At 39.7% G+C, this 1153433-nt stretch overlaps 2 protein-coding genes across 2 annotated transcripts; one reads left to right on the forward strand and one right to left on the reverse strand.

Annotated features, from left to right (window-relative positions):
• Positions 1 to 85339: 85339 nt before the first annotated feature.
• Positions 85340 to 963663, forward strand: LOC124709134 (sodium channel protein para). The gene is made up of 34 exons (XM_047240797.1): positions 85340 to 85555; positions 110723 to 110755; positions 142814 to 142969; positions 144231 to 144436; positions 186795 to 186923; positions 244611 to 244702; positions 277388 to 277600; positions 287685 to 287742; positions 288308 to 288452; positions 301253 to 301417; positions 307616 to 307888; positions 567216 to 567278; positions 568600 to 568875; positions 571032 to 571131; positions 603309 to 603377; positions 613777 to 614033; positions 614238 to 614411; positions 614526 to 614688; positions 620867 to 621054; positions 641574 to 641778; positions 681654 to 681797; positions 714188 to 714329; positions 714405 to 714529; positions 736943 to 737211; positions 744047 to 744220; positions 756981 to 757103; positions 778333 to 778455; positions 786507 to 786701; positions 820293 to 820430; positions 846857 to 846964; positions 859685 to 859955; positions 904336 to 904640; positions 947828 to 948031; positions 963057 to 963663. The coding sequence occupies exons 1-34, from the start codon at positions 85409 to 85411 to the stop codon at positions 963654 to 963656; spliced, it is 6033 nt and encodes a 2010-aa protein (XP_047096753.1). The 5' UTR covers positions 85340 to 85408; the 3' UTR covers positions 963657 to 963663.
• Positions 963664 to 1033801: 70138 nt separating this feature from the next.
• Positions 1033802 to 1118698, reverse strand: LOC124805559 (protein croquemort-like). Its single transcript, XM_047266126.1, has 8 exons — positions 1118579 to 1118698; positions 1118337 to 1118500; positions 1118078 to 1118219; positions 1097708 to 1097908; positions 1088895 to 1089106; positions 1061770 to 1062061; positions 1048723 to 1048796; positions 1033802 to 1034015 (listed from the first exon to the last, which is right to left on the reverse strand). The coding sequence occupies exons 1-8, from the start codon at positions 1118696 to 1118698 to the stop codon at positions 1033802 to 1033804; spliced, it is 1419 nt and encodes a 472-aa protein (XP_047122082.1).
• Positions 1118699 to 1153433: the final 34735 nt, after the last annotated feature.

A 1153433-nucleotide genomic window follows, 5' to 3' on the forward strand; every position in this document is an offset into this window, starting at 1 on the left:
GGCGCTGATAACCTAGCCGTTCAGCGCCGGTAAGTCCCAAAAACACACACACACACAACATAACTGATTACAGAAGCAACGAATAAGGTGCTTTATTACGATATATCAATTAAACTGGATTGTTTATAAACACACACTCGCAAGAAAGACGACCCTAGGCGGTAACTACGAGAGAGGTGTCATTTCTAAAGACAATGTCAGAGTCGATATCTCGGAAATATATGAAATTTCTTACAGTTTATGGTAAGACATCTTGAGCTCAAAAAAATTAAATGTTGGCACGTCTCAGTTGCCTGTACAACTAAAAATGCCTGCTTATCGTAATGTAAGCAAGACCTCTAAGAACATTCGAGCTAAAATAAATTGGTGTTATATGTAAGATTTCGCACACCTTGCGAGTACAATGAGCTATTAAATGTGATTAATGCCTAATGGAAGACATTTTATGACCGGCCTTCACTGCCATAAATAACAAACAAATTCCGCAATACTTACTGAAGTGATGTTATTCGCTATAACTTGTAGATATATAGATGTAGATGCAGTAGTAGTTATGTTCCAAAACTTAATGAGTCACAACCGGAAATGGTGGCAGAGATTTTACAAACTTTTGATGCTTCTACTGCTGATATATACGCTTCACACCAAGGCTCAACGACATAGTTCATGTTTGGATCTCCAAGTGGTTGTAAATGTTACGAGATGAGGTACGCCAGCGTGGCAGTGTGACTGCATGACATGCCAGTTTGCAGAGACGACGACGTGATGCATAGAAAATAGAGACAACGTAGTTTGATTACAGCAGCTATATCAGTGGGGAATTACCAATAATTGTTGAAGTAACATAATTATATGCCATAACAGAGAAATTGAAATAAAAGATACAAGTCATCGCGTACATACCTCAACAGTCTTGCGCACGGTCAAAACACACGGTACGACCTTTCTCTGGCCACAAGATTCTACCGTACCCTCTATTTGGATATCGAATGCTATGGTATTCTATCCCAATACAAACGACCTCAAACTAGTTCTGAGAAGAACAACATACCAAACGTTCCACATTTTCATAACACTAAGTGTTGAGGACAAAACAAAACAGTGCACCTCGCCCTACACATGATCAGTTGTGCGTTTAGGAAGAGTTGCGGCTACAAAAGTATACAACCAATATTTTTTAGACGTTTGAGTCTACCAAGGACCACGTGGCTATGGCTCGTCTAGGATGTGAGCTATGTTGCAGAAAACATATTACAATATGGACACGATCATATCTGCATGTGGTTCACCAACCAGCTAACATTGTGGTACATTACAATAGAAATTACAGTGCCTTGCATATTGATAAATTGCGTAGAGATTATCGACTGCCTTTGCCGGCCGTCGCATCTGTGTGTGCGCGTGTGCGTGCGTGTGTGTGTGTGTGTGTGTGTGTGTGTGTGTGTGTGTGTGTGTGTGTGTGTGTGTGTGTACTGTGTTCGGCAGTTGAGACACCAAGATGTTCTGAGTAGCAAAGCTGACCAGCCTCGTGAAGAGGCCACCTCACGTTGCTTTAAAAGCAGTTGTGTGTATCGTAGGCTCACAGGATTAATTATTGGAACATATTGCAACAATTCTCTTTCGTTAGGAGCTTTAACCGCTATAGGCCCTGGTAGTAATGTCTGTAGGATGTGTCTTCTGACAGCTTAGGGTGGAGTGCACTGTTACGCAGTAATAAGCATTAACGATAAACAGTTCACGTCTGTATTAATTATTAAACTGCGTGCTTACAGTATTATAAGAACACCTTTTCGAAAATTCGAGTAAAAATAAACTTGTAATGGATTGTACGATTTCCCACACTTTGCAAGCACAATGAGGCATCAAACGCACGTCATGGTTTAACAGTCAACGCCTAATACCTAAAGGCTAATGCATGACGCCTAACTCAAAAATTCTCTATATGCACGCCATAGTATGACCGCCTTCTATTGCTATAAATACCAAACAAGAGTGGTTGAGTAATGGCGGAGAATTTGTTTGCGCAGCAATCGCCGACACAATGTAGCTGAGGCGGAATAAGGAGAACCAGCCCGCATTCGCCGAGGCAGATGGAAAACCGCCTAAAAACCAGCCACAGACTGGCCGGCTCACCGGACCTCGACACAAGTCCGCCGGGCGGATTCGTGCCGGGGACCAGGCGCTCCGCTTTCAGTGCTCAGAGACATTTGAACCATTTGAACCAGGCGCTCCTTCCCACTCCGGAAAGCCGTGCGTTAGACCGCACGGCTAACCGGGCGGGCTTTTTCTGTACATACACCCACCTCCATCGTTATTCTCTATAATTTTTACTGATTGTTATTTTCTCCGCGTGCCCCCACGTTTCCATTTTATATTATATGTAAACACGTGAATGTAAATCACTAACATGTAGCACAGTGTGATATTTTAACGGAATTTCTCAACAATACCGATATGTTGATATATAGCTGATTTCTGTGTTCCCACATTTACTGTCATAGAGGCAATGCCTCGCTATGCTTTTGACTAGATAGTTTCTATTACTTTTCCTGATCAACAATGCTTTACAAAATAGCCTTAAGTCGACGTTCACGAGACCAACGCAGTAGCAGATACATTTCAGTTTGTAAGGCTCGAGATATGGGTGCAGGCATCTGTCTTTAACATATGTTTATACCACGATACCCATGCAGTACGTAGTCTCGACGAATATGGAAGTGGGAGTGCTTTGACACCTATATAATATTAATATCTTTATGTATAGCTGATCTCCGCATTCTCATATTTACTATCATGGAGACAATTACTTTCTTATAGGTAAGGAAAGTGGTTCACTATGCTTTCGGCTACCTAGTTCAGACTACCTTTCTGAGTCACCCAACAACTCACTGATTAAGATATACGTCCACTCGGCATGATATGACACGCCTGGAAACTGCATCAATGTCCATGCGTAAATTTCAGCAAGTCTAATCATGATGCCACTTCTGGTTATGGCTCCTAAATTTAGAGCAAGTTTCGACTCATCTAAAAGCATGCTGACTAAGCATACATACCCATCATAGCATAGCTCCCCTGACATTACCGACACGTGGCCGATTCCACATGTCCCTCTCTTCATCTAGTGTCACTTGTTAGTCACTTAAAGATCACGTTTTTACATATATTATGCAACGGATACGTGGGAGTTTTTTTAGGAGGAAAAAAATCGATAAAAGTTGTTGGAAATAATAGGATTTGGGTCCACTTACAGAAAAAAATCATAAAGCCCTTATGTTATTTATCGCCCGGGTTCGAGTCCCGGCCGCGGCACAAATTTTAATTTATTTCTTCAGCTTCCATAATTAGCTTTAATACGTGTCGTGGCTTTTGTTTAGAATTTATAGCAATGGAAGGTATCATATCATAGCTGTTTCGCGTTCAGCGTTCGCTGCTACGTGTATCTGATGCCTCATTGTGCTTGCAACGTGTGCGAGATCTTACATCTCATAAAATTTTATTTTTGCTCGAATTTCCGTAGAGATCTTCCTTATATTACGATAAGCATGCATTTTAATAAATAATGCAGATGTGAAAACTACTTCTATAATGTATATTATTGTGGAACAGTGCAATTCAGTCTGACCTGTCAATAGACACAGTCTACGAACATTCCTATCAGAGCTTCTAGCGGTTAAAGGCTTTTAACTAAAGAGAACTGTTGTAATATGTTCCATAAATAACTCCTGTGAGACTAAGATACCGGCAACTGCTTTTAAAGCAACGTGAGATGGCCTCTCCACGAGACTGGTCAGCTCTGCTGACACGGTACGCACACATGTGCACAGAGGCGGCGGCCGCCTCCCCTCATAGGTAAAATTCTCCCTAGGACTTTAACGTACCACTAATCATGTGTTGGGCGTGTTGTACTATTATATTTTGTCCTCAATACATTGCATTATGCTGCAAATAAGTTAATGCGAACATGTGGAACTGTTTCCTACTGTTCGAACACACCACACGTTCCGAAATCTTAAGAACAACTCTCCAGTCTTTCGATAATGTTGCTGCTGAACCCATTTCCACAGCATCAAGTGATACTTATGGTCGAGTCTGTCCTATCAGCTGATCCATATATCAGCTTGTTGCAACAAAATTGTGGTACGGCACCATACATTAAACAGTGAGTGCGTGCTATGTTAACTTCCCACATAAACAGTTTGCTGCGGCAGTTCTGTAAGTTTTGTAGGTGGGGCGTACGTAATCTTTGCTTGGAAGTAACATCCATGGTTATACTTTAGTAGATACATGGAGCCTTTTTATGCTGTATGTATCTCTTTATTGTGCAGAATGTAAAAGATAGCCAATGGTCTTGTTTTGTAGTGTTTACAGAAAACGCCTCGACTGTACTGTTGTCTACTCCATATAATCCAGTTTTTGAGGTACATTTTCAGTTTTCTTTTTTCTTCGTACACATTACACATTAACCATGCTTAGGAGCTTTTACTCCAGTACCCACCTGCTGCACAACACACAGACTGGCATTTCTTTTCCTGTACGCAGAGAGGCTCACAACTGTAACACAACAGAAGGCTGCTGTGGGGTGCTTCCCAATTACCGTTACAAGCTGTTACTCCATCATTCTTTTTAAACTCTGGAAACATTTGGTATGTTGTTCTTATCAGAATTTTACTTGAAGCTCATATGTATTGGGACAGAATACTGCAGCATTCGAAATCCAAATAAAGGGTACAATAGAATCTTATAGCTGGGAACAGGGTGGATCATGCGTTTTTATCCTGCGCATGATTTCTTAAGTGTATTAAACATCATCAAACAGTATTTACAATGTGCTCCTCTACTCTGTGTCAATTTCTTCCGAATGGTCAACAAATATATACAGAACAGTCGCTGTGTGGTGTTTGCCAACGTTTCTGCTGTTTTTTTACTAGCATACAGGTAGACCATTAACTATATTCTATTGGCACACGGCTTTAAAAAGCCACTCTGATTCCAATAAATACGACACAGAAGTGATATATTCAAACAGGGGAGAACATTGTGCTCCAGAATACCGTCTGTGGTACAGTTTGTGTGACATGATACTCTATCACACAAAAGTAACAGATTTTACCATTAAATTATTCCATGATATCATTCGTCGCCAGTTTTTGCGAAATACCCTATTATGGCATTAAGTTATACGAACTGCACATGTGAATCACATACTATTTTGCCTGATGAAACTACACTACAAATCTAAACTGACGAAACCAGCCTGCTGCTTTAGTTCTATAAAGTTTACTAGGTAGGGCATAATGTTCGCTTGGATGCGAAATCTCGCATAAAAATCCACACCTAAGGTTATACTATATAATAAGACAATTGGGGTCGACTGTTTGAAGCGCATGACCTCCAATTTTAGAGTAACATTTATATAATTATGTGTCAAATCAAAAACGTGGGAGTGAACGAAGTTAATGGTAACCACCTTACGGGTTTTTAAAAATGTTCAAACATGAAACTACAGGTAACTTTTACGTCTTCCTTGGCTAAAGAACATGGTATTGCCAAGCTGGGCTCTAGTACCGCGTGGATCATGTGTTCGATCACTGTGCACGACTGTTTAGGTAAGTAGACGATGAATAGTATCTTTTATTTCAACTACTATTATGGAATATAATGACGTTTATTCAACAGTTGTTGGTAATTCCCCACTGCTATCACTACTGTAATGTGATTACAGCACGTTATGTCGTCTCTGTTTTCTGTGTATTACGACTTCACTTTCATCCTCGCTGCAAATCGGCAACATCATGCTTTCACACTGCGATGTTGATGTACCACACCTAGTAATATTTACAGCCGTTTTTTAAGCTTTGCTTATCAGAGTCCCGAACATGAACGATGTGTTTGAGGACTTGATATTAAACGTATATTTCAGCGGTAGTGGCATTGGGTTTGTAAAATCTCTGCCGTCATTTCCGGCTGTGACCCACTACATTTTAGAACACAAGTACTTCCGCATCTACATCTACGTATCTTTATGTATCACTTTAATCGGTGTTGCGGCATTTGTATAGCATTTGTGGAAATGGACGGTGGTCATAACATGTGTTCGTTAGCCATTAGGCATAACTGACGACTCATTGTGCTTACAACGCGTGCATAACGTTACGTCAGTACAATACAACTTTACTTTTGCTCGAATTTTTGTAGAGGTATTGCTTGTATCATTGCTTATATTAAAATAAAAATGCACTTCAATGAGTTATACAGGCAATTTAGATGTGGAAAATTAACTTTTTGGAGTTTCATTGTGCATTACACTGTAGTGCAAAGTGTGAGACATTTCACAATAAATGGTAAGCAATTTCGCTTATTTCGGAGATGTCGACTTTATACTTTACGCTGATAACATGCATGGAAACTGCATGCCATTGGCTGCTGAGAGCAGGGGGTGGGGCTCTCCCTCCCTTTCTGTGGCCTTGGCACGTCACCAGATGTTTCCATGGCCTTGGCACGTCGCCAGATGTGCTGATGCTGATGTCATGATTCCTGGAATGGCCTTGAAGATAAGGAAGTGAGATTCTGATATGACATGCGCAGTTGTCTCAATTGTAATATGACAGCATATAAGAAGGCGCTGATGCTGCTGTCGGCACATTTTCCGCCAGAATATCCAGTGACCCACTACTCTAGGTTTTCGTGGTTTCCTATTAATGTAAGCCTTGTTATTGCCAGTTGAATTACAGTTAGCCAATATTTTATCTCATTCCTTACTTTTCTGTAATTTGGTGCAACAGCTTCCTTTTATGAAACAAATGTTCTCGTAGGGAGCATCTTATAATTTAAACCACTCTCGTTCCAGTTGTATGACCGTCTGTCAGAAATTCCCTCCTCATCCTTTAACTTCTAAAGACAGGATTTAAACAATGGCACAGCATCTTTGTCAAAGGGTAAAGCCTCTCCACGAATAGTAATCTGGCAAATACTGAATCGGTGTTTTTTTTCCACCTACCCATCCATCCATCACTGGCACTAAATTCTGAAGCTTCTCCCTCTTTGCCGCTGAAATTTGCAATGCTTTTCCTCCACTATCGGCCCAGTAACACGCAAACCTTATCCTCTTAAATGTTTATGCCACGAAAATAAGTCTTTCTCAACTTCTTTATGCTTAACTTTCAACATTGTATGCCTTACTTTTGTTCCACTTGCACTAGCTTGGGACGCATACCACATTTCAATTTCTGTTCGATTTTTCTTCCAGTCTCCGACAGACCTTTTTCCTAACCCTAACTTCAGAATAATGGCTTTGGCTGCTACCCCAGAATGTAGTCGTATTACAGTATGTAATATCTGATCCATAGGCACCACAAATCTTTTTTTACGTTAAACACTCTTTTCGGACTCTTTAATTAAAACATAAATGACCCCACAAAACAACAATTTAACACTGCTCGCACTTTGGATCTGATATGCGAGTGAGGTAAGAAAGAACACAGGGTTTCCAACAGAGCTGCTCTCTAAGTGTGTTCATTGTTGCTTGTGAGCGCTGAAATATGGTTTCCAAGTATCGTTTGTTGAAGAGTGGTTCTGGTAATTTATTCAGAATTAACAATACAGTATGTGCCTTATAACTGTAACACCACATGTGCTAGAAGCACAAAAGATGCATACAACATTTTGAAAGTCCACGCAGCATCGTATCCAGCGAGCACTTGCTAAGGCTTTGGAAAAGTGCAGTACATACAATAAGTTAATCCTCATTTTATTACTGAAAAGTGTTATTATGAAATTAAGTAGCCTGGAGTAACTAGGCCAGATAGTCACAAGCCTGATAGTCGAGAATCTACTGTATATGCATGCATTTAAGGTTTCTATAAGACGATCAAACATTTTCAACAGGATCTCACACAGACAGAAAATTAGCAAATGGGAAGTACGGCCAGAAAATGAAGTCAGCTCCAGACCAGGGTTAAAGTGCTCCAAAGAAGAACAAAAAATCCACAGAAGAAATTAGAGAACTGCTTGGAAACTCAGAAGATTGAAACACAATAGCTTTGTATGATCTGATAGGGTCCGATCGCATCTGATCATACACGGTGTAACATAATTAATGGCGTAAACGCATATATTTGCGAGTACGCGATATTAGAAGCAAAAACGTCTCGGTAAACATAGGTCCACAAACTAACCGTTTGCGAGATAATTGCGACTTTGGGTGCCAATCACTACTGATGCGACTTTGTATTAACACCGCATGTTAATCCGTGATCTTCGTTTGCATTTTCGAGAAAAAGAGTTGTAAACAGAATGGATGTAACAATAGTATTACATACTATTATACAGAGTCATATCACCGATTATTTTACATTTCATATCAACACCTCTACCACGTACAAAAATACAAATATTATCATCATGCAAAAGTTTACAAGAGTTCCTTGTCCTAACACACAATGGTTTATCAATTAAAAAAATTAATTTGCGGTGGTGGTAACGCTTTGTACATTTTTATTCACTGATATCCCTGGATACAATATTCTTGTGTATTTCCTCACCTAAGCCAAAATTATTCATTTTATAAATGAAAGTAATTAGAAATATGGGTCCACATAATAAATGGTGGTTATAATTAAACTTCCTTTACTTGCGCTATTGTAGACAAACTATTTGTCGTTTGGGTACCCAACTTCATAGGAATGATGTTCAGACTGCGCGCTGCAGGATTTGCTATTTTAGTAGCATTAACGTCGTGATTTGCCGTTAGGTGCCAGCACTGGTACGGCGACATAGGTTTGAAACACAAGCAGCAGTGTGCCCTACAGTTGCAGTCAGTCGACATGGGTCTGTTTTATCAAAACGACAACAAGTGCTGTTGATTTTCGCGAGTATCGACACATTAAAGGAATACGGAAAGGTCCTCTTTCCACACCAGGGTTGAAGAACTTGATTCGAAAATTCGAATTAACTGGAGATTCGAGAATTGTTGCTGGGAGAGACCGATGGCCGATTGCGCCACAAATTGTTGAAGAAGTTACTGTTGCCATTGCTAAGAATGCCGGACGCAATGTGCGATCTTCAAGCAGTGGACGAGCTGTGACACATCGGCTGAACCTTCGACCTGAGATGTTTCGGACAGTAGTGGAGCTCCGATCCGGTTCCAAGCCGTCGTGGATCCACATGGTCTTCGCATTGAGTAACTTTTGTAACAAGGAAAGTAAGAATAATACAAAATTAACAAATGTTACGCTATCAAGCGGGAATTAAACTGTGTTTCTTTCAACGGCCTGTTCATTATTTCTTTCAAGTAGCAAAAGTTTAATTATAATCTCCCTGTATCTACGTATTGCTGCTTCTATTCGTCGGGCAACAATGCATCAGAAAGCTGCTGCGCTGTGGAAAAGAAGTAAGATCGTAATTATTTACTAAAACTCATAGAATAATAATAATAATAATAATAATAATAATTTAATAATAATAATTATTATTATTCCCACATACAAGTATGCACCACAAAGTGTACTGGAGAATGATGAATTCAAATTATACTGGAACAGAACCATTATAACAGATAAAACAACACCACATAACAAACCTGACATCATACTCACCAATAAAAAGAAGAAATTAACACAACTAATCGAAATATCCATACCCAATACAACAAATATACAAAAGAAAACACTACATGGCAAGCACCCGTATCATCTAACACAGCCACACATCGATCAAGACGCATCCAACACATGGCTAAGATAAGGCAATATATACAGTGAGACGGAAGGATTCATGATTGCAATACAGGATCAAACAATAAACACCAGATATTACAGCAAGCATATTATTAAAGATCCCAATACCACAACAGATAAATGCAGACTTTGCAAACAACAAATAGAAACAGTAGATCACATCACAAGCAGATGTACAATACTAGCAAATACAGAATACCCCAGAAGACATGACAATGTAGCAAAAACAATACATCAACAGCTTGCCTTACAACATAAACTTATAAAACAACACGTTCCCACATACAAGTATGCACCACAAAGTGTACTGGAGAATGATGAATTCAAATTATACTGGAACAGAACCATTATAACAGATAAAACAACACCACATAACAAACTTGACATCATACTCACCAATAAAAAGAAGAAATTAACACAACTAATCGAAATATCCATACCCAATACAACAAATATACAAAAGAAAACAGGATAAAAAATTGAAAAATACATCCAACTGGCTGAGGAAGTCAAGGATATGTGGCATCAGGATAAAGTTGACATTATACCAATTATACTATCAACTACAGGAGTCATACCACACAATATCCACCAGTACATCAATGCAATACAGCTACATCCAAACTTATATATACAACTACAGAAATCTGTAATTATTGATACATGTTCAGTTACCCGAAAGTTCCTAAATGCAATATAACACATACCATACAGTTAAAAGGAAGTGACGCTTGATCAAGGTCCATGTCACTTTCCATTTTTAACCAGACTTAACGTCTGAGAAAGTAAAGAAATAATAATAATAATCAACACAATCATACACAACAAAATAAATGAAAACACAACTATGGAAGAGTTACAACTACTGGTTTATATAGGAGCACTCATTACACTAAATATACACACTAGGCAGAGATCAGAACCAACCAACACACAGAAGAAACCCACAAAACCAGCATGGCAACACAGGCTACAGATCAGAATAGAAAAACTGAGAAAAGACATCGGACAGCTAACACAATTGTCAGAAAAAAAACGAAAAAGGTTTGATAAAATCTCACAACAAGAAGCAATAGAGCAATTAGATGAAAAGAAGCAGAAATTACAAGAGTTGGCCAAACGACTTAGAAGATACAAAAAAAGTGAAAATAGAAGGAAACAAAACCAAACATTCAACACAAACCAAAAGAAATTTTACCAGAGAATAGATAACACACACATTAAAATAGACAATCCAGCAAACATAACAGACATGGAACACTTCTGGAGCAACATATGGTCAAACCCGGTACAACATAACAGGCATGCATGGTGGATACAAGCAGAAACAGACACATACAAGATGATACCACAAATGCCTGAAGTGATAATTTTGCAACATGAAGTCACCCAAGCAATTAATTCTACTCACAATTGGAAAGCCCCTGGAAAAGATAAAATAGCAAATTTCTGGCTAAAGAAATTCACCTCAACACATTCACATCTAACTAAATTATTTAACAGTTACATTGCAGACCCATACACATTCCCTGATACACTTACACATGGAATAACTTATCTGAAACCTAAAGATCAAGCAGACACAGCAAACCCAGCTAAATATCGCCCCATAACATGCCTACCAACAATATACAAACTATTAACTTCAGTCATTACACAGAAATTAATGACACATACAACACAGAACAAAATTATAAATGAAGAACAAAAAGGCTGTTGCAAAGGAGCACGAGGATGTAAAGAGCAACTGATAATAGATGCAGAGGTGACATATCAAGCTAAAACTAAACAAAGGTCGCTGCACTACACATACATTGATTACCAAAAAGCTTTTGATAGTGTACCCCACTCATGGTTACTACAAATATTGGAAATATACAAAGTAGATCCTAAATTGATACAGTTCCTAAACATAGTAATGAAAAATTGGAAAACCACACTTAATACCCAAACAAATTCAAATAATATCACATCACAGCCAATACAGATTAAGCGTGGAATATACCAAGGAGACTCATTAAGTCCTTTCTGGTTCTGCCTTGCTCTGAACCCACTATCCAACATGCTAAATAATACAAATTATGGATACAATATTACTGGAACATACCCAGACAAAATCACACATTTGCTATACATGGATGATCTAAAACTACTGGCAGCAACAAATCAACAACTCAACCAATTACTAAAGATAACAGAAATATTCAGCAATGATATAAATATGGCTTTTGGAACAGACAAATGTAAGAAAAATAGCAAATGTCAAGGGAAAACACACTAAACAAGAAGATTACATATTGGATAACCACAGCAACTGCATAGAAGCGATGGAAAAAACAGATGCCTATAAATATCTAGGATACAGACAAAAAATAGGAATAGATAATACAAATATTAAAGAAGAACTAAAAGAAAAATATAGACAAAGACTAACAATAATACTGAAAACAGAATTGACAGCAAGAAACAAGACAAAAGCTATAAATACTTATGCTATACCAATATTGACCTACTCATTTGGAGTAGTGAAATGGAGTAACACAGACCTAGAAGCACTCAATACACTTGCACGATCACAATGCCACAAATATAGAATACATCACATACATTCAGCAACAGAAAGATTCACATTAAGCAGAAAGGAAGGAGGAAGGGGATTTATCGACATAAAAAACCTACATTATGGACAGGTAGACAATTTAAGAAAATTCTTTCTAGAACGAGCAGAAACTAGCAAAATACACAAAGCAATCACTCATATAAATACATCGGCTACACCACTGCAATTTCATAACCACTTCTACAACCCTTTAGATCACATAACATCAACAGATACGAAGAAAGTAAATTGGAAAAAGAAAACACTACATGGCAAGCACCCGTATCATCTAACACAGCCACACATCGATCAAGATGCATCCAACACATGGCTAAGATAAGGCAATATATACAGTGAGACGGAAGGATTCATGATTGCAATACAGGATCAAACAATAAACACCAGATATTACATCAAGCATATTATTAAAGATCCCAATACCACAACAGATAAATGCAGACTTTGCAAACAACAAATAGAAACAGTAGATCACATCACAAGCGGATGTACAATACTAGCAAATACAGAATACCCCAGAAGACATGACAATGTAGCAAAAATAATACATCAAAAGCTTGCCTTACAACATAAACTTATAAAACAACACGTTCCCACATACAAGTATGCACCACAAAGTGTACTGGAGAATGATGAATTCAAATTATACTGGAACAGAACCATTATAACAGATAAAACAACACCAAGTAACAAACCTGACATCATACCAATAAAAAGAAGAAATTAACACAACTAATCGAAATATCCATACCCAATACAACAAATATACAAAAGAAAACAGGATAAAAAATTGAAAAATACATCCAACTGTCTGAGGAAGTCAAGGACATGTGGCATCAGGATAAAGTTGACATTATACCAGTTATACTATCAACTACAGGAGTCATACCACACAATATCCACCAGTACATCAATGCAATACAGCTACATCCAAACCTATATATACAATTACAGAAATCTGTAATTATTGATACATGTTCAATTACCCGAAAGTTCCTAAATGCAATATAACACATACCATACAGTTAAAAGGAAGTGACGCTTGATCAAGGTCCACGTCACTTTCCGTTTTTAACCAGACTTAACGTCTGAGAAAGTAAAGAAATAATAATAATGAGGGATAGGGATAGTTTAGTAATACACACCTGTTAGTTGTCCTTTATTATACAGCCCGGAGGCAGCGGTGGTGGTGGGAAACATCTGTGTTCCCTGCTCAGAAATGTCAGGTGGCCCATCCAAGTACTGTGGCTCGATGGGAGAGGGTGCGGTGAACAGGTATATTTTCTCAGCTAGTACCACATCAAGGAGCTGTTGTGCTATTCAAAACAGAAATAAGTCGTCTGTATTTACGAAATTACACCCACACATAAATCAGTAATGAGAGACAGGATTGATACTTGCAGACGGTCTTCTTATTCTTTTTATTTTGCCTTGGTGCGGTGACTGAATTCTTTTGGTGCTTTACGAGGTTGCTCTCGTTAAGGTGTACTGGACCCAAGTGAAGCACAATTGGCCTATAGAGAGAGGGGTGTCGATATGGAGACGAAGTGGCTGGTTTTTTACTTCTGTAGGAAAATTATTATTTTTGTTAAATACATCATTACAATTGGACATTAAATAGCGTCACTGATTACAATAATTGGCAAGGAAGTGATAAGGACTAGTGGATGAACAATGGACCCGGACTTCGGGCTTTGACCTGTGACCATGGAGGAGCACTTTAAACGGCGGCCTGAAGGACGACTAAACGCGACCTGCAGTGAATCATAACCGCCACATCAGCACTCGGCAATCAAGTCGTGAATCGAGAATTAGTCAGGTTAATTTTTGCCGAATTTTGAAGTGTAGAAGATATTATGTTTTATACTTGCCCCCATCAGGAACTTCACGGCAATTATTTTGAAAACATTTTCCAGAGGTTGCTATAGCAAAAACAGGCACGCCAGTTTCTTTGCTCGAGTATTGTTCTCTGACGCGGCGGTCAGTACATACCGCTGGGCCTCCCGAGGCCTGTTTCGGACAGAGAGAGGGAAGTTTATCGGGCGATACCGACTTTGACGCCTTGCCCCATCCTCAGGGGGGTGGGTGGCGGTAACATTTGAAATCTTAAATAAGAATTCCCATTTTTATTGTAGAACCGGATTCTACACGAAAAAATACATACCGTTTATACAGAACACTTTTGTCGCTGCCTGAAAGCTTGCCGCTGTAATCGATAAAGAACACAGTTCAATTTCAAAATAGATTAGCTCGAGAAAACTGCACTGTATCAAGAACGTAGAAACAGACGTATTGTCCAAACGACTCGTGTTTTCCAGTTTTCTCCGTGTAGCTGTTCATTCATTATTCGACTTGATCTTATTTCTTAAATACTTCCATTCACGATCTGGCTGGGTTATTCGGAATGCAGGCCATTACTATAGGAGAAAAAACTGGAATGGTTTTCATTTATGGAGAAAGTAACAGGAATGTCGATAACTCTGCAACTCTAAGCTCAACGTTTTTCAAACACAGTGCGACAATGCGCTTCTTTTTGTCAGGTTATTCGACTCTTCCCCGCCGAGGGAACAGTGCAACCACAAAAAAGGAACCGTCGAAGAACTGTTGCTGGAGAGAATAATGAAACTGATCAGGACATGTTGACTCTAGATATCCGAAGATGACTATGTCTGAAAGGCCTCATATTACGAGCAATAAAGCCGTCTAATTTTTGAAGCACTACTTTTTGATTAGCGACCAACCCCAGTATTATTGTTAACTATCAACATAGTCGCCTGCCTGCTACGCGAGTATATATGTCAGAAGTGTGTTGCTCCAATAAGCTTTCTCCAGTCACTGGCATAGATTTTATTTATTTATTGCTTATTTAGCCTCATCAGATTAGGACCCTAAAGCCCTTTCTTACATGTAACCAGGAATAACACCTTCCAAAAACATTACATAAACATTCACAATAATAGTAATAATAATAATAATAATAATAACTGACCCTATTAACAACAGCAGTAGTACTACTAGTAGAGCTAGTAATAAAGGGGACTAAGAATGGTGTAGTTTAACACTTTTGAAGCCGTGTTTAGTATTATCAGAAGCGGAAGGAATAATGAAAGAAGAGAGGGTTGAAATGACAGTGACATCGGCTGTTAGGGCGGAACAGAACTTAAATAAAGAACTCTGCGAACGTGGGTGAGGGAAAAGTTGCGGGAGAGGGGAGATTGACGAGAATGAGCTGCAGACTAGTATATGTGAGATACGACTACTGTGATAGAATGTGGGCCATTTGCTATCTTTTGAAGTCTCGAAGGAATTTAATGTCTCTTTATTTTGAGGAAGATTGTTGCGAACTCGGGTTCCTGACACAGGAAATGATTTCGAGGACATGACAATGTTATGTGAGGGCAACGATAGGATTTTACTTTGCTGAAAACGAATATTTCTGCTGTGCTGTCCAGAGAGTAGTGTAAGAGGTAAGTGAGATGGAGTATAATGATTGAGATGACGGTGGGGCAAACAGTGTATGATAGGTTCTGCGTTTATCGGCACGTAGTCATACTTGCCTGTGGGCAAGAATGATATGGTCGAAATAGTGTATCTCAAAAAATATATCGTACGTAAGCACTCATCTCCAATTCTATCCGGCGTGACCTTTCGTACAATGTCCTTGGAGAATAGCATCACTGTAGTTAAGTATGGGGAATATTAGTCACTGTACAAATTTCTTTTTAAGCTCGAAAGGAAATACATTTTTATATTTCTGTAGTGAATGAAGAGAAAGAGACACCAATTTACAGACTGCAGTTGTGTGTGCAATCCAGTCTAAGTGATGGTCCAGAAGTATTGCCAACTTCTTCGCGCGAGAAGAAAATATTATTTCTGTGCCGTTTACGATTAAGAGTGGAAGAGATTCTCGCAATTGCGTGGTAAAACGCCTTTTATGAGCGACTAAGACTGCTTGCGTTTTAGATGGGTTAAAATTGGAAGATATGATCTGCGCTCGATTAAGCAAGTAAATCAGCATTTATAGGCTGAATGGCTGTGCTCAAGTTCGTTGAACTTTCAGTTAGAAGTAACTGAAGATCCTCACCATATACGTGATATTTGCAATTGGACAGAATAGCTGACATATCATTAACATACATTGACGGGCAAAAAAAGTCACAACAGCAGGAACGAGTTATGACATAAACGGAAGTTGGTAGGCATGTTTCTATGTCTGAAAGATGACGTCTATTCAGATTTCGCGCCAGTCACATAGGAGTTGTGCTAGTAGCGCCACTACGAGGATACACATCAGGTTTACTTTAAATACATGCTGTAACGGTTGTGAGCGTTAGCCGGCCGGGTTGGCCAAGCGGCTCTAGGCTCTACAGTCTGGAACCGTGCGACCGCTACGGTCGCAGGTTCGAATCCTGCCTCGGGCATGGGTGTGTGTGATGTCCTTAGGTTAGTTAGGTTTAAGTAGTTCTAAGTTCTAGGGGACTGATGACTTTAGAAGTTACGTCCCATAGTGCTCAGAGCCATTTGAACCATTTTTTGTGAGCGTTATTTTACTTTGGGACATGCTAGTCAAGAATGACTTTAAGACGTCAAAAACGCCATCACCAACACCTCACTGGATTTGAACGAAGTCGTGTAATAGGACTACGAGAAGCTGGATATTCCTACTGCAATACTGCAGAAAAACTTGACAGGAATTTAGCCACTGTACGTGATTGATGGCAACCGTGGTGACAAGGAAATACGGTCGCAAGACGACCGGTCTCGGGACGGCCACGTGATACTACCTACACTGAAGACCATCGTGTTTGACGATTGGTTCTGGAGTATCGTCCAGCATCTGTAGTGGCAAATGAGCAACATTTGGCACCACACTGACACAACCAACAGTTAAAAATCTGTTAGTTGGACAGCTCCGAGCCAGACGCCATGTAGCGTGCATTTCACTGACGCCAAACCACCACTATTTGCGACTCCAATGCTGTCAAGCAAGAGCTCATCGAAGGGCAGAGTGGAGGTGTGTGGTGTTTTCTGATGAAAGCTGGTTCTGCTTCGGTGCCGTTGATGGCCGTGTGTTGGTTAGGAGGATGCCAGTTGAGGGCCTGCAACCAACCTTTCTGCATGCTAGACGCACTGGACCTACACCTGGAGTTTGGTCTGCGGAGCGATTTCGAATGATAGCAGGAGCACTCTCGCGGCTATCCCAAGCACCGTGACTACAAATCTGTACGTCAGTCTGGTGATTCGACCTGTTGTGCTGCCATTCATGAACAGCATTCCATGGGGTGTTGTCTAACAAGGTAACCGTCGCCCACATACCGCTATTGAATCCCAACATGCTCTGCAAAGTGTCGACATGTTTCCTTGGCCTGCTCGGTCACCAGACCTGTCTCCAACTGAGCACATGTGGGACATCAACGGAACACACCAGCGTCATCCTCAAACAGCGTCAACAGTTCCTATACTGACGGACTAAGTATAACAGGCATTGAACTACATAGCACAAACTGATATCCGGCACATGTACAACAAAAAGCATGCACGTTTCCATGCTTTCATTCAACATTCTGGCGGTTACACCGATTATTACTGCACCAGCATTTCACACTTGCGATGTCTTATCTCGCGCTTACACTAGCCTGTGATCTTGTAAAGTTAATCATTTAAATATATTACCTAGACTAATGTATTCCCGAAATTTCAATACTCTACGTCAATTATTTTTTGATGTTGCAATTTTTTTTGTCGATGTCACGAGAAAAGTGCTGGGCCCAATACTGATCCCTGTGGGACTCCTGATACTACGTCATCCATTGTGACCTTTTATTTCCGATAATTACACGCTGTTGGCGGGATGTAAGGCATGAGTGAAACCATTGTATAGCACTTGAAGAAAAATACTGTCTTGTGAGTTTAGCAAGTAGGATGCCAAAGTCAACAGTGTCCTAGCTCTGCTGAAATCCAAAAAGCGCATAATAGTCGTTTGTTATTTGTCCATAGATTGTTTCAATTCGTCAGTCACTTTTGTAAGAGCAGTCGTCCTGCTGCCGTTTTACCGGAAACTAAGGTGTTATTCATCTAAAAGTTTATTTGATGTTAAATAATTAGTAAGCTGTTCGTGGAGTGTATATCCAAAGCCTTGGATAATTCTGGTAGAATGCAAATGAGCTCGCAGTCGGAAGGTTGTCTGGCAGATTGCTTCCGGGGTGACTTGGGTTAGATGGATACAATCATTGCTCGCTCGACACGCCACCTCAGCTGGGCTCGGCAGGGCAGGCAGGGCGGCGAAACTTGTGCCGTCACTCTGCAGGTGCGCGGGTCGTCGCCGCTGATGGCGGTCCCCGCTGGCCCATCTGTCGCCTGCTGGAACGGGTATTAACCACGTTAGCGCTAAACGGGCTATTGCTCCCGCCTTGCTCGGCAACAGGTTGTGCATGAGCGTGTTGAGAGGTCGCCTGCTGCAGGAATTAGCGATGTCAACTAACCGAGAAATGTCGCTCGCTCGAGCGGGTTCTGAAAAGCAACGAGCGCAGATGAACCTGCTTTGCATCATAGATCACTCAGCATAACAATAAGCGAAACATGCACAAAACGGACAGTTAGCTATGTAAATAAATCCAAGACGAGTATTTTGGCTAAGAGAAGACACACACCGACTCCATCTGAACTTGTAGAATGATGCAGCCGCATCTCCTCGTTCTTTTCTCTCTCGCTCTTTCTCTCTCTCTCTCTCTCTCTCTCTCGCTCTCGCTCTCTCTCTCTCTCTCTCTCTCTCTCTCTCTCTCTCTCTCTCTTTCTCTGTCTATCTCTCTCTCTTCCTGTGACACCAGTTACATAACTTTCGCGATGCCGGCCTGAGTGGCCGAGCGGTTCTAGGCGCTACAGTCTGGAATCGCGCGACCGCTACGGTCGCAGGTTCGAATCCTACCTCGGGCATGGATGTTTGTGATGTCCTTAGGTTAGTTAGGTTTAAGTAGTTCTAAGTTCTAGGGGACTGATGACCTCAGAAGTTAAGTCCCATAGTGCTCAGAGCCATTTGAACCATTTTTTTTTCCACTTTATCAAAGTTTTCAACGTCGGTTGCTTCAGTCGCCACTTTTTCCAGCCCGTTATTACACTCACAATCCCAAATGAAACTGTCGTCGAATAACAACACCCAGCCGGCCGGGGTGGCCGAGCGGTTCTAGGCGCTACAGTTTGGAACCGCGCGACCGCTACGGTCGCAGGTTCGAATCCTACCTCGGGCATGGATGTTTGTGATGTCCTGACCACAGATGTTAAGTCCCATAGTGCTCAGAGCCATTTTTTTGCACTGACCCAAATGATGTGGAGATTGGCCAATCATTATTTCAATTAGGTTACTCCTAGTTCTTACCCGTAGAAGTGTCTCATATGCATTGTTACGTAAACAAGAAGTCTTTCGCGTACACAAGTACTGAATGTCAAGGTCTAATACCTGTCATGCGGCTGTTGGGTTAGGGTGTGGTAGTTTTCTGAATTCAAAATAAATTTAATAAATCTTGCGTAAATACACTCCTGGAAATGGAAAAGAGAACACATTGACACCGGTGTGTCAGACCCACCATACTTGCTCCGGACACTGCGAGAGGGCTGTACAAGCAATGATCACACGCACGGCACAGCGGACACACCAGGAAACCAGGAACCGCGGTGTTGGCCGTCGAATGGCGCTAGCTGCGCAGCATTTGTGCACCGCCGCCGTCAGTGTCAGCCAGTTTGCCGTGGCATACGGAGATCCATCGCAGTCTTTAACACTGGTAACATGCCGCGACAGCGTGGACGTGAACCGTATGTGCAGTTGACGGACTTTGAGCGAGGGCGTATAGTGGGCATGCGGGAGGCCGGGTGGACGTACTGCCGAATTGCTCAACACGTGGGGCGTGAGGTCTCCACAGTACATCGATGTTGTCGCCAGTGGTCGGCGGAAGGTGCACGTGCCCGTCGACCTGGGACCGGACCGCAGCGACGCACGGATGCACGCCAAGACCGTAGGATCCTACGCAGTGCCGTAGGGGACCGCACCGCCACTTCCCAGCAAATTAGGGACACTGTTGCTCCTGGGGTATCGGCGAGGACCATTCACAACCGTCTCCATGAAGCTGGGCTACGGTCCCGCACACCGTTAGGCCGTCTTCCGCTCACGCCCCAACATCGTGCAGCCCGCCTCCAGTGGTGTCGCGACAGGCGTGAATGGAGGGACGAATGGAGACGTGTCGTCTTCAGCGATGAGAGTCGCTTCTGCCTTGGTGCCAATGATGGTCGTATGCGTGTTTGGCGCCGTGCAGGTGAGCGCCACAATCAGGACTGCATACGACCGAGGCACACAGGGCCAACACCCGGCATCATGGTGTGGGGAGCGATCTCCTACACTGGCCGTACACCACTGGTGATCGTCGAGGGGACACTGAATAGTGCACGGTACATCCAAACCGTCATCGAACCCATCGTTCTACCATTCCTAGACCGGCAAGGGAACTTGCTGTTCCAACAGGACAATGCACGTCCGCATGTATCCCGTGCCACCCAACGTGCTCTAGAAGGTGTAAGTCAACTACCCTGGCCAGCAAGATCTCCGGATCTGTCCCCCATTGAGCAAGTTTGGGACTGGATGAAGCGTCGTCTCACGCGGTCTGCACGTCCAGCACGAACGCTGGTCCAACTGAGGCGCCAGGTGGAAATGGCATGGCAAGCCTTTCCACAGGACTACATCCAGCATCTCTACGATCGTCTCCATGGGAGAATAGCAGCCTGCATTGCTGCGAAAGGTGGATATACACTGTACTAGTGCCGACATTGTGCATGCTCTGTTGCCTGTGTCTATGTGCCTGTGGTTCTGTCAGTGTGATCATGTGATGTATCTGACCCTCGGAATGTGTCAATAAAGTTTCCCCTTCCTGGGACAATGAATTCACGGTGTTCTTATTTCAATTTCCAGGAGTGTATCTCATTATGTTACGTGATTTTAGCTCAAAATTAATTTAATTCTTAAATTTCCTTTTATGTAAAGGATGAAATATTATACACTGATGGAAAAAACCACAACACAAAGAAGGAGTCGTATGACATAAACGAAAGTCGGTAGGCGTCTTTCTACATCTGAAAGATAATGTCTATTCAGATTTAGCGCCAGTCGTATAATAGTGCACCACTATGAGGATTGCAAATCAGGTTTGCTTTAAAGATACTCTATAACGGTCCTGAGCGTTAGTTACCTTTTAGATTGGACTTGGTGAGTTGATTTTAATCAAGAATGCCTTTAAGGCTACAAAGACGCCATTATTAACATCTCCCTGAGTTTGAATGAGATCAACACCTCCCTGAGTTTGGATCAGATCGTGTAATAGGGCTACAAGAAGTTGGATGTAGAAAAAACTGAACTCCTTCCGAACAGGCCATGAAGACCCAACGGTACCGACCGGCCACCGTGTCATCCTCAGCCAATAGGCGTCTCTAGATGCGTATATGGAAGGGCATGTGGTCAGCACACCGCTCTCCCGGTCGTTTGCCAGTTCCCGAGACCGGAGCCGCTACTTCTCAGTAAAGTAGCTCCTCAGTTTGCCTCCCAAGGGCTGAGTGCACCACGCTTGCCAACAGCGCACGGCAGACCGGATGGTCACCCATCCAAGTGCTAGCCCCGCCCGACAACGATTAACTTCGGTGATCTGACGGGAACCGGTGTTACCACTACGGCAAGGCCGAAGGCAAGTCAGATGTTCCTTGTGCGATATTGCGGAAACACTTGGTAGAAATGTAGCCACTGTACGTGACTGATGGCTGCCGTGGTGACGAGAGTACATGCTCGCAACATGCTCCGGCCGGCCACGTGGCACTACCTGGAAGGAAGAACATCGTGTTCGGCATATGGCTCTGTCGCATCGTACTGCATCTGCAAGCAGCAGTTTGAGCATCATTTGACACCACAGTGACATAAGGAACTGTTTCAAATCAGTTACTTCGAGGACAGCTCCGACCCAGACGCCCTGTAGCGTACATTTCATCGACCCCAAACCTCTTCAGTTCACAATTTCAGTGGTGTCAAGCGAGAGCTCATCGGAGGGCAGGGTGGAGGTCAGTTGTATTTTCTGATAAAAGCTGGTTCTTCTTCGGTGCCATTGATGGCCGTGAGTTAGTTAGGAAGATGGCAGTGAGGGCCTGCAACCAACCTTTCTGCATGCTAGACGCACTGGAACTACACCTGGAGTTATGGTCTGCGGTGCGATTTCGAATGATAGCAGGAGCACTCTTGTGGCTATCCCAAGCACCGTGACTACAAATCTGTACGTCAGTCTGGTGATTCGACCTGTTGTGCTGCCATTCATGAACAGCACTCCATGAGGTGTTGTCTAACAAGGTAACCTTCGCGCACATACCGCTATTGTAACCCAACATGCTCTGCAAAGTGTCGACATGTTTCCTTGGCCTGCTCGGTCACCAGACCTGTCTCCAACTGAGCACATGTGGGACATCAACGGACAACTCTAGCGTCATCTTCAAACAGCATTAAACGTTCCTGTACTGGCCGGCTAAGTATAACAGGCATTGAACTACATAGCACAAAGTGATATCCGGCACCTGTACAACAAAATGCATGCGCGTTTCCATGCTTGCATTCAACATTCTGGCGGTTACACCGGTTATTACTGTATCAGTATCTCAGCATCTCACATTTTCAATGGCTTATCTGTCGCTTGCATTAAGCTGTGATCTTGCAATGTTAATAAGTTAGATATGTTACCGAGACAAATGTACTCCCGAAATTTCATTACTCTCCATTTTTTTTTTTTTTTTTTTTTTGGTGTTGCGATTTTTCCCATCAGTGTTTTATATTATGCTGCATTATAATGATCCTTGTTAGTAAACAATATTAAAAGTACTTTTTTTTGAGGAATTCATCTTTAAGTGTTAATCTTTGACTGTTTATCTACAAAGGAATACACATTATTCACCAAGTTACACTAGTGGTATAACATCTCTCTTGTGATCCTGTAAGAACGAGCCTTATAGTATTAACATACCTTCTCATGCCTCTAATTCACGATGGATGACACTTAAGACCATTATGTTTCGGGCTGAATTATCATGTGACTGGCACAAACAGGAATTTTGTTCCCCCAAAGATGTGACTGGATCGCCTCTGGCTGGAACTGCTTTATCAGTAATACTTAACAAATGAGACCTTCTGAGTAATTTGAAATGGCCCTTAGACAATTTACTGGACTGATCTTTCCATCAGTGTTATCCTTTACGGTTGAAATATTTAAGTTTATATTAGGATGGACGATAGTAAGAAGAGTTCCAATCAAATCAGTTGAAATATAGGCACAACTAACTGGAATGCCTACGGTTCATGAAAAAATGTATCGAGCTGTAGTCTCTTCATTGACTGGCAGAAAGGCTGAAACATTAAACATTTCTCAGGAGCGGCACAGGACTCGGAAAACTGGAAACTCTGTTGTGAATCCTCTTGGAAGTAGAAAGCTGTATGGTGGTGGCCTGCACAAAGTTTTATCATTTTCCGAAGTTGTAAGTTTTATTGGGTGTAAGCTGTAATACATAATACGAGCTTTCGCGATTTTGCAGATGCGTTTCTTTTCCACAGGCGAAAACTATTAACGTCGATGACTATTTTTGAAGGCGAGTAACTTGTGATTAGCCCTGGTGGGTGTTGTTCAAATGGTTCAAATGGCTCTGCGCACTATGGGACTTAACTTCTAAAGTCATCAGTCCCCTAGAACTTAGAACTACTTAAACCTAACTAACCTAAGGACATCACAAACATCCATGCCCGAGGTAGGATTCGAACCTGCGACCGTAGCGGTCGCGCGGTTCCAGACTGTAGCGCCTAGAACCGCTCGGCCAACCCGGCCGGCTGGGTGTTGTTATTCGACGGCAGTTTCATTTGGGATTGTGAGTGTAATAACGGGCTGGAAAAGGTGGCGACTGAAGCAACCGACGTTGAAAACTTTGATAAAGTGGAAAAAAAATGGTTCAAATGGCTCTGAGCACTATGGGACTTAACTTCTGAGGTCATCAGTCCCCTAGAACTTAGAACTACTTAAACCTAACTAACCTGAGGACATCACACACATCCATGCCCGAGGCAGGATTCGAACCTGCGACCGTAGCAGTCGCGCGGTTCCGGACTGCGCGCCTAGTGGGTTAGTGCAGAGACTTTCTTTATGCTAAATAAAAATGTGCATAACATAATTAGTGATATTCGAATTATTTCTTCAAAAACTTTCAACGCCTTACTGTGGAAATGAGAATGCCTTTACGTGTTTGCTTGCAGGTTAGATTAAAATGAGTACAATTACCAGCACAGAATACACCCACAAATCTGCATAAAGTGAAACGGCCACGTCGGGTCATCGGTTTAGTTGTTGCTGTGCCAGTAAATTTTCGACGTCTTTACCAAGGCCAGTGATCACTGTTTCACCCCCAAAAGGGTTCTTGGCGTTGATGTCGTTCAAGACCAGGAAAGCTGGGAGGAGAGGGGGGGGGGGGAGCTGAGAGAGTAATGGAGACAGTACATCCTGGGACATGACATCATCAGAAGGGAAATAAGCATTACAGATGCTAAAATCCTGATGTGCCCTTACCCAAACAGCCATAGCCTCCAAAGGTGTATCAAGGAGCACAAGATCACTTACGTTAAAACTCCATCTGATACTCTCTCAAAGTTGGTACAGTTCTCAGTAGCCACAAAGGGCAGGGGTCCAAGTTTCTGGAAACAACTTTTGCTGGATGGCAATACAGAATGTACGGTAAGTGCTTGAACGCTGCTATAGTTCGGCCAGATGGCGGAAAAATCCTTACAGTTCCACTGGAAGATCAGGCATAAGACTGTCTGAATACTGCAAGGGTATGAAGAGACTGGGGAGGTGGTGGTGGAATGGCATGTTATGATATATGGTCATGCACTGCCACCAGATGAGACGTCAAAGGATCCACTGACATAGGTTCTGTGGCACTTTGCCAGGGGAGATTTGGTGCCTCAGGGGCCACTGAGATTGCCACATTGTGCCCTTACCCAAACAGCCATAGCCTCCAAAGGTGTATCAAGGAGCACAAGATCACTTACGTTAAAACTCCATCTGATACTCTCTCAAAGTTGGTACAGTTCTCAGTAGCCACAAAGGGCAGGGGTCCAAGTTTCTGGAAACAACTTTTGCTGGATGGCAATACAGAATGTACGGTAAGTGCTTGAACGCTGCTATAGTTCGGCCAGATGGTGGAAAAATCCTTACAGTTCCACTGGAAGATCAGGCATAAGACTGTCTGAATACTGCAAGGGTATGAAGAGACTGGGGAGGGGGTGGTGGAATGGCATGTTATGATATATGGTCATGCACTGCCACCAGATGAGATGTCAAAGGATCCACTGACATAGGTTCTGTGGCACTTTGCCAGGGGAGATTTGGTGCCTCAGGGGCCACTGAGATTGCCACATTGGACACAGACGGAGTATATGCAGAGTCTGGTGGCGTGGGGGCCACAAGAGGATCCTGATTCTTAGAGGACTTCTACACAAGGAGTGGGAAGGTTTTCAAGAATTGAGGTAGAACGAGAAGTCTGACGGCCAGCAGCCTGTGGTTCCTTCAGTCACCGGCTGGCGCCCGGCTGAGGACCAGCAGGAACAATAGAAAGAAAAGTCCCTGGGTACCTCTTCCTAGCTAGAGAAGCCAAAAGAGGATGAGACACTTCCAGCTGAGGAATGGAGATCGGCGTCCTCGACAGGTGGGAAGCCAATGTTCCATCAGTGGGTGCAGTGGAAGCACCAGAAGGGCCCCCAACCGCCTGGGAGGCAGGTATTAGCAGGCAGCTCTGAGAGCCCACTGTAAGAGGCACAACAGATGATAGCACAATCGACAGAGAAGGCGATGACATTGCGGCTGTAGCATAAGACGACGTCATTTCTATGAGATTAAGACACTCATACTTTTTTCTGGTTTCTTGATACCTGAGATTGTCCTGGGTATTATACTCCTGTATTCTCTTCTCATGCTTAAAAATAGAGCAATTCGGAGAGCAGGCAGAGTGGGCCTCGCCACAGTTTACACAAATGGGGGGAGGGGGAGACACAAGGAACATTCGCGTGCATTGGATGTCCACAGTCCCTGCAGACAGGGGTAGCAGTGCAATGGGAAGACATATGTCTGAACTTCATGCACCTCAGCATCTCGTAGGAGGAGGAACATAGGGTTCCACATCACGCTGGTAGACCTTCAGCTTGACCTCAGGCTACATAACACCTTGGAAAGCCAAGACGCAAGCCCTAGTAGCAACTCTGTTTTCTCTTGGTCCCCTATGGACACATCAGATGAAGTGCAGACGCGAGTGCTCTAAGTTGGTCCGCATCTCATCGTCTGAGTTGCTTGTGGTTTCGTCTCCGTAGGAAAAGTGGAAGGGATGCATCTCCATTCGAAAAATCGTAGAACGGCATAAAATGCTTTTTACTTTTTATCTCAAAAAAATACTGTTGAGAAGCACCTTTTTAGCGAAGAACTTTGTTACTTTCAACTTAATTATTAATACTGTATTGCTGCATTAACTTTAATAATACAAACTACCATTTATTAAGCATATGAGACACACATGACAAGAAAATCATATTTTCTGTAAACATATTTATTCCTCACTAAATGGTCTTTTGCCACCCTTGTACCTTATGGAGATACTCATACACAAACTGAAGTATATACACCTTCTGAGGTCCTTTTTTTGTAATTTATTTATTACTTTGTTCCATGAACATGACGCCTATCTTAATCGGATAATTTACAACATCTAGTTTAGCAACTAGGTGTAGAGCGTTAACATCTTCATTTACATCTCCCTGTAAAAAAATCTGTCTTAAGGCACTCAAGCCATAATTTTTGGGATTTGTTCGACTCCTACTCGAATCCTTATGTATCTTCGTCTATAATTCGCCTTCATCAAGAAACATAAACAGTTTCGATACATAAATGGTCTCCGCCATCCACCTTGCATGATGGACCCCTTTGGAGCATGGAAAGATACTCAATGAGATGGTTCTTCAGGAAGAGAGTTCGCAGTTAATTAAAGAACTATCAATATAATCGTCTCACATGTTTTATGCCTGCAAGGTGAATACAACAGATCTTTTTCCAAGCTTCTTTCAATCAAAACACATGCACCTTTAAAAGAGGTCGTATTTTATGTCATTGTAACAGAGACTAATGGTTTTTAAAACAGCTGTTCAGTGCGAGTTTCATGGACAACGACAGAAATATACGTAAAATTAGCAACATAGAACTATTAGTGGATTTTTCTTATCTTTTATTTTCAACTAAATTTTTGTGTGTAACATATCTCTTAAGTACATTATTATGTAATTAACTAATTTGCTGATTTTCATATTCGTTTGACTCTCGGCTGTTAATGACTGCCTGTGCTAGCTCAGACGACCTCTTTCTCAAATAACTGATGAGTGATTCTATGCTCGTACATAGGGGCGCCTTTCCGTTGCTGACTGACGAAAAACTGGTTATCTTTTTCGATGGTAACGATCTTCAAAGCAATGACGTGTGCCATGTCGTTCTAAGTTGTTGCTGACGTCGCTGATACAAACCTACTTTTAGTATGCAGTTTTTGAGTTACTGTGTTGGAAGTCGTTAATTTTCGAAATAAATTTTCACTTTCCATGCAGCATGGCACCTTGGTGCATAGTTAATTTACACACTCACAATTCTTAAAAGAAAACTGTTAATGTTGATTTGACAGATGATATTTGCTTTCAGTTATTTCATGCTAGTACTGCCCACGTAAATATACGTATAATTTTCTTTAAACGAACTGAAAAACAAGACATTGTACTTGCCACGACCACAAGCTTCCTCGAAAGTGGATATGGCGATTGGGGATGACCGCGCTGGGTCGATAACAGATTCAGTAATTCGTACTTCCACTCAGCTAATTCTGGGCTCTCTCTGCCTGACTTGCGGTCATTGCTCGGTACATCACCAGACTAATCTCATGCGATCTGAGAACACATTCAGCTAAGAAAATTGAAATAAACAAGATGTCTACAACAAGTAATCAATGAATTTATCACGCAGAAGTAATATTGTGCGTACTTGAAACTGTTGGAAAGTTTATCTAAAATCTATAGAGCACATAATTAGAAAAAAAGGAATGATCAACGAGTAAAAATGAGCTGTTCCCAAATAGGACAGATCACAAATGAACTAGTTCCCAAAGGTGAACGAGCTTGCCCATTTCTAATGTGATGCGAAGGAAACAGGCTGGTCGGCATCGTCGGCAGAGAAGGTGGAGCATGTGCGGCATTCATTTGTAACGAGCCCGAACAAATCAACGATATGCGCGAGCAAAGAACTGAAGACACGAAGTCATCTGCCTGATACATTCTACGCAAACGTGAGTGTTCAAAATCATACCGGCTGTAGTTATTACATGAGCTGACTACTCAGGGCAATGAAGTTCGTTCTGACTTTTGCAGTGAGTTGCAGCGGCTACTAGAGGCTAGAGGTATACGGTTTTTCAATGAAGTTGGTTTCCAGTGACAAAGCCATATTTCACGTGCCTGGAAATATGAACTGTCATAACCGGGGCGCTTGGGGCACAGAATGTACACACAAGATTATGGAACATATTCGTGATTCACTTAAAACAGACGTCTTTTGTGAAATGTCTTCTTCAAAAGTTTCTCTTTGCGGAGAAAATTGTGGCCGATTTCGAGCCCCTGGCGTGCTGCAGCAATTGCGTATATCACGATTCCAGAAAGGCAGTGGGGACTTTATTTTTCAACAAGACAGTGCTCCACCACATTTCTTTCAAACGTTCGTAATTACCTTTATGTGACTGAAGCGAAAACGACGAATAGTAGCTTCAAATCCATTGTACTTCGAATTGCTACGGTCATGGTGACAGGCCTAATGACACGGGATTCGTAGGAGTGGGTGTAAGAGAGACGATGGAAATGGAGGCGGAATTGTATAGTATGATTGTGGGCTGCGTGGAGCAGTTTCAACAAAACTTAGTACGTATGTCACACAATATCTCTATAAGCATTGGTGATACGACATATCTAACACATCTAGGTGTGTGTGTGTAAGTGGTGACATGGACAAATAATCACATCCATAGGTTTCGGGGTCAATACTGAAACGCGCCCATTTTTCTCTGGAACTGTCCACTAACGTATTTCAGAGGATGATGATATGTACATTCCGTTGATCAAGAAGTCGTTCAGTTACACTGCTCTGTAACTGCAGACCTGAGTTATCATCACTAGTGGCTGTATTCATTTCAGTGTTTGTTTCTTCACCTTCCCTCTGTAGTGCGCTGCAGGTTTCCAAGAGCTGAAAGGTTATAAGCTGGCTGTACGAAATACGAGCCCTTTTGAGAGGAGTTTTCAATCGCAAAAATGTTCCAAACAACAGGCTGAGTCACAGTCTCGGGTAGCCAGACTGCCATTCCTGTCCATTCTCGTCCCCCCGCTCTTTCTCCAGACTGAACACAGGACGCCCTTTTCTCTGTCGAAAGACATATCGAATTCTTCGCAGGGGCTTTTAGCAAGGTAAGAAATGTCTAGTCAAGTGTGGCTTCCCAGAGGCCCTGCGAATTTTCGTTACGGCGCCTCAGAATGATGCTCGGTTGAAACTTGAAGAATTCACTTTTCTGATTGGGTCATAATCTTTTTTATTTTCTGGAGAGCCTGCGCTTTTTCGCTGTGCCTACCTACAGAGCATCTGATAGGCCCTTCTCAGAGTTGTGCCCTGGCGTGTGAGAGATTTTGTGCCTTCCTCCTCAACTGAAAGCACTATTTGTTCTACATAACAAAAATCACAAGATTAAGTGATTGTTTAACAGCTTCTCGCAAATTTTACTGGTCAGCACTCGCAATCTTTGTCACCATTGGACAACGAGGTACCGCTTTGACGAAAAAGGAAAGAGTTCCATAGCTGCCAGAACGAAAATAATTCGCTTTAGGCTTGACTTCTGTCTAGGCTTTTGCAGAGTAAACACGTTATGTCAAGCGTTTGTAGATTGAGGAATTGTTTCTAGTTCTGAAGAGATGAGTGGTGAGATGAGCCTTTCTGCCACTATAAATATGTCTGTAGGCCCCTACTTCAGTATTAAGTACAGGGTGCGGCAGAACCGACTAAGCAGTTTCTATCGATTACCGCTAGGACTGTGGTGGGGGTAGGCAGTTGCACGTGGTCTGCCTTCGTTCAGTCGTTGACCCCATTTCAGTGGCCAACATGGTCTGGATCAGTGCGCATCGTGGTTTTGCCGTTCGTGCTTATTATCAAAACAACAGATCTGTGATCGCTACACAACGAGCTTAGCGTGTGAGTGAATAAGCAAAACCTTCGCTTCTGGGCTGAAAATAACCTCCGAATTATTCATGAAAGACCGCAACATTCTCCTAAAGTGACAGTGAGGTGTACTATATCACAATTTGGCGTGGTAGGCCCTTACTTTTTTGAGGAAGTAGTGACCGTGACAGTGAATTCCACAGGTTTTTTTCAATGTTGCAAAATTTTCTGCAAACCAGAATGGACGAGATTGTTGAAGAACATGGAATGGGGGACTCGTCGTTCCAACAGGATCGAGCTACTGCTCACACAGCTGGAATTTCACTTGATGTTTTGGAGAAATGTTTCCGGAACGCCTCGTCAATTTGAAGGATGATGTCGGGTGGCCTGCGCGGTCACCAGACTTGAGCATTTTTGTGTTTTCAAAAGCCGCCCTCACACCTTACCAGAGTTAAAAGAGCGGATTATTGAAGAAGTGAATGTCATACCCCGCGATATGTCTGCAGAGCCGCTCGAAACTTCAGGGATCTTTTGTAACCATGTACTGATGCTGACGACCGCCATTTTGAGGACATTACTTTCAAAACTAAATTAATGTAAAATGGTGTATTGTACTACTTGAGAAAATAAAAACATTTTTTCTCTATACATCCAGATTTACATTTTATTGCTCCTTAAAACTGCTTAGTCGGTTCTGCCGTACCCTGTACAAGAAATGACTCAATCTGAAACTAATCGCGAATGTCGCCGACCGATTTATTCGCACTCTGTGCCCTTGGTAAGATGACCACATTGCACGCATTGTTCCTGTTTGGGCACGAAGTTAATTCGCTCGCTTCAGGAGCCGAGTACACGTTTTGGAAGTCACGCCGCCAGCTTGTTGCTCTCAATGTGCACACTGATAATTTCACGGTGTTCGCTCCTATCTTTTCATGTGCTTTCTACATTTTACTAAAAACTCATGCACTCCACTGGCCATATCCGTGAATTATTAAAGCAAGTGTGTTTCATTTTCCGTACCCACCTGTGCCAAGGTTATACTTTAGATTTATAATTCATTGTCCGTTTGTCAACAGCTCTGTATAATACATAATGGGTAATTTTCATGTTTAAAGCACAATAAATTGAATTTTTATAGTGACCATTTATTTCCATCCATAGCTAGGAGATTCCACGCGCCATTAATATATATATATGTGAGTGGTGTAGTACCCATTTGCTTCAACTTTAACTGGGCCACCCTTATTAATATTCATTTAAATAAAACTTTACCGCTGCGCAACAGTATTCTTGTTTTTAATTAATTTGCATGAGCATTTTGGGTGGCTCCTCATTCGGTTGGTCACGAGTGTTTCGTCCTGTGCATCACAGAGGTAAGCACTCAGTCACAAATGAGACCTCACAGCTATGCTAATTCGTGACAGCCCAAATGATTTTTGTCCAAGCTTTGTTGAACTGGACGAATATAAGTCTGTACAACCTTCTGGAAGGAACTAAACATAGAAAATAATTTTCCAATCCTGCGTATTCTGAAAAATCTTTCGCCTCTGGAAGCATCGTACCAAGTTACATCGCCGCTCTTCGAAGGCACAGACGGCGACGCTGTCATCATTCTTTTACAAGGTCCAGTCTGATGTATGACTGGTAAAAATAAGTAACCAGCTAATAGCGAGTAACCAGATAGTTGACTCATAAAGCGAAAAGTTAGAAAGCGTACAGTAGTGTTCGGCCGTTTATATTATATGTAACAATTACTGCAGCAAATGACAACAATAACTGCGTGTGGAATAACTTCAGTAAATGCGTAAAATTGAACAGTGGAGTTGTCTATTCCGTCATATTCCCATTTCCTTTTCTACCGTGCATTTTCACTTTCATAACATGCAAATTTCTGTTATAAACTCAAAAGAAGTGGCTCAGCCGGTACTATTCTGTATTTCCTGCAACAAAATGAGAACGTGAAAGTCCACCGTAAGCAGAACATTGTTGCAGAAAACACGCGCCGGGGCGACTCTCGCTTTACGAGCATCGTGAACCTTTTACGGCGATTCCGGTAAATAAGTGAGAGCGCCAAGGAGGAGGACAGGGCTCTAGAGAGCTCGTTAACGGGAGACGTCAGTGGCTCTCGTCCTAGGTCCGCACTCACCCAGTTAACAAAACCGAACCTGACGGGCCAGAAACGCCTGTAAAGACTGCCAAATTAAACGTGGTTTAGTTGAGAGATTCTTTCATAATGATTAATTCCAGGTAATCTGCTGATTGTTTAATTATTAATGTTTCTTTTATACTACCAGCTTCTTTCGGCCATAGCGCCATTCTCAAGTAAATTTATAGATGTTACATTTGGTGATCCTATTTACGTTTACGAATTTTTACATAAATCAGTTCACATATATACTTACATTGGATTGGAATAGACGCTCATATTGCATCACTGAGTAAACTGTTGACTGCCTATTTATTGCTCCATAGTTATAATCATGGAGTTCTATTTCTGTAGAATATTTTCGTGAAACACTTTTGACAGATAGTTTGACAGTTTATTCTTCTGATGAATTATGTTTACAGTGTAATCTTTGCTAGTCAGTGGCGGTCAGTGATCTCTGTTTTACGTGGAGGTAGTTCTCTGATCCCAGAGCATGGAACTTCGACATTCCTGCAGATTCTTGTTACCTGTATAGTTCGCCATATTATAATTAGGCAAAAAGTTTCCAACGGACAGTACATGATAAGGAATTGTTTGGTTATTTCTGCCTTTGAACTTCTTATGATTATGCGATGAATAGGCTCATATGGGAGCAGAACTGAAAAAATTTTCGTTCTGCTTTCTGGTGACATTTCGTGGCAGCCACGTCGTAATTAGGTAAGAAACGAAATACGAGCATCTGCGGCTGGCACGTACAAAAAGCTGGAGTTCGACTCTAGGTAGTATAGAGATCACTGGCGATGTTAATTGTGTTTCACTGATTTTATAATTTTGTTATGGTTTGTATCTATGCTTATGTTTTGTTTTTTATTTACTGTGCTTTTTATCAGTTCTCGATTGCCAAAATATCAATAAACTTGTCTGAATAATTTTTAAGTTTGAGGTCGATTTGTTCATTATGGATATCGTCTGGATACAAAACAACTATAAGACTAGCTTTCTGAACAAACAACAATCTAAAAATCTGAAAAAACCGAAATCCAGGTTTTTGTCAATCCATGCAAATACAAAATTTTGTGTACGACTGCGCTAAATTCTACATCGGTCAAACGGGACAAAATTTTAGCATTAGATTCAAAGAAAACGCAAGAAATTACGACAGCAGTCAATCAAAATTTTACTTGCGTCTCAAAAAACAAAAATACAAAGCAGAAAATACCGAATATGTGTTACAAGCTCTATGCAGAACACCAAAAGGACAAGCCACTAACATCTTAGAAGAATTAGAAATACATACGCACACAAAAAAATCATCCAAATGATATCCTTAATGGATAAATCGATCTAAACAAACATTATTTAGAAAATTTTATTGACATTTTGGGAAACGAAAACGGATAAAAATCAGAGCAAACAAAAAAAGATAACCATAGATGTAAATCATAATAGAATTATAATATCAATGAAACACAACTAACATCACTGACTATAGCAAGGATTATGCGGTAAACAAAACATCAACAAAAATAAACTATCAAATTACCTGTCAAAAGTGTTTCACGAAAATATTCTATACAAATAGAACTTACTTGATTATAACAATCTAGCAACAAATAGACAGTCAACAGTTTACCCACCGGTGCAAACCGACCTTTATGTACAACTTTTATGAAAGTATGTAGACTCACCAAATGTAGCATGTACAGGTATACTGGAGAATGACGCTATACCTGAAAGATGCTTGTAGTAAAAAAGAAATCATTAGCAGCTTACCTGGAATTATTTATTATAAAACGTCACATGATGTATTCTATTCTGTGGCCCGTCCGAAAATAAAATATTTACTAAGCAGACTGGCTATTAATATTTATGAACACTGTCGCTATCCATTACGTTATTTAATATTTATTCAAGCCATCGACCAGAGAAATATTTATTGTATAAATAGTTTTAAGCGACTGTTAAGTCATCCTTAGATGGGACCTGCAAAAGGCCTACAAATTTGGTGTTCAGTATTTCGCTTCTGAAACAAACCCTAAAAGCTGCGAGTCTTTGTTACTTTTTGTAGAAGACATCCAACATAGAGGAAGATTCCTTCCACCTCTTCAATTTTCATATTAAGTAAACTTTGGCTAACTCTTCCTTTCTCATATTCAGATGCTTACACTACTCTAGTACAAAGTACAGTGCCTGAAAAAAAAATCTGAAGCAGCCACAAGGGGACGAAGAAATGAAATGAAACTTCACACGAGATGTTATTTCAGTGATCACAAAATTGGGTCAAATTTACAAATAACTTGTCAGTATGAACCCAATCATTGGTATTGACACTGCACCGTGTCTGGCCTGACCACATACACTGATTCGGTTGTAAAAGATCTCAAAAGGCCTTTGTATCCTCTCCTGTGGCATACTGACCACAATTGTTGTATCTGGTCCTTCATATACTGGATACTGACACTGGGACAGACTAGATGTAGCGAGATGTTCCCACAGATTTACTACCGGGGACAGATCTGGGGGTGTCGCTGTCCGCGAGAGTACTTCAACATCACGCAGACAGTATGTGTGAACGAGAACTAACCTGCTGGAAAATGGCAACACAATACTGTCATATGAGAGATTACAGATCAGAACGCAAAATTTCCGTGACTTGAAGTTGTACCTGATGGCCCCTCACACAATGATGCCAGGAGTAACAACACTGTGCCTCTTCAGAACACTGGAAGAATGGGACCTCAGATCGTCAGTGTACGTGTCGACGATGTTTATCAGGCATAGCGCTAAACTGCAATTCATTGCTGAACACAATGCGAAAATATTATTCAGCAATCCGTGTTCCCCGGTCACGACACCGTTCTTCCTATACAAGGAACAGTAATTCCTCAGTCCAGCTGTTGCTAGACTACATCTACATCTACATGGATACTTGGCAAATCACACCTAAGTGCCTGGCAGACGGTTCATAGAACCACCTTCATAATAATTCTCTATTACGCCGAATCCCGAACAGCGCGCGGGAAAAACAAACACCTATATCTTTCTGTGTAAGCTCTGATTTTCCATATTTTATGACGATGATCGTTTCTGCCTATGTAGATCGGCGCCGACAAAATATTTTCGCATTCGGAAGAGAAAGTTGGTGATTGAAATTTCGAGAGAAGATTCCACCGCAACGATAAACGCCTTTCTTTTAATGATGTCCACCTCAATCCTATCCGGTATGGATCCCAGACCGCGCAGCAGTATTCCAAAATAGGACGGACAAGTATAATGTAGGCAGTCTCTTTCGCAGATCTGTTACATTTAGCAAGTGCTTTGCCAATAAAACACAGTCGTTGATTTGCCTTCCTCACAACGTTTTCTGTGTGATGTTTCCAATTTAAGTTGTTCGTAATTGTAATTCCTAGGTATTTAGTTGAACTTACGGCCTTTACATTTGACTGATTTATCGTGTAACCAAAGAATACGTATTCCTCTTAGCACTCATGTGGATGACCTCACACTTTTCATTATTTAGAGTCAACTGCCAATTTTCGCACCATACAGGTATCTTTTCTAAATCACTTTGCAATTTGGTTTGATATTCTGATGACTTTACTAGACGATAAACGACAGCTTCATCTGCAAACAACCTAAGACGGCTACCCTTCTGGAAATCTAGAAATACGGAATCAGTTTGAAATCCCTTGTCAGTAGCACTCAACACTTCGTGTGTGTAGGGAGCTAGTTGTGTTGCATAATAACGATGTTTTTTAAATCCGTGTTGGCTATATGTCAATAGACCATTCTATTAAGGAAATTCATAACGTCCGAAAACAAAATATGCACCAAAACCCTGCTGCATATCGTCGGTAATGATATGGACCTATAATTTAGTGGATTATTCCTGCTACCTTTCTCGAATATTGGTGTGACTTGTGCAACTTTCCAGTCTTTGAGTGCGGATCTTCCGTCGAGCGAGCGGTTATATATAAGTATGGAGCTACTGCATCAGCATACTCTGAGAGGAACTTAACTGGTATACAATCTGGATCAGAAGACTTGCTTTTATTAAGTGATTTAAGGTGCTTCACTACTCCGAGGATATCTACTTCTACGTTACTCAAGTTGGCAGCTGTTTTTGATTCGAATTCTAGAATATTTACTAAAGGAATATTTACTGGCGAAGGAATTTCAGAAGTCTGTGTAAAGTAATTCTGCTTTGGCAGCACTGTTGTCGATAGAATTTCCATTGCTATCGTGCAGAGAAGGCATTGATTGTGTCTTGCCGCTAGCATACTTCACACACGACCAGAATCTTTTTAGATTTTCTGCCAGATTTCGAGACCAAGTTTCGTTGTGGAAATTACTATAAGCATCTCGCATTGAAGTCTGCGCTAAATTTGGAGCTTCTGTAAAAGATCGCCAGTCTTGGAGATTTTGTGTTCGTTTAAGTTTGTCATGTTTTTTCGTTGTTTCTGCAACAGTGTTCTGACCCGTTTTGTGTACCATGGGGGACCAGCGCTGTCGTTTGTTACTTTATTTGCCATAAATCTCTCAATTGCAGTCGATATTATTTCTCTGAATTCAAGCCACATCTGATCAACACTTATGCTGTTAATCTGCAAGGAGTGGAGTTGCCTCTCAGGAAGACGTCAAGTGAATTTTTATCTGCTCTTTTGAATAGGTATATTTTTCGTTTATTTTTGGAAGATTTGTGGTTTACAGTATTCAGTCTCGCTGCGACAACCCTGTGTTCACTAATCCCTGTATCAGTTTTGATGCCCGTTATTAGAACAGGATTATTTGTTGCTAAGAGGTCAAGTGTGTTTTCACAACCGTTTACTATTCGCGCGGGGTCATAAACTAACTGTTCGAAATAATTTTCACAGACTGCGTTTATCACATTATCGTACCTCCGGATTTAAACATGTATTTTCGCCAACATATCGAGGGTAAATTAAAGTCACCACCAACTGTAATTATGAGTCTGGTATGTGTTTGAAATTAAACTCAAATTTTCTTTGAACGTTTCAACAATTTTATCATCTGTGTTGGGAGGCAGACAAAAGGATTCAATTATTATTTTATTCCTGTTGTCAAGAACGACGTCTGCCCATCGGACTCATAGGAACTATCCACTTCAATTTCGATACAAGATAAACTGTTTCTAATAGCAACAAATATGCCACCGTCCACTATGTATAGCCTATCTTTTCGGAACACCGTTAGATTATTCGCCAAAATTTCGGCTGAACTTATCTCCGGTTTTAGTCAGCTATCAGTGCCTATAACGACTTGAGTATCAGTGCTTTCTATTAGCGCTTGGAGCTCTTGTACTTTCCCTACACAGTTACGACAATTAAGAACTGTTATACGGATACTTACTGTATCTACGTTCTTCCTGGGTTCGATTTGCACGCTTCAAGATTGAAGCTCTTTTTGTGTTTCCCCGGGTCCCTCTAACCTAAAAACCGCCCAGTCCACGCCACACAGCCCCTGCTACACGTGTAGGCGCTTTCTGCATGTAGTGGACTCCTGACTTATTCAGCGGAACACGAAACCCAACCACCCTATGGCGCAAGTCGAGGTATCTGCAGCCTACACGGCCGCAGAACCGTCTGAGCCTTTGATTCAGACCCTCCACTCGGCTCTGTATCAGAGATCCGCAATCGGTCCTGTCGAGTACGCCGCAAATGGTGAGCTCTGCTTTCATCTGCAAGTTAGACTGCCAGCCTTTATCACTTCTGTTATCCGCTCGAATCCAGAGATAATCTCTTCTTATCCAAAGCGACACACATAATTGGTACCGACGTGAGCCACCAACTGCAGCTGGCTGCATCCTCTGCTCCTCATGGCATCTGAGAGGACCCGTTCCACGAGCAGAATGACTCCACCCAGTATGCACACAGAGTGCACATTGGCTTCCTTTCCCTCCTTGGCAGCCATGTCCCTAAGGGGCCCCATAATGAGACTAACATTGGAGCTCCCAACTACCAATTATCCTACCCTCTGTGATTGCCCGATCTTGCAGACTGAGAGGCTTCCTCTAAAACAGGACAAGCGACTGTGTCTGGGTGAGGGACAGTGTCATTAAACGACAGCACCTGAAACCTGTTTGCCAGACTAACCCGGGAGACCTTACATGTGACCCCACCTGCCACACCCTGAGGCAACCTCCCACTCGACCACGGGTGAGGGATCAACCTCAATGCGAGCAGAAACTGGGCTGGCCACCGATGCGAACCGATGGATGCACTGAGATGTGTTGGACGCCCCCCCCCCCCCCACCCCCACCCTCCTTTCCCTCCACGGCTGGCCCACAACTGTGATGCCAACCCACTGCAGCTCCAAGCTGTGTAACCGAAGCCTTCACTGCCTGGAGCTGAGAGCCAAGTGTCACCAACTCAGCTCACAATCGCACACGGCAAAGTCCGTGGGAAACTAAACTACACAGACAAACAAGGACTATCGAACCGTGCTACGGAACTCTACTATAGACAAGGAGGAAAATGCAAGAACTGTGTCTAATAAATTAGATTTACATACAGAGGTTCAAAAACTGAACTACGAGAGCAGTCAGGAGCTCCTGATTAGAAACTTATAATATGTCACAAAATCGGTTGACTTTCCGACGCAAACGAAAACGCGAGAACTGTATCTGATAAACATTAAATTAACACACAGACTCAAGAAACTAAATTACCAAGGCATGCAGATGAAACTATACAATTCGTTCCTGGTTGGGAACTCGGAAAATGTCACAAAATCGATAACTTCCCTCCGCTGCTAGTGCCTCGACGGCTGCTGCTGCCTGACTAGCCGACTAACGCCAACAAGCGAACGAATTGTGCAGGGCAACAGAGTTGCAGTGTGTCCAGTATTTGTTGTCAGACAGCAGACGAAGATGTGAAGAGGTTACTATGTACATGCTTGATGCACAATATGGCGATCCTTCCTTGTGCTGGCTAGAAGCGGTAGGCCAGAACCTTGATGACCGTGTGCTGCTCTCACGTTCCCATGCAGTCCAACATGAGCCCACTGTCCCATCCGAGTGTCCCACAAATCTGGATATGGCGCGAATCGACCAGCCAGCCAAATGAAAGCGCACAATGAGGCCCGTTTCAAACTATCTGGTGTTGATAACGCCGTCTCACACGCGTATGCTGCATATCTGTGTCCTTCGGATCACGAGACATCTAACGCTGTTCAGGTCCCTTAAAAACTTATCACGCATTGTGACAATACCAAACACTCTAATGCACTCTGGTGCCCGTTCTGTCTGGCACAGATAATGGAAATTCTAGTCATTTACATACCCGCTGACGCTGTGTCCGTTTACATAGTTACACCGACATCCGACCGTATCTTCTGGATGCTTCACAGTTTTGTCAGACAGTTTATATTCCTTTCTATGATTCCTGCTTTATGAATTATTTTCTCTTCTCAAAGGCTCACAACGTTAGTTAAAAGCATACTAGTTGGGAAACATCTGGAATGTATCTCAGATATCACCAGTCCCTGCAGTGAGGTAATTAGACCTTCGTATTCTGTGTAGCCATCCTAGTCATAGTTGGGGATGCATGAGTTCCTTGTTATATCATTTAAATGAATACATGAAGAAATAATTTCTATTTTATCGCAAATAATACAAACGTCATACATGAACACATCGTTTTACTACATTTGTTACAATCTTATTTACTTAGGAAATTACATTTACGAGGAGTTGTTCCTTAAAGTACTAGCTTTGGCAACAAAACTTCTGGTTCTTACTGCAGACCAACTGGAATTTTAAGGAAAACTGGGCCATGTCCGCAGTACACGTTTCCATTGTAAGGACTGTTTTCTGGAAACTCCGTGTAGAGTCAGCACATGCCGAAAAATTTGCGAAACCGCAGGATTTCCTTCGTTACCAACAATGGAGCTGCTGATTTGCTCATCTTTATCTACAGCAACGTACCTCTCATTTCCTTCATTAACTACATCCTTTAGATGTTACACAGCGGATATGTAAGAAATAAATTTCTAAGGATTCTTTAGCTTTGTTGAGGGTCTCCCTTGCTGCCTGTACTTTGTACAAACATGCAGCTCCTGAGCACCGGAGCATTTATCTACGTTTCTCTTTATCCATCATTTGCAATCAGAGCATGAAGACTAAAATGTTCATTAAAACATTTTATGTAGATCCGTTCACTAATGGGATGAAATTCTCTTTTCCAGCAAAATCCCTAAATACAGACAATTCTTAAATGTACCGATAGACTAAAATTATCTTCGTTTCCTGCAGTACACTACGCACATTTTAACTTAAAACTTGGAGTACATGCATATATAACGCACTGTTGTTTTATTATTGATTTTTATCATCTCCATAACTATTGTAAGTAAACCGAGCGAGGTGGCGCAGTGGTTAGCACACTGGACTCGCATTCGGGAGGACGACGGTTCAACCCCGCGTCCGGCCGTCCTGATTCAGGTTTTCTGTGATTTCCCTAAATCGCTCCAGGCAAATGCCGGGATGGTTCCTTTGAAAGGGCACGGCCGGCTTCCTTCCCCGTCCTTCCCTAATCCGATGAGACCGATGACCTCGCTGTCTGGTCTCCTCCCCCACAACAACCCAACCCAACCCAACCTATAGTAAGTAAACTCAAAATCACAGTATGCTGTATTCAACACCCGAAGGGCATGGCCCACTGTAATGCTCAATAAAGATATCTCACGTCTTAGAAAAACACAAATCTGTTACCAGATGGCGAGGAAACATTCTCGCCAGAAAACAGCCCTTATTTCCGTGACACATCTCTGTCTCCTCTACAAAAATTGCGTCTGTTTGTTATTATGCTTTAGGTCTGATATCATACACTCGCTTCCTTTTTAAGACATCATCGATGTCATGGAGCTGTGCTTCGAAGTATTGCGTGTCGGGAATTCCCATTATCGTACTGTTCAGTCGACGCTGGGCTACAGATAGCACATAACTAAATATTCACTGTTCTTTGCGAGAACCAACTTGGCAGCACATAACTAATTATTCACTGTTCTTTGCGAGCACCAACCTGGCAAAGGCTAAGTCACTTTAGGCTATAATAACAATAACCACCATCTGTATTAAAGAGGACATATGAACGTTGTGCTATTACCGTCTTAAACTAGTTATCCGAATGAACCAAGAGATGTTTTGAAGCGGAGCGTATGAGTTACAGCCCATAGTGTTCTTGAAGTGTTCATATCAAATATACGAAATGATATGAGGAAAATTTCCGTGTTTTCATAACATCTTGCGATGCAAGAGGAAAAAGCACATTACAATCATAAAAATCTTATATGTAAGTAAAACCGGAAAAGCACAATAAAATTCCGTGAAAGTAAGCAAGTTCAAATATATATTAAGCGGATTAAAACTGAAGATATAGGAAAGATACGTTCAGGGTTGGCTGATTTGGGGGAGAGGACCAAACAGCGAGGTGATCGCTCCCATCGGATTAGGGAAAGATGGGGAAGGAAGTCGGCCGTCGCCTTTCAAAGCAACCATCACGGCATTTGCCTAAAGTGATTTGGGGAAATCACGGAAAACCTAAATCAGGATGGCCGGATGCGGGTTTGAACCGTCGTTCTCTCTAATGCAAGTCCAGTGTGTGAACCACAACGCCACCTCGCTCGGTTTATGTTCATGTTATCTATCAGTATTGGCTGGTGTATCACCGTCATCGATATTTGATAATTAACAAACTATGTAGCCTATTTTAACAAGCAACCTATATCGCAGGTCGTATATGCAGGTATATTCCACATTTCATTAATCATATTTTATTGACTTTATCTGCCTTACGTGTACCGTTTTAAAATCCTAAAAGTGATACACGCATGTCACTGCAGACACCAAAAACTGTCTGATATATAGAGTTACTGAAATGCCAAAATACCTCTAACATAAATGTCTCCCGTTGCTGATAACAAGTATCTTAATGCTAGCCGTTCTTCAGGATAGGTTCCCGTCGGTAATTACTGGTTTGCTTTTATATTTCCTTTTCAGTTGTAACGAGAAGCCAGCAAAAAGGATCAATCTAAATCTGTTCAACGCTTATGATTGGCGCTAAGGAAAGATGGAACTGCAATTCAGTGTTAAGCGCAGGACCTCCACCTATTTCACGTTGACATACATTTTCCCACATTTTAGCAGAACATACATTAGTAAAATGGAGCGTTTTGGAAGGATCTTTAATTTTGCGTGTCACTATAACTGCGTATTTTCGAAGTTTACAAGCATAGGTACGAAAACCACCAAATATGGAATCTTAGCTTCGCACATACTGAAATCAACATGTAGGCTGTTCCGACATCTCTTGTTGGCTTCCACTCGCTCCATTATGAATCCCTATCCACAGGTACAGGTATGGATGGTACACACTAGCGAATCCTTGCGCACTGTTCGCGCGAATGCGCAATCACTGATGTTCGCTTGTGACTGCTTCGGTGTAAAGGCGGCTTGTTCAGCAGGTGCTGGTCTGGGCTGCAGATGTTTCATGAAGCTCTATTGATTTTCTATGCAACGAACCATAGCATATAATCTGCTCTTATTATTTGGTAAGGTTCTGTGAGTAACATGTCATTAATTTTGAACTTATAATGGGCATAACTTGAATAGAGGCTGCAAAGCAGTCACGATCTCTTTTGATATCTTGTTCTAGGTTTGTATTTGCCGACTCCTAGGTATTATATTTCAGATGTATAGGTCCAATTTATGACCTTGTGTTTGAGGTTCAGTAATGTTTAGAAATGGGACTAGTCTTTCACTGTGCTTTCGTTTTACTAAGTCGGTTCCTTAGACTACTCTTCCCTGCGTTTTCTCACTACCTGTCTAGGAGAGAAAATCTCCCGAAACAAAGATGGTGTAATGGGCCAGTACTTCGTTCTTCTCTCTACACACCAAGGTGACAAAAGTCATGGAATAGCGATATGCACGTATACAAATGACGATAGTAGCGCGTACACAAGGTATAAGAGGATAGTGCATTTGTACTCAAGTGATTCATGTGAAAAGGTTTTCTACGTGGTTATGGCTGTACGACGGGAATTAACAAATTTTCAACGCGGAATGGTAGTTGGAGCTAGATGCATGGGACATTCCATTTCGGAAATCATTAAGGAGCTCAATATTCGGAGATCCATAGTGTCAAGATTGTGCCGAGAATACTGAATTTCATGGATTATTTTCTCACACCGGTCAAAGCAGTGGGCGACGGCCTTCAGTTAACGATCAAGAGCAGTGGCGTTTGTGAGGAGTTGTCAGTGCTAACAGACACGCAAACTGCGTGAAATTACGGCAGAAAACAATGTGGGACGTGCGACGAACGTATCCGTTAGGACAGTGCGGCGAAATCTGGTGTTAATGGGCTATGGCAGCAGACGACCGACTCGAGTGTTCTTGCTAACAGCACGACGACGCCAGCAGCACGTCTCCTGGGCTCGTGACCATATCGGTTGTACCCTAGACGACTGGAAAACTGTGGCCTTCTCAGATGAGTCCAGAATTTAGTTGGAGAGAGATGATGGTAGGGTTTGAGTGTGGTGCAGATTCCATGAGGCCATGGGCCCGGGTTGTCAACAAGACACTGAACAAGATGTTGGCGGCTCCATAACGTTGTAGAACGTGTTTACATGGAATGGACTGGGTCCTCTGGCCAGACTGAACCTATCATTGACAGTTCGGCTAGCTTGGGATTATTTGCAGATACTTTTTACGGATCACAATATGCCATGCCATAGGCCCAAAATTGTTCGCGACTGGTTTGAAGAACATTCCGGACAATTCGAGCGATTGATTTGGCCACACAGATTGCCCGACATGAAGCCCGTCGAACATTTATGGGACACAATCGAGAACTCAGTTCGTAAACAAAATGCTGCACCGGCAACACCCGTCCGTGGTTATAGACGGCTGTAGAGGCAGCATGGCTCACTGTTTCTGCTGGTGACTTCCAACGACCTGCTGAGCCCATGCCATGTCAAATTACTGCACTACGCCGAGCAAAAGGAAGTCCGACACGATATTAGTAGGTATCCCATGACTTTTCTTGCTTCACTGTACAGTATTCCAAAAGTTCGAAAGTAATCGCATCCGTTGTATCAGAATCACTGGAGTGAGTCGTTGATGCATCGGTGTTAAAAACAATGTATTCATTGTTAGAGTTTGCAATTAAGAGTTGATGTTCGTTCTTCCATTAAACTATTGTTCATAATAAAGCATGATTAGATTTTGGGTATCTATTCATGACACTTTTTTAAATTATTTTGGTTTTGAGAATTCTATCCTTCTGATTGAAAGCACCTTTCTCCGTCTGGAGCTGTTAGATATAATAGTGATAGATATAATAGTGAGTTGATATGTAAGGTTCTGAAATAAAATTTTGAAGAAGTATGTAATAGTTGACGAAATACATTGTATTGACCTTCCAAAATATTTGATTTGTATTACTCACAAATATTAGTGCATTTCTGCCCTCTTTATTGTAAGCACTTTTCGTTTTGTGATCTATTGAAACGTATATCTACGCACGATTGTGGTCGCTGACCTATATAAAGGAGTCCTGTCTGCTATACTGAAGCCTTATTCTTTCTTTTGTTAATTTTCGTTATGTGATCTTGAGTGCGCAGCAGTGTCCTACAATTTGCAGAATTTAAGCGTGTAGGTGTAGAGGCAGGAAACATTTTCCTTGCGATCATGAATCACAGTCCATTTTGCAGGATTAATCACTGTAGTATAGTCACGAAGCTAACTGCAGTATCTAACCGAGCAATTTACTTTTTAATGAGCTTCTGGACCCAAGTGTTCAGTGTATTGAAATTTTCTGAACATAACATCGGTTAAAGATTGAAAGCCTGTCACGGATATTCAAGTTACGGAAACTACCACGCTCTTGTAATACCAGAGATTTCCCATGCATCACAAACACAGAGTCTGTCGACAGCAAGATGACACAAAGGATTCAAGTAAGAATGAAAACTCAGAGGCAAACCTATATGAAACAAAAAGAAAACTATCAAGCCAACAGCACGACACATTCAATAGAAATATCTTCGAACAGAACAGGATGACCGAAAGGCGGCGAGGAAGCTTAGATAAAGTCAAATCTATCAGCTGACAGTCATGGTATTACATACATTAGGGTGGTTGTTGTATGGCACTTTTTCCTTGAATTTATTCCACTGTTAAGTTCTGTTCCATCTAAAACTGAGCTGTTTAACTTTTCAACTCAGAAGGATAAAAAATGAACTGTTTAACTTTTGAGCTCAGAAGGAAAACACGTTAGGGTACCGCCGCGCCTTCAAAATCGAGAAATCCAGCATAAGAAAAGAAAATCATCAGCTTAGGAAAACATTACTTCTGCGTCATAAATTCATTTTATAGTGCAATTAATTTGTGTACACCACTTTTCTTACCTATAAGCATTCTCATTACACAGATTTCATTGGCTGGATGACCCAACGGAGAAGGTAGACAGGGTTCAGAACGAACTGAGTCATTTCTTTGTGCGAACCAATCAGGGCCACCCCAGTAGTCTTTCACTTTCGAAGGAAAGTAGCAGTCGTAGGAAATACGCCTTCAGTCCGTTTACGAGGGATAATGATTTTCTCGAGTATTATTCACACGAATGAAATGACGAACTAAACTGCCATCTTTCAAGCAAACGTCAATTGTATTCTTTTACAATCTTCGGATGTGTAAATTAACTGCGCATAAAAGCGTCATACTACCTCTACGAGAAATCATGATTTATTGGGAAATGCGTGAAATCCGGTACAGGAGCTGAAAAACAGCAAACCAAAATTATAAGTTTTGTACAACAATGGGGTCAACTACTAAGATACGGCCTATCGACTGAAGTTCATAACCGTAAAAGAAACCGGTTTTCCTTTTTTTAAAAACCCTGAGGACACTAAGCACAGGCCAATGCTGTGAAGATCATTACTATGGAGGAAGAGAGCCAGTTTTTGATGAGTACGCGATTGAAAGGACGGTCAAAGCTCATGCAGAAACTGAATACCAGTCGTTTGAGAAAGAAGAGATTCTGAGCGAGCATAGGCAGCCGTAAAGAGAAGAGAGTTAAGCAAAATTACCTTCAACAACTAAGTCAGTTATTTATTTACGTACTTACAAATTTTACACGTACAAATATTTGAAAAGAAGAATTCACTAATCATTCAATGCTGCTAATTTTACGCATAATTCAGTCGTTTAACTTACTATGAACAGGCAAAAGTTATCTGTGAAATTCTCGCTGAAAAGTTTTGTAAGAAATGTCGAATAATCATCTCAGTGATTATATTTCTAAATTTCAGGGGCTGTCCATAAAATGGATGGTGAAAGTTATTTATTGCCTGAAAATCCGTGATAAATTTAAATAACAACCACAAGAAGAGAATTTAGCTTCTTATATTTGTATTTTGCTTATCACTGTGTGCTCAAAGTTCCTTGTGAAGCCCTTCTACCCACTTTGAAGTCTATGCGCCGTATTTGAGTTTCAGTATTCTCATTAAACTTTTACAAATATCAAACTGTCGATCGTGATATCTCTTACGGTGACTTTACGAAAATTGAAATATCAGTTATTGTATCTGTCTCATTTTCTGCCATTCTGCTCATCTCTGAACCCAATTAGTCTCCTGAACCAAAAATGAAAATAGTCAATGCATTGAATTGTGAGGCAGAACCATCAGACGAAAATTTTAAAAAGCCTCCAACAGGACTCGATCAAATCCCAAAATTATACGTAATGGAATTGTTTCTACAAAACAAGAGAATTTATACCAGATTTGATTCGAATGACTACGTCCTGAGAACGGATCCTTCGTACACCAATGAAAATTAATATTTCGTCAACGCTCTACACACAGTTAGTAAACTGGATGTGACACAGCTGAGTGTGGCATCAGCCTAATAAACGACTACTTTTGTATCCCGCTGGAAGGCGGCGCGTGGGTCTGCTCCTGTAAGCTGAAGGGTAGGCCGAATGTAGGAAGCGAATAGGAGCAGGAACAGGTGAAGTACTGCGTATAACTTTACAGAACATTTAATAGAGAAGAGTAGTCAATGACATACGTAACATTGCACTGAAGAGCACGTAGGTGCGAAGCTGGAAAGGCATCAACGCTAATAGCCACTAGTAGTTGGACAAATTATCATTGAAGTAACTGAAGTAACAAAGTCTGTAATGACTAGCCCCCTATGAAGTAAAAGCTAAGTTGCTTGGTCGTCGTCTCGGAATCAAATGGGGTGACTCTGGAGTGGAGCTCGTAGAGCTGCACAGCGCCGGCTAGAGGGTGCTGTCGTCGGTGTCGGTGTCTTAGTGCCAACCTAGAGAGCACCTACATTGTGCCATCGTAGCTATCGATACCACAACTACAAATTTACGAAACAACGACAAAATTTGAAGCAGAAGCAGTATGTGCTTTAGGTTGTACCTGAGTATCGCCGTAAGTCACATGGCATGAAAAGAGACTTTATCAAAGAATAAGGATGTTTAAAGGAAAATGTGATTTTTCGTCATTGTTGTAAGCCTAAATCCATTACATAAGTTCTCTCAGTCACCGTCTCCCAACATTTTTTCATAGGGCCACTGACAGTCCTACTCGTGGTACACTGGGTGTCAGAGCCAGATGAGTTTGGTTAGGTAAGTGGACAGCGCTAAACATCGGCAGACCTATTCTGCCGGCAGTCACAGCCTAGACCTGAGTGAGTCATGGATAGACCAGTCCGCATGCTGAATAACTGACCACGGGCAGCAGAGTCCTCGAGTCAATACTGTCAATAGAATTCAGTTGCTGAGGATGCGAACTGTAATTCTTTCAAGCCTACACATGTACACACTGTCTGCAGTGCGGGCTTAGAAACGTAATTCACTCGACCAGGTGACAAGTTTCCATTCAACCACAGTCAAATCTCGATGATGCCGTGCTCAGAAAAATCCTAAAGCGCGCTTAAAGCCGTTCTTCTTCGACCCGTTTTCAATTAAATGCACGATAAATCTTATTGTTCACTACACATTACTCTGCTGCCGCAACCTTGCTGTTGACCGCGTTTTACTTTGTTGCTAGACTAACTCAAGGATCATGGGAATTGTAGAGCATAATAGGGAATGTATTGGAGGGCAGTGAGTGTGAGTGGCAAGGTATTTGAGGCATTCTGGTGTGATAACGGGTATGGGAGAGGTAAAAATAAGTGTATATAATGTAAATACTAAGATAACATAAAAGTGCTAGTGTTAAACACTACATGTGTAGCTCAAAACAAGATATTTACAGTTGCGGCAACATTTGTTTCCTCTATTTCGTGTAGACTATCCAAGATGCCTAAAATCTTTAGGTGAAATTTGTTTGGTTAAATACAATAATAATTCAGTTCTTCATGACGGATAATAATTTTCTTAGCTACAAGATAGACAGCACTAAAGCAGCAACTACGGAATAATACCTGCAAATATTAACACTATACCTGTAGTAAAAAGTAATTCTAGTGACATGTTAGAAGTAGTCACAATGAAGCTACAGTAGCCCATTACAAACAGTACTGTAAGGTGCTTCAAAATGTTATTAGGAAGGCAAAGAGTATGTGATATGGAAACAGAAAAACTAATTCACAGTATAAAATTAAAACCATATGGTCAGTTGTTAAGGAAGTGTCTGGTCAGCAGCACAAGGTCGACGACATAAAGTCAGTTCGTAGTAAAAATATTTCTGTTACTGATAAATCAGATATATGTACAGTATTTAGCAATCATTTTCTGAGCATTGCTGGTGAATTAAATAAAAATTTAATTTCTGCTCGGAATCATATAACTATCTTGGCAAATGCCTTTCAGAGGTAGATGTCTGAAATACTCGTCTGTGATACAGACAAGCGGAGATTGAGTCAATAATTAAATCACTGAACACTAAGGACTCTCATGGTTATTATGGAGTGCCTAGCAGAATATTAAAGTACTGTGCTGCACATGTTAGCCCTGTATTTAGCCATATTTGTAATTTTTCCTTTAGGAATGGCCAGTTTCCTGGACGATTAAAGTACTCAGTAGTAAAGCCGCTTTATAAAAAGAGAGAAAGGGATAATGCAGATAATTTTACGCCTATTTCTATGCCTTCAGTGTCGGATAAAGTTATTGAAAAGGCTGTGTATGTAAGGGTAATAATAATGAGCGTATGGCATTGGTGGCCGGGAGACCCCTCGCGGGGCGGTTCGGCCGCCGCTCCACAAGTTCTTTAACGCCACTACGGCAACTTGCGAGTGAATGAGGATGAAATGATAATGAAAGACACACAACACCCACTCATCTCGGGGCAGAGAAAATCCCCGACCCCGCCGGGAATCGAACCCGGGACACCGTGCGCGGGAAGCGAGAACGACACCGCAAGACCACGTGGCGTAATTGATCATGTTATATCCCACGATTTGCTATCAAATGTACAGTTTGGATTTAGAAATCGTTTAACAACTGAAAATGCTATATTCTCTTTTCTCTGTGAGGTACTGGATTGGTTAAACAAAAGGTTTCGAACGACAGGCATATTTTTTGATTTAACTAAGGTGTTTGATTGTGTTAATCATAAAATATTGCTCCAGATGTTGGACCATTACGGGATATGGGGAGCAGCACAAAATTGGTTCACCTCTTAGTTTAGCAACAGACAGCAAAAGGTAGCTTCAGTGAAAAGATAATGAAAAGTAGTTACAGCTAGCTCCTCCTACAGGTCTCCAATTAGTGTTCTCCAGCTCTGATGCAGAAAGAGTATGTCTTTCCAGATGTGTCACTGGCCCACACTTGTGCGAATGACGTCTTCGAATAAAAGAAATGTCTTGTTTTACAGGAAACATACATGATGGAGATAGCCTGTGTTGATGACAGAAGCTTCAACTATTTCTTCACAACTTTGTTACACAAATGCATTCTAGCATTGGCTGTTATACATACACAAACCCAGGTACATCTCTTAACAGCATTTCATTCGCGGTGGCAGTCACCGACTCTTCTCTGCTCACTCATGAAGTGGAATATGTTTGCTATACCTTTGTTCAAATGGCGCTGAGCACTATGGGACTTAACTTCTAAGGTCATCAGTCCCCTAGAACTGAGAACTACTTAAACCTAACTAACCTAAGGATATCACACACATCCATGCCCGAGGCAGGATTCGAACCTGCGACCGTAGCGGTCACGCGGTTCCAGACTGTAGCGCCTTTAACCGCTTGGCCACACCGGCCGGCATACCTTTGTTAACAGGTATTACGCAAATAAGCGTATGGGCACTTGCAATCGTCCTTGTATTCTTGAAACGTTGCGTCGGCTTGGCAATGGCTTTTTCATGACGGGAAGCCGAAGTATAGTGGAAGACACATGAAAGAACATTTTCTGCGTTCCACTGAAACAACTGTTATGATGTCAAAATGTGGTTTTCATGAGGTCGTCTGAGACTTTCAAGTGTGACTACTCTCTGTACCATACGCTGTAGAAAAAGAAATGCCGTTAAGTGGCATCTGAAGAAATTGGGGAGGCCGCGCGGCGTAGCCGTGCTGCGGTGTAGGGAGCCTTGCCACGCTTCGAGCGGCTCACCCCGTCGGAGGTTCGATCCTCCCTCGGGCATGGGTGCGTGTGTTGTCCTTAGCGTAAGTTCGATTAAGATTAATTAGTGTGTAAGCCTAGGGACCGATAACCTCAGCAGTTTTGTCCCGTAGAACCTTACCACAAATTTCCAAATTGGTGAAATTTTACTGCAACGAATACACAGACACTGTCTCTTGCTGAAGGCAGTCAGATAGTTCCCCATATGACAAATGGGATATGCGTTAGTATTTGCGTCTCTGAAGTAGGAAGCCACAAATGGGTGGACTGTAACCTTTGAATTAGTCCAGCGGAATCCCTGTACTTCATCCTCAATGGCGAAGGAGTAATTCTCTGAAAAATCACAGACAATAAGAAACCCATTTGCATTGAGTTCGGCTTTAGTGATTTTAAAGAATTGTGACTGCTGTGTGATAAATTAATGTAGGAGGGCTTGATGTTTACTCTGCGCCAGTAGTCGTCCAACTGAGACCGAAGGGCGGCATCCAATCCGAATCAAGTATTCAAGAGGCCCACGATCCTCACGTTCAGATATATTTTATAATCAGACGCCTCTAGCAACTAACGGAGAATCCAAACCCATCAGCTAATGTTAAGAGAGTAGGTTTCCTGCTCAGTAACAAAAAGAAAAGCTTACGAAGGCAGTAATATTTGAAGATGTGCTTAATTTTAATTGAAATCGTTGAATTCGGCCGCGAGACAAGTAAAGTTAGTCGCTTACCTCAGGGACAAAGGGGTATGTAGCGCGGCCACTGCAGGGTTAGAGGATGTGACAAAGGAATGTCTTAATGTTTGTTTTCCAGCACTGACAAATAAAAGACGTGCGCTACTCGTACCGATCAGCTGCTATGATGTAAATTTTGACATGGAAGTATTATGGTTTTGTCAATGGGACATTTTCTAATGAAGCGAGAAATATGAAATTAATTTATGCGTTTTTAACATAACGCGATGTGTAGGTGAAAAGGCCATTCCAAAACATGAAGTAAACATTTGTGACCGTGTCTCATATTGTATAACGCATTTAAATATAAGTACAATTGACGTCATTTACTAACCATCTGCTCACGTAGACAACACGACACCACTTCGTTAGGCAATTACAATGTCACAAAGCTGGGATCGATGAGGTTGGCAGGAATACGTAACAGAATACAGTGAACACGAAGAATTCCAAATGGCGTCGAATTTTAACGATCAGTACTTGGGGGCAGGCGGGCCAAGTTATGCGTGCTCTCTTACTATAGCTAGCTTATTGGGGCTCATAACATAACAATTTATGTAAGCTACTAACTCATAGTAAGATCGATGGATATGTGGCCAGTCGTGCTGTCCCACAAGGTGTGACGGCCATTGCTCTTTGCGACCACTTCAAAGAAATGGTCTGTTGATTTTATGATATTATCTGCCTGTAGTTGACCAACAATTAAGTAATTTCGTTAATGCACTTCAGAGCACACATTTCGAACAGATAATCAATCAGTCTTGTCACACCCGGACAATAGGGACATTTACATAAGAAACATGCAGGTAACAAATCCTACACAGAGCTTGTGTAACGGTAATGTGTGTTCGACAAATTTTGTAAGTACTTTTAATTTACACTCTTCAATCATTAACTCAAAATTCTGGTAGGAGACACCGATACACACAACACACCTCCCACTGGCTTTGCCAAGAACACAGTGTTTTGGCTACAAGTCACAAAATTTTGATAATCCAACTTTTCACATCAGAGTATGTGCCTTTGAAACGTGCATACAGTTCCTTAAGACTGTGGTACAATGCTGCTTCTGCTTATGTCCTCTAACTCCATTTTCTTTCACATGAAAGCTCTCTTTTCTTGCTGGCATCACGCAACTCATTTTATGATTACAGCAAAAATCACCTTCGTGTTGAACTGTTTTCTCACATAAAGTCTTACCTCGCTTAGGATTTGGTGTCCCTGATATACCATCTTCTGCTACTATTTTGCTCTCCGTACCTTGTAATCTTCTTGGAAACAGATAGTCAAAATTTGCATTTTGTCACATATACAGTCTGAATTGTAAAACGTGAATTTCAGCTGGGCTGTGATTTCGCTTCCTGCTTTTTTTTTTACTCGCTTCTTTTTCCGGTTGGGCCATATCGCTGACGCAACATTTTTCAATTTTTGCTTTGGGTACTTTTTCTCACACTGAAGCCTCTTTTCCCTCACAGGAAATTCACCTAAAGACTGAAGATTAGAACTTAAATTATCCTGTGCCAGATCAGATGTTATTTCATCTTCACTCAGTTCTTCTGCGGAAGATCTTTGCACAGCTGAGGCTATACCTGCAGAGGTACTGCTGGGTTTTATCATATTTTCATTCCATATCTGCCGCAATTTTTTGCCATCCATCAAAACATTAAGACCCTTGTTTACAATCCACAGCTGAACATTCCTCAAATTGTTCTGTATTCAACATGACTTACTTTTTTAAATGGGTTGCAACAACATAATTTTGACTTGAAATCCAAATACTACTTTAGAGTTTGAGTAAACAAGCCACATACATGAAGTACGCTAATGATGACTGACTGAAATAAAGGTCTCTCTGGCAGTCCATCGCAAGAAATGTTCACCAGCTGGTCATAATAACAGTGCGTGCTGCTGGCTGCTGTTCTCAGCCTGTGTTTGAGTACACAACGGTCAAACGTATGAGGATTGCTAAAAAATTGACTGTGCCAGACGAGGGCAGGGAGAGCATAAAAATGGATACATAGCTACTCACTGCATTTTGTTAGTACAGTGATGTAGAAGAAATAAATGAGCGTAATGACTTTGGTGTGTCATCTTGATATGTACCAGGTGTACAGGTACAATACAATATAATTTTTAAAAAGAATTGAAGGTAGTTCATTTGGGATGTTCAAGGTCAAAGGTCAAGCTAAATGAAAATTCTTAGAAACCCTCCATGTTGCAAATCAGTGTGGAACTCTGTTCATTAGCTTTTCGGTGATATGTTTCATTGCTGTATTTGGACTAGAACCAGATTTACAGTAATTTTTGTTGAGTCAGACGCATGTAAATTTCAGAGAAATTCCAAACATCGCACGTGAAATTAAAAATGGTCTGCGTGCTTTTCATAGACGAAACACAGTTTTCAAAACTATCTGAAAAGGAATGTTTGCAATCAGCAGGTATTCCAGTGTGGCTCACAGCAGTGGGACATACACTTTTAACCACTCAAGCCATGAATCCGGAAAAATACTTATCTTGTAACTACAACATTACTGACTCACACTTGGTGTCCGTCAACTCACGCAAATATCAGGATATAATAATTTGTTGGGATATGAAATGTGGCGATCACCTAGGCTCAATCGTCAGATTTCGGTTGGTTGGTAGGATACTTGGAAAATACTTTCAGTCTACAAAGGAGACCTTTTACAAAACGCTCGTGAGACGCATTTATAACCTCCCCCCCAGTTTCGCACCGAACTTTATTACGCGCATAAGCTGAAGATGAAGTTATATTTAATTAATTTAGAATAATAAGTAATAGCTCCTTTTCATGCAACTTATTGTCGTGCCTTCTGTTCTTGTGAAATCTAAGGGAAACTATTACATGATAACATCTCCTTTCTCAAATACTGGATTTTATTAATTAAAATACCCCTTTGTAAACCAACATTTATAAACACTAAACAGAAATCACATAATCTGTGCCAATACGCCTATACTCCGCCACTCATCTCCGACTTCCTTACCGAGCAACCGTCTCTAGCCTCTAGCACAGGCGACTTCCACTCACGGACCTCAACACTCGACTCTCGCTCACCCACTCGCACATTTTTGACTGAACTGCAGTCTTTGCTTTAGTTTATGATCGCTGCATAGAGTGTATGATAGATACAATGTAAGGCTACTGTTCCCTTACACATTCTAGGTGACTAGGAAAATACTTTCAGTCTGTAAAGGAGACTGTTTACAAAACTCTCTTGAGACCAATTCTAGGATATTGGTCAGATGTGTGAAACCGTACCAAATGAGAGTAACATGAGGTGCTGAATTTATACAAAAGACAGCACAAATGGTAATACGTTTCGAGAATGAAATTTTCACTGTGCAGCGGATTGTGCGCTGATATGAAATTTCCTGGCGTACTAAAACTGTGTACCGGACCGTGTATCGAACCAGGAAACTTTGCCTTCGCGGCTTGTAAGTGCTCCATCAACTGACCAACCCAAGCACAACTCAAAGCTTTACTTAAGCCAGTACCTCATTTCCAAGCTTCCAAGAAGGTACCGTACGGCGGAAGTAAACTTGCAAGGTAGACGGGGTCGTGCTTTGGTAGCTCAGTCGGTGGATCTCTTGCCTCCGAAAGACAAGCGACCCGGATTCGAGCCTCGCTCTGGCACATACTTTTAATTTTCCTCGAAGTTTCGGAAACACGTTTGTTTGAGCAGGGGGAGAGCGCCACGGAGCTACTGGAAAAATTGAAATTGATGACGCCTGAAAGTAGACGCAAACTGTTCCATGAAACCCTACTCATAAAGTTTCAACAACCAGCTTTGAGGAATATGAGAATATACTACAATCCCTAAGGGATTGCGAAAACACGATTAGACTAATTAAAGCGCGCACAGAGGCGCTAAAGCAATCATCCTCCCACGCTCCGTAAATGAATCGGGAGAAATCCTAATAACTGCCACAATGGCTTTGTCATGCATTTCAAAGGAGATTATACAGTCAAATTCTATTAAATTTTTACGTTTTAAAGTGTCCACTTTTTTTCTTTTCTCTACTACTTAGTGTTAGTTTCCAAATTTCGTACCAGGTTAGACAGTACTTATTTAAACAGGACTGTAACATCTGAGAAATATCTGCTATTACTACTCATACCATCTTCAAAGTCTTTTAATGGCCATGTCACACTTCGTTGCAGCACACCCGAAATTTATATCTGTTAATAAATAATGTTCTATTCGAGATAACATAGATTGACTATGTTCTGCCCGTACCATGGCTCTTCCTACATTGTTCGAGATGGAAGGCACAATATGTAAGGAGGCGGGAATAAGCACGCTCGTAATGCCATTTTATCTTATGCTGAACTCTCCCTGCCCGAGATACGACGATCGCTAGGTTATTCAGCCAATTAACGCTTCACCGACTGCTCACAGACTTCTAAACTTTTCTCACAATGTCGCTGCAGCCAGTCGGTTGCCAACAGCGCCAGTCATTTGATGCTATGTGCACTGTAGACAGCTACGTGTGTCATTATGTTGTTGCGCCAATTAGCTCAATTGTGACGTAGCAACAGACGTCAGCCTCTTTACCTCACTGCCTCCCTGCGGTTAAGTGGGGCCACAGCTGCAAGGTGTTATTGCGTGTGTTGCAGCGTGAGCACGGATTCAAGCTGCGCCCTCTCCGAAAGGACGATGCGCAGTGGCTCGCCGGCCTGGCAATAGCGCCTGCCCTCTCGACCCCAACCCGCGACGTGAGTATTGCGCATGCGCAAGCGATGGCTACGTAGTAACAGAACCCTGGCACTCACTTAAATCCATCACTGTTAGAACGATCTCTTACATGGCCAAATGTTAAGATTTTCGTTATGTACACAAATACAGACTTGGCAGTATGAGTTCTTCGACACATCAAATAAATAACAACCTCTAAGATTTCATTTTATCAATCGAAGAAAGCAATTGCTAAAATTATGAAGAGCTATACGGTCCACAAATACTGCGGGTACTTACGTAATTTTTAAGCTTCAGTTGCATGTAGCTGTTAAACTCACGGTATAACATTCAACGTCATCTAGTTAGCCGACAACCATGATACTACACTGGTGAAAATCCGTGGAAGTGTGTCCACACATTTCGTGCCGACTCAGTTAACATGATGTAAACACAATTTGTTTAAAAAAAACAGTTAATTGTTATGATGTATCACAGCAACTGACTTGACGAAAGTTAGTTTGATATTAATTAAATATGCAAATGCACTTTGTGGACTATGTCGATTTTAATCGTTTGAACACTTAATCACTACGTCACACTGTTACGTCAGAGATAATAAATGCCGTCGAGCCATGATCAGGTCATAGTTATGCATTGTAGGCTGTCTTTGGCAGACCAACTAGGACAATTTTCTGTAAAAATATGCACTTAAATTCTCAGGCCGGTTAATTAAAAAAATACCGTAAAATGTTTGCTATATCGTTTATATTATTTTTAATTCGTGGAGTTGAAAACCTTAAATAATCGATTTTTATGTTATGAAGCAGGGAACATTACACTCATTTTGTCACATTATGCTACTCAGGATAAACAAATTTCATATCCCTCAATAGCAAGGAAACATCGTTTATGTTAACCACTAACTAACACATATACTAAAATGTAAACGTAAAACTTTATTTCACGTGTCAGCTCAAATCAATAATTTTACAAACATCCATGACACGGAACTACTTGTACACAAATATCATTGAATTTATATCAGCTGAATACTGAATAATACTAATGGAACAACTTACCTGTCGGAAGTGAGTATTGTCACACTGAAACTGTAACTCCATCCAAGAATTTTCGGCTCATTACCATTCCAATTCTGGAGTTGTCTCGGAGGACAATTTCAGTGAAGGACTGGCTAACGACTCAGTGGAGACACTAAAGTTTTCTATGTTTCGTTAATGAACTATGCAGGCAGTGAAAAGTGTCTGTTTGAATAACTTGAAGTAGCGTTGAAACGAAATGTCAAGGAAGATCTACCAGAAGATCAATCAGTTTGAATTTCTGAAACATAGGGCGCACAGCAAGCCATAATAAGCCTTAGATGACTCACAGCAGGAGCTTTAACACTAAGAAAATTATTGATCATTCCTTTCATAGACATCAACCAAGCTTATTTTAAAAAGTACTAGCATTGGGAAATGCCGATCAAAATTCCTGAAAATCTAAGAATGCATTACTGAGACAGCAAAATAATTTGCAAGATCTATAAAAGCCAGAGAGCGTTAATCGAAGACAAAGGCGAGAAGCAAAATTGTCCAAAGAGATGGGACAAGGCTGTTCACCACTACTTTTTAACTTTTATATTGAGTAGGCTATTAAAAAATTCTACATAAAAACGGAAAAGAAAAAGAGATTCAAAATTAACTGAATTCTGTACAACAATTCATTCTTTGCAGACATTATCGTAGCAACAGCCAATGAAAAGGACATAAAGAGGGCACTAGGAAATTTGAACCACCTACTGAATGAAACATGAGAATAAAAAAATGTAAAGTACAAAATTCTCTCTAAGCCGCTGGCAGGAGAACAGCTGACTGACGTTAAAGAATTCTACAATCTACGAAGTATATTGATTTCTAATGGAAAGTGAGTAGTTTATTACAACGACAGTACACGCCAAATGATAGTTTATAAGAAGAGAACGATGTCATCATTAAACAGCACTTCAATAAGTATGAAAAGTCCTGTCCTTAAAACCTTCATCTTTAACATATTAAGGTGTAAGTCTGACATCTGGATCCTTCTACAAGCTATGAAATATATAAAACTAAGACCTTCGGAGCGATGCTGGCGGCGCACGCTAAGAACGTCATGGCTGAGAAACGAACATGGATGTACCAAGGAGAGAAAATAAAACATACTAGATTACTAAAACGTCATAGGACAGAAGAAGCAGACTAATTGGATGTGTCATAAAACATTCTTCTTGGTGCACAAGTCTTCTGGAAGAGAAAATGTGGGTATACAGAAAAAAAGGATGACCATGAAGTTCCATAGACTCCAGATACGCTCTTCTAGAGAAATAAATGTACATAATCTGAAAAGAATATGAACTGGCTGTGATACATACTGTCAGCCAAATGGATGGTTGAGGAGGTATAGACGTAATTAAACCCACTTGTTTTGTAAAACACAAATTTCTACTGATACTTAAAATTCTATAAAACAAGGTGAATCACATGATATGCATTGCTGAAGCAATAAGAACAATTTCGGAGTGCCCCTGAAATTTCAAACTGAGAATGGATGTGAGCTAGTTCCTGGATTCTGTTGATAAATTTGACTCGGTATTGCTATCGAGTATCCGACTGTTTTGTTGTTTTCCCTATAGATTCCACCCAAATGAAGTTAACGCCACTTTCATATGTCCATTCTAAAAGCGTTATCGGAGTCCTCATAGCATGCATTGTAGCTGTCGATTCCCAACCATTTTACAAACATAATAGAGTAGAACTACTGTCATAGAACCTCTGTTCTAGTGAATTAGAGACATAGATGTTTTCTGTAGACGTATTTGAAATAAGCATGTCAAAAAATACTATTGTGTATCTGATTCTGTGTTAGTCCTGATGTATGTATCGGACGTATAATTCTACTGCTAGTTGGCATGTATTGCATCTGTAAATACCGTTGTTGCAATGAAAAATTTAAATGAAAGAACTGTCTTTATGAGCTTACTGCTGTGAAGCTCTCCAGAGAAAAAGTGACAGCCATAGTTCGGAACGGCTGCCATTTATAAGAGTCACACTTTCAAATTCTCAAATCCTATGCTTGTTGTCAATGAAAGCAATCTCAATAGCATTTCTCCCACGTATCATCATGTCACAATGAATGTACGTTGCTCTGACAGGGAAGTTTTCTTGTTACCTCCAAATAGCGTCAAAACATTTGAAACTAAGACAATATCTACATTCGGTTAGTTTAAATTGCTAGAAATTTTTCTACGTTTATCCCTATCCTGCGCGTCTCATGAAAAAACGCTCCTACTAACGTAGTTGACTGCTTTCCCTCAACATACAAGCATGTTATGAGACCCATTCCTCGAGCTACTTTTGAGTTTATCTAGCGAAGTGTTATGTATTGTAATTCATCGTAACCGGCCGGAGTGGCCGTGCGGTTCTAGGCGCTACAGTCTGGAACCGAGCGACCGCTACGGTCGTAGGTTCGAATCCTGCCTCGAGCATGGATGTGTGTGATGTCCTTAGGTTAGTTAGGTTTAATTAGTTCTAAGTTCTAGGCGACTGATGACCTCAGAAGTTAAGTCGCATAGTGCTCAGAGCCATTTGAACCATTTGAGTCAATTCATCGTACAATTGGCCAACGTCAGTCTTAATCGTAGTCGAACATGTTCTGAACGCATTATCATTGCATAATTACGTAAGAAAACTTTTCTCTTCATTCATTAAGTTATCTCGGTTACTTCGTGCAGTGACGATTTTGCGTTGTTGTTGTGGTCTTCAGTTCAAAGACTCATTGGATGCAGCTCTTCACGACAGACTGCAAGTTTCATCATCTTCGCATAACAACGGGAACGCACATCCAGTTTTGATGTTGCGTACAATAGCCAAACACTGGTCTCCGATACAATTCTTGCCCTCTGTACTCTCTTCCATCATCAACGTGATGAATGCTTGATGCCCCAAGATGTTCCCATAGATCGATCCCCTCTATTAATCAAGTTGTGCCATAAATTTCTTTCCTCGTTTCTTCAACTCGGAATCTCCTCATTAATTACGCAGGCCAACGATGGAAAATTTTTTTTGCTGAAAATACCTTATTATTATGTTTTTTAGGGTGGGAAATCCAAATACGATACTTAAAAAACTGTATCACCCACCATTTCTTCACATTTTACAATTAAATTATTGAAATATGCGATTTTTTAAAGAATTTAGCAGCTTTTATATAGTTAAAATATTTTAAAAAGGAGGTTAATGAATGTAGATGACGTTGATAGCACTGCTGGAAAACATTTGCTGGCAAAACAAGGTCGATTCTATCTTCGTGTTAAAATATGGTGTTTTGTTTACTGTCAATCTAACCTCACTTTCCTGTTTCCTGTACATGTGCTCAGTACAATGACTAATCGTGGTTGTAAAAACTCTGCTGACAGGTTTTGTTATATTTGAGGTGAATTTGTGATTAAAAAACACCAAAGAAACATTACAGACTTTGTGAAAAAGGTTTATCTATCATACTTTGGATCTAAACTTGGTAATCAAAATAAATCTTATGCGTCACGTAAGGTATGTTATGTGTGTATTGAAGATCTGAGGAAATGGTCCAAAAAGGAGAAAAAAGCCTTTAGATTTGCTGTTCCTATGATATGGAGGGAGTCAAGAAATCATTCCGATGATTGCTACTTTTGCAGTGTTGATATTACTGGTCATGATTCGAAAAATAAGAAGGTAATAAGCTGCCCTAACCTTCCGTCTACCATCCGACCAGTAGGGCATGGTGTAGATTTGCCGGTTCCCGAACCACCACATGATTTAAATTCTATTCCAACATAAGTATTTTCTGATTTAGAATGCGATTTAGATGAACCAGATGATGACGAACTCCATTGTAATACAGAAAGTCTAGAGCCCGAATTGTTTTCTCAGACCGAGTTTAACGATTTGGTTATGGATCTGGGCTTAACAAAAGAAAAAGCTGAATTGCTTGGCTCTAGATTAAAAGAAAAGAACTTATTGGCAGTTGGAACCAGCATACACAAGTATAGAAAGAGAGAGCAGCAATTTTCCAAGTTTTTTCAACAAGAAGGGGATTTAGTGTCCTGCTGATACATTCCCGGTCTGATGAATGAGTTTGGTATTGAATACAAAGAGGAAGACTGGAAACTGTTTATTGATTCATCCAAAAATAGTTTAAAGGCTGCTTTATTACACAATGGTAACATGTATGCATACCTGTTGGACATTCTGTACGTATGAAAGAAAGCTATGAAAACCTAGAAATAGTGCTAAATAAAATAGGCTATTCTGCTCATGGTTGGATGGTATGTGGCGATCTAAAAGTAACATGCATGCTCCTTGGTGAGCAAGGTGGCTTTGCCAAATTTCCATGTTTCTTGTGTGAATAGGACAGTAGGGCTAGGGATCAATACTGGTCCAGAAAGAACTGGCCTGTGAGGGAGTCTTTAAAACCTGGTGAGAAGAACGTTCTACGCAAAAACCCTGTAGATCCAAAAAAGGTACTCCTACCACCTCTACATATAAACTTGGGCCTGATGAAACAGTCTTTAAAGACTTTGCCTAAAGATGGACGATGTTTTCAGTATCTCTTCTAAAAGTTTCCACAGCTTCAGAAGCTAAACTAAAAGAAGGCGTTTTCGTTGGACCTGACATTATAAAATTGATGTTAACTTTGAATCCACAATGACCTTAAATGACAAAGAACCATGGGTATCATTCAAGCAAGTCGTTACAAAGTTCTTAGAACATGAAAAACACTGAGAATATGTTTCTATTATAGTTATAATGTTAAAGAAGTTTAAAACTTTAGGATGTTTAATGGGCCTGAAAGTTCACTTTTTGAACAGTCACCTTGATTACTTCCCGGGTAATACGGGAGTTGTTAGTGAGGAGCAAGGAGAGCGTTTTCACCAGGACATTAAAGTGATGGAAAATCGCTACCAAGGCCACTGGAACACCAACATGATGGGGGACTACTGTTGGTCACTTCACCGAAAAGTTCAGCAAGCTACTCATCATAAAAAAAGGTAACACAAGAAGTTTCAAAGAAAAAAGAGAAAGAAAATACAAACCAATTCCAGCTGAAAAGTGAAACCTCTATTAACACATATCATTGTTTTAAGTGGCTTACTGTAAATACAAACCATGTTTATGTTGTAACAAAGCGTTTCATTAATTTCCACGTTTACCATATAGCATAGGATTTTATATTATAATAGTAAAAAGCATATTGCTCGAAAACTATGGGTGATACAAAAAAACTAAGGCTAGATTTGGATTGAGCTCATAAAAATCTATAAATATCGGCTACCAAAGTAAAAAAAGTATTTCAAAAATTTTTTTTCGTTGGCCTGTGTTATTCTGTCTACTCATCTAATCTAGTAGCACAACATATCAAACGTTTGTCTTCTCAACATATCAAACGCTTCTCTTCTCTTCTCTTCTCTTCTCTTCTCTTCTCTTCTCTTCTCTTCTCTTCTCTTCTCTTCTCTTCTCTTCTCTGCTCTACTCTCCTCTTCTTTTCAGAGCAGCTAATCGTGCACATTTCACTTTCACACAAGATTGCACTTTAAAATAGACTACCTAACACTTAAATTTATAATCGATGTTATAACATATCCCTTTCTTAATATGCTTTCCTTGTTGTTGCCAGAGTGAATTTTATATCCTCTCTACTTCGGCCATCGTCAGTTAGTTTCCTCCACAAAGAATAAAACTCGACGATTACTTTTGTACACGAATGTATAAGGCAGTTGATCTTAGATTAGTGCAAAAAATGAAGGTGCATGAAGTTGATCTCGGAAATGGGCGTTGAATTAACGTTAATCTCAAATTATTTCACCATGAACTAGGATCAAATTGGATAGCACAATTTTGCGGATCAAATTAAGTTACAAGTTTACAGCCTAGTGCCACTTCAAAAGATCAGATTTTGTTTTGCACAAATACGAGATAAAAAGGAGTCAATATCAAAAAAGGTTGTTTGTTAACTCTCCCATACAGTATAAATTCTAAACAATTTTTACTATCCGTAAGGTTAGGTTAAGGAAAATGTAAGCGTCGTAAATACTGAAGAAAGATAACGATTGCTCCCATAAGAATTTTTGAATAGGACCCATAAATAATAAGAAAAAGTTTAAAGGCATTTCGTAGACGCTTAGCACCAGAGCAAGAAAGGTAAATTCGAACTATTTACAACGAACAGTCGACCTATATATATGGAGTTCGACAGCAGCCGATAATGATTGGACATCCTTTACAAAAATGTTGTCCAGGGTTGAATAATAATAACTACACAATTATTATTAACAGGAGAGGTATAATTTGACTACCGAACGTTCACATGTACTTACCAGCTATGACAACAGGATACGCATTGATGAACAGAAACAATAAACACATAAAAGAAAGTATAGGGTTCGATCCCAGTCGGTGCAGTCTTTCTTTATTTATTGCTATGCTTTTCTCCTCTGGCAGTGTTTGCTCGTGTGCAAAATGCCGAGTTGCACAGTGCTCTGGAGTCTACGTTAAACTGTAGACCCACTTACATTTGAACGAATAATTCTGTTCAAAAAGGACGACGTCTAGTACATCACTGTGTTGGTCAAACTAACTTTCAGCTTGTCTAAGCAGACAGTGCAAACGTATGCCTTTGCCGCTGTCTGCGTCTACAGATATAGTTTTCAGAGTTGACTAACAACTGAAACTTTCATCCACACAGATGCCGCCGTAATCTGTGTCCAACGACGTGTAATACAGAGTGTTTCAAAAATGACCGGTATATTTGAAACGGCAATAAAAACTAAACGAGCAGCGATAGAAATACACCGTTTGTTGCAATATGCTTGGGACAACAGTACATTTTCAGGCGGACAAACTTTCGAAATTACAGTAGTTACAATTTTCAACAACAGATGGCGCTGCAAGTGATGTGAAAGATATAGAAGACAACGCAGTCTGTGGGTGCGCCATTCTGTATGTCGTCTTTCTGCTGTAAGCGTGTGCTGTTCACAACGTGCAAGTGTGCTGTAGACAACATGGTTTATTCCTTAGAACAGAGGATTTTTCTGGTGTTGGAATTCCACCGCCTAGAACACAGTGTTGTTGCAACAAGACGAAGTTTTCAATGGAGGTTTAATGTAACCAAAGGACCGAAAAGCGATACAATAAAGGATCTGTTTTAAAAATTTCAACGGACTGGGAACGTGACGGATGAACGTGCTGCAAAGGTAGGGCGACCGCGTACGGCAACCACAGAGGGCAACGCGCAGCTAGTGCAGCAGGTGATCCAACAGCGGCCTTGGGTTTCCGTTCGCCGTGTTGCAGCTGCGGTCCAAATGACGCCAATGTCCACGTATCGTCTCATGCGCCAGAGTTTACACCTCTATCCATACAAAATTCAAACGCGGCAACCCCTCAGCGCCGCTACCATTGCTGCACAAGAGACATTCGCTAACGATATAGTGCACAGGATTGATGACGGCGATATGCATGTGGGCAGCATTTGGTTTACTGACGAAGCTTATTTTTACCTGGACGGCTTCGTCAATAAACAGAACTGGCGCATATGGGGAACCGAAAAGCCCCATGTTGCAGTCCCATCGTCCCTGCATCCTCAAAAAGTACTGGTCTGGGCCGCCATTTCTTCCAAAGGAATCATTGGCCCATTTTTCAGATCCGAAACGATTACTGCATCACGCTATCTGGACATTCTTCGTGAATTTGTGGTGGTATAAACTGCCTTAGACGACACTGCGAACACCTCGTGGTTTATGCAAGATGGTGCCCGGCCACATCGCACGGCCGACGTCTTTAATTTCCTGAATGAATATTTCGATGATCGTGTGATTGCTTTGGGCTATCCGAAACATACAGGAGGCGGCGTGGATTGGCCTCCCTATTCGCCAGACATGAACCCCTGTGACTTCTTTCTGTGGGGACACTTGAAAGACCAGGTGTACCGCCAGAATCCAGAAACAATTGAACAGCTGAAGCAGCACATCTCATCTGCATGTGAAGCCATTCCGCCAGACACGTTGTCAAAGGTTTCGGGTAATTTCATTCAGAGACTACGCCATATTATTGCTACGCATGGTGGATATGTGGAAAATATCGTACTATAGAGTTTCACAGACCGCAGCGCCATCTGTTGTTGAAAATTGTAACTACTGTAATTTCTAAAGTTTGTCTGCCTGAAAATGTACTGTTGTCCCAAGCATATTGCAACAAACGGTGTATTTCTATCGCTGCTCGTTTAGTTTTTATTGCCGTTTCAAATATACCAGTCATTTATGAGACACCCTGTAGGTACGTGTTCATTACGCTTTGTAAACAGCTGAAAACTATGGTCGTCTACAGTTTTGTGTTCACAGTAAAATCACCGCACCACCTAACGGCCTATGCCAGATGGCCGTGAATTTTCACCCGCCGAAGGATGCTTTCTCTGAATGAGATTTTCACTCTGCAGCGGAGTGTGCGCTGATATGAAACTTCCTGGCAGATTAAAACAGTGTGCCGGACCGAAACTCGAACTTTGGACCTTATCCTTTCGCGGGCAAGTGCTCTACCATTCTGGAAACATCCACCACGCTGTGGTTAAGCCATGTCTCCGCAAAATCCTGTTTTCCAGGAGTGCTAGTTCTGCAAGGTTCGCAGGAGAGCTTCTATGAAGTTTGGAAAGTAGGAGGCGACGTACTGGCGGAAGTAAAGCTGTGAGGACGGGGCGTGAGTCGTGCTTGGGTAGCTCAGATGGTAGAGCACTTGCCCGCGAAAGGCAAAGGTCCCGGGTTCGAGTCTCGATACGGCACACAGTTTTAATCTGCGAGGAAGGTTCATATCGATGCTTTCTCTGTTTCTTTGTGTTTGTTAATTTCTTGCATCTCTACAGCACGAGTCCCTCAGTAATAGCTGTTAGTTATCTTTGATGTACGATTAATATATGCTGTCAAAGCGTGATAATCGTGCTGATAACTAGTTAAGAAGTGTAGACAAGAGTCTGTCTGTGCTAATGTAAATCAACACCGAACCTCGTTCAGTTCACCCAAATTTAGTGTTTAAAATATAGCGAATTTTTAAACTGGGTTTATTTTCTGAAATAGGATCAAAATTGATCTGTAGTTAAGGATGTTCGTACAATCAACTTTTAGTGCCTCATTTTCTAATCTAATTCCATGAGTCACGTGACATAATTTGACTATGTATCATTACCCATGTTTTTCTTCTGTGAACGCTCATCTTATAATCTTTATTCAAAGAACTGTCTGCTCAACCGATATTCCAAGTCTTTTGCCAACTCAGACAGAATTACAATGTCATTGGCAAACTCAAAATTTGTATATATTCTCCCTGAACTTTAATTCCCTTTCAGAATTCTTTCCAGAGTTCTTTTCTGCCCACTCATTTACAGACCGAAAACACTGAGGAATGGCTTCAAGACTGTCTCACTCCTTCCTCAACTCCAGCCTCTATTTTGCGCCCTTCGCTTCTTGTGATTGCAGTCTGGTTTCTCTGGCAATTCATCTGCATGTACATCCACACAGATAGTCCCCAAACCACAGTACGGTGCGTGGTGAAGGGTATCCTGTACCACTACTGGTCATTTCCTTTCCTGTCCCACCCGCAAACAGAGTGAGGGGGAAACAACTGTTTGCCTCCGTATGGGCCCTAATTTGTCATAGCTTATCTTCGTGGTCCTTACACGAAATGTATGCTGACGGTAGTAGAATCATTCAGCACTCAGCTTCAAATGCGGTCCTCTAAATTTCTCAATAGTGTTCTTCGAAAAGAACGTCGAATGCCCTCCAGGGATTCCCATCTGGATTCCCAAAGCATCTCTGAAACACTTAAGAGTTGTTCGAAATTACCGGTAACAAATCTAGCAGCCCGCCTCTGAATTGCTTCGATGTGATCCTTCAGTCCGACCTGGTACGGATCCCAAACACTCGAGCAGTATTCAAGAATAGGTCGCACCAACGTCCTGTATGTGGTCTCCTTTACAGATAAACCAAGCTTTCCTAAAATTCTCCCAATAAACCGAAGTCGACCATTCGCCTTCCCTACCATAGTCCTCACGTGCTCGTACCATGTCATATCGCTTTGCAACATTACGATGACGTATTTCAACGATGTCATTGTGTCAAGCAGGACACTACTAATGCTGTATCCGAACATTACAGGCTTGTTTTTCAGATTCATCCGCATTAACTTACTTATTCCCACATTTAGAGCTAACTGCCATTCCTCACATCAACTAGAAATTTTGTCTAAGTCAACTTGTATCTTCCCACAGTGGCTCAACTTCGACACCTTACCGTGCACCACAGGATCATCAGCAAACAGCCAACAGCGGTCGTATCACACTTCCCTGGATCACTCCTGCCGATACCCCTGTCTGATGAACTCTCACCGTCGAGGACAGCATACTGGGTTCTATTACTTAAGAAGTCTTCGGGACACTCACATATCTGTGAACTTATTCCATATGCTCATACCATCGTTAACAGCCTGCAATGAGGCACCGTATCAAATCCAGAAAAATGGAATCTGCCTGTTGGCCTTCATCCACAGTTCGCAGTATATTGTGTGAGAAAAGGGCAAGCTGAGTTTCGCACATGCGATGCCTTCTAAAACCATGCTTATTCGTGGACTTAAGCTTCTCAGTGCCAAGAAAATTTATTATATTTGAACTGAGAATATGTTCAAGGTTTCTACAACAAACCGAAGTTAGTGATATATGTCTGCATTTTTGCGATCCTGTTGTTTTACTTTTCTTATATACATGAGTCACCTGCCCTTTTTTCCACTCTCTTGGGACTTTTGCTGGGCGAGAAATTCGCGATAAATGCAAGCTAGGTAAGCGGCCAATGTCGTTGAGCACTCTTTGTAAAACCGAATTGTGATTCCATCCGGACCTGATGATTAATTTGTTTTCAAATCTTTCAGTTGTTTCTCTACACCAGAGATGCTTATTACCATGTCGTCCGCACAGGAGGATAGTAAAATGACGGTATGTTTGTACGATTCTCCTGCGTGAACGTTCCTCGAACGCGAAATTTAAAATTTCGGCTTTCATTTTGCCATATTCCACTTCCACATCAGGCTGATCAACAAGGGACTGAATGGAATCCTTAGACTCGCTTAGGATCACTATTTTCTCGGATTCTGTGTCAGATCTTTTACTAAGGTATGACGGTGGTAGTTGTTGTATGCTTCTCGCATAGATCTTTTTACAGACGCACGAATCTCTACTAACCTTTGGTTGTCGTCAATTGTGCGTTCATTTTTGAACCGCGAGTGCAACAACTTCTGCTTCCTCAGCATCTTCCAAATTTCGTTATGTAACTACGGTGAGTCTTTTCCATCCTTTATCCACTTACTAGCCAAATAGCTCTCCAGACCACGATTTACAATGTGCTTGAACTTTGCCGATAATCTCTCTACGTCCATCTTATTGGAACTGAGTGACGTCAGTTCACTCTCTAAGTGAGATACTAAAACTCCTTATTTCCTCTACCTAACAGAAACACTCTCCTAGCCTTCTTGTCTCATTTATTAACTTACGTAACCATAGTTTCTATAACGACATATGATCGCAATCCTTGTTTCTGTACTGATATCGTCGATAAGATAAGGCCTGTTTGTAGGTGTAACATATTTCCACTGCGTGTGGGCTGCTGAGCTAGCAGCTCAAAACAGTTTTCAGAAAACGTGTTCAAAAGTATTTCGTATGACTGTCTGCCTGTACCCACGCAATGAATCCATAGACCTCCAAGTCTATACTTGGTGGGCTAAAGTTGTCTTCAGCTAGTATTGCATGAACTGGATATTTACGCGCTGCTGACTGTAGGCTTCCTTTGAATGATCGCAGAACTGTCATAGCGGAATCGGGTGGCCGGTAAAAACATCGAACAATTAACATGATTTCATCTACACCTGTTATACGCGACCAGATAACTTCACTTTCGTTCTGCACTTCGACCTCAACAGAGACAACATTTCTGTCAACTTCAATGAACACTCCCTTTCCTACGACCTCTTATCTGTCTTTCGATATACGTTCCACGACTCGCTAAATGTCTCAGACCTTTCCACTAAAGATAGTGTTCTGCTCCCTGTATTTTATCCTTCCTCCCTTCAGAATTTCAAACAGTATATTGCAGTCAACAGTAACAAATGCTTACTCTAAATCTACAAATGCTGTAAACTTAGATTTGTCTATCTTCAACCTATCTCCTAAGACAAATTGTAGGATTAGTATCGTCTTGCGTGTTCCTACATTTCTCCAAGCTGGTCTTCCCCGAGGTTGGCATCTACCATTTTTTCCATTCTTCTGCAAACAACTCCGTGCTGTTCACACCTGTCAACACCTGCCTCCTTTGGAATTGAGTTGTTACATTCTTTTTTAATTCAGAGGGTACTTCGCCTGTCTCATCAGTCTTGCACATCGCGTGTTGTAGTTTCGTCATGGCTATCCTTCCAAAGGGTGACATTAATTCTGAGGCAATTTCGTCTACTCTAGGAGGCCTATTTCGACTTAGGTCTTTCAAGGACCTGTCACATTTTTTTCACAGTGTCGTATCTCCCAAATCATATAATTCCTCTTCTCTTTCGATAACACTGTCTTCAATGTATCTTTCCTTTGTATGTTGTTGTTGTGGTCTTCAGTCCTGAGACTGGTTTGATGCAGCTCTCCATGCTACTCTATCCTGTGCAAGCTTTTTCATCTCCCAGTACCTACTGCAACCTACATCCTTCTGAATCTGCTTAGTGTATTCATCTCTTGGTCTCCCTCTACGATTTTTACCCTCCACGCTGCCCTCCAATACTAAATTGGTGATCCCTTGATGCCTCAGAACATGTCCTACCAACCGATCCCTTCTTCTAGTCAAGTTGTGCCACAGACTTCTCTTCTCCCCAATCCTATTCAATACTTCCTCATTAGTTATGTGATCTACCCATCTAATCTTCAGCATTCTTCTGTAGCACCACATTTCGAAAGCTTCTATTCTCTTCTTGTCCAAACTATTTATCGTCCATGTTTCACTTCCATACATGGCTACACTCCATACGAATACTTTCAGAAATGACTTCCTGACACTTAAATCAATACTGGATGTTAACAAATTTATCTTCTTCAGAAACGCTTTCCTTGCCATTGCCAGCCTACATTTTATATCCTCTCTACTTCGACCATCATCAGTTATTTTGCTCCTCAAATAGCAAAACTCCTTTACTACTTTAAGTGGCTCATTTCCTAATCTAATTCCCTCAGCATCACCCGACTTAATTAGACTACATTCCATTATCCTTGTTTTGCTTTTGTTGATGTTCATCTTATATCCTCCTTTCAAGACACTGTCCATTCCATTCAACTGCTCTTCCAAGTCCTTTGCTGTCTCTGACAGAATTACAATGTCATCGGCGAACCTCAAAGTTTTTATTTCTTCTCCATGAATTTTAATACCTACTCCGAATTTTTCTTTTGTTTCCTTTACTGCTTGCTCAATATACAGATTGAACAACATCGGGGAGAGGCTACAACCCTGTCTTACTCCCTTCCCAACCACTGCTTCCCTTTCATGTCCCTCGACTCTTATAACTGCCATCTGGTTTCTGTACAAATTGTAAATAGCCTTTCGCTCCCTGTATTTTATACCTGCCACCTTTAGAATTTGAAAGAGAGTATTCCAGTCAACATTGTCAAAAGCTTTCTCTAAGTCTACAAATGCTAGAAACGTAGGTTTGCCTTTCCTTAATCTTTCTTCTAAGATAAGTCGTAAGGTCAGTATTGCCTCACGTGTTCCAGTGTTTCTACGGAATCCAAACTGATCTTCCCCGAGGTTGGCTCCTACTAGTTTTTCCATTCGTCTGTAAAGAATTTGTGTTAGTATTTTGCAGCTGTGACTTATTAAGCTGATAGTTCGATAATTTTCACATCTGTCAACACCTGCTTTCTTTGGGATTGGAATTATTATATTCTTCTTGAAGTCTGAGGGTATTTCGCCTGTTTCATACATCTTGCTCACCAGATGGTAGAGTTTTGTCATGACTGGCTCTCCCACGGCCGTCAGTAGTTCCAATGGAATATTGTCTACTCCGGGGGCCTTGTTTCGACTCAGGTCTTTCAGTGCTCTGTCAAACTCTTCACGCAGTATCATATCTCCCATTTTATCTTCATCTACATCCTCTTCCATTTCCATAATATTGTCCTCAAGTACATCGCCCTTGTATAGACCCTCTATATACTCCTTCCACCTTTCTGCTTTCCCTTCTTTGCTTAGAACTGGGTTTCCATCTGAGCTCTTGATATTCATACAAGTCGTTCTCTTATCTCCAAAGGTCTCTTTAATTTTCCTGTAGGCGGTATCTATCTTACCCCTAGTGAGATAGGCCTCTACATCCTTACATTTGTCCTCTAGCCATCCCTGCTTAGCCATTTTGCACTTCCTGTCGATCTCATTTTTGAGACGTTTGTATTCTTTTTTGCCTGTTTCACTTACTGCATTTTTATATTTTCTCCTTTCATCAATTAAATTCAATATTTCTTCTGTTACCCAAGGATTTCTACTAGCCCTCGTCTTTTTACCTACTTGATCCTCTGCTGCCTTCACTACTTCATCCCTCAAAGCTACCCATTCTTCTTCTACTGTATTTATTTCCCCCATTCCTGTCAATTGCTCCATTATGCTCTCCCTGAATCTCTGTACAACCTCTGGTTCTTTTAGTTTATCCAGGTCCCATCTCCTTAAATTCCCACCTTTTTGCAGTTTCTTCAGTTTTAATCTACAGGTCATAACCAATAGATTGTGGTCAGAGTCCACATCTGCCCCTGGAAATGTCTTACAATTTAAAACCTGGTTCCTAAATCTCTGTCTTACCATTATATAATCTATCTGATACCTTTTAGTATCTCCAGGGTTCTTCCATGTATACAACCTTCTTTCATGATTCTTAAACCAAGTGTTAGTTATGATTATGTTGTGCTCTGTGCAAAATTCGACCAGGCGGCTTCCTCTTTCATTTCTGTCCCCCAATCCATATTCACCTACTATGTTTCCTTCTCTCCCTTTTCCTACACTCGAATTCCAGTCACCCATGACTATTAAATTTTCGTCTCCCTTCACAATCTGAATAATTTCTTTTATTTCATCATACATTTCTTCAATTTCTTCGTCATCTGCAGAGCTAGTTGGCATATAAACTTGTACTACTGTAGTAGGCGTGGGCTTCGTATCTATCTTGGCCACAATAATGCGTTCACTATGCTGTTTGTAGTAGCTTACCCGCATTCCTATTTTCCTATTCATTATTAAACCTACTCCTGCATTACCCCTATTTGATTTTGTATTTATAACCCTGTAGTCACCTGACCAGAAGTCTTGTTCCTCCTGCCACCGAACTTCACTAATTCCCACTATATCTAACTTCAACCTATCCATTTCCCTTTTTAAATTTTCTAACCTACCTGCCCGATTAAGAGATCTGACATTCCACGCTCCGATCCGTAGAACGCCAGTTTTCTTTCTCCTGATAACGACATCCTCTTGAGTAGTCCCCTCCCGGAGATCCGAATGGGGGACTATTTTACCTCCGGAATATTTTACCCAAGAGGACGCCATCATCATGTAATCATACAGTAAAGCTGCATGCCCTCGGGAAAAATTACGGCTGTAGTTTCCCCTTGCTTTCAGCCGCTCGCAGTACCAGCACAGCAAGGCCGTTTTGGTTATTGTTACAAGGCCAGATCAGTCAATCATCCAGACTGTTGCCCCTGCAACTACTGAAAAGGCTGCTGCCCCTCTTCAGGAACCACACGTTTGTCTGGCCTCTCAACAGATACCCCTCCGTTGTGGTTGCACCTACGGTACGGCTATCTGTATCGCTGAGGCACGCAAGCCTCCCCACCAACGGCAAGGTCCATGGTTCATGGTTCATGGTTCATGGTATAAACCCTCAATATATTCCATTCACCAGTCGGTCTTCCCTTCTTTGCTTAGTACTGTCTTGCCATGTGAGTTGTTATTATCCATATAGATGTTCCTCTTTTCTCTAAAGCTCTCTTTAATTTTCCTGTAGGCAGCATATATCTTTTCCATAATCATGCATGCATTAAACAGTGAATATATGTACAAACTCACCCTGATTCCCAAAACTCCTCCGCATCCCGCCAGAAACTACGTTTTGTAACCAATGCAACAATCATATTCATGAGAAATTTAACTGGCTTCAGCTACAGGATCAGCAACATGCACTTAAACCAAGAGACGTGGTCAATAAGCAAGATTCAAAAGTGCGGAAAGCAGCCCTTTCTGTGAAGCAATGCAAAATTTTAAAATATTACTGAAATATAATGTTGTCAAGCATTAGAAAAATTATTGACATCCATCAAGAAAAAATACTGGGTCACCCGAACTGGCTCTGGTTCTGAGCACTATGGGACTTAACTTCTGAGGTCATCAGTCCCCTAGAACTTAGAACTACTTAAACCTAACTATCCTAAAGAACATCACACACATCCATGCCCGAGGCAGGATTCGAACCTGTGACCGTAGCGGTCGCGCGGTTCCAGACTGTAGCGCCTAGAACCGCCCGAACTATGTACAAATGAAATCACGAAACAATGTTAAGAAAAGAGAATTTCTTTTCAGTTCATGAGTTTTCCTGTCCTCTTACGTGTTTTTGTAAATACTGCGTTAGTACTAAACTATTGCAAGCACTAATCTAGCAATTATACAGACACTGTTAGTCAACAGAATGCGCTCAAAGCCAATAAGGTGAGTTCACATTCGTTTTTATTGTATCCGGATATCCTCTGGTTCCTTCCTGAAGGGCAAAACCTTTTACATTATTTTTAAACGATGAAACATTCTGTCGTCTTAAAATTTTATACCAGAGTGGTACATGCTTCAATGCAACCAAGATGCATGAACCTCGCAGGATTCTTGCCTTTCACACGTCGCGCCTTAAGCCACGTTGTTACTACTCTGCCTCGTAGAAGCTTCAGTCTGCAAGCACTTCTACCAAGTATTGCCAACTCCAGACACGCTCTCCTGTATACCAGGCGATTATAAGTAAAGCGTAGCTGCTCACAAAAGTCTAGTGTGGGCTGCAATTATCGTATGACAGCGAAACTTGCTAGATACGTTAATGCGGAACCGGCTTACGATGGAAAAAAAGTTGTTCGAATGTTTGTCACCAGGCGCAAATATGGCGCTGTGAAACGTATATAAATGTTTCCACATCTAAATGGGCCATGAGCAGAAAAAGGCAAACAAGTGGGAAAGGGATAATGTCGATTTTAATATCAACCGCCCCTTACTCTGTTCGTTCAATATGAGCACTATAGACGTCGATGAGATGCTGCATTCACAAAATGATGTGATCAACAGTTGCTTGCAGCAGTTCCGCCGCAATCTGAGCAACAAGCTCCAAATGCTGGCCTTCATACCACGTAGAGACTGCACGTGTCGCTGGCAAACGCATTCTTTTAGGTATCCCCAGAGCCAGAAGTAACATGGAGCCAGAGCAGATGACCGAGCGAGGTGGCGCAGTGGTTACCACATTGAACTCGCATTCGGGAGGACGACGGTTCAATCTCGCGTCAGGCCATCCTGATTTAGGTTTTCCGTGATTTCCCTAAATCGCTCCAGGCAAATGCCGGGATTGTTCCTTTGAAAAGGCACGGCCGACTTCCTTCCCCGTCCTTCCCTAATCCGATGAGACCGATGACCTCGCTGTCTGGTCTCCTCCCTCAGAACAACCCCAACCCCCCAACAGATGATCGTGCACGCCATGCATCTTGGAAATCACTGGAGACAACACGTTCACTGCAGGTTGTATGAAGCAGATCCTTCACTGGGCGAGCGACATGATGTGTTGCCCCACCTTGCATGAAAACAGTGCTTTCCACACAGCTGCGCTCTTCCACAGCAGGAATCACGTGTCATACAAGGAGGTCTCGATAACGTGCAGACGTCACGGTACAACTGACAGGCCCTCCGGGTGCATTCTTTACAAAGAAGAACGGATCGAGATAAAGATGCTTGTGAACCCACATCACACAGTCACATACGGTGAGTGCAATGGCACTACGTGTACACGCGGTTTAACAGTACCCCAAATGCGGCAGTTCTGTGTATTCACTGCACCCTGTGGTGTAAAACGTGCCTCGTCGCTCCAAAGAATATTGTCCGGTTACGTGCCATGAATTTCGATCCGTGCCAGAAACCTAAGAGCAAATCAGAACGTTGCTGTGGAACATGAGGTTTTAGTTCCTGCACCGTCTGGGTCTTGTACGGGTACCAGAGTTCAAGGGGCCGCAAAACTTTCCGTACTTTTGAACATGGGATGGACAATTATCGTGACACTGCACGAGCACTAACACTACCAGGGGCACGAGCTGCGTGTTCAGTTAGAGCAACAGCAACCTCGTCAATAACTTCCACGGGGATGGGACACCTGCTTCTACCCGGAACCACACCAAGCTCACCCGTATTTTAGAATTTCATTATCACCTTCTTTAAATCATTTAATGACATCGGGCTTCTCTTGAGACAATCCAGTCGGCAATATCCAATGCAACACCAATCGCTGCCGTTCACATTAAGCCGGCCGGAGTGGCCGTGCGGTTCTAGGCGCTACAGTCTGGAACCGAGAGACCGCTACGGTCGCAGGTTCGAATCCTGCCTCGGGCATGGATGTGTGTGATGTCCTTAGGTTAGTTAGGTTTAATTAGTTCTAAGTTCTAGGCGACTGATAACCTGAGAAGTTAAGTCGCATAGTGCTCAGAGCCGTTCGCATTAAACAGTTTGACCAACAGCTTACAGCCCTCTTATCGATAGCCATACTGTCCATCCACGTTTTGGCTTGTCAGATGGCAGCGTGGGTTTCATGCCGCTATATAAACTGTGTACAGCGCCAGATTTGCACCTGGTGGCTACAGTTTGAACAAATTTGTTTTCCAGCATAGATCAGTTCCACATTAACGCATTAGTATATCTACCAATTTTCGCTGCCCTACGATAATTACAGCCGACACTGGACCTCCGTGAGTACGTGCACTTTAATTATAACCACCGGGTACGTTTCTTGCCTGCAACCATCTATCAGAAAGTTTTGCAACACCGTACTCTCCCCTGCAGAGTGAAATAGCCATCCCAAAGCCATTCGATGGAATTCACGTCTGGCCTTTGAAGAGGCCAGTTTAGCAAATACTCTTTCCTTTTCCGAACCAGGATAGTGATTCTTGCTCCTGGAGAGGAGAGTTATCGTACTGATTTGGCAAAGTGCGATTTCAAACTGTTGGCGCAGTGTGGGACGTACGGTACCACATAAGATATAATTTCGTTAAGTATTCTTCAATTAATTAAATCCTTGAGGAAACTTGGCAACATACTTAATACGCTTATCTACTTAGTAAAGTAGTAGTCAACAGCTATGTCACCAGTAAATCTGAAGATGGATGGCAGCGTTTCTAAAATGAAATCAGTCCTTAAAAAGGGGATTTTCCAGTATTCGATGTTTTACTAGTGATTTATTGTGTCACTATAGCTGCACTGCAAAAAGCACATGAATGTGGTAATTAAACATTTAAATAACACAAATTCATCTGATTTAAGATTGTGATATTTACCACGTGTGTTAAAATATTTTATGAATATCCTTGAATCGTTTACACAAATTTTCATTTATTTATCTTACTTTAAATATTATTCTTAGCATGTTCGGTCAGAAAAGCCTCTTAAAAATATGATGGATCTTCTGGAGATTTTAGGTTCTTTCTGCATCAACATCTAGCTATAGCTTACTATTTAAAAAAGTTTCAAAGTATGTTTGATGTGTGTCTAATTTTCATAAAAAAAAGTCCTACTACCATATTTAATATGAAAATGTAGATATGAGTTGGAAGGTGGATACACGATTCACTGATTTCAGCATTTGTTTTTACAGAGTTAGTTTGCAAAGAATTTACTTATGTGTACAGACTACTCCTTTCTAGTTCATCATTGCAGTAATATCGCGTAAATATTTCTAAATTTTCTTCTTTACAACAGTGTAGATATCTCATAGTTTAGGATCTCATGTATTAGTATAAATACAAATATTCATAAACAAGTGATGAATGTGTCATGTCTAATGAACATTTCCCACTAGGGGGATGGAATCATTTAGGTACATGGAATCATTGGTGGATTGTGGCTTACCCTCCGTCGCTGAAAATGCTATGACGTAAAATCGAATCAACCATTACTGCTATTTGATAGCTCTATGGGGTCTAAACAATAATGAATGGTTTCAACTGGATATGCTATTCGCAAAGAACCATGCGGACTGGCCGAACTGAGGCCATTATTTGTCCAGAGTAGGTGATAAGATCGATTCACACTGACAGAGCGGAACGCCAGATCATTCCACAATGCATTTCAAATTTCGACACTCACATAGACCCTCAACGAAACGAGCAGTCAACCTGAATGTTTCCCGTAAAGTAAGTTTCGACGTTGACTTTGGAGGAGGGGTTGGTGTGGTCTTCTGCTGACATCAGAAGTTAACCTATTTCCGCCGAGAACACTCATGTTATAGTACTAGCTTTCGTGCTTTTGCGGCTGTGTCATTATAGTACACTACTGGACATTAAAATTGCTACACAAAGAAGAAATGCAGATCATAAACGGGTATTCATTGGACAAATATATTTTACTAGAACTGACATGTGATTACATTTTCACGCAATTTGGGTGCATAGATCCTGAGAAATCAGTACCCAGAACAACCACCTCTGGCCGTAATAACGGCCTTGATACGCCTGGACATTGAGTCAAACAGAGCTTGGATGGCGTGTACAGGTACAGCTGCCCATGCAGCTTCAACACGATACCACAGTTCATCAAGAGTAGTGACTGGCGTATTGTGACGAGCCAGTTGCTCGGCCACCATTGACCAGACGTTTTCAATTGGTGAGAGATCTGGAGAATGTGCTGGCCAGGGCAACAGTCGAACATTTTCTGTATCCAGAAAGGCCCGTACAGGACTTGCAACATGTGGTCGTGAATTATCCTGCTGAAATGTAGCGTTTCGCAGGGATCTAATGAAGGGTAGAGCCACGGGTCGTAACACATCTGAAATGTAAGGTCGACTGTTCAAAGTGCCGCCAATGCGAACAAGAGGTGACCGAGGCGTGTAACCAATGGCACCCCATACCATCACGCCGGGTGATACGCCAGTATGGCGATGACGAATACACGCTTCCAATGTACGTTCACCACGATGTCGCCAAACACGGATGCGACCATCATGATGCTGTAAACAGAACCTGGATTCATCAGAAAAAAGGACGCAGATGGTTGTTGTCTTGCAAACGTCCCCACCTCTTGACGCAGGGACCGAGACGTGGCTGCACGATTCGTTACAGCCATGCGGATAAGATGCCTGTCATCTCGACTGCTAGTGATACGAGGCCGTTGGGATCCAGCACGGCGTTCCGTACTACTCTCCTGAAGCCACCGATTCCATATTCCGCTAACAGTCATTGGATCTCGACCAACGCGAGCAGCAATGTCGCGACACGATAAACCGCAATCGCGATAGGCTACAATCCGACCTTTGCCAAGTCGGAAACGTGATGGTACGCATTTCTCCTCCTTGCACGAGGCATCACAACAACGTCTCAGCAGGCAACGTCGGTCAACTGCTGTTTGTGTATAAGAAATCGGTTGGAAACTTTCCTTATGTCAGCACGCTGTAGGTGTCGCCACCGGCGCCAACGTTGTGTGAATGCTCTGAAAAGCTAATCATTTGCATATGACAGCATCTTCTTCCTGTCGGTTAAATTTCGCGTCTGTAGCACGTTGTCTTCGTGGTGTAGCAATTTTAATGGCCAGTAGTGTATTATACCGCTTCATTTTCGTGAGTCATTGCATATGTTACTTGAGAACTTGGATATTTATTCTGCAATGTTCTTCCACAAGAGAGGCCAGATACATTAAAACTAAAAATGATTTAGGTTTCACAATACCTGGACAGAGAAAAAAACCTACGCTTTGCATAAATAAGAACACAAATTGAAGCAATTTTCGTCAAATAACCTCTGATCGGTTAAATGAGGTTACTTCAGAGATCACAAAATCTAATCAAATTTACAAAGAACTTGACACTATGAACCTTACAAGTATGACGTTTTCACCCCATCTGGTCTGGATGCTTGCATTAACTCGACTGGGAAGGGTGTCGTAAAGCCCTGCATCCTCCCTTGAGCCAAGCTGGCCCACAATTGTTGTTAACAGTCCTTCATATCCTAGACACTTGAACTCACGGAGTTGACGTAGAGTTCATTCCACACATATTCTATCACGGCCTGATCTGGAGACTTTTCTGGCCGTGGGAGTACCTTAATATCACGCAGACAGTTCATAGAGACACGTGCCGTGTGTAATCTTGGATTATCCTGTTGAAAAATGGCACCATAATTCCTTCGCACGAGAGGTAACACATACCACACCATGACATCAAGAGTAACATAGGTGTGCCTCTCCAAAACACTGGAAGAATGGGACCTTTCCACAGGTTACCGCCATAGCCGCCGACGATGGACATCCAGGGCAGTGCAAAACCGCGAATTTATCGTTGAACGCAATACGACGCCATTGATCAGCAGTCCACGCTTCCGGTCACGCCACCACTCCAAACGCAGCTGTTTGTATTGTTTTGTTAACGGCAGCCTACGCATGGGACGGTAATTCCATGGTCCAACCGCTGCTAGCCAGTGACGAACGGTGCGGGATGACAGTGAATGTTGCAGGGAGTCCATTACTTGTTCTTGGATGGCAAGCGCTGATGTGAAGGGATTTTGATGTGCTCGGTGGCGATTCTCCTTCGTGGTGGTCAGACATAGTCGACCGAAATCTTGACGACGAGTATATCTGCCCTCATCTACATCTATCTACACCATACGCTACAAGTTACCTCAAGGCATGCGGCGGAAGGTACTTCTACCACCACTAACTGAACCTCCCTACCGTATTTCAATCGCGAATGACGCTTAGGAAGAACGATTGTCGGCAACCCTCTGTATTGGCACTAATTTCTCGAATTTTCTCGTCTTGGTCATTAAGCGATTTGTATGTGGGCGGAAGTAATATGTTGTCCGACTCATCCCGGAAAGGACAGTCTCAAAATTTCAGCAGTAAACCTCTCCGTGATGTACAACGTCTCCCATGTAACGTCTGCCAATGGAGTTTGTGGAGCACCTTGCCAACGCTCTCACTCCGACTAAACGGCCCCGTGACGAAACACGCCGCTCTTCGTTGGATATTCTCTGTCTCTTCTATCACTCCTACCTGGTAGCAATCCCATATAGGTTAACAGCACTCAAGAATCGGTCGAAAAAGCGCCTTAAAGCCACTTCATTCGTGGATGAGTTACATTTCCTTAAGATTTTTCCTATGAATCTCAGTCTTGGATCTACTTTTCCTATTTTTTTGTTTTATATGACATTCCACATGACAGGGGTCTCGACCCCGTGCAACACCAGCATCGGGCCACTGTCATATCTGAATGTCCCACAAATCTGGATACTGCGCGAATCGACCAGCTGGTCAAATGCAAACCTGCAATGAGGCACGTTTCAAATCCTGTCAAACGCTGATAACGCTGTCTCACAACAGTGCAGAGCATCTCCCTATCCTTCACAGTTATCGCTCAGAATCTGAGGTTGTTCGTTCCTCTTACACACCATACTGGACCTGGTATCAACACTCAAAAGGACCAGGACTAATGCACTCTGGCGGCCATTCTGCCTGTCATACACAATTGCAGTTCTGACCATCCACATACACACCAATGATGCGTACTTGTACGTAGTTAAATTGAAATCCGACCCTACCTTCTGGGTGCTTCACTGTTTTTGTCAGGCAGTGTAATATCGCTAGGAAGTAAATTTAAATGTTTCATTATGTGTGGAAGACACTTTTGCTCATCCATTATGAGATTTACTTTGAACATCAGTAAACTCCACCATTCTTTGGTTCGTTAATGCTGATATTATATTGTGACTTTTCGTATCACGGATATATCTTATAATCTCACTTTCACCGTTCGGTGTAGGGGTAAATGGACAGACGTTGTTTATGTTCTACCTGGCTTGAACACACAACTGTTTGATGGGGCTGTAGCTTCCAGTTGTGTTGACGTGTAGTGTTAAACGGTCACAGCTCGTTCATGAACATGGATATGAGACAAATTACGACCCTTGTTGCATAATACTTTTATTTGTCGAACAATTTCGTACAAAACTGCTGAAACGTTATACAATGACATCAGAATAAGAACATTAGCAGACCATATGACGTCTTTCAAACCAGTTTTTTCCAAAACAATGGTGGTACATTATGTGCACCACCATTCTTCAAGTTATTTGGCAAGGATTTGTTCTTGCAGATATAGTGGAAGCAAGACTTGTTACTTCGTAAATAGAGACGTCCTTGGCATAGGCAAACATATCCATTCGATTCTTTTCTGTGCAACGCACTTGATTACCCTTTGATAGTGTATTTTGTCTGGTGGATCACATTTATCTGAAGAGCTTGTTTCAGTAATAACCATTCCTGAATGAGGTGTTCAGTAAATTGGGGCGTCGTCACTAAAATCTGCTTCTTCTTCTGACGTACTCTGACCTGTACATATTTCACAATGGAGTGTTGCCATTATCTCATAATCTTACAGTACTTCCTTACAATAATTTGTTATAAACTGAAATGGAAGATAACGTTTTGGCTTACACATGTGACGTTCACGTATTCTCCTATGCAATTTTATTGAACAAACAGTGCATGAAATGTGTAACACTAGTCGGTATTCCACACAGGATCTAATGTAGCATAGGGATGTTGATGCATGGTGGTACATGTTTTGGACTCTTGAGCTATTCATGAAGTAGACATCTTCTGTAGAATATACCTAAGAACCGAGAACTATACAGTGATTCTGAATGTACATGTCATTATCTTACTTGTAATAAAGAGCTGAATCAACAATAAAGGCAGAATGAAGAAGGACTTTACAACTTCTGAATGGTATAGAAATTTGTTGAGATAACTTAAAGAATCGGTAGATTTGTAATTTTGTAGCAAACAACGTCAAGATTCACATAAAAGTGTCAAGTGTCATTTTAGTTCGATGTGACAACCATATCTGTAGTGCGGCAAACATCCCACCAGTAATCAATTTCTTCCTACACTCGTTGCAGCAAATTGAGCGTAATTTGTTCAACGGCAGCGTAGATTCGATTTTTCAGGTAGGCTAATATGTTTGGTAGGGCAGGAACATACCGACGTTCTTTAATGAAACCCAAGAGAAAGAAATAGAATGGCGTCAAGTCTGGGAAGCGAAATGGCCATGTGACTGGTCATCCGTCACCAATCAACCGACCTGGGAGGCAATCATCAAGGAAATATCGAATTTTCATGAGGAAATGAGGTGGAGCATCGTCTTGCTGGTAGTATACCATCCCATTTCGGTCATCTTCATCGATCTGTGGAATTAAAAAGTTTTAAAGCATGTCCAGATCATCCAGATGCACAATACTAGTGAAAGCAGCCATTTTAACACTGCACTACTCTGGCGCTCCTGGCGGCGGAATAGGGTATTGATGCACTACGTGAATCAAACTTGAGATTGTTGGCTGCGAAATGACACATCTACCGATTCTGTAAGTTATCTCAATAAATTTCTGTATCCTTCCCAAGTTGTAGAGTCTTTTTTTGACTCACCCTGCATATCACGTAAAGACAGAAATTTCGCAAGGACAAAAACCAGCAACATTGTCCACACCGCGGGAAGTAACAACCGCCACAGACAGAACTCCATGGAGAAATTCTATTTAATAATAATAATAATAATATTTATTCAACATCGAATAATCATATATAATCCCGAGAAATAATACAGTTTCAAGACATCATACAGATTATTCTTCTGAATACGTCAGTTTATAAATTACAAACTAAAGATTTGTTTGTATTAATAAATTTTACATTTTGATGGATTTTACATTTGGTAGTATACAATCACAATATTACAAATACTGTTTTTATCAACATTATACTAGTTGTAGGTTACTTAAAATTATGAGCTTGACATACTTATGAAGCACTTTTCGTACAGATATAATACTCGTCTACGGAATAAAAAGGGTTTTCAATTAGAATTCTTTTTAGCTGATCTTTTAATTTGTTGGTAGGAAGGGTTGTGAGACTTTTTGGTAGGGCATTGACTAGCTTCAGCCCAGCATAAAGTGCATTTTTTTCATATAAAGCTGTTCTGTGGCGATTTACATGGTATCGGAACTTTTGCCTTGTATCGTATTGGTGCAGGTCACAGTTGAAATTTGGATTTATTGTTTTCGCAAGCAATATAACTTTCAATATGTATACACCTATAATGGTAAGCACACCTTATTTTGGAAACAGATTCCGACATGATTCTCGAGGTTTGGCACCACAAATAATTCTGATAACTTTTTTCTGTAGTATTAATAATGTGCTTAGGTTGGCTTGAGTTGTTGCACCCCATATTTCTACGGCATAGTTTAAGTTTGATGAGAATAGGTCATGATAAGCAGTTTTTAGTACACACATGCTAATAATATTTATAGCAAACACATTCTTCGACGGCTTACATGCTAAGGAATCAATATGCGTGTCCCATTTGAGGCTTTCCTGGATTGTAATTCCCAAGAATTTTGTCCATTTTTCCTTTTTTACGATGTCATTTCCTATGGATAATTTCATGTCAAATTCTATTTGTTTCCTTGTGTTAAATTCCATCATTGCAGTTTTTGAAGCACTTACATTTAGATGGCTTTCATTAAAATACTTGACTATTTCATTAGTTACACTGTTGCACAGTACCTCCAGACTCTCATAGTTTTGCGTTTACACACTATTGATGTGTCATCTGCATACAATATTTTTGTACGGTTACGAGAACAATACTGTGTATCATTAACATAAATCAAGAAAAGATGGGGTCCCAAGACAGAATCTTGAGGCACTCCATATTTGATATCAGTTTCTGATCTCTCTTGGTCGTAATGGGAACTACCACGTACTCTAGAGGGATCAGGAAAGATACCTTAATGCTTGGTGAGTCAGGGCTTCACAAGTACTTGGTACGTTTTTGGAACCACCATGCATTTAAGCAAGGAGGAACGGTAGTTAACACGATGTTAGCGTGATGTCTGGGGCTGACTAATTTCTTGTCCAGTGTTGCGAGAATTGTAAGTCGTTGCTGCCTCTATGACTTTGATTTGCCTCGTACAGTAGGCTGCAGCGAGCGGAGGCGTGACGGGCGCGCGCTGTGTGTTGCAGCGGCCGCCCGGACGCGCCGTGGCGCTGTTGCAGGCTGAGGGTGGACATGACAGAGACGGCCGGCCGCGCCCGCAGCCCGCCCCCGCCGGCCGCCGCCGCCGCCGCCCCACAGCCCGCCCGGGGCCGCCACTGCTGTTAGCCGCCCCCGCCAGCGCCACCTGGGACCATGTCCGAGGACCTAGAGTCCATATCAGAGGAAGAACGCAGCTTGTTCCGTCCGTTCACCCGCGAGTCGCTGGCCGCCATCGAGGCGCGTATCGCCGAGGAATATGCCAAGCAGAAGGAGCTCGAAAAGAAGAGAGCTGAGGGAGAAGTAAGTATCTACAAGGTACCGGACGGCCCTCTTCCGTCTCCTGCAGCCGGCGCAGTACCACGCACGGGAGACTCTCCGTACGTCATGCGCGATGCTGCTGCCTCTCGTAATATGTGTCTAATTTTTTCCTTATATCCAACTGAACCCATTTCTTACAGGGTGGTGAAGCTGAGCGAGGTGCTAAAACACCTAACACAGTATTTGAGTCGTCGTTGGCATCTACATTACAATAGACTAGCTTCCTTTTATTCCATTACTAACTTCTTACCCGCAATATACCCATGTACGCAAATGGCACATATACACTCTAAGAGAAAAAAGATAACGATGCACCACAAAGGAATTGGGCGGAAATCGGTAGATGTGATGTACGTGTACAGACAAGTAAATGATTACAATTTTATAAAAAACTGTATGATTTATTAAAGAGAAAGTGTTTCAGAAACTGAGCAAGTCAATAACCCTTTGCTTTACCCCTGGCCCTTATGCAAGTAATTATTCGGCTTGCTATTGATTGACAATATGGTTGGATGTCCTCCTCAGGGGTATGGTGGCCAATTCTGTCCAACTGGCGTGTTAGATCGTAGATCCCGAGCTGGTTGGAGGGCTCTGCCCATTATTCTCCAACTGTTCCCCACTGAGGAGAGATCTGGCGACCTTGCTGGCCAAGGGATGGTTTGCCAAGCACGAAGTTGAGCACTAGAAACTATCGCTGTGTGGGTTGGACATCATCTTGCTCAAATGTAAGACCGGGATGGCTTGCCATGAAGGGTGCCGTGGATGACAACAATAGAGGTTTCTCTATGAAATCAAATGGCACCCTACACCATCACTCTTGGTTGCAAGGCGTATGGCGCGCGACAGCCAGGTTAGTATCCCAAACCTCTCCAGGGTGCCTCGAAACATGTTTTTGGCCTGCAGTCTCACTGACTGGAGTAGAATGACCAGCGAAGACGTTTCTGGAGACGTCTCAGACAGCGGTGGGATACTAGCCTGACTTTGGCCCGCCACACAACCCGACATCCACGATTTATGGTCTAGGTTGCCAGTTCTTTGGTCGCCATCCGCGGCTCCCTTAGCACAGCGGTACGTCGACGATAGGCTTCGACCCGTTTTGTTGCCCTTCAGGGAAAGCCATCATAGGCTTTCATTTCAGCAAGATAATAATGATAGTGATCGTATGGCATTGTTGGCCGGGAGGCCCCATGCGGGGCAGTTCGGCCGCCGTATCACAAGTTCTTTTTAGTTGATGCCACTGCGGCGACTTGCGAGTCAACGACGATGATGAAATTATGATGAATGACACACAACACCCAGTCATCACGAGGCAGAGAAAATCCCCGACCCCGCCGGGAATCGAACCCTGGACCCCGTGCTGGGGAAGCGAGAACGCTACCGCGAGACCACGAGCTGCGGACATTTCAGCAAGATAATGCCCGCCAGCACACGGCGAGTTTCTACTTCTTGTCTTCGCCTTTGCCAAACTCTACTTCTGCCAGAGAGGTCGCCAGATATCTCCCCAAACGAGCGTTATGGGTAGGTCCCTCCAACCAGCTTGGGATTTTGACGGTCTAACTCTCCCTTTGGACAGAATCTGTCACTATATCGCTCAGTACAACACTATCAATTAATGCCAAGCCGAATAATTGCTTGCATAACTGCCAGAGGTGGACCAATGGGTTATTGACTTTCTCAATTTATAAAGTTCTTTGTCTTGAATAAATCATTTATTTTTTTCTGAAATTGTAGTCATTTGTTTGTCTGTACGTCTAAATCACATCTACCGATTTCTGTCGCATTCGGATAATTCCTTAGTGCTCCATCATTTTTCCCCCTTAGAGTATATTTCAGTCAGATAAGTGATTCTCCGCTGTTTTACTCCATGCGACTCCAAAGAGAATGTTAAATGTATCTGAGGTGTTCAATTATATGGTATGGTCTTTCACGCCAAACACTCTAACAAAATTATTGACTTGTTACAGTGCTCGTTCTTGTGAAACTGGTTGACGCACTGGACAACGCTTGTAAGACACAGATTGCGCTTCATACTTTTAATGTGTTCCAAGTCATCTAAGTGCAGGAAATAAATACCAACAAGTCATTTTCGAACATTTCTGCATGTACTCCATCTCATTCCGCTGAGACTTCGTGGGTATAAAAGAGAAACCCGGTAGACAGATTTTCATACTTGTACATCTCAGTAGACGATTTAAACTGTTCAACGGTCCAATGTCCGCCAGGTGGGAAGTCTTAAGTGTGCCCTAGTAGCCATCTCAGCAGAAAATTATTCCTGACCGTTCAGGTAGCTAACAACGACAATATCCGCCTCCTATGCCCTGTATCACTTCCATATTCACGATAATCATCAAACCTCCCCGAGCAATTTTTTTGTGTTCACAACAATTAGAGAGTCAGTGGTTTGGAGAATTTTAGTTATCCTGAAGAAGTACGCTATCTTGTGCACTTGTGGTTACTCACACCCCTCCAAACGAACTCTTTTTTTCTGGGAGTTCAGACAGTTTCTAAGCGCTGACGAACTTCCATTAAACGCGGAGAACATTATGTCGATAAGCGATACAGCTTTGTGCTTCCATTTTTAATTACAAGTTTCATCTGGCATTTCCTTGTATTTAGACATTTCACATTTTCGTTAATCTTCTTTCAGTTTTAAGGGGTACATAATATGATACTGGCAACATCTGATTCGATTATCGTCCAACAAATCACGTAGAACCTTCCAGATCCGAAACCTCAAACAAATAATTCTCAAATATGCAATGCCTGCAGCGACTGTCTGATCTTATACCGTCAAAATCTGCCAATCTCTCCGTATTATAAATCCGATCACATCCGTAAACAACACCCTAACGTAACACCTGTAACTGATCACATCTGAGCTACTTCTACAAGCGCAAGGTAAGAAACCCTCCAGCTGAATGCCCACATAGACATGGCCCCTCTATCGTAACAAGTCTCTACATCTCATCCTCACCACAGAAAACCCCTTTTGTGACAACTGTCCTTAAAAATATCCATTTTGCTGTGTGACCCTCTACTTGTCAGTGCCACATACTCCTGAAACCACTCCCAATTCCTTTTCTCCCACTTAGATATCCTTCTTCCATGCCAACCCCACCTTACCTCTTACAACAGCTCCGCTCACCTACCTCAGTTCCATTTTTGATTCCATTCCTCTCATCAGTTTACATCCACACCAACTAGATTTAATTACGTTATTTATATGTTTTTCAACTGTTTGTGCCTGTTTTGAACGCATTGTATTTTAATATACTAAGCAGCTGAAGAGCAGGTACGTTGTTCCCTTTTGAGATACTTAAATAACGACAAAGAAAAAAGACACCTGTATTCGGAGAAGTATTATTCCAACTGATCTAAAGTACTGCGTTAGCTGGGGCAAGTGGTATTCCGTCACCGAAGATAATAACTGACTTAATATTATCGTTTATTCCAATATTGACACAATTACAAGAACAATTCGCAATGCAGCATGTTTCAACTATGGAGCATTTCATCTTAAGACTCCAGTCACGTATGCAGCACACAGTGACACCACGGATTCAAAATGCGTTATTACACTGTAAATAGTGCTTTATGAACACCTGGCGTCCCGGTATGCGGCGTGCTCGGTTGGAGTCTGAAGATAACTGCTCCATAACTGAAACCACCACATTGCGAAATGTTCTTGAGATTTTGTCAATAACGACTTTGAAACGTGAGAGGCAGACATTTCACATCCTTACGTTTTCGTACAATGTTGCTTATATATAAACTTTTTCCAACGATACAGAAAAATAAAAAGCACTTCCACTACTCATGCTCATAAGTTAAGGATAATGCTGATACACGGTGAAACAACGCTCTGGTGGGCGGTTTGAGTGTTTAAATCACCTTGGGGTATGACCATGCGGTGCATTTGACCTGCGGTCTTCGCACGGTGGCGCTAGCAGCAGTCCACATACGCAGAGGTGTGTTGGTACATGTCAAAGTACAGTGCAGCGAGTAAGTTCAAAATGGTTCAAATGGCTCTGAGCACTATGCGACTTAACTTCTGAGGTCATCGGTCGCCTAGAACTTAGAACTAATTAAACCTAACTAACCTAAGGACATCACACACATCCATGCCCGAGGCAGGATTCGAACCTGCGACCGTAGCGGTCGCTCGGTTCCAGACTGTAGCGCCTAGAACCGCACGGCCACTCCGGCCGGCCTAGCGAATAAGTGTGCAGACGCTTTTAGACATGCTAATGGTGCATTCCACTGACCCCTGGTCACAGGAGGGCCCTTAAAGCCTGGTGTCAAGAACACAGTACATGGTCATTGGAACAGTGGTCCTAGGTTATATTCACGGACGAGTCCAGGTGTAGTCTGAACAGTGATTATCACTGGGTTTTCATCTGGCGTGAACCAGGAACCAGATACCAACCCCGTAATGTCCTTGAAAGGGACATGTATGGATGTTGTGTTTTGATGGTGTGGGATGGGATTATGATTGGTGCACGTACACCCCTGCATGTCTTTGACAGAGGAACTGTAACAGGTCAGGTGTATCGGGACGTCATTTTGCACCAGTATTCCCGCCTTTGCAGGGGTGCAGTGGGTCCCACCTTCCTCCTGATGGATGATGACACACGGCGCCACCGAGCTGCCATCGTGGAGGAGTACCTTGAAACAGGAGATATCCGGCGAATGGAGTAGCCTACCTGTTCTCCAGACCTAAACCCCATCGAGCACGTTTGGGATGCTCTCGGTCGAGGTATCGCTGTACGTCTTCAAACCCCTACGACACTTCAGGAGCTCCGACAGGCACTGCTGCAAGAATGAGAGACTATACCCCAGCAGCTGCTCGACCACCTGATCCAGGAGTATGCCAACCCGTTGTGCGGCATGTGTACGTTTGCGTGGTGATCATATCCCATATTAATGTCGGGGTACATGCGCAGGAAACAGTGGCGTTTTGTAACACATGTATTTCAGGATGGTTTTCTCAACTTATCACCGCCGGCCGTTGTGGCTGAGCGGTTCTAGGCGCTTCAGTCCGGAACCGCGCTTTGCAACCTGCCTCGGGCATGGATGTGCGAGATGTCCTTAAGATTAGTTACGTTTCAGTAGTTCTAAGTCTAGGGGACTGATGACCTCAGATGTTAAGTCCCATAGTACTTAGAGCCATTTGAACCAATCAACTTATCACCAATACCGTGGACTTACAGATCTGTGTCGTGTTCCCTATGTGCCTATGCTATTATCGCCAGTTTTGTGTAGTGCCACGTTGTGTGGCACCACATTCTGCAATTATCCTTATTTATGAGCATGAGTGTAGTTTTCTTCCCTTAGTACCAATGACACGGACCATGAAAGTCTCCTAAACTCCTCTGCTTTCTTGGACAGTCGTGAACGGAGCCTAGGATATATAATTCCCAGTTCTTATTACGTATCCTTACGTTACAAAGCTATAAGAATGTAACATGTAATGTTTACAGTTCGGAATGCTGACCAAAGTCAATGTCTGTAGCATTATTTTAACACATATTTCAATGCTCTTTTTACAGCTGGAGGCATCGTGGAACCTATGACGGGATCATTTTACCAGTGACATTTAAGGCTTTGATTAACCATTTCTGTCTGCTTGAGCATATGGGTAGCACAGAAAGAGCTACTAAACTAAGGCAACATTTCTAACTTCATCTGTTCGTTTTTTAAGTTAAAGCAAAATTAATATCACTTTATGTGACTAGAGATACTCATAGTAATAGATTTGCACTACACTATTTTTCGCAGCAACTAAAAAAGCGTTATGTTTCCTTTGCTTCGCAAATCGTGATATCTCACAGGATATACGGGGTGAGTCGCGTAAGACCGTAACGCCGTTTTATTGTATTTCATAAACGGTTCAATATATAGCAACGAGGCTTCTGGAAAATGAAAGCACACAGAGGGGCACATAATTCTGTTGTTGTTCCGTTCCTTATATTTAAACATAAACACTAGCTACAAGCTCTGTAAAACTTGAGGGTACAGTGCACAAAACAGTCTTCTGTTTGGTTTCGGTTACGCAAAGAATGAACGCTGTGAAATATCGTAAGTTGATAAATAAAGCTCAAGTCCATCGAATTTGCCGCTGAGTTAGCCTCTCTTCTAACTATAATCAAACGTAGATCCCTCGAACAAAAAACCGTGATCAGTTTTTGGCAAAAAGTACAGGTCATGCCTGTCTACAAGAAGGGCAGAAGACATGATCCACGAAACTACCGTCCAATATCCTTGGCATCGATTTGTTGTAGAATATTACAGCATATTATGAGTTCAAACACAATGAGGTATCTTGAACAGAATGACCTCCTCAATGTCAACCAACATCGATCGTGTGAAACACAACTCACACTTTTCTCACCTGACATATTGAAAGCTTTGGATCAAGGCAACCAGGTAGACGCAGTATTTCTTGATTTCCGAAAAGCATTTGACCCAGTACCGCACCAACGCTTATTATCAAAAGTACGGTCATATGGGGTATCAAGTGAAATTCGTGACTGGATTGAGGATTTCTTGGAAGGGAGGACACAGCATGTTATATTGGATTAATAGTCGTCGTCAGATGTAGAAGCAACTTCCGGTGTGTCCCAGGGAAGTGTGTTGGGACCCTTGCTTTTCATGTTGTATATTAATGACCTTGCAGATAATATTAATAGGAAAATCGGGCTTCTTGTGTGATGATTCAGTTATCTGTAATGAAGTACTACCTTAAAGAAGCTGCATAAATATTCAGTCAGACCTTGATAAGATTTCAAAGTGGTGCAGAGATTGGCAACTTGCTCTACATGTGCAGAAATGGAAAATTTGGCACTTCCAAAACGGAAAAAGCTATTATGCTATGACTATAATATCAACGAGTCACTGTTAGAATCGGCCAATTCATGCAAATACCTGGGCGTAACACTTTTTAGGAATATGAAGTGTAATGGTTACATAGGTTCAGTCGTTGGTGAAGCTGGTGGTAGAAAAAAAAAATGTTCAAATGTGTGTGAAATCTTATGGGACTTAACTGCTAAGGTCATCAGTCCCTAAGCTTACACACTACTTAACCTAAATTATTCTAAGGACAAACACACACACCCATGCCCCCAGGGAGGACTCGAACCTCCGCCGGGACCAGCCGCACGGTCCATGACTCCAGCGCCTGAGACCGCTCAGCTAATCCCGCGCGGCGAAGCTGGTGGTAGACTTCGGTTTATTGATAGAACACTGGGGAAGTGAAATCAGTCTACAAAGGAGATTGTTTACATTGTTTACCATTACTCGCACGACTGGTTCTAGAATACTGTTCAAGTGTGTGGGACCTTATCAGACAGAACTAACAGGGGATATTGAACGTATACAGAGAAGGGCAGCACGAATGGTCACAGATTTGTTTAATCTGCGGAATAGTGTCACACAGATACTGAAGGAACTGAACTGGAAGACTCTTGAAGAACTATCCCGAGAAAGTCTGTTAATAAAGTTTGAGCAACCGGCTTTAAATATTTACTCTAGGAATATACAAGAAGCCCCTACGTATCGCTCGCATACGGATCGTGAGGATAAGATCAGAATATTTACAGCACGCCCAGAGGCATTCAAACAATCATTCTTCCCGCGTTCCATTCGTGAATGGAACACGAAGATACCCTTATAACTGGTACAATGAGACGACGTACCCTCTGCCATGCACCTCACGGTGATGTAGATGTTACCAGTCGACCTAAGTATTTTTGCACTTGGGAGGAATGGCGATTCGGCCCGTTCATCGTGAGTCAGAGCGTTATCGGCATTATACGTAGTATGGGCACAGCTGACCTGAAAGCATATACAGTGCCGCTGTAGCTGTTTACGGTAACGTCACCGGATGTTTCCGAAAAAGGCCAAGTGACTGAATAGTACTGCTACGAGAAATCAAGCCAGAGACGAGTACCAAACGCAGTCCTAGTTTGCAGCGCAGAGAGCTGCCGGCGCTTCTGTTGTAAGCAGGCAGACGGAAAACAACACTAGTTGGCAGTCGTTGTGCGGGCAGCTTTAGGCCGTTTCGGAGGCCACAGGATCACGTTACGTAGGTAGTGCATAGCCACACGCCTCCTGCCTGGCGCGCGTATCTGGTGCCAGTTGTTGCAGCAGGTTTCGCTATCTAAGTTTGGCGACTGTTGTATCGACAAAGATACCTTACCCGAACTATCTACTATTTTTAACGCTATTCGTACGCTCTTCAAAGGACAAAGTGCAGCGACATAATTCTTACTAATGCTGGCGTAGAAATTTTTCTGAAAAGTATCCGGGAAATGTGCTACAACTGAAAGGTGAGGTTGCCGAATCAGCTATTACGGTGGTGGATAGGACGGAACGCTGCAGTAAAATAGTCTACCTGGTCCACGATGTGATTTCTCTTCGTGTCTTTCTGTGGACAGCACTCATAGATGGAGACTACCATGGAAACAAAACCACATCATACGACACGTCTCGAAGAATCGTCCCAGAATACATCTAATGTCACCCATGATACATCTCTGTTCATCTAATTCTCGAACGGCCAAAACAAATTGCCTTGATGTCGATGAGAAGCAGTTTGAATACATGCTTAAGTGATGTGCAAATCTATATTCTATTTAGAAATGTGCATATTTTGTAGATGACAGGTAGTCACCAACTCATTACCCCTGAAATGTTGCGTTCCCTGACTTGTGATTCCATTTGATTATAGCTTCGAGTAGTATCTGTAATTAAAATTGTCCAGTAACAGTTGTTTTACGTTTAAGAAACATTTGGGCATCTCTTGACACAGGCACATCAAATAATATTTTCGGAAACTCGGAATTTAATGCAGTAGTTCCTTTTTCCGTGGACAGGGCCCTTTTTGATCTTGTAGAATGGAAGAGCGACGTATTTATGTCGGGGGTGACAAGTAAGAAGTCACAGGACAGGTTCAAATCGAAAACTACGCGACGGAAATGCAGCTGCTTGTAGAAAAGTTCTTATGAACATCAGGACATATACACATATGAAACAATTTCCCCAAGCCCTTTCTGGTAGCTTACAAATATCACAGCTTATACTGTATCGGTGTCATATGGAGTATTGCCAAGAGGAAATACATTATATATGTGTAGTATAGGCCTAGCTTCTCGCTGAATAAAACGAGAGCGTGCCATGAGAGCACCGCCTGGCGGTGTTTGTTGTTGTTGTGGTCTTCAATCCCGAGACTGGTTTGATGCAGCTCTCCATGCCACTCTATCCTGTGCAAGCTTCATCTCCCAGTACCTACTGCAACATACATTCTTCTAAATCTGTTTAGTGTGTTCATCTCTTGGTCTCCCTCTACGATTTTTACCCTCCACGCTCCCCTCCAGTACTAAATTGGTGATCCCTTGATGCCTCAGAATATGCCCCACCAACCGATCCCTTCTTCTAGTCAAGTTGTGCCACAAATTTCTCTTCTCTCCAATTCAGTTTAATACCCCCTCATTAGTTATGTGATCTACCCATCTAGTCTTCAGCATTCTTTGTAGGACCACATTTCTAAAGCTTCTATTCTCTTCTTGTCCAAACTAGTTATCGTCCATGTTTCACTTCCATACATGACTACACACCATACAAATACTTTCAGAAACGACTTCCTGACACTTAAAACTATACTCGATGTTAAGTAATTTCTCTTCTTCAGAAACGCTTTCCTTGCCATTGCCAGTCTACATTTTATATCCTCTCTACTTCGACCACCATCAGTTATTTTGCTCCCCAAATAGCAAAACTCATTCGCTACTTTAAGCGTCTCATTTCCTAATCTAATTCCATCAGCATCACCCGATTTAATTCGGTTACATTCCATTATCCTCGTTTTGCTTTTGTTGGTGTTCATCTTATATCCTCCTTTCAAGACACTGTCCATTCCGCTCAGCTGCTCTTCCAGGTCCGTTGCAGTCTCTGACAGAATTACAATGTCATCGGCGAACCTAAAAGTTTTTATTTCTTCTCCATGGATTTTAATTCCTACTCCGAATTTTTCTTTCGTTTCCTTTACTGCTTGCTCAATATACAGATTGAATAACGTCGGGGATAGGCTACAACCCTGTCTCACTCCATTCCCAACCACTGCTTCCCTTTCATGCCTCTCGACTCTTATAACTGCCATCTGGTTTCTGTAGCAATTGTAAATTGCCTTTCGCTCCCTGTATTTGACCCCTGCCACCTGCAGAATTTGAAAGAGAGTATTCCAGCCAACATCGTCAAAAGCTTTCCCTAAGTCTACAAATGCTAGAAACGTAGGTTTGCCTTTCCTTAATGTATTTTCTAAGAAAAGTAGTAGGGTCAATATTGCCTCACGTGTTCCAACATTTCTATGGAATCCAAATTGATCTTCCCCGAGGTCGGCTTCTACCAGTTTTTCCACTCGTCTGTAAAGAATTCGTGTTAGTATTTAGCAGCCGTGGCTTATTAAACTGATAGTTCGGTAATTTTCACACCTGCTTTCTTTGGGATTGAAATTATTGTATTCTTCTTGAAGTCTGAGGATATTTCACCTGTCTCATACATCTTGCTCACTAGGTGGCAGAGTTTTGTTAGGCCTGGCTCTCCCAAGGCTGTCAGTAGTTCTAATGGAATTTTGTCTACTCCACGGGCCTTGTTTCGACTTAGGTCTTTCAGTGCTCTGTCAAACTCTTCACTCAGTATCATATCTCCTATTTCATCTTCATCTACATTCTCTGCCATTTCCATAATATTGTCCTCAAGAACATCGCCCTTGTATAGACCCTCTATATACTCCTTCCACCTTTCTGTTTTCCTTTCTTTTCTTAGCACTGGGTTTCCATCTGAGCTCTTGATATTCATACATGTGGTTCTCTTTTCTCCAAAGGTCTCTTTAATTTTTCTGTAGGCACTATCTATCTTACCTCTAGTGATATGCGCCTCTACATCCTTACTTTTGTCCTCCAGCCATCCCTGCTTAGCCATTTCGCACTTCCTGTCGAGCTCATTTTTGAGACGTTTGTATTCCTTTTGCTTGCTTCATTTATTGCATTTTTATATTTTCTCCTTTCATTCATTAAATTCAATATCTCTTCTGTTACCCAAGAATTTCTATTAGCCATCGTCTTTGTACCTACTTGATCCTCTGCTACCTGCACTATTTCATCTTTCAAAGCTACCCATTCTTCTTCTACTGTATTTTTTCCCCCATTCTTGTCAATCGCTCCCTAATGCTCTCCCTGAAACTCTGTACAACCTCTGGTTCTTTCAGTTTATCCAGGTCCCATCTTCTCAAATTCCCACCTTTTTGCAGTTTCTTCAGTTTTAATCTACAGTTCATAACCAATAGATTGTGGTCAGAGTCCACATCTGTCCCTGGAAATGACTTACAATTTAAAACCTGGTTCCTGAATCTCTGTCTTACCATTATGTAATCTATCTGAGACCTTCTAGTATCCACAGGCTTCTTCCATGTATACAATCATCTTTCATGATTCTTGAACCAAGTGTTAGCTATGATTAAGTTATGCTCTGTGCAAAATTCTACCAGGAGGCTTCCTCTTTCGTTCCTTACTCCCATTCCATATTCACCTACTACGTTTCCTTCTCTTCCTTTTCCTACTACCTAGTTCCACTCACCCATGACTATTAAATTTTCGTCTTCCTTCACTATCTGAATAGTTTCTTTTATCTCTTCATACATTTCATCAATTTCTTCATCATCTGCAGAACTAGTTGGCATATAAACTTGTACTACTGTGGCAGGCGTGGGCTTCGTATCTATCTTGGCCAGAATAATGCGTTCACTATGCTGTGTGTAGTAGCTTACCCGCATTCCTATTCATTATTAAACCTACTCCTGCATTACGCCTATTTGCTTTTGTGGTTATAACCCTATATTCACCTGACCAGAAGTCTTGTTCTTCCTGGCACCGAACTTCACTAATTCCCACTATATCTAACTTTAACCTATCCATTTCCCTTTTTAAATTTGCTAACCTACCTGCTAGATTAAGGGATCTGACATTCCAGTCCGTAGAACGCGTTTTCTTTCTCCTGATAACAACGTCCTCCTGAGTAGTCCCAGCCCGGAGATACGAATGGGGGACTATTTTACCTCCGGAATATTCTACCCAGAGGATGCCATCATCATTTAACCATACAGTAAAGCTGCATGCCCTCGGGAAAAATTGCGGCTGTAGTTTCCCCTTGCTTTCAACCGTTCGCAGTACCAGCACAGCAAGGCCGTTTTGAGTAGTGTTACAAGGCCAGATCAATCAATCATCCAGACTGTTGCCCCTGCAACTACTGAAAAGGCTGCTGCCCATCTTCAGGAACCACACGTTTGTCTGGCCTCTCAAAAGATACCCCTCCGTTGTGGTTGCACCTACGGTACGGCTATCTGTATCGTTGAGGCACTCCAGTCTCCCCACCAACGGCAAGGTCCATGGTTCATGGGGGGGGGGGGGGGGGGATGTTGAACCTTTTGTGAAAAGGTTCAACATCATCATTAACAAGCGTTATATCACTGTACTTGTCTTATCAAGAGGTTTCGAATACCGTTAAAAAAGTTTATCGTTGGAATCACAAAATACGTAGTACGCCAGTGCCTCGGTTGAGGTAAGTGTTGTAACGATTCCCTATGCAACAAAATTATGTGCCCATACACTTATTTTCATTTACTGAAAAACTTGTTTCGTTACCATGACTCGATCAGGAAAGATAAGGGGTGACGTCTTATACTACTCACACTGTTAGACCGTCCGCACACGTAGCGACTGGAACGGAACGCAATGGCCAGGCGATCTACATCGGCAACTGATCGCCGAGTAGCTGGCAACGTAGTTCCGCCCAAGGGGCAACTCAGAAATGAGAAACTGCAATTGCTGTATGCGAGCGGGGAGTAGAGGGAGTATTGTTTGTCCCACCTGAACATCTTTCGGTTACACTCAGCATGTCGAGCTTCGATTCACTTTTGGTTACACTCGGCATGTCGAGCTTCGATTCAAGCTCAGATCAAGATGTGGTTCTCTATTATTATTACAGAAGAGTAAGAAAACGAAGAAGATTCTGGATTCGTCTGTATTCCGTATCCAAAGAAATGCAAACTGCAGGCTGTGTGTAACAACCAACTGTAACAGAGTCGATATGCATAGCTTTTTATAGAACAACTACACAGTGCTACAGGGATTTGGTGCTGTTGATTTACTCCGCCATAACACATCATTACTTTTTTTTTTTTTTGAAAACCCGATATCTTGAGATGCATACACATGAAAATTTGGTGATGGTGTGTTTGTGCTCGTTAAATCACTAGTACTTACACGATCGGAGAATTGTGGTTTTCACTTTTTGTTTCTACATGACACTGTAATTTTACAGAATGACAAAGAAGACATATAAGAATAATATCGGTATGATTTACAATTTTCTGTTCATTTGTTTCCACTTACATAACTTACCGGTAATTTTATTTTAGACAATAGATGTGCACTACACTACAAATGTAGTATGAAATTCTTTTCCCACTTCACTCCCCGCTTTCACTATCAATCTCTCCTACAAAAGCCTGGGAGCTTGTAGTTGTATAAAATGTTTTTTTTTTTCACCTTCTCGTACAAAGCTAATGTTAGCATACTCCACGTTCATCTTCAGATTAGATTAATACACAGCTGTGTTCGAGGACACGATGCAACGCAGACCGCTTGGTAACACGGGCGCAGAGTCGCTGGAATACTGAATAGTAACACGTTGCAAAAGATTAACTGAGAAGTCACTCCGCAGTCGCACTGTTTGCGGAGCCCCAGTATATAAGAGACGTTCAAAAAGAAACGAGCCCGGAGGCATAATTACAGAAACCATTACCTGTATGTTAGAAGTATTGAACCTGGCTGAGTGAGACACTTGTCCCACTGCGACACAAGGCGGTGAATGGCTCTCTCAGAAGATTCCCGGGGCTGCGTCGTTAACCAATTCCGCACGTACGGGTGGACCTTGTGTCACAGTGGGACAAATGTCTCAACAGCCAGGCTAAATACTTCTAACATACAGGCTCGTTTCTTTTTGAACGCCCCTTGCGGAGTCCTATTTGACTTCTCAGGAAGTAATCCGCTGCCGAACCTTCACCAACACAAGTCGACTAGTTGCTGTTGAGTCGCTCCGTGTGCGGCTGGCCACGTGCTTCGTTACAGCTTAACAACAAAGTAGAGCAACTGGAATATCACCATCTCCTCGGCTGTCCGAAATCTCGAAACTGACCAAATACTGCCCTACTTTATTAAGAACTTAAATAACAATGCACAATAATTGACCGTTTAGGAGCCTCTTAAAAATACTTCAGAGGTGATACTTTCCGTACATATGTACTTTTGAAATTATTTCCAAATCCGACTATCATCTTTTTAAACTATGTGTTCACAGGGAACAGTTGTCATTAACTACCATATTAAGTTTCTCTCAAATATAACCGTACGGTAAGTTGTGCGAAGTTGGAACTTGGAATATTCACACCTTTTTCCTTTGGGCGATGGTGGTGCCTTCTCTCTTCGCGTTTTATTCTTTGCTTGCTACAATGTAGACGGAAACGAAGCAACAATGTATTTTTAACAATTCATAGGGTTGTTGTTTTCGCATGATTGACGTAGGATTTTGTAATTTAGTGAGGTATTTGCAATCAGATATTAATCTGTGTGGTTATTGCTTTTGTCTAATGTATATTCGTTCACTGAGTCAATAACAATATTTGGTGCACGTGTTGCACATCTTCTTACTGTATCTTGTATTTAGGATTGAAAAAGTTTTCTTTAAACAGAATTTGACCCGCCTCAAGGACGATGTAGGCCTACTATAGTTTTCGTTTTATACCATTCGTTTAATAAAGAAAGTTTTTTTCAAGTTCGGTACTAATTGAAAGGGCGCGATATTGTAACTTATGATGTGCCCCAAACCATCGTTTTCATTGTAGTTGTTGTGAGCATCATAAAGAAGGAGGAAGCAATTAAAAAATATTTAGAGAAATATAAATCATTTCATCGGTTTTAAAAATATTGTATACACTTTTTTTTTTTTTTTTATTAAGTAGGAGAGTAATGTAGACAGTTCACATGTACTATCACTTAACAGAGATCACATTAAAGATGACAAGGAGTTACGGAAAAAATGAAGTAAAGTCCCATCCGTTTAATTTTTTGTGTATTTTTAATTGATATATTTCTCTTCCCATTTTGCATGTAGTAGGCCTATCTTGTCACTGTCTATGACATGCTACCTTCCGTTATGTCATGCTCTGTAATGAAGCGTATCCTATATATCAGATAATGCAATAATCCCTCCTTAGTGCTGATTTGTATATTGTTTAACTTAACTTTCCTGCTTCACCCCCCTGATAGTGTATCTTGATGATTATGTAAGTGACCCATTATTAATTAATGTCTTTATTTCATTTATTCCATTTTCTTTTCATTTGACTTCTCCACCAGGAAACAGGTTTTAAATTATGGTGGGCGAGTTCCTGTGATCACTGTATGTTTCAATTTAATTTTTTGACAGTGGTGCATTTTATTATTTATGATTAATTGGGGTATAATTAAACCTTAGAAAACTATTATCATAGATTACCCACTTATACCACATAGTAATTGACCTTTATGGATGAAAGTTATATGCCTGTCTTTAATATCAGCAAAAAGGGGAGTCACTCCTGCAGGGACATCAGCATTCGTGGGATCGTACAGAGGAGTCTTAGAAATAAACAGTACTTCTCGGGTTGCAATAGGATGAATGGGATAGTATAACAGGTTCAAGTGTGATCATACAGAATAAAGATTGTGGTGATATATTGATACATAGCATAGCCCAATGTTTGTATTTGTTGTTGACAACTTTTACTTGATAACTAATACAAGCACATTATGATTACATATGAATCGTGCATTTGACTGATTCAGCCATTGTAATTTCGGTCTGATTATTGTAGCCAATATTAAGTCCATACTTACCACACATTCTCTTTATAAATTAACTTAAAGGAGATGTCTCTAGAGAGTATTGGTGCATATTATGTGCTTACATCATATGTCATCTGCAAGTGGGCCCCACTATAAAACTCTTGCTGGTAAAGTATTAAAAAAAGGTAACAGTAAACAGCAATAGCAAATAATAAAGTGAATCTTTCTTCTGGACCTAAGCAAATAGTGACAAAATATAGATCAACTCTGGTATGTAAGAGCCGAAATTCATATTTCAAACAGGCATTAATATCCCACTGGTTCATCTATGTTACGTATAAAGGCTGAAGTGATTTGTATAACCTGCACCCAGTTTGCCTCCTGATTTATTGTGGATGTTAATCTCAAGTGGTAAGTTTTGTGTATGGGGTCATTCCACGTCAAAGGGACCAATATTAGAAAGTGTCCCCACTTGACCATCTCCAAATCTAATGAAATTTGGTGTGAGGTTTCTACATGGTCTTTGATGATTATGTTCCAAATTTCAGACCAGTATCTGGAGTGGTTGAATTCTTAGAGGGTTTTAAAGAGAGGCTACTCAACTCCCCATCATGTACGAAGGTGCAAATGTGCCAACTTTGCTAGGCTTTTTTAAAAGTTCTAGCAAACATTTGGTCATTTGCTTTAATATATATATAGACAACTTATTATGCTAAATCACACATGGCAAAAATTAGGGATTTAGCCTTACCTAAATATAGATACAAGCCTCTAAAGTGGCTAAAAAATTCGTCATGCTATTCTGAGAGCCATGGTTTGACCGACCACTGCTACTTTTTGTATGAGCCAGTCACGAAAAACTTCAGATGGCTATTCCTACATATGATGTCTATATATCAATCAAATTTAATTAGCACTGGATGCCCAGATGAAAAGGTATGCATCTGCAAAGTTGGCCAAAATTTTCCACTTACAAATTTTTGGGTACTTTTTCTTTTGGGGGGGGGGGGGGGGCATTATCTCAACTGTGTCTTCTTTAATCCCTTTTTTTCTTGCCATGGTTGGATAGAGAATCCTTTAAGCTTTCAAAGCTATATTGTTTAATTTCTGGATCTCGCATACTGATGGGTAAGAATACCCATCAAAATCAGGGAAAATGGATTACTGATAAATACAAAAATGAATACAATTTGAAGTTGTAAATCAAAAAATGTGTAATTGTAGTGTCTTCTACCAGTATAAGATTTTCCTGTGGTTTAGGGAAAGTAACTATGCAAATAACAAGTACTTTTACATTATTTTACAGTGAAGAATATAGATATAATAAAACCTCAGAAAGAGCCCAGAAGATTATAAAATCTAGAAGATCATAAGGGAATGCTATGTTAATTTAGAAGGTTTCAACCCTACAATGCATTGTCACTCGGTTTCTATTGGTATTTTAAAGTGGAAATAGTTTTTTAAGGCTAATTCCTCACAGCAGTGATATACATTGCTGAATCACCACTTTCAGTTGCTGCTTTCATTATTGGCAGTTCACACAGTTTCAGTCTTTACTGCAGTGTAATCTTTGATTATGACACTGTACAGTCATAGTGTTGAGTACTGAGTGTTTGAATAATCAGTAATGACTGTTGTAGCTGAAGATAAGCGTTAAAACAATGTGCTTTGATAACCTAATTTGTATATTTTATGTAAAAACAACATTGAATATTGTCTGAAGTCATCACCATTCTATCATGGCAAAAGGGAACAACAATCAGTTAGTGAAATGTCACCAATTGACAAGGAGCTTCTTCAGTGTAGATCTGGGCTTGGTTTTATTGAAGATACCCAAATTTGTTCATAAGAGAATGCCTTGTTGACGACAAAATTTCAATTCCTGCAGAATTTCTGCAACCCATTTGGTAAAGGAAAACATATAACCAAGAATGCTTGAACACCAGTAAACACTGTCTTGTCTGATAGGTTGAAGTTACTTACTAATGAAGTTTTTAAAACCGTCAGAAGATTTGTGCCAAATGTAGACATGAAATGCCCGAAAAGTATCATCCCACCAGGATAAGCAAGAATCACCATCCACTGAAGACATTGATGGTGGTGATGCTTCATCATCATCACTTGGAGAATCACTACTAAAGCTTCAACGGGTCACTGAAAGGGATTCAATGGGATACATAAAGTGCAAAGGTCTGAAAGCGCAAAGCTTGGAACAACTTAAGATTAAACTTCGGACTTTAAGCAGTGGCAGTAAAGTTCAAATTTACACCCTGGCCCCAAATATCTGCACTACTGAAAAATGGCTAAAGAATTTGCTGTTTCAACTAAGATGGTGAAGAAGGTTAGGAAACTAAAGATGGAAGATGGGATTGTGGCAACACCTGCAAACCCAGAAGGGGAAAAAGTTCGTTTATGAAATAAAACTAAATTTCTCACTTTATTTGAAGATGATGAGTTTTCTCATTTATGCCCAGGCGAATAGGATTGTGTTGCAGCAAGAATAAAGGGGAAAGATTCAGAAGGAGAAATGCCTACTCCTTTGTAACCTTAAAGAAATATTCATTGCTTATTGTAAGCAATATGGAAATGAACAAAGTTTCTCAAAATTTTGTGAGCTCAGGCTGAAATGTTGTAGAACAGCTGGTGCTTCTGGATCACATTCAGAACGGGTATGTGCAATTCATCAAAATGTTAAATTAATGTTGGCTCCAGCAACATCGATTCAAGATGACTACAAGGAATTAATAAACAAAACTGTATGCACTTTGGAATCAAAAAATTGCATGCTCCAACATTGTGAGGAATGTCCAGGAAAAATGCAACTAGAGGCTTTTCTTGGTGACTCTTTTAAAAACTATGACCCTGAAGAAACAATGGAATACAAGCAATGGGTCCATGCTGGCAGAGAGACATTGGAGACTTGCCAGATAACTGTTGAAGATTTTGTAGAGGCATTGATTTTGAAAACTACCAGTTTAAGCCCCTCCCCCCATGAACCATGGACCTTGCCGTTGGTGGGGAGGCTTGCGTGCCTCAGCGATACAGATGGCCGTACCATAGGTGCAACCACAACGGAGGGGTATATGTTGAGAGGCCAGACAAACATGTGGTTCCTGAAGAGGGGCAGCAGCCTTTTCAGTAGTTGCAGGGGCAACAGTCTGGATGATTGACTGGTCTGGCCTTGTAACATTAACCAAAACGGCCTTGCTGTGCTGGTACTGCGAACGGCTGAAAGCAAGGGGAAACTACAGCCATAATTTTTCCCGAGGACATGCAGCTTTCCTGTATAGTTAAATGATGATGGCATCCTCTTGGGTAAAATATTCCAGAGGTAAGATAGTCCCCCATTCGGATCTCCGGGCTGGGACTACTCAAGAGGACGTTGTTATCAGGAGAAACAAAACGCGTTCTACGGACTGGAATGTCAGATCCCTTAATCGGGCAGGTAGGTTAGAAAATTTAAAAAGGGAAATGGATAGGTTAAAGTTAGATATAGTGGGAATTAGTGAAGTTTGGTGGCAGGAGGAACAAGACTTTTGGTCAGGTGATTACAGGGTTATAAATACAAAATCAAATAGGGGTAATGCAGGAGTAGGTTTAATAATGAATAAAAAAAATAGGAGTGCGGGTTAGCTACTGCAAACAGCATAGTGAACACATTATTGTGGCCAAGATAGACACAAAGCCCATGCCTACTACAGTAGTACAAGTTTATATGCCAACTAGCTCTGCAGATGATGAAGAAATAGATGAAATGTATGACGAGATAAAAGAAATTATTCAGGTAGTGAAGGGAGACGAAAATTTAATAGTCATGGGTGACTGGAATTCGTCAGTAGGAAAAGGGAGAGAAGGAAACATAGTAGGTGAATACGGATTGGGGGGAAGAAATAAAAGAGGAAGCCGCCTTGTAGAATTTTGCACAGAGCATAACTTAATCATAGCTAATACTTGGTTCAAGAATCATAAAATAAGGTTGTATACCTGGAAGAATCCTGGAGATACTAAAAGGTATCAGATAGATTATATAATGGTAAGACAGAGATTTAGGAACCAGGTTTTAAATTCTAAGACATTTCCAGGGGCAGATCTGGATTCTGACCACAATCTACTGGTTATGAACTGCAGATTGAAACTGAAGAAACTGCAAAAAGGTGGGAATCTAAGGAGATGGGACCTGGATAAACTGAAAGAACCAGAGGTTGTAGAGAGTTTCAGGGAGAGCATAAGGGAACAATTGACAGGAATGGGGGAAAGAAATACAGTAGAAGAAGAATGGGTAGCTCTGAGAGATGAAGTAGTGAAGGCAGCAGATGATCAAGTAGGTAAAAAGGCGAGGGCTAATAGAAATCCTTGGGTAACAGAAGAAATATCGAATTTAATTGATGAAAGGAGAAAATATAAAAATGCAGTAAATGAAGCAGGCAAAAAGGAATACAAACGTCTCAAAAATGAGGTCGACAGGAAGTGCAAAATGGCTAAGCAGGGATGGCTAGAGGACAAATGTAAGGATGTAGAGGCTTGTCTCACTAGGGGTAAGATAGATACTGCCTACAGGAAAATTAAAGAGACCTTTGGTGAGAAGAGAACCACTTGTATGAATATCAAGAGCTCAGATGGCAACCCAGTTCTAAGCAAAGAAGGGAAGGCAGAAAGGTGGAAGGATGGAAGGAGTATATAGAGGGTTTATACAAGGGCGATGTACTTGATGACAATATTATGGAAATGGAAGAGGATGTAGATGAAGACGAAATGGGAGATAAGATACTGCGTGAAGAGTTTGACAGAGCACTGAAAGACCTGAGTCGAAACAGGTCCCCGGGAGTAGACAACATTCCATTAGAACTACTGATGGCCTTGGGAGAGCCAGTCATGACAAAACTCTACCATCTGGTGAGCAAGATGTATGAGACAGGCGAAATACCCTCAGACTTCAAGAAGAATGTAATAATTCCAATTCCAAAGAAAGCAGGTGTTGACAGATGTGAAAATTACCGAAGTATCAGTTTAATAAGTCACAGCTGCAAAATACTAACGCAAATTCTACACAGACGAATGGAAAAACTGGTAGAAGTGGACCTCGGGGAAGATCAGTTTGGATTTCGTAGAAATGTTGGAACACGTGAGGCAATACTAACCTTACGACTTATCTTAGAAGAAAGATTAAGAAAAGGCAAACCTACGTTTCTAGCATTTGTAGACTTAGAGAAAGCTTTTGACAATGTTAACTGGAATACTCTCTTTCAAATTCTGAAGGTGGCAGGTATAAAATACAGGGAGCGAAAGGCTATTTACAATTTGTACAGAAATCAGATGGCAGTTATAAGAGTCGAGGGACATGAAAGGGAAGCAGTGGTTGGGAAAGGAGTGAGACAGGGTTGTAGCCTCTCCCCGATGTTATTCAATCTGTATATTGAGCAAGCAGTAAAGGAAACAAAAGAAAAATTTGGAGTAGGTATTAAAATTCATGGAGAAGAAGTAAAAACTTTGAGGTTCGCCGATGACATTGTAATTCTGTCAGAGACAGCAAAGGACTTGGAAGAGCAGTTGAACAGAATGGACAGTGTCTTGAAAGAAGGATATAAGATGAACATCAACAAAAGCAAAACGAGGATAATGGAATGTAGTCAAATTAAATCGGGTGATGCTGAGGGAATTAGATTAGGAAATGAGACACTTAAAGTAGTAAAGGAGTTTTGCTATTTAGGGAGTAAAATAACTGATGATGGTCGAAGTAGAGAGGATATAAAATGTAGACTGGCAATGGCAAGGAAATCGTTTCTGAAGAAGACAAATTTGTTAACATCGAGTATAGATTTAAGTGTCAGGAAGTCGTTTCTGAAAGTATTTGTATGGAGTGTAGCCATGTATGGAAGTGAAACATGGACGATAACTAGTTTGGACAAGAAGAGAATAGAAGCTTTCGAAATGTGGTGCTACAGAAGAATGCTGAAGATAAGGTGGGTAGATCACGTAACTAATGAGGAGGTATTGAATAGGATTGGGGAGAAGAGAAGTTTGTGGCACAACTTGACTAGAAGAAGGGATCGGTTGGTAGGACATGTTTTGAGGCATCAAGGGATCACAAATTTAGCATTGGAGGGCAGCATGGAGGGTAAAAATCGTAGAGGGAGACCAAGAGATGAATACACTAAGCAGATTCAGAAGGATGTAGGTTGCAGTAGGTACTGGGAGATGAAGAAGCTTGCACAGGATAGAGTAGAATGGAGAGATGCATCAAACCAGTCTCAGGACTGAAGACCACAACAACCAGTTTAAGAAGCCATCACTTTCTGTCAGAACACCAAAATTTATATCTTAAGCACTAAAAAGAAATCTTACAGAAAACGAATTAATTATATTAATAGATTTTGCTGAGAATTATTCATTTGTTGTTCAGGGTACTGTTCAAGGATTCCATTGGGAGAATAGACAGGCCACATTTCATCCATCTCGTGTCTATTTTGATGGAAAAGAATGTCAGAGTATTAGCATTTATATGGTCAGCGACTGTTTTGTCATAATACCATGCCTTTCAAATAAAGCTGATAGTGTATTTAAAGACAAAAGACTGAAGACATTAAGAACATTTATTACTTTAGTCTTGATTCAGCTGCTCACTATAAGAATTTCAAAAATGTCATCAATTTATGCCTGCATGAAAAGGATTTTGGCATCTCTGCCCAATGGATTTTTTTTTAACAAACCACGCTAAATTTCCTGCTGATGGCATTGGGGGAACAGCAAAAGGACTTGCGGCCTGTGCTAGTCTGCAGAGGGCCTTTGATAACCACATATTGACTCTGTATGATTTATCCAAATTCTGTGAAGATAGTATTCCAGGCGTAAAGCTTTTTTATGTACCGAAAGAAGAAACTGAAAAATATCCACCCAGATCAAGAAACAAGGTTTATCATGGGACATACAGTATCTGGAACAAGCGAAAATCAATTAATTATAATCAGCACAGAGTAAACAGAGTTTCCAATGATGCCACAGTATTCATAGTTGACACCTTCAAAGCAGATGAAGGAATTCCAGCAGTCTCAATTCCAAGTATACAACCAGGAAAGTATGTTACTTGTGATGGCAATTTTTGGTGGATTGGAAACGTGTGAAGTTTCACATGAACAACAAGACATCCTCATCAGTTTTATGCACCCACGTGGTCATGCCCATTCCTTCCACTGGCTGTCTACTAAAGATACCTGCTGGATTCCTGAGCAACATATCTTCATGACTTTAGAAGCCCCATCATCATCATCACCAAGAAGACAATATACAGTTACCTATCCACAATCTGTCATTGACAAAATTGTAAAAGAGCTTGACCAAAAATGGAACTGACTCTTCAGTACTTTTGTTCTGCAAATTTGCTGCGTTTTGTACTATATTTGTTTTTTTGTCATGTGTTAAATTGATATTTGAAACTGACTTATACACTCAAATAAAAATAATTAATTATGGAACTTAATGAGCAAAATATTTGACTTTTCAATCTTCTTGAAGTGCTAAAACAATAACTTTTGAAACATATGCTTACTCGTCAGACTGAAAGCTCCAGAAATTAAACAATATTTCTTTGAAAGTTTAAAGCATGCTTTTTCCAGCTGTAGAAAGGAAAAGAGGATTGAAGTAGACACAGTTGAGATATTACCCCTCAAAAATATCAAAAAATTTGCAAGTAGAAAAGTTTGGCCAACTTTGCAGATGCATATCTTTTCATCTGGGCATCCAGTGTTAATTAAATTTGGTCGATATATAGACATCATAGATATAAATAACCCTGTAAAGTTTCAGTGTGATTGGTTCACATGAAAAGTAGCAGTGGTTGGTCAAACCATGGCTCTTAGAATGGTGCGATGAATTTTTTGGCCACTTTAGAGGCTTGTATGTATATTTAGGTAAGGCTAAATCCTTAACTTTTGCCATGGTGTAATTCAGCAATTCTGTATATAAAAGCAAATGACTAGATGTTTGCTAGAACTTTTAAAAAAGCCTAGCAAAGTTGGCACATTTGCACCTTTGTACATAATGGGGAGGTGAGTAGCCTATCTTTAAAATCCCCTAAGAATTCAACCACTGAAGATACCAAGCTGAAGTTTGGTATGTAGCCACCAAAGACCGTATAGAACCTCCATGCCAAATTTAATTAGATTTGGAGATGGCTGAGTGGGGACCCCTGGTCCCCTTGATATGGAATGACCCTATGACTATTATGTTTGATGACACAGTGTAGTCAGAATTCCAATAGTTTTCTTGTTTATTCCATGTAATTGGTCTCTGGTGTCAGCCATGTTATAATTTTTCTTTTTTACTGTAATTAAGATGGCATTGGTTGTGTAAATCCTAGTTACTTTGTTTTATATTACTGGAGATCGTTTCCCTTCATCCCAGTTTCTGTAGTTTGTAAGTATTGGCTTTTTATGTATGCTGATAGAGTACAGCTCAGTAACAGTAATTATTTACTTTACCCTTTGGTGTTTAGATTTGATCAAACTATTTGTGAATGAAGTTTAACACTTTGTCAGGAAAATGTTTTCAATATTACTAATCAATATTTCATTTTGGAGATGGGAGCCAAGAATGAGGACAGTGGAAAGAAGGAAGTAAATATACAAAAACACGTAAATGTCAAAAGGTGTGTTGCGGAAAATTGTAAAAATGCACCACAGCAAAATTAGTTCGTCACATACCGATGTATAGAAGTACACTCTCTGTGTGTTGTTCTGTGTTACCACTCAGTTTTTTTGTGTTTTTTTTTATGAAAACACAGAAGGTAACAATTGCATGATACACTGCCATAGTACAATGGAGAAATGAACTGGAAAACTATAATGCATCCAATTCTTCTACCCTGTAAAGTTGTATGTATGTAGAATTTCTGATATTTCTTATGCCCCACTCTCCTTCTCTGTATATCTGTATAACTCGTTCTTTGTCTTATTGAATGACTGTCTGACAGCTGTAGTTAATGTTGTAAATTGTTGTATTTTACCTTTCTGCCTTGACTTTTCTGTTGTTGTCAATGTTGCTAGTATTATGTAAGTTGTTTCTCAAGTGTTTTGTTTTTATTGGTGTTGTTATATTAACTGCAGTGTGCTGACTGTTTGTTATACCTGTTATTTTGTACCTCTCACTCTCTCTCTTTTTTGTACAAAATAAATGTGTGTTGTCAGATTGTGAGACCTTCCAATTCTCATTATTGCAGGGGGATTTTGGACGGAGGAAAAAGAAAAAAGAAGTAAGATTTTGTTAAAGTAAAACCCCACTACTTGTCATGTGCAAACGAGTGAAAAAATATTAGCTGTTCACCTGCTTGTTGCATAACGGCTTAATGCTTAGCTTTTTGTCTGTAATAGATGACACTGTTTAACAGAAAATAATCAGTTCACATCATAATGTATGTTATTTAAACTGTTTAGCTATTTTTCAAAACAGAAAAGTGTCTTTGGATAATCTCCAAACTGGTGCCTTTTGTTTTGTTAGTGTGTGCAATATGGAGTGGGGCTCATCTTTTATAATAGGAAACCACACATTATATAACTACAATCTGTGGCTGCAAATCCTGTAAATGCAGTAATTTGTTTTCCAGTCTATGTATGAGTGTCATCTGTTATAATTGCCTCATTAGCTTCTTCCTTGATTACAAAGCCAATCAACAAATGTCTGACATGTGCTTGATACTTAAATGCATGCCTAGTTCTGTTCTGTTTTGTAAATACTTGGCTTCTTTTACTTGCTTTCCTGTGTCACAAATCTAACTGTTTTAACTGCATTGCAACTTTTTATTCACAGTTCACTGTCAAAATTGTGACATTCCATTTCCAGTTCATATATTGGCAGTTTACACTAGTTTATGGTCACAGTGTTGTGAAAAAATGTGAGCATTGGCCACCCACACACTTCTTGTTTTTTAGAATATTTGCTAGCTCACTTGAACATGCTGTTATCTTGTACTTTTACGCATTGTAAATCCATTCATACATGTCACACTATTCATGCAAAGGATGCAGAATCTTTATTGAATAAGTTAAGCTAGTGAAATCACAAATATTGCCTCAGATTATGAATTTGTTCTGTTACCAGTACTAAAAAACTTACAGTGACTAGCAAATTATCTTTTACATTTGTAACAATTAAAAAAAAATACATCTTTCTTCAACTATGCATCTCACTAGAGATTTATTAAAACATGTGAAAAATTTTTTAGTGATTTCATTTGTTTTGTACATATAATAATTCATACAGTGTGTTCATTGGAAATCTACAGGTACATTTGGTAAGATACACAAGCCACCACAGGTATTTTTAGTGAATCGTCAAAGCATATCCCACTTTTCACTTGACCCTTATGATTGAATATTTTGTTTTATATGAGCTGTTACTTTCTGTTTATCTACATTTGCTTCATTTCTCTGTTACCATAATATAGCAGTGTTACAAGTTTCAACAAATTTAGGAATCAGTGTACCATATTCATCCAAAAACTTTTATGGCTGCCATTAGCAGGTAACCAACTGTCTGTTTTCTGGAATCCGAAGCTCTTCCTTTCCAAGGAGTAAAGGAAAATAGGAGAAAATCAGTGAAATTTGACTCCTAAGCCATTACATTTTTACGTGTAAAAGTGCCTTATGACTATCGACTTATTCCCTTTTTAATTTGCATGACAGTTACCATCGAACTAGAAGTACAATGTTGTGTGTCACCTCCTGTATAGTGGTAGCAATAAAATGCGAACCATTGAAGAATTTGATGATCCTGCCATCATATATCTTCAACAGTCTGTAGAGTTCTTTGTTTCCGTGTTATTCTATGTTACTGTGAGTAAATATATAGTTGGGAAAATGAGATCAACATTTCTGTACTTTATGAAGATGGGAGTGAATTTTGGATTGATCATTGTGTTTAGCTTGTTAATGGACCAGTCCATTTTGAGTAACTGAGGATACAATGTAACAAAAATATTTGGAACTGTATTCATCCTTGTTTTACTTTGGAAACAGAAAAAAGTGAAAGTGAAGAAAGAAACAGGCTGTTTAAATTATATATAAACATTTCCAGAGATCACTTACAAAATGTTCTGTTTTCCATACAATGCTTCTTGTTTAAAATGAGTGTTGCTTAACCTATCCTGTTCAGTGTTTCTCTAATCTAGTGTTTCATAGTCCAATTAAAATTGTAAAGTGATATAAAAAGGGCTATCCTTAAAAGATATGTCTGGAAGAGCGCTGTTACGAATTCACGCGTATACAAACCAAAGTTTGTGTTTGATAAGTGAGAGAGGGAAAATGAATAGGAGTAGTAACATGTTGGACACAGGCAAAAAAATGTTGGCTTATCTGAAAATGATGCCAGCACACAAATCAGTCTAGTGCAGTAGCCTAGTTTTAAATGTATTCACCAATAGCCTACTTATCTCTGAACATTGGAAAAGTGCAGAAGGAAAATTACTGTTCAACTTGGTTGACAAAATCGTTAGAGATGGAGAACAAGCTTATATTTCAAGAGGAAGCTGAAGGAAATTGTCTGTGTCCTATCCAAAGGAACTGCTCTTGCATTTCTCGTAAGTGGTTTTTGGAAATTGCAGACAATCTGAATCGGGATAGCCAGATTGGGAATTGAACCCTTTCCTCCTAAATGCCAGTCCAGAGTGTTAACTGTTTCCTCACTTTCTTTTATACATTAGAATTGTAATGTTAGTGTGCTGTAATTTTAGCAAGAGTAGTGGAAATTAAAGTAATAAAAAATTAAGATATGCAAAATATAAGTAGTGTAAGAAGGAGAAATATAAAAAGAAATTAAAGATGAGAATGTAAATAGGCAGAGCACATAGCACATATTCATTGAGAGTCAAATCAACGGTGACAGCTTTCAGTGCTATAAATATGTATGTTGATCCTCTTGCAATCTTGATTCATTGTTAACTAAATCAGTATATTGTGATTTCATCAACAGCTGTGGTTATCTTGTTTCTTAGTTACTGTCCACCTGCTTAGATGAGTGGTAAGATGTTTGCCTACGATGTAGTGGGCCCGGGTTTACCGGGTTTAATTCCCAGCCGGGCTGGAGATTTTCTCCATTCGTGGACTGGGTGTTGTGTTGTCCTCATTATCTCATCATCACTGATGCGCAAGATGCCCATTGCGGCATCACCTGAAATAATACTTGCAACCCAGTGGTCGAACTTCCCAGAATGGGGCCTCTCGGCCAACAATTCCACATGATCATTTAATTTTCTTCTTAGTTGCTGTCCATGCTCCATAGCTTATCATTGCTGGCTATTTTTGTGATATGTTCAGTTCACTTGTGGTAATTGAAAGGTTTGTCTAGAATAAAATGGAGGCAGGAAGAGTACAGTTTAATCTCCTGTTGACAGCATGGTCATTAGAGATGAAGCTCGAACTCTGCTTATGAAAGGATGGGGAAGGAAGTTGGCTGTGCTCTTTTCAAAGGAACAATTCTGGCATTTGCGTGGAGTGCATGGGAAACCTAAATCTGGATGACTGGATGAGTAATTAAACCATTGTCCTTTTAACCACTGTGCCATCTTGCTTGGTAGAAGTAGAATGTTCACAAACATACAGCACTTTCACTCCATATGTCAGTTTTTGAGTCCCATGTGTGAACAGAAGATTCATTGACACACAAATTACTTAAGGTGTGAAAAATTCAGTTATTTGCACCATCATCCATGAATCACATAAAGAGCTTCGTTGACTCAAGACTTCATCTGCTTTGTGTGCTTTATCCCGCCCCGTATATTTTATGTCTTCTATGTTTCTTTTTCTCCCTTGATGGATTAGTCCTTAATTTCAACACCTCATTTGATGCTAACAGCTATTTAGGACAAGTTACAATAATTGTTGGTTGTGGGTGTGACATCATATGTCTGTTACTGAGTGGGTGGCGCAGTAAATATACTGGCCTTGCATCTGTGAGAAGTAGGCCTACATTTCATTTTTCCCATCCGTGTTTACTTTTCCGTGCTTTCTCTAAATGGAGTAAGTCCCAGATTGTTCCTTTGACAAGGACACTCCATTTCTCATGATTGCTGTATCAACGAAATGTTAAAGCCTGATCACGTTTCTTTCCACATATGTATATTTAATATTTTATATCTTCATGTGCTGGACAACTTAACTGATAATCCTGAGTCTATCCATGACCAAATTATTTGTTTTTATAATGTAATTATTTGTTTTCTAACTGTACTTGTGAATGTATGTTTATTTCTGTGATAAAGTATTGACTTCATTGTTTTTTTTTTCTTTCAGTTCATACCTGTTTTAATCAAACTTGTTAATTGAATATCATGAGTACCCTACACTGATCTGTTTCTTGAGATACTGTTTGTGGCCTGTGAAAGGGTCTTTGTGTAGAAAGGCGATTTACAGTTACTGGTCTCTTAAAGCAGCACCGTGTCAATGAAACCCCTCCATATCATTATTCAGGAGAGCACTTTTGTCTGTAATGGATTTCTTCTGTGTCTGTATTTCAAATTAACAAGTAGTAGTATAAAATCTGAGTTGCACATTGTACACTTCTTAATTAAATTGGTCTTTCAGTTTCAGCAGCTGAATATAATTGTTTATTTTTGTAAAAGTTTTTACAATCCAGAAAAGTTTCCACAGTCTAGATTATGAAGGTTTCTTTCCACATTGCATGTATCTATGTTATTTCACCATTTGTTCACAATATGTTTGTTATTTTTGAAGAATTGTAAGAAGAATGCTGCCAGAGACAAACTTCCAGAAAATTCTTGGTTTTTTTGTAAGTAATATTAAGCCAGTGTTTTGAGACAAGATGCAAAACATTATGAGAGAGAATTAAAACAAGATATGTGATCAGAAGAGCCCAGGAATCCTTATGAAAGTGAAGTCAAAGTTACTAAGAGCTCTATCTCATTGAGGGCTAAGATCTAGTTGCAGTTACTAATGCACAGTTGTTTGCATTGGTGCTTGACTCAGAGGTAGCCACTTTAGTGTGATTTTTGTAGAAATCTGAAATCCCACTGATGTCCAGTCATGCTGAAATCAGTAGTTCATATCTGAACAGTCTTACTCGTTATCAGTTTGATTTATGTTGTGAGATAATTCTCCTTCAGACCATGCTGTGAAACAAGCATTATTTAATGTAGATGTATATGACACTCAGTACAAAATATTGTTCATTGATAAACAGCAAGAAAATGATCAAGTTGTATTTGAAATCATCTACTGAACTATTTCTATTAGAAAGATGAAACCCATTCCACAAACAACAAGACTGTGATCCATCCCCTCTCTCACTCATCCCTCAACTCTAAGCACTGTACAGGCCAATTGATGTTGACCACCAGGCACTGTCCAAGCCAGTTGGCTTTGATCGGTCATGTATGCAAACATTCCTTTCTCCCGTGACACTACTCAATACAGCACATGCAGCACTACCAAGCTGGAATAATTTTTTTCATGTGGGCAGCTTAGTGGATGTGGAAACCAATCTTGCAGGTTTGTTACAGTCGAAAGAATGTGTATTGATATAATGTATGATTTCTTGGTGAATGTACTGATGGAAGATCGCTGTCAGTTTGCTGCCATGGGGAGGTCAAAATGTGGGATTTCCCTCATCACTGCGTGCCAGTGGCCTGACATGCTGCTAAAAATATTAGAAACACTTTACCTATGTGTGCTTAGCATGAATGAAACCATCCAAACTATGGCAGTCTTTCACATTTTCACTGACTATTGCAATTTTTGTGTGCTGTTACTCGTATTTAATACTTTTACATTTGTATACAGGATGAGATGCTAAAGACTCTTTTACTGTGAACAACAAAAGTTTTATTCATGTTTATATTTGATTATTACAGGTACTGAGTAGCAACTGAAATATTATTATTATTAATATTTTTTAAATCACCATCGAGAACTTTCGAAGTCCACTTGTATAATTGTGCTCTCTATATATGATAATAACATGTAACACTGTTTTACAGATTTGTTATGTAATTTTGTAAAGAGTTATGCCCTGTTCTTATCAATAGCAGGCTTATATATTATGAACTACAGTAAATGTCACATTTTGTTATACCCCTAATATTTAGTTGTTCTACTGGTCACATCAAATAAAAAATCATAAATATGTTAGTGAATTGTACCATCATCATGTACTCATTCATTCATTCATTCATTACCCAGTGTGTAAACTGCCAACAGCGCATTGGCGTCAACAGTTCAGATCATGAGTGCATGTCTTTTATTCACTGCTTTTAGAAATAGCAAATTTATACTTTAGTATATAGGAGCAAATTTTGAAACGGCAAGCTCACACAATAGATTATTGGGGAATGGCCTGATACTAACATTTATGAACTGCTTCTCAAAAAGTTTTAAGTGCAATAAGTTAGCCAACTACTTTTGAAACACACTTCAGCTTTTAGATAATTTAGTTTAATACACTTATTATGCACTGAAAAATTAGGAAAGCAAATGCATAGCAAGTGTGTTTCAGGATTCAACAGAATATTTGTTTGGTAATTTTACTGCCTAAGGTATTCTGTTGAAATTGCGTTATGATTAGCTTTGTAGTATAGAATTTCTGTACAGTTAATACTTTAAATACAATTTTGTAAATTATTCTATAAGAAAAATGGTAACAGATAACAGATGCAGGAAAATATTTAGAAACAAGAAAATTCCGATTTTTATAATTTATTTTTACACATTAATTTATAATCATACTCACAGTGAGTAAGAAATCTTAATAACAGCACAGTTTACCAGTGTTAAATAATTGTGGTGTAGAAAGAGACTCCATGTTTCCTTGCAGCCTTGTAGAATGCAAGGATGTTTGATATTTTGTGATGTAACAAGATTTTGAAAATGTAAACAGAGCTGTTTAAAGTCCTAGTCTTTCTGTTATGATTTGAAGTAGGTTTAGGTACACCTCTTTAAAACTGAAGAAAAAGTTTTATTTTTCATACAAAATACAAATAAAGAGGGGTATAGAAATCTTTACTTTGTATTCATAAAGGCATTTGAGGTACAATTATTTTTATAGGAGATTAGCTGTATTATAAGTACTGACTACCAGTACTGCCACATTGCAGACCAAAGCCTCATGCAATTTTTCGAAGGTATATTGTTTCATGAGAATTTGGGGATACAACTTCATGCTAATCAGTGCCCCTCTATGACACTTTGGAAAGCAAAGTGTAGTAAACATTTTATGAGATAGTAAATAACTGTTTCATTTTTTTTTAATCCTAGAGATACAAAGAATGTAAATGAACCACATCTGTTTACATAATAAGCCTCCACAGGAGCTATATGATAACAATGATGTAAGTTTTATATATATTCCATAAATAACTCAGCCAAATGACAGAGTGTTCCTTCAGCTAGGTTAAGAGAATTTGGTTGCTTGTTGAAACTTCAGCACTAATGGCCCTATTATCAATGGAATCCTAGATTGAGATGAAGGCACGAGAATTAATTTTGCAGTTTAAAGGAAAGAGCACAAATGAAACACACAAAAGGATAAAGAATTTAAAAATCAGTTTATTTGACCTCTTTGGAAGTACTAAATCTGGAATTATTATATGATGGGCTCACATACTGAAATCCATAGTAGACATCCAATAAGAATGAATCATTAGCAACTTTTTTTTTTTTTTTTTTTTTTTTTTTTTACTAGTCGTAGACAATCAGTACTGAGGTCTGTTATACAGTTGCCTTATCTCATATCAAAAAGTATATTTAAATGTGTACTTACTTTCTCTATGTGCCTTGGTGTTTGTGTGATTGGTGTTAGATTAGAAATCCAGAATTTTAGACTCAGTCTTAGTGTAGTCCTACAGCTTTTTTTCCTAAACGGGTCAAGGTGTATCACCAATGTTCTAACTGTACAGTTTTTGAAAACTGATTGTCCTTATATAACCTACATCTTAGCTGTCATGTTTTTTACATGTATTGTCCTTGTTGTCTGCATGATACTCAAGTAAACCTCAGATTTCACATTTTAAAATTTTATGTTCCTATTCAGTTATTAGGAAACTGTAGCTTATATAATCATTTCCAGTGTCCATTTTCGTAAATAATCCTGTCTTGTAATAACTGCTTTGTACACCTTGAGTGTTATGAAAAAACAAAGACTTCCTTTTTGAGTGCATTTGACGTTCTCCATTACATAGCAAAGGTCTTTTATGATCTATAGTGTGTCTCTTTTTCCAGAACTCAGTCATACCTTCTGGTGCCTGTCTATCAGCTGCAGTCTTCAAAAAACATTGAAATACTTAATGTTAAAATTTCAAGAATGCAGAATCACTGGCTATTATTTACCTTCAGAAGGAAAAAATTGCACTACTGACAATGCATACACTGTTTCACTCACTCTCCTTGGATTTTGTCCTTGTTTTCTTTCTGCTTTCTTCGTTGTTTTAATTGCACTATTCTTAATTGCACTGTTCATTTCCCTCCTTATTTCTCACTGTAATCCATTTTTGCTCTTCACTCATTTATTCTATCACTTATGGACGGGACTGAAGCAGGCTCAGAGGTTACTAGTGAACTGTCTTTCGCTTCCAACTTTGTTTGACACAAACCCTTTTATCTTTGTCTCCCCCACTCTCACAATACAGGCATCATCTCATCCTGACTCTCAGTGACTTGCCTTGCCTTTCTAACCTTCCACAACTGACCACTTTCTCCGATGAGGAAGGAACTAGTAGCTCTGAAAACCAGGATAGTTTTCTGGACTTATTTGTGTCTGTTGGGAGTGTTGGAATTTCACCTCTCTGTAATTTTATAACTTTCTCAAATGAATTTTCCTTTTGAAATATATAATAAGTCTGGTACTTTCATGTAATATCATAGTGGTCTTAACAGTAGCTGGAGTAGCCCTTTGTACCTCCTTCCTTTTTTGAAAGTATGAACACAAATTGTTTTCATTATTTGGTTATTTCACAACTTTTCTGGATTTAATAGAAAAAATTATGTTAGTTCTATTAAAGGCATTGGTTTAAACAGTCCCACATCATTGTGATGGAATTGTACAAAAGCTCTCTGGAACACATAATTAATTAACTGGCATTATTCTATGACCAGGATTAGATATACAAACATATTTTATTTGTATAAATTTGAAAGTTTTGGAAACAGGTCAATGATGTTGAAGAAAAACAGTTGTTTATGACATTATTTTAACAAATAAGAATAGATGATCTATTTTCTGATGGAAAATTTACCCTTTCACACAGAAAAAAAGGACAGAAAAGTTACCCTTTCACACGGAAAGTAAGAAGTAGCATAGAGCACAACAATTAGTAACAAATCCCATCTCAGATGCCAAAGAAGAAATAATTCCATTACGCTCAGCATGCTCTTTGAAGACCACAGTAGTGAAAGACAAGAACTTAGAAATATTATTAATAAAGAATTAACTGTGAATAATAATGGCATATCTGATCCCCTTCTCATTAGCAATATTTTAATAACTGAGATTTACATTCTAGAATAGTAATTGCGACTTAGATTTCTGTCGTGCTCAAAGATGTAAAAGGTTGAATGTCCATTGTGCCTCCCCACATCGTAACACATCAACAACTGAAACGATCATGTTTGACAATGTTCCTGGGTGTGTTAAATGTTTCTATCCCTTGACATATGAGTACATTCAGAATCACCACTCAGACTGAATCCAGCTCTCATCTGAGCAGAGCATACAATCTCACTCATTGTTGGACCAGTCTCTATGCTCCTCCACCTGCGCTGTTTGATGTAGTCACACATTGTCATTCATAAAAATGAATTGGGGTCAAATGCATCTCTGGAAAAAAAAAAAAAAAATTTACATCATTTTCGAAGATAAGATGTGTTGTGTATTATTTCCAGTAAGTTTGTAATCACATGACACAGAATTATGAAGAGTTATGAAATTAATTCCCAGTGTCAACTTTTGATGAAACCATTCTGTATCAATCTAGGAAATATTATTAATTTTAGTTTCTGTTGTAATGTTTCTGATTTTGTTTACGATTGACCAGCAAGACTTTGAAACATTATCTGAGCTTCATATCTGTTGGCTAATTCTTTTAATCTCCTGACTTCTTTGCAGAACTGATGTTTGTACTGCTGCCATAGCTCTAAATATATATAGCTTGGAGTTAGTCACTCTGTGAAAGCTTTAGGCCTACATGTTTTGGGACCAATGACTTCAGCAGTTTGGTCCCATAAGCCCTTACCACAAGTTTCCAAAATTTCCTACATCGTTTTCCAGTTTTCTTTTGGATCTTTCTTTTAACATCTAATCGCACATGTTTTGATTTTCATGTTCGATTTGTATAATTACTTATTTTTTAAATGGGATCTATTTATGTGTCCATTCAGAACTTCTGAGAATATGTTCCATTTATTGTTGACCCGATGGTTGTAACTACTGATTCCTGTGATTCCTCATTTAAACTATTTTGTAACTTGGCAATGTTTGTGGATAATATATTATTGGATTCTTCTGCAGAAAATGTATTTTTGGTGGTTCCTTGACAGGAAATAGAATAAACCAGTGGCAATTGACCATATAGCGGAGGTGCTGAGTTGCAGATAGGCACAAAAAATAACTCTCACAATTAAAGCTTTCAGCCATTAAGGACTTCGTCAACACTAGACACACATACGTACACACAAACACTCACGCAAAACGCAACTCACACACATGACTGCAGTCACACTTTGTTACATTCTATCCAAGATTTTCCATTGTTTGGGTAACCTAATAGTTAACTTTCTGCTCAAGCAGTTAAATCTTGTTTTGGGTTTAATAAATTCAGTCTGGAGTAATATAACTTCAATATTCTAGAAGGTATACACATACATCACAGTTCCCATTTACTTGAGTGTATTTTCTGTTTTCTGAAGTTTTAGAGTCATTTGGCTGCTCATGTTTTATAAGCATAGTTTTCAACTCGATTCTTCAGTTCTCCTTGTTTCTTGTATGGCTCAACAATACTGTTGCATGTCCATTTTGTTATTCACTACTCATTTCAACTTCAGAAGACTCTACAAGAATGCTGTTAAAATCTTTAATAGTCCCTCACATCAGAATAAAAGTGGTGTCAAAAACTGAATGCCACGTTATCTGAAATGTAAAGTAACTTCAGGTTCAAACATCTTTTACAAATGTCGCATGAAGTTGATGAACTAAAAGGGTCCTCCTCATTGCAAGTACATAGTTTGTTTCATCCCCCAAACATATTTACCACAGTTAATGATATCTTCAGTGGATTTTTCTTTTATTCTGAAAGAGGTACATGCAAATTTTAAGTGAATTTAGGAATATGTTGGCACCAAAATTTTTTGTTGTTGTTTAAATTATATATGTCAGTTGGACATAATCTACCCTGGGGTGTCAAATGATATCAGCTACAAGTTTATATTAAAATGGCACTCATTTGCAACATAGGGACATCAAGGCAATGTCTGTATTGAAATTTGACCTAGAAGTATAACCTCATGACTGAGCCAAGTGACACAGATTGCTAGCATTTTACTGGAATATTTTGTTTTGAGGTTGTATTTCTAGACAAAAATTTAATATAGGTGTTATCTTAAAAGCCACATGTTGTAGATGACGTGGAGTATTAATGAAAACTTGTGTCTGATTTCGTTTGATAGGACATACACAATGAAGAAAAAAAAGAAAGAAAAAAAGAAAGACAATGCCCAGCTGACATGTGTAATCCAAACAACAACAACAAATCTAACCTATTTAAAATTTCGTATGTATATCTTTCAGAATACAGGAAAAACCAACCGAAGATGCCACAGGTGTGGTGAAACATGTTTGGGAAGAAAGTGAAACTGTGTTCTTGTATAATAAATGTGGGCCTTTTTAATTCATTATTTTCTGCAAGCAAGGGAACAGAGCACAAACTCCATAATGGTACACATGATGTCATTTATAGAAAGCTTAGTACATGACAGAAAAGGGTCATAGTCTAATACCTGCAACATTTGAAATAGATGCCTATATTTTGTTTCATATGTTTGTATTCAGGAATTCTTACTAAGTCTACTTCCTATGGGTCACATGCTTTAAATTACGAAGATTTAATAACTGTGAGTACAAAAAAAAAAATGGCACTACAAGATAAAACAATGGAAACTCCAGATAGGAATATCAACAACGTGGGAAGAGACAGATTGCTACATACATAAAGAAGACATGTTTAGTTGCAGACAGGCACAATTAAAAGACACTTACATAATGTTTTCGGCTAGAACCTTTAGCAGCAAAAGAGAAACACACACCATTCATACACAAAAGCAAACACACCTCATACACATATGGTTGTCAACTCTAGCATTCCAGCCTGAGATGTTGGAGTTGGTGGTCATGTGTGCATGAGGTGAGTTTGCTCATGTGTGTTTTAATTGTACCTGTCTGCAACTTAATATGTCTTCTTTACGGTAAGTAGCCACCTGTCTTTTCCTACATTATAAATAGCACTACAAGATATCTTTTTACAACAGATGTCACAAAACTTTTAGTGGCTGGAATAGCACAATATAATAAATATGAAGTCAGCTGAAGATAGTGTGGAAATAATAAGCACAATGCATTGCTTCATGTGAATGAAAAGGATACTGCATCACATAAAAATTACTTTAACATATTCAACGGCACACATATATTGTCCGAAAACTAAATGCTCATAAAAATCTGATAATAGTATGGATGTTAACACAACTTTATTGTGGGAATATCTGTTTTTGTACTTACTGCAAACAACAGGTAAATCACGTGTGGTTTGAAAACAAGAATTGTAGATATATTCATACTAATGATCCAAAATGGATGAAACATGTGAGCTTGGGCCATGAGGTAATTGATGGCAGCATACTCACTTTGAAGTGCTACAGTAATGTAACAATAGTCATAAAGGCTGTGTTTCGTATTTTTCATTTATACATAATTTCTGGACACATTCCCTGTAGAAAGTGTCAAGAAACACTCAGTGGAGACAAAACCAAGAGTTAGACACTATTTGCATAACTGAAAATATGTGATCTCTCTCTCTCTCTCTCTCTTTTTTTTACAAGATTGATTAATAGCATGCTTCTGGATGTTCTGGTGAGTTATTGTTTCCATTCTCTGCACAACAGATTTCTTCTTGAGGCACTGCAGGTTTTACTGTTAAGTGTACTTGCTGCCTGGTCTCCAACCAAACTGTGAACAATTCGCAGCTGTTTACAGCCAATTTCAATTCCTGATGCTCACTATGCCCTTTAATGCTACTTTGTTTCTCAAAGCCCACAATGGTATTCTGTGGAACACAGATTCTCTCAGCATTTTCCAACTCTGTTGCAAGTGATGGCCATTGAGATTTTAATAAATTCTGTGGCAGACCCCAAGCTGTTTTTAAATTGAAACTTGTGTCCTGTTTATTAAGTTTTCTGACATCTCTCCTTCAATAGACTTCTTAATCATTGGGTCCAGAAACTTCATGTTTGCATCATAACACTAGTCTCATCGTATTTCATTTCATGTTCATATTCAAGGCAGTCTCAGTGACTGCCAATTTGCACGGTTGTTTGTCTGGTGTGTCAGTGATGTTTGTTGCATCTCCACTTGATTGTTGTGATAGTCTGAGCACATAAGACATACCACATTCACGTGGAAAGCAATATACACTCGGCTTTTGGAGACCTAGGTTATATTTAACCTTACAAAGAATATATTTTATCTTAGTTGAAGGCAGCAAAATACACTGAATGCCATGTTTCCTTTGGAGTTTACTGACCTTTTTGGATACTGGGCTAGCATAAGGTAGAATGGCGATTTTTGGCTTCTCTTCCTTGGTCTCAGTCTTAACTTCTTTCTCAGGTGTTCTTGATTTTGACTACATTGCCTGTTCAGTTTGATGCTCTGAGTATCTGTTCCTTCAAAACACTATTCATAGGTGTTGTAATTCTTTAGTGAGGTGCTCCTTGTCTGAAAGTGTCTGACCACTATGAACACAGTCTTTAGCAACAAATTTCTTTGTGATGGATGCTAATGGCTCAAGGCATGGAGATAGAGGTTAGTGTGTGTGGGTTTTCTATGTACACTGTGACCCAGGGATCCATCCATTCTTGTAACTAACATATAGCTGAGATGCTGAACCACAGGTAGGCCCACCAAAGACCCCCCCCCCCCCACACACACACACACACACATACACACACAACTTGCCAGTCTTCCATTCTGGATTTTCCATTGTTTGATTTCTACTTGTAACGGATATATCAAGAAAAGGTAGTAGGTCCTCCTCTGCAAGTTCCATCATAAATTTTATGTTATGATGGATAGAGTTTAAATGTTGGCAGATTCTAGTATTTTTTTCCTCATAGTGTTCCATATATAGATTTGCCTTGACAGGTTACCTCTCACCATGCCATCAGATTGTTTTTAATACTTTTCGTTGAACAGAAAAAAGATGTCAGAACATGCCTAAAAAGTTCTGTGAAACAGTCGTTGAACTTGTCTGTGATAAGTTCCCAGGAATCAGAAAGTCAGACTCATGTAAAGAGGGAGACTGCATTAAAACTGACCATAATTATTGTATCCTGGAGCCACAGTTGACTGTGCTGATGTACAAAGTCAGCGGGGTCTCGAATGCAGCATTCATGCTTCCCACATAAAAACTGAGAATGCATTGCAAGTACAGGGTGTCCCACTCAAACCTCCCTGATTTCAAAGACCCAGGACAAAAACCACAGTACATCTGACAATGAAAAATGCACCATGTTGTAGAGCATCTCAAAGAATTTATTTATTTATCATCAATACACCTCTACATGTGAACCATTTGTAGCATGAAGAATATCGAGTCTAAATTCAGTTTCTTGCCAAGTTCTTTGTAACATTTCCTCTGTTATTGTTGCAATCGCATTAGTGATACAATGTCGCAATGTAGGAATATCGGCCACTTTGGTCACATACACGTGGTCCTTCATGAATCCTCACATGAAGAAATCAAGCACCGTAATGTCGGATGAACATGGTGACTAGGCAATGGGTCCTCCATGTCTGATCCAACTATTGGGAAATTTCCTATCCAGGAACTTGCTAACAGCCGTTGACCAATGCGCTGGAGATCCATCTTGTTGAAAAATGATGTTGGGTTGCAAGTCTTGTATCTGAGGGTACACAAACTGCTCCAACATGTACCGATACACTGACCCATTCACTGTTTGCTCCGCAAAGAAGAACAGTCCAATAATCCTGTCGTGCATTAGCCCGCACCAGACGTTTAGTTTAGGGCTATCGCGAACATGTTCAGTGACAACATGTGGATTTTGCGAACCCCCAATCCGAACATTATGCCTATTAACCCTTCCTGATAGATGAAAGTTTGCCTCATCTAAGAATAAACATCTTTCCAGGAAGCTGGCATCCATATCAATACGCTGCAGCATATCCACAGCAAATTGTTGTCATCGTGGTTTGTGGGCGTCAGATGTTGGCAGAATTTGCACACATACGAAGATGCTGGTGAACTACACTATGCAGTGTTGATTGAGGTACATCAAGTTGTGTAGATGCTGTGACAAATTGACTTACATGGGCTTTTGGGAAACGTTTGCCTGATGTTCTCCACTGTCTCTTCTGAAACTCCGTAACGTGTGCCGCCAGAATGTTTCAGAACACTTCCTGTTGCCAGAAACTTCCTATACCATTCCTTAATTGTTTTCACATCCGGGGATCACATTCACACACATGACGATGATTTCTTTGCACAGTAGTTGGCGATTTTGTTTCTGCAAACCACACTACAGCTTGTGTGTGCTGCTGTGGAGTCGCCATTTTCACTTCATACGACCATGCTGCATTCTGGCGATGATACTTAGCACTTCTGACATGGGAATATAAATTCTTTGAGATGCTCTACGATGTGGTGCATTTTTCATTGTCATATCTACTGTGGTTTTTCTCACCTGGGTCCTTGAAATCAGGGAGGTTTGAGTGGGACACCCTGTATTTTGCAAGCTGGTGTTTAGATGCGCCAAGTCTGGGTATTGTTACAATTTCATTTTCTTTTCTTGTGTGCCTTAGATAAGCGACATAGTAGTGGTAGCACTACTGCTCATGTTTTAAGACTTTTAATGATGATTTTATGCAAGCAATTGAATTTTGCATTTTGGCATGCAAACAGTTGTAACTGCATTGATTCTGCTTGTGACTATGTCATATTGTCAAGCGATTACTGAGAATCTGCAGAGAGTTTAGCAACATGTAAAGATGAGGGATGAAGAAGCTCTTTTGAAGTGACCTCTGGCATTCATCAGGTGTCGCAAATTCCCTGTCATACTAAAGCCAGGCTCATCTCAACATCTTGTTAGGAAGGCCAGCGAATTGAAGAGTTGACCTTTCTTTTAGCGGAACTTCTCTGACCTATGTACATTGTGGAGCATCTTTCCATAGAGTGAAGTAATGTGGTCTCTAATGTTTTTCGGTGTGATTGAGTAATGGTTTGCTTCCAGGTGTTCTATCAAACTGTTTCCATTTTCTGCACAATATTTCGTTTAATGGCCCAGGTATCTTCATGTGTTGCGAGTTTTGTTGTTGTGTGTACTTGCTACCTGGACTTCAGTCATACCGTGAACTGTTGTTGGTTAAGCACCAGTATTTGTAACTGAGTTTGATTCCCAGAACTTACTATGCAACAATAAATGTTACACACACCTGGATTTCAGAGACCTAGATCGTGTTTAACAATGCATTTCAGATTAGTTGAAGGGAGTGAAATACAGTGGATGCTGTGTTCTCATAATAGGCTACTGATCTTTCCAGATAATGAGCCAGAATAAGTTAGATAAGCAATTTTTGGCTTCCTTTTTCTCAGTGTCAGTCGGATTTGATGATCTGAGTACTGATTCCTTCAGAACACTATTTGTATGTGTTGTAATTTTTCAGTGAGGCTTTTGTTGTCTGAAAGTGTTTGATCTCTGTGAACCAGTGTCTTTAGCACTGAATTTCTTTGTGATGGATACTGATGGCTCAAGGCGTGGAGATGGAGGTCAGTCTGTGTAGGTTTTCTACATATGCTATGACCCAGGGATCTACCCATTCTTCTTGTTGAGAAAAGATAGTTGGCTCGTTTTTTCAAGTTCCATCATGAATTTTGTATTACAGTGGATAGAGTTTAAATTTTCCAGGAACTCTTGAAGCTTTTCCACTCCACGTGATTACACCATGAAAGTGTAATCCATATAACAATAGAAACATGTTGGTTTCACCTTAGTGGATTCTAGTGCCTTTAACTCAAAGGTTTCCACATATAGGTTCACCAGGACAGGTGATTACAGGCTACCCATCACCATGACATTGACATATTCATAATGTTTTCTATCAAACAGGAAATAAGTAGATGTCAGAATGTGCCTAATGAGTTCTGTGAAATGATCGTCAGACATTCCTGTGGCTAGGTGCAAAGAATCTGAAAGAACTCATATAAAAAGGGAGAATACGTTGAAAGTGGCAATAATATCCGGGAGCTACTATTGACTGGTTACTCAGATCATCAAATTGAACATGTGAGAGGAGGTCTGAGACTGACACCAAGGAAGAGAAGCCAAAAGTCACCCATCTATCTGATGCTGGCCCAATATCCAGAATGATTGGTAGCCTGCTATGGAAACAAGACATCCACTGTAGCTCACTCCCGTCAATTAAGATAGAAAGTATTCTTTGTAATCTTAAAGATGATCTAAGTCTCTGAAACCTGAGTGTGTTTCACATTCCATGCAAATGAGGCCTATCTTACATGGAGCAGACTATCAGAACGGTTGAGAAGAGATGCAAGGAACATCAGCAAGTCACCTGACTAAAATAACAGCAAATCAGTTGTCAGCAAGCACTTACAGTGCTGCAAATGCCAAGTTTTTGTTATGTGATAATTAAGGAGTCTATTGAAGTAAAGATGGGATCAGCACTCAATTTATTAATATCTTGTGTGCTAAAACATCCACCAGATTTGGAAAACGCAGAGAGAATTAGTGTTTCGCAGAATATCAGTGTGATCTGTGAGAAACGAAAGTGTATCACAGGGTGTAGTGAGCACCAATAATCAAACACAACTATGAACATTGGCATGAGGCCAACAATAGTTCAGAATGGTGTGAGTCCAGGCAGTGAGTACACATAACAGCAAAACTCACAGCTCCTGGGGAAGATGACTGCATCGCTTACTGAAGTATTGTGCAGAAAGTTGAAACAACCAAACACTGGAAGCTCATTATAAATTAAAATATAATTATGCGTCCCTTATTCACGGCACTCTAGGGCAGAGGCAGTGGCACTGGTGTAGTGAAATACAGCTGATGAACTTCACTAACTTTTTTTATGCTTCTCTCTGAGGTATGACATTGAAACATCTTTGAGAGTGTTAATTGCCTGCCTTAGAGACATTTAAGGTAATCTGTGTGTCAGATGTGGTCTGAAGCTCTTTTTAAATTTGTTTTAATGTTTGCCCATAATGATACAAACAGTTTAGGTATGGGTAAGAGCGAGTGAGCAATAAGTAAACAACTCTAAAATTTTTAAGTAATTTCTGTTCCTTGGAACTGATTGTTAATGTTGGAGACAAGTTTTTACTTTTGCAATTTTTTAAATTAATTTTAGAATTTGTTATTTATTTTTATATATAATTTGCAAAAATAATGTTTTATTAGTGGCAACACACACCAGACATTACAGCTGTAGTTTACTTTGATATAATGAGCTCAAAATAAATGTATTTCCATGTATGAGTTATATGTGTTGTTAAAATGTTTGTGCTGTTCTCATCCGCTTTATTAATAAATTGTTCAGTATCAATTCGTGGCAGTATCTTAACTCAAACAAGATTCAGGTATTATTTAATTTCCCTTCAGTTTCTGCTTCAGTTAGCAATTAAGTTTTTAATCAGCTATAGTGAAAATACTTTTCCTAATTTGAATCAAAATGCAACTGAAGAAAGTATGAAAGAATAAGGAAACTGTAAGAGTGTATTCTACTTCATGGAGTTTCTATGGCATGCGAGTTTCTTACCTTTGTAAAAATGCAATCCTCATACCTAATGTGAATCATGGAGTAATTAAAACAGCAGGTAATGGGTGGATTTTGCTGTGGAGTAGTGTAATTCATATTGACGAGAAGTGTTGTGCATTGCTTCTTACAGCACAAAACGTATTGCTATCTTCATCTCATTAAATTTATTCTTCTTCATTCCTCAGTAATGGAATTCTAATAACGCTAACCCTGAGTTTATTTTTAAAAATTTGCAACTTTGAGGAATCAGTGTTGTAAGCAGCCTTCAAAACTAGATGTTATATCAAATATAAGAATCTAACTTTCTTTCTTCAGAGAGATTAAAAGATTAACTACAGAAGCTACACTCTTATAAAAGTTTATTGTACAATGGACACTAAACAAGACAAGAATATTAACTTGTTTTGTTTCTATACATATTTGAGTATACCAGAGTACTATTTTATTGAAAGAAACTTTTAATAATTACTACTGTGATATAATAGGAAATAGAGTGAATGTAAAAAATAGAGTGAATGTTTATAATATTTACAGATGAGTCCCGCACATGTGCTAAAAATAGACTGTGTATTACTTTGCATTTCTGGTTTTCTTACTTGAAACGTTTTCTTAGGCAACCTTCTAAACAGCAACTTCACTCTCTGTTGTTTCAAGTGTGCATCAGAGGAATCATTACTTTTTCTTGTGACATTTCAACTGAAAACCTTCCAGCCATTCTCAAGACAGCCTGAAAACTGATCTGAGAGTAAAGGTATATCTATTTATTCCCTCTGACACCAAAAACACGAGACAAAGATTTACAGTAAATTTCACTGCACATACTTCACACATGATGATGTTAGGATAACAGTGGCAGTCGCAGATTAAACTTAACATGTGCAAGATAATATTGAGCATTAAATTTTGCATTTTTGTACTGACATTTTTGAGAGATGATACATATGCTTATCTATTTATTTATTCATTCATCTTTTGATTACTGTTTAGAGCAATATTGGATACATAACCATGTATCTATAGCAACAGGGTAATTACAGTTTGAGCATTTGCAGTATATTTACAGTCCTGCACACTTAAAAGTCATACACTATAATTTTACCTATATTTTGACCAACTTTTAAACAATCATAAATAATCCAAGGGTGGTTTGAAAAGTTCTCAGAATGGAACAGAAAAAAAGTACTTACATCACTGAAACATTTTTTGTTTTTCAATGTAGTCTCCTTGTAGATTAATGCACTTGGTCCAACGGTGTTCCAGTGCCTTGATCCCATCTTGAAAATGAGTTTCCTCCAGGTCTGCAAAATAGTTGTCAACTCCGGTTATCAATTCTTTGTTTGAAGTGGATATTCATACACCAAGAAAAATTTTCAATTTTGGGAAGAGATGGAAGTCTGATGGAGCCATATCAGGTGAATAAGGCAGGTGTGGCAACTATTCATACCTTAGTTCATGTAATTTTGCCATGGCAACGGCACATGTGTGCAGGTGCACATTGTCTTGATGGAAGATGACACTCTTCCTTGCTAAACCTGGCCTTTTTTCATGTGTCTTTCGTTGCAGTTTGTCCAGGAGGTTAGCATCGTATTCTCCAGTAATTGTTTGCCCAGTGGGGAGATAATGTACAAACAGAATCCCCTTCACATCCCAGAACTTTGATGCCACGATCTTTCCTGATTTCTTTGGTGGCGGAGAATCAGCATGTTTCCACTGCTTTGACTGTTGTTTTGTCTTTGGGGTATAGTGGTGCATCCAAGTTTCATCTGTGATCCCAAACTGGCACGAAAAATCTTATTCGTTTCTCCTAAAATGGACCAAACATTGTTGCGATATGTCCATTCTCATGTGTTTTTGATCCTGCATCAAGAGTCGCGGCACCCATCTTGTAGATAATTTATTCATTTCTCATTCTTCAGTTAAAATGTACCCTTTCAGATGACATCTGACAAGCATGAGCAATTTCCCACACTTCCGATTGGCAATCCTCCATGACCATTTTGTGCACTTTTGCAATGATTTCTGGAGTAGTGACACATCTTCACCGACCACTGCGTGGATCATCATCTAAGCTCTCCAGACAAAATTTAAATTCATTTGTCCACTTGGCATCAGTTGAATATGAAGGAGCAGAGTCCCCCAATGTATTCTGGAAACTGGCATGAATGTCCTTTGCTTTCATACCTTTCTTTATGAAGTACTTAACCACTGCTCATATCTCGATTTTTTCCATCTTCATGAATCACTATGCAGGCACAACAACAGAGCCACGTCACACCACATCTCTCTTCCAAGAGCACTGATGTGGCAGCTTTTTACAGACAACAGTCCAATGAATATCACATGAACAACTCGTTGTGCTAGCACTGACCTTTCATGGTGATTCTGAGGCCTTTTCAAACCACCCTTGTAAAACAGTATATAAAAACAATTAGTGTTGCACCGTTGATGGAGTTCTTAGCATTTCAGCTGCATCTTTGGAAATATAAAATTTTGGTATCTCAGACAAGATGTTTGAAGGCCTTCTGTGCACAATAAACCTACCTAAGAATATCTAACTGTAATATTGGAGCAGCAGTCATGCACTGTAAAAGTAGACTAAATTATTGGACAAAGTTCTTCTTCAGCTTTAGGGAAAAGAAACACACATCCATACATGGCCTCACTCCTATCCATGTGCTGAGGCCCGACTGCAGTGAGCGGTGATCTTGTCTTGGATAATAAGTGGGGTACAGAATAGGCCTGGAGTGGGGAGTGGGAGGCAGAACGGGGTAGGATTGGAGGAAGGTGCTGTAGTGCTATCACGTGAGTGTATGCATGGAGTGGGAGGGGGGAGACAGTATGGTGGGCTGCTAGGTGCAGAATCAGAAGGCTGTGCTGGGGGCAAGGGGGGGGGGGGGGGATGAGGACTGAAGCAGAGAACATGAAAGGACTATGAAGTTGGGATGTTGGGGTAAAAGGTGTATGTGAAGCTGTAGTGGGAGCAGGGAAGGGAAGGGCAAAGAGGCAGGTGCAGGATAGGGACCAATGAAGGTTGAGGCCAGGGGGGGGGGGGGGGTGGGTTATGGGAACAAAGAATATGTTGCAGGGAGAGTTCCTATTGGCACATTTCAGAAAAGCAGGTATTGGTGGTAAAAATCCAAAAAGCTTGAACCGTGAGGCATTCGTTGATGTCAAGTTCACAATGTTGCAGGGCATGCTCGACAACTGGTTGGTCTGGCTGTCTCATGGTCACGTTATGGCAGTGGCCATTCATGCAGGCAAGCAGCCTGTTCACAGCTGTAGTCATATAGAGTGCTGCACAGTATTTGCAGCTGAGTTTATGCATCACATAGCTGTTTTCACAGGTGATGTTCTGACTTAGCTGCAACTACTGCGCAGCATTCTATGCAGTTGTGGCTAACAATGAGCGATCATGCCACAAGAATGCCATGGCCATGCTGTGGCCAGTAGACAGCTAGACCATCCACATGCCAAGCATGTCACACAACATGGTGTACTTGACTTCAGCGACTGCTTCATAGCCTGGGGCATCTGGGTTCGTCTCACCAACACCAGCTTTTCTGATTTGGGCGAGAGGGAACTCACCCTTCAGTAATAGATACCAGTACACTGACCTCGATGGCAAATGTTCATCAGAGACAAGGGTATTGTGAGGAGTGCCTTAGCGAAGTGCGATAGGACTGATGCTGTTCTCCATATACGTAAATGATTTGGCAGATAGGATGGGCAGCAATCTGTAGTTGTTTGCTGATGATGCTGTGGTGTATGGGAAGGTGTTGAAGTTGAGTGACTGTAGGAGGATACAAGACGACTCATATCAAATTTCTAGTTGGTGTGATGAATGGTAGCTAGCTCTAAATGTGTAAAAATGTAAGTTAGTGAAGATGAGTAGGAACGACAAACCTGTAATGTTTGGATGCAGCATTTGTAGAGCCCTGCTTGACAGTCAAGTCATTTAAGTATGTGGGTGTAATGTTGCTACGTAATATGAAATGGAATGAGCATGTCAGAACTGTGGTAAGGAAGGCAAATGATTGACTTCAGTTTATTGGGAGAATTGGAAAGAGTGGTTCACCTGTATAGGAGACCACGTGCAGTATGCTTGTGTGCCCTATTCCTGAGTACTGCTTGAGTGTTTGAGATCTGTACAAGGTCGGACTAAAGGAAGACATTGAATCAATTCAGAGGCGGGCTGCTAGATTTTTTACCAGTAGGTTTGAACAACACGTAAGTGTTACTGAAATGCTTCGGAAACTCAAATGGTAATCCCTGGAGGGAAGGTGATGTTCTTTTTGAGAATTACTATTGAGAAAATTTAGAGAACTGACACTTGAAGCTGAGTGCCACCAACAGACACTGTGCAGATGGACCACGAGGGTAAGATATGAGAAATAGAGCTCATACGGAGGCACATAGGTAGCTGTTTTTTCCTCATTGTGTTCGCAAGTGAAACAGAAAAGAAAATGACTCTTAGCAGTACCCCTAAGTTGGCATGTGTAGTATCTATGTAGATTTAGAACATATATTTTGTTCCTAGAATCATCCTAGGCTCAACCTTCGCTAATTCCTGTTGTGTCTTTTCTGTCTTGCACAGCCTTTCAATGCTGCATGTTGCAGCACATCATCATCTCCCTATCATGTCCCTGCATACTCCCATAGGCAGCACTACAGCATCTTGCCCTAAGCGTAAGCTGCTAATTGTCCTCCTTCCCATCCCATGCCTCTTCTGTACCCCTACTACTCACCCCAGCTGGTATTGGTGCTCACTGTAGTTGAGCCTCAGTGACCAGTGACAACAGAGGCACCATGTATTTCTGTTTTAAATCTCAAGAAGGCTTTTATCTGACAGCATAGTCTTTTTAAATATACATTTAAATGTGTCTGTTTGTCACTCAACATCTCCTCTGCATGGAGAGTAGCGATCTACCCTGATTCATATTGTTATTGGTACATTCCAGATTTTCCAGTGTTTTATTTGTAACTTTGTTGCTGTAGGACATATGAAAATGTCACTTAATTTGTGGTTCATAACAGACTGGTAATTTTGTAATAATAACTGTTCCTAACTGACAAGAAGTGGCTCTTAACAACTCATGTAAGCATTATTTCCAATAAAATGAATAGATAATATAAATAAAAGAAAGGGAAAGAAAGGAATAACAAATATGTGGACCATTACCTCCAACACAGATCATTGTCTGAATACTTTTAATCCCACATTTATAGTTTTTTCTCCAATCACAAGTTTTTGCAAGACCCTTCAGGCCTTCATATAAACCACTTACAGCTAAATATGTGCCAACATTTTTATTGTATTGTTTGCAAATATTATAGCTGCAGTAGTAAAGGTGTGGAATTGTACTTTTATGAATGTGTAGAAAATAAACTACCAATTAAGATATCAGATACCTACAGTGCAGACTGATATGTTGGGATGTTGGATACTAGTCTGCATCAGTATTTCTACTCAAAATACATCTTTATAAAAACAGTAAAGAAATTGCAAAATGACTAGAGGACTAAAGGACTGCAAGGCTGGAGAGACATGCATAAATGGGGGAAAGATATACATAACTAGGGGAAAGGTAGATGATGCCTATAGGACAATTAAAGATACCTTTGTAGACAAGAGGAGCAATAGTGTGAATATGAAATGTTCAGGGAGAAACCAGCTTAAGGAGATATGGAAGTAAACTTGTCAATGCTTTTTCTGGCATTACTGTTTTCCATCTTATATACAACTAACATGCGTATAAGTTAACACGTTTTGTGCTGTGTATTTATGTGTACATTCTTTATTTCCTGCAAGGAAACAAGGAGGATGAGTCTGATTATTAGGAAGTCAAGGTTTTGTGTACTTTGCGTGTCCGTAAAGTGGCTCTGTTGTATCGTATTTACATTGTCCCAAGGCAGAACTTGCTATGATTCAATGACAGACCCATTCATTACTCAGTGCTATTCAGAGATGTACAGTACAATATGATGGAGCAGTACCAGTACAGTTTCACAGAACTCACCGGCATGCATCTTTTGTATGAGGACGTATGTTGCAATCCTCTCACTGCTGAAAGGCTGTACAGGGAACAATTTCCTAGCAGACATCATCCATCATGACGAGTGTTTATTCCTCTCGATCGACAAATGCAGGAAAGGAGAAATGTGGGATCTGCCAACATGAGGACCACTCGCACATCTGATTTTGAAGAGAAGGTGCTGGAACATGTTGCAATGGACCCCAGTACAAGTATTCATTGTATTGCACATGAAGTGGGTGCTACACATACTACTAGTGCATGGCGAGTACTCCACAAACAACAATTACACCCATATAAACCACAACAAGTCCATGCAATGCTTGTGACTGACTGTGCACCAAGTGTTGATTGACCAGATTTCCTCCAAATCGTGCTGTTTACTGATGACACCTCGTTTGATCTTGATGGTATTTTGAACAGCAGGAATAGCCATGTGTAGCATGAGGATAACCTCATGCTGTGGTATAGTCACACCATCAAGTACGTTTTGCTGTGAATACCTGGACTGGCATTGTAGGTGACAATCTCATTGGGCCATATCTTGCACCTGGCCATCTGAATGGCCACCTGTGCTTGAGGTTCGTGCAAAGAGCTCTACCTGAGTTGTTGGAGAACGTACCCTTGGCTGTTCATGAGAGTATGTGGATACAACATGATGTGCACCGCCTGACTTCAGTGTGGATGTCCGCAACCATCTCTATGCTGTATTTCCTGGTGACTGGATTGAAAGGGGAGATCTTATTCCATGGCCTGCGAGGTCACCTGACCTGAATCCCCTTGATTATTTCTTATGGGGACATCTTAAGTCCTTGTGTATGAGACCCCAGTGAATACAGAGATGGGATTAGTTGACAGAATCGTAGCTGCCTGTGATGTTGTTCAAAACACACATATTTGTCATGGTGTGTCAGAATCTTGTGTGCTGATGTCATGCTTGAGGTTGATTGCCATAAGTTTCAGCACATTTTGTAAGATACAGTACAAATGGTACTTTCACTGTGTCACTGATGGCATTTGCAGTTAACTGTAACTATTGTAAATAAAAAAGTGCACAGTAATGCGATTTTCCTCCTATTATCTCCTTAAGCTGGCTTTTCTGACGCCAGGTTCCCTACATGAGATTGTTTGGTGGAGCATACTCATGTCCTGCTGAATTTTTGCTGGCCCTTAATGAAATACCCTTTAAACAATGAAGGGCTATACAAAGGAAGTATATTTGAAGTTAGTATTATAGGAAGGAAAGAGGAAGAGAATGAAGATGAGTTTGGAGATACGCTGCTGTGAGAAGAATTTGACATATCACTGAAATACCTAACTTGAAACAAGGCCCCTAAAGCAGGTGACATTTCCTCAGAATTATTGAGATCGTTATGAAAGCTAGCTATGACAAAACTATTCCAACTGCTGTGTAAAATATATGAGACAAGTAAAATGCCCTCTGACTTCAGTGTAATGATTCCAGTTTTGACTATTACCAGACTGTCAATTTAACTGGTCATGGTTGCAAAATGTTGACATGAATTATTTAGAGAAGAATGGAAAAACTGGAAGAAGCCAAACTAATGGGAGATCAGTTTGGGTTCAGGAGAAATGTAAGAACTCATGAGGCAATACTTGACCCTATGATTTATCTTAAAATATAGGTTGAAGAAAGGCAAACTAACACTTATAGCACTTGAGAAAGCTTTTGGAAATGTTGAATGGAATACACTTTGAAATTTAAGAGGTAGCAGGGATAAAATTCAGGAAGGGGAAGGTAATCTACAGTTTGAAAATAAAACAGACTGCAACTAAAAGAGTCAAAGGACATGGAAAGCAGTGGTTGAGAAGGGAGTGTGACAATATTGTAGCTTATCCTCAGTGTTATTCAATCTGTACTTTGAGGAAACAGTAAAGAAAATCAAGGAGAAATTGGGAAGTGGGTTAAAGTTTTGCAGGAAGAATGAAAAATTTTGAGGTTTGCCAATGACAATGTTATTGTGTCAGAGACTTGGAAGAGCAGTTCAGTGGATTGAATATTGTCTTGAAAAGAAGTTACAAGATGTACATCAACAAAAGTAATGGCATGTAGCCATTTTAGATCAGGTGATATTGAGGGACCTATACTAGGAAATGAGACAACAGGCACTTGATGAGCTGGATCAGTTTTCTGTCATAAAAGTGGACAAGGTAAACAAAGAAGATTCAAGGAGGATATAGTATCAAATTTGTACTGGGAAAAAGATCCTTCTCTAAAAAGAATCAGTTGCTGACTGCCAATACAAGATAGGAAAACTAAACCTGAAGTTTTAAATTTTGCCTTTAAGAAATCATTCATGCAGGAGGATCATATAAACATATTGTTGTCTGAGACCATTGCACAGTCTTATATGTTTAGAATACAGTAATAAGCAACTGAAAGAGTTGAGAACAAGTAACTTGCCCAGGTCCAGATGGAATCCCAAATGGGTTTTGCCTCCATTTGGCCCCATACTTAGGCTGCATCTTTCACAAATCTCTTCTCCTATGCCAAGTCCCAAGTGACTGGAAAAGAAGTGCATGTGACTCCTGTATGTAAGAAGCATAAGAAAACTGACCCATAAAATTACTGACCAATATCCTTAACACTGGTTTTTTGGAGAGTTCTTGATCATATTCTCAGTCTGAATATAATAAAGCTCCATGAGATTGTAAAGCTTCTGTTAATAAATCAGCACCGTTTTCCAGACAGCACTCTTGTGAAACTCAGCTTTTCCTTTCCTCACATGATGTACTGTGAATTATAGGGTAGCAGGCAGATTTGATATTCCTAGATTCCCAAAAAGTCCTTCACATTGTACCCCACAACATGCTGTTAATGAAGGTACAAGCTTACGCAATAGGTTCTCAGATACGTGAGTGACTTGAAGACTTCTTAAATAGTGGGACCCAGTATGGTGTCGTCGATTGTGAATGCTCATCAGAGACAAGGGTATCATCAGGAGTGCCCCATGGAAGTGTGATAGGACAGCTAGTATTCACTTTATACAAAAATGATTTCATGGACAGAGTGAGCAGCAATCTGTGGCTGTTTGCTGTGGTGTACAGGAAGGTGTCGTCATTGTATCACTGTAGGAGTATACCAGATGACCTAGACAAAATTTCCAGTTCATGTGATGAATGGCAGCTAGCTCTAAATGTAGAAAAATATATGTTAATGCAGATGAGTAGAAAATACAATCCCATGGTGATCAACTACAATATTAGTAGTGTGCTACTTGACAGAGTCATGCCAGTTAAATATCTAGGCATAATGTTGCAGAGTATATGAAATGGAATGAGCATGTAAGGATTGTAGTGGGGGTGAATGGTTGACTTTGGGTTATTGGAAGAATTGTAGGAAAGTGTGGTTCATCTGTAAAGGAGACCGTGTTTAGAACTCTAATGTGTTTGAGTAGTGCTTGAGTGTTTGGGATCCCTACAAGGTCAGATTAAAGGAAAATATTTAAGCAGTTTGAAGCCAGGCTGCTAGATTTGTTACTGTTAGGTTCGATCAACATGTGAGCATTAATGGAGATGCATAGAGAACTCAAATTGGAATCCCTGGAGGGGTGGGGGGGGGGGGGGAGGGGGGCATGTTCTTTTTGAGAAACAACATTGGGAAAATTTAGAGAACCAGTATTTGGAGCTGGCAGTGTAACAGTCCCATTGCTGCTCATGTACATTTCGCTTAAGGACCACAAACATAAGTTAGGACTCATACAGAGGCATATGGACAGCTGTTTTTCCCTTTCTCCCTTGCTTTATTTGTGAGTGGAACAGGAAGGGAAATGACTAGCAGTGATGCAATGTACCCTCCACTGTGCACCATATGGTGGCTTGCAGAGTTTGTATGTAGATGTAATAACTTTAAATCATGAGACCAGAAAGGATTAATGAGAAACCGTGTTCAGATCTTATTGAAATGACGGCTGGCAAGCAACGAGATCACTATCACTGACACAACAGAAAGGGCAAATAAATGGATGTGCTTAATCAGTGTCAGCATTTAATTTTATCTTCTTTTTATTTACTGCGGAAAACAAACAGTGTGTTGTTACATGTAGATATTGGATGAGTCATAGAGGACATATAAACTAAGGGTGATGAGCACCAAACTGGTATAAATTACTCTTGTAGTAACTCGTACTTCTTTAGTCTGGGCTACTTTAGTAAATTAATTCTGTAGTAATATACTCTTTTAGTAATTGTTGCAGAGCTCCATTTCTATTTACTTCCTTAGTTATAATTAAAGTAGTAACACCTTTTTACGAAAGAAGTAAGCTGTATCTGCACACTGCTGGCACATGCATTACGTACCCTCTCGGAAAATATTGATTGTCGGCAGCCATTATTGCATCACCTTTTGCATAATTTATGTTCATTGCTACGATTTTAGAAGCTAGAAAGGATTATTAAATTGAGTTACTAAAATTGGAAAATCTAAATTCTATTGTACTATTAATGATAAGCTCTGTGTACTACGAAAAAGAAAATTGCTATTAATGGATAAATCTGTTGTTAACCCGGTCATCTACAGCCACCAACATCCATTGTTGGTTGATGACACATATTAATTTAAGTGCCAGTTTGAGATACGAGCTAGCAGCAACATGGAGGTAGCCAAGAGATGTTCAAAAAGCATACCAGAAAATGAAAAAGAGCAGTTTGCTGAACTGATGAAAAAGTACATATCTACTGTTGAATCTAAAAAGCATGATGTCAACATGCTAAAAAGGAAAAAGGATGCTTGGGAAAAAATACACGTTGAATAAAATACAGGAGCTCTTACACAAAGATCACAAGACCAGCTCAAAGTAATTTGGAAGGACCTGAAAGCGAAAGCAAAGAAAATGAAAGCTGAATGTAATCAAGAACAATTTCAAACTGGCGGTGGAGTAGGTGAGATAAAGATCAACAATATAAGCCAAATGGTTGTTGATCTGATCCCACAAGTTTTCGAGGGGATAGCTGGAGTTAACAACAATGACCCATCTGAAGTTAATGTGATACTTACAAGCAACTTCGATGATGATAACTGCTCTGAAGGTAGCAGTGAAACTGCTGCAGGTGGAACTTTATCCCATTGTCATGAACCTCACCCTGCATTCTCTGGTAGGAGCTTATTGGAATATGTGCTCAGCAAAAGAGGTAGAGAACATGCGGTTGTAGTGAAGAACTGAGAGTTGTTGAAAAAAAGCATACGAGCTTCATTCCTTAAAAATGTGTTTAATACAAGAGGAATACAATGCAAAAATGTTATTAATAGAAAGACAAAGAGAAATCATGGAACAAGAGCATAACCTTAGAATGGAAATTATGAATAAGTTCAAGAATGTAATGGAGCAAACTTCAGGTTCCAATTCTTCAGCCAGTGTGTTTGAGAAATTTGGGTTTTTGTTAATGAATAAGAAAATATTCATATGTATAAAACATCTTTTATTTCCTTGAAATTTTTTCAAATGGTTAATATTTTGATGTTTCTTGTATGGCATAATATGGCATTGTATGGCATTTATTTCCTCCTTAAGTTACTAACGTAGTAGCATAATCTTCAATGGAGCTCTCCGCCAGTAATGGAGTAAATAAATTTACTTTGGAAGTAAATGAAAAATTTACTCCTTTAGTAATTTACTCTTTTAGTTCAGTACTATTGAATGGAAGTCGCCAATTTCCTTCTCTTTTACTAACTTACTACTTTAGTTTCACTTACTCCTGGTTGGTGCTTGTCACCCTAAATACGTTAACTTATTTGAAAGGATTTATTGAAGTGGGTTTTGTTAATAGTGAGTCATATGCAAATACCCTTCCTGGGTTTGCTGCTGGATAATATTTGCAAATCCCATGACTCATCAATACTAATGTTTGACATCTTCAGGTGGTGGCTGTGGTAGTAGCTGTTATCACTGCTGGAAGATACGACTTATGATAACTGTGCATCTTGCAGGAATGACAAGCAGCTACCACCAACTAAAGATGTTGAACAGTTGTATCAATGAAATATTGTAGGATTTGCACAATATTATCCAGTGCAGGTCTGAGAAGTGTATTTGCAACAGATGTGTCAAGAAATCCTCAAAAGTCACAGTGAGTCATGTGTTTTCATTAAAATTTTGGGCATGCCTCAGAGAAATATTTCTTATATACTGTGCAAGTATTAAGTAATTCTAATTAGAAATAACCCATATTAAGAAACTGTAATTACAGCAACCAAATGAATGAGTAATAATTTGCATAAAAATTCATGAAATGTTGAAAAATACACATTGATTTATATGTAACATGAAACTTTGTCATTAAAGACTTACATTCATAAATTCATCCACTATATAGGAGCAGTGTTTGAAACAGTAGTTTTGTTTTTACTCTGCATCCTTTCTGACCAAAGTTTCACATAATGTGTGTAGCAGTGCCTGTACATTATATGTGGGAAAGGAACCATAACATATTGAGAAAAGTTAGAAACCAAATTGATAGCTGATAGGTATGGTGAAAATCTAATGAAGTTACGCAACATGGTGTAAACAATGATAAAATTATTTTTAAAAAGACTCCTTCTGCAAGGAATTTAATTAAATAAAATCCAAGTCTGTGTGAAAGAGGCACAGTATACAGATAAAGGTCTATAGATAATGGCTGAATGCTTCTGGTTTTTAATGGAGAAACTGATTTGTGAAGCAGAACAAGTAGTCTGGTGGAAGAGTTATCAATCAGCTTAAAAGGTAATGACAAAATGTAAATGTAAAATGAAAGAACAACAGCGACATAGTAACAATCAGACTGATTGCTAACATGCGACACATATAGGCTTAGTTTAGATAGAAACTGAAAGTGTGAACACAGTAAATTTTCATTTTCTCTGAGCATGATAAAGCTTTGCACTTGCCACCACGTGTAACAATATTGTAAAGAAAAAAATGAGAGGGAAAAGGATTTGTAGAGTATGGTACAATAACTTACTTTTTATGCATCATATGTTCAAATAATATCCTTAAGAAGTCTGCTGTAGACTGTCTTGCTTATTTGCAGCCTTATGCCACATATTTGAATAGATTTTAACTACACCTGATGTGTGTGTTAGATTCTGAATGAAATAGACCATAGCGCATGTATACATAGTGTTTTTACATAGACCGAAAAACATCTACATTATGTTCTTGTGATGTCACAATTATTCTCTTTATATGTGTAAGTATTACTTAATACTGTGTTTTCAGGTTCGGTATGAGGACGAGGACGAAGATGAAGGGCCACAGCCAGATCCAACACTGGAGCAGGGTGCACCGCTGCCCGTTCGGCTCCAGGGAGGTTTCCCAGCAGAACTTGCCTCCACCCCTCTTGAGGATATTGATAGTTTCTACCATAACCAGCGGGTACGCAGGAAGGAATTATATTTGTTTACTGACAGCTCCTCACTTTGATGCATATTAAAAGAAGAAAACATGGGGGAAAAACTGTTCTCTGAACTATGAATTTCTCTACAAAATTAATACTTTCAATCCTGGATAAGTCACTTGCTGGTGGCGTTATAATACAAGCAGTTCTCCCAGATCCCATTGATTTATGAATAGCAGATCATGTTAATGTCTAGTCAAATAGTCGTTATGATGGTAGCTTTTGATTCATTACTTTTTAAACCCCAAAAAGATACAATGTCAACTGTAAGTTCTAACTCTCATTTACACCCTGAATTTGACATAATTTAGAGAGTGAGAACTGAAAAGTAGGAATGTGAGTGAAGATAAATGAAGCTATCCTGAATTGAAAAAAAAAAAAATGTTTTATGTATATTCTTTGATAATTGATACCATGAAGAATATCTTGGTGCAAAGTAAATGCAAAATAAATCATCATGTTAAAAAGTGAATAAAATTTGTACTGATAATTGGAGACTGTCATGATTATCGCCTTTAGCTATTGATAAAATCATTGTTTGAACCACCAGTTTAAGTCAGCAGATCATCATTATGGTCTTAAAAGCTTTTACGTAATCATAAAGGCAAATATAAAATCTTGACATTGGTTAATAAAACCAGGAATATTTCATTGTTGTCACATCATAATATAGATTACATGGAGTCGCCAATCAATAGATTACATCATCGGTATAGAAACTGTGCCAGGCAGTATGCTCTTTCAAGTTACATCAGCATTCATCGTTTATGCTGTGATTGGATGTATACCTCATAGAACCAAGCAACTGTGACAAATTCATGGTTTTATTATGAGACATCAGCGATATTATATTTGTCTAATACAGTGGTGTAAATGCTTTTAATAATCTGATGATGGTTAGCCTACTGAAATTGGTTGTTTAAATAAAGATTTTACCAGCAGCTCCAGGCAGTAATCATAACATTTTTCAAAGATCAACAAGCTGTGGTGCATTACCTCCTGAAAATATATTGGAGCTGATAAATTACTGATGTATTGCTATGGCAAGTGATTTTGAGATGTAAGAACTTTCCAAACTTATTTTTATTTTGAGACAATTTTTCTTGTTTTATTACTGGCTTTGTGTTTATAGACCAGAGAATACTATAACTTTATTTCAAAATTAGATACGACAGGTATTACTTTTACTTTCACTTATAACAATTGTACTAATATAACAGTTCATTTTTCTTTTTGCAGACATTCGTAGTGGTTAGTAAAGGAAAGGATATTTTCCGATTCAGTGCAACAGATGCCTTGTGGATTCTGGATCCTTTCAATCCTATTCGAAGAGTTGCTATATATATTTTGGTTCATCCCTTATTTTCACTTTTTATCATCACAACAATTTTAACGAACTGCATCTTCATGATCATGCCTACTACACCAGTAATAGAATCAACAGAGTAAGTAATAACATAATTGCTTATAGCTTTGGAGATTCCTTTTATAGAATTTGTGTTTGTGGAAGACTAGTTTCACAGTTTTTTTTATCATTTTAAATGTTTTGGTGAACTGACTGCCATTCTCAGTTAATGAAAGAAGCAATTTGTTATGAAATAGTTAAGATTGATGGAATGAAAAGAATCACTCATTACCTAAAACAGTGTGTAGTTAAAAAAAATTGCTGTAAGCAGAGCAAAGGAGTCAGTCAGTGCACATTTTATTGATGGTTGACTACCTAAAACATGTTTTCGTCATATGTTTTTCATCTGTATTTTACAAAACATTTTTTCTCCACTGTTTCATATTTTCTAAAATTCAGAAATACAGAAAAAAAATCTGCTAGCTGTGTGCATAATGATGAGATTAATGTTGTCTTTTGACTGCAAATGGACCAGATTGTTGCTTTTTAAAACTGAGGACTTCAAAAAGTTCATACATTGTGCAAAACATGCATTTTTGGACTGTGACCACTAACTATGAGCCATTTGAAAATCAATGCTTTATATCATGGTAAGTGATGTTAGCATTGGAAAAAAAGTATGGAGAAAGATATCCAGCAAAGATCAGTCGATAAATATTCATTTTTTAAATTCAGACACATTTTACGTGCTGTAATAAAAACACATTTGTATTTATAAAACAGATATTTATATACTTGTTGTTGAAAATGACTATACCGACAAAATTGTTATTGATTTGTAAGAATGTTTATATCTACTGTTTACTAGAAATGATGGTGAAGTATTTATGCATTGTTGTAGCGCTTATTGAATTTTCAGCATCTACATAAATGTGTTTGTCATTCCATCAGTTTCACTCTGATCCATGCCACTTTTTTGTCTGCCATTGTATATTCTGAAAACTTCTCTGTCTAAATACTTATTTAGACCACTGAGATATGTGAATCCATGAATATGTAGCATGATACAGCATGCGTGGAGATAATTAAAAGGCAGAAAATCATCAAATGAAAAAAAAGAAAAAAACTGGAAGAAATCGCATATGAGAGAGAAATTGCTGCGTGAGGAAAACAGAAATGGGATATTTGTTCTACGCATACATTACCAGACATTTTAAAATAATTGTAATGCATTTGATTGTTTTACTACACCTTTATTAGGCTGTCTTTTCAGAAATCCAATGTATTTTGGCAGGACACATTTATATAACTGAATGTGATTCCACCCATGCCAACTTTTGATTCTACACAAACTCTGAGAAAACAATGGCAGTTGTACTGAAGTTTTTTGTCAAACCGTAGCTTTCATATGTTATCTGCCTTTAAACTTCCAACACTGTTTTTATCTTTTCATACAAGGTTTTGTGTTGTCGTTGCCTCTGTAGAGCGTTGTACCGTAGGAAGCAAGGAGAGGACGTTGTTTGGTGGGTGGTATCCTCTCTCTACAACACAACTGCACATATTTATTAACAGGGTTCTTTATTCATAAGAACAATTAAGTTACATATTTTTAAGCAAGTCATTGTGTACAAGCTCTTCTGTAATAGTCCACGTTAGCCTCACTGTTGGTGAAGTACAATTCCCACTATAAACACTACACTCTCATAGCTGATGGTGTGTACTGACAGACGCCAACTGGAATAGTGACTATTCCATGACTGCGGCAGTCTGCGACTGACTAGGACACCGATGAGCTGGGTGACTGTAACTGACTGGGGCCTCCGGTCCGCAGTGGCAGTCGAGAGGGCGTTGCTTGCGTGTCTGTCTTTGGCATCTCTTGTGATAGACATGCTTGATTCAGCACCTTTTATCAATCTTCTTGCAACCTCTTTGCCAACAGGTGTGGTGGCAACAGCTTACGTCAGCACTCATGATACCGTATCCCCTGCTAAGCTAAGAAGACACTGCTTACCCAACAGGTTTCTGGTTTTCTGACAAGGGAACCTCCCCATCGCATCCCCCCCCCCCCCCCCCCCAGATTTAGTTATAAGTTGGCACAGTGGATAGGCCTTGAAAAACTGAACACAGATCAATTGAGAAAACAGGAAGAAGTTGTGTGGAACTATGAAAAAAATAAGCACAATATACAAACTGAGTAGTCCATGTGCAAGATAGGCAACATCAAGTAGTGTGTGAGCTCAAGAGCGCCGTGGTCCCGTGGTTAGTGAGAGCCACTGCGGAACGAGAGGTCCTTGGTTCAAACCTTCCCTTGAGTGAAGAGATTACTTTCTTTATTTTCGAAAAGTTATGATCTGTCCGTTCGTTCATTGACGTCTCTGTTCACTGTAATAAGTTTAGTGTCTGTGTTTTGTGACCGCACCGCAAAACCCTGCGATTAATAGACGAAAGGACGTGCCTCTCCAATGGGAACCGAAAACATTTGATCACTAGGTCATAGGACAACCGATTCCTCCACAAGAAAACACATCTGATATATTCTATACGACATTGGTGACGGCATGTGCGTCACATGACAGGAATATGTTGTCGACCCACCTAACTTGTACACTTGGCGAATGGGTAAAAAGATTCTTGTACCTTGCCCAATTTAGGTTTTCTTGTGGATGTGATAAGAGTTTGTCACATATACTGCAACAAATGAATGCAACAGTTTCACAGTCACAAGTTTTCCCTTTGCTCTGTTAAAACATGTGTTTTTAACGTTTTCAAATTTTTCCGTGTGTAGACCGTCAAATCCTGCATATTTCCAAGCAAATCTGAACATGTCCTCGAATTTTGGAGAGCGAAGTTGATTATGTGTGAGTGCCTGAACTTTGATAATTGACACACGATCACAATCACGTAAACAATACTGCTCTGTGTACCTGTGCAGCTTCGGACGGACGGACAGATAATAATTGTCTGAAAATATAAAAATAAACTTTTCACTCGAGGGAAGACTTGAACCAAGGACCTCTCGTTCCGCAGCTGCTCACGCTAACCACGGGACCACGGCACTCCTGAGCTCACACTGTCCTTGATGTTGCCTATCTTGCACATGGATTACTCAGTTTGTATATTTTGCTTATTTTTTTCATAGTGCCACACAACTTCTTCCTGTTTTCTCAATTGATCTGTGTTCAGTTTTCCAAGGCCTATCCACTGTGACAACTTATAACTAAATCTGAGGGGGGTGCGATGGGGAGGTTCCCTTGAGAGTCACACATGTCAACAGTATTCATTGTATTGATCTCTGTGTTACACTTAAGGTCGTCATAAGATCTATCCCTACATAGAGACTATATACACAATGTTTTCTGGAGTGATGATCATTATTCATAAAACACACCTCTCTGGAAACGTTTCACTGCCAAGAGCTAGAAGAAGAGATCTCATCCCCAAGAACAGCATCATCACAGAAATTCCCTACCAGTATGTGTAATGTAGACCATCTGATGTGTATTCAGGGACTTTCCACATGAAAAGGTATTAATAATAGTCCACTAAATCACATGACAGCAAAAACAATCAATTATTGATAAAATTATTTAACTATATAGTAAAAAATCTGCTCACCAAGTGGCAGCAGAACACACACACATAAAAGACTGTTGTGATTAGCAAGCTTTCAGAGCCAATGGCTCCTTCTTCAAGCAGAGGGGTTGAAGGGGTAGGAAGAAGGGTGAAGGAAAAGGACTGGAGAGGTCTAGGAAAAGGGATAGATTTTGGGAAAGTGACCCAGAACCATGGGTCAGGGGAGACTTACCATACAGGATGAAAAGGAAAGAGTTTTTCCTTCTCATCCCATACAGTATGACATAACTATACTTTTAGTGTAACAGAGGAAGAGTTATAGAAACAGACCAAGGCTGGAATGTGCAAATTGGATTATAGAGGATTTTGGGTGTAATAGTTTATATAGAGGTGAAAAGATTAGTACAAGACACGGAAAGATAGACCTCAGCTTCAGACCATTCAGTGAAGATGCTATCCACATCAGGTGTTACTGGCGTAGTGCTGCCTGGGTTTTCTATGCAAAATGTCTTCGACAGGGCCTTGACAGTCCCATCTGATGTCGCAGATTAACAACAAATTACGTAAGGAAAATGAGAAACAGCATCAGTTGCCAATAATCAGAAAGTGTCTAGAAAAAGAGAAATCAATGTGGATTCTTTCCCAAGGTTGTGTAGGGGCCAGCAATGGTGAGAAAACAGTGATACACCATCTGCTGACCCAAACACTTAAGGCAGGCCATGACAAAGTGTTCCATCTCCTGATCAGTGCCCAGCCAGAACACTTGACAGTGCACGAGAGGTCCCCCCAAGGACCATGGTGTAATAAACGGAGGACTTTCTGCCACAGAGCCACTGCATCCACTACACGAGGAGCAAACTCGTCCTTTGAAAGGGGAATAATGCCATCCAAGAATCAGAGGTGATAGCACAATCGATAAAAATTTCAAAGCGCAGACGGTCAGGCCACCCATGTTGTATTGTGCATGTGACCAGCTGGAACATCGGGCCCACCACCACACCAGAGGAAATGTGGGAACTGATGATGGAGAAGTCACCCTCCATGTGCCTCACTTCCAAATCCACTTGAAAACAAAGTAGTTTCTCCTGGTCCTGAAGGGTGAGGGCCTTGGGGAGCCAGGACAGAACATGTGTGTTCACATGTTGCAATATGCGATAAAAATGGATCTCATAATTGTACCAGGAGAAGAACAGGGCGCAACACTGAAGACAGTGAACATCCATGGCGTTGTCTGGTAAGAACGCTGATGGGCTAGATGGGGAAACTCAGGGTTTATGGTTGGTATTTAAATGAAGTTTTACTACACACAAAACTTTTTTAAGACATAGGAGGAAGAGCCTCTATTTCCACCTGAGAATAATATTGCTAAGGTGAAGTGAGAGTTTTTTACGCTAAAGCAATTGGCTGTTTGGAGCCATCTGAATGGTGACGGGCCTAGATCACTCCCACATCATACGATGTACTGGAATGCTTCCATGGGTAGGACCAGATGCTTGCCAGGTTGAAATGTTGTAAGGAATGGTGCAGAGTGAAGACTCTCCTTAAGCTGCACAAAAGCACGCTCACATGTTGCAGACCAAATAAAAGTAGCACTTTTTCAAAACAAAACATGCAAGGAGTGGGCAATAGTAGCTGCTCTGGGAATACATGTCCAGCTGAACAGTAATCAAAGAATGGAGACTACGTAGTTGATACTCCAAGTTAGCACCTGTCACAATGACATTATCAAGGTAGTTAATGTAACTTGGAACAACAGTCATAACATGTTCTAAAAAGCGTTAGAAGATTGCAGGCACACTAGTGATCCCAAACATCAGCCATTGCTCCGTGTTGCCGAACTGTGTTGCTGCAGGCAAAAGTCATGTTCATTTGCCTTTGGTACATCAGTTATACATTCAAATCTGTGAGGGAATAATACATTTTAAAACTGATTTCAATCATTCGTCTACATGAGAGAAATCTTACTTGTGAGTGTTGAGGTTGTGCTCCACAGCAATTGCCTGTGTGACATCGGAAGGCAAGAATAGCTGATACAGCTGTGTGAAGACATCAAGAACAATTTTTCTCAAAATGACAGCTGCCTAACGACAAGATCATCAGAAACAGTTGCAATAATTGCCATTAATTATGATTTGGGCTGTATCATAAGCAAAACATTACAAAATAAACTTAAAACCAAAATCATTATATTTGTTTTACAACTGCTTCTACTCCATACTATTTTTTGAATGTGTATAATGCACGTATGTGGGTGTGTTTCACTGCTGTTCAATGTAAATCACTATGCGTAAAAAATAATTACTGGTAGCAAAAGCTAGTGTAAAAGGCTATTATAAAAATTGTCAGTATGTTATTACATTTTTTGGTGTCAACAGGCATTGTGAGTTTAAACTAACTCGTTTGACATTACAGTGGCAGTACGCATTACGATCCATCGAACACACTAACAATTAACCATCTTCAGTGAATAACTCGACAGAATGCTGACTGATAAAGTCGAAAACGACCGATATCTCGACACGTAACACTCCCTTTCATTAAAAAGGCATTTTCCAATTTGTGCAATGAAAATGACAGGGGTTGAAATACTGGATTTTTTGATGAATTTATCCATTTGCATTCTTGCAAGTAATACAACAGGCTGGGGAAATCTTAACTTTTCCTTGGGTAATGTGTTGAACATTATAGTCTCAATACTTCACAGGCTACATATTCCTCATCAATAAAAGCTGGGAAGTTCTCATATACAGTGTATGCAACTGATATGTTGACAAAAACATTTTTAAGCTGTGAGTCTTAAAAATCGAGAAAGATAATTACTTTACTTTGTTTCAAATTCTACATTGTAGTACTATCACCTATCTGAGTGCATATCCGAACCATCTGATTGTAAATTTAGGATGATATGTTCAAGGCTTTTATCCATCTTCACCTCCCTGTGAAAGTCATATTTCTGAAACTTTTCAGCATGACACACAGCGTGACACGCTGAAGGGGGATACTGTCTATTGCTTCATGCACAAGCCTTCCAGTGTCTGTTATCTTGAAAGTTTTTTTTTCCCTCCACATAGCTTGTAGCCTGTGCACAAATTAATTCTATTGGATTATGCTGACAGTAATATATGAGTAAACACAAAACTTTGTGACCACATTCACATGCAAGAAAGTCAAATTTATTTATTCTGTCGCGTGACTTTTATAAAGTAACAAGCTGCAGGAGTTCAGCATGAGTTTGGCTTACATTGTACGGAATATTTTTATTTTTCAGACAGATCACAATATTCCCTTTCCTGATGCTCGTACTTGGTCATTTCTCTGTAACAGCTGAATGATAACTGGCACAGTACTTACAGTGGTCGACTTTGAAATGAGGTATGGCAAGATTTGTTCAGTGAACCACTTCTTGAAAGTGACAGCATTAATTTCCGAATCATAGTCACTACTGTTTTCCTTACACCTAAATACAATTTTACTCTCAGGAACCAAATCAGAAAAATAGCCAGCATGAAGAATAAGTATCTGAGAACCTTTTCCTAAGGGAACTTTAAAACCGCCAGTAACATCAATCATTTTCATGGAATGTTTCTAATTCATCCATGTTTCATCAAGGTAATACACTGTAGAACTACCTCCTCCTCTTGTATCATGCATCTTTATAACAGATGTGCTTCATGCTGCTTCTACGTCACTTCTTTCAATTAAAAACTCTCTTCTAAACATGATTAAAACCATTGTATTTTAAAATTCTGTACATTGACGAAGCACTACCTTTGAAGCCAATTTGCTCAGGCATAATTGTAACAAGTTTTTGTGATGTTTGGTTTTCTCTTCTTATATACATTTCAAATGCAGAGCACTTTAAAATATCATTGTCAAAACCATGTACAGGGCTATTACAATTGATTGAAGCGATTTCATAAATTCACTGTAGCTCCATTCATTGACATATGGTCACGACACACTACAGATACGTGGAAAAACTCATAAAGTTTTGTTCAGCTGAAGCCGCCAGAGTGCTCGAGAGCGCAGTGAGACAAAATGGTGACAGGAGCCGAGAAAGCGTATGTCGTGCTTGAAATGCACTCACATCAGTCAGTCATAACAGTGCAACGACACTTCAGGACGAAGTTCAACAAAGATCCACCAACTGCTAACTCCATTCGGTGATGGTATGCGCAGTTTAAAGCTTCTGGATGCCTTTGTAAGGGGAAATCAATGGGTGGGCCTGCAGTGAGCGAAGAAACGGTTGAACGCGTGCGGGCAAGTTTCACTCGTAGCCGCGGAAGTCGACGAATAAAGCAAGCAAGGAGCTAAACGTACCACAGCCGACGGTTTGGAAAATCTTACGGAAAAGGCTAAAGCAGAAGCATTTCTTAAACAGGAGATTGGAAAACCGATGGATCGGTCGTGGTGGAGATCATGATCAACAATTCATGTCATGGCCTCCAGCTCTCCCAACTTAACCCCATGCGATTTCTTTCTGTGGGGTTATGTGAAAGATTCAATGTTTAAACCTCCTCTACCAAGAAACGTGCCAGAACTGCGAGCATGCATCAACGATGCTTTCAAACTCATTGATGGGGGACATGCTGCGCCGAGTGTGGGAGGAACTTGATTATCGGCTTGATGTCTGCCGAATCACTAAAGGGGCACATATTGAACATTTGTGAATGCCTAAAAAAACCTTTTGAGTTTTTGTATGTGTGTGCAAAGCATTGTGAAAATATCTCAAATAATAAAGTTATTGTAGAGCTGTGAAATCGCTTCAATCATTTGTAATAACCCTGTATTTATGTTACAGGTATCTTGCGATTTCGATGATTTTTCACGTGACAGGTAAACAAATTTTCCTGAGGTTTCTACAGCTGCGATGCTTTTGTTTGCTATTCTCTGAACAATTCTCTTGCTGACACATTCTTCTGCAGTTCGTTCTTGAGTCTTCAAAATGTCAAAAATAGAAGTATCGCTTTCAGATTCACATTTGAAAACGTTATAAATAAGACACATAAACCTCCTCAACTGGTTGTGAAGTATCTGCATCTACATGATTACTCTGCAATTCCCAATTAAGTGCCTGGCAGAGTGTTCATAGAACCACTTTCAAGCTATTTCTCTACTGTTCCCCTCTTGAGCAGCGTGCAGCAAACATGTACACTTTTATCTTCCCTTGCGAGCTCTAATTTATCTTATTTTACTATGACGAACATTCCTCCCTATGTAGGTGGGAGCCAACAAAGTATTTTCACACCCTCAGGAGAAAGTTGGCTACTGAAATTTCATGAGAAAATCCAGCCACAATGAAAAACACCTTTGTTTTGATGATTGCCACCCAAATTCACACATCATATGCTTGGCAGTCACTTCCCTATTTCTCAAAAATACAAAACAAGCTGCCCTTCTTTGAACTTTTTCAATCAATTCTATCTGCTGTGGATCCCACACCTGACAGGTACACTCCAGAAGAGGGTGGAAAAGCATAGTATAAGTAGTCTCTTTAGTAGACCTGTTGCATTTTCTAAGTGTTGTACAAATAAATCTTTGATTTGCTTTTCACACAATGTTATTTATGCGATATTTGCATTTTAAGTTATTTGTAATTGTAATCTCTAAGTATTTAGTTTGAGTTTATAGCCTTTAGAATCTTGTTTTTTGTCCTGTAAACCGAATTTAGCAGATTCCTTTTACTACTCATGTGGATGACTTCAGACTTTTCATTGTTTAGAGTCAACTGCCACTTTTATTACCATATAGATATCTTGTTTAAGTCATTTTCTTATGTGTTTTAATCTCTGATGACTTTATAAGATGGTAAATCACAACATCATTTGCAAACAGTCTAAGAGGGATGCTCAGAATGGATCCTAAATCATTTATCAGGTCAGGAACAGAGGAGTGCCTGTAACACTTCATTGAAAACGCCAGATAGCACTTCTGTCTTACTTGATGATTTTCCATTGATTACTACTTGTAGTGATCTTTCTGAGAGGAAACCATGAAACCAGTCGCGTGACTAACACGATACTTCATAGGCACGGACTTTAATTAAAGTTGCTTGTGAGGAACTTAATGTTTATTGCCATCACATAAAATTTCCATTTAAAGATCACTCTAAAACATTTACAGATACACATTCTCAGCTATACTGCTATAAGAAAGTAACATCGACATCTGAGTGAATAATTCAGTCACTCTGTGAATAAAACTGCATTGTTGCAAAATACGGCAACAGTGCGGCAGGAGGGAGAGAGACTCTCACAGCCCAGTTTATTACTCGTGGCTAGCTGCTCAGAAAGAGAATGAATCTTATTGGCTACTAACAGTTGATGGTGGGGGTTGCGCAGAATGGCTGAAAATAGGGCTGCCTTCCAACATTATGTGAGCTATAGTAGAGGCTAAAAGGTGAATTAACCACAAGCAACTGTTTTAATGCCTCATCCAATGGAATCTGAAGGTAGGCTTCAGCCAAGTCAATTTTTGAACAGAATTGGCACCTAGTCAGCATTGTGAGCAACTCCTCCATTGAGGCAAGGGGTAAGTGTATATGACTGCCTGTGCATTAATATTGACCTTGAAGTCGCCACAGAGCTGAAGCTGATTGGAAAGCTTCTTTTTGGTCACTAAGGGTGTAGCCCTTTCACTTGACTAAATTGGTCTAATCACTCCCAGTGATGGTCTGTGATCCAGCTCCTTCTTAATGTGATTGTGTAAAGCTACTGCTCTGTAACTACTGAAAAGCTGATGTCATTTTTTGCAACCATATATTAGTCTTACAGATAGATTTAAGTGTTAGAAAGTCTTTTCTTAAGGTATTTGTCTGGAGTGTAGCAATGTGTGGAAGTGAAGTATGGTGGATAAATAATTTAGACAATAAGAGAATAGAGGCTTTTGAAATGTGGTGCTACAGAAGAATGCTAAGGATTAGATGGGTAGGTTGTATAACTAATGAGGAGGTTGTTGTTGTTGTGGTCTTCAGTCCTGAGACTGGTTTGATGCAGCCATCCATGCTACTCTATCCCGTGCAAGCTTCTTCATTTCCCAGTACCTACTGCAACCTACATCCTTCTGAATCTGCTTAGTGTATTCATCTCTTGGTCTCCCTCTACGATTTTTACCCTCCATGCTGCCCTCCAATACTAAATTGGTGATCCCTTGATGCCTCAGAACATGTCCTACCAACCGATCCTTTCTTCTAGTCAAGTTGTGCCCCAAACTCCTCTTCTCCCCAATTCTGTTCAATACCTCCTCATTAGTTATGTGATCTACCCATCTAACCTTCAGCATTCTTCTGTAGCACCACATTTCGAAAGCTTCTATTCTCTTCTTGTCCAAACTTCTTATTGTCCATGTTTAACTTCCATACATGGCTACACACCATACAAATACTTTCAGAAACGACTTCCTGACACTTAAATCTATACTTGATGTTAACAAATTTCTCTTCTTCAGAAACGCTTTCCTTGCCATTGCCAGTCCACATTTTATATCCTCTCTACTTCGACCATCATCAGTTATTTTGGTCCCCAAATAGCAAAACTCCTTTACTACTTTAAGTGTCTCATTTCCTAATCTAATTACCTCAGCATCACCCAACTTAATTTGACTACATTCCACTATCATTGTTTTCTTTTTGTTGATGTTCATCTCATATCCTCCTTTCAAGACACTGTCCATTCTGTTCAACTGCTCCTCCAAGTCCTTTGCTGTCTCTGACAGAATTACAATGTCATCAGCGAACCTCAAAGTTTTTATTTCTTCTCCATAGATTTTAATTCCTAGTCTGAATTTTTCTTTTGTTTCATTTACTGCTTGCTCAATATACAGATTGAATAACGTCGGGGATAGGCTACAGTCCTCCCTCACTCCCTTCCCAACCACTGCTTCCCTTTCATGTCACTCGACTCTTGTAACTACCATCTGGTTTCTGTACAAATTGTAAATAGCGTTTCGCTCCCTGTATTTTACCCCTGCCACCTTCAGAATTTGAAATAGAGTATTCCAGTCAACATTGTCAAAAGCTTTCTCTAAGTCTGCAAATGCTAGAAACATAGGTTTGCCTTTCTTTAATCTATCTTCTAAGATAAGTCGTAGGGTCAGTATTGCCTCACGTGTTCGAATATTGCTACGGAATCCAAACTGATCTTCCCCGAGGTCGGCTTCTACCAGTTTTTCCATTCGTCTATAAAAAGAATGCGTGTTAGCATTTATTTATTTAGTTAGTATTTATGAGGAGATACTGAATGGAATTGGAGAGACAAAAAACTTGGGGCACAACTTGACTAGAAGAAGGGATCAGTTGATAGGACACATTCCAAGACATTGAGAGATTGAGTGATCACCAATTTGATATTGGAGGGAAGTGTGTGTGTGTGTGGGGGGGGGGAGGGGGGGTTACAAATCTTAGAGGAAGACTAAGAGATGAATACAATAAGCAGATTCAGAAGGATGTAGATTGCAGTAATTATTCAGAGATAAAGAGGCTTACACAGGATGGAGTAGCTTGGAAAGCTGCATGAAACCATTCTTTGGACTGAAGACCACAACAACAACAAGAACAGTAACATATCAATCTGACCCCCATTTGATACAGTTCTGACATGGTTGCACCTATGATACATGAAGTAACCTGCTGCTTACTGAACTTACTGCCCACACCAAATGTAAGTCGACTCAGTACGGCAAGTGTAGTGCACGTTGCTATCCAAATGGAGTGGCCACAACTACTTGAGACAGCCTGGTCACCAATTGCCATCTCCAGAATCGAAGTGTGCACACAACACTACACCAGTGACACCTGACATGGATAATGTCTTTACAAGTGCATTCATGGGCCTCCAGGCCCTCAGTTCTTAAATGTGTTCAAGACATATAAACTACTTTCTCTGTATTCTTATTGATGTCACTCCATGAGCTAATAAATTGTATCTCTGATGTTTTCCCATGCGTTTTTGGTTAAAACACAAATGGTAGTGTCATGGTTAGAATTTTTGTGTGTTTTGGATTTTGTGGTTTTTCTGCCATTTGGCTCTTCCATGAGGGTTTGCTGCAGTCACTTGTGCAATGACAGTAGTGCATACATTCATGATGGCAAGATTGTTGGCTATGTTGGCCCAGGCTCAGCTGACAGTTGTTTACACGCCATGATCCCCCACACCCTCTTCCATCCCTGATGATGAATCCTGGAAGATTGGGACACTTAAGAAAAGCAGCTTTGCCAATATTTCATAACACTTTTCTTATTGTGGATACCCCTTCATATGTATTACTTGCTGTGCCAGTTAGCTCCTCTGCAAGAACCAGTGTCACTTTCTTTTCATAATATGTGTAGTTTGCTGTTCTGCTATCACCACAAGCATGCACATGTGATCACTGTGTACTTTGAATTCTACCAGTGTCGCAAATAGCTGCAACAGTCATTTTGAACTTTGTTGGTGAAGGTTCATGTCCTCAGCTGTAAGTACCGGATCATCAAAGCTAAGTCTCAGTCTTAAGTGGATACCATGGTCAGAGATGCAATCATCTGTTCGGCCCCAGATAAGGAGGTGCATCAACTTGCCCTTTATTGAGGATTCTACATTAGAAGAGGTTTTGAGTACTGCCCAGTCATTTGAAGTCTTCTGCAGTCCGGGCCACCAGTTGCAGTCTTGGAGTGATGTAGCCATTGTTTACAGTATGCAACCCTGACATTTGGAGCCAAGGACATGGGGGAAGAGAGGGTAGCTGCAGTGCAAACAAACCAACAGGACCAATGCAGACAAACATCTCATTGGCAGCAGGAACAGCAAATGCCACTTCCTTTGTGCCCCGCTTGTACTGTACAGCATGAGTGGGCAGCCCGTCCCAAGCTGTGAGCCTCTTGCTGTATATGAATAGTCAATCTATAACTACTTCCCCCCCCCCCCCCCCGTCCACCCCCCCCCACCCCCACCCCCCCCCCACCATCCCTTCCAGGGGCCATTGCAGGAATCAGTGGACACTGATATTCATACTGCTTTATTGTTGTGCTCACCATTGTCTGCAGGCCAGAAAAAACTTTCATTGAAGGGTGGTTGATGGATAAGCTATTAATCCTACAAATTGACACGGGAGCTGCAGTGTCCCTACTTAACCCATAGATGTACTCCAGGCTAAGATGTCCACAATTGACATGTGTCCAGTATCGTTCAGTAAGCTGTAATAAATAGCAGATTCCTTTTCTCAGCCAATTCATGGCCAGCACAGTTTGCAAGTCAACTGGCTGTTCTGTTACATATTTGGTGGTTAATGATACAAGGACTGAAAATTTGTTTGGGTTCGATGCACTTGCTAGTTTTGGTTTTGTCTATTGTGGATGCTGTGCATCTTGTGTCAGATGAAATGCCTTATTACAAATGGATTTCTTGTGTTCTAAGTTTTTGAATCTGTTTGTTACAGGGTTAGGTTGTGCAAACTGTTTTATGACACTCATCACCATCAAAACCTCTGTCAGCTCTCACATTTTTCATCTACAGGCATTTCCCATAACTTTATACAAAAAGGTTAAGATGGAACTGATTGCTTAGCATCATTAGGAGTGATAAGGCTTATTTTCTCAAGTGAACAGGCTGGTCAACTTTGGGTCTGTGATGATTTCAAGGTTAGGGTTAATGCACAAGCAGTCATAGACACACATTCACTACCTCTCTTGGGGGAGTTGCTCACAAAGTTGGCTGGATGTCAGTTATTTTTGAAAATTGATTTGACTGAAGCCTACCTCCAGATGCCATTGGACAAGGCGTCAAAACAGTTGGGTTTATACACCTTCCTGCCTCTTTCAGTACCAATGGCTAACGTGTGGGGTCACTCATGTGCCTGCCATCTTTCCATGTTTCTTAGAATATTTTATGAAAGTTCTCCCTCACTACATTAACTGTCTTGATGATATCATCGTGACAGGTGCCACCATGAAGGATATCCTATGTATCCTCCGTTCTTTGTTTACTATTCTGCAGGACATGGGCTTCAAATGTAATGTTGCTAAGTCTCACTTTTTCCAGCCTTCCATTGTTTATTGGGGTCATAAAATATCCTGGCAGGGCATCCACCCCATGCAGCAACATATCACCGCCATTACACCTTTGCCCTGCCTGTTTAATATACAAGAACTTCAGGCATTCCTTGGCAAAGTGGCATACTGTCACAAGTTTATTCCCTGCGCAGCTACTGTCACCCACCCACTGCATGTGTTGCTTTGGAAAAGTGCTCCTTTTGTTTGGTGTGCAGCATTTGAGCGTGCTCTTGTAAACTTAAGGATAATCTTCTCTCAGCACCATATCTTGCAACATTTTGATCTGGCAAACCTCTGATCCTGGCCACAGATGCATCCCAATATGGGATGCAGGCGGTCCTGGCCCATCGCTACTAAGATGACTCCGAACAGACTATTGCCTTTGCCTTTGCGTCAAAAACACTTGACATGGCTCAGCAGCCTTATTCTCAGATGGAAAAAGAAGCTCTTGTTATTGTCTATGCCATAAAAAATGTAAAATGTTTTGTGTGGTGCAGAATTTCATTTAATTACTGACCACCAGCCCTTGATCATCTGATGTCACAACATATGAATGCAGATACTGTGTCCCAGGTCCCCACTGACCCTGACCCTTCATTTGACTAAGAAGACCTGCTTTGTTTTCAACTGGATCCAAAGGTGAGGCATGCAGATGATGGCTTCCTCATCTCCAGTTCCGATTACCCTTTGCTGTGGTGGAAGGCACAGTGCTCTGGCAAGTTGCATGCATTATGCAGCATGTGTGACCCAAACATTTGGCAGAGAAGGCACCAGATCTGCTCCAGAACTTTTATGTGTTGCTCCATCACCTCTTTCTCTTGGATGCCATTATTGCCCTGTCGTCAGAATTGTTTACTCCCTGCATTGAGGGTTCCAGTGGATCTGTGGCAGTAGGTCCTCCCATTTATTACATCAGGGTCACTGGGGGATCTCTTGTACAAAACTGTTGGCGTGCTGCCACGTGTCTTGGGTGGGCATTGATCGGGAGGTGGAACACCTTATCGTGGCCTGCCTCAAGTGTTTGGACCAGCGGACGGTGTCACACATTGTTCTTTTGCATTGTTGTCCTCAGTCATTTCACTGGTCCTTTTCTAGTCCTTCTCTGGTTACTGGAAACTCATGCTTTTTTTTTTCATTTTCCTTACGTCTTTCGTTGTCTGTCTGCAGCAGCAGCAGTCATAACTGTCCGGGCCCCATTGAAGATGATTCTCCAGAGAAAGATTGCCGCATCCTGGCATTTCCCTTCCATCTACAGTTGAACAGCGAGGCAGAATGTCTTGTCTGAATGTTTAAGATTTAGATGCACAACTACATAAAATATACCCTGACCAAGGAAAATCTCACATTTTCTTAAGTGCTTACAGAATGAGCCCAATTGGAGCAAAGAGACCTGTCGAGCTCCTTCATGGCCTTCAACTGTGGACACTGCTGAACTTCATGCTGCCAGGCAGGTGTCCCAGACTAGTGCTTGTTTTGTTGACGTTCCCAACCGGCACAACAGTCTGGGCCAGGCCATTTGGATGGCACCCTCACCGGATTCCTGCCACCTTTTACAGCCAGGATGGTTGCCACGTCTTCATGGTTTTTCACTGAAGATTGATTCATGCCACACCACTGGAATCAGTTGCATGCCAGGATGGACCTTGGGGTATCTTCTTCAGCTCTGGGCCCGATAACTCGCTCTTCATCGGCCCTTGCCACTCCTGGTCGTGCCCTGGCAGTCGAGGCTTTGTCAGCACCGATGTCGGTTTGTTTCCTGCAGCTGGAGTTGGCTGAGCTGAGCAGGTGCCACCATGAGCGAGGACTGAAGTGTGGTCTCCGTCACTAGTGTCTCTCCTCTCCAGTCTACCATTGTCATTGCCTGTTCTGGCATCCTTTGTAGTGGACTACCACATCTGGGTGGCTACTGCCCTCCTATTGTCGCTCTGTCCACTGGTTGTTCTGGGGTATACTGGTATTCATGTTGCCCTTGTCCCACTCGCTGTTATCCATACGCACTGGTCTGGACAGATCAGGAACTCCTCATGCCTTTGGCTGCTGTTCCCGTCCCTGAGGTGGCCACCAGGTGCAGCCCAATTACTGACAGCTGACACCAGGTCTGCAGGTCGCACGCAGCACTAAACCAGCTAGCAACAGCTGGTGTGTATAGTGTATTTAGGGGCATGCATAGGCCTTGGGGCCTTCAGTTGTTGCCAGTAGTATTCCCCAGCTTATTTTTTTCGCTATGAGTTGTTTTTCATCAGCTCAATCACATACTTCATACTCCTCACGCTTGTTCCACTTTAAGCATTATTTCTGTTCATCTGTACGTCTTACCTCATTCTCAAGAACCCAACTATTTGCACTGATAATGTACAACTTGATACACATTATTTAAAGTGAGATGAATAATGAAAAATCTGTCAAGACATAAAGCACCCTTTCTCAAAATGTCATCTGGGACATGGATTATTCATAATGCTGGCTCGGGAGATATACATATTCAGCTTTATATGTCATGAAAAGCTGATGCTAATGCTCTTTCTTGTACTGAATGTGTTTTGTCCTGGTACTCTATTAACAATTATGACTAAACTGATGACTGTGAATGGTTTATGTGTTGAAAGCTGACTTCAGATTTGTTTTGGATGAGTATTCCATGTGACACAAAAATTTAAATTCCTGCATCACATTTGGTCAGTAGTTCTGCTATCAGTTTTAAGGTGCAGTGGGCTTGCTTTTCAGAGAAAACTAGTTATCCTGGCAACTTTCAGTATGCCTCACAATGGAAGCCAAGGAGTGGCTACAGATGTAAAACTCTTTGACTTATTTGTTGATTGTATCAGTGTTCTCCTAACTCTTATTAACCCATTTTCTCTACTGATGTGTGTCATTGTGTTTACAATAATGCTTGCAGCTTTGTCTTACCATGTACACTCCTGGAAATGGAAAAAAGAACACATTGACACCGGTGTGTCAGACCCACCATACTTGCTCCGGACACTGCGAGAGGGCTGTTCAAGCAATGATCACACGCACGGCACAGCGGACACACCAGGAACCGCGGTGTTGGCTGTCGAATGGCGCTAGCTGCGCAGCATTTGTGCACTGCTGCCGTCAGTGTCAGCCAGTTTGCCGTGGCATACGGAGCTCCATCGCAGTCTTTAACACTGGTAGCATGCCGCGACAGCGTGGACGTGAACCGTATGTGCAGTTGACGGACTTTGAGCGAGGGCGTATAGTGGGCATGCGGGAGGCCGGGTGGACGTACCGCCGAATTGCTCAACACGTGGGGCGTGAGGTCTCCACAGTACATCGATGTTGTCGCCAGTGGTCGGCGGAAGGTGCACATGCCCGTCGACCTGGGACCGGACCGCAGCGACGCACAGATGCACGCCAAGACCGTAGGATCCTACACAGTGCCGTAGGGGACCGCACCGCCACTTCCCAGCAAATTAGGGACACTGTTGCTCCTGGGGTATCGGCGAGGACCATTCGCAACCGTCTCTATGAAGCTGGGCAACGGTCCCGCACACCGTTAGGCCGTCTTCCGCTCACGCCCCAACATCGTGCAGCCCGCCTCCAGTGGTGTCGCGACAGGCGTGAATGGAGGGACGAATGGAGACGTGTCGTCTTCAGCGATGAGAGTCGCTTCTGCCTTGGTGCCAATGATGGTCGTATGCGTGTTTGGCGCCGTGCAGGTGAGTGCCACAATCAGGACTGCATACGACCGAGGCACACAGGGCCAACACCCGGCATCATGGTGTGGGGAGCGATCTCCTACACTGGCCGTACACCACTGGTGATCGTCGAGGGGACACTGAATAGTGCACGGTACATCCAAACCGTCATCGAACCCATCGTTCTACCATTCCTAGACCAGCAAGGGAACTTGCTGTTCCAACAGGACAATGCACGTCCGCATGCATCCCGTGCCACCCAACGTGCTCTAGAAGGTGTAAGTCAACTACCCTGGCCAGCAAGATCTCCGGATCTGTCCCCCATTAAGCATGTTTGGGACTGGATGAAGCGTCGTCTCACGCGGTCTGCACGTCCAGCACGAACGCTGGTCCAACTGAGGCGCCAGGTGGAAATGGCATGGCAAGCCGTTCCACAGGACTACATCCAGCATCTCTACGATCGTCTCCATGGGAGAATAGCAGCCTGCATTGCTGCGAAAGGTGGATATACACTGTACTAGTGCCGACATTGTGCATGCTCTGTTGCCTGTGTCTATGTGCCTGTGGTTCTGTCAGTGTGATCATGTGATGTATCTGACCCCAGGAATGTGTCAATAAAGTTTCCCTTTCCTGGGACAATGAATTCACGCTGTTCTTATTTCAATTTCCAGGAGTGTAGTTAACATTCTTTGGTCCCAATGCCAAGATTTGCCATTTTTTAGTTGTGTTGAGTCACCAATAAGGAAAAAAAGTTTTGAGTGAAGTAGCTTTGTGGAAAAACTGACATGAAAGTCTGATTTTCATTTCTCTCCTTCAATTTCTAATAACAAGTCAGAAACTAGTGTGCATCTTTATTCCTTCCTAGCCTTACCTATTTGATGCTTATTCACAATTTTCTTGTTCTTGGTGTGTATCAGAGACCAGAGATCACTGTGAAGGCTATGGGAATCTTGCTTTGGTTTCTCAGTGCCGACAAGATGGCATTAGTGAGAAACATTATCACGGTGGTGTTGCAATCATTCACAAAAGACATTTCTACGTAATCATCTTTAGGAAAAGAATGTACATGATGGGACAACTTTCGTTGCTCTATCACTAGGCTCTGATAGCTGTTTTGGAGAGCTGGGGCCAATTTTGGATTTCATAGTTCTTCCCTGAACCCCTAAATCGGAAAATTTTCCTTATTCTTTGAGAGTTTTGTAAGTACTGAGAAAATATTCATCTTTTCCTTGAAGGTGCTGTGTAAATAACCATTGCCACTGGCTTCTCTGACTGGAATCATTGTGATCGGAACTGCTGGTGGTAGCTGTCATATGCGTATGAGGTGTGCATGCTTTTGTGAATGTGTGTGTGCTGACCAATCCTGTCTCACAGACCTCATTCATTTACCCCACCCTCCAAAATGCCCTCCCATCACCATACAGAATCCAGAACCTAAACAGACACGAAACACAGTCATGAACCTTTTCTTCAAAAGCCTAGCCCCACAGAAGTATAAGTCCTTTCCAAAAGCCTCACCTTTTGCTCCATTCTCAAATTCAGTCATGCAGGACTTGTTAAAGATCTTCTCTTCTTCTCCCAGTCCCTAAAGTGGAAACACTTTTTCGTCACCAATCCTACCAGTCAGATTTGACGAAAGACCAATGTTGAACCCTGCCTGACAGTTCACTCCTCCATTCAACTATGATCTATCCCCACTGCCCCCAAATCACCCACTGTTTACTTTCCAGAATTTCTTAACCTTGAACCGTGAGTCACCATCATTCCCCAAATTCTTCAACATGCAAACTAACCTTACATCTGCAGAAAGATCCTCAGACCACCACCTAAAAAATTATCCCAACCTTATTATCCTATGTGCTGACAAAGGCTCACCACTATTGTTTTGAACCGCAAGGATGACCTGACACAAGGACTCTGCTAGCTGTTAGATTCATTCACCACAAATTTTGCCACAGTGACCCCATACAGAAATCTAGCAGGATCTCCAGTCTGTTCTCAAATCCTTAGGCCCATCCCAGAACCGCTCCCTGGAGCCAATCTCCCTCCTCACCCCTACCACTCCCCACGCTCCTACCTTCTACATGCTTCCTGAAGTCCATAAATCCAACCACCCTGGACATCCAGTTGTGGTCAGTTACTGTGCCACCACTAAGAGGATCTCTGCTCTTGTAGACCAACACTCAGTCTATTACCTGCAACCTAACCTCCAATATAAAAGATACCAACTATTTCTTCCACCACCTCTCCACAGTTCTTTTTCCTTTACCACACAATGCCCTGCTCGGCACCATTGATGCCTCCTCCCTTTACACTAACATCCCTAATTCCCATGGCCTTACTGCTATTGAACACACTACCTTTCCCAACACCTGGCTGGTTCCAGACCAACAATCTCCTTCCTTGTTGCCATGACCAACTGTATTCTCACCCACATTTACTTCTCCTTTGAAGGCATGAAGGCATTACCTACAAACAAATCCAGAGTATGGCTATGGGCACCTGCCTGGCGCTATCCTAAGCCAGCCTATTCATGGGCCATCTATAGGAACCCATCCTAAACAGCCAGAATCCCAAACCCATAACCTGGTTCAGATTAATTGATGACATTTTTGTGATTGGATTGAGGGTGAAGACACCCTATCCACATTCCTCCAGAACCTCAACAACTCCTCCTGCATTCACTACAACTGGTCCTGTTCAACACATCAAGCCACCTTCGTTGGTGTTGACTATCACCTTAAAGATGGCTATATCAGTACTTCTGTCCATAACAAACCTACCAACCACCAGCAAGACCTCCACTTCGACAGCTGCAACCCATTCCATACCAAGAAGACCCCTGCATACAGCTTAGCCACCCATGGTCATCGCATCTGTAGTGATGAGTGGGCCCTTTGAAAATATACTGAGGGTTTCACTGAGCCCTATTCAGATCATAATTCCCTCCTAACCTTGTACAAAAGCATGTCTCCAATGCCTTATCTTTCCAGTAACCTAATGCCTCCCAAGGCCCCACCATCCTGCCACAGAGGAGCATTCCCCCATGACTCAGTACCATCCAAGACTGGAGCAACTGAATTACATTCTCCACCTCTCGTCATCCCCAGAAATGAGATCCTTCCCACCCCTCCCACAGTGGCATTCTGCCACCCACTATACCTACACAGTATCCTCATCCATCCTTTGCCTCATGGCTCATATCTGTGTAATCGACATAGATGCAAGACCTGTCCCATACATCCTCCCACCACCACCTACTTTCAGTCTGGTCACAAACATCACCTATCCCATAAAAGGCAGGGTTAGCTGGGAAACTAATCATGTGATCTACAAGCTAAGCTGCAACCACTGTGCTGCTTTCTATGTTGGCATGACAAACAAAAAGCTGTCTTTCTGCATGAATGGCCTCCAACAAACTGTGGCCAAGAAACAAGTGGTCTGCCCTCTTGCCGAGCACACTGCCCAACACGATGTTTTTCATTTAAATGACTGCTTCGCAGCCTATGCATCTGGATCCTTCCCACCAACACCAACTTATCTGAATTGTGCAGGTGGTAACTCTTCCTGCAGTATATCCTGCGTTCCCATAACCCTGTTGATCTCAATCATCATTAGTCATTGTCCTTGCCCATCTAGCCCCTTCCTTGTTCCCATTCCAGCACTAGACAGCCCTCGATTCCACAAACGCAACCTGGCTCCAGCTGCCAGAGACTGTGGTCACGTATATGTGAGTTGCATTGTGTGTGTGTGTGTGTGTGTGTGTGTGTTTGTGTGTGTGTGTGTGTGTGTGTGTTGTCTGTTGTCTGTTTTTGACACAGGCCTTGTTGGCCAAAAGCTAACTTTCTGACAGTCTTTTTGTTGTGCCTTTCTGTGACTCGTCATCTCCGCTATATGGTGAGTAGCAACTATCCTTTTCATTATATTGTTACATTCCGTCATGGATTTTCCATTTTTTGATTGTGTGTGTGTGTTTTCTTTACTGCAGAAGGCTGTGGCCGAAAGCAGTAATATGTAACAGTCTTTTCATTGTGCCTGTCTGGAACTCAGCAGGCAACTCAGTGAGTGGCAATCGGGCCTTTTCCTAATATTGTTGATATTCCAACATGGAGTTTTCATTGTTTAAAAAGAGTTTTGAGTCTGTATATTACTAGTGACATCATCATGTTCAGTATCATCGTCCATTTGACATTAACTGCTGGATAAAGACCTCTTCTAGAATTTTCCACATGACATGGTCTTCCAGTAGATGCACCCCAATTACTCCTACTTGTTTCCTTATACCATCTATTCATCTCCCTTTAGGGCTTTGTCATGGCATTGCTTTATGTCTTGGGATTTAGCAAAAACCTCCTTGGTGCAACTACCATGTATTCAGATTGCTACATAAACCATGCACTCTCAGTTCACATTCATTCTTCTCCATTCTGTCTCTGATCCGCCTATTTGCCCTCCTCTCTCTCTCTCTCTCTCTCTCTCTCTCTCTCTCTCTCTCTCTCTCTCTCTCTCCCCCCCCCCCCCCCCCTAGTAGTTCCCAGCATATATTATTCCATTACTTAGTGGTTTTTACATTGAAAGTCCGTGTCTGACAGACATAATTCAAAACTTGCGTTGATTATATGTTATTTCAGTCTTACTATAATTCATTTCCAACCTGTTTTCTTCCATTACTTAGTGGTTTCTGCATTGAAAGTCCATGTCTTACAGGTACAAGTCAGAACTTGTGTTCATTATGTGTTATTTTAGTCTTAATGTAATTCATTTCCTGGTCTACTTTCAGATTTTCTCTACGTGTTATTTCATTCATTTTTTTAAATGTGTATTTGCACTAGAAGAAAACAGGACAAACTCATCAACAGAATGACAGTGATTCAGATAGATTCCATTAGCATGTATTCCCTCATTTTCTTAATTTAAGGATCTGAAAGCTTCCTGAAGGACTGCTGAGAATATTTATTGGTGATGTCATGTCTCTTTGTCTAATTTTTTTAAATTTCTGAATGTCTTGCTGTCCTGGTGAAATCTAATGACATCTATAGCATTGTTTTACATGGTCTTCAATTTAGTTTGAATCATAGCCTTATATTTCAAGAGGATGATAGTTCACATTTGATTGAAATCAAATTTAAAACTTTTTGAATCCGACACCATATGGTAACTCTCTTAAAAGAGGCCATTTTCCTGCATATGTTGTTCTTTTATTTTGACATAAACACTATATTTCAGCATAAGCCATTACCTAATTTCACCCCTTTTGGCATTGTCAAACTACATGGTGGTATAAACAGTAACGAAATATATGGGCAGCTTCAAGTCAAACAAGAAATAATAACAATAAAAAATACACAAGAAAATATAAAAATAAACCCATAGTGACATATATCCCAATAAAAATTCTTATGCATACATGTTGTGATCCACACAGAAGTATGGAAAAATACAACTTATGATGATGTCCCTGATAAGAATGTCACATGACCACAGTAGGTTTGGGTACAACCTGGATGTACATCAACTTTAACACAATTTGTTCTTAAAAAATATGTCATGTGATTAAAATTGAATGACATAATAATTTTCCATCATAGATGTAAAATTAACATGTAAAACTAGCTGAGAAACCCAGTGTCGCCTGTGCCTGTGCGCGAAACTTCTTACATGTGGCATTCATTTTTAACTTGTGAAGCTTCTTTGTATACAATCCTTGAAGTAGTATGATTGGGGACATGAATGAAGAATTTGCTTGCTTCACTAACGTGGAAGAGTGCCTAGAGAGCTGAGTGTATGAAAAGCAACTGACACTAAGGTACACACCTGCAACACACAACATCTGACGTGGTGCTTTGTTTATTATCATGGCACAACGTAACTTCATTGGGAGTTGTACACATTTAAAGCAAAATGGTAAATTGTTAGGGATACATGGATTTCAGGGTATAAAAACTTGCTCACCTGCAACTGTTTCCATCATCAAAATTTCCGCATCTGTGATATTACGTTGGAGTAACCACGTTGGAGTAACCTTAAGCTTCTCTGAATAAAGAGTTCTGTTACTTAAGCCTCTGTGAATAAAGGGTTCTGAGGAGAGAGATGATGCATGATGCATGACACACTCAATCAGAGTTACAATGTGTGTTGCATTCAGGAGTTTTCAGAGAGCTAGTTAAAATGGCTGATGTTCTCGAGCTGCAGCAAGTCTTGCCTCACAATCTTCATGAGACTGCATAGTCCTCAGTCTTTATCTGTTCTGGTGTATTCAGAAAGAGTCTAGACATTTTTTTATGTAATCAAAATGAAATCAAAATTTAATGATTATGCACCGAGATCATAAACCAAATTTACTAAACCCATTTTTCCTATCAAACAATATAAATAAAACATATCAAAAGAAGCAAAGCAAACCAAAGTCAGAAAATCTGAATATCCTAGCCAAGTAAATTGTTAACTTATGAAAATACTTGAGTCACTGAGAGAAAAGTACTTTCCTAGGAAAGAAGTCAAATGTAAATAAAACCTATAGAAAGAAGCAAAGCCATTTGAAGAATGACATTTTCCTTCAAGACTATGTATATGGTGTTATTATTATTATTATTATTATTATTTTCCCACACTACCAGTTTCAGGGATTACCCATTTTCAAGTGTGTCTGAAAACGTAGCAACTCACCGTAGCAAAAAACAACTAAACACAAATCATGTAACTTCATTGTACATACAATTACACACACTTAATGTTTACCTCTTGTAATATATGTGGCTAGGTGCTCCTCATTAATTTAAAAATTGTGTGCCATGCAAAGCACACTCATGAAACGTCCTCATCTAAAATATAAAGGTGAATGACATAAAAGTGCTTACGAGAACAAAAGTATTACCACATTGTTTAAATGTCACATCTAGCCAGAAGCACTAAGAAAATAAACGTTGCAATATTTCCTATGAAACACACTATATACACTCACTCACTGACTCAATGAACATGTGCAGTTTGTGTGGGAAATTTTGAACTGTAAGTCAGAGGGGGGGGGATAGAATAATATTACAGCTATCGATACAGTTTCATAAATATCTCTGTATTGTAGTAACAGTTATGTGAAACATGTACTATGGAAATAAATTGGTGTCACTATGTTAAGACATTTTTCATGAACTGAACAAAAGCTGTTTACATTTATGTATTCAGATAATATTGTGAAATGATGTAATATAGTGTCAAATCTCAACTTAAGTATCTTACTATGTAATTAGAAAAAAGTGTGAAAATATGTCCACATCTTTAATGTAAAGTGAAGTACTCATAATTACTGCATGTGACAAACATGGAGAAATGATGTTAGCAATCAGTTGTGGGCAAAACAAACTTGTTAAATGTCATAAATAACCATGGCCACAGAAAACATAATTAATATAAAATAGTAACGGTAGATGTGAGGTGAAAAAAATATGTTGTACATGAAATACAGTATATCTTTTACTGCATTGCATGTGCCTGTGGGCTTGTGAGTAACTATTCATGCTTGTTGATGGCACAGCACAACTGTCTCTTACAGTATAACCATTATTTAAAAAATTAAACAATTGAGATAATCAACAGAGATAATCTTTACTATAGCGTGTTGTTGTTGTTGTTGTGGTCTTCAGTCCTGAGACTGGCTTGATGCAGCGCTCCATGCTACTCTATCCTGTGCAAGCTTCTTCATCTCCCAGTACCTACTGCAACCTACATCCTTCTGAATCTGCTTAGTGTATTCATCTCTTGGTCTCCCTCTACGATTTTTACCCTCCACGCTGCCCTCCAATGCTAAATTTGTGATCCCTTGATGCCTCAAAACATGTCCTACCAACCGATCCCTTCTTCTAGTCAAGTTGTGCCACAAACTTCTCTTCTCCCCAATCCTATTCAATACCTCCTCATTAGTTATGTGATCTACCCACCTTATCTTCAGCATTCTTCTGTAGCACCACATTTCGAAAGCTTCTATTCTCTTCTTGTCCAAACTGGTTATCGTCCATGTTTCACTTCCATACATGGCTACACTCCATACAAATACTTTCAGAAACGACTTCCTGACACTTAAATCTATACTTGATGTTAACAAATTTCTCTTCTTCAGAAACGATTTCCTTGCCATTGCCAGTCTACATTTTATATCCTCTCTACTTCGACCATCATCAGTTATTTTGGTCCCCAAATAGCAAAACCCCTTTACTACTTTAAGTGTCTCATTTCCTAATCTAATCCCCTCAGCATCACCCGATTTAATTTGACTACATTCCATTATCCTCGTTTTGCTTTTGTTGATGTTCATCTTATATCCTTCTTTCAAGACACTGTCTATTCTGTTCAACTGCTCTTCCAAGTCCTTTGCTGTCTCTGACAGAATTACAATGTCATCGGCGAACCTCAAAGTTTTTACTTCTTCTCCATGAATTTTAATACCTACTCCGAATTTTTCTTTTGTTTCCTTTACTGCTTGCTCAATATACAGATTGAATAACATTGGGGAGAGGCTACAACCCTGTCTCACTCCTTTCCCAACCACTGCTTCCCTTTCATGCCCCTCGACTCTTATAACTGCCATCTGGTTTCTGTACAAATTGTAAATAGCGTTTCGCTCCCTGTATTTTACCCCTGCCACCTTCAGAATTTGAAAGAGAGTATTCCAGTTAACGTTGTCAAAAGCTTTCTCTAAGTCTACAAATGCTAGAAACGTAGGTTTGCCTTTTCTTAATCTTTCTTCTAAGATAAGTCGTAAGGTTAGTATTGCCTCACGTGTTCCAACATTTCTACGGAATCCAAACTGATCTTCCCCGAGGTCCGCTTCTACCAGTGTTTCCATTCGTCTGTAAAGAATTCGCATTAGTATTTTGCAGCTGTGACTACTATAGCATAAACTTACATATTTTGTAAAAAAATCTGCCCAACTGGCGAATACATTTTATAGCAAGCAAAACAGTGTTGTTAAGTTTTTAAGACATACAGTGAAATCAGTAAATCCTTATATCCTAGCCATGTAAGTAAATGCACTGTTTGTTTATACTAGTACAGAAGAAAGTCCTGTATCTACACTATTTATTGACAACCACTACATACACAAAAATTATGTTGGCTTGTAGCTGCACACCAAATAATGACAAGGTTAGGGAAGCATTGACATACAAGTGCAAGTGGGCGAGGACCTGCTGGCAGTGACCCGACATGTTTGTATTTGCTGGCTGGGGTGCTGGCTGCATGCAACAGTGGTGCGAAGGCTTCGCCTGATCACCGCTGGTGTTGGATACAAACACTGCATGACAGATTGCTCGGGCACATGGCCACATCCCTCTCCTCTTCTGCAGAGCCAGTGCCACAGGTATTGGTGAGCAAAAAAGGATGACCATGCTGGCTGGATCACTGTTGGCAGAAGGTCAGCATGGGTGAGGAAGCTACCCTACCTGCCCAAGTGACCCAATGACAATAATGACAGTAGTGATGGCAGTGTTGCAACAACAACTGCATGGCTCCAGCATTGGCTTCCATCATCTCATCACAATCCTAGGAGGCATCAAGCTTGTGCTGTCTCCAGCCCAGTGAGGTGTATGGGCAGAAGTGGCCCATACCACAGTGTGCTGCCTGCAGTGATGACGTCGCACATGTGGGCTTGGTGGGCCATCTGGTGGCAAGAGACAGCAGCAGCAATGAAAGGAGAATGTCCATCCGGTGCTGCAATGAGTGGGGCGGCATCTGGGCAGCCACCGTCAGACACCAGTTGAGGGTCCATGGTGGGTAGAGGCTCCATCTTGATGTTGTTGATGCTTGCTAATGCATCCCAGAAAGGAGCCCAGCTCCTGGGAGAGGATGACACGTGCATGAGGGCCCTCCAACAGTGTCCACTGCAGCTGTGGTGGGTCATTGCCCCATCAAGGGCATAGTTGATTCCAATGACGGGAGAGCAATTCCCTGCTGGCGTCCACATTGAACATTTGCTGGCCGTGCATCTCGTGAACCTAACCTCTCAAAGACTGGATTGCCCACAGCATATCGTGAAGGGCACAACTGCATCACAGGCTGTGTTGCAGGATGGGGCAGGTTAGCAGCATTTGGGGTCATCAGGTGTGGAGAACCTCCAGTGGGCTGCTGCTGTTCAGTGAGGTGGCCCTGTAGCTGCTTAAGAACAGAGGCAATGCCGTATCAGCAGTTTAGTCCAGCACTTTGCCAGTTACATCTTGAATGTACTCATCACACATTCCACCTCACCATTCGATTGGGTATAAAATGGTGCAGATATTAGGTGAGTAATACTGTTCCTGATGCAGAAATTTGGAACAACACGAAGGCAAACTGTGGGCTGTTATCTTAGACGATTGTTCATGGCAATCCTTTGATCGCCAAAATCTTTGTTAGAGTTCAAACAGTAGCTTCAGCTGAGGTGGAGTGCATGCATAGGACGTATGGGTAATTTGACAGTTCATACACCACAACTATCCACATGGAATGACAGAAAGGACCCCCAAAATCGATGTGGATGCGGTTTGATAATTAACGAGGAGTGGGCCACAGCGCAGTAATTTGTGGGGGTGCTGCCTGATGCCTGGTACAATGTTTGCACCAATGGACAAGCTTCTCAATCACTGAATCAGAACTGGGCCAACAGATAAAATGCCTTGCTAGCATTTTTGTGTGGCAGGATGGCAATGCAGACTTTGTCCGTGTCCATACTACAGAGGAGCATCAATCACCACCAGCCAATTACAAAGAAGGAAAAAACTGCAGAGTGGGCCCAAGTTCTTATTGGGGAAGCCATTTGCATCAACCTTTAAACAAAAAATGAGACACCTGATGGTGCACCCGATCTTGTTGACCAGTTTTTTCTATGCACTTTGCTGTGACTGGTAGCCTATCCAATGTCTGACACACATGGTTAATGATTTGGAAACACACAGCTTCCGTTTTCTCAAATTCTGGGTCAAGAACAATGGGTAAGCATGACAGCACATCTGCATTGGCATGATAATCAGTGGTAGAATAATGAATCTCATGCTGATACACACACAAAAATAAAGCCCACCACTGACATGGAACTTGCGGATCATGTAGATGATGGCCAATGCTTCCTTTTCAATTTGTGAATAATTGCTTTGGGACAGCATATGCCAGAGGTTGTCCAGATCAATCAGTTTCTCTGTGAGACAAAAACCACCCCAAAGTCCATATTGGGGACACATTTGTAGGAAGAACCAACTGTTTTACCCAGTGTAAAGGTACCTAGACAAAGGGAAGACATTAGCAATGCCTGGATGTGGGCGAACACCTTGTTGCAGTCCACTGACAAAACAAAAGGAACACCTTTCTACCACAAGTTGTGTAAGGGATGAATGGTATCCACCGAATAGGGAATAAATTTTGAATAGTAACTGAATTTTCCCAAAAATACTTTGGTTCTTTCAGGTTTCACAGCTTAGGATGGTGGGAAATAGCCACTAGATGATGCAGCGTAAGACAGACAATATCTTTTGAAATAAGACAGCCTATGTATTCTACTTGTGCCTGAAAAAACTTTGACTCCCGCAGCTTGTACTGAAGGCCTGCGTCTCTGAGGTTAATGAAAGTCTGAAGATTGTCAAGATGCTCCTGCCATGAGCACCCTATGGTGATAATGTCATCTAGACAGTTTGCATAACAGGAATCATCCCATATTGACTTTTTAAGAGTTTCTGAAAAATAATAGGGGGCACTTGTGCGTATAATGAGATGTTGATAACCATAATCTGTTGGGAAGCAGAATCCAGATGAAGCTGTTGATAAGCCTCTGCCAAATCAATTTTTGAAAAACATTCCACTTTCCAATTTCACAAGGATTTCGTCAGTCTATGGAATTGGATAAGAATTCACTACCAACTGAACATTAATGGTGGATTCGGAATCTCCACACAAACGAAGTGCCCCTGAATGTTTGTGAATGACAGCCAATAGCATAGCCCATTGGCTAGAGGTGTCAGTTAAATTGTACCCAGGGTCTGCGACCTATGAAGTTTCTCCTTTACTGCCAAACTCAGGGTAAAGCACAACAAAATTTCAGGATGGCCTTCGGTTTGAGGGTGATGTTTGCCTCAAAATCTCTTGCTGCCCCCCAAATCTGGTGGAGACAGGGACAAAACTCATGGCAGAGGTCTTCTAGTTCCTGAAACAGAATGGAGTCGGAAACAAGATGTGACTTGTCTTGAATTTGAAGCCCAAACGCCTTGAATGCATAAAGATTTCCTTTATCAGGATACAGATTAGCTGGCTGTTTTTCAAGGAGTTCCTTGCGGGGTGGGGGATTGGCTATGTACGTAAAAAACAGTATTCCATTTGAGTATGTAGACATATCACGGCACTGCACTGAATAGATATTTGAATGTTGTGAAGGGGCAGTTGAATTTAGTGAAGCTAAACTTCTAATTGTTGTTGTTTATAGGTGCCCTAACTCTGACTTCAGAGCGTCTCTGCTCAAGCTATAGAGGGTTCTTGATTCACTTTATAGAAAGTACCAGAAATTAGTTATATGTGGTGACTTCAATATAAATTTTGCGTATGATGGTGCAAGAAAAAGGATGTTGGTAAATTTGCTAAATTCATATGATATGATGCAAATTGTGTTTTTTTCCAACTAGGGTGCAAGGGAACAGTAGCACAGCCATAGCCAATATTTTTATTCATTCTTCATTACTAGATGCGCATTCTGTTAGAAAAGGTGTGAATGGCCTTTCAGACCATGATGCACAAATTTTAACACTAAAAGGCTTTTGTACGCAAACAAATGTCACATGTAATTACAAACTGTGTAGAAAAGTTAATCCAACAGTGGTATAGAATTTTTCAAACCTTGTCAAGGAACAAGAGTGGCTGGATGTTTATAGTGCTGACAACATAGATGATAAATATAATGCTCTCCTTAACACTTTTCTCATGCGCTTCTAGAGTTGCTTTCCATTAGAACGTTCTAAAAGGGGTACTAGCAGTAAAAGGCAGCCTGGGTGGCTGACTAGTGGGATAAGGATATAATGTAGAACAAAGTGGGAATTATATCAAAATGTTAGAAGTAGTCACAATCAAGCTACAGTAGTCCATTACAAACAGTACTGTAAGGTGCTTAAAAATGTTGTTAGGAAGGCAAAGAGTATGTGGTATGCAAATAGAATAGCTAATTCACAGGATAAAATTAAAACCGTATGGTCAGTTGTGAAGGAAGTGTCTAGTCAGGCCATTCATACTTCCTAAAGGAAGTGTCTAGTCGACGGTATAAAGTCAGTTCATAGTAAAAACATTTCTCTTACTGATAAATCAGATATATGTACAGTATTTAACAATAATTGCTATCAAATGTACAATTCGGCTTTAGAAGTCATTTAACTACTGAAAATGCTACATTCTATTTTCTCTATGAGGTACTGGATGGGTTAAACAAAAGGTTTTCGATGTTAGGGATGTTTTTTGATTTAACTAAGGCATTTGGTTTCGTTGATCACAAAATATTGCTCCAGAAGTTAGACTATTATGGAATACAGGGAATAGCTCGCAATTGGTTTACCTCTTATTTTAATAACAGACAGCAAAAGATCATCATTGACAGTGTTGAGAATGGCTGAGATGTGGGGTCTGAGTGGGGTAAGGTCAAGTGGGAGGTGCCCCAGGATCAGTGTTGGAGCCACTCCTGTTCCTTGTTCATATAAATGATATGCCCTCTAGTATTACAGGTAACTCTAAAATATTTCTGTTAGCTGATGACCCTAGCTTGGTAGTAAAGGATGTTGTGTGCAGCACTAGGCTCAGTTTCAAATAGTGCAGTTCATGACCTAAGTTCAAAGTTTGTAGAAAATAAACTAATGCTAAATCACAGTAAGACTCAGTTTTTACAGTTTCTAAAACACAATTCAACAAAACCTGATGTTTTAATTTCACAGAATGGACATATGATTAATGAAACTGAACAGTTCAAATTTCTAGACCTTCAGATAGATAGTAAACTTTCATTGAAAGCCCACGTTCGGGATCTTGTTCAAAGACTTAATACTGCAATTTTTACTATTTGAATGGTATCTGAATGAGTGATTGTTCGACACAAAAATTAGTCCACTTTGCTTTGTTTCATTCACTTATGTCATATGGTATTGTATATGGGTTAACTCTTCCCATTGTAAAAGGATATTTTTGGCTCAGAAACAGGCGTTTCGGGCAATAAGTGGCGTAAGTTCACGAACCTCTTCTCGACACCTGTTCATGAGTCTGGGTATTTTGACATTGGCCTCTCAATATATATATTCCTTTCTGTCATTTCTTGTTAACAATATTAGCTTATTCCCAAGAATAAGCAGCTTCCACTCAGTTAATACTCAGCAGAAATCAAACCTGCATTTGGATCGAACTTCCTTTACTCTTGTGCAGAAAGGTGTGCAGTATAGTGCTGCATCCATTTTCAATAAGCTACCACTAAAATTCAAAAATCTTAGCAGTAATCCACTAAAGAGTTTCCTCATGGGTCACTCCTATTCTGTCAAGGAGTTCCTTGAAAAATTAAGCTGATTCTTGTTGTATTGTTGATAGCGTTTACTAAACTTATGGCTTGAGTTTTTTCGGGTTCATAAACATTTTATATATATCTGTTATTACTTTTATGTTGTGATTTTATGTACTGACATGTTCCATGACCTTGGAGATTTGCTCCTCAATTTGGTCCTACAAAACTTGACGTTTAAATAAAATAAAATAAACCAAAAATGATCTTTGATGTCACACTGTCTACTGCCTGAAAAGTGATTGTCCACATAACAAGTTGATACTCAACGTCAGTCATGAACTCTCCTTGAACAAGAATGGACTGGTTTCTATAATTCAACAGACAATGATTTGTGGAGGAGAGAACAGGACCTAGCGTTAACCTGGAAATGGAACGGTTGTTGTTGAATCAATAGTGCAATGTAAATCTTGCTGGGGATGTCAAGCTCATGGCCATGGAAAGGCGCAACACTTCTGTGAACTCCACACCTGCGTCTGAGGCCCAGCTGTGTGGGGAGCTATAACAGACCATGGCCACATGGCCTCATTCATGGTAAGCGGCACACACAGCATGTCGATGTGGGCAGCAGCACCAGGAGTGTACACAGAAACAGCTAGGACATGACAGGAAATCATGACAGAAAACAGCAATGTCCGATTGCAACACGAATGAGTTAGGGGAACAAATCAAGGGTATCAGGGAAAGCCACCAATATTGTACCAGTGCCTCCTGACAGGCCTCACTCTCTGGGGCAAAACAAATGGCATCATGAATCAGTGAACTAGCATAGCAGTTTTGGCAGTGAGCACCCACAAATTTTCACTTCCTACTTAGCCGCCAGAGGCCAGCTATCAATGCTTGATAGACTGACCTGTTTCTTTTGCTGCTGGTGGAACTTCATACAGGATTAAGCAAATCCCACATTTCCGAAAATGACAAATATAACTAACTTAAAAGATTTATGGAGAGTATCTCATAAGTAATAATGCAATTCTGTTAGTGGCATGTGAAGCTCTAAAAACATTCAAAAGGATTGGGGAGTGTACAAATTTTTATCGTGTGTATGTGAAATAAATAGCCAGCAAACTGACATTAAAGATGACTGAAAGTGGTACTCAGGTTTTTTTTTTTTTTTTTTTTTTTTTTTTTTTTTTTTTTTTTTTTTTTTATACATAATTTGTCGAATTTGTTGAAAAACTGTCTATTCTGTAACTCTGTTAATTTAATATCTTATCCAGGAGTTTATTGAACGAATTATAAATTTCAGTTTCTTTCAAAATGTCCATACAATGCCCTTATCAGTGTTTTATAGACTGTGCAATGTTTCAACTATATCTTTAATGACATAGCTCTCAGTATGTAAGTGAGACTTCAATGATGATGGGTTACTGTCAGTTAGGAACAATATATTCCTTCAAATTTGTGCTAACTGATTGTCCCATCTGTTTTAATTCCTACTCATTTCCTGATTCTGTAAGCTTGCAAGTGGTTCATGGTGTACCTGCTTTTAGAGACAGCTTGTTCTCATGTCTGATTAAAGGCAATTTTTTTCTATTTGTACTCCACAAGTTATATTCCAGTGTGTGGTGGTGAATAGTTCTGTTACCACTATCAATCCCTGCCTTCCTTGTTCCATTTGTGAGTGATGCTTCGGAAGAATAAATGTTTATAAGCATCTGTATGAGCTCTAATTTTTCTGATTTTCTTTTTGTAGTCATTTCATGAGAAGTATTTCAGAGAAAGAAATATGTTGCCTGACTTTCCATAGAATGTATACTCTCAGAATTTTACTGATAAATCTTTCTTTCATGTGTAATTTCTTTCTTTTATAGACTGATACTGGAATGATTTTAGCATTTCTATAGTGCTCTAGCTCTTCCTTAACAAACTTGTGCTGAAAAACACCACTCTTCTTTGCGTCTTCCCTATTTCTCCCGTTAATCCGGCTAGGTAAGGGTCCGAGTGATTGATTGGATAACTATTTTGTAACCCAGTTCTTTTATGAATGACGAGTATTTGCTTAAGACTCTTCCATTAAATTTAAGGCTGGCATCTGCTTTTCCTGCCACTAGTTTTTTGTTGTTATTCCATTTTAGATAACTCCAGATGTTTAATCATGAATATTTTCAGGTTGTTACTGTTTCCAGTGACTTCTCACCAACACTATAATTGAACAATAGTGGATCTCTTTGGGTAATTATATGCAGTACATTACATTTATTTACATTCAAGATCAATGCCAGTCCCTGCACCAATTAGTGATACAATACAGATCTTCCTGCATATTTACTACAGTCTTATGATGTTGCCTTCTTTCTGGGACAACAGAATTGTCCTTGATCAACCTCACAGAGCTCCTGACATGAAACACTTCATCATTTACACATATTGTAAAAACTAATGGCCCTACAACACTTCATTGGGATATTCCCAAAGCTTCTTTTGCATCTGTCATTTTCATACTGTTAAGAATGCCATGTTGAGTTCTGTGTGCTAGAATGACCTGAGTCCAGTCACAAATCTGGTATAATATCTCGTATTTTATGCACTAAACTGTGAAGAAACATATCAAATGCCTTCCTGAAGTCAAGAAAGTTGGCATTCATTTGAGTCCAATTGTCTTTGGTGCTTTGGATGCATTCATTAATGTGTGGCCTTAATACAGATTCCATAATTCTGCAACAGATTGACGTCAGTGATATAGACCAATAATTATATGCACCTTTCTGATAACCCTACTTGAAAGTGTGAATTCCCCCTTACCGACCTCCCTCTCCCCCCTTAAAGAAGAAAAATCACTTGGTACCTACATTACTTCAACAACATAATGATAAATTATTGCTATAAGTGGAGCATATCTTAATCTGTGTAGAATACTACATGTATCTCATTAGGTCCAGATGCAGTTCCACTATCTAATGATATTTGTTGATTTTCTGTTCTCCAGCCACTGATCTCAATACATGCCATTTTGAAGTTCATGAAATGACTGATAAGGGGAACCATATTACAGTCTTCACACCGAAGACCAAGTTTAGTAAGCCAGCCTTCACTGTGCTGTCTTACTGATTACTCATTTTAGTGCTGTTCACATTTTGTTTGCTAATAATGCTTTTATTCTTTGTCTTTCTTCTTTTTTTGCGACATAGAAGAATTATAACTTGTTTTAGTATTTGGGAATTGTATTTGTTCTCAAGTAAGCTGTAAGCAATTTTGAGCACTTTGTATTACTTTGCTTCCTAATTCTGTTGCCTCCCATTTCTATTGAATCATAATCATCTTTAGCCATCTTTCCTCTCCTTATACCTCAGATGGTTTATACCACTCATCTATTATCATTTCTGGAAGATCTTTATGTTCATTATAAACTGTGTATTTGATTAATCTCTTGTCAGGTATTCACCTGAATTTGGAAACATACTAGTTTCAGTATTTATTTTGATAGTTTGAGCAGCCATGTTACTAAAATTTTATACCAGCATGTGTAATACACAAATACAGAAAGTAGTATTTTAAAGATAGTCATGGAGAAAAGAAATATTCCAAGGTATTTCCCTTCATTCCTATTTGTTGCATTAATTTTTTTAAAGAATTATATCCTGTAAAAGTATTAACAAAATATTACTTATTCAGTACAAAACAATAAGGGTGAAGGGAAGATTAGTGCTTATGATAGTACTAATGATTTACTAGAGATGAGCACATGCTTATATTGTGGAAAGATATTCACCATGTCATCCTGCCATTTGTGCTGATGATTTAGGAAAATGTGGAGAACTAAATGTGGGTGATCAAATAGTAATTTGATCTATTGTCATTCCAAATCTACATCCAGTGTCTTAAAACACTGTGCCAAATTGTTTGGTGGAAGATGAGTGGTAATCACTTATACATTAATTTATACTGTTTATAATCACTGATGTTTATGACCTTTCTGTTGGCTCCACTGTAGCACTTTCAGATGGTCCCACTCCAAATGGTATCTAAAATGTACCATATTTGGTAAATTTAGAAGCTGAAATATCATAGACGTATTTTTGAGTGGTTAAAAATTGATAATAATGAATGTATTGTGTCTAAAAGTTCCTAAATATATGTTCAAAAAGGTGTATGTCTGAGAATTTGCACAACTGAAATAGGTATGTATCTCATTGATCAAGGGGCACATGGCAGTTTGTCTGCAATAGACACTGTAATGAGAAATATTTATTACCAAGGAAAATTGGCTTTTACACTTGAATAGACTCTATGAAGAGCTGCCGTGTCTCACTTGTTTTGTGTTTTTTTGTTGCTGTTGTTGGGGTCTTCAGTCCTGAGACTGGTTTGATGCAGCTCTCCATGCTACTCTATCCTGTGCAAGCTTCTTCATCTCCCAGTACCTACTGCAGCCTACATTCTTCTGAATCTGCTTAGTGTATTCATCTCTTGGTCTCCCTCTACGATTTTTACCCTCCACGCTCCCCTCCAGTACCAAATTGGTGATCCCTTGATGCCTCAGGACATGTCCTACCAACAGATACCTTCTTCTAGTCAAGTTGTGCCACAAACTCCTCTTCTCCCCAATTCTATTCAATACCTCATCATTAGTTATGTGATCTACCCATCTAATCTTCAGCATTCTTCTGTAGCACCACATTTCAAAACCTTCTATTCTCTTCTTATCTAAACTATTTATTGTCCATGTTTCGCTTCCATACATGGCTACAATCCATACAAATACTTTCAGAAACGACTTCCTGACACTTAAATTATTACTCGATGTTAACAAATTTCTCTTCTTCAGAAACACTTTCCTTGCCATTGCCAGTCTACATTTTATATCCTCTCTACTTTGACCATCTTTAGTTATTTAGCTCCCCAAATAGCAAAACTACTTTACTACTTTAAGTGTCTCATTTCCTAATCTAATTCACTCAGCATCACCTGATTTAATTCGGTTACATTCCATTATCCTCGTTTTGCTTTAGTTGATGTTCATCTTATACCCTCCTTTCAAGATATTGTCCATTCCGTTCAACTGCTCTTCCAAGTTTTTTGCTGTCTCTGACAGAATTACAATGTCATCGGCGAACCTCAAAGTTTTTATTTCTTCTCCATGGATTTTAATACCTACTCCGAACTTTTCTTTTGTTTCCTTTACTGCTTGCTCAATATACAGATTGAATAGCATTGGGGAGTAGCTACAACCCTGTCTCACTCCCTTCCCAACCACTGCTTCCCTTTCATGTCCCTTGACTCTTATAACTGCCATCTGGTTTCTGTACAAATTGTAAATAGCCTTTCGCTCCCTGTATTTTACCCCTGCCACCTTCAGAATTTGAAATAGAGTATTCCAGCCAACATTGTCAAAAGCTATCTCTAAGTCTACAAATGCTAGAAACATAGGTTTGCCTTTCCTTAATCTTTTTTCTAAGATAAGTCGTAGGGTCAGTATTGCCTCACATGTTCCAACATTTCTACGGAATCCAAACTGATCTTCCCCGAGGTCGGCTTCTATCAGTTTTTCCATTCGTCTGTAAAGAGTTCGCGTTAGTAGTTCGGTAATTTTCACATCTGTCAACACCTGCTTTCTTTGGGATTCGAATTACTATATTCTTCTTGAAGTCTGAGGGAATTTCGCCTGTCTCATACATCTTGCTCACCAGATGGTAGAGTTTTGTTAGGCCTGGCTCTCCCAAGGCTGTCAGTAGTTCTAATGGAATGTTGTCTACTCCCGGGGCCTTGTTTCAACTTAAGTCTTTCAGTGCTCTGTCAAACTCTTCACACAGTATCGTATCTCCCATTTCATCTTCATCTACCTCCTCTTCCATTTCCATAATATTGTCCTCAAGAACATCGCCCCTGTATAGAGCCTCTATATACTCCTTCCACCTTTCTCCTTTCCCTTCTTTGCTTAGAACTGGGTTTCCATCTGAGCTCTTGATATTCATGCAATTTTCTTCAAAGGTCTCTTTAATTTTCTTGTAGGCAGTATCTATCTTACCCCTCGGGAGATAAGCCCCTACATCCTTACATTTGTCCTCTAGCCATCCCTGCTTAGCCATTTTGCACTTCCTGTCGATTTCATTTTTGGGACGTTTGTATTCCTTTTTGCCTGCTTCACTTACTACATTTTTGTATTTTCTCCTTTCATCAATTAAATTCAGTATCTCTTCTGTTACCCAAGGATTTCTACTAGCCCTCGTCTTTTTACCTACTTGATCCTCTGCTGCCTTCACTATTTCATTCCTCAAAGCTACCCATTCTTCTTCTACTGTCTTTCTTTCCCCCATTCCTGTCAATTGTTCCCTTATGCTCTCCCTGAAAATCTGTACAACCTCTGGTTCTTTCAGTTTATCCAGGTCCCATCTCGTTAAATTCCCTCCTTTTTGCAGTTTCTTCGGTTTTAATCTACAGTTCATAACCAATAGATTGTGGTCAGAGTCTACATCTGCCCCTGGAAATGTCTTACAATTTAAAATCTGGTTCCTAAATCTCTGTCTTACCATTATATAATCTATCTTAAACGTTTTAGTATCTCCAAGGTTCTTCCATGTATACAACCTTCTTTTATGATTCTTGAACCAAGTGTTAGCTATGATTTATGCTCTGTGCAAAATTCTACCAGGCGGCTTCCTCTTTCATTTCTTAGCCCCAATCCGTATTCACCTACTGCGTTTCCTTCTCTTCCTTTTCCTACTGTCGAATTCCAGTCACCCATGACTATTAAATTTTCATCTCCCTTCACTACCTGAATAAGTTCTTTTATCTCGTCATACATTTCATCAATTTCTTCATCGTCTGCAGAGCTAGTTGGCATATAAACTTGTACTACTGTAGTAGGTGTGGGCTTCGTGTCTATCTTGGCCACAATAATGCGTTCACTATGCTGTTTGTGGTAGCTTATCCGCACTCCTATTTTCCTATTCATTATTAAACCTACTCCTGCATTACCCCTATTTGCTTTTGTGTTTATAACCCTGTATTCACCTGACCAGAAGTCTCATTCCTCCTGCCACCAAACTTCACTGATTCCCACTATATCTAACTTTAACCTATCCATTTCCCTTTTTAAATTTTCTAACCTACCTGCCCGATTAAGGGATCTGACATTCAACGCTCCGATCCGTAGAACGCCAGTTTTCTTTCTCTTGATAACGACGTCCTCTTGAGTAGTCCCCGCCCAGAGATCCGAATGGGGGGCTATTTTACCTCCGGAATATTTTACCCAAGAGGACACCATAATCATTTAATCATACAGTAAAGCTGCATGCCCTCGGGAAAAATTATGGCTGTAGTTTCCCCTTGCGTTCAGCCGTTCGCAGTACCACAACAGCAAGGCCGTTTTGGTAAGTGTTACAGGGCCAGAGCAGTCAATCATCCAGACTGTTGCTCCTGCAACTACTGAAAAGGCTGCTGCCCCTCTTCAGGAACCACATGTTTGTCTGGCCTCTCAACAGATACCCCTCCATTGTGGTTGCACCTACGGTACAGCTATCTGTATCGTTGAGGCACGCAAGCCTCCCCACCAACGGCAAGGTCCATGGTTCATATCTATCTCTATGAAAGCTTTCAAATAAAAATCATGTAAGCAAGTATAGCAGAAGAACTGAAAGTCCCTCAATAGAATGCAGTAAACTGTTCTTATGTACACAGTTGTTTAGCCAGATTCATACATATTGTTTGACCACATTTTGTTGACCCTTTATGTGGTGGTTGTCGAGAATGACAAGAAACATGACTTGCCTCTGCATTAGGATGACTTGTCTCTGCATTAGGACCACTACACGGAGAAGTGAGGTGAGGGGAGGATTGCACAAACTGATTCCTGCAGTGTTGGTCATGCTTTGCGGTTATATGAAAGCAGAGGTGGCACATGTGGAAATATTAGTGCTTGAGACATATGAATGTCTTCCAACTAGTGTCAATTTCCTCCACTGTTGATGTCAGCAATAAAAAGGGTCAGCTTATCATGGGCAAACAATGTGTATTTCTTTAAAAGTCCCTGTACATGCTGACTTTCTTTCCGAATACTTCAATAAAATGTGCTGAGTATCTGCACTTTTCATTTTCAAAGCTATACAGAATACAGCAACCTGTATGGAAACAAGCATGCTTTGTTTCATAGGAATCTTACATGAAGTATAATCACTCAGAAGTATATTTTAGTTATGCAGTAGTACTGAGATGTACAAAATGCATTGGAGAGTACTTTTACCAAATAATAAATTTCTCACCCAACAGAGTAGTCTGTTGTCAATGACAGCAATTTTTGCAGCATATGGAAAAGCACCCTATTCGTATATTTATTTTTTATATCTATAAAAGTGTGAGCTGATACAGAATTTTATGGGATAGTGTTAAGATGAAAGTTATTTCAAAAGAGTTAGATCTCATCTGTCTGAGCTTTACTAATTCAGTTTGAGAATTCTTCCCTAATTGAACGGTCCAAGACAACAAATAATTTTAGAAAGGAATCATATAAAGTCAGTATCTATACAGTACTCCAGATAGAAGGTGTTTTAGTTCCTTATGTGACACAATTTCTACATCACTAAACTAAAAATAGTTTTAAGTGTTCATTGTAATAAAGGAAAATATTAACTGATGTATCTCATTACTAATAACTTCATCTTAAAAGTAGTAACATATTTTAAAATGTTATTTAGGTTATTTTGTGGGGACAATCAGCCTACTTACTTTACATTACATGTAATATTTCTTTGCAGTTATGAATTGGAGTGCCTGAGCCAGAAAATAATAGAACTCGACAACGGAATTTGTTTTCTTCCTTCTAAATTATTTGTACAAGTACATAGTTATTATTAGTCAAATGGTATGCATTATTTGCTGTCCTCTGTATGTGTCCGTATCAAATTCAAATTTATCTTAGTGGCAGAAGCACTTTTAAGAAGTTATTCATGTTAAATGCATTAGGGGATTGTATTTCCTAATTTATTTTGATTTAGTGCCAGTCTTTGGCAGATGTCTGACGCATGAAAAGTGATAAATGTCACAATAATATGGCCTTGATGTAAAACCGTATGTATTCCTATAGAATGAGGAAACCTAAGTAATAAGTGCTATGGTTGGTTATATATTTCAGGAAATTAAAAAAAAGAGTAATGCCTTCTCTATTTCACTACTGTCTATTTCACAGAAATTCAAATTGTTATTATGAACATCAGTAACTGAAACAGAAACACATATCTTCTGTAATGACAAGCTAGACAATATGTTAGTTGATGTATAGATTACAAAGAAAAAGTCCAACATTTATTTACATGTTGTAGTTGAACCTGGCTGTCGTTGACATTAGAATCGAGGTTGGGAAGTAACAATGTACATTAAATAAATGATTAATAGAACATATATGATTTGATTTTATTAAACAAATTTCTCTTACCATCTCATTTAATCAGAGGCAGTTGTAATTATATAAGCTCATTAAATCAGCCAATTAAAAATATTTTTGAATGGAGTCATTTCAGAACTAATTTTGTTACCATAGAGGAAATGGTTCTTTCTCATGCAGAGTTTTAGTTTGATTAGCATGTTTGTGCTTTATAATGTCAGGAGGAATCTCGAAAGCAGATTCAAAACTTGCTTGCCTGTCTCTCTCTGTCAGAGGTCTTCTTGTACTTGTGTTTGTTGTTGAGTGACTGTATTGTAGTTAGTGTAGACCTAACTGCAAACACTTCTCTTTCAGAGTAATTTTTACTGGCATCTACACATTTGAATCAGCCGTAAAGGTGATGGCAAGAGGGTTCATACTTCAGCCATTTACGTACCTTAGAGATGCATGGAACTGGCTGGACTTCGTAGTAATAGCTTTAGCGTGAGTAGTGACTGAGAGATTGGGTTTATTGCTAGATAATAATTATTTACATCAATGACTGCAAACTGCCATTTATAAATTGATGTGTTGAATAATTATACAAGTAATCATATATAAAAATTTTGTACAATGTCAAAGTTGATTAAATTATATATAGAATAATTCTTCAAATGGCAGTTTCCATTTTGCACCATTGATGTGAATTATTGATAGATTTAGAATTAGAATTAGATATAGTAATTTTATAGATTAGATCCCATTCAGTAGCATCAAACACAAATTCATAGCCAGTTGGAAACATAACTATTATATATTTGTGCTTTTTGTTGCCATTGAATTTGAAGAGAGTAGCAAGCTTGTAAGCTTCCTTCATGAAACTAAATTTCTTGTATGTTGAAGTTCAGATTAGAATTTTTTCGGACTTTTTTTGAGATGCAATATTTAAAATTGTGTATATTCTTACAATTGATAAAACAGTTCTGTTCAGTTTAGGAAACTTATAAATTGTGAATGTTTTGTAGTAGTCTGTATAAAAGTATTTTGGAATTGAATCTCATTCCTCCCTTCACACATTTATTACCTCAAACACTGTTTATTCCAGAAACAAATATTATTTGGTTATTCTGTTCAAATAAATAATATTAAAAAGGAAACACTTTCTATGATTGCATAAGATTATACAATTTCTTTCTCTACATGTCATTTGTAGAATACATAGGTTGAAAGATTATCACTCTGTCTATGGACTTGCTTCCAGGCAGGGATTTCAGCTCTTAGTTTTGTTTTATTTCTCAAACGTGTAAAAAATGCCTTGGACACCCTTAAATGAAATTAATTCTTCGACTTACAACTTACACAAGTTTTCCATGATGGAACTATATATCTTTCTCATGCCAGTTTGATTACAATTTCTTCTGGGCATATTAAATGTGTTGTGAGAGAGCAGATAACTGATAGCATACCATGTTGTCTGAAAAACAAAAAATCTACACCATTTTGAGCCGTACCTGAGTGCTTTACTCTTGCTGCTTATCATCCTGCAACAGGTACATAAGTTAATGTCAGATTCTCTATCATACCAAGGAGTTGTGTGCTCTCATCCTTGCAATTATGTATTAATTAGTTTCCATTTGCTGTCTTGTTCACTAGTTGTCAACAGAACTTTTTGTTTGTTTTGTAGTTTTCAAAACCCAGTCTTGAGTCAATGATTTCATTTGTGTAAACTTGCCAGTAAGCAGTAATCAATGCTAACTTTTGTGAGAAGGCTGGGCCAATGTAATACAGAATAAGATAAGGTTCACTATAAGGTTCACTATATGTTGTTTTACTTTTGACATTTTCATCTCAAATAACTGACCACACCTCCTTTACAGTTTGTGTTAACAAAGAGGTCATGCATAAACTATTACTTCACAATCTTATGTGGGTTATGCTGCACATAAACAAAACTTTCACATAGTAATGCAGTTGGCTCCTTTTAAGATCTCTCTATATATACAATACAGCCCTACCAGCACAATCAAAATTAAGTTAAAATATGCCTAAAACACATCTCCGCATTCCCTCAAAAGGATTTTTCAAAATACCCAAAATCTTGATAATTAGTATGAAAATTCCTTCATAATTTGTCATAATTAACGTAACAATGTGAAGTGAAGGCAATGTGCCCTATCCATCTGTACATGTCTTCATGTCAATATTGCATCAACTTCTCACATCATCAGGAGACTACATTTTTATTCTTTATTTTTTAATGTCGTCTACATTAATAAGATGTTTTGTCAACAGCTGTCCATGTCTGTAACGTACAGGTTAGGTTCTTTCTATAAGTTACATAAAACATTGTAGGAGTCAATGATAGTTATCACTAGTCAATGTAATTGTCCACCTTGATCGCTATTTACATTTTTATTTTGAAAAATATGGACATTAACATGTTTGGCTACAGCCATCATCGAAATCACATTTAAAATCTCGATACACTGTATCTCGTCAGTTCACCCGTACACTTGTACTATGGCTCGTATATAGGTGAGAAATAATTTTTTTTTATTAATATGCACCCTTCAATTAGTATATTTTATTTTCTTATTTTAGCCCAGTGTGTTTCAGAGCTACAACTCCATTCTCAGGGTTTATGTTAATGATTTGCGAGCATTACATATGCTACAACTCCATTCTCAAGTTTTAAAAAATGCATAACACTTGCTCTCTGTAATAAAATTATTTTACTTTACTATTGGTTTCGGTTCTGAACAATCATCAGTGGCAGCCGATGTTGTACAGCTGCCATTAATGATGTTTCAGAACCAAAATTGGTAGCAAAATAAATAACATTATTACATACAGCGCAATGTTATGCATTTTTTTTTTAAAACTTGTTCATGTTGTTGACCATCGCCAAAGCAAGATGTCCATTCTCAAGAACTGTGCTGATGTTTTTTAGTGTTATGGATACTTTACTTTGTCATCCAGCATGAAGTGAACAATGTAAGTTTTAGTTTTATGCAAAATACATCTTGGATGAGATAAAATAAAATAAATAAAACATTGCTAATAATTAAGTTTATTTGAACATAAAATGTTCATCTGCTTTGGTGAAAACCTTCCACATATGCTGTTACACTTCAAACAAAGTGACATGTTCATAGCTGCACAACATAGCTCAAACGACAAACTTTAATTTGTGAGTTTAGGATGCATTAAGGACGTAAGGATCATTGAAATAACTAATAAAATAAAATAATCTAGGGTAATGCCATCTTAAGATTATACTTATGTTCTTGTATTTACTGTACATGATTTGGCATGCTCATTAGCATACTTCATGACCCAAATGGCTCATCTCAGTTTTACTATTTCTGTTGAAAGGTATATAATTTATGTGTTTGCATTACTTATAAAAAACTATTATGTTGATATTTGTAGTTCACAACATGAATGAAGTGGAATGAAATAATCTGCCATAGAGAAGTTAGAGTAAACACGAATTAAGTGGAATGAAATAACCTACTGTGAAGAAGTTAGAGTAGGGGTGGTGTGCAGCTAAGGGTGGGAGGAAGGAGGGCCAGGTTATAGGATAGAGTGTAATGTGACGGGGTAGGTTAGATGTAGCTGACGGGGGAGAATGGAACTCATAGAGAGGAGAGGGTGTGTTTATTCATTCTTGTGGGTCTGTTGTTTTGACAGTTGTTACTGAGTGTGAGAAGTAGTTTATTACAGTCACCCTCCTGACCTCGATCCCTGCTAATTCACTGTTCCCCCACCCTCTATCCAACATTTCCCATTCCTCTGTACTGTCACTCTCTCCCAGTCTGTGCTTCCTTGTTGTGATCTTCATTATGTGGCACATCTCACTGGCTCCAGTACCTGTTTATCAGGGACCTAGCCCGTGCACCTGTCACCTTTCCTGCCCACATTCCTTGCCAGCAAACCTGCAGTCTCCTCCAAGCCACTTGCTACTTATTCCCATCCCCTCTTCCTGCCTCTTGATTTGCTTTACCTGTATCCACAACACCCACCCTGATCCACCTGCCGAAATGCAATCCTGACATTTTGTGTCTCACCTGAACAATGTAGGGGCAAAGGTGTGTGTGTGTGTGTGTGTGTGTGTGTGTGTGTGTGAGTGAGTGTGTGTGTGTGTGTGTGTGTGTGTGTGTGTGTGTGTGCATATTTGTTCTCCAGCTATTCTGAAAGCTAGCAGGTTTTCTTTCTGTATGAGCCTGTTGATGACTCTTTGCTTGTGCTGTTCATTGAGTGGTCTGTTTTGTCCGTAAATTATTTATAGGCACTGTCTATTCATTCATTGTCTGTTCATTAAGCATGTTAGTGTATTGAAGAACACGTTGCATATATATTTATACTGGCTCTAGTGAGTTAGTTATTGTATGTGAGGATGGTTTATGGTAGATTGTGAGATGTAAGTGATATCTGTTAACTTTTGTTCACTGTCGTAAAGGTGAACACATGTCACTACTATATCTAAGTGTACATCACACATAAGCAGTGGCAGCTTATCTTCATGACCGTGAATGCAACTTACAAGACATCAATTTCACAATCTGCCATCCTTAGGTACAAAACATAACATACTAGAGGTAATAGAACTACAGAGGCAACAAGTTTTCCAGTTCACTAACATGCTGATGACAGTGAAAATAACAGAACACTTTCTATACTCAATAATGACGTCTGATAACAAGTGACTCACAAGAGTGAATAAACACAATTCCATTCTCACTTATACATACATAAATACATGTACATTTCTCAATCACTTCCATTCTCCCCCTGAGCTGTATATCACTTTCATCTATCCTGTAAGAGCACACCATATTCTACATCCTCCCACCTCCCCTCTCACCCTTCCAACCATCCACCTCATCCCGCACTCACTGCCACTTCCGCACAGAAGGTTATTTCATTTCCATTTGTTGATTTCATGAACTGAAAATAACAGTATAATATTGCATCAAAAGATATTCAAATCCATAAATTATGTTCTTGTCAGCAGAAATAGTAAAACTGTGATGAGTAATTTGAGTCACACACTATACTAATAAACATGCAAAACCATGTACAGTAAATGGACGAATGTAAAAAAATAGCGTAATTGCCACACCCCTGAATTATTTTCATTATTTTACCTGTTATATGAATGATAATAATATGACCTGTACTTTTTTAATACATCCTAAGCTCATAAATTAAAATGTGCCATTTCACCTCCAACAGCCAGTGATCTCTTTTGATAAGAATCCTTCTTCTTCCAAGATATATTTCTATCCTATTTTTTTCTAATGAAACCATTCTCAACATGCAACTGATCATTAAACCCAGTACCATGAAGGATACTGTTTCATTATTCTTCTTGTATTATTTTCATGTGCAGTAAAACTTGTCATTGCCTCAGCTTTCTTGTCCCCGTAACTTTTACTGTCTCCAGTCTGCTCACTGGGAAGCTTCATACCTGATCATTCCTTTGAGAACCTTGTTTTGTAAGTTTGTAGAAACTGCACAGAATTAACTACCAGGATAGAGCAACTATCTTCTAGTCAACACACTTATATTTATTTCAAACTCTGATACTATATATTCCTTTTCCCATTATTTGTGATTCTATCACAAGTTCATGTTGTCATCAGTTTAGCTCCTCTCTCTTGATTAGCCATACTTTATATGTTCCTGTTACTTCAATTTCAGGGCATGCTCTGCCTGGAACTCTATATGGTTTTCTGGTTTCCTCTCTGTCATGTATCCTCCATAGCAACATCTTCACTATAATCTCCATTCCAGTGTCATGTGCTTCCAACTCCCATGGCACCTTCATATTGGAACATTGTTATGTGCCTCCATGGAAAGGGTACTCCAACTGCACCCATCTTGAAACCTAGGCCACCTGTTCTGTTGTTTTCTATTTCTTCATACTGGAGACTCTACATAGTTCTCTCTTCTGAAGCTAACACACACTTCTTCTTGCTGTTTACCTTGCAATTTTTTATTCATTCAATCTGATCCAAAACGTTTTGAGACATTTCTAGTTTGTTAATTGCACAGCCTACGTGCACCTCCAGCACTACTTGTGGTAATCGTCATACAAATGCTGATAAGAATATATTTTCTACCAGGAAGATCTCAATATCCATTCATGGATCATTCTATTCATTGAATGCTAAATAAGTCCTGTGATAATTTGGCCCAGTCATTGATGAGATTTATGTTGTAACATCAACAAAATAAGGAAAGAATATATTTTACTCACTATAAAGATGACACATCAAGTTGCGGACAGGGACGACAAAAAGATTGTTAACTGTTACACATTTGGCTTTCGTCCAAACCCATCTTCAGAAAAAGAAATACACACATATTCATCCATCCAAGCAAGCACACCTCAGGCACACAAGACCATCGTGATCAGCAGCTCGAACCAGAATGCAATGTGAAAGAAAGCAGCAGTCTGGAGGGGAGATGGAAGGGAAATGGATAGTAGGGTATGGACTGGGGGAGAGAAGAGTGCTGCCTGGTGGAGGATGCAGGGTCTAGATAGAGGCATGACAAAACTGCATTGAGAAGCTGTGGGGCAGAGAGGTGGGGAAGGAGGAGGAAGAGGAAAAGGAGAGGAACAGGTTAGGGGGAAGAATGGCAGGTGCATTCGAAGAGACAGCACACGATGAGAATGAGGAAACGTGAATATGGAGGAGGTGATAGGACAGATGGTGTGGAAACTGTTGGGTGGAGGGTGTGGGGTGGTAGGTTACCATAAGTAGAGGCCGGTATAATTTCAGAAGCAGAGAATGTGTTGTAAGGATAACTCCTATTCTGCACAGTTCATAAAAGTTAGAGGTGGAGGGGAGGATCCAGATGGTCTGAGTTGTGAAGCAGGCATTAAAATCAAGCATGGTGTGTTCTCTCTGGCCCGTAGTCTGATAGTTGCTGTTCATCCTCGTGGACAGCTGGTTAGTAGTCATACCAATATAAAAAGCTGTGTAATGATTGCAGCAGAGCTGGTATATGGGATGGCTGTTCTCACAGGTAGCCCGGCCTCTGATAGGCTAGTATAAGCCTGTGACAGGACTGCAATATGAAGTACTGTGTGGGTAGATGGGTAGGTCTTGCACGTGGCTCTTCCCTGAGGTAAGGCATTGGGAGTGGAATAGGGATGGACTTAGATGTTGAGGAGATTGGGTGGGAGATGGAACCCCATTTTAGGAGGGGTGGGAAGGATCTTGGGTAGAATGTCCCCCATTTCAGGGCATGGTGATAGGTAATCAAAACTCTGACAAGAAATATGGTTCAGTTGTTCCAGTGTGAGGTGGTACTGGGTGACAAAGGAGGAACTCTTTTGCAGCTGGTTCTTGAGGGTCATGGGAGGATTGTGGATGTGAGGGGAAATGGTATGGAAGATCTGTCTGTGGACCATGTTGGCATGGGGGGCAGGAGGGGGGGGGGGTTAGTGCCTGTCTGCGAAGGCCTTGGTGAGACCTTCAGCTTATTGGGTATTGGGCAAGGGACTTCTTGTCACTGCAAATACACCATTGCTGGGTGGCCAGACTGTATGGGAGTGAGTTTTTGGTGTGAAAGGGATGACAGTAGTTGAAATACAGATACCATTGATTGTTGGTGGATTCAATGTGGATGGAGCCACCAGAGAGGAGGAGGTTAATATTCAGGAAGGTGGTATGCTGGGTTGAGGCCGACCAGGTGAAGAGGATGAGAGAGAAGGTTTTGAGGTTGTGAAGGAATGTGGAAAGGGTGTCTTGGCCCTGAGTCCAGGTCATGAAGATATCATCAGTGAACCTGGGCTAGACCTTTTTTTTTGGGGGGGGGGGGGGGGGGCGGGGTGGAGGAGGCTAGGGAGGTCTCTAGTTGACCCTTAAACAGATTTTCAGATTTTATAGGATGGTGGCATATGGGTTCCCATGGCTGTGCCATGGATTTGTTTGTGCACCTACCCTTTAAGGAGAAGTAGTTGTGACCTTGAATAAAGTTAGTGAGGTGTATGAGAGGGATGAGATATGGGGTTTGGAATCTGATATTTGGAGAGGTAGTGTTCAATAGTGGCAAGACCATGGGTATTGGTGTATAGGGAAGTGGCATCAACAATGACAAGTAGGTATCTAGGATGTAAAGTGGTGGGAATGATGGAGAGTCGGTGAAGGAAGTGGTTGGTATTTTCGATGTGGGAAGCTAGATTATGGGCAGTTGGTTGGAGGTGTTGCTCAGTGAGGGTTGATATCCTTTCAATGGGGCCACAATAACCAGCTACAATGAGGCATCCAGGAATTTTGGGTTTGTGGATTTTTGGGAGCATGCAGGAGGTGGCTGTGTGGGGTGTCATGGGGGTGAGGAAGCAAATGGATTCATTGGCGAGATTATGGGAATGCCCTAATGCCTTAAGGAGAGTTCGGAGGCTATGTTTGAGCTTCTGGGATGGGATCACTCTGGCTGAGTTTGTAGGTGGCGGAGTCAGATAATTGGCAAAGGCCTTCCACCAGTTTGTCACTGTGATTCATTACAATACCGGTGGAACCTTTGTCTGTAGGTAGGATGATTAGGTCAGAATTAGTTTTGAGGTTCTGTATGGATGTCTTTTCTTCTACAGAAAGGTAGGTGTTCGTAGCAAGGGGCCTGGGGAAGGATGATGAGGCCACATTGGAGGTAAGGAATTACTGGAAGGTGACCAACTGGTAGTTAGGTGGGAGGGAAGGGGGATCACAGTTGGATGGTGATATAAACAGGGGAGGGAGGGTTCAGTGTTGAGATTAGGTTGGCTTTGATTGGAGGGATCAATGGCAAAGAAGTGTTTCCATATAGGGATCTGGAGAAGGAGCGTAGGTCTTTGACAAGTCCAATGTAGTGAAATTTAGGTGTAGGGCTAAAGTTCAGGCCTTTGGAGGGGGCTGAAACTTCTGTGGGGCACACGGTTATCGTGGGAAGTTTTAACAACAGTGTCCTACGAATGTTTTGCCTCTGGATGTAGTGGAGTGTTGGTAGGGAGTTTTGGGGTCAGCAAGGCAGGGTGTGTGTACTTTGAGGTATTGATGAGGAGGAACACTGGGGTTAGAAAGTGGTGCCTTGTGGTGCCAGTAAGACATCAGCAGGTTGGATAACTTACGAAGGTTTGTCTGAAATGCTCCTCTAGGTGCTGGATAACAAGGGATTCAATTTCAGAGATGTGATAGGGATTGCAGAGTGACAGTGGAGAGAGCAGAGGTAGTTCTTGAATGCCTTTGCTTGTGACAGCCAGGGACTGGCAGAATCTGAAAATCATTGTGAACCATTGTGAAAGGAAGAGTGGGATCCAGAGAAAGGAATTTTTATGGTTAGGCCATTGGGGAGGGGAGGGGATTCCATGGTTTAAGCAGCATTTAAGGAACAGGATGTAGGACTGGGTTTTACCCAGGGAAAGGAATACTTTTTCGAATGGGTGCAGAAAGATGGAGCAGCAGTCCATTGTGGCAGGGGTGGTGTATGGGAGATGGGAATGAGGCAGAAATTGGCAAATGTAGGTGTTAGACGGTTGTGGGGGAGCTGAAAATTGAAAATATGTGTAAAAATATGAAACAATACACAGAACACTCACAGATATTTAAAAATATGCACAAGTTTCAATGGCTGCTTCACAACCCAGGCTATGTGGATCCACCCCTCCACCTCTAACTTTTCTGAACTGTGCAGGTCAAGTTATCCTTACAACACATTCTCTGCTCCTGAAATTATCCCAGCCCCAACTTACAGTAACCTACTGTCCACACACCCTCCTCCCAACAGCTTCCACCTCTCTGTCCTATCACCTCCTCCCTATTTCCTTCCTCTCACCCTCATTGTGTGCTGCCTTATGCCAATGCACCTGCCCATCTTTCCCTTTCCCTGCTTTTCATCTCACCACCCTACCCTCCTCCATGCCACACAGCCTCTTGAAACTGTGCCTGGTGGCAGTCTTATCATGCCTCCATATAGTCCCAGCTTTCTCCGCCAGACAGTGCTCTTCCCTCGCCCAACCCATACCCTGCTTTACCTTCCTTTCCTAACCCCTCCAGATTGCTGCTGTTGTTCACATGGCAGTTGCATTCTGGTCCAAGCTGCAAGAGATGGTGGTCATGTGTGCCTGAGGTGTGCGTGCTTGTGTGAATGAATGCGTGTGTATGTTTCAAATGATGGAAACTCCAGGTAGAAATATCAACAATGTAGGAAAAGATAGATTGCTACTTATCATAAAGAAGACATGTCAAGTTAGAGACAGCCATGATTAAAAGACACGTTTAATTGTGCTTGTCTGCAACTTGGCGTGTTTTCTTTATGGTAAGTAGGAATGTATCTTTTCCTACATTGTGTGTGTTTCCTTTTTTGAAGAAGGCTTTGGCTGAAAGCTAAATGTGTAACAGTGTGCTTGTCTGCAACTCAAGTATAATCTTTTGGTGAGTAGTGATCTATCCTTTTCCTTGTATTGCTGATATTCCAACCTGGAGTTTCCGTTGTTAGATTTAAATTGTAAGATATTTTTGCTGTGCCCAGTACTGCCTCAGAAATGCTTGCTCAAAGCACTGGGCATTATTCGCTTAGTTGTGTGCCTAAATGGTCCAGGTTATTTTCTCATTGTTTGAATAGCTCAATGTGACCTCAATTTTTCATGGTCTTTCAAGTTCTGTGTCAGTGTGTCTCTGAAAGTTGTAATGAACACAATGGGATGTTTATTTTTTTTAGTTCAGGTGCTTTTATATGGCTTGGTTTCATCAAACCACCTTTGAAAGCCCTAATTAATACAATTAGATCCACCTTTCCGATGATCTGGTGTGACTCATTTCACTCAATACGTGCAGTGGGTTGATTAAAACTGATTCCACCGTAGTACTGACTAAGGATTCAATCATTTTTTGTTTGTGCTATCTCAGATCCGCTTAACTTTTCTCTGCTCACCTTTATTTATTTTAATTTTTTCTCAGTGTCATCTACACCTGGCTCCAATTTTCCTTGTCTTTCCTCACAGTTTTCATAAACTATCTCGAGCCCAGAATGGAAAATTTACTCTTTTTTAATTTCCAGTATTTTACCAAGACATCTTCGGTCTCTAATGTGCACTCAGTTATCCTTTTCTACTAGAGGGAGCTGCAGAGGGTAAAACCTGTAGTGGAAGACAGAGATCGGAATACATTCAGCAACAAATTGAGGACATAGGTTGCAATTGCTACCCTGAGATGAAGAGGCTGGCACAGGAGAGAGATTCTGTTTTCTCTCTTTATTTCTTTACTTTTCTTTCCATTACTACTCAGATTGCATTTGTGTCAGTGGCTCAGTGGTTAAATACCAGACTACAGGTCGAAAGGTTTTGGATTTGACCGCTGGTCAGTCTTAACATTCTTGTTCATCATTTATAACTTCTTTCGCATCTGCCAATGTTTGATAATGTCAAAAATGTGTAGTTATACAGTATGGTTCTGAGTCTATGTTAAACTGTATGCCCCCATATAAACAGCTGGGTTGTTGTTGTTGTTGTGGTCTTCAGTCCTGAGACTGGTTTGATGCAGCTCTACATGCTACTCTTCCTGTGCAAGCTTCTTCATCTCCAAGTACCTACTGCAATCTACATCCTTCTGAATCTGCTTGGTGTATTCATCTCTTGGTCTCCCTCTATGATTTTTACCCTGGGTAAGTTAGTTCAAAGATCCAAGGGAGGTAAGGGTATACAACTTACAATAGGACTATATCAGGTTAACCACTGTAGTGTTCAAACTAATAATCAGTTTTACCTTCACTCACTCTAAAAGTTCTTGGTCTTCTGTTCTCATCCACATGTTTTCTTCTTTGTTTTTATTAAAATTGTGTCTGTTCTTCCTTCTTTTGCATCTTCTCTTCTCCCTGATGTTCCTTCCCCATTTTTCCCCTCCTGCTCCTTCTTATTTTTATAAAGGCTTCTATTTTTCTCACGTTTTTTATTCAGATTGTCAACTACTTGATTTGTATTTATCATATCAATGCTACTTACCTATGGTAGCCACTGAACTACATTTTATTTATGTTTCCTGGTAAAAATGTGCATTGGAAACCCCATTGTGTCATCCTCCATCCTTTCTCTTTCCTGACATGCTTCTCCTCATTCCTGATTCCTGATGGACTATAACTTTATCTTCATTATTTGCAGCTTTTTGTTCACGATCAAATTTCAGTTGTCCCCAATACACTGAATCATTCTCTACTAATATAAAAGTTTTAACATAAAATGAACACACAAAACTTCCCACTTCAGAAACCCTTTCCACAAACACATTTTGTGCTTTCAGGTTTTTAATGGTGCATTTTTCTGATGTCACTGTCACAAAGGCTGTTTTTGTCACCCATTTAGCATGTTCATAAAACTTTAATGTGTGCTGTGCTAATGATCCTCACATCCTAACATGCTGCCAGATTTTCTTTTTGTATATGTATTGGTGGTTAATGATGTCAAGTGACAGGAAAAATTTTTGATCTCTCAGCTTAGTTTGCACACTATGTATCCCAACTAGGACTTTTTTAAACAACTGTAACACAATCCCATCCAACATGCTATGGAGACCATGATAATCAGCTCCCTGCAAAAACAGTTCAGTTTGGTTAGAACAAGCAAAATGGGGTAAAAATAGCCCCATGCTCTTACACATTACAAACAAAACTCATTAAGTTTATCATTCATCCCTAAAAACTTCAGTACACACACACACACACACACACACACACACACACACACACACAAACGAACAAACAAACAAACACAACAACAGCCGCAACACACATAGACACAAACTAATCATTCACAATTAATTATTGACAACTTAATGCAGTTCGTGTTCATTGAGTTGAGGCAAAGTGAGTTCTTGTCTGTATATATTTTCTGCTGGTTTTTGGTTTGATCACAGCACAACAATGAAATTTTTAATATTTTACAAGCAAAGTGTTTGCACTCTTTCTCTTAGTTCTACCAAGTGATGTTGCTGAAAGATGTGATTAATCATCAATTGCTGGCAGGAATGCTTCCACTAATAAGTGTATGAGAGGTTAACACATGACAATAACATGTACACAAAATTTCCCCCATGTCTGCCCTAAAACTTAGCTATGGAATCAGAATATAGCCTTTGCACAGATCATAAATCTTGTAGGTCATTTGTACTAACATGTTCATGCTTTAATGCATTCTAGTTCTGTATATTTCTTGTATCATGTAAAGAATTTGCTTTAGTTTGCAACAGCTGCAGTACCATTGGTTGATATTAATATGTAGAGATGTTGTATCATCATATAAAATAGTTTAATGAAAGGCATGTCTATGAAAATAGGAATTGTCATAGCAAGGTTTTCAAAAATAAGTGTAGTTTTGAATATGAACGAGCAACATAATATTGTGAAGCATTTCTTTTATTTCAATCTAACTGCAAAAAACTACATTTAATAACTGCATTCAAATGAAATTAACTGACATTGATTAAGAAATGTTTGAATCAGCCTCTTACATTTGGAACTGTACGATGAATGGGAAAACACTGAAGGTAGGAATGTGACAGCAACTTCATGAGCTCTAATTAATACTTACAGATGGAATCTAATACTTAAACTACAATCCACTCCTAAGATGTCATTCTCTCACATTATTTACACACACTCTTCCATTATTTCAAAGTTTCTATGATAGTTATGTATTGTGACACCCAACTGACTACTGTCAACCACATTCATGGAGGAGAATACAGACTGCAAGAAGGACACATGATTTGTTCTCTGTCATTTATCTACAAAGGCTGACACAATATAATTAGGAGAATTGTACACAGTTTATGTTTAAATAACATGCATGGTGATGGTTTAACATCCTAACCATATCAATGCCCGTTAGAAATATGAAATAGAATTTTGATTGTGAAAACATCACTAGAGTTTTAAAGTTGTATGCAAAAGAACACTTGGCATAATTTATCTCTGTGTGAAGTGCTAGAGTTTTCCCACAGTCCATGATTCCCTTCAATACAGTGCTGTGCTCCAGATGCATATTCTCAGAAATTTCTTCCTCATATTAATACCTATGTTTAATACTAGTGGATTTCATTTAACAAGGAGTGCACTCTTTCTCTGCGTTAGTCTACTCCTTATATCCTCATTGCTTCATTTGAAATCTGCTTACTTTAAATGACATTAATTTGAGTCCTCACTAATAATGTAGATTCCCAAATCCAGAATTCATGTGCATATGCGCTGATCAGCCAGAGCATTGTGATCACCTACCTAATAGCTAGTATGTCCACCTTTGGCACAGATAACAGTGGCGATGCATCATGGAGTGAAAACAATGAGGCCTTGGTAGCTGGCTGGAGGGAGTTGGCACCACATTTGCACACACAAGTCACCTAATTCCTATAAATTCCGGGAAGGGAGCGATGAGCTCTTAATGCCACATTCACCCACATCCCAGATGTGTTCAATCTGGTTCAAATCTGACGAATTGGGGGCCAGCACAACTATTGAAATTTGCCACTGTGTTCCTTGAAATAATCCAGCACACTTCTGTCCTTGTCTCATGGCACATTATGTTGTTGAAAAATGCCACTGACATTGGGAAACATGATCGTCATGAAGGGGTGTATGTGGTCTGCAACCGGTGTACGATATTACTTGGCCATCATGGTGCCTTGTACGAGCTCCACTGCCCATGTTCCCCAGAGCATAATGGAACCACTGCTAGCTTGTCTCTGTCACTGTTAGTACAAGAGTCAAGGAGCTGTTCTCCTGAAAGACAATAGGTTCGTGGTCTCCCATCAGCATGATGAAAATGATATCGGAATTCATCAGACCATGCAGTGCTCTGCCACTCTGCCAACATCCAGTGCTGATGAGCACATGCCCATTTCAGTTGTATTCGCCAATGTCGTGGTGTTAACATTGGCACTTGCATGGGCTGTCGACTGGGAAGCCCATTGTTCGGTGTATTCTGAGACACTTGTGCTCTGCCCAGCATTAAAGTCTGATGGGTAGCACTCATCAAATACCCAATAAGTCATACAGTTTCTAAAATGCTTGTGTCGAGCCTCTGGGCCTTGACAATCTCCTCTCGGTCAGATGCAAACAGATCTCATGCTTCCCCATTCTACACACGGACTGCACGCTCACTGATACTACACACACTGTGGGTGCCTCTGACTAGTTCTGACTCATTTGCAGGTGACACTGCTATCACCTGTCAGGCTTATGTTGACAATGGGCTGGTGGTCATAATCTTCTGGCTGATCAGTACTTGTCTTTACCTTATAGTTGTTTGTTGTGTAGGGTTGTAGTTCCATGGCTTTATATATGATTAGTGATGTTTTTTCGTTTAACTTTATAAATAATGAAGAAACAACTTCAAATAATGTTTTTTATTATTGTTTTATACATAAACAGTAATATGAGATCAGTACACTTGAAGTATTCTACTGCCCTTGTGAATCAGTGTTGCCGCATTCATCATAGGCAAAACAACACAACACCATCTTGAAAAGTACATGTATCTATTGGTGTCACAGATTCTGCTTGATGCTTCTATTGATACCATTTCAAGACAGTCACTATAACATGCAAGTGTGTCCCCCTTCAGCTGAGACTTCTGCTTTTATTCTGTTGGCTAGACACATCATTCCCTGGCCATTAGACAAGCCCTACGTAAGAATTATGAAGTATCTTACAAAATCAAATTAACTTTCATGTAAATTTAAGTAATGTTGGTGGCTATTGGTCAGAAATGACTGGTTCTGATCAAAAGTAAATCGTGTTTATCAAGTCGTGCGTGACAGTGCACAATATCAATATGTTCCAAAAAGCCACGTGCAAAAATGCAGTTATTCAGGGGATCATATTCCAGGATCTGTTAATCACAGAGATAAGAGTTCAAATGTTTAGAATAGCCCATCACCTATGACCATATGTATACCTCTTGGAAGAACAGACGTACAGTCACTATTCTACAGTACAGGATCAAAATTTAGCTGTTACACACTTCTGCCAGCCCAAGCAATTTAAGCAATTTGCTTGGTTCCTTTCCATTAAATATTGTGTAGCGTGAACCGTAGGCTGCTTATAAAAGCACCATTTATTCATGGGCAATTCCTGTGAAAACACTGAAAACCATAAGTTTTAGTTCCGAAAAGTACAAATTGTGGGGATGGCCACTTCTATAATTTCTTTTCATAGCAGATAATCAAACTTTTTACCTTATTTTCTTAAGATGATGTTCTAGGGCAACCAGAAACATTTTTTTTATATTGTTATCCATCATCGAGATTCAGAGGTTCAAAGTTACCATACTTAAGCATGTAAAATATGCAGATAATATCTGGTCTGAGGTGTAACAGAGTTTTAATTGACATAGAGAACACATGGCAAGTGTTCTAGGGTCATCACAAGGGTTCCAAGGCCACCAGACTATGTTTTTAGTCAGTATTTTTCCGCCAGTAAATCTTTATGATACTGTTCTGTGTAATGGGCACTTCATGCCTATGAAAATATGGCCAAAGTGATCTTGCATGGACAAAAAATGGGCTAAAAAGGGTCTTAACATGCGTTGAGAGCGAAAAATTATGTAAAACTGGAAAGACTGCAAATTCAGTAAGATATTTGTAACAATGTTTTTACTCTTTTAAGATATAAATCATAAGTGTGGTGTTTTTGGTTAATTGTGATTGATGAGCAAAGCATTCAGAAAAAAATGTTAAGCAAATGATTTTGTATTGACATTATGTTATACCTACAAATTTGTTGTTTATATGTTTAAAGGTATTTAGTGTTGAAGAATATAAATACACTGTCAAAACTTTAATGACCTATAGAATTCGTTTTATACATGCAGCACACCATGCTGTAACAGGCAAAAGAAGGAACCAGTGGAAATACGCTCCTGTTGGAGCACAAAAAAAAGTGAATATGTTCCTCTTTAAAAGTCTCTGACAGAAAAGTGGGGAACCAATTACCACAATTCTCATTGTGACTTCCTCACCAAAAATTTTGGCATGTGAACATGTTTGCACTTTTTTTTATCTGAAAGAGAGTAGCAAAAGAGACAGTGATGATGGAAGAGGAGGAGGTGGCGCTGGTCGTAGATAAAGAGAGAAGAGACAGTGATGGTGGAGAGAGACAGTGACAGGGAAGGAGAAATAGAGAGGGGTGAAGACAATAGCAGAGGGAGTCAAAGAGAGAGAGGAGGTATTCATAGTCAGTGAGAGAGAGTGGCAATAACAGAGAAAGAGAGGTAGATGAAGTTTGAAGCAGTCAGAGCAAAAGAGAGAGGAGACAGTGGAAGTGAAAAATACAAATAGATGGAAATCTTACAAAGGCTAGACCACTGAACTTTAACATGTAGCTATATGGTAGGGCAGATTTTGAACCAGAATGTAGAACACATGTAAAGGAGATAGTGGGAGAGAGGCATACCTAGACAGTGGGAGAGAGACATTCATAGACAGTGGCAGAGAGAGGGAGATGCTGAGTATGGAGGCTTAACTATAAAGAAAGGCTGGGTAAAAGAATTTTGAATGTTCTATGTTAAAAGAGTGCGAACATGTTTGCATGCCAAAATTTTTGGTGAGGTAGATGGAATGAAGATTGAGGCAGCTGGTCCCCCACTTTTAAAGAGTAACCTTTTTTGTGATCAGACAGGAGCATTTTTCCACTGATAATATGTTGATTGAACCAGGTTGAAAGGTGATGTAATGTCTAAAAACATATGAAAACAAAAATTACTAGAAAAGTGTTGATATAAATGTCAATACAAAAACGGTATTATAATATAAATAAAATGATTCCATTTGATCAGAGGATTACACAACTGAAATTGGTTTTTTTTCCCTAGGAAAAGTATTACAAAAGTCACCGATAATCCTTATCAATGTTTCAGCAAACAACAGTAATTAAGAAATTGTCTTTTAAATGGCACTAGTTGTCAGAAAAGATAATTCAACTGCTTCAATTGAAATATGTGAGTTGCTTCAAAAAGCTTTTCTAAATAATTGTCAAAATGAAGATGAGCAGTGTTTGGAGTCTTAAGAGGAGTAATTGATGGAGCCTATCCACTACAAAACCAATTATGTCACTGTGAATACTGTATTTTGCAAATTATAAGATGCCCATTTTTTAAAAAAAAAAATTGCCTCAAAAATTCAGGTGCACCTGATACTTGAAATTAATATAAAAATGTCCAGTGTTTGATTTAATATTCCTGCCAGTCTTAAAAATGTCTTTATATTTGATGCCACGGGAAACCTATCTTTGTTTGGCCACATTAGGTTCAACTGGCAGCAGCAGTGCACCAATGCAGCAAGCATGAGCTGGGGGGATTCACAAGCTTGCTGACACTTTCTCACTCCCTCCCTGTCTCACAAACTCAGAACACTTTCTAGCCAATGATGTGTCATTCAAGTCTACGGTGCCAGTGAACTACAATTGAAAGAGATTTGTGTTATCAGTAACAGTACAATATTTTTGTTAGTAGCTAGTTTCATAATGGGAAAAAATAAAAGGTATTTATATGATTTGGGCTATAAATTGAAAGTAAGAAACAGAGCAGCTGAGTGGCATTTTTGTCTCTACCAACAGAAAGAACCATTCGTGACTGAGAGGCTAGTGAAGAACTGGAAAAGATGAGGAAGACTAAAGGTGCAAATAGAGGACTGAATGCAAACTGGCCAAAACTAGATGACATATTGAAATGGATTCAAAGACACCGTCAAGATGCCTTTGGAATTAATACAAAAATGATTTAAATACATGCTCATAAGCTAGTGCTACAGTGGAACTTAACAGACTTTAAGGGTGGAGTTGGGTGGTGCTACAGGTTAATGAAACATCAAGGGCTTACCATGCAAACCAAAAACAAAATATCTCAGAAAACGCCACCTGAATATGGAGAGAAACATTATGTTGCCTATGCCTTATTATTCAACATCAAAAGAAAACATGTGTGGAACTAAGCTAAATAGCGACTATGGATGAAACTCCTCTGACATTTGATGTGCCAAGTAACAGAACTTTGCCATAAAAGATGCTGAAACTGTAACTATAAAAAGCAAGTGGACATTAGAAAATGCACTACACTCTTGTCCTCTCATGTTCTACTGATGGTACTAAATGTAACAATGATCAGTTTCCAGTGAAAACAATATCAAAACCTTCTAAAATACCGCCAGGTGTTATTCACATTTCAATTCAATTTATTGCTCGTAACACGTAATTTTACATGCATGCGCATTTTCAACTAAGTATAAAGCTTTTACAATTACAATTTTTTTAGTTTACATTATTTCTTATTACACTGTAATTCATGATAAATTAAAGTTATAAGGGCATTTTTGGATAAGCCATTGTTTGACTCACTTTTTAAAAGTATCCCCTGTCAATATCTTAACTTCATTTGGTAACAAGGTATTAAAAAATTGGTTCAGATGGCTCTAAGCACTATGGGACTTAATATCTGAGGTCATCAGCCCCCTGGACTTAGAACTACTTAAACTTAACTAACCTAAGGACATCACACACATCCATGCCTGAGGCAGGATTCGAACCTGTGGCCGTAGCAGCAGCGTGGTTCCAGACTGAAGCGCCTAGAACCGCTCGGCCACAATGGCCGGCACTTATTAAAAACAGCTCCATTGAAGAAGGAGAAGTAGAAAGTCCAGATGATGATTTTCAGGGATTTTAAAGGTCAGAACATTTTTAGTCTGACTGCAGTTTGATAATAAAAGTGGTAAAAATGTTATTTAAACAAAAGTTGCTTGAAAATTAAGGTGCATCTTATACTCTGTAAAATGTGGTAAGAGATCATTCTGACTTCCACTACTTGCTAGTAAAGCTGGAGATTATTTCTAACAGAGAAATCAAGTGCAAAATCATGGATCACACAAAGACATATGATAAACTAATCATAAGTAAAATGATCAATATTGAAAGGAATGAATAATTTTAGGCTGTTTTGCATAGGGGCTGATAGTTTCTGTTACGTTAACATCAGATCCAATTTTTATTATGTGGAATTTAGGCTGTGAAGAACAAAATAGTTTTCATCTGAAGCATAAATTTGGAATAGATAGATTGCTTGCAGTCGAACCCAGGCTTCTCCAAGGAGAGGTGAGTTGAACAGAATTATACCACACATCCATCATGTTATTTTGCTTCCAAGCCAGCAGAGTTCCTTTAGCTGTCTGTTATGTGATCCCCGATTTCGATATTAAGTTTACTGTTAATCTCATTTCTGCTAGGCCTACTCCTTATTGCTTGTGTCTTTCTACACCATATTTTGTGCTTGTTAGACTATTCATTCCATTTAATAGCTCCTGTAATTCCTCTTCACATTCTCTGAGGGTAACATTGCCATCAGCAAATCTTATTATTGATATCCTTTCACCCCGAATTGTAATCCGAGTCTGGAGCTATCATTTATTTCCTTTGCTTCTTCATTGTACAGGTTGAACAGTAGGGGAGAAAAATTTCATCCTTGCTTATGCCCTTTCTAATTTGAGCACCTGTCTCTGTCTTCCATTCTTATTGGTCCCTCTTTGCTCTTGTACATACTGTAAGTACCCATATTTTATATCTTACAGCTATTTTTCTGAGAATTTAAAACAGCTTGCACTATTTTACATTATCAAACACTTTATCTAGGTTGACAAATTCTATGAAGGCATCCTGGTTTTTCTTGTTTTTCCTCCGTTAATGAGTGCAGTGTCTGCCTCTCTGGTGACTTTACCTTTCCCGAAGCTGCACTGGTTCTCAGATAACAGAACCTTAATATTGCTTCCCATTTTCATGTACAATGCTGTTTGTTAAAATTGTAACACACAGAAGGAATAGCCTGAATCACTCCAAAATCAGAGCATTTCTAGAACAGCAAAACTGTAATAAGTGATTAACATTTCAGAGAGATAGTGTGAATGGAGGCCCAACAGTGCTACTTTTGTGTGACCAGGCAGTTCAGTGGTATGCCACGTTCAGTCTGTGCAGAGCCAGCAAATGAAGTGTTGACATGCAAGCAAATGCCATTTTGCCTGACAAACGTCAAAGAGTGCAGTATCACAATGTGAGCAATTTGGAAGAAAGCGAATGGTTGTGATCTTGAAAATGGGTTTATTGTACTGTGACATAACTACTTGTACAGGACATGCTACTATGACACATATGTGTTTGTGGAACCAGTTGATAGAAGAGGGTTGTGACTGCAGCATGGGATGACTGCCATCTTGTCCACACAGGTGTAACTGAGAAAACAGTTTGGTTGACAGTGTTGGCTCAGTGTTGGAGCACTGGAACAAGTGAACATGTCGGAGGCAATGGTTCGATACCATTTGATGAAGGCTGGATTGGTGGCACACCTGCCTATCCATCAACTTCCATTGAGCAGAAACCACTAATGTCTCAGACTGCAGTGGGTACATGTATACTGTCACTGGTGTGCTGAATGGAAAAATGTAGAGTTTTTGGAAGAGTCCAGTTCAATTTATTTGCAATGATGGCCATGTACATGTTGAGCAGCATAATATTGTGTGATAGTATGGAACACTATTGGCTATAACAAGTGATCTTTCTTCTTATGTATTGAGGGCAGTCTGAACAGCACGCTCTTTATCAGGGGGTTTTAGAGCCCCAAGTACTTACCCTCCGCCAGAAAGTTCCACGTGTCATATTTCAGCAGAATGATGCCCAGCCACATGTGGCAAGTAATGCAAATCTTCCCTTGAAGACTGATGGGTACCACTGCTTCCCTGGTCTGCATGTTCGCCTGTCATGCCACCCATTGAACATGTGTGGGAAATGATTGCTTCACAGCTTATTCGTTCTGGTCCTCCCACAGCCACAGTCAATGCTTTGTTGATGAGCCTACAATCTGTGTGGCTGTGTGTTCTCTAGCAGCATATCCAGGCCCTGTTTGATTCCATACCACAATGCCTAGGCACACTGATTGAAACACTTGGAGGCTTCAGACCATAGTGAATTCTCGCAGCTGAGTGCAACTACAATTCTGCAATTCCAATCGTTTTTGTGTTCTCATGTCGCTAATCTGTGGAATAAATTTCACTGTAATCATGCTGATGACCCTGTAATGTACATAATAGTGTTGTTTTTGAACAGTTGTAGGAGGCTACAGGGTGACTTACTGTATTTGATATGATGAATGGCAGCTTCCTCTAAATATAGAAAAATGTAATTTAATGCAGATAAGCAGGAAAATCATTCCTGCAATGTTAGAGTACAGCATTAGTGGTGTGCTGCTTGACACAGCCATGGCAATTAAATATCTAGCTGTAACATTCCAAAGCAATATGAAATAGAATGAGCACATAAAGTCAGTAGTAGGGAAGGCGAATGGTTGACTTTGGTTTATCGGAAGAATTCTACGAAAGTGTAGCTAATCTGTAAAGGAGACCACATGTAGAACACTGGTACAATCCATTCCTGAGTAGTGCTCGAGTCTTTCAGATCCCCATGAGGCTGGTTTAAAGAAAGGCATCAAACCAATTTCGAAACGTGCTGCTTGATTTGTTACTGGCAGCTTCTCTTGACTCATGCGTATTACAGAATACTTCATGAACTCAAATAGGAATCTCCAGATGGAAGACAATGTTCTTTTTGCAAAGTGCTGTTCAGTAAGTTTAGTGAACTGGTATTTGTGGTTGTCTGCAGTATGATCCTACTGCCACCAACATATATTTCACATCATTGCCACAAAGACAAGATATGACAAATTAGGGTTTGTGGAGAGGCATCAGTCAGTCTTTTTCCCTCTCTCCATTTGTGAGTGAAGCAGGAATGGGAATGACTAATAATGGTATGAGGCACCCTACACCATGCACTGTATGGTGGCTAGATATCCTTGGTGTTTCAATTTTCACAAACAGTAGTGTATGGTGTTCTAATAAGCAACTGTGCACTTGAGATGTCAATTCAGTTGCGCAATAATTCTTGCATTTGTCTGTCATTGATTTCTTTGGGGTTGTGTATATGATATTCTTCTAAAAGTCTGATGGTATGTCTCCAGACTCATACATTACACACACTAACCTGAAGCCAGTTTCAGGGATTCCTATTCCTCCTCATCTGAACTACGTGCTGTGATAGTACAGGGTGATTCAAAAAGAATACCACAACTTTAAAAATGTGTATTTAATGAAAGAAACATAATATAACCTTCTGTTATACATCATTACAAAGAGTATTTAAAAAGGTTTTTTTTTCACTCAAAAACAAGTTCAGAGATGTTCAATATGGCCCCCTCCAGACACATGAGCAATATCAACCCGATACTCCAACTCGTTCCACACTCTCTGTAGCATATCAGGCGTAACAGTTTGGATAGCTGCTGTTATTTCTCGTTTTAAATCATCAATGGTGGCTGGGAGAGGTGACCGAAACACCATGTCCTTAACATACCCCCATAAGAAAAAATCGCAGGGGGTAAGATCAGGGCTTCTTGGAGGCCAGTGATGAAGTGCTCTGTCACGGGCTGCCTGGTGGCTTTTTCCTTTGCACAAACACCCATTCTCTGTAAACTGTTTATACCAACGTTTAATACACCACCTATCAGGAGGTTTAACACCATACTTCGTTCGAAATGCACGCTGAACATCTGTCGTTGATTCACTTCTGCCGTACTCAATAACACAAAAAGCTTTCTGTTGAGTGGTCGCCATCTTAGCATCAACTGACGCTGACGCCTAGTCAACAGCGCCTCAAGCGAACAAATGTACAACTAAATGAAACTTTATAGCTCCCTTAATTTGCCAACAGATAGTGCTTAGCTCTGCCTTTTGTCGTTGCAGAGTTTTAAATTCCTAAAGTTGTGGTATTCTTTTTGAATCACCCTGTATTTCTGTATCTACAGCATCAGAGAACTTCAGCTGCACATAATCATTCTGAACACTTAAGTATCTCACTCCCTTGTGTGCTGATTATTTCTTGTGATGTTCTTAAACACCATCCTGATAGTCATCATTTTTACAATATTATTTGCTTCTATATCTACTCCTGGGTATTCATTACACTCTAATACCTGATTTCAGGGTCCATGTTTTACAATGATGTAATGGACCTGCTATCCTCCTGCATCTCTGGCATTTCTTAACTGTATCCCCTTCTCTTGTTATTTGTCAACAGTGTCTGTGCTACTACTAGTTGAAATTTGTTGCAGAACTCCTTTCTATTGCCAATTCCTTATTCTCACATAACTCTGCCTTCTATTCCCTATGGTGATCCAGTCCCCCATGATTATTAGATTTTCACATCCCTTTACATATTAAGTTATTTATTCAATGCCCTCAAATAATTTCTCTCTCTCTTCATCTTGTGCTTGTGATGCCTGCATGTATATCTGGACTGTTGTTGTTAGGATTGATTTTCTGTTGATCTGATAAAATAATCTTATCACCAAACTATTCACAGAAACATATTTTTTCTCATATTTTCCTATTTTTAACAAATCCTGGTCCTGTTATATCATTTTATGCTCTTGTTGATATTAACCAATACTTATCTGACCAGAAATCTGCACCTTCTTCCTGCTTCATTCACTGGATCCTGCCAAATATGTATTGAAACTTTGCATTTCCCATTTTAGATTTTCTAGCATCTATATCACATTCAGACTTCTGACATTCTGCACTGTGACTAATAGAATGTTAGCATTTTGTTCACATTCTGCCTTCTGACATTCCATGCACTGACTCATAGAATTTTAGTATCTTGTTGGTTTTTCAGTCTTTATCTCATCATCACTTTCCCCTTGGCATTCCTCTCTCAGAGATTCAAATGAGGAACTAGTCTGGAACATTTTACCATTGGAGAGGTCTTTATGACAATTTTTCAGTTATAGGCAACATTCCCTGTGAATACTTATAATGCAGCTTTAATTCATGTGTTTCCTTTGTCTTTTGTGTCCTCATATCACTGATCATTGCTAATTATTCTGATTTTAGGGGCATTTCTCTGTCTAACGCTCAATTCTGTTTGACAAGGCTGTTGACAGAATGAGAATGATTCCTTATACAAGAAGTTTTTCACTGCCATTGCTGATTACTTTTATTCAAAATATAAGCAGTGGCGTTGATGGATTAAACTTAGAACGCAGCACTTTTTGATTTGTAGTTGGATGTGCTACCCATAGAAAGCACTAAAAATATATTATGATAATAATGTTTATTTGCCCATAATAATGTTAAAATCTTTGACATTTTAATTTTTTAGTCTTCTTATTTATCTATGTATACTTTCACAGAGTGGCGGCACATAGGTAGTGCTCACAAATTTTTAAATTCAGATAATTATGAGGGTGCAAAAATGTATAAGATCCGTAATTCATGAATTAGTTAATGAATTAACTTCTGGGCTGAAAATCAGGCATTCTTACGTTGCACCCACACAACAACTTATGCTTATTATACACTTCTTTGTTTAATGTTTGCTTGTAGTCATGCTTATTTGATTTCGTTAATTTCTCAGACAACGGTTCTGGTTGGAATGCCCTAGTTTCTTTGCGGCTAACTTTTCTTGGTTGTTTTCTTTTCTCTAATCACTTAAAACAGGCTCAACATAGTTCATATTGACACTCCATTGGAAAGACGATTCGTGCATAGTAGGCAACCAACTCCGAACACAAACTGCTGTTTGCAGATATGATTAAATTCAGGTAGTACTATCTACCAACAAGGTCATTTGACTAAAATACAAATAAGCTGCTGATAGCCAACAGTCCTGACAAAATCAACCTGAATCTGACATTGAATATTACCTTTCTCAGGTCGTACTTCCGTTCAACATTGACCAAGTATGGTATTTACCTGACAAGAAATTCTCCAACAATTAACTCCTTCTCCTATTAGTGATTCTCTTTCAGAAATCCAGCATAACCTCCAATCCTTACTCAGATTCCTAACTACTCCAGAAGCTCTCCTCTATATCCATTGCCTCCCTCAACCCAACCACTCCCACACACCCACCATATCTATGCTTCTTAAAATCCCCAAACAACCATCCTGATTCCCTGTTGTTACTGGATACTGTGCTCTGACAGAAGGAATATGTGCTCTAATTGACCACTACATCCAACCCAATGCTCACATCCATACTTCCTGTATTAACAAAAACCAGTTCATATATAAATTTATTACATCAAGATTGCCTGATTACTGTAATATTGAAATTACAGTTTATTGCTGTCTGCAGCTGTGATAATCAATCAAATAACATTTTTGTGGGTACCTGACATTGTCAGGAGGAGAACTATCTCTGAACTTGAAAAATGTAATCTTCTTACTACATAAGTTTTATTTACCCAGATGCATTTATGGTGCTCTGGCAAAATAAAACTTCTATAGTAAGAAGATCACATTTAACATCTTCATCATAATTTATAAACATTGACGGTATGCACTCTGAATATCATGAAATGGTATTCTGCCACAAAATCATAGCTGCTCTCATATTCCAACCTGTTTATGTGTCATCAGAGAAAATCTTCGTAGCCACTCAAGATTCTGAACTACTTGTCTCCTCCTGGTCCACTGGTGATTTCTTCAAGATCATGACCATGGCCTAGATACTCTATCCTCATCTCTCTTAATACCTTCATTCACACCAATTTCATATGGTCCTCTTAAGCTTGTGTGCCATTTTCCCTGTTGATGATCTCCAACTCTGTAATGGCCCCCTAACACATGTTGTACATATAAACAGAGGTAACAAAATTCATGGGATAGCAATATGCAGATGTACAGAAGGCAGTAGTACCGTGTACACAAGGTATTAAAGGGCAGTGCACTTGTGGAGTTGTCACGTAAACACTGAAGTGATTCATGTGAAAAGGTTCCTGATGTGATTATGGCCAAACATCTGGATTTAGCAGATTTTGAACGCAGAATGGCAGTTGGAGCTTGATGCATGGGGCATTCCATTTTGGAAATGGTTAGGAAATTCAATATTCCAAAATTCACCGTGTCAAGATTGTGAAGAAAATACCAAATTTCAAGCATTACCTCTCACCACTGACAACGCTGTGGCCGATGACCTTCACTTAACGAGCAAGAGCAGCGGCATTTGAGTAGAGTTGTCAGTGCTAACAGACAAGCATCACTGTGTGAAATAACTGCAGAAATCAATGTGAGATATACAACAAATATCCCATTAGAATAGTGTGGCAAAGTTTAGCATTAATGGGCTATGGCAGCAGCTGACCAATGTGAGTGTCTTTGCTATCAGCATGACATCATCTACAGTTCCTCTCCAGGGCTCAAGACCATATCAATTGGACACTAAATGAGTGGAAAAGTGTGGCCTGGTCAGATGAGTCCCAGTTTCAGTTGATAAGAGCTAATGGTAGTGTTGGAGTTTAGCACAGAACCCGCAAAGCCATGGACTCAAGTTGTCAACTAGGCACTGTGCAAGCTGGTGGTGGCTCCATAATGGTATGGGCTGTGTTTACATGGAATGGTCTGGGTCCTGGATATGTTTCGCTGCTTGGAGACACACTCAGCCATCTGTGGATTTCATGTCTCCAAACAACAATGGAAGTTTTTTGAATGAAAGTGCACCATGTCACTGGGCTGCCAATTGTTCACAATTGGTTTTAAGAACATTCTGGATAATTCGAGTAACTGATTTGGCCATTCAGATCACCCAGCATGTATCTCATTGACCATTTATGGGAAATATTCAAGACATCAGTTCATGCACAGAATCCTGCAGTGGCAATACGTTCACAGCAGTGGACTACCATAGAGGTAGTATGGCTCATAATATTTCTGCAGGGTACTTCCAATGACTTGTTAAGTCCATGCCACATTGAGTTGCTGCACTATGCTGGGCAAAATGAGGTCCAATATGATATTAGGAGGCATCCCATGACTTTTGTCACGTCGAGCTGCTCCCATGCGGTCTGCCTGCCCATTGATGGCAGATATGCAGTGATGGGCAACCTGTTGAGCTGCATGCTGAATGTCTTAGTAAGGCCTTCACAGATAGGCACAGACCTAATCAATGAAGTTATCAGTTGTGCCATATACACATATGCCTATAATTCTCTGACCATCCTCATGGGCCACCTGTAAAGGAGCAACCCCAATTTCACTAAAGACTGGAACAATTTAATCACATTTTCTGCTAGGGTTTCATAGTGCCCAGAAATAAGGAATATTTGTTCCAAAATCGTTCCCACCTCTTCTAAAATGCTACTATGCTACCTACCCAGCCTATGAAATATTCTTGTCAGTCTATATGCCACACTTACACCCAGCCCCTTGGTATCTGATCATATCACTGTGAAAGACTCAAGTGAAACTATAGTCCTATGCATTAAACTTATACATCCTATTCCAGTCCCATCATAAACTTATCATCTAGTATCTGAGGTGGGGTCAGCTGTAAAAGCAGTCATGTCTTATATTACATATGCTGGAATTTCCATACAACCTTTTGTGTGTGCATGACCATCAGTACGCTGTCCAAATGAATGACCAATGGCAGACCATCCAAATGAGCACAATATGCTTGACTACAATGACTGCTTCACAACCCATACCATTTGGACCCTACCCCTGTCCCCTTCTCCTCTCAGTACTTGCTGCTCTGAATGTGGAGATTGTCTGTACAATGCAATTTTCGATCCTGCTAACCTCCTGACCTCAGTCTCTGCTAGTTCCATCCAATACTGACTGCCACTTCTATCCTAATGCCTTCACTCCCTAGCCACATAGCTCCGACTCAAGCCATCCATCCATTAATTTACACTCTCACTGTTCTCTCCACAGTCTCCCTTTTCCTCTGTTGCATCTTATCAACTTTATAACGTTTCACAAACAACTTCTTTCCATGCCTGTGCCAGAGAATACATGCTGGTGCCACAAACTATCATTTTCCGTCACTATAACCATTTTTTCCCTTCACCACTCCCTTCCTTTCACACACACACACACACACACACACACACACACACACACACATACACATACACACACACACACACACACACACACACAGACAGCTTTCACCTTAGTTGGGTTGCAGCACCAAGATGATGTAGTGTGTGTGTGTGTGTGTGTGTGTGTGTGTGTGTGTGTGTGTGTGTGTGCGCGTGTGTGTGTGTGTGTGTGTGTGTGTGTGTTTTAGTCTGTTAGCTTCAAGGAAGGATGGTGTTAGAAATTATTTCAGTCTTGTTTATACAGATAGGTCTGTTGGTCTAGTGGTAAATTACATGTGCCAATTGGACCATGGAATATTTCGGTCTGTAATCAAACAATGGAAAATCCAGGATGGAATGTAACAATATGAGAAGAAATTGCTACTCACTATATAGCAGAGATGCTGAGTCACGATAGGCACAACAAAAAGATTCATACAATTACAGATTTTGGCCATTAAGGCCTTTGTCAACAATACACACATGCCACACTCACTCTTGCACACTCACTACTCGCACACATGTCTGCAGTCTCAGGCAACTGGAACCACACTACAACCAGCAGCACCTGTGCATTATGGGAGTGACAACTGGGTGAGAGAAAGGAGGAGGCTGGGACAGGGATGGGGAGGGATAGTATGGAGGGCGTGGCAGTCACTGAAGTGCTGCAGTTCAGATGGAGGGCAGGAGAGAAGGTAGGTGGGGTGGGGGGGGTGGGGGGGGGGAGGAAGTAGTGGAAAGACTAGCCTCCCCCCACTCCCCGCCTTCTCTCCTGCCCTCCATCTGAACTGCAACACTTCACTGTCTGCCACCTCCACCATACTATCCCTCCCCCTCCCCGCCCCAGCCTCCTCCTTACCCCCACCCAGTTGCCACTCCCATCATGCACTGGTGCTGCTGCTCACAGTGTGGTTTCAGTGCCTGAGACTGCAGACGTGTGTGTGCGAGTAGTGTGTGTGTGTGTGTGTGTGTGTGTGTGTGTGTGTGTGTGTGTGTGTCTATTGTTGACAAAGGCCTTAATGGCCGGAAGCTATAATTGTGTGAATCTCTTTTTGTTGCGCTTATCACGACTCAGCATCTCCTAATATTGTTGAATATTTCAGTCTGTTTTTAATGGAGCCTACTCTCAGTGATGTGATGATTAACCACGATTGAGACATGGTTCAGGTTCTACATTAAACTGTGGGCCCCCTTTCCCATTTAGAATTACTAGGACAGGTTAGGGAAATACAGGTTGCTAATGTTATGTCTGCTTGAGTCACATGAGATTATTATTATCTTATTTATATGCCTTTTGATCAGTCAGTGTCTCAACTATGTTAACACGCCATATTGTTATAGTTTTTTTGTTTTAATTTTTACTTTTTGAGAGTTTATCAAGGAGCTCCTCTAGATGACAGAAGAGTGTATCAATATTACTGTTTATGAGCTACACAACTCAGCTGATTCCAGTGCCATCTCATCAGAAAGTGTTGCCAACCAGTCAACTTTTTAATACTGAATGTTTTTTATATAGTAAATGACTTCATCACCTGTCTTGTCTGATGGCACTTATTAAAAACTTTTACATCTAGAAGCATTCTAGAAAAATGCTGATATCTCTTCCATATGATTAAACTCTATACTGTTAAGTCATAAATCTACTGGCCTTCAAGTTTGTTCATTATCTACTATTGCTATCAAATTGCGACAGTAGTGTCTGTTGTCTCTTTGCTTCCTTTTCTCTCTGTACCTTTTGATCAGCTTACATCTTCCTTTAGTATAAAAAACTCCTGCATTACAGTTTCATTCACTTCTAGTATTGCTGGGTTGATTTGTAGCTCTGTGATTTATCTTTATATTCCCTCTATTCTCTGTCAAACTATCTGTCAGGATTTCTTCATTCTGATTTCTCACTCAACTGTTACTTTCTTCAAACTTATTTCTGTCCCTGACCTACTAATCATAACAACACTGATTTGCTAAAACTGCTATTCCTTTCAAACAATTAGAAAAAAAGACCCCCCCACCCCCTCCCACACACGCACACCAATTTCCCATTCAGTAACATCAACATAACACTAGTATGCAGTACTGAGACATGAAAACTGACACAGAATGACAAAAGGCAGTAAATCACACTTGAAACAATATTTTATATCAGTTGCACAACCAAACAACACACAATATCTTGTGGCAATGGGGGTTCTGCCAGGTATTTGTGTCATCCATGCAAAATGTTTTGACAACATGACTTGTTGTCTTCATCAGGTGCTACCTGAGACTCAGATAGCATCTGATGAAGACAATGAGTCAGATTGTTAGAATATTGTGCACGGATGCCACTGATATCTGGCAGAATACCTGACACCTCAAGGTGTTGCCACAGAATGCTGGGAAAGCCTGAAGAATTACTATGTACAACATATTTTCACGCACTCTGTAAGTTTACTGCTATTTGTTGTGTCAGTTTGTTTTCCCTTAGTTAAGTTTACTCTTTACAAGCAATAATATTTTGAAACAAAATTTGGATAATCCAAAAAAATTGTCTCATATATAAATTTAATAGAACATAAAGCCCTATGTTAAAAGTTCTGTTTTTATTTAGTGAGCTTCACTAAGTTCACTTTGGGACGATATTTTAGGTAGTGGTTTATGCTCTTGAGGAAAGGAATATGTGAAAAACACTTGAGTGGAAGAAAGGAAAAGATGATAAGACTTATATTAAGATATCAGAGGATAACTTCTTTGGTACTAGAAGGGGTAATAGGGGGTAAAAGGAAGACAGAGATTAGAATATATACATCAAATAAGGAGGATGTTTGGTGTATGTGCGACTCTGAGATGATGAATAAGGTGCTCATTCTGTAACTCATACTCCAAGGATCACTTCCCTGGGTGTTAATTTTTATACTTTGGGTAAACAGAGTAATGGAACAGGGAAAATTCATAGGTTTCATTACTGAATTTCATTACCAGGCCCTGCTAGTCCAGTGTACTGTATCTAACAGCTCATTATTTTCACACCACACGTAAGACAGCCTTCAACGGCATACTCTGTAATGGATACTATCTGGAGCCATAGAAAATTGCAGATATGGTAAGCCTATCATTATCATTCTTAACCTTAATCGAGAGTTTGTACATCCAGAGACTGCTGTGACAAATGCAAACATAACACATTATACCCAGGAACAATTTGGATTTTGGTGTGGACACCCCAAGACCAATCAACTTCTTTGTCTGGAAGAAGAAGCAATGTATGCAACAGAATGTTAGGAAGTCTTTTGAGTCATCTACCTGGAGGTGACTCATGCTTTTGGCCATATGTGGTTTGACTGCTTGACTTCCCATGAAACATTTCAATCAGGGTTCCCTGTGCCACTTACTCATCTCACCCTGGTTTGCCACCAAGAAAGAACATTTGACATGCACATCTGCTATAGGATGTCTTCAGATCATGTGAAACTAGTGTGCCGCAGGTGTGTTACAGGAGGCAATCCTGTGCACGCCTTTCACAGTCAGCATGACAATCACAGATCACATGCAGCTCACAGTGTATGCAGACAGTACAATGGTATTTGGAAGGAGCGGGACTCATTCGCTGGCCCCTCCAGCATGTAATTGATTACATAACCATCTGGGTCCTGAAATGATACCTAGCCACCCTACAAAATAATCAGTATGTTATGAATTGGAGAGGGAAAAGGAAGGCATCGCAGACCAAACAATTGAGAGCTCAGCAGCACAACTACAGTGGTGCTTGAAGAGCCTTGCTATCTTGAAACTGAGTCCCTGACAGAATTCAAACCACTTGACACAATACAGTGGAGCAAAATTTTACTCTGTAGTAAATTTTACTCCACAGCATTGTGGTTTAATTTTTGCCAGCACCTTCTGTTGAAGATGACTATAAGGTTGTCAGCCAAAATATAAGAAGAAGAAATAATACCATCCTGGATGCACAGCCAAAAAAATGATGGAATATTCTATCCTACGGGAAAACTTTAAGAGTCACATCTTTCATTTTATTTGTAAATAAAATTGACTCTGCTTTACATCTTCTCCATGTGACTCAGCTGCACCATGTGGTTTCCAGGCGTCAGAATCAGGTTGATGTTCTGAGATCTTATCTGTCCATATCTCCACCAGACTGTATATATTAGGAGGTGAATCTGTGATGTTTATTTGTGATGAAGGGTGTGGAGTGAAGTCATCGGGACGTATTAGACTGTTTCCAATGTATATCAGATTTTGATATGCCATAATTTTTATATTAACAATATTATGGAAAGGATAGATTGTTATCCTTCATATAGTGCAGACACTAAGTCACAGACAGGCACAAGGAAAAGACTGCTCTACACATAAACTTTCAGCCAGAAAGCCTTCTTCTGAAATAGAAAATGCACACACATTGACACAAGCACAAATTATATGCCTATTAACACAGTTCCTGGCCACTGTGGCCGGACTCTGGACAGCGATTGTGCCAGATGGGAGCAGCTGTCAGGCTTGGGTGGTGGAGTTAAGGAGAGAGCATAGGGAGAGGAGGGAGGGGTTAGCAGTGGAGGGGTGAGGGAAGGTGTAGTGCTGCGTGTGAGAGGTTGCAGGGTTGTGGTGGGAACAGGGTAGAGCTGCTAGGAGCAGTCAGGACGTCATTTTTTGGAGGAAGGGGGGAGGAGTGGAAAAGGAGAGAAGCAGAGAAAGGAAAAAAAACTTGTGGGTATGTTGGCGGAATAGATAGCTGTGTAGTGATGGAGTGGCAGGAGGGAAGGCGTTAGTTAGGTGGAGAACAGAGACTAACAAAGGTTGTGGCCATGGAGGAGGGGGTGGGGGGGGGGGGGGGGGGCGAGGTGTTACGAGAACATAGGATATGTTGCGGGGAGTGTTCCCATCTGCACAATTTCAGAAAAACTTGTGTTAGTAGGAAGGATCCTGGTGGCGCAGTCACATTGTGTGGGGCAGTGTACTTCCAACTGGGTGGTTCAGTTGTCTCGTGGCCACAGATTGGCAGTTGTCATTCATGTGAGCAGGCAACTTGTTTGTTGTCATGCCATTATAAAATAGCAGCACATCGTTTGCATATTAATTCATAGATCACGTGACTGCTTTCACACGTAGCCCTGCCTTTAGTGGGATAGGTGATGCCGGCGACTTAGACAAGAATAGGTGGTGGTGGGAGGATGTATTGACAGGTCTTGCGTCAATGATAGATATTGTACAATTGCCTTGATAAACAAAGTTAGAGCCTACGGAATATCAGACCAGCTGTGTGGCTGGATTGAAAGTTTTTAGCAAACAGAACACAGCATGTTGTTCTCAATGGAGAGACATCTACAGATGTTAAAGTAACCTCTGGCGTGCCACAGGGGAGTGTTATGGGACCATTGCTTTTCATAATATTTATAAATGACCTAGTAGATAGTGTCGGAAGTTCCATGCGGCTTTTCGCAGATGATGCTGTGGTATACAGAGAAGTTGCAGCATTAGAAAACTGTAGCAAAATGCAGGAAGATCTACAACGGATAGGCACTTGGTGCAGGGAGTGGCAACTGACCCTTAACATAGACAAATGTAATGTATTGCGAATACATAGAAAGAAGGATCCTTTATTGTATGATTATATGATAGCGGAACGAACACTGGTAGCAGTTACTTCTGTAAAATATCTGGGAGTATGCGTGCGGAACGATTTGAAGTGGAATGATCATATAAAATTAATAGTTGGTAAGGCGGGTTCCAGGTTGAGATTCATTGGAAGAGTCCTTAGAAAATGTAGTCCATCAACAAAGGAGGTGGCTTACAAAACACTCGTTCAACCTATACTTGAGTATTGCTCATCAGTGTGGGATCCGTACCAGATCGGGTTGACGGAGGAGATAGAGAAGATCCAAAGAAGAGCGGCGCGTTTCGTCACCGGGTTATTTGGTAAGCGTGATTGCGTTACGGAGATGTTTAGCAAACTCAAGTGGCAGACTCTGCAAGAGAGGCGCTCTGCATCGCGGTGTAGCTTGCTGTCTAGGTTTCGAGAGGGTGCATTTCTGGATGAGGTATCGAATATATTGCTTCCCCCTACTTATACCTCCTGAGGAGATCACGAATGTAAAATTAGAGAGATTCGAGCATGCACGGAGGCTTTCTGGCAGTCGTTCTTCCCGCGAACGATACACGACTGGAACAGAAAATGGAGGTAATTACAGTGGCACGTAAAGTGCCCTCCACCACACACCGTTGGGTGGCTTGTGGAGTATAAATATAGATGTAGATGAATGTATTTTCCAGGAATAAGAGCCATGAGGCAATGGGTTTGGAGCACAGATGGATTGGGAGAGTAGATATGGACAAGGATTCTGCACAGATTTGGTGGGTAACGGCATACCATCGTGAGAGAGGTGAGAAGAATATTGGGTAGGATATTGTTCATTGCAGTGCATGACGAGAGTAGAAGAATGTTATGCAGTTGCTCCAGCTGTGGGTGGTATGGGTGGTACTGAGTCATGAAGAGGATGTGGGTATGTGGAAAGGGGGGGGGGGGGAGGTTAGGTGACTGGGGAACAAGGCATGGGAGATCTGTTTCTGTACAATTGGGAGGCGTAATTTCAGTATTTGTGGGGGGGGGGGGGGGGTGCTGCTCATCACTACAGATGCGACGGCCATTGGTGGCTAGGCTGTATAGAAGGGAATTATTGGTTCAGAATGGGATGGGTGGTACCCACAAATCCCATATTGAGTGGAATCTGTTGAAGTAGAGGTTAGTGACAGTGGTCGGTAGAAGTGATATGGGCAGAGGTAGCCATCCGTAAGTTGGGAGGCCTATATTTAGGGAAGTGACTTGTTGGATTGAGGAGGAACAGGTGAAGCCAATGAGGGAGAAGGTGTTGAGGTTCTGAAGGGATGTGTAAGGTGTCCTCACCGTAGGTGGTTAGGAAGGAATGTTCTAGATGGCCCATGAATAGGTTGGCATAGATTAGTGCTATGTGGGTGCCCTTTGCCATACCACAGATTTGTTTGTAGATGACGCCTTCAAAGGAGAAGTAATTGTGGGTGACCAGGAAGTAGATTGTAAGTTTAGAGTGAGTCAGGTTTTGGGAAAGTTAGTGATCAGTAATGGCAAGGTGATGGGCAATGGGGATGTTAGTGTAGAGCAGGTGGCATCAGCAGTGACATGGAGAGTTCCATATGGTAAAGGAACAGGCACTGTGGAAAGTCAGTGGAAGCAATGGTTCGTTTCTTTTATTGGGGGGGGGGTTAAGTTATATGTAATAGGCAGAAGGTAAAGGTATTGGTCCTGAAGATAAGAGGTTATCTCAGAGGGGGCAGCACAGTAACCAGCCACAATTGGGCATTCTGGGTGGTTGGGTTTATGGATTTTAGGAAGCATGTAGAAGGTAGGAATGTGGGGAGTATTACAGGTGAGGAGAGAATTAGACTCATGTTGGATTTTTGGAACAGGGTCACTGTGGCAGAATTTGTAGGTGGATGAATCTGACAGCTGATGGAGTTCCTCTACCACCTAATCTCTGTGGTTCAAAACTCTACTGGTGGAACCTCTGTCAGCAGGTGATATTATAAGGTTGGGATCAGATTAGAGGTTGTGGATTGTGCTTTTTCTGTGGATGTAAAGTTGATCTCCATGTTGAGGGATTTGGATAATGATTGTGAGGCAATGTTTGTGATTAAGAAATTCTGAAACATTAACAGAGGGTAATTTGGGAGCTGTGACATAGATCACAATTGGACGGAGGAGTGAACTGTGTTAGGCAGAGTTCAGTAATGGTTTTGGTTTGAGTATGATTGGTGGAGAAGTGTTTCTGGAGAGATTGTCAGATTTCTCCATCTACAAACCCTGCTACAGTGACGCCATTTTAAAAATCCAGTAAGGTCCTGTCCCTCCTCAGATACTTAGACTCATCCCAGAACGTCTTCTCTGAGGCTATCTCTCTCTCTTCACCCACTACTGTTCCCCACATACCTACCTTCTACAAGCTTCCTAAACTCCATAAACCCAACCATCCAGGAAGCCCTGTTGCTGTTGGTCACTGCTCCATGGAAAGAATCTCTGACCTCATGGACCAACACCTGCAAACTCTTACATGTAACCTAATCTCCTATATAAAAGACACCAACCAGTTGCTCCACTAACTATCCACAGTTCCTGTTCCTTTATCACCTGGTGCCCTACTCATCTTTGTTGATGGCACCTCTTTCTTCATTAACGTCACTAGTGCTCATGGCCTTGTTGCTTTTGAACACTACCTTTCCAAATGCCTGACTGACTTCAAATTTACAACCTCCTTCCTGGTCACCAGTACTAACTACATCCTCACCCACAATTACTTCTCCTTTGAAGGTATCACCTGCAAACAAATCCATGGTACAGCAATAGGCACCTGCATGGCACCAATCTATGCCAACCTATTCATGGGCCATATAGAGGAATGCTTCCTAACCCTTCAGAATTCCAAACTCCTCAACTGGTTCAGTTGATGACATCTTTGCAATCTGGACCAAGGGTGATAACACCCTATCCACATTTTCCAAAGCCTCAACACCTCCTCCTCCATTCGCTTCATCTGGTCTTCCTCAACCCATCAAGCCACCTTCCTCAACGTGGACCACCACCTCAACAATGGTTTCATCAGTACCTCTGGCCATATCAAACCTACCAACCACCAGCATTACCTCCAGTTTGACAGCTGCCACCTACTCCATGCCAAAAAATCCCTTCCATATAGCCTAGCTTGCTTGTCGCACCTATAGTGACGAGCAGTCCCTCTCCATATTACTCTCCCAAACTTGTACAGAAACAGAGATCCCATGGCTTGTCTCTCCAGTCACCTGCTCCTCTCATGACCCAGTATCACTCAGGACTGAAGCATCTGTGTCACATCCTCTGCCAGGGTTTTGACTACCTCTTGTTGTATCCTGAAATGAGGAATATCCTACCCACTACCTTTCCCACTCCTCCCACAGTGGTAGTAAACCATCCCCCAAAACTGTGCAATTTTGTTGTACAGCCCTATTCTTCTTCTTGTCCCGTGCTCCAAACCCTTTGCTTCATGGCTCATATCGTTATAATAGATTTAGATGCAAGATCTGTCCAGACATCCTCCCACCACCATCTAGTCCAGTGTGGTCACAGGAATCTCCTATCCTATCAAAGGCAGAGCTACCTTTGAGAGCAATCATGTAATCTACAAACTAAGCTGCAAGCAATGTGCTGCTTTCTACACGGGCACGACAACAAAAAAGCTGCCCGTCCATATGAATGGCTACAGGCAATTTGTGGCCAAGGGACAACTGGAACACTCAGATGCTGAGTATGCTGTCCCACACAATGTGCTTCAGTTCAGTGACTGCGTCACAGTCTGTACCATCTGAGTCTTTCCTACCAATAAAAGTTTTTCTGGACGGTGGAGATCGAACTCACCCTGCAATATATCCTCCAATCCTGTAACCCCCTGGTGTCAGCCTTTGCTAGTCACTGTCCTCCTCCTGTGAATCCCCTTTCTCCTCCCACTCCAGCACTACACAGCTTTCTATTCTGCCAATACACTCACTAGTCTTTTTCCCCTTCTCTACCTTTCTGGCTCTTTTCTCTCTCTGACCTCTCCCCCCTCAAAACCTCCAGACTGCACCTAGCAGCCCTACTCTGTCCCCACCATATCCCTGCATTGCTCCCACGAACAGAACTATGCCTTCCCCCACTCCTACCCTGCTAGCCCTCCCATAGCCACCCTACATTGCCTCCTGACTGCCCACCACGCACGTCAGATTGCTGCTTCCATCAGGTGCAGTTACTGTTTGCAACCAGGCCATGGGAGCTGGAGACCGTGGTCATCTGTGTGTGTGTGTGTGTGTGTGTGTGTGCGTGTGTGTGTGAGACAGAGAGAAATAGAGTATGTGTGTGTTTTCTGTTTTGGAAGAATACCTTTTGGCCAAAAGCATAAATGTAAAGCAGTCTTTTCATTGTTCCTGTATGTGACTCAGCATCTCCTCTAGATGGTGCATCATCCTTTTCATAATATTGTTGTTTTTCCATACTGGACTTTCCATTGTATGCTTTTGCTATTAATATATCATGACAACTGTTCACATTATGAAAAATAACAAAAAAAAAATGAATCTATCCAAATATGTAATGTAGTGGAGGATATATTGCAGGGTGAGTTTGACCTCCACTGTTCAGAAAATCTTGTGTTGGTAGGAAAGACTCAGATAGTACAGGCTGTCCATCTTGGTTATGCTTGTTGATGAACATGCATTTATTTACTCATAATTGGCTAATTAAAGCTATTGGATGTTTTAAACCTTAGCATGCCAAGCCAGGTCCTCTAGGGACCCTAGAGTGTGATTTTTAGTGATACTGCTGCAACTATAAGAATCTGTTTATTTTTTTATTTTTGTATGTTCCCTGCATCTGTTTAAAATATGTATTACATAAAAAGATCTATGATGCTTTCATTAAAAAATGTATAAAAAATAAAAACTCTTGGGGTGCTGGGGTGCTGGCATAACATCACTTGGTATACTACATTACATATTTGGATTGATTCATTTTTTTGTTATTTTTCATAACGTGAACACCATAAAGTTTGAAAAATGACCCATAAGCAAATCGTAGAAATGACATTTTTTGGATGCTGGATGTGATCTCAGTGACCCACAAGATGTCTGGAGTAAATCTGATGAGGATTTTATTCCAGAACAAGATATGTCAGAATCAGAAGATAACTTTGATTATAATTCAGAAGAACATGACATAGCCAATGAAAATAAGCCAATGAAAATGTTGTTTGGGATTATGATGAAGGGATTGGGTTTATTGCAGAGTCGGGACAAAAGTGTCCCCTGACTCACTGTTGTCAATATAACTTTGTCAAAGGATCTTTCACGCCAACAAATGCAATTGATTTTGCACCCACGATGTCCAAAGTTTTCAAAATTTTCTTTGATGAGCAAATTGTAGATACTATATACATCTTCACCAATGCTGAAGTGTCGTGTGTTGTTCAGTGTTACAAAGCAAATGCTGCTTTGAACAGGATGAGAATTAGGTCAGATGTAGTTTAGTTTTTGATAAACTAAGAGTGTTTTTTGGTGAGCTACTGATTGCTGGAGCTCTTCGCTGCTGAAAGGAATGTTTCTGAAATGTGAGCAGCAAATGAAAATATTTTTACTGCGCTCATGGTATGGAATCAATTTGCACGTATTTTTCAGTTTATCAGGTTTGACAATAAAGCAGCACATCAACAATTTGTATTCAATTTAAATGTATCTTTAGACATCCCAACAATCTAATCTGAGTAACCTTCTACAGTACTGTGTAAGAAATTAAGAAAAAACATAGGTCCCTTAAGTTTCCAGCTTGGTAAACAGAGTTGATGATTTAGGCTTGGTATCCTAAGGGTTAAAATGGACAGAACAGTATGTAGTGATGGCACTCTTTCATGGATGTTACAGAATATAACTTGTAATAACCATGCTAGTGTTCACGTAAAAATAAAATGTTGTATCATCACAAAATGAGGGCAAAGCTTTGTGCTATTGATAAACACAAAATTTTGTTCTCATTTTGTGATAGGGACTTTGTGAACGATAGTGAGGCCATGTAGGAGGCATGACAGTTACAAGTTGTATTCACCTGAGCTATGAGATAACATCATCACCATGGTGCATGGTATCACGTGGAAATGAGTTACAGCCAAAGTTGACCAAACCTGGGTAAATAAAAGCATGCTCATCAGTAAATACACCCAAGGTGGATGATGAATATTTTCTCTAAAATTATTTTGGCTGTGGAACCCAAAATGTAAAAACTTATCCTAATGATGGTTTACCATTTTTTCAAACATTGGACTATTTTTTGGTGGGGAAATGCAACTTCAAAGAAGCAGCTGCCACAAATACCTTCAACCCGTAATGTCAAACTTTTATTATTGTTACATTAACGCATACCATATTGGGAAAAATTTAGCATCTACCCTTAATGAAATATCAATGATTATTAAAAGAATATATTGCTACTCACTGTAAAGATGACTCATTGATTTGCACATTGGCACAGAGAAAAAAGTCTGTTAACACACTGAACTTTTGGCCAAAGCCTTCTTCAGGAAAGAAAGGAAAACACACACACATTCACACAAACAGGCTCACCTCATGCACAAATGACCCTGTTGGATGTATCACAGACCTACTCTCTTCCTGATACCTACTCTCCTCCCCACTTCTTTGTCACTAATCCTTCCAACCAAAGCCAGCCTAATTGTAACATTGAACTGTGCCTCACCCAATCTGTACCACCATCCAATTATGATCCTCCCTGTCCCACCCTCTCACCTAACTACACCCTGGTCACAATTCAGACATTCCTTACCTCCAACAAGGCCTCTCATCCTTCAAGAAGTCCCTCCCTAAGAACACCAGCCTCTCAGTAGGAAAAAGGACAACCATATAGAATCTCAAAACAGATCCTCATATAATCATATTACCTGCAGACAAAGGTTCCACCACTGTTATGAACTGCAGTGTCTACTTGGCGGAAGGCTTCTGCCAATTGTCTGATGACTCCTCCACGTATAAACCCTGCCAGAGTGATCCCATACCAGATGTCAAACATAATTTCAAGTCCCTGCTTAGAGCCTGAGGCCCTTCCAAGAACTTCTTCCCTGAATCCATTTCCCTCCTCACCCCTGTGACAACTCACAAACCCATTTCTACATGTTCCCCAAAACCCACAAACCCAGCACAGCTGAACACCCTATTGCAACTTGTTATTCTGCCCCCACTGAAAGAATTTTGGCGCTAATTGGCCAACAGCACCAACCAGTTGCCCAAAATATAGCCTCCGACATCAAAGATACCATCACTTCCTTCACCAACTGCCATTCATCACAACCCCTTTACCACCTGGATTCTGTTGATGCCACTTCCCTATACACCAACATCCCTCATGCTCATGGTCTTGCTGCTATTGAACACTACCTCTCCCAATGTCTTTCAGACTCCTCACCCACTACCTAATTCCACATAAACCTTACTAACTCTGTCCTAACACTCAAGGGTATACTAAAAGATCCACAGTGGAGCCACATGCACTTGCATAGCACACTTCTATGCCAATCTGTTTGGGCCATCTAAATTAAACCTTCCTAGCCACCCAAAACCCCAGGTCTGGTTCAGATTCATTGAAAATATATTCATGATCTGGCACTCTATCCCCATTCCTTCACAACATCAACACTTTCTCTCTCACCTGCCTCACCTGGTCCTCCTCAACCCACCACACCACCTTCCTGGACGCTGGTCTCCTCCTCTCTGAGTGCTCTGTCCTGGCGACAACGTATCTGCAGTGAGATGCCCAGTATTCTGAAGGTCTCACAGAGGCCTTCATGGACAGGCACTATCCCCCTGACCTAGTCTGCAAACAGATTTCCTGTGTCCCTTCCCTAAACTCCTCCAATTGTCCCACTGCAGACTGGAACAACTGAACCAAATTCTTCACCCAGCCTTAATTATTCACCATCATGCCCTGAATTGAGAGACATCCCACCCAAGATTCATCCCACCCCTTCTAAAGGGGAGTTCTTTGTCCATCCAACCTCTACAGCACCCTAGTCCATCCCTGTGCCACTCCCAATCCCAGCCTTTGCTACAGGGGTCATAACCCTGTGGAAGACCCAGGTGAAAAATCTGTCCAGTCCACCTCCCCAGCACTTCCTATTGCAGTCCTATCACAGAATTATTCTACACCATCACAGGTCAAGCCACCTGTGAAAGCAGCCATGTCATGAACCTATTCTAATACAATCATTGCACAGCTTTTTATATTGGTTTGATTACCAACCGGTTCTTCACAAGGATGAATAGACTCTACCCAACTGTGACCAAGAACAAAGTGGACCAACCTGTGGCACAAAATTCAGCTGAACATAGCATGCTTGACTTCAGTGGCTACTTCATAGCGCGTGCCATCTGAATCCTCTCCCCCACCCAACTGTGCAGATGAGAGTAAACCTTACAACACATTCTCCATTACAGAAATTATCCCACCCTCCACATATGATAATGTACAGTCCCCACAACCTCAACCCAACGGTGTCTGCCCCCCCCCCCCCCCCCCCGCCCCCTCCCTGTCATATCACGTCCTCCCAAATCATTACCTGTCACACCCCAGACAGCTGTTTTTGCTGAACACAACATTTGCAGTGTGCCCAGAGCGGCTGGAGATAGAGCTCATGTAAATGTGAGGAAGGCTTTGGCCAAAATCTCAGTTTTAACAGTTTTTTTTTCTGCATCTCAAGATGTTGTCTTCACAGTGTGTGGTAGTCTATCCTTTTCATAATTGTTGATAGTCCAACTTGTCCTTTCTTCTGTTTTATTTAATGGAAGCTTCTATCACTGAATGACCCATATGATAACATAATTTTGATTTGCAGATAGGCAAAAGAAAAAGCTTGTCAGAAATGGGCTTTCAGCCAACAAGGCCTTTGTCAAAAATAGACTACAGACAGACAGACATAAACACACACACACACACACACACACACAAACACAATTCACACACACGTGAGTGCAGTCACTGGCAGCTGAAGCCACACTGCGAGCAGCAGCAGCAGTGCATGATGGGAGTGGCAACTGAGTGGGGGTATGGAGGAAGCTGGGGTGGAGAGGGGGAGATATAGTAGGGTAGGGAATGGGGGGACAGTGAAATGCTGCTGGGGAACACACAGAGATGAGGTGGAGAGAGGGTATGGCAGTTAGGGGCAGTTGGGAGGTTGGACAGAGGGCAAGGTGGGAGGGAATGCGGATAGTAGAAAAGGAGAGAAGTAAAAAGACTCGGTGTGTTGGTGGAATGAGGGCTCTGGAGTGCTTGAATGAAAACACAGAAGGGTCTGGATGGTTGAGGACAGTGAATGACGAAGGTTGAGGCCAGGAGGGTTATGGGATTGTAGGATATATTACAGGGAGAGATCCCACCTGAGCAGTTCAGAAAAGATGATGTTGGTGGGAAGGATCCATACAGCTTCTTGGCCACAGTTTGTTGGTGGACATTCATGCAGACAGACAGCTTGTTGGTTGTCTTGCCCACATAGAATGTAGCACAGTGGTTGCAACTTAGCTTGTAGAGCACATGACTGGTTTCACAGCTAGCCCTGCCTTTGATGGTATAGGTAATCAGCCTTCCTAGTCACTATGACCAACTACCGTATTTACTCGAATTTAAGCCGCACTCGAATATAAGCCGCACCTGAAAAATGAGACTCGAAATCAAGGGAAAAAAAATTTCCCGAATCTAAGCCGCACCTGAAATTTGAGACTCGAAATTCAAAGGGAGAGAAAAGTTTTAGGCACCACCTCCAAATCGAAACAAAGTTGGTCCATTGTAATATGAGACACAATTTAGGTCGAATGAATGACGATACAGCTATAGTAGTTTGGTTCGAGTCGTAAGCTTAGCAGTTAAGCTTTACCAGGTAGCCATTGCTTTGCATCAGGCGCTCCGTCCGTATTTATACGAGTACCCTTCCTTTTTCACGTGCTTCGTCTGGTTTATGTTTGACCTGTGCTTAAGACTGTGTTACTACTCAGGGAACATATACATTGAAAGCACTGATGATGGCTGTTAATCAGTTGAAATCGATTTGCAAAAGTAAATAAAGAAAACATGATTTTGCGACTGGTTGCTGCTTATTTGGTAATTTTATGTTACACATTCTTCATTTATTTATTTGTGTAGCCACAAAGCTCTTGAAATATCCTAAGATTTTTAAAAACCTGGTATCTACCAAGCAGATTTTTAACAGGGAAGACAGTAATGAGGTAGGAATACAAACATTCTATTTACCAGAAGAATTGTTCCCCAGTTTGACAAATACGGCAGAGAATAGTGTGTGGAGTAACATCTTACAGTAATGCAGAAACATTAAAATTTAAAAATATGAGGATCACCATATGTGGGAAGGAGGTGAGGAAATGCAAATCATGCTGCTAAGGTGTATAATAAACAAATGACTATAATAATAGGTGAAAAAGCTTGCAAAGGTTAAAATGAAAGAGTTTCTGAATATATTGTAATTAAAAAAAGTGAATAGAAAAAAATCCAGAGGAAGTTGCGTGAAGAATGACAGTAATTTGGGAAGAGTCTAGAAACAAAGAGAAAATTAAAATGAAATGTCATAAAAGAAATTATTAAAAGATGTTGAGAATTACAGATGGCTGTTTTCTTAGTGAAATTAGGAAATTCGAGAAAAAATGGTAATGCTGTTACCAGTATCTGAAAATGATATTCTTGAAATTAGGTGATGTAACAGAAACTGTAAACGCTATTAGTTTTCTTTGCTGAGATGTCTTTGAAGATGTTGCCACATGCTATGTGGTGTGCACTGTGGCATAGTGGTTAGCTGCACAGAAATACAGTATGTTAGTATTTTTTGCATATTATGGAATATTGGATGATTGTTTTAATTCGGACATTCTTGAATATTCGATGTTTGTATAAATAGCTACACTCTCTCTCCAGGAGATCGTTCTGTTCTGGCTTAGTATCATTAATAAACATGCTTTCAGTGCTAAGCATTGAACCTCGTTGAAGAACCTGCCATCAGATTTGGACTTCATTGTGGTTTCAGTGTGACATTGTTTGGTGGACACACAGGGTACTTCAAAACATCTACATCCCTATGGCTCCAATTACACAATGTAAAATCCGTCACCTATGGAACCAAAATAAAGGCAGTAACATTTTTCCTAAGATCTTTATATTCAGGAGGCAGATAGATTCCAAAACAGCAGTCAGCTCCACATCAGGCACCCGTTAGTGTTTTTTGGGGATGATGGTAAGAACCTGACAAAATGGTGAAAAGATTCGACCAAGTCACCAGATCTAACATTTGGGGTGACATAATGTGTTTGACCCCCCCCCCCCCCCCCCCATGAACCATGGACCTTGCCGTTGGTGGGGAGGCTTGCGTGCCTCAGCGATACAGACAGCCGTACTGTAGGTGCAACCACAACGGAGGGGTATCTGTTGAGAGGCCAGACAAACGTGTGGTTCCTGAAGAGGGGCAGCAGCCTTTTCAGTAGTTGCAAGGGCAACAGTCTGAATGATTGATTGATCTGGCCTTGTAACAATAACCAAAACGGCCTTGCTGTGCTGGTACTGCGAACGGCTGAAAGCAAGGGGAAACTACAGCCGTAATTTTTCCCGAGGGCATGCAGCTTTACTGTATGATTACATGATGATGGCGTCCTCTTGGGTAAAATATTCCGGAGGTAAAATAGTCCCCCATTCGGATCTCCGGGCGGGGACTACTCAAGAGGATGTCGTTATCAGGAGAAAGAAAACTGGCGTTCTACGGATCGGAGCGTGGAATGTCAGATCCCTTAATCGGGCAGGTAGGTTAGAAAATTTAAAAAGGGAAATGGATAGGTTGAAGTTAGATATAGTGGGAATTATTGAAGTTCGGTGGCAGGAGGAACAAGACTTCTGGTCAGGTGACTACAGGGTTATAAACACAAAATCAAATAGGGGTAATGCAGGAGTAGGTTTAATAATGAATAGGAAAATAGGAATGCGGGTAAGCTACTACAAACAGCATAGTGAACGCATTATTGTGGCCAAGATAGATACGAAGCCCACGCCTACTACAGTAGTACAAGTTTATATGCCAACTAGCTCTGCAGATGACGAAGAAATTGAAGAAATGTATGATGAAATAAAAGAAATTATTCAGATTGTGAAGGGAGACGAAAATTTAATAGTCATGGGTGACTGGAATTCGAGTGTAGGAAAAGGGAGAGAAGGAAACATAGTAGGTGAATATGGATTGGGGGACAGAAATGAAAGAGGAAGCCGCCTGGTCGAATTTTGCACGGAGCACAACATAATCATAACTAACACTTGGTTTAAGAATCATGAAAGAAGGTTGTATACATGGAAGAACCCTGGAGATACTAAAAGGTATCAGATAGATTATATAATGGTAAGACAGAGATTTAGGAACCAGGTTTTAAATTGTAAGACATTTCCAGGGGCAGATGTGGACTCTGACCACAATCTATTGGTTATGACCTGTAGATTAAAACTGAAGAAACTGCAAAAAGGTGGGAATTTAAGGAGATGGGACCTGGATAAACTAAAAGAACCAGAGGTTGTACAGAGATTCAGGGAGAGCATAAGGGAGCAATTGACAGGAATGGGGGAAATAAATACAGTAGAAGAAGAATGGGTAGCTTTGAGGGATGAAGTAGTGAAGGCAGCAGAGGATCAAGTAGGTAAAAAGACGAGGGCTAGTAGAAATCCTTGGGTAACAGAAGAAATATTGAATTTAATTGATGAAAGGAGAAAATATAAAAATGCAGTAAGTGAAACAGGCAAAAAGGAATACAAACGTCTCAAAAATGAGATCGACAGGAAGTGCAAAATGGCTAAGCAGGGATGGCTAGAGGACAAATGTAAGGATGTAGAGGCCTATCTCACTAGGGGTAAGATAGATACCGCCTACAGGAAAATTAAAGAGACCTTTGGAGAGAAGAGAACCACTTGTATGAATATCAAGAGCTCAGATGGAAACCCAGTTCTAAGCAAAGAAGGGAAAGCAGAAAGGTGGAAGGAGTATATAGAGGGTCTATACAAGGGCGATGTACTTGAGGACAATATTATGGAAATGGAAGAGGATGTAGATGAAGATGAAATGGGAGATATGATACTGCGTGAAGAGTTTGACAGAGCACTGAAAGACATGAGTCGAAACAAGGCCCCCGGAGTAGACAATATTCCATTGGAACTACTGACGGCCGTGGGAGAGCCAGTCCTGACAAAACGCTACCATCTGGTGAGCAAGATGTATGAAACAGGCGAAATACCCTCAGACTTCAAGAAGAATATAATAATTCCAATCCCAAAGAAAGCAGGTGTTGACAGATGTGAAAATTACCGAACTATCAGCTTAATAAGTCACAGCTGCAAAATTCTAACACGAATTCTTTACAGACGAATGGAAAAACTAGTAAAAGCCAACCTCGGGGAAGATCAGTTTGGATTCCGTAGAAACACTGGAACACGTGAGGCAATACTGACCTTACGACTTATCTTAGAAGAAAGATTAAGGAAAGGCAAACCTACATTTCTAGCATTTGTAGACTTAGAGAAAGCTTTTGACAATGTTGACTGGAATACTCTCTTTCAAATTCTAAAGGTGGCAGGGGTAAAATACAGGGAGCGAAAGGCTATTTACAATTTGTACAGAAACCAAATGGCAGTTATAAGAGTCGAGGAACATGAAAGGGAAGCAGTGGTTGGGAAGGGAGTAAGACAGGGTTGTAGCCTCTCCCCGATGTTGTTCAATCTGTATATTGAGCAAGCAGTAAAGGAAACAAAAGAAAAATTCGGAATAGGTATTAAAATTCATGGAGAAGAAATAAAAACTTTGAGGTTCGCCGATGACATTGTAATTCTGTCAGAGACAGCAAAGGACTTGGAAGAGCAGTTGAATGGAATGGACAGTGTCTTGAAAGGAGGATATAAGATGAACATCAACAAAAGCAAAACAGGGATAATGGAATGTAGTCTAATTAAGTCGGGTGATGCTGAGGGAATTAGATTAGGAAATGAGGCGCTTAAAGTAGTAAAGGAGTTTTGCTATTTGGGGAGCAAAATAACTGATGATGGTCGAAGTAGAGAGGATATAAAATGTAGGCTGGCAATGGCAAGGAAAGCGTTTCTGAAGAAGAGAAATTTGTTAACATCCAGTATTGATTTAAGTGTCAGGAAGTCATTTCTGAAAGTATTCGTATGGAGTGTAGCCATGTATGGAAGTGAAACATGGACGATAAATAGTTTGGACAAGAAGAGAATAGAAGCTTTCGAAATGTGGTGCTACAGAAGAATGCTGAAGATTAGATGGGTAGATCACATAACTAATGAGGAAGTATTGAATAGGATTGGGGAGAAGAGAAGTTTGTGGCACAACTTGACCAGAAGAAGGGATCGGTTGGTAGGACATGTTCTGAGGCATCAAGGGATCACCAATTTAGTATTGGAGGGCAGCGTGGAGGGTAAAAATCGTAGAGGGAGACCAAGAGATGAATACACTAAGCAGATTCAGAAGGATGTAGGTTGCAGTAGGTACTGGGAGATGAAAAAGCTTGCACAGGATAGAGTGGCATGGAGAGCTGCATCAAACCAGTCTCAGGACTGAAGACCACAACAACAACAACAATGTGTTTGAGAAATGTGTATTTTTGCTTTGGAACCACAACCCAGCAGTGGTTCGGGAACAACAAAGAGGTACTCAATAACTGGGACAAATTCCAGGCTGAACTGAAGAAAACATTTGGTGACAATCCACTTAGAGGAAAAACAACTGAAGAACATGGCCCAAGCTATGGGGAAATGAAGCAGTTGTACATACAGAATGTTTTGAAGCTATGCCAAATTGTGAATCCAATATGACAGATGCTGATAAAATCTCACACTTGATCTTGATGAAAGGAGTCACAGAAGACATAGTTCTCTGGTAAAAGATGTCACAAGGAATCCATCAAGTGATGTTCCAGTGAATCAAGGAAATGCAACAGACAAAGAATCACATCAAAGATGTGTGACCAACTATCGAATGTTGTCCCTACGCCAATTTTGGAAGACCATTGTGAGCTTGTCTTTCTCATGTGGTAGATACTAGGAGAAGAGATACAGCAGTTAATGGCAGCCAGAAATGTCGGACTGTGCACACAAAGATAGCAGCCATGAATGTCAACACCATATGTCATGAGATAACAATGAACATCCAGGAAGTGTATCAATCTTTAGTGCCGGCCACTGTGGCCGAGCTGTTCTAGGCACTTCAGTCCGGAACCACGCTGCTGCTGCTGCAGTCGCGGGTTCGAATCCTGCCTCGGGCATGAATGTGTGTGATGTCCTTAGGTTAGTTAGGTTTAAATAGTTCTATGTCTAGGAGACTGATGACCTCAGATGTTAAGTCCCATAGTGCTTAGAGCCATCAATCTTTAGCACCAATCTCCAGCCTAAGCTGAACGCACCAGGAAGAGTAGACTGGGCCACCTCGGAATTAACGCCTCAACCATCAAATGACAACCCATCACGTGACTGACACAGGCATAACCAATTCGTATGCCAGGTATAATACCCCAAAGAAGAACATATTTTCAGAGAACAGAACACCAGTGTGGATGCCATGTACACATTGTACACTACTGCAGAGAAAGAAGGTGGGTTTTTGGTGACTACTGCACTGCTAGATTTCCAGCATCACAACAGTTTTATTCATGGTAGTCAAATGCAGACAATTATTGTTGACCTGTGAGATGGAGCTCATTGCCATATCTGGGACAAGGTTCCTCCCCAACATGCTGTAGCTGTTTCCTGTCACGACAGAGAGTCAACCAGCTACTTATCTACTTCACAAAAACTAAGCGAGTCAACCTGCATGGATGATAGTCATCAAGATCACAGGAAATGTCATTGATGTCATCATCGACAGCCAACTTATTGGGGCACCAGTCAGAAGCTTCAATTTCTGTAACATTGGAGGCTTATTGTCATCAGGTAAAGAAGACTACGTCAGTTATCTGAAAGTGATTGTGCTGAAAGTTGAAAATGAAAAAGGTGTTCAGTTGACAGGAACATATATTGCAATAATAACTATCAATGACTGAATGCAGTCTTTCGAATTTGTCATTTTAACAGAATGTAGTCATAATGCTGTTCTTGGATGGGGCTACTTGCTGGCATTGCAAGTAGTCATAGACTGTGGAAGATCAGACTTCAGATTGACAGAGCTATTCTAAGAAGCAGACATAACAAAGATTGTTCTCGGCAGGTGTTGTTATTGAAGATGTTGTTATTCTGCCATCATCAGTGAAATTAGTTCAAGTTGTTAATTGAGATGATTAGTTAAATGATGAAGCTTTTTGTTGATTGCAAAAAGCTATTCAGGCTAACAAAATAAATTCATATGCCAGTGAAGATCACAAGCATTGCTGGTGGTCAAGGAGAACTTTGGATCACTAATTGTCATGAGTGACCACAACTCATCCTTAAAGGTAGGTGCATCAGCTGAATCAGTCAAGGAAGGGCAGCTTAATGTCATTGATCTAGCCATTGTGCGTCAGTTTTTGCATTCTTTCAAATCTGGTGTGGAGAAAAGACAGACAAGTGGCCTATGATAAAACATTGTATCAATTCTGGGGATCATTCACGAACTAGCTGGTACTTATACAAAGTGTTCCTGGCTGAAAGATGGGTAATACAGGATGAAATGGAGAAGATGACATCATTGAACCTTCAGAGAAACCTTGGTCCTCTCCTATGGTGCTTGTGAATGTGGTTGGCACTTGGTTTTTCTGTGTGCACTACTGACAACTGAATAAAGTCACAAAGAAAGATGTCTACCCATTCTGCACATTGATGACACCCTAGGGCTAGTTGCACCAACACTGCCCCACTGGGCACGGGCATGTGTAACATCAGCCTTCCTGCAGCCAGCTGTCAACACTTTAGACAACATGACTGATGGCCCAATAGCATGTGTTCTGTACTTGCACAACTTGTTTGGTCACACTTGGTCACTTGGGCTTGCCCTGTGTATTACTACCACATATACTACAGCCCAGCTGCAAGACTGCTCGCACATCTGCAGTTTACCCACACCTTCCCAGCAGAGCCCATGCCTCCCTGCAGCTTCTGGGTGGGCACGCAAGCTATGGACATGTAGACAGACTGCCAGTGAAGCAAGAGTGAGGATGCTGATTGGAGAAAGACTGACTTCCTAACTCCAAATAGCACTGTGAGTTTAAAGTTATGCTGTTTGAACTGTGTAACACTGCAGCCACTTTCGAACCGATGATGGACAACCTGCTTCTACATCTTAAATGGACCACATATCTTTCCTATCTGGATGTCATTGTCATTTTTTGTTAGCGTTTGAAGGACATCTAAGTTGTCTGATGACATGTGGAAATGTCTTCAGACTGCAGGCCTCTGTGTGAATCCTAAAAAGTGCGTCTTCGCTGACCAAGAAATAAAACTCTTGGGGTATCTAGTGAATGATGATGGAGTCTGTCATGATCCTGAGGAAATAAGAGCAGTCACAGATTTTCTAATTCCTTGGCACATTTGTGATGTGAGGACTTCTCTCTGAATGTGCTCATTCCTCCAGCAATTCATAAAGGACTTCTGAACCAAGGCCTGGCCAGCAATGTAAAATGCCTGAGCGTTTTTAAGTTGGGGCAAATGCCCATGATAAATGCCCAGGCATTTATGCATTTTAAAGATTAATTGATAAGTGGTATTTATAAACAAATTTTAAAATGATATTATTTATTGGAAAAGGTGTTTTGCAGCACTGCTTCTGTAATTGTTGGGTGACCAAGTTGAGAAAGCTGCTTGAGAGTTAGGGAAGAGTTGTTAGGGGAAAGTAATTGGACTGTAAAGGTAACAGTACATTTCTGATGAGGTGAGTTCTTGGGGTAGCACACAATAAAAAAGAAAACATAATTCAATTTTAAAAGTAATTCCTGAAATAATGTACAGTTTATATTAAGTAGGTAGCCTGTAAGTAGTATTTTTACATATACTATACTACTGTAAAAATATTAGAGCTCAAAAAGTTTTTCCATAATGATTTTAATTAGGGATGAGTCGTGCCGATTTCGATTCCGTGAGTCCAAGAATTGCCAATTCTCTAGGAATCGACTAGTATTGGAATTGAATGATTCCAGCATCTTCAGCATTGATTCTTTGTTATTAAATCATTTTTATGTTAGTGTTATTATTTTATCTTCATAACAGTGCAGTCACACAAAGGTAGATAAAGAAAGGAGCAGAATAGAAAACTATAGTCTGTTTTTCAATTTTACCAACAGCCGTATACATTAGGTTATTTTCTTTTATTTCGAATGCAACTAGTTTCAGCAATTCATTTTGCTATCTTCAGGCCCCATATGCTTTTTTTGAATCAACGAGCTTACCGTACAGTGCCATAAAACTGGATACCGTGAATCCCAATCACTTTGCAACTGATTCAGACGAAAGCAGTTGGTGTCACGCTTTTGTATTAATCAGTTGCATAACAACTGGGATTCACAGTACCCAGTTTTATGGCACTGTACGGTAAGCTCGTTGATTCGAAAAAAGCGTATGGGGCCTGAAGATGGAAAAATGAATTGCTGAAACTGGCTGCATTCGAAATAAAATAAAATAACCTAAAGTATACGGCTGTTGGTAAAGTTTATTGAATTGAAAAGTACATACTAGCCAATGTCCATTCACCATAATGGACAACAGAGACTATAGACTGTGTCTCAAATGTCACTACATCTGATAATAAAGTATTCTTCCCACTGAAAACAGTTCAACATTTAAGACTGCATCCAGTATCAAGAAACACTTGCCGGCTGTTTAATCAATTCAGTAATAATTTTATTATCAATAATCATTCATCAGTAATATTCAGAGATTTTACATGGATTTAAAGTGTGTTACATTGCAAAGTGATGACCCAAGGACAATGCTTTTTTTTCATACTGGCTTATCACTACACAGCTGTTCAATGTGTGATGTGTGTACACGTGTGTGTGTGTGTGTGTGTGTGTGTGTGTGTGTGTGTGTGTGTGTGTGTGTGCCCAGATTTAGGGCATTTAATACTGCTTTAGATAAATTCCCAGGCAAATGCCCATTTATAAATGTCCTGCCCACTGGGCATTTGCCCGGCCCGCATCACTAGGCCTAGCCCTTGCAAGAAGTATTGTTGGAAGATATTCTGGAATGAGATCCAAGAAAGATCTTCCCTTGTCCTTAAGGAGGTGGTAACATCTTCTCCAGTCCTGGCATTGTATAATGAGATTGCAAAGACAGATCTGGTGCTAGCAGTTATAGGATAGGTGCAGTTCTAGTGCAAATTCAGGAAGGTGCTGAAAAGATGATAGCTTATGATTGTAGAGTACAAGTCTGAGATGGACGCTTCTACAACAGAGAGAGAGTGCCTTGAAGTTTTTTGGCCAGTCAACAAGTTCTAGCCATATTTATTTGACATACCATTCACCATTGTGACAGATTACCATTCTTTAAGGTGGCTGACTAGTCTGACGATCCACTGGGTCGATTGGTGAGGTAGGCTCTGAGGCAGCAGGAGTATGACATCACAGTCGTGTACAAAAGTGGACACAAACACAAGGATGCCAACTGTTTTTCAGGGAATCCATTGTTGGAACACAGCAGTGTGGATGAAATCTCTGTCACCGCTGCATTAAATTGCACTTCTGCTGAACAGAGGGGTGATCTAGCATTGCTGAAAACTGTAGAAGCTTTGAAGAAAGAAGAACTGACCAGTGGAGAATTCCATGCACTAAATATTGGAGGGGTTATGACCCAGTGAGGCAGAAATGATTTCTCGCATTTCCAGCTCATCTACAACCAGCTATCCTAAAGTATTTTGGTGATGCTGCAATCTCTGCTCACCTTGAATTCATGAAGACTCTACACAGAATCAGATGGAGGTACCACTGGCCAGGTTTCTACTGATTTGTTAGACACTATGTGAGCTAATGTAAGGAATACCAGTGATTGAAGCATGTGCCCCAGTTACCTCTTGGGCATCTGGTTCCAGTCCTGCCCGCAATAAAGCCATTCTGCCAAACTGGATCTGATGTTCCGGGGAAGTTCGTAAAATCGACGAACAGGAATTGATGGATAATAGTCTGCGCTGACCACCTCACACATTATGCTGACACCAATGCTGTGCCGACTACTGAAGCTCTAGAAATTGCAAAAGTCCTTTTTCTTATAAAAGACACGATTTTAAAGCACAGAGCATCCTATGTGATGATCTCAGTTCATGGAAATGTTTTTCAGTTGAAACTAGTATCAGGGGTAATTTCAACTTGCAACAATACCCACAGGATGTCAACTCCCTACCATCCACAGACAAATGGCCTTACAGAATGCTTTAATATGACATTGCCAATATGCTCTTGATGTACATTCATGCCTAACTCGGATAAAGTACTGCCAATCATGACATTCACATACAGCAGAGTGAAGCAAGATACTGCAGGTTCATACTGTTATTGTAGTTCCACGTTCGTGAGGCTGAAACGACAATGTTTCAACCAGACGATTGTCAGGATGACTACATCAAACATCTCATCTCCAGGACGAAAGAAACATGACAGCTGGCTCACATACAGACACTGGGCACTCAAGAGAAAGACGGAGAGCACTATAATGCCAAGCACCAGCCCAGTGAGTTACGGCCCAGGTGATTTGATAGGGATTTTTACACCTGTGTGCAAAGTGAAAAAATCGGAAATGTTATTAAAGTGCTACTTTGAGCCTATGGTATCCTTCATCACTTGTCAGATGTCACATAAGAAGTCGAGGACTGTAATTGTTCATCAAGAACACAAAACCACAGAGACATTGTCCATGTCCTCCGCATGAAGCCCTATTACAGTCTAGAGATGCAGATCAATGATGAGACATTTAAGGAAACTGAAGACCCATCAAAAATCATGAAGCTTCAGTGGGGGGAGCTACCATTGATGCTCATCATAGTGAAGAGGATGTAACAACATGCCAAGAACACGAGGATCCACTAGTGCCTCAGTTCAAATGACCTCTGACAGGATCTACCTCCAAGGTACTGTAGTTGGCTCCAGAAGGTCTTTTGAAACAGCAAATCAGTGTTTCTCCAGGAGATGGAACACTGCCACAAGCTGTGGTGAATGCAGTGGGATGTATTGGTTAGCATTGTTGGCTGGCATGCTGCGAGTCACCATACAAATGTGGCCCCCAGAAATTATTTGTTATTTAATATTTATACTTTCTGAAAGGTTCTTGATAAGTCTTATATTTGTAATGTTTGTATGAATATCAGCAGTCTGGAATATTTGATGTTTGTGTAAACTGCTCCACACTCTGTCCAGGAGATCATTTCTGTTCTGCCTATACGTTGGTGTCAGTAATAAATATGCTTTCAGTGCTAAGTGTTGTGCCTCATTGATGAACCTACATTCAGATTTGGACTTGATTGTGGTTTCAATGAGACAATATTTCTGTGTGTGTACTCGTCAAAAGGACTTTTTTGCAGCAGCAACAGGAAAACTTAACTTTGTTTGTAAGTTGTGTATAGGAACTGTTGTCATATTTTGCATCTTTTATTGAACTATCATTCATTACCATTTCTGGGGGCTGGGCAGTGTGAAATACAGTTCTGTAATTAATTTGGTCTCTAATAGAAGTGCCGGACGGTGTGGCCGTGCGGTTCTAGGCGCTTCAGTCGTTCTGAAATGAAGTTGGTGTTACTGCTTTACACAATTGAAAATAATTGATAGGACTGCACTCACCTGCAGACATGCGTATCAATATGCAGAAAAGTTATCAGTCAGTGAATTGAAGTAAATGAAATGGGGGTAATAGAAACAATGAAAAAGAAAGTACCTTCAGCTAGTGGCATTGTGATGTTTGGTTTTTGACTTTTGTGTTTCTGTTAGCTCTGCTCCAATTGCTTCTTTTCAGGCAACTGGTAACTGGTCTCTTGGGTTTTGTATTTTGTTAGACTTGATTTTTCTTTTGGGTTCACTTACTTTTGCAGACAAACCTGCTGAATTGTTGTGATATAGCTGTGATTTACCTCGGAGATACGAGACCTTAAGAAATATGGACCTTAAGAAATACAAAAGTGGCCATAACATCTGTATTATCTGATGTAAATGGTTGAATTGCACAAGTAATTGGAGTGGTGTATTTACACTATTGTTGAACTCAAAATCACAGTTGATTGTTTCCCACTACACTGTTGGCCTTTAGTGTAGATTTTCTCCTTTTGTAACTTTCTTCATACCCCTATGCATATTGCTCTTGTGTATGTGTCATCTCAGTACACATCAGTACCCTTTTGTGAATCTGGAACAGCTACCACATCTCCTTCATCAGGAACTCAATGATAATATATTGCTTCTGCTCAGAAGCCATTATTTATCTGCAGACAAAAGAAAGATTATGTAACACCTGTATAGAGCAAGGGTCATTCTGGTTACCTTTTCTGTGTGAGTGATCAAAATTTATTCAGAATTAATTGAGCACAATGTTTTCACATCACTTTGGTACAGTCCTTGTAGCTGTCAAGCAAGGAAATTTTGTTGTTCTAATTTGTGTGATAAATGGGGGAGATACAGTGACACACTGTCCCTGAACAGCATATTTGGTGTCAGTATCCTCTAATACGAAAGTTCTCATGTATTATGGGGATAGAGCATAAGCCTCTGTTGATGGTAATCCATTAGCCATATGTGGACAGTAAACTAATCAGCCTGGTTTCCATTTTTTGAAAGGAGTGAGAGATTTTGGCTAACCCTTTCTTTTCATTTCACACTCTCACATAACAACAGAAACATAATTCTTCACTCTATGAACACTTATCAGCCCTTCAGTTACCCATTTGATACAACACTGATAAATCATCACAACTAAATCTTTACCAGTAAAACTGCTAGATTTCCATTTTTCACCGAAGCTCATTAGCTTCAATTTGAGGAGTATATATGTAACCATTAAATTACTAGAATAATGTAGACATCAGATAAAGTATAGAAAATTTTTATCAATATTGCTTGACCTATTTTGTTCTTTCTTGTAATTAATCACTTGTGGAAAGAGGAAAAGAAAAAGGAAGTCTCTTAGCTAACGGAGTGTACCTGCTGTGCATTTTGAAACACAGTGTGTTAAATGAGGATAAATAAAACGGCAGAATTATAAGAAAAACTATTAATAGTTTTCTGAAAGAGGTACTTGATAGATCTTAAATGATACAAAGCTGAATCTGATTATTTGAGAAACAGTTTAAAATTTCTTAATTATTTGTTCGGCATTTTTAAGCATCCTATTGTCTTGGTAATAATGGTTTGATTTGTTACAAATCTTCGTAAGTTGCCATAACATGTTATGGCATACTCCAGAAAATAGTGCATGGTTGTTTTGCTCTGTTTTTCACTTGTATGCACTCATTTCTACAAAATAGTAAAATATGTATTCTGTTTTATGTACTGGCTAGATATGATTTTATGTTTTGTGACGCGTTGTTAATTTAATTCAGACCATATGCTATTCCTTGCACATAAAGATTGCACATGCTGATATGACAGCAAGTAGTACATCATGACAGCATTTTCCTGCAGTGGATGTTTATAATGTAGATTACGTACATCTGATTCACACAAGTATCAATCCTAATCTCTGTATGTCATTTCGTTTTCAGTTATGTTACCATGGGGATAGATCTAGGAAACCTGGCTGCCTTGAGAACTTTCAGGGTCCTTCGAGCTTTGAAGACTGTAGCTATTGTCCCAGGTATGTAGGCCCATGTTGTTTTCATCCTAACTTAAATTGTTGCACAATAAGTGGGAATAAAACTATTGGTTTATGTGAGGTGCTACAATAAAGTAATGAGACTGATTCTCTTTGCAAGATGTGGCAACCCTGCAGGCTTTCGTAGACACAATATCTTTGACCTTGGTCCATAAGCTGTTTCTTATACAAGCGGCACATCGATGCAACTGCTCAGTCATGAGTAGTGCTGTAATAAGTTAGCACGTGTTTGTGTCTCTTGTCACAGAAATGGAACTGCATAATATTGCGCAACGGTATGCCATTTCTTCTTGTGTTAAATTGGGTGAAATCGTGACGACAATTTACAGTAAACTTCAGAAGGCTTTTGGAAAGGAGGTTATATCAAGAGCTGAAGTTTTTCGTTGGCATAAAATGTTTAGTGAAGGCAGAAGGAATGTTGAAGATGAAGACCGCAGTGGACAACCATCAACCTCACGGATGGATGCCAACTTGGCCAGGGTGCATGAACTCGTACTATCTGATCGAAGATTATCCATGAAAATGATTTCAGAAGAACTGAACATCAATTGAGAAATGGTTTGTCTGATAATAACTGAAGATCTTGGTATGAGAAAGATATGTGCAAAAATGATCCCCAAAAATCTCACACCATAGCAGCGAGAAACATGGAAAAATGTGGCAGCCGATCTTTTAGAGCAAACGGAAATCAATCCAGAATTACTGAGCCTTGTTATCACTGGCGATAAAAGTTGGTTTTTTCAGTATGATCCAGAGACAAAATGCGAAAGTTAGCAATGGTGCTCAAAGGGATCACCCAGACCAAAAAAAGTTCGGATGTCAAAGTCAAAAGTGAAATGGATGCTTGTGTGCTTCTTTGATTCCAAGGGAATTGTTCATAAAGAGTGGGTGCCTCCTGGACAAACAGTTAACCAATATTACTGCAAAGAAATTTTAGATAGACTTCGTAAAAGTGTTCTTCGTGTCCGTGCCAACATTGCTAATAATTGGATGCTGCGTCACAATAATGCACCATCCCATACTGCTCTATCAGTACAGCAATTTTTAACCTCAAAACAAATTTCAGCACTACCACAGCCACCTTATTAACCAGATATCACTCTGTGCGACTTTTTTCTGTTTCCAAGAGTCAAACGGTGGTCAAGGGACACCATATTCAAAAAACACAAGATGTCAAAAAAGCTGTGACGAGGGTCTTGGAGGATATTACAGAAGATGAGTTCCATAAATGTTACCATCAATGGCTGAAGCGCTGGAAAAAATGTATGCAATCAGAAGGGAACACTTTGAAGGAGACAATACTAAACTTGCCTAAAATGGTAAGCAACAATTTTTTTTCACATCAGTCTCATTACTTTACTGTTGCACCTTGTATGTATAGAGAGAGAGCTTGTACTTACCAGTAAGAACTTGGAGATTTTATAGTATAAATTAATAAATATTAGCTAATTGAATTATTAGTAGCCCAGATTACGAGACTTGCATTTTTTTATGATGTGTATTTTTCTTAAATGAGGTTATAATTTTTGGACCACTGTAAGCATATACTTAATCACCAAAGACATCATCCCTGTACACTTGCAAAGACAAATCCTTTATGAAAAAACACAAAAACACAAGGACCTGTGTTCCCCCTTACAGCTATATTACTCTATACACAGACACTGCATGGTCTGAACTCCCCTCTCCCCTCCCTTTTTCACGTATGGCTCAAAGATGGTAATGAGTTCATACTTATATCATGTCAACACACATCTGCTGTTATTTTATAAACTATGCTAGGATCATTGGCGAAAAATTGTCAGCCATTGAGCAGCAATCTAGTGGACATATGGAAATGACCACTACAAATGCTCTTTTTATTTTTGTCAACATTTGGCCCAATAAGACATCACAGTCACCTGCTCTACATTTTTAAAATTAATATTAACCTACTGCATAAACTTCCTTATGTTATCACATACTTATATAATACATTTGTAGTATTCACGAAATAGTTTTGGCACCCAATATGGAAGCTCTACACCAGAAAAGTAGTTGCTATATCTAGACAGTGTATTTACATGCTTGTCTTGTCACAGTGTGATCACTACTACAAAAAAAAGTTGGACAACACAAATAGATATGATTAATAATAATTTATTAAAATTTTTTTCCAAAATAAATACTCATTTTACTACAGTGTAGCACTGTTGTAAATGTTCTGGGTGTTGGTCTAACCTAACTCAGTGAATGTTGACTGTCCTAGTAGTCACTCTGCCTGGACTGCTGTGTGGAGATGGTTTGAAGTTCAGGCTGAGTAAATGATACACACTTCAACACTAGACATTGACTATCTGATGAAAACTCATTGACAGCTGCTGAGCTGTGACTGTGGTAACTTTTCAGTAACTGGTGATTGGCAACAACTGCTTATCTGCAACGACTGACTGAGTGAAGGTGTGCGACCACTTTTTATCTGTGCTTGGTGGATGAATGTTTGGCTGTGAACTGTTTTGCTTATGAAAGGAGTCATTCCTCATGTACCCACCATCTGTGCAGGCAGACCTAATTATTGGTGGATGGATTGTACTACTTGTAAGTCTTGTGATGGAAGCGTACTGTAGTTCTAAATGATTAATGGAAAATCTCATATAAAGATGTGAAACAAATACTAACAAAGAGATAGAGGGGCTGGCAAGTACTTACCTCAGCTCAGTACAGCCAATAGATACACAAAAAACAGAACCAAAATTTAACCAAAACATCCAGAACATCCCGACAACCCCCAACATCACCCCAGCTGAATCCCGTGCCATTAAGGAGCTGAAAATAGACCGCTCTATTGTCATCCTCCCGGCGGATAAAGGCTCCACAACTGTCGTACTTGACCGTGTGGAGTATGTGGCAGAAGGACTGCGTCAACTCTCCGACACCTCAACCTACAAAGCTGTTACCCAGGATCCCATTCCCTCCATCCAGTCTGAGCTGCAGAAAATCCTAAAAATCCAAGGTCCCTCACAAGGCCTCACAACGGCTTCCATAGACTTACTCACTCCACCTGAGCCACGTACCCCTACCTTCTACCTATTACCCAAAATCCACAAAGAGAACCATCCTGGCCGTCCCATTGTGGCAGGCTTCAAAGCCCCAACAGAATGTATCTCAGGTCTGGTAGACCAACACCTCCAACCTATCACCCGCAGACTCCCATCCTACATCAAAGACACAAACCACTTCCTAGAACGCCTCAAATCCATTCCCACTCCTCTCCCACCTGAAACCTTTCTTGTCACCATAGATGCTACATCCCTTTACACAAACATCCCACATACCCATGGTCTCTCTGCCCTTGAGCACTACCTCTCCCAACGCCCACCTGAAGATCTTCCAAAAACTCGTTCCTTATCACACTTACCAACTTCATCCTCACCCATAATTACTTCACTTTCGAAGGCCAGACCTACAAACAAATGAGGGGAACGGCCATGGGAACCAGGATGGCTCCGTCCTATGCCAACCTCTTCATGGGCCGCATGGAGGAGGCTTTCCTGAAGACCCAACAGCTGCTTCCCCTGGCCTGGTATAGGTTTATAGATGACATCTTTGTGGTCTGGACTCATGGTGAAGAAACACTCCTTAATTTCCTCCATAACCTCAACTCCTTTTCGAATCTGAATTTCACCTGGGCCTTCTCCAAAACCCAAGCTACCTTCCTGGATGTTGACCTTCATCTTGTTGAAGCTCACATCCACACCTCTGTCCATATCAAACCCACAAACAAACAACAGTACCTTCACTTTGATAGCTGCCATCCATTCCACATCAAACGCTCCCTTCCCTACAGCCTAGGTATTCGTGGCAAACATATCTGCTCCAGTGACGAATCCCTCAACAATTACACCAGTAACCTAACCAGTGCTTTCCTCTCCCGCAACTATCCTGCAGACCTTGTCCACAAACAGATCTCCCGAGCAATACATTCCTCCCCGTCCAACAACAATGTTCCTATCCCCAGACCACACAGAAGCATCCCCCTTGTCACCCAATATTATCCTGGCCTCGAAAACATCAACAGATTACTCCGCCAGGGATATGACTTTCTCAAGTCAACCCCTGAAATGAGATCATCCCTTGACAAAATTCTCCCCACACCACCCAGAGTTGCCTTTCGTTGCCCCCCTGACCTCCGTAACATCCTTGTTAAACCCTACAATATTCCCAGACTACCTTCTCTACCCAGCGGTTCCTACCCCTGTAACCGACCCCGCTGCAAAACCTGCCCCATGCATCCCCCCACAACTACCTACTCCAGCCCCGCTACTGGTAAAAAAAATTCAAGGCAGGGCCACATGTGAAACTACACATGTCATTTATCAACTGTCATGCCTGCACTGCACAGCCTTTTACATCGGTATGACAACAACTAAACTGGCTGAGCGCATGAACAGACACAGACGAACTGTCCGCCTAGGAGATGTCCAATACCCAGTATCGGAGCATGCCATCCAGCATAATTCTAGGGACCTAGGAACCTGCTACACTGTATGTGCCATTTGGCTTCTCCCACCCAACACCAGTCCGTCTGAACTACGGAGATGGGAACTTGCACTCCAACACATCCTTTCATCCCGCCATCCCCCTGGACTGAACCTAGGTTAAACCACCTCACTCCCATTTACTCTTCAGTCTTCTCCTCTTTCCCTTTCCTCTTTAGCCATTCATGCATCTTTTCATCCTACATAGTTGTGTTTATCTTTATACTATATACCTCTTTACTTCTGTATGCATCCTCTTTGGTTTGAAGCTGGCACAGTACTTACAGTAGAATATATTTGGCTTCCCTCTGACAACCATGCCTCCATCCTTGCTACCCTCCCTGTTTTCCTTTCCCTGTTGCTTCATAACCTGGGTTGTGAGTAACTGAAACTACTTTCCCTTCTTCCCTTTCTTTCCCCTCTCTCCTCCCTGATGAAGGAACATTTGTTCCGAAAGCTAGGAACGTAAATTTTGGTTCTGTTTTTTGTGTATCTATCAGCTGTACTGAGCTGAGGTAAGTGCTTGCCAGCCCCTCTATCTCTTTGTTAGTATTTGTTTCACATAATGTAGTTCCTGTTAAGTTTTCTGTCTGTGTGGTGATGGACCATAGCTAAATGGTGCCATGATTGGAGAATTCCTAGCAAGTGGTGCCCTCTGCAGATACAGCTGTGTACCATAACTAATTACAGATGCGGTATACCTCTCATGGGGTGAATCAGTTGCAAAGTGATTGGGATTCACAGTATCCAGTTTTATGGCTTCATTAGCTTCATACTTCCATTCTTGCAGACTCATGTATTTGGTACATGAAAACATTGTTACTCCCCTTGGCATTTGCCTGCAACACCAAGGAAAACAGGATCCAAAACCTCAATGAGGGGGTGGTTGTTCGAGCAGTTTGCCACATCTACTCCCATCTTCTGTGGAATGAGACATGATGACCACCTCTGTCTGGCCTTTATCGGTTGGCTACAGTTGGATTAAGTCAGTTTTAGCTGCCGGCTGCAAATGCAAGTTCCCAAGACAGCTGCCTGCATTAAAAGTCGCATGAGCCTGAAAAAGAGAACAGCCTGGGAAGAAGGAAAGAAGAAATATTGGGTTTAACATCCCTCAGCATCAAGGTCATTAGAGGAAGAGCACAAGGTCGGATTGTGTCAGGGGTGTGGAAGGAAATTGGCCATGCCCTTTCATAGGTACCATCCCAGCATTTGCCTGGAGCAGTTCAGGGAAATCCTGGGAAACCTAAATCTGGATGACCGAATACGGATTTGAACTGTAGTTCTCCCGGATGTGAGTCCAGTGTGCCAACCGCAGCCCTACCTCACTTGTTAAATAGCAGCCTAGGAATTCTGCCTATATGTGCATGACTGCATAGCAACCTCATTTGATTTCTATAGCACATTTTTACACCAGCCATAATTTGAACTTTATACATAATATTGCTGAGCTGCTGAATGGCTTTTCTTGGTACACAATATTTGTTTCCATATTTCTACATAGTAATAAATACGTGATCATTTACTTAAAAAAGACGGAAAGAAAAAACTTCCGTCTGTGGATGCAAGAGTGGCTTTAAAAGTGACATTAAAATTCGGTATGGCCTCCCTAGAAATTTTTCAGCTGGAGATTTTGTCTGTTGGAGTGGCTCTGTATGCAGGAAGAAATATTAACACTGCATTTTCTGTAATGTACTACTGAGTGAGCTTTGTCATGTGAGACTTGAAAGCCCATACAAATCTTTCAGTAAGCCTGTAGGCTTGAGAATGAAATGGTGTGGTTTTGAAATATGAAATGCCATTTCCTCCACAAAAAAGTTTGATCTCCTGAGGTGATAACTTAATAGTATTTCCCATAACTATTGACTTTGGCAACTCTTCAGTGGAGAAAGTCGTTGACAAAGCCTGAACTGTTTTCATAGAAGTAATCGATGACATTGTTTGACATAAGGAAATTTTGAAAATATATTGATGATAATCGACCAGTAGGTTCCTAAAAATGGTGCAATAAAGTGTATGTCTAAATGTGACCAGGGTTCAGATGCCTGTGTCCACAGAAAATATTGTTGAAGAGGAGCTGACTGATATTTTTAGTGTAAGTGGCATTTAGCTAGCATTGTTTCTATGTCTCTATCTATATTTCTCCAGTAGCAATACTCTCTGGCAAAGTACGTGGTACATATGATGCCCCAGTGGCATTGTGTAGCAGTTGAAGGACTTTGGGTTTAAGACTGTTGGGAATAACTATTCGTGTCTTTCATGTTTGTGAAAGTACCAGAATGAAACCCACTTAGACAGTGAAAGTCTGTCTCATCTGCTAGTAAGATTTGATTTCCGGTTGGTTCATCAACTGTTAACCTATAAACCACCCTGATTGAATGTGCTGTTTATTCTTGGATAATACTGGATCCCTAGGCACAATTTTGACGGTTAAACTGGAATTCAATGGGGAATTTTCCACAGTGTTGTGACTGATTAAATATAACCATGCATCAGTAGAAGTATCAGAATTTTTGTCATGTCCTATTGGCAGTTGTGATACCAAGTTTGCATTCATGTTTTGAGCTGAACACCTGAAAATATTTCATAAAAAATATTTCAACGAAAGATACGCTCAACACTGTTCAGCAAATTGCATAATCATTTGCATCTGTGTTTTTTCTCCTGTTTAGTCTTTTTCCTTATGTTTACTCTTATCCATTTGTAGGAGAGTTAATTTTGTAGTATTTGACTATTGCAATATTCATTGGATCTCAGCCAACACTGTGCCAGTTGTTTCAACTTTGTCTGACACGACCAGAGAGACTGACTTCATCATTTTTAAGTCCTCCATTCGTTTGAGGCATAGAACCACATGCTGTCTTGTTCCCTGAATTCATTACTTTCTTGCAATGTTTATTGAGAGATGGCATTCATTAGCTCAGTGTCTCTCACCAGGTCTTCTGTGATCATGTAGTACTTTGGCCAAGAAGCTACATTTGACTCCTATCAGCTCCATACTCCTTATTTGATGTGATTGAAAATCTGATTGAATTTCAGTGGAAAAGTGGTCAGAACCAAGAGAATCGAATGTGTTTTCTGTAAAGAGCATAATGAGAACAATAGAAATTAATTGTAAATATATTATTGTTAACCACTGCTCGATAAAGTTGACTGTAATTAAATTATTGTCTTCTGTGAGAGTCACCAGTTCGTGTCAGTTCTAATTGTTAACAAGAGTGCCCAATGCAAAACAGAGCTATCTGAAATCATCATGAACAATAAATAAATTTGACAGATGTCTAATAAAACTGCACCAATGTCCTCTTTTCATTTAAATTCTAGGTGGTTTGTACACTTGAACAATGTACGTTTCTGGGGTTCCTACTTCCACTTCAGCTGAAACTACCTGGAAATCCTAAATCAGTATTTGAAGTTGAACTTACATAAAATCAGTGTTTAAAGATAGTTCCGCCATCCTTCGTTGTATACTGTATTAAATGATAATGGTTAAATCTTTTGTAACATGATGGTCTCAATCATGATTTGTATATAGCTACAGTGTAAGTCTTGCGCCCCACTAATTTGTTCCGAGGTCTTCATTATTGGAAAGAATTGACCTAACATTCCATATGATGATGCTAACTACTGTAATTTTCTATACCAAAATTTTCCTTGATGATAGTCTTAATCGTTACCAGCTTTAAAGAAATATTTGTCTCTTTTTTGTTTTAGGTTAGCCATAAAAACATTAAAAATAACTTCCCAAGTTCACTTGTTCTGGACAATTCCTGGAGGTTATTATGTCTGCATTGTAGGGCAATAAGGGTGGGAGAAATCACAATTTCTCATGTATTCAGTCCAAGTTAACTTAGTTGATTATTCTCATCCTGTCTGCTAACAGACTTATTACCTAGAGTAGTCTGAGAATTGATCACCTGAATTTTTATTGTCTGTTTGTTGGACTACAGGTTGCAGAGAAGTGTTACATTTAGAAGGGTTATTTGTTCCTATAACTTAATATATTGTGGTTTCTTATCCTGGTGCTGTGTTTTAAGTGAAGAATGTTATCATTGAATCATATACAGGAGGTGGACAAAAATATGGAAACACCAAGAAAACAACACATTACCATGCCTAATACAGTGTGGGAAAACTGTTGGCATTCAAAACAGCTTCCAGTTGAATGGATAACGTATTACCACTCCTAATATGGTGTAGGAAAAGCATTAGCTTTCGAAACAGCTTGCAGTCATCTCAGAATGGATAAGTATAGGTTCAACGATACTGAGATCTGGTCTTTGACGTGTCCAGGGGAGATGTGACAATTCATCCTTGTGCTCACAAAACCAGTCTTGAATGATCCGAGCCATGTGAAAAGAGTTCCTGTCATCTTGGAACTCAGCATCAACATTGGGAAACAAATGTTGTACCATGGGATAGACCTGATGAGCCACAACCACAATGGCCATATAATCCTTGACTACCATATAATGCGACTTTGTAGAGTAACCATGAATATCATACTATCTCATAGAATATCATACTGTGGCTGCCCAAATCATCACCAGACCCCTACCATGTATCACTCTTGGGACTTAAACTCAGCCAGACATGGGAAACAGTATGCACCAAGACACATCTGACCAAAAAACTTTCTTCCATTTCTCCAAAGCCCAGGTTTTATGGCTTCAGCACCACATTTTCCTGTTATGGGCATTTGCAACACTGATGAGTGGTTTTGGAACTGCAGCTCTTCTTGCAATTTTCTGCTCACGGAGCTCCCTTCATGTTATTTTGCTGCTGACGGGGTTCGCAAGTGTGACATTTATTCCTGCAGTGACTTTTGCATCTGTCTTCCTCTTATTTTTTTTTTTTTTTTTTTGTGATTATCTTCTTCAATGACAGTCCTTCACAATCACTTAACTCACACCCTCGTCCACATTGTGACTTAGCAGATGATGTTTACACTTTGCCTGTGATATAAATCTTCACACCATAAACTTCTGTTGTTCGGATAACTGTATCTAGAGTCTTTTCCACCAATTAATCAACACCACATATTACATTAAAATGTGCGAGCATGGCCCATGATTGCAGCCTATATAACATTTTTATAAACAAAAGTAACACCATAAACAGTCACTGTTAAACTTGCTTCTAATATTTCCAGTGTATTGCAGAGAGAAATCTATATCTTCAAGTAGTACATTTTCTATTTCCGTGCTGTTCTCTATCATGTCTGTTCAATGCAAATTTTGGTCTCTGGTGTCATTTCCACTTCTGAAGTAACATTTTATATTTTATTGCTTGTTCAAAAATGTTCAAATGTGTGTGAAATCTTATGGGACTTAACTGCTAAGGTCATCAGTCCCTACGCTTACACACTACTTAACCTAGATCATCCTAAGGACAAACACACACACCCATGCCCGAGGGAGGACTTGAACCTCTGCCGGGACCAGCCACACAGTCCATGACTGCAGTGCCTTAGACCGCTCAACTTTATTTCTAGTAATAAACCACAGTATCTGATCACAGAAACAGTTGTAACCCTTTCATTAAGAATCATTACAGGCATGTGTACACTGGAGAGAGGGTTAGGGAGCACTGCAGTGAATTAAGTATGTTTCAAAATACAACTCTTAGTCAAACAAGCAGATTGTGCAGGATATGGTAGCTGATGCATAGTGACCACTTTTCATCCAAAGTGCTGGGCGAGTTCATTCATTTGTTCAGAAGGGGAGGACGACAAACATTTGCCATCTTTTGGCTGGTCAGCGATGGCAGAAGCAATGTGCGCACCCTGCAGTCTTTCTCAAACAATTTTACAGAAACTATTTGGTTAAAAAGTTTCATTTTTGTGTTACTTCTAGCTTTATATGTCACATTCATTATAACACGCCCATCATTTCAATAACAGTCATAGTTATTGTGATATTTATGTGGAAGTAATACACTGCACGAAATTCAAAAAAGTTTAAAATGAAAAATAGGGATCACAATGATTTTGCATTTGGTGCATATTACTTAATATGTTGCTGTGTATGAAATTTAGCTAACATATTGAATTTTTCTTTAGACGTGGGTGGAGATCTCTGTCTGTCACCAATCTCGAGAAAATTGATCTGACGTAGTGCACTCATTTGTGATCACACCACATGAGTGTTGAAGCCAGAATGAAATATCCAGAACATTCCTCATATTTCATAAACAGTTTGAGATGTCAAAATGAGATTGTGGCAAATGATAGCACACACAGAGAAGAGTGTTATTATTATGCAAAACTTCATCATCTTCCATGTTATTCCACTAACCATAGACTTTTCTGATGACCGAATGTAAGTTTTAAGAGCCATTGATAGCTAGTGAAATGAGAAGGGCTATGGGTTCTGGAACTATGTAAGCGAAGTATTTACATGTTTATTTTGTACTGAGGATGTGCTTTTTCATAAGATGCTGACCTTACTTTTCCTTTGTAACTCAAGTAACAAATTTAGAGATGACTGTCTCTGAATTCTGTCACAATTGCGTCTGCACAACATGCTAGTGGGGTGGATTGTGTAGTCTCTGCTGAGTTTTGGCAAAAGAAGCAAATTTTAACATGGCAAGAAGAGAAATGGGTAGGTTTTCCCTAGTTGTGACCTTCTCTGAAAGTTACAAATGATTAACAAACGAGGCAAAAATAAATTGCTATGTTCTAGGTGGAATTATTTTTAGATACTGACCAAAGAAGAGATGACAGATCTTTTTTGAATGGTCACCATGCAAGTATGGGTGTGAAGGGTCCCCGCTTAATATTTACAAAAATTGAGAGTTCAGACGTCAGTTTAGAACAGTACTTCCCCTTCAGCACTTGGCGTTTTTCCTACAATACCTCCCCACAGCCCCCACCATTACTGCTCTCCCCACGCCTGCCCTGCCATCTGCGCATCTACCAACCGTGGTATTCTGCGTACACTTTAAAAAGCATTAAAAATTATTGCATAACTAGGTGTGTATATCATGAGAGAATGTGGACACTAATCAGTAGAAAGCTATTTGTAAGACAGATAAAGACCTGGATGTAGTCATTGTGTGTAGGGTTGTTGAAAATAACAAATTACAAACTCGGTCAAAATAACACATAATGAGCTGAAAAATGTATGAGTGAAAAAAAAAAAAAAATACTTCACTAACAGTACTGTGTTGAAATGAATTTTACCTTCAGTTTTTGCTGGAAGGTATACACTTATCAGGCAGCCCCTTTTTGTGTCTATGTCCATATACTGCAGACCACTTTAAAGTGCATGGCAGAGTTTTCTGAACATACCACATATTAACATATCTTCCCATTTGATGTGCATGTGGAGGATGGGAAAATGATCCTCCACTGGAATTAGTGTAATCTTGTTTTTGTGAGCTCCGTGTGTGCATTATGGAGAGGACTGAAGTACATTCCTAAATTCTTCACTTAATTCTGGTTCTTGAAAGTTTGTAGGTTGGCTTTCGTGGGATGGTTAGTGTGTATCTTTAAATGTTTGCTAGTTCATATTTTTCAGTGCTTTGGTAACACTGTCCTGTAGGTCAAATAAATCTTTAACCATTTGTGGTACCTAGCGAGTTGGTGCAGTGATTAGCACACGGGACTCACATTTGAGAGGACAATGGTACAATCCCATGTCTGGCCATCCTGATTTAGGTTTTCCCATAATTTTCCTAAATTGCTTCAGGTAAATGCCAGGATGGTTCCTTTGAAAGGGCACGGCCGACTTCCTTCCCCATCCTTCCCTAATCTGATGAGACCGATGACCTCGCCGTCTGGTCTCTTCCACCAGATCAACCCCAACAACCATTTGTGCCTCTCTGTATTTTGTAAGTTCAATCTGGTATGGATCCTCTATGCTTGAGCAATATTCTAGGATGTGGGTCCTCCATGCTTGAGCAGTATTCTACAATAAGTCAAATGCATGTTTTGTGAGCAATCTCCTTTGGAGACTGACTACATTTTCCCAGTATCCAACAAATGAACCAAACTTTGCCATTTTAATGAAAAATAGATTTAAAAAAATCTACTCGCTAAGTGGCAGAAGGAGAAAACATATATAAAGGATAAGTAAATGTGCAAGCTTTCAGGGCCAGTGGCTCTTTATTCTGACAGAAGGATTGAACACGAAGGAAGAGGGATGAAGGAAAAAGACAGACAAGGTTTAAAAATGGTGAGAGCTCAGAAAAGTCACCCAGAACCGCAGGTCATGGGAGACTTAGCAGTCAGGATTTTACCCCATATTACCATACCTTCCCATTCCACATGCATTTGGAGGATAGGAAAAATGACTGCTGTGGTGTAATTCATCTAATCTTGTCTTTGTGGTCCTGTGTGTGTCATATGGAGAGTCTTTCCTACATTCTTTCCTTCTCATCCCAACCAATAAATCTTCCCTCTCTTGGTGTTCTGGGCAACTATTCCAAACTCTCTCCATTTCCCAGACCTCACCAGTCCTCTTCCTCCATCCTTCTTCCTGGCCATTCAACTCTTTTGCCAGAAGGAGCCAACTTTGCTATCTCCTACTGCCACTTGGTGAATAGATTTTTTTTATCTATCCAATTACATTATATTTTCAGAGTTCGCCAGTTGTTTTACCTACTATTGAGCCTATGAAATCATCACATTACATATTCTCACAAATTCTTACAAGCAAGCTCTTGTATGGATTGATTGAATCACGTTGAGACGCATTGACGCTTAAGTCATAAGATTTAAATTTTGTTAAGGATGCAATTTTACATTTTGGAACTTAAAAGCAAGTGGTAAATCTTTGCATCAATGTGAAATCTTGAGTGGACATCGCTGTAATTTTTTTCAGAAGGCACTTCATTGCAGACAGATGTGTGGAGCTGCTATTAATATTATCTGCCAGGTGATTAATTTACATTATGAGCAGCTACGATTCCAGTGCACTTCCTGCAACACACCTGAAATTACTTCTACATCTATCGATGACTGGCCATCCAAGATGCTGTTATGTGTCAACCAAGATATCGTCAAGCCCTTCACAAATAGTGTTTAATACTGTTGGATTCCACTTATTTTTTGCACAGTGACAGTTGAACACAATATGAATGCTAAGCCCTGGGTTTATTATATAAATGTATGTATGCTTATAGCAGAACACTGTGACCATTATTACATCTACATCTACATCTACATCCATACTCCGCAAGCCACCTGACGGTGTGTGGTGGAGGGTACCTTGAGTACCTGTATCAGTTCTCCCTTCTATTCCAGTCTCGTATTGTTCGTGGAAAGAAGGATTGTCGGTATGCCTCTGTGTGGGCTCTAATCTCTCTGATTTTATCCTCATGGTCTCTTCATGAGATATACGTATGAGGGAGCAATATACTGCTTGACTCTTCGGTGAAGGTATGTTCTCGAAACTTCAACAAAAGCCCGTACCGAGCTACTGAGTGTCTCTCATGCAGAGTCTTCCACTGGAGTTTATCTATCATCTCCGTAATGCTTTCGCGATTACTAAATGATCCTGTAATGAAGCGCGCTGCTCTCCGTTGGATCTTCTCTATCTCTTCTATCAACCCTATCCGGTACGGATCCCACACTGCTGAGCAGTATTCAAGCAGCGGGCAAACAAGCATACTGTAACATACTTCTTTTGTTTTCGGATTGCATTTCCTTAGGATTCTTTCAATGAATCTCAGTCTGGCATCTGCTTTACCGACGATCAACTTTGTATGATCATTCCATTTTAAAGCACTCCTAATGTGTCCTCCCAGATAATTTATGGCATAAACTGCTTCCAGTTGTTGACCTGCTATATTGTAGCTAAATGATAAGGGATCTTTCTTTCTATGTATTCGCAGCACATTACACTTGTCTACATTGAGACTTAATTGCCATTCCCTGCAGCATGAGTCAATTCACTGCAGATCCTACTGCATTTCAGTACAATTTCCCATTGTTACAACCTCTCGATATACCACAGCGTACCTTCAGAATCTACAGGAATAAAATTAAGGATCCCTCTGCTGGTTATTATTTATTTTGCCCTCTGGTTTTCTTGGTAGTCGTTACATGTACACCAAATATTTTGCACACAGATAAGACTGCTGAATCACATGGCAAGTTCTTAAATTTTTGTTTCAGAATGTCAAGCCAATAATGCTAAACACTAATATCCCTGTTATGTAAACTTATTTGTATACTTATAACAGTGAAGATAATTATTTGTATACTTAGCAACTCAGTAATTTTTCTTTTATTTTTAGAAATTCCTCTGTGCACTGGTCACACAAATACTATGCAGTTTGCTTTTTTAATTAATTTGTCATATTTTGTCAATTCAGGACTTGTTGTACCACAGAATGCTTATAGAAACCTACCATTTCTTAAAATAGTTTTACTTTCATCTCAGGAACTACCAGTATAGATTGTTGGAATTTCTGTCCATGAACTTTAAAAGTAATCATCCCCTCTATTTCTACATTTTTGCCCTCAAGATTCCCAGGGCATATCATAATTAATGGTGTTAACACATACAGTTGAAAGTATATGATACCAGAAACATACATGGACTCTTAAGATTCATACCTTAAGAGCTATGAGCTCTACTCCATCTTCGATGCTGTGAAACAAATCCCTTCTTATTGCAAGTCATTTGCTTTCTGCAATTTGAGTTGTGGGTTATGGTAGTTACTACATTTTTAAGAACAATAAATAGTAAATATGTTTGAATAAACGAATCATAAATCTTGCTGTTGGTGGAGAGGCATGCATACTTCAGCAATACAGATAGGCTACTGTAGGTGCAACCACAGTGGAGGGGTATCTGTTGAGAGACCAGACAAACATGTGGTTCCTGAAGAGGGGCAGCAGCCTTAAGCCTTTTCAGTAGTTGCAGGGGCAACAGTTGGGATGATTGACCTGGCTGTAACATCAGCCAAAACAGTCTTGCCTGTGCTGCTACTGTGGAAGGTTGGAAACAAGGGAAAACTACAGCCATAATTTTTCCCAAGGGCATGCAGCTCTACTGTGTGGTTAAATGATGATGACATCCTCTTAGGTAAAATATTCTGGAGGTAAAATAGTTCCCCATTCAAATCTCTGGGTGGAGACTACTTAGAAGGTTGCTGTTACCAGGGGAAACAAAATGGGTGTTCTGTGGATTGGAGCATCAAATGTCAGATCCCTGAATCAGGCAGGTACGTTAGAAAATCTAAAACTGGAAATGCGTAGGTTAAAGCTAGACACAGTGGGAATTAGTGAGGTTTGGTGGCAGGGGGAACAGGACTTCTGGTCAAGTGAATACAGGGCTATAAATACAAAATAAAACAGGAGTAATGCAGGAGCGTGTTTAATATTGAATAAAAAAATAGGAACATGGGTAAGCTACTATGAACAGCATATGAAAACATTATTGTAGCCAAGATAGGCATGAAGCACACAGCCACCACAGTAGTACAAGTTTACATACCAACTAACTCTGCAGATAAGAAGGAGATAGAGGGAATGTATGATGAGATAAAATAAATTATTCAGATAGTTAAGGGATATGAAATTTAATTTTCATGGGGGACTGGAATTTGATAGTAGGAAAAGGAAGAGAAAGAAAAGTAGTAGGTGAATATGGACAGGGAGAAAGGCATGAAAGAGGAAGTCACCTGGTAGAATTTTGCATGGAGCATAATTTAATCATAGCGAACACTTGGGTTAAGAATCATGAAACAAGGTTGCATACATGAAAGAGACCTTGAGACACTGGAAGGTTTCAGATTTCAGAACCAGGTTTTAAATTGTAAGACATTTCCAGTGGCAGATGTGGACTCTGACTACAATTTATTGGTCATGAACTGCAGATTAAAACTGAAGGAACTGCAAAAAGGCAGGAATTTAAGGAGATGGGACTTGGATACAGTGAAAGAACCAGAGATCCTAGAGAGTTTCAGAGGTAGTGTTAGGGAGTTACTGACAAGAACAGGGGAAAGAAATACAATAGAAGAAGAATGGGTAGCTTTGAGACACGAAATAGTGAAGGCAGCAGAGAATCAAGTAGGTAAAAAGATGAGGGCTAGTAGAAATCTTTGGGTAACACAAGAGATACTGAATTTAATCAATGAAAGGAGAACATAATAAAAATGCAATAAACGAAGCAGGCAAAAGGGAATACAAACGTCTGAAAAATGAAATTGACAGGAAGTGCAAAATGGAAAAGCAGGAATGGCTAGAGAACCAATGCAAAGATGTAGAAACATATATCACAAAGGGTAAAATAGATGCTGCCTACAGGAAAATTAAAAGAGGCCTTTGGAGAAAAGAGAACCACTCTTATGAATATCAAGAGCTCAGAAGCAAACCCAGTTTTAAGCAAAGAAGGGAAAGCAAAAAGGAGGAAGGAGTATATAGAGAGTCTATACAAGGGCAATGTTATGGAAATAGAAGAGGATGTAAATGAAGAAGAGAAGGCAGATATAACATTGCTTGAAGAATTTGACAAAGCTGTGAAAGACTTCAGTCAAACAAGGCCCTGAGAGTAGACAACATTCCGTTACAGCTAGTGGTAGATTTGGGAGAACCAGCCAAGACAAAACTCTTCCATCTGGTGAGAAAGACGTATGAAATAAGTTAAATACACTTGGACTTCAAGAGGGATGTAATAATTCCAATTCTAAACAAAGCAGTTGCTATCAGGTATGAAAATTACTTAACTATCAGTTTAATAAGTCATGGCTGCAAAATACTAACACGAATCCTTTACGGAGGAAGGGAAAAACTGCTAGAAGCCAACCTCAGGGAAGATCAGTTTGGCTTCCAGGGAAATGTAAGAACACGTGAGACAATACTGACCCTACGACTTCTCATAGAAGATAGGTTAAAGAAAGGCAAACGTTTATAGCATTTGACAATGCTGACTGGAATACTCTCTTTTAAATTCTAAAGGTGGCACAGTTAAAATACAGGAAGTGGAAGGCTATTTAAAGTTTGTGCAGAGACCAGATGGCAGTTATAAGAGTCGAGGGGCACGAAAGGGAAGCAGTGGTAGAGAAGGGAGTGAGACAGAGTTGTAGCCTATCCCTGATGTTATTCAATCTGTGAAGGATTCAAGCTGTAAAGGAAACAAAAGAAACATTTGGTCTAGGAATTAAAGCTTGGGGAGAAAAAATAAAAACTGTGTGGTTTCTTGATGACATTGTAATTCTGTCATAGACAGCAAAAGATGTGGAAGAGCAGCTAAAAGGAATGGACAGTATGTTGAAAGGAGGATATAAAATGAACATTAACAAAAGCAAAATGATGATAATGGAATGTAGTCAAATTAAATCAGGTTATGCTGGGGCAATTAGATTAGGAATGAGACACTTGAAGTAATAGATGAGTTTTGCTATTTGGGAACCAAAATAATTGATGATGGTCGAAGTATGGAGTACATAAAATGCAGACTGCCAATGGCAAGAAAAGTGTTTCTGAAGAAGAGAAATTTGTTAACACTGAGTGTAGATTTAAGCATCAGCAAGTCCTTTCTGAAAATATTTGTATGGAGTGTAGCCATGTATGGAAGTGAAACATGGACAGTAAACAGTTAAGAGAGTACTGAATAGAATTGGGGACAAGAGAAATTTGTGGTAAATCCTGACTAGAAAAAGTGATCGTTTGATAGTATACATTCTGAGCCATCAAGGGATCACAAATTTAGTACTGGAGGGAAGTGGGAGGGGGGATAAAAACTGTAGAGGGAGACCAGAGGTGAATAAGTAAGCAGATTCAGAAGGATGTAGGTTGCAGTAGTTACTTGGAGATGAAGAGGCTTGCACAGGATAGAGTAGCATGGAGAGCTGCATCAAACCAGTCTCTGGACTGAAGACCACAACAGTAACAACAATTTGAGAGGAGGTAGTATGGACCAAAACAAGAAAAAATGTTCAGTAAATGTGGGCTCTAAAGTGCACACCTTAAGAGGTATAAGCACTTGTTCAGTTAAAGAGGCGTGCTTCACAGTAGCAAAGATGAAGAAGTGCTCATAGCTCTTAACCCTTTCACGCACCTTGGCACCTTGGGGCATATACTTCCCACTAAACCTAATTCTTTACACTGTTTAAGGGGATGTGTGTTATCACTTATGTATGCTCCTGGCATCTAGTGGCAGGGGACTGTGGGAAGTATATATACCACCAAACAACAGTGTTTTAATGGTTATTGGGAAGTATGGTTATCACCAGTGTAGTTTCTGGAAGGGGTTTTGATACTATACTTACCACAAAATTAATCTGTTATTAGTTGTCCTTAGGAAGCGTACTTACCACCAGCTTAGGGGTATCCCAAAGCTTTTGGGAATACGTTTTACCTTCTTTGTATATGCCTGGTATCTTGTGGTGGTACACTGCACCAGGTGTATGAAAACTGTTACAACAATCAGTTTCTGTTTGTCATGGGATTATTACTGTTGTTGGAACACATTGCTTCACTTCTGCAATATTTGTTATCGTGACCTTTGTCAGCTCATACCTTTATTGTGCGATAAAGTTTCAAGGACTGTTTTCACATTGTGGTAAGTAACCCTTAATATCAGTAACAAATATTTTTTTATCTAAAGAAAAAGAAAATACACAATGAAAACAAAAAACACTTCATTATTTTTATGTGTAATGGCAAAAAATAACAGTACACAAAATGGAAGTGGGAAATTCATTTATTACCAGTTTTAATACCTCACAAAGTTTCCATGGTGATATATGTACAAACACAATTTTTGGTCCGAAATCACAAAAATTAAATTATCAGAAATTAAATATGGTCAGTTGATCACATTTCTTACAGAATAAAAAAAAAATATTTTTATTGATTCACTACAAAAAAGGCACCAGCAACAAAAAGGTTAAGGTATGCGCTTTAGAGTGCTTGTTTACTGGACATTTCTTCTTGTTTTTGTCCATACTATCTTTACACAAAACATGGAAAGCAGAGAGCTTGGCAGTATAAGTAGTTTGGTTTACACTATTGAAGATGAAGAGGTGCTCACAGCTTTTACGGTATGGATTTAAGAGCCCATATTTCCTGAAACTTTTTGCTACTAATATTGTATACTTTCAGCTTCATGCATTCCGAAGTAAGAGTGATTTCAGGTGTGCCGCAGGGGAGTGTCATAGGACCGTTGCTATTCACAATATACATAAATGACCTTGTGGATGACATCGGAAGTACGCTGAGGCTTTTTGCGGATGATGCTGTGGTATATCGAGAGGTTGTAACAATGGAAAATTGTACTGAAATGCAGGAGGATCTGCAGCGAATTGACGCATGGTGCTGGGAATGGCAATTGAATCTCAATGTAGACAAGTGTAATGTGCTGCGAATACATAGAAAGAAAGATCCCTTATCATTTAGCTACAATATAGCAGGTCAACAACTGGAAGCAGTTAATTCCATAAATTATCTGGGAGTAGGCATTAGGAGTGATTTAAAATGGAATGATCATATAAAGTTGATCATCGGTAAAGCAGATGCCAGACTGAGATTCATTGGAAGAATCCTAAGGAAATGCAATCCGAAAACAAAGGAAGTAGGTTACAATACGCTTGTTCGTCCACTGCTTGAATACTGCTCAGCAGTGTGGGATCCGTACCGGATAGGGTTGATAGAAGAGATAGAGAAGATCCAATGGAGAGCAGCGCACTTCGTTACAGGATCGTTTAGTAATCGTGAAAGCATTACGGAGATGATAGATAAACTCCAGTGGAAGACTCTGCACGAGAGACGCTCAGTAGCTCGGTACGGGCTTTTATTGAAGTTTTGAGAACACACCTTCACCGAGGAGTCAAGCAGTATATTGCTCCCTCCTACGTACGTCTCGCGAAGAGACCATGAGGATAAAATCAGAGAGATTAGAGCCCACACAGAGGCATACCGACAGTCGTTCTTTCCACGAACAATACGAGACTGGAATAGAAGGGAGAACCGATAGAGGTACCCAAGGTACCCTCCGCCACACACCGTCAGGTGGCTTGCAGAGAGTGGATGTAGATGTAGATGTAGATATGCCACTAATTGTGATACACTCTGCATGTTTTCTAAAAATCTTCAGCAATAATGCTTATTTGTCAGCTAGTGTTGACCATTAAATCGAGGGTTCTCCTCAGTACATTCCTTTCACCATGAACACAAAGATTTTCATCTCTAGAACCTACTGTTCGTATTATAATTCTTTTCTTAATGACCTTTCCCCTTTATATTTTGGGAAAGCACTTTTCATCTCCATTATTTTAGTGGACGTCCCTGGACTTGGACTGTCATCCCACTCTTATGCTTCTTTTCCTTCCACCTTCCACCACTTCTTCAGTATTGGGTTCTTTGGCTTCTCTATGTAGTTTGCTTCTGATTCTGTCGTGATTTACTGTTATTTCTTGTCACCTGTATGCACATGTCATCTTCATATACTTTATTTCTTTGATTTTATGTAAATAATCAGATTGGTACAGGAACTCAATTAATTGTTGTAGGTGCGACCATTTCTCTTATGTGGACCAGCAATCGACTGATCCATACTTTGATCAGGTGTGTTTTATTTATTGGCTTCTCAAGGTACATGGCCCAGTTTAAATGTGGTTCCAAAAAATTTTGGTAGCCTTCCCAGGTATTGTTATACGTACCAGGGCCCAACAATACTAATCTCAGCATACTCTGGGCTCTGTGTGACCAATATTTGGCTTTAAAATTACAGGTGAATTGTTGGGCAGTTTGGAAGTTTTCCAAATTCAACACTACCTATTGAGCATCATCATCTTCTAAGAAACCTATTGTAAATATGAGGGTTGGAACTTAAATAGTAGCAACTATTTATTCACAACCAGTAAAAAATATTTACATGTTTGCACCTGTTACTGTCCTTCAAAGTGGTCACCAGTGTTGTGAAGAACCCGTTGCCAGCGATGTGGGAGGCGTGGTTTACCATTAGCAGAGCCTGTTCTGCTGATGGGATGAATGGAGTGGTCTACTGCCTGTCAAATCTCTGGAATACTTCTGAAGCAATGCCATGAAGTGGTTCCTTCATCTTCGTAATCGAATCAAAGTCACAAGAATGTAAGTCTGGGGAGTATGACGGATGGTATAGTATGTCCCAGTCCTATCGACTGAACAGAGCAGCCTCAGCTTGCACTGTATGCGCCTGCACATTTTTGTGCAAAATGATGGGTGGGTTGCACGGAAAGTGTTGCCGCTTCTTTCGCAAAGCTGGTCGCAGGTGATGCTCCAGAGCCCCAGTAAGGTGAAAGTTATGGTGATTCTTGTGTACGACTGTGGTGATGTTATACTAATGCATTATGTTCCTACACTGCAGACTGTCAATGCACAGTATTACTGTTTGTTTTTGGAGCATCACCTGTGACCAGCTTTGTGAAAGAAGTGGTGACACTTTCTGTGCAACTCACCCATCATTTTGCACGACAATGTGCAGGCACATACAGTGCAAGCTGTGGCTGCTCTGTTCGGTCGATAGGACTGGGAAGTACTCCTCGGACCTAAGTCCTTGTGACTTTGATTTGATTCTGAAGATGAAGGAACCACTTAGTGGCATTCGCTTCAGAACTGTTCCAGAGATTCGACAGGCAGTAGACTGCTCCATTCCCACCATCAACAGAACAGGCTATGCTAAAGGTATACTACGCCTTCCACATTGCTGGCAATGGGATCTACACAATGCTCGTGACTACTTTGAAGGACAGTAACAGGTGCAAACATGTAACTCTTTTGTTTGCTTGTGAATAAATAGTTGCCACTGTTTAACTTCCAACCCATGTATATTCACTTCCCATCATTTTTTATGTTTTTCATCATTCTGAAGTTGCTTCTATATTCTTGGAGATGAGGTTTGTCTAATGCAACTAACCATTTAGTTACATTAGACAAATCTCATCTCCGAGAATATATACTTCAAATTGTCCCAAGAGGATGGAAGTGCTCCATGAAAGGATTTCAAAAAATTACTATGTGTACCTTCCCATTTGGCTGAAAAAAAAAAAACAAAAAAAAAAAAAAACCTAAGATCCTCATATTTTCAATTCAAACTGTAAGTCTCACAACCTGCTGGAGTTCTGCAGACTGTAGCAGAATATTCTACTATTATTCTGTGTATTGTTCTGTTTCAGCTTGCAGCCTGTGAGCTCTACCCGATATTGCTTTTATAGAGTCTATTTCCTCTCTTTGACACACAGAAATAGCATGCAAGGGGCCACTCAAATTTGACACAGTAGCATGTTAGAACTTATTCACCACTGATATGTTAGCTGCTGTCACTTTCTGAACTACCCACCTCTGAATGGGGATAATTTTACCATCTATCTCTTTCGCTGAATCATCCATCTTATCATTAATTAGTCTTTTCCTTGTTTCTAACTCAAGGGCTTCATTATTTTGTATTCAGTTTTTACATAATTCTGAACATATTTGTGTTTCAGCATTTCAGTTTCTCTAGGCTTCCTATTTTACTTGAGTTCTATCTGAGAATATGTCTGAGGCATCTTACACATATTACGTCTTGGTCTACCTGCTGAAGTCATTGCGCCATTTGGTCAGTTGCACCTGCCCAGAGTAGAAATAAGCTTTGCTCATATTTTTCTTATTGTTCTGTAAAGTATTGAACCTTGCCTTTTAGTAACAGTATTCTTCTACACACTGTTCCACTGACCCCATCTTGTCTATTACTTCTGACAATTTCTTTTTTTATGTTCTCCTAATATACTTTTGTACTAGCCTTACTGAACATTTCAGATTTATTTACTTCCATATTAAAATTACTTCAGTACTCAAGAGTAATCACAAATATATGTTAAGAGGTATACATGTAAAGAAAGTTCTGGTTGAGGATAACGAATTATTTAGGAATAAAGGAGACAACTCACCTGAAGACAGAAATGCTGCTTCGTCAACAGATACAAACAGGAAAGGTACAGAGCTATACTTTGCTAGCTTTTGGAATGGAATACCTTTTTCAGTCTGTAGGAGAAATATGCACACACACACACACACACACACACACACACACACACACACACACTCACTCACTCACATCCGATCCACACGCCTGTCTTCCTACATTGTGCTCATTCGACTGCTAGCTCTTTCCTGGCCCATGGTGAGTGTATTGAGGTGATGTGGGGGTGCAGTGCAGGGTGGGATGAGAAATGGAGAGAGCTGGGAGCCAGGGAGAGGGTTGGGGGGAAGCGTCTAACAGCTCATGAGAGAGTGGGGAGCTGTCCATGCGGTAGCTAGGGGTGATGGTAGAGGGAGCACATGGCAGATGACTGAGCACTTGATTTCACAGACTTCAGCATGAGATGGCAGCACACAACTATCTGACATGTATACACACATACAAACACACTATTTGACCAGGGTGGGGTGACAGCAGGTTACCTTAGGTTTAGGCCAGAGAGGTTATGGGTGTGAAGGATGTGCTGTAAGGATAGCTTCCACCTATGCAGCTCAGCAGCTCAGAAAAGCTGGTAGTGGTGGAGAGGATCCAGATGGCACAGGTTGTGAAGCAGCCATTGAAATCTTGCATGTTGTTCTCTGCTGCATGTTTTGCCACTGAGTGTTACACATTGTTTTTGGCAACAGTTTGACAGTGCCCATTCCTTCTGATTGACAGCTGCTTGGTTGTCATACCAATGTAAAACGCTGTGCAGCGGTTGCAGCAGAGCTGGTGTATAACATAGCTGCTTTCACTGGTGGCCCACCGAAGCTAGGAAAGTGCTGGCAGCGAATGAGCACAATGTAGGGAGACAGGTGTGTGCATGTGAGTCTGTGTGTGTGTGTGTGTGTGTGTGTGTGTGTGTGTGTGTGTGTGTTTGTGTGTGTGTGTGTGTGTGTGTGTGCACGTGTGTGTGTGCGCATGTTTCTCTTACAGTTTGAGAAAGGAATTCCATTCTGAAAGCTATCAAAGTAAAGATTTGTACCTTCTGTGTGTATATCTGTCGCCGACTCAGTGCTTCTGCCTTTAGGTGAGTAATATCCTTTATTCCTAATTAATTCATGAAGTGGTATACAGTTTACCATAAATTACAAAACAATCGCATCTGGAACTTAGCCAGTCAGTCACTTTTATTACATTATACTCACCATTAGAATGTAAGAATAAAGATCTCTTTGACAGTACCATTACACATAGTTCACACTTTCAAATTAGAGTCTCTGTAAGAAAAAAATGTCTGCAGTAATTACTAGTCTATCAATCTCTAATTGGAACTATGTCATTGTTTAACAAATTGTTCAACAACAGCAGTTGTAGTTGCCTTGTAGCTGCAGGTGTAGTAATGGTACCGATACTATCCTAGGTGACTTTGGTTCTCAGTGTACAACAGAACTTGTTTACTGCAAGTAGCTGCCTAGTAGTAGAAGTAGCTTTATTCATCCTACAAGGATATAGGACATGTCAAAGTATTTACAAGTTTAGATCAATTTAAAATAAGCTAATTTATATACACATGTATTTACAGACTTCTAGTAAGAGACAATCATTAGATATACTCCTGGTATACAATGCTTTTTTTACAAATAACATTATTAAATAATGTAATGCCACACTGTTCACTCGTATCTCACTATCAGTCACTGCACACACTATATGCACGTTGTTTCATAACACTTCACTCACTACACACACACACACACACACACACACACACACACACACACACACACACACACACACTGGTGATCTCCGGGCCATTTTCTGTACCACAATTTCCCATTTGCTATCCTGAAAAACTGAGTCAGCATTCCTCCATAATGAGTGAGATGTTGAGCTCAGAAAGAGGAAGAGGTGTTAGTATTGTGCTATGCATAGCTTGGGGATATGTTTTTGTAGAAAAGGGAAAAAGAAGGGAAAAACATCATGTGAAGTTGTTATGTGGAATGTTGGATGTTTTATATTCATTATTATTATTATTATTATTATATTGTATAACTTTTTTTACCAAACCACTACTTTATTTTATCTAAGCATTTCTTCCATGTATAAAATGTATTGCATAACAGGTACTTTTTAGCTGCCTTTTTAACTAAGTGTATTTTTGCTGTTTCTTTAATCTCTTTTGGTAATTTATTGTACAGTTTTATTCCTTAGTAGAAAATGCTGTTTTGAGTTTTATGTTTATTTTTTCTTGGTAAATGTAAGTTGAGACTATATCTTGTTGCATGGTCATGGACAGAGCTGTTTGTGCTGTTATTTTTGATGTGTACAACTGACTGGTAAATGTATTCACATGGTGCAGCTAAAATCCCCAGTGTTTTGAACAGATCTTTACAATGAGCTCGACTAGTATTTTTGGTTATTATTCTTATGGCCCTTTTCTGGAGTTTGAAAACTGTGTTCATATTTTGTGCATTTGTTCCCCAAAAAAGAATTCCATAGCTAAGAACTGAGTGTACATATGAATAATATGTAACTAAAAGACACTGCCTGTTACACACTGATGGTAGGATTCTAAGGGCATAACACGCTGATGACATTCTGTTTGCAAGTACTTTTGTGTGTTCGCACCACTTCAACTGAGAATCAATATTCATTCCTAGAAATTTTGCATTTGTTACACAGTCTATAGAGGTGCCATCTACTTTTAATTTAACATTGTCTATTTTCCTCTTCAAACTGAAATTCATGGCATTAGTTTTCTTTATGTTCAATTTCACTTTACAGCTTATTGATGAATCATAAACTTCTTTGACAGTGTCATTTGCTTTCTCGGCAAGGAGTTCTCTTGTTTTCTCAATGACTATAATATTGCTGTCATCAGCGAAGAGAATTTTTTCACCATGAGTAACACTACTGGGAAAGTCATTGATGTATATCAGGAACAGTATTGGCCCTAATATGCTACCTTGCTGAACCCCTATATTAATATATTTTGATTCTGATAAGTGTTTTACTAAATGTTTAGATCTATCTGAAATATGTGTTATCTCTACTCTTTGTGCCCTATCCATTAGGTATGATCGAAACCAGTCTTTAGCTATCCCTCTTATTCCTAGTGCTTCTAATTTATTTAATAGAATCTTGTGGTTGGCTGTATCCTGTTTTAGAGGATGATTCTTAGCCTTCAATGTCCGGGCAATCGCAGAGGGTGGGCTTATTGGTAGTTGAGAGCTCCATTGTTAGGCGCGTAATGGGTCCCCTTAGGGATATGGTAGCTAAGGAGGGGAAGAAATCCAGTATGCACTCCGAGTGCATTCTGAGTGGAGTCATTCCTGATGTGGAAAGGGTCCTTCCGGATGCCATGAGGAGCACAGGGTGCAGCCAGCTGCAGGTGGTGGCACATGGTGGCACTAATGACGTGTGTCGCGTTGGATCTGAGGAAATTCTCTCTGGATTCCAGCGGCTATCTGATTTGGTGAAGGCTGCCGGTCTTGCTTACGAGATGAAGGCAGAGCTCGCCATCTGCAGCATCGTTGACAGAACCGACTGCGGACCTTTGGGGCAGAGCCGGGTGGAGGGTCTGAATCAGAGGCTCAGATGGTTTTGCGACCGTGTTGGCTGCAGATTCCTTGACTTGCACCATAGGGTGGTGGGGTTTTGGGTTCCGCTGAATAGGTCAGGAGTTCACTACACTCAGCTGGCGGCTACACGGGTAGCGGAGGCTGTGTGGTGTGGACTGGGCGGTTTTTTAGGTTAGAAGGCCTATGGAATGTACGGGATGGGCTGCAATCTCGAAGGGTCATGGCAAATACAGGACGTGCTTGGATCAAGGAACAGTCGGAATTGTAGTTGTAAATTGTTGTAGTTGTGCTGGGAAAGTCCCTGAGCTTCAAGCGCTAATAGAAAGCACAGAAGCTGAAATGGTTATAGGTACTGAAAGCCGGCTAAAGCCTGAAATAAGTTCTGCAGAAATTTTTACGAAGTCTCAGACAGTGTTCAGGAAAGATAGATTAGGCAGAATTGGTGGTGGAGTGTTTGTGTCTCTTAGTAGTGGTTTATCTTGTAGTGAAGTCGAAGTAGATACTCCGTGCAAATTGGTATGGGTGGAGGTTATACTTAACACCTGAACTAAGTTAATAATTGGCTCCTTCTACTGACCCCCAGACTCTGATGATATAGTTGCTGAATAGTTCAGAGAAAATTTGAGTCTCGTAACAAATAAATGCCCCACTCATACGGTTTTAGTTGGTGGGGACTTCAACCTTCCCTCGATATGTTGGCAAAAATACTTGTTCAAAACCGGTGGTAAGAAGAAAACATCTTCCGAGACTGTCCTAAATGCTTTCTCAGAAAATTATTTCGAGCAGTTAGTCCACGAACCCACACAAATCGTAAATGGTTGCGAAAACACACTTGACCTCTTAGCTACAAACAACCCAGAGCTAATAGAGAGCATCATGACCGATACAGGGATTAGTAATCACAAGGTTGTTGTAGCTAGGCTCAATACCGTTTCTTCCAAATCCACCAGAAACAAATGCAAAATAATTTTATTTAAAAAAGCGGATAAAGTGTCACTAGAAGCCTTCCTAAGAGACAATCTCCATTCCTTCCGAACTGACTATGCAAATGTAGACGAGATGTAGCTCAAATTCAAAGATATAGTAGCAACAGCAATTGAGAGATTCATACCTCATAAATTGGTAAGAGATGGAACTGATCCCCCATGGTACACAAAACAGGTCCGAACGCTGTTGCAGAGGCAACGGAAAAAGCATGCGAAGTTCAGAAGAACACAAAATCCTGAAGATTGGCTAAAATTTACAGACGCATGAAATTTTGCACAGACTTCAATGCGAGATGCCTTTAATAGGTTCCACAATGAAACATTGTCTCGAAATTTGGTAGAAAATCCAAAGAAATTCTGGTTGTATGTAAAGTACACAAGCGGCAAGACACAGTCATTACTTTCGCTGCACAGTGTCGATGATTGTATACCGATTAGGTTCCTTTCAGATTACGCTGATACAATAACTCCCTACTTAGCAATCATATACAACCGCTCACTCACCGATAGTTCTGTACCTACAGATTGGAAAATTGCGCAGGTCGCACCAGTGTTTAAGAAGGGTAGTAGGAGTAATCCATTGAACTACAGACCTATATCACTGACGTCGGTTTGCAGTAGGGTTTTGGAGCATTTACTGTATTCAAACATTATGAATCACCTCGAAGGGAACGATCTATTGATACGTAATCAGCATGGTTTCAGAAAACATGCAGCTAGCTCTTTATTCGCACGAAGTAATGGCCACTATTGACAGGGGTTCTCAAGTTGATTCCGTATTTCTAGATTTCCGGAAAGCTTTTGACACCATTCCTCACAAGCGACTTCTAATCAAGCTGCGGGCCTATGGGGTATCGTCTCAGCTGTGTGACTGGATTCGTGATTTCCTGTCAGGAAGGTCACAGTTCATAGTAATAGATGGCAAATCATCGAGTAAAACTGAAGTGATATCAGGTGTTCCCCAGGGAAGTGTCCTGGGACCTCTGCTGTTCCTGATCTATATAAATGACCTGGGTGACAATCTGAGCAGTTCTCTTAGGTTGTTCACAGATGATGCTATAATTTACCGTCTAGTAAGGTCATCCAAAGACCAGTATCAGTTGCAAAGCGATTTAGAAAAGATTGCTGTATGGTGTGACAGGTGGCAGTCGATGCTGAATAACGAAACGTGTGAGGTGATCCACATGAGTTCCAAAAGAAATCCGCTGGAATTCGATTACTCGATAAATAGTACAATTCTCAAGGCTGTCAATTCAACTAAGTACCTGGGTGTTACAATTACGAACAACTTCTGTTGGAAAGACCACATAGATAATATTGTGGGGCAGATGAGCCAAATGTTGCGTTTCATTGACAGGACACTTAGAAGATGCAACAAGTCCACTAAAGAGACAGCTTACACTACACTCGTTTGTCCTCTGTTAGAATATTGCTGCGCAGTGTGGGATCCTTACCAGGTGGGATTGACGGAGGACATCGAAAGGATGCAAAAAGGGCAGCTCGTTTTGTATTATCACGTAATAGGGGAGAGAGTTGGGACGGAAGTCATTAAAGCAAAGACGATTTTCGTCGCAGCGAGATCTATTTACGAAATTTCAGTCACCAACTTTCTCTTCCGAATGCGAAAATATTTTGTTGAGCCCAGCCTACATAGGTAAGAATGATCATCAAAATAAAATAAGAGAAATCAGAGCTCGAACAGAAAGGTTTAGGTGTTCGTTTTTCCCGCGCGCTGTTCGGGAGTGGAATGGTAGAGAGATAGTATGATTGTGGTTCGATATACCCTCTGTGAAACACTTAAATGTGAATTGCAGAGTAATCATGTAGATGTAAATGTAGAAGATCCAAAAATATGCCTGTGACACACTCATTTTTATCAAGAGCATCAAGTACAACTTTTGTGAATTCTACTATGGCTGACTCCGTATTTTTGCCACTTCGGAAACCAAACTGTGATTCGCTTAAAAGACTGTATTTATTATTTGTTATGGTTACCACCAAGTTATCAGGATGAATGGGCATAGATAGAGAGATTGTAATGGTAATACACAATATCATGATGCAGAGCATGCTCTACAACATGACAGTCATGATCTTGGTACCTGTCTCATCGCACATGTCATTTGGACTCTCCCATGACATCAGTTTCTCTCGGCAGGTGTCACTGTGTATTACAAGACGTGCTTGTTTCTTGCCACTCACCTGGCCTAAATTTATATTAATATCTGTGGTCTCAATATTTCTTTTCAGTATCTATTCCTTTTCTTCACACTCTTTTATTTTCCAACTTGCCTATTTTTCTACACCCCCTCCTCTCCTGTCTACCATGCATCAAATTACTTAGCTTTCCACTTTTATTGACTCTGGCATGATGTTTTTCTGTAATCTGTGTCTTGCTTGTTACCCTGTCTTCCATCTTTAAGTACTCAAGTTTTCAAATCTCATGTAGTGCAGGCACCAACAATCAGTCATTCCTTGTCATCCCTTCCAGTAAATCTCCCCTGACCAAGGGTTCTGAGTGACCTTTCCCAATTTCCTGATCTTTGCCAGTCCTTTTCCTTCACCCCTCTTCCTATCTGATCAGTTCTTCTGCCAGAAGAAGAGACCACTGGCTCCTAAAGATTGTGAATTTCTATATCTTTTATGTGTGTATTCTCCTAAATGTGTAATTTGTTTCAAAATATTTATTATACTTATAGCACATTATACTGAGTTCCTAAATTGAAACAAAATTTCTTTTCCCTTTACCTACAGCCTTTGCCTTTGTAATCCCTACAGAAGAATAATTTTTGAAAATTTGTATTCAAAAGTACCGCCGCATTCCTCCTTCCAAAAATAATTACATATGAACCATTTTGGTGCAATATGGTTGCTGTTTTCTCATCCTGAAGCTATACAACTCTTCATCTCAAATCAATTAACTCGGAGGCATACACTCAACTTAAGCAGGAATAACCAACTCACTGCAGTTGTAGTAAAATGCGACTTCTCTCTGCATATGCATCCATTCTGGATGGTACATAAATGGAAACACTTAGTTTGTTTTAAAAACTAATGAACAACACTTTTTTCCTTTACAATAATGCAGTACTAGTAAAAGGTGACTTCCCTCAGAACATGCATCCATTCTGGACAATAGATAAGTGGAAACTCCCAGTTTGATTCAAAAAGCTAATGAGCAACACATTTTTCCTTTACAATAATGCAATACATTCTTGCAGATACATAGCCAATATTCTTTTAGTGGTCAGCTTTATTATTTTTTAATAACAGGATAAACTAACCTTTGGAGCTTGCAGCACAGTATAATTGCGACTGATTCTACCAAGTTATATATAAAAACAAAGACGAGGTGACTTACCAAACGAAAGCGCTGGCAGGTCGATAGACACACAAACAAACACAAACATACACACAAAATTCAAGCTTTCGCAACAAACTGTTGCCTCATCAGGAAAGAGGGAAGGAGAGGGGAAGACGAAAGGAAGTGGGTTTTAAGGGAGAGGGTAAGGAGTCATTCCAATCCCGGGAGCGGAAAGACTTACCTTAGGGGGAAAAAAGGACAGGTATACACTCGCACACACGCACATATCCATCCACACATACAGACACAAGCAGACATATTTAAATATGTCATATTTAAATATGTCTCTTTAAATATGTCTGCTTGTGTCTGTATGTGTGGATGGATATGTGCGTGTGTGCGAGTGTATACCTGTCCTTTTTTCCCCCTAAGGTAAGTCTTTCCGCTCCCGGGATTGGAATGACTCCTTACCCTCTCCCTTAAAACCCACTTCCTTTCGTCTTCCCCTCTCCTTCCCTCTTTCCTGATGAGGCAACAGTTTGTTGCGAAAGCTTGAATTTTGTGTGTATGTTTGTGTTTGTTTGTGTGTCTATCGACCTGCCAGCGCTTTCGTTCGGTAAGTCACCTCATCTTTGTTTTTATATATAATTTTTCCCACGTGGAATGTTTCCTTCTATAATATTGATTCTACCAAGTGTTGCACAACTCACTTTCATTGCTGCGACTAGATCCAATCTTTATCATGAGATGTCATCTCTGTTCTTAGCTTTTGAAAATGTAATATAATTGGATATATAAAAAAAATCTACTCACTATGTGGCACCAGGAGAAAACACTTTTGTTATGGAAATATGCAGCCTTTTGAAGCCACTGGCTCTCCTATGTTAGGGGAGACCTACTAGATGTGATGAGAAGGAAAGACATTGTTACGGAAGGAAGGGGGAATGGCAGAAAAGAACGGGTGAGGTTTAGGAAATGGGAAGAGTTTGGGAAAGTCATCCAGAATTCCATATCAGAGGAGACATACCAGACATGATGAGAAGATAGGACTTGATATATACCTGTAAAAACATACATTTAAAATTATTTTAATTTTACTCTGTTGATAGATGTTATTAAATAATTCAGGAAGACAATGAATGTTCCTTCCACACCCAGTATGAGGAGTTTTTATTTTTACTCACATGACTGGTTTTGAGATATTTGTGTGAATTTGTTGGTAAACTAAATCTTCACATTGTTTTTTGGAGGAACATTGATTGTCTTCCTTGATTCCTTTTTCTGTATAATAGCAGATTTGGTTCATTAAGTAACTGGGCAACATTAGTTAATTAGCTAATTATGGCTAAAACAAAATTTGAATTAGTACAACAAGCTGCAAATAATTCTTTACTGTCTTCTCTACAGGTTTGAAGACCATTGTCGGTGCTGTGATTGAATCTGTGAAGAATCTGCGGGATGTGATCATATTGACCATGTTCTCTTTATCTGTGTTTGCCTTAATGGGCCTCCAGATTTACATGGGTGTCCTCACACAAAAATGTATAAAAAACTTTCCCATGGATGGGTCATGGGGAAATCTTACGGATGAAAACTGGGAGAGATTTGTGAGCAATGAAAGTAAGAAATGTTGTTTTGCTGACCATGACTAACAACTGTGATCAACTGTTATTTTCTATATTCCATATTTTAGTTATTAATTTTTTTTTTTGTAAATCTCAAACCTATTAGTAGTCTGAGGGTACTGATCCAGATTAAGATATGTGCTGAAACTGCTTATATCTAAGAATTGAAGCTAATAATTTTGAAGAATTTACAATTCTAACTGTTGTGGATATTCCTTCATTTCTTTGCAGCCAGGGACAGTTGGTTGTGTGTGTTTGAGATGCGTATGTGTGTGTGTGTGTATGTGTGGTGTGTGTTTTGTTCAATTCAGAAGACAATTTGGCTGGATGTTTTCCTTGAGACACCTGTTGCTTTCCTCCACAGTGCTGCACAGATACCGAAATTTGGTTAGTACTTCGAGTTGCTCATCATCTATTCTTATGGCAGTCTTACCTTCACATCCTTTTTTGTCTCTAACTATGGCTTTTGTCTGTTTGGGATTTATTTTTAGTTTCAGTTTTGGTGTCTCTTGATTCAAGACCTTTGTGTGTGTGTGTGTGTGTGTGTGTGTGTGTATGTGTGTGTGTGTGTGTGTATGAGTGAGACACAGCAAGCAGCACATTTTTATTCAACTTCTTGTCATGTCTTTAGCCAGATAAAACTGTCATCTGCACGCAATATTTCCATGGTCCATCTGGTCACCATCATCAAGTGAGAAAAGCTAAGCCACTCTCATTGATAACTGATTTGAACTGTGAACGACAGAACCTTTAGAAGCAGCAAAAATATGAAAGAGCATGTGCTGAGGTAATGCACAAGGGCTCAAACATAGCGGCTGTCCTGTGGCACAAGAAAAGTTGCATCATCTACAGCGGTGAATAATTATTTATTATTAAAAATTAATATTCATAGCAAACCGATTCACATTCCATTGTTTGTTCATATCTGATAAAGCAGGATTCCAAGTTTTACTGTAGCAGGATCAACTATTGTGGTTAATTGTATTATCTAAAAACAAAGTAATGTAACTTATATTATATTCAATATGTAACTTATATTATATTCAATCATTAATTGTATTATCTGTTGGTCTGATTTTAACAGATTCTTTTAATACACAATCCCAGTTAAGCAACCATTTGTGTCTCATTGTATAGTATCCTATATCGCTCTGTAAGACGATGCTCAGCCACTGCAGATTTGTCAGGTTGTGATATTCGCGTATGGTGGTGATGTTCAACACATCTGTCGTTGACAGTATGAATAGTTTGGCCATGGCCACTGTAGGTTTTTTCACACTCACGTGGTATTTTGTAAACGTCAGGCTTCTTCTAACCTAAATCATTTTCATTGGAGCCAGGGAATGCTTTAATCTTAGCTGGCAGATGTAATACACATTTGATTTCAAATTTTTTCAAAACCCTACCTATCTTGGCAGACACGTTCCCAGCACATGGAAGGAAAGCCACAGGACTGGAAGTATCTTCAGCAACTCAAATGCTCATCGAATCTGTCTGTCCATATAGCTATTATGATTAAACACAACCTTAACATGTTGCGGCTTCAATATTGGAAAAAGTTTAAAATTTTGCACCCTTGCCTAGAAGTGTTCCAATCATGGAATTCATTTCTTCTGTTGAGCAAGCAGTGTCATGTCTTCTGGAAGACTGGGCGGAAGAGATCAGACAGGAGGTTTCCCATCTTTTGCATTGTGCTCGGCCTCCATGGAGTACTATTTGGTCTGGGCCCTATATTATTAATTTTACAAGCAGACAAAGGCAATGCGACCATTTTAATCTATAAGGCCAATTATATGACTAATATGTATGATTTACATAAGGATCTGTTGTATCATGTATTAGAAAAGGATCTCATGGATCTCATAAAATGGACAATGGCTTTATTCTGAAGAGGAGCTGATTACTTAAGAACATTATTAAAAAACTTCATTCTGGTGCAGCCATTCCTCCTAGATTATACAATTTGCCGAAGGTACGTAGAGATGGGGGTCCTGTTACACCAGGCCGTTAGTAATTTGGGTGCACCTACTTACAGCTTGGCAAAATATTTAATGTCGGTCGTAATCTCTCATGTGGGTAAATGTGAACACCACATTTCCAATTCCATGAATTTTATTCAATGTTTAAAGTCGCTTTGTCTTGGTACCTCTGTTTTACTTGTCAGTTTTGATGTGGTGTCTCTTCTAACTTGGGTCCCTCTTGAAGAGTTATTGATCTTAATTAATGAAAAACTAGACATAGAAATGACGAAACTCTGCTGTCATGTACAATCCACCTATTTTTCATTCAATGACAAATATTTTGAACAGATGGATGGTGCGACTATGGGGAGTCCTGTATCCCCCATAGTCACCAATATTTTTATGGAAGACTTTGAGGATATGGCCCTGAAAACATCTTTTTTGAAGCCTACTTGTTTATTGAGGTATGTTGATTATTTGTTTCTTGTTTGACCACATGAAATAGATTTCTTGTACCAGTTATTGGACCGTTTCAATTGTTTCCATCCTAACATCGAATTCACATTGGATATTGAAAAGAAGGGGTCTACCCTTTTTGGATGTAATAGTTTATAAGAAAAATGACAGAACTCTTGGACACATACTATAGGTATTTTCATGCTACTAGCTGTCATAGAGCAAATGCTACCTCGGATGCTGAGAATTTGCCACAAGACGTGCACACCTTAAGGATGTGTTTAATCATAATGGCTATAAGGACAGACAGATTCGATAAGCATTTGAGTTTGGACCATTACCTAAACCAGCTGAACACACTTTCAGTACTGTTGCTTTCCTTCCATATGCTGGGAACATGTCTGCCAAGATAGGTAGGGTTTTGAAGAAACATGAAATCAGATGCCAGCTAAGATTAGAGTACTTTTTGGCTCTGTTAAGGGTGATTTAGGTTTGAGGAAGCCTGGTGTTTACAAAATACTATGTGAGTGTGATAAAATATGCTGTTGCGAAACTATTTGTGCTGTCAATGACAGATGAATCGAACATCATCTCCATACGTGATTATTACAAGACAAATCTGCGGTGGCTGATCACTGTCTTACAGAGGGCCATAGGATGCAGTCCAGTGAGACACAAATAGTTGCGGACTCCTTGCATTACTGGGATTGTGTTTTGAAAGAATCTTTCGAAATCATACTATCAGATAATATCATTAACCATAGTAATCGATAACCACTAAGTAAAACTTGCAATCCTGTTTTATCTTATATGAAGAAAAACGACATTTGAATTGGCTGGCTATGAATATTAATTTTTAATGATAAATTGTTTTTCGGCAGTATTCACCAGTGGGGGTACTCCAACTCTTCTTGTAACTGGACAGCAGCTATGTTTGAGTGCTTGCACATTATCTTAGTGCATGCTCTTTCATATTTTTGCTGTATTTAAAGGTGCCATCATTCACAGTTCGAATCACTTATCAATAGGAGAAGCTTAGCTTTTCTTGCCTGATGACGGCGACCAGGTACAGATGACAGTTTTATCTGGTTGAGGACTCAACAAGAATTTGATCAATTAATATGCTGGGAAAGTCTGCATAGTCACAGCCCATTTTTGTAATCATAACAATCTGTATTTGGAGAACATAAGACCTGGGGCATTGGGTTAAAAAATGGAAGACCCTTAACGTAATATTACCTACCTTTTACACCCAAAATAGACTGGATCCTCCTGGGATCATTGGGAAATAAAAATACAGGAAAGTTCTCAGTGGGGTCCTATGATGTTCTTAACAAAGACGCTGTTCCAACTCCTTGAGGGGTGCTCAAAGAGAATGATGGGCCCATAATTACTCTTCCAATACAGGTAACAGTGGTTCAGTAATATCCAAACCAATGACCTGTTCAAATTTACTTAGGGTTGACAGTTACAACTGAAGTAGCACAAGGGAAGCTTATGTGGGTGGCATGACACATAATCAACAAATCCCACAAGACCTGTCGCTACAGCAATCACCTGAAGTTGACAGACCTTCATCCCCACTACTCACTTGAACCATGCTTCAGTTTTACATGCTGTTGTGTGTATTCAGTACACCCTATGATTTTTTTGTTATAATTTTTACAGCTGCAAGGCTTATTCTCTATTTGTTGTTACTGTTCAAATTTACATTAGGATTGATAATTACAATAGAAGCAATATGGGGGAAGCTTATGTGGGAGACACAGCATGCATTGTGCCAATTCTGTGAGACCTGTAGTTGCAGCACTCACCACAAGTTGACAGACCTTCACCCCCACCACCACAAAACTTCTCACTTGCACCGTGCATCATTTTCAGACAGATTGCTGTCCTGTGTGTTTGTTGCACTGTATGATTTTTCTTTCTTATCATTGAATTGTTGCTGGGGTTATTATGTTATTCTTTTAATTTTTGTTACTGTTATTTGTTGTGTGGTACTGAACAATGTCAGAAGGAGGTTCATCGAGAGTTATGAGCGAGTGTAAAAGTTCAGTGTCATTTTCTTAGCTAGAGTATTGCCATTGAGGTCCATCAAGAGAAATGGTTTGTGCATTGTGTGACTAATTTGAGTCTGAAAAACTTAACAGTGGCTCGATGCTATCCTTTAACTAGGTAACTGATAGAACTGCTCCAGCTTTGAATACAAACGAAAACAGTGTTGTGAAGATTGACAAGGAAATGTCTGAGAAAGACAAGGAAGATGGAAAAATATTGAACCTTGAAACTATGGGGGTGGAAAAAAGTTGCATGTATAAACTGATTACCAATATAAATTCATTTGCTTAGGATGTGACTCATTGTCAGGTGGAGGATTGCTCTTTGAGAAGGAGACATATGAAACTCAGCAGGGTATTGGTTACCGTTAAGGATTAGTTCTTTTTCAAGGCAGTCAAATATTGTAATTCACAGGTTTTTCCTATGGACATTTCTTTGGCTTTAAACTGTGGATGGAAAGGAAGGATGTTGCTGTATGGAAATGGTGGTTTTGAAGAGATCTGTAGCATGAATATCTATGAACCGGTGTGGCTTGATGAAATACAAATCAGTTCTGGTCACATTGTCAGGTATGATTGGACAACGAATGACACAACTAAAGGAGCAATGACAGTGCCTTGTGGCGAGGGGACCTCACAAAGTTTTCTCCCTAGTGGATCTCCTGCTTTTTAAATTAAAGAAGACAGGAGATTATCATGAAGATGTGTATCACATGATGTTTACAAAGTACACTCCTGGAAATGGAAAAAAGAACACATTGACACCAGTGTGTCAGACCCACCATACTTGCTCCGGACACTGTGAGAGGGCTGTACAAGCAATGATCACACGCACGGCACAGCGGACACACCAGGAACCGCGGTGTTGGCCGTCGAATGGCGCTAGCTGCGCAGCATTTGTGCACCGCCGCCGTCAGTGTCAGCCAGTTTGCCGTGGCATACGGAGCTCCATCGCAGTCTTTAACACTGGTAGCATGCCGCGACAGCGTGGACGTGAACCGTATGTGCAGTTGACGGACTTTGAGCGAGGGCGTATAGTGGGCATGCGGGAGGCGGGTGGACGTACCGCCGAATTGCTCAACACGTGGGGCGTGAGGTCTCCACAGTACATCGATGTTGTCGCCAGTGGTCGGCGGAAGGTGCACGTGCCCATCGACCTGGGACCGGACCGCAGCGACGCACGGATGCATGCCAAGACCGTAGGATCCTACGCAGTGCCGTAGGGGACCGCACCGCCACTTCCCAGCAAATTAGGGACACTGTTGCTCCTGGGGTATCGGCGAGGACCATTCGCAACCGTCTCCATGAAGCTGGGCTACGGTCCCGCACACCGTTAGGCCGTCTTCCGCTCACGCCCCAACATCGTGCAGCCCGCCTCCAGTGGTGTCGCGACAGGCGTGAATGGAGGGACGAATGGAGACGTGTCGTCTTCAGCGATGAGAGTCGCTTCTGCCTTGGTGCCAATGATGGTCGTATGCGTGTTTGGCACCGTGCAGGTGAGCGCCACAATGAGGACTGCATACGACCGAGGCACACAGAGCCAACACCCGGCATCATGGTGTGGGGAGCGATCTCCTACACTGGCCATACATCACTGGTGATCATCGAGGGGACACTGAATAGTGCACGGTACATCCAAACCGTCATCGAACCCATCGTTCTACCATTCCTAGACCGGCAAGGGAACTTGCTGTTCCAACAGGACAATGCACGTCCGCATGTATCCCGTGCCACCGAACGTGCTCTAGAAGGTGTAAGTCAACTACCCTGGCCAGCAAGATCTCCGGATCTGTCCCCCATTGAGCAGGTTTGGGACTGGATGAAGCGTCGTCTCACGCGGTCTGCACGTCCAGCACGAACGCTGGTCCAACTGAGGCGCCAGGTGGAAATGGCATGGCAAGCCATTCCACAGGACTACATCCAGCATCTCTACGATCGTCTCCATGGGAGAATAGCAGCCTGCATTGCTGCGAAAGGTGGATATACACTGAACTAGTGCCGACATTGTGCATGCTCTGTTGCCTGTGTCTATGTGCCTGTGGTTCTGTCAGTGTGATCATGTGATGTATCTGACCCCAGGAATGTGTCAATAAAGTTTCCCCTTCCTGGGACAATGAATTCACGGTGTTCTTATTTCAATTTCCAGGAGTGTAATTCGTAGAATCACTAATACAAAATTTGGGATAAACATGAACAGTTGTTCTAGAAAAGGGTTCCTTACCAATTAGTTGTTGTTGACAAGGCACCTACCATAGCAAAGTGATTGAATTCAGGGTCATAAAGTTCATATAAGTGATAACCTAAGAAAAGTGGAGCTTATGTGTCTAATGTCTCTTCATAAACAGCATTTCACCATATGCAAAATCAACGAGTTGGCAGAAACGTATGGGCGTACAGTCATTACCACTGCCATTTCAACCCAATAGTGTTAATATTGACCCAGATTAAAGGTTATTTTGCAAAGAATAGTAATAAATTTACCCTTTCTGCAGGTGAAGCACTCATGAAAATAGAAGTTGTTAGGAATGTCACCTCTGAAGAGTGGAAGAAAGCTGTTAAACAAACCTAGAATACAGATGTTGTAGGAAAGTTCTTTCAGGATGTAAATACTTTAGGATTAAGGGAGACCATTCACCGAAAAGCAGAATCATTGTGTTGATAAGATGCACACAAAAACAAAGGAAAACATGCAAGCTTTCAGAGCTATGTGAATGACAAGTGTTGTGACTCGCCAATCTTTCAAAGTTCCGCCGCGCAGTTACGCGCATCCTCTACATGCAGTGCTGTCTGCCAGCCATGCAGCAGCAGCGCCACGTAAGCGGCCAGCCAGCCAGCGGCTGCTAGAGTCGGACTCAGTTATGATTTGACTGTTAAAGTGTACACACGTCTTACTCTGTTTACTTGATCTGTGGCTTTCATGTATTGCGTCATCCTTGAAATATATTTGTTCAACTTGAAGTTATAACAACAAGTTAGAGTGAAATATGCAAACACACACACACACTCTCAGATACGTACACATGCCTATGCCCATAAATTGGAGAGAGCATGTTGTTTAGGAAAATTCAGTGGAGGATATCATTATTTAATTAAATAGCAACAGTTAAATGTCAGAATAAAATTTAGTCATCAGTTGCACAGCCTGGAAACTTATTTCACTGTACTGGCTTCAGTATATTAATCTGTGATCTTCAGAATCTTAATATTGGCCTAGCAGATGTCAATGTCTTATTCATGTGTCTTCTTGACTCTGTACAGAAGTGTGATTAATTTGCTGTAAATTATCAATCTGTGTTTATTCTTATCACATGAAATATGTACATTTTTCAACATGTCATGGCATTACATTTCTGTGAAGAAGATGTTGACATCTGCTAAACTAAACAGATTAACAGAAACCAGGCAGATTAACCTGTTGAAACTGGTAAAGTGAAATAAATTTCCTAATAGTGCCACTGACAACTAAATTTCATTCTGCACCATATACCACAATTGCTGAGAAAATAACAGCTGTGGATAAAATCACAACAGTTACAGTGACACTTCAAACAGCCCTCACAGCGACAATAGTGATGTCAATAGAGTTTCTCACTACAGATGTAGTGTAACTGGATTCAGCTCCATGTCTGGAGTGTGCACTTTCAATGGTATATAGCTACAACAAAAATTATATTTTTGTTGTTAAAAAGTTCTGGTATGAAGCATGTTCAGAAACTAAGTGTACTGTGACCATTATATGCTGCAGGTTTTTGTTTTTTGATGGTAGGCAACTCTGAGAGATAGAGGGGAATCCCTTGATCAGAGTGAGCATCATGGGGACATATAGTACTTGAACTCACATTGTAGTATTCAGTTGCATGAAAGATGCCGCTAAGAAATCCTGCTGACTGTAAGCCACATGCTGTGATTCGCTTCCTACTCACAGAAGGAATAACGCATATTGCACCTTTTTGAGAATCAAATTGTTGTATGGCAAACGTGTTGTGAGCAGAACAAGTGTGTTTAAATAGTATAGGGCGTTTAGTGGAGGTATAACAAATGTTCATGATGAACAGAGGAAAAGAAGACCATCTATTTTGACTGATGAGTTTGTGCAAAAAATCAGGGAAAGTGTTTGTGAAGACTGCCGATCAACAGTGGATGAAATTTATGATCTTTCCACAACTCCCAGAACTCTCTTATACAAGACATGCTGCAACACCAGGAATTTTTCACTAGATAGGTCCCAAAACAGCTAACAGAGCAGCACCAAAAAAATCAATTTAGTAGCTCCCACATGTTTCTTGAGCTGCTTTAATTGGAAAGTGAGAATTTTCTAATCTTTATTGTGACTGGTGACAAAATGTTGGTGGCTCATTACACGCCTGAGACAATAAGACAGTCATCACAGTAGCATCACACCAATTCTTGATCTGCAAAATAATTCAAAACTACAATTTCAGGCAAAAAAAAATCATGGCCTCAGTGTTTCGGGATTGGAAAGACATAATTTTGATTGAATTTCTGCCTCAGGGACGATCCATTAATGCACAATGATATTGTGAGATCCCAAAAAACTTAAAAGGAGCATTCAAAACAAAAGGAGAGAAATGTTGATGAGAGGTGTGTGTGTGTTGCATGACAATGCCTATCCTTACACAGCCTTAGTCACCAAGGCATTCTTGGACTAATTTGGTTAGGATGTTTTGAACCACCCCAGTATTCCCCCGACTTGGTGTCTTCAGACTATAATCTTTTCACACTAGAGTGAAATTAAATTTTTAACTGAAGACCAGGTACAGAAAGAGGTTCTGGAGTGAAGTGGGAGAGTTCTTCAAGTAGGGCATAAAGAAGCTTCTACCATCTCTCACCACCTACAATGAATGGGTTAGCAATTGTGTGGAAAAATAGTCAACAAGTGCATCAACAGTACCCTGTAATTTTTTTCAAATACACTTTTTCTGTAAAAATATAAAAATCTAGTACTCTTACATTCCGATTATGCCTCGTAGAACGTAAATATGTTTGGTTATAGGAGATCACTGACTGCACTCATAGTACAACTCTTCCAGAAGACTGTGATGCCAGTTCCATATTTATACGGTAATAGTTTGCTCATTTGAGTGAGATGAATGAAATTTGAGAATGACAAATCTGCTCTGTGCCTCAATGTGCTCCTGCTGAAATATCAGTCTTAAAGTACTTTTGAACAGACTATAGTGGTTATAAAGGCCAGGGATGATATATTATTTACTAGTCACACTCATCTAACTAAACAGAAATTTCCAGATTGTGAGTGGAATCAGTATCAGTTTGGAAGAAACAATCCTCTGCTCTTGACAATTCCTGCACCATCGAATGTATATGGTTGCCTGAAATGTTCACAGACAGAATTTTGTTACTGTAACATACAGCAGCTCTAAACACCTCTAGTAATTTTATCTTTACTGTGACAGAAGAAAGAATGAAATATGTGAGCTTTTTTGTTTCAAGTGACTGAGCCATTTTAGGAAACTGATGTTGCGCCCTGTAACAAAGTGTGCAGAAGTTTCAGAAATCTATATTTTTCTTTTTTAAGATTTGTTGTTGTCAGTAAACACTTAACAATGCCATTTCTCATTTACAGCAAACTGGGTGAAGGAAGGGTATGAATTTCGTCTTTGTGGAAACTCATCAGGAGCAGGGTAAGAATTTTTAGTTCATTATTATTTTATAATTGTCAGTGCAATATGGTCTGCAATTGCAATGAATTTTTTAATGGTTTGTGATGCCTTCAGCTGCCATTCTTTTTATTTCATGTTTGATAGTACAATTTCAGCCTTAGGCCATTTTCAAGTATCTAAAGTGGAAGCATTATACATTGGAAACATTTTTTCAATCTTTCAAATATTTCTGGTTGTGTTGATCCTAGGCTCTGAGATTTGAGACTGCTGTGATAATAGCTGTGTCAAAGCTTGGTGCTGTTCAAGTAGTTTCACTAAGGTCAAAATTGTTGAGTCATACAAGAAATAAAGAGAATTGCAGCAGAAGGCATAACGAAATCATTAAAATAAATAAATAAAAAAGAAAAATATATTACTTTGTTGGGATGTATTTTACTTCATTTGATTCTGTATTGCAACTTTTAAGTTTTTGTCTCAGTTTATTCTTATAGTGCGTTTTTAAAAAAAAATTTTATTTTTAAAATTAAATTCAATTACTGCCTATGACTTCTTCAGTTTATCTTTGTCTTCCTCTTTCTTTGTACAGGCAGTGTGAAGAAGGATACACGTGCCTTCAAGGATATGGCCCAAATCCAAATTATGGTTACACTAGTTTTGATACTTTTGGTTGGGCATTGTTATCTGCCTTTAGGCTCATGACTCAAGACTTTTGGGAAAATCTCTATCAGTTGGTAAGCAGTTTACATAATACTGAAAACTTTGAATTTTTATGCGTGGTAAGACAAGTAACTGAGTTAGTCCTGAGATAATTTTCTGATTCCTCTATTGAAGTGTGACTCAATGAGTAAAGGTGACATTGATGCACAAAGTCAGTAGGACTTTTTTAAAAATGTTTCAGATATTCCTGGTTGTGTTGATCCTATGCTCTGACATTTGAGACTGCTGTGATCGTAACTGTGTTAAGGCTTGGTGCTATTCACATAGTTTCATTAAATGCTTCACACGTGGGATGCTAATGTAGTGTGGGTAGCCTTTTGGAGGTTGCTGAGACTTGCAAGATCCTTGCCTGAGTTGAAGAACATTGATATCATCGGACTGAGGGAACTCGTACAATTACATCAGTCAAGTGGCATCCCCACCTACTTCTGTGTCTGCACCATGCTATGTGAGGTTCAGGGAAAATATAATGACCAAATAGACTTAAAATCAGGGCAAACTTTTTATTATAGAAAAATTGATTCGTGGGGCAACTCAGGTGTAGACTTAATTCTTTATAAGCAAATTCAGGACAGTATCACAAATATTAAGTTAATCTTAGATGTAACAGTAAAGCTCGATTTAAAATAAACTGCAGGTATTGTGTGGAACTTATCTAAAGATTATGTGCATATGTAATCTCATTCTCATGAGGTATCACCAAACAAAGAAAAAGAATACCAAACAAAGAAAAATTATCACTAACCAGGTGAAAAATCATGAAAACCGAAAGACTGCTGAAAATGGAAATGAACACTGAACACGGAAAAGATTACTAAGTGAAACCTCTGTTTCATGTTTTTGTAAAGTGCAGATTTTAAAAACGCAGAATTGAGAAAAATGCAGAATCAAGGAAAATGTTAAAACCCCCAAAATCCAAGCAAAAACATATGTACTTGGCATACATAATTAAAAATCGTAATTCCCTCCAATACATTGCGTGAAATCTGTATAAGTGAAGGAAATTAAATTTACAATACAATGTTCAAAAAATCAGTTGTGGCAATGAATTTCACTAGTTCTTAAAAATTCATAGATGTATAACGGCAAGTGAGAACTCTTCAAAAAATTGAAATTGGTATCTGGGTACAAAATAATCGAGCTATTTTGTGACATGCTGTGACCACAAATTATACATGAAAACAGGCATTTTTGAGAGATATTTCCGTTTTGCTCGCCCAGGAAAAAGCAAAAATTGATGAACATGGTGAATTAAACCAAAAATTTTGAAATACGGCGAAAGAAGTCAGAATCTAATGTGGGAATGTGTGTTTTCCTTCTGCAACCAGTGGCATTGCAGCATACTCTGCGTACTTTATCACAGTGACTTGTAGTGTATTGCTTGTAAACGTTTCCTTGTTTATGGTGCTGAGTGGTCAAAGTGGAGCATTTTACAGTATTGCTAATGCGCACCATTTGCACTTCGAACTTGTCGATTGCTCTAGTGTAAACACAGCGGGTTTTGTGAAAGCATGTATATAAACACAAGTTTTCCTTCACATGTGATACTTATTTTACTGATTTCAGTGTTTCTCTGTCACTGTAATCCATTAAATTTATAACAATCTGTCTGCCATCACAATGCATTAAACACAGTTGAGGACTGCAGCAAAGGTGGACAAGTCATTGTACAACTGTTTACTGAACACGTCCTGTTAATTGTGATGCTGCATATAGTAAATGGAGTGACTTATATTGGGTGTAGGCGGTAGAGGCACAATATGTTCCGGACTCTGTCGACAGGCTCCAGGCATAAGTAAAATTAATGTGTGGTAGTGAAGGGCGTACGAGGTATAATCATATAAATTAAACCTAAATAGAAGCCATGGTTACTCCATTTGTGATAGAAGGCCTGGTAACTCCATTTGCAGTACACTGATGACATCAGCCATGCTTTGGAACAAGCTGCCAAGTAATCTTTCCGTTATCACTCTAAGTGCTAGAAGCCACTGCATTAGCATGGTGTCACCGTGCTATACAGCTACTGTCTGCAGGTGGAAAACAAACATCCAAGATGTTACAAATGTCCAATGTGCTGTAATCTGCCAGTTGTCATTGTATTTCGTGGTTCTCGGTGTATTTAATGATGTAAGCTATAAATTTTTGCTATTTTCGAGGTGAACATAAAATGAAAGAACCCAGAAAACTGTTTGTTTTAAGATATAATTTTTGATGCAGTTCGTTGGGAAATCATTCAGTTAGCTCATATATCATTAGCAAAAGTGATAGTCTTTTCAGTTATGTACCCTAGAGTAATGCTAGTAGCAAAATCTACTTTTTTCCTAGTATGTCTATTATTTGATGTAAAATTTTGGAATTTATTTCTTGTTTGTTTATGGATTTGCAATTTGGTTGTGTCCATTGATGTTATTCGTGTTGATAAAATGGCTGCCTGTGAGGAGAAGAATGAAATTCTCACACCAACTTTGATTTGCAGCTTCTGTGCCTATATGTATTTTATAATCCAGTACTCCAGGAATTCTGAATGTTTCATAGGCTAAGGTCACTAAATTTATTACGCAGTGAGCTGAACATGATGTGGTGGCTACGCTGACTGTTGGATGAAGTAACAAGTCACCAACCAACAAGAGCTCACTAGCTCGAAATGGCTGATGTTTCCTTGATTCTGATTGAGCATATTCTTTGAGATTTGGTGTTTGAATTTAAAAGATTGATGATTGATATTATTGCTGAATACAGTACATTAGAAATATCTGGAGAAAGATGAGACTGAGTTATAAGTGGCACTAGAAAAGGTAGCAGCTGGGCCTCTTTGTCATCTGTTAGCTTGGTCCAGAACACTTCGCATTGACTGTAGTGTTTTTCTATAGCTGCTGTGACCTACTAGTAGTTGTATCATAATTGTGTGTGGTGAAGCTAAACATTGGAAGTTGTGTTGGCAGTGCCAGTTGTGGATTATGTCACTGTTTCCTCTTTCACGTCTCCCCTCTCCACAGTTGCCTGCGCCCCTTATAACTTGTTCAGTCACATCATATATCAATAGAAAGGAAACAGGATGAAGACAAGCAAGACATTGAGTAAGAACTTAGAATCAAGGGAAGAAACATAAAATTGGGAAATTTTTAGCATTGATCTTATGGGGTTTTCACAGGGATTATGAATTTATGATGTAGAATCACGAAAAATGTGAAATTGAAAAATGTAAAATCAAACTTCCAGTGTACTCATCATATAGTGGAGATGCTGAGTCACAGATAGGCACAACAAAAAGGCTGTCAAACAAGTAAGCTTTTGGCCAAAAAGTCCTTCATCAGAATAAGAAAACATATACTCAAGCAAATGCAACTCACATACACAACTACAGTCTCTGATTGCATTGACAGCCATTGAAGGTTGATGATCACATGCATGACGCTCTTGTTTTTGAAAAACCCATGATGAAGTGTGCTGCTTTTCTTTGGATCTTCTCTATATCCGCTATAAACTTAACTGGTAAGGGTCCCAGACTGATGGTCAGTACTCAAAAGCATACAAGTGTTTTAAAGGATATCTCTTTCATGGGCAAATATCACTTTCTTTATACTATTACAAAGAATCTCATTGCCCCTGGTTATATGTTTCTAGATATTTTATAGTTGTTATGTTTTCTGTGATTGGTGGTCTGCAATGTAATTGAACAATAGTGGGTCCTGTCTCCTGTTTGTGCACATTATGTTACATTTATTTATGTTTTGTGCACTAAGTGTGGTTTCACTGCCATTTTCCTGCTTTTCTCTACAGTCTCACGGTTTTATGACATTTCTACGTACGCAGCAGCATCATCCAGAAAAGGCTTTCTGTTAACTGTGGTGTGTTGAGGGCTGGGGAGGGAGGCTGTGAGATGCAGATGCACAATGCAATCCATGTAAGTTATGGACAAGAGGGTGACCAAGCACATGCCTTAGATGTGAGTTGCCTTTCTGAAGCTCTGATATTGTGGAGAAGAATCAAAATTGCAAGCTTTATAAAGCAGGCACCAAGACTAAAACTGATCATGCTCTTCAGAAAGATATTATAAACTGAGGAACTAAAATTCACAGGAAGGTTTGTCCTATTCGAAGATCTGCTTTGTTAGATAATTGAATATTGTCGCTAGGTGTGGCGTATCGCACGAGAGTGGAAAAAATACCCAAGTATCCTGTTGCAGATAATCGTGTACTGAATATGCCAGCAGGTTGAAAGTTAACCGACAGTTAACCGAGTTTGAATGTGAAATGATAATTGGTGCATGGATTATAGCGTATTAGAGATTAGACAAGAATTCGGCTTCTAAAGTATTGCAGATAACAATGTTTCCATATGCTTAAACCACTACAGCATGACCACAAGTGTTTGACAAATGGACATCATATCACCTCTGCAGAGCCTTATTGTGTGAACAATAGTCTAATATGGGTCAGAATTGCCGCCAGTTTGAATATGGGGTTTCATGAACCCTTTTCTACCAGGACTGCATGGAGACAAATGCATCATACAGGCTTCAGCAGCTGATTATAGACATATGTCCCTCTTTGTTCTCATGAGTTTTGGTCACTCATATATGAAGACTTTTGAACAAAATATGGATGAAACTGAATGAAAGACTTGGCAAAATTTGAATTAATATACTCAAAATTAATCGCAGTTAGATAGTACTGCATACTGTAAATAGAAGGGCAGAAGAGTAGCCAGTCCCAAACACAGTTGAGAAAATCCTTGGTTCGCCTGGCCCAGTTGATATTATCCCATGAGGGCCCTTTCCTTTAGCGACAGCAAAGGCAGAGATGGGGACCATCCAGAGGCATAATGGACGGAGGAGGAATATCCTTTTCATGGTTCTCAGCAGTTGTGGAGGGGATAAGATCACACCAGATGGCCTGGCTGTGATGGCACAACACAGTGATATTTCAAGTCTGCGGAAGTCCGTTGCAGTGGTAACTCAAGTCCAACGGTGATGGGATAAGGATGGTGGAGGCAGATTTTTGAGTGAGACTGGAAGCCTGTAGTTTGACCTGTACATTCTACATCTACATCCATACTCAATAAGCCACCTGATAGTGTGTGGCAGAGGGTGTGGCAGCAGATGTGTGATTGTCATCTTTCTGAGACCCTGTGACTGCTCAGGAATTCAGTCCTGTATCCATGTTTGGGCAGAGCTTTCTAGTATTTCCATTGTCCACCCTGAATGGGGAAGGCTGTAGAAAATGTGAGTGAACATCAATAGTCACACCCTCAGCCAGTTGGCTGGGCACACACAGTGGGGCATTCCCCACCTGATCAACAAATGAAGATTATCAAAATTCTAACAATAGGAACCTGAAATTTTTAACCCTGCCTTGGTTTGAAAGAAAATAACAGGCCTCGGAGAAGAACAATGCTTGTCAACAAGGAGCTTGGTTGAATGAACATGGATATTGCTGCCTTAAGTGAAACCAGATTGTCCAGCATAGGTAAAATTACAGAGTTCCTTTCAGTTACATGATCTTGTGGGAGGGAAAAAGGAAAGAGAACCCCATGGTACTGGATTCACTGTGAAGACCCCATTGGTGAATGATCATCAACTAACTTCAGCTGCTGTCAGCCAACGAATTATGTCTCTCCAAATTCACCTGTGTGGAAGTAAATTTATGACTTTCATCTCTGCATATACTCCCATCTTGGATGCTGATGTGGATACTAAAGATCAGTTCTGTAACTTGCTGAGCACAGCCATCATCAAAGTACCACCTCAAGACAAACTGTTATTTGCCAACAATATCGACATCAGTGCTGATAAAGATCATCAGCTATGGACCAATGTGACGAGGACACAAGGTCTTGGCAACTGCCTCACTAATAGTCTGCTGCTCCTTGGTTTATCTGATCAACAGGAATTCTTTATTACCAACATCCAGTTCCACTTGTCTCCTCACTTGATACACTGGCACATTATTGACTATATTAGCACCAGGAAACGTGATAAAAAAGATGTACTTGTCACCAGGATCACAAGATATGTTGATAACTCTGGACAGATCATAAGCTCCATTTCTGCTGTTTGAGGATGTGAATCACCAAAAAGATCCACCTACAACCTAGCCCAATGGAAATTCAACACATCTAAACTTTAAATTAAACACATTGCTACAGATTACAGAAATACAATCTCGAATAAGCTGGCTCGTCATCCAGTCAGCACTGATAGTACAAATCTGGAATGGACCACACTTCAGAAGGTCATTACTGAGTCAGCTAAAGAAACATTGGCTTTGTGAAGAAGAAAAGGCAATACTGGTTTCATAAAAATGATAAAGAAATTACATATCTGATCAATGCCAAATGGGAAGCCCATCTACTCTTTCTTCAAGATGCTTTTCCTTTTTGAAGAAAGCACATTTCATTGAACTTATGGGCAAATATCAGGCACAATTAGGGAAATCCAGAATAACTGGTGGCAACAAAAAGCTGAATAACTACAAAGATTTTCTGATGTTTGTGACCTGCAAAACTTCCATGCAGGCATAAAGGAGGTAGACGACGCAATTCGATCCTCTCCAGGGACACTTGAAGACTGCTAATGATTCCATCACTTTAACTGAGAATGTAGAAATCTCAGAGTATTGGAAAGAACATTTCTCTGTGCTTCCAAATTGTGCCTCCAGTGTTGCTCAGGACTTTGTAATGTCCCTGAGCAACCTCAACAATTATGGGTGGCATTTACACCCACATACAGGTACTTTATCTAAGCACTCAATCAACTAAGACCAAGAAACCCTCCTGGCCTTGATAACATTCCTTCAGAATTGATGCAAAATGTTGGTATTCCCATGAAGACTAGACTTTTTACACTGATCCTTTTAATTTGGGAAACTCCAGAAGTACCTGATGACTTGAAGAGTGCTACCTTCATCATTAGCTTTAAGAAAGGTGACAATAGTGTATGTGGTATATTGCTATTGCCAGTTGCAGGTAAAATTCTTGCAAGAATTCTATTACATCAGCTCCAGATTATTTCAGAAAGGATTTTGCCAGAATATCAGTGCAATTTCTGAACCTCCAGAGGCATAACAGATATGATCTTTTGTGTTGGACAACTCCAGGAAAAATGCGGAGAGCAATAGAAGTCTCTATGTTTAGTTTTCTATGACCTGGAAAAAGCCTTTGATTCAGTACCTAGATCTACCATGTGGAAGGTACTAAGTCCTGAAAACTATGTGGAACTGGTTCAAGCTCTGCTTGTTGGTATATCTGGTCAAATTCTTTGTGTTAACTTTGCAGCAGATTCATGTCTGAAGCAAGGCTAGGCACATGCTCCAACACTCTCTGCACTGTACATGGCTGCCTTATAGTATGGATCATCTGCAAACAGCCAAGGCATGGATATTAAATTTTGTTTTGGTGGAGGTCTCTGTATTTAATCTGGCAAGATTTTGTTCACAGACTCGTACCTAGGTAACCCAGGTGACAAAACTCCAGTATGATGATGACATTTCGTCTCGTGCTCTGACACAGGCAGAGTTACAACAGTCAGCCAGCTACTTCAAAACTGCATGTAATCACTGTGATTTTACCATCAGTGTGGGGAAAATGAAGATACTTGCACAATCTGTGCCAGGATTACCTCTCCCTGAGTTCACTATCTCCATCCTGTACGCGGCACTAGCCAGGTACAGCACTTTTCATATCTTTGAAGCATCTTGTCTAAGTGATGTATCTGCGAACAAGATGTTGATAAAAGAATTGAGGCTGCACATTCATACACCAGTCTTCATGAATAAAGGCATAAAGCTGCACACCAAACTCATGGTGTATGGAACTGTTGTCATGTCTGTACTTGTGTATGGCTGTGAAACTAGGACACGCTATAGCCATAATATCAAGAAACCTGAGCACTTCCACCAACTAAAAGTGAGATACATCTTGAACATAGAGTGGGACGACCATGTGACTCACACTGCAGTTCTCGAGAAAGTGCATATAAACAGCATTAAGGCAACCATCAGTGATCATCAACTGAGGTGGTTGGCCATGTTCATTGCATGCATGATACAGTGCTGCTCCACTAAATCCTTTATAGTGACACTGCTTTGACAGTAGAACTCATGTAACTCCTGTCAAGTGATTTAAGGACCAGCTATAACACATCATGAAGGCGGCTAGCATAAACATACAGGCATGCGAAGAATGTGTTGTGGGCCACTTAATGCGGAGGAACACTACATTAACTGCTGTCAACTTGTTTGAAGGAGAATGCTGCCGACACAAAAAGGCCAAGTGAGAAGCAAGAAAGCACCTTCAGCTACAACCCTGCCCTCCTCCAGCCATTCAGTGTGAGTTGTGTGGATGCATGTTTTATGCCAGGATTGGTCTGTCAGCCACCGGAAAAACGTCCATAAGTTGAGTTGAAAAGCTCATTCCATGCAGGAAGAAGCCTTGCATACTTGGAATCAAGTTGCAGTTGCAACGACGATGGAGCAAGTTGTGTAAGACGAAGTCAGACATCCACTCTTTTGCAGATGAATAATGGGTTGCACATTGCACGCTTGAAGATGGTAAAATCACTTCAACTTTTTGAGTCCTTACTCTGTGCTCTTATTCTACCTGTAGTGCTCTCTGTTGAGTCTTTCTCTTTGCTCTTGTTGTAACAGGAGTACTCTCTCTCCCTCCCCCCCCCCCCTCCCGCCTCCTCTACTTTTTCTCCTGAAAACACACACACACACACACACACACACACACACACACACACACACACACAAAGTGGCTGTGTGTGTGTGTGTGTGTGTGTGTGTGTGTGTGTGTGTGTGTGTGTGTGCAAGAAAGGGAGGTCAGTGACAAAACTTACGTGTACTGTAAGGCAGGAAAAAAACATCATAATTGTGGACTTTCCAGCTCTATAATTGTGGACTTTCCAGCTCTTGAGATGGCATGTGAAAGTGTATGCTGCAGTTAAGTATTGATCGTTTTGAAAACAAAACTATCTGAAAATGTGCCGTTAACAGGATCAAAGAAATGCACCACAGAAATAAAAGCTATGTTAAAGTAGGTTATGAGAATGTACACTGAATAAAGTAGAAGGGGTTCATAACAAGGCAGTACAGTTTCAACCTAAATGTGGTTGATATAATGCATAACATGGCAGAAAGAATTGGAGAGTATACTGATAATGTATTGATCTAATGATATGTGGTAATGTGAAAGATGTAGTTTAACAGCAGCTAGATGCACTAATAGTGGGGATTTGTGTACATCGTATGAAATTTAATGTGAGAGTGAGTGAGTTCACCATTGTGTCGTGGAAGATGTAGAGGGCTACCCCAAGACTTGTGCTGGTAGGAGAATGGCTGAAAGAAATTTATAGCTTCCAATATCTTCTAAGCATAGAGGAAACAAGTGGAAGAAATGATGAGGAAGTCAGTGAGAGTTGGAGGCAACCTTTAGTGTTTCAGAAAAGTGTCAGGAGCTTGGTGTGGAATAAAGGTACTGCTCAGAAAGCCAAGGGAGTAATATATCGATCCTGGTATGTGTGGTATGTGCTTATCCCTTTGAAATATGAAAAGTAAAGACAAGGGATTTCAAACAATGGAAAATTCAGGATGGAATAATGACAAGGATACATTGCTACTCATTTGCTATGGGAAATGTTAGGTTGCAGACAGTAAATGGACCTGATGGGAGAAGCAATTTGCTTTGAGGGTGGGGGGTGGGGGGTGGGGGGAAGGAGGGAGCTTGGCAGCGAGGCTGAGGTGAGTGGCGGTAAAGTATTGCTTGTGGGAGCACACAGGGACCTGGTGGGGAGAGGGTGGGGCAGCCAGGCCCGATCTGGTGGTAAGATGGATGGTGGGGGGAAGGGGGGAGGGGGGGAAGGAGCGGAAAAGGAGAGAAGGGAAAAGACTGTGGGTGCATTGATGGAATAGCAGGCTGTGTAGTGCTGGAGTTTGGGAACAAGAAGGGGGGTAGGTGGGTGAAGGACAGTGACTAACAAAGGTTGTGGTCAAAGGGGTCACGGGATGTAGGTTATATTGCAGGGAGAGATTCCATTGCACAACTCAGGAAAGCCTTTGCTGGTAGGAAGAATCCAGATTGAAGTGAAGAATGTTGTGTTGGACAACATGCTCAGCAACTGGTTGGTCCAGTTGTTTCTTGGCCACAGTTTGTCGGTAGCCATTCATGCGCAAAGACAGCTTGTTGGTTGTCATGCCCATGAAGCATTGTGGTTGCAGTGTAGCTTGTGGATCGCATGACTGGTTTCACAGGTAGCCCTGCCTTTGATGGGATAGGTGACACTTGTGGCTGGGCTTGACTGGGTAGTGGTGGGAGGATGTGGAGACAGGTCTTGCATCTAGGTCTATTGCTGAGATACGAGCAAGGGGGTGGGAGCAGAGGTGGAGTAGTGATATAAGAGGATATTGTGTAGAGATTTCAGCAAGTTATAGGCAACTGAACTGAAATTTCACTAAATCAAATTGAGAATAACATAGATTAACAGAATAATAAGTGAAGAGATCAGTAGCATATAGAATAGGCAATGATTAATTATTAAAATGTAATGAGAAGGATGTGTTTGAGTACCATTAAAGATACATGAATTGAGGCTTCAAGGCGAAGGACTGAAAGGAAGACCCAGGAATAGTTGGCTGAAAGGACTGTAGGAGGGTATTGTGAGAAAATGAAAGCACTGGAACAGAGCTTGAGTTTTTCCATTCCTCCCTCATAAATTTTGAATTCCACAGAGAAATAACAAACTCATTTGCAATCTGAAAATATACTTCAGTAAAATGGCTTGTCCTTCTCTGCTGCTGATGGTTCTGTTGAGTTTCTACTTAACAAATTCGAATAAAATTTTGCTTAAACAGGAAGTATTTTGTTTGTAATCATAGTGTATCATCAGAATGAGTTCATACAATATTTCCTCTGTACTTTGATGCAGAATTGTTTCCTTATGTCTGATGTGGATGACATATTTCTGCAACACAAATGAAATGATTGCTACGTATGTCTGGTTTTGTTAGAAAGAAGTGCACAAGGAACTTTACCTCTGAGATCTTCATTTACACTAAATTGTGTAAAACATATTTTTAATTTTAGTGCTGTATTCTACTTAATTTTGTTTTAGCTTTTTTTATTTATATATTTTGTTACATCTGAAAATGTAGGGGAAAATTATGTATTACATCTTTATGGAACATACTTTATGATTGTCAGTAAAATTTTTAATGATTTGTTGAAGTTGGTTTGTGGCTTACGTAATACATGATGGCTCAGAATAACAGTGTGATTTGTAGTTGATGTTGGCAGACCTGTAACAGTAGTGGGAGTGGGAAAATGAAATCAAGCTTTGCAGCAGTAATGAACATTTATTTACCATGGTGCATTCAACGTACATGTGTTTTATCAGCATGCTGACAGTTCGACTGCACATGAGAGTTTTAGTGCCGTTATCGTATCCCCCTGTGTGTTCAATTTCCACCATTACAGGCGATTGCAGTTCAGTTCAGATTTTTGAAGAGAGTGGTCTAGCTCTGAATTAAAAGCCTAGTGGGGTTGTACGGTCTGTTCATAACCCTGAAATCATTGATGCTGTGTGAACTGTCTTCAAAAGGGGTCCTTGTTGTTCAGTACAAAAATTACCACATCATTATAGCTTGCACATGGAAGTATTCAATAAATACTCCATTACCTTCACTTTCATGTAAAAAAATTGTGCAGATTGTGTAACAACCGACTCCTAATCCTAAATCCTAGTGACACTTACCTAGGAAATTAGTGAGAAATTGTGGGCTAAAGTAGGTGAGACACAAACTTCATTCAAAATCTTTGATTGTATGGTGAAGCCCATATCCTGCTGAGCTTCACCAACATCCTTTACACAGTACCAAAATTTCTATATGGAGTGTATTGTAGTGTTGTGCTGTGGGGTGATAGGCCTTTACTTTCTTGGTGGAACATTATATCAACATTTTAGAAATGTTTTTGGTTCCAGGACTTCATATATTACCAGATATTGACTTTCAGTGCTCCTAATTTCAATAGGATGAGCCCAACTTGCACATTGACCCACCATATGGTGGACTGCGGAGTTTGTATGTAGATGTATGTAGAAGTCTATGACAGCAGTAAAAGGTTTGTCATAGGGGATTGTGTAATTTCAAAAGAATGCTAATATTATGTGGCCACGTCTATCTCCAGCCCTTTCAGTCTGTGACCCTTTTTAGGATGGCAACTGAAGAGTATCATGTACCACATTAGACCAAGAACTCTAGGTCAGCACAGGACCCAGATTGAAGAGGAAATCACCAACATCTCGTGTCATGACATAGTGCCACAGTAAGAAGAACCTGTAGCAGTGATTTACTGAATGCATCCAGTGAAGTGGGCATCATTTGAATGATGTAATTAAGAAAAAGAACCCTAATGCACTTTCTGGTCCCATAAAACATATTTTGAACCCAAATAAAATATGAATGCGTGATGAGGTGGTTAATGCAACTGTGTAATAAGCAGGAGATTCCAGGTTCGAATCCCAGTCCAGCACACATTTTCGCTTACCACTGCTGATCCCGTATAAAGTTCCAGTGCAGCTGATATCACTTGTCCCTGCCCTTTACTTTCTCCCACTTCATCTTAAATTTACATAACAGCCAAATAAATGATCTTTCAGTTTTCTACTTATTTAAAATTTTCCATTTCTCTGTGCCACCTAGCACAAAGAAAATGTTCCTGCACCTGGAATTACAAGTTTGTTACTATTATTCTATTACATACACACATGACATTGAATAGCAAAAATTGTATAACTTGTGGTCTCTGTCTTTTACAGATTCTCCGATCGGCCGGTCCATGGCATATGTTGTTTTTTATTGTTATTATTTTTTTGGGTTCGTTTTATCTTGTCAACTTAATTTTGGCCATTGTTGCTATGTCATATGATGAGTTACAAAAGAAGGCAGAAGAGGAAGAAGCAGCAGAGGAAGAAGCTATCAGGGTGAGATTTAGCATCCTATATCAATTTTTATGATGTTCTTATTCTGATAGATTTGTGGAATTTAGTAACAGTGCTTAGTTGCCTGTATGAATGGGAGTGTTTTAAATTAAAAGACGCATTTTTCCTTTATTTTATAGAATATCTTGTGAAAGATGTATGTTTCTAACTCTGTGTTATTGAGCAGGTGAACATCATTTATATATTTTTACAAATAAATGAATTTTCTAAACTGATCTCTCATGAAAGAAAATTGAAAATTTGACTTTGCGTTACACTAATGAGTCTACTCCAGCTTTATAACAAACAAGTAAACAAAAAATATGGAATAAGAAGATTAATAAGTGAAAAGGAGTTCCAATATGGATATATGACTGCTTCATGTGGAGGCAATGGACTTCTGAAATTGTAACGTTAAAACAAAGCCCTTAAATGCATATACACTGCAGTAAACCACGTTTGCTAGCTATTGACTGATCGGTAATCCATAATGGATTGCTCTTCTGACTCACCATTTTTCCTGCAGAGTAGTTGGGTCCAATCTTTGGCACTCTGCCTCCACTTGACACTATCCTGTGTTTGGTCAATAATGAGGCACACTATCTTGAGGTTTACATGGAGGATACAAGCCAACATTGCCTCATTCTCCCAATAGGTCATTTAGCATTGACTTTCTAGAAAAACTTATATTTTACTATTGTACCATGATCTGCTCAAAGTACATGTCCATACCACTGTTGATAACATTTTCTCATCTTCTCAACAGTAGATATCGTTCCATACTGCCTGTGTATTTTCTCATTCGCCATATGATCATGAAATATTGGGCCAGCTGTCCACTGAAGCATTTTGATATTCATTGCAGCAAATAATAGTTCTGCTTCTTTTGTTGTGGGCCATCTCCCTGCTCTGTTCAAGGCAACTGGGTAAATTTCGGAGTGGTGTATTTTCGACTTGAGTTGGTCCAAGATCTTCTTATCACAGAACACATCAGTCTTAGTTCACCATTTAAGCCCTGCATTGCTAAAGCAGTTTGTGATTTCAGGAACAACCGACCCATCAGCAACAGTTTTTGAGCTAAGGTACTTGAAGGAGTTTGTCTTTGGCACATCTATACTGTTAATCTTAATTGTGTCTGCATTATTGCACCAGTTGTGATTCTCTCATGCTTGGGCTTGTTGTTGGAGGTGATTCTTGTCTTCAGTAGCCAGTAGAAGATCATCATTGCATGGCAGGGTGCCAGTTGCTAATTTCTGTAGATCTCTGATGACTGTGACCATTACGAAGATTGTTTTGAAAAGTTCTCGGAATCGCCACGGGAGGTCAGTGCTAGCGCAACGAGTTGTTTACATGATATTCATTGGACTGTTGCCTATAAACACTTGCTACATCAGTGATCTTGGAAGAAAGCTGTGGTGGTGATGTGGTTCTGTTGTTGTTCCTGCATAGTGATTTGCGAAGATGGAAAAATTCGAGATTCGAGCACTGATTAAGTTCTTCATAAACAAAGGTATGAAAGCAAAGGACATTCATGCTGATTTCCAGAATACATTGGGGGGACTCTGCTCCTTCATATTCAACTGTTGTCAGGTAGAAAAATGAATTTAAATTTGGTCGGGAGAGCTGAGATGAATATCCACGCAGTAGTCGTCCAAGATGTGTCACTACTCCAGAAATCATTGCAAAAATGTACAAAATGGTCATGGAGTATCGCCGATTGAAAGTGCGTGAAATTGCTCATGCTTGCCAGATGTCACATTTTAACTGAAGAATTAGAAATGAAAAAATTATCTGCAAGATGGGTGCCGCAACTCTTGACGTGTGCCCACGCATGTCTTCACCATGCCAAAATTACACGTTGCCACACCAGCCTTATTCACCTGATATGGCTCTGTCAGACTTCCATGTCTTCCCAAAACTGAAAATTTTTCTTTTTTGATGAAGATTCACTTCAAACAAAGAATTGATAGCCGGAGTTGTCAACTATTTTGCAGGCCTGGAGGAAACTCATTTTCGAGATGGGATCAAGGCACTGGAACATTGTTGGACCAAGTGCATTAATCTACAAGGAGGCTACATTGAAAAATAAAAAACATGTTTCAGTGATGTAAATACTTTTGTTCTATTCTGTTCCGAGAATTTTTCAATCCACCCTCGTATTATGATGAACAGAAGGGAAGGAAGAGAAGATCCCTCGTGGACACCTAAGAAATGGAGAATCATCTGATATTCCAGCAGCAGAAAGTACTTGCTTTTGGGATTGTGATAGATCAGCTGGACCCATTCAATTCGTTCTTAAGGTACTTCATACTCTCGGAGGGTAAACCATAGTACTCACTCGAAAACCATTTCCAGTGAAGATGCTTATACTTCTCACAGTGTTCCTCAATAAGCAAGTGAGTTCTATAGATAGAATCTGTGGTCCCACAGCCTTTCTCAAAGCCACACTGATTATGCATAATAGATTATGTCTCACTGTCTCTGATTGTGTACCATATTTACTGTAATTTGTTGAGGATGCTGAAGAAAGTAATTCTTGTTGTGAACTAAATAACGAGACATCATGTACAGTTTTATCTGATTTGTTGCAGTCTAGTAGAGGCAAAGGTATTAGGCTACAAAGATAATGCAATTTGTAAATCAATAATCTCAAATGGAAAGTTTCCCGTTGTTGTTACTGCTGGAAAGTTTCTTTGGAGTAATGTTGGACATTGTTGTGGACATGGCAAAATATTTTAATAAGGTGACTGCTCATCATTTTCACAGTCAGGCCTGAAAATGACATTCAGCATTACTCGCAAGAACAATTACTACCCTGCATATCCTCCCTACTCATATCAAGAGGGAAGACCATTTACTCAGTCTGTATAGTTTCTTTTAACTCTATATTCAGTACTGGAAATGAAATCACAATGTCAGAGTAAATGGCGTTTGACAGTTCTCTCTTCACAGGCAATCTTTAGATTATTGCCAAAAATTTGTCTGTGGTCATATCAGATATGAGCTCGAATTGAAGAACGCTTTTGCTGCATATGTGAAAAATAGAATGTAACAAGAAGTCTGTAATAACTTTATGACTCAGAGATGGAAGGGCCCAACAAAAGCTGTGCCAGTGACAGTATATGGGTTGGTAAATTGAACACAATCTGGTGGCTGTAAGGTTCTTTGTCACATCGTCTAATATTAATTTCTGTTTTCACAAAGGAGATACGTATTTGTGAATTAATTAATGATTTGCTTTGTATTTGATAAATGGCCATCTTGTGAAGGATGAAACCTTTAATACACATTGGGCTCTTTCCCCAAGCAGTCAAATCAGTGAACAGGAATCATCCTCCCCAAGTTGTGTAATATAATTGCTTAGGAACTGGTCATTGTGCAAATATGTATCTCAGTGTAGTCATTTTTGTTTGTCACTGTCAAAGGAGGCTGTCTTGCTGAATCATCTGTAACAGTCTTGTGGACTATAATTTGTGAACAGTAAATTTGCCATTCACTTTTGCTAATTATTGAACATTACAAATAAAATTCAGAGTCCATGTTAGTGTAATACTTTCCAGTTAGAAGTGTATTTTGATGCTTTGTTGCAGAATTTCCAAGCACTAGTAGTCGAAGCTTGTTAACACATCTTCCATGCTTCTGGAAGAGAATTGCTTGAGTTCTCATTTTGATGCCACATGTCAGTTTAGTAAAGTATACCACCCAAGACTGTAATTTTGCTTCTGACATCCTGTGTTTGTATGAACTGTCAGATTAACTGTTAAATGTTTTTAAACCGATGTATTACAGCAGTAAGAAAGGCCTCATGTACAGCCTGACGTTAGTGTGTACTCACTCTACAGTGTTGCTTTTGTGGTACTATATTACAGTGACTGTCAGAAATATTCAGAAGTTGCAAAACCAGTGAGACAGTTTATAATTTGAGCCATAGCAATATCACCTTTGTTTTGAAAAATAAACTCCCTTAAGATAGATACTGGTTATAAAATGCTGAGAGCGTAATAGAGTCTTTCGGCCATATGTTGTTACTGACATTTCAGATCAGATCTGTCAGTAAGTTTCCCTCTAATGAGACAGTAATCAAAGAGCAACAGATCTGATCCTGTATCCCAGCTGAACCAAAGACTGTGTTATGTTCATTCAATGATGTTCTTCATATAACCCTCAGTGGTTCAGAATTCTTAGCCCATTTTTCCAGTGGTGGATTTATGTGTTGTAAAATTACCTGGTATCTCATAGCGAATGGACATGGTTTAATTGTCACCTTCGCAAGCACCAATCTGTAGTGAGGAGGTTCTCCAGGATGCTGAACATGTGAGTTCCTGAATAATGCACACCTTTTTGTACAAGAGTAAGTGACTTTAAATCCTTCCTCTTGTACAGAAAGGTGTGCACTATTCAGGAACACACATTTTCAATAACTTGGCCAGCAGCCATAAAAAGCTCCTGATCTCACAACTTGAGATTAAGCAAATTTGATTTCCACATCATTGTGTTTGTCTCCTGTTAATTTTCTAGTGCATCTTTACTATGTGGGGACTGTATTTCCAACAAAACAAAAGTCCTTTTAAGTGTTTGCTATAGATATATCACTTATTTTATTTCTGGAACATCTTCAATAACATGTAATACAAGACTTGAAATGTGTGTGTGTGTGTGTGTGTGTGTGTGTGTGTGTGTGTGTGTGTGTGTATCTAATCAATTCAGAATTATTTATTATTAAGAAAGCCAAATCATGTACATTGCCTATCAAAAAGAGTGAAGCACCCTGAAGACATGGTCAGAACTCATTGTAACTTCATATGTGGACACATTGTTGCCAGGTACGTAGATGATTATAGAGTTACAGTTCTCTGTGACAGGTAGAATGGCCACCAGAGTACATTAGTGTTTTTCATCTTTAGCGCTGTTACCAGGTATATAAAGGATGCAAAGAGTATCAGATGTTGAGTGAGCTCTCTGAAGAGCACAGAGATGTCACACAGTTATATGAGAGTTCAAAAGGTGTCTCACTGTTGGTCTCCATATGACTGGCTTGTGAAATCAAGCAATATCCATATTTTTTGGGCATTGGGATGTGACAGTGGCAGTCATAATCAAAGTCCCACTTGATCACGTCTGCTTACTGCAAGGAAAGATCACCATATTGTGCCCCATGCCTGTTGTAAACCATTCCCTTCTGCACCTGCTATCTGAGAACAAGTAATTAACTTTCTGGAACATTCTGTGTCATCCCACACCATTGGTCTGAGACTAGCATCAGCTGTACTAGTGAGCTTCCATCCCATGTGCAAGTTTCTATTAACACCATAACACAAATGGCTGCATTTGGAGAGGTACCGTGTCTGGGAAGCATTTATGGCAGTGACCTGGGTCAGCGACCTGGGTAAATGTCCCATTCTTCCAAAGTTTTAGAGAGACACAACTGAGTTACTCCTGTTGTCATGGTGTGGGAAACCGTCGACCATAACTTCAAGTCACGGATGGTGGAGGGCACAACAGTACATCATGAACTTCTTGTGTCGTCATGTGTTACTTCACATTCAACAATATTGTGGTGCCATTTTTCAACAGAACAATGCTTGCCCACACATGGCATGTGCCTTTGTGAACTGTCTGCATGATGTTTAGGTGCTCCTGTCGCCTGCAACATCCCGAGATAAGTCCCTAATAGAACATATGCGGTACAAGATCGGTTGTAAACAATGTCCCAGTGACAGCATACAGGATATCAAAGACCATTTGCAACAAGTGAGGACCAGCTTGCCTCAGCTGTATGACTCCTTTCTCAGCTGAATCACTGCACATGTCCAGCCCAGAAGGAGTAAAATTTCATAGTGATAAGTGGATTCATACTGCCAAGCTTTTTGTAAATTTGTCTTGATTTTGTAATCACTTCAGTAACATCAAGAACTTTCTCAACTTGTGAAGTTTAATTTTGATTCTTCCTCCCATTCTGGGTGCTTCACTTGTCTTATCAGGCTGTGCATTACAGACCACTGATAATACTTCATGAAGAACGCAAATTAATTTAATATTGAATATAATTATTTATATTTTGTGTTGTTTAGATCAGAGAGACATTGGGTGTACCCATGTTGTGTACCTATAGAAATTTGCAGATAATGGCATAACTATGTTTATAGTGTAGTTTTCAGACAATAAACAAACAGAATATACAATTATCAATACTGTTTAAAGGAAGCAGAAGAGGCAGCCCAAGCAAGAGAAAATAGGCAGGCAGCACGGGAAGCAGCAAGAGTATCAGCAGCAGCAGCTCAAGCTGCAGCCAATGTCGTCAAGTCACCATCTGATTTTTCATGTCACAGCTATGAGCTCTTTGTAGGTCAAGAGAAAGGCAATGATGATAACAACAAGGAAAAAATGAGCATTCGTAGTGAAGGTGGAGATTCACTTAGTGAACATCGGGGTCGTACAATAGGGCCTAATGGCAAGGTGCGGAAGGTGAGCGCGGTGAGTATCAAACTAGACCTTTTTATTTTTACTTGTATACAGAAGTATGGTGTCTTAATGATTTCCAGGCAGACAGAAATCTGCATGGATACCTTCAAGCATCCCCTTTTCTCTTCTGAATAATTGTTCTGTACTTTATTGCGTATGTCTTTCCAAAGTGCATGAAACTATGAAATTGCCAATAATCATATATGTTTCTAGTTACTGTTTTGTGTTTCTGTGCATGAAACACTCGGCTTTCTCTTCCAAGACAATAGTTTTTCTGTCCACAATGGCCAAATTGACTGTAAGGTCTTGTTCCATCCCCAGACAGTCTATGTTTTGCCATGGCTCTTGAAAATAATAAAAATGCACAAGGAGTGTAAGGTCAAACTTTGTAATAAAATTTAATTTACCAGTAGTGCTCATACTTTGGATGAAATACTTATGAGGAGTGCTTTTACTGTCAGTATAGAATTCGGTCTTTGTAGTGATAGTGCATTTAATTTTGCCCGAGTGAATATAGTTTGATGTGTCATATTCAGGTCATATGTAGGCATAACAACAGTGGCTAAAAAATGATATTTGTTTAAAGTAGTGATAGGGTTCATCAGAGAGGCATTCATTGTGACGAAGTTGTTAAATAGCAAAATACAGAACCTTGAGCTAATAATTTATCAGTTTCATAAGTGAACAGTTGGTAAAGAATTGTATTTATTTGGTAACTAACAGAACACACTTATTCACTTGCAACAATTACCAAATATTCATTCAAAACTTCGAACTTTCCTAAATAGTTTTTGAAATATGAAAATGATTCTGCAATGTGATCAATTCTTTGATCTCCTTTGTTTGATTTAATTGTCTCTCAGTGCCACAATGGATGGTTTTATGAAACGACTGCATTATTTTACCTTATTGGGACTTTTTAAATTTAATTTTTACTTGTTTCAATGTGGCATACATTTTACATAAAATTTACACATTTAATTGTGAAGGTTTTATAGGCTATACCTGTGGTATTATGTGTATTTGATCAATCAGAAATGGTTTCATTTACAAATCGATCTGCAATTGTGTTGATCGTTATGAAGAACATTGACATATTTTGCTGTTTTTCTTTTATGTGACACATTTACCATAAACGATATGCCTGGCCTGGATACATCTCTTTTAACTGAAGATGTAGTTAGCTGAAAGTAAACATATTAAAATGACACATTTTATGCTGCTCAGTTTAAATTGAACCTCACTTCAGTGGTTTTTGTGCACTACCATGTGGAAATATTTTATGTGAAAATCAGCAAGAAGTATGAGGTGTGTTCAAAAAGAAACTGAACTTTTGAAATAGCATGCAAGCAGTAGAAGGAGTGCACTGAAACTATTGAGGGCACACAGAAGTCAGTTTAGACAACAAACTGCCATTTTCTGATTTTAGCTCTGAGAATTAGTAAGAGAGCTACAGCTAATGAAGTGAGCATGTACAAAAGTAGCTCGTCAGATTAGTGTCAAAGTGACAATCAGAGAGCTTGAAGAACAAGGTATAAGTGAAATTTTGCTACATCAGCTTGCTTAGAAATCATGTGGGAAGGACTGTAGAGTCACACTCAGTGGTATGAGTGGCTTAAGCATTTTCACGATGGCAGAATGTCGGTCGGTGATGATCCTGCACGACCTTCCACATCAACAGATGATGATCAGTTCGAGAGAGTTCATGCTGTGATTTACAGAAATCATCATTTAACTGTTGGAGAAGTTGGTGTTGAATCCAAACTCGCATGAGGGATGCTGTGCACAGGAAGAGGCCTGAATTGGGAGAAAACCAGACTTGAATGTTATATTATGACAATGCATTGGCTCACACATCATTCCTTGTCTCCAGCTATCTTGCAAAACATCACGTTCCTGTTGTTCCTTATTCATTGTATTCTCCAGGTGTAGCCCCAGCAGACTTTTTCTTGTTTCCCAAAATTAAAACCACATTGAAAGGAAGTTGTTCCAACCTACGTAGGAGATACAGGGTGATGCAAAAAGAGATCTGTGCGCCAACCCAGAAAATGCACTCCAGGAGGTTTTCTAAAAGTGGAAGAAGTGATGGGAATGGTGTGTCACCAGTAGAGGGAACTATTTTGAGGAGGACAGTGCTTAAAGTGGATTACAATAAGCAATAAAGGTGTTATACCAAAAGTTTGATTTCTTTTTAAGCAAACCTTGTGTATGTAAAATTGGTAATCATAGATTATTAGTGTAGTACATCATCATTTGTAGTTCTTCAACATTACTGTATTCTCCATTACTTTTTAATTATGTTTCTTGTCTATTCTCTTCTTTCTCTCTTCGTAGCAGATCAGCATGCAATGTATAATAATTTTACTTATGAACACCACCAGAAATGAATTTAATTCCTCTTGATTTTTAAAATTGTTGCTGAAAAACCACAAAATATATGAAATTAGTTAATAGCAGACTGGTAGTATTATGATACTGCCTGAGAGACCACTCAGAACAAACTTTACTGGAGGAATAAATGCAAAACAATGCTATAAGATCAGTTATAGGTTAACCCATACTATACTTGTCGTAACTAAACAGAACAGTTTCTGAAATTATGTTTTAAAAATCAATGTCTATTTTGAAGAACTGAATACACAATAAGTATTATTTTTCTAAATTTAGCACAGTGTGCTGCAAGGGATTCTACAAGAAAACTAGGGATTATTGTACACAAGATTTTAAAGAGTTCATAGTACATTATCTCAGCATATATCAATGAGTTCATTTCAGAATTCACCATGTTTTCTCTGAAAAACCCATGTAACCCAATTTTTTCTATGAAAAACTGTAAGTGAGATTTATATGTAAAATAAGGATAAGGCAACAACTTACTTAAAGCAAGTGTGTATGTGTGAGTGTGTGTGCATTCGCGCACATGTCCGAGTGTACATGAATGTGTGTACTATTGCTACAAAAAGAACTAGTGCTCAAAGCTAGTGAGAATCCTAGTTTTTTTATGTGTTTGTGTGATCCACACTTTGATTTGTTTTAAGTGAGTGGTTGTCTTTCCCTTATTTTATGTATTGCACCATGCAGGAATTTCCATTATTATTATGTAAGTGAGATTACTTTTGAGTTAACAGAAAATGTGCTAACCAAAGGTACCAATATCTTGAGCACAAAAATAGATCTTAGTACTTACAATTTCTGTAGTTAGGGTATTATTGACTTAGGTTTGTATGTGATAGGAATTTTTCTTTTCCTTTTATTAATTTAAAGGAATTTCATTCATAATGTGTTCTGTAGACAGAACCCAACTCACTTACCAATAGAAGTGATAACCAGTGTCATTCAAGAATAATGCCAGAGACCATTGCTTTTAGGAGCTATGTGAATTTGTTTGAATATTTATATTGTTTTAATCTATCTGAGTGAAAACATCCTACTTTTCAAAAATTGTGTATCACTACAAGAGTTTTATTTGGCCTGAACAGAACAATATGTGGAGGTTAGTATTCTAAGTGGCCTATACCATTATCAAACTACTCTGAGTACATTTTATATCACTGCTTTGTTAGGTCACTAAAATCAACAGATCACACATTGTTAAAAATTGTATTTGGTGTCACGTTTTGGTACAGTCCATCATCAGAACATCTGTGAAATGAAATGTAATTTCTGTACAAGTACAAGCTCAATTTACGCATGACATCAAAAGTAAAAGTATATGAAAACATTCACAATTAACTTTACAGACCATATAAAACATCTTAATAATAGTATTATATCAAATTATAATCATATTCTTGATATCAGAGATCTGCTGATGGTGGACTGCTCTTTCAAAAACTAACTACAATTAGTTTTTGTGGATTGTGTTCCACAGTGTTGATAAATCTTAGAAATGACATATTGTAATATGTGAAGCTACTGTATAACTTATTTTTAATTGTACAACTAGTTTGTCAAAGAGCACTATCCGGTCCAAATTTTTGTTAATAGCAGGTGTTGCATCTATATACAAGGGCTATTTGTAAAGTAACCTTTTGACATTCCCCTTACCTGGCATTCTTGTTGCATTCATCTACATCAACATGGACACTGCAAATCACACTTAAGTATCTGGCAGAGGGTTCATCAAACCACTTTCACAATCATTCCCTATAAATCCAATCTCAAATAGCACCCCAAAAATATGAACACCTATATCTTTCCATGCAAGCTCTGATTTCCCATATTTTATTACGATGATTGTTTCCGCTTATGGAGGTTGATGCTGACAAAATATTTTCGCATTCGGAGCAAGGAATTGGTAATTGAAATTTCGTGAAAAGGTCCTGCCACAACGAAAAACACCTTTGTTTTAATGATGTGCACCCCAAATGCTGGAAAATCCAGGATGTAACAACATTAGAGAGGAAAGTTGCTACACACCATATAGTAGAGATGCTGAGTCATGGTAGGCACAACAAAAGATTCACAAATTATAGCTTTTGGCCATTAAGGCCTTTGTCAGCAATAGACACACTCGCACACACACACACTCACGCAAATGCAACTTGCACACATGTCTGCAGTCTCAGACAACTGAAACCACACTGCCTCAGACAAATGAAACCATACTGCCGTGGTGTTTCAGTTGTCTGAGACTGCAGACATGTGTGCAAGTTGTGTTTGCATGAGTGTGTGTGTGTGTAAGTTTGTGTGTCTATTGCTGACAAAGGCCCTAATGGCTGAAAGCTATACTTCTGAGGATATCTACTTCTTGCTTTCTCCGTTTGGCAGCTGTTCTTGGTTGAAATTCTGGAATATTTATGTCCTCTTCTTTGGCTTAACATATCTGGAAGTCTCAGATGTGTATGTACTGAAAACATTCTGGAAGCTGATGCTATGACAGATAGTGCCAAATGATCTTTATCCCACTTTATTTGCACTTTACCGTTGTTGATGGGCAGTTCCAGTTTACCAAATCATGGTTTAGACAGGTAAAGAGATGCACATCTACTCCTTTTCATGCACATACAGAAGAAAACTCACCCAACCATTAATTGCAGTCACAGTGTAGGTTGAACTTCACATTGGCACAAATTACAGTGACAGAAACATGAAACTGACTGTGCACACAAAATAACTTGCAGTACAATCACCAGCAATAATAACACTGCCCAGTAAATAGTAGTTATGTTTACTAATGAATGCGAAATATGACCTGTATGGTGCATAAATGACATAGTTTTTACATGAAACAGTGGAAAGTCTAGGTTGGAATATCAACAATACTATGAAAAGGAAAGTTTAATGCAAATGGATAGATAAAAAATCTTCTCACCAAGTGGCAGCTGGGGAACATACACACAAAAGGATGTAACTTTTACAAGCTTTTGGAGCCAGTGGCTCCTTCTTCTACTAGAAGAGTTGAAGGGGAAGGAAGGGGGGTGATGGAAGAGGACTGGAGAGATTTAGGAAAAAGAGTCAGTTCATAAAAGTCACCTAGAAGACCAGGTCAGGAGACTTACCAGACTGGATGAGAAAGAAAGGATAGCTTGGTACTCTCCAGGAAGATGACACATTGACTTACAGACAGGCACAAAAAGGCTGTCACACATTGAGCTTCAGGCCAAAGCCTTCTTTATAAAGGAAATACACACTCACATTCACACAAGCAAACACGCCTCATTTACAAGACAGCTATCTCTGTTTTCTCTCTGGCTGGAGCAGCCAGAGATAGCAGTCATGTGTATGAGGTGTGGTTGCTTGTTTGAATGTGTGTGTGTGTTTCCTTTCTGAAGTAGCCTTTGGCCGAAAGATCAATGTGTAGCAGTCTTTTCAGTGTGTCAACAACTCAACATGTCATCATTATGTTGAGTAGAAAACTACCCTTTTCATAATATTGTTCACAGTTTTTACATGTGTGGTATCAAAACAAAATTTGTACTGGAAAATTATCTCTAAAACTGGTCATACAATTAAAAATAAATTATATAGCAACATCACATGTTATTGATATATCATTTCTAACTACAAATAAATGCAACAGATGGAATAGCCATATAGCTGTAATTGTGTTAAATGCTTACAATAAAAGTAAATGGATAAATTAATAATAAAATAGTCCTACTAGTAATGCAAAGATAATAGGAGCAAACACCTATAAATAAAATTTAAAATGCTGTAGTCAAAAGTGTATAAATAATAAATAAACATAAATCAGAATGGGGAAAAGGAGTAGGGAAGGCACCAGGTATGGGGAATATCTTTATTCGCATATGGTGCTACCGTACTATCAAAATTTACTTAATAATTATACTTTCATTGTATGCTTAACATTAAACTTGCAGTTTAAAATTGTGTGCTGGACCAAAACTAAAACTTGGGACCTTGCCTTTCATGTGGGCAAGTGCTCTGCGGACTGAGCTATCCAAGCATGACTCTCCACCTGTCCTCACAGCTGTACTTTCAACAGTACCTCATCTCCTACCTTCTGTAATTCATTGTGGAGATAGCACTTTTTAAGACATTTGTAAATGCATATGTGCTACCTGACAATTTCAGTGTTTCATTGTTTTGTAAATTTTGTTAGAACAGTAGCACCATAAGTCAGTAAACATAATTCTCCCCATACCTAATGCTACCTCTCTCATTCTCCCAGTTCTGGTTTATGTGCATTTCCTATAGAACTTAGGGTGATTCTTTCTTCTGTAATGTGAGATTCCAAAATGGTGTGTATCATTGGTTCTGAACCATATGAGCTACAGTTGGTTTGTGGGTTTTGTGATTATTGCCCTGCTGATCTCCCGCCCCCCACCCCCCCACCCCCACCCACACCCCTCCCCTCCGGTCCTCCCCTCCCTGCATCCCTCCCCATCACCCATCAGCCCTCAAATGGACCACATGATTTATTTTTTTTGTTTATACTCATTTGACTGTTGTTTTTAATTTTGTTTATAGGTGTTTTTTGTGTAACCTTCATGTTTTGTGTAATACTATTTTTGTTATTAATTTGCCCGTCTACTTTTAATATATACATTCAAGATCACCACAGCCACACAGCTGTAACAACTGGGGCATGCATTTGTAGTTAGTTTTTGAAATGGCAGCCTGCCATCAGTTGAACACTGATATTGAAAATATAATTATGTGACACAGTACTATGTCTTACAGTATTTTTATGCTCTTTGAACTATTGTGAATACTTTTAAACATTTTTATTCATAATGTCATGTATACTTTAATGGCAGTTATGTTTCATTTGACAAATGTTCTGATGATGGACTACTCCCAAAACCTGTCATGACGTATAGTTCTTAACAAAAGGTGATCTGTTGATTTTAGTGACTTAATAAAGCTGTGATAAGATGTGCTAAAAATTTATCTAATGGTCGCTGGCCTCCTGCATGTCTTTATGTCGCAGCTTGACATTAGCAATCAAGACTGACCTCTTGTGTTTCCAGCCTTGACTTAAATGTTCCACTGTCTTCCATTAATACCTTACTTTAAAATAAACATTGATTGAGCAATTCCAATCCATGTAATCTCAATATAAAGGAAAATCCTTGGGTACGAGAAACATATCATGGAAGATGTAAACACAGAGAAACCAGTGATATAAGTGGGTTCCATGTGCTACACTAACTGCTAACAGTAATGTTCCACAATCATTTGGGTGTGCATCCAGAACAAAATTATTTCTTCTTCCAGTATTTTGGCTGATGACAACACAGCCATTTTGAACATGAGTTGGTGACAGAATCAAAACCACTTGCCACAGTCATTTGGAGTAAATGCAAGTGCATCAAGGATAAGTCTGTCAGCAACAAGAGCGTCAGTCAAATCAAATGAAAATTCTTATATCACATAACGTGCCTCAAACAGTCAAAGATTGTGGCATACATGACTTGTCCATTATAAAACTACATTCAGACTAATAACATTAGTCTAAGACAAATATTACTATAGACAGTTATCATGAAAAAGTAATCTGTGGTTATAATACATGTGGTGTCACTGTTTTTTAGGTGGATATTATATTACATGGTCATCATTCAAGAAATTTTCTACACTGTAATAGCATTTACTTTTCAAATATTTTTCCTGGTCTTCTTCAGTATTTCTTAGATTCGGTCACACTTCCCCTTCCTGATTTTATTTACAAATTTTATATCCATATAGTAAGGACTGTTTTTGTATAGTTTTAGTCTGTGGGTTCTGTGGTAACTTGCTTCATGTGTAGTATTGTACTGATGCATGAAGCAGTCACTCTCAAAAATTTGTGAGTTTCTGTGTGTGTGTGTGTGTGTGTGTGTGTGTGTGTGTTTATATATACATGTTGTTGTTGTTGTTGTTGTTGTCTTCAGTCCAGAGACTGGTTTGATGCAGCTCTCCATGCTACTCTATCCTGTGCAGGCTTCTTCATCTCCCAGTACCTACTGCAACCTACATCCTTCTGAATCTGTTTAGTGTATTCATCTCTTGGTCTCCCTCTACAATTTTCACCCTCCACACTGCCCTCCAATACTAAATCGGTTGATCCCTTGGTGCCTCAAAATATCCCCTACCAACCGATCCCTACTTCTAGTCAAGTTATGCCACAAATTTCTCTTCTCTCCAATTCTATTCAATACCTCCTCATTAATTATGTGATCTACTCATCTAATCTTCAGCATTCTTCTGTAGCACCACATTTTGAAACCTTCTATTCACTTCTTGTGTAAACTATGTATCGTCCATGTTTCACTTCCGTACTCCATACAAATACTTTCAGAAACGACTTCCTGACACTTAAATCTATACATGATGTTAACAAAGTTCTCTTCTTCAGAAACGCTTTCCTTGCCATTGCCAGTCTACCCCACAGCATCACCCGATTTAATTCGATCACATTCCATTATTCTCATTTTGCTTTTGTTGATGTTCATCTTATATCCTCATTTCAAGACACTGTCCATTCCGTTCAGCTGCTCTTCTAGGTCCTTTGCTGTCTCTGACAGAATAACAATGTCATCGGCAAACCTCAAAGTTTTTATTTCTTCTCCATGAATTTTAATTCCTACTCTGAATTTTTCTCTTGTTTCCTTTACTGCTTTCTCAATATACAGATTGAATAACATCGGGAATAAGCTACAACCCTGTCTCACTCCCTTCCCAACCACTGCTTCCCTTTCATGCCCCTCGACTCTTTAACTGCCATCTGGTTTCTGTACAAATTGTAAATAGCCTTTCGCTCCCTGTATTTTACCCCTGCCACCTTCAGAATTTGAAAGAGCATATTCCAGTCAACATTGTCAAAAGCTTTCTCTAAGTCTACAAATGCTAGAAACATAGGTTTGCCTTTTCTTAATCTAGCTTCTAAGGTAAGTCGTAAGGTCAGTATTGCCTCATGTGTTCCAATATTTCTACAGAATCCAAACTGATCTTCCCCGAAGCCCACCTCCTTGGGTGGGGTAGGGGGTAACTTTTAAATCTTAAATGGAAACACCCATTTTTATTGCAGATTTGTATTCTCCATACAAAAGTAATCAAGTTTTGTCTGAAACACTTTTTAAACCATTGATGGATGGCTCTGAAATCGAGAAACATTAAAATTGGGGAAGAACTTTGATTTATTTAGAATGATCCGAGAAGGACACGTCAAATCAATACAAAATGTACACCAATTCTTTCAATACGCCAAATTCAGCTATTCTGTTACAAAATGTATCCTACCTGCCACAGTTTTTGATGGATGGAGGCGGAATAGTATTAAAATCTCGTTATGGAACTCTTCAGAATTGCATTACTCACCTGACTGTGGCGCTACTGTGGCCAAACTGTGAACTATGGCTGAGTATAAAGGTCGGTGCAATGAGATCAGATGTCACTTCACTTTCAGATTGTGAACTGTAAACATCAACTGACGAAAGTAAATTATTCTTTAGCAATACATGGCTCACTATCCTCCTACAGAGATTGTTGATATGATATTAACTTTAGGTGAATGCCATAACAATTATGCTGCAGCTGCACAATTTTATGTGGATTATTTTGCAAACAGACGACATCCAAGCGAAAACATTATTTGAAATTGCATTCAATGAGCTCGAAATGGATACATGCACCATCCAACTCATCATCGCAAATACAATGAAAATGATGCTCATACCCTTACTGTTCTCGTCTGTGTTCAACTGGATCCAGAAATTAGTAGTCGTGCGATTCAGAGACAAACTGGAATACTGAAATCAATTGTTTTGAGGATTTTGAAGGGACATAAATATCATGCATATCATATGACACTGACACAGGCATTAACACCGAAAGATATGCAAATACGCTTGCATTTCTGTCAATGGGCCATGGAAATGAGAAGAGCTGACAGTTATTTTTTTTAGATACGTTATGTTCACTGATGAAGCCACATTCAAAAACAAGGTGAGTTAAATCGTCATTATTGTCACTGTTGGTCCCCTGTCAATCCAAACTGGCACAGACCCGTTGACAATCAACACAAATGGCTGTTAATGGTCTGGTGTGGAATTTGAAATGGTTACTTGATCGGACCATATTTTTTTGACTGAAATGTTACTGGGGAATCTTATGTACAACTTCACCGCAGTGATTTGTTAGAGCTATTGGAAGATATTAATTTAGGCAACGGATGTGGTTCCAACAGGATGGAGCAGCTCCCCATTGTGCTAAAAATGTGCAGAACATTTTAAATTTATGGTACCCTGGTTGGTGGATAGGATGCGGTGGACCAATTCAGTGACCTCCACGTTCACCAGACGTAACACCTCCTGATTTTTTCTAGTGGGATTATTTAAAAAATATTGTTTATGAAAGACAGCCCACAACCCGAAACGATATGGGGCAACGCATTCAAAGAGCATGTGCAGCCATACCACGGGATGTGCTGCTCAAAACTGTGGATAACTTTCGCAGACGATTAACATTATGCATTGTAGCAAATGGGGATAATTTTGAACAAATTCTCTGTGGCTAATTTCATTAATTAAGCACCCCAAATTGTGAGAGGCAAGGGGACTTGCACTAATGAAGCACCCCAGCATGTGAGAGGCAAGAAGACTCACACTAATGAAACACCCCATGGGAACATCATTCTACTACATCTTTGTTGTTTTCCTGGGTAATGCTTAAAGTAGGATACAGTACATTTTGTACAAAAATAGCTTAATTTGGCATAACGAAAGAAGGGAGGCAGGGGCTGGAGGTCATGTGTAGTATCATTTGATGCCCTCCTTTGAGCTTGTGAACATGTCTTATCCACTATTTTTACCCGATGTTTTTGAGATAGCACACCCTGTGTGTGTGTGTGTGTGTGTGTGTGTGTGTGTGTGTGTGTATATATATATATATATATATATATATATATATATATATATATATATATATATATATCTAAAAAGAAAGATGATGAAACTTACCAAACAAAAGCGCTGGCAGGTCGATAGACACACAAACAAACACAAACATACACACAAAATTCTAGCTTTCGCAACCAATGGTTGCCTCGTCAGGAAAGAGGGAAGGAGAAGGAAAGACAAAAGGATATGGGTTTTAAGGGAGAGGGTAAGGAGTCATTCCAATCCCGGGAGCGGAAAGACTTACCTTAGGGGGAAAAAAGGACAGGTATACACTCGCACACACACACATATCCATCCACACATACACAGACACAAGCAGACATTTCAAAGAGTTTCAACTTTGCCTTTACAAATGTCTGCTTGTGTCTGTGTATGTTCGGATGGATATGTGTGTGTGTGTGCGAGTGTATACCTGTCCTTTTTTGCCCCTAATGTAAGTCTTTCCGCTCCCGGGATTGGAATGACAACTTACCCTCTTCCTTAAAACACACATCCTTTCGTCTTTCCCTCTCCTTCCCTCTTTCCTGACGAAGCAACCATTGGTTGCGAAAGCTAGAATTTTGTGTGTATGTGTGTGTTTGTTTGTGTTTCTATCGACCTGCCAGCGCTTATATATATATAGAGGGAAGCATTCCATGTGGGAAAAGTATATCTAAAAACAAAGATGATGAGACTTACCAAACAAAAGCACTGGCAGGTCGATAGACACACAAACATACACACAAAATTCAAACTTTCGCAACAAACGGTTGTTTCATCAGGAAAGAGGGAAGGAGAGGGAAAGACGAAAGGATGTGGGTTTTAAGGGAGAGGGTAAGGAGTCATTCCAATCCCAGGAGCGGAAAAACTTACCTTAGGGGGAAAAAAGGACAGGTATACACTCGCACACACACACACACACACACACACACACACACACACACACACACACACACACACACACACATAACCATCTGCACATATACAGACACAAGCAGACATTTGTAAAGGTAAAGAGTTTGGGCAGAGATATCAGTTGAGGCAGAAGTACAGAGGCAAAGATATTGTTGAATGACAGGTGAGGTATGAGCGGCGGCAACTTGAAATTAGCGGAGGTTGAGGCCTGGTGGGTAACGGGAAGAGAGGATATACTGAAGGGCAAGTTCCCATCTCCAGAGTTCTGATAGGTTGGTGTTAGTGGGAAGTATCCAGATAATCCGGACGGTGCAACACTGTGCCAAGATTTGCTGGCCGTGCTCCAAGGCATGTTTAGCCACAGGGTGATCCTCATTACCAACAAACACTGTCTGCCTGTGTCCATTCATGTGAATGGACAGTTTGTTGCTGGTCATTCCCACATAGAAAGCTTCACAGTGCAGGCAGGTCAGTTGGTAAATCACGTGGGTGCTTTCACACGTGGCTCTGCCTTTGATCATGTACACCTTCCGGGTTACAGGACTGGAGTAGGTGGTGGTGGGAGGGTGCATGGGACAGGTTTTACACTGGGGGCAGTTACAAGGGTAGGAGCCAGAGGGTAGGGAAGGTGGTTTGGGGATTTCATAGGGATGAACCAAGAGGTTACGAAGGTTAGGTGGACAGCGGAAAGACACTCTTGGTGGAGTGGGGAGGATTTCATGAAGGATGGATCTCATTTCAGGGCAGGATTTGAGGAAGTTGTATCCCTGCTGGAGAGCCACATTCAGAGTCTGATCCAGTCCCGGAAAGTATCCTGTCACAAGTGGGGCACTTTTGGGGTTCTTCTGTGGGGGATGCTGGGTTTGAGGGGATGAGGAAGTGGCTCTGGTAATTTGCTTCTGTACCAGGTCGGGAGGGTAGTTGTGGGATGCGAAAGCTGTTTTCAGGTTGTTGGTGTAATGGTTCAGGGATACCGGACTGGAGCAGATTCGTTTGTCACGAAGACCTAGGCTGTAGGGAAGGGACCATTTGATGTGGAATGGGTGGCAGCTGTCATAATGGAGGTACTGTTGCTTGTTGGTGGGTTTGATGTGGACAGATGTGTGAAGCTGGCCATTGGACAGATGGAGGTCAACGTCAAGGAAAGCGACATGGGATTTTGTGTAGGACCAGGTGAATCTGATGGAACCAAAGAAGTTGAGGTTGGAGAGGAAATTCTGGAGTTCTTCTTCACTGTGAGTCCAGATCATGAAGATGTCATCAATAAATCTGTACCAAACTTTGGGTTTGGCAGGCCTGGGTAACCAAGAAGCCTTCCTCTAAGCGATCCATAAATAGGTTGGTGTACGAGGGGGCCATCCTGGTACATAACAGACGATGGAATTGTGTGTGCGTGCGAGTGTATACCTGTCCCTTTTTCCCCCCATATATATATATATATATATATATATATATATATATATATATATATATATATATATATATATGAGGAAAGCTACATGCTTTTATTTTAGGGGTGATATGATTCTGAACAAAAAACTTCATATGGACGTATGCTCTATTCCGAATGGTTTCCGAAATAGAACACATAACACATTTAATATCACTTTTGAATGTTATTCTTGAGTAACTCGAAAACCGCACCCTCCAGCAAAAATGTGTCTCAGTACAAAATTGACCTATATTAAATTTCCTACAAAAAATGTCCTATTCATTTTTTTCTCTAGAACTAATGGTTTGTGTGAAGAGAGCGTGAGAATGGTGAAAAACTCACTCGACGCGCATGCCCTGTAGCTTACCTAGGTTTTGTAGCCCAATATGAGGTAGTTTCCTGACTCGATAGACCACAAGTGTCCCATATCAGACTGTTCGTCTCAACTTGCTACCTCAATATGCTACCTGAAATTGGCCTACAAAAACTATGTAAGCTACAGCGCATGCACGTTGAGCAAGTTTTTCAACATTCTCGTACTCTCTTTGCACAAACCATTAGTTCTAGAGAAAAAATGAATAGGACCTTTTTTGTAGGATATTTAATATAGTTTAATTTTGTAGTCAACACGTTTTCGCTGGATGGTGTGATTTTTTTAGTTATTCAAGAGAAACGTACAAAAGTGATATTAAATGTGTTCTATCTCGGAAACCATTCAGAATGGGCATATGTCCATATGATGTTTTTTGTTCAGAATCACTAATACTATCATCCCTCAAAGCATGTACCTTTCCTCCTAACTCATCCTGAAAATCCGTGGAATTGACATTACATCTAGCTTTTCAAATAAAGGTTTTCAGTGTTGTTTCTTTTTAGCTCCCCCGGTGACTCCGATGACCGTTCTTTGTAGTCTAAATGCTTTGAGCTCATTCGTTTTCTCATACCGCAGAAAATTATACTATGCTTAACTACTGAAACAAAATATGCGTGATGTACAGTTCTTTTCGTAACTAAATCAGTGATACCGTATAAGACATTCATGACATACACAAGACTGTTCAGTGGAGTCAGTACACTGTGTGCCTGATAGCTCCACAATATATTTTTATTAAAATATTTCATCCATATAGCTTATTTCACTTATACATTGTGCTGATTGTTTTGTGGTGAAGCAATTTCTGATTTTGCAACATTTGACTTCAAATTATTGTGTTTGACCCATGCCTCCACTTCTCCAAATGTCTGCTCAGTATAATGGATTGAGTCTTCATCAGTTTAGCAACAGGGTATTGCTGCTGATTCATCTGTGTCTGCAGCTAGTTTGACAAGTCAGTGATATAACACAAAAATAGTGATGATCCTAATATTGAACCTTATGGAACACCTAATTGAATGTATTTCCAGCCAGAAAGGAATTTATTACCACTTTATTTCCAAATATCCTTTGTTTTCTGTTTGCTAACTATGATGACATCCAACTAAGAATTTTTTTTTTTTTTTTTTTTTTTTTTTTTTTTTTTTTTTTTTTTTTTTTTTTTTTTTTTTAAAAAGCCATAGCTAGTCAGTTTTTGAAAAGGCAGGTCATAATTTACCGTCTTGAAGGCTTTGGTAAGGTTGCAAAATGCTTGACACACACATTCCGTTATCAGGACAACTAACCTTTTGATCAATTCATTTATTGTTTTGGCTGTGCTGCAACCTTTATTGAAACCAACCTGACTGCGTAAATAATGTTATGGATTGAATTATAATTTTCTATATGTTTACATGCAGGCCTTTCAATATTTTTGGAAACATTGGTAATACTAAAATAGGCCTATAGTTTTGCATTTCAATGTATCTGCCCTTTTTCTGAATTGGCTGAACTGCAGCATATTTTAAATGATCTAGAAAACATCCTGCTTCAAAAGACTGATTATGAGCAAGAGTGGGTGTGCAATACAGGGTGTGTAAATAAAGTTTCAAGACTGGTCACAAAACACAAAATTTATTGAATACTTTCATACATCGGACTAAAACTCTTCAAAATAGGTGCCTTGAGAGTCCACACACTGCTGCCAACAAGATTTCCACTGCTGGTAAGCTCCCTGGAGCTCCTTAACCAGAATGCTGTTCAAAACCCTTGTCGAAATCTTTTGGACCACTGCGATGCTCTCAATCCACTTCCCTTTCAGGTCTCTCTTCATCTGGGGGAACATAAAGAAGTCACTGGGGGCAAGGTTGGGACTATCAGGTGGCTGCGATAGCATTGCCACATTCAACCGGGTCAGAACTTCAGTGACTGCAAAGCAAGTGTGAATGGTTGCATTGTCATGGTGGAGCACCCAGTCATCTTTCTTCTCCGGGCATACTTAGCGGATTTGATTCCTCAAATGGCGGACCACTCCAGTATAATACTGACCACTGACAGTCTGTCTGGCAGGCGCTAACTCTTTGTGGATCATTCCATTTGCGTCAAAGAAAGCAATGAGCATGCTTTCCACATGTGACTTGCTCATGTGGGCTTTCTTCGGCTTTGGTGATGTGGAAGCGTGCCACTCCAAGTGTTTCCTCTTTGACTCTGGATTGTATTTGAAGACCCAGGTCTCATCACCAGTGACCACTTTGCCCAAAAAATCAGGTTCGGTTTGTAAATGTTCAAGCATTTCCTGCGAAACAGTGAGGTGCTGCTCTTTCTGTTCATCCGAGATCACTTTAGGGACAAGTTTCGCTCACACTTTTCTCATCATTAGATCTTCTATCACTAGCTGAAATGTATCTGGTGATTCAAACCCACTTCATCTGCAATCATTCTGATGCTGAGGCATCGGTCACTGTTTAAAACAGATTTTCGTCAGTTCTGCTTGTTGAAGGCCTTCCAGAGCATTCATCATCCTCCACATCTTCGTGGCCATCTTTGAACCTCTTGTGCCGCATGAAAACTATGGCATGTGACATGGCATATTCTTTATAGGCATCTTGAATCATTTCTAACGTTTCTGTACCATTCTTGTTCAGTTTTACACTAAATTTGATTGAACTCGATGCTCGAAGAGGCGCTGCATTTTGGACGCTCCAATTTCTCGATCATGTTTTGAAACAGACACTCTCTGCACTTGCAATGTTTTCACTCCAGCATTTTGCCGGCAAATGCTGATGCTTGGCTTGCTTAGCCAACACCACCCACCCCCCCACCCCCACCCCCACCATCACCGCCAACCACCACCACCTGGTGTAGGTGGTGAGACCAGTCTGCGTGCACACTGCTACTCACGAAAAGGTCAGTCTTGAAAATTTATATACACACCCTGTACAATGACGGACTATTTTATTATTCAGCTTTTTATTTGTGACCTATGGCTGACTCTTTCATTGCTGACATCTTCTCTCTGATGCACATGCATTTAGTCCACAGTATATTTGAACAGGTGGTTGAAATTATGTCATTGACTCACCTTGGAAATAGATGTACAGTTATCAGCTGAAATATAAGAAGAAGAAATAATTTTGTCTCAGATACACACCCAAAAGATGAAGGAATATTCTGTCTGCTGGGAAAACTTCAAGAGATGCTTACTAACAGTAGTTATTCTCCGAATTTGTGATGATAATCAAGGACATTTGCTAATGAATTGTAGGTGAAATGCTCACATGTAATGTTTTATTAAAAATATAGAAATTTGCTACTGAAATTTATGATGTAGCAGATTTTAAGTATAATGCCTGCAAGTTCTGTTACTGACACTTTGTATCAGCGAAGCATTACTGTGCCAAGTTTGCCACCAAACCCCTAGAATTTTTTTGTCCTGTCTAGAGTAGAAAATTAAGAACCTGTAATACATAGTGCACTTAAAGATATTACTCATGACTGATATTATGAATTTTAACCTATGAGTTTGGTGTAGTTTGGATGTGAAAATGAAAGACATAATGATACAAGTATGTGGGTATACAACCTGATGAAAACATTGCTTTACCTCTGAAAGTATTTTTTTCTGATTGTGTATGGGAAATTTCTTCTATTACTTTAGAATGTTTGAGGAAGGGATAATTTTTATGGGCTTCAGGAATAGAATACATTCAAAATCACAAGGAAACTCTCGTAAAGGAAGGATAACAAAATATATGAAAAAAGAAAGAAGCATGTGTCAGTGAAGTTTGATGTTATTGGAGCTTGTAAAGCCTTCCATTAGAATAAAGTAACAGACATTCCTTTACAATTCAACTTCTTCTTACAAAACTCATACATGATGAAATATATAGTGGAGTTCTTTTTCTACCACCGCTATTTTATAACTTGAACTATATTCCCATCACATTTGTATTCTGTGTCGTGTTTGTACATATGATTGATTACTCAGAGCGTACTGGTGAACTGTTGAGAACAGAAACAAAGTATTTTTCAGAATATTAACATTAAGCAAAAGTTTAATATGAAATACAGGTCTTGATGTAAATTGTATTATGTTAATGGATAGTATCTTCTTTGAAGGCTGTGGCACATTCATTTATTTCGTTCACACATTTTGTTTTATAAAGCCTGTTATAAAGAAGAGCCTTCAGGGATGTGAATGAGTCAGTTATAGATTAACAGGGTGAAGCAAACATGGCTGGCTACTTCTGCAAAATAAACTAGCAATTAGGTATGACTAATGCTAATCTGTTCAAACTGATAATTATGGCAGTTACTTCTAGATTACTTTATTATACATATATCAGGAGTACAGAAGTTTGCATCAGAATATAAAAATTTATTCTTAAATTTTTGCAAATTGTGTTCCAATTGTGTTCCAAAAGTGCTTATGGATGACCACAAAATGAAGCAACTTGGCAGTGCTTTGACAATTCTTGCCCAGTACACTGATGAGGGAGATGAATTCTTAGATTGAAATGTGTGTGATTAAACTTGGATTTGTCATGTCACTGTGGAATCAACACAACAATCAGTGGAGTGGAGGCACTAGCAATCTTCCGAAGAACAAAAATTCAAACAATGTTGTCAGCACAAAAAATCATGTGCACAGTGTTCTGGGACAGGCAAGGCATTCTGCTTGTAGAGTTTGTTCAGAGAGGTGAAACTGTTTGTGCAGTATGATGCTGTGAAACATCGAGAAAACTTTGGCACACAATTCAAAACAAAAGTTGTAGAATGCTCAGTCATGGTATTGTGTTGCTTCATGACAGTGCACATGCCATTCTGCTTGTTTCACTCAAAACATTACTCAACAATTTGGATGGGAGCAGTTTGATCACCCTCTGTACAGCCAGATGAGATCTTGCCACTTCTGACTACCACTTGTTCTTGAACTTGAAGTGTGAATTTGGAGGAACGTACATCAACAGCAATGAAAATGCAAAAAGCAGTGTTCAGCAGTGGTTGTCTTCAATTGCGGCATCTTTCTGTGAAGAGGGCATAGAGAAGTTGTTTTCCTGCTCTGACAAATGTCTGAATGATAGTGACAGCTATGTAGAAAAATAGTTTACAAAATGCTCTTTCTTATAAAAATAAATTTTGGATTGGAAAAAAATTGCTTTATGTGTTTTTGTCCAAAATGGTACTTACTTTCCATACATACCTTTTAGTCAGGTAAGCCATCACAGCATGATTGTATCACATTGGATGGGTAAAACCAATTTTAATTACCCAGAGGCAAAAATCAACAATGACTTTGGTTTTTAATTGTCGTGAGACTGTCAGACAACATGTTCAAGTTGCTGTCTGCTGGTTTCTGTCACAAGTGGAAATCAAGAAACAGCATGTTCTGCAACAGATCAGGTTGTCTCATTGGTCACGTTCAGAATGTGTTGTGCACTGCATGGCTTCAGTTCAGCTACATTTTAGTCTTAGCACTGAACACAGCATTTTTCAGATGACCACACATCCAGAAGTCATGTGGATCAGGAGGTCTGGATGGCAAGGCTGTGGAGAAATGACAACTGATAATTGTAGAAGTTCCAAAATGCCACTGCAGCAGCTGCTTCACTGTCTATGTAGTGAGCAAAGGAGCACCATCTTGCATAAAAATGATCCTACCCATACATCGACACTGTTGAAGGGTTGGATTGACATTGGTGCACATAAGACTCACACCATTTACCAGCGACAATACAGGTAACATGACCTGCAGGACATGTCCCCTGGAAAAAAATATGTTCCTGTGATGAACAATGCCATCTAGCAGGCCAGCATAAAGCAACTCCTGAACATGGATAATTTTGTATGGATTGCAATGCAGGATGTTTCATAGAATTTTATGCAGTGTGCTCACAGGCACACCCAGAGTTGGGCAATTCCCCATGCACTGCATGTTTGTACACCACTGCTCAATCCCTTCTGCAGTGCTGTGGTCACATCTTCTACTGACATCAGATCAATCATTTTCCTCTCTCTGTCACATAGCAATTCAAAAGATACTATCATTTCAATTTTTGTAATCATGTTCTCTGTACATTTGGCAGACATCAGACCAGTGGCTTTTCTATACCTGTGAGTGTCTGTAACTTCTGCTGAGCTGCTGACGCACAGTTGTCATTCTTGTGGAAGATCTTTAGAAGCAGCAAGTAATCCCAACAGACATGTTGAGTATCTCAGGCATGAACTGGGGAACAGTCACATACCCCACATTTTTGATTTGGCATATTCTGCTGCTTACAGCACCATTTAATGCTAAAATTTTCATAATTTTTTTTTGTTTCTATAATGTTTCTCTCTTCCTCGATAATATTCTGTTTAAATTTGGTGTCTTGCTAAGCAGTGGTTCATTTTTCACAGCGTTTTGAAACTGGAACTGTACATCAAGATGCCCGGGGAAGTGGCTAACTTTACTAAGTCCATTGAAATCTACTTGAGAGCAAGAAACATTTCCTTTTGGAGGACTAATAGTGGAAATATTTGTGATCATACTTAACTTGGGATTAAACAAGTCTGAAACACTAGCCTGGATCTCTTCACCTCTTTGTATGGTGGTAATCTGGCAGCTATGCCCCTGATTAAAGAATCAGTGTATGAGGGTCTACAATTTTTACACTCAAACCAGCATTTACGAGTGAAGCCTTGAAAATCCTGTATCCAGGACACATAAGATTCATCACTAAGTTTCCCATATTTGTTACACTGCAATTGTGCTGCCACAATATGACTTTGATGGCAGAAATGCTCACTCAACAGATTTCACAGTTCACTACACACTAATGCCTCAGAGCTCATGTGCAGATGCTGCTTTTGAACAGTTTCGTAAAGACTACTACTGTTGTTGTGGTCATCAGTCCGAAGACTGGTTTGATGCAGCTCTCCACATACTCTGCCCTGTGCAAGCCTCTTCATCTCTGAGTAACTACTGCATACTTCTGAAACTGCTTATTGTATTCATCTCTTGGTCTCCCCCCACGATTTTTACCACCATGTTTCTCTCCAGTATTAAGTTGGTGATCCGTTGATGTCTCAGACTGTGTCCTATCAACCAATCCCTTCTTCTAGTCAGGTTGTGACACAAATTTCTGTTCTCTCCAATTCTATTCAGCACCTCCTCATTAGTTATGTGGTCTATCCATCTAATCTTAAGCATTTTCTGTAGCACCACATTTCAAAAGATTCTCTTCTCTTCTTGTCTGAACCATTTATCACCCATGTTTCACTTGCATACATGGCTACACTCCATACAAACACTTTCAGGAAATACTTCCTGACACTTTAGTCTGTACTTACCTTGTCTGGCTAGCCTCGCAGTCTAACCCGCTGCTTCCTGAGTTGGAAGGCGTGCCGGTCCCCGGCACGAATCCGCCCAGCAGATTAATGTCAAGGTCCGATGTGCAGGCCAGCCTGTGGATGGTTTTTAAGGTGGTTTTCCATCTGTGTCAGCAAATGCGGGCTGGTTCCCCTTATTCCACCTCAGTTACACTGTGTCACGATTACTGCACAAACACTGTTTCCACATATGTGTACACCATAATTATTCTACCACGGAAACATTTGAGGTTACACTTGCCTGGTATGAGACGTTCCTGGGGGGGTCCACTGGAGAGCCGAACCACACAATAACCCAGGGTTCGGTGTGGGGCTGCGGTGGGGTGTGTGGACTGCTGTGGCCTGTTGTGGGGTTGTGTACCACTGAGGGCTATGACAGGACAAAGCCTCTCTGTCAGTTCTAGATCTCTGGTTTAATACAATGCAATACAATACAATACAATAAGTCTATACTTGATGTTATCAAATTTCTCTTCTTCAGAAAAGCTTTTCTTACCATTGCTAGTCAACGTTTTATATTCTCTCTACTTTGGCGATCATCAATTATTTTGCTGCCCAAATAGTAAGACTCATCTACTGATTTCAGTGTCTCATTTCCTAACTTAATTCCGTCAGCATCACCTGATTTAATTTGAATACATTCCATTACCCTCGTTTTGCTTTTTTTGATGTTTATCTTATATCCTCCTATCAAGACACTGTCCATTCCATTCAATTGCTCATCCAAGTCCATTGCTGTCTCTGATGAATTACAATGTTATCGGCAAACCTCAGAGTTTTTATTTCTGTTTTGTTCCTGCTGTTATTCCTGCAGTATTATTTGAAGCTGCCAGAGTTCCAGAAATTTTTGATATGTCGTTATGAGCTTTATTGGTCATGAGATTCAATCTCACCGCCACTTTTGTGACACACTACCCAGGTGGAGGGATGCCACTAGGGGGTTTCATAGCATATGGTAAGACGATGAAAGGTCGATCATAAATGTGAAAAGACAAACAGATGGGAATTCAAATGTGAAGCCAAGAATTGTTGAAGCATACAAACAAAATGTGAATAGCAAACTGAGAGAAATAACCAAGGTCATGCGTGTCACTATGTGTGAATTGCAATGATGGTGACCAGGCAGCTTCAGATACATAAACACAACTGGCTGAGGAACGTGTCGTCACTTTCCTCATTACCTATGCAGCCAAAGGGTTCTGTCAACTCACACAGTGTCCACTATGGTCTTTCTGCAGCCATGAGATCATACAATTCTAAACGGCTAACTCTGGTGCATGTGTCTCAGTAATTATGCTTGAATCTGGCAACAATAGTAAAATTTCAGTAGTAGCTCATAAATTATTTAAAAACTGAATATGCCTTTGTTGTCATGCATGAACATTTTTCCAGAAAATTGTTTACATCCCTCATTCAATTATGAAAATTCAGAATGTTTCCTGCAACTGTCTCATGAGCAGAGAAAATTGAATGTTGTCAGGGAAATGCTTCAAATTGGTGTGTATTGTATTAATAATTGATATATTATGTACAAGAGGAGCAGTAAAAGACTGCTTTAGCTGTGGTGTAGTGAGTATGCTGTTCCATATTGCATCCCAGGTTAAATGTTTTATGTGCATGACATGTAAAGTGACATACAGTCCACAATGAAAATCATGTGATATTTCCCTAACATTTTGGGCTGAAAATAGTGAGTAGATTGCGAGCTGCTTCTTAATGTGTATCCTACTACGAAGAAAGTTCTTTGATTGGGTTGTTTCCTTGTGTACTGATGTGTATTGGATTGAAGAATGGAAAAAGGTACAAAATAAGAGAAGCAGGAAGCTCATGGTGAGGAAAATAGGAAAAGTTGTTGACTTATGCATAAACTTCTACCAGCCCCTCAGTATTTCATTAAGGAGCATTCACGGTCATGGCTAAGAACTTCATTTCAGACACATCTGTGCTATTGTACAACAGAAGGAATGGCCTCTATTTTTGTTAATATTGGTTATCTCATGATTAACTCCCAGCTCTTTTACTTCTTTGTAAGAATCTTTGTGATCTTCTTTTTTCTAGCCTTTATCATGTATCTTCACAGGGTCTGGAGTTTGTACTGTTAGTGATTAGGATGGCCTGATGCCCTTACTCTCACCGTCCCCTCCACCGTCTCGTGACAAAAAGTGTGTACCCCATCTGTTTGTGTCTAGTGTTAGCCAGGTCAAAGCATGAGAATGTTTGCAAATCGAATAATTGAGGTGTGATATGGGTACCAGCCCAGTGTTCACCCGGTCAGATGTGTCAAACAACCTGAAAACCACATTTAGGCTGGCCAGTACATCAGCCCTCATTGTTAATCTGTCAAGCAGATTTGATCCAGGAATGACACAATGTCCCAAGTCACAATAGTGGTGTGCTAATGCTTATGGATGTCTGAGTGGATGCTTTTATATAAGAATACTTACATGTAACACAGTATCCAACAGGAAATCATATTTGTTACAGGTAGACGTTTCTAAAGCATGACATTATGAGTTAAAGGAAACGATACTTGGATATTTACATTCATTTATTACAGAGAATTTTGAAGTGTTTGTTTGTAGTGTGTTGGTGGGAACACTTAACATAATTAGCATAACCCATTCATTTATTACAGAGAATTTTCTGAAGTGTTTGTTTGCAGTGTGTTTGTGGGAACACTTAACACAATAAGTATAACCCAAGAATTAAGGTATGACCAACATGATAGAAGACAATCAATGGTTAATTATGTGGGTTGGATAGTATATTAATGGTCTTCTTCAAAGATGGTGAAATTAACATGGTTGTATGGGACTACCACCTTACCAGCTCATACTTGAACACCTCAGTCTGTGTCAATGCAATGACAGCCTTTCATTGTACTGTCGAATGATCATTGTTACTATTACCCCATCCTTCTGTGTTTGGATGCTGTATTCCTTCCTTTCTACCTCTTTATTTCATCCTGCTGAAAGTATGACCATTGCACTCACTTGCCTGTCAGAACTGTCTGCGGGTAGTCCAATTTTCGCAACTTTTTACACATTTGTGTGACACCTCATTTTGTATTAAAGGTGAATGTTGCGCAGTCCTTTCAATCTTTGTTGGTACCTCACTTGATGCTTTATACTAATAATAATTGTTATTGAGAAGACTTGTCACATTTTACTGTCAAAACAGAGAAGTGTGGGACAATTGTATAGATACAAATGAATAATTACTGCTGAGTTATAAAACATTTGTTCTTCTGGAGAAGTGTCAGGAAGTTTTACTGGCCCTTACCCACTCCTTTTGCTGTGAGAAAGCAGTTGTGAGGCATGGTCCTTCCTGAGCAAGTTGGGAACTGCTAGGGAGCGAGTAATGGCAGAAGATTATGTAAAATGGAGGGTTGTGTGGGGGAGCCAAATCGCCGCAAGGAACAGAGAGCTAAGAGGAATAAAATGGAGAAATAGTTTATGTTGATTCAAGTGGAAGCATATGGTAGAGAGGATAAATGACTGGGTAGGACAATGATAATGATGATGATGAGGTCCCATACTCCAAGGAGCGTAGGGGACGATGAGGAGACCCGCACTGCTGTACTAGGCAAGGTCCTAGCGGAGATGGTTTGCCATTGCCTTCATCCGACCGTAATGGTGATGAGTGATGGTGATGAAGAGGACTCAACAACACCCAGTCATCTCGAGGCAGGGGAAATCCCTGACCCTGCCGGAAATTGAACCTGGGACCCCATATGCAAGAAAGCGAGAATGCTACTGCAAGACCATGAGCTGCAGACGATAATGATAAAAAGCTAGGAAAAAAAATGAATTTAATGGGCAGAGAAAGTGACCTAAGAAACTTGATACAGGAGGGAAAGGAGAAGACTGGGTTTAATGTCCTGTCAACATTGAGGTCATTAGAGATGGAGCACAAGCTCGGATTGTGTCAAGAATGGGAAAGGAAATCAGCTGTGCTATTTCAAAGGAAGCATCCTGCCATTTGCGTGGAGTGAACTAGGGAAGTCACAAAAAACATAAATCTGGGTGGCCAGATGCGGGTTTGAGCTGTCATCCTCCCGAATGCGAGTCCAGTGAGTTAACCACCGCACCAACTTGCTCGGTAAAACTTGATGTAAAAAAAGTAATCATGAACTGAAGAGATTTGCTACTTGTTCCAACTGTTGATGAACCAGCAGTCCAGTAATTGCCCAGTTTCGCATCTCCTAGCACCTGCACTCTCAAATGTTCACATGAGGGGAATTCATGGTACTATGATTGTTTGATTGGATATTCAAGATTCCTAATTTTTTTGTGTTTAGGGTTCTGTCCAATTGTACATTTCTCTCAATTTATAGTAAGCTGCCAGTTGTCCCTATAGAAGAATGAAATCATATCAGAGTTCATTATTTGTGAAGTTTTTGTTGTATGATTCTTGCCATTCAGCTGCTTTGTCATGTGCAGAAACAGGAAGTTACCTGTTTGATGTGAACGTAGTTACTTTGTTTACATTTGATACAGTACTGAATTAAACTCTGTTGAAAAGACAGGGATCACAGAATCTACTGTTTTGCTGAATATCAGGCAGGAAACATAGTATTCAACAATTTCAGTAATGCAACAGTTAATTTCAGCCTCAACACATTGTTCATGCTGTATTTTTTTAGGTTATTCTATTTATATGAAAGTATCTTGTGGTCTTCTATGCTTTACAAGTAGAAAAAATATAATTAATGAACCAATTTCCTAAATGTAAATGACCAGTAAAAAGTGAATGTTCTGAAAAGCTACTATTTTATAAATTAATTGATGGCAGCTTATTTGATAATCTGTCCGGCAGATTTTACTTGAGGATTCGAACATATTATGTCTGAAGCACTTTTATCTCACAATTGTCTGGATATAAAATTTTCGTATACTGTTCTCTCTATATGACAGAGTGACATAAGTACAAAAATTAAATTATATCTCTGTTGGCGGTACAAAAATATGTTTACAATACCTATGTGTGTTTTTATATTCAGCATAGTTTAAAGACAACATGCAAATATTCTCTCCAGTCACAAAATAGTTCAATTTTAAGACAAGATATTTTGTGACTGATGGTAGTAATTTTATTACATTTTGTACATTTTCTGCAGTCATGGTGATTTACCAAGTACTGCACAGCAATACTGATTCTGACTGTTCTTTTCATGTATTATATTTCAGGTTTTGCTATAGTGAATTTCAGTTGTGTGTAAGATGTCAAATTGTGAAGCAAGTAATGATTAAAAAAACAGAAACATTAAAATCCACGGGCATATTACATTGTAGTAAAAAATATAACAAAGTTGTTAACTGCTGGTAAACCTTTCGGGATATTAGGTCATGGTTCAATAAACTTTTCTGCTCCCGATGTTCCATCCAGAACCGCACTGGACATCCTCCGCTGAGTCTTGCCCCACTGACCGGTCAGACGTCCTAGAGCAACATATATACTGTAGGTAAGAGGGGGGGGGGGGCATGAGAAAATACAGTTTCTCTCCCTTTTATTAAAAAAGTAACAGGTCAAATCAGTAAGATTTTACAGAAACATGGCATAAGACTGGTCGTTAGACCAGCAAAGAAATTAGTCAAGTACTCTGATCTGTGAAGGATAAACGCCCTCCTCAGTCGACATGTGGTTGTATACAAGATTCCTTGTATGTGTGGTGAAGTTTATATTGGAACTACCAGTGAGTTATGGACAATATTAACTTTGACAAGACAACAATTGATAGTTAAGTTTTATCTGTAATAAGGATTATCTCTGGTCATCATGTGTTACTTCAACCCCCCCCCCCCCCCTCTCTTTCCTACAGTATATATGTTGCTCTCGGATGTCTGATCAGTTAGTCGGCAAGACTCAGCGGATGAGCGCCTCTATGGATGTCCAGCACAGTATTGGACATAATGTAAAGAGCAGAAAAGTTTCTTGGACCGCGACCTTACATCCCGAAATGTTTACCAGCAGCTATATCATCCGGTCGTGAAAGCCTTCATTTTAGAAAGTTGTTAACTGCTTAACAATATCCATATATGTCACTAATTGATAAGCAAAACATAAATAACCTCCAAGTTTTAGATAACTCACTATCTCTTGAGAATGAATATGCATGATTGTATTGTACTTTTTCGTATTTTTGGTTTTATACATCAGGGAGTCTGTCCAAATTCAGTGTTGTTGAAGATCTCACATATTCGAATTCCACCAAATTGTGGAGATGCTGATGTCACCATTTTATCTGCTATTCCAACATGCCACCCAGATTTTCTGTGAGTTCGAAGTCAGGTGATTTTGCAGATGATTCAAGATGTAAGAGGGTGAAGAAGTGTTCAGAAAGCATGTCACATATTCTTTCATCTCATTGTGTGTTATGACCAACTCAAACTACTCATTGCATACAGTTCCCATCATAACGTTCTCCTGGTTAGATGGACCTTCATTCACTGTGTGCAGCAGGTCCTGTTGGCTTTGGAACAAATTTTGATTCAAAAGCCCTAAAACACATCTCTGGTCCATCATGGTCAGGATCTTTTTCCAATCACAGTTCTGATGTTGTGTTTTGTGTATGTGACACCACTGATTGTAGACACATTATGTAGTCTACCATGAAACACCATCAAATCCAGCAACTAAACACACTCAGCCAAACATGATTGCCACTTTTTACGACTTTCTCACATTCCTTATTTATCCATGTTTACATACATTGTCTACTTGAAACATAAATGTCTTTCTGATCGCTACTGCCTTATGGTCACATAGAGGCAGTGCATACGCAGTTGAGCACATGACACGGTCACTGCACCATGTGTAAAGGCTTAACAATTCATCTGTGCGTGTGCACTGGGTGACTTAATTTTTTGTCTGATATGCTTATGTTTCTTCGTACAACATCTCGTTTCATGGGCACACAGCAGTTTACTCTTCCAATTTAAACACGTTACATTATTTAAAATGTAAGCTCAGATATAGAATTTTGTCACTGATAAAGAAGATGAACACTTTGCAGAGAAACTAAAGCAGATATAACGCCAAAAAAACATCAGTGTAATCATTAAGAATGCAGTTGTAGTCCCAAAACACACTAGAAGAAAACAGAAAGATAAAATTGTTTGAGTAGAGGTGAATTAGTAGTAACAAAAATATTCCTAATCTATAAATTACTGTCGCAGACAACCACTGTCAAAAAGTTGGTTAATAGTGTCAATTTGTTTATATTGTCTCTGTTGTCTATTTAATACACTTGCCTTCTTCTGAATAATTGTCTTGTTACATTTGAAATTTTCTTTTATTTAATTTTTTGGTACTTGTAAATTTTTATACCATTTGATATTTTTGTTAAATAATTGCCCCTTTTATACATGCCTGTACAAGTTCAATGTTCTAAGATGCTGAACATTTTGCATAGTTTAATCTGATATACCTCCCTGTTCTTAAATAAATTCTCATAAGTTACATTTATTTCTACTTTTGTGTTTACCTTTTTTATTTTTGATCGTACTGTAGTTGTAGTCATGAACAATGGCAGTTGAGTTTAGTTTTGTTCTGTGCATCTACATCACACATTCTCTTGACAGCCAATGTGCTGACTGAGCATTCTGCTGTGAACATGAACGCTGTATCTAATGTGAGCATTAAACACAATTGTAGCGAGTTGTTTAGTGAATTTCCATTTCATTTATTGTGAGTTGTCACCACTGATGGTGTTGGTAAGTGATACATTCTACATAAGCTAGTGAGAGATATTTTTTGGAGGATATATGCATTCTTCATTTGGAAAGCACACGCATGCATGTACTGCAACTGTTGCTTGTAATCACCAGCAATGCAGTTCTGGTCTGTGCCTCGACATGTGCAAACTGTCATTGTTCATAAATCGGACTATAGATTATGATCACTTGAATTTATGAAGTGGTGTAAGATTATCTTATTTAGGAAAATTTTCCTTTTGTTTGGTAAAATGTAGTTATTGTTTGATAAAATGTAGTTAGTTTTATTTACTCCTTGCTATCTTCTCACTTTGGAATTGTTCATGTTACAGTGAGATTTTGTGTCATTTGTCAGTCTACCTATCCCCCCCCCTCCCCGAAGTGTGTGTGTGTGTGTGTGTGTGTGTGTGTGTGTGTGTGTGTGTGTGTGTGTGTGATTGTGTACATTAGTTTGGACACCAAAAAAGGAAGCATGTCCTAAATTTTGTCACTACTCTATTTACTGTGTAATAAAACACTTGACCTAATTTGACACACACACGCACACACATACACAGGTAGAGAGAGAGAAATAGATAGTGAGAGAGAGAGAGAGTACAAATGCAAACTCAGTCCAATAGGCTGTAGTTCTGCTGATATTAATTAGAATCAACAGAATTTTCTGGTGGGTAACTGGTTAAAGACGGCTAAAATTAAGTGTGAGAGGCATTAATAATATATTCAGGTTGTGAATGAACGCAATATTGTTTGTCCTTAACGCTAACAACAGCAACAGATAATTATCTGCAGGAAAATCAAACACAGGAAACTCCAGGTTGAAATAACAACAGTGTAAGGAATAGCATAGATTGCTACTCACCGTAAAGGTGACCTGCTGAGCTGCAGACAGGCACAACGTAATGACTGATACACATGCAGCTATTAGCCGAGGCCTTCCCCCACAGTTGTGGTCAGAGCTGCCTGTGCTGACAGCTGAGTGTGTGTGAGGTATGCTTGCTTGTGTGAATATGTGTGTTTTCTTTGCTGAGGAAGGCTTTGGTTGATAGCTGCATGTGTATCAGTCTTTTCATTGTGTCTATCTGGAACTCAGCAGGTCTCTTTATGGTGAATAACAATCCATCCCTTTTCATTATATTGTTATCTGTTGGAAAGACATTAAAGACTGTGCTCTGTGAATGAAAATGTGTGTATAGTTATGTGCCTCCTATTAAAGGTGTCTATTATGTTTTAAATTTCATAAGAGTAGTGTACATATTTGTCTTTGACAGTACCTATATTGTTAATTAAATGTATTTAAAATAACCAACAATATTGAAAATATTTGTCAACTATACCACACATTATATTAGTTTTCAGTGAAAAATTTGTCTATGGAATAGAAGAACTTGTGTAGAAGAAATAAATTCAATTCATTTTTAAAATTAACTTTACAACCTATTACTTGGTATATATTTAAACAGTTTAGTACTTGGAAAATTTTTAAAAGATTTTTGTGACTACATATTCCACTGTTCCCTGAACCATGAATGGATTTAGTGATAACATATGAAGTATAATTTTTCTTCTAGTATGTTTGTTTGTGTGTGTGTGTGTGTGTGTGTGTGTGTGTGTGTGTGTGTGTGTGTGTGGGAAGGGGGGAGGGTTGTGGCGGGCATGGTCGTTCATGCACTTTTGGTCCATAGGTGCCAATAAGGTCGCCAGAGATTTGCACTGCCCACATTCGAAAGATAAAGAGTTTTTTTCTAGATAATGGTTTACTGAGCAACATTAAGGAATGGAAGTATACATAATGTGAGAGGATATTGATTTAATTGTTTTTTAAGTTAACAATAATGATAGGAGTAAAAAGATTCTGATAAGAGTGACAGTATTTATATGTTGTTCAAATTTTCATTGATATCTATGTCAAAAAATTTGGGACATTGTGTGCCATTAACTCATAATGATCTGTTAGTTCTAAATGTAAAAGTCATAAGTATTGATTCATGTAAAGAGTTTCATATCTTCATCAGGTTACCTTCCATTCAGAAGGCCGTTGCACGCAGCGACTGTTATATTGACTTGTAAATAATAGATACTTAGTAATCAATGAACTGTGGATGAAGCCCGACCAGCAGCCATTACATGGATTGATAAAAAATGATAGTGCATTGAGAATGGCTAGTTTCTAGCTGAAATATAGATCTGCCGATAAAATTTCAAAAGGACGACTGATAGCTGAAATCTATTAGTTACAAGTTTAATATCTGTTGTTGATTACATGTAATAAGAGCTGTAGATTTGAGTATAATATTTTTCCACATGAGACTTTTGGAAATGGAGAGGCTGAGAAAGGTGTGAACTGAGAAATGGATTTAGACTTCACTGGATAGGCAGTAAAGCAGACACAAAAAATTGAGTGTATATACTTGCGAGTAAGGGACTGAAACAAACTGGAATAAATGAAATAATGATTAACTGGAATAAATGAAGAAAAAACCAGAATATCATGGAAGGAGAAAACATTGATGATATTACAAGTGTACGCTTCCCCTTCCCTTACCAAAAAGGGATGAACATCAGAGGAAAAAAGATGAGTTTGAAGAAGAATTACAGAAGCAGATGGCTGGGCAGAACATAGTTGCAACAGGATATCTGAATGTTCATATTGGTGTAGAGAAAATTCAGATGAAAATGTACTTGGTAGTAATCTCTGAGGGAGCAGGAACAAGGTAGATGAAAGGTTATTGGACTTTTGAAAAAGGAATTAACTGAAGGTTGTTGGATACTCATTGTTTAAAAAGAGAGAAAGCTTTAAGATAATGTGGTATAGCAGTGACTGGTCTAAAAAGTCATGAGCTGATTGTATGAAATGATGAAACATATCAGGTGTCAAGGTGATATCACCATAGGTCATAGGAGTTATCTTTGGCTCTTAGCAATAAACATCAGAGAAATGAAGAAGAGAAAAACAGCAGAAAACAAAAATAGGTTGATAATAGTATGGAGTCTAAAAGAAGCAGGTTTGAATGAAAAATATCAGGAAACAAAATACTGCTGGCGTGTTACAAACTGTGGAGGGAGAATGGAGGAAATAGCTACACTGGTAGAAGCAGCAGAGGAAGGATGTGGAGGAATCGCGAAATATGGGAGAGAGTGTCACAGAAATGATACAGGATTTTTCATTGTGACCAAATCTTCTCATGAAGTTCCAATCACCAACTTTCTCCTCCGAATGCGAAAATATTTTGTTGACACCGACCTACGAGGTGCGACAATAAACTAATGAGACTGATGTGAAAAAAATGGTTGCTTACCGTTTTAGTCAAGTTTAGTTTTTGTCTCCTTCAGAGTAGTTCCCTTCAGATTCCACACACTTTTTCCAGTCCTTCTACCATTGATGGTAACATTTATGGAACTCATCTTCTGTAATATCCTCCAAGACCCTCATCTCAGCTTTTTGGACATCTTGTGTTGTTTGAAAATGGTGTCCCTTGACTGCCATTTTGACTCTTGGAAGTAGAAAAGAGTCACACGGAGTGATATCTGGTGAATGAGGTGGCTGTTGAAATTTGTTTTGAGGTTAAAGATTGCTGTACTGACGGAGAAGTATGAGATGGCGCATTATCGTGATATAGAATCCAATTATCAGTAATGTTGGCATGGACACGAAGAAGTCTTTTATGAAGTCTTTCTAAAATTTCTTTGTAGTAATATTGGTTAACTGTTTGTCCAGGAGGCACAAACTCTTTATGAACAATTCCCTTGGAATCAAAGAAGCACACAAGCATGCATTTCACTTTTGACATGCAAGCTTTTTTTGGTCTGGGTGATTCCTTTGAGCACCATTTGGCGTTTTGTCTCTGGATCGTACTGGAAAAACCAACTTTCATCACCAGTGATAACATGGCTAAACAATTCTGGATTGATTTCCATTTGCTGTAACAGATCGGCTGCCACATTTTTCCTTGTTTCTCGCTGTTGTGGTGTGAGATTTTTGGGGACCATTTTTGCACAAATCTTTCACATACCAAGATCTTCAGTTATTATTAGATGACCATTTCTCAATTGATGATCAGTTCTTCTTCTATCATTTTCACGGATAATCTTCAATCAGATCGTACGAGCTCATGCAACCTGGCCAAGTTGACATCCGTCCATGAGGTTGATGTTCTCCCACTGTGCTCTTCATCTTCAACATTCATTCTTCCTTCACTAAACATTTTATGCCAACGAAAAACTTAAGCTCTTGACATAACCTCCTCTCCAAAAGCCTTCTGAAGCTTACCGCAAGTTGTCGTTGCGTTTCACCCAATTTAACGCAAAAAGAAATGGCATACCATTGCACAATATTATGCGGTTCCATTTCTGTGACAAGAGACACAAACACGTGTCAACTTATTACAGCACAACTCATGACTGAGCAGTTGCATCAATGTGCCGCTTGGACTAGAAGCAGCTAATAGACCGAGGTCAAAGATATTGTGCCTACACAAGCCTGCAGGGTTGCCACATCTTGCAAAGAAAATCAGTCTCATTATTTTATTGTTGCACCTCATACGTAGGGAGGAATGATCACCACGATAAACTAAGGGAAATCAGAGCTCGTACGGAAAGATACAGGTGTTCATTCTTTCTGCGCGCCATATGAGATTGGAATAATAGAGAATTGTGAAGGTGGTACGATGAACCCTCTACCAGGCACTTAAAAGTGATTTGCAGAGTATCCATGTAGACATAGGTGTAGATGTAGATGTGGAAATGGTAGTGGGATTTACAAGGAAATTACTTTTGAATATATAATGGGAAAGGCAGTGATCAATGTCTTACAAATATTTACTATTAAAAACAGTCTTGATCATGATTTATTTATCAAGGTGACCGGTTTCGACCACTACTGTGGTCATCTTCAGACCATTGAGTAGGAACCTCTTTCTGTTGGAGAATCTTCAATCAGATCCAACAGAAAGAGGTTCCTACTCAATGGTCTGAAGATGACCACAGTAGTGGTCGAAACCGGTCACCTTGATAAATAAATTGTGATCAAGACTGTTTTTAATAGTAAATATTTACAACGAAATGCCTTGTTGGAATTCTGTAGAAGAATGAAGCATGAGTGTAATTCCAACAAAAGATGTCCGAAGCAAGGGAAGAATCTAAATTGAGAGAGAAGGAGGCTCAAAAAGTTCATGCAGGGTGCGGCTGCTGGGGGGGGGGGGGGGGGGGTTGATGGAAAAATGTACTGCAGTGAAGGGATTAAGAAAATACTGTATTCAGCAATCAAAAAGAGCAGATGAAAAATGGTAGAGGATATAAAAATGGTTGATAAGAAGACAGAAGTGGGGCAGAGAAAGTGTAGTACCTCAGAGCTACAGAAGATACAGTTTGATCATTTAGTGAATCAGAATGGAGCAGTGGAGGAAGAATGCCACATCGAGGAGACAGACGGTTAACTGGAAATTGAAAAAGACCTCTTGTGGATAGAAGTGGAGGAGCACCAAAGAACATAAACGAAGGAAATGCACTGGAGTTGGGTGAACTAAGTGTGGAAGTGATCACAGCAGCAGAAGACGTGAGTACACAGTGACTTTTCATAATGCTGCGATTAACTAAAATGAAATTTTTGGAAAGTCTGGTAGCTTTAACAGAAAGGAAACAGATGGAAAATAAAAGTGTTACTGAGATAATACATGATTGAGGAGAAAAGAACAAAATGCTATTGGCATGTGAAATGAATGGCTGTGATGATGGTGCCAGGAAGGATGCATGAAAGGGAAGCAGTGGTTGGGAAGGGAGTGAGACGTGATTGGGAAGGGAGTGAGACAAAGTTGTAGCCTATCTCTGTATATTGTGCAAGCAATAAAGCAAACAATAGAAAAATTTGGAGTAGGAATTAAAATTTTGAGGTTTGCTGATGACCTTGTTATTTTGTCAGAGACAGCAAATGACTTGGAAGAGCAGTTGAATGGAGTGGCCAGTGTCATGAAAGGAGGATATAATATGAATGTCAAGAAAAGCAAAATGAGGATAATGGAATATAGTCGAATTAAATCAGGTGATTCTGAGGGAATTAGATTAGGAAATGAGACACTTAAAGTAGTAGATGAGTTTTGCTATTTGGGGAGCAAAATAACTGATGATGGCCGAAGTAGAGAGGATATAAAATGTAGACTGGTAATGGTAAGGAAAGCATTTCTGAAGAAGAGAAATTTGTCAACATCGAGTATAGATTTAAGTGTCAGGATGTCTTTTCTGAAAGTATTTGTATGGAGTGTAGACATGTATGGAAGTGAAACACAGACGATAAACAGTTTAGACAAGAAGAGAATAGAGGCTTTCGAAATGTGGTGCTACAGGAGAATGCTGAAGATTAGATGGATAGATCACATAACTAATGAGGAGGTACTGAATAGAATTGACGTGAAGAGGAATTTGTGGCACAACTTGACTAGAAGAAGGGATCGGTTGGTAGGACATGTTCTGAGGCATCAAGGGATCATCAATTTAGTATTGGAGGATAGAGTGGAGGGTAAAAATCGTAGAGGGAGACCAAGAGATGAATACACCAAACATATTCAGAAGGATGTAAGTTTAGAGTAGGTACTTCAAGATGAAGAAGGTTGCACAAGATAGGGTGGCATGGAGAGCTGCGTCAAACCAGTCTCTTGACTGAAGACCACAACAACAACACACCTATATCTAAACACATTTATACAAATAAAAGATTTTTTACAGCAGTATGCGGCAAACCATCTACTATCACCTTGGAATAATGCCCAAACTGGCTGAAGACAATTTGAATTATATTGTCATTGTCCAATGTCATTTATGTGAGGGTTGGAACTTAAGTAGTGGCAGCTATTGATTCACAACCAATACAAAAGAGTTACGTGTTTGCACCTGTTACTGTCCTTCAAAGTAGTCACCAACGTGTAGAACCTGTTGCCAGCAATGTGAAAGGTGTAGTATACCGTTAGTAGAATCTGTTCTGTTGATGGTGCGAATGGAGCAGTCTACTGTCTGTCGAATCTCTGGAACAGTTCTGAAGCGAATGCCACGAAGTAGTTCCTTCATCTTCGGAATCAAATCAAAGTCACAAGGTCTTAGTTGTATTACAGTTTGTTTTTGGAGCATCACCTGTGACCAGCTTTGCAAAAGAAGCGGTGACACTTTCTGCACAACCCACCCATCATTTCGCACGCCAGTGCGTGGGCGCATACAGTGCAAGCTGTGGCTGCTCTGTTCGGTCGATGGGACTGGGATGTACTGTACCATCCACCATACCTCCAGAACTTACATCCTTGCGACTTCGTGATGGGGGAAGGTTCCAGATTTGTATTGCTCATTAGTATGGCAGTTGAGTGTACGATGGCTGAGACTCATGAAGTTGATGCATTTGATAATGTTCAGACCATTGTTGCTATTGCCATCATGTGTTTCATATCTGAAGTCATGCAGTCCCTGTGCTTTTTGGATGTCACCATGTCTGGAGTGTATCACGTGTGTTTCAATTTACAGAAAACTTCTGTGTATAGAGTTTAAATTTGATATTTAAGAAATCATTCATGCAGGAGAATCCTACCATTGTTTGACTGCCCCACAGATTCATGCATGCATGGAGGACATAGCAATAGGCAGCCTTGGCTTAGAGATGCAACTAAAAGAATAGAAAGCAAATAAGTCGCTAAGTCCAGATGGAATGCCAGTTTCATTTTGTTTCTGTAGCATTGGCCCCTTACTTAACTTGCATTTATCATAAATCTCTTGCCCAGCTTAAAATCTTAAGTGACTGGAAAGAACCACAGATGACTCCTGTATGAAAGAAAGGTAAAAGAACAGACCCACATAATCACAGACCAATATCCGTAACATTGGTTTGTTGCAGAATTCTTGAACACATTCTGAGTTTAAATATAATAAACTTCATTCAGACAGAAAAGCTTCTGTCCACAAATCAGCACAGGTTTAGAGAAAGCATCACTTGTGTGAAACTCAGTATGCCCTTCTCTTGCATGATATCCTGCAAACTGTGGATGTAAGGCAATAGCCAGATTCCATATTCCTTTCCAGAAAGCATTTGACACAGTGCCTCACTGCAAATGGTTAACGAAGGTCCACGTGTATGGATGAGATTCCTGGACATGTGAGTGACTTCAAGACTTCATAAGTAACCCAGTAGATTGTCTTTGGTGGCAAGTGTTCACAGAGACATGAGTATCATCAGGAGTGCCCCAGAGAAGTGTGATAGGACCACTGTTATTCGCTATCTACATACATAAATGCTCTGAATGTCAGGATGAGTACCAATTTACAAATTTTTGCTGCTACAACTGTGGTGTAAAGGAAGGTGTCACATTGAGTGTCTGTAGAAGTTGACTTAGATGAGTAGGAAAAACAATTCTCCAATGTCATTTATATGAGGGTTGGAACTTAAATAGTGGCAGCTGTTGATTCACAACCAATACAAAAGAGTTACATGTTTGCACCTGTTACTGTCCTTCAAAGTAGTCACCAACGTGTAGAACCCCTTGGCCCCTTACTTAACTTGCATTTATCATAAATCTCTTGCCCAGCTTAAAATCTTAAGTGACTGGGAAGAAGCACAGGTGATATGTAAAGCGATATGAAACGGAACAAGCACTAGATTTTGTAGGGAAAGTGCGGGTCATCTGCAAAGGAGATGGCATGTAGTACTCTAGTGCTATCCTGTCTTGAGTACTGCTCAAGGGTTTGGTATCCCCACTAGTATTAAGGAAGACGTCAACGCAATTCAAAGATTGGCTGCTAGATTTTCTTATCAGTAGATTCTATCAGCATGAACTCACATGGTAACCCTTGGAGGGAAAACAATGCCCTTTTCAGGAGGAACCACTTTGGAAATTTAAAGAATCAGAATTTTAGGCTGATTGCAGAATTACTCTACTGCCTCCAATGTAAATTTTGTGTAAGGACTGCAAATATAAGAGAAATTAGGGTTTGTATGGAGGCATACAGACAGAGTTGTTTTTCCCGTGTTGTATTTTTAAGTGGTATGGAAAAGGAAATGAGTAGTAGTGGTACATGGTATTCTCCACTGCGCATCATATGGTGGTTTGCTGAGTATGTATGTAGATGTAGAACTGTTTTCAGCAGTGTATTGATGAGTCATCTTCAGTTATCTAGTCTGTAACAATGGGTAGATAGGACATGGTGCAGCAAATCCTCCAGTCCATTCAGTGCTGATCATTGTGATGACATAACTTTCCCAGCAAACAAACTGATAATATTCTCGTCATGTCTTCAACTGGCTTATACATTCATCTTGACACAATATTTCAGTAGTCCACCTTGCCACCATATTCAGATGAGAATGCTGTTTATTAAACCTCAGCAGAACTGATTCCTACTGTGAAAAGTGGCCCTTTTCTATGTCACAGAAAAACCTACAGTAAGTGCACCAGACATTGTTGCTGCTGCCCCATAATGAAAAGTGAAGGTACAGTGCCACATTGATGAAAGCTGACAGAAAAGATGAATTGCTGTCAAGTATCTGGGTCAATACATTATGCCAGCCATTGTTTATTAATATAAAACAGGATTTCACATTTTACTTAAAGAGTAGGTAATCTCAATGACATAATATAATCTTTCAGCTTAATTGTATTGAATTCCTTCCAGACACAGTCCCAACAACTATCTCTGTCTCATCATACACCATTGTGCGTGGTTAAGTCAAACTGTGTCAGCCACCTTAAAAATCGGTGAGATTTAGCAAAAAGTGTAGTCATGTGAAGATGGTGGCTGGATGGACTAGTGAGATATTGTGTCAAGATGGTTTCATTATGTGGCAGCAGACATGACCAGGAGTTAGATAGTTATTGTTTTATAAAGGAAATTCAAGATCATTTTGTATGATGTGTCAACAGAATTAATACAGAACACTTATATGCAGCTAAAAAGTATATATATATATATATAAAAAAAACCAAAGATGAGGTGACTTACCGAACAAAAGCGCTGGCAGGTCGATAGACACACAAACAAACACAAACATACACACAAAATTCAAGCTTTCGCAACAAAGTGTTGCCTCATCAGGAAAGAGGGAAGGAGAGGGGAAGACGAAAGGAAGTGGGTTTTAAGGGAGAGGGTAAGGAGTCATTCCAATCCCGGGAGCGGAAAGACTTACCTTAGGGGGAAAAAAGGACAGGTATTCACTCGCACACACGCACATATCCATCCACACATACAGACACAAGCAGACACACATATATATATATATATATATATATATATATATATATATATGTGCTGCCCCATAATGAAAAGTGAAGGTACAGTGCCACATTGATGAAAGCTGACAGAAAAGATGAATTGCTGTCAAGTATCTGGGTCAATACATTATGCCAGCCATTGTTTATTAATATAAAACAGGATTTCACATTTTACTTAAAGAGTAGGTATATATATATATATATATATATGAATATATATATATGAATATATATATATGAATATAATAGAGAGAAACATTCCACGTGGGAAAAATATATCTAAAAAGAAAGATGATGAAACTTACCAGACAAAAGCGCTGGCAGGTCGATAGACACACAAACAAACACAAACATACACACAAAATTCTAGCTTTCGCAACCAATGGTTGCCTCGTCAGGAAAGAGGGAAGGAGAAGGAAAGACAAAAGGATATGGGTTTTAAGGGAGAGGGTAAGGAGTCATTCCAATCCCGGGAGCGGAAAGACTTACCTTAGGGGGAAAAAAGGACAGGTATACACTCGCACACACACACATATCCATCCACACATACACAGACATAAGCAGACATTTTATGGCTAATCTACTCAAGAATTTCTCAGTGGTTAAGAAGGAGTTGTCAAGGAGAAATATCTTTAATCTACAGTTGAAAATACTTCTGCTCTCTCCCAGACCTTTTGTTTGCATAGGTGGATTGTCAAAGAGTTTTATAACTGCACATTTCACCCCTTTCTGTGTCAAATTTACAGTCATTAAAGGGCAGTGCAGATCATTTTTCCTTCTAATGTTGTAGTTGTGAATATCTCTTACTTTCAAACTTGCTGGTAACAAATTTCATTAATGAATAAATGTACTGTGAGGCTTTGGTTAATATTCATAGCTGCTTAAGGAGACTTGCAAGATGTATGTACAGGGTTATTACAAATGATTGAAGCGATTTCACAGCTCTACAATAACTTTATTATTTGAGATACTGTCACAATGCTTTGCACACACATACAAAAACTCAAAAAGTTTTTTCAGGCATTCACAAATGTTCGATATGTGCCCCTTTAGTGATTCGGCAGACATCAAGCCGATAATCAAGTTCCTCCCACATTCGGCGCAGCATGTCCTCATCAATGAGTTCGAAAGCATCGTTGATGCGAGCTCGCAGTTCTGGCACGTTTCTTGGTAGAGGAGGTTTTAACACTGAATCTTTCACATAACCCCACAGAAAGAAATCGCATGGGGTTAAGTCGGGAGAGCATGGAGGCCATGACATGAATGTTGATCATGATCTCCACCACAACTGATCCATCGGTTTTCCAATCTCCTGTTTAAGAAATGCTTCTGCTTTACCTTTTCCGTAAGATTTTCCAAACCGTCGGCTGTGATACGTTTAGCTCCCTACTTGCTTTATTCGTCGACTTCCGCGGGCTACGCGTGAAACTTGCCCACACGCGTTCAACCGTTTCTTCGCTCACTGCAGGCCGTCCCGTTGATTTCCCCTTACAGAGGCATCCAGAAGCTTTAAACTGCGCATACCATCACCGAATGGAGTTAGCAGTTGGTGGATCTTTGTTGAACTTCGTCCTGAAGTGTCGTTGCACTGTTATGACTGACTGATGTGAGTGTATTTCAAGCACGACATACGCTTTGTCGGCTCCTGTTGCCATTTTGTCTCACTGCGCTCTCGAGCGCTCTGGCGGCAGACACCTGAAGTGCGGCTTCAGCCGAACAAAACTTTACGAGTTTTTCTGCGTATCTGTAGTGTGTCGTGACCATATGTCAATGAATGGAGCTACAGTGAATTTATGAAATCGCTTCAATCATTTGTAATAACCCTGTATGTAAACTTCACACATAACATTAATTGTTTTCTTTTATGCAGTGAATACTTTATGTATAAGTGAGGAGTTTATGCGATAAGACACCACCAAACAAAAATATGCAAAATATGTTAACTTACACACTTCTAAATCCCTGAAGGTGACAAGTCTTCTTATGACAAAAGTAGCTGAATATAAATGTTTTAACAGTTCTGCTATATGTTTTTTTTTTTTTTCAGTTTAAGTTTTCATCACTGTGCACACCTAAGAACTTACAATGTGGTATTCTGTTATACGAGGTTAAAAGAATGTGGAATATTTTTGACAGTACGATACTGGGTGAACTGCATTCCTTCAGAGTAAAAGTTAGCCCATTTGTACAGAACCATTCAGTAACTTTTACAAAAACATTATTTACCATTTTCTCCATTGATACTTCTTTGATCTCAACAAAACTTGTATTTTTTGCAAACAATTCTGCCTCCCGATTCAAATAAAATGGCAGATCCGTAACATAAACTAAGAACATTAGTGGGTTTCCCATAGTTAATTTATCTCTATGCAGATGATGTGGTATCTCTCTTTGTATTATTTGAACAGCCTAGGGTAAGTTTCTGCAATCTGTTTATTAAATAAGAACTAAACCAGGCATTTGCTGAAATCTCTATTCCATGAAACTTAACTTCTGTAATAGATTATCAAGATTGACACAATCAGAAACCTTCCTACATGGGTAGGTGACAATGCTGAAGTACATTATCTTTTCAAAAGTTTGAGAAATGATGTAAGGATTGACACTGAACAGTAGTTATTAACATCTGTGGAGTCACTCTTTTTACAGAGAGGCCTAACAGTGACATATTTCAGTCTTTCTGAGAAAACACCTAGTGTTAATGATGCATTGCGTGAGTTACTAAGAGCATAACATTATTATAGAGCCACAACATTTTGATGTCATATTGGATCTACTGTCCATTCCATATGATTTTTTTTTTATTATTATTCATAAAGGGATACAACATTAATTTTTGATTCACAAATGTCCTCAGTATTGCATCTTCGTTTTACTGTTTTGCTTTCTCTTCTAAACTGTTTACTCCAGTTTACTTACCTATTTTTAAAAAGTAATTATTAAAATGTCAACCCTGCACCAGGTGAGATGCATGAGTTTTTGTGCTCTCATAAAGATAACTTACATAGATTGTAACAAGTCTTACTTTAGTACAGATCACTCAGTAAATGCAAGGGCTGCCCAGAAAGTAAGAGATGTTTCGGTCTATCGTGACGATGACTGGGCCTACAGTCACCATCTTAGTGCCGTAACATTCCTATACACAGTACACATCCAGTGGTGGTATCATGTGGCCTCTGTCTCAGCTACTTTACTTTCAGTATTGTGTTAAAATGTGTGCTGCAGTAGTAAATCCCACTAATTGTGAGATGAGCTCTGTTATTAGGTTTTTGTTGGCAAAAAGACTGAAAACCTTTTGAAATTTATTGTGACGTTTGCGATTTGTATGTGAAAGAAATAATGAGTGAAAGCTGTGTGAGATAATGGTGTATTGATTTTAAAAATGGCCGTACCATTGTTCACAATGAGGACCACAGTGGTAACCCTTGTGATGAACTGATGATGAAAATGAGTGACAAAGTTGTGAAAATCGTCATTTTGCAATTACAGCACTGACAAAGTTATGGCAGGTAATGCAAAACAAGCAGTGGAGAAAAGTTTCGGTTTTTCACAGCAGTGCACATCTACCCACAGCCAATCTTACTAGAGAGCTCCTATGGGGTTTTGGATGGGAGGTGTTTGATCATCCAGCATATAGCCTGGATTTGACACTGAGCGACTACCACTTCTTCCCAGCAATGAAGAGACGGCTCACTCCAAAAATGGGTCAGAATGGCTCGCAGAACACGCTACACAATAAGGGTGCTTGTGTGGACTCACAGGTCACCTTGGCTCAGTCCTATCAAATACTTCTGAGATGCCATCTAGCAAGAAATGCACACCTTAGACTCAGCAGCTGAATAATGATCGATAAATTTTACTGCTCAGCACTTATGATGCCATATGGAATCCATGCCACAATGCATCATCACCGTCATCAGGGAAAAAGTGATTGCTGTGTGCTACTAGGTTGGTGTTTATAATTCAATTGCCTATAAACATACTCACTAACATATTTCATTTTACTCACTCAGAGAGACAATCTCCCTTGTGCCATGATAGAAGAAAGTCCAAACAGCATCTGAAATCTTTGAAATGGGAAACATCCTCATGGAATGGGGTCCAGTGTTGTCAAGCTTCAGTAGCCTGCTCAGCATTATGCCAAGGAATGCCATTTTTTCTAATAATGAGCCACGCTTCCACTAATTCCACATTGAATGTTTTATTAGAGTAGTGATCTGTAGTTTGCCAAATGAATCTTTTTGTGCACACTATTCCACAAGTGCCAACAGTGAAATAGAGATAGAATTGAATTGTTGCCCAAGCTCTAGAAGGAAATATGAACACCTGTTATCTGACTGAGTACAGAAACATAATATCAGTAATACACAGTAATTGACATACTATTATTACTTTTTTCATTGGTAACTTCAACATTGCTGAAACTTACTACACACAGGAAGTGTTTCTTCTAGTTAACTCTGATCACTGAACTATCTTTGGTCCTATTCTGCAATAGCTACATCATGAAATTGTTGTTACCTACATGCCTTCTGCTTACCATTTCTCTGCAAGCTCAAATTGTTCAGAAATGACTTGATCAACTGGACCACAGGATCTAACATGAAATAGAGCATAAAATTTGAACTGTCCCTTGGACAGAGTCAGTATTACCTGAGCAACAATTTGGGTTGCTGCTGAAAACAGTACACCATGTTGGAAGGTCTCTACCATTGGATGAGAAGTGTAAAACCACTGTGCTGGGCAAGACCCAATGTTGGATTGGAAAGGGTTAAGAGAGGGAGAGAACGTGTGTGTGTGTGTGTGTGAGAGAGAGAGAGAGAGAGAGAGAGAGAGAGAGAGAGAGAGTCCATTTTACAGAGAACTACTAACTAATTATTTAAAAGAAACATTATCATAGGGCTTCTATTATTTTCTCATTGTTCTTCTGATTGTCTGTGTCATATGTAAGAAGTATTAGTTATACTTGATGGACCAACTGGAAGCTCATACCAGTATGTAAGACACAAGAGTGTAACCAAAATCAAACTCATTGGGACACTATTGGTAATTTATTGCCAATGTCTAAACTTTTCTTTCCCACAAATATAATGTAAAGTATTTGTATCTGCTGTTGTGATCTTTTTGCTAATTGTGAATGAAAACAAACACTTCTAATACATATATTACTTGCACAATAAAATTCAGTTGAAAGGTCCCAGAACATATTAACTGGTGAGTTTCTAATTAATATTTGTAATATTAGGTGAATAATTTATATATGAGCAGCAAACCCAGTTATTCCATCTATAGGGAAACTAAAAAGATGTGTCTTAGCTTTACATATTACTACTACTTAAATGTGACACTGCTGTAGAGTATCTTAGTTTCTCAAAAGAGGGAAGATTACATCAATAAGGATGTTGCAGAAAAAAATCTTTTACACTTTAGAAGAGTGTAGGCAGTTTTGAAAAATTCCTGGCAGATTAAAACTGTATGCTAGACAAGGACCATTATCCATCAGTATGTAAGTGACAGTATGCACTGTCTAATGTGTTCCAAAATACTATGTCTAAAAAATGGGATTCTTCCAGGGCTCATACCTAGAGTTCTGTTGGAGATAGAAAGTTAGAGTCAAGTGTTTTGGATAGTCCTATGTCTAGGGATCATTTGTTTATCCAACAGAGGTGACTCTAAGATGTTAGTGTCACTGTCCTACAGTATAGGATCAAATTACGTATATTACACACTTCCTCCTGCTTAGGCAAATAGAGCAAATCGCTTGGTTCTTTTGCATTTAATGTGGTCTATGGTGAGCCTTGAGACACTTATGGAGGCACCATTAGTTCATGGACAGTTCCTTAGAAAGTACTAAAAAAGTTTTTACCATTTTCCTGAACCAAAGACGAGCTGCAGATTCCAAGGTGGTTGTGCACAGCCTAAGATCCCAATCTCAAACAATCTTGAAAATTTTATTGATATATTTATCTGTTTTTGAGATACAGAGGTCCAAAGTTGCTTTACTTGTACACAGAAAATGTTCACATAAAATCCAATGTGAAGCGAAAACAGTGTTTATAAAGTGATGTAGCATGGAGGAATATGTTGTAAAGTGTCTGTGTTGTCATCAGAAGGGTTCTGGGAACCCCATGCTGTTGCACTGAAGCACAGGCAAAATTTCTGAGGTGTAAAATTATTTTTGTATTACTTCAATTTCACGTAAGTAAAACTGTCAAAAATCTACTGTCACATAAAGTTCTTTTCGTGTGAGTGACATGCCCTGTTGTAGCAGTGAAAATAAGGGAACCAGCAGAGAAATGCTCCTATTAGAGCACAAAAAAGTGAGTATGCTCCTGCTTAAAAGACTCTGACTGAAAAGTGGAATACCAGCTGTCTCATTCTGACTTACTCAGCACCTTTATAAATTTTCTAAAAAAAATTTTGGCATGTGAACCACACTTTTTTATCCTGAGAGAGGAGGAGACAGTGACAGTGGGAAAGAGACAGAAAAATATTAAATACTTTTAGATGGTAGACGGTAGTTGTGGAATAGGAAGAGTAAAGGAGGCAATGACTATGAGAGAGAGGGGGAGACCGTGACAGTGGAACATCGTGGACAGTGACAGAACAGTGCTAGAAAAAGAGTGAAGGCAACAGTGCCAGTGGAACAGGAATAAAGAGAAGTAGAAAATTGGGTGGCTGAGAGCCAATGATAATGAGAGACAGGCTCTATGACAATGACAATGAGGTGGTGGTAATGGCAGACAGAGTCTGTGTCAATGACAGTGAGGAGGAAAGAGATCTTGACAGTGAGAAGAACAGCAGTAGTGGGAAGGAATGAATGAGATAGCAGCAGTAAGAGACAAAGAGAAGGGGAGGGAGAGAGCCATTGACAGTGAGAGGAGACAGCATTAGTCAGATGGAATGGAGGAGATTGTGTTTGTGAGATAGTAGACAGTGACAGTTGAGACACAAAGAGATAATGTCAATGAGTTTGTGAGTGAGAATGGGCAAGTGGGAGTGGATGGATATGAGTGACTTACAGTGATGTACAGTTAGGCGAGCTTGTGGGAGTCAGAAGTAAGTTGCATGTTAAAAATAGTGTGAATGTGTTCATGTGCTGAACGTTTTATGAAAATTTTTAGACTGAGGCAGATGGTATTGCACTTTTAAGTCAGAGTCTTTTAAACAGGAAAATATTCATCTTTTTTGCCCCCATTTTTTAATTGATGTGTGGCTGCAAGATCCTATTCAGGCCACATTGAATAACAAACACAGATGTGTGATATTTGACAGAATCGGGGAAATATTTACTTCTGTTTCATATGTGAATATTAAAATTTGGTTTAGTTTGGGGCAGCAAATGCAGAAATATTTAAGAGGAAGCATGTGCTTTTGAGAATTTTTTGTCAATGTTAACTTCAAAAGAGTCAAAGATGTAGTATGAAAATTATGTGAACAGTTTCTGTTGCACCATTTAGATATACAATAATTGTATATCTAAAGACAAATTTTCATTATTTTTGGGATATTCATTTCATTGAAATAATTGCCAGTGCAAGACTTTGTGATTGGGTTTACTGCATAGGGAAAACATGGTTGTAAAGCTCTCAGAGCCAGTGGCTGCTTTTCCTGGCAGAAGGGAAGAAGAAGGTTGAAGGAAAAGCACTGGCAAGGTTTATGAATTGGGGATAGTTCGGACAGGTTGCCCAGAACCCTGGGTCAGGGGAGACTTACTGGATGATGTGAGACACTGTTGGGAACTGCTCTGAATGAGATATGAAAACGTGAGAACTTAAAGGTGGAAGACAGAGTAATAGCAAATTGTGTAAGTGTTAATAAGAGTGGAAAGATATCAATATAATGGAAGGAAACATTCCACGTGGGAAAAATTATATATAAAAACAAAGATGAGGTGACTTACCGAACAAAAGCGCTGGCAGGTCGATAGATACACAAACAAACACAAACATACACACAAAATTCAAGCTTTCGCAACAAACTGTTGCCTCATCAGGAAAGAGGGAAGGAGAGTGGAAGACGAAAGGAAGTGGGTTTTAAGGGAGAGGGTAAGGAGTCATTCCAATCCCGGGAGCGGAAAGACTTACCTTAGGGGGAAAAAAGGACAGGTATACACTAGCACACACGCACATATCCATCCACACATACAGACACAAGCAGACCTGCTTGTGTCTGTATGTGTGGATGGATATGTGCGTGTGTGCTAGTGTATACCTGTCCTGCAGACCTGCTTGTGTCTGTATGTGTGGATGGATATGTGCGTGTGTGCTAGTGTATACCTGTCCTTTTTTCCCCCTAAGGTAAGTCTTTCCGCTCCCGGGATTGGAATGACTCCTTACCCTCTCCCTTAAAACCCACTTCCTTTCGTCTTCCACTCTCCTTCCCTCTTTCCTGATGAGGCAACAGTTTGTTGCGAAAGCTTGAATTTTGTGTGTATGTTTGTGTTTGTTTGTGTATCTATCGACCTGCCAGCGCTTTTGTTCGGTAAGTCACCTCATCTTTGTTTTTATATATAATAAGAGTGGAAAGATAAATACTTTATAAGTGTTAGAGCTGGATGGCATGGGGGCGGGGGGGGGGGATAGGTATAGGGAGTGGAGAAAGGGATAGTTACAGAGAACGAATGCTGATACCAAAGAAATTAATGTAAATTAAGCCCAGGTGGGTAGCAAGAACCAAGGCTACGTAATGCCAGTTCCCACCTGCGGAGTTCTGAAAAACTGGTCTCAGGGGCAAGAATCCGGATGGCATGCACAGTGAAACAAGCACAAGGTCACAGATGACATGTTGTAGGGACATGCTCTGTGACATGATATTGTATGTTACCAGTCTGTATGTCTATTCACCCTAACTGTTAACTAGGTGGTAGTCATGCCACTGTAGAGTGCTAGTATGGTGTGATCAGGATATTTGGGGGGAAGGGGGGGGGGGGGGGGGAACTATTCTAGGTGTGGTGGGCTTGGACCCCATTTCAGAGCATAATTTTAAGAAGAAATCCTATAGCTATCTGCTCCTCAAGTTTCTTTGTACAGTATCATCGGCCAAGCCAACTTTGAACTGCAACAATAGGCCAGACTTCACCTTCAAAAAGCTCTTCCCAAAATCATGCCCTGAAATGAGGCCCATTCTGTCCGACATTTGGCCCACCACACCTTGAATAGCTTTTCGTCCCCTCCCCACCCAAATCTCTGTAGTAACCAGATCAGAGATCAGACACTATCCTCCTTGTGCACACATTTCCCTACCCTATGCCTTCTACCCCTGTGACCATTCTCTCTGTAAGACTTGTCCTGTGTACCCTCCTACCATCACCTATACCAGTCATGGCAAAACATGTGCTATGAAAAGGTGAGCAATCTGTGAAACGACATGTATTGTGCCATCTGTTCTGTAAACACTGTTCGCCCTTCTATTTGGTATGACTACCACCAAGTAACCAGTTAGTATGAATGGGCATGGACACACAATATTATGTTTCAGAGCATGCTCCACAGCATGACAGCCAAGATCTTTGTGCATCTGATTCACCACATGTGCCATCTGGATTCTTCTCCCTGACATCAGTTTCTCTGAGCTCTGTAGGTGGAAACTGGCCATTACAACATGTCATAGGTTCTCGTCACCCACCTGGGTATAATTTACATTAACGTTTTAAGTCTCAGCATTTCATCTCAGTAACTGTTCCTTTATTCACTCCATTATAGTTTTGTGCACCTTTTATTTTCTGATCCGTCTTTTTTTCCCCTGTCCCCCACCTCTGCAGCAAATAATGGACTTATCTTTTCTCCTCTTATTACCTCTTGCACAATGTTTTGTCAGTAATCTGTTGCACTTATTACCGTGTCTTCCACCTTTAAGCTCTCAGGTTTTCATATTGTGTCCGGTGCAGTCGTCAATAATCAGTCTTTCATTCTCATCCCATCTGGCGAGTCTTCCCTGACCTACAATTCTGGCCATCTTTTCCTAATCCTACCCATTTCCTAAACCTCACCAGTACTTTTCCTTTATTGTTCTTCATTCCCCTTCAATCCTTCTGCCAGAAAAATGAGCTGCTTCTCTGAAAACTTGCACATTTCCGTACCTTTATATTTGTTTTTGCATTTTCTCCTGCCATTGCTTGATGAGTAGATTCTTTATCTATTCAGTTATATAATATTTTCAAAGATTGATTATTTTCATTGATATAATTGAACTTTTGTTGGTTACTTCACATATCAGTACTAACGAATCATCCTCTTGTTTGTGCATTATGGGTTTGTAATGTAGTCGCATGAGTAAAACTGTAATCTAGTAGAGGCTGTGGTGGAAAATAGTTCGAAATACCAGCACGTTGCTACCACTGTAATGTGCAGTAGACACCTATTTCACAATCCCAGGGTGGCAACTTTGTTTTTGTTTTTCAATACAGCAATGGTGTATTCTGTAACTGTTGCATCTAGATGGCAAGAAACTAGCTTCTCAGAAGCAGTAAAATGGAAAATAGCATATGAATACTTAATGTGCGAATACCTTTCCCAATAACTGCTCATTTTATGAATTTTTAGTGAAATAGTTGGGAGTTTTTGTATAGTAATGAGTTGCCCATAAATATTTCTTGTGATTCACAACAATATTTCATGTCAAGAAATGTATGATGATGTGTTGTGCATTTTTCATGCTAAATGAAAACTTGATCTGTGATTTGAACAATGAGCCAGAATAAATTTTACAGGGCAGAATAATGGGGGGTGGGAGGGCCACTGCAGTTGTTTAGTTGCTTTCACTGTATAAATCTTGCATAAAAACAAATCTTCCATTCTTTATCTTTCTAGTCTCCCACCTCCTCCCAAAGTCCCATTATCCAGCCACAGAGGAGCATTCCCCTCGTAACTCAGTGCCACCCAGGACTGCGGTACTCAATTACATTCTCCGCTACGGTTTCCGTGATGTCTCGTCGTGCCCTGAAATAAGAAATGTCCTGCGCACTGTCCTTACCACCCCTCCCACAGTGGTTATCTGCCATCCACCAAACCTAAACAGTATACTCGTCTATCCCTACAACCCCTGCTCCCAACCCCTTACCTCATGGCTCATACCCCTGTAAGACCTAGATGCAAGACAATTCACATATATCCTCCCACCATCACCTACTCCAGTCCAGTCGCAAACATCACCTATCTCAACAAAGGTGGGGCCACCTGTGAAACCAGTCATGTGCTCTACAAGCTAAGCTGCAACCACTGTGCTGCATTGTATGTGGACAAGACAACCAACAAGCTGTCTGTCTGCATGAATGGCCACCAACAAACTGTGGCCAAGAAACAAGTGGATCACCCTGTTGCTGAGCATGCTGCCAAAAATGACAGCCTTCATTTCAATGACTGCTTCACAGCCTGTGCCATATAGCCCTTCCCACCAACACCAGCTTTTCCGAATTGTACAGTTGGGAACTTTCCCTACAATACATTCTATGTTCCTGTAACCCTCCTGGCCTCAACCTTCATTAGTCACTGTCCTCACCCATCCAGCCCCTTCCCTGTCCCCATTTCAGCATTTCACAGCCCTCATTCCACCATCACACCCCATCTTTTTATTTCTCTCCTTTTTCACTACTCGCCCCCCGCCCTCCTGCCTTCCATCTAACCTGCAGCATTTCACTGTCTGCCACCACTACCCTACTATCACTCTCCCTCCCCACCCCAGTCTCCTCCTTACCCCCACACAGTCACCACTCCCATCATGCACTGGTCCTGCTGCTCGCATTGTGGTTTCAGTTGCCTAAGTCTGCAGTGATGTGTGTGAGTTTCATTTGTGCGTGTGCGCATGCGCGTGCGCGCGCGCGCGCGCGCGCATGTATGTGTGTGTGTGTGTGTGTGTGTGTGTGTGTGTGTGTGTGTGTGTGTTTTAGTGTCTGTCATCTCTTTTTGATGATTCTCTTACTAGCTGAGAGCTTTATTTGTGACAGTCTTTCTGTTGTGCCAATCTGCGGCTCAGCATCTCTGTTATAGAGTGAGTAGCAACTTCCTTTTTCATAATAATGTTACATTCTATCCGTGATTTTCTGAAGAAAGTTACCTTCAAATAAAGACAAAAATTTGTTAAGAAGTACAGTGAGTTCCACATTAATGTTTTGTTCATCCCATACTAGTTCATGTACTGATGTATTTCTGATGTATATTTTTCTCAAAACTTTTATTACATTTTTATCGATAAGTCTCATGGTTTTGGAAGAGATGTCTCAGAGCTGTTGATACTATATTGTTCATTATCACTAAATTTATATATTGTGTTGTTGAGGAAGAAAACATTAATTTTATCGGAATAAGCATTTCCTACTAAAATGTTATGATGATTTCAAACATGCATCCATCATTAGAGCATGTACACTCAGCCCACAGACACAGTCTGCATTTAATATATGCTCAAACACTTTCTTTGCTTACCTATCTTCTGTGCAGTTGTTCAGTATCATGAGTGATTTATTTGATTAGTATCCTTGTACACTTTTGATTCTAGTTCAAAATTTGTAAAATTTCCTTGTAGTGGATACTGACAGTGGAAATCTCCATTTGCAACCCCTGTTGCTGTTAGAATGATTTCCCATTTTTTAAAATGATTTGGTGATACCTTCAGCTGACCATTTTCTTTATTTGGTGATGTATGATTGTTCAATTTTGGCCTTAGGTAATAAGTATCTAAAATGAGAAACATTATTTATTGAATGTGTTAGTATCACTCATGAATTTAACATAAGGACAAGTCATATCTCAAGATATTACTAGGAGGTTAATAACATACTTTACAGAAGATATGTTACTGGTAATTATGCTGTTATGTATCTTTGTCCTTATGTAGTAAATATGACAGCATGTAATTTTAATAAAATAAATTGAAAATGCTTTTTCATCATTATGGAAGCATGTTACTTTTGAGCAGTTGTAAAGCTCGTATGTATAAAGCTGATGTTTTTAATATAAGAATGCTTGGAAGATTATAACTTATTTTACATAAAATTCATAAGTGGTACATTGTGATACATGGGTCTTTGTTCTTTTATATATTTCATTATCATTCATTACTGTTGTAAATATGACTGCATGTAAGTTCCATGAAATAAGTCATTGTGCAATCAGGCAGCATGCAGTCTCGTGGTGGACAATGGTCTTAATTTTTTGGTTCATCTGTTGTTGTACTACAGTGAAGTCCATAGTCTGTCATATTTATAAAATTGAAGAGAACAAGAGAGAAAGAAAGAGAGAGAGAGAGAGAGAGAGAGAGAGAGAGAGAGATGTGCCTTAGAGGAACTGCTGGTTTGTGTCAATCCAGAGTTCATTCTCAGTCAATTGTAGGATTTTTCTGGTGCTTAAGGTGACATTCAGTCCTGACATCCTTTATATTTCTTAAATGTTGGGTTGCATCTTGTCCTAAATTTTGTGATAAAGCCAGTTCTCAAGGTGGAAAAAGTACAACAGGAATATGTTTAATAAAGAACTGTATTATTCATTTTGTGGATTGATTGTAAAAAGTCATACCGAAACCCAGGTTAAGAAACACACAGCAAGACAGGACAAGAAGGAAATCAGTTTTAAAATAATAGCACCAAATGAGATTTGTGCCTAATATTTCAGAAATGATGGAGAATATCAGTAAAGATATCAGGAGAGGAATGTGCATTGATAAGTAAGGTCTTTTCTCAAAGTGGGCTGTTCTGTTACTTGTCATAAATGGACATAAACAATTAGTCAGTACTGATTTCATGCAACCCTTCTTTGCAGAGCCATTGAACAACACAGTTATGATTTCAATTCCTGTTGCACCTCATGGACTATATGAATTTCTTCTCCCAGTACCAGTAATTCAGGAGTTCACAAAATGAAAACTTTTTTTACAGTTTGTGCTTGCTCACCCACATTGGCTCCACACCTTATACTGACCGCTCTACTCTGCTTTACTCCCCCCCCCCCCCCCCCCCCATCCCCACAAACACCCTCCCCTGTCATTTGCCAACCTCGCTAAAATCAGTTTCATCCATCTACTTCGTGTTTCTCCTATTTTCACCAGTATGTATTAGTTTGTAATTATAGAGACTTTCCTTTCCTTTCTCCGCTATTTTTACCGCAACCATACTTCTGCTCTCATTCTGTCATTCCCTTACCTACTAGTTGTCAGCTACCATTCTGCCACCAATAACATATCATATTTTCAAAACTAGCTGTTGTTAGTACTTCATTATTAATTTTGCAGTTGTGTATTTTTGCTGTGTTACTTTTGACCAATGATTATTGTTCACCTGATTAAATAAGCCTCATTTAATCTTATGTCCTCTTAAACTTGTCTTTCCTCGTATTGGATGAAAGAACTTATAATGTGAGCCAGTTGTTTTTTGTGACTATTTTTGAGTGTTGGTCAGCTGTTATGCAATATCTCAAATCTTTTCTAATGCCTATTAATTTTCTATTGATATACAGAAGCCACTGAAAAATGCATTATTTATTTATGTTGGTTAATTTTTCAAAGAAATTATCAAATTTGGAATAACAGATTCAGCCTTTTACATGTTATGGAAACCGTATAAACAAATGTGCATATATGCTGCGAGTAATTTTCTTATTTTGGAGTTTGTATATAGAACTTCCCCAGAATTCTCAAGGCATTTGATGTGTCTATGTTTAGTAAACTGCATGCTTGCTATAAAAAAGGAATCTGCTAAAATCCCTATTCACTGTCTGCTTTATTTGTTTTGTTTCTTGTTTTTATTTCATGGAGTTATGTGTGTTACTTTAATTTTTATTTTCTATGTTTTTTCTCATTTGTTTGACCCTGTTGCAAAAACAGTTGCAATAGTTTATCCTGAATGTCTTATAGTCACAATTTTGTCTTGTACATTCAAATAAGATGGACAAACAACATTTTTTTAACTTTTTCAGCATGCTGTCATGTGGAAAATGCATGAATGATGTAACATATTTTTATGATTTTAATCTCTGTCTAGATAAAAAATTTAGTTTTTGACACATGTTTTGCACATTAGATTCATGGGGAAAGACTATCTTCATGTACTACAAATGACATCTGCACATAACTTTTAATTTTAGAGTTCTTAGCATAAACTGTTTTTTTTTTTTTTTATATTTGCCAGTTGAAATGCAGATTAAAAAATATTTGAATACTAAATTTATTTCCTGCAACTATATTGTTCCTGCTTAATTTGCTAATAATGCTTACTATACTTGTACAATCAGAATATAGTTAAATATACAACAAAAGTTGTATACTTTATAAAATGCTATTAATTGTAGAGTGAATGACTCGATATTCTGTTACATATTGAAAATAACTTTTTGTAATATTAATTATGAATTCTAACACATTTGCTTCAGTAAGTTTAGTCACTGACTTAGTTAACATAATTCAATATTGCTTTACCAGTTTTCTCAGGAATTATAATAATTTACTTTTCATAATTTTATGTATTAATGATCGTTCTGTGCCTTATCCAAATCTGAACACAGTTTTCTCAATTCATAAAGATTTTATGTTCAATGTGTATTATTTACCCAGTTTTAATTATGCCATTCACCATTTTCATAACTTATTATTTAAATTCTCGTCTTTGCTATTAACTAATGTGTTGTTAGCAACAGTAACTCTACTTAAAATGGATGGCACCATTTTGTTATTTTAAACTAATAGGCTGAAGAGTCAAGAAAAAAAAAACTTATTTCTGGATTGTATGGTTTTGCCTTTTAAATGGCAAATATTTCAAAAGTAGAACATCAGGAGTAGCTATTTATTTCAAAATTTTGTATAAAAAATAATATTCTCATTGTGTCACCAGTGCTGTTTATAATACCCCAAACAGAAAACAAAACCTCTAGCACTTGAACAAACACACTAGAAATTGCATACATGTGCACAATTGCATACATGACTTCACAAACCATTGTCCATAAATATAAGGGTTGCAGAGAAACAAAGTGTATCAAAACCATGTTCTTGAAGAATAAAATATTCTGAAACTTTCAATTCAGATGACAGGATCATTTATGTGGGCACATTTATCAAGCTCCCCTCCTTGGTTTTCTTCCTGTAACTTCAGAGAACTAAATCATATATCATGTGTCTCAAACCATCAGAACAAAACTGTACTGATGCTAGATACTGAGCACCTTGAGATAAGGGATTAATATTACTTAGCTTTTTATTGATGTAAATTGCTCACACCTTATGGCAACAACTAAATTTATACGAAATGTTCCAAGTTACGTTACCTGTCTCCGTGCATGAATTGCAACACAATCCACTGACAGAATTAAACTGTGACTTCAGAATTATTTGACTCCATTGTTTGCAAATGTTGTTTATGGTAAGTGTAAGTTGCTGTTCCACAATTACTGTTCTCATCGTTTTCTTCAAATTGTACATTTCAGAGGCAAGTTGGTGAGTACTTATTGATGAGTCTTCTCCCACATGATCCAAAACCATGTCCTCGAATTTCACTGTGTGAACAATTCTTTCTTAAGAACGTTGGCCACCAGTTTTGTGCTAGTTTCTATTTATGGTGATACATTTCTGACAATTAGGACTCTTGTTTTGGAACTATTCTCTATACATTTGTTTGGCTTTCTGGGCACAACATCCTGTTACGCTGTATTTACCAAACTGGTGCCCGCAATTCCTTGTAATGAGTTATTCTCTGCTTTGATGAACAGCCATCAACTGTTAATAGTGACAAACCCCACAGATTTTTTTAAAGTAATACCACCAACATTGTTGCAGCAGGCAGTTGTTTGTAATGATATAAAAGCAGTTTACATACATGTGCCTCACATGTATTGCTCATTAATAACCTACTACCTAAAATATTCATTCATTGGTACCTTACTTCAAACTACTTAATTTTTGATGACATGCCATTTGTATAATTTTGACCCTAAAGGTTTGCAACACCCTGTATTACCTGTATTCGCTACATTTTAACTGGTTAATTTGCTAATTGTTTTACTGTAAAGCCCGAGTATCATACGTGCAGGTATTATTCTACATTACAACTTAATCTCAGTTGCACACTAATTGTAAGCATGTCGTACTTGCACTCTTGCATATAATCAGAAACTTATAGATTGATTACACACTAATTTCATCATAACGGAAGTTTCATGTTTATCTTGCTTTCAGCTGGTAAAATTTTATTTTGCAATTGAAATTTTGACATTAAGCCATTTTCAAGCATCTACAAAACAGAATACAATGTAATGAGAACAGTTTACAGTGGTATTAGCAGCAGGTACAACCTATTTCATAGTTTTATAATATTCATATAACATACATACAAGATTTTGACATATCAGCAGAAGTAACAACTTGTTAGCAATATTAGTCAGTATTACACTATATATGTGATGCAATTTTTAATGGATTGTGTTGTACAACTACAAGTGTGCACTTACAATACATTAGAGTAAATGTCTAAGACAGCTGAGAAAATTTTTATTTCTGAGGTCTGTTTGTTCACTGAGCATGTATTGAGGTTGTTTTCTGAAGGTGCCATACACATCAATTACTTTTAGAGCATTCATTAATCTGCCTTTCTCTACCCTCTGTAGTACCTCTAAAGATTGCTTGATGCTGTTGGTGTTATGATCATAGTCTCATAGATGTGCACTAAATGAAGATTTACAGCTCTTGCTCATATATTTGTGGTCTATGGATCTGGTGGTGAAACATCACCAGTTTGACTCACATAGAAATTTTCACATACACCACATTTGATTTTATAAATCCCTGATTGTTAAATTGTTTTGTTTTTTGGTTTGTGTGTCTGATTATTGTCCCTATTTATTGTTTGTGTGGAACCTGATCCATATATTCATTTTACGAAAACTGTCAGGTATTCTGTCTGATATGGCAAAATAATGAGGCAAAGCAATGTATTTTGTTGTTCTGGTTCTGCTACTCTTGTTAACATTATTTCTTTATCTACCTGCGTATTGTCGCTTTTGTTATGCAATGTGGTAGCATGCATTTTGTCTACCTATTGCTGTATGTTTTAGTATACACAGCACTTTGGTAATTTAATTCTGTTCTAATTGGAAGTTACGGATTCTCCTGGTCATGCAGTGAAAAAAGGCTTTCTTATCTGTTTCTTTGTGGCCTGAACTGTTGTGGATTATGCTGTCAGTGGAGGTTGGTTTCCTAAATAGTCCGAATTTGTGGATACCTTTGCCATACTTTATCATCAAATCTAAAAAATTGATGCACTGTTGTTTATCTAGTTCCATAGTAAAACCAGTTTTTGAATGTACACTGATAAGTTGTGACAGCATTCTTTTGATTTCAGCAATTGTGCCTCTGAAGAGAACAAGAATATCATACATAAAAACCTTATTAGTCATATCAGTAAAATTTTCAAAGAATTGATTCTCTATATGGTTTATAAAAATATCTGTTAGTGTGCTAGCAATACACAGCTCATTACAACATCATCACTCTATGAGGATATCTCATCTTGGAATTTAATATAATTGAAAGATAATATCACTTGTAGCAACTAAATAATTTCCTCAATTTCAGCTATTCCAATTTTTTTACTTTTGAATAGCTTCTTTTTTACATTGTCAATGGTTTCTGCACATTAGTGAACAGACTTACTATGTAAAATGAGCAAAATTTTCCTTCTGTAACCATGGCTATGTCTTTAATCTGGCATTTTTAAACTGTATAGTCTGTTTCAGAGGTTAATATTTTTTTATTAGAATGTTAAGTTTGTTACTAATTCTATATGCAAGACTTGTCAATATAATTTACTACAGTATATGGGAAATCTGGTCTCATGGATCTTAGGTTGAGACGGGAGTGTGAGTGTTCGTGGGTTCATAACCAAATGTTCACTGACCTCCCTTTCTGTCAGAGTGAAACTATACTTTTTTAAAGCCTTCCTGATTAAAGCATTAAATCTGTTGGTAGGATCCCTATTCAGTCTTGTAATATTATTAGTTGCAATAAAGTCTTCTGCCTTACTAACATAATCATTCTTATTTATAATAACTTCACCAATCCTTAATGCTTTCTACACAATAGATTTGTTTATTGTTAATCTCTTATTAAATTCACATACAGTAATATTATCTTGGATCTTATTATTGTCCTCTTTCTTGCATTTCATTTGTTCTGCAATAACCTTACAACTTTGTTAGTAATTCTGTGTTTTTCATGGCCTGATAACTTGTCTTAGATGTGGACCCGTTACCAGCCCATGAAAAAAACAGTGTTACAAACGAAGTTTCTAGGATTGTTGCAGAACAGATAAAATGCAAGAAAAAGAGGAATAATAATAAGATTCACGATAATCTCACCGTACATGGAATTAACAAGAAATTGACAATAAACAAATTTGTTGTTCTGAAAGCAGATAAGGATGCTAGTGTTGTTATTATAAATGAGAATGATTATGTTAATAAGGTAGAAGACTTTATTGCTACTTATAATGTTATGAAATTGAATATACATCCTACCAACAGATTTAATGCTTTAATCAGGAAGGCTTTAGAAAGTGTATTTTCATCCTGACAGAAAGGGAAGTATCCTATATGTGCTGCAGTGAATTACATTGATAGTTCTGCAAATACAGGGTGTCTTGAAATTTCCATAACAAACTTCTAGGACTTACAAAGGGTACATAATATTTTGAATAGGAACCCATGAAGGGTACATAATATTCTGAATAGGAACCTATGTCCAGAAACATACTGTTTCCATTCTATGATGGTTTCAGTTCAGATATTTCACTCATCTGCTTCTCTTTGAGAAACTGAATTAGGTGATACACAGTATAATTATTTGATAACAATTCAAAAGGGAACATAAAATAAACAACCATTTATCAGTTAAGCACATTTGTTTGCATTAACACTTAAACATTACATGTTTACATTATTCCAAAACAAAAAAGAGCCCAGCATACTGTATGTAAGCAACAGTTCTGATGCATCACAATGGCAGCTCAAAGTGTCAACCACCATCATCATTTTGGATATTGTAGCTCCGAAGCATTTTCTGGTACATACACATTCCTCCCACCTGGTATCCCTTCAGTTTCTAGTGCAGTGGCCACAATTTGTTCCAGTAAATCTTCCTCTATCTCTACATGAGTCTTGTAAATTAAACTTTGCATATATCCTACATCAGGTGACCATCTGACATAGTATACATCACCTTGTCTGCCCTATTGCATAACAAGCAACTATGAGACTTTTCTCTTTTCCTGAGCACATGTGCTCTCATAACACATATGAATTGAAATCATTCTAGAATGGCAGTGGTACATTTCTGGACATGTGTTCCTATTCAAAATATTATGTACTCACTCTCCTATACAAATCATAGGAGTTTTTAATGGGAATTTCTGAACACCCTGTAGAGGTAGTAAACGCTTAACCTTCTAATAAAAAATATTAACTTTTGAAACATGCTATACAGTATAACATGTCACTGATGTAGCTACCCAGATTAAACACATACCCTACTTATAGAAGGAAAATTTGCCTCATTTTATACACCTAAATGTGTTCACTAATGTGGCAATAGTAGAAATTATCAACATTATTAAAAAGAAGCTACTCAAACATTAAAAAATTGGAATATTTGAAATTGAGGAAATTATTGAGTTGCAACAATTGATATTATCTTTCAATTACTTTAAATTCCAAGACAAGATATACTCACAGCCCAATGGTGTTACAATGGGCAGCTGTATTACTAGCACACTGACAGCTATTTTTATAAATCATATAGAGAATCAGTTCTTTGAAAATTTTACTGATATGACTAATAATATGCTATATTACAAGAGATACGTAGACGAAACTCTCATTCTCTTCAGTAGCATAATTGTTGAAATCTAAAGTATGCTACTGCAACTTAACAGTGTACATCCAAACATCTTTTTTACTACGGAACTAGAAAAACAACAGTCAATCACTTTTTTATATTTGATGATAAAGAATGACAAAGGTGCCCCACAAATTCAGACTTTTTCGGAAACCAATCTCCACTGACAGCATGACATTAGTTCATGCCAGCCAGAAATGTGTAAGAAAGCCTGTTTTCAGTGCATGACCAGAAGAATCATTAACCTCCAATTAGAGCAGAATGAAATTAGCAAAGTGTTTTGTATACTAAAACATAAAGCAATAAATAATGACTACAATGCTGAAAAGGTAGACAAAATGTATGCTACCAAATTGCTTAACAAAAGCAACAATATAGATAAAGGAATAACGTTACCAATAGAAGCAGAAGCAGAAAAAAAAATACATTGCTTTGCCTTGTTATTGTGCCATATCAGACAGAATAGCTGACAGTTTTCGTAAAATTAATGTTTGAATTTGGTTCTGCATGAACAACAAAGTAGGGACAATAATCAGACACACAACCCACAAAACAAAACCATTTAACAATCAGGTATTTATAAAATCAAATGTGGTGAATGTGAAAATTTCTATGTGGCTCAAATAGATAGATGTTTCTCCACCAGATTCAGAGACCACACATGTATGAGCAAGAGCTGTAAATCTTCATTTGGTGTACATCTACGAAACTATAATCATAACACCAACAGCATCGAGGAACCTTTAAAGGTACTACACAGGGTAGAGAAAGGCAGACTAATGGATAGAACAGCCTCAATACGTATGTACTCAATGAACAAACACACCTCAGAAATAAAAATTTGCTCAGGTGTTTTAGACATTTACTCTAATGTGTTGCAAGTGCACACTTGTAATTGTCTGATATACAAAATCCACTCAAAATCACATTACATATAATACAATATTGACTAATATTGCTGACTAGTTGTTCTTTTATGTGCAGTTGTACATATTATGTTGTTACCTCTGGCTATATGTCAAAATCTTGTAAGCACAGTATATGAATGTCAAAAAACTACAAAACTGATTGTACCTACTGTTAATCCCACTGTAAATTGTTCTCATTACATTGTATTACATTTTGTAGATGCTCGAAAATGGCTTAATGCCAAAATAGCAATCACAGTATAAAATTTTAACAGCTGAAAGAAAGATAAAGTTCCTTAAAAAATGTGTGAAGTAAAATTTTCCAAAAAATATTATATTTGATGGAGAGAGATTACGGTTTAAAGCCATAGCAATGACAAAGCCATACACACGGGACAAAAAATCGTAAGCACAAGGATGGCAATTGCCTGTAACCTTTTCAAAGGAACCAATCTGGTATTTGCCTTAAATTATGTAGGAAAACTATTGGAAACCCAAATTTTGATGGGTGGACGTCTATATGAATTTCTGTGCTCAATGTGAGTATATTGTTTCAGCAATTATGTCAACTTTCTTAATAAGAAACATTAACATCATTTCCAACAGTATGGTTCTTCTGATATTAGTGCCATTTTCATGAATTTATTTGTTTATGAACAAGGCTTACTTCACTTTTGAAAAAAGAAAAATGCTTGTTAAATGTGGTCTGTGCCATTGACTTGCTTCGGTGCCACAAGAATTTGTTAGTGATACTACATTAAACTGTGACCATAATGGTCAGCAGTACTGCCATACAGTTCTCAAACTGATATGCCACACAAAACAATTATTTACCAATTGTATGTAAATTCATAGACTGGAGTTCTCATTAACGAATTACAGGGTGACTCAAAAAGAATACCACAACTTTAAAAATGTGTATTTAATGAAAGAAACATAATATAACCTTCTGTTATACATCATTACAAAGAGTATTTAAAAAGGTTTTTTTTTCACTCAAAAACAAGTTCAGAGATGTTCAATATGGCCCCCTCCAGACACACGAGCAATATCAACCCGATACTCCAACTCGTTCCACACTCTCTGTAGCATATCAGGCGTAACAGTTTGGATAGCTGCTGTTATTTCTCGTTTCAAATCATCAATGGTGGCTGGGAGAGGTGGCCGAAACACCATATCCTTAACATACCCCAATAAGAAAAAATCGCAGGGGGTAAGATCAGGGCTTCTTGGAGGCCAGTGATGAAATGCTCTGTCACGGGCTGCCTGGCGGCCGATCCATCGCCTCGGGTAGTTGACGTTCAGGTAGTTATGGACAGATAAGTGCCAATGTGGTGGCGCTCCATCCTGCTGAAATATGAATTGTTGTGCTTCTTGTTTGAGCTGAGGGAACAGCCAATTCTCTAACATCTCCAGATACTGTAGTCCAGTTACAGTAGCACCTTCGAAGAAAAAGGGACCAAAAACTTTATTGGCTGAAATGGCGAACAAATGAACAACTAAATGAAACTTTATACCTCCCTTAATTCGCTGACAGATAGTGCTTAGCTCTGCCTTTTGTCGTTGCAGAGTTTTAAATTCCTAAAGTTGTGGTATTCTTTTTGAATCACCCTGTACTGTATTTACAGATACAGTTATGTGCAACATATGATGTATCTTGTGATGCTGTGATGAAAGAGCTCTATCCAGATACTTCAGACAAGAGACTGCTTAAAACATACATCAAAGCTTGATGTTGTCTTCTTCAGCATTGTCCATTAGGGTTCAAGGAATGTTCTGTCTGGTGTATTCCTTGAAGCTGCAGTTGGTGATTACGTCTCTCTGGACTAGATCTGATGTCATAACATCGACTGCTGCAGCCCAATGCCACCCATAGCTCAGCGAAAACCTCAAACAGAATGTGCACAGAACCACATACAATTGTCTACAATACATAAGAAAAACATGAGTTTGCAGAATACCATCCAATGTCCTGTATCTTTTTGGAGTTTATGGGAGCTTTGTCCTTGTGTACCTTTTCAGATGGCACGATGAGATAAGGCAGCAACCTTGACTTTCCCAGAATGAAACTGTGTGTAACAGGAGAGTTGATGCAAGCAGGCGCTTCAATCTCTCCAATATTGTTGTTGCAGTACTTGAGTTGCTTGAATTTTAAGAGAGAAAATGCCTGCTTCTTATCTCTTGGGAACCTTCAGTTTCCCGTGATACAACAATCTTCTTAAACTTAGATGGCCACTGTTTATCAAAATCAGTGATTTCATCATGCTCTGCAACACGATCTTCCACATTTTTCCTGCTGTTTGCTATTAATTCAACTAATGCTTTTTGGATATAAACTCTTATCACAATTTTTTATTTTCTTTTTGAATACCCCAACATTTCTATCACAGGATAGATGTGAATGACCATGTTCAGGAAACATGGTCATGACTCAAATCTGCCAAATGTCGTCAGTCCTGTACACATTCTCACCATTGTGTGATATTGAGTTTGTCCAGTACATCATTCTGAGAAGAAGCTGAGATGCTTGATTGTGTCTGGAATGCAGTTTTTAATGTAGTGGTATAGAAAAGTGCGCACCTAATTCACACCTTTTCTTCCACCATCTTCATGATAAAGATTTACCACAGTGCTGTCATCTTCTAAATTGTGGGTATTAAACATGTTTACTCATAGTTGCTGCATATAAAAAACTTCTTGCACAGGAATTTCTGGTAAGGGGAAATTTTGCATATAGTCAGAGGCAATGGCTCCTATTTATTCATTTTGAAGACACTGAGACTTAGCTTCTTTCAGAGACTTATTAAAGCTTTCGACTCATTCGGAGATGAATCTGCAAATCTGCCAGTTTTCAAGCTTCACAGAGATGGCAACTTTTTAATTTCACATTCAGCTCCTAGCAGAGAGAACAAGCATCCATCTGTAGTCTGCTGAAATGGTAATTTCTGACAAAAAATGCTGACTGTAGAAGTCATATTTCACTGTCAACTCTGGATACGCATTACAGTACAACATCTGATACACTGTTTTCACATACAGTCGGGAATCTAAGAACTGAATATCCTTTCCAGCATAATATGAGGACTTCTGAGGAAAAGACTGTATATGTTCATCTATTGTTTTCAGGATACTTTCAGGAATTTTATATCCTTTTGCATTTTCTCATGTTTATCTTGTGGCAGTTTTCGATTCAGTCAATGTCACTAGGCTCCTAGTATTACAAAATAAAGTAATTAGAAACATATATGTTGCAAAAAAACAGGAATCCTGTCGACCACGATTAAAAAATTTAAAAACACTATCTATCCCCTCACTTTACATATAGGAGGTGGTGGTGTTCCTATATAAAAATCATCAAACACTAGACGCTTTCCGTTTTGAACACAACTACAGCACTTGCCACAGAGATAACTTCAAACTTCCAACACATCATTTAAAACTTTGTGCCCATCTACATCTACATCTACATGATTACTCTGCAATTCACTTTAAGTGCTTGGCGGAGGGTTCATCGAACCACAATCATACTGTCTCTCTACCATTCCACTCTCGAACAGCGCGCGGGAAAAACGAACACATAAACCTTTCTGTTCAAGTTCTGATTTCTCTTATTTTATTTTGATGATCATTCCTACCTATGTTGGTTGGGCTCAACAAAATATTTTCGCATTCGGAAGAGAAAGTTGGTGACTGAAATTTCGTAAATAGATCTTGCCGCAACGAAAAATGTCTTTGCTTTAATGACTTCCGTCCCAACTCGCGTATCATATCTGCCACACTCTCTCCCCTATTACGTGATAATACAAAACGAGCTGCCCTTTTTTGCACCCTTTCGATGTCCTCCGTCAATCCCACCTGGTAAGGATCCCACACCGCGCAGCAATATTCTAACAGAGGACGAACGAGTGTAGTGTAAGCTGTCTCTTTAGTAGACTTGTTGCCTCTTCCAAATGTCCTGCCAATGAAACACAACCTTTGGCCCGCCTTCCCCACAATATTATCTATGTGGTCTTTCCAACTGAAGTTGTTCGTAATTTTAACACCCAGGTACTTAGTTGAATTGACAGCCTTGAGAATTGTACTATTTATCGAGTAATCGAATTCCAACAGAGTTCTTTTGGAACTCATGTGGATCACCTCACACTTTTCGTTATTTAGCGTCAACTCCCACCTACCACACCATACAGCAATCTTTTCTAAATCGGTTTGCAACTGATACTGGTCTTCGGATGACCTTACTAGACGATAAATTACAGCATCATCTGCGAACAACCCAAGAGAGCTGCTCAGATTGTCACCCAGGTCATTTATATAGATCAGGAACAGCAGAGGTCCCAGGACACTTCCCTGGGGAACACCTGATATCACTTCAGTTTTACTCAATGATTTGCCGTCTATTACTACGAACTGCGACCTTCCTGACAGGAAATCACGAATCCAGTCACACAACTGAGACGATACCCCATAGGCCCGCAGCTTGATTAGAAGTTGCTTATGAGGAATGGTGTCAAAAGCTTTCCGGAAATCTAGAAATACGGAATCAGCTTGAGATCCCCTGTTGATAGCGGCCATTACTTCATGCGAATAAAGAGCTAGCTGCGTTGCACAAGAACGATGTTTTCTGAAGCCATGCTGATTACGTATCAATAGATCGTTCCCTTCGAGGTGATTCATAATGTTTGAATACAGTATATGCTCCAAAACCCTACTGCAAACCGACATCAATGATATAGGTCTGTAGTTCGATGGATTACTCCTACTACCCTTCTTAAACACTGGTGCAACCTGCGCAATTTTCCAACCTGTAGGTACAGAACTATCGGTGAGTGAGCGGTTGTATATGATTGCTAAGTATGGAGCTATTGTATCAGCGTAATCTGAAAGGAACCTAATTGGTAAACAATCTGGACCTGAAGACTTGCCCGTATCAAGCAATTTGAGTTGCTTCGCAACCCCTAAAGTATCTACTTCTAAGAAACTCATGCTAGCAGCTGTTTGTGTTTCAAATTCTGGAATATTCCATTCGTCTTCCCTGGTGAAGGAATTTTGGAAAACTGCATTCAATAACTCCACTTTAGTGGCACAGTCATGGTAACAGTACCATCGGCACTGCGCAGCGAAGGTATTGACTGCGTCTTGCCGCTTGTGCACTTTACATACGACCAGAATTTCTTCGAATTTTCTACAAAATTTCGAGACAATATTTCGTTGTGGAACCTATTAAAGGCATCTCACATTGAAGTCCATGCCAAATTTCGCGCGTCTGTAAATTTTAGACAATCTTCGGGATTTCGCATTCTTCTGAACTTCGCATGCCCAAACGCCAGAGTATATGGGGTTACAAATTTTCAACAAAATAAAAGGCAGTAATATATTTAAGATGGAGTTTGGTTCACTGAAAAGATTGCTCGTTACTCTTCTGGTGAAAAAGTGTTGTTATTCTGTCGATAAATTCATTGAGGACAGCTTTCAGTCTGAACACAGGGATTGTATTACATGTATTATATTATGTACATGTGTAGCTGTAACTTAGAAATGTAAAATATAATGTAAACTTTTGTATTTCTGTTAAAAAAGAGATAAATGATTCTTTTGTAAACCTTGACATGTCTCCTGTACTTAAAATCAAATGATTTGAAAATTGTATGTAATGAGATGAATAAATCGCCACCTGCTTATTTCCAATGGAGTGGAAACAGTGAAATGCTTTTTGACACACTTGCACTCTACGTAAGCCACACATTACAAAATACCGAAAACTGGAACAACAGTTATTTCTTCCATCACTGTCTAAGTTCTGAGGTCTGCACCTCTTGACATCATAAGCTCCAACAAGGCCCATTCAGTACAAATCGTGAGCATCTTTGTTTCATTTCATTTCATATTATTATTGTCCTGTAAATCATTTACATGATGTAGGAATTGACACAACAAAGTTATCATACAACTACAAGTACTACAAACATAATAATGGAATATCACTTTCAAGGCATTTTTAAAAGTACAATTTAGACATATAAATTAAATTTTTTGGCAATAAATTTACACACAATCAAAGTACTCATCTATGTCATAGAAAGTTTTGCTTAAAAGGCAATTTTTAAGCTGTCTTAAATTTTACTTCATCTATTATTTTATTTACTTACCCTGGCAGAGCATTGTAAAGTTTTATTCCAAAATAACTTACATGCTTTTGGGATGGTGTTGTCCTTACCCTTTCTGCATACAAATTCTTATGACTTCTATTATTATAATTGTGGCTTTCCTCATTTGTACGTAGATTTTTCATATCTGCTCTTGTATACAGAATGCTTTTAAATATAATATATAGTGGTGGTATTGTGAGTATTTGTAGTTGTTTGAAAAGGTGCCTACAATGAGTTGTTGGAGAATTATGTTTTATGATTCATATTGCTCTTTTCTGAAGTCTGAAGATATCTATTAAGCTTGATTTAGTTTTACCCCAGAACAATATGCCATAAGACACGATGGACTGAATGTAAGCAAAATACTCTAATCTAGTACAGTCTGTGCTGTATACTCTATATAGTATCCTCAATACAAAACATGCCGAATTGAGCCTGTGGGATAAATACTTGAGATGGTCTTTCCAGCTTAAGTTTTGATCAATGTGCATGCCCAGAAACTTCGTGGATTGCACGCTGTCTCTCTCCTTATCAATTAGTTTTAACTGGAGGTCCATATCTTGGGTTGCTTTGCCATACTGTATATAATTTGTTTTACTTAGATTACGTGTTAACTCATTAGCATTAAACCACTGTTGTATATATTTTAGGACTATGTCAGTCATGGTGGTTAATGATTTTTTATCATCCCTTATAATTATGCTCGTGTCATCTGCGAACAACATTATATTGGTAAAAATATTTGGATTTTTTGTGTCATTTATATAAAGCAAGAGTAATAAGGGACAAAGAACACAGCCCTGTGGGACGCCTATTTCCAATTTCTTTGCATCTGAAACCCACTTGATTTTCTGATTTTAATGTTCTGTGATGATTTCTACCACCTGAGTTCTATCTTGAAGGTAAGATTCAAACCATTGCCCCACAGCTCCCCTTACACCTGTCGCCTCCATCTTGTTTAACAGAATATAGCGATTTACTGTATCAAAAGCTTTAGATAGATCTAAGTTAATTCCCGCTATACATTTTTTAGTGTCAAGATTCCTGACAATCTCTTCAGTATAGGCACGGGTAGCTGATTCTGTGCTGTGGCCCCAGCGAAAGCCATGTTAATTGCAGTTCAGAAGTTTGAAAGCATCTAAGTAATTTATGTCTGGTTTTCATTAATTTCTGTTGAATTTTGGAAAATGATTGGAGAAGAGATATTGGTCTATAATTTTCTACCTTGCATGGATATCGTTTTTTTATCAGAGGTCTAACCTTGGAAATTTTCAACCTCTAAGGAAACACACCTTCGCTGAAAGACAAACTGGCAATAGGTACCAGGGGCTTTATAATTTGTTGGGCAACTTTTCTTATTATTGACACAGGCACTTCATACACGCCTGCAGACATTTTTGATTTTAGACTCTTTGTCATCTTTAATATTTCATTATCATTTGTGGGAGTTAAAAACGTACTACTGTCTACTTTTGGGGCTGTTAATTTCTTATGTTTAGTAAAGTTTTTACTTGGTGTCACAGATACACTTAGAAAGTAATTATTTATGTAATTTGCCAGGGTTTCACCTTTTAATTTAATATTTTCACTATTTTTGAGTACTATTTCCTGATCCTTGAGGCCCTTACCTATTTCCCTTTTCACAATTTCCCTAGTACTTCTTGATTTATTGTCCGATTTTCTTATTAATTTATCCTTACTTAATAATTTTGCTTTTGTAACTACATTTCTATATATTGTTTGTAGTTTGTTACATGTTCTTCAGTACAACTTTTCAGTTTATAGTTAAGCATTTTCATGGTCCTGGTGGCATTTCTAATACCTGTTGTGATCCAGAAGTTAGCATGTAAATGGCTGTATGAGTTTGTTTTGACAAGTTTTGTAGGAAAACACATTTTAAAATTCAACATAAACAGGGAAGAAAAAACATTATATGCAGCATTTGTGCTAGTTTGTAACAGTACTTCTGCCCATGATTGGTTAATCAGTGAATTTATGAAGTGACTTCAACTATTTGTAGAGAACGTTCTTTTGTGCATTTGATATGATCTATTTTTGGTCACAGGGGCTGTGAGAAATTTAAGGATGAGTGCATTGTGATCCGGTATTCCTAGGTCAACATTTAGTTCATCTGTATCTATGGCATCTATATTTGTGAAAATATTGTCTATGAGACTTTTTGAAGAGTTTGTTACTCTTATAGGGTTAGTTATAGCAAGTTGAAGCTCTGTAAAACATTCAGGAACTGATCTTTGGATGCCCCTTCAGTCAATAAGTTGACATTAAAATCTCCTCTTATAATTATTGTTGATTTGTTATCATGTAATATATTGAGCAATGCTTCTAACTTATTGCTAAAAATTTCAGGATCACCATATGGTGATCTGCATACTGACATTATTATTAATTTATTCTTTTGCATATTCAGTTGTATTGCTGCAGCCTCAAAATGTTTTTCTTCACTCAGTTACAGTCATATTTTTAACCTTTACTCCAGGTTTTACATAAATGCGAACACCACCATGTCTTGTTTGTTTCCTTCCTGCAATAAAGACTTACTAATTTGTATGGGGAAATGCAAATATTTTCTAATTCATAACTCATGCACGAATGTTCTTGAATACAAATACAATCTATACTAGCTTCACTGGCTGCAATCTCAAGTTCTGATATTTTGTTTTTAATGCATTGTATATTAAGGCCTATTTTTTTATATTATTAGAGTTAGCTTGAGAGGAATCTGTACTTTGCTTTCCAATGTTCTGGCTGTTCCTTGTTGAGACTAGGTTCCAAAATTCCGTAAGAATTACACGTTTCCTTCTCCTTGTATTTCTTACCACTGGAGGTGCCACCGTACTTGTTGTATCTGTTGTTGTGGCTGCTGTTTCAGTGGATGCTGGAGGTGTTTTTGAAGCTGATGTTTCTGTGGATGTTGAAGATGCTTCAAGTTTTGATGTTGAATCTGTTTTTGTAACTGATGTTCCAATTGATAATGGGACTTTTGCTGAGACTGTAGTTTCATTTAAAACTGGAACTACGTTACTGTGGATGTTGAAGCTGCATGTGAAGTTGGTAAATGATGCTTTGATGGTGTTGATTTTTCTTCTGTTGATGATGCATGAGTGGCATTTTAATTAAGGGCCTGAGAGAAGGGTTGGGGGCAAAGAGGGCAGGGGTCACCTTCCGAGGCCTGGCCTCAATGTCCCATTCCCGACCTCCCAGAACCATGGAAGGAAAGGGGTTTGATAGGATCAAGAGAACTTTATTGGATCAAATACACTTACAAACATGCCTATTTTTTAATTTTTTATATTATTATTATTATTATTACTACTTTCTTTTATTTTTTATTTTTATTTTTTAATATTTTGTGGGATCTTCTGAGTCGTCTTCGCGTAGTAAATGTAAGGAGGACTCCCTCTGAATCGTTTGCTCTGAGGATCAATCATGTGCTGTGAATCATTTTTAAGTGTGCCTTCTAGTACTCAGAACACCCCAATGGGCAGGAGGATCCTCGAATAATGCGCCTAAATAGTTCGATAGTTGTGTGCGGTACAATGCATGGTGGCGGAACGCCTGATGAGTCGTTGTCAGGTGGACCCACAAGTCCAGAGCATTTTTGGGATCGGCTTGCAAAATGTAATACAGCATCATGCCATTCAGCCAGTTGACAGCGTTCATTCTTGTTGTGAGAAACTAAGTGGTATCTGTGTAGGAATTCGTCTGGTGTGACAGAGTCTGGCTGTCATTGCAACAGGAGCGCCAGCATACGTTGTACAAGATTCCAGCATCTGCCAGTCACAGCACATATCAGGCAGTGCACATCTCAATTGATGACGGTACAGTGCAGACACAAAGGGTCGTCAGTGAGATGAATGGAATGGAGGCGCTGGTGTGTGGCTAATTTGCCATTCACCATCACATACCACAGGGAACGAGCAAATGTGGGCAGGTATGGGGTGTGGACAGCTCGCCATACTCTGGTCCAGTGGATAGTTGGGTGTTGTTGTTCAGCATTGTTACGGGATGGTCATGCCTGATAGATGCGGTAGTAATCTCTCGAGCTCGGTGCCCTTGTCACCTGTAGATCCTCGGTCATGTAACTCAGTTCAACCAGAAAATTGCGGATGTGGGCAAGAGACTGAGGTGAGCAAGAGACATCCGTAGGTACAATGCCTGCGTGCAGTTGTGGGCATGAGTCAACCCCGGGCCCCCTGCCATTGGAAGCCTCGTTAAATTAGTGTAGCGAACTTTGAATATATGACTTGCACTCACAAATTGTCCATACGCCGCATGGAAATTGTGGGCCGTGGCGGCTGTTAACGGTAAAATATGCACAAAATAATTAAGTTTGAACGCTAGATAAGTATTGATGTATTGTATTCAGAGAATCATATTCATATTGCAGAATCTGCTATCACAGAGCAGCGGCTGTGTCCTTTGTAGCAGATTGGCGAACTGTACTGGAGATCTGCACCCCCAGTGTGTTCAGTGAGGGAACCTTTTGGAAGGGAATCGCTGTTGGGTGCAGAGGGCCTCTCCAGATATCCATGTACGTCATCTTGCACATGTTGACGACGCTTCCTGATACCACGTCATAGAGGCACAGCCACTGAAGCGTTGCTTGGATTTTGTTGCCGACCGCACCAAGAGCACCACATCCTCTGCGGAGGCAGCACATCAGAAGGTCACGACTTGAATGCAGGTTCCTTCCAGTCATTGGCAGAGGCCGTGCAATGCAGGTTCGAGGGCCACCGCGAATAAGACTTGGGACATCCCTATTGCACAATGCGTCCAAGAGTGATGTGTTCAGTCTGTTATCCGTTGATCATAATCCAGGAGCACGCCCTGTGGATTAAGCATGAGATCAACTTTGCTGATGCCTGCGTGAGGCCCATGCATTCAAGCACGGCGCGAAGGAAAGGCGTGATCAAAATTGATGGCGACAAGAGTGCCTTGGAGGCGTCAGGCCACTGCCAGTGCCGTGATGTCGTGGTAGGGGCCAAGTACCCTGTAGATGTTGTTGTCTCCGCCTAAACATAACTGATCAAGATGGATCAGGTGTCCAATGGTGGTCTGAAGTCGAGTGCGGAGGATAGCGTTCAGTAGCATAAGAGGGCGATAAGTGTGACATCAGTGAGAGCTGCTCAGTTTGGGAACTGGTATCATGATGCCTTTGAGGAAATCTGCGGGGACCTTAATATCGTCATGGACGAGGTCTTGAAACATCTGAATCCACTAAGCACCCATCAGGGGATGGAAGGTGCGGTAGAATTCATTTGGTAAGCCGTCTGGGCCCAGTGACTTTTTCGGGACGCCGGGTGCCAAGGCCGCTGTTAAATCTTCAGCAGTTATGGAAGCCAGCAGGATGTCATCCTGGGCCACTACTCTGGGGTCAGGCAGACCACACAGGATGTCTTTGTACTCGCAAACAGTCTGTGGGTCCTCGGCGTAAAACATCCTGTAATGCTGGATGAATGCTACAACGATGGCACACTGTGAGTCGACGCACCCACCCTCTGCTGCCTCTACTGATGTTATAAGGTGGTGCTTGTGATGGCGTCTCTCTATGATAACGTGATATATGGATGCCATTTCAGTGGGGATGATATCCTGCACCCTCGTCCGGACTCATGCTCCGTCAAGCTGTTCTGTGGTGAGATGGATTAGGCAGTCTTTGAGACGATTAACCGCTGTGTGCCATTCAGGTGATGGTGGCTGGTGAGTTCTCTCAGTGCAGTGTTATAGAATTCTGACAATGCCCGATACCAGCATACTCTGTCATGGCCATATGCCATGAGTATCTGTCGGAGAGCCGGTTTGGTGTGGTCGAGCCACCAACATAAGGTGGAAGGATGTGCATGCAAACTCTGGAGGCAGTGGTCCCACGTAGCAGCAATCTCCTGCCAAGATGAATCCTCGTACAGGTAGGAAATGTTCAGCGTCCATGGACCACGGCTGCGGTATGTGAGCTGTCGGGGTAGTGTGATCGAGCAGATGTATGCCAAATGGTCGGTGAAGGCTGTCGGTCACATTTCCGTGTCCCTTGTCACTGTGCAGAGTCCTTGTGAGATGTATATCCAGTCAAGGTGGCTGGCAGAGTGGTCGGTGAAATGTGTATAGCCACGATGATCCCGTGAAGGAGACACCACATGACATGTAGCACCAGATCTCTCATGAGAGACTGTAGTGCTGAACATCTAAAGTAGTGCGGTGTTTGGTCTGCTGGATCTAAGGTGCTATTAAAATCGCCACCTATGATGTAGTGTTCCGTATTCCTTTCAGCAGTGGAGCAATTTCATTGGAATAATAGGTGACTCTTTCTCTGTGACGAGATGACCCGTAGGGTGCGTAAACATTGACAATGTGGAATGTTCCCACCATGATGGCAACACCTCGTGCAGATGGCAGGTACATTACTCCAGTGCCTTGATGCCGTTGTGTTAAAGGATGGCGGTTCTGCCGGCACCATCACTTGATGAGATGCTGTAGGCTGTGTATCCATAAATATTCAGTTGCAGCTCTGGATGGACTTCTTGAAGGAGGGTGATATCCAGGTCTGCCGCCAGGAGCATATTAAGGAATATGAGCGTTTTGATGATGGAACGTAGGCCGTTAACATTGACTGTGCCCAAACGGTAGGATTGGGATATCTAAATGGCGTCCCCTCGGTCGTAGTGGGGCCATTTGGCTGCTCTTTCTTTGCAGCAGCTATCCTTAATGTGGCCTTTCTACATGTGTTACATGCTCATCGTGTGGGGTGCCAGTTCCATGTGGCAAAGGAGTTTCAAGGGTGTCTTTGCGTCTTCTGCCTCCCAGTCACCGAGTGGTGATGGAGTCGTTGATGGCGCGTCTTTATTGGCATTGTGCTCCATCACCCGGTCTTTGTCCTGAGGGGCTTCCATCATGGAAACGTCTGGGCTGGGCGAGGCCGCCGTCCAGCCTGCCTTAGGGCAGTTCTGGTAGATTCCGTTGAAACAACATGTCAGAGACGGCATCAGCTGCGTGCTCCCCGTCTTCGCCCTGTTGGTCATCTGCCGTCGAGAGGCGGCGTTTCCTATGACGCTTTGGCGACTGTTGTATCTGCGTCCGTTGAAGGGCTGGGAGCAGTACCTTTGGCCATGCAGCCTGTGTCCAGTACCAATGCCTCTGGTATGACAATGGTGATAGTGATGGTGGTGGTGGTAGTGGTGGTGGTTACGGGCGTTGTGTCTTGCAAGGGCGTCTCGTCGTGTGGCTCCACAGTCACGGCAGCTTTGATGGCTGAGCTCATGGGCGCATTTGACTGCAGCAAAGGTGCAGCATCTGTGCACACCAGCTGCAGCGCTTCCGCATACGTTAGTTGTAACACGGTTGGCATAACTGTCTGTACTGGTTCCGCACGCGGCACCTGGACAAGTTGGCGATGGAGGCAGTTGGATCACACGTGGCCCTCCTGTCCACAGTCAACACAAGTCCACAGTTGTCCATCATAAATAATGATAGCTCGGCAACCTCCGATGAACACATACCACAGCACGTGTTTGCGGAGTTCAATGCGTACCTGTCGGATGCCATTAAGCACATGATAGGTTTAAAAGGTGTTCCACTTCTCTCCCATGTAGCAACGCTTCAGTAATGAGTGCTGCCGGGACCTTGAAATGCAGTTTGAATATGCGCACCGTGCGCACACCCATACCTGAGTTGTCCACTGTTACCATGCGTACGTTACCATCAGATTGGCAAAAGCCGTAGCTGTTCGTGGAATGTTGGATTAGTTTGTCACACGCCTCTTAATTTTTCATCTTGAGATAGACAATACGGGCAGTAATAGACAGGTGTATGCCTATCAGCTCGTGGGGATGGACATGTATGTCGTCTCTCAGAAACCGTTCAATTTCATAAGCCTTTGGTCGCACATAAGAATTGTTGAGCTGTTCAGCGCACCGCACGTCTGTGCTGCGTCGCGGCTAAATGCTGACTGGTCTTGCCTCTGTTCTTCTGATTGCTGGACTAGTCAACAGATGCTGTGCTTGATAGTGAACCTGCTGGAGAAGGTGGTACATCTGTTGCTGATGATAATGGTTCAGCTGTTTTTGATGATTTTGACAACTGATGAGTTGGAAGATTTGGCTGCCGTACTGGACGACACCTCAGATTGTTTCACTTCTTCTAACGTCAAAGAATCTTCTGTTGTTACCAATGATTGTGGGACATCAGCTCTTCCTATTTCCACTAATGTTGATACTGTAATAAGGTCATTTACAGACAGTGTGATAGTGTTTCGTACTGCTTTTGACTCTTTAATAGCATTTGATATTTCAGCACTCATGACTTCTTTCCCTTTCATGTTTCTCTAGTAACTCCCACTGCGGAAGTCGAACATGTGCTAGAACAAATGGATGTGGCCAGACCATAGAGGGCTCCGCGTCCGCGGCGGCTCTTCTGCGCAGTGGCTCTCACGCAACGAGGGCACCACCGCTACACCATGTGCAGACCGCTGCCAATAGCCGCTCCCTCTGGTTTCGTATATAGGGACCCGCTCTGCCCTAGTCCAGTCAGTCTGGTACTCGCTCTGGATTGCGTCTCTATCTCGGCGGTACTGCATTCTGGCCATTGCTCATTGTTGACATTTGTCTGGCTCTGGTTCCGAGTGGATTTACTGTTGGTGTTTGGTGTTGTGGTTTCGACAAGCCTCCATTGTTTATCTCTTCTTTGTTGTGTCGGTCATAGTCGGTCATTTTCAGTTGTCGTTGGTCTGTCATCCAACTCGTCCTTGTATTTACCCGGTGGTGCATGCTCCACCGCCGGCGGCTTCCCCGGCCTGGTGGCTCCGATCCCGCAGCCCAAGGCGTTCCTGCGGTTGGTTTTGGTTACTACAGTTTCTGGAAGTCCATGCTCTGTGAAATGCTCTCTGCAATCACTATTTATCCTAACATATGTAGCATTAGGATAATCTTGGCAAAAAGTCTGTTGGCAGTAATAATCTCAGTATCCAAGCAAGCGTTTTCCATTTAAATCTTCAAATAGTGGCGCTCCTGGTTTGATTATGCCTGTTACCTTGACTCCTGTTTTATTAGAATTCATAATTTTGGCTACACCTCTTCCATGGCTGTCTGCTAGAATAAGAATTTCATGTATGTTTTCTAATGTGTTTTTTGTTTTGTTTACAAATAGTAGGGCTATTTGTCCGCAGCTCGTGGTCGTGCAGTAGCATTCTCGCTTCCCGCGCCCGGGTTCCTGGGTTTAATTCCTGGCAGGATCAGGGATTTTCTCTGCCTCGTGATGACTGGGTGTTGTGTGATGTCCTTAGGTTAGTTAGGTTTAAGTAGTTCTAAGTTCTAGGGGACTGATGACCAAAGATGTTAAGTCCCATAGTGCTCAGAGCCATTTGAACCATTTTTTTAGGGCTGTTTGTTTTGCTCTGTAAGGGTTTTGGAGGTCATGAAATTACGAAAGGATATCAAGTTTCTCATTGTTGGCAATTCCCCGAAACAGCCACTCTGGGACCTACAATCAATACGATTGTTCAACAATCTGTGATTTAGTCAAGTCTTCTATTATAATTATTGGAAATGAATTCAGGATACACCAGCATAGCTACTTCAGCATCGGAAAAAGATGGAGTGGATATAAAGCTTATTATCGTCAATATTGATGTAGTAGAAGTTTCTGCTGGCCTGGAGTCCACTCCTGTTTTCTTTTCTGCAACATGTTTCCCACTGTATTAAATATAAGCTGTACCTTTGGTAATATCTTGTTTTATTATGATTTTCTTATGAGTGGAATCATTTCTCTTTCTTGTGGGTGACATAGCTCAAGTCTGACTTCGGCACGACAATCAAACAACTGAATGAATGCGAAATCATGGGGGAAGATTTGCGCGTGAAGCCGCACTTAACAGCATTGCCAAATATACAATGGCACGGAGCTGAAAAGTAATAAGGCTGTGACTTAAAGCTTTTGTGCTCCACACATCTAACCTGCAGTACGGGTTTAACATAGAAGCGAAAGGTTAACTTGATTCTTTTCAGTGCCGTTTGAAGCATGTTGTCCAAGAAATTCACGATGTTCAACAAAACAAAATATGCATGTTTGGACTTAATGACTTTCAGCTCAGACCGTTCAGTTTAATCATTGCTAACATGCGACTTAAGAATAATGAAAGATGGTCGTATACTTGGAAGTGACCTAAAGACACTGGAAGGTTTCAGATTAATTATATAATGGTGAGATGGAGATTTAAGAACTATATTTTTAATTGTAGGACATTTCCAGGAGGAGATGCAGGCTCTGACCACAATTTATTTGTTATGAACTGTAGATTAAAGCTGAAGAAATTGCAAAAAGATAGGAAATAAAGGAGATGGAACCTGGATTAGTTGAGAGAAGAAGAGGTTTTTGAGAGTTTCAGAGGGAGCATTAGGCAACTATTGACTCAGAAAAGGGAAAGCAATACAACAGAAGACGAATGGGTAGCTTTAAGAGATGAAATAGTGATCAGATAGGTAAAAAGACAAGGCCTAGTAGAAATCCTTGAGTATTACAAGAGAGAATTGAACTGATGAAAGGAGAAACTATAAAAGTGCAGCAACTGAAGCAGTGAAAGGAAATACAAACATCTAAAAAATCAGATTGACAGGAAGTGCTAAATGAATAAGGAGGCATGACTAGATGACACACTTAAGAATTTAGAAGCGTATATCACTAGCCGGAAAAACAGATACTGCCTACAGGAATAATACAGAGGCTGTTGGAAAAAAGAGGGCAAAAATATCAACGGCTCACAGAGGAAACCAGTAGTAAGCAAAAAAGGGAAAGCTGAAAGGTGGAAGAATTATATAGAGGGTCTGTACAAGGGAGATAACCTTGAAGGCAATAATATAGAACTGGAAGAAGACATAGATGAAGATGAGATGGGAGATACGATATTGCAAGAAGAATTTGACTGAACATTGGTAGATCTACCGTATTTACTCGAATCTAAGCCAAATCGAAACAAAGTGGGTCCATTGTAATATGAGACACAATTTAGGTCGAATGAATGACGATACAGCTATAGCAGTTTGGTTCGAGTCGTAAGCTTAGCAGTTAAGCTTTACCAGGTAGCCATTGCTTTGCATCAGGCGCTCCGTCCGTATTTATACAGGTTGTTGTTGTTGTTTTTGTTGTTGTCTTCAGTCCTGAGACTGGTTTGATGCAGCTCTCCATGCTACTCTATCCTGTGCAAGCTCCTTCATCTCCCAGTACTTACTGCAACCTACATCCTTCTGAATCTGCTTAGTGTATTCATCTCTTGGTCTCCCTCTACAATTTTTACCCTCCACGCTGCCCTCCAATGCTAAATTTGTGATCCCTTGATGCCTCAGAACATGTCCTACCAACCGATCCCTTCTTCTAGTCAAGTTGTGCCACAAACTCCTCTTCTCTCCCATTCTATTCAATAACTCCTTTATTAGTTATATGATCTACCCATCTAATCTTCAGCATTCTTCTGTAGCACCACATTTCGAAAGCTTCTATTCTCTCCTTATCCAAACTATTTATTGTCCATGTTTCACTTCCATACATGGCTGCACTCCATACAAATACTTTCAGAAACGATTTCCTGACACTTAAATCAATACTCGATGTTAACAAATTTCTCTTCTTCAGAAGCGCTTTCCTTGCCATTGCCAGTCCACATTTTATATCCTCTCTACTTCGACCATCATCAGTTATTTTGCTCCCCAAATAGCAAAACTCCTTTACTAGTTTAAGTGTCTAATTTCCTATTCTAATTCCCTCAGCATCACCCGACTTAATTCGACTACATTCCATTATCCTCGTTTTGCTTTTGTTGATGTTCATCTTATATCCTCCTTTCAAGACACTGTCCATTCCGTTCAACTGCTCTTCCAAGTCCTTTGCTGTCTCTGACAGAATTACAATGTCATCGATGAACCTCAATGTTTTTATTTCTTCTCCATGGACTTTAATACCTACTCCGAATTTTTCTTTTGTTTCCTTTACTGCTTGCTCAATATACGGATTGAATAACATCGGGGACAGGCTACAACCCTGTCTCACTCCCTTCCCAACTGCTGCTTCCCTTTCATGCCCCTCAACTCTTATAACTGCCATCTGGTTTCGGTACAAATTGTAAATAGCCTTTCGCTCCCTGTATTTTACCCCTGCCACCTTTAGAATTTAAAAGAGAGTATTCCAGTCAACATTGTCAAAAGCTTTCTCTATGTCTACAAATGTTAGAAATGTAGGTTTGCCTTTCCTTAACCTATTTTCTAAGGTAATTTGTAGGGTCAGTATTGCCTCATGTGTTCCAACATTTCTGCCAAATCCAAACTGATCTTCACCGAGGTCGGCTTCTACCAGTTATCCCATTCGTCTGTAAAGAATTCGCATTAGTATTTTGCAGCTGTGACTTATTAAACTGATAGTTCGGTAATTTTCACATCTGTCAACACCTGCTTTCTTTGGGATTGGAATTATTACAGTCTTCTTAAAGTCTGAGGGTATTTTGCCTGTCTCATACATCTTGCTCACCAGATGGTAGAGTTTTGTCAGGACTGGCTCTCCCAAGGCCGTTAGTAGTTCCAATGGAATGTTGTGTACTCCCGGGGCCTTGTTTCGACTCAGGTCTTTCAGTGCTCTGTCAAACTCTTCACGCAGTATTGTATCTCCCATTTCATCTTCATCTACATCCTCTTCCATTTCCATAATATTGTCCTCAAGTACATCTCCCTTGCATAGACCCTCCATATACTCCTTCCACCTTTCTGCTTTCCCTTCTTTGCTTAGAATTGGGTTTCCATCAACGCTCTTGATATTCATACAAGTGGCTCTCTTTTCTCCAAAGGTCTCTTTAATTTTCCTGTAGGCAGTGTCTATCTTACCCCTAGTGAGATAAGCCTCTACATCCTTACATTTGTCCTCTAGCCATCCCTGCTTAGCCATTTTGCACTTCCTGTCGATCTCATTTTTGAGATGTTTGTATTCCCTTTTGCCTGCTTCATTTACTGCGTTTTTATATTTTCTCCTTTCATAAATTAAATTCAATATTTCTTCTGTTACCCAAGGATTTCTACTAGCCCTCGTCTTTTTAACTACTTGATCCTCTGCTGCCTTCACTAGTTCATCCCTCAAAGCTACCCATTCTTCTTCTACTGTATTTCTTTCCCCCATTCCCGTCAATTGTTCCCTTATGCTCTCCCTGAAACTCTGTACAACCTCTGGTTTAGTCAGTTTATCCAGGTCCCATCACCTTAAATTCCCAACTTTTTGCAGTTTCTTAATTTTTAATCTACAGTTCATAACCAATAGATTGTGGTCAGAGTCCACATCTGTCCCTGGAAATGTCTTACAGTTTAAAACCTGGTTCCTAAATCTCTGTCTTACCATTATATAATCTATCTGATACCTTCTAGTATCTCCAGGATTCTTCCATGTATACAACCTTCTTTTATGATTCTTGAACCAAGTGTTAGCTATGATTAAGTTGTGCTCTGTGCAAAATTCTACCAGACGGCTTCGTCTTTCATTTCTCTCCCCCAATCCATATTCACCCATTATGTTTCATTCTCTCCCTTTTCCTACTCTCAAATTCCAGTCACCCATGACTATTAAATTTTCGTCTCCCTTCACTACGTGAATAATTTCTTTTATCTCATCATACATTTCATCAATTTCTGCAGAGCTAGTTGGCATATAAACTTGTACTACTGTAGTAGGCATGGGCTTCGTGTCTATCTTGGCCACAATAATGCGTTCACTATGCTGTTTTCCTATTTTCCTATTCATTATTAAACCTACTCCTACATTACCCCTATTTGATTTTGTATTTATAACCCTGTATTCACCTGACCAAAAGTCTTGTTCCTCCTGCCACCAAACTTCAATAATTCCCAGTATATCTAACTTTAACCTATCCATTACCCTTTTTAAATTTTCTAACCTACCTGCCCGATTAAGGGATCTGACATTCCACGCTCTGATCCATAGAACGCCAGTTTTCTTTCTGCTGATAACGACATCCTCTTGAGTAGTCCCCGCCTGGAGATCCGAATGGGGGACTATTTTACCTCCGGAATATTTTACCCAAGAGGACGCCATCATCATTTAACCATACAGTAAAGCTGCATGCCCTCGGGAAAAATTACAGCTGTAGTTTCCCCTTGCTTTCAGCCGTTCGCAGTACCAGCACAGCAAGGCCGTTTTGGTTAGTGTTGCAAGGCCAGATCAGTCAATAATCCAGACTGTTGCCCCTGCAACTACTGAAAAGGCTGCTGCCCCTTTTCAGGAACCACACGTTTGTCTGGCCTCTGAACAGATACCCCTCCATTGTGGTTCCACCTACAGTACAGCCATCTGTATCGCTGAGGCACGCAAGCCTCCCCACCAACGGCAAGGTCCATGGTTCATGGGGGGGATTTATACGGGTACCCTTCCTTTTTCACGTGCTTCGTCTTGTTTGAATTGATTGCTTATTTTTCTTTGATCTGATAAGTGCCATTCTCTTTGTTATAGGTGTTTACGTCACTTTAAGCTGAAAATGCATTACTGTACTGTGTCATGCATTGTTTGTCGCATTCTGATAGTGAGTGTTTACAGCCTGTTGCCCCTCGTGACATGGCTTGCTTTTGTACACGCTACAGCCGCTTACAATAAAAACAAGAGAGACTGCTATTTGTTGTTACTTACACTGCTGCCTTCTTTGATAATGATCAACAAGAACCAAATAATAGACTGCGTATGATAGAAGATGTGAACGAGAGCTTAGCGAAAATTTTTCACCGTTTGAAAATCTTTGCAGACGCCTCTTTATTACATTACATTCTGCACAGAAATTAGAGTCATCTTAGATTTAAAATCTAGTCAATTGCCGTGCTTCTTTTCTGACTGTATCACTATTAGGCATAAGAATAATATGAGTTTCATGACATGATATGTATATTCTTTCACGTTTGCTGTTGTCTCACTCTAGTTTCGTAGTTTATTTGGCAGAAAGGATTTAAATGAGATAGCAGCAAACACGAAAGAATACATGGCAAAATGTATATATTCGTATTATTCTTATGGTGAAGAGAATACTGCATGTGATTCACAATTCACGGAAGTTCCTATTAGCAACCATCTCTTCTCACAGGTAGGAAAAAATTCAGAACGTAGAGTTGGCCATATTGACAAACATCCCAAACTGTCTTGCCAGTCGGGTTTTCGTAGTACATTGAAATGCTGCTACATTCGAAGATGAACAATATGGAATTTGTATTTATTTCGTTGGATAATGTATGAAAATGCAGCGGTCGAAACTTGAGGTGGAGGAAAAAGCTCGTCTTCCACCGTTTTTTATTTTTTTATTTACTGACGCAGAGATTTGTGCCTGCAAAGCGTGCCTTTGTAGCGCTACATATATTCAACACAGAAGTTAGTTGTGGCGGCATCTACCAATATTTTCAGAATTTCTGCTTACTTTGCACTCGATTCTAAGCCGCAGCCAGTTTTTTGTATTACAAAAACCGGAAAAAAGTGCGGCTTAGATTCGAGTAAATACGGTAAGTCAAAAAGAGACTCCTAGAGTGTATGACATTCCATCTGCACTACTGATAGCCTTGACATAGCCATCCAGGACAGAATTGTCCCGTCCAGTGTGCAAGATGTCTGAGACAGGCAAAATACCCTCAGCCTTCAAGAAGACTGTAATAATTCCAATTTCAAAGAAAGCAAAACTTGACAGGGATGAATATTTCGGAACTATCAGTTTGATAAGTCATGGTTGCAAAATGCTAACACTAATTCTATACAGAAGAATGGAAAACTGTAAGAGCTGACCTCGGGGAAGATCAGTTTGGATTCCATAGAAATGTAGGAACACTTGAGACAGTACTGACCCTATGACTACCCAGAGAAGATAGGTTAAGGAGAGGCAAATCTACATGTATAGCATATGTAGACTTACAGAAAGCTTTTGACAGTATTGACTGGAATACTGTCTATGAAATTCTGAAAATAGAAGGAGGAAAACACACAGAGTGAAAGGTACAGAAACCATATGGCAGTTACAAGCATCGAGGGGCATGAAAGAGATGCAGTGGTTGAGAAGGCAGTGAAAAAGGTTTGTAGGTTATCCCCTGATGTTATTCAATCTGTACAATGAGCAAACACTAAAGGAAAGCAAAGAAAAGTTTGGAGTAGGAATTAAAGTTCAGGGAGAAGAAATAAAAACTCTGAGGTTTGCCATTGGTATTCTAATTCTGTCAGAGACAGCAAAGGACTTGGAAGACCAATTTAACAGAATGGATAGTCTTAAAAGGAGGATATAACATGAACTTCAACCAAAGCAAGACAAGAATAATTGAATGTAGTTTAATTAAATCAGGTGATGCTGAGGCAGTTTGATTAGGAAATTAAGCACTAATACATACATCAAAAACGTTTTGCATCACCTCAGTTCTGAGAGTTCCAGAACTGTGCAGAAAATTGGAATAGAGATCAACGTAAACATCATTTCCGCCCTTTTTATTGCTCATGAAAACCACACATTGCATGTTGTACCACCATACAGCGAGACCTTCAGAGGTGGTGGTCCAGATTGCTGTACACACCAGTACCTTTAATACCCAATACCACGTCCTCTTGCATTGATACATGGTATACTATCCACAAGTTCACCAGGGCACTGTTGGTCCATATTGTCCCACTCCTCAATGGCGATTCGGCGCAGATCCCTCAGAGTGATTGGTGGGTCACGTCCTCCATAAACAGCCCTTTTCAATCTACCATGTTCAATAGAGTACATGTCTGGAGAACATAAACAGCCCTTTTCAATCTATCGTGTTTGGTAGGGTACACTGTCTGGAGAACATGCTGGCCACTCTAGTCCAATGATACCATTATCCTGAAGGAAGTCATTCACATGGTGGGGGCTTGAATTGTTGTCCCCAAAGACCAATGCCGCACCAATATGCTGCCGATATGGTTGCATTATTGGTTGTAAGATAGCATTCACGTATCGTACAGCTGTTACAGTGCTTTCCATGACCACCAGCAGCACACGTCGGCCCCACATAATGTCACCCCAAAACAGCAGGGAACCTCCACCTTGCTGCGCACTCGCTGGACAGTGTGTATAAGGCATTCAACCTGACCGAGTTACCTCCAAACATGTCTCCAACGATTGTCTGGTTAAAGGCATATGTAACACTCATTGGTGAAGAGAATGTGATGCCAATCTCAAGCAGTCCATTTGGCATGTTGTTGGGCCCATCTGTACTGCACTGCATGGTGTCGTGGTTGCAAAGATGGACCTCACCATGGAGTGAAGTTGCACATCATGCACCCAATTGCGCACAGTTTGAGTCGTAACAAAATGCCCTGTGGCTGCACGAAAAACATTATTCAACGTGGTGGCATTGCTGTCAGGGTTCCTTTGAGCCATAATCCTTAGGTAGAGGTCATCCACTGCAGTAGTAGCCCTTGGGTGGCCTGAACGAGGCATGCCATCGACAGTTCCTGTCCCTCTGTATCTCCTCCATCTCCGAACAACATTGCTTTTGTTCATTCCGAGACGCCTGGACACTTCCCTTTTTGAGAACCCTTCCTGGCACAAAGTAACAATGTGGACATGATCGAACTGTGTTATTGACTGTCTAGGCATGGTTGAGCTGCATACAACACGGGCCGTGTACCTACTTTCTGGTGGAATGAGGGGAACTGATCGGCTGTCGGGCCCCCTGCATCGAATAGGCGCTGCTCATGCATGGTTCTTTGCATAGTTGGGTGGGTTTAGTGGCATCTCTGAACAGTCAAAGGGACTGTGTCTGTGAAACAATATCCACCGTTCTGGAAACTGGGATGATGCAAAACTTTTTTTGATGTGTGTAGTAGTAGGTATGTTTTGCTGTTTAGGAAGAACAGTAATTGATGTTGGAAGAAGTAGAGAGGATATAAAAGGTAGAGTGGCAATGGCAAGAAATGCATTTCTGAAGAATAGAAATTTGTTGACATCAAATATAAATGTCAGTGTTAGGAAGTCTTTTCTGTAGGTATTTGTCTCAAGCGTAGCCGTGTGTGGAAGTGAAACATAAACGCTTAACAGTTTAGATAGAAAGTGGATAGAGGCTTTTAAATTATAGTGCCATAGAATGTAATTTTAAAATGTTATGCTGTAGAGTAACGTTGAAGATTAGATGGATAAAATGCTTAACTAATGAGGAGGTAGTAAATAGAAATGGAGAGACAAGAACTATGTAGCACAGCATGACTGAAAGAAGGGAGCAGTTGATAGGACACATTCTGTGACACCAAGAGATGACCAGTTTAGTATTGGATGGAAGTGTGGCAGGTAAAAATTATAGAGGGAGACCAAGAGCTGAATACAGTAAGCAGACTCAGCAGGGTGTAGGTTGCAGTAATTCTTCAGAGATGAAGAGTGTTAGACAGAATAGAGTAGCTTGGAGAGCTGCATTGAACCAGTCTTTGGAGTGAAGATCATAAAAACAACAACAACTACTACTACTACTACTACTACTACTACTACTACCACCACCACCACCACCACCACCATCACCACATTCATCTCTCAGACTCTTTCTTTAGTTTTTATGTGCCTCACAGTTTGTTAATTAGTTACATTTTCCACAGATTGTATTTATGATCAAGTTTATGATGCAGAAAGTGTCAACTGAACAAATCTCCACTAATAATAAAACTGTAAAATTGTTGTATTTGTTTGTCTGTTTGGACATGCTAATCTCCAAAACTACTAGACGAATTTTCATGGGGTTTTCACAGGTAACTTGAGCATAGCTTGGGAAGATATGAGGCTTTATTTTGTCAAAATTGTATCACTGAAAGAAAGATATTGTGATTTTAAGTTTTATCTAAAACTGTAGTGTCTGTCTGTTTGAACTTGATAATGTCCAAAACTACTAGAAAAATTTTGATTGGAATTTTACAGGTAACTTGAGCATATTTTGGAGCAACGTATACAGTTTATTTCATCAAAATGAGAACGCAGAAAAAAAATTAATTTAAAGTTTTATTGAAGATCATGTGTTCAGCTTAGTAGTTTGGATGTTTAATCATCATGGTGTAAAACACCAAAGATGGGGATGTTAGTTTTGTAGTACACCAAAGAACAAATAGATAATGCTGTTAGTTTTTTTTAACTCAATGATAGATGTATTTTTTAAAGTGTATGTCAGTGACAGAATTAAGCGCCACAATTGTATATTTACAAATACAAACTAACAATGAATTTACTTGGCTATGGTATAAGGCTTTACAGACTTTGCTTTGAGTATTAAAAACTTAACAACATCACTTTGCTTCTTTTAGTAGGTTTTATTTATATTCTTTGTTGTGAAAAACGACTTTATTTAAGTTTGCTTTGTGATTTTTTCATTCATTCATTAATCCTTGTTCCATAGATCATGAATACGACATTTCATAATGATGTGGAATGTGTCACATTAACGTAAGTTTTCTTTAGGCAAAATAATTACTTAATTTTTTTTTCAGTTACTACTTTATGTCTAAGAGTTAATATATTGAGTGGAAGGAGTTGTCATACAGAAATTCTTTTAATTTGCTTTTAAATGTTGGTTGGCTATCTGTCAGATTTTTAATGCTATTTGGCAAATGACCAAAGATTTTTGTGGCAGCATAATTCACCCCTTTCTGTGCCAAAGTGAGATTTAATCCAGAATAGTGAATACATCCTTTCTTCTAGTGTTGTAGCTATGCATTTTGCTGTTATTTTTGAATTGGGATGGGTTATCAATGACAAATTTCATAAGTGAATATATGTATTTGGAAGGTACTGTGAATATCCTGAGTTCCTTAAATAAATGTGTGCAAGGTGGTCTTGGGTGGGCTCCAGCTATTATTCTGATTACACGCTTTTGTGCAATGAATACTTTCTCTCTTACTGATGAATTGCCCCAAAATATAATGCCATGTGAAAGCAGTGAATGAAAATAGGCATAGTAGGCTAATTTACTGATATGTTTATCACAAAAGTTTGCAATAACCCTAATAGCATAAGTAGCTGAACCTAACCGTTTCAGCAGATCATCTATGTGTTTCGCCCAATTCAATTTCTCATCAGTGCACACTCCCAGACTTCCGTCCATAGTCTGTATTTTTCAATGGTGTTATACCATTTACTGTACAGTATTGTATAAAATGTGTTTTCTCAAAATTTAGTGAGAGTCCATTTGCAGAGAAACACTTAATAATTTTCTGAAATGCATTATTTGCAATTTACTCAGCTGATACTTGCTTCTTGCGTGTGATTACTACACTTGTATTATCAGCTAAAATAACTAGCTTTGCATCTTCATGAATATAGAGTGCCATGTCGTTAATATATATTCAGAACAATAAAGGGCCCAAGACTGAAGCCTTTGGGACACCATTCTTGATACCTCCCCAGTTAGACGACTCTGCTGGTTTTTGTAGACTATCTGTACTGTTAATTTCAACCTTCCGCTTTCTTCCAATTAAGTATGGATTAAACTATTTGTGCGCTGTCCCACTCATACCACAATACTTAAACTTATCTAGAAGAATTTCATGATTCACACAATCAAAAGCCTTTGAGAGATCACAAAATATCCCAATGGCGATGTTTGGTTATTCATTGCATTTAATATTTGATCAGTGAAAGCATATATGGCATTTTCTGTTGAAAAGCCTTTCTGAAAACCAAATTGACATTTTGTTAGTACTTCATTTTTACAAATATGTGATGCTACTCTTGAATACATTACTTTTTCAAGAATTTTGGATAAAGTTGTCAGAAGTGAGACTGGGCGGTAGTTGTTAGCATCAGATCTATCCCCTTTTTTATGCAATGGTTTAACAATAGCATATTCAGTCTATGTGGAAAAATGCCCTGTTTCAGTGAGATACTACATATGTGGCTGAGAATCCTTCTTATTTGTTGGGCATAAGCTTTTAGTACTCTGCTGGAAGCGCCATCAATTCCATGTGAGCTTTTACATTTGAGTGAATTTATTATTTTCCTAATTTCAGTAGGAGAGGTGGGTTGAATTTCAGTTTTATCAAATTGCATAGGTACTGCCTCTTCCATATACTGCCTTGCATTTTGTAATGAATAGCCGGAACCTATTTTCTCTACAACACTTAAAAAATGATTATTAAAAATGTTTTCTTCTTCTGACTTCTTGTTAACAAACTTTTCATTGTTTTTCCCTTTTCACAATATTCCAAATTGTTTTAATTTTATTATCAGATGTGCTAATCTCAGACATTATGCACATACTTCTGGACTTCGTAATAACTTTTTTTAATACAGTACAGTAGTTTTTATAATGTTTTATTGTTTTGGGATCATTGCTCCTCCTAGCTATAAGATACATTTCCCTTTTCTGTTTACACGCCATTTTTATCCCTTTGGTAAGCCATGGCTTTTTACATAGTTTCTTACAATTATATTTCACTGTTTTCTTAAGGAAACTGATTTCAAATATATTCACAAAGGTATCATGAAATAGGTTAAATTTTAAATTAGCGTAATGTTCCCTGTACACCTCATCCCAGTCTAACTGTTGCAAGCTTCCCCTAAAATTTTGAAGTGTTAAATTGTTAATGGAATGCACTATTTTGGAGGACTGTTTTGCATTACTGTATGGAGCTATATCATACACTGTAACTAGCTGTGCATCGTGATCAGACAGACCATTCTTAACAGGAAAAGTTTTTATTTGATTAAATTTATCTTGGTCTATGAAAACGTTATCTATCACTGTGCTGCTTTCCTGTACCACCTGACTAGGAAAATCAATAACTGATGTCAAATTGAAAGAACCAAGTAATACTTCAAGGTCAAGCTTTCTATCTGACTCTTCAGAAAATCTACATTCAAATCCCCACAAACAATAATGTGCTTTCCTTTGTCTGACAGGTAGCACAACAACGAATCCAAGTTTTTAAAAAATAGTTGAAAATTTCCCAATGGGGACCTATACATGGGTACAGTTATAAAAGCCTTGATTTAGTTTAAGCTCAGAGAAGAGGGAAGAGAGAGAGACAGACAGACTGATCAGTGCGGGAGAATGCCATGCTCAGGGACCGGATACGATTCCCGGCTGGGTTGGGATATTTTCTCCGCTCTGGGACTGGGTGTTGTGTTATCCTCTTCGACACACAAGTCGCTGAAATGACACCAGGAGACCGGTCTACCCGGTGGAAGGCCCTCGTCACACTATATTTCATTTCAGTGCGGTGGGGGTTAGTCTCCACGTAAGCCGTGTTTACGATTAGTGATCTTGCTGTGTCATTTTCGTTTACGATTCACACATCAAATGAGAACAAAACGGATTTCTGTGGTTGGGAGATATCAAATGAATTAAAGTACAATCATGTAATTACGGAAGGTTAACATATGTTATTAGTTTGTTTTCTGATTTTATTTTATTTCCACGTTTTTGGCAGTCAGTCGCCTTGCAGAACAATGAAGTTGTTTCTGTTGGTCTGCTAAATAAAAGTTGCTTTTATTAATCTTTTCCCCAGAGGCAGTCAGTTTATGAGAAACAAGTGTTTCATTTTGCACTATTGGCTAGTTTCAACAGTTCACTGTATTTCAAGTGCACATTTTCATCTTCTGGCACTTATGGCATTATGCTCAAATAAAGAACCAAACATGAGATAGTACAGTACTGCTACTCCAAGAAAATTTGCATCCCGAAAACAGCACTGAAATCTTAATACTAGGTTGGGGCCTACTTAATTGTGAATCTGAACTAAAGAATGTGCACTTTAAACTGAATTATGCATTTTAGTATAGTGTACTAAATTCCGATGCTCTTGGAGTATACTACTCCTTTTATGACGTCTTGTAACATCTCTTAATACTATATATGTACAAACATATGGGCCTACTACATCATCGTAGCTGCCTACACAAAGTAATGCCTATTTGCTGGCGCTTTTTGGCAAATGCCGAAATGAAGCTATTTCTGACAGGTTGCTTTGAAAAGTGTAAGTTTCACAGTAAACTTCCTTTTATGGAAGATGGATTATGCTACGGGTGCGAATGGGGAAAAAGTATATTTTTCACCTTGACAGAAGTGCATTTTTAAGTGGGAAAAAGTGTTTTTTTGACCGGGAAATCCGAGAATTTTTTGTTGTCCATGTGTACACCCTGAAAAAGGATGAAAAACACTTCTGTGGCTGCGTGATGCCTATTAAAAGTTTTTCATGTGTAAATGATTGATTATTTCTATTCAAGACTTCCTGTATGTTATAGAAGGAGTTGTTAAAGAGAAACGTCTTTGACCTACGTTTGAATACTCTTCTGCTGTATGCCATACATTTTATTTCTATGGGTAGATTGTCAAAGAATTTTATAGATGCACATTTGACTGCTTTATGTGCCAAAGTTAGATTATCACAGATCATTTTTTCTTCTCATGTTGTACTTATGAATATCTCTGTTACTCTCAAACTCGGAAGAATTGTTCACAATAAGTTCCATATGTGAATAAATGTACTTTGAGGCTGCTTAATCGGATGCCTACAGTATATACATGTGTGAACCTTGCAAATAATTCAAACTGGTTTCTTTTGTACAATGATTACTATTTACCTAACAGAGGAATTACCCCGTAATATCATCCTGTAAGATATCATTGTATGAAAGTACGCAGAATGTGTTAACTTACTGACTTCTAAATCCCCAAAGCTGGCAGTTATTCTTATGCCAAGGGTAGTCACAACTAAATATTTTAGTAGGGCTACTGTAAGGTTTTGACAGTTTAATTTTCATCAATATGCACACATAAGAACCTATAACTTTCTAGCCTGTTTAGTATTTCTTGTTGGTACTTTAGGTTATAAGTGGGATATTTTTGACAACATAAAACTGGATCAGCTGTGTTTTTTCAGAGTTAGTGCAGTACTTTCTAGTTAACTCTGTTTCAACAAATAACATGCCTGAACTGCAAATGTTTCTTGTTGATGACTGTAATGAGTGAATGTGGTGTATAATACTGTGTCATATCGTCATTGTCGTTGTTATCATTGTTGTTGTTGTTGTTGGTGGTGGTGTTGGTGGTGGTGGTGGTGGTGGTGGTGGTGATGATTATGATAATGATGATGATGATGATGATGTAGTGGTAGTGGTGGTGGTTGGTGGTAGTGGTGGTGATGATGATGATGAAGTGACAGTAAAGAAAATGTAAACCAAGTGCCAGTTTGTTTTGTTCCATACCTTTTCTCACACCCGACTAGGTAAATAGCAAACATGTAACCACTTTGTGCCACAGCTATACAATTTGCAAACATTTCGAGAACTCACACTTTTGCATGTGTAACACTGCACATAAACAGATGAGATTCACAGTTTCTGTTCAGGGAAGAGAGGGGGGGGGGGGGGGGGCAACTACAGGAAGGGTACCCAGCCATCCGATACAACTAACATTGACAAATACAGAATAACATGCTGACCACATGAATATACTGGGTAAAGTTAAGGAAAAGAGAAAATGAGCTTGACGTACACCTGGAGGTTAGATAATTCTATCCAAAGAATATGTGGTCAGGCTACTGAGCCATCTGTTGAAAGAATGTAGTTCCCAAGACTTTGAAGGTGAGTAGGACAATGTTGAGGTGCTCTAGCATATTATAAAATTATAGAACTAATTCCACTCTTGTATGAAATCAGTATGTTCCAGATCTCTCAATAGAATTTGGATCTGTTATAATTTTCTCTTTTACATCATTTGGTTTATTATTTTGCATATAATGTTGTAAACATTTTAAGAAAGGCATAGATTACTGCTCACCACATAGAGAAGATGTTGACTTGCTTACAGGAATGATGAAAAGAGTGCTCTGTTAAACACGTGAGCTTTCGGCCAAACGCCATCCTGCTAAAGTGAACAACAAGAACACATTCACACAAGCACAACTTGTGTGAGTTGTGCATGTTTGAATGTGTTCTTGTTGTTCACTTTAGCAGTAAGGCTTGTCTACTTTAGAAGAAGGCCATTTGGCCAAAAGCTTACAGTTTAGCTTTCTTTTCATTGTACATGTCAGCGACTCAACATCTCTTCCAAAAGTGAGTAGCATTCTATCCTTTTCATAATATTGTCATCATTTCATGCTGGATTTTTCATTGTTTGTTTCTGTTGTATATGTTTTAGTAATTTATCCATGTTCTGTAAAATTTGATGTATGCTATTGTCATTGCATTGATAATGTTCCTGTAATACTCCATGCCACTAATCCACCCATCAGCATTTCAGTGCTGACACTTTGTAGAAAGCTATTTATTCTTCCTCAAAGTGTTTCAGTATGTGGACAAAGAGTTTTGTATCCAGAAATCTTGTTGTACACCTGAAGGACAAAATGTAAGATAACCTTCATTGACAGGCAACTGATCTACTTATTGATGAACTGTTTTACTGTGTAGCGGAGTGAGCACCGATATGAAATTTTCTGACAGATAAGAACTGTGTGCCAGACTGTGATTCAAACTTGGGACCTTTGCCTTTCATGGACAAATGCTCTACCAACTAAGCTACCCAAGCACAACCCACATCGTGTCCTCACAGTCGTGAGTCATGCTTGGTAGCTCAGTTGGTGGAGCACTTGCTTGTGGAAGGCAAAGGTCCTGATTCCGAGTATTTCTCCAGCACACAATTTTAATCTGCCAGGAAGTTTCATATTATTTAAAAGCTTCTGATCCTCTGTGTGTCAGTGTAGATATGCTTCTTTATATCAAAAACTTTTAACTGACTGGAGACCATCTTACAGATTTCTGTTGAAAGATCTCATCATAAATGGCATGTATTGTACTCATGACAGCTTTTAGTTGACTGGAGACCCTCCATCTTACAGATTCCTATTGAAAAATGTCGCCATAAATGTCATGCTGTGAACTGTAAAACAGTAACAAAAATTCTAGGATGGAGTAATATGTGAAATAAGGGAAAGATAACCACTCATCTCTAGTGAACTGATGCATGGAGCACAGAAACCCATAAAAAGAAACAGCATGCACAATAGCTTTTGAGTTCTTGCTCTTTCTCTAGCAAATGCTGACATGTTCATGCACACAACCCACAGACACCCAAATGCACACGCCCGTGGCCACAGCGAAACTCATACTTTAATTTTATGTATCATGCACTAATACTTAAACCTGCCCCAGATATTCTACTTTAGACTGCCATATGTATGTTCTTGAGCAGTAGAATGTGATTTTCCTTGCCCATTTATTAATGTTAATAGTAATTAAAACACCCTAATGTATGTGAAATGATGTTTTCATTAAAATCTGCCATGGTAAATTGATTTAAAAATGGCACATGTAAATCAGTATTTCAAATGATGACTTATGTTTAAAAGGATGACTGATTTGCAGCTTACAAACCTGAACGTTTTTTTAATTGAAGTGAACCTTGTAGGTGGAATAGATTTTATTCTCATGGCGCTCAACAAATCAACTTAAAGTGCTACATTGCAATTCAGCGAATATACTGTTGACAAGCTATTGAAATACACGCTGATACACTTCGTTAATCCATCTACTTATTATTATATGTTTTTCCAAGGAAGTTTCGATGGTCAAGTTGTAGAATTCTTCTGTGTTCATGATTGAATTATTGTTGCATTGTAATAGTCATCTTGTACTCAGCACACATTAGCATACATTGACAATTTTTTTTAGTTATTTGAGAGTTAGAATGAAATTTGAACAAAAATTGGATTGATTAAGATGGTTATCAATGCAAAATGGCAATGGAAAGGCCTTGGAATAGAAATAATAAATGGAGTAAAGGTTACAGCCTGTGCCCAGATGTGAGGTATATTCTACCCACAGTGTATCCTCACTCCCAAAATGATATTCCACCACTCACCAGTCCTATGCAGTATTCCAGCCACGTTACAGACATATTATTCTATCCTATGAGAGTCAGGACCAATTGTGAAAGCAGCCATGTGGACAAAATGTTGGCAAGAGCAGAATTGATCATGGAACATGCTGCTGAATACAACTCACTCTACTTCAGTGCATAACTTCTTTGCACTGGAATGAATGAAAGCAGACTCAAGCGAATCTGCATTCGCAGACCATATGCCAATCTTCACTACCTCTTTCTCATATCTGGGACAAGTGTTTACTGTTTTTGGCACTAATATGAGTAATTCGTATCCGTGGCAGATGCAGAAAAACCTCAAAGAGGGGGCGCTAAAGATATCTTGAACTATCTTTACTTTTACTGTAATAAAAAATAATCAAGTCACATACAAAGTTTAAGAAAGTTTTATTTAAAATGATTATACACATATACAAGACAATGCCATCTTATGATATAAAAAACTTACAATTGTGGTTCTCTTCCTTAAATGATGAATTCTATGCTCCTATTCTTCCTGGAAAATTGTTTAATTACATTGTCAATAGGACAATCAATGTCAGGGTGAGTGTTCAACAGAGCTAAGCCATTAAGTTGATCTTCCTTCACTGTCGACCTCAGCCATGTCTTTGTACTCCACAATGTTGAAAAACTTCTTTCGAGGGAACTAGATTAGGAAATGAGACACTTAAAGTAGTAAAGGAGTTTTGCTATTTGGGGAGCAAAATAACTGATGATGGTCGAAGTAGAGAGGATATAAAATGTAGACTGGCAATGGCAAGGAAAGCGTTTCTGAAGAAGAGAAATTTGTTAACATCGAGTATAGATTTAAGTGTCAGGAAGTCGTTTCTGAAAGTATTAGTAAGGAGTGTAGCCATGTATGGAAGTGAAACATGGACGATAAATAGTTTGGACAAGAAGAGAATAGAAGCTTTTGAAATGTGGTGCTACAGAAGAATGCTGAAGATTAGATGGGTAGATCACATAACTAATGAGGAGGTATTGAATAGGATTGGGGAGAAGAGGAGTTTGTGGCACAACTTGACTAGAAGAAGGGATCGGTTGGTAGGACATGTTCTGAGGCATCAAGGGATCACCAATTTAGTATTGGAGGGCAGCGTGGAGGGTAAAAATCGTAGAGGGAGACCAAGAGATGAAGACACTAAGCAGATTCAGAAGGATGTAGGTTGCAGTAGTTACTGGGAGATGAAGAAGTTTGCACAGGATAGAGTAGCATGGAGAGCTGCATCAAACCAGTCTCAGGACTGAATACCACAACAACAACAACTGTAGCAATAGGTGCAGGTAGACAAGCAAATATTTTGTACAGTGTGTGCAAAGTAGAATGGTCAGATCTAGGACAAACAGACAACGCTTGCATAACAGAATCATAATCATTAAGGCTGTTTATGCTCGTTTGCTTGTATTGAAGAATCTCTCCCATTAGTTTCTTTTTAATTACAAAGAGTGATTCTTCTTCAAAGAACAGTAGTTCAGTCAACCACTGATTCATTTTATGTGCCAGATCATTACTGTTATGTTTCAGTAGTTGTGAGGGCAAAAGCATGTTGAATTTTAAGTGATAAATATTTTCTTCAGCAAAACATTCTCTCATGTCAGTCATAACATGGTCCAGTATTGGAATAAAAACAGTTCTTTTCCCATATGTCACTAGCGCAAATGCCAGACAGAATAACGTATTGAGATCACTACAATGGCCGCAACTTTCCTCGTAGGTGTGTGTTAGCTATCTATGTGCCAGACAGAAATGTATAAAATACGATGACACGGACGTGCATGCTACATAGGAAAGTACAACTACTCGATAACTTGAGTCAACTGATGAAGGAAACAAACAAATAACCTGCAGGCTGACTGTTGATTGGTCGGGGGGGGGAGGGGGGGGGGAGTTGTGCACACGCCACCCCATATGTATCCACCACTGATTGGTATACAGGGTGCAACACTACATAGTTGGAGCCATGATGCAAAACGTTTGATATTCAGAGAGATTTAGTTTGTTTGGCAAGTGCACTCTTTTTGACAAAGTAAGCAAAATGCTGTAGGAAAGGAAGGTTTCCCAATCTGTACATAAATGTGAAATCCATTACAGTAGCACACTTAACACTGAGTTGCAGTTCCAGTTTTCCTGAGCGTTAGTCCAGGAGCTTACACATATATTGGTTGACACATTTCTGTGGCCTCTTATTGCCACTGAGGAGGAAATTTAAAAGTAGAACCACTAATTACTGATGACCAACATACCCTGAAGAAAGACTAGTATTTACCCTTGGGTTATTAACATCTGGAGACATTTGTGCTAGTTATTGTTTAGCATTTCAGTAGCTTCTGCTTTCTGATGTCTGCAGTGACATATGCGAAGCACTTGAAGGGTTTTGTTAAAATGTGCACAAGGAAGATAATGTCAATAAAATATAACTAATGAAATGTGTTGTGTACATGTGATCAGTCATATAGACTGCTTGATAAAATCTGCTATATGGTTTCTTAGAGGGTAGATGGTGTGACCCCATGTAAACCATTTTTGTTCATCGTCAGAAATCTCTAACATATCAGTGATACATCTGCCATGTAACCACAGATAATGTGAACATAAACAATGAGAGTGATTAGGGCTTTCATGTATTTTTAATTTTAATCAGCATAACAGATAGATAATCACACTTGTTTACTTTAAAGAAAATTTATTGTGTTTTTTCATTTCAACAACAAAAAAATTACAAAATTTATGCTTATTCATTCTGTTTCAACCAGGTGCAAGCATCTAATGAATTTCAAATAACTTACGGATTTGCTGCTATAAGTTATTTGGACGTTCAGTTCCCCAGGAGAAGTTAAGGTCTCACATCTAATGAATTTATCACCTTTCTCATAACCCCAATAACACTTTTGAGAGCTTCAGAATTTTTCAACCAATCACATTTCTTTTCCTTTGGAATCTGTGCATGGATCTCTTGAATTGCTGAAGCACATATGATAACTATATTTTTCTATCAGCAACATTCCACTTTCATCAGTCCACTCCATCACTCGTACAACTAATGACAGCAACAAAAAAAGTAGACAAGATACAAGACAAAAGCTTTCTGTACTGTCAGCATGGAAGCACAGAGGACGCAAAACATCCTTTAATGGTTAACTAAAAGACAAACAAACAGCAAGCAAAGGTGTGAACCAAACACAACCAAATGCCATTTGCTCATGCACACCTGATCTCACAATCTGCCTGGCCACAGTGTACTATAGTCCCTGACCCACACCCACTACCACCCTTCTCCCCATACCCCCCTACTTAGCTCATTCTTCACTCACACCCTCTTCTCCTCTGTCTCTCTCTTCTTTTCTTGTAACTCTCACTCCCATTCAATGCCCCCATGCATACACAACTCCACCTGCAGCTGCCTTCCAAATGTTAATAACGCTTCCCTCTTAATTTCTTCTCTTGTCCACTCCACTCTGTACAATTCCTCATTGCACTAGATTTGCACTGATGGTACAGTGTTGTCACCTGTGCCAATGTGGCTATGGAACGCTGCTATACAAAGCAGTTTCTGAGTTATGAAGAACAGTTTTTCAAAGTGAAACCATAATGGAGTGAAGTTATGGAAAACATTTGTCATGTGTCAGACAGATCAGGGAGATAAACATGAAAAGTGCTGCAAAATAATTTGGGATTATATTTACAAACGACTTGGAACCATCACATAGAAAATACTGGCAAGGAGAGGAGATAGAGTGTCATGAATATGGTACACAATTTTGTGTGGCAGTCTTGAAAACTAAGGCATTTTTAGTTGTAATGAAATTTTTACTTGAAATTTAAATCACCAACTCAGTTCCTCTGAATGCCAAAAAGTTTTTCTGATTTCCACTTACATAGGGAGAAATGACCATTGTAATCAAATAATGGAAGTCAGAGCTTGCACAACAAGATTTAGGTATTCATTTTTCCCACATTATAGTCAAGAGTGGAACGGTGGAGAAATAGTTTGAAAGTGGTTCTTTGAATCCTTTGACAAACACTGAAGTGGGAATTGTAGAGTAATAACAGGGATGTAAATATAGATACAGTAGACTCAGATGTGAAGGAAATTACAAGATGTAAAAAAAAGATAGATCTTGGAAATCTGAGAAATTTGGAATGGGAAAGAGGTCAGTCAATAAGCTAGAGAGGGGAAAAAAAACAACAACAACAAACTATATGGAACAACAAAGGTGAAGTGAAACAGAGAATTAGTAAAGAAGATATGAATTAGTAAAGAATATATTAATCTGGGAAGGAAAAAATCAAAGGAGAGAGAAGATTGTGATAGAAATCTTAAAAGGGGAAAGGACAATGGAGGTTCGATTCTAAGCAGAGGCTATATGATAATGGAAATGAGTAGTGAAAGGATGGTGGATGGATGAGTTTTATGTGGGGTGTGTACAGGGGTATAAAAATAGTGAGAGTTAGTAATATAACCTGACGTAACATGGTAGGTGTAAACCACATACACACAATAGTAGGGGAAGTTCCTACCTACAGAACTATGATTTATTGGTGCTTGGTGGAAAAGTCCAAACAACTTGCTTTGTCTGGGGATGTTCAGTTGTCTTAGGCTATGGCTTAGCTTAATTATCCCCCCATGAACCGTGGACCTTTCTGTTGGGGGAAGGCTTACGTGCCTCACTGAGGCATCCACCACAACAGAGGGGTATCTGTTGAGAGGCCAGACAAATGTGTGGTTCCTGATGGGGGCCAGCAGCCTTTTCAGTAGTTGCAGAGGAAACAGTCTGGATGATTGACTAATTTGGCCTTTTAACACTAACCAAAGCGGCCTTGCTGTGCTGGTACTGCAAATGGCTGAAAGCAAGGTGAAACTACAGCTGTAATTTTGCCTGAGGGCATGCAGCTTTACTGTATGGTTAAATGATGATGGCGTCCTTTTGGGTAAAATATTCTGGAGGTAAAATAGTCCCCCATTCAGATCTCCGGGTGGGGACTACTCAGGAGGACGTTGTTATCAGGAGAAAGAAAACTAGCATTCTACAGATCGGAGCATGGAATGTCAGATCCCTTAATTGGGCAGGTAGGTTAGAAAATTTAAAAAGGGAAATGGATAAGTTAAAGTCAGATATAGTGGGAATTAGTGAAGTCCGGTGGCAGGAGGAACAAGAATTCTGGTCAGGTGAATACAGGGTTATAAATACAAAATCAAATAGGGGTAATGTAGGAGTAGGTTTAATAATGAATAGGAATGTGGGTAAGCTACTACAAACAACATAGTGAACACATTATTGTGGCCAAGATGGATATGAAGCCCACACCTACCACAGTAGTACAAGTTTATATGCCGACTAGCTCCGCAGATGATGAAGAGATTGATAAAATGTATGAAGAGATAAAAGAAATTATTCAGATAGTGAAGGGAGACAAAAATTTAATAGTCATGGGTGACTGGAACTCGATAGTAGGAAAAGGAAGAGAAGGAAACGTAGTAGGTGAATATGGAATGGGAGTAAAGAATGAAAGAGGAAGCTGCCTGGTGGAATTTTGCACGGAGCATAACTTAATCATAGCTAACAATTGGTTCAAGACTCATGAAAGAAGGTTGTATACATGGAAGAAGCCTGGAGATTATATAATGGTAAGACAGAGATTCAGGAACCAGGTTTTAAATTATAAGACATTTCCAGGGGCAGATGTGGACTCTGACAGCAATGTATTGGTTATGAACTGTAGATTAAAACTGAAGAAACTGCAAAAAGGTGGGAATTTGAGGAGATGGGTCCTGGATAAATTGAAAGAACCAGAGGTTGTAGAGAGTTTCAGCGAGAGAATTAGAAAAACGATTGACAATAATGGGGGAAAGAAATACAGTAGAAGAAGAATGGGTAGCTTTGGGGGATGAAATAGTGAAGGCAGTAGAGGATCAAGTAGATAAAAAGACGAGGGCTAGTAGAAATCTTTGGGTAACAGAAGAGATATTGAATTTAATTGATGAAATGAGAAAATACAAAAATGCAGTAAATGAAACAGGCAAAAAGGAATACAAACGTCTCAAAAATGAGATCGACAGGAAGTGCAAAATGGCTAAACAGGGATGGCTAGAGGACAAATGTAAGGATGTAGAGGCGCATATCACTAGGGGTAAGATAGATACTGCCTACAGAAAAATTAAAGAGATCTTTGGAGAAAAGAGAACCACTTGCATGAATATCAAGAGCTCAGGTGGGAACCCAGTTCTAAGCAAAGAAGGGAAAGCAGAAAGGTGGAAGGAGTATATAGAAGGTCTATACAAGGGCGATGTTCTTGAGGACAGTATTATGGAAATGGAAGAGGATGTAGATGAAGATGAAATAGGAGAGTTTGACAGAGCACTGAAGTTGAAACAACGCCCCAGAATTATTCAACGTTCCATGAGAACTACTGACAGCCTTGGGAGAGCCAGTCCCAAAGAAAGCAGGTGTTGACAGGTGTGAAAATCACCGAACTATCAGTTTAATAAGCCACAGCTCCAAAATACTAACATGAATTCTTCACCTACGAATGGAAAAACTGGTAGAAGCCAACCTCAGGGAAGATCAGTTTGGATTCCGTAGAAATGTGGAACACGTGAGGCAATACTGACCCTATGACTTCTCTTAGAATTAAGGAAAGGCATTTGTTGACATAGAGAAAGCTTTTGACAATCTTGACAGGAATACTCTCTTTCAAATTCTGAAGGTGGCAGGTGTAAAATACAGGGAGTGAAAGGCTATTTACAATTTGTACAGAAACCAGATGGCAGTTATAATAGTCAAGGGGCATGAAAGGTAAGCAGTGGTTGGGAAGGGAGTGAGAAAGGGTTGTAGCCTATCCCTGATGCTATTCAATCTGTATACAGAGCAAGCAATAAAGGAAACAAAAGAAAAATTCAGAATAGGAATTAAAATCCATGGAGAAGAAGTAAAAACTTTGAGGTTCGCTGATGACATAGTAATTCTGTCAGAGACAGCAAAGGACCTGGAAGAGCAGCTGAACGGAATGGACAGTATCTTGAAAAGAGGATACAAAGTGAACATCAACAAAAGCAAAATGAGGGTAATGGAATGTAGTTGAATTAAATTGGGTCAAGCTGCGGGAATTAGATTACGAAATGAGATGCTTAAAGTAGTAAATGAGTTTCGCTATTTGGGGAGCAGAATAACTGATGATGGTCAAAGTAGAGAGGATATAAAATGATGGCAAGGAAAGCGTTTCTGAAGAAGAGAAATTTGTTAACATCGAGTATAGATTTAAGTTTCAGGAACTCGTTTCTGAGTGTATTTGTATGGAGTGTAGACATGTATGGAAGTGAAACATGGACGATAAGTAGTTTAGACAAGAAGAGAATAGAAGCTTTCGAAATGTGGTGCTACAGAAAAATGCTGAAGATTAGATGGGTAGATCACATAACTAATGAGGAGGTATTGAATAGAATTGGAGAGAAGAGAAATTTGTGGCACAACTTGACTAGAAGAAGGGGTCGGTTGGTAGGGCATATTCTGAGGCATCAAGAGAACACCAATTTATTATTGGAGGGCAGTGTGGAGGCTAAAAATTGCAGAGGGAGACCAAGAGATGAATACACTAAACAGATACAGAAGGATGTAGGTTGCAGTAGGTACTGGGAGATGAAGAAGCTTGCACAGGATAGAGCAGCATGGAGTGCTGCATCAAACCAGTCTCTGGACTGAAGACCGCAGGAACAACAGCTTAATTATAGCTCGATTAATGTAAGGTTTTCACTATTTCTAAACAAACATGTTTTCAAGTCTACTTTCCAATAAATACTTCAAGATATAGCCGATTGTGTTCATCACAGTGATGAGACAGAGTTTGGTGCAATTAAATGTCTTACAATAAGAGTCGACAACACTTACCTGAAAAATTTAGAGTTAATTTTTCTTATGTTCATAATTATAACTATAGCCATAAGCATTATTACTGCACATTGTGTTTCACAATGATTTTGGGCGTGAGTGGACACATCTGTTTTGTACTAGTTTTATGCCAGGCATGTGATACAGCAGTGCAGATGAGCAGCTAACTTGTTTACTTGTTGAGAATACTGATAATATTAATAGCTGGCATAAACTGTTTCATCCAAGTCTTCCGAATTAATTGTGGACCTCACATCTGACTCATCAGAAATACAAAACCTGTACTTTTCTCCCTCCTCCACAGTATTCAAGTTTTTCAGTTTTGTGCACTAATGCAAACCAAAACCTTCCTTTTCAACGTTCATCTTTCATTTTGTATTTGTTGCTGCACAATCGTAGGTGGCAATGGTGAGATGTATAGGAAGTCTTATTAGCAGCCCCTTCACTTGTACTCCATTTCAGCTGGTTGCCAATGATCCTTGCTTACACTGTATGTGTAGCATTGACCATGATTTCTAGTGTAGCTGTGGCAAGTCATCTGATGTGGTTGTCTAGTCTTGAGTATGCCACCTCCTTTTGGAGACCAGAAAAGAGGCTGTGGAACTTCTATAGACCATTAACATCTACATTGATGAAAAGGATTGAAAGAATCATCCAACCTCATTGTGGGCCACCATGTTGCATACATGAAATTTAGTTATTGAATGTGTTGTATTAGCTGATGATGGCTCAGCATTTTGAAGTTATACTGATCAGCCATGATGTTACGGCCCCTTACATAATAGCTGGTATGTCCACCTTTGGCATATATAACAGTGGCATGGAAGCAGTGAGGCCTTGGTAAGTCGCTGGAGGGAGTTGGCAACACATCTGCACACACAAGTCACCTGATTCCTGTAAATTACGGGAAAGGGGTCGATGAGCTCTGACACCACGTTCGGTCACATTCCAGCTGTGTTAATTAGGTTCAGATCTGGCAAGTTGGGGTACCAGGACATCAACTGGAACTCACCATTGTGTTCTTCAAACCACTACATCATGCACCTGGCCTTGTGACATGGCGCAGTATCTTGTTGAAGAAAGCCACTGTCATCAGGAAACCTGATTGTCATGAATGGGTGTACGTGGTCTACAACCAGTGTATGATATTCCTTGACCATCATGGTACCTTGCACGAGCTCCACTGGACCCAAGGATGCCCACATGAATGTACCCCAGAGCATAATGGAGCTGCCACCAACTTGACTCCTCCTCACAGTACAGGTGTCAAGGAGCTGTACCCCTGGAAGACGATGGATTCACACCCTCGCATCAGCATGATGAAAAAGGTATCGGGATTCATCAGACCATGCAACGCTCCACCACTGCACCAATGTCCAGTACCAATGGTCATGTGCCAATTTCAGTCGTAGATGCCGATGTCTTGATGTTAACATTGGCATGTGCATGGATTGTCGGCTGCAGAGGCCCATCATTAGGAGTGTTCATTACACTTTGTGTTCAGACATACTTGAGCTCTGCTCAACATCAAAGTCTGATGTTGATTCCATGACAGTTTGCTGCTTGTCCTGTCTTACCAGTCTGCACAGTCTATGATGTCTGACATCCGTAATGAGGGGTGGCCACCCAACCACACGATGGCTGGATGTTGTTTCACCTTGGTTTTGCCACATGTTGAAGACACCCACCACTGCATTACTTGAACATCCGATAAATTGTGCAGTTTCAGAAATGCTTTTGCCGAGTATCTGGGCCATTACAATTTGTCCTCAGTCAATCTTAGATAGACTGTGTCCCTTCCCAATTCTACACATGGACAGCATGCTCCTGATACTACATGCACTGCATGTGTCTGGCTTGGAGGCATTCCTCACAAGGTGATGCTGCTATTGCCTGTATGGCTTTATATTGATTGTAGATCAGTGGTCGTAATATTTTGGCTGATCAGTGTATATATGTGGCTCTAGTGTCAACACCCCAAACAAGCATAGTCCTTCTATGTTATGTATTCCAGAAGAGTTTGTTATTCATTTTCCACTTATGTATTTCTACTGCACCCGGAACAGAATCAATGATTATGGCATACAGGAACATTATATCCAAACAGTTTTTGGTTAAACCAAATATTGGCAAATGTCAAATATGCAGACGACAACCAGTGATGAAATAATAGAGTGTTGAGGATTTTCAGCAGTAGGGTTGTTGGTGTCACGGACATTGACAGTATTGTGCAAATCAGTTGGTGGATATACCTCCAATAATGCTGGAGATGTCTTTTACTGAAACCTAAAAAGTACCAGGTGTACCAGTATGAAATGAGCGTTTTTTTGTGAAAATGAAACACTAATTTTGAATTGAAAAGTAAAAACATTTTATTCAGAGTACTGGCGATTGCTTTCTATACATTTTGACCACCTTTCTGGCAGTTTGTAGATACCACGCCAATAGAAATGTTCGTCTTTTGAAGCAAACCAATCAGACACCCAATTTTCGACTTCTTCGTAGGAATCGAAGTGTTCCTCAGCGAATGCGTGTCCCATTGATGAAAACAAATGGTAGTCGGAAGGGGCCAAGTCTGGTGAATACGGCGGGTGGGGTAGCAGCTCCCAGCCAAGTGTTTTGATTGCATCCTGAACCAGTTTTGCTTTGTGTGCAGGAGCATTGTCGTGTAAAAAAATTACTTTGCCATGTCCTCTGGCCCGTTCTGGTCTTTTTTCGATCAATGCATAGTTCAAATTGATCATTTGTTGTCTGTAGCAATTAGTATTCACAGTTTCACTGGGTTCTAGAAGCTCATGATACAACACACCTTTCTGTTCCCACCAACACAGAGCATTGTCTTCTTGCAAAATTGATCTGGTTTTGCAGTCGATGTTGATGGTTGTCTCAGATTAACCCATGATTTTTCCCATTTAGGATTCTTTAAATAAATACATTTTTCATCGCCAGTAACAATTCGTTGCAAAATTGATTTTCTTTCATGTCTTTAAAGCAAAATTTGACAAATGGTTTTTCGGTTTTCCATCTGTCTTTCATTCAATTCATGTGGCACCAATTTTCCACACTTTTGGATCTTTCCCATAGCTTTCAAACGGTCAGAAATTATTTGTTCTGTAACATTTAGCATTGCTGCCATTTGCTTCTGATTCAAAGTATCATCTTCATCCAATATTGCTTGCAATTCGGTGTCTTCGAACTTTTTTGGTGGTCTTCCACGTTCTTCAGTTCTTACATCAAATTCATTATTTCTGAACTGTTGAAAACATCTTTTGCCTGTTGCTTCTGATAGAGCATGATCACCATATGCCTCGACAAGCATTCAATGCGACTCTGCAGCACTTTTTTTCAAATGACAACAAAAATTAATGCTTTCCACAAATCATCACTTTCTGGTACAAAATTCGACATTGTTAACACAATGAAAACATATGATGTTGTTTGTTCCATGACTTGATGTATACTAAATATCTTTGACAGATGTCATACCAACCAAACAAAAAAAAATTAAGGCTCGTTCACAACAAATGTTCCCTATCGACACATTTGTATCTTAATGCTCATTTCATACCGGTACACCTGGTAAATTAAAGTGTATGATGGCCAAAAAGAAGGAAAACAAAAGCTTTAGGAAATATGCTAAAATATAACCATGAAAGGTTCACCTTAGCATCACATTTTTGGTTCCTGCATGAACAGGGGCAAACTGCACTGCATTTTCTTCAAAGTTTTCATTGAGAAGTTTATGTCACTTTGTTAGTATAAGCAAATTGTACAAAAATAAAAATCATCAAAACCTTATTTATTTTTAGATTTTAATTTCCCATCATCAGGAAGAGTGTTAAAGGTGAAGAATTTTTTCCCAGTTAAGGATAAATGTAGAGAAAAATCACAATGGATTTGAATTTAGAAGTAGTAAGAAAAAAGCTTGTTAAAGATTGTTTTTTTCCCATTTAAGAACAAGTAGGCCAAAAACACAATGCATTTGTAGGATTTTTCCTGATGTTGCCCCAGTGCAATATTTGAACCATACACAGAATTTCCATATGTGCATGATGGATAGTTCTGTTGTATCACATTCTGTGATTATATCCATAATAACATAACTAAGTAAACTTTGTTGCAGATTATGCATGTTATTATTCTTAAATTTTTCACTTGCTGAGAAAGCATGTTTCACTATAATTACTGTTTACTTTTTGCTTTAAGATGATTGAATATGAAAATGCAACAGGCTTTATCGGATAACTTTGATTATGATGCCTTCTGTAGAGCATGTTGCATGGAATTCATTCTTGGCTGAAGAGTCCATGGCTGACAATAGTACACTTACAAAACCTTTTACAAAGATAATGTGTGAACCCCTAAAATAAACAACTCAGAATGTGATTTACAATCTTGATTTGGAGGTGACAGCATGTCAAGTTGTGTTAATTTGTTCTTTTTAATGTCTCAGCATTGAGCTCTGATGGGTCTGAGTGCCACTAATAATGATAACACTCCTTACAGTGCTTTTTGAGCGTTCCTGTACAGCATATTTGTTGTCATCTAGAATTATGGCATCATATCTTGAGACATAATGTAACTTTGTTGGATTCATCCAGCCAGTAAAGAGAAAATTGTATCAGCAGCTCCAGTCAGTATTTTTCTAAAGGCACCTGTATTGCCAAGCAAAGACATGCTGTACCATATACCTGCATTGCAAACCTCATGTTCGATGAGTACATAGTGTTCATGTTGTGGCTAATACCTAACATAAACAAGTAAACAAGTCTCTCTGCAGAATATGGAAATGCTTGTCATGGTGACAGATCTGCTTAGTCTCATCTACAGCACATTTGCAATTTTTGTGATATAAGAAATTAATTTCCACTGAAAAATGTACATTTGATGTGGATGATACAGTGGGTAAGTGTCTGATGTGGTCATCAGACTTGAGTCTTCTTCAGCACTATTATATTGTGCAGCCAATGGCTTGACAGTCTTGCATCTGGTAGTACGTAAACATCTACTATACTTGAATTTTATGTTGACCATGAATAACTATTCCAATATAGTCAGCTGCAGAAACTGCTAAGGATTTTGCAAGTGCAGCTGTTTGCAAGATAGAAACAGCAATTTTCTTTCATTCATCATGCCCTTCAGATTCCCTTATAATCAGTATCTTCAGGGATATGGCCTGTGTTGAGGTATACATGAACAAAGCAAAGCACAGTTTTGAAATTGCATAAATAACAGACAGCCAATAAAATGCTGTAAATAGAGTTTTCTTACTCAAGCTATTCATTCATTTACCATTCTTAATGTTTCATGGTTGCCACAATAAAAGTGAGTTTTCACAGATGTAAAATGATCAGCAAGCACATTAAAAACAGTAAAGCAAACATTTGAAACTGCATTAATAATTAACTATGATTAAAGTGCTGTTAGTAATTTGTGCTTGTTCAGAGTAAATGTAACATAGTAAAATTAATTGGAAAGTTGCTACTCTGAAAAGAATCTCCTGCTTTCGCAGTTCTATTAAATAGCTTACATCATACTGCTAGCTTCATATCTACTTGATCATCTTAACATTTATCATGAAAAAATAGTTATCTGTGTGATATGAGAATGGGGGTACTTTTATTATAAGCATTACATCAGGCAGGAAACTGAAAATTCCCAGGTACTCAAAAGTAAAGACCACTCCTTCAATATATTTAGATTCAGTTATGTAACTTCTACATAACTCTATTGTTTATTATACATTAAATTGATCTTGACTTCGTTAGTATATAGACAGCTGAGAGTGGATTGTGTCAGGTTACATAAATGTCTTGTTTGAAGTAGCAGATAGGAACAGCAGCTGAGTACTCCTAAGAACAGGAGCAGGAGCAATAATATGGACAGTTAGTGTGGTGGGAGATTCAATCACTGTCAAGGATTATATCAAACATGAAGAGGTGAAGGTGGTCCTCAATAATGTTTACATTTTGAGGTATCAGATGTTCTGCCAGATACAAGTGTCATCCATCCCCAATATTCAACAATGTGTGACAGATATTGCCCGAATCTGTCAGAGATCGGAATTTCTCCTTTGTGAACAAATTCTATATCCACACCACCCATATAGCCAGATATAAGTGTTTTCCATGCCGTGAAAGACTGGAGATTAACAGTGTTCACATAGTCCACATGTACCATGGAAGCTCATGCAAACTTCCCCTGCAGTATATTCCCCCCCCCTCCCACTCACCTCCTGTCTGTTCTGTGGTGCACATTTTGAGCAGCTATTCTCCGGGATGATGGCATATCTGGACATGTTCATTGACCTACTGAAAAGTGATTTATTTAACCAGGTGATATGTTTCTGCTGATCCACAATCCTATCTCTATGATCCTGTTCCATCATAACTAATGATGCCATTGGGTAAACTTGGGAACATGTAGTGGTTGTCTTCAGTAGAGCCCCAAGTCCACCAGTGTGCAAGTGAATGTTATGCTCCACAACACTTTTCATACAACAGAATTATGCTCTGTCATCAAATCTGCCACAGATGGCTGTGAATTGTGCTTTACAACCTCAACATTCTGTGATGAGGGCTTGGATACCCAATGTCTTGTTGCCTACTTCTAGTTTCACTGCCCTTCAACGAATTTCCTTTGATGCCACAGTACTATTTAAACAACTGACCAGCATTACTGTTCCCAAGATACTCATTCCCAGACACTGGGCCATAATGATCTACCATTTTTCAAAGTCAGTGTTAGTGGATTCCCCCATTTATGGCCCGTATCATCACTAGAATTATTCCCCATTTGTGCTGCTCCCATTATGAACTCACAGTGCCACCAGGTGGCGTATAATCGTGGCGTGGGCAGTAGTCATAATGTTTTTGCCTCATCAGTGTATAAAATAATTTAGAAGTGATTCTCATAAATATCAGTATGAATACATTAGTGCTGCTAATAATTTGTTGCTAGTATGCTTTACAGAAGTAGCTCGCAGTGGCTGCTACTGTTCATTAATGTATAACTTGATTCATTCCACATTCCTGAAGGCTCTAATTCATGTCGGTGAGCGCAGAACATTATGTGTGAATCAATGAATGATCTTGCCATGCTGCTAACAGGGATACATTTTTGAATGTAAACAATGGGATAATTTTTGGGGGTTGACCAATAAAGTATCAACTTTCATTTAATTTACAGGGATGCTCAGTTTCAATCCTTGTGTCATATGACAACTTTTGAAAATATTCCACCATAATGTAGAAAATTGTTTAAATCCTGTTTCGTATTGTGGTTGTGCAAGTCACATTTCTGTTGTAAACTTAATTGTTAAACTTAGAAAATGAATGCTGCTAGAGAAAAAAATAATTTACATCCTTTGATAAGTAGTTTAAGAAAGTGATACATGTGGTATTTGTTTGCTTGAATGGTGGAAAATGTTTTGCAACTGGCACCCATCCAGTGATCAAATCAAGATGGATTCAAATGTTGTTGTTCTAATTGTGGAATACATCAACACAGAAAATAATTTATAAACTGGTTTTTGCTATTATCATCATATACCATGAAGGAGTAAATGCACTGATGAATGAGTATAAAAGTTCCAAGGTCTTTGAAGAGCACTCTGTAAGATATTAAATTATTTACTTTAGCCAGTATTCTTACTGCTGACTTTTGCGGAATAAAGACTTCATTTGCATTAGCTATTTTGCTCCAGAAGATAATTCTGTAAGATAACAAGGAGTTGAAGTATCATTTGAGTGAACACAATGAAAGATACTTCTAGGTGCAAAATATTCCATATTGAGTTACCTAAATTAATGGTTATAAAAAGCATAGAATGCTACTCATCATAAAGATGAGTCATTGAGTTGCAGACAGGCACTGCACACTGAGCTTTCGGTCAAAGCCTTCTTCAGAAAAGAAGGGAAAACACAATCATTCACTCACACCTCAGACACACATGACCACTAACTCCAGTCACCAGATGGTGACTGTTGCATTGAACAAAAGTAACAGTCCAGAGTGGGGCAGGGAAAGGGGAGTGATAGCAGGGTACAAGTGGGGAGAGAGAAGCACACTGTATGGTGGAGCATGCAGGGACTCAGGCGGCAGAACAAGAATGCCATGTGCAGCTTCTGGAGGCTGTAAAGGGAGAGAGGAATGAGGAGAGGAAAAGGAGAAGAGCAGAGAGTGGAAAAGACCAGTGGGTGTATTCGCAGATAGCAGCACACAATGAGAGTGATGGGACAAAATGAGAGGAGGTGATAGGCTAGGATATTTTCAGAAGAGGAGAATATGTTCTAAGGATAACTCCCATCTGTGCAGTAGAGAAAAGCTGATGGGGGAGGGAAGGCTCCAAATGACCCGATATTTGAAGCAGCTATTGAAATAAGCATACAATGTTTAGCTCTTCCCCTCCACCACCAGCTTTTCTTAAATGTACAGATTGGAGTTATCCATACAACACATTCTCTGCTCTGGAAAATTGTCCTGGCCTCAACTTACAATAATGTATTATGCCTACAATCTCCACCCAACATTTTCCGCCCCCTCTGTCCTATCACCTCCTCTCAATCCTCGATGTGTACTACTCTTTGCCAATGCATCTTTTAGTCCTTTCTGCTTGTACTGCTCTCTGCCAATGCACCTATCAACCTTTTCTGCTTGTACTGCTGTCTGCTGACATACCTATCAGTCGTTTCACTCTCTGTTCCATTCCTCCTCCCCACAGTGTCCTGATGCTGCAACTGGCAGCCATGTCCTGCCACCTTCTAGTCCCTCTCTCTGCGTTCTTTGCCAGACAGTGCTCTTCTCTTCCCCCACCTGTACCCAGCTATCCCTCCCGCTTTCCTGTTCCATTCCGTATTGCTGCTTTCGTCTTTGGGTTCAGTGCAACAACTACAGTCTGGCCTGAACAGCCAGGGTTGCAGTCATGTGTGCATGAGGTATGCCTTGTGAGCAAATGTGTGTGTGTTTTCCTTTCTTTTCTAAAGAAGACTGGACAAAAACTCAGTATGTAAGAGTCTTTTTGTTTTATCTATCTGCAGCTCAGCATGTCAGCTTTATGGTGAGTACCAATCTAACCTTTTTTTAATATTCCAACCTGGACTTCCCACTGTCTGAGAGTTCTAAATTATTTTTCCAGATTTGTTGACTCCATCTTAGTTTATCATACACTTTTCCTTAAAGGAAGATGAGAAATTTGTAGCAGCCATAGACCCATACACAAGAAAGACTGTTGTACACCTGTACTCCAAGAAAGTCTTACTTTTTCGTTTAATGGATGGCTATTAATATGTATTTGTAGTATGGACAGAGAATTTTTATGTGTCAGAAATTGCATAATATGAGTCCTGAGAGATAAAAACTTTGTTTGTTATTTGTAAACCAGTTGTTGCCCTGTTTGGTGATCATGTGTGATGTATTTTATATGGTTGAGTTTGTGGCTTTTATTAGTGAACTAGTGCATAGGGAGAGCATTGTAGATTTTGAACAGTCTGTAGTCACTTATGTAGAATATATTATGAAGGAAGACTCCATTCATGGATCAGAAATGTTGTTGTTGCCGCAACCTTTTACTTTTCCAAGTAGAGTACAAACAAATGTGTTGGAGAGATCACAAAGCATATGAATCATGACAATTCTGAAGTTTTAACCTTTTGAGGACTTCATTTGTGAAATTTTAGCTGTCTTCCTAGAAAATCTACTATGAAAGACGATTGAGAAGGAGTTTTTAAGTATGTTTCGAAGAATGAATCAGTATTCTATTGGACCCTTTCTCAAAACATTTGACAAGACTGAAAGGCATGTAATGTGTGTAAAATTAGAGGTGATTTTCTTTCTTTAATTTTAATGAATAGGTATGAGTGCTGCATTACTATTGTTGCTGCTAGGTGAAACTACTTTTGTACAGTCACATTTGTGGGTTCTTTCAGTGCTCTAGGGGATGGCTCATTTCTACTAGAACACATGAAATATTAGTTCACTTTGTTACACAAATGAATAAAAGTTACTACTCACCATATAGCGGAGATGCTGAGCCGCAGATAGGCACAACAAAAAGGCTCTCACTATTCTAGCTTTTGGCCGTTAAGACGTTTGTCAACAATAGATAGACACATGCATGTATGTGCGCGCACACACACACACACACACACACACACACACACACACACACACACACACACACTCGTGTGCACGTGCGCAAACACAACTCACACATGAGACTGCAGTCTCAGACAGCTGAAACTACACTGTGAGCAGCAGCAACAGTGCATGGTGGGAGTGGTGACTGGGTGGGGGTGAGGAGGAGGCTGGAGAGGGGAGGGGGAGGGATAGTATGGTTGAGGTGGCAGACTGCAAAATGCTGCATGTTAAACTGAGGGCAGGTGAGAGTTGGGGGGGGGGGGGGGGTGTAGTGGAAAAGGAGGCAAATAAAAAGACTGGGTGTGGTGATGGAATGACAGCTGTGTAGTACTGGAATGGGATCAGGGAAGGGGCTGGGAGAGTGAGGACAGTGACTAACATTCCATCTTGGATTTCCCACTGTTTGATTTTTGACAGATGAATAAAAGTTTTATTTAATTTTGACATAGTCCTATGCTGTAGGAGTACTGGATAATTTACAACTGGCATGGACTAGCAAAGTATTACTTGATGCATTAATTAACAAATTGTCTTCTTGACTTCCAGTGTTCGACATTCACAACAGTGTACATTCACCTGAAACTTAACTATTCCATGGTCCTATACTATGATGCTGACTGCAGTAGCTGAGGTCTCGAAATGGTACAGAGGTCTTGCTAGCTTGACACAGTAATGACCTCAGCGTGAGGGCACTACCATGCTGTGAGGGGAAGCATGGACTTCAGTAGTGCCTCCCATATGTCATCACTGATTGCAGCAAGCCCTCGCTAACACTTGTAGTATTGATTCATTATACAGACTTTGGTGTGGAAAGGGAAACTCTGTAAATAACATACGGTACCGTATTTACTCGAATCTAAGCCGCACTTTTTTTCTGGTTTTTGTAATCCAAAAAACCGCCTGTGGCTTAGAATCGAGTGCAAAGCAAGCGGAAATTCTGAAAAATGTTGGTAGGTGCTGCCGCAACTAACTTCTGCCATCAAATATATGTAGCGCTACACAGGGATGCTTTGTAGGCACAAAGATAAATACTGGCGCCAAAACCTCTGCGTCAGTAAATAAATTTAAAAAAAAAGGTGGAAGACGAGCTTTGTTTCTCCGCCCCGAGTTTCGACAACTGCATTTTCATACATTAGCCAATTAAGTAAATACAAATTTCGTTTTGTTCATCTTCGAATGTAGCAGAATTTCAATGTACTACGAAAATCCGACTGGCAAGACTGTTTGGGATGTTTGTCAATATGGCCAACTCTACGTTCTGAATTTTTTCCTACCTGTGAGAAGAGATGGTTGCTAATAGGAACCTGATGAAATGTGAATCACATGTAGTATTCTCTTCACCATAAGAATTATTCGAATATAAACATTTTGCCATGTATTCTTTCGTGTTTGCTGCTGTCTCATTTAAATCCTGTCTGCCTAATAAAGTACGAAACTAGAGTGAGACAACAACGAACGCGGAGGAATATACGTATCGTGTCATGTTTATATTCGTATTATTCTTATGCCTAATAGTGATACAGTCAGAAATGAAGCACGGCAACTGACTACATTTTTAAATTGAAGATGACTAATTTCTGTGCAGAATTTGATGTACTAAAGAAGCGGCCACAAAGATTTTTAAACAGAGAAAAATTTTCGCCTAACTCTCATTCAGAACGTGTTCTACCATATGCAGTCTATTATTTGGTTCTTGTTGATCATTATCAAAGAAAGCAACAGTGTAAGTAACAACAAATAGCAGTCTCTCTTGTTTTTATTGTAAGCGACTGTAGCGTGTGCAAAAGCAAGCCATGCCACGAGCGGCGACAGGCTGTAAACAGCCACTGTTTCGCTAATGAGATGATTCCTCTCTCTCTCTCTTCTTTTTTTTTTTTTTTTTTTTCAAGCAATCGATTCAAACCAGATGAAGCATGTGAAAAAGGAAGGGTACCCGCATAAATACGGACGGAACGCCTGATGCATAGCAATGGCTACCTGGTAAAGCTTAACTGCTAAGCTTACGACTCGAACCAAACTACTGTGGCTGTATCATCATTCATTGGACCTAAATTGTGTCTCATATTACAGTGTACCAGCTTTGTTTCGATTTGGCGGTGCGGCCTAAAACTTTTCTCCCCCCTTGAATTTCGAGTCTCATTTTTCAGGTGCGGCTTAGATTCGAGTAAATACGGTATTCCTCTTCCCCCAAATCTCTGCACTGTCATCACCTGATAATGGCAGGGGGAACTGAGTGAGGATGCAGATGAAGAGGCAGATGGAACCTTCCTGCCTGCTCCCCAGTATCCACCACGAGAGCATCTGGAAACACCAGCCGAAAAGACAGACACAGGGTCCAGAGATGTAGAAGCTGTTAGTGGCTTGATGGAAATGGAATTTCTGGAGTGGTGCTGATGACCTTCCCGGGGCGGATCATCCATGGACATTGGTTTGGGCAGCTGGGTGGCTGCCGGCGTCGGTGAAATCATAGGTGGCAGCAGTGGCGAGAAGGTTTGCTCTCCGTAGACACTTTGCGGCAAGTGCCCACTGCGACTGGCAGAGATATGACTATGACTGCAGGTAAGGACTCTGCAATGTGATGGGTCTGTGGACAGACATTCTGTGGCAGAATCACTGAAATACTTGTATGCACATATCAGCCAACTTAGGTGGTGCCATAGTAGACCAGCAGAACTGTGGACAACATAAGAGGAACATCTGATCTCTTTGGTAATGGCTCGATGTACCCAATGCTGTTTCTTGCCAAAGACTTTTTAAAAGACTTCATCCCATGACTGAAACTTTGTCTGATCTGGTGAAATGAATTGTTTCTGTGGCGGTTGCAGAAGATGTAACAGGGTACAGTGCCTTTGACCATGTAACAGGAGCGGAAGGAGAACAGAAAAATTTTCAGTGAATACTCCCATGTGAGGAAAGAAAGGTTATCCATGTTACTTGTGAATGTGCAAATGAACCATTCAGCTTCACCGTTAGACTGTGGGTGAAAAGGTGCAGTGGTCACCTCGTTATGCTATTGGCAGTACAAAACTGCAGGAAATTAGATGACTTGAATTGTGAACCACTGTTCAAGACAGTGACCTCAGGAAAACCTTTGAGACAAAAGATAGAAGACAAAGCCAGTACAACACTTGCTGTAGTGGTGGATGGCATCAGGACAAATGGACCCCGTAAAATCAATACAAATGTGCTGCCACAGTCCATATGGATGTGGGCACTCAAAACGCATTGTGGCGGAGCTGACTGATTTTCCACACGAACTGGGCAATGAGCGGTCATTTGCTCACTCTGAGCATCCATGCCCTGCCAAGTGCAATGATGGTAGGTGAGTTGCTTTGTGCGAGCTACACCCCATTGACTTTGGTGCAATAAAGACAAAACTTCCCAGCTGTAGGGTTTGAGAAATCACAAGATACACATTGTCATTGTCTGTATGCAATAGCAAAACATCTGCTCATGTGGAAAGCACATGACTATGCTAAAAATAGCGTTGCACCATTGGGTGGGTAATTTCTTTCAAACTATATGGCCATGCATGATGCACATATTGTAAAACAATCTGAAGAGCTGTGTCAGAAGCAATTGCTGGCAACATACTGAAAGTCAAGAGGAAAATTTTCAATGCATTCAATATCCGGAGAACTGATTTGAAAACACGATTCTGCAGACAAGTCAAACATTGTGTCGATACTGACTGGCAACTGAGACAGCATGTCATTGTTCAAATGTTGGGCAGTGGGCCTGTACATCTCATACTGATAAGTAGACAATATCACAGCCCAGTGTTTGAATTTTTGCACTGTGCAATGCAGGACAGGCTTCGCAGGATTGAACAAGGCCATCAAAGGCTGATAATCTATCAGCAAACAGAACTTCTGACTGTAAAAATTATGTAATTTTGTAACACCGTAGATAATGCCGAGCACCTCTTTTTCAAACTGAGTGTTGTTGCACTGCACTTTTTTAAGAGTTTTCAAGGCAAAAGCAATAGGTCTGTCGGAAGAACCAATCTTATGGGAGAGCTCCACTCTTATACCATAAGGAGATGTATCCACAGCCAACATGACAGGCTTATGTGGGTCAAAGTCAGTCAAACATCCATGACTTGTCCACCTGCTTAGCTGAGTGGTTATGTACTTGCCTCTGATGCAGTGGGCTCAAGTTCAATTCCTAGCCGGCTTGGAGATTTTCTCCACTGATGTACTGGGTGTTGTGTTGTCCTCATCCTCATTTCATCTTCGTCACTGACATGCAAGTCACCAAATGTGTTGAGTGCAATAAGACTGGCACTCGGCGGCTGAACTTCCCCAGATGGGGCCTCATGGCAAACAAGGTCACATGTTCATTTCCATTTTCCATCTTTGACTTAATGGCTGTTTCAGTTGTGGAAATGCACTCTGGCTTTCTTTGGACCACATGAAAGGAATATTTTTCCAGTCCACCAGGTTCAGCAGAGCAGCAATTTGAACAGTGTTAGGAATAAACATTATATAATCGATTAGTTTCCCCATGACTGATTGGAGCTCACTAATCTTACAGGGTATGGCAGATCTCTAATCGCAGCCAAGGTGTGATGTAGTTGGATGTGTATACTGTGCATTTATTACATTACCTAAATAGTTCAGTTCTTCATGGAGGAAGGAACACTTTTCATTGTTGCACTTTAAACCAGCTGCAGAAAGAACTTGAAACAAACAGTTTAAATTTGCTAGGTCTTCAGCATGCATATGACCTTTGTCCATATTATTATCTAAATAGTTAGTACAAGAATGGAATTTCGCCCTTAACTCTTCTAGGAACCATTGAAAAATTTCCAAAGCTGAAGCTCTTCCTAACAGTAGTCTTTGAAAGTGGAACAAACCCAAGTCAGTGTTTATTTCCAAGTGTTGCTTGGGCTGTTTGTCCAGCAGTAACTGTATTATGTCTCTTGTAAATCTATTTCTGGAAAGTATCTGCCCTGTCACAGTCTATCCATCAATTTGTCTGCACATGGAAGAGAAAAGAGTCCACTACTTTTTGTGGGTTTACTGTTGTCTTGAAGTCCACACACAAATGTAAACCACCTGAAGGTTTCTTCAGAATGACCAAGGGTGATGCCCATTGGCTTGCAGAGACATGTTTGATACCCCATTGTCTTACCATCTTTGCAATTAATCAGCAACTTATTCATGCACTGTGTTGCATGGGAGACAGGATGTGTATTGAAAACTTCATGCCTGTGCATTGTCTGTCACAGTGATGTGCACTTCAGAATCTTTTTTGCTTCCTGTGCCTGGTTCAAATAGTTCCTTGTACTTACTACACAAGTTAGAGATTTTAGTTTAAGGCACAGAAACAATAAATTTGTAGCACATTATGCTGAATAAACTAACTGAATAAATCAAATAAATCTAGCTCAGATATCTCTGCACTGTTTTTAAAATTGAGTACAGCAAAAGAAACACATTATGTCCACCCTGGAACTGCACACATCAAAGACAGGAAATTTTTGTCCTTTGTAGGCAGACAAAATAGAAGTAGGCTGCTGCAGCAGTGGGCTAACGATTCTGGCATAAGTGCCTTTATTATTCAGGGAAACAAAGTGCTAGTGTCCGACTGCAACTTACTTGTCTTTTGTTCCACTTTTTAAATGAACAAAAAGTCTCATCACTTCTACGCATATAGCAGTGGAAGAATTCTCTGATGCTGAAGTACTTGGTTCAGATCACACCTGAGTGGCTGGTGCCACCTGCACCATCAACACTTGTTGGCAGCAAAGCTGCAGCTGGCTGTGTTAGTACAACAGCAGCTGTTACCATTGCCTTGTGTTCTGTGTAAACACACAGTCTGAATGTGGCCTTCACATCCGCTTTGAAAGCAAAGAACATTATGTCATGGACAATTTTTCTGATCAAGCCTTTTTTTTTAAAAAAAATAAAAAAAATGAGGACATTAGTTTTTATCAGAGTTCTGTAACACGTGCAATGTGTTACAAGCTGAAACTATTTACCTCTACTGTTCTTACTGTTTTTCTGAGCCCTGTTCTTAATTCAGGGAAACATAAGTGCTAGTGTCCGACTGCACCTTTCTTGTCTTTTGTTCCACTTTTTAAGTGAACAAAAAGTTTCATCACTTCTACGCATATAGCAGTGGAAGAATTCTCTGATGCTGAAGTACTTGGTTCAGATCACACCTGAGTGGCTGGTGCCACCTGCACCATCAACACTTGTTGGCAGCAAAGCTGCAGCTGGCTGTGTTAGTACAACAGCAGCTGTTACCATTGCCTTGTGTTCTGTGTAAACACACAGTCTGAATGTGGCCTTCACATCCGCTTTGAAAGCAAAGAACATTATGTCATGGACAATTTTTCTGATCAAGCCTTTTTTTTTAAAAAAAATAAAAAAAATGAGGACATTAGTTTTTATCAGAGTTCTGTAACACGTGCAATGTGTTACAAGCTGAAACTGTTTACCTCTACTGTTCTTACTGTTTTTCTGAGCCCTGTTCTTAATTCAGGGAAACATAAGTGCTAGTGTCCGACTGCACCTTTCTTGTCTTTTGTTCCACTTTTTAAGTGAACAAAAAGTTTCATCACTTCTACGCATATAGCAGTGGAAGAATTCTCTGATGTTGAAGTACTTGGTTCAGATCACACCTGAGTGGCTGGTGCGAAGCTGCAGCTGGCTGTGTTAGTACAACAGCAGCTGTTGCCATTGCCTTGTGTTCTGTGTAAACACACAGTCTGAATGTGGCCTTCACATCCGCTTTGAAAGCAAAGAACATCATGTCAGGGACAATTTTTCTGATCAAGCCTAAAAAAACTGAGGACATGAGATTTTATCAGAGTTTTGTTACACGTGCCGTGTGTTACAAGCTGAAACTATTTACCTCTACTGTTCTTACTGTTTGTCTGAGCACTGTTCTTAATTACTTGGACGCTATGCTGTACATGACACTGAGTGTCTCGTGCACCATGAACAACTGGAACACAAGGAGTATCAGAATCAACCTCTGTTGAGTCCATAATTGTTTGAGAAATTGCAGTGTGAATGTGTGCATCAGATACATTATGTGTAGTGGCATCATATAACATGATGTTACTATAGCATCATATAACATGGCGTTATTATATTTAATTCCACATGAACATTTAAACTTGCAATGTCTGGTGCGACCTCTGAGTTCTGCTGTCCACTGTATGACTGTCTGAGTAGGTTGTTACTTCAGACAAAAAACTGAAATGTGCAGCTGCTACATGGATTTGATTGTCAAAATAATCATCTAGTAATTTCACAATTTCATTGTACTTGACTTTTTCGGGAACAGTTTCTCCACAGAGTTTAATACAGAGGTGATATGCTTCGGGACTGATGGTGGACAAAAAAATAAATGTTTTTTCTGTACCTGTTATTCTTTAGGCCGCAAAATGTGTCTAATTGTGTTCTGTAGTCCTGCATGTTTCTTCATCCTGGCTGTGATATGGCCAAGAATTAGAGCAGCTACTGGTGGCGATGCCGCCTGCCTGTTCAGTAAAGACATCAACTGGCTGATACTGAGCATCAGGCATTCTATCTGCTGAGTCTGAAACTGCACAATTTTGATTAGAGATGTTTCCTGTGGCAGCTTAGACACATTGAAATATAGGATACACACTGAGACAACTGACTAAAAGTAGTGTAATAAAACTGAGAAAAAGATGTGGGCAACAGGCAGGCAGCTGGCATGAAATAATAGCCAGTTAAGTGCTGATAGCCATTGTGATATGTTATGATAATGCAAAACTATTTTTGTCTGGCCACAACTGTGGTTTCTTAAAGTGCTCTAAGAGATAGTTCACTTTTATTAGAACACATGAAATATTTATTCACTTTATTACATAAATGAATAAAAGATTTACTAATTTTTATATAGTCCATTGCCATGGAAGTAATGGATAATTTACAGGTAGCATGGGCTAACAAAGCATCACTTGATGCACTAATCAACAAACTATTCTTTTGAGGTACAGTGTTCGACATTCACAACACTACAAGTTCATCTGAAACTTTTAGCTATTCATTGGTCCTATACCATAATGTTGACTGCTGTACTGAGGTTTCGAACTGGGGCAGAGGTCTTGCTAGCTCAACATTATATTGACCTCAGCATAAGGGTTCAGCTATGCTGAGAGTGGAGGCATGGTCTTCAGGAACACCTCCCATACATCATTGCGGAGCCCTTGCTAACATCTGTGGTATCAATTCGCGTAGCCAAATTTGGTGCGGCAACACAATGTCTGTACGGTACCACAGCTACATACATAAAGAAATATCTATTGAGCCACTGAATTTCAAGGGTGGTTTGATGAAGTAAGCATAATATTTTGTAAACTTTTGCTATGTTTTCTTGATTCCATTGATACAGGATTAGTATATGCTAAGAGTAAGGTATTTGACCAGTACTCATGGGACCGTTGTCAATAGGATGGTTTTCTATGCTCAGCTGTTGAATCTAGATTGCTCTTATAAACTTAAGTATAGAATTTAGGAACTTAAAGTTGCTAAGAGAAACATAATTTACTAATTTACATCTTTTGCTCATTCCTTTCATAAAGTATGATTTATTGGGCAGAAAAAATATTTGCAACTAGCACACATCCAGTGACAAAGTTGTGACAGATCCAAGTGTAGTTGATCTTATTATGGAGTACATGATCACAGAAAATAATTTATAGACAACAGTTTAGTTTTATGTTGTATTTAGAAACTGAAAAATTACCATGGATTAGTATTGGTGTTCATATAAACAGGGTGGAGAAAAATTGTGTCACGAAATTCTAACCCTGGATAGCTGATGCCACTAGGAACCAAAATTACTAATGTTGTATATGTTGACAACGCACCATTTTTAAACCACGGAAACCTGCTGCTACGCCCTCCGATTGGCCATGGGATTGCCCTGTTGCCATTCGTCGGTTGATGGGCAGCGCTGTGGTTGTCGGTTCACACCTACAAATGTCCCTCACCCCGTCATTGCCCCAGCGTAATGCGCACACATGTCGAATAGGTATTGCTGTTTGTCTCCAGTTTTGGAGCACACACACGTCACCTGCAATTTAGTCATACAGTAAGCATGGCGGCACAGTATTTGTTTGAAGAACAACAAGATATGGTTTTTGTTTATGTACTAGCTGGTGGTAATGTGCTTGAAGCTCGAGGGTTGTATGAGCAACGGTACCAATCAAGACACCACCCACACTGGCAAACATTTATAGCAATTCACTGGTGACTTGCCGAAACAAACTCGTTAGCGGGATATCATGGTGATGCTGCAAGACCTCGAACTCGATGGGATACTGAATTTGAAGAGACTGTTCTCGAGCACTTTGAAGGAGCAGCTACGACAAGTACTCGAGCGGTTGGACACATAATGGCGGTCATTCATCGGTTAGTCTGGAAGGTTTTGAGGGATGATGGCCAGCATCCATTTAGTTCCCACCCTGTCCAAGACCTAAATCCTGTGGCAGACTATGCGTACAGTCTGGGGTTTTGCTGGTGGTTTCTGTGACGTGTTGCACAAGATCCCAACTTCCCCTCTATTATGTTGTTTACCGACAAGTGCACCTTCCATTGAGATGGCTTTTACAACACTCGAAACATTCATTACTGGGCAAGGGGAAGTCCTCACGTCACATACATCAGGAAAGATTTTCGCCCAACATTTGGGCAGACATTATGGGTGACCATCTGATTGGGCCGATCTGTCTACCTCCTCGACTTACTGAGGCAAATTACCTCCACTTTTTGCAAGAAAATCTACCCGGCCTGCTGGAAGATGTTACCCTGGACATACGGCTATGCATGTGGTTGCAGCATGATGGGGCGCCTGCACATAACAGTCGTGCTGTGCGCGAATGTTTAAATGAAATCCTTGACGGCTGGGTAGTTGGCAGAGGCGGTCGTAGGACATGGCCCCCATGATCACAAGACCTCATGCCACCAGACTTTTTCCTGTGGGGATTCATCAAAGTTCTAGTTCACCCATCCAGACATGAACCACCTAGAAATGAAGAGGAATTAATGAATCACATTCAACATGCTGGCAATCACATCACGGCAATGCCAGGAATCTTTGCAAGAGTTCGGCAAAACACAGCTTGACATTACTGAGCTTGTGTTGCCTTAGAGGGTCACCAGTTGGAGCACCTGCTTTAAGTAAACAATATCCTAGCTACAAAAAAAGCCCCTTTTCAGTGCCGACACAATTTGTAAAAGACTTGCGAACTAACAGCTGTTGATGGGTTTGTTCCCGGTACGTCTTATCATGACACTACAGTGGATGTGTGGGGATCTTGGCAGTTTCACCCCCAGAGTGGAAGGCTGGCACACTACCACTGAGTATGTGGGCCGCCTTGGATACATCGCCATCTCCAGCAGCAAAGCATTCGCAGTCATGCTTTGTCCAGAGCATCCGGCAACAGGGCACTCCTGCGCCAATCGGAGCATGTGGCGCCAAGTTTCCGTAGTTTAAAAATGGTGCATTGTTGACCTACACAACATTAGTAATTTTGATTCCTACTGGCATCAGCTATCCAGGGTTAAAATTTCGTGACACAGTTTTTCTCCATCCAGTATATCTGTGTGTGTGTGTGTGTGTGTGTGTGTGTGCACGCTCGTGCTTCAGGACAAACAGCACAGATTTCCTCTTGTCTGTTTCTTCATGGATAAGGCATTAGTATGCATACTGTTTTTCGTATATATCTTCGGGTTTTCGACACTTATATCTGTCCTACATTGTCAGAATACTGTGGAAGATAAATGGCTAAACTGACACTTATAAATGGCTGGATTCTCTCAGCTGATTATGTTGTGGAGGCACTGCAGCTAGTGAAGTTCTCAATCTTGTTTAAGTGCCTATCGATGACATGGAGGCTCTGCTATTCAGTGGGTTGTTACCTTTACTCCTTGAATAATTTACGTTGCACCAAAGACTTCATACATTTCTGGTTAATTTATTGTTTTATTTTACTTCATGGCTTTCTTCTTCAAATGAAAAATCTGTACATCATTACAAATGCAGAAAATAAATATTTGGCAACTGAAGATTTCTACTATAATACCAGTACTCAAGAAGCTGCTGTGGAATACTGGTGACAGTTACGCATAACAGTATATTGTGGTTTGTAAGTCTCATAACGTACATAATCTATATCATTTGATTCAGGTACATGAGACTTGTCAGTGTGTTGCAATGCTACTTATTGTCCGCCTGCCAAATTACACTGATAAGACAAAACATTTTGACCACTGCCTACTACGATGTTGGATGCCACCTGGTGGTATTGTGGTCACATGATGCGGTAACAAAAGTATGTAAGTGGAATCACCCTAGCAAAGATATGGGTTGAATGTGGAGAAATCCATTGAGATAACCGACTTTGACAAACAGCAGATTATTATTATGCAGTGCCTGTGAATGAGTATGGTGAGCATCTATGGAGACAGTGAAACAACCACTAGCTGGACGTCCACGACTCTTCACAGAATGTGGGGTTCAGAGCCTTGTCTGCTGTGTAAAGTAGGATAGACGACGGTCTGTGGCACCTCTGCCAAAAGAGCACAGCACTGGTGCATGCACTAGTGTTCCGGAGCACACTGTTCATTGTACATTGTTGAACATGGAGCTCTGCAGCAGACCACCCCTACATGTTGACTGAGTAACATTGTCAGTTACGATTACAGTGGGCATAGGGCCATCGGTATTCAATCATCGATCAATAGAAACATGCTGACTCTTCAGCTGAATCACATTTTTACTGCACAAGGTCGACAGTTGTCTCCACAAATGTCATCATCGAGGTGAACAGCAGTTTGAAGTATGCAGTGCACCACAGATACAGGCTGGTGGGAGCAGTATTATACTATGGAGACATGCTCCTGCACTTGTATGGGACCTGTGGTAGTAGTTGAACACATGCTAACAGCTGTGAATTACTGGCCTCTCTTGATGCTCGATGTCTTCCCCAGTGGCGATATAGTGTTTGAGCAGTATAATTGTGTCTTGGAGCCAGAACTGTGCTACAGTGGTTTGAGGAGCTGATGTCTCAGCGACCTAATTTGCCTGAAGTAAATCCTATGGAACCCTTCTGGCTCCCTATCAGGCACCATCACCATATACGCAAATCAGCGGCCCATTTTTTACGCGAATTACATGACCTGTGTGTAGACATCTTGTGCCACATACCTCCACAAACCTACCAGCAAACTGTCGGATCCCTGATAGACAGAATCAGTGATGTATTACATTCAAAGATGGACAAAAAAAGTATCAAGCAGGTGGTCATAATGTGTTGTCCCATCAATGTAGGTTCTTACAGTCATTTCAGAGTAATGAAACTCATAGACTGGATTTTCAACTTGTCACATATAAAATAGCAGTCATACCATTAAAAAAAAGGAGCCGGTTACACATATTTATGAGACATAATTTATTTTGTGGAAATCATCTTGAGCTTCCTAATAAATAATAGATCCAAACTTTTGGAACCATCCACAATAGAGGGTGTATTACAGCATCAGTGACTACTGGCATTAAAAGGAATATTGAGAAAAGTAGGATATTTTCTCTTAGCATATGTAACTGTGAAAAGATTGCATATTCATCAGAGCAGCCAGTATCAGACATTCATCTTGGGGATGAAGGTGGGGAGTGTACATAGGTTAAATACAAAAGTATTTGTGTGTGTGTGTGTGTGTGTGTGTGTGTACTACAGTATATGAAGTGAGGACTTCACCACAAATTTGAATAGACTCAAAGCTTTGTTGACCATTTATAGCTGAAAGAAGCCAAAATGCACACAAGGAGAGAATTGCGAGACACTTTCATTAAATTTTATGGTAAACATGTTCTGACCAATCTGACAAAAGCCAAGGAAGCTTTGATCCCAAGTGAAGTTTGTAAGCAGTTCAAAAAGTGTCCACGCAGTTGCTCAGAGGTAATTCTGAAACTGAAATGGGGAAATACAGATAAGACAGAAATACTGAATTTGGTGTGCCAGAGTTGTTTCACTGTGGATGTACCTAATATGATTCCTCCTTTCAGTCATCACACATATGCCCAAATGACAGATATTGCGATATGTGATCATGGAATAGAAGATCACCTGAAATCACTAAACAGAGAGAAGCAAGTTAACCCAATAAGATAACTGAATGATTCTATTTAAATGCTGTGTATCTTATGTGCTGAGACGATAAAGTTCCTGTGTCATTACAGGAAGGTGCAGGTCATTCTCACTTTCAGGAAGAATTATCAGACACATACCCATATTTATAGACGTATATTGCTGACCTCTTGTCTGTTGTAGGATTGTGGAACACATTTTACGATGTTGTATTTTGATGTTTTTGGAACTTGTAAATCTCCTCCGCAGGAATCAATGTGACTTTCCCAGGCTGCAATTTTTTGAAACTTAGCTCACACCATTCACCAGTAAGATTTAGAAAACAATACACAATGACACCCAGGCTAATTCTGAGTTCTTGACTTCCAGAGGGCATCCAATACAGTTTGTCTGGTGTGAAATATAAGAGCTCAAAGAACAACAAATGAGCTTTGTACCTCAAGGGAGTGTTGTAGGACCATTACAGCCATTATGTATAAAATTATGCGTTCCTTAATACCAGAAGCTCCTTCCAGCTGTTCACTGATGACATTTATATTAACAGTAATGTCCCAAAACTGCAGATAATTGTACCAGAAGCCCAGAGGATTTGCAGAACGTGAATGCCTGAAAGGAAAAGGGGATGACTTTCAGTTAACCCTCGTCATAAATAAATTTAGTGTATTTTGCATAAATAGGAGGAAAGCTGTTGTTTGGTTAGAGTATTACCGCTCAATCACTAGAAACAGCAATAATTGTAAAAATCTAGAAATATGCATCTGGACCAAAGTAAAGCAGAACAATGTTATGAAACTAGTTATGGGAAAATCAAATGCTAGACTGAGTTTTAGTGAATGAATCCTAAAAAATGTAATTCACCGATAGAAGAGGTAGCCGTCAGGACTTTTACTCAACTGATTCTTGATATAGTGTGTCAATATGGAAGTCTTATCAGGTAATGTTAACAGAAGCAGTAGAGAAGATCCAAAGAAGAGCGGAGTTTTTGTCATGAGCCCAAGAGTGTCACTGAGGTGCTTATCAAATTACTGCGGTAGACACTAACAAGAGAAGTGTTGTACATAGTGGAGGTGTTGACTTTAAAATTCTGAAGGTGTACATTCCAAGGAGAGTCAGACAGTATATAAGATTCGGACTGCTATGTTTGATGAAATGAGTATGGTGGAAAGTGTAGAAGATTTTGATTATGTATAAAGGCACATCAGCAGTCATTCTTCCTGTGCAAGAGGAACAGAAACAAGGAAAATGATGTTGATACCCAAAATGCATGTCGTCACAAGGTGACTGTTAGTGTAGAGTGTGGTGGCATTAGTGTTCAAAACATACTAGTTGATTTTTCTATATCTACCTTTAGGATTGATGTGACTGACTTGGATACCTTCTTTAGTTCATTCACTGGTGTCTTCAAAAGGACTTTCAACTATTTGCAAGTGCATATTGACAACAATTGCAACTACAGGTCTTTATTTCAGCATCGGCTGATATGGCTTTTGCTGAGGTATTTGTGGTACTGACTGCTGCTTTGATGACAAATACTAACAATAATGTAACTTTGGAGATTTTATACCCTGTTAAAAAAAACTCTCTGACAAGGCTTCCCCCATGACAAGACCTGCCGTAAGGCAGAACACAAAGTTAAGTTGAAGTGTCTATGTTGCTGCTTGCAATATTTTCCATCCATGGTCCAAGTAGGTTATATTCTTTTTCTTATCTTTGAAGTTAGCCAGTTTCAAACATGGGTCTCTTTTAAGCATCTGTAATACTTTCAGAAATGGTTGCATTGGTTTATACATCAATTCTCAACAAGGTCTCGCATATGCGTATGCTTTATAAACCAAGTTACTTACATATCTTAAGCTTCCAGCTACATTTCACATTCTAATACATCACTGGTATGGTATGTACATGTCCACATGTACCAGCAATGTATTACAATGTGAAATGTAGCTGGAAGCTTAAGTATTGTAAGTAACTTGGTTTATAAAGTATATGTGTATGTGAGAGCTTGTAGACAATTGATATATATAAACCAATGTCACCATTTTTGAATGTATTACAGGGCATGAAAATAACCAATGGTTAAACTGGCCAATTGCATGGATAATAAAAAGAATACAGCCTACTTGGACCATGTTTTCATTCTCAAAACATGTTGAGGCTGTGGACCTACATAATAATAAAATTTTAAAAAATACGGTACTTGTTGTTTCGCAATGCATGCAACTTAACATGGTTCATTTGTGATAATCATCGTGTTTCTGTATTACATGACTCTTTGCGATATTTGCTACAGGTCTCTTGACTCTTACGGAATATGGTGTTTTTCGAATAGTCCTGTCATTTATCATGCATTCTTGCAACATAAGCCAAAGGAAATGAGCCTTGATATGTCTGTTAAATTTAATGAACTGACACTATGAATGCAGTTGTTCTCTCAAACTTTCCATTTGCCTTCTTCACAATGTTTCTTACTTTTCCTTTACACTTTCCTGATCATTAGTAGTTCATGTTCGTCTATCTTCATGCGTGTGCGCTCATGTGTGTGTGTGTGTGTGTGTGTGTGTGTGTGTGTGTGTGTGTGTGTGTCTGTCTGTTTTTGTTTGTGTGTTTCAAAGGGAAAATTCAATTAAGAAAATTGTTTAAATTACAAGAGAGAGAATTTCTAATACTGTTGATAAGTACATTTAAAGCAGAATTTAATAACCTTAGCATTTTAAAACCATATGTTCTTTCTCCTTTGAGGAAAGCATAATTCATTCCTTGCTCTGCCTTTAATGTGAAGGCACTCATCTTATTTACCAAATGACAGTTGTTTACTGCGTTGGTTTGTGATGTAAGAATGGCAACAATTAAAGTGGATGAATGCATTAATATACATGTAAGGTCTGTCTGCTTTGGGGATACAGGGATATCAAGTGCTCAATTGCTGAATATGTTCCACTGTGTGAGTCAAAAAACTTGATTGTCTGCTGTACCACATTGGCCATTGGTATCCACTTATACAACACCAGTTCTTCAAACTGTGGAGATGGGAAGTTGCACTCCAACACATCCTCTCATCCTTTCATAATTCAAACATTCAGTGTTTTAAAAAGTTTTTGTTTCCATTGTTTCTCTTTCCCTCCTGATTTGTCCCTGATTCTTTGATTTCCTACTCTCTCTGATGCTTTTTCCTTCACCTTAGTATCTTTTTGCTCTCATTAAAGGTGAGTCTGTCTCAACGTAGGATGTGAATGACCTGTCTCTCCCCTCTCCCCTTTGCAACCTCACACAACAAATCCCTGTTTCCTTCTATAAGAAGAAACATATAGTGCCAAAAAATAGTACTACTTTTTGCTTTAAATGTTTATATGTACAGTATTTGTAATTATAGGCGAAATGTCATTTTTAACATTGTCTTTAATTAGTTTAGTGGCCACAGAAATACATACACAGCCTTAGGTCTTTTTTCCACAATTTCCAACCACAATGGAATGGCCGTTGAACAAATGTGCATGTCACACTCATGTGCACAAAAAAATAAATAGCACTGGTGATATATTTTGATAATTGACATCCTGATCTTTATGGGACTTAAGTCTACACTGGGAGACATCATTATCAATAAGAGCTTCTTTTTTATTGTATCATAAATCTGTTCACACCAGAATAGCAATAAAGCGTGTTAGTAAGACTGTTAGTTTCAAACTAAATTTAATCGTAATTCACATACTTGAGTTTTAATTCAATTTTGCTTGCATAGAGTTGCTTAGTTATTTAATTATTATAGAATACTGTTGAATGCTTTGAGCTTAAATAAGCTTCTGAAACACATTTGCTTCAAAAAAATTCCTGAGTAAACTGCTTGTTAATTTGCTCAGATTATCACCTTATGTATTGCACTACAATTTGAATTGATTTTTTTCTCCTAAAGGTCCCCTGTCAGTACAGAGATTACACTGCAACTAAAAGACAGTTAACTTTTTCTTACCAGGAAAATCTCATGAAGGTATGTGTCATATTAAATTAATGAATAGATCGTAACATATACCCCATACTGAATCATGAGCCATTACGTTTTGGAGAAAGAGATGCAAAACAATATTTATATCTTATTTTTTGCTGAAAGTACAGAATTATAATACCTCATTTGAAATTTGTAAATTTCAAATGTGAGAATGTGCACTTTATTATGTCAGCTTAATGTTGAGCAAAATGCAATCATTGTTATTAGTGACAGCAAAATGCAACATGGGATATTTCTATTGAACAGTTTTTTCTGTACTCTTTAAGATTCTTGTGGCAGCTCTTTTAGTCGCAGTTGAAACTACCATGATTTTCTGTGAACTGAAATAAATGAAATTTTTATTGTGTGTACTGTTGAGATTACAGCTTCAAATATATGAAAGTAGCATATTATTCTGACTAGTGACAGGTAATGATTGTAGTAGGGCTAATGGCTACAGTTATAAAAACAAACAAATCTGAGTCTTTGACTTTCAGAGACAATAGTATTCACTTCATGAGCAGTAGGTAAAAGGTAATAAAGTGTAATAGATAGAGAAGCTGAAGGATCTTAATGGCAAAACCAGTGTTGTAATTGCTTGTTTTCAGGTAAACCTAAGTAATGTATATATTTTCCATTAAAATGTTTGCTGCATGACATCTTATCTGCATAGCTTACAGTTCTCACTAAATCAACCAAATCCTTGGAATTTTAATTTACATATGGATTTGTCAGTAAAGGCTACTTCCTTAACATGATATAAAGTTTTCATGCCTTGATTGATTTTTTGATTTTGTGGCCTAATTTTCAGTGTATTTTCCTAATATTGTCTAATGCCCCAGGATATGACATTTCACCTGTCTTGCAAACATATAATTTTTGTTAAGTGTCGTAATTGTCATACATTATTTTTGTTGTGAGTCACCACTCCAAGGACTTCCGTGCTTTGTCAAATTGCCTATCTTTGAATTCTGGGAGATGAGTTTCTCAAATGCACTTAACTTGAACATTTCAAGCAGTTGGGTCAAAGTTGTAGAGGAGATCAGTGAAAGGTGTAATTTTATTGAAAATGGGAATTTAGGACTTAACTTTATTGAATATATAGTTTGTGTCCTCTGTCAGTAAAATAAAAATTATATTTTAAATCTTTGTTTGGTACTTGTGAATATTATGTACCAGTTTGGGTCATCGAGGGCAGATATAACACTTTCATTGGTTCAGTCAAGGTAAAGAGAGAGTCAATATCTGGTCATAAAAAATTTCAGTTTTGTAGGAAAGAAATTATGTAAACAGTAACTGTGTATGCTCTGCTATAGTACTCCCAAGGTACTCAGGTGTACTGCTGGATGCAATCACCAAAGATCCATAATATTTCGGCAGATAACCATTCTGCCATCATCAGGCAGTGCTGATGTATCTGCTGTGTGCTGGTGATATTTGTGCCAGCTACTTCAGAGAGAGTTCGAGCCTCACCAAACCTGTGCTGTGTTCGGTGGTGGTGGTAATGGCTTGGTTGGGGGTGGGGAGTCTAAGTTGCCTTCTGCCCACTGTCCCCATAACATCTCTCATCTGGATGGCATGTTCTGCTTTGCTGAAGCTTAGTATTGGCTCCCATGTCACTCCCTGTATTGGCTCCCTGTTCACTAAATTCACTAAATTATCAGCCACATGGATTTCAATCACTTCTTTGAAATTGGAGTCCCAAAATTTATCGATGCAAACCAGGACTTTCGTTTACTGATAACTCGTTTTATGTCCATTTTCAGTGCAGTGTTCTGCTATTTCAGATTTGTTGGACTGCAGTAAGCAGGTGTGGCACTCATGTTCTCTGTATTGATCTTTGAGTGTGCAGATCGTTTGTCCAATATAACAATTGCACAGAACTTTACATGCCCCAGAATTTGCACAGTAGTCTGTCAATTTTTGACAACACATTGCCAGCAAATGGTGTGAAAGCAGTATTCTTGTCATCTTCTTCCATGTTTTCGGCATCTGTGTTACTTTTGAGCTCTTGCATTGCAGGGCCAAAAAAGGAACTTTTTAGAGACAGTGGAAGATGACGTGGGTCTCAGAAAAGTACCAAGTTCCTTGAAAATTGGGAAAAACTTACATTGGACTAATGATCCATGCAATTGAAGGTTGATGTACAGAACATGAGTGGCATACGGGGACTCTTGTTTTCAAAGATGCAATTGAAATCCATGTGACTGATAATTCAATCAACAGGGACATGGCCTTCCAACTGAGCCACTACTAAGCTTCATCAAAGCAGAATGTGGCAGATAGATGTGAGATGTGACAGGAATGGTGGGTGGAAGGCAACACAGGCTCTCCCGCCCACTACTGCAACCTCACATCCCCCTCACACCAAGCACGGTGTGGGAATAGGGAGGCTTGAACTCTGCACTGGCAGGCATAAATACTGCCACCATGCAGCAGACATATTCCATCAGCACCACTGATGATGGCAAAATGGTTATTTGCCAAATTATCACAGACTTTTGACAAATGGATCCGGCAGTACACCTGAGAACTTTGGAAGCAGCGTATATACTAGGAAAGCCTCATATCACACACTGTGCTATAATTTTTCTCAAATGTGTGAAATGCCTGTCTTGTATTAACAGGTTAGAACTAGTATGTGCAGAGAAAGACAAGATGAATAGTCCTCTATTCAACTGATATGCTAAAGAGAGCATCAGAAGTACTGACAAATTATTACCAACAAATATTTAAACACGTAACATGGAAAAAATATCTTACAGAAATTCAGAAAACTTACTACACTTTACAGTGGAAGCCTAGGGTAGAACAGATGTTAAAACATGATTGCAGTCAAATTCCAGTGAAGGGGAATTGCATACTGCTCCTATGGAAATGAAATAACATTAATTGTGACTGGGGTCCTGGGGCTAATGAGTTCCCTACATCATTTACAGGTACATCATTTACAGGTAACTCTGACATACTGTACCGAAGTGTAATACTAAATCAGATGTAGCAGTAGTTAGAGAAGGGAATTTTGATAAATTACCTTTGAACATCATCCTGCACCATACTGCCAAACAAAATAGAAGGAGAGCAGGTGTTTTGATTTCCCCAAGAAAAGTGTTGTTGTTTAGATGCTGTGTTTGCATTTGTGCTTCCATGCATTAAAGAAATATTTATGTGGAAAGAAAGCAAAGGATGAATTATATCAGAGAAAACATCTAAAAATGATGAAGTATTGACTCTATCAAAACTACAGAAATTCTGTTAACCCTCTGTTTTCTGATTTTTGGAATTGGAAATTTTGTGGGAAGTTTCTGTGGGGCTAAACTGCTGATGTCATCAGTCTGTAGGCTTACACACTACTTAATCTAACTAAAACTAACTTACACTAAGAACAACACAGACACCCATGCCCGAGGAAGGACTCAAACCACTGATGGGGAAAGACGCGCAAACTGTGGCAAGACGCCACAGACCCCGCGGCTACCCCGCAGGGCTATGGTGTTTCTGTGTAAATTCGTGGACCAGTTTTTTACATAGTTAGAAGCAATTTTTAATGGACATTTATCGTACATAATGTATGAAACACAGTGTAATATCTGGTGGATTTGGGATGCAGGGGAATGGTGTACAATGCCAATCAAACAGACTGAAATTCCAAATTGCTTTATTAAGATTCCACATCGTGGCTCAATATAGGAAGTGGCAGCGTAGCTGAGGCTTTCAGTGGCCTTCTGTGTATTGTCTCCCTGCAATGCTGACAGAGTGTAGCATTGGGCAGGCAGTGGCTTGTCATGCAACTGCTTCTGTCAGCATTGACTCCAGGTTCAAGTGGTGTCAGCTAGCCATGGCCACGTGTCTTGTGGCATAGCTCATGCACTCTGCACTGTCCAGCAGGTGGCAGGCAGGTAACGTTGTGGCAACAACCCAGCTGCCTTGCATTGATGGTTGACAAGCTGGTTTCTGACACAGAGTCAAACTGTTGTCTGCAACCAATGTTCTGTGCACTACTCAATTGTTATACTCCTGCAGTGATGAAGCTGTGATACTGACAGGAGTGACTTCAGTGTAAAATGGCTACATTTTTATACATTCTGAACTGCAATTGCTTGGTCATTGGTATGTTTTGTGGAACATATCCTATAATAAATATTTTGGTGGCCTCTGACGTGGAAAAGCTGCTGCCCTCTTCTGCATAGGTACTGCTGTGTAAACTGCTCCCACACCTCATCAGGCTGGCTTGCTCACAGTGTTGCAACAGCTGCGTTATATTTTGTAAGGCATAGCATTCTCTCCTGCCTGCAATTGGTGCTGCTGCAAATCACTTCTTAACTTTGTGCATTTCTGACCAAATATGGTCAGTGCACTACATTGTCCTCCTCTTTAAAAAGACCCAGTTGCCTTAAACTATATTACCTGTATTCAAACTAGGGTGACAAGTTCTCTGATGGTTGCCTCAGTAGGCTCTGTCCATTATTTACTGAAGATTGCTCTTACCACTACATTTCCTTATGTACTACTTATCCTAAGGTCCATTAGTTCCTCTTTAGCTTAACTTACTGTTACAGTTCCCACTACTGCCTCTTAGACTCTAGAAATCCAGTCCACCAGGGTTTTAACAGTGGCTGGCTCTAAACTTTATCTTCCATTTCACTTCTTATACATGTAAACAAGAACTGTGCCTAGTGCCACTGTGGTACCTGGTATGACAGTGGTCAAGGTTATTTCTCTCTGGTTCTGGATCTCCCTGTAGTGATACAAATGCTGCATCAGCGTCTCCAAGATGATTTACCCGCTCCTGCTCGTTAATGAGTTTGTCTGTGGAGTGAATAAACTTTGGTCCTCAAGTCTATTTAAAAATAGTTAGATTCATGGCTGGTAACAATTCCATAGGTTCCTCTGGCCAATACAACCGAGTCTGTGAAGTGCTCAGATGAGTTATTCCCGTAATTGTGGCAGGTTGATGAAAAGTAGGTCCCACTATTTTTCATGATGTCCCATTTATTAACAATCACATTCTGTGTAGCTCTAGCCTTTTTGCCACTGCTAGCTTCCCCTGTTCATAGCAACTGGCTACTACTAACACTTTATCAAAGTACAACTCAGCCCTGATCATCTATTTCTTGCTATCCTTTTCCATTTTCTTCACCAGCAGTAACTTCACTGCACAGCAGTTCTGCCCTCTCTCATTCCTCTGTTTGGAGAAACTGTAATTTCATCACTGTAACACTTTTGTAATTTTCTCTGCAATTATTAACAACTACTGCATCCTGACCCTGACAAAATTCCCCAGAGTCCCCCACTTATGTGTGGACTACATAATATTGGCATTGTGCCTGCTTCCCCTGCTACTGGAAATGAAACTGAAATGTACACCTTTGCTCCATCAGTCCTTGCTTCTACCGTGGCTGGGTTAAAATAGAAGAATAATTTCTATGGTTAGGTTCCAAGGCCAATTTTAATATGTGTGATTGTCCTTTTTGCACTTTCCCTAGTCCCTCCATGTTTTGGTTTGGTGACAACAAGTTTACTTCCAGTCATCCTCACACAGCCTGTTGCATAGCTTCTCACAATTCTGATACCCCTCTACGTGGTTCTCACACATTCTTCTTCAAGGACTGTAACCATTTTGTTATTACTACTTCCCTATCCAATATTTTTGATTCTTGTACAGATTTTGCATAGTTGATTACTTCCTCAGTCACATGGCATAATAGCCAAGTATTTTTTCAAACATCAGTCTCCAAGCTTGTTTGATGTACCCAATCAGAGGACATGGGTACCCATTACCCTTCTCTCCTACTAAAAGTCACCTGCTCCCCCACAACAGTTCATCACACTTATACTATACTTTATACTGTACTTATACCTCGCAAACACGGAACATAAATCTACTCACATCTCCTAGGTCTTAATGCGTAATGGAGTTCTTGCCATTGGTTCACCTAAAACCTCTCTCTCACTCCTCCACATACTCATTTTCACGTTTTCTTTCTTTTCCCACCCCATAATTCCTTTAGAAACTTCTGGGATTCCATGAAATGATTTCAAACATCCCATATGTACAGTTGCTGTCCTTGTTATCAATTGGATCTTGATGTTCACTGGTGATATAGTTTCCACAACTTGATATGACCCTTGATATTTTGCAAAAAATTTCTTCATCTTCTGCTTTGGGGTACAAGAAATCGATCATATTACTCATTGGCCCACCTTGTATTGTGGCATTCTTACTGTATGATTCATTGCTTCTTTTTGCTTTTCTAGTGCCATAGTATTGGCCTTGCGTACCCTATTCCATATTTCCCTTATCACTCTCGCAAACCGTGTAACCAATGCTCCTGGCGTACCCTTCTTGGCCCTTAACATACTAGGTGGCAGTATAATCTTACGATCATATACTACCTCATACAGTGATAATCCTAAATTTGTGTGCTGCTTTGAGTTGGACGCTGAGACTGCCTACCTTAAATGAATGTCCCAGTTGGTATGGTGTGTATCCATATAGCATCCAAGCAACTTCCCTATAGTTCTAAGAACTCTTTCCATTCTGCCATTAGCTTGAGAACATTACAGACTTGTCAGTTTTTTCGTGCTCAACAGCTTGCACCATTCCTTGAACAAATCCAACATAAAGTTGGTTCCCCAATCAGTCACTATCATCGCAGGTACCTGAACTTCTGCATCCAGCTGTTTACTAGCGCTTGCACCACTGATGCTGTCTGTTGGATTTGCAATATGGCTATTTCTACTTATTGTTATAACCTTTAATCACTAATAAATTGCGTGGATACACCAAAGTAGAAACAATAGCGGGTTACATGCTACTAACTCCGTATCTGTCATTCGACTGCCGTGCCGTGACATGCGGCCGGCGCCGTTCATAGCCAGGTGGCGCTCCCGCGCTCGGCCGAGCTGCGGAGCGCCTCTATCGCCGTGTTCGCGTACTGACGTAGCGGCACTTTTAAATCTCATGGCACTGTCACAACACTTTTCCACCGTTTGAAAAAAACACTCACTTCCTTGGAGACACGGACAGTGCGGAGACATCCATGGCCTCTTGGGAGGCCCCGAGAAGATCCCGCAGAGAAACACGAGAGTATGGTCGAAAATGTCCAGGATGGAAGCTTGCTCGTGGAACGTGCCTCCTGGACGAGATGATGGGTGAAAACTCCGGAGCAGCATCCATAGGTGTTGTGGACCTGGGGGTGTGCTCCAGCGAGATGGGTCCCGGAGAAGGCGGCGTCGCGACTGGGGCCGGTTCCGGTGTACTCGGAAGCGGGAGCGACGTCAGCTGCAGCAACATGCACGGAAGATCAGCAGCAGCGACAGGACTGGCTTCTCGGGCTGGTGGAGGCAAAAGAAGGGGCGGTGGCACCGGCGTAGCCACCACTCATGGGCGCATCTGGTGGTAATGGCGAACAACCATGCTGTCGTCCGTACGTATTTCACAAAGCCGGCGGCCGCGAAGAGCCTGGACCACCCCTGGAATCCATTTAGGGCAAGATCCATACCCTCGTGCCCACACGTCGGCACCCACCGAGTATTTTCCCACATGAGGGGACACAGTACAAGGCCTGACAGGGTGAAGCAGGTGCAGTAGAGTGTGCGGTTGGCGGCCATCAAGAGTTCAGCAGGGCTGCGATCACCCAGAGGCGTGAAGCGATAAGAACTCAGAAATTGCAACAGAGTGGCATCTGTGGAAAAATCACTAAGGTATTTTTTCATCTGGCTTTTGAAAGTGCGGACAAGGCGCTCGACCTCCCCATTCAATTGCTGATGGAAGGGCGGTGCTGTAACATGATGAATCCCTTGTCCAGTACAAAAATCATGGAAGGCCTGCGAAGAGAACTGAGGGCCATTGTCCATGACAATCGTGGATGGGAGACCTTCTAGCGCAAAGATTTTGGACAAAGCCAGCGTCGTCGCCGCAGTGGTGGGCGATGGACATCGAACAACAAATGGAAACTTCGAGAAGGCGTCAATCAACAGTAGCCAATAAGTGCCGAAGAAGGGGCCAGCAAAGTCAGCGTGCACCCGTTCCCATGGCTGCGCCGGATCAGGCCACGGAGAGGGCATTGTACGGGGTGCAGCCAGTTGTTGAGCACACTGACCACACGCAGCGACCATGTGGGCGATGTCCGAATCAATACCAGGCCAATAAACGTGCCTGCGGGCCAGGAACGTAGTCCGAGAAATCCCCCAATGGCCTTCATGCAATAGTTTGAGAACATCTTTGCGAAGAGAGGCTGGCACCACAACCCATGGAGATGCGCCATCCGTGGCCATAAGAACAACACCCTCATGAACAGACAGACGAAGGCGCAAGGCATGGTAGTTGCAAAGGGGATCCAATGCCCGGCCCTTGGTCCTGTCCGGCCAACCCCGTTGAACAAAACAGATCACCTGCGAAGCTGTAAGTGGAAAACCCTTGACCGCACGACGTTCTTCCTCATCAATGTGGAAACAGAGTAGTTCATCTCGATCGAAAACCGGGTCGGGGCCCATCGGCAAACGCGACAACGCGTCAGCGTTGGCGTGCTGGGCCGTGGGGCGATAGTGGATCTCATAGTGAAAACGAGACAAGTATAAGGCCCAAAGTTGCAGGCAGTGAGCTGCCTTATCCGGAAGTGGCACCGAGGGGATGAACAGAGAGACCAGCGGCTTGTGGTCGGTGATGAGGTGAAACTTAGAACCATACAAAGAAACGCTGAACTTTTTTAGAGCATAAATGATAGCGAGCGCCTCCTCTTCGATTTGAGAGTAACGCCGTTGGGCATCGTTGAGGGTCTTGGAAGCGCAGGCGATGGGTCGTTCCGACCCATCCTCATACCGATGGGCGAGACCAGCCCCTAGGGCATACTGTCGCCAGAACCAAGTGCTGATCTGGACGGAATGTGGCAGGACAAGGCGCCGACTGCAAATGAGCCTTCAGGCGGACAAAAGCCTGCTCACACTCATCGGACCAACAGAAAGGAACGTTTTTGCATAACAGCTGATGCAGAGGATGAGCCACCGCCGCTGCAGATGGAATGAATTTGTGATAATAAGCAATCTTGCCTAGAAACGCCTGAAGTTCTTTGACCGTAGACGGCCGGGGTAGAGTGGTAATTGCTGCAACGTGCTGCCGTAGAGGACGTATACCCTCACGGGACAAGTGGAAACCAAGATACACAATGGAGGGTTGGAAGAACTGTGACTTGTCCAGATTGCACTTCAACCCAGCCGAATGCAGAACCCGAAACAGTGAACGCAAATTGCGAAGGTGCTCCTCAGTGGAGGCCCCCGTGACAACAATGTCATCCAAGTAGTTGATGCAGCCGGGAACAGAAGCTGTGAGCTGTTCCAAAAACCGCTGAGAAATGGCCGGCGCGCTAGCGACACCAAATGGTAACTGCTGGTACTGATACAACCCACAAGGAGTGTTGATGACGAGAAATTCCTTGTAAGACGCATCCAACTACAACTGATGGTACGCCTCCGATAAGTCAAGTTTGGAAAAGAACTGGCCCCCAACGAACTTGGTAAATAACTCCTCAGGACGGGGAGGAGGGTAAGTGTCAATGAGGCTCTGAGCATTGACAGTGGCTTTAAAATCACCACACAATCGCAGACTCCCATTTGGTTTAGAAACCACCACGATTGGCGATGCCCATTCACTGGAGGCAACAGGAAGGAGAATCCCCAAAGCTGTCAACCTGTCTATCTCAGCTTTGACAGGTGCACGCAATGCCATCGGAATAGGGCGTGCCCGGATAAACTTAGGGCGAGCTTTAGGTTTAAGAGTAATGTGGGCTTCAAAATCCTTGGCACGACCCAGACCAGCAGAGAACACGGAGGAGAATTCAGAACACAATCCATCCAGCTGTTGATATGGAATATCCTCAGATATGAGGTGCACATCATCATCAAGGGAGAACCCAAATAACTGGAAAGCATCATAACCGAACAGGTTTTCAGTGCCCGCATGATCCACCACATAAAACATGAGGGGCCTAACAACAGACTTGTAGGCAGTGGAAGCATCAAACTGGCCAACGATAGGAATTTTCTGCTTATTATAAGTTCGTAGATTTCGCGTAACTGGAGACAAGGGAGGGGAGCCCAACTCCAAATACGTGCGAGAATTAATGAGAGTTACTGCAGAGCCAGTGTCCACTTGCATGCGAATGTCTTTATCCAGAACACGAACAGTAACAAACAACTTATTTGTTTGAGAAAGCACACAGTTAACATCCATGTCCGATGCCTCGTCCTCATCGACAGGAACTTTAGGGGACTGACACAAAGAAGCAATGTGGCCTTTTTTCGTACATGAATTACATGTGGCCCAACGTTTTGGACACGCGACCCTGTCATGCTGTATGAAACAACGTGTACAAGAAGGAAGTGCGGAACGAACCTGCTTCTGTGGTTGCTGTTTTCGCTGCGAGCGTGGCGGCCCAACGTGACGTTGTTGACACGAGTGAACCGCCGCCACATCGTCGTTACCCTGTGAAACAGGCAAATTGTCCGCGTCAAAAGTGGTCTGTACGGCACCTACATCACACCACGCGTCTATTTGCGCACCAGCAGCGTGAGACACTTCAAAAGATTGAGCGATGCTGAGAACTTCTGACAACGACGGGTTTGGCAGTTGTAAGGCATGTTGCTGAACTTCTTTATCAGGAGCAAGCTGTAGAATAGCGTCCCAAACCATTGAATCAGCATAAGACTCATGATGAGTGTCCGTGACAAACTGACATTTCCTACTCAGACTGTGTAGTTCCGCCGCCCAAGCCCGGTAAGATTGATGGGGCTGTTTACGACACCGGTAGAACGCCACGCCGGCGGCCACGACGTGGGTGTTTTTTCAGTAATAGTTAGACAATAAGTCACACATTTCCTGGAAGGACAGAGAGGCAGGTTCCCGCAGAGGGGCTAACTGAGATAGCAGCTGATAGATCCGTGGGGAAATCCAAGATAGAAATAATGACTTACACATAGGAGCGTTGACAATGCCGAAAGCCAAGAAGTGTTGCCACAAACGCTTCTCATAATCCTCCCAGTCTTCACCATCCTCGTCGTAAGGAGGGAACGGAGGCGGAGAAGAGGAAGACAGATGATGAGTAAGCGACGTCGACAACGCCTGAATAGCAGCCGTCAGCTGTGTTTGTTGTTCAATGAGCGCTTGCAGAAGCTGTTCCATGTCTGCCCCGACACGAACACAATCCCACAATGCAGGAAAAAAAATATCCGACCTCGTCGCCAAAAAGTGTTGTAACCTTTAATCACTAATAAATTGCGTGGATACACCAAAGTAGAAACAATAGCGGGTTACATGCTAGTAACTCCGTATCTGTCATTCGACTGCCGTGCCGTGACATGCAGCCGGCGCCGTTCATAGCCAGGTGGCGCTCCCGCCCTCGGCCGAGCTGTGGAGCGCCTCTATCGCCGTGTTTGCGTACTGACGTAGCGGCACTTTTAAATCTCGTGGCACTGTCACAACACTTATCTTGAAAAATGGTCTAAAGTCATGAGTACATATTTATTCCGTGCAGGTGTTTTGTTGAAGTGACATAATACATTAATCCCTTAAAATGATATAATACAACAGTCCTGAGCAATTGAAGATGTACTAATGCTATAGGTAACCTATACAATGGCACTCTTGTCCAACACAGATCTGCCTTCTGTGCACACTGAATGCAATTCTGCACATGTTGGACAACATCCACCTCCCTGTTCCTCCACCAGTACCTTTCTACTGCCCTCCAGTTGGTAAATATACATCCACCATGACCTGCTACCAAGTGATACTGTATCTCTCAGCTTTGCTGGTACCACAACTCGCTGTCCCGACATAGTTTTTCTGCACAGCAACCCATTCCGTACACAAAACTGTGATTGATCATAAAACTGCTCACATTCATCACCTGTCTTCTGTGCTGTCTGCCATTCCTCAAGCTCATTATCTTCTGCTTGTAGTACTGCTGTTTTTCTTCTCAATCCATCTGCATTTCTGTGTTTCTTTCCAGGTTAATGTATGACTTCAAAATCAAATACATTCAGACGTACTGCCCATCATGTCAACCTACTAGATGAATCATTCAACTCTAGCAACTGTTTCAACATTGCGTGATGTGTTATCTTTCAAAACTTTTACCCATAGAGGTAATATTTGAAATTGGTGATTCCATAGATATGGCTTAACATTTCCTTTTCTGTTGTGAATTAATTCTTCTCCACTGAGTTTATTTACCTTGTTGTGTAGGCCACTAGATTTTCTGCGTCCTCAACTTTGTGAAACAACTTGCAACCAAATGCATATTTGCTTGCGTTGCGTGACAGAATGAATTCCATATTTAAATTTGGAAACACTAAGATCGGACTTATCATTGAAGCTTTTTTCATTTTCTCAAAAGTATGCTGATAATTCTCTGAACAAACAAATTTTTAACCTTTTTTCAGCGATTGTGTCACTGGCCTGGCAATATCCACAAATCCTTTTATTAGTCTTCTATAATAATTCACAACTCCAAGAAATGATTGCAGTTCCTTCACTGATTAAGTTACAGAAAATGGACTGTTTTAACTAACCTCTCGTCTGTCCTAACACCATCCTTATTGATCATGTGACCAAGATATGCCACTTCTTCTAACACAAAATTACACTTCTCTGTACTCAAAATTAAATTTTCTGTCCTCAGTCTCAAGAATGTTGTATGGGCTGCTCCACATCACTTGCAAAGACGATTATATCATCAGCATATACTATGCAATGACATGGTTTAAACCCTCTGAGAATTCCTTCCAACAACCTCTGAAATGTCACAAGTGCGTTTCTCAATTCAAAAGGTATCTTTCTGAACTAATTATGTCTCCACAGTGAAGAAAATTCTGTTTTTTGCTAATCTTCTGGAGCAACTTCTAGTTGATGGTAGCCACTCCATAAATAAGTCCAGTATTGAAAAATACTCACACTGACCTAAATAGTGTATGGTTTCTGTAATGTTGAGCAAAGAGTAGGCACCCGTTATAGTTTTGTCGTTCAAGTGTCGACGATTCAAACAGTACTTGTGTTTTCGTGATCCATCCATTGATTTTTTGGGCACAATGATAATCCTGGTCGCCATTGAGTATTACTTTCCTCAGTAATCCCATCCTTTACCTGCTGATTGATGAATTCCTGCAGAAGTGGCTGCAAGTACCTCAGTACACTGTATAGTTTGCAGTACACTGGTGATTAAATTCCTGTCAGAATCCGGTGCTGTGTAATATGCATTACAGGCCTCTTTTTTTTGGGGGGGGGGATACACCTAAATTTCAAGGGTAGCTCTTCCATTTGTTGCTTATCACTCCCCTTCAGATGCTTCACTTTCCTTTGTAATGCAGTTTCAGTGGCATTTGGTGATTGTCCAAAGCCAGCGTCCACCGTGCCCCAGTATTTCTTCTCCAGTGTATCCATGTTAGTGATCAACAACCTCTTTGTTAACCTTAAATCCTCGGCACTGAAGTTATCCACAAACACAGGTCTAGTTTTTCACCATTTACTCCTTGTATGCATACAACACTTCTTTTCACATAGGAGTACTTCATTTACTTTCAGTGGTTTCACACACAAGACTCCTAGACTTAACAGAACCCGTAGTAATTTCCTGGCACCCTTAAGTACCCAGTTGTGTGAAATAAGTCTTACTGTGATTGTTCACAGTTTAAAAGTTTTGTCATACTTAATAGACTTCTCTTGCGACATCGTTACATTGGCAGCAGTTTTGCCCAACTGAAACATTTTCCTGTCAAACTCCACTACGTGTTCCCGAAGGTCAATATTGCCCCAATGTTGATACAAGAAATCCAACTGCAGGATCATGTCATTGCCCTCACTCAAACGTGGCACAATTTCTTCACATTGTCTTAAGTGAACCATACCCACGCCGAAATCGATGTCCACTGATCCCAACAGTGTGACACCTCTTATGTTCCACTACATGCAGTCTGTACTGTGGTGGTATCCATTGCTTATTTTTCAGCAGATCTCCATTGGCTATTGAAACATGTGCCTCTGTGTCCAACAGTGCCTCTGTGTCCAACAGTATCCTGCAATTCTTCTTCCACACTATCCTTTTGACTGCACTATCCACCTCTGCATATTACTTCATAGAATCTAGTTTTATTGGAAATGCCTCTAGATAGACCTCAGATTCCCTTTGGTGTTTAATGCTTGCTTCACTCCCAGCCCCGTACCATTACCATTATACCGACCTCTGCCTCTCCTCCCACGGCCCCGTGGCTATCGACATTGCTTCCACACAGACCCCATCTGTTTGTATCTATAACACCTTATATTGACTTGGAACACTATCTGTCTAACATGCAGCCTGGTTGACACATTAATTTCCTCACATTCTACAGCCATTCTAACAGCTGCATGTAAATCAATCGGCACCCTGTTCGTACTCTCCTTGAACTTTCCGGATGCAACCCTATTAAAAACGTGTCAGCTGCACTCTGTTCAGCCTCCTGTGAAATAATTTCATTCACTATAGCATTCTACCCCAGCTCGTATGTAGAACCATTGATTTTCCTTATTCTACCTGCAAATTCTTCTACTCATTCTAAAAGCCTCTTTGTCATCATACCCAACTGTTCCTTAAAATTCCTGACACTGTTCCTTAAAATTCCTGCACCTTTGAACTAACCCCTTTCTAAATTCTTCAAATGTTCAGCTCCCTTGAGAACCTCCATATAACACACATACTTTTGCTTCTCCAGTTAATGAAAGGAGTATCTAAACTTTTGTTTGACAAATCTGTATTTCGCAGTGATGACAACATTTCTAATAGACCATGTAACTCTGTATTGTCTGTTGTCAGTTGTGCTACCTTTTCCAATAATATACATACTGCCTCTGGTTCTGAAACACCATGTGTCTATGACTTTGCCAAAGCCTTGCCCTTCTTGACAGTCATTTTGAAACATCAACAAAGTAAAATATATTGACTTAATTCTTAAGTTTAATTATCAGTCATTTTAATACCCGGCACTGTCTAGCCATATGCCTGTAATGCTTACATGTGAAACATACTACAGAAACTGATTCTATACTTTGTGCTGAACAATCTTCCAAAGTACACTATGCACATCTGACAGGTAATAGCCAATTATGTCCCCTATTTCCTGTAAAGTGTGATAAATTCACTCATTGGCATCCTGTATATTGTCGCCCGTAATGCTGACAGAGCACAGCATTGTCCAGGCAGTGGCTTTTGACACAACTGCATTTGTCAGTGGAACACCAGGCCCAGGCAGTCTTGGCTAGCTGTGGCTGTGTGTGATGTGGCACGGCTCATGCACGTTTCACTATCCAAGAGGCGACAAGTAGGTGACGTAATGGCAGCGACTCACTACACAGCGTTGAAGGCCAGGAAGATGCTTTCTAGGGCCAATGCTGCCCTGATTTGGTGGTGGCTCCAGGTCCCATGTTTTCAGAGCAAACTACCCTGACAAAGAATCGAACTGTGGTCCACAAACAGCATTCTGGGCACTGCCAAAGTGTCACAGCCCCAAGGCAATAGAACTACGATACTAATGGAAGTGACTTTAGTGTAATGACAACGTTATGAAAAGGAAAGTTGCTACTCATCGTATAGCAAAGATGCTGAGTCACAGATAGCCACAACAGAAAGACCATCAAAGAAAGCTTTTGGTCAAACAGTCCTTCATTAGAATTAGACAACGCGTGCTCTCTCTCTCTCTCTCACACACACACACACACACACACACACACACTCACATGCACATGCAAACACAACTCCCATACACATTATTCCATCTGGATTTCCCTTTGTTTGACTTTGAAGTAAAATGGCTTCTGAGCTATGCTTGCTTATGCTTTTTGGTTTCTTGTGGAACATGTACTAACCATTTTGGTAGTTGCCAGTGTGGAAAGGCTTCTTCCCTGTTCAGCTTGCATACTGCTTTGTTAGCTGTTTCCACACATCACCAGGCTGGCATGCCTCACAGCATACTAATGGCTCTGTTATATTTTGTAAGGGATCACACCTACACTTGCCTCCAGCAGGTGCTACAGCAAACCATTTTGTACTTTGCACATTTTTGACCAAATATTGCTGGTACATTACAGCAAAAATCTTATTCAACCTTATAGGGACAGGAGAAATGTCTTTATAATTTTTCTGAGTGTGATATATGTTGAAGCAAGGTTCCATACACAAACTCGTGAAAATGATTAAGGCAATTTCTAGGTCGAGAATGTATGTACTTGACTTCCAATCTTCCAGTGAAACAGAAAAATGTTTGATAGGTCAATAGCCAGTTGCAGTGTACAAAAAGCCTGGAAAGTATGCACAATGCCATGAAAGTATGCCCTGAGAAATCATACAGAAAGAGCTAAATGCGCATGTGCACATTGCCCACAGCTGGAGAGTTAAACTGAGGAACACGATTAGGAATACACTGTTAATTTAAAAGCAGCTAAAAACGAAGTAAAAAAGAAAAGCAATGGACATTTCGGAAGTTGTTGTTGTTGTGGTCTTCAGTCCTGAGACTGGTTTGATGCAGCTCTCCATGCTACTCTATCCTGTGCAAGCTTTTTCATCTCCCAGTACCTACTGCAACCTACATCCTTCTGAATCTGCTTAGTGTATTCATCTCTTGGTCTCCCCCTACGATTTTTACCCTCCACGCTGCCCTCCAATACTAAATTGGTGATCCCTTGATGCCTCAGAACATGTCCTACCAACCGATCCCTTCTTCTGGTCAAGTTGTGCCACAAACTTCTCTTCTCCCCAATCCTATTCAATACTTCCTCATTAGTTATGTGATCTACCCATCTAATCTTCAGCATTCTTCTGTAGCACCACATTTCGAAAGCTTCTATTCTCTTCCTGTCCAAACTATTTATCGTCCATGTTTCACTTCCATACATGGCTACACTCCATACGAATACTTTTAGAAATGACTTCCTGACACTTAAATCAATACTGGATGTTAACAAATTTCTCTTCTTCAGAAACGCTTTCCTTGCCATTGCCAGCCTACATTTTATATCCTCTCTACTTCGACCATCATCAGTTATTTTGCTCCCCAAATAGCAAAACTCCTTTACTACTTTAAGTGCCTCATTTCCTAATCTAATTCCCTCTGCATCACCCGACTTAATTAGACTACATTCCATTATCCTCGTTTTGCTTTTGTTGATGTTCATCTTATATCCTCCTTTCAAGACACTGTCCATTCCATTCAACTGCTCTTCCAAGTCCTTTGCTGTCTCTGATAGAATTACAATGTCATCGGCGAACCTCAAAGTTTTTATTTCTTCTCCATGAATTTTAATACCTACTCCGAATTTTTCTTTTGTTTCCTTTACTGCTTGCTCAATATACAGATTGAACAACATCGGGGAGAGGCTACAACCCTGTCTTACTCCCTTCCCAACCACTGCTTCCCTTTCATGTCCCTCGACTCTTATAACTGCCATCTGGTTTCTGTACAAATTGTAAATAGCCTTTCGCTCCCTGTATTTTACCCCTGCCACCTTTAGAATTTGAAAGAGAGTATTCCAGTCAACATTGTCAAAAGCTTTCTCTAAGTCTACAAATGCTAGAAACGTAGGTTTGCCTTTCCTTAATCTTTCTTCTAAGATAAGTCGTAAGGTCAGTATTGCCTCACGTGTTTCAGTGTTTCTACGGAATCCAAACTGATCTTCCCCGAGGTTGGCTTCTACTAGTTTTTCCATTCGTTTGTAAAGAATTCGTGTTAGTATTTTGCAGCTGTGACTTATTAAGCTGATAGTTCGGTAATTTTCACATCTGTCAACACCTGCTTTCTTTGGGATTGGAATTATTATATTCTTCTTGAAGTCTGAGGGTATTTCGCCTGTTTCATACATCTTGCTCACCAGATGGTAGAGTTTTGTCAGGACTGGCTCTCCCACGGCCGTCAGTAGTTCCAATGGAATATTGTCTACTCCGGGTGCCTTGTTTCGACTTAGGTCTTTCAGTGCTCTGTCAAACTCTTCACGCAGTATCGTATCTCCCATTTCATCTTCATCTACATCCTCTTCCATTTCCATAATATTGTCCTCAAGTACATCGCCCTTGTATAGACCCTCTATATACTCCTTCCACCTTTCTGCTTTCCCTTCTTTGCTTAGAACTGCGTTTCCATCTGAGCTCTTGATATTCATACAAGTCGTTCTCTTATCTCCAAAGGTCTCTTTAATTTTCCTGTAGGCGGTATCTATCTTACCCCTAGTGAGATAGGCCTCTACATCCTTACATTTGTCCTCTAGCCATCCCTGCTTAGCCATTTTGCACTTCCTGTCGATCTCATTTTTGAGACGTTTGTATTCCTTTTTGCCTGTTTCACTTACTGCATTTTTATATTTTCTCCTTTCATCAATTAAATTCAATATTTCTTCTGTTACTAAGGATTTCTACTAGCCCTCGTCTTTTTACCTACTTGATCCTCTGCTGCCTTCACTACTTCATCCCTCAAAGCTACCCATTCTTCTTCTACTGTACTTCTTTCCCCCATTCCTGTCAATTGCTCCCTTATGCTCTCCCTGAATCTCTGTACAATCTCTGGTTCTTTTAGTTTATCCAGGTCCCATCTCCTTAAATTCCCACCTTTTTGCAGTTTCTTCAGTTTTAATCTACAGGTCATAACCAATAGATTGTGGTCAGAGTCCACATCTGCCCCTGGAAATGTCTTACAATTTAAAACCTGGTTCCTAAATCTCTGTCTTACCATTATATAATCTATCTGATACCTTTTAGTATCTCCAGGGTTCTTCCATGTATACAACCTTCTTTCATGATTCTTAAACCAAGTGTTAGTTATGATTATGTTGTGCTCTGTGCAAAATTCTACCAGGCGGCTTCCTCTTTCATTTCTGTCCCCCAATCCATATTCACCGACTATGTTTCCTTCTCTCCCTTTTCCTACACTCGAATTCCAGTCACCCATGACTATTAAATTTTCGTCTCCCTTCACAATCTGAATAATTTCTTTTATTTCATCATACATTTCTTCAATTTCTTCGTCATCTGCAGAGCTAGTTGGCATATAAACTTGTACTACTATAGTAGGTGTGGGCTTCGTATCTATCTTGGCCACAATAATGCGTTCACTATGCTGTTTGTAGTAGCTTACCCGCATTCCTATTTTCCTATTCATTATTAAACCTACTCCTGCATTACCCCTATTTGATTTTGTGTTTATAACCCTGTAGTCACCTGACCAGAAGTCTTGTTCCTCCTGCCACCGAACTTCACTAATTCCCACTATATCTAACTTCAACCTATCCATTTCCCTTTTTAAATTTTCTAACCTACCTGCCCGATTAAGGGATCTGACATTCCACGCTCCGATCCGTAGAACGCCAGTTTTCTTTCTCCTGATAACAACATCCTCTTGAGTAGTCCCCGCCCGGAGATCCGAATGGGAGACTATTTTACCTCCGGAATATTTTACCCAAGAGGACGCCATCATCATGTAATCATACAGTAAAGCTGCATGCCCTCGGGAAAAATTACGGCTGTAGTTTCCCCTTGCTTTCAGCCGTTCGCAGTACCAGCACAGCAAGGCCGTTTTGGTTATTGTTACAAGGCCAGATCAGTCAATCATCCAGACTGTTGCCCTTGCAACTACTGAAAAGGCTGCTGCCCCTCTTCAGGAACCACACTTTTGTCTGGCCTCTCAACAGATACCCCTCCGTTGTGGTTACACCTACGGTACGGCTATCTGTATCGCTGAGGCACGCAAGCCTCCCCACCAACGGCAAGGTCCATGGTTCATGGGGGGGATTTCGGAAGTATGCAGAACAAAATATGTTCTCAGGTAGAGCCAGCACATCAACGACACCGAATCTTTAGATCTCAATCTCAAAAACTGATAAAAAAAATGTTAACATGATATCCTGATTTTCTTGAAAGAAGGTATGAATTGTTGTAATGCAAGTGGAGATTATATAAAGAAATGTAAAAGAATTGATTAGAGGAAGTGAAGTGGGTCCTGGAAGTAAATGGAGGTAAAACAGATTTCTGTTATTCACAGATTATTAAGAGGGCATAAAAGTATTTTCTGTTTTCTTTTGTAATATCCCAAGTTATGATTTATCATGCTTGAAATATCTTTAAAGCATTCAGTCTTTTGTTGTTAAGCCATCAGTCATCTCATTTATTCATTTCATTTCCTGGACAGTGGGAATCTGTTCATTCTAAAAATAACTTCTAGTACATTGATGCTAGTGCTGGCTGAGGATTTTGGAATCATATTTTGATGAGCTACAACAGATTTATTACCATAGTCCAGCTGGTGGCATTTCCTAGTTAACAGTTTCTAATTACAAGCAGCTTCTCATTTATTTTTGTGGTGCAGTATTGATGTCTTTGTGAAACTCATAATCAGATAAAGGAAACAATGTAGATTTCCTAATCATTGAGAGTGACAAACCTGTGTATCAAAAATGTAATTTTTAACTTTGTAAATTTCTTTGAAGAGAATTATGTATTGTTTAAGCTAGAGGCAGACTAATATGACTACAAAATATTTCCTTATAATAAAGGTATAGTGTTTACCTAGTGTAAATGAGAAAACATGTTTTGTGCTGGGAAAATATCAGCTGTTTTTGTGGTGGTAAACTATAATATTACAGCAAGATTTTAAGTAATGTAACTACTGTAAATGAGACGATACATAGTGGGAGATATTACCTAGATGGTGAGATTCACTTCCTTTGAAATCTCCAATTGCTGGTCTGCACTGTATTGCTTCCATTTGACTGGAAATGTGAGGCTGTGATGACCGTTACATAGCAGCATTCATTCTTCACATAGGCAATAACCAGCCTCTATGACAAATATCAGTGCGGAACTCTTCTCTTGATAGAACGATTGCTGTGTCCACTGAAATTTGCTGCACTTTTCAGATAAGAAATTTTCGAAAGAATTATATTTGCACTTAATTAAGGAAATTTTGTACTGGTAAAAGCATAACCTGTCATGGGTATTTTCTGATGAGTAAACCACCTTTGAGGCAGCTGTCCGAGTAAGCGGTGGACAATTCTGGACTGGCACAAGTGACATTTATTTGTGACTTAGCTTCCAAATTCAGATTAAATACATAAGAAGAAATGGTAATTCAAATTTTAATATGGTGTAAAGGAAATATCTTGATCAAGTTACTCCCTGATAATTTCCACAGAACCTGAAATTTTTAGGCTCTTTGGATTCTCCTAGATTGTAGCATACAGCCTGCTTAAATTAAATTTGGATATTGTTCTGTTCAAACCAATTGTGAATGCTGTAGGTTCCCCACCTACAGATTTTCAAAATACATAACAAAATATTGACACTGGAAGTTGGATAGACACTCTGAACAGGACATACCAAATTCTTAGATGTTTGTAGATATACTTAAGGATCCTTTTTTATTGCCTGAAGAACTTATGAACCTTGACATGGTGTCATTGTTTACTAAAATAACACTGGAAAATGTGTGTAATATTCCTGTTTGCCATTAAGCATCTACCAACATTATGTTTTATGAATGTATCTAGAAGGCAACATATTTATTGTAAAACCAGGAATCTTATATAATGACCTTTCAGGCACTCCACTCTCATCAGCCGTAGGGAACTCCTTCAGTTTCTACTTCAAGGCGCATACAATACACAAGGCTTGGATTTATTGACTCATTTATGAGATTGAACTTGGCTGGGCCACATCTGATAAACACGTTGCTATTGACCAAAGGAAATCTGTACATGTGAATAAAAATAGTAGAATGGAATTTTTTCACATTCTGAGTATGTGTAGCATTAATTGTTGGTCCACTTATTCAGTATTTTAAAAAACAATTCCAAGCATCTTCCTTCTTGTGATCTATGATAAATCTACATAGCACACATTCATATATAGTATCAGGATCATTTCCAGTATGAAGTAAGTATTTAACCACCTTGTGAAGATATTCCAAGATAAAGATATACAAAAGTAAAATGATGTTGCTCCTAAATGTAATTGCAGATGCTCATTCAGCAAAGTAGCTTTCTATATTGTGCTTATAATTGTATACATGCTGCAAAGATGTCAGGTTTTGGCAACATTTCTTGTGAACAGGATGTATGCTATGAACACCATACAGTTTGGATGTGTCCTAAAAGTATTGCTGAACATTGGTAATGCATGACATATAGCCAAATAGTTAAATATGTCATTTCTGGATAATATATCACCAACAGATATGGCATTATATCTGACATTACAATTAAAAACCATTCAACCACAACTTCAGATACTGACCATAAAATTCTGCCCATTGTACTGTGACTTCACAAATTACACACCAGCGTCATTCATAAGTTTTTCAGTTATAAATCTGTGCATTCTATGAAAAAGTCCTGGGCGGATTCCAAATATTGGAAGAGTGAAGATAATTGGACACTATACAGTAGATGTGTTGTGATCTACAGGCTAATAAACAAGGTAGAGATCATTGCTAAGCTTTTTAACAGCATCCTTCTTCAGGACTGATTAAAAAAAAAATTACATACGCATTTTCATGACTACAGTGCCACGACATGTAGCCATCTTGGACAATGAAGCTAAAAAAAAATTTCTATCTTGTTTATACCGCTTTTGAAGAATACCTTTCTTCCCATAGCATCCATCATAACATTTTAATTCTACGCTCATGCTACTGCCTTTGAATGTAGCAGATTTTCATTTGAAAGTAAAATAAACTGACATGTGGAATTATTGGAATTTAAGTGTAGAATCTTTTTATGATCACAGATAGACTCCTTGTTTTTTTATTGGATCACATTGTGATAATTTCAATCTTCTCTAGTTTCCTTAAAGGATTCCTATCAAGTTATCCTCGAGGATAGTCTGAACCATCTCATATTATTGTATTAATGAATACTAGAATGAACATTCCTTCGGGCAGGCCTTGGTCAATTTCCTTTCACATCTTTTCCATTTGTGATAGTATGTGCTAGGGGTGTAATTCCATGATACTAATGAGCTGCTAAATTCTAACCCTCCCTACTCCCCCCCAAAAAAGGGCTATAAGAAAGATGCACCCACAGTAAAGGAGATAATGAGACTGGTATTAAATAAACCTCAGTTATTAAAATATAATTTCAGAATGAAATAGACCATTGTACATTTTATCATAGTAATGAACTGTACAAAAAATGGTTCAAATGGCTCTGAGCACTATGGGACTTAACATCTGTGGTCATCAGTCCCCTAGAACTTAGAACTACTTAAACCTAACTAACCTAAGGACATCACACACATCCATGCCCAAGGCAGGATTCGAACCTGCGAACGTAGCAGTCGCGCGGTTCCGAACTGAGCGCCTAGAACCGCTAGACCACTGCAGCCGGCAATGAACTGTACAGAAGATAAAAATTGCATATTGAAATTCATCTTCACAATATATCAGAGCACTTCTGTTTCATTTTTATCTAAAAATAATTCAGTAAAGGAACTTACAAGTGGCATCTCTGTTTTATATATCTGTAGATTATAAACTTCTGACTTTCATGAAGCATGTCAAAGAACAGTGAAGGAAAATTATGTATGAAGCAGAAAAACACTGGTGAAACAATAGAAATAGGAGTAATAAAGTTGTGAAGGATGTACCACATGAAATAAGGTGGTAAAGTATGAGAAAGATAAAAATGTAAGTGGGACAAACTGAGATTGAATGAATGTAAAAGGGATGCAGTGTGTCATTAGGCAACTTACTGTGGGTCAGAAATGGTAAAAGATAAGAAAGGTTAAAATGTCAGTGGGACAAACTGGGACTGAATGAATGTAAAACACAGTGAGTGTGTCATTAGCCAACTTATTGTTGGTCATAAATGGTGATAGAATACATTGAGTAAACCTGAAGGTAAATGTAATATTTTACTTACTTAGTTCTTTGTCAAAATATGAGATTATTAGAGAAAAAAGGTCAATTCTGAGCTCTTGTTAGTGTGGTGCACTCAGCACTTGCAACATCTGTGTAAGGTAAGTGTGTCCTTTTGTTTTTTTTATGTCAAATGAATAATGATTATGAAGACACATGAATAATTTAAATAAATGTTATATACAAATAAAGGTTACATTACATGAAACTAAAGACTGTGTTGGCCAGTGAGCTAGGCCCAGTAAGATGTTAGGTAATAGCTGATCGGATTGACAGTCTTGCTGAATTACACTAACATGACATCAGTTTATCTTGTGCAAAGACTGCAGATTACTAGGTGACAAGACATTTTTGTAGTAATCTTTGGTATTGTAGTGTGTAGCATACATAGAAACTGATCAGCATCAGTCCAACTGTATGATGTTCATTTATTATGATAGAAGGCTTATTTTTATTAACACTGTTAGAGAAGGTATAATACTGTTATGGTTCTAACTCTCATACAAGAAACTGAAAGAAACTTTTTTTTGGTAATGTTTTTAATTTTTTTAATACACTTCTATTAGAACCTTTTACCCATCAGTTTATTTGTTTCTCATGAGCTGACCCAAAGCATGCATATTAAAACTAATTAACTGCACTGAGTGAAAATTTCACAAGTGCACAACACTGTGAAAAGGATTGATCTTCACATTTGTAAGAATTATCTTTCAAGAGGAATCATAGAATATACATCATTGAGTGACCATAGATTTAAAATTAGTTATGGACTGGTTGATATTTTTGCCAAACACCGTTCACAAATACAATAATTACGGGAAAAAAAGATGTCAGTACATTGTGTACCTTCCAATGCACAGTTTATAATTACGTGTTGGGTGAGATTATACGGGGTGGTCCACAGGTGTGAGCTATCCTTCCAAAACAAAAACAGAGAGATAAACATATATTTACAATATTTACAATCAAGTAATATGAGATGGGGGGGGGGGGGGGGGGGAACCTGTGAAGTTACATTTCCAGTGTGGTGGCCATTTTGGAAGCCACCATCTTGGATGCAACTTGTAATTTTCAAATGCAAGGGGGTCATGTGATGTATCAGACACGTAAGGAATAACATGAGAGAAACAATGATACCTTTCACTTTTGCATAGATTTATTTATTGTTATGTTATGAGTGATGTTTCTTTTTTAAACCCCGTGTGAAAGCTGATGGCATTAACACAAGCTGAAAGCACTGAAATTGTTCTGATATAAGAAGAGAAGTCCATTGCCGAGGGTTTCAACCTATGCTTACCTGACACCACTCATTAGCCATAGTGTTATGGCGAAATTTCTCATAAAATAATATGAAACTGGCTCTGTGACATACAAATTGAAATTTTGATGATCCAGAACAGCTATGGATGAAGCAACATCAATTGTTCTGTAAGAAATTAGGAAACTGGGGTGATTTGTACATCAGTAATAAGAATTTTTGCCACTTGCAAATGTCAGCCTTACAGCACGATCCAAATCATCAAGTGCTTTCCAGAATAACTAATGTGGAAGATGGATGAAAATTATCATTTCTGCCATGGCAGGTCATGGAGGTCCAGATATCCACCAAGTTCCCTGGATTTAAATCCATTAGATTTCTGTCTGTGGGAATAGAGAGCTAAATGAATAGAGTTACAGATACTCGTTAGATGTCAACCCTCACTGGATGAATCTGTCAAAGGTAGAAATAAAAGTGATATTTTAGTGTGGAATGTGGGGTTCTGACATTGTGGACCATTCTTCATTCAGGATACAATAACAGCAGACAGATGTCAACAGTTGTTGGATGAAGATATACTGCAGTCTGAAGACAGGACATTTTCAACGTACTTTCAGGATAGCGGTGTCCCACTTGATCACAGTTTAGCTGTTCATGCATACTTAAATATCCAGTTTTTGCAAACATTGGTGGGTTGTGGAGGTCCAGATATCCACCATGTTCTCTAGATTTAAATCCATTAGATTTCTGTCTGTGAGGACAAGTGAAAGCAATTGAACTTGGGGTGAAGATCAGAGTGGATTGTTGATGTTTGTGCTCACATTCTGGTTCATGTGTTCATAGAGTCCATCACACCTTCCAGTGTGTTGGCACATGACTTCATTTTCGTTTGAAAACTACAAGTTGCATCCAATATGGCAGCTTCCAAAATGACCAATATGTTGGTAACGTACCCTCACAGGTTTTCCCCCTTTTCCATCTCTTACTTCTTGTCTTTAAATCTCTGTTTAACAACCTGGCTTTCTTTTAGAAGGGTGTTCCACATCTATGGATCACCATGTAAATTTAGCTGTAGGCTTTGTTGAGCAATGACATTTATACAGCAGCTATAAGATATGTGAGTGCTGTCACCTAATCCTTATCTGACGTCATTGTAGGAATGCTAAACTAAATGTCTAGAATGTTCTGAAGCTATGTGAAAGAACATTCTTTCAGAAAGAAATAAGTAATATTGTTATGAATAAATAAAAAAAATTAAAGACTAGAAACCATAATATGAATAATTGATCTATGCAAGTCTTGTAACAGCTTTTTATAAGGTGAAGTTCAACAGCTGTAAAGTATGTTATAAAATGCACTTTAACTACCATGTGTTTATTTGTCCCATTATTTATCTACTGGTTTTGGTTATTAACCATCATCCAGGATGTAGGGTACAACAGATTAGTTAAAAAGATTCCATATTCCTTTGAAGCTAAACGGTATAAAAATTATTCAGTGAAATTGTACAAACACCTGACATAATTTGCCTTGGAAATTGACAGTCATATCTTATCTCAAAGAGACAGACCATCCTTGATGAAGGTTAATAACGACAACTGGTTGATGGCTAATGGGACAAATAAAGACAGTTGATAGTTAAAATGCATTCTACAAAAAGAGCTTCTAACAAAACTGGTGTAAGTAGGACTAGAACACCACTCTTGTTGACATAAGTTTCATGTTCAATACTGAAACTGTGTGGAGTACCAACTGTTTAAGTATGTTACCAAAGTCCAGTGAATTATAGAGTACCCTTAGACTGGCTCTTTAATTAAAAGTTATCAGCTTGATGGCTACATGCAAAAAAGTAAATATAAATTAACTTACTTTTCTTCTAAAACATTTATTTGGGAAATCAAGCCCTTGATGGGCAGTGAATTGTACTATGTTATATACAGAACCTATCAGTGTGAAAATGGAAATGACAAAAAATTTTGATAGTTAATGCATTTGTTTTGGAGTAGTAATTCATTTGTTTTGAGTTACTGATTGCCTGTACTGCTAGTTTAGTCATCAGCAGATAAGCACTTTTGTAATGTACATTTGAAATCCACAATGAATATTTTGGGCACATTGTCTGGCACTGTTTCAACTGCTTATATTACACTATGAAAACTGCAACAGCCATGGCCTCAATAAATCAAAACACAGTAGATACGCACAACAATACTCTTCCTTTTATGACCACAGTTATCAGCTTTACAGTGCAGAATTGTCTAACAGAGTGGAAATGTGAAAGAAGGTATTTCAATATCAGCAGTTAACTGCATGCAGGCTATTGATTGGTAGTGATGAACCATGACTGGATCTCCTTCTAAAAAGTGTTTTGACAGTTTATGGGGAACCATATAGGAAGATTGGTGCAAGATGGTTATAAGAATGTGATGGGTTTCATAAACCCAGAAATTAATTTTAAGGGTAAATGTTTTTCAGTGAAGTTCTTTAGATTTTGAAGAACACAGAAAGCATCTTTGGATTAGAACAGAAAAATTATTGGGTGAGACAAGCGATGCTGTAATAAAATGCCTGTTATTTTTGTTGTGGATTGTCTTTATAAAGTCCATGAGAGTTTCTTATTTTACCTCATCCATACAACTTCCTCTCTGTTTTCTTCACTATTTGCTGTAGTATTACTTATCTTTTTTTAATTTGTTATATGTTCTCTCTTTTGCTTATGTGTAGAATTGCTTTTTCTTATATATTATTTTGGGTATGGTATTAGACTATTATTGACTTTTCATCATTGATTACCTTTTTAATATCTTTAGTTTTAGTTTTATATTTGTTTCTTTAATTCTGATTCACCCACTTTCCCATTTATGGAGTCTGTTTCCATCTCTGCAAGTTCTGTTATTCCCATTTTCCACTGAGTAACAGCTCGATGAGCATCCAATTCACCATTTTTCTCTTTGTTCTCAGAAAAATTAGCTGTACATCTGTAGTAGTCAGGTCTTTACCAGTTATATTGAAAAGTGTAGTCCAAAATGAAATGCCATCTACAACAATTAAAAGCTCTATTTTAACAGATCGAAAGGTAGAATATGATTAATGACCCCTGTCAAAGCAAAACAAACATCAGCCTTTCACGACGGTGGAGCTGTTACTGATGTGATGCAATGTAGTGGAAAAAATTCCTTCCAAGAAGGATGCAGCAGCATAGTTGGAACTTTAATATTGAATTAACAATTTTCATCATTCTGTCCCTACTTCCTATCCTTTTTGTAGAAATTATTATATATCTTAGTTCATTTCATCATAATGTCTGTGAAATGCTTCAAATTTTGTTGAAGGTATAAGATCTTGAATTACATTGTAGCACCAGACATCCGGGTTTCTTTATAGTGAAATTATTCTTTTAACAAATTAAAGACGTACTACTACAACTAATACAGTTAGTTAGTGAAGTTCTTATGTTCCTCATTGTCTTTATGTTTTGACTCTGTGTGTTTGTGTGTGTGTGTGTGTGTGTGTGTGTTCCTACAGATCCTCATGCATGTTGTGTAGCCCGAGAGTAGATAATGGTATGAGTGCATGTCTTTGTTTTGTGAGAAGGATGGTAGAGGATGCGATTGAGAGGAGGGTCAGAGAAAGAGTGAGGGAGTGGGAGAGAAATATAATAAAATCCATCTTTCAGATTTTTCATTTGTGCTCATATTAGTTGTAAATGACCTGTATTTCATATTAAACATCGATGTGTCATTACTAGAGTACATGAATAAGATCTTTTGTTTGTTTATAATGAATATGAATGTCTGAAATACTGCGATTGCCAAAGAAAAAAATTTGAGCTCACTAGCTACACAGAGATCTTGAGATGTTCAACAGACATTTTAGGAACAACCACTCAACTTTGAGCTCTTAAAACCATGTGTTTTAATGTAAGAAGGAGGGCAACAAAAGAGCAAGTATACACAGTATGGTGGTAAGGCAGTGGAGAGGTCAGCCTACAAAGATCATTTTGCTGTAGAGACATTTATTTTTTGCCAAGAAACTAACAGAAAGATATGTCTCTCTTAGAGCTCACTTTGATCTTTTCAACTGAAATTCACCAAATTGTTTTCTCTTTTTGTTTTGTCTCTCCATTGCATTATTCAAAGAAACAGAATCTAGTTACTGTTCTAAAAGTGTTTTTAGTCCTAACCACAATCAAAATGGTAAGTGCAAAGTTTTGATCTAGTGCTGTTAGGAGCAAAAATTGTCTCATTTTATTTTTAGTTTGTAGAATGACAGCTTAAAACAATAATTGATTGTATTTACTTACTTGTTTTGGTACTAATGCTCATGTGTGTTACATTTTTCTGTATCTAACTTTGCTCTAGGTATTTAATTGTTGAACCAGTTGTAGAGCAAGATTTTTTTCATTTTGCAAAAGATCTTATTAAATATATAGCAGTAAAATGTGAGCCGAGTTAGATTAACTAACATAACATGTAGGATAGAGTTTGCAAGAGCTGTAATATTTTTGTTAATGTTTGTGGCTGCTTCTTCAGTACGTGTTTGAAATTATTACAGTATTCTTGTGATGGCAGATGGCTGTAAGATTCTGAGAATTAAAGTTTTGTTTGTTAACATAAATTATTGGTATAACTGTTTCCCAGTATGTGAGTCACTTTCGTGAATCCTCAGTGAATTTACTTTGAACATTATTTGCATAATTTTCAGTGGGATACAGAATCAGCCAAATAAACCACATCATTTCATTGAAAATGAAAGACTTCTTATGTCATGTAGAATTTGCTTTTTACATCATACTTGCTTTTCACATTTTCTGAAAATTGCAGAGTGCGCCTCCTGAGCATTTCATCCAAAGTCATATGAAACTTTAAAAGCATTTTAATTTCATTTGCTGCTAAATTAGTTTATAACATTCAGCTGCTATTTCATTTAAATAAATTCAAATAAAACATTTTCTGCTCAAAAACTATGGCCTTGCCTATAAATTATAATACTGATATTGGATAGGAGATGTGGAATGCTTGTGATAGCCACATTACAGGCCAGCCTGAGTCTTCCGGGCTCTCCATTCAACCTGAGGCGAGGTTCACGGGGCAGCCACCAGTTCACGCTGAGAAACGGCCGTGGTCGCTTTGTGGGACCCCCAGGAGGGGACCGCAAGCCTCTCGTGCTCTCCACCTACTTAGATGCCCAAGTATGTCCTATCTCATGAGCATCAGTTCACAACAATTATCTAAGCTTTTGTACTCTTTCTTTTACTTATCTGATTTTCAGATACATTTTCTATATCTACTGTAGGTGGAACTTCCATTTCATAAACTGCAGTTCTGAATATTGGCTTTTTTGTTATCCTTTGTTTCCTAAAATTTGTTTACTTTGCTTAGGTGTGTTGTTTCACAGTTATTGATTTTCTTCTTTTGCACAATAAACTATATTCTGCACTAGTTTCCATTAATTTTGCACACAGCCCTGCCTTCCATAAAACCAAAGTCTGTGCCATTTCATACATAGATTGGCACTGTAATACTGCTTTTTTCTGTAGTTTGTTAATGTAATCTGAAGTCTTTCAGAATTTTTTAGAACTTGTAATATCTGAAGATACACTTCTGAAAGGTAGGATCCTAAGATTTGTAGAATTCTGGAGACTTGCTTTGTAGCATGATTTTAAAAGAAATTTGTGAAATTTGTTTTGTAGTTTCGTCAACCCACTGCAAGTTCCCTTTAGATGTGTTTGTAAATTAGCAATAGATTTAACAAGTGTTACAAAGAGATTTCAGGGATTATTAGCAGAAGTTCACAGTAACTCATCGTCTTCTGCTGTTAGTTGTCCAAGGGTGAACTCTTAACTGCATACTTACTTTTTGTTGTGTTGGGTTTGCTGCATTTAGACAGCCTCTTCTGTTTTGTGTGAAGAAGTGAAAAGAGAAAGAATGAGAGGGACGGGGATGGGGATGGGGGAGTGCTATGGGCTGGGATGAAGAAAAAAAAAGTGAGAGAGGGAGGTCGAAGATCAGTTTGTAGACAAGCAAATGGGAATAAAGCACCTGTGAAGGAAAGAAAGAGGAAAAATGTGCTAGAATTACTTCTGGCAAGTTGCATATTTGATTATTTACTTAAAAAATGGAAGTTACTCATGAACCATTTCATCCTGGATCTTGCTTTCATTTGCGCTGTCAGGGGGATGACCCCAGTTGCAGGTTGCATACGTTACAGCTCCCTTAGGCAAGAAAAGTTTTATTTTCAGTATTTAATAAAATTACTGACAGAAATTTAAATTTAAAATGCTATCATAACACATTAAGTCAAGTATTAAAGTTAGTTACTGCATTCCTTGAGGCAGTATAACTCGTGGCGCACGAAGTACGTAGTCTGTATCATCCACTACTTGAGAATGAGAGCACTTGAGAACTTCCAAAAACTTAACATGTAATTTGAAGCCTTTTGCAAACTTTCTTCACTGACACTCCCTACAAAAAATGAAAGGAAAAAGGTTTATTGCTTCTTATATTTTCGGTGTTCATGCAGTAAAATTTCAGCATTGGACATGATGTTTTAATTTGTTGCTTCTTTACTACTAACTCCATCCACAACCTGCAAAATTATATCATTGTACGATCAATAGTTCGGGGAATACGATTTTTTATGCATGGGAGTTCTGTCTTTTAAAAAATTGGGTTTAATTTGGTTTATTGCTAGCTTGTAACGTGCATACAAAAATATTAGTTGTTGTAGTTTCATATAACATCAAAGAGATTTAGTTTTCCTACCTACAATGTTTGTAAACTGCTGCCTTGTACTGTCACAATGTCAGATACAGTTAGACAAACTTTACACATGGATTCATTAATATTTATGTAGGTTTTTTGGGCAATTTTTATTATAATGCTTACTAGAACAAATATATAAAATTAATTCTATGCAGAACCATGTTAGTTTTATGAAGAGCTACTTACATTTCTTAAACTTGCTTTTATTGCATATAGCAAAGAAAACAACACAGAGGATTAAAAATCTGAAAGTGTATTAAAGTAAATTGCTGTTTTGAAGGGATTAAACAGTTTTTGTTCAACATCTCATAAAATCCTTGGAAGTCAATCAATGTGAAGTTCAAAATAGTGTAACAACATATTTTGAAGCTGAAAGTAAGAGTCCCTTTCATATTCTGTTGGCTTAATTATCAGATAGAGTCTCAAGAGTAGTGTGAAAAATTGAATCACTTCCAAAATTCATTCGTAAATAAAATCAAACATACGTCAAAATAGAGTAAAAACGTGTATATGTAAGTAGCGTTTATATTTAGAGAGGAAAATTGAAACCAAAGATTTATAAAAGTGAGAGCATACAGAACTCTGGCTTCTGTTTCAGTGTAGATCCATAAAGGCAAGAGAGGGGAAAGCTATTAAAAATATAGGAAACAGTTTACATGTTAAAAACCTTGAGTCAAGGAAGGTGCAAACAATGAATAATAGAATAAAGATTGATCTGTCCAAGCTGTCAGTAATGGACAACAAATGTGCACAGTTTCTTCCTCAAGATGTCATGGATGGATTAATATGAGGAAAAAGTTATGTCTATTTTGTAAAAAGTATTGTGCAATTGTCAGCCAGTAGGTATACAGAAAAGTAAGTAACAGATAAAGTAATTTACAAGAATCTGTGTATGAGGAAAATTTTGGGAATGAAACAGTCTCCTAAATACATGAGAAAGTGAAGGTAGGAGACTCTTTCACATGCCTCTCTATTTCCATTACAGCGGAATCAGCTCTATCAGAAATTATAAAAAGTCAGTCCTCGACTGAAAGTGGAGATAGAATGTCAAAAGCTTTTTGTATATCAAGTGGCATGATGTTAACAGTATCATCTTGTACAGTTTCCTTCCACTTGTAGTGTCTGTTTGGAACACAAGCCTCTTCACCTTCTCTGAACTTCCCACTACCTATCTGCCACTACTCTAGCCCAGTATTACACTTCCTACCATGCTCCTTAGTGACTTGCACTTTTGCTTCCTCCGTGGTCTCTTGATATCCATACTTATCTTATGCATCTTCCTTGGCCTCTTGTTCTCATCTATTTCATCCCATTTTAATAAATTTTTCTCAGTCTTTTCTTGTAGGGGCTTCTCGTGTATTGTATGCCTAATGCTTTCATCTAGCATCTTTTCCAATTTTGTGACACCTACCTGCCATCTTGAAAACTTCATGTCACTTTCTCTCACCTTATGTTCTTCCTTTCCTTGATGAAATAGATTTCTGCATTGTATGTAGTAGGCAGAGGAACATGTAATTTTGTTGTACAGGGATTACACAAGTATTGTTTTTTGGATGCAACAATGAACTTTTTTTAAAAGGCATTTTAAAGCTCTTGAAAGTCTGAACACAGTGATACAAAGCTTCTTATGTTAGCATTGAAACTTTTAGCAAAAGCATCCAAGAAATATGCTATAAGTGAGAGGCAAGGCTGCTGGAATTGGCTATTGCAGTGTGAACATGACCAAATGGTGCTCTTATGCCAGGCTCTACCATTGTATCAGGAATTTACACTGTTTACTTCCTCCTATGAAAACTGTAGTCTTAAACATGTACACATATAGAGTAGTTTCCCTAAGCCCCCCCTCATACACTAGATGTTAGCATTCAGTTCCATTTACAACATCTGTAGATGATTCTCTATCTGTGTTGCATAAAGCTGGGCCAAGGGAATTTACATTTTATCTCAGTAGCATAGGCCTATCTTCTTTGCTGCATGTAATAGCAGGGCCTGATATGAGAGATCCACTTGATGGGTTTTACACCACAATGGTAAATTCTAGCTGCTTTACCTTTCAGTTTTAGCAAACTTCTCAGATACTTTTGCCAATGTTATCATTAATAAATTTATGCCACTGTACCCATCTTTTCAAAAATTTTTGAATGCCATTGAAAGAAAGTACCTCACTTCATTTCAAAGTCATACTTTTTTTCTATCTTGGTTCATGCAAGAAATGAGAGTATTATCCAGCAACAAAGTCACTGCCTTCTATAATTAGCCGATAACCTTGTTTCAATACATTGAACCATTTACAAAAATAAATGGGGTAAAAGTTTTAGGTATTTCACCTGGTAAACTATGTTTCAACTGTGGAAAGTCAAGGATGGAATAACACTTTGGAAATGAGAGGAGGCACTGAATCACAGACAGATACAATGAAAAAGCCTGCTTAAATATACAACAGTGTGGTGAGAAGCAATGCCTCCAAATTTTTATGTGAAAACTGATAAAGGTTTTTTAAATAAAGCAAATGTTGTTAATAATCCATATCTTTATTCTTCTTGTCTACGTATTTGTAGTACTCTGCCACTACAAGGCTCTGAATTGTAGCATGTAGTGTGGAGTTGTGTGATGTAACTATATCGATGTACGAGAACTAGCATGCTGTAATCACATTTCGAATTCAAACAGTTTGTCCACATGGAGCATCCTCTGTATCAGCATGACAATGCCAGACCCTCACGTGCACTGCGACATCGGCAACAAGCCAATGCCTTGGTTTCACTGTCATCGATCAGTCTCCATACAGTCCTGACTTGGCCTCCTCTGATTTTCTTCTGTTTCCAAAACTTAAAGAACACCTTGAAGCACTTCGCTTTGACAATGATGAAGTGGTGCAATCAGAGATGGGGTTTTAGCTCTGTCAACAGTGTCAAACAGTCTACAGTGATGGTATCAACAAACTGGTCTGTCATTTGGAGAAACATGTTCGTTACAAGGGTGACCATTTTGAGAAATATGAAGATTAAAGACGTAGAAGATTAATAATGTTTGTTTTATTTAAAAGGCTTTGACAGTTTTCATGTAAAAAATTGGAGACATTAGTTTTCAGCACAGCCTCGTACGAGCGTTCGTACAAAGTCCTTCTTCTGAAATAGAACACTTACAAACTCACATAAGCACAATTCACACACATGGCCACTGTCTCTGGGCACTGGGGCCTGACTGCTCTGTGTTTGATGTGAGCAGCAATCTGCTGGGGTGGGGGTGGGGTGGGGGGTGTAGGGGTGAGGAGGTGGCATGGGCAGGGAGGGGGGGGGGGGGATAGTAAGATAAAGGTGGCAAAAGATCCTTTGCTGCCTCTGGGAGCATTCAGGGATATGGTGGGGACAGGATAGGCTGTTAAGTGCAGTATCAGGTGGCTGTGTTGTGGCTTGGGGGAAAGGGGGGGGGGGGGGGGGGGGATAGAGAAGGAAAAGAGAGTAGGGGGGAGCATTGATGGGATAGAAGGCATGTATAGTGCTGGAGTGGGAGCAGGACAGGGGATAGGTAGGTAGAGGGCAGGGACTAGCCAAGATTCACTATCTCTCTCCCTGTCATAAACACACACAGAACTGTTGAGAAGAAGCAGTTGTCAAGCAGATATAGTATCATCTCTTGTTTGAAGATAATTTTGTTGTCCATTAAATTTTTTATATCACTGAATGGGTGGTCAAAGGCTTTTCTGGCTGAGTAAGCCACTCATTTCTGTATCACATTTAGGCTAAGTGATGGGTAGTGAAACCGTTTTCACTTCTAGTGTTCTATTTATGGATGTTACAGTTGTTTTCAAGCTGTGATTGTTGGTAATAAACTTCATAATGGAGTAAATGTACTGTGGGTGTGTTGACGATGTGCACAAATGTATAAGGAGCTGCCTGCAAGAGATTTCTAGAGTGAACACCACACTTTATCCTTATTACACACTTCTGTGCAACAAATACTTTCTTCCTCATTGATGAGGATACAATAAGACCTAAGAAGTAAGTCAACTTTTTTGCATTTTCATTTCAAAATTCTGATGTTATCTTTAGTGCAGGAGTTGCAGAGCTTAAACGTTTAATATGATCTGTAACATGTGACTCCCTGCTCACGTTCTCATCAGTGTAAACGGACAAGACATTAGAATATTCTGCTTCATATCTTGCATTTATTATAATGGTGTGGTTGGGCCTTTTGCTGTGCTGAATTGCATGTGTTGTGTTGTATCTAAATTCAGTGACAGTCAGTTTGCAGAGAGCCAGTTGTTAATTATAAAAAAAATATTATTTACATTTTTCAAATGTAGTAGCTACCCTATTATGCTTGATTATAATAGTTGCATCATTAACAAACAGAACTATTTCTGCCTTTTGGGTATATGTTCGAAGATCATTTATATATAACAGGAAAAATAACAGACTCAATTTGATCCCTTTAGTACACCTGTAACGATTATTCCCCATTCTGAAGATTCCATTTCCCTGAGTTTCTTAGTGCAATACTCTGCATCATTATAGTTAGATGGGATGAAAACCAGAGGGATCTCCAGTACCATAATGTTTGAGCTTCTCTAAGAGAATACTGCGTACTGCCCAGTCACAATACTTTTGACAGGTCACAAAAGATACAAGTTGACAATACTCTGTAATTCAGATTTTGTTTAATCTGAATTGTGTATTAAAAATAGAATGTTCTTCGGAGAGACCCTTTTCAAATCGAAATTGAGGCTGACTAAGTATCTTATTTTGAGAGAAGTATGTTATAGGTCTTTGCATACATAATTTTTCCAGTACCTTCAAGTTCGAAGTAAGTAGAGACTGATCAGTAAATCACCCAGTGAACCTTCAATGAGTCAAGTTGTATGTTAACAGCCAGAAGAAACCATTACTGGCTATTTCCAGGAAGTGTACTATTAGTAATCTAATATCACTGGTAATCGTAGGAATGTTTTCCACCTTAACGGTGTGTCCTTTTAAGCTTAGGGTTTGATTGACTCGTCACACATTTTCAAACGTCCTCAATAAATCACTCTTTACGAGGAAGGTGCAGATGAGTTCTGAATGGAAGGAATACTGTTTATTGCCTTTAAGTGTTTCTGTCAGCACTTATTGGGGTTTTATCTGTTAAGATAAGTAGTGGCTTGCCATTTTATTTCCTTGTAGGGTACCTATAAGTAATTTTTATTTGTCAGGAATTGCATAAAATGAGATTTTTAAGATTGAGAGTTAAGTTGCAAATGGTCCAAACCTATTCGTTTATTCTACTGGCTACGTTTGGACAATTGTCAGTATACACCGTGGTTGAACAACAAAGTTAGGAAACTACTGTGAAAGGAAGAGAGCTTTACTGCAATTTTAAACGCAGCCAAAACCTCTCTGACAAACAGAAGATAAACGATGTCAAAGTTAGCATAAGGAGGGCTATGCATGTTCAGTGAATTTGAAAGTACAATTCTATGTACTGACTTGACATAAAATCCTAGGAAGTTCTGGTCTTATGTTAAATCAGTAAGTGGCTTGAAACAGCATATCCAGACACTCCGGGATGATGATGGCATTGAAACAGAGGGTGACACGCGTAAAGCTGAAATACTAAACACCTTTTTCCAAAGCTGTTTCACAAAGGAAGATCGCACTGTAGTTCCTTCTCTAAATCCTCGCACAAATGAAAAAATGGCTGACATCAAAATAAGTGTCCAAGGAATAGAAAAGCAACTGGAATGACTCAACAGAGGAAAGTCCACTGGACCTGATGGGATACCAATTCGATTCTACACAGAGTACGCGAAAGAACTTGGCCCCCCTTCTAACAGCCGTGTACCGCAAGTCTCTAGAGGAACACAAGGTTCCAAATGATTGGAAAAGAGCACAGGTAGTCCCAATCTTCAAGAAGGGTCGTTGAGCAGATGCGCAAAACTATAAATCTATATCTCTGACATCGATCTGTTGTAGAATTTTAGAACATGTTTTTTGCTTGCGTATCATGTTGTTTCAGGAAACCCAGAATCTACTCTGTAGGAATCAACATGGATTCCGGAAGCAGCGATTGTGTGAGACCCAACTCGCTTTATTTGTTCATGAGACCTAGAAAATATTAGATACAGGCTCCCAGGTAGATGCTAGTTTCCTTGACTTCTGGAAGGCGTTCGATACAGTTCTACACTGTCGCCTGATAAACAAAGTAAGAGCCTACGGAATATCAGACCAATGTGTGGCTGGATTGTAGAGGTTTTAGCAAACAGAACACAGCATGTTGTTCTCAATGGAGAGAAGTCTACAGACGTTAAAGTAACCTCTGGCGTCCCACAGGGAAGTGTTATGGGACCATTGCTTTTCACAGTATACTGGGTGATCAAAAAGTCAGTATAAATTTGAAAACTGGATAAATCATGGAATAATGTAGATAGAGAGGTACAAATTGACACACATGCTTGGAATGATATGGGGTTTTATTAGAAGCAAAAAAATATGAAGTTCAAAAAATGTCTGACAGATGGCGCTTCATCTAATCAGAATAGCTATAATTAGCATAACAGAGTAAGACAAAGCAAAGATGATGTTCTTTACAGTAAATGCTCAATATTTCCACCATCATTCCTCAGCAATAGCTGTAGCCGAGGAGTAATATTGTGAACAGCACTGTAAAGCATGTCAGGAGTTATGGTGAGGCATTGGCGTCGGATGTTGTCTTTCAGCATCCCTAGAGATGTCGGTCGATCACAATACATTTGCAACTTCAGATAATCCTAAAGCCAATAATCACACGGACTGAGGTCTGAGGACCTGGGAGGCCAAGCATGACTTAAGTGGCGGCTGAGCACACGATCATCACCAAACGACGCGCGCAAGAGATCTTTCACGTGTCTAGTAATACTTTTTTTTGGATCTAATAAAACCCCATGTCATTCCAAGCATGTGTGTCAATTTTTACCTCTCTATCTATATTATTCCATGATTTATTAAGTTTTCAAATTTATACTGACTTTTGATCACCCAATATATAAATGACCTAGTAAATAGTGTCGGAAGTTCCATGCGGCTTTTCGCGGATGATGCTGTAGTATACAGGGAAGTTGCAGCAGCCAGCCGGAGTGGCCGTGTAGTTCTAGGCGCTACAGTCTGGAGCCGAGTGACCGCTACGGTCGCAGGTTCGAGTCCTGCCTCGGGCATGGATGTGTGTGATGTCCTTAGGTTATTTAGGTTTAATTAGTTCTAAGTTCTAGGCAACTGATGACCTCAGAAGTTAAGTCGCATAGTGCTCAGAGCCATTTGAAAGATTTTGAAGTTGCAGCATTAGAAAATTGTAGCGAAATGCAGGAAGATCTGCAGTGGATAGGCACTTGGCGCAGGGCATGGCAACTGACCCTTAACATAGACAAATGTAATTTATTGCAAATACATAGAAAGAATGATCCTTTATTGTATGTTTATATGATAGTGGAACAAACACTGGTAGCAGTTACTTCTGTAAAATATCTGGGAGTATACGTGCAGAACAATTTAAAGTGGAAAGATCATATAAAATTAATTTTTGGTAAGGCGGGTACCAGGTTGAGATTCGCTGGGAGAGCCCTTAGAAAACGTAGTCCATCAACAAAGGAGGTGGCTAACAAAACACTTGTTCGACCTATACTTGAGTATTGCTCATCAGTGTGGGATCCATACCAGATCGGGTTGACAGAGGAGATAGAGAAGATCCAAAGAAGAGTGGTGCGTTTCGTCACAGTGTTATTTGGTAACCGTGATAGCGTTACGGAGATGTTTAGAAAACTCAAGTGGCTGACTCTGCAAGACAGACACTCTGCATCACGGTGTAGCTTGCTGTCCAGGTTTCGAGAGGGTGCGTTTCTGGATGAGGTATCGAATATATACTTATACCTCCCGAGGAGATCACGAATGTAAAATTAGTGAGATTCGAGTGCACATGGAGGCTTTTCGACAGTCGTTCTTCCCGCGAACCGTACGCGACTGGAACAGAAAAGGGAGGTAATGACAGTTGCATGTAAAGTGCCCTCCGCCACACACCGTTGGGTGGCATGTGGCGGAGTAAAAATTTAGATGTAAATGTAGATGTAGACATGTAATGCATTATTTTTGTTCTTTTATTTTATTTTTTTAAAGAAAAAGAACCATTATTCATATATACAAACATTTCAATACTTACAGGTCTAGTTAAAAGAGGATGAGAACAGTCACTGGCTGTGGCTTTATATTAGGAACCATCCCAGCATTTACCTTACGTAATTCTTGTAGACCACAGAAAACTTGTGCAGTGGCTTGCAAAGTATATATGTAGATTTAAAATGTAAATCAGAATTGCCAGATGGGATTGAGGCCTCCATCCTCTTGAATACAATACCAGTCTGTATAAAAAATTGCAGCCTCATTCGTTGTATCCCTACTGTATAATACCATTTGTAATGAAGTTATTTAACAATGTAAAAAGCTAGAGTGACACTGTTTGTTCATTTCTCAATGCATTATTTTATAATGTAGCCCTACACACTATCAGATGACTGCATACCAAAACATGTGGTGCGTGGTTGGAATGAACTCAGTGACAAATCTAAAGTGTACAGTGAGAACTATTACGTGTGCAACAACGAGGATGCAGTGGGAATGCATTTACATCGATTGGATGAACGTTATAGAAACAATCACTCGAAACTGACGTTTCACGACAATTAATCTGTAAAAAACACACCAAATGTATAAAGAAAGCGTGTAAACCATCTAATGATGAATCACAAAGATTCGAAACCGGTAACGGTTTCCTTTGAATAAAGGAACTCAAAGTAAATTTGTGGCTGGTTGCTGTCCTAACACGATCAACATTTGACTTCATTTCTATGTTAGAAGTCAGTTTCTACAACTCTTCTTAGTATATTACTCATGAGGAACACAGGTGAACAAAATTCATCAGCATACCACATCATACTATTTTTTTCATGAAAAATTCCTCCTTTAGCATTTATAAATAATATTTTCTTTAGAAGCTGAACATTTATATCAAAATACAGAGAAAGGTTTCCATTGCACAGTAAAGTATATCTTTTATCATACTGATAAAGACACATCTTCTAGCAAATCAAAAGTATTCTTTAAGGAATCATTCTAAATTTGTCCATTAAATTTGGATGGAAGCACATTAGGCTGTTGCAAACAGTGACAGTTAGCAACAATATCAGCCCAAACATCATCAGACTTCCTTTTTTAATGAAGTGCTCCAATAGTTGCCTGGAAGATTTACATCACCCCATATGTGCTAGTTGTGAAGATATTCAGTTTTATCACATTGTACAGTACAGCTGCAAGCAATAAAATAATGGTGAATTGTATCAAAGGAAAATTGCACCAAGAACTCTAACAAATATGAGACAGAATTGCTGACCAAGAGGTGAAATGTTTATTACTGCCAGTAGAAACACACAAAAGTGTATGACAGGTGGGTCACTCCCATCCTGGGATCTGAGTGCCCTTCATTTTCTTTTTAACACTCCGTTTTGTATGCTGTATTTTAAACTGCACACAAGTGATTGATAATGAAGATCCCAGGTTGCATTGAAGTACACTTCTGTTACAGCATCAGAACAAAGCTGAGTTCAACATCAAACAGAAAAAAACTCTAATGATCATCTTTTATAAGATATAAGTGACCAAACTCAAGTCCATAATGATTTTGGTCCACTGATCACACGAGCACAAGTACACATTCAGCATCTCACAGCAACACTACTGGTGCCATGCCGCAGAGTCCAGGGAAGGCTGGGGTTGGAAGAGGTGGGAGGCTCCTATGAAGGTTTCTGTCCACTTGAAGTGGAGTGTTATTGCTGGTAGCTGCAGGAGCAATGTCATGGTGCAGTCCGGTGTAGACTCAATGGAAAGTTCCAATGGATAAGCCATGAAGGCCAGTGCTTGGCCTGGAGATGAGAGAAGAGTTGCCCACTGGAGGTTGATTCACCACTTAAATATACAGCAGACAGAGGAATATCCACAGGTGCTTGGGACACATGACCCACAGATGCAAGCTATGCCCTCGATTGTAGTGCCACTGTTGCTGCTGCATGCACTGCTTATGAGTGATGGTACTATGAGCTTGGCAACAGATTATTTGTAATCAGTACAGTGTCCACAACATACAATGTACTAATGAGGTGCATAAATAGTCTCTGAAGGAGGAGTACCTGTAGCCCTGGAGAAGACTATCTGCTAGTTACTGGCATTGTGCCAGAAACAACAGTGTCCAATAAATGGCCGGATGCTAGACCCCTCTCCTCTATGAAGAAGGAACTATAGTCTTCAGAGATAGGATAATGTCATTGCCTCCTAGAGGGAAGTATTAGCCAACTGTTCTGTCTGACATTTGTTAAGAAAATAAAGGTTGACCCAATGTTGATTAAACAATTTGCAGCCGGGCCACTTTCATCCAAATAATCAAGTGCTGATAATGCCAGCAACCATTGTACATGATATGGACAAAGCAAGTTAACATGTTACACTCCTCAGTTAGTCATGTGGCCAACATTACTTGTTGTGGCTGTTTGTCATGCTGATACTGTGCTTATGATTACAGTCATTTGCATGAAGAACTGATTCCTCCAGTCATGTCATTTATCTTTCAGACCTCCCCCAGTCATCATTAAACACATAATACATGTTAGTCATTTTGTTGTGGTAGGGTTCTGTGGAACTTTTTATGCTGTTATTATAATGACTGTTAGGTTATATTGTAGCACATAAAAAACTCATACATTTATAATAACTTTAATTTTGTAGTGAGCATTGTTGGTGCCGTTTGTGTTTTGATCAGTATCATTTTGATCAGTGACTATTATTTTTGTTTCATTCTTGTTTTTTAAGCCCATCTTTTAGTCATTAATTTACACATTCTGTAAATTAAGTCATGAAGGAGCCCTTTGGGGATGAGGAACAATCAAGTCAACACATTAACTGGCACTAACAGCCACTGATGATTACTTCTGTAAAGTATACTAACACAGAATTATGACCAGTGTTAATCTACCCATACTGATAATCGTGGAAATTACTTGTGTTAACCTTATATATTTATATAACAAGAAAAACAGCTACTAGGGGAAAAAAGAAAGCCACTGCCCCTCCTCTTATACCACTCAGCTGCTGGTTTTATCTAATACTTTAGACAAAGCATTTATGTAACTTAATGCAGACTGCTATCACCCATTATGCATAATTTACATTTCTGAGTCCAAACACTCAGCTGAATTTTATAAGAAGCGTCCAGTGAGGTATAGATTTATTTTGCTTTTGAATATTTGGATGTTTTCAGTTTCTGCTTGATTACCAGCAACATTCCAGAGTTTTTTGCACCTGAGTATAAAACTGTATTCTGGAGCTTAGAGAGGGATACGAAGTCTGCATAGTAATTATTTGTATTTCCTATTATGGTTATGAATTGCAGAATTAATCCTGGACTGAGCAGCCAGAGATAGTTGTCATTTATGTGTGAGCTGTGCTTGCCTGTGTGAGTGCATGTGTTTTTCTTTGTTGATGAAGGCTTTGACCAAAAGCTTAATGAGTAACAGTCTTTTCGTTGTGTGTGTCTGCAGCTCAGTGTGTCATCTTTATCACGAGTAGCTATCTATCCTTTCCATAATTATTATAATTCAAGCTCAGTTCAGTCCTGTTATCAACCACAAGTACCATTACATGGTAAATGTATTGGGCCAGATGTGTCTCTTCAGAGATCATTCAATGATCAACTTCGTACAGTATTCTTTTTGCACACTTCTGTAAAATAAATACTTTCTCAATCCTAGCAGCATTGCTCCAGAAGATTGTGCCATATCATAGTACGAGTGATAGTATGCTAGCAATCCTGTCAGCAAGCCATAGAGTGTGAGTGGTTCGTAAGTGCAAAGCAGGCAGAACTGAGGTTTTTTGTTAACTTACCCACATGCTGTGGCCCCCTCATTTTATTAACCATCTAGATATTTATTATACCTTACACATGGAGCCTCATCCATTATATGCCCATTGATCTCTACTTCTGGTACTTGTGCATCATTGCTATTCATTTGGAACTGCATAATATCAGTTTATGTAGTATTAACTGTTGAACTGTTGTGAACCAGTTGTAAAACTGTTCCATTATTTCCATGGTTGTGCCTAGTTTGAGTATGTTTGGGCCCTGTATCAATATATACCAAGCATTAAATAATAAAATAATGCTGGTTGGTGTTTTCTGCGACCTGTGACTGAGCCAATCACAGAATTCTTCTAGGTAAGTTGAAGTTTTATGGGACTGATGGTATAGCCAACCAATGGATTACATTATACTTAACCAAAAGGATGCAGAAAGTTGTACTTAGTACTTCAACCGTATACCTGTAGTCTGGGGACATCATTCTGGCTGGGGAGAAGCCACAAATGGGGTTCAACAATACTCAGTCTTAGGTCCACTATTGTTCCTCATATATGTAAATGATTTTCTGTCCAATATACAAAAAGCAGAATTAGTTCTTTTTGCAGATAACACTAGTATTGTAATCAATCCAAATGCGCATAAAGAAACAGAAGAAATAGCAAACAAAATTCTTAAAAATGTAGTTGAGTAGTTTTCTGTGAATGATGTCACCCTCAATTCTAAAAAGACACAACATATTCATTTCTGCACAGCTAGGGGCACTGCACCAATGATAAGAATAACACATGGCGAGGAAATAATAAATAGGGTGGAGACTTCAAAAATTTTAGATGTCCCAATTGATGAGAATTAAAACAGGAAAAATTATATTTTGGAACTCCTAAAACTATTTATGTCATCCACATTTGCACTTAGAATCGTTGCAAATATTGGGGAGAGACAAATCAGTAAGCTGGCATATTTTGCATATTTTCATTCAGTAATGTCATATGGAATAATGTTCTGGAGTATCTCATGTTTAAGAAAGAAAGTCTTCATTTCTCAAATATGTGCTTTGAGGACAATGTGTTGTGCTCATCCACAATAGTCCTGTAGACACCTATTTAAGGAGTTAAGGGCATTTTGACTACTGCTTCACAGTATATTTATTCACTCATGGAGTTTGTTGTAAATAATCCACTGCCGTTCAAATTGAACAATGATGTATGTAATTACAATACCAGATGGAAAAATGACATTCATTACTCCACATTAAGGTTGTTGTTAACACAAAAAGGGATGCACAATGCTGTAACAAAAATTTTTGATGTCTTACAAAATGCCTGACAGAGAGCAAAGTAAAATTTGAAAACTGGCTAAGAAAATGTCTCCTTGACAATTCTTTCTATTCTGTAGGAGAGTTTGTATTATTGTAATGAGTAATTGATGTTGGGTAGGAAATAATAAATCACATCTGTATATCTTTTTTCCTATTAAAAAAAAAAAAAAAAAAAAAAAAAAAAAAAAAAAAAAAAAAAAAAGCTTATAAAATTAATTTGTGATGTGAATGTAAAATGACTCGTTCCACATCATTAAGATTTATCTCACAAAATGGAATAGGAATCTAACTAGCTAGCTAACTGTGTCACAGTAAAGATTACAGTTTTTATGAGTCCTTTAATGTCCCTGGAAAACCATTTATGAAGACCAAGAACAGGAGTGGGCCAAACAGTGAACCTTGCATCATTTGATATTTAATGTTTCTATACTCTGAATTTATTCTTATTTGTATCATATCATTTCTTATTGTCTTGGTAAGATCACAGAAAAAACAAACAAGGTAGTTCCATTAGAATTAAGTTCGTGAGATCACTTCTTGCTTTCTCATTACAGAAGCGTTTACAAAGCCAGACTGAGTAGTTGTCAAAAGGTTGTTCTCCGAAACTCGGTCAAGTATCCTGTTCTAAGCTACCTTCTCTTACATTTTTTGAACATGGGAAGGAGGGAGATGGCTATGTAATTAACGGTCACCTAGGTATCCAGCACTTCCTACTTCCTCGTGTACTGCCGTTGTTTGGACAACACTTTTGTTAATATGCATCAGTCTTCTGAAAATCCTGCAATTGCACTTCTTGACTATGTGCGTAAAAAAGTTTATATGCTTCTTGCCTTGTTTAATTTTTGTGTGGTATGGTTTATACAAGTTGTTTTCAGGTTTAAAAAAATTGAGTTTCGCGATATGTAAGACACACTTCATGCAGATTTGTTTTGTTAAAATATGTCAGGTCAACATTAGCCATTTGTTTGCTTATTTCAGTATAGTTTGTTCTTTGTAATGAAGTTATTGTATAGAATTTTTCTTTTGAAGTTTGTGATAGATCTGTAATGGGAAGAGTAAAAAGGTATACCACATTTTACAGACTATAAGATGCTGTGGATCGTAAGACTCATCTTAATTTTTAAGCAACTAAAAAAACCATTTTTACCATTTTTATTATTAGATTGCAAAGTCAGGTTAAAAAATTCTTAGTTTATAAAACCAAACTGATGAAAGCCCTGAAAATCATAATCTGAACTTCCTTCTTATTCTTCTTCTTCTTCATCATATTTATCTTCCTCTTTCTTTTCGTTATCATCATTGTCTTTTTCATATGTAATATGGACTTCACTCCTATTGAGAGCATTACTTATGCTGCACTTCTTGAAAGACTTAACAATAATGTCTTCTCTTACACTAGACCATGACTGTTTTATCCACTGACACATAGTTTTATTATAGTTTGTTTTAAAGCTCCATTCAGCATCAATTCATGTTGGGTTTCATCCATCATTCAGGTTGTTTTACTTCTCTCTCATATACACTTTAAATGGTTTATTTATGAGACATCAAAAGGTTGCAGCTGTGAAGTAAGTCCTCCCAGAATAACGGCAATCTCTGTATTTCTCTGTCTCAATTCACAGAATTTTTTTGAATGACTACACTGATCTAGCACAGGAAGAGAACTCTTTTTCAGTAAAGTGCCTTTCCTTTTCTATCATACTCTGTTAATCCATAATTTCACACCAGCCTTATCCATCTGACCTTCATCATGTACATGAACAACAACACCTAGCAGTATTTCAGAAGGTGTTGGCATTCTTTTGCACTTGAAAATGATCATTGATTAACAGTGTAGTGCATTTTTTCAAGTCCACTTGTTTTTATAATTACAGTTTTAGCACCTTTCATGGCAACTGTCCTCTTAGTTGGCATATCAAATGTCAGAGGAGTTTTCTCCATATTCACTGTTTGGCTTATTTCCATACTAGCTTCTTTTGATGTTCAATAATAAAGCGATGGAGAGGTAACATTGTCTCTTTACACTCTTGTGGCATTTTCTGAGATATTGTGGTTTTGGCTCACATGCTAACTCCATGACACTTCATAAATCATTAGCACCAGCTAACTTCACGCTTGAAGTCTGTTAAGTTCCATTGTATAGTTAACTTATGAGTGTGTATTTGAACAGTTTCTGTATTAATTCCAGTGCCATTACAATGGTGTCCTTGAATCCACTTCAGTTCATCATCTTCTAGTTTTAGCCGATTTGCAGTCAGTCCTCTATTTGCACATTTAGTCTTTTTCATTTTTTTAAAGTCTTTTTTACTACCCTGTCGATCACAAATGTTTTTTTTTTTTTTTTTTTTTTTTTTTGTCAGTGGAGTGCCAAAATGCCACTCAGTAGCTCTGTCTCCACGTTCTTCTGCATATGCTATTACGTTCAATTTATAACCTACATCATATGAATGCCTTTAATTTTTTTTTTTCCATTACGAAACCAGCTACTAAAAAAAATATTGTGCTGTTACCAATACCACAAATCACTTTCAGTTCAAGTTCACTGGCATCATAGACTGCAGTGATGCATCATAGGCTAGACAGTGTTCTGGATTTGTGATGGTGGCAGGAGGAATACAGTGTTAGCAAGCTTGTGAATACCCACAGCTCATGTTCTTTGCATTGGTGCACAGCTGCCGTCAATTGAATCCAGTGTTATCAGATAGAGATAGGTTTCCCACGGCATTAAAAATATGGCCATTTTTAAAACTGGACATCTTTATATTACTTTTGAATATAAGTTACACCTGAATTTTGGAAGCAATTTTTCAAAGAAAAAAAGGGTCTTATAATCTATAAAATGCAGTAGTTGAGGTCCTGAGTAGTCAGTAGCAGGTGTCAAAACAAGATGGAAAATATTGCTGAGCTTTTCACCAATGTCCTTTTTAAAGCAGTCAATAGACATGAAAACAGGATGGAAAATATTGCTGAGCTATTCACCAGTTTCCCTTTTAGAGCTAAATAATACAATACACACATAAACACACAAAGCTACAGCTGAAAATGAGGAACATGTTTCCCACCTTTCTCAGTAAGGCATTACACCACTCACGCAATTTATCAAATATCCTGGTCCATCTTTATACCACACCTGCTCCAAACCCTTGTCACATGGGTCATATAGCTGTAGAAGACCAAGGTGCAAGATGTGTCCTATGCACCCACCCTGCATGTCCTGTTTCAGTCTCATGACAGGTATATCCAATCCCACCAGAGGCAGAGCCAGCTGTGAAAGTAATTATGTCATATGTCAGTTCTGGCAACATTTACACAGTTTTATGCAAGTATGACCACTAACCAGCTCTCGACTGTGATGAACGGCCATTGATAAACTGTGACCATGTTGCTGATGACAATGTGCTCAACTTCAATGGGTGCTTCACAACTCATCTAATCTCGACACTCCTCTCCTTTCCCCTTGTAACAGCTTCTGAATTACAAAGATGGGAGTTCTTGTAACAACATATTCTTAAATCCCACAATGCTACTGGCCTAAACTGTAGCTATTCCCTGCCTCATAGCCACTACTACTCTGGTCCTTATGTCTCCCACTTCATCAATTTACTTTCAAACTTTTGTGTTGTAGTTTCCTTCTCCCCCTCCCCAAACCACACTCCCCTTTCATCGTGTGCCCCAGCCAACTCCCACTACCTGTTGCATGGTAAGCTCATTGGTTCCAGGTTCCTAATTACCATCCATCTCCATTACTGTCCATCCCTCCCAGTTTTTACTCACCCTTCCACCATTATTCTCCTCTCATCCTCTGCATCCGTCAAATCACCTCAAAACAATTCCAGGACAATGTAGTGATCCAAGACACTGAAGCAGTGTGTGTGTGTGTGTGTGTGTGTGTGTGTGTGTGTGTGTGTGTGTGTGTGTGTGTGTGTGTGTGCGTGCGTGTGTGTGCGTGTGTGTGCGTTGTATTAGTTAGCTACATGAGGACATAGCAACATTTTCAGTCCATTTTATGTTTCTATTAACAGCTCGTTTATATGGTGAGTGCTTAGCATTAGTCCTTTCATTATTTACTTTCCAAGCAGGACTTTCCTGTAACAAACAGTTGTATGTTTTGCTCTTATCTAAAAAAATGGTATGTACTGTTGTTATGGGTTGTGTTCATTCACTTTTAATTTTTAAGTTATTTATATTTCATGAATTTATAATCGACTGAAGAGAGGGCACTGACACACATGTTTTCACATTGTCGCAGCATTGACTCTGCAAGAATGTTATGACAGTAGTTGTATATGTCACTGTTTCATGTTACATTTATATTCCTTGGACAAAATGCTCCCTTCTATAGCAGCAGTGATACTTTTCAAAACTAAGTACTATGGAGATCTAGATTGTGATTTTCTTCGGTGAATAATCTGTTGGTGAATGTCACTCACATTGAAATGTGTGTTTTTTTTATATATTTTTTTTATACAGCCATCTATTATGTCTTACTGTATCTTACGTTTTTTACTTTGCTCTCTGTCAGGCATTTTATAATTTTTAATAAAAGAAATGAAATAAATACAATAAAAGAAAAATTCTGTTCCTTGAAAATGATCATAGCCTGCCATGCGGAGTGTCCGTAAAGTCCCTCTACAATTTTAAAAATTCATAACTTGAAAACTGTTACTGATAGAGTATCATAGTTTTTTGTGAAACATTTAGCGGCTTTCAAAGTTTTTTTTTTCCATCATGACAGAATTTCAGTGCGTGCCCCATTCGACACTTGTAGGTGATATTGGAATTCTGCCCATTTACATGTCAGCATTCCAGCATCGACAGTTCACATTGCTTCATTGATTCATGCATGAAGGCTGACAGTGTCATTGTGATCCTTGACATAATCCCACAAAAATAAGTATAATGGCATGACACTGGGATATGGGATCATTACAACCCATCCACCTCTCAGGCAATGCATTCCATGCATTCAAATTACAATGTGAGGCTTCAGCTTCATGCTGGATGATGATGGATGGGTGCAGCTTTTTTTTATTTGTGATAGCAGGAATTGTTCGAGCATGCCCAGGTACTTGTTCATAGTTATGGTTTCCTCTGTGAAGAAAAAGAGACCTATCACCCTATCATGCATTAGGCCACACTAAATGTTAAGTTTTGTGCTGTCACTGATTTGTTCATTTGTGTTGTGTGAGTTTTTGGAGCGCAGACCATAATCTTCAGGTGATTCAAATGTCCAGAATGTGGAGCGTTGCTTCATCTGAAAACAGGCACTTTTTTAGATAGCCTTTGTCAGCATGTATGGAAGCCAGCATTGAACAAGTGATGCAAAATGCAGAGGATGATTGTTTCACTACAGCGCTTGGACTATTTGCACTTTGTGAAAAGGTGTAACAGCTTATGTAACATTTTATGGACAGTTGATCTTGCTTCCTGCAATTCACATGATGCATGACAAATTGACTTGTGGGTGACTCATTGAATTTATGCTTGCTTTTACTGGTGGTGCCCTCGATTAGTGACATCAATAATTCCCTAATGCCACTGTCACAAAATTGGATTCCGCTTGCCAGATGACAAAGGAAGAAGAAGAAAGAAAAAAAAAAATTGAAAGCTGCTAAACATTTTACAACAAACCATGAGTCTCTGTATATCTAATTGTTTCCAATTTGTCAACCCAGACTCTCCATTGTTTAGTGTCCAAGTTACGATTTTGAAATTATAGTGGAACTTTGTGGACGTTCTGTAATGGCAGAATAAAACATAGGAGTTATGAATCAAATTGTTACAAAATGCTTATACATACTGAGAAAACCATAAATATTGTTGTGATTGGAACACAAACAACTGTAAATCAACATTTGGTCTCAGTAAACAATGTCTCTATTGGATGTAACATTCATTGACAAAGTAACAGAAAGTGTTATGTGTGAACTGATATCAGTTCATCTTTGGAAAATGTACTAGATGACTTTGTATGTATCAAAATAGCAGTATGACTAGTGACAAGACATTGTTATACTATAGGAACTCTGAAACCAAATGATGATACACTCTTTGTTGCTTTCCCTGGTTTCTAGGGTGAAAATGAATTATAGTTATGAGGTGCAAAGTGGTCACTTCTTTCTTTATGAATATGGCAATCTTATTGCTCCTCCAGACACTCAACAGGTAGTGATTTTTTAGTGGTGTGTATACCACATTGCTTTTCCTAAGTGACTGAGAAGTGTTTAAAGTGAAAGAAAATGGCACAGGTATCAGAGAAAAGTGAACTGCTTCTAGCAAACAAAACCAGTGCCATCACTGCTCCAATCACCTCATTTAGCTACACTAGTACAATGTAACACCAAGACAAGTATACAGGGCAGCCTTTGTATTTGGGTGAAAAGACTACATCAGTGTGACAAATTACATTCCACAAGAATTATTGGTTTACACAATTTACAGGTAGTTGGGAAGAACAGAAAACTATAAGCATGTTCACAGGATGTATTTTAAAGAAAAAAGGAAAAAGAAGAACAGAGGAATAAGTGCAAAATAAGGCAGTTTTGTATAAATTCAGTGTAATTGATTAGCTAAAACTTTTTGGCATATCCCTTTTAAGGAATGGTTAAACATCTTCAGCTCATCATCTTCATGTACATCTACATCTGTACTACGCAAACCACCATGAGGTATATAGCAGAGGGTATGTCTCAATGTACCAGTTATTAGGGTTCCTTCCCATTCCATTCACATATGGCGCATGGGAAGAACAATTGTTTGAATGCCTTTGTGTGCAGTAAGTATTCTAATGTTATTCTCACAATCCCTATGGGAGCAATACGTAGGGGATTGTAGTGTATTCTGAGAGTCATCATTTAAAACCGGTTCTTGAGGCTTTCCTAATATACTTTCTGAGGATAGTTTACATCTGTCTTCAAGAGTCTTCCAGTGCAGTTCCTTCAGTATCTCTGTGACACTCTCCCACAGATCAAAGAAACCTCTGACCATTTGTGCTGCCCTTCTCTGTAAAATTCAATATCCCCTGTTAGTCCTACTTGGTACGAGTCCCACACACTTGAGCAATATTCTAGAAACAGTCACACGAGTGATTTCTAAACAGTCTCCTTTGTAGACTGATTGCAGTTCCCCTGTATTCTACTAGTAAGTTGAAGTCTACCACCTGCTTTACCCACGACTGAGCCAGTGTGATCATTCTGTTTCATATCACTACAAAGTCTTACACCCAGTTATTAATGTAACTGGACAGATAAAAAAATCTACTCACCAAGCAGCAGCAGGAAAACACACAGATCAGAGGTATCACGTATGCATGCTATCAGAGCCAGTGGTTCCTTCTTCTGGCCAGAAGGTTGAAGGGAAAGAAAGAGGGGTGAAGGAAAAGGACTGGAGAGGTTTAGGAAAAGGGGTGGAGTATGGAAAAGTGTCACAGAACTCTGGGTCAGGGGAGACTTACCAGACAGGATGAGAAGGAAAGACTCTTCCTTCTCATTCCATCCAGTACGTCACCCCTGACCCGGGGTTCTGGATGTCTTATCATAGACCTCACCAGTCCTTTTCCTTCACACCTCTTTCTAGATTAGATTAGATTAATACTAGTTCCATGGATCATGAATACGATATATCTCCTTAAGCCCTTCTGCCAGACGAAGAAGTCATTGCTCCAAAAGCTTGCATGCATAATTACCTTTTATGTTGTGTTTTTCTTTCGCCACTTGGTGAGTAGATTTTTTTTTATCAATCCAATTACATTAAGTCTTCAAAAACTAATTATTTTCATTGGTATGCCCCGGTAAGTATTTGTATGAGTTGGCCGATTCCAGCATTTTGTTGAATGAATAATTTTACTTTTCTGAACATTTAAAGCAACTTGCCAATCTATCCACCACTTTGAAATCATATCAAAATCTGACTGAATATTTATGGAGCTTCTTTCAGCTAGTGCTTCATTATAGATAACTGCATCATCAATAAAAAGTCTGAGATTACTATTGCCTGCAAGGTCATTAATATACAACATGGACAGCACTAGTCTCATCACACTTCTGTGGGGCACATCTGGAGTTACTTCTACATCTCAGGATGACTCTCCATCCAAGATAACATGCTGCATCCTCCGTGCCAGAAAGTCCTCAGTCCAGTGACAAATTTCACTTGATATCCCGTTTGATCATACTTTTGACAACAAGCATATGTGATTTTGGAAATCAAGAAATATTGCATATACCTGATGGCCTTGATCCAAAACTTTCACATGTCACGTGAGAAAAATACAAGTTAGGTTTCACAAGATCAATGTTTTTGGAATCCATGGGGGTTTGCATGGAGAAGGTCATTCTGTTTGAGATATCTCATTATGTTTGAGCTCAGAATATGTTCTAAGTTTCTTCAACAAATCAAGTCAAGGATATTGGAGGGTAGTTATGTGCATCACTACTGCTGCCCTTCTTGTAGACATGTGTGACCTGTCCTTTTTTTGTTTGAGGAGTTATAGTGAGAAGAAGGGCTAACTCAGTTGTAAATTCATTATAGAATATGACCGGGGTTGTGTTGGGCTCTGGAGTTTTGTTCGATTTTAACAATTTCAGCTATTTCTCAACACCATTGACTCTAATACTTATTTCATTCATCTTTTCAGTGGTATGAGGATTAAATTGGGGAATTTCTCCTGGGTTTTCCTCTGTAAAGGAACATTTGAAAACAGAGTTAAGCATTTCAGCTTCTGCTTTGCTACCCTTAGTTTCAGTTCCTGTCTCATTTGCTAGGGCTGGACACTGACTTGGTGACATCAACAGTCTTACATATGACCAAAATTTCTTTGGGTTTTGTGAACTATCATTTGACAGTATTCTACTCTGGTAGTCACTGAAGGCATCATGCATTGCTTTCTTGACAGCCAAGCATGTTTCATTCAGCATCTCTCTATCTGTAGTCCTAGGCTTTGTTTTACACCTACACTATGTGATCAAAAGTATGCGGACAGCTGGCTGAAAATGAGTTACAAGTTCATGGCGTACTCCATCGGTAATGCTGGAATTCAGTATGGTGTTGGCCCACCCGTAGCCTTGATGACAGCTTCCACTCTCGCAGGCATATGTTGAATCAGGTGCTGAAAGGTTGTTTGGGGAATGGCAGCCCATTCATCTTTATGGAGTGTTGCATTGAGGAGAGGTAAGGTCTGGCACGAAGTCAGCATCCAAAAACATCCCAAAGGTGTTCTATAGAATTCAGGTCAGGACTTTGTGCTGGCCAGTCCATTACAGGGATGTTATCGTCATGTAAAAACTCTGCCATAGGCTCTGCTTTATGAACAGGTGCTTGATGATGTTGAAAGATGCAGTCACCATCCCCGAATTGCTCTTATACAGTGTAAAGCAAGAAGATGCTTAAAACATCAATGCAGACCTGTGGTGTGACAGTGTCACGCAAAACAACAAGGGATGCAAGTCCAATCTATGAAAAACATGACCACACCATAACACCACTACCTCTGAATTTTACTGTTGGTGCTACACATCCTGGCAGATGACATTCACCAGACATTCGCCATACCCACACCCTGCCATCAAATGGCTCTGAGCACTATGCGACTTAACTTCTGAGGTCATTAGTCACCTAGAACTTAGAACTAATTAAACCTAACTAACCTAAGGACATCACACACATCCATGCCCGAGGCAGGATTCGAACCTGCGACCGTAGCGGTCTTGCGGTTCCAGACTGCAGCGCCTTTAACCGCACGGCCACTTCGGCCGGCCCTGCCATCAGATCGTTTCCTTGTGTACTGTGATTCGTAACTCCACACAACGTTTTTCCGCTGTTCAGTCATCCAATGTTTACACTTCTTACACCAAGCGTTTGGCATTTACCGGCGTGATGTGTGGCTTATGAGCAGCTGCTCGACCATGAAATCCAAATTTTGTCACCACCCACCTAACTTAATAGTACTTGCAGTGGATCCTGATGCAGTTTGGAATTCCTGTGTTAGGGTCTCGATAGTTGTCTGCCTATTACACGTTATGACACTCTTCAACTGTCGGCAGTCTCTGTCAGTCGACAGACGAGGTCAGACTGTACGCTTTTGTGCTGTACATGTCCCTTCACGTTTCCACTTCACTATCACATCAGAAACAGTGGTTCAAGGGATATTTAGGAGTGTGAAAATCTCGTGTACAGACATATGATACAAGTGACACCCAATCATCTGGCCACGTTCAAAGTCCGTGAGTTCTGCGGAGTGCCCCATTCTGCTCTCTCACGATGTCTAATGAGTACTGAGGCCACTGATATGGAGTACCTAGCTGTAGGTGGCAGCACAATGCACCTAATAAGAAAAACGAATGTTTTTAGTGGTGTCCAGATACCTTTGATCACATTGTGTGTTATGCAGTAGTCTCTGTTTCTTTAGAAGTTTCTTTACAGTAACTGTATACCATGGAGGTTCCCTCCCATTATGAACTGTTCTACTGGGTACATAACTATCCAGTGAATGGTCAACTATTCTTTTAATTGTGAGCCATTGCCCCTCTACATACTTCTGTCCTGCGCTGAGAGTTTCAAGTTCCTCATTGAGCTAGTGCACTACTGATTTTGTATCTACTTTACTGAAAATATACATCTTTCTGCTTGTTTTGTTGTTCTTTGAACTTTGGTAATCGTTGTCACAACAGCATCTTGGTCACTGTTACCAGTTTCAATGAGGACATCCTCAAAGGGGTCAGCTCTGTTTGGTGCCATTAGATACGATATATTTCAATCATGAGTGGCGTTCCTAACTACCTGTTCTAGATATAGTCTTCAGAGAAGGCATTTAGTAATGTTTCACAGGTTGTATTATCACATCCACCACTAACAAAACTGTGATTTTCCCAGTTAATTGTTGGATGATTAAAGTCTCCACTGATGATTACAGTATGATTTCGGAACTTATGTACAAGTGAACTGAGGATTTCACTAAAGGATATAGGCTGGTGGGCAATGGAAGGATCCAATTATGATTTCATGCCACATAAACAAAATCTAAAATTTTAAGGTGTTGCAGATCCATAAGTTTTTTCTTCAGTCACACAGTCATCATTCATATATATTGTATGTGCAATATCACCTGTGATTTAAAGTTCTCTAGAGGAGAATCTGGATAAAGAAAATTATTAGGTCATTATTGGGGGTGTGGCAAACAGTTTGTCCCATAAACTCAACTATGCAATTAAAGATGACATCAGGAACATCACATGGAATTGCCCTCTCATACATGTGATATGACAATCAGTTGGTGAAGCAGTCAGTTGAAAAAGTAAATACAAAAAAAATGAAATGATCGTATGGCATTGTTGGCCGGGAGGCCCCAAGCGGGGAAGTTCGGCCGCCGTATTGCAAGTCCTTTTTAGTTGACGCCACTTCGGCGACTTGCGAGTCAATGATGATGAAATAATGATGAAAAACACAACACCCAGTCATCACGAGGCAGAGAAAATCCCTGACCCTGCCGGGAATCGAACCTGGAACCCCATGCGCCGTAAGCGAGAGCGCTACTGCAAGACCATGAGCTGTGGACAAAGTAAATGCAAAGCTTCAGGAGTCACTCAGCAGACTGAAGAGATCACACAAGAGTGTGAATGATGCATTGCTATCTCACATGGTTACATCTGACATGACATGGTCTACATCTGAACGTTTTCAGTAGATGATATATGCATGAATAATTTACAGAAGCATTCAGTATAACAGTTCCCTGTGAATTCCATATTTACTCATTACTAAGATTTTAAACAACTCACCCACATCAATGGGCTACTCAGTAATGAATCAAAGCAGTAGGTTTTGCCAGAAATATCGACTCTTAGACAATGTGTCTAATAGTAGAACACTTAAAACACTTGATAATGGCACTTTGAAGATGAAATCATGATTGCCTAAGTGTAAATGTAATACTGTCAATAAATAACAGTCTAATGATGTACTGACTTTAAAGACCTGCTTAAACCTCTGAACATTTCAATGCTTTTGCAGCTACAGTATTAAGCACACCACAAAGAAAAATTTTTTCACCCTATGAACAGTGTCAAATAAAGATTTAAAGAACAATTTAAAAACTCTAATGTTTGTTGATAACACAATCATTTGAAACTTCCTGGAAGATTAAGAGTGTGCTACAATGGGAGTCAAACCTGAGACCTTTGAGTCAAATTTGGGACCTTTTCATCTTTTGGGCAAGTGCTCTGTCGACTGAGCTATTTAAGTGTGACTCATGGTCCACCCTCACAGCTTTGCTTCCACCAGTACCTCATCTACTTTCCAAAGTTGATAGAAATTCACAACTTACATTGTGAGACAAGCACTCCTGGAAGGAAAGATTTTGTGGAGCCGTGGCTTAGCCACAGTCTGAGGGATATTTCCACAATTAATTCTCACCCTGCAGCACAGCATGCACTTCTGTGAAACTTCCTGGCACATCAAAATTGCATGCTAGACAGGACTCGAACCTCAGACCTTTGTCTTCCATGGGAAATTGCTCTACCAGCCGAGCTACCTAAGCACAACTCATGACACACCCTCACAGCTTTATTTTCGCCAGTACCCTGTTTCTTACCTCTCAAACTTCAAAGTTCTTTTGTGTATTTGTTGGACTAGTACTCCTGGAAGAAAGGATATTGTAGAGACATAACTTAGCCACAGCCTGGGGGATTGTTTCTAGTGTGTTTGGAAGGTGGGAGAAGAGATACTGGCAGAAATAAAGCTGTGGGAGTTGGTCATGATTTGTGCTTGGATAGCTCTCTCTCTCTCTTTATTATTATTATTATTGTTATTATTATTATTATTATTACTTTAATGGCACTTGCTTGCAAAAGGCAAGGGTCCCAGGTTTGAGTCCTAGTCCAGCACACAATTTTAACCTCAGACACAGCTATGATGTTAGCTGAGCAAGCATCCAACCAGATCATTACAAACGGTTTAGGTCTTCATCTCACAGAGACTCATATTATGTGATTTCAAGCGAGCAAAACCAGAAACCGATATTAATGATCATGCACTTAATGAAACACTTTGCTTAAAATTGTTTGGGCTCAAACTGTGTAAGAAATTAAAATAATCTTCACATAGAGAAACTAATCAAGAAGATCAGTTCATTATGCTTTGATCTCATACTGTAATATCTCTTATTGTGTCATCTTAAAGACAAAAATGTTGGCCTATTTTACATATGTGCACAACATATTGTCTTATGAAATTACTTTCTGGAGCAGTGCAAGTAAACTAAATTAAGGAGCTTTTCAACATCAGGCAGCAGTAAGAATTATGCTTAAATCAGACAACTGCACACCTAGCAGAAGTCTCTTTGAGGAGAAATAAAGAAATTTGGACTCTCCAACAATTTCAAAGATAATTAAAAATGTACCACATTAGCTACTACTGTGACATATGATGAGAATATTTAGATTGAATGTTTGAACATTCTTGTTGGATTCAAGGCAGGTAGGTGTGTTCATTGTAAATCTGCATGACAAGTACATAGTAGTGGATTGTTAACAGGCATCTGTTGTGACAGATGCAAGTCCTTGATGAAATGCCAAGTGAGTATTAAGTTACCAATAGAAAATTAGTGTATCTGTTTAAAATAACTGAGGCAGAAGCAGCATTTTTCTTCTTTTCTTCTTGAAAGGTAGCAGATTTCCTTATAACTTACTATGTTAAATTTAGTTTACATAAACATAAATAATATTTAGCATCATGGTGATAGCTTTTGTTAATGTTTACATTGACTGTTTCCACATCCCATAAGGATCTCCTTTGTGATGAGATCTACCCTACTGGACATGATGGATGGATGGATGGATGGATGGATGAATGAGAAAAAATAAAATTATGCAATGATGAATGATGATCAGAGAAATTTTACACTATTACAAATGAACTATTACTGTTCCTTTAGAGGTTTTGCAAGTAACAGAGCAGTAACCAGTTTACCAAAACACATCACAAAAGATCAACAGATACGGTATTAAAATCTTGTGATTGTGGACATGAACTCATGTGACTCTTGATTACTTCCTTACATTTAAATGAAGGGATAATTGTTTTAAAAGATGCACTCCATGCACCACTAATTGAACAAGTCAGCTAAAACATTTTTTAGATCTTGTGTATGCTGTTTCTTGACCTAATTAGTACGTCCATTCAGTATTAACTATTTGTGCCCACTGAGATCTAGGCTTCCATTAGTCATATGTCATAATTTTCATACTGGTACCACCATTTTTTAAATTCAGAATGAAAATTTATGTGGAAAACCTTCAACTTCTCATTGACTGAAACAAATCTAATAAGTCTCTTTATTACATAGAATTATGCTTTGATGAACTAGTAGTAGGGCATTCATCATAGAAGAGGAAATAAAACTGTGCATTGAGTTGCTATAGGTTTAATTGCACAGCCACATCAACACAATGTATGTTGTCTACAGATCCAATGAAAATAAATAAATAAATAAGTAATAATAATAATTATTATTATTATTTACATTTTATGGCCTTCATTGGACCACTGTAGCTAACTTTATACAATAATAATAATTAAAAAATCCAGATTTATTTCTAACCACAAAAGTCTGTTTTCATTAGTGCACTTAGTGGATTGGCTGTCAGATCTAGTTTCCAATACTTGATTGTAAGTGCAATATTTATGACAGGATTTTCGATAATCTATGTTTTCTTCATTCACACAAAAGCAAAGTTGGGTTTCTTGGTTAATTTCCACATTCTACAAATATATTTATGTTAGAACATCTAGGCTGTGATTGCTGTACTAAGTTCCTTATGAACTACTGCTTTCCCAATTTACTGTCCTGTCATAGTTGAAATAAACAATTGTCATTGCACTACAGAAGTCATTTCTGGAAAATGGTCCCTCTTTGAAATCAGAATTTGTCTCTTCAAAACATATTCCTGCAAGGGTATTTTAAACATTTACATTTCTCACACACTAACCTGGTAGAGAATAGAACAACAAGAAGTAAAAGCAATAATGGTCTGGCCATAGGTGGCGAGAGAGACAACAGCTTATAACTAATACAGTTATTGATAAAACTGTATATAAATTACTGCTTTATGTAATATTGTAAGGCAAACTGAGTTGAGAAAATGCAATGTTTTGATGTTTAGCTAATGATACCTACTATATCAATCAGAGTAAAAACCATATTTCAGTTGAATCTAGTGCATCCACTAAATGATTTTGAAAAATGTTGTCTGCTCAATGCTGTTTGTCTTCAGTGCTGCATGTATCAAGGTCAGTTTTAAATTCTTATTCTGTTACATTAGCTACAACATGTGTTTAATTTTGAAAATTCCTATCTTGTTTTTTGTTCCTGAAAGGGTATTGTAGTCTACTCTAGAAAAATAGTAAGTTTGTTGTCAGCATAATTTCATTTGGCTGTCTCCCTTTATAGAATGAACAGGTTACTTCCCCCATAAATTTATCATTGTAACACAGAGAGTTTTATGGTGAGTCATGTGAGAGAATAACAGTAAAAAACTGTGTGAAATACCTCTCTTGTATATTCAAAAATGAGCCTTCAGTGCCCCAAGCAGAACCAACTGGTGTACTAAGAAAATCTGCCCGAAACAAATAGACAAGTGCAAAGGTAAACAAGTCTCAGACTTTGTCCATATGTCATCAAAATGTAAGAGGTCTGAAGAGTAACATAGACCAATTCCTAATATAGGCCTAGCTAAAAAGATGGAGACTATGGAAGTGAACCTGCTTTACCATGTTTCTCACAACATATATCATAAACGGAATCAACATGTAACAGATTCAAAACTTTTGTTTAGGTGCTTATTATCATAGATCTGGTATGGGAAAGGGTGTCGCAATATTTATTAGAAGTAATGAAGTGTGCAAATCTGTCGATGTAAGCAAATACTGTGCTGAACAGCACTTTGAGGTGTGTGGCATAAAGATAACAACAGATTCTGCAACAGTTAATGTGCAGTCAGTTTACGGAGCACTTGTTGGATTACTGAATTTTTTTCTGAGACTTTTTGATGTCACTCAAAACAATTCTGTCATTTGAAAATAACAGCATATCGTCAACATATAAACCTATGATGGCTAGTGTGGTGCCATATCTATGAAAATAGATAGATGTGTCAGTTTTGGATCTGCTCTAGTTGATTTTCCTTTAAACTTCATTGATTTTTTGATTCCAAATCTTATCATCATGTTTAAGCTTGTAAACAGCTTTCTACAATCTCCATACTATTACAGGAGCTGCAGAATCTTCTAGTGGAATGACATAAATTTCTTCATTTAGATCTCCATAGAGATAGATGGTGGTGATATCAATATTGTTAATCTCCAAAACACCTCAAGATGCAATATGTATGAGATATCTAATGGCTGCATGCTTGATGACTGTTTCAAAGGTTTCCTGATAATTAAACCCTTGAATTTGAGAATGCCCTATTACCACTAGACTTGCCTTAAATGTGTATGGTGTAGTGCAAGTCCCAGGCTTTATCTTTAATACCAACTTAGTCTTTGGGGGTTTATGTCCCCTGAATATCTCTACCTCTTTGATTGTGTCACTGTAAACTCAGTGTGAGAATTCTTTCTTCATTGCTATTTCCTTTCTTCCTTATTTATCCCTTCCAAAGCATTCTTGATGTCACTGTCTTCATTTGGAAATCCTTCTTGCAAGTAGTGAGTAAAATGCTCAGGCTGTACCTTGGGTTTTGCTTGCATCCTTGATCTTTGAGGAATAACCCTATAGTATATCTGTTTTTGATTTTCATGTCCCTCATCTTGAGCTTCAGTATCCACATCACTGTTAGAATCATAAAATGGCTCATTATCACTGTCTACTGATTGAATTTCCTCTTCACTATGTCAGTTAAAATTGCTTCTAGTTCTAATCCTTATATGTTGGTATTCTTAGAGTCCTCTGTTTTTAAATGTGAAACATTTTCATCTTCCGGGAAATTTATATCCCAGTTGTTAGTTATTTGGTGATTCAGCCATTGATAAATCAATAGCCTGTGATTGCTTGCCATAAGCCTATGAACGTCACCTCCTTTGACTTCTTATCTCACTTCTTGCAATAATATTTTGGAATGGGAACCCTTGCACTGCAGCCAAAACTGCTCAAGTGTAATAAAGGAGCATTATCCTGTACCAAAGTTCATATGTCATTTTATCTCCAGGCGTGGTGGATGGAGAATGGCGTGATAGGTATGAGCCGTAACACAACTTCAGCCCAGTACTTCTTTGGTAAGCTGGTGTTGAATGTCATGGCAGGATGTTTTTTCAACCAATGGTTGAGTAACTCTCTCAGCAACACCATTTTGCTGCGGACCATATTGTACTGTAAACTGGAGGAAATCTTTTTAGTTCATTGTTTGCATATTCCTATCCATTGTGGGACTGCAACATCTTCATATTTCTTTTTGTCTGTTTTTCCACAGGATTTTGAAGTTTTTAAATGTCTGTGTGACTTTAGATTTTTGTCTTAAAAATAGATATATTTATATCTCAAGAAATGTCAATGAACATGAGAAAATTAGGTTATCACCAATAGATGCTGTTTCCATTGGCCCTTATAAATTGGAAGGACTAAGTCAAAGATGTTTTTAGAATAGCTTTTGTTACTTTTAATGGAAGATGTGACTGTTTTCTCACGATGCACAGTTCACATGGATCCTTGCCTACTGTATCCTCATTTAGTTCCATTGAAATCTTTGCTAACTTTAGTATAATTTTGTGATTCATATATCCTAGCCTCCGATGCTACAGTAACAGTGTTTGATGTTACTTGTATTCAAACAATAGATGCATTCTTAGGTGATACTTTGATGATTAGTCCCATGTCTACATCTTAGACTTATCACCCTTCTTCGTTACAGGCCATTTTATGACCTTTGCTTACAATTTTATTAACTGAGAGAAAATTAACAGCTGAGCTTGGCATGTGAATCAAGTCAGATACTTGTGCTTCAACTATTTTATCACCAGTATAGAAGGTCATATTGACACTTTGAGGTGGTCTGCTACTAAACCATCACCTTCTACACTTACCACTGTGTCATTCTATGGCTTGGCATTATTAAGCTTCAGTCCATCATTGGTGATGTGGATCGAGGCACAAGAATGTAAATACCACATCTCCATTCAGTGGTACTGTTTAGAATCTCCTGGAAGAAAGGTTTTCTTGTGTTCTGAGTTCTTTTTAGTTACATTTCCTTTAATGTTATATTTCAATAAACTTCCTCCTCTTTCACCATTGCTAGAACAATATTTAGCAATATTATTTGATCTGTTGTGCTTGTAGTATTTGGTAATGCATTTGGTATAATCTTGTTTATTTAGATGTGTGGCTGATTCTTCATTCCCATTTTCATTTTCAGGTTTGACATGTTGTTGTAGTTTAATTTTAACAGAATCTCTGATAACTGTATGCCACTGTTTTCAGGTGACATAATTATAAGTTGATAATGAGCAATAATCCACCCAGGAGGAAAATTCCTACCCCCTCTTCACTCTTACTTAATTTCATTTCACTCAAACACAGCTGTAATGATATGATCGCAGTTGTTAACTTGCATTCATCTGATTTGGTTGTGACTGATATGCTAAGCAAGCCCACTATGTGTATTATTACAGAGAGTTTAAAAGTTTTTCCAGATACATCCAGGCTTCTGCTGCCATATTTTTTACCCTTATACAGGAATAATTTGTCTTGTCCGCAAAAAATTATAATCCAGGAATATTATTTTCTGTCTGCTTCCTTCCGAGAATTATTCAGTTTCATTGGACCTGAAGGAGAGTTTTCTGTAACACCCCACAGTTTGTTGTCATGGACTGAATAAGCCTTCACTGCTGATTTCCACATTGAGTATTCTTTGCGTCTTATCAACTTTCCAACTATTGAAAGTTCAGATGACATTGTACCACTGTACCACTCACTTTTAGGTCTGAGGTGTAAAATAAATTTCAGATTGCACAAGTGAATGATCAGACAGTAAAAAGAAAAGAGGAAAGAAACAATGAAATTGTTCATAAAATGCACAAAATTCTGATATAAAAGTGGAGGAAGACAAACTAGAGACATCTCATGGAGTGTAATGAAGCTTCCAAGTGTTTAAGTGCCATCTAGTAACAATTATTGCAACTAATTGACCTATATTTCATTTCAGTCTTCATCATTTCAAATAAAAAATTGCTTTTTTTTATATACATATGTACTGTACAGTTAGTTAAAAATGCCAATGCATAAGGATTAGAACAACAAGCAGTTTTTCTGATGTAAGTATTTCGGATAGTGAAGAAGAAATTTAATCAGTAGACATTGATAATGAACTGTTTGGTTTTGACAGTGGTACAATGGATACTGGAGCTCAAGATGAGAGACATGAAAATCAAAAACAGATGTACTGTATTTTGAGATTGGGTCACACTTTGAAGATCAAGCAGACAACCAAAATCCAAAGTATGGCCTGAGAATTTTACTTAGTACATGCAAGAAGGATTTTCAAAAGAAGACATTGACATCAAGAAGGCCTTGGAATGGATAAATAAGGAAGAAGAAAAAAAACAATTAAAAAAGAATTTACATATCTAGTTCATAATGACACAGTCAAAGAGGTAGAGCTGTCCAGGGGACACAAATCTCTCAAGACTAAGTGGATATTAAAGATAAAGCCTGATACTTGCTGTAGACCAGACATATTCAAGACAAGTCTAGTGGTGAAAGGCTGCTCTGAAGTTCAAGGGGTTAATTATCAGGAAACTTTCACGACAGTGGTCAAGCATGCATCCATTAGATAACTCTTATCTAATGCAGCTCGAGAAGTTTTGAAGATCAACCATATTGATATCACCATCACCTGTCTCTTTGGAGGTCTGAATGAAGAAATTTATGTCATTCCACCAGAAAATTCTGCAGCTCCCATAAAAATATGGAGATTGTGGAATGCTGTTTTTGGGTTTAAATAGAATGATCAGATTTTAAATTAAAAATGGATGAGAGCTTAAGAAATATGAAATAGAGCAGATCCAAAACTGATACATGTATCTATTTTCATAGAGATGCATCACATCAGTCATCATCAAATTATATGTTAATGGTATACTATTGTTCTTTAATGATGAAAGTATTTTGAATCGCATAAAAAATTCTTTGAAGAAATAACTTTTTTAGATAATAGGTTTAGGACCATTGAGCCAATGCCTAGATGTGGAAATCATGAAAAAGAGAAAAGTTGGACCTCTCAGGAATCCTATTCAAGAAAGTTTTGGAGACATTTGGACTGAGTGAAGCCAAGCAGGTGTCAACACCACATGAACTCGGTTTGGCTATGAGGCACGTGCATCTTGTTAGCATATGCCATTGTTTTAAAAAAGTATTTATTTTCAGTAAAAAGAGTGTTTAAATGTTTAAAAGGAACCATGAGCTACAAGCTAGAATTTTCTGGAAATGGCAGTAATAAAATAATGGCCCTTAGTGAAGCAGATTTGGGAAATAAAATCAATTGTAGTTTCTTTGTAACGGGTTCATGCATTAAAAGTGAAAGATTCTTTAATTTTGTGGTCTATCAGGAAGTAAAAATCTTTTGGACTTTTTACTTGTGAAGTTGAATATGTGGCTTTGGCATCAACTGTTGTGGTTGCAACAACTTATGTCTGTGGTAGAGTCATCACAAAGTCAGTTAAAATGTATTGATAATAAAGAATCTGTCCAGTTAGTGAAGACTTTATCATAAATTGTTGATCCAAGCATATAGTTGTAAAATATCATTTTATAAGTCAAGTGTTATGAGTCAAGTGTTGCAAATATTGACCATGCCTTCTGAAGCAATATGCTGATGCTTTCGCAAACCTCTGTGGTTGTTTTCTATTCGTATATGCCTTGTTATTTTTGCAGACGTACTGCCTTTTCATTGAATAGAAAATTTTTAACAAAGTTTTTGCATTGATTATACTAAAACTGCTCAGCAAGAATCAACTTCATGGTTCCATAATGGATGCTATAATGCTTGTAATACATCTGTGGTCAGCAATGTGAATAGTGAATTATCTGCTGCAAAGTTCAGGTTTGCAGTTTAAGCTCTGTAATTCTCCATGCTGCCTCTGAGCTAAAAACAAAGTATTGATACAGCTGTTCTTATCAGTCTTACAATTACAATTTCTCACTGGAATAACTGATATGTCATTGCTTAAATAAATTGTATTTTTACATGCCTTTTGGTGACCCTGAGTATCTGAATCACATCCCAGAATGATCGAATCAGACACCAGGAAAACAGAGTCGCATGTCAGAATAATAGAACACATTGTAAGTTTTTGCATCAGCTGCACTGTGCAGAATAACTCATGAGCAACTGCATTGTGTTATCAGTGCCTGCATGACAAGCACTGACTTACCAGTGACGAACGTGATCCTTAGTCTGATTATGTTGAAACCCCTGCCATTTTGCTCAAATAATCAGTTACTGCCGTTTACCCAACTTGAGAGCCAGTTCGTTTTGGCCCACATCACCTCAGACAAAACTAAACACTGTTATGTGATGGCTGCAGTTAATGATCAAATGGCTACAGAAGTACAGGACATCCTAGCTTTGCTGCCAAGCATTGTAAAATATGCATCTATCAAGCATTCACTTGTAATGTACTTGTTGCAGTTAGAAACTAAGCAACTTGAAAAATTGCTCCACACTGAAAAACTCAGCAACCGTGCATCTCAGCTACTTCATCAATTTTGGACCCTGTTGGATAATGGAATTAATGAATGACAATATTTGGCAGAATATATGGCTGTTGCCCTAACCTGTGGATTCACAGAAAATACTCACACTTTTCACTGGTGATCTTGGTGCTGGTGATCTCAGTGGACTTGCTCAAACTGCTGACCAAACAGTCAAGATGTATCTATCAGTGGGCATCACAACTGTCTCCACCTAAACAGGGACTTCTCTGGAAGCATTGCAAGCACAAATGGCTGAGCTGTGTAAGTTTGTCGTGGCCCTGCAAATATGATGCTCCACATGTTTGTCATGACAGCAGTGCACTTTCAGCAGAAGTCACTCACAAGGGAGACTATTTACTGGTATCACAAAAAATTGGGAGCTTAAGCTTGGTATTGTTGGTCACCATGTGACAAGGGAAACGCTGGAAATCAGTAGCGATGGAGACTGGTTTCAGACTGAACACCCATTGACTGTTTGTAACAGCAAATTATATTAAGCTGCAATTTCTTATTTATACAGGTGCTGATTTCTCAATTTACCTTTCATCTCCTCTTCAATGCAGAATATTGATGGCAATCATCTGTATACTGTGAATGGACCTTCCATTAAGACTTATGGCTACATCAGCTTACATCTAAACTTCGATCTTTGAAAAGAAGTTATGTGGAGATTCATTGATGCTGATGCCCTGTACTTGATTGTTGAAATAGACTTCTTATCGTTTTACATTCTGCCCCCAGATCTGTACAGTGAATGGATGCTTGATTCTACAGTTCAGTTGCATAGTCAAGGGCGTGTACTCATTGCCAAACATACTGGCCTCAAAGTGATTACAGGTGATTCACCCCCTTTGTCAGTTCCCTAAAATGAGCTGTTCATTGCATACTCAATGGGTAAGACACACAACAGTATGTTACATTGTCACAACAACAGGACCACCATTTCATGCATGGCATTGTCATCTACACCTGGAAAAATTAAAGATCGCAAATCGAGAGTTCTCTTTTATGCTATCACAGGGGCACTGTCATCCCTTGAATAGTAATGTGCCACTCCTCTCCGTATAGTTCCTAAGAAAAGTAATAGGTAGCACCTATCTGATGACTATCGTCAACTTAATGCCAGAACAATACCTGATCGCTATTCTGTGCCACATATCGAAAACTTCACATTAATGGGAACATTGTTTTCCCCTCAATAAATCTCATCTGTGCTTTTTATCATATTCCAATTGCACCAGAAGATATACCCCGAGCTGCTGTTTGCACTCCATTCAGACTTTACGAATTTGTTACAATGCCATTCGGACTGTAGAACACTGCCAAGACATTCCAGTGATTTACATTGATGACCAGATGCACAGGGAATACTGCCATCTCAAGACAGAGTGGAAAATATGTCTAAGTTTCCTCCATTCACTACAATACAAGACTTACATCATTTCTTGGGCTTAAGTAACTTTTATAAATGTTTTGTATGAAATCATGCATTGTTGGAATTGACTACAAGATCTCATGGGAAGCAGACCCACACTATAAAAGAAGGCTGACTGTATTGTGTTTCAGTAGAGAAAATGTAACAGCAGAATGGGTTGGTAAGGAGAGCTCAGTGACTTTGAATCTTTTGACTGCTCACTGAATGGAGATGTTTTGCTGTTCTTCTGCGCCTAACCAAAATGTTGATAATGGATGTAGATTTAGATATAAAGTTGTTTTAGTATCTTATCAGCAGTTGTAATATTCTCATTTGACATTGTATTCAAATGATCTCATATTGTATGCTTAATTTTAGTTTATTATACAGTGGATGGTCTAGGAACAGACAGGCAGAAACAGTCTTCCTGAGACCAACAATCATATCAGGAAAGCCATAATTACCAGAAAAAGATTTCTCAGTTATTCTAGTCAACATATGCAACTTCATTCCAATTTACATTCTATCTTAATTTGTAGAATGTATAGTTGATAAGATGTAATTTGATTTTATAAATGAATTTCTGGATCTGTATGTCTGATTCTGCCACCAGATCATGTGGAAATTCCAAAATGTTTCCTCAACAGAACTGCCTTGATATCTTCAGTTGAATGCTACCAGTTACTACTGGAAAGTATCAACTGCTGCCTGCTGGTTTTCTGACAGCAGCAATCTTCTCATGGATGCCAAGTCCAGAAGTTGTGCATGCACAATGGGGTTGCATTCAGATGGATAATGGGTGCATTTTCAGAGCCCCATGTTGTGAATTGTAATGTGACTTCAAACACTTGTGCCAGATCAATAGTGCTGTTATCAGTGTTGCTGTGACCAAGAGCTAAACCAAATTTGGTAGTTACATGGGTTCTCCAGTATGCTGACTCAGGGCTGTTGGAAATTCTTTTTATGATATGATGGTAGCAAATTTAGGATTCCATGCTTTAGTTAGACTCCCGAGTCTTCATAGAGAGGGTTATCTGCTGTTTGAATATGATGCAGTCCCCTAATGATGAAATCAGTGATATAATCTTGACCTTTCCTTAGATCATGCAGTGGCCTGTGCAGATAGAAGTGGTTGGCCTATGCCCTTACGGCAATCAAATTTATCACTTGTCTTGCACTGTGCAGCACATCTCGCCAAGATACGACATTTCACAGTGGCATTGTCGTGTTTCTTAAGGCCAAAATTTTCTTTGACAGAGCCCAGCAAGTTCCTCAGTTTAGAATTAAAGACAGTAAATGATGTACTTGTTGTTTATTCTTCCTTTTATTGAAAGATTTATGCTAAAGTATGGGAAGAAAGCAGTGGCACTAGAGATCTTCATTTTGTTCCATGGACTGGAATCTCTTTAGCTGGAATCTTTGATGAATTGATTTCTCTAAATTGCCGTACCATAGTAAAACTGTCTTCCTATGTTGAAGTTCAGTCCAGTTGGCTGGCAGGATTGGGAACAATGCTTGCTCTTTGAACCTCAGTGCACAGTTCACAACCATGATGTGCAGTTTGGTGTCAAATTTCAGCTGGCAATTGGTAATTGGTGTGAGCTTCCTTGTGGTATAAGCTATGATCCAGTGTTCCTTCGGCTTCCTTTGTACCAAAATGCACAGGATAGGTAATGTGTCATCTTATTCCACCTATGTGATAAACTGAATGTATGGATGGAATGAATTAAAATTAAGAGTCCATAAATAACTTTTGGATATGGCCTCACTACTGTATGAACATGGGGAATTTATACTCTCCAGCAGAAACTAGCAACAGTCACCTGAAAATGTTGAACAGTTGCCTCATGGAAACACTAAAAAATTTACATAACATGATCCATCAGTATATCTAAGAACTGTATACACAACAAATCCAATGAGAAAGCCTAAAGATTCACATCTCATACCTCTATGGCAAAAAGATGGCAAACATTATATGGGAGTTTGATTACAACAAGCAAACTATTCGTATGTTTTTTAGGTTCATGCACCACATAGATCCTGTGATCACTTCTAGGTTTAAGTGTCAGAGAAGTGGAGTTCTGATGTGAGATAGGTTGTATGTGAGAGAGGTTGTGCTATACAGCCAGGACAAGACTTGGTCTCGAGGAGATCACCTTCAATACATCTAAAGATATTGTTGAATATAATAAATAGGCCTGGATAGATAGGGCTATTTTGTTACTAGCTGATTGAACATAACTACAAGCAAAACTTCATTAAACTGTAAGGTATGGCCACCTCAAGTACAAAATGCCACAAAAGGCATCCTGCAACAATGCCTCATGTGTAATATCACTAAAAAGGGTTCTGACTGGTACAGCAGTCCTGGAATTAGAGAAAGGCATAAGCTATGCACGTACACCCAGAACAACTCCCGTACAACATGTTATTATCAGTATATAAAAGGTGATGTGGAAGCTCTCTAGTGATGTGAGCTAGAAATTGGGCCAGACACTCTGGCTCAGACACCATCCTTGAAGTCCATCATCCACTCAGCTGAAAAGCCCACTCTTCAAGTACTGAGAGAAGACAAGGGTTTTTCATTTTAGCCATTGACAAGGTGAAGTGTCATTCTCTCACATGCCAGATATAATGCCGAGGTGTACTAAATTCTTGACACTTCTGCAGACCAGTTAGTTTTTCTTAGCTAAAACTTAACTTGCAGACATCTGTTTAAGAAACTAGATATCTTGAACACAGCTTCACAATATATTTATCCCCTCATGAAGTTTGTTGCAAATAACGCACTACAGTTCAAAAAGAACAATGATGTATGTAAGTAGAATACCAGAAGAAAAAATTACAGTCATTACTCCACATTACGATTGTCATAAGCACAAAATGGAGTGCTGAAACAAAAAAATTTTATCACTTGCCCAGTGATATAAAATGTCTGACAGACAGAAAAGTTAAATTTGAAAACAAATTCAAAAAGTTTTTTTCTTGATAACTCCTTCTATTCTGATATTTTTTACCTGGAGAAGGTAGTCGATAACAATAATACCAATGAACATCTGTAATTTTTTTTTTAAGGAAAAGCTTGTAAATGTAAGCATTGTAGCGATCAGTTGATTGTGACCCTTACTGATGCAGATGATGAAACATAGGGGTGTGGTGTTGAGAGCCTGCCGTGTGCCATAGAGCATGTATGAGTCAGCATTGTGATTTACAAATTTATTGTTTTTAGTTGTACAACTGAATCATCTTCTCCATGGCAGTAGCAATGGCACCAGAAGCAGCATGCAGGATTGGAACACACTAATAAGTTCACCTCAGCAGTCTTGGGGGCAGCAACAAGGTCAGGGCCACCAGCACAGCAGAAGGGCCATGCTAGGTGGCCAGCCCAGCTGTTGTCAGGTGTTGCACATTCAGCAGCATTCAGCATAGTTTACTACAGTGCACTTGTGGACATTGAAGACAGCACCCCAGTAACCTTCCCAGCAGCCCTGTGTGGGACAGGGATGGTTGAGCACAGCTATGACATAGCCTCTCCACCATATGAAGGCCATGGAAGCTGGAGTCCGCTCGCACATGCAGGTTGGGCAGCAGCAGCAGCAGCTAGCATGCCTCCTCAGAACAGTGACAGTTCAACAGTGCATGAAACTTTTATGTTCGGTGATGGTCTTCACCTTAGTGGAGGAGAGAACAGCAGCTCACAGTGGCTATGCCCAGCAGGCTGTCTGGGTGCTGTCTTAGAGATAGTAGTCATCTGGCAAATGGTAGTCAGTGCACCACAAGTCCTGCTTCAGAACTGGTTCACCACAACAGAACAGAGGAAACATTTGGTAGCCCAAGTGTTTTTAGCTATCTGTCGGGGGCAGTGACATTATCCCTCGGCAAGGATGACCAAATAAGGTCTTATTTTCTGGGCCGTCAACATTCATTACTATTCTGTGGCATCCCAACCTTTCATTTCAGGATTTCGGCTCATTATTTTGTGCATTATCATTGAGCTGACAGTAATTTTTGTGTATGATTTATGTGTCATCACACCATTGTGCGTGGTTCTCAGAACAACATTATTTTCTCTTCACAGTGAGATCATACTGCTAAATTGGCAGCTTAGACACTTCACTAAAGCAATGTGTAGCAATGGTCTCAGTTGTGTGTCACGCTTTTGCAGTATCGGTTGTCCTGCCATTTTGACATTCTGATGCCGGCCACTGTGGCTGAGCGGTTCTAGGCGCTTCAGTCCAGAACTGCGCTGCTGCTAGAGTCGCAGGTTCGAATTCTGCCTTGGGCATGGATGTGTGTGATGTCCTTAGGTTAGTTAGAAGCAGTTCTAAGTCTAGGAGACTGATGACTTCAAATGTTAAGTCCCATAGTGCTTAGAGCCATTTGAATTTTGACATTCTGATTTAGGCGTGCTTGCCTTGACTTGCCTCAGTGCTAGCTACAAGCAGACTTCAAAGATTTTATATTTGCTCAGGATATCATTCTGAGGGGCAAAACTCCCCTCTCGTTTAAAAACTTCTCCCGTAATTTTTCTCAGGCTACTTGTGAAACAATATTGCATATATTTTACACTGACAGCTATATACTGCCTAGTTTTTATTATTTTGTTTGCTGGATGCACTGGAAAATTTTTCTGTGGAAATTCATCCTATATGTAATGATATAAGTTCAAACAATGAGTGTAACAAGTCATATTTCAAGGTATTGTTGAGGAATATCAAATTTTGCACTGGTAACACTTCCAACAGATTTTCCGGCCTATAAAACTTAGGGTGTAATAACTCGATTATGCTCAGTGATTGTAGCTCAAAGTGAAAATTGTACTCCTGCTACATCACAAGTTGTAGCATTTATCAATATGCCACTGTTCTGTAATTGTACTTTTTATGCCAATGGGTTTTCCATTCTCATAACAGTCCATGGTTATGGTTTCTGATGAGAACACTCAATAACTCCACTGTGGTCCCACTCTCTGGAAATGAAGTTGTGTGGCCAACACTTCTCTTTGGCACTCTGTCACTTCCATTTTCCCTTAGATCAACTGTATTTCACATGCCTGTATGTTAGTCTGTACTACTCTTGCTGGAAAAATTGTAATGTTTTCTCTCAAACATTCTCCCATGTCTTTCAGTAACATTAGAACTTAAGCTTCCCAGTGCTCCAAGATTATCAACACTTCCTGAGTTTGCACTTCATTCACTTGCCTGTAGTTCCCAAATTTATTGGTTATGGGTGAACTGTGAAACACTGCTCTCGTATGTTCATGTCCATTATTGGAAATTGGATGAATACGTACAAGTTTTCTGTGTCAATACTAACCTTAGCAGTTGCTACATGATAGAATAGCACCAAGTTCTTCTCAGTTAATTCCAGTATATGTTGTAGTTCTGTTGGAAATTGGTAACTTATCTGGCATAATTCTGGTGAGAATTGTTGCAGAGACAACAACACAGAACTCAGTTGCCTGTGTATGCCATGGTAATCTGCTTCTTTCAGTGTTGCACTTCCGTTTTTGCATCATTGAGGCTATTTGCCAATGGCCGCAACGGCCTAGGCACAATCATTCTTCCATCTAGTGAGCTCAGCTGATTCTGTACTGTGTGTAAATTTTCATTCATTGTCCTCATTGTGTTTCTCCTGTATTGTCCTAATTCTGTAAATAACTCCCAAGCTGTTTTGGTATTATTTAACACATTCTGTTCCAAGTTTGACAGTTGTGCAGTTCCACTGTGCTTTTAGAGACATCTGCTATTGCCTGTTTTAATATTTTTTTTGTGTGTGGGATCAAAAATTTAAAAACCTCTCTCACACTGGCCTGATTTAGCTTCACTGATCAGGATAGTAAAAACATGTGTATATTAAGGGAATTTTCATTGACAAAGCAGGCTTATCACATTCACACAGTTCAATACTGTTCTATCCTGATTAAATTGAGCTTAACTTAAATTCCATAAGGCAGTGAAGCAATTTCGAAGTCTCGGTGCGACGAAAATTGTCAGTCGATCTCCTGGAAACATTTGTAATAATTATTAACTTTCGGTGATCACGTGGGGAAGACCGGAGATCTGCTGGTAAGACCGTGTTAGCCTATTTATTTGAAGTAACTGGATATCTTGAGCATACAAAACGGCAGGTTCGTCCAGTGTAAATCAGACGTTCCCCACTGATCCCGTGCAACACAGCGTAGTAAGCAGACACTGTTAATAATAAACAGTTAAATAATACGCGAACACACTTATTTTAGTTTAGTTCATGTATTAAATTCCTTCTCATACACAATCTCATCAAGATGGTGACTAGCCCAACAATACATACATATACATCCTCCTTTCACGACTAATCGGCAAGAAGTCCTCTATTCTTTTCATAAGAGAAAACATAGATAGCAGAGAAGCTATTCCATGGAGTAAATGGACGCTCCAAGGAATAATTGGGCTTGAAACTACTTTGCATTGATAATCGGTAAGATAAGAAGAGATATTTTGAGATATGTACTGAGTTATATAATTTATAAAATTTCTAAAAATATCGCGGAGAGACCTCTGCAAGAGACATTACATCGCCCCTCGCAGCGAGCAAAGTTGATATGTATCCACCTTCCGAGCTAACTATTGGCTTAGCTAATTCGTTAGAATTTGTGGAACATACGTTCCTATAAATTTTAGGAAGTTAGTAAGGGGGGGGTTTTTTTATATATATATTACAAGAATTGAAAGAGATTTTGTATCTTCGTTACTAGATACCTAGTTGTTGCTTTCACGTGTACTGGGGCATACCCGCATCCCACGTACACAACCAGGGAAGATTGACTTATATAGTTGTTAATCAGGTCTACCTATTCAGGAACTGGCCTTCACAGGGAAACCCCAGAAAACCTGGAGGCTTAGACCCCAACTAGGTATCACAGATGATAGGAAAGACAGAATAATTTAGAAATTTGAGAGATATTCTAGAATTCATAGGAAAGATAAAATCTGCCTCATAGCCAAAAAAAAAAAAATCTTTACACATGCAAATTTTTTACAATCTTCTGAAAAATTTTCTTCATCGATGTCCTGCAGAACTGCGGTGAAACTTATCAAACAGGTACATGGGACACAGCACGCAGACAGGCGTTGCATTGGCGTACCGGACAGGAGACATAACGGATTTGAGAGACCAGAAGGAACCTCAGGAACAGGTACTCAGGATTGTGGCATGAAACAATCGAAATTCGTCTAAGGAATGGTCAACTATTAAAGATTCCTGGAAGAGAAGGGTTAGTCGAATTTCTCCAGATTCATTTTGAACTCAAATATGGACCTGATCCATCCAATCTTCCATCTGAGGAATGGGAAAATCCATTCGTCTTATACTTTCCACACCTAGGTGTCTTAATTGATACTGTAGTTGCACAATATCATAACTCCAGATCGGAAAACAATTTTTTGAAAACATGGATAATTTCATCCATCTTCTTGAGTAAGCTGAAAGGTTCTAATCCTGGTTTTAATTATTTATTTATTTAGTTTGTTTTTTCATTGGCTTTTCCAGGTGGAAGTAGATCTGAATCTTTCCCAATTTGGTTTCAAGTACGAATGTGGATAGCATGTCAGAATATTAAAAACTTTATTATTTGAGACAGTTTCCAAAAACAAAAAATTATATCTTACTCATACATGATTAAAATGAAATTTTGCTGAAAGAGAACATTTAATTAAGTCTTGCTGCTTGACCACTCCAGCTGAAATTAATCTTAATTAGTATTTATTGACACTCAAAATTTTCTCTTTTATACTCCAAATGCCGCATTTTCTGATGAACATATATGAATGCAATATAACAGTAAACAAATCCAACTGGAAAATGACACATTATTACAAATTCAATGAAGAACTTTCTTATTAACTCTAATTTTATAAACACACACTAAGCTGGTTAATTAAATTCTCTTGAATAGAATTTAGCTTGCGCCAAAAAAAAACCAGTGAGTCTTTATATCTGTGGACAGTAGCAATCGATTCTAATTTCCTAACGCGGTTCATTTGTTCTCCTGTGAACTGTCAGTTTACAAACACTAACTTCACACGCAAGCGCCGTATTCGATCATATAGTTTCAGTAAACTTATTCTCACTGGAGACTAACGCTCCCTAAATGTATATTATTTCACACGCACAAGCTTCTTTGGTGATCATCGTGTAGACAGATAATCCGTAAATCTTCACAGCAGCAATAGCTACAGTTCCACTTACTTTTCTAAATATTCCTATACTATCACAGAAGCAATCGCTTACTGTTCATTAAACTATCACAGATGCTTGGCATGCTGTCATTTAACGTATCACAGTAGCTGAGGCATACTGTCCTTCGCACTTCATTTTTAACACCCAAATACTTCATACAGACTTTTCATTTAATTTGAAACACTTTCCTTACAAGTACCTCTTTAGGTATACATGGGGAAATAATCCTTTTATTCTTCCAGAATCCGGATATGCTAATAAATACGCACCAGGATTCGGTATATCAACTATTATATATGGACCTGTATAAATTAGATTCCATTTTCTGATGGTCTTCTTCAACCTTGATGACTTGATGTGTCTTCTTAAAAGAATTTTTTGTCCGATATTGAAAGTCTGAATCCGTTTGATGTTTATGTCATGGATTTCCTTTCGCTGTCTTGCTTTCTCTGTAATATTAATGAGAGCATTGCGAATTTTTTCTTCCCATGACATTTTGGTGTCCTCGAGTTTAGGCAAGTTATCTACCCAAAAGTTTCTTTCGTTATCTCTGAACATCAGTTCATTCGGGGTAAAGTTTGTAGAACTATGAGGTAAATTATTATAAATCTGCTCAAACTCGGTCAAATAGTTTATCCAGGTAGTTTGTTTATCATGACAGTACGTTCTCATGAATCTGTTTAGTTCTCAAAAAACCCGTTCAATTAAATTCCCTTGTGGATGATAGAAAGATGTGAATATCTGTTTTATTCCTAGTTGTGATACTAATTTTCTCCATAAATATCCAGTAAATATCTTCGCATTGTCGGAGATTATAGATTTTGGAATCCCTGCATGAGGAAACTGTGGCAGCTCTTGCAGTTGATGATTTTATAGGATATAGTTTAACATATTTTGTAAACACATCACAGAATCCAATAATGTACTTAACACCACCTCTGGCTCTAGGAAGTGGTCCACAAATATCACATGATATAAGTGATCTTGGTGCTTCAGGTATTATTGAGTGAAGCGCAATTTTATTTCCCTTGTTGTCCGGCTATGCCTTTTGACAGAGAATACATTTCTGTATGACTCTGTGCACTTTTCGCCTTATATTTGGGAAGTAACAATAATATCTAATCTTATTAGCACACTTTACAACACCAACATGACCCCAGGTCAAATGTGTAAACCAAATTAATCGTTCTTCATATTCTTCGGGTATGCAGACACACCACTTTGGATTCTCAGCCTTCCCAGATTTAAAAAATAAAATATCATTCACAAGCCGGTAGTATTCCAAATTGACCATAGGATTTTGTTGATTGAATTTTCGTATTATAGCATTCCATCATCGATCTTTCTTCTGAAGCTGAGCCATTGTCTTACATAAATGAATATAATATAACTTGTAATTATTTTCTTGAAGAAGAAGCACCAGAAATTCTGCCTTATTATTTACATCCAGTTCAGGTGTTATTCCTTCTGGAGATCTTGACAACGCGTCAGCTATAATATTTTCTTTTCCGGCTACATGAATAATTTGAAACTGATATTCTTGCAGCGCCAGCGTCCACCTTGACAAGCAAGGATGCAGCAACTTACATGTTTGTAAAAAGGCTAGTGATTGGTGGTCACAATAAATGGCTATCCTTGAGCCATATACATAATAATTAAACCTTTTCAAAGACCAAATAACTGCTGAAGCTTCCAATTCCGTAGTGGTATATGCTCTTTCACAAGTGGATAAAACTCTGCTAGCAAATGCAATTGGACAAAAGGTTTTTACACCATCGATGTACCTAATTTGAAATAAACAAGATCCTAATCCCACATCTGATGAATCAGTGGCTAAACAGAATCTGACATTCATATCAGGGTGGTATAATAACGGAGCATTTATCAGTTGATCCTTAATTTCACAAAAAGCCTTTTCACAATCATTAGACCATTGCCATGGTACATCTTTCCTCAGGAGCCAGTTTAGTGCTTCAGAGTTCATTGCTTGAGTTTTAATAAATCGACAAAAAAATGAAGCCAAGCCTATAAAGCCTTTCAGTTGTCTTTTGTTTCTTGGAGTTGGAAAATTTTTTATCGCACTAATCTTCACTTCTGTTGGAAGAATGCCTTTTGCATTAATCATATGTCCTAAGAATTTAATTCTCTGCAGAGAAAATTGGGATTTTTTTAGATTTGCCGTTATACCAGTTTGTTTGAACACAGCAAAAATCCTCCTAATAAGTTGTACATGTTCCTCCCAAGTTTTAGAGGCAATTAATAGATCGTCCACAAAAATTGTTATTCGACTACGTAGTTCTGGTCCTAGGGCATAGTCCAACGCAGAAATAAAAACTCCAGAGCTGATATTGAGACCAAACAGAAAGACCTTGAACTGATAGCTTCTCCCTCCATATATAAAAGCAGTATATTTTCTTGAGTGTTTGTCTAACTGGACTTGCCAGAACAAACTTCTCAAATCAATACTGGTTAAATAGGATACATCTTGAAATTTCTATATTAACTCATTGATGTTCTCCGGATGTGTGCGCACAGGTACTATAATTTTGTTAATTTCCCTTGCATCTAATACCAATCGAACTTTTCCTCTTGGTTTTGGTACAACAAGCAACGGAGAACAATATGGGCTGTTCGACGGTTCAATAAGATTCCAGTTTAACATTTTTTGTATCTCTTCCTGAACTGGTTGTTTTAATCGCCAGGGAATGGGATAGTGTGTGCGGCAAAATGTCTTATGGGGCTTAATCTGTAATGTACAAACATATCCTCTAATAATTCCGGGCTTTTCATCGAAAACTGACTCATATTCTGTTAATATATTGAATAATTGTTCCCTCTGACTATCCGTTAGGCAATCTGACTCAGCAATCTTCTGTTCTACTGTTTGTCTGAAATCCTCTTCTTGAATTGACTTGATCGGTAGTCAGTACATATTATTATTTTCAGCACAAATCAACTGCATAGCAGCACCACGGAAATATCGCTCATACACTGCCTCCTTTCTCAATAAGATCAGTGTAACAAATTGATCTTCGATTTTAAAATGCACCTTTCCTTCTACCAAGTCCAACTTGCAATTACAGGCTTGCAAAGTTTCAATGCCAAGAATACAATCTACTAACAACTTTTCCACTACAAGGAATGTGCATTGTTTAGCTACATTTCCCAATTTTATCTCTATAAGCGTTTGTATCTTGACGTTCTGGGATTTTGCTCCCACTGCACCTATAACTCGGCAATTTTGTACTGGTAGGACAGGGATTTTCTTAATTTTACTAATTTTGTGAAACAAAGTTCCGGATACTACGTCTGTAGATGAAGCTGTGTCCAATACAACATTGGTTAAAATTCCTCCCACTTCTGTGATGATCTCAGACACAGGAAACCTTTTATCTTCGACTACACAGGCCGCTAAGTCTCTCGTCAATTCATCTGTCATTAATTCGCCTTCATTATATCTCAACATTGCCACGGAATTAATTTCGTTTAAAACAGGGTTGCCCCTTTTGTATTCCCCGGCCGACTTTACGGAGCATAAAGCGGCCCTCTTCAGTTTAAATGTTGATTATTATTTCCTCTTGAATCACCTACTACTTCTGTTATGACTTGTTGTTGTTGATGACTGGTTGTGTTATTTGCTTCAAATCTAGGGTCAGAATTTCTGTACACATTATTATTATTTGAAGACTGCTGGTTCTGGTAATCTCTTGCATTTCCAAACATTGGGTTGTATCTGCGACCTGTTCGATTGTCTCTGAATCTGCCCCTCGCAGCACTGTTATTGAAATTTTCATTTCCATTGAAATTGTTTCCATTGAATCTCTGACTATTCCTAGTATAATAATTATTAAATCCGTTTCCGTTCCAGTTTGCTTTTGGCGCCTCAATCGCTCTCCTCTGCATAACCGGTTGTCTTGGCCGATGTTCATCTTCCTCAATCATATCTATAGTGTCAAGCGTAGTCATGAAAGAGTCAAGGTCATGCCCATTAATATACAGCATTCTATTTCTGATGCTGGCCGGAAGTCGAGATTTTAATATGCCAATCACGTCTTGTAGAGGCATAGGCTTATCCCAATACCGCGATTTGTTTATATATTTCTCAAAGTATTTCTTTAAAGACCCACGTGAAAAGGAAAAAGGTTCTGGGTATAATACCTCCTGCCTTAAACGTTCTTGTACTTCTTCAGACCAGTATTTGGATAAAAATGCTCGTTCAAAATCTTCATATGTGTCCCAAGTTGATATCATAGCAGATGCCCATATAGCTCCTGACCCCTGAATATAACCGGTTACGAAACTAACCTTTTGCCACTCACTCCAATTTTTTGGCAATACTCCCCTAAAACCTCTTATAAACACTATGGGATGAACATTTTTCTTGTCTGGGTTGTAGATCTGGAATTGACGTTGTTTCAACATTTTCTCCTCAGTATTGCTTTTACAATTACAGTCATTATGACTACCCTCATAGTGTTGTGATTGATGTTGATTGCAAAAACGAATGTGTGCATTAATGTCCCTGTCTGTACTTGATCGGGTAAATAATGTAGCTTCATTGATAGATCTTGTCATGGGTTCATTTCCTTGCTTGGAACACAAATCTTCTCAAGATAGATTTAAAGATCTCTCAATGTTTTCTTTCCATTGTTTAAGTTCTTCGCCTAGTTGTTCTTTGGCTTTTCGAAAACCTTTATTAAATAAATTTTCTTCAGAACTCTCTGTCATAGATTGTATAGCTGCTCTGACCGTATGTTCAATATTGTCTGAACAAATGCTTTGCCTTTCTAAACTTAACTGCGAGAATTTTCCCGCGAGAATGTTTACCTTATGATCAACCTCGTCTTGTCTCTCCTTTATGTTATTTATGGATTTATCCAAATTTTGGATGTCCTTCGGGATCTTGTCTTGTGATTGTCTCAAATCCTGCATATCTGCTGACATCTCATTTACTTGTTGCTTTAATTCATCTTGAACTTCAACTAATACCAGAATTACCGCCATAGAACATTGCATCTGTTCTTGTGCTTGAACTATCTGTGGGACTGACTCGACCTGCTCTTTAATAGTATCAAGCTTAGTAGCAACATACTCAGTTAGCTCTAGGCATAACTTCTTCGCATTTTCATTACACTGCTGAGTGACTTGCTCAATTTGAGCAGCTAATTTTAATTCTGTCTTTTCATTCTGAATTTTCAATTCTTCCGCAGTTTTATTTAATTTATCATCAAGTTTCTGAAAACTCTCTACTAATTTATTATTTAATTCCACTTGATTAGCTTCTAATTGCTCCTGGACTTTCACTTGATTGGCTGCTAATTGTTCATTCATTTCCCTTTTAATCTCTATTTGCACTTTAGTTAATTCCCTTTTAGTCTCTGTTTGCGCTTTAGTTAAGTCTGTTACATTTTTGGCTAACAGTGTTAACTGCTGCATGATTACAGTCAATGGGTTTATTTCGTCCTGCTCAGATGACATCGAAACACTTAAGCTTTGTTGTGGTGCCTGAATAATACTGCCGCTAGGCACTACTTCAGTTAAGCTAGCGTCTAATGTTTCACCAACTTCAGAAACAGCTGAGGGCTGTTGTGATTCGCTCTGCTGTTGCATTGCCATTTTATAAGCCGCCCTAGTAAGAACCATTAATACACAGAACAACAAATGTATAAAGTCACTCGCATCTGAGTTAATAATGTCACTGACCTAAACTTTGCATAATACTCACTTTTAATAAACACTTCCTGTCTAAGGTTTAACCCAACATTCACTTAATCAATCTGATTCAAACCGATAGACATTTAAATAGTTATTCTAAATTTCTATCTACAAAATTTTAATTGTATATTGTCTGGCCTGAACGACATTCTCGTAGGTTGTGGCGAAATTGTGACTTTTGGAACAGGCCTCGTCTTCTTTTCTCTCGTGCACATGCAACATAAAATTCACACAATGTTTAAGTAATGCTCAAAAATGAGTCCTGTCACGGTCGCCAAATTTAATCTTTTTTTTGTGTGTGGGATCAAAAATTTAAAAACCTCTCACTCCGGCCTGATTTAGCTTCACTGATCAGGATAGTAAAAACATGCGTATATTAAGGGAATTTTCATTGACAAAGCAGGCTTATCACATTCACACATATACTACTTTTCTTATGCCCATACTGGTAGCATTGTACAGTATTCTCATTGCATATGCTAGGCTATTTAATTTATTTGCAAGTTACTGTATGTGTGACCCCCATGATAGATTTTTATCTAGTTTCATTCCTAGGAAAGCAAATCCTGGTTTCTGTGACTGACCTACATATCATTTAATTTTGCTTGTTTTGTTTTAAATTGCATTAACTGAGTCTTTTCCATGTTTAATTCCAACCCATTTAAATCAAACCAGTTATCTAAGTTTTCTAAAGTATTTAATACAGTTTGTGGAATTTGATTTGTAATGTTACTTTCAATGGTTAAACATGTGTCATCTTCAAATAAAACTGAGTGACACTCAATATTAAGTGGCAGATCATTTATGTAAAACAAAAACAGAATGGGACCTAAGACAGTACCTTGGCTAATCCCAATTAACTTTTGAGTGTGAATGGCTCAAATAAGCAGAATTACAAAACAGTAGATCCATGACAAAATACTATCAACTTTTCAGTCCTGTACAAAAATTTAGGAACTTAGTCTTGTTTTGTCCCAAAAAAAAATTTCTACAAGATAACATAGTAGTTTCTGAAGAAAGTGCAAAACATTTTCTATTGATTAGAATTCAGAGATTTATTTCTGTAACAATTTTCAGGTTAGTTTAATTTTTTGTGTGGTCATGAATAAAGCTGTAAATGTTCAATCAAATACTAGGCCTATATCATTTTGTACAGAGCTGGGCATAACTCTGGTTTGATATGTGCATTTTTTATTATTTATTTATTTATTTGCATATCCAAAGATATTTACATGGTTTTAAGCCACTGTGGAATAAACAACAAAACAATAATCAACTATAATCATTAGTTTTTAAAATTATTTCCAAATGTGGCACTTAATATGAAAGACACTTTTTGTACAAATAGGTGATTTTTTTGCACATAAAACCCAAACAATGAAAGAATTTTGCAATGTTTCTCATAATTGTCTTGAGTTATATTTCTTATTATCATCCGCATCACTTTAAACTGTCTCAGCACATGTGATTCACATGAAAACAGATTATATGTGTATTTTATCTACAACTTTGTACCAGCTGTATCATGGCAATGGATAAAGCTTTCACAAAACAACAGGACAACCATTAATTACATGTATTTGTCTACTTTCTTACAAAATTTGAACCAATTTTCAGAAGTCCAAGACATAAAAGTGGTGCATACAAAGAAAAGAAAAAAACAAGGTTTCTTGCATGTAAAATCTGAATGAAGCTAGATTTTGGAAATCAATTTTTGATCTTATCATAAAAATGCATTTTTCTTTATTTGATTCACTCTAAACTATTTCCGCACATTCAAATCACATTAGAGCAAATTTTACGTCCTACATTTTGGTCAACTTTAAACTATCGTATCTTGACAGTGGAAAAACAATGCATAAAAATATTTTTTGACTTTATCTATTTACCTTCCAATTGTGTTTAGTTTGAACCAAGTCGTACAAGTTTAAAAGTATAGATGTGGTATACTTCGAAAACCTCACAGTAAAACATGTTTTTTGTCTGTAAAATCCAAAAAAACAAGATTCTTTTCAAAAAGTTAAAACTTATCATAGACCAAGTTCTGATACAATGATGGACCAAATTTTAACCATGAGTCTCACTCCAGTCTGGAGTTATTTAACGGTGACTGTTTTTACATGTAAAATCTGAAGGGCGGTCATAAAAATGGTGGCAGTGGCTGAGCATTAATTTCAGCCCCGTTAAAATCTTTTGCAAAAGAAATTAATTGTTTCATACAACTTGCCTGGGCACCAGATCTGGTTTGTTGTACAAACCATGCTTAACATCCTGTAACGTAGCTGTAGTAAAGCCAGATGTTCAAATTACTAGACAAATTGTCATTGGTCTTGACAAAATCAGAAACTGTTAACCCCATGCTCCTAGCTCAAATACCAAAATTGAGCACCAAGACGTCCCCAAATTAGGATTCTGCATGCGGCCTCTTCGTACATATTTGTTACAGTGCTCCCTTGCTGTGATGATAATAAACACATCAAAAAATGTTTTGCATCACCCCGGTTCCCAGAACTTCTGAAGGTAGATGTTGACTGTGAATATTGTATCACTGACACAACCCTTTGACCGTTCAGAGAAGTCACTAAACCCATCCAAAGATGTAAACAACCATGCATGTGCAGTGCCTATTAGACGGAGGGGTTCCGACAGCCGATCAGTTTCAGTCATTACACCAGGAAGGAGGTACATGGCTCGTGTTGTCCATAGCTCAACCATGCTTAGATGGTCAATACTGTGGTTCAATTGTATCCGCATTGTTACTTTGTGCCAGGAAGGCCTCTCAACAAGGGACGTGTCCAGGCATCTCGGAGTGAACCAAAGCGATGGTGTTCGGAGATGGAGGAGATACGGAGAGACAGGAACTGTCGATGACATGCCTCTCTCAGGCAGCCCGAGGGCTACTACTGCAGTGGATGACCACTACCTACGGATTGTGGCTTGGAGGAACCCTGACAGCAACGTCACCATGTTGAAAATGCCTTTTGTGCAGCCACAGGATGTCATGTTATGACTCAAACTGTGCACAATAGGCTGCATGATGTGCAACTTCATTCCCAATGTCCATGGCGGGGTCACCTTTGCAACCACGACACAATGCAGCGTAGTACAGATAGGCCCAACAACATGCTAAATGGACTGCTCAGGATTGGCATCATGTTATCTTCACTGATGAGTGTCACATATGCCTTCAATCAGACTGTCATCAGAGACATGTTTGGAGGCAACCCAGTCAGGCTGAACACGTTAGAGCCACTGTCCAATGAATGCAGCAAGGTGGAGTTTCCCTGCTGTTTTCGGTTGACATTATCTAGGGCCGACATACATCTGGTGGTCATGGAAGGCGCCATAACAGCTGTATGATATGTGAATGCCATCCTCCGGCCAATAGTGCAACCATATGTGTAGCGTATTACGAAGGCATTTGTCATCATGGACTACAATTCAAGCCCCCATTGTGCACATCTTGCAAATGACTTCCTTCAGGATAACGACATCATTTGACTAGAGTGGCCAGCATGTTCTCCAGACATGAACCCTATCAAGTATGCCCGGGATAGATTCGAAGGGCTGTTTATGGACAACATGATCCACCAACCACTCTGAGGGATCTACACCAAATCACCTTTGAGGAGTGGGGCAATCTGCACCAACAGTGCCTTGATGAACTTGTGGATAGTATGCCATGATGAATACAGGCATGCACCAATGCAAGAGGATGTGCTACTGGGGGTTAGAGGTACCGGCTTGTACAGCAGTCTGGACTACCACCTCTGGTACAAAATGCAGTGTGTGGTTTTGATGAGCAATAAAAAGGGTGAAAGTTATGTTTATGTTGATTTTCTTTAGAGGTTTCGGAACTCTCTGAACCAAGGAGATACAAAAATTTTTTGATGTGTGTGTGAACAGTAAGGCCTCATAACTGACCCTCAGTGCGCAACACTCTACTGTAGCTAAACTGGAGCCATACTTCATAGTAATGTTGCCCACTTTGTGTGTGATTTGTGTGGCCTGATATATGTCTTGTAGGTTGGACACTAAGAGGCTATTAGCTATTCTCCTGAGACCATAACTTTCCAGTTTATCAAGCAGGCACCTCTTGAGACACTGTGTGAAGTGTATGTGACTGATCTTGGAACAAACATGCCCTACTTTCTTTCTCATCTAACTTTATATATATTGTTTTATATAAAAACAAAGATGAGGTGACTTACCGAACGAAAGCGCTGGCAGGTCGATAGACACACAAACAAACACAAACATACACACAAAATTCAAGCTTTCGCAACAAACTGTTGCCTCATCAGGAAAGAGGGAAGGAGAGGGGAAGACGAAAGGAAGTGGGTTTTAAGGGAGAGGGTAAGGAGTCATTCCAATCCCGGGAGCGGAAAGACCTACCTTAGGGGGAAAAAAGGACAGGCACACACCCACCCACACACACAGACACAAGCAGACACATTCAAAGGCAAAGAGTTTGGGCTGATCTCTGCCCAAACTCTTTGCCTTTGAATTTGTCTGCTTGTGTCTGTGTGTGTGATTCAAGTAACAATACTGTGTGAAGTGGCTGTCAGTGCTATCAGAACAAACCCTATCAACTGCTCTTGGCAGGAGGTGCTAAATTTCATGTATTGCTGTCAGTTCAGTGAATTCCAATCAGTTAGGGAGTAGATACCTTGTATGTGATGGCATGTATGTATTTATCCTAATACCTAATTTGATAAAATGTGATGCCAAAAGAAATAGTGGATGAGTAGCAGCCTTTCTAGCTTCGTAACAACAGTTTATTGTTTGTGGGCCGTCAGCATTCTGACTGGTGTTATGCGTCCCACCATGATTCCCCCTCCTGTACCTGATGTACTCAATTACTTTTGGCTAAATTCCAGTCACTGTTTTCCCCTGTGGTTTTTACTGCCTCCAGCTCCTTCTGGTGCTGTGGAAGTTATTCCATGATGTCTTAACACATATTCTACCATCCTGTACTTTCTTTTTCTTTTCCTTACAGGTTCTGGAGAGTCCTTCCTCATTTCTTATCTTACCCATCTGCCTAATTGTCAACAAACTTCCGTAGCACACATTTCAAGCATTTTGATTCTTTTCTTTTCTGGTTTTCTCAAAGGCCCTGATTCACTTAATAAAATGATATGTTCCAAACATACATTCTCAAAAATTTCTTCCATATATTAAGAACAAGATTTGATACTAGCAGACTTGTTTTGGCTAGGAATGCCCTCTTCTCCTGTGCCACTCTGCTTTCTACGTCCTCCTCACTTCATCCGTCATCTGTTGTTTTGCTTCCAGTGTACCAGAATTCCTTCACTTCCTCTGCTTTGTGGTAATAAATTTTGATGTTAAGTTTATTGCTATTTTCATTTCTGCTACTCCTCATTACTTTTGTCTTTCTTTGTTTTACCTTCAGTCATATTCTTTAGCCATTAAACTATTCATACCATCCAATATATCCTTTAATTCTTCTTCAGTTTTACTGAGGATGGCAGTGTCATCAGTAAATCTTATCATTGATATCTTTTCACCCTGAATTTTAATTCAACTTCTGCACTTTTCTTTCATTTCTATTATTGCACCTTCAGTGTATAGATTGGACAGTTGAGGTGAATGACTACATCCCCTTCTTAGACCTGTTTTAATAGGATTCCTTCATTTTTGGTCTTCATTTTGTATTGTTCCTTCTTGATTTTTGTATATGTTTTATATTGCCCATCTTTTCTTATATCTTACACCTACTTTTCAGAGAATTTGGAACATTTTACATCATTTCACATTGTTGAACATATTTTGTAAGTCTACAAATAGTATGAATGTGTCATCAAGTTTTTCCCGAGTTCAAGTCTCGGTCTGGCACACAGTTTTAATCTGTCAGGAAGTTTCATATCAGAACACACTCTACTGCAGAGTGAAAATGTCATTCTGGAAACATCCCCTAGGTTTTGGCTAAGCCATGTCTCCGCAATATTCTTTCTTCCAAGAGTGCTAGTTCTGCAAGGTTTGCAGAAGAGCTTCTGTGAAGTTTGGAAGGTAGGAGATGAGGTACTGACAGAATTGAAGCTGTGAGGATGGGTCATGAGTCGTGCTTGGGTAGCTCAGTTGGTAGAGCACTTGCCCACGAAAGGCAAAGGTCCTGAGTTCGAGTCTTGGTCTGGCACACAGTTTTAATCTGTCAGGAAGTTTCATATCACTACTGCCTTATTTAATCTCAGGTCTTCCAAAGCTCTGTTAAACCATGACTCTTAACACTGGAAACCACGTATCTTCCAAATTGTCCCATTTCTTCTGTCATGTCATCAGACAATTTCACCTCGTCACTGGGGCTCTTGTACTCTTTCCACATTTCTATTCTTTCCTCTGTGTTTAACAGTAGAATTCCTGTTGCACTCTTAATATTGATGCTTTTTCTCTTAATTCCACTGAAAGTTGTTTTGACAATTCTATTTGCTGAATCTGTCCTTCTGATGACCATTTATTTTTAAACTTCTTTACATTTATTCTGCTAGTATTGTGCTTTAACTTCTCAGCAATTTCCTTTTATTTCATACCTGACTGACTTACATTGATGTACTCCAGTCTTTTTGTGATCATTTTTTATGAGATGCATCCGTAACATAAGTTTTCTACCCATCCCACAGCTAGGAAAAAACCAAATGTTGCACGAAGTGACTGTATATTGATAGAGTGATGTCGTAGCATGTCGTCTGCACTAATGGAACTTACCGAGGTCTCACAGCCGCTTGATTGCAACAACTGAAAATGGAGGATCGTATCCTAGCCCTTGCCATGTGTGAAGAGCAGTTGGTGACAAAGTTTTTGAGTGCACAGAACATAGTGTCAATTGAAATTCATTGTCAGCTGTGCCAGGTCTTGGGGCCTACTGTCATGAACAAGTAGATGATGCATCAGTTTTGCAAAAACTTTGCAGCAGATTGCCAAAATGATCACGATGAGTAGCACAGTGGGAGGCCATCCACCATTACAGGCAATCTTATGGAGCTTGTGAGGGGTTGCATTCTGGTTTACTATCACTTCACAGTCACAGAACCCAACAATCAGTTCCCACAGATATGCCACTTCTTGTTGCATGGACTGAGTGCTTATTGTGCACCAAATGGGTGCCAAAGCAACTGACACAAAACAAAGTGCATGGGTCCATCTTTGACTTTTCTGCAGTGGTACCACTAGGACGGCGTTGAGTTTTTGGAGTGGATCACCAGAGGTGATAAGACATGAATTGCACAAAGTACCCCAGAAAACAAGTAGCAGTCAATGCATTGGTGTAACTATGGCCCTTCCTGCAAGACAAAATTCAAGCAGACTCTGTCAGCATGGTAAATGCTGTGTTCAATGTCCTGGAACAGGCAGGCAGCTCTCCTCATCAAATTCTCAAAGAGAGGTGAGGAGGTCAATGCTGAGTGTTACTGCATAACAATGTGGAAATTGTGATGTGCCATTCAGGGCAAGCTGCACAGGATGCATAGTGCCGATGTTGTCTTGCTGCACAATAATGCTTGGCTACAAATGTGTCAACAGACAACAGAACCCATGCAAATGTTCAGGTGGGAGGTGTTTGATTATTCACTGTACAGCCTGGACCTCACTGCCAGTATTTTCCATCTGTTCCGGAACCTCAAGAAGTTCCTGTCCAGAGTCAGCATTTTCAGATTGACAGAAAGCCCAAGTTACAGGTGGCAGGCTTCTAGGACATGAAGATAAAAAAGTTGGTCCCACAGTATGACAAATGTCTGAACTCTGGTGATCAGTATATTGAAAAATAAGACAACACTACCTGTATTGATGCAATTAAATTATGCTTTGTCTCTGTTCAGGACCCAAAGAAAACATACTTTATGGCTGCCCCTCATAGTTACTTTTTTTGTTAACCAATTGAAGTAGTTCTTCTATTACTCAAGGTTTCTTTGCAGTTACCTTTTTTGTACTTATATTTGTCTGTCAAACTTCTGTGATTGCCCTTTTTAGAGATGTCCATTCTTCTTCAACTGAACCACCTGCTGTGGTATTCATTATTGCAGTATCTGCAGCTCTAGAGAACAGCAGACTCACATCATCATTCTTCATAGCTCAGTATCCACTTTTTTTCAATTTAGATTCTTCTGGACAATTCCCTTACATTTCAGCACAGTCTGCAGTGTAATCAAATTATGATTAGAATCTGTATGTGTTTGTGGGAGCACTGAGCAATCTACTACCCGATTTCAGAATCTCTGTCACAGCGTGATGTAATCCAGCTGTAATCTTCCTCTGTGTCTAGGCCATTTCCAAGTATATTTTCACCTCTTACAATTTTGGAGTAGTATATTGGCTAGTACTATCTGAAATTTATGGTACAATTCAATTTATCTTTCTCCTCTCTCACTCTTACTGCCTAACCCACATTCTCCCACAACTCTGTCTCCTATTCCTTCCCCTACTACAGCATTCCAGCACCCCAGGTTAATCAGATTTTTGTTTCTGTAGTGTATTACCTATTCAATGCCCCATCATACTTTCTCTGTTACTTAATCTTCTGCTTGTGATGTTGGCATGTATGCCTAAACTATTGTTGTTTGTATCAGTTTGCTGTCATTTCTGATGAGAATGATCCTACCATTGAACTGTTCACACTAACCAGTCTCTGTACTACTTTCCTATTTGTGACAAATCCTACTCCATTACATCATTTGCTGCTGCTGTTGATATGACCCCATCATCATGTGACCAGAAGTCTTTATCTTCTTTCCACTTCATTTTACTGAAACCCATTACGCCTACACTCAGTCTTTGCATATCTCTTTTAAGACTTTCTAGATTCCCTATCAAATTCATACTTCTGATATTTGGCATTCTGACTCATAGGATGTTACCCTTTTGTTGGTTGGTTGAACGATCTTTTCTCATTGCAACCTTCTCTCCCCCCTCTACTTCCCTCCCCCCCCCCTCCCCCTCCCCCCACCCCTCCTCATCCAGAGACTTGAATGGGAGATTAGTCCAGAATCTTTTGTCATTTGATAGATCATCATCACACTTTTTCAGTTACAGTTCACATGTCATGTGGATAAACGTACGTGTCTTTAATGCTGTGGCTTCAGTTAGCTTCTCCATGCACATTTTGTAGATGACTTTGAAGCTGTCAAGCCATCCTGTGGAAGCCTTAAACTCTGTATTCCCAAACCTGTCAATGACTTTCAGAGCCTCACTCTGCAACAGGGATCCAGATAAAGGTAAGTTTATTGCCCACTCCACAAGCCACAGTAAAGTGCATGGCAGAAGGTACTCTGCACCGCTACTAGTCATTTCCTTTCCTGTTCCTTTCGTAAATGGAGCAAGGTGAAAACAACTGTCTATATGCCCCCGTATGAGCCCTGATTTCTCACATCTTACCTTCGTAGCACTACACGCAATGTATGTTGGCAGCAATAGAATTGTTCGGCAGTCAGTTTCAAATGCCAGTTCTCTAAATTTTCTCAATAGTGTTTCTTGAAAAGAAAGCCACCTTTCTTCCAGAGATTCCCATTTGAATTCCTGAAGCATCATCATAACACTTATGCATTGTTCTAACTTACCGGTAACAAATCTAACAGCCCACCTCTGAACTGTTTCGATGTATTCCTTCAGTCTGACCTGGTGTGGATCCCAAACACTTGAGCAGTGCTCAACTGTAAGTTAGACCAGCATCCTCTATGTGGTCTCCTTTACAGGTGAACCACTCTTTTCTAAAATTATCCCAATAAACCAAAGTCAACCATTCGACTTCCCTACCACAGTACTCACACGCTCGTTCCGTCTCATGTCATTTTGCAACATTACGACAAGATATTTAAATGACTTGACTGTGTCAAGCAGGATGCTAGTAACACTGTACCCAAACATTCAGGTTTGATCTTCCTACTCATCCGCATTAATTTACATTTTTTTCACATTTAGGAATAACTGCCACTTATCACACCAACTGGAAATTTTGTCTAGGTCGTCTTGTATCTTCCTACAGTCACTCATCTTGGCCACCTTACCATACACCATGGCATCATCAGTAAACAACTGCAGATTGTTGCCCACTCCAACCACCAAATCATTTATGTATATAGAGAACAACAGTGGTCCTATCACACTTCCACGGGGCACTCCTGACGATACTCTTGTCTTTGATGAACACTCGCTGTCATGGACAACATACTGGGTTCTGTTATTTAAGAAGTCTTCAAGCCACTTACGTATCTGTGAACTTATTCAATATGCTTGTACCTACATTAGCAGGCTGCAATGGGGCATTGTGTCAAATGCTTTCTGGAAATCTAGAAATATTGAATCTGCCTGTTGCCCTTCATCCACAGTTCGCAGTATGTCATGTGAGAAATGAGCAAGCTGAGTTTTGCACAAGCATTGATTTCTAAAGCCATGCTGAATCATGGACATAAAGTTCTGAGTCTCAAGAAAGTATTTATATTTGAAGTGAGAGTATGTTCAAGGATTTTGCAGCAAACAGAAGTCAGGGATATTGGTCTGTAATTTTGTGTGTCTGTTCTTCTTACATACTGGAATCACCCGCACTTTTTTTCCAGTTTCTTGGGGCTTTGCACTTGGTGAGAGATTCATGATAAATGTTAGGGGCCATTGACGTTGAGTACTCTTTGTAAAATCGAATTGGTATTCCATCTGGACCTGGTGATTTATTTGCTCTCAAATCATTCAGTTGTTTCTTTACTCAATGGATGCTTCTTACTGTGTTGCCTATACAGGAGTCTGTCCAGTGGTCAACTGATAGTATGTTTGTACAATTCTCCTGTGTGAACAATTTCTTGAATGTGAAATTTAAAACTTTGGCCTTTGTTTTGCTGTCTTCTACTGCCACACCAGACTTGTCCATGAGGGACTGAATGAAAGCTTTAGGCCCACTTAGCGATTTTATATAAGATCAGAATTTTCTTGGGTTCTCTGCCAGAGCTTTTGCTAAGGTGTGATGGCTTGTCATTTGTGCTTTCCCTTTTGAACCGAGAATGCAGCCGCCTCCTTCCTCAGCACCCACTGAATTTTGTTATTAAACCATGATGAGCCTTTTCCTTCCTTTATCCACTTAATGCACAAAACCCTCCCAACCACTGCTTACACTTCCCCCTTAATTCCTCCACATCCATGTAAATGGAACTAAGTGATGCCAATTCACTGTCTAAGCGATACGCTAATGACTGGTTATCTGCTCTATCTATCAGAAACACTTTCCTAGTCCTGTTGACTGATTTATGATTAGTTGCTGTAATGACATCATGATTGCTAATAGCTGTTGTTATGCTTACATTGTCAATAAGGTCTGCCCTATTTCTAGTTGCAAGGTGTAAGATATTTCCACTATGTGTGGACTGCTGAGCTAGCTGCTCAAGATAGTTTTCAGAAAACGTGTTCAAACGTATTTCACACGACTGTTTGCCCCACAGTGAATTGATAGAGATCCCAGTCTATACATGGTACATTGATATCACCTCCAATTAATATTGCATGATCTGGGTATTTACGCGCTATTGTCTGTAGACTTTGTGTAAATGACTCTAGAACTGTCACAGCAGAATTGAGTGGCCGGTAAAAACATCCAACAATTAACTTGTAATATTACTGAACTGATTTGTAAACAAAATCTACCCTGTAAAGTAAAAGTTCTGGAGAAGTTTAGCAAAAGGGGTACAGTTTGGAAAAGTCACCCAGAACCCCAGGTCAGGGGAGACTTACCGGGTAGTATGAGGGATGAGAAGGAATGACTAATTGTTGGGACTCCAGTTGTGGCTCATGTTGGCACCAACAACGCCTGTCGCATGAGTGCTCTACATTTACATCTACATGGATACTCTGCAAATCACATTTAAGTGCCTGGCAGAGGGTTCATCGAACCACCTTCACAATTCTCTATTATTCCAATCTTGTATAGCGTGTGGAAAGAATGAACACCTATATCTTTCCGTACAAGCTCTGATTTCCCTTATTTTACGTTGGTGATCGTTCCTCCCTATGTAGGTTGATGCCAACAAAATATTTTCGCATTCAAAGGAGAAAGATGGTGATTGGAATTTCGTGAGAAGATTCCATCGCAACGAGAAACACCTTTCTTTTAATGATGTGAATTGATCAGCTCATAGAAGTACCTTTATGTGACATGTAAATGATGAAATTGAATCGTCACATAGGCTCTGTCATCGGTAGACCAGATAAAAGATTTGGTTTATTGGTAGAATAGTTGGGGAATCAGCCAACAAAGGAGACTGCTTATAAATCACTTGTAGAACCCGTCTTAGAGTATTCCTCAAGTGTGTCTCCCTTTACTAAATAGGTCTAACAGGGAGTCTTGAACATATACAGATAAGAGCACATGAATAGTCACAGATTTGTTTGACCCATATGAGAGTGTGACAGAGATGCTAAGGAAACTGAACTAACAGACTTATGAAGGTAGACATAAACTATCCCAAGAAATCCTACTTACAAAATTTATAGCTTTAAAGTATGACTCTAGGAATATATTACAACTCCTTACGTATTGCTCCCACAGGGATTTTGAAGACAAGATTATATTTTTTTACAGCCTGAACAGAGGCATCCAAAGAATCATTCTCTCCACACTCCATTTATGACTGGAATAGAGAAAGAAACTATAATAACTGGTACAATGAGACACACACTCTGCCGTGCAGGTCATAATGGTTTTGGTTTGCAGTGTATAGATGTAGGTGTAGATGTAGATTGTCTTGGTATTTGTGGCAGGTTGTTTTCTTACAGTGTATTCATTTTTCAAAGTGTGCTGCTTGAATTACTGCTTGTAAGATGCTCTTGGTAGGAAAAATGCAAGTAAAAATATTATTTCACTCAATCACTCACTCTGTTGCCTTCTTTGGGATGTCTCAATCCCATACCCCTCTCACTGTCTGCTCCAGTACTTCATGTCATGTTCTGCTTCTTGCTGTTCAGTACTACCCAACACTCTGCAATCTGTGACCTCATCTTTCCACCTACTTTTTGATTGTTCAGGAGGTCTTCAGCCTTAGATCTTCTTGTCATATATCTGACAGGCAGTTCTGCCAGCGTCCATTCTGACAACATGGCCTCCCCATTGCAAATGTCTCACTTTGGCGATGTTCATTACTGGAGGGTGCACTGGTGAGTGGTGGGTTGATGTGCCTAATAGAAACACTGATGACAGTTAAGAATGACTTTTATTAACTTCAGTGCATGACAAAGAAGGCAACCATACCTCTCTCTGTTGTCCCTGGTTGGTGCTGACGTAGGGGTGGTGGCTTCTGCCCTGGCTACTGAACAGGTGCCCTGCATTGCTGACGAGGGGCCTATGATAGGCCAGCAAGTTTTAGAGGCCATGGCCATTGATGTCAGTGACATGCTAGTTTCCTCAAAATTGTGAAGCCTGCATGGCCACTCACTCTGCTTGCATCACTGTAGTGGCACGCAAAGATGGCTGTGCACGAGCTATGGCTTGCTGCCCTCTGGCAGGAGTTGGACGTCGGCTGGCATGGTGGTGTCAAATCCTACTAGGAACTCAGCATTGGCAGGGCTGTGACACAAAATCTCATAAAGGACTTAGGGTTGGCAGCAGACACAGCCCAGTCTCATGGGTGCTACTGGTAGTGCTTTGTTGTGTCGTTGCCCAGTGTAGGTCTGGTGTCATGGTGGTGCTACTGGTTTCTATTGATGAGAAGTGGTCCCCTGCTTTGAAATTCAGAGTTGTTTACTTGTCTCTGGCATGCATTTATTTCACTAAAACTCAGCACCTAGTCACATCATCTACAAAAAGAGACTTGCCGTGGTTTGGTCACTTTGTCCCACTGGCTACATGGTTTCCACTATGTGGTGCAGCTTACTGCTGTGCTCCAATATCCTGTCTATGCAATCACCTTGTGTGTCTGTTATTGTGACCCACATGTCACCACACTGGCAACTACCACAATGTAATGCCCCATGGCACCTTCAAGACTTAAGACTTTTGCTCAGAGGCTGGGTAGCAGCACTACACTGACCTCCTGTACAGAAAACATCTGGTCCCTTCCATCTTGCCCTGATTATGTTCTCTACTGTGATTAACTATACTCTTAATCTATAAAACAAGTACATACTACTCAAATGGCTACTCTTAAATGTTACGCAGTCACTACGTTAATCCTTTAAATCCATAAACTTATTTCTTACTTGTACTGCTTAATCTCAGAACATCCCCTTATTTACTCATATACTACAAAACATATTTCACTGTTGGTCTTCTTGCCATGGTTATTCAAAAACAACTTCTATCTCTCCAGTCCATGCATACAGACTAAAATTACTCTGTCTTTCTTAGTAAATTATCCATATCAACTTTGATGAAACATAGTCTGGCTCCATCAGACTCTTACAGCTGGCATCTTGTCTGTCTGTCCAGTGGTTTCTTAACCCTTTGTTTTGGAACAGCTTTCGGAACTTTTTCATTGTGACAACAGTTCTCCTTATGCTCCCCAAGCCAACATATTTCAAAAACCATCCTTACAAGGAAACTGCATACAGCACTACCATTCACAACATTTTGACAGGTAATCCAACTTATTCCCCTCACTATTGTGTTCCTGAATGAATTCTTATTGAAATGCTTGGTTTTCTGGTACTCTTGCTCATCCAAAACAACTTTCTGGTGCTTGGTGAAAATATACCATGCAGATTTCACCTTAACGTAATTGTACACAGTTTAACTGATTTGTCTTTTACACTAGATGCACTTTGTGACAGCTCTACACTGGCAATAGCTTTCTGTTGTCAGAATCTATACTTTCAGGCTTGCATTGCACTGTTCACCCACTGCATACTCAGTGTGTACACCAGACTGTGGCTACACTGTAAACAGTTCTCTGCCCACATCCACTCCTTGTACTGCTGGGCTGTGGTCCAATACTTCTGTTTGAGCTGCTTTCTGAAGCTCTGGCATTCACTCTCCATCAGATACAGCCCTGTCTGCTTGATTATCCTCTCTATGAATTCATCTTCCTATTTTTCTCTATTCACCCTGCAGCACAGAAAGACAGTTGTGCGCAGGGTACAACTCACTGCCCTCTGGCAGGAGTCGAACGGCGGTTGGCACAGTGGGCCAAGTCCCACTAGGAACTCAGCATTGACAGCAGCAGGCACAGATGGCAGATCAGTGCGGCAGTGACACCAAGCCCTGTGAAGGATTTAGGAGTTGGCAGCAGTCACAGCCCACTGTTAAAACGTATGGCTGCTGCTGGCAATCCCAAGTCATCTACTTTCTGGCATGGCTGTGGTGTTGTGACAGTGCTGCTGGTGGTTCCAGTGATGGGACGTGATCCCCTGCCTCGAAATTTAGACTTATTTATACGCCTGTGGCATGCATTTTTTCACTAAAACCCGACGCCTAGTCACATCACCCATAACAGAAGACTTGCCCTCATGCAGTGACATCACCCCACTAGCTACATGGTACCCACTGTACGGAACAATTTTCTGCTGCGCTCAGCTCTCCTACATTAAAATTATTGAATCTATATTACATGACATACAACAGAACCATTTAGGTAAGGAGTGGCAGCAAATTGAAATAAAATAGCAGTTAATATTACAGTAAAAAGGATTTTTTAAAATTATTTTTTATTTGTTTTTGTTAACGTAATGGTATCACATTGGATTGTAATAACTACTTGGCTGATGTGTCCTTCTTGTCAACAAGACACCATTCAGACAGATGATAGAGGTATTTTCATGTTGGATGAAAAGGGACCCCTAATTTGTCTGTGACCAGCTGTCACCCACAAATGACATAGGAAGCTAACGTTTGATCAAATGCTCCCATTTGTTCATCTCCAACCGGTGCTCTGTAACTTTAGGAAGACAATGCAGTACCTATTTGCTCCACAATTACCGGTATGTCAGAATGGTTTGAGGAACAACGCACAAGGATGAAGGTGCTTGTGTGCCACCTCAGGTCACCAGATATCAGCCTATTTATACATCTGAAACCCCATCAAACAAGATGTACAGACTTTAGATCAGCTCCAAAGGAACTTGTGAGGTACAAGTGCAGACTAAGTGGTTAAAAAGGAAGACTGTAATTAGGCAAGCTTTTGGAGGCTGTGGCTCCTTCTTCAGGTAGAAAGGTTGAAGGGGAAGGAATTGGGGTGAAGGAAAAGGACTGGAGAGGTCTTGGAAAAGGGGTGGATTTCAGGAAAGTCATCTAGAACTGCAGGTCAGGAGAGACTTACTGCACAGGATGAGAAGGAAAGACTAATGGTTAAGACTAGGTGGTTAAGGATCATGTCACATTCTAATGTTTTTAATGTCACATGGACTCAGTATTCTGATTCATTGTCATAGTCATCAGAGCAAAATGAATTTCTGCAAGCTACTAGATTACTATCTCTAATTCAATTGCTAATGAGGGTAAATATATATTAAAAAGTTTCGGAACTTGTCTTCAGATGACACATTTCAGTTCAATTTATTCATCATGAATGTGATAATATTCTAAGTACAATGATCATAGACACATAAGATGCTGGTTAAACATAGATACAAAGGTACAAAGAAACACACCTGTCACGCAATGCAGAATAAGATATTTTTATTTAACAATACCACCACCAACTTTACTGTATCATAAGGTGAAAGTGCTGTAGGGACAGACACAGGGAACAGTTATTAAACAAAGGAATTTTACAAAAAAAAATTTTTGCAGGTATGAAGAAAACTAAAGTAAAAAGCCATCTGCTATAGAGAAGAAGCAAATTTCAAGAAAACGGTAGCAGGGAAAATATCTTCAAAAGAATGTGACATAATACTAAGAAAATTTGCTTAGTGAAACTATTGTAAAAAATATAAAAAGGAAGAAAAAATTGTGCTGGGTAGACCTATCATTTTAATAGTTAAGAAAGGCAGATTGCACAGGAGCTAACAACACATAGAAATTTGCTGAAGTATTCTTAATCTTCTCCACATGTTTGTATAGTTAATAATATCAACCAGAAACACTGATAATTAACAATGAAATTAATGACATTCCAGTCATAATGCCAGATGAGATGTATGAATACATTTGATGTATGAAGAAATGAAGTGCACTCGAAGATGATGACATTTTAATGGAATTATTTTAAACTAGACAAAGATATACAAAAGGAGCTTGCAAAATGGTGTACACATTGTCTGGAGAGAAATACAGTTCCACACACCAGAAATAAAGCAGTAATTATTATACTTTGTGAGGAAAACGACAGATAAGAAATAAAAAAGTTATAGAGCTGTCAGACGACTCTTTATAATTTAGAAGATATTCACTAAAATAATCACCAATCATGTAAAAAATCATGTTATATATACCAGGTTAAGGAACTAGCCAGCTTTAGAGGTGGATATAGCACACTGGATTGTGTCTAAGCACTGATCAAAATGGTAGAATGGACCAATGAGTATGAATTGCCACTCTGCCTGGGTTTCACAAATGCTTTTGACTCGGTTTCATCAAAATTTGTGTTAACAACCCTTAGGGAACAAGATTCTACCACCAGTCTTAAATTACTGAAGAATATATATACTGATACTACAGCTTCTACAGTTACATGTGTTCAATACTCTGCAAATCACTATGAAGTAGCAGAGGGTACTTCTCATTGTATCAAGAATTAAGGTTTCTTCCCATTCCATGTGCATATGTACCATGGGAAGAATGACTGATTAAATGCATCTGTGCTGAGGGAAATTAGTCAAACCCATTTTTTGTGGTCTTAGGGCATTGATTCATAGGTATTCATAGATTTCTCACTTTATACTGGTTCTTTAAACTTTGTAAATAGGCTTTTGTAGGAATGTTGGAATCTTATCTTCAAGTCCAGTCTAGGTCTCTCAGCATTTCTGTGATGCTCTCTCTTGGGTCAGACAAACCTGAAAGACATCACTATTCATACTGCTCTTCCTGGTATACACTCAGTATTCACTGTTGGACCTAACTGATATGGGTCCCACACACTTGAGCAATATTCTGAGATGGCGCACACAAGTCTTTCATAAACAGTTTCATTGTGGCCTGATTGAATTTTCCTGCTGTGGTTGTTGATATTGTAGTCATAGGGTAATATTTTTTAGCATTTTGTGAAGAGCATTATTTTATATTTCTGTACATTTAAAGCAAGTCACCAGTCTTTGCACCGCTTTGAAATCCTGTCAAGATCTCTGCATGCTGGATGTTTGTGCAACTTGTTTTTAGATAGGATACCATCATGGGTAACTTTAACATTTGGGAAAATTCTGGGGTTTCTACTAATTTTATATGCCAGCTCATTAATGTACAATATCAATAACAAGGTTCCAAACAAACTTTCCTGTGGCACAGCTGACATTACTTCAACATCTGTCATCGAATCTCATCTACATCTACATCTACATCTACATGGATACTCTGCAAATCACATTTAAGTGCCTGGCAGAGGGTTCATCGAACCACCTTCACAATTCTCTATTATTCCAATCTCGTATAGCGTGCGGAAAGAATGAACACCTATATCTTTCCGTATGAGCTCTGATTTCCCTTATTTTATCATGATTGTCGTTCCACCCTAAGTAAGTCAGTGTGAACAAAATATTTTTGCATTCGGAGGAGAAAGTTGGTGATTGGAATTTCGTGAGAAGATTCCGTCGCAACGAAAAACGCCTTTCTTTAATGATTTCCAGCCAAAATCCTGTATCATTTCCATGACACTCTCTCCCATATTTCGCGATAATACAAAATGTGCTGCCTTTCTTTGAACTTTTTCGATGTACTCCATCAGTCCGACCTGCTAAGGACCCCACACCACGCAGCAGTATTCTAAAAGAGGGCGGACAAGCGTAGTGTAGGCAGTCTCCTTAGTAAGTCTGTTACATTTTCGAAGTGTCCTGCCAATAAAATGCAGCCTTTGGTTAGCCTTCCCACAACATTTTCTATGTGTTCTTTCCAATTTAAGTTGTTCGTAATTGTAATACCTAGATATTTAGTTGAATTTACGGCTTTTAGATTAGACCAATTTATCGGGTAACCGAAGTTTAACGAGTTACTTTTTGTACTCATGTGAATGACCTCACACTTTTCGTTATTTAGGGTCAACTGCCACTTTTCACACCATTCAGATATATTTTCTAAATCGTTTTGCAGTTTGTTTTGATCTTCTGATGACTTTATTAGTCGATAAATGGCAGCGTCATCTGCAAACAACCGAAGACGGCTGCTCAGATTGTCTCCCAAATCGTTTATATAGACAAGGAACAGCAAAGGGCCTATAACACTACCTTAAATCACTTCTGTTTTACTTGATGACTTTCCATCAATTACTACGAACTGTGATCTCTCTGACAGGAAATCGCAAATCCAGTCACATAACTGAGACGATATTCCATAAGCACACAATTTCACTACGAGCCGCTTGTGTGGTACAGTGATAAAAGCCTTCCAGAAATCCAGAAATATGGAATCGATCTGTCAATAGCACTCAACAGTTCATGTGAATAAAGAGCTAGTTGTGTTTCACAGGAATGATGTTCTCTAAACCCATGTTGACTGTGTGTCAATAAACCGTTTTCTTCAAGGTAATTCATTACATTCGAACACAATATATGTTCTAAAATCGTGCTGCATATCAACGTTAACAATATGGGCCTGTAATTTAGTAGATTATTCCTACTACCTTTCTTGAATATTGGTGTGACCTGTGCAACTTCCAGTCTTTGGGTATGGATCTTTCGTTGAGCGAACGGTTGTATATGATTGTTAAGTATGGAGCTAATGCATCAGCATACTCCGAAAGGAACCTATTTGGTATACAGTCTGGACCAGAAGACTTGCTTTTATTAAGTGATTTGAGTTGCTTCACTACTCCGAGGATATTTACTTCTACGTTACTCATGTTGGCAGCTGTTATAGATTGGAATTCTGGAATATTTTCTTTGTCTTCTTTTGTGAAGGCATTTTGGAAGGCTGTGTTTAGTAAATCTGCTTTAGCAGCACTGTTTTCGATAGTATCTCCATTGTTATCACACAGAGAAGGCATTGATTGTTTGTTGCCACTAATAAACTTCACATATTACTAGAATCTCTTTGTATTTTCTGCCAGGGTTCGAGACAAAGTTTTGCTGTGGAAACTGTTATAAGCATCTTGCATTGAACTCCACACTAAATTTCAAGCTTCTGTAAAGGACCACCAATACTGGGGATTTTGCATGTGTTTAAATTTGGTATGTTTGTTTTGTTGTTTCTGCAACAGTGTTCTGACCTGTTTTGTGTACCAAGGAGGATCAGCTCCTTCATTTATTAGTTTGTTTGGTATAAACCTCTCAATTGCTGCCAATACTATTTCTTTGAATTTAAGCCGCTGGCAGGTCGAAAGACACACAAACAAACACAAACATACACACCAAATTCAAGCTTTCGCAACAAACTGTTGCCTTATCAGGAAAGAGGGAAGGAGAGGGAAAGACGAAAGGATGTGGGTTTTAAGGGGGAGGGTAAGGAGTCATTCCAATCCCGGGAGCGGAAAGACTTACCCTCTCCCAAAGGGTCCTAAATATGTCTGCTTGTGTCTGTATATGTGTGGATGGATATGTGTGTGTGTGCGAGTGTATACCCGTCCTTTTTTCCCCCTAAGGGGGGGGATTGAAATGACTCCTTACCCTCTCCCTTAAAACCCAGTTCCTTTCGTCTTTCCCTCTCCTTCCCTCTTTCCTGATGAGGCAACAGTTTGTTGCGAAAGCTTGTATTTTGTGTGTATGTATGTGTCTGTTTGTGTTTCTATCGACCTGCTAGCGCTTTCGTATGGTAAGTCACATCATCTTTGTTTTTAAATATATTTTTCCCATGCCATGTGGAATGTTTCCCTCGAGATATATATATATATAATTTGGAATGAGTGGAGATTTTCTCTCAGGAAAGCATCAAGTGAAGAATTTTTATCTGCTTTTTTGAATAGGTATATTTTTCGAGGATTTGGGAATTACAATATTCAATCTCGCTATGACAACCCTGTGTTCACTAATCCCTATATTGGTTTTAATGCTGGTTATTAACTCAGGATTATTTGTTGCTAGAGGTCAAGTGTGTTTTCATAACCGTTTACTATTCGTGTGGGCTCATAAACTAACTGCTCGAAATAATTTTCAGAGAATGCATTTAGCACAATTTGTGACGATGTTTTATGCGTATCTTCAGAATTAAACATGTAATTTTGCCTACATAGCGAGGGTAAATTAAAGTCACCACCAACTATTATCGTATGAGTCTGGTACGTGTGTGAAATCAAAGTCAAGTTTTCTTTGAACCTTTCAGCAACTGTATCATCTGAACTGGGAGGTCAGTAAAAGGATCCAATTATTATTTTATTCCGGTTGCCAACAATGACCTCTGCCCATACTAACTCACTGGAAGTATCAATTTCGCGACAAGTTAAACTACTTCTAACAGCAACAAACATGCCACCGCCAACCGTGTTTAGCCTATCTTTTCAGAACACTGTTAGGTTCTTCGCAAAAATTTCGGCTGAGCTAATATCCAGCTTTAGCCAGCTTTCAGTGCCTATAACAATTTGAGCATCAGTGCTTTCTATTAGCGCTTGGAGCTCTGGTACTTTCCCAACACAGCTATGACATTTTACAACTGTTGTACCAATGGTTCCTCTATCTATGTTCTTCCTGTGTTCAGCCTGCACCCCTTGTGACTGAACCCCATCTTGTGTTTTCCCGAGACCCTCTAACCTAAAAAACGGCCCAGTCCACGCCACACAGCCCCTGCTACCCATGTAGCCATCTCCTGTGTATAGTGGACACCTGACCTATTCAGCAGAACCCAAAACCCAACCATCCTTTGGAGCAAGTCGAGAAATCTACTGTCTTCACGGTCACTGAACCGTCTGAGCCTCTGATTCAGACCCTTCACTCGGCTCTGTACCAGAGATCCGCAGTCGGTCCTGTCGACTATGCTGCAAGTGGTCAGCTCTGCTTTCATCTAGCAAGCAAGACTGTCAGATTTTACCAGTTCTGTTAGCTGCTCAAAACGAGAGAGAATCTCTTTTGATCCAAAGCAACACACATCATTGGTACCGACATGAGCAACCACCTGCAGTTGGCTGCACCCTGTGCTCTTCATGGCATCTTGGAGGACCCTTTCCACATCTGGAATGACACCACCCGGTATTCACATGGAGTGCACATTGGTTTTCTTACCCTCCTTGTCAGCCAAGTCCCTAAGGGCCCCATAATGTGCCTAATTTTGGAGCTCCCAACTACCAATAGTCCCACCCTCTGCAATTGCCCGGATCTTGCAGGCTGAGTGGTTTCCTCTGAAACAGAACAGGCAACAGCATCCGGCTCAGTGACAGTGTCAGCCACAGGCAGCACCTGGAACCTGTTTGTCAGACAAACTGGGGGACCTCACGTATGGCCACCTGGGAAGTCTTTCACTGCCTGCTTCGCCCTGGGGCGACCTCCCACTCGACCACAGGTGAGGGGTCAGCCTCAGTGCGAGCAGTAACTGGGTTGGCCACTGGTGAGGACCGATCGAAGGACTCTGATGTGCTGGACGTCCGTTGGATCCCCACAGCTGGCACACAACAGTGGTGTCCATCCACTGCAGCCTCAAGCTGTGTAACCGAAGCCATCATAGCCTGAAGCTGAGAGCGAAGTGTCACCAACTCAGCTTGCATCCGCACACAACAATTGCAGTCCCTGTCCATACCAAAGACCGTGGAAAACTAAACTATGCAGATAAACGGACTGTCGGCACATGTTGCGCAACTCTAATGTAGACCCTGATGTAAACACACGAACTGTGTCTAGTAATATGCAGATATTCAAGAACCTAACTACCAAAACACCCAGGTGAAACTAAATAATTTGCCCCTGATATGGAACTTGTAACATATCACAAAATCTTTTTACTTTCTGACGCAAACGAAAACGTGAGAACTGTGGCTATTAGATTTTAAATTTGCATGCAGAAACTCAAGAAACTAAACTATTAAAGCACACAGATGATATAATAAAATTCACACCTGGTTAGGAACTCTAAAAGCGGTTTACTTGACTGTTGCTGCGTCTGTCGCGGCCAGCTACTACTGTCTGACTCGATCCAAGGTTACATACTGTGTCCTTCCTACCAAGAAATCCTCCATCCAGTAACAAATTTTGTTTGTATCCCACATGAGTGTACTTTCATTAGTGTGATTTGATATGCTACTGAGTCAATGTTCTTTGAAGTCAAGAAATTCTTTGTCTGACTGATTGTTTTGTTTTGTGGCTTTCGGGATGTCACATGAGAAAAGCCGAGCAGAGTTTCATGTGATCAGTGTTTTCAGGATCCAGGTGGTTGGTATGGAGGAGGTCATTCTGTTCAATATACCTCATTGTGTTTGACCTCAGAATATGTTCTAAGATTCTGCAACAGTTGTATGAAAATGGTTGTTTTGTGGATCACTTCTACCTTCTTGTTGATGGGTGTTGCAGAGAATGGGGTCCCACTGTAGGGCCATCTTTCTCACTTTATCTGTATGCAGACGATTTCTGGACTAAGTATTGCTCCCTCAGTACTGGTGTTGCAGAGTTGTGTGTCATTCACTTCTGTCGGCATTGTACCATTCATCCAGAACCAGAACTTTATCTTAATGATGATCCACTCACTGTAGTGGTGACATATCTATTCTTAGGACTGATTTTCAATGCCCGATTGACTTGGCTTTCTCACCTTCGTCCGCTTAAGTGGAAGTGCTGGCAGCACCTCAATGCCCTCTGCTGCTTGAGTAACACCAACTGGAGTGCACATCACTCTACACTGCTGCAGCACTAAAGAGCCCTTGTTCAATCCCGCCTTGACTATTGGAGTCTGGTTTATGATTTGGCGGCGCCCTCAGTGTTGCATTTACTCGACCGAGTGCACCACTGTGGCACTTGCCTAGCGATGGGAGCTTTTAGGACAAGTCCACTGACCAGCATCCTGATGCAGGTGGTTCGTCTCTCACTTCGGCGGCCCAGGTCAGGGCATCCAATTGCATTTCGCATCTGATCCCTTCTATCCAAACTGGAGTCCTTGTCTTTACCACCTATACTTGAGGTCCTTTCATGTACAAATTGAGCAGCATTCCTTGCCTGATGGCTGCAGAGCTTGTGGCTATATCTCGTGCTCTTGAACACATACGTTTATGCCCTGGGGAGTCATTTCTTCTGTGTTCTGACACCTACAAGCTATTGAGCAGTGCTACCCCCGTCATCCTTTGGTAGTGACCATCCAGTCCACCTATGCCCTGGAACGGTCCACTCGTTCAGTGGTGTTTGTCTGGACCCCAGTTCACATCGGAATCCCAGGCAACAAAGTTGCCAACAGGCTGGCTAAACAAGCTACTCAAAAACTGCTTATAGAGATCGGCATTCCAATAACTGACCTGCGTTTGTTTTTACGCTGGAAGGTTTTTCAGCTTTTGGAGACGGGATAGCATACGCTCAGTATGCACAATGAACTCCATGCCACTGAGGAGTCTATGGATGTGTGGAAGTCCATGTGGGCCTCTCGCAGGGTGTGGTTCTCTGCTGGCTCCACATTGGCCACGCTTGCATGACCCATGACTATCTCCTGCGCTGTGAAGACCCGCCATGATGTCGGTGCAGTCCCACTTTGACTGCCCTGCGATGAAATCTTTGGTTACTGGGCTCATTGCCACTAATTTTATCTGACAAAGCCTTATTGGCTGATTTAATTTTACGTTTTATTTGTGGGGGTGGGTCTTATCATTTGATCTAAGTTCTAGCGGTGTCCTTTGTCCCTCTATGTCCTCCACCCTAGTACTTTAAGGGTGGAGGTTTTAATGTGTTGCAGAGTGGCTGGCTTCTCCTTTTTATTCTCATGGTCAGCCAGCCATGGTAATCTGCTTTGTTGTTTTAATCTCTTCTACCTGTTTCTTGCATTTCTGTGGTTTTCTTGTCCCGTTTTGTCCATTTAAGTGTTTGTTGCCCTTCCGTCATTCTTGTGCTTTTTCCTTTCATTCCGTTTTGTGTTGTCAGTCTCATTTGTTTTATTCTCACACTTGTGGCATTGTTTTATTTGGAACAAGGGACCAATGGCCTAGCAGTTTGGTCTCCCCTCCCCCCCCCCCCCTCTCTCCCCCTCTTATAAACCAAACAAACAACCAGCCACTCAATCCTGTGTAGGCTTCTTCATATCTGAATAACTACTGCTAGCTACATCCTTCTGAATCTGCATACTGTGTTCATCTCTTGGTCTTCCTCTACAAATTTTTACCCACCACACTTCCCTCCAATTCTAATTGGTGATCCGTTGATGTCTCAGAATGTGTCCTATCAACTGATCCCTTCTCTTAGTCAGGTTGTTCCACAAATTTATTGTCTCCTCAGTTCTATTTAGTACTTCCTTCAGTTGCATGATCTACCCATCTAATTTTCAGCATTCTTCTGTAATACCACATTTCAAAAGTTTCTATTCTGTTCTTGTCAAGAATGTTTATCATCCATGTGAATGTTTCACTTCCATTCATGGTGACACTCCAGTGTTGCCAAAATAGTGAAATGCATGTACTACTGTCAGTGTTTAATTTTCTAGTCCAATTCCGTCAGCATCGCCTGATTTAATTTGATTACATTCCATGATGTTTATCTTATATCCTTCAAGACACTGTCTATTCCATTCAACTGCTCTTCCAAGTATTTTGCTGTCGCTGACAGAATTATAGTGTCATTGGCAAACCTCAAGATTTTTATTTCTTCTTCTTCAACTTCAGTTCCTGATCGAAATTTTTCTCTGATTTCCTGTACTGATTGCTCAGTGTACTGACTGAATAACATGTGTAACCAGTCTAATAAAAAGAACAATTTAACAGTGTAATCATAGACAGAGTTGATGAGTCTTTCTGTTAAGGACAGTTGAAGACAACAGCCATAGAAATAAGAAAAGGGTAAAAAGAATTTTTTGGGATTTGAAAAAATAAGAAAGGAATGATGTGGTGATCTAATGTTAAGTCGGTTGATAACATAAGAAAACATTGAAGAGCAACATGAATGCATTTTGCAGAAAATCGTGATGCATGGAACAGTCTAGAACAGACCCTCATTGAGCATTGGATGTTGTTCAATTGGACACCACTTTGGTGTCTTGATCATCCCTAACCTACTCTAGTCATCCAGCAAGAAAAAGGGAACCTGGATTTTAACATGGAATCCAAACCACGTGTTGTTTCTGCCGACTCCTCACATCATTGAGAGGTGAAGACTAGGTTAAAATGAAGACTGAAAAAGTTATATTCTCATACTTATCTATGTTGTTTTTATGTCCTGTAGAGGTTGTTCTATTCTCTTTAGTGGTCCCCTTTCACTTGTTTGTATGATAATGTTCATTCATTTCCTATACATAATATCACTGTTTGCCACTGTCGCTCAGGACTAAAGTGAACAGGATATTGTGTGTTGCCGGTACACAAGTACACAACCTTCATCTATACCCATTCTTCTGAGTGATAACTTGGTGCCAATCATACCAATGAAGGCATTGGCGTCATTGCAGGACATGACCTTAGGAACTCATAGCTTTGTTGAAGTAGCTGATCAATACTTTCCAGACCAGGATAATATTGAGTAACAAGAAGTATACTCCTAAGTTGTTTTTTGGAGGGATCAGCGTCACTAGGATAGGATACAAAGGCCCATGAAATCTGCTGGTGAAATAGGCTGGTGGGGCAATTACATTCAGTGAGGGATTAGGTGAGAATGGTGGTGTATTCAGTAAAGAAACTGCATCAGAGCAAATTCATTTTCCGAGAATGCCAATGCTGTATAGGAGGAATGTTTGACATGGAAATTGTCAAAATGGAAGTACTGTTCTTTGTTAGTAGCTTTAATGTGAACAGAAGTACATAGCTGAACGTCCGTTCCCAAATATGATAGATTCAATTTTCTCAAATGAATTGCTCTATCTTTTTGCCCTGCTTTTAAACTTTTGTCTGTTTCCACAAGTGAACTTTCCCAATTGAAATTTATTTTTGTAATTTTATTTCTATCATAAATTTTTTTATATCAGATGGTCAGCTTTTTCTGTGACAAAGTCTCACCCATTCATTACTTATTGTTAGCCCTTGTCTGTTCTCATGATTTTTGTGTGACTTTTTCTTCATTTTTTCCAATTTTTCTGATCTTTTCCCATGAGACTGTCACTGTCTCTCCTCTCTTTCCATGATGAATCCAATCGCATATTATATTAGGTCCTTTCGAAAACATGCTTTGCACTATCCAAACTACTTTCTCACATTGTGTTTCTTGAACCTGCTTGTCCCTGGGAGTTGGACCCAGAGACTTAACATTGAGAGCCCCTGTTTCTAGATGTAATTGTACTCTACACCACCCTCTTTTGCAGTTTCAAATACAGCAGTCTCTTACATTTATCAGGCTAAACTGTGGCTTACATACCACATTCCCAATTTCCACTCCACCAGACTTCTCTCCTCCTACAAAATCCTGCAACTATCTTCACACTATGTTTCCTTGGATGGTATCATCCACCAAGCCACTGCAACAGCGATCCAAATGTCACCTCAGAAATCTATTCAACCCTCTCCTAAACTACCCAACAGCAGTGTTTCCCCTTTCCTTCACATGTAATGTCAACTGCGAATATCACTTTCCAGCCCAATCCCAAAAGCTTTCTAACGGTAAACCTGACTTTAACCATACCTTGAACAATCCTGACCAATGATCCCTACTTGATCCACCATCACTACCTCGAAATCATCCCTTATACGCCTTGCAAAAATTCCTAACATCCAACATTGTTTCACAACCATTTCTTAGGTCCCTACAGCATGATCCTAACCTGTCTTCTGCAGAACTCCATCTTCGTTATTCCCTAAAAACTGATGACCCCATCAATATCCTCCCGACAGACAAGAGATCTACCACTGTGGTACCTGAATGACAGGGGTATGTGAGTTAGGGTCTGTACCAGCTGTCTAATACCTCTATGTACAGCATCTGTCCTCAACAAACTGTCCCTGTGATACAAATTGACCTACAGTCTGTTCTTAAAAACCTCAGACACATCACAAGTACTAACACCTCGATCCATAGAACTTCTTATCCCATCCAGACCATACACTCCCTCCTTTTACCATCTTCCTAAAATACAGAAACTCAATCATCCTTGGTGTCCCATAGTTACTGGCTTCAAAAAACCCACTGAATGTATTTCTGCCTTAGTTGATCAGTAGCTGCCACCTATACAATAAAAACTCCCCTCATATATTAAAGAAACAAACCATTTCCTAGGTTCTCTGAAATCTGTGCCCATTCCACACCCACCACACACCTTGCTGGTCACGAGCCATCAATCTTTGTATCAACATCCCCTATGTACATGTTGTGTCTACTGCTGAACATTACCTCAACCATTGCCCATCTAATTTCAAACCTATGACATCCTTCCTGCTCATCTTAATCAAATTTATACTTACAATTACTTTACCTTTGAGGGGCAGACATATAAACAGATCAGGGGCGCGGATGTGGGAACAAGGATGTCTCCTTTCTGTGCCAACTTTTTCACGATTTGCTTGGAGGGGGCTTTCCTGGGGTTCAGAAGCTTTCAGCCTTTAGTTTGGTTTAGAAACCGTGACAACAGCTTTGCCATATGGGCTAATGGTAAGGATGACATGTTAAAACTTTTGGAATCTGTAAATACATTTTCCCAATTAAAATTCACGTGGCCCTGTTTCGAATCCCTTGTCAGTTTCCATGATATTTGTGATATTGACCTCATTCTTACCAAGGGTCAGTTACACACTTCTGCTCACTTTAAAATACTAGCAAACAGCAGTATTTACATTTTGACAGTTCTCATTCTTTTCATGTCAAATGTTCCCTCCCATACAGCCTAAGCATTCAAGGCAAAAGAATTTGTTCTGATGCAGACTTTTTACAGCAATGCACAACCTCATCTATCACTGTTCATACTTATCCCACCAGGCTATTTAACACTTTCACGGGCCATGGTGGATATACTTCTCACTAAATGCATTTCATTACAGCGTTTACGGGAATGTGTGACTATTTCTGTATGCTCCTGGCATCTAGTCGTAATCCGCTGTACATTCTGTAGTTTCTGTTTGTTGTGAAATACAGCCCAATGGTTCTTGGAAAGTATGGTTACGACCATAGTAGTTTCCGGAAGTGACTTGGGAAGTATACTTACCACAGAATTAATCTGTCATTTGTGGTTCTTGGGAACTGAACTTACCACAAACTTATGGGTACATTTTACCACCTCTGTCTATGCCTGAAATGTTGTGGTGCTACACTGCACCAGATGAATGAAAACTGATACAGCAATCAGTTTCTGTTTGTTGTGGGATCTCTATTGTTGTCAGAGCACATTGCTTCACTTATTCAATATACATTATTCTGACATGTATCAACTCATACCTTTTTTGCATCATAAAGTTTCTAGGAGTCTTGTCACATTGAGGTAAGTGAACTTTAATATCAGTAACATATTTTTTAAGAAATAAAGTGAAAGAAAACATAAAATAAAAACAGAAAACACTGTTCAGCTCACAAAAGGGAAGCAGACAATGCATTTAGCACCATATTTTTAATATCTCACAAAAGTGCCATAGTGACATATGTACCACCACAGTTTTTGGTCCTAAATCACAAAAAATTATCATAAAATAAATATAGTCAGTTGATCACAATTCTAATAGGATAGCAAAAAGATTATCTTCACTGAGTTGCTACAAAAAATGTGCCCATAAACGGGTTAAAGAACATATTTCGTACCATGTATTGAGGCATAATGGACAACTTTGTGCACTAAATACCAACACAGATGTGCAGTTTTCTCAGGGAAAAAATAAGTTTACTAATTTTACATATGCCAATTTTTTAAGACATTGTCCGAAGTCAGTTTTGAATCAGTTTTTATGTCAAAGAAATTAAGACATTCAGTTCCTGTTCAGATTGTGTGTTATGATTGCATGTAATTTGTAGGTCATGTACTTTATTTTCATTGTTACAGAAGAAGGTTGCATTACACCAGACTTGAACATCATTAGTGATCTGAATTATTTCATATTTCAACATCTCTATTATTTTTCATGTTATGCAGACAGCTAGATCATCAACAATTAAATAACTGCAAGTAGGTGACTCTACCGTCTTATACGGCAAGGCACTAATAAAAATAGTAAATAAGATTATATGGAGTACCGAACCTGCACTGACAAGTACTCACAATCCAAGTGTCTACTTCCTGCAAGCCACTACTTAAACGAGTTTCCACTAATTCTGCAGAATTTTCTTGAAAGCCATAGTACTGCAGTTTTTTAATAATATATTATGGGATGCAGATTCTAAACCTACTGATAAATGAAAAAGTGTACTCTAAACCAACTCCTAGTTGATTAATGCACTATGTCAGAAATGAGACAGCACCTTCAACTTTATCCACATCTGATCTGAAGCCAAATTATCACTGAAGATCCTGTTTCCTTCTAAGTTATTTGCAGTTTGTTCATTCAGTACAGCTACTCTATTGATACACACATCTAATTGTCACAATTTGAGAGGCTACCTCTCTTGTGAAATTGAGTAACTTTCATATACGCTGTACTGTTGGGAACAAGGCTTCCAATAAGTGTGAATCGCTAAATGTGTAAGTATTTATACTAGGTGAACATATCCACATTTTAACATTGATGGATTCAATCCATAAATATCACTTCCAAAGATGCCTCTCATCATTTTTCAATACATTACAACCATTTTTATCTGGTTTCTTTTAAAATGTGACAGAATCTTTCCTTTTCAATTATGAACATCTTCCTTACAACATCAGAGCCTGTACTACTGTACCATTTATAATATGATCACAGATTTTCTTAATCTTCAGCAACTCTTCATTGTATACCTTATTAAATCTACTTGCTGTTTTTTCACTTAATATTTTATGTTGATATTCTTTATTTCAGTTAGATTACAAAAGATTTATAAAGCTTGGTTTCTCAGAGATACACTGACTGTCACACAGTACCACAGTACCAAACATTTTCAGCTCTACCAGTCCAAACATTCAATTGCACTTTCTTAGCAAATATATGAAAACTCACATCATGCAGATATGGCAATGCACTTCATGTCCTTCTTTTCAGTGCTAATGATTCCTCCAAAGAAAAAAAGAAAAATGAGCACTGACTTTTACATGGATTGAATCTTCTGCAATCCATTTCTTCCCCACAGCATCATTACTTTTACACTGAAGTGAATTTTCCCAATTTGTGAAGTTTTCTTGCATAAGACCCATCAATTCTGAAAAACCTGTGCATCCTCTTCGATGCTCAACTAATACCAAAGGTATTATTCTTTTTCAGGAACTTCAGTTCTTCCTTAATGGCCTCAACCACTGATTTTTATTGCTAGACTGCACAGCTTCAGTATATGAGCTTGGGCCCTGTTCAATGGCGACAGGAGCTACAGCCATACATTTCATAATGTCCATTGTCTCCACTCCCTCTCCCCAAGCTTTCACGGAAAGAAAAAAGTGTAGATTTAGTCAGTTGTTTTACCTTTAAGCAAATGATTTAAAAGTCAGTATTACACAGGTTTTTTAACAGGGTCGGACTTAAACTTTTTTATGGCTACTTACAAGCTGCTATATTTAAAAAAAATACTCCATACCCAGGGAATCTAGACCCCCCCAACCCCCCTCCCCCCAAAAAAAAAATAATTAAAAAAATAAAAAAAATTATTGTATGAGTGCCCTTGACTGCCGTGTGTAAATTTTGCATGTAACTTATTTCAAATTTCACCAGCATAAGTGCATGTCAACACAAGCCCAGCAACAGGTTTTTCTAGTGCAGTTGCCAATAAACGTATCACTTCTGCACCATCTTTCAACCACTGCTAGTATGCCACTATTTCTTCTGCTGTCACATCTTCTATGAATTCAGGATACTTGTACATACCGTTAAAAATGTCTTCAAGCAAATATGCTTGCAATAGCACCAACATGTACCATTTTTCCATCTTGACCAATCTTCAAGGTTTTGAATTTAACAACTTGTATTTTGTAGTCACCAAAGCAGGCTGCCATTTTTGTAGATCACTAAAATAATGGGCAAATTCACATTATTTTACATCAGTTTATTCACCCAAAAAAAAAAAAAAACTTAGCAGTTGTCACACATGGCCTATTAAGATTTTTTATTTAAAACGGACTACAAAAGTTTTACAAAGTTTGTTTCCTCAAAGTTATGCTGACAACATTTGGTAGTCAATCACTTTCACTTTTACCAGTCCAGAAATTCCATTCCACTTGGATAACAAAGATATGAAAACTCTCATTGCACAGCTATGATGGTATACTTCATATTTTTCTCTTCATTGTCAACATTTTATAAGCAAATGACATGTTAAAACTTCTGGAGAGAGTGACTAAAAGATCATCAACTTTTATATCTGTGGAATGTTCTCATAACATTTGCAACCAGTTACCATTATAGACATCAAATGTAAATGTATTCAGGGTTTCCTCACTCACCACAAGTTTTCCCCTCGGCAAATACACTGAATTAGTTTTACCATTAGTCTTGTAGGATTTCCTGGTGGTCGCATGCTAAAGTTTTAATTATATCTGACTTGAAATGTTTTACTTTATATGAGACAACAATATTATCTATGCAGCTTCCTATATCTTTAGCTTGTGACTTTGTTGTTTAAGTATTTGTAACATAAATCCCCAAAGAATCAGAGAAAATATTTACATAGGATCTATAATTATTAGACAATTGGAAGTTTAAGTTGAAATTAGTACAAATAACTACCCTTCATCTATTTTATCATATACTTTTACATATACACATTAATTTACCAACAGTTTCATATATTGTGCCACCTCCTATTTCAACTGAATGCAAATCTGTGGTTATGACTGATAAAGCTTCCATCCAAAACTGTGCCACTTTGACTAACATTTCTACTTTTGAAGCACCGATTTTATTTGAGGTTTCAAAATTAATCCCCTTTCGAAGGTAGATCACATGTTCACCATAATTGCTACATTTCACCAGTATATATTAGCTACGGTGTATCCATCAGGACAGTGCAACTCTAGCTTCGCCTGTTTCAGCCAGTCTTCTACAAGGCAGTCAACATTTATATCAAACAATTTAGTGAGATTTTCCACAGCAGCTAGCTTATTGAATAAAGATCATACATTTCAGTGCAGAAAATTAAAACTCTCAGATTTCTGTGTAACAGTTGCACCTGATACTTCACTATTAGCAGTTTTACAATTGTGACTTTCTTTTCAAAAATATGTTGTGCAAAAGTCAGGCAACTCGTCTCTAGAATCTCTTACTTTAAAAATACTCTCACCATTTTCAGAACAAGTCAGACGAAATGCAATTAGATTACCTGTAGCCATTCCAGCTGTGTAAATTTAGCCAGGAGTGATGGTACTGAACTTCATGCTATGGTACCTAAATATACACTACTACCTTGATTGCATCCGCCCCCAGTAGCTGAGTGGTCAGTGTGACAGAATGTCCTAAGGGCCCGGGTTCAATTCCCGGATGGGTTGGAGATTTTCTCCGCTCAGGGACTGGGTGTTGTGTTTTCCTAATCATCATCATTTCATCCCCATTGACGTGCAAGTTGCCAAAGTGGTGTCAAATCGAAAGACTTGCTACGGTCTACCTGATGGGAGGCCCTAGTCACACGACATTTACGATGACCTTGATTGTAGTAGTGTTATCTAGAGATAAGGGAGTATCCAATAATGATCTACTTCACCTCGTTTCACTACAAAACTCAATTTAGGAATTTGCACTGGCACTGGATTGAGTAAAGTTCACAATTTTTCATGTTGTCTTTATTGGTGATTGTGGTTATGCTGGTGATAGTGATGAATTGTAGAAGACTGTTGTCCTCAACACACAGTAAGTGCATTTTACACAAAACTTCATTCTTACTGCTGCAGTTTCTCTGAATTCAATTAAAAAATTGTGTCCATCATTATACTCCCAAAATCAAATACCAAGTGAGTGGAGAAAACAAGGAACAGAGGTCTCTAAACCAGATAATTAAATTTTTCGTGGAGAGCACTCTGTATTTTTGTAGCTGTCAGATGCAGCCATCTGTAGTAGTCTCAAAGTACAGTTCAGTGCATAAATTTTTTTCTCAAAATGGTCAAATTCCATAATTTCCATTTTCATTTATATCCCTTTCTGGGAGATTGAAAACATGCTCACATCCAGAGATTCTTCCAGTATTACTGCATTGTTGTTATGTAATACAGCCAATTTGGAAATACTACAAGGTTTTATGGTATTCCTGTTTTTTTCACTGTTGGCCAGATCAGTAAAAAAATCTTCAGTGTGTTTGATATGACAGTTTTAGATTGTTTTTGAATGTCTTTTCACTCTTTACGCACACAGACCAGAGTACCACTACATGTAGGCCCTTGCTCACCCATTTCACTCACTACCACCATTCCTTAGATGACTGAAACCACACATGAATACATGATATCACATGGAAACACGAACATTCAGCTGCAACAAAGCTATGAGGTGGGCCAGTCCAAGGGCTTAAGGCTGGCAGAGAAGCAGGGAGTGGGTGTGGCCTTGAATTATCCAATTTTGTGGTGGTGACTGTAGTGTTCAAATTAGATTCAGATTTTGAACTTGGTAATTTGTTCCGATATACATCATTGGAGCCCCCCATTATTACTGTATATTTGGTTGCATTTTATGTGGTGAGCTTTGACACACTTGCCCCTGGTTTCACACAGTTATGAGCATTTGCACCATGTTCTCCAAGTAAAAATTCCATCAGTCCACATCCGTGAATATCTGAGTGTATGTTTGCATTGAAAGTTTTCCGTTGTGTGCTACTCATCATATTTACAAATGCACTCTTGCTAGTCTTTCCATTTGCACAGATTCCTTGTGCAGTTTATTTTGCCTCTAGTTAGTTCTTTAATGTCACTTGGTACTCACATTCACTTTGTTTTCTGGAAGAGAACTTCTAAGGCTTCATACACATATAATATCTTTCGTTTGACATATTTTTTATGTATTTGCAGTTCTGTCACTATAGATACTTTGAGTACTCATCTAATTTTGCTGTATCATCACATTGGACATTAATGATCTTTTATTTAGCTCTTGTGTAGAGTATTTCATCACTGCTTCTCTGCGGTGGCACATGTTTTGTGAGCTTATCACTTTCATTTGTACTTATACATGTAACGGCTCAGTCTTTTTAGTGTTTTTTGTATTAGTGTATGACATGGCCGACAAACACTATCATAGTGTCATACCAGAGCTCACCACAAGGGAATAACATTGACCATGAGATTTCCCTGTGCTTAGCATAATCTCTCAATTGTATTGTTGTCTCCTATCATGGGTATCAGACCTTGATTTAACACTTGAGGAACATTTTCATTAGGTGTTTGGACAGAGTCATACAGAAAATTTCAACTGAGATTTAAAAGGAATAACATTTATTCTGGATGATTCCATAAAGAATTAGTTATATAACTGGATGAGAATGTCCGTGTTCTCTGTGTCACTTCAACCAAGTCAATAGTAGGGGAATGCTTTATGTAGCTAGGCATAAGTGAGGGATGCTGCTGTGGCAGTGGCTATGAATGGCTCCGTTGTCTGCTACATGTGCCAGTAGGTCATCTCTAAACAAACAATATACCTGTGGTCAGTTTGTGGCCTTGACTAGTACCTGAGGCCTTAGTGTACTGCTGTTGCTGCCTTCAGGGCTCTGCTCTGTGGCACCTCCGTCAGCTTCAGATGAGAGTCTCTTCCACTCAGACTGAAAGTTCTAAATTAATTTTCCACATTCATGTAAAAACTTCCTTTGCTCTTATGTTCTTCATGTAGGACCAAGGTTTTTGTTACAGTCATCATGATTGGTTGAATTCATAATCACTGCCTGCCAGCCCCCACCATTCAGCCAAGAGCATCTCTAAACCTCTCATTTCTCCTTTCCTTTAGCAATATTCCTCTGGGTTTTTGTTGCTAACATCCCATAAGAGCATTTCACATTACATATACTTCAAAACTAACATTCCTTCCCAAGGTCTCCATAACAAATTTGTAAGTACCAGTTTCTTGCTGTCTGCAAATCATGTTGACATGAAACTGCACACAAATACATTAAAGGATGACAGAGGGGAACTCAAGAGCCCATCTCAACATATGTCACTACAGCTGTATAATGAAATGAGTCTGGTCACCTATCTGAAATCCTGTCCAGGCCAGCAGAAGCCTGATGAAACTTTCAGTTGCTAAAAGTAGCCTTCTGTTGAACGCTATATCATTCTCTATATACATAATGTAATAGACAAAAATAATATAAAATGATACAATACATATTAATACAAATGTATATGCATATACACTTCTGTTATTAAAAATCATAGTTCTTCATATGCCCTTACTTTTATTGTTTCGAGCCAGCATCCATTTATACAAAACAATAATTCAATGAATGATTTATGTAAGATGACAGCTGTCTTTTATATAAGACAGAATCAATGCACATGCTCTGCAGTCTTTCTGAAACAATTTTACAGAAAATACTTGTTAAAGAATTTCATTTTTGCTTTACTTGTAGCTTTAGATTTCAGGTTCATGATGATTTGCCCATCATTTCATTAATGGTCATTGTCATTGTGATATTTACATGGAAGTAAGGCACTGTTCGGAACTCAAAAAGTTTTCAGTAAAAAAATAGAGGTCACTATGATTTTACATTTGATGCATATTACACAATATGTTGCTGCCTATGAATTTTAGCTAACTTATTGAATTTTTCTTTAGACTTGGGTGGATACATAGCACACACATTTGTGATTGCACTGCACCAGTGATAAAGTCATAGTGAAATATCCACAAAATTCTCCATATGTTATAAACAATTTGAGATTTTGGCAAATGATAGGCAAATGATAGCACATAAAGAGGAGAGTATTTTGCCATATGACTATTATGCAAGACTACATTATCTAACATGTTATTCCACTAACTACAGCCTTTTTCGACGAAAGAATGTAATTTTTAATGGCCATCGATAGCTGGTGAAATGAGAAATGCTATGGGTTTTGGAACAATGTAAGTGAAGACATTACACATTTATTTTGTATGAATGATGTGTTTTTTTGTGAGATACTGACCTTATTTTTCCTCAGTTCCTTACTTAATAAATTTAATAAAGCACTATTTCATAATTGTATCACAGTTGCATCTGCACAACATATTAGTTAGGTGAGCTTGTGTAAACTGTGCAGTGTTTTGGCAAAATAAGCAAATGTTATCAAAGCAACAAGGAAAATATGTGATTTTTACTCAGCATTCACCACTTACGATGCTTCTCTGAAAGTTATAAATAGTTAACAAGTCAAGTGAAAATAAATCGCTGCATTTTCCGCAGAATCCTTTTTAAATACTAACCAAACCAGAGGCGTTTTGAATGTTTACCATGCAAACGTGGGCATGATTGAGCCTCATTTAATATTTACAAAAATTGTGAGTGTAGGCTTCAGTTTAGAACTCCACTTCCCCTCCAGCACTTGGCATTTCCCCTACAACACCTTCCTGCAACCCCCACCACTACTGCTCTCCCCACACATGCCTGTGTGGACTCTGATTTAAGACTTCTGAATGTGGACTTGGACTGTCTGTTTTTATTCGGATAGCCCTCTTGTGTAACAAATAATTTGTTTTAGGTGGCAAGTGATTCAACCACAAAGAATTATTCTATATGTTGCAAGAGACAGTAAATGCCATAGTTTGCCATCTTGATACCTTCTCAGGTACAAATGTTTGTGACAATTCTAAGCAGAGTGTTTACTCGAGGATAAAGGAAGTGGGTTACATCACTGCCCCTACCCAAGTAGAGCACAAATCATTAAATATATAATCATCAATAGCTTTATACAATTCAGAAAATAATGAGATACAATATAATCAAATCATGTATCTGACTTGAAGAACTTTGTTGACTAACAGTCACAGGAAACAGTAGGCAGACTAATATATATAACCTAAGTCATTTTACTTTCTTATTGGAAGAACTTGGCATTCATGCTATGTCTCCTTGTTCTTGTGCTATACATCAGTCCATTTGTCCATTCATCATGCGCAGATTTTGTAATACCCCAGCACAATCTCATTCAACACACAGTAACCCAACTTTTCCACCTGAAGGAAACTTTGCAGAGACATTACTGTGGCTGGCGAAAGCATAAGGTAGGAAAATGTTTTCTGCCAATTGCGAATTGACAACTGGAAGCATGAGCTGGCATTCCTCATTTTCGTATTTGGCCATGGCTAGTAGTTGATGCCGCAAGGAAGCTCACGGGCCGCAATAAGATATTAGCTGGTGCTGAGAGCACTGTAAACGAGGCAATCCAGCCGGTGATAAATTACTAAATTCATTGGAATGACTGAAGCCCCTGTGTCTAATTGAAACTTCATGCAACACCCAGCTATTTTCAAGTCCACCATGGTATGATGCCACTGTAGGACTGCTAACGTGCTTGCAGGCTCAATTGTGAACACTGGAACAAATTGTCCCATGGCAGTGCTCACCACCATTTCATACACTCAGTTGCTAAGTATCATGGTGTACAGCAGTCTGAACAAGTTGCAAAGAAAGAGGGGCACTGTCACATCTTGTATAATGACGAACAGTTTGGGCAAAACTGCCTTGCTTGCAGGGGTGTTTCTTGCAGGGGAAGGATGGTGCTCTGTGTGCTATGGGTGGTATGCACAACAGCAACCAAGACCAGTCCACTGTGACACCCACCTTACAAGCTAACTGACATTCGGATGCCAGAATTCCCCCTCTGTTACTATGCTCAACCAACAAACTCAGTGGTGTGGTCACTGAAGCCTGAATTGCCTCTGATGGGGCCCGTCCCAATTGTGTGACTCATCGATGTTGGTGACCTGCCAGTTGTTCTGAAACATATTTTGCACTCGTCATCTTGCCCAACATCGTATCTGAATGTTCTAACACCCTAGTCTGTACTGCTTTGTCTGGCACCAGCCACATCTCAATGTCATGAATTAGAGGGTCTCCATAGGTTGTGCTACAATGTTTACACTCAAAATGACATTACATGTTAAGCTATGAAATTCAGTTATCCATGCTGCATACAACTACCCAGGACGCTTATGATAGTTAAATTCTAAGTGGACATCTACTATGTGCATTTGTGACCATAGTAGCAAGTTACTAATAAACAAAACTCTATAAAATGCACATTTTCTGGGACCATAAGGGGCTGCAAGTTCTGAACCACCTCATAGAAACAACAGCAGCAACAACAACAACAACAACAACAACAGCAACTACTAATACTACTACTACTGCTACTACTACCACTACTACTACTACTCAGCAGCAATAGAGTGCTATTATCTGCAAGCTCAGTGATGTGCCTTACCTGGAAGTACAGCTTAAAATGGTGTAAATAACTTTTCCACTTTTCATTAAAACCGGCAAATGGGGCTGGCAGCTGCAGTGAAGGCTGCACTGTTGCACTGTCAGTGTTCACAGTGCCAGCTGTGTAGTCAGAGAATGAATGAGCTCCTGCATTTGCTCCTCTTGCAACTGCTGCTCTTAAAAAAAAAAAAAAAAAAAAAAAAAAAAAAAAAAAAAAAAAAAAAAAAAAAAAAAAAAAAAATTAAAAAAAAATAAAAAAAATACTCAAGAACAAGTTCTCATCACCAAGTGTTACATATTGAATAGTGAGACACAGTCACAAAAATGTCAGGATTGAGTACTAAGTGCTATGACTTGACGACTGTGAACAAACACTGAGGGTCAACCTGATCAGTGAGCAGAGAGCCTGACAGCATGGTCAGAGGACAAACATGAAACTAAGGGAGTGCGACAGCACATTGTATTCACACACAAATACAAGCAAGCATAGGCCAAATTAAACAAGAATCTGAGCTAGAGCTAGTATGTGACTGGATTCAGAGTCCACGAGGTTGCTCCAGGAAAGGTAAGGTTTCAAAGGCACTGTTTAGTGTATGTGACACTCCATGCTACTTTGGTGGAGCCGCAGATCACTCTCGCTCTTGACCATGAACATCTTCCCATCTGACATACAGGAGTCTGGTGGGAATACAAAACTTAGAAAGAATTCATTGAATTCACTGGGCAATATTTTGAGTGTTACATCATCTTTCTCAAAGTTATTGTTATGAAGTTTAATATAGTTTTTCCAGCAGAGTGAATTTGTTTTATGTGTAATAACACTCCGTATTGCCTTTTATTTGTTCTTGAAATTTTTCATTTTTTGGGAATATAGCCTAGTTTTTGCTTTTTTTGGTGACACATTGAAAAATTGTGCTATATTGCTTGTAGTGCTCCTTCAAGCTTTGTTTAGAGCTAGAGTCCTCTGTTTAAATAGAGCTTTCCCTTCCTAGCACAAGATGGATTGACCCCAGATATTAGCTACCCCTTCTCTGGCTTTGCACTGTAATTGTCTGCAACTCGTATTAAATTAAAACTGGCTTCATAGAGTTGAACGAAAACTTTTAGAGAGAATTAAATTTCTCATGTAGTATGTGCACTTAATGTACATCTTCCCATTGTTCATCTAGTAAATTCTCTCTTAATAGTGTGAATGAATGTCCATTTATGGTTCTGTGGTATTATGGTTTTCCCTCATTAGCAAAATCTAATTAATACATTATTTGCTGTCATTTGGCCATTATTGGCAGATAATCCATTTATTATGGGATTCAGATTTATTTTATGAAAGACAGATGGATTTAGAGATAAATTAATAATTGCTGTTGCATTATGTTTTATTTTCTATGGAATGTAACTGAGAAGAAAAAACAATTCTCTGCGTGAGTGTATGTACGTAAATGCTCTAGATGATTACATTCAAAAATGAAACCAGTACTGAAATGACCATGTGCAGTGAGTTTCTATTAAGTTTTATTAATTATCTCCCCAACTACCTAATAAAATTTATGTTTTCTGAGGGGAGCCTGTACACAGTCAGTACTGCTGTCTTGTGTGTTTCAGTGTCTGTTGTTGTTGAAGCATAGTATTCATATATCTTTTGAATGCATTATGCATTTAGTTCCATAACATGGGACTTTGTTCCAGCTTTGTCTTTCTAGCCACTTCTCTTCCTTCTATTATACCTCCACTAATATGGTACCAACTTGAATCATTCCAGGTGCATCTGCTCCATATCTGTGACTTACTAGTGATGTTATGCATTTTGCATCTGTAGAAATACCTTTCGGATTTAATTTCTATTTTACAAACTTAACTTTTTTATTTAACATATTCTTCTATGTTTTGACAGAAAATTTCAATTTTTTTCTGCTGAAGCTTCTCCCCATAAATTGATTCTACTGTGTCGGTAACCAAACAGCAGTCCTGTCCTTCGAAACCTGTGATTAATATATTTAGATTCATTGGTCTTTACAAAAGCTGTTCCATTGCTTTTCAGTGCATTATAATGTGATAGATAGTGAGATAGGAATGATATATATTGTTTTATCTATATTCAGATGGTTAGCTGTGCCACTTGTAGCTTTTATTAATTGGACTGTAAAAAGTTTTAATTAAATTTTGTTATTATCAAATAATCATCTTCACTATCAGCTGTTTGAAATCACCTACTGGTTAGAGGCATCGTCTAGATGTTTTCTTGCATTATGGTGTTTTTCGCTCACCTTCCATCAGGTTCGTGACTCAGCAATGAACTTCCCAGACTCATCTAACATACATCTACCTGACAATGTACCCTCCCAAATTGTTCATTTGTAATATTGTAATTCCTTTTGTAATATTATAATATTAAAAATAGAAAATCAAGTTTAATTCTTGTTTTGACCTCTATTTTTTAGATATTTTGCTTGCAATTTTTGTTAAATATTTTAAAAATTAGTGTGCAGGTTTTTATTAAAATTTTTAATTTATTATTTTGTTAGTGATACCATGTTGTTCATGAATTTCATATATATTATTTTCTATTAAAATTTTCAAGAAGATTTTCTTTTCTTTCCTTTCAAATTTATAAAAAGGAAATGTATATGTTTATATATTCACATTTCTTTTCTTTTGACAGCTGTAGCACATATACTTTGTGAATAGTAGGTGTGTTTTGTCTAAACCCACATTGGGCATCACCTTGAATCTTCAGTATAAGAGCTTAGCTTTGCTAACATTATGTCTGTCTAAATTTTGTAAGTGCTGTACAGTAATGTAATTTCTTCATACTCTGAACAATTTGTTCAGTTCCCTTTTTTTGTATATTGGAAAGTAACAACTTCTTTCCAATTAGATGAAACCTGATCCTCACTTAAAATAGTACTGATAATTTTGTGGAGGCATTTTGTTTCACACGTTTCCATAGCAAAGTTCATTAACTCTTGCAAGTAAATAAAGAGCAATTATATGTTGTCCAGTGTCATATAGATTGGTGGTAAGTTAGGTTCACAACAATTAAGACACAGACCTTGTATCCAGGAGTATAATTTATCATTGTAGTTTAATTATATCAGTAAAGGCAACTGCCAGGTTTCTTTGAAATGAATGGATTGATTTCCTTTCCAGTTCTTCGTGATCTTATGCCCCATTTGTTACAACCTCTTCATTGATGATACATTAAATCTTAATCACCATCCCTTATTTCATGCGATCAGTATCAAATTGTTTCAAAGTGTATCTATAATAATGAACTAGTAATGATCATTAATTCTTTGTGTCTGTGTGGTATAAACATTTCAGCAAACAGTGGCCAATAATATTTACATTTTAACCCCATGTCAGATTATTCATATCTAAGTGTGATTACTTTCTTTGTGGGTGATTAGCTACATATATATTTATTTCAGTTAGTATTGAAATGAGACAAGTAAGCTATAATTAAGATGACTTAGGAAGGTCCGTGACAGCACTGTTGTCAGCTTTCAACTTCAAAATGCAAGTGGCTGCTGGCAAAAACAGTAGCAGCCTATAGAGCTGTGACAACATTATGGCATTACAATAGAAACGTTTACAAACTCACTTAGTTGAGAAAGACACATGAACATACCATGCCCAGCCCACTGCAACTGCCTAACATCTACTTACACTGACTCAGCTATAGTGAATTGAATTTTTTTCTCTGCTAGTTGAATCTTGCATACAAACATTACTAAATATGGCAATAGCATTAACAGAGTTCTGTAAAGATTAAATTAAAATCTGATATATCATCCAAAAAAGCCAACTACATGTAGTAGCAAGAGTAATAGTCATAATAATAGTAGTAGCAGTAGTAGAATAGTTTTATTTGTTGCTGAATCATACTTTATAGTGATATTAAACACTTCATGGTCATACATAGTTAAACAAAATATGCAAATAGGTGTGCACGTAAGCCATGGGACCGGAAAAAAAGTAAATAACAAATGAAAATACTGTTGTTTCTCAGATAAGCAGTAACAGTCAAATCCAAAAAATTCATTCTGATAGAAGTGACACACACAAAAACCAGTTGTACAAGTAAAAAATGTATAAACTGAACACTAATGTTTAAATAACTAAGAGTTGACCAGATGAATTTTCTTGTAGATGTTGTGAGCTCCATTCTAGGTGATTCTCCTGTGACAGTACACAGCTTTTTAACTTTCTGTAACTACAGCGTAAATGCCACATAAATATGAAACCATGATGATATCTGTGGAGATAAAATCAAAATTTCTGTTTAGGAAAGTAGCACAACACAGTATCCAGAATATAATTCATTTCTTACAATGCTTATTTTATCATACAAACATTTCTTCAGGCCACTATAGCTTACAACCAGCTCTAACACTTTATTCTTGAGAAGTATTTTTTTATTTATTCTATTTATTTCTTTTTACATTTTAGTTTTTGGTGTATATCAGTACATTTTGGGTTTAGCTTCCCCACTCTTTCAACTGTCTTTTCCTTTCTAGAACATTATCTCCATTCTCATTTCACTTCACTCTGGTATGTCCCTTATCTCATTTCTCCAATGACTTCCCTTTCTGTACATTACTTGTTCACATAGCACTTTCCTACTTAATAATTTCCCATTCTGCGTAATTATCTTTTATTTTAACAGTTCATCTGCTCTCTGCATTTTAATTTTATGTGTTAATACACCCTTCCACGCAAATACACTGGTGTTAAAAATTATAGCAACAAATTGGTATTTCCCTGTCCTGTGTCTAATACACAATATAATCATACAAACTGTCAACAGATGTTGTGATGATTGTGTTACGGTTGGAAGATGGCATTCTGATCAATGGACAACTGTGCCAGCAATGACATCAGGGCACATATTAAGCAGGGCTGTGTTTTCAGGGTAGTCCAACTTCCAAAATCGCTCTGTACACAGTCACAGACAGTGCAGTATGGCACAGAGAAAACACCTACAGACTCTCTGTTGTGGGCGGCCATAGGAAGAATGGAAGCAGGAGAGTTCTCAGACTGATGTGGCTCGATGGCTTAATGTGAATTGTTCTATTGTTTCTTGGATGAGGCGACAGTTTATAGAGACCGAAAATGAATCCTAGAGATCAAGACAGAGCCAACCACATGTGACTTCAGAAAGAGTGGATCATTATTTAGCTGTAAGGGCATGAGGGTACTGCCTTAGTACTGCACTGCAACTGGCATCTGACCTCGCAGCATCCCCTGGATGTGTTGTACCAAGGCAAAAGGTGTACAGGATACTTCAGGAGAGCAGCCTTTATTTTTGGAGATCTGCTGTCTGTTTACCTCTGGCGTGTCTTCACAGAAGGGAAAGAGTGGAGCAATCAATATGCAACCTGGATGGTTGAACAGTGGCCCAATGTTCTTTTCACAGATGAGTCCCATTTAGGTCTGGTGAGTGATAATGATTCACATCTGGAGGGCACATGGAACATGATTTCAGGACCCAAACCATGTGGAAAGAGACCGATATTGGGGATGATCCCTATGGTGTGGGCAGGGATTATGTTGACCACTTGAACACCTCTTCATGAAACTGTATGGATGAATCAACAAGATTTAACTGCTGTCAGGTACTGTGAGGAGGTCTTGGGTGTCATGAGTGGTTGCTTCATGCTTTTGTCTGAGGGCCCAGACTTTGCGTTGATGAAGGATAATGCTTAACCACATAGAGCATGGATGTTTGAAGTATTTTGGAAAGGTTTTTCCTTGAATGCATGGTGTGGCCTGCTCACTCCCCTGATTTGAATTCCATAGAGTGTGTCTGGGATGCAGTAGTGAGACAGGTTGCATCATGTCAACATCCACCAACCACTCTCCAAGACTTGTGAGCAGCTCTGAAGGAAGAATTTGCATTATTGCCTCAACATGAAATTGATGACATCATTCACAGCATGTCTCATCGTTGTCAGGCCTGCATTGGTGCCTGAGGTAGCCCCACCCAACAATGAGCACATTAACCAGTTGTCAGAATGTGTGTGCAAATCCTTTTAACTTGGAAAAAAATGAGGAATATCTTTGTCTACCATTGTGCATGTTGCAGTTGATTACGTTCTGTATTCTTTACATTGTTTCTACTTTACTATCTCATGTTAATGCTATTTTGTGGTGAAATAAAAGCAACCTTGCAAAATTTCTGTTTGTTCCTTTAATTTTGTACACCAGTGTATGTTCCTTCATTTGTGATTCTTCCGGTTTCTCATGATAGAAATTGTATCTTTTCATATCCTCCAGAAGATAATTTATCATTTTATGTATATTTCTGTGGTTGTGCAGACACTAATCTGTTGACCACTTCAGTCCAGTGTTTTTGTGGAGAAGTATGGGAAGAGATAGTAAATCAGGAATTTTGTGGATCAGGTTTTCTATTAGAGGTTTTGTTTTGTTTTTGTTCATATAATTTGTTTTTTTAATAAGTAAGTGATGACATTTATTTTTTTTATATCTGGGTTAGCCTGGTATGGCTTGTAAGTTGCAGCTTGTCAAAAATTGGTGCAGTAGCTTGTCATAAGTGGCCATTGGCTTCTAAGCAGTTTTTATTTGTTGATGGTTTACATAATGGATGCTCTTCATTCATGAAGCAGTTGATTTGTCAGTTATTGTTCTGTTATTTCTTTTTATTCTTTCCATTAGAGATATATTAATGTTCTTGACAAAATATGTATCTAAATTGTAAATGAATGGCATAACATGTAGTCTGATAATTAACTGAATATTTACATAATAACATCTATAGTATTTCAGCCAACATAATTTTCTTTTTCACTTAGACTTTTTTTCCCCTGCCCATGTTGGTTAACATACAATCTGTAGTTTTAATTTATGTTTTAATGAAACTTTCTGTCGAGACAAGGAAATAATTTTATGTTTTATAGAAAATAGTTCATTGAATCTGAGTATTCTTCTTCCATTTATTTAATTATTCATTGTGAACATGGTTTGTTTATTTTTGAACTACCTTCCGACTTTTATACTGATAGGTATAAGTTGAAGTTGCAAATAACTACCAAGGATTTTAGCCTCTGTTTTAACGGAAGTTGAATATTGAGTAGGTTAAATATGACTTACTTACCACAACAACTTGAAGTTTATCTTCAAGCATATGAACTGAGTGAAAATAATATCTTTGCTTAGAAGCCTGTAGTGTTATCCGATGTTAATCCAAGATACCAAAAATTGAAGCAGCTGATATAAATCAGTATTTATTTAGATCAAGCTCCTGCTGCCTACTGTGTGGATTTTAAACATTATTGAAACCTATAAGAAATACCTCATGAAACAACAAATATGGATATGTTCTATAAAGAGCCCTAAACAAAAATATGAAGTACTTGTTAAGCTAATAATTATATACTGGGAGTTTGACTCACAGAATTCAAAAGCTACACCAATTCTAATTGTTCATTGTGAAATCTGTGGGGAAAAGAAATGAAGACATATTATGTACTAATATATCAACATTTCAGGATGAGATGAAGTTCTTCATGGGCATGAATGAGAAGGCTTACTGATTTATTAAATCAGTAAATCAATTGTAATAATTGCTTTTTAATAAAAATTTCTGTATTAAAATTAAGACAGTTATGAAATAATCAAAGAATACTACTTTAAAAGAATAATATGTGGAAGTATTATTATGTGATTGAATCTGGTGTATGCTGCTCACTGAGAGAAATGAAAGAATAATTATAATCATTCACTATCGAATGTGTTAGTATTTTAAAGCTCTGATGATGTAATAAAAGTGATGAGCAGTTTTGCTTATAGAATACTGTAGTTTGAGGTGTATTGTTTCATAAAATGAGTACAGCTTTATTTGACTAACTGTCACAGTTGCTGAAGCAGCAACTGTGACTATCCCGCAGTAGTGAGGCACTAAAGCAGATCTATCTGTCAGGCAGTTCATTTGTTAAGAGATGGGCATTGGGCACACATTTACTCTGTGGGTGGTAAATGTTGCTGCAAATGGACAGGGGAATATTTTGATTACTGGTATTTCACTTCTGGTAATTGTTAACAATATTGTGTCTTGTTTTTTGGAAGAAGATACTGGAATGGGGTTTCATTTGAATAGGGATTCATTTGTATGGATTTTAGGGCAGATTATGTCTTCTAAGTCAAGCTTTTATGGAAAAATTTACAAAAAATAGGACATTAAGAAACTAATATGACATCAATAGCTTCATAGTGGTGAGGGCGAGAGCAGTAGAAACGGAAACTGTAAATAATGTTCTTGTTTTTGAACAGGAGCTGCAGTGGGGAGACCACATCGAAGATGTCATAGGACGAGCATACAGAGCACTGCATAAGGTAATGTGTGTTTCAAAAGGATGTTGTAGGGAACTCAAAGAGAGAATATATCATCTTTAGTTGTCGAGAGTATCTGTAAAGGGCAGCATGAATGGATGCTGAAAAAGTTTCAGGGATGAACTCTGGGGACAGCTATATGGTATTGTTGGTGGGAAAAGCTGTGCTGCCATTGTTAGGAAAACTGTATGACAAGACAGAATTGTTGTAAACATATATCCTAAGAATGAAGAAATACAAAATAAACAGAAGCATCATTTACCGTGTAGAGTCATTACCAAACCTTAAGAGTCTGAAACAGCTGTATTAGCTTTCATCAAGCTGATTGTGAAATTACAGTAGATGGTAGGAGTAGTTGCTGACAGATCATTTTTTGATGCCCAGTTCCGCAATGCATTAGTTATTTTTTATTTGTTTCCTTTTTCTCTGTCCAGTCAGAGGTAAAAAGACTATTTTTGTCCATTTTTTTCCATTTCAGAATATTGACTGGTAATTGTTAAATGAACTGCACTTGATTTCTGGTATTTGATTTGGCATTACATTTGTCACAATACTTTAACGTATTATAATCTATGGGAGTAAACTTTATCATTTCCCTGTTTCCACTGAAATACAGTGCGCAAGCACTGTGCACATATATATTTATCAGTGCTTGCAGTTTGAAAGCGATGGCTCATCAATTGCAAAGACATGTAATCTCATTCTGGCTGCTACACTAGTAGGCCCTAATTATGTTTGACTAAAATTTTTCAGTTTTTGGCATTATTTTCCACATTATGCATTTGAAATGAGGTATAGAGGTGCATGGCTCCATAAAATGGTTTTTACACAGCTTCATTTCGGTATTTATAATGAGAATGTATTGCTGATTAATTTTAAATATAATTTTAGCTGCATGCTGCATTTACATTGCTTTGTTTGGCTTGGAGGGATTAAATTTTTGTTATTTTGTCAATGGTTGAAATTAAACTTGGCAGTTTACATCTTATGACTGGTAAGTTTAGTTTTATAATCATCATTTGTAGGTATTTATTATTGTATACTCAGAGTGTATCTTTCTTTTAGATTATGTCTCAACTATGAAGAAATTTGATGATAGATGACTGCTAAGCAAAAAGTCATGTTGGAGTTTCTTGTTTTCTACAAAATTGATTATAAATATTAATTAAAATTATTTAATAAATGTACAACATTACGGGATCTGATAGGTCAGAGAGCTGTATTCTTTACATTACATCATAAAATGAACATCACATATCCTCTGGTATTAGAGTGTTTAGTATATAGTTATACAGTTATGAAAATTAACATTTTGTTCTTTCAGGAACACTTGCCATATGCGGATGACTCAAATGCAGTAACACCAATGTCGGAAGAAAATGGTGCTATAGTGGTTCCTGTCTACTATGCCAGCATTGGTTCACGAAATTCATCGTATACCTCACATGCATCACGAGTTTCGTATACATCTCATGGTGACCTACTTGGTGGGGTTCCTGTCACAAAGGAGAGCCGACTTCGTGGAAGAAGTCGTAACAATCCTGCTCCCCCAAACACTGTGCCCTACATGTCTGCTGCCATGAACCACAAGCACCCTTTTGTAAGTCAAAGTCATATGTATTGCTTAAATTTATTTAAGTTACATAAAAATCGTTAGAACATTGTGAAATTAATAATGTGCTTCCAATACCAATGATAACAAAAACAACAAAGCACATGTAAATATTTTGAAACAAACTATTGATGTTTAAACATTAAAAATTACAAGCATGGACAAATCGGAACTGTGAAAACTGTTGGAAATGTGTTCACTTTACTTGAGCATTGCTACCCAGCACTTATTTTCAGGAGATGAAATGTTTATTACTGTCAATAGAAACATATAAAAGTAAAGTGCTGTCTTAGCTTTCAGAGCCAATAGTTCCTTCCTTGGGAAGGTGAGATGGATACAGTGGGTAGGTTAAATAGAAAAATGGGTCAGTCAAACCACAAGATGAGAGAGCCTCACGGGTAGACAGTGATAAAGGGGGGATGTCAGAGAGAGTAAGAGATCAGATGTTTTATGATGGTAAGAACTGTGCCAGCCTCAGGCCACAAAAGATAAGGACAGAGTGAGAAGTAAAGATAGGTCAGGGGGAAGAGAAATGAATAGTGCAATTAAGAACTAGGTCAACATAAAAAAAGTAGGGAGGGGGGATGAAGATGGAGGGAAAAAGTATAGCAAAGAAGGAGGGAGGATCCATGAGGTTGCTGGAATCTGAGGATGTTGGTGGGTATTTCTCTATAATTAATTGGTTGTATTCATGTTATATATCTAACATGCATTCTGTTGGTAAATAAAACTACGTAGCTAATCTTTTCTATGTAAGTACAACCTCTGGCAATAAAGTTAGGTGAATGAAGTCAGAATGGTCAATTGGGCAACACTGGTGACTCACAACACTGCACCTGCATAGCAGCCCCCACCATAGTTCAATTGAGCAACGTGTGTGTTCCAAGATAGACTTGTTGGATGAAGTGCTTGTTTAGTGCATTGGTTCTGGACTGAGAACAGGACAATGAACAAGCAAAGGATCAATTTAAAGTTTTGTTTTAAGCTTGGCAAGACACTGAAAGAAATGCATGCAATGCTGGTGTTTATGGGAATCAAGCACTGTCCAGGAAGTGTTTGTATGAGTGGTTTGCCCATTTCGAGGAGGCCAGGGAAGTGTTTCTGACAATCCTTGTAGCGGACGACCGATGACTGACATCAGTGATGAAAACATTGAGAGAGTGAGGACATTAGTCATAAATGGCCATCAATTAACTGTGCGCATGATAGTGGATGAACTGCAGATGATCTGTGAATCCGTGCGACAAATCCTGACCCAGGAGTTAGGGAAGAGAAAAACATGTTGTTGTCTTGTGCCGCATCACTTGACTGACAACCAGAAGCAGGCACGTTTAGAGGCTTCACAGGATTTTGTTGAAACATTTGATGTGATACCCAATTTTTTGAACTGTATAGCCACTGAGGATGAAACCTGGTCTCTCCGGTATGACCCTGAAATGAAGTGACAAAGCATGGAATGGTGTTCTCCAACATAACCTCATTGAAAAAAGGTCAGAGCCAAAAAATCACGCATCAAAACGATGCCCATCACATTTTTCAATAGTCAAGACACTATCCATAAGGAATTCCTGTCTGAGGGAACAACGTTGAACGCTGTATGGTATGTTGAAATTTTGACCTGTTTCATACAATGTCTATTCAGGGGATGGCCCCAGTATGCACAACAAGGTTCCTGTTTTTTTGTTCATGACTACACTCACTCATACACAGCCAATATCATCAAACAGTTCCTGACAAAAAAGGGGGTGGTGTAACTTGAACATCCTCCATACTCACTGGATCTCAATCCAATCCTCCAGACTTCTTTCTGTAACCTTGACCCAAACTCACTTTGAAAGGAGAGAGATTTGGTGATATTCCTGACATCCAACAAAAGGTGACGCACCTTTTGAACACCATCCCAAAAGAAGACATCATGCAAAGTTTCCAGGACATGTATCACAGAGCTCAGCAGGGCATAGTTATGGGAGGTGACTATTTTGAAGGACAGTAAGGTAACTGTAGTTCATAGTTCAATCTACATTAACGTTAGAGGACTATTCACCAAAATTTATAGTCAGAGGTTGTATATATGATTATAATATTTAATATGGTTGTTGGTATGTGTGATAAAGCTATCACTGTTGTAATTTCTTCCCTTATAGGATGCTTCTTTAGACAGTGAAGATGGACCAGCCAAAATGAAACATCAAGACAATCCATTTATAGAGCCTACACAACAACAAACTGTTGTTGATATGAAAGGTATGTTTGTGTTGAAACTAAAGTTATTTTTAGAGGTGATGGATTTTCTCATATGTGTTGCATTTTTTCAACATATTGCTATAAAAGATTTGGCATCCAGTTTTGATGAATGCTACATTTGGAACAACAACATAAAGAAAGATGTGCTGATTAGTATTTATGGCAGTGCCAGTGCCTAAACTGTTGTGCTTACGGTTATTACATACATTATGCAAATGAATTAAGTTTTATTCAGTTCATTTATGACTGACTCTGTATTCACAGTGCACAGAGAGGGGTGATTAAGACTGTTGCATTAGAACTAAAAATTATTGTATTATGGCTACATTAAATCAAAAAAAGACATAAAAACAACTTAAAAGGTAGTTTTCTGCTGGCAGCAGCACTAGCTCACTAGAGCAATAGATTTGTTGGGTATCTGATATGTAGAAATGACTATTTAATGCTATGATAACATAAGAAAAGAATCCAGCTGATCTGTGGAATGGAGAGTTTATCATTTATAATTGTATTGAGCAGATATTTCTTGGTGATTATAAAGATGAAATGTCTTTTATACTGAAGGGAGGAACATACTAAGCCAACAAAGTGGTTTTCACATTATTTGTTCACATTGTTAACATGCTGAAACAACATTCATGAGGAAGATGCTTGAAATCTGCCATGTGTTCCCTAAATTACTCCAGCAAATTCTAGGGTGATTCCTTTGAAAGATCCTTAGGTTTCCCCCCCCCCCACCCCCCCACCCTTGAAACAATCCAATCTTGTGCTCTATTTTAATGACCTCGATGTCAGTGGAATGTTAGACTTTGTTCTTCCTTCCTTATTTCTTCATTATACATTGGGAGAGAGTGAGCAGACACTTACACATGTAGGGAAATGGTTGTTGTTGGTTTTGTTGTTGTTGTTGTTGTGGTCTTCAGTCCTGAGACTGGTTTGATGCAGCTCTCCATGCTACTCTATCCTGTGCAAGCTTCTTTATCTCCCAGTAACTACTGCAATCTGCATCCTTCTGAATCTGCTGTGTACTCATCTCTTGGTCTCCCTCTACGATTTTTACCCTCCACGCTGCCCTCCAATGTTAAATTTGTGATCCCCTGATGCCTAAGAACATGTCTTACCAACTGGTCCCATCTTCTTGTCAAGTTGTGCCACAAACTCTTCTTCTCCCCAATTCTATTCAATACCTCCTCATTAGTTATGTGATCTACCCATCTAATCTTCAGCATTCTTCTGTAGCACCACATTTCGAAAGCTTCTATTCTCTTCTTGTCCAAACTATTTATTGTCCATGTTTCACTTCCATACATGGCTACGCTCCATACAAATACTTTCAGAAACGATTTCCTGACACTTAAATCAATACTCAATGTTAACAAATTTCTCTTCTTCAGAAACGCTTTCCTTGCCATTGCCAGTCTACATTTTATATCCTCTCTACTTCGACCATTATCAGTTATTTTGCTCCCCAAATAGCAAAACTCCTTTACTAGTTTAAGAGTCTAATTTCCTATTCTAATTCCCTCAGCATCACCTGACTTAATTCGACTACATTCCATTATCCTCGTTTTGCTTTTGTTGATCTTCATCTTATATCCTCCTTTCAAGACACTTTCCATTCCGTTCAACTGCTCTTCCAAGTCCTTTGCTGTCTCTGACAGAATTACAATGTCATCAGCGAACCTCAAAGTTTTTACTTCTTCTCCATGGATTTTAATACCTACACTGAATTTTTCTTTTGTTTCCTTTACTGCATTGCTCAATATACAGATTGAATAACATCGGGGAGAGGCTACAACCCTGTCTCACTCCCTTCCCAACAACTGCTTCCCTTTCATGTCCCTCGACTCTTATAACTGCCATCTGCTTTTTGTACAAATTGTAAATAGCCTTTCGCTCCCTGTATTTTACCCCTGCCACCTTTAAAATTTGAAAGAAAGTATTCCAGCCAATACTGTCAAAAGCTTTCTCTAAGTCTACAAATGCTAGAAACTTAAGTTTGCCTTTCCTTAATCTTTCTTCTAAGATAAGTCGTAAGGTCAGTATTGCCTCATGTGTTCCAACATTTCTACGGAATCCAAACTGATATTCCCCGAGGTCAGCTTCTACCAGTTTTTCCATTCGTCTGTAAAGAATTCACATTAGTATTTTGCAGCTGTGACTTATTAAACTGATAGTTTGGTAATTTTCACATCTGTCAGCACCTGCTTTCTGCATGGGAAATGGTATTCAGATGATAATACAGGAATGATATTCTGTAAAATTTTGTCTAGGAGAGTGAAGAGCACATCTAATTAACGCCATCAAAATTCTAGGACTTTTTTAAATTTGTTTAGAAACCACACACAGTCTGTGTAGTTACTGAAGCGTAAGTGTATCATGGGTTCCAGTAACTTTGACGGAAAGCTGCCATCCTGTAGAATGTCATTGAATCATCAAAGTGTATCATCCTTTGTTTATGCTGGTTTAGTCAGTAATTGTGTTCTCATTAATAATTTTGTTGTGATGTAGAATTTAGTCATGAGAGCAATAGATGGTCATCATACAGAACAAAAACATCCTTAAGAAATCTATAAGGAAATAATTTATCTGAAATGTAAAATAGTTTAACACGCATACTTTACAATTGTTTCCTTTATTAATGACTTTACTTTGTGCCTATTGTGCTCAAGTCAGTGTGTCGTAAGACATTTCTTTATATTGTTTATCAGTACTCCGAAACACCTTTGCCTGCACTGGCATTGTACTCTGTCCTCACTTCAGCTACTGATCGCCGCCTAACCTACACTACAGGGCAAGCATAAGCCTCTGGACTCCAGGCATGCACGCCCAGCACCTCGTCCCCTGCTCGTGGCTTCGCTTTCCTTCACCTACTTCCCGCAGATCTTCGCGACAGAAGCATGCGAACATGCGACCAGCTTCCATGATGCTCGTTTGTAGGCACAGTGCCATAACATTCTGCCCTTTTTCAGAGTCACACACGTCTCCCAATTCCCCCATTTGTGGCCTGTCTCATCGTTATATTGATCTTCCATTTGTCTCTGCTCCGCATATACACGGAGTGACCTGGAAGTATGTATATGTTTGAAAATGCAGTAATTGACAGAATAATGTATGCAGAGAGAAAAAATTGACACATACCTGAAATGACATGAGGTTTTACTGAAACTAAAAACGAGTGCAAAAACTGGACAACAAATGGCGCTGGACAGCAACACGTCAGTGACGCTGCATGAGAATCGCGTATAAAATGAGCTGTAGTGAGAGAGGGAGCCAGATCATCCCTAGCCTGGCTAATCAAAATCTGCTGGAAAATACAACTTTTATGCAGGATGGCACTCGACCCCACATTGCTAAACATGTGAAAGATCTCGCTCGCACATCGTTTGGTGAGAATCGTATGCTGTACTTCCGTCATGCGTGGCCTCACATGTCCCCTGACGTCAGTCCGTGTGATTACTGGTTGTAGGTTTACCTAGAGTCTCAAGCCTACTGTGAATGTCCGACCCCATTATGGATGCTAAAACACAGTTTGATGGCTACTTCTCACTGTACCTACTGATATGCAGTGCTGCTGGTCACAACATTGTCCCATGACTGCAGGTATTGCTGATGAATGACAGCCAACATTCTCAGCATTTGTTATAAAGAACATTGTCTTTAGTAAAAATCAACTGTTCTGCTAATTATTGCTTTTTATAACATGAAACGCCATCTTTGGTGATTTTTTGCACTTAGTTGGTTTTAATAAAACTCCATGTTATTTGAAGCACGTGCATCAATTTTTACCTCTCTACCTACATTATTTCGTGAAGTATTAAATTTTCCAATACTAATGGACTTTTGAGTCATCCTGTACTTTCCTTGTTATGCCACGAGCCCTCAGTGCCACCAGCCATCACTTCATCTCGTGGTGGGCAGTGGCCAACAGTAGCCAGGAAGGTTAGGGAGACTAAGTCTGACTCCTCACTGGTTCTTGTAATGGCATGCAGTTACCGATATGCCCACAGAAATCTTAGTATACGTAGTAATTGCACAGTTCCTTGGAACACAGTTACATCACTTTAATTAAGTTCAAGAACGTTCTATCTCTCTCAACCTCAAGGTTGTCTAAATTCCCGGTAAGCACTTACCAGTAGTGACAGTAACCATGGAACAAACGAAAAGCTCAGGAGCATAATTTATCCATATGCACGATGAAGGTAAATGAGAACCACGGCTGGGCACTCGGTTAACTGAAGAAGTAAAATAATCCTGTGTTTTCTATTTTGCTTAGCAATAACACATTTTGTGCTTTCAGACTAGTTCACGCATCTTTGCAAAGTTCCATTGTTACCATTCTTGTTTTGAATGCTGTGTCTGTTATCTGTGAAATAATAACTTCTTATGCTATCATGTTATTCGAGAAATGAAATAATGTATCACTCACTATCCGCTTCAAGCACTTTTTAATATTACGTATACTGTATAAACAGCAATGTGGTTGACATATATATCTGTCTACATTACCACAATAATTGAGCAATAAAATATTTTATCCATAAAGTTTGCTGTGGAAATATATGCGATCATAAATGGAATAGCTGTTATATTTGACGAAAATTTCATTTCTTCTTATTTCGCCTGCTGTGGCCGAGCGGTTCTAGGCATTTCAGTCCGGAACTGCGCACCTGCTATGGTCACAGTTTCAAATCCTGCCTTGGGCATGGATGTGTGTGCTGTCCTGAGGTTAGTTAGGTTTAATGAGTGCTATTCTCTACTTACTTCTGCATCCTGCAAATGAGGAGAACAGCTGATGAGCACCCTTGTATAGATTTATCCCAGACAGAACTTTTCTGTATAATTTTTTTTCTTTGCTCTCTTGCTTTATATTATAGTAGAGCCTGGCATTTCTCTTAGAAATCAGTTTTCATTGTGGTGGTAACCTTGTTATCACTGCAAAAATATTTTCCACATATTTGCTCTTTCAGTCATGGAAAATACATTGGCAAATAAATGGCTATGGTGAGTGTAGAAATTATTGTGGGGTATTTTAACATGTCCTAATATCATACAGTTGTTCTCACTGTTCTGTGGTGATGGTCACCATTTAGTCATTAATTTACTTCCCATGCTACTACATAAAACTATTTGTCACAATATGCCTGAAGGATTTGCAGCCCTTCGGATAGATGGAAATCACAAACATTCATACCTCCAAGGCATCATCTCCCAAGACTTTAGCTGCTAGTTACAGTGTACATCCATGCATTAACTATTTAGTGGCACAGTTCCACTATCATCAGTTCAACACCAACACTCTGGGCCAAATCAAGTGCCAGCTCTTCAGCCAGAGCCATGTAGGAGCCACTGCAGAAGCACTTCGATCTTTCCAACATCGACCATCAGCCAGCTTCCACCGAGTACACTCTACTTCCTTCCTATGGGGAACTTCATTGAATTAGTCTCTATGTTCTGTCATCTTAATTCAATTTATTGTTTTCAAGGCACACACCTGCAAGAAAACTAGAGAGTTTTGTATTAGTTTTTGTGAGAAGAAGTCTTTGTTTTGTCAGTGTCCTGTTGTTTTGTATATAAACCATTCTCTTGTTGATCTGGACCCTGTTGTCTCTTGGGCATCTCACTATGTGAGATATAGCATCAGTCATGAGATAAACTTTGTTGTTACACAACATAACAGACTCCATGTATGGTCGTGCTTCTGCAGTCCATCATACAACCAATGCAGTGGGGGCCATAAGCATTAGTAACAGAAAATCTCAATGTATATCCATGATATAATGGCACATTTTAAGTACCCACACTGTTTCTTTCCAAAACAGCTTATTTTAGGAGTGCCTGTTGAATATTTCACATAACCCTCAATGTAAAGAGCTAGTTCCTTCTAAACTATAGTTTGCCACTGAATACGTAGGACAACTTTTCTTAACAAATTGTATGTTCCGATAACTACTTAGCATGGCACCCTTTTTAATTTTCTGTTCTATCTTCTCCAAGTCCTCTTTACTTTGATCATTCCCTTTCATTCATTTGCTTTTCCTTAGTTCTGCACTGACTCCCTCCTGCTTGTATACAGATGCTTCCTCTCATTCCTAAAGCTCTCCTTTATCTCTCTCTCTCTCTCTCTCTCTCTCTCTCTCTTACACACACACACACACACACTCTCTCTCTCTCTCTCTCTCTCTCTCTCTCTCTCTCTCTCACTCTCTCTCTCCCCCTCCCTCCCTCCCTCTCCATCCATCTATCCCTCCCTTCCTGCCCCCTCACTTCCTCATATTTCCAGTTACATTATCCCACAATTCCTTATGTTACTCATTCTCCATTTCAGTGATGCTGCAAATCAAACACACTGTATTTGTGGAAGAATTGATTTTCTTCTTGTTGGACACTCAAAGTCAATACCTTGATAACAGTATCACAATACCGTATATACTCGAATAATCCGCACTCTCAAATAATCCGCGTACCCCAATTTTGAGGAAGAGGAAAAACATTATTTTTTTCTTTAATTTGTTTTATTTACAAAAATTGTTCCAACGTTATGATGTGTTCAAAAGTATGTATAACAGGGTGTATATGATCCGGGACAACCGGGAGATACGGCAAAAACCCGGGAATTTTTTCATCAGGGAGAAAACTGGGAAAAACCGGGAATTGTTTAAAATTCCGGGAAGTTTTCATTGTTTTAGTTTTCAGTTAAATTTTTGTGAATTTGACTGGTAAGAACCAATACTCTAACAAAGGATATTACTGTATCCCACTACTGCAGATTAATACTGCAGCAACAAAACATGGACGAGAGGAAAAAAAATGAAAATAAAACTTAAGCTTCAAAGGAAATTCAATTTATTAGCGTCCTTGTAGTACATCATCAAAATGACATAGGAATTGTCAATAAACATTACAATTTAAAATACATGTACATGAAAATTTATAATTGAATTTACTTGTCACTTAGACATTTCAATTTTAATAGAACTATAGGAACATTAACATAAAAATATACAAGTAGGTTAACAACGTAAAAAAAAAAAAAAGCTAGTGATTCTCACATGAAAGATTATTTCCATTCTTACATTAACACTGTTTCACACTTTCATAGAAACAGCAAGTATTTAAATGTGAGCAATTACACATATTTATTATGTCAGGGAAATATTAACTGCGCTTTTATTGTCGATGATTCATAAACTCTTCCATACTGTAAAAACTATTGCTCAATAACATGTTTTTAATTCTCTTTTAAATATGTGCAGCTTTGGTGTTATTTATAGTTCTTTGGGGAGTGCACTGTAGAGGATTTTGGATTGGTATAGTACACTTTTGTGATACATAGCTGTTTTATGAATTTCTCTGTGGAAATCATTCCTATTCCTTGTTTCGTAGTTGTGAAATTCTCTGTTTAATGTAGAAAATTCCTTGTGTTCTTTTAAGAAACATGTATAAGGATGGTAGTGTCATGATTTTTAATTCTTTGAAAGCATGCCTACAAGAGTCTCTATATCCTATACCTTTTATTATTCTGACTGCCTTCTTTTGTAGTCTAAATGAATGCTTTGTTATACTGTTGTTCCCCCAAAACTGTACACCATATCTTAATAAACTGTGCATGAATGAGAAATAAACACATAACACTGTTTTAATATTACATGAGCTTTTAAGCATTCTAAGAATATAACATGTTTGTCTTAATTTTTTGTTCAATGATATTACATGCTTTTCCCATCTTAAGTGTTCATCAAACCATACTCCCAAGAATTTAGTGTATGATGCTTGTTCAATCTTACACCTACCCAGTTCTACTGTAAGGTTAGTTTTTATTTTATTTGTAATAAGTCTGAAGTTGATCCACATTGTTTTTTTGGCATTCACAATGAGTCTGTTTTCATTAAACCATCTGTCTGCTTCGTCTGTTGCTAATGTGACTTTTTCCTGTAAGTCAGCTTCACTATTTGCATTAACAAACAAACTTGTATCATCAGCAAACAGTACTGCCTCTGCTTCAGATAGTTGACGTGGTAGGTCATTGACAAATATTAAAAACAGTAATGGCCCTAATACAGATCCGTGGGGTACTCTGTACAAAACTCTCTCGAATCTTGATGAATATGTCCTATCTGCATGGCTTATCTCCACCTTCTGATACCTGTCTGACAGATATGATTCAAACCATTTGTGGGCAATTCCACGTATCCCACAGGCATGTTAACTTATGGTCGATAACATCAAAGGCCTTTGATAAGTCTAAAAACAATCCACAATTTAATTCCTTTCTATTTATGGAATTTAGAACAAGTTGCAAAAAATGGAAGATAGCTGTTTCAGTTTATTTATTTTTATGGAAACCATTTTGCGCATTAACCAATATTCTATTTTTAATAAGAAATTTGTATAGTCTATGATACATTATCCTTTCTATTATTTTTGAGAAACCTGATAACATTTATAAAGGCCTAAAGTTACTAACATTATATTTATCACCATTCTTGTAAAGTGGCTTTATAGTTGACATTTTAAGTTTTGATGGAAGCACCCCTGTCTTAAAAGATTCATTTATAATTTCAGTGAGATGTGAGACTATGTTTCTTGCACTTTGCTTAATGACTTTGTCAGGAATCCCATCACACCCACATGACATAAAGGAACATTGTCATGTCATTCATGGGGATTTTTACCTTGCTATTGGAATTGCATTTAGTTTTAATTAAATTTATGGCTATATTTGTGAAATGTTTGTTAAATATGTTGGCAATCTGAAGTGGGTCCTTAACAGTTTTACCCCCACTTTTAATGACAAAGTTGTTATCTTTTCTTTTGTGTCTACCTATATTTTTATTTATTACCTCCCAAGTTGACTTCATTTTGTTGTTACCTTTCTCAATATATGAATCATTATCAAACTTCTTAGCTGAAATTATTACTTTCTTGTACAGGCTTCTATAACATTTCACATGTGCTTTCAGTGCTACATTCTTCCTGGCTGATTTATTTAACTTTCTGAGAGTGTCTGATGACTTTCTAATCCCCTGTCTAACCCATGTTTTGGTTTTATGTTTAGTTTTGACTCTTGTTATAGGAAAGGCAACATCGAAGCAGTGTTTGTAGCTTTCAAGGAATGAGTCAAACTTTGTGTTGACATCACCACTTGATTTATTTTCCAGAAAGTAATTAAAAATTCGTATACTGTCATCATTTATAAATCTCCTTTCTCTGTAATTGTTATTGATAACAGGGTCCTTGTAAGATGTGACATTTAAACTCAATTTGATACCCTTGTGATCCGAGAAACCAGTGTCAATTACTTCAGTGTTATATTCACACTTGTCCGTGTTTATAAATACTTGATCTATTATAGTTTCAGACATATTTCCGCATCTGGTAACTTCATTTACAGTTGCCATCGTATTATGACACAAAAACAGATTGCACAGTTGCTGTTGTTTACTACAATCATTCTTAAAGTTAACATTAAAATAACCAAGAACAATTACATTATGTTTAAGTTCATTCAGTAGTCCCTCAAGGTTTTCCATAAAAATGGCAAAGTTGCCCAGTGGTGATCGGTACATACACACAATAGTAATTTTTAATTTGGTTAGCTCACATATACTGTATTCAAAATCTTTTTCTATGCATTTTAGTTTACATTTAATTTCTTTTGATTCTACCCCTGTCCTAACATAAATACATGTCCCATCCCCTTTATGGTTGATTCTACAAAATTTGCGAATCATTTCAAAATTTGGAATAATTATGCTAGACGCTTGCATTTCTTTTACCCAGTGCTCACTTATGCATAGTATGTTAATCTCTTTTAGATAGTCAGTTAATAGAACTTCTATTTCAGCTAATTTACTTTCTAGTCCCTGCACATTTTGGTATACACCTGTTAAAGTTTCATGTAGTGGATTTTCTGCACTATTTACCTTTGTACTTTCTTGTTGCTGACACTGTAAAGATTCTGCCTTTTTTTCTTCTTCAAATTGCGAAGATCCCATAAAAAATAGTCACTACGCACAGCAGCTCTTCTTATCCTGAGGCTCTTCCTTTGCGATGTCTGCAGAGCAGCTGATGAGTTTCTGGATCTAGTAGAATGGTTCTTGGCTGTTGGTGTGGTTGCAGTTGTAGTTACAAGTGAGCATGAGGCATTAAGTGTGTCGAATGTGCTGACAGCTTCGTTCTTGGAGGTTTCGGGTGCACATGAGTTTACACTAGGTTTGTAGGCTTTCTCATCTGAAGAAATTGTTTCCTCTTCAACTCTGCTGGATGTTCCTGACATTTCTGCTGGTACCCCATATTCTACCACTCCTTCAGATACTGGAACCGGTATGTTAGGTATCTCTCTCATCTTAGACATTCCCTTGCAAATTTCCATGTGCTCAATTACTGCTATGGTGAGGATACCAGGCAGTTTGTGTTGATCATTGAGATTATTTATTGTTTTCATAATTTGAGCACAGACATACAGTTGTCCTGCTGTATTTAGGAGATCTCCACTGTTTATGAAATGTTGTTTTCTGAAATCTAGCTGGACAAATGTTGAATTTGGGTAGCAATTTGTTATTTTGTGAAGCAGTCTGTTAGTTTTTTTGATTTCTTTGTTAACACGAGATTTCTTAAAAAAAAATCGTATGGAATGCTGGTTACCATCACATGTACATTTTTGAGCTTTTCAAGCATTTCTCTTAGAGCTCGTCTTGCTGATAATACATCATTGCAGCAGACGTCTACTCTGCCCGTTAAGATTAGAACACAATCATTTTTCTTTATCTTGATACTCAGATTTTTGCAGTTATTGATGATCTCTTTCAGTGGAGCATGAGGTTTTATTACGCTAGTAACACTGCATCCTGAGTTATATAGGGTTTCACCCAGTCTTTTTCCGAGACTGTCAGCAAGTATATATACAGTAAAAGCATTATTTGTTGTGCTCAAGTCTTCCGAAGTTTTGCAGTCTATTATACGATCTTCTTTCTTTTCACAGTCTCTGTGTATTATATTATTAACAGATTTTAACGTTTTGAGCACATTATGGGCTGAGTTGTTAAGTTTTCGCTTGAGGTTTTTGTTAACAGTTGCTTGTATGTTAGGTGTAACGAACTTTTCGGAGGCTTGTTTACTTTCAGTTCTCATGACACTTACTTCTTCCACTCTCTTGCCACAAGAATTTAATACATCACATATTTTCAGAGCATTGTACCTGTTTCATACAGCAATCTTTTTAGTTGCTTTTAGTTCGTATTTTTTAAAATTTACACTCGTTTTAGGAAGAATAGATGTGCTCTAGATTTCAGAGTTTGTTTTAAGTGATGATACTCCATTCAATTCACATTCATGAAGCTTTGCTTTTAGGACTTTTATTGTTTTTTAACACTTTGCAATTCATACAACACACATTGTAACACATTAATTTCACGTCCGGCAGCGTAGGCGACTAACATAGCATTAAACCCGTTACAACTTCCCTGATCACATTCACATGAAAACACAGTTTTTGCATTAATGTATCTCACACACGAAGAATGTATCCATAATTGTGATTCTAAGCAAAGTCTGAAACCATTTTGCATATTTGAATTACAGATTACACACATGATTACTTTAGAATTACTGTTTTCTTGAGAGAAACTATCACATACTGCTGTTACTGGCGCCATCTTGTACGCCGTAATGCGCCGTATACAACAACAAAACAGTGCTCATACAAGCATCTGCCAACAGCAAAGTGTGTCAAAGGCTTTAGGAAGACTATGCAATGCTTTGTAACAACAAATTGCCTCTGATGAGCGTGGCGTGACAACTGTTTAAATTAGAATCATTTGAGCAGTTGCGGGTGGGCTCTTGCACATGCACAGTTGAGTCGCATATGAGTAGTACCTTCTCCCACTTCTGGTTACAGAAGTGTGGCTGGGCGCCACTACTTAATATTGCCAGTTCGTAAATTAGTAAATCTGGGGCTGATGCACAGAGCAGTCTGACTTATGGTGGGGAGGTGGGTCGTCTACACGTGACCTGTGTTTACGTTTAGTGATTTTGATGTTTTTTCTTCGTTTATTGCTCTCAACGTTAAATTATAACAAAACGGATTTTTGTGGCCGGGAGCTATCAAATGAATTAAAATACGTTCGCATTATTATGGAAGACTAAAATATGTTATTAGTTTTAGATTTTATTTCCACCTTTCTGACAGTCAAACATTAATCACCTTACAGAACAATGAAGTTATTTTTGCATTTGCTAAAGAGATTTGGCTTTTATTAATCTTTTCTGTTGAGGCAGTCAATTTATTTGAAACTAAGTGTTTAATTTCACACTATTGGCTAGTTTCAACTGTTCACTGCATTTCAAGTGCACGTATGGCATTATGCCATAATAAAGAACCAAAATGAGATAATGCAGTACTGGTACTCCAAGAAAATTTACATACGAATGTGCATTTTAAGCCGACTTATGCATTTTAGTATGGTTCATGAAATTCCAACACTCTTGAAGTATCCTCTGGTGTCTTGTTTCTTTTACGACATAATGTAAGATCTTTTAATGTTTTACATGTACGAACATATGGGCTTCCTGCGTCATCGTAGGTGCGCAAGCGCAGTGACGCTTGTTATCTGGTGCTCTCTTGGAATTGCAGAAGCGAACCTATTTCTAACAGATCACGGGAAAATATTACGAATGGTGGTTTGAAAAGCGTTACATTCAAAGCAGATTTCCTTTTACTTAAGATGAGCTATGTGCGAGAATGTACGATGAATTTCTTAAATCACAAAGCGTTTGACTCTCATTTAAAAATCAACTCTTTGAGGACAACCATTTAGAAGAATTCCAAGCCCAGAAGATCAGACATTTACGTTGTTATAAAAAATTTTACTGGCACGTTTGTTTTTTGTATCTTAAAGTGTAACGAGCGCAACAGATCAACATTATATGTAGAAGCTTAGTTTCTCTTCCCGCTTATTAATCTTCGAGACCAATATTAAATGTGAATGCTATGTATATTAATTTAAACCATTAAATTTTCTTATTTGTGTGTTCGCGCTGCTTAAGAGTGATCTTGCTATTTGCTGACTACATCAAGTGTCCTATGCTGTCATCAGCTGGCGAGATCACGTGCCATTAGCTATGATGGGCTTACAAAAAGCGCATCGCAATCTCAATTTCAATGCTTCGGAAAGTGACATGCAGTGTTTGATGAATTCGAATTTATACCTTCGTAATACAAAAATATGCAGTGTACATATTGCTGCACATCAAAGGTCTTTCAAAACGTGTTTCTCCCCCCTGAGTTTCATTTTCTAAAGTGCCGGGAAATTCTACTCCAGTATATAAAACCATAAACATTCAAAGGATTGGTGAGTTTTACAGTGCTGAATAAGATTATACTGTCACTTAACACGGAAAAAGTGCATCTTCACCCAGGAGAAAGTGTATTTTTAACCAGAAAAAATACGGGAAGTTTTTTTTCTTGTCCACGTATACACCCTGTATAATAACTACTGGTTTGAAGCAATGCTGCTGTACGGGTTGATACATCTTTAAAACACAACTGATTCAGCAGTATGCAGCCGGCCAGCCCGGCGGGTGGACGGCCAGCAGCGTTCAGCTGGCCGGCTGGCCCATTAGGTGAGCAGACGGCCAGGGAACACTATCACCACCAGCCGGGACTCTACGCATACCTACAATAGCAAAAAAAGAAATGTGAATTATCTTGTTTAAGAATTTGTTAATACGGTATGTGTAATAAAATATTTTAGTCAATACCGGTACGTTTCCTCTCTTACCACTCTATTCATCACTTTCATCGTCATCACTAGCGGGAGAATAATTGTCATCTTCACCATCTTCCCACAGAGCATCGTCCTCTGTTCCATCCAGTGAATTTGTGATTCCACATTTTTTGAAGGATTTCCAGTGGTTGTGGAATGGAGTCCCATGCACCTTTCACCCATTCACATATCAGGCACAAATCCGGTTGTTTGATTTTTCCACTATTTGTGAACTTGCGGTTTTCATCAGCCATCCATTGCATATATCGCTGTTTAGTGCAGCTTTGAATGGCCGATTTATACACACATCTAGTGGTTGTAGGATGGATGTTAGGCCTCCAGGGATAATGACCAAGTCAGTTTTCCCCCTTTTGTAATTTGTCTCGCACTTCCTTAGTTGTATGTCCGCGGAAGATGTCCAGGACCAACATGTTGCGTAAATTCAGTAACGCACCAGGACGACATTGCCAGACATGTGTCACCCAGTCAATTATAAGCTCATTGTCCATCCACCATTTCGGGTTCGCTCTCACTAATACCAGTATGCCTTTTGCTGACATTTTTGGAATAGTTTTCCTTTTAAATATCACGTAAGGTGGTAGCTTTCGTCCATCGCCAGTTACACACATCACTGTACATCTTTGTTTCTCACTGCCGCCAGTTCGTATCATGATGCTGGATTCTCCTTTCTTGTTCACTGTGTTGTCGAGCAGCATCTCAAAATAGACTGGCGTTTGATCTGCATTACCAATTTGCGATAATATATAGGAATGTTTACGCCACAGATTCATCACATAATGATGAAAATTTGCTATTTTTTCCTCGTAATTGCCTGGAAGCCACTAAGCGATAGTAATTTTCCTCCAGAATCCCAAACCATTTTGGTTGAAAAATCTTGATAGCAAGCCCCGGCTAGCTTTGAAACTGGTAATGCCTAATTCTTTGGCTAAAGACAATGCTTAAAGTTGGCACATTTTACTTGTCGCCGCGCATCCGTATTGTCACTTCTCATCTACATAATCCCAGAGCCTTTTCTCGAGATCCGGATGCTTCGCTTTTTGGCCGCGAAATGCCTGGCAATTGCTATTAGTTTCTTGAAGCTGCGTTTTATTTTTTCGCCAGTCGTGAATACAACTCTCACTCACGTCGTACTTTCTTCTTGCTGCACGGTTTTCAGTATTTTCGGCTTCTTCACTGATTTTCACTTTTTCTTTAGCTGTGTACGAGTGATAACGAGAACTTGTAGCCATAATTAACAAGTTTGAAGATGTTAATACTTCACTCCTAACATGCTACTGATACGTCACAGACTGACGCCGCAACAGTGCAATAGTATAATGGGATGTATTGTTGGAGGTGGAGCAGTACCAATAATGTTTCGAATAATCCGCGCACCCCAGTTTTTCGTCGTAAAATACGGTAAAAAACATGCATGGATTATTCAAGCATATACGGTAAATGGTTGCCTATGAATCAGAATACACCAGTTGAAGAAAGACATCAACAGCAAGTTATGTTCTCTGGATAGTTTTGCTGATAAATCTATCTAGTTCAAAATTAATTCCCTGAGTGCAAATATTTTAAGTGTCAGTTGTATTAGGTATAGCTATACTACAGAAAATTTAAATAGTCTAGGTGCAGTGTTTATAAACACAAATAATTTGTAAGCAGCAGTTGCCTAGGTAAGGATGGTTTACATTTAAAGAGGTTAGAATCCAAAATTCTTACTAAAATATTTTCTGACATGTGTAATAATTTATCTATATTAATAATAAAACCATAAAACTTTTGTGTATGTACATTGAAAATATTTGCCAAAACCTGATCTTGGGTGATGTAGGGAGCGTAACAGAATACAATTTAAAAAAGCAACTTTATCTGTCTGTTTGTGTAGTTGAACACACTGATCTCTAAAACTGCTGGATGAATTTTCGTGAGGTTTTCGCAGGTAGCTTAAGCATAGCTTGGGTCTGCATATAGGCTTTATTTCATCAAAATCTGATCATGGAGGGAAAAATCTGCTTAACTAAGTAGTTCAAATGCTTAACTCAGTGGCGCGAACATCATGTTGCGGTACACCAAAGAAACAATAGACGGCACTGTTAGTTTAATTTTCGTCAGTGACAGAAGTATTTTCAGAAGTTTACATCAGTGAGAAATTTAAATACTGCAATCTTATCTCCACCAACACAAACTAACACTGAATTTACTTGGCTAGGATATACAGATTTACAGATTTCACCTTGTGTATCAAAACTTTAATGAAATTTTTTTGCGTCTTTTGATAGATTTTATCGATACGAAGGGAAATCAATAAGTAATGCAACACATTTCTTTCTTGGCTGATTTCTGTTGGGTAGTGTGGAATTTGTCGTGGGACATCGTGGAATATTCCCGCCTCAGCTCCTGTAGTCTCATGAAGTTCAGTAGGTGATGGTGCTGTATATCGCCTTCAAAACGGCACCTGTAGTGGAGGTGCATTCCAAGCTGACAAGCTATTATTGAGTTTCTATTGGTGGGAAACCACAGCATTACAGATATTCATAGGTGCTTGCAGAATCTCTACAGGGACCTGGCAGTGAACAGTAGCATGGTGTGTCAGTGGGTGAGGCATCTGTCATCATTGCAACAAGGCTGCGCAAACCTGTCCAGTCTCGTGCATGGCAGCCGGCTGTGCTACTCCTGTGATCTTGGAATAAGAGGACACATTCATTAGAGGCGATTGAAGGATCACAATCAGGCATCTTGCTACTCAACTGCATGTGTCTCTTGGTGGTGCTGACCCTCTCATCCACCAGTTGGAATGCTCAAAGGTGTGTGCCTGCTGGGTTCCTCCTTGCTTAACAAAGAACCATCAAGAGCAACAAAAAGCTATTTTTGTGGAATTGCTTGCATGTTAAGAGACTGATTATTACAATTTTTTGTTGAACATAGTCACAGGTGATGGAACATGGATTCTTCATTCCGAACTGGAAACAAAATGGCAGTCTATGGTGTGGCACTGCACCACCTCTCCTCCAAAGAAAAAGTTCAAAGCTGCACCCTCAGCCAGCAAAGGTCTTCTGAGACTCTGAAGGGATTATTCTGTTTTATATCCTCTTTCATGGTGGAATGATGGACTCTAAAGTGTATTGTGGTATGCTCAGGAAATTGAAGAATGGACTTCAGTGTGTCCTTTACCACAAAAGTGCAAATGCACATCTCCTTCTTGATAACACTGCAAGGCCTCACACAAGTCTGTGCATCCAAGAGGACATCACAAAACTTCATTGGACTGTTCTTCCTCAACCATCCTACAGCCCAGATCATGCACCTTCAGACTCTCATCTGTTTGACCCAATGAAGGATGTGCTTCACAGCAGTAAGTTTGTGGAAGATGGTGAGGCTATTGTTTCAGCTAGATATTGACTCCAGTATCGACCAATAGAGTGGTACCATGTGGGCATATAGACGCTCGCAGTAAGGTGGCATAAGGCAGTTGCATTGAATGGAGATTATGTTGAAAAATAGATTTTCATTGCCAAAAGAATGGGAAATAATATGGTGTATTAGAACCCTGAATAAAACCAACCTGATCCCAGAAAAAAAGTTTTGCGTTACTTATAGAATACCCCTCGTGGCTAACTTCTTGTATAGGAAAAACAAATTTATTTAGCTTTCTTTGTGGTTTGGATACCTACTTATTACATTTTGATTTGATTTCATTTATATGAATGGATATGCCTAGAAGACAGTTGAGTCTTCCTCAATACACTAGAATGGCTAAAAGACTGAAGACTGTGCACTCTTAACAATCCAGTTAAGTTATGGGGTGAGACGTTTTGTGGCTTGAGAGCATCAGGCATTAACTTGCTCCTTGAAAACTCTTTTTGAAAGTGAGGCATGACGTAACTCTGATTGAAAGTGTCATGCAATATCTTGCTCTTCACAATATTTCATAGTCAAGTCATCCACCCTTAGATACTTAGTGCAAACCCAAGGTGGGCCACTATTACTAAATAATAAGTAAAACAAACAATAAGGATGATAAACAATGTTTTATAAAAATGGTAATATCTAATTGCCACCTTAGAATATATAAAATGGATCTGAAAATGCTGAATTAAAACATTAAGTACCTCAGTAATAAGAGCATACAATTGCAGAACATACTGATTTAAGAGGAATATGATCATTCTCACAGAACGTGATCTGTCTAAAACTTTAATAGCTATGACGGAATTTGGCAATAATGCCCTGTCCACTGATTTCAGTCAAGGAGAACATAGAACATTGCCACAATTTTTAAAGTTCACGAAACTTGATTTCATCACAGAAGTGACAGTTGGAGTTCCAGTAATAAAGACAGTTGTAAGCAAAGAGCCCTTGATTGTAGAAGTAATGCACAGCTTTTCTAGTTGTACAGTTGATGGTTTCTTACAAATTGTAGAAAACTGACTGCTATTTTATGTAGCATGTGTAAGAATATATTATGTAGGAAGTATAAGAATACAGGTATTACTTTAGATGGTGATTTGAATATAGACTCTAAATATTGTGAGCACTTGAATTATATTCTGTGTATCTATTATTTGTCAGCTTGGGTTGACAGACCAGCTAGAATAACATAAGATGCCTCTAGCTGTGTAGGTCATATCTACACCAATTTAAATAACTGTAAAATTGCTATTATAAACTTTGACCTTTCTGGTCACTTTTGCCAGACTGTTGAAATAAGAAGTATGCGTGACACTGAAAGTACACACAAGATGAAGGATATCAGATATCTAAAATACCAATCTTTAGATAGGTTGAAGTCCTCACTGCAGTCAGAGCCGTGGAGTTATGTATATTGCGCTAAAAAGTGGAATAATTTTATAGCAGATTATTTATGTCATTCAATGTAACATATCCAGTTACTGTCGAATGAAAAACATGTTCAGTAAAGTGAATGTAGACTGTCCCGGCACATACTGTTGATGAAAAACTCCCAGCTTTCCATCCAGATGGCAGTGATAAAATACAGTTTAAGACTGCCTTATGAAGTGAAACATATGAAGGAGAAAATGTTTATAATGTGGAAAATGTGTAAAAATTTACCTGAGACATCAGGCTTGTTAAGCTTCCAATAAACAAGGCTGGAATAAACACACCCAACAAAATATCAGCAAACATAAATTCACAGCACATTAGCAAATAACTATGAAACTGTGTGAGTTAGAGGATTAATAGAAAACCAAAGCCTAACATTAACAACATCAATCTGAAGAGTGAACTTGTGATTGTAGGAAGCCCTTATATGGTCAATAACACTTTTAAGAACAATTTTGTTAATTCAAATAGCTTCAGCATGGTCTCTGGTCCTGGTGATTATAATACTATTTACCATGTACAAAAATAAGTGTAGATGCATCAAACAGATACAACTGAAATAGAGATAATCTTAAATGACATGCAGTCTCTGTTGATTAGGATGAAATTTCCTTCGTTATGTTAAAAAGATGCAAACAGTCAATTATTCCCGTTCTAGTTCGCCTGTTAGATGAAAGTTTACATAAAGGCATGTTTCCATCTGAATTCAAATTCTCAAACTGAGCTATTGTACTAAAAGTGTAGTACTGGCAGAACTGTAATTTACAGACCAGTCTACTTAATTCTTTGATAATGTTCTACAAAATATTACTGCACTTAGATCATGAAACTTTTCATGTAACAGCATTGGAAAAAACACATCATAGTTTTAGAAAATCCTACTCAACATCACCTGCCATATATGATATAGTACTTACAACATTAGTGAAATTAGGTGACAACGAAAGAGTGGCCTGTTTTCTCCTAGTTTTGTCATGTTCATTTCATACAGCTGCTACTTAATAAGCTGGAAAGTTGTGGTACCAGTGGAGTTGCTAAAAATCTCTTAACAGTCATACAAGATGGATATCAATAAAGAGGTTAAAATTACAAAGAAGATCAGCTCTATTCACTCTATGGTAAAGTGTGGTGTGCCCCCAGGGCCAGTTCTGGAGACTTTATTGTTGGTATCATATATTAGTTTCCTCTCCACTTTGCATAATAACAAAAGGTATTAAGTATGCAACTGAAACAGCAGTTGTTGGCTGGGGAAACAATGAGAATGATCTTGTTCTTCATTGTTCTAGGGCCTTAAATGATTTGAGGGTTACTTCAACTTAAATGTTAGAAAAAGAAGTCTAATGTACTTCCAAGGATGCAGTTGTCGAAAGTCCACGATATTTCGGCAAACGACCTTTTACCTGATGATGGTGGAATGTTGTTTTCCGAAATATCATGGACCTTTGACGATTGCATCCAGCAGTACATCTGAGAACTTTGGAAGCATCATATACACCACAATAGCCTCAGATCACATGAGTCTAATGTATTTTCAACTAAACCATGAACCTGATGGAATGCAACAGAATGTTGTGTAGGATGATTGTATGGGAGTAAAATTGGACATACAACTCCCTTCCTAGGTGTAACAATGGACAGACATGTCTTGAAAAACTAAATTTATATTTTATGCAAAAATAAGGTCAGTTTATGTAATGAGAATAGTGTCACAAGTGCTGAACTATAAGCAAATGCTTTATTTTTTACTAATGTATCCATACCTCACAAATGAAAATGAAATATTGAGGTTTGCTGCAGCTGTGCATGTGAAAAGAGTATTCATCCTTCACAAAATGTCTGCTGGGATCCTGTGCAATCTCAGACATATAATATTTTGTAGGGAGAGACAGACTTTGGTGGGCAGGGGAGGGGGGGGGGGGGGGGAGGGTGGAATCTATAATATTTTAGAAGATAAATAACGACTTGCAAGTAGCCATAAAAATGGTTCATTTCTGACCCTGTTGAAAACTTTGTCCCCTTATTTACTCTTTACTAAGCCATGGTACACACAATTTATATATATATTAAAAAAACATGGGTGGAGGGGGATCTATAATATTTTAGAAGATAAATAACGACTTGCAAGTAGCCATAAAAATGGTTCATTTCTGACCCTGTTGAAAACTTTGTCCCTTATTTACTCTTTACTAAGCCATGGTACACTGATACACACAATTTATATATATATTAAAAAAAAACATATTATTGAAAGAAAACACCTGACTACTCTATACATTTTTCCTTTCCAACAGAACAAGGGGGTTGGGGGTGGAGGGTAGGTGGGGGGGGGGGGGGGGGAGACATTCGAGCCTTAGGTCAGGTCATATGAAAGGATGTCCGGGAGGGGGGGGGGGATTTGTGGAGATGATCTGACCTTATTATAACATTATCCAGCATGACCTCGTTGTCCTGTTACTGTGAACAGCTGAAATCAAGAGGAAATGACAGCCATTATTTTTCGCGAGGACATGTTTTCCCACTGTATGGTTAAACAGTGATGATATCCTCTTGGGTAAAATATTCTGGAGGTACAGTAGCCCCCTTCTCAGATCTCCAGGTAAAACAAAACTGGCATTCTACAGGTCAGAGTTTTGATTGTTAGATCCCTTAATTGGGTAGGTGTGTCAGAACATTTAAAAAGAGAAATGGATAGGTTGAAATCAGATACAGTGAGAATTAGTGGTGTCGTGACTGGTAGAAGAGGACTTCTAGTAAGACAGAGAAAGAAGTCATAGGATAGGACATTGTTTCTGTTAAACAGAATGGGAACATTGTAAAGGACAATTCATATGTAACAGAGACTGTATAAATAGTTTTTAAAAGAAGGAGAGAAAACAGGTGCAAAATGTCAGAAGAGAAATCAAAACAGTACACTGACAAAGCAATACAGAGGGCATTTAGTGAATTAAAAATTAGTGTCACATCCCCATCTGAAATAAGGAATATCACCATGAGGCTAAAGCATAAAAATTTGTGTGGAATGGACGATCTCTAATAACATACAAAAAAGTGGTGGCCCTGTAATAATGTAATATTCTTAGTCAGTTACTTAATGCATCATTAAACTGGGATGTTTTCTCAGAAAGATTGAAGTTTGCGTTTGGTAGTCCTCTTTATAAGAAGGATGGTGCCATGGATGTCAGTAACTGTCGTCCAATGTCACTCTGTACATTATTTTCTAAAAGTTTTGAGAAGTTGCTGTACACCTCGCTGTGTAGACGGTCACCTCCTGTGTAGTAATGGGATACTTAGCCAATCACAGTTTTGGTCATTCTACTGAATCAGCTATTTATACATTTACTGAATATATAATAACATCTTTAAATGATAAAATATCACCAATTATGATCTTCTGTAATTTATCAAAGGCTTTCTTTTAGTGAAGTTAAGTTTTTATGCAAACAGTAGTACTCATTTAAGAAACAGTGCAGAAAGTAACTGTAGGCTGTTTGAGTAATACAAAGAGGAATGTCACATCACCTACATGGGGAGAAACTACAATGGGAGACCAACAAGGTTTGATCATTGGCCCATTATTGTTCTTGCTTTATGTCATTTTGTTTGAATCAGGGACAGAATTAGTTCCATTTGCAGATGAAACAAGCATTTCTGTGTAGTAAAGACATACCAACTGAGAAAATAGTAGATGATGTTTGGGCGAACATTACTGAATGATTTAACACAAATGGGCTATCTTTAAACAGTGAAAAATGAATTTCATCCAATTTTGGATTGTCAGAAATATCTTACTTCTTATTAACCATGTATATCAACAAGAAATAATAAACAGGATAGAAGGTTGTAAGTTCTTAGTTGTGTGCAAGCAAAAAATACTAATTTCACAGAAGAAAGTAATTAGTATTATGTGTGGAGTTCACACACTTACTTCTTTCAGATATCTATTTAAGCAGCTGGGAACTTAAGTCACAGCCTCACAGTACATTTATGCACTTACGAAATTTTTCTGATCAACAATCCATCGAAGTCTGAGAGTGAAAGAGATATTCACGACTACAACTCTAGGAGGAAAAATTCTCTGTATTACCCTTTAGTAAATCTAACTGTGGCATAGGAAGGCGTGAAATATGCAGTTATAAAACTCTGACAATCTACCTATGTCTAACATAAATGGCTACAATGTAGACAAATTAATATTGTTTTTAATTCTTAAGTTTTTTAGTTGTAAGTAAGCATACTTTGTTTGTTCTTTTACGTGCTTCACATCATAAAGTTTATGATGAATCTGATCTGTGGAATAAGTAACAAATTAACTAACTAACTGAGTACAGGGTTATAACTAGTGCAGAAGTAGGTCTAACAATTAGTCGTCAGCTACTATGAACAGCTTAGTGAATGCTTTATCATAGAAAAGATAGGGATGACAGCAATAGTACAAATTTGTATGCCAGCCAACACTGCAGATAATGGAGAAATGGTCTTTCTCTTTTGCTTAATCTTGAACATTAACTGCTTAATCATGAACATTAACTGTAGCTATTAAGTCTCTTATGATATCACATATACAAGAAAAGTTTAATATACAAATACACTAATTGTAGTCAGAAAGAAAAAATTCTCCATTGTTTTGGTATAGCATTCTGAATCTCTTGATGATCTTCCCAATATCCACATCAGTATTCATGTCAGAAAAAGATGAAATGTAACACAAAAAAGGATAGAAGACACAAACAAAATTTAAATATGGAAAAAATTGAACAAACCCTTTGTTTATGAATTCTCTCACATGTAATTTACTTAGGCGCTCTCATATAACGAGAATATACAACATGACATACTTCTGCAGTGTTTCGCCCAACATGCAATTCCAGAAAAATCCAAATGGTATACGTGACTGACAGTTGGCTATGATCGGAGATTTGCTTTCTCCCTCATGAGTAGTGGTCCTCTTCATGTCCCTGCAGTTGAAGTCAGTACAGTTGATGTGAAAAAGTGGAAGACAGATTTGCTCTAACTTTGTTGACATACTGTTTAAAAACTGACCTATGTTGACACTGGAATATCTAAATCTAAATTTTTACTCTTCAAGGCAGCTTATATTGTATACTACTGCCCCTCATCCTATCCTGTCCTATTCATAAATGTAATGGTGGAAAAGCCGCAGTCAATCAGCTTCTGTATGAGTTTGTGGCACAGAGTTTAGGACAGTGAACCTGTATTCATCAGGAAAATGGTTCAAATCTGCCTCTGACCATCCAGATTTGTTTTCCATCATTTCCCTAAATCTCTCCTGGCAAATGCTGGCATGAATCCTTTTTAGGAATTTTTACAGTATGTGTTTCCATGATGTGAATCACTACTCTATTAACTCTCATATTGGAGTTCAGTGAGAATCTTGGTCATGTTATTTTAATGACTAATGTAACCTATAATAAAATACCTAGTATTTCTTTGAATTTTGTCTATTTCCTTCTTGTATGAATTGAATTTCTTTACAATTTTATCAACGAACTGTAAAGTGGCATCAGCTTTTCATAGAACTAGTTTTGTGTAGTCATTCCTCATTAAACCATTTCATGTGAATACTACTACATATTGTAGCTTATGATTCTTTCTGTATTGATCATCAATCGGATAATCAAAAAATAATGTGTCTCTCCAACATCTTACATGAGATGTGTTACATTTGAATTTGTAGGACAGCTATCAGTCCCTGCAGGCCTCATTGTAGTTTTCTGCAGTGTTCTGTCATTGTGACTTCCCTATACACAACAGCATCAATAACAAACAGTGTCATATATACACAGAGCTTATGTTTTACTCTTTAAGGTCTTATTTTGTTCACTAGGCAGACATGAGGAACAGAATCAAATGTATTTCACAAGCCAAGGAACACGTCATTAACATATTGTTTCTGTCTACTGCATTATGAATTTTTATGATGGAACAAAACTAGCTAATGAATAATAAAACCATATAAAAACCATTTTAGGCTGTTAGTTTTATTTTTCAATGTGCTTTTGTTGTACTAAACGTATATTACTGGTGAGTTTTGGCCTTAGGTCATTTTCAGATGTATAGCATTGGTGATATGTGTGTTACATTTAAAACTGTTTCATGCTATTTGGGTACTGGACAGAGTTAGCCATTTCACATGATACTTTTCTGTGGAATCCTTGTTGATTCTTATTCAGAAGATTTTTAAATTACAAAATGATTGTAGTTTTACAATATATGTCCCATAATGCTACAGGAGATGTACATCAACTGTATCGGCTCATAGTTGTGTTCATGTGCTCAGTTACCCTTCTTGATAACAGGAATGAACCCAAACCAATGTACCAATGAGCAGTTCTTGAAACAGTTTGTTCTGTCCTTTCTGGAAGTTCAACCCCTGTCCCAATAGAAGGAATGACAATGTAGTTCACGAGGAAAAATGCTGAAATATAAATTTTTGACTAATGGCATGGGATGGGTTCTATTAACAACTGAGGTTGCCTTCTTCTGAGCAGTAGATATGTATATTTTTACCTGTTGTGGTTTTCCATAAATTTATAGCTGATACCTAAGTATGGACTTTGAAAATATTACCTGTATCACCACTCAATGAAACATCTAAAATTAATCAATGAACCAAGTATATTTGACAAATTATTGATACAACTGGAACAGAATGTCATTTGTTGTTAGGTAATATGCCCATAATTGTTAATGACTGTACATATTGAATCGCATTTGTGTGTTACACTCAGCTCTTTTGTTGAGAGTGATATTAGTGTCATCTGCAAAGACACTATATTTTCCTATAAACTTTCATTTATAACTATGAAAATTAGTAGAATACCAAACAGAGAACATGGTCATATTCTGGCAATTAGTGCATCTTATATCGATGAAGTTAGTGTTCCACCAACATTTAGTGCTACTCCCTGCTAAACCACTTGGTTATTAAATACATCTACATATGAATCTACAAACATACTCCATAAGCCACCGCATGGTGCAGGACAGAGGATACATTGTACCACTACTAGTCATACCATATCCTATTCCACTCACAAATGAAGCAAGGGAAAAACGACTGCCTGTATGCCTCCTTACAAGCCCTAATTTATCTTACGAGGGTGGTTTGAAAAGTTCTCAGAACAGAATAGAAAAAAAAAAAAAAAATACTTACATCACTGAAACTTTTTTTATTTTCCAATGTAGTCTCTTTGTAGATTAATGCATTTGGCCCAACAATGTTCCAGTGCCCTGATTCCATCTTGAAAATGAGTTTACTCCAGGCCTGCAAAATAGTTGTCAACTCCAGCTATCGGTTCTTCGTTTGAAGTGAATCTTCATCCACCACGAAAAATTTTCACTTTTGGGAAGAGATGGAAGTCAGACGGAGCCATATCAGGTGAATAAGGCGGGTGTGGCAACAATTCATACCTTAGTTCGTGTAATTTTGCCATAGCAATGGCACACGTGTGTGGGCGCATGTCAAGGGTCACAGCACCCATCTTGCAGATAATTTTTTCATTTCTAATTCTTCAGTTAAAATGTGATACACCCTTTTCAGATGACATCTGGCAAGTGTGAGCAATTTGACGCACTTTAAATTGGCGATCCTCCATGGCCATTTGTGCATTTTTGCAATGATTTCTGGTTTAGTGACACATCTAGGCTGACTACTAAATGGATCATCATCTAAGCTCTCCAATCCAAATTTAAATTCATTTTTCCACTTGGCAACAGTTGGATATTAAGGAGCAGAGTCCCCCAGTGTATTCTGGAAATCAGCATGAATGTCCTTTACTTTCATACCTTTCTTTACGTATCTTGATTTTTTCCACCTTCGCAAATCGCTACGTGGGAACAACAACAGACATGTCACCGCTACAGCTCTCTTCCAAGAGCACTGATGTGGCACGTGTTTACAGACAATAGTTCAATGAACATATGTGACCAACTCATTGCGCTAGCGCTGACCTCTCGTGGTGATTCCGAGAACTTTTCAAACCACCCTCGTATCTTCATGGTCCTTATGCAAAATGTCTACTGGTGACAGCAGAATAATTCTGCAGTCTGTCACAGATGCTGGTTTTCTAAACTTTCTCAATAGTGTTTCACAAAAAGGATATCTTCATCACACTGGAGATCCCCATTTGAGTTCGTGGAGTATTCTCCTGTTACTCACATGTTTATCAAATCTACTAGCAACATATCTAACAGCATCCCTCGGAATTAATTTGATGTATTTCTTTAATCTGACCTGGTGGGGATTCCAAAAACTTGAGCAATACTCAAGAATTGGTTGTAAATGTGCTCTGTACACAGTATCTTTCATAGATGAGCTACACTTCCTTAGAATTCTCCCAGTAAGCTGAAGTTGACCATCGGCCTTTCCTATAACAAATCTTACTTGGTGCATCCATTTCATGTCACTTTGCAATAGTATGCCTAGGTATTTAATTGACGTGACAACATCAAGCAGCACACCACTAATACTGTATTTGATCATTATCAGGTAGTTTTTTCTACTCATCTGCATTAACTTACATTTTTCTACATTTAAAACAAGTTGCCATTGCAGAAACTGTCACTATATAATAAGCAGGTTGCAACAAAGTGACAAGATAGATGTGTCGGATGTTTGCAGAAAAAAATTGTGGCCTGTCACAGCAGACTTGTTTAAGTTGAGTACTGCATAGGTAAGTATCTCTTGACGTAAAACAGTTTTAACTGTAAAGTTTGAAAATGAGTTCTGTTTCATTCTATCACATAATCTTAGAAACAATATGTATGTATTACTTGATACTTGAAGACCACAGGGAAATTGTAATTGTTTTCATATGTTAAGCGGGATCACGTGGCTGATCTAATTTGGAATTCACATAACATAACAAAGCATTGCTTTTAACTTATATTCCAATACGTGATGTTTATTTTTGATTAATTACATTTTTCTTGCTTAATATTTAAGCTGTGACCTTGAGTTTGGTACATCCAGGTTGTTAATTAACCTTAGTTTTCTCAGTAAAATTAAAGTGTATGACAGAGTACTTTTTGTAGAGGTGAGAGAACAATGACAAGTAAATCAAATGGTATCAATGTGAAAGTGATTATATGAAATTGTTGGTAAGCTTTCGGACAGTGGCCTTCTTTGGAGCTAATACACTTAAAAACATATAATATCATTGATGTGGCTTTGCACTTCAGCGTAACTGGAATAAGATGTTGTGTTGGATAGACAGAGAGAGACAGGAGAGAAGGGAAGGAAAGAGAGACTGGCAGACAGGAGGGAGTGACAGCAAGGGTACAAGATAGGAATATGATAGGAAAGTGGAAACACCAAGACCACCCTTGTACAAACAAGTTACTCAGCATCACTCTAGTATGTAATACATTAACCAAATCCTCCACAATGAATATGACCATCGTTATCGTGTTCATAAGTGAGGAATGTCCTCCTTAAAATATTTCCCACCTCTAAGTAAAATTCTGCTGCCTATCCAATCTACAAATTATCGTATTCCATCTTTATGTTACACATTTTCCCAACTCTTTGTCATATGAGAAAGACTCAGATGCAAACCTGTCCTGTGCTTCCATTCTGCTTATCATATTCCAGTCCAACACAGTCGTATCCTACCCTGTAATACACAGGGCCAGCTGTGAAAATTTCTGCAGATCAGTCTTTTTCTTTCTGTAGGAATCAGTGATCAATCCATGTGAATGGTTAGCCACTACCAAACAATGGCCAAGAGCAAAGTTGACCACTCAGCAGTAGAGCACGCAACTGAACATGAGATACTCATCTAACACATTATTCTATCTTGCAGCCTTCCTGACCTCCATCTTTCCTATCCTCTGTTCCACACTCATTTGCCCCCATATCTGTCTTACATTCCTACACACACTTGTGAATGTTACTTCATTCTTGCTCACTCTGTATATCCATTTCTTTACACCCACAATATTTTCTCTGTGATCTCAAGCTCACCTGGTGCCACATTTCTATCTCATTCCCTTGCTGCCTCTCCGTCCACAGCCATCAGCCCCCTTGGATGTACACTTCCCTTCTTTCTTATTCCTCTCTTCTACACAAACCCCTAAACTAGTTGTGCTGCAAGATGGGTGTGTAGTTATGCTTGCGTGGGTCTGAGCATGCATGCGTGTGTGTGTGTGTGTGTGTGTGTGTGTGTGTGTGTTTTCTTTGAGAGCATGGGCTGCAAGTATTAAATCTTTTTGGGTGTATACAACAAAGGACAACTGGGAGATCCGGGAAAAACCCGGGAATTTTTCCATCCTGGAGAAAACCGGGAAAAACCCAGGAATTTTTTAGAATTCTGGGAATTTTTCATTGTTTTAGTTTTCCATTAAATTTTTGTAACTTTGGCTGGTAAGAACCAATACTCTGAGAAAGAATATTACTGTATCTCACTACTGCAGAATAATACTGCAGCAATAAAACACAAACGAGAGAAAAAAAACGAAAATAAAACTTAAGTTGCAAGGGAAATGCACCATATACCAGAACAAAACAGTGCTCATACAAGCGTCTGCCAACAGCAAAATGTGTCAAAGGCTTTAGGAAGACTATGCAATGTTTCATAACAACAAATTGCCTCGACTGAGCGTGACGTCACAACTGTTTACATTAGATTCGTATGAGCAGTTGCAAGCGAGCTTATGCCCATGTGGAGTTGAGTCGCGTTATGAGTAGTACCTTCTCCCGCTTCTGGCTACAGAAGTGTGACAGTTAACTGTATAAGCAATAGCAGCAAGCAGCCAGATGCTACCCAGAAACATTTTACTGATGCGCCTAAGCTGCCAGATCGACGTATGCTTAACAAGCCCGGAACTAGGGGGCGGGGATCACCAACCGGGGTATCTGCTCCGGGTGGCAGTTTCGAGGGGGGGGGGGGGGGGGGGCAAATTCATATTTTTCTTCAGAAGCTAGAGAGTATGAATGAAATGTAAAATTATTTCCTAACATCAAACTTTTTGCTTGTAGTAGGCCTAACAGACATTTGACATTGGTACTTCGTGCATTATATTCTGTCGCGTTGTTATAAAAATGACCATTTGTGCCAAAACAGTCCCGTTTATTTGGTGTGTGTAGCAATTGCTGCAATATTAGGCTGGCCTATGTCATTTTATCTAGCAGACAGTGGCAAAATACACGTAAACAGATCGAGAAACCACACCAGTCTTGGGTACTACTTGTATTAACAGCTTTTCTAGTAGTAGACAACAAAATTTCGTTTTTTCATGTAGCAAAATGTTGACAAACTTTGATGAAGTAATAGATTCTTTTCCAGAAAGGAAAGTACGCCATATAAAGCTGTGGCAAGATTAGAGAGACAAAAAAAAAGCAAGGACTTAAGGATTGAAGAAATGTGTACCGTCTTGCTTGTTTCATGTCTTTATTTGTTTTATGTATCCTATATTTAATTTTATGTCACACAAAACAGCAAGTTATTAGCTAATAGGCAGTAAAGACTGCAAATTTTCTGAAGAGTTTTGTTCTACTGGTTACAGATAATCCTACCCAGTGTTAATTGCGAGATTCTTTTAAAGAGGGGCAGGATGTCAAACCGGCTGACTGGGAGCAGGAGAGGCACCACAGGACATTTTAATATTCACTGGCCTGAATATAGCTTGATGGCACCCATTACAAAATATTACACGTATGAATTCCACAGAGTGAAATACAGAGAAGTGCGATGGAAGAATGCTGTGTGAAGAGGCGTGGCATTGCTCTTCGGCACACAGACCAAATAACATGTCTTACATTCCCGTGAACATATATGTTTTATCTATCAGACTCTTTAGAGAGATGTGAGGTACAAAATGAAGATATTTTTGAAAAGTCGATTTTTTAAATATCTGGCGTCCTACCTCAAACGCTCGAGGGAGGGGGAGTGCCACTATCAAATACTGCCCTGGTTCAGAAATATCGTAGATCCGGACCTGATGCACAGAGCAGTCTGAGTTGTGGTGGAGAAGTGGTAGTCTCCACGTGTTTACGTTTAAGTGATTTTGCTGTTTCCTCTTCGTTAATTGCTCTCACGTCAAATGAAAACAAAACGGATTTCTGTGGCCGGGAGCAATCAAGTGAATTAAAATACGCTCACATAATTACAGAAGGCTAAAATATGTTATTAGTTTCAGATTTTATTTTGTTTCCACCTTTCTGACAGTCAAACGTTAATCGCCTTGCAGAACAAATGGTTCAAATGGCTCTGAGCGCTATGGGACTTATCTTCTGAGGTCCTCATTCCCTGAGAACATAAAACTACTTAAACTTAACTAACCTAAGAACATTACACACATCCATGCCTGAGGCAGGGTTCGAACCTGCGACCGTAGCGGTCCCGCTGTTCCAGACTGTAATGCCTAGAACCGCTCGGCCACCCCGGCCGGCCCTTGCAGAACAATGAAGTTATTTTTGTCAGAAAGTAACATGCGGTGCTTGGTGGAATTCGAATTTATACTTTCCTAATACGAAAATATGCAGTGTACATGTTGCTGTACATCAGACACATTTCCAATACGTCTTTTTTCCTCTGAGTTTCGTTTTCTAAAATGCTGGGAAATTCTACGCCACTGTATAAAATCACAACCATTGTAAGTAGTAATAAGTTTTACAGTTCCAAGGGAAAGTATACTGTTATGCAACGTGGAAAAAGTGTATTTTCATCCGGGAGAAATTGTATTTTTAACCGAGAAACCCGGGAAAAATCCGGGAATTTAATTTCCTCGTCCACGTATACACCCCGTATAAAGTGACTCCTTCCACCAGGGACTTTCCATTTTTTTTTTTTTTTTTTTTTTTTTTTTTGTGATCTTGTATTAATTATTTAGCTATAATGCGAAGGGATAGGAAAGTAGCATTTGGAGGACCATTGAGATAATCACCAAGTGTGTTATTATCTGTGCTATATTGTGAACTTTACTTGAATTTCTCACTCACCTGAAGTACAAAAAATTGCTTTACAGTGGACTGAGTATTGAAACATTGCATCATAATGTGGCAGCTAAATAAAAATCAGTACATGTAAGAATATTAATTTTGATATTCCAATCAGATACTTAATCTTTTTGGTGTCTTTCATTACTGACTCTTAGATGCAAGAACATAATCAAGATTTCTGAAGACAGAAGATATATAATTCTCTTAAAGTTTTCACAGCTACCCAAGAATAGTAGTTCTTTTGATTTCAGTAGCTAAGTTAATAATGGCAGCACATTTATCAGAACGGTTATTATTCTACATCATTATTTTTAATATGAGTTAATATTTCTTGCACATAAATGATTAAGAGAGACTTTTAGTAAGAAATGCACAATTTCAGTGTGTAACACTGTGTAATGTTTATTTTAATTTGTACTATACGTAAAAGCAAGCCTTTCTGCAGTGCAATTTTATTTATGCACAGCTGTTATTTTGTACAGGTATTGCTATTGTGGTTAAAGCTTGTTTGAATCTGTCACAATTTAATCTTTTAGTGTGTCACCAGCTTTTTTATCCTCTTGTGCACTTTCTTCAATCTCTTTAATTTTTCCACACAGATGTGATGGTGTTGAACGACATCATAGAACAAGCAGCAGGCCGGCAAAGCAGGGCAAGTGAACATGGAGGTATAAACTAAGTGCCTTTATTCCTGCCCCTTTTCCTTATGTGTTTCATCATTGTATGCTGTGACATGGTTACTTATTTTGAGCTAGTCTCAGCCAGTCTTACAAAACTGGATTTCCTTTGATCATTTTGTTTTTATAGTAGAGAGGAGAGTCACAGAATTCTGAATAAAAAGTGAACTGTGCGATGCTTCAAAGTAAAATTATATTACAATAGTCCCAAAAAATTACGCTTTTCTACTGAAACTGCAACATAAGAAATTGATATGAATAAACAGTTCATGAATTGTGACAGTTTTCATTTCTCATGTCGTACTCATTACAATGTAGTTCTAGCATATCTAAATGATTTACACTGGTATCATTTCATACAAATGCATCTTCGTTGATTACATGCCTATAATCCATAGATTTCAGCAAATTTAATTCTAGTCATCAAGTTACTCTAAATCTTTCCCCTGATTTAACTGAAGACATGAACCACCTGTTCTAAATGAACTTTTGTGCATATCTGTTCTCCCACTGCTGCTAGGCAGACAATTTAAAATTTATTTGTTTGTACTGCAAGTATAAATGGGCAATAGACAGGCCCATACAACACAGTTTAGGAAAGTAGTTAATTTATGGTTCAATAATATTGCCATGTCACAGCAGGACTGCTCTGTAGGATGAATGTGAGTAGAGTAGTTAGTGGAATGATCTTCCAGGCCATTGCTCAGTTCTTTTCTATATTTTAAAGTATTTTTATGAGGGTAGTGCAATATTATTTTTGTTACATTTTAAGGGTAGATGATCATTGTAGTGTATAAATAAGAAAAGTAGATGATCATTGTAATGTAGAAATGATTAAATATTTGTACATTGACCATATTGTGGAATTAAAGGAGAAAATTAGTTAACCTGCTTGTATCGTTTAGTGTTTTGCATGTGTTAGTGCATTATCCCATGTTTAGCGTTATGTGGTACATGTAACTATAGTTAGACATACTTGTGTTATAAGAAGCTAGTCACTGTGTAAGTTTAGTTATGAAGCACATATCGCTCTTGTCAGTCATGTACTTACTTTCTCAATAGTGCATGTACATGGTGCAGTGATGCTGAGGATCTTATAAAATACACTTAAACATAACAATATAATCCACGCTGAGAATAGTTTCATACTGGTATTTTACAACTGAGTACTTGCTGTAATGCTAAATATATAAATTTAGATAGAAAAAAAAGTTAATTGCATTGGCATATAACACATTACCAATTCCTGTCTCCCCCCCCCCCCCCCCCCTTTTTATGGCATAATCGGAGAGCTTCCTTTCTATGTAGTTTTCAAGTTCCTTTTTGTATCAGTATGGTTAGCTCCTTGCTTATAAATATTGCATGAAAATCATTGCTCTTTTAATCAGGCGGATAAATTTATTGTATGTTTTTAAAAATAAAGATTCCATACTTTTAACATTCAGAATATGAACCAAAATTTCAAATTTTACAAACTGGATCTTTCTTTGTTGGGAATTATGTATGGAAATGGAGATGTAATAGATGTTTATAAATGAAAGGCCGTGCATAACACTGGATGAGCTGTTGAGAGCACTAGAACAGCATGAGTATTGTGTGAGTGTAAATGAGCGTTTGGCATCATTGGCCTGGAGGCCCCTTACGGGGCAGGTCCGGCCGCCTTGGTGCAGGTCTTATTACATTTGACGCGACATTGGGCAACCTGCGAGCCGAATGGGGATGAAATGATGATGAAGACGACACAACACCCAGTCCCTGAGTGGAGAAAATACCTGACCCAGCCGGGAATAGAACCTGGGCCTGTGGGACGGCAATCCGCACACTGACCACTCAGCTATTGGGGCGGACATTGTGGGAATAGGAAGAAATGAATACAAACAGTGAAGTGAAACAGAGTAGATTCTGAAGTTGAGTAATTAAAAACGTGTTGTATAAAGCAGGCTTTGAGAATACCATCAAAGAGTGCATGGAAGATAGCACTCAGTGCAAACTGAATTCACGTAAGAGTGAAAAAATATAATTAACTGAAATAGGTCATCAATAAAAACAGAGTGATATTTCATTCAATATTCAGGTTATACTAAATAAAAATAAAACAGTTGCACGAATTAAATAAGCATGTGTAAAGTACTTAGGCACCAGCTAATAAATATTTGCAAAATTTCAAGTTTCTGAACTTAAAGTTTTCTTCTCTGTACAATAAGTAGAAAGAAATGGAAGTATAAAATGGTCCTGTAAGAAAATAAAACAATCTGAGTGTGTTTAAAAATCTAAATGAATAATGAAGTGTATGGACCAAACTATGATTCTGAGAATTTATGAGATTTTATTGGTGACCATACTGTTGCCAACTACCAGAAATAATGATTAAAAATAAAAATCTGATTCAGTCATCAGTAAGTGAAATGGGATAAGAATTCATAAACTGCAGTGATGGGAGACAACAGCTGTCTCTCCCCCTCACCCCCCCCCCCCTCCCTCTCTCTCTCTCTCTCTCTCTCTCTCACACACACACACACACACACACACACACACACACAGTTCTTTGACTTTATGCATATAGAAGATAAGCAGTGGTATGCAAGCAATGGATTTTGCCTGCTGGGAGTGAGAAAGACTGACAGAACAAAGGGGTGCAGAACAGTGGGAAGAAGGCCTTAGTAAAATAATGGTTTGTTGTGATATTGGGGGTGTGAGAGAGTTGGCAGAAGGGGAATACAATGTAGATATTGGGGAGGGAGGAGGGATTAGGGTGACAGTTGACAAGAGAGGAAAGGAAGGAAATGGGAAACAGACAGCAGAAGGTTGGTGCATAAGTTTGTAGTGTTTTTGTTTTGCATGTTGGTATTCTGGTTGCTATTGGTTTATTTATCAGTCATCATTTTCTGTTTGTAATAAATTGTTGCTATTTGAGTTTACCTGTTGTTTATTTTGCCATTTGGAGATAGTGAGTGGTACTGCAGACACTAGAAAATGGAATGCCAAGAGGAGAACTTGGAACATTCCAGACATATTTTTCTGTGTGAGTTCATTAGAGGGGTGATAACAGTGGAGGCAGCCAGAAACATCTGTGCTATGTATGAGAATAATGCCATTAGGCGGAGCATGGCAAGGAAATGGTTTTCTTGTTTTAAGAAGGACTTTTTTGACATTACTGACTCTCTACATTCAGGAAGACTTCTGGGTCTGATGAAAGTCACTTAAATGCAGTACTCCAAATGTGAATGTGCTCCAAACATGGCTCATGAGTTACTCGCCTCAAAATCAAGTGATTTCTACAATTGCAGAATCGAAAAATTACCTCAGCACTCACATATTGTAGTAAATAGTGAAGGAGAATATATTATTGCTGACTTAAGTCTCTGTTATATGTATCTGTTGCATTTTTTCAATTTATGGAAAAATGCTACAAACTTTTGTGCCAGACCAATATATTATCAAGTTTCTGCAGCTTTCTTTTAATTCTGTTTCATATTGCACCTCTCGGCAAATATTAACTCTTCAGTATGTTGCTGCTATTGAAAGTACTGTTACTTTTCTGTGGTTATAATTTTGCATGTTACCACATGTAAATGTTATTCTAAATGCCAATTTTTTTTAGTAAAATTCCTTGTTGATTTCCGAGTATCCTATTTCTTTAGCTGTTTGTCTTCTAGTAAGTAATTGTATCTGGATCTATATGAGTTGTAGGAGAGGCATAAAACTTGTTCTGCAACAGAAAAATTTGTGTTATCTTTGTAGACAATCTTTCGATGACTGTTTCCTCGTAATTAAATTTCAGCAGCCATGTCAATTAAGAAATAGTATAGAGAATGTAACTTTACGATTAGTTTAGTCTGTTTTGCCAGTGAGATCTATAAGTTGGATTACAAGTTAAGTAACAAGTACGGATGAGCACCTTATACAGTAGCATTGTCACATGGATGTTAGTTGTGGATGGTTGATAACAGGGAAAGGGAGAGGAACTAATGTCAACATCTTAAGTATGATAGACACATAGCATGGACTGTCAGAGTAGCCTCACACTGGTTTAGCTTGTAACACAGTGTTTCCCAGGAGGAATGATCAATATTCAGCAACGTGAAAGGAATGAAAGCTAAAAAGCCTAGTAAACACAGGATCTAAAATCCATACCTTAAGAATTATGAACACTTCTTCATCTTTGATACTGTGTAAGAAATTTCTTGTACTGCAACCTCTTTGCTTCCCGTATTTTGGGAGGAGGTAATATGGACCAAAATAAAAAAGAATTGACTGGTAAACATAGGCTCTAAAATGCATACCTTAAGAGCTATGAGCACTTCTTCTGTAGAAAAAGATGTTTCACAGTACAGAAAATGAACAAGTGCTCATAGATTTTACTCATGTTCACAGGACATTTTTTTCATGTTTGGGTCCATACCACCACCTCTCAGAATATGAAAAGCAAAGAGCTTGCAGTAGAAGAGGTTTGTTTCACAGTATTGAAAATGAAGACGTGCTCACTGCTCTTAAGTTCTGTATTCTGGAGCCAGTGTTTAGCAGACTTTTTGTTTTGAATGATTGTTCCTGATATATCTCTTAATACTGACCGTTTCTCCTGTGACAGTATCACAAATTGTCATCATAGGCTATGAGTGAAGAAGACTTTTGCCATAGTGAAGAAGCTGTTATATTTATTTCCAAAACAGGGAAAAAAACAGTTTCCATAAAATGGCATATAGGTTCAGTGAATGGAAAGAAATAATGCTGCATGTGAGTGAGTAGATCACTTTAATAAGACATTCAACTCAAGGAGCTCATCAGTGTGTTTGAAAATCATTAAGTGTTAATTGATGGGTGGTTACATGAGAACCAACTTGCAGAATACCATGAAAATATTAGATTATTATTGAGCTATTTTAGTCCTCATACCCATTCCTACCCAAGTATTTAAAAGTCTACTTATGAACACTGAAATAATCTGTCAAAATGAATTTGAATTCAATTGCAAAAATTGATGGTTTCAGTGTTTTGCTGTTTAGCATTGAGGCTGAATAAGTGCAGTATTCTGTAAAACACATGATATATGTGCAGATATATGTAGTGTTGGTATCAGATTGGAGTGAAATAGGTAAAATTTGTTTGCTTAGAGTTAACGTTATATTCCAGGAAATGCTTAAAAGTAGCAATTATGAGGCATTCAGATTAGTCAGGGTCTTGTGACTCATTGAGCAAGTAGCAAGTGAATATAAATCCGATTTGAAAGAATGTAGGGTAAACCACCCAGTTATTGGCAGTTTAAGAACATATTTGTAGGATAAATTATGTATCTTCAACTCTTGCCTTGCTTGAAGTATAATTCTAACGCAAAACATACTCTAATATTAAAGTAACATTGTTCTACAACTACAAAAGTTTTATACTTTATTTTCCATGTGAAAAAGTTGCTTAAAAATATGTAAAATTTTACCAGTTATTGGCACAGTTTTCCAGTTGTTGGCATCCACATAATACCAGTCATTGGCATTCACAATTTGTATCAACATTACTTATTATTGTTAATATTATTACTCACAACTAGCTATCACAAGCTGTTCATAATACTTGGTACTGCAGTAGAAGGTAAAATGTAAGAAAATCAAGAAAAATGAAAAAAAGAAAACAGCTCATTAATTCAGTTACATCACATAACACTGTCTACAAATACAACTATGAATTACAGAAACACCAAATTGAGTTTGTTCTCAGTCCCTTCCTTTCTGTGAGTACTATTTCTAAAGAACTGCTTTGTATAGGCCTTTGTGTGATGCAAGATGTAAGAATTTATTCCACTGATTCAGAGAAATCACTGTCGTCATCAAAATCATCAGTATTAACACTATCATTTACCAAGCAACAATTATGGCATAAAAAAGATCATCATCTGGATCATATGGGGTATGTATTTGATGCCCACTGGAGATACATGTAGAGTGGAAAAGTTCTTTTACTGTCATTACATTCATATCCCTTCTTGGAAGAAACACTTCTTGTACAGGGTTATTACAAATGATTGAAGCAATTTCACAGCTCTACAATAACTTTATTATTTGAGATATTTTCACAATGCTTTGCACACACATACAAAAACTCAAAAAGTTTTTTTAGGCATTCACAAATGTTCAATATGTGCCCCTTTAGTGATTCGGCAGACATCAAGCCGATAATCAAGTTCCTCCCACACTCGGCGCAGCATGTCCCCATCAATGAGTTTGAAAGCATCGTTGATGCAAGCTCGCAGTTCTGGCACGTTTCTTGGTAGAGGAGGTTTAAACACTGAATCTTTCACATAACCCCACAGAAAGAAATCGCATGGGGTTAAGTCGGGAGAGCGTGGAGGCCATGACATGAATTGTTGATCATGATCTCCACCACGACCGATCAATCGGTTTTCCAATCTCCTGTTTAAGAAATGCTTCTGCTTTAGCCTTTTCCGTAAGATTTTCCAAACCGTCGGCTGTGGTACGTTTACCTCCCTGCTTGCTTTATTCGTCGACTTCCGCGGGCTACGCATGAAACTTGCCCACACGCGTTCAACCGTTTCTTTGCTCACTGCAGTTCGACCCATTGATTTCCCCTTACAGAGGCATCCAGAAGCTTTAAACTGTGCATACCATTGCCGAATGGAGTTAGCAGTTTGTGGATCTTTGTTGAACTTCGTCCTGAAGTGTCGTTGCACTGTTATGACTGACTGATGTGAGTGCATTTCAAGCACGACATACGCTTTCTCGGCCCCTGTCACCATTTTGTCTCACTGTGCTCTCGAGCGCTCTGGCGGCAGAAACCTGAAGTGCGGCTTCAGCCGAACAAAAACTTTATGAGTTTTTCTACGTATCTGTAGTGTGTCGTGACCATATGTCAATGAATGGAGCTACAGTGAATTTATGAAATCGCTTCAATCATTTGTAATAACCCTGTATATTTGAAGCACGTTCCATGACACTCTTTTTCTTTATTCTTCATGCAACCACGTGTAGAAGATGGAGCATTCTCAACCTCTGAATGCTTAGCTTGGGATGTCAGCTCTGTCACAGTGCTGGTATCTCTCTTCATGTTCTTCTTCTTCTTAATTTGCTCAGTACCTTGTTTTTGCATTTTCTTCTCTTCTCTTTCCTGCATTTGTTTTTCTTTCTGTTTCATGGCGTCCTCGTTCATTTTTACCTTTTTCTCATGCAGCTCATTCCACTTTCTTGAGGTTAAAACCAAATGGTCTCATTCCACTTGACAATTTCCTTTCCTTTTTGGCATTTCTGGCCACAGAAGCACTTATTTAATACATTTGGTTGGAGTTTTAATTACTATAGGTGTAGGCCTGTCTTCTGTGTCATCTCTTGCTGATGAATTCTGGGTAGCTTCTTTACTTGCAGCATGTTGTGGATTTGAAATGTTCAGATTTTCATTGGAAAGGGACTCATTGGCATCTGGCGTGATTTCAGCAACTTCCTGTTCCTCTTTTTTGGTTTTCATTTTGATAACATTCCCATAGCCGATATAGAAGAAAGAAATTTTCTCCATGAGCATTTTTTATTACATTCTGTATAGTCTCAAATTCAGTTAATTTCTCTTTATAGGTGAAAAATTTCTGAAAATTTAATCTATCAAGTTTTTGAGACTTAGTTTTTTAGCGCTGTCTTCACCATGAGCAAAGCTGTGTTAAACCTTAGCGGAATTCTTAGCGAACATTGTCTGTGGTTACATTAAACTACAAATTTAAAATTGCATGCCATGGTGAGAAATACTTAAACTTTAGCAACAATTATACACTTTGGGTTTTCTTAGAAATACTTAAACTTTAGCAACAATTATACACCTTGGGTTTTCTTAGTTGCCACTCTATTTACAGGAAATCCTGCCAATTCCTACATGTGGCTCTGGTTTCTTCATTGATTTGCAACCCAGATGGACACAAAATGTTTACAGAAATGTATCAAAATAGTGTCTTAAAACTTTTTCTGCCACTTTTTCGTTCAGCCAATGTCAAGCTTCAGAAATGAACCGATCTAACACCTTGGTGCATGGATTCTGTAAGCCAATTCCCAGTATATAAACATGGCAGCAGTATAAGTGCTAGTCATTCCTTCTCAGTTCCCATAAGGATGTCTCCTCCTCCTGCTCATGCACCATGGAAGCACAGCAGTACTTTACCATTTGTCTGTGGAAAAGAAAACCCATGATGGCTTGCTCATTTTGCATTCAATTTTACATGACAGAGCTGTTTTAACACACTCAGAAGGACACAGCCATGCTATGTTGTAGATGTGTACATTTATACTTAGTCCTAAAAAAATCAACCAAAAAAAGAAAATACAATTTTCTGCATTAGAAAGGGGGGGGGGGGGATAATAAATTTTGAGTCGAAGCAATGTGCTCTCCAGGACTGGGATCTTCTCAAAGTCTCTGGGTGCAACACAAGATCACATGTAGTCACAGAGCACTGAATTTTGCATACCAGTTAGCATGCTGCACAGTAATGTGTCAAACTGGAGAAACAAAAATAACCTTGTTGACTGCTGTCCTAGAATGCTAAAAGTTGATTCTATTTTCCAACTGAGGATTGTTTTGGGAGGTTTCCCACTTTCATCTAGTTGTATGTTGGTCCTGTGCAATATTTTACCTACTAGTCAACCTCCTAAGAAATGTAGCATTCAAAACGCATTTGTTCAACATAATTTATGCCAGTCAACATTAAAAAATACAAATCATGAAAATAATGCAAAAAAAAGCCATTGACATGAACTGTTGTTAAGTTTTACAAACAAATAAAGTGTTATAGATGGCATGGTCTGCAGCTGCATCTACATACATACTCGCCAAGGCAGCATATGGTGCTTAATGTAGGGTACCTTGTAGCACTGTTAGTTATTCCCTTTCATGTTCCACTTGCAAAAGGGTTGAGGGTAAACAGACTGTCTATATGCTTCTGTATGAACTGTAATATCTTTTATTGTGTCTTCATGGTCCATGCATGGGATGTGTTGGGGGCAGTAGAATTATTCTGCAGAGAGATGCAAATGCTAGTTCTCTAAACTTTCTCAATAGTGTCTCATGAAAAGAATGTTGCCTTCCTTCCAGAGAGCCCCTTTTGTGTTCATGGAGCTTTTCCATAATACTTGCGTCTTGATGGAACCCACTGGCTATAAATTAAATCCACCAAGATGTCTCTGAATAACTTTTTTTTTTTTTCACTAGTTCAAGAGGTATTAATCTTGTCATTTTTGTGGGTATTCAGCAGGACTTTCTCAACCTTTCATACTTTTTTTCTTCTTTACTATTTCAGATTTTTAATTTTCAGTTTCAATATATCATTATGAGAGTATGAATTCATTATATTTGTGAATGTTTTGTAGTTTTAGTTCATAATTTGTTATATGCCCTGGATTTAATCAAATCAGGATGTAACTTCAAATCATTGAATCAAAAAAGTGCCATACATGGTCTAATTAATACCATAAAAGAGTACTTTGCCCATGCTATTGAAATATGCTTGCCATTTAGGTATCAAAGTAATCTATCTTAAAAATACTGAGTAAATAATTATCTATCTTTTGAGAGACAGTAAGTTTTGTGTGCTTTCTTGCAAATATAGGTTTTGGGGCACGACATGTTTTCAGGCTTAGAGAATCAGTTGTATTAAAACTGGCAGTTTTGAATCTTGCTCCCTCTTGGAAAAATTTCTGCCGATACCTATGTCTTTGTGCATCTCTCCTTGTAAAATTCAACCACACACATTCTGGTACTTACTACTTTTTCTTTCCTCCAATTTGCACAAGTATGTCACAGTTTCATAGAGTTTTTTTTTTTTTTTTTTGGGAAACAGTTTTTGGTTTATTGTTGTATTAGCTCCCATAATAGTACTGGCAACCACGTAAATTATTAAAGCTCCTATTCAGTTGTACAGGAGCGTCTTTGGTAGTGCTCCTTACATACATTTGTGTGACTCCTGGCTTGGTCCAACCTTTCAAGTTGACGCCACTTGGACAGCTTGCATGTGAGGAATATTAACTACCTATGACGAAGCCTTTAAATGAAGATCCTTTGACCAGTAAGTGGTGATGAAAGTACCTAGTTACCAGATGATACTTGGAAAAATGGTTTGATGTTTGCAAAGGACAAATGTATGTACTGGAAATCATTGAAAGAAAATAAATTAAACAGCATATCAAAGCTGTCTAACTGTCATTTATAAATTTATGTAGTATTGGATCCAGCATTTTCATGCTGTGCCTCATAGCTATATTTATTTACTTGTGTATGTACAGATGACATTATGAAAGAAATTTTGGTTTCTTTGTGGCTTTCTGTCTTATCATTTGACTTTACTTTTTCATGTTGTTATGATACAAGAGACATTCTTGAAGTAATAATTTCCCTCTGATTTTTTTGTCGGCAGCTGATGATGATGATGATGAAGGTCCTACAGTGAAAGAAAAAATTCTTGCGTTCTGTATTCGTTGCATTGATATCTTCTGTGTATGGGACTGCTGTTGGTTGTGGTTAAAATTCCAAGAATATGTTGCACTCATAGTGTTTGATCCTTTTGTTGAACTCTTCATTACATTGTGCATCGTTGTCAACACACTTTTCATGGCTCTTGATCATCATGACATGAACAAGGACATGGAAAAAGCATTGAAAAGTGGAAATTATGTAAGTCTTAAGAGTATGATAATAATAATTATTATTATTATTATTTTTAGCTAATTGATGTGACATATCTATATTGTTGACAAGAAATATATATATGACTTTGTATCACTAATTTGCTGCTATTTTTTGAAATTATTTTCATAGTAAGATTTCTGAATGATATATTACATGTTAAATATAATAACTTAAAATAAATGCTTGCAGTTCTTCACAGCAACTTTTGCAATTGAAGCAACTTTAAAACTAATTGCCATGAGTCCAAAATATTATTTTCAAGAAGGCTGGAATATTTTTGATTTTATTATTGTGGCTCTGTCTTTATTGGAACTGGGACTTGAAGGAGTTCAAGGCCTGTCAGTGCTCAGGTCATTTCGCCTGGTGAGTAGATTGTATGTAGATTGTATGAGATTTAGAATACTGACCAATTGCTAATAGCTGGATGTGTTCAATATCATTTTAAATCTGGAAGCTGAAATATTTATTTTGTTACAGCTCAGAGTTTTCAAGCTTGCAAAATCATGGCCAACTCTGAATTTGCTAATTTCTATAATGGGTAGAACTGTTGGTGCCTTAGGAAATTTGACCTTTGTGTTATGTATAATTATATTCATCTTTGCTGTTATGGGTATGCAGTTATTTGGTAAGAACTATACAGGTATGTGAAATCATCTTTATTTTGTTGATGCATAGATTTTATTCATGAATTATTAATTATTACATTGATTACTAGATCATGTCATCATTTCTTTTTGTTGTTTATGTAAGTGTTATGTTACAAATTTTACAAACTACTACAAGAATTAAACAGAAATTAATAAAATGTCCAAGCTTAAAAAGATAAATGATTTTTAACTAATAGAAGGACTAAAGGTTAATGTAATTAAGGCACTGAACAATTGAGAGGAAAACAATGTGCTTAAAGTCATCACAAACATTTCTGACATTGTCCTTCTGTGGAGCTAACAGACTAAAATGGTATTTACCACATTTGTACCAAAAGTTAGAAAACTACCTAGATGTAGTGCTGGTCAAAATATCAGGGATTTAAGAAATTTTTATCACTGGTACTTAGCTACCTAATTAGTGGAAGATTTACTGCAGAACCAGCCCATGCACTATTGTCAAGGTTACATTTACAAATCACTTCATAATTTCTTTTGAAATGATTAACAAATATAAAGAAAGATGTGCTGACTGTTACTTTCAGTAGGTAAACTGTTCAGTAAAGCTGATGAGGAGATTCATGAGCTGGAGAAACAAGGAGAAGGAAGAAAGAGAAGTTGAGTAAGAAGTAGTCATTTGTATGCATCTTTATATCACTTGACCTCATGGGTCCTTGTTAAGGTGGCTTCTGAGTAGTATACATACTCCCCTATAATTTCTTTCCAGCAGCGACCTCTGATTCTCTTTCAGTCATAAGAAATGTTATATATAACTAATTACAGAATTTATTGCTTAGCAGTGTTCTAGTCTTGATGTCAGTGCTCTGTCACGTATGTGAATGAGCTTTTCAAAACCTGTAGATGGATCTAGTTTCAGACATCCAGTTATAATTCTACATGAATCGTTTAATGTAATATCAACCTGATGTATATGTGCTGACTGGTACCACACAGGACTGGCATACTCACCTGCTGAAAACACAAGAGCAGGGCTCTTGTTCTCATTGTTTAAGGACGTACACCTCAGTTAGCCCCTGTCAATTTGCAAAGAATGTTGTTTCAAATGGCAAGGTGGTCAGGTAGTGTATTCTGTGTCCTACAGTACAGCTGAAATATTCTAGGAAAACTAATGCTGCAGCTCATGTCCACTTTAATTTTGAGTTTGGTTGCTTCATCCTTGTTTCTCAGTTGAAAAGTGGAACACATACATTTGGGAGGATTGTTATGAGCTGATTCTTTTTATTACATTGAAATAGGGTATTCAGGGTAACAGAGTGGACTTGTTCCACTTCTTTAAATTTTGCAGTCTGTACTGTCAGATGTAGGTAACCAGCACACATATATAATTCTCTTTGTAAGGTTGGCCTTTAGCAGAAATGTTCAAAAAATTGATGACAGGATGCTGCCCTGGAAGATACTATGTATTGTCTGTTTACTAAGGCCTACCACAAAGCTATAACCAACAGTAATTTTATAAAATTTGCAGAGCAGAGTCTGATGGTGTAATTTGTTGTATGTAGCTGATAAATCAATGAAAATGACTCCTACCGTATTTTTGCTTTCAATTTGAGCTTTGAAGTGCTGGATCAAACTCTGTATTCGGCCTGATGTGGTATAAGAAGTGTATAAATTTTAGAAGCTGTCCCAGCACATACCATCCTCTCTTACAATTTATACAGATGACAAAGCACTGAAATTGGTCTGCAGCTCTTGAGATCACTTTTGCCTATCTTTGATTTTTAGAAAGACAGTAATTTACACGTGCAACTTTATTGTGTTGTATCATTATTAGTCACCAGGCATTTGCTACTGATCAACAAAATATTTCAGTCAAATGACTAACAGCCTCAGAGGCACCATCAATAGTTGTTGGCTGTGTACCCAAACATAAGGAAAACAATGCAAAACATATATTTTGATTTGATGTTTGCTTTGACATTTAAATTGATAGGGAACATTGACTGATTGGTACACTGAAGTTTAGTGTACAAATAAGCAACTGGACTGTCAGTGACTATGTCACACTGTTCATTTTAAGTTGTTGATTATGTTGTGACTTTTGGACTAACAAATGTAGCACTTTCATATTGTCCATGGGGCCATGGTACAATTCCAGGAGCTATTGATCACTTCTGGGAGCACTGTAGATAGTCAGTGGTAATCCACTGCCCAGAGATCTTTTCACGTAAATGGTTGATGATGGGTTTTTACCCATGGGTATCTATTAAACGTAGTACTGTAGAGCTCAAGCAAGATAACTTGTCCCCTGCACAGAAACGCATTCTTGTTCTGATTGCTAGATGAGTTTATCCCTCAAAGCGGCAGACACTCAGTTTGCTGATGGCCCATTATGTACAAAACATTCTCTGCCTGCTTAGGCATAGGCAGAGCTACTCTGCAAGAATGGAGGCTTACAAATGCTGGATGCTCTGCAATCTTTCCCATGTGAATTTAAAGAAACCAGTCAATAAAAAAATAAATAAATAGAAATTTATTCTTTCAGATCTCATAGCCTTATTTGTCAGCTTCATCTGTCATTTCATTACTCATCATAGTTATTGTGATATTTCACAATTAAATAAACTATTGTCTGGAATTTGAATAGTTTGTAATGAAAAATTGAGATTGCTATGAGTTTGTGTTTTGTGCATGTTAAGTCATATTTTGCTGTGTGTGAAATGTAGGTAACATATTGAATTTTTCTTTAAACTTGAGATGAGATCTATATCTATCTCAAATCTTGAGGAAATGGATTTTATGTAATGGACTCACTTCTGCCCACACATACATGAAATAGAGTGAAGTGAAATATTAGTAACATCCCTCATATCTCATAAAAATGGCTTGAGACACCAAAACTAGTTTCTGGCAAATGATAGCATACGAAGCAGTGACTGTTTTGCAATGTATCTATTAATATATAAAAGGAACTACAGATTTTTTCAAAGAAATAATGTAATTGTTTTCAGGGCCACTGACAGCTGGTGAAATGAGAATTAGTTTGGGTTTGCAACAACATAAGTGAAGAAATTATACTTTTACGTTTATACCAGGAATGACCTTTTTCATAACCTATTGACCTGATTTGTCCTGAAATATTTGTGTAATACCAGGCATGTCAGGATTCTGCCTTAATTGCAACCCCATTAGCATATTAGTTAGGTGAAAAATTGTGTAAACCCCACTATATTTTGGTAGAAGAACCTAATTTTAACATGGCAAGAAGAAAAAGAAACGAAGGTTCACAATTCAGGCAAAACTGAATCACTCCTTCTGTTGCAGTTTCACCATAATCCTGTAACTCATTGTGTTTACAGTAATAAACAGTTGACTTGTTGAATTATTGGTTGTACTGACATTACCTCTTAATATGATTGTTTGAAAACTCGCTAGCTGTAGCTTAGAAATTCTGTGAGAAAGGCATTTGTATGAAAGCTTCAGCTGTAGAACTACACCGTCCCACTATGCTGTTCTGTCACTAGGGAACTCCCACCATTACCATCTTCCCCATCCTTGTTGCACCATCTGTGCAGTGAGGCACCAAGTAATTTTGTAGGTGCACTCTACTATCAGGGTTTAATATGATTTTGTGAACATGAATAGACCCTGAACTCTGGGAAACTGATTGTGGATATTATATCATGATAATTCACTGGTTCATACATCAGTTTTGTTTTTTGTGTGAAACATCATACCATGGGTTACACCCCTTCTTCTTCTGACTTGGCCCCAAAATATATCTCTGTGAGCTCCAAACTAACAACCATAATGAAAGAACATTGTTTTCAAAGTGTAGAAAAGGTGCAATGAAGTTTTGTGGGAGAATTTCACATCATTTTAAAGAATGTATTCCTGCAATTTCAGAAGGTTTCAAACCATTGTGATCAACTTTTGAATCATTCAAAAATGCAGTTGAAAACAGAAATGTGTACTCATCTTAAGTAATAGATGTTAATCATCAATCTTAAAATGTAACTCTACATGTTATTGTCTTGGTGTGCAAATGAATGATGCAGATTTTGAAGTCTATCATAAACACATATGTTGATCCTTATTACCTAATTAATGTATTAGATGGAGGCAGCTGAAGAATTGTCATACCTATTCAGAAGTAATTTTTTTAAACTCTTTCACACACCCATGCCACATAAATTTTACAGAATTCTGGGATAGAAATGCATTTTAAAGTGTCATATTCTAATTCTCATTTATATTCCTGGTCACTGATCAGTGACACTACTATGCAATGAGTTGCTATCTTCAATCCTTCCACTGTTTGTACAGTTTTTAATTTGCAAGATAAATCACCAGAAAAATAAGAAAAGATATTAATTGAGATGAAATTTAGATGCAGTATCTATAAGTGAAGAACTTGACTCAGAAAAGGAGACATAATTCATTCAAATACAAATCAGTAAAGTGCTTGGAGAGGAAATTCAGATTAGTTTGCAACTCCTAATTGTTACAAATTTAATCAGTGGAAACTGGAAATTCTGTGGATATATCTGAGGTCAGGGGAGAAAAACCCCATGAAAGTGACAGAGAAGTATTTAACTCTTAATTGTTGGACTGTATGTTAACACCCACCATGAGTGACATGCACAGGTAATATCATTAAGAAAGTGAGAGATGATGGCATCTGTTTTATGGGTCTACTTTCTTATAATATGCACATCTCCCCCTGGAGGACACCTCCACAACCTGAATTATTCCCCAGTGGCAGGATGCACCATTTCTAGTGATTTATAATATGCTTGTACTCCACCAGTAACATGTACTGTGCATAACTTATCACTCGAGATCATCTTCAAATATCTAATGGTGATGTTACTGTACCCACGCAAGTATGTGTTCCCGGTGGTTTGTAGTGAGGATACCTGCCCCAGAGCCAGGACATGGTTCTGGATTGTATGACTGCTTACAAGTAATTGTTTTCTAACATTGAAGTGGTACTTGATTTTCTGTACTGGGCGTTATCTGCTAAATAATAAAATCTGTAAAATAATGGAAAGGCAACCACTTACCTATAATGGACTGATGTGTGGCACACAGGAACACATAACAGAAAACAGTATTCACAGTACCTTTCAACCATTTGCTCTTTCTTTAATAAACACACACACACACACACACACACACACACACAAAAATGCACTGTCCCGCTTTGTCTATGTGGTTGTGTATGTGAATGTGTGTACTTGTAATAGAGAAAGAGCAAGAGGTCAAAAGCTAGTGTGAATACTATTTTCTGTTATTGTTTATATTTGCACGCACTAGTCTGCTGTTTGTGTCTGGTTATGATTCTTTTATTTTACATATCTTTCCATCCAGTATTAAACTCTGTGATAGTTGATAGGAGTGTTTCACAAATAATTAGTTGTCAGCAGTAATAGACTTTTTCAGTGCTGCAGATTTTTTTACCTGAGAGGCACTTACATGATGTACACTTAATATAGTTGCACATGGAGAATTCTGTTCCTATGTGACCTTGGAGATGCAGTATACCATGTGATGGGCACCCATTGATGTCGTGTGTCCCTATGTATCCTGCGATAACAGCCAGTTGTGCATGAAAGTATATACCATTCCCCTCTGACTAATATTCTATTACAACTTACAGACTGTAAGAATATTTGACTTATAAGAAAGCAAGTGATCTAGCTTTGGAACTTAATGCTTTCAAATTCAAAGTTTATGATAGTTTTGGGCCATAAGTTTTGATGTTTCATTTTGATAATGTCAAGTTATTTTTATGGTGAGAATTTTGCAAAATACTTTATGAATTTCTAGCTGGACATTTTACTACTGATATTCTCTCTCTCTCTCTCTTTCTCTTTCTCTTTCTCTTTCTCCCCTGCCTCTTCCATCCCTCTCCCAGTGCCGATACATTTGTGTACCGAATTCAACTTCTGTTTGGGCTTACTTTCATTGTTGTAGTGTGATGGAAGATACTAGAGTAATAGATTATCATTTTTGATTATGTTAGAAACTTCTTGTGATTCCCATCTTTTTATACTATGTTCATTAAGTGGAACAATGAGGTAAAACTGAACGATGGTTTTGTAAATCAGCATGTCTTTTCCCATTTTACATAAATTTTCTGTATTTAGCCACCTTTCACATTGTTTTATAACAATTCTTGACTTTGTTATATGTCTAATGTTTCAACAGATTATGTGGAAAGATTTCCAGACCAGGATTTACCCAGATGGAACTTCACAGACTTCATGCATTCCTTCATGATTGTATTTCGTGTACTGTGTGGAGAATGGATAGAATCCATGTGGGATTGTATGCTTGTTGGAGACTGGTCATGTATACCCTTCTTTTTGGCCACAGTTGTAATTGGAAACTTAGTTGTAAGTTGATATGAAATCACTCTCTAATTTAGAGATTAGTAATGTAGATGACACAGCAGTCTTCTAATTAGTATTTATTTAATGTTACAAATAACAGTAGCCAGTAAGTACTATATATAAAAAGTAACAAAAACAGCTTATGGAATTATTGATACATTCTGAATTACTGCAAGAAGATAACAGTAAAATGTTACCAGGCACACAATAAAAAAATTACTGAAGTATTTCTTCTTCTTAGTATTTTTTTAAAAACATTTTTAGTAATAACAGGTCAAGCAACTACTTAATAAACACAAAATTATTAGTATTAGTAATTTATTTATCTAAGGACTATTTTACAGCAGTAAATGATATTTCATTTTAATATGAGAAAATATACAATTCATATATATGTGTGTAACAATAACAGGACAGGCTTTGTTGAAAGTATTATCGTAGCATTTTCTTGAAATGATTTAGGAAGATCACAGAAAACTTAAATCAGGGGTGTTGAAAACAACCTGAGCCTCCCACTATCATCAGTGTCCAAAGAAATGCATTACCTCATTCAGTTATCCCTAATGTACAGTTCTGTTATATTTCGTACATAATTGGGATAAGGTAGCCTAACCCTTGACCAGGCACACCATTTCTCATAATATGAGTGGGCATGGTGGGTACTTTGTATCCATGTAAAGAATAGCTGCATTTTTACCACTGTAAACATGTGTTAAACAATGGTAAAATAGACTTCGATTATATGAGCTAAATCACTGTTAAAATAAACAATAATAAAATAACCTTTCATAACATCACTCCATTGCTACACACAAGTGATAGTAATGATCCATTCAAAGGTTTAAACAGTGCAGTTGCATCAGATCCCTGCCAACCATTTATTGGATTACTAATTATCTCATAAATAACTGCCTCATTGTCGGATTGTATGGCTACTTCAGAATGTAGGTAATTTTCTTCCATGCATCATAAATTCTTTTCTCACCTACCTCACTGTTTATTTTTGTTACTACTGCTCACTTGGATGTATGACAATACAACTTATCACTTTTATAGCTGAAGCAGTAATGATGGAATAGGCACACACTCAGAATTGTAAAACAATAGTGGAATGTTATCAGACAATTTTTTTTGTGATTGGAGCCCTTTATACATAGGCACGCTCACTCGAGGGTTAATAACATGAAAAATAATTATACAATGGTGATACCCAGGCACACTCACTCGAGGGTTAATAACATGAAAAATAATTATACAATGGTGATTAGTATCTCAGTACTTATCACTGTACACACTACATACACTTCATATGGCTTTAGGATCATTACCACCTCTGTTTCATCTTCATGTGTCCCCTTCTTCTTGTTTCAAAATCTGAGTTGGCATTCCCTCATAATACGTCATATGCTGAACACAGAAAAAAGGTAAGACTTTAGTATCAATCTACCAATCTTGGGTGACAATTTTGCTGTAAAATGCATTTTGTTGTTCCTACATATTATCATGTGTGAGAGGTGTTCTAGTTTTCACTTTTCAAATCATCTTTAGTTGTGTAGTAGGCATTATTTAAGAGGTACTCTTTGACTGCCTTTTTAAATGAATGTATTGTAGTTATCTATTTCAACTCCTTCACCAAATATTATACAAATTGGTGCTTGTAATTTTCTATTTGTTTTTCCTTGAAAATGTAGATCCACACTGGTTTTTTTCCATGACAATGTTTAGAACTAATTGTGACACACTAATGTTTTTCCTGGTGTGCACAATAGATTGACAGATGAACTTACTTCTTGCAATTAGGATACCCAATTTTCAAAAATATTTCTGTGTAGCAAACACAGCTACTGCTTTTTGTTATTCTTATGTCTATTTTCTGCAACTTGAAATTTTGACCACGTCTTGTGCATTTGGTCACCAGAAAAATGTTCCATACATAAGAGTTGAGAATTGTGGCTGTTACACACTGTTGATAGGACCCTAAGGACATAAAATGCTGAGGACTTTCGTCTTTGCCAGTATCATGGTGTGTACATTCTTTGTCAGTTAAGAATCATATTCATCCCCAAAAACACTGTGTTTGCTCCTTAATCTATACATAATCATTTATGTTTGCTGTGACCAAGTTGTTATTCCTCTTTAAACTGAAATTTGTATTATGTGTTTTCTTTATGCTCAAGGTTAATCTTTACCCAACAGAAGAAGGGAAATCATCTACACAGATTTTAATTTGTGTATGACAAACTTCATCTTGACAGTATTCTATAGCAGGGTAGGGGTGGAGAAAGGTGTAGTACTGCTTGTGGGAGCATGCAGGGATGGGATGGGGACAGGATAGTGTTGCTAGATGCTGCTTTGGTGGTTTGAGAGAAAGGGGGAGTTGGAAAGGAGGAAAATAGAGGAGGGGAAAAAGACTTGTGGGGGTATTGGTGAAATAAGACTATTTAGTGCTGAAACCAGAGCAGAGAAGGGTTGGGTGATGGACAGAGATGAATGTTGGTTGAGACAAGGAGAGTTATTGGAGCCTAGGATATATTTCAGTAAGAGTTTCCATCTATGCAGTTCAGAAAAGCTGGTGTTAGAAAAGATCCAGATGGCACAGGCTGTGAAGCAGTTATTGATGTGAACCATGTTGTGTTGGGCAGCTTGTTCACAAAAATTGTTGTCCAGGTGTCTCTTGGTCACAGTTTGTTGGTGGCAATTCATGCTGACAGATGGCTTGTTGGTTGTCCTGTCTGTGTAGAAAGCAGCACAGTGGTTGCAGTTTAGCTTTATGTTACGTGACTGCTTTCACAGCTAGTCCTGCCTGTAATGGGATAGGTGATGTCTGTGACTAGATTTGAGTAGGTGGTGGTGGGAGGATGTATGGGACATATCTTGCATCTAGGTCTGTGGCAGGGATATGAGATATGAGGCAAGGGGTTGGGAGAGGGGGTGGAGTACGGATGGACAAGGATATTGCTTATGTTCAGTGGGTGGTGGAATAACACTGTGGGAGAAGTGGGAAGGATAGTGGATAGGATATTCCTCTTTTCAGGGCACAGCAAGAGGTAGTCAAACCCTGACAGTGACTGATTCAGTTGCTCATGTTCTGGGTGGTACTGAGTTATGAGGGAAGTGGGAGATGGCAAGTGACTGGAAGGACGGGGCATAGGATATCTGTTATTATACAGAAAGTTTGAATAAAACCCCTTCAAACACAACTTTTTTGGCTTTTTCTGAAGTACATGATGCATTTCAGACCCTCTGGATCCATCTTCATGTGCAAATCATCTTATATGTAATTTACATTCACTCGTGAGTGAAGTAAAATGTATTCTGCTGAAATGTTTGAGTTCAGCTACTTATGCTATTAGGGTCATTGCAAATTTTGGCGATATACATCTCAGTAAATTAGTTTACCACGCCTATTTTCATTCTCTGCTTTCGTATGGCATCGTATTCTGAGGTAACTCATCATTGAGTAAAAGAATGTTCATTGCGCAAAAGCGTGTAATCAGAATAATTGCTGGAGCTCATCCAAGATCACCCTGCAGACACTTATTTAAAGAGCTAGGGATCTTTGCTGTAGCTTCACAATATATATATTCGCTTATGAAATTTGTTATTAACAATCCAAACGAATTGAAAAGTAATAGCAGTGTACATGGCTACAACACTAGGAGAAAGGATGATCTTCACTACTCGAGGTTAAATCTAACTTTGGCTCAGAAGGGGATAAATTATGCTGCCACAAAAGTCTTTGGTCACTTACCTAATAGCATCAAAAGTTGAATTTTTGGATGTAGTAAGTGGGTGATTTCCTCACCAAAAAAAGTGTCATGTAATATTGTGTGTAATGTAATATCTTGTATAGACACCTTTTATTAACCTGACATATTCCACATCATTATGAAGTGTCATATTCATGATCTATGGAACAAGTACTAATCTAATCTTATCTAATCAAATTTTCATGAATTGGATGTTAGGTATGCTGAAGATTAGATGGGTAGATCACATAACTAATGAGGAGGTATTGAATAGAATTGGGGAGAAGAGGAGCTTGTGGCTCAACTTGACTAGAAGAAGGGATTGGTTGGTAGGACATGTTCTGAGATATCGAGGGATTACCAGTTTAGTATTGGATGGCAGTGTGGAGGGTAAAAATCATAGAGGGAGACCAAGAGATGAATACACTAAGCAGATTCAGAAGGATGTAGGCTGCAGTAGGTACTGGGAGATGAAGAAGCGTGCACAGGATAGAGTATCATGGAGAGCTGCATCAAACCTGTCTCAGGACTGAAGACCACAACAACAACAACAGCTGTTAGGTGTCATATTTCGTGAATCAAGTTTGAGTGTCTCTGTACAAGTTTGGGAAGGTAATTCTGCCTATGCAGGCCTCAGTGAAACCCTTGGTACATTTGGAGAGGGACACCTCATCACCACAGATGTGGCAGCCATGGAAGGCTAGGCTGTATGGAAGGGACTTCTTGTTATGGAATGGGTGGCAGCTGTCAAAGTATGTATTGCTCATGGTTGGTAGGTTTGATATGGACAGAGGTACTGATGTAGATGTCTTTGAGGTGGAGGTCAACATCGAGGAAGGTGGCTTGTTGGCCTGAGAGGACCAGTTGAAGCAAATGGAGGAGAAGGTGTTAAGGTTCTGGAGGAATGTGGATAGGGTGTCCTCAGCCTCTGTCCAGACCATGAACATGTCATCTGTGAATCTGAACAAGGTGAGGGGTTTGGGTTTCTGGGTGGTTAGGAAGGATTCCTGTAGATGGTCCATGAATAGGTTGGCATAGGATGGTGCCATGTGAGTAACAATTTCTGTGCCATGGATGTGTTCCTATGTGATGCCTTCAAAGATGGAGTAATTTTGGTTGAGGATTTAGTTGGTCATGGTGACCAGGAAGGGGGTTATAGGTTTAGAATCAGCAATCTTGATTTTGCATTGTCTGAACTTTCTTACATAATCTGCCTATTGTCTCTGTATGTATCATTTTAATTTTGAAGGATACTGAACTTCTTGTGTAATTGAATCTAGTATACCTACCTATTCTTGAAAGTTTAGTCTCATAATTTGCATTTCAGTTTTTCTGTGTGGCAATCCCCTACCTTTCTAGCTTTATATCTGATTTTACACTGTGTTTTATGAGCTATAGTCACTTAAAATTCAAAGTGGCTTTGGCTCTTACACCCTTCTATTTTGTACGACAAAATTTTTCATATTCATTTTTAGTTTAGTATGGTCTTCCCAAGTCCATTTTCTAAAATTCTGTTATAAAAATATGTTAAGAATAAGCTTGTTGTTTCCCACAGCTAATTCTACTAGTGTACCAACACTTGCATTTGTGGCATCATCTCTGAAATTTTCCCCTGAAGACTTATTCTTCAATTTGCACCCCATTTCCTTATTAAAAATCTATCAGTGTCATCTTTTAGAGGAATTTCTTCCCATTCTGTAACATTTTGTAAAGGCTTTCTTCTTCCATTTCTGAATGTGAGGATACTACTGCATAGACATAATAATTTTCAGTAAGTATCTTTTATTTATTTTCAAAACAATTCTGACTGTACTGTTTGAGGAGTCAAACAAACCTTTAAACATTTGTGCTGCTGTTCTTTGTAAACATGCAATATTCCCAGTTTGTTGTATCTGGTATGTGTCCCAAACACTTCAGCAATTTTCTGAAATGGATCAGCCTTGAACCAGACAACACACGCAAATTTTCACACTCTTCTAAAGATAAGTTATTTAGATTGTGATAACAGTCAGTCTAGTACAGATTAGTCACTAAATACGTGCATTAATGAGTTTTTTTAAGCTTACTATTGTTAAAGGTTTCACTTTTCTTTAGGCGTTATTCCAGAAAATGCAAAAATATCATAAAGTTTGGTGTGTTTACATTTTGTGCAATAAACTTATAGAATCTCATTTAATTGGTCTGTTTTTCCTTCCAGCAATTTGAGGAGAATGTATCCATTCATTATTAAGTTCATATTTTCAGAAAGTAATGTAAATCTTAAATTGTTTGATTTAGGAACTTTTTCACCAACAGTTTGTTTACATATAGTTTGCATACATTGAATTTACATTAAAGGTTACATTCTATTGAAATTAAGTTAAATAAGTGCTGAGTTCTTATTGTAAGCAGAAATAATTAACTAATTACATTATATCATACACCTGAAGTGCTAACCTGTAGACCGAAGTTTTGAAGCTCATAAATAATGAAAATTCATGATATTATGGAAAGAATAGCTTCTGCTCACTATGAGTGATGAGTTGCAGATAGGCACAACAAAAAAGACTTTCAGAAAGTAAGCTTATGGCCAACAATGTCATCATCAGAAACACACACACACACACACACACACACACACACACACACACACAGTCAGAGAGAGAGAGAGAGAGAGAGAGAGAGAGAGAGAGAGAGAGAGAGAGAGAAATGCAACTCACCCACACATGATCACAGTCTCAGGCTGCTGAGCTCATTAAAAAAATGATTTGGTTCTATTTTTTTAATATCATGGGAAATGGGCAAAAGTAACAGGCAGTGGCCAAAAGAGAACAGCTATACAATGTCTTCATCTACATGTAAGCATATAGTAATGAATAAATTTGACTTGTTACCTGAAGTAGAGGGGGAAGAGCCGCATTCATCTGTAGATCACAGCTGGGTGCAGCAGTCTACTAACAAAGAAAGTAAGTGTAGGATGCTACCAAAAGAGAACAGTAAGAAAAAGAGTCTTGCTGCTAGATAGTAACCATAGGAAGCGTGTAGGCCAGGTGATACAGGGCATATCAGGAAAAGGGTACCAGGTCACAAGTCTTGTGAAGCCAAGTGCTAGCCTCAGCCAGATGACAGAGGACATAGGGAATTTGAGAACAGATTTTGACAAAGAGGATCAGGTTATTGCAGTAGGTGGACGAGCATCAGGGGTGACCTGGATGAAACAGGAGTATCAACTGCATACACAAATGTGACTTTTGTGGAGGTACTACAGCACCATGACAAGTTCTGGATTAACACTGGATAGGTATGTGCCCAGTAGAACAGTTCATAATAGGAGGGACCCTCCATGGTATGCAGACACAGTCAAGAAACTTCTAACAAATTACTGCATAATAGGTGTGAAACAAAATATAGGACTCTAGATAGAGAGCTGCTGAATGAAATGCATTTTGCTGTCAAGAGAGCAATGCATGAAGACTTCAGTGACTACCATAGCAGAATATTGTCAAATAATCTTTCACAAAACCCAGAGAAATTCTGGTCATTTGTAAAGACGGTTAGCAGCACCGAAGTTAGTGTCCAGTCACTTTCGAATGAGACAGAAGCTGAAATTGATGGTAGCAAAGCAAAAGTGAAAACGCTTAACTCCATTTTCAAATGTTCCTTTACATGGAAAAAAGCAGCAGAATTACCCCAATTTAATCTCTGTACTACTGAAAAGATGAGTGTAATCAGTATGAGTGTCAATGGTATTGAGAAACAGCTGAAATTTTTGAAACTCGACAAAGCCACAGAGCCCAATCCCTATCAGTACCTATACTGAATTTGCAGCTGAGCTAACTCCTCTTCTAACTATAATCTACTGTAGATCCCTTGAAAAAAAAACTGTGGCCAGTGGTTGGAAGAAAGCACAGATCACGTATGTTTACAAGAAGAGTAGTAGAAGTGATCCACAAAACTACCACCCAATTTCCTTGATGTGATTTGTTGTAGAATCTTAGGACATATATTCTGAGCTGATACGTAATGAGGTGTCTCATACACAATGATCCCCACCATGCAAACCTGCGCGGATTCCGAAAACATCAATCATGCAAAACTGAACTCACACTTTTCTCACATGGCATAATGGAACCTTTGGATGGCAGTCAGGTAGATGCAGTATGTCTTGACATCTGGAGAGCATTTGACTCATTGCCACCTCTATGCTTATTGTCAGAAGTATGATCATATAGTGTACCAGCAAATTTTGTGACTGAATTAAGGATTTTTTTTGTAGCAGGGGTTGCAGCAGGTTGTCTTGAATGGAGAGTCATCGTCAGATGTAGAAGTAACTTTGGGTTTGCCCTAGGGAAGTATGTTGGACCCTTGCTGTTCATGTTGTATATTAATCACCTCACAGACAGTATTAATAGTAAGCTCAGACTTTTTGAAAATGATGTAGTTATCTGTAATGAAGTACTGTCCAAAATACGTTGCATAAATATTCAGTCAGATCTTGATAAGATTTCAAAGCAGTGCAGAGTTTGACAGCTTGTTTTAAATAGTCAGAAATGAAAAATTGTGCAGTTCACAAAATGAAAAAACATAGTATCCTGTGGCTAAAATCAGTAGCGGTTGCTGTGTAAGAGCACAAGAGCATGTGAACACCCTAACTTTTGACATGTTGCTGATTTGTCGGCTATTTATCTTTGAATGCTGTCAGAAGTAATGTAGGTGCAGTACTCTGAAATACACTGCACTAAATCTACCGCACTGTACTACATATTGCTCTACTAGACTTGGCGAAACCCGGCATCACGGTCCTGAGCACAGCTTCACTCATGCACATTTGATGAGCTTCTGTGTGTGCACAACTGGCGTGACAAAATTGCCTTATGGGCCACATACATACAGTTTTGATAAAGAATGTGCACATTTCATGGCGTGCACTGCTAATTCCTACCACTCAACTACTGGTTTATGTCAGTACCACCAGATGATAGCACACTGCAGCAGACGTGTATCTACATTCACCGTAAATCCCGCTAGGCTGTAACACAATCCACAGGTATGTGAATTCACACACAATATACTAAACTTAGATTGGATGTCAGTATATTTTATAGTTATACTGAGGGAGAAACCTATTTTGTGGGATTCTGAATGAGATATTGTACATAAGGTTTTGCATTTTGAGGTGCTGAGAACCTTACAGCACATCATTATCAATTGTAAAACTGTAGCATTTATTCATGCTTCTGACATCTTTTGATCTAATGATTTATGTGTACTGTAGGTCAACATTGTACATATATTTGAACATTTATGAAAAACTGTCTCACTGGCTTCTCTGATATTCATTTAAATATTTAAATGGGGGGGGGGGGGGGGGGGGGGAGTCGAAGACGGTGTGCTCTTGGCCCTTATGGCTCTCAGCAACTCTTTTGTATTCTAGTCAAGTGATCTTGCTGGTAGAGAGTACTACTTGAATTTAATAATTTCTGCAAATGGCAGTTTGTGTTTCAAGTTGGTTGTCTACTGTGCAGAAATCGGCTTTTCCTGTGGAGTGTGTCAACATGAACTCTGTTGAACCCTGTATCAAGCACTAACAGAAAAGAAAATCATCAGGAAAATTTAGCCACAAAGAAACCAGGGCATTCCAGACCAGATTCATTGTCTGAGAAAAGTGACAAATCAGATAAGCTTGACTACAAGCGAACATTTAACAAACAAGTGTATAATAAGCATTAAGTCGTTTATGTGGGTGCAATGTAAGAATGCCTGATTTTCAGCCCAAAAGTTAATTTGTTAACTAATACATGAATTAGGAATCTTGTACATTTACCCGAAAAAATAAAAAAGCATGAAAAACTCCCACTTACACAAAAATGCGAAATGGAGAGTAGCAAAAGCATAAATATTATTTCATTCTTGACATAAACTGTACTTAATATTATGTACAAAACAGCAAAATTCCACAAAAACAATTCTTCTTTTTTCAGGAAAAGTTACACATATTATTATTATTATTATTATTATTATTATTATTATTGACAGCAGCTGAAGTTGTATAAGTATGTTGATGAGCATAACTGTTATACAGCAGATTTTTTTAATTTCGCACACTCATATTTATCTGAATTTAAAAATTTGTGAACACTCAGAATGTATATCTATGAGCCGCCACTGACTGTAGTATTGCTGAGTTACAATTGGAATCTGCCAACTCGTACAGCTACCTGGTGTAACACATTGTAGGAACATGAAATGAAATTATCACATAGGTTCAGTTGTGAGTAAAGCAGGTAGTAGACTTCAGTTTATCGGTAGCATACTAGGGAAATGCAGTCAGTCTATGGAGGAGATTACTTGCGAATCTCTCATGTGCCGGTTCTAAAATGTTGCTCAAGCACATGGGACCCACTCCAGATAGGACTAACAGGGAATGTTGAACATATACAGAGTATGGCAGCATTAATGGTCACAGTTCGTTTAACACCTTAAGGTCCAGCCACTTAGGAAAATTTCAGGCCCAGAAAACCAGCTATTTATGCCATTCTTTAAATTATTACTGGCACATCTGTGCTTGATGTATGTTAAAGGACATACATAATAATAAAGAACAAGCTTCAAGGTTTACTTTAGACGTTTATTGCAGTTCTCTGACACAATAAAAGCTATGCAATGATGGTTACAGGAAGTATAATTTTCACTCAAAAAAGAAAAGTGCGAGGTGTGGATTTCAGCACATTCACACATAACTGGAATTTGTGTGACTTGCATTCTGGCATGCAGAGAGGTGTGTTACAGTCAGGGCAATACCATCTTGTTTCCTTCCTGCTTACTTTACCAGTTGATTGTTTTGTCTGCGCCGAACAAACCTTGTACACCCTTGTTGGTTGTTGTTTCTTCTCAGTTGCAGTAATTTTCTCAGGGAAGTGTCGTCCTAAAAGCCTATTGCCGATGGTTGCACTAGGTATAGTTCCTTGAGTTGAGCATTTCTGGAAGAGTCCTTCACCAATGTGGCACAAAAAGATGGAGAATGACAGTTTTTCTTCTCATTGGGGTTTGTGGTCTCACGATATAGAACAAAAGCATTTGTTGCAGCCAGTATGAAAAAGTGAAAAAACAGATTTTTCCACCACTTCATTTATTTCCTATTGAAAGGATAATAGATCATCTGATCACTTCTATCAAACCCTGTTTTGTTCATATTATAATTGAGAATAGCATCTGGTTTTGACTTGGTCTTGACACCATCCTTCATATGAACAGAAATGTTAGAGATTGTCATTTTGTGTTTAGAGGAAAGGCATAAGACATCCCTCGTGTCCTTCCAGTTCAAACAAAGCAGGGGGTTTCTCTTCATTGACACCGACTGATTCCTTCTGAGTCTCTTCAAAACAACATTTTCTTTTGGCAGTTCCTTTCAATTAGCCATACATGTGCCTACAGCTTTCGTTTTATTTTGCCATAAAATATCAAAAACTGCTGGCAAACTGTAAACTCTGTCCATATAAACAATGTGATCTCTGCCCAAATAATTAGCGAGCAACCTCTGAAACAGTGGTATTATGGAATTGTCTTTTCATCCTTTTCCAGAGTATACTTTGAATCCCTGATTGTAACCAGCCTTTGAATCACACAAAGGCAATAAACATTTTTATTTCATACTTGTTTGGTTTATTTTTTATATAGAGATGAAAGACACTCGCCACATAGTCCACACATACCCTCATCAGTGGTGAGGTTTTCGTAGGGATAAAATGATTTCTTACATTCTTGTAATAGATGATCGAGAAAAGGTCTGATTTTATGTATGGCATCATGCTGTTGTGGACCTCTGGGAATGTAGGTAGAATTGTCATTCAAATTTAAATTTGAAGGTATGACCTTGAACCTATTTCTACTCATAAATATCCTGGGAAACAGGTTAAAATAAAACTATTGACAGACCAGTGGTCTGCCAATTTTGGTTTCTTCACGAGGCACATATGAATAATTACGGCGAAAAACAAATACGTTTCATGAAGCTTCACTCCAACCCATGAATGCTCAGTGCCATGGCCCAAGCTGGGCTTGGTTGCCAAAGTGTTAACTTGTGGGAAAGTGAGATAGAGATGCTGAAGAAACTGAACTGGCACACTGTGTGGCTTTAGTTTGGAGCCTGCCTTCAGTTTATCATAAACACACTTTGCATACTTGTTCATTTCTGATTTTATGTGTTATATCATAGAATGTGGAAAGAAAATAGAAAACACGTCGAGTAGAGTGGATCTTTCATCAACTGCAGCTCTTATTCCAGTTATGTCTGAGAACTGTGGCAAAGGAGGCTGTAGGTCCTCGAATCTCCAACCTAAATCAGTATCTGTTGATTTCGTTAGTGAATACCGCTACCTCTTCCGTGGTGGTGTATAAGACTGTGTTACAGTAGAAGAACATTGTCACTTGGAAGTTGTTTGAACAGCAGCATATTCATCATCAGATTCATCTGTAAAAGAAAGATGAGATGAAACTTATTCGCAATTGCAATGCCAGTAACTGAAGCAACAGTACTAGAGATGACAAGTTATATTAGTCTGTAGCTTACCTGAATTTGAATCTTCTTCAGACTGTTCCCTCTCAGATATTTCTCCCTTTGATCCAGAATCAATCAATTCTTCTTCCAGTGCCTCTAAAATTTCGTGATCACTCAATAAACATGACGTATTGTAATGGGATCACAGACAGTGATAAAACTGAATGAAACTGCACGTGAATACGACGACAACGCGAGCCCTCAAAGGCTCAGTCAGGCATGACGGCAATGCTAAAATTCATTACTGCTTCTTTCCAGGTAATTCTAGAACCTGACAATAGAGGGCAGCACTTGTCAAGGGCCACCCAGCCAGACATCTATACAATGTTCTCACACAAAACAAGTCATTTTCAAGTGACAGGAGGCTTGCATGACATGAAACATTGCGGCCCGAGCGACACTCGGGTGTGGCCCATTGAGCTCAGTGCCATGGCCCAAGCTACACTTGGGCTTGGTTGCCAAAGTGTTACCTTGTGGGAAAGTGAGATAGAGATGCTGAAGAAACTGAACTGGCAGACTCTTGAAGATAGACATAAGTTATGCCAAGAAAGCCTACTTTCAAAGTTTCAAGAACTAGTTGTAATTGATAACTCTTGGAATACACTACAACCTCCTATATATCACTCACATAGGGATCATGTGGAGAAGATTAGTGTAATTACAGCATGCATAGAGGCTTTTAGGCAGTAATTCTTCCTGTATTCCACATTTGAATGGTACAGGAATAAACCCATAACTAGTACAGCAGAACGTACTCTCTACCACGCACTCCATGGTGGTTTGCAAGGCATAGATGTAGAACACTCCTGTGAGACACATAATAACTGAGATGAGCAGGTTGCTGCTGACAGAAATGAAATCGCATATGAGTGCAGTGCCTGTTGTACAATTGGGAGACGAGCATGTACTAGACATGGACTACACTTGAATAGGAGAGGGAATGAAAAGTTCACTGTGCTTCTTGCAGAAAATATACAAGGGGCCACCATCAGACAAAGCAAGATCCCTGTGGTTACTTGTGTCAGAAAAATACCTCTTTTAGGTTGGAATCAGGATTCAGACACCCGGTTTTGAAAGAAGTCAGATTAACAGAAGAGCCCCCAAAAATGCTTAAGAATGCACAAAAAAGTAAAGTTTAGCTTATTTCATCAAAATATTAGAGGATTGGGTAATGTACAAGAACTTCTTGTCCATTTGGAAAACTTGGAGCACTGAGAAGATAACATCATGTGCCTGTCTGAACACCACATAGCCATACAATTAGATAAGTTATGTATAAAAGATCTTACTTTTGTAGAACTAATACAGAAAAAGAAGGAGTTGTTATACAGAAAAAGAAAGAGATGATACATGTATTAAGACAGAACATGAGTTTAAAAACTCAAAACAAGTAATTATCTCTTAAATAAAGAAGGATGTATTGAAATGAACTGTGCAAAAAAAAAAAAATTGCAGCAGTATGTCAGAAGAACAACTCTCATAAAATTCTGTCATGTGATTGTATCATCAACGTATCCTTCTGAAATGAAGAAAACTATATATTCTCAGTTGAAGGCATGTTTACAGAGAGACTGAAATATGCTGTTGTTAAACTCCTCTTTAAGGAAGATAGTTAAGACAGATGTCAGTAACTACAAACCTGTTTCACTACGACATAATTTTCCAAAATTTTTGAGAAGATGATGTATTCTGGAATAGTACCTGAGCTCCATTAAACACAGCCAAACTAATCCTGCTTTCTCACTCTTTTATAAAAGATATAGGAAAACATATAGGAAAATGTTGCTTGCAGCAAAGAGAGCTCATAACTCCAAAATAGTGCACTCTGCTGAAAACAAAAATAAGGCAGTATGGAAGATTGTGAAGCAGGAAACTGGTACCAGGAAAATGAATCTGTCAAACTTGAAAATCAAAGAGGAAGGGACTCTAATAAAAGACCCAATATATTTGGCAAACTATATAAATGATTATTTTAGTAGCATAGGAATAAAATAACAGGAAAATTTTCTAACAGCCCCTCAGGTCAAAAAGCCAAATAATGGTGTATCACACTCAATGGTGTTATTCCCTACAACACAGGAAGAAGTCTATAAAGCAGTCAGCAAACTGAGAAACAAAAACTCAGCTGGTCTGGATGAAGTCCCCATTTTTATAATTAAGGACTGTATCAAGAGCCTACTTCCACCTTTAGTTGATATTATAAATCACTCTTTCAAGCAGGGCTACTTTCCAGACTATTTAAAATATGCGAAATTACTACCTCTCTTCAAAAAGGTGATGCAGGAATAATTGAAAATTATAGGCCAATTTCTCTACTATCATGCTTTGCAAAAATATTAGAAACTATTATGAAAGATAGGCTAATGAATTATTTAAATAAATACAACTTACTGTCTGTTGACCAGTTTGGATTTCGATCAGGGAAAAGCACAGAATCAGTAACAGCACACCTCACAATACACATTCTAGAAGCATTAGATAAAGGGAACTACACAACAGGTATATTTCTTGATCTAACTAAAGCGTTTGATACAGTAGACCACAACATATTGTTAAATAAGTTAGATGAACTTGGAATAAGGGGACTTGTGAACAAATGGTTCCAGTCATATCTAAAAAATAGAAGACAGATAACTGAAATCTCACATATTTCAAGTTGCTCAAACTATATTGTAAAGTATACTTCAGACCCAAATTATGTAAATATAGGTGTCCCACAGGGTAGTGTCCTTGGCCCAGTACTATTCCTCATTTACATAAATGACTTCCCACAGAGCATCAAGCATGGACAAACAATATTGTTTGCAGATGACTCAAATGTTCTAATCAGTGACAAATCACCAGATGCACTAAAAGAAAAAGCCAAACAAACACTAAACAGTGTACGTGAGTGGGCATCCAATAATAAACTAACACTAAATCTTAAAGAAACAAATGCTGTTAACGTCTATGTCTGCAGAAAACCACACTATAACAACTTTAAGTTAAACAATGAAACTATAGAATGTGTAGACTACACAAAATTTCTTTGTATGCATGTTGACAGTCAGTTAAAGTGGGAAGAACATATTAAAATACTTAGTAACAGAATCGCTACAGCATGCTATGCTCTGAGAATTCTGACTGCAGTTTGTGATACTACATGTGTCAGATCTGTATATTTTTCTTATATCCACTCTGTTATTACCTATGGAATAATATTTTGGGGAGTCAACAGTAAAAATATTCAAATAGTTTTCAAATTACAGAAAAGAGCAATTCGTATAATAACCAAGAGTGGCAGTAGGGCTCACTGCCTTGAACATTTCCAAAAGCTGGAAATCCTAACTGTCCCCTGTGAATACATTTTTCAAAGTGTTATGTATGTAAAAAAAATATTGACTGCTATATGAAAAATTCTTTAGTACACAGCTATGAAACTAGAAACCAATACAATCTTCATCTAGAGAGGAAAAATAAAGTTAAAACACAGCAGAGCTTGTTGTACAATGCTGTTAAATTATATAATAAATTACTCCGAAAAATAAAAGATATTGACACAATCGGACAGTTCAAAACAAAACTAAAATTTTTTTTTATTAAATAAAAGTTATTATGCAGTAATGGACTATCTGAATTAAAACATGTAGTGTAATTAAAGTAGCCTGCATTGTAATACATGAGGAAATCAAAAATTGTACAGTACTATAAGAAAATTACAAATTACACAAGGATATAAAACTAATTTAAGATACCTCAAAAATGTGTGTAAATACAAGTTTTATGTGTATAATTGTAGGTATATTGTATTGTATATGATTTTGCTGACGAAATCCACACATTGTAAATTGTTACATGGATTAATAAGGAAATCAATCAATCAATAGTATCTCACCTGAGCAACAATAATATCCCCAGCAAATCACAGTTTGGATTTTGGGAGAGTTGCTCTACTGAGAATGCTATTTAAAACAGGTTCACCCACCATATTTTAAAAGCATTAAAAAATAAAATAGTGAAAGTTGATATTTCCTGTGATCTGTCTAAGGGAACAGTGTGAATAACAGTATTTTCTTAGATAAATTTGAGTTTTATGGGAATGATGGTATAGCCAACCAGTTGGTAATGCCATGTCTAACAAGAAGAATGTAGAAAGTTGTACTTAGTAAATCAGCCGATATAGTCTGGGGACGTAATTCTGACTAGGGAGAAATAAAGTATGGGATTCTGGCTCAATCTCAAATCCACTATTGTGCCTAATATATGTAAACAATCCTCCATCTAATATACAATAAGCAGATGACACTAGTATTGTAATAAACTCAAACATACATATGGAAGCAGAAGAAATTGTAAACAGTGTACTTAAAAGTGTCATTCACTGGTTTTCTGTGAATGGTCTCACCCTCCAATTTAAAACAAAACAACATATTCAGATCTGTGCATCTAGGGGTTCTAAACCAGTGATAAGTGCAACACATGGCGAGCAAATAATAAATAGGGTGGACACTTCAAAATTCTTAGGTATCCATATTGATGAGAATTTAAACTGGAAAAAGCACATTTTAGAACTCCTAAAAGAACATAGTTCAGTGACATTTGCACTTAGAATCGTTGCAAATCTTGGGGACCATGTTTAAGAAAGGAAGTCATCATTGCTCGAAAAAGAGTTGGGTGGTCTGATTACTGCTTCACTGTATATTTATTCTGTCATGAGGTTTGTCATAAATAATCCACTGCAGTTCAAAAGGAACAATAATTTAATAATTATCATACCAGAAGGGAAAATGACATTCATTACTCCACATTAAAATTGTCTGTAGCAGAAAAAGGGGTGTACAATGCCACAACTAAAATTTTTGATCATTTACACAATGATATAAAAGTCTGACAAACAGCAAAAGTAAAATTTGAAAACAACTAAAACAGTTTATCTGTGACAACTCCTTTTATTCCACAGAAGAATTCCTGTTATTGTAATGTGTAAAAGGTGTGGGTAGGAATTACTAACTCACATATGTATACTTAAAAGTAATAATGTAAAAATGACCCTTTACCGTATTCTGCAAATGATCCATAGAACTTGAAACTAACTAACTAATCAAATATGTTTTGTAAGCAGTCTGATTTCCTAGTATCCAGCTAACAAACCACAGGTTGTCACTAGCTTTACCCAAGACTGAGACTGTTTGATCATTCCATTTCACATCCTTACAAATTATTACGTCCAGGTATCTGAGTTGACTGATTCCCATTGTTTCATTGATATTGTATTCATAGATACTTCTCTTCTGTATTGTGTGAAATGCACAGTTTTACAGTTCTGTACAATTAAAACAGGTTCCTGATCCTTGCACCAAATTGAAATCTTATCATGATCTGATTGGATATTTGAACTATTTTTCATTAAAAATAAATGCACTGTCTGTAAAAAGTTGGAGGTTATTATTATTATTGTTTGACAAATCATTAATTTACAACATGAACAGTAAGGATCACATTACAAATTTTAATCGACATGTTTGATATTACTTCTTCTTCTGCCAACAACTGTCTGTCAAAGAGAATGTTATGCATCCTCCTACCAAAAAATCCTCAATCCAGTCACAAAATTTGTTTGATACACCATGTTATTCCACTTTTATTAATAAATGTTGGTGTGATATTATATTATCACATTTTGGTATGATAGTGAGTCCAATGCTTTTCAGAAGTCAATATATGCTGCTTCCACATAATTGCCTTGTTCTGTGGTTATCAGTATGTTATGTGAAAGGTGGAAGTTTGGGTTCACATGCTCACTGTTTTTGTAATTCATGCTGGTGGAAGTGGAGAGGGTCATTATGTTACGATTCCTCATTCTGTTTGAGCACAGAATATGTTGTGAAGTTTTACAACAGATTCATGTCAATGATATTAAATGGTGGTTTTACGAATCCTTTCTGCTACTCTTCTTGTAGCCTGTGCTCTCTTCCAACCAGTGAACTATATTTTTGGAGCTAACTCAGCAGAAAATTGTGTATGGAATATGACTGTGATTCCATAGCATTATTTAATTTTACTGGTTTCAGCTGTTTCTCAAAGCCATTGATACTAATATCTAAATCACTCATCGTGGCAGGTGTGTGAGAATTAAGCTGGAGTTACTCAATATTGGTTGTCACAATAGACTGCAAAAACTTGGATAAAAGTATTCTTACTCCATGTAGATTTTGTATGTGCATGTCTGAAAAGTAAGTATGTTTTTAGAAAAAGAAAAAGCTCATAAAACATTTTTTTCAAACAAAAATTTATTTTTACAAGAAAGAGCATTTCTTAAACTATTTTCTACCCAGTTTTCACCATTGCTTAGATATTTGTTACATTGGGAAACCAACTTTTATATGCATTCTTCATAAAAAGATGCCACCTTGAAGACAGCCACTGCTGAACATCGTTTTTTGTGTCTTCGAATTTGTTACATTGGGAAACCAACTTTTATATGCATTCTTCATAAAAAGATGCCACCTTGAAGACAGCCACTGCTGAACATCGTTTTTTGTGTCTTCGAAGACAACCAATGCTGAACATCGTTTTTTGTGTCTTCACCACTATCAAAGTGTCTTCCTCCAAAATCATGCTTCAAGAACAAGATGTAGTCAGAAGATGGGAGATCATCACAAATTGCTTAAGTGTTTTCAAATTGTGCTCCCGTTTAGATCCAAAATGCTTATAGATGTCCACAAAATGGAGCAACTTAGCAGTGCTTTGACATTTCTTACCTGCCACAGTGATGAGGGAGATAAATTTTAAAAAGAATTGTGACCAGTGATGAAACAAGTGTTTGTAATGTCACTCCAGAATCAAAATAGCAAGCAGTGGAGTGGAGTCACTTGTGATACCCAAGAAACAAAAATTGGAAACAACATTGTCAGCACAAAAAAATCATGCAGTTTCTTGTGGGAGAGGCAGGGCATTCTGGGTGTTGAGTTCCTTCCCATATGTGAAACTGTCAGTGTAGCACAATACAGTGAAACACTGAGGAAATGTCAGTACACAATTCAAAACAAAAGAAATGGAATGCTCAGTCAAGGCATGTGTCATCCGAAACTTTATTTAGCAATTCTGTTGGGAACAGTTCAGTCACTCACCATACAGCCCTGATCTCACATTTTCTGTCTACCAATTTTTCTTGAACTTGATGTTTGGCTTTGGAGGAAGGCACTCTGACAGTGATAACAGTGTAAAGAATGGTGCTCAGCAGTGGCTGTCTTCAGTGACGGCAAACACTGAGTAAAAACACCATACTCACACACTTTGTTCATTCAAGATATCTTACTGTTTAAAGATATTCATTTCTGGCCACTGATTTCTTAAACTACTCAATTTAGGATCCTCTAGAATTTGTATGATTTTGGTCCTAAGTTACAGGATACACTGTATTTTAGCTGCATTACATGAGTAAAGGAATAAAAAATTAAATGATTTTTCACTTTTACTTAAATTTATTGTTTAAATATTTTAAATTCTTTACATTGCACATGACAAAGGAGATCACAGGTTAATTTGTATGTAAATTTTGTTATAATAGTTAAACTGTTCTGGACTAAGTGTTGTACTGTTGTGGTTCAATACTAATACTCTTTGGAAAATAGTGAAATCACAAGACTTTTTCATATACATTATTTGTACAGTGCAGATGACATCATAGCCAAAACAAGAGTCTCTACTATTAAAGGCCTGTTGATTAAATCTCAATTAAACTGTTGAGCTTTATGCGTAAGTGTTTCACATAATAGGATGTTTTTGAAATTACCAAGTGTACATTGCTGATCTTGCAATTCATAGCATTTTATCTCTTTAAGTCATTTTATTCTCATTTATACAGCTATGTAGGCATGCAATGCAATATAATTTTATTAAGATTTTAGGTATTTATTACAAAAAAGTAATCAGTAGCAATTTTTCATCCTGAAGTAAAAAAGCTGAATTGTAAATGGATACTTACTTTGTGAGTTTAGCATTCTGTTGCTGAACTGAAAAGACATAGTTTGTAGTGATAGAATTTGTATGAAAAGAATAGTACCAAAATGTCTCAAAGAAAGAAACTGTGCTTAGTCAGAGACATAATATCTTATACATTTGTGTTCTATTCCTGACTAACTTTTATAGCATCATGAAATGTTGATAATTTATGAATCAGCTTTCTATATAATTCGACTATATCTTCAATATTTTATCTTAAATACTACAGCAGCATTTGGATATTCGTGTTACAGGTCCTTAACCTTTTCTTGGCGCTGCTACTCAGTAACTTTGGTTCATCAAACTTGTCAGCTCCAACAGCTGACAATGACACCAACAAGATTGCAGAGGCATTTGATCGCATTTCAAGGTTTATCAACTGGATGAAACGTAGTATGCTAAATTTGGCAAAATTGATGAGGGCCAAATTAACTAACCAGATTTCCGATCAGACGCCAGGTGAGGGACCCTCCTCCAGTTGGAAAGAAGGTTTATATCCAATCAGATCGCTTGTCCTTGTGCGTGCGTGTATGTGCAATTTGTTCATTTTATGTTTGAGTAGACATTTTTCATTTTTGCTTTACTTGAGTCACTGTTGAAAAATGCATTTCATTGCCATTGTCAGTAGTTACTGTTGCCTGTTGCTAACAAGAAGTGTTAAACAAGGGGCTGTAATTAGTTAAATGTATTTTTCGGATACATAGTTGCTGTAACGATTTTCTGTTTTTAGCTTCCAATGATTTGAACAAGGGACTTCAAATAGTTTTGAAATAATACATCTTTAATATATACAGTTGCTGCAAATATTTGTTTTATTAGTTACAATGAATGTGTTCACAGCCTGCTTTTACTAGAATGTTGTAATGTGACAAAATAAACATAAGTAACATAATCAGACTGGAATAACTATTTTTCTGAGGGTTTTGCTTGCAGCAGATATGTCATTGCATTGAAACTGTACTTTCCTTTTTTTTCCTGCATTATTAACGAACTTATCACAGTAGCCCTTGCTTACTCCATGTGAACTGTTTCACATAGAATGGCTTACTTTTAGCAAAGAACTCAGTTGTTGAGTTCTTAAAATATTTTTGAAGCAGAGGAGTTAATAATCTTTCTGTTCTTGCTTAATGTTTAGCTTCATGGCTTTTGTATTAATGACATGAAAAATGCAGAAGCTGCAATTTGCATAGGGAAAATTTGTGAAGTAACTGTGTCATTTGTGGCAGCACTTGTTGTTTTAAACTGTAATATTGATATTAAAAAGTAAAGCAATTGATCATATAAATATCTATGTAGACACCACATTATTATGGGTTACTTTGAATTAGAAATATGAAACTGAGGTCAGTAATTTTGTAAAAACTGTTTAAAAATTTTCTAAATGTTAGCTAAAGTGTAATTAATTGGAACACTTAATTCATGTCAGTTCTTTTTTACACACACACACACACACACACACACACACACACACACTGTAAATTAAATATTGCAATGTGAGATTTGTGTATCCTTGCCATGGGGCAGCAGTCATATCCAAGTGCCCTAGACTGCTATTTCAATCCATTGACCTTTTATTTTGGAAGTGGCATAAATCGATTCTTTTAAAATAACAAGAGATCACATAAAATATTTTTGCACGAAATTAATCACAAAGTATGAGATATCTCTTTTATTCAAAAGGCTCTCTCCTTGAAGGGTCACAAAAAATAGAGTTCACAACTGTTCATTGCACCTGGCTGAGAGGTAATACATCATACATTATTGTGTTGCTGGTAGCATATTTGAAAGTGTTGAGCATGAGCCACCAGTGGTACACACCACCTGACGGACGGCTCTAGCATGAGCCTCCAGTGGTACATGCTGACATGAACGTGTTAACTGTATTAGAGTGTGTAACTTAGCTTATTTTGCAAGCATAATATATAGCTACACATGAAGATCTGGATCATGATAAATGTAGACCTCATGACCTTCCCCTCGTGAGACCTCAAAACAAAATAATGAAATAATTAGTCCAGAAAATAATATCTGTTTCTTGCACAACATCTAGTTCAAGTAATAAAAATGTTAATTATATAAATTAAACATTGGAATGAAGAAGCATTATGATAATATTAGAGTAACCTTTGTTTAAAGAACTCTCTTGCAGCTTGTAGTTACTACGTTATACAAATATGTTGCAATACTACTGGTTTCTTAACATGTGTATGCCACCACTGAGAATTGTGTTTGCTCCATGTGGTGCAACTAGGTATTAAAGAATCTTCAAAATGAAACTATAATGAAAAAAACAAAGATGATGTGACTTACCAAACGAAAGCACTGGCAGGTCGAAAGACACACAAACAAACACAAAGATACACACAAAATTCAAGCTTTCGCAACAAACTGTTGCCTCATCAGGAAAGAGGGAAGGAGAGGGAAAGACGAAAGGATGTGGGTTTTAAGGGAGAGGGTAAGGAGTCATTCCAATCCTGGGAGCGGAAAGACTTACCTTAGGGGGGAAAAAAGGACGGGTATACACTTGCACACACACACATATCCATCCACACATATACAGACACAAGCAGACATATTTAAAGACAAAAGCTTTGTCTTTGGTAAAAGAGGTATTACTCATCAGAAATCAAATGCTGGGTGGTCATCCCTGTACCATCCTAGATACTGGTTTCCAGAAGTATTCATGTGAAGTGCGGAAAACAGGAGTGAGATGCTGGAAGAAGAGAAGCTGTGAGGGTAGAGCGCGAGTTGTGCCTCAATAATTCCATCAATTTGAGCACTGTCCACATGTTAAAAAGATAAAAACTGGTGAGGAGGTTATGATCTGTCTTTGTTTCTTCCAACCTAGTTTCATGTTTCCAGAATGAGATTTTCACTCTGCAGCGGAGTGTGCACTGATATGAAACTTCCTGGCAGATTAAAACTGTGTGCCGGACCGAGACTCTAACTCGGGATCTTTGCCTTTCACGGGAAAGTGCTCTACCAACTGAGCTACCCAAGCACGACTCACGCCCCGTCCTCACAGCTTTACTTCCGCCAGTACCTCACCTCCTACCTTCCAAACTTCACAGAAGCTCTCCTGTAAACCTTGCAGAACTAGCACTCCTAAAAGAAAGGATATTGTGGAGACATGGCTTAGCCACAGCCTGGGGGATGTTCCCAGAATGAGATTTTCACTCTGCAGCGGAATGTGTGCTGATATTCATGTGTTCAGCAATCTGCTTCAGGACCAATCCATTTCATGAGCAATTCTGGATGCAGCCTCTGGGAACTGTTGTAATATTACCTTGATATTTGTATCTACATGAAGTATTGCATCTTCATGGCTATTGAAGGCCATGTTGAAACACACTGGTAATCTGGATAGTGTGAGACCATTCAGATGCAGCAGTATTGTTTGATGATGTAATTGGTAGTAGTGAGTGCTAAATAGTAATGTCATCTCAGAAACTGCTGTGCTGCTTGTTCTATTATGTCTGTGACTGTACTAAAATGAGTAATAGGGGATGTGATCTATAATCAACAGGAATTTCAATCTGTATAGATTTTACAGAAATTTCTTTGCAATGTATATAGCACTCATCCCTTCCACTCTATCTGCAAATAATTAGACTACATTTTATTCATTATGTTTGATTTGAATGATTGAGCTCTCTGAACTGTTTTATTTCTTCTTGTGTAGTGCTACCTCAGAATCATACAAGGGGCGTTTGTAAAGTCCATGCAAAAATAAAAACTACTTAGTCCAATGCTGTTCTAATATGTTGATCCCTTCCGAATAATAGGAATTGTCCAAATCTCCAAAATAGCTATTACTTGCTGCAATCACCTCCTCATTTGAATAAAATCTTTGTTCCACCAACCGTTTCTTCAAATTGGGGAACAAATAGTAGTCTGAGGGAGCCAAGTCTGGAAAATTGGGGGGATGTGAAACAAGTTGGAATCCTATTTCCATTAATTTTGCGACCACAACTGTTGAGGTGTGTGCTGTTGCATTGTCATGATGGAAAAGGATTTTTTTTTTCCAATTGCTGGCATTTTTCTTGCAGCTTAGTTTTCAAACAGTCCTATAACAATGAATAATATGCACCTGTAATAGTTTTACCCTTTTCCAGATAGTCGATGAGGATTATCCCTTGCGAATCTCAGAAGACAGTCGTCATAACCTTTCCAGCCGAAGGACTGGTCTTCACCTTTTTTGGTGCAGATTCTCCCTTGGTAACCCATTGTTTAGATTGATGTTTGGTCTCAGGAGTATAGTAATGTATCCATGTTTCATCCACACTGAGGAAACAATGCTTAAAGTCCTGTGGATTCTTCCTGAACAGCTGCGAACCATCCTTGCAACGCTTCACATGGTTCCATTTTTGGTCAAGCATGGGCAATCGTGGAACCCATCTTGCAGATAGTTTTCTCATGTCCAAATGTTTACGCAAAATATTATGCACCTGTTCATTCGAGATGCCCACAGCACTAGCAATCTCATGCACCTTAACTCCTCTGTCATCCATCACCATATCATGGATTTTATCAATGATGTCTGGAGTCGTAACCTCCACAGGGTGTCCAGAGTGTTCAGCATCACTTGTGCCAATATGGCCAATCTGACAATTTTGAAACCACTTATAAACTGTTCTAACTGAAGGTCCAGTCACCGTAATGTTTATCAAGCTTTTCTGTAGTCTCCTGAGGCGTTTTGCCTTTCAGAAAGTAATGTTTAATCACCATACGAAATTCTTCTTCATCCATTTTTTGATAACCACTCGACTTCCTTGATTCACATGAATGCCAAACACAAAGAAATAGACCAGTATGGATGAAACTTTGTGTGCATTCTTTCCAAAGATGCTACTAACTGAACTTCACCTCGATATATGCCAGTGATGCCATCTCTCGGACTTTGCACATACTTTTCAAATGTATGTGTAGTGACTACCATTCCCAGTACAAAGTGGGAATACAAGGTACTTGAAGCAATTTTTGTTTTAACTTTTCATACTTCTTGGCACTTACTGTGACATTGCAAACTGAAATCCTTTGCTGCACAATCTGTTTGGGGATATCATTATTGTGTTGTTGATAAATTTCAGTTAGTAATTTATTCTGTCAGAAATGACTGTAGCTCTGTGTGGTTGCATAGAATTCAAAGGTTTTGCAACACTTGCAGATAGGCAACCATGTGTCATACACTGTTTCTGTCTAAGATGTGCTGTACATGTTCAGATTGTAGTTTAAAAATATAGTATTTTGCCAGATTGCATGAAAGGTGCAATAAGCTAGGTAAGCTCTTCTCTGATGGACTTGTCATGATTTTGCCAGCAAATTAGTTCATGCTTTCATGGGATTTATCTTACAGTTTGTTTGAGATAGTGTTGAAATATTGCTGAAGCACCAGAAATCCCAAACAAGAGTGGAGGTCACTGATATAAAAACCATAGAATGTGTTTATGACCAGCAGTTACTGTGCCTAGTCATATAACAGAAGCTGTAAATATGCTCCTGAGAAAGAAGAAGAAGAAGAATAAAAAAGAAGATTGGATTTTAAAGTCTCATTAACAGGCCAAGGTCATTAGAGAGAGAGCACCAACTCTGTTCTGTTGCGCTTGACATGTCTAATTCTGAATAAAATTGCCTTCTGACAATTTTAACTGTAACTCTTCAGGTTGAGGTACAGAACATGTGACTGTGACTGTAAATTTACTTTGCTCTTAAAATCCTCATAAATGTGATAGGTTCTGTTTTGTTTGTTAAATATGGCCATCATGATGTTTCACTGACAAAAAGAGCTTAGTCACATGGCTCCACTTAACTCAAAATTATTTTCACATGGCTGCACTTAACTCAATATGGTTTAGTTCTCCTTTAACTGCATCTACTAAACAAATCATAGAAGCTCCAACTTTTTGTATTAATTAATTTACAAAAGCATATTTATTCTTTTGCACATATGCTGAATATATTCATTGATGTGTGCTGCTTCATTAATGTCAAAGTATGCCAGACATCTCTATATTCTGTTTCAGCTGGGATGGAAGAAGCCTCTCACATGACGTTTTTGTGTTCTGTGTGACACCAGAGAAGTTTTGCATCACTTTCAAAGTGGGCAACATGAAATACACTCCTGGAAATTGAAATAAGAACACCGTGAATTCATTGTCCCAGGAAGGGGAAACTTTATTGACACATTCCTGGGGTCAGATACATCACATGATCACACTGACAGAACCACAGGCACATAGACACAGGCAACAGAGCATGCACAATGTCGGCACTAGTACAGTGTATATCCACCTTTCGCAGCAATGCAGGCTGCTATTCTCCCATGGAGACGATCGTAGAGATGCTGGATGTAGTCCTGTGGAACGGCTTGCCATGCCATTTCCACCTGGCGCCTCAGTTGGACCAGCGTTCGTGCTGGACGTGCAGACCGCGTGAGACGACGCTTCATCCAGTCCCAAACATGCTCAATGGGGGACAGATCTGGAGATCTTGCTGGCCAGGGTAGTTGACTTACACCTTCTAGAGCACATTGGGTGGCACGGGATACATGCGGACGTGCATTGTCCTGTTGGAACAGCAAGTTCCCTTGCCAGTCTAGGAATGGTAGAACGATGGGTTCGATGACGGTTTGGATGTACCGTGCACTATTCAGTGTCCCCTCGACGATCACCAGTGGTGTACGGCCAGTGTAGGAGATTGCTCCCCACACCATGATGCCGGGTGTTGGCCCTGTGTGCCTCGGTCGTATGCAGTCCTGATTGTGGCGCTCACCTGCACGGCGCCAAACACGTATACGACCATCATTGGCACCAAGGCAGAAGCGACTCTCATCGCTGAAGACGACACGTCTCCATTCGTCCCTCCATTCACGCCTGTCGCGACACCACTGGAGGCGTGCTGCACGATGTTGGGGTGTGAGCGGAAGACGGCCTAACGGTGTGCGGGACCGTAGCCCAGCTTCATGGAGACGGTTGCAAATGGTCCTCGCCGATACCCCAGGAGCAACAGTGTCCCTGATTTGCTGGGAAGTGGCGGTGCGGTCCCCTACGGCACTGTGTAGGATCCTACAGTCTTGGCGTGCATCCGTGCGTCGCTGCGGTCCGGTCCCAGGTCGACGGGCACGTGCACCTTCCACCGACCACTGGCGACAACATCGATGTACTGTGGAGACCTCACGCCCCACGTGTTGAGCAATTCGGCGGTACATCCACCCGGCCTCCCGCATGCCCACTATACGCCCTCGCTCAAAGTCCGTCAACTGCACATACGGTCCACGTCCACGCTGTCGCGGCATGCTACCAGTGTTAAAGACTGCGATGGAGCTCCGTATGCCACGGCAAACTGGTTGACACTGACGGCGGTGGTGCACAAATGCTGCGCAGCTAGCGCCATTCGACGGCCAACACCGCGGTTCCTGGTGTGTCCACTGTGCCGTGCGTGTGGTCATTGCTTGTACAGCCCTCTCGCAGTGTCCGGAGCAAGTATGGTGGGTCTGACACACCGGTGTGAATGTGTTCTTTTTCCATTTCCAGGAGTGTATATTTCGGTTCATGAGAGTTACAGTGTCTTCAGTATCTACCTCACATTTTATTCCATGTCTTTGAATAGCCCTTTACCTTAAGGTTGCAAAAGACTCTAAGCTGACAAAAGTCATGGGATAGCAATATGCGCATATAGAGATGCAATAGTATCACATGCACACGGTGTAGAAGGGCAGTGCATTGGCATCATTGTCATTTGTAATCCATAATTCATGTGAAAAAGTGTCCAATGTGATTATGGCCACATGATAGGAATTAGACTATTAATGTAGAATGGTATTTGGAGCTAGATACATGGGGCATTACATTTGAGAAATTGTTAGGGAATTCAGTATTCCAAGATACACAGCGTCAAGAGTGTGCCAAGAATACCAAATTTCAGCTATTACCTCTGACCAGACACAGTGCAATGGCTAGTGGCCTTCACTTAATGACTGAGAGCAGCAGCATTTGTGTATAGTTATCAGTGCTAACAGGCAAGCAACACTGTGTGAAATAACCACAGAAATCAAATTGGGATGTATGACGACTGTTTCTGTTAGGACAGTACATGAAATTTGGCATTAGTAGGTTATGGTAGCAGATGACTAAAGCGAGTACCTTTGCGAACAGCACAACATTGCCTGCAGTTCCTCTCCTGGATTCCTGGACATATCGATTGGACCCTAGATGAATGGGAAACCGTGACCTGATCAGATGAGCCATGAATTCGGTTGGTCAAAGCTGATGGTAGGGTTCAAGTGTATCACAGACTGCATGAAGCCATGGACCCAAGTTGTCATCAAGACACTGTGCAAGCTAGTTGTGGCTCCATAATGGCATGGGCTGTGTTTGCATGAAATGAACCAATCAGTGACTGGAAATGGTTATGTTTGGTCGCTTGGAGACCATTTGCAGCCATTCATGGACTTCACATTTCCAAACAACAGTGGAATTTTTATGGATGACATTGTGCCATGTTACCAGGCCACATTTCTGCTCATTAGTTTGAAGAACATTCTGGACAGTTCAAGTGAATGATTTGGCCACCAGTATCACCCGACATGAATCACATCAAACGTTAATGGGACACAATCGAGATGTCAGTTTGTGCACAAAATCCTGCACCGGCAACACTTTCACAATTGCGTACAGCTATAGAGGCAGCAGGGCTCAATATTTCTGCAGAGAATTTCCAGTGACTTGTTCAGAAATGCAAGCTGCTTCTAAGGTGTTCGTCTTCAAGACAGCCTTACTTTCAGAATGTAACAAAGTAAACTTATCTAAAATGATTTTGAAAGTGATTTGAAACATGGGACATGCTGAGGCAGGCCTGGCGAGTTTTTAATCTCTTGTTGAAGTTGAATTTTAGTGGCTTTTCATGGGAAATATGTTTCATTTCTGCTGTGTAATCAGCTTCATGTTCTACAACATGATCCAGTGATTGATTTGGCAGCTTCTTTGCCTCTTTTCACACTGCCTTGGGAATGGCCTGTTGAATGATCTTGTCTGTATCATTTACCACACCTTGGTATTCTGCATACAGATTTGCAATTTTGTTGAGGCCTTGTAACATGCACCCACTGCATTAAGGTTGATAACTTTGCCGGCCGGAGTGGCCGAGCGGTTCTAGGCGCTACAGTTTGGAACAGCGCGACCACTACGGTTGCAGGTTCAAATCCTGCCTCGGGCATGGATGTGTGTGATGTCCTTAGGTTAGTTAGGTTTAAGTAGTTTAAGTTCTAGGGGACTGATGACCTTAGCAGTTAAGTCCCATAGTGCTCAGAGCTATTTGATAACTTTTCCCAGTCTTTTGAAAAACATAACACAAGACCCCTACATGGAAAGTTTGCTTAAAGTACTGAGAAAGTTTTTAATCTCTGACAATGCAGTAATCAAACAATGGAAAATCCAGGATGGAATGTAACAATCTTATGAAAAAGGATAATTGCTACTCATTATATAACGGAGATGCTGAGTCACAGACAGGCACCACAAAAGGACTGTCAGAAAGTGAGCTTTCAGCTGACAAGGCATTCATCAAAAATAGACAAAACACACACACACACACACACACACACACACACACACACACACACACAGCAAACACAACTCATACAACACATGACCACAGTCTTTGGCTGCTGAAGTCAGACTGCAGTCTGTCAGAAAAACTGCAGTCTGTCAGAAAGTGATCTTTCGGCCGACGAGACCTTCAGACTGCAGTCTGGCTTCAGCAGCCAGAGACTGTGGTGACGTGTGTGTGTGTTGGCTTCAGCAGCCAGAGACTGTGGTGACGTGTGTGTGTGTGTGTGTGTGTGTGTGTGTGTGTGTGTGTGTGTGTGTGTGTGTGTTATCTAGTTTTGACGAAGGCCTCATTGGCCGAAAGCTCTTTTACTGGAAGTCTTTTTGTTGTGCTTACCTGTGACTCAGCGTCTCTGCTATATGGCGAGTAGCAACTATCCTCATCATAATAGTGCAGTAATGAAAAGTTTGCAAGGGGTAAGAAGTTTATCTCACTTATTTATATTTTTAAATACTAGCAACCTGCCCCATCTTTGCAAGTGTAGCACCAATTATCTACAACTGGACAACTTCTATGACATAGCAGTAATTTTGGTATAGGCTAGTCTGTGTACTTATGATTAAAATTCAGAGAATTGAATATCATCACATTCATATAACTTAAAAGATTTAAGCAGCGCACACGAAGAAAGTTCCCAGCAGGTACAGGTGTTATCTGTTCCATATTTAAGTGGTGTTTGTAGTGACATCTTGTGGCAATGATGGTAGCAAACGTTGTGGTCACAGCTTAATATATGATACGTCCTGTGCAACAGGTCATTTAGGAAGTCAGCCATAACACATGGCCTCCTGATAGCACTGGCTTGTGCCTTGTTACCTGATATTCTTGGCTGTGTTGTCCAAATTTCTCCTGCTGCTTTCTTGAATTCTGAAAAAAAAAGGTAGTCCTGATTTATAATCCATTTGAGTGACTGTAGATGAGATGGGAATCTTCTGTGTTGACATTTGTGTTGAGTTTTCCATCTTTTCCAAATGCTGTTGATCCTGGTGCTTCATCAGCTTCGTAGACAGGGTGATGATTAATTTTTTGTATGTTCCATGCATAATATCCTTCACAGCTCACTAAATGCGAAATGCATCAGCAGCTTTAAAAATAAGATACCTCTTCTCTGTGAAAACATGGCTACAAGTTGGCCATTTTCATAACTTTCTTTTTAAAGTCTTAATCCACAACACAGTTTGATATGTAGCCCAGCTACATACATAATATGCTATCTGTTCAGAAAGTCATCTACAGAGTAGAAGGGTTTGTCAAGCAGTAATATTTTGAATCATTTTTAAAACTTTCATTATACACCAAGACCTTTAACTCACAGAGAGGCAGTCAGATATTTCCATGGCTGCATACTTTTTTCTCCTTTTGCTCAAAAGTAAATTTGTAGATAGTGAAGGCTGTTTTTGTTCCTAGTCTTATAAAAGGAGCATTCAAAACTGATTGGCACTACAATTTCTTGTGTTCACAGGAACCATTTACTGAACAAATTCTGACAGCTTCCATATTTGCATAGCAAACAATTTTTTGGAAGCATACCAGAACAACTTGTGAACAACTGCATGAAGTGGTAGCAAACTTTTTACCCCACATGGCCTCTTTCATTCCTTCAAATAGGCACCAGATTGAGCAAATATGGAAGCTGTGGCAGCACAGCAAACCCTAGTCCACACATTGTGGCAATGGTGTGGTGACTGGCATGTGACCATACATTGTCATGTTGGAGAAAAATGCCACAGATCATTTCCTGTGATGGTGTTGTTGACTGCAGCGGCAGAGCTGGTGCAGTGAACTGCAGTGCTAATTATTGTTGAGTGTTATATTGGGAGGGAGCCAGTCCATCAACAATATCCTTTTCTGACCTGAGAACACAGTCTCCATTTGTTTCTGTACAACATTTTTGGCTGGTTGGTTGGTTTGGGGGGGGGGGGGGGGGGGGGTTAAGGGACCAGACTGCAAAGGTCATCAGTCCCTTTTTCCACGACCATGAAGCACCCACAAGGGATAAAAAACAGGCAACGGAGATGACAAGGGACAACACAGAACAAGAAAGACACAGACAAAAGGAATTAAAAGTACACAGAGTGTGACAGTGGCAGGCCGACCATGGAAACAAAAAAGGAAAAGCCAACCACCAAGAGACACACTAAAAACACCAATCTAAAAACCATAGGCCAAAGGCCAGACTCAACACAAAAATAACCAAAGCCTTAAATTGAGCAATAAAAGCCCCCTGAACAAATAAAACTCAAAACTAAGTCTGCCATTGCAGCGTCATCTGTTAAAAGTGCTGGGAGCGTATCAGGCAGTGCAAACGTTTGCCTGAGCACAGTTAAAAGCAGACAGGCCAGTAAGATGTGGACCACTGTCAACACTGATCCACAGCGACAGAGAGGTGGGTCTTCACGGCGCAAGAGATGACTGTACGTCAGCCAGGTGTGGCCAATGCATAGGCGGCAGAGAACAACGTGATTCCTTGCAAGAAGCTCGCAAGGAGGAGCGCCTCACACCTGCAGTCTCCTTGACGACCTGAAGTTTGTTGGGTTAAGGCAGGGTGTGCCATTTATCACCCCAGGTGCCAAGTACCTTCTGCCGCAAAACTGATTGGAGATCACACTCCGAAAGGCCAATCTCCAAGGCCGTTGCACCAAACAGCCTGTTTGGCCAGCGTGTCGACACGTTCATTACCCGGGATGCTGGCATCAACCCGGGGTCCACACAAAGACTATGAAGCGGCCGCAACAGGAACGTGTATGGAGGGACTCCTGGATAGCCATTACCAGATGAGAGTGAGGGAAACTCTGATCGATAGCCCGTAAACCGCTCAAGGTGCCACTACAGATAACGAAGGACTCATAACCAACTCAACCAGCAACCATCAAACCATCGGTTTAGGCCACATCAGAGCTGTGAAGTGTGGCAAGGATGGAAAGAAAGTGGTGGCGGAGAGCCTCAAGAGGGACTGAGTCCTTCGGGCCCTGTGCCAAATCCAGCTGAAGGCATGGGCGGGGCATACACCATTGGGGTATACATATATGGGCCCAGAAAAGATGTGGGAGAAGGAAAAACTCAAGCCCAGAGAGAAGAGCCTGGACGTGAACTGCGATCGTACACCCTGACCTGGGCCGCCGTTCTGGAAGATGGAAGCCTGAGTTGGGAAACAGGAGACGGTAATTTGGATACCCAGGCAAGCTAAAAACGTGTGCAGCATAAGTGGCCACTAGACGTAGGTGCCAGATCCACAATGGAGGGACACCAGCCTGTTAAAGGGCTTGTGCGGAAAGCTCCAGTTGCAAGTCGAATCCCACAGTGAAGTAAGGGATCAAGCAACCGCAACAGGGAAGGCGATGTTGAACCATAAGCTAGGCTCCCATAATCAAGACGGGACTGAATCAATGCCTGATATAGTCGTAGAAGGGTAGACTGATCGGCACCCCAGATGGTGTGACTCAAGCAACGAAGAGCGTTAAGATGGTACTAGTACGTTTGTTTAAGTTACGGAATATGAGGAAGCTAAGTCAACCGGGCATCAAAAAGCAAGCCTAAAAAACGGTGCATCTGCACCACAGCAAGAGATTCGCCGTCAAGATAAAACTGTGGCTCAGGATGAACAATGTGATGCCGGCAGAAATAAATGACACAGGTCTTGACGGCCGAGAACTGTAAGCCATGCGTGACGGCCCAAGATTGCACCCTGTGGATAGCGCCCTGTAGTTGCTGTTCAGCAACCGCAATGCCAGTGGAGCTATAGTACAGGCAAAAGTCATCAGCATACAAAGAAGCCGATACGGACATTCCCACAGCTGCAGCTAGCCAATTGATAGCAACTAAAAAGAGGCAGACACTCAAGACAGAGCCTTGCGGGACCCCATTCTCCTGGACTCAGGAGAAACTATGGGAGGAACCAACTTGCATATCGGAAGAAATGAAGCAACAGAAAATTTTGAATAAAATTCGGGAGTGGGCCCTGAAGACCCCACCCATGAAGCGTGGTGAGGATGTGATGTGGCCATGTGGTATCATATGCTTTCACATGTCAAAATAGGTGGCAACCAGATGCTGATGGCGGGCAAATGCCTTATGGATGGCAGACTACAGGCAGACCAGATTATCAGTGGCAGAGTAGCCCTTACGAAATCCTCCCTGAGACGGAGCCAGAAGGCCCCAAGACTCAAGTAGCCAACTCAACCTCCCGCTCACCATGCGTTCGAGCAACTTCCACAGAATGTTGGTGAGGCTAACGGGGCAGTAGCTGTCCACCTCCAGTGGGTTCTTGCCAGGCTTCAACATTGGTATGATAATGCTTTCCCACCATTGAGACGGGAACTCACCCTCAACCCAGATATGGTTGAAAAGGTCTAGGAGACATTGCTGGCAGTTCACTGAGAGGTGTTTGAGCATGTGATAGTGGATGCGATCTGGCCCAAGAGCTGTATGAGGACAAGCAGCTAGGGCACTTTGGAATTCCCACTCACTGAATGGAGCATTGTACGATTCAGGGCGGCGCGTATGTAAGGAAAGGCTCCGACATTCCAACCACTCTTTGAAGGAACGGAAGGCCAGCAGGTAATTCATAGAAGCGGAACTCTGAGCATAATTCTGTGCTAAGAGTTTTGCAATTGCAGTTGTGTTGGAATCAGTACAGACTGCTCCATTCAGGGAGAGCCCAGGTACTCTGTGGAGGGGGGGGGGGGGGGGGCGGTGCTCAGATAGCCATAGAGGCAACTAATCTTTGCCCAAACCTGCGATGTGCAATGGAGAGGTATGGTGGCCAATGGTAGAGACATACCTTGCCCAGCACTCCTGCTTGCATCGGCGAATAAGACAGCGGGCTTCAGCACAGAGCCGTTTAAAGGCAATGAGGTGTTCCAATGATGGGTGCTGCTTATGACATTGGAGGGCCCGCCTGCGATCTGTAATCACCTCAGCGATCTTGAGTGACCACCAAGGCACAGTCCTCCGCTGAGGGGAACTAGAAGAACAGGAAATTGGAGATTCTGCAGGAGAAATGATGCCAGTGGTGATTGTGTGAACCATCACATCAATGGCCTCATTAAAAAGAGGCTCAATAGTGACAATGGAGGTGAACAAGTCCCAGTCAGCCTTATTCATAACCCATCTGGAGGGGCACCCAGAAGAGTGATTCTGTGGCAGTGACAGAAAGATCGGAAAGTGGTCACTACCACACAAGTCATCATGCACTCCATTGAACAGATGGTAGAAGGCTAGGGCTGCAGACCGAAAGGTCAATGGCTGAATATGTACCATGCGCCACGATGAAATGTGTGGAGGCACCATAATTTAAGAGGGAAAGATCCACCTGTGCCAACACTGACTCAATGGCAGTGCCTCGGCCTGTTGCCACCACGCCACCCCACAAAGGTTATGGTCATTAATATCGCCCAGTAACAGAAAAGGTGGTGGCAGTTGGTCTATCAGTGCAGCCATTACATGCTGTGGGACATCACCATCTGGTGGAAGATAGATACTGCAGACAGTAACAGCCTGAGGCATCCACACCCGAACAGCGACAGCCTCTAAAGGTGTTTGAAGAGGTACACACTCACTGTAAAGAGAGTTAAGGATGTAGATGCAGACACCACCAGATACCCTCTCATAAGCTGCCCGATTCTTATAATAACCCCGATAGCCATGGAGGGCGGGGGTTTGCATCGCCGGAAACCTGGTTTCCTGGGGAGCAATGCGGAAGAAAGGATGAAGGCTGAGAAGTTGTCGGAGCTCAGCAAGGTAGTGGAAAAAACCACTGCAATTCCACTGGAGAATGACATTGTCCATGGCTGAAAAAGGTGTGAAGGGACCGAGGAGGCAGATTACGCCACTGGGTCACCTGGCGCCACCGATTGAGGATGTGTGTGATTGACATCCATCATATCTGAAGGTCTGGCGAGATCTAAATCCTCAGCGAAAGCCAGAATCTCCTCCTCATCCTCAGATGCAGAGCTTGTAGGGAGTGGTGGGATGGGTTCCAGTGCAAGTTCTTTGGTCTTAGAGGTTTTCTTCTTGGACTTTTCTTGCTGCTCCTTGGGTTTCAGTGGCTGGGTGGGGGGGGGCCTTCACTGATTCAGTCTCTGGGACAGAGGAGGATTGTGAAGCCCTATGACCAGCTGCTTGTAGGCACTTCAGCCACTGGCGGGTGTCATCTTTCCCACTGGTGGGCATCATCTTTCCCACTGATGGAAACCTGGGAAGGGAGGGACCCAAGGGACCCCTTGTGAGCAAGAGGAGCCAAAGAAATTGGATGATTCTCTGGCTTAGAAGTGGGGATGGACGTCCCCGATGGGTGGGAGGGGGCGAGAGGGGGGGGGGGGGTGTTGTTCCCGAAGTAGGTGGGGCAGGAGCAACAGGGAAGGTAGTGCCCCCCCCCCCCCCCGAGCAAGGGGGCAGGTGTAGTCTTCCGGCTCTGAGAGGTGACTGTTGTAGGTGGAGCTGATGAGGCTAGAACAGTGATAGCGGCGGCATAAGAGGAGGTTATACGAACAGGATGGAGGCGTTCAAACTTTTGCTTAGCCTCAGTGTAGGTCAGTTGGTCCAGGGTCTTATATTCCATTATTTTATGCTCTTTCTGTAAAATCCTACAGTCTGACTATCAAGGTGAATGATGTTCTCCACAGTTAACACAGATGAGAGGTGGGGCCCATGGAGTATTGGGATGTGATGGGTGTCTGCAGTCTCGACATGTGGGGCTGGAAGTACAGCGGGAAGACATGTAGCTGAACTTCCAGCACTTAAAACACTGCGTCAGGGGAGGGATATATGGCTTGACGTCACAGCGGTAAACCATCACCTTGACCCTCTCAGGCAATGTATCACCCTCGAAGGCCAAGGTGAAGGCACTGGTGGCAACCTGATTATCTCTCGGACCCCGATGAATGCGCCGGATGAAATGAATGACTCAGTGCTCCAAATTGGCATGCAGCTCGTCATCAGACTGCAAAAAAAAAAGTCCCTGTGGAATATAATACCCTGGACCATATTTAAACTCTTCTACATCTACATCTACATCCATACTCCGCAAGCCACCTGACGGTGTGTGGCGGAGGGTACCTTGAGTACCTCTATCGGTTCTCGCTTCTATTCCAGTCTTGTATTGTTCGTGGAAAAGAAGGATTGTCGGTATCCCTCTGTGTAGGCTCTAATCTCTCTGATTTTATCCTCATGGTCTCTTTGCGAGATAAACGTAGGAGGGAGCAATATACTGCTTGACTCTTCGGTGAAGGTATGTTCTCGAAACTTCAACAAAAGCCCATACTGAGCTACTGAGCGTCTCTCCTGCAGAGTCTTCCACTGGAGTTTGTCTATCATCTCCGTAACGCTTTCGCAATTACTAAATGATTCTGTAACGAAGTGTGCTGCTCTCCGTTGGATCTTCTCTATCTCTTCTATCAACCCTATCTGGTACGGATCCCACACTGCTGAGCAGTATTCAAGCAGTGGGTGAACAAGTGTACTGTAACCTACTTCCTTCGGATTGCATTTCCTTAGGATTCTTCCAATGAATCTCAGTCTGGCGTCTGCTTTACCGACGATCAACTTTATATGATCATTCCATTTTAAATCACTCCTAATGCGTACTCACAGATAATTTATGGCATTAACTGCTTCCAGTTGCTGACCTGCTATATTGTAGCTAAATGATAAGGGATCTTTCTTTCTATGTATTCGCAGCTTATTACACTTGTCTACATTGAGATTCAATTGCCATTCCCTGCACCATGCGTCAATTCGCTGCAGATCCTCCTGCATTTCAGTACAATTTTCCATTGTTACAACCTCTCGATTTACCACAGCATCATCCGCAAAAAGCCTCAGTGAACTTCCGATGTCATCCACAAGGTCATTTATGTATATTGTGAATAGCAACGGTCCTACGACACTCCCCTGCGGCACACCTGAAATCACTCTTACTTCGGAAGACTTCTCTCTATTGAGAATGACATGCTGCATTCTGTTATCTAGGAACTCTTCAGTCCAATCACACAATTGGTCTGATAGTCCATATGCTCTTACTTTGTTCATTAAACGACTGTGGGGAACTGTATCGAATGCCTTGCGGAAGTCAAGAAACACGGCATCTACCTGTGAACCCGTGTCTATGGCCCTCTGAGTCTCGTGGACGAATAGCGCGAGCTGGGTTTCACATGACCGTCTTTTTCGAAACCCATGCTGATTCCTACAGAGTAGATTTCTTGTCTCCAGAAAAGTCATTATACTCGAACATAATACCTGTTCCAAAATTCTACAACTGATCGATGTTAGAGACATAGGTCTATAGTTCTGCACATCTGTTCGACGTCCCTTCTTAAAAACAGGGATTACCTGTGCCCTTTTCCAATCCTTTTGAATGCTACGCTCTTCTAGAGACCTACGGTACACCGCTGCAAGAAGGGGGGCAAGTTCCCTCGCGTACTCTGTGTAAAATCGAACTGGTATCCCATCAGGTCCAGCGGCCTTTCCTCTTTTGAGTGATTTTAATTGTTTCTCTATCCCTCTGTCATCTATTTCGATATCTACCATTTTGCCATCTGTGGACAATCTAGAGAAGGAACCACAGTGCAGCCTTCCTCTGTGAAACAGCTTTGGAAAAAGACATTTAGTATTTCGGCCTTTAGTCTGTCATCCTCTGTTTCAGTACCATTTTGGTCACAGAGTGTCTGGACATTTTATTTTGATCCACCTACCGCTTTGACATAAGACCAAAATTTCTTAGGATTTTCTGCCAAGTCAGTACATAGAACTTTACTTTCGAATTCATTGAACGCCTCTCGCATAGCCCTCCTCACACTACATTTCGCTTCGCGTAATTTTTGTTTGTCTGCAAGGCTTTGGCTATGTTTATGTTTGCTGTGAAGTTCCCTTTGCTTCCGCAGCAGTTTTCTAACTCGGTTGTTGTGCCACGGTGGCTCTTTTCCATCTCTTACGATCTTGCTTGGCACATACTCATCTAACGCATATTGTACAATGGTTTTGAACTTTGTCCACTGATCCTCAACACTATCTGTACTTGAGACAAAACTTTTGTGTTGAGCCGTCAGGTACTCCGAAATATGCTTTTTGTCACTTTTGCTAAACAGAAAAATCTTCCTACCTTTTTTAATATTTCTATTTACAGCTGAAATCATCGATGCAGTAACCACTTTATGATCACTGATTCCCTGTTCTGCATTAACTGTTTCAAATAGTTCGGGTCTGTTTGTCACCAGAAGGTCTAATATGTTATCGCTTATGGGGCGTAATGGTAACAGAAACATCCCCCAACTTGTCACAGATGAGTAATGCCTGTAACTGGGCAGAGGATGCTGTTTTTATTCAGACTGACCCAGAGCACATTTTAGACAAGCCCTCCACCTCTTCAAACTTGTCCTCTAAATGCTTTACAAAGAACGGAGGCTTCATTGTCGTGAAAGACTCCCTGTCAGCTCTCGTACATACTAGGTACCGGGGCGAATAAGCTTCACTGCCAATCTTAGCCTTTCGTTCCTCCCATGGTGTGGCCAGGGAGGGGAATGATTTGGGGTCATACGTGTTTGCATTAAATTGAGCCCTCGAACGCTTAGAGACTGCTGGTGGACAGCCACCAGCAAGAGATGATGCACCATGCTTCATTGTGTGTCATCCGCCCTGCTGCCACCCACTCCAATCAAGGGCCCTCCCCATGAGTGCCACCCAGCCGCAGCAAGGGCTACCTGGCAGGATGGCCATTGCTGGGAGTCCCTATGCCCCAGGGAGATAGGCATCTACTCCTTAGCATATGTGGGGAGTTAACGGCGCAGACATCAGCAGAGCGACCCTTGTATTGTCAGGGAGCCACAACCAACAGGGTACAGGGTGGCTCAACCACAATGGACTGGCTACCACGCTGGATATCAGGTGCAAAGAAGTCCATGGTCAACGTCGGCGCAGAAAGCGGCACTGCATTGTGCATGGCGTATCCTCACCGAGACATAAAGAATGGATGGGACTGCATGTGATGACGAGAAAGGGGACTAAAGATCTCAATGCATGATGGACACAATGCACCAAGTAAGGCGCCCTTTCTCAGTTGGCTCACTCTTCGGAATAATTTTGAAATATGGAGGTCAAACCCAAGAGGGTATCATCACGTAAGCACCGAAACATGTGAGACTCCTTTTAGTCACCTCTTACGACAGGCAGGAATACTGTGGGCCTGTTCTTACCCCCGGACCCGCAGGGGGGATTATTTTTGGCAGTAACTTCTTGGGACAAGAGTTCCCAGTATGCTTCCACCCCATAGACTGGCATGTTTCTTTTCTTTTCTCTCCCTCTCTCTCTCTCTCTCTCTCTCTCTCTCTCTCTCTCTCTCTCTCTCTCTCTCTCTCTCTTTTTTTTTGCCTCCTGGAAAAATTGTGACTTGGCAACAGTGACCAGATCTTCCAAGAATTCCACTAGATCTGCACTGTACTGTGGACCAATTTTGGCATATCTCCATACCCTTCTCTTTCTGCATAATTGTAAGGGAATGGGTCATCCATTTGCACATACTTTCTCTATCTTAAAATCATCATAGATGGTGGTGTGAAAGTTTCCCTATGATAGACCTGGTGCCTTCTCTAGTTCATCAAATGTGATTTCTGAGCCCTATTATCTAGTCATTAATATGATGTGCATTGTTTGGTTTGCATGCAGTGACTGGACGGTCTGTGCTTTTGTGTTTTTCAACACAGTTCCTGTGCCTCTGAACTCTTTATACCCAACAAAACATGGATCTGCAACTTGGTGCTTCCCCATATATAGCACCTAACCTCTTGTGAATGTTTGAAGCAGTCACTCCTTCCCTCCTAAGAAACCACACTGTCTGCCGTTGCCCATGCTTGTCTGCTTCCGTCCTGTCTTATCAATGTCCACCAGCATACTCACAAGTCAGAACAAGTGTTGCTGCAGTGCACCACCTGTGGGAAGTAGCAATACCACTGCTGGCTGTAGATAGTACTATAGTCTGTCTTCACACATACATTGACACACATTTCAAACAGCTGCCTTGCAGGAGTTATATGGGGGAGTACTAATCGATATTGAACAAACTAAATTTTTATGAATGCTACCACTATTTTCAAAGTGTGTCTAATTCTTCACAACCAACTCTGTAAGAGAGTAAATTTGTTGTGAAACTGTTGTTAATACGCCTAATTTTGTAAATAGTTACTTACATAGAGCTCAAGGATGAGGCCCAGATATTATCCTTACAGCATGATTTTGTTCAATAAGTACTTTATGTGAAATTGCGCAGAAAATTATTCCATATGACATCACTGAATGGAAGTACACAAAGTCAGCAAATTTTCTAATGCTTTCATCACTCTGAAATCAGCAGTTACACATAAAGCATATATTTTTGAACTGAAATGTTTGAGAAGTTAAGCATTAGACCATTTACTAAGAATCAGTTTGTAATATTTTTGAATGTTTCATTTCATTGCTCCTTAGTGATTTGTCACTACTCAAAAGAAAAATCCTCTTGACTGTTCCATGAAGTATCCTGCACGACTGCTACTATTCAACAGTTGTTCTATATTTTCCTGAAATACGCAGAATAACGTTACATTCTATATTGTCTTTGAAGTGATCATCATTTTGGGGGTCCTGAGGAAGTAACTGCAGTTTCTTATAACTATGAAGATAATTGCTGTGATGTTAATCACTAGTTCTGTTCATTTTCTACACTAATTGTATGTTTTACTGATCTGACACAAGTTGTTGCACAATCCTTAAAAGAGGTGAGAAAGTCTCTTTAGTGTGTGTTTGTGTGACTTGTGTGGTTGTGTATTGGAAAATTTGTATTCAGTGTTACAACAGCAGTAGCTTAAAAGCTAGTAGAAACTCTGCAACACTAGAGGAATGGAAGTGTTCAAAGCCTTTATGCTGTGAAAAGTTTATTAGCACTGCTACCACAATTGAAAGTGCAAAAGAAATTAAATAGTACTATCTCCACAATGGGACAATGTGAAACGCAACAAAAGAGTTCTTCACCCCCAAGGGGTTCATGACTTCATAGGCCATGGAAAAGAAACATGTGGAATGGTGTTATACAGGGTGATTCAGCTAGGCTGTTCACCTCATATATTTCAGGAACTGTTTAGGGTATTGTAATTCTGTTTTCACCTAGATGAATTTTGAAAAAGTCTTCACTAAACAAGGAGAAGTCTTGTTTTATGGGGAACTATGATAATTTCTACTGCTGTGTCGTAATTGTAAAAGAGATGAATTCACTGGTGTTTCACTCTTCAAAATCCGATTACTAGTTTCAGAGTAATTGCAATATTTAAAACTTATGATTTATCTATTTTGAACTGAAACCAATTGCTGTCTTATGCAAAAGTTTCTGATTTTGTTCCCAAGTATGGAATATGTTATGTCAGATGAGGAGGAAACAGTATTGCACTATTGTGGTGCCAATATAAAAGGGCCACAGAGGAAATGTAGTTCTCACTCCATTTGAGTTTGTGCTGCTTAATTTGTGAAAATTAATGTCTTACACAAACCAAGAGAAACTAAATATGCTACTTCTCTATGGAGAACACAGAAGGAGTGTAAGGGAACAGTCAACATGTGCACACAAAAGTATCCCAATGGATTATGTCCAACAAGAATGACAATTCAATAAATGTGTGAAACATTGTTATTTCACAGGCATTGGAACACTAGGCAAAAGGTAAGTAGCAAACCTGAAAGGATCAGTGTGGATGAAATTGATGTTCTTGGAGTTGTTGATCATAATGCACATGATAGCTCCAGAGAATTGCAAATAAGTCAGTTCAACATTATTTCCATTTTGCATGGAAACAGCTTCCATGTGTATTATGTGTTACTTCACCAGCAGATTAATCAGCAAGATTGCTGAAGATGTATGGAATTCTCTCACTCATTTCTAATGTGAGATCAGAACAGTAGGTTCTTTCCTCAATTAATTCTCTATATTAATGAAGCTGCTGGTACAAATCATGAAAAGAATGCAAGAAACATACATTATTAGGCCACAGGGAATCTGCAGTGGCTGAGGTAGGCTGAGCATAAGAGATGAATATTTAGTGCAGTATTACTGGAGACAAGATGACTGTTCTGTATTTCATTGAAGAAACCTTAAGGGGAAAAGATACACACAATTTCTTACTGTAGTGCTACTGGCTTTCATAGAGGAAGTATGACTTGAAATATGTAAATATATGGGTGATTGGCTCTCTATTTGCTTGCAGTGAGGAAAGTGCTCACATAGCTTGATTTGTCACTGCTGGGCTTTTTTCTGTGAGCTAAACTCAAAATTAAGTCCACACACAAGTTCTGACAACCCAAAAAGATTTAAAATATTGCGTTGTTGCAGCATGTGGAATGATATTGCAGAAATCTCCTTAGTCTGTTCAGAAGTGACTGCGTCAGTGACTGCCAACATGTATTACAATATTTGGTGAGCATTTCAAATGGTTGAGGATATAAATGGAAATTTAATAAACTGTTTATGGCTATATTTTTTGTGCACTTTCCTTTTTAGTTGCTGTTGCAGATATAATTTTGCAGTGTAAGCGTTTATCTTGGTGTTAAACCCATGACGTGAAGTTGTTAACAGTCTTCGTGCTACAGTACCCTGTTTTACAAATCTGTTCAGTTCTTTCAGTACTCTGCCAGAAACAAGATTAGAACTGTTATTTTAAGTAACTGGCGAATCATCTTGAGGGGCAATGTCCTTTGCCTTCCAGTTAGTGTGTGTTACAACTACATTTAGCCAAGTTAATTAGTATCAGTTTTAAATTAAACTATTCTGCACTATTCCATTTTTCTAAGTAGGCTTTCTTAGCTGCGTCAACTGGAGCAACCAATCAGCCTGATGGGACAGCTCTGTATAACACCATAAACTTCTGCATAAGAAAGTAGCTCGTTTCATGTTCAAAACAAATAAGTTGTAAGTTCAGCTGTAATACGTATGAAAGTAGTAGTAAAACTTTGAAGAGTGTGACATCATTGAACTTGTGTATTTTAGAATGATGATATTGGCTGCAGAAATTACACTACGTTGTTTGAAAAAGACTCAATATGAATGGTGGATGTGAACTAGAATATGATGTAGTAGTTTTGATTGAAACAATTAATAAAAATAAGGAAAGGCAGGTAGTTGATGTTTAGTAGAGAGCCACATCCAACACCATTGAAATTTAGCTAATTTTTTAAGCTGCTGTTCTTTCTCTAGTTTAAGTACATACTAGTATAAGTACATACTCTAATGTACATAACCACACAGACTCCCAAACCCAGCCACGTGTGTTTTTTTTAAATGTTAGTGTTGTTGTACAGTCTACCAATAATTTGTTTGTCAGTATATTCTTCACATAGATAAAGAAATGAGCTCTATTGAAGCCAAATTGTTAACGATCTGAAGTGTATTTCCTCACTATCTTCTTGGCAGTTTAATGCTTTTCAATTTGTATCACCTCACAGTATATTCAACAAGTAATTAGTTTGGTTTGAAACTGGCTTACTCATATATATAATGTCCTTGTTTAGAATGTTGTAAACTGTATAGAACTGCAGCTTCATTTTAACCGAGAAGTATTAAATTCTTTGAAATAGCAATGAGAAGAGAAAGAAGACATAAAGTTGATAATCATTTATTTGTAAGATCTATTTCAGATTATAGTTAAATAGTTTAGCAATGAATTCTGATAAATTTTGAGTGGACCTAATGAGTATACTTAATTTATTTGTGCTCATATTTAGTTCTTTGTTTTCCATATTTTTTGCCATTAGATGTAGGTCTGTGTACATGCATCATTGCCAAATAAATATACTCAATTTAGCCTTGAATATAGATTGAAATCACATGATGTGTTCAGTACTAAGTGTTACACTAAAACCTAAAGAGCTGGAGATGTATATACATTGAGTGAGTGGTTAGCACATTGGATTTCATTCAGAAGGCTAGTGATTCAAATCTACATCTGACCATCCAGATTTAGATTTTTCATGTTAATCACTCCATCAAATGCTGGGGTGGTTCCTTTGAAAGGGCATGGCTGATTTCCTTCCACATCCTTGAAATAATCCATGTGTGTGCTCCATCTCTAATGACTTCATTGTCGACAGGACGTTCCTTACTCCCTTGGAAATGTAGATCAGGCAATTTGCACCTAATAATGTATTCATATAAGTTTATGAAGGAACATCGTTTGTCTTGTTAATGCTTTGTGTGTACATCTGTATCATGTTGTATTATCAAGTAGCACTCATATTACCATATTTACCCAACTAAGAGATGACTTTGATTATAAGATGACACCTTGTCCCCCTTTTTTTAAGAGGTTCCATTTTTTTGTCTGATATTCCTACTAACCAAAATTGCAACTTGTTTTACTTATATAAAGTATCTGCCTAAAAAAGTTAACATTATGCCCATTCTTAACTTATGCCATTTATTAATTGTCTACATTTTGATAATGCAAGAAGAAATGAAATAAACAGAAAGAAATAGTTTACATTAATTTTTATCTTCACTTCCTTTTTTTCTGTGTTGTTCTTTGATGTCAGATCTTTAACTTCCTGGGTGGAGTGTCCTTTGAAAGAAGGCAGCACTAACATTTTCTTTCCATTAAGCAAAGAGAATGGTATTCTGTTCCAAACAACCTCCAATGAATCTGGCATCAGGTCCTTTTAACTGAGTCAGTAGAAGTCATACTTCAGGGCAATGGTGTTGTCAATGTTGAAAATCAACAGTGCTGTAGAGCAGTAGCAGCTTTAGCATCATTAGTTAATGTTTCATTTGTTATGCGATGTTTCAAGTGGTCTGTGAAATCATGTTTTTGTTAACATCAATATGTGTCCTGTAGAAAAATGTTATATTCTTGAGTATTGTCTAATTTTAAAATAAGTTCAGTACCTACTACAACTGGATCCAGGTAAAGTGGAGCTTAATCATGGTAATCATTCATAAAAAGCCAAGGTATGCAGTATACAACCCCATGGTTAGCATCATGGCAAAATTTGTTGCCCACTTACCACTACCCTCCTCATGTTTGTCTTAGTGCTTGCCAGCTGATACAACTGTTCCAACTCCCACACTGCCAGAGTCTTCAAATTAAATCTGTGCATGACCTCAGTTGCCAAAGCATCATCTGTAAAAATACCATGGCCCATATATTAAGCCATTGTGCAATGTAAAACCATTGGCACCAGGAACAGTAGTTCAGTCTGTGAACGTAAGATGACCCTGTATTTTTTGAGTGATGAACATAGGAAGAAACCTCAACTTATAATGGGGTAAGTATGGTATTTCAGTGTCCTGAAAAAGAGTGGAAATTATTATTTGAGCACTGTGTTGGATGAAAAACAATAATTCTGATAATACCCTCTTGTAGAGCTGGGTAATTATTTGTTTATTTGAATGAAAATCTTGTCACTGGTTGATAATTTGAGGTGAGTGACTAAATGAATACTGTAAAGTGATGAAAATGGGAATAAGAAGTTTTATTGCTTGCTAAACATTTATTATCAATTTTGACTCACTATTTGAGCCTTCTGTGAGTAGTTAGCTGTATAATATTAATGGATTGTTCCTTATAACGGCTGTCTGGCAGTGTGCAATTCTTTTTAAATCCATTGATGATGTGTGGTTTGCAGTCATTGGGAGGTTGTTTGCATCTGCTGTGTTATCATTATTTTCATCCTAAAATTACACCTTCAACTGTGTATATACCATCTCAAGCATTTTCCTTAGATCCAGTAGCAGAGTGTATGGCTCCCTAATGTTCATGTAAAATTCGGCATGTGCATTGAAACTAAACACTTAAATTCTGAAAAATCATTTTTAACCCAGTCTGTTGAAATCGAGCAGCCTAATGTCTACATCTACACTGAGGTAATAAGTCATGGGATACTTCCTAATATCATGTCAGATCTCCTTTCGCCCAATGTAGTGCAACAATTTGATGTGGCATGGACTCAACGATTTATTGGATGTCCCTTGCAGAAATATCAAACCATGCTGCATCTACAGCTGTCCATAGTTAATGAAATTGTTGCCAGTGCAGAATTTTGTGTACAAACTGACTATATAATTATATCCCATAAACATCCGATTGGATTCATACCAGGTGATCTGGGTGGTCAAGTCATTCGCTCAAAATGTCCAGAATGTTCTTCAAACCAGTTGTGAAAAAGTCCATGAATGGCTGCAAATGGTCTCTGAGTTGCTGAATATAACTATTTCCAGTCAATGATCAGTCCATTTGGACCAGAGTACCCAGTTCATTCCATGCAAACATAGCCCATACCATTATGGAGTCACCAGCTTGCAAAGTGCATTTTTGACAACTTGGGTCCATGGCTCCATTGAGTCGGCGCCACAATCGAATCCTAACATCTTCTCTTATTAACTGATATCAGGACTTATCTGACTAGGCCATTGTTTCCCAGTAATATAGGGTCCAGTCGCAAGTCCAGGAAAGGTGCTGCAGGTGATGTCATAGTATTGGCAAAGGATCTTGTGTTGGTTGTCTGTTGCCATAGCCCATTAACCCCAAATTTCACTGCACTGTCCTAATGGATACTTTTGTTGTGCATCCCACATTCATTTCTGCTGTTATTCCACTTACTGTTGCTTGTCTGTCTGCACTGACAAATCTGTGTGAATGCTGCTGCTCTTGGTCGTTAAGTGAAGACTGTTAGGCACTGCATTGTCTGTGGTGAGAAGTAATGCCTGAGATTTGATGTGCAGTGTGCTGTGACAGATACACCACCTCAATTTCCGATTAGCCTAGCCTTTCAATATACATTAAAATTATCCCCAATGATAATAATAATAATAATAATAATATGAGAAGGAAAGTTGCTACTCACCATATAGCGGAGATGCTGAGTCGCAGATAGGCACAGCAAAAAGAGTTTCACACTTAAAGCTTTTGACCAATGGCCTTTGTCAACAATAGACACACACACACACACACACACACGCACACACACACTACAGTCTCAGGCAACTGAAACCACACTGGGAACAGCAGCACCAGTGCATGATGGGAGTGACGAATGGGTGGGAGTAAGTAGGGGAGGCTGGGGCGGGGAGGGGGCAGATCGTATGGTGGGGATGGCGTACAGCGAAATGCTGCAGGTTGGGCAGAGGGAAAGGGAGAGGTGTTGGTGGTGGTGGGGAAGTAGTGGAAAAGGAGAGAAATAGAGAGAGTAAAATAAAATAAAATAAAAAGACTGGGTGTGGTTGTGGAATGACGGCTGTGTAGGCTGGAATGGGAGCAGGGAAGGGGCTGGATGGGTGATGACAGCAACTAATGAAGGTTGAGGCCAGGAGGGTTACAGGAACATAAGATGTATTGCAGGGAAAGTTCCCACCTGTGCAGTTCTGATAAGCTGGTGTTGGTGGGAAGGATCCGTTTGGCACAGGCTGTGAAGCAGTCATTGAAAATTAGGATCTCCCATGCCTTATCTTTCCAGTCTCCCACCACCTTCCAAAGTCCCACTGTCCGGCCATAGAGGAGCATTCCCCTTGTAGCTCAGTATCTATCACCCAGGACTGGAACAACTGAATTACATTCTCTGTCAGGGTTTCGATTACCTCTCATCTTTCCCTGAAATGAGAAATGTCCTGCCCACTATCCTTTCCACACCTCCCACAGTGGAACTCCACTGTCCACCAAACCTACACAATATATTCATCCATCCTTACACAACCTCTGCTCCCAATCCCTTACCTCATGGCTCATGCCCCTGTTATAGACCTAGATGCAAGACCTGTCCCATACAAACTCCCACCACCGCCTTCTCCAGTCCGGTCACTAACACCACCTATCCCATCAAAGGCAGGGCTACCTATGAAACCAGTCATGTTGTCTACAAGCTAAGCTGCAACCACTGTGCTGCATTCTTTGTAGGTATCACAACCAACAAGCTGTCTGTCCACATGAATGGCCACTGACAAACTATGGCAAAGAAACAAGTGGACCACCATGTTGCTGTACGTGCTGCCAAACATGATATCTCCTTCATTTCAATGACTGCTCCACAGCCTGTGCCATATGTATCCTTCCCACCAACGCCACCTTTCCTGAATTGCACAGGTGGGAACTTTCCCTGCAATACATCTTACATTCCCGTAACCCTCCTGACCTCAACCTTCATTAGTCGCTGTCCTCACACACCCAGCCTGCTCCCATTCCAGCACTACACAGCTGTCATTCCACCACCATACCCAGTCTTTCTATTTTATTTTTCCTCTGTTTTTCTCTCTTTTTCTGCTACTTCCCCCCGCCCCACTTCCCACTTCTCCCCTGCCCACCGCCTAACCTGCAGCATTTCACTGTCCGCCATCCCCACCATACTGTCTGTTCCCCTCCCTGCCCCAGCCTCCTCCTAACTCCCATCCAGTCACCATTCCCATCATGCACTAGTGCTGAGACATCAGTCGTGTGTGTGAGTTGCATTTGCGTGAGTGTGTGTGTGTGCGTATATGTGTCTATTGTTGAGAAAGGCCATTGGCCAAAAGCTTTAAGTGTGAAACTCTTTTTGTTGTGCTTATGTGCGACTCAGCATCTCCACTATATGGTGAGTAGCAACTTTCCTTTTCATATTATTGTTACTTTCCATCCTGGATTTTCCATGATTTGATTTATACCTTATGTGTACCTTATGTCATCTGTATATGTGCTATCGCTATCCCATGTCTTTTCTTTATTTGTCCAAGAATCACTTTATTCCATTGTTTGTACATGTGATATAGGGCACTGGTAAACCTAGTTAATTTACTATAAAGTTGTCATTTTGACGACATTGTTGACATAATCAAAATGCATAATAATGTAGGTTGGTGTGCAACATTGCTTCTACATGTGATAATAGCAGTTATTAAGTGAGGTTACATGATAAGCAGAGTGCAAACTATGTTATGAATTGACAATTAGTAAAATTTGGTAAATGAGGTTTACTTATTACAATGTTCCATAATCCAGACAAAGAATAGAAGCAGTGGTCAAGCAAGAACTGTTTTAACTTTTTTAATGCATTTAATGTTGGTATCGCAAATGGTTGTCTAACATAGCTCCAGTGTGATAGACTCATCTTTTGCGTAAATTTGTATTTACTGTGTTCATTGTAGGTTCATCTTGTGCCTAATTTGTATTTACTGTGTTTGTGTGTAGTTTCATCTTGTGCCTAGTTTCATATGTGTGTATATCATAGTTGTGTCTGAAGAGATTTTCCTTTTTTAAGATGCTCCCTTTTGTGAAATTTAGCATTTTGTATACATACAATCAAGGCAGCGGCAATATTTTGAGAGTTTTAAAAAGGGGCCTACAGGAATCCTTGCAGTTAGCTTTTTTATCACCCTGATCATCTTTTTCTGTATTTTAAATGTTTTTGTAGAATTTGTGGAATTCCCGCAAAAAAATTATTCCGTACATAAGTAGCGACTGTATACTACAATCGTACATTGTCAGCACTGCTGAGCAGCTTGTATTCTGATCAAGGATCCGAACAGCATATGCTAGTGAATTCAGTCTCTTATTTAAATTGTTGAGGTGCACCTCCCACTTCAATTCTGCCTGAACATGAATGACTAGAAATTTTGTATGACTGACTTTGGACACATTTTTTTCCTTCAATAGTAAAAACAGGGTTTGCAGGATGGAGGTCTTGTGTGGTGTGAAAGTTAACTACTGCAGTTTTTTCAGAATTTATGATGAGCCTATTGGTCCTGAACAAGTGCATTAAGGTATGCATAACCGATATTGCAGCCTCCTGCAGATTTTTCCTCACTCTGTGATTTAATTAAAATATTAGTGTCATCTGCAAAGAGTACAGTGGTTCCATCATGTATTTTACTAGCCAAGTCATTTATATACAGCAGAAATAGGACAGGTCCCAGAACTGACCCTCATCACTGTAAAAAGTTGAATTTTTTTGTGTTTTAGTATTTTTGTGTTTTATTTCTGTAATATGCTGATGATTACTGTGGTATGACTGGAGCCACCTTTCAGACTGGCCTCTGATTCCAAAATTACTGAATTAATGGAAGAGAATGCCGTGGTCAATAACATCAAAGAGTTTACTTAGATCCAGAAATATCCCAGATACATGTTGCTTATCATCCACTGCTTTTAATATTTCGTTTAAGAAGGAAAATTTTTCTGCCTGAGTTGATTTTCCAGTTCTGAACCTATGTTGGGAGTCACTTATCAGCCCCTCTTTATTTAAGAAAACTATTAATCTTCTAAGGAACATTTTTTCCACAATTTTGCTGAAGCCTGACAATACTGAAACTGGCCTATAATTAGCAATATAACGTTTTGCACCCTCCTTATGCAAAGGTGTTACTTTTGCAGTTTTTAGATTATTTGGAAACACACCACTCTCAAAAGATGAATTTACTATGTCTGTTAGTGGTTTCACAGTAAATGTTGTGCTAACTTTGATAATAACATTCGGTATCTCATCAGCACCTGCTAAATATTTATTAGGAAATGCTTTTAGGATTCTTGACAGTTCCTTAGGTGTTGCTGTATACTTGAATATTGTGTTTGGATGAATTTTTTGATCTGAATGACTGTCTGGCTATTTGTTAAGGTGTTTACTTATTAACTGCTGTGCTGTGTTAGAGAAATAATTGTTGAAAGCACTAGCCACATGTTTGGGGTCAGTTAGTTTATTTTTATTCATAATCAGCTGTGTATTACTGTGATTAACTTCTTTCCTTATAATTTGCCTGTTTGCTGTAGTACAGGATATCCACAATGAGACTTCAACATTTGAACTCATAAAACTGAGAGGAAACACAATTTATTGACGAACAAATACAGGGAAACCATACAGCAGCTCATCAAGTTTTCATACACAGGTGGACGGTTCAGTACACTTGAACATGGGTGCCACGGGTAGTGCGAAGAACATCAAGTCTATAATAGATTTCATGCCATGTGTTGCAGAGCATCTGTTCTGTGACAGAGTTGATGACCATTCTTATGTGCTGTTTCAAGTCTTGCAGGTCCTTTACTGGTGTAGCATATACCCGGTCTTCCACATAACCCCACAAGAAAAAATCGAGGAGGGTTATGTCAGGTGAACGTGGCGGCCAAGGAATTGGACCTCCACGGCCAATCCATCGTTGCAGGAATGTGTCATTTAAAAATTTTCAGACATCAAGGCTCCAGTAAGGTGGTGCACTGTCCTGTTGAAACATCACATTTGGCTGCAGGTCTGTTATCTGTGGCACGGCAAATTGTTCCAACATGTCCAGGTAGATGGCTCCATCCACAGTCGGCTCCTGAAAGAAAAATGGCCCAACAATGCGATTTATCATCAAACCACATCACACATTAACTTTCAGACTGTTGTGCATGTATTCCCTAGGTGCATGTGGATTTTCATACCCCAGATGCACACATTGTGACGATTGACAGCCCCTGACATGTGAAAGGTTGCCTCGTCAGTAAACATCATGGGTGATAAAAATGTCTCATCCGCAGCTGTGTGATCTAACACGACACGTGCAAATTCTTCTCGCTTTGGTCGATCATCAGGCTTGATTTCTTGCACAACCTTCTCTTTATATGCGTACAAACGTAATTGCTGATGAAGCACTTTGTGAGCTGTTGAACGTTTCATACGAAGTTCTCGTGCTGCCTGTCGCACTGACTTCTGTGGACTTTGTTCGAATGACCACCGCACTTGTTTCACATGATGTTCACTGATACCAGGCTTACCACCACTATGCCCTTTCACAACATTCCTAGTAGCCAAAAACTGATCACACCACTTCTTTATATTCTTGAATGACTTGTCTCTGCATACCACCAGACCACTTGTGCATGCTCCTTCATATCCTCCATTTTCCTAAAACAATTGATTTCAGCTCCACTAAGGCCACTTGACGTATCAAATTTGCACACCACAAACTTGTTGAGTTGCTCTGTCTGCCCCTTCAGGATTCACAGGTCCACCATCTGAAATGAGAAAGATATAGGATATTAAAGTGTTGGAGTCTCATTGTCGACAGCCTGTATTATTCTTGAAATTACTCAATATGTTGTCATTTACTAGTTTTCTTGCTTTTGAAATAACTTTTGTTAGTTTTCTTTTGTATCTTTTGAAACATGTAATGAAGTCAGGATTAGTATTTTGCTTGGAGTACTCATGCAGTAACTTACCAAACGAAAGCGTTGGTATGTTGATAGAGACACAAACAAACACAAACACACACACAAAATTCAAGCTTTTGCAACCCACGGTTGCTTTATCAGGGAAGAGGGAAAGAGAGGGAAAGATGAAAGGCTGTGGGTTTTAAGGGAGAGGGTAAGGAGTCATTCCAACCCCGGGAGTGGAAAGACTTACCTTAGGGGAAAAAAAGGACAGGTATACACTCGTACACACACACACACACACACACACACACACACACACACACACACACACACATATCCATCCACACATATACAGACCAAAGATGATGTTTGCCTTTACATATGTCTGCTTGTGTCTGTATATGTGCGGATGGATATGTGTGTGTGTGCGAGTGTATACCTGTCTCTTTTTCCCCCTAAGGTAAGTGTTTCCACTCCCGGGGTTGGAATGACTCCTTACCCTCTCCCTTAAAACCCACATCCTTTCATCTTTCCCCCTCCTTCCCTCTTTCCTGATGAAGCAACCGTGGGTTGTGAAAGCTTGAAATTTGTGTGTGTGTTTCTGTTTGTTATTGTTTATATCAATGTACCAATGCTTTCGTTTGGTAAGTTATATATAAATGAAAGCGTTGGTATGTTGATAGAGACACAAACACACATACAAAATTCACATGGAATGTTTCCCTCTATTATATTCATATATTTCCAACTTTCACCCTTTACGAGACAAAAAAATATTCCACCTTCTTTGTACTGAAAATTCTTACAGTGTATCGTATTCTAATGGGAATTGAGTGTCCTGAAATATTCATTGCAAGAATTTAAGCATTGTGATCAGTGAAACCTGTGTTGACAACTTGTATGTTATAGGCATATTTGCATGTATTTATCGAGATCTGCCAATAATAGATGCAGAAGTTGGTGTTTCTCGAGTTGGTTCAGTTACCATTGCACTGATGTTGAACGATTGTAGTAGATTTATAATGACATCTCTGAGTTTATTGGGTTCTGAGAAATCAATATTAAAGTCACCACATATAATTATATTTTTCTTTGGAGAGTGAATTTCTTCCAAGTGTTCCTCCATGCGATTGTAAAACACTATTTTGTTTCCATCTGGTTACCTGTATACACAAATAATAACTGTATTTTGCCTTGGTAGTTCAGCTATAGAGAGTTCTATATCTTTTTCACAGGACAGTTTATGGTGTTTAGTGACACTATTGAATTCAATTTTTTGTCTAACATATACACAGGTAGCCCCACAACTCAGTATGTTCCTACAAAACATGCTTGCAAGTTTGAACTGAGGAATGTATGTTTGCTCTAACATATCTTGTTTGAGCCAGTGTTCTGTAAAGCATAGTACAAAAATATCATTTAGGTCATTTAAAATTATTTCTATTTCATTTAGTTTATTCGAGAGTTATTGATCATTTTGGTGGAGTAATTTAAAATTAGGTATGGTGAGTAAATCATTTCTTTCTTGGTCACTTAAGTCACTATTTGAGCTAATGTACTTAGCAGGGAAAAATCCTCATGTTTTCCAGGGATGGCATTCATGGTGTTTGACGTATGGCTTGCTGGTTCACCGTATGGGTTCTTGCCTTTCTTCTTTTGAAATGTTCCCAATGTCCACGCTTTTTCTGTCAGCTTTTGTCAGCTCAGTGTACATCTACATCTATATTCTACAAACCACCAAAAAGTGCATGGCAGAGTATATACGCATTGTACCAATTATTACGCTTTTTTCCCATTCCATACACATACGGAGTGCAGGAAGAATGACTGTTTGAATGCCTCTGTGCATATTGCAATTATTCAAATCTTGTCCTCACAATCCCTATGTGAGCGATATGCAGTATATTCCTAGAGTCCTCATTTAAAGCAGGTTCTTGAAACTTGGTTAGTAGACTTCCTCAGGTTAATTTAAACCTATCTTCAAGAGTCTGCCATTTCAATTTCTTCAGCATCTTGGTAACAGGGGAAGAATGACTGTTTGAGTGCCAGTGTGCTTGCTATAATTATTCTAATCTTGTCCTCATGATCCCTATGCGAGCAATATGTAGGAGCTGTCATATATTTCTAGAGTCATAGTTTGAAGCTATTCTTGAAACTTTGTTAATAGACTTTCTTGGGACAGTTTACATCTGTCTTCAAGAGTAGTATCTCTGTGACACACTCCTATAGATTAAAAAAAAAAACCTGTGATCAGTTGTGCTGTCTTTCTCTGTAGACATTCAATATCCACTGTTAGTCCTGTTTGGTGTGGGACCCACACACTTGAGCAGTATTCTAGAATGGGTCCCACAAGTAATTTGCAAGCAATCTTCTTTGTAGACTGCACTTCCCCGGTATTCTACCAACAAATTGAAGTCTAACACTTGCTTTACCAACAACTGAGCCTATGTGGTGATTCCATTTCACATCCGTACAAAATGTTACATCCAGGTGTTTGTAGGAGTCAGTCACTTCCAACTGTGACTCATTGATATTGTAGTCATAGTATGCTAGGTTTTTTTTGTTGTTTTGTGAAGTGCACAATTTTACATTTTTGTGCATTTAAAGCAAGTTGCCAACTTCACACCAGTTTGAAATCTTATCAAGATCTGACTGAATATTTACACAGCTTATTCCACATAGTACTTTGTTTTAGATAACTGCATCATCTGAAAAAAAATCTAAGATTAAAAGTAATATTGTCTACAAGGTCATTAATATATAACATGAACAGCAAGGCTCCTGAAGTTCCTTCTATATCTTATGATGACCCTCCATCCAAGATAACCTGCTGTGTTCTCCCTACCTAAAAGTCCTCAATACAGTCACAAATTTCTCTTGATATTCCATATGACTGAAATTTTGACAATAAGCCTAGGTATGGTACTGTCTTTTTGGACATCAAGAGATACTGCATCTACCTGCCTGTTTTGCTCCAAAGCATTCATGTGAGAAAAATGTGAGTTGTGTTTGATATGATCATTGTTTTCAGAATCCATGCTGGTTGGCATGGAGGAGGTCATTCTACTCAAGATACCTCATCATGTTTGAGCTCAGAATATGTTCTAAGATTTTACAACAAATTGAAGTCAAGGATTTTGTGGATTACTTTACTACTCTTTTTGTAGACAGGTGTGACATGGTTTCTTCCAACTTCTGGGCACAGTTTTTTGTTCAAAGGATCTACAGTGGATTATATTTGGAAGGAGAGCTAACTTGCTGCAAATCCACTGTAGAATTTGATAGGGATCCCTTTGGGTCCTGTGGATATGTTGAGTTTTACCAATTTCAGCTGTTTCTCGACACTACTGACATTAAACTGATTTCACTCATCTTTTGGATAAGTTCTCCTGGGTTTCCCAATGTAAAACTACATTTGAAAACAGAGTTAACCATTCCAGCTTTTGCTGTACTTCCCTCAGTTTCATTTCCTGTCACATTCATTAGGGTTTGGTGTCTTTAATAGCCTTTACATATGACCAGAATTTCTTTGGGTTTTGTGAGAGATAATTTGACAATATTCTGCTACAGTAGTAATTGAATGCTTCATGCATTGCTCTCTTGACAGCCAAACGTGTTTCATTCAGTATCGCTCTATCCATAGCCGTGTGCCATTTTTTATACTTGTTATGCAGTAGTCCGTTACAGGGTACATACCTTTTCAGTACATGGTCAAATATTCCTTTAAACTTGAAGCACAGTGCCCTGCCTGGTGCTGAAAGTTTCAAGTTCCTCACTGAGATATGACACTACTGACTTTTTATCTAGTTCACTGAACACATACGTCTTTCTTCTTGTTTTAGTTGGCATTTGTACTAAGGTAATCATTGTGGCCACAGCCATATTACTTATGATCACTGATGCCAGAATCAGTGTGGACATTCTCAAAGAGATCGCAACTACTTGTTGCTATTAGATTCAATATATTTCCATCATGAGTAGAGTTCCGAGCTACCTGTTATAGGTAGTTTTCAGAGAAGGCATTTAGTAATGTTTCACTGGATGTCTTGTCACACTCACCACTAACAAAACTGTAAATTTTCCTGATTGATTGTTGGATGATTAAAGTATCCTCCAGTAATTACAGTATGATTGGGTTAAAGGCGCTGCAGTCTGGAACCGCAAGACCGCTGCGGTCGCAGGTTCGAATCCTGCCTCGGGCATGGATGTTTGTGATGCCCTTAGGTTAGTTAGGGGACTAATGACCTCATCAGTTGAGTCCCATAGTGCTCAGAGCCATTTGAACCATATGATTGGGTAACTTATGTACAAGTGAACTGAGGTTTTTCCTAAACTGTGATACTGAGTCTTCCCAAACAATCTCACGTGCAGCTTCAATTACTGTCTTGGCGGATTTGAGTTTCTATTGTACTGCGACAAATACACTACCTCAATTTCCGATTAGCCTATCCTTTCAATATACATTAAAATTATCCCCAATAATGATAATAACAATAATAATAATATGAGAAGGAAAGTTGCTACTCACCATATAGCAGATATGCTGAGTCACAGGTAGGCACAACAAAGAGTCTCACAATTATAGGTTTCGGCCATTAAGGACTTTGTCAACAATAGACACACATATGCACACACTCATGCAAACGCAACTCACACACACAACTGCAGTCTCAGGCAACTGAAACTGCACTGCGAGCAGCAGCACCAGTGCATGATGGGAGTGGTGACTGGGTGGGGGTAAGGAGGAAGCTGGAACAGGGAGGGGGACAGGTAGTATGGTGGGGATGGCGGACAGTGAAATGCTGCAGGTTAGGTGGAGGACAGGGGAGGCATGGGTAGGGGGCGGGGGAAGTAGGGGAAAAGGAGAGAAATAGGGAGAAAAAGAGAAAATAAAAATAAAAAAGTCTGGGTGTGGTGGTAGAATGATGGTTGAGTACTGCTGGAATGGGAACGGTGTAGTGCTGGAATGGGAACAGGGAATGGGCTGGATGTATGAGAACAGTGACTAATGAAGATTGAGGACAGGAGGGTTATGGGAACATAGGATGTATTGCAGGGAAAGCTCCCACCTGCACAATTCAGAAAAGCTGGTGTTGGTGGCTTCCACAGTTCCTGTCCCTTTATCTCACATTGCCCTGCTCGTCACTATTGATGCCACCTCCTTGTACAGTAACGTTCCTAATGCCCATGGTCTTACCGCTACTGAACACTGCCCTTCCCAATGCACGATGGATACCAAACCAACAACCTCCTTTCTAGTCGCCATGACCAACTATATCCTCACCCACAATTATTTCTCCTTTGAAGACATTACATACAAAAAAATCCGGGGTACAGCTATGGGCACCACATGGCACCATCCTATACCAACCTATTCATTATCCATCAAGAGGACTTCTTCCTAAAACCTAGAATCCTAAACCACTCACCTGGTTCAGATTCATTGATGACACCTTTCCTATCTGGATCAAAGGTGAGGACACACTATCCATTTTCCTCCAGAACCTCAACAACTTCTCCACCATCTGTTTCACCTGGTCGTACTCAATCCGACAAGCCACTTTCTAGGTGTTGACCTCCAGCTCGCAGATGGCTGCATCTGTAGCTCCGTCCATATCAAACCTACTAACCACCAGCAATACCTCCACTTCGACAGCTGCCACCCGTTCCATGCCAAGAAGTCCCTTCCATACAGCCTAGCCACCTGTGGTCATCACATCTGCAGTGACAAACAGTCCCTCTCGAAATACACCGAGGGTCTCACTGAAGCCTTCACTGACCGTCATTGTCCTCCCAACCTTGTACAAAAACAAATCTCCCATGCCTTATCTTTCCAGTCTCCCACCACCTCCCAAAGTCCCACCATCTGGCCATAGAGGAGCATTCCCCTCGTAACTCAGTACTACCCAGGACTGGAGCTACTGAATTACATTCTCCGCCATGGTTTCGATGACCTCTCATCTTTCCCTGAAATGAGAAATGTCCTGCACACTATCCTTCTCACCCCTCCTGGAGTAGTATTCTGCCATCCACCAAACCTGCACAATATATTCATCCATACGTACACAACCCCTGCTCCCAATCAATTACCTCTTGGCTCGTACCCCTGTAATAGACCTAGACACAAGACCTGTCCCATTCATCCTCTCACAACCAACTACTCCAGTCCGGTCACTAACATCACCTATCCCATCAAAGGCAGGGATCCCTGTGAAACCAGTCATGTGGTCTTCAAGTTAAGTTGCAACCACTGTGCTGCATTCTTTGAAGGCATGACAACCAACAAGCTGCCTGTCCACATGAATGGCCACCGACAAACTGTGGCCAAGAAACAAGTGGACCACCCTGTTGCTGTACATGCTGCCAAACATGATATCCTTCATTTCAATGACTGCTTCACAGCCTGTGCCATATGGGTCCTTCCCACCAACACCAGCTTTTCTGAATTGTGCAGGCAGCAGCTTTTCCTGCAGTACATCCTATGTTCTGTAACCCTCCTGGCCTCAAACTTCATTAGTCACTGTCCTCATACATCCAGCCCCTTTCCTGTTCCCATTCCAGCACTACACAGCTGTCACACCACCACACCCAGTCATTATATTTCTCTCCTTTTCCACTACCCCCTGCAGCACTTCACTGTCTGCCTCCCCCACCATACTATCCCTCCCCCTCCCCAACCCAGCCTCCTTTTTACCCCACCCAGTCGCACTTCCATCAGACACTAATGCTGCTGCTCGTAGTGTGGCTTCAGTTGCCTGAGACGGAAGTCGTGTGTGTGAGTTGCATTTATGTGCATGTGTGTGCATGTGCATATGTGTGTCTATTGTTGATGAAGGCCTCTATGGCTGAAAGCTATAATTGTGAGCCTTTTTGTTGTTCTTATGTGCGACTCAGCATCTCCACTTAATGGTGAGTAGCAACTTTCCTTCTCATAATATTGTTACATTCCAGCCTGGATTTTCCGTTGTTTGAATAATAATAATAATCTGTATATAGCACATACCTGATATCAATATGTTTCAGTTTTTGTCAGAATTAAAAGCATGATGTTATACTTTAAATCTGAGAGTAAAGAAGATAATATAATGTGGCGATCTTAACAAAAAATTTTCCATAACTGTATAATCACTATGCGTTACAACTCTATTGGAATGGCTGTAAGCCTCATCAGTAAACTAGAAGGTACTGAAAAGAATGAAATACAGTGAAACAATTGTCACAGGGAACTAAAAATACATCTGCATATCATGAATACCTAATCCTGGAATGTACTTTTGTGTTCTTAAAATGATAGAGGATGATAGTTCCTATAATGTGGTATGGATTCACTATGTAGTAAACAAAACTTTTGGTATGCATATAATAAATTGTTTGTGTGTAATCCAAAGGTAATATTTTATGTTGTATTTTCCATGTGAGTACATACAATTTTTTTTAATTTTTTTGTTTCTGCATGGTCCATTTTTTTGTTCTACACAGCTAAATTCAGAAGACATGCACAGCTTCCACCGTATAGTGCTAAATAGTGAAATTCAGATTCCATTATGTAATATTTTTGTTGTGTAATAATTCATTTAGTCACCATTGTTCATACAGTATTCATTGTCAGCTGATGATGTGTGTGCTGTTTTGCAGATGCCCATGACCGAGATGCTGATGCCGATTATGTTGGAGATGAGATAATAGCTGATGGGATAGTGTACAGAGACAAGAAATTTCTCAAAGAACAAACTCAAGTGGAAGTTGCAATTGGTGATGGGATGGAATTCACAATTCATGGTAAATACTTCTGATATTTTTTGTTTGTGGATTTGTTCACTTCCACTGATAAAGAAGGAAATTAAAGTGCCATATAACTCACAGTTTAAGACTGACATAATTCAAGTCATTATGTAATTTTGATTGGTAAATTATCTGATTTCCTGTTTTCATCTTACATGTCTGTGGAAAACAAAACAGTGTTGTGTTGCTGAAGCTTGTAGGAGCAGACCACAATTTTTTAAATGTCAATATAACTGTTTGGGAAAGTTTGTTGTCGTTATTTAAGCTAAGAACACATAATGACATGGTCATCAGTTTCCAATGACTAATATTTATCGTTTCCTAGAAAATAAATAATATAGTCAATTACTTTCATCAGAGAGTACACAGAAAAATAGCTAAATTCTCAAAGTAAAAGATAAAGGGGAGAGAGAGAGAGAGAGAGAGAGAGAGAGAGAGAGAGAGAGAGAGAGAGAGAGAGAGAGAACCTATGAATCTTGGCTGCTATCATCCATGCTAAGGAACTAATTGTTCCTTCCAAACACTAATGTGAGAAGCTTGGAAGAGAGAAAACATCACATTCCAGATGCCAAACAATGAGCTGCATTGTTTTTAGTTAACTGGGTGTACTACTCAAAATGTGGCACATTGGTGGATCCTATCAGTGCATGTGGATACAGTCCATCAAAGAACAATATCCAGTCTAGAGGGGAATCAGCAGAACTTAATTTGCCTCACTGGCTGGGATTTTTGTCTCAGTGGCTGGAAGGAATTACACTAAGGCCATGTCTTTAGCTTTGCCAGCTGCAGCTTATTGCCCTTCAGTTCAGGCTCTTCCACTTCCCATATACACGTAGCACTCTTCCTTAACAGCAAGGTTACTGTGTGTAAGAAACAATGTCATGTTACTATATGTGTTGTGCAGATGTTAATAGTTACTACATCTACCAGGTCATGTAACTAATAGTGAGGTGCTGAATATAACAGGAGAGACAAGAAATTTGTGGCCCAACTTGACTAAAAGAAGGAACCAGTTAATAGGACGCATTTGAGACAGCAAGGGATCACCAATTTCCTAGGAGGGAAGTGTGGGGGTTAAACATTGTAGAAGGAGACCAATAGATGAACACAGTAAGCAGATCCAGAAAAATGTAGGTTACAGTAGTTATTCAGAGCTGAAAAGGCTTTTACAGGATAGAGTAGTGTGGTGATCTGTACCAACCAGTCTTTGGACTGAAGATCACAAAAATACAATGATAAAAATGTTTTGGCGCACTGTAGGTGTCAGACTACTGTTTTAATACTATTTTACTACATTTTTTTCTCAGGAGAACAATCTTATTTTGTTATCTAAGTTTTACTAGTTTCTAACAACATCCCACCCGGAGGCTCTGCAGAAATCCCTTGAGCAAATAAAACAAATAAAGAAAATTTGTTACAGGATAATTAATCACAGCCATGTTTCACCAGCATAAAAATTATTTTGTGCTAAAACTGCAGTTCTGTAAAAGGTTTGTCTTCTGTGAATGTGAGCAAGTGGGTAGAAATTAATAGAAAATTAGAAAAGCAGAAAGGCAATCCAATAATGATTTCAGTAAGCTAATGTATAATAAGTAGCAGAGGAGATGTGGTCTGCCATATTTCACGGACTGTAAGACACACTTTTTTCTTTGAAAAATTGCCTTCAAAGTTCAGGTTTGTCTTATACTCAGAATTATATAAAAGTGTCCAGTGTTTGATGTAAAATTCCCAGCAGTCTTAAAAATGGCCACACATTCGATGCTACAGGAAACCTGCCTCTATCTGGCAACATCGGATTCAGCTGGCAGCAGCAGTGCACCAATGCGACGAATATGAGTTGCAGGGATTCATAAACTTGCTAAAGTATCATTGCAGTCTATGCCAGCAGTGAACTTGAATTGAAAGTGATTTGTATTATTGGTAACAGTATTTTTGGTAGTACCTAGTTTTATAATGGAAAAAAATTAAATGTATTCATATGATTTGGGTTATAAATTGAATATATGTGCAGAAGAACATGGAAACAGAGGAGTTGAGTGGCATTTCAGCCCTCCACCAACAGAAAAAACCATTTGTGATTGGCAGGCTAGTGAAGAAGTACTGAGAAAAATGAAGACTGAATGTGCAAATAGAGGATGGAATGCAGAATGGCTAAAACTAGAAGATGACCTATTGAAATGGGTTCAAGGACATTGTCAAAATGGCACAGCAATTAATACAAAAATTATTCAAATACACATTCTTAAGCTAGCACTACAGTGGAACTTAACAGACTTTAAGGGTGGATTTGGTTGGTGCTACAAGTTTATGAAGCATCATGGACTTAACATGTGAACCAAAACCAAAATATGTCAGAAAATGCCACAAGAGTATGAAGAGAAAATATTATCTTTCCATCACTTTATTATTCACCATCGAAAGAAAACTAGTGTGGAACTAAGCCAAATAGTGAATATGGACAAAACTTCTATGACATTTGATGTGCCAAGTTTTTTATTTTAGTTTTAGGTATGTCATGTTCCGTACATCATTTTCTCGATATGATGTGGAACTAGTCAGATTATGAGATATATATACACACATGAATAGTGCTAATATTAATATTACTGAAATTTTTAGTTCTACACATGCAACTACATTTAAAACAAAAACTCGTCCATGGAGTAGAAGGTGTTGTCCAAAAGAAACGATTTTAAGCTAGATTTAAAACTTGATCTGCTACCTGCCAGACACTTTATGTTGTTGGGCAAATTATCAAAGATTTTTTTTGCTGAATAATGTACTCCTTTTTGAGCAACTGATAGCTTCAATAACAGATAGGAAAGGTCATTTTTCCTTCTAGTGTTGTACGTATGAACATCACTGTTCTTCACAAATTGAGATGGATTATTTGTAACGAATTTCATTGGTGAATATATGTACTCTGATGGTGCAGTTAAAATACCTAACTCCTTGAAAAGATGCCTACATGGCATCCTTGAGTGAACACCACTAATTATTCTCACTGCTCTCTTTTGTGGAATCAATACCTTATATCTAAGTGGTGAGTTACCCCAGAAAACTATTCCATAAGACATTATTGATTGGAAATATGCAAAGTATGTTAGGAGGCTGAGCTGTTTATTACCAAGACTAGCAATTATATGAAGACCAAAAGAAGCTGAACTTAGTTGTTTGAGAAGCTCAGTAATATGCTTCTTCTAGTTCAAGTTGTCATCAATGTGAACACCCAAAAATTTGGAGAAATCTACCCTGTTAACTGAGCCCTGTTCATATGCTACATCAATTGTCGGTATGACTCTATTCGGTGTACAGAACTGGATATAGTGAGCTTTTTCAAAATTAAGGGAGAGTCCATTTTCTGAGAACCACTTAATAATTCTTTGAAAGACATCCTTAACAATATCTTCAGCTGCTTTTTCTGGAATGGGATTTATTATAACACCTGTGTCATCTGCAAAAAGTACTTGTTCCGCTTGCTGAACGTTAAGTGGTTGGTCATGAGCATGAAAAAGGAACAGCCGAGGACCTAAAAATTGAACCCTGTGGGACTCACTTTGTGATAACTCCCCATTCACTAGAATTTACCACCTTCCCAACATTACTTGTTCTATTCAGCACAACTTTTTGCTTTCTGTTCATTAAGTAGCTGTGTGTATAGCCTTCAGTTTCATAAAACCTGAGTTTTTCTAAGAGTGTGACATGATCCAAACAGTCAAATGCCTTGGAGAGATCACAAAAAATACCAACTGACGATAATTTGTTATTTAGGGCTTGTACTATTTGATGGGTAAATATGTAGATAGCATTCTCAGTCGAGTAACCCTTCCAGAATCCGAACTGTGATGTGCTGAGTAAATTATTTTCACTTAAATGTGAGACTAATCTTGAATACGTAACTTTTTCGAATATTTTAGAAAATGAAGTCAGCAATGAGATTGGTCTTTAATTATTTAAGTCACTCTTGTCCCTTTTCTTATGAAGAGGTTTGACAGTTGTGTATTTCAATCTGTCTGTAAGAATTCCCTGTGCCAGTGAAGCATTACATATATTTCTAAGGACTCCACTTATTAAATTAGAACAACACTTCAAAATTCTGTTAGACACTCCATCATCACCACATGAACTCTTGTTTTTCAGTATATTTATAATTCCCATAATTTCAGTGGGGGATGTTGATGTTATTTTTAAAGGCCTAAAGTCCTGGGGAATGACATTTTTAACATATTTCTTTACTTCTTCAACTGAACCCTTTAACCCTATTTTAGCTGCAGCATTCAGAATGTGATTGTTAAAAATACTTGCAACTTGTGAATTGTCACTCACAACATCATCATTTAGCTTTATAGCTATGGTATTCTGTGCACTGTCAGGCTGCCCCATCTCCCATTTGACAATATTCCATATAGTTTTAATCTTATTATCTGCATTATTAATTTCTGTCAGAACACATAAGCTTCTCAACTTCTCAATGACTTTCCGTAACATATTACAGTATCTTATGTAGTAAGCAAGTAATGTTGGATCCTGACTTATTCTGGCCTTTCCATATATTTCCCTCTTCCTCTTACATGATATCTTAATTCCCTTAGTAATCCATGGCTTAATTGACTTTGTAACGGCTATTTTGGATAATGTTTCAGGAAAGCATCTCTCAAATATTGAGACAAATTTACGGTGGAATGAATTGAATTTGGCATCAGCATCATTTTCTATGTATACTTCATCCCATTCTATGTGTTCTAGGCTGCACTTAAAGCTCTGTATCCTGTTCGCATTAATAAGCCTCCCTGCCTTGTATGAACCTTCCTGAATCCTGTAAGGTGCTGCATGTTTTATTTCCATTATGATCAGATAGCCCATTAACAACTGGTTACACATTAATTGTTTCTGTCTGAGCACTGGCTATGAAAATGTTATTTATAAGTGACCTACTAACCTGCTGCACACGAGCTGGAAAATTAACAACAGATACTAGATTGAAACAGCCAAACAAAGATTCTAGCTCATTTTTCCTATCCGTATCTTTTAAGAAATGTACATTAAAATCACCACAAACCACTATCTGCTTCTTTTTGTCTGACAGGTAGCTCAATAATGCCTCAAGATTTTTCATGAATAGCTGGGAGAAGTATATTGCAGTAGCAACTTACAAGCACATGCTTCAAGGATCTGATCTACACAAAAACTGTTTGTTTCAATATTTTTTACTTTGTGTCCAGTTTTTATATAAGTAGCAACTCCTCCTTGTTCCATGCTGACTCTACATGAATAAGATGCTAATCTGTAATCTCTTAAATTTAACTTCTCCATCCCCGTGGTTACATTTTGCTCAGAGAGACACAAAATATCTATACCTTCAGAATATACCCCATTTTCTAGGCATACAAGAAGCTCATCTGTCTTGTTTTTCAATCCTCTAATGTTCTGATGAAACACATAAATTTTATTTCTTTGGATACTGCTACAGGCACTATGGCACTGTTCTGTTTTAATCTCTTTCAATACTCTCTGTCTGTAACCTGACTCTAACCTAAAAAATGTGTCACTCTGACTCCAGTAATCACAGGTATTTTGTCTTGTGTGTGTGTGTGTGTGTGTGTGTGTGTGTGTGTGTGTGTGTGTGTGTGTCCCTTACATTTTCTGCAAGAAGACCAACTAATCCATCCTTCCCCCTCCTATTCAGGTGCAGGCTATGACTAGTGTGGCCCCACCTCTCAATTGCATCAACAGGCACAGCAAAGATATGAGATTTAGTTTCTGCCAATAGTAACCCCCTCCCAGCTCTCTGTTAACACAGTTGACAGCCATATTAACCCAGGGCTGGTCATGGTGCTGCAAAACATCCACAAACCCCACACGAATGTGAGCTGTTGCTGCACCTATTACATCCAGGTCACCCCTAATATTATAGTCCGAATTGCTAGCCAGGCTATTTCCTGCTCCTCCTACAATAAGAACATGATCCTTGCCATCAAAATCTTTGCACAAGGCCCCTAGGTTTTCTGTAACCTGGCTAAGCTTAGCACTAGGTTTCACAATGCTTGTGACCTAGCATTAAAATTGTTACTACTAGTCTTCTGCACTCTATTTTGCTCAAAAACTGTTTGAGGCTCTTCTACTTCAGGTAACAAATCAAACTGATTGCTCACTGGAATCTGAAAAGTTATTTTTAAGGTTTTCTCCTTCTGACTATGACTTGTTACCTGTTCCCAGCTCTCATTGTCTCTTTTCCCCTTCAACCTGTATGATTCAAAGTACACCATTTCTAGTTCAGCCTGAAGGGCCAGATCTTTTTTCCCTGTTCCCGATTTTCTTGTCACGGCTACATAGTCTACAACTCCATTGGTGAGCCTCGTCTGGCACTATAACAGCTTCCCCACTACAATCTTCCCAGTGAAATACCAACCCACAATCCTGACATTTCACTCCTGTGCTCACTAAATTACGACAACATCCACATTTGTCACACATGATGGCAGATTAAACAATACAAATTACACTACAAACAAACAACACAAATACAAACAATACAAATTACACTACAAACAATTCCTCTAAACAAATTAATAATTAGCAGAAAGTAACTGAGCTTGCAGTGAGATGAGCAGAGTACTTCTGGACGTCAGGCGAATGTAGCAGCAGGCGAATATAAACAGCACGAAGTTAATTGCTGGCATAGGTTATAGTGGTGGAAATCACGAAATGAGTAAGAAACTGAAGAGGCTCGATAACAGTACTGTTGCCGTGAAAGGTGCTAAAACTGTAACTATTAAAACATATTTACCAAATGGGAAAGTGCTGGTAGATAGACACAATAAAAAAACACACAAACACACACACAAAATTTCAAGCTTTTGCAACCAATGGTTGCTTCGTCAGGAAAGAGGGAAGGAAAGGGAAAGACGAAAGGATGTGGGTTTTAAGGGAGAGGGTAAGGAGTCATTCCAATCCTGGGAGCGGAAAGACTTACTTTAGGGGGAAAAAAGGACAGGTATACACTCACACGCACACACACACACACACACATATCCATCCACACATATACAGACACAAGCAGACATATTTAAATATATTAATATAAAAAAATATATTTTTCCCATATGGAATGTTTCTTTCTATTTTATTAACTATTAAAACAAGTGGACATGAAAAAATACACTACACCATTATCCTTTCATGTTGTGCTGATGGTACTAAACGTAATCCAGTGATCGTTTTCAAGCGCAAAACAATGCCAATATCTTCTGAAATACTGCCAGATGTTGTTGTTCATGTACATGACAATGGTCAGATGGACAAGGCTGGTACAAAATCATGGATTAACAGAATGGGAGAGAAGGAAAGGTGCTTGATTGAAGAGGAGTTCTCTTCTTGTACTAGATCAGTTTAGTAGTCAAAATGAGATTTTCGCTCTCCAGCGGAGTGTGCGCTGATATGAAACTTCCTGGCAGATTAAAACTGTGTGCCCAACCGAGACTCGAACTCAGGACCTTTGCCTTTCGTGGGCAAGTGCTCTACCAACTGAGCTACCAAATCACGACTCATGCCCGGTACTCACAGCTTTACTTCTGCCAGTACCTTGTCTCCTACCTTCCAAACCTTACAGAAGCTCTCCTGCGAACCTTGCAGAAATAGCACTCCTGAAAGAAAGGATATTGCGGAGACATGGCTTAGCCACAGCCTGGGGGATGTTTCCAGAATGAGATTTTCACTCTGCAGTGGAGTGTGTGCTGATATGAAACTTCCTGGCAGATTAAAACTGTGTGCCCGACCGAGACTCGAACTCAGGACCTTTGCCTTTCGCGGGCAAGTGCTCTACCAACTGAGCTACCGAAGCACGACTCACGCCCGGTACTCACAGCTTTACTTCTGCCAGTACCTCGTCTTCTACCTTCCAAACTTTACAGAAGCTCTCCTTCGCAGGAGAGCTTCTGTAAAGTTTGGAAGGTAGGAGACGAGGTACTGGCAGAAGTAAAGCTGTGAGTACCGGGCGTGAGTCGTGCTTCGGTAGCTCAGTTGGTAGAGCACTTGCCCGCGAAAGGCAAAGGTCCTGAGTTCGAGTCTCAGTCGGGCACACAATTTTAATCTGCCAGGAAGTTTCAGTTTAGTAGTCATTGAAAAAGTCTGTGAAAGAGAAATTGAGGCAGGGAAATACAGAGCTTGCTATTATTCTTGGAGGACTTGCTTCACAATTGTAACCTCTTGATGTTTTGATAAATAAAGCACCTAAAGTGTATATAAGTGAGGAATTGAACAAATGGGAGATGGAGGAAACTCAATATTAAATGTTTCAAGAAGTGCAGCATAAGTAACACTTCTGATGGCAGTGAAGACCATCTTATGTATTAAGTGGACAACAATGATGTCAGAGAGGAGGAGGAAGAAGAAGGAGAGGAAGAAGAAGAAGGAGGTTCAGATGATGATTTTCAGGGATTTTAAAGGCCAGTTCTGGTATATAAATTAAGAGTTTCTTTTTGTCTGGTTTTGCAATCTAATGATAAAAATGGTAAAAATGTTATTTAAAAAATGCTTAAAAATTAAGATGTGTCTTGTACTCTCTAAAATACAGTATTGTTTCTCTTGTGAATTTGTTAATGACTGGAGTGTATATGCTTATTCAGCCACAAGTTTGATAGGGTGTGCTGGTGTTGAAGATGAGGTGGATAAATAACAATTACATGCATTCATAATATATTCATACAGCTGCATTACATAACATACACAGGAGAAAGAAAGAACTACAAGAAAATAAAGAAAGTCTACCACCTCATAGATGGTTACAACAAAGATGAAATGTGGTGCCAGATTACCAGCATGACAACAAAGGTGCCATCACAGGGAATGTAATGATGGCTCTGCTGCCGCTACACATAGGCTGTTAATGGAGATTGTTCTATAAGCCCCTGTCACCAATTGGATACTCTTGTGGTTTACTGAATCCAAAATTCTTCAATATGGTGACCATACTGATCCATAATTGATATGACCAAGAGATGAGCAAGATTTAATACAGACCCTGTAAAAAAAAGTATACATCGTCTATTTACCTCCCATATTTTCTATTCAAAAACTTAATTATATTCATTGCATTATGGATTTTGACTTTCGTATTCCAAAGGAAGCTGCCAATCAATTTTTTATCAAATACAGAGCCTAGAAGATTCACTGCATCCTTAAAACTTAAAATGTTATCCTTCCATTTCAACTCAGACATTTAAAAAATCAACACATACAGTTTTAGTATCAATGGAGAAATTAAAATTTATTGAAGCACAGTCTCCATCAGCCATAGCTAATGAAACAATGTTGTGAGAGTGGAAGTGGAATCTTAAATACAGAAGACGTCCACAAATTAACATCAGTGCACAGGGGAGCCTCACTGTGAACAATAATAATGTAACATGAAACACACTCCCCTGGTCAATAAGGTGAATTTAAGCACACTCATACATTAGAATACTCTTGACTCTCTATCATTTAACCTTTTCATGTAGTTGACAGATAATGGCGTCTCCACGAAATGTCACATGCCTTTACATTATAAGAGATATCACTTACAAGTTGTTAATGAAGTATTTATACTGACTGTATTGTACCACCTGTTCCTGTCCATTGGAAGTCTACTAATATCAGACATAGACCATAATTTGAGGAAGAAATTTCTGAGAATGTATGTATCGTCCACAGCATCATATGGTAGTGAAACATGGAGTGTGGGAAAGTTGGTACAGTGGAGAATTGAAGCATTTGAGATATGGTGCTGTAGAAGAATGTTGAAAATAAGGTGGACTGATAAGGTAAGGAATGAGGATGCTCTCCACAGAATCAGTGAGAAAAAGAATGTAAGGGACAGGATAACAGGACATCTGTTAAGACATCTGTCTATTACTTCCATGGTACTAGAGGCCAAAAGCCGTAGAGGAATACAGATATGGGAATATATCCGGCAGATAGTCGAGGACACAGGTAGCAAGTGCTACTCTTGAGCTGAAAAGGTAGGACTGGATTATCAAGTGTAAGATGACAACCATCTGAAACCCCACTCGATGCTATGTTGGAAATTTATGGCCTCTAGATTGTAGATAGGGTGGAAACTGACCATCTATGTATCATCTTTCCCGTACATCTGGGAAGGGTGATTCTACAATAATTGTTGGGTGTTTGTGGCCATTTTCTAGTGTGCAGTGTGAAAATATTATTGATTCCCATTGTAGATCATGATATTAACCTTCATCCTCTTTTCATTAAAAAAACAAAGCAGATTTCTTTGAAATTTTCGCTGTGATGTTGCAGCATGCCATAAAGGATGAAGTCCAGTCTGGGAGCTCAAGCTGCAGATAGGCTGACATCAACTACCCACAATGAGAAGGGAAGATTGTAGCTTTCTTCAGTGTTGGAATGAAAATTAATTTTCTTTTTCTCCCTGCCTTGTTGGTAACCTGGAACTTGAGTTATGGATCATACTGTATCATGAAACTACTACACTAGCATATGGGCTATTTCCTTTAATATTGCCTTAGGGATTTGATTGTCCCAAATTCCAGCTAATGGACATGATACATTTTCCCATAATCCTCCTCAATGATACTCATACTACAGTGGTAGACATCAAATGATGACAGTTTTCAGAAACTTGGGTCATGATCTCATCTTGCTCTCTATAATGATTTGTCAGATTTTTACCCTCACTAGCTAAAAGACTGAAAGATGCTGATTACGTAGACTGTTCCTGAATCTTTCCAGTGTTGCCTAGCTGCCTACCATATCTATGAGATACTGTTCATTCTACAAAGTCTGCCTTCTGTAACAAGCTACAGATTTTGGCGAGGATGAATCAGCAGCCAAGTGGATCACATTAGTAAAGTAATTCACCAAATCCTAAATGCTGTTTTGCTCTGTAATTTCAGCCAACTGGCTTTACAAGATCCAGTTTGTCTTGCTGAGCATTGATTTTGATGATTTCTTCATTGAATTCGCTCCTTGTATGAGGTGGACAGAAGTTTGGATGGGGTGACTGGGGTGAAGGTCATCTACATTTTACACTGAGCAGAGTCTGTAAGGGCAGGAGGGGAATTGTGAGATAAGTGGTGGAAAATGACGCTATTGTTGCTAAAATGTCCCACTTTACATGTATTTGAGAATCTCATACTCTCTGTGGATAAGATACCATTTACCATTTGACCACTGAAGCAGATAGAGCAAAGGCCCCATACAGTGATTTGTGCACTGAAATCGGCTGAAAAAAAGAAACATACTAGGATTTGATTCACCAGCTCTGTGAGTTTCACTGTCTAATGGCTATAGTGACAGTTGATTAATGGAACAATTGTTTACTGGGGCTGACACATATACTGAGACAACTGCTGCTTATAGTGTGGTAATTAAGGTAACAAGTGAAGAGTAATGTGTAGTGATGATGAATGTTGCCATTCCTGCCTTGACTCTTTCCCTGCATAGGTCATCATTCTTGAGGATCTGGTAGACCTATAGCAAAGGGATCTCAAATAGTATCCAGTCTGACTCTCCAAAATACTTACGCAAATAGGTCAGGGCTGTGCTAGATACGAGCTTAGGTAGAGATGTGTGAAAGTAGACAGAGACCTTCTGAAAGAAATTTACTGCAGTTAATAATGACAGTATTGTAACCTTCACCTGGATAGCAGTTAGTCAGATTGTGGTTTGTTTTGAGACTGTAGGTGGTCTCTTTATTGAGAGGTTTGTGTTGCTGGGAAGAAACCTAAGAAATGAAGAGTCAGCAAGATTGGAGATTTATTCCTGGAATATTACAGATAGGGGAAGAGAGGGGAGGGAAGGGAATTGAAAGGGAGATAGCGTATGAGTAGGGGTTAACATATGAAAGTTCAGTGTGGGCATCGATGTGGTTGCAGTCAGATAGGTTGATGACACACAGTTGTTTCCTCAGAAGGGCATGTATAAATAAAGCAGATTTATAATAGCTCAGCACGACAGAATTTAGGTGTGGAGCTGAAATTGAAATATTTTATAGGAACCGAGCGAGGTGGCACAGTGATTAGCACACTGGAGTCGCATTCGGGAGGATGACGGTTCAATCCCGCATCCGACCATCCTGATTTAGATTTTCTGTGATTTCTCTAGATCACTTCAGGCAAATGCCGTGATGGTTCCTTTGAAAGGGCGCAGCCGATTTCCTCCCTCATCCTTCCCTAATCCGAGCTTGTGCTCCATCTCTAATGACCTCATTGTCAATGGTAATTTAATAATAAAGAATAAGAGAAGTTTGTGGCACAACCTGACCAGAAGAAGGGATCGGTTGGTAGGACATGTTCTGAGGCATCAAGGGATCACCAATTTAGTATTGGAGGGCAGCGTGGAGGGTAAAAATCGTAGGGGGAGACCAAGAGATGAATACACTAAGCAGATTCAGAAGGATGTAGGTTGCAGTAGGTACTGGGAGATGAAAAAGCTTGCACAGGATAGAGTAGCATGGAGAGCTGCATCAAACCAGTCTCAGGACTGAAGACCACAACAACAACAACAATAATGTATAGTATTAACTTTTTTGGACATCAGGTTCAAGGAACACATAATTTTAGCCAGTTCAGAATGTGCCTTGCGTGAACAGGGGCATTCTGTCACTAATTTGCCCAGTAATTTAAAAATACTACACAGGAAAAATAAGGGCCATATTTTCAGTATGCTTGAAGAAGTGGAGAAAAAGTGTTCTATGAAACATTTCCCCAAGATACATGTAATGGTCCAATTGAATAAAGACCTCGTAGCATACCAGCGAATTTCAGTTGCCCCAATAGGATAACTGGCACGTTTATTATACTGGCTACATCCCACCACCCCCTCCCATTACTCATTCTTTCTCTTCTTTTTTAGTGGGTTTATGCTGACACACATCCTAGTGGTACTGATTGTCATCTACTGCATCTTGGGATCATACTGCTGACCTTTGCTCTTTGCCCATTTTCATCATTTTTAATGTACTTGTAATTTTCATCATTAGGTTTACACTTTATACTCATTTTTCTTATTTTCTTCATGAAATTCACTCCTTGTATGAGGTGGACAGAAATTGGGAAGGGGTGACTGGGGTGAAGGTCATCTACATTTTACACTGAGCAGAATCTGTAAGGGCAGGAGGGGAAATCATGAGATAAGTAGTGGAAAATGACCCTATTGTTGCTAAAATGTCCCACTTTACAAGTATTTGGGAAACTTGTATTCTCTGTCAGTAAGATACCATTTACCTTTTGACCACTGAAGCAGATAGAGCAAAGGCCCCATACAGCAACATGTGCACTGAAATCTGTCGAAAATTTATTTCATTTTTCTTATGTCATAATTTTTTGTACTATTTTAATTCATGTTCTAATATTAATAATTATGAGGAAGTTACCCAACCTTCCTTGTTGATTTTAACCCGGCAATACAGGCTGTTTTGTGTTCACATCTCATGCTGTGGGCACTTGTGCACTCATGTCTGAGGCACAAGCACTTGACTTCTTAGTCAGCTGATAACACTTTCACATCTTTAGTATTAGGCTGTTCGAGGTGGTGTATTCTGTACCTCGTGAGATCAAGTTCCAGAATAATAGTGAGTTACCTCAACTGAGTTCATCATCTTTGCTGTTCCTTCCTACTTTCAGCTCTGTTATTTTATTTATAGGTGACTTCTTAGTCAGCTGGTAACACTTTCACATCTTTAGTATTAGGCTGTTCGAGGTGGTGTATTCTGTACCTCGTGAGATCAAGTTCCAGAATAATAGTGAGTTTCCTCAACTGAGTTCATCATCTTTGCTGTTCCTTCCTACTTTCAGCTCTGTTATTTTATTTATAGGTGCTGACTTTTCTGTAATGGAGATCCAACTTTGGGCCTATACTAGTTTCCACTATTTATCTTTCAAATTTATTGACAGCTACTCCATCAGATTATAACCTTCAGTGATTTTTTCCTGTTTTATCCTATTTTAACTTGCTATTTAACTACATAATGTTCATGTGGTTTTGTTGGTTGCCACACAGCATTTCACTGAAGGTCTTACCAATCGATTGGGGATTGGAACATTATGTTGCAGCTTTTATTCTTTACTATCATCACCATAATTTGTTAGTTTTCATTCTAAATTGATGATGAATGTTGGGTCTTCTGTGTATCATCAGTGTTGATCACCTTATGACCTGAGATGTGTGAGTACCTTCTATTACACTATGCTTAAGTTTATGCACTTATATTAGAGGGTAAATATAATTGTTATGCGTTTATATCTAGGCGTTCATCTGAAGATGTGGTTGTAATGCTGCAAAACCAGTGATGAGTCCAATAAAAAAAGGATTTTACAGCTGAAGTGATTCTCTAATTTTCAAGATGTGTCTTCACAGCTGTAGTTGCCCTGACTGTATAGACTTTTAAAAACATTCAATTGATCATTCCTCTGTTGTGCCAGTGCTTGGGGGGAAAACCAATGAGAAATTGTTGGCATGATGAAGGATGTAGGTGTCCATAGGTTGTTTAAATAATGCATAAGGTTTGGCAGATTAAAGCTCCATATTTTCAGCAACTGGAAAACAAGCAGTATGCCTTAGGAATGGAGTACATGCCACCAGCCACTTGGAAGAGTCTTCATGGATGTCCAAGGTGGACCAAAGTCCAAAAGAGGAAAATTGCAGGAAGGAGAAGTGTGTGCTGTCAGTGCAGGGTCTGGGAACAGAGAGTGCATCACCTCTTCAACTCATGCTTTGCTCACTTCCCCCAGCACCATAAATGACACCGCTCCCATGCTGCTTGACAAAGCATGTTCCTTTCAGCAACCCTAATGGGAACTAACCACTTCCAGCCTGAAATAGAGGCAGATTTTGGCATATAGGCTAAGGGTAACTATCCAGGTACTGACAGCAAAGCCAACAGTGGGATTTTTTTTTTTTTAATTATCACTAAACTACTCTCAGTACACCCCCATACAGATGGTGGCTTGTACAGTCCTTCCATAGAAGTGATGACTAGATTTTCTAAAGATTATCACACGCTTGCATGGAGAAACAGGTTGCCCAGACTTACACTCCAAAATAATCATGAGTGGGCTTACTGCTAGCAATACTAAGTATGCTTTACAATGTGTAATCATAATTTGCTCAAAGGTGGTACAATGGATAAGAAAAGGTAAAACACATAGGTGGTTACATTGTTTCTTGCCAGCACATGTGCTAAAGGACCTGCATGGGCGATGGTGTGGCACGGGATGATGAGTTGCAGTAGTGCAGTAGGGGGTCACATATGGCTGGTAGGTCCACTCTCAGCGACTGGTAGCTCATGCATCAATCTTTGGCAGTGGTGTAGAAAACTCACGGAACAGGCATTAGAAAATATTTTGGGAGCATGTCAAACAGAGGGGTTAAAGTGTCTCTTAAAAGTGACTGATGCTAGAACACTGAGCCCATGGTCAATTCTTAAACATAGAACACCTTTATTAGAACAATAGCATCAGGCTATTCAAGTAGGAGAACAGTGCTCATCTGTGTGTCACAAAACTATTGATCTTTTAATCAAAAATTGTAAAACCATTTATAAAAATTAATTCTTAAGTTTTGAAATTATGTTAAATTATAATCCAGGTCATGTCTCCTGTCTTTAATGAGTTATGCAGAATAGGGCTTGTAGTGAACAATAAAAAATTCCATGTAACATGTTGTGGGACAAGGACCATGATAAAATCTATATTTGGACATAATCTTAATATAATAGCTAAAATAAAATGTAGTTTTATATCGTGTCACAGAATTCCCCAATTACAGAAGTTACGATCCACGTGCAAATAAATGTATGACATAAACAATAGTACAGGCATGTTTTATAATACTGACTATTTGAAGCTTAGTAATATTTGTAGCTATACACGTAGTTACTGAGAGAGGGGAGAGAGATTTTTATAAGCCCAGTACACTAAAGATTCCAATGACTTGCATTTTGAGCTGTCACTGAGTGCTGTGAAGATGATGACATATTGGTGGCTCTTGAATAAACCAAATCAAACATAAATTCAAAAAATGAGAAAAGACAGAACAAAATACTTTATCTCACCAAACTGAAGCCATGACAGGTCAAGATTCTTTTACACTTAACAAGTACTTCTCAAAGAAGTCACAGTGATAATGATCAAAGCTTCCAAGGGTCATTGTACTTTGTTGTACATACAGTTACAATACTATACAGTGACTTCAGTCAAAGAATATTTCATAAAACAAAACCACGGATTATATTCAGTAGTAGCATTGTCAAATTACCATTCAACAGATATAGTATGCTAGTTGTACCACGTAAGTTATCACTTAACATGCTACAAAAGAATGTTAAATTGCAAGAATGATCAAAGTCATACCGTGACAATCTGATCTATTCTATCTTTTCTATTACAATGTCAGCAGGTATTTATGTGTTAAACAAAACAATTGGCTTGAGAAAACAACAACTTGTCAAGTAACCAACACCTGAACAGCATGCTGCCCCTACTCAGTAAGAAATATGTCTACCATCTTAACTGTGCTGAATTATATCAGCATTCGTATAAGTATTCATGAATACTGACAGTGATTAGCAGACCGAATATACTTTTGACATTCTCTTGACAGTAATAAAAAAAAATCTCAAAATTTTAAATAAATTTACTGTAAAAGCCTCAGTGATGTGGCTACTGTTCTTTCATGTGAAATGATCAATCATTGAGACATATTGTGGTTAAATGGGCAAGTCATCAGCAGAATTAACGAAAAATATGTACAAATAAGCGTATTGCACAAAAATTTTGTCACCCTTAGAGAAATCATTAGAAGCATGACTTAACGCCATGTAATTCTGCCCCTGGACTTGATAATTGCCTGAATTTGGTTAGGGAGTGAGTCCATAAGGTTGTGCAGCTACATCACATCGAGGTTAAGCCACTCACTGAGAATTTGATCATGCAGGTCCACTAAATTAAGAGGATGCTGATGTCAGCCATTCTAACAAGTCCCACAGATGTTCTGTGAGGTTCAGTGATTTTGCAAGCCAGTCAAGATGACACATACTGATGAGCTTTGCTGTTATCATCCTTTATGTGCATGTTTGAACAGTGGTCTCTTTCAATCTTACTGTCATAATTTTCTGTCACTAACCGGTTGATATGGACATTCATTCTGTGTCTACAGCAATTCCTGTTGGGTTTAGAAGCAGTTATGATTCTGTTGTTGTTGTTGTGGTCTTCAGTCCTGAGACTGGTTTGATGCAGCTCTCCATGCTACTCTATCCTGTGCAAGCTTCTTCATCTCCCAGTACCTACTGCAACCTACATCCTTCTGAATCTGCGGAGTGTATTCATCTCTTGGTCGCCCTCTATAATTTTTACCCTCCACGCTGCCATCCATACTAAATTGGTGATCCCTTGATGCCTCAGAACATGTCCTACCAACCGATCCCTTCTTCTAGTCAAGTTGTGCCACAAACTCCTCTTCTCCCCAATTCTGTTCAATACATCCTCATTAGTTATGTGATCTACCCATCTAACCTTCAGCATTCTTCTGTAGCACCACATTTCAAAAGCTTCTATTCTCTTCTTCTCTAAGCTATTTATCGTCCATGTTTCACTTCCATACATGGCTACACTCCATACAAATACTTTCAGAAACGACTCCCTGACACTTAAATCTATATTCAATGTTAACAAATTTCACTTCTTCAGAAACGCTTTCCTTGCCATTGCCAGTCTACATTTTATATCCTCTCTACTTCGACCATCATCAGTTATTTTGCTCCCCAAATAGCAAAACTCCTTTACAACTTTAAGTGTCTCATTTCCTAATCTAATTCCCTCAGCATCACCCGACTTAATGTGACTACATTCCATTATCCTCGTTTTGTTTTTATTGATGTTCATCTTATATCCTCCTTTCAAGACACTATCCATTCCGTTCAGCTGCTCCTCCAGGTCCTTTGCTGTCTCTGACAGAATTACAATGTCATCGGCAAACCTCAAAGTTTTTATTTCTTCTCCATGGATTTTAATACCTACTCCGAATTTTTCATTCTAAAGCCCTGAAATGCATCTCCCGTCCCTTTTGGTCAATATCCTTTTATCTTTTTCCAACCACAATTCAGACATCGTGTTTCGTGGCCACATGTGTTACACCACTGCCTGTAGACTTGTTTAATAGTCAACCATGAAACACCAAGAAATCCAGCAACCCTACACACTGCATGGCCATGGACACGACCAAACATGAGTACCGCTTTTTGGCACTCTGTCACATCCTTACATTTGCCAATGTTTACAAACAATCTCTGCTTGAAACATAAATGCTTCACTGATTTGCTACTCCCTCATGCTCACATAGAGACAGTGCACATGTGGTTGAGCACGTGACATAATTACTGCCCCATCAATAAAGGCTTAATGATTCACCTGTGTGTGTGTGTGTGTGTGTGTGTGTGTGTGTGTGTGTGTGTGTGTCCTGGATAGACTAATTTTTTGCCAAATGGGCTTCTTTATTAAGAAATGAAACCAGTAAAACGACATTTAATAAGATCTTACATTAGACACAATGTTTGAGACTACATACACTATCTTGTGCAACCTCGATTCATGGTAGTAGTCAGTCAGTTGAGGTGTTTTTACAGAATTCCTACAGGTACTCCTAATTAAGCTTGACTGTAAGAATGGAGCCAGAGATAGGAAGTATTATAGTAAAAATATACCTTTCAAGGTACTACTAAAACATACCTTTGCTGTTACCACTTGGCAATATGGGAGACAGCATGATCCAGACTGATTTATCTACTTTCCTGTATTGTTAGTTGATTTATTGGTGTAGCAGGTAAGTACCAGTAATGTATGATAGCAATCAACTGTCATAATATCACTCAATAATAATGGCTGCCTTGTCAGGAGGAGCAGTTGCTTACCATTAGAGAGATACTGTTTTCAGTCCACCTACGTTTCATGAATTGGCATCAATAGTAGTCTTGGGATAGTAAGACAGGCAGGATACTTGTGTAGGAGGTGGGGGGGTGGTATCCACATGTACAGCCATGTGAAATCACCACATCAAATTTCAAAAGCAAAAGTTACATGCAATTTATATCCTCTGAGAAGTAAAACTGGAAGATAATGCCTGAAATTCAGTCTCATCTCATTATGAGCAGAATCTGCAAGGGCACCAGGGGAAATTGTGAGATAAGTAGCTGTCAATAAGTTTGAAAGATAAATAGTGGAAATTAATGATAGTAAATGCATAATTATTATTCCTCTAATAATGAATCTATCTACAGAAAAAGAATATCAAGGAACATCCATAAGACAGCCATTCCAAGAGAAAGACACTACTGAAATTAGAATCCTGAAATATGACTATGTAGTGTGGGTTGCTTACTGAACTATAGATTAAAACTTAAAAGTACATGCACCACATATCTATAACTTTCTCATAAAGTGATTTAGTGATCCTATTGTTCTTATGTTAATCAGTTCCAAATTCAAACACATCTGTCTCACTGAAATTTCCTTGGGCAATGAAGAAACAACTACAGAAGGATAAATATATTTACAAGAAAAGTCATTTTATTGGAACTGTGATTAGACAGGTCATACAATTGAAACTGGACATTGAAGCACTAAACACTACCTGGCAGCAGTGGTAACTAATGGAATAACAACAACCAGTTTCTGCAGACTCAGACTAGTTATACATAGTTATTTGGAATCTTGTGAAACATTTCTACTGGCAAATAATAAACTGGAATTACTTTTGTAGATACCACACTGACACATTAATTACAAAGTGGCATGTAATAGACCTATGACACTAGAAAAATTTGAAACACTGTTGCAAGCTTCAACACTGAGTACATATATTGTGAATTGTGTTGGTATGTGTAAAGAGTTAAATCTCTCAAGTTACTCATACAGTAACAGGAAAATGAAAGATACGCTGTGATGTAACATAGTAATATGGCAATGACATTGTTGATTGATTCAAATCTCATGATAGAAGGCGTGAAGTTGCAATGGTGATTAAGGCCCTGTGGCTATATACTGAGGCAGCCATCATATGTAGGAAATGTTCCATTACAAGGTGACATGAGCCCTTTGTGTGAACAGCTTGCAGAAAACAGAAAATCTGTGTGTATGTCTCGGGTGTCCGTCTTGATATCAACGTGCATTAGTTTGGCCATGCCAGCGAGAGCAGCTCCTTGCTGCGCCACAGGCAGCCATCGCTACTTGTTCTTATCGCAGGCTATGTTCTTGTCTCCATCACTTCATAACAATAGTGGTGCAGTGGCAAAGACTCAGCTGCCTCTCAGTATTTGCCTGTTTGCTGACAGTGAGTCCATCACCCTGTGCAGCCCATAGTGCCCATACTCAGTCTCATGACCACAAGGCGTAGGTACACATGGAAAGCGATGTATATTGTTGTGGTGCTTGGGTGAAGACTTTCTTTATGTGTCTTAATCAGTCAGTGAATTCATGGTCCATCACAGAGTCTCACATGGAACCATGGGTTAGGGTGGCACTGCCTGTCTCTAATAGGGTTTTAACCTGTTGAAGTGCCCAACTACAGTATTGTCTGCTAACTGTTTCTTTGCATTGACAGGGCATGTTAGACATGTAATCTGTTATGGACCTTTATAGAGTGCAGAGAATTTTTTTATCTTCTCTTTCTTGGTTGCTGGGTTTCTTAACAAGACCCAGTCCCACTGTCAGTAAGGCAGTAAGACAGTGCCTTTGTTAACTTTCTGTACTTGCTTAACCCCAGCATTAAAATTACTCTGCTCTACCTTCCACCAGATTGTTTTAAGTCTTCAGTCCAGGCTCTTGGCCTTGGTTGAGACAACACCTAGTGATAGTTTATCCAGTGCAAATGGAGAACTCAGGAGTGTGTGCCTCATGGATCTGACAATACATCTGTTGTAAATGGACAGAATCTGTGGCAAATACGTGTTCTGTTTGTCTTGTTTGCATAGTGGGATAACATTTTTGTGATCATCTTATGAAAATGTTTTACTCAGCCATTGGCATTGGGTTGACAGGGAATGGTTCTCCACTTCTTAGTTCTTAAAAGTTTGCTCACTTTTACAAATAAAGTAGATGGAAAATCTGTTCCTTGGCTCTGTGAGAATGGTGTCAGAACATCCAAGTGGGAAAATCAAGTGTGTGAGAAATGCTTTGGCTGACATTTCTGCTGTCATCTTGGTGATTGACACCAGAACTAGGTTACGTGAAAAGGATCCAAAATGTCTAGAGCTATGATCTCAAATGATCTGGAAGCTTCTGGCAAGGTTTGCAGTAGCATTTGTGATCTTCACTTCCACACTCTTTGCGCACATGGAAGACAAACTGAACATAATTCTCAGTGTCGTGTTGGTGGCCTTTACACTAATATCATGTCATGACTCGTGCGTAATAGACACTTCCTGCTGTGACCCACTTGGGTGCTATCGTGGCACTGCATGGTAATATGACACTGTAGTGTTTTTGGTATCACCAGTGGCTTTCCTTGTGGAATTTTGTGGTACAAGATGCAATCTTTGGACACAAAGTCCAGAAGAGTAGCAGATTTGTGGCATTCTGGGTCTCACTCTTGTGCCTCCTGCTACTCAGCAATAAACATCTGCTTGCTATACACAGACCTTTGTACTCAGTACATCAGCATTTTGATGCACTCTACCTAGTTTGTTGAGCACCTCATGATCATATTCACACAGTTTCAAAGCTCACTGCATCAACTGACTGCTTGGATCTTCAAGTTCAATAGCCACAGTAGAGTTGAATGACCAGTAACTGCTGTTAACGAACTACCATGTTGGTAGCATACAAAGTAGTTCACTCCAAATACCAAAGCCAACAACTCTTTCTCAGTTGTGCTGTAAATAATTCATCTACATCTACCCCTCCATAATTATTCATCAATTCACAATTAAGTGCCTGACAGAGGGTTTATTGAACTACCTTCAAGCTCTTTCTCTACTGTTCCACCTTCGAAAAGTGTGCAGGAAAAATGAGCACATAAATCTGTCCATGCAAACTCTAATTTCTCTCATATTATTACGATGATCATTTCTCCCTGGGTAGATGGACACCAACAAAATATGTGGGTTTTAAAGGAGAGGGTAAGGAGTCATTCCAATCCCAGGAGCGGAAAAGACTTACCTTAGAGGGAAAAAGGGACAGGTATACACTCGTGCGCACACACAAACACACACACACACACACACACACACACACACACACACACACACACACACACACACACATCCATCTGCACATATACAGACACAAGCAGACATATGTAAAGGCAAAGAGTTTGGGCAGAGATGTCAGTCGAGGTGGAAGTACAAAGGCAAAGATGTTGTTGAATGACAGGTGAGGTATGAGTGGCGGCAACTTGAAATTGGCGGAGGTTGAGGCCTGGTGGGTAATGGGAAGAGAGGATATATTGAAGGGCAAGTTCCCATCTCCAGAGTTCTGATAGGTTGGTGTTAGTGGGAAGTATCCAGATAACCCGGACGGTGTAACACTGTGCCAAGATGTGCTGGCCGTGCACCAATGCATGTTTAACCACAGGGTGATCCTCATTACCAACAAACACTGTCTGCCTGTGTCTGTTCATGCGAATGGACAGTTTGTTGCTGGTCATTCCCACATAGAAAGCTTCACAGTGTAGGCAGGTCAGTTGGTAAATCACGTGTGTGCTTTCACACGTGGCTCTGCTTTTGATCGTGTACACCTTCCAGGTTACAGGACTGGAGTAGGTGGTGGTGGGAGGGTGCATGGGACAGGTTTTACACCGGGGGCAGTTACGAGGGTAGGAGCCAGAGGGTAGGGAAGGTGGTTTGGGGATTTCATAGGGATGAACCAAGAAGTTACGAAGGTTAGGTGGACGGCGGAAAGACACTCTTGGTGGAGTGGGTAGGATTTAATGAAGGATGGATCTCATTTCAGGGCAGGATTTGAGGAAGTCGTATCCCTGCTGGAGAGCCTCATTCAGAGTCTGATCCAGTCCTGGAAAATATCCTGTCACAAGTGGGGCACTTTTGGGGTACTTCCTCATCCCCTCAAACCCAGAACCTCCCACAGAAGAACTTAAACTTACCAGAATAATCTCTACAAAATGTGTGACTTTTGTCATTATACTGCCCTTTTCCTTTTAGGCACAATACCTATACCTTACATATGGGTTGTTACTATGAATGCCCTTACTCCTTCCTTGTTGGTAGGTACGCCCCTTTAAACTTCCTAATCTATTATGGTACAAGTCAAGCCCCTTCGTGGTACCCCTGTCCGCATAGTGTAGGTCAGCCCTTCTTGGGTCTGCCCACCTGCCCTTTTCCATCCAATAAATGCTGGGTGCGCCCTCCTTCTCCTTCCTGGGTAGGCTTCATAGTTCACTGCCCTAGTATACATCTTTATGTATACCGTCGCTAAATATTACCTGGCAAAATTCAATTCTACTTCACACTTCACTTTTACCTCTTGGTACCTTATTTGATTCCCTAGAGTCCTCCACTACTTTTCAGCTTCTACGCTTTCAGTAGACATATTTATATATAACTCGATATACCATACCTTTCTTTATACTAAACTTGTCCCACTGCCCTACAAGTAATCAGAACAAATATTCTATTGATATTCCTAAATAATTATCACCATTAGTTCCTCCCTGGCTTATTCTCATTAATTCTTCCATAGTTTCTACTCTCCTTCATTTCTCTAACTTCCTTGTGTGATATAAAACAGTCTCTGTTCTTATACCTACGTATAAGTACATAAGAAGCGACAAAAGAAAAAAAGGGGGCAATGCAGAACCGTCATATATCAACCACACAATATATGCATCTACCCAGATGTACATATGTCTTTATTCCCTTACATCCCTTGGCGGTTCTGACATCGCTTTCAGTTTCTAGCCCGTAATTTTCATGTTTGTGTCTAAGTGTAATTTTGTGTGTATGTCGATGTGTGTTTGTGCAGCGTGATTCTTCAGCCACTTATTTGAAATAAGTTGAAGGTTATTGTAAACCAGGGAAAGTAAGAAGGACTTCAGCGATAGAAGTGTGTGCGTATGGAAAGAGGCAAAGATAGACTGGTACACAATAGAGAAGGACGAAATGAAAAAATAGAAACGATTGCTAAGATCGAAGAAGTGAAAGAAGATAGCCCCAAAGACAGGAAAACCCTTCCCGCTCCCCTTCCTCAGGATCCCTACTTCACCAGTACTTGAGCGAGAAGCCGGAGGAGGTATGATGTTAAATGTCTCCTGCAGAATGGACATTCTCACCTTCACCTTTGAAGCCCCCGAAAAAAATCTTAGCAACATCTATGGCATCTATGAAATGACAAATGATGAAGAATCAGTTACACTTGTCTCCGAGGGTTGTCTGGAAGGTGGGGTGTGTGATTAGTGTTAGTTATGCTTGTACTTACACTAACCACCCTTCCAAAATCAATATAAACCCTCCCTGTCTACATCACAGCTCATCAAAAGGTATAAAATATTCTATAAAATTAGAAAATTATACACTATTGTATAAAATAGTAATCTAGTTAGTCACTTCATATTATATTTTATACCCACATAAAATACAATGTTCGGTCCATGTCAGCTCGATATCATTCTGCTTACCTAGTGCCATCATACTAATTTTCCATTAAATTATTATTCTGTTTGTTCCATTTTATGTTTAGAGGTCACTGTTTATTCGTGATTCTCTTAAATTAGCCACAATCTTGTAGTCATATTCGGTCACTTAAATACTAACATGATAGGATAGTTTAAGAATTCAAGAACAGATCACAGAATAGTTGAAGAATTGAAGGGAATTTGGTGTAGGAAAGTAAATTTGGAAGTAACACCGAAAAGAACTCAGGAACCGACGGTCATCACTCCGCCCATTAACATTGGATGTTAACATCCCTGGGGAAAGCTGTGACTCCATCCAGATCCCATGGATCTGATATTAACCTCACTTGAGCAAGTGAATACAAATACCTCTCATTAATTTTTGTGTCAAAGTCTCCCCACAACAAAACAATCATTACCTTACTATGTAACCCAACAGCAGGTAAAGTTATCATATTTTCTACTTTGCCATGGACAGGTTTGAATTCTTTCCATGAGTCGTCTCTAGCATTGCTATTATCATTAAGTTTGGAAAAAGCAACAGTCAAAACGCTTCTCGACATTATACTCTCAGTAGCTTCTCGATCTATAATTAGCTCAAAAGGTTCCGCCAGACTACTTATATTTATGGTGTCTCAGGTTGGTAGCTTTTCTTTAAAATTTCTCTCCACATTATCTACTCGAGTGTTGATAACCGCAATTTGCGATTGGACAACAGGGATCAGCTTATTCTTTCTTTCTACGTATCATTTAAAGTATGTAGTCTTTGTTTCACTGCATCAAATGTAACGTTACACACACTCTGAAATGACCCTAATTTTGCATTAAATGCAGGCTCTGTATTGTTACACTTATCTTCAGTATCAAATTTTAATTTCTGGGTCAACTCTTGAAATTGGTCATCCTGCTTTTAGCTAAAATCCGTAAACATTTGATTCATTTGGACTGTTAAAGACTTGTTTAATTCATTCTTTAAATCTAATCATAAAGTTTCCACTTAATCATTTAATACATCAAACCTAGAATTTAGGGCTTCACCCTGTGCTTCTAACTTTTCACTTAAAGTAGTACTTATTTCATTTCTCAAAGAGGCAATTTGAGCTGTTGAATTTACACTCTGTGCTTCTAACTTTTCACTTAGAATGGCTATATCAGCCTTTTGGTCATCCAACTTAGCACTTTGGTCATATAATCTAGCATTTAGTTCCTGTCTCAGGTCATCTAATTTAAGGCGTAGTGCTTTAATTAAATTTGCTACCTCATTCCAGTCTGGCATTTCCTTTCTTGCAGTAACTGCCATGGCTGGCTCTGAAGTTTGTTGCTGTTCTTTATCTATAATTTTATGGATGTTAGACCTACTGTTCATCTAAAGAAAATTCACCACTGAATACAATAACATAATAACAGTTTATCATACAATTGTCCCCTCAACTTTACCAACAAATTATCATTTTTTGCTCACCCGGCGTAAAGTTTTAGGCTGCGTCGGTGAGCAGGTGTAGAATTGGCACCAGTGAATAGCTCATTGAACGTTGGTTACAGCGTTGGTGTTGGCGAGCAGACGCGAAGTCAGTAACGGTGAATGGCAGCTGTTGCAGTCAGCAGTGGTGGCAGGTTAATGCATCGGCATCAGTTGGTTACTGTGTCAACATCGGTTGGGTCAACGTATTTGTGAGGACTGCTTACTTCCCTACACCAAATCTTCTTAGTCAAACTATTCTCTGCATCTTTCTTTGTTCAGTGCTTATTAACTTTTTCACTCTTTTTTCCTTTTAGGCAGAATCCAATTCTGCATAACAGTTTCTTTGTCTTGTTACTCTCGGTTGCTACAGCAACTCAATAGCTTCTTATCTCAATTTCTGTCATTAAATTCCCACTTTCTTTGGGTCCTGTCACTTGGGTCGCCAGTTTCTAACGTTTTCCAGACGACCGGAGACTGTGTGGTACAGTGGTGCAAGACTTACACGTCTCTCGCGGATGATTTACATATTGTGTGCAGCTGATCTTCTTCTCAGGACAGACGGCTGTGTCGATCTTCACAATGCTTCTTCTCTGAAGATTTTGTGCTGTTTAGGGAAATGATACTAACTACTTGCCTACTTTTGAAATGATTTCTTACTCTCAGAATATTTTTGTATCAACTTCACTATATTTTCTTCTTCACAATAAAAGAATTACACAAGTTTTACATGTGCTTTCAAGTCTTGCAAATCAACCCCGTCTGGAAAACATTAGTACTTAACATATACCATCACAGTCTCTTTTGATTTTAATAACCCTTGTCAAAACAGTTCTTGCTCCTAACAAGTGAAACGACAGAGTATATGAGTCTCTAGATAAAACATATTTCATTTGTTCCAACAGTCACTACTATTTCACTGCCAAAGAGTTGCCCGTGATTACTCCTTGTACTGGACATATGACTTCCAAGGCGTGCATGGCCAACACTTGTCAGCACCGATAGACCGCCTCAAATTTAGTCTTCTCGTAACACATGCCCATCCTGCAAACACATAAATTGTGGCACAGTAGACACAATTCCACTCTCACCCACTCATCCTTAAAATATCATGTGTTCGAGATGGTGAAATATGAGTGTATGTAGAATTTATCCCAAAATTCTCGAGGCACTACACCAGTGAGGACAGTGTACTGGTGGCAGCAGATTGTGCAGTGCTATTGGTTACTGGTGTGCAACAACAAGATGAATCTTAGTACTCTGAATGACAACCAGAAGACAGCTGAGGGCAGTTTTCAGCATAAGGTGGCAGGCAAGCTGTGACAATGGCATGCAGCATCACCATGGACTTGGCCCCTCATGGACAGGAATTGATGAGCATGCTGCCTGCATGTGAATAGTGTTGCCTGTCTGTAGCAAGGTGGCCTTTACCTGCACAGCATTGTGAGAAATGCCAGTACGTCACAGAGTTCCCTGGCAAGGCAAGCCAGGAAACTAACGGCCTCCCTGAAAGGTGAGCAATCCTACTTCATTGACATCAGATTTGTACCAATGCATGGGAGGCCGAATAATGAAATACCGTATGCATACTGAAAGATGTGGGCTTTGTAGGTTGTTTAAATAATAGATGAGGTTTGGCTGGTGAAACCTCCATATACTCAGCAAATGGAATAAAAAGGATACACTCAAGGGACAGCATACATGCCACCAACCACTTGATAGAGCCACTGTGTCTGATTTAAGATGGATCAAACTCCAGAAATAGAAAAATAGCGGAAAAGAGAAGTGTGTGTTGTCAGTTCAAGGGCTGGTTTGGAGAGTACATCGCTTCTTCAACTTGTGCTCTGCTTGCACCCCAACACCCTATATGATTTTTCTCCCACACTTCTTAATGGTTATCATAGGTGCTGCTGAGCAGAAAATGGCTTGTTGGCAACCATAACTGTGACAAACCACTTCTAGCTTGAAATATAGGCCAACTTTGGCATGTAGGCCATGGGAAAGTGTGCCAGGTATGGACTGCATAGCCAACAGTGAGAAAATTTTTTTAAATTGTCAGTGAGCTACTGCTGATAACCCCCAAAACAGATGATGGTTTGTGCATGATCTGTAACTGGAGCTCTGCATATATAAGAAAAATGAGTTCCACATCCCTTGATGCTTTATCCACTGATGCAGGCCATTTATCAACATCTGTGGATATTAAAATTTTTCAAACCTTTTTAACTTGTTTGGTATGCCACAGCTCTGATGGTAGAATTGCCGTAGACCTAAATTTTTGTCTACTGAAGTCAGACCTCTAAATTTACATTCAGCTGACTAAGAATATAGATGTAAATAAAGACCACATTTTAATACAATGTAACATATCATATTCTTGGTACATTATGAAAGTTACAAGATTTTGTCATAATTAGTGAAACAGGTTTCTGAATTTCTGTAATATTGTGAAGTCAAATAAAATCATGTTGCAAGTTGTCACAACATACTGTGTGCTATGTAAAGCTAATCATGTAGGTAATGCAATGAGTACTTGTAAATGTATTGAAAGGGAATTTTAATAGATCTGCTGATTTTGTACTGGACATTTTTTGTGTTGTATGTGATACATAAACAGGAGTCTGACCATGAAGTGAAAATTCTGCTGTATGGAGTAGCGTAGAAGGGTCTCCAGATAGTTTTGTAGCAGCTTTTGGTATCTGTGTAAGTGACCTCTCTTACTGTGTTGCTGGGGCGAAAGTCAGCTGTAGGCATGATGGAAACAGGGTACACACGTAAACCAGGAAACAGGGCATGTTGTTGTCTGTAGCCCTATCAGAAGTCAACAATATATCTACCCTTTCCAGGACGCAGCCGATCAAAGCCACTATAGTGGCACTGCATTCCAGTGGGTAATAAAGTGATTTAAAACAAAAACCATTAGCAGTATGATTTTATTGTAATGAAAAATAGATGAAAATCTGTATACTGCAACTGTAAGTAGTTATTATTGTGGAAATCAGGTGATATATTTGTGGACAATCTACATCTGTGTAGATGTCTGGGTGTAGCTCCATGCTCCTTGTGCAGTAGCTACTATTTCATCAGAAGTTTCTTTCTGGGTACTATACATCGTTATCTTGCCATAGACTGTGCTGCTTGGTATATTTGTATCCAGTGCTTCATCAACAATTCTTCTCAACTTCACGACAGATCTTATAAATGCTCCTGTCTAGAGGTAAATATTTCAAATTCCTTATTGATATGTGACACATAAATTGTTTGGGCACACGAAATATGATATCCAAGCTAATTTTTTAGGCTGAAGCTGGATGTGAGATGCCACAACATGACACTTTTGACAAGAGCAGCTCCCCAGCAGGGTAAGGATTTCACACCAAAGCAAAGGATGTACCAGTGAGGAAGATTATATAGGCACTGAAAAAATTGGGCAACAATGAAGATAGATGAAAGCTCTCTGAGACTGTAGTTTATTGAAACTAGTTCTCACACCGATGGACAATATTCTAGTACCAGTTTACTTTCATGTTTTTAAGAGGAAGAGAGTGTGAGCTGGAGCAAAAGACTACTCAGTGCTGCTGTGGTGTCTATGCCTTTGTTATGTTGCTGTTGTTGCTCTGACCTCAAATTACAAAAACTGAATTAATTAACATACACATGTAAAAGTCTTTAACATCTTGTGGTAACTGCCTTGGCAGAAAAAACATATCTGGTGTTCTACGGTTTGGAGCATGGAATGTTAGATCTCTTAGTTGGATAGGGAGACTAGAGAACTTGCCTAGGGGAACAGATAAGTTAAAGTTACATATAGTGGGAATAATTGAAGGCCTCATAATGATCAGTAAAATAAAGATGTACATAAACTGCGAAGAGCAGCATAGTGACTGGATTAGTATATTCAAGATATATGTAAGCCATGACCAACCACAATAGTACAAGTGACTACTCGCTTTGCAGATGATGAATAGATGGAAAAAAGTATAATAAAATAAGCTATTAAATACAATGATAAAGACGAAAGGTTAATTGTTATGGACGCAGAATTTGACCATTGGAGACAGTAGAGACCATTGGAGATGGAAGAGATGGAAAAATAACACAAATAGATGGAAGAGGGAAAGAAATGAAGGAGAAAGCCAGTTAGTAGAATTTTTCAATCTAACCACTGTACAAAGTTGGTTTATGGATCATGAAAAGTTTTATCTGTGGAAGGGACTTGGGGCAGTGGATTTGATGGCAAGACACCTACTTGGAAACCAGGTTTTAAACTGCAAAACATTTTCATGATCAGTTCTGACTCTGATCATAATCCAGTAGCTGTGAAGTGTAGATTAAATATGAAGAAAGTACAGGAAGGTAGACAGTTAAGGACATGGGACCTGGATAAGCTAAGACAACAAGAGAATTTCAACACTTTCACAAAGAGCATGACTGACTGACTGACTGAAATAGCAAAAGAAATACTGTAGATTATTAATGGATACCTTTGAAGAGATGAAATAGTGAAGGAGCCAAGAAACAACTAAGTAAAAATAAAGAGTGCATTATAAATTCTTGAATAATATAGAAGCTATTAAATTTAATTGATGAAATGAATAAAAATAAAAATGAAGCTGTCATAAGGGAATTCAGATGTCTCAAAATGAGATTGAAAGGAAGTGCAAAATGAGAAAGCAATATATTTAGAAGTGCAAAGCATTCATGAATATAGGAAAGATCGATCCTGCATACAGACAAATTAAAGCAAACTTGGAAGACAGTGTAAGCAGTCATATGAAAATTAAGAACTTAGGTAGATAGCCAATAGGCTGCTAGGCAAAGAAGGGAAGGCTGAAAAGTGGAAGAAAAAGGCCTATAGACACATATTTTATAATGGAAAGGAACCTGATGTCGATATTTTGGAAAGGGAAAAGGAAGATGATGAAGAGTTTATCGATGGATGCAATACTGCAATAAGAATTTGACAGATCACTATAAAACCTAAGTTGAAAGATGTCAACTGTGACAGATGACATTCACTCAGAACTATTAAGATCATCACAAAAATCACCCATCGCTGGATTGTTCCACATTGTATGCAAAATATGCAAGAAGGGTAAAATATCCTCAGACTGTGGGAAGTATGTAATAATTGACTTGGATAGAGAAGGATGACTCAGAAATGGACTATTATTGTACTTAAGGAAACATTTCGGCAGTCACCTAAAATGATTTAGAGAAATCACTGAAAACAAAATACAGGGATTAGAACATTACTCTTTCAGAATATAAGTCTATTTTCTTAACAACTATGCTGCCTTGTCCCATGTATATTCCTATACTTACTTCGTATATGCATCATCATCATACACACTAATTCTGTTCTGAATTGGTATGATCTCCCCACTCATAGTTAATCATTATTTATCATTATCATTTTGAACCATTTCCATCCTTGAGCTGATTCTAGTGGAACCAAAAGCTCCTCATAATTTTCTTCAAAGTATGACAGTACATCTTCGATACACCACTGGTATCTATTTTGCATAACAATAATGGAAATTCCTGGATGGAGCAATACATAAAATAGGGTAAAGGCAACCACTAACATATAGCTGATCGGCCTAAACCTCCACTAATCTGTTGCACTGCCTCATCTTGCCTTTCCCTTCTCTCTTATGGCACAGTACTCCTTCCCTGTCCAGATCATGTACTGTTTTCTTCCAGCACTCTTCCTCTCTTCTTTCTGCTTCCATCTGGACATTCTCCCTTTCCCTCCCTTCATTCTCCTCCTCTCTTCCCCTTTTCAACCCTTCTCCCTTTTCTCTCCCCTCCCTTTCTCCTCCTTCATCTTTGTTTTTCTCTCCTTCCTCTCCCCCTCCCCATTTTCGCACTAGTCCCCCCCCCTCTTCCCTCTTCCTACAGCTCCTTTTATTGTTCCCATTGTAACCTTTTCGTATTCTTGTGTGGCCACAAAGACATTGGTCTGCCTCTTTCCCACTATTCCTTCCTTGCATCCTTCCCTACCCCCTCCCAGCCTCCATCAGCACAAGCAATTACTTTGAGTAATCAAGTATCAACAATTAATATTGCCTTGGCAACACTAATTGTTAATTAAATAATTAGTCTTGCTGTGGCCTCGGGAGTGTGTGTGTTTTGCAGTCAATCCAATTGTGCATGTGAATAAGTGTGTTATTGCTAGAAAAAAAGCTAGTGCTCAAAAGCTAGTGGAAATGCTGTTTTCTGTTATGTGTTTGTTTGTGTGATCTACAATAATGTTTGTCTGGAACTTATTTTCACTATTTTGTTTAAGGTGACCTTAAAAATAAACTGAAGAAGGGCAAACTAATGATGAACAATGCCAAACTGATTGGGAATTCTATCAAGGAGAACCATCAAGATAACAGGATAGAAAATGAATACTATAAGCAAAGATTAGAAGAAGATGTCATAAGGTACTACAGAAAAATAAATGTGTAATATGGCATTGTGACTATACGTATGACTAACCGTATCTTGTTCTATCACAGTAATAAATCCTATGGCAGTCACAAAAACCGTCCATTTAAGGATGACAGCCATAAAGGTAGTGCTGAGACACTAGATGGAGAGGAGAAAAAAGATATTAGCAAAGAAGATCTGGAGGATGAGGGAGGTGAGTTTTTATTTTATCCTTTTACATTTATTGTATGTCTCTGCATGAGACTACTTATTGAAATACTTCTGAAATTAGTTATAGGGATGATTTCATAAATGGCAAGATGCTTCTATGGTGAGGTTTTTTACATTTTTTATGATTGTCTTGATTCAAGTAACTTATTTCATACAGACAGTAATTCTGCACTGATTTTGTATGGATTGCAATATTTGTGATCTTTTCCACTCCAGATGTAAATCTTCTGTTAAGGAGCCTATTTATTGTTTCTGAATATTTTTTTTTGGACTAATCCGTTGATTCATATCAGAACATGTTTTGAATTGTAAATGAAATACAGTCTCAGTCATTAACTTCTGACACTTTAATAAAATGAAGCTTGTTTTATGACTTAAAATTTATATTTACAAGGAGTGGAGTTAATGATAAAATACCTATGAAATGAAACTATAGCCAAATAAAGATAAGAAAAACTTCTACTTACAAAGTGATAGCAGATACAGATATAACTTTTATTTACTTAGCCAACAAAAAAGAGAAGATGGTAGGAATAAATGAGATTTTTAAGTATTTAGGTAGGTCTGTCACACTATGGTGAAGACAAAAGTGCATAAATAGTGAAATATTAAAGTAGATTATATTTGATAAATTAAGATGTTAGAAGTGATAGAGAAGGCATCTGACTACTCAAATGCAAGAAAAAGGCATGCTAACAATAGAAAACCGCAACAGTGAAAAATAAAAAAGAAGAAATTCCACCAGAAATGTTGGTTCACTGCACAGCTGCTACAGGCACAATATTTCAGTATTTCACTGCCAACCTGGGTTGCAAATATATTCTGTCAAGCCAAAGAGCTATTGACTCATTTTAACACAACAAAATAATGTAATTCTTGTGAAAGTAGTACCCTGACCAGGAATACATTACCAACTTCTTTATTTATGTTTATGATATTCTGAGATCTAGAAATCAATGATAAAATGTAGTCAGTCAGAGTGAGATCAGCATCTCGGACAGCCCATTTGATATATTTGCCGACATACAGCTGAAGTTCAAGTCGTTATGACAAATATAACCACAAAACTGCCATTGAGTGTTAACTGAGGAACCTGAAATGTAAATCAGAGTTTGGCCTGTAGCATGCATTTGTCACCTGCCACCTGTTTGGTCTCAGCTTACATAATCCTGTTGTGTCATTGTCTAACTGTTTCTTGATAAAGATCACTGATGATCCTACAGGTTATTGCCTTAAAACAATAATTGTTATTATCATCATTTTTCTCATTTCCTCTTTCTGTATTTTCCTATCCTGTGTTCCATCTCTCCAGTGTCATCACTTCTTTTATACAATTTAACAGTTATGTATGTTCCTTTTTTTTTTTTTTTGACTTCTTGTGTTTCCAGTTCTTATTACTCTTGCCATTGTCACTCATGTTGTAACCTGCTGATTCCCCTTTTTTGGATCCAAGTATCATAATTACATGTTGCAATGGGAGGAGTTAAGGTTATCAATTACCATATTGTTGTGGCATTGAATGATAGACAAGCACATAAACAAAACTGAAATTGTAAGTGAAATTTCTGATAGTACCGGAGTAACAAAAACACATACATACATGTGTGTATGTTAGTTTAGAAGAATGTTGCCGGAAACTTAGCTGCAAAGTCATTATTGTTTATCTACCATTCAATACTTTAACCATATGATTTACCACTTCCATTGTGTATATTCCACTTACACTCTAATATTGTACTATTTACTTCTGGAATAGTCATGTTTTTCCAAATCTGTCAAGTCTTTTATTACATAAAACACTTATCAGTTGTGGAAGTTACCATGCAAAACTATTTATTTGTATGGATCTATGGCATTTCCATGTTACATGATTATATTTTTACTCCGAAAAAGTTATGCAGTATAGAGTCAAAAGCTAGACTTCATCATATTCATCACAGTTACTTGATTCAAACTATATTGCCTCCAATTTACTCACCGTGAGCAAGCACACACAAATGATAATGTTCACACAGTTGTTCAGAGCACTCTGGAACTTTTTCAAAAAGAAATGTTCTTTTAATTAATGGAAAATCCGGGATGGAATAATGACAATATTATGAAAATGATAGATTGCCACTCACTATATAGCAGAGATGTTGAGCTGCAGATAGACACAACAAAAAGACTGCCAAACAAGCCTTCTTCCGAATTAGACACACACACACACACACACACACACACACACACACACACCACCACCACCACCACCACTGTCTCTGCCTGCCGAGCCCAGATTGTGAGCATCATGGGAGAAGCAGTCTTAGTGGTGGGGGTAAGTAGGAGCCTGGGTCAGGGAGGGGGAAGGATAGCAGGGTAGAAGGGTGACAGTAAAGTGCTGCTTGTGGGAACATACGGGGGTGAGATGGAGAGAGGGTAGGGCAGATAGGTGCAGTCAGGAGGTTAGGCTAAATGAGTGGGGTGGGGGTGGAAAGGAAGAGAAGTAAAAAGATTGTGGACGAATTGATGGAATAAAGGGCTCTGTAGTGCTGGAGTGCGAACAGGACAGGGCATATGTGGGTAAGAGAAATGACCATCAGAGGTTGAGGCCAGGAGGGTCACGGGAATGTGGGAGTATTGCAGGCAAAATTCCCACCTGTGCAGTTCAGAAAAGCTGGTTTTGGTAAGAAGGATCCAGATGGAACAGGCTGTGAAGTAGTGATTAAGATGAAGAACATTGTATTGGGCATCTTGCTCACCAACTGGGTGGTCCAGTTGTTTTTTAGCCACGGTTTGTCAGTAGCTACTCATGTGGACAGAGAGTTTGTTGGTTGTCATGTCCACATAGAACACAGCTCAGTGGTTGCAGCTTAGCTTGTAGATCACATGACTGATGTTACAGGTAGCCCTGTTGTTGATGGGATAGGTGATGCTTGTGACCAGACAGGAGTAGGTGGTGGTGGAAGGATCTGTGGGACAGGTCTCGCAACTACGTCTGTTACAGGGATGTCAGGCATGAGGCAAAGAAATGGGGGACACAGGTTGTATAGGGATGGATGAGGTATTGCGTATGTTTGTTGGGTGGCAGAATCAACTATGAGATGGTTGGGAAGGAGAGTGGGTAAGACATTCCTCATTTTAGGGCAACACGAGAGGTAGTCGAAACCCTGGCAGGATGAGAGGTAGTTGGAACCCTGGCAGGGAATGTGATTCGGTTGCTCCAGTCTTCAGTTGTACTGAATCACAAGCAGCCAGACGGTGAGACTTTGTAATGTGGGTGGTGGTTGGAGAGATAAGGCAAGTGAGATCTTATGCCTTATAATCCTTATACCTTATAATCTAAGCTGCTGAAAAACACTCCACCACTGTTGTTTTCACCTGCAAGGATTACCTGGCAGAAGGACTGTGCCAGCTGTCAGATTCATCCACCTACAAACCCTGCTACTGTGATCCCATTCCTAAAATCTATCTGGGTGGTGGTTGGAGAGATAAGGCAAGTGAGATCTTATGCCTTATAATCCTTATACCTTATAATCTAAGCTGCTGAAAAACACTCCACCACTGTTCTTTTCACCTGCAAGGATTACCTGGCAGAAGGACTGTGCCAGCTGTCAGATTCATCTACCTACAAACCCTGCTACTGTGACCCCATTCCTAAAATCTATCTGGGTGGTGGTTGGAGAGATAAGGCAAGTGAGATCTTATGCCTTATAATCCTTATAATCTAAGCTGCTGAAAAACACTCCACCACTGTTGTTTTCACCTGCAAGGATTACCTGGCAGAAGGACTGTGCCAGCTGTCAGATTCATCCACCTACAAACCCTGCTACTGTGACCCCATTCCTAAAATCTATCACGATCTCTTAGACCCATCCCATAAACTCTCCTTAGAGTCTCTCTCTCTCTCTCTCTCTCTCTCTCTCTCTCTCTCGCTCTCTCTCCTCATCCCTATCTGACCCTGCACTCCTACCTTCTACATGCTTATGCTTCCTGAAGTCCATAAATCTCACCACCCAGGATGCCATATTGTCACCAGTTACTGTCCCCCCTCAGAGAGTCTCTGCTCTTATAGACCAACACCTTCAACCTATTACCCACAACCTATCCTCGTATATAAAAGATGCCAACCATTTCCTCCACCAATTCTGCACAGTTCATGTTCCTTTAGCACATGGTGCCCTGTTCGTTATTTTTGATGCCACTTTCCTCCACACTAACATCCCTAATGCCCATGGTGTTGGCACTATTTAACACTAACTTTCCCAATGCCCGAAGGGTTCCAAATCTCCAACCCCATTCCTGGTCACCATGATGAACTGTATCCTCACCCACAATTACTTATCCTTTGAAGGCCTCACCTAGAAACAAATTTGTGATACATGAGTGGGAACCCATATGGCACCATCCTATGCCACCCTATTCATGGGCCATCTAGAGGAACCCTTTCTAACCACTCAGAATCACAAGCCCCTCACCTGGTTCAATTTATTGATTACAGATTCATGATCTGGATCAGGGTGAGGACGCCCTATTCATGTTCCTCCTGAACTCCATTCACTATGCCTGATCCTCTTCAACTCACCAAGCCACCTTCCTCGATGTTGGCCTCTACCTCAAAGATGTCTACATCTGTACCTCTACCCCTATCAAACATACCAACCATCAGCAATACCTCAACTTCAACAGCTCCTACCCATTCCATACAAAGAAGTCCCTTCCATACAGACTAGCCACTCATGGCTGTCATATCTAAAGTGATGAGCTGTCACTCTCAAACTATATCATGGGTCTCACTGAGGACTTCACAGACCATAGTTACCCTCTCAAACTTGTAAAAGTCCCACCGTCCAGCCCGCAGAGGAGCATTCCCTTCATCGTCCAGCCCGCAGAGGAACATTCCCTTCATGACTCAAGACTGAAGAAACTGAATCACATTTGCTGCCAAAGTTGCAACTACCTCTCATTGTGCCCTGGGATGAGGAATGTCTTACCCATTATCCTTCCCACCTCTCCCATGGTGGATTCCACCACCCACTGAACCTACACAATATCCTTGTCCATCCCTACAAAACTCCTTGTCTCCTATGTCATATCCCTATAACTGACCTACATGCAAGACCTGTCTCATACATCATTCCACCACCACCACCTACTCCCATCCGATCACAAGTACCACCTATCCCATCAAAGACAGGGTTGCCTGTGATGCCAATCATGGGCTTTACAAGCTAAGTTGCGACCACTGTGCTGCATTCTATGTGATCATGACAACTAACAAGCTCTCTGTCTGCATGAGTGCTTACCGACAAGCTGTGGTCTAAAAACAACTGGACCAACCAATTGGGGAGCATGCTGCCCAACACAAAGTTTCCATTTTAATAACTACTTCACAGCCTGTGCCATCTGCATCCTTCCTAACAAAACCAGCTTTTTTGAATTGCACGTGGGAACCCTCCCTGCAATATATCCTACATTTGTGCAACCCTCCTGGCTTCAATCTTCATTAGTCATTGTCCTTTACCCAGCTATCCCCTGTCCTGCTCCAACTCCAACACTGCACAGCCCTCTGTTCCACCAATGCACCCATAGTCTTTTTGTTTCTCTCTTTTCCTGCCCCCACCTCACATGCCCTCCTCCTAACCTTGCGACTGCACCTAGCTGCCCTAGCCTCTCTCGACCGCATCCCTGTATGCTTACACAAGCAGCACTTACTGTTCCCCACCCCAGTCCTGCTATACCTGCCCCCTTGCCACACCAGCCTCCTCCTTATCCCCCTCTACAAGATTGCTCCTCCTATCACGCGCAGCTGCTTGCAGTCTGGCCTTGACAGCCAGATAGTGCTCAAGTGTGTGTGTGTGTGTGTGTGTGTGTGTGTGTGTGTGTGAGTTGAGTTTGCATGAGCGTGTGTATCTTGACTAATTTGGAAGAATGCCTTTTTGTCCAAAAGCTTACTTGTTTGACAGTCGTTTTGTTGTTCCTATCTGTGTGAAGGGAAAGCAGAAAGGTGAAAGGAGTATAAAGAGGGTCTATACAAGGGAGATGTGGAAATGGAAGAGGATGTAAATGAAGATGTGAAGGGTGATATGATCCTGTGAGAAGAATTTCACAAAACACTGAAAAGTCAAAACGAGGAGTAGACAACATTCCATTAGAACTGCTGGTAGCCCGAAGAGAGGCAGACATGACAAAACTCTTCCATCTGGTGAGCAAGATGTATGAGACAGGCGAAATACCTTCAGACTTCAAGAATAATATAATGATTCCAATTCCAAAGAAACCAGGTGCTGACAGGTGTTTAAATTACCGAACTATCATTTTAATTAGTCACAGTTGCAAAATACTTACACAAATCCTTTGCAGAAGAATGGAAAAACTGGTAGACGTCACTCTCAGCATAGAGCAGTCTGGATTCTGGAGAAACAGAGGAATACGCAAGGCAATACTGACCCTCTGACTTCTCATAGAACATAGAGTAAGGAAAGGCAAACCTAAGTTTATAGCATTTGTAGACTTAGATAAAGCTTTTGACAGTGTTTACTGGAATACTCTCTTCCAAATTCTAAAGGTGGCAGGGGTAAAATACAGGGACGGAAAGGCTATTTACAATTTGTACAGAAACCAGATGGCAATCATAAGAGTCGAGGGGCGTGAAAGGGAAGCAGTGGTTGAGAAGGGACCGAGTTAGGGTTGTAGCTCATCTCCAATGTTATTCAATCTGTATATTGAGAAAGCAGTAAAGGAAATGAAAGAAAAATTTGGAGTGGGAATTAAAGTGTAGGGAGAAGAAATAAGAAATAAAATTTTTGAGGTTTGCCGATTACATTGTCATTGTCAGAGACAGCGAAGGCCTTGTAAGAGCATTTGTACGGAATGGACAGTGTTTTTAAAGGAGGATACAAGATGAATATCAACAAAAACTAAACGAGGATAATGGAATGTAGTCAAATTAAATCAGGTGATGCTGAGGGAATTAGATTGGAAAATGAGACACTTTAAGTAGTAGATGAGTTTTGCTATTTGGGAAGCAAAATAACTGATGATAGTCGAAGTAGGGAGGATGTAAAAGTAGACTGGCAATGGCAAGAAAAGCATTTCTGAAAAGAGAAATTTGTTAACATCAACAAAAAAAGAGTTTCTGAAGAAGAGAAATTTGTTAACATCGAGTATAGATTTAAGTGTCAGGAAGTCCTTTCAGTATTTGTACAGAGTGAACAGAGTGAAGCCATGTATGGAAGTTAAACATGGACAGTAAACAGTTTAGACAAGAAGAGAATAGAAGCTTTTGAGATGTGGTGCTACAGAAGAATCCTGAACATTAGGTGGGTAGATAACAAAACTAATGAGGAGGTGCTGAATAAAATTGGGGAAAAGAGCAATTTATTGTACAGCCAACTAGAAGCAGGGATTGGTTGGTAGGACACATTCTGAGGCATCAAGTGACCACCAATTTAGTACAGAAGGAAGGGAGGGGGATAAAAATTGTAGAGGGAGACCATGAGATGAATACAGTAAGCAGACTCAGAAGGCTGGTAGGTTGCATTAGTTACTCAGAGATAAGAGACTTGCAGAGGATAGAGTAGCAAGTGGAGAGCTGCATCAAATCAGTCTTTGGAGTGAAGACCACACAACAACAACATCTGTGACTCAACATTTCTGCTATATAGTGAGTAGGATCCATCCTTTTCTTAAACATTGTTTCAGGTTGACAGAATATGTATCAAGAAAATACTTCTCTATGTGGCTGTATCTTCTGGTGCTGGCTGCAAAAGGATGATATGTGCAACTGGGAAAAACACAGGGTTTTACAGTTTTAGAGTATAGTCAGAAAGACAGATTCATTTAACTACAAATTTGTAACTCTGATATCAGTCTGCTGTAAAAAAATATGTTGTACTCATCTCTTATGAGATTTTGGAAACCATGAGAAATAATACATATTCTGTAAGCACTGTTTGTGTGAATTGAGTGTGGTCTTTTCATTTATAAGCTCAAAATGCCTGTGTTCAGTTGAGTCCAAGTTGGATCAATGCAACATGAAAACTGAACAAAAGCTTTGGTTTTATTAAGCAGCTTTGAGATTTGTGTGCTCTAAGTGTTACACCCTATAACTGACAAGGGGAGGCCTCAAATTTGGGATCACAGATTTACTTCAAATTTTGTAGATCTATAGTAGACCATTAAAACATATTATGTGCATGTAGTAAGGTGCACTACTCTGGCAATTGCGAGAAAATTGCAAGAGAAGTTTTACACATCTATTAAGTGGCTCATATACCTGTGTGTATGTACCAGATGTTAAAATTCACGTGGGTCACGCGGTTAGCATTCAAGTTTCGAAAGTCAAACATGTATGTGGCAACAGTTCGACTCCTGCTCAGACTTAATTTTTAATCTATATTAAACTGTTGGAAGAGAGCGAAATTTTTCAAAATCTCGAGGTGTGTGTTCCCTTAAAAACTGTGAACATTCCCTGTACATGTGGGAAAACTGCATTCATTTGATGTAGTAGAAGCTGTTTCAATTTATGTTTTCTGTGTCTGTATGACAAATACCATCCTGCAACGTGTAATGTTGAGAGCACATCCAGTAAGTAATTGTACATTACTCTTGTGGTCTGGCACATTGTGACTTACTGTATAACTGAATGTCATTTGCATCACTATGTATCGAGGTTTGACTTGCGCTTTCCAAGGCTGTCCCTCATCCTGAAAATTGAATTAAAAATAGTAAATAGTCAAATAACATATAAAATTTACAACAACTTCATGAAGATGCATGTGTGTTTTTTTAATTATTTTTTATTATATTACCTCTCCAATGTCATATAAATTAAATAATGTGACAAGTGATGAAAAAATATAGTTTAAAAAATTAAAAAATATAGATTAAAACATAAGTGTTTTTTGCGGGATTCAAACCATCACCTCATTTACAACACTCTTCTACAGCACAAACCCTTACCACTTAACCACAACAACTTCTTACAGCCAGCACCTCCATACAGATATATCAGTTACATAATAGATGTGTTTAAACTTCTCTTGCAGCTTTGTTAGAATTGAAAAAGTAATGCACCTTGCTACTTGTACATTATGTTTTAAAGGCCTACTATAGGCATACAAAGTTTGAAGTAAATCCATGATCCCAAAGTTGTGGCCTCCCTTGTGAGTCAATTTATATGTGAAAGAACAAAAATTACAGTAAAAATATAAATATTGTCTTGTACTTTCAGATATATCCTCAGAAGAATGAAATCTACATAGAAGTATCTTCTATATGCCTCACAGCTCCTGAGCTTGAAAAACTGTTCAAATTGATTACCACTAATACCAATACTTTCTTAGAATGGCTCATAAAACTTTACCATACTCCCAGATATACCCCTTGTTTGTTGTACAATGAGGCAGGCAGTTAGGATCCTACCAACAAGCTTCACTTCAGTTTCTCGCCATCATATACAACCAACTTCAGGTAACCCCATATTACGAAATCCCCGTGGTTATATCACATGGATTAGTGTACTGGTTTTCAAGGTGGTGATACTATTGTTACTGCCTAAGACATAAACAAATATGTGCTTCATACTCATTGCTCATTCAGGACTTTGTACCACCTGAAATATCAATTTCTTACCATTGATTTTTTATCTCAAAATACTAAGTTTAGTGTCTTTCTACTGTCTGTATAATTTTGTCCCTGAAGGTATGGAACATATTGTATATTCATTCTACCTGAATATCCAGGAAGCAACATTTAATATACTACTTATTAATGTGGATTTCAATACATGTACTTCATTACCGAACCAGGGGGGAAAGCCAGTCACCCAAAAATCCTCAATTCATTACATCTGGCAGAACATCTTATACATCTATGTCTGTACTCCATGAGTCACCTTATGATGCATGGCATATGGTATTTCTGGTACCACTAGCATTCCCCCTCTTCCCTGTTCCTTCCGAGAATGGCACGTAGGAAGAATAACTGTTGGTAAATCTTCATGTGAGCTCTAATTTCTCTGATTTTCTCATTGTGGTCATTTTGCAAAACAAGACAGTATTATGTTACATGGCTCTTCCTGGAATTTACCATCTGAGAATTTCAATTATAAAACTCTGTTTCTAACGCAATGCGCCTCTTGCAATGTTTTCCATGGAAGACTATTTATCATCTCCGTAATGCTCTTGTGCCTACTAAATGATCTCTTGATGTGTATTTCTCTTTGTTGGATCTTCTCTGCCTTCTCTATTAACACAGCATGGCAATATACGTCCCACAGACTAATGAACAGAACTCAAGAATCAATTGAACAAGTACTTGGTAAGCCACTTCTTTCACGGATTACATTTCCTTAAGATTCTTCCAGTGAATCTCAACGTGGCATCTGTGTTTCCTATGATTTGTTTTATGTGGTCGTCATCTTACACCTGCATGACTACTCTGCAATTTACACTTTAGTGTCTGATAGAGAATTCAACAAACCACTTACACTCTTATTTCTCTACTGTTTCAGTCTCGCACAGTGCAGGGAAAAATGAACATTTAAATCTTTCCCTGCAAGCTCTGGTGTTTCTTATTTTATTACAATGATCATTTGATCATTTGTCCCTATGTAGGTAAGCATCAACAAAACATTTCAACATTCAGAAGAGAATGTTGGAAATTGAAATTTCATGGAAAGGTTTGGCTTAAATGTTCTGGATTGTACACCTAGGCTGTTATGGTAGTAACTGCTTCCAGTGGTTTGTCTCCATAGTGTAATCATACAGCTGTGGATCTTTTCATTTGTTTATGCACAGTAATAACATTTATTTATATTCACTGCTCCAATCATCAGTCCTCTGCAGGTCTTCTTGCAATTTTCTATGGTGTTGGGGTGTTGCTATCATCCTACAGACAACTGCATCATCTAAAAACATCTTCATGAAGCTTCTGATGTTGTTAAATAGCACGTTTCTATGTACTCTAAACAATAATGGTACTGCCAACCTTCCTTGGAGTGCCCCTGAAATTACCTTCCTATATGTTGATTTTTTTCCATTAAAGTCAGTGTGTTGAGTTTTGTCTGCAAGTAAGTCTGGAATCCAGTCACAAAACTGGTGGTGCAATACTTGGTAAGCTCATATTATGTTCACTGAACAACAGTGCAGAACTGTCTCAAATGCCTTCCTGATGTCAAGGAACATGACTTCAGCTTGGATTCCAGTGTCTTTAGTGCTCAGGATCTCATGGACAAACAAAGTGAGCTGAGATTTGCAAGAATTCTGTTTGCAAAATCCATGTTGGTTTTTGAAAGGAGATTTTTCATTCTCCAGAAAGTCATAAAACATGAGCCAAAAACGTACTCCTATATCTTAATGAGTAAATGTAAGTGAGTTTTCTCAGTTCTACTGAGAATAGGATAATCAGTAGTATCATTCTTGAGAACATAAGGCATACAAAATAATCAAATAATGGTAAATAAAATCTAAGAAAGTTATGAAACATTACTTTTCACAGTTTCAAAAACACTCTTTCTTACTCAGGAACCAAATAACACGTGGAATCCTTGGCATTTTTGCAATGAGATGACTATATTTGTTGTCTAATGGAAAAATACAAACCTGTATTAGGCCTATACTAACAATCTTCATTGTAATCAAAATTCTGATCCCCAGTAAAGAATGTGACTTCTATTTGTTGTTCCCTCTGCATTGCTTTATCACTGATTTCGCCCTTAACAATATTTCCATTGTTGCATCTTTAATGTGCCAATCAACTACTTTTGCCGTCAGTTCACTGCTGCCTCCTAAGTTACCTCCTCAAATATATTTTGCCTCTGCACACTGTCCGTCACACAGCCACACAGCTCATTCTGTAGCTTTACAATCTTTCCACTCAATGAATCTTCAACTGTATTGACTTTGTTGTTGACAAGATGAATATCCTCTGAAATTTTACCCATTTCTATTCTTAAATTTTCCAATTTGTTGTCAGTTATTCCCTCATTTATGCTTTTAACTTTTACCACCTTAGATTTTACATTTTCAGTATTTGATTCTACCCTTTCAGCATTTGATTTCATTTAAGATTTTACACTTGCAACATTCAAATTACATTCAGAATTTCCTCTTTTCATACTTACTGCTAAATTTTTAATAATTTAACTTAACCACACCATTTCATCTTCTGTAACTACAGTTCCCTCTCTGATTTTGGCTGTCTTCCCCAGTAGCGTTATCCACCATATACATAAACTTGATGATTGCTTTATCAAGCCAACCTCCATATCCACTGGAAAATCTGTGAATCCAAATACATTTACACTACTGGCAACAGTACTTGTCAGTCATGTTAGCTTCTGCTGCTGTGGTGCTGTCACTGAAGTCAAAGCCACTGCTGATGCTGACACTGAAGCCACTGCCGATGTCAGTGTTGAAGACCCTGATGTTGCTGTCAAAAGCCTTGGTGCTGCAAGTGAAGCCTTCGTCAATGTTGAAGTCTGTGCTGCTGCTCCTGATGCTGCATGCTCAGCAAACTTCCACACCACCATCTGTCGTCATCTCCTGGAATTTCGCTATGCATCTGACTTTCTCATGCCTAAATTTTGCTGCTGCACTTACACAGTCAACTGCTGCAAAATCTTTAGCTCCTGAACCCCCAAATGGAGAGCCAGTCTCGACAAAACTCTACGATCTGGTGAGCAAGATGTATGAGAAAAGCGAAATACCCTCAGACTTCAAGCGAAATACCCTCAGACTTCAGGAAGAATATAATAATTCCAATACCAAAGAAAGCTGGTGTTGACAGATGTGAAAATTACCGAACTATCAGTTTAATAAGTCACAGCTGCAAAAAACTAACACGAATTCTTTGCAGACGAATGGAAAAACTGGTAGAAACCGACCTCGGGGAAGATCAGTTTGGATTCCGTAGAAATGTTGGAACACGTGAGGCAATACTGACCTTACGACTTATCTTAGAAGAAAGATTAAGGAAAGGCAAACCTACGTTTCTAGCATTTGTAGACTTAGAGAAAGCTTTTGACAATGTTGACTGGAATACTCTCTTTCAAATTCTAAAGGTGGCAGGGATAAAATACAGGGGGCAAAAGGCTATTTACAATTTATACAGAAACCAGATGGCAGTTACAAGAGTTGAGGGGCACGAAAGGGAAGCAGTGGTTGGGAAGGGAGTGAGACAGGGTTGTAGCCTCTCCCCGATGTTATTCAATCTGCATATTGAGCAAGCAGTAAAGGAAACAAAAGAAAAATTCGGAGTAGATATTAAAATCCATGGAGAAGAAATAAAAACTTTGAGGTTCGCCGATGACATTGTAATTCTGTCAGAGACAGCAAAAGACTTGGAAGAGCAGTTGAATGGAATGGACAGTGTCTTGAAAGGAGGATATAAGATGAACATCAACAAAAGCAAAATGAGGATAATGGGATGTAGTCGAATTAAATCAGGTGATGCTGAGGGAATTAGATTAGGAAATGAGACACTTAAAGTAGTAAAAGAGTTCTGCTATTTGAGGAGCAAAATAACTGATGATGGTTGAAGTAGAGAGGGTATAAAATGTAGATGGGCAATGGCAAGGAAAGCGTTTCTGAAGAAGAGAAATTTGTTAACATCGAGTATAGATTTAAGTGTCAGGAAGTCGTTTCTGAAAGTATTTGTATGGAGTGTAGCCATGTATGGAAGTGAAACATGGATGATAAATAGTTCATTCATTCATTTATTGAGCATCCATTTTATCATATACAATGATATAGGAGTTGTCATGTTACGTTATATGAGTTTCTAATTATACAGTAAATTCGTAACATAGGTCTAAGGTGGTAAAACATATATAAATATATATCTCATGCAGCGTATAGTACATAATAACAAACCAAACAATAATTAATTATTTATAGTGCATACTATTTCATACATTTGTTTTTCAGATATGACTTATCGTTGTCATTGACCACTCTAGTAGAGAATGACAGAAGAAACAATAATTAATTAATTATAGTGTGTACAGGCAGACTATTTTCAGGCAGACTATTTTCATACATTTGTTCAAATATGAATTATCATTATCATTGACCACTATGTCACTATGTTCTGAAAATCCATGTACTCTGTAATGCTGTAAAAACATTCTCTGTTTTGTGTGTTTCTTTGTGGAAATCATTCCTGTATCTTGTTGGGTAGTCATGTCACTCACTATTTAAAGAAGAAAATTGGGGGTGTGATTTGTAAAAGCAGATACTTTCATAGATATATAAAGATGGAAGTGACATTATTTGAAATTCTTTGAAAATTTCCCTGCAGGGCTCTCTTGGTGCACCCCCTTTCATTATTCTTATTGCTCGTTTTTGAATAATGAATGACCGGTTTGCCAGACTTGAATTACCCCAAAATCAGACACCATACCGCAATAGACTATGCATAAGAGCATAATAAGCACATTTTACTGTTTTTTCACTGCAGCAGTTTTTCAGCATGCTGAGTATATAGCAGCATTTACTTAGCTTTTTATTGAGCATTTCAATATGTTTATCCCACTTTTGATGCTCGTCTAACCAGATACCTAAAAATTTTGTGTTTGAAGTTTGTAAAATCTTCTGTTCACCAAGTTTCAAAACTATATTGGGCTTTACTTTATTCGATACATGGCTGAAATTCATCCATACTGTTTTTTTTCTCATTTTACAAATAAACAGTTATCTCTAAACCATTTTCCTGCTTCTTCTTTTGTTATTTCTACTTTGTGTTGCAAGTCAGTCTCATTTTGAGCTTTAATAAAAAGACTTGTATCGTCTGCATACAATACAGCTTTAGCTAGTGTTAAACAGCTTGGTAGGTCATTTATGAAAATCAAGAACAAGAGGGGTCCTAGCAGAGAACCTTGTGGCACTCCATTACTAACTTTCTTATATTCTGAAAAGTAAGAGGTTCCTTCATGAACTGTTTCTACTTTCTGGTATCTGTCTGACAGGTATGATTTAAACCAGCTGTGAACAGTACCATGTACACCATAGCAATATAGTTTCTCAAGCAATAATTCATGATGAATAACATCAAATGCCTTTGATAAATCTAAAAACACCTCACAGTTTACTTCATTATGATCTATAGAGATCAGGAGAAGATTCAGGAAATTATATACAGCTGTTTCAGTTGACCTATTTTTTCTGAAGCCATTTTGCTCACTGACTAATATTCCACTTGTGTTCAGGAAAGCGGAGAGTCTTTCATGCATTATTCTTTCAATAACTTTTGAGAAGCAGTATATCAAGGAGATGGGTCTGAAGTTTTTTACATCATGACGATCACCATTTTTATATAATGGTTTGTTATTGACAGCTTTAGTTCTTTAGGGAAAGTGCCAGTGCTGAAAGAGGCATTAATTATGTCTACAGGGGGACGAGCAATATTTATGCTGTGTTTAAGTACTTTATCTGGAATGCCATAAGTGCCACAAGACAATTTATTTTTTAGTTTGTTGATTGCATTCTTAACTTCTTGTACGCTTACAGGGTATAAGAACATAGTTTTAGGATTTGTGGAGATGTTATGTTTAATCTTTTAATCTTTGTTTGTCTTTGGGTTTTTATGAGGCTTTGTAGAATACTTGCATAATGAAGGCTGAATATATTGGCAATACGTAAAGGATCATTTATAGTTTTGTCCTCACTTTTAATAACAAAGCTGCTGTCTCTTACTTTATTTCTGCCTACAGTTGTATTTATCACAATCCAAACTGATTTCATTTTCTTGTTACCCTTGCTTCTACTGATGTATGAGTCATTATGTAGCTTTTTTGCTGCATTAATGACTTTCCTGTACAATTTTCTGTAACAGGTGACATACTGTTTCAGAGCTAGATTTAGCCTGGCTGATTTACTTAGCTTTCTAAGTCGCTCTCCAGATTTCCGTATCCCCTGTGTTACCCAAGTATTAGGCTTGCTTTTTATTTTAATTTTGTTAAGAGGGAATGCAATTTCTTAGTTATGTTTATAACAAGTTAAAAATGACTCGAATTTCATATCCACGGTGTCGAGTTTGTCTAAATCCCAATCTGAGTTTTTTAATAAATTATTAAAAACCCTGATATTGACCTCATTGATACATCTTCTGTAGATATATTTCTCACAAATTCTAGCATTTGTGCCCAGTACATTATTTATATAGAGTCTTATTGCTTTGTGGTCCGAGAACACTGTGTCAGTTACTTCAATAACATGATCTAGCTTTTGCAAGAAAGAAAATATTTGATGTATTATCATTTCAGAGTGTTTTCCATATCTAGTGCATTCATGGACAGATGGTGCTAAATTTTGTGAATATAACAAATTGTTTAGTTTTGATACTTTTTGACAGTTCATTTTAAAGTTGACATTGAAATCACCAAGTACAATAATGCTCTCTGTAAAATGTCTTAATTCACTAAAAAGTCTTTCAACACTGTCTAAAAACATTGTAAAGTTCCCTTATGGGGAACGATATATGCACACAATAATTATTTTGGGTTCTATAAGTTTGCACATACTGTATTCGAGCTCTTTTTCAATGTGTTTTATCTTACTGAGTTTAATTTCTTTACATTCAATTCCTTGCTTCACATATATACATGTTCTTCCCCCTTTAAAATTCTCTCTACAAGAGCTACTGATCATTTCAGATCCTGTTATTCTGGCTGTACAAGTTTGGTTTTCTTTTAGCCAGTGCTCACTTATACATAAAACTGAAATATCCTTTAATTGATCCATCAAAAGCACATCTAGTTCAGCAATCTTATTAATTAGACCTTGGACATTTTGATAAAATATAGTTAATGATATGTTGTCTTTCAAATCCCTCACACTGCTCACCTTGTTGTTTGGTTGCTGCTTGTCTTGAATAAAAAATCCTTCAGATGGCCTGGTGGAGACACTCTTCTTTTGCTCAAGGGGCGGGTGGTTTCTAAAGCTTCTGGAGGTGTAGTAGATACTGTCGTTGTTGATACTGCTGGTATAGCCTGTTCCATTTCTGATGACAATTTTTGTGTTGCAAGTTTGGACAAGAAGAGAATAGAAGCTTTTAAAATGTGGTGCTACAGAAGGATGCTGAAGGTTAGATGGGTAGATCACATAACTAATGAGGAGGGATGAGGTGCATTCAAGTTCTAAGGCCTCCGATTTTTTTTCTCCGGACTGGAAAGAGATAGAAACATGCGCATTGTTTTAAAATGAGGCGGCATTCATTGTCCATACATCTGAAAGATGGCAGCACCGTATGGCAGATGGAATTTTACCGCCAGCGGCGAGAATGAGAACTGTTTTAAATACTTAAAATGGCGACGTTTTCCTTACTTGAACAGCGTGCAATCATTCGTTTTCTGAATTTGCGTGGTGTGAAACCAATTGAAATTCATCGACAGTTGAAGGAGACATGTGGTGATGGAGTTATGGATGTGTCGAAAGTGCGTTCGTGGGTGCGACAGTTTAATGAAGGCAGAACATCGTGTGACAACAAACCGAAACAACCTCGGGCTCGCACAAGCCGGTCTGACGACATGATCGTGAAAGTGGAGAGAATTGTTTTGGGGGATCGCCGAATGACTGTTGAACAGATCGCCTCCAGAGTTGGCATTTCTGTGGCTTCTGTGCTCACAATCCTGCATGACGACCTGAAAATGCGAAAAGTGTCATCCAGGTGGGTGCCACGAATGCTGACGGACGACTACATGGCTGCCCGTGTGGCATGTTGCCAAGCAATGTTGACGTGCAACGACAGCATGAATGGAACTTTCTTTTCGTCGGTTGTGACAATGCATGAGACAAGGATGCCATTTTTCAATCCAGAAACAAAGCGCCAGTCAGCTCAATGGAAGCACACAGATTCACCGCCACCAAAAAAATTTCGGGTAACCGTCAGTGTCCATGTTCTGGGACAGCGAGGGCATAATCCTTACCCATTGCATTCCAAAGGGCACTATGGTAACAGGTGCATCCTACGAAAATGTTTTGCAGAACAAATTCCTTCCTGCACTGCAACAAAAACGTCCGGGAAGGACTGCGCGTGTGCTGTTTCACCAAGACAACGCACCCGCGCATTGAGCTAACGTTACGCAACAGTTTCTTCGTGATAACAACTTTGAAGTGATTCCTCATGGTCCCTACTCACTTGACCTGGCTCCTAGTGACTTTTGGCTTTTTCCAACAATGAAAGACACTCTCCGTGGCTGCACATTCACCAGCCGTGCTGCTATTGCCTCAGCGATTATCCAGTGGTCAAAACAGACTCCTAAAGAAGCCTTCGCCGCTGCCATGGAATCATAGCGTCAGCATTGTGAAAAATGTGTACGTCTGCAGGGCGATTACGTCGAGAAGTAACACCAGTTTCATTGATATCGGGTGATTAGTTAATTAGAAAAAAAATCGGAGGCCTTAGAACTTGAATGCACCTCGTATTGAATAGAATTGGGGAGAAGAGGAGTTTGTGGCACAACTTGCCAAGAAGAAGGGACCGGTTGGTAGGACATGTTTTGAGGCATCAGGGGATTACAAATTTAGCATTGGAGGGCAGCGTAGAGGGTAAAAATCATAGAGGGAGACCAAGAGATGAATACACTAAACAGATTCAGAAGGATGTAGGTTGCAGTAAGTACTGGGAGATGAAGAAGCTTGCACAGGATAGAGTAGCATGGAGAGCTGCATCAAACCAGTCTCAGGACTGAACACCACCACAACAACAACAACATTAGGACTTCACTGACAGTTCTCATTATAATCAGAATCCTGATCTCTAGTAAAAAATGTAATTTGTATTTGCTGTTCCCTCTGCAGTGCTTTATCACTGACTTCACCCTTAATTATATTTCTATTTGCAGCATCTTTAATGTGCCAATCTACTTTTAATTCATGATCATGCAGTATAAATTACGTAAGTTTTGGCATGTACGCAAAGTTATTTGAAATATTTTTAAAAAAAGTGTGAAAATTGTTGTATTCTTTGAAATAATTGTTTAGACTTAATAATCTGATGATTTATTAAACCAGTAAAAACACATGCCTACTGTATTTACTCGAATATAAGCCGCACTTTTTTTCCGGTTTTTGTAATCCAAAAACCCACCTGCGGCTTAGAAATTAGAATCGAGTAACTTCTGCCATCGAATATATGCAGTGCTACACAGGCATGCTTAGCAGGCACAAAGATATATACAGGCGCCTAAACCTCTGCGTCAGTAAATAAATTAAAAGAAAAGGTAGAAGAATGCAAACATTATGCCATGTATTCTTTCGTGTTTGCTGCTATCTCATTTAAATCCTGTCTGCTTAATGAACTATGAAACTGGAGTGAGACAACAGCAAACGCGGAAGAATATACGTATCGTGTCATGTTTATATTCATATTATTCTTATGCTGAATAGTGATACAGTCAGAAATGAAGCACGGCAACTGACTAGATTTTTAAATCTAAGATTAATCTAATTTATGTGCAGAATATAATGCACTAAAGAGGCGTGTGCAAAGATTTTCAAACGGAGAAAAATTTTTGCTAAACTCTCATTCAGAACATCTATCATACGCAGTCTATTATTTGATTCTTGTTGGTCATTATCAAAGAAAGCAGCAGTGTAAGTGACAACAAATAGCAGTCTCTTGCCATTGTTTCGCTAATGAGACAATCCCTCTCTTTTTTTTTTTTTTAATGTAAGCCGTGGTAGCGCGCACAAAAGCCGTGATCGGCGACAGGTCGTAAACTCTTATTGTCAGAATTCAACAAACAATGCATGACACACTACAATAATGCATTTTCAGCAAAGAGAATGGCACTTATCAGATCAAGGCAAAATAAGCAATCGATTCAAACCAGACGAAGCAGGTGAAAAAGGAAGAGTACCCGTTTAAATACGGATGGAGCGCCTGACACATAACAGTGGCTACTTGGTAAAGCTTACCTCTTAAGCTTACGATTCGGACCAAACTACTGTAGCTGTATCTTCATCCATTCAACCCCAATTGTGTCTCATGTTACAATGGACCAACTTTGTTTCGATTTGGAAGTGCGGTCTAAAACTTTTCTCTCCCCTTGAATTTCGAGTCTCAAATTTCAGGTGCGGCTTAGATTTGGGAAAATTTTTATTTCCTCCATTTCGAGTCTCATTTTTCAGGTGTGGCTTAGGTGCGAGTGCAGCTTAGATTCGAGTAAATACGGTAATTAAAAAATGGCCCTACTAATATGTGTATAAGCATGAAATAAATTAACAATAATAATCAGTTGCAGTAAATGTTACACACTTGTATATTTACTAGTAAGTAGTACCAGATTCTCTTATACCAACTAAACATTAATGGTTTGTGAAATACCAAGTTCTTTTTTACTAAGCTGCACACTAAATAATTGCCAGCTCACAAATGGACAAAATTCAGTATAATGATTAACACAGCTAAACTTGCATAATCATTAATAGAACCAGGAATAATTCCAAAATTTCATCGAAAATAATTCAGAGGTTAATGCTGCTTATTGCCTAACAGTAATGAAATGTTTGAGACCCAACTGGCTCTCAGATTGTAATTCCCTTTCAGCTCATAATTGTTGTAAGAATGAACAGATTTTCAGGAATTTGCTTGGCCACTTGCCTCAGAAAATTTATTATTTTACCAGTTCTATCCACACTAACAGCTCATCAACAGACAAGTTATCTCTACGCCCACCTGTAACAGAATGACAGCTCAATGCATCATGACTGCTTGAACAGAAGGCATCAGAGCGACCATTCGAGCTCCCTTGTAAGCACTCGGTATCCTTGCCAAATTTTACAATGATCACAAAAATGCCTAAAATGGACTACAATTTAAAATACTGCACATACAATTCACGAACAAAAGACAAATGTTTAAAAAAAGGATCTTTGTCTGCTCGTCCTCTCAGACCATACACTCTGTCTTATATCTAATATTTTATACACAATTAATTAACCCTTGAAATTTGCACACACACTCTCAATATTGATGATAAAGAAATTGTTATTAACATATGATAAACAGTAAAAATGGTCTACTTAATATACATGTGTCTTGGTGCTCTAATCAACAGTTGTTTTAGTTTTTATGTACATGATACTGCTTTCAAATGATTAGTGTCTTTATTATAGATGAAATAGCATTTGATCTGTTAAATGGAAGTTTATTGATAAACTATAGATGTGATATGTGGTCAAATAGGGAAAGATGCAAGGGATGTTATGCTGTGTTCATTTCATGTACAAGTTTGAAGAATACAACGTTCTGATACATGTGCATGATTAAGAAGACATAAAACATTGTAGAATTCAATAAATAAACTATGTATGGATGTGTGCCTTTCAGTGATGGTAGCTAGCATTCTTGGCTATTACGAGTTATTAATTTAGAATGGTTGTGTAATATTATTTGTTTATAGTTTTGATGTATCTCCTGCAGTTTTTAATTACACTTGACATTAAAGTTTCAGTACATGCACCTCAGTGCCAAGATTATGCTGATGGGATTGATTTTGAGGTGTGATGAAGCTGTGAGTTGCACAGTAATTTTGAAGTATTATTTAGTCGCACTATCTGCTATATTGCAGAATCTGCCACTTTTCTCATATCAGTTGAATTCATCCTTACCATCAAAAACTCTAACCAACAACTCCTCTCCAGGAGCCTAGGAAAACCACCATTTAATGTTGTGGCTCACTTCTGCTTGTGGCTTGCCACCAGCCACAGTTGCCCGGCCCTTTCTTGGTCTGCACAACCAAATGCTGAACTTAAACTTTCAATAATTCTTCCACAGTGACATCTCACCAGCATGTCTGTTAACTTGTAGACTGTGAACACAGAGTCACAGTATATGAGATGGGCATAGTTTTTTACATCGACTGTGTATTCTCATCTAAAATTCAATATAGAGCTCCATACTGGGGAACAGTCATTAGTTTTTCTGAAAGCAGCAGATTTTGTGGAAGATATTATTTCATGGCAATTTCCATAAAAATAAATGAAAACAAATGCTTTTGTTCTGCACTACACAAATACAGTTGTTCTAATAGTTAAACAATGGGAAGTCCCTGATGGAATAACAACAAAATAAAATGGATTTATTGCTACTCATCACACTGAGGGGGCATTGAGTTGCAGTGATCTTTTTTTTTCATGCCTTTGATGACTCAAGGCCTCCTGTATATGGTGAGTAGCAATCTGTCTCTTTCATTTTCTTTTAATAGTTACCATTGTATGTGTAAACTATTTACTCTAGTAATGGATTCTATAATTTTACACAAATCTGTTAAATATCATGATAGTGACAATGTACACTAATATTTCTGTAAGCCTTTTCTGTAGCTCTTTTCACTCCCCCAATTCCATAGGTGCCACAAGCTTAAAAGTTTCATTTACAGAACTCAGTTGTAATGAATATGTTTTACTTTTAGATCTTGAAGAAGAAGGTGAAGGGGAAGAAGGTCTTCTTGAAGAAGATATGGCACTCGAAGCTGGCTCAGAAGATGCAGCAGGGCAAGAATACCCGTCCGACTGTTTTCCAGAGCCTTGTTATAAGCGTTTCCCATTCCTTGCTGGTGACGATGATGCACCATTTTGGCAAGGTTGGGCAAACCTTCGTTTGAAGACCTTCCAGCTAATTGAGAACAAATATTTTGAGACAGCTGTCATCACTATGATTCTGCTCAGCAGTCTGGCATTGGTATGTGTAATAATTTAATTGATAATTTATTTATTATTTATCCTTCCTTAAACATTTGTATGCAATCAATGTCTTCATTGGCATTGTATAAGAGCTTTTATAAAGTATTTAATTGGATAGATAAAACGTCTACTCACTAAGTGGTGGCAGAACACACACATAAAAGATTGTTGTGATTGGCAAGCTTTTGGAGCCAGTGGCCCGTTCTTCAGGCAGAAGGGTTGAAGGGGAAGGAAGAAGGGTGAAGGAAAAGGACTGGAGAGGTCTAGGAAAAGGGGTAGATTTTAAGAAAGTCACCCAGAACTGCAGGTCAGGTGAGACATACCATAAAGGGGTTGTTTTGGGGGAGGAGACCAGCCAGTGAGGTCATCGTTCTCATCAGATTAGGGAAGGACGGAGAAGGAAGTCGGCCATGCCCTGTCAAAGAAACCATCCCGGCATTTGCCTGGAGCAATTTAGGGAAATAACGTAAAACCTAAATCAGGATGGCAGGCCACAGGATTAAACCATTGTCCTCTCGAATGCAAGTCCAGTGTGCTAACCACTGCACCACCTCGCTTGGTAACCATACAGGATGAGAAGGAAAGACTGATTGACTGTTATGCAGTAATCTCTGTTTCTTTATAGTATATGTATACCATGGAGGTTCCCTCCTATTATGAACTGTTCTGTATATCTATCCAGTGCATGGTCAATTATTCTTTTAAACTCGAGCCATAGTTCCGCCTCTACATGCTCCTGCTGAAAGTTTTGAGTTCTTCATTGAGATATGATACTATTTCCATCATGAATGGGGTTCCTAACTATCTGTTCTACGTAGTTTTCAGCGAAGTTATTTAGTAATGTTTCATAGGATGTCATATCGTGCCCAACACTAACAAAACTGCAATTTTCCCAATTAATTGTTGGATGATTTAAGTCTCCATTAATGATTACAGTATAACTGAGCTTTTCTCTAAAGTTTTTAGTTATATCTGGAGAGGAGTCTTGTTGGTGATAGAAGGAGCAAATTATCATTTTATGCCCACCCCTGATACTGAGTCTTGACCAAACAATCTCACATACAGCTTCAGTTTCTATCTCGATGGATTTGAGTTTCTTGTCTTCTGCAACAAATACAGCATTTGCCTATCCTTTCAATATACACTTAAATTTTCCCCTAAAATCTCACTGCTATGAATTTCAGGTTTCAACCAGCTTTCTGTACCTAGAATTAGAACTACACTGCTTTTCACGAGTACGTCAAACTCTGGCACTTTGTTGTGATTGCTTGGGCAATTTACCGTTAGGATTTTATACTCTCATCTGTGGAAGGCATTACTTTCGATCATACACTGATATTCCTGGGTTTTGTACAGCTATTTGTAGGCAGCCCGGTGGTCCCGGTCGCCTACGGTGGACTGGAGGCCGAGCGGTGACCTCTCCAGTTGTCAGGATGTTAGGAAATAACTGTGGACGCGTCATAAACGCCAAAGAAACGTTATTAATTCATAACACCTTTATTCCTGCCGAGTACAATGTGGCTTGGGGATATCAACGACCATCCTGAGTCCTCGTAGCGATGACAACAGCTCTGGGCCGCACAGTCTTGCTAGCGCGCCGCGTGCTGTGATGTAGCGAAGGAATGTCCTTTCTTTGTACTTCGGCCGCGTGTGGGTGGTGGCACCCGGCTGGCTGGCCGGCTCGGCTGCAGACAGCAAGCCGCTGCATGTAGGAGGCTCCGGGTTGGAGTCCCGGCGCTGTCGACGCGAGAGGCGTTCTCGTAGTGCAGAGTGTACTCTATCCCACCCCGTCTTCTTTCCTGCTCCTCCTGGTGGCTCGGCCGCGGTGGACGCGTGGAACGGGCTGCAGTCCCCCAGCATCGTCAGCGCACCCGGTTGTGACGGCGGATGCACAGGGCCTAGGCCCCTCACGATCTCGACGACAGCTCACTGATGTGGTCAGCATTGGCGGCGAGCAAGTCTGCTGCAAAGTCTGCTAATCCTGGGTTGATGATTGACAGCGGCAGCAGAGAGGACCAGAGCTGGTACTGTCCCCTCACGTCTGTTGCTGGATGGGCCGCCCTAACTGCAACATCTCCTTAATAAAAGTTAACATGTCAATCACCGAGCTGAGCGCTACGCAGCGACCCAGTACACATCTAACTGCAAGTCTAACTGCGAGTGCCCTGTTGCTATCAAAGTTGGTGTATTTAAAGGAAGCACGAGCAACATCCTGACATCATGCTCGTTTGTAATGAACATATTCGTTCCACTTATACTGCTGATTCATCTGTCATACTCGCCCCTTAGGTGTTCTTGCGACAGAGTTATGTGTTGTTACGGCAGACTTACGCGAAGTTGTGAAATGTGGTACTGCTGACGCTATATCTCTGTCTTGCTCTCTACGAAAGTCTCCGTCTAACACAAACCCGCGTGCTAAGCAATTCTCTCTCGCCTGTTGTGTGTAACCAGGCCATTGCCCTTGCATGATGACACATTCCGATATATGTGCAATCCTCTTACCTCTTAGCTAACATACTGCCTCTGGCTCTCGGCATAGGCAATGAAACTTCGACAATATTCCATGTTTCCAACTCTTTACTATTCCGCGACACTACATATTGTTATCTGGATTGGATTGTGAGTTGACTAATGTAAAAGCCCTTGTGTGCACTCCATACACAGTCAGCTACCTGAGTAGCAGCCTCTGATGTGTAGTGCACAGCTGATCCTTTTGGAGGACCCTACAGGTCTCAACGCCATAGTCCATGTCCAGGAAGTCACAACTTAGCTTGTAACAGAACCTTCAAAGTCTTTGGTTCAGTCCTTCCAGTCAACTCAGAACCAAAGGTCTATGATCAGTTCTGTGGACAGTCCTGCAGATTGTGAGCTTTGTTGAAATTCCATGCACAAGACTGGTCTTCTCAACCACTTGCCAGAATGACTCAAGTATCACATCTGAGCGCAGACGACAGGTATCATTTTTTCCAACATCAACCACAATCTGCAGTTGGTTGCACTCTTGTTTCCTGAGTAGCTGCTGGAAGAACATGTTCAACATGGTGAATGAGCCACCAGGCATACACACCGAGTGCTTCTGTTGCCTTTCCTGTCTCTTGCTGCCATTTCCCTGAAGAGTACCATCATTCGCCATACATTTGAGCTGCCAACTATTAATAGACCTGTACTCCTTTGCGTTTGCCTCCTCTTGACACTGGACAAAACAGGTTTCACCAAAACAGGTGAAGTGAGTCCCACCAGCTCAGTTTCAGTTTCAGTGAAAGATGGCACCTTGAACTTGTTGGTTAGGGGGTAGGATCAGTCCAACATCCTGAGGCCTCCCTGGTTCCCATCCACCCTGTATGGAATGCTTAGTTCTACCATTGACATGATACTCACAGTCAAGCAGACAAGTAATGACAGATCCTCTACTTTCTGCAGAAGAGACAGCATCCCCAGGAGAGGATAGTACTTGTGGTAACTCAGGTACTAATATCACAAGTACAAGACTCTTGGGAGCTCTTCCAGCACACAGATTTGCAACAACTGGCAATAGTTTCACAGTAGTCAGAGCAATTTTCAGCTGCTTACAAACGTCAACCAATTCATCCCACATTCAAGAACAGCATTCACAGTGGGGCTCCGTTTTGGCTGGTGCAATGTATTACAAGGCAGTGAACATAATAACTTTAAATTAAGCTCACTGATTATCTTTTAATCTGTCGAGCTAAAGAGTTGCCAGTTCCCTATGAGAATTGAAGCTAATACACAAAACAAGATTTCTATGCAGGTAACACAAAAACCTGTGGTAAAAATTAGTAGTTTCCTGAAACGTTTTGATGTTATTTATAGTTTCTTGCAAATTTAAAACTTAAAAACAGAGTTAATTTATGATAAATGCAGATAATATACAGGCTGGAAAAAAATTGTGCCATGAAATTTTAACCCTGGGCAGCTGATACCAGTAGGAACCAAGATTATTAATGTTGTGTAGGTCAATAACGCACCATTTTTAAACTACGGAAACTTGGCACCATGTGCTTGGATTGGCAGTGGGAATTCCCTGTTGCCATTTGTTGGTTGATGGGCAGCACTGTAGTTGTCAGTTCACACATACAAATGTCCCTTGCTCCGTCACTGCCCCAATGTGATATGCACATGTGTTAAATAGGTCATGCTGTTTGTCTCGACCTCACGTCAGAGGCATTCACACATCTTATCACCTGCAATTTAGTCATACTATAAGTATTGCAGCACAGTATTCATTTGAAGAACAACAAGATATGGTTTTTGTTTATGGATCAGCTGATGGTAATGCGCATGAAGCTCGACGGTTGTACGAGAAACAATACCCAGCAAGATGCCACCCACACTGGCAAACGTTTACAGCAATTCACTGGCAACTTGGCAAAACAGGCTCGTTAGCAGGATATCATGGTGATGCTGGAAGACCTCAAACATGACAGGATTTGAAGAGACTGTTCTTGAGGTTTCAAGGAAACACTTATGACAAGTACTGGAGCGGTTGGACACGACATGGCGGTCATTCATCGGTATGTCTGGGAGGTTTCGAGGGATGGTGGCTAACATCCATCTAGTTTCCACCCTGCTCAAGACCTAAATCCTGTGGTAGACTATGAACACAGGCTAGGATTTTGCCAGTGGTTTCTGCAATGTGTTGCACGAGATCCCAAATTCCCCGCCATTGTGTTGTTTACCGACAAGTGCACCTTCCATCAGGATGGCCTTTACAACACTCAAAACGTTCATAACTGGGCAAGGGGTAATCCTCACATCATATGTCCACGGACACCAGGAACGATTTTCGCTCAACATTTGGGCAGGCATTGTGGGTAACCAAAATTACCAATGTTGTGTAGGTCAACAACGCACCATTTTTAAACGACGGAAACTTGACGCCACGTGCTCTGATTGGCCGCGGGTTTGCCCTGTTGCCAGATGCTCTGGACAACGCAAGTTAATTTTTGTATTAGTGATACTGCAGTTAAAAAAAAAAAATAAAATAAAAATGAGGGTAAATGAAAGGGGTCCTATTTCAGAACTTTCAAGAGCTGCTGATGAAATAAATCTTTCTTAACTATCAGTTTCTGTCATCTGAACTTAAGGTCTCACATATAGAAACAGATCAAACCCATAACATATATTTACAATTTAAATATTATGAAAAGGATAGATTGCTACTCATCATATAGCAAGATGCTGAGTCACAGATAGGCACAACAAAAAGATTCTCTGGTCTGGCTTTGTATGTGTGGTCTCTCTCTCTCTCTCTCTCTCTCTCTCTCTCTCTGTGTGTGTGTGTGTGTGTGTGCGTGAACGTGCATGTGTGTGTGTGTGTGTGTGTGTGTGTGTGTGTGTGTGTGTGTGTGTGTGTGCGTGCGTGCGTGCGTGCGTGCGTGTGTGTTTGTCTAATTCCGATGAAGGCCTTTTTAGCTGTAAGATAAGTTGTTTGACACTCTTTTTTTGTTGTCTGCTATATGGTGAGTAGCTATCGTTTTGATAATATTCTCATTATTCTAGCCTGGATTTTCCATTGTTTGAAAATTCCATTTAAACATCCATGTGAAACAATATGTGGTGAACCAAAAGCTGGCATAATGCAATGCAATGTATCTAAAATTATTTGTAGCAGCCCGTATATCAATGTTTATACTGTAAAACCAGATGAAATAAACACTGTTGCATATCACTGAAATTAAGATGTGAGGATAAAGTAATGGAACTGACAATGTTCATATATATAAATGAAATAATTGAAGATGATACATTTGTACAGCATTAACTGTCTTCACTGGTAATATGCAGTATACGGTCAGTGGTATATACTGTTCTGCTATAGTTAATAATTTTTGTACATGGTCATAATCAGATCCTTCTGTGTGGAGTGCAGTGTGTTGACTACACAGGTGATTTCTGTTCACAGGCTGATGCAAAGATTATGTACAGGGTGATTCAAAAAGAAAGGACAGATTTCAGTTCTCACTGGATAGAGGGAGGTTTAAAGTTTTATGTTCCCTCAAATGCTATACCATACACTCAACATGAGCATCATGTGTTGCTCAAGAAAAATCGAAAAGGTAGTCAGTTTCATTCTACACATGAATCAATTGGTCCCTGTTTACTGTATCAACAGCTTCAACAATTTGATTCCTCAGCTCTTGAAGAATAGCTGTCCTTTGTGGGACAAATATTCTATCTTTTATGTACCCCCACAGAAAGAAAATGACAAGGTGTGAGGTCTGGTGACCTGCATGTTCAAAAGCAATAAACAAGAACTTGTGGTCCATCACACAAAATCATTCCTCTTGTGGTGTTGTCACTATATTGCTACAAACAAACAACAGCACAGCTGTGTGAAAGCTTTGAAATTTCCTCTATCCAGTGACATGTGCGAGTTCCTGTCTTTTATAGTTTGTCTGTAATAAACAGCTGAAATATGTTCTTTCTTTTTGAATCACTCAGTATTAGAGTACACACAGACTCTCCATTTTAAGAACTAGTAGTTAATAACAATTTATCTCATAACCAGCTCTTAGCAGCTCTAAAAATTTACTCTCCCGTCCCAAGTGTGGGGCAACACGTGAGCAAAATAGTGTAGTTTTCCAGAGGAGTATCTTTAATTTAATAATTAGCTTTTTGCTTCCTTTGTAATTTTTTCTAAGTGAACCTTACAAATCAAATAACCATTGACAATTACCATTCTTGTCTTGTTTTGGGAATAATTATGTTTACACCTTGATGAATGTGTGTTTCAGGGAAAGGAAAACAGTCATTTAATACAATTTATTAAAAAGCTATATTTAAGTCTAAAATAAGGTTTCTATTTGTTTAAGGCATTGGAAGATGTCCATTTACAACAGAGGCCCATTCTTCAAGATATTTTGTACTATATGGATCGAATATTCACTGTTATTTTCTTCCTTGAGATGTTAATTAAATGGCTGGCCTTGGGTTTTAGAAAGTATTTTACAAATGCCTGGTGCTGGCTAGATTTCATCATTGTGATGGTAAGAAATTTCTGTATAAAATGGAATAGCAATAAAAACATTAAACGTTTAGAACATAGGTTTCATTAACAGTGTTGCAGTTATAACTACATGTACCTGTAATAAATTGTTAATAACCTCTTTACAAACTATTTGGTTTTATGGTATAGAAAATGGTGTTTCTGTTCATTAATAAAAGGAGAAACAAATATATGACCAAGTTAATTATGGTTAGATACTTTCCATGAAATGTAAATTCAAATGAAAGCATTTCATGAGTACTGAAATATTCTAGAGGACCATAGTTGACCTATTGTGATAATTGCCTTACAGTAGATAAACTTTGCAGCTACACTAATGTGATACATTCAAAGTAAAACAAATATAGTATTTTAATTTGTTATAAGGAGAGAAAGTACACATATCTGATAGCACCAGTTTCATAACTTAAGTAATAACATTTTGGAAATAGTTGAAACGCTGTTAAATGGAAAAGTATCCTCAAAAACTGGTAGCAATAGCCACAGAACTAGGTCACATTGTAGGATGAGCTGGACACCATACATGTCTGCAAATTATGAGTTAGCGAAAGAAATTTTTTGACTCATTTAACCAGAACTTTGCAGCCATTAATTTTTGAATGTTACACTTTCCTCTCCCCCTCTTCCCCCCACCCCACTCCCCCCTCCCACCCTCCCACCCCCTCCTCTTCCTCCCTTCCCACTCCCTTCTCTCTCTTCACCCCCCCCCCCCATTTTTTGACTGTTTGTACCATATGATACTAACATTTTAGTAGATTATACTTTTGTCTGGATTAAAATATCAGTAATGGCCTGTGTATTATTATACAAATCATGGGTGAAATTTTGTGGTCATAGTTAAAATGTGTTTCTTTTACATAATGCAATAAGTGTTTTATAAAAATATTGATGAACTGAAAAGCTACCTGTAATTTACTGATATTTCTAGTGAGCTAGATGATACATGAACCTGAACGAAATATCACAGTGATGTTTCGAATTGTGAAATGTTACTTCTCATATATCCAAGTACTCCATTTTTCCTTTTTGAAATATTGTGTATAATCTTTTGTTGATGAAATTTGTATTTTCAGTGTAAGAATTATCCAGCAGATGTGGAACTATTATCTAATAGTAATTTGTGATGTTTCTATTTCAGGAACAGCATGTTCTTCAGATTGTAATTTTTGTCTTAAATTCACTTTGTCACCCAAGAGATTAATTTTTTTCTTTAGTAATAAAAGAACATTCCCTAAAAGTTAACTGAACCTAATGACACTATGTTAAATTTCATGACCTGAGTGGCAATTAGAGTATTCATTTTTATTTCAATAACTTTGACAGTTTGACACTGTGTTTAAATGAACATCATCACATAAAAAATTATGAAAAGGATAGATTGCTACTCACATGTTGAGTTGCAGACAGGATTAAAAGACCACTCCACACTGAGCTTTCAGCCAAAGCCTTCTTCAGAAAAGAAAGGAAGACACACACGTTCACTCAAGCAGGCACACTTCAAGCGCACGTGACCACTATAGCTGGCCACTCAGGTCAGAATGCAGTCTTAATGATGAAAGTTCATAATCCTCTTCTTCATATGATGAAGGGTATGGTGTGCCCCAAAGTAGCATCTTAGTAACTTTTCTGACAGTCCCATATTCTGCACAGACATAAAAACCCATGCCAGCTCCCCTGGTCTGTATCTCATTGGCCGGTGCTTGGTGTTATAGCTCTCTCAGTCTCACTCCTGTGTATCCAGGTCCATATGGAAGCCAACTGTCTTTCTTCTTTGGTTGTGATGGTGGGGTGTTTCTCATACTCAATAGTGTCCAGAAGACCCAGAAACAGTGTATCCATTGTCATTTTTGCTTCACTACCATAGAGCAGAAAATATTGTCAAACTTGTAGTGTCTTGCTTTGTTGTGCTGTTGCAAATGTTACGATGGGCAGTGTTGTATACCAATCTTTCTGTCTGACATCAAGATCACATCCACCAATGTCTTGTGTTCTGTGACACAATTTGTCTGTAGTTGGCATGTAGTTCTCATCCTGTGGGTGATGTCTCAATATGAATGTGGGTGATGTCTCAATATGAAATCCTCTCAGATAGTAACCTCAATTAGAAAACTTTTCCACAGCCAGTGTTCATCATGCAGGATACTCTATGCTGCCAAATAATGTTTAGTACAAGGAACCTTACAATTTCCAAAGCGTGAGCAGTCAGATCCCCTTTTGTAACAGTGTGACAGGTGAGGTAGCCAGTGCATATTATTATCCATCAATTGCTATTTGTCAGCTTTAGGAACCTTTCCAAGAAATCAATTCCAATTCTGTGGAATGGTGCTTCTGCAAGCAGAATTGCTACCAGATGGCATGGAGGTAATTGCGTCACTTGCATCAATTATTGGCATGCTTTACAGAGGCTCAAATAGTGTCTAGGAGATCGGTAGAGGCTTGGCCCTGATACCTGGGGCTGATTCTGTGTGGAGTCTTTACAGATCCCAGGTGAACAGCTGTTGAAGCATTGTGGAAAAACTTCAGGATAGCTGGACATAGATAAGTTGGGATGGCAGGGAACCATTTCAGTGCCATTGGATCATCGTTTCTCTTATGCAGTGTTGTGTCTATTGATTTGAATTCTCATTCAGTGAGTTCCTCTATGGTTTTCAAAAATACTGAATCTTCACTCAGTTCAGCAGCAATGTCATTTAATGTAATAATGGCTGAGATTTCATCCATGCTACTATGTTCTACCACAGAATTCCTTGAAAGGCAGTCGATGTCCATATGTGTGTGTGTCCATTTTTTATGCCACTCAGATGTCTTATTCCTAAAACCTCATTCCCAGTATTGCCAGCTGACCCAGTTGATCATTCAAGCTAATCAGCCATTGTAGAGACTGGTGGTCTGTGCAGTGATCAGTGGTTTGCCAAATAAATATGACTGGACAACTCCAGAGAACTCTTTCTCAGTAGTAGAGTAATTCATCTCAGATTTGCAGAGTTCCCTGGAAGCATAAATTATAACTTTTTCAGCACCTTCCTGGATTTGTACTAGAACAGCACTTATCTGATAACCTCTAGAGTTGGTGTGAAGTGCTATATTGGCATTCTCTCATGCTATTTAGGACTGGAGAAGATGTTAGCATCTCCTTAAGGAAAAAGAAATATCTTTTGTCAAAAAAAATTAGCCTCTCCCTGCAGTCTACTCTGCATTTACACCTACTTCTCAAGTCACTGTACGGTGCTTCTTGAGGGTACCCCTTACCACTACTTGTCATTGTATGTATTGTATTGTATGTTAACCGGGGCCTAGAAACAATGGAGAGGCTCCGTCCCCGCCGCAGCCGCAGTGGTCCACAACCCCACGACGACTACCGCAGTCCACTTCATCCCTCTGCCACCCTACACCAAACCCAGCATTATTGTGTGGTTCCGCCCTCAATGGACCCTCCCAGGGAATGTCTCACACCAGACGAGTGTAGCCCCTATGTTTGCATGGTAGAATAATGGTGGTGTACGCGAATGTGGAGAATTTGTTTGTGCAGCAATCGCCGACATAGTGTAGCTGAGGTGGAATAAGGGGAACCAGCCCGCATTCTGCGAGGCAGATGGAAAACTGCCTAAAAACCATCCACAGACCAGCCGGCTCACCAGACCTCAACACAAGTCCGCCGGGCAGACTCGTACCGAGGACCAGGCGCTCCTTCCTGCCCGGAAAGCTGTGTGTTAGACTGCATGGCCAACTGGGTGGGCACTACTTGTCATTTCTTTTCCTTTTCCACTCGCAAATAGAGTGAGGGAGAAATAACTGACTAGCAGTAGTTCTTCCAAGAGATGTGCCTTGGTCCAGAAGTCTTTTACGAATCATCAATAATACAAGCGCATTTTGAGAAAGCTTCTCACATCACGAATGTCCCAAGGAGTCAGAAAATCTTTGACTGCTCTTATTTTCTCTGGATTAGGATGAACTCCATCAGCATTCACTATGTGCTCCAAGAATTTTATTTTTTATTGAGCAAAGAGACAGTCTTTGGTTTCAGGTGGAGGCCTGCAGTCTAAATAAACTTCAACAATGTTGCCAGGCTGCTTAGATGTTCTTCAGATGTCTTCAGAAAACTAATAGTGTCATCCAGATAGCATAGACACATTGATCATGTGAGATGTTGATTGAGGTTGTCCATCATACACTCAAAGGTGGCTAGAGTGTTACATGTTCCAAACAGCATAACTCTGAACTCTTAGAGACTGTCAGAAGTTATTAAGGCAGTCTTTTCTAGATCAGCCTCATCAACCTTGATTTGTTAGTAGCTTGTCTGCAAGTTCATATTTGATATACACTTTATTTCTGTCGAGCAGTCAAGTGTGTTGTCAGTGTGGGTTAATGGATAGATGCCTTTCTTCATGATTTTGTTCAGCTGTTAGTAATATCTGTCACCCTATACGAGCACTGGCTACTTGGTGGATTACCTCATTGTTAATAAGATGTTTTATTGTGTGTCACTTGGACTGTCTTTTCTCCACTCTTGATTAGAAAGCATGTGAAAATTGGCGCAGAATGGCTAACACTCACTGACAGTGTTTCTTGGTCAGCCATCCTGTTGACAGTTTGATAGTAGCATCCTCTCTTACACTGTCTGTAGAAAATGACTCGCTGTGGATGCCATTAATCAGCTGTTTCTGAACTGGTTCACGTGACCCTGTGCATGTCCCTTTAGGGATGAGTTTTGGCTGCTTGTGACAATTAGAGATCCAAAGTTCTCCTTGACCACTTACTGCGTGTACAATCATCACTTGCATGTAGATTTTGTCTATAAGCTCGAGTAGTTTTTTGCAATGGATGAGAGTTTCACAGTTTGGCTGAGCATGTAGATTATAAAACTGATGATGGCAGGATAACAATGTCTCAACAGCAAATAACTGCCCAGAGCAATCTTTGCTATGTGTGCTTGTTGAAACATCTTTGTCAGTCTGGTGGTCTTATTTATAGAACAAGTTGTGTGAATGAATAAATATGCCAGGGGAAAGGAAATATGATCCACATCTTCTTCATTTTTATCATTGCTCTAGTCTTTTCATTGATTTTCCAGGAAGTCTTTGGCGTGTATTGTGTTTTGAAGCTTTGACTTTATAGAAAGTCCGAATTGGCACATAGAAATTTCTTATAGTAAGGAAGCTCTGGCAGACTGTAAATGCCTTAGGAGTATAGCGGTACCACTGACTGAAAAGCAGAAAAGTTGAGTCATCGACAAGAACACACAAGAAAGAAAGAAAACTTGCTAGCTTTCAGAATAATTCCTTTCTCAAACTAAAGTGCAAAGACACAACACACACACACACACACACACACACACACACACACACACACACATATGCACACACACACTTGTGTCCCTACATATTGCAGGCTGGATGCACAGTGCCAGCAGTGCATAGTGAAGCTGACATAGGGATGTGAATTGGGAGGGGGTGATAGGTCAGAGGATTTAGAAACTGTTGGATGGAAGGTGTGGGGTTAGTGGGTTAACAGTGATTGAAGCCTGAAGGGTTATTGGAGCAAAGGATGTGTTACAAAGGTAACCACCATCTCCATAGATTGGAAAAGCTGGTGGTGGAGAGAAGGATCCAGCTAGCCCAGATTGTGAAGTAGCCATTGAAATTGAGCATGATGTTCCACTTGGTGGTCAACTTTGTTCTTGGCCACAGTTTGGTGGCTGCCATTATTCTATTGGAGAGATGGTTGGTAGTCATACCAACATAAAAAGCTATACAGTGACTGTAGCAGAATTGGTATATTGCATGGCTGGTTTTACAGGTGGCCCTGCCTATGACGGGGTAGGATAAGTGTGTGACAAGGCCAGAGTAACAAGTGGTGGATTGAGCAGGTCTTGCCTCTGAGTCTTCCCTGTGGCAAGGGTTAGGAGTAGGATGGGCATAGGGATTGACTAGGATGTTGATGGGCATAGGAGTGGACTAGGATGTTGTGTAGGTTGGCTGGGTGACAGAGCACCACATTAGGGGGTGGGTTTGGAAGGGGCTAGGGTGGGTTGACGTTATTTCAGGGCATGATGATAGATAATCAAAGCCCTAACAAAGCACATGGTGTAGTTGCTCCAGTCCTGGATTATACTGGCTGATGAGGGAGGTGCTCCTTCGTAGCTGATTCTTGGACTGGTTGGGGGATTGGAGCTGTTTGAGGATACGGTAAAGGAAATTTGTTCGTAGAATAGGCCCAACACCCCCCTTCCCATTAGACCATCTATCAGACTGCAAAGCTGGCACTGTGCATCCGCTGGCACTCTATAGGGATGATCATGCATGTGTGTGGGGGGTGGGGATGCACACGTGCATGCATGTCTGGGTAGATGGGTGTGTTTGTACTCTAGCTCAAGAAAGATGCTAGCTAGCACTAGCAAGTTTTCTTTCTTTATTGTGTGTCCCTCTTAATAACTCAATGCTTCTGGTTCTTGTGACTGATCTCCTTTATTCATAAAGTATTTACAGTGAAATTTTTTTCTTTATATGATCATTAATTTGTATGAGGGTAAAGAATGTAACTATAATATGATTTGATTCCTACTGACACCTATGGTACAAGATTAGAGTAATTAATACTGATTTGATAAGAAGTAACATAAAATTAAATGGTTGTTAAATATGTTATTAGAAAAAGTGCATCATCATTCATGTATAAATGCATAACATATCACTCACTCCTTCAAATACTTTGAAATCACTAATTTTTTGCAAAGCTATAGAATCTAATACTTCAGTTTACTTTGTTGGATACACTGTTTGTCAAATCATGGGCCACAGAATATATTTTTGTTAGTTATTATATCATGGTTTCAATATAAATCTTTTTTATTTGGTTTGAACATGTCTTTCCTGGCATAATTTGCTATATAGTTTATAATAAATTATGTATCGAGTTCAAATATTACCACATGTGCCACTCATTTTATGCAAGTTTCTAAAGATATTAATATCATTCCTTTTACCACAGTTCAGTATTGAAATAATGGAAAACACAACTGTGTAATGTTGATGATACCCATAGTATGTTATCAAAATTTTTGTTGTTTGATGCTGATCTGCTAACAAATAAGAACATGAATTAAATCACCATTTGGTAAACTGAACTTTGTAATCTGCATTACAGTCCATTAATGAACAACTTATTTATGGATGTTATGTAGCGCCATGTGATGATAATAATAATGATAAACAATGACTAGTATTTACACTCCCAATAATATGTTTTACATTACTTGTCAGCACAAATGTGGACATATTACTTTCCATGAAGTAGAAAACTATACTATTTGTATTATTTTCAGGACTGTGAAATCTGTTTACTTGTAGTTTATGAGAACAATGGTTTTTTGTCCCAAAGGCACATATTGACTACAAATATGGACAATATTGTAAAAATAGTGTACTCAGATTTTTGAGTCTTTGGGCACAAAAGCTTTCCTGTTGTTCTCATTTATGAATTTTTCATAACATAGCAAATTAAGGGATTAAAGAAGAAATTGTGAATGTTTCTGCAGTCTGTGTTTTAGCAATGTGTCACTAACATAAATTTCCCACGGCATAGCTCTCTCTGATAAACCTTGCGGCCATTTGGGCCGGTGCTGCTGATATTCCTGCATTCCGCTCGATGCGGACCCTGCGTGCACTGAGACCATTGCGCGCAGTCTCGCGCTGGGAGGGGATGAGAGTAAGTAGTGGGGGTCATACTGAAAAGGCATGTTATTGTGTAAATGCAAAGATTTATCAAGTACCACTGTGCTGTATATTACTCGTATTTCATGCATTTGAGTAAAAGTGAGGAGATCTTTATGAGAGTTCAGTCCTGAAGTAAGTGAATTACTATTTTTTTTCTGAATGGTGTGTTTACTAATGAACAGAAAGGAATTTGATTGTACATTTCATTAATTGATGGAAATAGAGAGACTTTGGATAAACATTATCTGCGGCTAAGAATAATGAGCAGTTCTTACGTTAGATAATAAAATTTAATTCAATTTTTGTTAAGGAAATTATCAAATGTGTGGATTACCAACATCCTTAATTTCCCCACAGTTAAAGCAGCTACTAAGCTTATTAACTGATAAAGCAAGTATGCAGAAGATAGGTGCTGATGTTCAAAATTATTTATTTTCACTTTCCCTATTGAGTAATAAAATTAATGTGTGTTGGTAAATTAATGTTAAGAATCTTGTATCATCTCATAAGTAGAATTATGAACAAGTTTTGAAGAATGGACTCATTGTACAGTCATGATTACTTTTATGTATAGTGTGAGTCGTGGAAAAAAAAATAGTGTTCTAGAGTGTGTGAAGTCATTAGTGGGAGAAGGAAAGAATATTTTTATAAGTTCCAGTCATGTGTTATATATTTTCATATTCATACCATGAAACTGACAGATCCACAGACACATGAAAATTTAATTCACCAAGTCATTTTATTCAGTTTATTATCTGCACACAAAGCTGAAAATGACATGCTGTATTTGTATTACAGACAGCCAGTTACAGTCTGTGTTTTGACTGTATGTGTACTAAGTGTGAGTTGATTTTGTATCTGATCTTGTTACTATCTTTATTCTTTTTAGAAATTATTCTCCATGAATTTTTGAGGTGGGTGACTTTATAGGCCAATGACCAGGTCTCATCTCCACCTCAAATAAATAACACTGTCTGGACTTAGACTAAAAATTAAAATGATTAATTCATTCAGTCACAAATTGTATTATGCTAATTCTTTCATGAAGCAAATTCTCATGGATATGGAACAACTTAAGCTCCACAACAATAGGGAAAAGTATCTGTCACAAGCTGACAACTGTTATTACTAATGCTAAACTGCTCACATGATCAGTAGTGGGAATTACTATAAGACTATTTTTATTGCATTAAGAAGCAGGATGCCGGTTTGGTGAATCAATGGTGCAGTAGTAAAATATCGTATTAATATCCTAACCTTTCAGGTTTGATTCCCAGTGAGCCCTAGGATTTTTATCTGTCATTGATCTTTTCTTTCATTTCTGGCAATGTTTTTTAATGCGGAAAACGCAGATTTGCACTGTTGTGCAGAGAATATGTTAAACTATAAGTCTTCCTGCAACTGACTGGGCAAATTAAAGGTTGTAGGAAGGCTATTGAATACCATCTCCAGTAGGATTAATCCTAGTACAGCACTTAAGTGTTCAAACCACTCTTTGAGTTGATGAGAGCTATACCTCATTGCTAAAGCTGCTAGTTTGGTAAAAGCCATTGCCCTTCCTCTTACACAATTCAGTTGCTGATTTTACTATTACAACTGAATGAGTTGATTTTACTACTGCAACTGAATGAGTTGAAAACAAAGAATTCACCAGGTCCAGACGGAATCCCCATTCACTTTCACAGACAGTACTCCTTGGCATTGGGCCTTTACTTAACTTGCAGTTATCATGAATATTTAGCCCAACAGAAGATCACAAGCAGCTGGAAAAAAGTACATGTTTCTCCCATATGTAAGAAGGATAAAACAATGGACGTGCAAAATTGCGGATCAATATCCATAATGTCAGCTTCCTGTAGAGTTCTTGACCATATTGTAAGTTTGAATATAATAGATTTCATTGAGAGAGAAGTGCTTTTAAGCACAAATAACACAGATTTAGAAAGCATCACTTATGTGAAACTCAGCTTGTCCTTTCTTATGTGATATATTTTGAACCATGGATAAAGACCAACAGGTAGAGTCCATATTCGTAGATTTTTGGAACGTGTTTGACAGGGTGCCACAGTGCAGACTGTTAACATAAGTCCAAGCATGTGCAGTAGGTTCTCCCATATTTAAGTGACTTGAAGACTTTTTACATAATAGAACCCAACATGTCCTGGATGGACATTGTTCTCAGAGGCAAATGTATCATCAGGAGGGCCAAAGAGGAACGTGATAGGTCCACTTCTGTTCTCCATGTACATAAATGATCTGACAGTGTGGTTGAGCAGCAATCTGTGACTGTTTGCTGATGACACTGTAGTGTATGGAATAGTGTCATCTTTGATTTTCTGTATGAGGATACAAGATGACTTGGATAAAATTTCTTTTTGGTGTGATGAATGGCAGTGGACTGTAAATGTGGCAGATGCAATTTAATAAATATGAGCAGCAAAACAATCCTGCAATGCTTAAATACAGTGTTAGTGATGCGCTGCTTCACACAATTATGTCAATTAAATATCTAGGTGTAACATTGCAAAGCAGTTTGAAATGGATCAAGAAAGTAAAGTTGGTTGTAACAAAGATGAGTGGTCAACTTCGGTTTATTGGAAGAACTGTAGGAAAGTGTAGCTCATCTAGAAAGGTTACTACATACAGAACATGTGTGTGACCCATTCTTGAGTACTACTGTAACATTTGGTACTCCAGCCAGTTTGGATTACAGAAAGATACACAATTCAGGAGGTATCTGCTAGATTGGTTACTGTTAGGATTTATCAGCATGAGAGAATTATGGAAATGTGCTGTGAACTCAAATAGGAATCCCTAGAGGGAAGAAGACATTATTTTTGTGAAACACTATTGAGAAAGTGTAGAGATCCAGCATCTTTGAGAGATAGCAAAATGATCCTGCTGCCACCAACATACGTCTGAATTAAGGGTGGTGAAGACGAGATGAGATCAAGGCCTGTTTGGAAGCATATAGATACTTGTTTTTCCCACATCTGAGTTGCAGGTGGAATGGCAATGGGAATGACTAGAAGTGGTATGGGGAACCTCCACTGTGACCATATGGTGGCTTGCGGAGTATGCCTTGCAAGTTTAGTGAATGAATCACAGTGTCAAAATGATAGAAATATCACTAATTGCATCTTTGTTTAATTCACTTCTGCGGGAAGTAAGTAAGGAAATGGTTTTCAACAGTTATCTTCTTAGACTTACTTGCAAATGGCAAAGCAAAGAAGACCTGTGACACTCACTTATATAATAATTTATTTGGAATCAGTACACAGATTGATGCAAGAAAATTTGGAAGAAATGTGGGACCAAAAGTGATTGCTTCTAATATTGATCATAATTTGTTACGTGCATTAACAATGCAAGAAAGGTATGCCTGAAACTTACCAGGTATGAGAATAGAAAGACGAGTCTCTCATTGACATAATGTGACATGAAAGTCATTGAATGGGAAAGGCTACCAACTTGATTCAAGTGTGCTCCCACAAACACTGCCTGAATATGTGCCTGAAATAGCCAAATAAATTGAAAGTTGTATGTTGTTAACTTTCATGGAAATATAAAACTTTATTAGCGTTCTTGCACATGTTATTAAATTTTTCTATTCATGGGTCATAATAATCTTATAAATCAGATCAGTAGACAGGAATCACTCACTATGAGCCAAATGATGAGCAATGAATTGGTTTACTCTTCGGCAGATGACAATGACTTTAAAGTTAATGCCATTTTCTAATCTAATCTAAGCTATATATCACCCACCATTCATGCACAGGTGAAATGTTTCCTGCCCACTATTATGTATTATTATTTTCATCCTTATACTTTCGTATTGAAAACAAAGTTACTGTTGCACGTCAAATAGAAAAATATGCATTGTGATTGTCAATGCTTGCTCAGAGTAATTCATAATCTCTAGATAACGTGTGTATAAAAATTCCTTTCTTTCAGAAGTGTGTGTGTGTGTGTGTGTGTGTGTGTGTGTGTGTGTGTGTATGTGAGAGAGAGAGAGAGAGAGAGAGAGATAACAAACGAGTTCTTACAAACTGTGACTTGATAAATCTTTGTAGAGCTTAAGTGAACAATAATAACACAAACTCTGTCAGACTCCCGCCCCCATATTTCCTACTGACTTGATGCCATGTTCTTCAATTCTGTGCCACTCTTCATGTCTGTCTTTCTTAATGTTTATGTATCTTTTTTATTTTACTTTTATAATATGTTGAGTACATCATTGAGCTGATCTGGGTGTTGGTGTTGCACAAAACTTACTGTTTCGTACCTGTAGATAACATCTTTCATTGCTCGCCCGTTTGTGGATATAAAGTATACATGCTTTATGTGTATTTTGTGTGAGTGCTTACGTGTAGTATGTCTAATGCGATTGATGTATTCATTGTACTTATGTATTTGTGTGGTGTGTGTAATATTTCTCTCTGTGTATACTGTATCTATTTGTTTCAGGAAAAGGGTCTTCTTCTACAGTCTTACTGTGCAAACATTTGTTGTATAATACTTCTTTCTTTTTTTCCTTTTTTGTTTCTTTCCCCATCACAGTATCTCAGAATGCTTCAAAACAAATGTTGGTGATAAACCAATTCTTGTAGACATCATCAAGCTAATTTCTCCATGCTGGTGAATTATCTATATGTACTGACCAATTAATTACCTCTCATTAACTAGGGAACTTAAGTAATTGCCTCATGTGCCACAGAAATCTAGTTAGAACACTGCAGTTTTCTGATGGTAGTTATGAATTAGTGGCAAATCTTTATCACCATTTTGGGGAAATAAGTCTTGATTATGTGTTTACCATCTGTTTTAGTTTGTGTTGGTAACTGAAAAGACAATTACCCACACAAGCAAATCAGCTTGGAACTCCATACAATACACCTGCGTTTAGTTAGTTGTGTTTCTAGCTCCCTGCTGTGATGTGGTGGTAGTAAGTGTTTGCTCTGAGATGTGCTTCTTTTCCTTCATTTCTGTTTCAACTGTAAAAATTCCTAAATGTATTCACTTCAGGTCTCGCTCATAAACTTCGTAGCATCCTTGTGTGGGGCAGGAGGCATACAAGCCTTCAAAACTATGAGGACTCTCAGGGCCCTTAGGCCTCTTAGAGCTATGTCTAGAATGCAGGGGATGAGGGTATGTACCCAGCAGTCTCATGGGACCTTGGAGGAGAGAAGCTATTTGATGACTGCTTGCATTTATACATTTATGGCACTTTATTTCAGTGGCATGAAAGGTTACTTAATATAGATGTTTCAGCCTGCAAACAAACTAACAGCAATGCTTTGTTAACTTCTTGAAAATCTCTTTTATGTTGCATTATGGGTCACAAAATATTAACATAAAATTAGAAGACTCAAGAAAAAAATACGTTCTTTTGTGTCATTAAAAGATTTCTTCCATTCTCCTTGAAAGGTTACCATGAGACTTTGGGAGTAGATTTCTTTAGATTGAAAATGCCCTGAGACTTATTTTTTCTGTCACATTAGCATGCTCTGCTTAGCCCTTCCCTTCAGCTAACAGTTTATGTTTCAAACTCCCATTTTCTTCTACACCGCAGATTTTTACCCTAGTCTTGTAGCTGTCATGTGCACTGTAGAACCAATATTTACATCTATTAGAAATGAGAAAATTGAGAAATATTAGCAACTTAAGGCTACATATATATAAATTTGTTTAAAAAATATAATATTTCTCATGGCATAGCTAGTTTTGTGTTCTGGTTAAAGTAAAGCTGAATGAGTTTTGCGTTATAAATGAACAGACACATTAAAGGAAATGCTGTATGACTTGTCTCTCAGCACCTTTGTGACAGAGAATAATACCTTTCCAGTGCTTTGGGGATCTGCACTCTTCATACTAACACTGACAGAATTTTTTTTTGTGTAAGACTCTCACAGCCATTTTTTGAAGAATGCACCTGGTGGTTGATTCTCTGATGTATTAGTCATCGTTCACTAACATAGAAGCACTGTAACAAAAGTAATTATCACAAATGAATTCACAACAGTTTCAGATACTGTACAAAAATTCAGTTCACTTGCAGAGAATAGTTGCATTGTATACACCATAGGTGACAATAATTGGTTGTTTACATTAAAAAAGATATCAAAATTAAGATTTTTTGTATATTGAGACTCAAGTACTTAATGTAGACACTTATTCCAGTTGATAAGTTTTGTAAACTTTTAAAATGTAAGCTTCTTCAAAAATAATTGCTCACTTGAGCTTTCAAATAACAGCAGAATGCTTAAAAAGGATGGTTGCTTTAACATGACATATGACAGGTAACCTGTCATACAAGTCATTCTGCTTGTAATTTGCATAACAGAACCATTCCTGCAAAACTTACAATATGCCTACTGGGCCTATAACATAGGCATCTTGTAGAGCTTAGCTGTGGTATCTGAAACACAAATGTTGGAAGAATAGTAAGGTCTTGTGTGCCCTTTTTTATCACGTAATGTTTGAGAAATATCAGAACCATATGTGTGTTTTCACTGTAGAAATACTTTTTCTTATTTGATGATCTTTACAGACAATTGAGGGAGCTTTACATGGCAGTGTTAATATATGTGCATGGAGACCCAACTGTGATACCCAAAGTTGGCCTATAGACTGAACTCCAGAACTGATTTAGGGAAACTGAATGCCCATTGTCATTGTAATGTGGGTAAGACTGAATATAATTGCAGGCCCTATTTCCTTCTTTCCTGATGTGTTGATGTTGAAAGAAGTAGAGAATGCACAATCTGCAGCTCTAATCCATGTTGTGAAGCCACTTGTAAGCAAGGAGTCAGATGTTAAGCATTTCCTGTGTCTTACAGGGAACTATTTTTGAAACCTGAAAGGAATATTGCACAATTTTCATCTGTTCAGCTATCATAACTTACTATCAGGTGGGAAAAAAGAAGAAAATCTTAAAAAGGTAAAGCTGTTATGGTATAGTAGGGATTACCTCACAGTTTCTTCTTTCATATGTGGAACTACAAAAGCCCATTTGGGAACACATGGGACATCCCAGAATATCTCTCTGACTTTGAATCACCTTGGTATCCATTTGTTTGGCTCACAAATGAATTTTTCCCAACAGCTGTTTCTGCTGAGAACATTTTACAGTAATGGTAGATCAAAGCTCACAAGATACTTCCTTTGATGTAATGACACCGTGTGGAACTAGTTCGCTGCTGCACAGAGTGGTGTAGTTTGACATCCACACAGACATGCCACACCATGCTGCACCGAATATCATTCCTTTGTTTCATGTGGTGTAGTCATTGTGGACATGGTGTAATCGAGTGATGTGAACCAATGTGCAGTACCAGACATGTAGGCTTGGGGCTCTGCGGCAGAGGTGTACAACTTAGGTGCATTGTCTAATAGGTGCTTAATAATTCAGGTGGAGAATGTAATTCTCGCAGGTTCACTTTTTTACTCGTGCAGCACATTACTCTTATTTTATTCTTCAAAATGAAGACACTGAAGTACACAAGTAATTTATCCATTTTTCCAATCACAACATGTGGATGAAGGCTGTAATGAAATTAACTTCATAATAGACTGCAACAAGAAGAAAATCAGTGTGCAGTGTTTGCCTCGATTGAATAATGTGTAGTCGAATGGTATCCAGTCTCGCTTCCCATTCCCTGAGTGCACCAGACGAACAGGCATGAGCACTGCATCATTGAACAGCTTCCACTCTTGATTCCTGTTGCTTGTCTGTTTCAGACAAAGGGGGTTGAGCAGTGCATACTCAGACAGTTAAAACTTTTGCTTCTCATTGCCCATCTTTTTCTGAAGATCATAATGCCTTTTCCTTTTGTGTTACACCAGTTATTTGGGTAGTGGAAATGATTTGGCTTCAAAAATAATGCTTTGTATACACTGTTAACAAAAGCAGTGGTTTATTGGAATTTGTGTAAGGATTTTAAAATTGTCCAGGTTTTTTGGCTCTGGCACCATATTTTCCTGTTATGAATGTTGCATCACTGTTGTGTGGCTTTGGAATTCCAGCTCATCCTGCAGTTCCCTGGGTGTGGAGCTTCCTTCAAGTTGTTTTGGTGCTGACAGAGTTTGCAAATGCAACATCCATTTCTGCAGTGATTTTGCAGCTATCATCCCTTTTATTTGTCACAAACCTCTTCAATGACACTTTCATTCACGTTGTGACCTCATGGATGATGTTTTCTGGCCATCCCCCTAAATAACAGTAGATATAGGCTACTTTATTTGCAGTGGGAATGTGTTAATTAAATCAGGAATTTGTGGGGCTGGAAATAGCTGTGAATAAAATGAATCACACTGATTTTATATGTAGGATGGCATTTTATTCATAATGTGCCTGAAAACAATCATTTGAATTCTGTTCATGCTAAGAACTGCACACCTACTGCACTTCTTTAGCTGCAAGTTTTGTTGGACAAATGGTGTGAAACTGACAACCATCATACATTTAAATAATGGTATATTTCATTGGTTAAAAATCAATATTAGTGACTTAGTAGGCTTTTGTGGTATAATAATTCTTGATAGTCTCCTTGGGTTTACTGTCATATCCTAAAATCAACATGATTCAATATTTCAGTCTCTCCACCATCTTCTGCAAAAATGTGTTACTGCTGGAACACTGAAAACTGATGCAAAGGCTGCAAATTAACATCCTATATAGGCCACTCTCCACATTTGCTGCCCTTCAAGACAGGGCAAGTAATGCCGCCTTTAGTAGAACACTGGTGGCAATGATGTATTGCAATCAGAGACTAACCTCAGATACTTGGGTTGGCCACATGGATGAATGTAGTCTTTTGGTGCTGGATAGTACAGGTTTCCACGTTCTGCTAAGAGTAAAACCATTGCCTCTATTGATCAAATTGTCTGCTGACCTAATTTCAGTTACGTCTTTATAAACACTGTTCAGAAAACTGTAAGTATTTGCAACTATTACAATCTTGTCAAGTTTCATCATGTCTTCCTCGTTTAGGCAATGTTCTGCTACCGCCAATTTTTCTGGCTGTTTTACCTTTGTCTGACGGGAATGCTCCATGCTCTTTTCCTGAACTATGTTAATTGAATGGCCTTCCCACACTGACATATAACTTTATATATGCCTGTCTTCCTAAGTCCCAAACCATCTTTCACAGATCCAAGTAGTGCCCTTATCTCAGAATGTGGATGAAACACACTCTTAATGTTAAAACCCCTTAGAAATCTTCCAGTCATATAGTGTGTCCCCAGCATAAGGAATAATGGCCACAGATCTATGCTTCTCCTCATGCATATCCGGAATGATCCAAACTCCATAGCCCACTGAATTTGCTTATTAGAGAATCAATTTTTTGTAAACATAGCCATGTGCAACTTCTTGGGTTAAGCTGTTCATATCAGAAATGGCATGTGCTCTGCATACCAGAGTCCTAAGAATGCCATTGCATTGGTATGGTGGATGGCAGCTCTTAGCACACAGACACCAATTGATGTGTATTGGCTTTCAGTGAAAACTATGTCCCAGAGTACCATTTTGTTTTTGTAAACTCTATCACTCAGCTTACAGAAGAATTCTGCTTAGGTTGTGTGGTATGCCAAAGCTGCATAAGGAAGGGAATTCCTTTATGCCTTATTGTTAGTAATTTGGGAGCACACACTAATATCCTGGCAAAGTATTTAACATCTGTTTTCAGCCCACATGTTGTCAAGTGTGAACATGATATCTCCTAGTCGGTGGATTTTATTTGACCATTGAAATCCGTGAGGCCGGATTTTTCACATTTACTAGTGATTTTTGATATGGTATCTCTATTGACACAAGTATCTCTGGAAAATCCTCGAGTTTGATTAATGAAAAACTGGTTAGAGAATTGGTGGAGCTTTGTCATCATGTGCTAACATCCACATATTTTTCATTTAACCCTACTGTGGGCGCACCTTTCGTACTTTCATGAGTGGGCACATTGTGGCTTTTACACCGCAATTAGTGTTACATTTTTAACCTAAGGAAAATAATCGTTACATAATTGCCAGTTACATTTTATTGGAGAAAACATAACATAACATTGCATGGCTGTATAAAAATTATCTTTTATTTCTTTGTTGCAGTCACAATTGTCTATTATTGCCATTGTAATTTATAACAAGCCGATATTTTTTATTACCTTAATGGTTCTTTTAATGAAATGCTCCATTATGGAATGGAGCATTCATAAACTCTCACTCCTGTTTATGATTGTGAATAAATTAGTCAACTTCCATCTGCAGCTCACTTTCACATTGTACACATTTTGTATCTATGATACCATGTTTCTTGCATAAATTTTTCTTACATTTCATACATACTGTTTTGGTTCTGTTCTTTTTATGCCTGCCAAATAAGTAACAAATTCCAGGTTTTGTTGGCTCCTTGGTATTCTCTTCTTCATGCCTATATTTGGTCAAGAAGGTGTGAATATCCTTGGGAATTGTCTCAAGTAATGCTGGTTGATTCAAATGTTCTTCTATTAGGTCCAGAGCAAGATGTTTCAAAAAAATTCGTCTTCTTTCTTTATTGTCAGGATTGTTGAATTCGAAAATAATGTTTGCATTCATAATAATGTTTGCATTTATCCCAGCAGTATCTCGATGTCTGTAGAAAAGTGCAAATGGCCATCGTCGCGTTATTCTGGAAGTACTGTAGGATAAGTACATCTGATCTACAGTGTCTGCTCCTCCTTTGGTAGCATTGTAGTCCAAATTCACTCTCTACTTCTTAGTCTCTTGATCTATTTCATTTGTGCTTTACATTGTCAATAAAAAATCACAGATTTGTTCTTTTTAGGAGCAGTCGAGACCATGCAAAAATCGTCTTGAAAACCGAAGAGACATGACTGGACTCCTCAGGTTTTATTTGCTTGGAATTCTTGAGATATTTCCTTCTTATTTTTTTCCCCATGTTTCCCAAGAAAGTCAAACCTTTACCGAGGAGATTTTCAGCCAGGGGGCAGCTACTGTTGTAATTGTCAGTCATAAGATTTCTGTTCGTTTTCTCAATTGGTGTCACTAATCTTGGCACAATGTTATCAGGCTTGTTACACTTCAGTTAGAGTCCTGGAATCTGCTTGCCACAGAAAATATCTAAGTTCAGGGTGTAAAATGTTTTGGCATCACACATCTCGTCAATAGTGACAAACTCACTGACATCGTATTGAGCTAGGCAATTGTTGACAAACTCTTGATGGAAGTCCCGAATAGGTGCTAGTTTGTCACTTTGTTTTCTTTCATTCCGGGCACCCAGGTCATCGAACCTAAGAGTTCGAAGCAGAAAGCAAAAGTGCTTATAGCTGAAGAGAGCTCATAAAAGAATCATTCCTGTACCATCTGCATCCCACAGTTCACAGCAGTTTGTGTGTTCTCCTTTCTTTATATCTATTAGATATAATTCACCTAAAAGAGCCTTTATCTGTGGTTTTGTGGTGTCTCATGCAGTCTCATTCTCTTGAATATTGAACTTCAGCTCTTTTACTATTCTGGATGTATCGGTTTGTATTTTCCACAATTTTGTCAATCATCCCATCTGTAATAAATAGGTAAAACGTATCAATTTCTATTTCCGTGATTTCAGCACTTGCTTTTGGACCTGCAAAACTTTTAGGATGTTCTTGGCCTTGGTTTTAGAAGAAGAAGGAAGTGGTTCACTTATCCAAATACTTTCCTTATCTTTTTCTACGTAAAATCAGTAATCATCTGTTTTTTGTCTCCCCTCTTCAACCAGGTGGTCATCTGTTTCCTCTGTTGATTGTTCGGAGTCACTGCTGTGGTTTTCTTCTTCAATAACTTCCTCTTCCGACTCAGATTGACATGAATCTGACAATTCTTGTGATTCTTCTTCTGACAATTCTCGCAATATTTTCTCATAGTCTTCAGGATGTACAATTAGACGGTGCCTGTCAAATGACTTCTTTTTCTCAATTTCCACGCTTTTATGAGACCTAATGAAACACATGTTTTTATAAAGGTAATACATTGTAGCAAATCAATATCTGAAATTGTAAAATGTAATGAAAATTGCATATAGGAACTTTGACTGGATTTGAATATTCATTCTATACTAATATAACAGAAAGATTGCCTTGAGGCAAACCAAAACCACAAGTAAAGAAAATACTTATATCACAAGACGTGTAGTGGCAAACACGCTGCAAACCAACACTCACGTTTCAAACAACAATAGCGACCGAACTGCTGAAAGCATGAGTTGTGCAAATGTAGCAAGTGGTGACATATGTTGAGAATAACAAATACGTATCTGGTCATGGAGGCAACTGTAACTCTATCTGTGATACTAACAGAAAACTAAATCTTGCGACTAACTGCCGCAGGAGCGTCCACCGAAGGGTTAATGGCAGCATTTTTCAACAGAATGATGGAATGGCTATGGGTAATCCTTTGTCACCCCTAACCACCAATTTATTAGTGGAGGACATCAAGGACAGGGCACTGAGGACTTCGGCATTGTGACCCACCTGCTTCTGGAAGCAGGCAATTCTTTTTTTGTGTGGCCCTATGGATGTGATGTTCTCAACAGTTTTTTTTTGTCCCACTTTAACTGTCTTTATTCCAGCATTAAATTTACCTTGTAAATCTAAATTGATGGGAGGCTGCCATTTTTGGATGTCATGATTACAAAAAAACAAGATGGTAGTCTGGGACATAATGTTCACTGAAAGCCCACATACACTGTTCCATATCTGCATGCCAAAAGATGTCATCCATCATACCAATGCAATGGCACCCTTATGACTCTGGCACGCACAGCATGTGCCATTTCTAACACAGACAATTTAACCTAAGAACTTACACATTTGATGGGAGTATTTAAGGAAAATGGATACTCTGAGAAGCATATTTCCTGGACTATGGAGTTTGGACCAACTCCAGAGATGCGTGAAAAGGAGCATAGGTCTGTGGCTTTTTTCTTTGTGCTTGGGGCATATTGTTTAAGAGTGGAAGAATTTTAAAGGGTTTTATAGTCAGCCACTGAGTGCACCAATCTCAATCAAAAAGCAAGATAACTAAGGTCCCATGATCACTGCCAAAAGTAAACCATATATAAAATGCCTCTATGGCGCACCAACATTATTTGCTGGTCAGCAAACCATTGTCTGTCAGCCATGGATTTGACCACAGTTAACTCTGTGTATTGCAATGGAAGGCACCATGGAGATGCACCAGTATTAAGAGAGAAAGAATTTGTACACGGCTGCCTATATACATAAGTTTCCTTGACAGTCACTAGTGAGTGACATCATTGTCACACAATCTCACTTTTATCAACCATCTTAAGAGCGTTTATACCTCATTACTAGACCATCCATTTATGATTGCCAAAATGGAAAACAAAAGAAGAACACAGAAGTTTTTCAAATACGAGATGGGAACACTTCTCAAAATTGTTGGTGTGCTTGCATCATTTCTTGAAAGTAAAAGAAATAATGGCTCCAGTACAAAAGAAGAAATGTATAGTGTCTCATTTCAATCATTACTTTTTTGTTTAGTTCAAATAACTGCATCACTTAAATGTAAAATTCATCAAATATATACTGTTCAACACATCTGATCATCATTTTTATGAAAAATGCATGTCTTCTTATTTCTAAATAAATACTGCATACAAGACTCCAGTTTTCATTGCAAACAGAAATTGTTAATTATTGATCTTTTATAAAAGTCATTAATCAAGATAATAATTTAAAAAATTACAAATAAATTTTTTCCCATCTTTTTTTTTTTATTTTGCACATCATGTAAATGGTCATAAAAGATGCACCTTTGTTTAAAATTTCAATCCATTTAGAACTGAACCCAGGCACCCCCCACACAGTGAGCAAGTACACTACAATAGAGCCACACTGTTTGATAATTTCTCCCTTCCTTTAGCATGTCAAACATTGTCAGAAAACTTAAGAAGTCGATTTCTCGAGAATTTTTTAGGATTGTGTTGGACTACTTTGCTAGGGGTATATTTGAGTTTCGAACTTCACATACAGTAAATTTAAAAAATTATAAAAATCCGATTGGTCATTTTAAGACGCAATTTGATTCCACTCCTGCTAAGTTTGATTCATAAATTAATGAGTTCATCTTACATATATGTTATGGTATATGATGCCTTGAGTCTGTCTCAGCACATTGAAAAGCAACATCATTTTAATATCATACACTTATAAAACCCCAATCATCTAACAGATACTGGGCTTGAGCCACAGTCAAATTTAACCATGGTCAACACCCTCATTTAACTTTGATTGGGATTGGGGCACCAGAATTTTGCATTGAAACAGTGTTAAATGGCAACCTTCCCGAGGTTAAATTTTAATTGAGTTTGGTACACTCAGCTGTAAGTGTGTATCTGTCAACCTTCCAAGATAAGGGCACTGCTCGGCTCTGTGAAAGATGATTTGGGACTTAGGAAACCAGGCATATAAAAAATTCGATGTCACTGTGGGAAGGCTTACATGAGCCATTTGATTCACACAGTTCAGGTATGGTGCATGGAACATCACTGTTACACGAGGCTACAACAGCTGGAAATATCAGTGGTAGCAGAACGTTGGCTAAACAGGGAACACAAGGTGAAATTTGATGAGACTGTGGTAGTCACCATTACTTCTAGTGTTTGGGAACAGTGTTTACAAACCCTGTATCCTGCATCAAAACACAACATTCTTCTGTGCAGCCAGTCCTGTTGTTAGAAAGTAGTGTGTGAGTGTGATACGTTGTTACCACTATTGTTCTACTAAAGGCAGCACCACCAGCCCAGTCTTGGAGGACAGCAAAAGAGGTGAATGGTGAATGGCCATGGATAATACAGAGGCCTATATAGGTTGATGGTTTGCAGATGTGGCATCAGTTTTCAAAGGGTCTCATCAGCAGCAATGTTCTTCTAAAGACAGTGTACAGATGGATTGCCGAAATATCAAATCCTGTTAGGATCTGGCAACAAATTCCAGGAGAATTATCAACCAATATCACGACAGTACTTGACGCTAGCTCAGTAAAATAACATTTCTGTAATGGAATAAGCTCATGGTGTCCTGACATATCTATAAGAGTGCATTATAAGTATATCTAACCTCATTTAATTTCGTATTTGTAATAAGTAAGCCATTGTTGTGCATAAACAGAAGGCAATAAAAGTAGTAGTAGCTCCTCTTTGAGCAGCACTTATTTTGGAAGCAGTAGTTTGTACTTTGTGAATTAATGGTTTCAGTAATTTATTATACACAAGGATATGTAGTGCTGATTGTGATAACTGTCTCTAAAATACATAGTTTTGTTATAGTTTTATTGGTTCTACAATGTGATTTAAGTGAGTGTGTGTGTGTGTGTGTGTGTGTGTGTGTGTGTGTGTGTATGTGTGTGTGTGTGTGTGTGTACACAAGGACATGGGTACATACACACATCAAAAAAAGTTTTGCATAACCCTGGTTCCCAGAACTCCTGAAGATAGACATTGACTGTGGATATTGCATCACAGACACAGTCCCTTTGACTGTTCAGAGATGTCACTAAACCTGCCCAATGATGTAAACAACCATGCATGAGCAGCGCCTATTAGACGAAGGGGATCCAACAGCCGATCAGTTCCAGTCATTCCACCAGGAAGGAGGTACACAGCTCGTGTTGTCTGTAGTTCAACCATGGCTAGACGGTCAATACCGCAGTTCGATTATGTCCGCGTTGTTACTTTGTGCCAGGAAGGGCTCTCAACAAGGGAAGTGTCGAGGCATCTCGGAGTGAACCAAAGTGATGTTGTTCAGATATGGAGGAGATACAGAGAGACAGGAACTGTTGAAGACATGCCTTACTCAGCCCCCCAAGGGCTACTACTGCAGTGTATAACCACTAACTAATGGATTAGGGCTTGAAGGAACCCTGACAGCAATGCCACCATGTTGAATAATACTTTTCGTGCAGCCACAGGACATTGTATTTAGACTCAGACTGTGCACAATAGGCTGCATGATGTGCAACTTCACTCCCGACATCCATGGTGAGGTCCATCTTTGCAATCATGACACCATGCAGCGCGGTACAGATGGGCCCAGCAACATGCCGAATGGACTGCTCGGGATTGGCATCATGTTCTCTTCACTGATGAATGTCGCATATGCCTTTAACCAGACAATCGTCGGAGACATGTTTGGAGGCAACGAGGACAGACTGAATGACTTAGGCACACTGTTCAGCAAGTGCAGAAAGTTAGAGGCTCCCTGCTATTTTGGGATGGCATATGTGGGGCTGACGTGTGCCACTGGTGGTCATGGAAGACGCCGTAATGGCTGTACGAAATGTGAATGCTATCCAACCAATAGTGCAACCATATCGGCAGCATATTGGTGAGGCATTGGTTTTTATGGATGACAATTCACACCAACATCGTGCACATCTTGTGAATGACTTCCTTCATGGTAATGACTTCGTTTGACTAAAGTGACCAGCATGTTCTCCAGACATGAACCCTATCGAACATGCCTGGAATAGATTGAAAGGATGACGTGCTCCACCAACCACTCTGTGGGATCTATGCCAAATCGCCTTTGAGGAGTGGGACAGTCTGAACCAACAATGCCTTGATGAACTTGTGAATACAGGCATGCCTCAATGCAAGAGGACGTACTACTGGGTGTTAGAGGTACCAGTGTGTACAGCAATCTGGACCATCACCTGTGAAGGTCTCACTGTATGGTGGTACGACATGCAATGTGTGGTTTTCATGAGCAATAAAAAGGGCAGAAATGATGTTTATGTTGATCTCTATTCCAATTTTCTGCACAGGTTCTGGAACTCTTGGAACCGAGGTGATGCAAAACTTTTTTTTGATGTGTGTACATACACCACATGCACACATACATGCACGTGAGAACATGCTGATGTATGTGAGTTGTATGCATAGCATCAACAGATATGATACAAGAAATAAGAGAGTATGATATAATTTTCAGTGGGAATGTAACAACAGTTGTTGATGAAGCAGGTTTAGCTTGGTAACCACCTAATGTAAGTCTGTTACTAAGTGATTAAAGTCTCATGCTACCAGTACACCATGACAAAGTGCCATACATATGTGAGAATGAGCTTCTCTCTTAAGTTACTTTAGGAATGACAACCTGCAAATGTGCCTTACCCAAATACTCATTCCTTTACAGAGTATTATTCATGTTAAACTATGTTTATACAGGTCCAATGCTTTTTCTTATCACTTCAATGTGAAAATGTACAGCTTCCATTTACTGTTAACATATTAATGATGATGATGTCATTATTTCAGCAAATGCTGACTCATTAGTATCTACTGATCTTCTGATCTCACTTATATATATTTCCATCTGTTTTTCTTTTAGACTTTACTTTCCTGTACAGGGAAAATCCCCAGTGGTGGGATCAAGTTTTTGAAACCATCTCTACTGTCATGTAGATTAAGATCCCAGAAATCACACACTGCAGCCATTCACTCTGGTGGGACCTCATTTGCAAGTAATCAATGAAAAAAAATTTGGAATTTTGTTGACACTAAATACCATTAAACAAATTGCATAAATTGCTTGGTTGCATGGTGTAATTGATAACAGCTTCATGTGCAGGAGATTGTGAATTCGAATCTCGCAAGGGATGGTGAATTTTTTTATTTTTAAATCTTTATCGAAATGATTTTGATCATTTTTATTCAATTAATTGATTTAAACGTATTTTTTTATTTCCATTACTTTGTCACTTCATTTTAATCATAATATCAACTTCTTCATTTGCTCTCATTTTTCTTCCTATCATTCTTTTTCCACTTGAAATTTTTGTTCATGTTTTTTGAATTAATGTTATGTATTAATTTTGATTTAATTTTTGATGTTTTATCAGCCTGTTTTTTTGTCCATATTATTGCATACATTATATTTGTTTCTCATTTCATTTGAATTTCGCTGTACTTATAAACCCTTCTTTCATTTAAATCATTATCAGCATTATTTTTCCGATAGTGCAATAGGTATTTTAGGTTATGTTTTAAATGTTTATACGACTATTACCAAGGGAAAAAATTGCATATCTGGTAAAGAAACACCAGTGCACAGTCAATATAAATAGATTTTCGGTCTCTTGTTTTTTTAACTGATAGATTGGAATTGTCAAATAATTGACTGTTATAATAAAAACTGTAATTAATGTTCACAAAAATTTCAGTTGGAAAAAGAATGATATAAAGGAAAAAATGAGACAAACGAAAAAAGTTCGTACAGTGATTAAAAGAATGTGACAAAGGAATAGAAACAAAAATTACATTTGAACCAGTTAAGTAAATAAAAAAGATCAAAGTCATTTTGATAAAGATTTAAAAATAAAAGAAGTTTACTGCACCTGACAAAATTCAAACCATGACCTTTTGCACTTGAAGCCATTAGTCTCACCGTTCCACCATGCAATTAGGCTGTATAATTTGACTTTTTTAATGGTATTGAGTATCACACAAAAATTCCAAAAATTTTGTAACAGGTACTCACAAATGAGGGCCCACCAGAGTGAATGGCTGCAGGGTTTGACACCTGGGATCTTAATCTACATCACCATATGTTTGGTTTCAAAAAGTTGATCCCACTGTTGTGGACCTCTCCTTGTTAGTATGGTGTATTAAACAATCATGGTTTCAGCTTCCTAAAATATTCCATATTTTTTACTTGGAACACATTTATTCATTTAAAGACTGCACAACATTCCAGAAGTGAAAGTTTCAGTTCAGTTTTTGCTTGTGTATTGAGGAGTAGCTTACAAGATGACCTTTGCTTTTACATAATAGTACTCTTTTTCATGTAAACAACCAAAATATTGTTGGCTATTATAGGTTTTTGGAGAAGTACTTACAGCTAAAGAATAACACTTTTGAGGGGGGGGGTTCACACAGCTCCTGTTTTTGAATGATCATACCTTAATAACTCCTGTATTGACTTTCAACATAAGTAAATACAATCTGCTGTTTCTCCAAATATGTATCTTCACAGTTTCCCAAAGTTTACTTCTCCAATTTGTATGCATCACAGCAGATTCTCAAACTGTGTTGTGAGTACGCCAGAAGGTGCTCCTTTGGAAGATTATTTAGGAATAATTCATATATAACCATAGCATCTTGCAGAAACTCATAGGCTTTCTACACACAAAATTAATAGAGACTCATCCTGGCTTACTTGACAAATTCTGATGTGCTACAGAATGCTCCTCAGAGCAGTGCAAGCTGTTTTAACCAGACAATCTAATCAAAGTACAGTTCTCACAGTATTAGAGTCCGACCAGTATCTGATAGTATTACACTTCCACTGATTGAATTACATGTCACTCACACCAATCCTGGGCCAGATAAAATGCAGGATTCAGTAGTAGTATTGTGCCGGTTAATTGGCTGCCATAGTGACATTGGTTGATGACACCCCCTCTCCCCACCTGCCCCCTGTTCCCTCCTTAATGCAGGGACCACTGGGGAAGAAGAACCAGCAGAGCCACCATCTGGATCAGTGGCTGATCAGTGTCCACAGGCATCACTGCAGGAATTCGGGCCAAGAGGACACTCCATAGAAGTTATATGAACCACCTTGGGAGTGTAGAGCCCACCAGAAGTAGAGAAGCAAGAGAATGCTGACTAGGATGGTGGAGATTAAATTGCTTTTGATGGCACCACAGAAGGCGGTGGGCAGTGGCCATAGTACACAACATAGACCTGTGGCAGGCGGATATTGTCCCATGGATGAGAGGTGGATGGCATCCAAACTTGCAAGTCCACAATGGGGCACCCACCCAGAAGGGAGAGGCATTCAGTGATGATGTGTGCTGGTGGCGGGCACATCATGTCCAGGAGAGTATGATGAGAATGACTATGAAGTCACTCCACTGGACTGTGGCTCTCAATTGAAGTGGCCCTGTAAGCTTCCAGAAGGCCACAGAGGACAGTATGTGCAGTGTTTGACATCATTTCTTTGTGGAGCTAGTTCTTGAAGGAGCAGATAAAGCATTCCGCAAGAAGTTAGAGGCCAGGTCAAAGGGCATGGTACAGAGGTGTTGAATCCCATTATTTGCACAAAACTGTGCGAAGTCATGAGAGATGAGTGCCATCCTGCTATCTGAAACTACAAAGGCAAATATTTTTTCCAAGTCTGCAATGGTAGCAGCAGAAATGACCTCAGACATGCTGAACACAAAAGGGAAATTAGAAGACAAATCAGTCACAACCGTCAATGTGGTCCAAGGAGGGAACTGCTTGGCAGATGCAGATTGATGGTCCTTGCAGGTGGAACATTGGTGGACAAGTATGCACTCACAGCCAAAAAGAGGGATGAATCAGCCTGCTGCAGTGGTTCTCATTTGAACCCCACAACAGAATCCCTTTGTTTAAGTGCTGTTGATTTCACCACGGTCAATAGGGGCAAAGATTGGAGCAGGGAAGTGTGTCTGGCCACCCATATTGTACAATATGAGTGTGTCAGAATGAGATTGGGGGGAAAATGAAATGTCCAAATTCAGATCTGAATCAAGGTGGAAACACTCCAGTTTGCATTGGCCAAAAGTGAGGTTGTGTCCATGGGGAATTGTGACAGCATTTTTGCATTAGCATGTAATATTGCTGCCCAATTTGAATACATTACTGAAAATTGGACAAGTACAACATCAAGCACTGTAGACAATGGGCACTTTTGTCTGGTAAATGATGATTAGGCCAAATGTATTGAGTTACAATCAGTGGTCTGTAACAAGATAAAATTTCTGTCCATGAAGGAATAATTTAAGTTCCTGGATAGTGTAGATGTTAGTGAGGGCTTCCCATTCTGTTTGAGAGTAGCTTTTCTGGGAGGCAGATACACTGAGGACTATGTAAACTTGTGGTGTTGTGTCCAAGAGAACTGCAAAATATGCATTTATAAGCTCCATTTTGCTGAATAAGGGCTGTGGCCTTATTTTGTAAAGATTTCATCTGGGGCTAATAGAGGATAAGTTTCCACTTCATCTTGCGCATTCGTTGCTTTAAAGTCACCATGAACTCTCTAAGTGCTGTCAGATTTGCCTTCTGTTACCAGTGGAGTAGTCAACTGACTGAGGGGAATGGGGGCTAACACATCTTCACGTGTGATGCTGCTCAGTTTATTTTTGAGGGTGTCTCGTAGAACCAGGGGCACCAGGCAAAATTTGAGGAAATGATGGGTAGCCATCACCTTAGGAACGATGTGAGCTTCGAAGTGAGTCACCTTGTGTGATCCTGGTAAGAAGATTTGAACTATCACAGAGAGTCTTCAGGGTGGTTCATGGTCCTTCAGATTGCATGGCTTGTGTGTTCTATGAACCATAAATCTGAAAGCATAAAAAGAATACCTAAAAAACATTGTTTGTCTTGACACTTCCTGGCAGATTAAAATTGTGTGCCGGACTGAGACTTGAACTCAGGACCTTTGCCTTTCGCGGGTAAGTGCTCTACCATCTAAGCTACTCAAGCACGACTTGCACCCTGTCCTCACAGCTTTACTTCTGCCAGTATCTCGTCTCCTACCTTCCAAGCTTTACAGAAGCTCTCCTGCGGTAGAGCACTTGCCCGTGAAAGGCAAAGGTCCCGAGTTCGAGTCTTGGTCCGGCACACAGTTTTAATCTGCCAGGAAGTTTCATATCGTGCACACTCCAGTGCAGAGTGAAAATCTCATTCTGGAAACATCCCCCAGGCTGTGGCTAAGCCATGTCTCCGCAATATCCTTTCTTTCAGGAGTGCTAGTTCTGCAAGGTTTGCAGGAGAGCTTCTGTAAAGTTTGAAAGGTAGGAGATGAGATACTGGCAGAAGTAAAGCTGTGAGGACAGGCGTGAGTTGTGTTGGGAAGCTCAGATGGTAGAGCACTTGCCCGCGAAAGGCAAAGGTCCCGAGTTCAAGTCTCGGTCCGGCACACAGTTTTAATCTGCCAGGAAGTTTCATATCAGCGCACACTCCGTTGCAGAGTGAAAATCACATTGTTAGTCTTGTTCATTACTTCCATCAGGTAAGACCTGATTTTTTTCAATACATGGTTTCACAGCAAAATTCTAATGTGGTTGTAATAAAGAAAATATTGTAGGAAACTGAAGTTCCACCAGGTTCGTTTGTGGCTCAGGTTTCTGTAATAGGTGATACAGCTTGGGATGTTCTGACAAGAACACGGCATTTTGTCTTTCTGTTTTGGGAATTTTGCAAGCTGTAAAATTTAAATTCAGTTTTGGGTGTAAGCGTTCCATTCTTTACTTGGCTCATTAAAGCATGGAAAAGTTGTAAACACATTTGGCAAGGAAGACATACTAGTTAGATTCAGTGACAGTTGCACTGCCTCTAACGTTGCTGCTGTTAGTTCTGAAAATTCCATGTGGTTTGCCCTTGTACTAGTTTTAGTTGTTCCGAGGTAGAATACCCACACTCTTGTCTAATCATAAAAATGTTCAAAGACCAACATGCACGCATCACAGGCCGCGAGTCATCACCACTTCTGTAAATGTGATCAACAGTTGAATTAATGAAGACTCATCCTGATTCATTCGAAAAATTGAGAAATGTTATAGAATATCCCTCAGGGCAGTGCAAGTAAGTAAGCAATCCCATCAAGTCCACTTAGTGCAGTATCAGAGACCTGGCATTAACTACCAGAGTCCAAAGAATAAGTGTCGTAAACCAAACCAGTAGACTGATGGACTCACACTTCCCCTGATTGCATTATAAGTCATTCAGACTGAACCGGGCTGACTTTAATGTGGGATTGATCAAAGGGCACTACTAGCGACAAGCACCCTTTGGGTAGTGGCACTAAATAATAGTGATGTCGTGTGGTGTCTCTGCAATAATTATTCCCGTGGATGGTTTCTTTTACTTTTGAGAAGAGGAAGTGACCATGAAGTATTGCTGGACAAGTGTGTCTAAAATGGTAACTCTTTAAATAATGATATTCTAATTGCCTTCTGGCAACAGCAACATGTTGTTGTCATGGCACAAAATTCCAAGCAGCCCCAGGTTATGGGTTTTTCTTCTGAAATTTATGAGCTCATACTTTATCTTAGCAATTGTCTTTTATTTTACCAACACTTTTACTAATTTTTTGTGTGCTTGATGAGCTTCACTGTGAAACTTTCTACTACTGCCACAACCCTCTCTGTGAGTCAAATGTGTCTAGTCACAGCTTGTCACCAGTCAGATGATTTGACTTTGAACACTTATAATTAAACCTCTCAGACATGTGCTGAGATAGTTTCAAATGCTGAGCATTCATTTCTTGGGTTATGTGAAGTGTTATTCATCACATTAAAATCCATCCCACTTAAAAAAGTCTTGGAAACAGTCTTTGATCTAATCACAAGTGTTCTCTCTAGGCAAGAGATATGTTTTCTTTCTTTGAGGATATTGATATTGACCTACATTGACTTTCACCTCCATGTTTATTTATTTATTTGTTTATTGCATGGATATATCCAATTGCTTCAAAACAAAAATATGAATAACACTCCACAGAAATACTCCTTCTTTTCCATAGCTGACGGCAACTAGATACCTTAATAGTTGTTGAAACTTGCATCTACATACTGGACTGGATGTTGGTGTTGCCTGTCTTTCTGCAGGGTATGACTGTGGACTAAAGCCCAGCTATCCTCAGTAGATTGAGAGTGATATTCATATTACAAAGAATATACATGTCAATGAAATAGTTCCTTGACCAATATAAATTTATCCCTTAACTGTTGTTTACTCCTGCATTGATATACTGAAATATGTTTTTCCAGTTAGATAATTTTTGTAAAGTGAGATCTATTGTGGTGTTCTTTTTGTATGGTGGCATTCATATTTTGTATGCGTGTAAAACTGCAAGTCTGTAAACATAATGAATGTGATGCATAATTTGCTTTTCATGATTCTGTGCATATGAGTATGCTTGCTGCATTGTGTATTTTTCTTTTGATACTTTGTCACAATTGCCTGTTTTGTGTCACTGGAAATCAGCTCCTTTTCTTCATCCTCTTCTTTTCTTTCTTCTTCGTATTCATCATTTGTTTTAGTTAACTTTCTTAATTGAAGAGCTTTCTTTCACCTTCTTCACCTATATTACATTTTCCTAACACAAGTTCTCTGACAGTCATACATTGACTATAAGTAACAACGTATTTATAATGGTTCCATGTACTATATTTTAATTGTAAAGGCTGTCATACAATATATTTATAACATACAAAATATGTGTACTCTAAATGATTTTAAGCTCCTCTATCTTAAGCAAATGTGACATACTTCTAAGAAGTTTACTATAGAACCTCATCTAAAGATTGGTATACAAATTTAAGAATTAGTCATGTATGGAGCAAATTAGAAACAATGCATGAAGGTAATTAGTTATAAGGAAAATTCAACATAAAGCTTCTGACTTTTGCACAAAACTCACATTTAGGTTACATATTGCAATAGAATCTGGCTTTATACTAATAGAATTTGCGTATCTTAGTGTTTTGCATGATATTTAAAAAAATATTGGAAAATTGATAGATTTAACTACTAGTCACTAAATTAGAAAGGGTCAGTAAAATGATAGGACTAATTGCATGGCATCATTGATCTGCATGATGAAAGATAGCCAAACATACAAGTGTTGAACGAACTGCTGCATCAAAGACACCGTTTACTGCTTCTGTAGGTCTTAATACAATCCTTTCATTTTATCCTCTTAGATTCATGAAACGTGTGATGCCCACACAATACAAACACTTACAACATAAATATTCTTCCACTTTTAAGGTACTGGGTGTTGGTAGGTAAATTTGTTGTATAAGCCATTATAAACAAAAATATTGCTCTCCGATAGGTGTCATTTGCAATTTACAATGCTTTATATTCACTTTTTAATTCAAGACTATAGTGGATAATACTTCCTAACTTATTTTAAGAGAATTCTGAACCTACTGATTCAGGTCATTACCTGTAATTGAATTATTTTCATTTGTCAATCATCATATGATTTAGAACATTTATTCTAACAGAAAACAATCAGTTTTCGACAATATAATGTAACTGGATGGATAAAAAATCTACTCACCAACTGATGGCAGAACACACAGAATATTTGTTCTGTATGTTTTTACAAATGAACTACTGTTGACTGAAGGAAGGTAGTGCAACAATTATTTGTTCCATTCCTTACATCATTTAAAAATAGTTCATGGCAGTACTTCACATTTAAAAAATCAGAATGGTATCTCATTTTTTTATGAATTTGCTTAGTAACTAGTTGTTTGTTGATTTCAATTACCTTACAATTATTGAATAATTAACAACTTTTTTGATTAAATTGTAATTGAAACAAAATAACAGTCCTAGTAAAAGGAAAGTTTGACTTCAAAAATGTAGATACAAGGAATTCAGGGCACACACACAACATATGCACAATGCTACTTTTTCTTATGGCTTTCAGTCTGAAGACAGGTTTTTTGCAGCTTCCCATGCAATACTATGTTGATAAAAAAAAAAAAAAATCTAGAAAACAAAACATGAGACATCATTCCAAGAGAATCTGTATAGGAAATCTAATAAGAACAGAGAGACTCAATATTGCTAATTTTTAATATCAGTGTGTGATCTGATTACTCGGATAACAATGGGAGATCCTTTACATACATCCATTGATTGTTAGCGGATGTCATCCCTACTCTGTCACACAATGTGAAGATGCTATACTAAAATCAATGAATTTTACAAGAATCTTGCACTAATTATTTATGTCGAGGAACTGTAGAGGAAATAAATAATTCAGAGATGCTGACAAGTTTCTTACAGTGTAATTCAGTTTCTTTTATAATGTTTGTGGAGTGATTTTAATTCACTGTGTTTTGTGTATTAAAATTTTACTTGTAAATTTTTGAATATTACACAGAGCTATTGACAATGAAAGCATGATTTACATAGGAAACTAATAGAAAATGCAGTGTTCAGTGACAGAAGACTGTAACAAAGTTACTGAAGTGTTGAAAAGTATTCCATGAATGTTTCATTCATTGCAGAAAAGTATTCTTTAATTAAGATGTTAAACCAGAAACAAAACCATGAAAATACTACCGATTAATTCAGCAATTTTTACTTATCTCTTTCCCCCAAGACTAATGCAGTATCTTGTTTTCTTTCCTACATTCAGTATGTGGTATCTAGAGAATCATATAAATCAACTGAAAACCTTATATTCAGTGTGTCCTGGTATTTCAGTTGCTCTTACAGTCTTCATCACTGATGAACATGGCCCTCCAATTCAGTTTTAATACTTTACAATAACTAATTAAAATGTAGCTTCAACTGCTACTTAAGTTTCTTATGAAACTTGTAATGTTTCAGGTTGTCGTCAATGCTCTTGTGCAAGCTATTCCCAGCATCTTTAATGTGTTATTGGTTTGTTTGATATTCTGGCTCATTTTTGCTATTATGGGAGTACAGCTGTTTGCTGGAAAATACTTCAAGGTTGGTTTAATTTTCAATAGTAACAATACCATGAGTCTGTTTGCCATGACATGTAACTGATAATATAATGTAAATGGACAGATAAAAAAAAAATCTACTCACCAAGCAACAGCAGCAGGGGAAGACACACATGGAAGTATTTAACTTTTATGAGCTTCCCGAGCCAGTGGCTCCTTGTTCTGGTGGAAGAGTTGAAGGGAAAGGAAGAGGGGTGAAGGAAAAGGACTGGAGAGGTTTAGGGAAAGTGGGGCAGTTTGGAAAAGTCACCCAGAACCCTGGATCGGGGAGACTTATCAGACAGAATGAGAAGGAAAGACTGATTGTTGGGGACCTTCCCCTTCAACTCTTCCTCCAGAAGAAGGAGGCACTGGCTCCGAAAGCTTGTAAAAGTTAAATGCTTTTGTGTGTGTGTGTTCCTCTGCCACTGCTTGGTGAGTAGATTTTTTAATCTGTCCATTTACATTAGATTATTAATAATTGTTTATTTTCGATTTTATGTAACTTATCATTTGTGTACAATGTTTATTTAATTTTGTTACTTCATAGCTGTATTTTCCATTAGTGGAACGAGTCATAAATCAGCTAAAATTTGTTTCTATATATTTTTAGTGAAATATGTGTTTGTGGGCTGATTTTGTTGCTACAGTTATTTAAATCTTGTTTTGATTATTCATTAGGGAATGTTCAATTACATCAGTGCATTATTTATTGACTAATATGGTATATAAACTTTTATCATTTGTTTTTTTTTTTAATATTTTATCATTAAAATACGTAAGTGAAAATATTATATGATACATATAAGGTACTCCTCACATCATATTAATTAGTACCATGCTTGAGATTGGATTTTAAATTGCACTAGCCACTTCCATCAGAATTAATACTGAATTTGCCTCTATAACAGAAATAAAAAATAAACAATCTTTGTGTTTCTGTCATAAACAAAGCATTTATTTGAGAGATAGAAAGCAGACTTGAGAAGCAAATGAAACTGGTTCTTATGAATGAAGCTATCACAGCTATACAGTGGATAATTTTTACTGGGAATTAACTACATGCTGCATAGCTAGTTCCTGCCTGCTGAGTTCTGAGGCATTGATATTGCGGAACTGTATCTGAATTGCTCACACTGTCACAATGTCATAGTTATTGTATTGTTTGACCTACTCTGTGACAATTTTTAGTGCATTACCAAATACAGTCTCTTTTTCTGACACCCATTCACCCATGCTGGCATTTTTAAGGATTCTAATATTGGCGTTCTCTGCCATGCACTTTTCTATCATTTGCAGATTGCAAATGTAGGTAGTAAAAACTGAGTTGTAGTTGCAAGCCAGCTTATATATGACACAGCTTGTCTCAAGGACGCACCACTGAAAGTAAGTATCCTGGATACAGTCAATCTCCCTCCTGGATACAGTCAAACTACTCACAATAATTGTTTGTATTTCCAAATCAACAATTCTTTCTATCACTAACTCATCATTAACCTGGATATTTCAACACCTATTTCATGAAGATCAGTTTCCATTATTATTGATGATTTTGCAAACATTCGAAAACATTTTATTCAGAGTCAAAGGGCCTAGCATATTTAGATTAGCCTATTTAGATGTACACCATCCATACCCAGACATTTGTTACTTATAAATTTGTTTGGGTTTATAAATAACATGCCAAGTTTATCACACTGGTCCCTAATTCCATTGTTATCTTATCTATGTTAGAGTCACTCACTGATCTCCTGTGCAAAATACCACTTATTACCAATCTTGAGTTAATATACAAAGATTTGGCAGTATGAATAAAGTTTTGAGATTCACTAATGACTTGGCCTCACTGTTGTGTCAGAGTTTGTCCCAACATGCATGAATATGCCCTTGAAGTTTGATTTCACTTTGCTAGCATTTTTGTTAGTAGCAATGTTTTTTAAATGGTTGTTTAGTTGATCCAGCCTAATGACTGGACATATGTCAACTTTTGAATTTGGCCCTACTTTCAACCATTCTTCTCAGTTTTATTTAGGTGGCCTAATGAAGGATTCTCTTTCTTTTGGTTGCACTCTTAACTCGAAATTTTACTTTTCCATGGAAAATAATTGACATCTATCTTCAAGCATCTGACAGTTCTGCATTTTCAGCATTTCTTTGATGCTTACCTGTGGGTCAAACAGATCTTTGACCATTCATTCTGCCATTCTGAAGTGCAGTACCCACTGTTAGTCCTGTTTGGGATGAATCCCACACACTTGAGCAGTATTCCACAATGGGTCACCTAAGTGTCCTGTAAGTGTTCTCCTTTGTAGCCTGATACCATTTTCCCAGTTTTCTATCAATGAAACAAAGTCTGCCGCCTGCTTTACACATAACTGAGCCTATGTAATCCTTCAGTTTCATATACTTAACAGTCATACAGTCAATAATGATTTCTAGTATTCAACAGCAATATAGCTAGGAAAGTGAGAAGAGAAATATGTGAAAAGTATAATTCCTCTCGTAGGTTTTAATCAAGCCTCCCTTCTAGTTTTCAGAAGCACGCTCACTAAGAACCAGTTACATTAAAACAATAATCAACAATGGATTTAGCCAAGTTTGTGAAAATTGTAATGCGATGAAGACTAAGTAAGTGAAGTGAACATGATATCACAGATCAGACTCATGATAATACTTAGAGTAGTACATGATCCCTCATTTTGTGTGTTCATTATCACCCAAACACCTTACCAGCTGCAGTTGGATCCTATAAGAGGCATAAAGAACAGAGAGAGCTGAATATGTTTCTGGGATCGTCTTTTATGCTGTTTGTATCCAAGTCCAGAGAGCATCAATAGTGCTTACTGGACGACCATGACAAACTTGTTGCCAATCAGTCATATCTCAGACATGTTTGATGGGCAGTCAGTAAAATGACCTTGCATGCCAAACTTTAAAAAAGAACTGCATATTACTTATGAAACATGACCAGCCGTTGTCCTATTGAAATATGACAGACTAAGTTGCCTGAAGCACAACCTGTACTTCACTCTGTAAGGCTTCCCACATATAGTAGTTGCTGTTCAGTAGTAGGATTCTGTATTTAGTGCCATCACAAACCACTGAATTTTATGTTTATCAACAATGTTGCCCAACAGTGTCTCTCAACAAGTAGAGAAGTTCCTTCTGCATAAAATTCTACAGCCAGTTTGTGGAAGCATCAAAGTGTTGGGAACAAAGCCACCTCTTTACGTGTCTGAAGAGATGGAAATCACTTTGAAACAAGTCTGGGCTGTAGGGTGGTTGTTAGAAGAATTGAATTGACACAAGAACTGTAGTGTTTATGAGGCAGAGTTTGGCTGAGTATTTTCATCAAGATACACTACACCAGTAGCTTGTCTTGAATGGCTATTCTCAGTTTTATTAATGTTTCACAGTAGGCACCAATATTGATTGTCCTCTCATGTTCCATATGATTTACAAGTAAGATTCCTGTAGTGCCCAAAACTGCATATACTTTCAGGCTAGTGGAGTTTGGATTACCTTTTTTGGTTTGTTGGATGAGATGGAATGGTGCTACGCCCTTAACTGTATATTTCTCTCCTCATTAGCATATCTCCTCAAAGGTCAGAACTATAAAGGTTCCTAATAGTTTGAAACTGTTTGCTGGACTAGGATTCAAACCAGAACCTTGCCTTTCACAGGCAAATGCTCTACTAACTTAGCTATCCATGCACACTCTGCTGCAGAATGAAAATTCATTCTGGTGACAATTGTGTTTAATAGGCTTTATCCATCTGTATTGTAATGAAGGGGAAAAAACCACAGAAGCAGTCATGCTTTGAAGTTTGTAGTTCTCAGAATGGAATTTGAAGCATTTCTCTCTCAGTAATTTTTTTTTTTCATCAAATTGCAGTGTCAGTGATAATTTCTACAAAAAGGTGGCTAACTGTGAAAAATTAAAATTTTGACTGTTCTATATCACTGTTACATAAAACACAGTTCACAAAGGATGCCACTTCGGTGAATTCCAAGTCGCTAAACTACCCCAGTTATCCAACCGGGCAAGGGGGACCTACAGTTTACTGTGGAATCTGAAATGTGTTGTTTCTGGTGACTCCACCCATAGTTGAGAGATAAAGGGTAGGTTAAAATGAAGACCGAAAAATCCATGGTACAACCAAGATTTGATCCTGTGAACTTGTGGCTTCCTTGCATTCACTTTACTGCTACACTACCAGGTCCAAAATGTAAGTAGATAGTACATGTATAGGTTTCGAAGAGTGAGTTTATGAGTCTCAAAATATGTGACGTGTATGGCATTAACTTTTGATTGCATTGAGTTAGAAGCTAAATTATTTACAGCACCAAGGGACTACTGACTTAGTGCGTGACATAAATTTCAACTTGATACCTATACCCGTTTCTGAGAAACTGAATTACAAATCATAACTAAGTTTGACATTAGCTGTAATTGCATAAACATTAGGAATATGAGTCTCATTGTCAATAATTTTGTGACACTACAAGTTTAGAACCCTGTGATCAAAGAACTTGTGGTACCCTAATTGATGGCCTCCGTGTCATGTGAAACATTCTAAGAAATACGTGTGAAGTTGTCTTACAGTTGTGATCTCATGAAGTGCAAACTTTCATAGCTTTTTTCCAAGTTACGTTCCATTGCTGACTACAGATAAATGGCCATTTCTGTCATTATCAGGAACATGCATCCTGCTACTCATAAACAAATGACATTATTGACACACAACACTTTCACTCATCAAATTCAGACATACAACACAGATTTCACAATTAATGTCACCAGCTGTGAGATTTTGTTGCTGATAAAACCTGTATTATGGTATAGATGCCACATTAGGCAGAAATTTTAGTTTATTGCTCATTTTGAACAGCTACTGTAGGCAAATGAGAAGTAATGTAGTTTTCTTGCTATCATGGCACTAAGCACCCTGACCAGTGAGTCAGTGTAGTGACTGTTCTGTTCTCCCCACTACTTCCCATGCTACATGAAACTGGAGGCTATTTTCTGGCGTGCTCTAAACTTTATAGGACATGCTGGGTTGGAATTGGTTGCAATTGTTACACAGGAAAGTGATTGTGGATTGGGAAATAGAATTAAGGGTTAATTTACAATCAGGACAAGTGGAGGGATTTTTACAGTCTTGGGGTATATGTTCATTGTCTGTCCTGGCTATTGTATTTATGTGACTGGGTAAAAGATTGTTCTCTTCAATGTTGTTAATGGTAAATGAGATGCCTTGGGTAACCATATGTTGAAAATCACATTTTCGTTTCATTACATATGCTGATACTACTTGAAACAAGGACCTAGTTTCACAAAAACTAGAAATCTGTAGCTTTAAAATTCATTTTTCTGTGCACTTTTAATGGTCATTTGATAGTCTTCTGACTTACAGGAAAATAAATTAAGGAGTTGTTTGTATGCATAATCTTTAGCAAGGCTGTTGTGGGCAACAAATACCTGCAATTGCTTGTATCAGTTATTTCAAAGTTCCATTTTATAGATGTAACTGAAATCTAAAAATATGATATTATTAACAATGGTGCATATATTCCTAGTGCTGTAAAATTTTTTCTCTGCAACCAACAGTATTGTTTCTTGGGGATGATCAGCTTTTCAGACCGAAATTTTTATCTACGAATTCCATAGATCCTGTTATGCGTATGACGCTAGGATGTAGAACGACTTGAGTAATATATGTTCACAGACCATGGTATCAACTAGTTTACAAGAGCAGAACTAGACATAAATTACATAAGACTTGCAAAAATAATAATGAACTAAAATAAAGTCATAGAAATAATACATTATGCAAAGTTTATGACCTTGCAAAAGCCTATTTGTCACAGTAAGTATATGGTTACAAATTGGAACAAAAAGAACATAAACAGACAACAGTAAATATAAGTACATACAAAGACTACTTTTCTGTGTTGAAGTATTCATCAAGTGAGTAAAACGTTTTCCTCGATTAAATATGTCTTTAGATTGTTTTTGAATGATCCACTGTTACTACGTAGACTTTTTATATAGCTCGGTAATAAGTTAAATATTTTGACACTGGAGTAATGCACTCCTTTCTGTACCCGAGTTAAACTTTTTAGTTCAAAGTGGAGGTCAGCCTTCTTTCTTGTATTGTGATAATGGAAGCTTTCATTGGTTTCATAGTGGGCAGGATTGTCAATCAAGAAACTCATTAGGGAAAAAATATACTGGCATGTTGTGGAAAGTATTCCAAGTTTTTTAAAGAGCGTACGGCAGGAGGTTCTCGGGGGTACTCTGCACATTATACGTACTACTGCATTTGAACTACACTGAAATGAGGCAGTGAAGATTTCTATGAATGAGACTGTTGTTCTAGAATCATTATTTGAGACATTAAACTCCTTTCTGCTACTGGCTGGCTTTCAGGAGATGGCTGAAGAAAACAGAAAACACTTAGTCTGCTGAAAAATCTATTATACTAGCAACCCACCTTTGCTTCATACAGCTAGCACAAAATGTCTCCCACCAGACAACCTGTGTGACATAGTGATAAGAAATTATACACACATACCTTCCTTGTGAAGATGTCTCAGTATTAGTGAAAATTGTGTCAAAATACTTTCAGTAGTTCCTGAAATTAGCCTTCATGTACAGAGAAAAAATGTGGTGGGATGACTTCAGTTTATAATATGTTCAGAAGAAGAAGATAGTATAGATTCTGGCAGTAATAATTTTGAGTGGCTCAATGACCTGGTACAAGTCTTTTAATGGGATGCCCTTCCGTGACTTTCATGCCTCTAACCTACACCAGTTAGGCAACTGAGGAAACAAGGCCTACACTTTTACATGTAATCTGAATGACATGTTGTTTCTGGTGAATCTTGAAACCATTGAGAGATGAATGCTGAGTTAAAACGCAGACTGAAAAACCCATGCTCCATCTGGGATTCGTATTGTGGCCTTTTGGTTTACAGGCATGTGCTTTAATGCTAGACCATCAGGATTGACATAGATTCAGATCAAGGTTTGTTGCTCTTTGGAGATACAGCAGCCATTTACTTTTCTACTTTTCCTGGCAGATACCACTTCCAGTGTAGCTGACCATTTTGTCATCCCATCATTTCCATGAGATGTCACTCCAGATGCCAATGAAATACAGAATAGATAACAATACATATATTACACACACATCACTACTTAATGGTAATAAATTATATACACAAACTTTCCTGATGAATCATTCTATTAGTGAAAACTGTATTGAAATCCCTATTGTAATTCCTGAGATTAGCCTGAACATACAGACAGAAACTGCAGCAGGAGACTTTAATTTATAATTTAGGTAGTCAGATATAGATACTAATTCAATTTTATTGTAAAATGTTGTTGTGGAAACCAAGTCTATTGTTTTTGCTTGTTATCCTTAATCCAGTAACATTTTTTTAACTCTGTCCATTCAGACACATCTTTTTTTTTAATTTTCACTGATTCAGAAGTGTGTCTCTTTCTTGCATTGAAGAAAATAATTTCTTATATATGATTTTTTGGGGAATACAATTCATGAAATGTGTTTAATATTTGATGAGTCGTGCCAGATATGTCTCAAACATTTATAAGCATTTAACTTTGTGACATTAATTGTAAACATGTATTAAAACCATTATTTTTCAGTAGAATTGCAGAAAGGACTATGTACAAGTATGTCTGGCTTGTGGCCATTGTTTAACTTAAAAAAGGTGTTTATTACATTGTACAGGAGTTCAAATGCATAGGAATGTTGTTGGAAAGGTGATAACATAGGACTGATTTTCCCCTACTGTGTAAAAGTTTGTGTTACTGTTGACCTCAAAGTAACAGGGAGAAACATTAAATTGAAACTGTGCATCCAATATTAGTGGCATCAATTAAGAAAGAAGACTTATAATTATGTAGTTGTAATCCAATGTTTTGTTTGAAATTCTTTTATGCAACTGATAATGTGATGTTTTATATAAATGTTGATGATTTTTTTCTTACTACATAAATCTGATGTATAATATAATTTGCAGTGTCAAGACTCCAACGACACTACATTAAGTCATGAAATTATCCCAGACAAGAACTCTTGTTTGGCAGAAAATTACACTTGGGTGAATTCACCGATGAATTTTGATCATGTTGGAAAAGCCTACTTATGCCTCTTTCAAGTTGCAACATTCAAAGGATGGATACAGATCATGAATGATGCTATAGATTCAAGAGAGGTAATCATTTTACAAGTGTATAAATTAAATTTGCATGTCAATAAAGGTTCTGTCGTTATGTTTGTATTAAAGTGATATACAATGAACATCTCTCCCAGTCAGCATTTCCAGTTGTTTCTAGCTTAGCTGTTAACAGATTCTCATCTTTAGTACCTTCAAATGAATAATGCTTACTGCTTTTTTGAGTAGTTGAAGTGCTGAGTCATTAATAGGCACATAAACAAGACTGAACAATGTTTGCTTTCTTTGGAGTTATTAAGTATACATACATGGACAAGCACCCGAATGGCTACATTGTCTCAGACAATGGGGTAATTCTTCTGGTGAATAAATAGTGCTTATATGGTGGGGGGAGGGTGGGGATGTCAGTGAGAACAATTACAGGTATCTCTAAACAGTCATGCTGCCAGCATTTCAAAGAGCTAAAGATATGAAGTGTTCTTTCCCTCTATAGTAAAGCCTGTCTCCTCTCAATAAAAAAGAAAACAGCCAGAGAATTTAAGTTCTCCACCATGTTATGTAACAAGCAACAGAAATGGCATTGACTTAGACTATACTAGATTAAGTAAGTCCCAAAATAGTCTCAAATATACTGGCTGAAAGCTATGTAATAAACTTCTCCTGGCAATAAGAGATGTACCTTACAACTCCTTTAAGAGGTATGTACAGAATCTAGTAATCAACAGCTGTGTTTATGATGTTCTGTAATAGTGTTGTGTCCAAAACCAAACATTTCATTTTTAATTTAATATATAAATGTAATTTCTAAATTTTAATGTAAAATTTCATTGTTGTTGTTGTTGTTGTTGTTGTTGTGTTGTTGTGGTCTTCAGTCCTGAGACTGGTTTGATGCAGCTCTCCATGCTACTCTATCCTGTGCAAGCTTCTTCATCTCCCTGTACCTACTGCAACCTACATCCTTCTGAATCTGCTTAGTGTATTCATCTCTTGGTCTCCCTCTACGATTTTTACCCTCCACGGTGCCCTCCAATGCTAAATTTGTGATCCCTTGATGCCTCAAAACATGTCCTACCAACCGATCCCTTCTTCTAGTCAAGTTGTGCCACAAACTTCTCTTCTCCCCAATCCTACTCAATACCTCCTCATTAGTTACATGATCTACCCACCTTATCTTCAGCATTCTACTGTAGCACCACATTTCGAAAGCTTCTATTCTCTTCTTGTCCAAACTAGTTATCATCCATGTTTCACTTCCATACATGGCTACACTCCATACAAATACTTTCAGAAACGACTTCCTGACACTTAAATCTATACCCGATGTTAACAAATTTCTCTTCTTGAGAAACGCTTTCCTTGCCATTGCCAGTCTACATTTTATATCCTCTCTACTTCAACCATCATCAGTTATTTTACTCCCTAAATAGCAAAACTCCTTTACTACTTTAAGTGTCTCATTTCCTAATCTAATTCCCTCAGCATCACCCGACTTAATTTGACTACGTTCCATTATCCTCGTTTTGCTTTTGTTGATGTTCATCTTATATCCTCCTTTCAAGACACTGTCCATTCCGTTCAACTGCTCTTCCAAGTCCTTTGCTGTCTCTGACAGAATTACAATGTCATCGGCGAACCTCAAAGTTTTTACTTCTTGTCCATGAATTTTAATACCTACTCCGAATTTTTCTTTTGTTTCCTTTACTGCTTGCTCAATATACAGATTGAATAACATCAAGGAGAGGCTACAACCCTGTCTCACTCCTTTCCCAACCACTGCTTCCCTTTCATGCCCCTGGACTCTTATAACTGCCATCTGGTTTCTGTACAAATTGTAAATAGCCTTTCGCTCCCTGTATTTGACCCCTGCCACCTTCAGAATTTGAAAGAGAGTATTCCAGTTAACATTGTCAAAAGGTTTCTCTAAGTCTACAAATGCTAGAAACGTAGGTTTGCCTATTCTTAATCTTTCTTCTAAGATAAGTCATAAGGTTAGTATTGCCTCACGTGTTCCAACATTTCTACGAAATCCAAACTGATCTTCCCCGAGGTCCTCTTCTACCAGTTTTTCCATTCGTCTGTAAAGAATTCACGTTAGTATTTTGCAGCTGTGACTTATTAAACTGATAGTTCGGTAATTTTCACATCTGTCAACACCTGCTTTCTTTGGGATTGGAATTATTATATTCTTCTTGAAGTCTGAGGGTATTTCGCCTGTCTCATACATCGTGCTCACCAGATGGTAGAGTTTTGTCATGACTGGCTCTCCTGAGGCCATCAGTAGTTCTAATGGAATGTTGTCTACTCCCTGGGCCTTGTTTCGACTCAGGTCTTTCAGTGCTCTGTCAAACTCTTCATGCAGTATCTTATCTCCTATTTTGTCTTCATCTACATCCTCTTCCATTTCCATAATATTGTCCTCAAGTACATCATCCTTGTATAAACCCTCTATATACTCCTTCCACCTTTCTGCCTTCCCTTCTTTGCTTAGAACTGGGTTGCCATCTGAGCTCTTGATATTCATACAAGTGGTTCTCTTCTCTCCAAAGGTCTCTTTAATTTTCCTGTAGGCAGTATCTATCTTACCCCTAGTGAGACAAGCCTCTACATCCTTACATTTGTCCTCTAGCCATCCCTGCTTAGCCATTTTGCACTTCCTGTCGATGTCATTTTTGAGACATTTGTATTCCTTTTTGCCTGCTTCATTTGCTGCATTTTTATATTTTCTCCTTTCATCAATTAAATTCAATATTTCTTCTGTTACCCAAGGATTTCTATTAGCCCTCATCTTTTTACCTACTTGATCGTCTGCTGCCTTCACTACTTCATCCCTCAGAGCTACCCATTCTTCTTCTACTGTATTTCTTTCCCCCATTCCTGTCAATTGTTCCCTTATGCTCTCCCTGAAACTCTCTACAACCTCTGGTTCTTTCAGTTTATCCAGGTCCCATCTCCTTAAATTCCCACCTTTTTGCAGTTTCTTCAGTTTCAATCTGCAGTTCATAACCAATAGATTGTGGTCAGAATCCACATCTGCCCCAGGAAATGTCTTACAATTTAAAACCTGGTTCCTAAATCTCTGTCTTACCATTATATAATCTATCTGATACCTTTTAGTATCTCCAGGATTCTTCCAGGTATACAACCTTCTTTTATGATTCTTGAACCAAGTGTTAGCTATGATTAAGTTATGCTCTGTGCAAAATTCAACAAGGCGGCATCCTCTTTCATTCCTTCCCCCCAATCCATATTCACCTACTATGTTTCCTTCTCTCCCTTTTCCTACTGACGAATTCCAGTCACCCATGACTATTAAATTTTCGTCTCCCTTCACTACCTGAATAATTTCTTTTATCTCGTCATACATTTCATCTATTTCTTCATCATCTGCAGAGCTAGTTGGCATATAAACTTGTACTACTGTAGTAGGCATGGGCTTTGTGTCTATTTTGGCCACAATAATGTGTTCACTATGCTGTTTGTAGTAGCTAACCTGCACTCCTATTTTTTTATTCATTATTAAACCTACTCCTGCATTACCCCTATTTGATTTTGTATTTATAACCCTGTAATCACCTGACCAAAAGTCTTGTTCCTCCTGCCACCGAACTTCACTAATTCCTACTATATCTAACTTTAACCTATCCATTTCCCTTTTTAAATTTTCTAACCTACCTACCCGATTAAGGGATCTGACAGTCCACACTCCGATCCGTAGAATGCCAGTTTTCTTTCTCCTGATAACGACGTCCTCTTGAGTAGTCCCCGCTTGGAAATCCGAATGGGGGACTATTTTATCTCCGGAATATTTTACCCAAGAGGACGCCATCATTATTTAATCATACAGTAAAGCTGCATGTCCTCGGGAAAAATTACGGCTGTAGTTTCCCCTTGCTTTCAGCCGTTCGCAGTACCAGCACAGCAAGGCCATTTTGGTTAATGTTACAAGGCCAGATCAGTCAATCATCCAGACTGTTGCCCCTGCAACTACTGAAAAGGCTGCTGCCCCTCTTCAGGAACCACATGTTTGTCTGGCCTCTCAACAGATACCCCTCCGTTGTGGTTGCACCTACGGTACGGCCATCTGTATCGTTGAGGCACGCAAGCCTCCCCACCAACGGCAAGGTCCTTGGTTCATGGGGGGGGGGGGGGGGGGGGGGAAATTTCATTATTGTATACATATCAATACCCATATTATGTACATGATTAGTGGTTGGTGAATAAATGAAAAGAATGAAGGCAGAGATTCGAAGGGAAGTTTGGTAAAAAGTGGCTGACAGCTGGAGGGGATGATTTCAGGCACAGGTGAGCTCATTTTAGACACAGACAGGAGGGGGGGGGGCTGTACAAATGCATGAGGGGGGGGGGGCTGTACATAATGCACAGTGACGTGGGGCAATGAGTTGAGATGGGGGAGATAGAAGAGAGGAAGAGGAAGGCTGCAGAGAAGAACTTCTCAGAGCAGGATTGGTGAAGTAAGGGTCAGGGCAGGGATGGAACTTATCTAAATTATGCAGATGGGGATTGTCCTTGCAACACATTCTTTGATCCCATAATCTGGCCCAAATCTGTGCTAGCTCTTGCCCCACATCCACAAATGTCCCTTCCCAATGACTCTAAATACACTCACCCTGCATTCATACACTCCTCTCTGTAGTCTCTCTTACCCTCTCTTGGCTAACTTGAGAGCTGTAGCTACTAGAGTGTAACAGACTATTATAAACAGCTATCATGATACAGAGAGTCATAACCTATTATGATAGTGAGCCACTGGTATTTGTTGCGGGAACTCTGAACAGTGCAGGATACTTTCAGAGCATCATGAAGCCTATTATATTGCCCTATGTGCAGCATGAATAAGATTCACTTTTTAAGCAGAGTAATTCCCATGCACACATTTCACACAAACTCCATTGCATTCCACAGGATGTTCATCAATTGCTCTGGTCAGTGGTACTGTCAGAGCTGTCCTCCAATGGTCACTCGGTCCAGTCTATGATACCAGATAAATTTCTTTACCCGCTGCATCAGAACTTTGAGACCTAGTCACATACAAGCAATGTGAGCCTAGGAAACTGGCCATTTATCACATTATTTGTATTTAACACATCTTAAAGCATAATAAAAAGCAAAGTTAAGGCACAATACCGATTATAAAAGAACAAGCTTCGAGCATTAATCTTTATACCACTCTGATTGATAATAGATTTCCTATACATATAGCAAGTGTGCAGCAGCTGAAATCTTACTGTTAAAGGACAGTTCATTTGTAATGGATAGTTTTAATAACTACTTTTTTAAAAATATGTGAGAAAATTGGTGCAAATAGTTCAGAAGAGAAAGCAGAACAGTAGACCAAAGAAGTTATACAGAGAACGTTTAGTGAAATTAAAATTTAGTCCCACATCTCCACCTGAAATACAAATGATCATGAAGACTCTAAAAAGTAAATGATGATACAGGGTCGATATCATCTCCAGTAAGACACAAATAAACTTTGGCCGTATAACACATGACATTCGTAGTACCTTATGAAGTGCATAGTTAATTCAGAGCGTTTTACCAGCCGGATCAAGATATGTCATTGTGAGGCCTCACCATAAGAATAGTGACTCCATTGATGACAATAACTAACACCCAGTGTCACTCCTTACACCATATTCTAAAATATTTGAGAAGGTAATATTCTCCAGGTTGTCACCCACTTGTGTAGTGATACGATATTTGGCAGATGGCAGATTGGATTTCAAAAATACCACTGTACTAAATCAGATACTTGTACGTTTACTGTGCACATTGCAGAATGTCACCAAGAAATTTATTTGGAATACATAGTTCTGCACATACCCCATTCAGTCCTTAGTTAATAATCACAATGCAGAAAATTATGCTAATCTTTTTGCATAACACAGTGAGGCATACTGCACCATCTGCATGGGGAAAAATTACAGTGGAAGTCCCTCAGGGTCTGACCATTTTCCAACCACTGTTCCTGTTTTATGATAATGATCTACCACTTTATTTGAATCAATTAGCAGATTTAGTACTGTTTGCAAATGAAATCAGGATTATGACAGGTTCTGTAAATCAGGGAATATCAGAGAATTTCAAACACATCAGGGAAATATCTGGGAAATTTGAAGAAAAAACACTGGAAAAAATCTCTTCTTTGTCTCAGTGGATGAAATGGTTTGTTTACTGAAGTGTCACGCATCGTTGCTGGCTGGGTGCAGCAGAGTACGTTCCGCACTTCCCTATTTTCTCATTACTACTTATTGCTTCTGCCCTTCCTACCATTTCCCTCAGCTTACAGTCAGTGCTGCCACCACTTCTTGCCACTGGCCTCGAAGAGAGGCAGGGAGGCGTGAGGAGTGGTTTGTTTGGATCTGATTCTCAGAGACTGTAGAGGCTGGAGACGACTGTCAAGTGTGTGTGAGTTGTGTCTGAGTGATTGTGTGAATGTGTGTATGCTCTTGTTTTCTGACAAAAGATATGGCTGAAAATTTAGTTGTGAGAGTGTGAATGTCTTTTCTGTGTGCCTGTCTGCAGCTCAGCAACCATCTCGCTGTAAGTTGCTGCCATGCTCATTATTATTAATTCTCAGAGTATTTGAACAAGTTATCTGGTGCATGTATTGATCACTGTGGTCTCATTTCATCAACATGCTGTCAGTGGCTCATGAGTGTTTGGCCACTGGAGTGGATTTCCGCAACAGACCCAAATCACAGGCCGTTTCTGAGGGTCAAGCTTCCACATGCATCTGTAACTCCTTTTCTGTATATAAGTTGGACAAATTTTGGATTGGCCCTGCCGATCTGAAGTCATTCGGTTTGCACTAATGTGCAGGCCCTGCCCATCGGATCTAGTCTCACCAATCTGCCAGCAGGCCGGTCTGTTTGTGTGTGGTATAATGCAGCAGATTTTCATGGTTTATCCATGGTCCCAGAACTGCGGTGTTCCTCAGCTGGCCAGAGGCCATGAGCAATTGATTTCAGGAACTGTGACTGTCTCAACTCAAGTATGTTGTACAGTGTGGCATTTTATAGACATATTATTTGTTCTAGTACATTTTGACACTTCAAAAGTATGTTAGAAAGTATGGACGTTAAGAAGAAGAAAATTGTATCAGTTACCGGCAGTTTGTACACTATGTACTCATATGTTTCTTGAAAGAAAATTCACAAAATACCTTTAAAAAATAGATATAACACAGTGGGTAATAATCAGTGATAATGAACGTAGTAGTTGTGGTCACCTACAGTTTTGGTTTACACAATTCTTTCCCTCCGTTTCAAGAGGTCTACTTTTTTCTGAGGTTAATCAGTGAAGGTATTTTAAATGTCTTACAACTCCGAGAAAATGTGTATTTTTGTCACCAAATGTGTTTCGTTTTATTGAAATGAAATAACATCAGTTGTCTTAATGAAGCACATATACCATTTTGTTTGCTTTCTCCATCTAAAAACAGTTCATTATAAAAGATATTTATATTAGTACTTCAAATTTTTTCTCACATCAGAAAATGCCATCTGCTTGAAAGTTTTTTTTAGATATTTCCTCATTTGCACTATTGTTTCTTGTACCGTAGCGGCAAATACCTCTTAACTTACCCTTGAGATCTCAAAATTTGTCGGGGGAAAATGATAAAACGTGCCTGGAAATCAGGGCATTTCACTTGGGAAACTTGTGGCAACCCTGGATATAAGCATTTTATAAAGCCAAGCAAAGAAACACCTGTAGGGAAAATAGTAAATTCTGCTTTTATGGTTGTTTTGGTTTTGCACAAATTGGCAAACTTTAAACTTTGAAAAAATACAGCTCATACAGTCTTGTACTGTCAAAAATAACAAACCTCCTATTAAATTTGTAGGTAATAGGAAATAATAAGCAGGGTACAAAGTTGTAAGTTATTAGGCGTGCAGGTTGATGAAACTTAGTTGTTGTTGTTGTGGTCTTCAGTCCTGAGACTGGTTTGGTGCAGCTTTCCACCCTACTCTATCCTGTGCAAGCTTCATTCCCAGTACCTACCACAACCTACATCCTTCTGAATCTGCTTAGTGCATTCATCTCTTGGTCTCCCTCTACGATTTTTACCCTCCATGCTGCCCTCCAGTACTAAATTGATGATCCCTTGATGCCTCACAGCATGTTCTACTAACCGATCCCTTCTTCTAGTCAAATTGTGCCGCAAGCTCCTCTTCTCCCCAGTTTTATGCAATACCTCCTCATCAGTTATGTGATCTACCCATCTAATCTTCAGCATTCTTCTGTAGCACCACATTTCAAAAGCTTCTATTCTCTTCTTGTCCAAACTATTTATCGTCCACATTTCACTTCCATACATGGTTACACTCCATACAAATACTTTCAGAAATGACTTCCTGACACTTAAATCTATAATCGATGTTAACAAATTTCTCTTCTTCAGAAACGCTTTCCTTGCCATTGCCTGTCTACATTTTATATCCTCCCTACTTCGACCATCATCAATTATTTTGTTCCCCAAATAACAAAACTCCTTTACTACTTTAAGTATCTCATTTCCTAATCTAATTCCCTTAGCATTACCTGATTTAATTAGACCACATTCCATTATCCTCATTTTGCTTTTGTTGATGTTCATCTTATATCTGCCTTTCAAGACACTGCCCTTCCAGGTCCTTTGCTGTCTCTGACAGAATTACAATGTCATCGGCAAACCTCAAAGTTTTTATTTCTTCTCCATGGATTTTAATTCCTACTCCAAATTTTTCTTTTCTTTCCTTTACTGCTTGCTCAATATACATATTGAATAACATCGGGGAGAGGCTACAACCCTGTCTCACTCCCTTCCCAACCACTGCTTCCCTTTCATGTCCCTCGACTCTTATAACTGCCATCGGGTCTGTACAAATTGTAAATAGCGTTTCGCTCCCTGTATTTGACCCCTGCCACCTTCAGAATTTGAAAGAGAGTATTCCAGTCAACATTGTCAAAAGCCTTCTCTAGATCTACAAATGCTAGAAACGTAGGTTTGCCTTTCTATAATCTATTTTCTAAGATAAGTCGTAGGGTCAGTATTGCCTCACGTGTTCCAATATTTCCAAAATGGTCTTCCCAGAGGTCGGCTTCTACCAGTTTTTCCATTCGTCTGTAAAAAGCTCACGTTAGTATTTTGCAGCTGTGACTTGTTAAACTGATAGTTTGGTAATTTTCACATCTGTCAACACCTGCTTTCTTTGGAATTGGAATTGTTATATCCTTCTTGAAGTCTGAGGGTATTTCGTCTGTCTCATACATCTTGCTCATGAGATGGTAGAGCTTTGTCAGGACTGGCTCTCCCAAGGCTGTCAGTAATTCCAATGGAATGTTGTCTACTCCTGGGGCCTTGTTTTGACTCAGGCGTTTCAGTGCTCTGTCAAACTCTTCATGCAATATCATATCTCCCATTTCATCTTCATCTACATCCTTTTCCATTTCCATAATATTGTCCTCAAGTACATCGCCCTTGTGTAGACCCTCTATATACTCCTTCCACCTTTCTGGTTTCCATTTTTTGCTTAGAACTGGATTTACATCTGAGCTCTTGATATTCATACAAGTGGTTCTCTTTCCTCCAAAGGTCTCTTTAATTTTCCTGTAGGCAGTATCTATCTTACACCTAGTGAGATTAGCCTCTACATCCTTACATTTGTTCTCTAGCCATCCCTGCTTAGCCATTTTGCACTTCCTGTAGATCTCATTTTTGAGATGTTTCTATTCTTTTTTGCCTGCTTCATTTACTACATTTTATTATTTTCTCCTTTCATTTACTAAATTCAATATTTCTTCTGTTACCCAAGGATTTCTACTAGCCCTCATCTTTTTACCTACTTGATCCTCTGCTACCTTCTCTACTTCATCCCTCAAAGCTACCCATTCTTCTTCTACAGTATTTCTTCCCCCATTCCTGTCAGTTGTTCCCTTATGCTCTCCCTGAAACTCTGTGCAACCTCTGGTTTAGTCAATTTATCCAGGTCCCATCTCCTTAAATTCCCACCTTTTTGCAGTTTCTTCAGTTTTAATCTACAGGTCATAACCAATAGATCGTGGTCAGAGTCCACATCTGCCCCTTGAAATGTCTTACAATTTAAGTATACAACCTTCTTTCATGATTCTTGAACCAATTGTTAGCTATGATTAAGTTATGCTCTGTGTAAAATTCTACCAGGTGGCTTCCTCTTTCATTTCTTACCCCCAATCTATATTCACCTACTACGTTTCCTTCTCTCCCTTTTCCTACTATTGAACTCCAGTCACCCATGAGTATTAAATTTTCATCTCCCTTCACTATCTGAATAATTTCTTTTATTTCATCATACATTTCATCAATTTCTGCAGAGCTAGTTGGCATATAAACTTGTACTACTGTAGAAGGCATGGGCTTCATGTCTATCTCAGTCACAATAATGTGTTCACTATGCTGTTTCTAGTAGCTTATCCATACTCTTATTTTTTTGTTCATTATTAAACCTACTCCTGCATTACCCCTATTTGATTTTGTATTTATAACCCTGTATTCACCTGACCAAAAGTCTTGTTCCTCCTGCCACCGAACTTCACTAATTCCCACTATATCTAACTTTAACCTATCCATTTCCCTTTTTAAATTTTCTAACCTACCTGCCCGATTAAGGGATCTGACATTCCATGCTCCGATCCGTAGAACGCCAGTTTTCTTTCTCCTGATGAACCTTAGACTGGAAAAAAAAACTTTGGGGATACAGAAGTCAGTGCATTAACATATTTTGTGTATATTCATTCAATGATGTCTTATGGCAAAGGATTCATTGTACAAAAAAAAGTAATTAGTATTAGTTATCAGGATCACATACATACATCATGTAGGCATCTCTTTCAGCAGCTGTAAATATTAACCACAGCCTAAATGTATATTTAATCACTTGTGAAGTCTGTTATCTACAGTCCGTTTAAGTTTGAGAGTAGCAGAGATATTCACAAGTACAACACGAGAAGGAAAAATGATCTCCATTACCCTATAATGAATCTAACATTGGCATGGAAAGAGTTAAAATATGTAGCTACAAAACTCTTTGACAGTCTACTCCATGAATTAAAATATCCAAAAGATAACAGAAGAGTTTTCAGTGTTGATTAAAGATAATTCTTTTTAACAATTCCTTCTGTACAACAGAGGAGTTCATGAATAGGAATAATTAGTCATTTATACAGAATAAAGACCTGTAAATCAACAGCATGTAGCAAAATAAATATTTCTTTCAGTTTTTAAAATATGAGAATTATGTTTATCAAGTTCATGTATTCATCACATAACTAATGAACATATGATGGCATGGGAAATGGCTCAGACAATAATGCACTGATATGATTCATAAGAACATTTTACTCCATTGCTACAGTCAGAAAAACAAGCAGCTCAGCGCACACCACTGCAGAGGAAGCAACTTCATCATGTGTCCACCGAAACTTATTATCGTAGCTGAATCTCAGTTTGTATTTACCACTAACAATGTCTTAATAATAATCTTTATTTGTCCGTATTAACTTCACAGTGTTGGATGTCATCTCTTTTTTTTTCTTTCATAACAATGAAATCATGCCTTACATGTAATTATAATATACCTAAGTGACACATTATATACTCTTATATAAATATTTACTGCCAGTAATATACTGCAGTATACAAAAATAGAACTATCTGTATTGCAGCTCAAAGTTCTTTAAGTTAGTATAAATATCTGTCAACTAACAACTGTTTCATTTGTCCTTAGAAAGATTGTATTTGAGTTGCTGTATATTATTTGGAAACTTGTTACAGAATTGTCTCACAATTTTGAAGGGACTGTGACCTGTAGCTCTTTTATTAGTCAGTATCCTATGATAGTCCCACCTGGTTCATGTATTGTAATTATTTATGTGTCTGTTCATTATACTTATTTCATAATTTTCTGTTACAAACATGTAGTGTTAAGGACATACAATGAATACACAATTAGTAAATCATAATTTTGGAAGTAGTCCCCACAGTACTGGGGTTTGCTTGTATTAACGATTATCCTAACCGTTCTATTTTGAAACCTGAAAAACCAATCCATGTAGACTATGGGTGCTCCACCCCAAATCTCAGTCATATATTGCAAATGTGAGTGACTTAAACTGTAGTACATGTGTTTAAGGATTGTGTGCCTCTGTGTGTGTGTGGGGGGGGGGGGGGGGGGGTTATATATTTGCAAGAAGTTTTAGAAAATAAATATTGTTAGTAACCTTTTTACAGATGTAGTTGATATGCTCTTTCCATTGAGATGTTCATCAATCAAAATGCCTAAAAATTTATGTTTATCAGATGTTTCATCTGCAGAAAGTAATCCAATATGAATATTATTATAATTCAACAAGAATTTTATTAGTACGGTCTGGCCCTTATTCAGAGTAAGTTTGTTCATTATTAGATATTCTGTGATCATTTCAGAATTCTCTTTATTGCTTTGGAATGCTAGCTACTCAGTATGGTCCCAGATAATAAATGATATGTCATCAGCATAGTTCACTATTTTGTGTTTTGTGGCTGTGTTATGTCATTAATATATGCTAGAAACAAAAATGGTTCAATTGTACTTCCCTGTGGGACTCCATAGTTCAGAGTTCTGTTTGCTGTTTTTACTGTTTGGATATTACTTTCTTTGTTATAACTTAGTTTACTGCACTGTTTTCTGTCTTGGAGATAAGAACTTAAGAATTTTAGTGCTACCCCTCATATAACACAAGTTTCTAACTTGGATAATAGTACTGCATGATTCACAGAATCAAATGCTTTAGACAAATCTAGAAAAGTCCCAATAACTTTGTTTCCTTTATGCAGTCTGTTCAACAGTTCATGGAAAAAAGTTGGTACTGCTGTTATTGTGGATCAGCCTTTTCAGAACTCATGCTGTGAGTTGTTTAATAGATTCTAGTTGTTTAATAGACTGTATTTACAGAAGAAGGGTACCATTTGGTCTCTCTTTCAAGCAGTTTGCTAAGTGTTGAAGTCAGTGAGATTGGTCTGTAATTATTTATGACAGACTTCAAGAAGAGTATAATAATTCTAACCCCAAAGAAAGCTGGTGCTGACAGGTGTGAAAATTACCAAACTATCAGTTTACTAAGTCATGGTTGCAAAATGCTAACACAAGTTCTTTACAGGCAAATGGAAAAACTGGTAGAATGCTATGTCGAGGAAGATGAGTGTGCCTTCCAGAGAAATGTAGGAACACGCAAGGCAATACTGACCCTATGACTTCTCATAGAAGATAGGTTCAAGAAAGGCAAATGTTTATAGCATTTGTAGACTTAGAGAAAGCTTTTGACAGTGTTGACTGGAATAATCTCTTTCAAATTCTGAAGGTGGTAGGGGTAAAAAACAGGGAGCGAAAGGCTATTTACAATTTGTACGGAAACCAGATGGCAGTTATAAGGGTTGAGGGGGACGAAAGGGAACCAGTGGTTGAGAAGGGAGTGAGAGTATCCTTCGCTAGTGAGGAAGTACTGAATAGAAATGGGGAGAAGAAGAATTTGTGTCACAATTTGGCTAGAAGGAGGGATTGGTTGGTAGGATACATCTGAAGCATCAAGGGAGAAATTGTAGAGGGAGATGAAGAATACACTAAGCAGATTCAGAAGGATGTAAGTTGCAGTAGTTATTTTGAGGTGAAGAGGCTTGCGCAGGATAGAGTAGCATGGAGAGCTCCGTGGAGGGTAAAAATCACTTCCTTACAAGTCACCCAAATGACCTATTCCAATATGCCAAACAAAGAAGGAAATATAAGACAAGAAGACAAGGGCAGAATATATTGAAGATGATGCCAGGAGGCGCATAACAAGTGCCCAAACTAACCCATTTTTAGCGCTCAGGAGACCCAAAATCTCAGCAACAAATACTATCTTAGTGGAATCATGGGAGAGCCACTTCAAAAACAACCTCAACCATCAAAGTTGGCCAACAGCTTTTCAACTAACTCCAGTTACAATGACGGCAAATCACACCACCATAATGAAACAGGAAATACTTGAGACAATAACAATAGCAAAAAAACAGAAAGGCCCAAGGCCCAGACAGCATCTACAAGGGGCATTTGAAAAGTCTGTGCAAAGTCCGAGAGATGGTACCTCCGGCATGTATCGAGGTCATGTTTATTTAGTAGCATCTTTGGAAAGAACGCACACCAAGTTTCAGCCATATTGGTCTATATGTTTGTGTTTGGCATTCGCGTTAATCAAGGAAGTCGAGTGATTGTCAAATAATGGACGAAAAATAATTTCGTGTGGTGATTAAACATTACTTTATGAAAGGCAAAATGCCTCAGGAGACTAAAGAGAAGCTTCATAAACATTACAGTGACTCTGCACCTTCGATTAGAACAATTTGTAAGTGGTTTCAAAATTTTCATAGTGGCCATATGGGCACAAGTGATGCTGAACGTTCTAGATGCCCTGTGGAGGTTATGACTCCAGAAATCATTGATAAAATCCATGATATGGTGATGGATGACAGAAGAGTTAAGGTACATGAGATTGCTAGTGCTGTGGGCATATTGAATGATCGAGTACATAATATTTTGCATAAACATTTGGACATGAGAAAGCTATCCGCAAGATGGGTTCTGCGATTGCACATGCTTGACCAAAAACAGAGTCCTATGAAGTGTTGCAAGGATGGTTTGCAGCTGTCCAGGAAGAATCCGCAGGACTTTAAGCATCGTTTCATCACTGTGGATGAAATATCGATAAATTACTATATTCCTGAGACCAAACAATAACCTAAACAATGGCTTACCAAGGGAGGATCTGCACCAAAAAAGGCAAAGACAATTCCTTTGGCTGGAAAGGTTATGGTGACTGTCTTTTGGGATTCGAAAGGGATAGTCCTCATCAACTATCTGGAAAAGGGTAAAACTGTTACAGGTGAATATCATTCATCATTATTGGACCATTTGAAAACCGATCTGCAAGAAAAACGCCGGCGATTGGACCGAAAAAAGGTCCTTTTCTATCACGACAATGCACCAGCACACACCTCAGCAGTTGTGGTTGCAAAATTAATGGAAATAGGATTCCAACTCGTTTCACATCCCCCCTATTCTCCAGACTTGGCTCCCTTGGACTACTATTATTTGTTCCCCAATTTGAAAAAACGGCTGGTGGGACAAAGATTTTATTCAAATGAGGAGGTGCTTGCAGCAACTAATAGTACTTTGCAGACTTGGACAATTCCTATTATTCGGAAGGGATCAACAAATTACAACAGCATTGGACAAAGTGTGTAAGTCTAAAAGGAGCCTATGTTGAAAAATAAAAAAGGTTTACCGAAAACACGTAAGTAGTTTTTATTTTTGCATGGACTTTTCAAACGCTCCTCAAATATCAAACACCTAAAGGAATGACTTCATGTCATGCAAGAGTACTGGGTAGAACTATTCAACGAATGCATCCACTCTGGGAAAGTACCAGAGCAATGGAGGTCATCATTAATCAAGGTGATGTTCAAAGGGAAAGGAGACCCCAGCGATCCTGACTCATATTGATATATAGAACTCGAGAATGCATCCTTCAAGGTATTCATGAAAATCTTAACAAACAGACTCACAAAGAAGACAGACTCACAAATACCAGAGAATCAATTTGGCTTCCAAAAAGGAAGAAGCACGCTACATGTCGTAAGCTACCTAATGGAGCAAGCACAAGGTAAAGTCAGACATCCAAGAAAGAAATACTTTGTAGTCTTTGTGGACAACCACAAAGACTTTGACCTCATCGACAGAGCAACACTAGTGCAAAAACTCAATCATCTGAGAGCAACCACACACCCGTTGGCAATCACAATCTCAAATATCCTCAGACACAACAATATCCAAATATCAGACAGCATCACTATATCCATGAACATAATACAGACAAACGGACTTCTACAAGGAGATACAGTTAGTCCAACATTATTCAACATCGTGACCACAGACATCACAGACATAATCAGAGACAACTCAGCATCCCTTATTCTCTATGCGGACAACATGGCAATAGGCTCAGAAAATGCAGAAGAGCTCCAAGGTGTTCTCAGCAGGCTCACATCGTGGGCGGAAAGAAGTGGATTGCAAATAAACCACAGCAAAACCAAACAAATGACTTTTAGGAAAGGAGAGAAACATTCTTCCAGAAATACAATGACCCTGCACAATAAACCTTTAGAGGTAGTGCCAAAATTCAAGTATTTTGGTGTCTCCCAGCAAACCGCATCGTCATCCTTCAGTAACCATGTCAAAGAAAGAGCTGCCGCAGCAATAAAAGCCATCTACCACATCTAACAGCCTCTACAAATATCACTGGATACAGCAATATTACAGTTCAAGACAGCCATTTCTCTAATAGTTGCCTATGGGATCAGTATCATATCGGAAAAACTCATTCTAAGCGGCCTGATAACAGTAGTAAAAGTCAAAGCTTGCTACATGAAAAGGATTTCTAGGCATCGGGAAGTCAGCACCCTCAAGGTTAACATATGTATTAACCAAGGAAAACTACTTCATCGACAACATCAAAATGCAGTATTGGCTGTCAAATACCAAGCCCTAGGAGAGTGCACGTCAAACCCTCACTGAGAAGTGCAGAGCCGTCTGGCCCAATTTCTACCCCACAGACGCCATAATGACGGACAAATGGAAACAAGCAAACTAAAAGCTACAACATGTAGTAATGCGTTACGCCACTCATGGATTTCACCATAGACTCTGCCAAAAAAAGAGATTTCACCAGCCAAATGAAGACTGTGTTTGTGATTTGTGTAAGGAACATTGTGAGAGATATCATGCTCAAAACTGCAAAATGAGGAAAACCTCGATATAAATACTGGCTCTGGAATAACTTTTCATTTGTAATTTTAATTTGTCTATGCACATTGCACACTTTTCAATTAATAAATAAATTCTCCTGACAACACCTCTTCTAAGATCATCTTGTCATTCTTTTATGGGCAACACTATTCATAGTCTAAAAGATCAATTGGTCTCTTGTAGTTGCTTGTTCTCTGTAGATGTCACCTTTCAACCAACCCTACAGGCAAAATCCTAAAGCAGTAAGGTGCAGGGACCTTGATGGTCAAGAAATGTGATCATTTCCACAAATCCATCTGTGGGGGAATGTTACATTTAAATGATGTGGCACCTGCAACTAGAATGTGCAGGAGCCCCATCATGGAGAAGAACATACCCATCTTTGTTCCAAAGCAACATGTTCCAATAACACTGTAATCTTGTTTTCGAGGAAGTCTGCATAGTGGAGCACTGTAAGATGATACGGTAACACAACAGGCCCAATCAACTGGTTGTTGTAAAATACATATTTGCACAAAGATGTTCTTGAAACTGTCTCTACAGAGGATAGTGGGTTTTTGTTTGACCTTCAGTGTGTGTTATGAATGTTGTTGATATTGTCGCTACTGAAAGTGGCTTCATCGGTAAGCCATATTAGTGGGACTACTCAGTGATTTTCAATTAACTAATGACAAAATTTGAATTGTCTACCTTCATTTCCGTCTCAAATGTGAACTGAGGCCACATCTAAGTAATGTCCACCATATTCTTGTAAGTGGAACATCGATATGTGCAGAACTTCTGCATGTGATTGTTGAATAACTCCAGACTCCCAGCTGAATAATATCTACTACTTCATCCTCATTGTGTTCATTTGCATGTTCAGATGAAATATGACTGCTGGGTGTTGCAAAAGTTGGTACAGAGATACCACATAGGCATCTCTGCGTTTAACTTTATGTGTGACATGGTTAAATGATACAGTAGAATTTGGCCATGCAACTTGAACATCACTACAGAATGAACATCGATAAATAAATGCGTAGCAACTGAAGTCTGAACATACAAAATGACAACTTATCTCTCTAAGCAATAAAAATTGGGCATGTGTTGTATGGAATGTGTTACTTAAAATAGTATATGCTACACCCTCCTAAAGTATTTCAGTTCCTCCTAAAACTCCATATATGATCGGTTTCTTAACCATCTGCCTAAAAATAACAAACCGGTAAAGACAGAATTGGGGTTTCTGAAGGATTCTTATATTATGAAGGCTATTTACACATTCAACAGTATAGCCCCTCATATCTCCAGTCATATACATAATTCCAACCATGCTACAAATGTGGCAGTTTGCCTATTGAGAGGTGTTGAATTGTACTTGGTGATGACTGGAGAGTCCACATCTCTGAACCTGGACCCACCAAAGTTATAAGATCAACCCAGGTGTAAATGCCCATAAAAGGGGTCCCAAATAAAATTCACTGATCAATATATAGTAAGCCCTGAGAACTTATTCACATCTGCTATGTGAGATTTAGAGTTGACACCCACAATGACTGCTGAAATTTTAACTTCCACAGAACTTCTAGGATTATGAAAGAATAACAACTAACATTTCAATTTAATATTTGCTTCACTCTGAATTAAACAATGTCTTCAAGCTAAACTCCTTTAAATAATCACAGTAGAGGGCACACACTGTGATGATCACGGAACTACAAGTCAATGGAGCATAAATACTTTTGTGAATTCTCCATATATTCTGAAATCTCTATAAAAGTCACTGTGCCATAACATTCCCTACCTACTTAAAGTCTGAGTTCAATAAATGAAATGTAACATAAATGTTGGCCTGGTCACAGATCTGACATGGACATAATTCAAACAAGAACTGAACATATAACATTGTTAAAATACATTTCACTTTCATCAGTCGAGGTGGCAGATTCTTCAGTCAAGATGGCACAGTATTCTGTGACTACCTGCGGATTGTAGCCTCACTGTCATGGTGCACACTTAAGAGGGCCAGCTACTGTAGTCCCACCAACCCCACAACAAACAGTGCGGCTTGTGCATGTAAAAGGCTTCTGCAAGATAATAATTTCCACTGTTAACATACGTAAAATTCCCTGTCACCCGTACACCTCTTCATCTCCTCGCAACATTGGTCATTAAAAATTCTGATAATCTGGCCACATACTTAGGAATTAAAACACATAATAACAGGTAAAATTGGCAATCCATTACATACCTCCGTATCTAAACAAAACAAAGTTAACTGAATTGCTGAATCATCTCAATGAAATACAGGTCAAATCACTGACAATAGTCTTCATTCTCTGTTTTTGTTGTTAATACATATATTCCTTTCCTATGTAAATTAAACATTGAATCATACCCAGTTCGTAAACACTGGTTATATAGTGCCCTTATCGCTTGCCAGTCTTCATTAGTAATACTTTGGAAGTAACTTACTTGATAGGTGGGATAGATTACTACGGCAAACCAAGTGTACCTTGATTATTTCCATCAATAAAGATTCCATCTGCAAAAGTAATCCTAATTATTATCAGAACTCCTTCCTTCTCTTATAGACTTTTATCATTTACATACTTTTATAACCTCTTCCTAATTTCATAAAATACAACTACAATATGCAAATGCAAAAAAATTTTTTCTATATATATTTCCATTATCATTCTTCATCCTTCACTATTCCATTCCCAACACAATAAAATAAAATAATACCCTTTCTATTCATATGCTTCAAGATATACCACATAAAATAAGAATTAATCCTCCGTAAGAGATAAATACCAGTATTTCCTGTAAGGGTCTAGCACCACTGGTAAATACTGTCCCTCTCCACCAAACATTCTCTTCGATTTTAATGTCAGTATCACAGACTACTCTCCATGTATTGATAGGTGTTAGCCCTTTCTATCAATCCAATTATTAATCCTCCAATAACTTTAAAACTAAGCAGAGTCCATTTAGAAATCTATTTCTTAAATGTTCTGTTTCATATGGCATTGTCATACTTATCTCACCATTGGTCAGTTACAACCTTTTGATAACATCAGACCTAAATTGCCTCAGATATACACATTAACAGGATGCACACTCTATCAACATTTTTCCTTCCACTCGTTCATCACTCCACTCTGAAACTGTTATACTTCATATCAGTTGTGACCTTAAACCACCTGTGAGAAGGATCTCCATTCTCACTTTTGAGTGCCTGTTCACCAAGCCAATTATACTAAGCTACCACTTCTCATTTACAAGAAGCCAATTAATACTTAACCCTCTAAAACTATGTACATACCCAAACAAAATTAATTATGCCTTTTTCCTTTGTCACAACATAAAAAGAAAAACTGTGACTCACATCTTCAGGATTTACATAATTTCAGCAATAGCAACTCACAGTTCACATTCCATAAATTTATTAATATATTTTATTATCTCTATTGATGTCAATACCATAGTGTCATGAACTCAGATTTTTTGACTGACCACCAAAATATCTTCTCCAGCCCAAGAATGTCCATCCAACATTCAATATCAACACAAAACTCTGATTTAAGACACTCAAATTCTTGGTGTTCATGAGCAATCAGGCCATGCCCTGCTTATACTTGATTGCTGAATTATCTATCCAATTGGAATTGAAATTCAGCCATAGCAGACACACTAAAATTGCCTTTCTGCTATGCTACTCACATAACTGAAATACTTCATAAACACTAATCTTGTTCTCTTCCCTTCTCACTGCCATGGTGTGTGACAGAAAATACCTCTTATTAATTACTTTTTGAACTGATTAATCATTTGCACCTTCGATTAACAACTACAAACATTTGACAACATCAGGAACTACATGAGTTCCTGAATAGCACTTGCAGGCTCCACTTAAAACACTATGTGAGGCACATATTACAAACAGCAAAAGGTCCGTCATGGCTGTAGTGCTCCTTACTTACTTCTTATGGTAGTTTCTTCAGTGATTTGGTCCCTTCTTTACAAGCAGTAACAGCTAGTTTTCTTTCTAGTTTGCAGTATAAAAACACAAATATTTACAAATATAAAAATATCTTTTCCGTATCATTCATTTTTACCTATCAATTACAAATTACTGGGCTTCCTAATAGATGATATTTCCTGATGTCTTCTGTATTATATAGCCCTTTGATCTTCCCATTCTTAATATGAGTCAATATTACTGCCTTGGGAAGGGGTGAAGCCTTGACCCTTGTGTTTGGAGGGTATGGGATTCATCTTTAGCAACACCTTTTCCCCACCTTACGTGGTCCCATTTGATTTCCAATTTCTTTGGATATTATCTTCCTTTTGGCTTACAATTTTATTTTCTCCACAGCTGCCTTCTTCAGTCATTCCTGGTCTGAGAGTAACTGTAATGGCTAATCTGTCTTGTCAATAATAGGCTCAATCTCCACCTTACCCATGACTATCTAATAAGGTGTTATTTCAGCCATTTCATGTGGTAGGTTATTTTGTACCATCTCCAAGTTATGAATTTTTGACACAACCTCTCAGGCTCTCTCATGAATCTTTGCATTGGGTTCTCTTGCGGGTGGTAATGGGATATAAATGCTGGACATATTTCTGGCTTCTTAAAAACCCCTTCCACATCTTGATTACAAATTATGTCCCAATATCCAGTAAGATATATTTAGGATGACCCACATTAATTAAATAGTCAGACTGGAAACATCTCACATGTGCTCCTGCTGTTCCTCAGTTTCAAATATTTAGAAACCATTTCCATTTAAATCAAAATATGTGACAACTCAGCCTTGCCAGATGGTAATGAGCCGGAAATGTCTGTCATTACCAAATCTCACATATCTTTTGGTACTCTGGGGTAATTCCTCTTCTGGGATCCAGAGCACAATGTGACCTAAGAATTTCAACTAGTTGCCATCAGAATGAGAGTCATCCAATTTTATGGTTACCCCTTTGTACTTCAGTCATGCTAGAAGTTGCTCTGAAATGTGAAGGTGTTCCTCCCATGACTTGATAATAATAAGAATATTGTCTACATTTGAAACACTCTTATTCTTTAATCATTCCCCTTTTGTTAACCCAAGACTTGTATGAAAATGCTTACAGACAGTTTTAGTCCAATTGTAAGAGTTTAAAATGATGGCATTTTCTGTCAAAGAGAGAGGCTGTATACATTATTTTCTGTCAAAGAGAAAATCTGTATACTTCTGTGATTGAGTGCACTTTGCCAATAACTTGTGGTCAAATCCTGGGTGACAAGTATTTCACTACTTGAAAGATTGCCAAAATGTCATCTGTAGGTAACGATCAACTTCTTTCCTTGATTAAAATTTTGTTAACGTGTCAAGAGTCTAACACAAAACCTATACTCCCATTCAGCTTTTTACCTCTACAGTGGTATTGTTATAACAGTTGGCAGAAGGCTGAATTATTCCCCATCATAACATCTTCTTTTTCCTCGCTGGCTTCGTGAACATGGCTGTAGGATATGGCCAGGTGAAAAACGGTCATGATCTTTGAATGATAAATTGCATTCAAAATTCCTTATAGTCGCTGATTTGTCCGGAAACACAAGTTGGTATCTTAGTAGAACTTTTATTAAAACTTTACAGTACTCTTCCTTCAACTGTTCTGATTCCTAACCCTTCACATGTATATTCCTCAACCATTACAATTACATAGCTAGCACCTTCTAGCTCAACTTTTTCAAACAGCACTACTACTCCCCTCTCCCCTTGATCCAAACCTTCTATGTACCACATTTGTTTGTTTAAACCATGGTCCCTTTCACCACTTGTCATCCCTGTGCACCTAACACTAAATTCATTATCACCTGTCTTATTCTTCAAGGCTCCTATGCAGAAAAAATCATCTTTATTTGGCAATTTGATAATCAGTCCACACAAAGTAATAATGGTATTGCTAAGCTCCTTCTTAATCAGAAAATTGTGAACCATTTCTTGTCTGTTCATACTTACATTGCCTAAGAGCTGTCTAGCTGCTAGTTCTCCCTTACTTGAAGTAGCAACCCAATATAAATGCCCCAGCTGCTGGTGATACATTCATATAACCCTTATCCTTTCAACACTCAAAGAAGGGTGCACTCACAAGACTCATTTCATTACTTGAGTGCAGAATTGCTTTTTCTAAAGTTTCATTGTTTGGTGGCTCTTCATTACTGTTCAGTAGTCCTTCTGATTGGTAATAATTGGCATTTGCCTCTCAATTTGGACTTGAATTTCTCCCACCAGGCTCGCAAAAATGCCTGTTCTGATTTGCCCTCTCATCTTGGGTTCCTTCAGTTGCTCTAATTTTTTCTAGCCTATGTAACTGACTAAGGTGGTTGAGCAAACTTAGTGTATGGCTAAGGTTTCTGCCAATTACTGTCCCTCTCACAAGTGGGGTAGTCTGCTCATAAGGATACGAACAAGATTTTTTTGAGCTCGACGGGTCATCCAGTTATTTTGCCTAGTTCAAGCATCTTTCAAAGTATCATCTAAGGCCTCTGTATTGTAGAATGTAGTTTATTTGTCTCATAACGTAGAGTTACAAATCAAATATTTTTGTACTGGAGTCACATTAAATTATTTTTAAAAAATAAGGTTATAATAATTAACATATTTAAGAAGCCATTTCTGAATTTTTAAACATGAACAATTTAAGAAGAACATATACAACACTTATGATCATTTTGCAGCTTGTAATACAATTTGTACAATATATTAACAATTTATTATTATGATAACATTTTTCCACAACTATATTACATAACAGTCTTTTTAGTGAGTCAAACTCCATTTTTAACAGATTATGTGTTATTTAATTTATTGTGAATTTTTAATCCTGTGTACAATTGTGTTTGAGCGTAAAGCTTTAAATTATGAGAGGGAAGTTTGAAACTGTGTCTGTGCCGAGTACTGTAACTGTGGTTGAAATGAAAATTGGCAAGTGAATTTTGATTTTTATATATGAAAATAAAATTTTTATAGATGTGCAGAGAAGGCATGGGTAGCATTTTTACTTTTTTAAATAATGGGCAACATGATGTTCTTTTTAGCACTAAAAACATGTTTCTTATGTTTCTCTATTGAAGTGTAAGTAATCTCGGGTTGTTTGTAGAGTTTCCCCAGGAAATTATTCTGTATCAAATTACAGTTTCAAAGTAGCTGTGGTAGACTATCTTCCTGTTGTCCTTAAGGGTGGAACCAGATAAGACATACATGTATTCCCCGTGGCCCAGTATTTCTAAACTTAGATGACTTTGTGCATCTTCAGCCCAGAAATAGTTCTTCGAAGACGCTTCAGATTCCTCAAAAGTCTGGTAGTTGTCTTGAGGCACAAAACTCCATTGTGTAGAATCTCCTTTTAAATATCCTACCACAAATATCATCTTATTCATCCTGGAATGATTTTAGAAATATTACGGGAGGTAAATCACCAGTCAGATCGTAAGTCATAAAGTTATGTAACTTCAACACGGCTACCTCAAACAAACCACCTTGTCCATCATAATCCCATTCAAGCCTTGACCCATAAGACCCTCCACCCTTTGGATCACACATTGCATAGTTTGACCTATAGATTACGTTAATGACAACTCCCCCATTTCCACGGCTGCCACTGTTTTTATAGGTTTAACTTGTACCTATTAACATAGGTTTCTGCACTATATCAAAGCTCCCAAGTATGACTCCCACACTTCTCATGCGCTACTGTTTCTGCCAGCTTCATAAACTCAGATTTAATTTTATTTAAACCAACATTTAAGGTTTCAGTTGCTTCTTCATGGTTTCTACATGCCATTTCCTAAGAATTTGTAAATTCAGCAATATTAGACTTAACTGCACCAATAATTTTCATCACTTAAATTATGTATCTCCTCAGAGATACCCTCTTTAAACCTTAAACAATTTTTGTGACATGTGTTCAATACCTCTTGTTAGGTCTTTTCAGCCACATGCTGGATTGAATTAAGGACTATCTTGAATTCATTCCTCAGCCCCCAAGTTTGTATTTGTAAATTGTCTTTCATTTTGTCCCTTAACCCCTTACTTCTAGTATTAAATATAAATTCTATTTTACTACTGCTTTCTTTAAGTATGTTCACCATTACACTGAGCTAATCTGGCAGTTCCTCATTGCCCAAGTCATCACCCTTTCCATCAGTTTTCCCCCTCTTTCGATTTTGTAGAAATGGTTTCACATATATCAATGTCTGTGGTACTTCCCACAGTTATACTGCCTGTCTCAAAACTACTGGTTTCACCATGGATACCAGTGAAGTCCCATTTACAATGATCTCTCTCTCCCTCGTGTTGATTGTACACTATTAATACATACATTAAAAAACGTTTTGCATAACCCAGAATTCCTGAAGATAGACGTTGACTGTGGATATTGTATCACAGACACAGTCCCTTCGACTGCCCAGATATGTCATGAAACCCACCCCAAGATGTAAACAACCATGCATGAGCAACGCGTATTACACTACTTGCCATTAAAATTGGTACACCAAGAAGAAATGCAGATGATAAACAGGTATTCATTGGACAAATATATTATACTAGAACTGACATGTGATTACATTTTCACGCAATTTGGTTGTATAGATCGTGAGAAATCAGTACCCAGAACAACCACCTCTCGCCGTAATAACGGCCTTGATACGCCTGGGCATTGAGTCAAACAGTGCTTGGATGGCGTGTACAGGTACAGCTGTCCATGCAGCTTCAACAGGATACCACAGTTCATCAAGAGTAGTGACTGGCATATTATGATGAGCCAGTTGCTCGACCACTATTGACCAGACGTTTTCAATTGGTGACAGATCTGGAGAATGTGCTGGCCAGGGCAGCAGTCGAACATTTTCTGTATCCAGAAAGGCCCGTACAAGACCTGCAACATGTGGTCGTGCACTATCCTGCTGAAATGTACGGTTTCACAGGGATCGAATGAAGGGTAGAGCCATGGGTTGTAACACATCTGAAATGTAATGTCCACTGTTCAAAGTGCCGTCAATGCGAACAAGAGGTGACCGAGACGTGTAACCAATGGCACCCCATGCCATCACGCTGGGTGATACGCCAGTATGGCGATGACGATTACATGCTTCCAATGTGCGTTCACCGCGATGTCACCAAACATGGATGCGACCATCATGATGCTGCAAACGGAACCTGGATTCATCCAGAAAAATGACGTTTTGCCATTCGTGCACCCAGCTTCATCGTTGAGTACACCATCGCAGGCGCCCCTGCCTGTGATGCAGTGTCAAGGTTAACCACAGCCATGGTCTCCAAGCTGACAGTCCATGCTGCTGCAAATGTTGTCGATGTTCGTGCAGATATTTGTTGTCTTGCAAACATCCCCATCTGTTGACTCAGGGATCGAGACATGGCTGCACGATCCATTACAGCCATGCGGATAACATGCCTGTCATCTCGACTGCTAGTGATACAAGGCAGTTGGGATCCAGCACAGCGTTTGGTATTACTCTCCTGAACCCACCGATTCCATATTCTGCTAACAGTCATTGGATCTCGACCAACAGGAGCAGCAATGTCGCGATACGATAAACCGCAATCGCGATAGGCTACAATCCGGCCTTTATATAATACGGAAATGTGATGGTACGCAGTTCTTCTCTGTACACGAGGCATCACAACGTTTCATCAGGCAACGCCGGTCAACTGCTGTTTTTGTATGAGAAATTGGTTGGAAACTTTCCTCATGTCAGCATGTTGTAGGTGTCGCCACCGGTGCCAACCTTGGTGTGAATGCTCTGAAAAGCTTATCATTTGCATATCACAGCATCTTCTTCCAGTCGATTAAATTTCACTTCTGTAGCATGTCATTTCATGGTGTAGCAATTTTAATGGCCAGTAGTGTAGATGGACGGGGTCTGACAGCCGATCAGTTCCAGTCATTCCACCAGGAAGAAGGTACATGGCTCATGTTGTCTGTAGTTCAACCATATCTAGACCATCAATACCGTGGTTCAATTGTGTCCACATTATTACTTTCTGCCAGGAAGGGCCCTTAACAAGGGAAGTGTCCAGGCATCTCGGAGTGAACCAAAGTGATGTTGTTCGGACATGGAGGAGACACAGAGAGGCAGGAACTGTCAATGACATGCCTCACTCAGACCGCCCAAGGGCTACTACTGCAATGGATGATCGCTACCTGCGGATTGTGGCTCAGAGGAACCCTGACAGCAACACCATCATGTTGAATAATGCTTTTTGTGCAGCCACAGGACATCCTGTTATGACTCAAAACAGTGCGCAATAGGCTGCATGATGCACAACTTCACCCTCAACATCCATGGCAAAGTCCTTCTTTGCAACCATGACACCATGCAGCACCATACACACGGGCCCAGCAACATGCCGAATGGACCGCTCAGGATTGGCATCATGTTCTCTTCACCGATGAGTGTTGCATATGCCTTCAACCAGACAATCGTTGGAGACATGTTTGGAGGCAACTCGGTCAGACTGCACACCTTAGACACACTGTCCAGTGAGTGCAGCAAGGTAGAGGTTCCGTGCTGTTTTGAGATGGCATTATGTGGGGCTGACGTATGCTGCTGCTGGTCATGGAAGGCGCCGTAAAGGCTGTACGAAACATGAATGCCATCCTCCGACCGATAGTTCAACCATATCGATAGCATATTGGTGTGGCATTCATCTTCATGGATGGCAATTTGTGCCCCCATCATGCACGTCTTGTGAATGACTTCTTTCAGGATAACTACATTGCTCAAGTAGAGTGGCCAGCATCTTCTCCAGACATGAACCTGATCGAACATGCCTGGAATGGATTGAAAAGGGCTGTTTATGGACAACATCGCCCATCAATGACTCTGAGGGATCTATGCCAAATCGCCACTGAGGAGTGGGACAATCTGGACCAACAGCGCCTTTATGAAATTGTGGGTAGTATGCCATGACGAATACAGGCATGCATCAATGCAAGAGGATGTGCTACTGGGTATTAGAGGTACCAGGGTGTACAGCAATCTGGACCACCACCTCTGAAGTTCTCACTGTATGGTGGTACAACATGCATTGTGTGGTTTTCATGAGCAATAAAAAGGGCAAAAATGATGTTTATGTTGATCTCTATTCCAATTTTCTGTATAGGTTCCTGAACTCCCGGGAAATTAAGGTGGTGCAAAATTTTTTTTATTTATTTATTTATATTTTTTTTATGTGTGTAGAATGTCTGTAGAACTTACCTCAAATAAAAGGTGTCCAGGAAGTAAGGACGAATTTGAATTTTGCACCATTTTGTCATATGATGGTTGGCAGCCGTGGCTTTTTCATGTTTGTTATCTGTGATTCTTCCTATTTGTAGCTTGATAGCTTTTGTATGGTGAGCAGTGTTATTTGATGTTTATTTTCATCATGGACCAGATGACAACTGAGCAACATATCCGTGTGATAAAAAGTTATTACAAAAACAGTGAAAGTCCCACAGCAATCGTTTGTGAATTGCTCCAACTATATCATCAGTTCAGAAGCTGATCCAGAAGGTTGAGACCATGGGTGTGTTTCGGACATTAAGAAAATGGGATGACCACATTCTGTTCAAACATAAGAAAATATTGCTGTCGTGCATGACTATGTGGCCATAAGCACCATAAAATCAACTCATCAATGAGCTCAAAAAATATTCCTCAAAAATTATCACTTTGCATGGCAATCAGGAGTGGGCTGCCAGATCATGGGATCTTACACCTTGCAACTTCTTTTTGTCGGTATTTGTGAAATCAAAACTGTACGTGAACAGACCACAAACAGTACACCAATAGAAGAATGAAATTAAAAAGGGTTATTAACAGCATGCCACCAGATGTTTGTGAATATGTCATTGAGAACTTCACTGAAAGCATTGCTTGTTGCCGTGTTGCCTTAGGTGGTTGTATGGAGGATATAATATTTCATACATAAGTGAGAGAAGTTACTTAATGTGTTTGTACAAAAAACAACATTGTCAATCAATTTTATATGTTCTATACCACTTTAATATTTGTCCCTACTTCCCAGACACCCTCTAAAATTGACTGAAAGAGCAGGCCACCTGAAGCTGAGTCATTGGTCAATAGGTTGTGATTGTAGCCAAAGAACCCACACCACATAAACAGCAGTTGCAGCCATTCGTGATTGTAGTCAAAGAACTCATGCTACATAAACAGTATTGCAGCCATGACTCCTTGGTTGCTTCACTGTTCCACATGATGATGGGCATTACACTCCACTAGCTGTTGCTGACTGCTACATGCCTATGTCATTGGCATTGCTGCCAATGGTTGCCATACTGAGCTGCAACACAACCACTCACAGCTGTCAATTGTTATGCTCACCAGCAACTAGATCTGTTAAGTCAGAAAGCAGTCCCTCGTACTAATCTGATAGTTGTGGGGCTGGACTGTTCGAGCAAACTGCCAAGACACAGAGCAAGCAGTGTTGCTGTAGCCTGTTCAGTTGACGCATTTGTCACATCACACGAGCTGTGCCCACATGCTGCCGTTGAAATTGCTTCCTCTGCACAGATTATTGGCATAGTACTGGCTGCCTCTGGCTTGTCAATTGCAGCAACAGATGCCCCAGAGTTCTGTAGAACTTTGCCCTGTGCTGAGTTGAGTAAAGTACTGCAAACAGTACCGCCTGTAACCGACTAGGTTCACCATGCTGCCACCGACAACCTATTTCTTCTCCAACTCTCACTCAAATTAATTAATAGCCAACATGATCCTGGGTGTATTACCAGTGTGGCAATTTGCCTACCAGGAGGTCTTGAATTGTACTCGATGATAGTTCTAAAGCCCACCTTCGCGCTTGTCTGAACCTGGATGCACTGAAGTTCTGAGATCAACCCAGGCGCAGATGTCTGCAGATGGGATCTAAATTAAATACCCTGTTACCTGTAACCAAAAGTTACATGCATCTTTTAATTATGCCTGTCTGCAACTAGACATGTTTTCTTTATGGTAAGCAGCAATCTGCCTTTTCTACATTGTAGATATTTCTACCCGGAGTTTCCATTGTGTAATTTTCAACTATCACTTTTTTATATTGCTTGACTCTGAATTAAATAATTTGTTTGAGTCAAACTGCTTTAAATAACCACAATAAAGGGCACACACTGTGATCATCACCAAACTACAAATCAGTGGGGCACAAATATTTTCATGAATTCTCTGCATATTCTGAAATCATTATATATGTTCGGTGCACAATATCATTCCCGATTGAAGTTTGGGTTCAATTAATTAAGTGTAACATAAGACATGGCCCTGCACATAGATTGCCATGTATACAATTCAGTCCAGAACAGCTGAACATGTAACATTATTAGAATAAATTTCATTTTCTTCAGTCAAGGCAGCAAAGTATTCTTTGGCTGTTCGCCTTGCTATTGTGGCACACACTGTAAAGGGCATGCTAGCCCGCTAGCAAACAGCATAGCCTCTACAAGTAAAAGACTTCTGCAGAATCAAAATCACCACCATTAACATAACCTTAAATTAGATTAAACCTGTGTGCCAGACCGAGACTCAAACATGGGACCTTTGCGTTTCACGGGCAAGTGCTCTGCCATCTGAACTACCCAAGCATGTAGCTCAGATGGTGGAGCACTTGCCCGTGAAAGGCATAGGTCCCGAGTTCGATTCTTTGTCTGGCACACAGTTTTAATCTTCCAGGAAGTTTCATGTCTGCGCACACCCCGCTGCAGTGGAAAATTTTTCTGGATACCTTAAATTCCCCTCATATGTACACCATTTGACCTCCCAGCAGCATTGGTTGTAAAAATTTGGGTAATCTGGCCACATATGTGGGAATTAAAACAATTATTGAGGGGTGTGGTAGGCAATACACATATTAACTAAAGTAATCTTATTGTGCCTAACGATATTAGAGAAGGGAAGTTGCTATTCACCATATAGCGGAGATGCTGAGTCACAATAGGCAATCTTCTTGTTGAATCTTTTTGTTGTGCTTATCGCGACTCAGCATCTCCACTATATGGTGAGTAGCAACTTTCCTTCTCTAATACTGTAACATTCCATCCTGGATTTTCCATTGTTTGACTTATTGTGCTTATTTTGTTATGACAAGAAGAGTATATTGCATTTAAAAAATATGCTATATGACTAAACTGGCCCAATATCTATTTTTAGTGAAAATCTACAACATATAATCTTACATTGCCCCAATCTTCCACAGCATGAGATTCATACAAACTGTCTGGATAAATAATGTGTACATGTTTTACAACAATATAACTAACTTGCTTGGCTCCACACTCGCCTTTACATAAAAATGTAAGAATCCATGATGACAAATTAATTATAAGTATTGATACATTTGCAAAGGTATGACACAAAATTACATATCCACAAAAACTTTAGTGTAACAGTAAGTTTTACAATAGCAATAAAAGTGTTTGATACACTTATTTCTTTGTTGATTTTGAAAAATTACTTTTTATGTATGCAGACTGCTGTTAAGGTGCTTAATTGCTTTGATTACCACCATGTACAGATGCTTCAGTGCAAAATTTCCATTATTTTGTGCAACTATCTGCCTGTGAACCATGTTAAAGATTATCATCAACTGAACTACTTATGATTTCAACAGTTGGTAACGATGTTACACAGTGTTTTTCTAGAACTTTCAGTTTAATCTTGCAAAACTGTCTTACATGAGTGAATTATTATCTCTCTGGGTTAGAAGTTATTGCTTCAACACAATGGGAATGATAACGCTCTTACAGTTGAAATAGTGTAACTGATTTGTTATTTATAGGATGTACAATTACTAAAAATAGCATTAGATAATGAATAATAAGTGTGAAAGGAATAAACACAGACTTAAAAACTCAAGGTAGGAATATCAACAATGTAGGAAAATATAGATCGCCTCATAGCGTAAAGATGACACATTAAGTAGCAATCTATCTCTTCCTACATTGTTGATAAAATGTATTGAGTAATTCACTGTATGAAATCTAAGGTTGTTACACAGAAACATACATTGGGCAATGTACATCCCGATATCTCACACTCTTTGTCAATGTCTTCTACCATCTTTTCACTGCTATTCGTAAGATATTCAGTTGTTACCAACTTTTATTCAGCTAATAATAGGAAATCTGGGATTCAGTATCAACAATATGAATTAGGACAGAAGACTGTTGGATGTTATTAAGGTAAGTCCTTTGTCAGATCTATAAATACACACAAACACACACACTCGTACATGCACGTTTAACTCAGACACGACAACTTTCATCTCCAGGCATATGCGTTCAGGTCTTACCAGTCAGAGACCAGAGACAACTATGGCTATGTGTGTTGAGTGAGTTGTACATGATATGTATGACTGACTCTCTCTCTCTCTCTCTCTCTCTCTCTCTCTCTTTCTCTCTCTGTGTGTGTGTGTGTGTGTGTGTGTGTGTGTATTTCTAGATCTGATGAAGAACTTTGTCCAATTGCTTAATAATATCCAGTGATTCTTCTATTTGGTTAACAGCAATCTATACTAATTCATACTGTTGTTATTCCATGTTGACTCCTCCAGTGTCAGCTGAAAATGAGTTAATAGCAACTGAATGCCTTATGAATGGCAGTGGAAAGATAGCAGCAGAGTTTGAGAAGGGTTACGAGATATCTGGAAGTAATAAATGTGGTATAGGTCTGAATGAAATAGTCTTCCATGCTTTATACAGAAAAATAAATCTAGCAGGAGGAATTATAGAGTTTTTCCACTTTCTCACACCTCACACACTTCTATCCAAATGGTTATGAAATGATTCCCAACCCTCATTCCATTTTTGATGTACACTGTAGGTCATCTTGAAGTTTTCCAATATAATTTTCTACAGTGTCTCAGTCACATGTCACAAAATACAAAGAGGATCAACTTTCACTCTTCCGTTTTCTTCTTCACCTTCTTGTAGCTTTCATTTTCTGCTCGTTGTTCTCATATTTAAAGTTACTATTTGTAAGTTATTTTTCTTATTTACTTGGCTTGCCTGATATAATGTGCGCACAGAGATACTCTGGAATTAGTGTTATTCGAGCAATCCATGCTGGTATGGTCGATTTTTGTGTATTAGGCCTAGAGATAACCTCATGTATCTTTATTAAGTGATTCTCTGTTGCCACCTATATTCTAATCCCAAGCAAAGACCACAATCTAGAATTTGTTAAGGAAAATTGGTTCAAATGGCTCTGAGAACTATGGGACTTAACTTCTAAGGTCATCAGTCTCCTAGAACTACTTAAACCTAACTAACCTAAGGACATCATACACATCCATGCCCGAGGCAGGATTCGAACCTGCGACCGTAGTGGTCACGCGGTTCCAGACTGTAGCGCCTAGAACCGCTTGGCCACCCCGGCCGGCTTAAGGAAAATTCACTGGAAATAACTTCTAATGACATGTAACAGTATTAGGGAAAAGATTCATTGCTACTCACTGTGAAGATTAGAGCTAGAGCTGAAACATTTCTGGAACATTGTTGTTAACCTTTCCACCAAAGTCCTCATCCCCACAGAAATTATTTTGGTAAGTAGCAATCTTTCCTTTTCCTGATTTTTTTGACATTCCAACCTGGAGTTTCCATTGTCTAATGACATTCATACACTCATGTAGAATTATTTTTCTAGATCTGCAGTTGGTAAACTGCACAATGGAAATTGTATATCTCACAGCTCCATTTTAATATAATTGCATTTCTTTTACAGGTGGACAAGCAGCCAATCCGAGAAACCAACATTTATATGTACCTGTATTTTGTATTCTTCATTATCTTTGGATCATTTTTCACTCTTAATCTGTTCATTGGAGTGATTATTGACAACTTTAATGAACAGAAGAAAAAGATAAGTATATTTGGTGATACTTACAAGTTTTATTTATGTAGATGTATTCAATTCATTTAAGATTTCACCACGTGTATATAACTTATTCTACATTTGAATCTGTACCCCATAAGTCTCTGGTATGTATGTTAGGAATACTTTTGATTCCAACATATAATTCTGTTCATAAATACAGGGTGGCGCACGAAATGTGTTACCAATTGTTTCTTTCACAATTTACAACGCACATTAGATATCCCGCTGGGATCTCTACAGCAGTACCAGCAGAGCTTGGAAAAAAAAAAAAAAAAAAAGAGTTACGAAATGATGTGTAATTCACGATACTGCTACTAGGAGACTAGAAAGCAGCAATGGCTGACAATGGAAGACTGACGACACAGCAACGATCGGCAATTGTGTTACTTTTTCATGAAACGAAAAGCCTTGTTGTGACTCAGAGGCACTTTCGACAACAGTTTAACACACGATGAGTCCCTTGCAAGAAGACCATCCACAGGTTGCACGATAAATTTGTACAGGAAGGAACAGTGTTGGAAGCGAAGTGACCTCGGCCTAAGCCTGTTTGTTTGGCGGAGAATATTGAAGCAGTACAAGTTGCTATACAGAGAAGTCCCGGGAAATTGTGTAGAAAGGCAGCAGTGCAACTGGGAATATCAAGACGCTCCGTTCAACGCATTCTTAAAAGTGACCTCCATATGTACCCATAAAAGATGACCTGTGCACAGAAGCTCGCTGAAGAACACAAGCAGCAGGGACTACTGTTTGCTTAGTGGGCGGAGGATAGGAAAGAAACTCTCAACAACATTTGGTTTTCAGACGAGGCACATTTTCATTTAGACGGTGTGGTTAACAAACAAAATGTATGCTTTTGAGCCACTGAAAACCTACAAGTGCTTCATGAACGACAACATTATGCTCTGAGGATTACAGCGTGGGCAGCACTTTTTTTTTTTTGAAGAAACTGTGAACAGTTATTTGAGCATGCTTCGCAATAGCTTCATTCCACAGCTTCTTGCTACTGCTTTGCCCTTCAACAAGCAGTGGTTCATGCAAGATGGAGCAAGGCCACATACTGCAAGTACTGTGTTGGAGGTTTTACACGAGCATTTCGACATGCGGATCATTTCTCTCAGGTTTCCAGGTCACTCCAATGATGGACAAAATTGGCCCCCCAATAGTCCAGACCTCAATCCACGTGACTTTTTTTTTTATGGGGGTACCTAAAGGAAAAAATTTTCTCAAAATGTCCACGTGATTTAATGGAGCTCAGAAGACTTATTCTTCAAGCATGCAGTGAAATTACGGAAGACATGTGCCATGGGGTAATCCCTAACTTCAGTGTTCATTTGAAGGAAGTTAAGAAAGGAAATGGTGGACATAATGAGGATGTGCTGAGTTAGAACAAATCTCCATGGACAGCTCTTCATTGTAGTATATGTTCCTTTCAGATTGTATTGACAATAAAGTTTATATTCAAAAACAAAATGGTAACACATTTTGTGTGCCACCCTGTAGAATGTGGAAATTAATGAACTCTTATATTCACAGTCTAAATGCAACAGAACATTTCTAAACTTCTCACTGAAAACCAGTCCTTTAAATTTCATAGTTGCAGTATTGAGATTTATTTCATCATTTCCGTATCATTTTTATAGTTGCCAGAAGTTTTGGGTAGAAATAGTTATTACTAAAAGCTTCTTCTTGTTCCTAGTCTTCTTGTTACTCTTGTTCTTATTCACACTATCCCACTATCATTCCATGGATCTGACACTTACTTTCATGAGTAACTAGCTGTCACCTGTGGCTATGCTCTCATGTTAGTAAAGTGGAATGAAATGTGTGTATGGCTTTATTGGCCAGAAATCAAACTGGGGACCCCACGACCGAAGGTCAAAAATGCTAAGCACGAGACCACAACAGCTGTATACATTTAATTGCATAAAGTAGGAGTACATTAGTACATCAGTGGCACTTCACTATAATCCTGAAATTGTAGTGACTTTCTTCAAAGTAAAGGATTTTTTGTTTACTAAGTAAGATATTAGCTGAAATGTTTGGGATGAAATTAAAATAAATAAAATGACGTTAAACCACAATTTTGAAGAGAATGATTGATTTAGCATGAGCTGTTATCGTAATGTAGTTCATACAGTATTGCCCTGGGAGATGAGAGGGAAGCTTGACTCAGACTGAATCTGTACGCTGGCTTAACATGTGCACTGAAAGCATCAATATGAGACACTAACTCACAGGCTGTAAACTTGGGAGCATGTGTGAGCTATTAACCAACATCATAATAAACCGTTATCTAGAAGTTAGAGTTCAACACACATATAACATTGCCAGCTTATATAATGTCTGCACATGAAATGGCACTAGATTCTAAAATACATGTAAGTGTCAGTCACAAGCCTGCATGCTGTCCAGCACTCATAAGCTTCATAAGCATTATTTCAAGCAATCTCAACAGCAACTCTGATTCACAACCAATACAGTCAAACAATGAATAATGAGATGCATTTGATGAAGAATGAACATTAGGTTTAGAATACATTGAAATGATTATTAAAAAGAGTTAGAGAAAATAAATTCAAACAGTGTTGTTGTGCTCTTCAGGACAAAGATTGGTTTGACAAAGCCAGCACTCCACATTATTCCATCCTCTGCAAGCTGTTTTTTCTCTGCAGAGCTAGTGCAATCTACATCTCTTTCAATCTGCTTCCTGTTGTCAGGTATTGGTCCCTGTCTACAATTTTTGCCACCCACACTTCCATCCATTACCAAATTGATTATTCCTCTATGAATCATGACATGCCCAACCAAATGATCGTTCATTTACTTAAGTTGTGGCATAAGCTCTTTTTCTCTAACTCAGTTCAATACCTCTTGATTTGTTTCCATTTGCTCCCTGTATTTTATACCTGCCCCTTCAGAATTTCAAGGTAACATTGACAAAAGCTATCTCTAAATCTACACAGATTTGTCTTTCTTCAATCGTGTCTTCTAAAATACCTTGTAGGGTGAGTACTGCCTTGCATACTCCTGCATTTCTCGAGAACCCAAACTGATATCCCCCAGGATCACCTACCAGTCTTTCCATTCTGAATAATTTGTGTCAGTATATTGCAACCATGACTTAGTAAACTGACTTTCTGTAATGGTCACACCTGTCAGCATCTGCCTTCTTTGGAAATGTAATTATTAATTCTTCTGGAGGTCCAGGGTAATTTGACATATTTCTTACAATTTTTCCTCTACTTTCTTTTTTTACTGTTGTATTTCAGCTCTCCATCACAGTTAAATTTTCATCTCATTTAACGATAAGCATAATTTCTTTCCACTTATTATACAAGGGGCAATCAAAAAATTTCCATTTGAGGACATTTCTGCAGTGTGTATGCAATGTACCATGACTCCAAGGCACATATATAAGCACCGACATGTAGGAAGCAGATTAGTGTGGAATTTGTGTCTTTTTGACATATCTGCAGTAAATATGAAAATGTGAACTGTGGTGATATTATTAACAAATGTGTCCAAACAGAACCAACATGGTAATATACTTTTCTTGGCTGCCAGAGGACAAATACTAGACATCCACCATAGAATGAAGAATGCATAGGGGGCAGCATGTCTGTCAAAAACCACCATTGTGGAAAGGTGCACCAAGTTACGTGGCAGCTGGTGTTGTACACAATACAGCTGTCAATCTATGAGGCCACCCTCATCCATTGTGGACAACACCACTCAATTACCCACTCTGTAGGAGACAAGGTACTGGCAGAAGTGAAGCTGTGAGGATGGGGTGCAAGTCGTGCTTGGGTAGCTTAGATGGTAGAGCACTTGCCCGTGAAAGGCAAAGGTCCTGAGTTCAAATCTTGGTCTGGCACACAGTTTTAATCTGCCAGGAAGTTTCATATCAGCACACTGTCCGCTGCAGAGTGAAAATCTCATTCAGGAAGCATCCCCCAGGCCGTGGCTAAGCCATGTCTGCCCAATATCCTTTCTTTCAGGAGTGCTAGTTCTGCTTGTTTTGCAGGAGAGCTTCTGTGAAGTTTGGAAAGTAGGAGACAAGGTACTGGCCAAAGTAAATCTGTGAGGACAGTGTGTGAGTCGTGCTTTGGTAGCTCAGATGGTAGAGCACTTGCCCGTGAAAAGCAAAGGTACTGAATTTGAGTCTTGGTCTGGCACACAGTTTTAATCTGCCAGGAAATTTCACTTTAGCGCACACACTGCTGCAGAGTGAAAATCTCATTTCGGATAATGTGTCTTACTTCTTTAGGAAAACTTAAGCAATTTGATGCTGTCAGGATACTAGTAGCCTATATTTGTGTTAAGAGAGGAGAGATTCCTTAGAAGTGTCCTTTTAATTCACCATGAGTGTCTTTACATGATGGGTTGTCAACTCTTTTGTAAAGATTGTTCTCATTTAAGGTGTTGCCTTCATGTAGTAGTCGTTTGGACTCCCTGGGTTTCACTTCTTGTACTTATATGTAGCAAGTCCAGCATATGCAACAGAAGTTGATGTCTTGATATTATTAATTAATAAAGCATGCTCATATGAGCTATCAAATGAAAGTTGTGACAGGATTGAGGACTTCTTGGTAGGGAGAATGCAGCATATTATCTTGAGTGAAGAGTCATCAGCATGTGTACACGTAACTTCAATTGGGCCACAGAGAAGTGTGTTGGGACCCTTGCTGTTCATTCTGTATATCACTGGCCTGGCAGATAATATCAATAATAACCATGGCCTTTTTGTAGTTGATGAAGTACTGTATGAGAAAAAGCTGCAGTCAGACATTTATGAGATTTCCAAGTGCTGCAAATGTTAATAACTTGCTTTACATGTTCATTAATGAAAAAATGTGTACTTAAAAAACACAGAAAGTAGTATCCTAAGGCAGTGATATCAGTGAGTTAGTTGGACTGAGTCAACTCATACAAATACCTGAGTATATTTATTTGTAGGAATATAAAATGGTTTGATTGCATAGGCTTATTATATATAGAGAAGGTGCCAGACTTCAATTCATACAGAAGGATACTGGCAAAAATGTAATCATGTTACAAAGGAGAGTTTATGAAGATGGCAGTGAGTGTACTGGTGCGTGATTTAACTACGAAAAAGAATTACATTAATGCAGTCAAAAATATACCGTGTGACCAGTGCAAGAGAGAATTCACAACATTTAGTGAATATATTTTAATTTTGCAATATGTGATTGACAGTATAAAAAGAGAGAACAAAAGTGTGTAATATGAAAATATGCAGCTGAGTTTGGAACAAAACACACTAGACCTGCCACAAGACAGAGGAGATAAATTGTCAGAATGGAAGCAAGTAAGCAACAAACACAGAATATTGGACGTAAAAATGTCACCTACAACAAGTGGTGCAAAGTTTGTGAGTGTAAACGAATTTGGTGTCCTTATGTGTAGTAGCGGCATACCATTGTGCAGCTCAAAACTTAAGCTTAATTCATGTGTTAAAGTGTCAAAGAATGAAAGTAACCAGAAAAAATTATTTTCGATAAGCTGAAACGTAAGTCTTCAACAGCAACAACAACAACAGCAACAACAAGTGCAAGTTCTGGTAACAATAAGCATTCTGCTCAGAAAAAATCCAGAAAGAACTTTTAGGTTGCAATCCAAAAAATGTAAAAAATGAGTATGTAATATTCATCGGTGGCACAAACAAATTGGCCTGCAATGAAGGTTATGACGTAATACAAACATTAAAAGAGATATTGTCAGCACTTCATTTATCCAATATTTGGGTTATGAACATCCCCAAGAGATATAACTTAATCCCACAGTCCTGTGTAAATGAAGCCCTCTCACAAACAAACTTTAAATTAGCAAAGACTTTTCAGCATTAGTGTTGCAAACATAAGCAATTTTAGTGGAGAGTTGTTTACTATCCATGGAATGTGCCTAAACAGATCAGGAAAAGAAGTATTAGGTGCCCTTCTAAACACATCAGTTTCAGAAGAACTCGACTCTATGAAAGGGAGTGCATGTAGACAGACCACATAAAATGAATGGTTTCCAATCAAAGGTCAGGGAAGCATCCCTGAACTCAGAAACTCAGAATTCTTTTTTAGATAAAACATTATAACTAGCACTGAAAAGCATCATCTGGCAGTCTTATACCAGAATATTAGAGGCTTGTGTAATAAACTAAATGAACTCTCGGTCAGTGTGCGGGATAATGGAAGTGTAGACCATGCCCATGTACTGTGCTTCACTGTTCAGGAATGGAAAGAGTTGTAATACCTGAATACAATCTTAAATCTTTATACTGCAGAAAACAAAGAAAAGGAGGTGGTGTTGCTTTTTTCATAAAGAACTGTGTCAACTGTAAAACAATTGATGTACACAATTTTTGCTTAGAGCAACATTTTGAAGTATGTGCCATTGAGTATTCTGAAAGTGATTCTACCCTCTTAATTGTAGCAATATATTGGGCACCCTCAGATAATCTGGACAAAGCTGTTGACTCACTTTTCCGTGATGTATTTAATTCTAAGAGATGTCGTAGTACCTGTAGATTTTAGTATCAACTTCCTAACACACGGTAGTGGGTAGTCAGATCCAGAGATTTTGATGTACACCTAAAACCTTATCCCAGTGGTCAATTATCCCACCAGAGTGACTTCTAATTCAAGCACCCTGATTGACAACATATTTGCTTTCCAAGGGAATCAGGGCAGTATCACCATTAGTAAAACAATGATTGGCCTCTCTGATCATGATGGTCATAGACTTACCATTCATAATATGATTACTTACCAGAACAAAACTGAGCTCCAGTGGAAGGTAGTAAGTTCTGTAAATGATGAAACAATTAAGGCCTTTAAGTCATGCCTCCAAAATGTAAATTGGAATCACATTTATTGTGAAACAGATATCAATTCCAAATATAATTTGTTTAGCAATGAAATTGCATCATTATTTGAAGTTTTCTTCCCAGAAAAGGTTTACAAGAATCAACCCAAAGAAATCACAAAAAAATTCATGGACCACAAAGGGGATAAGGATATCCTCCAAATACTAGTGTGAATCACAACAGAAAAACATTCAGGAAATCTTGTGCGAGCAAATCATTATAAAAAAAGTACTGTAAAATATTAAGTAAAGTAATTAAACATTCAAAAAGTTCATATTGTAACACCAAAATCACCCAATCCTGAGCCGGCCGGTGTGGCCAAGAGGTTCTAGGCACTTCAAGCTTGGAACCGCGCGACCACTACGGTCGCAGGTTCGAATCCTGCCTCAGGCATGGATGTGTGCGATGTCCTTAGGTTAGTTAGGTTTAATTAGTTCCAAGTTCTAGGGGACTGATGACCTCAGGTGTTAAGTCCCATAGTGCTCAGAGCCATTTGAACCATTTTGAACCACCCAATCCTGAAATAAAATCAAAACAATCTGGGACATAATCAGAAGTGAGATAGATGCCAACAGTGCTAATAAACATGTAGACTTTGTTTTAAACATAGATAATAAACATAAAAGCAATCAAGATCTAGTTGCAAAAACCTTCAGTGACCACTTCATATGTGCTGCTGCACAAATAGGTTGTAAAGGCTTTTTAGAAAGTGCAGTGGACATAACTGAAACACAAATTTCCCCACCCAGTAAGTGAAATAAGTGTACCCTCCATAGCCAGAAACAAGGTAAAGAAAATCATTGCATCATTAAAAAGCAGAGGATCATCAGGTGTAGATAATATTTGCAATAAACTACTAAAAGCCTGCTCTGATCGACTGTCCAAAGTTGTAGCCCCCATATTTAATGCGTCTATGTGTCTTCCCAGATGAAATGAAGTTTGCTATAGTGAAGCCACTCCACAAAAAGGGAGACACAACACATGTCACTAACTATCATCCCATCCCTCTTATGACCATATTTGCAAAATTCCTTGAAAGGTTGCTTAATCCAAGAATTGTGAGACACCTCATTGTTCTAACATTAGTGATAAAACAGTTTGTCATCCTCTACTGAAGAGGTATTTTCATTCACAAACGACATATTGGAATCTCTTTATAAAAAAAATGAAGCAAGTTGGAATCGCTTGTGATCTCTCTAAGGTTTTAGACTTTGTGGATGACAAAATACTTGTCAATAAAGTAGGCCACTATGACATCAGAGGGACAGTGGGAAACTGGCCACAATCTTACCGAAATGATAGGAAGCCAAAGGTAGTTCTTAATAAGAGCAGCATAGCAGGAGGGGTGGTGGAGTCTGACTGGGGCACTGTACTTCACGGAGTCTTTCAGGGATCAGTCCTCAGTCCACTGCTGTTTGTGATTTACATAAATGACCTACCTTTGTCATACAAAACACGCAAGTTTACTATGTTTGCTGATGATACTAGCATTGTGATAAACAAACAGTCCACTGACATAGAAGCTGAAGCCAACAAATTACTTTCAGAGTAAACTCACTAACACTAAAACTGAGCAAAACCAATCACATCCATTTCAGCTTTGATCACAAAGTCCCACAAGAGATTCCTATTTTACATGACAGTCAGCAAATACAAAGAGTACATTGCACCAAATTCTTAGGTCTCCTCATACACATTAGGGTCAGCTGGGAATACCGTATTCTCCAAACCATAAAACGTTTGTCCTCTGCTACTTTTGCCATTAGGACAATCTCACAAATTCGAGATGTTAGTGTCACAAAATCTACTTATTTTAGATACTTCCACTCTGTCATGTGCTATGTAATTATCTTTTGGGGCAATTCAGCTTCATCAGAGAAAATCTTGCAGCAGAAAAAGGTGGTCCAAATAATATTCCGCATACAACCAAGAACCTCCTATCATAATCTGTTCAAGAAACTTGAGATACTTCCTACAACATCCCAATATATTTACTTGAATTTCATGGTTGACAATCCTGCCCATTATGAAACCAATGAAATGTTGCCTGATCACAACACAATGAGGAAGGCTGACCTCCATTACGAACTAAACAATCTGACTTGGGTGCAAAAAGGTGTATAGTACTCTGCCAAACTCCACCAAATGCCTACATTGTAACAAAGCATTATTTAAAAATAAATTAAAGATATATTTACTTGAAAAAGTCTTTTATTCATTAGGTGAATTTCTTGACGGAGAAGCATAGAATTTGGGTATATGTATTCACTACATGCCTTAAAGTATCTAAGGAATATGTGTATAAATAATTAAAATAAAACTGCTTTCAAAACACTTTTACAACTGATCGCAGAGAACTGTCACATAGTAGTCACAATCAAGCCTAGATCCCAAAGCAGTGTGATTAATAGAATATACTATTGCTCCATATGTAGCAAGATTAGAATAATTACAGCATGCACATAGGCATTAAGCAATCATTTTCCCCCTCCTATTATATGACTGTAATCAAAAGAAATGTTAATGGGTGATATAACAGAAGGTACACCCTACAATGCTCATCATGGTGGTTTGCAATGTATGGATGTAAATTTAGGTTACTGAATGTTGATTTATTTGTAGCTGAGTTAGGTTTATTGACCAATATACTTGGAAAGAATCAAGTTGTGCCAGACTGCTGCATATCATCAAGGCAAATAATATGTTTATCTCCTCTGTATTACTTGTTGTCTGTTATTACAAAGGTGCAAACTGGTTGCTGTGACCCATAAGTTATACACTGTACATGGAAATGCTTATAAACATTAGCCAAACTGGGCTGTAGCTCATGTTGACGTTTGTAAGCATCAGCTGCAGTGAATGTGTTAATCATTGCTGGTTTGGTACACAGGCCAGCCTAGACACTGTTTTTAGCAGTTAGCCACATCTGTTAGGCAAATGTCAGACTGAGTCATATTCTTCCCCAGAAATGTTTTACTAATCCGCAGCAGAAGGTGTATGCTAGTCTTGACCATCACACTGTACTGGACATCTGTTTATCTCTGTGCTAACACAGTTCTAGGTATTCTTATCCAGAAAGATCAGAAATGTAAGCTCACCAGACAAACAATTTGTCAGCCCAGTGTGCACACACAGATATCACGTGCTCAGCTGCACATGCACTGCCTTTATGTGAGCATAAGACACTAGCCAGGAGAAAAAAAACTGGTGTTAAACAAATTGGAGTGTGAGATGTCAGATCCCTTAATCGGGCAGGTAGGTTAGAAAATTTAAAAAGGGAAATGGATAGGTTAAAGATAGATATAGTGGGAGTGCTGAAGTTCGGTGGCAGGAGGAACAAGACTTCTGGTTAGGTGAATACAGGGTTATAAAAACAAAATCAAATAGGGGTAATGCAGGAGTAGTTTAATTGTGAATCAAATAATAGTAGCACGGGTCTGCTACAATGAACAGCATAGTGAACGCATTGTTGTAGCCAAGATAGACACAAAGCCCGCACGTACCACAGTAGTACAAGTTTATATGCCAACTAGCTCTACAGGTGATAAAGAGATTGAAGAAATGTATGATGAGATAAAAGAAATTATTCAGATAGTGAAGGGAGACAAAAATTTAATAGTCATGGGGGACTGGAATTCGATAGTAGGAAAAGGAAGGGAAGGAAAAGTAGTAGGTGAATATGGAATGGGGATAAGGAATGACAGAAGCAGCTGCCTGGTAGAATTTTGCACAGAGCTGAACTTGATCATAGCTAACACTTGGTTTAAGAATCATGAAAGAAGGTTGTATACATGGAAGAGGTCTGAAGACACTGGAAGGTTTCAGATAGATTATATAATGGTAAGACAGAGATTTAGGAACCAGGATTTAAATTGTAAGACATTTCCAGCCACTCTGACTGCAACCTATTGGTTATGAACTGTAGAGTAAAACTGAAGAAACTGCAAACAGGTGGGTATTTAAGAAGATGGGACCTGGATAAACTGAAAGAACCAGAATTTGTAGAGGATTTCAGAGAGAGAATTAGGGAATGACTGACAGGAACAGGGGAAAGAAATACGGTAGAAGAAGAATGGGTAGCTTTGAGAGATGAAATAGTGAAAGCAGCAGAGGATCAACTAGGAAAAAGGTGAGGGCTAGTAGAAATCCTTGGGTAATGGAAGAGATACTGAATTTAATTGATGAAAGGAGAAAATATAAAAATGTAGTAAATGAAGTAGGCAAAAAGGAATACAAGCGTCTCAAAAATGAGATCGACAGGAAGAGCAAAATGGTTAAGTAGGGATGGCTAGAGGACAAATGTAAGGATGTAGAGGCATATATCACTAGGGGTAAGATAGATACTGCCTACAGGAAAATTAAAGAGACCTTTGGAGAAAAGAGAACCACTTGTATGAATATCAATAGCTCAGATGGAAAACCAGTTCTAAGCAAAGAAGGGAAAGCAGAAAGGCGGAAGGAGGATATAGAGGGTCTATACAAGGGCGATGTACTTGAGGAAAATGTTATGGAAATGGAAGAGGATGTAAATGAAGATGAAATGGGAGATATGACACTGTGTGAAGAATTTGACAGAGCACTGAAAGACCTAAGTCGAAACAAGGCCCCGGGAGTAGAGAACATTCCATTAGAACTACTGATAGCCTTGGGAGAGCCAGCTATGACAAAACTCTACCATTTGGTGAGCAAGATGTATAAGACAGGAGCCTCAGACTTCAAGAAGAATATAATAATTCCAATCCCAAAGAAAGCAGTTGTTGACAGATGTGAAAATTACCTAACTACCAGTTTAATAAGTCAAGGCTGTAAAATACTTACACAAATTTTTTACAGACAAATGGAAAAACTGGTAGAAGCCGACCTTGGGGAAGATTAGTTTGGATTCCGTAGAAGTATTGGAACATGTGAGGCAATGGTTCAAATGGCTCTGAGCACTATGGGACTCAACTGCTGAGGTCATTAGTCCCCTAGAACTTAGAACTAGTTAAACCTAACTAACCTAAGGACATCACAAACATCCATGCCCGAGGCAGGATTCGAACCTGCGACCGTAGCGGTCTTGCAGTTCCAGACTGCAGCGCCTTTAACCGCACGGCCACTTCGGCTGGCCGTGAGGCAATACTGACCCTATGACTTACCTTAGAAGATAAGTTAAGGAAAGGCAAACCTATGTTTCTAGCATTTGTAGACTTAGAGAAAGCTTTTGACAATGTTGACTGGAATACTCTCTTTCAAATTCTGAAGGTGGCAGGGGTCAAATACGGGGAGTGAAAGCCTATTTACAATTTGTACAAGAACCAGATGGCAGTTATAAGAATCGAGGGTCATGAAAGGGAAGCAGTAGTTGGGAAGGGAGGGAGACAGGGTTGTAGCCTATCCCCGATGTTATTCAATATGTATATTGAGCAAGCAGTAAAGGAAAGAAAAGAAAAATTTGGAGTAGGAATTAAAATCCATGGAGAAGAAATAAAAACTTTGAGGTTTGCCGATGACATTGTAATTCTGTCAGAGACAGCAAAGGACCTGGAAGGGCAGTGTCTTGAAAGGCAGATATAAGATGAACATCAACAAAAGCAAAACGAGGATAATGGAATGTGGTCTAATTAAATCAGGTAATGCTAAGGGAATTAGATTAGGAAATGAGATCTGCTGTTTGAGGAGCAAAATAACTGATGATTGTCAAAGTAGAGAGGATATAAAATGTAGACTAGCAATGGCAAGAAAAGTGTTTCTGAAGAAGAGAACTTTGTTAACATTTAGTATAGATTTAAATGTCAAGAAATCTTTTCTAAAAGTATTTGTATGGAGTGTAGTCATGTATGGATGTGAAACATAGACAATAAATAGTTTAGACAAGAAGCAAAATGCGGTGCTTCAGAAGAATGCTGAAGATTAGATGGGTAGATCACGTAACTAATGAGGAGGTACTGAATAGAATCAGAGAGAAGAGGAATTTGTGGAACAACTTGACCAGAAGAAGGGATCGATTAGTAGGACACATTCTGTGGCATCAAGGGAACACCAATTTAGTGGTGGAAGGAAGGGTGGAGGGTAAAAATCATAGATGGAGACCAAGAGATGAATACACTAAGCAGATTCAGAAGGATGTAGGTTGCAGTAGTTACTCGGAGATTATGAAGGTTGCACAGGATAGAGTCGCATGGAGAGCTGCATCAAACCAGTCTCTGGACTGAAGACCATAACGACAACAAGGCACTAGCAATCAGTGACAGATTTATATTTCAAGCAGACATTGTGCATAGACATGGATAAATGTAAAGACGTGACAGAATGGGGAAAGGGGGCAATCATGTTTGGCCATGCTCATGGCCATACGGTATGTGAATTTACTAAATTTGTTGGTATTTCATGGAAGACTGTTCAGTGTGTCTACAAACAGTGGTGTGGGCGCAAAAAATATACTTGGTAAAATAAGAATTGTGGTTGGAAAAAGATTGTGTCCTAGAGGGACTGGAGGTGCTCTTTTCACGGCTTGTGAATCAAAATCTGTTCCAAACCCAGACCATGAATAAAAGTCTATCCCAATCTGTTAATGAGAGAAAATGGTGATGGGAACTGCATTCAATGAACATTTGGAGTCAGACAGCTTGCAAGAGGCCTTTGCTCATACAGATACATAAAGAAGACAACAGCAAACTTCATCAGGCTGAAAGAATATGTGACTGGTTTTGTGAACAGTCTCCGACCCTATTACATCTTGAATGGCCTGCAAAATCGCTTGACATGACTGTACAGAAAATATCTGGGACATTTTGGAACAGCAGGTAAAATAACAATATCAGCATCCTCACAGTTTAGTGGAATAGGGCAATCAAATCGTCAGTGGTTGGCTTAATCCGGATGTGATGTATCTGCACAGACTAGTGGGCTCAATTGGTAAATGAATCTAGGTGGTTATAAAATCTGTTGGTGAACTTACAGTGTATTAAATGATGCTTGTAATTATTTCTGTAGGGGTGACTAATTTTTTGTCCAGTGAGCTTATTTCTGCTAGTGATCTGTAGGAATCAGATCTCATTAAATGGGAAACTCCTTTTTGTTTGCATTTGTTCTCCACAGTGGTCATCCATAGGTCATGCAGTTTGTTCATTTCAGTGCATAACTTTATTCACTCTATTCATATTCTTATTGTATTCTAGGAATATATCTTGAACCAACTCATTTATGACTTCATGTCTGCAGCTCAAGTGAGTGGTGAACCCTAAAGCACTTTTTTTTTTAAGATTAACTGAATAAAAATACCCATCACATACCAAATATCCATTAGCCGTGATTCACATTTTTTTATTTTTTATTGTTTTTTAATTTTTTATTTTTTATTTATTTTTTTTTTTTTTTTTTTGAGGGGGGGGGGATGTCTTACGTTTATCACATTTCAATCAGATTAGAAAAGGGAAAAAAATCAGGAAATTAACCCTTGATCTTAGTGGGGTCTTGTCACTCAGATGTACAGGACAGTGAAAGGCACAAAAATGAGACAGTATAACTAGCAATGGGAAATCCATAATGGGATAATGACAATATTATGAAAAGGATAGTTGCTATTCACCATATAGCAGAGGTGCTGAGTGATAGAGAGGCACATCTAAAAGACTGTCAAACAAAGCTTTCGGCCAAACAGTCCTTCATCAGAATTGGGCAACATACACATGCACACCCATACAAACACAACTCAAGCGTAGTTAGGGGGATTGGTACAACATTGTGAGCCCTACCTGGTCCTTGTCCACCTTAAACAAGATGCCTACATCTACCGTTGGCAAGCTACTTGCAGTCAAGTGGACGAGTAATGACAAATTCTCTGCTTTGCACAGAGGTGACAATATCCATTGGAGAGGGCAGTACTTGAGGTAGAGCTGGTGTCAAGGTACACGACTCTCAGGAGCTCTTCCAGCACAATGATTTGCAGCACCTGCCAGTTGTTTGACAGTATTCAGGGTGATTTCCAGCTGCTTACGAACATCAACCAAACTCGTCCATGTTTGAGAACAGCATTCACAGTGGGGCCGCATTCTGACTTGTGCAGTGTATTATAAGGCAGTGAACAAATAACTTTAAATTAAGCCTGTAGATTATCTTTTAATCTGTTGAGGTAAAAAGTTGCTGATTCCCTATTAGACTTGAAGCAAGTACACAAAATGAGATTTCTATTACCGCAATACAAAAACATGTGGTAAAAGCTACTAGTTTCCTAAAATGTTTTCAGGTGACTTATAGTTGTTAGCAAACTCAAAAACAGTGTTAATTTACAATAAATGCAGCTAATGTATAGGACAATGAAGATAATGTATAGGAGTACTCCTCTTTAAGGGAAAACTAGATGCAACACAATATGTTGGTTAGAAAATCTGCTACAATAACTAAATCACAAATCACAATTTGCTAAAAATTGCTCATAGATTATGCAAAGGACAATGGTAGCTTGCAAAAATTCTCGAAAATGCACTTTTTTTGCGCTGATATAGCATGAATTTCAGGTGTAATACATGCTTCGGCAGAACTGTGAGCCACAAATACTGAGTTGCTGTGAAATAAATTACGTATCTAGAACACTCATACTGGTAACTTACAAAAATATAGTTTTGTAAGTGTCCGAAAATTCTCAAAATAACCATTTCTCACATAATTGTGCAACGGAATTAGAGAATGGTTGTTTTGAATGAGGATACACTTGATGTTCTCAAAAATTTTAGAAGAGCACGACCGATTAAGTTTAAGCCTGCAATTGATGATAACAATATGTGTTTATCACAGCACCCTTGACCATTCAAAAGTACACAAAATGTCACAATACAAACAGGTATTGATGCAATAAATGACAAATTACACAGATACAACAGGAACAGTAAAATATGCAAATTTAGAACTTTAATTGGCTCACAATCCTGTACACGTGGACTCACAAAAAGAAAATTTTCTGTGTCAGCTTTTATGTATAAATAAATGCACTTAATGTATGGAATTTTCTCTTAGTTGATTCTGTGCACACTTCTGCACTGGTGTGCTGAAGAAGAACATTGCAGAATGAATTTATCTCAATCAAAATTGCTAAAATTTGTAGCACCAACAAAACATGTCTTCTGCCTGTTGCAGCTAACAGTGCCAAATGCAAAATGTCTATGTCAGCATAAGGAAGTAGCAGTCAGTGAGACATTTATGTTTCAAGTGGACATTGTATGTATCTGACTACATGTTGTGCTCGATTTGTTGGTGTTTCATGGTGGACTGGTCGGTGTGCCTAAGGTAGCGGTAGCCATGAAACACGATGTCAGAATTGTAGTCAAAAAAAGAGCCTTACTGAGAGGGACCACAGATGTGTTTCACGGCTTGTAAATCAAAACCACTTCCAAACCTGACAGGAACTGTTGCAGGCAGCAAATGAAAGTCCATCACAACCTGTTAGTGAGAGGAGTCACCTTGATAGAGGCTATAGCCCACACACGTACATAAAGCTGCACATGATCAGTGGGGTAGAAATCATTGAACATTCACAGTATCTGATTGGTGAAATGTAATGTGGTCTGACGAATCACTTCATTGCATATATTTACATGATGCATGTCGCTGAGTGCATCAAAGACCAAATTAAGCACTTCATTCTGAATGCATGCAAGGTCTGGACCCACTGACTGAAGTGACCACTAATATGAACTGGCATGTTCATTTAAAAATTCTGAAGGATCAGGTGCTACCTTTCAGTCAACAGCTGTATGATCAGTATTTTGTTGATATCCCTATTTTTCAAGATGACAAATGCAAAGTTCATAGGACTTGAAAAATGTGTGACTAGTTTTCTGTTTACTCACCCACACTATCACATCTCCATTGGCCTGCAAAATCACATAACTGGAACCGTATAAACAATTGTGTGTGACATGTTTTAAGATTGGGTAAAATGCCAACATTAGCACCCCCACAATTTTGGTGGAATTGCGCGATCAAATCCAGAGCGCATGGCTCAGTCAAAATATAGGACTTTGGACCCACTACCTCACCAAACACAGCCAGTTGTCAATTACGCAGTATTAAATGATACTTTTAATGATTTCTGTGTGTGTGTGTGTGGGGGGGGGGGGGGGGGGGGTAACAAATTGTTTGTCCGGTGAGGTTACGTAATCAACTTTCTCATGCTAAACATTATTTCTTAACTAAAATGCTTACACCAACACCCTTGTGTATCTTTCAGCAGTATGTACTCCCCATTTTGTAATTATTTAACTTAAAACAATGGGATAGGAGAAAACAACATTAAAAACTATAGCCTCCTCTTGATAATATGCATATTCAGTAAAATTATGAACCACCAATTTTAGGCACAAAAAGCATAGGCTAAACTTGGAACTAGAACAAAGGACAACTTGTAGGTTGTGAACAGAGTGGAGAGACTTTGACTTACCAGTTCACTTAGATTTGGAGATTCTGAGAAAGCTGTTGATAAAATATCAACTCAATTTGTTCTAACAACCATTGAATCTGTGTTAATATACTGCAAAATATAAGCTCCAGTTTTCTACACGATAAAAAGGGAAATAAAGCAAGATGTTTCCATATCACCAAAACTATTATCAGCAGTCCTAGTGGCAGCAATTAAATCCCTAAACTTGGGAATCATAGATACGTGTTAATCGAACGTAAGTGAATAGCACTAACAATTCACTGAAGAACTTAATAAATCAAGTTTTAAAATAAAGTTTTATGACTAATAATAACAAGACTAAAATCATTTATATTTAACATACTACAAATAAAGTAGTCAAAGTAAACACTGTAACAGAAAGTTTACAATAATTGTTAACAGTAGTTTTGACTTACAGCAGTAAGCCACGGAAATTATGCATGAAATGGATCAGGTAACAGACTGGAGTGGAGGATGAAATTGTGAATGTAGTGAAAAGGAAATGGAGGTGGGTGAAGGGACAATAGATGGATCAAAGAGTTCTTTCCTGGTTTTTAAGAGGTAGAAAAAAACAAAGATGGTGTCCTAATGGAAGCTGGGTGGATGAAAAAGACATATACACAACGTGATCAAAAGTACCTGGACACCCCAAAAACATATGTTTTTTATATTAGGCTCATTGTGCTGCCACTCACTGCCAGATACTCCATGTCAGCAACCTCAGTAGTCATTATAAATCATGAGAGAGCAGAATGGGGCACTCCGCAGAACTCACAGACTTCGAACGTGGTCAGGCGATTGGGTGTCACTTGTGTCATACGTCTGTATGCAAGATTTCCACACTCCTAAACATCCTTAGGACCACTGTTTCCAATGTGATATTGAAGCGGAAAAGTGAAGGGACACATACACCACAAAAGCATACAGGCTGACCTTGTCTGTTGGCTGACAGAGACCGCTGACAGTTGAAGAGGGTCATAATGCATAATAGGCAGACATCTATCCAGACTAGCACACAGGAATTCCAAACTCTGCATCAGGATCGACTGCAGTTACTATGACAATTAGGCGGGAGGGGATAAAACTTGGATTTCACGGTCGAGCGGCTGCTCATAAGCCATACATCATGCCGGTAAATGCCAAACAATGCCTCACTTGGTATAAGGAGCATAAACATTGGACGATTGAACAGTGTAAAAACGTTGTGTGGAGTAATGAATCACGGTACACAATGTGGCGATTTGATGGGTCTGGTGAATGCCTAGTGAACATCACCTGCCAGCGTGTGTAGTGCCAACAGTAAAATTTGGAGGCGGTGGTTCTATGGTGTGGTCATGTGTTTTGTGTGGCACTATCATTGCACAGGCCTACATTGATGTTTTAAGCACCTTCTTGCTTCCCACCATTGAAGAACAATTCGGGGATGGCGATTGCATCTTTCAGCATGATCAAGCACCTGTTCATAATGCACAGCCTATGGCAGAGTGGTTACATGACAGTAACATCCCCGTAAAGGACTGGCCCGCAAAGAGTCCTGACCTGAATCCTATAGAACACCTGTGGGATGTTTTGGAATACCAACTATGAGCCAGGCCTCACTGATCGACATCGATATCTCTCCTCAGTGCAGCACTCTGTGAATAATGGACTGCCATTCCCAATAAACCTTCCAGCACATGATAAAACATATGCGTGTGAGAGTGGAAGCAGTCATCAAGGCCAAGGGTAGGCGACCATCATATTGAATTCCAGCATTACCGATGGAGGGTGCCACAAACTTGTAAGTCATTTTCAGCTAGGTGTCTGGATACTTTTGTTCACGTAGTGTAGCATTTGGAAATGGTCCCTAAGTTAAAAGCATGATGTTCTCTGCTTCTTTTTTCGCTAAATGTAATGGTGGTGCCCACAGGCTACCAGATCTGCAGATGGAACTTGGTTGCATCACTTATTCAAATTCTGCCTTTGCTGTAGCAAATGGTCAGGATCCAATCTATTAAAAAACCATGGCTATTGAGTGGCTGGTTGTCTGGGTATTGTCTTGCTGTGGTGCACTGTGGTGTGCAGTACCGTATCTAAATGGCTGACTTCTTCTGGGCTGGCCCGTGGTACAACTGAACTATTGGATGAGGTGATGGCATTGGTAGCACTGCTGCCTGTAGTACCTGTGACCACCTCATTGTCTATCTTAATCCGAACCATCCTGAGATTGATTTCTTGTCAATGGCGCTGAATGAAATCTGCTCCCAATATTAGCTCAATGACATTAGCTAACACACTCCTCTATTTGAACTTCTTACTGAAACCAGGTCAACTGTCACTTGTCTATCACCATATGTTATAACAGGTGAGTTGTTGGCTTCTGTAAGATGGAGAGGTGTGCTCCTTGTTGCAGCTTTGCTCCGTCTGAATGTTAGCATACTTACATCTGAACATGAGTTGCTAAGATAGCAGCAGTTTGCCTTCTTATCCTTCACATTCAAACAGCACTATAATGTAAATAAGCAATGCAATTCATTGCATGTGTGGTCATGGTCGGTTTGTCATTAATAACTGGGCTAATATAGAGCTCTGTGTTTTGGTTATTTTTGCTTAGATCATTTACAATGCTTCCATGACTAGTGATGGCTCATTTGTTACTATTCAGCACTCTTGTGGAACAGTCTGGCCTAATGTATCTACTGCAGGAAGCTGTGGCCATTTGGGAATGCACATAAAGATGTGCACCTTCTGAGGTGATCACCAAAATGCCTGTGATACCAGCACACTGGGTGAGGTTGTTTCACTTGTACCGTTCAGCTGTTATGTTAGATTCTGCTGGTAGGATGAATGCCTATCTGCTTTACATTGCCGTTAGCCACTTGCTTCACCAACAAAGTATTCACCTGTTTGCAATTGAAAAATAAAGATTAAATGTCAGTTTTTTTACATGCCAACACATCCGTCTTTACTGGTTGTGGTAGTTGTACTAGCCATACATGATGTAGCATTGTCTTTGACATCGCTTCTTCCACAATGATGCCTCTTAGATGGCACCAGAATACCGGCAGTGTTCTATCACCAATATGGTCAAGCTGTAATACTTGCTGCATGTGTTAATCCATCTGTTAACAAATCTGGCTAAGTGTCCCTCAAGTGGTGATATTGCTGCTGCAAGGGTGACTTTATTAATGTCCAAAATCATTTCAACCACCTAAGCATCCAAGCTGTTAACTGCCACAGTGTGATTCCTAGTAACATTGTTATGCAATAACATTAAATCTAACATTATGAACCACAGTTCTGGTTTGTCTGATAAAAACTTTGGATTACACATTTCCATCAACAGAGAGGAAACTATACTAGATTCAGTGGGTGAACTGTTCGTTGTACTTACAGTCTGTCTGTCAGTTTGCAGAGACAGCACTGCATCATTTTATGTTGTAATTTAAGTGTGACAATCATTAAACTGCTTTTGCAAATCCTCTTGTAGATGTAAAAGCATTTTTTTCCATTTAGACTCATTTAATGTAGTGATGTTGGATTCTTCCATTATTCAAGGAGTAAATTATTCAGGGATACACACAAACTGTAACTAACTGGTTTTATTCCCACAGTTAAAAAAGTACAACTTGACAACTGAAAGTAAACATAGAATTGTCAAACTGAAAAGCAAAGAGTAAACATAACATCCATTTTGCTTTAGATTTTGCAATACTTAGACACCATAAAACATGTTATTGAAGATTTTTATTAGTCTCACATAGCCCACAAACATATTGATATTTTAGTTTGATTTTGGAGCCAATACAAGTGCTGTGCATCACTGCATCATTCCTCTACCAGTTCAATCACTCCAAGACATACCATGCTGCCACGATTCCTTCTAACTTCACATATTAATGCACTTTGGCTTAAGTGTGATCAAAACACACACCACAGTGTGTTGTTTCAGGGCTATGTTATATGGAACTACGAAAACTGTGAACAATTTGAAATACATATTACTCGGTGGGGCAACCATTTTGTTTGTTTTGCGTGAATATACTCTATTAATTGCAACTGTTTCCACGGCACTAAGCTACTCACTTGTGTCTGTGTCTAACAGCACATAGTCCTCTGTGATATATAGCTTCCATTATAACTGATGTTTCATAGATAAATTTCAGTGATTGCAATAAATTTCTATTATCATTATAAAGTGATTTTTATGGTTATAGTGACATTTTATCATCTAAGAATTTTTGTTTTGTTTCTCTGGGAAGGCATGTTTTTGTCCCCTATAATAGCTGTGAAGCTTCCCTGGAAATTTGGTATCATGTCCAACTCATTCTAGGTTCCACCCATCCCCACATATTTGAAGTTGTTGTGTACAGCTTTGATTTGCTAATTAGGTCAAAAAATAAGTTTTGTACTTAAGTAGCACAATAAATTGTATTGTCTGTACTACTGTTATGATTTTTTTTAAAAATAACAAATTTTTTCTTATGCTTATGGTATCTCGTCCTTTTTGTTGGGCATTCATATGCTGGCTGTGGATTACCACTTCATCATCCACAATTTCTTCTGTTCTTTCACTTGTGCACTTTGTTTTATAAGGTTAGATGATCATTGCAATGCTCAGTCACAATGCTTCAATTATTTTCTGACCAAGGATACCTTCAATGATTTCATTGCGAGTCTGGCCATCCTCCATTCCATCAAATTGACAATATTCAGGAAGGCCTACATCAAACAAAACAGTGATGAAATCATCTATAGATTCTCCCTCACACTGAAATCATTAATTGAATGTCAGTTGCTCATAGATTACATTCATTTTGGGTATAAAATGATCATCAAAAGATTTTAATTCTTCTGTGTATTCTGTACACTGTTTCTCTCTTACACGTAATATCAGAAATAAATCCTTACCTTCTGGGCACATACAGTTAATTGATGACTTTATCTGTTGAGATTCTGGCTTTAAATTCAGTACCTAAGCATCTTGAAATCATTGAAATTATGTGAACCAGCGAGGCCATTGTACTGTGCAACCAAAATTAAATGATTAAGACAGTTGCCAAACTCTGTGTACCATGATTGTGAATTTTTTTGTGCACACAAAAAGTTTGCAAAACTGAGCAACTTTTTAGTAATAATTATTGCCAGATTTCTCTTATTCTTCTTGTTTTGCCATTGCCCCCATGTATTATTCATTCAAAAAATAATACCCAAGGGTGATATGGTAAATGTGAGAACTTTCTATCTGCTTCCACATCAACTATTTCTAATGTCTTCTACAGATCAATTCAAAAAATATATGGAAACATACAATGACACATGAACTGTGTAGCTTCAACACTTGCTCTTATTTAAATAATGTGACATTAAAAGATTTATTAAGTGATTCCCATTTTAACATATGAAAACAATATTCTTGTCATCTCAGAGTTTTCAGCGTAGTATCTGATAATGTATCGTGTGTTGTAGTATTACTGGCCTCTGGGCACTGTTCCATCATCTTTTCTCAAATGATGGAGTGCTTAATATGTTTAATGTGATGATGAAATTTGAAGCTGTGTGTCAGTCTTGCTGTAGCTTCATTTCAGTCTGAAGAGAGGGAACTTATATTTGTTTCAGCTTTCCCAGTTCTCAGAATTAACTTACTCAGCCAGATGATTTCCTCGATAGCATCATCTGTAGGAATAATGTTTGCTTCAGTGATAGATGTACCTATTATAGTTTTTTATTTAGCCATGAAATATGACCAACAGCATGAATTATTTCAGAACCTAATGGAGCAGCTAATCATAGTCTATAACAATGAAGACAATCAATTATTGACAAAATTATTTAACTGGATAGACAAAAAATCTACTCATTAAGTGGTGGCAGAACACACATAAAAAGACGGTTGTAATTGGCAAGATTTCGGAGCCCGTGGCTCCTTCTTCAGGCAGAAGGGTTGAAGGGGATGGAAAAAGGGTGAAGGAAAAGCCCTGGAGGTCTAGGGGTAGATTTTGGAAAGGCACCCAGAACCTCAGGTCGGGGAAGACTTACTGTACGGGATGAGGAGGAAAGACTTCTCATCCCATTTGGTAAGTCTTCCTTGACCCGCAGTTCTAGGTGACTGCATCACTATGACAGTTAAATATACTACAGTTCATATTTTGATGATAATCAGTGCTCAAATCAAGTGTTCCAAAAATATACTCATTTCATGTATCCTAGAGTGCAGAATTTATCTTGAATGACAATATATACCTTAGGCAATATAAGGTGTTCCAGTCGTCAGTTACATAAATGGTCAATTTCTGCATTTGAAGTCTGTGTTTCCTTCATCATAGATGACAAAATAGCTTTGCATTCTTCAAAATACAGTCACTTCAATACATTAATTTCATATGCATTCTGACTTATTTTATACTGGACCATTACCAAACCATTTAATATCAAAATTCAGGAAGAATGATTTTGGTTTCAACATTATTTTGAAATAAGCTTTCAGATCATTGGTGAAGTTATCAGCGTTCTCTTGATCTGTAATTTGAACCGATCTATCAATCATGTGGAGAATGATGATAAGCTTTTTATCACAATATTCTTAATATGTAAACATGTGTTTGCTTCTTTTGTCTTTTTATATCACTCTGGTTTGTTCAAAGTCCCCATATAAAAAATGGAGTGGATGCATCGAGTTACAGCAACATAAAAAATGGAACAAAATGTGCATAACTTTGTTGTTAGACTAAAGATCAAATCTTTTGATCACAAATTGTGCCTTGTACTTGTCAACATTTCCATCTGGTTTAAATTTTATGTGAGAAACACATTTACAAGGTATGGTCTTTTCTCCTTTTAGGAAACCAGTCAGGTCTCAAATCTGATTTTCTTCCAGTCCCTTCATTTTACTGCCCAGAGCTTGTTTTCAGTTGACATAATATTTGCCCTTAAGTGCTTTTTTGTAGCTTTCAGGATCTTGTTCTTCTTCTGTGCATTCTTCCTCTCCATATTCCAAGTCACATAATGCACATAAATAGATGTATCTCGAGTTCTTTATTTCATATATTTTTCCATCCAGAGATTTTCTTTATTGTTGTACTTTAGGGTCTGATGGAAATAGAGCAAATCATTCACACTTCTTTATAAGCATTGAAACTGTAAACCAAAGAAAGATACATTGTCATGATGAAAAGTCATATGCCATTCACATAGCCATAAAGGCTGAAAGAAAGGGCATAAGTGAAATAAAAGTAAAAATATGATTTACAGAAGACAGAGTGCTATAACTTAAAATGAGAACAGCCTTACACAAATAAAGGAAAATTTACTCAATCACAAACTAAACTCATATACAAATCCTGAAATATCATGAAAATAATAAAAAGTAAGAAGAAGAATTTCCCAGTGTCAAATTTTAAGAAGCTGATGTGAAAGTAAACAAGCTTTTCATTTAGAAAATAATGTCTTTGAGGATGATACAGTTAAGTAAAATCTGAAAATGTGTAAGTTCCTGTAAAAACAGTTCACATCCTCTCAGTATTCAACAACAGTATAGTAGAAATTATTTATTATTGGAATTGAGACTTATAACTTCTTATTTTATTGATAAGTAAATAAAAATTGTAATATTTATTAATTTACAGTACAGATTTCATGCCCTAAAAGAAATGTTGTATTGGGGTAAAAGATTTGTTAAGACATGGATTTTAAGTATGTTTAGATTGAAACATGCTCACTCTAGAAAGAACAAGACAAATAACATGTGTAAATTGATGTTTTAAAAGCATATGTATTAAGTACAGCAATAAACCATGTGCTTTAATTTCATTTATTTAATCAGATATTTGATGTATTTTAATCGATACATGTTGTATCATTACATATAGGCCCTGAACTTTTGGTTATAGAATGACAATTACGTAATGTATTCTACAATTTTGTGCGTGTATAGCACAGATTACAGCATAATATATATATATGACATTTTGTGCTGTATTAAGTTCTTCTTTACAATTTATGGCTAATCTGATGTATCTTCACTCATGATGTGCATGCTTCCAGAGACCGCATGCCCATTAAGTTCACAGGCCTGCTTATAGAGGCCACCTTGTTCAGCCCCCTTGCATGCTCTGGTGAGCTGCCAAAGAAACAGTATTATTTAAGCAATCACAAACGAGTGTAAGCCTATTCTGAAACCTGTATTACTGTTGCCCATTCAGTGTGTTCAGTGCTACATGCAACCTGTACTCCATTGTTTCTTACATTGGCTTTGCAAAGTACTATGTTCCATAAATCATGTTTGTTCTCACTGTAACATAATTCCCTTATGTGTAGATGGTTTGAATAAGCAAAGAATGAAAAACTTTTGGCAGTAGCCTTTAAGTGAAAGAAAAGTAACTTCTTGCCAAAAACATGTTTTTAATGGATGGAATGAAATATTATTATTTGAATTTGGGTACAGGCAGGAGAAAATAAAGAATTAACAACACTAAAAATGATCATTTCAGTGACTGATATTCTATAAATGCAGAACATGAAAATGAAACATCTTTCAACACTAGTGTGATACCTAAAGAACTTGACAGCATAACAAAAGATTTACTAATCCTCATCTATGCTGCAAACTAAATTTTCATAACACTACAGTGAAAAAATTGTGAAAATAATTCATATTCTATTTAACCTTCCTGAAGCTTTTTGTTTGTGTATTAAAATCATGTTTAAAGATTGTAGTGTGATCTATGCCATTAGTGACTGAACTTGAGATTTTTTCCCTCTTCTGATCTCTCTCTCTCTCTCTCTCTCTCTCTCTCTCTCTCCCTCTCCCTCTCCCTCCCTCCCTCCCCCTCCCTCCCTCCCTCCCTCCCTCCCTCTCCCTGTTTCTGGTTGTGTCTAAGTGTGAGTTTGTGTAGATGGGTGTGGTATGGAGAAGATGGTTCTTTAATTATTTCTGAACTCTTAATACAAATCATGTCACACAGGCTTAATTTGGATGTCTTGTTTCTTAGTAATTGACCTGAAAGGTTGTTAGAAAGTTTATCCGTTTTCCAAATAGAAAATTGTGATTTAAATCTTCCATGAAAATAATGGAAAATTTTTGGGCTAAAAATGTGAGCAATGTTTCGGCAAATAAGTATAGTTCTTTTCCTCCTTTACGCAGGTGGCTCTTTGGAATTGTTCATGACTGAGGATCAGAAGAAGTACTATAATGCTATGAAGAAAATGGGCTCAAAGAAACCCCTAAAGGCTATACCACGTCCAAGGGTAAGATATAACAACAGAATGTCAGGCTTTTTTTCTACTATTGAAGATCTTTTAATATCTGAAATTATTTTATTACATTCTGCCAGCTAATTGTGCACTTTCACTGCAACTGTAAGATCACATCCAAAGCCTCCACTTACTGTTTTACTGTAGGCTCTTGAGACACACTATCACAATATTATTGACTCAAGTCACCATCTACAAAGCTGATTTGATGAAGTTCCCCATTCCCATCATTTGCCAGACATCCTCTTCACCTCAGCATGGCTGTCACATCTTCCATCATCAGTGATATATCTTATATACTCATATCCAGGCCTGTTTTTTTGGTTATTTCCTTCCGCCATCTCTTCAGCAGTAGTTTTCAGTAACAGTTAATGTTCCAACATATGCCCAGCCATTCTACATTTTCGCTTCATTAAGTAACATTCCTGCTGTCAAAAAATACCACAACCAGATACTTTTTAGACATAATTAATGTTTTCTCATGTAATTAAATGAGATTATTACAACATCTAAGGAGTTTTGAAACACAGATCTAACATGATTGTCGTTCTGTTAAATCTTCATTTTTATTTTATTTTTTTTTTATTTTTATTTTTTTTTTTATTTTTATTTTTATTTTTTTTTTTATTTTTTTTTGCAGCAAAAGTTAGTTACATATTTACTGGTTCCATAGATCAGTTTCATGATAAATATTATTAGGAACATGTCAAAAGAACATACATAGAGCACTACTATACAACAAGAAAAAATAAAGAATAATATTTATATGACTATGTGCTGGTCATTTACAGGCTCTTTTTTTTTATTTATTTTTTTTTTGTATAAATTTCTGAAAATATATCTGTCATTGAGTTAAAAAAAACTAACAATACCCTCTATTGGGTTTAATACTTATTTGCTCAAATTCAGAACTTGTGACAGTGTCATCATTGCATAAATTGGTTTTCTTAATTTTTCACAAAGTGGAAAGTTGAGGGTGGAATAACAACAATATTATGATATTCACCACATAGAGGAGATGTTGAGTCACAGATGGGCACACATGGAAAGATTGCCGTTCATTTAAGCTTTTGGCCAAAGGCTCTTCTTCTGGAGCAGAAAACACGTTCACACTGGCACAACTCACACACATACATGTGACCACTGTCTCTGGCCAGCCACAGCAGCCCAAACAGCACTACACCTTCCCCCACCCCTACCTTGCAGTCCCTCCCCCTCTCCACCCCAGCCTCCTCCTTTACCCCCACCACCCACACCAGACTGCTTTTGCAACTAGTGCTGTTGCTGTCTGCAGTCTAGCCACAGTGACCAAACACAGTGATTGTGAGGTGTGTGTGTGTGTGTGTGTGTGTGTGTGTGTGTGTGTTTTCTATTTTGAAAGAACACCTTTTTACCAAAAGTATGGCAGTCTTCTTGCTGTGTCTGTCTGCAAATCAATATCTCCTCTATATGGTGAGTATGTCCTTTTATGGCATAAGAGATCAATGTGATGCTCCCAAGAGAGATGCTTACCTAACATTACTCCAAGAAAAGCAATTTTATCATCCAATTTTATTTCTCTGCCATCATCAGACGCAAAATTAGTTGGACTCCATCAAGATTGTGGTATAGTTGAAAGCCCATTAGATATGTTTTACTAATGTTTTGGGGCAAGTGATTATATTTTAAGTAATTTTTCAATTCAAGGAAATACACCAGAACAATTTTGTGCCAGATCATTCCTGTTGCGTCCTCATTAACAACTCTTGTGTCATCTGCATAGTGAAGTACTTTGCTATTATGCACAGTGGGTAGATCATTAACATACAAGGGCTATTCAGAAGGCAAGGTCTGATTGGTCGTGAACTGGAAACCACTGTGGAAATTAAAAATGTTTTATTTGCAACAGTTAGCTACACCTTCCAGCTATTTCTTTAAAATATTCACTGCACCTAATTAGACATTTGTTGTGGCATTGTACCAACATTCCAATGCACACGTCATAGAAGGCAGCCACCTGTGTTTTCCACCAATTCTCTGCACTGGTCTGCACCTCAGTGTCTGTTTCAAAATTTGATCTTCATAGCCAGGGGTTCATGTGAGCAAAGACGAGAATCAGTGGGAGGGGGGGTGGGGGGGGGGGTGCACCTCTAAGCTATATGGAGAGAGGGCGATCAAAGATTCCCATCGAAAATGCTACAGGATCATCTTCATTGTCCCTGCAGTATGCTGCAGTGAAGAAGGAAATGCATGACAGTTACAATATGTGGGCTGCATAAAACCAGGTGAGATCTCATGGCAGGCACCATGACTTGGCAGGAGACACTATTTTCGAGTCATCTTTACATGATCACTGTGCTCTCAGAACTGAAAATAGTGATGTGATACAATTGGCGGGCATAGTAGACATACTGTGTGCCCAACACATCTATACAAAGCTTCATTGAATTTTCACTGTGGTTTCCATTTTCCATCTGATCAGGTCTTACTTTCTGAATAGCCATTGTATAATAGAAATAATAAAGGCTCCAGAACTGACCCTTAGGGTATACGAAACTACTATAGCTGTACTTTTTAAATAATGTTACCCACTTTGTGTGTGACTTGTGTGACCTGATGAGTTGTGTAGGTACTGTAAGAAACTTTTTGCTGTTCCTCTGATACCACAAATTTCTTGTTCATTTAGTAGTAGCTCATGAGATGCTGTGTCAAATGCATGTGACACATCTAAGAACAAATATGCCACCCTTTATTTTTAATCTAATTACTAAGTAATGTATGCACCAGGTCACATATTGTTAATGTATGCATCAGATCACATATGGTAGATGTTGCAAAGTAGCCTTTCCTAATACCATGTTGGGTTTCTTGTAACACTTTTTTTTTACAAGAAATTTTAGTTATCTCAGTTGTATAATTTGTTTTAATACTGTTCTTAGGATTGGAATTAAACAGATTGGTCGGTACTTTTCGACTTTGTCTGTACTGTGTTTTTGATACAGTGGTTTGATTATCGCGCAAATTCTAATTTAGTTGAAACCACACATTTATTCAAACTTTCATTGAATAGGTGAATCTGAACAGGAAAGAGTGGGTGTTTGCATCTTTTTAGTAGAGAATTTAGTCTCAGTTTTGTTTCTAACTGTGTCTGTTTCTGTTGTATATGTTTTATAAATATATGGTGGTTTTTGTATCTGGAAAGGAGTTGTATAATCATCAGCACTAGAATTCACATGTAAGCTATTTGAATTAATAAAAGTTGTGTTAAAAGGGTTACTGATCTTATAAGAGTCTAAAATGCTTACACTATCAGTCCTCATTTGGCTTAGATGTCTGTCAAGTCTCTCATTTACACAATACCATACTGATTTCCTAATGTTACTTAAGTTTACTGTTTTTTGTTGTATAATTTTCTTGGTGTAGCAGTACATATACAACCTTTGTTAATAGGCTTTTTGGCATGTTTGGTAGTTATCTTTAGCTGGTGTCTCTGGGAACTCTTTATATATTTTCCAAGTAATAAACATTTTCTGCTTCACTTGTTTCACTTCTGAAGGCAGCCTTACATGGTTTTGAGCATATTTATTTTTTAAAGTAATTGAACATCTTTGACTGAATGGGCAAAGAAGGTGTTATAAAAATTATTCCACTTGCCTGCAACATTTTTTGCGTAACATATATCATTCCCTGTCTTCGGCTTCAGTGTAGACTCGACTATTCTAAAGATTTTAAATACGGAATTTCCATTGTCTGGCAAAGATGCAGAGAAGTTAAGGTTTATTGTATCAACTCCACAGGAGTCTGTTCTCTTTTCAGAAGAACACTGTGGGCAAAAGCTAAATGTGTAACAGTCTTTTCATTGTGCCTGTCTGCAACTCAATGTGTCATCTTTACAAGTAGCAATCTTTTCTTTTCCTAATATTGTTGATATTCCAACCTGGAGTTTCCATTGTTTGCTACAGTTATCTAAGCTGGTGCAAATGTGGAGATGAACCTCAGTATTCACAGCAGAAAATTCAGCCAAGTGTGATATCTATGGTGTCATTCACTTTTTGAATGCAGAAAACACTCAGCATTTACAAAATTACAGCCAAATGAAACAGTGCACAGAGGAAAGTGTAATGACTGTGTCTTCCATGAAAAAATGGTGAAGCGTTTTTAATGAAAGAAGAATGAATTTACATGATGATCATTGTAATGCTAGTCATCACTCATTTTGGAGATATTCAAGTGATAAACACAAGATACAGATACTTTACTTCACATGGTACATCTCTACCAGAAATTTCAAGTTCAGTTGTACAAGATGAGGTCAAAGATCAGCTAAGCCACGAAAGAGGGTGTTTCCAAATTATTGAATAGAGACCATCAAATTGGAGCTGCTCTTCATTTCTGAAACAAATACCAAAAAGATTATGACACATTATTCATTTGCGTTGTTAAGGAAAATGAGACTTGGATTTTATATGAAACTTGGAAAGTCAAACATCAAGCAATGGAATGATGTCATACGAATTCCTCAAAAGACAGGAAAGCAAAGTCATACTTGAACACAGGAAGGCCATGGAAAATGTTTTAGGCATCATAAGGTATTACTCTCCCCCTGAACCATGGACCTTGCCATTGGTGGGGAGGCTTGCTTGCCTTGGCAATACAGATAGCCGTACTGTAGTTGCAACTACAACGGAGGGGTATCTGTTGAGAGGCCAGACAATCGTGTGGTTCCTGAAGAAAGGCAGCAGCCTTTTCAGTAGTTGCAGGGGCAACAGTCTGGATGATTGACTGATATGGCCTTGTAATATTAACCAAAACAGCATTGCTGTGCTGGTACTGTGAACAGCTGAAGGCAAGGGGAAACTACAACAGTAATTTTTCCCGAGGACATGCAGCTTTACTGAATGGTCAGATGATAACAGTGTCCTCTTGGGGAAAACATTCCAGAGGTAAAAGAGTCCCCCATTTGCATCTCGAGGTAGGGACTACTCAGGAGGACATCGTTATCAGTAGAAAGAAAACTGGCGTTCAACGGATCGAAGTGGGGAATGTCAGATCCCTTAATTGGGCATGTAGGATAGAAAATTTAAAAAGGGAAATGGATAAGTTAAAGTTAAATATAGTTGGAGTACTGAAGTTCGGTGCCAGAAGGAACAAGACTTCTGGTCAGGTGAATACAGGGTTATGAATACAAAATCAAATAGGGGTAATGCAGGGATAGGTCAAATAATGAATAAAAAAATAGTAGTGCGGGTAAGCTACCACAAACAGCATAGTGAGCATATTATAGTGGCCAAGATAGACATGAAGCCCATGCCTACTACAGTAGTACAAGTTTATATGCCAACTAGCTCTGCAGATGACGAAGAAATTGAACAAATGTATAATGAGATAAAAGAAATTATTCAGATAGTGAAGGGAGACAAAAATTTAATAGTCAGGGGGGACTGGAATTCGATAGTAAGAAAAGGAAGAGAAGGAAAAGTAGTAGGTGAACATGGAATAGGAATAAGGAATGAAAGAGGAAGCCACCTGGTAGAATTTTGCACAGAGCGTAATTTAATCATAACACTTAGTTTAAAAATCACGAAAGAAGGCTGTATACGTGGAAGAGGCCTGGAGACACTGGAAGGTTTCAGATAAATTCTATAATGGTAAGACAGAGATTTAGGAACCAGGTTTTAAATTGTAAGACATTTCTCGGAGTAGTAGTGGACTCTGGCCACAATTTATTGTTTATGAAGTCTAGATTAAAACTGAAGAAACTGCAAAAAGGTGGGAATTTAAGGAGGTGGGACCTGGATAAACTGAAAGAACCAGAGGTTGTAGAGAGTTTCAGAGAGAGCATTAGGGAACAATTGAGAAGAACGGGGGAAAGAAATACAGTAGAAGAAGAATGGGTAGCTTTAAGAGATGAAACAGTAAAGGCAGCATTGAATCAAGTAGGTAAAAAGATGAGGGCTAGTAGAAATCCTTGGAAACAAAAGAGATGCTGAATTTAAATAATGAAAGGAGAAAATATAAAAATGTGGTAAATGAAGGCAAAAAGAATACAAATGTCTCAAAAATGAGATTGACAGGAAGTGCAAAATGGCTAAGCAGGGATCGCTAGAGGACAAATATAAGGATGTAGAGGCATATATCACTAGGGGTAAGATAGAGACTGCCTATGGGAAAATTAAATAGACCTTTGGAGAAAAGAGAACCACCTGTATGAATATCAAGAACTCAGATAGAAACCCAATTCTAAGCAAAGAAGGGAAAGCAGAAAGGTGGAAGGAGTATACCGAGGGTCTATACAGGGGTGATGTGCTTGAGGACAATATTATAGAAATGGAATAGGATGTAGATGAATATAAGATGGGAGATATGATATTGCATGAAGAATTTGATAGAGCATTGAAAGACATAAGTCGAAACAAGGGCCCAGGAGTAGACAACATTCCATTAGAATTAGTGACGGCCTTGGGAGAGCCAGCCATGACAAAACTCTACCATCCGGTGAGCAAGTTGTATGTGATAGGCAAAATACCCTCAGACTTCAAGAAGAATGTAATAATTCCAATTCCAAAGAAAGCATTTGTTGACAGATGTGAAAATTACCAAATTATCATTTTAATAAGTCACAGCTGCAATATACTAACATGAATTCTTTTGCAGACAAATGGAAAAACTGGTAGAATCCGACCTTGGGGAAGATCAGTTTGGATTCTATACAAATGTTGGAACACACGAGGCAATACTGACCCTACGACTTATCTTACAAGATACATTAATAAAAAGCAAACCGACGTTTCTAGCATTTAGAGACTTAGAAAAAGTTTTTGACAATGTTGACTGGAATACTTTCTTTCAAATTCTGGAGGTGGTAGAGATCAAGTACAGGGAGCAAAAGGCTATTTACACTTTGTACAGGTGCCAGACAGCAGTTATAAGAGTCAAGGAGCATGAAAGGGAAGCAGTGGTTGGGAAGGGAGTGAGACACGGTTGTAGCCTACCTCCGATGTTATTCAATCTGTATATTGAGCATTCAGTAAAGGAAACAAAAGAAATATTTGGAGTATGAATTAAAATTCATGGAGAAGAAATAAAAACTTTGGGGTTTGCTTATGACATTTTAATTCTGGGAGAGACAGCAAAGGACCTGGAAGATCAGTTGAATGGAATGGACAGTGTCTTGAAAGGAGGATGTAAGATGAACATCAACAAAAGCAAATCGAGAATAATGGTATGTGGTCAAATTAAATCAAGTGATGCTGAGAGAATTAGATTAGGAAATGAGTCACTTAAAGTAGTAGATGAGTTCTGATTTACCAACTAACCTGCCTACACTGTGAAGCTTTCTATGTGGGAATGACCAGCAACAAACTGTCCATTCGCATGAATGGACACAGGCAGACAGTGTTTGTTGGTAATGAGGATCACCCTGTGGCTAAACATGCCTTGGTGCATAGTCAGCACATCTTGACACAGTGTTACACCGTCTGGGTTATCTGGATACATCCCACTAACACCAACCTATCCGAACTCCGGAGATGGGAACTTGCTCTTCAATATATCCTCTCTTCCCGTTATCCACCAGGCCTCAATCTCCGCTAATTTCAAGTTGCCGCCACTCATACCTCACCTGTCATTCAACAACATCTTTGCCTCAGCACTTCCACCTCAACTGACATCTCTGCCCAAACTCTTTGCCTTTGAATATGTCTGCTCAAAATTCCAATCAACACAATCTGGCACCACAACACCCTAATTCAGTAGTTAAACTTTCCTCCAAACCTCTCTCCCAATCCGAAACCTCTGTCCTATCCAAAGGCCTCACCTTCAGCCCCACTCCCAGATTCAACCAAACAGCCCTTTAAACCCAGTCTCTCCCATCTACTCAGTCTCCCACTTCCAGCTCCACTCCCTCCAAAACCTCAAAATTCCAATCAACACAATCTGGCACCACAACACCCTAATTCAGTAGTTAATTTTTCCTCCAAACCTCTCTCCCAATCCGAAACCTCTGTCCTATCCAAAGGCCTCACCTTCAGCCCCACTCCCAGATTCAACCAAACAGCCCTCGTCAAAGATTTACTGTCCTACACTCGTACTCTCTGCTGGAAGTATCACTTTGCCACGAAGAAAAATGATCCTAATCCTACCCCTAATGATCCAACTCCCCAAGACACTATCCAAATTGAACCCTGCCTGGAACAGTTCCGTCCTCCGTCCCAGCGGGACCCACCTCCTCTTCCTCAAAATCACTCTCTCCAAACCTTCCAGGAATTTCTGACTTCCAGCCTTGCCCTCAATCCTTCTTAAAAAACCTTAATCCTACTCCCAACATCACCACTGCTGAAGCCCAGGCTATCCGTGATCTGAAGGCTGACCGGTCCATCGTCATTCTTCCGGCGGACAAGTGTTCCACGACCGTGGTACTTGATCGTCGGGAGTATGTGGCTGAGGGACTGCGTCAGCTTTCAGACAACACCACATACAAAGTTTGCCAAAGTAATCCCATTCCTGATGTCCAGGCAGAGCTTCAAGGAATCCTCAGAACCTTAGGCCCCCTACAAAACCTTTCACCTGACTCCATCAACCTCCTGACCCCACCGACACCCCGCACCCCTACCTTCTACCTTCTTCCTAAAATTCACAAACCCAATCATCCCGGCCGTCCCATTGTAGCTGGTTACCAAGCCCCCACAGAACGTATCTCTGCCTACGTAGATCAACACCTTCAACCCATTACATGCAGTCTCCCATCCTTCATCAAAGACACCAACCACTTTCTCGAACGCCTGGAATCCTTACCCTATCCGTTACCCCCAGAAACCATCCTTGTAACCATTGATGCCACTTCCTTATGCACAAATATCCCGCACGTCCAGGGCCTCGCTGCGATGGAGCACTTCCTTTCACGCCAATCACCTGCCACCGTACCTAAAACCTCTTTCCTCATTACCTTAGCCAGCTTCATCCTGACCCACAACTTCTTTACTTTTGAAGGCCAGACATACCAACAATTAAAGGGAACAGCCATGGGTACCAGGATGGCCCCTTCGTACGCCAACCTATTCATGGGTCGCTTAGAGGAAGCCTTCTTGGTTACCCAGGCCTGCCAACCCAAAGTTTGGTACAGATTTATTGATGACATCTTCATGATCTGGACTCACAGTGAAGAAGAACTCCAGAATTTCCTCTCCAACCTCAACTCCTTTGGTTCCATCAGATTCACCTGGTCCTACTCCAAATCTCATGCCACTTTCCTTGATGTTGGCCTCCACCTGTCCAATGGCCAGCTTCACACGTCCGTCCACATCAAACCCACCAACAAGCAACAGTACCTCCATTACGACAGCTGCCACTCATTCCACATCAAACGGTCCCTTCCCTACAGCCTAGGTCTTTGTGCAAACGAATCTGCTCCAGTCCGGAATCCCTGAAGCATTACACCAACAACCTGACAACAGCTTTCGCATCCCGCAACTACCCTCGCGACCTGGTACAGAAGCAAATAACCAGAGCCACTTCCTCATCCTCTCAAACCCAGAACCTCCCACAGAAGAGCCACAAAAGTGCCCCACTTGTGACAGGATACTTTCCGGGACTGGATCAGATTCTGAATGTGGCTCTCCAGCAGGGATACGACTTCCTCAAATCCTGCCCTGAAATGAGATCCATCCTTCATGAAATCCTCCCCACTCCACCAAGAGTGTCTTTCCGCCGTCCACCTAACCTTCGTAACCTCTTAGTTCCTCCCTATGAAATCCCCAAACCACCTTCCCTACCCTCTGGCTCCTACCCTTTTAACCGCCCCCGGTGTAAAACCTGTCCCATGCACCCTCACACCACCACCACCTACTCCAGTCCTGTAACCCAGAAGGTGTACACGATCAAAGGCAGAGCCACATGTGAAAGCGCCCACGTGATCTACCAACTGACCTGCCTACACTGTGACGCATTCTATGTGGGAATGACCAGCAACAAACTGTCCATTCGCATGAATGGACACAGGCAGACAGTGTTTGTTGGTAATGAGGATCACCCTGTGACTAAACATGCCTTGGTGCACGGCCAGCACATCTTGGCACAGTGTTACACCATCCGGGTTATCTGGATACTTCCCACCAACACCAACCTATCCGAACTCCGGAGATGGGATCTTGCGCTTCAATATATCCTCTCTTCCCGTTACCCACCAGGCCTCAATCTCCGCTAATTTCAAGTTGCCTCCACTCATACCTCACGTGTCATTCAACATCATCTTTGCCTCAGCACTTCCGCCTTGACTGACATCTCTGCCCAAACTCTTTGTCTTTAAATATGTCTGCTTGTGTCGGTATATGTGTGGATGGAGATATGTGTGTGCGTGCGAGTGTATACCTGTCCTTTTTTCCCCCTAAGGTAAGTCTTTCCGCTCCCGGGATTGGAATGACTCCTTACTCTCTCCCTTAAAACCCACTTCCTTTCGTCTTTCCCTCTCCTTCCCTCTTTCCTGATGAGGCAACAGTTTGTTGCGAAAGCTTGAATTGTGTGTGTATGTTTGCGTTTGTTTGTGTGTCTGTCGACCTGCCAGCACTTTCATTTGGTAAGTCACATCATCTTTGTTTTTAGATATATTTTTCCTACGTGGAATGTTTCCCTCTATTATTACCATAAACAAAGATGTAGTGACTTACCAAATGAAAGTGCTGGCAGGTCGACAGACACACAAACAAACACAAACATACATACAAAATTCAAGCTTTCGCAACAAATTGTTGCCTCATCAGGAAAGAGGGAAGGAGAGGGAAAGACGAAAGGATGTGGGTTTTAAGGGAGAGGGTAAGTAGTCATTCCAATCCCGGGAGCGGAAAGACTTACCTTAGGGGGAAAAAAGGACGGGTATACACTCGCACACACACACATATCCATCCACACATATACAGACACAAGCAGACATATTTAAAGACAAAGAGTTTGGGCCTACGTGGAATGTTTCCTTCTATTATAACTATATATATATGTCCAGAGTTTTTATTGTTTCCTTTGGTGATCGAGTGAACATCAGAGAAATTACATAATAGAATTTATGGTCATTATGCTTTAAGAGAGAGTGTCATCCACTATCACTAGCCTTAATACTTATGAGAGTTGAGGAAACACATCTGTGGGCAAACCAAAGTTTGAAGCTGAATAGCTTAAGCTATCATGTAACTCTACAAAAAGTCATTGTTTTGGTAGCACTAGCGTGTGCTTGCAAAACATTGGACAAAAGGAGCAGTATAGTAATTCATTAGGTGAAAATCGGTTTTTTTTCTTTTGTAAATGTAGTGAATTTTGACATTCTGCCTATATTCATTCTGCTAAATTCCAGCATAATTCCAGCTTATTATATGCTACCCGTACAGCCAGTAACACATTTGTCATAAATATGATCTTATCTCCACATATGATCTCAGATTCTGAACTGAAAAATAGCAATGTTATGTATTTGAGGGCTTGGGAAATGTGATGGTGTTCTTTGCAGATACTAATAAACTGAAATGTGCTGGAAGCAGTAAAGAAGTTCTACAAGAAAATCTAAGCCACGTGGGATATTTGAGGTTCCCAACGAAGGTGGAAACTGTTAAATTAACCCTTTTCTGAAGTAAAGACTTTCAGTACCCAGAATCTCATTTACAGTCATTATTATGATAATTTTACTGATAGGTAAATGTTTTAGCCATCCTTTGTCTAACTGAAAGTCTATTTCTTATCACTTTTAATACCCCAGATATTTAAGTGAACATTAATCTTAGTACTACCAGCAAATATCACTTCAAAAGACTATAAATTTATGAGAGAAAATTGTTGGCCAATACTTAGCTACAGGAGGCAGGTTATTATCAGCACTGCCCATAGGTATATATAAAAATACACAACACTGTCCTAGCTTTTGTAACTAATAATTTCTTTCAAATGATGGAGTACAGCAATCAGTTGTCCTTTTCTTTCAGGTTTTATTAGGCAAATCTATATTTCATGGTATCAATGCATGTCCTGGTATGTCAGTCCCCTGTTGTTTGGGCTTCTGTCACATTTCATTCAAGACTCCCAACTGTGACAGAAGCTTGAACAACAGGGGACTGATGTACTAGGGCCTGCATTGATACCAGGAAATAGTGCATTGATAATGGCTAGGTACTAGCCAAAAAAATCTAGATTTGCCTAATAAAACCTGAAAGAAAAGGATGACTGATTGCTGTGTTCTATGATTTGAAAGACATATCACAGTCATTGAGTGCACCCACATTCCTAATGCAAGATAACATGGTGATGATAATAATTTCTTTCTCAGCAAGGAGAGTGGGGATACCACCCTCATCCCCACAATCGGTGGGTCCCTCTTATCCAGGGACCTGAGTGGCCTGCCCTTCCTTTTTAACCTTCCCCAACCAATCCCACCCTCTGCCCCAAGAAGGAAATATTATGTGCAAAAGGTAGGATAGTGTCATGTATTTTTGAATGTCCTTATTGGCCATACTGATAATTTGCCTCTTGTAGGTAAGTATTGACTGTTACTCTGTCTTATAATTTTAATATTAATATTGTTAAAGACTAGATATATGTGTGAACTATATTTTTCAATTTGATACACAATATTTTTCAAGTCATGATGTAGATCATTGTGTGTGTTAATCTAATGACAGTGTTATTCCCAGCAATCTGTATATCCTGGTTTACAACTATATACTACAAAATCCAAGTAATTTTCTTATGTTTTTATTACAGTGGAAGCCCCAAGCAATTGTATTTGAAATTGTGACCAATAAAAAGTTCGACATGATAATCATGTTGTTCATTGGCTTAAATATGCTGACGATGACGCTAGATCACTATCAGCAAACAGAAACCTTCAGTCAAGTTTTAGACTACCTCAATATGATCTTCATAGTCATTTTTAGTTCAGAATGCCTTATGAAAATATTTGCCCTTCGATATCACTACTTCAAAGAACCATGGAATCTCTTTGATTTTGTAGTTGTGATTTTGTCTATACTAGGTAAGTCTTCCAGCACTGTTTATATTATTTAATTTAGTCTTGTAATTAGATTAAAGTTATGTTGTCCATACTATTTCAGTTAAAAAAATTAATATGTTCCACTAATGATAAGATGAAATGCAGCAACAAAAATCCATGCACATTCAAATTTGAATTTTAACTATTAGAAGATAACCTGAAATTGGTAAATAAATTCCTACATGAAAAATAAGTAAATAACCTTGCACATTGTAAGTTCTAAATAGAAACTGCATTATTGCTGAATAAATAATGGCGTTGAGATCTTACTCTCTACTTGTCCTGAATAATGGGAACTAATCTAAAGCAGGGAATGCTAAAAACTTTGTTTAGTTGAAAATTAATGTTTTTATGTTTCTCATGGTGACATCATATACAAAATATAGATGATATTGAAGCGTTGAACTGTGACCACAATTCAGTCCTTTTATTTCCTTTCAAGAATATTTTAAAAAAGATTGTGCATAATTGCAATTATTATCACATTATCCAGACTCACCTCCTATCTTCATCACAATGCTATTTTTATAAAAGAACTCTGCAGTGATCTGAAGTGTAAAAAATATCCATTGAATATTTTATGTAACCTTTCCAGTGTATGATACAGTGACTAGAAGTATTTACAGATGCTGTAAAACTCAGGTAAATTAGCCATATTGTTGCTGTTGAGCAGCATTTTAGAATTTAATTTCAATAAATTTGCTCTCATAGAAATAAGTATATTTGTACCTCAGAGATGGACATATTAAATATTTTCACAAAATATCAAAACAACTGAATTCTGTGTAGGCTAAATTTAAGAAGATGTTGTTGTGGTCTTCAGTCCAAAGACTGGTTTGATGCAACTCTCCATGCTACTCTATCCTCTGCAAGTCCCTTCATCTCTGAGCAACTACAGCTACCTACATCCCTCTGAATCTGCTTACTGTATTCATCCCTTGGTCTCTCTTTACAGTCTTATCCCCCACACTTCCCCCCAATAATGAATTAGCGATCCCTTGATGCCTCAGAATGTATCCTACCAACCGATTCCTTCTTTTAGTCAGGTTGTACCACAAATTTCTCTTCTCCTCAGTTCTGATCAGCACGTCCTCATTAGTTATGTGATCTACCCATGTAATCTTCAGCATTATTCTGTAGCAGCAAATTTCAAAAGCTTCTATTCTCCTCTTGTCTAAACTAGTTATTGTCCATGTTTCATTTCCATACATGGCTATACTTCATACAAATACTTTCAGAAAGGACTTCCTGACACTTAATCCTATACTTGACGTTAACAAATTTCTCTTCTCCAGAAATGCTTTATTTGCCATTGCCAGTCCACATTTTATATCCTCTGTACTTCAACCCTCATCTGTTACTTTGCTTCCCAAATAGCAAAACTCTTATACTATTTTAAGTGACTCATTTTCTAATCTAATTCCCTCAGCATCATGGGATTTAATTTGACTACATTATATTATCCTCATTTTACTTTTGTTTGATCTCACATCCTCCCTTCAAGACATTATCCATTCCGTTTAACTGCTCTTCCAAGTCCTTTGCTGTCTCTGACTGATTTACCATGTCTTCATTCAACCTCAAAGTTTTTTTTCTTCTCCCTGGATTTTAATTCCTACTCCAAATTTTTCTTTTGTTTCTTTTACTGCAAGCCAACATACAGATCAAATAACCTCAGGGATAGGCTACAACCCTGTCTCACTCCCTTCTCAACCACTGCTTGTCATTTGTGGCCCTTGGCTCTTATAATTGCTATGTGGTTTCTGTACAAATTGTAAATAGCCTTTCGCTTTCTGTATTTTACTCCTGCGACCCTTAGAATTTGAAAGAGAGTATTTTGGTTAGCATTGCCAAAAGCTTTCTCTAAGTCTGTAAGTGCTATACAGGTAGGTTTGCCTTTCCTTGACCTATCTTATATGAGAAGTCATAGGATCAATATTGCCTCGCGTGTTCCTACATTTCTCCAGAATCCATACTGATCTTCCCCGGGTTTGGCTTCTAGGAGTTTTTCTGTAAAGGATTTCTGGTAGTATTTTACAGCCATGACTTGTTAAACTGATGATAGTTCAATAATTTTCACACCTGTCAGCACCTGCTTTCTTTGTAATTGGGATTATTATATTCTTCTTGAAGTCTGAGGATATTACTCCTGTCTCATATATCTTGCTCACCAGATGGTAGAGTTCTGTCATGGCTGTCCCAAGGCTATCAGTAGCTCTAATGGAATGTTGTCTACTGCCAGATCCTTGTTTCAACTTAAGTCTTCCGTTGCTTTGTCAAATTCTTCGTGCAGTGTCATCATCTTCATAAAAAATCCTTACAAGTAATAAAGTTTCATCGTGTAATTTTCTGCCTTGCTTTGGGCCCATCAGTGAACAAATTTTATCTGTATTATGAATATCCCCAGCTTTATGTACCATTCTTTGTGGTACACCAAAAGTTCTCTAATTTTTTCTCTTGTCCATAATGGAGGAGCAAAAGTAAGAATATGAATCTGTTCCCGCCTGCTGACAGTTGGTAATTTTTCTTTAGTTAATTTAATCAATTTATATAAATCATTAAGCTTTTGTTTTTCATCATGTTTAGTTGCTATACTTTCAGCCTCGGAACTACTGTCTTTGCATAATTCTTCTTCTTGAACATGAAGCACACAAGTCACTTTCTTTCATAGACTTTGCCTATTTGCCTTTATTTTAATTTTCCTATAACTAACTTTTTGGTGTGAAGCTGTAGAATGCATTTTTACTGGTGAACCACCTATACTTATTAAACTTGTACTAAATTTATCCAGATCTTTTCTATCTTCTGCTGCTTCTCAGTCTGCCCAGTCTTCATTGGACATAGTCTTCACTTCACTTTTATTTTCCTGACTGCTGTTTTTGTTTAGCTTTCTTTTGACCTGCTCCTGAAATTTCACTTAAAACATGTGTACTGCATGTTGAACACAACTTCTGCCCTGGAATGATAGTGGACTAACATGTAATATCTTACAGAACTGCTTAGCAAGATCAAGTGAAACAACTCGCAGATCACTCCTTATTGTTTTCTTGTGTCTTTTAAGTGGATCACAACAATGTATATGAGCATAACTTTCGTATTGATCCAGGTACTCAGTTTTATGGTGATTGCAAACATTACTTAAATCACAGTGCTACTTCTCATGGCAGCCATTTTGAAAAACACGTAGTCAGTAGTGACACCTGGTAGGGGAGGGAAATTTGAAAAGTTTTGTGATGCAGTGATATTTTTTAATTTACCTTGTTTAGTTCTATGGCAGGCCTAGCTGTCAATCTCCAAAGACTTTTTAAGTCTGTTATAAAGGAAATTTTCTTGTCTTTGTAATGATACTAGTCATAATATTGAGACACTGTAACTACAGTCTATACACAGTAATTTGTAATTTAAGTTGTGGACATTTAAAAGAAAGTAAAGCTTCTGTTTTCAAGGCTCAAATGACCCTTCATAATGTGATTACAACAAATCTGATATAGTATTTGAATTTTGCAGAAAATTTTACGTAAGAGCAGAAACATTCAAATCTTCCCTACTTCATTTTTAGGACAAGTTAAATAGATTTAAAACTACTAATTGAATTTGTGACAGCCACGGATGAATTTTTTTAGTATTTTAGGCTGAAAATCAGGTTGTTCTAGTTCTGGAACTGCTTCAAATAGAGGCCTGAAATTTTAAACCAGCCACTGTATATGTAAACAAACTATGTGTACCAAATTTCCTGAAAATCCAAAATAGTGGATTGTGTGTCGTGGTTCAGTTGATATAGAATGACATGTGAGTAAAACTTTAACTGCTGATGTATGTGTTTCCAGGACACCAGTTAGGTAAGGGAATTTGTGTGAGCAAGGCTCTAACTCCTAATGTACCTGAGTTTCTGTCAGTCACTCCTAGAATAGAGGTATTAACAATAGATCTGAACAAACAAAAACAAACCCTGTCCAAATAGGCCTTGAAGGCCCAATGGTACCGACCAGCTGTCATGTCATCCTCAGCCCATAGGCATCATCGGATGTGGATACAGAGAGGCTTGTGGTCAGCACACCACTCTCCCGGCCACTGTCAGTTATCGTGACAAGTGCTGCTTCTTTTCAATCAAGTAGCTCCTCAGTTGGCCTCACAAGGGCTGAGTGTGCCCCACTCGCCAACAGTACTTAACTTCGGTGATCTGACGGGAACTGGTGGTACCACTGTGGCAAGGCTGTTGGCCGACAATAGGCATGAAGAGATGTAAAATGTCATTTGTGAACTACCATGTGCCCACAGAAGAAGACCCACCCAACAAAGGACAAATTCTATGTGGAAGTGAAGGTACTGGTAGATGTCATTCCAAATAGCTGTTGTAAAGTCCAATTTGGTAATGTGGAAATGGGAAGAGGAAACCTATTCCAGTCAACTACCGGCAGAGACAGTTTACATTAACTCAGCAATGCCATTGTTATGAGGTACATCACCTTTGTGACTGGGACTTGAATCCAGGACCCGTGCCCTTCACACGTAACTGCTTTGCCAACTGAGTTGCCAAGTATGACTCACAACCAGTTCCCACAACTTTCCTCCCCAGTTCCTCATCTCCTACCTTCCAAAAGTTCTCCTGTGAAACTTGCAGGACTAGCATTCCTGGAACCTAGAAGAAAGGATATTGTGGAGCCACAGCTTAGTCACAGCCTTGGGGATTGTTTTCCACAATGAATTTTCGTTCTGCAGTGGAGTGTGCACTGATATGAAGCTTCCTGGGATATTAAGCTGTGTACTGGCTTGAGATTCCAGCCCAAGAACTCAGTTGTTAGGACACTTGTCTGCGAGAGATGAAGGTGTTATGTTGAAGTCGTAGTCTGGCACACAGTTTTAATCTGTCAGGAAGTTTTGTTGAAAGGGACGTTCATCAGCACCAGAAAATTTCCTGTGGAAGAATATACACAAAGAAACTTGAGTATCACCAGATTGTAAAACAGTTAATCAGGTAGTTCACCTTGCAATTGATATCAAAGCAAGGAACTGGGTGATGGATGTAAAAGACAGTACAGCGCGCGGAACATGGGAGCGATCACTACCTTTTTGCAAAGGATACCACAACCACTAAAAATTCACCAAAGACAATAATGAGTTCAGCATTGCTCAGAGGTGAAAAAATATTTCAAGGAGCTCCTCAACTGTGATGAATCTAAATATCTCTTTGAATTCTAAACTCCTGACATTGTGGATCCACTTGTAGATTATCCACCATCCAGACTGAAGGAAATGAAGTACCAGATAATGGAGTCGAGGTAGAACAATCTCCAGGAGAAGATGGAATCCAGGCAGAAGTCATTAAAGTTGGAGAGGATAGATTCCGCTAGGGAATGATCTGTATTGTGGAGAAGATCCCAGAAGATTGGAAGATGGCGGTGATCACCCCTGCACACAAGAAAAGTGACAAAGTGGACTGTAGCAACTATTACGGAATCATCCTCCTGAATGCCTGCTAGAATATCTTGTCCAATTGTATACTGGTTAGAATCCACCCATCTGCCAAAGACGAATACAAAGTTGCAGTTCCTGTGTTGTGAAGAAGTATGATGCAACATTCCTTCAGAAACGTGTGCACCACAGTTTCAGTTTATTGGCCAATACTGGACTGTGACTTACAAATAAACCATTTCCACTGTACAGGAATAACATTAATAGGATATGTGTTTACAGTTATGACACATGGACAATGACGTATGGAAATTTTAAGGCAACTGCTCATGTAAAGCAGGAAATCTTGGTTCAAGTCCAGTCCAGTACAAATTTTCATTGTTGTCATTCCATTATACAGCTGGTTATGGTCCATATTCACAACTGCAAATGTATTTCTTGTTTGCAAAAAAGTGATTGGTGAAGATCAAGGTGGTTTCAGAAATGGCTGCTCAACTGTGGATAACATCCATGTATTGCAACAGCTTGAAACATGGTTTACTTCCCCTCAGTTATTTAATTAACATTATTTCAAACAACTAGACACTAATTATTATAATAAAACTAGATGCTAATTATTTCAGTGCTATACATATATCAGTTTACAAGAAAAGAAAGAACCAGCCAAAAACTTACTTCTGCAATGTAATAGCAAACACCTACCTGGGATGGTAAGCAGTGGTCTAACAGGGATGCATGACTTAGTTGTGACACAGATCTACCTTCTGATGCTGTGTGAATGAAGTCCAGCCACACATCCTTGATCAGTCAAACTACCAGCCCTTACATGTGCTGGAGTTGTTCTTATGCTGTACTCCCATATGTGAACCTGATTAAACTTTGCCAAAATACAAACATACTCTGTAAAGGGTAGGTACACCATTAAAGAAAGAACAAAGTATCTGGTAAAATCAATTATATTATTAAAGTCCTTTGTCCAACAATTAAATTGGTTTACACAAGTTACAACTTTTATGCAAAGTTGACAAGAGTACTTATCAGAATTTAAGGATCTTGTAAGATTGAAACTAATTCTGACTACAAGAAAATTCTGCTCCACCAAATTGGCAACTCACCTTTAACATTACAGTCACTTTGAATCACTTTGTTGTGCTGCCACATGTACTCAGACATGAACTGCCAGGATAGTTTTGGAGCTGCTGACTATGTCACATGATTTTTTCAGGATGCAAAATGTGCTAACCACATAGATGCACCCAGATGGCTACAGTGGCAGTCTGTTGCAACAGTGAGCCAGTTTACTAGTAGATAGTTATCATCATCCAACCTAATGAGGATTGGTATACCATTAAAGAAACAACAAACAATGTGGTAAAATCAAATATATTATTAAAGCCCTTTGTCCTCCAATTAAATTTGTGTACACAAGTTACAACTTTTATGCAAAGTTGACAAGAGTACTTATCAGAATTCAAGGAGCTTGTAAGATTGAAACTAATTCTGACTGACAAGAAAATTCTGCTCCACCAAATTAGCAACTCGCCTTTAACATTACAATCACTTTGTTGTGCTGCCATGTGGACTTCGACATGAACTGCCAGGATAGTTTTTGAGCTGCTGACAATGTCACATGATTTTTCCACGATGCAAAATGTGCTAACCACATACATGCAGCCAGATGACTACAGTGACAGTCCGTTGTAACAGTGAGCCAGTTTACTAGTAGATGGTTATCATCATCCAACCTAATGACATTTGGTTGATAGATGGTGTATGATGTGCCATAAGGTTCAGTTAACCTATTTCTGTCTAATTTTGTATATATTCTCATTAGCAAAGATATTATTTGAAACAAGGTAGGTATTCAGACTTAATCAATAACAAATATACAAATACCAAGTTTATGACACAACTAAGGTGCACTGTTGTCTGGCATAGGTCTGACCTTAGACAAGCCTCAACATGTTCTCTTCCACACAGTGGTTTGTCACTTGTACTTGTGATTTTTGTGACTTCTACAATATCAGACAAGCCACTTTACCAATAATTTTCATATCAAAAGTAAAGTGTCCTGCATTGGTTCCTCCAGTAACAACTCTTCCAGAACATTATCTGAAATGATTCACCCCTAAATTCTTACTCTTATAAAGTGTATTTTTCAGATAGATTATTTTCTTTCATCAGTTGTCAATTCCTTGGACTCATCCACATGCTTGTTGTCATGGTGTGTGGACCCTGAAAGACTTCATCTAAATTTTATTTTGTGCCGTTAGTATTCTTACTCCGGTCTTCTGAAAACTTTCTGTAGCTATGGTCTACTCTCCACTATGATGACTTGGCATCCTAGGGCACTCTGTTACTGCAACTCATGTGAGTGGCCACATTTATCTGCCACATGCTACCATAAATTTGATTATAGTACTTAATTAAAATTGAAATATCTCATGATCATAACTCCAATTTCCATGTGGTTTTCACCAAACACTCTTAAATAATCAACCACACTCATACACCTTCTGTTCCAACCTGTTTCTCATATTAGTCAGTTCTTATACTTACAGAGACAAGTATGCTGATAATGAGTGATGTTGTTGACTGTACATACCACTACCACATCTCATCCTGCCCCAATTGGTTCTGAAACTCAGGGAGTTTTGAATAAGAATACCTGTAACTGTATTTTCTGGTCTTTCTTCAAATTTGACCATGCAATTCTGAACCATTGCACTTAATTACAAATTCTTTCACAATTAATATATTCTTCATTTAGCTACAGCTTAACTTGTTGTTGCCTACTAATTCTTTGAATGATCATGTATCTTTTGCAGAATGTCAACAAATCTTAATATTACAAACTAAAATATACATGAGCATGCAAAAACAATATTTTACTTTTATATATATTAAACACAAACACAACCCAATACTTTTTTCTATTTCTTTTTGGAGGTATAGTGTTAAGTTAATAAGGGGGCTAAAGAAAATTGAAAAGTGAAGAGTAAAGGGGCAAAATAATTAAACAAAAGGGAATTATTTAGGTCTGAGTCTATACACGAAGAAGATATGAAATGTACAATAAGTAAATTGGAGGATAGCACAAACCAAAAAGATAAACTAGTGAGTAAGCTAACAAATCTGAGATGACAATAACGATGCTAGAGGATCCTGTACTATGAATAGGTGAGAATTTGGTAAAGTAAAAGGGTGTAGAAAGATTTAAGTTAAATGGAGGTGCTCAAACTGAAGAATAAACTCACATGAATCATGAAATAGAAATAACAGTCTGAAGAACATGTGGTTCATTTGTAATAAGCCTCTTCACTAAGATGGTATTTACGTGGTGAACAGTTGAAGAATTGTGAATAAGTAATACTTACGATGAGACAAAGAGAGTCAGCAGCCATGAGTGCCAGAGGAAAAGAGATGAAGAGTTTGTGATTTCTGTGTGGACATTGAACTGAGCAGCCAAGAATGCTAGAGTAGATAGTGGTAATATATAGATTTAGAGACAAAGTAGAGGTGTTAAATAAACCAAAAAGTGCAATATTGAGTAGTTAGAAATACGTCAACACAAAATATGACTAAAGAGAGACAAGAGGGTTGATATTTATGTATCATTGTTGCATAAAAAAAACTCTGGAAATAATTTAAATCTCTCGTAGCTTTCACAAAGATCACAAATATACTCCAATAACGTACTGGTAGTGCAACCAAAGAAACTATGCTGGGTTGAGGCTGGAACCAAACTCTTTATAACACAAAGTGGGAATGAGATTTCCAGTCTGTGGCAGAGTGAGGGCTGCAATGAAACTTTCTGGCAGATTGAAACTGTGTGCTGGGCCGAAACTCGAACTCAGGACCAGTTAGAATCTCGGTTCCAGCACACAGTTTTAATCTGCCAGGAAGTTTCACATGAAGTGGAAATTGGTGGTCTTCAGCCATCACTGCAAGGCCAGTTTCTGAATTTTGTGAAACTAGTCCACAGTTGTGGAAGAGATAAGCTTATTGGATGTAGTGAAGAGCAGCAATACGAGGCAGGAGGCAATGTCATTGCAGCAAGACAGCAAGCAGTAGGACCCTCGCCTGTGCCATAACTCTACAAGGACTTCATTACTGATGGAAGCAGAAGCAACGGAAAATCTGGAGTTCCAACACTATATGAGAAAACATGCAAACAAGTGTGGTCAAATAATGTTAAGTGTGTCTTGAGTCCAAGAAAAGTGTAACAAAAACAGTAGAAGAGAAAGTAGAGTTCAAAAAAGCCTGAAGAAGATGTACCGAGGTATATCAGTGAAGTACAAGGAAAGGAGGAATTGTTTTAAACCTCATTCCCAAGTTAGCACAGTTGCTCCACTGTGAAGCCTTGTAGAGATCAGGACCCCCTGTAAGCACAGTGCATGAGATTATCAGTTCCCCCACCAAAATCCCTCCTCCTCTTCCTGGTGTGAAATTTACTGGTTCTTCACCCATCAGTTTCGGCTCACACTCTGATGCTTGGTTAACCTCTGTTCTCAGTCTGTGCATACTAAATAACCTCTCTTCTTGCTCTCCAACTATTTCTTTTGGTTACATGTCCAGCAAGGTTCTCATTTGCTCACCATTTTGCTTTGCAAAAGGCAGCACTATAGCCTTTTTCTTTGCATACAATTTTACATGCAGCATATCAGAATTTACATCACAATAATATATATTTAAAGAAATCTAGCTCTATATCATGTTAACACTTAGCTGAGGAATAATTAAAAACGTGTTTAATTACCCTCGTTGCTGCATTGCACAGATAATGTGGCTTCATGACTAACTGTTTTTGACACCTTTCCCATTGCTCCAAAAATTTTAGCACTTGATACTGGCTGCATAATTACATATCATTTGTTTGGCAATGCTTCAAAATATTCTGTCAAAATCTCTGAATCACTATCTGTGGTCAACTCATTCTCCACCCTCCACCCCCATGCTACTACCCTTACAATAAGATTAATATCAGCTACTGTTGGCACTAGCTCTGCTTCAGGTAACGTATCTTTAATTACTGATTTTATATCACATTTTGGTTTATCCTGTGGATTTTCAGATTTCGCTCTTCCCACAGGTAAACACTGAACCATTTGAAGCATGCTCTCATGAAGTACAAGTCTTTAATGTGCTGTGCTTCACACCACTCAGCCTGTGAGTCTATAAGCAAAGCATTCTCATTAGCTTCCCATAAACCACTTCATTTCTAATAAAAATGGATAAATAATGTCCCTTTCCCCCAGAGGTGCTTCACTTGTTCAGATTCATAGTTCTGTACATCAGAAGTATTTTAAAACTTACTCTCTTCCATGTTTTGTTTAGGAGCCCATAATTCCCATACTTGCCAACTGAAAGAAAGATCATTCTTGCTGTTCCTGCTGCATTTGGTTCCAGTTCTGTAGATAGTGTTCCAGTGCTGCAAGTGTCGTCTGCTCAAGGTGTGTCAAAAACTTCAGGGTGAGTTGAATAATGGCTGCAGTGGTCCTGCAACATGCCACCGTACTCTGACGTGGCTGCCATGCCCTCTACATCTACATCTGCATACATACTCCGCAATCCACCATACGGTGCATGGCGGAGGGTACCTTGTACCACAACTAGCATTTTCTCTCCCTCTTCCACTCCCACACAGAACGAGGGAAAAATGATTGCCTATATGCCTCGGTACGAGCCCTAACCTCTCTCATCTTATCTTTGTGGTCTTTCCGCGAAATGTAAGTTGGCAGCAGCAAAATTGTACTGCAGTCAGCCTCAAATGCTGGTTCTCTAAATTTCCTCAGTAGCAATTCACGAAAAGAACACCTCCTTTCCTCTAGAGACTCCCACCCGAGTTCCTGAAGCATTTCCGTAACACTCACGTGATGATCAAACCTACCTGTAACAAATCTAGCAGCCTGCCACTGAATTGCTTCTATGTGCTTCCTCAATCTGGCCTGATAGGGATCCCAAATGCTCAAGCAGTACTCAAGAATAGGTTGTATTACTGTTTTGTAAGTGGTCTCCTTTACAGATGAACCACATCTTCCCAAAATTCTACCAATGAACCGAAGGCGACTATCTGCCTTCCCACAACTGCCATTACATGCTTGTCCCACTTCATTTCCCTCTGCAATGTTACGCCCAAATATTTACTCGACGTGACTGTGTCAAGCGCTACACTACTAATGGAGTATTCAAACATTACAGGATTCTTTTTCATATTCATCTGCATTAATTTACATTTATCTATATTTAGACTTAGCTGCCATTCCTTACACCAATCACAAATCCTGTCCAAGTCATCTTGTATCCTCCTACAGTCACTCAATGATGACACCTTCCCGTACATCACAGCATCATCAGCATACAGCCGCACATTGCTATCCACCCTATCCAAAAGATCATTTATGTAGATAGAAAACAACAGCGGACCTACCACACTTCCCTGGGGCACTCCAGATGATACACTCACCTCCGATGAACACTCACCATCGAGGACAACGTTCTGGGTTCTATTACTTAAGAAGTCTTCGAGCCACTCAAATTCTTGGGAACCAATCCTATATGCTCGTACCTTAGTTAGGAGTCTGCAGTGGGGCACCGAGTCAAATGCTTTCCAGAAGTCAAGGAATATGGCATCCGTCTGATACCCTTCATCCATGGTTCGCAAGATATCATGTGAAAAAAGGGCGAGTTGCGTTTCGCAGGAGCAATGCCTTCTAAAGCCGTGCTGATGCATGTACCGTGAGTGCAACTGCCTTTGCTTCCTGAGCATTCTCCGAATTGCGCTGTTAAACCACGGTGGGTCTTTTCCGTCCGTAACCCCCTATTTTGGCACATACTTGTTGAATGCATGATTTACAATGTGTCTAAAAGTTGCCCATAATTCTTCCACGTCCATAGTACCGGAAGTAAATGAAGTCGATTCATTTACTAAGTGGGATGCTAACAATTGCTTATCTGCTCTTTCTAGTAAGAATACTCTCCTAGCCTTCTTGACTGCCTTTTTAACTTTCTTAACCATAATCGTAATGACAACATCATGATCACTAATCCCTGTCTCAACACTGACACCGTCAATGATGTCTGGTCTGTTCGTGGCTACCAGATCTAAAATATTTCCATTATGCCACATCTCCATTCTTCAAGGTCAACAGTGTCTCCACACTGATTAGGGTCACTAAAACTTATCAGCAACACCTCTACTTGTCCAGTGGATCAATCCATTGTTCCTGGTTGCCTGTCCCTTGTGCCATATTCTGTTTTCAGAATGAAATTTTCACTCTGCAGTGGAGTGTGCGCTGATATGAAACTTCCTGGTAGATTAAAACTGTGTGCTGGACTGAGACTCGAACTCGGTCCCAAGTTCGAATCTTGGTCCGGCACACAGTTTTAATGTGCCAGGAAGTTTCATATTCTGTTTTCTTGTAAACCAGTGTCATTCCTCACTAATTGTGTTCATGTTATTGAGACCTAAGATTTCCTGATCTCAGGCCAACCCCATGCTGAGACATTGTTTAGTTTAACAGGTCTTGTGGAATAATCCTGACTCATCACACTGCCTTTCTGCCATGCCTGTGTGTTTTTATTGCCTCCATATTATCCATGTTATCATTCTACCCTTTAGAGGAAATTGACGTAATTCTTGTAGTTACGACATGGCACTGCAACCACTGTCTCTGAATGTAGTATGGTAACGTACACTCTATACCTGCAGCAAACTATTCTGTCACAATACCTATGTCTGTATATTTTATTCTCTTCCTTCAGTGCTCAAAGAAAGTCTTCATTATTCTATGATCTGGTTTGTACTTATTACCCCACCAGAAATTAGCCTGGAAAACAGTCACCCTTCATGTGTTCTACCACAAAATAAATTTGTTGTTGTGCCAATGAAGACAATGGCAAAATCTCCTCAAATTACTGCACAAATAATTTTGGATGTATGTTACTGTGAGGATCGAAGTAACTGACTTTTCAAAAGTGAATGAAGGCCACTTCTGCTGAAAGAATACTTTTTGACAACTTTAAAATGTCTCGGTCCATCTTTACCAATTTCTTGTCAACAATTTGATCATGTGCAAGCTGCTCCTCATGAATTGACTCATGCAGATTTTGCTCAGTGTTCAATATTTTCCATTATGAACCTACATGTTCTTCCAATTGAACATTATTTTGGGCAAACTGGTTGCCACTGTCATTCGTTATTTATGATTTCAAATTTAACACTTCTGTTGAAACATGAGTTCTCACACTTTCAGTATCAGTTTTTATTTCACTGTAAGGGTACGAGTGCCATCTTGCAGTCACCAGACTCTTTTTTTCAGCCCATGGCTTTCCAATGCTTTCAAACCACCCACTGACCCATTTCACAACCAAAGAGCCAATCTTATATGTGTCTGGATAAAGTATTTGGTATGATTTCACTTTCCCCTTCTGCATTTGGGGACAGGTCAAAATTGCCACCAACTACTATTTAGTATTGCTTCCTCAAATCACAATACGTTTGAAGAAATGATGAAAACTTTAGTACTCTCTTACACCTTCTGTAGCAATAATCCATGGTGATTCCTGGTTTGTGCACCAATTTGTAATGTGGTTATTTAATTAACATTATTTTTACCAACTTGATGCTTATTAGAGTAACAACGTGCCATAAGTAACTTCACAGATCAGTTACTCTACATCTGCTACATCTATACTCTGAAAACCACTGTGATATGCATGGCAGAGTCTATGTCTCTCTTCCTGTTCCATTCACATATGGACCACGTGAAGAATGATTGTTTGAATGCCTCTGACCATGCAGTAATTATTCTAATCTTATCCTCACAACCCCTACATGAGTGATACTTATGGAGTCATAGTATATTCCTAGAGTAATCATTTAAAGCTGCATCTTGAAACATTGTTAATAGGCTTTCTGAAGATAGTTTACGGCTGTCTTCAAGAGTCTTCCAGTTCAGTTCCTTCAGTATCTCTGTGACAGTCTCCCACAGATTAAAGAAACCTGTGACCATTCGTGCTGCCCTTTTCTGTAGATGTTCAATACCTCTGTTAGGACTGTTTGTAGTGGGTCCCACACACCTGAGCGGTATTCTAGAACTGGTCACATGACTGATTTGTAGACTTTCTGCACTTCCCCAGCATTCTACCAATAAACCTGTCTAGCACATGCTTTTCCCATGACTGAACATATGTCATCATTCCATTTCATATCCTTGCAAAGTTTTACACACAGGTATTCATACGAGTCAGCCAACAGTGGCTCATTGATATTATAGTCATAGGATACTATGTTTTTTCGTTTTGTGAAGTGCAAAATTTTACATTTCTGAATTTTCAAAACAACTTCCCAATGTCTGCACCACTTTGAAATCTTATCAAGATCTGACTGAATATTTATGGAGCTTCTTTCAAAGAGTACTTCATTATAGATAAGTGCATTATCTGCAGAAAGCCATTTTTTACTACTAATATTGTCAGAAAGATCATTAATATACAGTATGAACAGGAAGGTTCCCAACACACTTCCCTGGGGCACCTTTGAATTTATTTCTACATCTGTCGATGACTCTCCATCCAAGATAACATGCTGTGTCCTCCATATCAATCAAGTCACAAATTTTTATTTCCTACGTGGAATGTTTCCCTCTATTATAACCAAGTCACAAATTTTGCTTGATACCGCATATGATCGTATGTTTGACAATAAGCATTGGTACAGTACTGAGTCAAATGCTTTTTGGAAATCAAGAAATACTGCATCTACCTGGGTGCCGTGATCCAAAGCTTTCAGAATGTCATGTGAGGAAAGTGCAAGTTGGGTTTCTCATGATCGATGTTTTTGAAATACATGCTGGTTGGCACTGAGAAGAACATTCTGTTCAAGATACCTTGTTACGTTTGAGCTCAGAATATACTCTAAGATTCTATGGCAAATTGAGTCAAGGATACTGGATGGTAGTTTTGTGGATGAGTTTTGCTACCCTTCTTGTAGACAGGTGTGACCTGTGTATTCTTCCATGAACTGGGCACAGTTTTTTGTTTGAGGGATTTATAGAAGATTATAGTTTGAAGAGGGACTAACTCAACCACAAATTCAGTATAGAATCTGACAGGGATTCCAGTACGCCTTGGAGCTTTGTTCATTTTTAATGATTTCAGCTGTTTCTCAACACCACTGACACAAATTCTTATTTCATTCATCTTTTCGGTGGTATGAGGATTAAACTGCAGCAGTTCTCCTGCATTTTCCCTTGTAAAGGAACATTAGAAAATGGAGTTAAGCATTTCAGCTCTAACTTTGCTACCCACAATTTCAGTTCCTGTTTCATTCACTAGGGACTGGACACTGAATTTGGTGTCACTAACAGCCTTTTCATATGACCAGAATTTCTTTGGGTTCTGTGAAAGGTTACTTGACAATAATCTGCTATGATAGTCATTAAGGCTTCACACATTGCTCTCTTGACAGGCAAACGCGTTTTGTTCTGCATCTTTCTATCTATACCCATACGCTTTGTTTTACACACACTTGAGCCAGAGTCCCTCTACATGCTTCTGTGCTGTGCTGAAAGTTCCAAGTTCTTCATTGACATATGATACTACTGAGCTTTTATCTAGTTTACCGAACATACGTATCTTTCTGCTTGTTTTAGTTGTCCTTTGTACTTTAGTAATCATTGTTGCCATTTTACTCCAGTGTTATACATTAATCGGTTTATGACGAGAGAAAGAACCAGCCAAAAACTCACTTGTGCAATGTAGTATTGAAACTACCTGCCGTGAACCCATCAACCTACTAGCCCTTACCTGTACTGCAGTTTTTCTTATGCTACTCTCCCATATGTGAACCTGATTGAACTTTGCCCAAATAGTATCACACTATGGACGGTATTGATGCCCCATTAAAGAAAGAACAAAATAATCTGGTAAAATCAAATATAATTGAAGTCCTCTGTCCTCCAATTAATTTAGTGAATATTACATCATATATGTAAAGTCCCCCCCTCCATGAAACATGGACCTTGCCGTTAGTGGGGAGGCTTGCGTGACTCAGCGATACAGATAGCCGTACCGTAGGCGCAACCACAACGGAGCGGTATATGTTGAGAGACCAGACAAACATGTGGTTCCTGAAGAGGGGCAGCAGCCTTTTCAGTAGTTGCAAAGGCAACAGTCTGGATGATTGACTGATCTGGCCTTGTAACACTAACCAAAACGGCCTTGCTCTGCTGGTACTGCGAGCGGTTGAAAGCAAGGGGAAACTACAGCCGTAATTTTTCCCGAGGGTATGCAGCTTTACTGTATGGTTAAATGATGATGGCATCCTCTGGGTAGAATATTCCGGAGGTAAAATAGTCCCCCATTCGTATCTCTGTGCTGGGACTACTCAGGAGGACGTTGTTATCAGGAGAAAGAAAACGCGTTCTACGGACTGGAATGTCAGATCCCTTAATTGGGCAGGTAGGTTAGCAAATTTGAAAAGGGAAATGGATAGGTTAAAGTTAGATATAGTGGGAATTAGTGAAATTTGGTGGCAGGAGGAACAAGACTTTTGGTCAGGTGAAAACAGGGTTATAAATACAAAATCAAATAGGGGTAATCCGGGAGTAGGTTTAATAATGAATAAAAACATAGGAGTGCAGGTAAGCTACTAGAAATAGCATAGTGAACACATTATTGTGGCCGAGATAGACACGAAGCCCACACCTACTACAGTAGTACAATTTAATATGCCAACTAGCTCTGCACATTACAAAGAAATTGATGAAATGTTGTTGTTGTTTTTGTTGTTGTGGTCTTCAGTCCTGAGACTGGTTTGATGCAGCTCTCCATGCTACTCTATCCTGCGCAAGCTTCTTCATTTCGCAGTACCTACTGCAACCTACATCCTTCTGAATCTGCTTAGTGGAGTCATCTCTTGGTCCCCCTCTAGGATTCTTACCCTCCACGCTGTCCTCCAATACTAAATTGGTGATCCCCTGATGCCTCAGAACATGTCCTACCAACCGATCCCTTCTTCTAGTCAAGTTGTGACACAAACTCCTCGTCTCCCCAGTTGTATTCAATACCTCCTCATTAGTTATGTGATCTACCCATCTAATCTTCAGCATTCTTCTGTAGCACCACATTTTGAAAGCTTCTATTCTCTTCTTGTCCAAACTATTTATCGTCCATGTTTCACTTCCATATATGGCTACACTCCGTACAAATACTTTCAGATAGGACTTCCTCATGCTTAAATCTATACTCGATGTCAACAAATTTCTCTTCTTCAGAAATGCTTTCCTTGCCATTGCCAGTCTACATTTTATATCCTCTCTACTTCGACCATCATCAGTTATTTTGCTCCCCAAATAGCAAAACTTCTTTACTACTTTAAGTGTCTCATTTCCTAATCTAATTCCCTCAGCATCACCCGACTTAATTCGACTACATTCCATTATCCTCATTTTGCTTTTATTGATGTTCATCCTATATCCTCCTTTCAAGACACTATCCCTTCCATTCAACTGCTCTTCCAAGTTCTTTGCTGTTTCTGACAGAATTACAATGTCATCAGCGAACCTGAAAGTTTTTATCTCTTCTCCATTGATTTTAATACCTACTCTGAATTTTTCTTTTGTTTCCTTCACTGCTTGCTCAATATACAGATTGAATAACATCGGGGAGAGACTACAACCCTGTCTCACTCCCTTCCCAACCACTGCTTCCCTTTCATGTCCCTCGACTCTTATAACTGCCATCTGGTTTCTGTACAAATTGTAAACAGCCTTACGCTACCTGTATTTTACCCCTGCCACCTTCAGAATTTGAAAGAGAGTATTCCAGTCAAAATTGTCGAAAGCTCTCTCCAAGTCTACAAATGCTAGAAACGTAGGTTTGTCCTTCCTTAATCTAGCTTCTAACATAAGTCGTAGGGTTAGTATTGCCTCACGTGTTCCAACATTTCTACGGAATCCAAACTGATCATCCCCGAGGTCGGCTTCTACTAGTTTCTCCATTCGTCTGTAAAGAATTCGCATTAGTATTTTCCAGCTGTGACTTATTAAACTAATAGTTTGGTAATTTTCACATCTGTCAACACCTGCTTTCTTTGGGATTGGAATTATTATATTCTTCTTTAAGTCTGAGGATAATTTGCCTGTTTCATACATCTTGCTCACCAGATGGTAGAGTTTTGTCAGGACTGGCTCTCCCAGGGCCGTCAGTAGTTCCAATGGAATGTTGTCTACTCTGGGGGCTTTGTTTTGACTCAGGTCTTTCAGTGCTCTAAAACTCTTCACACAGTATCGTATCTCCCATTTCATCTTCATCTACATCCTCTTCCATTTCCATAATATTGTCCTCAAGTACATCGCCCTTGTATATACTCTCTATATACTCCTTCCACCTTTCTGCTTTCCCTTCTTTGCTTAGAACTGGGTTTCCATCTGAGCTCTTGATGTTCATACAAGTGGTTCTCTTATCTCCAAAGCTTTCTTTAATTTTCCTGTAGGCAGTATCTATCTTACCCGTAGTGAGATAAGCCTCTGCATCCTTACATTTGTCCTCTAGCCGTCCCTGCTTAGCCATTTTGCACTTCCTGTCGATCTCATTTTTGAGATGTTTGTATTCCTTTTTGCCTGCTTCATTTAATGCATTTTTATATTTTCTCCTTTCTTCAATTAAATTCAATATATCTTCTGTTACCCAAGGATTTCTACTAGCCCTCGTCTTTTTACCTACTTGATCCTCTGCTGCCTTCACTACTTCATCCCTCAAAGCTACCCATTCTTCTTCTACTGTATTTCTTTCCCCCATTCCTGTCAATTGTTCCCTTATGCTCTCCCTGAAACTGTGTACAACCTCTGGTTTAGTCAATTTATCCAGGTCCCATCTCCTTTAATTACCACCTTTTTACAGTTTCTTCAGTTTTAATCTACAGGTCATAACCAATAGATTGTGGTCAGAGTCCACATCTGCCCCTGGAAATGTCTTACAATTTAAAACCTGGTTCCTAAATCTCTGTCTTACCATTATATAATCTATCTGAAACCTGCCAGTATCTCCAGGCTTCTTCCATGTATACAGCCTTCTTTTATGATTCTTGAACCAAGTGTTAGCTATGATTAAGTTGTGCTCTGTGCAAAATTCTACCAGCCGGCTTCCTCTTTCATTTCTTAGCCCCAATCCATATTCACCTACTACGTTTCCTTCTCTCCCTTTTCCTACTACCGAATTCCAGTCACCCATGACTATTAAATTTTCATCACCCTTCACTATCTGAATAATTTCTTTTATTTCATCATACATTTCTTCAATTTCTTCGTCATCTGCAGAGCTAGTTGGCATATAAACTTGTACTACTGTAGTAGGTGTGGGCTTCGTATCTATCTTGGCCACAATAATGCGTTCACTATGCTGTTTGTAGTAGCTTACCTGCATTCCTATTTTCCTATTCATTATTAAACCTACTCCGGCATTATCCCTATTTGACCCCTGTATTCACTTGACCAGAAGTCTTGTTCCTCCTGCCACCGAACTTCACTAATTCCCACTATATCTAACTTTAATCTATCCATTTCCCTTTTTAAATTTTCTAACCTACCTGCCCGATTAAGGGATCTGACATTCCACGCTCCGATCTGTAGAACGCCAGTTTTCTTTCTCCTGATAACGACATCCTTTTGAGTAGTCCCCGCCCGGAGATCCGAATGGGGGACTATTTTACCTCTGGAAGAGGACTCCACCATCATTTAATCATACAGTAAAGCTGCATTCCCTCCGATAAAGTTACGGCTGCAGTTCCCCCCTTGCTTTCAGCTGTTCGCAGTACCAGCACAGCAAGGCCGTTTTGGTTAGTGTTACAAGGCCAGATCAGTCAATCATCCAGACTGTTGCCCTTGCAACTACTGAAAAGGCTGCTGCCCCTCTTCAGGAACCACACGTTTGTCTGGCCTCTCAACAGATACTCCTCCGTTGTGGTTGCACCTACGGTACGGCTATCTGTATCGCTGAGGCACACAAGCCTTCCCACCAACAGCAAGGTCCATGGTTCATGGGGGGAGGTGGTGAAATGTGTGATGAGATAAAAGAAATTATTCAGATAGTGAAGGGAGATGAAAATTTAATAGTCATGGGTGTCTGGAATTGGATAGTAGGAAAAGAAGTAAACGTAGTAGGTGAATATGGATTGGGGCAAAGAAATGAGAGAGGAAGCCATCTGGTAGAATTTTCCACAGAGCATAACTTAATCATAGCTAACACTCGGTTCGAGAATCATGAAAGAAAGTTGTATACATGGAAGAAGCCTGGAGATACTAGAAGGTATCAGATAGATTATATAATGGTAAAACAGAGATTTAGGAACCAGGTTTTAAATTGTAAGGGGCAGATGTGGTATCGGACCACAATCAATTGGTTATGAACTGTAGATTAAAACTGAAGAAACTGCAAATAGTTGGGAATTTAAGGAGATGGGACCTGGATAAATTGACTAAACCAGAGGTTGTACAGAGTTTCAGGGAGAGCATAAGGGAACAACTGACAGGAATGGGGGAAGAAATACAGTAGAAGAAAAATGGGTAGCTTTGAGGGATGAAGTAGAGATGGCAGCAGAGGATCAAGTAGGTAAAAAGATGAGAGCTAGTAGAAATCCTTGGATAACAGAAGAACTATTGAATTTAATTGATGAAAGGAGAAAATATAAAAATGCATTAAATGGAGCAGGCAAAAAGGAATACAAACATCTTAAAAATGATATCGACAGGAAGTGCAAAATGGCTAACCAGGGATGGCTAGAGGACAAATGTAAGGATGCAGAGGCTTATCTCACTAGGGGTAAGATAGATACTGTCTACAGGAAAATTAAAGAGACCTTAGGAGAAAAGAGAACCACTTGTATGAATACCAAGAGCTCAGATAGAAACCCAGTTCTAAGCAAAGAAGGGAAAGCAGAAAGGTGGAATGAGTATATAGAGGGTCTACACAAGGGCGGTGTACTTGAGGACAATATTATGGAAATGGAAGAGGATGTAGTTGAAGATGAAATGGGAGATATGGTATGGCGTGAAGAGTTTGACAGAGCACCAAAAGACCGCAGTCAAAACAAGGCCCCAGGAGTAGAGAACATTCCATTAGAACTACTGACACCCGTTTGAGAGCCAGTCCTGACAAAACTCTACCATTAGGTGAGCAAGATGTATGAGACAGGCAAAATACCCTCAGATTTAAAGAAGAATATAGTAATTCCAATCCCAAAGAAAGCAGGTGTTGACAGATGTGAAAATTATCAGTTTAATAAGTCAGGGCTGCAAAATACTAACGCGAATTCTTTACAGACGAATGTAAAAGCTGGTAGAAGTCCACCCCAGGGATGAACAGTTTGGATTCCATAGAAATGTTGGAACACGTGAGGCAATACTGACCTTACGACTTATCTTAGAAAATAGATTAAGGAAAGGCAAACTTACGTTTCTAGCATTTGTATACTTAGAGAAAGCTTTTAACAATGTTGACTGGAATACTCTCTTTCAAATTCTGAAGGTGGCAGGGGTAAAATACAGGGAGTGAAAGGCTATTTACAATTTGTACAGAAACGAGATGGCAGTTATAAGAGTCGAGGGACATAAAAGGGAAGCAGTGGTTGGGAAGGGAGTGAGACAGGGTTGTAGCCTCTCCCCAATTTTATTCAATCTGTGTATTGAGCAAGCAGTACAGGAAACAAGAGAAAAATTCGGAGTAGGTATTAAAGTCTATGGAGAAGAAATAAAAACTTTGAGGTTCACCGATGACATTCTAATTCTGTCAGATACAGCAAAGGAATTGGAAGAGCAGTTTAACGGAATGGACAGTGTCTTGAAAGGAGGATATAAGATGAACATCAGCAAAAGCAAAACAAATATAATGGAATGTAGCCAAATTAAGTCGGGTGATGCTGAGGGAATTAGATTAGGAAATGAGACACTTAAAGTAGTAAAGGAGTTTTGCTATTTGGGGAGCAAAATAACTGATGATGGTCGAAGTAGAGAGGATATAAAATGTAGACTGGCAATGGCAAGGAAAGCATTTCTGAAGAAGAGAAATTTGTTAACATCGAGTATAGATTTAAGCATGAGGAAGTCCTATCTGAAAGTATTTGTATGGAGTGTAGCCATGTATGGAAGTGAAACATGGACGATAAATACTTTGGACAAGAAGAGAATAGAAGTTTTCAAAATGTGGTGCTACAGAAGAATGCTGGAGATTAGATGGGTAGAACACATAACTAATGAGGAGGTATTGAATACAATTGGGGAGACGAGGAGTTTGTGTCACAACTTGACTAGAAGAAGGGATCGGTTGGTAGGACATGTTCCGAGGCATCAAGGGATCACCAATTTAGTATTGGAGGGCAGCATGGAGGGTAAGAATCCTAGAGGGAGACCAAGGGATGACTCCACTAAGCAGATTCAGAAGGATGTAGGTTGCAGTAGGTACTGGGAGATGAAGAAGCTTGCACAGGATAGAGTAGCATGGAAAGCTGCATCAAACCAGTCTTAGGACTGAAGACCACAACAGCAACAACAACAACATATCTAAAGTTGACAACAGCATTCGTCCAAGACTGAAACTAATTCTGATTGACAAGAAAATTGTGCTCTACCAAATTAGCTACTCACACATAACGTTACAGTCACTATGCTTACTTTGTGAGTGGGGCTCAGAAGAAGAGGTCCGCAGCTGTGAGATCAACTTTTTGAAGCCATATATACAATGATGCAGGTTAAGGTGTCAGCTGTTACTCCCTGCAACAATTCACCCTGGTGGGCACTCATCGGCTAGTAACCAGTGAAAAAAAATTGAATTTAGCATGATGGTGTACAATTCAATTAATTAAACTTTTACTAAGTGACTGCATACATAGCATAGTGGCTATGTTACTAGCTTCATATGGAGGAGATTGTGGGTTCGAGTCTTGTCAGGTGGATTGAATGTTTTTATTTTTAAATCTGTATTGAAATGAGGTTGATCATTATTTTTATTCACTTAATTGGTTTATATGTAATTTTTTACATCTGTTCATTTTAATTGTCTTTGTTAACTTTCTCAATTTCTCTCATTTTTAATTATCATTATTAAACAACGGAAAATTCAGGATGGAATGTAACAATATTGTGAAAAGGATAGCTGCTACTCACCCTGTAGCAGAGATGCTGAGTTGCAGATAGGCACAGCAAAAAGATTGTCAGAAAGTGAGCTTTCAACCAACAAGTTCTTTGTCAGAAATAGAGAAAACACACACACACACACACACACACACACACACACACACACACACAAAACACTCACACATATGATCACAGTGTCTGGCTGCTGAATCCTTACGGTGAGCAACAGTGCACAATGGGAGAAGCAACAGGGTGGTTGGCGTAAGGAAGGGGCTAGGGCAGGGAGGGGGATGGATTGCATGGTAAGGGTTGGGGACAGTGAAGTGCTGGTTGTAGGAGCATACAGGGATGAGGTGGAGAGAGGGTAGGGCAGCTAGGTGCAGTGGGGAGGTAGGATGGAGGGCAGGAGTAAGAGTAGAGGCAAAGGACAGAAGTAAAAAAACTGCTGGTGCATTGTTGGAATGACGACTGTGCAATGCTGGAACTGGAATAGGAAACTAATGAAGGTTGAGGCCAGGAGGGTTACGAGAATGTAGGATATATTACAGGGAGCCTTCCCACCTGAGTAGTTCAGAAAAGCTGATGTTGATGGGAAGGATCCAGAGGACACTGGTTGTGAAGTAGTCACTGAAATGAAGGATGTCATGTGGGGTGGCGTGCTTTGCAATTAGGTGGTCAAGCTGTTTCTTGGCCACAGTTTGTCGGTGGCTATTCATTCGGACAGGCAGCTTATTGGTTGTCATACCCGTGTAAAATGCAGCTCAGTGGTTGCAGCCTAGCTTGTGGATCAAATTAATGGTTTCACAGGGAGCCCCACCTTTAAAGAGATACATAATGCTTGTGACTCGACTGGAATAGGTGGTGGTGGAAGGATGTATAGGATAGATCTTGAATCTATGCTTATTACAGAGATATGAGCCATGAGGCAAGGTGTTGGGAGCAAGTGTTGTGTCGGAATGGATGAGGATATTGTGTCAGTTCAGTAGGTGGCAGAATACCTCTGTGCGAAGGTGTGAAGGATAGTGGGTTGGACACTCCTCATTTCAGGGCACAACAAGAGGAAATCGAAACCCTGGCAGAGAATGTGATTCAGTTGCTCCACTCCTAGGTGGTAATGAGTAGGGAAGGGAATGCTCCTCTGTGGACTTTGGAGGGTGGTGGGTGACTGTGGAAGGTGATGGGTGACTGGAGAGATGAGGTATGGGAGATCTGTTTTTGTACAAGGGTGGGAGGATAGTGGAGGTATTGCTGGTGATTCGTAGGATTTATATGGATGGAGGTATTGATATAGCCATCTTTGATGTGGAGGTCGACATTGAGGAAGGTGCTTTGCTGATTTGAGTTGGGACAGGTGAAGCAAATGGGGGACAGGGTGTTGTGGTTACGGAGGAATGTGGATAGGGTGTCCTCACCCTCGGTCCTTATCATGAAGATGTCCCCAGTGAATGTGAACCAGGTGAGCAGTTTGGGATTCTGGGTGTTTAGGAGGGAGTCCTCTAGATGGCCCATGAATAGGTTGGCATACAATGGTGCCATGTGGGTGCCCATAGTCTACCCCGAATTTGTTTCTTGGTAATGCCTTCACAACAGAAGTAATTGTGGATAAGGATATAGTTGGTCATGGTGACTAGGAAGGAGGTTGTAGGTTTGGAATTGGTAAAGCATTGGGAAAGGTAGTGTTCAATAGTGGTAAGGCCATGGGCATTAGGTATGTTAGAGTAAAGAGAGGTGGCATCAATAGCAGCGAGCAGGGCACCATGTGGTAAAGGAACAGGTATTGTGGAGAGTCAGTGAAGGAAATGGTGTGGGTCTCTTTGTAGGAGGGTAGATTGCAGGTAATAGGCTGAAGGTGTTGGTGTGTTAGAGCAGAGTTCTCTCAGTGGGGCCACAGTAACCGGTGTCCTGAGTGGTTGGGTTTAGAGACTTCAGGAAGCATGGAGATGGTTAGCTTACAGGTTGAGGGATGATGATGCAGGGTTTGATGTGAAGATACTCTGGAAAGTTAACAGGGGATGCTCTGGAAGCAGTGGGACTGGTCTTTGCATACCTGGCTCAGTTAACTCCACCATCCAACCATGATCCACTCCTACTGCACCCAAATCACTGCTGTCAACTTTCCAGAATTTCTTAACCTTTTTTCCTGCCTCATCATCATTCCTTAAACCCCTCAACATGCAAATTAGCCTTACATCAGCAGAAATAACTGCAATTCACTACCTAAAAACTGATTTCGGCCTTATAATCCTATCTGCTGACAAAGGCTCCATTACTGTTGTTTTAAACTGCAAAGATTATGTGGCAGAAGGACTCCACCAGCTGTCAGATTCATCCACCTGCAAACCCTGCCTCAGTGACTCCATTCCAGAAATCCAGCAGGATCTCCAGTCTCTTCTCTAAACCTTAGACCCATCGCACAACCTCTCCCTGCAGTCCATATCTCTTCTCACCCTTACCACTCTCCACACTCGTAGCTTCTGCATGCTTCCTAAAGTCAATAAACCTAACCAAACAGGATGCCCCATTGTGGTCAGTTACTGTGCCCCCACAGAGAGAATTTCTGCTCTTGTAGACCAACACCCTCATCCTATTACCTGCAATCTACCCTCCTGCATAAAAGATACCAACCATTTCCTCCACCAGTTCTCCACAGTCCTCTTCCTTTCCCAGATGGTGCCCTGCTCTGCTTACTGCTATTAATGCTGCATCCTTTTCACTAACATCCCTAAAGCCCATGGCCTTACCACTATTGAACACTACCTTTCCTAATGCCTGACCGATTCCAAACTTATAACCTCCTTCATAGTTGCCATTACCAACTATATCGTCACCCACAATTACTGCTCCTCTGTAGGCATTACCAACAAACAAACCCAGGGTACGGCTGTGGGCACCCACATGACACCATCGTATGCCAACCTATTCACGAGCCAACTAGAGGAATCCCTCCTTTAACACCCAGAATCCCAAACCCCTAATCCGACTGATGATATCCTCGTGATATGGACTGAGAGTGAGGACACCCTGTCCTCATTCCTCCATAATCTCAACACCTACTCCCCCATTTGTTTCACCTGATCCTACTCAAACCAACAAGACACCTTTCTTGATGTTCACCTCCACCTCAAGGATGACTACATCAATACCTTTGTCCATATAAGACCTACCTATACCAGCAATACCTCCCCTTCGACAGCTGCTACCTATTCAATACCAAGAAGTCCCTTCCATAAAACCTAGCTACCTGTGTCCATTGCATCTGCAGTGACAAGCAGTCCCTCTTCTAATATACCAAGGGTCTCGTGAGGCCTTCACAGACTTTAATTACTCTCCCAACCTTGTACAAAAGCAGATCTCCCGTACCTTATCTCTCCAGTCACCCATCACCTCCAAACATGATGTTCTTCATTTCAGTACTGCTTCACAGCCAGGACCAGCTTTTCTGAATTGCAGGGATGCTAGCCCCTTCCCTGTTCTCATTCCGGCACTACACAGCTGTCATTCCACCAACGCACCAACAGTCTTTTTACTTCTCTCCTTTTTCACTAGCCCCCCAACCCTTGCCCTCCATCACACCTCCCAATTGCACCTAGCTGCCCTACCCTCTCTCCACTTTGTCCCTACATGCTCCCACAAGCATCACTTCACTGTCCCTCATCCCTACCATGCTATCTGGCCCTCTCCCCACCCCACCCTCCTCCTTACTCCCGCCACCCTGTTATTTGTCCCATCATGCAATACTACTCGCTTTCTGGGCTCAGCTGCCAGACACTGTGGTCATGTGTGTATGAGTTGCATTTAGGTGTGTGTGTGTGTGTGTGTGTGTGTGTGTGTGTGTGTGTGTGTGTGTGTGTGTGTGTGTGTGTGTGTGTTCTCTATTTCCGACAAAGGTCTTGTTGGCCGAAAGCTCACTTTCTTACGGTCTTTTATTTTGCCTATCTGCGACTCAGCAACTCTGCTATATGGTGAGTAGTGACTAACCTTCTCATAATAATATTAAATCCCATCATTCATTATCCAGTTGGAATCTTTGTGCATGTGAAGTCAGTTATTCAGCTATTTTTAATAATCTATATAATATTTAAATATTTGAAAATGGCTATACATCACAAGACGAAATAATCTATTTGTATGGGCAGTGATGACGAAAACGTAATTTTCATCATGAAATGTACATTTTCTTAGATGGTAATCATCACACAAACATTTAAAACATAAATTATTATTGCACAATGGACAAAACAATGGAGATGAAGGTTTAAACCAAAGAAAAGGTTATAAGTAAAGTGAAATTCAAGCCAAATGAGGAACAGAAATAATGAATGTAATAAAATGGACAAAAATATAACGTGATGAAATGGAAGAAATTAAATCGATGTTAATACATGACAATCGGTAAAATCACATGCACAAAGATTCCAAGTGGAAAAAGAATGATAGAAATTAAAAATGAGAGCAATTGAAAAAGTTAATGTGATGATTAAAATCATGTGACAAAGGAAAAGAAATTTAAAAATTTGCATTTAAACCAATTATTTGCGTAAAAATAATGGTCAAAATCACTGAGATAAAGATTTGAAAATAAAAAATTTCAAAACATTTAACCAAATTAGAACCCACGACCTCTTGCATATGAAGCTACCATTACACTGTACGACCACTTCATAATAAGTTAATTTTTCAAAGCTATAGAGAACCATGAAAAATTCGTTAGCTGTGAACTGCCAGGGTAGTTTTGCAACTGCCAACAGTTTGTCGCAAGTGACAATCAGTTGCAACACTGAGCCTGTACACAACTAGAAAGTTAACATCTTCCAACTTAATAGCATTTTTCATATGAATAAGTCTGCTCCATTTGTATTTGGCAAATCCTGTATTCAGATAATGTCAAACACACTATCTAGGTTTCAGCACGTAAATCCCATCTTCAGGCACTACAAAAAAACAAGTAAGCCTAAGAGGGATTCTTCATAAAATTAATTAGCATTAGAAGCACCTATACAAATTTTAACATCAGGTTATACCTTGATTGCATACAAGAAAGTCGTACCAGTCATTAAAAAAAAAAAAAAAAAAAAAAGTCACAGCAAATAAGCACACATTGCCAGCCTAATGCAACCTATGAACCAACTGTGAACGACTGGAGATGTGGCATGGGCTTAAGAAATTAAAATGATTGCATAAAATCTGTAGAATGCCAATTTCTGAACTTCAAAACTAGCTTAGGCTGGTTACTTTAGGTTAGGCCCCTTTTACCTAGTGTAGTACTGGTCGTCTCAGAACCTTTTCATGCCTCACTTGCTTAGCATTTTGCATGCTGCTTTATAAATTTGCTGGACTTTTTACAGGACTTGTACAGCTTTCTCATACGCATTCAGGGTATATCCTGAGGTTCACATTTGTATGGGCCCTTTTAATGTTAATTGGTTTTAAGAAGACTCCCTCTTAGTTTTTTGTGCCTGAATATGGGATTTACGTCCTGAAACCCGGGTTGCTCATACAGTGTGATCCAAATGAAGGATTTGTCAAGTGCAACTGGAGAAGATTTATTCATCATGAAAATTTTTACAAACAGTCATGGATGTCCTCCAAAGACTATATTACTGACATTTGCTTGGTGATGCATGACACGACATAAGTGTGGTTCAATTCATGTACACTATGTGATCAAAAGTATCTGAACACCTGGCAGAAAATGGCTTACAAGTTTGTGGCACCCTCCATCGGTAATGCTGGAATTCAATATGGTGTTGGCCCACCCTTAGCCTTGATGACAGCTTCCACTCTCGCAGGCATATGTTCAATCAGGTGCTAGAAGCTTTCTTGGGGAATGGCAGCCCATGGAGTGCTGATGAGAGGTATCGAAGTCGGTCGGTGAGGCCTGGTATGAAATCAGTGTTCCAAAACATCCCAGAGGTGTCCTATATGATTCAGGTCAGGGCTCTGTGCAGGCCACTCCATTACAGGGATGTTATTGTCGTGTAACTACTCCACCACAGGCTGTTCATTATGAACAGGTGCTCGATCGTGTTGAAAGATATGGTCGCCATCCCCGAATTGCTTTTCAACAGTGGGAAGCAAGAAGATGATTTAAACATCAATATAGGCCTGTGCTGTGATAGTGCCATGCAAAACAACAAGGGGTGCAAGCCCCTGCATGAAAAACATGACCACACCATAACACCACTGCCTCCAAATTTTAATGTTGGTACAACACACACTGGCAGAAGACATTCACTGGGCATGTGTCAGACCCACACCCTGCCATCAGATCGCCACATTGTGTACCGTGATTCATCACTCCACACAACATTTTTCCACTGTTAAGTCCTCCAATGTTTATGCCCCTTACACCAAGCGAGTGTTGTGTGGCTTATGAGTAGCCGCTCAACCATGAACTCCAAGTTTTCTCACCTCCTGCCTAACTGTCATAGTACTTGCAGTGGATCCTGATGCAGTTTGGAATTCCTGTGTGATGGTCTGGATAGATGTCTGCCTGTTACACATTACGACCCTCTTCAACTGTCAGTGGTCTCTGTCAGTCAACAGATGAGGTCGGCCTGTACACTTTTGTGCTGTATGTGTCCCTTCACATTTCCACTTCACTGTCACATTGGAAACAGTGGACCAAGGGATGTTTAGGAATGTGGAAGTTTCGCATACAGACATATGACACAAGTGACACCCAATCACCTGACTACGTTCGAAGTCTGTGAGTTTTGTGGAGTGCCCCATTCTGCTCTCTCACAATGTATAATGACTACTGAGGTCACAGACATGGAGTACCTGGGAGTAGGTGGCAGCACAATGCACCTAATATGAAAAATGTATGTTTTTGGGGGTGTCCATATACTTTTGATCACATAGTGTGTCTCTGTCTAAGTCTGTAGACATTTCCACCAGCAATAATTTACTTTGAAACAACCATTGAAAGCACTGCCTATTCTTCTGTATGCATTCAGACATAACCAGCATCAAATGGACAAATATTTAGCTTATGATGCGAGTGAGGTGAAGTGCCAGTTGGCACAGGGCCAACCTTAGCCAAGATTCACACGTTCTCTTTGACACAATAGTCTGCCACTCCTATTTATAACATTCATTACATCAAACAAGCCACTTTACCAATAATTTTTGTATCAGAATTGTATTGTCCTATATCGATCTCTTCAGTGGAGACTCTTCTGGAACACTGTCTGAAATAATCCTCCCTTAAATCTTACTCTCAAAAAATGTTTGTTTTGGAAGGATGATTTTACATTCCTCTATTGTCCATTCCTTGGAGTCAACCAGCTGCTTGTTGCCAATGTCTCTTTGCACTTGAAAAAAGCAGACAGACACAATTGAAAGACATTCACACTTAAGAGTTCGGCAACAGCGCTCGTCGGAAAAGAGACACACACACACACCATCCATTCACACAAGCAAGCACACCTCACACACATGACTGCCAACTCCAGGAGCTTGTGCCAAAATGCAACTATCATGTGGGATGGTAACAGCAATCTGGAGGGGAAGGGAAGCGGAAGAGTTTGCAGTGTATGGGTAGGGAAGAGGAGTGCTGCGTAGCAGGGAATCTGGAGGGAAAGGGGAAGAGTTAGCAGTGCACAGGTAGGGGAAGAGGAGCACTGTCTGGCATGGTGTGCAGAGACTGAATACCAACAGGTGCAGTGTCAGAAGGTTGTGTGATGGCAGGGATGTGAGGAAAATGGAGTGCCAAAGGAGAGGAACAGGGAAAGATGGGAGGTTGCATTGGCAGAGGGTGACAAACGATGTGTATACGAGATGGGAATGGGCAGGAAGTGACAGGACTAAGAGGATGGAAACTGTTGTGTGGAGGATGCAGGGACAGTATGTTACTGTAGGTTGTGGCTGGTATAACTACAGGAACAGAGAACATGTTGTAAGGATAATTCCCATCTGCACAGTTCAGAAAATCTGTTGGTGGGAGAGGAGGATCCAACTGGCTCGGTTAGCAAAGTAGCCACTGATATCGAAGATGTTATGTTCAGCTGCATGTTGTGCTACAGGATGGTCTACTTTGCTAATGGCCACAGTTTGGCAGTCACATTCACAGTGGACAGCTAGTTGGTAGTCATACCAATATAAAAAGCTGTGCAGTGATTTCAGCAGGGCTGGTAAAGCAGCTAATTTCACAGGTCTATTTCACAGATCTATTTGTGGACTTGGTCTGGGGGATAGCACCTGTCTGTGAAGGCCTTGGTGAGACCCTAAGCACACTGAGCAAGAAAGTTTTTTCACTGCATATACGAAGTCCCCACGTAGCTGGGCTGTATGGGAGGGATTTTTTGGTGTGAAATGGGTGACAGTTGTTGGTGGGTTTAATGTGGACAAAGATGTGGATGGAGCCATCAGAGAGGAGAACGTCAATGTTTAGGAAGGTGGTACAATGTATTGAGGACGATCAGGGGAAGCAGATAGGAGAGAAAGTATTGAGGTTGTGAAGGAATGGGGATAGGGTATTCTGGCCTTGAGTTCAGACTCTCATGAAGATATCATCAGTGAACTGTCACACTAGGGGTTTGGCATTTTGGGAGGCTAGGAAGGACTCCTCTAGATGGCTCATAAACAGGTTGACATACGAGGGCGTCATGCGGGTGCCCATGGCTGTGCCGCATATTTGTTTGTATGCCTTCTGTTCAAAGAAGAAGTGGATGTAGGTTAGGATAAAATTAGGAAGGTGTATGAGGAATGAGGTAGCGAGTTTAGAGTCTGAAGGACATTGGGAAAGGTAGTGTTCAATAGCGGTAAGACCATGGGCATGAGGGATGTTGGTGCGTAGGGAGATGCATCAACAGTGACGAGCAGGGATCCAGGAGCTAAAGGGGTGGGAATGGTGAAGACTCGGTGAAGGACGTGGTTAGTGTCTTTGTCATGGGAGGCTAGATAACAGGCAATTGATTGGAGGTGATAGTCAGTGGGGGCCAAAATGCTTTCAGTGAGAGCACAATAACCAGCCACAATGGGTCAGCCAGGATTGTTGGGTTTGTGGATTTTGGGGAGAGTGTAGGTGGGTGTGTGGTGTGTCAGAGAGGCAAGGAAGGAAATGGATTCAGCGGAGAGGTTCTGGCAAGGGTCTAAAGCTTTAAGCATGGATTGGAGATTGTGTTGGACTTCTGAGATGGAATGACTCTGGCGGATTTTTAGGTGGTGGAGTCAGATAATTGGCAGAGGCCTTCTGCCATATAGTCACTGTGGTTCATAACAACAATGATGCAACCTTTTACTGCAGGTAGGATGATTAGATCAGAATTAATTTTGAGGTTGTGTATGGCAATTCTTTCTTCTTCTGCCCATTCCTCATACACCTTACTAACTTTGTCCTCACCCACAACTACTTCTCCTTTGAAGGGAATGTATATAAACAAGTCCATGGCACAGCTATGTTCACCTGCATGACACCCTCCTATTCCAACCTGTTTTTGGGCCATCTAGAGGAGTCCTTCCTAGCCTTCCTAAATGCCAAACCCCTAGTGTGACATTTCATTGGTGATATCTACATGATCTGAACTCAGGGCCAAGTTGCCCTATCCTCATTTCTTCATAACCTCAACATCTTCACTCCCATCTGCTTCACCTAATACTCCTCAACGCAACATGCCACCTTTCTAGCCATCGACTTCCTCCTCTTTGATGCCTCCATCCACACCTCCGTCCACATTAAACCCACCAATGACCAACACAACCTGCATTTTGGGAGCTGTCATCTCTTTCATACCAAAAAATCCCCTCCCATACAGTCTGGCTACCTGGGGACTATGTATATGCAGTGACAAGGACTCCCTTTCCCAGTATGCTGAGGGTCTGGCCATGGCCTCCACAGACTGGCACTATCCCCCTGACCTTGTCTGTAAACAGAACTCCCATGCCATATCCTCTCACACCCCCAATCCTTCTATCACCCCAAGAAGCAGCTACAAAGGAGTGCCCCCTTCATCATCCAGTACCACTGCGGACTGGAACAACTGAACCACATCCTACGCCAGGGCACTGATTACCCGTCATCATGTCCTGAAACAAGGAACTAACCAAGACCCTTCCCACACCTCCTAAAGTGGTGTTCTGTTGCCCACCCAACCTCCTAAACAACCTAGTCCTTCCCCATGCCATTCCCAATAGCAACCCCTTGCCACAAGGATCATACCCCTGTGGGAAACCATCGTGGACCTACCCAATTCACCTACTCACATATTCCTGTCATAACACAGGTTTATCCTACCCTATCAGGGGATGGTTCACCTGTGAAAGCAGTCATGTTGTTTACCAACTCTGCTGTAATCACTGCACAGCTTTTTATATTGGTATGACTAACCACCAGTCTACCAGGATGAATGGCCACTGTCAAACTGCGACCAAGAGCAAAGTAGACCATCCTGATTCACAACATCCATCTGAACATAACATCTTTGATTCCAGTGGCTCCTTCAGTACCCAAGTCATCTGAATCCTCCCCTCCATCACCAGGTTTTTTGAACTGCGCAGATGAGAGTTACCCTTACGATACATTCTCCATTCCTGTAAGTATCCCAGCCTCAATCTATGGTAACGCCCTGTTCGCACACTCTCCACCCAACAATTTCCACCCCCTCAGTCCTGTCACTTCCTGCCCTTTCCCATCTCCTGTGCTCTTTGTTTGCCACCCTCTTCCTATGCACCCACCCATCTTTGCATTTTCCTCTCCTTTTTCACTCCATTTTCTCTACATCCATGTTACACAACCTCCTGATGCAGCACCTGTTGGCATTCTAGTTCCTGCACATCCTGCCAGACAGCACTCCTATTCTGCTACCCGTACACTTCCCCTTCCCCTTCCTCACCCCCTCCAGATTGCTGCTACATCCCACATGATAGTTGCATTCTGGCCCGAACTGCTGAGTTGGTGGTCACATATGAATGATGTGTGCTTGCTTGTGTGAATGAATGGTGTGTGTTTCTCTTTTTCTGATGGAGGCCAATGAAGGCTGTGACTGAAAACATAAGTGTAAGTGTCCTTTAATTGTACCTGTCTGCAGTACAGTATGTAGCAATATGTCTTTTCCTACATTGTTGGTATTCATATTTGAAGTTGCTGTTGTTTGATGACAGTACTTAATTAGAATTCTGATCCATAACTTCAGTCTCCATGTGGTTCTCACCCTCACTTTTGGATAAACAACTGTAGCTACACACCTTCTACTCCACACTCTTCCTCTTGTTAGTTGATTCTTATGATTACACAGACAAGTACAGTTGTAATGAGTGAAGTCAGTGGTTAAAAATATCATTGCCTCACCTCGAGGATGAGAAGATGTTGGAATATGTTAAAGACCTTCAAGTGCTCTTCGTATATTTTAAGAATGCATATGACTGCATTCACCAGGTGAGCCAGGTGAATTGCCTAAACAACTTTGGACTACCCATAAAAATTCATTATCCTAGTTAGAGGTTGTCTCATTGATTTAAAAAGCAAAGTGACACTCAGGAGCCAATTTCACAGAGATCTTCAGCATAATCATGGGGCTTAGACATAGAGATGGTGTGTCACTAATACTGTTCAACCTGGCACACGAAAAGCTGATGAGGGAAGCTTTCCAGAGAATTTTGAAGGGATCAAGGTAGTAAAATCACGCATCTCACTTTGACCGATGATGTGGCCTTGTGGTCCAGAGCTATGGAAGAACTGATGTACGGAGGCAGCAGGAAGTGAGATTGATCTCCTTGTTAATGGATCTGGTGATGAACAGGACTCTTACCTATTCAAGAGAGGCACTTTAGCAACTGATAGAACCGTATCCTACAAAAAGGTTTATAATTTTAAATAGTTTGGGGTTGTCTTTACAGAGGATGCATCATGCGAGGCAGCAGTTAAAGCACAAATCCAAAACACAAACTGATTGTACTTCAGTCTTAGTCAGTTTTTTTAAACTGTGCATGCTCTCAAGGAATTACAAACTTAAGATGTACAAAATACCGATCCAACAGATAGCGTCGCGAAACTTGGAGTGTCTGGAAAAAATACTTGAATAAATAATGTTCTTGTTTTCAAGCAGAAAGTTTTAAGGAAAATCTATGGACTGCTACTAAATGAGATCTCTGGGGAATGGAGAATCTGCCATAACTATGAGCTGGATGAGATCTACAACAGAGCAAATATTGTAGGCCTGCTGAGAACTAATGAGCTTGTGTGGCCAGGTCATGTCAATAGATTGGTAAACATCAGTGTCCTTTGAAAGCCACGTATTTTTCTTCCTTTGGAAGAAGACCACTAATTCGATCGAAGATGGAGGGATGGAATCCATGAGGACTTGCTGCAGAATGACATAGATGATTGGCGGCAGAGAGCAGCAAGTAGAACACGGTTGAAGAGAAGCCTTGTAGATAAGGTGGACCTCTGGTTCTGATCGCATAAATTAAAGTTAAGTAAGTAATTAGGTGACATTGCACACCAATAAGTTTGTATCTATTGGAGAGACCATCTATGCTGGCTTAAATTTGGAAGTGCTCAGAAGGTTGAAAGAAGAACGAATACTGTTTCAAGACCATCAACAATGTGAAACCTGCTGTTACAGCTGTCCTTCAAGTACATTCACATCCCAGGCCATCCATGGTGCCTGCAGTACTTGGAAATCTCACAGGAAAAATTTGGTGATTCAGGACGGTACTATTTTGTAGAATTTTGATGCATAGTACCATTCTGATCAGTAAATTAATTTTTATAGGTTTAGTGACATTACTTTTCAGGCAAACTGTTTATCTAGTTTCTCTTGGTTTGTGAAAGACATTTATTTTTTTCAAACTAATGAGTGCTCAACACGTGTGAATGACACAGACAGGATGAAAGCTACATGACCTTTGTACCTCTTTTATACAAGTATTGCAGCATTGCAATTCTCTGTTTCCTTCTTATCTTGTGTGATGTATTTCCTTGTTTGGGTATGAGACCATGAATTTCTGCAAAAGACAGCAATTAGTTTCATTTTCAAAACACATGAATTATGAGTTATATATATTGTAACTTCCACAGAATTAGTAGTCAGATTTTGAAAAGTGAAATGCCATTGAATCCATATCTTTCAGAATATGATAGTAGGAGCAGAAATTACTATAATTCCATTTGGAAAAACTAAGTTGATACTTATATCTCTGTAATTAATACAGCTATGAAAAGAGGATACAAATTGTTTAATGAAAACTTTCTTGCAGTTCAGCTGGGGGAAAACAGAATTATCTTAAGTGGTTTTGGAAATATTTGAGGTGAACAGCTTAGCTGAATCACTGTTTATTGAACCAGTATGTTGGCCAATTCATTCTGGAAGAAAGTATGTGCTGTTGGTCCACATCTATTATATTGAGTTTCCTCTTGATATCTCATTGTTGAAACACTTTACTCGTTACTGAGGTACATCACTTGCAATTAGTTGGTCAAGCCAACAGATTTATTCTGAACACCATGGGAAAATTGAATATGCCAGTTTTTTGGATATAAAAGGATGTTTTCCAGTGTCTACTGTACTATTTAGTTTTCATCATCTCCTCTCCCTCTCCATACAGATATTTATCAGCTTATATTCTGCTTCCCCCCCCCCCCCCCATGAACCATGGACCTTGCCGTTGGTGGGGAGGCTTGCGTGCCTCAGCAATACAGATGGCCGTACCGTAGGTGCAACCACAACGGAGGGGTATCTGTTGAGAGGCCAGACAAACATGTGGTTCCTGAAGAGGGGCAGCAGCCTTTTCAGTAGTTGCAAGGGCAACAGTCTGGATGATTGACTTATCTGGCCTTGTAACATTAACCAAAACGGCCTTGCTGTGCTGGTACTGCGAACAGCTGAAAGCAAGGGGAAACTACAGCCGTAATTTTTCCCAAGGACATGCAGCTTTACTGTATGATTAAATGATGATGGCGTCCTCTTGGGTAAAATATTCCGGAGGTAAAATAGTCCCCCATTCGGATCTCCGGGAGGGGACTACTCAAGAGGACGTCGTTATCAGGAGAAAGAAAACTGGCGTTCTATGGATTGGAGTGTGGAATGTCAGATCCCATAATCGGGCAGGTAGGTTAGAAAATTTAAAAAGGGAAATGGAAAGGGTAAAGTTAGATATAGTGGGAATTAGTGAAGTTCGGTGGCAGGAGGAACAAGACTTTTGGTCAGGTGATTACAGGGTTATAAATACAAAATCAAATAGGGGTAATGCAGGAGTAGGTTTAATAATGAATAGAAAAATAGGAGTGCGGGTTAGCTACTACAAACAGCATAGTGAACGCATTATTGTGGCCAAGGTAGACACGAAGCCCATGCCTACTACAGTAGTACAAGTTTATATGCCAACTAGCTCTGCAGATGATGAAGAAATTGATGAAATGTATGACGAGATAAAAGAAATTATTCAGGTAGTGAAGGGAGACGAAAATTTAATAGTCATGGGTGACTGGAATTCGTCAGTAGGAAAAGGGAGAGAAGGAAACGTAGTAGGTGAATATGGATTGGGGGGAAGAAATGAAAGAGGAAGCCGCCTTGTAGAATTTTGCACAGAGCATAACTTAATCATAGCTAACACTTGGTTCAAGAATCATAAAAGAAGGTTGTATACCTGGAAGAATCCTGGAGATACTAAAAGGTATCAGATAGATGTGTCTACTGAGGACAATATTATGGAAATGGAAGAGGATGTAGATGAAGATGAAATGGGAGATACGATACTGCGTGAAGAGTTTGACAGAGCACTGAAAGACAGAGATTTAGGAACCACGTTTTAAATTGTAAGACATTTCCAGGGGGCAGATATGGATTCTGACCACAATCTCTTGATTATGAACTGCAGATTGAAACTGAAGAAACTGCAAAAAGGTAGGAATTTAAGGAGATGGGACCTGGATCAACTGAAAGAACGAGAGGTTGTAGAGAGTTCCAGGGAGAGCATAAGGGAACAATTGACAGGAATGGGGGAAAGATATACAGTAGAAGAAGAATGGGTAGCTCTGAGGGATGAAGTAGTGAAAGCAGCAGACGATCAAGTAGGTAAAAAGACGAGGGATAGTAGAAATCCTTGGGTAACAGAAGAACTATTGAATTTAATTGATGAAAGGAGAAAATATAAAAACGCATTAAATGGAGCAGGCAAAAAGGAATACAAACGTCTCAAAACTGAGATCGACAGGAAGTGCAAAATGGCTAAGCAGGGATGGCTAGAGGACAAATGTAAGGATGTAGAGGCTTGTCTCACTAGGGGTAAGATAGATACTGCCTACAGGAAAATTAAAGAGACCTTTGGAGAGAAGAGAACCACTTGTATGAATATCAAGAGCTCAGATGGCAACCCAGTTCTAAGCAAAGAAGGGAAGGCAGAAAGGTGGAAGGAGTATATAGAGGGTTTATACAAGGGCGATGTACTTGAGGACAATATTATGGAAATGGAAGAGGATGTAGATGAAGATGAAATGGGAGATACGATACTGCGTGAAGAGTTTGACAGAGCACTGAAAGACCTGAGTCGAAACAAGGCCCCGGGAGTAGACAACATTCCATTAGAACTACTGACGGCCTTGGGAGAGCCAGTCCTGACAAAACTCTACCATCTGGTGAGCAAGATGTATGAGACAGGTGAAATACCATCAGACTTCAAGAAGAATATAATAATTCCAATCCCAAAGAAAGCAGGTGTTGACAGATGTGAAAATTACCGAACTATCAGTTTAATAAGTCACAGCTGCAAAATACTAACACGAATTCTTTACAAGCAAATGGAAAAACTGGTAGAAGCGTACCTCGGGGAAGATCAGTTTGGATTCCGTAGAAATGTTGGAACACGTGAGGCAAGACTAACCTTACGACTTATCTTAGAAGAAAGATTAAGAAAAGGCAAACCTACGTTCCTAGCATTTGTAGACTTAGAGAAAGCTTTTGACAATGTTGACTGGAATACTCTCTTTCACATTCTAAAGGTGGCAGGGGTAAAATACAGGGAGTGAAAGGCTATTTACAATTTGTACAGAAACGAGATGGCAGTTATAAGAGTCGAGGGACATGAAAGGGAAGCAGTGGTTGGGAAAGGAGTGAGACAGGGTTGTAGCCTCTCCCCGATGTTATTCAATCTGTATATTGAGCAAGCAGTAAAGGAAACAAAAGAAAAATTCGGAGTAGGTATTAAAATTCATGGACAAGAAGTAAAAACTTTGAGGTTCGCCGATGACATTGTAATTCTGTCAGAGACAGCAAAGGACTTGGAAGAGCAGTTGAACGGAATGGACAGTGTCTTGAAAGGAGGATATAAGATGAACATCGACAAAAGCAAAACGAGGTTAATGGAATGTAGTCAAATTAAATCGGGTGATGCTGAGGGAATTAGATTAGGAAATGAGACACTTAAAGTAGTAAAGGAGTTTTGCTATTTGGGGAGCAAAATAACTGATGATGGTCGAAGTAGAGAGGATATAAAATGTAGACTGGCAATGGCAAGGAAATCGTTTCTGAAGAAGAGAAATTTGTTAACATCGAGTATAGATTTAAGTGTCAGGAAGTCGTTTCTGAAAGTATTTGTATGGAGTGTAGCCATGTATGGAAGTGAAACATGGACGATAACTAGTATGAACAAGAAGAGAATAGAAGCTTTCGAAATGTGGTGCTACAGAAGAATGCTGAAGATAAGGTGGGTAGATCACGTAACTAATGAGGAGGTATTGAATAGGATTGGGGAGAAGAGAAGTTTGCGGCACAACTTGACTAGAAGAAGGGATCGGTTGGTAGGACATGTTTTGAGGCATCAAGGGATCACAAATTTAGCATTGGAGGTCAGCGTGGAGGGTAAAAATCGTAGAGGGAGACCAAGAGATGAATACACTAAGCAGATTCAGAAGGATGTAGGTTGCAGTAGGTACAGGGAGATGAAGAAGCTTGCACAGGATAGAGTAGCATGGAAAGCTGCATCAAACCAGCCTCAGGACTGAAGACCACAACAACAACAACATTCTGTTTTCATCATTGTTAATGATAGCTACATTTCTAGCTGAAATTACTAGAAAAATTTTTGGACTAAAGGAGGCCATTCACTGAAAAGCGGAAGTGGTGAGTCATTGATAGGGACACACAAACAGAAAGGAAACTTTCTAACTATCATAATAATCCTTATCAAGCTATGAGCAAAACACACACACACACACACACACACACACACACACACACACACACACACACACACACACACACAGGCAGAAAAATGCCTACGCCCTTGTATAGTGCTGACTGGAGGAACAGTACTAGTGCTGATCTTGGTAGATGGACTAGGTCCTTGTCAATACCTTCCAGAACCCAGCTGACACTCTTCCTATTTGCCAGTGCTTCAAAAGCTCGTTATTCAGGCTTTTGACAAGTGCTCACATTAATGTAACTGGGCTGTGTAATATGACATTACGAAGCTGGCACAATTTTATATCTCTTGTGAAAACATGCTGAAACCACAGTGCAGCTGTTGGTATTTACGATATGGTATTAAACATGGGACAGACTGTATTATTCATGCTGCACAGTAAGGGATTCCTGACTAGACATTTTACGTATGATCTCACCGTCAAGAAAATTTGTCATGAGAAGTAATTAATTTTGGGTCATTTGTCATTTGAAACTGACCATTCTAAAATACAGAAATTTTCGATGGTGTTTTCTGATTTTATTCAGAAACTTTTAAATATGTTTCACAGTAATTTTTTAGCAAAACACCTTTGTTGCTTCCAGTAATCTATGTTTCCCCTTCAACATCAGTAAATATTGTTTTGTTCCACTGCACTATAGAGTTTGTGTTTAACATGTGCCTATTCATTTGATTTATGGGACAGAACTGTATTGTCTGCCATTGTTAAATCTGCTTAAAAAGTATTAATTATGCAAATATGAAAAACTTCTCAAGTTTTCACAAAAAATACCATTTAATCTTATGGTGAAAAGGTTGTGAGGCAAGTTTACCAAACACTGTAATGAGAACAATGCATGTTTAGACAGCAAGCTGTTTACACATTCTGATAACACAGTACTTCTATGTTTTTATTAATTTCATAGCAAAATTCCTTTAAAACCAGCAATACCAATGAAATGAAACTTTTTTCACACTGTGGAGTGTCTCCTGATAAAACTTTGCAGACAGAGGAAATCTGTGTATTAGATTAAGATGCAAATCCAGATCTTTGTGTTTTATATGCAGTGTCCTACCAACTAAATCACCCAATCACATTTTACAACTTGATCCAATGCTTCAGTCTGTCAGCACTACTGTTCTTTCTTTTTCTAAGCTCCATTGTGGTTCTTATGTATGTGTTGCCAGAATAGCCTCCCGTAAGAAAGGATGTAACAGAGAAACCTTAACAAAAGTTAGAGGTTGATCCCAAAATGAGATATTCATTGTACAGTGTAGTGTAATGTAACTTGTGTATATATTAAGACTCTGTGTCAGACCAGGAATCTGATATGGGCAATGGAACCATCCAAGTCATCTCATGAACCAACTCAGTTTCAAACTAGTTTCTGCCTATATCTTATTTCTACTTCTACAAAGCTGAATAATCTCTGAAGAGTTTAACAAAGTACTAGCAGGTTGAAGTTTGGAGTTCACCCATCAGGTGTACTTATATAGTTCAGTTGGTGTAGCATTTCCTGATTTCATTCCCAGTCAGGGCATGAAGACTGGTCATAGTACCTGCCCCCAGATATGCCAGATTACTGACACACAATATATTTTCCTTTATATAACACTGTGTTCTTAGCACACTAACTCTACATTCATGCCCTATTGTAAATTACTTTGGGAATGCTCCTTATATATCTAATATCTAGAACATAATTAACTGATGTTAGGGAGGAGACACTTACTGATTATGGCTGACATATTAAATGATTATTTGGCTCTAAAAAGATACAATCAATGTATGTAAACTAATGAACATTGCAAGTTGCTTATTATGAATATCATTTTTTAATTATTAGTTCTTTTATTGCCTTTTATACATCTGCAATTTAAAGTTAATTTGAGCTAAACACTTTTGCGTTATTTTTTGACTTTCCATTGTAGTGGATGGTGGGAATGCAATCATGTGATGATTTGCAGTTATAACTAAATTAGCCTTTGGCTGCACAGATTGTTTTTAATTTCTTTATGGTATTATCGATTTCAGGACTACCAGTCTCATCTTCAGATTCACATGTGAGCAGTTCCAAATATGTAGACAAGGTGTTTGTTTTAACTTGAGACAATTAAATATATTTAAAAATGAAACAGTATATCAAAAAAATTGTTCTAGATGAAAAGTGAATATCAGTAAACAGGACATCTGTCTATGCTACAGCTGGCTATTTCCCAATGACCCCTTTTTGTGGGTGTGGTCGACTTCACATTTTCAAATGAGAATCCCCCATATTTATGCTTATTCATATTGTACACCAAAAAGTACATACAGTTTACTCAAACCATTGTTTTCCATTTGTGGTGGCTAGTGCTGTAATTGACAAATATCAAGTGCCTCTGTTTTTGCAATTAAGAACCGACACATTTGATTCTACATTACATTTATTATGTAACTGTAAACATTGGTGCTGTAGCGATTGATATTTATGTTTCAAACTAATCTTAGAGCTGCAAATTTGATTGTACAGTACAGTATAATTAGCCGTTTCAAAGTTTGCTTAGAAACTACATTCAGCATGATCCAGAAATGATGACATGAATGTAATAGTTTTCTGTTCGCGTTGGGATGCTCGATATTGGTGTATCCCCTTGCCAGTCACCATTGGGGTGTTTGATTTTGGTGAGTCCGCTTGCCTCTCACCATTGGGGTACTTGATTTCAGTGAGTATGTGGATGTTTTGTATCCATGGAAGGTACACCTTTCACTATCGCTTCATGGACATTTTAGCGTATCACAGTCACTGTCACTTCATGAACATTTTATCTTGTTACATTGGTTGTGGTTGGTATTCTGTCAGTAACTGTGTAGTGGCCAGTGCAAGAGTTACAGTGGTAAGATGGAAACTCACCAAAATCAGTGACCATGATAGTGAGGTTTGAAGACAGGCTCCAAAATCTAGTATTCTGATGGTCTGTGTATTCATCTTAATCAACCTCCTAGGGAACAGAAAACTGTGTTACCATACAGATAGCTTATTTGACAGAAATGACAATGACTAGCCATGTTATTTGTACTGTATAATCACATTTTCAATACTCAAGTAATGTTTGAACATCAATATCAACTGTTATAACATGAAGGTTTACATTTACATCATAAACGAAATGAAGGATCAAATGTGTTGGTTCTTAATTGTAAAAACAGACACACTTTCTAGTTGTCAATTACAGTGCCATTTACCACAGATGGGAAATAATGGTTTGAATAAATCATGTATTTTTTTGGTGTAGAATCTGAATAGGCAGTAAAAATGGAGGGTACCCATTTGAAAATACAAAGTTGATCCCACCCAAACATGAGATGATCATTTGTAGCACAGACAGATGTTCCCGTTACTAATATTAATTTTTCACGTAGAACATTTTTTATACAATCATTTTGGAGATATTTAGTTTTCTCAGCTTAAAACAAACTTATGTATTCCATTTCAGGAAATGAGAACTGTTCACAAATACACCTGAAGAAGAAACTGGTAGTTGGAAAACCAATTATCCATTAAATAAAATCAAAAACCAATTTTGTAACCAAAGGCTAATTTATTTATGATAGCAAACTTCTGTATTAATTTGAAAAGTGTAGTAAGAAAATTTTCATTGAAACTGTTGCTCATGGTGTCACAGTGTCAGTTAATTATCGATTTTTTTCCCCTTAGGTCTGGTGCTCAGTGATATTATTGAGAAGTACTTTGTGTCACCAACTCTTCTGAGGGTCGTTCGAGTAGCAAAAGTGGGCAGAGTGCTCCGTCTAGTTAAAGGTGCTAAAGGCATCAGAACTCTTTTGTTTGCATTGGCGATGTCATTGCCAGCACTGTTTAACATCTGTCTGCTACTCTTCCTAGTGATGTTCATCTTTGCCATTTTTGGTATGTCATTCTTTATGAATGTGAAGGAGAAGAGTGGGATTGATGATGTCTATAACTTCAAAACTTTTGGACAGTCAATGATCCTACTTTTCCAGGTAACTGATGTTTTTTTTAAAGTAACTGCTATTTTTAAGCTTGGAGCCATCATTTTATAAAGTCATTTGTCCTATCTCCAGTAATTTGCTAAAATGTTGTAAAGTAAGCATAATAACTAGAGACCCGATTATATACATTTGCATGTTGCATATGCATTTGCATATTTGGCTCTTTTTCACTGGTTATTGCAGATTTTAACTAAAAACTAGTGACAATGCATATTTTCGCTCTATGTTTACAATATTTTAAAAATTTAGATGGATGGTGTCTAGCTCGATCTAGTTTTGATGTCTCTCAGATTGACCATGACCTAGGACTGCATGCAATCATGAACCAAGAAGCCACTGCCTACCAAAATCATTATAGAAGAGCAACAGGAACAGGCAGGCAGAGTCAATGCTTGTGCACCCACACCCACTGTTAATCCCCTTTGCTGTCATACAGTACACGCCAGCAACAATTAAATTAAATTACTCAAGCTTTTAGTCACACGTCCATTGTTTCTGTTTAGCTTTCTGTTTACTTGTACATAGTTGAATGTGTTTACAACGTGTAGTGTGTAATATGTTGTGTGCCATGCCACCAGAAAAAAGAAATGTCGTTTCATGCATAGTTGAACATCCTGGAACATTTACATATGACGGAATTGTTTTATGTTGTCGAGTTTGTGAGAAAAATGTTTCATGCAACAAAAAGTTTCAAATAGACCAGCATGTCAAGGCAAGTCTCCATACTGCAGGAATGCAGAAGAAAGAACCACGACAACAACTTCTGACAGTAGCAAGTTGCAGTAGCAGGCATTTGTCCAAAAGTAACAAACAAAAAATGGTTTAACAGGGATCTATGTGAAGCTTTCATTGCAAGCAATATTCCGCTTCACAAACTTACAAACCCTATCCTCAGAAGCATCCTGTGCAAATATTGCTTAAATCAAAATATACCAGGCAAATGAACATTGCGTAAAAATTACACACCGACAATTTACGTGATCATTCTGGAAGAAATATGCAATGAACTCAAGGACAGCATTATCTGGATTTCAGTTGATGAAACTACAGATACTTGTGGCCGTTACATTGAAAATTTAATTGTTGGTGCTTTAAAAGAAGAGCTTTCTTCTTCCTATTTAGCGGCCTGCAAATAACTTGAAAAAGTAAATCATTCTATGATCACCAGATTTGTGAATGAGGGTATTAGAAAAATATTTCCAGAATCTTCTGCAGATGAAAGAATGTTTGTGTTTATTTCAGATGCTACTCCGTATATGATCAAAGCAGGAAAACCCTCGCAAGTATTTTATCCCGTTTTGATTCATGTGACGTGCTTTGCTCATGGAGTACATTGCCTTGCTGAAGAAGTACATTCTATGTGTGTTAATGTAAAGAAACTAATTTCATCCACAAAGAAAGTGTTTCTAAAGGCTCCCCGCACATCAGTGCCTACAGAGAAAAACTACCAAACGTGCCTTTATCTCCCGAATCAGTGGTAACTCATTGGGGTACGTGGGTTGAAGCTGTGTTGTACTACAATGAATATTTTGAGGCCATTAGAAGGGTAGTAAATGACTTCGATAGTGCAGAGGCTTTGGCAGTTTGCAAGTGCAAGGAAGCTTTTAATGATTTCAGTATTAAAAATGACATTGCTGTGATTAGCACTCATTTTACCATATACCTGCAAGTATTAAAAAGCTTGAAACTGAAGGTTTGGCATTTAATGAATCTATTCAGTTAACGGATAAAATTATTCTAGTGAACTCTTCATTGCCGAAGGTATTCCCAAGAAAACTTACAGAAAAGTTTTAAACTATTACCAGAAACAATAAGTGCCAACATAGGGTGTATACGACCTGGGACAACCAGGAGATCCGGGAAAGACCCGGGAATTTTTTTCATCCCGGGAAAAACCCGGGAATTTTTCATTGTTTTAGTTTTCAGTTAATTTTTTGTAATTTTGACTGGTAAGAACCGATACTCTAACGAAGGATATTACTGTTATCCTGCTACTGCAGAATAATACTGCAGCAACAAAACATGAACCAGAGAATAAAACTTAACTTGCAAAGGAAATGCACCATATATATATATATATATATATATATATATATATATATATATATATACGTGGAATGTTTCCCTCTATTATAACGATATATATATATATATATATATAAAAAAAACAAAGATGAGGTGACTTACCGAACGAAAGCGCTGGCAGGTCGATAGACACACAAACAAACACAAACATATATATATATATATATATATATATATGGAAACATTCCACGTGGGGAAAAAAATATATCTAGAAACATAGATGATGTGACTTCCAAACGAAAGCGCTGGCACGTCGATAGACACACAAACAAACACAAACATACACACAAAATTCTAGCTTTCGCAATCAACGGTTGCCTCGTCAGGAAAGAGGGAAGTAGAGGGAAAGACGAAAGGATTTGGGTTTTAAGGGAGAGAGTAAGGAGTCATTCCAATCCCGGGAGCGGAAAGACTTGCCTTAGGGAGAAAAAAGGATGGGTATACACTCGCACACACACACATATCCATCCACACATATACAGACACAAGCAGACATATTAAAAGGCAAAGAGTTTGGGCAGAGATGTCAGTCGAGATGCAAGTGCAGAGGCAAAGAGATTGTTGAATGACAGGTGAAGTATGAGTGGCGGCAACTTGAAATTAGTGGAGATTGAGGGCTGGTGGATAACAGGAAGAGAGGATATATTGAAGAGCAAGTTCCCATCTCCGGAGTTCGGATAGGTTGGTGTTAGTGGGAAGTATCCAGATAACCCGGACGGTGTAACACTGTGCCAAGATGTGCTGGCCGTGCACCAAGGCATGTTTAGCCGCAGGGTGATCCTCGTTACCAACAAACACTGTCTGCCTTTGTCCATTCATGCGAATGGACAGTTTGTTGCTGGCCATTCCCACATACAATGTGTCACAGTGTAGGCAGGTCAGTTGGTAAATCACGTGGGTGCTTTCACACGTGGCTCTGCCTTTGATCGTGTACACCTTCCAGGTTACAGGACTGGAGTAGGTGGTGGTGGGAGGGTGCATGGGACAGGTTTTACACCGGGGGTGGTTACAAGGGTAGGAGCCAGAGGGTAGGGAAGAGGGTTTGGGGATTTCATAGGGATGAACTAAGAGGTTACGAAGGTTAGGTGGACGGCGGAAAGACACTCTTGGTGGAGTGGGGAGGATTTCATGAAGGATGGATCTCATTTCAGGGCAGGATTTGAGGAAGTCTTATCCCTGCTGGAGACCCACATTCAGAGTTTGATCCAGTCCCGGAAAGTATCCTGTCACAAGTGGGGCACTTTTTGTGGTTCTTCTGTGGGAGTTTCTGGGTTTGAGAGGATGAGGAAGTGGCTCTGGTTATTTGCTTCTGTACCAGGTCAGGAGGGTAGTTGCAGGATGCGAAAGCTGTTGTCAGGTTGTTGGTGTAATGGTTCAGGGATTCCGGACTGAAGCAGATTCGTTTGCCACGAAGACCTAGACTGTAGGGAAGGGACTGTTTGATGTGGAATGGGTGGCAGCTGTCATAATGGAGGTACTGTTGCTTGTTGGTGGGTTTGATGTGGACGGACGTGTGAAGCTGGCCATTGGACAGGCCTTCAGATCACGGATAGCCTGGGCTTCAGCAGTGGTGATCTGAAGGCTGACCGATCCATCGTCATTCTTCCGGCAGACAAGGGTTCCACGACCGTGGTACTTGATCGGCGGGAGTATGTGGCTGAGGGACTGCGTCAGCTTTCAGACAACACCACATACAAAGTTTGCCAAGGTAATCCCATTCCTGATGTCGAGGCGGAGCTTCAAGGAATCCTCAGAACCTTAGGCCCCCTACAAAACCTTTAACCTGACTCCATCATCCTCCTGACCCCACCGACACCCCGCACCCCTACCTTCTACCTTCTTCCTAAAATTCACAAACCAAATCATCCCGGCCGCCCCATTGTAGCTGGTTACCAAGTCCCCACAGAACGTATCTCTGCCTACGTAGATCAACACCTTCAACCCATTACATGCAGTCTCCCATCCTTCATCAAAGACACCAACCACTTTCTCGAACGCCTGGAATCCTTACCCAATCTGTTACCCCCGGAAACCATCCTTGTAACCGTTGATGCCACTTCCTTATACACAAATATCCCGCACGTCCAGGGCCTCGCTGCGATGGAGCACTTCCTTTCACGCTGATCACCTGCCACCGTACCTAAAACCTCTTTCCTCATTACCTTAGCCAGCTTCATCCTGACCCACAACTTCTTCACTTTTGAAGGCCAGACATACCAACAATTAAAGGGAACAGCCATGGGTACCAGGATGGCCCCCTCATACGCCAACCTATTCATGGGTCACTTAGAGGAAGCCTTCTTGGTTACCCAGGCCTGCCAACCCAAAGTTTGGTACAGATTTATTGATGACATCTTCATGATCTGGACTCACAGTGAAGAAGAACTCAAAAATTTCCTCTCCAACCTCAACTCCTTTGGTTCCATCAGATTCACCTGGTCCTACTCCAAATCCCATGCCACTGTCCTTGACGTTGACCTCCACCTGTCCAATGGCCAGCTTCACACGTCCGTCCACATCAAACCCACCAACAAGCAACAGTACCTCCATTATGACAGCTGCCACCCATTCCACATCAAACGGTCCCTTCCCTACAGCCTAGGTCTTCATGGCAAACGAATCTGCTCCAGTCCGGAATCCCTGAAGCATTACACCAACAACCTGACAACAGCTTTCGCATCCCGCAACTACCCTCCTGACCTGGTACAGAAGCAAATAACCAGAGCCACTTCCTCATCCTCTCAAACCCAGAAACTCCCACAGAAGAACCACAAAAGTGCCCCACTTGTGACAGGATACTTTCCGGGACTGGATCAGACTCTGAATGTGGCTCTCCAGCAGGGATATGACTTCCTCAAATCCTGCCCTGAAATGAGATCCATCCTTCATGAAATCCTCCCCACTCCACCAAGAGTGTCTTTCCGCCGTCCACCTAACCTTCGTAACCTCGTAGTTCATCCCTATGAAATCCCCAAACCTTCTTCCCTACCCTCTGGCTCCTACCCTTGTAACTGCCCCTGGTGTAAAACTTGTCCCATGCACCCTCCCACCACCACCTACTCCAGTCCTGTAACCCGGAAGGTGTACACGATCAAAGGCAGAGCCACGTGTGAAAGCACCCACGTGATTTACCGACTGACCTGCCTACACTGTGACGCATTCTATGTGGGAATGGCCAGCAACAAACTGTCCATTCGCATGAATGGACATAGGCAGACAGTGTTTGTTGGTAATGAGGATCACCCTGTGGCTAAACATGCCTTGGTGCACGGCCAGCACATCTTGGCACAGTGTTACACCGTCCGGGTTATCTGGATACTTCCCACTAACACCAACCTATCCGAACTCCGGAGATGGGAACTTGCTCTTCAATATATCCTCTATTCCCGTTATCCATCAGCCCTCAATCTCCGCTAATTTCAAGTTGCCGCCACTCATACCTCACCTGTCATTCAACAACCTCTTTGCCTCTGCACTTCCGTCTCGACTGACATCTCTGCCCAAACTCTTTGCCTTTTAATATGTCTGCTTGTGTCTGTATATGTGTGGATGGATATGTGTGTGTGTGCGAGTGTATACCCATCCTTTTTTCCCCCTAAGGTAAGTCTTTCCACTCCCGGGATTGGAATGACTCCTTACCCTCTCCCTTAAAACCCAAATCCTTTCGTCTTTCCCTCTCCTTCCCTCTTTCCTGATGAGGCAACAGTTTGTTGCGAAAGCTTGAATTTTGTGTGTATGTTTGTGGTTGTTTGTGTGTCTGTCGACCTGCCAGCACTTTCATTTGGTAAGTCAAATCATCTTTGTTTTTAGATATATATTTCCTACGTGGAATGTTTCCCTCTATTATAACCATATCATTAATTTGAACCCAACAATTATGTTCGTTATTGTCGCTGTTACATTTCGAAATCTTTCCTGTCGTCTTATTTTCTCTTTATTTTCTCCTTCTGTTTTTACCAGTAGTCTCACTTTGTATTCACCTTCCCCTTTTTACCGTAATACAATTTTATCCCGCCTATATATACTCAATAATACGTAACCCACTTCCAAACCATAACCAAATAAATTTTATTTTCCGCTTTCAACACTACCGCTGCTATGAAATCCACCGTTTCTAGTTCAATAACAGCTGCTTTCACGTATTAAACAACCATTTCGGCTAGTTCTAATAACTTTTGCTTTATTTCCACTTCCGTTTTTCGCACATCACTGATCATTTTTAGCCGCTCCCCACAGGTTTTAACGTCATTATTCACATTTGTTAGCCCCATTTTTGTAATCTTTCACCACAACACCACTCCTTTTAATACATTTACACGTTTTTTCGAAATTTTCCCGAATTTCTCCGTCCTTTAACGTGTTTTAGCGGCAACACAACCACCTAACCTTCATGCACATCGCTGTCTACCAACCCAAGTTCACCACAGGATCGACTTAACCAACACTTTTTCGCCTTTTTTCATACCAGATCTCCAGTTACTTTCTAGTTCACCCTTATCTCTCCCGATATATTTTTATCTTTCATTTTCATTTCAACCTCATGTTACACTTTCCACCTTCTGATACCATGTCACCCTCACAACACCCCCACAACGACCCCATTAAGTTTTATTTACATTCCCTCCGCAAACATGCCTTCACCCTAGCCAGATTACGCTCGCATATTTAATTTTCTCAGGCTTGTCTGACATTTGGCATAACCCCCAAAGGCCTCACACTTAAAGTTCCCATCTCTGAAAACTCTTTGTCTTTAAATATGTCTGCTTGTGTCTGTATATGTGTGTGTGTGTGCGAGTGTATACCCGTCCTTTTTTCCCCGTAAGGTAAGTCTTTCCACTCGCGGGATTGGAATGACTCCTTACCCTCTCCCTTAAAACCCACTTCCTTTCGTCTTTCCCTCTCCTTCCCTCTTTCCTGATGAGGCAACAGTTTGTTGCGAAAGCTTGAATTTTGTGTGTATGTTTGTGGTTGTTTGTGTGTCTGTCGACCTGCCAGCACTTTCATTTGGTAAGTCAAATCATCTTTGTTTTTTTTTTATATATATATATATATATATATATATATATATATATATATATATATATATATATATATATATATATATATATATATATATATATATATATATATATAAAAAACACACACACACAGCTCTTATGAGCGTCTGCGAACAGCAATATGTGTGAAAGGCTTTAGGAAGTCTATATAGTATGTAATGTTTCGTAACAACAAACTACCTCCGATGTGCTTGACATCACAACTGTTAACATTAGATTCATTTAAGCAGTTACGAGTGGGCTCTTGTGCATGCGCAGTTGAGTCGCGTATGAGTAGTACATTCTCTCGCTTCTGGCTACAGAAATGTTGCCGTTGGATGTGTAAGCAGCGAACCTTGGTATCTGAACCGGGCGAAAATTTCGGAGGGGGCAAATTCATATTCCTGAGGAAGAAAACCTTGTGTCACAAAGCTCCTACCATCTAGCGCATGTTGGTCTATCGATTATTCAAATGATTTTGAAACGCATCCCTGTTGGTTCCTTAAAATGTTTGAACACGTTTTAAGTTGAATTCTGAATGAATCATAAGTTGATTTTTGAATGTGTGCATAGTGTACATGATGTGGCTGCCAGGGTAATCTTTGTCACATCTAGAAATAAACTTTCCTGCAGACAAAAGGGGACGGGTCTATACGAGTTTAGCGGAATAAAGCTGAATGGGTGAATGACAACTGCTGTTTGTTTATGCGACTGATTGGGTATGTAAAGGTCAGCATTGTTTTAATTACAAGCAAAGTCCATAGATTCAGACTACCAAAGTGGAAACAAGCGACTAACAAGAACAACAGGTAAGAAAGATTACGTATTATCTTCTCGGTGTATCCAAGAAAATAAAATTTTGACAGAAAATTTTTGGTCAGATTGCTAAACCAGAAAGGGCAAGTTGTACACTGTACAGTCCCCCGCTTAAGTTATATTGGAGTAGCGCGGAAAACGCGTTGTACGAATGTGTAACAACGTCTAACCGAAGAATAATCGCTGGATAACGAAATGGGTTATTCTGGCAGGGTTGGTAGGAATAGTTACAGAATTATTGATGAGAAGATTGTTTGTTAGAATGAGGAAGGAGAAGAGACGGAGACATCACACAAATTATGGAAGAATATGACGATTCCAAATTTATCAAAACATTTCATACTACTGCTTTTCGATCTCATACTAGAGAAACTGGAGCGTTTCAATGAAATGTGGAACTATTACCTAACATAAAGCTCTCTGCTTGTAGTAGGCCAGTTAGCGATTTGATATTGGTACTTAGCGAGTTATATTCTGTCGTATTATAAAAATGAACATTATTACCAAAACCGTCTCATTTGTGTGGTGTGTGTTACAATCCCTGCAATATTAGAAAGGCCTGTTTTATCTAGCAGACAGTGACAAAATAGACATAATCAGATCAAGAAACCACAGCAGTCTTGGGTACTATTTGTATTAACACCTTTTTCAGTACTAGACAACGACATTTCGATTTTTCATGTAGCAAAACATTTGACGAATTTTGATGAAGTAACACATTCTTTCGCAGAAAGGAAAGCACTTCATGTAAAGCCGTAGCAAGATTAGAGAGAAAAAAACGCTAGGACCTAAGGATTGAAGAAATGTGTACTGTCTTGCTTGTCTCTTGTCTTTAATTTTCTGAAGAGTTCTTGTTCTTCCAGTTACAAATTATTCCATCCAGTATTAATTGCGAGGTTTTTTTTAGAGGGGCAGGATGTCAAACCGGCTGACTGGGAGCAGGAGAGGCACCACAGGACATTTTGATTTCCGCCGTCCTGCTGGATCCATCGATGGTGGCATCCATTACAAAATATACACATTTGAATTCCACAATGCGAAATACTTGCGGTAGAAGAATGCTGTGTGAAGAGGCGTAACACTGCACTTTGGCACACTTGAGACCAAATAACACGTCTTACATTTCCTCTAAGTTATATGTTTTATGCATCAGACCCCTCTGAAAGAAGTGCGCTACAAAATGAATATATTTTTCTCAAACGCTCGATGGAGAGGGCTGGAGGAGGGGGAGGGGGGGGGGGGGGCGCCACCATCTACTATTGCCCCGGTTCGAAATATCATAGATCTGGGGCTGATACGTGGAGGAATCTGAGTTATAGTGGGGGAGGGGGGGGGGGGGCAGCTAGTCTCCACGTGATCCGTGTTTACATTTAGTGATTTTGCTGTTTCCGCTTCGTTTACTGCTCTCAGATCAAAGAAAACAAAGTGATTTCTGTGGCTGGGAGCTGTCAATTGAATTAAAATACATTCACGTAATTACAGAAGGCTAAAATATGTTATTAGTTTCAGATTTTATTTTATTTCCACCTTTCTGACAGTCAAGCATTAATCGCCTTGCAGAATAATGAAGTTACTTTTGTCACTTTGCTAAAGAAATTCGACTTTTATCTATCTTTTCTGCTGAGGCAGCCAATTTATTTGAAACGAAGTGTTTACCACACTACTGGATAGTTTCAACTGTTCGCTGCATTTCAAATGCATGTTTTCATCTTCTAGCACTTATGGCATTATGCCATAATAAACAACTCAACATGTGATAATACAGTACTGGTACTCCAAGAAAATTAACATCCCTAAAACCACACTGAATGAGCTTAATATCAGGTCGAGGCCTACTTCGTTACATGAATGTGCACTTTAAGGCGAATTATTGATTGCAGTATTATTCACGAAATTCTGACACTCTTGTAGTATCCTCTGATGTCTTTTTGATTTTATGACATAATGTAAGGTATTTTAATGTTTTACACGTACGAACATACGGGCTTCCTGCATCATCGCAGCTGCGCAAGTGTTGTGACACCTCTTATCTGCCGCTCTCTAGCAACTGCTGTAACAAATCTATTTCGAACAGATCGTGGGAAAATATTACGAATTGTGGTTTGAAAAGCGTTATTTTCAAAGTAAATTTCCTTTCACCCAAGATGAACTATGTGCGAGAATGTACGACGAATTTCTTAAATCACAAAGCGTTTGACTCTCATTTAAAAATCAACTCTTTGATGACCATCCATGTGGAAGAATTTCGAGCCCAGAAGATCAGAGGTTTATGACGGTACTAAACATTTTACTGGCACATTTGTGTGATGTATCTTAAAGTGTAAAATGCGCAAAAAAGATCAACATCATGTGTGAAAGCTTAGCGTCTCTTGCAGCTTACTAATCTCAGAGACCAATACTATATATGAAAGCTTTTCTTTTCTTGTAGCAGCATTATGGATATTAACTTTTCCTATTTGTGTGTTCGCGCTACTTAACGATGATGTTGTTATTGGCTGACTACATCATGTGTCCTATGCTCTGAATATCCACAGTCATCGGCTGGCGAGATCACGTGACATGAGCTATGACTGGCTTACAAAAGCCCATCGCAATCTCAATTTCAATGCTTCAGTGAGTAACATGCAGTGTTTGGTGGAATGCGAATTAATACTTTCGTAATATGAAAATATGCAGCGTACGTGTTGCTGCACATCAAAGAACTTTCCAAAATGTGTCTTTTCCGCCTGAGTTTCATTTTCTAAAGTTCCAGGAAATCCTAAGCCGCTGTATAAAACCATAACCAGTCAAATGATTCATAAGGTTTACAGTTCCGAGGGAAAGTATAGTGTCACTTAACATGGAAAAAGTGTATTTTCACCAGGAATAAAGTGTATTTTTAACTGGGAGATTCGGGAAAATCCAGGATTTTTTTTCCCTTGTCTACGTATACACCACGCAACATAACACTCAAATTCAAATACTGCCCAGTTACCTCAGCTGATGTAGAACGGTCTTTTCTGCTTTTAAAAATGTTTTGAGTAATTGAAGACACAATCTTACTACTGAACATTTGGAACAGTACTTGGCCATTTATGTTTACAATAGCAGAAAAATGTAAACTTAATTGTAAATAATACTTTCGTCCAAATAAAAGATTATGGAGTTTTCGAGCATGTCCCTCTGCTTGCGATATATCTCGAAGTTGGCCCTGTACGTATCGATTGTTTCACTGCGACTCACTCGCATCGCATCCACTTATTACTGATGACAATAGCAAAGGAGGAACAATTCTTGAAACACCGTATGCATCCCCATTTTGCAAATTTTTAGAAAATAGTCCCAAAAAGGCCGCTTTCCTAACCTCTACCAGAAAGTATTCAGAAAATGATACCAGCTTTCTAAATGTACCGATTCTTCACATGGCCAGCACTCTTCCTTGTAATTTGATATGCACAGATTTGACTTTGAGATATAATCCATGGAGTAACTACCATGTTTTTTTTTTTTATTATTTGATCTGGCATATTTCGACACTTTTCACGCATTTTTAAGCACTTTTCATGCATATTGTAAGGTTTTTATTATGCATATAATCTGGTCTCTGATAATAACAGTGATTTTAGATATAATATATCCTTAGCATGATACAACTGGTTGAGTGGGATTAAGTAAATTTTTAGAAGTATTTTGTGGTTTCACAGACATAAAATATTTTCTAAGTTATTTCTATAGTTATCCGAGCACTTAAACACCAATCATAATCTCTTACTCGTATACTCTACAGAATTAGTCTTCAGTGTTACTGCTGCCTGTCAGTGCATAACCTGACTCATTTCACATATCTGAAGGCTCACCTTCTTGATGGGATTTACAGAACATGATGTGTGAGTGAATGAATGATACCTCTTGCAACAGATATTAATAAAATTAAGAAATATATAAGGAATCACTCTTAAGCAGATTTATGTAACTTCATTGTAATTTTTCACTTTTCACACTGAGTGTCAATTCATTTACTATCAAAATGAAGTTCTTACCAATTACTCCATAGAAATTTATAAACAAGGATTACCATCTGAACCTTTGTGGGTTAAGTTTTTTTGTTTTTGTAAAGGACAAAAACATCAAACCATGTACCAGAACACTATGTCAGAATGTGTCATTTACTATGTGCTCTATAGAACAGGCAAATACAGGATATAACTGATGTAGATCTTAAAGTTTCTTGCTCGTAGTCATGCCCATAGCAAGGAATTCCCTATTCTGAAGTGTCCTTAATGCTTATTGTAACTGGTGTCCATAACAAATGAGCTTCTCTGACTTAGATTCTGAAAATGTTCCCGTGATGGTGAATTGGTGAGTCAGTGAAATGGATCCAAAGTGTAAGATAATTGGGAGACCTATTTTGTCTTGTATCTTTCTCTTTTATTCTTTCTTTTACCTAATCAGTAGCAAGATTCTTAGAGAAAGAGCTTTTGATAACATTGGGATTGACCCTATTGTTATGGAAGACAACTTAGCATTTTTCTCCAGAGATTTGAACAAGACTGCAGGTTACTTATTGCGTGGCTGTACCAAATGATTCAAAAACCAAATGGAGAAAGCAGTAGGTGAGATGTTGATCATCTTAGCTACCACCCTGTTCTCCATTACCTGTTGGACCATGCTGGTCAATAGTTGCAGTCCAGCTTAGATGCTCCACAACTGCTGGAGATTGAAATGCAACTCAAGTCCCTGGATGCACAGTCAGTCAACTGCTTGCAAAACAACAGAATACCTTAATCAGCACCTTTCCAACCACAACCTCTGTGGTGTTAAATTGACTGTTTCTGGCTAAATGTGTCAGTTTCAGGGAGGGAGGGATTTTGTGAGACAGCCAAGAAGTATCCTGAATATACCATATTGAAATAAGTTTCGTGTAAGTTTTTCCAGTTGAAATGGTTGAGCCTTTGGAATAAACTTACAAGGGCCAATTGTTTGAACTACGCCAGGCCTTAAAAATGCCACTGCTTTCCTCCACCAGGGGGGTGGGGTGTCAACCAGGGTCAAACCGCACAATAACCCTGGAAGAGTGGTTCGGTATGGGATGGCAGAGGGGTGAAGTGGACTGCGGTAGCAGTCGTGGGGTTGTGGACCACTGCGGCTGCAGTGGGGACGGAGCCTCTCCATCGTTTCTAGGCCCTCGGTTAACGTACAATACAATACAATAAGTAAACTATCTCGAGAAAGCCTATTAAACAAAGTTTGAAGAACTGGTTTTAAATGATGACTCTAGATATTTACTACAGTCCCCTATGTATCACTCACATAGGAATCATGAGGATAAGATTAGAATAATTAGTGCATGCATAAGGCATTTAAACACTCATTCTTCCTGCACTCCATACATGAATGGAACTGAAAGAAACTCTCATAACTAGTACAATGGGACATACCCTCTGCCATGCATCTCTTGGTGGTTTGCAGAGTATAGATATAGATGGAGATACACAGGTAGTGAAAAACATTCTTGTGGTTAGTTTATAACTGACAACAAATTATTGTTTTTAATGATTCTATACAAAAGTAGTATTAGCTACAAGAAAATTCTAGAATGTTTCATCTTGTAATAATTGAAAGTAAATGGCAGCAAAGTCTGTCTTTGAAAACCATTGACCACCTTTTAATTATGTTAATAGCTCATCAGCTAGGGATGGGATGTGTATGTGTTTGTTTCGTTATAAAATCTTCTCTCTTTACAAGTCCCATCATTTCAAATAAAACATTCGAGTTTTTGATAGCTGTCCCCACAATCGTTATCAGGAGTTGAAATCACTGACTGCCAGAGCTGGCACTGTGTTCTGCAGATACAGATGTAATGGCAGCATCTGGAACCTTCCAAAGTGGGCTGGAGTGGTGTATGTGTAGAAGACAAGTTGGGCAGCTCCTAGCATCTCTGTCCAGCTGCAGGACTGAGCAACATAATGTGTTGCAAGTGGCCAGCGCCATGTTTCAAACTTCTGCTCCCACATCACTAGAAGCGTCAAGCTTATGTCTTTGCTTTTGCTCAGTGTCCAAACACATAGGCTTGATGTTTGTAGGGATGCAGGAGCAGAAGTTTAAAATGTGGCACTGGCCACTCGCGCCATGTGACATTACTGGGTCGTGCAGCAAGGCAGAGCTGATAGGAGGTTCCCAACATGCCTTCCATGGGTGTGCCACTCTGGCCCTCTCTGGAAGATTCCAGATGCTGCCATTACATCTGTATAAGCAGAACACAATGCCAGCCCTCGCAGTCACTGATTTCAACTTCTGATGACAATGGCGGAAACAGCTATCAAAACCTTGAGTGTTTTATTTGAAATAAAGCAGCTTGTAAACCGAGAAGATTTTATTGAAGCATGCCACTGTGAAAGACATAGAGGACACATGTATATATTTGCGATTGCACATTTCTGGTTGGTTTGAAGTCACACTTGGAGAAAACAATTGGGTTTTCATATTACTACCACAAAATATTAGAAGAATCAAGAGAGGATTCCATAAAGATATTATAAACTCTATAGAAGGTAATTACCATAAAACCAACTCCAGGAACTACTATAAAATCTTTGGGAAACAACTACAACAATATGAGGCCCCTACACTAATACTGAAGGATGAAGATGGAAGATTGACACACAGTAACAAGGAAAATGCAAAAAATCATGGCAAAAGCATTTAACAAACTTCTGAATTGTGAGGAACCCAAAGAACCCTTACAAATCAACATAAATACCCCAATAAAAACCAAACCTAACAAACTAGATCCTCCAGCTTTCCAAGAAGTAGAAAAAATTCTTAAAGAACAAAAAAATTATAAGGCATGTGGAGAAGATCAGGTTTTTGTTGAAATGCGGAAATATGCAAGTGACACAGTCAAAACCTCCTTACACATGGCTCTAACAAAAATTTGAGTAACAGAACGATTCCCCGAACATTGGACCACAGCTATCATCCACCCACCACACAAAAAGGGAGATAAGAGCAACCCAGACAACTACAGAGGAATCTCTCTCCTAGATTGCACATACAAAGTTCTATCCAAGATCCTATATGAAAGAATCAAGGAGCAATTAGAACAGGAGTTAGGGGAATATCAGGGAGGTTTCAGACCATGGAGAAGCTGTGCAGAGCAGATAATTAGTTTAAAATTGATTATGGCATACTACAAGAAACAGAACAAACCTCTGGCAATAACATTTGTAGATTTTAAGAAGGCATATGACTGTCTCCACAGACCTTCAGTATTAAAAATTTTAAGAAATCTAGGACTCCATCTAAAACTAATTAAAATAATACAACTCACTCTAACCAACACCAAATCAAAACTGAAGTTTAGAGGAGAAATTTCGGAACCATTCCTCATAAAAACAGGCTTAAGACAAGGTGACTGCCTATCACCATTACTGTTCAACTGTGCACTGGAATACATAATGAGAGAATGGTACAAGGACAATCCAAAGATGATAAGAATTGGAAATGCAAAAGATGATATTAGCTTAAACTGCTTGGGATTTGCTGATGATCTTGCTCTCGTAGCCAACACCATTTAAGAAGCCAGGCAACAAGTGAAATCACTACAAGAAATAGCAGAGAAAGTAGGCCTTAGAATATCATTTGAAAAAATGGAGATTATGCTAACTGATCCACCACTTGCAAACAAAATTACAGTAGGAGAACAGGAAATCAAAATTGTTGATAAATTTAAATATTTAGGCGAAATAATAACATACAATGTTAATGAGAAGCCATCATGGCAGAATAGAATAAAAAAACTGAACTACGCAAATTACATTATCAAAACTACATACAACAAAAAAATCCTATCTATAGATGCAAAATTAAAACACTATAAAACAGTTACACAACCAGAAATAACGTATGCAACTGAAACTATCTTCAAAACTACTAATACAGCAGAAATTGACAGAATACTAAAAATAGAAAGAAGAATAATTAGGACATGTATAAAGAAACAGTATAAAATAAATGGACATTGGAGAATAGCATCAAATGAAACAGTATATAAGAAAATAGAACCTGTCATGAGCACGATCAGGAAGAAACTCATCTCATTCTTTGGACATCTGATGAGAACTCCGGCAAACAGAATTAGTAAAAAAATAATACAAAAATTGTGGAATAGCAAGAGCGACATTAAACGGATCACAGGAATTAAGGAAGATATAAAAGAACTCCAAATTACAGTAGATGACCTAAAAAACAAGACAGAGAAAACCAGAATACTGCAAGACCCACAAACCAGACTACAAATGAAAATCAGTAAAAGGAGTACAGGAAAAGTGGTCTCAGATGAAGAAAGAAAGAAAATATCTGAAAGAATGAAGAAATATTGGGCAGACAAAAGAGCAAAACACCTTTCATATAAGAACAGACTCTAATAATTATATTACCTAAATATCATATTAAGTTATTGTTGAGCCAAATTGTATCCCTGTGTGACAACTTGTTTACAACTTTGTATTTTTGACTAGAGTTGTCCAATGAAGGCCATATTATAAATAATAATAATAATAATAATAAACTACCAGTGACATCACCCATTACAGGGTATTGGTTCTATAACGCCTTGATTCTGTAACCAAATCCCTATTTGATGAGTGTTCATAAGAGAAACGATAGAACTCTGGAACTGCATTTCGCTTTAGGAATATCTGAGCTTTGGAATCATCTTTACAGCATAATGTAGGTGAAAATATTGATGCAAATATTTGGCAATCTCCTGGAAATAACATTAAATTTTTATTGAGTTGAAAATATAAAAAAAAAAGAAAAAAATTATCTATACCAAAAATTCTCCCAACTGGCACACTATTAACAGTGTAAAATGGAACTGTTCAGGTGATTTGTTTGCAACAGAATTTTACTGCAATTTGACCTCAAATTCGATGAATGCTGTTCCTGTGTGTTAGCGATAACGGTGGTGAATCTAGGCAGTAGAAAGTGGAAAAAAATGGGAAAGGGAATGGAAGCTCTAATGACTACTTCAGTTCTAACTCTCTATTGTCATTGTCCAAACAATATTATTACTCTTTGTAAAAGCAGACTGCCTGCTAGATGCAACACTGATGTTTCTTGTGCTAAAGGGCTATAACTGCAAAGGCTTTTTCAGTCTGCAGTCTGTTTGACAAGCTGTTACAGTATGTACTTACTTGTTCATGGAAAAATGTGCAAATGTCCCAATGACTGGGACAATCAGTCCTGGTGTGCTTTTTGAGACATGTTGAACTTGATGGTGGCACATGGCTGGCCTGCTGCACTAAGCCATCTTTGTGAATCAAGTTTGACAAAGTCGCAACCAAAACTGACAAATAACACTAAGGGTAGACATGAGATGCCATTGGATTCTGGTGTGTTGTACGATGTGTCGGCACTTTGACTTTTGCTACATGTAGTGTTCCTCGAAAACATTTGTTAGTTATTTGAGCTATTGCAAATGATTGCATTATGCATGTTATCTCTTCGAGAGGTGAGTCATTAAGCATTGATACCTCTTTTGAAATATTTTGATAGACAGCTAATTGAGCAACAGTGACTTGAAGGAGAGATTTGTCATACAAAATTTTTACTTTTTCAATCCACATATAAATCTGAATTTTCTTTTGAGTGCTTCTGAATCTGTTATTAACGAGCAGTAAGACTTGCCTGAGTGCTAATGGTACTGATAAAATTCTAATAGAAACTGCAACTTGGCTTCTGCAAGTAATAGATTGACATTTTCCTGAGAGACAACACTGATGGACCTGATGAGGGTTAATTTTTGTAAAGGAAAGGAAAATTGAGTGTGGTACACAGGGGAAATGGGGAACACTATGAATTGTTGGCTTGAACCTGAATGCTGTGAAATGTTGTTGGTGGTACAAGTATTTGTCCCACTTTTCTTTTGCCTCATTGAAGAGCGGAAATCAAGGGAATGATGACTGGTTTGTTGCTAGATTCTTTTGATGTGACTGCTGGAATTGTTGTTGTATCCTTGGCAATTTCTGATGATAACAAGCAACTTTCTGTGTCAGAAATTCCTGTATCCTTAATGCATGATGTATATTGCATAATTGTTCAGTTCCACTTTGGTGTCTGTGTTAAAATAAAGTTTATTTCCTCAATCAAAGTAGAGCCACACAATTGCTCACAAGAAATATGTTTCTTTCAAACCATGTCAAACTCGAGCTTAACACACAGTTGGTGTATAGTACACAGGAACCCATTCAAGTATGCTAATCATCAACAGGTCTGCAGTCGATTCAAGCTGTGGATTCCAGTGATAGTAAACATTAAGACAGCAACCACTGTAAATGTTGAAGGTCGATGACAGACAGCTATAGTATGCTTAAAGTCCCTAGTATTAGTAACACAATTAGGCTATGTTACTCTATTCTGTGGACATGACTGTGTGGGTAACATCATATGCTGGACGTTTTTCTCCATGTATGATTAAGGTCAACAGGACCATTTTTGGGCCATTATGCAAGAAATGTTACAATAATCCCTACTTTACATAAAGTTAAAACATATTTACTGCAATCTTTTAATAGTCAAGATCGCAAGTGAAAAACATTAAGCAGTGACTCGTTTCAGTTGATTATACAGCCATCTTCTGATATGGCCATAGAATAAGATGAAATTAGTCATCATTTAATGTTATTCACTTGTGGTCTTTACTATTAAAAACATAGTGGCTTTATACTCATTTTTTTACCATTAAAAGATTTTATTGAATTTTTTTTTACTTTATATAAAACTTTTAGATCACTTGTTTCCACTGTGGCTATCTCAGGAATCATCATCCCTGCTTTTTCATTGTTCTATTGCTACTAATGGTGTTAATTTTTTATTTTTACATTTATTAACTTTTTTTAAAACATAATACTGAGGCAGTTCCAGTTTTATGTACAGGGTGTCCATAATTCAAGTTCCAGGTTGCGAACACTGTGGAAAGAAAGAGAACTACTAATCAGAATGACATCAAATTTGGACAGACTATTATTGACACAGTGGAGAAAATCATGGAAAAATAAAATCAAATAAAATTTTAAAAAAAGTTAATGAAAACTTTACCAATAAATGGCACTGTAAGTGTCTTAACATAAATAGGGTGACTGCAAATGACAGATGAATCGCAATATGACAGCCATGGTTTGAGTTGCACATTGTGGCATCCATGCTGTTCAGTGTAATGACTGCACAACTTCAATAGTCAACAGATGAGCCATTGTTAGCTAGATAAGGCATACAACACTGGATGGGAAAAATTGGTTTTCAACTGTCCTGTGTGCCAAAAACTAATAAAAACCAAAATGACATCAGGTTTTAATTGTCCTGGCACCAAAAACCACATAGAAAGCAAAATGACATCAGCTTCTTACTGACGTGAGACAGCTGCAAGACATGTTCAGTATACTGTCCACCATTTTCTGCTGCAAGATGAAATCGAGAACCAGCATATTCCACAATAGACTGGGTGTTTCAGGGGTCATATTCAGAATGCATTGTGCAATGCATGCCTTCAGTTCAGCTATGTTCATAACTGGACCACTGAACACAATGTGTTTCAGATAACCCCACTGCTAGAAGCCACATAGATTATGATCAGGTGATCTTGACAGCCAAGCTGTAGAGAAATGATGGCTGATAATTCTAGCATTTCCAAAATACCTCTGCAGCAGCCACTTCACTGGCTGTGCAATGTGCAGAGAGGCACCATCTTGCATAAAGATTATCCTACCCACACATCCATGCTGTTGATGGGTTGGAATGTCACTGGCATGCAAAAGACTCTTAGAGCATTTACCAGTGATGGTACAGGTAGCTGCTCCTCCAGACTCATTCCCTCAGAAAAGTATGGCCCTAGGATAAACAATGCTGTCAACCAACACCACACAATCATCTTTGCAGAATAAATTGATACTGACTTGCAGATTTTCAGTTGCCCATATTCTGCAATTCTGCATGTTGACACATCATTGGAGATGGAAATGGGCTTTGTCTGTCCACAGAATGTTCCGTGGCCATTAATTTTCCACTTCCATTCAAGCAAAAAGTTCCAGAGTGAATGTTTGTGTTTCTGGCTGCTCAGCAGGAAGCAGTTCCTGAACATGGTTAATTTTGTATGGATAGTAAAGCAGGATGTTTTGCAGGATTTTATGAACAGTGCTTGCAGGCATGTCCAGCATTCGGGCAGTTTCCTGTGCATTGCATGTTTGAGACCAATGCCTTTTTTGATACCCTTGAGTGTCCAGAACTACAGCATGGCTACTGGCACACTGTCACCATTCTAGGTTTACTAGCAATGTGTCATCCTTCATGGAGACATGGAGACACTCATGTTGGGCATCTCGGACACAAACTGAGAAACAGCTGTGTGCCACAGATTTGTTGGTGTGCATATTCTGATGCTTACAGTGCCATCTATCTGCCGAATTTGTGTTGTTATTCCCCATGAAGTTTTCTCCAGTGTCAGTAATATGCCATTCAAATTTGACATCATTCTGAGCAGTGATTCTCTTTCTACAGCATTTTGAAATTGGAAATTTAATTATAGATAACATGTATGTTGAACTCCTTGTGAAAAGTTAAAAAAATGTGCTTTGGCACAGCATTTGCAGTACGTAGGCTATGACAAACATAGTTGGAAAGATTTTAAATATTACATCTGCAAAACTACCATGCAAAAGTTGTCTTATGCAAGATGCAATTATTACGAGGATCAGTCAGAAAGTAAAGCCTCCTTCATGAAGTTGGCAATGTAGAAATAACGAATTTGGCTCAGTTCCACAAACCTTCTTATACAGCCCACTCATGTAACAGTGCGCTGCATCAACAGATGACAGCACTGTATAAGTTTAGAAAATGGCCAACATTGACATACAGTAAGACAGCATTCTGTGATTGAATTCCTTATGGCAGAAGGTGAAATCACCAGTTTCTTCATGAAAGGCTGAATAATATGTGTTGAGGCTGAAGAGTGTATATGGACATGATACATGGAACATTAGCAACATCACATGATGTGTTTGATGCTTTAGAGAAGCTGAAGGGCAAATGCAGTTGGCTGATTGACACGGAGTGACAGGACAGTGACTTCACACAACCTTCAGCATGCCGACCATATTACCTGTGATGACTGCTGGGTAACAACAGATGAATTACACTGAGGTGACAAAAGTCATGGGATAACAATACACACACATACAGGTGGGGTAGTGTCATGTACACAAGGTATAAAAGGGTAGTGCATTGGCGGAGCTATCATTTGTACTCAGGTGAGTCATTGAAAAGGTGTCTGACATGATTATGGCTGCATGACAGGAATTAATAGACTTCGAATGCAGAGTGCTAGTTGGAGCTAGGTGCATGGGACATTCCATTTTGGAAATCAGTAGGAAATGCAATATTCCGAGATCCACAGTGTCAAGGGTATGCCGAGAATACTAAAATTCAGGCATTACCCCTCACCACAGATAATGCAGTGGCTGATGGCCTTCACTTAATGACCGAGAACACCAGCATTTATGTACAGTTGTCAGTGCTAACAGACATGCAACATTGCATGAAATATCCACAAAAATGGTGGAGCAAAATTGGGAGTTAGTGGGCTATGGCAGCAGATGAATGACGAGAGTGAATTTACTAACAGCATGACATCGCCTGCAGAGCCTCTCCTCGTCTTTGACCATATCAGGTGGATCCTAGATGGCTGGAAAACTGGCCTGGTCAGATGAGTCTCAATTTCATTTGGTAAGAGCTGATGGTAGGGTTTGAGTGTGGCACAGACCCCAAGAAGCCACTGACCCAAGTTGTCAATAAGGCGCTGTGCAAACTGGTGGGGCTGTTTACATGGAATAGACTGGGTCCTCTGATCCAAAAGAAATGATCATTGGCTGGAAATGGTTGCATTCGGCTATTGGAAGACCATTTGCAACCATTCATTGACTTCATGTTGCCAAACAACAATGGAATTTTTATCGATGATAATGCACCATGTCACCAGGATGCAGTTGTTCTTGATGGGTATGAAGGACATTCTGGACAGGCTGATCGAATGATTTGGCCAGCCAGATCGCCCAATATGTATCAGATCAAACTTTTGTGGGACTTAATCGAGAGGTCAGTTTGTGCACAAAATCCTGCATGGGCAACACTTTCGCAATTATGGATGGTTATAGAGGCAGCATGGTTCAGTATTTCTGCACGGGACTTCCAACAACTTGTTGCATCAATGCTGCATCAAGTTTTTCACTATGCTGGGCAAAAGGAGGTCTGACACAATATTAGGAGGTATCTCATGACTTTTGTCACCACAGTGTATGTCATCAGTAACCTGTCAGTAAAGGCAATATGATGGCTATAGTTGAAAAACTGACCTACTCCAAGATTTTTGCATGCTGAGTACTTAAAATGTTGACTGACCAAAATAAAGAGTCAGGAAAGAGAACTGCATCCATCAGTGTTGAGGAGAATTTTTTTGGTCAAAATTGTGACTGGAGATGAGTCGATGGAATAACATAAGCCAACATTGCCAGTAAGGAAAAAACTCAAAACAGCTCATTCTGCTGGGAAGGCTGTGGCAACAGTTTTCTGGGATGCAGAGGGTGTGATACTGGTTGATGTTATGTAGTTTATAGGGTGCACAATAAAATCTTATCTGTAGCATCCAAGTAATATACAAACCTGATTCAACTCGCACAAACATGGCTTTATTCATAATCTCTGAACATTAAGCCTCTCGTGACTCCACAAAACACAGAACACTGGTGTGCGATAAAATCTAGAAATACAACAAGAGATACAGTCAGCACTGCTCAGTGCATATATAGAAGTGGGCCACCAGTAGATGGTATGACAGAGACTGTGCCGTATGCATGCTTCCTACCAGCAGCCTATAGTGTTCCGTCCGTGCTCATACAGTTGGCGGGTGATTTAAGTGCACACACACGTGGTGACACACACTGGGCACATGCACACTCATATGCACCAGTAGGGGGATACAGGACACCTCTTCCTCTTGAAAAGTGGGTGCACAGAGAAGATGCTGGCTACCTGATGAGAGACACAGCCATTGCCTCCGGAGCAGCAGCAGTTGGTGCTGACATAGGGGTAGGACAATGTGCCGGTTGGGCACTGGAGCATAGACTCATAACACGTGGGGACACAGGCGTGCCTGAGGGCAGTGCACCTTCTCAGTGCCCAACAACACCACCAGAGAGGAGGGTGCCATCACCATTTCTGTGTCATCATCAGCAGGCAATTCCCAGTGTGGAGGATATGAGGCTGCACCTACTGGAGGTGATGGCTGAAGCAATAATAACGATGGGGACAGTAGAGGTGTGCTAACCAGAACAGCAGGCCAGAGATGGACTGGTGTCTGATGCTGAGAAGCCGGAACCCCAGGGCACCGCGTGTGGAGGAGGCACTCAATGGGATAGGGGCACCTCACAGTAGACGATGACAGGTTTGAGATAGAGGGTGGCGGGGTGGGCCAAGGTGATGAGGGCCACATTTGCGAACCAGTAGCTTCTGGCTGTGAGCAGGGACACAGCTAATCAAAGTGGTGTGTCACCAGTGCATCGACTGTACTGACTTCACAAAGACAGCATCCCTGGCATTGGACAACAGTGGCTGGTATCCAAATCGGCCAGCGACCAAACTCTCGCACCCACATCGGTGATTCTGGGATGAAGTGGCTGGATGAACCAGACTGTGGCAGGTGTGTCACAGCAGGCCACAGAAGGTGGATGAGTGTGCATGGCTGTATGCCATGAAGTAACTCATCCAGGCTCCGCCCCCCCCCCCCCTCCCACACCCCGCCCCCCACCCCATAGACATAAAGCGATAGCTGCCCAGGAAACAGAGAAGGGTGTCATCCTGCAAAGATCCTCAAACATTCTCATTTGGGACTAGAATGTACGCTTTAGTAGTTCTGCCCCACCATTTGATTAATGGTGGAATATCGGAACTTTGATATGATGAATGCCGTGTTGGGAACAAAATAAATGAAAGGTGTGAGAAACGAACTGGAGCCCATTATCAGAAACTAAGGTACAAGGCAACCCCTCTATAGAAAAAATCTCTCAAAAGCGTTCAAATTGTGACATCAGCTGATGTCGACTCGCACCAGAGAATGTAAGGAAACCAGGATCATGCATCCACAACAAAGAACCAATGGGAATTCAAGAAGGAACCTGCAAAGTCTACATGGATATCTTCCCGTGGCTGGTGTGGAATGGGCCAGGGCCTGTTGTCAGGCCCACTGCTCACAAGCTGCGACAAAACGGACAATTTCGCCATCAATCCCTGACCATAAAACATGTCTCCTAGCTAACAGTTCACTGCACCAAACTCCCCAATGGCCCCGGTGGAGAAGGCATAGAACCTCATGCTGGAACGCAGCAGGAATGACTACTCTGACAGAGAGGTCTTCTGTAGACAACATCAAAACACCATCAAAAACAGTGTGGTTACACCATAAGGAAAAATAGTTAATCCGGTCAGCCATGTTGAACAAACCAAACCACCTGGCGGAAAACAGTGTCAGTGGCAACAGCAGCTGCTGTGGGCGAGCTCGGGATTGGGGAACATTGACCGTGGCCTGCATTTCAATATTGAGATGGAAGCAAAGCAATTTTTCTTAATCAGAATTGGAATCCACTGGAGGGTGGGACAAGTTGTCCGCATTGGCATATTTAGACATAGGGTGAAAATGGATTTGTAATTGCAGTGAGATAACAGTGCCCAACATTGTCAGCAGTCTGTTGTCTGGGAAGGAAATGTTAACGTTAAAAAAGGAAACCAAGGTTTTATGGTCTGTAATAAGGTGAAACTTGAAACCATACAAAAAAACATGAGATTTCTTGAGACCATAGACAATGGCAAAAACCTCTCATCCACCTGAGAGTAACACTGCTGGTCTGGAGTGAGAGATTTAGAGGCTTAAACAACACGTCATTCACAGCCATCAGCATATCGGCACGCTAGCACTGTGCCAAGGCCATAATGTGGGGTGCCAGTCGCCAAAACTATGTGCTGGTCCAGACAGAATGTAGCTAAATAGGGGGGTTGAGAGTAGTTTCAATTTCAACATTTGAAAAGCATGTTCGCAGTTGAGCTCCAGCAAAAAAGTACATTCTTGCTTATCAAGGCATGTGACAGGTGCACCATTGAGGACATTCTTGCTTAACAAGGCATGTGACAGGTGCACCATTGTTGTTACCCCAGGCAGGAATTTATAGTAGTAGGCTATCTTCCCTAGGAAGGCCTGAAGCTTCTTCATGGATGAGGGGCAAGGCATAGGTGTAACAGTGGAGATGTGGTCTGGCAGTGGGCAGACCCCATCTTTTGAGACTTCGAACACCAAATAAACAATATAAAGTTGAAAAAAGAAACTTGAGATTTTATGAGCTTACACCATAATCCTGTGGATTGTAAGACAGAGAACAAAGTGTTCAAATTTTGTGAGTGATTGGCCGTGGAGAAGCCATGACAACAAGTATCATCCAGATAGTCTGTTGCTCCAAAAATCATTGGAAAATAGCAGGGGCACTAGCCACCCCAAAGGGAAGATTCAGATATTGATAGAGACCAAAAGGAGTATTCAAAACCAGAATTGAAAGAGAGTTTTCGTCAAAAGTAAGCTGCAGATATGCTTCAGACAAATCAGTTTTAGAAAAGTACTGCCAACCCAATTTGTTGCCAACAGTTCCTCCTGGCATGGGAGAGTATACATATCCATGATTGACTGCACATTGGCATAGTACGGAAGTTGTTACAGAGATGAAGTATTCCCAATGGCTTCCAAACTACAACCAGTGGTGATGACCGTTCACTGGCCATAACAGGTTGCACTATCCCTAGAGATTGAATTCTGTCCAATTCTGCTTTTAACTTGATCTTTCAGGGCAACAGAAATAGGAAGCACATGAGAAAAAAGAGGCCGAACTGTGGATTTCAACGAAATATGAGCAAAAAAAACTCTTAGCACTCCCTATACCTACAAAAACAAGCCTGAAAACTTGTCATGCAGTGTTTTCAATCGAGAATACTGTACCTGATCAGTGAACTGTGTTGGTGTCCTGAGTCCTGAAATGCATCCACCCCAAACAAGTTCTCAACACCGGAATCATCAACCGCCAAAAATGTGATGGAATGAACCACTGACTTGTAAGAAGCAGTGCCATATAACTAACTAGCTTCCATGTGATCGGTGTCGAACGGTGGCAAGCCTAAACTCACTAGGTTTAAGAATTCAGTAATGTCACTTCAGCACTTAGGGCATGCCGAACTTTCGTGCTGGACAAAATGGAAAGGACAAGACAGAAACAGAGAACACTTATGCTGGCACTGTGGTGGTCGCAGTGCTGAGGGTGTTCTTGGTCTGCGTGGGATGGGGCCCACTTGTTTACCGCCGCCATTGCTGCTTCCTTGTGCAAGCTGTCTGTCATCCTAATGGGCACATCTTGTGACACTACTGCCACATCACCCCACACTTCAGTTTGGTCACCCGCTGCCGAGAAACTTCAAAAGATTGTGATATTTGCAAAACTTCTGCCAACGAGTGGTTTTGGTAGAGTAGAGCCTTTCTGGAGCTAAACGGATAATTGCGTCTTGCACCATAGAGTCTGCATAAGAGTCATTATGGGCATCAGTAATGAATTGACACTTAGAGCTAAGACCATGAAGTTCGGCTGCTCAGGCCTTGTATGACAGGTTTGATTTCTTGTGGCATTGCTAGAATTCAACTCGCACTGATATGACCTGCATTCATTTGTGATAGTAATTGCTCAGTAAACTGCACACGTGGTCAAAAGAAAGAGTGGCCAGTTCTTGTAAAGGGACAAGCTGACCCAATAATCAATACATCTTAGGTGGAATCCATGAAAGGAAGAAGGCTCTGCCCAAATTTGATCTGTCTCAATGAAAACCAAATAATGGTCACAGCTAAAATAAGCTGTTCAGTCAGGACTGGTAGCACGGCATCCATAATGAATTAACCTGATGAAACTGCATTTAAAGACTGCACACCCAGAAACTTTTCCAAACTCATCACTAGTTGTGTAATAACCAAGCAATACACAAAACTGATCCAAGACACACAAACATGGCTTTATTCATAACCTCTAAACATTAAGCCTCTCAGCAGTCCATAAGACACAGAACACTGGTGTGCATGATACAAACTAGAAATACAACAAGTGATTCAGTCAGAACTGCTCTGCACATATATAGGAGTGGGCCACCAGTAGACCGTGTGGTGGAGACCATGATGTGTGCACACTTCCCACCAGCAGCCTATAGTGGCTGGCCCGTGCTGATACATTTGGCAGGTGATTTGAGGGCTCATGTGTAGTAATGTACACTCAGTGCACTCACACTCCCACTTACTAGTAGTGGGACACAGTATAATCCAATACCTGAAAACCCTCAGGGCGTTGAAGGACATCTTCAGCGAATTTGCCCATCAAATGTCACAGTCTTCTTCTGCAAACAATGCAAGATCACAAAAAAGTATCTTCACCACAGATGAAATTGCAAAAATTGTCTGGGAAGTCTTGCTTTATCCACTGTACAGCCCTGACCTTGCACCATAACACTTCCATCTGTTCAGTGCTCTCAAGAAGCTCATTGGGAACATCACTTTGAAAATACACAGATTTGAAAAAATTCTGTGCACCAGTGACTGAGGAAGCAAGACCATGATTTTTACCACACAGGTACAGGTGCTCTTAAAATGGTTTTATAAAATGTAAAATATAATAAAAAGTTTAGATCATGTAAAATATTTCATTTTTTAAAAAAAATAGTCATCCTCAGACCGTTACATACTCTGTAAATGGAGTAGTATGAAAGCTATTGATGGACACATGAAGATAAACACAACAGTAAAATTTTGTGTAACTCCAATATAAGTAAAAATAAAGGAACTGCTTTAGCTGGCTGCATGACAAGCAGCTGCTGTAGTATAAACTGCTAGAGCTCTGCCCACCATCTACAGTGATAGACAATAGCCAACAAATACGAATAAAATAAAAGTGCTCTACCACTTGTCCGCGAAAGGCAAAGGTCCTGAGTTCAAGTCTCGGTCCGGCACACAGTTTTAATCTGCCAGGAAGTTTCATATGTTAATTCTAGTTACCAATTCCAGTAGTAGTTACTTTCAGTTCATAGAGCAATTACAAGTGCAGAAATCGATTACATTTCAGTGCACACACTTGCTGTAAAAATGATCTCAATAAGGAACCATGCAGTGGTTGGAATAGGTAACTAGATGTGACCTCTTACATAGTTTAATTGTAGTACCTGATTCCAATATTTATAACTTTAGAGAGCAATTACAAATGTAGAAATCCTTATACATTTCAGTGTACACACCTGCCAGAGAAATGATCAAAATAATGAACCATGGAATCACCAACTAGAACCGACTTATATAGGAGACCAGTTTTAATTACTGATTCCAACAATTCAGTGGTTCATAGTTTTGGACATACTTGCACTATGTGTGTGAATTTGGTTTTTACAGGATTTCTAGAGTTCTTATTGATCTCTGAAATAATGCAAAAAGTAACAAATAGTGTAGCTACTGATTCCAAGTTTCTCCTTTTTCATAGTAGTAAGAGAGTAATACCAAATACAGTAATCCTATAACACTATAGTGCACACACCTTTTGCATAAATGGTCTAAATAGTGAACTGTGGATTGGTTGGAAACAGTAAATAGAATTAACCCATTTAGGTCAATTCTAGTTACCGAATCCAATATTTTTTACTTTTTCGCAGTAGATTAGAGAGCAGCTACAAATGCAGAAATCCTACGGTATTACATTTCAGTGTGCACATCTGCTGGAAAAATGATCTAAATAATTAACCATGAAATGGTTGGAATAAGTAACTAGAATTGACCTATATATCTTAATTTTGCTTACTAATTGCAATATCGGTTACTTGTTTTGAGTTTTGGTTACTTGTATACTGGCTTATCTTTTAGGATTTCTGTGTTGGTTTCTCCACATTTCATGATACTGTTCTTTTTATGTTTTATGTATGTTATTATTTATTTCATTTTCCTGTTGTTATGTAACATTTGAGTTTCTCTCCACCCAAAACCCCCACTTTCCTGTGGTAATCCTATTAGATTCAATAATAGTTATTATTAATTATCACTATTTTATAATATCACAACTTCACCATTCCCTATACTGAAATGTATTTAAAGATTCCCTACTTTTCTTGCTTGCAGGAATTATGGTACTAATTTATTTTAGATATGTATATTTCTCTTTTGCTTCATTCTTATTTATTTTCATTACCTTCAATTCTTTTGTATATAAGTCATGGTTAAATAATTAATCATGTGAACTATGATTGTAATTTTGTCGTATGCTACATATGATAATGTTCTGAGTCAACAATTGTAAGCTACATTTCTGTACCTTTGACAGGAAATCAGAATGTATCAATCTTCTTACGGTTAACTGTGGTTACTAGTGGTGTACTTTTAAGCCCTCTTTGATCAAAAAATGATGATTACTGTATCTTTGTCCAGAAATCAGAACATATCCATCTTTGTAGTGTTATCATGGTTGTGGTGGCTTACTATGATTATTGGTGGCATACTTTTAAGCCATCTTTGATCTGCAGATGTTGCGTGCAAGTTCCCATAGAGGGCACCTTGTTTTTAATTTTAATGTCAGTGATTCTTACTTGACTGCTTTTGGTACTTCCTTTGTATTTTTAGCGACTTTGGTACCGGTACTGTTCCTATGGTATCTAATGTACTTATTACTTGTTTGTTCCAAGTGGATAATTGTGTCACACATTCTGTGTCTGACTAGAAATTGGAACATATCAGTCTTCATACTGTTACTGTGGTTACTGGTGGTGTCCTTGGTAAACAATCTTTGCACAACATCGGTTGTGCACAAATCCCCAAAGAGGGCACTTTGGATCTAATCTGAATGTTAATTGTTTTTTTCTTCATTATGCTACTTTTATTTGTTCTTTTATTATATTTTATGCAAGCCATTTTTATAATTACATGACTGTGGTCGTGATCCAAATATTTCATACTACAATTGATTTTTACTGATTTTACTTGTGTTTGACGCCCGTTGGCTATCACTGGAGATGGTGGCTGAGGCTCTCGCTATTAATAAAACAGTAACTGCGTGTCATGCAGCCAGTTCCTGCAGTCAGCAAGGGTACCTTCGTCTCCCCTCCTCTTTTATTTTATTTGTTATGACTGAAGTTGTATAGTTTTTTACTGTTGTGTTTATCTTCATGTGTTTATCAGTAGCTTTCATGTTACTCCATTTACAGAGTAAGTAATGGTCTGAGAATGGTCAGATTTTGGTTGAAACCAGCCACTGTTTTTTTAAAATTACTCATTTTACATGTTCTAGACTGTTGTTATTATTGGTTTAATACATACTCTTATTTCAAGGTGGAAAAAAAAAAAAACTATGGACAAACGTGGTGATTACATTGAAAAGTGACAAATTAAGTGTGAATTTTGTTACTGTTATTCTGCGTATATAACATTTATTTTTCTTCTAAAATAATTTTTTTTAAAAAAGGCATCACTTTTTGCCTGGCCCTCATATGTTTCTTATTGTAGCTGTAAATATTTCAGCAGCTTTAGTGTTATTGTCACTTAGTAATTCTTTATTACTGCGCAAATTCTGTATTGCTTGAAAAACTGTAAATGTATAATAGTTGTTTGTGTATAATATTAGAAGACTATGACATCTGATGAACAATATACAATTGTGCCATTTCAGAGACATTCACATTACTTTTATGTTGTGAAAATAGTTCATTACACTGATATTATGAACAGGTAATTTAATTTGATGCCTAATACTCAAGAAGCTTGTACAAACAAGGAAAAAATTCTCAAAACTGTAAGTAATTGGACATTATTTCCCTACAAAGATGGTGCTCATGCATATCCTTTCAAACTTTCAGTGTCAAGTTAAAATTGTGCTGTTGTCTGCAGACGAGATGTGACAGATGTTCATATTATTTCAATATTGTGAAAATAATTTATGAGTGATAAACAAAGACATGGCCATGGAAGTCAAGTGTATCTTGGGATCATCATCAAGTACTGACAAATACACTGACATTAAAAGTACTCTGATCACTTGTCTAAGACTGGAGGTAAATGATTGGAAAAGTTACTCTGCACAGAGGAGTTAGTTGATTGCACCCTTTCCCAATTTCATGTGGATCCTGGCTAGCAGTGCTGTTAAGGAAGACATTCATCAAAACATCTGGCTGTCATGCCTACTGCCTGATGCAACAGAAGATACTCATTGTATGCCCTGGTGCTCTTGACACTATAGCCCAAATGGTGAACCTTACCGCTGAGCTGTATCTGCCCGTATATGCTGCACCCATATTCCCATTTCCCAGAATCAGACAATTCCCAGGCCATCTTACAGGCACAAATCACTGAGCTTAGCGCAAAGGTGCCGCTCTTCAAAGGCAAAAATTCCAGTCGGCTGTTGCAGCACAACTCACCAAGCAAACACTGTCATTCACCTTCAGCTGAAAAGGTATGCTTATGTCACAGAAGCTCAACAGTGCCATTTCCTGTGTGAGATGGGAAATATGTCCAGAAGTTGTGTTAATGGCAACTAGCTTTCCAGATGGCAGTGGTCAACTGTTTGTCACTGAAGATTGTATAAAATTGCACTTTCTAGTGGAGACAGTTGCTGACATACCAGTGTATGCATCTTCTCATCTACCTTACCACAGTAGCGGTAACTGTAGCCTCGATGGTGTCGATGGTTCCACAATGAAAATATAAGATCTTGTGACACTCCGAACTTACACCTTCATAATGAGTTTTTGTGGCAATTATAGTAGCAGGTGTAGTATACCCCATCCTTGGAGCAGATTTTTTATCATTTAAGGGGTGCTACTGTTTGTTCAACACCTTTACTTTCTTGATAAAACCAATAACTTAACTAGGCACAGGCTATACCTTATACCATGAAGACATGACTGCTGTATGCATGATCCCTGGTAAGTCTCTGTATCGAGAACTCTGAGACAGTCCTCAGAGGTCACTTGGCAGTTTCCCTTTCTAATTCCGTTGCATCACTCAACAGTTCACTATATTCTAACAATGCCAGGACCACCAATTCACACTTGACCTCATCAATTATTAACAAATAAATTGAAGGTAGTGATGCAAGTATTTTCTTTTATGGTCATCCGAGGAATCTTTCATCCATCACCAACAGCTAAGTGTTATCTTTCCATGTTATTCCAAAGAAGACCAACCGATGGCATCCATGCAGTAATAACTGACAACTTAATGCTGGAATTATTTCTGATAGGTACCTTGTCCTGCACATTGAAGATTTCTATTCTGATATACATGGCAAACATGTCTTCTGAATAATAGACTTGGTAAGCACTTTCTACAAAATACCCATTGCTCCAGAAGACATAACTAAGACCACTGTCTATACTCCATTTGGCCTGTTCGGATACACTAGGATGCCTTTTGGATTATGCAATGCTGTGCAAACCTTCCAGCATATTATGGTTGAAGTCGAGCTCGATCTCAGCTTCTGCTAAGACTATTTTGATGATGTTTTGGTGATGTCCAGCTCCAAACCAGAACATCCGTATCACTGAGGAACATTCACTTGCGTCAGTTCACATGGTTTAGCCATCAACCCTTTGAAGTGTGCTTGAAGCACCAGAAGCCCAATTTCTTGGTTATACCATTAATGCCCAAGGAATTCAGCAGTTGCAGCAGAAACTGGAAGCTATAAATAACTTCCCACTGCCTTTGACAGTCCATGAGTTGCAAAGATTTCTCAGCCCTGGTAATCTTTATCACCAATTTGTGTGCAACCATGCACTCCTGGCTGTTCCACCGAATGACTTCTTACAGTGTTCACCAAAACCCTCCAATGATCCCACCGATTAGTAGCAACTATTGTTATTGCCATATTCAGGACCACTACATTTTGTTAGAGCCTTACATCACCAGTAGTGCTAGCAGCATGCTTTGGAAATAGCTTCCAAACTTGTTTGCCATTTGTATGTATTATCACTGTGGAACCACGTATATGTCTTTCAACATTCAGTCTGATAAGTGCATACTGTTTAGTATCTCCATTCATTATTATTATTATTATTGATGGAAATGTGAAAATGTCACATCCATTACCAATAGGGAAACAGCATAATTCTAAAATAAACATTTCACAATTAGCAGTGTCGAGATGAACCATGCAGAACAAAAGCGTTAAGGAAGGTGATGTGTATTAAGTGGAACTGCCCATTGCAACTAATGACATGTCTATACTGTTATGTGCTGTTCACCAGACAGGGACTACTTACTAGCGGACATGCCGTGGCAGACTCCATGTACATTAGTACACATATCATATTTTCTTCTTGTGTTATTCTAAAACATTGTGCCAGACATGTGGCATACACAAACAATGAATATGTGGATATGCTTCTGGTCCTTTGTGAATTTGATAACCAGGCTGGCATTGCCACTCATTAATATGCTGCCAGATATCCTGGTCGCCGTCATCTAAATAAAAATATGTTTCATCATCTGGAGCTTCACCTTCAGGAGACAGATTCTCCCCTTCCACCAACGCACGACAGAGGTCATCCATGGACTTGCCTTACTCCAGCTATCTCATTGCCTCTAATATTGGTGGATGATTCATGGATAGTTGAACAGGTTGTCAGTTTTCACCACAAAAGTTGTTTTTATTCTCACTTACAAGGTTTTAATCTACCTCTGGAGCATCAGTAGGATCCCGTCCCTACCCCCTTGACCAGGCGACTCTTTCATCCCTCTTTTATCCTGTTTTAAACAATTTTGGATTTGGTTTGCCTTCTTTATCCCATGCCCAGTTTCCTGTTCTAGGTGTCACACAGTGTTGAATAGTGGGCACTTTTGATTGTACTGGATCAGGGATGGGAGAGCTGTAGGTGGGACATTCCCTGTCGTTCCAGGGATGGCCACCTGCTAACTTCTCTATCTCTTTTGTCTTGCCTTTATTATTGCAGTACAAAAGATTTCCATTGAGGCATTTGCTTTTGTAAAGAATACGCTTGAAGGCCAACAGTTTACACTGGTCACCAATCACAAGCTGCTATTGTACACTTTTTGTCAGAGGCCTGATGAAGCATAATCACTTCACCTGTGGCACTTAGATTATAAAGCAGCATTTGCCACTTGTATCATCCATGTTAATGTGTCACTGAATACACTGGCAGACACCCTTTTTTGTGCAGATGCAAATGTGGGTAAAGTCAACTAAGAAGCATACACCTTGGCCCAGCAATATGACAGTGAGCTGCAAAATTTCCTTTTACACCTGTTTCCTTTTGCACCCATCTGATTTACAATTTTGTCACATCAAACAAGGCTGTACTGTGATGTTTCTTCATCAAATGCACACCAGTTTGTTACGATGAACATTCATCAATAGGCAGTCTCGTCGCTGTATGATTTGTCCCATCCTGGAGTCCAGAGTATGACTAAGATGGTTAAGTGAGTTTTTGTGTGGCCACATATGGACAGAGACTGTAAAGCTGTGTGACCTATCAACATAGTAGATAAACTGCCATGTCAGTGTACCTTTGACACTTTTGTTCCACCCTATCAGTGATCTGAACATGTTCACATATGCATTGGTGGGCTCTTGCCACCATCTGGAGAACATTACTATTGACTACTTCACCCATTGACTTGAAGTTTCTCCAACAGTCAGTTCCACTGCTGAAATTGTAGCCACCAACTTTTTTCATGAATGGATTGCTAATTTTACAGTGCTTCTCCATATTACTGCCAACCAAGGTAGGCAATTTGAGACATGTCTATTCGTTCACTCACTGCTTTGTTAGGAAAGAAATGCGTGTGAACTGCAGCTTATCATCTAGCACCAAATGGCTTAGTTGAGTATTTGCACCCCCAATTAAATGTGTCTCTAAGTTGCCACAAATTACAGTGTTGGACAGAAACTCTGGCAATTGTCGTACTGGTTTTCCGTGATACCATCAAGGAAGATCTTAACGCCAAAGCAGCAGAACTGGTCTGTCGTCACCTAGTTCAATTACCCAGTGAAATCCTCAGCAAAATGCCTAATGACATTATTGATGCACCAGACTTTATGTTCACACATTCACCAACTATGGCCAGTCACACCAGTAGAGCAGCATACTCGCTGTCCTTTCAGTTTTGCTAACCTTTGGACATGTAACCAGGCTTTTGGTAGACATGACATGGTGCAAACCTCTGCAGCCGCAATATGATTGAAATGAGAATACATTTAAAATCAATGTTAATGATACCTCAACTATGATTTCCACTGATCACTTTAAACCCACTGTAGCATTTGCATATTAAAGAAAAGTACAAGACATGACATGACAATAAAAAGTTGTTATTCTTTCTTATGTATGTTAATTTATGTATGATAAAACTATGAGAGATATTTGTTTAAACATGGAAAATCTAGGATGGAATAATGACAATATTATGAAAAGAGTAAATTGCTATTCACCATATAGAGGAGATGTTTAGTTCCACACATGCATAACAAAAGACTGCTATACATTTGAGCTTTCAGTCTTCTTCTAAGTAGAAAATATGCAAACATTCACACAAGCACAACTCACATAGACATGACCACTCTGGCCACTGAGGCTGGACTGCAAGCAACTGCACCTGATGGGAGAAGCAATCCAAGGTTGATAAGAGTATAGATTGGCACAGGGAGGTGGAGGGATAGCAGGGTAGAGATGGAGGAATGTTCGGTGCTTTTGTGGGGTTGTGGGAGCATGCAGGGTGGGGACACAGTAGGACTGCACAGTCATGAGATAGGGACGAGGGGGGGGGGCGTAGAGAAGGGGAAAAAGACTAGTGGGTGCACTGGTGGAGTAGAAGGCTATGTGTGCTTGAAGGGAGCAGTGAAGGGACTAGCAAAGTTTGAGGCTAGGGAGATCACAGGAACATAGATATTTAAAAGAAGACCTTTTGTGTGAAACTTCTAGTGTATAATAGTTCTTTGTTGTGCCTATCTGTGATTCAACATCTCCTCTCTATGGTGAGCAATAATCTATCCTTTTCATAATTCTATAGATCTTTCTTTAGTAGTAATTAGTAACTGCAAATGTTAATTAGACTCAAGCAGCTAAGAGTCAATAGTTATGTCAAAGAACCCTGCTCACTGGTTCTCTTTTTTAATTAGAAATTAGCTATGTATCCTTGGAGACGTGTAATTGTTAATAGAATACCTTCGTTGAAGTCCACACCTGTGGTAATATATGTGGAGAGCCACAAAATTTATAACACCATTTCTTAAACAAATTAAAAGCAAATATATTTATGAGTACATTCTTAGGGTGGTTATATAAGGACACATAATGGATATGGCTTTTTACCTTACATTTCTCTGTCTTTTCATACTGCATTCATCAAAATAACATCAGTGGCTGTGATCTTGGTCTATCAGTATAGTTGTAAAAATCCGGTAAATTCTCTGTCTGTTATTAATGTAAAGCATTGTCGCTTTCCATCTTGTTCACTTACATACCAATCCAAGAAGATGAAGAAGAAGACAGAGAGAAAGTGAATATCAGATAAAATAACTGAGGAGCGCAATTCATCTCTTACCTTTGAACATGAGTCTCTGGACTCTGAATAATGTTTTAATTAATTTATGTTTTTACACTGCACTATTATCTGCACCTCTTATGCTGGTACCTGCAAACTGGAGAAGTCACAATGGATGCCAGACAAAATGTCTGATATATCTGCAAGGTCCAGTCACAGTAATGTGACCACCACCTATGTTCGACATCAACATGAAATAACCACTCACAGACAGCAGGTGGCAGTATTAGCAGTGGAACATACGTAAAGCATGTTGGAGTGGAGGGAATGTGGAAAACAGTTCAGTTGTTGTTGTAATACAGAAACAGAGTGATTTCTCTGATCTGCAAAAGGGCATGACCACTGACTTTTGGACCAAGGGTGGAAGCATTTCTAAAATGGCAAAGCTTGCAAACAGTTTGTGTGATGCCTTGGATAAAGTATACCAAGCATGATAAAATGTTGCTATCTAAAACTGACACTGAGACAGCTGTGGTACACCACCATCCATAAATGATAGGGGTGTATGATGGCTGCAGATATGTGTACAGGTGAATAGATTTGGAACTGTTGAGCAATTGACCACCCAAATGAGCCAATAGTGTCTTGTGCAAGGCGCTACTATTAGAGCGTACTCAGCAATCATTCAGTGAACATTCTTGCATATTGACCCCTGCAGCAGATGCCTGGATCATGCACCCATGCTGAATGCTTTTCATTGGTGACAAAGGCCGAAATTTGCAAGCCAGTATAACAACTAGATAGCCACTGAGTGGCTAGCAGTGGCATTCTCATATGAATCACATTTTATGCTCCATCAGACAGATGGCTGCTTGCATGTATAGTTTGAAATGCCTTGAAGGAATGCACAGCAGATCTCCACAAGTGTGCATCTATCCTTGGGGCCATGTCCCCGCCTACATACAGTTTCAGACAATGGAAACTCCAGATTGGAATATCAACAGTATAAGGAAAAGGATAGATTTGTTGAGTTGCAGACAGACACAATAAAGAGACTGTAACACATTCAGCTTTTGACCAAAGCCACCAACAAAAAAAGGAAACACACACACACATTAACTCACACAAGCAAGCACACCTCACTCTCATGTGACCACCATCTCAGGCAGCTTGGAACTGAATGAAACTGTCACTTGGAACTAAAGCAGCAGTCTAAAGGTGGCGAGGAAAGGGAAGTGATAACAGTGTATGTGTTTGGGGGAGAGAAGAGCGCAGTCTGGCAGAGTGTGCAGGGACTAGATGGAGACATGACAAGACTGCACCAAGCATATGAGACTGTGGGGGAAGGACTTAAGGGGGAAGGGGGGAACAGAGGAGGAGGAGGAGGGAGAACAGGGATGGACAAAGATGGCCTCTGGTGGAGGGTGCACACAATGAGGATGAGGGGACATGAATAGGGAGAAGATGATTGGACAGAGGCAGCGGAAACTGTTGGGTGGGAGGTGTGGGGACAATAGGTTGCCATAGGTCGAGGCTGGGATAATTTTGGGAGTGGAGAATGTGTTGTAAGGATAACTATGCCTTTTACTGTGTGTGTTTTAAGTTCTGGATCCTCGCTTCCAGCACCAGCATTTCTGAATTGCACAGAGTGGAGTTATCCTTGTCCCTGCCAAAATTATTGTGGCCTCAACCTACAGCAACCTGCTGTCCTTCACACTCTCTACCCAACAGTTCCTGCCCCCTCTATCCTATTACATTCTCCCTATTCATGTCCCCTCACCCTCATTGTGTGCCACCCTCTGTCAACACACCTGCCCATATTTCACCTCCCCTGCTCCTCTCTTTTGCTGCTTTCTGTTTGCCCCACTCCCCGACTTCCTACTTCACAGCTCCTAAAACTGCACCTGGTGGCAGTCTTTTCATGCCTCCATCTAGTCCCTGCATGCTCGGCCAGATTACACTCTCCCTCAACCCATACTCTGCTACCCCTTCCCCTTCACTGTCCCCTCCGGATTGCTGCTTTCGTTCCATGTGACAACTGCATTCTTGCCCGAGATGCTGGACACGCCTGAGGTGTGCATGCTTGTGTGAATGAATGTTTGTCTGTTTCCTTTTCTGAAGAAGGCTTCAGCTGAAAGCTAAATGTGTAAGTGTCTCTTCATTTTGTCTGTCTGCAGCTCAACCCTATATCCATGTTTCTTTTCTGTGGCACAATGGCATCTACCAGCAGTAAAATGCAGCATGTCACAATGCTTGCAGTGTATATGCATGGTTTGAAGAGCACCAGGATGAGTTTAATGTACTTTTCTGGCCAAGAAACTTCTCAGATTTCAACCCAGTTGAGACTCTGTGGGACTATCTCAGTGGTGTCGTACATGACATGGAACCTCAATAGAGAAACCTAGCACAGCTGCCCATGGCACTGGAGTCAGAATGGCTCCACTCCTAGTAGGTACCTTCCAGAACATCACTGATTCTCTTCTTGCATGCCTCACAGTGATCCATGCTGCAAAAGATTTGTTATTCAGGTTTTTGACAGGTGGTCACATTAATATGACTGGATAGTTTATGACAAGACTTAGCAGAATCACCTACCCCTCCACTGATTGTCACATGATCTGAACACCTTGCCCGTTTCAGCAGAAAGTACCATTAGACCTTTGTAAAGAGAGAGAGAGAGAGAGAGAGAGAGAGAGAGAGAGAAATAAACGTCTCATATCATTATGAGCTAAATCAAATATCACTGAATCCTGTTTGATTTTTGTTCATTAACTTTCAGACACTCTATGGTTAACTCGTGTTGTTTGTGTTCTTATGTGTATATTATAAATGTTGTTAACAAAGTATTTGTCCTGTAATGCAGCAAGTTTATGATGCTAATATTATAAACATAATAGAGGGAAACATTCCACGTGGGAAAAATATATCTAAAAATAAAGATGATGTGACTTACCAAAAGAAAGCGCTGGCAGGTCGATAGACACACAAACAAACACAAACATACACACAAAATTCAAGCTTTCGCAACCAACGGTTGCTTCATCAGGAAAGAGGGAAGGAGAGGGAAAGACGAAAGGATGTGGGTTTTAAGGGAGAGGGTAAGGAGTCATAATGACTCCTTACCCTCTCCCTTAAAACCCACATCCTTTCGTCTTTCCCTCTCCTTCCCTCTTTCCTGATGAAGCAACCGTTGGTTGCAAAAGCTTGAATTTTGCGTGTATGTTTGTGTTTGTTTGTGTGTCTATCAACCTGCCAGCGCTTTTATTTGGTAATATTATAAACATACAGAAAAGTCACAAATTCACAGTTTTTTGAGCAATAAAGAATTTGTACATCAATAAAGAATTATTGACTGAACGTAACATAGAAAGTGCTAAAATATTTTAAGGTAGAATAAAAGAAACCTCAACAAGTGAGAATAGGATTCACACTCTGAGGGTTCCAAACAAACTTAATTGTGTATGTAGATAGTAGTAACAATTTAACGTGGCTCAACTGGCTAGTCCCCATTATTTATGGAATGCTACTTCAGTGACTTGTGCATCTGTAACCAACCCCTGTTATCCAGCCTGGGAAAGGGGACCTACATTTTAATATGGGATCTGAACAATGCGTTGTTTCTGGAAACTCCTCAAGTCATTAAGAGGTGAAAGCTAGGTTAAAATGAAGAATGAAAAAATCATGTTCTGACCAAGATTTGATCATGTGACCTCTCAGTTTTCAGGCACATGCCTTACTGCTAGACCACCAGGCCCAATATGTTATAGATATGGTTAATATAAAGGTTTTGATGAATGAGTTTGTGAGTATTGAAATATGTGACATATATGGCCATATATTTTTAGTCCGTTGACTTAGAAGCTTAAATTTTTTGCACCGTCAAGGAACCTTAGATCTTGGGAAATGACATAAATTTGATCTTGATACTTCTACCTATTTCTGAGGAAAAGGGGTCTTAACAGTCAGACAGAAAGACAGACATTGAGACAGATGGAGAGCATAGTGATCCTACAAGTGTTCCATTTTTACTGACTGAGGTACAGAACCCTAGGAAGATGATAATTGCACCTTGCATAAGACAACATTTTCATAGTAATTTTGTAGCTGTAATGTTTTAAATCTTTCAAAATGCACTTGGCATACACTATACACATTGAGTTTCTCTAAAACTAGTCCTTCAACCAGTGCATTCATGTTTTCTCATTGAGGTGCACATATTCACATACCATACACCTGATTAAGTTCTCTTCATGTAAAACCGTATACCTTGCAATCTCTATTTCACCTGACAGGCAGTCAGGTGCATTACAACACTTCCTGTAAGCACTAATCAAATGATTTGTACAGAATTTGAAGGGATATTCATTAGCAGCATCATGGTGAGAAAATAATGTTTATGGCACTTATCGTTTTCAGTATTTTATCTCTAAGTGTGCCTGATGTTTGCATTATTAGATATAAAATTAAGTGATCTGTGGTTAATTGTTGCCATTACACATTCAATTTGTTGCTTACTAAGTGAAACTCCAGTAGTTTTTGCTTCTGTATCAGCATTTTGTCTTTGGTTTCCAGTAAGGTTCATGACAATGTTAAGCAGAACTTTTTTAATATATAAGTGATTGCTGATCATAAAATAGCTGTGTTCGCTAATGACCATGATGTTAGCTAATATTTATTGTTTATATGCCTAACATGTTCAAGAATTGTTGCTTCTGCTGGTCTGTACAAGCATATGGAACTAATGTCAAATGATGTAAGGTTTCTGTTTTTGATGACCCGTTGATTCTGTCTTTTATCTGTTGGTTTTCTAGTTTTATATTGTTTATTTCTTTATTAGTGTAATGAAAATTTAACTTTGAACTTAATTGCAATAAGCTCAGTGTATTTGATCCAGTAACATTCATTTGTTTTCATTACCTCTGTACAGGAATCTTTTTCCAGTTCTACATTTTACAGCACAGATAACCTTTGAATTACATGAAAAAATGTTTTCTTTCAAGCCATTATATTAAATTAGGGGACAGACAAAATTTACTTGTGGTAAAATGTGGGTAATGTGTTGGGTGGTGAACTATTTTGTAGCACAGCTGGAGAACATTGCCATCATGGTGGTCAATGTATGACTACACAGATTTTCTTATTGCAAAAGCACATTTTTTTATAATAATGTGGTTGCTTCCTGCCAACAAAACTGTTTTCACTTTGTCTTTTCTGACCCACTTTTTTGTTCCAGATATGTGTCTTAAGCCTAATGATAGAGCTGTTTTATGTTTATAGTAACGTGAAGATGCAAGAAGCTCTTCAGATTGTAATACTGTGTCTCAAAACTTGATTTTTAAATGTACTTTCTTTACCCCCGTTGATCTGGAGTCAACAAGAATGACAACAAATACACATTCAGCTACTTTGATTGAAAAATTTCATTTAGGGTTTCTATGTGGACATTTGGTTGACATCTCTACCATCAAATATTCTCTCTAATCTTGATATTACAATCATCTGTTGAAATACCCTGAATTTTACTGACACATTTTTAAGGAAAAAACCTCAGAGATGCTGAACTTGAGAAACCTGCAATGCTTTTATGACCACATCTAAATTCATGTCCATTAGTAACCTGTCTTCATTGCTGGTGCAGAGTCCACATTAACCTCACTCAGATCTGTTTGTATGTTTACTACAATCCACTGTTTCAAATAAGAAGATTTTATTCCAACATGTTTATACAAAACACAAGACAGTGACCACTGAAGATAGTTGCCATCCAATAAATATGTACTGCATCTGTTCCAAAGTTGAAAGAAAACCATTACCAGAAACACATCAAACCACCTGTCCCATGCCACAACAAAATACCACCCTTTCAACAAAGAATATGGTTAAGTGGTTCCAATTTTGGGTTTGTGGTGGAAGGCGGGAGAAGCGCATGTGTGGAAGGGCCTTAATAGTACTTTCAACATATAATGCCAAGAATTGCTTTTCACTGCAGATACACCATGCACTAGTGATCAGGCTATGTGGGAGAGAGATTTTAGTAAGGAAGGGGTGGCTGCTATCAGAATGCTGGTACTATTGATGATTAGTGAGTGTGATATGTACAGAGGATTTTATGAAGATGTTATGAATGTGGGGGTTAACAACCAGGAAGATCCCCGACCCTCCCTCCCAATCCCCACCTCCCTTCTCCAATCATCCACTCCACTAGACACAACCCCTAACCCCAATGTAACTGCAGTGATAGCACGGTTTAGTCAGCCAAGGCATTTTAGCAATGCAGGCATATGTGTATTCTGTTGATTCTGAAAAAGGAGTTGTCTGAAAGATCAGCAACTTTCTCAGTCTTGATTTATGTGCAATATACAATGAGTTTTTACAATTTCTTCTTCCATTATTTATATCGACCATTGTCTTTCCACTACTGTGTGTGTGTGTGTGTAATTTTAATAAAGTAGATATCATGATGAAAAGATATTTTTTATTTCATTTTTTAGATTTTTTTGTTATTGTTGCTTAATTTTGGTAAGATTTTTACAAACTTTATATAATGTTACATGATTATTTATACTCAGTGAATAATTGCTTTTATCTGTAACAATTATCATACTGTACTCTGTGTTCAGATGTCAACATCTGCTGGATGGGATGGTGTACTAGATGGAATTATTAATGAGGAAAACTGCAACAAGCCCAACAGTGAAATTGGCTATCCTGGAAATTGTGGTTCGGCTACTGTAGGCATTGCTTTTCTCCTGTCATACCTTGTAATTAGTTTCCTCATCGTCATCAACATGTACATAGCAGTCATCTTAGAAAATTACTCACAGGTATGAACTTACAAAACCTGTCTTCTTTTTTTTAAGTTACAGAAGAGTCATGATTATGCAGGTAGACAAAGATGAGATATTACAGTTAAAGTAATTAGAGAACTATATAAGTTTAAGACATTTAGTTATTTCTGTAACTTAGTGATGTGGAATTGTAAGTAATTTATTGTTTTATGATTTTATGCACACGCAACATTGATACCCATCTGAGTAAAATGTGTTTTTTGGATTGTCAGGGCAAATGATAATATATGATCCGTACATTGATGAGTAAAATTGTTGGGTTTCCATGGCCACATCATGGTGTTTTATTTGCTGATGCTCATCACGGGAACTTCAGCCTATGGTCATTTAGTATTTTTTCTGATGTCTCACCAGAATGAGTTACATTTGTTACATTACATTTATCATTTTCCATGGATCCCTTGGGGAGGAGTCTCCGGGATGTGGAAAGAGTCCGATACATGGATATTGTACAATTCTAATGCAGACAGAGTTATGAGCTATAATCCTTGTGAAGATATTCATTGATGGAGTGGCTTGAATTCTCAGAAAAACCACAACATGACAGTCGACTAAAGATCCTAAGATATATAAAAAACAAAGATGCTGTAACTTACCAAACGAGAAAGCGATGGTATGTTGATTGTTGTTGTTGTTGTGGTCTTCAGTCCTGAGACTGGTTTGATGCAGCTCTCCATGCTACTCTATCCTGTGCAATCTTCTTCATCTCCCAGTACCTACTGCAGCCTACATCCTTCTGAATCTGCTTAGTGTATTCATCTCGTGGTCTACCTCTACGATTTTTACCCTCCACACTGCCCTCCAATGCTAAATTTGTGATCCCTTGATGCCTCAAAACATGTCCTACCAACTGATCCCTTCTTCTAGTCAAGTTGTGCCACAAACTTCTCTTCTCCCCAATCCTATTCAATACCTCCTCATTAGTTACGTGATCTACCCACCTTATCTTCAGCATTCTTCTGTAGCACCACATTTCGAAAGCTTCTATTCTCTTCTTGTCCAAACTAGTTATCATCCATGTTTCACTTCCATACATGGCTACACTCCATACAAATACTTTCAGAAACGACTTCCTGACACTTAAATCTATACCCGATGTTAACAAATTTCTCTTCTTCAGAAACGACTTCCTTGCCATTGCCAGTCTACATTTTATATCCTCTCTACTTCGACCATCATCAGTTATTTTACTCCCTAAATAGCAAAAGTCCTTTACTACTTTAAGTGTCTCATTTCCTAATCTAATTCCCTCAGCATCACCCGATTTAATTTGACTACATTCCATTATCCTCGTTTTGCTTTTGTTGATGTTCATCTTATAGCCTCCTTTCAAGACACTGTCCATTCCGTTCAACTGCTCTTCCAAGTCCTTTGCTGTCTCTGACAGAATTACAATGTCATCGGCGAACCTCAAAGTTTTTACTTCTTGTCCATGAATTTTAATACCTACTCCAAATTTTTCTTTTGTTTCCTTTACTGCCTGCTCAATACACAGATTGAATAACATCGGGGAGAGGCTACAACCCTGTCTCACTCCTTTCCCAACCACTGCTTCCCTTTCATGCCCCTCGACTCTTATAACTGCCATCTGGTTTCTGTACAAATTGTAAATAGCCTTTCACTCCCTGTATTTTACCCCTGCCACCTTCAGAATTTGAAAGAGAGTATTCCAATTAACATTGTCAAAAGCTTTCTCTAAGTCTACAAATGCTAGAAACGTAGGTTTGCCTTTTCTTAATCTTTCTTCTAAGATAAGTCGTAAGGTTAGTATTGCCTCACGTGTTCCAACATTTCTACGGAATCCAAACTGATCTTCCCCAAGGTCCACTTCTACCAGTTTTTCCATTCGTCTGTAAAGAATTCGCGTTAGTATTTTACAGCTGCGACTTATTAAACTGATAGTTCAGTAATTTTCACATCTGTCAACACCTGCTTTCTTTGGGATTGGAATTATTATATTCTTCTTGAAGTCTGAGGGAATTTCGCCTGTCTCATACATCTTGCTCACCATATGGTAGAGTTTTGTCATGACTGGCTCTCCCAAGGCCATCAGTAGTTCTAATGGAATGTTGTCTACTCCACGGGCCTCGTTTCGACTCAGGTCTTTCTGTGCTCTGTCAAACTCTTCACGCAGTATCTTATCTCCCATTTCGTCTTCGTCTACATCCTCTTCCATTTCCATAATATTGTCCTCAAGTACATCGCCCTTGTATAAACCCTCTATATACTCCTTCCACCTTTCTGCCTTCCCTTCTTTGCTTAGAACTGGGTTGCCATCTGAGCTCTTGATATTCATACAAGTGGTTCTCTTCTCTCCAAAGGTCTCTTTAATTTTCCTGTAGGCAGTATCTATCTTACCCCTAGTGAGACAAGCCTCTATATCCTTACATTTGTCCTCTAGCCATCCCTGCTTAGCCATTTTGCACTTCCTGTCGATCTCATTTTTGAGACGTTTGTATTCCTTTTTGCCTGCTTCATTCACTGCATTATTATATTTTCTCCTTTCATCAATTAAATTCAATATTTCTTCTGTTACCCAAGGATTTCTATTAGCCCTCGCCTTTTTACCTACGTGATCATCTGCTGCCTTCACTACTTCATCCTTCAGAGCTACCCATTCTTCTTCTACTGTATTTCTTTCCCCCATTCCTGTCAATTGTTCCCTTATGCTCTCCCTGAAACTCTCTACAACCTCTGGTTCTTTCAGCTTATCCAGATCCCATCTCCTTAAATTCCCACCTTTTTGCAGTTGATAGACACAATAAAAAACACACACACACACACACACAAATTTCAAGCTTTCGCAACCCAAGGTTGCTTTGTCAGGAAAGAGGGAAGGAGAGGGAAAGGTGAAAAGATGTGGGTTTTAAGGGAGAGGGTAAGGAGTCATTCCAATCCTGGGAGCGGAAAGACTTACCTCAGGGGGAAAAAAGGACAGGTATACACTCACACGCACACACACACATATCCATCCGCACATATACAGACACAGGCAGACATATGTAAATGCAAAGAGGTTGGGCAGAGATGTCAGTCCAGGCGGAAGTACAGAGGCAAAGATGTTGTTGAATGACAGGTGAGGTACGAGGGGCGGCAACTTGAAATTGAGTTGAGGCCTGGTGGGTAACGGGAAGAGAGAATTTATTGAATGGCAAGTTCCCATCTCTGCAGTTCTGATAGGTTGGTGTCAGTGGGAAGTATCCAGATAACCCGGACAGTGTAACACTGTGCCAAGATGTGCTGTGCTGTGGCTGATTCTTGGGGGTGGTGGGAGAGTTGGGTGTGTGAGGGGAAATTGCATGGGAGATCTATTTATAGACTAGGTCTTTTGGGGATAGTGCCTGTCTGTGAAGGCCATGGTGAGACCCTAAGCATACTGAGAAAGGGAGTTTTTGTCACGGCAGGTACGCTGTCCCTGGTTGGTCAGACTGTATGGGAGTGGTTTTTTGGTTTGAAAGGAGTGACAGCTGTCAGAATGCAGGTACTGTTGGTGGTTAGTGGGTTTAATGTGGGCAGAGGTGCAGACAGAGCCATCAAAGAGGAGGAGGTCAGTATCGAGAAAGGTGGCACTGTACATTGAGGAGGACCAGGTGAAGTGGATGTGATAGGTGTTGAGGTAGTGAAGGAATAAAAATAGGGTATCTTGGTGGCCTTGAGTCCAGATCATGAAGATCTCATCAATGAAACTGAACCAGACTAGGGGTTGGGCATTTTGGGACACTAGGAACGTCTCCTCTAGACAGCCCCCAAGCAGTTTGGCATAGTAGGGTGCCACTTGGGTGCCCATTGTTGTGCCACTGATTTGTTTGTGTATATCCTCCCTTCAAAGGAGAAGTAGTTGTGAGTTAGGAGAAAGCTAGTAAGGTATACAAGGAATGAGGTAGTGTGTTTGGAGTCTGAAGGTTGTTGGAAAGGATAGTATTCAGTAGTAGAAAGATCATGTGCATGATGAATGTTGGTGTTTAGGGAAATGGTATTGAAAGTGATGAGTAGGGATCCAGGAGCTGAAAGCGCGGTATTGGTGGACAGTCAGTGAAGGAAGTGGCTAGCATGTTGATGTTGGTGGCTATATTATAGGCAGTTGGTTGGAGATGTTGATCAATGAAGTGTCGAAGATGTTGGATTTGTGGATTTTGGGGAGTATGTAGAAGGTGGGGGTGTGGGGTGTCATAGGGGTGAGCAGGGAAATGAGTTCAGGGGAAAGGTTCTGGGAAGGGTCTAAGGCTTAAGCAGGGATTGGAGGTTACGTTAGACTTCTGGGATGGAATCACTCTGGTAGAGTTGATAGGTGGAGGCATTAAATAACTGGCAGAGGCTTTCTGCTAGGTAGTCACTATGGTTCGTAGCAACAGTGATGGAACCTTTGTCTGCGGGTAGGATGGTTAGGTCAGGATTTGTTTTGAGGTTGTGCATGGCTTTCCTTTCTTCTGCTGTAAGGTTGCTGTTCTGAGGAATGTATGTGAGGAAGGATGGTGAGGCCAAGTTGGAGGTAAGGAGTTCCTGGAAGGTTAGGAGGGATTAGGATTACAGTTGGATGGTGGTATGAACTGAGAGAGGCAGAGTTCAGTGTTGGGGTTAGGTTGACTTTGGTTGGAGGGATTGATGGCAAAGAAGTGTTTCCATTGCAGAGATTGGGAGGAAGAGAGTAGGTCTTTGACAAGTCTAGTGTGGTTAAATTTGGGTGTAGGGCAAAGGTGAGGCCTTTGGATATGACTGAAATTTTTGTGGGGTTGAGAGTTTCGGTGGAAAGATGAACAACAGTGTTATGGGAATTTTTCAGCTCTGGATTTGATGGAATGTTGGTAGGGAGTTTTTGGAGATGTGGCGAGCTTAAAAGATTAGCTAGGCAGGGTTTGGGTGCTGTGAGGGTTTGAGGATGAGGTACACTCTGGGTAGGATAGTGGTGCCTTGAGGCATTAGGATGTCAACAGTTTGGTTAATTTATGAAGGTGGTATCTGGATTGCTCCAGATACTGGAGAGCAAGGGGTTTAGTTTCAGAGATGTATGTAGCAGGGATTGCACAGTAGGAGTATCTTGTGGAGGGAGCAGACGCATTCCTTGCTGCCTGTACCATGGAGATGATTTTGGAGTACGAGGTTTGTGAGGGCTAGGGACTGGCAGAATATGAAAATGTGAAGGTCATTGTGAAAGGAGGAGTATTCTCAGGCGCTTGGAGTGGCAAGATCAATCTTCGTGCAGGATGTAGGGCACAAAAGGCACTGGAGTATGTGGCTTGTGGTTTGTTCTTGTCCACAATCACAGGGTGTATCTTCTGTTATGAAGCCCCACCTCTTCAGGTTGTCTCTGGATCGTCCAGCTCTCGTTGTGTCCAGGTGGTAGTTCTTCAGCTTCTGGCATCTGCAGTTGAGGCATCGACTTCTTCCATAACTCCACCCTTGCCTTCTCTGGTGAAATGGTGAGCTTCTCGGATGTTCTCAGGAAGGTCTGTCACGATCTCAGCCTTTGCTGTGGTGGATTATGTCCGTGCAGTGGATGGGCACTGTCCTGTTCCACTTTCAGTCTCTCCTTGTTGGCAGCCACTGTTCTACGTACCCATGGTGGCGCTATTCCACCCAGGCAGTAGAGCTTATCAGTTGGGGTAGGTCTTAAGCAACCTGTGATCAACCTGCAGGTTTCGCTGAGAGCAGTGTCTACTTGTCTGGCATGAGATGACCTGTACCAGACTGGAGAAGCATATTCAGCAGTAGAAAAGCACAGTGCCATTGCAGAACAGCAAATAGTTTTTGGATGTGATCCCCACTGTGTCCCCGCTAGTTTGCGAATTAAGTTGTTTCGAGCAGAGATTTTCATTTTGGTGTTCTTGCAGTGAGTTTTAAATGTCAGAGTTCTGTCGAGAGTGACTCCCAAGTATTTAGGTGCGTGATGATGCTGGAGTTGGATGCCTGACCATGCAATATGTAGTTCACGATTAGCTTCCCTGTTCCTTAAATGAAAGGCACACACTTGTGTCTTCGAAGAGTTTGGTCTGAGTTGGTTCTGATTGTAGTAGCTTGACAGTGTTCTAAGTGCTGTTGTCAGGTTTCTTTCCACTCTTTCAAAGCATGAGCTCTGCGTAGCAAGGGCTAGGTCATGTGCATATAAGAATCTCCTTGTGCCTGGGGTCAATGGCTGGTCGTTGGTATAAATGTTGAAGAGAAGTGGAGCCAAGATGCTCCCAAGAGATAGACCATTTTTCTGTGCTCTCCAGCGACTGCGTTGCCCTTGAAATTCAACAAAAAACCTGTGGTTTTGGAGGAGGGTGCTGAGTAGTCTAACAAGGTGGGCGTTCTTGACCATATCGTATAATTTTGCGTGGAGTAACCGATGATGGAAAGTATCATACGCTGCTGTGAGATCCACGAAGACCACGCCCATTACTTGATGGGTTTCAAAGCCATCCTCTATAAACTGAGTGAGATTCAAAAGCTGTCCTGTGCAGCTTCTGTTTGGTCAAAATCCTGCTTGTTCGGGTATGAGAAGAGGGTCTATTACTGGTAGGACTCTATTCAGAATCATACATTTGAACAGTTTATAAAGGTGACTCAAAAGGCTAACTGGGCTGAAATTCTTGGGATGATTTGCTTCCTTTCCAGGTTTCAGAAGAGCTATCACCCTGCTCTTTCGCCAGATCTTTGGTAGTTGGCAGTGGTTCATGCAGTTGTTGAAAAGCTGTAGGATCCATTTTCTTGTTTCTGGGCTGAAATTCTTGATTTGCTCCATACGGATGTCATCTAGACCAGATGCTTTACCAGTTTTACTCCCCTTAATAGCCTTGTTTAATTCAGATATCTCGAATGGGAGAGTCAGATCCCTTGTTTGTGGGATCCAGAGAAAGAAATTTTTATGATTAGTTCCTTGTGGGAGATTCCATGGTTTATGCAGCATTTAAGAAACAGGATGGAGACTTGGTTTTTTTCACTACCCATTTTCCTTACTCCGTGCCACACCTCCCTGCCTCACAACTTCTGGACACTGCACCTGTTCGAAATCTAGTACCTGGCCCACCAGACAGTGCTTTTCTCTCCCCTCACATGTACCCTGCTATCCTGTCCCCCTCCAGACTGCTTCTTCCATTCTACTTGACAATTGCATTCTAGTCCGAGCTGCCAGAGAAATAAGTGTAGGGTACATTAGTAAGGCAGATATGAAAACACTTTCACAAGACGGACTAGCTGGATAGCTGCATCAAGTCAGTATTCAGACTGAAGATGACACAAACAATACAATCTCTACTGGTTGTGAAACATTCCTTTGGTCCATTCTTTGGAACTTCCATAGCATTGCACAAAATGTATTAGTGGACTTGGGTTAATTGTTTACATTGACACATATTTAAAATCTCTTTAAATAAGGGTTGACCCACAAGACAGGGTTTAACATCTCACAAATCTTAATCAACAATTAAAAGCTCTGCAGCCATCTAAACATTTCCAGGGAATGTTCTGAGATCTGACTACTCGACAGTAATATGTTCATCACTAACACTTCTAGACATCACCTCCAACTGGCTACAATTAACCCTCTTTGATAATCAACATGACAGCAAAACTGCACTACAGTTCAATGTCAGTAAGGCAAGGATTACACAAAAATATCACTGTCAGCTTTGCATGTAAATACATGAAAATTACTGGCATGAATTAACCCTAGCAAGTACAACACTTTTATCCAACACTACCTCCATCCACTTATGGCTCCATTACAACACCTTTATCCGACACCATCTAGTTAATGGCTCCATGCTCTGCTCTGATGTCTATTTTTATGAAACAAGTCCATGCTCACTAATTTGCAACACTTGCCAAGGAAAACAGGAAAGTGCCTAAGCAGAATTCCTTGCCTCTTCCCTGGAACAAATTTCACATGCTCTCAGTCTTCTCCATTTCACTTCTTAACTTGGTTGATCACAAAGGATCACCTTCAGAAACACACAACAAAATTTGTGACCACTGCCCCAGAGGGCACTCAACTTTGACACTCTACGAGGGCTGCTGGCCAACTCTTTCAATTTCACAAGCTCCAAGCCACTCCATGAATTTATTTAAAATTTAGCTCTTCCAGCCAATCAGAATCCAACTTACAGCACATCTGTAAGTTGCTGCTCCCTGTCCCCACTACTACAAGCTCTCCGCAAAGGGATGGGGAAAGCATTTCACCATGTACCAGATTCTAATGCTACTGCAACTATTCATTTCTGAGTGTTAGGGAAAAACTACCTCATCAGCTCCAAGTTGAAGAAAGCCTCCTTCCCCCAGAAGCTGACACTATCACAGACAAAGGGACTGATGACCCTGTAGTTTGGCCCCTTTACTGTCCAAACCAACCAACCAACCCAACCACAGACAGTAGCCACAGAAAAGCACACATACATGCCTGATAATGAGATGTTACACAAACCCCCATTTCTTTGTGACAAGTATAAATCTTCATAGCCAGGAAACTGAACATCTTGGGCCAGAAAAGTTCAAGCAACATTTAAGACCAGTGGCTAGCTGAAGCAACATAGAAGAACAGTGGCTAGCTGGCTTGTGTTCACAGAGGTCACATAGACACTACGTTAGAACTAATGTTCAAAAGCAAAACCTTGACATGCAACTTTTAATTACATAAGTCATCAATTGAAATATGATATTCTCATTAAATAATTTAAGAAAATACACAAATTTAAAAATGAATAGCCCCATGAGAAGAACAATTTACAGTAACAGTTGTATATACCATAGTCACTTGAACACAACAAATCATACTTTAACTGTGTGTTTTGGGCAGACATTTAATGGGGTGTGCCATTCAATCTGAATATTTTTGTAGTACATAAGTATAAATATACAAACCACCAAATACAACATGTTTGAAAGCATTTAAATTGAGATGGCAGCTGCTTGATTTCCTTCTGTCAACCAGTCTTAGCACAAAATCAGAACATAGGATACATGATCTACTCAGCCAATCAAAACATCACTCTTTCGCCACTGAAAAACACAAATTAACATACAGACAGTATAGTAACAAGCCTATCCTTTGACATACCTGGAATGGTGAGGAAAATAAAGATGCCAGTTTCCCTGAAAGCCACAGAATGGTAGTCACCAGTCATGCCTGTACCACTCTACGAAGTTACTATTGCATCACAGTTTCTTTACTAGGCTGGTAAATTTTAACAGTATCAGTGAAAAAGTACTGGGACCTTTACTAAAATGATGTGGAATTTTTGCAAGTAGAAAGCTTCTTGTGAAGAAAACATTAAGAAGAGTCTGTGTAACTGAGTCGAAAATAATACTGCATGTGGGAATCAGTTACATCAGACTGTAATTAGGGACTTCCAAACTTGATCCTTTTTTGTGTGTGCTGTGTTTTAGTGTGCCGTGGAAGGTGCCCTCTTTAATGTTACAATTGATTAGATATATAACTGGTTTATCTATCACAGCTAAGCATTTTATCAATTATTATTGTGGATTACCCTATCATTTTAATATTTGTTTTTTAGCTGTCTGACTATTTTGTACATATCTTACCATATTGCTTCTCAATATCCACTTCTGTCCTATTGCAGTGTATTGTCTTGCTGTGTTGATCTATTCTGGTGCCATTTGGGAAATGAAGTTTTTGTTAAACCTGTACATACTATTTTAGGGTGTTGTGTCAATATGGCTTTGTTTCTCAAGATTAAGAAATACAGGCAGTTGACTTTTATTAAAATATTCTAGACTATTATACTGTGAATGAAAGAATTACATGAAGAAAACTGATTATTCCTCCCTATCTGCTGAGAACAACTTCAAGGAGGGCTGCAACTACTACGAAGGTCCCAAAATGTGACCTGGCTCACTACTGACTTACGTGCAGAGGCATTATGTCATATATTTTCAAAACTCTGAGTGTAGTTGACTATTGTTGGTTGCTGTCATCCAGTATTGCTGTCACCCTTGGTGGAAGACTGGTACACACCATTTCAGGACCAGAAACCAGATACTATTGAGTCTCATGTGCTTCTCTTTCCAATTAAAGTTACTGTTATTAAATAATCAGCGTATGTCCTATTGTAAAATCTTCTTGTGGCAGCCAGGACCTTAGACTTATCAAATCAGATTTGATGGTCTCTTGGGGCTACAAAATGTGTTCCCTAACACAGCTTTCTTCTGTTTCTTCCCTTGTATAATTGTCCTTCTTTTCTATTAGTCATTATTCCACATTCTTTTTGCAGTACCAGTGTATGGAAATAACTACATACCATTCTGTAAATCCTTGCTTTTCCTTCAAGGAACAGAATGTCACTGTAATTTATAAAACCACCCCCCCCCCCCCCCTCCCCCTCCAAAAAGTACTTAAGGTGGGTCATGGGTCCTCACAAACTATTGGAAAAATTAGGAATTTACAGGATACTGTGTATCTGTGGAAATGTGTACATGAGTACAAAAAGATTGACGGAAAAACATTTAGAAGAACCTGGTGGTGGGAGGGGGGGGGGGGGGGGACTGCACATGGGAAGAAATAGATGGATCTACTGTTACAGAACACTCTTTGCACCCAGGAGATGATCACATTCTATTTGATAAAACTCAGGCTCTAGCTTCCATGAGCAGATTCTACAATACTCTCTACAGAGAGGCAGTTGAGATTATTAAAATCAACAATAATTTTAACTGTAAAATAAAAGAAAGCCAATAAAAATTTTACACATTTCTCCATCCAGGACTTTTCTTCTTCTCCTTTTTCTTTTTGTGTTTGTGTCATCTAAGGACCATGTGCCAATTTCAATGCTCCCTCCTTTTTTATTCTTTCTTCTTCCTCCAATATTCTATCATTTTCTCACTACATATCCTTTTTCTCTCCTCAGACCATTGTGAGTCTGTCTTCTTCTCCCTCGTGCCTTGGAACTTTTTAACACTTTCTTCTTAAAAGTCTCTTTTTCTGTTGCATTTTTTCACTTATGTTGTTTATTTCCAAATATTTCCTAACTTCTTGAATCCAGGCTGTTGTTGTTTTCTTATCCCAAAGATATTTAAAAATCCATTTGGTTAATGTGTTGCTGTTTGTTCTGTATAAACATCCAAAAAATAGCAGTTCCCTTTTCCATTGCATTTCATTTATGTTTTCTATGTTGCAATATACTTCTTCAATATTCCTTAATTTCCATACCATTTTCATGATTCTTCTTTCTAGGATTTCAAGTTTGAGTAATTTGTAATTCAGTGCTAAACATTCACTTGAATAAAGACATTCTTGTTTTACTACTGTGTTGTAGTGCTATATTTTCAAATTTTTAGATGGAAACCTTCTATTGTAAATGTTCCTGGTTATCCCATTTGCTCTCTCCATTTTACATACTTTCTCTTCAACAGTCAATTATTCTAATCCATTTTCTTGAGCCATTTCTCCCAAATATTTATATCTATTAAACCTCTTTATCTGCCCAAAATCTGTTACTAGGATTTTTGGATCATTTTGTATGTTTTTCATAAATTCTGTGTTTCTACAGAAATTCTTAAACTTTTTTTTTGTCCAGATACTGATTTGTATTCTTGCATTTGTTAGGTTTTCCTAAAGAATGGCAAAATCATCCACAAATGCTACACAGTGAATTTCAATACCTTTGTTCTCATCCTGCTCTTATTGTTAATAGCTTATGTTCTTTTAGTTTTTGTTTCCATTCTCTTATTATTTTCTCTAGGACACAGATGAAGAGGAGCGGAAACAGGCCATCATCTTGTCGTACACCTGTTTTTAATTTGAATGCCTTAGATATTTCACCCCAAAACTATACTTTTGATTTGGTGTCTGTTAGCATTTCATGAATAAGGTTTGCTAGTTTAGATTTAATGCCAAATTCTTGGACCACTTTATCTAGTGTTACCCTATCAACCGAATCAAATGCCTTTTTAAAATCTATGAATTTCACAACCGTGTCTTTAGAGTTTGTAAGACGGTGACGTATTATGGGCTTCAAATGCAAAAATCTGTTCTGAGCAAGCTCTACCCTTTCTAAAGCCACTGTGATATTCTCCCAAATGACTATCAAGTGTTGCTTCTAACTTGTTGAGTAATATTATGGCAAGAAATACACCTCTGTAGTTATGTCATATTTATCACCTTTCTTGTGCAAAGGATGGAAAAGTGCCACTTTCCAATCTTTTGGAATCTTCTCCATTTCTAACATTTCTTCAAACATGATCTGAAGGTTAGTTATAATTTTTGGTTGAGATTATTTTATGAGTTCAGCTGTAGTACAGTCTTCTCCTCTGGGCTTGTTGTTTTTCAGAATACTTATTGCTTTTTTAATTTCTTCAGTTGTAGGTGGTGGATCTACTGTGTGTTTGTGAAGATCTGGAAATTCCAGCTTACAGTTAGGTTCTTCACAGTTCAAGAATTGTTAAGAGTACTTTCTCAGTATTTCACAGTTCTGGGTAATGCTTAGGCTTATTTTAACATTTTCAACTCTGAAGCAGATACTTGGAGCTTGATAGTCCTTTAGATGATTTTTAATCACCTGGTAGAAATTCTGGGAGTTATTTTTAACAAAGCTGTTTTGTATGTCTGGAAGTTGTGACTTCTCAAAAGATCATTTAGCACTTTTTATTATTCTTTCTGTTTCTTTCCTTTGCATTTTCAATTCATCACGGATCTCAGTCTTTCCAGAAAATTTCCAAATTTTCCACTGTTTTGTTCTTTCTGCAACTGCTCTTTGATTCATCCCACCAGACTTTCTTCTTCATTTTTGTTGATCCAAATACATTCTTTACTGTCCTTTTGATTTGTTTGGGTAAGTCTTCCCATTTCTCTGATTTAGCTGTCTTTTAATTTCTTATTAAAAATGATTTTTTGCCTCTTTTATGATGTTGAACCTGAGTGTGTTTTATTTAATCAATTTTTGCTGTCCTTTTTTGGTTTTTACTAGGGAGAAGTTTCAGTTTAATTTTAAGCAGGTAATATTTAGTAATCAGGAATTGCAAATCCCCTGTTTCTTGTTACTTTTACATTCATGAATTCTTTAATATTGCCTTCAGAAATAGCACATTATGTAATTGGAACTCTCCTAGTGTTGTATTTGGAGATATCCACGTTTTTTATTTTCTTTGCAATTTTTTGAAGGAGGCTGACATTAACTTCAAGTGAAATTTTTTACAAAGATTAATTAGTTGTGTGCCATCTCTATTCATTCCTTTTAGGGGCTGTATGATCTGCTACTATTTTTCGAAAAGTTTTTTCCCTCTCTATTTGTGTTTTAAGATCCCCCAGTAGTATCACAACAAGTGAGTTTGGAATTTTTGATATTTTGTCTTCCAAAAGTTCCTAGAACGATTCTACTTTACTTGGATTTTTCTTACTGTAATCAGTAATTGGAGCATGGCAGTTAACAAAGTATGTTGTTTCTTTTTGCATTTCACAATGAGAGAGAGACTGTCTTTCCGAACTAGATTTGAATCCTGTAACGTTACCTACAAAATTTTTATGAATGTATAAGGTGGTACCAAGTATTGGCATGCCTGTCATAATTTTTATTGCTGGTTTGCACTTAAAGATTCTGTGGTTTTTGGCTTTTGTAACATTTTCATCCAAAAAGTGGTTTCTTGTACTGCTTTGTATTTCATGCTTATCAAAGAGAATTGCAAGTCCTTTCTGTTTACCAATTTTTATTTATGAGTTTACATTCAAGGTGCCTGCAAAGAATTTCTTTTTGAACTTGAATTTGGAAGGATACCAAGGATGCTCCAATTCATCCTTACTGCAAATGTTGGGACTCCCCAGAACCCAAGGTAATGATGTGTTGCACTGCATAAAGCAGTGGTGCTTTCATTATTGCCACAGTCTTAATTGTACAGAGAAAGGTGTAAAACTGAATGGGAAATGGACTCCATCGATAAAAAAGATACATGATAGTGTTCAACTGTAGGGCAGTAGGACTGGCAAACAACAGTTTCAACAATGGCCAGTTGGGCTTGAGTTTTTAAACATGTGGCTGTACACAGTCAGTTGTGAGCCAGTGTGTGCATTGGACCTTCATAAAAGCTACAACCCCCCTTGAAGTTGTCTTTCCTCAACTGGGAATGCAATGTTCACTTTCTCCAAGAAATTCTTTCGTTCATAGCATAACGACCTGAAACAGGTGGCTATGGAAGTTTACATTCTACAAAGGCAGTTGAAAAATCAGTGTCAAAAATTTTTATTTAAAGGAAAAAATGTAACTAAATAGATAAATTTCATAATAATACTTCTAAAGAAAGAAACAAAAATGTTCATAGGAAGTTATATCTACAAATTTATATTTTATATAATAGATGGCCGTGCTGTTATCCTCTCAATTGCTGTGCAATTCACTGCAGATTGGTTCTGGAGGGAGTATGATGAATTGTAAGAACATAAAGATTTAGTATTCATTTCTAGAGCAGGATGAGGTGTTAACTGTGAAGAAGTGCTTGCTTCAAGTTTTTGAATTTTACTTAGTTTGCTGTGCCATCACACAACTCTGTCTCACACAAAGATATAAAAATAGTAGCAAAAGCTTTGGTATTTGGTTGGAATACACTGGAGCAATAACATTCTCAGTAGATCTGTGTGGTCTCTCCACCATGTCAGTTTCCTTGACTGCAGATTAATTTCATCTTGCTTTGGTCCAGTCATGGACATTGGACCATTAGGTAGCAACACTTGACTGCTTGTACTCCAAAGTCATTCTGCAATTTTTGATTAACTGTGTTATTATCTATCACCAAACATGTACATATTTATGGATGTAAGTTGAAATGAAAAATTTTATTCATTTTCCTGTGAGATGGCAACTTCTGAATTTGTGGCTATAGTTTCTGTTCTCACTGTACTAGTCCATGTACATGCTCATTCAAAAGTATTATTTTTTATTTTAATTTTAATCATAGTTGAAAGATGACAGCCATATTCATTTTTATTTGTTTGTAATAAATTATGTATGATTTCATTAGTTTTGTGACTGCTGTCATCAGAGAAAATTGAGCTACAGCTAATAAGATATTCAATGTTTTTCAGGCAACAGAAGACGTCCAGGAAGGTCTCACAGATGATGACTATGACATGTACTATGAAATATGGCAGCAATTTGACCCCAATGGTACACAGTATATCCGTTATGATCAGTTGTCTGATCTCTTTGATGTGCTGGAGCCACCATTGCAGATCCACAAGCCAAATAAGTACAAGATAGTGTCAATGGACATACCAATCTGCAAAGGGGACCTAATGTACTGCGTAGATATTTTGGACGCACTCACAAAGGACTTCTTTGCGCGGAAAGGGAACCCAATTGATGAGACTGCAGAGCTGGTTGAGGTTAAAGTGGGACAGCCAGGTTACGAGCATGTTTCATCGACATTGTGGCGTCAGCGAGAAGAGTACTGTGCGCGCCTCATCCAGAATGCATGGCGGAAGCACAAACAGCAGCGGCTTGGTGGGCCCAGTGATGAGTCAGACGCCGTGCCCTGCGATGGCGACATCGACGCAGATGGTAGCGACGATCGTCGACAGACAGCCGTGCTTGTCGAGAGCGACGGCTTCGTCACCAAGAACGGCCACCGTGTCGTCATCCATTCGCGCTCGCCCAGCGTGACGTCGCGGTCAACGGACGTGTGAGCACGGCCGCCCCTCCCCCCGCCCCCGCCCCTGCCCCCGCCGTCGCCTCCGCCGCCCGCCGCCGCCGCCCCCACGCGGACGCCCCGCCTCCCCGGCGTCTCCAGTGGGGTCGGCCGTGCCACGGGAGGGGCCGCCAGCTTCTCACAGTTTTAAAATGGGCTGAACTTGACGCGTGTGTGCTTCGTTTGCGGAAACAGTTTTTATTCATCCTCCATATTGCCAGTGCCACGTTATATATCTGTTTGTAAAATTCAAGCTTTCGAACACGTGAACATGTCGACATGTTGGTTATTTTTGTAAAGGTCGTTTTAGTTTCCTCTCACAGTACCGCCGAAACGCATGGTGTGTCGGGCGGTGTAGTTCTAGAGAGGAAGTCGGCATGAATTGCTTGTAACATGTTTTTTTAAGGGTGAGAAGAGCATGTAAGCTGTGGTTGTTGTTAGAATCTGTTTTCTTCTTGTGCTAACTGTTCCGTGTTTTCGATTGTTATTTTTATACACTATTCTTCCTTTCAGAATCCACAAAGGTATTTTGAATACGTCTCGCGTATGAAAGCATAGATATTTTTGTTCCAAAGTGTCGAACTGTGATTCTCTCCATTCCGTTATCTTTGGGGAAAATTTCGGAAATGTTTGACATAAGAGTTCTAAACTTGTTGCACAATAAATACTCTAAAAATAAAACGGCATTTCACATAATTTATCACCCATCAGATGCCGCCATTTAATTTGCACAAATGAGAAAAGCACAAGCAGATGTGAAGTAGGGTTCTATACAGATTACGTCCCATTTTTTGTACGCTGAGCAATTCACGTTTTGTGTTGTATAAAACTGTGATGAATTTAGAACTCTTATTGTGCTAAGCAATGTGTGTATGAGTGTTCTTTTCTTTTCTACAGAATATTTTTAATTGAGGTCATCAGAAAAATCCCATATTAAAATCTCTTAGTGTAACAGTTGCATTTTCTTGATGCAGTTGTTTAAACATTTGAAATACAAAATGCAATAACAAAAATTTGATTTTCCTGAGACTCTTTTTATATATCTACTTAGATTTGATGACAGTGCCCATAAATGATTACTACTTAAATTCAGCTTCCCAGGAATGGCAACACAAAGATATCATTGCATTGTTAAAACTCATGAAATAAAATTGTTTAAATCAAAGTCAGAATCTAATCAGTTTTTATTATTTTATGGCAAAATTTCATATTTTCTAATTTTTGTAGCATTGACTTTAAACTAGATTACAAATGATGCTATAGTGCGGTTTTGCAGGTATGTGGGATCTTCATGTGACAGATACTTCCCCATGTCTGTGCAGAAACCATCTGCCTGCACATCCTCACACAGCTCCCATCTATATAATTTTACCACAACTGCATAGCAAAATGTTGTTATTATGTACAAATTCCTTCTTTGTTTAAGGTGTTAATATTATTTGGTTCTATTTTTTACAACCAATGGTTCAAAAATATATAGTTCTTCCACCCTTATAAACAAAAAAATAAGGATAACAGTACATGTTATAAGTTGCAGTAAATTTGGATTCAGAATCCAGAATGGTTATACAAATGTGATAACATTTCTTAATTAATAAAATTTGTTTTATATACAAAGATATGAAATAAAGTTATACATTCATCTCTACAGTTTGTTACAGAAATTTATTAACTCATGCAAGTGGTTAATTTTAAGAGTATTTTATTATATTTAAATAATCTCGTTAATTCAGATGTTGTTAAATTTTTAATTTGAAGCAAACTATATATTTGTTGTCACTGCTCTCAGTGTATTAACATAAAACTTAACCTCTGACACCTGTCTAAAAAGCTTCAGTCTTTCCTAGAGCTTTGTAAATTCATGGCTGACAAGTGTGTCATTTGTTGAAGTTAGTCATATTAGTGCAAATTAATGTCCATAAAATGTTATTCATATTGTTAAATATTTTTTTAACACACAGTTTGACTAAAAGTAAATAGCAAAAAATGTTACACATTGCCAGAAATTCCAAGGAATCATATCTGCACTGAAACATCATTGGAGAAATATGTCACATCCTTTATGTGTGTGTAGTATTGGTTCTTTGGAAGTTCGTTGCCGTGTGAGTGGATACTGAACCAAGTTGTAAACATTTCTGCCTGCCTCTTCCCCATCACTACTAGTGTGTGTGTGTGTGTGTGTGTGTGTGTGTGTGTCCATGCACACATGTGCACACAAGTCATGTGTGCGTGTGGTGTGGTGGAGAGAGAGAGAGAGAGAGAGAGAGAGAGAGAATGAGAGATAACATTTTAATGTATGTATGTGTGTGTGTGTGTGTGTGTGTGTGTGTGTGTGTGTGTGTGTGTTTTGCCTGTAGCTGCAGATGCTTGTATGTAAGCATGATTTGTAGGGAGAGACAAAGGGAGAACACCACAAAGCCGATTTGCTGGAAGGAATATTGTGTAATAACAGGCTTTAAAAACAGTTGTTGCTCAAAATATTTCAAAATGTAAGAAACCTTTTGTTCTTCATTGCTTTTGTATGCAAAATAACCATAACAAGCACACAGAAAATGAGCCTTTAGAATGCTAATAACACTTGTGATGCCTCATTTTTTATAAGTTGAATATATTTTGAGAAAATAAAAGATCTTCTCATTCAAGGAAGTGCTTTGTAGCATAATCTTATGAGTGACAGAGAAACACATTTGAATAATCTGAGCATTGTTGTTAATACTTAGCTATTATTATAACTAGCAGAAGGTTATTTGCTTTCGCCAGGCAGGTTATGTGGTACAGAGTAAGTTTATAGGTTCTCAGCACAATCACTAATCAAGTCCCTCTGTCCGTAGTTAGATGTCACATGCTACAGTTTTATTTTAATGTTGAAAAAATCTTCTGTTAATATTATGTTAAATAAGGTGATGAGAGAAGCTAGTAATTACTGTCTTAAGATTCCGCTTCATATATTTTATACAGAATGAAGGCAGAATTTATTTTCACACACACACACACACACACACACACACACACACACACACACACACACACACACTTATACAAACATGGCATTGTAGAATGTAACTTAGTGAACACTGCAGTCACAGTGTTGAAACATAGTTTCAATTAGGCAAACTTGTTACTGATGTTTGCAAGGACATCTCTCCACAGTTCTTCTCATGGCAGAGTCTTCATAAGTATTTTTAATAATAAAGTGGAGAGTAACTTTAAAATTGCATTGGAATAAGTAATTTTTCAGTTTTGATTGTTTTTATACAACAACATACAATAAGAAAATATGCAGAGTGCAAGCTAATCTATTTCAAATTTATTTACGAATGCAAAATTTTGTGAACTAACCATAAATTATGTAGAGATATATAAGCATACAATAAAATTGTGCTTTATTGTATGTTAATATGTCAAAAGTAATGATGCTAACAATACATGCAAGTTAAAAACAACGACTATTAAAAATCTTGAAGCTAACATTTGTATCATGATTAGCATCAGTTATCTGTGAAATTATTTGGCATAGAACATTACAGAAATTTTATCTTTCAGCTAAAGACAAAATTTCTTTTTAAAAAAGATTTGAGGAATATTATAGCCCTATGGACAATTATAAAATGAGGGTTGTCTATTTTCACTCCACAAGATCAAGAGTACATCTACAATTTGCCACAAAACTCATCTGCTTCGTTTTCAGGTTGACAACTTCTGAAATCCATATATCATATTTTCATAGCTTCTGTAGCTCTATAGGCAAAAAACACACTGCTATTGCATAGTGTTCTCTCTTACAAACCAGTGTATCTGAGACAAACCAGCCACACAAAAATAAACAGCAAAAACATTTTCTAATATTTTATGGTGGGGGAGGTTTCATGTGCTCCAAATTTGCATACATAAATAAATAAATAAATAAATAAATATATATATATATCTTTCATAAGAAGAAGTTTTTAAAAACATATACTAGGCAATGTGTCAAGCCTAACCATAAAGATACAGATTGGTTTACAAGAAAAGAACCATATTCTCATGGAAAAGGAGATAATGTTGCCATTTCAATTTTAAGTCTCCAAATTTTGCCTTTATGCTTGCACTTTACTTCCTTTGTACAATGTTTTCAATTTCACGGTTTGTAATATAATTATAATCTGTACATAATACATCATCGAATAAATTTTTGATAACTTATGGAAGAATCCTGCAGTCTGACTTTATAGTAGCTCCTAAATAACACTGCTGCAACACATATGCACTGTTTCATAGTTCCCTTCCAGTAATTATGAAATATATACATCATTGAATAAATCTTTGATAATTTATGGAAGAATCCTGCAGTCTGACTTTCTAATAGCTCCTAAATAACACAACTGCAATACGTATGCATTATTTCACGGTTCCCTTCCAGTAATTATGAAGTGTATTTTATTACATAAATGATATGAATATAATAGAGGGAAACAATCCACGTGGGAAAAATATATCTAAAAACAAAGATGATGTGACTTACCAAATGAAAGTGCTGGCAGGTCGATAGACACACAAACATACACACAAAATTCTAGCTTTTGCAACCAACGGTTGCTTCGTCAGGAAAGAGGGAAGGAGAGGGAAAGACGGAAGGATGTGGGTTTTAAGGGAGAGGGTAAGGAGTCATTCCAATCCTGGGAGCGGAAAGACTTACCTTAGGGGGAAAAAAGGATGGGTATACACTCACACACACACACACATATCCATCCACACATATACAGACACAAGCAGACATATTCAAAGGCCCCCTAAGGTAAGTCTTTCCACTCCCGGGATTGGAATGACTCCTGACCCTCTCCCTTAAATCCCATATCCTTCCGTCTTTCCCTCTCCTTCCCTCTTTCCTGATGAAGCAACCGTTGGTTGCGAAAGCTAGAATTTTGTGTGTATGTTTGTGTTTGTTTGTGTGTCTATCGACCTGCCAACGCTTTCGTTTGGTAAGTCACATCATCTTTGCTTTTAGATATATTATTACATAAATGCATTGACTGTAATACTTATGAGATTGCAGAGGACATATCAACAAATGAGAATTTGGAAAATTTAGTGAAATGTGGCAGAAAAGGTGTTTGTGTACAATTTCAAATGGAAAACTGAAACTACAGTAACAAAAGAGTTCAACAAGGAGGAATAATTGAGTCAACAAAGTGAAAATCAGTTGTTGAATGATTATATGAAAATATTATAGCAACAAAGCCACATAAAAAAGAACTAAATATATGCACCATTGCAGTCTTGGAGTCATGGATGCAGTTGTTGCTTCCTCCTCAGGGGAGCTGTTACAGACATGGCAACGAATCCTTTGTCCCAGTTGGTGCCTGAGAGGGTCTCCCATACACAGTATTGTATGTACTTACCAGGCTCCACCATAGTGCAGTGTGGTATTCTTCATAGATTTAGCAATCCATGAAGCCTTGAAATATTTACATATTCAACTGATGTTACACATGAAGCAATAACCAAATTGTTCATCCAAAGCCAGTAATGCCTTTTGTCAATGATTGTCTGAGCTATATAAATTCTTTGTTCCAAAAGAGTCAGATTTTTTGGCTGTGGGTCACTTATACTGTTAAGTCATGATGAAAACTGAGGGTGAATATGTTGGTTATTGGGTGCTTTGGTGTTGGACAGATAATGGAGCCCCTCAAGAAAATAGCAGGTAAGTAAAGAGGAAGGCCAATATGCACTTCATGTATTTACTATGATGTCTGTGTGATATGATAATATGTACGATATCTGGCATGTGTGTTGACGGCTACCAATCACACTCAATGGACTGACTGTAAATCACAGCCTGTTGTTGTTTTATGGCCTTCAGTCCGAAGACTTGGTTCGTGCACCTCTCCACACTAATCTACTCTGTGCAAGCCTCCATCTCTGCATAGTTGCTTGAAATGAACCAGCTTTCTATAGTCAACCTTGGTCTCCCTGTTCAGGTTTTTATGCGTTATACTTCTCTACATTACTAAATTGACAATTCTTTGATGCTTATGATGTATCCTATCAACCAACACACTTCTATGTCTCATTCTCTTTTTGTCTAAATATTTCTCATCCACATTTCAGTATATAATATCTACAGAAAATACTCCAGAAGACTTAGATTTATATTTGGGTTAACAAATTCCTCTTTTTTTGGAAACATTTCTCTTGCCAATCCAATTTTATATCACCTTTACTTCAGCCCTCATCAGTTATTTTGATCCTCAAATAGCAAAAGTCATCTACTACTTTTAGTGTTTCATTTCCTAATCTAATTCCCTCAACATCATCTGATTTTGTTTGATTACATTGCATTACCCATATTTACTTTTGTTAATGTTCATCTTATACTCTATTTACAAGACACTATCCAGTCCTTTCAACTTCTCCTTGAGATTTTTGTCTTCTCTGGTGGAATTACAATGTCATTGGCAAGCCTTAAAGTGTTTATTTCTTCTCTCTCAATCTTAATTCCCTTCTAAAATTTCTTCTTGGCATCCTTTACTGTTTGCCCAATTGCAGATTTACTAACATTTGGGACAGGCTATAATGTTGTCTCTCTCTCTTCTCAACTTCATTTTCTCTTTATGCCTGTTGACCCATATAACTGCAGTCTGGAATCTGTGAAACTTGTAGGTAACATTTGTTCCTTGTATTGTATCCCTGCTATCAACAGAATTTAAAAACTTTTTTTTTCATTAAATAATATCAAAAGCTTTTTCTATACCTACAAATGTTATAAAAATGATTTTGCTTTTATTCTGTCTATCTTCTAAGAAAATTCATAGGGCCAGTATTGCCTCATGTTTCCCTCCATTTCCCTGAAATCCAAACTGATCTTCCATTAGGTTAGCCTGGGTTGGTTTTTTCACTCTTCTGTAAAAAAAAAAGTTGTGTCAGTAGTTTGTAACTTCATATATTAAACTGATAGTTTAGTAATGTTTACACCTTTCAGCATATGTCTTTTTTGGAACATTCTCCTTGAAGTTTGAGGCTATTTCATCTTTCTCATACATCTTGCACACCAGATGGAACAGTTTTATCGTGCTATATTTCCCAAAGGATGTCAATAAGTCTGAGGAAATCTTGTGTAATCCAGGTGCCTTGTTTGGAATTATATCTTTCAATGCTCTTGTCAAATCATCATCTTCTTCCTCTTCTCTTTCCATCTCACAGTATCACAGTTATCAACTCATCTTCATTTTGTCTGTGCTTGTCTTCCATTTCATTTCCTTTGGCCTTTTCTTCTTTTCCTGATACTGGCATACCAGCAAGCTTTTGGTATTCATACATCAGTTCCCCTTTTCTCCACAGATTTCTTTAGTGCTCTTGTGGGTGGCAGGTATCTTTCTCATGGATGCTCGGACAGCTTTATGTCTCCCTGCTACCCATTTTTGGTTTGCCATTTTCAGTTTCTGTCAACTTCATTTTTAGACACCTACTACACTCTACCTACTTGATTTGCTTTATTTTTAATATTTTCTTTTTTTATCATTAAATTCAGTACTTAATATGTGTTATCCGATGATTTCCAGTGAGCCTTGTCTTTTTGTGTAATGATTTCTGTGCTGTTTTCACTATTTTATCTCTCAAAACTACCCATTTCTCTTCTATTGTATTCCTTTTCCTTGTTTCAGTCAATCATCATCCAATGCTCCCTTCGAAACTATTGAAACCAGTGTTTCTTTTGCAATTCATACAGATCCTATCTCCTTAATTTCCTCCATTTATGCAATTACCTCAGTTTTACTCTGCAGTTGATAACCAATTAATTATGGTCACAGTCCATGAAACCAACTGCAGATCATTTGCGTCCATGTGTAAGTCTGCTGGTAGGGATACTAAATACCTCTCCACCAAAAATTCCTCATGGGGCTGAAAATGGCCTTGCTTCTGCTGTGACCTCCCTTGCAAAAGCAGAGAGAGGCAAGATTCCCTGCAATATGTCTGCCACTGAAATCGGCAACAGTAACTCGGTTGACTCCTCTGGAATGGTCGAAGATTGTGGACTGTGGCATAATGGCAAGTTTGCCTATGTCATGGAGGACAAGGTCTCAACCACGAGAGGGAAAGGAACATGTAGGTTCTAATTCCATGGCTCCATATCAGGACTTGTGGAAACAATTGCCTCCAGTGTCTGTTTGGTGGACAAAAGTGGGATGGTGGAGAGCGTAGTGGGGGTGGTAGGGGATGTGCATGTTGTGAAAATTTGGAGCCTTCTACCAGGAAATTGCTGCAACCAATCCCATCACACAGCTGGTATGGAGATGATGGGGTCGCGGTTATAACAGGACGCAGACGTAACAGATTTGAATGAGATGTCAGCTGCCCCCAAGCAACATCCACTATAAACAAATCAAATGCCTACCATTAGCCCACCCGTGCATCTGGCTGCAATCCATACTGCTGTGGAAAGACTGGGTCCAAATGGCAGCCCCATGTGGAAAATGTGGCAGGCCACAACATCTTGGGATATGTGACTCAGGGTATAACAAATCCAAGATGCCCCATTACCCAGCATTGCCAGGTACATGGCAAGAAAGGTAAGTAGTCCATCATCATGGGACAAACCAGACACAAACTACTTCATTTTGGTCTTTGAAATGCACAGAAACTGCTCCACTTCTGAGGTAGAAGCCAGGTGAAACAGGACATCAGCCAAATGCTGGATACCATTGCAAATGCAAAAATACTTCCACTCGTGCAACACAGTTTGCTGATTGTTATTGGATACAAGGGTACAAGAGGAGCCCTTGATAGCAAACATAACTGATAGCATGCGAGTAGTTGCTATTGAGAATGTTGGTCATAGTTTGGCTCATATGTGTTTCCTGTCCCAAGGGTGCTCTGGGACTGGCCACAGAGAAGGTTCACAAGATTTTCAGTGTTCCTATTGATCACCAGCCTATAAATGTGGCACTGTGCCAAAACCTTCATACAAGACATACTCCAGTAGAGAGGATGCAACATCAGAGGGATGACGACTTGACAGCTTTGCACTTCTGTGGCAAGCATGAGGACTCCCTGGACGACACTGAGTTGACCATGTAGTAGAAAAAATTCGAATCTGCTCCTGAAGGAGCACATTTTGATCATCCCATCTGGGCTGGTGGCATGATTTTCCAGAAAAGTGGGTCGGTGGCCCTGACTTCTCATGCCGTCAAAGGAAAACCCAGAAATGTCTGCCAAAAAGTATCATACAATGTGACAATGGGAGCCTTCTGCCCATTGAACTCTGGATCAGATCCCACTGATGACTGTGATAATGCACCTGCTTTGGTGTGCAGGGCTGTGGACCAGTAATAAATTTCACGTAAATGATTACTGAGACAGAGAGCACCCTTTCACAATCAGTGGTCAGTCCTATCTGGTAGCTAAGAGCAAGGGCTGAATAATGAAATCAATGGCTTGTGGTTGGTGGTGAATAGGACCTCTGCTTCATATAAAACAGCAGGAAACTTTTGAATGACAGCCAGTGCCTCCTTTTGCACAAGTGAATAGCTACTTTGTGCTTCTGAAAGTGTCTTCATTGAGTAAGTGATAGGGTGCTCGGTGCCTTCTGGGTTCTGATGCAACAGCACTGCACCAAAGCCATACTTGGATGCATCAGTGGCCAGGGTTATTGGGTTAATGGCTTATATTGTGTAAATGAAGCCAAACAGCAATGGAGCAAAAACACTGCTTGAGGGACTGATAAGCCCATTGACAGTCCTCATACCACATGAATTTGACACTCTTTTGGCAGCCTAGGGAATAAATTTAGCATAATAAGAAATCTTGCCCAAAAAGGACTGGAGCTGTTTCAGGCTCTTGGGCACTGGCAGATTGTTGATGGCTTTCACATGCTCATGTGCAAGGACAAGACTTCTTTGTGAGGCACATGTCCCAAAAAATGCACCTATGAGGCAACAAATCTTCATTCTTTTCTAATTCCCTCCAGAAAATCTGCCTTCACATTTGATAAATACTCCTCTCACACAGAGCCTATGACCCAAATGTCGTCAAGGTAGCTAACACAATGTGGAATGTCCTTAACACTAGAACGGTGGACGTCTGGCATTCCTAAAAAGGCATAAATTATTTAATATTTGACTCAAACAAGTAGTTCAGTGTATGTTAATCCCTACCTTCTTGTGAATTACAACAATAATTATTTAACATGATAATTAACATATTACTTACTTATTTCAACAACAAAATATCTTTCCAGTTTGTCATTGTTCATGCTAACAAGTTTTCTTAAGTGTAGACTTTCATGTATTAACTATTTTTAGAACCTTCTAAACATTTCTATGCATGGCTTTGTTGTATGTTTTACTCAGTCATTGGAATCTGCTAGATGTACCCTGCACATCTGATTTCTGTTTTATGTGCAGTTTTTCTACACACAGCTTTGTAGCACATTGCATGGTTGTTGCTTTTCTTGTTGCCTTTGCAGGGTCTGATTTGGCATTTCTTCTACTTTCTAGATGATTCTGGTCCTGTATCCTTTTCTTTTGTCGGTTTTCTTCCTGCTCTTTCAATCCCTAGACTTCATTCACAGCTGAAGTATGATCTTCTTTCTTTCCATTTTCTAGTCCATTTCTATTTTGTAGATGACTCACATATTTATTGCCCCATGTGCAAGATGATGTAGAAGACATGCATTGGCCATCTCCTATGTGCAAACTTTGTAGTACATTTACAGGTCATTTGATCACCCATGCCCACCTCATATTTTTTAACATTATAGAATCTATGGTTTCATGTTTCTTATCTCCTTCTCTGCTGATTGCTACTTCAGCATGCTGTTAATCTGAAGAATGGTGTTTTTATTCTTTTTTCCATGGTATACCATCATGGTGCAGTCTTTATTGCTAGTCTGGTGCAGAATAGTGGTGGAGTGTATATAAGCATTTGGTTTCTAATGAAGTTTTATTTTCTTCGAGCTTCTTAGCAAATTGAAGAGACATGATGAAGTTATCTGTCATCAAGTTTCTTTTTGATTTAGAAATGACTCCATGAGACACAAAACAATATACTCTGGAAGTGGTTTGTGAACTGAGTGAAACTCCGTCTTGTTTTGCTTGGTAATAGTTGTTCATCTATGGTTATATTTTCTCCAGGACAATTACAACAAATGCTGTTTTCTATGAACTCTCCCTAAATTTCAGATACCAGAGTGAACTGGTTGGCTGGCAGGCATTCAGTTCAGGTTGGTTTTTCATCAAAACAGAGAAATCTGAGAAGCTTGTGAAATCTGTTCCTTCGTGTATGGTATTTGATGGAAGTATGTCCTCAAGCATGCGACTAAAAATCACCCGCAGACATATCTCTTGACACCCTGAGCATATATAACAGCTACCAGTTTTTCCAGTTCCTCATGTGACATGGTCCAATAACTACTTTTTAGTATTTTTGGGCATTTGTTTCTGTGTATCTGCTTGTGAAACATAGTGTTGCTTTGTCAAAAATTAGACACAAATTTCTGATAATGGAATTGTCTACTCATTGGTAAGCGGGCAACATTCCACTCATTTTTATTCCTAGCAACAATTTTTGTAGATGCACTCAACTGGGCCATCTGTGATAGTGAGGTGTGAATTGATGCGGATTAGCTTCTGAAACTTCCTCCACTAATCTCTTCCTGTTCACAATGTCTTCAACTTCATCTTCACTTGTCTCTTGTATGATATTTTCATCTTCATCAGTGAAGTCAGTTCCCAAATCAACATGGGAATTTGTCTCTTATATGATATTTTCATCAGTGAAGTCAGTTCCCAAATCAACATGGGAATTCTCTAACAGACACTAAATTTCTTCATTAGAAACTCCATGTTGAGTAGACATGTTCAAAAACATTTTTCATGGGCAAAGAATGTTACCTGACTGACATGATATAAACTCTGCCAGATTGGAATGTGCATTTGCCAAGATACAACAATCAGCGACCACAAATCAACATGATTGCTAATAGATGCCACTTCATTGGTGGATTAGTTATATGTATTCCTTACAGCAGTGTCAAATTATCACCTTCCACTGTTCTAGGTGCATCTAATGAAATTACCAGTAAAATATAAATATTTTATAATCTTAATACATCATCATAAAGAGGGGAAGGAATTAGAAAAACCACTTGATTTCATGAACAAAGTAAAAAAATTGGATATAAGACTGAAGGAACAAAAGAATGAGACAGGTCATTTTGACCCCTTCCCCATTCTAATTCTAATAAAATACTCCAAATTTCTTTGATAAATTCCTGGGGCAGACAAAATTACCAAGGGCAAATGACTAAATTGATAAAGACAAAAGAGGTTGTTGAGCACTAAGAAACTGTAAAAAAACGGTGTTCAATGGAAACTACAGGTAAGCATCACCAAAGTCGATTCTGGAAAAGTACTGGTCCCCTGACAACATCACTGACAACTCCTTCAGACATAGACTGGGATCTGAGTCCACAACGTATTGTGCATTGACTGTTTATTTAAAATCACTGCATAGGCTTGTGGATCACGATGAAAGGGATAGCCCACTGCCTAAATGAAACAGGAGAAATAACACCAACTTCCTGCCAATGCTGCAACATGGACTTCACCGTATCACACTTGGCAAAGGGAATGGGGAAAGGGTGATAAAATCTAGTGTTGGTGATAGCTGAAGGGAGGCATGGGATTCGAAATTTTCTGTCCAAGCCAAGCTCTTTGGACTTTGTCACCAATCTGGAATCCAAATAGAGTAAAAGTGTCTAGCTGAAAAACATTTTGATGCAACGTTATATTTACTATTAACAATGTAAATTGCTGTTCCACATTCTCATAATGTGTGGAGATGGAGAACTGACCCCTGTAATGGAATACGCTTTTCACTGGAAGATACTACTTTACACAGCAGTCGTTGCAATGCAGGGCAGCCCAAGGCCCTGTACATGTCTATTGTAAGTTAATCAATCAGGCTGCCCATTGCTGCCTTGTCTACCTGAAACTCAATTGGCCAACCATTAACAACCAATGATAGCAGAATATTATGGGGCTATGCCTGTGGGGCATCAGAGATAGCCCCTGAGTCCATGATAAACGCTGGGGCCCCAGTTACCATCCTGCGGCTCACCACCTGTCACAAACTGATGTCAAATGGCCTACCGTCTGGCTTAGCCCAAACATGGCACCTACATACAATCCTGTTCAATGTGCACCAAATGAGAATCATGGCAGGACTGCTGACTTGCCCATTTAGCGGTAACAGGTGTAGTAGGAAAGTGGAATGAGAGCCCAAAAAACATTGTAAATAGCGATCATGACTTCGACCACATCAATGCTTCATCACCAAGCTCGCCTCAAGGAGGGGTAGGTCTTGCTGTGATGTCACCACATTTGAATCATTAAGAGCATCATCATACGGTGTCTTATTGGAAGGCAAGATTGCCTGGCCAACCATTTGCATCACTGGGGCTTGTTTACCATGCTGTGTAACTTTACCATCTGCCACTTGCAGTAGAGATGCCCCTTGCTGCTGCCGTTAGTTCATGTGATTCAGCAGTTTGGGCCACTTCGACTAAAGAAGGTTTGAAGAAGGCCAGTGCCCTAGTTTGGACCTCAGAGTTAGGTGCTAAATGGATTATTTGCTCCCAAATTATTGAGTCCATACACAAGATATCACATTGGGTCACTCAGACTGACAATCATGCAAGGAACTTTGAAGGTTGGCGATTCAGGCCACCTATGACTGTCCAGGTTGTTTACAACTGCAACCATGCTGCCACCACATAGGTTTGATGTCCAAACTACTGCATGAGCAACTGACAGACTTCCACAAAATTAAGTTTCTGGGGCTTGGCAGAAGACTTAAAATTTTGAATGATTTCATACAACCTGTACAAGCCTATGCTTACCTGACAATGCAGCAACATCCAGTGCAGGTAATTCTTCTACCTTTCCACACACTTTTCATAACTGGTGAATGGCGTTGGAGGCATGGGGAAGAAGTTTCTCTGCAGGCACCTGGCCGTCCACCAGTGTGGCATGAGAATAGATTGAGTTTTCATTCTGTTTGAGCAGCTCTTGCAGCTGCACCTACTGCAGTTGATGCTGCTCCTACTGCAGCTGTTGTTGCTTCTGGAGGTGCAGCTCCTCCTGCCAGCACTACAAAACTGCCAGGTCTTTGGGGGCCAGGAAGTAACACTATGAAAAATAAAAGCATCACATACTTGAGAACATCCTGTGTCACCACTTTCGTATCTGGACAGGCGTGATAATGGCACATAAGTTACTATTCTAGGTGATGGTGGGTGTTCAATCCAAACCTGGGGAGCCAGACCTTGTAATAGGGAAAACTTGACATTTGGGTCAATCTAAGGGGCAGCAGAGTGTCCAAACCCCACATAGAGACTGGCACATAAAGAAGCATAAAATGCAACAAGCACAAGTGACTGAAACAGCTGGCTTGCGGAACCAAGAGTATTATACAATACAAAGTCCAGGTCTGTGTTAGCCAATCTCATCATAATAACTAATTGGCCTGGCTATCCCCACTGGCAAGTAAACAAGTGGGTCAGCAGTTCTGTCCATACAATGCTCTGTGCACACCATCTTTGACATCTTTCTGCACTATACTGCTGTGAGACCCATGCCAGTACAGCTGCATCCATACGTGTGTTTGCTGTCAGGGCACTAAATTCTCTGTTAACGATCTTAATAATTTCTTTTATCATATTATACATTCTTTCACTCTTTCATCAGCTGCGGAACTAGCAGTCATATAAACTTTTATTAGTGCGATGAGTGTTGATGTTATGTCTACATTGGTTATGATAAATAGCTCATGTTGCCATAATTATACCTGTCACTCCGGATTTGAGTCCATCCTCAGTTGTTTTAGACTGATGCATGAACTGAGGAGGTCAACTAGCAAGGTGGAAGTAGTGCATACTATTTGCAGCATTGTATCTAGAACTGACTGTAGTTCTCTGGTTTGGAACAAGTAGAACGCTTAAATTAAATGCTCAGATGATATTATACCATGCTGTTGGGAGCTGATTTCTTGAACTCTACTATAAGATGGAGAATTGTAGGCAATAAAGTGGACTTGCACCAAAGAAAGTAACTTATTGTGTAACAGAATGTGTGTGGTGTACACATGAGGGGTTTTTAGCATAGAAGAATCCCTCTATAGGCTTGATCATAAATTGTGTACCATAACTGGGGAAAGGTATATCTGTCGTTTTAATAGCAGAGGGGACTATTCAGCCTTTCAGATCAAAAAGAAGAAATGCTAATGCTGTATTAATTAATTACAGGAGTGTCATGTAAGGTTCCAGAATTAGTCTTGCTTATTATGCACACATAGTATCAGAAACACTTGATAGTTTAAAACAGAAGTGAGTAGCAGCTAAATCTTAAATTCATATTGGAATACATATCCCAGGTTAGGTTAGGTGCTAATGGTGGCAGCATGTTTTTTGCCATAATACACTCAGTAATAATTAGTGACAGTGTGAAAGATTCTGAATGTGAAATAATCTGGGTGAAATGAAGTGTCAAATGTGGGTATCATGATAACAAGATGCCTTTATAGATCACATGCCTCAGGAACTGTAATCACTTCACAGAAGTCTTCGAAAATATTGTTGATGAATTTCCTGATGAGTTTGTTATAATAGGGAGACATTTAAATTTGCTAGCTATAGATTGAGTAAGTCACACAAAAATGTGAGGCTGTTGTGAAGATTTTCTCTGGAAATTACTGTGAGCTGTTAAAGATTTGACTCATGAGGTCAAAGTCTTAGGTCTCCTGAAGGCTAACAGATCCAAACTTTTTGAAACAGTCAATGTAGAGAAAGGAATCGATGACTAAAGTTATAACAGAAATGACTCCAGTTGTAAAAGGAATGTTAAGGATGGTAGGAAAATATTATCACTTTGGATGTGTGATAGAAAACAAATTGCAGATTATCTGAGCAGTTAAAATCGAACATTTATCTCTAGATATGAAGAAGTGAAGCACAAATGTATACAAATCAAAAGCACTGTACAACAGATTGAGACACACATGTGTTGTGAGCTATGGTAAAGACCCACAGTCACATCAGGAAGTTGCTACGAAATTAAAGAAAGCTTTGTCACACATTTAAGCGAAGTCAAAGCCTAGTTTACTAATGCAAGCTGAACAAAGCCAAAATCAATTTCAGGTGAGCAATGTGGGAAGCTTTCAGATGAATTAAAAAGTAAAATTGTACTCTCTGGTAGCACAAAAGATCCTTAGAAGTGTGTTTTGTACATAGTCTTTATTACCAAAGTCATCTACTAAGTGGTCAGTGATGATATAGGCATCATAACATAAAAAGAAGAGAGGGAAACATAGTAGGTGAATATGGATTGGGCTAAGAAATGAAAGAGGAAGCCGCCTGGTAGAATTTTGCACAGAGCATAATTTAATCATAGCTAACACTTGGTTCAAGAATCATCAAAGAAGGTTGTATGCATGGAAGAACCCTGGAGATACTAAAAGGTATCAGATATATTATATAATGGTAAGACAGAGATTTAGGAACCAGATTTTAAATTGTAAGACATTTCCAGGGGCAGATGTAGACTCTGACCACAATCTATTGGTTATGAACCGTAGATTAAAACTGAAGAAAGTGCAAAAAGGTGTGAATTTAAGGAAATGGGACCTGGATAAACTGACTAAACCAGAGGTTGTACAGAGTTTCAGGGACAGCATAAGCAAACAATTGACAGGAATGGGGGAAAGAAATACAGTAGAGAAGAATGGGTAGATTTGTGGAATGAAATAGTGAAGGCAGCAGAGGATCAAGTAGGTAAAAAGACGAGGGCTAGTAGAAATCCTTGGGTAACAGGAGATATACTGAATTTAATGGATGAAAGGAGAAAATACAAAAATGCAGTAAGTGAAACAGGCAAAACGGAATACAAATGTCTCAAAAATGAGATCGACAGGAAGTGCAAAATGGCTAAGCAGGGATGGCTAGAGGACAAGTGTAAGGATGTAGAGGCTTATCTCACAAGGGGTAAGACAGATACTGTCTACAGGAAAATTAAAGAGACCTTTGGAGAAAAGAGAACCACTTGCATAAGTATCAAGAGCTCAGATGGAAACCCAGTTCTAAGCAAAGAAGGGAAAACAGAAAGGTGGAAGGAGTATATAGAGGCTCTATACAGGGGCGATTTTCTTCAGGACAATATTATGGAAATGGAGGAGGATGTAGATGAAGATGAAATGGGAGATATGATACTGCGTGAAGAGTTTGACAGAGCACTGAAAGACCTAAGTTGAAACAAGGCCCCGGGAGTAGACAACATTCCATTAGAACTACTGACAGCCTTGGGAGAGCCAGTCCTGACAAAACTCTACCATCTGGTGAGCAAGATGTATGAGACAGGCGAAATTCCCTCAGACTTCAAGAAGAATATAATAATTCCAATCCCAAAGAAAGCAGGTATTGACAGATGTGAAAATTACGGAACTATCAGTTTAATAAGTCACAGCTGGAAAATAATAACGCGAATTCTTTACAGACAAATGGAAAAACTGGTAGAAGCTGACCTCGGGGAAGATCAGTTTGGATTCCACAGAAATGTTGGAACACGTGAGGCAATACTGACCCTATGACTTATCTTAGAAGAAAGATTAAGGGAAGGCAAACCTACGGTTCTAGCATTTGTAGACTTAGAGAAAGCTTTTGACACTGTTGACTAGAATACTCTCTTTCAAATTCTGAAGGTGGCAGGGGTAAAATACAGGGAGTGAAAGGCTATTTACAATTTGTACAGAAACCAGATGGCAGTTATAAGAGTCGAGGAACATGAAGTGAAGCAGTTGTTGGGAAGGGAGTGAGACAGGGTTGTAACCTCTCAATCTGTATATTGAGCAAGCAATAAAGGAAATAAAAGAAAATTTCAGAGTAGGTATTAAAATCCATGGAGACTAAATGAAACAGCAAACGACTTGGAAGAGCAGTTGAACGGAATGGACAGTGTCTTGAAAGGAGGGTATAAGATGAACATCAACAAAAGCAAAACATGGACAATGGAATGTAGTCGAATTAAGTCAGGTGATGCTCAGGGAATTAGGTTAGGAAATGAGACACTTAAAGCGGTAAAGGAGTTTTGCTATTTGGGGAGCAAAATAACTGATTATGGTCAAAGTAGAGAGAATATAAAATGTAGACTGGCAATGGCAAGGAAGGCGTATCTGAAGAAGAGAAATTTGTTAAAATCGAGTATTGATTTAAGTGCCAGGAAGTTGTTTCTGAAAGTATTTGTATGGAGTGTAGCCATGTATGGAAGTGAAGCATGGACGATAAATAGTTAGACAAGAAGAGAATAGAAGCTTTCGAAATGTGGTGCTACAGAAGAGTGCTGAAGATTAGATGGGTAGATCACATAACTAATGAGGAGGTATTGAGTAGAATTGGGGAGAAGAGGAGTTTGTGGCACAACTTGACTGGAGGAAGGGATCGGTTGGTAGGACATGTTCTGAGGCATCAAGGGATCACCAATTTAGTACTGGAGGGCAGTGTGGAGGGTAAAAATCGTAGAGGGAAACCAAGAGATGAATACACTAAACAGATTCAGAAGGATGTAGGCTGCAGTTGGTACTGGGGGATGAAGAAGCTTGCACAGGATAGAGGAGCATGGAGAGCCGCATCAAACCAGTTTCAGGACTGAAGGCAACAACAACAAGAACATAAGATGATAGCAGAAGGCCAAAATATTTAATTTGGTGTTCTGAAACAGTTTGCATGCAGAAAATCATAAAACAATTCCTCATTTCAATCACAATACAAACTTCAAAATGTCAGATACTGATATAAGTGACTGTGGAGCAGTAAATAAACTAACACTCCAAATCGGAGGAAGTGCATTTGGCTTAATGAGATACCTTATGATTTTGTACATATTATCTGTGGTATCCTGACTACTCATGTCTTATGTGGTGCCTAGGAAGCTGCTTTCTCAGATAGCTAGACAAAATACGAGCAAATCATATTAATGGAGTTTATTATGGTAATTGAATTGAAGATACTTAACTTTTGTTTCTTCATGATGGGTCACAAGCAATTGGTGAAATGCAAATAATCAGTGTCCTTTGATATATACAATTTCCATGCAAACAATTAATCACACGAGTTCATAAGTCACTGCTATCCTTAATATCACTGCGGCTCTTCTAGTGCGCGTCTCCTACTGTCTCCTTTTCTAGTCTGGCCAAGGTGGGCAGGGCGTCTCTTTTATTCTCTTCGTGTAGGTGCCACAGCTGTCGTGGTGACGTCCTAGACAGCGTGCTATTGGCTGACGTTGTCTCACATGGCGGCGCTTGTCGTTACACCAGACTATTCCTCCCCCCCTCCCTCCCCGCAAAGTGACATCGTGTAGGGAACACGACAGTGACAGGGGTGGCAGGAGTGTGGGCGCAGTGCTGGACCAGAAGTTGTGGCTGCAGGGGACCTCGTACCCTGCCATTTGGCCTTCACTCTGGTGGAAACATCCCCTGGAAAACGACCAGAAGGCTACATGCCCATTCCTGACGCCGTGAAACAGAGGCGGAGGAGGCGAAGGCTCCGTCTCCATGCGCTCATCCTGCTGTGCCCTGATGACACTCTGGCGGCTTTTGTGGCCATGCTATCCTCAGGATCCATGAATCTCGGGGAAGAGACACTGGAAGATCATCGTGCACATGACAGAGGTGAAGTTGATTTTGATGTCGGCACTGCAAGCCATCTGGACCTGAAATAAGATACATGTAAGCACCAAGTCGATGGACGAGTTTGCCTCGCGCCACTGTGTGCTGCCGCTAAAATCCCTGTAAAAGAAAATATCATGCAGCGCGAAGCGATACGTCCATCTCTTGGGTGGGAATGATAGGAGACGAGAAACAGTTGCAGTGGTGTGTGTGGGGTGAAATTTGGCCACCTGCTGCTAGAAGGTTCTGACAAAACGTTCTACTTCACCGTTTGACTGTGGATGGAACGGTGCACTAGTTAGATGCTCTATGCCATTGTGTTCACAGAATGTTTCAAATTCATTTGACGAGAACTGACGTCCGTTGTCTGACACTATGACTTCAGGTAAACCTTCGGGGCAAAAAACAGAGGACAACACCTGAATTGTGCTACGTGACATTGTCGAGTTCATTGGCACAGCAAAAGAAAACTTGCTATATGAGTCAACCACAATTAACCAACGATTGTTTCAAAAAGGTCCTACAAAGTCAATGTGCACACGGTGATCGTGACTTAAGCCAAGCAGAGAATTTTTGTGGCAGAGCAGACTGATTTTCCGCACATGCGTGACACTTTGACGTCATCTGTTCTATTTGGGCGTCCATACCCTACCAAGTACAGTGTCGAGATTAGATTAGATTAGTTTTTCGTTCCATAGATCTGTGCTGAGGAGATCCTCATGGATGTGGAACATGTCAATATTTTTCTAAGCTGAAATAACAATACTAATAGTATGAATATATACAATACATCCTTTGTTTCTATTAAAAAATTCGTCAATGGAGTATAAGGAGTTGACGACTAGTAAGTCTTTCAGGCTCCTTTTAAACTGATCTTTATTTGTAACTAAATTTTTTATGTTTGCTGGCAAATGATTGAAGATGAGTGTTCCTGAGTAGTGGACCCCTTTTTGAACTAAAGTAAGTGCTTTTAAGTCCTTGTGCAGATCATTTTTGGTCCTGGTATTGTATGTATGAACTGAGCTGTTTGTTGGAAAAAGGGATACATTATTTAGGACAAATTTCATTAAGGAGTAAATATACTGAGAGACAGTAGTTAGTATATCCACTTCTTTGAAGAGGTTTCTACAGGACGTCCGTGAATTTACTCCACAAATAATACGTATTACACGCTTTTGGACTTTGAAAACTTTTGTTTGACTTGAAGAGTTACCCCAAAATATTATACCATATGACCACCATATGACATCAATGCACTAAGTGTTTCGTACAAACAATCCCCCAGTGTCCTTTGTGAAGTAAATGCAACATTTCTTCTTGCAAAGCTTTAGTGGTCAACATGCATGACTGTTCACTGTCATTTTGAACAATAATCATTCCTTTCTTTACAGTGAGGCTATGCCGACGCGCAAAGTATATGCGCACTGTATGAGGTGCATTCAAGTTCTAAGGCCTCCAATTTTTTTTCTCCGGACTGGAAAGAGATAGAAAGATGCACATTGTTTTAAAATGAGGCCGCATTCATTGTCAATACGTCCCAGAGATGGCAGCACCGTACGGCAGATGGAATTTTACCGCCAGCGGCGAGAATGAGAACTGTTTTAAATACTTAAAATGGCGACGTTTTCCTTACTTGAACAGCGTGCAATCATTCGTTTTCTGAATTTGCGTGGTGTGAAACCAATTGAAATTCATCGACAGTTGAAGGAGACATGTGGTGATGGAGTTATGGATGTGTCGAAAGTGCATTTGTGGGTGCGACAGTTTAATGAAGGCAGAACATCGTATGACAACAAACTGAAACAACCTCGGGCTCGCACAAGCCGGTCTGACGACGTGATCGAGAAAGTGGAGAGAATTGTTTTGGGGGATCGTCGAATGACTGTTGAACAGATCGCCTCCATAGTTGGCATTTCTGTGGGTTCTGTGCACACAATCCTGCATGACAACCTGAAAATGTGAAAAGTGTCATCCATGTGGCTGCCACGAATGCTGACGGATGACCACATTGCTGCCCGTGTGGCATGTTGCCAAGCAATGTTGACGTGCAACGACAGTATGAATGGGACTTTCTTTGCGTCAGTTGTGACAATGGATGAGACATGGATGCCATTTTTCAATCCAGAAACAAAGCGCCAGTCAGCTCAATGGAAGCACACAGATTCACCGCCACCAATTTCGGGTAACCACCAGTGCTGAAAAAATGATGGTATCCATGTTCTGGGACAGCGAGGGCGTAATCCTTACCCATTGCGTTCCAAAGGGCACTACGGTAACAGGTGCATCCTACGAAAATGTTTTGAAGAACAAATTCCTTCCTGCACTGCAACAAAAACGTCCAGGAAGGGCTGCGCGTGTGCTGTTTCACCAAGACAACGCACCCGCACATCGAGCTAACGTTACGCTACAGTTTCTTCGTGATAACAACTTTGAAGTGATTCCTCATGGTCCCTACTCACCTGACCTGGCTCCTAGTGACTTTTGGCTTTTTCGAACAATTAAAGACACTCTCCGTGGCCGCACATTCACCAGCCGTGCTGCTATTGCCTCAGCGATTTTCCAGTGGTCAAAACAGTCTCATAAAGAAGCCTTCGCCGCTGCCATGGAATCATGGCGTCAGCGTTGTGAAAAATGTGTACGTCTGCAGGGCGATTACGTCGAGAAGTAACACCAGTTTCATCGATTTCGGGTGAGTAGTTAATTAGAAAAGAAATCGGAGGCCTTAGAACTTGAATGCACCTCGTAGTTCTTCATGCTATTCAATGCGGCAGGTCAAGATGTACGAGTGTATGTTAGCAAAATGTTCAGATCCGAATCAGCTTCCGCAGCCTGTGCAATTTTCCTATAGTTCGGGGGAAAAGATAGCAATAGCTTGAAGAAATTCAGAATCCTGAGCATCGATGTTACAATAAGATGCTGCAGGAGCAACAAACTCTGTATCAAGCCCAATCGGAAGACGTGAAAGTGCGTCTGCATTGTCCTTTTAAGCTGTCGGACGATACACAATCTCGTACTGGTATTGAGACAACAACAAAGCCCATCTTTGCAATTTTTGGGCAGTTCATACAGGAACCAGTTTCGTCGGATGAAGCAAGTACTGCAAAGGCTTGTGATCCGTTACTAAGTAGAATTTTCTGCCTCACAAATAGTGGTGGAATTTGGTGAAACCATACACAATAGCCCAGGCCTCTCTCTCTATTTGTGAATAGTTACACTGAGCTTTGGACAACACTTTTGATGCGAAAGCAGTAGGCCTGTCTTTATCACCAATTCTGTGTGAAAGCACTGCACCGATTCCGCAAGAGGAAGCGTCAACTTGCAACACAACTGGTTTCTCAGAATCAAAGTAAACTAAGCATGGATCACAGAGCAATGCATCTTTAAGTTTTTTTGAAAAGCTACTCGGCAGTCATCTGTCCAAACAAAGGGGCCATTCATGCCACACAAGCGATGCAATGGAGCTGCGATTTGTGCAGCATTTGGTATGAACTGAATATAACAGTTCATTTTCCCTAAAACTGACTGCAATTCTGCGACGTTGCGAGGAACTGGAAAATCACGTATGGCTAACAAATGCGACTGAAGGGAGCTTGAGTTAATGACACTACCAAGATACTGCAACTCAGGGTTAAAAAAATTACACTTGTCCTATCTACACTTTAGTCCAGACGACTCACGAAACAAAGCTCGAAAATTTGCAATATGTTCTTCAGGTGTACGACCTGCTACGACAATATCGTCCAAATAGTTGGAACAGTGTGGCACCTGTGCAGTCAGCTGTTCCAAAAACCATTGTAAAATGGCGGGTACGGGAACACTGTCAAAAGGCAAACGCAAATATTTAAACAAGCCCAAATGATTATTTACGACACACTTTTTTAGATTCTTCATCGAGCGGTATTTGAAGATTCGCGCCGCGCAAATCGATTATTGAAAAGTGTGTCCAGCGCCTAATATCCATGAGATCCTCTGGGCGTGACAATGGATAAGTATCAATCACAGTTTGTGGGTTGACTGTAGACCTAAAGTCAACACAGAGGCGAATACGACCTGAAGCTTTGGGGAGCAAAACCAGTGGACTTACCTACTGACTAGCTTATATGGGCGCAATAGCTCCGCTATTTTGAAATTCTTTAAGTTCAGCCGCGACTTTGTCCTGTAATGTAATTGGAACGGGTCTGGCCCGCCAAAATTTCGGCTGAGCATTGTGTTTCATGGTAATATATGGAACAAAATTATTGGCCTTGCCTGAACCTTCAGAAGAGAGTTCTGGGAATTCTTTTAGCAAGCTAGCTCCACTATCGTTTGCATGGAACGCAGACACTGACATCACTTTGTACTGAATGTTAAAGCCAAACAAATCGGAGGAATCAAGACCAAATATGTTCTCACACTCGCGTGATTGTAGCACCGTAAAAGTCACCGTTCACGTATGCGAGCAATACATGGCAGGCAATGTACATTTTCTGAGAACGGGAATGTCTTGTCCATTATAAGTCGTCACTTGCGTACTGGTTTTAGACAGACTTGGCGAGTCTAACAGGTCATATGTGTGACGATTCAGCAATGTGACAGAGGCACCAGAGTCCAACTGAAATTTCGCATGTTTCCCACAAAGAATGAATGCCTCAAATGCCATTTTCTTCAACTTCTTGCACTAGAACTGCATTACAATAGCCTTACCTTAATTTCACAAATTTTACTCTTGTGTGTAAAGTATAACTATCTTAGTTGCTGATCTGTACCAGGCGGACAGGCATCCGTGGATGACCAGCACTGGTCCTGAAAGTTTCCTAACCATCCCCCCCTCACGCCACCCTTCGCCCAGTAGGCGCCGTGAAAATTATTTTCGCAGTCCTCGTTCCGTGCCTTCTTTCTGTAACCAAACGGTACGACACTTGTGTCGCCCTTAAAGTTTGTAAATAAACATTGAATTAATCCTCAGTGTTGTCAAGCGTTAGTGGATTTCTGGTCAGATCAAAAGTTCAGAATCAGGAGAAAACGGTGAAAAATATTTGACGACTGACGGATGTTTCCGACGGAAACTCTTACGGATATTATCTGATCGTGTCGTGCTTTTGTTTGGCATCCGATATGCTTAGGAGCTCTTTTTCTTTCATGGTGGTAGCCATGGTGAAATTGAGCCTTATGAGCTACGCATGTGATTACAACTTGTCCGTACAATTCGGAAGGTTTTGTGTCGTTCCCAATGATTGCGAACCTCTTCCACCTAACTTCGAGTGGCGCTGCAACAGCACGTAGGAAGTGGGTTGCGTAATATTACTATTAGCCTTTATGACTTATTTAGGCACTGCAACAGTGTATCCAAAGATTATAAAAACATCCGCAACCAGTCACTTTCTAACAACTTTATTTATAATCCACACCATTCTATTGCCAATAAAATATTATTGAAAAGAGAAACTGGAAGAGGAAATTACCTATGAGCGCTGCTTATTCTTTGACTTCGAGCTGTACGTGACTAAAAGAATTTCATTTCATGTTCTTTGCTACAAATGAGTAGCACGCGTGAACATGATCGTCATTGTTCATGAAGCCTAGCTACAGGGTGTTTCAAAAATGACCGGTATATTTGAAACGGCAATAAAAACTAAACGAGCAGCGATAGAAATACACCGTTTGTTGCAATATGCTTGGGACAACAGTACATTTTCAGGCGGACAAACTTTCGAAATTACAGTAGTTACAATTTTCAACAACAGATGGCGCTCAAGTGATGTGAACGATATAGAAGACAACGCAGTCTGTGGGTGCGCCATTCTGTACGTCGTCTTTCTGCTGTAAGCGTGTGCTGTTCACAACGTGCAAGTGTACTGTAGACAACATGGTTTATTCCTTAGAACAGAGGATTTTTCTGGTGTTGGAATTCCACCGCCTAGAAAACCGTGTTGTTGCAACAAGACGAAGTTTTCAACGGAGGTTTAATGTAACCAAAGGACCAAAAAGCGATACAATAAAAGCAACCACAGAGGGCAACGCGTAGCTAGTGCAGCAGGTGATCCAACAGCGGCCTCGGGTTTCCGTTCGCTGTGTTGCAGCTGCGGTCCAAATGACGCCAACGTCCATGTATCGTCTCATGCGCCAGAGTTTACACCTCTATCCATACAAAATTCAAACGCGGCAACCCCTCAGCGCCGCTACCATTGCTGCACGAGAGACATTCGCTAACGATATAGTGCACAGGATTGATGACGGCGATATGCATGTGGGCAGCATTTGGTTTACTGACGAAGCTTATTTTTACCTGGACGGCTTCGTCAATAAACAGAACTGGCACATATAGGGAACCGAAAAGCCCCATGTTGCAGTCCCATCGTCCCTGCATCCTCAAAAAGTACTGGTCTGGGCCGCCATTTCTTCCAAAGGAATCATTGGCCTATTTTTCAGATCCAAAACGATTACTGCATCACGCTATCTGGACATTCTTCATGAATTTGTGGCGGTACAAACTGCCTTAGACGACACTACGAACACCTTGTGGTTTATGCAAGATGGTGCCCGGCCACATCGCACGGCCGACGTCTTTAATTTCCTGAATGAATATTTCAATGATCGTGTGATTGCTTTGGGCTATCTGAAACATACAGGAGGCGGCGTGGATTGGCCTCCCTATTCGCCAGACATGAACCCCTGTGACTTCTTTCTGTGGGGACACTTGAAAGACCAGGTGTACCGCCAGAATCCAGAAACAATTGAACAGCTGAAGCAGTACATCTCATCTGCATGTGAAGCCATTCCGCCAGACACGTTGTGAAAGGTTTCGGGTAATTTCATTCAGAGACTACGCCATATTATTACTACGCATGGTGGATATGTGGAAAATATCGTACTATAGAGTTTCCCAGACTGCAGCGCCATCTGTTGTTGAAAATTGTAATTACTGTAATTTCGAAAGTTTGTCTGCCTGAAAATGTACTGTTGTCCCAAGCATATTGCAACAAACGGTGTATTTCTATCGCTGCTCGTTTAGTTTTTATTGCCGTTTCAAATATACCGGTCATTTTTGAAACACCCTGTATTTCTGAGCGTCATTTCCACTGCAGTTTAGTGAACCAGCGGATTCATGACAGAAGTTTCCAGCAAGGTTAACGGAACTTGAAAATTATCGTTGACACCACTGTTTAACCCATGGAAAAACAAGAATCCAGGCCCAGAAGGAAAACGTTTTTCCATTGTTGTGCGGTCGACGTTATGGCAGAGCTTGCAGGCAGTGTTGCCGTTCTAGCGACAAAGTCGCTAGAACTAGAGGATTTTATGAAATTTTAGCGATTTTTTAGCCAGTCAAGACTAAGTTACCTTTTAAATCTTTTGCATATGAGTCGGTCTTAAAACTCAGTCACTTTCGGCTATGGACCATAGCTACATCCTCAGTGTTGTGCTAATTTTCTCTTCCTAATAAATATCAACATTCCTTTACTTCCCTAATTCCCCTTGTGGGGAGGGAAAATAAAAGATTACTCTATGGAGAAAAACTCAACGCATGCATATTGTACCGCAAAATACTTTTACACCACCAGTATCCGCTAGAGGCTTTAATTAACTCTTCGTTTACACTCGCATAATGTAATCAATTGCGATTCAAAACGCTTCCTTGCTTTCATGAACTTTCTTACTACCTGCTAATTTTAACAATTTTCTTGGAAACTTATACACGGCTATCTTAATAATGTACAAGAAGATCCACATATTTCCTTAATCTATTACAAAAATGCACAGCTGTGTTTACTTTTCATTTTTAATGAAACTGAAGTATGAAACCAAATACTAGTATATTAATAGGTACAGATTGGAAAAGCTTATTTGTATCCGAGAAATGCTCAGCCAAATACAAAGTAGTAACATCATGATAAGATGATGAGATTTTTGCAAGCATCGTTAAGTGTCAAAGTTGTGATGCCAAACAAGTGAATAGAAAAAGTAAATATTTTCTCGCAAGCCTAAAAGTGTAAGTACGTTAAAATGGGCATTTTTTTAAAAATTCCTATAATAATTATTCACATTCCTCACAGCATTCTTCGGAAATCGAAAAAGTGATAGTTTTGAAAGCTGTTGCAATTTATAGTGCCATAATAAGTCCGAAATACGACTGCATTTTCTTTTGAATGTGCCTTTGCACTTCATTTACAAAACGCACTATCGTTTCGCAGCGTTTATACAGAACAGCCGCTTGGCGGCACTGCAGTAGCGAACATGCAGTAAAACTGTAGGAGCTTCGTGACTCAACAATGAGTGAGAACAAGAATACTGTATTGGAACTGCACTGTTTGGAATGTCATATTCATTTTAGTTGTATTGATGTGTTGCGGTGTCGTTAGTTCTTGCAGTTGTTTACAAAGTATCGGTTTTGATTGTGTAACGATAGTGGTTGTGTGGAATTAACGCAGTTATAAAAAAAAACATCATGGAAGTGCCGCCTAAAAGAAAGGTCTACAGCCAGAGGTATAGAAAAGAGTGGGAAAACTGCATGGAGTTCAAACATTGGTTGAAGCCTGTGCCAGATAACTCAACTAAAGCCTATTGTAGCTATTGTCACTCCGAAATGTATGCAAAAATTAACGATTTGAAAAAGCATTTGGAAACGGAAAAACAGAGCAAAATATGAACTAATTTCTCAAAATATGCAACTGACATTTTCTGCAGTACCAGTGAAAACATGTAATTCATGTGCAAGAGCTGAGTGTACGTTAGCGTTGTACACTGCTGAACGTAGCTCAATTTCCAACATTGATCACTTGACTGACGTGTGTAAAAAATGCTTTAAGGATTCGAAATCAACAAGCGACATGAAATTACATAGAACAAAATGTACGGAGCTAATGAATTATGTTCTAGCACCTCATTTCAAAAAGAAACTTTTAAGTGACATAGGTGACCAAAACTATAGTTTATTATTAGATGAATCAACAGTTGTAAGCATCAGGAAATATCTCGGGATCGTCGCAAGGTATTTCAGTTCAAATAAAAAAAAAGTAGTGTCTGCGTTTTTAGCTTTGCAGCCCCTGGAGAGTTCTGATGCCGTTGGAATGGTATCGGCACTTTTACAGTGTTTAAAAGCTGAGGGCCTCAAACTGCAAAATTTAATTGCAGTAGGAACCGATAATGCAGCTGTCATGACTGGTTCCAGCCACAGCGTGTATACAATTCTGAAAACGCAACACAATCTTGCACATCTCATTTTGATACTTTGTGTAAGCCACTCATTACAGTTGGCAGTAACGCACGCATCAGAAATCACTTTGTCACGAAACATAGAGTTTCTGGTCCGTGAAACCTACACCTGGTTCTCAAACTCGTCAAAGCGCCAAATTGAGTATAAAAATATTTTTCAGCTAATTAATTGCAGTGATGCACCGTTAAAAATACTGAAAGCGTGTGACACACGATGGCTATCTATCGAACCGGCTATAGCAAGAATTTTATCCCAGTGGGATGAATTAAAATTCCATTTTAAGACGACTAAAGATCGATGTTGCACAGCGGAGATGCTTTATAATATGTACTCAGATGGACAGAATCGACTCTATATGTACTTTTTGAAAACAATTCTTGGTGAGGTGCAACAGACAATCAAAATATTTGAGAGTGAAAAAGCAAACCCCGTAAAACTATTAAGTTGTTTGATGGCTTTGCTACGTTCAGTCTGCCAAAGAATTCTGTTGCCACCGGCAGCAATAACTGACCAAGAGAGATCTCAGAATAAGAGATCACCTTCATACCGTCCCCTACCTTGGTATCTTTTTGAGTCACATGTGCAGAAGCTTCCAGTAAATCATAACGTTAGTATTGCAGGAATAAAAAAACGGTGTACTGATTTTAACGTAAAGTTAGGAGAAGAAATCCAGAAAAGACTTCCAGCCGACTACAAAGCTTTAGAAAAAATGACACTCTTGAGTGAGGAAGAAACTTCGAAACAATCAAAAGACACGTCATTAACTAATCTTGTCAAGGAAATGGGATACCCTGACGAAAAAATTGGAAAAATCTTGCAGCAGTGGCAAACTATTCACTTCGTTGATTGGAATACGCTAGACGGGGACACTATTAGCTTTTGGGCTAAAGTAGCCGAATATAAAAATGCGATTGGAATAAACACCTTCAACGATTTAAGTGATTTCGCTGTTGCTGTTCTATCTTTATCACATTCAAACGCCGAAGTAGAAAGGGAGTTTAGCTCCAAGAATATTGTGAAAAATAAGCTTCGGAACAGACTTTCTGAACAAACTGTAAATTCTCTCTTCTTCTCATCAGAAACCAACTAAAGATTAAAAACATGAATTGCTCGACTTATGATCTCCCAGGAGATGTTATTAACCAGGTCGGCAAAGGAAGACCAAGAGAAACTGAAGAGGCTTCAACTTCTTCTTCAATTAACGCAATTGATGATCCTGGAGACTTCTTACATGATTCTGAAATTTAGGTAAAAGCATTCAGCTAATAATTATATTTTCTTTCATGAAAGTGCAACGTAATATATACATCGTGACATGTTGCATCAAAAGTAGAATCGAAGTTACTTATCATTGCGAACAACTTCTGCTATGGGACCAGCCGTGAAATCGCAAAAAATTAGCTATTCCATATATTTTTTTGAGTGGCATTGGTCTTTTTACGTGAAACAGCCGATTTTTTCGGCAATATCAGGCTCTGTCTCATAATAAAAGTTGGAGTTATGGGTAGCTACATAATTTGGGCTTTCAATTAACACGTTTAAAATGTCACAGTGTATGTATTTTATTTTGTTAATAATCTCGTGTACATAGTTACAACTATTTTAATAGCTAAAAGCATACTTTTTTTTGTCTTTTCAGATCGGAAGCTTGAGACACGAATAATTTCGACTGAGTAGAAAAGTTAATGGCTTCGTTTACAAATTTATTTTTTTTTCAGGTTTTTCTAACTGTGCATATGTTAGACTAATTTTGTTGTTGAAAATAATAAACTTTCAGTACCATTTATCAATAAATTAATGTGATTTGTAGTATTTCATACCAAATTTCTGAAGTATCGCTGGAATAAAAGCAAAATAGAAACATTAAAAATATGTTGTAGGCGTTGTAGTACATTATTGTCTGGCAATACCCAAGAGCTGAAAATAAAAAGTAGTGACAAAACTGAAGTTGATTCGAAAATCAAGGAATTGCAAATAAAGCTGACGAAAAAGGAAGCGACGCTTATAGATTTTTTTTCTCGAAAATTTCTTCGTCATCAAAACAACTAAAGCCAGTCGGTGTAAAAGTAAGTTTGGGTGATACACTATTTTAACATTTGTTCTCCCCACTAAACATTTATTTAGTGTTCTGTAGCAAACTGAAAAACAGAACAACCCAATCAGTTACGTTCCATTGTTATTAATCCCCAACCGCATCTTTCTGTTTGTCTGTTGAAGGTAATCTTGGAAGGTACAGTGTCGATTGCAATGCAGTTCTCACTATCGTGTAGCTGGATTTAGCTGGATTCTTCAGAGTGATATAATACGCTTATTATGTGAAACGCCCATGGTCAACATTTTACATGATTACTGCTAACTGCACGAAGGAGCCAAACAGGGAATACCAGAAGACACTAAAGATATTAGTATGCAACGAAGTGGAAGCTAGTTAACTCAAACAGTACCTAAATCAACGTCTAGTCAGAACACTTCTAAGAATACAATTTTAGAATGTGCTAGAATGTGAGATCAATAGCCTGCTGTTAGAACGCGATGCTGGCACAGCGACAGATGAGGCGGCAAAACGAATAACAGCATTAAGAAAAGATATTCAACAGGAAAGAAACCAACTGTAGAGGAAGATCAGCGCAGCAAAACTACAGAAAAAAATCGCGGTGCTAAAGAACAAAAACAATTCTAGAAATTTGTGAAAGTAATTTCAATATAACAACAGCTCTTAAAATTCGATATACCGCTGGTCGGTCTAAAGTAAAAAACAAAATTAATCTGGTTTACCTGAAGTCATAAAGGAGACAGCAGTTTTTGGTGGTGCAGCTGATGATTGGCGTCGCACTGAAATTATAAGGTACTGCAAAACATTGGATCACTTATAAGTCGAACTATGTAAACAAGGTTATACTATCATTGGATCAGGCTTATATTTAAGACTCCTTCCCAGTGTGTTACACTTTGGGCCTACATTGGTACTGATTCGTAGTGGAAAACGTTCTTCATCTCGCGCAGAGCCTCATGCCACAGACGTACATGGACATTCTGAATTACCAGCTTTCGAAACGTTAACTGGAACTCGAAAATGTTTTGTAAAACCTGTTTTTGTTTGCACTTGGGATGGTGGTCCCGACGAAAATCCATGATCACGAGCTAGTTGTAGTTTCAGCTAAAGGTTTCGACTTGGATGCTATTTACATTGCCACAAATGTTCCAGAAAGAAGTGCATTTAATAGTTTGGAACAACGAATGGCGCCTCTTACACGCGGACTTACTGGTGGTGTGTTAAAACATGACAGTTTCTGTTCACATGTTGATTCCAGCAATCGAACTACTGATTTGGAGTTAGAAAAACGGAATCTTGAGAGTGCAGGCTTCGTGCTGGCTAATATTTGGAGCCAATGCTAAATTGACAATTTTTCTGTGGTTGCCACATACAATGTGCCAACAGATACCAGACTGGGTATCGTACAAGCTACAATAGTGGGAAAACCGATGCCGCTTGGTACTCAAATCACATCTTATGTGAATCATAATATTTTTTACAAATTGTAAAATACGAGGTTGTCGCGTGTTGCGGTGTGTGACGCTCTAGCCTGTGGCGATTATTACGAGAGATGTTTTTACCACTATCTGTTTTGATTAAACTGACTTTAGAGTGGTATTCACCCATAGGAAATGATGACTCCGCAGGTAAATTTGCTCCGCTGTTATTACAGCTATCTTTAGATCTTCGAGAGTCATCACGTTTGAAGCAAGATCTGTACCATGGCTGTTGCCCCAGCGTCGAGGCAAACTTATTTAAACGATCGTCTGGCACATGTGGCTTATACTTTTCGTTATGCGGAGCAACGAACCAACAGAATCAATCGTATAAGAACCAACAAGAGGCTTTGCCCTTCACGAAGATTAATCCACACGGAGTTGGAGATAGACGTGCCAGGGAAGTTCTTCATTTGATGAACGATGGTGATTCTATGTGCTTGGATGAAGATAATGTGGAAACATCGAATGTTTCTAACGTTATACAAATCGAGAACTAAGTGACTGCGATGCTAATCACAAATAAAATAAAGGAATGGGTTCAAAGTCCTTGGACACAAGATAATTAAATGTTGTACCTTCATTTGATTTGTTGTGTTTCGTAAGTTTTCTCAAACGTTTAATTCCTTCTCGATTTTATGAAAAAAAGATTTTGTTTAGAAATATATAAATAATTTTAGAAGTGCTGTTTTAATTTAATAATTCCGAAATTTGAAACTCTAATACATTTAACGTCACACCACTGGAGGAGAGGGGTCACACAAATGTAACCACCTGTGACAAGGAGGGGATGGGTCTCCAACAATAATGAAATTCGTGTGACGTAATTTCTGTGTGGTCCCTAATAACTCAAATTATAACTAATACATATTAATAATTAATAGATATTTGTTAAAAGGGCGCAAGGAAAATACTGATATTTCATTGTATTGTCTCCTTTGATTGATTTACTTGTCGAAATCGAACTTAAAAGTCTTTCACTAATTCCAAATGTCCAAAAATGATGCATACACATATGTAGTATCTTAAAGAGACTAAAAGTCCAAATGAGTACTTATCCATGGTCAGAAATAGAGTTTTTCACTATTTTCATTAGCAAACCCATACATTGTTCAGATATACGTAGATAAAACGTGGGACTGTCTTTCATTATGTTGAATCATCATGTTCAGTAGTTTTAAATATTATTAGTCAGATCAGCCAGGTAATCACCACCAACAATAGCTGTACACTCATTTCTTACGATTAATTAACACGTAACAGCAAAACAAAAATGGATCATTTCCCCTTAGTGTTTTTTTTTTAAGTTTGGACAAATTTTAACAGTCATGTTGTTTATTGAAATTTTAATTAGGAGTTTCAGCTGGATAGAACTGGCGACATGAGCAGTGCAGCCGATGGACCAGGTGCGTAAGTCTGCAGACGCGATGGCGTGATGTCCCAGGGCGGTGTGAAGTCCCAGAACCTTTACCGCAGCAAGGACCATCCAGGCAGGTTACTCGCAGTTAGTGGACTTGATACCTGGAGGTCGTTCAGGACAGGGTTCCATGGTGACTACAAAGATGTCAACATTCGATGGCTTGCATGAAAAAATACACTACTGGTCATTAAAATTGCTACACCAAGAAGAAATGCAGATGCTAAACGTGTATTCATTGGACAAATACAGGGTGTTTCAAAAATGACCGGTATATTTGAAACGGCAATAAAAACTAAACGAGCAGCGATAGAAATACACCGTTTGTTGCAATATGCTTGGGACAACAGTACATTTTAAGGCAGACAAACTTTCGAAATTACAGTAGTTACAATTTTCAACAACAGATGCGCTGCGGTCTGGGAAACTCTATAGTACGATATTTTCCACGTATCCACCATGCGTAGCAATAATATGGCGTAGTCTCTGAATGAAATTACCCGAAACCTTTGACAACGTGTCTGGCGGAATGGCTTCACATGCAGATGAGATGTACTGCTTCAGCTGTTCAATTGTTTCTGGATTCTGGCGGTACACGTGGTCTTTCAGGTGTCCCCACAGAAAGAAGTCACAGGGGTTCATGTCTGGCGAATAGGGAGGCCAATCCACGCCGCCTCCTGTATGTTTCGGATAGCCCAAAGCAATCACACGATCATCGAAATATTCATTCAGGAAATTAAAGACGTCGGCCGTGCGATGTGGCTGGGCACCATCTTGCATAAACCACGAGATGTTCGCAGTGTCGTCTAAGGCAGTTTGTACCGCCACAAATTCATGAAGAATGTCCAGATAGCGTGATGCAGTAATCGTTTTGGATCTGAAAAATAGGCCAATGATTCCTTTGGAAGAAATGGCGGCCCAGACCAGTACTTTTTGAGGATGCAGGGACGATGGGACTGCAACATGGGGCTTTTCGGTTCCCCATATGCGCCAGTTCTGTTTATTGACGAAGCCGTCCAGGTAAAAATAAGTTTCGTCAGTAAACCAAATGCTGCCCACATGTATATCGCCATCATCAATCCTGTGCACTATATCGTTAGCGAATGTCTCTCGTGCAGCAATGGTAGCGGCGCTGAGGGGTTGCCGCGTTTGAATTTTGTATGGATAGAGGTGTAAACTCTGGCGCATGAGACGATACGTGGACGTTGGCGTCATTTGGACCGCAGCTGCAACACGGCGAACGGAAACCCGAGGCCGCTGTTGGATCACCTGCTGCACTAGCTGCGCGTTGCCCTCTGTGGTTGCCGTACGCGGTCGCCCTACCTTTCCAGCACGTTCATCCGTCACGTTCCCAGTCCGTTGAAATTTTTCAAACAGATCCTTTATTGTATCGCTTTTCGGTCCTTTGGTTACATTAAACCTCCGTTGAAAACTTCGTCTTGTTGCAACAACACTGTGTTCTAGGCGGTGGAATTCCAACACCAGAAAAATCCTCTGTTCTAAGGAATAAACCATGTTGTCTACAGCACACTTGCACGTTGTGAACAGCACACGTTTACAGCAGAAAGACGACGTACAGAATGGCGCACCCACAGACTGCGTTGTCTTCTATATCGTTCACATCACTTGCAGCGCCATCTGTTGTTGAAAATTGTAACTACTGTAATTTCGAAAGTTTGTCCGCCTGAAAATGTACTGTTGTCCCAAGCATATTACAACAAACGGTGTATTTCTATCGCTGCTCGTTTAGTTTTTATTGCCGTTTCAAATATACCAGTCATTTTTGAATCACCCTGTATATTACACTAGAACTGACATGTAATTAAATTTTCACGCAATTTGGGTGCATAGATCCTGAGAAATCAGTACCCAGTAAAACCACCTCTGGCCGTAATAACGGCCTTGATACGCATGGGCATTGAGTCAAACAGAGCTTGGATGGCGTGTGCAGGTACAGCTGCCCATGCAGCTTCAACACGATACCACAGTTCATCAAGAGTAGTGACTGGCGTATTGTGACGAGCCAGTTGCTCAGCCACCATTGACCAGACGTTTTCAGTTGGTGAGAGATCTGGAGAATGTGCTGGCCAGGGCAGCAGTCGAACATTTTCTGTAACCAGAAAGGCCTGTACAGGACCTGCAACATGCGGTCGTGCATTATCCTGCTGAAATGTAGGGTTTCGCAGGGATCGAACGGAGGGTGGAGCCACGGGTCGTAACACATCTGAAATGTAACGTCCACTGTTCAAAGTGCCACCAATGAGAACAACAGGTGATCGGCACGTGTAACCAATGGCATTCCATACCATCACGCCGGGTGATACGCCAGTATGGCGATGACGATTACACACTTCCAATGTGAGTTCACCGCGATCTCGCCAAACACGGATGCGAACATCATGATGCTGTAAACAGAACCTGGATTCATCCGAAAAAATGACGTTTTGCCATTCGTGCAGCCAGGTTCGTCATTGAGTACACCATCGCAGGTGCTCCTGTCTGTGATGCAGCGTCAAGGGTAACCGCAGCCATGGTCTCTGAGCTGACCATAGTCGATGCTGCTGCAAATGTCGTCCGTCGAACTGTTCCTGCAGATGGTTGTCTTGCAAACGTCCGCATCTGTTGACTCAGGGCTCGAGACGTGGCTGCACGATCCGTTACAGTCATGCGGATAAGATGCCTGTCATCTCGACTGATAGTGATATGAGGCCGTTGGGATCCAGCACGGCGTTCCGTGTTACCCTCCTGAACCCACCGATTCCATATTCTGCTAACAGTCATTGGATCTCGATCAACGCGAGTAGCAATGTCGCGATACGATAAACCGCAATCGCGATAGGCTACTATCCGACCTTTATCAAAGTAGGAAACGTGATGGTACGCATTTCTCCTCCTTACACGAGGCATCACAACAACGTTTCACCAGGCAACGCCGGTGAACTGCTGTTTGTGTAAGAGAAATCGGTTGGAAACTTTCCTCATGTCAGCAAGTTGTAGGTGTCGCCACCGGCGCCAACCCTGTTTGAATGCTCTGAAAAGCTAATCATTTGCATATCACAGCATCTCCTTCCTGTCGGATAAATTTCGCGTTTGTAGCACGCCATCTTCGTGGTGTAGAAATTTTAATGGCCAGTAGTGTAGGTAGACTCATATTACTACGTGCGCGACAAGAAAAACTTATATTAGCGTCCAGCTAATTTCTTTTCTCTTCGACTAGTGATAATCGTTGTTAACGATGTCCAGTTTTCGAGCCTTTGCTCCCCCCGAGAGCAAGAAAACCTTGACCCTGCCTGGGAAGAGTAAAGTGCGATCATGGTGCCACTTATAAAAGGATTTATTTGTAAAAAATTCTCGTGAGTCTTAACTGAGGCCGCAGCATTATTGTGTGACCATGACAGTCTTGGCTATAGCGCAATTTATTTTGAGAACGTGGTAGACAGTTTTTAAATTGTCTTTATTACTTACAGACAGCCTAGGAATAACTAAACACGGCGTCTATGCGCATTTTTTTGCATCATTTTCTCACTCTAAAATCACTTCCTATCGGTCCGTAAACTTTAAGAATGTAGTCGTCAGAGACAGCATAACGATAGCAACTGAGTTTAAAACTACCACACCGGTTGTGCCTCGGTTTCAATCACGCCATGCTGTCAGAGTGAACGGTGCTCACGTATAGTGCCGATTCAGTGAACGTTCTGGATGTGTGTGTGACCGGATTAAGCAGCGACTTCTTATGTTGTAACTTATTTCAATAAACACAGTCGTCATCGCCCTTAATTTGTTTATTTTTATTTTCAGTTGACCGGTTTCAATGTTCTATCAGATAATCTTACATTCGTTAATGACCGTAGGAAGCACTGGCATGGGGCACGTCCATTTGTGTAGGTGTGGAGAACACTGCTCCACGCCAACAGTTCCTACGGTCATCAAGGAATGTAAGATCTGGAGATGACCTCGTAGAAGATCAAAACCGGTCATCTGAAAATAAAAATAAGCAACTCAAATGCGATCACGACTGTGTGTACTAAAATAACTAATATTACTGTAAAGATCGCTGTTTTTTCTATAACAGTGTTCAAAAAAATTTTTTACTTCTTTTGTGCCTGGAATTGCCGTTCAACTCCAAAACAAGGTAAGTGAAACGCTCTTTAGTTTTCACATACTTTATTCAGTGGATGAGACAGTTACATCGCCTCACCACCTGTTACTGTTTCACCTTTTATTCATCACAAACAGTCCTAGATGCACCTGCCACATACAACTGCTTAGACTGGGTAAAATAAGTTCATTCTTTCCTCCTTGGCTTACTTACTTCATATGCGCTAAGCTTCACTCACGAGTATATTAATTTACTATTCACCAATGACTCATTAATTTGATGCCTTTACATTGCGTTAGTGCAGGTATGGGCAGGGGTGAATCAGTTAATTTAAATGTTGGAGCGAAATGCGGTTGGCATCCCTGCACATGCCTGTGTTTAATGTGTAACTGCCGGAAGTTTCGTTGTTGTATGTCTGTTAGATATTTTTCAGTGCTGTCCTAGTTGCTAGTAAAACGTTGTGTAACACAGTTTGCGAATTTCGAGATGACAAAGCTTGAGGAGCAACGCGTCTGCATTAAATTTTGCGTGAAACTTTAGAACACCTTTACATAGACATACCAAAGGATGCAGGAAGTCCAGAGTGATGAGTGCTTAAGTCGTACTCGGTGTTACGAATGGTTCACACGGTTTAAAAATGGCCGGACGGAGCTTCCGTTCAGGACGCCCTTCAACGTCCATCGACGACGCTCATGCCAGGAAGGTCAACGAAATGGTGCGTGCCAGTCGAAGACTGACTGTCCGAGAGATTGCAGAAGAATGTAGCATTTCAGTTGGATTATGTCATGAAATCTTGACACAGCATTTTGGAATGCATCGTGTCACCGCCAAGTTTTCTCCACGGCTCGTGAATCAAGACCAGAAAGACTTTCGCCTCGCAATCTGTAAAGAACTATTGGATCGCACAAGTGAAAGACCTGACCCATGCGGACTTCTTTTTATTTCCAAAGTTAAAAACCCCGTTGAAAGGATGAAGATTTGCAACGACAGACGAGATACAAGAAAACTCGCAGAAGGTGCTTCGCGCGATCAAGGAAGAGGCGTACCAAGACTGCTTCCGGAAGTGGAAACGTCGTTGGGAGCTGTGTATCAGTTGTGGTGGACAGTATTTCGTAGGAGACCATGCACAATAAGTAAAAGGTACACGTAGAAAAATTTTGTGGACAAAGTTCCTGAATTTTTGGAGCAGATCTGGTGTAGTGTTCTTGTCAACTACACTTAGCAAGGCAATGCCACTCATTCGTTTATTGTGCAGTAATAGATTGCTAAACCACGAAACAACTCATGCCAAGCACCAACGAGTGCAGTAAACAGTCTCACCGTAGGAGACAAGAAATGAAAATATCAACTGCAGAACTAACGGAAATATAAAACATAAGTAAGATCTATTTATTTGAGGCTTTTGCATAGAATGCTATAGTACCCATTATTTACTTATTTGTCCGTGGAAATAAGTCAGCAATATTACTATAAATGTACATTTATCATTAATATTGTTATCTTAAGATGGCATTTTAAAGCCACAACTTCGTTCCTTCACTTATTCATATACCAGTGCTTAATAACTATTTTGGTGTGAGACTACTTACCTACTACTACAAATTATATACTACTACTCACCTATTTCTACAAGTGGTGAGTGGTATATATATATATATATATATATATATATATATATATATATGTTGTTGTTGTTGTGGTCTTCAGTCCTGAGACTGGTTTGATGCAGCTCTCCATGCTACTCTATCCTGTGCAAGCTTTTTCATCTCCCAGTACCTACTGCAACCTACATCCTTCTGAATCTGCTTAGTGTATTCATCTCTTGGTCTCCCTCTACGATTTTTACCCTCCACGCTGCCCTCCAGTGCTAAATTGGTGATCCCTTGATGCCTCAGAACATGTCCTACCAACCGATCCCTTCTTCTGGTCAAGTTGTGCCACAAACTTCTCTCCTCCCCAATCCTATTCAATACCTCCTCATTAGTTACGTGATCTACCCATCTAATCTTCAGCATTCTTCTGTAGCACCACATTTCGAAAGCTTCTATTCTCTTCTTGTCCAAACTATTTATCGTCCATGTTTCACTTCCATACATGGCTACACTCCATACGAATACTTTCAGAAATGACTTTCTGACACTTAAATCAATATTGGATGTTAACAAATTTCTCTTCTTCAGAAACGCTTTCCTTGCCATTGCCAGCCTACATTTTATATCCTCTCTACTTCGACCATCATCAGTTATTTTGCTCCCCAAATAGCAAAACTCCTTTACTACTTTATTGTTGTTGTGGTCTTCAGTCCTGAGACTGGTTTGATGCAGCTCTCCATGCTACTCTATCCTGTGCAAGCTTCTTCATCTACCAGTACCTACTGCAACCTACATCCTTCTGAATCTGTTTAGTGTATTCATCTCTTGGTCTCCCTCTACGATTTTTACCCTACACGCTGCCCTCCAGTACTAAATTGGTGATCCCTTGATGCCTCAGAACATGTCCTACCAACCGATCCCTTCTTCTAATCAAGTTGTGCCACAAACTTCTCTTCTCCCCAATCCTATTCAATACCTCCTCATTAGTTATATGATCTACCCATCTAATCTTCAGCATTCTTCTGTAGCACCACATTTCGAAAGCTTCTATGCTCTTCTTGTCCAAACTAGTTATCGTCCATGTTTCACTTCCACACATTCCATGAGCTTTATATATATACAATCTTATCTTATCTTATACTATGCAAAATTCCGTACTTTCCTCAAAATTTCAGTTAGAAGTTTCTGTGTTACATACTAAGCATCATATTATTATTTACTGAAAAATGAAATGATCGAATGGCATTGTTTGCCGGGAGGCCCCATGTGGGGGAGTTTGGTCGCCGTATTGCAAGTCCTTTTTAGTTGACACCACTTCGGCGACTTGCGAGTCAGTGATGATGAAATGATAATGAAGGACACACAACACCCAGTCATCACGTGGCAGGGAAAGTCCCTGACTCCGGGACCCCGTGCGCGGGAGGCGAGAACGCTACCGCAAGAGCACGATAATTAATAGTAGTTGATAAGTTTCTTATATCTGCTATATACAGGGCTAAACGTTAGATTACCCAGTCAGATATCTTTATTATATGGGTGACTCTGTTAATGCCACACCAGATCCTACTATGTCAATGTTACAAGAATTAAAAGATGCTCCCGCGTCCGGCCATCCTAATTTAGGTTTTCCGTGATTTCCCTAAATCGCTCCAGGCAAATTCCGGGATGGTTCCTTTGAAAGGGCACGGCCGAGTTCCATCCCTGTCCTTCCCTAACCCGATGAGACCGATGACCTCGCTGTTTGGTCTCTTCCCCCAAACAATCCAATCCAAATCCAATAAAAGATGCAATACGTACAATGAATCAAAGGCAAGAGGAATTAAAAACCGAGGTTGCTATTCACGTGACCGAAATGTTGCGAACCTATCTAGAAACTGTAACTAGCGAAATTACAGACTTGAAAGCCACCATCACAGGTAGTCTTGTATCAATCGAGAAATTGACTGATCACCTTAGCACTTCGTAACTAGAGGAAGAAACTTGGAAATCTACCCCTTAACAGCTAGTAACTCAAGTAGAATGTATCTCCATTGACCACGAAAGAAAATTAGAAGAATTTTTAAAGAAAAAGGGCGAACAAATTACCGAAACGTTAGTATCAGAATTACAGAAAGCCGTGCAGCAAACTGTTATTAATGCGTATTTCGAACACAACACTTCTGCACAGGCAGTTAAAGAGGAATTAGGACTTACACAAAATACATTGACATAAGAGTTGCCTAAACGGCAAGAAAATGTCCAGACTCAACTTAATGCTCAGGTAGGTAACATAGAAAAAGAATTAAATACAGTAAAACAACAAGTTAGGAATGACACACCCTAGGCAGTTCGGAGGCCTGTGATGATTGTCATAGTCCACTGTTCAATGAAGATATTTATGTTGATGAGATGCATTGTAGTGATCTGTTGCCTCAAAACCATAAAAGTGGGAGTATGGCGGCAGAGCTATCTTTCTCTGTTATTCTGCCAGACAAAGATCTGCTCAGACACAAGCAGCTTCAACTGCTCGCCTTTATGGCAAGCAGCAATAATGACAATTATAGAAAGTACAATAACAGTCGTGGTGCGAGTTACTTCTCGCAGTGCATGTGAAGTTTTGTTGATGCGCTACGTCACAAGATGGAGACTTCAGTTTTAGAGCTCCTACACAATAGGCTGAATCGTCCGTCATGTTTTCCCCTACTCTGAGGATTCGGCGGTGTTTACCTTTCGGGTGGTTAACCTATTCATGCAACAGTACTTCTTATAAAATATTTGATACAGCATGTCCGTAGTGTACGTAACAGTAATTAATGTGTATAGAAATACTTAGAAAGCCCTTTTCATATAACAGAAAAATTGAAATGCATATTACACTGCTATAAAAATGTAGGCTCGGAACTTGCGTCATAGTTTGTGAATATTAAATGTGATGAGCTAAAGAAGTCGGTAACAACGTCTTCAAATATGGGTGCTATGTTGTAACAACCTGTGCCTTTTTGTTAGTTTTTGCACGTATGTAGACACTTGCAAAAGTAGTGTTCATGCTTTAATCGTAAGTAGGTGCTTTAAGAAATGCGGCAGTGTCATTTTACAGAGGGGCAATTGTACCGTGCATGAACTCAACCTTAGAAGTATGTTCATACAGGCCTCTAAGGCAAAACTAACATTTTACGTCATTTTTTTTGTTCATTACATCAAACAAATTAGTTCTTGTCTAACAGGGAGGTACGAGTAAACGCCCCCCCCCCTTCCCCAAATAAAACTGTAAATTTTGTGTATATGAAATTCACGCTTTTATTAAGTGTTAGAAAAATAAGACGGAAACGTTGCTATTTGTTGAGTTGTGGTCAAAACTTTATTCATTGGAGGTTATGTTACTTGTGCAGGTTCCCTCACAATGACCAATCACATCGAACCGCTAGAATGAGAGGGGGCGATTTAATTACAAAACGGTTATTTGTTAGTATATTCGACTACCAAAAGGATTAAAGGACTTTATTCGCACAGAGACCTTAAGAAATACTTTCCACAAGTAAAAATAAGCCCCTGAAAGGTGAAAAGCAAATGACAGGCTCAGGAATTGCTCCATCTGTTCAGCTAGGCGCCAATGAATACAGTCAAACTATGACCGAACTAAGGCAAAGCAAAAACCAACAGCTATTGTCTAATTGCTATAAAATGAATGATCTATTTATCTCTGAGATACTATGGATATATTTAACTATGTTAGTAATAATGCTTTTTATAAGTTAACTAGGACACATTGGTGGCTAGTTGCTGTTATTCGTTAGGTACACACCTGCTGCAGCGAACGTAGACTGGTATTGCGATTACTGTAGTTTTAGTCAGTTGACATGGTCCAAATAAGTAATTACATGCACTTTGGTCAGGTGTATGAAGTTTCTGTAGGGGACGAATGAGTCGAATTTCCATAAAGAATGGAATTTAATTGATGAGCAAGTAAGCAGAGGTGCAAGAATTTTGTGATGTATATATATATAAGACAGAGCAAATACTACATTACCTAAAACAAAGAGAAAGAAGAGTAATATTATCTACATTAGCTAAATAGTAATGTTCTCAGAGATATGAAAATTGAAATTTAAGTGTGCTAGCAGGGAAGCTCCCCATCGCGCCCCCCTCAGAGTAGGTGACAAAATGGCTCAGTGGATAACCCGTTAAAAACTGAACACAGGTCAAACATGAAAAGAGAAAGAAGGGGTACTGAACTGTGAAAAAAGAAGCAAAATGGAAACAGTGAACGGTCCAAGAACAGGAAGCGCAATAAAAAGCAGCGTGAAACAGCAACGGCGTCTCGGGTAAGTGATCATGGTGCTGGAGTGCTAAGTGGGCGAGCCGTGTGCAAAAGTCCCTCGTGCCATTTATTTCATTTTATTTTATTTTTCAGAACGTTATGAACTATCCGTCCGGTCACTGAAACGTTTGTCCTCTTCCTGTTCTCAAGGCAGTTGTCATACTATACATTGGTTATAGAATATGAGTCATATGGCAAGAATACATTATCGTCACAAGTAAATGTGATGAATGGTGAGAGCAGGCGAGATACCACATAGACGTCTCACAGAAATGAAAACAATATATAAGCGGGTGTGAACGAAGGAATTCAAGAGTCAAGACTTCCAAAACGGAACGCAACTTCAAACTCTGTCAAACATATGTTTTGACAGGGTGCAGAACAACTGCGTGATTGTGAAACTGCTGCGTTTATTTGTTGCAGCTTGTGTGACAAACTGTTATGTTTTCTTCATTTCCTTGGGAGCGACCACATTCACTTTCATAAGAACACCTATATCGGGCGAGGACGCATATCTATCTCACTCACTTACCTGTCGTACAAATTAGGTGCGTCGGTAAGAGATGTCTATCATACGACATGCCGTGTATGACACACCAGACGTGCTTCCCGGTGGAGGATTCGGTTGACTTGTCGCCTTGTCATCGAATGTTTGCCGTTCCCATTCGAAAGCCATGTCCTTTCCGATGGTAATAGAGCAGCAGTACAGAACCAACTATCATTATAGGGCCCTGCCCAACATCCCGCTGTTGCAAACGGATCTTACACCACGACACAGACACAAATTTGAATAAAGCGAAAAAAAAAAGCTGACACGAGGGAGATTTCAACACAGCTTGCCCGCTAGGTAGACAAACACCGTAACCACTTTTTCTCTGCCCGGGGACTAGGTGTTTGTGTTGTCCTCATCATTTCATCGTCATCCTTATCATTAGTTTCAGTGGCTAGGTTGGACTGTGAAAAAAAAAATGGACTGTGGAAAAATTGGGACTTTGCAAGGGCGCTTATGAACGCGTAGTTGAGCGCCCCACAAACCAAACCTCATCAACCTCACCGTAACTGCTTGACCACTTAATGACAACGCCATTTATCTTCCTGGCCGCTCTAAATTGCACTTCCTGTTCTTGGACCGTTCACTATTTCTATTTTGCGTTTTTTTTTTTCACAATCCAGTACACCTTCATCCCGTTTCCATTCTTGACCTGTGTTCAGTTTATGACGGGCTGTCCCCTGGGACCTCTTACCACTAAATCTGAGGGCGGAGCGTTGGGGAGTTTCCTTTGTAACAGAAGACGTACGTATAGGCTTACTATTTCCTGAAGCCTTAGTTATAAACTGTCAAGCAATGTTCATGCACAGTCTTTGAGTGAAAATATTGCATTGAATTATCATAGTAAGAGTAAAGATCTAAGTATTGTGGAAACCGTCCGCCCCGGTAGCTGAATGGTTGCCGGCATGGCAGCTCAGCGTGTTGGGTCAGAGCTGGTTGGCCTCTGCAATAAAAAACTGAGTGGAAGGATCAACAAACGAAATTGAACGGATGTCATGTGACGTCCACAACGACCAAACACAACTATCAACAACGAACAAAATGAAAAAAAGAGGAAAAGTGATCAGAGCAACAGAATGTCAATCCTAAGGGCCCGGGTTCGATTCCCTGCTCGGTCGGAGATTTTCTCCGCTCAGGGACTGGGTGTTGTGTTGTCCTAATCACCATCACTTCAACCCCATCGACGCGCAAGTCGCCGAAGTGGCGTCAGATCGAAAGACTTGCACCTGGCGAATGGTCCACCCGACGGGAGGCCCTAGTCACACGACATTTTCATTTCTTTATTGTGGAAATCGTTTACTTATGAAATGCAGGCTGGTGAGTTATTTGGGGGAACTATTTCCATTATACAGGTAACTTCCTCAGGTTAATGAATAGAACCTGTAAAAACAATAGTAAAGAAATTTCACTGTAAACTATTTGTATTAATAATGTAACTAAATGTAAAGAAATTTTAGTCATCAGAGTCACTGAGAGTGAACTATACTCTTTCTAGAAGAATAAAACCATGGAACTCTATTCTAAGAATTTAAAATTACCACATGCGAGTGAAAATCCTGATCATAAAATTATCGTCTGCAGGCGGAAACGTAATTTCACTCGTCGCTGTTGCCATGTTATTTTAATTTTCAGTGTTGAATTCGCCTTCTGGTATCTGATCAGACTCAGTTTCTCGGTGTGAAGCCATTATCCTGAACTGCTGACGGGCTATCAATGCACTACCATAAAACACGGTTCGACGCATCTATTACTTACCGTAATGCAGCTAATATCTAAATAGTATATAGATAGCATCTGCGTGTAGCTCTCTATAAAATACTTCTCACAAGACAAACACTAATTACTACTACAAGCTGCAACACCTTGATTTTGAATATCCGCCATCTTTTTGTCTTCTTTTACAAAGTGCACAATAATTACGTAACAATTACAAATTTTACCATTGCTAAAATTTCCTACTCTTAAAGCCGCAAACGAAAAAATTTTAGCTCTATTTTAAGCGGTACAGTGCTTTCTGGTTGAATAAGCATTACGTTGACTTATCTCATGTTGTAACAATTAACAATGTTGTAATATTAAGAGTTTACAAATCTTGCCTTCCACAGTTGTATGTAAATTATAAGTTTTCATATAATCTCCATCCATTTAGAGATAAAGTTTTCCAGCTTTCAGAAAACTAAATACCCGCACATGTCAGTTCAGTTGACGTCCACATTCGTATTGTTGCAATGCGCGAGAAAGAAACAGACATTTATGAAACAAACATATCTGAAATAAAATTACGTATTGTAATGAACATCGCCTCCTTGGAACTTATACTTACACAACGTGTTCGATTCTGTACAAATTTTTGTAAGATTTGGGTCAATTCTCTTACTTAAATTATATATTTCTAATCTGGAGATATTTCTGAATATATTTGACTGCTAAAAATTAGTTTTCTGATAGTAATTTTTTGTATTCATATTGATCCATTTTGTAGTATCAATCTTGTACCACTACTATTAGTAATCACAACTGTCAACTTCAATGATCTAAAACCGAAGTTACAGTAAACATACCATTGTTATGGTTCAGTTTTCATGCAAACAAAATTTCTGTTTTCATTTATAATTTTTCTGATTTTGCCATCGACAATGAAATTGATCTTAGAAAATAAGAGGAAGCTACTATTTTTCATATTGTCAAAATTTGCTGCCTCTGTTACTAACCATTAGACCTATATATCATTATGTAATTAATTATTTTCAGAAAATATTCTATATTTTCAATCTGAAAAAATTTCAGTTAAGGCAGTCATATTAATATCAATTTGGACTACATCATGTTCTAGAAGGTACTGGAGGCTGGCTTCATAATAGATGTAGTGTATCTTTGGCGCAAAGTGCGTCGAGTGGTTTTAGTACCTATTGAGTTTGGTAGGTGATGTTCTCTGCTGGACCACCTTTTTTGTCTGGCTCAAGAAAGTTCCATAATATATATGTGAAAAGTGTTGCTGTAAAAGTGTGTCAAGAACATAGGAGTAAATGAAGGAAAAAAGTTAAAAGAAACATAATATTCCAGTGACTTGTCATTTCAACAACCCTGGACAAAATTTTCTAATAGGTTATATAGGAACATAGGTGCCCACCTAAACACTGTGAGCGACTTTGCAAGATAAGAACTATATATCTGCAAATATAATGTTTCTGACCATGTTAAATTATTTAAATTTGTTTGTATTACAAAATAGTAAGTACGGCCTAATTTTTGCTTCGGTAAATATGCACAACAAGTAGAGGAGCACATTATAATATACACGATGGTAATTATCTGTTCTAAATATTTTTGCCACCGTCACCAGTTTAACTCACTATAATTAACAAAGAGCGAATTCAGTTGATGAAAACGTCTACAGGTTCAAATTTGTAAGACACAAAATACTATCCTCTCGGAATGACTTGCTTGGCTTCGTATTCTCGCGACCGTGAAAATTTGGAATATTTTAAGTGCGTTAATTTTATTCACACTGGACACTCGGTCTTTTTAATTAAATAATATGCAGGTTCTAAGCAATTATTGCAATTCGTAGTTATCTCGATGAGATGGCCGTAATGGCAACTCAACAGATATTGACTAAGCTGATTATCGCACTCAAGGAACAAGACTGGATCAAATTTTCACTTTGGAATCTGTCAGTAACATATTAAGAGACTAATTTTAAGAAATAATAAAACAGAAGTACTTAATTGAACCAAATAAATAATTATTCGCACTTATATCTGTTGACAATGACACATACATCTTAACAGACCGAGACCAGGAGAAGAAAAGATAATGAAGGAAGTGACAGAAGAGGAAAGACAAACAAATGATGATAAAACTACTTTCTTTGTGATTAATAGCTCAGTGCATAATTTATTCATTATATCTGGTAAAAGGAATTTTACTAGCACAAGGAAAAGAAGAAAAAATATTGATATATCGTCGTAACGTAATCCAATTGCTTACAGATTATGGTGGTATAGAGCTGATCACTTGGGTATCCTCACCTTGCGGATCATAGCGAGAACGGGCGAGCTTTATCTATACTGCTTTCTTAGTACCAGCGCGAAGAGAGTTGATCCGAGTGTAGCTACACATTTTTGGGATATCCGTATAATTGCGTCACTTAGTGAGGTCGCATGTTACACAGCACTGGGACTGTACTGGGTGGCAGACACTCTTCCACGACTTCGAGTTATCAAGTTAAGTGTCTAAAACGACTTGAAGAGATCTTCAGTGACAAGTATTTGGCGTCTGTTAGCCCTGTAGGGATAGTTTCAAAAAGAGGATACTTACAGAGGCAGTTATTTTGGTGTGATCCGGACATGTTTTTTTTATTTCTGCATTTTTTAAATTTAATCAACCTCAAATTAGTTGCCTTACCACTATTCAACTTTTCCAGGTTATTCCATCGTCATGTAAAGAGTAGGTTGTCTAGTCCCCATATCTATTTGTCCTTCTGGTTTTGCCCTGTATATGTGACCCTCAACCTTTTAATTAGGCAAGAGCTGATGTGCAGTTGAATCGTAAAAGTGTTCCTAAGCGTTTCCAGCAGTTTCCAAGGTAAAATTTAATTACAATTATCTTTGTCCTCTGAGTCATATTTGGTGGAAAGTTCCGTAACATTTAACATAGCAGTCTGTTTGAATAATTACACTTCTCTAATTCTCGTGTGCATGTTGTGATAGCCTAGAGGCGTCGTTAGTGTGAAGTAACTGGGAAACAAACTGCGAGTAAACTATGCCAAATGCGAGGTACAGCACAGAAATTCCGTCCAACGCTAACCTAGGCAAACCTCTTGCTATTACTTTGACTCATCTCTGCCTACAGTTATCTGAAAACTAAAAAGCTCATTCAGCAAGAGGTTTTCTTCTTGCTTGAGAAAGCAACACCAGCAGTTCTGATGTAATCATTAAGACTGGGTAATGCATTTCACCCCTTTGGTTTCTGTAAGGTGAATGACAGTTTCGCTTAAGAATGACATATTCGACACATTACTGATAGCATTTTTTGTTTCTTGTTTCACATTCTTATCACAATTGCCTCTCCTTTCATGTAATCAGAAGCTGCAAACAAACTTGCACTGCAATCATTCAATTATTTAATTTTATTCGCCTCCCCCCATGAACCATGGACCTTGCCGTTGGTGGGGAGGCTTGCGTGCCTCAACGATACAAATAGCCGTACCGTAGGTGCAACACAATGGAGGGGTATCTGTTGAGAGGCCAGACAAACGTGTGGTTCCTGAAGAGGGGCAGCAGCCTTTTCAGTAGTTGCAGGGGCAACAGTCTGGATGATTGACTGATCTGGCCTTGTAACACTAACCAAAACGGCCTTGCAGTTGTGGTACTGCGAACGGCTGAAAGCAAGGGGAAACTACAGCCGTAATTTTTCCCGAGGGCATGCAGCTTTACTGTATGGTTAAATGATGATGGCGTCCTCTTGGGTAAAATATTCCGGAGGTAAAATAGTCCCCCATTCGGATCTCCGGGCGGGGACTACTCAAGAGGACGTTTTTATCAGGAGAAAAAACTGGCGTTCTACGGATCGGAGCGTGGAATATCAGATCCCTTAATCGGGCAGATAGGTTAGAAAATTTAAAAGGGAAATGGATAGGTTAAAGTTAGATATAGTGGGAATTAATGAAGTTCGTTGGCAGGAGGAACAAGACTTCTGGTCAGGTGAATACAGGGTTGTAAATACAAAATCAAATACGTTATACATGGAAGAATCCTGGAGATACTAAAAGGTATCAGATAGATTATATAATTGTAAGACAGAGATTTAGGAACCAGGTTTTAAATTGTATGACATTTCCAGGGGCAGATGTGGACTCTGACCACAATCTATTGGTTATGAACTGTGGATTAAAACTGAAGAAATTGCAAAAAGGTGGGAATTTAAGGAGATGGGACCTGGATAAACTGACTAAACCAGAGGCTGTACAGAGTTTCCGGGACAGCATAAGGGAACAATTGACAGGAATGGGGGAAAGAAATACAGTAGAAGAAGAATGGGTAGCTTTGAGGAATGAAATAGTGAAGGCAGCAGAGGATCAAGTAGGTAAAAAGACGAGGGCTAATAGAAATCCTTGGGTAACAGAAAACATACTGAATTTAATTGATGAAAGAAGAAAATACAAAAATGCAGTAAATGAAGCAGGCAAAAAGGAATATAAACGTCTCAAAAATGAGATCGACAGGAAGTGCAAAATGGCTAAGCAGGGATGGCTAGAGGACAAATGTAAGGATATAGAGGCTTGTCTCACTAGGGGTAAGATAGATACTGCCTACAGAAAAATTAAAGAGACCTTTGGAGAGAAGAGAACCACTTGTATGAATATCAAGAGCTCAGATGGCAACCCAGTTCTAAGCAAAGAAGGGAAAGCAGAAAGGTGGAAGGAGTATACCGAGGGTCTATACAAGGGCGATGTACTTGAGGACAATATTATGGAAATGGAAGAGGATGTAGATGAAGATGAAATGGGAGATACGATACTACGTGAAGAGTTTGACAGAGCACTGAAAGACCTGAGTCGAAATAAGGCCCCGGGAGTAGACAACATTCCATTAGAACTACTGACGGCCTTGGGAGAGCGTCCTGACAAAACTCTACCATCTGGTGAGCAAGACGTACGAGACAGGCGAAATACCCTCAGACTTCAAGAAGAATATAATAATTCCAATGCCAAAGAAAGCAGATGTTGACAGATACACTCCTGGAAATTAAAATAAGAACACCGTGAATTCATTGTCCCAGGAAGGGGAAACTTTATTGACACATTCCTGGGGTCAGATACATCACATGATCACACTGACAGAACCACAGGCACATAGACACAGGCAACAGAGCATGCACAATGTCGGCACTAGTACAGTGTATATCCACCTTTCGCAGCAATGCAGGCTGCTATTCTCCCATGGAGACGATCGTAGAGATGCTGGATGTAGTCCTGTGGAACGGCTTGCCATGCCATTTCCACCTGGCGCCTCAGCTGGACCAGCGTTCGTGCTGGACGTGCAGACCACGTGAGACGACGCTTCATCCAGTCCCAAACATGCTCAATGGGGGACAGATCTGGAGATCTTGCTGGCCAGGGTAGTTGACTTACACCTTCTGGAGCACGTTGGGTGGCACGGGATACATGCGGACGTGCATTGTCCTGTTGAAACAGCAAGTTCCCTTGCCGGTCTAGGAATGGTAGAACGATGGGTTCGATGACGGTTTGGATGTACCGTGCACTATTCAGTGTCCCCTCGACGATCACCAGTGGTGTACGGCCAGTGTAGGAGATCGCTCCCCACACTATGATGCCGGGTGTTGGCCCTGTGTGCCTCGGTCGTATGCAGTCCTGATTGTGGCGCTCACCTGCACGGCGCCAAACACGCATACGACCATCATTGGCACCAAGGCAGAAGCGACTCTCATCGCTGAAGACGACACGTCTCCATTCGTCCCTCCATTCACGCCTGTCGCGACACCACTGGAGGCGGGCTGCACGATGTTGGGGCGTGAGCGGAAAACGGCCTAACTGTGTGCGGGACCGTAGCCCAGCTTCATGGAGACGGTTGCGAATGGTCCTCGCCGATACCCCAGGAGCAACAGTGTCCCTAATTTGCTGGGAAGTGGCGGTGCGGTCCCCTACGGCACTGCGTAGGATCCTACGGTCTTGGCGTGCATCCGTGCGTCGCTGCGGTCCGGTCCCAGGTCGACGGGCACGTGCACCTTCCGCCGACCACTGGCGACAACATCGATGTACTGTGGAGACCTCACGCCCCACGTGTTGAGCAATTCGGCGGTACGTCCACCCGGCCTCCCGCATGCCCACTATACGCCCTCGCTCAAAGTCCGTCAACTGCACATACGGTTCACGTCCACGCTGTCGCGGCATGCTACCAGTGTTAAAGACTGCGATGGAGCTCCGTATGCCACGGCAAACCGGATGACACTGACGGCGGCGGTGCACAAATGCTGCGCAGCTAGCGCCATTCGACGGCCAACACCGCGGTTCCTGGTGTGTCCGCTGTGCCGTGCGTGTGATCATTGCTTGTACAGCCCTCTCGCAGTGTCCGGAGCAAGTATGGTGGGTCTGACACACCGGTGTCAATGTGTTCTTTTCTCCATTTCCAGGAGTGTATGTTAATTACCGAACTATCAGTTTAATAAGCCACAGCTGCAAAATACTAACGCGAATTCTTTACAGACGAATGGAAAAACTGGTAGAAGCCGACCTCGGGGTAGATCAGTTTGGATTCCGTAGAAATGTTGGAACACGTGAGGCAATATTGACCTTACGACTTATCGTAGAAGAAAGACTAAGGAAAGACAAACCTACGTTTCTAGCATTTGTATACTTAGAGAAAGCTTTTGACAATGTTGACTGGAATACTCTCTTTCAAATTCTAAAAGTGGCAGGGGTAAAATACAGGGAGCGAATGGCTATTTACAATTTGTACAGAAACCAGATAGCAGTTATAAGAGTCGAGGGACAAGAAAGGGAAGCAGTGGTTGGGAAGGGAGTGAGACCGGGTTGTAGCCTATCCCCGATGTTATTCAATCTGTATATTGAGCAAGCAGTGAAGGAAACAAAAGAAAAATTCGGAGTAGGTATTAAAATCCATGGAGAAGAAATAAAAACTATGAGGTTCGCCGATGACGTCGTAATTCTGTCAGAGACAGCAAAGGACTTGGAAGAGTAGTTGAACGGAATGGACAGTGTCTTGAAAGGAGGATATAAGATGAACATCAACAAAAGCAAAACGAGGATAATGGAATGTAGTCGAATTAAGTCGGTTGATGCTGAGGGAATTAGATTAGGAAATGAGACACTTAAAGTAGTAAAGGAGTTTTGCTATTTGGGGAGCAAAATAACTGATGATGGTCGAAGTAGAGAGGATATAAAATGTTGACTGGCAATGGCAAGGAAAGCGTTTCTGAAGAAGAGAAATTTGTTAACATCGAGTATTGTTTTAAGTGTCAGGAAGTCGTTTCTGAAAGTATTTGTATGGAGTGTAGCCATGTATGGAAGTGAAACATCGACAATAAATAGTTTGGACAAGATGAGAATAGAAGCTTTCGAAATGTGCTACAGAATAATGTTGAAGATTAGGTGGGTAGATCACGTAACTAATGAGGAGGTACTGAATAAGATTGGTGAGAAGAGAAGTTTGTTTCACAACTTGACTAGAAGAAGGGATCGGTTGGTAGGACATGTCCTGAGGCATCAAGGGATTACAAATTTAGCATTGGAGGGCAGCGTGGAGGGTAAAAATCGTAGAGGGAGACCAAGAGATGAAATCACTAAGCAGATTCAGAAGGATGTAGGTTGCAGTAGGTACTGGGAGATGAAGGAGCTTGCACAGGATAGATTAGCATGAAGAGCTGCATCAAACCAGTCTCAGCGCTGAAAACCACAACAACAACAACAATTTTCTTCGCGAATTTTGAGTCTTGTTTCTCTGTCATTGCGAAAGAATTCCACACATGGTTTGCTTTTCTGATTTGTTGCTGTAGGTTATTCACAGGTTACGAAATTTCTTTCTGGATGTTCACGTCTTGTAATCAGTGATATGTGGTCTTTTAATCTGTGTTGTTATGGTGCCAGTGAGAGCATTCATAAGGAAAACTGTTTTCATGTATATAATATTTAAACGAACGTTATTTACTCATAGTGTTAATAGCGTCTATGATGCTACAAAACGAACCGCTTCTCGTGAATGAGTTTTTTGTTTGCAGTTCTCTTAAGGCAGGGAGGTGTCCCAGCGGAGGTTCGAGTCCTCCCTCGGGCATGGTTGTGTGTGTTTGTTCTTAGGATAATTTACGTTAAGTAGAGTGTAAGCTTAGGGACTAATTACCTTAGCAGTTAAGTTGCATAAAATTTCACACACATTTGTTTCTTAAGGCAGAAAAACAAAAATAGCTGCGATACTAACAGGTTCTTCTGCTAATTATTTATGATATTCGAGTTGCAGTCAGTGTATCTGGATATTACGCTTTAGACTCAAATTATAGTTACAGAAATACCAATGAAACTCATCGGCCTATACTAGGTATTCCTGCTCCTAATCAATGCAGTGGCAGCAGGCGCTGACAAGTCTTCATGTTTCCCCAGTGCTAGCCAACTCATGGAGCACATCAGATGAGCAAACGCATTCTGTCCCTGGTCTAATGGGGAACTGGCAACACTGTAGAATACATTTAGCAACTATGTGACCATCGATTTACGTCCTGGTGTGGTTCAGAAATCTCCTGATAAATCCGCTCGATATTTTCTTGTCGCGTAGAATAATTGTTCTGAATGACTGACTTAAAAGATGATATAGATTTAGCAAATTTATGTTTTCGACCCCACGAAACTCATTCCGACAGAAACTGCAGCTTAGTTCACCACATCCACTGCGAAGTCTCCTCTTAACCATCACTGGCCTAAGAAGGGAGTGACACCTGCAAGATTGTCAGCAAAGTGTTCGCCCTTCAAGAGGAAGACTGTTAGCTTTCGGTTCTAATCTCACTGGAGACAAGATTTTTACCGTCTCAGGACAACTTCTCCCCCATACGTTTTCTCGTTATCTTGATTCTGAATCCTGCAGATCTAAAGGTGAAAAACTTTGCAGGCTTGCACACTTGTTAATGCCTACTGTTTCTGCTTCTGTTAATTGTATGGACTTAATTGTGACTCTGAATGATTTGTTAGCTAGATTTCGTTATGTACACTACTGGCCATTAAAATTACTACACCAAGAAGAAATGCAGATGATAAACGGGTATTCATTGGACAAATATATTATACTAGAACTGACATGTGATTACATTTTCACGCAATTTGGGTGCATAGATCCTGAGAAATCAGTACCCAGAACAACCACCTCTGGCCATAATAACGGCCTTGATACGCCTGGGCATTGCGTCAAACAGAGCTTGGATGGCATGTACAGGTACAGCTGCCCATGCAGCTTCAACACGATACCACAGTTCATCAAGAGTAGTGACTGGCGTATTGTGACGAGCCAGTTGCTCGGCCACCATTGACCAGAGAATGTGGAGAATGTGCTGGCCAGGGCAGCAGTCGAACATTTTCTGTATCCAGAAAGGCCCGTACAGGACCTGCAATATGTGGTAGTGCATTATCCTGCTGAAATGTAGGGTTTCGCAGCGATCGAATGAAGAGTAGAGCCACGGGTCGTAACATATCTGAAATGTAACGTCCACTGTTCAAAGTGTCGTCAATGCGAACAAGAGGTTATGAAACGTCCCCTTAGAACAATTATACATGACTGTCCTTAAACTGACACACAATATTTTTTATCGCAACGGAATCTGACTTTCAAAAATCCTTACAAAAGAATGGCCCTGACTAACATTAACCTATACGTTTCACAAATCACTTACCTCACCAAAAATCTTCGTTACTCGAACTACTGCAATACAGCAAGCGCCACTGCTGCCAGCTAAATAAAAGATTAAAACTATGGAGGGCACTAACTACTGATAGGCATGGTTGGCAAATGAAAGATTTTAATAGAGAACAAACAATGTATTTACCTTAATAGTCATAATATATATAGCAGTTCATGACATCCAGTATTACAAATTTCAAAACTCCACCATCTTTCTCCCCACGTCCACCACTGCTGGCGGCTCACATCCAACTGCACAACGCTACGCGCTGTTAACATCCAGCTGCCGCTGCCCCACACTACAATGGCAGACAACAATGCAAACTAGCCACAGACTGCACACAGCACAGCCAGTGATTTTCATACAGAGCGCTACATAACGTTGCCAATAAGAAAACATAAACAGCCTACTTACATTGCCCCCCTTGCTCCCCACAAAAAATTTTACAAATTGTTTTGGGCAGTGGCCAATAATGATTTGATAAGATTTTTCATAATTACAATAACAAAGAAATCAAATGAACACACTTATTGATACAATGTTGGTCAAAAGCTAAAATTTTCTCACAGTCCATAAAGACAGTCCTGATCATTCATCACAGTAAAACTGCCGTTTCTTTTCTCAAAGTCTGAGCAGTAAAAGACAATGCAAACGGAAGTAGTGGATTTCCATGCAGTCTTGAAGAAGTAGTGTTGTCCTTCCAACGGAAAGACAGTGCTGACTCTTGACATGTTGACAGGTAACGGCCCACAACAGAGCAAACCCACCGTAGAGTCAGTCGAAGTTTTGAGGAATATTGGTAGGTAGGTCATCACAGAACAGACCCCTGCAGTCTTGTTAGAGATTACGTTATTGGTGGGGCACCAGAGGTGCAGACCCACTGCAGTCCTTGTAGAAATAATGGTGTTGGTGAGTCATCAAAGGTGTAGACCCACTGTAGTCCTTGTAGAGACGGCCAGCAGCCATCTGCTGCGACTGTGCAAGTGCACAATCACCATCGAAGAGTCTTGTGGACAATATAGCAAGTCCATGAACCACCACTTGAGCACTCACAAAATTTTTTTTGAAATGTCCTTAGAACCAGCAATGCTGTTATCCAGTCCCTTGCTGAATTATTAACACTCGTGCAAACACTATCAGTCCCTACTTCTCTCATATTGTCCATATACTATGACCAACAGAAACGTGTGCAGTGAAATGTAACTTACAAGTTACTTAATTTGATGAACTGGTGTCAATTACAATTTTATAACGTAAGAATACAATAACAAAGGTACAAAATACATTATCAAAGAACATAACAATACAGATAACATTTGTAGTAATACGGGCTTTACAAAAGAATCGAAATAACATATACATCAGTGTTACAGGAATTATAACATAAGTAAATACATAAAAGATCAGAATAACTTTTGAAACATCAACTTCACACATGAGAATTAAAACAAAACAGAATAAATAATGTCTAAGCATATTTACAAGGTAAATAACATATTATCAGAAAAATTCTACAACATAAATCTTATTAGCTAGACACATACAGACAGGAAAAACACAAATTCACATAGTGTAATAACACAAAAATACAGGACGGGGTTTGTTTTCAGTGTGACATTTGGTACTGCAGTCCACCCCAAAACTTCATTCCATATATCTTTCCTCTTATTTCAACATTTGTTTCCACCAAAAAAATTCTATCCAAGCATGCTTTCTGTATTTATATGTTCACACATTTCTTACCTCATTATTTATTTTCCATTATCTTACCTCATCATTTATTTCCAAGAAAATCCTACCTAAACCTGTTGTCCCTAAACCCTACTTTTTTGGTTCATATCCTCTTTCAAAATACTTTTTTGGCCAAACCATTTTCTTATAGCTTCTCAATGCATTTCTTCCAATTCATCATAGTTAGTTTCTTATATAGTCTACCCCCTCTTAAGCTAACTTAAATCTACTCAGCTCAGATGCTAAACTAAGGGACGAGGCAATGCAGCAGCACAAAACAATTAACACAAACAGCAATGACAAAAAATTCAAATTGGCAAAGCAATTGCAATATTACAACTAATATAAGGCACTGTGCAGCAAACAAGAAAAATAAATCCATAGTAAAACTGGCTTAACAGCGTAATACAAAGTCAAAGTCAGTAGCACTATGCCTGGCACACAGCAGCAGCAAATGCAATAACTTATATCTGAACATGACAAAGCTCAAGCAGAAAAAATGTTACATTAAAGACAACAATGCAGACAAGGGAAATGTATATTCACATCTTAATGTCTATGTAATTAAAGTGGTGCACCACAAGAAGTTATTCTACCAAAAAAATTACCAAGTAGTTGAAAAGAAAATTCCGTATGCAATTCCTGTGAAGGGAAATGTCTTTTTATGCTCCTTCGTTTTTTGAATAGATCATAAAATTATTTACTGGATCTGTAGGCATAAAATATTTATATTAGTACATCTATTAAATTATATTTTAACCAATGCTGCAGTGCAGCTAGAAACTAGATATTAAACAAAATGAGTAAATAAATACATAAAGCAAGCCATATGGCATATCTCTCAACTAGCAAGACAATAGCCGTGAAATGTTTCTCATCGTTTCATTAGGCATTTTAGTAAATATCATAAATTAAGAGCTCCACAGTATAATCATATATTTTCAAGTTTGAGCGTGTCGTATTTGCGATGCTTTCTACAAAGGAATGTCAATAGCGAGGATAATGGCCTCCCTTTTTTTTTCTACTTGTGCCTCTGAAAAGGCACACACTAATGGCTTTTTCTCCAGGCATCTGACACAGCTGGGTGCCCATGACGCATTACGTGCAGGTGGTCACTTAACTTTCTTACGGAAATATTTACGACAGCTGTTTCCGCTACAGTGGCAGTCTCATATAAAAAATTTCACAGGTCGAGAATTTGCGTTGCAAATGTGTAGATACAGAATCTTATGAATATAACAGTGTCCAAAAAATTTTCACCGGCATTGTGATACATCCAGACATTTACACACATTTCATAACTCTTAAAGTACGATTCTTGGTTTCCAACATCCTTTTTCACAAGTCAGAGTCCCTAACCACTATTCATTACTCGTTACCTTATTACACATATAAATATTCGTCGACACTTCTTCAATATTTCATCATAACAGATACGTAGTATAATCAAATTCTTCATATAGCATCAGCTTATTGACCATAAACATACCTCAGCAGCATAATACACATCGTCGTCGTAAAAATAACATTATAACACCTCAGTCAAATCTCAAAAACATCGTAGCTTTCTGCAATAATTTCAAACCCTAAAAAATATTCTCTGCTCATTTCAATAGTGTCATCTACCTCAAACGTACCTTAAAAATCATGATCTCATACCAAATACATCATTCGAAGCTCTCATAGTATCACAATGGTTCTGAAAAAACATGAAGAGTTCACAAAGTACAGACAAAATACAATTTCGTAAGTGTGAAGTTATCCAACTGTGTAATTACGTAAACATCTGTCACGTTTGTCTCTCTCAGTTAAATGATCAGATAGCTGTGTAATTATGTGTTAGAGAAATATGGTACCGATGTGTAAAGTTGTATAAGCAAATACCATATTAGCTAGGGTTCCTTGTGCTTGCCAAACACATGGTACACAACGTAGGCGCGTACCCCCCTGAGGATTAATGTAATTATGCCCTCAGGTGTTACAGATTACAGTAATGGAATGAAATGTATCACGGAAAACACTTGTATCATTGTACTTCAAATACCTTAAAAAATAAATGTTTTAAGTGCAAAATTAATCACTCAAATACGTGTACTGTAGTGCTAAACTGTGCGTCATGTTGTAAGATAATCTCTGTGGAAGTCTCGTAGTTATCGTCCTCCGAAAGCTAAGTTCTGCAGAAGTCAATGTACTTACCTCATGATAAACTAAAGTGAAATGCTTTGTGTATAGATATCGTAGCTATTACGCTTATTGTTGTGATGAAGAAAGTACTGTACTGTAACGTATTGTTGTGCTACAGAAAAGGCTGTCTCATTGTAGCTATACCACAAAAGTTACTACTAAAACATGTTTTACTTTCCAGAATAAAACAGAAAACTGTGCAGATATAAAACAGAAACACTGCAAAAGCAACATTGTAAATTGTCACTCATTAGTAGCATTGTGATAAAATCGTGTAGCTGTCACATAAACTAACCACTATGTCATCTGGTATCTCACTGAAAGTACTTTAAATCCAGAATGTATTTTCATGTAAACCAAAATGTTGCATTAAAATCTCATTAGCAGTACCAGTATATGTCCTAAGTATGTAAGCCTGATAGTCGTTATGTAATCGTGCAACTAACAAGCAAGAATGTACAAATACAACACTGTGTCATCTGTTCACTATAACAATGCATTCGTAATTTCTGTTTAAAAATGTTCCCTAGGTTCTAGACTGGATATTTAACTTCAAACATTGTTGCATGTTAACAGTTTCTTAAGTCTGACAAAGCATACTAGAAATGTGAAGCGAAAAGTTTTATGGCAAAGACAAAGTTAAAAAGCAGATTATCTTTCAATAAACGGTTTTACATGTGAAATGTGGTGTAAACCTTTACTCTTCCTAGTACGCAGAGTTTCAACTTCAACGCAATTATCATGTGGTATACGTCGGATCCTGTAAGGTCCATTGTAAACTAGAAAGAATTTGTGACTCAAGTGTTTCTTCTTATGTGACAATGAATGAGCTTTAATGAGATCTTTATGACCAATATATAATTTCTTTGCATTTGCTTTACCGTGTAGTTTTCTCCTTTTGTCTGCTGCAGATTTTATATTTTTAATAGCCAAATCAATTATGTCCTTGTGTCGAAGTTTACGTGTATTCGGGAAAGGTAAAAGCTCTCTGATTCTGTTCGGTGGTTCTTCATTCTTCAGTACAAGAGTAGGTGGTAAAGCAGTGGACTCATGAGGCATTTCATTCAGCACATTTTGAAATAAGTGTAAATATCTGTCCCAATGCTGATGCTTTCTGTGACAATAAAGTCTGCAAAGCTTATTGATTTCTTTCATAATCCTTTCAGACGGATTACAATGTGGTGAGTACAATGAAATAAAAACAGGTTTGATTTTATGATTCCGAAGCATGCGTGACCAAACAGCAGATCTGAATTGCGGTCCGTTATCTGAAATGACTTTACTAACATGTCCAACTTCACGTAAGAAATTTTTAACAAAGGCGTTGGATACAGACCGTCCAGTGGCTTTACGTAACGGAGTGAAAGAAACAAATTTTGAAGTAAGTTCAACAGCGACTAGAACGTACGAAAATCCATTACATGTTCTGACAAGCGGTCCCAAGAGATCAACAGCAGCAAATTCTTTTAATTTAGAAGGAATAATAGGAAACAATGGAGCACGATGTGAGACAGTAGATGGTTTCGCCTTTTGACAAAGTTTACAAATAGACAAGACTCTTCGAATTCTCTTTTCCATATTGTTGAAATAACAAGTCGTTCGAAGAATATGATAACATTTTCGTGGACCAAAAAGTGCGTAGCTGAAATGAATGTACCAAATGAGCTTATTAACAAAATCGTCTGGAATGCAAAGTACCCATAGCTTGTCATCAACAGTGCAGCGTTTGAAGAGTATGTTGTTTCTAACCAGGTAATAATGCCGAATCTGTGTGTGTGTCTTTTCATGCCATTTGCTCTTGATGTCTTTCCAAATCGGATCTTTATCTTGTTCATGAGCAATGTCCTTTAAAGATGTGGTGATGAAGTTTTCAAAGGCGACTTTCTGAATGTAAAGAATACTGAAATTTTTCTCAAGGTTGCCTTCTGTGTTACTTTCCTCAAGCCCAGCCGGTGCGCGTGGCAGTGCGTCCGCAACAATATTCTCCTTGCCGGGAATGTAGACTATTGTGAAGCGGAATTCTTGCAGAAACAATGCCCAACGTTTTAACCTCTCATGATTTAATTTTGAAGACATAGGAAATTGTAATGCACGATGATCACTGTATACTTTTACGTGCTAACCAGAAAGAAAGAAACGGAATTTGTTAAATGCCCAAACGATAGCTAAAGCTTCTAATTCAGTAACGGAATAATTTTTTTCAGATTTTGTTAGCAGTCGTCTAGCAAAAGCAATGGTTTTCTGAACAGTAATGTCATTTTCTATGGCTTCTTGAAATAAATGTGTACCAAGACCGACTTTAGAAGAATCCGTGCTAAGACAGAAATCTTGTGACAGATCTGGATGAGATAGTATTGGCGCGTTAAGTAGCGATTCTTTCAAAGAATTGAATTCCAACTGTGCTTGTTCGTCCCAGTTCCAAATAGTATTTTTTCCAGTGTAACTAGAATTTGTACATTCAGAAAACGATGGTAAAAATTTACGAGACCTAGAAAACTGCGGACATGTTTTTTTGTGGATGGAACTGGAATGGCTCTGATTGCTTCTAACTTTTCAGGATCCGGCTGAATGCCTTCAGTAGAAATAATATGTCCCAAAAACCTCACCTTTGACCTACCGAATTCAGATTTTTCCAAGTTAACTGTAATTCCAGATTCTGCAAAAATATGTAACACGCTGTTGAGGATGCGATTGTGTTGTTCCCATGAGGCTTCTGCTATCAGAATATCGTCCACATATAAGGTGCTGTGACGTTTTAAGAACTCAGGTAATATGGAATTTAGCCCGCGAATGAATGCTGTGGAAGAAATGTTCAAACCAAAAGGAAGTTTCCGAAACTGATAACAAACGCCGAAACAAAGGAAAGCTGTGTATTTTCTACATTCTGGATGAAGTTCGATCTGATAAAAGCTGGATCTGAGATCAATAGAAGACAACAATTTTACGCCATTAAAATTTTGAGGAAGTTCTTCCATCGTTTGTGGCCTGTCTGTTTCAGGAATGATGATAGTATTGATTTGTCTCGAATCTAAGACAAGTTTGATCGATCCATTTTTCTTCTCAACAACATGTGATGGATTGTTGTATGAGCTTACTGCAGGCTCAATAATGCCCTCATTAAGCATAGATTGTATTTCTGTTCTAACATGGTCCCTATAATGTGCTGGAATTACGTATGGTCTAACACAAAATTTAGTATGCTCACGAACACGAAATTGGTATTGTAATCCCTTGATTGTTCCCGTTTTGTGAGTAAAAACTGTGGAATGTGCTTGTAAAATCTCAAAAAGGTCTTGCCTATCAGTGTCATTACAATTCTCAATTGTTCGAATTTTATTCTGAATTAACTCATTAGTATCAAATATGTCGTCGATATCATCCCTGTCACTACTTGGAGAGTGATTGTTAGTGTCTAGTTCCGTAGAAAATTCGGAACTGTTGTCTAACAGAAGGTAAAGCCGATTAATTTCCTCGTCATGGTTTGAGAGCCAATCTTCAAATTTCAAAGCTATTGACTTACCTTCTTTCTCTAAACTTATTTCAGCATCGTGAAAGTTTAAGATTGCTTCGTATTCATTCAAAAAGTCTACTTCCAATATAATTTCCGTCGACAATAACGGAACAATGAGACAGTTCATAGAGAAGCTGTGGCTTTGACAAAAGAATTTTAAGTTTGTTTGTTGGCGTACATCTACACTTTTTCCAACGATTGCACCTTGTAATTTAATCTTACGTAACGGAAGTGTGGGGCAATCGTTCGATTTGTTGCATTTGCTAAAGGCTGTTTCACTAATTACTGAAATGGGACTACCAGAGTCAAGTACTGCAGTAAATTTTACGTCAGTTACTGTAATGTGAATCACAGGATATGCAATGTTGTTATGTTTTATGTCGTGTTCCTGGAGTAAGATGTCCATAATGTCTTCCATTTTTACGTAATTACTAGCTACGGCAGCTGCGTCGTCAGTTTCATACGTACGTTTTGTGGCTGCCAGCGGTATGAGTCATTGCCTAGTGTCTCTTTGTTGGCGCGCATCGTTATTGGGATTTGGAGACCTAACTTCTACAAATTCACCTTGTTGAGAGTGCCCTGCTCTGTTTGAATCCCGCCAGTTCTGATGGAATTCTGGTCTGTCGTTTTGTCGGTAGTTTACATAGTTTCTTGTTTGTCGGTCTTGTGGTGGAGAATTTCTCCCGGAATCGTAACTGCGCGCTGAACTGTTGCATCTTAAGTTATTCTGTCTCCCTTGATAATAATTGTTTTTGTTCCCATATTGTCTGTTTCTATGGTAATCTCTGTCATATTCATTACTACGGAAATGCGATCTTTCTCTGTAATTATTATTACTCTGCCAGTGGTTGTCATATGGGTGGTGTCTGTTTTGGTCACGATTTGCGTTGTAAGAATAGACTTGTCGTGTCCAGTTATTGTTTCTGTCGTCACAGAATTGTGACGGATGTGACCTGTAGTGATTGTTTTCCTGTTTTCGCATCCCGTGACTGTCTGAGTCAATTTCTAATTCTTGTAAGAGTCCCTGAAAAGCTTCAATGTTGTCTTTGCAACGTCCTGCTAAAATAATATTTCTTAAATGTTCAGGCAATTTCATTAAGCAAATGCGGATGAGTTCTGAAGGGCTGTATGGGTTTGACAGGTATTGATTCTTGTGCAACATGTCTTCAAAATATTTGACAAGACTGGAAAATTCAGATTGTTCAAAGTGTTTCATCATCATGATGCTATGTTTTACTCGGCCTTGCGTAGCTTGAGACCAATATGCTGAGAGGAAGGCATGATAAAATTCTCCTTCACTGTGACAATCGTGAATGACCGATCGCATTCTTACAGCTGGTTCATTCTCTAAGTAGCCACACATAAATTCTAATCTGTGCTCTAATGACCAGTTGGGAGGAAAACAATGAGAGAATTGATGGAGCCATGCTTGTGGATGAATGTCGTTGCCAGAATTCTTAAATGTTTTGAATTTACGTGTAGTAATGAACAGCTTATAGTCAAAGACATCATGTCGGTGAGTCGCATGTCGGTCATTGTTACGTCGTTTCGGCGGTTCCATCTCAAAATTCGGTGTACCTTGCCAATTTCTTTCATAATTTCCGAAGTGCCCTGAGTTATTATTTTGTGGCTGTTCCGTATTTCTATGTCCCTCTTCCCGTATTGGAGCGCAAGTGGCCTCTGAAATACGTAATTCTTGTATTACCTGTGTCAGCTGATCTTGTACTTCCCGGATTTCTCTTTGGTGTTGCGTATTAATTTGATTCTGATTTTGTTTGAATTTCCTAACTTGTTCGCACTCTTCTGTGTCATTAAAGGCTACCGGTTTTGTGTCATTCAGATTATCATCTACCTTCGTAGATAAATTATTTAGCTCATCCGAAAGTTCAACTACTTTCTCTGATAATGAACTAATTTCCTCCATGTGTCTTTCTACTGTGTCCTTTAAGTTTTCCTGAGTTTTTTCAAATTGCGTAACCGAATCGGTAGACGCAACTGAGTCAATTTTAGCTTGCAAGGTCTCATGATTTTCATGAACAATAATTTGCAGTTCTTTTATGGCTGCTTCGTGATTCTGTAATGCATTTTCATGCTGCGAAAAAAATAGGTTGAAAATGCTCACAAATTTGTGTTTTTACGTCGTTACAGACTTTTTGACATTTCGATTCGATTTTATGTAACTCAGTAGTTAAATCTTCACGTGTTTGTTCAAGCGTGGTGTGAAGATTGCTTCCATTGCGTCTAACTGTTGCCGTGTTTGTCTCTGGTGTTGTTCCATTGTGTCTAATTTTTGAAGCTTTTGCTGTGTTTGTCTCTGATTTTGTTCCATTGTGTCTAACTTTTGAAGCTTTTGTCCCATTTGTTACATTAATTGTAATAACAATGCACTGGTGTCTGAAACATGTTCGTCAGTGCTTTTCGGCAGTGAATTTGCACCGGCAACATTCACATTTTGACAAGCGGAAAATGTGTCTTGACTCATTTGAGAAAACGGTGAGAACCCAAAACCTGAGTCTACAGTATTTGCAATATTGTGTTCTGTCATTCCCGATTCCTGAGGCGAGCTGTTGCCGACCGATCGATCGATAAAGCTTCCCTGTTCACTACCTGTTTCACTGTCTACACCATTATTTGACGCCCGCTCCATTTCTCTATGCACAGTTACCAAATTACTACTTTGAATGTCTGTTAATTCATTACACAGCGGTGCTGGTAAGCTATGCTCGTCGTCACTATTATTTCTCTGTTTACTTTGGAGCCTAGTGTTACGTTTTACACACGCCATTATTGTCACAATATTTCACACGATAACACAGAAAATAAGAGAACACATTAACATAGCGCTGAAAATAATATCTAGTTAATTGCAAGCTGCGAAATACTTGGTGCAAATTTACATGCGTGCTACACCTGTTTTACTGTACAACAATGAAGGACTGCAACTACAAAGGAGATTCTCTCTACAATTACGCGCTAGCAATAAACAATATCTACACTAATTACGCAAACTACAAAAAAATCAGAAGATTCCAGTGAGGTATCCTCGGCTAAGGGTCGACATATGAAACGTCTCCTTAGAACAATTATACATGACTGTCCTTAAACTGACACACAATATTTTTTATCACAACGGAATCTGACTTTCAAAAATCCTTACAAAAGAATGGCCCTGACTAACATTAACCTATACGTTTCACAAATCACTTACCTCACCAAAAATCTTCGTTACTCGAACTACTGCAATACAGCAAGCGCCACTCCTGCCAGCTAAATAAAAGATTCAAACTACGGAAGGCACTAACTACTGATAGGCATAGTTAGCAAATGAAAGATTTTAATAGAGAACAAACAATGTATTTACCTTAATAGTCATAATATATATATAGCAGTTCATGACATCCAGTCTTACAAATTTCAAAACTCCGCCATATTTCTCCCCACGTCCACCACTGCTGGAGGCTCACATCCAACTGCGCAACGCTACGCGCTGTTAACAACCAGCTGCCGCTGCCCCACACTACAATGGCAGACAACAATGCAAACTAGCCACAGACTGCACACAGCACAGCCAGTGATTTTCATACAGAGCGCTACGTAACGTTGCCAATAAGAAAACATAAACAGCCTACTTACAAGGTGATCGAGACATGTAACCAATGGCACCCCATACCATCACGCCGGATGATACGCCAGTATGGCGATGACGAATACACGCCTCCAATGTCCGTTCACCGCGATGTCGCCAAACACGGATGCGACCATCATGATGCTGTAAACAGAACCTGGATTCATCCGAAAAAATGAAGTTTTGCCATTCGTGCACCCAGGTTCGTCGTTGAGTACTCAATCGCAGGCGCTCCTGTTTGTGATACAGCGTCAAGGGTAACCGCAGCCATGGTCTCCGAGCTGATAGTCCATGCTGCTGCAAACGTCGTCGAACTGTTCGTGCAGATGGTTGTTGTCGTGGAAACGTCTCCATCTGTTGACTCATGGATCGAGACGTGGCTGCGCGGTCCGTTACTGCCATGCGGATACGATGCCTGTCATCTCGACTACTAGTGATACGAGGCCGTTGGGGTCCAGCACGGCTTTCCGTATTACCCTCCTGAACCCACCGATTCCATATTCTGCTAACAGTCATTGGATCTCGACCAACACGAGCAGCAATGTCGCGATACGATAAACCGCAATCGCGATAGGCTACAATCCGACCTTTATCAAAGTTGGAAACGTGATGGTACGCATTTCTCCTCCTTACACGAGGCGTCACAACAACGTTTCACCAGGCAACGCCGGTCAACTGCTATTTGTGTATGAGAAATCGGTTGGAAACTGTCCTCATGTCAGCACGTTGTAGGTGTCACCACCGGCGCCAACCTTGTGTGAATGCTCTGAAAAGCTAATCATTTGCATATCACAGCATCTTCCTGTTCGTTAAATTTCGCATCTGTAGCACGTCATCTTCGTGGTGTAGCAATTTTAATGGCAGTAATGTATCTGCCACTACTGCTGCTACATTTGCATACTTACATGGTAGTCCTTCCTGTAGCGCTTCTTCACTACGACCGTGACTTGACGTAGATTTAGACCGTTTCGGATTCGAAAGTGTGTGTTATCCTGCTAATTCGCGAGAATTTGAGACACTTTGTCTTACTGAAAAAGACTTTTTTCATAACGTTATCATGAAAAGCTGGAATTAATTTGTATTAATAAACGGCACACTAAAGCGTCTTTTCGTTAGTTTGTTGACCACAACAGATAAACATAATCGATAAATTAATCAGCGGCAGTATAGTCTTCCAAATTATCTAAAACACTCTGACAGTGTTGAGATAGGTTTTCGACTTCACGCCTTTAGACAATACGCTGGGAGCACTTCGTCTTCTTGTATGTTATGTTATGTAAGAGACATCAGAGCTGTGCAGCTGAGCATAACGATAAGGCGAGGGGATCTCGCGAACTAGGAACCTAGGAACAAATATTCAATTCAGATTTAAAGTTGTTGCAATCAAGATAATCTTATCCACACTGTATTTAATATACTATGTTCTACCACATGCCAATAACCAGCAAGTGGAATCACTTGCCGGTTATATAGCGGCAACACGGCCAGTCCTCTGACATTTCAACATCGGTGCGTGGTTGGTACGGTACTAGACGGTCGTGTCATCAGTACTGGTAAGTTAGAATCTTTGCATAATGAGACATTTCGTTAAACACTGACGCCCGTATCAGATGCAATGATTACGTATCTTTTCTTTTTCTGGTTCCACTGGATGAAATTGCAGCTATTTTGCTCCTTGCAGAAGTACATTAACGACACCCTTTACGGTTTTTTATTTATGGGATGTGGGATCGTCGACAGTTTATCTTTTCATCTCATTTGTGGTGGTTGCGCTCTTTTGTATGTGGGGATCTAATGTATTTTACATAGCCCTTGCTTTTCGAGAGATTGTCCGTCCGGGCTAGACATATAGGCCTATGAGATGAATTTTTTGCTTACATGCCATATACCAGATAACCACCATATTAACCCCTGTTAGCTGAATAGTATGGATATGGCTGGCTCTGAGCACTATGGGACTTAACTTCTTTGGTCATCAGTCCCCTAGAACTTAGAACTATTTAAACCTAACTAACCTAAGGAAACCACACACATCCATGCCCGAGGCAGGATTCGAACCTGCGACCGTAGCGGTCGCGCGGTTCCAGACTGTAGCGCCTAGAACCGCATGGCCACTGCGGCCGGCTAGTACGGATATTCTGTACATATATGTTGTATCCTCTTTATAATATGATTATAAGTTCTGTTGTTTCTTTTACAGTTTGACAGTTTGTGTAGTCTTCACACCTTAGTTGTAACTTTTAACATTCACCTGAAGCTGGGACTGTTGACCTGAAGCCTGGTTCTGCTTTCTTTTTATTGGTAAATAAAAATTTGCTACGAGTGTTGCCGGTGTTATCAATCGTGATTAACATGGCTACACAATAGTTGTGGCTGTCATGTGAAGAGAAACATGTGGCATTTTAAAGAACCAAAGAAAAGTCTTAGTCAGTATAGCCAAGTGTAGAGTTAGGCTTCCGTTCTCCTGAGTACTAATCTGTTGCCTTATTGACTGTTCCATCCACCACGGTGGACACACAGAGCAAATGGCAACTTCAATACTTAATGAAATTTGCTTTCTCTTGTCATAAAAAGCCGTTTGATGTATATTTTTATGATGTAGAAAACAGTACACAAAAAGTTACGTCTTACACATTGTTACAGCGTTAAAAGTTGTCTAACTACAGTGACTAATAGTTGCTGAATTCTTCCAACTCGTCCGGCTGAGCTGGACGCTGTTGACAGGCAAAGAAAAAGTGCTCGTGGTAGACAAGATAACTGGCAGTATAAAAGTATCACAAAGACTCTGTAACAAACGTATAACATTGAAGAAATTTAAATATTAGTCAGTTTTGTATATTTACTTTTTAATTAGCATTAAGCATCTACACCAGCGTCAAATTCAGTCCCAGGATCAAATTTTCAACAGGCAGTCGAGTGTTTGCTGTAATGAAGCGACGGCTGGTTCAGACTGTGTGGCATAACAGACATTAAATCTGACTCTCCCGAGTGCAAAACTTCAAGCAGTCATTTGAGAACCCCTAAAAATCACAAAAGAAGCTTCAGGCAGGTGATATACACCACAGACTCTATGTTACGTTGTACCAGGACTGAGAATTCGTTCAGAAAAGTATTTGTCTAGTCTTGTCTTTCTTATGTGAGATGCTGCTGAATCTGATGCCGCCGGAGCGACAGCCGTGCCTCGATGGGATGCACGTCGTGAGGCGTACTTAGCAAGACAGTCCTCGTCCACTGCACTTGTCATATCCCACACAAAATGTCTTACCGGCGACTCCAGGCGCAGTTTATTCCGGGGGAATGCTCCAGTTACGAATCTTTCCATCCATGGCGCAGCGTCAACATTCCGCCGACGAACACCATTATCAAGCCGATGCCTGCCATGCCAAAGAAAAGACCCATACCGAGGGCAGGCGCATTCTTAATAAACTTTGCCAGCATAGCTAAATCTTCTGTTAATACTGCCTTCTGATTAAACCAGAAAGCCGGAAAATAAATTCTTCGGGGCAGCTTTTCGTAGAACCTGTGGACAAACAGAACTGATAAAAAGCAGAACGAAAATGTAATTAATAAAATATACTCCTCTGCTGAATACATTGTTTCACAGCGCTAGCTGTACCCTTGGAAACCCGCAGTACGAGCCAATTCGTTATGAAGCCCGACGCCATTATTTTAAGTGCTAAGCATTATTTGATTAAAAAGTATCGCAGGGGCTAAATTATAGAGAATCGACAACAATAGCTCGAAATTTCACGGAAGGTCCATTAATCACTAATAACGGTGCAACCAAAAGATAAGAGAAAAATAAAATTTCCTCCTTGTGGAATTCGTATTTCTGTCAAATATTTACTCTCGACGTAAAATTGTTACTGCTTTGCCTTATACTAAATACTCGTAGGAGGAACGACAAAATGCTCATTTAATACCAGACCTGCGAGGGTGTTTTGATAGGTCTGGTAAATTTCCACGAAAGAATGGAATATTTTTGTTGCACATTCATGGTTGGCAAGCTTGATTATTCCAAGAATCGTATAAAGAATTTCAGCAATTTGCAGCGTACAATTCATTATTGATAGCCCTTTGAATTGGTCAGTGTGTCCATTGCGATTCAAGATGAAGAAAAAAGTGTTTTGTGCTGTGGTTAAACATTTGTATTTGAAGTGTTGGACTGCGGCACAAATCAAAATTGAGCTGGACGGGGTTCACGCGGACTCCGCACCATCATTGAAAACCGTTTACTTTTGGATTAGCGGTAACAGTGGGGAAAGTGCATGAATTGGTCTTTCAGTTAGTTCCTCATCCATCCTATTCACCAGACTTAGCCCCAAGTAACTTCTTCCTGTTCCCTGACTTGAAACTCTGGCTTGCTGGGAACAAATTTTCATCAAATGATGAGGTGATAGTTGCGGTCAACGAATATTTTGCATGCTTTGACATAATCTATTTTTCCAAACGGATGAAAAAGTGTATATCTCTCAAAGGAGACAATGTCGAGAAGTAGGGTGAGTTGTTTACGAAACAAAGATTTTTTCTTGAGTTTTTATCAGACTTATCAAACCACCCTGGTAAATTTTATGATTTCATACATTATTTCCGATAAACTTCTTCGTGACTGTGCTTGATATTTGGCAACTATTCAATATTATCATGAAAATCGAACGCAGGTGGTATCAGTGCAGGGGGCAAACGCCCAAGAACAAAAATTGGAGCATGGCGTATCCCAGGGATCTGACGTAGGACTTCTCCTGTTTCTTATTTATCTCAATGATACAGGCTGTAACAATCACGTGTTACAACTTGCGGGTGACATCACTCTTTCTGTCAAAGAAAAAACTTCATCACAAACTCTGCAAGCAACAGATGTGCTCTTTGAAAACGTCAAAGAGTAGTTAGTCAAAAATGAAATGAAGACGAACGAAGCAAAAACACATCACCTGATAACAGCCTCAGGGCCGTTAGATGCCAGGATAATGTGGAGGCTGCCAAACTGCTCGGCTTCCCCGCTGACAGCAAACTATCAATGAATGTGCATACAGTGTACGTGCGTTCCAATCTCTCCCATGTACTGCACTTTTTGAGGACACTAAAGGGTGTATTAACTGACCAGTACCTAACCGTGTATTGTGCACTACTTCATAGCAACATTAATTAATTATGGGCTGCTGATATGGGGACACTCTTCAGGCTGCAAGAACCTATTGATGCTGCATTCAGGAAGACTGGAACACTGCAAGCTAATATTCACCCATTTAGGAATAATGGCTATTTTCAAGCGGTATGTATTTTTGTGCCTCATCAGTGGAAAAGAAAACCAAGGAGACTTTAGCATGAGGCAAGGAATTCATAATTATAACACAAGTAACAAGAGGAACTTTGAAGTACCAAACTGTCTACCGTGTGAAACACAAGAAACGTCCGATACACTGTCTCGAGATCTGTGATGTCTGCCGCCAGCAGCGTTCAAAAGGAAACCTGCGCAGGACTTAGAGAAACAACATCCTTTATAATCTACAGAAGAATTTTTCAACAGTCAACAGTGTGACTGGACAAAATAATGTTCTTTTCATCTGTTATATATATCGTTACCGTGTACACTTTCTTCATAAACTATATGAAAAACTGTAAAAAGTCTTATGTACGTAATTTTGACCGAGTCCATCCTGTCATGACTGGTAAACGACGCAGCTCTAGTAATAAAGTAATATGACTCTTGCTGTTTTTTGTGTCAACGTCCAAACATCGGCTCGAGCAACAGCCCATCAAATGTTTCGTTAACGTTTGGACTTAAAATGATTATTTCCGTTGCATGAATTGATGGTACCAAGGAATAGACAGAATTACCTTAGAGACAGTTTCATTACCAGTGAGCAGTTTTGAATATACGAGGGTCACTCCAAAAGAAATGCACACTATTTTTGTAAAAATACAGTTTTCATTCTGCATGTTTGAAAGTCTTACAGTGTGTAGATAAATCCTTCCCGCTTGTTTTCAAACGTAGTTCAACCTGTTCCCGGGAGTGGCGCCGTCACAGCATGTCTTCAAGATTGCTGCTACACTTGACGTTCGTCAGAAGCAACGTGCTGTCATAGAATTCCTGTACTGTGATAACGAGACAATGGGAAACATCCACAAGAGGTTGAGAAAGGTGTATGGAGATACTGCTGTCGATCGCAGTACAGTTAGTCGGTGGGAAAGCAGGTTACGTGATGAAAGCGGGCACGGCAATATTGAGGATTGTCCTCGCAGCGGCAGGCCTCGTACTGCACACACTCCAGACAATGTGCAGAGAGTTAACGAATTGATGACTGCTGACAGACGAATCACAGTGAACGAATTGTCACGCTATGTTGGGATAGGGGAAGGAAGTGTTTGCAGAATACTGGAAGTGTTGGCGTTAAAAAAGGTTTGTGCCAGGTGGGTTCCCAGGATGTTGACAGTGGCTCACAAAGAAACAAGAAAAACGGTATGCAGCGAACTTTTGGAACAGTACGAGAATGGTGGAGATGAATTTCTTGGAAGAATTGTGACAGGTGATGAAACATGGCTCCATAATTTTTCACCAGAGACGAAGAGGCAATCAATGGAGTGGCATCTTGCAAATTCACCCAAGAAAAAAAATTCAAAACAACACCTTCTGCTGGAAAAGTTATGGCTACGGAGGTTTTCGATTCCGAAGGACTCTTGCTTGTGGACATCATGCCAAGTGCAACCACCATAAATTCTGATGCATATGTGACGACACTGAAGAAACTTCAAGCTCGACTGAGTCGTGTTCGACCACATCGGCAAAAGCAGGATGTTTTGCTGTTGCACGACAATACACGGCTACATGTCAGTCAAAAATCCATGGAAGCGATCACAAAACTCGGATGGACAACACTGAAACACCCGCCTTACAGTCCTGATCTGGCTCCATGTGACTATCATCTCTTTGGGGAACTGAAAGGCTCTCTTCGTAGAACAAGGTTTAAAGATGATGACTCCCTTGTGCACGCTGCCAAACAATGGCTCCAACAGGTTGGTCCAGAATTTTACCAAGATGGCGTAAGGCAGTTGAGAGGGATCGAAATTATGTGGAGAAATGAAAATATTGTTCCTAAACGATGTATCTACACACTATAAAACTTTCAAACATGTAGAATAAAAGATGGATTTAAAAAAAATAGTGTGCATTTCTTTTGGAGTGGCACTCGTTTAAGGGGTTTTGGAGTAAAACTTTTTACAGAGATGGCATATTTTAAACGTACTGTACAATCATTATCGCTTCGAGACCCGCTTTGCGTTCTCCGGAGGACGCCACATGCCGACACCGGGTTTTGAACCTCATCTTCCTCTCATTATCATCAGACAACTCCAACATAACAGTGCACTATACACCCATCCATTAAACTCTCCTACACTCCACAAAGACACACACGGTACAACCATCACATTTCTAGAAGGAAAGGGGACCATGTGCGCTGAGAAAGAACGCCCTTGCCGCTATGCTGCTGAACCCACTCCATTGAATAGCCCAGCCAGCAATGCAGTATTTACATTTTTTTACCGTAAGTATTTTCGTTGTTGCCCACTCACCAAAAAACAAAAAAACAAAAAGCTTGTAATACGGTGCGTTCGGAAAGTCGCTGTGTACTGGAACATAAAAATGGTGGTCCATCTGAAGTTTCGGACGAGATTATCTCGAAAACTATACATCGGGTAAAAATAGTGGGCAAGACAAATTCGTAAGCTCAAAGGGTTACATCAAATGATACTACACGTGACTTCCAGCCCCCGCCCCCTTGGGTGGGGCGGGGGACAATTCTTAAATCTTAAATGGAAACACTCATTTTTATTGCAGATTTTTATTCTCCATAAAAAAGGAATCAAGTTTTTTCTGAAACATATTTTTAAACCATTGAGAGATGGCGCTGAAATCGAGAAAAAAGTAAAATTGGGGAACCACTCTGATTTATTTAGAATTATCAAAGAAAGACATATCAAATTGACAAAAAATGTGCACCAATTCTTTCGTTACGCCAAATTAAGCTATTTTTGTACAAAATGTACTGTATCCTACTTTTATCGTTACCGAGGAACAACGACATGGACGTAGTAGAATGACGTTCCCATGGGGTGCTTCATTAGTGTGAGTCCCCCTGCCTCTCACATGTTGGGGTGCTTCATTAGTGTGAGTCACCTTGCCTCTGACATGTTGGGGTGCTTAATTAATGAAATTAGCCACGAAGAAATTGTTCGAAGGTATCCCCATTTGCTTCAATGCATAAAGTCAATCGTCTGCGAAAGTTGTCCACAGTTTTGAGCAGCACATTCCGTGGTATGGCTGCACACGCTCTTCGGATGCGTTGCTCCATATCGTTTCGGGTTGTGGGCTGTCTCTCATAAACAATATTTTTTAAATACCCCCACAAGAAAAAGTCAGGAGATGTTAGGTCTGGTGAACGTGGGGGCCACCGACCAGGGCACCGTAAATTTAAAACGTTCCGCACATTTTTAGCATAATGGGGAGCTGCTGCATCCAGTTAGAAGCACATTCTTTGCCTAGTTTCTAAATCAACATCTTCCATTAGCTCCAGCAAATCATTGCGGAGAAGTTGTAAATAAGATTTCCCAGTAACATTTCGGTCAAAAAATACAGTCCTATCAAGTAACCGCTTAAAATTCGACACCAGACCATTAACGACCATTTGTGTTGATTGTCAACGGGTCTGTGCCAGTATGGATTGACAGTGGACCAATAATGACGATCCTGAGGATTTAATTCGCCATTGTTTTTGAAAATGGCTTCATCGGTGAACATAATGTATCTAAAAAAGTCATTGTCACCTCTTATCATTTCCAAGGCCCATTGGCAGAAATGCACGCTTATTTGCATATCGTTCGGCGTTAATGCCCGTGTCAGTGTGATATGATACGCATGACATTTATGTGCCGTAAAAATCCTCAAAACAGTTGATTTCGGTATTTCAGTTTGTCTGTGAATCGCACGACTACTGATATCGGGATCCAGTTGAACACAGGCGAGAACGGTAAGGGCACGAGCGTCATTTTCATTGTATTCGCGATGACGAAGGGGCGGTGCATATAGCCATTTCGAGCTCGTTGAGTGCAATTTCGAATAATGTTTTCGCTTGGATGTCGTCTGTTTGGGAATCGATCTGCATACAATTGAGGAGCTGCAGCGTAATTGTTATGGCATTCACCTAAAATTAACATCATATCTACAATCTATGCAGAAGGATAGTGAGCCATGTTTCGCTAAAGAATAATTTACTTTCGTCAGTTGATGTTTACAGTTCACAATCTGAAAGTGAAGTGCCGTCTGATCGCATTACACTGACCTTTATACTGAGGCACAGTTCGCAGTATGGTCACGGTAGCGCCAAAGTCTGGTGAGTAATGCAATTGTGAAGAGTTCCCTAAGGAGATTTTAATACCATTCCGCCTCCCTCCATTAAAAACTGTGGCAGGTAGGATACGTTTTGTAAAAAAAATAGCTTAATTTGGCGTAATGAAGGAATTGGTGCACATTTTGTATCGATCTGATGCGTCCTTCTCCAATCATTCTAAATAAATCAGAGTCCTTCAGCAATTTTAATTTTTCTCGATTTCAGCGCCATCTGTCAATGGTTTAAAACAATTTTCAGACAAAACTTTATTACTTTTTATGAAGAATCCGAATCTGCAATAAAAAAAATGGATGTTTCCATTTAAGATTTAAAAGTAATCCCCCGCCCCACCCAAGGAGGCAGGGGCTGGGGGTCATGTGTTAGTATCATTTGATGTCCCCCTTTCAGATTACGAACTTGTCTTACCTACTATTTTTACCCGATGTATAGTTTTCGAGATAATCTCATCCGAAACTTCAGATGGACCACGCTGTAGATTACATTGGAAATTCGAAACCACGTTTGCAGACCTGTTTTTTCATAGAAGCGAGATTGCTTAAGGGCGAAGCACAGGAAAGACGGATCACAGCGATCCGTCGCACGCGATCGCTTCGTAGACCGCTCGTGTGAGCGCAAATCGCAGCGATCGGTCGCTGATCGGTGATGGCAGGGAAATCCCAAGCAATCTGATTAATCGCATGTGAAGTGTGGCGGTATGCACGCGTGGCTGCAACTCGCCTTTCTAGTTACCAGTAAGCGTGCTTGTGTGGTTTTGTTTCGTTTCACTTTGCGCATGCAGTGTAAGAACCTTGCGTTAGAATTTACAATTATTCAGGGACCATGAGCCACTTTGAGAAGTGAAGCTGAGACCAGAGTTGCCGTTTATATTATTATTTTGCAGGGATTTGCATTTTGAAACTTTTTCTGTAGAATTAGAATTGGTGGGAAGTTCATAGTAATATTCACGGTACCATGGAGTACATCTGATAATTTGGGTTGTTTATGAAACAATCACACGCATTATTAAAGTTCTTAACTCCTAAACAAATGACGTGTCATAATGTTAAGTGTATGTTTTAATTTAAATGTTCAGGACAAATCTATTATATAGTTATACTCAAACTGACCTTTATCTCATGTAATGAAACTTTCATTCAAACACTTCGTAGAGAAAGCTATGGTAATCGGCAGTACTGATATCGAAAACTTTCTAGACACGTTGAGACTGCAAGTACTTCAAGTACTGTACTTGCAGTTAAACGATAGGACTAAAGAATCAAAAATGAATTGAGAACTAAAAAACGAAAAAACACCTTGTATTAGGACACTGGAATGATGTAAGGAACCCACTTAACGTCAGTGGATAAAATAATATATTGTATTAAGTAACATACGATCCGCAAGGAAAGCATTTCAAAACAAGTTACTACATTACAGTGCCCATTTTTTTGAAATTTGTTATTTGCATGTATTCTTGGGAATATGGAGATCTATTGCAGCTGCTGCTAAACATAGCAGTCCATTTTCGTAGTGGAGCTTCTCGACACAGTGACGTTCGTAGTAAGGGCTGAGATTCCTTGGCAAATAGCATGCTGCGGAAAGCCGCGATTAGTAACCCGAATGTGTGGTCCTTTAATTGGTTGAGTAACATGAACTGTTTGGATCAGCTGATGAAAGCTATTGAATACGATGTGCACCGTTCAGATGTCATTTTTTTTAAAATTATGGTGCTTTCAAATGAGGAACGTATTATTTTGTTGAACATGTGTTTCGATAAAGTGATAGATAGATGGATTAACTGCAGGAGGAATTTGCTGAAAAATTCCCGGGAAAGCCGTAACTCAGCGCAATGCGATTCGTCGACTAATTAAGAAATTTCGATGGGTAGGTTCAGTGTTAGATGTCGAACGAACTGGAGGACCATCTAAACCAAACGAGTAGAAGTTGCTGGAGATTTCTGACTCTTTGGAGCAGAGTACAGAAAAATCATTGCGCAAGTTGCCACAAGAACAGGATATCGGGATTGCAACCACGCATGATGTATTAGGCAAACGCTGAAATTGTTGCCATATGAAGCGACAGTAGTGTAAGAATTGGAAGATGCGGGTCATGAAAAGTGAATCCCGTACTGCAAATGGTTTACATCTCTTTCTTAAGAGTAATGCCACTGTTCTACTTGACGTCACCTTCTATATAGACGAGGACTGGTTCCACCTCTCTGATCATGTTAACACACAATACACACTATTATGGTCAACCGAGAATCCTAGAGCAGTCCTTGAAACACTACTGCACGATCTGAGAACTGGTATGTGGGAAGCAATATCAACATAGCGCATTACATTGCTTTTAATGTCACCGAAGGTTGTTTTGACTTTCCTGTATGCTGAGTCAGTCCTACCGACAATCATTTCTCTTTCCTTTCCTGCACTTCCTCTTTATTCAATTCCTCAGCGACTAGTATTTCTGTATTCCTGAGTCTCCCGGAAAGTCTTCGTACTTCCTCCTTTCATCAATCAATTTAAATATTTCTTCTGTTATCCATGGTTTCTTCGCAGTTACCTTCTTTGTACCTATGTTTTCCTTCCCAACTTCTGTTATCGCCCTTTTTTAGGGCTATTACTTATTGCTCTACCTATAGTCTTAGAGAATTTCAAGGGTATCTCGTCATTCCTTAGTACTTCCGTATCCCACTTCATTGCGTATTTATCCTTCCTGTCCAATCTCTTAAACTCCAGCCTCCTCTTCATCATCACTGCATTGTTGTTGAGTCTATATCCTGTTCTGGGTGCGCCATACAATCCAATATCTGATTTCGCAATCTCTGTCTGACCATGACGTAATCTAACTGAAATCTTCCCGATTCACCCGGCCTTTTCTAAGTGTACCTCCTCCTCTTGTGATTCTTGAACAGAGTATTCGATATTACTCAGCTGGTATTTCTCTTTTCTCATTCCTTGCGCAAAGCCCATATTCTCATGCAACCTTTTCTTCTACTTCTTCCCCTATAAATGTATTCTATACCCCCAGAACTATTAGATTTTCGTCTTCCTTTACGTACTGTATTACCCTATCTCATCATCTACAGCTTGCTCCTCCTGGATATCCGAAAGGCGGACTATTCCGGAATCTTTTGCCAATAGAGAGGTCATCATGACACTTTTTCAATTACAGGCCGCATGTTCTGAAGATAGACATTATGTGTCTGTTATGCAGTGGTTTCCATTGCCTTCTGCATCCTCATGTCGTTGACAATTACTGATTCTTCCGCCTTTAGGGGCTGTTTCTTACCTCAAGAACAAGAGAGTGCCCTTTACCTCTGTCCGCTCCTCCACATTCTTTGACAAGGCCATTGGGAGAATGAGACTGATTTCTTAGGCCAGAAATCTTCGGCCGACATGTTGATTATTACTCAAAATTTAAGCTGTGGCTTAATTAAGTAATGAGGAGGTATTGAATATAATTGGGGAGAAGAGGAGTTTGTGGCACAACTTGACAAGAAGAAGGGACCGGTTGGTAGGAAATGTTATGAGGCATCAAGGGATCACAAATTTAGCATTGGAGGGCAGCGTGGACGGTAAAAATCGTAGAGGTAGAGCAAGGGATGAATACACTAAGCAGATTCAGAAGGATGTAGGTTGCAGTAGGTACTGGGAGATGAAAAAGCTTGCACAGGATAGAGTGGCATGGAGAGCTGCATCAAACCAGTCTCAGGACTGAAGACAACAACAACAACAACAAGCGGTGGCGGATTTCGAACCCGGGACTAAGGGGAGCGGTACACCTCTCGATTGTATCCCATAATGTTTCGATGCTATAAATGTGATGCGATCTATGTGTCCAAATGATTAGTCGAATTGTCCAGGAAGTTCTTGAAACCAATCACGAACTAGTGTGGACCGGTGACATGGCGCATTGCCACCCATAAAAATTCCATCGTTGTTTGGGCATATGAAGTCCATGAATTGCTCCACGTGGTCTCCAAGTAGCCAAACATAACGATTTCCACTCAATGATCGGTTCAGTTGGATCAGACGGCCAGGTCCGTTCCATGCAAACACTGCCCACACCATTATGGAGCCACCACCAGATTGCACGGTACCTTCTTGATAATTTGGGTCTATCGCTTCGTGGGCTCTGCGCCACACTCGAACCCTGCCATCAGCTCTTAGCGATTGCAATCGGGACTCGTCTGACCAGGCCACGGTTTTCCAGTCGTTTACAGTCCAACCGACTGGTCATGAGCCCAGAAGAAGCGTTGCAGGCGCTGATAGCAAAGGCACTCGCTTCGGTCGTCTGCTACTATAGGCTATTAACACCAAATTTCGTAGCACTGTCATAACGAATACGATCTTCGTACGTCCCACATTGATTTCTGCTGTTATTTCACGGAATGTTGCCTGCCTGTTAGCACTGCAATTCTACACAAACGCCGCTGCCTCCAGTCGTTAAATGAAGGCAGTCGGCAACTGCGTTGTCCGTGGTGAGAGGTAAAGCCTGAAATCTTGATATTCTCAGCACACTCCTGATGCTGTGGATCTCGGAATACTGAATTTCCTAACAATTGCGGAATGCTCCATGCGTCTAGCTCCAACTACCATTTCATGTCCAAAGTCTGTTAATTCCCATCGTACTCTCATAATCACGTCGGAAATCTCGTCACAAGAATCATTTGAGAAAAAATGACAGCTGCACCAATGCACTGTCTTTTTACACCTTGTGTAAGGGATATTACTGCCATCCGTATATGGGTAAAACGATATCCCGTAACTTTTGTCACTCACCTGAAGATGAGAGGCATGTAGGCAATTGAAATATTGGATAGTATTAAAAAAGCTGGTGAGTGCTTCATGAGTAACAACTCATCGAAAAACTGAGATACTCTCTTTGGCAGTCCGGTCTTCTGTTTTGTATCAGTACAACTTTCCCTCCTGTCAGGATTGTGTTGTCTGACTCAAAACCACAGTTACTTTCCTGTTGGTGAATATTAACTGCCTGACGAAAAGTAAAGGGGGAGGAGGAAAGGCAATGAAACTTCACGAGTTGAGAGGATTTGTGATGTGATTTCAGTGACTAAAAGATATACACTACTGGCCATTAAAATTGCTACACCAAGAAGAAATGCAGATGATAAACGGGTATTCATTGGACAAATATATTGTACTAGAACTGACATGTGATTACATTTTCACACAATTTGGGTGCATAGATCCTCAGAAATCAGTACCCAGAACAACCACCTCTGGCCGTAATAACGGCCTTGATACGCCTGGGCATTGAGTCAAACAGAGCTTCGATGGCGTGTACAGATACAGCTGCCCATGCAGCTTCAACACGATATCACAGTTCGTCAAGAGTAGTGACTGGGGTATTGTGACGAGCCAGTTGCTCGGCCACCATTGACCAGACGTCTTCAATTGGAGAGAGATCTGGAGAATGTGCTGGCCAGGGCAGCAGTCGAACATTTTCTGTATCCAGAAAGGCCCGTACAGGACCTGCAACATGTGGTCGTGCATTATCCTGCTGAAATGTAGGGTTTTGGAGGGATCGAATGAAGGGTAGAGCCACGGGTCGTAACACATCTGAAACGTAACGTCCACTGTTCAAAGTGCCGTCAGTGCGAACAAGAGGTGACGGAGACGAGTAACCAACGGCACCGCATACCATCACGCCGGGTGATACGACAGTATGGCGATGACGAATACACGCTTCCAATGTGCGTTCACCACGATGTCACCAAACACGGATGCAACCATCTTGACGCTGTAAACAAAACTTGGAATCATCCGAAAAAATGATGTTTTGCCATTCGTGCACCCAGGTTCGTCGTGGAGTTCACCACCGCAGGCGTTCCTGTCTGTGATGCAGCGCCAAGGGTAACCGCAGCCAAGGTCTCCGAGCTGATAGCCCATGCTGCTGCAAACGTCGTCGAACTGTTCGTGCAGATGGTTGTTGTCGTGGAAACGTCTCCATCTGTTGACTCATGGATCGAGACGTGGCTGCGCGGTCCGTTACTGCCATGCGGATACGATGCCTGTCATCTCGACTACTAGTGATACGAGGCCGTTGGGATCCACCACGGCGTTCCGCATTACCCTCCTGAACCCACCGATTCCATATTCTGCTAACAGTCATTGTATCTCGACCAACGGGAGCAGCAATGTCGCGATACGATAAACTGCAATCGCGATGGGCTACAATCCGACCTTTATCAAAGACGGAAACATGATGGTACGTATTTCTCCTCCTTACACGAGGCAACACAACAACGTTTCACCAGGCAACGCCGGCCAACTGCTGTTTGTGTATGAGAAATCGGTTGCAAACTTTCCTTATATATATACTAAGATGGTATCTGTTATTTCGGACATGTCCGAAAGAACAGATACCATATTAGTATACACAGGGTGTTTCAAAAATGACCGGTATATTTGAAACGGCAATAAAAACTAAACGAGCAGCAATAGAAATACACCGTTTTTTGCAATATGCTTGGACAACAGTACCTTTTCAGGCGGACAAACTTTCGAAATTACAGTAGTTACAATTTTCAACAACAGATGGCGCTGCAAGTGATGTGAAAGATATAGAAGACAACGCAGTCTGTGGGTGCGCCATTCTGTACGTCGTCTTTCTTCTGTAAGCGTGTGCTGTTCACAACGTGCAAGTGTGCTGTAGACAACGTGGTTCATTCCTTAGAACAGAGGATTTTTCTGGTGTTGGAATTCCACCGCCTAGAACACAGTGTTGTTGCAACAAGACGAAGTTTTCAACGGAGGTTTAATGTAACCAAAGGACCGAAAAGCGATACAATAAAGGATCTGTTTGAAAAATTTCAACGGACTGGGAACGTGACGGATGAACGTGCTGGAAAGGTAGGGCGACCGCGTACGGCAACCACAGAGGGCAACGTGCAGCTAGTGCAGCAGGTGATCCAACAGCGGCCTCGGGTTTCCGTTCGCCGTGTTGCAGCTGCGGTCCAAATGACGCCAACGTCCACGTATCGTCTCATGCGCCAGAGTTTACACCTCTATCCATACAAAATTCAAACGCGGCAACCCCTCAGCGCCGCTACCATTGCTGCACGAGAGACATTCGCTAACGATATAATGCACAGGATTGATGACGGCGATATGCATGTGGGCAGCATTTGGTTTACTGACAAAGCTTATTTTTACCTGGACGGCTTCGTCAATAAACAGAACTGGCGCATATGGGGAACCGAAAAGCCCCATGTTGCAGTCCCATCGTCCCTGCATCCTCAAAAAGTACTGGTCTGGGCCGCCATTTCTTCCAAAGGAATCATTGGCCCATTTTTCAGATCCGAAACGATTACTGCATCACGCTATCTGGACATTCTTCGTGAATTTGTGGCGGTACAAACTGCTTTAGACGACACTGCGAACACCTCGTGGTTTATGCAAGATGGTGCCCGGCCACATCGCACGGCCGACGTCTTTAATTTCCCGAATGAATATTTCGATGATCGTGTGATTGCTTTGGGCTATCCGAAACATACAGGAGGCGGCGTGGATTGGCCTCCCTATTCGCCAGACATGAACCCCTGTGACTTCTTTCTGTGGGGACACTTGAAAGACCAGGTGTACCGCCAGAATCCAGAAACAATTGAACAGCTGAAGCAGTACATCTCATCTGCATGTGAAGCCATTCCGCCAGACACGTTGTCAAAGGTTTCGGGTAATTTCATTCAGAGACTACGCCATATTATTGCTACGCATGGTGGATACGTGGAAAATATCGTACTATAGAGTTTCCCAGACCGCAGCGCCATCTGTTGTTGAAAATTGTAACTACTGTAACTTCGAAAGTTTGTCTGCCTGAAAATGTACTGTTGTCCCAAGCATATTGCAACAAACGGTGTATTTCTATCGCTGCTCGTTTAGTTTTTATTGCCGTTTCAAATATACCGGTCATTTTTTAAACACCCTGTATATATAGTTAAGGCTCACCGGCCACTTGGCCATCTTCTTCTTCTGTGCGAATGCACAAACAGTGCCCGAACTCTTATGGGAATCGGCAACGCGTGGGCGGGGGCACTACGAATGTTGTGCGGGACAATTTGTCTGTGTCCTCGGTGGCTCAAATGGATAGAGCGTCTGCCATGTAAGCAGGAGATCCCGGGCCCGAGTCCCGGTCGGGGTACACATTTTCATCTGTCCCCGTTGACGTATGTCAACGCTTGTAAGCTGCTAAGGGTGTTCATTTCATTGTAACTTTCCTTATGTCAGCACGTTGTAGGTGTCGCCACCGGCGCCAAACTTGTGTGAATGCTCTGAGAAGCTAATCATTTGCATATCACAGCATCTTCTTCCTATCGGTTAAATTTCGCGTCTGTAGCACGTCATCTTCGTGGTATAGCAATTTATTGGCCAGTAGTGTATTTTACAAAGAACTTGGCAGTACGAGCCTACTTATGAGTTTTACATTGCACCCTGCACTGATTCAGTTGGGGAGGGTGTCATAAAGCAGTGGCATCCTGTCCTGAGGCAAAACAGCTCACAACTGACACTGAGACGGATATGACGTCAGAGCTGGTCCCACAAATATTCTGTCGTGGCCAGAACAACACACACACCCATGCCCGAGGGACAACTCGGACCTCCGGCGGGAGGGGCCGCGCAGTCCGTGACATGACGCCCCAAACCGCGCGGGCAATTCGCGCGGCAGTAACAAATCTAGCTACAAGCAATTACTCTGTAACAAGCCACCAAAGACCACATATAAATCAGCCCAAGTATCCCTAAGAAACCGAGATTTCATTGTGGAGCTCGGTTTCACACTGAAAATGCACTAACTGGAGGCTGGTTGATTAATACTCACGAAACTAGCTCCACAGGCTCCAGCATGACGTTCAGCATGAGACGCGCGTTCACGTACAGGGGGATTCCCGTGAACTGAAAACATAAAAAGAGATAGCATGCAATAGAAGAGGCGCATCGGTGTTTGTGAACTCACTTTAACTTGGAACAGAGTATTTAGATATTGGCCTGGCACAACTAGAATCAATTCAGGGCTGTAATTGCAAGGAAACAGTTTAGTTTGTCCTTTATTTCTTACGTCTTGGAAGTCAAGTGCTGTTTTTACATGAAATAACTTGAAGTTCGCGCAAGAATTCATATGGTGAGGAATTTGTTTATCATTATAGAATGACTACAGGCAACAGATACTTAGCGACATAAACATTGAATTAATATCCCAAGAATAAATTAGATAGCGAATTCGTTTTTCATCCACCAAAGAAACCATTTATCTATCGATAAACTTACAGAATTTTGTCATTTTCGTTTAGAAAAGCTTACTTTCGCCTAGGACGGCACATCAGAAATTACACAAAATTTGATCTGAAAAAGAAGCTCTGACCACATATCCGGTATGTTCCACTCTATTGTAGTACGAATTCTACAACCAGAAATCCACTTCCACAGTTCCGAAACCAGCTGGACCCCTTCATCCAAATCTCAGATAACTGCGTTATGTCTCAGAGCAACTGCGGCTTCTTTTCTGTCGATTTTGGTAGGGAAACGTCCACTTAGAAGTACTGTTCACAGCTAAGCAAATTTAGAATAGATTTAGAAATTTCGAATAGTAGTTCTTCTGTTGCTTCCCGGGTTCGATTCCCGGCGGGGTCAGGGATTTTCTCTGCCTCGTGATGACTGGGTGTTGTGTGCTGTCCTTAGGTTAGTTAGGTTTAAGTAGTTTTAAGTTCTAGGGGACTGATGACCATAGATGTTAAGTTCCATAGTGCTCAGAGCCATTTGAACTATTTGAACCTTCTGTTGCCCACAGACGTTCGCACTGAACAATTTATGACTTAAAATAACAGTTTACAGAATACAAAAGGAATTATTCAAGTAGAGAATTTTTTCTAGTCACACGTACTGTCTGTGGGGTACTTCAAACATTTTAGATTTGGTATCTATTCTGAAGCGTTCACTAAAAAAATGCTGTTATTTATGTCTTTGTTTATGTATATGTCGTACATTACAGTCACTTATACATAGCTACTCTCTTAATTAAAATATCGAAGACATCTTTGATTTTTTAAAGCAACGTATCCATTCCCATAATCAAAATCACTTGCAAGTAGACGGTTCATTGCTAATCATTCCGTTGTTCACAGACTGCTGGGGAAAAAAATCACATCTAGCCACAGATTCCGTATGCAGAAGATTCACCCAAGAACAGCGAAAATCTACGACGCGTGCTGTCATTTAGTGTCGTGGAGTGCAAAAAATAGTACCATTACGACACTGGACATGCCAACATGTTGAGCAGACTTCTAACGCGAACGTGAAGTGGCGCCAGCGCACGTGACTTTACAACTCATTCCATTAGCTGTCATTTCCTCACCCTGGATTCAAAAGTCCAATGGCACAGCTTTCAGTACTGCGTCAACGAAAATCATGTGGCTGGGCATGAATGTCACCAAGAAGGTTAAGGCAGTAAAGCTGCACCAGGGACTAAATAAAAGGAACAGAAAACATATATGTTGAGTCCAGAAGGGAATGACTCATAATAAAAATAACACAAGGTTATCAAATACACTGGTCAATAAAACGAGTCCCTCGTAATCCTTTACCAAAGTTTGAGATGCAGTAGCTCTCAAAAGGATTTCAACACAGTACTTTTGTACTATAAAGTTGGCAGCATGTAAACAAACTGCTCAAGTCGAAGACTGAACCTTCGTAATATTACGTGAGAGGGGATACTTTACGGTCATCTTTTGAAAACATTGTGTCGTCTAGGCAGTTACTTTATGTTTTAAAATTCTGAAAAGGAAATATTTATTGTCTTTAATGAATTCTACAGATACCGTAAGTATTTTAAATTTTTCGGTTAAACTTAACTAAAAAATATAAGTCTTAGTGGTGGATGTCACCCACCCCGATGAATGTCATATTCAATATTTTCAGGTTCAGGACGTTACTTACACATCAATTGCAGTTTAAAAAGTGTGTTGTTAGTAAAAGTCAACAACAATGAACGAATTTTCCATTAAAAAATTTGCAGTGAGCATAAAGTACATAACCCCTCCCAGTATCGGTGGTACGCGTTACTGAAAGTGTGTTGATATTGTTAAGAGTACGCAGAAGATATTTCCAAGTTCTGAACCCTGCTTACACACCAGTATCTCTTCAAAATGTATGTTGTTGATAAAATTTCACAACAATAAAACAATTTTGTAATTTTTTTTTCAATTTTTTGAGGGTGGGCATATCCACCATCAGAAATGTGCGTTACGGAAAATGCGTTGTTATTGCTAGGGTTAAGCGCATAAGGGATTCAGTGCTTGTTCCACGGCACAGCGGAGTCAGTATGGGTGGATATTTGTACGTACGTGCAGTAAATAAGCATAGCTCTCACTTTTGTGACAGCGGTGTAGGGCGTAACCTTCCTCCTGCGTTGGCTCAATTTGAACTACAGCACGGCTAGTGCGGGCGACAGGTATTGTTTGATACAACGGTGTGGAACTGGAGAATGGGCGCTGGGCATGTGGTCGTGTTAAAGGTATTAAAGTGACTATAATGCAGTTAGTTAACAGAGGAGAGACGAAACGATATAGCGAGTGATTTACGCAGAATTGCATTTTACGTTGGTTATTACAAATAACTGGAAGAATTGTCACTGGAAAATGGAAATGAGCGTGTGGCATTGGTGGCCGGGAAGCCCCAAGCGGGGAAGTTCGGCAGCCGAGTGCAGGTTTTATTTCAGTCGACGTCACGTTGGCCATCTCTCGCGCCGATGATGAAATGATGGTGAGGACACCACAACACCCAGTCCACGAGCGGAGAAACGCCTCCAACCCGGCCGGGAATCGAACCCGGGCCCGCCGCACAGGAGGCGAGCACGTTACCACTCAGCTCAGTAAGCGGACAGAATTCTCACTGATAGTTGTGTGCTAGTAACTGCTGTAATTGTCAATTACAGTTACAGAAACTGCCAGTTACAGTTACAGATAAGACGCATTTCCTCACATTTAAACATTCCTGGAATATATTTTTTCTACAATTTCAGTTGCATTCATATTTCATATTCGTAAAATGCACTATTAATCCGGGGGAATTTAAGACATTAATGGGTGTCGGTGTGACAGGCGCCAGTTTGGAAGGCAACAGGGGCGGGTCAACTACACGCTACATTCCCGTAACTTCCCAGCAACAGCGATTAACTCATCCCACTGCAAGGTCCTCCCCTTGTCTCGTTTTCGTTAGAGAAAGAGGAGGCGGGCTGTGCAGCTGTAAGCCGGCTGATAATCGTATAGCGCCTACGATTCTCTAGCTCTTCTAAAAGACACGTGGTTTAGCACGCTACAGAGATGAAAGGATATATATATTTCAGTGTTTCATACTGTTTTAGTACATATTATTATTTATTCATTGTAGTTTTAGTGAACAGGTGTATTTTCTAATGATTTTAAATTTTTTCTGCGTAACTGTGAAGATGGGTTGCTGAAGCAATATTGACGTAGTAAATATGTCAAAAATGAGGAAATTCAGTCAAATAAATATGTGCTTCAAAGTCCGTGAAAACATCCGTTTGGATGACTTAGTTTGAGGGGACAAGCGACTTGATCGTACATGGACGGCCCACACCGAATCTTCAGCATTTAAATACACTAACTAAAAATTACGTCACACATTTTCAAAAATCATGGTACTTCTCCTACAAATGGTTATGTGGCTGTAAAGAGACACAAAAACCGTAGTGTTGGCCATATGTTTTGTATCTAGGCAAAGTCAATATCTCACATCCTGTTGCCTCAGTGAAGCGGTACCTGAAGCACCAAATATGATGAAATTAAATGTAATCATTCCTCCAACCAATGCTTCGGCGGAAACACCATTTTCGGCCTTGGATCAAGACTTACCTTCGAAATAAACAGATGTAAACATGATTTTCTCACCTTGCTTTGTTATCCAATAAAAACGATTGCTCAAATCCGTGAGAAAGCAAGTGTCATTCAACGATTGCGTGATTTAAGTTTTCGACAAGAAGGATTGCGGAATTAACCTCAGATATAAATAAAACTGTGCGTATCGAAACTTTTAATGTCATACTTATTCACCTAGGTGGAATAACAGGTATTTTTCGAGTGTCCAGTATCACTCACTAAGCCTAATCTTTGCGAGGTTGGGCCCTGTACTTTAATAGACAGCATACGACATTACTCAGTGTAATACTAGGGCGTGACGCGACAAATAACGGATAATCGTAAACAATAACATAATTATAAAAACAATGACAATAATAATAATTACAATAAAAATAGTCACTTTTAACAATTTTTAAAAGCGATTACAGTTAGGCATACCACACGCGTCGCCACTGTATGAGAGGTACAATTCGGATTTCAAGAGTGTGTGGGTGTAAGGGCTAGAAATCATTGCGACTATAACCGATAGTAAATTCCGAAAGTGTCTTGAAACTTGAACTAGGATTATTCAGTACTTTCCCAGTCGTTAACAGTACATGCTCATAATAATTACATGGTCATAATAATTACTTAACAGTGGTCGTTGTTAGACGATGATGATGATGTTTGGTTTGTGGGGCGTTCAACTGCGCGGTTATCAGCGCCCGTACAAATTCCCAACCTTTCATAAATGATGAGGACAACACAAACAGCCAGTCATCTCGAGGCAGGTGAAAATCTCTGACCCCGCCGGGAATCGAACCGGGGACATTGTTAGAACCGAATATGACCAACGAATGTGAGCTCTATTACTAATAAAACATTTCGACTGCCGAGAATTAATTAAATTATGATTACATTTCACCAGTAACCTGTGGAGACTATATCAACTGTAGTTTAAAAGTGTTTTTAATAACGGTTTAAGGTCTCATTTTCATAATAGTGAATGGTTATCTTATCCAGAAAAGTTAAAACATAAAGGTAATTCCACAGAATTTAATGAGACAGTAATACATTCTTTGAAAGAAGGTAAAACAGAGGCTGTGCTTTAAAAGTACCTAGACAGGTGGGGTCTTTTTACAATAAAAGTTACAGAATCTCTGGTCATACGAGCAACAAACTACAAAGAAAGTGTTGAATTTGCGATCATAGCTTGACAGGCTGCAGTCCTTGCAAGAAACTTTTTCGCGTTTAAGCAAGTAGGAAGAAGAGAACTTCCTCTGCTGAAGAACGTTGCAAATTGACTGTTACAAAAAATAAAAAAATGGTTCAAATGGCTCTGAGCACTATGGGACTTAACACCTATGGTCATCAGTCCCCTATAACTTAGAACTACTTAAACCTAACTAACCTAAGAACAGCACACAACACCCAGTCATCACGAGGCAGAGAAAATCCCTGTCCCCGCCGGGAATCGATCCCCGGAACCCGGGCGTGGGAAGCGAGAACGCTACCGCACGACCACGAGCCGCGGACGTTGACTGTCACATATTGGCCCAAAGGCTAACGGAGAAACATAAGGAAATTTAATTTGATATCTACTCATGAGACTATGTACCTTCGTCGTCCTACAGGTGGAAAGATGTGATCCACGCTAGAAGATTCCACTCATGAAGCATGGAGAAGAGGACACTGTTGTATAGGGATGTTTCCCCGTTAAAGATGTGGGCAGTTAATGCACATGGTATCATGAAAGACCCTGACTACTGGAACATTTTGGACAAACGTATGCACAAAACGATGCAAGTGCACAATGAAAGTGACTGACTAAATTTTGTATTTAGGATAATGCTTCTAAATTACTCTCCTGAAAAATATTGCAATTAATTTCTTCTAACAAGAAAAATCATTGAAAGCCGTATAATTTAGACTCGAATCTGACTTGTGTGCGACATATCTGAATGCACTGAACTGATTCCTTGATAATGTTTAACCTTAACGTGATTTTTCTGACGAAACCATATCCAGAAACTGAAAACATTTCTTCCTTGACTTGTGATTATGTGCAACGGACGTTCTCTGTGTTATCCTGCATCTCATAGACTCGTACAATGACGAACTTAACTGGTATGCTGAAATGAAACACATTCATATTTGTGCTCACAATGTGCATTGCGTCAGCTGTCGCAAACGTGTTTAACTAATACTTCAGAGAGACGTAGAAGGGAAGATGCGAACGATTACTGGCTTGGATTAAAACAACCGCTAAACAATCTAGTATAAATCAACATATTGTCAAGTCAAATTCTAAATAGCAATTAGGCTTCCAATTACAGACTTTTTAGATATGCACGATTCTAAATACTGAATGCACATAAAGGGCTCCCACATATTACTGAAAGTACAAGTTCACGAAGTCGCATAACAATTATCGTTACAAATGGCACTGAGGTAACACATTGAGAGATTGTATAAGAGGCTATAAATATAAAGTTATTCCATGACCAAGTTTCGAACGGGCTACTTCTGAGTCGAATAAAACCACACAAGCATGCGCTAACGAGTTACACAGGTGGGCTGCCAGTAAAGGGCGCTGCAGTCTGGAACCGCAAGACCGATGCGGTCGCAGGTTCGAATCCTGCCTCGGGCATGGATGTTTGTGATGTCCTTAGGTTAGTTAGATTTAACTAGTTCTAAGTTCTAGGGGACTAATGACCTCAGCAGTTGAGTCCCATAGTGCTCAGAGCCATTTGAACCATTTGCCAGTAAAACCAGCACCGTTTTCGCTGTGTAAGGGGTCATAATGTTTCACTCTAATCCATAAACTAAAGCTTTGCTTGCCAGTTGATGGACTTAACAAGTACGTTACGGAACTGATTCATGTACTACCGCTCGAAAAGCCATCATATCCTGCGCTTAGAGAACGAAGTGCTATTGGCGTCCTGTTCTACCGGCCCTGTCATTGCTGCGGACGAGTTATTTCCATATCTCGACGAATAAAACTGTTTCGAGCGTTTATCATGAAATATATGTGTCTCTTGCTTTCATTTGCAAAATACTTCGTTTCGATATCTTGAACTGTTTATAAAATATGATGATTGTTATGATCCCAATGCGAAGGGGTAGGAATGGGCGCATGCATACTACCGTCTGAAATATATACACTACTGACCATTAAAATTGCTACACCACGTAGAAGACGTGCTACAGACGCAAAATTTAACCCGACAGGAAGAAGATGCTGTGATATGCAAATGATTAGCTTTTCAGAGCATTCACACAAGGTTGGCGCCGGTGGCGACACCTACAACGTGCTGACATAAAGAAAGTTTCCATCCGATTTCTCATACGCAAACAGCAGTTAACCGGCGTTGCCTGGTGAAACGTTGTTGTGGTGCCTCGTGTGAGGAGGAGAAATGCGTACATTCACGTTTCCGACTTTGATAAAGGTCGGATTGTAGCCCATCGCGATTGCGGTTTATCGTATCGCGACATTGCTGCTCGCGTTGGTCGAGATCCAATGACTGTTAGCAGAATATGGAATCGGTGGGTTCAGGAGGGTAATACGGAACGCCGTGCTGGATCCCAACGGCATCGTGTCACTAGCAGTCGAGATGACAGGCATCTTATCCCGCATGGCTTTAACGGATCGTGCAGCCACGTCTCGATGCCTGAGTCAACAGATGGGGACGTTTCCAAGAAAACGAACAGTTCGACGTCGTTTGCAGCAGCATGGACTATCAGCTCGGAGACCATGACTGCGGTTACCTTTGACGCTCCATCACAGACAGGAGCACCTGTGATAGTGTACTCAACGACGAACCTGGGTGCACTAATGGCAAAACGTCATTTTTTCGGATGAATCCAGGTTCTGTTTACAGAATCATGATGGCCACATCCGTGTTTGGCAACATCGCGGTGAATGCACGTTGGAAGCGTGTATTCGTCATTGCCATACTGGCGTACCATCCGGCGTGATGGTATGCGGTGCCATTGGTTACACGTCTCGGTCACTTCTTGTTCGCACTGACGGCTCTTTGAACAGTGGACGTTAGATTTCAGATGTGTTACGACCCGTGGCTCTACCCTTCATTCGATCCCTGCGAAACCCTACATTTCAGCAGGATAATTCACGACCGCATGTTGCAGGTCCTGTACGGGCCTTTCCGGATACAGAAATTTTCGACTGCTGCCCTAGCCAGCACATTCTCCAGATCTCTCACCAACTGAAAACGTCTGGTCAATGGTGGCCGAGCAACTGGCTCGTCACAATGCCCCAGTCACTACTCCTGATGAACTGTGGTATCGTGTTGAAGCTGCATGGGCAGCTGTACCTGTACACGCCATCCTAGCTCTGTTTGACTCAATGCCCAGGCGTATCAAGGCCGTTATTACGGCCAGAGGTGGTTGTTGTGCGTACTGATTTCTCAGGCTCTATGCACCCAAATTGCGTGAAAATGTAATTACATGTCAGTTCTAGTATAATATATTTGTTCAATGAATACCCGTTTATCATCTGCATTTCTTCTTGGTGTAGCAATTTTAATGGACAGTAGTGTACATACCTTACCGCCGCCAGACATCACGAAAATACCGCATATCACGGCTGCTGGCTTTGGTCATGGCCTCAATACGACGAGGAAGAGAGTACACACGCTTCTTCAGATATTCAATGTCTTTTGCAGGCTGGACTGGTGATATGCATGCCACTGCGTTAGCTTCCATTGACTAGAACCAGCCGACACTGCAGACTGCAATGGGCACGTGAACGTCGACACTGGCGTGCTGAGTGGCAAAATGTTTTCCAACGAATCTCGCTCCAACATGTCCTACAGTGACGGATGCATACGCGTTTGATGCTGCCGTGATGAACACTGTCGGGCAGACTGTATTGTTGAGCGGCATAGTGATGAAACACAATCTACGATGGTTTGGGGCACGTTGCCTATAACACACGATCTCGCCTCCTACGTCTCTGGCCTGCCCGTACGCCGTTCGCGTGACATATTACCAACTGATCATGTCTGGGATATGGTCCTCCTACAGCCATAGTTGATGCTTTGTGGACGCGCCTACAAACTTCGTGGCAGAGTATTCCCCAATAGCATATTCAGGTGCCCTTTCATTCCGTACCACGATGTCTAGCAGTTCTGTCGGTGACACGAGATGACCCTACTGAATATCCACAGTCACAGTGCGTGTACCAGCCTGTAATGCTAATCATTTGTGTAGTGTCATGTCCCTAATGAGTGGAATAAATTACATTGTGATCAGATCTCTTGGTCTTGGTGTTCCACTTTTTCCAGACTGTAGTTTTTGTATCCCATCAACCACGAAAGGGTTAAAATGGAATAACTTTTCAGAATCCTGTTTGATATTCCGCTTTCATTTAAAAAAATGGGTCTGAGCACTACGGGACTTAACTTCAGAGGTCATCAGTCCCCTAGAACTTAGAACTACTTAAACCTAACTAACCTAAGGATATCACACACAACCATGCCCGAGGCAGGATTCGAACTTACGACCGTAGCGGTCGCACGGTTCCAGACTGTAGCGCCTAGAACCGCTCGGCCACCCCGGCCGGCCTTTCATTTCAATTAAATAATGTAGCATGTAATGCAACTTTCTCGGACGAGAAATGAAAATCAAAAATTAGCTCCCAAATTCCCAAAGATTTTCCCAAAACAAGTTCCAAATTCCATAAAAAATGAACAAGCAGACAAATTTCCAGTTAACACTATTATTTGGATATTAACCAGTAATTGAATCAGGAATCTAATACTTAGTAATTTATTAACATACGAAAGAAAAATAGGATTCCAGAAAAATCAAACTCAAAATTCAAAATCCTAGCAAATCGCAATGTTGTTGTTGTTGTCTTCAGTCCTGAGACTGGTTTGATGCAGCTCTCCATGCTACTCTATCCTGTGCAAGCTTCTTCATCTCCCAGTACTTACTGCAACCTACATCCTTCTGAATCTGCTTAGTGTATTCATCTCTTGGTCTCCCTCTACGATTTTTACCCTCCACGCTGCCCTTCAATACTAAATTTGTGATCCCTTGATGCCTCAGAACATGTCCTACCAACCGGTCCCTTCTTCTTGTCAAGTTGTGCCACAAACTCCTCTTCTCCCCAATTCTATTCAATACCTCCTCATTAAATGTGAATGTATGCTTACACGGCGTATACAGATGGCGAAGAGTTCTCGAGCTTCCAGCCGGGTGGCGGTGTCTTCAAACTGCGACGTTTCGATGAGTGACATACTCATCATCTTCTGGCGAAGTTGATGAGTATGTCACTCGTCGAAACGTCGCAGTTTGAAGACACCGCCACCCGGCTGGAAGCCCGAGAACTCTTCGCCACCTCCTCATTAATTATGTGATCTACCCATCTAATCTTCAGCATTCTTCTGTAGCAACACATTTCGGAAGCTTCTATTCTCTTCTTGTCCAAACTATTTATCGTCCATGTTTCACTTCCATACATGGCTACACTCCATACAAATACTTTCTGAAACGACTTCCTGACACTTAAATCTATACTCGATGTTAACAAATTTATCTTCTTCAGAAACGTTTTCCTTGCCATTGCCAGTCTACATTTTATATCCTCTCTACTTCGACCATCATCAGTTATTTTGCTCCTCAAATAGCAAAACTCCTTTACTACTTTAAGTGTCGCATTTTCTAATCTAATTCCCTCAGCATCACCCGACTTAATTCGACTACATTCCATTATCCTCGTTTTGCTTTTGTTGATGTTCTTCTTATATCCTCCTTTCAAGACACTGTCCATTCCGTTGAACTGCTCTTCCAAGTCCTTTGCTGTCTCTGACAGAATTACAATGTCATCGGCGAACCTCAACGTTTTTATTTCTTCTCTATGGACTTTTATACCTACTCCGAATTTTTCTTTTGTTTCCTTGCTCAATATACAGATTGAATAACATCGGGGAGAGGCTACAACCCTGTCTCACTCCCTTCCCAACCGCTGCTTCCGTTTCATGCCCCTCGACTCTCATAACTGCCATCTGGTTTCTGTACAAATTGAAAATAGCCTTTCGCTCCCTGTATTTTACCCCTGCCACCTTTAGAATTTTGAAAGAGAGTATTCCAGTCAACATTGTCAAAAGCTTTCTCTAAGTCTACAAATGCTAGAAATGTGGGTTTGCCTTTCCTTAATGTATTTTCTAAGAAAAGTCGTAGGGTCAGTATTGTCTCACGTGTTCCAACATTTCTGCGGAATCCAAACTGATCTTCACCGAGGTCGGCTTCTACCAGTTTTTCTATTCGTCTGTAAAGAATTCGCGTTAGTATTTTGCAGCTGTGGCTTATTAATCTGATAGTTCGGTAATTTTCACATCTGTCAACACCTGCTCTCTTTGGGATTGGAATTATTATATTCTTCTTGAAGTCTGAGGGTATTTCGCCTGTCTCATACATCTTGCTCACCAGATGGTAGAGTTTTGTCAGGACTGGCTTTCCCAAGGCCGTCAGTAGTTCCAATGGAATGTTGTCTACTCCCGGGGCTTTGTTCGACTCAAGTCTTTCAGTGCTCTGTCAAACTCTTCACGCAATATCGTATCTCCCATTCCATCTTCATCTACATCCTCTTCCATTTCCATAATATTGTCCTCAAGTACACCGCCCTTGTGTAGACCCTCTATATACTCCTTCCACCTTTCTGCTTTCCCTTCTTTGCTTAGAACTGGGTTTTCATCTGAGCTCTTGATATTCATACAAGTGGTTCTCTTCTCTCCAAAGGTCTCTTTAATTTTCCTGTAGGCGGTATCTATCTTACCCCTAGTGAGATAAGCCTCTACATCCTTACATTTGTCCTCTATCCATCCCTGCTTAGCCATTTTGCACTTCCTGTCGATCTCATTTTTGAGACGTTTGTATTCCTTTTTGCCTGCTTCATTTACTGCGTTTTTATATTTTCTCCTTTCATCAATTAAATTCAATATTTCTTCTGTTTCCCAAGGATTTATACTAGCCCTCGTCTTTTTACCTACTTGATCCTCTGCTGCTTTCACTATTTCATCCCTCAGAGCTACCCATTATTCTTCTACTGTATTTCTTTCCCCCATTCCAGTCAATTGCTCTCCCTGAAACTCTGTACAATTTCTGGTTTAGTCAGCTTATCCTGGTCCCATCTCATTAAATTCTCACCTTATTGCAGTTTCTTCAGTTTTGATCTACAGTTCATAACCAATAGATTGTGGTCAGAGTCCACATCTGCCCCTGGAAATGTCTTACAATTTAAAACCTGGTTCCTAAATCTCTGTCTTACCATTATATAATCTATCTGATACCTTCTACTATCTCCAGGATTCTTCCATGTATACAACCTTCTTTTATGATTCTTGAAGCAAGTGTTAACTATGATTAAGTTATGCTCTGTGCTATTTATAGAGATAACATGCTGCAATATTATCTGACTGAAGCTCTCGGCGCTCATATAGAAACTCCTTGACGTTAGGAATTAAAACACTGTTACGACTGATTATAGATTTGAGATTACAACCAGTCTATAGAGAATTTGGTGTCGCTGGAACTAATTTGAACTTATCATTAATATTTAAATAGCAGCTGATAAACCATCGATTATAAACGATTTAATTACGACATTTGTTGAAGTAAATATCTCCCACAAGTCGCGAGTTCAGTTCATCAATGTTCTTTTTGTAATGTCGATACCGATACATAAGAAAGAACAATCTCATTGCTCTACCGCTGAGTGTTAGCCAAGACCGAAGATCCAAAGGACGTTACAAGCAGTTACCTTACGTGCAACCTCCTACCTGTCTCTTTTCCTTCTGTCTCCTTGTTATGTTGTTGCATGCATTAAAGCGCGCGTTAACGAACGCTGGCGCACAGGAAGGGATACAGGCGCACTTTCGCTCACACACACACTCACACACACAGATGGGCGCGCGCGCTCACGCATACTCACACGCTCACGAGCGAATACATAGAGCGTCTAACGTGTGTGCGTACGGCAGCTAACTGACCGGTTCAATGCCGAGCGTGAAGTTGTGCTTGTCCGGGTCGGGCTGCAGACCCTGGACGGCAGCGCCCAGCGAGGGGTCCGAGAGCAGGAAGTGAGGTCTCGAGACGAAGACGGGCGCGTTGAAGCGACAGGCGGACGCGTTCATGAGCCCCGCCGGCGCACAGTCTTTGCCCGCCAGGCAGAAGCACGCGCCCTCCGTGCTGCTTGCATTGAACACGTCATCCGACAGCAGGTAGCCGTAGCCGCGCAGCCCGTGGATCTCCGCTTCGCCGCTGTACCTCATCCTCAGTGTCCTGCACATAAATAAAGCGTGACAATTATCGAACCGTGAGAAATAAAATCGCCATAACTTCTGAACGGTTTGCGTTAGGACATTCAAACTGCATGTTTGGCCGCGGGACATGATGGGAATTAGTGTGTGCATGCACACTCGCCTTGTCGTTGGCGGCCATTTGCACGTGAAAATGTCGCGGTACAGCGTGCCTGAGCATATAGCGCTTGTGAAGGCCTACTGTGTGAGCAATAACAGCCCAACTGCGGCTCAAAGTAAGTTTACTACAGAGTTCAAGATGAAGGCAACCGGTCCAGGTGTGCTAACAATCAAGAATTTGATTCGAAAGTTTGAGAGAACGATTGCTGTTCGTGATGGCAGTGTTGGCAACGTCGGTAGTGCAAAAGGGTGAAAACGCCTGAACACATCGAGAAGATACGCGCTGTGTTTCAAACCAGCACCAGGAAATCGATCAGACGTGCTGCACAACAGGTGAGAATCGAGTGGAAGACACGGCGACAAGTTGTTGTTGAAGACCTGCAGCCGGCCGCTGTGGCCGACCGATTCTAGGCGCTTCAGTCCGAAACCGCGCTGCTGCTACGGTTGCAGGCTCGAATCCTGCCTCGGGCATGGATGTGTGTCACGTCCTTAGGTTAGTTAGGTTTAAGTAGTCCTAAGTCTAGGGGACTGATGACCTCTGAAAGTCCCATAGTGCTTAGAGCCATTTGACCATTTTAATTTGAAGACCTGTATCTCTTCCCGTACAAAATTCAAACCCATCAGCCTTGGAGCAGCGGTTGTGTTTCGCCAACACTATTGTTCACAGAACCGAAGAACAGGAATTCGATGTGAATATGGTTTGCTTTAGTGACGAAGCCCACTTTCATTTTGATGGGTTCGTCAATAAGATAAATTTGGGTCATATTGGGGACTGAGAATCCACATTTCGGGAACTAGAAATCTCTTCACTCTCAACAACTGACTGTGGTGCGAAATGTCCAGTGACAGAGTAAGTGGTGTGATGTTCCTTGATGACACGGTGACTACCGAACGGTGCGTGAAGGTTCTGGAAGATGTCGACATAAAAGTTTTCTGGGTACGGTACCGCGTCATAATGTAAAAACTACTGCTGCTGCAGAAAAAACAACGTTTTCGGCCACGATTGCAGCAGCCTTCTTCTGGGTCTAATGGTGCGTTATAACTATGCAGTGTCCTTTATATTTTGTTGTTAGTGTTCACTGCGCATGCCATTACGTCATAATTTTAAAAAAGGTAGTTAGTTTCATTGGTCACTTAAGGAAGAAGGAGAGGGAACTTTATTTTAATAGGTTATTGTGGTGGAGGGAGAACGTGACCTCTGTTGTCTGGACACGGCATAGCTAGAACGCACCATTAGACCCAGAAGAAGGCCGCTGCAATCGTGGCCGAAACGTTGGTTTTTCTCCAGCAGCAGTAGTTTTTTGACATTATGACGCGGTACCAAACCCAGAAAACCTGTATGTCGACTGATTCTGGCCGCGGAAGCCTACGCAATTATGTTCTGGAAGATGATTTCACCCCCATTATCTAAAGTGACACTGATTTTGGTAAGATGTGGTTCCTACAAAGACGAAGCTCGACCCCATCGAAACAGGAGAGTGTTGATGTCCTGGAGGAGCACTTTGGAGACCGCATTCTTCACCTGGGGTACCCAGAGGCTACTGGCAAGGGCCTCGATTGACCGCCATATTCTCCAGATCTGAGCACATGCCGCTCCTTTTTGTGGGGCGATGTTAAAGACAACGAGTGCAGTAATAGCCCCAAAACAATTGCTGAGCTGGAAACGGCCATTCAGTACGTCATCTTCAGCAATGGTGTTCCGGCACTTCAGCAGGTCACGCAGAATTTCGCTATTCGTCTGAGCCACATCATCACCAATGATGGCAGGCATATCGAATATGTCATAACCTAAATCCGAATATCTGTAGCGACGTTTAAATGTTGAATAAAGTGTGTGCACACCGTAGTTTGTAACTAATTTACGTTTGTTTTCCAACAATTAAATAATTGTCCACCTGTAAATACTTTTTTTGAGACTTCTTAACTGCAGTATTGCTCTGACAGAGAAGTGCCCAAACTCGGAACTACATAAACTGTAACACTCTTTATGATGATTAAAATTCTTCTTGATGTGGTACCGCGTCACTGTATAAAATATTTTAATTATAAACTCTAAAACGAACGTTTCATCGGTATTACAACGGTTTTCCTCAGTTCAAGGCTGGTTTTCGGTGAAGGAAAAGTGCCTCAGTTTATTGCAGACGATTGGGGTCATACGTCATATTTGTGAAACTTTATTGTCGCTAGAATATAACAGACTAGTCGTGACGAAAGGGAGAGGATAGGAAAGAAGCTATTCGTTGACTAGTCCGCCTTGTCAGTGATTCGCGACGGTATGCTATTCGGCTCTCGGTTTCTGGTGAGCATGTTTGTCTTCCCGGTGTGCGCGGAAATGCCCTCTATAGCTGTTTGTTCGGGCTGTCACGTGCGTGTCCGGTCAGGCTTCTGCTCTGCGACCGCTCGCTACCCGTAGAACTGGGATAGCCAGCGGCCAGGGCGGCGGAAGTTCATAGCCACCCTCTATTGATGTTGTCATTCTGCGTAATAATTTCAACAGCCTCTTGAATTTTGCATTGGTGCATCCACGACTCTTTCGCCAGCACACGGGCTTCCTGAAACACGATAGGCTATCCACAATCACGGTGGTTTTATTACGCTGTGCTAGTCGCACATAGCGTTCGTGTTCTGCTATTCGTGTGATAACTGTCTCCCTGTCTCCCCTATGTAGGCAGTTGCTCAGAAAATAATGCACCGCATTTTTTTTCTCAGTCGAAAAGAACGCTACGATTACGAAACATTAGGTATGTATTATTAAAAATTTCCTGAGTGAGCTCGCGAAGTTTCCGTCACTTCCGACAGGACAGTTTCAAAATGGCGTCTGTAGGTGATGTACGTTACAAGCAACGTGCCGTCATTGAATTTCTCACTACAGAGAAAGAAACTGTGGGGAATATTCACAAAGGCTTGGGCAAAGTCTATGGAGCATCTGCTGTCGACAGAAGTGCAGTTAGTCGCTGGGCACAGAGAGTGAGGTCACCAAAGGCGATTCGGCGGAGCTCCACGATTTGCAGCGGTTGGGGAGACCATTCGTGAGGATTGCCGCATTACAACTAGGCAGTTGGAAGATATTTTGAGGACGATGAGGAGGTGATTCATACAGTGTAGCACTGGCTCCGCCACCAGGATAAGGATTGGTACCGACGGGGCATACACGCCCTGGTTTCGCGCTGAAGGAAGGCCGTAGGACGGTGTGGAGATTACGTGAAAAAATTGTGTAGATAAAACACCATTCTTTTGAGTGTGTAATTCTCATTATGTTCAACAAACGATTGTTGAAGAACAAAATGCGGTGCATTACTTTCTGGGCAACCCTCGTATATTGTAGGGCTAGTAAAGTTCCACAAATATGTCGTATTGGATTGGACCCTCTTCAATAAGCAGAGGCACCTTTCCTCCACCAAACCAGCGTTGCCCTGAGGAGGCCGTTGTAATACAGTCCAAATGTTGGTTTTACTGTTTCTAATTATTATATTTTATACAATGACGCGGTCCCACACCCAGAAGAATTTTAATTATCAAGACACCGACAGCGGAAGCCTAAGTAGTTATGTAAAACTCACTATAAGTATAGCGATTGGCTTTGTAGGACAGCTGCTGGAAGGGTGCGAAGTTGTTCTGTCTGTAAGGATGTCATAGCTGCTTCCCATCCAGGCATTTCATATTCGAATAACCGTCTTGGAGTCAAATTTATGGTACCATCAAACGTTAGAAATGAATACCAAAAGTACAAACAGATAAATGTTGTGTGGCTAGGGCCTCCCGTCGGATAAACCGTTCGCCGGGTGCAAGTCTTTTAATTTGACACCACTTCGGCGACTTGCGCGTCGATGGGGATGAAACGATGATGATTGGAACAACACAACACCCTGTCCCTGAGCGGAGAAAATCTCCGACCCAGTCTGGAATCGAACCGGAGCCCTTAGGATTGACATTCTTTCGCGCTGACCACGCAGCTGCTGGGGAAGGACACCAAAAGTACAGAAATAGGCAAACTAATATGTCTTACTTGTTTCTGTACCTTTGGTAATATACTGCAGGCATTTGATGATGGCTCAAGGTTGAAACTGGCCAGAAATGTAATTCATATGCATGGTGCATTAAAGGAATAAAACCGACAGGCTCCAGCGGTTAAAATGGCTCCACCATTTAGACGATACATTGAGGCTTTGGATCCGTACATGAAGGGAAAAAACAAATTATGGTAGTTGGATGGCGGGAACAGAGGCCGCAGCAACTCAACGACGCCTTACAGAGATGAACAGGCGCTGAGCGACGTGGCGTAGTGGTCATCACGCTACACTCGCATTCAGGAGGATGATGGTTCAAACCCGCTTCCAGCCACCCTGATTTATGTTGTCTATGATTTCCCTAAATCGCTTCAGGCAAATGCCGGGATGGTTCCCTTGAAAGCGTACGGCCGATTGCCTTTCACATCCTTTCCCAATTCGAGCTCCAATGAACTCCTTGTCGACAGGACGTTCAAAACTAATCTCCTCATCCTCCTCCAGAGAAGAATAGGCGCCTACATTTAACGGACGCGGGCTAGCTTTATGCCACAGACCATTCGGAGTTGGCGTGGCGGTGATGGGCCCTTCGGGAACGCCGATATAAGACTGCGTGTCCAGTCCGTGTAGGCCAAGACGGTCTCGGCTCGACCGGTCGGCTGAACAGCACGCATGGACACAACTTCCAAAGTCGCGGCAGTGGGCACCGGCGATCACTCGTGCGGCTCTTCCTGCCGAGAAGCCAGTCGCTTGGTAGGATTTATCATGCCAAAAAAAAAAAGGGAAACGTTGTTGTGGCTGCAGCGTTGATGTTATGTTTACATGAAGACAAACTAAAGAAACGTTTATGACTGAAAGAATAATTGAAAGATAAATCTAACTTTTCTCACATAAATCTATAGCAAAATCAAGTTCAAGAATCTACGGAACATAAAAACTTATTACGGTATAACAATTTTTATGAATTGCTGTAAATGATGATGATCATGTGCGTGTGGGAAGGGCCTTCCGTTGGGCTGACTGGTTGCCTAGCGCAAGTCTTTTTCGTTGACGCCGTTTTGTCGCCTTGCGAGTCGATGAGGGTGAAATAATGATGCAGTCAGCAGAACACCTAGTCTCCGAGCAGAGAAAATCTCCGGGAATCGAACCCTGGCCCCTTGCATGGCATTCTGCCGTGTTGACCACTCAGGTATGGAAGCGGCGCTGGAAGTAGTATGACCTAAAACTGAGAAGAATGAAATGTACATGAGAGCTACTTTTACTGCTTAAAACAAGCTAGTCAGCAACATTATGGTTTCAGACCACAGGGAGAAGTTATCAAGCTGTGCGATTTCGCCTCAGCTGCATTGAAAAGTCAGCCCTGGAACGTGCTGGGCCATCTTTGACGCACTGTAGCCAGCATTTGGTTCCCCACTGTGGTCGTCCTCCAGATCTCTCCCCTGTGCTAGTGATGATGCTCCACATCACACACCTCCTTGATTCAGGATGAAACGTAGCAGAGCGTACAACAAGCGCATTGGCTTTCACACGATTTCAGCAGCACTTGCTGTTGCTGATTTAGCGTCCTGTCTCCGGAAAGACGCCCAGAGCGAACAAATTTGTCACAACAAAGGTCTCGTCTGCAGCACGATTTATCTCTTTGCACTTTGCTACAAGAGCTTCTTAGGCCGTATTCCTCACATTCTTCTTGGAATCTCTTTCGATTTTATTTCCCACAAACGTGGCTATAGGCTATACATATTCTTAAATATCCCAAAACATTGTACAAGCAAAAACAGCAATAGAGCCAGTGAAAAAAACCGAATGAGTCACTGACAGAGTGTGGGTAGCAGGTAGTGGTATGCGTAAGGGTAGCGATACACGAGTGGAAACGATGGATCCAGACTGTTAACCCAACCATGAATCCATCGTCCACACACAGGTGAGGAGGTCTAAGCAGACTCATTTGGCTAGCGGTGCACTTGAAGAGTGCCGCGCGGGATTAGCCGAGCGGTCTCAGGCACTGCAGTCCTGGACTGTGCGGCTGGTCCCGGCGGAGGTTCGAGTCCTCCCTCGGGCATGGGTGTGGATGTTGGTCCTTAGGATAATTTAGGTTAAGTAGTGTGTAAGCTTCGGGACCGATGACCTTAGTAGTTAAGTCCCATACGATTTCACACACATTTGAACATTTTGAGGAGTCGGGCTATGAGTGGGGACGATTAGGAAGTGCTGTCTTAGGTGCCAGCTGGTGCTGATGACCTAGACCATTCTTTTGCAATATTTCTCCATGAGGTACGGTCGACAATGAGAGCCAGGCAGCTAGCCAGGTAGCATTATTGCACTTGTACTACACATCTGCCAGTCACTTGGTCACCTCCACTCATAGATGATCGCATAGGCTATGCCATATTCACCTGCTGCTGCATGTCAACTATTAGCCCACCCATGCCCATTGTTGCATGCAGGTGACCAGCTGCCCAGAGGTATACACTCAAGCTGGACACGGCCTTCTGTAGACAGAGGCCTCGACATACATTCTGACCCACTAGCCGAGATGCTTACATAGCGGGTCAACGTCGACCCACTCGCTTGTGTATGTGGGTAACGGGCTCGGATCGGATCCATGATTTGGGTGTCTCAATTCCATCAGTGGGCCACTGTCTAGTTACCCCAACCGCTAACAACCAGCCCACACTGCGTCAATACAGGCAAATAAGGTTAGGTGGGTCGCGATTGTAGTTGGCGAGTGGGCTGTGAATGGGCAGGTTTAGGGCCACTGCATGGGGAACACAACATTTCTAGCTCTAATCGCAATGCTGGAAGCGTCGCTGAGCCTGGCCGGCAAGAGCAGCGCCAAACCTCAGACTTTGGAGTCCTATGACCAGTGAGTGGCAGCCATAAAAAGAATGACAGCTGTCCAGTGGACTCTGAACGGATGATATGGTGATCTGCTGGGCACGTATAAATTGGCGTTGGTGACAGATGTTGTTGGTGGCTTAGATAGCCAAATTGTTAGATTGCCTATGTCTGGTGCTTGATAGTTCCTGCAATACTGTCATAATACTGGCACGACAAGTGTGCCAACTTCTGCAGCTGGTGAAGATGGCTTGTAATGCTTTTGCCCCAGAACATAAAGTATAGTATTATGGCTATTGCCCATCAAGCTAATTCTGGATTTGTAAGCAATCGATGATTGATGCTTAACAAATTTAAAGACTATGGAAGTACGAGTTCTTGAGGAAACAGAGTCAGTATTCTCAGAAGTGAGCTGTTATTTTGCAAAAAGCTATAATAACATATACAAAATTTGTTCTTGTTGTTTCTTCACTCCAAAGTCTGGTTAGGTGCAGCTGTCCGTTCCAGTTTATCTTGTGCATGCTCTTCATCTCTCCATAACTACTAAAGCATACATGCATTTTACTCTGCTTACTTTAATGAAACCTTGATCTCCCTCTACAATTTTTATTCGCCAAATTTCCCACCATGTCTAGTAGGGTATTTATTTATCTCTCAGAATGTGTCCAATCAACATACCGTCTTCTTTTAGTTAAACACGTTTGCCAAAATAGAAGCTATTGTATTCTCATTCATTCTTCCCTTATACGTCATCAAAGTGCAGTTGTGGAACATAAAAGCATGCACACATAACAAGGGCAACAGTTGGACACAGAATATCACGTTTGATGCGTCTGCACTGCAGTTAGTACAATAACAGAGCTTCAGTGATCAGATTACTCAGAACTTTACCAACAGCTATTCCATGCCACTGTCTTTCAGTCACTTCATTTAAACTCCAAGTACGCATTTCTGCGAAGAATGAACAAAACTTATGACTTAGCAGCTCTCATTTTGGAAAATGTGACTCTATAATTTCTGCAAGAATTAATATCAAATGTTTCGATCTAGTATTTATCTAGTTATTTGGAAAACCCAGACGATGGAACAATGGGTCTACAATTTTCACTTTTTGAAAAGTACGGTCTTTAAATAGGAAAGATGCATTACAGTTGTAAATCTGCTCCTTCGGAGGTGGGCTAATGATAGTGCAGTGGGATCGCCAAAGTTTTTAAAAAGATAGTCCGGAATTCCGGCCATTTAAGATATATATTTTATTTTAACCCCTTAATTGCTTGTTATTAGATACTAAAGTATCTAATTTTTACCAAAACTGTTATACATATCGGAAATATAGTCACTAAACCAATGTACACGAAGGGGTACGACAAGGGCGCTGTATTTCTCCGACACTCTTCACTAAATACATAGATGAAGTGATCAGTAAATGGAGAAGAGATTAATAAAAAAGGAATGTGTTTAGATCGTGACACTAGGCTAAATATAATTTTATATGCAGATTATCTAACACTAATTGCAAAGAATGAAGATGACCTTCAGATAGGGTACTTAAGTTGCAGCAGACAGCCTCATATTACAGCCTAACATTGTCTGTAGATGAAACGAAAGTGATGGCATTTTAGGGCATATAACCAATACGATGTAAAATAGTGTTGTATACTAAACTCTTTGAGAAAGTTGTACGTTTTAAATACCTAAGTTGCGACATCACTTACGAATATAACCATGACGTAGAACAAAAATTAAATACATTTATTCCCATAATTGTCGTTCAAAGCTTACAGAATTAAACCAGGAAACAAACCCAGCTGAAGTTTTATAAACCACAGCAGTACCAACCCCTTCTTACGGAAGTGAAGCGTAGGTGACAGCAAGAGACAAGAAAGTAGACTACAGGTTCAGAAAATAACGTTTGTAAGAAGAGCGGAAGGATGCACAAGGGGAAGATCGTAGAATGAATGAGGGTACAAGGAAAGATATAGGAATATACACTGGGGTGTCAAAACTCATGGGATACCTCCTAATATCGTGTCGAACTTCTTTTTTCCATAGTAGTGCAACAACTCGACGAGACCTGGAGTCAACAAGTCGTTGGAAGTCGCCTGCAGAAATACTGAATCATGCTGCCTCTATAGCTGTCCATAATTGGGAAAGTGTTACCGGTGCAGGATTCTGTGCACGAACAGATGACCTCTCGATTATGTCCCACCAATATTCGATGCGATTCATGCCAGGCGATCTGGGTGCCAAATACTTCGCTCTAAATGTCCACAATGTTCTTCAAACCTGTCGCGAAATGTGGCCCAATGACAGTGCATTGTCATCCATACAAATTCCATCGTTGTTCGGGAACATGACGCCAAAGAACGGCTGCAAATGGTCGCCAAGTAGCCAAAGATAGCCATTTCCAGTCAATGATGGGTTCAGTTGGACCAGGGGACCCAGTCCATTACATGTAAACACAGCCCACACCATTATGGAGCCACCACCAACTTGCATAGTGCCTTGTTGACATCTTGGCTCCATCGCTTCGTGGGGTCTGCGTCACACTCGAACACTACGATCAGCTCACCTGATCAGGCCACGGTTTTCCAGTCGTCTAGGGTCCAATCGATATGGTCACGAGCCCAGGAGAGGCGCTGCAGGCGATGTCATCCTGTTACAGAAAGCACTCGCGTCGGTCGTCTGTTGCCACAGCGCATTAACACCGAATTTCGAAGCACTGTCCTAACGGATACGGTCGCGGCACGTCCCACATTGTTTTATGCGGTTATTTCACGCAGTGTTGCTTGTCTGTTAGCACTGACAACCCTACGCAGACGTCGCTGCTCTCGGTCGTTAAGTGAAGGCAGACGGCAATTGCGTTGTCCATGGTGAGAGGTAATGTGGTATTATCGGCGCACTTGACGCTGTGGATTTCAGAATATTGAATTCCCTATCGATTTCGGAAATGAAATTCCCCATGTAGCTAGCTCCAACTACCATTCCGCGTTCAAAGTCAGGTAGTTCCCGTCGGGCGGTCATATCGGAAAGTTTTCCATATCAGTCACCCAAGTACAAATAATAGCTCCGCCAATGCACTGCCCTTTTATACCTCGAGTACGCGACACTACCGCTATCTGTATATGTGAATATCGCTATCCCATGACTTTTGTCACCTGAAGAGAATACAAGACAAAATAGGAGAAAATGGAAGGAACTTGTGAACTGCATGGGTAGAGAGAGAGAGACTCCCAACAAGGCTCTCAGTTACAAACGCACTGGAATACGAAATGTGTAATACCACACAATAGGTGGAGTACCGTAACAGGGACTTTGCTTGATACATGAAGTGACGAAGAAGAAGGAGAAGAATTAGTAGCATAATTTCTTCAAGGTTGGTTGGGAAAAGAAGGGCGAACGAAATGAGGAATTCTGCCTGATGAATGAAAATTTCGTTTGATGCTGAGGTGCTATTCCAATACAGCTGGAGAGCCGCTGCAATGCTGTTCGAGTTTAAGGGGAATACCAAGCGTACTGAGGTGTGAATCGGAATTTGGACTGAGGAGTGAGGCGTGCTAGGGTGGTACGTGAAGCTGTGCAAAGTCACTTCTGGCATAGTGGTGTTGTGGTTAGCACATCTGCCTAATTAGCAGGAGACTCAGCTTCAAATCCTGGCCTTTTATACAAATTTTCATTTGTCGCTGCAGTCTGCATGCATACATCATAGATCTCAAAATGGCTCTGAGCACTATGGGACTTAACATCTGAGGTCATCAGTCCCGTAGAACTTAGAACTACTTAAACCTAACTAACCTAATGACATCATACACATCCATGCCTGAGGCAGTATTCGAACATGCGACCGTAGCGGACGCCCGGTTTCAGACTGAAGCGCCTAGAACAGCTCGGCCACAGCCGCCAGCACATCACAGATCTCTGGAACCCTGTAGTTTCATTTGATTGAAGCATCTATGTCTGGGTTTCAGGCAGGATCCCCGTTTTATTCGATGCTGAGGCGTGATTTCAACACAGGTGGAGAGCCTCTGCAATACTCTTTGAGTTTAGGGGGAATACTAAGTGGGATGAGGCGTGAATGGTATTTGGATTGAGACGGGAGAGGTGCTAGGGTTGACCGTGCAGTTGTGCAAAGCCACAGGGTGGCATAGTAGTTAACGCATTTGCCTAGTGAGCAGAAGACCTGGGTTCGAATCCTGGACTTACTACAAATTTTCATTCGTCGATTCCTATTCAGTCAGAGACTTGAAAAAATTTCTGAAACCATATAGTTTCATTTGATATATACAGAACTAGAAAAATAATGTGTTTATTAAATTGCTCACTTTATCCTCTTTCATCTAGTGTATTATACAAGGTGGTCGGAAATTCCCGTTACAGACGGGACCATTCGTTCATCTTTGCTAATGTGAAACACATCTCCTCTACTGAGCAAGTTGTAAGTAGGCTGTTTAGGTTTTCTTATTGGTAACGCCACCTCTGTATGAAAATCACTGGCTGTGCTGTGTGCAGTCTGTGGCTGCTTTGCATTGTTGTAATACTCGCCATTGTAGTGTTAGGCAGCTGGCCGTGAACAGCGCGTAGCGTTGGGCAGTTGGAGGTGAGCCGCCAGCAGTGGTGGATGTGGGGAGAGAGATGGCGGAGTTTTGAAATTTGTCATGAACTGCTATATTTACATATGATGATATCAAGGTAAATACATTGTTTGTTCTCTATTAATATCTTTCATTTGCTAACTATCCCTATCAGTAGTTAGTGCCTTCCATAGTTGGAATCTTTTATTTAGCTGGCAGTAGTGGCGCTCGCTGTATTGCAGTAGCTTGAGCAGCGAAGATTTTTGTGAGGTAAGTGATTTGTGAAAGGTATAGTTTAATGTTAGTCAGGGCCATTCTTTTGTAGGGAATTTTGAAAGTCAGACTGCGTTGCGCTAACAAAATATTGTGTGTCAGTTTAAGCACAGTCATGTATAAATTGTTCAAAGGGGACGTTTCATATGTCGACCCTTAGCCGAGGATACCTCACTGGAATCTTCTGATTTTTTCTTGTAGTTTGTGTAATTAGTGTAGCCTTTGTTTATTGCTAGCGCGCAATTGTAGAGAAAATCTCCTTTGTAGTTGCAGTCTTTCATTGTTGTACAGTAAAACAGTTGTGGCATGCATGTAGATTTGCACCAAGTATTTCGCAGCTGCAATTAACTAGATATTATTTTCAGTGTTATGTTAATGTGTTCTCTTATTTTTGCTCTTCAAATTGTGCTTTTCTGTGTTGTCGTGTGAAATATTGTGACAATAATGGCGTGTGAAAAACGTAATACTAGGCTCCAAAGTAAACTGAGAAATGACATTGAAGACGAAAGCAGTGTGTTAGCGCCGCAGAGTAACGAATTAACAGACATTCAAAGTAGTAATTTAACTGTGCATAGGGAAATGGAGCGGGCGGCAAACAATGGCGTGGACAGTGAAACAATTAGTGAAGAGGGACGCATTATCGATCAATCGGTCGGCAACAGCTCGCCTCAGGAATCGCGAATGACAGGACACAATTTTGCAAATACTGTAGACTCAGGTTTCGGGTTCTCACCGTTTTCTCAAATGAGTCAAGACACATTTTCCGCTTGTCAAAATGTGAATGTTGCCGGTGCAACTTCACTGCCGAAAAGCACTGAGGAACATGTTTCGGACACCAGTGCATTGTTATTGCAATTAATGCAACAAATGGGACAAAAGCTTGAAAAGTTAAACACACTGGAACAAAATCAGAGACAAACACAGCAAAAGCTTGAAAAGTTAGACACCACACTTGAAAAAACACGTGAAGATTTAACTACTGAGTTACATAACATTGAATCGAAATGTCAAAAGGTCTGTAATGACGTAAAAACACAAATTTGTGAGCATTTCCAACCTATTTTTTCGCGTCATGAAAATGTATTACAGAATCATGAAGCAGCCATAAAAGAACTGCAAACTATTGTTCATGAAAATCATGAGACCTTGCAAGCTAAAATTGACTCAGTTGCATCTACCGATTCGGTTACGCAACTTGCAAGAACTCAGGAAAACTTAAAGGACACTGTAGATTCGATTTCAACACAAATGGACACTCTGAAACTTGGTTCAGAAAAACACACTGAGGAAATGTGTTCACTATCGGAGAAAGTAGCCAAACTTTCGGATCAGTTCAATAATTTATCTACAAAGGTAGATGATAATCTGAATGACACAGAAGAGTGCAAACAAATTAGGAAATTCAAACAAAATCAGAATCAAATTAATACGCAATACAAAAGAGAAATCCGGGAAGTACAAGATCAGTTGGCACAAGTAATACAAAAATTTCATATTTCAGAGGACATTCGCGCTCCAACACGGGAAGAGGAACTTAGAAATACGGAAAAGCCACAAAATAATAACACAGGGCATTTCGGAAATTATGAAAGAAATTGGCAAGGTGCACCGAATTTTGAAATGGAACCACCGAAACGACGTAACAATGACCGATATGCGACTCGCCGACATGATGACTTTGACTATAAGCTGTTCATTACTACACGTAAATTCAAAATATTTAAGAATTCTGGCAACGACATTCATCCACAAGCATGGCTACATCAATTCTCTCATTGTTTTCCTCCCCAACTGGTCGTTAGAGCACAGATTAGAATTTATGTGTGGCTACTTAGAGAATGAACCAGCTGTAAGAATGCGATCGGTCATTCACGATTGCCACAGTGAAGGAGAGTTTTACCATGCCTTCCTCTCAGCATATTGGTCTCAAGCCACACAAGACCGAGTAAAGCATAGCATCATAATGATGAAACATTTCGAACAATCTGAATTTTCCAGTCTTATGAAATATTTTGAAGACATGTTGCATAAGGATCAGTACCTGTCAAACCCATACAGCCCCTCAGAACTCGTCCGCATTTGCTTAATGAAATTGCCTGAAAATTTAAGAAATATTATTTTGGCAGGACGTTGCAAAGACGACATTGAAGCTTTTCAGGGACTCTTACAAGAATTAGAAATTGACACTGACAATCGCGGAAAGCGGAAACAGGAACACAACAATTACAGGTCACATCCGTCACAATTCCGTGACGACAGAAGTAATAACTGGACATGACAAGGCTATTCTCACAACACAAATCGTGACCAAAACAGACACCACCCTTATGACAACCGCTGGCAGAATAATAGTTACAGAGAAAGATCGCATTTCCGTAGAAATGAATATGACAGAGATAACCATAGAAATAGACAATATGGTAACCAGAACTATTATTGTCAAGGGAGGTAGAATAATTTCAGACGCAACAGTTCAGCACGCAGTTACGATTCAGGGAGAAATTCTCCACCACGTGGCCGACAAGAAAGAAACTGTGTAAACTACCGACAAAACGACAGACCTGAATTCCATCAGAACTGGCGAGCTTCATCCAGGGCAGAACCTTCCCGTCAAAGTGAATTTGTAGAAGTTAGGTCTCCTAATCCCAATAACGACGCGCGCCAACAAAGGAACAGACAATGACTCGCACCACAGGCAGCCGCGTGCGCCGGCTGGCTCAGAGAAAAATAACATAGACGCTAACCTTGAGAAAAATTTTAGCATTCCTTACCGACGTATAAAACATGACAATTGCTTTTCAGTTGAAAGTCTGCGTACTAGGAAGAGTAAAGGTTTACACCACATTTCACATGTAAAACTGTTTATTGAAAGATAATCTACTTTTTAACTTTGTCTTTGCCATAAAACTTTTCACTTCACATTTCTAGTATGCTTTTGAAACTGTTACCATGCAACAATGTTTGAAGTTAAATATCCAGTCTAGAACCTAGGGAACATTTTTAAACAGAAATTACGAATGCATTGTTATAGTGAACAGACAACACAGTATTGTATTTGTACATTCTTGCTTGTTAGTTGCACGATTACATAACGACTATAAGGCTCACATACTTAGAACATTTACCAGTAGTGCTAATGAGATTTTAATGCAACATTTTGGTTTACTTGAAAATACATTCTGGGTTTAAAGTACTTTCTGTGAGATACCAGACGACAGAGTGATTAGTTTATGTGACAGATACACGATTTTATCACGACGCTACTAATGAGTGACAATTTACAATGTTGCTTTTGCGCTATATCTGTTTTATATCTGCACAGTTTTTCTGAATTATTCTGGAAAGTAAAACAGGTTTTAGTAGTAACTTTTGTGGTATAGCTACAATGAGACTGCCTTTTCCGTAGCACAACAATACGTTACAGCACAGTACTTTCCTCATCACGGCAATAAGCGTAATAACTAAGACATTTATACGCAAAGCATTTCACTTTTGTGTATTATGAGGTAAGTACATTGACTTCTGCAGTACTTAGCTTTCGGAGGACGATAACGACGACACTTCCACACAGATTATGTTGCAACAAGTCGCACATTTAGCGCTACAGTACACGTATTTGAGTGATTAATTTTGTACTTAAAACATTTATTTTTAAAGATTTTTGAATTACAAAGAAAGTTTTCCGTGATACATTTCATTCCATTGCTGTAATCTGTAACACCTGAGGGTATAATTACATTAATCCTCAGGGGGGTACACGCTTACTTTGTGTACCATGTGTGTGGCAACCACAAGGAACCCTAGCTAATATGGTATTTGCTTATACAACTTTACACATCGGTACCATATTTCTCTAACACACAAATTACACAGCTATCTGATCATGTAACTGAGAGAGACAAACATTTATTTTACTATATCAGTGACAGATGTTTACGTAATTACACAGTTGGATAACTTCACACTTATGAAACTGTATTTTGTCTGTACTTTGTAAACTGTTCATATTTTTTCGGAACCATTGTGCTACTATGAGAGCTTTGAATGATATATTTGGTAAGGGAGCATGATTTTAAAGTACGTTTGAGGCAGATGACACTTTTGACATGAGCAGAGAATTTTTTTAAGTTTTGAAATTATTGGAGGAAGCTACGACGATTTTGAGAATTGACTGAGATGTTATGATATTATTACGACGACGATGTGTACTATGCTGTTGAGATATGTTTATGATCAATAAGATGATGCTACCGTATATGAGGAATAAGAAGTATGTTGGAAACCAAGAATCGTACTTTAAGAGTTATGAAATGTGCATAAATGCGTGACTGTATCACAATGCTGACGAATATTTTTTTTGGATACTTATATTTATAGGATTTTGTTTCTACACATTTGCAACGCTAATTCTTGACCTGTGAAATATTTTTATGTGAGACTGTCACTGTAGCGGAAACTGCTGTCATAAATATTTCCGTAAGAAAGTGAAGTGACCACCTGCACGTAATGCGTCGCGGGCACCCACCTGGGCGACAGCCGCCCGAAAAAAAGCCATTAGCCTTTCAGCGGCACAGGTAGAAAAAAAAAAGGGAGGCCATTATCCTCGCTATTGACGTTCCTTTGTAGAAAGCATCGCAAAAACGACACGGTCGAACTTGAAAACATATGATTACACTGTGGAGCTCTTAATTTATGATATTTACTGAAATGCCTAGTGAAATGACGAGAAATATTTTACATCTGCACACCTGATTACGACAAGCGTCTTTCTACGAGAGTTGAGAGCTACTGACTTACGAAATGCCACATAGCTATTGAATGATGTTTTTATGCTTTGGTTTGCGTAATTGCTTATTTCATTTGACATCTGTTTTCCAGCTGTGTTGCAGCATTAGTTTCATAAAGTAAAATTAAATGCATTTGCTAATGTGAACACTTTCTGTCAACAGATCTATTAAATAATAATTTTGTGATCCACATTCTTCAAAAAAGGAGCACTTGGAAAGGAAAGAACAATAGCAACAGTAACTGCATACATAATATTCTTTTCAAGTACATGGTAATATTTTTTTTACAATAAGTTGTTGTGGTGCACCACTTTAATTACATAGACATTAAGATGTGAATATACATTTCCCTTATCTGCATTGTTGTTTTTACTGTAATATTTTTTCTGCTTGAGCCATGTCATGTTTAGGTATACGGGTAAGTTACTGCTGTTTGCCAGGCATAGTGTTACTGAATTTGACTTTGTGTTACTCTGCTAAGCCAGTTTACTACTGATTTATTTTTCTTGTTTGCTGTGCATTGCCTCATATTAGTTGTAATGTTGAATTGCTTGGTAATTTAGATTTACTGTAGCTTGCTTTGCAATTTTCCATTTTTTTGGTCATTGCTGTTTGTGTTACTTATTTTGTGCTGCTGCATTGCCTCGTCCCGTAGTTTAGCATCTGAACTCAGTAGATTTAAGTTAGCTTAAGAGGGGGTAGCCTCTAAGAGAATGAGTTGCGATGAATTGGAAGAAATGCATTGAGAAGTTATACGAAAAAAAGTACAGAAAACAGGTTTAGGTAGGATTTTCTTGGAAATGAATGTTGAGGTAAGAAATGTGTGAACATATAAATACAGAAAGCATGCTTAGATAGAATTTTTTTGGTGGAAACAAAGGATGAAATAAGAGGAAAGATATATGAAGTTTTGGGTTGGACTGCAGTACCACATGTTACACTGAAAACGAACCCTGTCCTTTCCTATTGGTGTTATCCCACTATGTGTTTGTGTACCCTTGTGTATTTGTTTTCTTCCTGTCTCTGTGTAGTTTCATAGAATTTTTTCTTCTTTTAATATTAAGCTACATTCACTATGATGAGGAATACTGTTATCCTCGAATATAATTGGCATTAATAATATGTTATTTACTTTGTAAAGATGTTTAGACATTATTTATTCTGTTCTGTTTTAATGCTTAGGTGTGAAGTTGATATTTCAAAAGTTATTCTGATCTTTTATGTAGGTACTCATAATTCCTGTAACAATGATGTATATGTTTATTTTTATTCTTTTGTAAAGCCTGTATTACTACAAATGTTCTCTGTATTGCTATGTTTTTAATGATGTTTTCTGTATCTTTGTAATTGTATTCTTATGTTATAAAAGTGTAATTGACACCAGTTCATCATATTATTAACTTGTAAGTTACATTTCACTGCACACGTTTCTGTTGGTCATAGTATATGGACAATATGTGAGAAGTAGGGACTGATAGTGTTTGCACATGTGTTAATGATTCAGCAAGGGACTGGATAACAGCATTTCTGGTTCTAAGGACAATTCCAAAAACTTTGTGAGTGCACAAGTGGTGGTTATGGACTTGCTACATTATCCGCAAGACTCTTCAGTGGTGATTGTGCACCTGCACAGTCACAACAGATGGCTGCTGGCCATCTCTTCAAGGACTACAGTGGGTCTACATCTTTGATGATCCATCAATACCATTATTTCTACAAGGACTGCAGTGGGTCTGCACCTTTGATGACCCACCAATACCATACTCTCTACCAGGACTACAGTGGGTCTACTCTGTGATGACCTACCTACCAATATTCTTCAAAACTTCGACTGACTCTGCTGTGGGTTTGCTCTGTTGTGGCGCATTATCTGTCAGCATGTCAAGAGTCAGCACTGTCTTTCCGTTGGAAGGACAACGCTACTTCTTCAAGACTGCATGGAAATCCACTACTTCCGTGTGCATTTTCTTCTACTGCTCAGACTTTGAGGAAAACACTACTATTTTACCTTGATGAACGATCAGGACTGTCTTTATGGACTGTGAGAAAATTTGAGCTTTTGACCAACATTGTATCAATAAGTGTGTGCATTTGATTTCTTTGTTATTGCAATTATGAAAATTTTTTCAAATCTGTATTGGCCACTGCCCAAACCAATTTGTAAAATTTTTTTGTGGGGAGCATGGGGGCTATGTAAGTAGGCTGTTTAGGTTTTCTTATTGGTAACGCCACCTCTGTATGAAAATCACTGGCTGTGCTGTGTGCAGTCTGTGGCTGCTTTGCATTGTTGTAATACTCGCCATTGTAGTGTTAGGCAGCTGGCCGTGAACAGCGCGTAGCGTTGGGCAGTTGGAGGTGAGCCGCCAGCAGTGGTGGATGTGGGGAGAGAGATGGCGGAGTTTTGAAATTTGTCATGAACTGCTATATTTATATATGATGATATCAAGGTAAATACATTGTTTGTTCTCTATTAATATCTTTCATTTGCTAACTATCCCTATCAGTAGTTAGTGCCTTCCATAGTTTGAATCTTTTATTTAGCTGGCAGTAGTGGCGCTCGCTGTATTGCAGTAGCTTGAGCAGCGAAGATTTTTGTGAGGTAAGTGATTTGTGAAAGGTATAGTTTAATGTTAGTCAGGGCCATTCTTTTGTAGGGAATTTTGAAAGTCAGATTGCGTTGCGCTAACAAAATATTGTGTGTCAGTTTAAGCACAGTCATGTATAAATTGTTCAAAGGGGACGTTTCAAAGTGATCATAGCTGTTAAGGTACGCACTTAAGAGCCCATGTTTATTCGACATTTTTCTCGTTTTTGTCCACCCTACCACCACTGAAAGCTACCAACCCGACACTCTTCTCAACACAAGAACCGGTACATGTATTCAACTGTCAGAGGTATCAGAACGGTATTCGTTTATAACTTTCGACTCCTTCGTTTCCGGTACAGGGATCCTGACTTAAAATTAATACATTTATCATTCTCCATCACCCTAGAAAGTCTGTAACATCATCACGGAATCATCCCGTGTATACGTACATTTACAGACGCCCGCGCCTATAATTTTGCCGCTCTGTAGTCTCGTTGGATGACGTTTCCAGACATGGGTTCTAATTCAAAATACGGTGTACTCACTCCCCTCTACAAGTCCTAGAAGTCTGTAACGGGAATTTCCGACCACCCTGTATGTGCAACTTTCGTAATGGGTTCAGCTGTTGCAAGTTATTATAACAATTATAGTAATAATGTTAACAACTTTTAGCTGTTAAAGTTACAAACATGGATTTATGTTCAATGAGCTCGTCCCATTGCTGCAGTTCCAGAACTGCTATTAATTTTATTCCAGCCTGTTGGTAAGGCATTTTTCGTATTTTCAACAAAATTTTATTATGACGATATTCAAAGTCACAGGACCCTCCATCTCAGTTCATCCCGGGACCATGCCGCCGGAACTCACATCTCTTTCCGCCGTTATTTCCATCCAGGTTCTGTCACTGTTAGGGCAATACAACCTATCACTCTGTTATTCTCGACAGGCCTCCTTCTACAAACACGGCTGCGAGGTATTACACACCGACAAAAGTTTTCCCTTCACCTGGGTTCCGAGAATTCCGGAACCTGTTACAGAAAACTGGAATAGAGAAAACCACACATTGCATATTGTACCACTATACAGCGAGACCTTCAGAGGTGGGATACAGATTGCTGTACACATCGGTACCTCTAATACCTAGCATCAAGTCCTCTTGCATTGATGCATGGCTGTATTCGTCGTGGCATACTATCCACAAGTTCATCAAGGCACTGTTGGTCCAGATTGTCCCACTCCTCAACTCCGATTCGGCGTAGACCCTTAGAGGTGTTGGTGAGTCACATCGTCCATAAACAGCCATTTTCAATCTATCCTAGGCATATTAGATAGCATTCATATCTGGAGAACATGCAGGCCACTCTAGTCGAGCGATGTCGTTATCCTGAAGGAAGTCATTCACAAAATGTGCACGATGAGGGTGCGAATTGTCGTACATCAAGACGAATGCCTCGCCAATATACTGTCGATATGGTTGCATTGTCGGTCGGAAGATGGCATTCACGTATCGTACAGCCGTTACGGCGCCTTCCATGACCACCAGCGCCGTACGTCTGCCCCACATAATGCCAGCCCAAAACAGCAGGGAACCTTCACCTTGCTGCACTCGCTGGACAGTGTGTCTAAGGCGTTCAGCCTGACCGGGTTCCCTCCAAACACGTCTCCGACGATTGTCTGGTTGAAGGCATACGCTACACTCATCGGTGAAGAGAACATGATGCCAATCCTGAGTGGTCCATTCGGCATGTTGCTGGGCCCATCTGTACCGCGCTGCGTGGTGTCGTGGTTGCAATGATGGACCTCGCCATGGAGGTAGGGAGTGAAGTTGCCTATCATGCAGCCTATTGCGCACAGTTTGAGTCGTAACACGACGTCCTGTGACTGCACGAAAAGTATTACTCAACATGGTGGCGTTGCTGTCAGGGTTCCAAAATCCGTAGGTAGCGGTCATCCACTGCAGTAGTAGCCCTTGGGCAGCCTGAGCGAGGCATGTCGTCGACAGTTCCTGTCTCTCTGTATCTCCTCCATGTCCGAACAACATCGCTTTAGTTCACTCCGAGACGCCTGGACGCTTCCCCCGTTGAGAGACGTTCCTGGCACAAAGTAACAATGTGGACGCGATCGAACCGCGGTATTGACCGTCTAGGCATGGTTTAACTACAGACAACACGAGCCGTGTACCTCCTCCCTGGCGGAATGACTGGAACTGATCGGCTGTCGGACCCCTTTCGTCTAATAGGCTCTGCTCATGCATGGTTGTTTACATCTTTGGGCGGGTTTAGTGACATCTCTGAACAGTCAAAGGGACTGTGTCTGTGATACAATATCCACACACAACGTCTATCTTCAGGAGTTCTGGAAACCGGGATGACGCAAAACTTTTTCTGATTTGTGTGTATACATAAGAATAAGTTTGGTCTTTCTGGTTTGTCGCCCTGAAATCAATCTCCAACAGTTACTGTTGATTTGTATGTTATTGATGTTTGAAGTATTTCTTGTTAAATAAAGGATAACCAACTATTGTGAAGCAACAAATGGCTTTCCGTAAACTCGGCCTGCACCTTCCTCCCGCGAGTTAAGTTGTCGTATTCTGGGGAGTCTACTGAGATCTCAGTCACTTCACAGAGTTGCGTTCATTTTATACGCAGGCTTAAGAAAACGTGGGTGCGGAGGAGCTAGACGACGCTATAGCCGAGAACGGAAGTGAAAAGGCAGAAGTGCCACGGAGGCAACTCCATATCAAAACCACGAAAGGGTTTTCAGAATTAATGCCTGTAGTCAGTGGACGAGTTACAGCCAGAATGTGGAAATCCCTATCCGATCAGACGTATCCGGCCACTCTTATGTAATGCGCAAATGACTGCTCGAAGTCACGAGATGTGAACCCGTCAGTGTAAAAGGAGGTGGGGAGTGCTGTGCTGTCAGTAGAGAAGCAGTAGTAGCAGAATGGGTCGGCTAGGAGAACTCAGCGACTTCGAACGTGGACTTGTCTCCTGAGTAACCAATCCATCGGGGACATTTCAATCTTTCTAACACTGTCCAAGCCGCCTACATCTACATACATACTCCGCAATCCACCATACGGTGCGTGGCGGAGGGTACCTCGTACCACAACTAGCATTTTCTCTCCCTGTTCCACTCCCAAACAGAACGAGGGAAAAATGACTGCCTATATGCCTCTGTACGAGCCCTAATCTCTTTTATCTTATCTTTGTGGTCTTTCCGCGAAATGTAAGTTGGCGGCAGTAAAATTGTACTGCAGTCAGCCTCAGATGCTGGTTCTCTAAATTTCCTCCGTAGCGATTCACGAAAACAACGCCTCCTTTCCTCTAGAGACTCCCACCCGAGTTCCTGAAGCATTTCCGTACCACAAGCGTGATGATCAAACCTGCCAGTAACAAATCTAGCAGCCCGCCTCTGAATTGCTTCTATGTCCTCCCTCAATCCGACCTGATAGGGATCCCAAACGCTCGAGCAGTACTCAAGAATAGGTCGTATTAGTGTTTTATAAGCGGTCTCCTTTACAGATGAACCACATCTTCCCAAAATTCTACCAATGAACCGAAGACGACTATCCGCCTTCCCCACAACTGCCATTACATGCTTGCCCCACTTCATATCGCTCTGCAATATTACGCCCAAATATTTAATCGACGTGACTGTGTCAAGCGCTACACTACTAATGGAGTATTCAAACATTACAGGATTCTTTTTCCTATTCATCTGCATTAATTTACATTTATCTATAATTAGAGTTAGATGCCATTCTTTACACCAATCACAAATCCTGTCCAAGTCATCTTGTATCCTCCTACAGTCACTCAACGATGACACCTTCCCGTACACCACAGCATCATCAGCAAACAGCCACAAATTGCTATCCACCCTATCCAAAAGATCATTTATGTAGGTAGAAAACAACAGCGGACCTACCACACTTCCCTGGGGCACTCCAGATGATACCCTCACCTCCGATGAACACTCACCATCGAGACCATCGAGGACAACGTACTGGGCTCTATTACTTAAGAAGTCTTCGAGCCACTCACATACTTGGTAACAAATCCCATATGCTCGTACCGTAGTTAGGAGTCTGCAGTGGGGCACCGTGTCAAACGCTTTCCGGGAGTCAAGGAATATGGCATCCGTCTGATACCCTTCATCCATGGTTCGCAAGATATCATGTGAAAAAAGGGCGAGTTGCGTTTAGCAGGAGCGATGCTTTCTAAAGCCGTGCTGATGAATGGACAGCAACTTCTCTGTCTCAAGGAAATTCATTATATTCGAACTGAGAATATGTTCGAGAATCCTGCAATAGACCGATGTTAAGGATATTGGTCTGTAATTTTGAGGATCCGTCCTTCTACCCTTCTTATATACAGACATCACCTGTGCTTTTTCCAGTCGCTCGGGACTTTACGTTAGGCAAGAGATTCGCGATAAATGCAAGCTAAGTAAGGACCCAATGCAGTAGAGTACCCTCTGTAAAACCGAATTGGAATCCCATCAGGACCTGGCGATTTATTTATTTTCAACCCATTCAGCTGCTTCACAACCCCAGGGATGTCTATCAGTATGTCCTCCATACGGGAATCTGTACGAGACTCGAACGTCACTATATTTGTACGATCCTCCCGTGTGAAAGGTTTCTCAAATGCTAAATTTAAAATTTCAGCTTTCGTTTCGCTGTCTTCCGTTGCCAGGCCAGACTGATCAGTGAGTGACTGGATGGAAGCCTTCGACCCGCTTACCGATTTTAAGTAAGACCAGAATTTCCTTAGGTTTTCAGCAAGATCTTTTGCTAAGATATGACGGTGGTAGTGGTTGAATGCTTTGCGCATCGCTCTTTTTACAGCAGCACGAATCTCTACTAACTTTTGCCTGTCCTCATTCTCCCGATCTTTCTTGTACCGCGAGTGCAACTGCCTTTGCTTCCTGAGCATTCTCCGAATTGCGCTGTTAAACCACTCTGGGTCTTTTCCGTCCGTAGCCCACTTTTTCGGCACATACTTGTCGCCAGTGTACCTACTGGTGATTTAATTGTGACGTGGAAACTGAAAGAAACAAACACATCTAAACCAAGACTAGGCAGATTTCATGTACTGACGGATTTGGACCGGCGAGCATTGTGGAGGATAACTCTAAAATCCCGCATGAAATCAGCGGAAGGAATCGCTCGTGAGTTGCAAAGTGCTGCTAGCAGTCCAGCTAATACAGTGATTATGCTAGGGAGTTTGTGCTACGGAGTTAAAAAGAGTTGGATAGAACGATCGAGCAACTCCTGCTAAGAGACGTTTGAGGCGTTCTAACGAGCTACGGCACTGGACAATGGATGACTGGAAAAGAATGATTTGGAGTGATGAATCACGCTACACCCTGTGCCAATCCGATGGGTGGGTCTGGATTTAGTGAATGCCTGAAGAACGTTACGTGGCATCATGTGCAGTCGCTTATTGCGCTTAAGAAAACGCTATTTGCGAAAGGGTATGAATCATATTTTACAGCATTATGCCTGCGTACAAGAGGGGATCAGGAGACGATGATTTAATTAGCATAGTGCACCCTGTCATGGAATTTGTGGAGTAATGGTTTATGGATAATAAGTTGATAACATTCCTGAAATGGACTGATCTGCCTAGAGTCCAGACCTGAACCTATAACGGTACTTTGCGGGCAGGCGTGTCAATTAGCATCATATTAATTAAAATGGGGGATAAATAGACTTTATTTTGGAAGAATTAAAAAGGGGAAAGTAATACGAAACTTTAATAACTGCACAGTATTACTAAGTAGCAATATAATGAAAAGTAATAAAAAGCAAAGTACCAAAGTCCAAGCGGGACAGAAAGATATAGGGGCGCGTTTGTTTTTTAACACATATAAAAGAACATGTAACACATTATTGAGCTCTTTACCTTCAGTTATCGCGATCGGGCTAGTCGATTAAAAAGTGGTACGCGACGGCGAAATTCATTAAGGAGATTATTTAAAGACTCTTCAAGCACGTTTAAAATACGTTACGTGTGATGAAGTGATCAGAGACGTTTATTGTCGGGTGAAGTGAAAATGATTCCGACAACATATTTCGAACTTTGTGTTAGCTGGGAAAAATACTCTTGGGAAACTATTATGGTTGTGAAACCCACGAAAGTTGTACCTAACGGAAAGCTATAGTTTACGTAATTCTGCGTTTTATAAAATTGTGAAACGCGTGTGCGCGGAACATTAAGAGAATCTTATCCTTGGACGGTTGCGGGGGAACTGATACAAACAACGCGCCAGCATGAAAATAGTTCGCTTATTAACTACCAGATATTAATTAACGGGGACCTAAAATACTAAAAACAGTGCATACACCGTTAAATTGAACCCAGCGTGTGAAAGACAATCACATCGAACATTTCGAGAGCGAAGAATAGACATTTAAGTGCTGAATTGATAGCCTGGGTCGTGTCGATATTTGGACATTATATGACACGCGTTATTCAAAACACGATATCGACCATTTTAATACTGAAAAGAAGGATAGGATCATCACCCACAATCCCGATTCATATTTAGTTACTGAAAAGAATAGTGTTAATAAACAAACTAAATTTCAAATTTATCCACGATTTTGGCTTCATTACGTATTCTTGACTACATGATAAACAATATCTGTGGAAGTTGTATACAACGTATCGTCATAATATTTAACCTACCAATATTGTGGGACACCAAAAATGTAAATGCATGAAACTGTTCTTACAGCGGATGTATAATGTGTGAGTGCTACGAACAATATTGGAAACTGAACATCCATTACATACTTGCATGTTTATCTGCGAAAATGGTCCTTGTCGGTACATGAGCATAGAGTTCGAATAGAATCGCTGGAACATTGCAAACCATTAAGATTAATCGAACATCTAAATACGCATATTGCTGGTATCACCAGGATGTGTTCTTTCTCCTCACCCCCGTGGCAGTAATTGAATTATGAGTCAGCCGGGAATAACATTTAAATCAATTGACGACCATTGAGCTAGCGTCACGAATTTTCAAACGTCCACTGCCATGTATGAAGACGAGTGACACCACGAGTGCTAACGTCGATCGAGGAGTGTCGTAGTGATCGTATTGAATGACATTGAGCGGTCACAAACCCAATGAAACTCTTTGGGATGAATCAGAATGTCGACTTCACTCCAGACCCGATCATCCAACGTTACTACTTTCACTGGCCTCGATTGTTAAGGAGGAAAAGTCTGCCGTCTGTCTGCAGACATTCAGGCGCCGAATCGAAATTGTCCCCAGCAGGGTTAAAAGTGCCATAAAGACGAAGGGTAAACATGCCCCACATCAGTATCCACTAACAGGTGTCCGGACGCTTTGAATCAAATACTGTATTCTATTGGGTGCAAACCACTGACGTCGCAATAGTGAATCATATTTGAACCTCAGACTTCAGGAGTCAATAGGCAGTAATTTTCTGTTGCTAATTTCCTTTCTAATTTTTTTTTTACCACATGAAGGGCTTAAAGAAGCAATTGCGTCAACTAAAGTTCGAATAACACTGAAGTTTTTAATTTATTCTGCGTGCGAATGTAATTCATTACTCGCCAATTATTCTAGTAAGTTTGGAGAGCGACGTACTTACGAACAAACATCAGGAGCAAATATTCCGACGTCAGCTGTGCTTTTGATTGGCGCCCAAAGTTCTCCAGTGGTACCGCTGATGCTGTTGCACGGCGAATCGAAGTAAGGAGTTTCATTCATATAATTCCAATTTGCCACTGTTCCCAGAAGGTCTAGATTGCTCTCGCCAGTGTACATGTTGAACACACCATCGTAAGTTTCCGAGCCATTCCTCTGTGAACAGTAGTGATAAAAACTTGTTATAATGCAGATCTTTGTCGCAATAATAATAACTTAAAAGCATTGATAGTCACAACCATACATTGAAGCTTGTCCATGTGTATGCTCTATACACTCCTTGTATAGCCACATACACGCACAGCCTCTACAACAAGTATACGCCTGTATGATGCAACTGGAGTGTTTTATCTTAGTGTCACACCTCTATAATCAGGGTAAATCCGCAAGAGATGTCGCATGCGGTGTATAGCGCATCCCGCATAATTTTAGCAAGCACCAACAGAGTGTGCACGTATCGGCATTGCAGTTGCTCAGTGGACACCGAACCATAATAAAAATGTTTGCATTTCGATCGAGGAAGTTATGTGCTCTGGTGGAGTAGCTCAGGTAAGTCCATAAATATCCCTTCAAAACTTTTTTCACTGTCACTATTAGTTCTTAATATACGCTAAATACTTAAGTATTTCCAAATGATTGAGCAGTTGTATTAACAGTAAGTCCTATTGGCCGCGTTTTGGTTCCAGTACTGCCAATTTGGCTTCCAAGGTCACGAAAGGTGCAGCGTCTCTCCCCTGCAGTTTGAGATACATATCGCAATAAAACCCTTTACAAATGCCACACATTTTTTCGTTGCGGATACTCGCAGCACAAATCGAATATCAGCTTCAAATAGGTGAAAACATTTCTGTTTTATTTATATCTTCGTTCAAATGACTTAGCAAAAATACAAAAAAATATGTCCCTACATATGTGTAAGGAGTGTGGAGAATTGTACCGAAAAAAGTGCAACTTGTAAATTTCAGTTACAGGAAATGTGCACGATTTTTGATATGTTCTGTATCGAGTGTCGCAGAAGAAATAAAACGAAAACCAGATGAAGTAAGTTCGTAAATCTCACCTTTATTTTTGATTTAATATTTCACTAGGAATTACTGGGTGTATTAACTAAAGATAAATGGAGTATATGTCTTAGTTTTAATGTTTTCACCTGTCAGTAAACTAGTTATTCAAACCAGTGAATTACCTAGATATATAAATAAGATATCATTAAAAACAATTGTTAACATTTCATCGTTTTTTTCTCCACCCCACAATATATTTATAACCATATATATATATATATATATATATATATATATATATATATATATATATATCGTTATAAATATATTGTGTGGTGGATATATGGGGTGTTTCACTAAATGTTTTTGCCTCTATAAGTTACGAAGTAATAGGCGACGGAAATATTTATTGCGGTAGGTCACCATAAGAAACGTTACGCTGTCTGCTGAGCTATGAACATAGTTTATTGTGTTATTATCCAAAGAGTTACAGCAAAAAGATACAATTTTTTAAATGGAACAGTAGTTGTTTTTATCACGCACTGGGATTAGTAACACCAGCTGTGTATACATCAGTTTGAATTGCATTCCTATCACTTTTAGTTTGGGAGCTACAACCCTTCAAAGTTTCAGGGGCAGATACCACACACGCTGCGCATAACGCAATGTGCCTTCTAAATGTGGTGCGGCCGAGTTGTAACGTCGCCGCCGGCCGGTGTGGCTGAGCGGTTCTAGGCGCCTCAGTCTGGAACCGCGCGACCGCTACGGTCGCAGGTTCGAATCCTACCTCGGGCATGGATGTGTGTGATGTCCTTAGGATAGTTAGGTTTAAGTAGTTCTAAGTTCAAGGGACTGATGACCTCAGATGTTACGTCCCATAGTGCTCAGAGCCATTTGCATCATTTTTGTCACGGAGCGAGAAGCTTCCTCGATGAGCTGTTAGACTGCTGATTGTCTTCGCACACGGCCGTATACCTGACAGTTCGAGCCACACAAACAATCGGGGCTCAATATACCACAGTTACTGACATCGGATGACGATGGCATACACGAACAACGAGTACATTGACATGTTGCTGAAGCTCGGCGAGTGCCGACACGATGCCACTGAAGAAGCCGTGGCGTACGCCGCGAGATATCCTAGGCGAAGAGCTCCGGCAGCCATTACGTTCTTACGTGCCGAACAACGACTTCGGGAAACAGGCAGCTTGGTAATGCGCCCCAGTAACAGACGAAGACCTGCAAGAAGTGAGAAGACGGAGGTGTTTGTTTTAGCTGCAGTACACCACGATCCTCATGTCAGCTTACGAGCCGTTGCAGCAGTCGCTGGTGTTAGTCTCACATCTGTGTGGCGTATAGTACACGGCCACAGGTTTCACACGTACCGCCTGTCACTGACCCAGGAGCTGTATGGGAACGATTTCCGTGCGAGAGTTACATTCTGTGAATGGGTCATGCGTAATTTCACGCTGGAGCCTTTACAAGGTGTAAAGAACATCAACAAAAGCAAAACGAGGATAATGGAATGTAGTCAAATTAAATCGGGTGATGCTGAGGGGATTAGATTAGGAAATGAGACACTTAAAGTAGTAAAGGAGTTTTGCTATTTAGGGAGTAAAATAACTGATGATGGTCGAAGTAGAGAGGATATAAAATGTAGACTGGCAATGGCAAGGAAATCGTTTCTTAAGAAGAGAAATTTGTTAACATCGAGTATAGATTTAAGTGTCAGGAAGTCGTTTCTGAAAGTATTTGTATGGAGTGTAGCCCTGTATGGAAGTGAAACATGGACGATAACCAGTTTGGACAAGAAGAGAATAAAAGCTTTCGAAATATGGTGCTACAGAAGAATGCTGAAGATAAAGTGGGTAGATCACGTAACTAATGAGGAGGTATTGAATAGGATTGGGGAGAAGAGAAGTTTGTGGCACAACTTGACTAGAAGAAGGGATCGGTTGGTAGGACATGTTTTGAGGCATCAAGGGATCACAAATTTAGCATTGGAGGGCAGCGTGGAGGGTAAAAATCGTAGAGGGAGACCAAGAGATCAATACACTAAGCAGATTCAGAAGGATGTAGGTTGCAGTAGGTACTGGGAGATGAAGAAGCTTGCACAGGATAGAGTAGCATGGAGAGCTGCATCAAACCAGTCTCAGGACTGAAGACAACAACAACAACAACAATGTTTTCTGATGAGTCCACGTTCACAAATTATGGTGCAGTAAATCGCCATAACGTGCAATACCGGGCCGCGGACAACCCTCGGTGTGTACGACCGGTCGACCGTCAACGTAGGTGGTCTATTAATGTGTGGTGTGGAATCCTTTGGGATCAAATCATCGGTCCACACTACTTCCCAGGTACACTGACAAGTGAGTTATATAGCGAGTTTATAGTCGACAGTTTGGGTGGTCTCCTTGAACATGTGTGTCTACACACGAAAGTCCATATGTGGGTACAGCACGATGGTCAACCAGCCCATTCTGCTCGTGCTGTTGAGGAAGAACTAAACAACAGGTTAGCAGGAATGTGGTTGGGGCGCCATGGTCCTCATTCATGGCCTGCAAGCTCGCCCGATTTAACACCATTAGATTTCTTTTTGTGGGGATATCTAAAGGAAGATCTAAAACGGCGCATCGTGGTCGCATGTTGGTCCGTGACACCGGCCTTGTTAAATCTAGTCCGCGGATCCTTTAGAAAGCGCATTGCATTGTGCATTCAGGAACATGGACACACATTTGAACATCTCATTTAAATCAACTTAACACCGCCAGGACATCCATCACCCACCGCACAGCCATGTATTACGTACAGCGTGTGGTATCTGCCCCTGAAACTTTGAAGGGTTGTAGCTCCCAAACTAAAAGTGATAGGAATGTAATTTAAATTGATGTATACACAGCTGATGTTACTGTTTCCAGTGGATGATAGAAACAACTATTGTTTCATTTAAAAAATTGTATCTTTTTGCTGTAACTCTTTGGATAATAACACAACAAACTATGTTCATAGTTCCGCAGGCAGTGTAACGTTTCTTATGGTGACCTACCGCAATAAACATTTCCGTTGCCTATTATTTCGTAACTTACAGAGGCAAACACATTTAGTGAAACACCATATATATATATATATATATATATATATATATATATATGACTTGGAAACAGGGTAGTTTTGCAGTTTTTAGCTTGTCGCATATCAATGTAAAGTTGTTTTTATGGTCAAATAGTACGTTTAAATGATGTTGCAGTGAAAAAAATCCAAAACAATTCATGTCTTAGACAACTGGTGTGTTTAATTGTACAAATCGAAGTTTTACTGAATGTGTACTATAGCACTTGGGTACAGATGCGAATTTGAAAATGTGCACCATCTCTCCCAGATTTACTTAATTTGAAGGACTTCATTTTCGCCATTGACTGAACTTTTATTAAGAATCCACTATCGCAACGTCAACCTTGTGTTCATTTGCGGGTGGGTAATAGATACCGTAAGCACAGCAGTAGTCATTTTTCTCTCTCACGGACAATTGCTGCAGGTAGCAAATGATTCCCACTCCTGCGCCAATCACCTTGTAAAATCTGTTTGACTTTCACTCTGCAGGGTAAAACACTAAAGTTTTATATTGGGCTAAAAGTGGCAATCATGAGTGATGCTTTTCAGGAATTATGAGACTGTGTGTTAAATGTCTTCCGATTACTGGTGACCATACTGCGGCGAGTGTCAGTTATTGCGGTGTTAACCATTCCTTGAAAAGCTAATAGTGTGTTATCTGGAATAAGGACGAAGTGTAAAAGACCAGGGGCTTTCTGTTTAGGTGTGGAATTTGGTACAATGTAAGCTAGAAGTGGAAGAATTCGCGTAGATGCTGAATAATGGCAGGATTTTAACAGCTTGGCGACGGATTTCAGAAGGAGCGTGCTGCAAAAGAAAGCAGAAGTGGAGGAAGCGCTCTCTTCTACAACTGTGAAAAGGGGCAGCTGACGGATTGCAGATAAGGGAGGAGTGTATGTTGAAGCGTCGAAGGGATGAGGTAAAAAATAGGTAAGGTCTCCAAAACCCGTAGGTGTTCAAAAGAAACGCAGTAATGACGAAGTCATAGGAATCAAATTTTTGGAGAAAAAAAAGTTTAATTGTCTTCGTAGATTTTCTCACTTACGTAATTGTAAAGATTTACTTCTTTCGCATATAACCTTGTTCACTCGTGAAATGTGAATGTCACGTTTTATGTAAGCGAACCGGATAAAATATTCATTACCCACTTAAAACAGCGCTTCTAGCGTTGTAGAACTTGAACCAGGTGATTATATGACCATCAACGGCTGTGAAATGATGTGTACGTGCAGGTCTGCCATAGCGTATCAGGGCAGTGAAATTTTCGTCATGGGGACGTGACAAAGTGGCTGAAAAGAGCTATCGTGTTTGGACATGCCGATGAACATACTGTGAATGACTTTCCCCGATTTATTGGTGTACTAGCGTATGCTGTCCGACGTGTCTACAGGGATCGGGTACCACTCGCAGCCATGTAAGATGGCGTAAGAAGAGTGGTCGTAATAAATATCCAAACCGACAGGGATCAGAGACAAGTGTTACGCCTTTATCAATGACAATCGATTTGAAACCCGGCAAGTATTGCTGCTGTAAGTGAATGCGGGTCCAACCAGACCAGTTTCCGAGTGAACACTGCAAAGGGAACTACATGCAATTGACATTTGGAGTCAGAAAGCTCGAGAACCTCCACGAACCATGGACCTTGACGAAGTGGGGTGACTTGGGTGTCTCAGTGATAGAGATACCCATAACGTGTGACCTCAACGGAGAGGTCAGGCTAATCCGTGGTTGCTGAATAGGGCAGCAGTCTTTTTGCGATGCTGCAGAGGCAACAGTCTGGATGACTGACTGGTCTGGTCTTCTAAACATTAGCCAACATGGCCTTGCTGTGCTCGTAATGCGAACTAGAGAAAGGAAGGGGAAATTACAGCCGTTATTTTATTCCCGACGGCATACAGCTTTACTGTACGGGTAACTGACGATGACATCGTCTTTTTTAAAATATTCCGGAGGTAAAATAGTCACCCATTCGAATCGCCGGACGACATTCCATCGGAAAAATAAAACTGGCGTACTACGGGCCTATTAGAGGGTAGCTTAGAGAATTTAGAAAAGGATATAGGGAGGTTGAAGATAGATGTAGTGGGAGTTAATGAACTGCGGTGGCAGGAAGAACAGTACATTCTGTCAGGCCAGGTTTATGAACACAAAATCAAATAGGGATAATGGAGGAGTAGGCCTAATAATGAATGAGAAAGTAGGAGGGCGGGTAAGCTACAATGACCGACATTACAGTAACCAGTAGCCAACAACCACCAAAATAATAGTAATTTACATGTCAAGAGATGAAAATGTATGATCTACATCTACATCTATACTCCGCGAGCCACCTTATGGTGTGTGGCGGAGGGTACTTATTGTACCACTATCTGATCCCCCCTTCCCTGTTCCATTCACGAATTGTGCGTGGGAAGAACGACTGCTTGTAAGTCTCCGTATTTGCTCTAATTTCTCGGATCTTTTCGTTGTGATCATTACGCGAGATATATGTGGGCGGTAGTAATATGTTGCCCATCTCTTCCCGGAATGTGCTCTCTCGTAATTTCGATAATAAACCTCTCCGTATTGCGTAACGCCTTTCTTGAAGTGTCCGCCACTGGAGCTTGTTCAGCATCTCCGTAACGCTCTCGCGCTGACTAAATGTCCCCATGACGAATCGCGCTGCTTTTCGCTGGATCATGTCTATCTCTTCTATTAATCCAACCTGGTAAGGGTCCCATACTGATGAGCAGTACTCAAGAATTGGACGAACAAGCGTTTTGTAAGCTACTTCTTTCGTCGATGAGTCACATTTTCTTAGAATTCTTCCTATGAATCTCAACCTGGCGCCTGCTTTTCCCACTATTTGTTTTATGTGATCATTCCACTTCAGATCGCTCCGGATAGTAACTCCTAAGTATTTTACGGTCGTTACCGCTTCCAATGATTTACCACCTATGGCATAATCGTACTGGAATGGATTTCTGCCCCTATGTATGCGCATTATATTACATTTATCTACGTTTAGGGAAAGCTGCCAGCTGTCGCACCATGCATTAATCCTCTGCAGGTCCTCCTGGAGTACGTACGAGTCTTCTGATGTTGCTACTTTCTTGTAGACAACCGTGTCATCTGCAAATAGCCTCACGGAGCTACCGATGTTGTCAACTAAGTCATTTATGTATATTGTAAACAATAAAGGTCCTATCACGCTTCCCTGCAGTACTCCCGAAATTACCTCTACATCTGCACATTTTGAACCGTTAAGAATGACATGTTGTGTTCTTTCTTCTAGGAAATCCTGAATCCAATCACAAACCTGGTCCGATATTCCGTAAGCTCGTATTTTTTTCACTAAACGTAAGTGCGGAACCGTATCAAATGCCTTCCTGAAGTCCAGGAATACGGCATCAATTCGCTCGCCAGTGTCTACGGCACTGTGAATTTCTTGGGCAAATAGGGCGAGCAGAGTTTCACATGATCTCTGTTTGCGGAATCCATGTTGGTTATGATGAAGGAGATTTGTATTATCTAAGAACGTCATAAAATGAGATGAGGTAAAAGAAACCTTTCAAATAGTTTAGGGAGACGAAAATTTGCTATCGTAGAAAAAGAAAGGGAAGGAAAAATAGTAGGAAAGAAACGACAGAGAAAGTTGTCTCGTAGTATCTTGCACAGAGAATAATCTGACAATGGCTAACACTTGGCTTAAGGTTGTGTAGGTGTAAAAGACCTGGGGAAACTGCAAGGTTTCAGATTGAGTGTATAATCGTAAGACTGAGATTTGTAAACCAGATTTTTAACTGCTACACAATTCCAGGGATAGATGCAGACTCTGACCACAATTTGTTGATTATTAACTGGAGATTAAAACTGGAAAAATTACAGAAAGGTAGCAAATGAAGGAGAAGAGAGCTGGATAAATTGAAGAAATCAGACGTTGTTGAGAGCTACAAAGGAATGATCAGACAACATTGGATTGAAACGGGGCGAGGAAAGGGCGGTCGGAAATATTACAATACAAGACAAATAGGTACCTTTGAGAGATGAAACAGGGTATGGGGAAGACAGCAGACAATCACATAGGTAAAAAGGCAAGGCCTTGAGGAAATTTCTGGATAACACAGGAGATGTTGAATTTAACGACGGAAGGAGAAAATATTGAAGTAGGCGTAAGAGAATACAGACATCTAAGCCAAGAGACTGGCAGAAGATGAAGGAAGGTACCTGATTTGAACTGACTGCTCCGATCGATGATGCACTTCTCGACAGAGACAGAATACGACTACACTCGAGGGAGTCGGACGGCCATTATTTGGAAAGTATCAAGTACGCAATGAGGCTCAGAACAGATTCTCTGAACATCTGCCGTAAATTTGCTCCTAGACGTCTTTAAATAACGTGACGTATGCACAACTGTTGTTGTTCATTCTCAGTATGTTATGTTCGTGTGAACAGAGTAGCACATAAACGATGGATTAAAAGGAAATGTTCCTTGACAAAAAATTAACCTTTGTATGTGACTTACCACCTCTCAGCGTTTATCGGTGACAACGTGAAACACTCTGGCATGAGTTTGTAACAAATATTCATGCTTTTGATTGTCATTATTTGATGGTTACTTAATTTCAGTAAAAATAATGTTATCTTGCTTACGTACATCAACAAAGTATCCGAACTCCTCAAATGGAATTGGTAATGACAGCTCATTTGTAAAGTTGAGCAGAAGATCGAAGTATCCGTCGAACATTAATTCCCTCACAGATTTAGTCACAAACATTGTTTCGTTAGTGATATCCAAAAGTGACGAAACAACCAGCTTTTTCCCAGTACTCATGTGACGAGACATGTAGTTAAGAACCTGTAAAAGACAACAATCGTTTTGAAGACACAGAAGATTTCGTAGACCCATTTTCTGAGTAACAACAATAAATATCTCATTCTTTATGCTTCATGTGTTTATGTCCCATGCACTTAAAATAGCATTATCACTTCTGATTAAACAATAAACTGTCAATTTTCTTCATATTTTATTTTTTAATTTAGCTGCTTGGTGCTGAGTGTAACAAAATAAATATGTATTAAAAATCATACTAATTAAAAAATAATTTATTTCAATCGGTCTTTCAATGGGAATAGAGGAAAATGCCATTTAATAGTACAATATCATTTACTTTGGATGTCAGACAGTGTATAACTGTCAATACGCAGTGCCACATTACACACACAGTATTCTTCCTTGCATTTTTCTTCCAAACTGTACAATTTCTTTCCATTTTCGTTACTGTACATTCAATCATATGCAGTCGTAAGTGTGGTTCCGGACTTCTGATTTCTGCTGGGACACACGATGCTGATGGTTTCATTTGTAACGGTCGAAAGGCAAGAGGCCTTCGGAACTGATCCATTTTCAAGACGACAGATGACATGAGCACCGTTGCCCAACCCCTGAAATCGCTAATCATGTATGGCCTCCTCTTTGGGATCCATAAACAAGGTCTTAATATGAAAAAGCTTAGTCACGATAAAACTGATATACACAAGAGGATTATCAATGTGGGCATATAAAGAGAACGGTGTTTCACGTGGCACCAACCGTTATAAAAATAAGTGAGACGCAAAAGAGTCTCTAAATTACAACTAATGTAGGCGAGTAACGAAACTATGTCACATGGGGAGGATAACAACATTAAAATTCTGGTACAGTGGCATCCATATGACAACATAGTCATTAAAATAAAATAGCAGAAAGTAATGTCACATGATGGGCCTATCAATAATAAAAGAAATTATCCGTTAATAAAGAAGATGCTTGGAACACTTAGAACAAGTGCACAGCATTTAGTGCTTGAGAAATCCATAGTCATTTAGAATAAAATTGTGTTTAAATATTAGTTTGTTCATTTAGCGCAAACTCGGAGCTCTGGTTGAGATTGTGCAAAATTTCGATTTATTCAAGGATGTCAAGGATGCGTCCATTTGGATGCTGGTGAAGGATGCTAAGGTTTTTGTTGATGTGAAGGAATGAGTGTTTACAGGCCTTAAGATGGCTGCTGAAAGCAGATTTTGAGTTACTTGACAGCCCACCTCACTTGATTTTATAGATACTCGAGTGGGTATGTGGTTTTTTATTTCAGGTTTCATGCCGTCTGAACGGAAGGCCTATTTGGTATGTTATATGGAAAGCTGGTGGTATGCCAGCCTTCTTTAGTCATTTACCTGTTTTCGCAGGTACTGTCTCTAGGTGTAGTACTTGGCAGTACTTCTTCTTGTGCATGTCTTGATTAACGGGTGTGAGGGTAATCTCCTGGCTAATACCGGTTCGCTTCTTTATCAGAATCTGCCCCACTCGAGAGAATCAACGACTTGCGCTGAATAGCCGTTGGTCTGGAGTTCCTTGTTATGACTTCGCACATTCAGAGGTACATCACGCAAACGCTTTTCCATGGCGCACAATGCGCCTGCCTTGTACTTGTATGGATAGTTAGATGACTCATGAATAACGCTGTTGGTGGTTGACTTCCTCCTGTAGATGCGTAACATAATATTGCCGCCCAGTATGGAGATACGAAGATCTAAATAAGGTAGTGATAAGTTTTCGTGATGCTCCAACGTAAAATGTATTTGCGGAAGCACACCATTCAAATTTGACTCTGATAACCTCGTCGTTGAGCGCCAGTACATCCCAAAAACAACAACCATTCTGTTTTTGTTGGAATTGGGTAATTTGTTCCTTGGGCAGTTATAAAGAAAAAGATTATCATCGCAACGCCGGTAACATACAATATTGTGTTTGCAGGTAGGATTAGTTTCAAAAAATTGGGATTCGATATAGGTGACGAAATTATTAGCAACTACATCTACATCCTACTCCGCAAGACAGCTAATGGTGCGTGGCGAAGGGTACTTTTGTACTACTAACTAAACCCTCCAACCCAGTCCCACTTTACTTTACATTTAAAGGCGTGGGAAGAATGATTGTCGGTAAGCCTCTGTGTTGGCTCTAATTCCTCGAATTTTCTCCTCGTGGTCAATACGCAAGACGCACTTCCCTTAAAGTGCTCTCTCGAAATTTCAGTATTAAATATTTCCATGATGCAGAACGCATCTTTTGTAACGCCTGCCAGTGGAGTTTGCTGAGCATCTCCTTAATGTTCTCGCGCCGGCTAAACGTTTCCGTAGTGAAACGCGCAGCTCTTCGTTGGATCTTCTGTCTCTTCTAATAGTTCTACCTGGTAGGGATCCCAGACAGATGAACAATACTCAAGAATCGGTCTAACAAGCGTCTTATAAGCCAGTTCCTTCGTGGATGAGCTACAGTTGCTTAAGATTCTTCCTATGAATCTGTCTGGCATCTGCTATCCCATTATGTTTTATGTAATCATTCCACTTAAGGTCGCTCTGCATAGTTACTCCTAGATATTTTACTATAGAAACTGTTTCCAGCTGTTTGTCATCAATAGTGTAGCTTTACAGTATTGGATTTACTTTCCCTACGTATGATCCGTATGTTACATCTATTTTCGTTGGGTCAACTGCCATGGTTCATCAATTCTCTGGAGATCGTTTTGCAGGTTACTATTTTCTGGCGTTGCTACTTTGTTATAGGCAACCGTATCATCTGCGAACAGCTTTAAATATCATCCGACGCTTTCTACTAGTTCATTTATATACATTGTAAACAGTAACTGTCCTATCACACTTCCATGGGGTACTCCAGAACTTACATTTACATCTACCTATTTTGTTCCGTTAAGAGCGAAGTGTTGAATTCTGTCTGTAAGGAAGTCTTAAATCCAGTCGCAAATCTGGTCCAATTCTCGATAAGCCCATATTTTTTTCACTAAACTATGCTCGCGAGTGGCGAACCCATGGCAAGACAGTCGCGCTGTCTGTAGACTGCATCCTCAAATCGAAAGTAATTGTGTTCAAGAACAAGTCGGACGAGCATAACGAAATCATTAATGATTTTTGCATCGAGATTAAGGTATTGTTTTAAATTATTCTCGATTGTGAGGTTCGCTCCTTTCGTGCGGACGTTAGTGTGCATGTTGGTGCCGTCCAAGCTTGCAATGTACGTGTTGTTGGTAACACGAGTTTTGTTTAAGCAGACAATGAGCTCGTGTCGAGTCTTAGTGGCGTAGGTAGCTGGCTAATGGTAATGCTTGTCAAGAAAAGAGTTGAGTTCTTTGGTGAGCCAGTAATCAGGAGAATCTATGACGTTAACCATCTCTCAAAGGGGAGCATTATGCTTAGCCTATGTTTTTTCAGTGTACCTCTTAACATGGGAGTTTTAGGATTCATTGGTAATAACGTTCTTTTTTGGAAGGGGTCAAACATTTTTGTTTGTTTTTAAATTTGTTTTTTGATTTCACTTAAAAATTTTGAAGGTAAAGCGAAATGACAAGCTTCAGTGAAATTACTAATAATAAAGTCATGAGCTCTCTGTACGTAGTCTACCTCCAGGGTGACAACACAGGTGCGGTCTGTATCTTCATGTATGGCCAGGGCTTGATTCTTCCCCAGCTTTTTGTCAATATTGCGGACTAACAATTGATCTCTAGTTTGAGTGTCAGGCCAACATGATACATGAGTATGTTGTTGAGCTAACTCATGAGAGATGACCTTATTTAACTTAATGGCGATATGGCTTTTTTTTCACAACATTCGTTTTTGCGTGGTCTAAATCTGCCGTGGTGTGTGCTACTAAGCCCGTTGCTACTTTATGGTTGAATTTGGGTACGTGTTATAAGAGAGGCCTTTGTTAAGTATTTTCATCTCATCAGCGTTATAACAAACATTAGTGCGATTTTCTACGTTATTATGAAATTTGAAGAAACATTTTTTTTTTTGGGGGGGGGGGGGTTATTTGAAGTAGATATGTTAGTTCTTAGTTCGTAACTTAAGCCTTTGTGGGTGCTTTTTATTTCATCACCAAAGACCTTTATACTGTACATAATGTACTTATAAGTATAGTCGAAAGTGAAACTTTCGAGTTCTTTAGGTAAACGTAGGTGAGCTAGGTACGTTTTTTTATTCCAGTGGTCTTTCTTGGAGTACAGTGCTCTAATTTCTTTCTTCGCAGCTGTTCCCGTGAGCTACTTGGGAGGGAGGGGGGGGGGGGGGCAGCGTTAGTCCCATTAAAATATTGTTTGACATAATTTGAAATAAACTTATTCCATAAACATTTTTTTCTAAACTTGATGCTGGTGGTTAACTCGAACAATTTCTTGTGCATGTTGAAGGAATGGTAATATGTTTCGGCTACCACGCAAAAATCTTCCGAGCTTCCATTCTTTATTAACGGAGAATTTATTTTATTATTGGCACTCCCATGTACGTAACATTACTTTCTGCTATTTTATTTTAATGACTCTGTTGTCACATCGATGCTATTGTACGTGAATTTTAATGTTCTTTTCGACTACGTGTAGGCATAGTTTCGTTACTCGCCTGTTGTAATTTGGAGACCCTTTTGTGTCTCACTTATTTTTATAACGGTTGGTGTCACCTGAAACCTCGTTCTGTTCTATATGTCCACATTGATATTCCTTTTGGGTATATCAGTTTTATCCTGACTACGCTTTTTATATTAAAACCATGTTTAGGCTCCTAACACATGATTAGCGATCTCAGCGGTTCCATCTTTTTCTGGCCGCCTTACAACTGTATCGTCTTATTGCTCGACTTGTGGATATACTTTACGTATACCATCAGTTCCCCACGTTTTCGTCGCATTTTTATCTTTTATCTTTTTATCGTCATGGGTTCCGTCTCGTCCTCCTATACTTATGTTTATGTGTTATTACATTTTGTGTCTTGAAAGAGACCCTCCCATCTATCTAAGTTAGATTACGTTATTCCATTTCTACGACTTTTTCGTTGAATTAATCCTATTTTGCCACAACCACGAGGATCCCATCCATTACACCTAAGCTTAATTTCTATACTCGCTTTTCCTAGTTCTAGTTGACAGCCGCTTTTGCTCCTCTCTTATTTTCATTACGTGTGGTATATGTGGATGCAGAGTGTTTTTTATGTACATTGTTATTTCTCTTGCGTTTATCATTTTAAGCCTAATTAAACTTTTTATACTAAGATGTTTTTGCTCTGCATGGACGACTCTGCACATAGGCACCTATCCTAACACTTAGCATCATTCTCCTACCACATCTCACATCTCATTTCCTTATTGCTCAATTATTAGATATATTTTTATATATCATCCGCACCCACTGTTTTAGTTGTATTTTTATCCAGTGTGCGATTTGTGCTTTTACCAGTGGGGGGATGTCTTAGGGGGTTAGTAGAATTATATACGTTACTAGCTTGGACCGTGGTCTTACGCATGGTTAAACACCTATTTATAAATAGATGTTAATGCCAAAACTCACTATTATGCGTATGCACTATCAGAAAAGCCATCCCTTGTTATATCTTTAAAAGTACATTATAGGTAAAGCTTATTTACAAAATCATCTACATACAGGTATACGAGGGGAATTCAAAAAGTAGAGGCACATTTGTGAAAAGCTGTACTTATTGTGATGATAGAAAACTGAAACATATTAATAGTAAGACTTATTAAAAACTTTCAGTGTTCGGCTCCACAAATTTAAATTATATGTAAAGATTTACTCCAGTGCGTGGGAAATAAACATCTCAGGTTGGGATGCATAAACTAAAACCAGAAGATGGGATGGTCTGATGCAGAGGGGGGAAATCCTCCCCATCCCCCCCTGCAAATCGCACACTGTTTTTATCTTATATTTTATTAATCTGATGCACTCTGTTTGGTTGGCTTTTAGGCATTTTTGCCGATTCGCAATGTTTCTATGTTACTGTACTTGGCATATAGTTTTAGTTCTATTTTGTACCGATCTTTGAACCACACTTACATCAGCGGACGGACCAGTCAGCCATCGTTTCTCGCACTTCTGCGGCTGTTTACTTCAGATCCCCACCTCACTAGCTCCTACGTCAGTCACTTCCGCCTCCACTGTCAGGTGGCTTCTGAGCCGCCTGGACTAGTCACTTCCGTGTCGTGCTGTCTAGGAGGGAGCTGTGGTTGCTATTGCTACGTCTGAATTCAACTACTTATTTATTTAAGTTATTATTGAGTTCACTTCTATCCGGAATCCTTCCCAAAGTTAACGTTTGTCCTTTTCGTTTGTTTGACGTGGGTGTGAACCCCCGCCGCCCCCCTCCCCCTCCCGCCCATCACTGGCTGATCCGATCGGCACACATTTATGTTTCCATATTATATGAGTATACTACTTTTCACAGCTGTAGCTTTCATTATAGTTTGTTAGCCCCGTAGTACTAGTACGTTAGTGGATTTTCCTCTTGTTCTCAGTTGGTGGCACCAGAGGACGAAACTTTAAGTTTCGAAAACGGTCGTGGAATAAATTAAGGAAATTTCTGGCAACTGAAGAGGATTTTTATTCTATAAATACTACGTCGAAGTCGATAGTGTCAAAGAGTTTGCTCAAGTGTAAGAATCACATGATAGTCACTTCCTGTGCACCCGTGGCAAGCTTCAGGTCACCTGTTACTTTATTAACACAGATGCTGCGCCGCGACTTTTACACAAACCTGATTGGTATTCGTCTAGTAGGTTGTTTGTAATTAGGCAGTTTGTTAGTTGATGTTGGGCTGTATGTGTTAAGGCGTTGGATAGTGCAGGAAGACAAGGGTCTCTCACAAAACCCTAGAGGAATTCTGATCATATGTAAAGGCTGTCAGCAGCACCAAGATGTCCAGACAGGGACGGATGACACAGGAACTAAAATAGAGTGTCGGAAAGACAAAGCAGAAATACTGAACTCTGCTTTCCGATTTTACTTTTCTGAGGAAGACGCAGATGTACTGTCCTAGTTTACCTCTTGCACCACTGCAAAGATGAGCGGTGTAGATGTTTGTGACGTAGAGAGACAACTAAAATCACTACAATCATACAAGATTCCGTTGGCCCGGTGGAATCCGTGCCAGATTCTATACAGAATTTGCAGACGTGTTAGTTCCCTTGAAACCCTTACATACCGCAGATGTCTTGAACAAAAAATGGTTCCCAGTGATTCAAAAAAATCGCACCTGTGTATAAAAATGATAATACTTGTTATCCACGAAACTAGTGGCCAATCTTATTGCCGTCAATCTGTTGTAGAATCTCAGAACATATTCTGAGCTCAAATATATTGAAGTACTTCTAACAAAACTACTCCTCTACATTCCTCTCTACATTAATCATCATTCGAATTTGAGTTTTTGTCTTAGCTCTTAACGAGCTGACTTAATCCCTCTGCAGAAAATTCTGATACTTCTTAGTTTTTCAACCCAACGAACACAGAACTTGTTGTACACTAATTATTGTTTGGTCACGATCTCACGTAAAATGATCATAGAAATCTGCGATTAATGACGAGACACTGCAAAACGTCGGTTTTCGCGAATTATTACGTCAATTTTCTATATGATATCGTTGCTGACTAGAAATGTAAACCAAGGTCTGTCATCATGATTAACATTCGTCCCTTTTCCCTGTGAGGTGTTCCTCGTTTTGAGGGGTATTTATTTTTACAAATGTTTTATTTATTGAAATTCGGAAGGCCGCCGAAGTCAGTTCAGTGCATTAAATAGGTCTCAAAAATAAGCCGGTTCCCACGGAGGCAGTGATAACGAGGTGCGATGGCGAATCACGAGAGTGGAGAGGGGGAACGCGAGCCTTGGGAACGGATCTTACTTGACAGTAAAGATGTAGGGGAACCACTGCTGTTTTACTTTATTAAATATTAATGATTAAAGTCCTCTTTTGGCATAACTGGTGCTAAGAGCAGGCTTTGAATCATTAGGGCTTCACCACAATACTAACGCTATGCAGTAAACTAGCGAATTCAGTACACAAATAATTATTGTTAAGTTACAGAAGATGTACAAAGGATGAATAACTGTTACGATGTAAGCAAGAGATTTCGGTTGTGCAGCAAGCTCGCCAGTCGGCGACAGGGTGTACTCTGAGCCTGTTCACATGTGAAAGTTAGTGATAGAATGCACGCAGATACTGTTCATATATAATATTCGGTGCTCTGGGAACTTATTAACGTTGTGAAAGGAATCATTTCATTACACTAAACTGATACTATTTTACTGTGGTGGCAAACAAATGCAATTTAATGGCACCCTGGGGCTTATTTAATAGAAACTGGGTACCCGCACCACTAATCCGAATTACACGTCGTCTGCTTACGTCTTCTGAAGAATCCAGTACGCTACCAAATCTGCTTTTGGGGACATCACCTACAAGAGTTTGGTATAGCAGAGGTAGGAGGAAAATCTACGCGCAGGTTCACTAAGGTAATCGAAGAAAGCACCATCTTAACCAGCACAGTCTCCGATGGGAAGACTTGTCCAGTATACTGTACGTCACCTACACCGCTTTCTACGGAATTGCGGTTGAACCGAGGAACTTCTGTGCTGGTTCAAATATGGTAGGGGAGTCTGTAACCTTTAAACAAATGACGCCATTGATACCCAACATGTTCACTCACCACATTCGATCCGCATGCAGAACAAATTTCGCGATGATTGTCGAAATTTTTGAGATTTTTTGCCTCCAAAAACCGAACTACAAAACTAATTTCACATCTGATACGATATTTCAGTTGCAACATGGTTCTGACCGGCACCTGTAGAGAAATGAGAAGCAATGTAGCTGGCCTAAGCACGCCAGTCAAAGTCAATTTCGTGAACCAATGTAGCGACTGGCAAATATTTAATGCAGTTCGACTGGTCTGCTTTAATGTTGTTCCTTACCAGAGGACGTGTTTACATATTCAGCACCACAATGCAGATTTTTTTCTTTCAACTATTGAACATGGTGACACTTTTTAACGTTTGGGGCGGCAATATAGGAATCGTTAGTGGAACCTGTGGTCGGCCTGAGAGGTAAGGTAACGAATGCCATGAAACTTTGTAAGGGCACTGAGCTCATTTTATAACACAGACACTGTTTCAATTTGAGGACTGTATCTTCCTGGAGTAACGCCTCCATCTCTTCCACTAAAAATGTAGAATAATGGTTTCATGAGCGTGAAAAAGAAGTAACACTTTCTACCTCGTCTCCAGAATTACTTTATTTGAAAACAATCGAGATATAGTGGTACTCAGGCTGTTTCGCATCGTAGCAGTGGTACTACGACATACGGCTATTTCACAAATCTTTACCAGCCACTCGTTCCGCGCCTGACAGACTGTTCAACGCCGTCATTCGGGTGTGGTACGGATGGTGTAGGGTCAGCATAACGCTCTCCGGTCTCTGTCAGCTTTTCAGATCGTGGGGCCGCTAGTTCTCACTCAAGTATCTTCTCAGTTAGCATCACGAGACTGATTGCTGTTCGTTACAGTCCTCCCAGCAACGAAAAATCTCTAGCAGTTCAGGAATTGAATTTGGCTCCTCCACAGGGCAACTGGATATCCTTCCCACTCACCGACGGAGGCGAACAAATTTTGGCAATGGTATTCATAATGATAATAACATTGTTCCGTCACACAAAGTGCTTGTTGAATGAGATTTTCACTCTGCAGCGGAGTGTGCGCTGATATGAAACTTCCTGGCAGATTAAAACTGTGCCGGACCGAGACTCGAATTCGGGACCTTTGCCATTCGCGGGCAAGTGCTCTACCATCTTTTTTTTAATGTGTTAAAGTAAGAAAAAATGGGGTAAAGGTGGTTTGAAGCTCAGACTGAGACTTCAACGCTACTTTTTTTCCCAATGTCAGACTTACAACCATTGCTGACATACATTTTGTTATACTTCCGCATAAATAGTGTCTGCAATATCCAAATGTTGACAAATAATGGCTAATTAGAAAATTAAGTAAGTAAGGAAATGAATAAAACTGAAAATGTCCAAATGAAAAAGACATGAAAACATCGCGGGTAGTACAAATACAAAGGAAACATGCTCCTCTAGCAATGAAATGAAATTCGTGTCGGGGGCGACACCTGCTCACGACCCGACGTTCGATAGAGCAAGAGAGCCATCTATCGACCCGTTCTCCAGACGTTGGTGTAAGACTGGGTCGTCTTCTTGAAATTTAACTAAGGGTCCGTAAGAGTGATCGATGTCTATCTCGGCTTCTTAGTGAATCTCATCTCTCACCCGTCACACCCCATCTGGCCGGCTCGCAGGTAATTAGCGAAGTGTTGCCTATATTTCTTATGCTGTTGCAACTTCGTGTGTCCATCCAGGAGAAAATGCCAAAAATCCGTTTTTTCCTTTTCCGATTCGCTATAGACGTATCCCACAACCATTCCCCGTACCCATGTCACTGCTTTGGTTTTTTGGGCCGAAAAATAAGATTCTTGGGGGAAAAAAAGTGTGTCTGATGAAATTGTGTGAGGGGCGGAGCGTAACAGGAACGCCAATATCTGTCGTGCCAAGTGCCACACCGGAGCCGTCCCACCACATGCTAAACGATGTTCATCAGTGTCCACTGTTGCGCAGCCGAAACATAGTGAAGTATCTGCCAAATGAATCGCGTGCCGCCGTTGGTTCGTTGCGAACTTCCTATGTACCACCACATACCATGTTGAGCGTATCGACGTTGGGGGGGGGGGGGGGGGGGTAAAAGTTCCGTATAACGTGCCATATCTGTCGCTAGTTCTTGTCTGGGTACTTCTTTTCCAGGGTATTCCTGGGGCACAGGCGCAGTAAGAGTTGGTATACATCTCGCGCCGTCGATAGTCGTTGTTGGGAAGGATTCTCTGACATAGTTAAGCTAAAAAAAAAACCATCTTCGGTGAAATATGGCCCACATTGACGGGGGGTAGCATTGAAGTGGGCGCTAGTACATCGGCCAACGCACCCGAGCTATTGCGAAATTGACCGCGCCACTGTCGTAAAATCGTACTGACGAATAACGCCCGTGCCTTTTCATATACGTTCACCAGACCAAGTCCACCCTCTCCAGGTGGTAGCGTAATCGTTGTGTATTGGATCTTAAACAGGTGTCCCACACCCACGTAAGTTCCGAAAGTTGCTTGTATCCGTGATGCCATTGTGCGCGTTAAGGGCAGGACATGCGCTACGTGAGTGAGTCTCGGTGCTAGGTATACGTTAACATAGGCCACCCTCTGAATCATATCCAACGCTCTTAATTTCTGTAACAGCACCATTGTCCGCATCAGCTTCAATATGCTGCTGTCCGCTGCACATCCGTGTGGAACACCTAGACATTTTATGGTGTTAACTAACATGAGCGGGCCTTCCTCCCCCGGTTTTAATCCTCGACAGACATTCACGCAGCGCGACTTCTGTAGATTAAGCACGCTTCCCGCCGCCATCCCGTATCGCTGTATCCATGCCAACGCCGTACGTACTTCGTCGCCTGTCCTTGCCATCAGCATCACATCGTCAACATTAGCGCGGCAATGAAAGGTCAGTTGTGGCAACGGCACTCCCTCCAGCCGTCTTCGGAGACCATATAGACAGGGTTGCAAAGCCATTGCATACAAAAATATCGAAAGGGGGCAACCTTGACGAACTGACCTTGAAATAAGAATGTTGTCAGTGCCCCGCCCATTCACAGAGGCCTTTGATCGCACGCCGTGTAACAGTCGCATGGTCATTAGAATGAAGGCCTGTGGGATTCCCAATCTGCCCATCACTGCGTGCAAAAAGATATGATCCACTCCATCGAAAGCATGATCGAAGTCAATAGCGACTAGTGCCCCACGCACTCGGCATGCCGCTGCTAATGCGATGATATCTCGGTAGTCACCGAGCGCCGTATGTACGTTACTCTTACCGCCGAGGCATGTTTGATCTATGAGGAGTCTATCAGAAATTGAGGACCGTAGGCGAGCCCCAAGGATGCGCGCGAAAATCTTATAGTCGCAGTTCAAGAGAGTGAGTGGTGTATAATCTCCTGGCCTTCTGCCACCGCGTGGTTTAGGTATTGGGATGATGATACCCTCCGTGAATTCGACAGGTATCTCAGTCTGCGGTAACAGAAGTTCGTTGTACATCTGAATCCACATTCCTCCCATGAGGTATGCAAAGGCGCGGTAAAATTCAATTGGGAAGCCGTCCTGCCCCGGGGACTTGTTCGGAGCCCCCCTGGCAATTGCGTCTGTCAGCTCCTCCTCCGTTATCACTGTTCAAATGGCTCTGAGCACTATGGGACTCAACTGCTGAGGTCATTAGTCCCCTAGAACTTAGAACTAGTTAAACCTAACTAACCTAAGGACATCACAAACATCCATGCCCGAGGCAGGATTCGAACCTGTGACCGTAGCGGTCTTGCGGTTCCAGACTGTAGCGCCTTTAACCGCACGGCCACTTCGGCTGGCCGTTATCGCTGTGATCAAAGCCTCTGTATCGAGAGGCGGTCCTTTATCTGGCATTTCGGAGATGACATCATGTAGTGTCTCGTGGTTCACTTGTACAGGTCCATATAACTGGCGGAAATAGTCAGTAAACACATGCGCAATATCACGCTGGTTCACAACTTGCTGGCCAGTTTCAGAGATTAGTTCCCTGATCAATGTCTTTCGTCGTCGTTGGCGTTCACGTACTACGTGGTGCATGGAGGGGGCTTCAGCAGCAACTGTGTCCGCCAATCTCACCCTTCCATTCTTAGTCTCGTCAGCTGTAATAACTTGGCTTTTATCGTGCGCATGGCCGTGGGCCTTTCCGGCGATGGTTGTTGGGTCATCAGCTCCCTCAGGGCTGTAAAATAAAAATCCGTCGTCGTGCGGTTCCACTGCGATTTGTCTTGTCCGTATCGTATCAACGTTCTCCGTAACGTTGGTTTTGCGCATTTGATCCACCACTGGAGAACCGAGGTGTATGCTCGTTGGCGGCGAACGCAAGTCTCCCAGACCTCCTCTATCGACCGGCGACATGCAGTGTCACGTAAATGGGCACTATTCACTTTCCAGGGACCCTTACTCCACCATATCTTCTGACGTGTTAGTTTAAATCGTACAGACGTACGCGAGATGCTCCGTAAAAGCCGCTGGCCAGATTTCGGCATCCAGTATCGCCGTCCGTAGAGCTCGTGTCACATACATTCTATCAATTATACTCGCCGAGTGTTCCGTTACATACGTTACATACTTCTGCCAGTACCTCGTCTCCTACCTTCCAGACTTTACAGAAGCTCTCTTGCGAACCTTGCAGAACTAGCACTGGTGAAAGAAAGGATATTGCTGAGACATGGCTTAGCCACAGCGGGGATGATATTTACAGAATGAGATTTTCACTCTGCAGCGGAGTGTGCGCTGATATGAAACTTCCTGGCAGATTAAAACTGTGTGCCGGACCGAGACTCGAACTCGGGACCTTTGCCTTTCGCGGGCAAGTGCTCTACCACTTGCCCGCGAAAGGCAAAGGTCCCGAGTTCGACTCTCGGTCCGGCACACAGTTTTAATCTGTCAGGAAGTTTCAAAGTGCTTGTTATCATAAAGTTCTGTATGATTGAAATAGTCAAATGAGAAAATTAAAGTACAGTAATACACTGAAGAGACAAATAAACTGGAACACCTGCCTAATATCGTGTAGGACTTCCGCGAGCACGCAGAAGTGTCACAACACGACGTGGCATGCACTCGACTAATGTCTGAAACAGTGCTGGAGGCAACTGACACCATGAATCCTGTAGTGTTGACCATAAATCCGTAAGAGTACGAAGGGGTGGAAATTTCATCTGAACAGAACGTTACAAGGCATCCCAGATATGCTCATGTTCATGTCTGGGGAGTTTGATGGCCAGCGGAAGTGTTTAAACGAATAAGAGTGTAAAAATATGGCATTTCCGTCTTTGATCGCTATTTTTTATTTTCAATGACCGGTTTCAGGCTAGCTGCCCATCTTCAGATCATATATTGCAGTTACAGAGTAACTTGTCAGTAGAGAACTATCGGTTCACTGTCACTGCCCATCTTCAGATCATATATTGCAGTTACAGAGTAACTTGTCAGTACAGAACTATCGGTTCACTGTCACTGCCCATCTTCAGATCATATATTGCAGTTACAGAGTAACTTGTCAGTACAGAACTATCGGTTCACTGTCACTGCCCATCTTCAGATCATATATTGCAGTTACAGAGTAACTTGTCAGTACAGAACTATCGGTTCACTGTCACTGACAGTGAACCGATAGTTCTGCACTGACAAGTTACTCTGTAACTGCAATATATGATCTGAAGATGGGCAGCTAGCCTGAAACCGGTCATTGAAAATAAAAAATAGCGATCAAAGACTGAAATGCCATATTTTTATTTAAAGAACGATCGCGGAAATCCCATTAAGACAATCATGTCTAGTTTTGATAAATAAGAGTGTTCCTGGAGGCACTCTGCTTCAATTCTGGTCGTGTGGGGTATCGCATTGTCCTGCTAGAACTGTCCAAGTCCGTCGGAACGCACAATGGACATGAATGGATGCAGGTGATCAGACAGGATGCTTATGTATGTGTCACCTGTCAGAGTCGTATCTAGACGAATCCGCTCGATACAATATGAAACGAGACTCGCCCAACCAGGCAACATTTTTCCAGTCATCAACAGTATAATGGTGTTGACGGGCATAGACGAGGCGTAAAGCTTTGTGTCGGGCAGTTATCAGGGGTACACGAGTGGGATTTCTGCTCCGAAAGCCCATTTCGATGATGTTTCGTTGAATGGTTCGCACGCCGATACTTGTTAATGGCCCAGCATTGAAATCTGCAGCAATTTGCGGAAGGACTACACTTCTGCCACCCTGAACGATTCTCTTCAGATGTCGTTACTCACTTACTTACTTACTCCACGGCACTACGGTCCTCTGAGGACCTTGGCCTCCTCAATCGCAGATTTCCAATCGTCTCGGTCTTCAGCACGCCTGCGACACCTCGTCACTCCCACTGCTCTCAGGTCGGCTTCCACATCTTCCAGCTATTTCACACTCGGTCTTCCTCTCCTTCTTCTATCGCCAGCATGTCCCATCATCATCTTCTTCGGGAGCGTTTTTTCTGTCATATGCTGGACATATTCTAAGCCTTCCCATTTTGATTGAGGTTACCAAATCAGGTTCTTTATACAGAGCCCTTATTTCTTCATTAGTCCTAATTCTCCATATCTCACCTTCTTTTACAGGACGAAACATCTTCCTCAGCACTTTCCTTACCCATACATTTAGCTTTTCTTCCAAAGCCTCCGTCAGTACCCATGCCTCACTGCTGGTTTTATCACTATTTTGTAGAATGTCAGTTTTAGTTTTCTACTTAGGTTCTTACTTTTGAGCATGGTATATAGTGATCTATATGATCTGTCTGCAGCCTTACTTCGGTTTGTTATATCTGCCTCCACTTCGTTTTGTGATGTTACTACTGAGCCAAGATAAATAAAGTTATCTACTCTTTCAAAACTGTACCCTTCCAAATGTAGATCATCTGTGTTTCTACTAACTCTCTCAGTGGCCATATTCTTAGATTTTGTCTCGCTAATTTCTAAACCAAGGTTGTTGGCAGCGGCTTCAAACTCTTTGATGGCTGATGTGAGTGCCTTCATACTTCTAGCACTTATTACTACATCATCTGCATAGCCTAAGATTTGCAGTAGTCTATTGTAAATATTACCTCCTGGGTTTGTGGTTATTGATCTTACTGCATTCTCTAATTCCAGGTTGAATAGTACTGGGGATAATGGGTCTCCCTGTCTTAGGCGTTCTTCCGTTGGGAGCGATCTTGACAGACAACCCTGAACTTTAACCTGGCTTTTGCTGTTTTCCAGGGTCATCATAGTTAATTTTATTAGCTTCTTAGGAAATATGAATGTCTGCATTGTTTCCCACAGTGCTGATCTTTTAACTCAGTCATAGGCCAGTTGAAAGTCTATAAAGTGATGTTCGAATCTTACATTAAATACGTAAGTATTCTACAGCATCATACTTACTGTAAATGTATGGTCAGCTGTAGACCTCCCAGATCTAAAACCTACCTGGTACTCGTCTAGAATCTTTTCTACTCTTCTACTTACTCTCCATGTTATAGCCGTAGAGCCGCGCTGGATTAGCCGAGCGGTCTGGGGCGCTGCAGTCATGGACTGTGCGGCTGGTCCCAGCGGAGATTCGAGTCCTCCCTCGGGCATGGGTTTGTGTGTTTGTCCTTAGGATAATTTAAGTTAAATAGTGTGTAAGCTTAGGGACTGATGACCTTAGCAGTTGAGTCCCGTAAGATTTCGCACACATTTGAAAATTTTTATAGCCGTAGAAAGGATTTTGTACACGATACTGAGCAGAGATACTCCTCGGTAGTTCTTACACTGCATATGTGATCCTTTCTTATGTATAGGGCAGATGGTTGCTAACGTCCAGTCCTCTGGCATTTTCTCTGTTTCCCAGGCCATTGTAATTATTTTATGTATCCTCCGTACTAATATTTCATCTCCGGGTTTTATCATTTCCGCCGTTACCAGGTCGTGTCCAGGAGCTTTGTTATTCCCAAGTTGCTTTATAATTACTCTTAGCTCTTCTATCGATGGTGGCTGTGTGTCTGCTGCATCATCATCTCCATCCAACTCTTGTTATTTTTCAGTTTCTTCTCTAGCTCCTTCATTTCTCTCTTCACTTACGACGTGTCTGTTTGACAGCAACACTTCAAATTGTTGTGCCCATGTTTCTATTATTTTTTCCTTCCCAACTATCAAACTGCCTGTCTCATCTTTCACCATGTCCATCCTCTCTTTATTTGTCCCACTCCATAAAAGAATTTCCTCCCCTGCTTATTTTCACTGTATTTCATCCATCCTTTCCCTTTCCTCTACTCTCTTTTTAATCCGCGCTAAATTCTTAGCTACCTTTCTCTTCTCTTTAAACATAGCCACATTATTTCATGTAGGTCTCCGTAACATTCTTTGTCTTCACACTGTAGACCTTACTTTTCTCCAACCCAGCCCTTCTGGCTGCAATCCTTTCTAAGGTATTGATTCTTACCAAAAGATGGTCTGAGTCAATATCCGCTCCTCTGCGGCTAATCACATTCAAAATATCTGAGGCATGTCGTCCATCTATCAGTACATGATATATTTGATGTCTCGTCAACCCATCTGGTGATATCCAAGTCTCCTTATGAATGTCTTTGTGTGGGGAAACACTTGCTTTTAAGCAGTCCGGAACCGCGGGACTGCTACGGTCGCAGGTTCGAATCCTGCCTCGGGCATGGATGTGTGTCATGTACTTGGGTTAGTTAGGTTTACGTAGTTCTAAGTTCTAGGGGACTGATGACCACAGCTGTTAAGTCCCATAGTGCTCAGAACCATTTGAACCATTTTTTTTAACTTGCTTTTAATCACTAGTCTTTTGCTAAAGGCAAATTCAGTCAGTTTCCAACCATTGTTATTTGATTGCAGGTGATTACTATGAATATATGCCTTTCTCTTTACCTACTTTAGCATTACAATCCCCCAGGATAATTTTGACATCATACTTTGGCAGCTTATCATATTCTTGCTCCAATTTCTCATAAAATTCGTCTTTCTCTCCTTCAGCTGCATCTTCCGTTGGGGCATGCGCATTAATCAGCGACAAGCTGGAGAATTTTCCCTTCAGCCTCAATCGACATAATCTGGGGTTTATTGTTTCATATTCCACCATGGCGTGACTGACGGACTTCTTAACCATAAAACCTGTTCCCAATCTATTTTCTTCTTCCCCGCTATAGATCAAGGTATAATGCTGGAGATCAACCACCTCTGTTTGTTTCCATTTTATCTCTTGCAGTGCTGATACAGCAACTCGGTACCTCAGTAATTCCTCCTCGAGCTTCCTACTGGCTCCCGCCTGGAAGATAGTTGTTACATTCCCTGTTCCGATATACCAAAATCGTTGTCGTTTGACCTGCCTTGGTTTTCTTGAGACAGTCCGGTTCTCTCTGTGAATTGGTTGTTGTACAATGAGCTTTTTCCGATATGGTGTTGTTAGCCCCATGACCAACCCACAACCTGGAGGATCTGGATTTGTATCGGGTTTACTCCCTTAGGGAGACTGGCTTCACCACGCCTCTAGAGCCCTCCCTGCTCCATGTTGTAGGGAATTGAAAATGACAAGGTAAAAGGATAGGCTTAGGATAGGATAGGACAGGAGACAGGACTGATAGGTCGTTGTGAGACACACGTCGTCCGGTTCCTCTCCTTCGGCCTGTCCAGCATGAGTGACCCTGCTGGTAGTTACGCTACCGCTGGCATAGCTCTCTGGATCCAGAGCACGCAAACCTCCTCGCCCGCACGGACAGCGCTACGTTAAGGCGGTGTCTCCTGAGGAGGCCATTTGTCGTTAGTCCTGTTCTTTAGAATCTTTTTCCGGCCGCAGCGATGTCGGAGATTTGATGTTTTACCGGATTCCTGATGTACACGGTAGACTCGTAAAATGGTCGTACGCGAAAATCCCAACTTCATCACTATCTCGGAGATGCTGTGACCCAATGCTCGTGCTTCGACTATAACACCACCCTCAAACTCAGTTACATCTTGATAACCTGCCATTGTAGCAGCAGTAACCGATCAAAGAACTGCGCCAGACACTTGTTGTCTTATATAGGCGTTGCCGACCGTAGCACCGTATTCTAGCTGTTTACATATCACTGTATTTCAATACGCATGCCTATACCAGTTTCTTTGGCGCTTCAGTGTAATTATTATAATACTATGGACATCTCTGTTAAACAGGAAATACAATAGAAAATGTGGCAAGAGCAAAAGTCAAAGGAACAGTCAGATTGTGTAAACAGTTAAGAAAAATGACATTTAATTCAAGTCAATATACCACTGAATGTTTGATCAGTTTCCTCGGAGAAATTTCGGAGTCCGTCCACATTACCTTTGCCAGCCGGAGTGGCCGTGCGGTTCTAGGCGCTACAGTCTGGAGCCGAGCGACCGCTACGGTCGCAGGTTCGAATCCTGCCTCGGGCATGGATGTGTCTGATGTCCTTAGGTTAGTTAGGTTTAATTAGTTCTAAGTTCTAGGCGACTGATGACCTCAGAAGTTACGTCGCGTAGTGCTCAGAGCCATTTGAACAACACTAAGTTTAGGACAAAATTCTGACTATTGAAAAACGTGACTTAAATAAAGTGATTAAAATTGAGACAAACGAGAATTAAAACAACCTAAACATTAAAACCTTACTCAGATGGGAGGAGAACTGAGCCTTTCCACAAGCATAAGAGGCAACATTACGGGAAGAGCAAAGTAAGCGGGCATATGAAGTGGCAGATCTAGGAAATGGTTCAAGTGACTCTGAGCACTATGGGACTCAACATCTGAGGTCATGAGTCCCCTGGAACTTAGAACTACTTAAACCTAACTAACATAGGGACATCATACATATCCACACCCGAGGCAGGATTCGAACCTGCGACCGTAGCGGTCGTGCTGTTCCAGACTGAAGCGCCTAGAACCGCTCGGCCACTGCGGACGGCCAGATCTAGGACACCAAAAGTTTCTTCAAGTAACGAGTTCCGATGGTAGAATGTATTAAAGTATAATTAAAGAAGTTCTCCACACTGTATATTTAGATCAGAACAAGCTATGCAAGTGTAACGTATAGAGGAACTGGAAATGTTATAAGAGAATATCGAAATTAAGCACTCATTTAAAAGACGGGACGGGGAGGTATTAAAAAAGGAAAAAAGTAAACTGTACCAGCACTATGAGAAAGTTGTGGGTTATCTACTAAAGCCTCTATAACTTTCAGTTAGCCAATAAAGGAAAGTGGGAAAGGGGGGAGGGCTCAATAGGCCAAAAGAATTGTGAGATAAGAAACAGATTGGATATGTATCAAATACTATTCAGACTATGGAACTCATGAAGACTCTAGTAATCATGCAGAATTGAGATAATGGTACAAAAACGAAAAAAAAAAACTAAAAAGAAGTCAGTCATAATTAATACTACCAAAACCAGCAAATTTGCATGTCAAGGAATAATTTTCTCAGCAATTGCAATCTTTAAACTCGGCAGTCAATTGCGATGAAAACAGTCTCTACGTACCGCAGGCACGACGTTTATAGTTGTGACAAGATCATCTTCAGGGCCAACAGAATTTTTTTCATCAAAGTACCATGTTCTTATATTCTGAAAAGTTACCGTTTCGTTCTCATTCCAGGCTGTGATATTTCTTTTATGATATTCCCTGAAAACATAAACGATTTGAAGTTACAAGTGATTGTTCCTCCATAGTCAAACGGCACATGTTGATCATTTCCAGATTTTAGATTCTCAAATAATCCAAAAGAAGAAAAAAACTTGCCTGTATACATATGGTCCCATTTCCACTAAATTCGGTTTAATTGTTGGATCCTGTTCGTACTCAGCTGCGTTGGAAACATTGAAAATGTAGAATTCCATGTACATCGGGATGGGAAGTTCTATCCAGTTGTTGTAGCTTGTCGAACCTTCAGATAAAACTAGTTGCTGGCGAGAGAGAAAAAATATTGTTAGGTAAGTTATATTTTTAAATAAAACACATTTCATTAAATATTAAATACTCACAGATTTTAAAATACTGTCCACTATCATGCTCATGAATCCTCCCAAGAACACTCCCACTACGAGCATGCCTCCTCCAATGCCAAAGACGAGAGTTTTCTTCGTTCTTACTGTGCATCTCATTTTCCAGGTTGGTTGTTTGCCTTTTCTTCTAGAACAACAGATACACAAACCTGAAAAGTATAGTTACTACCTGATACAATGGAACAATACTTCAAAATTCCATATGATCAACCGGCTAAAATTCCATTTGCTCCGTACATTCATTGTATTAAAACTAAAATTTAACAACAGAATTTGCTACGCATTTTTTCACTATTTCAACACAGAAGCGCATGCTTGTTCATATTATCTAGAATTATTCTACCACAGACTGAAGTGTGTATGTATTGTTCGAGCTGAGCCTATCACCCTGGAAGACAAAATTTCGCTTCAGCGCCACTCAGTTTCCTTCTGTCAACGTGACTCGAGCAAAACTCAGCTGCATCACAACCATCTTTCTTCATCAAAAACTCTCATTTTTATTTTACTGACAAAAAGTTCTGTCGATAAATCGTAGTATTTTTGTTTTTGTCCGTTATTTTCGTAGACAACTAATGCCCATCTTACAGAAAATTGTTATAGAGTCACTGATGGTTTCTGTTAAAACCATGTGCACTTGTTGCTACTTTTACAGCGCTAAATGTACATTTTTCTATCTCACCAACCAATCTGAAACTATTTAACAGAATGATCTCCCCTATGCCAACCCTCATGGATTCCGAAAACAACGATCATTTTAAACCCAGCTTGTGCTGTCCGCATGATATCGTGAGTCTTGCATCAAAGTAGTCTGGTCATTTATTGTCTTCCGAAAACATTTTGCTCAGCACCACATGTACGGTTGGTACCGAAAGTACGACCGTCTGAGATATTAACCGAAATTTGTGACTGGATTGGGGATTTCTTGTTAGAGCAAACGCAACACGTTATCTTGAATGGAAAGACATCGACAGATGCAGAAGGAAGTTCCGATATGCCTAAGAAATGTGTATTGGGATACTTTCTGTACGCGTTGTATATTAATGACACTATACACAATATTAATAGTAATCTCTGCACTTTGACAAATGTTGCGGTCAGCTCTAATGAAAAGAACTGCACAAATATTCAATTGGGTTTCGATAAGATTTCGAAGTGATCAAAAGATGTTCTGAGATGTAAAGCTGTGCACTTCACAAAACAAAAGACCGTAATAACAGTAAGTAATAATTAGAATCAGTCGGCTGATACAAAGATGTAGGGTATGAAATGGTACGAGCACATACTGTTGAATGACAGATAAATCAAGTGCTAGAGTTCGGTTCATTGTTAGGCTAGGGGGAAAATTCGGGGACACTGCTTACGGAACACTCATGCGACTCACACAAGAATAATGCTCAAGTGTGGAGGACCAGTACCAAACAGGACTACAGGGGATATTGAACGCGTATAGAGAAGTCAGCACGAATGGTCACATGTTTGTTTGATGCTCGGGGAAGTTTCACGGAGATGCTGAGAAAACTGAACGGGTAAGTGCTCGAATACAGTCGCTAAACATTTCGTGTATGCGTAGTTAACCACGTTTTAGCAACCGGCTTTAGGTGATGAATTTATGAATATACTACAACTCCCTGTGCCTCGCTCTCGTAGAGATCGCGGTGACGGGTTTACACTAATTACAGCGCACTCGCGTTTAAGCAATCTTTCTTCCCGTGCTCCGTACATGAATGGAACGCGAAGAAACCCTAACAACTGGTTCAATTGGAAGAATCCTCTGCATGCACTCCACAAGGACTTGCAGAATACGGACATAAATGTATATTGAAATTGTGCTTCAACAACACTGATGTGACATAGGCATTATATTAGTGTCATAGCAGAAACTTTTCAAAAAACAGTCATATTAAGGGTCATAGCAGACATTTTTGAAATTTAGAGTGAGACACGAAGTTGAAGAAAAACTTTTTCAACAGTGTTCACTATTTTCTGCTTCATACTGCAAATTTCATATACACTACTGGCCATTAAAATTCCTACACCAAGAAGAAATCCAGATGATAAACGGGTATTCATTGCACAAATATATTATACTAGAACTGACATGTGATTACATTTTCACGCAGTTTGGGTGCATAGATCCTGAGAAATCAGTACCCAGAACAACCACCTCTGGCCGTAATAACGGCCTTGATACGCCTGGGCTTTGAGTCAAACAGAGCTAGGATGGCGTGTACAGGTACAGCTGCCCATGCAGCTTCAACGCAATACCACAGTTCATCAAGAGTAGTGACTGGCGTACTGTGACGAGCCAGTTGCTCGGCCACCATTGACCAGACCTTTTCAGTTGGTGAGAGATCTGGAGAATGTGCTGGCCAGGGCAGCAGTCGAACATTTTCTGTATCCAGAAAGGCCCGTATAGGGCCTGCAACATGCGGTCGTGCATTATCCTGCTGAAATGTAGGCTTTCGCAGGGGTCAAATGAAGGGTAGAGCCACGAGTCGTAACACATCTGAAATGTAAGGTCCACTGTTCAAAGTGCCGTCAATGCGAACAAGTGGTGACCAATGGCACCCCATACCATCACGCCGGGTGATACGCCAGTATGGCGATGACGAATACACGCTTCCAATGTGCATTCACCGCGATGTCGCCAAATACGGATGCGACTATCATGATGCTGTAAGAAAAACCTGGATTCATCGGAAAAAATGACATTTTGCCATTCGTGCACCCTGGTTCGTCGTTGAGTACACCATTGCAGGCGCTCCTGTCTGTGATGCAGCGTCAAGCGTAACCGCTGCCATGGTCTCCGAGCTGATAGTCAATGCTGCTTCAAACGTCTTCGAACTGTTCGGGCAGATGGTTGTTGTCTTGCAAACGTCCCCATCTATTGACTCAGGGATCGAGACGTGGCTGTACGATCCGTTACAGCTACACGGCGTTCCGTATTACCCTGCTGATCCCACCGATTCCATATTCTGCTAACAGACATTGGATCTCGACTAACGCGAGCAGCAATGTCGCGATACGATAAACCGCAATCGCAATAGGTTACCATCCGACCTTTATCGAAGTCGGAAACGTGATGGTACGCGTCTCTCCTCCCTACACGAGGCATCACAACAACGTTTCACCAGGGAACGCCGGTCAAGTGCTGTTTGAGTATGAGAAATCGATTTGAAACTTTCCTCATGTCAGCACGTTGTAGGTGTCGCCACCGGCGCCAACCGACATGTACACTATTGGCCATTAAAATTGCTACACAACGAAGATGACATGCTACAGACGCGAAATTTAACCGACAGAAGGAAGATGCTGTGACATGAAAATGATTACCTTTTCAGAGCATTCACACAAGGTTGGCGTCGGTGGCGACACCCACAACGTGCTGACATGAGGAAAGTTTCCAACCGAATCCTCATACACAAACAGCAGTTGACCGGCGTTGCCTGGTGAAACGTTGCTGTGATGCTTCGTGTAAGGAGGAGAAACGCGTACCATCACGTGCCCGACTTTGATAAAGGTCGGATTGTAGCCTATCGCGATTGCGCTTTGTCGTATCGCGACATTGCTACTCGCGTTGGTAGAGATCCAATGACTGTCAGCAGAATATGGAATCGGTGGGTTCTGGAGGGTAATACGGAACACAGTGCCGGATCCCAACGGACTCGTATCACTAGCAGTCGAGATGACAGGCATCTTATCCACATGGCTATAACGGATCGTGAAGCCACGTCTCGATACCTGAGTCAACAGATGGGGACGTATGCAAGACAACAATCATCTGCACGAACAGTTCGACGACGTTTGCAGCAGAATGGACTATCAGCTCGGAGACCATGGCAGCGGTTACCCTTGACGCTGCATCACAGACAGGAGCACCTGTGATGGTGTACTCGACGACGAAGCTGGGTGCACGAATGGCAAAACGTCATTTTTTCGGATGATTCCAGGTTCTGTTTACAGTAACATGATGGTCGCATCCGTGTTTGGCGGCATCGCGGTGAACGCACATTGGAAGCGTGTATTCGTCATCGCCATACTGGCGTATCACCCGGTGTGATGGTATGGGGTGCCATTGGTTACATGTCTCGGTCATGTCGTGTTCGCATTGACGGCGCTTTCAACAGTGGACGTTACATTTCAGATGTGTTACGACCCGTGGCTGTACCCTTCATTCGATCCCTGTGAAACCCTACATTTCAGCAGGATAATGCACGACCGCATGTTGTAGGTCCTGTACGGGCCTTTCTGGATACAGAAAATGTTCGATTGCTGCCCTGGCCATCACATTCTCCAGATCTCTCACCAATTGGAAACGTCTGGGCAATGGTGGCCGAGCAACTGGCTCGTCACTATACGCTAGTCACTAGTCTTGATGAACTGTGGTATCGTGTTGAAGCTGCATGGGCAGCTGTACCTGTACACACCATCGAAGCTCTGTTCGACTCGATGCCCAGGCGTATCAGTGTCGTTATTACGGCGAGAGGTGGTTGTTCTGGGTACTGATTTCTCCTGATCTATGCACCCAAATTGCGTGAAAATGTAATCACATGTCAGTTCTAGTATAATATATTTGTCCAATGAATGCCCGTTTATCATCTGCATTTGTTCTTGGTGTAGTAATTTTAATGGCCAGTAGTGTAGGTTCGATCCGCACGCACGTATTACGGAAATCTTTCAGGAACTGAAATCCCTGCAGAGAGGATGACATTCATTCCGAGGAACACTACTGAGAAAGTGTGGAGAACTAGCATTTTCGGCTGACTGAAGAACGATTCTACTTCCACCAGCGTCTTTTTCCCTTCGCTCTCTTTGCAAGTGGAACCAGAAAATGACTAGTAGTGGCACAGGGTACCCTCTGCCACACACCGTACGATAGTTTGTGGAGTATGTCTGTCGCTGTAGATACATTGTGCGGCTGCACAGAGATGCTTATCATTTGCGAATCCATCCCTGTAGTAACATTTCATGACAGTTTAGCGTGTATTCGATGTAGGGCCAGTTTGAGAACATTTTTCCCCACTAACGTCTTATGATTTTGCGGCCTCTCCTTTACCTAGTACTCTTTCACCCTTGCCAGTTTTCGCTACTAATTGTGACACAAACAGTATACAAACCATGCACATTGGCGCCCTTCTCAGCTCGGTGCCCTAAGAGGCGGCTTATGTCGCTTAGGTCTTAAACCGGCCCTGGTTACATCCATGGTGTTGCGACTTTAATACCTTGCAATGTATTAAGTGTAGAGTAGGAGAAAATCGGGTATCACCGCAGTGGTCAGCACCCTGGATTCTCATTCCGGAGAACGATGGTTCAAATCCGCATCTGCCCATCCAGATTTAGACTCTCCGTAATTTCCCTAAATCGCTTCAGGCAAGTGCCGGGATGGTCCCTTTGGAAGGGCACTGCCGATTTCCTCCCCATGCATTACAACATACCGAGCTTGTGCTCCGCCTCTAATGACCTAGTTGTCGACGGAGTGTTAAACCCTAATGTTCCTTCCTTCTTCGTGTATTATAGTATAGTCGGGTAATATGGAATACAGTGATTTTTTGGCCACCGAGTGGTGTACAAAAGCAGGAGACGCATGATCTACCTCAAAGTGTTTCTGTGGAGCTCTGTACCGAGTCCAGTTCGTCTCCCGACATCGCGTGTGTTATGGCGCAGAAAAATTGTTTGCTTAGTTTGGCAAAATTTTCTGAGTGAAGTCATCAAAAATACGCGATACTTATTGAAAATGTACACTAAAGATTAAAACTATGTAATTAAGTAACAGACTGGTAGATCGTTATTTATTTCTCGATTTTTGACTATTGTTACAGCTGGTTCTGTTGTTCCGCTGTCAAGTCCTAGATGGCATGTCCGGTTATGTGGAATATTTGCTATTGGATGAAATTCACCTTGACTTTGCGGGTGCTGAGAATGAAGACTACATTTGTGACTTTTGCAAACAGATCAATGTAAAACGAATCACTTGTAGTTCAGAACTTTGTTTTGAAGTTACTAAACGTAACAGATTTGTGGTTGAATCTAATTATATTTTCTACCACTGATAATTAATTAAGAGTTTATATTAATATCACTGTCTGAACTGTATTTTGTCTACATAAAATTTTTTATCGCTAAATTTGCGTCATCATCTGCCTTTTTACAATCCTATTCCACGTTTCCCAACTGATCCATATTAGCCTCCTAATTCAACTCCCTTTCGGAAGTGTTTTATTGGTGATAAATTTTTAAATTTTATCAAGAGAAATGCAAATTGGCGGATAACTGAAGTTTATAATAAAGTGGCCGGCCGCTGTGGCCGATCGGGTCTAGGCGCTTCAGTCCGGAACCGCGCTGCTGCTACGGTCGCAGGTTGGAATCCTGCATCGGGCATAGGTATGTGTGATGTCCTTAGGTTAGTTAGGTTTAAGTAGTTGTAAGTCTAGGGGACTGATGACCTCATATGTTAAGTCCCATAGTGCTTAGAGCCATTTGAATCATAGCAAAGTGTCTTTGGGAACTAAGAAGAATTCTATTTGGCGATAGAATTACAAATGTAAATGTTATGCCATAATACCCTAATTTCATCTAACTTCAAAAAAACATTAAAAAAAAGATTTTTCTGTCACTTTGACAATAAAAAATGTCAGTAATATGATAATTCGTGTGACAAAAATGTTTTTAAAACTAGATGTCTTACGAAATTTAACTCGCAATCACTTTAAAATCTAATTGCCTGTCTGTAAGCAAATAAAATATATCTGCCGGCTTCAGTTTAAGGAAGATAATTTAGCAGAATCTGCTCCTAAGCTCAGCGATACAGTCTTTTGACACAGGCCGTCACATCGAAACATACTCTCTCCCGCTTTGCACACGATAGCCTATCAACATACCTGCCACGCAAACAGCGCCGATGATCTCGAAGCACTCACCGTTGTGTCTAGGCTCCTCCAGCACTTCTGCAACTACTGCTGTTTCCCCGGACTGCTGTGTGACGCTAGGTCTGGACACGTGGTTATCTGCGGTGCGTGCCACGCGGCCCTTTTGGTGACAGATGACGGCGGCAGGAGCGGTACGCCTGTCGGCTCCTCAGCACCACTGCGCTGCTGCAGGACACAGCCTTTTTTTTTAAAGAGTCCCTTTATCGTTGATGTCAGCTGTGTTCCCTGGTAGATAATGCGTGATATTCGTTGGTAGCTGAGTGATAAAAATTCGAGGACGAAGGTATCTGGCGATCTTTGAATTTTATCACACAAACCCGGCACATTTTAGCGAAAGAAAATCGTTTGTGCTCTTCGCTGTACAGAAGTGTTCTGTTTGGCTGGTGGTAAATAATGTAGGAACTATCATGTTAATCTTACGTCGCTTTCGATGCCGAATTACATTTCTCAGAGAACTCTTTTTATTATAGCACGATTCTTTTGAATCACCTATTTGTGGATATGAGGGTCCAGTTACTTCACCGCCCCTCCCTCTCTCTCTCTCCAACGCACACAAACTATAACCTCCACTATTCATCCATCGTGATTAGGGATTTCGCAAATTTTCTAACTCACCTCCTTCGACAGACAACTGTGGGTCCACGAGTTACCACTTGTTGAAATGTTCATTACCAATTCAAACGTGCCTTTTTTGGAAGCAGTAAATTTAAGCTAGGTGAGAAAAAGCTACGTTTGTTCGGTTGGAGGAAACTAAATGAAGAACACGTTTGGCGACACTTCCTCTGGCAGGTTGCTTGAATTTGCCCGCACGATGACCTGACTGGCTAACTTCAATGTTAAATTTACAGGTAGCGGTGTAACGTATCGAATTTTTTTCCTAACAGTTATTTCTCAACAAAACCACCTCTGCAACTCCTTATAAGCTTTTCAGACTTTTTCTGACAACCCTGTGTGATTGATGAGCCTAAGAGACTACGGCTGCCGGACATCACACATCACACACAACCATGCCCGAGGCAGGATTCGAACCTGCGACTGTAGCGGTCGCGCGGTTCCAGACTGTAACGCCTAGAACCGCTCGGCCACCTCGGCCGGCGGTTAATAAAAGTAGTGCGTCCGTCTCGCTCGCTCAGTGTTAGTTCAGTCGAAGATTTTGTCTATTGTTCTGGATTTGTGGGCAGTCTGAGATCTTTGGCAGACACTACATACGTGTGGGTTGAACATTCTATGTTAATAGTAGTTAATAATTGTTTTAACAGTACGACTAAGATTAACAAGCTTAATTTTGGTCTTCATTATAGTTGAACCATTTACCGCGGAACCATTTGATTGAGCAGATGCCGCTGTATCATCGATTTTAAAAGGAAAGATATTGACTTGGGGTAAGTAACAATCTGACACTAAGTTTAAAACTTGTATTTTGACTATTTTAAAATTAATAATGCTCACAATTAAAACATCCAATAAACTGAGTATACATTAACAATTTGCTTTACAAAATCATTGGATGTGATTGCTATACATTGTCTCAATCATCACTAGTGAATACGAGCATTGCATTAGTAACAAAACAACGATTTCCAACTTCTGTTGGGATTCCTTTTACAGTTAGCAAACATCATAGTCTCTCGCAAATAAAAAATCATTACTGCACATAGCGAGTAAGTATATATCGAGCACACATCAGATACAACACGCCTTTACACTTAAGTGTCCTCCATACATCTCTCGATCTAAAGTTACACTAACACATTACCCATAACGCGTTATCAGCGATCGCTGTTGAGCAGCGACGCTACTACACAATCGATACTACATTTGACTATCTCAGGTTCAATATAATATTTTCTTACGAAACTTGAATTAATTTTCCCTGTATATACACCTTTTAGCTGAAATTTTGTCTTTTATATATTTCACTATCAATCGCATATTACATGTACGCAATTCATCCATACGATATATATTGTTTACTATGACAAACGAATCTTCTGGATATTGGGCTCAGGATCATAGGTTTTAGCCTAAAAATTGCAAGATACAGGTGTGCCAACATCTTGTAACTAAGCAGGGTTTACTGGTCTGGAGAAGTAGAGCGAACTCGCAAAAAAGCGCGACTTTGCGAAGATGTTGTCATTTAAATGTCTTTGAAGGTGCCAGATAAGTCGAAAGCTAATTCTCTTCTTTTACGTTCTTAATGCTGCCCAGGACATATTCCTCTTTTTCGTGCTGTGATAAGAGCATTTTTTGTTCTAATTCCCAACTTTTACACTACCATGATTTTGACATTAGACTACCATAGCTCCGCAACCGATGTAAATTTTGTTCACTCGAGCGACGACTGATCCGGTATAAGATTTTTTTTTATTGCCTTCCGAACCATGTTACTTGAGCTGGGTATTATGTCTTAAGATTTTTGTCATCGTTTATTTTGAAGTATGCAATCCGAATTAAATATGAGTATGATTGGCTGAAATAAGCTGGAGAACTGCGAAACAATGAGTGCACGACAAAAAGCTATCAAAGTTTCATATCCTGTACAAAAACTGCCCAACTTAAGCTTGTTTTGTCCGAAAATAAATTTTCTACACGACAGCATAGTAGTTTTTGAAGAAAGTTCAGTAAAATATTTTATATTGCTTAGAAATAAGGTGACATTTTTCTGATTATTATTTCTATAGCAGTTTTCTGGTTAGTTTAATTTCCTGCGAGTTTATCGGTAAAGTTTTAAATGTTCGATCAAACAGTATATCATTTTGTATAGAGCTGGGATAATTCTGGTGTGGTACATGCATTGTTTTGAGCGTCCAAAGATTTTTCGCTGATTTTAAGTCACCGGTGAATAAAATCTTTAACACATAAACAAGGAAACGATAATCAACAGTAAAACCAATTTTTTTTAAATTTCAAATGTAGCACTCAAAATGCAACGCACTGCTACGAAACACAGTTTCGTGTGTAAATGCGTAATTTTCGCACGCAATAAAAGTTTTGCAAACCCTTCTTATAATTACCATAAGAATATATTTTTTATTTTGTCTATTTCACTTTAAACCCCCTCATGACGTGCGATTTGCGTAAAACTGGAATTTATGTGCATTTTATGTGTAACTTTAGACCACTATATATAATGGCAACGGATAAAGCTTTCACAAAACAACAGAATGATCATTAATTTAATGTATTTGTCTACCTTTTTAAAAAAAATTGAATCGATTCACACAAGTATGAAACATAGAAGTGGAGCACGTCAGAAAAACACAAAAAACGTGTTTTTGAACGTAAAATCCGAATTAAGCTAGATTTATGAAAGGCGGATATTCAGTTTTATCGTAAGAATGGTTTTTTCTTTATTTGATTTATTTTAAGGACACATGTAGGGCAAAACTGCGAAAAAATTCGAATTTTTTAATGCGGATTTTATGAGATTGATTCTTTAAGAATAACGTTGCAAAGATTCATAATCGAATTCTGGCTTGAAATATGTTTTAGAAAAGCTTGTTTGGGCGTCTGCACCTGGCACGCCCACTTTTTCTATGCTGTGATCCACACCATCTCCACGCTAGAAATTTTTTGTGCGTTAGTTTTTCGTTCACACAATCGAAAAACGAGCTGCAGATGAGTCTAGAAGGCTGTGAGGAAGTTTATATTTCCGTATTCCAATGTTTTAGCGTGGTTTTTTGAATAGTACATGCTACAAACTTAGTTTCCAGTTTTGTATATATCAACCTGTTTTGTTCGATATGACTCATAACAGTTGACTCAGAATCAAAAAAGTGAGGAAATGTCAAATTTCACTTGGAAAAGGTATACGAAACTTAAATAATAGTGTTACAGATGCTAAGAGTGAAGAACAATTTTGCGGAAAAGTCACTAAGTTCATCGAATAAGAAAATTAGTGAAGGAATTGATGATGCTGTGTACAGTGCCAAAGACGAGTTTTCCAGTGGATTTTAGGTTAACTGACTTAGAAATACTTGCTCACATGATTAATGTTTCATGTGCGTGTAATAATCGTGGCTCAAAGGGCCTCAGACTCTATGATGACAGTGAGAGAATTGGCACTGTAAGTAATATACATATTTTGCGTAAAATTTGTAAAGATGATGTTCAATTCAAGACTCCTGCTCTCCATGGGTAGATGTACGAGGCAAATAAAAGATTATGTTACGCCATGAGATGCTCAGGTGTTTTGTGGCTTGATGAACATGAACTCCAGTGACTAGATACAGTCGTTACAACAGAACACTCCTCAGTGATCTTGAAGTCGAGTGAAAGGAGGACATGAAAGCAGCTGTTGAAGAAGCTGTAGATATTAACAATGAAGGGTGAGAAGAACACTTTGTAGTGAAGATTTGTGTGTTGCTTGTGATGTGTGGTGTCACCGCCAGACACCACACTTGCTAGGTGGTAGCTTAAATCGGCCGCGGTCCATTTAGTACATGTCGGACCCGCGTGTCGCCACTGTGTAATCGCAGACCTAGCGCCACCACCAAGGCAGGTCTCGTGATACGAGAGAGCACTCGCCCCAGTTGTACGAGAACCTAGCTACCGCCCAGTTGTACGAGAACCTAGCTACCGCCCAGTTGTACGAAGCCTTTCTCTCATTAGCCGAGAGACAGAATAGCCATCAGCTAAGTTAATGGCTACGAACTAGCAAGGCGCCATTTGTATCCGTGCCTATAGCTTACGAGTATTCAAGAGAGATGTATTCCAAGGACTAATAAAAAGATAAGTAATAAGCATCTACATACTTTTCTTCTTATTCATTTATAAGTTCTCATGTTCCAGACTTCACGCCCGTCTGCTTTAGCCGTGCGTGCACTATCGGCTACAGCGTTAGTCTAGAGTTCATTTTCAGCAATCTCAACTTCACGGTGTCGGCCCAGCTACCGACACAACATTTATTGGCGACGAGCAAAAGAGTTTGTATTAATTCGTTTACAACATTGGCGACGATTTAAAGTGTTCTTTCTGATTGCTTACATTTAATTGTGTCATGGCTTCGCCACATTCCCCAGATGTACTGTCCGAATTTTATCGCTTGCAGAATCAGCAGACGCAGGCGTTACTGGATGCCCTTGGACAGCTCGTCCAGGGTCAACGTGCGCTGCACTCCGATGCGGCCGCCGCCGCTTCTTCGCTACCGCTGCCACTGAATGCTGTTGCACCTCCCTTTCGACCATACGTGGCAGCCGATGAGACCTGGCACGAGTGGTCTCGCCAGTTCAACTTTCATCTAGCAGCCTACAGAATTCAAGGTACAGAGCGGCAGCCGTTTTTGCTTTCTTGTGTCGGTGTGTCCACATACCGTGTGATAGTGAAATTGTTTCCCAGACGCGACGTAGCAACTCTGTCCTACGAGGAAATTTTGTCTGCATTAGATGCCTATTTTAAAGAAACAGTTAATGTGGTTGCAAAACGGTATACGTTCTTTCGTACAAAACGTACGGCCGGTCAAACTAATAGGGAGTGGGTAGCAACGTTGCAAGGACTTACTAGGGACTGTGCCTTTGAATGTGACTGTGGTCTTTCTTATTCAGATACAATGGTGCGTGATGCAATTGCACAGAACGTTTCTGATGTTCGCATACGGGAGCAAATTTTGAAACTAGTTAATCCCTCCCTTCAACAAGTGATAGACATATTGGATAGACAGGACACACTTGACTGTGCTCAGGAATCTTTTGAAACTTCGCCAGCCGTGTGTAACATTAACCGGCCCGCTGGACGCGCTGCGCGGCCCGGTAACCGGGCCTCGCGCACGTCCGCACAGCGGCCGCCGCGTGCTAAGCCAGGTGTGCCGCGCCAGCACACAAATGCAGTGAAATCATGCCCGCGGTGTGCTACTAGACATTCGCGTGAACATTGCCCGTCACGCCAAGCTATTTGCTTTTTCTGCAATAAGAAAGGACATGTTCAAAGTGTTTGCCAGAAAAAGCTCCGATCAGACAATCACAATCATTCCAGGCCCTTTGCTTCGCGCCGGAATCGAACCAGGGACACACAGGCTCGTGGACCTTCGCCTATGGACATTCATGTCGTTAATTCCGCTTCGTCCAGTGACCCTTTCTCTAACAGTGACTGTGATCGTCCCACAAAAACTGTGCGTCGACGTCGCCGGAAATCACGTCAATTAGCAAGTGATTCTGTACCAGTGTCTGTTCCAATTGCACAAAACAGTCGCTCTTGTCGTCAGCAGAACAATAAACTTTTTGTGGACTTAGACTTTGAAGGCAAAGTGATACCATTCCAGCTCGATACCGGAGCTGCAGTTTCATTGCTCAATCACGACACGTACAAACAACTGGGCGCACCTCCGTTGCGTTCCGCAAATGTTAAGCTAACTACATATTCCGGACAGAAAATTCCTGTGTTAGGACAGTGCAGCCTTCTTGCAACATACAAGGGACAAACAAAACTTGTGTCATTTTACGTTCTTCGTTCTTCTTCTGCAGTGAACTTGTTTGGTCTAGATTTATTTCAGTTGTTTAACATGTCTATTGTAAATCAGGTCCTATCAGTGAATCAGACTGTGCCTACAGACAGTGTTTCTCGGCTGTGTGACGAATTTGCAGATATTTTTGCACCGGGCTTAGGTTGCGCTAAAAACTATGAAGCACATTTAGAACTGAAGGTAAACGCGCAACCGAAATTTTTCAGGGCGCGCAATGTTCCCCACGCATTGCGTGATGAGGTCGCAAGAACGTTACACGATCTCGAATCACAGGGTGTAATTGAACGTGTGCAAGCTTCTCTCTGGGCCTCACCCTTAGTCATTTTGCCAAAACCTTCCGGAAAATTGAGACTTTGCGTGGACTTCAAGGCCACAGTGAATCCACAGCTAGTGACTGCTACTTTTCCTTTGCCCCGCCCGGACGATCTTTTTGCTAAACTGTGCCCAGGAAAATATTTTTCAAAGTTGGACCTAGCCGATGCGTACTTGCAAATACCGGTGGACGACGAATCCCAGCGCGTATTGGTGATTAACACGCATCTTGGATTGTACCGCTTCAAAAGACTGCCATTCGGGTGTGCATCCGCCCCTGCCTTGTTTCAGCAATATTTACAAACTATTTGTGCGTCGGTCCCTACTGCAGCAAACTATCTGGACGATATAGTGATCTCCGGACAGACAGAAGAAGATCATCTTGCGCATTTACGAACATTATTTCAGGTCTTGCGGCAAAATGGTCTTCGCTTGAGGAAGGACAAATGTGTGTTTTTTGCTCGTGACTTACCATACCTGGGACATGTCATTAATGCCCAAGGCATACATCCGAGTCCAGAGCACCTCCGTGCCATACAAGAATTGCCTTCCCCTCAAAATGTGAAACAGCTACAGAGTGTGTTGGGTAAAATTAATTATTACAATAAATATGTGCGCAATGCCTCTTCCATTTCAGCTCCGCTTCATCGCTTACGCCGTAAAGGTGTTCCGTTCGTCTGGACGCCGGAATGTGAACGCGCCTTTCGCCAGTTGAAATCGGCGTTGCTTTCTAATACTTGCCTTACGCCATTCGATCCCCAGACACCCCTTTTGTTGATGGTAGATGCATCGGATTTCGGGATCGGTGCTGTGCTTGCGCACAAAGTTGGCTCCCATGATCGCCCTATTGCCTTTGCGTCCAAATTGCTCTCGTCTGCGCAAAGAAATTATTCACAAATAGAGAAAGAAGCTTTGGCTCTCGTGTTTGGTGTTACTAAGTTCCATGATTTCTTGTATGGTCGTCACTTTACCATCATCACAGACCACAAACCTTTGGCATCGCTTTTTCATCCGACCAAGCCTGTACCTCCACGTACAGCGCAGAAATTCATTCGCTGGTCTATTTTCCTCTCGCAGTACCGCTACGATATCTTGTATCGGTCCACTGCTAAGCACGGAAACGCCGATGCGTTGTCCCGTTTGCCTGTTGCTGAGGATAAAGCATTCGATTCTTCCGAACTTGCTTGCATGTTCATTGATTCGGAAACCGATGAAGTGGTCGAATCGTTTCCGATTGATTTTCGTCGTGTCGCTACAGCCACAGCTGCTGACCCTGTCCTTGCTACTGTTTTACGTTTTGTTGCTACGCAATGGCCTTTGTCAAAGTCTCGGATCGAGGATCCGTTGGTTCGCCGATTTTTTGCTCACAAGGAGAGACTTTTTGTTCGACGTGGTGTTTTGTTGTTGCGTTCTGATAACGATCAGTCCCGAGTCGTGGTCCCACGTTCGTTACAGTCCTCTGTCTTACGGCTCCTTCACCAAGGACATTGGGGTATAGTGCGAACGAAACAACTTGCTCGTCAGCACTGTACTTGGTTCGGAATCGATGCTGCCATTACGAATATGTGTTCTTCGTGCCCGGCGTGTGCCGAACAACAATCCGCACCGCCGCGGAAAGTCTTTGCATGGCCAAAAGCCACTTCCCCTTGGCAACGCTTGCACATTGATTTTGCTGGTCCATTCTGGAATGCTCGATGGTTGGTTCTGGTCGACGCCTTCAGTAATTTTCCTTTTGTTGTCCGGATGTCTTCCACGACGTCCTCCGCCACCATCCAAGCGTTGTCTGCTATCTTTTGCATTGAAGGTCTTCCGCAGACTATTGTTTCCGACAATGGCCCACAATTCATGTCCGCAGAATTTCAGTCATTCTGCCAGGCCAATGGTATTCAACATCTGACATCCGCGCCGTTTTCGCCTCAGTCCAACGGTGCCGCTGAACGATTGGTCCGGACTTTCAAGTCACAGATGTTGAAATTGAAAGAGTCGCATTCTCGGGAGGACGCATTGTTGCTCTTTTTGTCTTCGTATCGCTCTCAGCCCCGAGATGGTCGCTCGCCGGCTGAGTTGCTCCACGGTCGTCCTCATCGCACCTTGATGTCTTTGCTGCATCCGCCGCATCAGGTTCCTGTGCAGCGGCAGACTCCTGCTTTTGCTCCAGGCGACGTTGTATTTTATCGCAACTATCGAGGTTCACGGCGTTGGCTCGCAGGGCGCATTCTTCGCTGCCTCGGCCGCGCGATGTATTTGGTTTTGGGGGCCTCTGGTGAGGTGCGTCGGCATCTCAATCAGCTGCGCCTCTGTCGTCGCTCGGGTTCTGCCGCTCCCCGTCTGCTTTCAGCGACGGTGCCGTCCGGTCAGCGCCCTGGGGACCCATCTACTGGCTCGCCTCATCCCCAGGTGTTACCGACGATGCCTTCCATTTTGCCCCATGGCGACGCGCCGCCGCAGCAGCAGCAGCCGCCGCCGCCGCCGCCGCCTGTTCTCCCGCCGGCGTCGCCCGCATTAGACGCTTCGCTGCAGCCGCCAAGCGCCTCCCAGGGTCACGCGCCGCCGATCGCTTCCCGTGACCAGCTGTCCTCCGCCATGGAACTCCCGCCCGCTCCGGACCACATGACGTCATCGCGCGTCGGCTACCCCGACGCAATGGAGGTCGACCCTTCGGTACCTCCTGTCTCTTTACGGGCGCATACACCGCATGTTGACGTGCACCCTGGACTAGTTTTTCAGGCGTTTCCTAGCTCCCCTCGGACCGGATGGCCGGGTGCGGGTGGCACGGCCTCGCCTGTTGTTAGGCTCCCCACCTCATCGCATACGTCAACATGTGGTCCTCCCCACGGCGGGCGGAAGCCTTATCACACGACCGTTCGCCGATTTGCGGGGGAGGAATGTGGTGTCACCGCCAGACACCACACTTGCTAGGTGGTAGCTTAAATCGGCCGCGGTCCATTTAGTACATGTCGGACCCGCGTGTCGCCACTGTGTAATCGCAGACCTAGCGCCACCACCAAGGCAGGTCTCGTGATACGAGAGAGCACTCGCCCCAGTTGTACGAGAACCTAGCTACCGCCCAGTTGTACGAGAACCTAGCTACCGCCCAGTTGTACGAAGCCTTTCTCTCATTAGCCGAGAGACAGAATAGCCATCAGCTAAGTTAATGGCTACGAACTAGCAAGGCGCCATTTGTATCCGTGCCTATAGCTTACGAGTATTCAAGAGAGATGTATTCCAAGGACTAATAAAAAGATAAGTAATAAGCATCTACATACTTTTCTTCTTATTCATTTATAAGTTCTCATGTTCCAGACTTCACGCCCGTCTGCTTTAGCCGTGCGTGCACTATCGGCTACAGCGTTAGTCTAGAGTTCATTTTCAGCAATCTCAACTTCACGGTGTCGGCCCAGCTACCGACACAACATGATGGAACCTGGATGAAGAGGGGCCATACATCACTTCATGGTGTGTCATCTGTCCTTAGTGTGGATACAGGGAAAATCTAAAACTTACAAGTAATGAACAAATATTTCTCTCGGAGTGACACAAGAAAAAACAGTGATGACAGTGAAGAAGAAAGGTGGCAGTGAGAACACAAGAAAGTGTTCAGCAAGAATTACCAGGGGTCAAGTGTTGGGATGTCCGCCCCCAGTAGCTGAGTGGTCAGCGTGACAGAATGTCAATCCTAAGGGCCCGGGTTCGATTCCCGGCTGGGTCGGAGATTTTCTCCGCTCAGGGACTGGGTGTTGTGTTGTCCTAATCATCATCATTTCATCCCCATCGACGCGCAGGTCGCCGAAGTGGCGTCAAATCGAAAGACCTGCACACGGCGAACGGTCTACCCGACGGGAGGCCCTAGCCACACGACATTTCATTTCAAGTGTTGGGATGCAGCAGCTGGGCTCAAACAAATATTCTAAAGGTCAGTTGAACATGGTGTTAGCTGTGTGAAATATGTAGGTGATGTAGATTCCTGTGGTTTTAAGACTGTTTTGGAGAGCAATCCTTATGGCTCACAAACTAAAATTGAAAAACTGGAATGTGTGGCGCCATGTTCAAAAGCGAAAGCGAGGTAGACGTCTAAGACTGAAGAAAGAAATGAAAGGAAGATGGAAAGCCACTAGTAGGTGTTAACAGATTGACAGACGAGGAAATTCACACTTTATAGATACACTCCTGGAAATTGAAATAAGAACACCGTGAATTCATTGTCCCAGGAAGGGGAAACTTTATTGACACATTCCTGGGGTCAGATACATCACATGCTCACACTGACAGAACCACAGGCACATAGACACAGGCAACAGAGCATGCACAATGTCGGCACTAGTACAGTGTATATCCACCTTTCGCAGCAATGCAGGCTGCTATTCTCCCATGGAGACGATCGTAGAGATGCTGGATGTAGTCCTGTGGAACGGCTTGCCATGCCATTTCCACCTGGCGCCTCAGTTGGACCAGCGTTCGTGCTGGACGTGCAGACCGCGTGAGACGACGCTTCATCCAGTCCCAAACATGCTCAATGGGGGACAGATCCGGAGATCTTGCTGGCCAGGGTAGTTGACTTACACCTTCTAGAGCACGTTGGGTGGCACGGGATACATGCGGACGTGCATTGTCCTGTTGGAACAGCAAGTTCCCTTGCCGGTCTAGGAATGGTAGAACGATGGGTTCGATGAGGGTTTGGATGTACCGTGCACTATTCAGTGTCCCCTCGACGATCACCAGTGGTGTACGGCCAGTGTAGGAGATCGCTCCCCACACCATGATGCCGGGTGTTGGCCCTGTGTGCCTCGGTCGTATGCAGTCCTGATTGTGGCGCTCACCTGCACGGCGCCAAACACGCATACGACCATCATTGGCACCAAGGCAGAAGCGACTCTCATCGCTGAAGACGACACGTCTCCATTCGTCCCTCCATTCACGACTGTCACGACACCACTGGAGGCGGGCTGCACGATGTTGGGGCGTGAGCGGAAGACGGCCTAACGGTGTGCAGGACCGTAGCCCAGCTTCATGGAGACGGTTGCGAATGGTCCTCGCCGATACCCCAGGAGCAACAGTGTCCCTAATTTGCTGGGAAGTGGCGGTGCGGTCCCCTACGGCACTGCGTAGGATCCTACGGTCTTGGCGTGCATCCGTGCGTCGCTGCGGTCCGGTCCCAGGTCAACGGGCACGTGCACCTTCCGCCGACCACTGGCGACAACATCGATGTACTGTGGAGACCTCACGCCCCACGTGTTGAGCAATTCGGCGGTACGTCCACCCGGCCTCCCGCATGCCTACTATACGCCCTCGCTCAAAGTCCGTCAACTGCACATACGGTTCACGTCCACGCTGTCGCGGCATGCTACCAGTGTTAAAGACTGCGATGGAGCTCCGTATGCCACGGCAAACTGGCTGACACTGATGGCGGCGGTGCACAAATGCTGCGCAGCTAGCGCCATTCGACGGCCAACACGGCGGTTCCTGGTGTGTCCGCTGTGCCGTGCGTGTGATCATTGCTTGTACAGCCCTCTCGCAGTGTTCGGAGCAAGTATGGTGGGTCTGACACACCGGTGTCAATGTGTTCTTTTTTCCATTTCCAGGAGTGTATGATATGGAAAAGCTATCACGGAAAACCTACGTAGTGTGAAAACATTGCATCAACCAATGTAGGCAATATTCTTTCACAAACCTTCCACAGATGATAATTTTCAACATTCCCTTTGTGACACACCGTGGTGCAAATATCTTCCGGCAGAAGCCGGTGGAAAGCCGTACATCCACAAACATGCTTTGCCACTTGCTGTTTCAGATGTTAAAAAACCAGGTACCTAGCCCATCGCGAACGGCTCAAAAAAATGTATACATCGGAAAACACAGAGTACAAATGAGAGCTGCAATCACCTTATACGGATGCATTGTCCGAAAACACTATTTGTGTCCTAGTCTAGTGTTTAATAGTGGGAATGTAGGTAGCAATAAGTGCCTGCAGAGATTATGCTTCCATCCAGGTGCATTCACACTGAAAATACTAAGAAGCATCGATGAAGTGTTAGTGGAGAATGCTCAGGCAGCAGAAGAAAAATTACAAAAGTTGGCTAGGCAAAAGAGGCAGGGGAAGAGATTACTCCAGGAAGACGAGAAAGAGCATAAAGATTATGCGTGTGGACAGCATTAGTCCTAGAGGGATAGCAATATTGTCAAAAACTGAAATAAAATTTTTAAATGTGAATTGCAGTAAACTTTTTTTAAGCTATAATGTAGCTTTTCTCATGAACTATAAAAGCTAACATCTTGGAATTTGGCATAGTTCTTAAGAATTACTTACTTTTTCATTATTTTTCTCTGAGAAAATTTATCGTTTAAAATTTGGGAAAAATAGAGCAGTTGCCGGTAACACAAAACTGAAAAATTAATTTCAAAGTAATTATGGCCTTAAACAAAAGTCTCTTCCACACGTTTTATTAGCCTTTTATGTAGATGTAAATTGTAAAATTTCGGATTCATTGATTGATTAGTTTACGGGAAAAGGTATATTATGGAAACAACGATAATTAAAAATTCAAATGCTTATAAAATGTATGTCCATGCACACTTTCAAACAAAAATTTTCACAGAATATCATGGATTATGTTGTACATAATAGTCTCAAGTTTTACTGCTTTAGCTGTAATATTTTTGGATATATATATATATATATATATATATATATATATATATATATGTGTGTGTGTGTGTGTGTGTGTGTGTGTGTGTGTGTGTGTATGTGTGTACAAGAAAGGATTTTACCCTACGTCTGTCCTTAAACCGTTTCCGCCCATTAGACTCACGTAAGAACAAACTGTACGTACTATATTTAGCTCGTCTTTAAACCATTGTGCCTCAACAACGGATGAAGATTAAGGGGCAACAAAAAATTCTTTTTGACTTTATCCATTTATCTACCTTCATGCAAATTTTGAATCGACATGTGCAAGTTTAAAGTATAGAAAGGGCTTGCTTCAATAAGCTCTCAGAAAAATTTTTTTTTTTTTTTTTTTTTTTTTTTGCACGTAAAATCCAAACGAAGAAAGGTTTTTTCCAAACGGTTAAAACTTGTCTTAGACCAAGGTCCGATGCACCGGTGAACCAAATTTGAACCATCAGTACTCACTCCAGTCTGGAGTTATTGAACGGTGACTTTCTACAGGTAAAATACGAACGGTGCACATACAAATGGTACCATTAACTTAGCGTTAATATCAGCCCAATTAAAATCTTTCGCAAAAAATTAATAGATGCACAATTTGCCTCTGCAGTAGCTCTGGTTCGCCGTTCGAACCATACTTAATACGCTGTAACGTAGCTAAAGTAACACAGATATTCGAATGGCTATGCAAATGGCTACTGATTCTGGTTAAACCAAAAACTTTTCGCCCCACGTTCCTAGCTCAAATAGGAACGCTGTAATGATAAAAGACAATAATATAAGATATCGATGCAAGTGATAATCTTTTTGTGTAATTGTGGGAGACTTCCTGCTTTGACTAAATTATTGCAGTACGATGTTTTTGTTTATAACAAACTCCTCTTTGGTGTAATAGTATGTCACGTAGCTTCTTTCTGTACCTGTTTTCATTCTCCTCTATATGGCATGTCATGTGTTTGTGAAATGGTTGTAGTCATGAATATTTCTTTTATAAAAAATATTTATGAACTTTATTAACATTACTGATATTGGTATTAAATGGTTGATAGCACTTTATTGTACTCGTCATTTTGCTGTCACATTTTCTAGTGTTCCTTGGTGGACGTATAATTTAGTGTCAGATACAGTCAGAACGTCGCCATGTTAGCGTGCTGCCTGAAAGCGCACGGCAATGCGGTTTACTTGTTAACGCTGGGATTCCTGGAAGCGGTTGCGCAGCCGCCTGCGGCTCGGCGGTCCAAACCTTCCTTTCGGCATACACCGGCGCTTGCTTTACACAGCTGCCTCGCTCGCCACCTATAAGTCGCTCAAACACAGCCTTCGCTCTCCATGAACAGTTTATACGTATAAAATCTTGGAGTGTAGCGTTACATAGTTTGGTTGCTGTCCGCCACGTAGCTTCATAGTCAACGATCCTCGCTGATATCAATACATCTTGGACTTCAACAGCCCCCACGACGGTTACTGATAATCGTCCCATCAGCCCACTCACAAGATTTGTACACCACAGAGTTACGTGAAAGACGACCAGCCAGGACAGCCGAGAGCGCTAACGCGCTGCTTCCTGGACTCAGGTAGGCGCGCCTGCCCCGGATCGAATCCGCCCGGCGGATTAACGACGTGGGACGATGTGCCAGACAGCCTGCATATGGTTTTTAGGCGGTTTTCCACATCCCGCTAGGTGAATAGCGGGCTGGTCCCCACGTTCCGCCTCAGTTACACGACTTGCCGACATCTGAACACGTTCGCACTATTCCATTAATTACACTAGACGCAGACAACTGGGGAACACTAATTCCATCCCGGGGGGTACGGGGTGGCGGCAGGAAGGGCATCCGGCAATCCCTTCATACTAACCTTGCCAAACCCTTTCCTAACAATGCCGACCTTGCGTCAGTGTGGGACATGGCACCAGTGAAAGAAAGAAAGAGTTATGTGAAAGACAGGAATGCCTCACGGTTTTAGAATTTGTGGATTCTATGGCTTGAAAATCAATGATGATACTTGCAACTTATATAAACAAAAGCAGACGCTAGTGTTGTTGAATAGACAGTTAAATAACTCATAGTTGCAAAATGTTAACGAACTTCTCGTAGAAACAGACATTGGGGATGATCAGTTTGGATTCAAGAGAAATACAGGGTGTAACACAAATAAGTGCAGATGTTTCTATTCGTGACTGACAACAGTGTACTGAACAGCATTACATCAGTATTTGCTTCATTAGCAGACTAATGATTACAGCTGTTAAGAGTAGTGTGTTTTAGATTGGTTAGTACCTCCAAGAACACGTGGCAAGAGCAAGCCATTAAAGCTTATTTCTCCCTGGGCAGCGGGTCAGGTGTTGAAGTATGGATGTTTGGGTGCAAAACTCTTAACCAGTACTAACACGTGTATTCCACGTAGTGGTGCAGTTGTGACCGCGCAGAAAACATCAGGTAGTAAATTATGTGTTTGAGGGTAGGCTGTTCGACGGTCTAAGGCGCTGCCGTCATGGACTGTGCGGCTGGTCCGGGAGGAGGTTCGTGTCCTCCTTCGAGCATGTGTGTGTGTGTGATTGTCCTTAGGATAATTTAGGTTAAGTAGTGTGTAAGCTTAGGGACTCATGACCTTAGCAGTTAAGTCCCATAATATTTCACACACATTTGTACATTTTTTTGAGCTGTTCGACGCAGAGCAGAAACAATCAACACATTGATGTGTGTACATACTAAGCTACCACTTATAAAAATATTCGCACTTATACCCTTTACACACTACATAAAAATGTGCGAGATGGTACTGACACTCCTGCCGGCCGGTGTGACCAAGCGGTTCTAGGCGCTTCAGTCTGGAACCGCACGACCGCTACGACTGCAGGTTCGAATCCTGCCTCGGGCATGTCCTTAGGTTAGTTATGTTTAAGTAGTTCTAAGTTCTAAGGGACTGATGACCTCAGCTGTTAAGTCACATAGTGCTCAGAGCCATTTTCGGCACTGACACTGCAATTTCTATTCAAAGAAAATTAAACTGGATTCATAGCATTTGTAGATTCAGAAAGAAAGGTATCAGGGACATAATGCAGGAAGCAGTAGGTTGCGTACAGATTGCACAGAATCTAGACTGCCTTTCTAAGAGTCAGTGGGCATGAACGAGGGCAAAAATTGAAAAGGGAGTGGGAGAGTTGTAGCTTATCCCTCGTTATTCTGTTTATGCGTAGATACGGCATTTTCCAAATAACCGAAATATGCCACCCATTTCATGTATGCTTAAGCACACGTGATCGTTCTATTTTAGATTCTCACAGACTGTTACACCCAGGTATTCACATGAGTTAAGTCAGTCTACTTGTGGCTAATTGATATTGTCATAATATAATATTTTTCTGCTATTTGTAAAGTGCATAGTTTTACATTTCAGAATATTCAAAGCGAGTTGCCAGTATTTGTATCGCTTTGAAATATTAAAAATATCTTACAGGATATTTGTATAGCTTTTTCAGATAGTACTGTCTGACCACGTGCCGACCTGGTTATTTCTCTCACCTTGTTTCATTACTGACATCTCATCTGATGTCAATTACATTTTTCGCCTTCTTCTGCCACTATAACCTTCTTTGCCCTTAATAGGGCTGGCATTATAGATGCATTACATCACAGATAACCACATCATCTGCAACAGCCTCTTGTTACTGTTAATATCCTTTGCCAGGTCAATAATATATAGTACGTACGGGCGGGAAGGGTTCCAATACACTTCTGCGGAGCACTCCTGAAATTACTTTTACATGATCACTTTCCTTCCAAGGTAAAATGGTGTATCCGCTCTATCAACTAACCCTCAATCTGCACATAAATTTCATTTGACATCTCATTTGAATTTTTTGGAAATTTGTGGTAAATTCCTATGGCCCAAAACTGCTGAGGTCATTGGTCCCTAGGCTTACACACTACTTAATCTAACTTAAATTGACTTACGCTAACGACAACTCAGACACCCATGTCCGAGGGAGGACTCAAACCTCCGACGAGGGGAGCCGCACGAACCGTAGGAAGGCGCCTTAGACCGCGCGGCTCAGTTGATCATTCTTCCGCCACTGTGCATTTGCGTGCTACTGAGTCAAAGATTTTTCGTAAGTCAAAAAATATTAATTCACCTGAGTGCTTGATCGATGTCGTTCAGGATGTCAGAGAGAACAGCGTGAGCTGGTTTTGACTTAACCAATGTCTTTGGATGCTGGTTGACATGCTGTCCGAGATACATCATTACGTTTAAACTCAGAAGTTGTTATAAGATTCTACAAGATGGCTGTCAGTTATCTGGATAATGGTTCTGCGAATCACTTCTGTTACCCTTTTTCTTGACAGGTGTGACCTGTGCTTTCTTCTGACCACTGGACTGTTTACTGCCGAGGGATCTACGGTATATTGTGGTTGAAAGAGGGGTTACTTCAACCGTAAATTCGGTATATAATATGAAAGAGATGCGTTGCACCCTAGAGCCTTGTTCAGTTTTAATAATTTGTTTTTTAACCTCACTGACCCTAATATCTTCATCATACAACTTTGCAGTGGTGCTAGATTCAAAATGTCATAGTAGATTCAGCTCTCTCCCTTTCCAATATTATTTGATGTACACCAAAATTTCTTAGCTATCTTTCCGCCAGGTCTGGATTATGCATTCCAGTTCAAAGCAAGTGTTGTGATCAGACTCTGAAATGCCCGCGTTTTTTTTCTTTTTTTTTGTATTCGGGATATCCACTTGATGGTTGCAACCGATATCAAGCAGAACGTTGACCATTTGGAAACGGAAGATGTAAACAAGACCATATCCGGTAGTGGTGGTTCAAATGGCTCTGAGCACTATGGGACTTAACTCCTAACGTCATCAGTCCCCTAGAACTTAGAACTATTTAAACCTAACTAACCTAAGGACATGACACACATCCATGTCCGAGGCAGGATTCAAACCTAGCGCCTAGAACCGCTCGGCCACCCAGGCCGGCTATATCCGGTAGTGACTGGGACATATGTTTGTGGTATGGAAAAAAGGAGGAGAGAGGAAGATCATTATGAAGCTTCGGCAGGGTGAATGCAGAACCGTTTACTGCTGTCGCCACGAAGAGGTATGCAGTCAGCTGTTTCCAGATGAAATGGTGCATGTTCAAGTAAGAATGACTTGTCGTTGTTCATATGTTATTGGGTCAGATCCTCATGCTTCTGTGTAAAGGGCAGGTGAAGCTGCAGAGGGACAACATATAACCTAGCATATGCCTTGTCCATTGGCTTGGAATGACGTAGGATATAGGAAAATTGATTCACTCAAGCAGTAAGTGTGTCAAAAAACACCACTTGCCACTTCACTCCCTTGGATAATCCCAATAAATTCGTGGCAGTGGAATGGTATCAGTTTTTCCCATCCCTCTGAAGGCCAACCACGTCACAGTTTGTCCATGTCGAATCGACGCCGTTACTGCACGCCACTCCAAGGTTCCGCGCTACCAGTCAGATAATGCATTGAGTGTGATGTCGGGTGTAGGCCCTCCAGCCACACGAATTGTGGACAAGCATTTGAGTAGATGCGCCAGCCACAATGAAATACTGATCGTCTGGTTTTAAGAAAACTATTCGGTGAAAAAAATTGATTTTTCTCATTTTATAGCCTGATATCTTCGTCCGATAATGGACTGAATTTCTTCTCATTAATCGTCATAGTTCCTGCGTTGCTCTGAAATTATGTAAAGCACTGCACAAAGTTTTAAGAGTCTGCAGCAGTAAAATCACATTCCGTAGACTTTACGTGTGGTTCACTGTAGGTCATACATTGCTGTCTATGAAATATAGCTAGCATATCGAAATTGTGTTAAAGCCCAAAGTAGAATGACATCTTTCTCGATTCTCGAGCTGTTAATTTGTATGTCTCTAGCAGGGTCACGCGCAGTGCGCCCAGTTCTACCCTTGCTCATTGTGAATCGTGTGGTTGTGAAACCTATTGCATCTCGTAAATGGTTAAAGATATCAAAAGAAGGTCTCTCGCAAACTATAACATGCGAGTAAGTGTGTATTTTGTCTTTTGATTAATAACTGAATTTTTTATCTGGCTCTCAAGTATCTTGATACTACCTTGCAACATTTTGGAATTAGTGGAGCGTCAGGTCTCGTATGACAGTGTAGCAGTTGACTTTGTTTCCGCTCCTATTTGTGGAGTAGAATAATGCAAACAATTTGTGCCCGTAGTTTACATGCTGTGGCATACAGGCTCAGCCATGTCAGCGTTGTAAACAAAACCGGTGTGCTAGACAGCACCAGGCTAGCCGTGTTAAATCCTGCCCTCGGTGTTTCACGGCACGCAAGTCACAGACGTGCCCTAGTCGTACCGATACGTATTATCAGTGTGGCAAGGCCGGTCACGTACAATCTGCCTGTCACCAGAAACAGAAGTGCAACAGGAACGCCGCACTTTCTCCAAGGTCTGTCAATAAATGTTAAAACAATTTTTTGGAACCCAAATCGTGATTCTCGTGTTGATCACTGCAAGTCAAGCGAAGGTATCACACACTTCTTCCAACGTCAGGTCGAAAAGTTGTTTGTGACTGTGCAGATTACCAAACACAAAATATGCATGCACTTAGACACGGTTGCGTCCGTGACTCTTTCTGAAACGAAGCGCTTACGAAACTCTAGGCAAGCCCAAGCTACACTACTGGCCATTAAAATTGCTACACCACGAAGATGACGTGCTACAGACGTGAAATTTAACCGACAGGAAGAAGATGCTGTGATATACAAATGATTAGCTTTTCAGAGCATTCACACAAGGTTGGCGCCGGAGGCGACACCTACAACGTGCTGACATGAGGAAAGTTTCCAACCGATTTCTCATTCACAAACAGCAGTTAACCGGCGTTGCCTGGTGAAACGTTGTTGTGATGCCTCGTGTAAGGAGGAGAAATGCGTACCATCACGTTTCCGACTTTGACAAAGGTCGGATTGTAGCCTATCGCGATTGCGGTTTATTGTATCGCGACATTGCTGCTCGCGTTGGTCGAGTTCCAATCACTGTTAGCAGAATATGGAATCGGTGAGTTCAGGAGGGTAATACGGAATGCCGTGCTGGATCCCAACGGCCTCGTATCACTAGCAGTCGAGATGACACGCATCTTATCCGCATCAATAATTCAAAAACAGTCTTAATCGCATTTATTATTATTATTATACCGCCAACCGGTTTCAACTCGACGTAGGGGTCGTCTTCCGGGCGTTTACACCATTGGTCGACTGCTGGTGGTGTCACTCCTGCCGTTATGTAGACAGGAGTATGGTTGAAACCGGTTGGCACTATAATAATAATTATTGATTAATCATACTAATCGCTGCTTCTCTCAACAACCATGTTGTCCAAAAATTTTATTGGCATGGCTGTAACGGATCGTGTAGCCACGTCTCGATCCCTGAGTCAACAGATTGGGACGTTTACAAGACAACAACCATCTGCACGTACAGTTCGACGACGTTTGCAGCAGCATGGACTATCAGCTCGGAGACCATGGCTGCGGTTTCCCTTGACGCTGCATCACAGACACGAGCGCTTGCGATCGTGTACTGAACGACGAACCTGGGTGCACGAATGGCAAAACGTCATTTTTTCGGATAAATCCAGGTTTTGTTTACAGCATCATGATGGTCGCATTCGTGTTTGGCGACATCGCGGTGAACGTGTATTCGCCATCGCCATACTGGCGTGATGGTATGGGGTGCCATTGGTTACACGTCTCGGTCACCTTTTGTATGCATTGACGGCACTTTGAACAGTGGACGTTACATTTGAGGTGTGTTACGAGCTGTGGCTCTACCCTTCATTCGATCCCTGTGAAACCCTACATTTCAGCAGGGTAATGCACGAACGCACGTTGCAGGCCCTGTACGGGCCTTTCTGGATACAGAAAATGTTCGACTGCTACCCTGGCGAGCACATTCTCCAGATCTCTCACCAACTGAAAGCGTCTGGTCAATGGTGGCCGAGCAACTGGCTCGTCACAGTACGCCAGTCACTACTCTTGATGAACTGTGGTATTGCGTTGAAGCTGCATGGGCAGCTGTACCTGTACACGCCATCCTAGCTCTGTTTGACTCAATACCCAGGCGTATCAAGGCCGTTATTACGGCCAGAGGTGGTTGTTCTGGGTACTGACTTCTCAGGATCTATGCACCCAAATTGCGTGGATATGTAATCACATGTCAGTTCTAGTATATTTGTCCAATGAATACCCGTTTATCCTCTTCATTTCTCCTTGGTGTAGCAATTTTAATGGCCAGTGGCGTATAAACGTCACATGCAACTCTTACTGTGATGGACATGACATTCCTGTGCTTGGTACTTGCAGCGTATCTACCACATTTCGTAACGTCACTAAAACAGTTTCATTCAGTTTTGTCCCCATGTGAAAGTGAAATTATTTTTGGCACTGACTTCTTTGTCCTATTTTGGTTGCACATTTAACGCAATGTTCTGGTTGTGAATTCCTCTGTCAAAATTAATTAAATATTCCGGGCTAGTATCCCATGATCGAATGAATTTCACATTAAAACCCAACGATTCGTCATCGTTTGCGAAGGACGTTTTCAATTGGGATCGTAGTTTCCTTGATTGCTGATTTACTCGCTACTTACTGCAGCAAAATTCGATTTACATGTGCTCTCGTGCACATGCTTTTTACACCCGAGAGCAATTGGCCGTTGTCTGCTGTTCGTATCACCCCATAGTGGAAGACTCGTACACACCCTCTTCAGCACTGGGATCCGGATGTCACTCAATTTCATGCCCTCCTCCTTCTTATTGAAATCCCTATGACCTCTCTGTATGGTCTTTCACGGTATACAATTCTGGCTGCCAGTACTTGAATCCCAACAAAATGAATGTGGTGGTCTCCTGATTGCAAAGCTTGTTCCACAACAATGATCTGTCGATCCACCCCCTTCTACGTTTGCCCTTTGCTCTTCTAGTCGTACTTTGACCGTTCTTTTCGTAGTACCAACATACACTTCCCAGCAAGTACTCGGAATCCTATAAATTCCTGCTTTTTCCAGCGGTTTTCCAGTATCGTTGGCCAATTTTAGGTGATCCCGTGTCTTCTAGATGGATCTGTAGATTACCACAATGCTCCGTTTTTTCAAGATGTTTCCCATGCGATTAGTAACGTCTTTTATGAAAGTCAGGGAAACTTTCGATTTCACAAGCGCTTATGTATTGCTCTGAGTTGTGTACAGCAGTCTTAATGCTCTTTTTATCCCATCGGACGAATAACAATTCTTGAGCAATGTTTTGGTGAGGCGTTTTAATTCCGCGCAAGCATCTCTGTTCCGTAGAAGTTCCTTGCCTGCCCGCTAAAACTTTTTATGATCCCTATCTATTGTTGCGGCTGATGGTTTGAGTCCGGTGTAGGTAACGGTCTGTGTGCGTGGGTTTCCGGTAAACCGTGTGGCCTGAGCTACCATCTTCCTTCTTGAAGAGCGTTAAGACCACCGCGCAACAATCATAGCGATGAACAAGCGCCTGTGAAATCGAAAATTTTCCTGGCTTTGCTTAAGGACGTTGATGAACGCATAGGAAAAATCTTGGAAAAGCAGTATTCGTGGTAATCTAGAAACTCACCTGGAGATACAGAATCACACAAAACTGGCGAACGATGTAATTTTGGGGAAATGTACATGGGTACTACAAAAAGAACGGCCAATAAAAGAAAAAAGACTTGCAGAGCACATGGACAACTGTAGAAGGGGAGAGGTTGACAGATCAGCTATTGTTGAACATGCCTTGCACCCAAGAAACCAACACATCCATTTTCAAAGGACTCTAGTACAGGTAGCTGTAAGCATATAACATGAAAGGCTTTACAGAGACGCCACAGAGATCGTTAAATACCCCAAGGGTTTTAATAGGAGGAAGGAGTGCGTGAAATTGAATGACATCTGGAGCCTGGTGCTGAAGAAGATGTGTACCAGTCTTCCACCATGGGATGATAGCAACAGCGGATGACGGCACCGACAACGGCCAATTGTTTCGGGTATTCAAAACATGTGACGTCAAGCCACTACGCGGAAGCACGCGTAAACGAAATCCTGCTGCAGTCAGTGGCCCACGGTGTGAATCGGACACTCAAAGAAGCTATGATTCGCACTCCTCTCCCCCCCCCCCCCCTCCCGAAAATCTCCTCCGCAGATGGGGACGAAATGTTGGGTTTTAATATGAAATCCATTCGACCACGGCGTAATAGTCCAGCATATTTTATTAAATGCTACAGTACCAGCTGTCAATGTTTACATTTTGCATTTAGAGCATCTCTGTACCTTCAGACAAGGTAGCTGAACTTTTTGATGGGTTTAGTGACATTTTTCGAAATGATTTAAGTAGGAATACAATGGGCATTCAAGCGCAGATAATTATCTTACTGTGTCCAGTGCCATGTTACACATCCAGTGTCGGGTTAACCACTTGGGCTCCTTGATTCCCCCAATCCCTGTCGACCGGGGAACAACCGGGAATTGATCAAGGTCACCCAGGCAACTGTGTTATCTGACATTAAAATGGCAGAAACCCCCATCTCCTCCCATCTGGACCAGTGAGGACAATGCAGCCCTCCACACCTTCATTTTTTATAACTGGGACTCTGGTGTGGGAGAAGTTACTCACGAGCTGGAGAGCATAGTGCGAGGATGTGCCTATCTTTTAATGACAGTTACGTTCAGTCATATCACTTTAGTTCTATTTGTTAATACCAGTATTACGTGACACCAGTAGAGACTATGCCCAGACAGATATGTAAGTACTCTCATTTTTATGTATTTGTCTATATATTTTCCCCAGCCTTACGTATTTTTCACATTTCTCTTATTTTATAACTGGAAGCACTCTGGGGCTTACGGAGATGTGGTGTGTATTTGTTTACAACAAGTTACGTCACTCTAGTTCTGTTAATAACAATATTTCAAGGCACCAGCAGAGATCTCACCTAGACAGGTATGTAAGTACTCACTCTTTTACGTAATTTTACCGGGTTTTCCACAGTTTTACGTAATACTGAGGTCCGCCTCCTTAACTCCCATCTTTTACGTCTGGTACACTCTCGAGCATAGGGAGAACTTGTAGCTACTTGTTTTTAACGAATTCCGTCACTCTAGGTCTGTTTGTTAAATATTTCGAAGCACCAGCAGAAGCCTCACCCAGACAGATAATATGTAAGTACTCTCAGTTTTATGTTATTTCCACAGTTTTGTGCATTATACCTATTTACGTGAGTTATGTGTGAACACGATGTCACTTCGTGTCACGACGTCACGTCACAGTTTCGCGTCACGTCGGGTCGGCAGCACAACTTTCGCAGCTTTGGTCCAGATTTATGTATCACTGCTAAGCTTTCACTCCATTACTAGTGTGTGACGTCATACTGTTATAAACGAAGATGTTTGTAGAAATAGTGACATCACAAGAATTCTACAAGCCGAAGATTTTGTATAAGGAATTCCACACTACATTACTGGATTATATGACGGCATAGTAAAATTTTGATGCCTAAAACTAAAGATACTTTACGTGTAGCACACCTCTACAAAGAGTCATCCAGTGGCTACGATAACCTCAGCGAAAAATCATGTCGCCTACTAGAGAGTAGGTCACCCCCCTCAGACTCCGACGTGATGGGACGTAGCCGCGAACGCCGAAGCTTGCGAACACAGTGCCTAACATTGATGGCCGAGAGATCTCCCGCCCGCGGTAGTAACGACAAACAGATCCCAAGTCGTAGGTGGGAATATAAAAGACTGGTTCATTCCTAGATTACGAGGAACTACGCAACTATATTCGCCGGAGATAACCGATATGGCATGGAACTGCTGAAACGATCTAGGATACCAGGTCGCAAAAGGGAGAGATCCACATGTCTGCGTAACTCTACTGTAGACCATATCCCCAGAATTGGTAGAGAAATTTTCACAATGTATCTGTTATCACCTCAGATCTAATAGCTGTCACAAATGGCTCTCAGTCGTCCAGGGAGAGGGCGTCCCGCCACAGCAAAAACGTGTCGTTTCTTTCCGACGCTTTTGCTAACAATTTAACCACCATGCACGCCCCCTCCCCGCTGCTCTATAATTTCTCTGTGGAACAGCTAGACAACCCAGTCTTAACTCATAGACACCTATATACTCACGAGAGGAAATCTGTGGACTCCTTTGCGGATAACCGCTGCTAACAGATTTAGTGCGAAGCACATCTCTCCCCACCACCCTTCTTTCTGGGCCAACCAGAAACATACTAGCGACCTCATACCTCCAACCAATAAGCTAGCGGGAGTGACTATTGTCAGCTAGGCGGCCTTTGAGGTTGAATGAGGATCCATAACAAAATCAACCTTGCAAGTATATGCGGTATTACTGTAAGCCTTGTATACTAACCACGGAAAATCCGGGTATGGTATGTAATTTTGGCTGGTCTGTAGAACTGCACAGACGCACTCTGCATAGTCAGCACAGTACTGTATTTGCTACGAAAACTTATGCGTGCATTAATAATGAGTGTCCCTTAAACATGAGCGGGGCTGGTGTATCAGACATATAACCCCTACTACACTTGATCCACATCTAGTACGTCGGGGAAAAAAGTGTAGCGAACAATACAATCCTAGTACCTCGTCAACTGTAGGCTAGATCTGCTAGACATGTAATTGTAGCAATATTGTGTCTCTAGAAGACTTTTAAATAGATGCGGAAATAATCATCTATGACATCGCCACTCGCAGACAAGACCAAGAAGTGGTTACAGTGCAGCAGAAAAAATAAACTCTCCCTACATAAAAAGTCATAGAATTGCAGAGGTCACGACACCATAAAATATGACCTTAGAGACCGAGCACTGTATACCGATAAACCGATTCTCCAAAGACCATTTACTTATGTGATTCAAAAATATAAACAACACACGCACGATGATAGTTGGAAAAATCGGATCGTGCGTAACGGATAACAGTGCAGTCAGCACCGAATTTATACCCACGCGATATTTGCCTTGTCGATCCAGGACCGCGACTCCTGCAGAAGCAACTGTGAACCTGCATACAGCTCTGCGAATACTAATCAGACTTCGGCCATGCAACACATGCTCGTACAGATGCCCGCCAGTCGCGGGGAAGTGGCATCTCATTGTCTCCAAGTAATTGTGGGAAAAATTATGAGCAATCTTGGAGATGGTGTGTGAGAGGGGGGGGAGGGGGGGTATCTCTGACTTGTGGCTAGTCTAACAGTGTTAACTGTTAGCAGCACGTGCTAACGCCTTCACCTGGTAACTAGTGCTGCCTCTTAACGAATGCTCCAGCGATTGTTGGAAAGAAACAGGATCGGGGGGTGGCCCATGAGCTGCCGGTATCAGAGGAAGCTGGCTGTTGATAATATCATAGTGTGTTCCACCTGGCGACGACCCGTAACAGCCAGAGGCATAAAAACATACCATCATTAATTTTTATTATACGACTGTGGGCTGCTGCATATAATATTATTAACCAAAAAAAGCATTATTTAGTAGCAAAAGCATTCCATGTTTGTGATGGTTACAATAATATCAGCAGGTGTCGGACATTAAGACTCTACCTCGAATCTGCCTCCCACATTCCGTTAGAGCTCCGATAACACAATGTCGTCGATAGCGACGCATCAGTCAGATAATATCTGAGCCTAATACTTCTGGGATGAATGCTAGCAGAGAGAGTCTACCTGCGCAGCGAAATTTTATCAAGTCGATTGTGCTAAAAAAAAAAAAAAAAAAAAAAAAAAAAAAAAAAAAAAAAATACATTCTGAGACAAATGCGCAGTAACTTGTGTCATATCTGCTATCGTGATGGGACTATTAGAAAATGCGTTGTGACGATGCATGTAGTGTTAAATTACGATCGATGTATCACAAGTCAGGCTCACACACTGTTCCCTATGAAGAAGGAAAAAAAGAGCTATGGTCAACCAATTTGTTTTATAAGTTTGCTGACCAACTTCGTAGCAGCGACACCTTTGTCACTGTAACACATTTTTTTATAAGCCATTGTAGGTCCTGATTATCTTTTTAGAAGTGGAGTATCAAAGATTGAATCCTACCATTACCGAATAATCCATTAATACTATAGTCTTCAACAACAAGTACACATGCAGTTAAAAAAACAATTATCCGAATTTTAGTAGTCATAATCAGAAAAGACATCATGACCAGTTCCATCGGAGCTAGCATTACTCACCTCCAGTAGACAACTTGCGGAACGATCTTAGGTATACATATTCGGTAATTTTAAAAGGTCTGCTCGACAAACTACGTCTCCTGTACGTGGCACAAATGCATAATTTATTCTATACCGCAACCAGCCAGATCCTGTAGAGCAGATGTGAAGTTGTTATTTGCGTTTTCAGATGTACTCTCACTCGAACTTTTCATACTGATTTGGTTTGACGAGTCGACTGTCAT

The sequence above is a fragment of the Schistocerca piceifrons genome, chromosome 7 (assembly GCF_021461385.2).
Source record: "Schistocerca piceifrons isolate TAMUIC-IGC-003096 chromosome 7, iqSchPice1.1, whole genome shotgun sequence".
Classification (NCBI taxonomy): Eukaryota; Metazoa; Arthropoda; class Insecta; order Orthoptera; family Acrididae; genus Schistocerca; species Schistocerca piceifrons.

Excerpts from the sequence above, each read along its gene's own strand:
- LOC124805559 (XM_047266126.1), bottom strand. The coding sequence starts at position 1,118,698 with ATGAGATGCACAGTAAGAACGAAGAAAACTCTCGTCTTTGGCATTGGA. Across the intron at positions 1,118,220-1,118,336 it reads ATGGGACCATATGTATACAG|GGAATATCATAAAAGAAATA; the intron begins GCAAGTTTTTTT and ends TTATGTTTTCAG. Across the intron at positions 1,089,107-1,097,707 it reads AGTTCGGATACTTTGTTGAT|AGGAATGGCTCGGAAACTTA; the intron begins GTACGTAAGCAA and ends TACTGTTCACAG.
- LOC124709134 (XM_047240797.1), top strand. The coding sequence starts at position 85,409 with ATGTCCGAGGACCTAGAGTCCATATCAGAGGAAGAACGCAGCTTGTTC. Across the intron at positions 110,756-142,813 it reads GGAGGAAAAAGAAAAAAGAA|GTTCGGTATGAGGACGAGGA; the intron begins GTAAGATTTTGT and ends CTGTGTTTTCAG. Across the intron at positions 621,055-641,573 it reads TTGTAATTGGAAACTTAGTT|GTCCTTAACCTTTTCTTGGC; the intron begins GTAAGTTGATAT and ends TTCGTGTTACAG.